The sequence below is a fragment of the Rana temporaria genome, chromosome 12 (assembly GCF_905171775.1).
Source record: "Rana temporaria chromosome 12, aRanTem1.1, whole genome shotgun sequence".
Lineage (NCBI taxonomy): Eukaryota > Metazoa > Chordata > Amphibia > Anura > Ranidae > Rana > Rana temporaria.
The window spans coordinates 49789995-50943427 of NC_053500.1; the positions used below are offsets into that span (position 1 = coordinate 49789995).

Genomic DNA, 1153433 nt, shown 5'->3' on the forward strand with positions numbered 1-1153433 from the left:
TTATCTTTTAATTATTAAGTGGATCAATGAACACCAATGTTACAGTCAACTATTAGAGAGTCCCACACTAACCTGAAAAGAAGGTTTAGCTATTTACATGCCTCATACTGCTCTCTAACTTAGTAGTAAACCACTGGACTACTTAACATTTAGGAGGTTAATTGTACATTTAGAGAACCGACACTGGCCTTTCTGAGATGAAGTCAACCGTCAAGGTGGAGGGTGCCAACTGTGTGCAGTTATATGCACTGATGGTCGTGTGTACATTTTTCGAAGAGGAAACTGTCGAGAAACTCGACGAGCCAAAAATAGAGCAAGTTCTCTATTTCCTCGACGGGAATGGAGAAACTTGCCTTGTCGAGTTCCTCGACAGCCTAACAAGGAACTTGACGAGAAAAACGATGTGTTTCGCCCGTTGAGTTCCTTGGACTTGTGTACGAGGCTTCAGTCCTGGAACAGGAGATGGAGGAAACATGACTGAAGCCCAGACCTTCTACAAGGTAAACTGTACCAACAGTGATTCAATCAGGTTAGGTCAAGAAATCACCGGGAATGTAAAATAAATAGCTACATTTTTTTACTTTAATTTTGTGTTTAAAGTAAAGGTGTCGTAAAAACATACATTTCAAAAAAATGTATAGGTTAAGGAAGGTTTAAAATCCCTTCCTGCTGTCTGTGTGCTATTGGGGGAATTTACCTGTCTCATAGACACAACAGTTAAAATCTCCCAAACCTAGTAGAGTTTCCCCTTAAACAGTTGGGACTCTTAAATTTTCTATTTCTCCTTCATTTCTTTCTCGGTGACAACAAGCACCAGAACAATTGAATCTCACCAATGGGGACACAGACATCAATAAAACCTTGAATGAGGATAAAACCCTTTATCTAAAGCTACTGTTCACAAGGGGTTGCTTTCTTGGCCCCTCATATATTCATAGAATTCTCTGTACAGTGGAACCTCGGATTGCGAGTAACACGGTTAACGAGCGTTTCACAATACGAGCACTATATTTTCACAAATCCTAACTCGGTTTGTGAGTGTTGTCTCGCAAAACGAGCAGGATTCAGGCCAAAGCGATGTGCAGTACCGTGTTTGGCCTTAGGTGGGGGGCGCAGTTCGAAAATGCTCGGAAAGTCTCGGAAATACTCAGTTCCCGAGCCTTTCCGAGGTTTGCCGAGGTCAGCCGAGGTGTCCTCGGGCCTTTCCGGCTGTTTCCGAGGCTCTGAGGCGTCCCCCTGCCTCTGGCCGCATGCGGTGTTGCATGCCATTGAAGTCAATGCGGAACAAATTATTTTCGTTTCCATTGACTTCAATGGGGAAACTCGCTTTGATATGCGAGTACTTTGTATTACAAGCATTCTCCTGGAACGGATTATGCTCGTAATCCGAGGTTCCACTGTATTTTGAACTTAGATGTCAGTGATTTTGGGTTAGGAGGAACATTGTGCGTGCTAGCCTATCTTCCATAATTGGGCGACAAATGGCCAGGTTGCATAAAAGTTCTCTAATGTCTGTAGACTCCTTAACCCCACTAGCTTTATCTGGATATATTTTCAGTGTTATGCTCTGAGTGCATTTAGAGTGACATAAATTGGATTACACTTTTCAAAGTACAACCCAATTTATGTCACTCTTTTGCTATCATATTTTATAGACGTTTATAAAATATAATGTCAGTTTCTAGTATTAGTACATGCATGCCAGTCCTGATTCCAGTAAATTAATAATTTCAAACTCCTATGCCTGGGAAATAAAGATACCACTTTTGGTACCAATAAATATATACCATGTTTTATTGTCTATATATAGTGAAGCCAAAAATGCTTTGAAATGTATAATCCAAGCCTCTGCTGTCAGTAGCAATATGTTGCTGGCACAATATATGACTTAGCTTTGTGCGACTTGTGTGGTCTTACCAGGATCCCCACTGTTGTGTGTGCCCACAGCTTTCCTTTCATGACCATTTATTAAGCATCAATTCAGCACATATGTAGGCAGGTAATAGTTATCATTGCCCAAGCTGAGAAGACGAGAGTTAATTGTTTTACTGGGTTTTCTTTTGGTGGGCTTTACTGGGTCCAACCCACTGGTTCCATGTGATATTAAAGGAACAGGGGGTTAGAGCCTAAGGGCGACAACCTAGGAAAAAGCCAGGGGATTTCGTAATGCTACCAGAGTTGAAATCCAGTGATGTGTCAAAGTCAGAGTTCCCACTGCCCAGAAGGATCACTGGGCTTGAAGTCCCTCTTTAACATGTCAATTATTGACTTTGCCAGAAACAGACTCCAATCCAGCTGGTTCTGTGTGATATAGAAGGAACAGGGGGTTTAAGCCCAAGGGCAAAAAACCTTGGAAAAAGCTTGGGAATTTCGTAATGCTGTTCTACCAGAGTCTGGAAATCCAGTGATGTGTCGAAGGCAGAGTTCCCCTGTGTGAGGCAGTGAGTCTGTACAAAGTGCCTAGTGTAGCCCAGAAGAACCCACCCCAGGGTAGGCCTCCTCTAGTATTTGACCCACACTTGGCGCCCAACGAGGAGGAGAACATGGAGGACGTGAGAACAACCACACGACCCCTACCCTACACATACATTTGACATACTTCAGTCCATTCAGTTTGTAGCTGGTGTACCTATTTCTCCTGGCTCTCTATATCTTGCTTTCTGTATAAAAGCCATCTCATTGCTAGGGATGTTAACTATAGCAAATCAAAATCCAAAATAGCAAAGATCGTGTCAAGTTTTGCAAGCAATACTTTAACCTCCAGTATGTACAACGTAAGTTATTGTAAACCATAGAGGATAAGAAGACAGACAGTTACCATCTCAATTCTGCTCTTACTGTATGTGTAATAAAGTGAATCTGGCAACACCAATTTACATATTCTTGTTTTCATTGGTATTGACTCAGAACATATGTAAAGTATGCAGATCTGGAAAGTCAGAAATCCTTACTGACAAGTTCCAAGGCCCTATTGAGGCCAGTCGGTCAACTAGCCAGGCAAAATTCATGTTTTTGATAAGAAAGGGTCAGTTATTGCAGTTTCAGTGGCAGCTTATCCGATTCGATTAAATGTTTCTATTTAAGATTGTGAAGGTAGGTGAGGAGTATTGTGCTTAAATAGAGAGTCTTTAATGCTCCAGCTGGTTGGAAAACCATGATCATTTATTAGTATATGTCAGTGGTCTCCAAACTGTGGCCCGTGGGTTGAATGCGGCCCTTTGATTGTCCCTTATTTGGCCCTTGGGGCACTATTTTGCCCACTGCTACAAGGCACAATTCCTCCCACTCGACAGTGGGGCATATTTCCTGCTACTGATACCAAAGATCCCCATTTATACCAATGATTGGGCACTATTCCTCAAACTAATACCAATAATGGGGCACTATTCCTTCAACTAATAACAATTAAGGGGAAATGCTCCTCCAACTAATACTAATGATGAGGCACTAATCCTCCAAATTATACCACTGATGGGGCAATGTTCCTTCAACTAATATCAATGATGTGGCACTATTCCTTCAACTAAAACCAATGATAAAGCACTATTCCTTCAACCAATACCAATGATGGTGTTGTATTCTTCCAACTAATACCAATGATGGTGCTGTATTCTTCCAACTAATACCAATGATGGTGCTGTATTCTTTCAACTAATACCAATGATGGTGCTGTATTCTTCCAACTAATACCAATGATGGTGCTGTATTCTTCCAACTAATACCATTGATTGGGCACTATTCCTTCCAATGATACCAATGATGAAACACTATTGCTCCAACTAATGCCAATGATGAAGCACTAGTCCTCCAACTAATACCAATAATGGGGCACTATTCACTTCAACTAATAACAATCATGGGGTACTATTCCTCCAACTTATACCAATGATGGGGCATTGTTCCCCTCCAATTACTAATAATGATGGGGCACTATTCCCCCCTCCCCCAACTAATACTAATGACAAAGCACTATTCCTCAAAATAAAACCAATGATCAAGGGGCACTATTGCTACAACTAATACCAATGATGGGGCTCTTTTTCTCCAACTAATACCAATGAGGTGGTACTATTCCTCCAACTAATAGCAATGAGGGGGTACAATTCCTCCAACTCATACGAGCTGAAGCTGTATCAAGGGCCAGCTCAGACACTGCCCTCTGCTGCTCACTATGGGCCAGATTCACAGAAAACTCCGGCGGCGTAATGTATCGTGTTTACGCTACACTGCCGCAAGTTTTCAGCGCAAGTGCCTGATTCACCAAGCACTTGCATGTAAACTTACGGCAGTGTATCATAAAGACGTCCGGCGCAAGCCCGCCTAATTCAAATGGGGCGTGTACCATTTAAATTAGGCGCGCTCCCGCGCCGGACGTACTGCGCATGCTCCGTTTTGAAATTCCCGCCGTGCTTTGCGCAAAGTGACGTCATTTTTTTGAACGGCGACGTGTGTAACGTACTTTCGTATTCCCGGACGTTTTACACCAAAAAAAAAAATTTGAAATTCGACCCGGGAACGACGGCCATACTTTAACATGGCTCGTCTAAAGATAAGCCATGTTAAAGCAGGCTTAACTTTGCGACGGGAAAAAATTACTAGCGAATAACGGGAATAACAAACGCGAAAACCGTCGTGGATCGCCGTAAAAGCTTATTTGCATACTCGACGCAGGAAAACAACGCAAACTCCACCCAGCGGCGGCCGAAGTATTGCAGCCTAAGATCCGAAGGCGTACGAAGCCGTACGCCTGTCGGATCTTAGGGCTATCTATGCGTAACTGATTCTATGAATCAGTCGCATAGATACACTCAGAGATACGACGGCGTATCAGGAGATACGCCGTCGTATCTCTTCTGTGAATCTGGCCCAATGTTTCTAGAAGATTCTGGAAAGACAGGGGCAGACAGACAAGCGTGCAACTGCAAAATTTAGAGTAGGCAAAATACAATCATATCTCCACTTCTAATAACAGAGCCAAAAAACGAAATGTGCCTCACTTCTAGCACCTGACCTAGGAGGGTGCTACATATCCATCCCCAAAACTCTTTCCTAGAACTCTCTATAACACTCTTCCTTTTTCTGCTCTACTGCTCTGGTTCCCTACTTTTATTTTTTGCCAACCTTTTACAGGGAGTTGTAAACATCAAGATATACATTTCTTTGCTCCTATTGTTTGTCTCCTTAAGAGACTATTAACATTTAATTAACTGATAAATGAGACCCAGGGGGGTCTCAATATATAAGCGATCGTCATGTTCAATGTTTCCCTTTTATAGGAGGGTGATTTTCCAATAGTCCTGTAATAATTCTCAATAAGGAACCATGAACTTTATATAATTGTTCTTTACCACTCTGCCCCAATGTATGTTTAAAATCTGAAATTCAATTGTATGGGAACAGAAATAGAATTGGGCTTTTGTTTCAAATTTCAGGGGTGGTGTATTGGGATTTAATTTCTCTTGTGTGTTTTTTCCTATTTTATGTTGATAGGGCTTTTATTTTAAGTTTGGGGTGCTCAAAGAAAAGAATGCAATTATTACTGACCATCTGTCCACAGCGTAGGCTTTTGTGTGCAGCGCTGCATCATTTGAAAGGAAAAACCCTATCCCCATAGTTAAAAAAGTTAGGCACACACCAGTTAGGTGTATTATCCTTGACTAAAACTGCCCTGCTGCTTGAAATTTTGACACTACTGTAACATTTAAATAGAAAAGCAGACTGATTTAATAGATTCAGATTGGTATACTGCTGTTGTATGTAAACCATGTTAACTATAAAAGAAAAAAAGTTCACAGGGAAATATGTGCTACCAGTGTTTGCTGTTGATTATACTGTCCATGAAAATTGGACTGTTCTGTAACACCACATGCAGATTTAAGCCAGCCTGTCATTGAAACCATTTGTGTATTTTCAATGATACCCTTGAAACGTATGGAAATAGGTTGCATTAGTACATGTCACTCTGGCAGTATCCAGCTTCCCAATCTTTCCTTCAGTTGTATGCCTATTATCCATAAAAATTGCCAGAATTGAATCTTCTGAAACTTGAAGACTTCAAGAGGTTTTTATTAAGATTTAGCTTGATGAATTCATCAATCACTTCTCATCATACAGTGAGGGAAAAAGGTATTTGCTTCCCTGCTGATTTTGAACGTTTTCCCACTCCCAAATAATCAGTGTGTAATTTTAATGGTCAGTTTATTTTAACAGTGAGAGACAAAATAACAACAAAGATATCCAGAAAAATGCATTTAAAAAAGTTATAAATTGATTTTCATTTTAATGAGTGAAATAAATATTTGACCCCTTCGCAAAACATGACTTATTACTTGGTGGCAAAACCCTTGTTGGCAATCATAAATCAGATGTTTCTTGTAGTTGGCCACCAGGTTTGCACACATCTCAGAAGGGATTTTGTCCCACTTCTTTTTGCAGACCCTCTCCAAGTCATTAACCTCCCTGGCGGTATGATTATGTCAGATTTTTGATGCTCAAAGCGGTACAATGTTTTGCATGGAAATTTGGGCCCGGATTTACATACATTGGCGCATATTTATGCCGGCGTAGCGTATCTAATATACGCTACACCGACGTAGCGCAGAGAGGCAAGCACCAAATTCACAAAGCACTTGCCTCCCAAACTGCACTGGGTTCCCTCGGCGTAAGGCCCCGTACACACGACCGGATCTGTCCACTGGGATTTATCCGCGGATCAGTTCCAGCAGATAGATCCGGTCGTGTGTAGGGCCTAGCGGACATTTTCAAGCGGACATTTGTCCAGCCAACGTTTTTCCAGCGGATAAAAATTTCTTAGCATGCTAAGAAATCTATCCGCTGGAAACCTGTCCTTCGGACTTATCCGGTCGTCTGTACAGACTCACCGGATAAGTCCGTCCGATCCCCATCCCTCGCATGCGTCAAAATGATTCGATGCATGCGTGGAAGTATTTACCTTCCAGGGTCGCGCACGTCGCCCAGCGGATGTTTTCCGCTGGGATTTTGATCTGATGGATATCCGCCCGTGTGTACAGGGCCTTAGCCGTTTTAGGTGGAAGTGGGCGTGAGCCATGCTAATGAGGCGTGACCCCATGCAAATGATGGGCCGAGTGCCATACAAGTACTTAAAACGAACGGCGCATGCACCGTCCCGTGGACGTATCCCAGTGTGCATGCTCACAATCACGTCGGAACTACTCCCTAAGATACGACGGATCACTACCTGCGACGTGAACGTAACCTACGCCCAGCCCTATTCACGTACTACGTAAACGACGTAAAATACAACGGCTTGTGTTCCCTGGTCCATACCTTTGCATGGGTTGCGCCTCATATATGGGGAATAACTTTACGCCGGACGTACGACTTACGCAAACCGCGTATATTATGCGCCGGAGCAAGTACGTTCGTAAATCGGCGTATCTCCCTCATTTGCATATGTGCAAATCAATGGGAGCGGCAAATGCGCCCAGCGTAAATATATGCGCCCACAATACGACGGCGTAGGCAAGTTATTTGCCTATTTTTAGGTGTATCTTGGTATGTGGGTCGGCGCATAGATACGACGGCGCACATTTGTACTTACGTTGGCGTATCTTGAGAGTGCTTTGTGAATCCGGGCCTTGGTGTTTTATATTGTAGGCCTGTAATTCTTAGAAATAACTCACTTCAATCTGTCCAAACAAGGGTCTAGTAGACATCCCGGGTATGATAAAGTTCGAAACACAAAATCATAAATTATAATATAATAAATAACTATAAATAATTATAACAACTAATAATATAACAATCATAAAATTATTCAATAATGTAATCAAATCAAAAACACTGAAATTTGCAGAATTGTCGCTGTCATTACTTTCAGTGTTTGAATTTCCCCACAAATCACTATCGCTCAATTCTGCAGGTGATTCTAATTTATTATCGCTGTTTTTCTAGCTGGTCTAAAACCACTTTTGATGTAAAGGGACCCTTTTTGGTTGCTATATAATCTCCAGTTTCCAGGCAGAAAAAACAGTATTTATAATATAAAACTGCATGCAGGGCACTGGTCAAACCACTAGAGACAATGGGGATGTGAAATAATTTTATACAGTACTGTAATCTGTAAGATTACAGTATACTGTGTGTATTGTGTGTTTTTCTTTTTTTTTATTTGGCGCCGAACTCCATCCCTGTGCTTCGCAACGCTCGCAGCGAACGGAGCTCGGCACTCGGGCACTGTGTGAATCGAGCGGAGGAGGAGACAGCTCGCACATACAGCGGGGAGACATCGCAGGATCCAGGGGACAAGGTAAGTAACTTTGCCTGCAATATGATCCTGGGTGTGGCTCAGGGTTACCGCTTTTGGTACTGAAAATTAACCCCGAGCCACACTCGGGATTACCGCTAAGGAGGTTAAGGTTTTGAGGCTGACGTTTGGTAACTCAAACCTTCTGCTCCCTCCACATATTTTCTATGGGGTTAAGGTCTTGAGACTGGCTAGGCCACTCCATGATCTTAATGTGCTTCTTCTTGAGCCACTCTTTTGTTGCCTTGGCCATGTGTTTTGGGTCATTGTCATGTTGCAATATCCATCCACAACCCATTTTCAATGTCCTGGCTGAGGGAAGGAGGTTCTCACCCAAGATTTGATGGTACATGGCCCCGTCCATCGTACCTTTGATGTGTTGAAGTTGTCCTGTTCCCTTAGCAGAAAAACACCCCCAAAGCATAATGTTTCCACCTCCATGATGGTGGGGATGGTGTTCTTGGGGTCATAGGCAGCATTCCTCCCCCTCCAAACATGTCGAGTTGAGTTGATTCCAAAGAGCTTGATTTTGGTCTCATCTGACCACATCACTTTCACCCAGTTCTCCTCCGAATCATTCAGATGTTCATCAGGAAGCTTCAGATGGGCCTGTACATGTGCTTTCTTGAGCAGGGGACCTTGCAGGCACTGCAGGATTTCAGTCCTTCACGGTGTAGTGTGTTAACAATTGTTTTCTTGGTGACTATGGTCCCAACTGCCTTGGGATCATTGACAAGATTCTCCTGTGTAGTTCTGGGCTAATTTCTCACCATTCTCATGATCATTGAAACTCCACGACGTGAGATCTTGCATGGAGCCCCAGACCGAGAGAGATTGACAGTTATTTTGTGTTTCTTCCATTTGCGAATAATCAAACCAACTGTTGTTACCCTCTCACCAAGCTGCTTTGTGATGTCTTGTATCCCATTCCAGCCTTGTGTAGGTCTACAATCTTGTCCCTCACATCCGTGGACAGCTCTTTGGTCTTGGCCATGGTGGATAAATTGGAATCTGATTGATTGCTTCTGTGGACAGGTGTCTTTTATACAGGTAACAAGCTGAGATTAGGGGCACTCTTTTCAATGTTGTGGCAGTTGGATGGCACTGTACAAATATATTGATGGCGGGGTTTCTATAGCCATTCACTGCTGGTTTATTGTACAATACCTCACAAGCTAGACATGACCCACAACCTATCATTTGTAACTGCTAAGTAATATAATTTAGTTATACCATATAAATGAATATCACATACTGTACACAGAGAAATATATAAAGTATTTTTCTTGTCATCAACTTAATCCTGAGAATATGGGCAATTGTTGAATTGTAAACATTAAACTTTGTAGTGCTAAAGATTAAAGTTTTGTTGCTGGCCTCCCCTCTTTCAAGCAGTTGCATGCTAAGCTAATCACCTAATATAAATATGTATTTATGTTTAGTAATCATAGAGATCAAACACAGGTAATGAAATCGTAATAGCACTAAAGAGATCCAGATTACTGATGCCTCCCCCATACCCCAAGATTTCGAACGCATGTTTACACTCTTTTTAAATGCCGTCCTTCAACCAATTTTTTGCATGAATTATTATAACTGTTTAATGGAAGGTATGGGAGTATAAGGAGCCAAGATCTTAGTTTGTGTTAGAAAAATTTAAATCAGTTGACACTATACAAAGACTTCCCAGGCAACTAGAAGATAGTATGTCAACTAAAACTGTTACAGCAAGCTTGGCTAATTGTCCCCAGTTGTACATACATCCTCATTAAGCATATTCCTTCTTTAAGAATATAGGTGTTAAAAGACATTTCATGTTATTAAAGCCTCAGTGATGTTTAAATTTAACTTATACTGAGCATGGAAGCATTATAATGCTCATAAATAATCTACTTCATTGATTGTAATGGGCCACTCAAGAACTGGACTGATAACTTTGCTATACTTGCACTGTTCTGTCCAAGAATATACCGGTACTGTATATGGCCTGATGCAAAAGCAACAGTTTATTTTAGTTTATACACATTCAGCACCTGATTTCCTAGCAATAGAAATGAGTTTGCTGATATATAAAAAACAATAGTAATTTCATTTTGGTGCACAGTTTTCATAACAAGTTTTTCTGCACTAGTAAGTTGGCTCATTGGGACAAAAGCGTCTACTATGTGTAGCATCAAGAGTGCTTAGGCGCTTGTGTACCCTTTTCTCTCTTCCATAGTTAATTCTTGCCGCTAGACCATGCTGCTATTGGAGTGAGCTACTACACCACATATGGGGGTAGATCCACAAAGATCTGCCTATCTTTAGGCAGGCGTAGCGTATCTAAGATACACTATGCCGCTCTAACTTACATTTTCTTCTTGTGAATCCTCAAAGAATCCGCGCGGTAAGTTACGGTGGCGTAGTGTATCTATTGCGGCGTAAGGGGGCGCAATTTCAAATGGGAGTGATAGGGGCGTGTTGTATGCAAATACGTCGTGACTCAATGTAAACAACGTTTTTTTTGAACGGCGCATGCGCCGTCCTTAAAATATCCCAGGGTGCATTGCGACAAAGTACGCCGCAAGGACGTATTGGTTTCGACGTGAAAGTAAATGACGTCACATTCCTATTTACGAACGACTTACGCAAACGATGCAAAAAAGGTAAAATTAGACGCGGGAACGACGGCCATACTTAACATTGAGTATGCCACCATATAGCAGCTTTAACTATACTACGGAAAAAGCCGAACGGAAACGACGAAAAAAAATGCGATGGCCGCTCGTACGTTCGTGGATCGTCGGAAATAGCTAATTTGCATACTCGACGTGGAAACGCCACCTAGCGGACGCTGAAAAATTGCATTTAAGATCCGACGGCGTACTAAGGCGTACACCTGTCGGATCTAACCCAGATGCCGTTGTATCTTGTTTTGTGGATACAAAACAAAGATACGACGCAGGAAATTTAAAATTACGCCAGCGTATCAATAGATACGCCGGCGTAATCCTTTTGTGGATCTGCCCCATGGACTTTATTTATGGACTTGTTTGTCATATAGATACACTGCCCTCTATGAACTACTTTCCCCCTGTGACACCCTAAGATTAGCGCCAATCTTTTACCTGTTTTACCTTTTGTTTACAACATAAATGTTACCTGAGATGCAGGGTTAGTAATGGAAGTTCAGATGATGTTTAAAGCAAACTTTTTCTGAGGATCAGCTTATGGTAAGGCTTACTATTAAAGTACAGTAAAACCTTGGATTGCAAGCATAATTAGTTCCAAAACATGCTTGTAATCCAAAGCACTTGTATATCAAAGCAAATTTCCCCATAAGAAATAATAGAAACTAAGGGCCAGATCCACAAAAGGGATACAATGGCGTATCTACTGATACGCCGTCGTATCCCTGTTTCTATCTTTGGAACTGATCCACAGAATCAGTTTTCCAAAAGATAGGGAGAAGATCCGACATGTGTAAGGGACTTACACTGTCAGATCTTAGGATGCAGTACCGCATCCGCCGCTGGGGGCATTTCGAGTCGAAATGCCACTTCGGGCATGCAAATTAGCACTTACGGAGATCCACAAAGCTTTTACGCTTCGTTTTTTCTCCGTAAGTATTAGTTTGCAATCGTAAAATTAGGGCTGCTTTTACAAGGCCTAAACTGTTTAGGCCTTGTAAAAGTAGACCCTTCTATCCCGCGTCGCCGTCTTTTTTTTTTCCAAATTTTTTTTTTTTCGCCGCAACTCGTATTTTTTTTTTTACGCCCGTCGCGATTCTCAAAACCCGGCGCAACGTAAAACCGCGCTAAGCACGTCGGGAAAATGACGTCGTGAGAATGCGCAGTACGGCCGGCACGGGAGTGCGCCTAATTTAAATGGGACTCGCCCCATTTGAATAGGAACGCCTTGCGCCGGCCGGATTTAAGTTACACAGCCGAAAATTTCTAGGTAAGTGCTTTGTGGATCGGGCACTTAGGTAGAAATTTTGCGGCAGTGTAACTTAAATGGCAATATTTAAGTTACGGTGGCTGGCTGTGGATCTGGCCCTAAGTCCTTCAGTTTATAGTCCATATAAAAAGATTATAGCAATTTAACCAGGTTGTGCAACCATAAAATGTCCATCCACTGTCACAACTGCTTTACGTGTTCCATAACTATCCTGTATGGATAGGTAAAGCATGGTTTAAAAAAATAGAGACTCTTTTTAGGGAATTCATTTGGAAGAAGGGAAAGTCGAGGATTAGTCTTCAAACATTACAATTGCCAACAAATAAGGGAGGTTTGGCTGTCCCACATCCCCGTAGCTGCTTTTTAGCGGCGCAACTACAGCACTTGGGGGGGTGCAGTATAGAAGGAGGAGGGAACGCCAGTGGGAGAATGATGTTAATGGGGTCCCCACATAATTCTATAATAGAAACCTTGGAGGCCGACTCCTTTTTGGCTAAGAATTCATATTATTTTTCTTATATGTCACGGGTTCACTATACCAATATTTTTCAGATATATATTGGTTGTTATTGTTCACCGAGCGCTGTACTTTTCATTTCTATATTGTTTATTTACTTTGGTATCTTAAGTAATTGGTACTGGCAGCTATTTATACACTCACGTGTGTTTATTATTTGTTTCTTGGAAAGAAAACTTTTTTCACTTAAAAAAATATAAACCTATGCACACATCTTATTTGAAGTGCAAAAAAACAGGAAAAACCAATACAATATTTAAAATAAAGAACAATTTTAATCAATATAAACTTATTAGTATTTCACAGACTCCCCTCATCACAGAACCCCTCCCCAACACAGACCCCCCTCATCACAGAACCCCCCCATCACAGATCCCCATCAAAGATCCCCCCACATTAGGCCCCCCATCACAAAGCCCCCCAACACAAACGTCTCTCCATCACAAAACCCCCAATAACTGACCCCCCATCTCAAAGTCCCCCAGACCCCACCACAAACTCCTCTCCATCAAAAAGCCCCCATAACAGATCCTTCCCATCATAAAGCCCCCCAACACAAACTCCTCTCAATCACAAAGCCCAGAATAACAGACCCCCCTATCACAGACCCCCATAACAGATCCCCCATCACAGACTCCTCTCCATCACAGATTCCCCCCCATCAAAAAGCCCCTATATCAGGACCCCCCATAGCAGACCACCCCCCATCACAGACTCCCTCCATCACAAAGCCCACCCAACACAAACTCCTCTCCTCACATAGCCCCCCATAACAGACCCCCCCATTACAGACTCCCCCATCACAGATCTCCCCCATCACAGATCTCCCCCCTATCACAGATCCCCCCATCGATATTACACAACCCCTTTGTGTAGGGTAGAAATTGGCTAGCATCAGGGCAGTACATGAACACTTGAATAGGCAACAAACTGAAGGAGTCAAGGCAGGTTTTGTCTTGCAATAAAAGTAGAGTGTATTATTTCAGAGACAGTGGTCACAAATACTGTACCTTCACAAAGTATGTAAGCCGCTTAGGAATGAGAAAGTGGATTACCACACACCTCGAAGAAATAAAACTCTGAGTCACCCTATTTACTTGACCCTAATATTGTACCACTCAACTGCTATAAATCATCTCTAAGGCCCCTTTCACACTGTGACTTGGGACTGCAATGTCTTACCCTATGATTTCCAAATAGTACCATTCATATCTGTGCATCATCAAGTCACAGCAACTTCAAAGTAGTCCCTGTACTACTTTGGTCCGACTTTGATGTGACTTGAGTTCCATAGACCTCAAGATTACATAGGCATTGCTTCAAGTTGCAGTTCAATCGCTGCAAAAAATTGCGGCAAAATCTTTCAGGTCACACAAGTGTGAAAGGGGTCTAACAGTTCACCTTTTTTTTTTCAATCAAAATTTTTATATTGTGTCAATTGTTATACATCACAGGTTACATAAAAGCAGAGCTTTTTTTCTCAGAAAATAGGTGCAGGAACTCAACCACGACCCCGTTCAGATTTCGAAAACAGTAGAAGGGTCTTAAAGGGGCATTAATTACCAGGATTGTATTACATACAGAGTGCAGAGTTCAGGGGGTTACACACAGAGTGCAGAGCTGTCACTGGTAAACACAGAAACCAGACTTCTGTGTTTACAAGTGATTGTGGTGAGCAGGTACCAAAGGGTCTGAGCCAGAGGTGGTGGAACTGAGTTCCCCCAAGTTCCCCCTGAAAAAAAGCCCTGCATAAAAGTAAACATTTATCATTAGCAGGTATGTAGAGTACAAATGAAAAGAATAAGATTACAGCACAACATAATATTCATCATCATACCTTATAATAAGGAAAAAAAAAGAATGTTCCGGTGTTAATATCATACCGCTATAAACCCATGACCTACAACTCAGGCCTCGTACACACGGCCAAGTTTTTTTTTTGCCGAGGAAACCGGTCGTGTGTACACTTTTCAACGAGGAAACCGCCAAGGATCTCATCGGGCCAAAAATAAAGCATGTCTTCTTTTTCCTCGACGGCAATGGGAAAATTTGGCTCGCCCAGATCCTCGGCGGCTTCACAAGGAACTCGACGAGCAAAACGATGTGTTTCGCCCATCGAGTTCCTCGGACGTGTGTACGAGGCTTTGGGTGTGTTTGTAGGATTATACCTTCACAAAAGGCATTGGGTGGTAAATTAGTGCAAGATAACACATAGAAAACTTTTGAAAAAATCCAGCTCTATGGAAGCAACCTACCTCCCCACAAATCTGTCTCTGTAAAGTAAATGACATGGAAAACATGGAAAGTCTTATGTACTCCTTATATTACAGGACGGAAACATTTTGTGGCCAATTTCCCTGATCAAACTTCTTCAGGCCCAGAGCGGTCCTGGCTTGCCCCATGGCTCTGTGTAACTGGAGTGCTATTGATGGTTCTATACCATTCGCCTTGGTTAGGCATCTGCTGACTTTGGCCCTCAACCCTTGGCAAACTCTGGTTGGCAGCAGGTCTTAGAGGTGTACCACACATATTTGATTGTGGGTCCTATTAATACTTGTATTCAATTGTGTTTTGTATAGACAATAAGAGGTTGTTGACCTTTATGATCTCACAGTGACGATGGTCTGTGTTTAAGTATGATTTTTCAGCTTATGTCTTTCTTTAACCACTTAAGACCCAGACCTTCAGGCAGGTAAAGGACCTGGCCAGTTTTTGTGATTCGGCACTGCGGTCGTGCGAAGTGGCTCCCAAACAAAATTGGCATCCTTTTTTTCCCACAAATAGAGCTTTCTTTTGGTGGTATTTGATCACCTCTGATGTTTTTATTTTTTGCGCTATAAACAAAAATAGAGCGACAATTTAAAAAAAAAAATCAATATTTTTAACTTTTTGCTATAATAAATATCCCCCAAAAATACATAAAACATTTTTTTTCCCTCAGTTTAGGCCGATACGTATTCTTCCAGCTATTTTTGGTAAAACAAATTGCAATAAGCGTTTATCGATTGGTTTGCGCAAAATTTATAGTGTTTCCAAAATAGGGGATAGTGTTATTGCATTTTTATAAAAAAAATATTTTTTTACTACTAATGACGGCGATCAGCATTTTTTTTTCGTGACTGCGACATTATGGCGGACACATCAGACAATTTTGACACATTTTTGGGACCATTGTAATTTTCACAGCATTGTTTACTGTGAAAATGACAATTGCAGTTTGGGAGTTAACCACTAGGGGGCGCTGAAGGGGTTAAGTGTGACCTCATCTGTGTTTCTAACTGTAGGGGGTGGGGCTGGACGTGTGACGTCATTGATCGTGTTTCCCTATATCAGGGAAAACACGATCGATGACAGCACCACAGTGAAGAACGGGGAAGCTGTATTTACACACAGCTCTCCTCGTTCTTCAGCTTCGGGGACCGATCGCGGGACTCCAGCGGCGATCGGGTCCCATGGCCGCGGTCACGGAGCTTCGGACCAGGTCACAGGCACGCGCCCGCGACCCACAGCTGGGCACTTAAAGAGGACGTATAGGTATGTGCTTGTGCCCAACCGTGCCATTCAGCCGACGTACAGTACAGACCAAAAGTTTGGACACACCTTCTCATTCAAAGAGTTTTCTTTATTTCATGACTATGAAAATTGTAGATTCACACTGAAGGCATCAAAACTAAATATAAAAATAAATGAAATATATTTCATATTCTAGGTTCTTCAAAGTAGCCACCTTTTGCTTTGATTACTGCTTTGCACACTCTTGGCATTCTCTTGATAAGCTTCAAGATGTAGTCACCCCATCACTCTCCTTCTTGGTCAAATAGCCCTTTCACAGCCTGGAGGTGTGTTTGGGGTCATTGTCCTGTTGAAAAATAAATGATGGTCCAACTAAACGCAAACCGGATGGAATAGCATGTCGCTGCAAGATGCTGTGGTAGCCATGCTGGTTCAGTATGCCATCAATTTTGATTAAATCCCCAACAGTGTCACCAGCAAAGCACCCCCACACCATCACACCTCCTCCTCCATGCTTCACGGTGGGAACCAGGCATGTAGAGTCCATCCGTTCACCTTTTCTGCGTCGCACAAAGACACAGGGGTTGGAACCAAAGATCTCAAGTTTGGACTCATCAGACCAAAGCACAGATTTCCACTGGTCTAATGTCCATTCCTTGTGTTCTTTAGCCCAAACAAGTCTCTTCTGCTTGTTGCCTTTCTTTAGCAGTGGTTTCCTAGCAGATATTCTGCCATGAAGGCCTGATTCACACAGTCTCCTCTTACCAGTTCTAGAGATGTGTCTGCTGCAAAAGGTGGCTACTTTGAAGAACCTAGAATATGAAATATATTTACAGTTGTTTCACACTTTTTTGTTATGTATAATTCCACATGTGTTAATTCATAGTTTTGATGCCTTCAGTGTGAATCTACAATTTTCATAGTCATGAAAATAAAGAAAACTCTTTGATTGAGAAGGTGTGTCCAAACTTTTGGTCTGTACTGTATATCTGCAGGAGGCGGTCCTTAAGTGGTTAAATAAATAATTAAAAAAACAAAAAAAATCTCCAGCTTCTTTATTATAACAATTAAAATCTCAGCAGCACAGCTACACAAAGAACACAGTTCACGCGTTTCATGTCACAAGTAAGCATCTGTGACATGAAATGCATTAACCGTGTTCCCTGTGTAGCTGAAAATACTTTAATTGTTGAAATAAAGTGGTGGACCAACTTGGAGCAGTGCTTGCTTTCTTTTATGTAAGCAGCCACCAGTGGTGGCAGGAGCTGGTATTGCAGCTGAAGGCCAGGAGAGGTGGCAAATGCTGGTAATATTGGAAGGCCAACAGATGTGACAAAAGCTGGTATTTACTGTTTGCTAATTCAGGATTGGTTAATTTTTATAAAATGTAGTCCAAACATTTTAGGAGACAGGTGGATTCAATTCTGTGTTAAAAGCTCACACACCAGTGTTGCCAACCGTCCGTATTTTTACGAACAGTTAGTAAAAACTGGCACTTTTTTCACCCGTTCGTAAATTTCCATGGTTGCGGGAATGTGCCAGTAAAAATAGCCGAGATCGGTTCGGCTTTTAACTGCGCATGGAGATTGGAGGCAGGGGGTGATTGGAGGCAGGGGGTGATGGTGGCTGTGGTGGTACCACAGAGGGGGATGGAGGCAGGGGTAATGGAGGCAGGGGGCATTAGTGGCAGGGGGTGATTGGAGGCAGGAAGTGTTGGTGGCAACGCAGAGGGGGATGGTGGCACCGCAGAGGGTGGGGGATGGAGACAGGGGTTGTTGGTGGCACCGCAGAGGGGGATGGAGGCAGGGGGTGATTGGAGGCAGGGGGCCTGGGGGAGATTGGAGGCAGGGGGAGATTGTGGCACCGCAGAGGGGGGTGAAGGTGGGGGGTGTTGGTGGCAGAGGGGGATAGAGGCAGGGGGTGATGTGACTAAATAATTTGCCCTTATTTTATCGAAAATAACAGATATGTTTTTTTACCTTAATATCTACCATTGCTAGTTGCCTAACGTACTTGTTTGTAGCTTAACCACTTCCCTACCGAGTCATTGTAAAATGACGTCGGCGGGAACCCTTCCTTCTTCAGAGTGGACGTCATATGACGTCCTTGCATTCCCGGGCGGCTAGGGGGCGCGCGTGCGCCCCCACCGCATTGTTTGGGACCCGGTGCGTGTGCCCGGTGGCCGCGATGTCCGCCGGGCACCCGCGATTGCCCGCAATCACGGCAGGACCATGGATCTGTGTGTAAACACACAGATCCATGTCCTGTCAGCGGTGAGGAGACCGATGTGTGTTCCCAGTGCAGAGGAACACACATCGATCTCCTCCCCTTGTGAGTCCCCCTCCCCCTACCGTTAGAACACGCTTTAGGGAACATATTTAACCCCTTCAGCGCCCCTAGTGTTAACCCCTTCCCTGCCAGTCACATTTACACAGTAATCAGTGCAGTTTTATAGCACTAATCGCTGTATAAATGTGAATGGTCCCAAAAATTTGTCAAAAGTGTCCAAAATGTCCGCCGCAATGTCACAGTCACAATAAAAATCGCAGATCGCCGCCATTACTGGTAAAAAAAAAAATGCCATAATTCTATTCCCTATTTTGTAGATGCTAGAACTTTTGCGCAAACCGATCAAATACGCTTATTGCGATTTTTTTGCCGAAAATATGTAGAAGAATACATATGGGTCTAAACTGAGGAGAATTTTTTTTTTTTTTTAAATTATGATATTTATTAAATCAAAAAGTAAAAGATATTGTGTTTTTTTCAAAATTGTCGCTCTTCTTTTGTTTATAGCGCAAAAAATTTAAACCGCAGAGGTGATCAAATACCACCAAAAGAAAGCTCTATTTGTAGGAAAAAAAGGGTGTCAATTTTGTTTGGGAGCCACGTCGCTCGACCACGCAATTGTCATTCAAAGTGCGACAGCGCTTAAAAGCGTAGAAACGTGGCTGCGCCAGTAAGTTTCGGGTGTCGTGCCAGTAAATTTCAATCTGGTAGGTTGGCAACTCTGCCACACACTGGCTGTAGGGCAAGCCAGAAGCTCCGGTGTGTACTGTGCAAGACGTGGCTACTGGTCCAGCCTAGAAACCCAAAAGTCCATGGGGGTCCTCATTTGGGGTCCTCACAAGTGCTGCCTGTGAGTGCTGCCTGCAGGCAGGCCTGTACCATGTGGTTGGAAATACAACTTAAAAGTGTCACTCAGGCAGCCACCACCACTGCTGCTCCTCCTCTTATCTGGAAATGCAGACAAGAGGTTCTACCACCGTACTTGTTCTAAGCAGCACATTATTTGCTCCCTCTCTGATGGTAGCATGAGATCTGCTATTTTCCCCACCTATTGGGGATTTTTTTTACCAAAAACATGTAGCAGAATACATATCGTCATAAATTGATGAATAAATTATTTTTTTTACATTTTATTGGAATTTTTTTTTATAATTGTCACTCTTTTTTTGTTTATAGCGCAAAAACTAAAAAAAATGCAGAGGCGATCGAATACCACCAAAAGAAAGCTCTATTTGTGGGAAAAAGGACATCAATTTTATTTGTGTACACGACTGCGCAATTGTCAGTCAAAGCGATGCAGTATCGTATCGCAAAAAATGGTCTGGTCAGGAAGGGGGTAAATTCTTCCAGGGCTGAAGTGGTTAACATACACTCTGCAGTCCGTTTGCATTACAGGTTGCGATTTTGATGCAATACGGAATCCGCAGCAAATTTGCTGTGAATTTGCAACGCATTTAGCGTGAACCGAGGGTTAAGGTAAAAGCCATACCTCAAAATACACACCCGAGCTGCCAGCAATTATTAGCAATTATTGTTGCCCACAGGATCTTCCTCTGTGGACCCCTGTGTTACTAAGGCTTGCCACACATTTCATACTTTGATTGCTCACTCTGCATTGGATTTTCTAATCACAATGTACTGTAACTGAGTTTAAAAAAAAAAGCTATGGATTGTTTGGATAGGCCTTCACAATGCATAATTAAAATAAGGTAGTGTGTAAAGAAATTGTATGAGAAGATTGTTATTGGTGAGACCAGCATTGAGACTTGGGTGTATTGACTTTGAGACTAAGCTAAACCCACATGCCATCCTCCATCTGTTGGGATGGTCAATTAACAGCAACGTTAAAAAAAAAATACCCTGATAGGTATGGTAGCTGTGTTTTCCAATGGGTGTACTTCATATCACTAGTGGTACTTGATCTTGCTGTAGGAAGGGCAATGCAGGGCTCAGGATTTCTATGCCAAGCTGTAGAATATGCTTGCACTAGTTCTGGTCAAAGAGCACAATGGACATTCTGCACAAGACAGACTAGTCTTTCCTCCACTCATCTTTTTTGTAACATATAACATGCACCTTGAACAGTCTGGCACATTTTCTCTATAAAAAAAGAGGACTGGCCATGCTAAGATACTCCAACATTTAGAAAAGTCTCAATGTACAGCAATTAATGATTCCAGTGCTTTAAAATACTAATTGACTTCTGGCCTTGTCATTGCAAGTGAGGCTTGAATGTGTTGCTTGACTTGAATTTAACTAGCCATGTATGCTGGGGGAGGAAAGAAAGAGAAAATTAGAGAGTGTCACTTGAATGACAGATCTAACTCTGCTGGGGCTGCTTACATCACAAGCAAGATGCAATTGCATGCTATGCAATCACACTCAAGGGTTAATGATGAATGGACACAGACTGTTTAGGGAATAAGGTAAAGCTGTGTTCACTTCAATCCCCCTATAACATGCAAGCAAAAATCCTATTTTGTATTTCCTTGCACATGAGTTGGCATTCAATATGAACACAGCTAAGCGTACTTTACTTACTGAGCTAAGTGGCCATTCTCGTTGTTATAAGAAAAGCCTCTATCCTTTGTAAATGAACTCTAAAGAACAACGATTCGCAACCAGGGTTCCATGGATCCTTGGGGTTCCTACGGAGGTGAGTAGGGGTTCCTTGGATCCCTGGGGTTAGTACGGAGGTAACGAGAGGTTCCTTGAATCTCTGGGGTTCCTACGGAGGTGGCCAGGGGTTCCTTGAGCTGTGGCTACATAACCTCCCATGTGGTGGTGCCTGCATAGTTCCAGGTCCAACACCACTTGGCAGAGCAATAGGCATGACTGTAATATCTTTACTAAACCTTACTGTAAAGGGAGCATTCTTCCCACTTACCACCATCAATGTTAAAGAGAATTTTCCCAATGACCACCAATGAAGTAATCTTAGCAGGGTAACAATTTAAAGAAGATAAGGGTTTTGGGATTTTGAAGGTGCAGAGTTACAACAACATTTATATGAAAAAATATATTTATTTGTAAAAATTAAAAATGACAGAGTATAGAAAATCCATCCAATTATACAATACAGTTTCAAGAATGTGCAAGCTGAAAAATTCTCTACGTGTTTCGCCATGATTAGTAGCTTCCTCAGGAGAATTACATTTATCAGGCGCTATCTACTGGAAATAGAAAGAAAACAATACAGCAAATTACAAGACAATACAGGAATACACAAATATAATAAACAAAATACAAATTTGGCATTTTATCCCGAGTTGGCTGAGACCAAAATCACAGACTAGGATAAGAGCAAGGATTACCTGTATGAAAGGATGGACTGATCAAAATATAGGATATAAAAACTGTAATTGAGGCCAGAAGGTCAGAAGGCCAGAAGGATTACCTGCATGAAAGGATGGACCCCAGAAGGGGTTGCCCCTTCTGGGGTCCATCCTTTCATGCAGGTAATCCTTGCTGTAATCCTTGTCTGTCATTTTGGTCTCAGCCAACTCGGTATAAAATGTCAAATTTGTATTTTGTTCTAAAACATTTGGGGTGCCAAGGTTCGCCATCACTGGCCTATGACCTTCTGCCACTCCTCCAACGATGCAATGTTTGAGCCTAAGTGGCCAATCGCCAGGCATGAACACTGCTAGGTGGGGGAGGGGAGCAAATAATTAACCTTGTGCAAACCCAGACCAACACAGAACTTATACAGGGTAGACCAAAATATGCAATTTTTCTATTTTTTTTATAACAGTATCTATCAATGGTACCCCAACATGGGAGACAATGTTCTAGTACAATAATATGAACTGTATAAAAAGAGAGTGACACTAACAAAGTGTAATACTATAATGTATGGCACCTGGCACTGAAAAGCTGATTTTCCATTAAAAACACAGAAAATGTATCTGCAACATCATAAAAAAATACTTTAAGGTTGCAAAGTCCTTTATAAGATCAACCCGTTTATCTCTTTTAACTACTTGTCGACCAGCCGCCGTCGTTTTATGGTGGCAGGTCGACTCCCCTGCGCGAGAGCCTGTAGCTCTACGTCGGCTCTCTCGCAGGCCACTAGGGGCACGCGCCCCCCGCTCGCCCCCGACTCCCGTGCGTGTGCCCGGTAGGTTTGATCGCTGCCGGGCACACGCGATCGCTCGTTACAGACACACAGCTCCCGGTCCTGTCAGGGGGAGAAATGCTGTTCTTCTGTTCATACATTGTCATTTCCCCTAATGAGGCCACCCCCCCTACAGTTAGAACACACCCAGGGAACATATTTAACCCCTTCCCCGCCCCCTAGTGTTAACCCCTTCACTGCCAGTGGCATTTTTATAGTAATCCAATGCATTTTTATAGCACTGATCACTATAAAAATGCCAATGGTCCCAAAAATGTGTCAAAAGTGTCCGAAGTGTCCGCCATAATGTCGCAGTACCGAAAAAAAATCGCTGATCGCCGCGATTACTAGTAAAAAAAAAAAAAATTAATAAAAATACCCCCTATTTTGTAAACGTTATAACTTTTGCGCAAACCAATCAATAAACGCATATTGCGACTTTTTTTTAACGAAAAATATGTAGAAGAATACGTATAGGCCTAAACTGAGGAAAAAATAATGTTTTTATATATTTTTGGGAGATATTTATTATAGCAAAAAGTAAAAAATATTCATTTTTTTCAAAATTGGCGCTCTATTTTTGTTTATAGCGCAAAAACTAAAAACCGCAGAGGTGATCAAATACCACCAAAAGAAAGCTCTATTTGTGGGGAAAAAAGGACACCAATTTTGTTTGGGAGCCACGACGCACGACAGCGCAATTATCAGTTAAAGTGACGCAGTGCTGAATCGCAAAAAGTGCTCTGGTCTTTGACCAGCAATATGGTCCGGGGGTTAAGTGGTTAATAAAAGGTCTTCTGCACATGAGCAGATCCAGACGATCGGGCCAATTTTCTTTTGACAATGCACTTGAAGAATAACCACATATATACTCAGATAATCATTGTAAAATCTGGAATCTTAGTGATACAACGGGAGATTTCATTGTTAATAAACAGATGGTAATCAGTCTTCTTTTGCCAAATTATGCAAATGTTGGCCAGGGATGCCGCGGTGATAGATTGACTTTTTCCACCAAAACTCTGATATCTGGCAATTCTCCAAATGGCTTAAGAGCAGAAAATAAAGAAGAGGGCTTGGCTTTCAAAACATAGAAATTTATCAGGATCCTTGAAAACACTTCCTTTTACTCATCTAGCAAAATTTCTTCAAATGCGTTATTTTATCATTGGTTTTCATGGGTTAAGATGATGGTAAGCACTTCTCCCAGCAGGAGAGCTGTATGACCAAAATGATTAAAGTATAATTAAAGGCAACACGTTTTTCAGTTTTGGGTAGAGTGGAGAGGGATTAGAACACCTGTCAGTTTTTACTGTTGTCTGTGTCCCCGTTCGGGAGATTAACTCTCTCTATTTGTCCTGTTTACCATTTTCATCGAACGTAAAAGTAAAAGAAAATCCCATATTTTGGGTTGACATAACAGTAGTAATAGAAGGGAGATCTTCCAATGGGGACACTAGTTCTGGGTCATGCTGGGTTTCCTTCACTTTGGAGGGATTTCCTCTCACTTCCTGTTTTGGTTACATGACAGGAAGTGAAGGGAAATCTCTCCTATAGGACAAGGATGGCAAAAAAAAAACAACAGGAGTTATAACCCTCCCTTAATCTATTCAAAAATGAAAAAAAAATTGCCTTTAGTTACACTTTAACCACTTTCCCAAACATAGGGCATACATAGAAGTGCAGCTACAGGCATCATCTCTGTATCTTTATTTTCAGCCTTCTCATGTAAAAGTCATCAAAGCGGCTGATTAGCCACTGGATTGCTTTAAGAGGGGGCGGGTGGGGATATCCCCCCCCTCCCATTACCCACCGCGCCTCTCCGGTCTCTCCCATGTGATCGGAGAGTCTGGGATCCGTTCGGGTGCTTCTGCCAGGTTACCACAGAGCCGGCTGTGGACCAGATGGTCCCAGCCATCTCTATGCTCCTGGAAGGCCAGAAGCAATGTCATGACGTCACTTACAGTTTTGGCAGATGTAAATAATGCAATTTTTTTTTCTTGAAAGCAGAGATCATTTTTTTATCTCATGTTTTCCGAGGAGAGATTTGAGGTCTTATAGACCCCTGATCTCTTTATAAAGAGCACCTATCATGCCTTATTTCTATCACAAGGGATGTTTACATTTCTTGTGATAGAAATAAAAGTGATAAAATAAAAATAAAGAAACAGTGTAAAAAATATTTAAAATAATAATTAAAAAAATAAATAAATATAAAGCACCCCCATCCCCTTGTGCTCACGCACAGAAGCGAATGCATACGTAGGTCTCACCCAATTATGTTTGGCCACACATGTGAGGTATCACCTTGAATGTTATAGCAAGAGCAATAATTCTAGCACAAGACCTCCTCTGTAACTCTTAACTGGTAACCTGTAAAAAAATGTTAAAGCATTGCCCAAGGAGATTTTTAAGTACTGTAGTTTGGTGCCATTCTACGAGCGTGCACAATTTTAAAGCATGAAATGTTAGGTATCTATTTACCCAGCATAACATCATCATTTATATTTTAACAAAAAATTGCGTTATATATTGTATTTTCTGCATTCAAATTAATTAAAGTGTATTTTTTCCCCCAAAAATTCCATATGAAAAAATCCCTGCACAAATATTGTGTAATATAAAAAATGAACAACATGAACCATTTTATTCTCTAGGGCCTTCCTTAACCACTTTTCTACTTTGGGTGTTTTTCAGATTTGGTGTTTACAAGACTAAAACAGTTTTTTTTGCTAGAAAATTACTTAAAACCCACAAACATTATATATTTATTTTTTTCTAATACCCTAGAGAATAAAATGGCGATCATTGCAATACCTTTTGTCACACCATATTTGCGCAGCGGTCCTACAAGCGCATTTTTTTTGGAAAAAAATCACTTTTTTGAATTAAAAAATAAGACAGCAATACATTTGGCCCAATTTTATTGTGAAAGATAATGGTACGCCGAGTAAAATGGTACCCAACATGTCACGCTTACAAATTGCGCCCGCTCGTGGCATGGCGTCAAACTTTTACCCTTAAAAATCTCGATAGGCAACGTTTAAAAAATTCTATAGGTTGCATTTTTTGAGTTACAGAGTAGGTCTAGGGCTATAATTATTGCTCTTGCTCTAACGATCACGGCGATACCTCACTTGTGTCGTTTGAACACCGTTTTCATATGCGGGCGCTACTCGCGTATGCGTTCGCTTCTGCGCACAAGCTTGTCGGGACGGGGCGCTTTAAAACATTTTTTTTTTTTTCTTATTTATTTTTATTTTTTATTATTTTTTACACTGGAAAAAATAAAATAAAAAAAAATGATCACTTTTATTCCTATTACAAGGAATGTAAACATCCCTTGTAATAGAAAAAAGCATGACAGGTCCTCTTAAATATTAGATCTGGGGTCAAAAAGACCTCAGATCTCATATTTAGACTGAAATGCAAAAAAAAAAAAAAAAAATTTGAAACTGTCATTTTTTCAAATGACAAAAAAAAATGTTTCTTTAAGAGGCTGGGCGGGACTGACGTTTTGACGTCACTTCCGCCCAGCAGAGCTATGGGGACGGGCGAAGGAGATTTTTCCTTCAGTCTCGTCCCCAGTCAGCAGCCGAACGGTCCCGATTGCCTCCGCCGCTACCGACGGCTACAGTAAGCGGCGGAGGGCGCGGGAGAGCGGCGGGAGGGGGGCCCCTCTCCCGTCGCCGATAACGGCGATCTCGCGGCGAATCCGTCGTGGAGACTGCTATTATCGTTAACAGAACCGCTGACACTAAAGATTGATACCTCGGTTGTGGCAGCAGCTGCTGCCGTTACCGAGATATACATCTTTAAAGTTAGGCCGTATAAAGACGTACGGCGGTTTGGAAGTGGTTAAAAAATATGGGCTAGATTCAGGTACGGCGGCGTATTAGTGAGTCGGCGTAGCGTATCGTATTTACGATACGCCGCCGTAAGTCAGAGAGGCAAGTGCTGTATTCACAAAGCACTTGCCTCCTAAGTTACGGCGGCGTAGCGTAAATTGGCCGGCCTAAGCGCGCCTAATTCAAATGTGGAACAGGGGGGCGTGTTTTATGTTAATGACTGGTGAGGTGACCCGACGTGATTGACGTTTTTAATGAACGGCGCATGCGCCCTCTGTGGACATATCCCAGTGTGCATTGCTCCAAAGTACACCGCAAGGACGTATTGGTTTTGACGTGAATGTAAATTACGTCCAGCCCCATTCACGGACGACTTACGCAAACGACGTAAAATTTTCAAATTTCGACGCGGGAACGACGGCCATACTTAACATGGGCTAGGCCAGCTATTTGTTGGAATAACTTTATGCCGGAAAACGCCTTACGTAAACGGCAAATCTTTACTGCGACGGGCGCACGTACGTTCGAGAATCGACGTATATAGTCATTTGTATATTCTACGCCAAACTCAACGGAAGCGCCACCTAGCGACCAGCGTAAATATGCACCCTAAGATACGACGGCGTAGGAGACTTACGCCGCTTCTTAGCCTAATTTAAGCGTATCTGGTTTCCAGAATATGCTTAAATTTACGACGGCGTAGATTCAGAGTTACGACGGCGTATCTACTCATACACCGGCATAACTGTTTCTGAATCTGGCCCTATATGTATAATGTTTGGGGGTTCTGAGTAATTTTCTAGCAAAAAAATTATGATTTTTACATGTAGGAGAGAAATGTCAGAATTGGCAAAGTAGTGAACAAGTTAAATACTAGAAATATCTATTTTTACCTAAAATGCACATTCTGCGTGGGTTACAATGGGACACTGGGTGAGAACAGTGGGGTAATGTCTATCTTTTTCCAATTTTGACATTTTTCCAAGTTGAAATGACTTGTACTTCACCTATACATAGTGATATGGATATTCCACTTAGACAATATTTATCTGGCCCGGAGTTCAGTTTTAACTCATAATTTCAGCAAGCTTGGTCAAAATGGCACCTTTAGAGCAAAGCTGACACCCCCCAGACAATTTCTATAACTGCCCAGAGAGATGAATGAAACCTTAATGCTCCCTAACTTGGTTTACTTTAGCTATTTTAGCACAGACCATTTACACAATAGTCAGGAACATTCTTGGATTTGGCCCTACCTTAGAACAGCAGCAATATACCAGGAAAATCTCTAAAATATGATGCTGTTTGGACTACAGGGTATCTGATTATGAATAAAAGTCTTATGTCTATGAGGTAGGTATAAGAATTATAGGCCGTTTACCTAGCAAAGTCAATGGAGATGATTTACTAGAGGCAAATAGGCTGTGCACTTTGCAAGTGCAGTTGCACTCTACAAGGACATTTGCTCCTGAGTTTAGTAAATGAGGAGAAGCTCTGCTGACATCCATCATCCAATCATGTGCAACCAAAAATGCATTTTTTTTTAAAGATTTTCCTTGCGTGTGATTGGGTATTCTTTGCAAGTAAAGCTTTGCCTCGTTTAATAAGCTCTGGAGCAAATGCCCTTTGCGGAGTGCAACTGCACTTGCAAAAGGCAATTCGATTGTGCACTTCTACAAATACAGTTGCTCCAGAGCTTAGTAAATGAGGGAGAGCTCTGCTGACTTCCACCATCCAATCATGTGCAAGCAAAAATTATGTTTTTTCATTTTTCATGCATGTGATTGGGTGTTCTTTATAAAGTGAAGCTTTACCTCATTTATTAAGCTCTGGAGCAACTGCACTTGCAGAGTGAAACTGCATGTGCAAAAGTACACAGTCCATTTACCTTTAGTAAATCAACCCCACAGTCCATTTACCTTTAGTAAATGCTCCCAATGTTCACGTTGTAAGAGGGTCCAAATACAGAAAGGTTTCTTCACAGTAAGAGCTGTGAAAATGTGGAATAGACTCCCTGCAGAGGTGGTTCTGGCCAGCTTAGTAGATTGCTTTAAGAAAGGTCTGGATACTTGTTTTAAATGTACAGAATATAACTGGGTACTAACATTTTATAGGTAAAGTTGATCATGGGAAAATACAATTGCCTCTTGGGGGATTGGGAAGGAATTTTTCCCCTGCCATAGCAAATTGGATCATGCACTGCTGTTTTTTGCCTTCCTCTGGATCAACTGTGGGTAAAGGATTGGTTATATGGGATTGAACGATATTTTTTATTTTATTTATTTATTTATAGTTGGACTGGATGGACTTGTGTCTTTTTTCAACCTGACTAACTATGTAACTATGTAATTAATCACTTTAAACAGTTGCCTACCGAGCCATAATAATATGACGTTGGCAGGAACTGTCTGTCCCTCAGAGTGGACGTCATATGACGTCCTTTGCATCGCGGCCGCTAGGGGGCGCTCGCGCCCGCGGCAAAGCTCGCGATCAGGTGCGTGTGCCCGGCGGTTGCGATGTCCGCCAGGCACCCGCGATTGCCGGCAATCATGGCAGGAGTGTGGATCTGTGTGTGTAAACACACAGATCCACCTCCTGTCAGAGGTGAGGAGACCGATGTGTGGGAACCAGTACAGAGGAACACAGATCGGTCTCCTCCCCTTGTGAGTCCCCCTGCCCCTACAGTTAGAATCACTCCCAGGGAACATATTAACCCCTTCAACAGCCCCCAGGTATTAACCCCTTCCCTGCCAGTCACATTTACACAGTAATCAGTGCAGTTTTATAGCACTAATCGCTGTATAAATGTGAATGGTCCCAAAAACGTGTCAAAAGTGTCCGATATGTCCGCCACAATGTCACGGTCACAATAAAAATCCTAGATCGCCTCCATTACTAGTAAAAAAAAAAATACAAATGCCATAAATCTATCCCCTATTTTGTAGATGCTATAACGTTTGCGCAAACCAATCAATATACGCTTATTGAGATTTTTTTTACCAAAAATATCTAGAAGAATACGTATCGGTCTAAACTGAGGAAAGAATTTTTATTTTATTTTTAAATTTGATATTTATTAAATCAAAAAGTAAAAAATATGGTGTTTTTTCAAAATTGTTGCTCTTCTTTTGTTTACAGAGCAAAAAATAAAAACCGCAGGGATGATCAAGCTTTATTTGTGGGGGGGGGGGGGAATATAAATATTTCATTTGGGTACAATGTTGCATGACCGCTCAATTGTCATTTAAAGTGCAACAGCGCTGAAAACTAAAAAAATGGTCTGGGCAGGAAGGGGGTGAAAATGCCCTGTATGGAAGTGGTTAAAAAAGGAATAGTAGTAAATGAGGTGAAACTGTTTTCATTTTAAATCCCAATTAGGAGCAGTGGAAATAAAAAAGGACATTTTCTAACACATGAATGGGTACATAAATTGAACACAGCTTTATCTTATTCACTAATATTCAGTCTGTAAATTGAACATACTCTTTGGGATGTGAATATGCAGAGCCTCCACTCAACCTTTAATTATGAGCACATCAAAACCCCCTTCTGCCTGCTTTATAAACCACAACCCGACAATAGGAAAGGTCAGGCTTATGCTTAGTGCTTGGATGGGTGTACCACCATCAGATGTCATTTGTATCTCTATATAAAGATTTGATGGCAAGTTACACAGGAGACAAGAACATTACATAACTATGTAACCAGTAAGCAAAAGATACATAAAAAAAATGTAACACTTTCTACAAATATAAAACTACAAACATCAAATTGGCCACCAGGATATGGTACAAAAAAAAAGACAGAAATGTCTTCTTCACAGCTGGTGATACAAAAAAGCAGCATGAGATGTGAAGATTGCACACATTTCATTACAGGAAGGACTTGCAATTCATTAGAAATAGTAGAAACAAGAAGATTGAAAGGATCTGTAACACTTTTAAAACAGTGGCAATGTAAAACACACACTGTCTGTACATAGCACAATGTAGATGTTTGTTCCAATGTTAGAAACAAACATCATTTATAGGTAACACAATTCGTGTCCCGTGTAATCAGAGGATCATTTTGAGTCACTAGATTCAATTACCCCGGCTAAATAAAATAAATAACTGATTTAAAATCCAAATCAAATGAACTGCCCTTATGCAACCTCAGCCGAAACATTAATTAGATATGTAGAGGGCTGAGCAGGGATGAGAAATGGGGGTTTCTTCCTTGCAGCAATGACCCAATAACATCCACTCTGCATCTGTGTGATGTCATATTTATAATAAATGGCAAATAATACATTTCCATAAAAAAAAAAAATGTGTGTGCTGTGGTCCTTTACCTCGATGAAAATCATTTAGCATCATAAATATAAGACATGGAGGGGTAAGCACAGAGATCCTGGGGGATCTATAACACAGCACAGTACAAATTGTTCATTAAAAGAGATTTAGGGGCCAGCAGAGTTGTCCATGAACTCCTGTCCCCAGACTCTGGGACTTGGTGCAGCTTCTTGACAAGTATTACAAATGAGGGTGGGCGTCATATTGTTACATGCTCTTGTCTCCCATGTTGTAACAAGTAAATAAATGTTGCTTACCTAACTGTTTCCTTTTAACTAGAGAACTGAGTGGGAGAGACTTATTTCCCAATCCTAACCCCTTTAACAAAGACACAAGAGGAGAGGAGACACTTTCCTGCCACCAGCCCAGTGGGCTAGAAGTGGGACACCAAGATGAAGGATTATCTCCCAATTTGTTGGTTTTAGCTGCTAGACTGGTGTGTTTTTGTGAGTGGAGACAAGACATCAGAAAACTGGATTTATGGATTATAGAGAACCCTATGGCCAGGCTAGCAGCAGGACAATCTCTTATTGTAGGGTCTTGGTGGGCTTTCATTGCACACAATGTTATAAATCGTTGTCAGCTGTCAAAATGCATTGCTGCACATTTATTTATTTGTTTATTCGTTTATTTATTAATTACAGAAGAACAGTAATAAAAAATAAACAAAAAAAGGCAAACAAACAAAAAGAAATAGCCAGCATGATCCCTTTAAAACTGGCAGATGGAGAATCAGGAGGAGAAAGAAAGGCTCTTTCGATTAAAACAAAGTTCTCATCCAATTTGCCAGATCCTTTTTCCCCCTTTTGCTTGAGGTCTTTTAACACTTAAAAAGTCCTGAATAAATCCAAGTTTTCCTTTGGAGGCTCTGAAGAAAGATTCTGACGCTAAAGTGTCGTTATCAGATTGATGGGCCGGGTTTGATTGAAGTTTCTTTGTCATGCAAATGTCATGGGCCATGATCGATGGGCTCAGATATCTGACAAGCTTCAGGAGGTCCTCAGCCATTGGTCCCCTGAGAATCACGTGCCTTCTCAGTGAGAGACAGAGGGGTTTGAAGCCTGGCAATCTATGGATGGAAGTTTACAGCTTTGACATACTACCTAAAGGTTGTAGGGCAGGAGAAATCCCTCGAAACAGGTTGACCCTCCTCCATCTCTGGCAGATGGACAATACCAGAATGGGCTCCTTTTTGGACTATGCAATTTGTAACCGTGGGACTAGTGCCTACTCACCCAGAGGATACCACCACTTAGATCAAGGGACACCCACCTATCCAGCGTGCCCAGGTACCACTACCAGTGACATTTATAACGGTGATGGACGTTTTATGGTAGGGGGATCTGGTCCAGTCTCCAATCAGTTTCACCAGCAGAACCCCAGCTATCATCATCATCTTCATCCCTCAAGCGCAAATTTAGCCTATGCCAGCTCCATCCCTAGTTACACATCACAGACTTGCAACCAGGGATATGGGCACCAAGTATATCTTAGCCAAGAAGCAGAAGGAACCTATTTCCAGAATCAGCCTTATCCGACCAACACAGCTTCAAGCACTGGCTCAGAAGGATATTGTGGAGCAGTGCCAGGAAACGTGCATTTCCAGCAGCACTCCTATGGTCAGGAACAGCAAGCCTTGCTACAGGGCTACCCCAACCATTCCCCCTTATTGCACGAGGACAAGGACCTCTCCTGCCAGCCAGAGCAGGCATCATCTAACCCGACCTTCGACTGGATGAAAGTGAAGAGGAATCCACCAAAGACCAGTGAGTATGAGACACTCAGACATGACTTATTACCTCTCTTTTGGTTGGGCCTCAAGTTCAGTACTAAAAGTGGGTGAGGATCATTAGGAGCTCATCCATCTTGTTTGATGGCTGCAAGCCTTGCCCAGATCACTGTGTAACTATCATAAACCTTTCATATATTTCATCCTCTCAGTTGTCCTGACACATATATATGGTTTTAGTATTGTCGGGGAAAATAAATAATAAAACAGCTGAATAAATCAAACTCATGGAACAGCCCATTCTTTTAAAATGTATTTAATGTATGGCTTGTAATCAGAGGGCTATCTAGCTGAAGCTTCACAGTTGGGTGATTGCTACCTTTAGATCTTGCTTTCATTCAATCTATCAAGGGTATTGGGGGAAAAAATGTATTCATAATAATAAAAACGCATAGAAGTGAATAGCCTGGAAAGTGACTGAAGTTAAAGCCTTATATACCAGAAGTTTTCAGATTCACTTCAATCTATGCAGCGCTCATTGGGGGGAATAAAAATATGTATATACTACTAAAATTGGGCAAATTAGAAAATGAGTAGACTAAATCTGTACTGCTATATACTGTGAATGTCCAGACAGATAGCTCTCTGGTATATAATAAAATATATCAGAGAGCTACCTAGCCGGACCTTAACCATTTTTATCGTGGTTGCTCCCAAAAGCTATGTTCTTATCAAGTCTAATAGAGCTTATTAGGAAAAAACAAAACAAAAAACAAAAAAAATGCATAAAACTAATACAAAATAAAAAAATTAAAAAACAAGCAGACTGAAGGTAAAGCTGTACTGCAATATACTGTAGGGTCCAGCTAGAGAGCTCTCTGGTATATAATAACATATAACAGAGAGTTATCTAGCTTAGCTTTTATCTTGGTTGTCCCCAAAAGCTATGTTCTCATCAAGTCTATGCAGAGCTCATTGGGAAAAAGAAATCTGTATGCATACTACTAACACAAAGTGAATAAATTAGAAAGCGAGTAGACAGAAAGTAAAGCTGCACTGCTCTATACCAAAGAGCTATCTGGCTGGAGCTTCATAGTTTTTTCTATCTTGGTTGCTCCCATAAATTCTGCCATCATCCAGACTATGAAGAGGTCATTGGGGAAAAAAAAGTCTGTATACATGCCACTAACGAATATTACAGTGAATAGATTAGAAAGTGAGTAGACTAAGCTGTACTTCTATATACCAGAAAGCTATCTAACTGGAGCTTCATCGTTTTAATCTTGGTTACTCCTATAAATTCTGCCATCATCCTGACTATGAAGTTGTGATTGACAAAAATAATCAGTATACATGCCACTAACGAATATTTAGAGGAATAGATGAGAGGAGTGAGTAGACTGAAAGGAAATCTACACTGCAAAAACATGTAGGCTACCATTGATTGACTCTCCCTTTGAAAAATGTTAGTTGACTAGTTAACGCCGAAACAATGACCTCAATCCTTTCTGATCTGAAACATGTACAGAGTAGGAATGTATCCTGCTTTTGCTAGCCCCATCCTTGTTCCAGGGCAGCGACTCAAAGTATTGGGGACATCAATACTTTGAGTCAAGTATTGAGGCCACCAGAACTTTGAGTCAAGTATTGAGGCTACCAGAATTTTAAGTCAAGTATTAAAGCCACCAGAATTTTGAGAAAAGTACTGATGCCACCAGAATTTTGAGAAAAGTACTGATGCCACCAGAACTTTGAGTCAAGTATTGAGGCTACCATAATTCTGAGTCAAGTATTAAAGCCACCAGAATTTTGAGTCAAGTACCGATGCCACCGAAATTTTGAGTCAAGTATTGAGGCTATCATAATTCTGAGTCAAGTATTAAAGCTACCAGAATTTTGAGTCAAATACTGAGGCCACCAGAATTTTGAGTCAAGTACTGAGGCCACCAGAACTTTGAATCAAGTACTGAGGCCACCAGAACTTTGAGTCAAGTATTGAGGCTACCATAATTCTGAGTCAAGTATTAAAGCTACCAGAATTTTGAGTCAAGTACCGATGCCACCAAAACTTTGAGTCAAGTATTGAGGCTACCATAATTCTGAGTCAAGTATTAAAGCCACCAGAATGTTGAGTCAAGTACCGAGGCCACCAGAATTTTGAGTCAAGTACTGAGGCCACCAGAACTTTGAATCAAGTACTGAGGCCACCAGAACTTTGAGTCAAGCATTGAGGCTACCATAATTCTGAGTCAAGTATTAAAGCCACCAGAATTTTGAGTCAAGTACTGAAACCACGAGAACTTTGAGTCAAGTATTGAGGCCACCAGAACTTTGAGTCAAGTATTGAGGCCACCAGAACTTTGAGTCAACTCTTGAGGCCACCTAAACGTTGAGTCTCGATCAGTAATGGTTCTATTTTTCCCTGTAGCAGCCTTAGATAAGAAGAGTTTTAGCTGCTATTATCTTTATAGAAATCGTTATGAAAATGTAAAACTAATTGCTTCTTTTCTGTAACAGCGAAATCAGCGGATTATGGGTTGACCTCCCAACAGAACACCATGAGGACCAACTTCACCACCAAGCAGCTAACGGAGCTGGAGAAGGAGTTCCACTTTAACAAATACTTGACACGGGCCAGGCGGGTGGAGATCGCTGCCACACTAGAACTAAACGAGACCCAGGTGAAAATCTGGTTCCAGAACCGGAGGATGAAGCAGAAGAAAAGAGAGAAGGAAGGATTCACTACTGGGGTCACCAAGGGCTCATTAAAGGAGAGCAGTGAGGCATCAGACGTGTCCAGTTCCAACTCACCTGACACCTCTCCGAACTCTTTGTAAGGGACCACCATGGACAGATCGCACTGGATAAAAAAAACAAAAAACAAACAAACGATTTTTTTATGCAGAGGGTGTAAATAGTCTATTTTCTTCTACAAAAACTCCTTATTTATATACAGACACTCGATTGTTTGAAATCCATTGAACAAAGGGAGCTTAGACAGGTTCTCTCAGGGAAAGTCTATGATGTCACAGGAGATGCACTTTAAAGGCACCTCCATTTGGTTGCTGGGCTGCCCACCTCTGTGGGTTTTATTTATGTATATATGTCAAGTATTTCTTCAAGATTCCAACCAGATTGTTTTCACTCCAAAAATGAGTGTGCGCTAATAATGAAACACATTTAATGGTGGCCACACATGCATTTATATTATCATTCAGAAGATCTTTCGATGGTATTAAGCCTATCCAATCGAAAAAAAGACTTCAATCAATCAATTTTGTTTCATTTTCAACAGAATTTGCCAATCACTTCTGATCGCACAAACTAATATCTGTGTGTGCCATAGAATCGATCCTCATACAGATCTATTATAATTTCTAATCATTTATCAATGATCCATTGCATTTTTGAATTATTTTCAGTTGACAGCAAAGCACAGAAAACAATATTTATGTATGTTGCATTAATATTTTAATTAATGATCAATGACTTTTATTTAATTTTTTTGGACGTATGACCCCCTTTATAATTGGTTTCTTCAAAATAACTACAAAACCAGTGCCTGTAGACCGTAAAGAATGTGTTTAAAACCAAAATGATAATCCCGATTGCCTAGTCTATGTAATTTACTATGATTGCTAAGTGACATTATGTTGCTTTCAGGATGCTGTTTGCCGATAAGTAACTTGTTCAAACGAATAGGTTTTTTTTTGTCTTGTTTTTTTTTGCGGTAAAAATAAATTCTTGTTTTACTTATTGTAAAAATTATTTTTTTAATGTTTTTTTTTTTTTTTAATGTTCTCACCTTTAGAAATAAATCTACCTCAATTTAGAAGTCATAGTTTGGCTTGTTTTCTCTATAAAATATGATGTATAGAGGTAGTGAACGTTGATGAATGAAACATTGTAAAAGGTAAATAGGTGTAATTATCTAATTATGGCTAATGGAGACAATTTTATGACTTGGGGAACTCATGAGTTGTGTTTATATGAAGGGTTTAGGATGGAATGGCTTGTCACCAATCAAGTCACCTTACATTGCTGCTATTAAAGAGCTCCTTCAATGATAAATAACTAGGGCTAGGACAGAAGGATATGGAGTCTACAAAGGGAAGTCTTCGTGTTTCTGATCCTGAATACAACAAAAGCCTGCATGGTTACCATTTAAAAGTGAAAAGAGTCTCAAAGAGTGTTCATGTGAACATGTATTTATATTCCAGTAGTCACACCCTGGAGACAGGATGGAAGTTTGGTGCTTGCAAACAGCAAATGCTCTTTCATCCTGCATGGAATCTTTGATATTTAAGTGGCACACTTTTAAAGTTGGTCATGCTTGTTTACAAGATCTACCATCTGAGTTTTTATTTTTTTTTATTTGTAGCAATGTATCTGTATTTCTGTTGCTGCCCATAACCCAAATTTTTGTTTTCAAAACATTAAATTTTCTAATAGTTAGTGGAAGTCAAATTCGTTTTCGACCACAGTGACTAGACAATTCAAATGCCGCGTACACACGGTCGTTTTTTGTGATGAAATAAAACGACGTTTTTAAAAACGTCATTTAAAATGACCGTGTGTGGGAAAAATGTTGTTTTATGTCTTCTGAAAAACGTAAAAAAAAAAAATTCGAACATGCTTCAATTTTTTATGTCGTTTTTCAAAATGTCGTGTGTGGGTAAAACGACGTTTAAAACAAAGTTTTTAAACCCGCGCATGCTCAGAAGCAAGTTATGACGCGAGCTTGAATGGAACAGAGTGCCGTCGTACGTGCTGAACGTAACCGCGCTTTGCTAGAGCATTTTGAAAAAACGATGGTGTGTAGGCTACGTCGTTTTTTAAAATGAAGTTTGAAAAACTTTGTTTTGTTTCATGATAAAAAACGTTTTTTATTTCATCACAAAAAACGACCGTGTGTACGCGGCAAAAGGAGCAGGGTGGCCAAAAAAGAGCGAACGAAATTCTACCTGCAAGTGTGGTTTTTGTTGGGGGGGGGGGGGGATTGTACATATTATTATTGAACCTGTTTAATATATCTGGGATTTCTTTCAAATTGTAGGTCTCGATGGAATTTCAAGGGCTTTTGAACAAAACTAGTTAAAGCAAAACTTCACTCACTCAGGTTGGGTCTACACATGTCCGGCTGCGGTTCGAAGTCCGCTGCGTTTATGTTCTCCCGGTTTAGGTGCGATTCAGGTGTGAATTTTTGCCTGAATTTGCACCTAAACTCGACCCAAAAACGCACAGGACCCTTTTCAAAACCTCACAGCGGCCGCCCCAGACATGTGTGAACAGGCTCTATTTAGAGATGGTCACATTCATATGTTATGCAAATTGGATGTAGTTAGAAACACATCCAATTTGCATATATGCGAACCCAGCCTTATGCCGCGTACACACGATCAGAAATTCAGACAAGGAATTTTTTTTTTCCGACGGAATGTTGGCTCAAACTTGTGTTGCATACATACGGTCACACAAAATTCCGACCGTCAAGAATGCGGTGACGTACAACACTATGACGAGCCGAGAAAAATTAAGTTCTATGCTTCCGAGCATGCGTCGACTTGATTCCAAGCATGCATGGTTTTTGGTGCGTGTGAATTGCATACAGACGATCGGAATTTCCTCCAATAACTTTTCGTGTCGGAAAATTTGAGAACCAGCTCTAGTCTTTAAATTTTTCTTGCCGGAAATTCTGACAGAAAAATTCCGATTGAGCCTACACACGGTCGGAATTTCCGACCAAAAGCTTACATTGGACTTTTCTTGTTGGAATTTCCGATCATGTGTAGGTGGCATTAATCAGCATTGACTATTTGTAATCCTTATGCTGCTAGCATTAGTAAATGGATAGGAAGGTATATCTTATTTTATTTTTTTTAAACTTTGAGTTTTTTACATTCATTCATTTACTTCCTTTTTTTAATGCCTATATGTCATATATCCCAGGAGTCTTCAGGAGGAGGGGAGGAGTCTTTTCAGCTCAGCACACCCTCCCGCTGGCATGCCTGAGATAAGGGCAGATGGATTCCAGGAAGTAACCTACATAAATCATCTGCCCTTACTTAAGATGGCTACAGCCAAAAATGTAATTGTGTTTTTGGTCAGTGGTGCTTAGATACAGTGTAGTTCTATTTTAACTCAATTGGGGAGATTTTCTAAATTGTGAGCTTGCAAAATCTATTGCAGCTCTGCATTAAAACCAAACAGCTTCCTGATTTTATTGCCAAAGCTTAATCGAACAAGCTGAAGTAAGAAGCTGATTGGCTGCCATGTACAGCTGCACTGAATCTGAGTGCTCCAGTTTTAGTAAATCTCCCCCAATGATGGCAAGAAAGAATGTTCTGGCAAACGACTTTTCTAGGAATATTTGAATGAAAATCTAACTCTGTCTGTCTGTCTATCTATCTATCTATCTATCTATCTATCTATCTATCTATCTATCTATCTATCTAATCCAATCTTTCTCAACTTTTTAACCTCTGAGGAACCCTTGAAAGAGTTTTCAGGTTTGGAGGAACCCTTGCTAAAACTAGTTAATTGTGGAGAAAAATGTCTTTTACATTGGCAGTCAGTGGGAAAATGTCACTTATATTGGGTTTTAATAAAAAGAATGCCCCCTACATTGGTTTTCAGTGGCAAAAATATCCCTTACATTGACGGTCAGTTGGAAAAAAGCCCTTTATATTGGTGGTCAGTGGGAAAAATATCCTCTACATTAATGGTCAGTGGGGAAAAAAAGCCTTTTACCTTGGAGGTGAGTGGGAAAAATTCCCCTTACAGTGGGAAGCTTTAACCCCTAGTTAAAAAGAACATTGATGTTAGGCTACTGGCTATGCCATGTAGTGTTGGCCCTAAGACTATGCCAACACCACCAGGTGGGAGATCAATCAGAAACAGCTCCAGAAACCCTAGCAACCAACCCTAGCAACCACTAGAGGAAGCCTAGGGTTCAATGGAACCCTGGTCGAGAATGGCTGAGCTTATATATGTATTTACATGTGTATCTATTTTACCAGTGTGGTATAATTGATTGTAGATATAAGTCCAATAGGCTCCTCCATTTAAAGAAAACATACTGGAATAATTTAAGAACAAAATTGTTTTGCCTACAGCAGTATTTCAGACGATTAGATGAGTGATGCTCACATCTGATTTGCTGCTATGGACAATTATTTTTAATGAGTCCTTATGCTGAAGACAGGGTGGAGTTTGCTTTTTCAATGACCACAGTTTTTTTTTAGCTGTAGCATGAACTAGAAGAGATATGGACCAGATCATTTTTTGTAAATTAAAGTTAGAGGATTCTGTTTCCAGTGACTAGCCACCATCAGCCAATTTGACTACATCAGAAAATGTAACATCTACAATGAATGTATAGAAATAATATAATAAATACATAATACTTTATGGTAACACACCTATAAAGTATCTGGTGCTGGACTACATTTTTGCTTATGAACTGGGGTTGATTCACTTTAGTAGTGGATGCTGTTTACTTTGACAATGGAATGTTCACTCAACACAGTGAGTACCAGCAAATTAGTTGAACTTGTTTTTTGCTAACGTGATTGGCATAATAAACTGAGCCCATCTTCATCCTCTTTTTGTAATCTAATGCTAGCCATACATTATTCGAAAAATCGGCCAAACTCATTTTCGAAAAACGAACGTTCGGCCGTGAGCGCAAACGATAGTGTCATCATGTAACGAGGACAGTGGACATGAATAAAAAAATTGGTTCGTTTTTTTTTTTTACATATACCTAGTGCAGACAGTTCAGATGGGAAACACATTAACCTTTCAATTTATCGTTCGTTCGGCAGAAAATTTCCAAACTTGTCCTTCGTTTTTCCGGCTCAAAAACGTCTCAACGTTTATCGATTTTGTGCCCATTAACTGTTCAAAAAATGAACAAACTGTCTAAACGACCGAATTTCAGCCGATTTTTTGTATAGTGTATGGCCAGCATTAGTGAACATTCACTTTTATCTTTAACATTCACTTTTGTATTTTTTTACTTTATTAACAACTCCACTGTATTACGCTTTTTTATTAAAATGTATTTTTTTTTTTACACAAACGTTTTATTTTTTATATAGCTACATTTTTGTGAGAAGGTGTCCTGCAAGTGACCTTTTCCTGTATGCCTTACCTTGTTTTTGTTCAGGTGCTCTTAGGAATTGGAGCCAGCGGTAAATGCTCTTTCTCCCCCTTTTGCCCATTTTCTTCTCAGTTTACCATTCCCTGACAGCTTTATTTTAGTCCAGTTTTTCGATGGCCTACTTCAATATTTACCCAAGTTGATGACCTGTCCCGGGATCTCCTCTTGGCAGTCCTGTCCTACAAGGATTCTTCCCCCAGGCGTAGGTTCATCTAAAGTTCAGCTGGAAATCAAAGCATCACTGGCTAGGTTGGATGTCCCAGGACAGGCCCAGGATGGACAGCAGCTTAAGGTCATGTTAAGGTCTTCCTTCCCCTCCTGGGTCCCCAGTGACCCTGTTCTCAGCAGTGTACATAACTCTGATAGGCAATACTGTATTTTTCTACAGTACATTGAAAAGGGCTATCCTGGTCTACAAAAAAGACGTAGCCGCTTCTAAAGTGAACTCCAGAAATTCCAGCTATTCATTTGAGAGCTTACAGACTTCAACCCATCATCACGTGCGGGGAAATAGAAGAAACATATTTCCCATGAAGTAAAATGTGTTTAAGGTTACCACAGACCAATCATACAAATTACATGTCCAGTAATTGCAACAGTATGTCTACCTCGAGCATTCAAAGTGTATATGTAATATTTTAATACCAAGACATACACTGCAGGTGTTCAGAAGGAATCATTTGTCATGTAACAAAATAGTTTGTCATCTCATAACAAGCTATGGGGTACATTCTAGAATGTGGCAAGTTCAAATGATGACATAATAGTACATTATAGTTATTTTTGCAGCATTATATAGTGTGACATTATATAGTGTGATTACATTACATGTCTTTATTTTTTTACTTGTAACTGTTGTTTATATTACTGAAAGTAAGAATGTGCAACACCATTAGTCCCTTTCTGCCTAGCCCTAGGGTCCCTTCAAATGGAACTTTATATCTGGGGGCAGAATGAACTTTCCGATCAAGTGGCCACCACTGTCACAGTGGTCATATGATCAGGAGTCCACCCTGTCAGCTCCAGATCATGACTAGAGATCGAAAGCTGTCTATGACATATTGGTCACTATGCTGGGAGCACCCAGTCAGCACGTTCTCAACACAGAAACCTCGGCCATCCATGGACGTGCATGTGGGCGTTAAAGCCCACCAATTTTTCAGCTGCACATATGTGCTATCTGACAGGCTAACATGATTGGCACATTAAACTGAGCCCAGAAGGCTAACATTCCTTATGGTTTCCCACTTTCTCTGGCATGTTTCTTTTCTTAGAATGGACATTGCAAATGTTAAAGCTGAAATATGGCCTCAAATGATTTTTCACTATTTGCACAGTAAAAATAGGCTAAGGCCTCGTACACACGACCGAGGAACTCGTCGGAAAAGACACACCGTTTTCCTCGAAGAGTTCCTTGTTAGGCTTGTCGAGAAACTTGACAAGCTTGCTTTGCGTACACACGGTCAAGACCAAATCTTCTCGTTCTCAAACGCGGTGACGTTCAACACATACAATGGCAGGGGAAGTTCGATTCCACTGGCACAACCCTTGGGGCTGCTTTTGCTAATCTCATGTTACTGCGTGTTAAGTAAGAGACAATTTGCACTTTTCAGACTGTTACAGCGTGACGAATGTGCTAGCTCCATTACGAACGCTACTTTTACCGAAGGTGCGCTCCCGTCTCATACTTTATTCTGAGCATGGGCGGGTTTCTAAGCATACACACGAACGTGTTTCTTGTCGAAAACCAGCCCGACGACGAACACGGCGAGGAAATTGGGACTTCTGTCGAGGAAAAAGAGAACTTCCTCGACAGTTTGCTCGATGAAAAACATACACACGACCGGTTTCCTCTGCAAAAAAGCTCTGCCACCAAGTTTCTTGATGGATTCTGTTGAGGAAAATGGTCTTGCGTACGAGGACTATCTCTAATGAAAGGTGCCCCTTCTCTGGCTGCAGCAGCATTTGTTACATATCTTACTTTTACTCAGGCAGCAGCCACCTGTTGGTGCCAATTGTCTGGACTGCATTACACTTAGTACCCTAATCATTGTGGGCTGCTCGCGCAACACCTCTTCTGATTATAAAAGGCCTTCTTTTCGATTACTGTAAGGTGCTCAGTGCATTCTTTGAGATGAATGCAAGACTCTTTGGGAATGGAGGAGATGCAGAGTAAGTGACCCACAGTGATCAGTGTATTCAGTGTACAAGTTCCTGGGTAATAGTAATGTAGCACCCTCTAGTGCAGGGGTCCCAAACTGGTGGCCTTCCAGCTGTTGCGAAACTACAAGTCCCATCATGCCTCTGCTTGTGGGACTCATGCTTGTAACTGTCAGCCTTGCAATGCCTCATGGGACTTAAAGTTTTGCAACAGCTGAAGGGCCGTCAGTTTGAGACCCCTGCTCTAGTGTGTGCTAATAGAAGTGAGTGTAGGTAAAAGCAATTGTCTGGCTCTGGGACAAACTTGAGTTACTGGATGTGGGTCAATTATTAGAAGCCAGAGCTGGATGACTCATCCTGGAAGCTCTCTGGTGCCTCCCCCTGTTTCTAGAATGTTGGAGAATGTTCTGGAACTAGTGGGTGGAGGTGAGGAGGAGCTGTCTTGAATTTTTAGAGGCCTTTAGCCTAATAGACATGGGCCATGCCAGCAGGGGAGTCGGTGGAAGATGGAGAAGCAGTTCTGAGGGAGGCTGTCTTATTGGACCACCACAGGGGGGGTTACCTTGGGATGGAGCTCAGAAGGCTGGCCTGAAAGGATTCCACCACAGGAGGCAGTTGGAGGTATTCAAGTAGATCAGCACGTTGCAGTGAGAGACAAGTTGAGAGACTGCCAGTTGTAGCAGTGCTCTCTTGAAGATAGTGGTGTGCCAAGTCCACATCAGTCTTACCCTGGGGAGTGTGTTAGTCAGGAGGACTGGGAATAGGAAGACAACCAGGTGCAGCTGGATGCAACCAGGTGAGCTAGCATCTTCTGCAAGCAGTGGAACTGGGATCAGTGACCACAGGGAAGCAGAAGGAGAGGTTATAGGTTGTTTCACTCCATATGTGCTATTCTCAAGGGATTGAGAGTTCCTGCCTGTAATGGGCTATTACCGAACTGACAAGAAGCCTATGAGTTCCCTCAGGAGTGAACCAGCAGAAGCTGTGCAAGCAAAGAACAAAGATTGTGCAGCGGGAATGGTTGAAGAGGAGTCTGTAAATAGGGAGGAAGTGTCCCAAAAATTACTTTGGTGTCACACTGCCTATAATCCCTTACCCTATCCAAGTTTTCATCCCCTAATAAAACAACAAAACAAGCCAAAGACTTATTGCTGTGTCCGGATGAAAGAAGGAAAATGCTGAGTGACTGGCTTTGCAGCAGTGGGGAACCCTTTCACTTGCAGACCCTGTGGGGGTAGTGCTACAGTTCGATATGTAAGAAATGTTGCGGCAGCCTAAGGAAATGGGCAAAAACATTTTTTGGCCATCAACTTTAACATAAAGATATGTTAATAGTCTCACTGGGACAGTCACATACTGCATAATAAATTGCAAAAAAGTACATTTATCAAAGAAAATACACTTTTAGGCTCCCTTACTGAAAGTATTTGGTCACATGATCTCTGCTAAAAGAAAGGTTTAGCAAATCTGAATGTCTCATTCTCCCATTTGACTAAATGTCTATGGCTCTAGATATCTAAAAATATTGTCGGGAGCCTGGAGTAGCATTCTCCAAAAAATATAAGTATTTTACCCCTTTTGTTCATCCTTCCATTCAAGCAGGACTGTTAACATAACATTGCATAGGTCGACATCAATAGTATGTAGTGCTTTTGTATACTGGGGTTAGCTGGTTCGACCTTAAAAACTCCATTACCTTGCATAGGAGGTCTCTGGGAGTTTCATGGAAATCTGGAAGTTTGGGGTTTTGACTGTCATACCACAAGAAACCAGGTAAAATGGTTTTAGGTCTGTTACCAATCACAATTTGTGTTGTTTTTACATACTATAAAATTAACCGTGTTACTATGTTATACTGTACCAACCAGATTTTCAGACATACATTTTTTATTTTTTGTAATGCTTGAAAAAAAAAAAATCCAAGATTTTTTTTGCTTTAATGATCATATCTAAAGCTAAATGTATTTATATCCAATGATCACAGTAAAATAAATTAGGCTAGCGTTGTATTTTTCTTTTAAGGTCTTCCTGGGCTTCTCCATCTGACTGAATTGTTTTCCATAGTGTTTAAGGGCAGTATATGATGTACAGTATGCCTCAGGAGACCTGCATTAGGCCAGATGTCCATGAAAACCTGCAATGGAAACCAATAAAGAGTAACTGAACCTAAAAATTTAAATGTATAAAATAATAGTTTATCCTTGTTCTAAGGCAGCCTTTCGCAAACTTTTCAGCACATATGAACCCTTGAATTTCCGGTCTCAGGGAACCCCTCCTAAAAACTTACTATAACAACAACTCATGATACATTAGTGTGATGGACATTGGACTAATGCATCTTACACTTGTGGTCATTGGGAAGAATCACCCCCTGGTATCAGTGGGAACTTGCTCATTGCTCAAGAAATCCCAAGTAACCTCTAGAGCACAGGTGTCAAACACAAGGCCCGCGGGCTGAATCCGGCCCTCCAGGCCATTTCATGTGGCCCTCGCCCTCCTCTGGTCCTCCTCAAGACCCTTACGTTCTGCTTTTAAGCAATGCATCCAGCTTCTTCCCAGCAGCAGCTTAAGGAAAGGGGGGTGAACTGTTATGTAAGGGAGAGTGGGGGAATTTCTAATGGTGGGTTGGCTCTTAAAATCTAATATAAGGGGAGGGGATGCGCTGGACATCTAATCTTACAGATACAACCGGCCCTTTTGAGGGCAATCATAATGCTGATGCGGCCCCCTCGATGAAATTGAGTTTGACACCCCTGCTCTAGAGGAACCCTATTTAAGAAACCTTGTTCTAAGGGGTCATCCTTTCCATTTTTATTTTCCTTTACAGGTCTTTTACCTTTTGATAATGCCAGTTCCTACACATCGGTCCCTAAAGTGACAATACTCCCTGATTAACTCCCAAAGCAGGGGCAGGTATGTCACTTCAGGATGGGAGCTCCCTGGGAACTAGAAGCTTGAAATTTTCAGGGAGTATAAGGCATAATGGAATGTTGACGGTTTTGGAGGGGTTGCTTTGGGGAGGCATGGTATTGGACTTTCAAACCAAAAAAGATAAGTATTAAGAAATAAAAATAAAATACCACAGACCAGTTTAGAGCAGTGTCTAACAGGAAGGGGAGGTTTCGGTTAGAGTTTAGTTATGGTTTGGTTAACAGATTAGAGAATAATATTGACATTACCGACTGCTTTAGTAAATCAACCCCAGTACCTTAGTCAAAATACCTAGCAGTCTGTTTCCGAAGTGGAAAAAGTGGCAACATCTCTAGGTTGATGCAAGACCGCCGGTACATGGGTTTACAGAAAACCAAAGGATGTTTTTCATTCAGATGTGGCTTAATGGTAATAAGACTCAAACACTTTCCATAGCATCCCCAATGAGCAGACCTAAATACTACCGAACATATATATAGAGTTCTGGAGTGCAGAGAGCAAAGTATTTTCTACATCCTCCATCTCTCAAAGAACTAAAGGTTTTTCCTTCTAGCAGAATATTATAAAATCAACTGCTCACAGTTCAGAACTGGAGTAACAATGTTTCAAGAAGAACTAATGCAGGCAATACACTAGTAGTAAAATTCTGTTCAAATTTTTTAATTAAGTTTTTTACATTTTCTTAGTGGGGTCAAATCGATATTCGTTTTTGACTGCAGTGGCAACAAAATTTGAAGGAGAATGGAAAATTAACAAATTTTAACAGAGTTTCTGGTTTACGTTTGGGAAAGTCCAATACTGTAGTTCCAAAATTGTATGTTAAAAGCAAAAGAAGACTTGAAGTACTTTTAAACGACATTTGCCATGTCAAATTTTTCTTCCAAAAATGTATACGAATGTTTAAAAATCTACTATGGTGTATGGCCAGTATTAAGCTGTTCTCAAGATCCTCATTAGGGTCCTCTTGTATTATATCAAGAGGAAGCGACCTCCACTCCTGTCCTGTCATAGAAAAATTAATAACGCACGTACATAATCAATAATCAGAGAAATATTAATATCGCACGTGAATAATTAAGATAAGCTATAAAAATCTTTTTGTCTATATAAAAATTAAAACAAAGAATATCGCTGCGAAAAAGCAAAAAATATTACATTTATTGATACAGAGAAGAAACTGGTATTACTACAATATTTACAAGCATAACATAACCTATAACACCTTTAAAAAACAAGATGATATCCAAGGCACACAATTATACAAACAGTAATACGGCTAAAATGAATACATCAGTATCTCAAGACAATTCATAGGAAAGGCAAAGTTACAGAGATTAAGCTTAGGAAGAGAGAGATAGAGGGAAGGAGAGAAAGAGAGAGAATGAGAGAGGTATAGAGAGAGAGAGAGGGGGGGAGGAGCGAGAGAGAGAGAGAGAAGTATAGAGAGAGAGAGAGAGAAGTATAGAGAGAGAGAGAGAGAAGGGGACAAGGGTTTACATCACCACTGTTCAGGTTCACATCTGCAGGGCAAGAAGCTCTCAGAGCTTTTTCTCTGACCTTTATCTTCCCTTGCCCTCCTCTGCCCCCCTCCCTCCAGGATTCAAAATCCTTAGGATGCTATTGGTGTAAAATGGCCTTACGAGCGGATTGGTTGAATCTCAAACTTAGATATTCATTGGTTCCGAGTTCCATCCGAATCCTGATTGGTTGCCTTCCAAGCCTCCTAAAAATGTTTCTTGCATGGACTAATCTAAACAAACTATCAGTCTAGGGTATGTCAAACGTTCCTTTGATGCGTGGTTTGACCATTTGCTCCATTAGCATACTAAGGGCCCCTGCGGTGAATGGGGCCTTTTAGACTATCAGAGCTTCCTTTCAAGACAAAAGGATGATTTAGCTCATTTAATTAATACCTGACACCTTTTACTGATTCCCACGACAGAAGATGCCTTCTACAGTACAAGCGCGGCCCTGTCATCATAACCAGTCCAGTAAAACATATACATCCATTTTTTTCCAATGGTTCCCCTGGTATAAATATGAAATTCAACATTTCTATAACAGTACCCCCTCAAGTTCATTATTGAACTTATATCCTCCTTTAATGATCCGGTACCCACCCACAATGGCCCAGAAGCCCCGACCCTTCCCCCACCACCACTGCGGCCTCTTCCTTTCTTGAACTCGCCGTAACTCATCAAGGTAGACTTGGGACAGTTCTGGTGCCTTTGAGACTTCCGATCCGAACCCTGAGTGTCTGTGTCTGTACTGCAATGTTTCATCGCCCCTCTGCATTGGAGGAGTGGAATTCCAACATTGATGGCGGGATCCTTATATATTTAGTCCTGTATCTTGGAAAGATGGTGTTCTGATTGTCACCATTGGATCGGACCGCGAGGCAGCACTTTTTCAGCATGATGAAGCAGGGTTTCGGAGTGTCTTATTCATGGCACGTTTGTCTTCCAAAAAAAAATGACTTGGTTGTCGTTGTTTCTTCAGGTGGTGGTTGGGTGGGCCTCCAGACAGTCATGTATGAATACAAAAGGAGAAAGGAGAACGTCAGTGTACAGTTATTAGAGGAATGTCAGACAGGAGCCGTGGGGTGGCCTTTATGACTATAAAGCAGTAGGTAGACTATGGGAGGTAGAATTAATGCTCACGCGCCTTAAAACAAAATGATATGATTGATGTCCTAGTTACGTTATCCTGAGAAGATGTATGATAGCAGCCAAAAATAAAAACTTAGAGAGCATAATACTAAAGGAGGAAAGGAAGAGAGGTGAGTAATGAAAAAGAATAAGGAAAATAGAAAGAAAAAGAAAAAAAGAAAAAAAATAATAAAAATAAAAACTACAGATTCAATGCTGCTCCCACCAAGATCTCCAGTTTAGATTCCACTTTCGATTGTTAAAGAGCATTGAATCGGTATTCAAAAAAAAAAAAAAAAAATAGACTCTCCTGCCCTATTGGTGATCAACAGGTGAACATGATCATGGTCACTTAATAATGTACAAGTCGAATGCATTATTTATTTCTTCCTTCCAGGTCTATGCACTACTCCCCCCTTCAGGTGGACAAAGTTCAAAGCTTTTGGAACTTTTCTCACCTGAATGGAATGAGAGAGAAAAAAATAATAATAATGAAAAAAGACTTTAAAAAAATTATAACCATAACACTTCAGGGAGAAAAATGAGAAAAAAATAAAAAAGAATAAAAAAATAAAACTGACAAAAAAAAAAAAAAAAAAAAAAATGAGAAATGAGAAAATTGATTAAAAAAATGAATAACAATTGAAATAAAACCGAGAGAGAAAAAATGAATAAAAAAATAACTTTTACAAAAATTAAAAAAAAAACGTATAAAAAGGAAAAGTGAAAAAAATTGTAATGAAAGAGAAAAAAAAAAAATGAATAATAAAAAAAATAGAAATAAAAAATTACTAAAAAAATTACACGAACATGATAAAAATGTAAACGAGGAGTATTAAAAAACGGTACATTTGTATTGGTCTGGATTGGAACAGGCTTCTTCAGAAATTTGTTTCGGAGTTAGTGGCTTTTCTGTTCCTTGAGAGACGATACCTCATTGAGGTGCACATTCTCATAGTTTTGGCGTTCATTCTCCTGATAGTAATGCACATCATTACTTGCATCAGGGAGAGCAATAAAGTTACACAGATTAGAACAACGACAGGGTGGAGCAAAATGTTTAGGAACGCTGACGCGTTAGGACTATACCCAAATATACTTTCCCACCAGGAAATCTTAGCGTCTTCCTCTAAAGCGTGGGATACTTGGATCAACTTATTTTGATCATGGGTGAGTCGTATAGTGGCTTGTTTCTCAGCATCTCTCAGCACATTTAATATTTCATCCTGTTGTCCAAAATCTACCAGCCAAGCCTTTAACTCAGCCCCAAATCCCAGAGGAAGTTTCTGTAGATGTATGGGGGTGTCAGGTTTGATATCAAGCCTTTTCTCTGGGGTAATAGGGGTACGTCCTTGTGTCCCGGCTATATTTATTCCCAGGACCGGGGAAGATGTACAGTAGACTCCCTGAGGTAATGTACCCCGTTGAGTACAGTTCAACCCGTAGGCCGAATATAGAGCATCATTGGATATTTGATACCAGCACCAATACCCTTGCCCCAAGTATTTTACATAAGGTTGGGACAATTCCTCGGCATCCATGAGACATGACCCTTCTTTGTGCCAGCATTGTTGTCTCATGATCCTATCCTGTTTCCCTTGACATAATACCACCCCTTCCTTCCTCCAGCACCCATCCGTATCAATCATTTGAGGTTGTTTGGACTCATAAACCATCAGATCATGATGGACTCGGGGGTGTAACACCGTAGTGCCCGATAGGATAGTACCCAAATTAACTGTGGTATAAGCACGATATTCAGTCCCGGCGACCGGAATCAGGGATGAGACTGTGCAAGTCAGGTTTTGGCAGCCATGGAATTGAGTCATCCACCAATCCATATGACTCATAGTAAACTTGGATACTACCCTACCTGCTTGTTTCTGAGTACCTCTAAATCCCTTGTGTTTAGGCTACTCAGGACAACACCTCCTGTTCCTAAGGCAGTATCTATTAGGTCTCTTTTTGCTCTAATGGGGGAATATTGTCCCCCCCCCCCCCATATGTCCAGCCAGGCGCTACTCTTTCCACAGCTAGGTGTCCAAAAAAAAAAAAAAAGTTTTATCCAGGAAGCCTACCCCACCTCCACCTAAAATGTTCTCTCAGCCAGCTCCATGTCCGATAATTCCCAGCAGTTATTATATTTGTTCCACCCCCTCCCCTTAGCTTATAAATCCCTTGAGCCGGGCCTTTTTCATTCACGCCTTGCACAAACTGTTGGCACCATTTTAATCCTGTTGCCCAAAGTTTAACTACCTATCTTTTAATTCCTCCCCGAATCCCAACGGAAGTTTCAGTAAGTGTAAAGGGGATGTCAGGTTTGCTATAAAACCTTTCTTCAGGGCAACTCGGGGTGTAACCCGGGGTTCCGTCTATATCCATCCCAAGGACAAGAGAATAGGTACAATAGACTCCCCAAGGTGGTGTACCCTGCTGAGTACAATTCAACCTAATTCTGACAACAGTGCATCACTAGACCAGCACCCATACCCCAGCATTCGGTATTGGGTACAACAGCACATATACCATTGAAACAATGACAAAACCCACAAAAACTCCATCCCTGTGACTTGATTTCAGTGACCATGCCCCACTACCACCAGGTAGGTCCAAGGAACACCCTAGTTCCATGACTAACACCCCATCGGTATCCTCTAGGACAAAGAAACAAAACCCGCCTATGTCCTAAATTATACCTAGGTGTTTCCTCCCCCGTAATGATCTTCCCATCCAGAACCCACAGTGAAATACCTTCCCAACATTCCTCCTTCACCACCGGGTATTGACCTGGAATGCAAAAGACATCGTGGTCACACTTCTGACAGGGGGAAATATCAACCTGCTCTCAGCTTCCGTGCCCTCTGATCACATGTGGGTCACTTAGCCCCGAATGCACCAAGATAGAATCCCCAGTCAGTAAGCTCATTGATTCCAACCTATCTACAGACCGAGTCTGCACTTCCGTATATGGGATCATACAGCACCTTATTTCTCACAATCCAAACCAGTACAGCCCATCCCGGCGTTTGACTATCATTTTGGATTGTGTAAGCGGCGAGTTGTGTCAAAGTCTTACTGAGTGGTGATGCTAACTCCTCAGGCTACCGCCCATCATACAGAGATTTGTACACTCAGCCTGATACTGGTCACTAACTTCGCCTGCCCCTGCATGTACGCCAGAGCCAATGACACGTTTTTGTCCTATACCCTATCACACTCTCTTCCAACCTCTTAACATGGTCCATAAAATGGTGAGCCATATTAAACTGGGTATTTATGCAACTTTGTTGCATGTTGTCACAATTGTCACCAATCTCTCAGAGCAACAAAGCCGTGCTTATTGTCTGAAGCCATGGCGGCGGGTCTGTTCCTCAGGAGACCGCTGTCCTCTCTATTACTAACACCCATCTCAGCTCCTATTCCCCCTATATAGTGCTGAATACACCCCTCCTCTGTTGGGTTACTCCTCAGAAATAAGCATCCTGCGTGAACCTTATGCTGTGTCCGCACATCTCTGGGAGAAAGCCACTAGTCACTTAACCATCACTTGATTCAGTGCATACTCAGCACATACAGGGTAATAGTCTTATCAACCACTCTGTACCCTGTTAGCCCGCGTGTATTCCCTTTATTTGACAGGGCATGTTCCTGTATGTAGTTACTGGCATTACTTGTGCAGGGATTCAACCTCTCAGGTGAGACATTAACTAGGTGTACCTCTCCCATGTCCAGTAACTGAAAGCTTCTTTATAGGACTGATAAGCATGAGACACTGCCTCTACGAGGAAGTTTTCACCCCATTGAGGTATCACCTGGCACCCTCTAGTTTGGCCAACAGACACCTTATTATGCATAGGTGTCAGTCTCCTGGGTACCTGCACCACATACCTTTATGTCATACTAGTCACCCATTCCAACATTTCTTTCAATTCCTGTCTGGACTCACAACCCTCGGAACAGGATGGACTCCAGGGTGTAACCCAGTAGAGTCTGATAGGATAGTACCTAACCTAACTGTGATATATGCCCAAAGTTCCGTCCATGCCCTTATGGATGAGAATAGAACGAGTTGGATTTTCCTAACCCTTCCCTGATATGTAGCCCAGGGCCTCCCAATGTGTTCCTGATTATCTCCAGCTCTATAGTGATTACGGTACCCAATGACCCATCTCCCACTCCCAAGACAGTCGCCATTGAGCCTCTCTTTAGTATGGGAAATAGTCTGGATACCCGGATTGAAAACCACCTGCCACCAGGTACACCCAATCCCTCATAGAGGCTGCACACTTTCTTCCTCCTCTATCAATTCAGTAATTAAACTATGTGATCCTTCACCCCTAACAAAACACACTGCCTTCACCATTCAGACAGGACTCCCATGAAAGACAGGAGTCTAGTGCCACCCTGGGGCACTGATATTCTTGGCATGCAAGTCACAGACCACCAGTTAAGGTACACAAGTAATCTAGGACAGGAAGGACACCTATGGATATTAACTGAGGAGAATACTGCATGCCCACATATATATCGGAAGTGAGGGCCTCTGGAACAGCCAAGAGCTGATATCAAACCATACAATCTTCCTGCACACCTTTTCTCCAGACTCAACCCAAAAACTATACAATACGAGGCCATACCTATGCACTTTCAACTCATATGCCACCAGGCAGGCCTTCGTACTACATGTCTGCCGGTAACTCTAAAAGAAATTGGAAAACAAGGATTGCATATAGTGTATCCAGCTCAAGGGAACGGGTGTTACCAGACACAACTGACCAATAGACTAAGAAAAAAAATTCCTTGTAGCACTGAGGCAATGCAACCTTGTACAGCCAGGCTTAACAGCAGGGGGGAGTTTAAGAAGTCCTAAAAACACAAGTCTGGCCAAAGTAACATCAGGATTTTACCTATTAGATCTATGGAACTACACGTGTCAGCATGGCTGATCTTCGGTAATAAGAAAACAGATATGCTACGGATCTATGGTCGATCCATTTCAACCTCTGGAGAATACCCCAAAACCCTTTTACCACTAAGTGTGGTACCCCTGAACGCTACTTAGCCTAATATATGTGTTAGAGTGCCAATTATCCCTTGCAGTCTTACTCAATTTTTCATAAAAAACTAATACACGGACCTCAGTTAGTTGGTTCTGCTATTCAGTGGATCAGCACATGTAACCCCCACTAGGTGGTCCAAAAACATAGCCAAATGGACTGACCACTAGACGTTCCAACTAGATAATGGTCATGAAAACCTAAACCTTGTGAAACCCGACCGACTAACCAACCTAAAGATTTCCTCTTATTCTGAAATCCTGAAAAACACAGTTATCGATTCTGAGGGATAAAACACAAAATAAAAGTTTAGTAATAAACATTCAATTTTTTCTTAACCTGGAAACAAAAAACAATGGTTATATATCTGTAACAAGACATTATCATATAAAACACAAATATACATTACATTATATTACATAAACCGTGCACTTTCTTTTAAAATACCAAAAATTGTTGAGCTCAACGTTTCATTAATATGTATTACTATAATACATATTAATGCCATATGGATTTTTGTTCTATGGTATACCAATAATTCCCCCCTAAAAATGTATTCACCATGGTTAAAAATTAGCAGTTTTAAAACAAACACATTTTTTATAAGTTTCCCTTTTGTCTTGCAAGACAATCCTACTTACCTATTCTGAGTACATTGGAAAACTTCAAAAAGAAACTTCTATGGAAACAAAGATTACCGTTAATACAAAAAAAATACACACACATATATATATATATATATATATATATATATATATATATATATATACATACACATAAGGCATCTTACTTTCGCTTTACCATTCACTCGGCTCACTCAATTTGCATGACAATACAGCTGTTTCACACACCCTCACAAAATACAAGGGGGGGGTCATTCGGGCTGTCAGCGCTGAGTCAGCAGCTGAGAACACACGTCACACACTCTCACAATCCATTTATCTAGGTCAAATATGACCTCAAGACCTTACATGTTCTATATCCTACTTACCCATAAACTCTGTTCATCATCACTTCTCTGGGGATGTGGATTCCCTATTAAAAATACTCACCTCATCAGTTCTGATATCCTACCATCCCTGCCCTCCAAGCATCTTTTTTCATTTGTTCGTATCATCTTCCCGTGGTGACTGCACCACAGGGCTTCCCAAGCGCTTGGCTTGAAAGTACCCTTTTTCGAATATTGCTTTCCTGTCCACTGATCCCAATCTTTTATATATTTCACAACCCAAGGTCCATATTCATCTATCATTTCTTCCTTCGGAGTCACGTGGTAAGGCTCCCCCCGGTTCGACATCCGTTTTGAAGCGATTTGATTTCCCATCCTTTTTGCGGACGAAGGACCTTGAGCTGATCCCGCAAACCCTTAAAGGTCGCTTTTTTCCCAAAGTTAGCTACGCTTTGACCCCTGATTGAGTGGACCGGTACTGCCCCTCTGCTGATCTTTTTTCACTACTTGTCAGAACAATGACTGACTATAGTCCTTCAAAAAATTAGCCCGGGGATTTTCCCAACTAAATTAGTTGTCCTCCCGTGAACTTTTCTGCAACATTCTAAAAGAAATGCTTACTTATTAGATCGCTATGATTGCTTGCAGTGCAAGAGGCACCTAATTGCACTAATTTAACTGACGCTTACCTAATAATGATTTTTAGCAGTTACGATATAGTCAGTGTTTACAGATCTTATTACACCGCTTACCATCCCCAGTTATTTGATTAAACAGAGAAATAGATTCACATACATCCAGATAATTCAGTGTGATTTTAGTCTCCGTTTCCACTGATGTGATTTGCCATGCGACTTTGGACCCAAAGTCGCATTACAACTCGCAGCCCATTGATTTCAATAGCACCCATTCCACTCTATGTGGCTCAATGCTGCAGCGACCGATAAAGGTACCTGCACCATTTTGATGCGACTTCTGGATAAAAAAAACGCATTCAAAGCCACACCACAGTCGCACTAAAGCTGCATTTCCAAATCGCACCTTGAATCAGGCCACATTGGAGTTGCACCAGTGGAAACGCAGCCCAAAAGCATAGGTGCTGACAACAACTGAAAATTAACATTTGTGAGATGGATAGGGAAGCTTTGCTCAACAAGAAAAAGCTTCATTAAGCACCTACTATGGATCTGGCCTTTATCACAGTATACAGCAACCAATACCAACAATTGGAAAAGATCTTCAAAAAGTATTGGCCCATTTTCAGAGAGCACAGAACTTTAGTAGCGGTATTGCCATCACGACCCAGACTCACCCACCGCAGAGCACCAACACCACTAACACACCCCGTCCACAATGCACTCGATCCCCCCAGGGAAGCGAACACCTGAAGGACTCCACGGATGCCAGAGATGTCCACCGTGCAAAACAAATAAACCCCAGCCTCTGAGAAAAAACAACATTCAAGGCCCCTGTACATAATAGAGAGGTTTAATAACCACTACACCCACACCTTATTGAATATTAATCATTATAGCGGCGCCATTGCCCCACTGTTTATTTACCAAAGCATAGGTGTGTTTCACTCACAAAGATTGGCCTAATCTCATTCAAAGGGTCAACTGCATAGACGCACACAGGCCCAGATTCACAGTCAGCGGGGTAAATTTGTGCGGGTGTAACGTATCCGCTCTACGCTACGCCTCTGCAACCCAGACGGGCAAGCGCTGTATTCTCAAAGCACTAGCTCTGTGAGTTGCGGCGGCATAGCGCAAATCAGCCGGCGCAAGCCCGCCTAATTCAAATTTGGATCAGGGGGCGTGTTTTTTGTAAATCTACTGTGACTCGACGTGATAGATGTTTTTGCCGAACGGCGCATGCGCCGTCCGTGGAATTTCCCAGTGTACATTGCTCCAAAGTATGCTGCAAGGACGTCATTGATTTTGACGTGAACGTAGATGACGTCCAGCCCCATTCACGGATGACTTACGCAAACTACGTAACTTTTTCAAATTTCGACGCGGGAACGACAGCCATACTTATGCTTCATATACCAGGGGCAACTATACGCCGGGAAAAGCCTAACGTAACTTTACTGCGTCGGCCGGGCGTACTTTCGGGAATTCGCGTATCTAGCTAATTTGCATACTCAACGCGGAATTCGACGGAAGCGCCACCTAGTGGTCAGGAAAAAAAAAAAAAAAAATAATATGCAGTTACGATCCGACGGTGTAAGAGACCTGCGCCTGTCGGATCTTATGGATATCTATGCGTGAGCGATTCTAAGAATCAGGCGCATAGATACGACGGCTCGGATTAGGACCCACGGCTGCGCACCTGGCGTTGCGCCGTTTTAAGTCCTTTCTGAACCTGGGCCACTGTCTCCAAGATTCCAAACAAAAATCCCTGCTACAATTTCATTCTATATATATATCTACATTATTCAAAATCAGTCTCATAAACACATTCGCATAGACAAAAAGAAAAGGTTAAGTTCTGAAGAGTAAGTTTGTTAGGTATTCAGACAGGTTAAAACAAAATAGACCTAAACCAGTTCTGTCTACCATACAATAAATCATATCTATCCAAACTTTAAACCCTCCTCACACGGGGCACCATCTTGTCATAGAAAAATTAATAACGCACGTACATAATCAATAATCAGAGAAATATTAATATCGCACGTGAATAATTAAGATAAGCTATAAAAATCTTTTTGTCTATATAAAAATTAAAACAAAGAATATCGCTGCGAAAAAGCAAAAAATATTACATTTATTGATACAGAGAAGAAACTGGTATTACTACAATATTTACAAGCATAACATAACCTATAACACCTTTAAAAAACAAGATGATATCCAAGGCACACAATTATACAAACAGTAATACGGCTAAAATGAATACATCAGTATCTCAAGACAATTCATAGGAAAGGCAAAGTTACAGAGATTAAGCTTAGGAAGAGAGAGATAGAGGGAAGGAGAGAAAGAGAGAGAATGAGAGAGGTATAGAGAGAGAGAGAGGGGGGGAGGAGCGAGAGAGAGAGAGAGAAGTATAGAGAGAGAGAGAGAGAAGTATAGAGAGAGAGAGAGAAGGGGACAAGGGTTTACATCACCACTGTTCAGGTTCACATCTGCAGGGCAAGAAGCTCTCAGAGCTTTTTCTCTGACCTTTATCTTCCCTTGCCCTCCTCTGCCCCCCTCCCTCCAGGATTCAAAATCCTTAGGATGCTATTGGTGTAAAATGGCCTTACGAGCGGATTGGTTGAATCTCAAACTTAGATATTCATTGGTTCCGAGTTCCATCCGAATCCTGATTGGTTGCCTTCCAAGCCTCCTAAAAATGTTTCTTGCATGGACTAATCTAAACAAACTATCAGTCTAGGGTATGTCAAACGTTCCTTTGATGCGTGGTTTGACCATTTGCTCCATTAGCATACTAAGGGCCCCTGCGGTGAATGGGGCCTTTTAGACTATCAGAGCTTCCTTTCAAGACAAAAGGATGATTTAGCTCATTTAATTAATACCTGACACCTTTTACTGATTCCCACGACAGAAGATGCCTTCTACAGTACAAGCGCGGCCCTGTCATCATAACCAGTCCAGTAAAACATATACATCCATTTTTTTCCAATGGTTCCCCTGGTATAAATATGAAATTCAACATTTCTATAACAGTCCAGAGTAGTTGAACCTTCCTACGCAACTTCAGCTTTACGCCCTGACAATGTGTGCACCTTCTCTAATCTTTATTTCTCAGTATTACACGTCTATGTCTTTGCTCCCATCTTGGAATTAAGCCGCGTACACACCATCACTTTATGTGATGAAAAAAAACAAAGTTTTTAAAAACGTCAATTTCAATGACCGTGTGTGGGAGAAAACGTTGTTTTATGTCTTGTGAAAAACTACAAAAAAAAATTTAAGCATGCTTCAATTTTTTGTGTCGTTTTTCAAAACGTTGTTTATGTTTCACCAAAAATCACTGTGTGTAGCAAAAAACGACGTTTAAAACAAAGTTTTTAAACCCGCGCATGCCCAGAAGCTAGTTATGAAGCGAGCTTCAATGGAAAAGAGTGGTGAACGTAACCTTGCTTTGCTAGAGCATTGTGAAAAAACGATGGTGTGTAGGCAACGTCGTTTTTGAAAATTAAAGTTTCAAAAACTTAGTTTTTTACTTCACAAAAATTTTTGTTTTTTTTCATCACATAAAGTGATGGTGTGTACGCGGCATTACTTCCATCACAATTTAAGAAAATTGTAATTCAAATAGGCTTTATTGGCAGGACAAAATAAAGATAGCATTGCCAAAGCAGTTGAGTTTGTATGTGAAATGGGGGGGGGGAGGGTAGCTGTAGGGCACATTTGGGGGGTAAGGTATAATATAAAGTGGGATAGGGGGTAAGTCCATGTAAAAGATTTTTAAGTCCTCAGTTTCCCATGTCCCTCCCAGTCTGTGACAGGCTGTCCTCTTTTTTTATAGAATTTAAGTCTGGGATGAGAGCGAAGATACTCTGGAAGTGGGTGTCCCTCACTGATGAGTAATTGTGGCACCATAGGGAAGTGGTTCTCATCCTCCAGGACCTCTTGGTCACATTGCTGGCACAATCTACTTTCCCTGGGTTTGTAGATCTGTCTGTGCTGTCCTAATTCGATTTGCAGGCTGTGGGCGCTCAGTCTGTACTGTCTTTGGGGTCTTGTAGCACCTCCAGGTATGGAGCCAGTTTATAGCCTCTCTGAAGTGGCTGGTAAACAGTTAGTTTCTTGGAGTTTGTTATTTGATTTCTCCATTTTTCAACTTATCACTCCTTCTATCACCCGTTCTCTCCCTGGTTCTCATTATATAATTTCTTCAGTGTGGTTGTTCTTTCCCCAGCTGTGCGCTGTCATCTGCACAGTTTCATGCCTTTACACAGTGACACCTTCTCCTATCTGTGCTATGTGGCATCTTCTCTACTGTTCCACTCCATCAGTTTTTTTTCCCCACAAACTCTGGGTGGCAGGCAGTGCATTCAAGCCATGGACTGAAAGGAAACACCCCAAAGTGCCTACACGTTACCCCTGGATCCATTTGACTAACTTTTGTTTTCAAAGGTGTATCTTGTGAGGCCCAGGAGATGACAAATGGTTGACCCTGCCATTTTTGGCTTGGTCGGTAAGCAGCCTCATGGCTATTGCATCAGATACTGATCAGGTTGTAAAACCTGTTCCAATCACTACAGTTTCTTTCCTGATATAAGCAGCACAGACAGCATCACCCTATGGCACAGTCAAGCTGATTTGCAGCTGTATATCTAGGTTATACGATCAGCAATTGGTTGAAGAGCAACGTTAATTTTTTTGGACATTTAATGTAGGATTTTAGAACATTATAGGGGGGGGGGGGGATTTCTAAAACTGCAGCAATCGAAATCTGGTACAACTGTCCATAGTAGCCAATCAGCTTCTAACCTCAGCTTGTTCAATTAAAGGGGTTGTAAAGGTTAATTTTTTTTCACCTTAATGCATTCTATGCATTAAGGTGAAAAAACATCCGACGATTACTGGCCTCCCCAGTCCTCCGTTTTACTTACCTGAGCCCTGGAAAGTCCTGCGTTGTGAATGTGCTTGATCGTTGCCCGGGCTTCTCGGCTCTTCATTGGATAGATTGATAGCAGCGCAGCTATTGGCTTGCGCTCCTGTCAATCAAATCCAATGACGCAGGCGTCATGGGGCAGGGCCAAGTCCTGTAATTGAAGGCTATGGATGCCGAATGCAGGACTCGGGAGGGTGCCCACAAGGTAGCCCCCTTGGGAGAGCACTTCTGAAGCCTCGTACACACGACCGAGGAACTCGACGGGCGAAACACATAGTTTTCCTCGTTAAGTTCCTTGTTAGGCTGTCGAGGAACTTGACAAGGCAAGTTTCTCCATTCCCGTCGAGGAAATAGAGAACTTGCTCTCTTTTTGGCTCGTCGCGTTTCTCGACAGTTTCCTCAACGAAAATGTACACACGACCAGTTTCCTCGGCAAAAAAATATCTCCCAGCTGGTTTTTGCCGAGAAACTCGGTCGTGTGTACGAGGCCTCAGGGGGGTTATCTGAAGCATGGAGGAGCCGAGAGAGCCGCTGTGGGACCCCAGAACAGTAGGATTGGGGCCACTCGATATAGCATGTTTGTTATTAAAAAAAAATTATGAAACCTTTACAACCCCTTTAAGCTTTAACCACTTCAGCCCTAGAAGGTTTCACCCCCTTCACGACCAGGCTACTTTTTGCGAAACGGCACTACGTTGCTTTAACTGTAAATTGCACGGGCGTGTGACGCTGTACCCAAACAGAATTTATGTATTTTTTCCCCACAAACAGAGCTTTATTTTGGTGGTATTTGATCACTGCTGCAGATTTTATTTTTTGCGCTATCAACAACAATTTTGAAAAAATATATATATTTGTTTAACATTTTGCTATAAAACATGCCCAATAAAAAAATGTAAAAAATCTAAAAATATTCATCAATTTAGGCCAATATTGTATAATGGGTATTCCCGTGCTAATGTGGAAAAGCAACTGTGAAGCTAGAGGGTGCCGCAAACACCATGAGGCCTCGTACATATGACTGAGTTTCTCGGCAAAAACCAGCAAGAAACTTGCTGGGATTTTTTTTTTGCCGAGGAAACTGGTCGTGTGTACATTTTTGGACGAGGAAACTGTCGAGGATCCCGTCGAGCCAAAAAGAGAGTATGTCTTCTTTTTCCTCGACGGGAATGGAGAAACTTGCCTTGTCAAGTTCCTCGACAGCCTAACAAGGAACTCGATGAGGAAAACTATGTGTTTCGCCCGTCGAGTTCCTCGGTCGTGTGTACGAGGCTTCAGTCAAAGACTCAAGTCAAAAACTACCCACAAACTGGTATAGAAAAAAAATCAATGTTTAGTGTTTCGCTCCCACAATAAATATAAATAAAACTGTATCTAGTGTGTTTAAACCACAGCTAATAAATATATAGAATAAACACTAAATCGATCCAATAAGATGCAGATAAGCATGAATATATAATAAAATCAATAAGGTGCTTGAGTGCTGTAACAGGTGACTGTAGTGCATAAAATAATTTTCAATCGATGAGTAGAATATATATTAAATTCAAATAAAGTACATGATACAATTGACAATAGTGCTGATGAATCTCAGGAAGAGGAACTTCTATTCTTTTGAATATATATATATATATATATATATATATATATATATATATATATTTTTTTTTTTTTTTTTTACTTTTTGCTATAAAACATGCCCAATAAAAAAATGGAAAAAATCTAAAAACATTCATCAATTTAGGCCAATATTTAGCTACATGTTTTTGGTAAAAATCCCAATAAGCGTATATTGATTAAATTAACCTGCTGATCGGCTTCTGCTGTGTCCAATCACAGCAGGAGCGGGTCGCCGACGGCTCGCGCACCCGAGACCCCAAAGAGCAAACAATGTACATTGTTTTGAGCAGCTGGGCCGCCCTGCCGTGGTATATGTATGGTCTGGAAGCAGTTATTAAATAAAACCAGGAAACTGATTGGCTTCTATTAGGAGCTGCACCAGATTTTGCACTCTCCAGTTTTAGTTAATAATCCCCTATATCTCTCACTAACAAGCTCAATGTCTTTCTAAAAAAGGACTCTAGCCACACTTACATTTTAAAATTATTTGTATTCTTTAGTTCTGAATTTAAGAAGTAAAGCCCTCATTAATTGTTTGTTTAACAAATCTGGAGGGCCATTTAGCTTAAGCAATTACTCGGGGTCCCGTAAATTATTTAGGCTGATTTGGTGGTATTGAAATGGATGAGCACCAATGCAATAAAGCAGCTGTTGTAAATGCACAGTTGGCCCAGGGGCATAAAGGAATGATTTGTGAGGGTCTGCCCAACTATTGTAAAAGGAATAATCTCCTTGTTTTGGGGATTTGTGATGGAAGTGAGACAACTTGAGTGTTAAGAAGGTGCTTTCTATATTTTTTCTTAAATTTTGCTGTAATTCAATATTTCAACACTATCTTTTAATAGGAGAGCACAAACATGGTGACAGCAAGCAGTGAAATAATATACAAAGAGAAAAAAGGTAATTACTGCTGAAGAAGGGGCTGTTGAAATTCATCTTTTATTGTTTGAGGTTCCTGACCACCTTGCCCTCCCTTATCAGTTGTAAACTAGCAAGACACAAGGCTTTGCCTATTGAGGGCAGAGGTTATCAAAGGGTAAATAGCCAGACTGTGGAGACATGATGGAGTGAGAGCAGATAGGTTATCATTTATGGAAATGTTTTAAGTTATCACACTGTCTGAATCTACCTTACCTGTGTATGCACAGGTAAAGTAGCAATTGTGCCTTACTGAACACTGAGAAAGGTCACCAAGCAGGTCACTATTCTGTGATAAAGAGTATACAATGCTAATAGTAGAGTGTGTGCTATGGAAGGTGATCTTGAGAGACAGATAAGCCCAAGTGCTTTGAGGTGGTCATCTTCGCAGCTAATGGATAAGATAAAAGATGGTTGCTAATATTTTCCAGATGAGGAAAACCCCAAAAGCTGGACATATGTATATGTGGTGATTTTCAATCAACTTCAACCATTTTTGGGCCACCGGGAATTACAAATATTATAGCAAGAGACTAAGTAATCTACTATCCAAAATTCCACCAGAATTCAGTTGATTGTGGAGTTAAAAATGGTCAATAAATGGACGGCTTTATCACAGTTTTTTTTTTTTTTTACTGAATGAATTGAAAATTTTTAGCAGAAAATTAATTAACCACTTTCTTACCAGACACTTAAACCCCCTTCCTGCCCAGACCAATTTTCAGCTTTCAGTGCTCTCACTCTTTGAATGACAATTGCGCGGTCATACAACACTGTAACAAAATGATTTTTTTTTTCATTTATTTTCCACAAATAGAGCTTTCTTTTGGTGGTATTTGATCACCTCTGAAGTTTAAAAATGTTGTTAAAAAAATTTAAAAAGTCTGCATTTAAAAAAATATATATTTTGTTATAACATTTTTCAAACGGGTAATTTTTCTCCTTCATTGATGTACGCTGATGAGGCTGCACTGATGGGCACCGATAGGTTTCACTGATGGGCACTAAGAGGCTGCATTGATGGGCACCGATAGGCTGCATTGATTGGCACAAATAAGGCGGCACTGGTGGGCACTGATTGGCAGCATTGGTGGGCACTGATAGTGGCACTGGTGGGCACTAAGAGGTGACACTGAGAGGTGGCACTGATGGGTGGCACAGAAGGGCATTGATAGGTGGCACTGGTGGGCACTGAGAAGTGGCACTAATAGTGGCACTGATAGGTGGCATTGATAGCTGGCACTGATGGGCACTAATGGGTGGCAGTGATGGGCAGTACTGCTAGGTGGCAGTGATGAGGCACTGATTGGCACCATTGGTGGGCATTGATAGGTGGCACTTGTTGGCATTGATAGGTGGCACTGGTTTGCACTGGTGGGCACTGATTTGTGGCACTGTGGGCACTAGCAGGTTGCACTGGCAGGCGATACTAGTTGGCACAGATGAGGTGGATGTGACGCTTCCTCTTCGGGGCTGATGTACCTTGGACAGAAGCCGGCGATCAACTTTTTTTTCAGTTCCCATCAATGCAGCCTATCAGTGCCCATCAGAGCAGCCTATCTGTGCCCATCAGTGCAGCCTCATCAGCGTACATCAATGAAGGAGAAAAATTACCTGTTTGCTAAATTTTATAACAAAAACATTTTTTTTCTTAAATGCAGTCTTTTTTTTTTTTTTTTTAACAAAAAATAAAAACCGCAGAGGTGATCAAATACCACCAAAAGAAAGCTCTATTTTTGGGGGAAAATATATAAAAAATTCATTTGGGTACAGTGTTGTATGACCGTGCAATTGTCGTTCAAATAGTGAGAACGCTGAAAGCTGAAAAAAGGGGGCTGGGGGGCCGTGACAGCGAGGTGTTTTTTCAAAACACAAACCTTTACAAACCCCTTTAACTTTAGATATTGACTTACTAAAGCAAGGTAATAATTTTTATACTGATTTGTTCACTTCTAACACCCAAACATGTGCATAGGAATACAAAATAAAATCTTTCCATATTAAACTGAATGTCTGAACCAAACACAGTCTGGGCTAGTATAAAAAATACTCCAGGCAACTTTAGGCAAAACTTTGTTCTAGATCTGGGTTAAGCGTTTCCTCTTAATTACTTTATTAACCTTTAGCTTAATGTATTCTAATCTTATCAATTGAAGTGGAATTCCATTTTGGATCTGCACTTACCTCTATAAAGAATTGGGGAGGAAAAAGTACCTAAGCCCTGGTTCACACTGGGTACGATTTAGAACGATTTGAGATGCGATTTGACATGTCAAATCGCATCTCAAATCGGCGGCAATTGTCGGCAATGGCACTGTCCTAATCAGTGGGACGCCGCATCTACGATTTCAAAAAGTAGTTCCTGTACTACTTTTTGCGATTTCGGCCGCGATTTACATTAAATTGCGGCCGAAATCGCGGCAAATCGCGGCAAAATCGTGGCCGCGAAATCGCGGTAAAATCGCGCATTTTACCGCGATTTTGAATTTGCAGCAGTGTGAACCTAGGCTAAAGAGCAGTGATAGAGAATAAGTAAAATGATGTGATCACTGCTTGATCAGGGGTTGAAGGACAAATTCAAGCACAATCTTAACATTTATGAGCCCAGGAATAGGAATGAGCTTTATGTTCGAGTCGAACATTGGCTGTTCCCCCGTTTCGCGGCAAATTCGAAAAGCCACGGAACACCGTTAAAAGGCGAAATCAAAAGTGTTCATTTTAAAGGTTAAAATGCAAGTTATTGTCATAAAAAGTGTTTGGGGACCCGAGTCCTACCCCAGTGGGCATGTATCAATGCAAAAAGGGAGCAGTGATTATAATGATGCTTAAAGTGAAACAATAAAAGTGAAATACAGGCATACCCCGGTTTTAAGTACACAATTGGGTTTATTTACTAAAGCTGAAAAGCAAAAAATCAGGCTCACTTCTGCATAAAAACCAATGAGCTTCCAGGTTTTATTACCAGTCTTAATTGAACAAGCTGGGGATAGAAGCTCATTGGTTTCTATGCAGAAGTGAGCCTGATTTTGCACTTTCCAGCTTTAGTAAATAAACCCGAATGTGTACTTAAAACCGGGGTATGCCTGTATTCCTTTAAATTTCGTTCCTGGGGGGTGTGTATAGTATGCTTGTAAATTAGCGCATGTTTCCCGTGTTTAGAACATTCCCTGCACAAAATGTAATTTCTAAAGGAAAAAAAGTAATTTAAAACTACTCGTGGTGTTATAGATTGTCGGGTCCCGGCAATACAGATCAAAGTCATTGCAAAAAAACGGCAGGGTTTACCCCCCAGTCCATTACCAGGCCCTTTGTGTCTGGTATTGATATTAAGGGGAACCCCGAACCAAAAAAAAAACATGGGGGTCCCCTCCAAATTCCATATCAGGCCCTTCAGGTCTGGTATGGAAATTAAGGGGAACCCTGCACCATTATAAAAAAAATGACGTGGGGTTCCCCCCAAAAATCCATGCCAGACCCTTCAGGTCTGGTATGGATTTAAGGGGAACCCTGCATTAAAAAAAAAATGGCGCAAGGTTCCCCCAAAAATCCATACCAGACCCTTATCCGAGCACACAACCTGGCAGGCCGCAGGAAAAGATGGGGGACGAGAGAGCGCCCCCCCTCCTGAATGGTACCAGGCCACATGCCTGGAACGAAACCCCCATGACGCGTAAGAGGTGGCAGGGGTCACCCGTCCACGCCATTGGGTAACCGCCTCTTACGTGTCATGGGGGTTTCGTTCCTGCAGCATCGCTGGAGAATGGATCATCATTGGACATCGAGAGACCGGATTACATCTCTGGAATTTTTCTTTTTATTTATTTATTTTTTAAATAAAGGACTTGTCCAGCTGTGTCTGTGTGTTTTTAAATTTTTTTTACACTTTCTTTGTGAAATGGTAGGCCGTTACCAATTCACATGGGGCGACGGGATCTGGACTTCCCCTTTGTTAAAGGGGGCTTCCAGATTTCGATAAGCCTCCCACCCGCAGACCCCCACAACCACCAGGCAAGGGTTGTGGGGATGAGGCTCTTCTCCCCATCAAAAATGAATGTTAGTGAATAAGGTGAAGGTGTATTCACTTTAAATATCCAGTCATATGCTAGCAAAACTGTGTTTAAAAAAAAAAATCCTTGTTTATGATGTTGGGTATTTAAAGTAAACATGCTCTTTGCTAGGTTAACAGCCAGGGGTTGTAAACCCTCGTTTTTTCACCTTAATGCATCCTTTCCATTAAGGTAAAAAAAACTTCTGGCAGTGACCAGCACCCCCCTGTTTTACTTACCTGAGCCCCAAATTTCCCTCAGCGGAAACATGCTGTCCCTCTCTCCACGGGGTCCCGGCTGTTGATTGGATAGATTGATAGCAGCGCAGCCATTGGCTGCCTGTCAATAAAATCCAATGACGCAGGCGACGGGGGGCGTGGCCGAGTCTAGCATTCGTGTCTATGGACGCAAATGCTGGACTCAGGAGCACCCACAAGGTAACCCCCCGGGAGAGCGCTTCTCCTAGGGGGGGTTTCTGATGCAGGGAGGAGCCCCCGGGGGACCCCAAAAGTCGAGGATCGGGGGCCACTGTGCAAAACGAGCTGCACAGTGGAGGCAAGTATGACATGTTTGTTATGTAAAAAAAATTAAAAACCATACTTTACAATCACTTTAAAGCCGCTGTAACAAACAGTGAGCAGACTTTTATTGCAGAAGAAATATGCAATGTCTTTACTGCAAAAAAATGCCCCTACTGGCCTGTTCACTGTCTTCTCCATCAATGTAAAGTGAGCTGTGCATACATAGCTTAGTTTACAGTGCTGGGTCGGTCTCTCTGTGCCAGTATGACGGCCTCCTGTGTATATGCAGGAGTGACACCAACATCAACCACTGCCGGCCAGTGAAGATGTCCTATGTACTGTACATACATTTGCAAAATCAAGATCAGGATAGTAAGGCGCTTACCTGGCATCTTATCAATCACATTTTTGGATTTGTAAAAGAAATGATGATATATAAACGCATTCTGTTTTGCTGTGCTTATCAATGGGTTAATAAAATGTCTATTTGATTAATTTGGGGCCTCTTTACACCATAACCCATTTAGCCGGTTATAGTGGCTGAACATTTAACATGGGGTTAAAGTTATCTAAACAATACAGTGAACCTTTTATCTTATTTATATGAACGTATAACTGTCTCCCCCAAAAGTGACAGCATCGTTGAGAAGACTGATTGCCCCGTGCTTGTAGCTTCTGTCTATCACACTTTTAAAAGCTGAAGACTCAGCCACACATCTTTGCAATATATCAGGAGGTTGACTTTCTGTCAGAAAGTCTCCTAAAGGTTAACACCAAGTTTTCCAAACACTACAAATTGTCTTAAAAATGGATAAGCATTTATTGACACTAAGAGAGACAAGAGATTACACAAAAGGGTCAAGTGGTTGTGAGTTTGAAGGCTACGTATATACAGTATATATATATATATATATATATATATATATATATATATATATATATATATATATACATATATTACCACAACCACATAGGTGATATCTGTGAAGGTTCTCAGTTTTCCAGATCATGGTATAGCTAATATTTAAAACAGCTTTTCTCAACCATTTTAACACGAAGGAGGAAACTTTGAAATAATTTTTTGGTCTTAGGAAACATCTGCTAAAAATGACTATATTTACAACTCATGACACTTCAGTGTGATGGTCAATGGGAAGAATGCTCTTTACACATTAGGGACATGCAATGAGGGGAGGCAGGTGAGGCAGAGCCATGAACATTAAAATAAATTAAAATAACAGAAAAACTATCGAGCTTCGGGGGGAGTATGTAGCCAAAGTCCTACCCCACCACTGGTCAAAATGTGGGGCTCCTATGACCTATGGTTCCGGAGATACGGGACTCCTTGCACAGCATGTCAGAAGCAACATAAAGAACGGACAGTTTAACCTCCCTAGCGGTATGATTCTTTCAGAAAAAAGATGCTGAAAGCGGTACCATTATTTGCAAGGAAATTTGGCGTTTTATACTGTAGGTCTGTAATTTTTAGGAATAACTCACTTAAATCTGACCAAACAAGAGACTAGTAGGCATCCCGGGTATGACATTTTTTTAAAAACAAAATTATAAATTATAATATAATAAATAATTTAAACAAATAATAATATAATTCTAATAAAAATTATTCAATAATGTAATCAACTCAAAATCACTGAAATTTGCTCAGTTGCAGAATTGTTGCTGTCATTTTTTCTTTTTTGACGAATTTCCCCACAAATCGCTATCGCACAATTCTGCAAGTGATTATAATTTATTATCGCTGTTTTCTAGCTGATCTAAAACCATTTTTGACATAAAGGCACACTTTTGGTTGCTATGGACAATCTACAGTTTGCAGGGAGAAAGAAACGTTTTTATTATATAAAAGTACATGTAGGACACTGGGCAGACCACTAGGGACAAGGGGGGTGTGTATTTTTTACATACAGTACTGTAATCTATAAGATTACAGTATACTGTATGTAATGTGTTTGTTTACGTTTTTGAATTTGGCACCGTTCTCCGCTCCTGTGCGTCGTAACGTCGCAGGGAACGGAGATCGGCGGCACAGGAGGACACTGTGTGAATCGAGCGAGGTCCCGCTCGCTCACACAGCGCGGTGGCATCGCTGGATCCAGGGACAAGGTAAGTAACTTTGTCTGCTGCTGCAGCGAGGCAAGCCCGAGTCTGACTCGGGGTTAACGCTTTTGGTATGAAAATCTCACCCCGAGTCAGACTCGGGAATACCGCCAGGGGGGTTAACCTTCCTGGCGGTATGATTATGTCTGGAATTATGTACCAAAAGCTGTACAATTTTTTGCATGAAAATTTGGCGTTTTATATTGTAGGCCTGTAATTCTTAGGCCTCGTACACACGACCAAGTTTCTCTGCAAAAACCAGCAAGAAACTTGCTGGGAGATATTTTTTTGCCGAGTCATGTGTACATTTTCGTAGAGGAAACTGTCGGGAAACTCGACGAGCCAAAAAGAGAGCAAGTTCTCTATTTCCTTGACGGGAATGGAGAAAATTGGCTTGTCGAGTTCCTCGACAGCCTAACAAGGAACTCGACGAGGCAAACGATGCGTTTTGCCCGTCGAGTTCCTCGGTCGTGTTTACGAGGCTTTAGGAATATCTCACTTAAATCTGTCCAAACAAGAGTCTAGTAGACATCCCGGGTATGATAAAGTTTGAAACACAAAATCAAAAATTATAATATAATAAATAACTATAAATAATTATAAAAAATAATAATGTAATTATAATAAAAATTATTCAATAATGTAATCAAATCAAAAACACTGAAATTTGCTCATTTGCAGAATTGTCGCTGTCATTATTTTTATTTTTTGATGACGAATTTCCCCACAAATCGCAATCGCTCAATTCTGCAAGTGATTCTAATTTATTATCGCTGTTTTCTAGCTGGTCTAAAACCACTTTTGATGTAAAGGGACACTTTTTGGTTGCTATGGACAATCTCCAGTTTCCAGGCAGAAAGAACAGTTTTTATTATATAAAACTGCATGCAGAACACTGGGCAGACCACTAGGGACAAACGGGGGGGGGGGGGGGTGTATTTATTTCATACAGTACTGTAATCTGTAAGATTACAGTATACTGTATGTGTATTGTGTTTTTCACTTTTTGAATTTGGCGTCGAACTCCGTCCCCGTGCGTCGATACATCATTCTAGCAGATATATGATATGCACAGGACAGCTTTGTTACTTTATGTATGTAGTATTTTTCCCACTGTTTCTTTGCTGTACAGAATGATTGTTCGTGTAGTTAATGCGGAGCTCCACCCAAAAAGGGGAAGCTCCGCTTGTCTGCCTCCTACCTACTTGATGTCTGTTTACCCGCACTGTCTCCATTGTAGGGGTCCCAGAGCATTACTTTGCCCAGGGGCCCATGATGCTATTAAGACGGCCCTGCTCTACACCCCAGATGTCCCCCCAGCACTCTGACCCCTCTACACCCCAGATGTCCCCAACATTGTGACCCCTCTACACCCAAGATGTCCCCCCAGCACTCTGACCCCTCTTTACCCCCGATCCCCCCCAGTGCATTGTTTTTCCATACACCCTTGATATCCCCCAGCACCATTATTCCATCCATCAAATCAAAAACACTGAAATTTGCTCAGTTGCAGAATTGTCGCTGTCATTATTTTTATTTTTTGATGACGAATTTCCCCACAAATCGCAATCGCGAACTGGTGTTCCAGTCAGTTGAAATGCAGTGCATGTAAACTTTTGGACCTGTGTCCACCTCCAGCACTGAACGCACCTATACCAATCATGCCGGCAGAAGGAGGGGCAGAGGAGGGAGCATCCCTGTGGGCATTCCAAGCCCTTCAGTGCTGGACAGCTAGACTCACCATGACACCATCCACAATGCCACTTCCGCAGGTGGGCTCTTAGTGCTGCAGACTCAGCAGCTCCGACTCCAGCTCCTACTCCGCAGCCTCTAAGTCCTGAGCATTCAAGCTGCATGGGGCGGGGTCAAAGTATCACTGGTGCTCCGGCCCTGTCCCTCCCGATGGCTGTAAAACAATAGGTATCGTTCTGCACGGCACACAGCTGCCAGCCTGCCTCCCCTGTGTATCCATCACTCTCAGTGCCATCGTGGGGCCCCGAATTTTGGGGCAGCTTGGGCTCAAGGACCAGCTGCTTTGGGGAAAGTGCAGGGCCCCCCCATGCAGCTGGGGCCCCTGGGAAGTGCTTAGGTGTGCCCACTCATTAAGACAGCCCTGGGACACCCCTCTATATCATCACCACCAGGTGCTCCCAAGCACCTCAGGTACTTCTCAAGCCAAAAGATGTAATGCACTGCTATAGCTCGTCTGCCAGGGGGAAAAGGAACCACAACTTCTGGCAACTATCCAGTTGGATGTCACTTGAGAAAGGAAAAAGAAAAGAAAATGTGATTCCCACCTCCGCCTGGTGTGCATGCCAACTGAAGGTTTTGTCTGGTATGTTCCTGGTATCTATCAATGTGTACTGATGCTTATTAATTGCTGTATTTTAGCCTGGATCTTCTCCCTGTTCAAATGAAAATGTATACTATGCTTGTAGCTGAGAGTTTACCTTTGTCTATAGATGATTTGAGGGGAGATCTTGCGCATGTACTGCAATGTTATGTCTTTTATATGATGCTTCCTTTCAAAAATATATGAAACTCGAATCGTTAGCTGTCTGGAGTACTGCCTATTATTTATTTAAAGTTCACCAGGCCCAAGCTGAGAGGTGGCTGATTCCATCTGCAGCCTGGCAATGTTATGCATGATTAGGGCACAAACTTGACTGCCGCACTTCATTTGGACTCAACCAAAAAAAAAAATGATGGTCAGTCTAAGAAAATAAAGAAAAAAGGCATACAAAATTTGCAGGGACTTTTCAGCCAGTGCAAACCCTGGCCATTGCACCTCGGTGTGGTGTGCAGACATAGGACCATACTGTGTTGAATGACACAAAAGACTCTGGGTTCTCAAAAGCAGGCATACACTGAAGGACAGTTGTAGCTTTCTTTTCCCTTAGGCAGCTAAGAGGATAGAGGATTTGATTTTCTTCCCTTCCACCACTGGTGGAAGGAAAGAAAATTGCTCGATTCCCCCATCAACACATTCAGTGTGTGTCACAGTGCTATTGTGTTCTGCCAGTGAAGAAGGGGGCTTTAACACAATGATCACTGCTGGGGGCTATAGATGCCGGCAGTACTCACATGCCAAAACACCAACAGGCTGGTTGTATCCATGTTGATTGATGAATTGACTTGGGTACAATCAGCCTACCCATGCATGAATCCAAATTCATCTGGTCCCTGCTGAACAGGCTGAATTTCGATCCATATATGGGCGGGTTTATGTTTATAGAGATACTTTTTCCAATATTCTGAATTATAAGTAGAAAACTGTTAGAATTTTTTTTTTTCTTAAATAATTTAATCAGGGATTTTTTCTCAAACAATAGGTGCTGGAACTCAACTACAACCCCCCCAAAACCCCTCCTCCACACACCCTCCAAATCACATCAAATAGTGGGTATGGTCGGATTTCACAAACAGTAGGAGTGTCTTAAATGGGCATTAAATACCAGGATTGCATTACATACAGAGTGCAGAGTTCAGGGGGGGGTTACACACAGAGTGTAGAGCTGTCACTTGAAAACACAGAAACCGGACTTCTGTGTTTTTTCAAGTGATTGTAGTGAGCAGGCACCAAAGGGTCTGAGCCAGAGGTTCCACCAAGTTCCATCTAAAAAAAAAGCCCTGAACGTAATACTCTAACAATGGGGCTGTCAAGGTGCCATTCCTGAAGCCTTCTCTTCCAGCCCCTGCCAGTGTCCTGTCATTATGCCAGCAGACCTCGGGAGTGAGCACTGAGCAAGTTCATACATAACAAAATGAGATGGTTAAACATAAACTCTTGGGCCCGGATTCACGTAGAGCGGCGCATTTTTAGACCGGCGTAGCGCATCTCATATACGCTACGCCGACGTAAATCAGTGAGGCAAGAACAGTATTCACAAAGCACTCGTTCCAATTTACGTTACGCCGGCGTAAGCCCGCCTAATTCAAAGTAGGGAGGTAGTGGGCGTGATCTATTAAAATGAAGCGTGACCCCATGTAAATGAAGGGCCGAACGAACGGCGCATGCGCGCGCATGCTCAGAATCACGTCGAATTTACGCCCTAAGGTACGACAGCTCAATGCCTACGACGTGACTTAACCTACGCCCAGCCCCATTCACGTACGACTTACGTAAACGACGTAAAATACGATGGCTGTTCCGTCGTCCATACCTTTGCATGGGCTGCTCCTCCCTAGAGGTGTTTTATCTTTACGCCGGACGTACGCCTTACGTAAACAGCGTATACTCATGCGACAGGCGCAAGTACGTTCGTGAATCGGTGTATCTCGGTCATTTGTATATTCGACGCGTAAATCAATGAAAGCGCCCCTTGCGGCCAGCGTAAATATGCGCCCAAGATACGACAGCGTAGGAGACTTACGTTGGTCGGATGGAGCCAGAATTCAGGCGTATCTTATTTCAAGCATCAGGCGCATAGATACGACAGCGCATCAATGCACTTACGCGGCGTTTTAGAAGATACGACGGCGTAAGTCTTTGTGAATCCGGGCCAAAGGGTATGAGTTGCTAAATGCCTACAGACTCGTGCGTGTTTGAATGAATGTGTGAATGTTGTTGGGGCTTTCTTTGTTCTCTCCACGGACTACCTGCTTTTTGTACATTAATGAATACTTGATTTGGCATATCCATAAGTGCCTTATGGGCCTGTCATGTAAGTCTGTTTCCTTTGTATTTTTTGTTGTAAAACTAAAATAAACACCTTTAAAAAAAAATGCCTACAGACTCTTTACTTTGCAAAGGATTGGTGCACTTTGCAAGGTAGGTTTCCCCAGAGCTTAGTGCATGAAGTGAAGCTTTGCTGACTTCCATCAGCCAAGCATGTGCAAGTAAAAATGCTGTTTTTTCCCCTTGCACATCCTTTGCAAAGTGAAATTGCACCATATTTACTAAGCTCTGTGGAAGATTTCCTTGCCAAGTGCAACTTCCCTTGCAACAGTCTCTTTGCTGTTAGTATATCATCCCCATATTCTCCAATCTTCTTGCTCACCATTTTGTGTGAAGCTTGCACTGAGATTGTCACAATGGGAATGAGTCCGGAAAGGAAGGGGGTCACTCATATTTTGTAGCCACCCAAATAATTTTTATCAGTTAGCAGATAAGCTACAGATTAAATTGAATAGATTCTATTGCAGATTTAAGTTTGTTTTAAAGGGGCTGTAAAGGTTCAAATATAAAAAACAAAAAAAAACATTTCATACTTACCTCCACTGTGCAGTTCGTTTTGCACAGAGTAGCCCCGATCCTGGTTCTCTGGGGTCCCTTGGTGGCTGTCTCGGCTCCTCCCTGCATCAGCATCAGCTAACCCCCTTAATGGGAAGCTCTCTCCGAAGGAGCTTGCGGGCATGCTCCTGTGATACAGCCGCCGGCTATAGCTGCTGTCTGAATCTCTCGGCCCCGTCCCCGGCCCAGCGCGTCACTGGTATGATTGACATCAGCGGGAGCCAATGGCTGCTATCAATCATCCAATGAATGAGCTGAGAAGAGCCCAAAAGCCAAGTTCACGACGCAGGACTTTCAAGGGCTCAGGTAAGTAAACCGGGGGGCTGGGGGGCCAGAAAACATGAGATGTTTTTTCACCTTAATGCACAGAATGCATTAAGGTGAAAAAACATGAACCTTTACAACCCCTTTAATGCTTTGATTGTGAGTGTTACATACATCATTGGCCTGCTAGTAGTTGATACAGCTATGATGTATGTAATATGGTATTCCATGAGAAAAGACCAACATTTACAGGGTTTTGCATCATCTGATGATTTCTGACCCATTTACTCTGACTGTAATGGGGTCAAAGTAGATTAACACAGCTATGAATCCATTTCTGCCTTCCCTTATTCCATCACATCTCAGCTCTTACAACATATCTATAGACCAATATGCAACAACACAAATACATACAATTGCAGTTACCATGCTTTTTAAAGGTATGACTTTTATAGCTGCTACGTTGTATATGCTGTAATTTTAAATGTGGTAAAAACACCCTTTAGCTGCATGTTTTTTTTTTTTTTATCTATTGTAAAATTAATTTGATAGTTCAATACTAATGGTCCGGTAAATTGATATATTATATGTTGCAAATAACAACAAAGGATGCAAACTTGAACTAAAAGATAATCCTAAATGATGAAAATATTTAATTTCCTATGAAATTGTTAGATTTTAACTTTTTGCTATGTTCACATACAACGTGGGACTCATAAGTATAACTCTAAAATTATTCTGTAGAAGTGTTTATCTGTAAATATGGAGCAACCTTTAGGTATAGTATTGTTATATTTTATGTTATAGCAGCTGTTTTTGAAACCCTTGTGGCTAAGGTATTATAAAGTATGGGCATTTAAAATATACTAATATTTCTACAGATTTTGGTGTACACAATCAGCCATAAAAATTACAAATAGGAGACATTTATCACTGGTTACACTCTCTTTAGGATTTGGCATACTACACATATCAGTGCAAGAGTACAATTCTCAGACAAGTGCCAAGAACCCTAGTGTAAAGCCTTGTACACACGACCGAGTTTCTCGGTAAAAAACAGCAAGAAACTTGCTGTTTTTTTTTTTTTTGCCGAGGAAACCGGTCGTGTGTACACTTTTCGACGAGGAAACTGTTGAGGATCTCGTTGAGCCAAAAAGAGAGCATGTCTTCTTTTTCTTCGACGGCAATGGAGAAATTTGGCTCGCCGAGATCCTCGACAGCCTAACAAGGAACTCGACGAGCAAAACGATGTGTTTCGCCCGTCGAGTTCCTTGGTCATGTGTACGAGGCCTGACAGCTAAGGGACTGATATCCAACTCTTCCACACAAAATCATCTGGATTTATGAGAAAAACCATAGGAAAATAACCTACTATAGGAAAAACACTGAATTACAGTTGTGTTCATGGAAGTTTGTCAAGGAGGATTCACATTTACTAGATAATTCTAAAATGCCCGTGAAAGTTCTCATTTATCAAGATTATGGTATATTTAGTAGGAGTTAGTCACATTCATCTGGACTTGCTCTGTAATGTTGGAGACATTTTATAACTTGCCAAGCCACTTCTTCAGTTCCTAGATGCTGGAGTGTCTTCCTGACATTCTAGACATAATTGTAGCCGTGCTTGGACCTTGGAGAAGGGGACATACCCCGAAAGCTTGTCCTGAAAAAATTGTATGTTAGTAACATACCGGTCAGCGTTTGCAGCCATTGGCTACGAGTGCTGATTGGATGCAGATCAGCTTATGTTTTTTTAGGAATTGCCATTCCAAAGAAGGCTGGTTTCTGTCGAACAGGCTGCCTTACACACGGTTTGAATGTTCGGACAGTTTCTGTTGAACTGGCTGATACCAGACAATATTCGTCCCAGACTTAAGGCAGTGGAAGAAGTTTGGAGATCATATTATGGGTCATTTGATGGTGGAAAGGGAAAATAAACAGGTGTGAGACTATACTCCCTTGCTCCTCAAGCTCTTCCAGATATTGTGGTGTTGCACAGCACACGTGGTGTGTATGAATCTGTGCTCAGTCACCATTTCCTATTGCAAAGTACACACTAACCAAAAAGAACAAGCAGATCCCCTCACTCCTGGGCTCAATAAACCTGATTTGGACTTTACTGACATGGTCTCCATTAAAGCGGTTGTATACCCTATTTTTCCACTTTGACCTACCTGACGCCCGATCTTGCCGGAAAGAAGTCTCCCGCGGGAGTGACGACACCGTGGCTCCGGCTACTGACAGCGCCGGAGCCGCGATACCTAGAAGACACACAACGAGGGGAAAATGTCCGCTCCTTCAGTGTGGACCGGGTGACATACCAACACCTCGTTCTAAGGTAAGTATTTCATAATGAGCTGGTATGCGGTGCATAGTAGCTCATTATGCCTTTTACCTTACAGGTTTAGAAAAAAAATCAGCAGGTTTACTACCGCTTTAAACGTAGAGGCATCAGAAAATTAATCCAAAAATTATTTTATTCTGAAGGTACATGTTTCACTATTTGATCTGTTTAAAGAGTATCTAAATCCAAAGAAAACAATTCAATATATTGCAGCCTACCAGTCTTTAGATGTGATTGCTGCATTAGTTTTATTTTTTTTTACATATTTATTTCCTTTTATTTTTATCTGGTAATCCTAAAAATAACAGATGTCCTGTCTCTGCACTGTATCTGTCGAGAGAGCCATGGTTGCCATTTAGGCTGAAATGTAAGCATGTCTGACTTTATTCATCTCCTTTACATGGATGCTGAAAGAAAAGGTTTAGCTCAAAGGAATTCAAAAAGAATAATGCATTTCTGCCAACATCAATGTAGATATTCTGTATTTGTAGAAAATGTTCTTTGACAGAGAAAAGAAAACTGTTGCAGACACCAAATCTAAGGACTGGTAAATAAAAATGTATAACATTTGTGTTTTTGTGTATAATTATCCTTTAAGAGCCTGTTTACTCCTTCCTACTGTAAAAAATGAATTCTATTGAAGCTAGTTCACATCTATGTGGTGCTGCCTAATGCATTTATCAAATGTATGGCATGCAACGTGGTATAAACCAAAATGTATAATTTTTTTTTCTTTGGGCACCTTGTGTGTTGAGTCCTAATTTGATGGACTATATTGGTATGGCCCAGGGTGTGAATATCCCTGGAAAGCTGTCATTTTTTTTTTATAGTAGACAAGATAGCCACAGCCTATTTCCATTGGTTAAATTTACAGATTGGACCAAAGGATTGAGTAATATCAACACTAAAAAAAAACATCAGGCTGTTGTTAGCACGTGTTGAGGGATGGACATTCATCAGAATAAAGAAGGCCCACCTAAACTGTACATCTCTTGCAAGATGCAGAGCACATCATGTATGCAAAGCTTGGGCAGGCCAACACAGTGAAGTGCCAAGAGGGTACAGCTGAGAAGAAGCATTAGATATTGTACAGAACCTTGCAGGAAATGTTGTACTCCAGGTGGCATCAACATACATGGCCTTGATGTGAACCACTCAAAAAAGAGGAAATTCTGAATTCAAGCAATGTCATAGGAGACAAAATTGTATTCACTATTTCAGGTATTAGTGGTTGTAAAGGCAGAAGGTTTTGTTATCTTAATGCATTTTATACTAGGGTGACCAGACATCCCCGGTTTCTGGGGACAGTCCCCGGATTGAGGACACTGTACCCAGACCAAGTCTGTCCCCGGTTTTGTCCCCGGATTGTATTTGAACAGGGGCTGGGGCAATTTCAAAGACAGTCAGTGCAGAATAGAAATATCTGAATAACACCCCCCCCCCCCGCGCGTTCTGTCGCTCCTACTAGCTTAGGGGGTGTATTTTTTTTCCTTTATCTGTGCCCCTTTCTGATGATCATGTGCTGGTCATAGCTGAGGGAATATTACTTCAGTTTTGGGCACATGCCCATTCAGCTCCACTCGCATGTTCTTCTGCCTTGGCTCAAGTCCCGGCCAGCAGCCTGCCTGCTTATCTCCTTGCCTTCCCTGGTGGAGTGATCTTCCAGTAGTGGCCGGGGCCTGGAGAGTAAGACTTGACAGGCTGTGAGGCGGGCGGCGGCGGCGAGGGGCAGAGAATCGCTGATTGCCGCCATTACTATTGAAAAGAAAAATATGTCCCCGGATTTTATTTTAAAAATCTGGTCACCTTATTCTATACATTAGGATCAAAAGCCTTCTGTGTGCAGGAGCCCTCCTCAGCCCCTCTAATACTTACCTGCAGGGCCGTCTTTAAGGCATTGCAAAAGGGGCAGCTGCCCTGGGCCATGTCATTGTTGTGAGGCGCAAAGCAGATGCCTCATACTTGCCAACTATCCTAGTTTAAGATCCCTTGTCCCTTGAATTTTAGTCCTGTGCGGTGTCCTGATATCTAAGCGTGAAGTGATGCTACTAAAGCTGCCCAGCTCTGCCCTATTGTTGGGTACAGATGACTCACCTGCAGACCCTGTGTTTACATGTAAACAACTGTCATTCATATGTAAATAACAGGATCATTCATATGTAAATAGCGGCAGCATGCATATGTAAATAAAGGTCAGCATTCATATGTATATCATGCCCCTCTGCAGTGAAGAGATGATGTGCTGTAACCTCTAGCAACCAATCAGTAAGCAGTATTACTGTACAGTAATCTCAAAAAAACAATCAACAAGAAGAAATCATGTGCTGTAACCTCTAGCAGCCAATCAACAAGAAGAAATCGTGTGCTGTAACCTCTAGCGACCAGTCAGTAAGTGGAAATGATACGCTGTAACCTCTGGCAACCAATCACAATCACTGCCTGATCTGATATTTATTGTATGTCTCAGAGCAGGTGGAGAGCAAAATTGCATGGGGGGGGGGGGGGATAGGGATTTTTTTGCCCAGGGTCCAATCAACATTAACCTCCTGGGCGGTGTTCCCGAGTCTGACTCGGGGTGAGATTTTTGGGCTAGGATCGGTAACCCCGAGTCAGACTCGGGCTTGCCTCGCTGGATGTACAGGGAGTTTTACTTACCTCGTCCCTGGATCCAGCGATGCCACCTCGCTGTGTGAGCGAGCGGGACCTCGCTCGATTCACACAGCGTCCTCCTGTGCCGCCGATCTCCGTTCCCTGCGACGTTATGACGCACAGGGACGGAGAACGGCGCCAAATTTAAAAAAGTAAACAAACACATTACATACAGTATACTGTAATCTTATAGATTACAGTACTGTATGTAAAAAAAACACACCCCCCTTGTCCCTAGTGGTCTGCCCAGTGTCCTGCATGTCATTTTATATAATAAAAACTGTTCTTTCTGCCTGAAAACTGTAGATTGTCCATAGCAACCAAAAGTGTCCCTTTATGTCAAAAATAGTTTTAGATCAGCTAGAAAACAGCGATAATAAATTATAATCACTTGCAGAATTGTGCGATAGCGATTTGTGGGGAAATTTGTCATAAACAAAAAAAAAAATAATGACAGCAACAATTCTGCAACTGAGCAAATTTCAGTGATTTTGATTTGATTACATTATTGAATAATTTTTATTATAATTATATTATTATTTGTTATAATTATTTATAGTTATTTATTATATTATAATTTATAATTTTGTTTTTAAAAAAATGTCATACCCGGGATGCCTATTAGAATCTTGTTTGGTCAGATTTAAGTGAGTTATTTCTAAAAATTACAGGCCTACAATATAAAACGCCAAATTTCCTTGCAAATAATGGTACCGCTTTCAGCATGTTTTTTCTGAAAGAATCATACCGCCAGGGAGGTTAAAGACGGCCCTGCTTACCTGAGGTCCAACTAGATCCAGCGATGTTGCAGGTGTGTCTCGATTTGTCCCTTCCTGGCTGAGAGAGCAGGGCGGAGCCATCGGCTCCCGCTGCTGTCAATCAATGTAAGTTAGCCAATGAGGAGAGAAAGGGGGCAGGGCTGGGCTTTGGCTCCATGTTTGAATGGACACAGGGAGTTGTGACTCGGCTTGGGTGCCACTATAGCATGCTGCTTGCTGTGGGGGCACTCAACAGGTGGGAGGGGCCAGGAGCATCGAAGAGGGACCCAAGAAGAGGAAGATCGGGGTTGCTCTGTGCAAAACTATTACACAGAGCAGTTAAGTATAACATTTTTGTTATTTAAAAAAAAAAATACAAAAACGAGACTTTAGTATCACTTTAACACAACTGATGGATTTAGAGGTTCTTCTAGGTGGTGATTCTATTTTGGTGACTGGTGTTCTGCTTTAGGTTGTTTTTCTATACGCTACTGACAGCTACAGTACATAATTAATTCAAATTTGAATTTCTGTCCTAAGCATAGTGTCACACATTGTACATGACATTGAAAAGGTAATGAGGCTTATATACATTAATATATATTAATTTAGTATGACCCTCTTTATTGCATTAATTTTCTGCTCTTTCTCACACTGGAAAGCTGACCACAAATGAATTAATAAGAAACCATGTATTCTGTACAATCTATATGTATCAGCTATATGGATGGATAGAAGTCATTTTGTTTAAAACCACCTGTTTATACACACACATATATCTATTTATCTGTCTATCTATCTCTCTATCGAGAAAAAAAGTGGTTTAAATCTGGGCTAACCCCATTGATTATCACAAGTCATTGTAAATACAAAGATCAATGTATGGCCTGCTGACCCTAATGTTTTCACCTGCAGGCCAATCCTATTACTTGAAGCATTCTTTTCTCCGCTGGCACAATGATCAATAATATAAAGAGAATTGGGGGGAAGGTAAAAGATTTACTATAAAAACAAGTGACTCTGTAAGCGGCTTAACCCAACCTGATGTTATTTATTTCCTAATTATTGTATACTGTGCTTACATGCAGTATTTTAATTACATGGTCATTTTAATACCCACAATACAAAAATCTCTAATTGAATTCTGTTAATAGAGTGGCAGCACTGGCATCCAAGTGTAAAAGAAGCCAGCTTGGTCAAATGATGGGCAATCTGGGCAGTTGGTAGTGAATTTTGGTAATGGTTAGTGGTTAAAGGGGTTGTAAAGGTAATTTTTTTTCATAAATAGCTTCCTTTAACTTAGTGCAGTCCTCCTTCACTTACCTCATCCTTCGATTTTGCTTTTAAATGTCCTTATTTCTTCTGAGAAATCCTCACTTCCTGTTCTTCTGTCTGTAACTCCACACAGTAATGCAAGTTTTTCTCCCTGGTGTGGAGTGTCGTGCTCGCCCCCTCCCTTGGACTAGAGAAGAGTCAGGACACTCTCTACATTGCAGATAGAGAAAGGAGCTGTGTGTTAAAGGGCATCCTGACTCTCCTGTAGTCCAAGGGAGGGGCGAGCACGACACTCCACACCAGGGAGAAAAACTTGCATTACTGTGTGGAGTTACAGACAGAAGAACAGGAAGTGAGGATTTCTTAGAAGAAATAAGGACATTTAAAAGTCAAATGGAAGGATGAGGTAAGTGAAGGAGGACTGCACTAAGGTAAAGGAAGCTGTTTAGGAAAAACAAATTGTACCTTTACAACCCCTTTAACAGTGGAGGAAGGCGAAGTAAAACAGGTAGAAGTTGGCTATTCTTGTCAAACAGTGTCCGAAGGTCTGAGCTAGATGTGAGAGGGCAGTGGGAGGAAAAAGAGAGTTGACCATGCAAGTTTGACGATCCTGTTAACCTCCCTGGCGGTATGATTATTTCAGATTTTAGGTGCTGAAAGCGGTACAATTATTTTGCATGGAAATTTGGCGTTTTATATTGTAGGCCTGTAATTCTTAGGAATAACTCACTTAAATCTTTCCAAACAAGAGTCTAGTAGGCATCCCAGGTATGAAAAAGTTTGAAAAACAAAATAATAAATTATAATATAATAAATAATTATAACAAATAATATTATAATTCAATAATGTAATCAACTCAAAATCACTGAAATTTGCTCAGTTGCAGAATTGTCGCTGTCATTATTTTAATTTTTTTTATGACGAATTTCCCCACAAATCGATATCGCTTAAGTCTGCAAGTGATTATAATTTATTATCACTGTTTTCTAGCTGCTCTAAAATCACTTTTGACATAAAGGGACACTTTTGGTTGCTATGAACAATCTACAGTTTGCAGGCAGAAAGAACAGTTTTTATTATACAAAAGTACATGTAGGGCACTGGGCAGACCACTAGGGACAAAGGGGGTGTGTATTTTGTAAATACATACAGTACTGTAATCTATAAGATTACAGTATACTGTATGTAATGTGTATATTTACTTATTTTTTTTTAAAAATTGAATTTAGCACCGTTCTCCGCCCCCGTGCGTCATAACGGCACAGGGAACAGAGATCGGCGGCACACAGGGACACAGGGCTCGCTCACACAGCGGGGGGGCATCGCAGGATCCAGGGACAAGGTAAGTAACTTTGTCTGTGGCTGCTGCGAGGCGAGCCCGAGTCTGGCTCGGGGGTACCGCTTTTGGTACAGAAATGTTCCCCCCGAGCCAGACTCGGGAATACCATCAGGGGGGTTAAATAAAGGGAGATCCGCGATCAGCTGTAGTCTCTGTCAAGTGATAGCAGTAGAGAAACCCCTTTGACGGCTCATGCACACTGCCTAAGAAGCTCAAGCTACTTGGGCCAGTTTTTTGTGGCCAATTGTTGTGGCCAAAGGAAGAAACGACATTTGGCCATAGCATTTGGCCTGGAATAAAATGACCACAGCATTTCCACCGGGATCTCCACAGCATTTCCATAGCAAGGCCACTGGGAACTTTATGTACCTCCTAGGGATTCCAATGAATATACAATATTTTTCTCAACCACTCTAAATAAAAAAAAAGGAAGCTGGAACATTCATAAAAAAAGTTTTTTTTAAACAACATTGGCATACATAAATAGTAGGTACAGCAAACTCTTAACAATCAAACTAGACCATCAAAATCAACCAAGGATGTTCCAAAAAAAAGAAAAATAGGTTGCGTTTATGGACCTTGTTTTGTGCACTAGTCCAAATCATTTGGTGGTGGGGGGAGTGGGTGGGTTGGTGTGGTGTGGGGTTGTTTTTCAGAGGTTGAGCTTGGCCCCTTAGTTCTAGTGAAGGGAACTCTTTAGGCGTCATTATACAAGAAATTTTGGACAATTTTATGCTCCCAACTTTGTGAGAACAGTTTGGGGGTGGCCCCTTCCTGTTCAAATATGACTGCGCACAAGTGCAGAAAGCAAGGTCCATAAAGACATGGATGAGCGAGTTTGGGGTGGAGGAACTTGACTGGCCTGCACAGAGTCCTAACCTCAACCCGATGGAACACCTTGGAGAACCTAGTGTATATTTGGACGATATCTTAAAGATATGTTATGTGCTGACAATATATACTCTTGCTTATGATCTCCAGCTGGTAGTTCCTGCAATACCTTCTTACTTGTTTGCCATTTCCAGGAACGTGTACGATGGGAATATTATATATAAGGCCCCGTACACACGACCAGTTTCCTCGGCAGAATTCAGCTTCCGACCGAGTTTCTGGCTGAATTCTGCCGAGGAAACTGGTCGTGTGTACACTTTCGGCCGAGGAAGCCGACGAGGACCTCGGCGAGGAAATAGAGAACATGTTCTCTATTTCCTCGTTGTTCTATGGGAGCTCTCGGCCCGCCGAGGTCCTCGGCGGCTTCAGGGCTGAACTGGCCGAGGAACTCGATGTGTTTGGCACGTCGAGTTCCTCGGCCGTGTGTACGAGGCCTGAGTCCGGGTATGTGTATACACATAATAGTCAAGCTTGGAAGCATAACTTTATTCAACATAGAGGTGTACATTTTCACTGCTAAAGCTGGCCAAACACCAGTGGAATTTACAGAATGTTTGCTCGATTTTCTAATGGTTAGTGGGGTTAAATCGACATTCATATTCGACTGCAGTGAAATTTTTTTTGAACAAATGAAATTCTAGCTTTGAATGTGGTTTTCGTTCTGGAAAAAAACCTTAAATATTATAATTGAAGCTGTTTAGTAAATCTGAGATTTTATTCAAAGAGCAGGTCTGGCCAAATTTTTTAAGGTTTTTGAAAGTAAGAAAGAATTTTCTGACAAAGGATTTTTTAGAATTTCCATAGGAATGTTAGGATGACGATCTAACTGTGTGGCCAGCTTAAGGGTTGTCACAGTGATTGAGTGTATAGATCTACGTTGCTCCTATGTGTTCTCTGTAATGTTGAAATCACATGAATGCACAGACAAATAGAACCTTTAGTTGTTACAGTACAGTATTACAATTGGTTTGTACTTTGTATTTTTTTAAATGCAGTCAAATGTAAGTAAGAACACATATGAGCACATATGGAGGTGTTCGATTTGTATTTTATTTAATGGTTGAACTAATGTCTTTTTTCAACCTAACTATGAGCATACAGGGTGACGTGATGGTGGATGGGGGTTGTTCTATGTGCTGCTGTAAAAGGACAGCATCTTAATGAGTACAGTTCCTCTTTGTTTGGAATATTACTCTAGGCATAATTCTCCTGTCTTGCAGCAGATATTCCTTGATGGTCAGATTGGATTTTGCCCCCCTTTTGTGTGTCTGCTCCTGTGTGTTGCGGACTTGTGTCCAATTCTCCTTTCAATACCTCCTTCCTTATGCATGATCAAGCTGCATCATTGGTTTTATAGCAGATCACCTAAGGCTACCCTGATGAAGCACAACCTGCGAAACCCATTGGGATACATAATCCTCTCATGCCCCATTTTCCTAGTTTTCTGGAGCTTAATGTGTTCTAATGCAATTTGTTTGCTATGACTGTTTAACCAGCGTGCCGCACATGTAGTTATATAGGAGGATGATAAAAGCATCTGGTGCTATATAAAAAAAAGTGCCGTGCTAACAACAAATATACATAAAAATTATAGCATAAAAATTTAACAAAAGAGTGATACGGGTCCCTAAAATATCAAAAGGAGATATTAAATAGTCCAAAAATCCCACTATTGAAATCCAAATTGACCACCAGCAGCCACCACAATCACCACGTGTATGATAAAGTCCATGCTTACCAAATGAACATGACCCCTTTTCTCAAGAGAAGTAATTTAATGCATATTAGATCACCCCAAGACTGTCACTATATGAGTCCAAAGTTCCCTGATCATCTGGAGTCCGCCACAGAATGCGCTCGCCAAGACTCAATATACGGGTAACCATGTGAAGAAGTGGCGGCTGGCGCTCAAAATTTTTGGGGGGGCACAAACAAACTGAAAAAAAACTATCAATTGAAGCCACTGTGCCCATCAGCTACGGTTCCCATCAATTGCCGCCACTGTGCCACCAAACACAGCCACTGTGCCCATCAAGCGCAGCCACTGTGCCCATCAAATGCAGTCACTGTGCCCATCAAACGCAGCCACTGTGTAATCAATTGCCACCACTGTGCCATCAAATGCAGCCACTGTGCCCATCAAACGCAGCCACTGTACCCAAAAATTGCCACCACTGTGTCATCAAACGCAGCTACTGTACCCATCAATTTCTGCCAGTGTGCCCATCAATTGCAGCTACTGTGCCCACCAATTGCTGCTGCTGTGCCCATCAATTGCTGCCAGTGTGCCCATCAACTGCCGCTACTGTGCCCATCAAATGCTGCCAGTGTGCATTCCCCGCCCGGAACTTACCTTGTCTCGGTGGGGCAGCGGGTCACGGTGGTGTCCTCCACGCTTCTCAATGTCTCCTCCCACCCTCTCTTCCTGTCCTCTGCTATTATTGGATGCCTGATAGGCGTCCAATCACAGTGCCTGTCGTTTCAGCCAATCGGGTGACAGGTAACAGACCTGAGCACCTGATTGGCTGAGAGGCGGTTCAGTTTTAGGAAAGGGAATATTTATTCACTTTCCTAACACAACGCTGAGTGAACTGTGAGCGCCCAGCATGGCGCCACTGTTCACCTTTTTGGACGCCTATGGCTCTAATCAGGTTCTTCCAAAGAATACACTGCCATTGTAATTCAGGCTTCCAGTGCCCGATATGGGGCTGGGTACCCAAATAAGGGGTGGCAGCGGCGACCATAGATAGATTCATGCGTCCCCTTATTGACGCACAACCACTGATGTGAAGAGAGAAAGAATACGCTTCTTGATGCAATAAAAATCTAGTAGACCTTCTTTATTCAATAGACAGAGAAACTCTCACAATAATAAAAAAAGACATGCACATGTACAGATGTCACAAACTGTCAGAGATCCCTGGATCTAAGTACACGGTGGTGTCGGAACGAGGCTCTTCTTGACGAGTTTCGTCATAAAAGGACATCTTCTAAGGGCCAAGTAATCACTGTTACTTTATCACTTTATCACTGTTCACTTTTGATAAAAAACAAATGATGCTGTACTTTTTATGCATATTTGCTTTTAGAGCAGAACTTTTTTATTTATATACACATTTAATGGGGGGGGGGGATACTATCTGATATGTGTCTGCAGCTTTAGATCCATTTAACTTTGAACGGTTTGCACGGTTTTATCCCTTGTTAATATCTGGCGCTATATATTGGGATTATATTTTTATTTTGTGTTTTTAATATATTTGACATAATAAAATATAATTTTCCTTTTGTATCACTTGATTGTAAACTCTAATGAGCAGGGCCCTCTGATTCCTCCTGTATTGAATTGTATTGTATCTGTACTGGATGCCCTCATGTTGTAAAGCCCTGCGCAAACTGTTGGCGCTATATAAATCCTGTATAATAATAATAATAGGGAATTTTAATATTGCGCTTCTCTATTCCTGAGATTGGTAGGACCTACAAAGTCTCATACTTTTCAATTTGTTTTTTTTTTTATGTAAAATCACATAGAAAAATCGAATTTCCTATGATCAAAGAATACAAATGTCTGCCCATTTAATTAACTTATTGTTGCATTTTATCTGATTACAAATTTGTATTCAACCCATGTTTGTTTCAATTTATTTTGTGTCTGCTATATGTGATGATAGCCGGTTATGCAATTATTTGGTAAGACAATAAAGCCTCCTGACGTGCCAGATAACAAATATTTGATTTCCTTTATGAATGTATATAAAGTTGTCAAATTCTGCAATGCATTAAAAGTACATGGAACTCTTCACATCAGTCTTTGCCTCCAAATAAAATTATAATGTGATGTCCTTATTATGGTCATTCAAATGTAGCATAGTGTCAGTTTTTGGATGGAAGCCAATTATATTACCAGTAAGGTTTTGGATTATGGGAGGACATCAGAGCATCCAGAGGACATGCAAACCCCATGCATATGATATCCTTTGTGGGATTTTAACCAAGGACAAAATAAGCATTTAGGCATTAGACCCTTAATTAGATAAAGACTGAAAATTAAATTTTAAAATAGTCCATACGTTACATAAAACACTACATTTTAATAATGAAGACAGAACTTTTTTTAATACAGTATGAAACCAAGGTAAATGTTTTTCCTTTTACTTGCTGATTTCCCTAATATATATTTTTCCCCTCCATCTCTGACACTTTTCCCCTTCTCCCGAACCTTGGCTGGCCTTCTCTGTGATTCCTGTATGCAGCCTGTCTCCGGCTGAAAAGCCAGTCCTAAGGCAGTGACTCCGCTCCCACTATAGCCCTGTCAGGAGCAGTTATTGATGGGCTGCCCATGTATTGTATATCCCCAGCTATTGAGAACAGGCCTAGAGAGCAGTATTTTTTTCTTTTTTTTTTTCTCATTGCCTGAATAGGAGAAAGATGCACATATTTAAAAACAGAAGGAAGAATAGATTAGGGGAGTTACGGCTGAGGTGGGATTTGCCATATATTTGGTAATATTCCCAGAGGTTCCATCAGACAAAACACGGCTGTAAAGATAAAAAAAAAAAACTGCAAGTTATAGGAACATCAAATCAGAAATATATACAAACAGATGCCTAATCTGAAAGGGGCAGATGCCGAGTGTCCGGTGCAATTACACACTATAAGGGGGAAGGCAGTTTTATTTTTCCACTCATGACACTAGATATTTATCTAACCTGCAGAAGGAGATAACGGATAAAAATGGGGACGTAACACTGTAAATCATGGGCGGTTTTTCGATTTGAACGTAGTTACCATTACCTAGAAAAGTGCTTAAATGCATTAATTATGTAAAAATGCGCTTTATGTCTAGCTAATACATTTATTAATGAACTATTTATTTATTACAGGTACTTATATAGCGCTATCAATTTTAGCAGCACTGTCAGTGTCAGGTTCGGAGACCAGTAGTTATAGCAGTAGAGAGGCTTCCATTGTCCGGCAGGATAGGCATACAATGAGGTCACCCTGGTGGATGACGCGGGCACACCTAATGCAATAACCGCTATGAACTAGGGCTCCTGATGGTGGAGATGGGTTCTGCTGTGTGTTAGTACCGGGCAGTGGCAGACTGACAACGCATGGGACCCCCGGGCAATAGAAGATCACGGGGTCCCCTGTTTCCCTGTCCACACTCAAACATTACAGAAAATTACATTCTACACAACCAGGGTTACATGAATGCATGGATCACATTTATACAATGTCTCTACTCTTACCCATTACTTTACGACTCATTCACATAGGCGGCCAGGGCGTGGTAAAATCAGGCAGTTGAATCATGGTTTTATGCCCCCCACAATCACCCACCTAAAGAAGGGAACGCAGCTGCTCATGACTGTACACATGGCACAGCCCATATTAAACAGCCTCCTAATGCGATCCATTTAAGTGTGTGAGGCTGTGCCACAGCTGTTGTCATCAAACACTCACTCTCTCTTTAAAGTCACACCACAGCTGTCCCACAAAATGCACGTGGATGCATGGGGGGAGGCATTTAGAGTTAAAACAGGCTGCAAAGATGCAACATATCACCTCACCTCCCATGAAGTATCCCACACAAGCGAACCACCACAGATTGCTTTTCTGAGCGGTAGCAAGGACGGACCCCTCTACCCATTATCCCCCCAACAATACCTCCCCTTGCAATGTGACCCTTCTACCCATTATCCCTCCTGATACCATCCTGTACTGTGACTCTTCTACCCATTCTTCCCCCGATACCACCCTTGCCTTGTGACCCTTCTACCCATTCTGCCCATACCCCCTCACTGTGACCCCTACACTTATTATCCCCCACCCCCAGTGATACCCCCCAGCACTGTGACCCCTCTACCCATTATCCCCCACCCCCAAAGATACTCCCCTGCAATGTGACTCCTCCACCCAACCCCCCTCTACACATCCCCCTATATACCTCACTGTGACCCCTCAACCCATTCTCCCCATGATACCCATGCACTGTGACCCCTCTACAACCCAGATACCCCCTGCGCTGTTACCTCTCTACCTCAGATATCCCCAGCACTGTGACCCTTCTACCCCTTATCCCCCACCCCCAAAGATATCCCTCTGCAATGTGACCCCCCTTCCCATTCACCCCCGATAACCCCCTGCAGTGACCCCTCTATCAATGTGCCCAGACACCCCTGCACTGTGACCCTTCTAGCCATCCTCCCTATACCCCCTTACTATGACCCCCTCTACCAATTCTCCCCCGATATCCATACACGGTAACCCCTCTACACCCCAGATACCCCCTGCATTGTCACCCCTCTACTTCACAGATATCTTCAGCACTGTGACCTACCTATTATCTCTTACCCCCATCGATACTCGCCCGTAATGTGACCCCTCCACACCCATGCCCTACAACACCCCCTGCACTGTGACCCCTCTACCCATCCTACCCCTACCCACTCACTGTAACCCCTACATTCATTATCACCCATACCTATGCACTGTGACCCATCTACACCCCAGATACCCCCTGCACTTCCACCTCTCTACCTCAGATATCCACAGTGATACCCCCGCAATGTGACCCCTCTTCCTATTATCCCTGATACCCCCTGCACTGTGCCCCCTCTACCAATCCTCCCCATACCCCCTCTACCCATTCTCCCCCCAATACTCATGTACTGTGACCTCTCTACACCCCAGATACCCCCTGCACAGTCACCTCTTTACCTCACAGATATCCACCAACAATACTCCCCTGCAATGTGACCCCTCTACCCATCCACCCCATACCCCCTCACTGTGACCCCTTCAGCCAATATCCCCCACCCCCAGCTCTGTGACCCATCCAACCATTATCCCCCATCCCCAACGATAATCCTGCCCCAATGTGACCCCTCCATCCATGCCGCCCACACCGCTGCACAATGACCTCTCTGCCCATTCCCCCATACCCCTCACTGTGACCCCTCTACACCACAGATAACCCCTGCACTGTGACCTCTCTACCCATTATCCCCTACCCCCAATGATACCCCCCTGCAATGTGACCCCTCTACCCATTATCCCCCCCCCAATACCCCCACAATGTGACCCATCCACTCAATTTTCCCCCACCCACAAAGTGACCCCTTTATGCCTCGGATACCTTTAGCACTATGACTATGTAAGATCCACCTAGATCCCCCTCATCTCTGTTTCCCGCCATACACCCCAGTTGTTTAAGGTTTTGCTTATGTGCTCCCCTCCAGCACTGTGATAAGGACTAGCCTTTGTACCATATCATGTAGGCATAAGGCGTTCCCAAACTCAGCAATCCTCTTCACAGGCACAGCAGCACTGGCTGTACGCTGGGGGTTGCAGTGTGGGTAACACAGAGGGATATGGGCGGGGGGTTGAGCAGATTCAACATCCATCCTCTTTTATTTGTCTAGAAAGTGGGGGGAAGGGGATGGGGGAGCTGAGCTGTTTGCTCGAATCAGAATACAGCCTTGACACCTGCAGCCAGCCACCAGCATGCCTCTGCTAGGCACAGAGCCTTGTCTTCTCTCTGCCAGGAGCCTCTCATGGGGCCCCCTACTGGCCACTGGCTCTCGGGTCAGTACTCCCCTGGTATCAGGTCGCGGTCCTCAGGATCGCTCCACGGGGAGGTTAGGAAGCCGGGGTCCAGTAGCAGATTTAGCAGGTAGGGATCAATCAGAAGCATAGTCAGTAATCAATTCAAAAGTTGGCTACAAGTGGTTAGGATCAAGCAAAAACATGGTCAAGGAACGTAGTCAGTAAACAATCCAACAGTTGGTAACAAGTGGTTGCAGGGTTGGTTCAAGCATACGCTTAGGTAAGGAACAAGACAAGGTTGATAACGACTGGTAGTGACAGCAGGAGTCACAAAATTGACATATTGACTGGTGAAAGAGCACACAAATCTGGCAAACAGGAAGTGCAAACACATTGCTTAAATAGATAGCTTATGGGAAAAGCAAAAGGTTTAAAGTTCAAGAGAAACAAGACACAAAGCAGGGTTGTCAAAGGAAACAAGCAGCCTAGGTAGCACAGCAAGAATAGATACTGACAGACACAGTGGAGGTTGAAAGCTCAGATCCAGGTCTTGACAAGCACTTTACATACTGTACATCCACATTAGTTAGTTTTTTTTATAACTATATACACCAATCAGACAATATTTCATGACCACCCACCTAATATTGAGTAAGTCCTGCCTAAACGGTCTTGACCCATCAAGGCATGGACACCACTAGACCTCTGAAGGTATGCTCTGGTGTCTGGCACCAAGGCATCAGTAGCAGATCCTTTAAGTCCTGTAAGTTGTGAGGTGGAGCCTCATGAATTGGACTTGTTTTTCCAGCATATCTCATGGATGCTTGATTGGATTGAGATCTGGAGAATTTGGAGGCCAGGTCAACACCTTGAACTTGTTGGTATGTTCTTGAAACAGAAAGCAATATCCTACTGAAAGAGGCCTCTGCCATCAAGGAATACCATTTTCATGGGATGTACTTGGGATGTACTTGGATGTACTTGGTCACCAAGAAACGTGTGTTAAAAGTAATAGAATGGCTGCTATTGCTGGCTTGTTTTCAAAGATGGAGGCTCCAGACTGTCATTATGATTGTAGCTTCACCAATAAACCAATATTTTTGGAACAAGCATGCAGCAGTGAAAAGCCTAAACTCTTGCATGCTTGTTCTAGTTAAAGCGGAGGTTCACCCTAATAACATGTATATCTGAGCAACTTCCTTATATTCGTAACAAGTACAGTCCGCAATTTTTTATTTTTTTTATGCTTTACGTACCTTGTAATCCATCTTTTCAATCTACTACTAGGCGTTTCTATGCCTAGGGGGATTGTCATCTGGGAGGTCGCCCAGATGACTGACGTCTGTTTCCCCCGGCGGATAAGGCCCCGCCCCCCGTATTGCGTAGGCACGCACGAGTTACGGAGTTTCCGAAAGAAGCCGAGCATGCAGAGCGCAGGCGCCGTATAGAGCCTACACAATACGGGGGGCGTGGACTATGTAAGGGAATTACATGCAAAAGCACACCCTAGGGACAGAATTCCTCTCAACCATGCCTTGCATACACACGGTCACACAAAAAACGATCGTGTGTACGGGGTATAAGAAGTTACAAAGAGCAAGTATTAGGCTTAACGCCTATAAAAATTCCACTTTTATAGGCGTTTGGTGTTTTTTTTCTGCCTGTAAATGCACCTCAATGTTAGCCTATGTGTCCATGCACACATAGGGATTTACAGGTGTATTAGAAGATGACGGTTTACAGGCAGAAAAAAAACACATCACCAGTGTGTTCAGGAGAGGAGTTTTTGGGCAGAAATAAACATTAAATGCCTTTAGCGCTAGAGGGTTTATTCATTTCAATTTCCAGAATAAATTCATATTCTGGCCAATAGAATTGATAAATGCTCAAACACTTGCTGTGCTTAAACTCATGTGCAATACACAGTTTTAGGCATGTTTTTTAAGTTGCTTTTCCCTGCCAAGAGTAAAGTTCAGAGGAGAAATTCAAATGCCTTCTGTGCACGAGGCCTTAATGTGCAGGGAGTACAATAGAACCAGCATGAACTGGAGGAGAATAAGCAACAAGTGTAGCAGCAAAAGGAAAACTATAGGACCTAGGGTGAACAGGAGGATCAACAGCAGGAAGCCAGGCCACAAGAACAAAAGGCAGGCAGTAGAAACCCGGGCTGATAAAAGGGCAAACAGCAGTAAGTGGCATAAGGCTGGCAGGTGGATTTACCAGGAAACACCAACCAGACTGACCAGCTTTATTAATCCACTGTAGATAAGTCCCTGTTATTTAAGTAAACTTGTCACATACCCAATCAGCTCAAACTAAGGATATAATAATACATGTTGAGGGTGTGCAGTGTTAGTTCACCTTTTAATTCTTCTCTTAAAAGTTGAATTAATACTGAAAAACCCCATGTCAAAATGATCCGTAAATTAGCATCCATCTGGAGAACTGATGTCTGAGCCTCCCTATTGGCTTTTAATGTTATGTGTGGGTTCATTAACCAATTAGGAGATAGGAAGAAGAAGAAATTTAAGGGGTTAGTTCACCCTTATACCCTCCTCACCTCCCTGATCCCCACTGCACTTACCTCTATGCGAGATACAGTTTCCATGTAGTCCAGGTCAGCAGTCCTTGGGTTTGAAAACCATGCTGTTCTTCCTCTTCTTTCCTTAATGACACAAGGATGGATCAGAGCTGTTCTGATTGGTCAGTGTGGTCACATGATGTTTTCAGCAACAAGAAAACCTTTATAGAAGCGCTTTGGACTCTGTGTGCCCATACATCCATGATACTGATTTTCTTGATGCTGTGGTTTGTGTTCCCATTTCCAAGGGATCTTTCTACTAGTAGCTATGGGCTCTCAACGAAGGGGGTGCTGATAAGTGTTGCGCCTTACCCAGAAAAATTGAGCTAGGAAGCTGTAAATTGCAGGGTGTATGTCACGTACCTAGTGGTTGAGCCCAAATTGCAGAGGGAGGCCTCACTTACGGCTCCGACTCGAGACCCCTGGTAGTTACAGGAGGCACAGGAGTGAGGAGTAGTACGAGTGCCTGGCAGGATCGACAGCAGGAGGTCAGTCCAGAAGTCCAGGAATTCCTTGGAGGAGACAGGAAGCAGGAACTGGGACAGCAGGCAGGTACCCGGAGCAGGCAGGATCAAGAAAAGAGGACAGGAACCGGAACAGAGGACTGGAACCTGACGCAGGCTGGGACTGGAGCAGCAGACTGAAACCAGGAACAAGCTGGAACAGCTGACAGGCTTAGCAGGTTGGAACTGGAGCAGCGGACTGAAACCAGGAACAAGCTGGAACAGCTGACAGGCTTAGCAGGTTGGAACTGGGGCAGCGGACTGGAACCAGGAACAAGCTGGAACAGCTGACAGGCTTAGCAGGTTGGAACTGGGGCAGCGGACTGGAACCAGGAACAAGCTGGAACAGCTGACAGGCTTAGCAGGTTGGAACTGGGGCAGCGGACTGGAACCAGGAACAAGCTGGAACAGCTGACAAGCTTAGCAGGTTGGAACTGGAGCAGTGGACTGGAACCAGGAACGAGCTCGAACAGCTGACAGGCTTAGCAGGCTGGAACTGGAACAGAGTACTGGAACCAGGAACAAGCTGAATGCACTCTAGGAAGGTCAGGCAAGCCGGGTCGGTTATTAGGCGGGCAGCAGAAGAACCATAGGAGTAGGCAGGAGAGTGGTCAGACAGGCCAGGGGTCAGGTGCAGGCGGAGAGCAGGGATGGTCACAGGTAAGCCAGATAACACATGTACAGGTTTCAAATAAGCAAGGAGACACGGAACGCTGTAGAGCAGACAGCAGCGTTTACATGTGTCAGGCAGACTTAAATAGCCTGCTTGCCGTTAATGGGGGCACGCATGCACGTTCCCGGTGCGCATTCTTGTGCGCGTGCACCCGCGATTGTGCGCCAGTGAGCCTGGAACACCTGTTACTGGTAGCATCTTCCTGACAGTGTACTGGCTAATTTGTCTATATTCAATGGTGCAAAAATTAACTACCTATGATTTTAACTTATCTTTCTTTTTCAGGTCCAAAGTGAACATGGCAGCACCTCCAGAAAAATTCAATTTGGAAGAGCATAGGACCATAATCCAGTTCCTGTTTCTCCAAGGGAAAGGTGTGAAGCAGATCCATGATGAAATGTCACAAACTTTGCGTGACAGTGGCCCTTCATATGCAACAGTTAAACGTTGGGTTGTCAATTTTACAACAGGCCATTTCAGTGTTGAAATTGAAAAAACCCAGTGGAAGGCCTGTTTCTGTCTCTGTGCCTGCAAATTACATGATCATGGAGGACCGCCGAATATCAGCCAAAAGTATTGTTACATAACTTTGAATATCACGTGAGAGAGTTGGTGCCATTATCCACAACGACTTGGAAATGAGAAAACTTGAGCAAACTGGATCCCAAAACTTTTGACAACCGAACTGTTGCATGACAATGCCTCGTCACACATTGTAGGTGAAACAATGGCAAAACTGACATCCTTAGGCTTCCAAGTGATGCCCCATCCACCCTATTCGCCCGACCTGGCTCCTTCTGACTATCATCTGTTCGCCAATCTCAAAAAACACCTAAAGGAACAACGATTTGGGAGTGTTCCGGAAGCAACTAATGCTGCAAATGACTGGTTACACCAGCAATCAGAAGAACTTTATTTGCAGGGACTTAAGAAGCTGCAAGACAGCTGTCGCAAGTGCATTGAATTCCTGGGGGAATATGGAGAATAGTGTGGCAGTGACAGCTTCCTAGCTCTTTTTTTCTGGGTAAGGCTACATAGATTAGTACTCTTCTACAGATATTTTTTTGTTTCTTTGATTTTATGTTGATCATTTTACCCCACACATGTATAGAGAATTTACATATGTACAGTATAAATTTATATATATATATATATATATATATATATATATATATATATATATATATATATTAGACATGTGCACACTGAAATGTTTCATTTCGGAAAAATAAACGTATTTAGTTACTCCCAAAATTTGTTTTTATTCATTTTGTTTCGTTAAAAAATCCGAATTAATTAAGGTTGAATCTGTCATTGAAGGCTTATGAGTTATTAATACTAGTCAACCAACATTAGACTTCTTCTATAGCCTATGGGCGGAGCATTTGACCATAAATGTCCGTTTGTGGTGATCGTATGTTTTAGCTGGTTCGTCGAATCTTCATGTCTCTAGGTCGAATAATCTTGGACTAATAGAGTTAGGTTAGACACATTCGACCACAGGTTCGATAGACACAGATCACTATATATATACAGTATACCCCCAACACATGTATATGGAAGTTATATTGTATATAATTATAATATATACACAGTATCTCACAAAAGTGAGTACACCCCTCACATTTTTGTAAATATGTTATTCTATCTTTTCTTTTTTTTTTCAATAATAGTTTTATTAATACATTTTTTTGGATAGATGTACATACAAAATATTACACAATTACTGAGATTACAATCTTCACGTATAACAAAATCTGGTACACCATCTTTCCGGACATATATTGTATAACAGAGAAGTGACGGTGGGTTCTCGGCCTGTGCCATTAAAACTTTAGTAACCACACAGACTGGAATAGTCGCTAAATATAGTAACTTATTATAATAACATTAGGAGTCACAAGGGGACACAAAAAGTAAAAGAAGAGAGAGAAAGGGGGAAAAGAATAGAGAAAGAGTGAGAAGTCATCCGGGTGGCTCACTTACCGCATCAGGGTGGGTCCCCCCGGCAGTGCCACAGCTCCCAGACCGCACCATGGGCCTCCAATCTGTCTTGTATCCTGGCAGTCATTTTCTCCATCAACTCCACATCCTTGATCCTGGCATACAGGGCCTGGGGGGGGGGGGCACGTTTCCAGTGCAACGCCACCAGACACGGTGCCGCTGTGAGGATATGCCGGGGTCAACTTCATTTCAAGTGACAACACTGAAGAAATTACACTTTGCTACAATGTAAAGTAGTGAGTATACATCTTTTATAACAGTGTAAATTTGCTGTTCCCTCAAAATAACTCAACACACAGCCATTAATGTCTAAACTGCTGGCAACAAAAGTAAGTACACTGCTAAGTGAAAATGTCCAAATTGGGCCTAATTAGCCATTTTCCCTCCCCAGTGTCACGTGACTCGTTAGTGTTACAAGGTCTCAGGTGTGAATGGGGAGCAGGTGTGTTAAATTTGGTGTTATCGCTCTTATTCTCTCATACTGGTCACTGGAAGTTCAAAATGGCACCTCATGACAAAGAACTCTCTGAGGATCTGAAAAAAGAAAGAATTATTGCTCTACATAAATATGCCCTAGGCTATAAGAAGATTGCCAAGACACTGAAACTGAGCTGCAGCACGGTGGCCAAGACCATACAGCGGTTTAACAGGACAGGTTCCATTCAGAACAGGCCTCGCCATGGTCGACCAAATTTGTTGAGTGCACGTGCTCAGCGTCATATCCAGAGGTTGACTTTGGGAAATAGACGTATGAGTGCTGCCAGCATTGCTGCAGAGGTTGAAGGGGTGGAGGGGTCAGCCTGTCATTGCTCATACCATACGCTGCAGACTACATAAAATAAGTCTGCATGGCTGTCATCCCAGAAGGAAGCCTCTCTTAAAGATGCCTGCAAGAAAGCCCGCAAACAGTTTGCTGAAGACAAGCAGACTAAGGACAGGGATTACTGGAACCATGTCCTGTGGTCTGATAAGACCAAAATAAATGTATTTGGTTCAGATGGTGCCAAGTGTGTGTGGCCGCAAAAAGGTGAGGAGTACAAAGACAGGTGTATATTGCCTACAGTCAAGCATGGTGTTGGGAGTGTGATGGTCTGGGGCTGCATGAGTGCTGCCGGCACTGGGGAGCTACAGTTCATTGAGGGGACCATGAATGCCAACATGTACTGTGACATACTGAAGCAGAGCTTGATCCCCTCCCTTCGGAGACTGGGCCGCAGGGCAGTATTCCCACATGATGATGACCCCAAACACACCTCCAAGATGACCACTGCCTTGCTAAAGAAGCTGAGGGTAAAGGTGATGGACTGGCCAAGCATGTCTCCAGACCTAAACCCTATTGAGCATCTGTGGGGCATCCTCAAATGGAAGGTGGAGGAGCGCAAGGTCTCTAACATTCACCAGCTCCGTGATGTCATTATGGAGGAGGGGAAGAGGACTCCAGTGGCAACCTGTGAATCTCTGGTGAACTCCATGCCCAAGAGGGTTAAGGCAGTGCTGTAAAATAATGGTGGCCACACAAAATATTGACACTTTGTGCCCAATTTGGACATTTTCACTTTTCACTTTTGTTGCTAGCTGTTTAGACATTAATGGCTGTGTGTTGAGTTATTTTGAGGGGACAGCAAATTTACACTGTTATACAAGCTGTACACTCACTACTTTACATTGTAGCAAAGTGTAATTTCTTCAGTGTTGTCACATGAAAAGATAGAATAAAATATTTACAAAAATGTACTTACTTTTGTGAGATACTGTATATGTATTTCACTAATTGAGTAAAAAAATATATATATATATAATATGACCTTACGTTTTATATTAGAAAGTTCAACTAAATTGAAAAAGAGTATAGACAAACAGCTTTGGGACAGACATTTGGAAAGGCACTTGGTGCTCTTTATATGACCTTGGTGTTACCTAGCTCTAAGGCAGCAACCCTGCTATGTGTTTGATATTACCCTTTAGTAAATCTTTTCTTTTCCATTGTAGACTCTTGTAATCTGACTGGATTACACCTCTAGCCCCTTTATGTAAGCATTTCCTGGAGGTATGCGAATATGCATGAAAGCCACTCATCCTCTTATATGCAATGAGGCAACTTCAAACATCCACATGCACCATGGGTTACTATGTCACGCTATTGTTAACAAGGGCTTAGCCTCTAATCTATCCTTGTAGAACTGATAAACATGCTTCACTTTCCATCTGCATGCAACCTACCTTATAAATATATATATATATATATAAAGATATAACAAAAAACTTTAACAAAAAAAAAAGAAAATAACAACTTTGATCCACTTTTCATTCTGTATTTATTTGAAAAATTTAATTTTATTTGATTAACAAAAATCAGTTTATATATATTTTCTACACTCCTTTTAGACACATTTTCAGACACGTGTACAGACATGCATTTGTTTCCAAGATAATCATCTTTATGGCTTTTTCATGGCTATGGGATACTGTAAATCACTGCTGTTTGGAATATCCTAAAAGAGAACAAGCTCAGTAGGCAGGTTTTTGTTTTTTCATCTAAAATATGTTTTTGCAGAGAGCTTACAATGTAAAAAAGGGATGAAAATGAATTATAGGGACAATAAAATAATGAATGGTTACAAGTGTAAAATAAATGATACTTTCGGCGTTTGGTGATAGGACTATGGCTGGAAATGAAAAATGATGCTTCAATCAATTTTTTTTTTTTACATTTCTTTTAAAATATCTTAGAGATTGGCCAATGTAAATAATCTCATCAACATGTGTCAATTTGTATGTAAAGCACCTTTCTGATGTTCTTGTACTTTTTTCAATAAAAGAAGTTTGGGGAAAGAAAAAAAAAATTGTAAAAGAGGAAAGAGCGCTATTTGCTGCTTTATATGTACTGTGAAAATGTTCTGCTTAGTGTGTACAGTGAAAGTAGTCTCTGATCTCTGTCTCTGATAACTGTTAAATACTTATATTTAATATTTATTTGTTAAAAGGAAGGTTCATTTAACCACTTCCCTACCGGGCACCTGTACCTCCTTCCTGCCCATGCCAATTTTCTGCTTTCAGCACTGTTACACTTTGAATGACAATTGCGCGGTCATGCTACACTGTACCCATATAAAATTGTTATAATTTTGTTCATACAAATAAAGCTTTCTTTTGGGGTATTTAATCACAACTGTTTTTTTTTTGTTTATTTTTTTCGAAATAAACAGAAAAAATCCAAAAAGTTGATTTTTTTTCGCCATTTGTTATCAAATTTTGCAAACAAATTATTTTTCTCCTTCAATGATGTGTGCTGATGAGGCTGCACTGATGGGCGCTGATAGGCACTGATGAGGCAGCACTGATAGGCAGCACTGATGGACACTGATAGGTGGGCACTGATTGGTAGCAATGGTGGGGCACTAATGGGTACTGAAAGATGGCACTGGTAAGAACTGATAGGTGGCACTGGTGGGCACTGATAGGCAATGATTAGCTGCACTGGCAGGCACTGAGGCAGAGACCGAAGTCCATGTAATAGGAGCCGGTTACTGGCTTTCTGATTCTCTCCTCATGCTGATAGTGAGGAGAAAAAAAGCTGATTTTTTTTTTCCACTTCAGACTCCGCCAACACTAGGCAGCGAGGCTTGCTCACGGTTCGACCGCCCATAGCGTCTCTCTTGTGGCTTCGCATCATGCGTGGTTCTTTATTCATTTTTCCCCTTTTGATATTTTTTATTTTTTTTTTACTTCCTTCTTATATTTGTGTTCTTTCTTTTTTAATACAATTGCACATTTATCAGAAAAAAAGCTGATAACCGGCATATTTACTTCTGTGAACAGTGGTCATTGGCTGACAGCTGATTACGTGGTAAAGGGCCCACTGTAATTGGCTCTTTACCCTGTTCTGCGATCAGCCAAATTGGAAGGACTCAGAAGTCACAGAGAGTGCTGCCCACAAGCAGAGGGAGGATGTCTATTGATGCCCTCCTGGAACTGGAAGCCCACGCTGTAGCTGTCATTCGGCTATAGCACGGACGGAAAGTGGTTAATGAACAAATATTTTAACTATTATTAATTTAACCAATCAAAAAATGCATGTGATTTAGGAACCTTAGATTGCAAGCTCCTTGAGGACAGGGACTGATGTGAATGTATAATATATGTAAAGCGCTGCGTGAATTGACGGCTCTATATAAGTACATATAATGAATAAATATGTATAACAAGTTATAGGTTTTTGTATTTAATTGCATTAAGTCAGAGATTTTGATCAGACACAGAACCTTGGTAAACCTTATGGGTCAGTAATAAAAAAGGGATGAGTTGGGATCCTTGATCCTCAGCCTTTTAAATGCCAGACATGAGTATCTTCTGTGCAAATATTGCATCTGTAACATCCTATAATATGTACAGTGTCACAATTCTGTATGATCTTATTTAATTCTCAGCACTCTCAGACAACAAAAAAAAAGAAAGAGATTTTTTTTCTTTTCTTTTCTTTATATTATGGAAAGCCAAAGTAAGCTACCAGTCATGCACAACCTCTTTATAATTTATTATAATATAAATATAATTTTTTTTTTATCAAAGGTAAAATCCAGTTATACCAAACTAAATTTCATAATAATCACCTCAAATAAAAATGATAATAAATCTGTTTTATCAAGGATTTTTAGAAGATATGGACTGTTAATTGGCATAATGCTAGTGCCATACGCATAATTAAATATATTGAGTATTAGAAATCAATTTTTTTTCTGAAGAGCAGTATTTATCTCCGAAACACAAACCCGTGTTAGTAAAGTGAGTTGTACACAGAAACAGTGAATTGCACTGCTATAAGCAAAAATTTTTAGTGAATGACACAGCTAATTACATGGTACAAATGGACTGTGATTGGCCCTGTCTGTACCATTTGATCACTGTGACCAATCACAGCTAGCTACACAATTGAATACAATGAATGGCATGAAAGGATGCCATGTATTGTTTGTGTCATGTGATCTGCTGTGATTGGTCACAGTGATCATATGGTACGGGCAGCAGGCCAGTACACTGATCAGTCAATCTGCTCTGGAACATTCTTGGGAGGACATAATATAACATCCTCCAAGAACAATAGGGTTCCCGCCCACCCATCATTTTACAATGATGCAGGCGATAAGCAGTTCAAAATGTACTTATACACCCTAACTTACCTGTAGCACAGAAGGGATAAATGCCATGACATTGCTATGTTTTTTTGCTGAAGGGCAGGTCTAAATTTCAGGCAGAGATTCTGGCTGGCGGCTCTCTTCCAAGTCCCTAGCATAGTTTATAAATGAATAGTTTATGAAATAGCCTACGCCTTATAGCATTGTAATGTTATCACCTGCAGGGAATTTACAGCATGGTGGGGAATCTTTTTGAACAGTCTGTTCTCCACCTGACCCAGTGAAATGAAAGCTGAGTCACAGGGGAAAAAATATGGTCTCAGCAAACCAGTGATGTTAAGGATACCATGCAATGTCTAATCTGCTGTCATTTCTAATGTACAAGAAAGTGCCACACTAATTTATAAATGATCTAATCACCTCCACGAGCAATGCAAGACAAACATGATCAATATTTCTTCAAAAATAGCAACATATCAAATAAAAATGAAAATACACACTGGGAGATTGATTTAACCTGGCGCTCACAGAATCTGGTGCAGCTGTGCATAGTAACCAATCAGCTTCTAACTTCAGCTCGTTCAATTCTGCTTTGACACACACTGGGCTGCAGGAATGAAGATTTCACTCCCGCTTGTCAGACCCGATTTCGGCCACGATTACAGAGTCATTTTTGCAGGTTTCTGCACAAATGTCAATCGTAATGTAAATCGCGGGTCGAAATCGCAAAAAGTAGTACAGAAGCTACTTTTTTTTTAGGACGTTCCATTGTCGGCAATTGCCGCAGATGTGACATGCGATTCCACATGTCAAATTGCACCAGTGTGAACCAGGGCTTAGGCTGCTTTCACACTGGGGTGGGGGCGGCGTCAGCGGTAACCATCGTTTTTGCGGAGGCACTTTTAACCCACACTAGCGGCTGAAAAAGCGTTAAAAAACCTCCCGCAAAGTGCCGCTGAATGCGGGAAGCGCACATACAATTCGCATAGGTGTGAACCCGGCCTTAAGCACCCGCCGTCACAATTGGAGGACTATTTGTCGCAGTTGCTTGGACATTTTGAGCGACAACTACTGTATATTTTATGTTTTTGAGTGACACTTTATTTGCACGTTTGAGCAGCTGTTCACTGTGTATTTTAATTTTTATTTGATATGTTGCTATTTTTGAAGGGATATTGATCATGTCTGTTTTGCATTGTATAGTGAGATTATTAGATCATTTAAAAATAAATGCACCGCTTTATTTTCATTTGAACTTGATATAGTATAGCCTGCAAAGTATACATGCAAGCTGCTTTTTTTGCCTTGTGTTTCACACCTCATAACCCAGTTTCATGTTTATTTTAATTCTTGCTATCATTACTAATGAGAGATATTCCTGTGCATGGTGAACCTATGGCCGATGTAAGAGAAAATAATAAATAAATTATACTTATTTTGTAGTAAGTTACTTTGTTATAGCACTTCATGCTGCTTTCTATACTTTTGTTTAGTTATTGGGGCTCCTATAAAAGAGATGCACCATCAGTGAAGTATGAAAGGGGGGAAGCCAGGCCCAGCAGCCAGGAATTCTGGGCTCCAGACAGAACAACACACTTGGGGGTTGATTTACTAAAAGCAGAAAGTGCAAAATCTGGTGTGGCTGTGCATGGTAGCCAATCAGCTTCTAACCTCAGCTTACCACTTGCTGACTGCCCTATAGACATTTTACTGCTACTGGGCAGCACCTGTGGGAAAAATTATATATGTTATTTTGCATTTCCGCCTGCAGGGGGGCACGCGCGCCGCTTTTGTTGTGATTTTTCACAGCAGAAGATGATCTGCGGGTCCCATGCACTCGATGTCCTCCAACGCCCACCAATCATTAGGCATATCTCAGTTCTCCATGTTTTACTATGTAAACAATCGTTATCTCAGCTCTGACAGGGGGGAAGGGACGATCCTGTGTCTCTGCAAAGAAGAGACTAGAATTAATCTCTGCCCCTAGTGAAAGCAGCACACTGTGTACACAAAATCACTGGCCAGGTACACTGTTAACCCTTTGATCGCCCTAGATGTCTAACCCCTTCCCAGCCAGTGTCATTAGTACAGTGAGGCCTTGTACACACGAGCAGACATGTCCGATGAAAACGGTCCGCGGACCGTTTTCATCGGACATGTCTGCTGGGAGCTTTTGGTCTGATGTGTGTACACACCATCAGACCAAAATCCCTGTGGACAGAGAACGCGGTGACGTAGAAGACACGACGTTCTTTGACACGGAAGTTCAATGCTTCCACGCATGCGTCGAATCAATTAGACGCATGCGCGGGATTTCGGGCCGCTGGTTATACGTCAGAACATTATTATTTTTTAATAGCACTCCAAACACAGGGATGATTTTGGCGCGATTGACGATCAACAAATCGCGCTACATTCGTGGCCGCAAACGCTCCTTGCTCTGTGGCAAGATTTGGTACATGAGCTTCTTTTGAAGAATTTTTGGAGCGGAGGGAGGTCCTTGCAAATGAATGGTGCCGCTCCAAAAACGCTTAACTAAAAAACAAAAAAAGCAGCTGCAGCTTTCGCCTAACTACAAGAAACACAGAAGTCATTAGAAGCAATTCTTTGATAGTGGATAGGGTTACTGGCATTGGTATTGGTGCGATACTAAGCACTTTTGCGAGTATCGGTACTTGCGAAAATGCTCTGCTACCTAAAACCGATACTGGAAGTGATGTCACCTTGGGGGGCACAGTGGCATCGCTAGGGGGGTGTGAGCCGCACCCAGGTGACACACACCACCCGCATGTCCCAGGCAGCTGCAGTGGGTGGGCTGCTCCTCCCTGCGGACAACCGGCCATCCATTCAATTCACTGCTCACCCTTCAGGGCCATGGGGCGGAGACTAATTAATCTGACGATGAAGAGGAGGAGCTGAAGAGGAGACCCCATCACCGTGCGTTGGGATCCGGTGGCACCAGCAGCTCACCTGGCGTTCTGGACCTACGCTACATGATGTGCATGTTTTAACTGTTAAATTGTAAGTAGCCAGCTATTGGGGTAATTAAAGCATTTACATGTTTTGCTGCACTTAGAGGCGCTTCTCTCCTTTTGTTTTTCAACTTTGTGTATTTAGTGTCTACAAGAAGCTTGCGCTAGCGATGGATCTGCTTGGACTTCTTATGGACTCACATATTATACTTTCATGAACATTGTTCATAGCAGATTATGGGCCAGATTCACAAAAGAGATACGACGGTGTATCTCAGATACACCATCGTATCTCGGATTTTTACTAGTCCTATCTATGCACCTGATTCATAGAATCAGATACGCATAGATAGGGCTGAGATCCGACAGTGTCACACTGTGTTACACTGTCGGATCTTTTTTTTTATTTAAAAATGGCGCCGGGGGCGTTCCCGCTGATTTACACTGAATAATATGTAAATCAGCGAGATACGCGAAATTCACGAACGTACGCGGACCCGACGCAGTGTTCTTACGTCGTTTCCGTAGCGCGGTACCCGTCGTATACTTACCCCTTCTAAAAGCAGGGGTAAGTATTGTTAAGTATGGCCGTCGTTCCCGCGTCGATTTTGAAATTTCCTACGTCGTTTGCGTATGCCGATTCACGAACACGCAAGTCCCACTCACGTCGCAACCACTGACGTCCTATTGACGTCAGTGGGAGCAATGCACGCCGGGAAATTCCGCGGACGACGCATGCGTATTTAAATCGGCGCGGGAGCGCGCCTGATTTAAATATGACACTCCCCTAGCCGCGGAATTTGAATTCCGCTGGGGGAGTTAGGATCCGCCGTCGCAAGTTTGGAGGTAAGTGGTTTGTGAATTTGACACTTTCCTCACAAACCTGCGAGGGCGGATCTTAAAACACATAGGTTACACGGATCTAAAGATCCGCTAACCTTTGTGAATCTGGCCCTAGGTATCAAACCACTGCGCTTATAACCTCTTTCCCTTTTTTACTGCATTGGAGGCCAGAGGAGAGATTTGGGGTCTAACAAACCCCAGATCTCTCCATAAAGAAGACCTTTCACGACCCATGCTATGACACGGGATGTTGTTCATCCCTTGTAATAGCAATAAAGTTGATCAAAAATCAAATTTAAAGGTACAGTGTTAAAAAAAATGTAATTTAAAAATAGTCAAATAAAAAAATAGGTATCCGTAATTGGTATCAGCGAGTACTTGACGAAAGGTATCGGTACCCTTTCTTAAAAAACTGGTATCGGTGTATCCCTAATAGTGGAGTAACAATTCCATATTTGAAGATGAAATTCAAAGACAAACGTTGACTACTGGATGAGCAAAAAAAATTAAATAAAATACATGGAACTATTGCCATATATTGCAAGCAAATGTAACGACGTTTTAGGGAAACAGATACAAGCCACAATGGTGTAAATAAGTCCTTACAATAAACAAAGATCAAAGCTTCACATGTAGGCAGACATGTTATGAAGACTGTGCCTAGAGCTTTGGTATTTAAATGAGTGTGACATCAGGGGGTCAGGATATACTAACAGAAGGCGTATAAGAGGAAAACTGAAGTCCTACCTGACAGCATGGATCAGCAGCCTCAGGTACAGGCAGCTGGGGTGAGAGGCTGTCACAGGTGGCGGATACTATGAAGGACGGTGGTGATCAATCAAGTATTCCACATGTAATATTACCCTAACTCCACCAGCCTTGAGCTACTGTACGTCACACTGAAGGATGAGACGTGGCAGAGAAAATCCACAAATTATTTAAATCTCATAAAAAAAAAGTTTACAATATAACTGTATAGTCCTGTAAAGTATAGAGGAACTTAAAAGGAATTATTTTACAACTTAAAAACCTAAAATAGCAACTTACATAATTATAGGTTTTAGTAAATTTTCCGTCTTTAATCTGACATGCACTGTACAGTTTTTGTCAAAAACGTCAAGTACTCACTTTGAATTATCTATCATGTCAAATGTATTTAATAATGCAAACAGCAACATGCCAAATGATGCATTCAAAATATGATTGGCTGTTATGAGCTACTGCAGTCTGTACTGCATGGGTGTTGATTTACTAAAGGCAAAAATACTGTTCATTTTTCAGAATTTTCTTCAGAATTTATTAATCCGCAACGAATGCCCAATCACGTATAAGGGAACTAAAAAAAAAAAAAAGCATTTTGCTTGGAAATTATTGGATGATAGAAATCACCTTATTTACTAAGCTCTGGGGCAAATTGACTTGCAGTCTACCGCCATGAATACAATTTGCACAACATCATTATCCTTTATGTTGCTTTTTTAAATAATTTTATTTATTGATTTAAAAAAAGAAATCACCTGTAAATATTATATTTTTTCTAATGATAAAATGTATCTAAATGGCTCCTCATAAGGATCCATGATTTTGAGCTATAAACGTGACATAGATAACACATACATTTAGAAGTGAAATGCTGTAATGGATTCCTAAAGCTGAAAACAATGGGACCTATGGAACGAGTTACATGGTAGACTGCACTTGCAATTATGAGCTGACAATTTCAACGTTATATAGCTGTGCTTTGCTAATTACAGTTACACACTACTGTGTCCCTGGCTCCAAAGGCCCCCAACTTTTTAGGTTTAGTGATTATTCGTGGAATTTCACAATCACTGGATGCAATAGATTTTGATATAGAATTGGGAAAAGAGTAATTCATTTTTATTTGCGTGCAGCTTATGCCTTGTACACACGACCGGTTTTCACGATGAGAAAACTGCCATTTTTTTATATTGGTCGTGAAAACCGGTCGTGTGCATGCTCCCTAGCAGTTTTCTCTACGAAAAAACTGCTTGCAAAAAAAAATTTAAACCAACTCTCTTTTTTTTCGTCGTGTTTCCCGTCAATCTTTTTCTCGTCGCGAAAAACGTTGTGTGTATGCTTTTCCGAGGGGGAAATAAACGCGCATGCTTAGAATCAAGTATGCACCCCAAAAGCAGCCCAAAGGGTGGCGCCATTTGAAAGGAACTTGCCCTTTATAGACGTACGTGTTGTGCGTCACCGTGCTTTGGTCGGACGTTTTTTTGCATGAACGTGTGTATGCAAGTCAGGCTGGAGAGGAATCACATCAGGAAAAACTTTGTTTTTTTTCCTGCTAAGAAAAATGGTCGTGTGTACGAGGCATTACTTTTTAAAAATGTTAATGTACAAAAATTCCAAGAAGTGAAAAACTTGATTTTTTAATAATAAACTAACCAGCCAATCTCCCTGACCAGGACAAGGGGCTTCGTTAAGTTGGCCATACACCAGTAGAATTCTCTATAATTTTCTTGGAATTTTTCAAACAAACTAAATGAATGTATTTTCCGTCCTGTTAAATAAGCCTGGGATTCCTTTCAAGTAGCAGATCTGGATGAAATTTTCAGGGCTTAATAAATTGACTGCCAAGATGGCTTGCTCTGATGAACGTTTTTTTTTTGAATTTCCATTCTAACAAAATTCTACTGGTGTGTGGTGGTCTGTGTTACATCAGATTGGGCAACCCGTTAGATTTCGTAACAGAAGAGACGTTCCGTCGCTGCCATCTTTGTACACCCCGCACTCAGCCACACTTATGATCGGACATTCCAACAACAAAACCGTGGATTTTTTTCCGACGGATGTTGGCTCAAACTTGTCTTGCATACACATGATCACACAAATGTTGTCGGAAATTCCAAACGTCAAGAACGCAGTGACAAGACGTACGACGGCACTAGAAAAGAGAAGTTTAATACCAGTCGTGTTAGTAGAAGTTTGGTGAGAGACGATTCACACTTTTCAGCCTTGTGCTTTTCATTCCGTTACAGCATGACGAATGTGCTATCTCCTTTATGAATCCTAGTTTTACCAGACCGAGCACTTCCGTCTCGTACTTGATTCAGAGCATGCGTGGAACTTTGTGCGTCGGAATTGTCCACACACGATCGGAATTTACCAGCTCTCAAATTATTATTGTCGCAAAATCCGACAGAAAATGTCGGTCGGAATTTCCGACAACAAGCTCCCATCGAACATTTGTTGTTCGAAATTCCGAGCGTGTGTAATGCGACATAAGCCTACAGTCTGAAGTTGCCAAGTGGACATCTTTTTACACCCACCGAAATCTTGCATTTCACACTTATTTTTTACCACTTAACTGAGTTTATATCATGAAATACAGTATTTAAAAATCTGTGAGTGTTTTGATGTTTTCTGATCTGACAGAAGACCGCTGCTTTTAAAATTCAACATCAAAACAGTGTCACAGACTTCTAAAAACGGTATTTCATGTATATAAGCTATATAAGATGGCCATGATGGAACGCTATTTTTGTTACAAGTTTTGACGTGTCGGTTAATCTGACGGAACACCTGCTTTTAGCCGGACATATAGGAATCAAAATTCGTCCGGTTTATCAGTAACCGGACAAATTTAGATACATGTATGGGCAGGCCAGTACAGAAGTCAATCTACCAACCAACTTCTGCATAACCAGCCTGTTGGAAAATTTCCGCATGGCCATCTCCACCAGCTGTAGCTGGCAGTGGTGATCATTGTATTCTGATCGTGATGAAGTCTCCCCGTTGTCAGAATATAATGACTCAATGGGAATGATTCCCCCATCCACGTCAAATGTATGAATGGGTGAATCAAGTCATTTATTTTTTCATTCAACCTATTGGTTGAAAAAAAATAAAAACAAAGAAACGTATATGGGCTGCTTAAGCCCCACAAGCGTTTTCATTTTCACTTATTACCTTAACCCCCCAATCTTTCCACCTACATACTGTATACATTTTTTTCTCACTTTCTCTTACCCCGTCTTATCTTCACTTCTTTTTTTTACTCTTCAAACTAACTACCCACCTTGTACATGGTGGTGTGAGGGATGAACTACACTTATAAGACTCTGCTAATATATTATTTTGATAACTCCGCTATCAGACAAGGATCCTCTAAAATTGAAGATTGTCGATGGTGAATCTAATGTAATAACCTCCCATTTTATACTATGAATGACTGTACAAGGGGTTTCATATACTTGTATTTATTGTAAAAAAAAAAGGTTGATAATCCAAATTACATAAAAAATGAAAAGCTAAATTGAGGCCTCGTACACACGACCGAGTTTCTCTGCAAAAACCAGCAAGAAACTTGCTGGGAGATATTTTTTTGCAGAGGAAACCGGTCGTGTGTACATTTTCGTTGAGGAAACTGTTGAGAAACTCGACGAGCCAAAAAGAGAGCAAGTTCTCTATTTCTTCGACGGGAATGGAGAAACTTGCCTTGTCGAGTTCCTCGACAGCCCAACAAGGAACTCGATGAGGAAAACGATGTGTTTTGCCCGTCGAGTTCCTTGGTCGTGTGTACGAGGCTTGAAAGAGCAGTTTTTATGTTAGCATGTTGAGCCTTTCATGACAGCACTATCAAACTAGAGACCCACATGCTTTCCTGGGGGCTTCTATGATGACCTTTCACCTCATGCAGCTAGAGATATCTCTCAGTGTCCATCTGGCACACTGTATCTGCTGCTCCTTTATAGATCAGGGGCCTTAGCCTGTGACGTTATCTCTCCTAGAATTTAAACAGCCAAGGAGTCTGTGTGTGCATGTTGCATGTGAAAATACGTGTTGTGCATTGTTGTATCATGTGTAAGAATGTGCTTTTTGTTAGACTGAAGTTGTACTGAGTGTTATATGTTTTTGTGCGATTTAAGCAGCCCTTGCACTAAAAAGTAATTTGCATTTATTCAATTAGACTTTCCCTTTTTACAAACTACATTTATGCTGTAAGAAAGCACCTGTTGAAAAAAGTTCCAAAATATACTGACCTTGTCCCCGAGTGCAGTGGGTGGTGTGACGATCCTTCCAGTGAGATCCTGGGAACACTGGGGTTGATTTACTAAAATTTGGGATCTTAGGAGTTCCCAGTATCTTGAAAGAAGGATCATAACATCACCCTTACCAGGGTTGGTGGAAGCCTGGGGTAAGATAAACATATTTTCCAACTTTTCTCCACAGGTGTTATTTCTTCAGCTTTAAAGAGTGAAGCCCTGTACACACAACCGGGATTCCCGGCGGTAAAAAGTCCCCCGGGAATCCCGGGGGGAAAACCGAGAACCTGCTCGGTCACTTTCCCCCTGTACACACCAGAGGTTTGAGAGCTTTGGCCGGGAATCCCGGCCGTGTGTATGCTCCACCGCAGTGTTTCCCATAGGGAAACTGCTGGGAAAAAGTCAGCCGGGAATCACGACAGGAAAAAAGAGAACATGTTCTTATTTTTCCTGCCAGGATTCCCGGCAGTTTTCCTGTCGGGAAAACTGCCATGGAGCATACACACAGCCAGTTTTCCCGGCCAAAAGCTGTCATGGCATTTTTCCCGATGGGAAAACTGGTCGTGTGTACGAGGCATAACACTCCCCGCTGGGTGATCAATGTATATTGCAAGGATCTTAACAAGCTTTGTAGCAGAGTCCTATCTTTTTTTACGCTGAAGAAATTTTACATAACTTCTGCCTACCAAAGCTATAGCCAAAAGATGGCTACAGCGTGAGCTTTCAGTTCTGGGAGGGTGTCCATAGACGTTCTCCCAGTAGACATGTGCGATTTGTTTCGTACGAATCTAAAATTCGTACAATTTGATAATTCGTACGATTTGATAATTCATATGAATTTCCGAAAATTCGTACATTCGGAAGTCAGCACAGCATAGGGATCGTGGGAGCCCCTCATAATGAGCACAGCAGGTGTACAAATCCAGGAAGTCAGCCAAGCACAGGGATGGTGGGAGACCCTCATAATGAGAATAATGAGACGACTGCCATATTGAGAAAGGTATTTTTTGCTTTTTTAAATTCATCATAACGAATGTTCGTAATTGTTCCGAAAAGTTAACGAACCTAACGAAAATTTGTACTCAATCCAAATTGAATTTCAGACACTAATTACAAAATATGAACTGCCGGGCTACAATACCTTTCTCAATAATGGCAGTCGTCGACTCATTATGCTAATTATGAGGGGCTCCCACATCCCTGTGCTGTGCTGACTTTCTCTTGGGACTGTGCCCCTGCTGTGCTCATTATGAGGGGCTTCCACATCAATGTGCTGTGCTGACTTCCTCTTGGGACTGTGCCCCTGCTGTGCTCATTATGAGGGGCTCCCACCATCCCTGTGCTGTGCTCATTATGAGGGGCTCCCACCATCCCTGTGCTGTGCTGACTTCCTCTTGGGGCTGTGCCCCTCTTGTGCTCATTAAGAGGGGCTCCCACCATCCCTGTGCTGACTTCCTACTGGGTATGTACCCCTTGCTGTGCTCATTATCCCTGTTCTGTGCTGAATTCCTGCCGGGTTTGTTTGTAGCCCGTTTGTATTTCGTAATTCGTGTCCGAAATTCAGTTTGGATTGAATACAATTTTCGTTAGGTTCGTTAACGTTTCGTAACAATTCAGACATTCGTTATGATGAATTTAAAAAGCAAACCCAGGAAGTCAGCAGCACTGCTGATTTCCTGGGTTTGCTTTTTAAATTAATCATAACGAATGTTCGTAATTTTACGAAAATGTAACGAATCTAACGAAAATTCGTATTTCGTACAAATCCAAATTGAATTTCGGACACAAATAACGATATACGAGTTAACGGCTAATATGAAACGGAACGGAAAGAAACAAAACAAATTTATTGACGGCACCCATGTCTATCTCCCAGAACCCTGCTTCCCTGGGGCGCACATCTGGCGTGCTCTGTGACCAATGTGTCCACAGTAAAGGGCCAATCATAGCAGCCCTTTACCATGTGATCAGCTGTGTCCAATCACTGCTGATCACATGTAAACAGATTTATCAGTTATTGGCAGTCCTTTCATCCCATGCTGTCTCTGTGTGAGGAAAGGAAAGCAGTTAACCAGCAAGACTGTCAGTCAAATCTTTCTAGTCTGTCAGTACATTGTTTATACTGATAATCAGGGCATTGATTATCTGTGCCCTGATTATTAGTGCAGCCCCATCAGTGCAGCATATCAGTGCCCATCAGTGCAACCAATCAGTGCCGCCTATCAGTGCCCATCAGTGCAGGTTATCAGTGCCCATCAGTGCTGTATAATCTGTGCCCATCAGTACCGACTCATCAGTGCAGCCTTAGCAATGCCCATCAGTGTAGCCTTATAGGGCCCATCAGTACCACCTCATCAGTGCAGTCTCATCAATGCCCATCAGTGCATCCTATCAATCCCCATCAGCGCAGCCTATCAGTGCCCATCAGTGCAGCCTCATCAGTGCCCATCAGTGAAGGAGAACAATTACTTTATTTTATTTGCAGAATCTTATAACAGAAACTAAGAAAAACTTTTTTCCCCACAATTTACAGTAACTTTTTGTTTGTTTAGCAACAAATGTAAAAAGCTTTATCTGTCTCAAAAAAATATATTTTTTATTTTGGCACAGTGTTGCATGACTGTGCAATTGTCATTCAAAATGTGACAGCACTAAAAAATTAAAATTGTCCTGGGCAGGGAGGGAGTAAAAGTGCCCAGTATTGAAGGGGAAATTGGTGTGTGGGTTGTGATGTGTTACACTGTCCACACTCCTAATGTAATTGCAAAAAAGAAACAAATCTTCCCATGGAACTATTAAAGACAGTGATTCATCAATGGTGGTATGGTCAAATATTTCTCTTTTTAGATCTAGGACCTTCTACAAACCCCTGATGAAGAGGATAAGAATACGTCTTGAAACATCTTCTATCTTTTCATGTGACAACACTGAAGCAATGACACTTTTCTACAATGTAAAGTAGTGAGTGTACATCTTGTATAAAAGTGTACATTTGCTGTCCCCTCAAAATAACTCAACACACAGCCATTAATGTCTAAGCCGCTGGCAACAAAAGTGAGTACACCCCTAAGCGAAAATGTCCAAATTTGGCCCAAATTAGCAATTTTCTCTCCCCTGTGTCATGTGACTCGTTAGTGTTAGGCCCCGTACACACGACCAGTTTCCTCGGCAGAATTCAGCTTCCGACCGAGTTTCTGGCTGAATTCTGCCGAGGAAACTGGTCGTGTGTACACTTTCGGCCGAGGAAGCCGACGAGGAGCTCGACGAGGAAATAGAGAACATGTTCTCTATTTCCTCGTTGTTCTATGGAAGCTCTCGTCCCGCCGAGCTCCTCGGCGGCTTCAGGGCTGAACTGGCCGAGGAACTCGATGTGTTTGGCACGTCGAGTTCCTCGGCCGTGTGTACGAGGCCTTACAAGGTCTCAGGTGTGAATGGGGAGCAGGTGTGTTAAACTTGGTGTTATCGCTCTCACTCTCTCATACTGGTCACTGGAAGTTCAACATGGCACCTCATGGCAAAGAACTCTCTGAGGATCTGAACATAAAGAATTGTTGCTCTACATAAAGATAGCCTAGGCTACAAGGAGATTGCCAAGATCCTGAAACTGAGCTGCAGCACGGTGGCCAAGACCATACAGCGGTTTAACAGGACAGGTTCCACTCAGGACAGGCCTCACCATGATCAACCAAGTTGAGTTCACGTGCTCAGCTTCATAGCCAGGAGTTGTCTTTGGGAAATAAACGTATGAGTGCTGCCAGCATTGCTGCAGAGGTTGAAGGGGTGGGGGGCATATGGTCTAAACACTGATAGAGTTCAGACCATACGTCGCACACTGCATCAAATTGGTCTACATGGCTGTCGTCCCAGAAGGAAGCCTCTTCTATAGATGATGCCCAAGAAAGCCCATAAACAGTTTGCTGAAGACAAGCAGACTAAGGACATGGATTACTGGAACCATGTCCTGTGGTCTGATGAGACCAAGATAAACTTATTCGGTTCAGATGGTGTCAAGCGTGTGTGGCGGCAACCAGGTGAGGAATACAAAGACAAGTGTGTCTTGCCTATAGTCAAGCATGGTGGTGGGAGTGTCAGGTCTGGGGCTGCATGAGGAGGAGCTATGAATGCAATCATGTACTGTGACATACTGAAGCAGAGCATGATCCCCTCCCTTCGAAGACTGGGCCGCAGGGCAGTATTCCAACATGATAACTACCCCAAACACACCTCCAAGACAACCACTGCCTTGCTAAAGAAGCTGAGGGTAAAGGTGATGGACTGGCCAAGCATGTCTCCAGACCTAAACCCTATTGAGCATCTGTGGGGCATCCACAAACGGAAGGTGGAGGAGTGCAAGGTCTCTAACATCCACCAACTCTGTGATGTCATTATGGAGGAGTGGAAGAGGACTCCAGTGGCAACCTGTGAAGCTCTGGTGAACTCCATGGCTAAGAGGGTTAAGGCAGTGCTGGAAAATAATGGTGGCCACACAAAATATTGACACTTTGGGTGTTGTTTACGAAAGGCAAATCCACTTTGCACTAAAAGTGCAAACTACAAGTGCAAAGTGCACTTGAAATTGCACGAAAAGTGCACTTGAAAGTGCAGTCGCTGTAGATCTGAGGGGGACATGCAAGGAAAATAAAAAACAGCATTTTAGCTTGCTGTCCCCTCAAAATAACTCAACACACAGCCATTAATGTCTAAACCTCTGGCAACAAAAGTGAGTACACCCCTAAGTAAAATGTCCAAATTGGACCAAAGGGGGTTATTTATGAAAGGCAAATCTACTTTGCACTACAAGTGCACTTGAAATTGCACTGAAAGTGCACTTGGAAGTGCAGGTGCTGTAGATCCGAGGGGGACATGCAAGGAAAATAAAAAAAACAGCATTTTAGCTTGCACATTATTGGATAATAAAATCAGCAGAGCTTCCCCTCATTTCAGATCTACCCATCAGATTTAAAGCGACTGCACTTCTAAGTGTACTTTTAGTGCAATTTTAAATGCACTTTGCACAAAGTGGATTTGCCTTTCGTAAATAAGCCACTTTGGGTCCAATTTGGACATTTCCACTTAGGGGTGTACTCACTTTTGTTGCCAGCAGTTTAGGCAGTAATGGCTGTGTGTTGAGTTATTTTGAGGGAATAGCAAATGTACACTGTAATACAAGCTGTACACTCACTACTTTACATTGTAGCAAAGTGTCATTTCTTCAGTGTTGTCACATGAAAAGATAGAATAAAATTGTTACAAAAATGTGAGGGGTGTACTTTCTTTTGTGAGATATTGTGTATACATGATTTCTACTGTGTACTCTGCTTGGGCACAAAGTCACAACATGCTGAACTATGTATTCATCTCTTGCCAGCACTTTCTTTTTTAATGTGAAAATATTTAATGAACTATTTGTATAATAAAGTTTTGTTATATATTTTTTATACATAGATGGGTCACTGTTTATAATAGTCCATAGGGAGATTTTCTTATTTTTTGCTGCTCTGAAGAAAAAACTATTTGTTTCACCATGCCCTTTGAATACTAATTCTGAATAGGACGGTCTGGTTCATTATAACAGTGGTTCTCCACTCCTGTCCTCAGGACCCACTAACAGGCCAGGTTTGCAAGATAACTGAAATACATGACAGGTGATATCATTTGCTGCTCAGTGATTGCAGTGTTCTAGTCTGCTTCTCTCCAAGGTAATACTTAAAATCTGGCCTGTTAAGCCTCGTACACACGACCGAGGAACTCGACAGGCAAAACACATCGTTTTGCTCGTCGAGTTCCTTGTGAAGCCGTCGAGAAACTCGACAAGCCAATTTTCTCCATTCCCGTCAAGGAAATAGAGAACATGCTCTCTTTTTGGCTCATCGAGTTTCTCGACAGTTTCCTCGACGAAAATGTACACACGACCGGTTTCCTCGGCAAAAAAATATCTCCCAGCAAGTTTCTTGATGGTTTTTGCTGAGAAACTCAGTCGTGTGTACGAGGCCTTAGTGGGCCCTGAGGACAGGGTTGATGACCACTGTTGTAATGTAGAGTATCTCATAAAAGCCAAAATTCCTATTGCAGAGGATCCCTAAAATGTGATTGTATCTTACTGCAGACTTCTGGGAAAATTGGTTGGCCAAAGAATACCCCAAAAAAATACAAAAAACAAAGCCAGCTTTTGTCCCAATGTTCACCCGATCCTGAATTTTTACAGACAAAACTTTTTTTCTGCCACTAGATGCCCTCGATCTGATGACTAGAATCTTAACCACTTAAGGACCCATTCACGCCGATATACGTCGGTAGAATGGCACGGCTGGGCACATCCACGTACATGTTCGTGGCTCTTTAAGCCCAGCCGTGGGGTCGCGAAGCTCCGTGACCATGGCTGCGGGACTCGCGGACCCGATCGCCGCTGGAGTCCCGCAATCGGTCCCCGGAGCTGAAGAACGGGGAGAGCTGTAAGTAAACACGGCTTTCCCGTTCTTCACTGTGGCGCTGACATCGATCGTGTCATCCCTTTTATAGGGGGACACAATCGATGACGTCACTCCTACAACCACACCCCCCTACAGTAAACACACATTAGGTGAAACATAACTCCTTCAGCGCCCCCTTGTGGTTAACTCCCAAACTGCAACTGTCATTTTCACAATAAACAATGCAATTTAAATGCATTTTTTGCTGTGAAAATTACAATGGTCCCAAAAATTTGTCAAAATTATCCGAAGTGTCCGCCATAATGTCGCAGTCACGAAAAAATCGCTGATCGTCGCCATTAGTAGTAAAAAATAATTATTAATAAAAATGCAATAAAACTATCGCCTTTTTTGTAAACGCTATAAATTTTGCGCAAACAAACCGATAAACGCTTTTTGCGGGTTTTTTTTACCAAAAATAGGTAGAAGAATACGTATCGGCCTAACCTGAGGAAAAAAAATAATGTTTTAGATATTTTTGGGGGATATTTATTATAGAAAAAAGTAAAAAATATTGCATGTTTTTCAAAATTGTCGCTCTATTTTTGTTTATAGCTATTTTGTTTGGGAGCCACGCCGCACGACTGCGCAATTGTCAGTTAAAGCGACGCAGTGCCGAATCACAAAAACTGCCCGGGTCCTTTAGCTGCCTAAAGGTCCGGGTCTTAAGTGGTTAAACACACTTCCTCTAAGCCCAGGTCATCCAGGATCCACCCAAGCCTGTGGTAATTTTAGAAACAGCGCAGTGATGAGCTCATATCTCTGTCACTCTGCGTTCTCCTCCAATCAGCATGCTTTCTGCCAGCAACATTGGCTCCTTATGCTACTTCAAATTCAGATACTTACAATGCTTGCATTGAAAAATACTGTCTGTGCTTTAAAACAGTGGTCATCAACCCTGTCATCAGAGCCCACTAACAGGCCAGGATTTATGTATTACCTTGGGGGAGATGCAGTCTAGAATACTAAGGCTGCATTCACACCTTTGCGTCGGCGATATGTGGCGTATTGCGGCGACATTAAATAGGCGCTTTGTCCCGCGATTTGCGGCGACAAAACGCGTTTTTCAGCCTTGTTTTTTGCTGGAGGGGTAATTTTACACTGTCGGCTATGCCCGAACGCCGAAGCCGCCCAAAAAAAAGGGTCCGGGACTTGTTTTGAGCTTCAGGCGTTTCGGCGTTTGGCGTGGAGATGTGAACCATCTCCATAGCCGACAATGTAAAATCCCCCCTCCAGCGTATTGCAGGCTGCAATAGCGGTGGGCGTCTGGCGTGAAAACGCCTAGATGTGAATGGAACCTAAAGCTAGCCACACACAGGCAGAATTTTGTTTAACCACTTTGCTGACTTCGCTATAGCTGGAAGACGGCTACAGCACGACCGACCAGTTCTGGGAGGGCGTCTATTAATGTTCTCCCAGAACCCCGCCCCCCTGCACGCCCTAGAGGTACGCCCTGTGATGGCTGTGTCCTTTGGACACAACTGATCACAGATCAAGGTAAAGGGTCAATCAAAGTGGCCTTTACAATGTGACGAGCTGAGTCCAATCACAGCTCATCACATGTAAACAAAGGCAGATTATCAACATTTTCTTTCCTGTCACTGATCTGAGGAAAGGAAAGCTGATAAATAGCTGGATGCATTCCTAAATGCACAAAATAGAACTGGAAACTAACATTTATATGTAATAACACTAGAGGCAGTTGATCCAAGGAATATCCAATTGCCTCTTGGGAGATCGGGAATCCCCCCACAGGAGCCGATTGGATCATGCTTTATTTATTTTTTTGCTTTCCTCTGGATCAGTAGTTCTTAACTCCTGTCCTCAGGACCCACTAACAGGCCAGGTTTGCCAGATAACTGACATACATCACAGGTGATATAATTTGCTGCTCAGTGACTGCAGTATTCTAGTCTGCATCTCCAAAAAGGTAATACTGAAAATCTGGCCTGTTAAGCCTTGTACACACGATCGGATTTTCATCGGACAAAGTGTAGGACAAAACTCCAAAGTACAAACACGAATGCTCAGAACCAATACTCACCATAACACTATATCTTTTAATGGGATTTTTTTTTTTTTTAAGCAAAAACATGTACAGTAAAACCTCAGATTGTGAGTAACCCGGTTTATAAGCGTTTTACAATACAAGCTGTTTAAAAAAAAAAAAAACCTAACTCAGTTTGCAAGTGTTGTCTCGTAAGACGATCAGGAATCAAGCCTCTGAGGTGTGCAGTACTGCATGTGACCAGAGGTGCGGGGTACTGGTGACGCTCTGAGACACTAGGAGACACTCAGAAAACACTTCATTCCCAAGTGTCTCCAAGCATCTCCAAGTGTTTACAAGCGTCTCCGGCGCCCCCCTATCTCTGGCCACATGCGGTACTGCATACACTAGCAGTGACACTGGAACAAATTATCTGAGATTCCATTGATTACTATGGGGAAATTCGCTTTGATATACAAGTGTTGGATTACAAGCATGCTTCTGGAAGGATTATGCTCGTAATCCAAGGTACTACTGTAGCAGAATACATATTGGCCTAATTTTAAGAAGAAATATGATCTTTTTTTAAATGTTTTATTGGATATGTTTTAAAGCAGAAAGTAAAATATAGATAGATAGATAGATAGATAGATAGATAGATAGATAGATAGATAGATAGATAGATAGATAGATAGATAGATAGATAGATTTTTAATTGTCTGTCTTTGTTTGTTTATAGCACAAAAAATTAAAAAACGCAGAGATGATCAAATACCAGCAAAAAAAAGCTGAATTTGTGGGGAAAAAATACACAAATTTTATTTGAGTACAGCATCGCATGACCTTGCAATTGTCAGTTAAAGTAACATAGTGACATTTCGCAAAAAATTACCTGGGGGGTAAATCTTCCAGAGGTCAAGTGGTTAAAATCCCTGCAATGTACATTGATAATCATTTTCTCCTAGCTTGCAAGCTCTAATGAGCAGGGCCCCCTGATTCCTCCTGTATTGTATTGTAACTGTACTGTCTGGCCTCATGTTGTAAAGCGATGCGCAAACTGTTGGCGCTATATAAATCCTGTATAATAATAATAATAATAATAATTTTCTCCAAAAAATTGGAGTTACACTTTAAATAGGACCACATGCAAAATTGAACTTTTAACCGCTTAAGGCAGAAGGGCACGGCTGGGCACAAGCACGTACCTGTACCTGTACGTCGCCTTTAAGAGCCCAGCCGTAGGACGCGAGCGCGCCGCCGCCGGCATGCTTGCGACATGGTCCTGTTCTCCGTGACCGTGCCCGCGGACCCGATCGCCGCCAGTGTCCAGCGATCGGGTCACAGAGCTGAAGAACGGCGAGAGGTAAGTGCAAACAAACCTTTCCCCGTTCTTCCTAGTGTGGCTGTCACTGATCGTCTGTTCCTTGTGTTAGGGAACGATGATCAGTGATGTCACATGCACAGCCACGCCCCCCACAGTAAGAACACTACCTTAGGCTACACTTAACCACTACAGTGCCCCCTACTGGTTAACCCTTCACTGCCAGTGTCATTTTCACAGTAATAACACTTTTCGCTGTGAAAATTACAATGGTCCCAAAAATGTGTCAAAAGTGTCCGATGTGTCCTCCATTATGTTGCAGTCATGAAAAAAATCGCTGATCGCCGCCATTACTAGTAAAAAAAATATATTAATAAAAATGCCATAAAACTATCCCCTATTTTGTAGACGCTATAACTTTTGCGCAAATCAATAAACGCTTATTGCAATTTTTTTTACCAAAAATAGGTAGAAGAATACGTATCGGCCTAAACTGATGACAATTTTTTTTTTATATATATATATTTTTGGGGGATATTTATTATAGCAAAAAGTAAAAAATATTGATTTATTTTTTTTTCAAAATTGTCACTCTGTTTTTTTTTAGAGCGCAAAAAATAAAAGCTGCAGAGGTGATCAATTACCACCAAAAGAAAGCTCTATTTGTGGGAAAAAAAGGACACCAATTTTGTTAGGGAGCCACGTCACACAACCGCGCAATTGTCAGTTAAAGCGGCGCAGTGCCGAATCGCAAAAAGGGGCCAGGTCCATTACCTGCATAACGGTCCGGGGCTTAAGTGGTTAAATAAGAAACATTGGCATGGCCTCGTAAACAATTTTTCTGAAATTGTGTATGGATGTTTGTACCCCCCCTGATTGGATTATATTATTTGCTGAAAACCTTTGACCTGAAGCATGCAAGTTTTACTTACTTTAGAAAGCTTGTGTCATATTCTTACTTTTAAGGATGAGCTCAGGTTTGGTCTAAACATGGGCTCAGAAAGATCTCGGAAGGAAGCTGTCACTCCCACCCACTGCCGCCCAATCAGGCCAGAAAATTCCCCGCCCCACTACTGTATGTACACAAGGGGGCGGGGATGCTAATATGGCCACATGGGTGTCATAGACAGACGTATACAGAAGTTATAAATTAATGTTTCTTTGCTGTTGCTTGTCTGTAAACCCTTAAAGCGGAGGTTCACCCTAAAAAACATCTATATACCATTAAATCCAGCATACCTCTGACATGTACAGTATGCTGGTATTTTTTTTTTTTCGCTGTACATACCGTTTTATAGTAATTTTTCTTTTCTCACTCCTGCGCGGAATAGGCGTTCCTATGAAGAGGCGTAGATGATTGACGTGTGGCTTAGGCGCGTCACGCGTTCCGAAAATATCCGAAAGGGGACTCGGCTCTATATGGCGCTATACGGCGCCTGCGCACAGACTAGGAGCCGCGTAGAGCTGACTGCGCAGGCGCCGTATAGAGCCGAGTCCCAGTTCGGATATTTTCGGAACGAGTGACGCGCCTTATCCGCACGTCGATCATCTACGCCTCTTTATGGGAACGCCTATTCCCCGCGGGGGTGAGAACCCGGAATCCGGGTGAAAAAGAACTATAAGACGGTATGTACAGCGAAAAAAAAAAATACCAGCATACTGTACATGTCGGAGGTATGCTGGATTTAATGCTATATAGATGTTTTAGGGTGAACCTCCGCTTTAAGTGGTGGTGCGTCCATAGAGGGCGCAGGAGCGCCGCCCCCTCTCGCTCCCCCACCGCCACTGAATACAATACACAGATTCATGCATTGCATGAATCTGTGTATTGTTGCTGCCGTCCACTATTCAGATGGCTGGCCCCCCAGTGAGCGCCTTCCATCTGAATAACGGCAGCTGGTTGGCTTTGGAAGTGCCTATCAGAGCCAGCGGCGGGGACGCACGGGGGGTGCGTTCCTTGGTTAAGACTGACAGGCATCTCAGCCAATCAGGTTCACCGGTTCTGGTTACCAGTAACCAGATTGGCTGAAGCGTCATCGAAGGGTGGGAGAAGACATGGAGGGACCGTTGAAGGAGGATGGCTGACCCCAGAAAGGTAAGTGCCGGGCAGGGGGGCAAGAGGGGAGCATTTTACAGGGCACAGTGGTGACAATTAAAGAGCACAGTGGCGAAAATTAAAGGGCACAGTGGCGACAATTGATGTTGGCACAGTGGTAACAATTGATGTGGGCACAGTGGTAACAATTGATGGCATGGCACAGTGGCTGCGTTTGATGGCACAGTGGTGACAATTGATGGGCACAGTGGTGACAATTGATGGGCACAGTGGCTGCGTTTGATGGCATGGCACAGTGGCTGCGTTTGATGGCACAGTGACTGTGTTTGGCATGGCACAGTGGAGACAATTGATGGCACAGTGGCGACAATTGATGGCACGGTGGCTGCGTTTGATGGCATGGCACCGTGGTGACAATTAATGGGCACAGTGGCGACAATTGATGGCACAGTGGCTGCGTTTGATGGCATGGCACAGTGGTGACAATTAATGGCACAGTGGCTGCGTTTGATGGCATGGCACCGTGGTGACAATTAATGGGCACAGTGGCGATAAATGATGGCACAGTGGCTGCATTTTAAGGCATGGCACAGTGGCGACAATTGGCTGCATTTGATGGGCACTTGATGGGCACAGTGGCTGCATTCGATGGGCACAGTGAGGCTGAAATTTTTTTTTCGTTTGTTTGCGCCGCCCAAAAAATTTGGAGCACCAGCCGCCACTGATATTAATGCTAAAAAAGCTGGAACATTTTCATACAAGAAGTGGGAAACCTGTCCATATTTCCCATGCCAGCCTGGCTGCTGACTAGTGAGGAGGCAAGGTCTCCTCGCTCAGCAACTCATCCATGATGTGTACCGGGCCCGGCATTGCCAGACATGCTGAGCCAAGTGACTAGGAGTGATGATCAGAGATTCTGCTGTACCACTGCATATGTAGCACAAAAGGGAAGATAGTCAGACATCTGCTTCCTATTGAATATGCATCTTGAATAACAGGAAGCTCTCCGGCGGGTCGGATAATTTGTTTCTGAAAAATCAGATTAAACCATGCACAGCTAGCTAGTTTATGGCTGCAATTCCGGCATGGTATGTTTAAAACCCATTAAAATCGTACAGCTTTCTATCTCTTTATAGTGTTTTATCCCACACGTTATGATGTGTGACTGATGTTTGCTTGGAAATACTGTAAATACCTTTTACTCCCTCTGAAAATGCTGCTTCCTGTTCTCACACTGCAATACCCTGAGCTGGCAGAGCTTAGTAACAGCTACACCCATCAGCACAAGCTTACCCGCATAGACATTCTGCATAGAAGAGGAGAAGGTGTGCCTGACCAAGTCTGGTTAAATCGCTGAAAGTAGTAGGTCTTTTCTGGTACTTATTAAATTAGCCATACATATCTCAAATGTAGGCCAATTCATATGAATAGGCAGAAATTCGAGGCATAGGTGGCCCTGCAAACAACATATGAAAGTCAAAGGAGCCGGGCACAAAAAAAGTTGGCTGGGCAGTCACTGTTTGGGTATTTTAACAGCCACAGTTGTCAGCTGTACAATATAGCTGGCAGCCGGAGATTTGACCATCCATGCTGTTTAGCGTGGTGGGGGAATCTTTAAATTTCCCTTGTTCACCCCCACATTTAATCTTTATGTATATGGATTTCTCCTGTTCAATCCTTATGTAGCACGACCCCCTTGGGGACTGCTTGGATTTACCTGCTCATCTGCATCACCATGACCCTGTAAACATTCCAACCCACCTGACACTCTGGGTTCAGACATCTTTGCACCACCTTGAAGTTATAGTCTATTAACGTTTACTGGAATACTTTAAAGAAGATCTTGTTGCACAGAGGAGGTAATAAATCAACTGAGCTTTGGATAACAGTCCTAGCTCAGCAGAATAATTCCTCTATAATAATACAGGCAGTATGTCAATAATATAATATTATATACACATATGTACAATGGAATACCACTTCAACATGACTTGAAAGGATAAGCAAGAGTTAAAGTGGTTGTTAAGCCACTCTAACTTGTACACACCATCAGCACTGCCTCCTATTGTAGTATTCCCCCTCTGTGTGTGATTTATAAAAATAAATACTGCAAATACCCAATTTCACTGCCGAGATTGCGTGACTGGCCAGCTTTCTCCTTTTCTCCTCTGAGAGATTCAGTGGGCGGGGCTGAGATTTCCCTGCTGATGTCAGTCTGGAGGGGAGGAGGAGAGAGCTGGCTGGTCATGTGATTGCAATCTGGGCTCTTAAATTAGGTATTTATAGCATTTATATTTATAAATCATTCACAGAGGGGGACACTGCAATAAGAGGCAGTGCTAATGGTGTATATGGGTCAGTGTTATGAGAGCAGCAGGAGGGGGAGGGGCATCTCACACACAGACAGAGAGGGAAGGGGGAGAAGGAGCAGAGAGGAGAGCAGATAGCAGGCTGCTGATGACAGAGGCATATAAACTGACCACGGTGTCTGGTCTCAGCAGCCATGATACACGGTGGTCAGTTTACATAGGGGTGGGGAGAAACTGGTAGGATCAGCCAGGTTTTTTAGGTGTTATAGGGGGGCCAAATGATACAGGACAAGCACTGTGTCATATAACATGCTTTAACCACTTCAGCCCCGGACCATTGGGGTGGTCAAAGACAAGGCCACTTTTTGCGATTCGGCACTGCGTCGCTTTAACTGACAATGCGACGTGGCTCCCAAACAAAATTGACATCTTTTTTTCCCCACAAATAGAGCTTTCTTTTGGTGGTATTTGATCACCTCTGCCGTTTTTATTTTTTGCGCTATAAACAAAAATAGAGCGACAATTTTGAAAAAAATGCAATATTTTTTACTTTGTGCTATAATAAATATTCACAAAAAATATATAAAAAATATGTTTTTCCTCAGTTTAGGCAGATACCCATACTTCTCCATATTTTTGATAAAAAAAAATCGCAATAAACGTTTATTGATTGGTTTGCACAAAAGTTGTAGCGTTTACAAAATAGGGTATAGTTTTATGGCATTTTTGTTAATTGTTATTTTTTTTACTAGTAATGGCGTTGATCAGTGATTTTTTTTTCGTGACTGCGACATTATGGCGGACACATCGGACACTTTTGACACATTTTTGGGACCATTGTCATTTTCACAGCGATCAGTGCTATAAAAATGCACTGTTTACTGTGAAAATGACAGTGGCAGTGAAGGGGTTAACCACTAGGTGGCGCTGTAGGGGTTAAGTGTTCCCTGCATAGTGTTTCTTACTGTAGGGGGGATGGGCTCTGTGTCACATGCCACTGATCTCTGCTGTACTCGGAGCCGAGATCAGTGTCATTCTCTCTAGGTAAAGCAAGGAGATGCTTGTTTATACAAGCATCTCCCCGCTCTATATCTCTGTGAGACGATCGCGGGGATCCCCCCGGTGATCGAGTCCGTGGGACCCGCGGTCCAACTCACGGGGAGGACGCAGGTTTCCAATGCAGAGAGGTCCGTCACACACAAGGCCCAGGATAAAGAGAGCGTGAGGTGGGTCTCTGGCCTCTTTTATAGCTCTTCCCAGTAATCTCCCCGATGGTAGCAAAGATCCCTGGGATATGTAGTCCGAGTGTATAGTCATGCAGGGGAATTGTCATTCTGAGGAACTGAAAATCCCACAATGCATTTGATTTGGCTCACAAATATGATGTCAGTTAGTAATGCTGGGCACTAGAGGGACAATACGATATATATAAATTACGTGGAATCGCTGTACTTTGCAATTGTAGTCCACATTGCTACACTTACATGTATGGCCAGATTTAGACTGCACGGTTATATTCAGACACTACATACAACTGCTATAACCGGAAAATGAGAGTCAAATTATCAAAATGAAAGTTCTTAGTACAATGTCTGTCTGACTGCCTATTTATTTTGCTAACTTCTGGGCCCTCAAAATTGCTAATCCGAACAAAATCAATCTTTTTTTAATTCCCTTCCCTTACTCCCCTACACACTACAGTTCAGGCATAGAGTGGGAGTTTCTTTGCAAGTGACACTTCACTAAGCTCTAGTGCAGTGGTCTCAAAGTACCGGCCCGCGGACCAGTTATAAATGACCCGCAGGCAGGGTGGAAGTGGGGGGAGCAAAGAGTAAAAAAAAAAAAATTTTTTTTTTTTTTTTTTTGTGAGCTGGTGCCATCTGGTGGTGAGCCGTTGGTATTACAAGTTATTACCACCAGATGTGAGCTGGCGCCATCTGGTGGTGGCCGTTGGTATTACAAGTTAAGCATTATAAGTTAAACAGCAATTCTAATGTCATTTTACACTATTTTCACTGCCATCTTCTTCCCTCTAATTATAACCCCCAAACATTATATATATTTTTTATCCTAACACCCTAGAGAATAAAATTGCGATCGTTGCAATACTTTCTGTTACGCCGTATTTGCGCAGCGGTCTTACAAGCGCACTTTTTTGGGAAAAAATTACACTTTTTTTTATTAAAAAATAAGACAACAGTAAAGTTATCCCCATTTTTTTTAATATTATGAAAGATAATGTTACGCCGAGTAAATTCATACCCAACATGTCACTCTTCAAAATTGCGTCCGCTTGTGGAATGCCGACAAACTTTTTTACCCTTTAAAATCTTCATAGGTGACGTTTAAAAAAATCTACAGGTTGCATGTTTTAAGTTACAGAGGAGGTCTAGTGCTAGAATTATTGCTCTCGCTCTACCAATCGCAGCGATACCTCACATGTGTGGTTTGAACACCGTTTACATATGCGGGCGCTGCTCGCGTATGTGTTTGCTTCTGCACTCAAGCCCGTCGGGACGGGGTGCGTTTTCTGGCTCCTAACTTTTTTAGCTGGCTCCTAGATTCCAAGCAAATTTGTCAAACCCTGCCTTACACCAGTGCTGGTGGTAATAATGTTCTCGCTGACACCAGTGCTGGTGGTAATAATGCGCTCGCTGACACCAGTGCTGGGGGTTAATAATGTGTTCGCTGACACCAGTACTGTTGTTTTTGAAGTTTGAAAGTTTGCATGCGGCCCCCCATGGCATATGAAAACTTGTCTTGTGGCCCTCAGGTAATTTGAGTTTGAGACCCCTGCTCTAGTGCATTTCTTAATGCTGTGATCTTTGCATGTTTTAGGCTCTGACAATGGAGGAGGCAGTATTTCGGCAGGCTTTCAGGAGAGGGTGAGCACAGGGAGGACTTCACCAGTCAGAGGATCATTCATAGTCCAGTCAACAGGCTGAAGGCAGAGAAATGAAAAAGAAAAAAGTTGTAGAGTGGTAGATTCTGAACATTAGAGATAGTATAGTTATTAAATGCTGATCCAGATCCCAGTTTGACAGCCCATTGCAAAGCTCAGGTGAGGATTGGGACTTTTAACGCTAACCCAAAGGGTGATATTGGGACTGATCCTTACAGCCTGTCTAAAAAAGAAAGCCAGGAGTGTACAGTTTTTGCCTTTTAGGTGAGCTGCAAATGAAAAAACAGTTGTAATGCAATTGTATCCATGGCCAAGGTTCTTGGAAGGACAACTGCCCATCTATAGCCAGCCTTCAGTGGAAGTTCAGGCAAATTCTAACTAAAGCTAAACCTACTCCCACTGCCATTCTAAACCCTGATACACACTGTCGGACTTTAAACAAACTTTTCCGTGGATTTTTGTTTGAAGGGCGTTGGCCGTGAACTTGGTATGCATACATGCGGCAGGACTTTTTCAACAAACTTTCCCAAAATCACATGTTTTTTTAACTATTTTCTGCTCTTTACCGCCACCCTTTGGTCAACTTCTGCTATTGTTGGTTGATTTAAACATTGGTTCTGAGCATGGGTGCTTGTACTTTGGACTAAAGTCTGATGGACTTGTGTACACACAATACGACTTGTATACCGTAGGACTTTTGTTGACAAAAAGTTTGTCCGTTTGCAGAGCGAACTTTTGTCCGATGAAAACCGAAAAAGTTTGTCCGATGGAGCGTACACACGGACGGATTTTTTTGAAAACCTGCTAATTTTGAAGTTTGTTGTCAAAAAGTCAGATCGTGTGTATGGGGCTTAAGCCTATTATATCTAAGCCTGTAAAGAAAATATTTGTAGACTTAACCACTCTGAAGCCGCTCCTGTCCGATATTATGATCAGCTGTCAGCGGTGGCTTCTGTGTAGAGAAGGGGCAGCACGACAAAGGATGCCTTATTATGATGTCACCACTAGGGTTTCCGCCTGTCCAGGATTCACCTGCACAATTCGGGTTTGGAATCATGCGTCGGGTTTCAGACTGCCTGACACATTATTTAGAATGGAATATGGCTTCCCAGCAGGGTTGCTGGCTGCAGTTGTCTAAGCCGAGAGTGTCTAATACACTTTTTCACGCTGCCCAAAGCCAGCACTAAGAACCCCCCCCCCCCCAAAACATACACACAGTCGGGAGAGGAGAGAGGGATCGATCTGCACCTCTTCGCCCCACCCCTACCCCTCTGTGTCTGCCCACACTCCAATTCCTGGCACTGTGCCTCAGAAAAGGAAAGTTGGGACTGGGGGTAGCTCTACACATACATACATGGTAAGTATAGTAAAGTTTTTCTACGAACAGGGAACTGATATGGACAGAAATTGACTGGAAGTGACTCATGAGCCTGCATTTGTAAGGAACATGGAAGCCTGTGAGATTGTGTTTAGGGTGACATAGGTTGGCCGCTTAGATTGAGTTCTGACTTTAACCACTTGCCGACCGCTGCACGCCGATATACGTCGGCAGAATGGCAGCAGTGGCCAAATGGACGTACCTGTATGTCCCATTTAAGAAGCCATGCTGTGGGCGCGTGTGCATGTGACCATGCCCACGGGCCCCGCAAACTCAATGGCGGCCCGCGATAGTGTCACGGACAGGTAGAACAGGGGGGTGCCTGTGTAAACAAGGCATTTCCTGTTCTGCCTTGTGACAGGACACTGATCTACTGCTCCCTGTCATCGGGAGCAGCGATCAGTGTTGTGTCACTGGTAGCCCATCCCCCTCACAGTTAGAATCACTCCCTAGGACACACTTAACCCCTTCCTTGCCCCGTAGTGGTTAACCCCTTCCCTGCCAGCATCATTTACACAGTAATCAGTGCATTTTTATAGCACTGAGAGCTGTATGAATGACAATGGTCCCAAAATAGCATCAAAATAGCCGCCATAACTTGTAAAAAAAAAAAATTATAATAAAAATGCTATAAAACTACCCCCTATTTTTTAGATGCTATAACTTTTGTGCAAATAAATCAATATACGCTTATTGTGTTTTTTTTTACTAAAAATATGTAGAAGAATGCATATCGGCCTAAACTGAGGAAAAAATTAGTTCTTTTATATATTTTTTATGGATATTTATTGAAGCAAAAAGTAAAAAACATATATATTTTTTTTTCAAAATTGACGTTCTCTTTGTGTTTATAGCACAACAAATATAAACCGCAGAGGTGATCAAAAAGGACGTCAATTTTGTTTGGGTGCAACGTCGGACGACCGTGCAATTGTCAGTTAAAGCGATACAGTGCCGAATCGCAAAAAAAAAATGGCCCGGTCATTGGGCAGCCAAATCCTCCGGGGCTGAAGTGGTTAAATTGGAAGAGTTTGTTTCTACCATCTACCATGCTGATTTCTAGCACTAAGAGCACCTGAGGATGTGGGGTGCCCTGTTTCAATGTGAGCTACACATTCTAGCTCTTCCAAATGGCAAGGATGGCATAATGTCTTGTGTGCGCATGTCCCATACATGCCACATGAATGTGCCAACTTACAACACTAAGGAAAGAGACTAGTTGTGGACACGGGGTCTATCTTATCAACACAATTTATATTTGTAATTTACTTAAGCAATTTGTATAATTATTATTTTACAAACTTTACATTACAGCTAGCAAAAAAAATTCATGTAACACGCCATCTATCAATTCAAGCCTATATGAGCGAGATGAATTGCTGTCCCCATGGTAAAGCAAGATGTCACTGGGTTTCCATGGCAACTCTTGCTGTAGACTCATTTACGCATTTCAATATGTAGAAATGATACTGATGGCTGCACTTTTAATGATCGGGAGATGTGGAGCCAAGTGTAATGGCTCCAAGACCCTGCGCTGTAACAAGAGTCTGTCAACGAAGCCTGGCTTTAGTTGTTCACGGGAAGGTTTACATCTTTCCAAACCATTTTCAAATAGTATCTCCAACAGTTTTAGGGCCATCTGATGTAAGTCTTTTTCAGTTTCATTTTTCGTCATGGTGAGCTGAATAATTCTATATCATCTTTTCACAGGTTAGAGATAAACATCTCCACTACTTTTGCTAAAGCTTTTTAAAAACAGCATGGTCTAAAGTTAGTCTACCAGCATGCAGAAGGGTTGCATAGTAAAAAGAATGGTCGCACAAACATTTAAAAGGTTAATAAAGTGCACAGCAAAAGGCTTTGACTACTGTGTTTCCCCCGAAAATAAGCCCAGGTCTTATATTAATTTTGGCAACCTAAAACACACTAGGGCTTATTTTCGGGAGATGTCTTATTTTTTTACAGTATGTACAATGATCTTAAAGTGGTTGTAACCCTAAAAAAAAAAAAAAAAATCCTTTTCCTTTAAAGCATAATAGAATGCATATGCTTCTGCTGTGTCATTTATTCATCTCCTGTGTCCCCTGTCTTCTCCTCCCTCCCCCTCCCTCTCAGGTCAAGACCTAAAAATCTTAAAAATTATCCTTATAGAATTATGCAATTACATTTTTAGGAATTGTGCCGATGTGGGGTGCAGTGTGTCTCCCTTTGTAATGGTTTTGTGGGCAATACCTTTCTTGCAGCTGACCTGGCGGTCGCATGGTCTCCTTGGGCTCTTCTTCTGTGCTCCGGGATCCCCGCTGGCGTCGGGCCGCTCTGTGCACTGGAAGGGGGGGCCGCAGGTGTCGGGTGGGAGGAGAGCGGAGGAGGGGGAGCCGGTGTCCCGCTGGCATCTGTCCGCTCCATGCGCGGACAAGGGAGGGGCTGCGGGCATCGGGCAGGAGGAGAGCGGAGGGGGGAGCCACTGTCTCACTGTGTGGTATAGGGGGAATAGGAGCTGGGATGGGTGTTAGTAATAGAGTGGACAGCGGTCTCCTGAGGAACAGACCCGCAGCCATGGCTTCAGACAATAAGCACGGCTTTGTTGCTCAGAGAGATTGGTGACAATTGTGACAACATGCAACAAAGTTACATGAAAACCCAGTTCAATATGGCTCACGATTTTATCAACCATGTTAAGAGGTTGGAAGAGAGTATGAAAGGGTATAGAACAAAAATATGTCATTGGCTCTGGCGTACATGCAGGGGCAGGCGGAGTTATTGACCAGGATCATGCTGAGTGTCCAAATCTCTGTATGATGGGCGGTAGCCTGAGGAGTTAGCATCACCATTCAGTAAGACTTTGACAAAACTCGTCGCGTACACTAATCCAAAATGGTAGTCAAATGCCGGGATGGGCTGTACTGGTTTGGATTGTGAGAAATGAGGTGCTGTATGATCCCATATACGGAAGTGCAGACTCGGTCTGTAGATAGGTTGGAATCGATGAGCTTACTGACTGGGGATTCTATCTTGGTGCATTCGGGGCTAAGTGACCCACATGTGATCAGAGGGCACGGAAGCTGAGAGCAGGTTGATATTTCCCCCTGTCAGAAGTGTGACCACGATGTCTTTTGCATTCCAGGTCAATACCCGGTGGTGAAGGAGGAATGTTGGGAAGGTATTTCACTGTGGGTTCTGGATGGGAAGATCATTACGGGGGAGGAAACACCTAGGTATAATTTAGGACATAGGCGGGTTTTGTTTCTTTGTCCTAGAGGATACCGATGGGGTGTTAGTCATGGAACTAGGGTGTTCCTTGGACCTACCTGGTGGTAGTGGGGCATGGTCACTGAAATCAAGTCACAGGGATGGAGTTTTTGTGGGTTTTGTCATTGTTTCAATGGTATATGTGCTGTGGGACTCAATACCGAATGATGGTATCACAGGTCTAATGATGCACGGTTATCAGCACTAGGTTGAACTGTACCAAGCTGGGCACGCTACCTCGGGGAGTCTATTGTACCTATTCTCTTGTCCTTGGGATGGATATAGACGGAACCCCGGGTTACACCCCGAGTTGCCCTGAAGAAAGGTTTTATAGCAAACCTGACATCCCCTTTACACTTATTGAAACTTCCGTTGGGATTCGGGGAGGAATTAAAAGTTAGGTAGTTAAACTTCGGGCAACAGGATTTAAATGGTGCCAACAGTTTGTGCAAGGTGTGAATAAAAAGGCCCGTCTCAAGGGATTTAGAGGTACTCATAAACAAGCTAGGTAGGTTGGCACAGCAGGTTGGGGAAGGGGTTGAGGGGCAGCTAGATGTGAATCATATTCTTGAAAATCTACAACATGCTCATATTGATGCTACTGCCTCATTGTCTGAGATAATGAAACAGAAGTTCACCGGACAGATAGCGGGCTACCGTGTTACACCCCCGAGTCCATCATGATCTGATGGTTTATGAGTCCAAACAACCTCAAATGATTGATACGGATGGGTGCTGGAGAAAGGAAGGGGTGGTGTTATGTCAAGGGAAACAGGATAGGATCATGAGACAACAATTCTGGCACAAGGAAGGGTCGTGTCTCCTGGATGCCGAGGAATTGTCCCAACCTTATGTAAAATACTTGGGGCAAGGGTATTGGTGCTGGTATCAAATGCCCAATGATGCCCTATATTCTGCCTACGGGTTGAACTGTACTCAACGGGGTACATTACCTCAGGGAGTCTACTGTACATCTTCCCCGGTCCTGGGAATAGATATAGCCGGGACACAAGGACGTACCCCTGTTACCCCAGAGAAAAAGCTTGATATCAAACCTGACACCCCCATACATCTACAGAAACTTCCTCTGGGATTTGGGGCTGAGTTAAAGGCTTGGCTGGTAGATTTTGGACAACAGGATGAAATATTAAATGTGCTGAAAGATGCTGAGAAACAAGCCACTATACGACTCACCCATGATCAAAATAAGTTGATCCAAGTATCCCACGCTTTAGAGGAAGACGCTAAGATTTCCTGGTGGGAAAGTATATTTGGGTATAGTCCTAACGCGTCAGCTTTCCTAGACATTTTGCTCCACCCTGTCGTTGTCCTAATCTGTGTAGCTCTACTGCTCTCCCTGATGCAAGTAATGATGTGCATTACTATCAGGAGAATGAACGCCAAAACTATGAGAATGTGCACCTCAACGAGGAATCTTCTCTCAAGGAAAAGCCACTAACTCAGAAACAAATTTCCGAAGAAGCCTGTCCAAATCCAGACCAGTACAAACGTACCGTTTTTTTTTAATACTCCTAGTTTAAATTTTTATCATGGACATGTAATTTTTTTTTTTTTTTTCTTTCTTCTCATTTTTTTTTATCCATTACAATTTTTTTACTTTTCATTTTTATACATTTTTTTAATTTTTGTAAAAGTTATTCTCTCTCGGTTTTATTAAAAAAAATTTGGAATTTTTTAATCAATTTTTCTCATTTTTTTATTTTTGTCAGTTTTATTTTTTATTCTTTTTTATTTTATTTATTTATTTATTTTTTTTTCTTCTCTCATTTTTCTCCCTGAAATGTTATGGTTATAGTTTTTTTCATTATTATTATTTTTTTTCTCTCTCATTCCATTCAGGTGAGAAAAGTTCCAAAAGCTTTGAACTTTGTCCACCTGAAGGGGGGAGTAGTGCATAGACCTGGAAGGAAAAAAATAAATAATGCATTCGACTCGTACGTTGTTAAGTGACCATGATCATGTTCACCTGTTGATCACCAATAGGGCAGAAGAGTCTATTTTTTTTTGTTTTTTGTTTTGTTCTTGTTTTTTTTTTTTAAGAGAGGACCCTAGAACCTGTTGATCTAGGAATAAGCCTCTTCAATTTGTAATAATAACGTGTGGTCAGGTTTACCCAAATTCTACAAATTTAAATCATCTCTCTCTCGTTATTATCTGTATACCTGACCAGCAAAAATACCACCAATTACTAGTAGGAGAGAGGAGTCGTTTTTTTAAAGGAACAATGTTCTATTTTTACTATTTTTATTTTTTATTCTTTTTATTTTTTTCTCGCTGTCAGCTAAAATTGACAGGGCAACTAGGTATTAAGTTTTTTTGAAATACCGATTCAATGCTCTTTTAACAATCGAAAGTGGAATCTAAACTGGAGAGCTTGGTTGGAGCAGCATTAAATCTGTAGTTTTTATTTTTTTTGTGTTTTTTTTCTATTCTCCATATTCTTTTTCATTACTCACCTCTCTTCCTTTCCTCCTTTAATATTATGCTCTCTAAGTTTTTATTTTTTGGCTTCTATCATACATCTTCTCAGGATAATGTAACTAGAACTTTAGTCATATTAAGGCGCGTGAGCATGCCTGCCCGCCAGCGCAATATTGTACACCCATTTGAAGTATCCCTGGACATCCAGGTTTTCATGTCTTAAAGAAATTCTACCTCCCCTAGTCTACCTACGGCTTTATAGTCATAAAGGCCACCCCACGGCTCCTGTCCGACATTCCTCCAATAACTGTACACTGACGTTCTCCTTTCTCCTTTTGTATTCATACATGACTGTCTGGAGGCCCACCCAACCACCACCTGAAGAAACAACGACAACCAAGTCATCTTTTTGAAGACAAACGTGCCATGAATAAGACACTCCGAAACCCTTCTTCATCATGCTGAAAAAGTGCTGTCTCGCGGTCCGATCCAATGGGGACAATCAGAACACCATCTTTCCAAGATACAGGACTAAATATAAGGATCCCGCCATCAATGTTGGAATTCCACTCCTCCAATGCAGAGGGGCGATGAAACATTGCAGTACAGACACTCAGGGTTCGGATCGGAAGTCTCAAAGGCACCAGGACTGTCTCAAATCTACCTTGATGAGTTACGGCGAGTTCAAGAAAGGAAAAGGCCGCAGTGGTGGTGGGGGAAGGGTCGGGGCGTCTGGGCCGTTGTGGGTGGGTACCGGATCATTGAAGGAGGACATAAGTTCAAGAATGAACTTCAGGGGGAACTGTGGTAGAGACTTTTCAAAACCATATATATGAAGATGTATATGTCATTCTTTTATAAGGCTTTTCTTATTAATGAGACTGAGATGTCGTTGGTCAACTGTCCTGTTTTTCTTAATCAACAGAGTGACTCGTTGTTAGAGTTCAACTAACAAAACGATTTTAAACCTATAATAACATAGGGAGGTTATCTCAAAGGGATGGGGATCTGATAAGCTTAGAGCGGGAAAAGGTACATTTGAGGGGCATTCTTAGAGCGGGAAAAAGGTACATATGAGGGGCATTCTCAGAGCGGGAAAAGTTACATCGGAAGGGTATATAGAGACAAGTCCTAGGTTGAGTAGAGGGAGACTGGATCATGAGCTGATTGGGAAACCTTGGTGAAGTACTCTGTAAATATATTTTCTCTTTTTTTCTCTCTCTCTCTCTCTCTCTCTCTCTCTCTCTCTCTCTGTCTCTCTGTCTCTCTGTCTCTCGGTCTCTCTGTCTCTCTGTCTCTCTCTCTCTCTCCCCCTTAGCTTAATCTCTGTAACTTTTTCTTTCCTATGAATTGTCTTGAGATACTGATTTAGCCATCTGATTGTTTGTATAATTGTGTGATGTTATAGTTGTAAATATTAGAGTAATACAAGTTTCTTCTATGTATCAATAAATGTAATACTTTTCCCTTTTCCGCAGCGATATTCTTTGCTTTAATTTTTATATAGACAAAAAGGTTTTCATAGTTTACTTTAATTAGTTACGTGCGATATTAATATTTTTATGAATCGCTGATTATTAATTATGTACGTGCGTTATTAATTTTTCTATGACAACTGGCATTGGTCCGCTTCTTGCACTGGGGAGTGGGGGCCGCGGGCGTCGGGCGGGAGGAGAGCGGAGCCGGTGTCCTGCTGGCATCTGTCCGCTCCATGCGCTGAGGAGGGAGGGGCTGCGGGCATCGGGCGGGAGGAGGGGGGGAGCCGCTGTCTCACTAGCGTTGGCCCGCTCCGTGCACTGGAAGGGGGGGGCCGCAGGCGTCAGGTAGGAGGAGAGCGGAGGGGGGGAGCCAGGTGGATTAAAAGATTTTTTAACAAATTTTACTAGGGCTTATTTTCAGGGTAGGGCTTATATTGCAGCCCTCCCCGAGAATCATGCTAGGTCTTATTATCGGGGTAGGTCTTATTTTCGGGGGAAACACGGTATAATTATCTGGATCTTTGTGTGAAAGATAATCACGGAGTCAAAATTGCATATAAAACAATGATGTCATTGCAAATCGCTCAGTGATGGAGCGGCATATTTTACCCTTTTATCAGCAAGAAAGTTCCCCTAAACTGCGATGAAACTGCCAATATAGCCCAAAAGTTTAACTTTTTCTCCATAGCTCAGCTTCTGCGTGACAGATATTAGGTTCCCATCATCTAATATCTAAAGTAATATGGAGGTAAAATGGAAGTATCGTAAAGAGTGGGACTTTATTTCCTGCGTTCACAAAGAATATCCATTACGAACAGATAGTATATCTAATATAGATAGTATATATAATATAGAAAAACTATTTTATACAAAGGTTCAAACTATACACACATGCCCGGTACACACAACCAGATTTACCGTCGGAAACAAGTTGGATGTTTTTTCCGACGGAATTCCGCTCAAGCTTGTCTTGCATACACACGGTCACACAAAAGTTCTTTCGAGCGTTAAGAAATGCTTTCGAGCATGCGTCAAATTGTTTCCGAGCATGCGTGTTTTTGCCCGTCGGAATTCCATACAAATGAACAGTTTTTCCGATAGGTTTTTTCCGTTGGGAAAATAGAAAACCTGCTCTCTATCTTTTTCCGGCAGTTTTCCCGTTGGAAAAAGTCAGGTGGAGCATACACACGGTCGGGATTCCCGACCAAAAGCTCTCATCTGACTTTATCCGATGGGAAAACTGATCATGTGTACGGGGCAACAGAATGTAAAAGGAGGGAACAACTTTTTGGGCCCGCGTTCATGTGCTCGCGTCAGCCCTGCCCCTTTTTTTCCACCAGTAGTATAGGCAATTTGTATGTTACATTTTAGGTTACTGTCTCTTTAAATTTTTGAGGAAAGTTATTAGCCAATAAGAATTCATGGAATATTCTACAATGCTTGGGAGTTTTTGGTTGAATAAAATTAATAAATATTTATGATTTATTGCAAATCAGCAAAGTCTATTATAAATTATAAAGTATATTATATACCAATAATTTGTGTGGTGTTTTTATTTATGGCTGTATTTGGGGGAATATTGTTGGTTTTTGGGGTGTGGGCTACATGCAATCCCATATCAATACCAATATATAATGCTCTTGAGTAGTTAAAAACCACTGATCGTGATTAAAACTGATCAACCACCTTATGCCGCGTACACACAATCAGATTTTCTGTCGGAAAAACCTTGGATGTTTTTTCCGATGGAATTCCGCTCAAGCTTGGCTTGCATACACACAGTCACACAAAAGTTCTCTGAACGTCAAGAACGCGGTGACGTACAACACTACAACGAGCCGAGAAAATGAAGTTCAATGCTTCCGAGCATGCGTTGAATTGTTTCCGAGCATGCATTGGAATTTTTTGCCTCGGAATTGCTACAGACGATCGGATTTTCCGATAGGAATTTTTTCTGTCGGAAAATTGGAGAACCAGGTCTCAATCTTTTGTTGGCAGAAATTACGACAGCAAAAGTCCGATTGAGCATGCACACGGTCCGAATTTTCGCCCAAAAGCTCACATCAGACTTTTCTTGTCAGAATTTCCGATCGTGTGTATGGGGCATTACAGTTTAAAATAGAAGGTCACTGCATCAGTATGTACTATGAAGCAAAGGGACTGCGTGTTCTGTGGCATAGAACCACTTCCTGGTGGTGTGGCATGGTTGTGCCCATACCCAGGGGAATGCTGTGCTATACATGTGATTGGGGGACACACAGTTCAGACTTATGTTAACCACTTGCTTACTGGGCATTTCCTGACCAGGTAAATTTTCAGCTTTCAGCGCTGTCACATTTTGAATGACAATTGCGCAAAAATGCAACACTGTAATCATATGAAATTTTTATTTATTTTTTTAAACAGATAGAGTTTTCTTTTGGTGGTATATCACCACTAGGTTTTTTATTTTTGATAACCATTCGAAAAAAGACAGAAAATGTAAAAACAACAAAAAAAAATTGGTTTCTGTTATAAAAGTTTGCTAATAGGTAATTTTTCTCCTTCACTCATGTGCCCGAATGAGGCAGTACTGATTGGCAGTGATAGACTGCACTGATGGGCACTGATGAGGCGGAACTGGTGGACACTGATGAGGCGGCATTGATGGGCATTGATGAGACTGCACTGATATGTGGCACTTATAGGTCTCCTACGCCGTCGGATCTTGGGTGCATATTTACGCTGGCCGCTAGGGGTGCTTCCGTTGATTTACGCGCCAAATATGTAAATGACCTAGATACGCCTATTCACGAACGTACTTGCGCCCGTCGCTGTAATCTACGCCGTTCACGTAAGGCGTACGTCCGTCGTAAAGTTATCCCTGCTATAGGTGGCGCAACCCATGCAAAGGTATGGACATCGGAACAGCCGTCAAATTTTACGTTGTTTACGTAAGTCGTACGGGAATGGGGCTGGGCGTAGGTGAGGCGACGTATCTTAGGGAGTATATGTGACGTGATTCTGAGCGCCGTTCGATCGGCCCTTCATTTACATGGGGTCACGGTTAATTTAAATGTAGCACGCCCACTACCTGCCTACTTTGAATTAGGCAGGCTTCCCCCGACCATATTACGCTACGCCGCCGCAACGTACGGGCGAGTGCTGTGTGAATACTGCTCTGGGCTCTCTGCGCGCCATCGGAGTAGCGTATATTCGATGCGCTACGCCAGCAAAACTATGCGCCGAGCTACCTGAATCTAGCTCTACCTGTTATAGATATTCATTTTGAGTGCTGGAAATAAAGTCTAATTCCTAGTCTAACTTCAGTTCTAATAATTTTGGGATGCTGGCACCTACAATTCAATAGTAGAGCAGGTTCACCTATGTATATTATTCAATGATTACATGGCACTAATTGGGATGGCAGAAATAACTTCTTAAGAAAGTATAAGAAAGAAACCAAATGAACTGCATTTGAGAATACACTCTTGTTGATTGGCATACGAGGTGGTATCACATTTTTTTGAGACTAGTTACAAGAAAGTACTTTATTTTTCTGTTTTTACACTATCACCTTCAAAATAGTCCCCTTGCACAGTATTGCAGCACTTTCAGTGTTCCTGCCACTTCTAGAATGTGTTCTGGAAGTCTTCTTTTCAAAGTGTATCAACCAGCTTCTGCTATTCATGCTCTCTTCTATGGTGTCAAAACGTTACCTTGGAGCTGGATTTTCAACTCATTACAGCGTCTTTAGTCTAACTTACTGTCTATGATGAAATAGCAGAAGTGGTAACGCACATGGTCAGAATAGCACCAGTTGCACAGCTCCCGATGTACACAGGGCGATGCCTTTCGGCACACTGACTCATGAAGGTCGGTTCTCACTGTGACAGTGCATGCAGCCTTGTGCTGCCATCTGTTGGTGTGTTACAAAACTAGTCTGAAAACGTTTTGATACCTCGTACATCATCAAACATCTGAGAAAGGGGGTCTTGCAGGAGGACCTCTCAGTCGAGTATGATACTCCTCCTTATGAGCATAGAAATAACTGGGTTGTCTAAGGGGCAATGTAGACAGAACCACATGATTTCTACTTACCTCCGTTGGAAAAAAAAGACAAACAGCTATGAATATTGAGCCAGGATGTTGCTATTACAGAGATTAGTGTGGACTCTAGTATACAGTATAAATACTTAGGCCCGGATTCACGTACGAGTTACGCCGGCTTATCTCCAGATACGCCGTCGTAACTCTGAGTCCGAGCCGTCGTATCTATGCGCCTGATTCTTAGAATCAGTTACGCATAGATTTGTATTAGATCCGACCGGCGTAAGTCTCTTACGCCGTCGTATCTTAACTGCATATTTACGCTGGCCGCTAGGCCAGCTGATTTACGCCTAGAAATTGTAACGCTGATTTACGCCTAGAAATATGTAAATCAGCTAGATACGCCAATTCACGAATGTACGCCCGGCCGAGGCAAGTACAGATACGCCATTTACGTTAGGCTTTTCCCGGCGTAAAGTTACCCCTGCTATATGAGGCGTAGATGAGGCGTACCAATGTTAAGTATGGACGTCGTTCCCGCGTCGAATTTTGAAAATTTTACGTCGTTTGCATAAGTCGTTCGCCTAGAAATACGCCTAGAAATATGTAAATCAGCTAGATACGCCAATTCACAAACGTACGCCCCGGCCGACGCAGTACAGATATGCCGTTTACGTTAGGCTTTTCCCGGGGGAAAGTTACCCTTGCTATATGAGGCGCAGATGAGGTGTACCAATGTTAAGTATGGACGTCGTTCCCGCGTCGAATTTTTAAAATTTTACGCTGTTTGCGTAAGTCGTTCGCGAATAGGGCTGGGCGTCATTTACGTTCACGTCGAAAGCATTGGCTTCTTGCGGGTTAATTTGGAGCATGCGCACTGGGATACTTTCACGGACGGCGCATGCGCCCTTCGTAAAAAGTGTCATTTACGTGGGGTCACATAAAATGTACATAACACACGCCCACATCTACCACATTTGAATTAGGCGGGCTTGCGCTGGTCTATTTACGTTGCGCCGCCGCAACTTTGGTTTGAGAATACGGCACTTGCCTGTCAAAGTTGCGGAGGCGTAACGTAAATAGGATATGTTACGCCCACACAAAGATACGCGGTTCTACGTGAATCCGGGCCTTATACTTCTATTTTTTGATTAATATTATTGGGCAGCATTTATTTAGGAATACTATTCTATTTCATCCAACAAAGCGTGTGCTTTTGTGCCTTTTTTAATCAGTGTGCTGTGTGGAGAAATTAACACTTGAAGTCTTTACCACTAACGAGAACAGGAATGATGCTAAGAGAATGACACTTACCATTAGAGAGCCACTAAATGGAAGCAGATTGAGTCACTGTATGTCCATGGTGATTAGCTGCTTTTTATACAACCTACACTATACACAATGTTATATGACAATCTCCTCTTGTTCATACAGAATGTCACTAGTATGGACATAATGAAGTGTGCTCTTCTACTCCTCATTAGGCTACAGTGTTGTCAATAAAAGAGTCGATAAAGCTGGTTGATGGTATTGGGACTCGGAAAAAGAGTCTACACTGGCGCTATACATTGGAGCCTGTTTTTGTCACACACACTGACCAGGCAGCATGCAGATCAATACCCACCTCTGAATTAAACCTAAGTCATCAATCAGGCTGCAAGAAAAGGACACTGCAGGTCACAGTCCAATGGATAATCTCAATTCTCATCTAAGGTTTCATACGCTGTCCTGCAAGCTGCACTCAGCCAGGAAGCTGGTTCTGCACTTTAATTTGAGCCAAGATAGGCAGGATGACTAGCCAGCTTCCTGCAGGTAACAAGCGGATCCACTGTGATTAGTGCATCAATTCCTAGAATAATAAAAAGCATAACTACGTAACACTTTGGATATTTGTATTATTTACCTGAATACATGCACACATTATTGTACACACTAACCCTTGGGAAGGCTATATATATATATAAAATGCATGTACAGTATATACAGTATCTCACAAAAGTGAGTACACCCCTCACATTTTTGTAAAGATTTTATTATATTATATTTTATTATATCTTTTCATGTGACAACACTGAAGAAATGACACTTTGCTACAATGTAAAGTAGTGAGTGTACAGCTTGTTTAACAGTGTAAATTTGCTGTTATCTCCAAATAACCCAACACACAGCCATTAATGTCTAAACCGCTGGCAACAAAAGTGAGTAGACCCCTAAGTGAAAATGTCCAAATTGGGCCCAATTAGCCATTTTCCCTCCCTGTGTCATGTGACTCGTTTGGTGCTACAAGGTCTCAGGTGTGAATGGGGAGCAGGGGTGTTAAATTTGGTGTTATCGCTCTCACTCTCTCATACTGGTCACTGGAAGTTCAACATGGCACCTCATGGCAAAGAACTCTCTGAGGATCTGAAAAAAAGAATTGTTGCTCTACATAAAGATGGCCTAGGCTATAAGAAGATTGCCAAGATCCTGAAACTGAGCTGCAGCACGTTGGCTAAGACCATAAAGCGGTTTAACAGGACAGGTTCTACACTGTTGAGTGCACGTGCTCAGTGTCATATCCAGAGGTTATCTTTGGGAAATAGACGTATGAGCAGTGTTGCTCATCTTCCTTTAAAAAAGTAATTAGTTACAGATACAAGTTACTTGTCCGAAAAAGTAATTGAGTTAGTGACTCAGTTACTTTATTGGCAAAGTAACTGAGATTTTTTTTTTTTATATTCTACAATGCAATTACGTTAATCATATGCCTTTTTTTTTCTTTGTGTGACTTTTCTACTGCAGGGCATGTTTTTTTAAAATCTATACCAAACCTAGAAATCTAGAAAGGATTTTAAAGGTGGACCACATTCAAAAAAATAAAAATAAAAAAAATAATACAGATACTTTTTTTTAAATGTGTCCCCAAATGCAGCCATGTCCCCCACATGATATGCAGCCATGTCCCCCACATGATATGCAGCCATGTCCCCCACATGATATGCAGCCATGTCCCCCACATGATATGCAGCCATGTCCCCCACATGATATGCAGCCATGTCCCCCACATCATATGCAGCCATGTCCCCCACATCATATGCAGCCATGTCCCCCACATCATATAAAGCCATGTCCCCCACATGATATGCAGCCATATCCCCCACATGATATGCAGCCATGTCCCCCACATGATATGCAGCCATGTCCCCCACATCATATGCAGCCATGTCCCCCACATCATATAAAGCCATGTCCCCCACATGATATGCAGCCATGTCCCCCACATCATATGCAGCCATGTTCCCAACATCATATGCAGCCATTCCCCCCACATCATATGCAGCCATTCTCCCACATCATATGCAGCCATGTCCCCCCATACCTAGATGCCGCCGCCTAGTTAATCAGCGTGCGGGGAACATTATAGCTTTCATTTGAATAGCTGTGTGTTCCCCGCCGCTCTGCATATAGACACTCCCCCTTGTTCAGGATTGGACGGGTGATCTGCACTTTGATAGACAGATCACCCGTCCAATCCCGAGCAAGGGGGAGTGTCTATACGCGGCGCGGCGGGGAACAGACAGCTATTCAAATGAAAGCTGTAATGTTCCCCGCACGCTGATTAACTAGACGGCGTTGCGGTATGCGGCGGCGACGGCGGGGGGGGGGGGGGTAGTATCAGATCTGGCATCGGGGGCATTTGTGGGAGTACAAGTACTCCCGCAAATGCTCAGTATCGGTAATCTCGGTAACGCCGCCCATGTAGTGGGAACGGCGTTGCCGAGAGGGTAAAAGTAATCAGGTAGATTACTAGTTACCCGCAGGAGGCCAATCGTTACGTAACAGCGTTTATTTAAACGCCGTTACTTGCAACACTGCGTATGAGTGCTGCCAGCATTGCTGCAGAGGCTGAAGGGGAGGGGAGTCAGCCTGTCAGTGCTCAGACCATACACTGCACACTGCAAATAGTTGGTTTGCATGACTGTCGTCCCAGAAGGAATCCTCTTCTGAAGATGATACACAAGAAAGCCCACAAACAGTTTGCTGAAGACAAGCAGACAAAGGACTACTGGAACCATGTCCTGTGGTCTGATGAGACCAAGATAAACATATTTGGTTCAGATGGTGCCAAGCGTGTGTGGAGCCAACCAGGTGAGAAGTACAAAGACAAGTGTGTCCTAGAGTCAAGCATGGTGGTGGGGCTGCATGAGTGCTGCCAGCACTGGGGAGCTACAGTTCATTGAGGGAACCATGAATACCAACATGTACTGTGACATACTGAAGCAGAGCATGATGCCCTCCATTTGAAGACTAGGCCGCAGGGCAGTATTCAAATGGAGGGCATCATGCTCTGCTTCAGTATGTCACAGTACATGTTGAAGCAGAGCATGATGCCCTCCATTTGAAGACTGGGCCGCAGGGCAGTATTCCAACATGATAACTACCCCAAACACACCTCCAAGACAACCACTGCCTTGCTAAAGAAGCTGAGGGTAAAGGTGATAGACTGACTACGCATGTCTCCAGACCTAAACCCTATTGATCATCTGTGGAGCATCCTCAAATGGAGGGTGGAGGAGCACAAGGTCTCTAACACCCACTAGCTCCGTGATGTCGTCATGGAAGAGTGGAAGAGGACTTCAGTGGCAACCTGTGAAGCTCTGGTGAACTCCATGCCCAAGAGGATTAAGGCAATGCTGGAAAATAATGGTGGCCACACAAAATATTGACACTTTGGGCCCAATTTGGACATTTTCACTTAGGGGTGTACTCACTTTTGTTGCCAGCGGTTTAGACATTAATGGCTGTGTGTCGAGTTATTTTGAGGGGACAGCAAATTTACACCGTTATACAAGCTGTACACTCACTACTTTACATTGTAGCAAATGTAATTTCGTCAGTGTGTCACATGAAAGGATAGAATAAAATATTTACAAAAATGTGAGGGGTGTACTCACTTTTGTGAGATATTGTTTATACATATATTTATATCTATAGATATATATATATATATATAGATGTGTGTATATACCTATATACCTTTATTATTTTTGTTATTGATATTTTACTAATACGCACACATGATAGACATTCAAGGGCAACTGAACACTTCTCCAAATGCTATCCCTATACAAATGGGGTCTTCACTCAACACTGCCCCCTGCTGAAATAATTCCTTAATGTTACTGATAAACAAGATAGGAATTCTGAATCATCCTAATTTTACTGTCACACTCGTCATTTCCTGTAATTGATTTCTAAAAACTTTTAGGAAATCTTGATTTTGAAAAGTAACTATTTTTATACAACATAATTTAAATAACAAATACAATATTATAACATATAATATAATATTTTTAATATTATACCTAAAAGGATGGTTATATGCCGTAATGCAATATTGTACAGTATTTGTCAGTCTACAGTGGTTTTGGTCGTGCCACAAAATAGCTACTGAGTTTTAAAAAAAACAACAGCAAACTGAGATAAAAATGTAAATCTCTAAAACTGATAGAAATTGAATCTAATAGTAATGATCTATTATTAAACAATCCCTGTAGTATATCTAAACCTAAAAACAAAAATGTGGTATATATAAGGGAAACCAAACTCTGGTTTAAAAAATATAATTCTATTCAAGTATGTAATTTTAACCAAAAAATAAATAACTCCTATTTGTTCTCAGTCTCCTCCAAATCTTTTTTTTTTTTTTTGCTTCTGTGATACAACCTCCCATTAGAGTGTTCCATGGTCCAACTGTATGCAGGAATGTAGCCACCCTCTCTTGCTTACTCCTGAGATAGAATATGGACTATGGCAGGGGTCTGCAAACTGCGGCCCTTAACTTGCCTTTATCCGGCCCTTGGGACACTAATCCACCCACTGATATGAGACACTATTCTGACATCTAACACCAACAATGGAGCACCATTTCTTCTACTGACACCAAAAATGGAGCACAATTACTCCCTATATTACCAAAGATGGGGCACTATTCCTCCCAATCTAATACCAAATTTGGTGAGGATTAATCCTACTGATGCCATAAAAATGTCCACTTCCACTGGCCATCGATCTGGCCCTCCTATAGTCTGAAGGACGGTAAACCGGCCCTTTGTTTAGAAATTATGGAGACCCCTGGACTATGGGATTTATAATGTGCATAAGGCAGTGCATGGCCACAACCTGGTACAAGCCTGGAACCTAGAGCAGGCACAGGATGCACATACAGAGACTTTGAATTATGTCCTAAGTAGCTTGCTGGAGCGCTGACCCAATCGGAATACGCCCAAGGATATAAACTCCTAAGTTCGAGCTATTGCCATTGGACTGTTCCCAAAGATGCCACACCTGTGCAGGTAACCTGGGGCAGCCACAGTAAATTCATTTAGGGAAAGGATGTTGTTGCATGTTGTACATCTGCCAAATGTTCAGTAAAGTTGTTTACTCTGCTCAAAGCCTGGTCTGAAGTTACTCAAGGGGTGCATGTGGGGTCTTGGCATCTCTCTAAGAAACCTGGGTCTGAATTAGCACATTGGAGCCTGTGAAACATCATTACAACAAAATGTTAACTTGCAAAGAAGTTGCTATGGGTATCCAGAAGAAAAAGAGCAAACAGTCGTTGGCGTGGTACCTGAAAAGGTGACATGTTCTCCGGCAGCGAGGGGGGATCGGTATTAGTCTCTCTGTCTTTGGCGAACTATGGGAGTGGATTAGCGTTCCGGAGTTTTAATATCTGGTCACTTGGTATGGAACGAGAAGGGTTAAGAGGAGCATGCATGAGGTCCGCGCTATGTGCTCAGCGGGACCCCATTCTGTTACTGGGAGTGAGGTAACAGAGGTACGCTGACTTGTGGAGTGGGCATAGGCTCTGCATGCCCCTCCTAATGCAACACATACACCTGTTCAAGTGTGTAAGACAAGGGACAACATCTTTTGGAAGAACTCCACATACAACACTACACACAAGTGATGTAAGGTAAACCAGATTCCCAGCACCAGAGAACCAGTGTAGGCTTATGATCATATTTGTTTGTGTGTGCATTGCTCACATGCTAATACTTTTAGGCAAAGAGGCAATAAATGTACTATTCCAGTTTATCGTGCTCGCATTAATGCGCGCACTCATGCGCGTACACGTGCACATGCGCATACGGATTAGTGTGCGTACTTGGAGTCTGGTGGCATTTTTAAACTGGTCTGTCACCATGAGCAGTTGCTGACTGATCTTCAGCTTGTACCTGTATTCCTGAGACATAGAAAAGAGAGACCCCCCACTACGCCAACAACCATTAATTGTACAAAGGCATTGAATGAGTTACAAACTCCATCAAAGCATCGCAGACTTTACCAGCACAACATGAGGCAGTAATTTAGCAAAAGTATAAATCTTTATTACAAAAGGTTAAAATTACATGTAACAAACAAAGGCACCCTACTAACAAACAAGGTCAACAAATACCCAGATGGACATAGCTTAGACTTGAATTATATCAAGTATTGTATGAACACTGATTGTGTGGAGGTATCAATAAGTGGAATCGGGGTTTACCAGCACCTACCCAAAAATTTCCTGAGGAAGCCAATATTGCAAAACACGTTGACAAGAAGACATGAAGGAGCTTATGAATTCCACTTATTGATACCTCTACACAACCAGTGTTCATATAATACTTGATATAATTCAAACCTAAACTCTATGTACATTTGCGTATTTGTTGACAGATTTATATTTTTGCTAAATTACTGCCTCATGTTGTGCTAGTAAAGTCCGCCATGCTTTGACGGAGTCTGTAACTCATTCAATCCCTTTATATATATATTCCTGAGACCTGATCCATTGAACCTGCTTACCTGTGTTTGATCCGGCTTTCTCCTGGACTTTGCCCTTTTTTCCTGCATTAACCTTGTTCACATGATTTACTGGTTTACTGGACTCTGTGCCTGCTGATTCTGTACTGTGCTGCCTGGTTGTTACCCACCTTGGCCTGCTTCCTGGAATAGCTCTGCCTGCTCACTCGGTCCCTTTTTTACTCGGCTGCCACTGGTCACTGCTGCCATCTCCTGCTCTGATGCCAAGCTGCTTCAGTAACCTTTTCTTAGGACTGCGACCCCCAGCTTCATCCACCTAGAGCAGACTTTACCAGCCAGCTACTCTAGCACTGGTGACACTTTGTGCCCTCATACTCTCTGTCTCCACCTTCAGGAGTGTTGGGCAGGTAGTGCAACAGAGGCCTCCACAACATTCTAGTCATCACCAGCTATGTGATATGTGGTTCATCTGTGAGTTGGGGGGACTACCTTAATGTTTGACTTTCACATGACTGTGGGCCCTCGCCTGGCCCCTGGCATTGGTGAGCATGGCTTGGGGCAAGGTGTTACCCCTGTGCTGGGATGAGTGACTTTGTCCATTGCCTGGTGTAGCCCAAAGAACCAACCCCGGGGATAGGCCTCCTATGTGACCTACACTTGGCACCCAATGAGTTAATGGGGAACATATGGAGGAGGTTTTATCCACCTACAATAAAATGCACCCTTGTCCCTTACATACTGAACACCGTGACCTCCCTTTTTTGAAGTTGAGAAGATGAGAAAGTGATCTGTACTTCTAAGGCCCCTGTCACATGGGCAGTACGATCTGGTCCGACTGCCGGACCTTCGCGTGGACCTGATTAAAAGCTCTATGCAAATCCATGTGAGTCTTCCCAGGTCTACAATAAAAACTGGTAAAGGTGAGCATTCTTTTCCAAGACCTACAGTGCCTTGTAAAAGTATTCATACCGCTTGAAATTTTCCACATTACAACCAAAAACGTAAATGTATTTTATTAGGATGTTATGTGACAGGCCAACACAAAGTGGTACATAATTGTGAAGTGGAAGGAAAATGATAAATGGTTTTTACTGTATAAAGTGTGGGGGGCATTTGTATTCAGCCCCCCTGAGTCAATACTTTGTAGAACCACCTTTTGCCGCAATTACAATGGCAAGTCTTTTTGGGGATGTCTCTACCAGCTTTGCACATCTAGAGAGGGACATTTTTGCCCATTCTTCTTTGCAAAATGGCTCAAGCTCTGTCAGATTGGATGGAGAGCGTCTGTGAACAGCGATTTTCATATCTTGCCACAGATTCTCAATTCGATTTAGGTCTGGACCCTGACTGGGCCAATCCAACATATAAACATGCTTTGATCTAAACCATTCCACTGTAGCTCTGGCTGTATGTTTAGGGTTGTTGTCCTGCTGGAAGGTGAACCTCCGCCCCAGTCTCAAGTCTTATGCAGATTCTAACAGGTTTTCTTCTAAGATTTTCCTTTATTTGGCCCCATCCATCTTCCCATCAACTTTGACCAGCTTTCCTGTCCCTGCTGAAGAAAAGAATCTCCACAACACGATGCTGCCACCACCATGTTTCACAGTGTGGATGGTGTGTTCTGGGTGATGTGCAGTGTTAGTTTTCCGTCACTTATAGCATTTTGCTTTTAGGTCATAAAGTTAAATTTTGGTCTCATCTGACCAGAGCACCTTCTTCCTTGTTTGCTGTGTCCCCCATATGGCAAACTGTAAACAGGACTTCTTATGGCTTTCTTTCAACAATGGCTTTCTTCTTGCCACTCCTTCATAAAGGCCAGATTTGTGGTGTGCTCGATTAACAGTTGTCCTGTGGACAGATTCTCACACCTGAGCTGTGGATCTCTGCAGCTCCTCCAGCGTTACCATGGGCCTCTTGGCTGCTTCTCTGAATAATGCTCTCTTTGCCGGGCCTGTCAGTTTAGGTGGGCGGCCATGTCTTGGTAGGTTTGTAGTTGTGCCATACTCTTTCCATTTTCGGATGATGGATTGAACAGTGCTCCGTGAGATGTTCAACACTTGGGATATTTTTTTATAACCTAATCCTGCTTTAAACTTGATCCCTGGCCTTCATGATGCTGTTTGTTCACTAAGGTTCTCTAAGGCCCCTTTCACACTGAGGAGTTTTTCAGGCGGTACAGCACTAAAAATAGCCTGCAGAGGCGCATTGTGGGCGGTATTAACCCTTTATCGGCCACTAGCGGGGGTTAATACCGCACCACTAGCGGCCGAATCCCACTGCAATTCCGACGGTATAGCGCCGCTATTTTTAGCGGTGCTATACCGCCACCGCACCTCCCGCCCCAGTGTGAAAGGGGCCTAACAAACCTCAGTATAAATACAGAACAGCTGTATTTATACTGAGATTAAATTACACACAGGTGGACTCGATTTACTAATTAGGTGGATTCTGAAGGCAACTGGTTCCACTAGATTTTAGTTAGGGGTATCAGAGTAAAGGGGGCTGAATACAAATGCACGCCACACTTTTCAAATAATTATTTGTAAAAAAATAAATGGAAAACCATTTATAATTTTCCTTCCACTTCCCAATTATGTGCCACTTTGTGTTGGCATAGTCACTGTAGGATAGAATGTTTGTTACAGACAGGACCACCAAGTAAAAATAAAGGGGGAAAAGCCTTAAAAAAAAAAAAAGAAAACTAATGCAGTTACCACATTTAAGGATTAGTCTAAAATGTTTGCTTTTGTTAGAATAGCTTTAAACACTGGGGTAATAAGGAAAGATTTGCAGTTAGATTATGTAGGTAGGAGTGGCATTGGTGCTTTTGGTAAGGTAATAAATTAGCAGACACTACCTGGGGTCCAGTGAAAATTTGGTCAAAGCATTATGATTGCATGGTTTCTGACTGATTATACCAATCAAAGATAAAATCATCGGTATGGTTAAAAAAAAGTTGTAAATTCATTATGTTGTTATTCTTATCTGTTTGAACCAATGCCAACAGCTTGCAATCTGGAAATATATCATAAAAATCTTTGTCAGAAAACAGGAGAAGGAATAAAGCTGTCTTGTTTCTTGTAGCAATATAAAATATAAAATAAGGCATATACTGCATACCTTTGGTTCTGCATATTTCTTCCTTATCACATGTCAACAATGCTTTTAAGTAATATTATTTCAAAGAGGAGTGCTTAAATACTAAAAGGGTTATTATTATAGCATAACAAGAATAGATAGTAATTTAGTATAGTACATTAGAGAGACTACTGAAATAGGAGCTGTTAGGCTACATAAGCATCGGTGTTGCTTTTCAAGTTTTATTTAACATTAGTCAAATTGTGGTGCTTTTTAGGTGATCAGCAAATATTTACAAAATGTTGATGGCATCAGAAAGGCATTCAGAATCCTTTCAGGCACACCCAAAAATTCACTGAGCATGCAGATACAATGGGGCAGATCCACAGAGATCTGCACCCGCGCAGCGTATCGGAGATACGCTACGCCGCCGTACCTTACCTGGATTTAAATCGAATCCTGGAAGAATTTGCGCCGTAAGTTACGTCGGCGTAGTGTATCTCTGGCGGCGGAATTCAAATCGGCGATTAGGGGGCGTGTTTCATTTAAATGAAGCGCGTCCCCGCGCCGAATGAACTGCGCATGCTCCGTTTCAAAATTTCCCACCGTGCATTGCGCTTAATGACGTTGCAACGACGAACGACTTACGCAAAAAAAAAATTCTAAATAAACGCGGGAACGACAGCCATACTTAACATGGCAAGTCTAACTATACGCAACGATATACCAGCTTTAACTATACGCCGGAAAAGCCTACTAGAGACGCCGTAAAAAAATGCGCTGGCCGCTCGTACGTTCGTGGATCGACGGAAATAGCTAATTTGCATACCCGACACGGAAAACGACGTGAACGCCACCCAGCGGACGCCGAAGTATTGCATCTTAGATCCGAAAGGCGTACGAGGACGTATACCTGTCGTATCGAACCCAGATGCCGTCGTATCTTGGTTTGAGGATTCAAACCAAAGATACGAGGCGGGTAATTTGAAAGTACGCCGGCGTATCAGTAGATACGCCGGCGTACTCGCTCTGTGGACCTGCCCCAGCGTTTCCTCTTCTGAACAAGGACTGCGGACCTTCTTTATGTCCCCTGAGGATATTCCTTTCATAGACAAAACACGTAGGGAGAGGCTGGCAGCCTATGATGTCATCACATCCGCTGGTGTATCGCAGTGTGGTGTCTGTGAGCTTTTGTTACCCTGAAATGCTAGTGCGTACATTTGCATGAAATATATAGGTGTTTTTAGCAATATTACTCTGTGGTCATTTGATTTTACTTTTTTTTTTTTTATCTTACTGTGGAGAATTGTGTTTTCTGGACAGCTAGTGGAGGACCTGGTAGGGGTGGCGGTTTTTACCATACCCTGGTGTGATTCATATTTGGTGTATCCTGCGCTAGTAATCTCTTATCATCTGTAGATCCTGTTTATCTGGTAAGGGAATTCATATACACTACGGGCTAGATTCATAAAGCCCGCCGTAAGTTTGTGCGGGCGTAGCGTATCTGAGATACGCTACGCCGCCGTAACTTAGTGAGGCTGGGGCTGGATTCACAAAGAACCTGCGCCCTAAGTTACGGCGGCGTAGCGTACATCTGCCGGCGTAAGCGCGCCAAATTCAAATTCCGAAGAGGTGGGCGTGTTTTATGTAAATAAAACATGACCCCATGTAAATTACTTTTCTCACGAACGGCGCATGCGTCATTCGTGAAAGTATCCCAGTGTGCATGCTCCAAATTACGCCGCAAATTGCCAATGCTATCGACGTGAACGTAACTTACACAAAGCCCTATTCGCGAACGACTTACGCAAACAACGCAAAATTTGACGCTGGCCCGACTTCCATACTTAACATTGGTTGCTCCTCATATAGCAGGAGCAACGTTACGCCGGAAAAAGCCTTACGCAAACGACGTAAAAAATTCCGCCGGGCGCACGTACGTTTCTGAATCGGCGTATCCAGCTCATTTGCATATTCTACGCTGAAATCAACGGAAGCGCCACCTAGCGGCCAGCGTAAATATGCAACTAAGATGCGTAAGAGACTTAATACAGAAAGAAGATACGCCGGCGCAGCTTTGAATTTACGTGGCGTATCAATAGATACGCCGGTGTAAATTCTTGCTGAATCTAGCCCTACATTAATAAAAGTATTGGGACGCCTGCCTTTACATGCACATGAACTTTAATGGCATCCCAGTCTTAGTCAGTAGGGTTCAATATTGAGTCGGCAGCAACAGCTTCAACTATTCTGGGAAGGCTGTCCACAAGGTTTAGGAGTGTGTCTATGGCAACGTTTGTCCATTCTTCCAGAAGCTCATTTGTGAGGTCAGGCACTGATGTTGAACGAGAAGGCCTGGCTCGCAGTCTTGGCTCTAATTCATTCCAAAGGTGTTCTATGGGGTTGAGGTCAGGACTCTGTGCAGGCCAGTCAAGTTCCTCCACCCCAAACTTGCTTATCCATGTCTTTATGGACCTTGCTTTGTGCACTGGTGCGCAGTCACGTTGGAACAGGAAGGGACCATCCCCAAACTGTTCTCACAAAGTTGGGAGCATTAAATTGTCCAAATGTCTTGGTATGCTGACGCCTTAGGAGTTTCCTTCACTGGAACTAAGGGGCCAAGCCCATCCCCTGAAAGACAACCCCACACCATAATCCCCCCTCCACCAAATGATTTGGACCAGTGCACAAAGCAAGGTCCATAAAGAAATAGATGAGTGAGTTTGGGGTGGAGGAACATGACTGGCCTGCACAGAGCCCTGACCTCAACCTGAAAGAACACCTTTGGGATGAATTAGAGGGGAGTTTTTGAGCCAGGCCTTCTCGTCCAACATCAGTACTTGACCTCACAAATGCGCTTCTGGAAGAATGATCAAACATTCCCATAGACACTCCTAAACCTTGTGGACAACATTCCCAGAAGAGTTGAAGCTGTTATAGCTGCAAAGGATGGGCCAACTCAATATTGAACCCTACGGACTATGACTGGGATGCCATTAAAGTTCATGTGAGTGTAAAGGTAGGCGTCCCAATACTTTTTGTAATAGTGTATCTATGTCCGAGGTGATTGGGACTAAAAATCAGGGAACTGTGGCATTTCATTTTCACACAAGATTCTACACTGGCCCCCTAGTGGTGTCCTGAAATATTCCTTTGGGAGTGGACTCAATTTCACACAAGAATGTTTATATTGGCCCCCTAGTGGAGACCTGTATATTCCTTTGGGGACTTTCATTTATTTCATTGTTTGATTTATGTTGAATATGCCTTTTTTTTTTTACTTTATTGGTAGTTTAATTTATTGATGCTATTATTTGTATAACTTTTTTGTTTGCTTTCATTGTAATTTTTATGGTCCGAGGTTTTGCACACTCTTTTTATTTATTATTAAGGACTGTCGATAGCAGCAAGTAAATAATCTTATATCATTCTTATTCACAGCGAGAGCTAAGGAAAAATAAACAACATATAAAGATAGTAGTGCCATCATCCTAAAAATCAATTGGAATAGAATTAGGGTTTAAGGGACCCCAAAGACCCAAAAGTCCAGATAGCAAAAGTTAGCAGAGGGGGGCAAGAGGACTATAGCAGTACAATATGAGCAGGTAAACTCAGAAGAGCAGTTATATAAAAAAGTATAAATTTATTAACATAATATAAAAAAAACAAAATTGATAAAATACATCAAAACAGAAACAATACAGAACAATGAACATTTAACTAAACCAGTCATACAGATCACAAGCTAAAATAGTCCCCGAAGGGAGGATCACGGTGGAGGTGGAGGTCACGTAGAAAAGAGTCTCACCTAGTTTTGCGACAAAGTCGATTCATCAGGAGAGTTCTAAAATTAATATGTGGTCATTAGCAAACATGGTTGAATAAACATATTCAAAAACATATACTGTATAAACCAGCCAGGTGCCAAGAAACAGATATTGAATACCAATTACACACATAAATACATGTAATATATACATTGGGGAGCAACCGCTGTGTAGCGTACCTAAAAACACCCGGTCAGCTCAGGTGTCGCAGCCAACGGTGAAGAAGGTCTCCCACGGCGACCGAGGGGAACAAGTATGGAGGTGGACCTGTTTAGCTGAATACATAGGGGAACTGTAAGTGTGACTAGTAGATAGCAATATGCAACAAGGTGACCGTGATAAGTGCCAAAGTGAAAATATCAACCAAATTGTGACATGAAGGTGGTGAAAACCGTGAAACCAAATGGGGGGTGAGGGCGTGAAGAAGTTAGTGAAAGGGAGGGGAAAGGGGGGGGAGCAAATGGGGGGGGGGGGAGAGAGCACAGAAGGGAGTGGAGGGGGGGGGAAGGAAGAGGGGGAAGGAAGAAGAGAACAGAAAAGATAGGAAAAGAAGGAGAAGGGGGAAAAAAGGGAACACTGGGGGGAAGAAGGGGAAGGAAAAGGGAAGGAGAGGAAAAGAAGGGGGAAAAAAGGGTAAGGAGAGGGAAATGGAAAAGGGGGAGTGAAAGAAACAGCGGGGAGAGATGAGGAAAGGGAGAGGGGGGGACCAGAGAAAGAGCAAGGAGACAAAACAGAGCCAGATGCAATATGGAAAAAGAGAAATTAAGGAGAAAAGGGAAGAGAGGGGGAAGGAGGGAGGATGAAGGAGAGGAAGGGGAAGAAAGAAGAGGAAAAAAGGAATGGTGGGGTTGATATACCTGTATATAAAACAGTGGCTGAGTAAGAGGGCCTTAGGACCCAGTTCCAGTGTACAACAAGGGTGCAGCAAATGGTTGAAAGAGCTGCACAATTTTATATAATAGCGAAGTGAGGTCACAGGTTAAAAGCAGGCTTGGACCATGGATGTCCATCAGTCTGGAACACTGCAGTCAGGCCTTGGCACCCTGTGATGATGTCACTGCGTCGGGGACATTTAAGCAGGCTTAGTCCTGCTATGGATGTGCTGGACGCCGGTCCCTAGAACTTCTGCTGCTCTACCCAGCGACAAGTAAGCCTACTTCTTTATGCACTGCAGTGCTCCAGACTGATGGGCATCCATGGTCCAAGCCTGCTTTATTGATGACCTTCAGTACCCCTTTCTTATCATCCCCGTTTTCTCCTTTGTAGGTTGTCCCTGTCTGTGAGACTGCAATAGCTCTCACCTGTGCCCTCACTTCGCTATTATATAAAATTGTGCAGCTCTTTCAACCATTTGCTGCACCCTTGTTGTACACTGGAACTGGGTTCTAGGGCCCTCTTACTCAGCCACTGTTTTTTTATACAGGTATATCAACCCCACCATTCCTTTTTTCCCTCTTCTTTCTCCCCTTCCTCTCCTTCATCCCCCCTCTCTTCCCTTTTCTCCTTAATTTCTCTTTTTCCATATTGCATCTGGCTCTGTTTTGTCTCCTTGCTCTTTCTCTGATCCCCCCCCTCTCATTATCTCTCCCCGCTGTTTCTTTCCCTCCCCCTTTTCCCTCTCCTTACCCTTTTTTCCCCCCTCCTTCCCTTTCCCTTCTTCCCCCCCTTCTCCTTCTTTTCCCATCTTCTCTGTTCTCTTCTTCCTTCCCCCTCCCTTCTGTGTTCCCTTCCTTTTTCCCCCTCCCCCTCACTTCTTCACGCCTTCACCCCCCATTTGGTTTCACGGTTTTCACCACCTTCATGTCACAATTTGGTTGATATTTTCACTTTGGCACTTATCGGTCACCTTGTTGCATATTGCTATCTACTAGTCACACTTACAGTTCCCCTATGTATTCAGCTAAACAGGTCCACCTCCATACTTGTTCCCCTCGGTTGCTGTGGGAGACCTTCTCCACGATTGGCTGTGACACCTGAGCGGACGGGTGTTTTTAGGTAAGCTATACAGCAGTTGCTCCCCAATGTATATATTACATGTATTTATGTGTGTAATTGGTATTCAATGTCTGTTTATTGGCACCTTGCTGGTTTATATATGTTTTTGCATATGTTTATTCAACCATGTTTGCTAATGACCATATATTAATTTTAGAACTCTCCTGACGAAGCGACTTTGTCGCAAAACTAGTTGAGACTCTTCTCTACGTGACCTCCACCGTGATCCTTCCTTCAGGGACTATTTTAGCTCGGTGATCTGTATGACTGGTCTCGTTAAATGTTCATTGTTCGGTATTGTTTCTGTTTTGATGTATTTTATCAATTTTGTTTTTTTGATATTATGTTAATAAATTTATACTTTTTTATATAACTGCTCTTCTGAGTTTACCTGCTCATATTGTACCGCTATAGTCCTCTTGCCCCCCTCTGCTAACTTTTGCTATCTGGACATTTGGGTCTTTGGGGTCCCTTAAGCCCTAATTCTATTCCACTTACCAAGTGGTATCAAACCCAAAAATCAAAAGTGTAGTAATATATTGCAGCTTACCACTTTTTAGATATGGTGGTTGGATTAGTTTCCTTTTTTAGGATTTTTCTCCTTTATTTTCAACTGGTGATCAGTCCAGTAGGTCTGTTATTTTTCAACTTCCTTAAAGGGGAGTTCCAGCCTTTTTTGGTTTATTTAAAGTCAGCAGCTACAAAAAGTGTAGCTGCTGACTTTTAATAAACAGACACTTACCTGTTCCACGGTCCAGCGACGCTGCCGCCCGGAGCATCTCTCCTCTCCCCCCCTCTCCACCACAGCACCCGGCCACAAGAGTCCTGTATGCAGGACTTTTGATATGCTTTCAGAAAGCGCACCAAAACTGCAGGACATAATAAAACTTTACAATACCCTGTATGAACCTGGCTCACCTTGACTAAGTCTCTGTCCATTGCGATCACCTGCTACCAAGCTACTGACACCGTGCTTCTTGAGCCTTGTATCTCTGTCACCACATTCAGGGGTGTTCAGACCAGAGCTGCAAAGGAAGCCCTCTCGTCAACTCAGCCTCCAATCAAGGTACGTGACAACTACCATCTCACCAGATTGAAAATGCTTCTGTCCATAGATGTCTGTTACTCCTCAATCCAGAGTGAAGACACCCTAAGATAGGAATTGCGTTACTGGCTGGATTACCAGGTAAAAAGAAAGAAAAAAAGAAAACAAATGCAGCCACATTTAGGATTTGGTAGACTGCAGTATATTACTTTTTTGTTTTGGGGTTTAATATTGCTTACTTCAGATGAGAGTGCTTGCTGCTGCTGTAATAGATTATGAGCAGCTATAATCAAGGAGAGCTGGATGTTGTCATTTTACCTGTTCTAGTGATATACTAGTTAAAGTGATATGAAACCCTACATTTTAAGCCCTGCTGACGCATTTCGACTGGAAACCGGCAATCTTTGCTATTGGTGTTTTCCAATCAAAATGCATCAGTATTAGCTTTAGTGTGAGGTCACCAGTTTAGGAGAGACCAGCCCACAATCCTCCTGAGCATCTGCAGCTGAGACTATGATGGTAGATTCGCCCTTATGCTCCGTTTGCAAGTATTGCACATTTACAGCTATAGATGCGTCCAGGCTCCACAGATATCATGAACACTGTGGGACTACATGACACAGCAAATCTAGTCTTCTACAGCTGTTGTCTTTATAAGCAAGTGCTGCCAGTTAACCTTAGGAGTTGTTTGACACTTTTTTTTATGAGAATGTTTTATTGTAACTGTTGTATTTTGTCCACAGTGCAAGAGCTACCCGAACATTTATTATTTACTTACAGGGACAGGTTTATACTCTACTATTAATAGAATTGTTTTTGTCTATACAACAAATCAGTGCCTCTACCTCACATAACTCCTGTCCCTTGCTATGGCAGTAACCAGAAAGCAGCAGGCCACTTGTGATCAGAGGGATCCAGTCCCATTGAGTACCTTGGCATATTTGTTACCAGATTTATGTTGTCAGCACGTGTTTTTTTATGATTTCCTTAACTACTTATGGACCGCCCTCAATGTACTGCAGACGGGTGGCCCGTAAAGGCACAGGCCCGGATTCACAAAGCACTTACGCCGACGTATCTCGAGATACGCTGCGTAAGTGTAAATATGCGCCGTTGTATCTATGCGCCGTGCCCATAAACTGAGATACGCCTGAAAATAGGCTTCATCCGACCGACGTAACTTTCCTACGGTGGCGTATCGTGGGCGCATATTTACGCTGGTCGCAAGTGGCGCTCCCATTGATTTCCTATTCGACTAGGGCTGGGCGTAGGTTACTTTCACGTCGTAGGCAGTGATCCATCTTATCTTAGGAAGTAGTTCCGACGTGTATATTAGATACGTTACACAGGCATAAATATGCGCCAATGTATGTGAATCCGGGCCACAGCAACATACTGGTTCATCGTTGCCTGTTTCTGGATTTAGGGTGCGCAAATGCACGACCCCCAACGACATCCGCTGTAATCGTACACAGCGGAAATTTGTCAGCTGGTCCCGATCAATGATTCACGGTTGGGACCTGCTGATAGGCTGTGTGCAATCAACACAGGAGTGTTAATTTCATAGACTAATACATTAAATGAATACTGTTTTAGTCGACTAGAACAATTGAGATGACTAAAATACAACTAAAACTAAAATGGCAGTTTAGTCAAAAGAGTATGACTAAAACTAAATTTAAATTTGACGTCAAAATTAACACTGGTCTGTAGTGCATGTTCAAACCTTAATACCATAAATAATAAAATATTGAATTTTTCACTCCAGGAGTATATAATGAGTTTGGAAATTGTAGAGAAATGCTTAAATAATGCATTACAATTGAACTACACACATTGGCCCGGATTCACAAAGCACTTACGCCGATGTATCTCGAGATACGCAGCGTAAGTGTAAATATGTGCCGTCGTATCTATGCGCCGTGCCCACAAAACTAGATACGCCTGAAAATAGGCTTCATCCGACCGACGTAACTTTCCTACGCCGGCGTATCGTGGGCGCATATTTACGCTGGCCGCAAGTGGCGCTCCCATTGATTTTCTATGCACATATGCAAATGAGGGAGATACCCCGATTCACAAACGTAGTTGCGCCCAGCGCATAATATACACGGTTTGCGTAAGTCGTACGTCCGGCGCAAAGTTATTCCCCATATAGGAGGCGCAACTCATGCAAAGGTATGGACCGGGGAACACAAGCCGTCGTATCTTTTGTCGTTTACTTTGTACGTGAATATGATTAGGCGTAGGTTACGTTCACGTCGTAGGCAGTGATTCGACGTATCTTAGGCAGTTGTTTCGACGTGATTTTAAGCATGCGCACTGGGATGCGTCCACGGGACGGCGCATGCGCCGTACCTTATTCGTATCTTTATGACGCTCAATCCATCATTTACATGGGGTCACGCCCACTTCCACTTACGACGAGTTACGACTAAGAAACCCAGCGTAGATTTGGAGGCAAGTGCTTTGTGAATTCGGTGCTTGCCTCTCTGCGCTGCGTCGGCGTAGCGTATATTCGATACGCTACGCCGGCATAAATATGCGCTGATGTATGTGAATCCGGGCCATTGTATTTTACACCACTAAAATAAGTTTTAGTCAACTAGAATATAGGACATTTTAGTTGACTAAAATGTACTGGAGATTTTAGTAGACTAAACACGACTAAAACTAAAACAATTGCAGAAGACTAAAATGGGACTAAAACTAAATCGAAATTTGCTGCCAAAATGAACACTGCAACACAGGGCTCTGTACAAAGGTTTAAGAGCTCTCTGTTTATTCTCCCTGAAAAGCAGGGAGAAGAAACAAAGAGATCTTTAGTAAAAATCAGCACACATTATACATGGTTTGGCACACATTTAACCCCTTGATTACCCGATGTTAACCCCTAACCCCAGCCAGTGTCATTAGTGCAGTGAGATAGTATTAACACTGATCACTGTATTAGTGCCACTTGTCTAATTGCTTGCCACACTATCACAGTCCCAATATAAGTCGCTGATCGCCGCTGCTAGTAGTATTAAACAAAAAAATCCAGTATATATACCATAGTTTTTCGGCATTATAACTTTCATGCAAATCAATCAATATACACTTACTGGAATATTTTTTTTTACCAAAGACATGTAGCAGAATACATTTTGACCAAAAATTAATGAAAGAATTAGATTTAAAAAAAAATGTTTTATTGTATATGTTTTATTGCATTGTATTGTAACTGTACTGTCTGCCCTCATGTTGTAAAGTGCTGCACAAACTGTTGGTGCCATATAATTCCTGTAGAATAATAAATAGCTGAAAGCTTTTGTTCCTTAAAAGATTAAAACCCCAGTGGTGATTAAAATACCAGCAAAAGAAAGCTCTATTTGTGTGGAAAAAAAATTATATACATTTTGTTGGCTACAGTGTTGCATGACTGTGCAATTGCCAGTTAAAAAATTGCCTGGTCATGAAGGGGGTAAAACCTTTCAGAGCTCAAGTGGTTAAAGAGATTCTATCACCTTGCCTTTGTAGTGCAAAGTGACAGTGTTTCAGGAAAGCCCTCCTCCTTGACCCCCTATACACTTACCTTATCGGTGCTTCTTTGCAACTTCATGATCTTCCACAGCTAGCTACACTGCAGAATATGGAGGAGCATGTGATGTACTCACCTGTGATGGTGCCCAGGCCAGCTGCTAGGCCTGAGTATTGTCACATGACTGGGCAAACTACCACTTCCCCAGGTTAATGGCACAGAACATCTCAGAGTGAGTTCTACAAATGCAAGGAGATGCAATGGAGTGCAGGGGGTCAGGAAATGGAGTCTTGCAACCTCACATTCAAGATGCCCACATGCTAGAAGCCAAAGTGGGATTATTATTATTATTATAAAGGATGTATATAGCGCTGACAGTTTACGCATCGCTTTACAATTTGAGGGTAGACAGTACAACTACAATACACCCACAATACAGTAGGAATCAGAGAGTCATGCTCGTTAGAGCTTACAATCTAAGAGGGAGGGTCAAACGATACAAGAGGTGTGTTGGATGTGCTGATTGAGAAAATAAATGTACAGTTGCTAGCTGGGGGCCAGATAGCCTTCTCTGAAGAGATACGTTTTATGGGATTGTCTAAAAGCGTAAAAAGTAGGAGATAGTTGGACCGATTGAGGTAGAGCATTCCAGAGGATGGTAGAGGCTTGGGAGAAGTCCTGGAGGTGAGCATGAGATTAGGTGACAATGGAGCTAGAGAGCAGGAGGTCTTGGGAGGAACGAAGAGAACGGGTTGGTTTGTATTTTGAGACTAGGTTAGTGATGTAGCTGGGGGCCAAGTTGTGGATGGCTTTGTAAGTTATTGTTAGTATCTTGAATTTAATTTGTTGGTTGAATGGCAGCTGACGGAGGAATTGGCAGAGAGGGGAAGCAGACGCCGAGCGGTTTGTAAGGTGGATGAGCTTGGCAGCAGCATGACGAAGTGAAGGGGGATTGTCTATTTAAAGGTAAGCCAATGAAGATGGAGTTGCAGTAGTCGAGGCGAGAGATGACCAGGGAGTGGATTAGAAGCTTTGTGGTGTCATTAGGGGGGAAAGGGGCGTATCTTGGAGATTTTGTGGAGGTTGAGGCAGCAAGCTTTGGATAGTGATTGGATGTGGGGCCGAAAGGATAGTTCAGAGTCCAGGATTACACATAGGACCTTAGCATAAGGGAATGGGTTGATAGTTGAGCAGAGAAATTAGGGTAAGAGGCACGTGGAGGAAGAAATATCATGAGCTCCGTTTTGGATAGGTTGAGTTAGAGGAAGTGATGCGACAGGCAGATATGTCTGTTAGTAAGTTGGTGATGCATGAGGAGACTGATGGAGTTAGCTGGGTGGTAGAGTGATAGATTTAGGTGTTCTGGGCAGTGAGTGAGTTAATGGGTGGAGGCAGTGGAGGACAAAGTAGAGAGTTAAAGGTAGAGAAGAGTAGATGGGGACGGAATGAGAGTGTGTTAATGAGAGTGGTAAAATAGGTCTGCTTGACAGTGAGGAGGCAGGAATAGTATTTTGGAGGGCAGATTTACAGTATATTGGTTGAAGTCTTTCTGGGAAGTGCGCGGCTACATTTTCTGAGACTTCTAGCGTCGTCTGATTTGCCTGGGTTGTAGAGGTCGGGGCCTGATTCTGCATGTAATGAGGGGGGGTGAGCTTGTCTAGGGAGGAAGACAGTGAGCTGTTGTAGATGGAAGTGGCTAGGTTGGGGTAGGACAGGGGTTAGATTTTGTCATAGAGGTGGTCAGTAGCAAAAATAAGGGTTGAGGTGGCAAAGGTTTCTACGGGTAACTGTTAGGCGGTTGGCAAGAGATGAGGTGGAAGACAGGGAGAGAGCAAAACTAATAAATTGGTGATCAGAGAGTGGGAGAGAAAGTAGGTTAACCAGGCAGAGAGGTCATCGAGGAAGGTTAATACCGGTCCAGGGGGCTGGTAGATGGCAGCAATTCCTAGAGAAACAGGAGAAAATAGACCAATACAACGTGCCTCAAAAGAGGAGAGTGTCAGAGAGGGAGGTGGGTGAAGTCCCTGATAGGTGTTGTGTGGGGCTAGAAGGATTCCCAGTTTGTCTCCCTTCAGTCCACTGGGTGGAGTGAGTCCAGTAAAGACCACAATGGGAGAGGGAAGCAAAAGAAGCAGTGTCGGATTCATGAAGCCTGGTTTCAGTAATGGCAAGTATGTTAAAGAAATTTGTGATAAAGAGGTTGTGGAGGGAGGTGAGTTTTTTACAGACAGAGCGGGCATAACAAAGGCCATAGGGGATGGGGAGGCTGGTTTGGGGAAAAAGAGGAATAGAGACTAAGTTCTGTGGATTTCGGCTGCTGCCAGAGGGTGTAGGGTTATTGGAGGCCCAAATGATGGACGCCCAGGGTTTAGGAATAAGTCACCAAAGGTTAGGAGAAGCAGGAGGGTAAGGGAGATAATGTGGGAGTGTGATTTATATGAAGGGACATGCCTCAGTGTCCTGGAGGTTTTATCAGTAACTGGATGTAGACTTAGCAGGAGTTGGTAGGTGAAAATGCAAGTGTTAGCTGTGTCCTTACATGTACAATAGAACAACAGAACTGTGCAGGATAACATAACACATCATTAGCAAAAATCATTTGGCAGCTGGATTTCAATCCATGCCTAACTCTACAATACCCATAATCTACACCTATATTTGGGTATAGGAGGAAGACAAGTGAAAGCTAACACTTAATAGTAATACTAAACACTTAATATTATGGTATTAAAAAAAGCACTTTGTATTAATGGTGACAAACTCTACAACCCAATGTGCAGTCTGGTAATTGCTGCCTTGGTGTTTCAGTACATATAGGACCATTTATAACATACTACATCAAAGTCAAGAGTAAAGCCAGCCTGTGGTTCTAATAATGTTCACAGAGTGGTGACATAACTCACTTCAAGGATGGCTGTCAGTGAATAGAGTTTTCATTTTGTTTAAAGTTTGTCGTAAACTAGCACAACTGTCCCAGATTTGCGGGAAATTCAGAATTCCATATGATGTTTCAATAGATATTACTACATAGGTACAGTATTCCATTTTTATTAGCAATAAAAAAACAGTCCGGTAAAATAAGTGGGTAAAAAAAGTTAGTAGATATCTCCTATACAAAAGACAAATTATTAAAGTGTATGTCCAGGATACTCTGTTACTTAAAGCGGTGTTTCACCCTGCAGAACAACTTTTTAGCATAAAATTAGGCATAGTAGCGCGAGCTACAGTATGCCTGTCTTAATTTTTTTATCCCCGTACTCACTGTGTAATCGTACATAGAAGATTCCGACTGCCCGCGGGGAATGGGCGTTCCTTTCAAGAGGGAGGGTGATTGACGGCCGGCTATGGCACGTCACGCTCCCCGAAGACAGCCGGAGTAGGTCTCGGCTCTTCACGGCGCCTGCGCACAGACTATGCGCAGGCGCCGTGAAGAGCCAAGCCAATTTCGGCTATTTCCGGAGAAGCGTGACGCGCAAGAGCCGGCCGTCAATCATCTTCCGTCTGGATTGGAACGCCCATTCCCCGTGGGCAGTCGGAATCTTCTATGTACGATTACACAGTGAGTACGGGGATAAAAAAATTAAGACAGGCATACTGTAGCTCGCGCTACTATGCCTAATTTTATGCTAGAAGGGTGAACCCCCGCTTTAAGTTTTTACTAAAATATTGCAGGAACAGAGCCTACTGGTATTAAAAATCCTCATTCTGACTGAGGTTGTTTTTATTACTGAATTGTATGGCAAGACAGTAAACCATACACCAGGGGTAGGCAACTTTTTGAGCACAGTGTGCTGAAAAATGTTTTCAAAGAAATTGAGAGTGCCGAACTTCACACTCTCAATCACGAAAAGGATTTTTAAATGCTGTAAACTACTTGAGTAATAGTGACAAATTAAAGTGATACTAATGGATCGTTTAAAAAAAATACTGTAAATAAAAAACAAAAAACAAACATATCATACTTACCTCCACTGTGCAGCTCGTTTTGCACAGAGTGGCCCCATTCTCGACTTCTGGGGTCCCTCGGCGGCTCTCACGGCTCCTCCCCGCATCAGATAACCCCCTAGGAGAAGCACTCTCCCGGGGGGTTACCTTGTGGGCGTGCTCCCGAGTCATTCATTCAGCGTCCATGGACGCTTAATGTATGATTCGGCCAAGCCCCCCATCGCCGCGCCATTGGATTTGATTGACGGCAGCAGGAGCCAATGCCTGCACTGCTATCAATCTATCCAATCAAGAGTCGGGACCCCGTGGAGAGAGGCAGAGCGCGATACTGCCGAGTGAATTCCATGGCTCAGGTAAGGGGGGGGAAGGGTGGTGACTGCCAGAAGTTTTTTAACCTTAATGCATAGGATGCATTAAGGTGAAAAACCACAAGGGTTTAAAATCCCTTTAACATCCTGCACTCCCATGCCTTAGCTCAGCCCCAACTCCCATTCCTCAGATCACTGTACCCCCTGCAAGTCTGCCCCACCACTGTAACCCCCTGCACATCTGCCCCACCACTGTACCACCCTGCACATCTGCCCCATCATTGTAACCCCTGCACATCTGCCCCACCACTGTACCACCCTGCACATCTGCCACCACCACTGTAACCCCCCTGCCCATCTGCCACACTAATGTACCCCCTTTCTCATCTGCCCCACCACTACCTCCCTGCACATCTGCTCCACCACTGTACCCCCACACTCTATCTCACCACTGAACCACCTTCTCATCTGTCCTAACACTAAACCCATCTGCTCACCTGCCCCCCCATTGTAAACCCCCATCTCATCTGCCCCACCACAGTACCTTCTGCACATCTGTCTCACCTCTGTATCCCCCTGTTCTTTTGCCCTACTGCTGTACTCTCCTGCTTTTCTGTCCCACCGCTGAACCCCCTTTTCATCTGCCCCAACACTGAACCCCCCTGCTCATCTGTCCCACCACTGTAACCATCTTTTCATCTTGCCCAAAACTGAATCCCCCTGCTCATCTGTCCCACCACTGTAACTCCCTGCTCATCTGCCCCATCACTGTACCCACCTACTCTTCTGTCTGACCATTGAACCCCCTTCTCATCTCTCCCACCACTGTACCTCCTGCACATCTGCCCCACTAGTGAACCACCCTAAACCAACATTATTACGAAACACAACGTCATTTTTTAGACAGGGAGAGGAGGGATCACTTCCCTCGAAGACAAACACAAGATCCCTATCGCTCTCCCAGAAAATGACCTCAGGAGGACAGAACAAGACCAAGTCCAGAACGAAGAGGGGAAACAGAGCAGGAAAGAGATTTAAAAAGAAAAAGAGAGTACTAGGAGAAAACATCGTCAATTTGAGCACTATCCAACTAACCACTGAGGAATTAACGGTATTAGATAGGGGACTCAAGCATGCACCTGTTAAAAATCTCAACAAGTTTGACACATACATTGGGATACAGAAGTATATTAGGAAACTGAACGTGAAGAAATATTTCCTAAATAATCCATTTCAACATAATGGGCCAGATCCACAAAAAGCCGCCGTAACTTAAATATTCTGATTTAAGTTACACTGCCGCAAAATTTCTACCTAAGTGCCCGATCCACAAAGCACTTACCTAGAAATTTTCGGGTGTGTAACTTAAATTCCGCCGGCGCAAGGCGTTCCTATTCAAATGGGGGCGAGTCCCATTTAAATTAGGCGCGCTCCCGCGCCGGACGTACTGCGCATGCTCGTGACGTCATTTTCCCGACGTGCATAGCGCAAAATTACGTTACGCCGAGCTTCGTGAATCGCCAAAAAAATCGCATCGAAAAAAAAAAAAGATACGGCGGGAAAAAATAATAATACATAAATAAATAACAGCGTCGCGGGTAAGAGGGGTCTGCTTTTACAAGGTGTAAACAGTTTACACTTTGTAAAAGCAGCCCTAATTTTACACATGCAACTTAATACTTACGGAGAAAAAACGAAGCTGAAAAGCTTCGTGGATCTCCGTAAGTGCTAATTTGCATACCCAAAGCGGCATTTCGACGCAAAATGCCCCCAGCGGCGGATGCGGTACTGCATCCTAAGATCCGGCAGTGTAAGTCCCTTACACATGTCGGATCTTCTGTCTATCTCTTGGAAACTGATTCTGTGGATCAGTTCCAAAGATAGAAACAGGGATACGCAGGCGGAACAGCAGATCCGCCTGCATATCTCTTTTGAGGATCTGGCCCAATGTGTCTGTCCAATCACGTACTAAGCCTACACACAGTATATCGCGGAACAATTCCGTATACAATCCACAGGTATCAGATAATCAGCACATTAAAGTCTTCAAAAAATTTGTTCTACAAGATCTAGAATCTCTGGAACTAAAAGAAGAAGTTTGATCCAATACAAATAAAGAAAGGCTTAAAACAACTCACTGAAAGAAACAATATAGTAATCTGCCCAGTGGTCAAAAAGGGGGCAGTAGTCATACACGCAAAAGAACAATATTTGGGAGAAATAAATCGACAACTACAAGAAGAACAGACATATATTAAATTATTGGGTAATCCCACGAATAAATACAAAAAGGAATTACAACCCTTAGTAAACTTGGGGGTAAAGAAAGAAATCTTAAATAAAAAGGAATCTAGATATCTTGTGCCAGAAACCTGTAGGATCCCAGTGATCTATACTGTCCCAAAAATCCATAAGTCGAAAGAAACTCCACCTGGACGGCCAATTGTAAATGGCATTGAATCACTTACATCCAGGATGGGACAGTATATAGATTACTTTATACAACCAGCAGTCCAGAGTACACAAGCGTACCTCAAAGATACTAAGCACATACTTCAATTAATCAATACAGTACCAGTATTAGAAGGCCATACCCTAGTAGCCACAGCAAATGTTACGTCGTTATACACGATAGTTGGACATCATGATGCCTGCCATGCCACCAAATGGCTACTACATGTGCACAGTAATTTTATCTGCAAACAGCGCAAATTTCTGATCAAATGTTTGGAATTTTGCCTAAAATATAATTATTTCTGGCATGACCAAACTTATTACAAACAGGCTATTGGAATAGCCATGGGGGCCAAGTTTGCCCCAAGTGTGGCAAATGCCTTTATGGCACAGTGGGAAGAACAGGCAGTTTATGAAAATACACCTACTGAACTAACACTATACAAAAGGTATATCGACGACGTAGTCATAATATGGAATGGTAGCAGAGAAATGACATGTTACAAAATAAAATTAAACCAAGAAATCAACAAGATGTACCATGCCTTATATTGGACTACAATATCCAACATAAAGAAGTAGCCAAATTGGTACAACATCATTGGCACATTCTATAAAATGATAAAGATCTGAAAATAATTCTCCCAGACAGACCAATAATTATTTACAAAAGAGCACCAACATTGAGAGATATGTTGGTGAAATCGGTAATTGTACCACCCCCTAAACCCAGCTATTCATTTTTCAATGGAAAAGGTTTTTTTCCCTGTAGGAATTGCTATGCCTGTAGACATGCTAAACAATTCCAGGGCAAAAGAACAGCGTTTGTTGGAACCAGTACAGGACAAACATACACCATAAGAGACTTTATAGGATGTCACACGGAAGGAGTAGTGTATGTACTTCAGTGCAACTGCAACCTACAATATGTGGGTAGAACAAAGAGGGCCTAAGTAAGAATAGAGGAGCATGTGCGGAACATTGCAAAGGGTTTTCATAAACACAGTGTGTCGCGACACTTTGCAAAGGTACACAATCAAGACCCCACACAATTACAATCTTGGGGCATAGAGACATTTAAGGGATCATGGAGGGGAAGCCACAAAATTAGAGATATCAGTCAAAAAGAATCAAGATGGATACACACCCTTAGGACACTAACTCCAGGTGGAATGAATGTAGAATTTGACCTCAATTGTTTCCTTAGCAACTTTTAGGATTTTTTCTTTATTAATACAATGGTTAATATACTGAGGTCGCTTGCTTGAATAGGATCACTATTAACTATAGGTTTATATTTGGAAATTAGTCTGGACTACTAGAATGGACTTTGGACGGTACAAGTAATGAATGTAAAAAATCTATAAATATTTATTCATAAAAAAAAATGTATGAAAGAGAATATACATTTCGTGAAAACAGTACAATATCAGCATATTAACTCGGTACATAATATAAGGAATATTACAAAAAAGCTTATACTTATGCAAATATACTCATGACATGGGATCATATAGCGCAGAAGGATGTATGTAAACTTTTAAACCTTAAAACTGAGTTTGGTATGTGGAATGGTAAGTCTTGCTTTTACTCTTGACATGTTTCGCGTACAGGACGCTTCATCAGGAGCATAGAAGTAGGTTAAACAGGTCTCCGCACAGGTTTGTGGAGCAGACCGTTAATGGTAAAGTATAGTATATACAGCGTTGTAGTCTAAACAGCCTTTAGGGCATGTATTAGGTCCTTTAAAACACTGTTGTATATGACGGTAAAAAACTTTGGCTGAAGCACGTTTGATTGAAGAGTAGTGGAGGATAGGCAAACGGTTATCCCATCCAAGGTCCCTAAGCGTGTCCCTGGAACTGATGTAACTCCAAATATTGAGTCGGTTGGGCATCAAAGGGGAAGAGATGGTAGGGTGGAGGATGGTAACCCCAGCACAGCATAGGAGATAATCCTGTGACTGGTGCAATATTTATCTTGATGTCCAGGGAGAAGGCATTCAGCCGGGACCAATAGGGAGCATGGAGGGGATATTGTGTCCTTCGGACCGTTCTCATCGGATGGACCGACCGTGTGTACGCGGCCTTACACCCATACTACATGCACTACTTAGCGACACTAAGGCCCCATTCACACCTGAGCGTATCGTTTTTTCCGGCTTTTTGTCGTGCGTGTTCGCACGTTTGCATACAACGTTGTCCGACGTTTTTGAACTCCGTCGTTTTTTATTTTAGCCAATAGGAAAAATGATCATCTCTTTCATCATTTGTTGCTATGTTTGTAGATTTTTTTTATCTTCTTCTTGGGTGAATATTCTATTTCACAGAAATGACTAAATCGACAAAACGCCCGTAGAAACGTTTGTTGTCACGCTAGACGCTTGAAGCAAGCGTTTCCATTAGTTTCTATGGGAATACAAACGTTCAAAAACGCCCAAATCAGCCCAATTCGCGCGTGACAAAAAAGGGTCCAGAACTTGTTTGAGCTTCAGGCGTTTTGGAGTGGAGATGTGAACCATCTCCATTGAGAATAATGGATTTTTCCCCCTCTAGCGTTTTATAGCTTCAGGCTACAAAACGCTCAGGTGTGAATGGGCCCTTGAGAGTTTTGGGAGACTGGGCACGGATTTCACTGTGATACACAGACCTGCACCAAGCCACGAATTCTAGGGAAGAATTGGATATCACCCTTTCAATATTGAATTTACCATAGGAGGACACCAATATTTAGGACACTTTTTATTTACAGTTTTTTGGCATTATCAGTGACCATTCGTCACTTCATTTTACATCACCCAGTGTTTTTTGTGATACCATTACACCCTATTTCTGTGGATTTAAACCATTTAGTAGTTTCAGACTACAGTCTTGAGCGCTTATCACTTTTTATTGTATTTTACTTTTGTGTATAGTGAACACTATTAGATACTGCTGCTTTGGATTATTTTATCACTTCATTTATCATTTGTTTACTCACAGTAGCGCAGAAGCTTTCACTTTTATCACCTTTAGTATATATCGGCATTACTGTACAATTAAAGCGGAGCTCCACCCTACAGTGGAACTCACGCTGATCGGAACCCGCCCCCCCTCCGGTGTCACATTTGACACCTTTCAGGGGGGAGGGGGGTGCAGATACCTGTCTAAAGACAGGTATTTGCACCCACTTCCGGCCACACGTAACGGGCAAAAAGACGGGTTTTTCCTGACTTCCCGTCTGTCCCCCGTTGTGTGCTGGGAACACTCGGCTCCCAGCACACAGCGTGTGAGCCAATCGGCGGGCGCAGCGCGACTCGCGCATGCGCCGTAGGGAACCAGGTAGTGAAGCCGGAGCGCTTTACTTCCTGGTTCCCTCACTGAGGATGGCGGGGGGAGCAGCAGAGAGACGAGCAATCGCTCGTCCTCTGCTGCGTACAGCGCTGGACTCCAGGACAGGTAAGTGTCCTAATATTAAATGTCAGCAGCTGCAGTATTTGTAGCTGCTGGCTTTTAATATTTTTTTTTACTGGCACATCCGCTTTAACGCAATATATTTCAGTGCATTACATTTCAGTGTGTTAGTGCACGTTTACCACATCTTTATTACATTTTGTTAATAGGCGTACCCCATCATGTTTGGGAGGCCAACAAGGAGAGGCAGACGTTCCCATGGCACTGTGAGGGGGCCAGCAGTGTATGTGTCCACAGACAAAGGTGGACATGGTCCGTCCTCAGGCAGGGCATCCTTTTCCTCTGTTTAGGCATCAGGCATACAGAAGTCAGCTGAGTTGATTGAACACAGCATTAGCCACTTTCTCTTTGAAGATGCACAGCTATTAATTGATTCAGATGTTGGTTCCGAGGTTAAGGAAGGTAGTAACATAAGCCTACAGAGAGGGGAGAACACTGGTACAACAACAAAATTTGCAGTCATGTTCCACCTGCCACAGCGTATTGCCAAGTTGTCTCCAGTGATAACGAGGATGGAAGGGAAGATGATCAGGTCACTGACGCAACTTGGGTGCCGGATAGAGCAGAGAGGGAAAGTGAGGGTGAGGCACAACCCCAAAGAGGCAGCCATCATGGAAGAGTAGAGAGCAGCCACCCTATTCCACCAGATCGTGGAGCTGTTATCTTCCAGCCCACGTTTTTTAGCACATGTGCAGCCGATCGCATTGTTGCCATTTGCATACTTTGCCTCAAGCACATCAAGCATAGCAAAAACACCAGCCATTTGGGTAGTACATGCTTAACAAGGCGTTTAACCTTCCATCACTCAGCCATTGAGATGAGCACCTGAAAGCCACACAAAAGGGACGCAATTCAGCTCCTCACATTTCTTGTCTACCCCCGCTATACATCATGACCTTTCAGCAGCCTCCACTGACAAGTATGATGGTATAGCGCAGGGTGTCCCAGGTCCTTGCAGCACATCTGCCAGTAGTACACCACCAGCTGTTCACTACAGCAGGCAAATTTCTCTGCCCCATCTGCTGCAGTGAAAAAAAAAATAGTCACTGCCACCCATATGCCCAGCGTCTAAATTCAAGCTTGTCAAAGCGGTTGGCTTTACAACTCCTGCCTTTCCATCTGGTGGATTCTGCCACCTTCTGTGAATTTGCAGAATGTGCTGTACCACAATGGCAGGTTCCCAGTCGCGATTTCTTTTCACTGGGTAACCCTGCTTGAAACTCAGAAAGATGCAGGACAGGGCTCAGTGCTGCAGCTTGTTGTGCCACCACATCTCCATGCAGCTAGAGGTTAAGATGTGGGATTTCCAGCTCTACCCCCTCCTCTGCTGAATTATCCCATGAACCACAAGTACCCCCTAAGCATTCAAGGGGCTATTTAATGAGTCAGGCTGAAAGGTGCCATGCAGTGCTTCAGCTGGTGTGTCTAGGGCACAGGAGCCACACCGAAGCAGACATTCTGGCAGCTCTGCAGTGGCAAGACTAGAGGTGGTTAACACCACGCCAGCTGGAGCCAGGAATAGTGGTGTACGATAATGGCACAACTTCCTGTCCGCCCTTAGACAGGGAAAGTTGACACATGTGCCATGCCTGGCACATGTCCTCAATTTGGCGGTGCAGAATTTTTAAAATAGGTCCTAAGCCACAGAACACACAAAATGAGAGAGAGGAGGAGGATTCTGGCAGCTTTAGAGGCACTTAAGCAGTGCAAGAAATATGCCAGCCCTTAACAGATGGTTCTCCATCCCCAGAACCCTTGGGAGTAGTGACCCCGAGGAGTCTGCTTCTCATGCTGCCGCAAACATGCGGTGCATGGGCTCCCTTATTCTTCAAAGCCTGCAAAAGGACTCGAGAATATGTGGTATCAAGGAAAAGGATCACTATTGGTTGGCATCCCTCGTTGACCACTGTTACAAGGGGAAAGTCTCGGAAATCTTCCCATCCCCACAGAGGACACCTTAAGAGGAGTTTATGTAACGTCTTTACCGACTCTGGTACAGTAGGTTACAGCCTGGTGGAAAACTTTATTTTGAGGCTTCTGTTGGTCAAGAAAGGAGCGGTGGAGAAGGGGACCACCTCAGAGATGCCTTTCAATTTTTTTTTAGTAGTCCTTGGTGCCCAGGGCTGTCAGCTTCCACATCACATCGGCAGCCTTCATCATATGATGGGAGATTATCTAGGGGCGAAAACAGATATGGAGAGCTTTCAAGTTGACGATCCACTGGGTTACTGGGTCATCAGAATAAACCACTGGACAGAACTTGCCCAGTATACAATAGAGCTGCTGGCCTGTCCTGCATCCAGTGTGATTTCCGAATGGGCATTCAGTGCTGCCGAAGGTTTTGTGACAGAAAAGAGATCGTGTATGTCTACAGACTCCGTGGATCAGCTCACATTTATCAAAATTAATCAGTCCTGGTTTAGCAGCAGTTATCAAGCCCCTGGTGCAGATGTCACTGATTAAGTGTTTTATAAATCTTGAATCTCTGAAAGACTGTCTATGTTGCCTAGCTTTGTGGGTGTTTATTTCATCTGGAAGAAATATTTTGGTGTAGGTTTCATGGGCAGAATTAACACCCAAGGACCAAGTTTGACAGGTGCAATTTTTGACAGCAAGGCAAATTTTTACTTTCATCAAGAGTACCTCTATCGGGTTACGCGGCGTGAGGCGGGATGACGTTAGGACCAGGATGCAACGCGTTTCAGTGCGAGCACCGTGAGGTGATAAAGAGTCACTGCGCGCGCCTTCTTCAAGCTTGAGAAAGGTGCGCGCAGTGACTCTTATCACCTCACGGCGCTCGCACTGAAACACGTTGCATCCTGGTCCCGACATCATCCCGCCTCAAGCTGCGTCCCAGCACAGACTTGCCGCTTGCGTTCCAGCCCTCTTTTTGGCAGCCGCAGTGATACCAGGAAACCTCCGTTTGGACAGTGAACCGGCACCCCCACATGCGGCGCAGCGCAGCCAGCATCTAAAGCTACAGGGACCATCCACACGAGCTGCGGATTGACTGTCAATCGAACTACCATACATGCCTGCATACAGTAACTTCTATGTGAGTGCTTTGATACTTTTTTATTATTAAAGTGTACAGTTTTATCCAAGTGGCGTCTGCTCTCTGTTTTCTCTCGTTACCGTTTTTTCGGATGCCGATATTCTGTACATCACCATCACCCAGATGAAGCATGTCGCTTGCCACCGTCACCTGTCATCCAGATGAAGCATGTCATGGCCACCATCACCTGCCACCCAGATGAAGCGCGTCACTTGCCATCGTCACCCAGATGAAGCGCGTCACTTACCACCGTCACCCAGATGAAGCGCGTCACTTACCACCGTCACCCAGATGAAGCGTGTTACTTGCCATCACTCAGATGAAGCGTGTCACTTGCCACTGTCACCCAGATGCAGCATGTCACTGTCACCTAGATGCAGCGTGTCACTTGCCACTGTCACCCAGATGAAGAGTGTCACTTGCCACCGTCAACCAGATGAAGCGTGTCACTTGCCACCGTCACCTAGATGCAGCGTGTCACTTTCCACCATCACCTGTCACCCAGATGAAGCGTGTCACTTGCCACCTGTCATCCAGATAAAGCATGTCACTTGCCACCGTCACCCAGCTCGCTCGCAGCTCTGTCAGGAGCAGCCTTTGCGGCCCTGCTGTAAGGGCAGAACAACGGTGATGTGAGTCGAGCAGTGAAAGATGATGTCATCCCTCTGCCAGACTGCAGCGAGCGCCACGCGGGGACAGCGGAAGGAGGCCTGACCAATATCGGTAAGTTTCTGACCGACACGATTATTTGAAAAATTTGGAAATCAGCCCCCAATAATCGGTGGAACGCTAGTGTGAATTGCATATGTTTCGGCACCCAAACAGGCAACTGTCATGCAGATGTGTGGGGGCGTCATTATTTCTTAAAGGCACCCCCACACATCAGAAAGCGCAGTGCATTTTCAAGTCCATGAAACCACAGGGTGCAAAAGCACCTTGCGCTTCCTGTAGAGCCGTGTTTTAGAAAGGGGTCAGGGACATTTTCCATGCACGTACAGCGACACATTTAAATGAATAGATTGCTTCGTCCACCCAAAAAGTGGGTGTGATTCTTATACACAAAGCTCTGCCAATAAAGTGTATACACGCGTTTCGATGAATTTCCATTGAGGTCTATGGAGCAAAAATTGTGCGCCAAAACCTTTTCCAAAAACACTGATATGAGCGACTACCACTGAAAATATCGTGATCTCTAGTGTCGTGCCGTTCTGTGAGACCAAAGTGCCCCGCGTATCTGCAAACGGACAGCGTTTTGTGGGAAAGAACGCAATTTTGCATACATTCTCGCACAGAACAGGCGTGAATGAAGCCTGAGCGCCATTGTGCGACCAAACCGTCGTCTGTGAATCACAGGGCTCCACTTTCACCTCACATCTCCTTCTCTAATCCTCTGTGCTACCTTTATACCGGGACTGTGACAGCTTTGTGGGGAAAGAGAACGCTGCACAAATCCTCATCCGACAGATAACTCCCCGGCTACACCTTCACCTTACAGAGCCCGCCAACCTCCCTCCGGTGTTTCCTGAGTGCCCGGGGTCACATGACCTCTCCGCCCCGCCCCCTAGCCGGCTCTCTGTAGTGTGTGTGGATGCGGCGTGTCTCCGGAGAAGATGAACTCGGACATTCCGCGGGACGTTGTCATGCTTCTGACAGGTGACCGAGGACTAGCCTCTCCCTGACCCAACATTGCTCCTCCTAGTGACAGGCTTTTCATCCTATGTCCTAGTATAGTCAGTGTGTGTGTGTGGGGGCAATGTACACTGTTCTCATATTCACTGACTTATAAAGTTATTATTGCTCTTGTGTTCCCAGTACAGAGGACAGTTATACAACACACACACAGTGTATATATATATATATATATATATATATATATATTGTCAGCAAGGATGGTGCAAGGATTTTTGACACCGTAGGTGAAACCTAATTTTGCCGTGTCCCCTTGGCTCCACCCCTAACCCCATCCCCTTTGCCCTGCCCATGTATACCCCACCTTTCTAATGAAGCGCCCATCAAATGCAGCCTCACCAGCGCCCATCAAATGCAACCTCACCAGCGCCCATCAAATGCAGCCTCACCAACGCCCATCAAATGCAGCCTCACCAGCGCCCATCAAATGCAGCCTCACCAGCGCATATCAAATGCAGCCTCACCAACGCCCATCAAATGCAGCCTCACCAGCGCCCATCAAATGCAGCCTCACCAGCGCATATCAAATGCAGCCTCACCAGCGCCCATCAAATGCAGCCTCACAAACGCCCATCAAATGCAGCCTCCCCAACGCCCATCAAATGCAGCCTCCCCAACGCCCATCAAATGCAGCCTCACCAACGCCCATCAAATGCAGCCTCACCAACGCCCATTAAATGCAGCCTCACCAACGCCCATCAAATGCCATCAAATGCAGCCTCACTAGCGCCCATCAAATGCAGCCTCACCAACGCCCATCAAATGCAGCCTCACCAACGCCCATCAAATGCAGCCTCACCAACGCCCATCAAATGCAGCCTCACCAACGCCCATCAAATGCAGCCTCACCAACGCCCATCAAATGCAGCCTCACCAACGCCCATCAAATGCAGCCTCACCAACGCCCATCAAATGCAGCCTCACCAACGCCCATCAAATGCAGCCTCACCAAAGCGCATCAAATGCAGCCTCACCAGCGCCTGTGCAGAATTGATCAATTTTAAAGCATAACAGTGTGTTTTTGATGCATTTTGGTACATTTTAAAGCATTGTGGTGTTTTTTTTATGCGTTCCAATGCATTTTTTTTATGGTGTTTTTTTTTTAAATGCATTATTGTGCATTTTTGATGCATTTTGATGCCTTTTCGGTGTGCTTTTGTTGCAGTACAGTGTGTTTTGATGCGTTTGTATTTTTGATGCGTTCCCATGCAGATTTTGAAACCTTACAGTGCGTTTTTTGTTGTATTACGGTGCATTTTGATGCATCACAGTGTGTTTTTGATGCATTCTGGTGCATGTTTATGCGTCCCAGTGTGTTTAATGCATATTGATGCCGTGTGTTTTTTTTTTTTTTTTTATGGATTCCAAAACATTTTATGCATTCTGGTGCGTTCTGATGCTTTCCAGTGCATACCAGTGTGTTTTTAATGCCTTCTGGTGCGTTTTTGATGAGTTCTTTCTAGATGCGTTCCATGCAAAAAAATTGCTACATGTTCAACTTCTTTTGACGGCACTGGTGTGAACTGGAGCCTGGAGCCATGTTGAACACTGTCTATGCGTTTTTGATGCAGAATAAAAGACACACTGGACTGCATAAGGTCTGAGTTTGCCCATCCATTATTACTGATGGTGATAAATCTACATGAGGACAAGCACTGTGGGCTGTAAAAAATCGCAGCACAGCGTATCGCTTTTCACAGATCTGAAGACAGCCGTATTGTCTATGGGCTCCTACACATGGGTGTAACAAAATACTGATCTCTACACCGCCACTTCCTGCCAGAGAGATCCTCCATTAAAAAACACACATATACAGTTGGGTACACACTAGTAGAATTTCATACAACATTTTTCATTGTTTCTTTTTTCTAGACCCCCTGGTACCAAACCCACATGCGGCCCTGTGTCAAATGTGTGGCCCTCAGACCTCAGCAGTCTATAGTGACTGAACTTTGTAAGGGTAATAGCTAGGGATGCACCGGATAGTATGAGTACTGAACTACATTCAGGAAAAATACTCACCAATACCGTCATAGTGATTCCTGCCTGGGTTCACACACAGGAGCAGTGCAGGTAACCGCATGCAATTCGGACAGGAATCGCACAACAATCCTGTTCAAATTGCATGCAATTGTGCAAAGATACTGGTTTCAGGTATCGGAGCATTTGCATGAGTGCGATTACTTGTGCAACTGCTCAGTATCAGCACAGATACCGGCATCGGTCCAACCCTAGTAATCCACTAAACTCATGTAACGTGTTCCCAGTTTAGTATTGTCTTCTGTAGCATATCCTCAACCAACAATGTATAACCACTTCAGCCCCGGACCATTTTCCTGGTCAATGACCGGGCCACTTTTTGCGATTCAGCACTGCATCGCTTTAACTGAAAATTGCGCGGTCATGCGACGTGGCTCCCAAACAAAATTGGCGTCCTTTTTTTCCCATAAATAGAGCTTTCTTTTGGTTGTATTTGATCACCTCTGCGGTTTTTATTTTTTGCGCTCTAAACAAAAATAGAGCAACAATTTTGAACAAAAAAGAATATTTTTTACTTTTTGCTATAATAATTATCCCCCAAAAATATATAAAGAAAACAATTTTTTTCCTCAGTTTAGGCCGATACGTATTCTTCTACATATTTTTCGTAAAACAAATTGCAATAAGCTTTTATTGATTGGTTTGCGCAAAAGTTATAGCGTCTACAAAATAGGGGATAATTTTATGGCATTTTTATTAATATTTTTTTTTTTACTAGTAATGGTGGCGATCTGCGATTTCTATCGGTACTGCGACCTTATGGCGGACACTTTTGACACATTTTCGGGACCATTGGCATTTTTATAGCGATCAGTGCTAAAAAAAATGCATTGATTACTGTAAAAATGTCACTGGCAGGGAAGGGGTTAACACTAGGGGGCGAGGAAGGGGTTAATTATGTTCCCTAGCTGTGTTCTAACTAAAGGGGGGTTGGGACTGACTAGGGGAAATGACAGATCGCTGTTCATACATTGTATGAACAGACGATCAGGCATTTCTCCCCCTGACAGGACCGGGAGCTGTGTGTTTACACACACTGCTCCCGGTTCTCGCTCTGTAACGAGCGATCGCGGGTGCCCGGTGGTGATCGCGCCCGCCGGGCAAGCGGGTCGGCTCCAGGGGCGAGCAGGGGGCGAGCGCGCCCCTAGTGGCTGAAATGTAATATTACGTGATTTTACGCAGCCGAGCCGACCTGCCGCCGTAAAACTGCGGCGACTGGTCGGCAACTGGTTAATGTTCACACTCTCTGACCCTCATCTACTCTATTACAGTGGTCTTCAAACTGCGGCCCAGGGGCCAAATGCAGCCCTTTGCCCTCCTTTATCCAGCCCTTGGGGCAGTATTCCTCACTGATACAAGGCACTATTCCAACCTCTGACACCAATGATGGGGGAACTATTCCTCCCACTGACACCAATGATGGGGGAACTATTCCTCCCACTGACACCAATGATGGGGGAACTATTCCTCCCACTGACACCAATGATGGGGGAACTATTCCTCCCACTGACACCAATGATGGGGGGAACTATTCCTCCCACTGACACCAATGATGGGGGGGGAACTATTCCTCCCACTGACACCAATGATGGGGGGAACTATTCCTCCCACTGACACCAATGATGGGGGGGAACTATTCCTCCCACTGACACCAATGATGGGGGGGAACTATTCCTCCCACTGACACCAATGATGGGGGAACTATTCCTCCCACTGACACCAATGATGGGGGAACTATTCCTCCCACTGACACCAATGATGGGGGAACTATTCCTCCCACTGACACCAATGATGGGGGAACTATTCCTCCCACTGACACCAATGATGGGGGAACTATTCCTCCCACTGACACCAATGATGGGGGGAACTATTCCTCCCACTGACACCAATGATGGTGTGATGAAGGTCCCCTTTAGCTCATAAGTTGACAACCCATGACTTAAACGAGTATATCTAAAACATTTCTGGCAGGAGCTTTTTTTTTGTTTTGCTTTTTGGAAAGCAAGTTACTAGGAGAGGAAGGAAAACAAACAGAAAATGCAGGTAATGCACTTTTTCAGACGCTCCTGTTAAAGTCTATGGGGACCAAACGCACATGCTCGGGTTCATGGAAGCTCATGGACCTGCTTGAGCAACAAACTTCAAGTGACCTGACACTTGGGTGTGTACAAGTACCAAAGAATACAATGGGAATCCTCATGTCGAGCATTAAAGCACTTTTCAAGAATTTCCAAAATGCTCAGGTGTGAAGCTGGGCTTACAGGTGACAGTTCATGAGAAATATAAAGATGAACTAATTAAAAGTATCCTGACCCTCCAGACCCCACTGCACATAGCAGCCATGATGCTCCATGCTGCCAGTGTAGTGGTCCTTACACAGTACACCATCATAATGCTTGCATGTGCTTATTAGTCACTGTGACCACATGAGTGTGCTGACCAATAAGAAGCTCTTTTTTTTTTTGGGCACCTTAATTACTTAACCTCCAGAAGATTTACCCCTCTTCATGACCAGACCATTTTTTGCGATATGGCACTGCGTTACTTTAACTGAAAAATTGTGTGGTCTTGCAACGCTGTACTCAAATAAAATTTGTATTATTTATTTTCTCACAAATAGAGCTTTCTTTTGGTGGTATTTGATCACCTCTGCGTTTTTGTATTTTTTTGTGCAACAGACAATTAAAAAAACAAAATAAAAAACAATATTTTTTACTTTCTGCTATAAAACCTATCCAATAAAATATTTTAAAACATCTAATTTCTTCATCAATTTAGGCCAATATGTATTCTGCTATATATTTGTAGTAAAAAAAAAAAAAAAATCCCAATACGCATATATTGATTGGTTTGTGCAAAAGCTATAGCATCTACAAACTTTGGGACATTGTTTTTTTTTACTAGTAATGGTTGCGATCTAATATAGTGTGACTGCGATATTGCGACAGACATTCAGACACTAACTGACACTTTTTCTCACTTTTTCTCACTTTTTGTGAACCTGTGACACGAATACAGTGATCAGTGCTATAAATACGCACTGTCACTGTACTAAGGACACTGGCTGAGAAGGGGTTAAACACTCTGGGCAATCAAAGGGTTAAATGTGTGCCTAGCTGGTATTTTGGTGTATGTATGTGGTGCTTTTACCAGGGGAAGTAATGGATTTTATTCCCTGCTTTGAGGGGAAAGTAAATCTATTACTTCCCCGATGACAGGACAAAGCTCTGCCTTAACATTTATGTCATTTTTTTTCCCACACAAATAGAGCTTTCTTTTGGTGGTATTTGATCACCTCTGTGTTGTTAAATAACAAGAAAGACAGATAATTTTGAAAGTATATACCGTATTTATTGGCGTGTAACATGCACCCCAATTTTAGGAGGGAAGTTTAAGGAAAAAAAACGTACGTTTTAAATGCCCATCAATGCAGACTTATCAGTGTCCATCTGCAGCCTTGCCCATTATTGTAGCATGATTAGTGCCTATCTGCAGTCTTGCCCCTGTTTGCAGCATGATTAGTGCCCACCTGCAGTCTTTCCCCTGTTTGCAGCATGATTAGTGCCAATCTGCAGTCTTTCACTTGCCGAGGAGGGAACGAGTGCCGCCGAGATGGACAGAGCCGGATGTCCTGTGTACTCAGCTCGTCCCTTGGCCCGGCTCCTTTGATGGACATAACACCGGTCCAATGGCGGGACGTAAATGCTAGGAGGTGGGACTGGGCATGACTGCAAGCGAAGCCGAGTACACAGGAGGTTCGGCTCTGTCTATTTCTGTGACGCTCGTTCCCTCCCTCCCACGCAGCCGTTCGACATATAACACGCACCCACGATTTTCACCTGATTTTAACGACTTCAGACCCGCGCTATAGCCGAATGACGGCTACAGCGCGGACCTGAAAATCCAACTGGACGTCAATTGACGTCCGCCCCTTTGCGCGTTCCCCGCCCGCGCTCCAGAGCGCGCAGCGGGGAAACTCTGTGTTGGCCGTGTCCCTTTGACACAGCCAATTACAGATCGCCGCGAACGGCCAATCAGAGTGGCCGTTTGCAATGCGATCTGTGCGGCCAATGAGAGATGATCTCATATGTAAACATATGAGATCATCTCTCATTGCCGTTTTACACAGAGACAGCGTCCTGTCTCTGGAGAGGAGACCGATCTGTGTCCCTTGTACATAGGGACATAGATCGGTCACCCCCCCTCCACCTACAGTTAGAACACAATGCAGGGAATACATTTAACCCCTTCCTTACCCCCTAGTGTTAACCCCTTCAATGCCAGTCACATTTATACTGTAATTAGTGCATATTTATAGCACTGATCGCAGTATAAATGTGAATGGCGCCAAAAATGTGTCAAAAGTGTCCGATGTGTCCGCCATAATGTCGCAGTCCCAATAAAAATCGCAGATCGCCGCCATTTCTAGTAAAAAAAAAAATGCGCAAACCAGTCGCTTATTGCGATTTTTTTTTTTTTTTTTTTTAAACAAAAATATGTAGAAGAATACGTATCAGCCTAAACTGAGAAAAAAAATGTTTTTTTTTTTTAAATTGGGATATTTTTTTTTTAAATTGGAATATTTATTAGAGCAACAAGTAAAAATATTGTGTTTTTTTCAAAATTGACGCTCTTTTTTGTTTATAGCGCAAAAAATTAAAACCGCACAGGCGATCAAATACTACCAAAAGAAAGCTCTACTTGTGGGGAAAAAAGGACATCAATTTTGTTTGGGAGCCACGTTGCACGACCGCGCAATTGTTAGTTAAAGCAAAGCAGTGCCGAAAGCTGAAATTTCACCTGGGCAGGAGGGGGGTATATGTGCCCAGTAAGCAAGTGGTTAAGGGGGAAAAAGTGTTATTTATATGCCGATAAATACGGTATGTATTTTTTACTTTCTGCTATAAAACATATCCAATAAAAACTTAAAAAAAAAATAATTTCTTCATCAATTTAGGCCAGTATGCTACATATTTTTGGAGAAATCCCAATACGCGTATATTGATTGGTTTATGCAAAAGTTATAACATCTACAAACTATGGGATATTATTATTTATTTTATTTTACTATTTATGTATACGATCAGTGACTTCTAGCGGGACTGCGGTATTGTAGCGGACAATCTGGACACTAACTGACACTTTTTGTGAGCCGGTGACACTAATACTAGTACTAATGACACTGGCTTGGAAGGGGTTAACATTAGGGGCGATCAACTGTGTGCCTAGCCAGTGTTTGTGTAGTGTGGGAGGTGCTTCTACAAGGGGAAGGCATGGATCCATGTTCCTGCTTTGCATGAACACAGGATCCATTCCTTCCCTAATGACAGAACGGCGATCTGCCTTGTTTACATAGGCAGATCGCTGTTCTGCCTCTCTCCTTAATCATTGGTGGGTGCTGGCAAACATCGAATCCGAGGTACCCGGCGCTGGGCTTCTGCTGTGTGTGTGATCACAGCCGGAGCGAGCCGTAGGCGAGTGCCCCACCCGGAGGAGCTGGATAACGTATTTATACAAGATCCAGTGCACAGGTGCAGCCCTGTAGCAGTAAAACTGCTATAGGACGGACCTGAACTGGTGTAGGAGAAAGATAAAAAGTGCCTGATCTGACCTGTTTCCCTAATGTTTGTTTATAGCAGTGTTTCTGCAGTAAGCATGGGACTTAGTTTGCCCTGAATTAGCATAGTGAGTACCATAGTGTGGGCAGGCTGGCCTCCTGTACCATAACAATAAATTATGTTTTGGGGCTACGGCACTCGACATCATTCGTTCCTATGGTGCTGGCAGCTGCCTGTGGTAATGGATGATCCTCAACCATGGCGGGTGGTATTTAGGTCTGCCTCCAGCATTCAGGAGAGGACAGAAGTCCGTCTCCTCCAGATCTCCTCCACCTTCCACCCTCTGCTGCACTGCTGGACCTAAAAGGCAGGGACTGTGTGATTTGGGGGCACTGTGACTTGGGGGGGCTCTGATGTGATGAGAGGACTCTAGGATAGGGGGCTCTCATGTACAGGAAAATCACTGATGAAATGGGGAGACTGACATAAGGAGGGCTTCTGATGTTCATTTCACCAAGGCGGTTGTGTGCGTTGTCCCAGGCCCAGGTTTCCCATTGATACACTTTTGAACATTTCAATTTTGAACATTTTAGTCTGGGATGCATTGAGATTTTGCATAAGGTGCCGCAACTGAAAAAACTGGTATAGAGTAGAAAAAAAATCCACAAAGTAGGTCAGTAGAGCTTTACTTGTGGTTCCATTCTTCTCTAGTAAACATGCACTTTGCTGAAAACTGCACCAAAGACATAAGATCACCTCCCCTCCATCTTAATACAGTAGTCCACCTGTCTAGTGTGCTGTGTCGTACTGTCTTCTGTGGTTATAATGAGCCTTCTCCTTCAATTGCAGAACATGATTAATACGATCCCCATAAATAGCTTTAAATCAGATTAGTATAAAAGATGGCTTCCAGCATGGAACCTGCGTGATTGATCACGCTCCAGGCTTACACCACGAATATGCTTTGCATGCTAGGCTGTTGCACTAACACTTAGCATAGATTCCGGTGCTTCTAATTTGTCAGTTAGTCCTAAAAATGCAAATCGTTTAATCGTAGATAAATAGAGGGCAAGGGGAAGCACATTTATTAGTTATATAATGGCATTTAAATGCTTATTATTAAGTAGTGAGAGAACTTGAATGTTTTGTGTTTGTCTTCTAGATGCAGAGACTGTTCTGTCTGAAATTCTTCAGTATGAGAATGTGAGCACCAGAGCAAGAGAACTCGGAGAGGAAATACTGCGTGGTTTTAGACTGGTTCGAAATAGGTAGGTTAACAGCTGTGTACTTCGGCTGTTTGTTACTTTACAAAGGACTTATACTCACATAGATGTTATGCTTGCTCTTAAACTGAGCATTTTTTTCCGTTGTGCTGGACTTGCTCGGCCAGATTCATGTAGAAATGGGCTACGCTGCGGCGGCGTAACGTATCCCATTTACGTTACACCACCGCAAGTTTACAGCGTAAGTGCCTGATTCACAAAGCACTTACCTGTAAACTTGCGGCGGCGTAGCGTAAATCCGCCCGGCGCAAGCCCGCGTAATTCAAATGGGGCGGGGACCATTTAAATAAGGCGCGTTCCCGCGCCGAACGTACTGCGCATGCTCCGTCCCTAAAATTTCCCAACGTGCATTGCGCTAAATAAATGACGTCGCAAGGACAGCATTGGTTTCGACGTTAACGTAAATGGCGTCCAGCGCCATTCACGGACAACTTACGCAAATGACGTGAAATTTAAAAATTTGACGCGGGAACGACGGCCATACTTAACATTGGTTAGACCACCTAGAGGGCATGCTTAGTTTTACGTGACGTATCTCTATGGAAACAACGTAAATTTAGAGCGACGGGCAAAGCGGACGTTCGTGAATCGGTGTAACTAGTCATTTACATATTCTACGCCGACCGCAATGGAATCGCCACCTAGCGGCCGGCCTAGAATTGCAGCCTAAGTTCCGACGGTGTAAGTCACTTACACCTGTCGGATCTTAGGGCTATCTATGCGTAACCTGATTCTATGAATCAGGCGCATAGATACGACAATCGTATCAGGAGATACGCCGTCGTATCTCTTTTGTGAATCTGGCCCGCTGTTCTTTTATCATTCACCACATGTGCAAAAAAAAAAGAAAGAAATGCAGGTAAGTACGACTACAGATTGTTCCATTACCAGCATCTAGGAAAATGATATATCCATATTATATATGGATATACACTATGTTGTCAAACATATTGGGACGCCTGTCCAGCACATTTCAGGTCTCTGCTCCAATTCATCCCAAAGATGTTCTGTCGGGTTGAGGTGCAGGCCAGCCTCCACCCCAAACTTGCTCATCCATGTCTTTATCAACCTTGCTTTGTGCACTGGTTCTAATCATTTGGTGCAAAAAAAAGCACAATACATAACCCAATTTTTTGTAAAATACAAAAGATGATGTTGCACTGAGTAAAGATATACCAAACATGTCACGCTTTAAAATTGTGCATGCCCATGCAATGGCGGCAAACAATGTACATTTTACTTTAAAAGCCTTTACAGGTTACAACTTTAGATTTACAGAGGAGGTCTAGTGCTAGAATTACTGCTCTGACATTCGCAGTGATACCTCACATTTTTTTTTCTTTAATTAATAATTTATCTATTTATTTTTACCCTATTTTACACTTAGATTTTTTTGTTCACTTTTATTGCTGTCACAAGGAATGTAAACATCCTTGTGACAGCAATAGACATGTGACAGGTACTCTCTATGGTGATATCTGGGGTCTACAAGACCCCAAATCCCTCCTCCTGCCCTTAAAAGCATTTAAAACCCAAAGATCTGTTTTATTTTATTTATTTATTTTTTTAATGGCGCAGTCAACATCCTCGTAAAACTGAAGTTATGTCAGGTCATCGCTTCCAGGTTATTATTATTATTATTATTATTATTATACAGGATTTATATAGCGCCAACAGTTTGCACAGCGCTTTACATCAGGGAAGACAGTACAGTCACAATACAAATCAATACAGGAGGGATCAGAGGGCCCTGCTCGTTAGAGCTTACAATCTAGAAGGATTATTATAACTTAGAGCCGATCTGGTGGGAAGGGAGAGCCCCAGAAAGCTGCGGAAGTGGGGGACATCCCTTCCTGCTGCATGTAAAAGCAATCCAGCGGCTAGTTAACTACTAGGACAGGGTTCGACAAATTCCGGGCGCCAGGTCGCTGTTACGCCTAGAATTAGCGACCTGGCGTCTGGGGCAGCACAGCTAAATTAATCTCGTGTCTCCGTGCGCCCTCCCCCCCCCCCGCGATCACACAATCTCATCGGCCGCACTGGACGATGAGTTTTGCCAGTTTTTTTTTAATGGCGCAGTCAACATCCTGTCAGGTCATCGCTTCCAGGTTATTATAACTTAGAGCCGATCTGGTGGGAAGGGAGAGCCCAAGAAAGCTGCGGAAGTGGGGGACATCCCTTCCTGCTGCATGTAAAAGCAATCCAGCGGCTACTAGGACAGGGTTCGACAAATTCCGGGCACCAGGTCGCCGTTGCGCCTAGAATTAGCCACCTGGCGCCTGGGGCAGCACAGCTAAATTAATCTTGTGTCTCCGTGCGCCCCCCCCCCCCCCTGCGATCACACAATCTCATCGGCCGCACTGGCCGGTAATTGAGGCTGCGGGATGGGGACTACAAGCCCCAGCATTCACCACTGTACACAGCCTGGGATGCGAAGTACAAGCCCCAGCATTCACCACAATACACAACCTGGGATAGGGGGACTACAAGTCCCAGCATTCACCACAATACACAGCCTGGGATGGGGACTACAAGTCCCAGAATTCACCACAATACACAGCCTGGGATTGCAAGACACGCCCCTAGCTATTTCCTGCCGATACGTGACGCTACGGTGACATCCGTGCCCACAGCGAGCTGTAACGGGAATGGGAGAATTGTTACCTGCAGCGCACAGCCCTCCCCGGTATTATCCACCACACTGTACAGCGGAACCAGATAAACGTTACCCGGGAACAGCTGGGTTAAGCACGCACAGGTAGGAACCAAGTTTCTTGTGTATACCAGCTGTCAGGTGACGCAGACCATGCCTTTACATCTGACTGATGAGGGAGGTGGGATTGTCGTGTGTTAGTAAAGCTAGCTTTGTTTTGAATGGATTACCAGGAACTGTGCAGGAGTTCTGACATGTCCAGACATAGCCAGCTGTATACTGAGCTCTGTATACAATTATAACACAACCAGCTGTATACTGAGGACCTGTCATTCACCTGCTCAGCGGGGATTAGCAGAAAAATCTTCACTGAGCAAGCGGATTCCGCTTAGCAGAGGCGCCCGTGTGCAAGGGGCCTAGGGTGGCATGAGTTACTGGATCTCCTATCATCCCCACCTTGCTGTACTGTGAGCTGCTTCCCATCACACCATCAAGCATTGTACACAAGGGCCGAATGCCGGACGACATTGGTTGGTTGGTATGGCAGCCGGTCCGACAGAAGCCAGGCATGCTGAAAAAAAAACTGCCTCCTAACTTTTCTAGCTGGCTCCTCGATTTCAAGCAAATTTGTCAAGCCCTGTACTAGGATTGCGTTTACAAGAGAGCTGGCTCTAAAAAGGTAACGGATGACTACTTGAAGTCCAGTGACATACAGGTAAATCGCTGGTCCGGTGGATATAAAATATACTTCTAACAGCTGCCTTTCTGTGCAAGTCCAAATTTATAAGAAAGGAATGCATTATAGCCATACACACATACTGTACGTATGGTGACAGAGCTACTTCTGAAGAGAATTTCTGCCAGTTCATCAGGAACTGAACAAAATTTGCATAGTGTATGGGCACGTTTAGTACTTAAAGGGTCACGCGCGCCGCAGGTCTCCGAAGCTCCGTGACTGCGGCCGCGGGACCCACGTACCCGATCGCCGCCGGTGTCCCGCGATCGATCACAAGAGCAGAAAAACAGGGAGTGGTGTGTGTGTAAACACACCTTCCCCAGTCTTCACAGTGGCACCGTCATTGATCGTCTGTTCCCTGATATAGGGAACGACGATCAATGACATCACAAGTCCAGCCCCGCCCCCCTACAGTTAGAAACACATATGAGGTCACACATAACCTCTACATCGCCCCCTAGTGGTTAACTCCTAAACTGCAATTGTCATTTTCACAGTAATCAATGCATTTTTATAGCACTTTTTGCTGTGAAAATTACAATTGTCCCAAAAATGTGTCAAAATTGTCCGATGTGTCCGGCATAATGTCGCAGTTACAAAAAAAATCGCTGATCGCCGCCATTACTAGTAAAAAAAAAAAATGATTAATAAAAATGCCATAAAACTATCCCCTATTTTGTAAACGCTATAAATTTTCCGCAAACCAATCGTTAAACGCTTATTGCGATTTATTTTTTTACCAAAAAATAGGTAGAATAAGTATCGGCCTAAACTGAGGAAAAAACTTTTTTTTATATATTTTTTGGGGGATATTTATTATAACAAAAAGTAAAAAATATTGATTTTTTTTCAAAATTGTCGCTCTTTTTTTGTTTATAGCGCAAAAAATTAAAACCGCAGAGGTGATCAAATACCACCAAAAGAAAGCTCTATTTGTGGGAAAAAAAGGATGCCAATTTTGTTTGGGAGCCACGTCGCACGTCGGGTCAAGGTCCTTTAGCTGCATAATGGTCCGGGTCTTAAGTGGTTAAAGTGGTTGTAAACCCTTCTATATAGCCAGTGAAATGACTGGCCCCACGTGATACACAGAGATGAAATAAATCATCCTACATAAGTTGTTCCTGTTTATGTACAGTCTTTTTTTCCTCTCTACATTTGTTCAAAGTCCAGAATTTATAAAGTTTGTCTGAGCGGTCATAAATATGGGGGAGGAGAGCTGAAGTTACACTCTGAAGAAAAATGAGGAGAGCTCCGAGAACTGATTGGAGTGAAGGGACACACCCCCCTTCACACAGGAACAAAGCTGAAGCTGTCAATCATCTGGGATCTCCTCACCTGTCACCGTTTTTCTCTTGGTGTCAGGATAACTTGTCAGAAGTGATTCATGCGGATAGCAAAGGAAAGATGCAGAAATGACACTTAGTGCTCTGGATTAAGACAAGTATACAATATAGAGGGATAAGCTTTTTTCATATTTCATATCTGAGGTTTACAACCACTTTAAAATATCAGGACAGTACAAACAGCCCCCCAAAATGACCCATTTTGAAAAATAGACACTGCAGGGTATTTGGTAAGAATCATGGTGCGTTTTTGATTATTATTTTTTTTGCCACAAAATTTATTTTAACTATTCTCACTCATGGCATAAGCATACGGTATATATAATTACACCACAAAACACATTCTTCTACTTATTTCGAGTATAAGGGTAATTACTGTCTAGATGCATAGAGGGGCCCAAAATCCAAGAAACACCTTCAGGCTTTTAACCACTCGACCACTGGCAACTCAAACCCACTTAATAACCAGACCAATTTTCAGCTTTCGGTGCTCTCACATTTTGAATGACAATTACTCAGTTACACTGTAACCAAATTACATTTTTGTCATTTTTTTCCACACAAATAGAGCTTTCTTTTTGTGGTATATGATCACCTCTACGGTTTTTATTTTTTTCGCTATAAATGAAAAAAGAACGAAAATGTTGTAAAAAAAATTGTGGATATTATTTAGTCTGGGTGAAAGTTATAGGGTCCACAAACTATGGTGCCAATTACTGAAAATTGATCAATTTGATAACACTTGATGTACTGACAGCCTCTCTCATTTCTTGAGACCCTAACAAGCCAGTAAAGTACAAATACCCCCCAAATGACCCATTTTTGTAAAGTAGACAGGTGGCACTGATGTGGCACTGCAGGGGCGCAGGTGGAACTGATGGGCAAAAGTGGCACTGGTGTGGCACTGGTAGGCACTGGCGGCACTGATGTGGCACAGGTGGCACTGATGGGCACAGGTGGCACTGGTGGCACTGATGGGCACTAAAAGCACTTAGTTTGTCTCTAATTTCTCTCCTTTCCTCTCACGCTGGATCGGTGTGAGGAGAGCAATGAACTCAAACTGACCCCATGTCCCTGTTTGTTTACATTTGTGATCGCGCTGTCATTGGACAGCGCGATCACATGGTAAAGAGCCGCATTCATTGGCACTTTACCGCAATCCTTGTTGCTGCGGGTCCCGTGGACCCGGCGAACAGGTGATCGCGTGTGCGCGCCCGAGGGGGCGCGTGGTAACGATTCTCTGGGAGGACGTCCATGGATGTCCTCCCAGAGTTAAGGAACCGCCTTATAGCCGTAATTCGGCTATGGGGCGGTGATTAGATGGTTAAGGGACATAAATAATGCATCTGATTTCCTAACTACCTATCACATTTCTTAAGTGCTTGGAAAATTAAGAAAATAGATTTTTTTTTAACACAGCTGTCGGCATACTTAGAATTGCACCCCAAAACACTTTCTGCTATTTCTCCTGAGTATGGGGATACCACGTGTGAGGCTTTTTTTTTTTCCAGAAGGGCCCAAAATCCAAGGAGCACCTTTAGACTTTCAAGGGGCATAAATTAGGCATCTAATGTGCTGACTACGTATCAATTTTTTGGGGGCTCTGGAGCACCAGGATGGTAGAAACACCCCAAAATGATTACATTTTGGAAAGCAAACACCTAAAACTAATTAACAGGCATTGCGAGTCTTTTGGAAAATGAAGAAAGAAAATGATTTTTTTTTCCAGCTGTCAATTAAAGCGCAGCTCCACCTAAAGGGGAAGCTTTGCTAATTTGCCCCCCCCCCCCTCTCTTTTTGCTACAGCTTCTAGCTGACTTTGCCGTGGATAACTCACCGGGAAGTTCTCCTCTTCCTTCCCCCGCCGCAGGGCATTCTGAAAAGCACAGTGCGCTTCCGCATGCGCAGTGGGGAACCGGCTGTGAAACCGTAAGGGTTTACTGCCAATTTCCCTTAACCGAGATGGAGGCAGCAGCACCTGAAAGTCAATTGAAAAATCGGCTCGGTGGAAGACACTGCTGGATTTGTCCAGGTGCTGGACACTGGTGTAATCAATTAGACAGGAAGTTTTCTCCCTATATAACCCCTCCCATACTGGGAGCACCTCTTTTGTAAACGCTATAAATTTTGCGCAAACCAATCGATAAACGCTTATTGCGATATTTTTGGACCAAAAATAGGTAGAAGAATACATATCGACCTAAACTGAGGAAAAAAACTTTTTTTATATCTTTTTTTGGGGATATTTATTATAGCAAAAAGTAAGAAATATAGATTTTTTTTTCAAAATTGTCGCTCTATTTCTGTTTATAGCGCAAAAAATAAAAACCGCAAAGAGGTGATCAAATAACACCAAAAGAAAGCTCTATTTGTGGGAAAAATAGGATGCAAATTTTGTTTGGGAGCCACGTTGCACGACCGCGCAATTGTCAGTTAAAGCGACGCAGTGCCGAATCGCAAAAAGGGGCCTGGCACCAGGATCAGGACCCTGTGGAGGTTTTTCTAGCAACCTATAGGAATTTTGTATTTATTTTTTTATACCCCCAAGGAGGAGACAGAGGCTATTGTATTTCTAAGTATGATATAGTGTGTTAGAAATATCCTATTAATCGATAGGTGGTGTACTTACTCTATATATTTAAAATTATTGTACTAGCAGATTGATACAATGTGAAGAGGTTTAAGCATCCTAAAAAATAATCTATTGTTGGTTACCAAATGGTGTAGATAATGACGTGCAGACCTTGCTAGATAGAAATACACCTCAAAACATATTCTTCTCCTGCTATGAAGCTACCATATACGGTATATGAGACTTTTTGCAGCATAGCTGCATAAAGGGATCCAAGATCCAAAAAGCACCTTCAGGCTTTCAGCCCTGGTTCACACTGGGTACGATTTGGAACGATTTGAGATGCGATTTGACATGTCAAATCGCATCTCAAATCGGCGGCAATTGTCGGCAATGGCACTGTCCTAATCAGTGCGACGCCGCATCTGCGATTTCAAAAAGTAGTTCCTGTACTACTTTTTGCGATTTCGGGCCGCGATTTACATTAAATTGCGGCCGAAATCGCGGCAAAATCGCAGCCGCGAAATCGCGGTAAAATCGCACATTTTACCGCGATTTTGAATTCGCAGCAGTGTGAACCTAGGCTCAAGGGGCATAAATTACACATCTAATTTTCTGACTACATATCATATTCTTGGAGACCCTGGAGCAATAGAAACAGCCACAAAAGTGCCACATTTTGAAGAGAGTAAACACCTCAAGATATTTTTAGAGGCATAGTATTTTGAAGATTTCGTTTTTTTGCCGCAAGTTTTGGAAAAATGTGGAAAATAATTTGAAAATTATATCTCACATATAGAATGAACAGAAAACACAATCTGCTATACTCCTCCTGAGTATGGCATTACCACGTGTGAGGCCCCGTACACACGGCCGAGGAACTCGACGTGCCAAACACATCGAGTTCCTCGGCCAGTTCAGTCCTGGAGCCGCCGAGGACCTCGGCGGGCCGAGTTCTTCCATAGAACAACGAGGAAATAGAGAACATGTTCTCTATTTCCTCGCCGAGGTCCTCGTCGGCTTCCTTGGCCGAAAGTGTACACACGGCCGGGTTTCTCGGCAGAATTCAGCCAGAAACTCGGTCGGAAGCTGAATTCTGCCGAGGAAACTGGTCGTGTGTACGGGGCCTGAGACTTTCAATGTTTGTACTAGACATGTGTAATTCGTTTTTAACGCATTTTGACAAATTAGTTAATTCCGAAATATCCGAATTTTCGAATTTCCTAAATTCAAAAATGTCCTAAATTTGAAAATTGGAAATTTTGAAAATCCGAGTTTCGAAATTGCAAAATTCGAAAATCTATAATTTGAAAATGGGAAATTTTGAAAATTGGATTTCCGAATTTTCGAATTTCTGAATTCCGAATTTCCTGAATTTCAGAAAAAAGCAAAAAAACAAATAAAACGAAAAATAAAAAATTTTCGGCAGTGCACATGTCCTAGGTATGTATGTTTTTTTAAAAATTTTTTTTACTGTAGACTTTTATTGAATCTAACCACAAAGCTGTACAATGGACATTTTATTTTGTGTTTCACAAAAATCAACCAACATTGTCTCAGGGGATGTCTGGGGCTGGCGGCTCACAGCAATGTAATCAGTGGGGCATGCAGATGTGTCAGACCAGTGCACTGGTGTGGTGGTGATCAGGAACACTGTTGCTGGCTACACTGGCACTGGTGGCACGGTACTGTTGTGACAGCAATAAGGGACACTATTCATGGCTGCTTTGGTGACACTGGTGTATTTGTGATCAGAAACACTGTTTCTGGCTTACACTTGTTTGGTAAAACTGTGGCAGTGATCAAGGTCTGTTAAAGGTGGCACTAGTTCTGGTGACACTGGCACTGGTATGGCAGCAATCGGAAACACTGTTTGCTGGCTGCACTGATCTGACAAAACTGAGGTGATGGCGATCAGGAACACTATTGCTGGCTTACACTGGTCTGGTGACACTTGGACTATTGTAGCTAGTGATCAAGAACACTGTTGCTGGCTGTACTGGTCTGGTGACAATGGAACTGGTATTGTAATGATCAGGAACACTGTTGCTGGCTGCACTGGTCTGGCAACAAAGGGACTGGTATGTTGGTGATCAGAAATGCTGTTGCTAGTTGCACTGGTTTGGTGACACTGGGATTGGTGTGGCAGCAATCGGGAACACTGTTGATGGCTTACATTGGTCTGGTGATACCGGGACTGGTATGGCGATGGTATCTACTGTAGGTGATGGGCTACTGAGAGAAAGTTACCTCCTCAAGATTTTTGGATCTTGGCACAAGATTCTTCTATCAAACTCCAAAGGTTGCACCTTCTGCAAGTTTTGGAAAGCTCAACTCGGCTGAGCTTTGGGGGATCGTACCCGGCCAGCAATGTCACTTTGGGCACTGGATCCTATGTGGGTGCTCACCTTTGCACAAGGTGCATCATGTTATTAGTCTTAGAGTACTGTACAGGTCCAGGAGTGAAGCCTTTAGGGTATGCCCATCATGAAGGTCACCAAGACAGAAAGTAAAGGGGAATCCTATGTTCTGAGAGCAGGGCAAATGTTATGGTGGTGTACACGTCCCCCTGTAGTTCTCAGAACAAAAAGTGGTTGTTAAAAGCTGCAGAGTTTTTCTCTTCGAGACCTGCCAAAGTAATGGGGCAACTTGTGGTGGGATGTATAGTCCCAAAGTGGCACACGTAACTAAACCAAGAACCGTGTGGATCGCAACTCCTTACCCTACCTGCTGAAATGTAACAGGCAGTAATTGTGATATTTTTTTCAGGCTATTGGTGGTTTAAAAGAAGTTAAACAAGGGCTTATTTGATGTATTTGTACATCATTTGGGCACAGATAATTTTTCCCTTGTTCTAGGATGGTATTTCTAGACTAGGAGCTCAAGCTAGATGTAATTGTGTTTAGAGCAAGTTGTAATTTATCATTTGTTGGAGAGTCAATCTCAGAACATTTTTCAATTTGCTAATATTGCGAGGATCTCACATGATCAGAGTCTGCAAGGAACCTGTTGTTTTCAATCAGACAGGCACTGTCTTGTAGACATGTAATTATAAAGGCACAATATTTAGCAGAACTATAGAGCTTAAAGCAGAGCCTGGATTTGGAATAAACACTTATGCCTACCCCATTTCTACAGTGTGTGCATATATATGTGTGTGTGTGTGTGTATATATACCGTATATACTCGAGTATAAGCCAACCCGAATATAACCCAAGGAACCTAATTTTACCACAAAAAACTGGGAAAACGTATTGGCTCGAGTATAAGCCTAGGGTGTCCATCTGCATGCCTCACTGTGTCCATGTACATGCCTTACTGTGCTCATGGCTCACTGTGCCCATGACTAGACTGACATTTAACATGGGAGTCTATGGAAGGGGTACCCAGTTTTGAAAAATCGGTGCTTCCTAGCCATAGGTCCCCCAGACAACAAGCTTTGCACACTTATGGAGGAGAAATAGGGCGAAATGTGTGCCAAGTTCCAGGTCCAGGGGACCTACAACCGGTCAGTACTGGGTCCCCAAATTCACCGGAGAAATTGCCATTTAACATAGGAGTCTATGGTATGGAAGGTGTGCCCGGGTTTTGAAAAATCGGTGCTCCCCGGCCATAGGTCCCCCGGACAACAAACTTTGCACACATGTGTGCCAAGTTTGGGATCCAGGGGACCTACGGCCGGATGGTACCCGGTCCCCAAAGTCCAGGAGATCAGGTGGAAAAAGGTGACTCGAGTATAAGCCGAGGGGGCATTTTCAGCACAAAAAATGTGCTGAAAAACTCAGCTTGTACTCTAGTATATACGGTATATATATTGTATAACTTATATGGAGAAACAATATATTTAGGGCAAAGCGCACATTGATATGATTACTTACATCATTATACTGATATTTTTAACATTTGATATGGGAGCTACACCTTCGTATTCCCGGAGCTTCCATGCTTATCCTGGCTTCTCTAGCTATTAAGTCATTGACCTGGAACAAGAATGTGGGCAGTGAAGTATAGCCTCTTGTCCTGTATGCTTGTTCAGTGACCTACTAGGCAATCAAGCCAGTATCAAGATGACAGCCCTACAGCCTATGGGCCAGGTTGAGCATTGAATTACGCTGGCGTATCTATAGATACGCCGCGTAAATTCAAAGCTGCGCCGGCGTATCTTTTTTCTGTATTCAGAAAGAAAAATACGCCGACATTAGCCTAAGATCCGACTGGCGTAAGTCTCTTACACCGTCGTATCTTAGGGTGCATATTTACGCTGGCCGCTAGGTGGCGCTTCCGTCATTTTCGGCGTAGAACAGGGATATGCAATAAGCGGACCTCCAGCTGTTGCAAAACTACAAGTCCCATCATGCCTCTGACTCCGGGTGTCATGCTTGTGGCTGCCAGAGTCTTGCTATGCCTCATGGGAATTGTAGTTCTGCAACAGCTGGAGGTCCGCTAATTGCATATCCCCGGCGTAGAGTATGCAAATGACCTAGATACGCCGATTCACAAATTTACGTACGCCCGGTGCTATTTTTTTACGTTGTTTACGTTAGGCTTTTTCGGTGTAAGGTTACTCCTGCTATTAGGAGGCGCACGCAATGTTAAGTATGGCCGTCGTTCCCACGTCGAAATTTGAAAAATTTACGTTGTTTGCGTAACTCGTCCGTGAATGGGGCTGGACGTAATTTACGTTCACGTCGAAAACAATGACGTCCTTGCGGCGTACTTTGGAGCAATGCACACTGGGAAATTCCACGGACGGCGCATGCGCCGTTCGGGAAAAACGTCAAACACGTCGGGTCACCAAGAATTAACATAAAACACGCCCCCTCATCCTCATTTGAATTACGCGCGCTTACCCTGGCCCCATTTACGCTACGCTGCCGTAACTTAGGAGGCAAGTGCTTTGTGAATACAGCACTTGCCTCTCTAACTTACGGCGGCGTAGCGTAAATACGATACGCTGCGCCGCCGTAACAATGCGTGCCCCTACCTGAATCTAGCCCTATGTCTTTAAATTTCAAGGCAGCAATGACAGCTTCCATATTTTTTTTCTACGCATGTTTTCTATAATAAGGATATGTTCTCATAAAGTTTTCTCACCTTTTTGTTACCTTTTTGTTGACATCCCTCCACCATTTTTTATGACCTGGTAGACTATTAAAAGCCTATTGGACCGAAATGCACCCAGTAGGGAGTACGGGGATCTAGATCTCGCTTTAAGGCAATGGGTCTTGAAGTGGGATCTAGGTAAGGGCTGTGGTATAGGGGAAGTGAGTGGGGAGATAGACATACTTAGGGCAGTGGGAGCAAAAGCGTAAGGAAACTTTGTAGGAATTTTTCCTTTTAGCGTAGACATTATAAAACCCTAATATTTATGCTGATTTAATACAGTTTAGCTTTTCCTTTGGTGTTTCAGACCCAGTGGTTGTGTTTAAAATTTGAGCTTGTAAGTATTTTATCTATGCAACTGTATCTTTGGTAATGAGAATAATCATTCAGAAGGTAATGAGATGATTTTAATCTGGGATATGCTATCCACGGTATAATAATGTAGTCCCCATTGTAAGTGATTAGAATTCCCTGAAGCATGCTGCGTCTATCTAATCACATGGCATTGCTGAACACGTGCACTGGAGAATTGTGCTATTGATAATATGTAGTAAAATGTATGTAAAATACCACTGGAAAAGTCCTCTTTTTACATGGAAAAACACTGAAATGTTGGCATTTTGGCAGTGCTCTATGGGTAGGGATCTTGTTCCCATGTGTTCTACAGATATATGTTAGATCTTAGCCTTCCAGTGCATCTATAAAGTATTCACAGTGCTTCACTTTTTCCACATTTTGTTATGGTACAGCCTTATCCCAAAATGTATTAAATACATTTTTCCCCTCAGAATTCTACAAACAATACCCCATAATGACAACGTGAAGGAAATTTGTTTGAAATCTTTGCAGATTTATTAAAACTAAAAAACATCACATGTACATAAGTATTCACAGCCTTTGCCATAACACTCAAAATTGAGCTCAGGTGCATCCTGTTTCCACTCATCATCCTTGAGATGTTTCTACAACTATATTGGAGTCCACCTGTGGTAAAATTTAGTTGATTGGACATGATTTGAAAAGGCACACACCTGTCAATATAAGGTCCCACAGTTAACAGTGCATGTCAGAGCACAAACCAACTCATGAAGTCCAAGGAATTGTCTGTAAACCTCAGAGATAGGATTGTATCGAGGCACAGATCTGGGGAAGAATACGGAAACATTTCTGCAGCATTGAAGGTCCCAATGAGCACAGTGGTCTCCATCATCCAGCAGGACTCTTCTCCCCAGCCAAACTAAGTGATCGGGGGAGAAGGGCCTTAGTCAGGGGGGTTACCAAGACGCCGATGGTCACCTACAGGTAAGTCTTATTATAGGCTCGCCTGTAGGTACAATTAAAGAGGAAGACTTAAGGTCCTCTTTAAGTTGTAAAAGTAGGAATGTTCCCCAATTGTGAGCACCATATTCAAGCAACACTGTGCAGGCCAGTCAAGTTCCTCCATCCCAAACTCACTCATCCATGTCTTTATGGACCTTGCTTTGTGCACTGGTGTGCAGTCATGTTGGAATAGGAAGGGGCCATCCCCAAACTTCCAATAATGTCTTGGTATGCTGATGCTTTAAGAGTTTCCTTCACTGGAACTAAGGGACCAACCCTAACACTTGATGAACAACCCCACACCATAATCCCCCCCCCCCCCTCCACCAAATGATTTGGACCAGTGCACAAAGCAAGGTCCATAAAGAGATGGATGAGTGTGTTTGGGGTGGAGGAACTTGACTGGCCTGCACAGAGTCCTGACCTTAACCCCCAATAGAACACCTTTGGGAAAAATTAGAGCGGAGACTGTGAGCCAGGCCTTCTCGTCTAACATTCGTATCTGTCCTCACAAATGTGCTTCTGGAAGAATGGTCAAACATCCCCATAGACACACTTTTAAACCTTGTGGACAGCCTACCCAGAAGAGTTGAAGCTGTTATAGCTGCACAGGGTGGGCCAAATTAATATTGAACCCTACAGACTAAGATGCCATTAAAGCTCATGTATGTGTAAAGACAGGCATCCCAATACTTTTGGTAATATAGTGTATTTATATTACCTATGTTATTTAGCAAGACAGTTTGTCAGAACTGCAACTAAGCACACGTTGTGGAACTTGTGGTATCTCTCAGGAAGTTCTCTAGAGGTGTTTGTCATAGATGGAACACATTGTTTGCTGTAGAGGTTTTTTTCAACATTTAAACATTTAAATACAATGGGTAATGTTGTAAATGATTTCCTGTATCTTATTGAGTGCTCAGTTTGTGATTTTAAGGTGATGGTTCTGGAAATTATGTGCTTATAAATAACAAATCTTCTGGCAATAATTCGGACATTTAAAAGGTATTCAATGCCATCATCTACTTTTTATAGAAGATTTTATATATATATATATATATATATATATATATATATATATATATATATATATATATATATATATATATATATATATATATATATATATATATATATATATATTATCCCTCACAATACAGACATGCTTTGCTTCCTAGGGACATAACATGGAGGGCTATCCCTTTGAAACCAGTAACCTTAATATGCAATCACACAGAACAAAGCTTTTGAAAGAGAACTCTAATGGTGGATTGGACTGCCTATAATGGAATAGAGGAATTTTAGGCCCAGCATTGCACAAATTCTTAGTTGTAGTGTTGAAGACAATTGAGTACTGTTCATTATACTTACAATATTTTATTTGCACTAACATAGTTTTTCAGGCTTTAGGGGTATGTCCCCTTCTTCAAGGTCCCAGCACTACTACTGCTAGGACCTTGAAGAAGGGGACATTCCCCCGAAACCTTGTCCTGAAAAATTGAAAAAAGTATTGCGGACAGTACTCAATTGTCTGTGTCGCAAGTGTACGGCTACTATCACCTCAAGCATGATTTCTGAACTGTTTGTATTGTAGAGTAAAGCCTACTCGACCCTCCTCTAGGAGGGAGAGTGAAAACGGTGGGCTCTTTGACCATTATGCCATAGGTGGCCTTGAGGTTACGACAGTTTTAAAAATGCTGGGTAGTATTCAGCCTAATGCCATCAGGAACAAAGTAGTGTTTGGGTTCTGGTGCTGGTGCAGCAGGCTGGCCATATTTTTTTCCCGGATGATCCAATCTGGATTGTGTAAATGGCCTCGACTTTTTTCTGGAGGCGGTCTTGACAAACATGTATGGTAAAGGTTAAAGGTAAGAGGGTGAGAAATATGATGATTGAGAAAAGTAGGCCAAAAGGCAGCCTAGGCTTGCCTGGCCTTTGACTTCCACTGGATGAAATGATCTGAAAACAAATGGATGTCTTTACAGTTGAGCGGACACCTGGATGTTTGGGTTCGGCCGAATTTCGGAAAAAAGTCCGGGTTCGGGACCCGAACTTGACCCGAACCCGAACCACATAAAAATAAACTTAGAACTGTCCCTGCGCAAAGTGTCATTTCTGAAAGGAAATAAAGTCATTTAAAACCGGCTTTGCGGCTATAATGAATTGTCGACTTTGGCAATTCAGAGAGGATTCATTCATAAAAAGGTCTTCAGGTCTGGTGTGGATTTTAAGGGGAACTCCACCCCAAATTTAAAAAAAAATGGCGTGGAGTTCCCCCCAAAATCCACACCAGACCCTTATCTGAGCACGTTAACGGGGGGACAGAGTGCGGCCCCTCCTCTCCTGAACCGTACCAGGCCACATGCCCTCAACATGGGGAGGATTTCCTCATGTTGATGGGGACAAGGGCCTCATCCCCACAACCCTTGCCCGGTGGTTGTGGGGGTCTGCGGGCAGGGGGCTTATCAGAATCTGGAAGACCCCTTTAACAAAGGGGACCCCCAGATCCTGGCCCCCCCCTATGTGAATTGGTAATGGGGTACCCTGTACCCCTACCATTTCACGAAGGAAGTGTAAATTCTTGTAAAAAAAAAAACACACAGACACAGTAGAAAAAAGTCCTTTATTAATAAAAAAATAAATAAAAAAACTCCAGCTGTGATAATCCACTCGTTCCCGGCTTCCTGCTCCAACGTTATCCTGATCCAGTGACAGGTGCGGGTGATCTCCAGTGATGAGAAGATCCATCGCGCAGCATCGCCGACCTCCTCTCACCGCTGGACACAGCCCAGTGAATGACGCGACTGAAGCTGTGACATTTCTTATATAGGGGAGGCAGGGCCACCCGTCACGTGACCCCGCCCCCTCTGACACAGCTACGTCACTGGGGAAGCCCAGGAAGGGGAAATACTTTTTTTCTACGGCGTCTGTGTGTTTTTTTTTTTACAAGAATTTACATTTCCTTTGTGAAATGGTAGGGGTACAGTGTACCCCATTACCAATTCACATAGGGGGGGCAGGATCTGGGGGTCCCCTTTGTTAGGGGTCTTCCAGATTCTGATAAGCCCCCCGCCCGCAGACCCCCACAACCACCGGGCAAGGGTTGTGGGGATGAGGCCCTTGTCCCCATCAACATGGGGACATCCTCCCCATGTTGAGGGCATGTGGCCTGGTACGGTTCAGGAAAGGGGGGGGGCCGCACTCTGTCCCCCCCTCTTTTCTGAGGTCGGCCAGGTTAACGTGCTCGGATAAGGGTCAGGTGTGGATTTTGGGGGGAACTCCACGCCATTTTTTTTAATTTGGGGTGGAGTTCCCCTTAAAATCCACACCAGACCTGAAGGGTCTGGAATGGATATTTGGGGGGAACCCCGCGTCATTTTTTTTTTTAAATTGACGGCGGGGTTCCCCATTAATATCCATTCCAGACCTGAAGGCCTTGGTAATTGAATTAGACAGGTATTTGCACCCACTTCCGGGCATAGATAGCCGCATTATCTACGGGTATCTACACCATGTCCGGTGCCCCCCCTGCTGTCTTCTGGCAAACACACAGGTCCCAAAAAAACTGGCTTTGTTTGTGTGCACTAAAATTCTTTTTATTGTATTTTTTTCCTGAAAACATGCATTTGATACATAACTACGCAAATGTTGTATATCTGCGCAAATATAACTGTATAAAAAAATTGCAACTACTACCGTTTTATTTTCCTGGGTCTCTGCTTTCAGAAAATATAGACTGTAATTTTTAGCAAACAAATGCAGATTTTAGCATGTGTGCAAAAAATGAAAAAATTGCCCTATGGACAAGTGGTTAAAGAATTTTAACTGTTACTATTAATAGTGGTACTCAAAAAAAGCTTGTTGTTGGGCACATTTATTTTTTGCTCTGTTTGTTAATGACACGGTGGATGAAGTGGAAAATTATGTTGCCATTTTTCTTGTTGAATTATGTAGAGTTATTAAATCTCGACATAACAATAAGAGCTTGTTCACACTACCATGTTGTAAGACTTGGTAAAATGTTGCAGTGCAGCACCATGCAGGAGGGAGTTATACTGCCATTCATTTTTAATGGTACGCTAATCCACCTCCAGATTGCAGCTGCATTACAGCACATCACAGAGAAAATTAAGAAAAAAAAAAAGCAGCATTTTTCTTTGCAAACGATTGGATGAGCTTTACCTCATTTTCTAAGCAAAGACAAAATTCCCTTATCTTGGTGAAAGAGGTGGAGCTGTGCTGACTTTGATAATTTTATCAGAGAAAAAAAAAAACATTTTTATTTAACCTGCACATGATTAGGCATTCTTTTCAAAAACCTTCAGTGTGTAGCAGCCACCCCAGCACCTCCCAATTACTTACCTGAGCCCCATCTCTCTCCAGTGGTCTCCATGACTGTCTAAGCTGTCTGGGACACTCCTCATGATTGACTAAGACACAGCATCGCCATTGGCTCCCACAGCTGTCAATCAGTCAGTCAGCCAATCAGGGGAGAGAGGAGGCAAGGCCGGGTCGGGGGTACGTGTCTGAATGGACACATGTAGCTGTGACTCGGCTCCAGTGTCCCCATAGGAAGCTGCTGGCTATGGGGTCACTTGATAGGAGGGAGGGGCCAGGACCAGCAAAAAGGGATCCGAGAAGAGGAGGAACCGGGCTGCGCTGTGCAAAACCAACTGCACAGAGGAGGCAAGCATAACAAAAAACACAAAAGAAAAAAACGAACCCTTACAATCACTTTAGCACTATCTAGTGGCCAAATGATCAGCTCAAGAAATAACCTAATGACATTATTATTATTTTTTTTTGCCCCAACCTTTACTAAGGTGAATTGCTATTAACATATTTTATAAATACATCCCTATGTGTTCTCCTTTTGTAAGCACTGAAGCTGATTTGCTAAAGGAAGGTTGTTCCCAGATTTCCAAAAGCCACTTATTTTCTAATGCATTCCATAACATTCATCAAATGCTTAAAATCATCAGCTAGAAAATGTATTAAATGTTATAGAAAATCATATGACATTATCAGTGCAGGCTATAATATGAGCAAACTCCTTTACTAGAATGACAAGGTAACCCTTCCCCAGGGAAATCAGTTTTTCTAAAAATAAAATCACATAAATACTTATTTACAAAAGTTCTCATTTTGTGTAGTACTTTTGTTCATAAAAACAATTGTATATTGAAGTCATTGTTCAATCCTGTTGGGTACACAGTTTGAAACAAAAGTGTGCATGATGCCTATTGTTCTAGATTCAAAACCCTGTTGCCAGTACAAGGATCAGCAGCGCCTAAGCCATGTGTGCCACAGTGGGCATGCCTAGCTATTTTCAGGGGAACGTGTACGATTAATAGTCATTCATTATTTCTCATTTGCTGCCAGAGCCACTTTTTGCACACGTCAACAAATAGTTTTGGGCTCGAAAATTAGTTAAAGTCCCCAAATTGTGTTTGATGTTTTGAAAGCAGATGCCCTGGAGAATAAAATTATAGTTCCATTTTTTTTTATCATTCGATATTATCACAACGGTTTGTCAAGGGCATATGTTCAGCAAAAAAATACAGTAAAGTTTAATTTTAGTAAACACAAATGTTACCCATTTATTTGGTAAAATATGAAAGATGGGGTTGTGCCGAGTGAATGGATACCCAACATGTCAAGCCTTAAATTTGTGCATGCCCATGAAGCGGCATTAAACATTTCCATAGAGAGGCTTTAGAGGCTAATTTCACCTTTCTGAAAAAAATAATAAATGCATATATTTTTGCAGGAGAAAAAAATGTGCATTTATTATTTTTATTTCACAGAAGCCTGCAGAGCATTGCACCCATGATAAGTGGTTTGCAGGTGCAATGCCAGGCTCCTGCAGAAGCTTTCTTCTAGCTCATATTGGAAAGCTAGAGGAAGTGTCAATGAACTACAACAACGCTCATCTTCACCCTCTTAGTTCATCGATAACTATAAGTTGTCTGCCACAGTGGGAGATGGGACTTTTTGTTTACTCATTCACAAATTGCTGAATCTGAATGAATAAAGTGAAGCTGAGTGAATGTACAGACTTACTGATTTTAAAATGTGACAGCAGCTGCACAGAAGAGGAACCTCCATCTATTATCATGGGGGATGAAGGGGGCTTCTGCATAGTAACGTTGCTTGTTTTTTTTGCCCTGATTCACACTAGTGCGATTTCAGATGTGACTTGGGTTGCACAGAATTGCACAACAATGGAAATCACATTGATTTTAATGGTGCCCATTCACATCACTGCAATGCAACTGCAACGCAGCTTTGGGGAAGGTACAGGTGCTACTTTGATGCAATGCAGCGCAATTGTTTGCCCCATAGACTGCAATGGAAACGCACCAAAACTGCATGTAAAGTGCATGTAAATTTTGTTTTTTTATAGTAGTCTTCTGCAAAAAAAAAATACATCCACATCAAAAATGCATCAAAAATGGGATCAAAACACAGCTCCAAACTTAGCCTTAAAGATTTTTATTGATTTTTCATAAACAAAGAAAGAAAAGGCAATTATACAGCCCGTGTATAGAAAAAATAAATACAATTAACACATAGCCACTTAAAGTGGATGTAAATCTGAAAAAAAAAAATGTTGGCTGGCACAATGTATTGTATATGATTTAGTTAATCCAGCTCTGAGCAATCCTCGTATCTTTTTTTCAGTGAAATAAAACAGCCAAATGGAGAAATTCCTGTCTATTCTCCCCCCCCCCCTGCTGTGAGTGACAGGTGATTTACATATCTCATGCAGGAGCCTGAGACAGGCATTATTTTTATTTTTTAATCCCCCCCCACTTCTTTCTTCTGCAGCTCTCTCAGGATTGGCTGTTCCACACCTAAGCATGATTGGGCATGTCATGTGGTGACCTTTCTGGGTTTTGACTGGATGTTAGTGATCATAGCAGAATTTAGTGTAAGAAATACACAGGAGAAAATGCACGCTGACAAGGGCAGTGTAGAGGAGGGCGGGGAGTCTACTGACATGACTCCACCCACCAAACTCCGGACAACAGACTCACCCACAGAATCTGCAGTTTTTTAGGTCTCATAACAGACAGAGGGGAGACATTTGACAGGTAAGGATACATGCAGGAGGCATCTATATCCTTATAGATAACCACTATGGCAGTAGTTTAGAAAGGATGAGAGTGAGTTTACATCCACTTTAATGTACCAAAGCTATATATGACAATACCATCCAATCATATATAACAACATATACCATTCCATCACATAAGTCTAAGGCCGCGTACACACGGTCGTTCCAAACCGATGAGAATGGTCCGACGGGCCATTTCCATCGGTTCACCGCTGAAGTGGCCTGATGGTCTGATGTGCGTAAACACGTTCCAAAAAACGATCAGGTCAGAACGCGGTGACGTCAAACACACGGCGTGCTGAATAAAACAAAGTTCAATGCTTCCAAGCATCCGTCGACTTGATTCTGAGCATGCGCGGGTTTTGAACCGATGCTTTCTGTACTAACCATCAGTTTGGACCGATCGGGCAGTGGGCCATCGGTTCGATTTTAAAGCATGTTTTAAAATTTTGGACCGAAGGACAACAGACCGATGGGCTATACACACGGTCGGTTTGGACCGATGAAACTGAACCTCGGTCCATTCTCCTCGGTTTTGTCCGACCGTGTGTACGCGGCCTAACAATCACCCATAGCGTGAGTCACAACTTAATTATCCTGCATTATACATGGAAACCTCCATAAATTATTAATCAGTCGGTGTGGTACACAAGCAGCCAGGGAGACCATGTTTTTTTTTTTTTAAATCTCTTTAAGCATTCTTCATAAGTTAATTTGTACATAGGGATAGTTTGGTTGACCAATCCAAGTAAGAGGAGTTTGTGTCTTCCACTAGATTGCTATAGTCTTCATAGCATAAAAAAAATGGTAGGTATAAATGGAGTTTTTATTTTTTTTAATAATTGGATAAGTTGGAATCCTCTAAATATCCCAGTAAACATCTGGAAGTCTACAATGTAGTAAGTCTTACAGATCAATTCTTATTTATTTATTACAGTTACTTCTATATTCTATATTGTAATTTATGCAGCTTTTTACCATATATATTGTCCCTGCCCTCGAGCTTACACTCTAAGGTCCCTAACTCTCATACATACATACAGTTGTATTCAAAATTATTCAACCCCCACTGAAATTGACTGTTTTGCCCAGTTTGACATTGATTTTGATCATCCTGTCATCCTGCTTACAATTAAATCAAAGAGGCACGTGTAGGTCAGACAAATATAACATAACATTTATAATGAAATAACCACAAATGTCTTTTCTGTGCTCACATCATTATCAGTTTTATTCAACCCCCAATTGACATTTAATCTTAATACTTAGTACAACATCCTTTTACAGTTATAACAGCTTTTAAACTTGAAGCATAGCTTGACACAAGTGTCTTGCAGCGATCTACGGGTATCTTCGCCCATTCGTCATGGGCAAAAGCCTCCAGTTCAGTCACATTCTTAGGCTTACGCACTGCAACTGCTTTCTTTAAGTCCCACCAGAGGTTCTCAATCGGATTTAAGTCTGGTGACTGCGATGGCCACTCCAAAATGTTCCAGCCTTTAATCTGCAACCATGCTCTAGTGGACTTGGAGGTATGCTTGGGATCATTGTCCTGTTGAAAGGTCCAACGTCTCCCAAGCCTCAGGTTTGTGACGGACTGCATCACATTGTTATCCACTATCTCCTGGTACTGAAGAGAATTTATGGTACCTTGCACACGCTGAAGCTTCCCTGTACCTGCAGAAGCAAAACAGCCCCAAAGCATGATTGACCCCCCGCCATGCTTCACAGTAGGCAAGGTGTCCTTTTCATCATAGGCCTTGTTCTTCCTCCTCCAAACATAGCGTTGATCCATGGGCCCAAACACTTCTAATTTTGTTTCATCAGTCCACAGAACACAATCCCAAAACTTCTGTGGTTTGTCCACATGATTTTTGCATACTGCAGTTGACTCTTCTTATTCTTTGGAGACAGCAAGGGGGTGCGCCTGGGAGTTCTGGCATGGAGGCCTTCATTACGCAGTGTGCGCCGTATTGTCTGAGCAGAAACTTCAGTACCCACATCTGACAAATCTTTTCTCAGTTCCTCAGCAGTCACACGGGGACTTTTCTCCATTCTACGCTTCAGGTAGCGCTCAGCAGTCGAAGTCAGCATCTTCTTTCTGCCACGACCAGGTAGCGTTTCAACAGTGCCCTTTGCCTTGAATTTGCGAATGATGCTTCCTATGGTGTCTCTTGGTATGTTTAACATCTTTGCAATCTTCTTATAGCCATTGCCCTTCCTGTGAAGAGTAATCACCTCTTCTCTTGTCTTCCCCGACCATTCTCTTGACTTCACCATGTTTGTAACCACACCAGTAAATGTCTAGAAGGAGCTGAGTATCACAGTCATTTTAAAGCTGCCTGATTTGTGCTTATTAGGCTTTATTGCTGCTCCCTGACATCCACAGGTGTTTTCAATACCTGATTGAAAACACTTCAATGAACCTCTGTTCTTCAGAGTGGTAGTCTTTAAGGGGTTGAATAATTGTGTAAATGAAGAATTCACAAAATAAACATTTACTACTGTATTACAAAACCAATTGATGTCATTTTAGTTGCATATGGTTCTTTAAGAAGTCCTTGTAGGATTTCATTCTGAATACAATTACAAATGTACACTAAATTCCATAAAACCCTTTACAGCATTGGGGGGTTGAATAATTTTGAACACAACTGTACATATAGTAGAGCCAATTTAGACAGGAGCCAATGAACCTACTAGCATGTCTTTGGAGTGTGGGAGGAAACCCACGTAGACACAGGGAGAACATGCAAACTCCAGGCAGGTAGTGCTGTGGTTTATTTTTGAAAAAGGTATGTGTGAAAAGATTTGTTTTGTGTTCAATCCATCTCTAAGCTGATTTACAACAGCTAATTCAGAATAAATAAAAAATGTAATAAAATATAATAAATATATAAATAAAGCCTGTATGCATCTGAAAATAATATGCTACAGCCCTGACAAAGCACAGATAAGGCCCTTTTCACACTACAAAATAAATCCGTTTTAATAATCCGTATTAAAATCCGTCAGATAATGTTAAAAAACTGAAGTTATACGTCCTTTATAAAATATCATTAAAGTCTATGGGATTTTTTTATGTTCCGTAAAGATCCGTAATAGTCCGTTATAACGTACGGACGTTAGTTATAACGGAATATGTGACGGGTCTTGCACTATTTTTTGTCCATTTTTTGTCCGTTGCAAATAACGGATATATTAACGTCCGTTATATTTTAACATTGAAGTCTATGGCGCACGGACGTTAGTAAATGTCTCCGTAAATGTCCGTTATGTTAACGGACGTTAATTTTACTGAGCATGCTCAGTAAAGACTTCTGGAGCTGGACTTCAAGAAAGGGTGAAATGGTTTTTATTAATGGACGTTAGAAAGGAATGATATAACGGATGTATACGGATAAACATTATCCGTTTTCAATAAAGGATGGTAAAATATTTATCCGTATGTATCCGTTATTAAATCCGTTAATAAACGTCCGTTAATAGGTGTAATACGTGTATTATAAAACGGACATACAATCCATAGAGTGAAAGAAGCCTAAGCCATGAGAGACAGGGATCACACTAAAACTGAAAGCCCATTTTACTGTTCAGTACATGGTAAATATGAAAATGTGTGCCAATTACTAGTTAAACCCATCGATTTAACGGTTCATCAAAACGAGGCATGCCATGAATGATAACTATAACATTTGATTCAGCTCTCAACTGAACTGTCACGTCATCAAATAGCTGGTGTCATAACTAATCACGTGTGCAGTACCGTGACAACTGCAGTATGGTAGCTTCTGTAAAGTATAGAAGGGTTTAGTTCCCCTTTAATATATTAATAGAGTTGAACTTTCCATTGGCAGTACAATGATGAGTCCTAAAGATAAAAACCGTCTATACAGCTATGGCACAGTTTACTGGCACTCAAGTTGTCTATTGCTTATAAATTGACACGTAGGGGGAGATTTACGAAAACTGGTGCACTCAGAATCTGGTGCAGCTGTGCATAGTAACCAATCAGCCTCTAACTTCAGCTTGTTCATTAAGACCCCTTTTACACTGGGGCGTTTTTCAGGTGCTTTGGCATAAAAAAAAAGCCTGTAAAGCGCCTGAAAGTGCTTTCAGAGCCCTTTCACACTGCCAGCGCCCGAAAAACGCTGGTAAAGCGCCGCTAAGACCCCTTTCACACTGGGGCGTTTTTCAGGCACTTTGGCGTTAAAAAAAAGCTCTCTCAATGGGAAGGGGGCTTTAGGAGCAGTGTATTCCATGCTCCTAAGGCGCTGCAAAGAAGCTGCTTGCAGGACTTTTTTTCATGCCCTGTGAGCGCAAAGCCTCAGTGTGAAAGCACTCGGGCTTTCACATTGGGATTGCAGATGCAGCTTCTTTCAGGCGCTTTTTTTCGGCATGAAAAAAATGTTGTTTTTAAAAAAATGTAATTTAAAATGATCGTGTGTGGGCTTCACATCATTTTTCAGCTTCTGAAAAACGACAACATTTTTTTCCGAGCATGCTGCATTTTTTAACGACGTTTTAAACTATGTTGTTTTTCGGGTTGTAAAAAATTATCGTATGTGGGCTAAAACTACGTTAAAAACCCGCGCATGCTCAGAAGCAAGTTATGAGATGGGAGCGCTCGTTCTAGTAAAACTACCGTTCATAATGGAGTAAGCACATTCATCACGCTGAACAGACAGAAAAGCGCGAATCGTCTTTTACTAACACGGAATTGGCTAAAGCAGCCCCAAGGGTGGCGTCATCCGCATGGAACTTCCCCTCGTATGTGTTGTACGTCACCGCGCTTTGCTAGAGCATTTAAGAAAAACTATGGTGTGTGGACAACGTCGTTTTAATGATGAAGTTGGAAAAACTTTGTTTTTTCTAAATGCCGAAAAACGTTGTTTTTTTTTATGCCGAAAAATGATCGTGTGTACGTGGCATTAGGCTTTGGCAATAAAACCTGGAAGCTGATTGGTTTCTATGCAGAGTTGAATTAGATTTTGCACCCTCCAGCTTTAGTAAATCCTTATAATGTGGGGAAGATGCCGACACCTATTCTAGCACCTGGAACCACAACTTACTCCCTGGGCAGGACCCTTGTCAGCAAAGCGCAGGGGTACAGGAAGTTCAACCATGTTTTTGCTAATTGATGGATTAAAGATTAGATATTTTATCTTTAACCACTTCAGCCCCGGACCATTTTTCTGGTCAATGACCGGGCCCCTTTTTGCGATTCGGCACTGCGTCGCTTTAACTGACAATTGCGCGGTCGTGCGATGTGGCTCCCAAATAAAATTGGCGTCCTTTTTTCCCCACAAATAGAGATTTATTTTGGTGGTATTTGATCACCTCTGCGGTTTTTATTTTTTGCGCTATAAACAAAAATAGAGCGACAATTTTGAAAAATAATGAATATTTTTTACTTTTAATAAATACTTGTAATAAATATCCCCAAAAATATATATATATTTTTTGTTTTCCTCTATTTAGGCCGATACGTATTCTTCTACATATTTTTTGTAAAAAAATCGCAATAAGCGTTTATTGATTGGTTTGCGCAAAAGTTATAGCGTCTACAAAATAGGGGATAGTTTTATGGCATTTTTATTAATATTTTTTTTTTTTACTAGTAATGGCGGTACTGCGACCTTATGGCGGACACTTCGGACACTTTTGACACATTTTTGGGACCATTGGCATATTTATAGCGATCAGTGCTATAAAAATGCATTGATTACTATAAAAATTTCACTGGCAGGGAAGGGGTTAACACTACGGGGCGAGGAAGGGGTTAATTATGTTCCCTGTGTGTGTTCTAACTGAAGGGGGGGTGGGACTGACTAGGGGAAATCTGTCAGATCGCTGTTCATACATTGTATGAACAGACGAACAGTCATTTCTCCCCCTGATAGGACCGGGAGCTGTGTGTTTACACACATCTCCCGGTTCTCGCTCTGTAACGTGCGATCGAGGGTGCCCGGCGGTGATCGCCCCCGCCGGGCACACATGTCGGCCTTCGGCGGTGGGCACGCGCCCCTATTGGCTGAAATGTGAGATGACGTATAGATACGTGATCTCACGCAGCCGGCGGCTGGTCGGCTAGTAGTTAAAGTGGTTCTAAAGTCAGAAGGTTTTTTATCTTTAGAGCCCTTTCACACTGTGCCGCACATAGTGTCGGCGGTAAAAGGCTGCTATTTTACTGTCAGATTTGTGGCGCATTTCGGCCGTTAGGGGGCTCTTTTAACCACCCGCTAGCTGACGAGTTAAAACCGGCTGCAATGCGCCTCTACAGCAGCGTATTGCCGGGGTATGGCAGCTCTGGAGCGCATTAGCAACGAGTTCATCGCTGCTAATGCGCTCCAAAGAAGCTGCTGGCAGGACTTTTTCTGACGCCATGCCAGCGCAGCTGTTTAAGAACAGATTGCAGGCGCTATTTTTAACGCTATAGCGCCTGCAAAACACCCTCAGTGTGAAAGGGGTCTAATGCATTCTATGCATTTAGATAAAAAACCCTCTGTGTAGCCCCCCTAATACTTACCTGAGCCCCATCTCGATCCAGCGATTTTGCACGAGAGTCTCAGATGTTCAGGACTCTCCCTCCTCAGGGAGACAGCATGTCTGATTAGGCTGCAATCTGCTTGCAGTGGAGGTACTCAGCAGGAGCCAGGGACCTAGAGCACTAGCGAGGGACCCAAGAAAAGGAGGATCTGGGCTGCTCTTGGTAAAACTATTACACATAGCAGGTAAGTATGACATGTTTGTTATTTTTAAATGAAAAAAAAACAGGACTTTAGTATCACTTTAATGTGTTGAGTTGTTCCCTCTATGCATACCAATCCACATAGCATTCCCATAATAACATTACTCTGTGAGTAGCGCATACAGGGATAAATATTCTTCCTAGTCCTCCAAAACGCTGATTTGCTGAAGAATTTGAGAATGTTCTCAACTGCACTTCATTTATCCAGTCACATGAAAAGAAAATTCCTATAGTCACGTGACCAGTGACGCAACGCGTCGGGTGGAGCCTGGTGATGAAATTTCCGGTGTTTACATTGTACAGAAGTGTCGTGAGGAGGCAACTTTTTTCTCTTTTTTTCACTTGGATTTTATTTGTGATTTTTTTTTTTTTTATAACTCCCTATGCTTTGCAATCTATGTTTATGTTTTACCCATGAGTTTATTTAATTTTAGCTAACTGAGCAAGCACACCATTTCTTTTACATCATTATTTTTACGCTGGTGTTGAAGTGCACTTTTAAATGGTTGCAGCTCTTCGTTTTCATTCATTTTTAGTTCTTTACATAGCAGCATGCAAGTTTATCACTATTCACTTACATGGTTTGAATGGTCCACCATGAAAGATAACTGTTCAGGTTGTCCACATCTTTTGGCTTGTTCTAATTATTCCTGAGGGATTTTCCAATATTCCAGCTCCACCAATTCTGTAGAATAATCCCTCTTTAGTAGTTTAGGTTCCATTTTCCTTTTTTTCTTACTGTGACCGTTTCTCCATCATTTACAGTTCTCCTAACTAGTAAATTAGTGTAGATGTTTTACTATGAATGGATAATAGCTGGAAATGTTTTATTATTTTGTATCTGATGGCTTTGAGCACTTGATGAATGCTATGAGATGTGGGCGAAAGCTTGATTACTAAATATGAATGAATAAATAAGAAACATATAAATGAAGAGTTGCAGTCGAATAAATGTGGTTGTAAAGGCTCAAGTTTTTTCACCTTAATGCATTCTAAACCTTCTGTGCTGCAGCCCCCTCCAGACTCCCCCCCCTTCCTTTTTCTTACCTGAGCCTGATCTGATCCAGCAATGTGCACGAGCGTAGTGGCTTCAGCCGCTGTCTCTCCTCATGAGTCATTGGCTCCCACTGCTGTCAATCAAATCCAGTGACACGGGAGCAGGGGGCGGGTCAAGTCCCGCTCTGTGTCAATGGCTGCAACAGCGGGACTCGGGAGCAAGCCGGCATGGGTACCTGATAAAGAGGAGGGGCCTGGAGCAATGGTGGGGAACCCCAGGAGAAGAGGATTGGGGCTGCTCTGTGCAAACCGATTGCACAGAGCAGGTAAGTATAGGCATGTTTGTTGTTATTTAAAAACAAAACAAGGGTTTACAACCCCTTTTTAATATGTATGGAAAATCCAAACAGAAATGACAAATGTACAAAATGATCCATCTGCAACAGTTCCAGGTTAAAGTATTTAATGCTGTTTCTCAGGCAGGAACACTTATGAAATATGTTGGTTAACCATATACGACTTTCAAAAGCGGATCAAATTAAGGATACATCCAAACAAATAACCATCACAAATCCTAAATTTCAGAGTGAAGCCTAACAAAATATGTTCAAGAATAAAAATATAAATACAATATATATATATATATATATATATATATATATATATATATATATATATATATATATATATATATATATATATAAAATGACTTTAAACCAAGACCGTTATAATTACCCATTAATAATGTTTTTTTTTTTTTTTTAGGCACCACTTTGATGTTCAACATAGAGGTGAGCCTTTATGGTTGTGAAGATTATCATTATTGCTCAAAGATACTGATGGAGATACAATATTATGTATTCAGTGGCCTGAATCATGTGCCCGTTTCTTATATACCGGTATATCTGAGGATCTATTGGTGATACTTTATGGACCGGAATTTGTAGGTCTTCTCACTTGCCATGAACACTAGGAACGTTCTTTTTCTGCAGACTGGATTCTTAATTTATGTGATAGAAAGCTCATCAAGAAGAATGGGTCTAAATTAAGGGGGCCTATGGCACAAATATCGGCGTTCTTTCCCCTGTAGTCCACATGAATAGTAAGGCTTCATGCACACTGAAGCTGATAAACTGCATAAACTGAACTCTATGTTAGCCTATGTGCCCATGCACACCTGGGCGTTTTTTAGTGTTAATGAGCTTTGGAGTTTATTGGCTTTTTTCTGAACGCCCAAAATTTGCGTTCAAAGTGACGTTTTTCGGCGGGATAAAACGCAGAAAAACGCGTAAAAACGCTCAAACGCTGGTGCCAGCGTTTTTTTGCTTTTTTTTTAACCATTGAACAAAAAAAAAAAAATCTAAAAGCTACACTCAAAAACGCTGATTAAAGCTATTGCAAAAACGTTGAAAGGCTCCCTGAAAAGCTACTGGCGTTTTTTTATAGCTTTTATCAGCTTCAGTGTGCATGGACCCTAATACACAAGTTCAACCCAACGAGAACACCTGATTTGCCACAACTTTATACTTGTGTAATCTTTTAAACATTCTATTCAATTGTACTTATTATTTTTCCTGCATTGGGCAATGACTTTACCATAAAAACAGCTAAAGAAAATTGGATTGTAAGAAAAGATCCTATTGTGTAGTTGCATAAGACAATGGCCCAGATTCAGGTACATTTGCGCTTTATTTGCGGAGGCACAGGGCAACGATTTTGCCCTGCGCCCCCGCAAATATTTTGCGCTGCCCTCGATTCACGGAGCAGTAGTTCCGTAAATTGCGAGGGCGCGGCGGCAAAATTGCCCGGCGTAAGCGCGCGCAATGTAAATGATCCCGCCGGGGGCGGGAATCATTTAAATTAGGCGCGCTCCCGCGCCGAGCGTAGAGCGCATGTTCCGTCGGGAAACTTTCCCGACGTGCATTGCGGCAAATGACGTCATTTGCTTCAAAGTGAACGTGAATGGCGTCCAGCGCATTCACGATTCACTTACGCAAACGACGTAGATTTTAAATATCGCGACGCGGGAACGTGGGTATCCTATAGCATTGGCTGCGCCTGCTATTAGGATGTGTAACCTTACGCGAAACCCGACGTACGCAAACTACGTAATTTGCGTACGCAGGGCTCGCGCAACGTTGTGAATCGGTGTTAGTATGCAATTTGCATACTATACACAGATCACAATGGGAGCGCCCCCTAGCGGCCAACGCAAGAATGCAGCCTAAAATCTGCGTGGCATAAGAGCCTTATGCCACGCAGATTTTAGGCTGCAGTCGGCGTAGCGATGTTCCTGAATCAGGAGCATTTGCTACGCCGGAGCAAGTAAGCAATTGCGCTGTGTAACCTACCGCAATTGCTTCTTGAATCTGGCCCATTGTCCATAGGCATAGGCCTTCAATCCTTCATAAGTGCAAGCAATGTTTATCTAATATCTAAGGAAATTTTCAAGCAAGCTACACTCACCTGAATAAGCTTTGGTGCAACCAATGCCTGCAGAAAAATGTAACATTTCGCATTTGGTCCACATACTGTATTTGCTAATACTGTGCTATATAATCTCAGAATAAATATATCAGTTTCTTAAAGTGGATGTAAACCTACCGCTCACCACGTATTAAATAATGGCACACTATTCATCCATATATACAGTATTTCACAAAAGTGAGTACACCCCTCACATTTTTGTAAATATTTGATTCTAACTTTTCATGTGACAACACTGAAGAAATTACACTTTGCTACAATGTAAAGTAGTGAGTGTACAGCTTGTATAACAGTGTAAATTTGCTGTCCCCTCAAAATAAGTCAACACACAACCATTAATGTTTAAACCGCTGGCAACAAAAGTGAGTACACCCCAAAGTGAAATTGTCCAAAGTGTCAATATTTTGTGTGGCCACCATTATTTTCCAGCACTATAAATAAATGGTGATTCTGCGCAACATATCACACTAATGGAACAGTGATATCACATAAGCAAGATAAATGTAAGAGCTGACAAATAATCAGCATATAGTATTAAATGCAAAGAGATTCCCCAGACGAAGACACGTGGTGTCGTAACGCGTAGGAATTGGAGGACGTACACCCGGAGTGACGTAAGCTGGCGATTCAAACGCCGCTTGTTTGTTTCCTCGTTGCACTTTTATTTTTCTTTTAATGTAAGTGCAGGTTTTTCCTCAATAAACATATTTTACCTGCACCAAACGTTACCTCACTATGGGAGTCCCCTCTCTCTCTCTCTTATAACCCACATCATCCATCTGGTTTCGAGGAGCATCTGTCCCAACTAAGGAAGGATCCATCAGATCAAGAGAGGAAACATCAGGGACCATCCATAGAAGGCTGCGAGTGACCTGTACATCAATGCCCATTTAGGAGGGCTGAGAGGTAAGAGTCCCGGGAGCTCAGCCAGGGATCTGGTTTATCTTCTATCGCACGGCCGTGCACTCACACCATAGAGCTGGTGCTCACCTTCATCCAGTGCATTCAGAATATCTGCCCTGACAGCTGATTTGTGTTTACTATTGGGATTGAACTTCCATTCCGTTTTTTTTTTTTTTTTTTTTTTTTTTGCACAATATTCTTTATATATTTTTGCACATTCGCCTTATGAGTATTATATATTTTGGACTCACTATTCATTATTTGAGTATATATATATTTATATTTGGACTCACTATTCTCTTTGCATTTAATACTATATGCTGATTATTTGTCAGCTCTTACATTTATCTTGCTTATGTGATATCACTGTTCCATTAGTGTGATATGTTGCGCAGAATCACCATTTATTTATATTCCTGTTTTATGTCATGTAAACATAATTAGGTTTTGCTGCACTATATATTTTTGGTGGATTCACTCATTTAGGATCCATTTTAGCGCAAAAGCACTTGTCACATTTTCCAGCACTGCCTTAACACTCTAGGCCATGGAGTTCGCCAGAGCTTCACAGGTTGCCACTGGAGTCCTCTTCCTCTCCATGAAGACATCGTGAAGCTGGTGGATGTTAGAAACCTTGCGCTCCTCCTCCTTCCATTTGAGGATGCCCCACAGATGCTCAATCGGGTTTAGATCTTGAGACATGCTTGTCCAGTCCATCACTTTTACCCTCGGCTTCTTTAGCAAGGCAATGATCGTCTTGAAGGTGTGTTTGGGGTCGTTTTCATGTTGGAATACTGCTCTGCGGCCCAGTCTCCGAAGGGAGAGGATCATGTTCTGCTTCAGTATGTCACAGTACATGTTGGCATTCATGGTTCCCTCAATGAACTGTAGTGCCCCAGTGGCGGCAGCACTCATGTAGCCCCAGACCATCACACTCCCACCACCATTCTTGACTGAAGGCAAGACACACTTATCTTTGTACTCCTCACCTGGTTGCCTCCACACACGCTGGACACCATCTGAACCAAATAAGTTTATCTTGGTCTCATTAGACCACATTAGTTCCAGTAATCCATGTCCTTAGTCTGCTTTTCTTCAGCAAACTGTTTGCAGGCTTTCTTGTGCATCATCTTTAGAAGAGGCTTCCTTCTGGGATGACAGCCATGAAGACCAATTTAATGCAGTGTGCGGCGTATGGTCTGAGCACTGACACACTGATCCCCCACCCCTTGGCAGGACTTATAAGTTTATTTCCCAAAGACAACCTCTGGATATGACGCTGAGCACGTGCACACAGCTTCTTTGGTCGACTATGGAGAGGCTTGTTCTGAGTGGAACCTGTCCTGTTAAGCCACTGTATGGTCTTGGCCACCGTGCTGCAGCTCAGTTTCAGGGTCTTGGCAATATAGCCTAGGCCATCTTTATGTAGAACAACAATTTTTTTTTTCAGATCACCAGAGAGTTCTTTGCAGTGAGGAAAATAAGTATTTGAACACCCTGCTATTTTGCAAGTTCTCCCACTTGGAAATCACGGAGGGGTCTGAAATTGTCATCGTAGGTGCGTGTCCACTGTAAGAGACATAATAAAAAAAAAAAATTCCAGAAATCACAATTTATGATTTTTTAACTATTTATTTGTATGATACAGCTGCAAATAAGTATTTGAACACCTGTCTATCAGCTAGAATTCTGACCCTCAAAGACCTGTTAGTCTGCCTTTAAAATGTCCACCTCCACTCCATTTATTATCCTAAATTAGATGCACCTGTTTGAGGTCATTCGCTGCATAAAGACACCTGTCCACCCCATACAATCAGTAAGAATCCAACTACTAACATGGCCAAGACTAAAGAGCTGTCCAAAGACACTAGAGACAAAATTGTACACCTCCACAAGGCTGGAAAGGGCTACGGGGAAATTGCCAAGCAGCTTGGTGAAAAAAGGTCCACTGTTGGAGCAATCATTAGAAAATGGAAGAAGCTAAACATGACTGTCAATCTCCCTCGGACTGGGGCTCCATGCAAAATCTCACCTCGTGGGGTCTCAATGATCCTAAGAAAGGTGAGAAATCAGCCCAGGACTACACGGGAGGAGCTGGTCAATGACCTGAAAAGAGCTGGGACCACCGTTTCCAAGGTTACTGTTGGTAATACACTAAGACGTCATGGTTTGAAATCATGCATGGCACGGAAGGTTCCCCTGCTTAAACCAGCACATGTCAAGGCCCGTCTTAAGTTTGCCAATGACCATTTGGATGATCCAGAGGAGTCATGGGAGAAAGTCATGTGGTCAGATAAGACCAAAATAGAACTTTTTGGTCATAATTCCACTAACCGTGTTTGGAGGAAGAAGAATGATGAGTACCATCCCAAGAACACCATCCCTACTGTGAAGCATGGGGGTGGTAGCATCATGCTTTGGGGGTGTTTTTCTGCACATGGGACAGGGCGACTGCACTGTATTAAGGAGAGGATGACCGGGGCCATGTATTGCGAGATTTTGGGCAACAACCTCCTTCCCTCAGTTAGAGCTTTGAAGATGGGTCGAGGCTGGGTCTTCCAACATGACAATGACCCGAAGCACACAGCCAGGATAACCAAGGAGTGGCTCTGTAAGAAGCATATCAAGGTTCTGGCGTGGCCTAGCCAGTCTCCAGACCTAAACCCAATAGAGAATCTTTGGAGGGAGCTCAAACTCCGTGTTTCTCAGCGACAGCCCAGAAACCTGACTGATCTAGAGAAGATCTGTGTGGAGGAGTGGGCCAAAATCCCTCCTCCAGTGTGTGCAAACCTGGTGAAAAACTACAAGAAACGTTTGACCTCTGTAATTGCAAACAAAGGCTACTGTACTAAATATTAACATTGATTTTCTCAGGTGTTCAAATACTTATTTGCAGCTGTATCATACAAATAAATAGTTTAAAAAATCATACATTGTGATTTCTGGATTTTTTTTTTTTGATTATGTCTCTCACAGTGGACATGCACCTACGATAACAATTTCAGACCCCTCCATGATTTCCAAGTGGGAGAACTTGCAAAATAGCAGGGTGTTCAAATACTTATTTTCATCACTGTATATATATATATATATATATATATATATATATATATATATATATATATATATATATATATATATATATATATATATATATATATATATATATATATATATTATACTGTAGATCATGATCACTCATGATGTAGGTGCTCCCTATCTAGATCCCCCTTTCTAAGGCCCAGTTTATTCTGAACTTCTAGGTAATACATTTTTAACATGTAGACTCTGCTGTGCTTTTCCCACGTGTTCACCGTGTTTTTCTTATTATGTAATGTGATGTACAGTAGTAGGTCTTGCTTGCATATAAAAACTATTAGGAAAACATTCTAAATAAATCTCGCTGAACTGTAGTTGAAGAAATATACCTCTTTAATTTAATTTACTATCTTTAGGGTTGAGAAATTCCTTAAAGTGGTTTTACGGCCGAAATGACACTTTTTAAATAAAAATACCCCTATAATACATAAGCTTAATGTATTCTAGTAAAGTTAGTCTGTAAGCTAAGGTCCGTTTTGTTAGGTTATTACAGCATTTTGAAAGTTTATAAACTAGCATTAGACCGTGGCCATCTTAAGTGTGGGCATCTGAAGCCAGACTGTATTACTGACAGTATATAGGTACATACTTTACAATGATCACAATGAGGGGGGTCCTTGGGATGTTGCAGCACCCATTATTTTAATGTTTGATTCCCCCATTTTTGAAATGTGCAACGCTTGATTTTTGAGGTAGCCCAGATTATAACCGCTTCAGCTCTCACACCGATATACTCCTTATGGACCAGAGAACATTTGACATTTCTGTAATTGACAATAGCCTCATCATTACTTAAGATAATGAAGTAATAAATACAATTTTGGGGGTCAAACAAGGCTTTCTTTTGGCTATTATGCCTTACAGTAATTTGTCTTCTGTGCAATCCAGTGTTAGTTTTAAAACAAGTAGTGTTACTGCAGATGAAAAATGGTGTTATGTTTTCTACAAATTAGGCTGTCGGTAAACTGGACCAAGATTTATGAATACAATCTCCAGTTCATATGAGATTTCCTCATTGTCAGAACTTTGTGGACCGTTGCACATAAACATGTCTGAGGATTCTTGTGGATCCAATGGTAAAACTGCTTCTTATTCTTGGGAGAACACAAATACACCCATGCAATATGAAAGCCCTAAGAGTCTCTGAGGAAATGCCTACATATCATTATTTTTTTCTGTGTTTCATCTGTGCTGAAATATTTAAAATTATGAATGGGTTTAATTCTACTGTAAACCACATAATCCCACAATGATCCGCCGGGCACCCGCCAATGGCCGCAGTCACGGCAGGACCATGGATTTGTGTGTGTAAACACACAGATCCATGTCCTATCAGAGGTGAGGAGACCAATGTTGTGTTCCCAGTACAGAGGAACACAGAGACCATATTTAACCCCTTCAGCGCCCCCCTAGTGTTAACCCCTTCCCTGCCAGTCACATTTATACAGTAATCAGTGCAGTTTTATAGCACTAATCGCTGTATAAATGTGAATGGTCCCAAAATAGTGTCAAAAGCGTCCGATATGCCAGTCACAATGAAAATCGCAGATTGCTGTCATTACTAGTAAAAAAAAAAAAAAAATGCAATAAATCTATCTCCTATAACTTTTGCGCAAACCAATCTCATTAAGATTTTTTTTTTTTTTTTACCAAAAATATGTAGAATAATACATATCGGCCTAAACTGAGGAAATTTGGGGATGTTTACTATAGCAAAAAGTAAAGAATATTGCATTTTTTTCAAAATTATCGCTCTATTTTTATTTATAGCGCAAAAAATAAAATGACAGCGCAATTGTCAGTTAAAGCGACGCAGTACCGAATCGCAAAAAGTGCTCTGGTAAGGAAGGGGGTAAATTCTTCCGGGGCTGAAGTGGTTAAATGAGACTTTACAGTTACTTTTTAAGTGGCTTTTACTAGATCTTCTCTCACCATGAAAATCTCTACATGACAACTCAGTGTCTCTGTTTAACCACTTGCCAACCACCGCACACAGATATACGTCGACACAATGGCACGGGCAGGCAAATGGGCGTACCTGTACGTCTCTTTAAATTTGCCGCCCCAGTGGCCACGTGCCTCGTGAGTGTGCTCGCGGGTCCCAGGAACTCGATGTTCCCAGGTGGCCTGCGATTGCGGTCGGCAAAGCCAGAACAGGGAGATGCCTTTGTAAACAAGGCATTACCCTGTTCTTCCTAGTGACATGTCACTGATCTATTGTTCCCCGTGATCGGGAACAGTAATCAGTTACGTGTCACTGGTAGCTCCTCCCCCTATAAGTTAGAATCACTCCCTAAGACACACTTAACCCCTCCAGCGCCACCTAGTGGTTAAACCCTTCACTGTCAGTGTAATTTATACAGTAATCAGTGCATTTTTATAGCACTGTTCGCTGTAAAAATGACAATGGTCCCAAAAATGTGTCAAAAGTGTTCGATGTGTCCGCCATAAAGTCTCAGTCACGATTGCCGCCATTACTAGTACAAAAAAATAATGATAAAAATGCCATAAAACTATCCCCTATTTTGTAGATGCTATAACTTTTGCGCAAACCAATCAATATACGGTTATTGTGATTTTTTTTTGCCAAAAATATGTAAAAGAATACATATCTGCCTGGGGAAAAAAAATCGTTTTTTTTTTATTATAGCAAAAAGTAAAAAATATTGCTTTTTTTTTCAAAATTGTCGCTCCTATTTTTGTGTATAGCGCAAAAAATAAAAACCGTAGAGGTTATCAAATACCACCAAAAAAAAGCTCTATTTGTGGGAAAAAAAGCACATTAATTTTGTTTGGGAGCCACGTTGCACGACCGCGCAATTGTCAGTTAATGCGACGCAGTGCCGAATCGCAAAAAGTAGCCTGGTCTTTTGGCAAGCCAAATGGTCTGGGGATTAAGTGGTTAAAAAAAGTTACGTTTAAAAACTTTTTTCATTTTATCGATTTTGCATAAGAAGTTTGGGAAGAACATAACAATGGGGGATTTTTAATCACTTAAGGACTGCCTCTTGCACATGTACAAAGCAGGAACAAAGATTGTCTCTGGACAGCCGCACACTGAACAAATTGTAGCCTTTATTGAAAAAAGGACAGCACTACAAGTCACAGCAAAGTGAAATAAAATAAAACCCAACTGCTGACGCGTTTCGCACTAAGCACTAGTGTTGGTGCGAAACGTGTCAGCGGTTGTTTTTTTTTTTATTTCATTTTGCTGTGACTTGTAGTGCTGTCCTTTTTTCAATAAAGGCTACAATTTGTTCAGTGTGCGACTGTCCAGAGACAATCTTTGTTCCTGCTTTGCTAAGTGCATTGCCTGCCAGTGGATGTTCGTCTGGGTTCCCACCTGGAGCGGCTATTGCCCTTTCCTCTTGCACATGTACGTCGGCAGAATGGCGCGTCGCTTTTAAGAGCCCAGCCGTGGGTCGCTGGTGTCGATGCAAAGCTCGATCGCCGCCGGTGTCCCGCGATCGGTCACAGGAGCTGAACGGGGAGAGGTGTGTGTAAACACACCTTCCCTGTTCTTCTCTGTGGCAGTGACGCTGATCGCCTGTTCCCTGATATAGGGAACGACGATCAGCCACACCCCCCTACAGTAAGAATCACTCCCTTAGGGCACACTTAACCCCTTAGCGCCACCTAGTGGTTAACCCCTTAACTGCCATTGTCATTTTTACAGTAATCCGTGCATTTTTATAGCACTTTTCGCAAAAAAGTGTCAAAAGTGTACGATGTGTCCGCCATAATGTCGCAGTCACAAAAAATCGCCGACATTACTAGTGAACAAAAAAATTATTAATAAAAAACTATCCCCTATTTTGTAAACGCTATAACTTTTGCGCAAACCAATCAATAAATGCTTATTGCAATTTTTTTTTTTTTTTTTTACCAAAAATAAGTAGAAGAATATGTATCGGCCTAAACTGAGGAAAAAAATATGTTTTTATATATTTTTTGGGGATATTTATTATAGCAAAAAGTATTGAATTTTTTTCAAAATTGTCGCTCTATTTTTGATTATAGCGCAAAAAATAAAAACCGCAGAGGTGATCAAATGGCACCAAAAGAAAACTCTATTTGTGGGAAAAAAAGAACGCCAATTTTGTTTGGAAGCCACGTTGCACGACCGCGCAATTGTCAGTTAATGTGACGCAGTGCGGAATCGCAAAAAGGGGCGAGGTCCTTAACCTGCATAATGGTCCGGGTCTTAAGTGTTTAAGGTGACAGATTCAAAAATCAAACTAAAAAGTAAAGTATCCACAATTTTATTACACTATGAACATTGTTAAAAACAATAGTTTTTACAGTATTGATCATAAAACTAGACATGTGCACTGCCGAAATTTCGAATCCTGGATTTTCGGAAATCCGAAAATTCAAAAGTCTGAAAAAAAGAAAATCTGTAAAATTTGAAATATTAACTAATAACTATTAAATTATAGGTATTGGAATTTCCTTTCAAATTTGGCTGTTGGTGTTAATTTACGAATTTTCGAATTTCCGAGATTTCAACTTTCTGAAATTTGAATTTCCGAACTGCCGAATTTTCAAAATTTTGAGTTTTCAAATTTCTGAATTTCTGAAACTGGGACTAAACGAATTGCACATGTCTATATAAAATCATCACAGAGTTTCCATGCGGCATGAATGCATGTGCAGTAACTTCAGCACTACATGTTTCGCCAAAACTGTGGCTTTCTCGGGAGCCTTATGAAAATTGCATAAGACGCCTCTAAAATGAGATATGCAATATTATGTCTTATGTAATATATTATATCTCATTTTAGAGGCGTCTTATGCAATATTATGTCTTATGTAATATATTATAAGACGCCTCTAAAATGAGATATAATATATTATATCTCATTTCAGTGGCGTCTTATGCAATATTTATAAGTCTCTCGAGAAAGCCACAGTTTTGGCGAAATTGACCGCTGCACACTGATATACGTCGGGACAATGGCAGCGGTGGGCAAATGGGTGTACAGGTACGTCCCCTTTAATTTGCTGCATGGCGGGGGCACGCCTTACTGTTGTGCTTCCTACAATAGAAACTATAAACTACTACCATAATTTAACAAATGGCAATTGTGTTTCACTTCTATTTCAGTCCCCTTTAACCAATTCCATGGCATTGAATTTGGAAACAAATGGATGGGTTGGAAAATTCTGATAATTTAACAAAGGATCATCAACAAGATCATCTGCCACTAGATTATCTCTGATTTATTCCAACTCAAAAGAAGCATTATTTGCCATTTCTGATCTGATAATTCAGTCATTGACAAGGGAGTGGATTCATGCAAACCAATTCCTGGTGTCTGCTAAATTGAACTATCATTGTCTACAACTGATTGATTGAATGCTCAGATGGGATTGTTTCTAAAGCTTGTATGACCACATGATATGTATTACACAAAGGGTGATCTATGTAAACTGGAGCCAGTTAGGGTACTCATGCTTATAGTAACTATTTTAGGGGTTAATTGTTATTTTTCTAACCAGTGTTGTGATGTGAAGCAAGAAATGTGGTTCTTTTGGCAGCACGTCCTCCTTTCTGTGTTCCGGTCTTCATAACGCAGCCCAATGCTATTTTATTCTTCCATATCTGTTATATGGTAGCAGTTTTATACCTCCTTTTTATTGTAGGTCTGTTGGCTATTTTTAAAGCCACTTACACTTATTTCATGGAATGTTTCATGAACCACATCTGACAGATCTGTAATTGCTCTATCTAATCATTTATTGTGTCTGGGAACAAATTACAAGATGCTGATTTTCTACTCTCTTTGGTCATGTGGCACTTGAGCACGTAGTGCCTGTGTGACTGCTCCAGAGATCCCAGCAGAATTGTTATCACATTTTCATACAGGCCTCACAGCAGTCTGGTCTTCCTAATTGCATTAAAACCTTTGTTTAGGTGCCATTACCAGATGCACTTAACATCTGGCTTTATTTGACAAAATACAATAGCCAGATGTTTTCGAGCTGCAAACAAAAAGAAGAGGCACAAAATAGTTTTAATTAGAGCTTTCTTCTTAGTCAACAATGCACTTGGTCTGTGTATGGATTAGCATTGGAAAAATTAAAAAATGTCTTTATAAAAGCAACGAAGACAGAATTGTCATTCTGTGCTCCAGATTCCATATAAAGACTGTAGTGTATGCTCAGTGAATACACTTTTGCTAAATTAATTTGAAAGTAATTTTTCACATGACTTTTTCATATTACTTGCTTTGCCAAACTTCTAATGATATTCAGTATGTAGATTTTCCTTATAGCGACTGATTCCTAATGCCACAGTCCCCCTACAATATCCCCCCGTGTGATGTGCAGGGTCTCTTTCCCTCTTGGTGGTGGGTGGACCTCCACCGATGTTGGCGCCACTGTCAGAGTCATTGCACTGTGAGTGCAGGGCATCGTGGTGACACCCTAGCTAAGAAGTCATTCAACCTTAAAGGAGTTCTCCAAGCTAAAACTTTTAACCCCCGCTGTGCCCGGGCTGTAAAACTATACAAAATAAACTTTCACTTACCTGCCTACGATCCTCCGTTGTTCCGATATCGCCGTCCCGTTCTCCGGTCCCGGTCTCTTCCACTTCCTGCGGGTCGGTGACTCACAGTGCGCTCAGCCTATCAGCGGCCGCAGCAATGTCCCGTCGCGGCCGCTGATAGGCTGAGCGCACTGTGAGTCACCGACCCGCAGGAAGTGGAAGAGACCGGGACCGGAGAACGGGACGGCGATATCGGAACAACAGGGGATCGTAGGCAGGTAAGTGAAAGTTTATTTTGTATAGTTTTACAGCCCGGGCACAGCGGGGGTTAAAAGTTTTAGCTTGGAGAACTCCTTTAAAGACGGAGGACATCTAGTGGCAGAATGGAATGATTTTGGGGGACAGAGCCTAGGATGAGTCAAGTATTGTAGCCACAGCAGCTATTTATTTTAAATCCTTGAGTTGGTGTCAGAATTGCCAAAATTATCACACTAAAGATTGTAGTTAATCCAGTGTGAGCTTACGTCACTGATTGGTTATGATAAAAGCAGCAATAAAGTACAATCATCATGCAGCACTATTAAAGAAGTACAGCCAAAGCTCATTTGAATGTACTTCTCCTGTGTATCGCAGGAGTGCGGTTTGTTCTGCACTCCTGTAAACCCATTTTCAGCAGACAGTGGGATGATGTCACAGAGTAAGTCCAGGCTCGGGAAAGATCGTGACCATATGGTCAAGATCCGCCCACATGCCTGGACCGGCACCCAGCTCCGCCTCTCAGCGAGCTGCTGAAAACCTAATCTGGCCTTTCACACTGGAGGCGTTTTTCAGGTGCTTTAGGGCTAACAATAGCAGCTGTAAAGCGCCTGAAAAAATGCCTCATCTGCAATCCCAGTGTGAAAGCCAGAGTGCTTTCACACTGGGGCGCTGCGCTGGCAGGACATCAAAAAAAAGTCCTGCAAGAAGCTGCAGTGCTTTAGGAGCGGTAAATAATGGAAATAAAAAAACTGCGCTAATCAAAAATACAGAGGCTGCAGACAGACGTGTGATACACAATACAGCAAGAGAAACAAAATAAAGCTGCGCCAAAGAGTTATTTGATCATAAGGGATAACCCCTATAATAATGAAAAACAGTCCGTATGGGTAAATAAATAGTCCACAGTAGATGTTATCACAGTAGAAATTGTGGTTAAACTGAATCCTCCAGCAGACACACTCATGTAATTAATCCTTAGCAGACCACCACTACGTGAGGAAAAAACATTGTCTGAAGTGATCCCTCCACCAGTAAAAGGGGCTGCTTACCAGAGGGTAAGCCAATTGTGCATTTGGCTATAACCCAGCCGCGGCCTTTAATCAACCAGATGACAGATCACAATGGAGGAAGCAGCACTCAGGAACCCGCCAGATGACACTCTCTCATATGCAAAGTTAGAAGACAAAAGAGGGATGCACCATAGCGTAATTCGGTTTATAAAAATTTAATGAAGTACGGTTGGAAGGTACTTACACAATATCACAGTAAAAACAGCTTAGCAGCATGCAGTTTAAAATCAGAACAAGCCGGCCGGCAAGTTTAAACGGAGCCCTTCCTCCTCAAAACATGGTGACGATACTGCCTGTCCTTCCCAGACGCGTTTCGTCATCAACTGACGTTCTCAATGGGGGTAGGGCTAAGCAGTATTTCACCCCTATATATAACGCTAACCTCGCCGTGATTTGCAAAGCGATGGCCACGTAGACGCCATTTTAACTATGGGAAGTTAGCCCACAGTCACTGGTGTGGCGCCGCACCACAACTGTCATCATTAGAAAATCTCTATTCTAAAATCCGATGACTTACCTTCTCAGGCAAGCCAACCTGCACGAAAAAAAATAAAATAAAATAAACACCGAACGGCTCCCATAGCATCGAATGTGATCTATGCAAAAAAGGGGAGAGGACGTGAAGCTGCGGTGTATAGATGGCCTGGCACAAGCCACGTATACTCTCGCTCCACAACCACCGCCATCTAGCGACGGGAGGCCGGGAGAGCACCCAGTTGAATTATAAACAAAATACACTGTCTCCTCTCTGTAGAGGAATGAGGGCTCCCCAACCATCGCCATCTAGCGACGGAAAACCGGAACTGTACCCAAAAACACAAAAGCACGATACCCTATCTCCTCTCTGTAGAGAACTATACACCAGAAGTTCTAATTGAATACTAGATCAATGGTGTTAGACGCCACAATTCCAGCGTGAATTAATAATGTACCTATTGGACTTATGATTAATCTCCACCCCGGGGCCGGGAAGAAAAGGCACCATAGGGGAATTGTGTTAACTATGCAGGCTTTATTCCTGCACTCATCTGGACCCATATTATAGGCCCAATGATAAGGACATCCTAAGTGGGCAGACACCCATGGTCATTTATTTAAAATATATTGAAACAAGGAAGTGCCCAAAAAAATATAAATATGAAGTGATCGTGTCACATGTAAGAAGTGAAAAATCACATCCCTTGTGAATGAAGAAAGCCGAAAAATATGTAAAAAATAAAAATAAAATTAATGAGAATTTTCTTTTTTTTTTTTTTATTTGTTTAAAAATTCTAATTATTCTGTGTGCCCTTTGTTCCCAGAGCATCTAGTGTAAATCAAAAAGAAAAAAAAAAAAAAAAATTTCTTCTTTTATAATGTAAGATAGTCCCTCAAGTCATAAAAAAGCGGGGATTAAATGTTAAAAATTTAAAACCGTGGTGATAACTACTAAATCAGATGTAGTATATAAATTAGTGAAAAAATATAGGTTAGTGAAGAATTTGATTTAGTGAAAAAAAATATAGATAAGATATATTATATCAAAAAATATTATATAAATTATACAAAAATGAGTGTCACGCCTCCATTCCTGCAAATCACAGCGAGTTTACAGATTATGCATTGTAATCCCAAATTATGAGTTGTTGATGAATGTATTCACATCGGTCTCTATATTTAACCCGTATGGAGCATAAGTTTTAAGCCGATAAATCCACCCCATTTCCATCCACGAGATTTCTCTAACGAGATGGCTCCCCCTCCAGTGGGGCTTGAATTTATCTATCCCTACAAAGAGGGTTTTTGATGGATCTTTCTTATGCTTTAATCTATAGTGATTAGAGACCGAGTGATTTTTGAATCCACTCAAGATGTTGGTAATGTGTTCGTTAACTCGAACCCTAAAGGCCCTTTTTGTCCGGCCCACATATTGTAGCCCACACGGGCATTGTAAAAGATATACAACCCCAGTGGAGGCGCAGGTAATACAGGGTCTAATCTTAAACTCTTTCCCTGTGGCAGTAGAGGAAAAGGTAGTTACGCACCTTTGTGTGCTCAAATTCAGAGAACAAACTCTACAACGTCTACAGCCATAGAAGCCTTTAAGCTGGTCAAAGAAACCAGAACTCGTACTTGGGGGGTCAATGATATTGGTTGCCACTTGGTTCCTCAGGGACTGCACTCCCCTGAAGACTACCCGGGGGTGAGGAGGCAAAATGTCCCCCAGTATTGGATCATTTTTGGCTATATGCCAATGTTTCTTAACTAGTTGGCTAATGGCTCTATGTTGGACTGAGTAAGTAGTAACACAGGGGACACCTTTGGGGAAGTTGTCAACCTCATCTACAACTCTCTCCCGAAGGTGATTGTCCCTTTCAGTGGCCAGTACCCCATTCACGGAGTCTTGTAGAAACCCAACATGATAACCTTTTTCACGAAACCGTTCTGTCAACAGCCCTGCCTGAGTAAGGAACTGCTCAGAGTCAGTACAATTCCTCCTCAATCTAAGATACTGACTCTTTGGAACAGCCTTAAGCCATGTCTCATGGTGGCAGCTGTCCATAGAGATGAAGGAATTTCTATCGGTTTCTTTGAAGTAGGTTGAGGTGATGAATTTGCCATCCCTCACACCAATATTTAGATCTAGGTAATGAACCCCAGTCTGGCTGGCATCATATTTAAGTTCTATCCCCCTTTGGTTGTTATTGAGGGACAGCATACATTCTACCAGGTCACAATATTTACCGGCCCATAGAAGGAGGATGTCATCAATGTACCTTGCCCAAAGGGCAATTTGGGGGGTGTTCCTTGTACAGATGACATCCTCCTGTCTGCCCCCCGGGACGTCCCATTGTGAGTGGGATTGATTCTATCACGTCCCGGGTGGGCAGATATGTGGATTTTTATTTACAGGCCCTTGTTAAGAATATCCCGTCTTACGTTAAGGATTCGAGGCATATTATTAACATTCTTTCAGGGTGTGTACCTACAGCCAATATGTGGTTGGTCACAATTGACGTTACGTCATTGTATACGATCATCCCCCACTTATTAGGATTCGAGGCAGTACACTATTTTCTCTCAAGAGACTCTGGACTCCAGCCTAAGCAAGTCGACTTTCTGATGTCCCTTCTCAAGTTTGCGGCAGCATCGAACTATTTTTGGTTTGACGGCAGCTTCTTTAGGCAAGATACGGGGGTTGCTATGGGGGCTAAATATGCCCCGAGCTTGGCAAACCTCTTTATGGCCAAGTGGGAGGAGGATGTCATCTGTACAAGGAACACCCCCCAAATTGCCCTTTGTGGAAGGTACATTGATGACATCCTCCTCCTATGGGCCGGTGAATATTGTGACCTGGTAGAATTTATGCTGTCCCTCAATAACAACCAAAGGGGGATATAACTTAAATATGATGCCAGCCAGACTGGGGTTCATTACCTAGATCTAAATATTGGTGTGAGGGATGGCAAATTCATCACCTCAACCTACTTCAAAGAAACCAATAGAAATTCCTTCATCTCTATGGACAGCTGCCACCATGAGACATGGCTTAAGGCTGTTCCAAAGAGTCAGTATCTTAGATTGAGGAGGAATTGTACTGACTCTGAGCAGTTCCTTACTCAGGCAGGGCTGTTGACAGAACGGTTTCGCGAAAAAGGTTATCATGTTGGGTTTCTACAAGACTCCGTGAATGGGGTACTGGCCACTGAAAGAGACAATCTCCTTCGGGAGAGAGTTGTAGATGAGGTTGACAACTTCCCCAAAGGTGTCCCCTGTGTTACTACTTACTCAGTCCAACATAGAGCCATTAGCCAACTAGTTAAGAAACATTGGCATATAGCCAAAAATGATCCGATACTGGGGGACATTTTGCCTCTTCACCCCCGGGTAGTCTTCAGGGGAGTGCAGTCCCTGAGGAACCAAGTGGCAACCAATATCATTGACCCCCAAGTACGATTTCTGGTTTCTTTGAACAGCTTAAAGGCTACTATGGCTGTAGACGTTGTAGAGTTTGTTCTCTGAATTTGAGCACACAAAGGTGCGTAACTACCTTTTCCTCTACTGCCACAGGGAAAGAGTTTAAGATTAGACCCTGTATTACCTGCGCCTCCACTGGGGTTGTATATCTTTTACAATGCCCGTGTGGGCTACAATATGTGGGCCGGACAAAAAGGGCCTTTAGGGTTCGAGTTAACGAACACATTACCAACATCTTGAGTGGATTCAAAAATCACTCGGTCTCTAATCACTATAGATTAAAGCATAAGAAAGATCCATCAAAAACCCTCTTTGTAGGGATAGATAAATTCAAGCCCCACTGGAGGGGGAGCCATCTCGTTAGAGAAATCTCGCGGATGGAAATGGGGTGGATTTATCGGCTTAAAACGTATGCTCCATACGGGTTAAATATAGAGACCGATGTGAATGCATTCATCAACAACTCATAATTTGGGATTACAATGCATAATCTGTAAACTCGCTGTGATTTGCAGGAATGGAGGCGTGACACTCATTTTTGTATAATTTATATAATATTTTTTGATATAATATATCTTATCTATATTTTTTTTTCACTAAATCAAATTCTTCACTAACCTATATTTTTTCACTAATTTATATACTACATCTGATTTAGTAGTTATCACCACGGTTTTCAATTTTTAATATTTAATCCCCGCTTTTTTATGACTTGAGGGACTATCTTACATTATAAAAGAAGAATTTTTTTTTTTTTCTTTTTGATTTACACTAGATGCTCTGGGAACAAAGGGCACACAGAATAATTAGAATTTTTAAACAGATAAAAAAATAAATAAAAAGAATATTCTCATTAATTTTATTTTTATTACATATTTTTCGGCTTTCTTCATTCACAAGGGATGTGATTTTTCACTTCTTACATGTGACACGATCACTTCATATTTATATTTTTTTGGGCACTTCCTTGTTTCAATATATTTTAAATAAATGACCATGGGTGTCTGCCCACTTAGGATGTCCTTATCATTGGGCCTATAATATGGGTCCAGATGAGTGCAGGAATAAAGCCTGGATAGTTAACACAATTCCCCTATGGTGCCTTTTCTTCCCGGCCCCGGGGTGGAGATTAATCATAAGTCCAATAGGTACATTATTAATTCACGCTGGAATTGTGGCGTCTAACACCATTGATCTAGTATTCAATTAGAACTTCTGGTGTATAGTTCTCTACAGAGAGGAGATAGGGTATCGTGCTTTTGTGTTTTTGGGTACAGTTCCGGTTTTCCGTCGCTAGATGGCGATGGTTGGGGAGCCCTCATTCCTCTACAGAGAGGAGACAGTGTATTTTGTTTATCATTCAACTGGGTGCTCTCCCGGCCTCCCGTCGCTAGATGGTGGTGGTTGTGGAGTGAGAGTATACGTGGCTTGTGCCAGGCCATCTATACACCGCAGCTTCACGTCCTCTCCCCTTTTTTGCATAGATCACATTCGATGCTATGGGAGCCGTTCGGTGTTTATTTTATTTTATTTTTTTCGTGCAGGTTGGCTTGCCTGAGAAGGTAAGTCATCGGATTTTAGAAAAGAGATTTTCTAATGATGACAGTTGTGGTGCGGCGCCACACCAGTGACTGTGGGCTAACTTCCCATAGTTAAAATGGCATCTACGCGGCCATCGCTTTGCAAATCACGGCGAGGTTAGCGTTATATATAGGGGTGAAGTACTGCTTAGCCCTACCCCCATTGAGAACGTCAGTTGATGACAAAACGCGTCTGGGAAGGACAGGCAGTATCGTCACCACGTTTTGAGGAGGAAGGGCTCCGTTTAAACTTGCCGGCCGGCTTGTTCTGATTTTAAACTGCATGCTGCTAAGCTGTTTTTACTGTGATATTGTGTAAGTACCTTCCAACCGTACTTCATTAAATTTTTATAAACCGAATTATGCTATGGTGCATCCCTCTTTTGTCTTCTAACTTTGCATATGAGAGAGTGTCATCTGGCGGGTTCCTGAGTGCTGCTTCCTCCATTGTGATCTGTCATATGGTTGATTAAAGGCCGCGGCTGGGTTATAGCCAAATGCACAATTGGCTTACCCTCTGTAAGCAGCCCCTTTTACTGGTGGAGGGATCACTTCAGACAATGTTTTTTCCTCACGTAGTGGTGGTCTGCTAAGGATTAATTACATGAGTGTGTCTGCTGGAGGATTCAGTTTAACCACAATTTCTACTGTGATAACATCTACTGTGGACTATTTATTTACCCATACGGACTGTTTTTCATTATTATAGGGGTTATCCCTTATGATCAAATAACTCTTTGGCGCAGCTTTATTTTGTTTCTCTAGGAGCGGTAAATACACTGCAACTAAAGCGCCCCTGCCCATGGAAATCAATGGGCAACGCCTCGGCAGCGGCATTTTTAACACTTTATTTAGCCGCTAGCGAGGGTTAAAATTCCCCTGCTAGCGCCCAAAAAGTGACACAAAAATTACGGTAAAGTGCTTCTAAAACTAGCGGCGTTTTGCCGCTGACGCCTGGGTGCTGTCAGTGTGAAAGGGCTAGTAGAGTCGGTAAATGACAGATGCAGCATCAGACCGATGCTGCATCCAGCTAGGTAAGTATGATTTAAAAAAAATATATATATCCCATACTTCTCTTTTAAGCAGAAATCTTATAGTTTATATGTAAAATAGATGCAAATATTGTTGCCCCTATAAATAAATGATAGGATGTGCATAGAGTATATAAACAATCAAAAAAATTGGGTAAAAGGAAAATGATAGTTTAAAGACTGATGTACTGTACTGCTCCTCTGACGTTGACCTTGAACAAGTATGCAGGTAGGGAGTTTTGGCTCCACTGGGTGTATGTTTGTGCCGAATTGGTGGTTTTGAAGCCAGGAGATTATTATGACAAACTAACATTTCCCAAAGAGATCAGAGATTGAAACCTACATGTTTTATGCCATGACCTGTTTATTCTCTCTTCAAGCACATTGTCTTGAATTAGAACAAATGCCCCTTTAAATATTTATTTTTATGTTTCGTTGTGCTTGTGAGTTTAACAGTGTTAAAAAAAAAAAAAAAAAAAAAAAACTGTAGCTCAAAAACATCTTTATTTAAAGTTCTTCGCCAAACAAGGTAGCATTTATAGATTAGCTAATTTATTCTGGGCCAGTTGTGACGTTTCCCTTCTTCCTAAATGAAATGATCGTCTTGTGTTTGACAGTGACAAATTTTATAACAGTATAATTTCTCCTTGTAAATGTCTCCATAACATGTAAATGTGTGAGATGTAGTGCAGCTGTGCAGTTCCCAGAGAGCACAGTATTCTCTTGCTATGGAAACAGTATGCTGCCTTTTAAAGACTGATTTGTTGAAGTGGAGAACCAGAAAGTGAAACTGTTGGCCATAGCAGCCAGTAACATTTTGGTTTTCATTGTCATATTGCTGTTTAGAAAATGGAATCAAAATGATTAGGTGATATAAGGCCTCGTACACACGATAGGTTAAACAGAGGACAACGGTCTGATGGACCGTTTTCATCGGTCAAAACCGATCGTGTGTGGGCCCCATAGGTTATTTAACCATCGGTTGAAAAAAAGCCAACTTGCTTTAAATTTAACCGATGGATTCCTAACCGATAGGTCAAAACCGATCTTTAGTAGGCACAACCATCGGTTAAAAATCCATGCATGCTCAGAATCAAGTCGACGCATGCTTGGAAGCATTGAACTTCATTTTTTTCAGCACGTCGTTGTGTTTTATGTCACCGGGTTCTGACACGATCGGTTATTTAACCGATGGTGTGTGGGCGCGACGGACCATCAGTCAGCTTCATCGGTTAACCGATGACAACGGTCCTTCAAGCCGTTCTGATCGGATGAAATGATCGTGTGTACGAGGTTTAACACTTTTTTTTTACCTTTGCTTCGAATAAATTCGCCCTACAGAGGTTACAGATTGCTGTTTCTTCACTGGTTTTGCTGAGCACCAAACCACACATGTTTGGAGAAGGGGTGGAGTGGTTAAGTAGGAATAATTTTTCTGGGCTGACTATGTTGTAGCAATTTCATGTTTTGTAACAATGGGATGCTTACCTTAAACATTTTTAATATGCTGATTGTTTGATTAGTTGCATTTTTTTTAAATAAACTTGTCACAACCTTGAGTAGTTTGAACTAAACATATGTTGAAAATGCAGAAGTGTTTTTTTTAACTGCATGTTAACAAATGAGGAGTAGATTCTGAGATCTAGGCATCTATCATATTTATTGTGCTATCGTGTACTTTCCTGTAAAAGTTACAACTGATTACACCCACTCCTGTTTCCAAAGAATATTATTAGTTCTTCAGTGTAATGGTTGGATTTGGTAACCATTAACTAGACTAAGAAATACTGGGGGGCGATGCCAGGATCAGTGAATTCACTATAAAAGATATGGCTTTGAAGACTTGCCAGTGTTCTAAATACCTGTGGTTCTCAGCTTTTTGTTTGAGGCTGAGCAGTTGGTAGTTTCCTTGTCACAATAAATTACAGTTTAAGATCTCATACAGGCTGTAACTGGGACCAGTTAGACCCATTCTCCAGCAAGGCGGCTGCTCTAGGCTCCTACAAAACCTGTGTCCCTTTTCTTTTATGTGCAAAGAGCAGAAATTACCCAACTTTTACCTTTCTAAAGGTTTTTCTGTCCTTTATTCCTTTGTCAAATACTTCATCAAAAAGTGGGCTACATCCCCCTTACCCCCAGTGGGCTTCATTTGTGACCTCTGCTAAGTTGTCTTAGATGGTGTCCGATTTTCATGCACCAAAACATCTCATTGAATTGATAGAGCAGAAGGTTCAGGTACTCAAATACTTGTGATGCACCACGAGATTCCAGCTGTCTGGTGTCCAACATTAGAAAGACCTGTGATTATCTGGCGGGTTCTACGACTCAAATTCAAATTTACCAATTAAACATCTAAGAAGGCCTTCACTGAATTTCCATTCAATTGGAAGCTACCTTGGATCATCAGGAATGCCACAGGGGTAAAAGAGCACTCATCTCATTCTCCTCAAAAGGGAAGGATCTTCTATGCAAGAGTGCTGTCTTTTTCTATGCACAAGAAGTTAATTTGTTCACAAGGAATCTCAAGGCCACAGGTGCCCCCAAAATGGCCACCTTTGGCTGGTTTTAATCATTGAGGTCAAGCAAAGACACCATGGCCCAAGGTCTCGTTTACACAAAGGCTTGCCCTATATCTATTGTCTTTTACATTTATTTATGTCTTTTGGCAACATCTCAGATGTTTGGGTATGGGAGGTGGTGGTTACAGGTTATAAGGTAGTGTTCTAGTTTACACGTACCCCAAAAAATGATTTCTTGCCTATTTTATATAAAAACTGTAGCAGTCCCAAATTGGGGGATGGGCAAGGATATCCAAACAACCAAAAGGTGCAAACTTGTAGTCCAGAAAAAAGGTGTGATCCCACAGCCAACTGCTGCATCTTATGGCGGATGCTAGGATCTACCAATGCAGCCACATCCACCATAGGGAAATTGGCAAACGAGTAGACAGAAAAACAGGCTGCAGATTTACAAACCTGGGAGACTCAAGCCTGATGACAGAAGACCCAGGTTACACTTACCACTGTTGTCTAAAAAGGGTCTGGTGAATTCAATGGAAGATGATCGCACTAAAAGTGAAGGCACCCTTACGGGAATGAACTGGAATGACAAATAACTGGCTTTCCAAAAGAAGCAGTGGATTTTAGGTACACTTTTTACAGATCTAGGAATAGAGGACAAAGAGATATCTATAAGAAACTGCATCTGTTTCACAACCCAAAGGGGATACCCTCAAAGTGGAACAATGTGAGTCACCTCCTTAACAAGGGCATGGACCAAGGAATGGTTAGCTAGAAACCATGGGAAAATAGACACGTTTGAAACCTGTTCTTTGATTCTGCTCAGCGTGAAATGCTGGTTTACTCCATCTGGAGAAAGGACAGTATCCTACTCATGGAAAACAACAGAGGCCTGAAATTATGCAACTTGCATAACTTTCCATGTGAAGTGGTAAACCTCTTGTCTCTCAGCTCTTAGGCTTTAACAACTATGGGCTATATTCAGTAAGAATCGCCTATCTTTAGGCGGGCTTAGCGTATCTCCTATACGCTACGCCGCCGTAACTTTGAGAGGTGAGTCCCGTATTCTGAAAGAATTTGCGCCCGAAGTTACGGCGGCGTAGCGTATATGGGCCGGCGTAAGCCAGCCTAATTCAAAATAGGCTGGTAGGGGGCGTGTTGTATGCTTATTAATCGTGACCCCGCGTAATTGACGCTTTTAACGTACGTTTCTGAATCGGCGTATCTAGCTCATTTGCATATTCTACGCGGAAATCAATAGAAGCGCCACCTAGTGGCCAGCGTAAATATGCACCCTAAGATACGACGGCGTAGGAGACTTACGCCGCTCGTATCTAGGCAACATTGAGGCGTATCTGATTCTATGAATCAGGCGCCGAGATGCGACGGCCCGCATTCGGAGTTACGACGGCGTATCTGGAGATACACCGACGTAACTCCTTTATGAATCTAGCCGTATGTTGTTACATTTGAGAGGCAGGACTGAACATTGGGATAGCAAGTTTGGCCTATCCAGCAGCCTCCATAGCAATAACGGACAAATTAGGCCTGAGCACCAAAGTCTAATTGGCCAATCCAGAGTGAAGAGGATGATGGGAATTTTTTTATCCTCTGCAGAACGGTGAAATATGGAAACCAGAGTGCTGAAGAGGTGGATATTTTAGATTTTTCATCAAATCTTTTTTTGGAGTCTATTGAGGGACACAAGAATTCAAATACTGTCAGGTAATAGCGATCTTTTCCAGTTATGCAGGGTTCATGAACATAAGACACATTTGAGAATTTATAGATGCCTACAATGGTCAACATAAGCAACCAAAATGAAAACTATAAAAATACAAATCACTAAAACTCACTGCCTAAGGAACCTATTTAGAAAATAAGAATTGTAGCATGGGTTGTCAGCACCCAAGGCAAGACAAGTAATTTGCACCCCTAACCCACTGACATTTAGCACACCCACGAGTCCCTTCCACTCATACAGTATTAAAACCCCCTTATGATACATTTTAGGATGTACCAATCTTTTTCTTTGTTCTGCTTTCTTTCCCTTTTATCTCTCTCTATCCTAATTTATTGTTTTTGTTTTTCCCTATCCCTCTCTCTAGCCATCTTTCTTGTTCTTTCTCTCCCTTTTTCTTTGTTCCTCCCCCTCTTTTCCTCTCCCTTCCATGTATTCTCTATTTTTATTTCTTCTCTTACTCCTTGGGTGGGATGAGTGGATTTGGTGTTTTTGATCAAGGTCATCTGCTGATCTGAGAACTGTAGTGGGGACTTTTAATGGCAACTATAATCTCCGACTTTGTGGTGTCTCGTAGTAGTGACACCTATGCCAAAATCAAAAGATAGGATCTCCTCCAGCCCCTCCCACTTCACATTCCTCACCAGTCTGCTGACCTCTAGTCTCTGCCCTCTAGCCATGCCGTAAACTGAATGGGCGGCTGCGAAGAGGCTGAGTGGGTGGCCATGGGCTCCAGGATCAGCCCAGCTGACAGCCCTGTTGGGCGGCCGCAAAAAGGCAGGGAGAGTAGTGCGTGCTTCAAGAACAGCCCAGGATTTGATGACAAATTATCTTTTGACCCCCAGGCTGAGAACCACTGACATAGTGGGTTGTATGGTCACCAGAGGTGATTGGAGTACCTTGGTTTTTTCGCCAGTGTCTAAGAAGATTGGACTCGATGAGGATAGTGCTAAAGGAAGCCCTGCCATAGAGGCCCCTGGGGCAAAAGAGCTATACTTCAGGTCCATCCAAGATGCTTACATTATTACACCACAATTGGATGGTATCCAGGCCTCGCACACGAGGTGTCGCCTGTAACGTCTCTCTTTGGAGGACTGGGCTCTAGGGTCCAGCACTTTCGCTTTTTTACAAACGCTAAAAGTCCTGGCAGAGTCTTTTACAAGGCCCAGGGAAGAGGCATCATTTAATTAGGAACCCATATCCCTGAAGATTGGCACACAATACCTGCCATGATGGGTGAAGATTGTTTTTTGTCTGATTTTCAACAAACCTGTGGCAGGGGTGAGGTAAGCAGGAAAAATAGTATTAAGCATTTACCTTAAAAACTGTTTTTCTTGTGAGTGGGTGTCTTCTCTTTTTCCGCCACTAGAAGGTGTAAAGAGTCGAGTTTTACTCACCAAGCTCCAGACAGTGTCAGGTCGGTTCAGACAGCACACTCTCAGCTGCAGAGCTCTGCCATTGAGCGATCAGGTCCTTTCCTCACTGCCATGATGCAGGAGAATCCTGCTTCCTCTCGTTCCTCTCCGGTAATATGAAGCACCTGTACAGGATGAGCCATTGACTCCTTCAGGAGCAATAGCCTCTCCTGTAGTGCCTGGGCCTGCTTATGTCACTGAGGACTCCTTGGCAGTAGCCCTTTACAGTTTAGAAGGAAGAATCGCTTTGTTAATCGCAAAGTCCTTGCAAAAGGACAAAAAGTGAAGCAGAGCTCCTTCAGATCTCTCTTCAAAAAGGTCTGAAGATGATGAGGATGAGGAGGACATAGTGCCATCCGAGGATAAGGATGAGGAGTCAGAAGGATCTGGGATTTCAAAAGAACCTTTTTCTGCTTCCCAGGTTCTAAAAATGCAGATGCAATATTATATGGAAACAGTACGCTCTGCATTTAAATTACCTTTTTCAGAGTTACCTGATTCACCTGTCTCCTCTCTGCAGGGCTGGACTGGGACAGAAATTTGGCCCTGGACTTCATCCAGATTGGCCCACTTTGACAGGTCTCTCCCATGGCGGCCGGACGACCCCCCCCAGCAACCCAAGCCCCCTCTCCCCCTTCACTAGCTGTTTTACTTTATTAGAGTAGAACGGCTGGTACTCTTATAGGCAGTACCAGTGGGGAAGCTAGACATTATTTCACCTGGACAAAGAATCACTTCGGTGCCCGCCCTTATGGGACAAGATTAGGCAGAAGGGAGAAACTCCCAGGCCATAGCTGTTGAGTCAGCTGTCTGTCCCCTCCCCCATACTTCTCTGTCGCCCCCCCCCTGCTCCTATGGTCCTCCCCTTGCTTTTTTGTTCCCCCCAGGTGAGCACTGCAGGGAGGGAGAGGAGGTGAGCGCTGGGGGAAGGGAGAGACAAAGGAGGGGAGGGGGGTGGCGGTCCACTGTCACTGAAGCCGGCCCACTGAGCCATCGGCCCACCGGGAAACTCCCTGTAGTCCCAATGGCTAGTCCATCCCTGCCTCTCTGGGTTCATTGAAATTCCCACAGGTTGCATGTTCGTTTCTGGTTCATTCTTTATTGGAGAATCTGATATACGCAGACTGGAGGCATCCAGATTTCTCCTCCTAGGAAGTCTGAAGTTCTCTATCCAATGAAGGAGAAGTTTACCAAGAAGTGGAGTCTGCCTTCAGTGGATGTGGCTTTTTCCTGTGTAAATAAAAGCTTAACCTGTCCTGTGGACAATGCCCGGGTATTTAAAGATCCTTCTGAGAAAAAGTTGGAATCTTTACTGAAGTCTTCCTTTCTCCTGGCGGGCGCAGTGGGTATGTGTCGGGTCTTAAAGGATCAGGTGAAACAGGGGCTGAAAGACCTGCCTCCAGAGCAGATCGAATTTTGGGAGAATATGCCCAGGGCCTTATGTTTCACAATAGATGCCATCATGGATTCTATTCAACAAGCAGCTCGCCTTACGCTTCAACTGGTGCACATGCGCAGAATTCTTCGGCTGAAGCACTGGTCAGCGGAAGCCCCATGCAAAAAGCTGTTGACCAGCTTTTTCTTCCATGGTCATCTTTGGGGATGATTTGGAAAAATATATCCAAAAGATATCAAGCGACAAGACTACTCTGTTGCCAAAGAAAAACATTCTCTCTCCCCAGCTCCTGGAACATCTGCCTCTAGGCAGTGGCGACATCACTCTGACAGCCACAAAGGGGGGAGCGTGGCCTGACGAGGCATGTGAGCAGACGTGCTGCACGGAGCTCCCGCCGCTGATCCTGGATTCGATCCTTCCCTCGCCGCACTAAACGCCCGAAATCGCCGCTAAAAGGTGCGGACCGTACCCGGGGTGCCTCAGGAACCAAGGGAACTGAGAATCCCGGCATGATGACCAGAGTAAACCGCGGAGACGCCGGTCTCGGCCTCCCAGGATTCGCAAGATGGCGCCTGGATGCTCCAGCCTCAGAAAACACCACGAGGCCAGGATAAGAAATCGGAGCAGGGGGGTAAGTCCACCAAGCCCCCTAAAGCAAAAGAACAGGCCAGGGACATGCTTTATTACACCCAGAAGCTTGCAGGCCCTAGTGACCCCACACAGGCTGGGAACCAGCAGCGCTCAGCACAAGTGGAGCTGCCTGAGAATGACACTGCAGGGGGGATGGATGACTGTGAGCCGATGGAGTCAGTCCCTGATCCCATGCTAGCTCTGCAAGGGACACAGCCAGAAGACAGCCCCCAGCCCACTCTAAGTGAAACATTGTATGCTGTTCACAAGTGTACTGCCTCTGTAAATGCTTTGAAAGACCGTTTTGGAGGGCTGGAAGAAAAGGTGTCTCTCCTCCGTCAAGATATACAAAAGATCAGGGAGCGTACCACGGCTGTGGAGGGAAGAGTGAGCGATATGGAAGATCAGCTGCCCCATATTACTAGGGATGCGCGCGGTGCGGCCCAGCAGGCCAGGCAGGCCTATGACAAGACTGATGAAATTGAGAACCGCCTAAGGCGCAATAATGTGCGTATTGTGGGGCTCCCAGAGAAAATTGAGGGCAGAGACCCTACAATATTTGTCGAGAACTGGCTGCAGGAGGTGTTCGGTAAAGACGCGTTCTCCCCCCTATACGCCATTGAAAGAGCTCACAGGGTGCCCCCGCGCCCTCTACCCCCTGGCAACCCACCCAGAGCAATGCTGGCAAGATTCCTGAACTACAGGGACCGTGAGGTGGTGCTGAGACTAGCGTGGGAAAAAGGCAAGGTGCTGCACAATGGCACGAGAATCTCTTTCTACCCGGACTTCTCGGCAGAAGTACAACGCAGACGCTCGAGATTTGCTGAGGTCAAGAAACGCCTGCAAAAGCTGCAGCTCCCGTACGCTATGCTGTTTCCTGCTAAACTTCGTGTAACGGCAAGAGACCAGAACCACTTTTTTGAATCTGCTCAGGATGCAGCCGGATGGCTGGATCACAACGAACAGGATCTACGTAGAAGAGGCCGTGACGGGGGAGAAGGTTGATACTGCTTATGATGTCCGCACCAGGCATGGAGGGCGTAAGCTTTCCCAAAAAAGTGTTCATTTGGCCAGTTGAGGGCCGGTTCCAGTTCCATATTCAAGGCGAGTGAAATCCCTACTACAAGTGTTTGACCCTTGTTTTTCGGCGAAAAACTTTTTTGCCTCCCCCTTCCCTTTCATATTTTTTGCTTTTTGTTACATTTTTTCAAGCCCCTGGCAGAGGGTGAGAGGCAAAGCTGCACAGTGTTTGCATGGAGCCGGGCGTATGTGGGGGCCTGGCTCCACGGCTGGCGCCCCGTTGGCGCAGAGGGGGTTCACCCACACACCCCTCTAGGTTCTAATGAGTACCCCTGTCGGGTATGTTTGAGGAGGTGTCTTTATTTTTTGTTTTTTGGCTCACCTAACGATACTATTTTTTCTTCTTCACTTTTAACCTTACTCCATTGCACAAGTGTTATTCCTACTATGGAACTGCAGGGCCAGATACGGCTGAGGATTGTCCTGCTCTACCCACGAACTAATCAACATACATACTCGGGACTGGCCACTGGATATGTGAGTTTCCCCTACCTCTCTGTTTTACTGACTAATTGTGGGCAATGTCGGATACACCTTTAGTGACTTGGAATGTTCGGGGGGTAAATGATCCGTTGAAAAGGACGATGATTTCTGCTTGTCTGAAGAAATTCCACCCGGCCATCATAGGCCTGCAGGAAACACACTTGCAGAAGGACACGGTGGGGTTTTTACAGTATGCCTGGGTGGGGAAAGCATATCACTCCACCTACTCTGCGTTTTCGCGTCGAGTGAGTGTATTGATACACAAGGCATTGGCCTATCAGGAGTTAGACTCCCTAATAGATGTGTCGGGTAGATTCGTATTTCTTTATTGTAAACTGTACACAATGACACTTATTTTGGCTTTTGTTTATACCCCCCCCCCCCCCGTTTTCTCGGGAGGTGCTGCAGGTGCTGCTATCCTATCTGGCCAACAAGCCGGACATTCCAGTATTGATAATGGGTGATTTTAACTGCTATCTAGATCCCAAGCTTGATAGGCACCCCCCGGTGTCTCCCCCTAGGGGGGGCCGGGGCACGGCTCTCAGCAGGCTACTGCTTGAGGTGGGGTGGACCGATATTTGGCGGAGCCGCAATCCCCACGGCAAGCAGTTCTCATGCTTCTCCAAGACCCATGGGTCGTTGTCCCGAATAGACCTCTGTGTGGGTACCCCGAATCTAGTGGGAAATATATCCGGGGTAGAGTACTATCCTAGAGGGGTATCGGACCACTCCCCATTGGCGCTTTGGCTGGTTGCACAGCCCCCCAGTTCCCTGCCTAGAGCTCCATGGAAGCTGAATGCTTTCTGGCTTAAACTATTTACATCACCAGACAGGGTCGTTTCTCAGATACGGGAATTCTTTAGATCACACGCCAACAGTAGTGATAGCCTTCAGACATGGGAGACCTTTAAAGCATTCACTAGGGGGGTGTTCATTCACGAGGTACAAATCATTAAGCACAATTCTTCGGCCTTGCAGGAACAGGTGGGTGACCAGGTAAAACAGCTTGAATTGGCATATGTGACTAATCCGTCTGATTCTGCACGGGAGGCATGGATGTCGGCCCAGGACTCCCTGGACCGTCTGAGATCCTCCACGGCGGAGCGGAAAAGGTTCTTTACTAAACTAGCATTTTTTGAGGAGGGGGAGAAGACGGGCCGCTTGCTTGCTAGAATTGCACGCTCTCAGCAGCAGTCGCCAGCTATTGGTGCGATTCGGGCGGCTAGTGGTAGGCTGGTTAATTCCCCTGATGCTATTGTATCCGAGCTGGCCACTTTCTATGAGGATCTCTATGGGTCAAGGGAGGATTACACAGATGAGGAGTTAGTCACATATATGTCCAAAATTAATTTGCCATCACTGTCTGTAGGGGCCCGCAAGCAATTAGATGCACCTATAACTCTGGAAGAACTTCAGGCCGCGGCCTGTTCTTTTCCTACGTGTAAAGCCCCGGGCGAGGATGGGTTGCCCATGGAGGTGTTCACCCAGTATGGGGAGCTACTACTTCCTGAACTATTGAAGACTCTGAATGCTTCGATGGAGAGGGGGGTGCTCCCTGACTCCATGAACAAGGCTAATGTGATTTTGTTGTTGAAGCCAGGGAAGGATCCAGTGGACCCGGGCTCTTATAGGCCAATTTCGTTGCTACCTAGCGACGTAAAGATCCTAGCCAAGGTTTTGGCGATGCGGGTCAATGGGATAGTGTCCACAATTATTCACCAGGACCAGGCGGGCTTCATGCCACAAAAGTCCACAGCAACTAATTTGCGAAGGCTATACCTGAACATGCAAGTGCAGGCGGACAACGGAGGGCGGAGGGCCCTGCTGTCGCTGGACGCCAACAAGGCGTTTGACAGCGTCAGCTGGAGATACCTATGGGCAGTGTTGGGAAAGTTCGGTTTTGGAGAACGCTTTGTAGCCTGGACCAGGCTATTGTATGCATCCCCACAGGCGTCCATTAGGATGGCGAATAAGATGTCGCCGGCGTTTGCATTGGGCAGGGGGACTAGGCAGGGCTGTCCTCTGTCCCCCCTGCTCTTTGTGATCGCTATAGAGCCTCTGGCGGCCCTGATACGGACGAATGACCGAGTTGAGGGCTTCAGGTATGGTGACCTCCATGAGAAGATAATGCTATACGCTGACGACATGCTGCTTTTCTTGGGGGACCCCACCCTGTCGCTGCCGGGGGTCATGGCTGTTATCCAGAGGTTTGGCCGCTTTTCAGGTCTGACCATTAATTGGTCCAAATCTGCCCTGATGATGCTTGATGAGGACAGGGAGGTGACCCTCCCGGCCTCATGCCCCATACCTGTAGTGAATAATTTCAAGTACTTAGGGGTGCAAATTTCGCCCAAACTGTCAGAATATTGTCTGTTAAATGTATACCCATTGCTGTCCCGATTTAGAGACAAAATTAACACATGGAACAACCTTAAGATGTCCCTGGCAGGCAAAGCAAATTTAATAAAAATGATCTTAATGCCCCAACTGTTGTACTTCCTACACAACTCCCCAGTGGTTATTCACTTAAAGATTTTTAGAGTAGTGAACACCCTGTTCAGGAAATTGCTATGGAACGGGAGGGCTCCCAGGATTAGGCTGGAGCAGCTTCAGCGTGCTAAAGACGATGGAGGGTTGGCGGTCCCCAACCCTTGGGTATACTATCTGGCTGCACAGCTCCAACATTTGGTGGGCTCCATGGCTCGGGACCCTGTGGGATCGGCGGCACGGCTACTGCTGTATGCTTCTGGAGCCGAGACCATTCCCCTGGGCCTGGAGGCGCAAATGTTTCTCAAATCTAACAAGCTAAACCCGACTTTAACGTTGTCTCAAAAGGTGTGGAATAAGGGCAGGCAGATTCAGGGGGTCAGGGGGTTCACTGAACATAGTCCTATATGGAATAACTCCTCCTACATTGAATTAGCTAAATTGCAGCAGGAATCACGTTGGAAGATCTATGGGATAACTATGTTGTCTCAAATATTCCATAATGGCAGGCTGCTGACGTTTGCTCAGCTGCAGGCTCGCTATGATCTTCCGTCATCCATGTGGATCTCATATCTCCTGCTTAGGCATGCAGTAACAGTTCAGGGGAATGCTGTGGAGTGGACGTTGTCGCCCGCTCCGGTGTTCCACTTGCTGAGAACGACCTCCGAGACCAAAGGAATTATTTCCCAATACTACCAGATGCTACTTTCCAGGCACCTGGACGCGTACCCTAGCGGGGCCTTGTCTGCCTGGCAGAGGGATCTCGGCCAGATAACGGGTGACCAGTGGGAGGAAGCCCTTCAATCCCTAACTACATGCTCCCTGAATGTCGCACAAAAGGTTTCACAACTCTACATATTACTGAGGGTACACTATACTCCGGTGAGGTTGCACAGGATGGGTAGGCGGGCGGACCCATTGTGCTGCAGATGTCAACAGCACGAGGGGGACCTAATACACCTCCTGTGGCGCTGTCCAAAACTACACAGATACTGGGGAAAGGTGGTGGAGACGATTAACTCTGCATTCCAGACAAAGGTCCCGGTCGATCCTGTGTGCTGCCTGCTGGGGGTGCTGGAAGATGCGGTCCCCGAGAAGGCGACCAGGGTGGCTGTCTCTAGGGCGCTGTTCCAAGCCAGAAAGTTGATATTAATGGGGTGGAAGTCTGTCTCCCCGCCAACTCACTCCTCTTGGATTTCCCATGTGGGAAAGGCATTAATAATGGAGAAGTGCATTTACCAACATAGAGGGTGTCCAGGGAGATTTGAGAGGATATGGGGGCTGTGGCTGGACACACCGGGTTTGAGCCCCGGGGAACTGGTCATGACTAGACTTTTGAGGTGCCTGTAGATGTATATGTATGTGGGATTCGTGAGGCCTGTCGTATGTATTATTGATGGTGGGAGGGAAGGCTTGTATATTGGAAACAAGGGGAGTGCCGGTTCCAGTGGGCGGAGTGAGGGATGTGTCCGAATTTATAAGTCGGTTATATGTTGGTAAGGACTCGACTTGTATACGTGCAATGGAGAGCTGTAACACTTGTGTCAACCTGTCTATGTTCAATAAACACCTTTTTGATTTAAAAAGACAGCCACAAAGGCTAAAGAAAAAGGCCAGGCCCAGAAAAACAGGAAGCAGTGGGGGCAAAGAGGCAGTTTTCAGCAGCTTGGCAGACAGAGATCCAGGACAAATATGTGGATTCTGCTGTATCCCTGGGGTACAAGCTGGAATTTTGAGAGACCCCACCCTGTCGGTTCAGAAGTTCAGGGGTCTCCAAAGATCCAACAAAAGATTCTTTCTTTCGAGGTTTGGATCATTTGCTGTCTCAGGGGGTAATCAAATAAGTCCCTCTAAGGCCTTGTACACACGGTCGGACCAAACCGATGAGACTGGCCCGTCGGTCCGTTTTCAGCGGTTCACCTCTGAAGTGGCCGTACGGCCTGATATGTGTACACACCATCAGTCCAAAATCCGATCGGGTCAGAACGCGGTGACGTCAAACACACGACGTGCTGAATAAAATGAAGTTCAATGCTTCCAAGCATGCGTTGACTTGATTCTGAGCATGCGCGGGTTTTGAACCGATGCTTTTCTGTACTAACCATCGGTTTGGTCCGATGGGGCAGCGGCCCATCGGTTCGGTTTTACAGCATGTTTAGAAATTTTGGACCGAAGGAAACCAGACCGATAGCCTATACACATGGTCGGTTTGGTCCGATGAAAATGAACTTCGGTTCATTCTCATCGGACCAAACCGACCATGTGTACGGGGCCTAAGAGAGCGAGGTGCAGGGTTCTATTCTAACCTCTTTGTGGTTCCAAAACCAAATGAAGACGTCAGACCCATTCTGGACCTAAAGGATCTAAACCAGTTTCTGGACATTCGCCATTTCCGAATGGAAACCATTCGGTCCGTGGTCGCCACCGTACAAGGCGGGAGTATTTGTCGTCTATAGACATCAAGGACGCCTATTTGCATGTGCCTATTTAGCCTATTTATCCCACTCACCAAAGGTTCCTATGGTTCGCGGTAGAGCATTGCAGTTTGTGGCCCTACCTTTTGGTTTGGCCACTGCCCCCCAGGTATTTATAAAAGTTCAGGCTACACTGTTGGCAAACTTGAGAGCACAGGACATAACGTGACAGCCTATCTAGACGATCTACTTGTGATAGATCAGTCAGTGGCAGGACTAAATCACGCAGTGATCAATACAGTGAGATACCTGGAGCATTTAGGATGGATCATAAACCTGCATAAATCCTCTCTACAAGCCCGAAGAAGGGTAGAGTATTTGGGCATGATCATAGACAGCCCAAAGCAGGGTATTCCTGCCAGAGCCAAAGATCAAGTCCCTAAGAGAATTGATCCACCAGTTCAGAACTAAGAAGGGACCATCAGTTCGCCTTTGGATGAGGCTATTAGGGAAGATGATGGCCTCCTCTGAGGCTGTTCCCTACGCCCAGTTTCATTCAAAACTACTGCAGGGCGGCATTCTGGCTGCCTGGAACAGGAAAAGCCAAGCTCTGGATTTACCCATGCACCACAGGTGCGCCAAAGCTTCAGTTGGTGGTTAAAAACCAAAAACTTGCAGAAAGGAAGATCCTTTCTCCCAGTCACCTGGAAGGTGGTGTCAACGGATGCCAGCCTGTTGGGCTGGGGAGCAGTATCAGAAGAAGCTTCAGCCCAGGTTACCTGGGCCAAAACCGAGGAGAGCCTGCACATCAATATTCTGGAAATTCGGGCAGTATACTTAGCCCTCAGAACCTGGACACATAGCTTACAGGGACACCCAGTTCGGATTCAATCTGACAATGCTAATGCAGTAGCTTATATAAATCACCAAGGAGGCACCCGGAGCCGGGATGCTCAAAAAGAAGTGAATCCGATTTTGATATGGGCAGACAAACATGTTCCTGGTCTTTCTGCAATCTTCATTCCGGAGGTAGAAAACTGGCAAGCGGACTATCTAAGTCGCCAGCAACTGTCACCAGGAGAGTGGTCTCTCCACCCCGATGTCTTTCAGGCAATATGCCAGAGATAGGGGACCCCGGATGTAGACCTGCTAGCTTCCAGGCTCAACAAGAAGTTGGACAACTTTGTGTCCAGGACAAGAGATCCGCTGGCTTAAGGAACGGATGCTCTGACAATTCCTTGGAATCAGTTTTCACTGATCTATGCATTCCCCCCCAATCCCTCTCTTACAGAGATTGCTGGGCAGGATCAAGAAGGAGGGAATACTGGTACTCCTAGTGGCTCCAAATTGGCCCAGGAGGCCCTGGTATGCCAAGATCATAAAGATGGCGGTAAGAAGACCATGGGTGCTTCCTCTACGTCATGACCTAATGTTACTGGGTCCAGTGTTCCACCCTTCCTTACAGAAGCTAAATTTGTCGGCCTGGCTACTGAGACCTACATTTTGAAGAGACGAGGACTCTGGTCCAGTTCTTTCTACACTCATTAATGCTAGAAAGCCGGCCTCCAGGCTTATCTACTACAGAGTCTGGAAGGCGTTTGTTTCCTGGTGTGAATCCAGAGGTTGGAATCCTCGAAAGTATGCTATAAGTAGGATTCTTGCCTTTTGCCAATTAGGAGTGGATATGAAATTGGCCCTGAGTACTATCAAGGGTCAAATATCGGCTCTATCAGTCTTTTTTCAGAAACCACTCAAAGAAAAGGATTTTACAGGTAAGCTGTTTTTAACCACTTAAGACCCGGACCAAAATGCAGCTAAAGGACCTTGCCCCTTTTTGCGATTCGGCACTGCGTCGCTTTAACTGACAATTGCGCAGTCGTGCGACGTGGCTCCCAAACAAAATTGGCAGCCTTTTTTTCCCACAAATAGAGCTTTATTTTGGTGGTATTTGATCATCTCTGCGGTTTTTATTTTTTTGCGCTATAAACAAAAATAGAGCGACAATTTTGAAAAAAATTCAATATTTTTTACTTTTTGCTATAATAAATATGCCCCAAAAATATATATATAAAAAAAAATGTTTTACTCAGTTTAGGCCGATACGTATTCTTCTACCTATTTTTGGTAAAAAAAATCGCAATAAGCATTTATCGGTTGGTTTGCGCAAAATTTAGAGCGTTTACAAAATAGGGGATAGTTTTATTGCATTTTTATTAATTTTTTTTTTTTTACTACTGATGGCGGCGATCAGCGGTTTTTTCATGACTGCGACATTATGGCGTTCACTTCGGACAATTTTGACACATTTTTGGGACCATTGTCATTTTCACAGCAAAAAATGCATTTAAAATGCATTGGGGTAGATTCACATACCTTTTGCGGCGGCGTATCTCCAGATACGCCGCCGTAATTTGAAATTTGCGCCCGCGTATCGTTGCGCCGATTCTCAAAGGCAGTTACGCTAAAAAAATAGGCTTCCTCCACCGACGTAACTTGATTGCGGCGGCGTAGAATTGTGTGCAATATAACTTTGGCCGCTAGGGGCGCTTCCGTTGTTGTTGGCGTAGAATATGCTAATTTCCTAGATACGCCGATTCACAAAAGTATGTGCGCCCGGCGGTAGTTTTTTGCGTCGTTTGCGTAAAGGCTTTTTCTGCGTAAGGCTTCTCATGCTTTTAGGAGGCGCAGCCAATGTTAAGTATGGACGTCGTTCCCGCTTCGAAATTTGAATTATTTACGTCGTTTGCGTAATTCGTTTGCGAATAGGGCTGGACGTAATTTACGTTCACGTCGAAACCAATACATCGTTACACCGTACTTGGAAGCGATGCACACTGGGATATGTACACGGACGGTGCATGCGCCGTTCGTAAATCACGTCAATCACGTCAGGTCATGACATATTACCATAAAACACGCCCCCCCTTCCCCATTTGAATTACGCGCGCTTACGCCGGACCCATTTACGCTACGCCGCCGCGACTTACGGAGCAAGTGCTTTGTGAATACTGCACTTGCTCCTGTAAGTTGCGGAGGCGTAGCGTAAATACACTACGCTGCGCCACCGTAAATTATAGCGTAGCTACCTGAATCTACCCCACTGTTTATTGTGAAAATGACAGTTGCAGTTTGGGAGTTAACCACAAGGGGGCGCTGATGGGGTTATGTGTTCCCTGAAGTGTGTTTACAACTGTAGGGGGGTGTGGCTGTAGGTGTGACATCATCGATTGTGTCCCCCTATAGAAGGGATGACACGATCGATGCAGCCGCCACAGTGAAGCACGGGGAAGCCGTGTTTACACACGGCTCTCCCTGTTCTTCAGTCTCCAGCGGCGATCGGGTCCCGCGGTCCCGGTCACGAAGCTTCGGACCAGGTCGCGGGAGTGCATCGCAGGCGCGCGCCCGCAACCCACGGCTGGGTACTAGTACAGGACGTACCTGTACGAACATGTGCCCAGCCGTGCCATTCTGCTGACGTATATGTGCAGGAGGCGGTCCTTAAGTGGTTAAAAAATCCTACTATTTTGAATTCTTTGTGAGCTGTAAGAGTACAGTTCCTGACACGTGAATGCCCTAAGCCCCCATTTATCAATTCACTGGTTATTGGGGAGCAAGTCCAACATCATTAATAAGTAGGCTGCCTCCACACAGGGAAACCGCATGGATGAGGTATGCAAAGTCAGTCTTGGGGGAAAAGGTCAGCTACAGGGAGCATAGAGGCAATGCTTTTGATTGGACCTTTGCCCTTCATTTGCCTTTTTTTTTTGTTGGCATGGCTTAAAGGTTGTCTTTAATGATGTTGTCTTTGTGCCTGTCTGGAGTAATGCATTAGTAAGGGTAATTTACCATATAAACCTTTGATGTGTGTCACCTAATTTCAAGTACCTCTTGGCATTGGCATTGGCATATTTAATATTCATATCCCTAAACTGGTCGTAAACGTTTTCAAATAATCCAACATGCTTATAAATCACCAAAATTACTCATTGATAACTGTTTTATATGTGATTTATTATTTACTAAAACTTAACACTGTTTTAATGAATTTAATGTAAGGCAGAGAAACTCCCCGGGGTACTTCTACCACTGTTCAAGCCTGTGGTGTAGACTACATTAAATTATTACAGTGGTGCCTTTCATACATAGTTGTCATATGTCTGAGTGCGGTTTACACTTTACATCACTTTTTCGATGATTGCTGCATCACACTGTCTTCTCAGTGGCTTACATGGGGGAGCACGTTGCACTAAAATAGCTCCTATGTACATGAACAATGGCGGTACTCATTGCAAATGGACTCTAGGCTTAGCTGTGCATTAGTATTAACTGGTCATTTGTAACTTCTCCCCAGAAGACTTCCAGGTTTCTGTACTGCCATAGTTTGTACCTAGCACATAGGAAATTTACATATGAATGTATCCTGTAACAATTTATTTTTGTATTTCTGGCTCAAGAGATTGAATCTGAGACTGAACCGGTGTGCATTATGACTGCATGTCTATGGTACAGTTGAACTGATTAACCACTTGACCACTGGGCACTTAAACCCCCTTCCTAACCAGACCAATTTTCAGCTTTCGATGCTCAAATCACTGACTTTTTTTGGTGTGCTATAAATCAAAAAATACTGAAAATTCTATAAAAAAAAATGTTGTTCCTGTTAAAATTTAGCAAACTTCATTTGTCATCATACATTTGGGGCAAAATTTATACTGCTACATATCTTTGGTAAAAATATTCAAAATTGGTGTATATTATTTGGTCGGTGAGAAAGTTATAGAGTCCGCAAGCTATGGTGCCAATCTCTGAAAATTGATTACACCAGTACTGACGGCCTCTCATTTCTTGAGACCCTAATGCCGCGTATACACGATCGGTTTGTCTGATGAAAACGGTCTGATGGACTGTTTTCATCAGACTAACCGATCGTGTGTGGGCCCCTTCGGTTTTTTATCCATCGGTTAAAAAACTAGGAACTTGTTTTAAAATCATCTGATGGTTAATTAACCGATAGAAAAAAACGATCGTCTGTGGGCACGTCCATCGGTTAAAAATCCACGCATGCTCAGAATCAAGTCGACGCATGCTCGGAAGCATTGAACTTCATTTTTCTCAGCACGTCGTTGTGTTTTACGTCACCGCGTTCTGAAACGATCGTTTTTTTAACTGATGGTGTGTAGGTACGACTGATGAAAGTCGGCTTCATCGGATATCTGATGAAAAAATCCATTTGTCTGTTTTCATTGGATGAACCGATCATGTGTACAGGGCATAACATGCCAGAAAAGTACAAATACCCCCCCAAATGACCCCTTTATGGAAAGTAGACATTCCAAGGTATTTAGAAAGAGGCACAGTTAGGATTTTGAAGTTGTGTATTTTTTTTCCACAATTCTTTGCAAAATCAAGATTTTTTTTTCTTCTTTTTTTTTCCACAAAATTGTCATTATCAGGTTATTTCTCACACACAGCATATGCATACCACAAATTACACCCCAAAATACATTCTGCTACTCCTCCGGAGTATGGTGATATCACATGTGTGAAACTTTTACACAGCGTGGCTACATACAAAAGCCCAACAAGCAGGGAGCACCAGCAGGCATTCTAGGGGCATACATTTCAACTTTACTTTGACTATCTAATAACACCTTGAGGCACTGTAGTGGCATGGATGCAAACTGATGTGGTATGGATGAGCCATGGATGGGTGTGGATGGGGATGGCTGGGTATGGATACGATGGCTGGGTATGGCTGAGTATAGTTGGGTATGGATGGATGAGTATTGCAGTGTATGGATGGATGGATGAGTATTGCAGTGTATGGATGGATGGATGAGTATTGCAGAGTATGGATGGATGAGTATTGCAGAGTATGGATGGACGGATGAGTATGGCATAGTATTGAGAGTATTGGCAGAGTATTTCAGGGTATTGCAGAGTATGGATATTCACTGAGCAGCGCTGTGGGTGCTACAGATCCAGCCCACAGCGCTGCTGCAAAGTATCTCTCCCCCTCTCCTCTCACACTGTACCGATTGGTACAGAGAGGGAAGAGAGGAACCGGCGTCATGATGGTTTGTTTACAAGTGATCACTCCGTCATTTGTGGGGGGGTTACGTGGTTAATGGGCGCAATCACCGTGATCTATGATGCACTGGGGGTCCATGGATGCCCTCCCAGAATAAGCCGACCACGCTGTAGCCGTCTTTCTGCTATGGCCCAGTGGGCATGTGGTTAAAAAGGATCTTATAAATATTCTGTTTATATGAATTGCACAAGTTGAATATTGTCCAATCTACACATTCAGGCCAATTGCTTTATATTATTTACTTTGTTGTACAATATTTGTGGGATCAATTGACTTTTGGATCTTAAAGTGGATGTAAACCCATTCTCATCTTTTCTAAACTACTGCCATAGTGCTGATCTCTAAGGATATACATGCCTCCTGCATGTATCCTTACCTGTCAAATGTTTCCCCTCTGTCTGATATAAGAACTGAAAAACTGCAGATTCTGTGGGTGGATCTGTTGTCTGGAGCTCTGTGGGTGGAGTTGTGATGTCAGTAGACTCCCCGCCCTCCTCTACACTCCCCTTGTCAACATGCATTTTTTACTGTGTATTCCTTACACTAAATTCTGCTATGATCACTAACATCCAGTCAAAATCCAGAAAAGTAGCCACATGACTTCAGAAAAGGAGTGGGGTTTGACCGACGGGCTACGGGCCTCGGTCTGGGGGATTGGCTCTCTCCCCTACTCATCTGGGTGGGGGGGGGGGCCTAGTGTCGGGGGGGCCCCTGCGGGGGCGGTGCTTGTCCCGGGTGATATTTGACCCCAGAGGATACGAAATCGAACTTGCCAAGTTTGTTTATTGCTGGGCCTGCCCCCGAGGTTGTGCCTTATAATGTCCGTTTTTGCCACTTGGGCCGCAGTATGCTGCTCCTGCGGGGTTACTGTCATATTGTTAAACAAATTTTGTGAATGTAACGTATAATCGTGTAAACTTGAAAATTCTTTAATAAACACCATTGAAACCAGAAAAGAAGTGAGGGTGGGAATTAAAAAATAATGCCTGTCTCCAGGCTAGTGCATGAGATATGTAAATAACCTGTCACTCACAGCAAGGGGGAGCGGAACGGACTAAGGTTTTCTCTGTAAGTCCGTTTTATATTACTGAACAATGAAAGAGGATTGCTCAGAGCTGAATTAACTGTGTGTGGCAAGTCTGGGCACAGATGATAGGAAATCTTATACTGTACATTGTGACATAAAAAATAAAAAAAAATTAGGGTTTACATCCACTTTAATTCAACTACCAACAAAGGCATCAATATCACTAGTATTGACAAAGTGAATAGGTTCCCTTTACAGGGCACAGTTTATCCTTTGACAAGTCAGACGTAATTCCCAATTTTTGGAGCAAAGCAGCTTGTTAAAGAGGAGCTCCAGTCTTCTCCTTTTAGGTAGAGCTCTCCTTTAAGTGATGAATGATTTTTTCAAGTTATAAAAGTAAACAATAAAAAAAATCAATAAGCATATCACTGCAATATCACTGCACATTTCCCAATGGTTTTAAAAAAAAAAAACGAAAAAAAAAACTCTTCAAGCACAGAATATAACAGTTGATTCTGCTGAAATCGATTAAGCGCCTAACTTCCTGCACCGAAATCCCGAGCAGTTTTGTCAGACCTGCCTGAGCTCTGTACTGGATTACAGAACACCTATCCCTTATGTTCTGGAGATGATGGGTAGAGGTGTTTTGTTGTCCAACAGAGTAGAACTGTATGTACAAATTGAGGTCTCAGCATGGTAGTAAAAAATATAGAGCTCTACCATTATACATGTCAAATGATTTTATGTATGAAAGTAGAACTATGGTAGGGGAGATTTCCCTTCACTTACTGTCCCATAACCAAAAGCAGGAAGTGAGAGAAAATCCCTCCACGGTAAAACATTTCTGGTTGTCACCAGAACTAGTGACTTCATTGGAAGATGTCTTCTTTATTCCTGTTCTGTTGACAACCCAACGTGGCTTGGATGATATTAAAAACTCGACAGGTGTTAATCCCTCTCCAATCCATTCAAAATGGGAAAAAAAAGTTTTGCCTTGCCTTGACCTTCGGAAGATTTACCCCCCCCCTCTTTCTGACCATGCGATTTTTTTGCTATACGCCATTGTGTTATTTTAACTGACAAATGTGCGGACATGCAATACTGTACGTGAATGAAGTTTATTTTTTTCCCACAAATAGAGTTTTCTATTGGTGATATGTGATCAACACTGTTTTTTTTTTTTTTTTTGCGCTATAAACCAAAAAAAGCCGACTTTTTTTTTTTTTTAACTGTATATTTTACGTTCTGCTATAAAACATATCCAATAAAAAAATCGAATTTCTTCATAAATTTAGGCCAATATGTATTCTGCTTCATATTTTTTATAAAAAAAAAATCTTAAGTATATTGATTGGTTTGCACAAAAGTTATAGCTTCTACAAACTGGTGTATATATACTGGATTTTTTATTTTTTATACTAGTAATGTCGGAAATCAGCGACTTATAGTAGGACTGGGATAGTGGCGCACAATCTGACACTAACTGACACTTTGTGGGAACCAGCAACACTAATACAGTGATCAGTGCTAAAAATAGGTACTAATGACACGGACTGTGAAGGGGTTAAACATATATGGTTAAATGTGTGCCTAACCAGTGTTTTTGTGTACACAATGTGCTGCTTTTACTAAGGGTGTGCTGGACTTTATTCCCTGCTTTGCAGGAAACAAAATCTAGCACATCCTCGCTGACAGGACGGAGCTCTGCGTTGTTTGTTTACATATGAAGAGCTCTGTCCAGTGTGTCTCCTTGGCAGGGCTTTTTTTCAGGGGGAACTTGGGGGAACTCGGTTCCACCACCTCTGGCTCAGACCCTTTGGTGCCCACTCACCATAATCACTTGTAAACACAGAAGTCTCGTTTCTGTGTTTACAAGTGACAGCTTTGTAACCGCCTGAACTCTGCACTCTGTAATGCAATTCTGTTATTTAATGCCCCTTTAAGACCCTTCTACTGTTTGTGAAATCTGAACGGGTCTTGGTTGAGTCCCTGCACCTATTTTCTGAGAAAAAAAGCTCTGCTCCTTGGTGATCAGCGGGTGCCAGTAGACATCCGTGGGGTAGCACCCAGTGATCGGCTTCTGCTGTGACTAAACCTAGCGGAAGCGGCGTGCACGCGCGCCCTCTATACATGATTCTGCACAGAACGACTGCCCTATAGCAGTAAATCTGCTATAGGCCGGTCGGCAAGTGGTTTTTAAATCAAGTCTTTCCTTCTTTTTTTTTTTTACAAATTTGCATAGTGCAAATATTGTGGTAGTCACGTTAGTTTTTCCTTCCTATGTCAAGACGGACAAGGTCTTCACAGTCTTCCAGTTTACATTCATCATCATTGTTAGATCCTTGTTTTTTACTGTGCAATTTGACAGCACGATCTCGTCTCCCTTAGGTATTCGCTTCCTGCCGCATACTTCTGTTGGAATACGGATTATGCCTTTGATTTATGAGGGGATTACTAGCAGCCTGAAACTTGTAGCTGAAGGGTAGTGTGTAGGTAGGAGAATGATAGAGAGCTATGTTACTTTACTGTGAGAATGCCGCTTACAATAACATACTTGCCTCATGTAGTTATGACAAGTACAAGTAGCAAATCGTTAAAATAGAAAACACCATTTTGTGTGGTGACAAAGAGATTGCTTTTGAAGTAGATAGAGAGTGTTTTATGAATTAATGGAGTGCAAAGTGATTTCACTAACTATTATTTACAGAATCCTCCTGCCTTCGTGCCAGCAGTTGGAGAGTACTTCTAAGAGCTGTAATGACAACGTAACCAGGTTGAAATTTATGATGTGTTAAAAATGTAAACACCATACAGAAAGTCAATAGTACTTGGAGTTCCCTCTCTATTGTCTTGCTTCTCCTGGAATCCTGTTAATTTGACCAAAGCTCCCTGTTTGCAGTGGATATGAGAGAGAGAGGGTGAGAGCACCATCCAGCAATGGGAGAGCAGTGATTTACTTACTGGCTTTTTTGCTTCTGTTAAAGAAGTTCAGCCAAAGCTTGTTAGCCTGTAATTCTATGGGTCACAGAAATGCAGTCCGTTCTTAACTCCTTTGACCCGTTCTCAGCAGACAGCGGGCTGAAGCCCACTGTCAGCTGATGTCACAAAGCCATTCCAGGCTCGAGCAAGATTGCGACAATGAAGTCAGGATTCGCCCACATGTCTAGACTGGCACCGGCTCAGCCTCTCAGCAAGCTGCTGAGAACCTGAGCCCAATACTGCAGTCGCTCCTGCCCTCCCACAGCCCAATACTGCAGTGAGCTTTGTGGTCTGGTTAACTGGGGCTTTGGCAAGGACCTGTCCTTTGCCTACATACTGTATTGTAAAAGGTGTCCCTCTTTATCAAGTATTTTATCAAGTATTTATTAAAGTTGGAAGACATGCTACTCACCTCATGCACATAGGACAGCATACCGAAACATTGAACATTTTCATCCCAAACACGACGGGTCCCAGGAACTTTTTTATAAAAGATGGGCAAACCAAGGTGTAATGGTGACCAGTCATGTATGAGATTTGACTTTTATTTTTATGTCACAATGTATAAGATTTTCTATCATCTGTGTCCAGTCTTGCCACAAAGAGTTAATCCATCTCTGAGCAATCCTCTTTTCTTCTTTTAGTGAGATAAACGGACAAACGGGAGAAAACTTTTGTCCGTTCTTCCCCCTTGCTGTGAATGACAGGTTATTTACATATCTCATACACTAGCCTGAGACAGACATTATTTTTTTAATTCCCACCCCCCACTCCTTTTCTGAAGTCATGTGGTTACTTTTCTGGGTTTTGACTGGATGTTAGTGATCATAGCAGAATTCAGTGTAAGGAATACACAGGAAAAAATGTTGAAAAGGGGAGTGTAGAGGAGGTTGGGGAGTGTAGAGGAGGTTGGGGAGTCTACTGACATCATGACTCCACCCACCGAGCTCCAGACAACAGATCCACCCACAGAATCTGCAGTTTTTCAGGTCTCATAACAGACAGAGGGGAGACATTTGACAGGTAAGGATACATGCAGGAGGGATGTATATCCTTATAGATCAGCACCATGGCAGTAGTTTATGTAGCGCTTACCCCCTCAGGAGCCGCTGATTGATTTGGGATCGGCATATTAAGTTACCTCTATGTGATGTCTAGGGGTGAAGGTAGTAAGTAGAGCAGTAATCAAATGTCCAGTTTGCAGATGAAGTTTTCTGAATTCTTTATTTCTTGGTCCAACACGACCAACATCAACTTGAGGTATACAGGAAAGGTTGATGAAATAAAGTAACCTTGCAGTATCCGACTTGGATAATGAAAAGCAGTCCTGCTTCTCTACAGTTGTAACAATACGTCGCCACTCTGGCCAGAGTGGGTGAAGTGCCCCCGGACAGACCTCTGCCACAGGCCTGGCAGCCGGAGCATCACTTTAGGTTGCTGGGAGGAACAAGTCTCTGCCACCGACTTGGCTCTGATTAGATTAGGATGCCAGATGAAACCCCTGCCACAGGCTCAATGCTGACAATGTGAACAGCAGAGCGAATCCTCCCAATAAATCACTTCAGGGTCACCGTCTGACAGTTTCAGTGTACCTGTCATTATCCGGTCACCAGATCCCCGATGGTTCGTTCAAGCCCTTTTGGATAACCTGCCTCTGGGTTTTCCTCAAGCCGATCCCCCAATCGAACAGCATACAGCTTGGGATCTCTTCAGTAGAAGTGGGGACCCAGTAATCACTGGGGCCCCTTTGTGGCATCAGTTGCTCCAGGCCAGAAGGGCCCAGAGTCTGGAACTCCCCGTAGCGCGCGACCCCAGGCCAGGTAGGCCATAGTGGTGGGGGCCGATGTGCGCACACCCTAAATGTGGGTGCCGCACCCGGAACCAGGAACCCGCGAAGAACCCAGAACAACAGCCTCCGACACAGAAATACCCCCTCCCAGCATGCACAGCAAGGCTCAACTCCTCTCATTGGCTGCTGGGAAGAAGCGGCTCCGCCTGGATCCCTCTGGCGCCATCTTCCGTCCAGAGATGAGACCGTATCTCTGGACACACAGACTGACCCACAAGACAATCCAGGATTTGGCGACAGCCAAATTTAACAAAATTTAACTTTAGCGTAGTGCCCTGAAAGTAAAGGGGGCGCTACATTTAGAAAGGATGAGAGTGGGTTTACATCCACTTTAATATCACTGGTGCCAGGATTTTAACACCAATATACAAAAAAATTACATAAATCTAATTCGGATGTCCTCATAGCAAGATCTGATTGACCAAAACTTGCTTCAAACTAGTTATCAGATGTTTTGGCTGATTCACCCAGATGTAAAGTCCCAACCTGGTTCCTTATATGATTTTTCTTATCCAAATCTCAATCTTGGACCGCAGTTCTTGAAAATGTGACAACTCAAAATTCCTATATCTGCAGCACACAGTCATAAAATGTCCTAGCTTATATGCAGAGATGAATAAGAATATGGGGAGTCAGTAATTATTTGAGTATTAAAGTGGTTCTAAAGGCTAAATGTTTTTTACCTTCATGAGTTCTATGCATAAAGGTAAAAAAAACGTCTGCAATTTTTATCTGACCTCCCTCCAATCCAGCGATGTTCACGCTAGCCCTGGCTGTCCCGGGACTCTCCCTCATTGGCTGAGACAGCAGCAGGATCCCATGGGGGGGCAGCAGGGCTATGTGTCTTATAGAACAAAATATTACATTTAACTCATCCAAGGCTATTTAAAACACCTGAACATTTAAAAAAAATAAGGGAATTTGGTCTAGAGGTCGACCGATATATCGGCCGATTTTTGTCACTTTATAATTAATCGCATCAGCCGATTGTTTTAAAAAAAAAAAACAGATTACTTCAGCGCGACTTGCATTGACTTCTATGATACAGAAGTCATTGCAAGTTGCCTGAAGTGTGGAGCGACTTGTCTCTGGGCAGCCTGCCAAGTTTGAGAAAATAATACAATGTTGCTACTTAACAATGAACTGAACTCTGTGTGTAGAAGTTTTCAGTTTAACCATTTAAAGACTAAGGGTCAGATCCACAAAGAAGTTACGCTGGCGTATCTATTGATACGCCGCGTAACTTCTAGTTTTCTCCGGCGTATCTTTGTTTTGTATCCACAAAACAAGATACGCCTGAAGCTGTGCTAGATCCGACTGGCGTACGTCTTAGTACGCCGTCGGATCTAAGGTGCATATTTTCGCTGGCCGCTAGGTGGCGTTTCCGTCGATTTCCGCGTTGAGTATGCAAATTAGCTAGATACGGCGATCCACGAACGTACGTCCGGCCGGCGCATTTTTTTACGTTGTTTCTGTAAGGCTTTTTTCGGCGTATAGTTACCCCTGCTATATTAGGCGTACTCAACTCGAATTTTGAAAATTTTACGTCGTTTGCGTAAGTCGTTCGCGAATAGGGCTTTGCATAGAATGACGTTCACGTCGTAAGCATTGGCTTGTTGCGGGTTAATTTCGAGCATGCGCACTGGAATACCCCCACGGACGGCGCATGCGCCGTTCAGAAAAAACGTAATTTACGTCAGGTCAAGTAAAATTAACATAAAACACGGCCACATCTTTAAGATTTGAATTCCGCGCCCATACACCGGCAGATTTACGCTACGCCGCCGTAACTTTAGAGACAAGTGCTTTGTGAATACAGCACTTGCCTCTCAAAGTTGCGGCGGCATAGCATTAATACGATACGCTACGCCTGTCTAATATTACGATCCGCTACGTGGATCTGGCCCTAAATCTTTTCTGACACTTGTTGCTTACAATTAAAAATCCTGTATTTTCTGCTAGAAAACCACCCAAACATTATATATATTTTTTTTAGCAGAGACCCTGGGGAATAAAATAGCGGTTGTTGCAATATTTTATGTCTCATATTTGCGCAGCGGTCTTTTCAAACGCAATTTTTGGGGAAAAGATACACTTTAATGAATAAATAAATAAATAAATAAACAGTAAAGTTAGCTCGTTTTTTTTTTTTTTCCGTTCAAAAGTTTTGATTACCTGTTTTTGTGCCTGCTTCCTGATTCCTTTACCGAAGATGGCCGGGGCAGAACCTGAGAGCCGAGGGAGAGATCGGCTTTCCGTGCCGACATCGCGGGGGCCCAGGACAGGGAAGTGATCATATATTAAAAGTCGGCAGCTGCAGTATTTGTAGTTGCTGACTTTTAATATTTTTTTTTTCTGTGGAACTCGGCTGCTTTCACACTGGAGCGGCCAGGCGCTATTCGGCTGCTAGCGGGGCACTTATAACCCAGCTAGCGGCCGATGAAGAGGTTAAATGCGCCCATGTAGCACCGCTGCCAAAGCGCTTTGTAGGCGCTTCGGCAGCAGTGCCCATTCATTTCAATGGGCTGGAGTGGTGGAGGTGCGGTCCTGACAGCGCACCGCCTCAGTGTGAAAGCACTCAGGCGTTCACACTGAGACTACAGGGGAGCCGTTTTGCAGGCACTTTACAGGTGCTATTTTTAGCCCAAAAGCGCCTGAAAAACACCCCAGTTTTTTTAAATCGACCTAACATATCGGCCCAAATAAATCGGCATCATATATTGGCTGCCGCAATTTCTAAATATCGGCATCGGCCAGAGAAAAACCCATATCGGTCGACCTCTAATTTGGTCACACCATATTGCTATATGGTGCTTAAACCCACTTACTGCGACAAAGTACCCCATTAGTGAGTCCTGTGCTATCCATAGAATGGAAGATCCTGCTTCTCTGAACTTGTGAGAAATGCACTCCTCTATATGGGAGAACAAAAGGACTCCTCCTCCTATAACACAGGTGGACGCTAATGAGAGGCAATGATGAGGGAGTGGGGTGTTCCTGCCCAAAAGGATTTGATTAGAATCCATACAATAGACAAACATTTGGAGGGGAAAACTCCCTATAAGATGCATTAAAGATTGTGCAGCCATAAAACAGAGCATTTTTTTCCCCTGTTTTATGGTCTTATGACTGCACCATCTTTAATGCATCTTTTAGGGTGTCCCCCCCAAATCTTTGTCTATGTGTCTTAGAGACGCATAGAGCAGCAGCTCAGGAGCAAGCATGCAGCGATTCCCCCTGGACAAGTGACTTTCTCTGAGGACACTGCTGGGGGGGAGGAGCCAGGAGCACTGTGGGGGGACCCATAAAGAAGAGGATCAGAGCTGCTCTGTGCAAAACAATTGCTCAGAGCAGGTAAATATAACATGTTTGTTATTTAAAAAATAAACAAAACAAGCTTTAATACCACTTTAACCACTTCCAGCCCAAGCATGTCATATGACATCATTGACTTTGAGTGGGGATATCTGAATGATGCCTGATGCATCATTCAGATATCATCTTTTACACCTGGCAATTGTGTGCACCATAAGTACGATCATATCGGCAGTTCAGTCGCTTGATAGTTCTTACAGGCGGCGGGAATGGACATACCCTCCCTCCTGCCACCCTCTGGTGCTTCTCCGGGCTCGCTTGTACAATCGGCGAAACTAAGAAAGAACCCGTCGCCTGTTGACCATATGGTCCCCAGTCATCTCTGACTTTCGGAGGCCCGGGCGCGACATTTTAACGTCGCATCCGGCGGAACTAAACAAAGCCAAGAACTCTGCTGGAAAGAAAGATCTTTTTTTTTTAATCTCAATCTTCGCAGCCTGGAGGAGAGATGATGGGTCTTATAGACCCCGCATCTCTCCATAAAGAGGACCTGTCACACACTATTCCTATTACACGGGACGTTTACATTCCTTGTAATACAGGAATAAAAGTGCTCAAAAAAAATTATTGGATTTTTACATGTAGAAGAGGAGTGCCAGAATAGGCCCAGTATGGAAGTGGTTTAATTGATAATGATTTTGATAAGCATGTTTGGCCTGCAAGTGTAGAGAAACCAGAGCTGAGAATAGCAATCATACTTTTGGATTTTGAACTCATATGCTGGCACAGTGATGTTTGTTCAAAGCTTTGGCTAATTCAAAACCAACCTGTGCAAATTAGTCTAAGATGCAACTACACATCTCAGATAATACAGTGTTTTAAAAAGTTTGTTCTATTTAAAAATGAAAATGTCTTACAGTTGCATAACAAATTGCAAACTATTTAAGTTAGTCCTCAAGTTTCACTCACCATGCTATAAATGCTCTAATTTCCCTCCACCTGCTAAACAAATAAATTCAAGACGATAGCTGAGTTTGTCCCCAACGCGTCTGAGAGTGCCTTCTCCCACAGAAGTTACTGCAGCCTTGATTCTGTTTTTGAGCTCATCCAAGTCAGCGTTGTTTTACATATCCCCACAACAAAATGTCACAGGGTGTAATGTCTGAAGATCTTGGGGGCAAAGAGTGTAGTGCCAAGTGAGTCAAAAATCAACTGTGGTAAGAATCTGTCGTCCTCCATGTGGTCAAAGAGCATATGATAGAAATCTAAACATTTTCTTCTGTCACTTGCACAAAGAGCTTGCACCAGTTCCAATCGGTATGGCCTCAGAAGCAAACGTTGTCTTAAGTCGTATGAAAAATCGCAAGTTCTCGGCTAGCACGATGAGCAGACTTGTGCAGGCTTTGCTAAAAACCTCTTGAATTTTGGTGCACATTTTCCTTGGAAGTGCGTGGTCACCCTGGGCTCTTCCCCTTACATAAACCCCGATTCTTCAAATTGTTTAAACCAGGGATCCTCAAACTACGGCCCTCCAGCTGTTGCGGAACTACACATCCCATGAGGCATTGTAAAACTCTAAAATTCACAGACATGACTAGGGCATGATGGGAATTGTAGTTCCTGAACAACTGGAGGGCCATAGTTTGAAGACCCATGGTTTAAACCAACGACAAATGTTTTTTTGCCACTGGTGGATCAATCCCTAAAAGCTGTCGAAACACACACTGCACTGTTATTACGGACTCAGTTTTGCTAAATTGGAAAAGACATAATGCCATTTTGTTAGGTTGGCGTCAATATGGGCGTGGTAGCGGCTGTCATTTGAAATTCTGGGCCACGCCCGTTCAAGTAGTACAAGTTTCATTCATTGGTGGTGTGTGGTTGAACAGATATAAGGGTTTAATTGGATCATTCTTTTTGAAACACACTGGGCCAGATTCAGATAGAGATACGCTGTCGTATCTCCCGATACGCCGTTGTATCTCCCGATACGCCGTCGTATCTCCCGATACGCCGTCGTATCTCTGAGTTCCGTCGGTCGGATCTATGCGCCTGATTCATAGAATCAGGTTCCGCATAGATCTCACTAAGATCTGACAGGTGTAAGTGACTTACACCGTCGGATCTTAGGCTGCAATCTCACGCTGACCGCTAGGTGGCGCTTCCGTTTGTATACGCGAGGAATATACAAATGAGGAGTTACGCCGATTCAGAAACGAACGACCGCCCAGCGTTTTTTTTTACGTCGTTTGCGTTCAGCTTTTTCCGGCGTATAGTTACCCCTGCTATATGCGGCGTATCCTATGTTAAGAATGGCCGTCGTTCCTGGGTCGAATTTTTAATTTTATACGTTGTTTGCGTAAGTCGTTCGCGAATACGGATGGACGTAATTTACGTTCACGTCGAAACCAATGACGTCCTAGCGACATCATTTAGAGCAATGCAAGCTGGGAAATTAAGCGGACGGCACATGCGCAGTTCGTTCGGCGCGGGGACACGCCTGATTTAAATGTTACACACCCTCTAGCCGCGGAATTTACGATACGCCGCCGCAACTTTCTGAATAAAGCACTTGCCTCAAAAACTTGCGGCGGCGGATCGTAAATCAGATAGGTTACGCGGATCTAAAGATCCGCTGACCTATCTGAATCTGGCCCACTGTATATATTAGTTGTACATTGTCTTGAAAAAGTATTTATACCCCTTGAAATTTTCCACATGTCATGTTACAACCAAAAATGTAAATATATTTTATTGTGATTTTATCTGTTCTGTGAAGCCCTCAGATGTTTGTTAGAGAACCTTAGTCAGCAAGCGGCATCATGAAGGCCAAGGAACACACCAGACAGGTCAGGGATAATTTTGTGGAGAAGTTTAAAGCAGAGTTAGGTTATAAAAAAATATCCCAATCTTTGAACATCTCACAGAGCACTGTTTAATCTATCATCCAAAAATGGAAAGAGTATGACACGACTGCAAACCTACCAAGACATGGCTGTTCACCTAAACTGACAGGCTGGGCAAGGAGAGCATTAATCATAGAAGCAGCCAAAAGGCCCATGGTAACTCTGGAGGAGTTGCAGAGATCCACAGCTCAGGTGAAAAATCTTTCCACAGGACAACTATTGGGCGTACCTTCCACAAATCTGGCCTTTATGGAAGAGTGGCAAAAAGAAAGCCATTCTCGAAAGAAAGGCACAAGAACTCTAGTTTTTTTGTTTGCGAGAAGCCATGTGGGGGGCACAGCAAACGTGTGGAAGAAGGTGCTCTGGTCAGATAAGACCAAAATTGAACTTTGAACGGAAAACTAACACAGCACATCACCCTGAACACACTATCCCCACTGTGAAACATGGTGGTGGCAGCATGATGTTGTGGGGATGCTTTTCTTCAGCAGGAACAGGGAAGCTGGTCAGAGTTGATGGAAAGGTGGATGGAGCCAAATACAGGGCAATGTTAGAATAAAACCTGTTAGTCTGCAAAAGACTTGAGACTGGGGCGGAGGTTCACCAAAACAATGACCCTTAACATACAGCCAGAGCTACAATCTAATGGTTTAGCTCAAAGCATGTTCATGTGTTAGAATGGCTCAGTCAAAATCCATACCTAAATCCAATTGAGAATCTGTGGCAAGACTTGAAAATTTCTGTTCAGATGCTCTCCATCCAATCTGATAGAGCTTGAGCTATTTTGCAAAGAAGAATGGGCAAAATTGCCACTCTCTCTAGATGTGCAAATCTGGTACAGACATCCCCAAAAAGACTTGCAGTTGTAATTGCAGTGAAAGGTGGTTCTACAAAGTATTGGCGCAGGGGGGCTGAATACAAATGTACGCCATACTTTTTAAAAACGTATTTGTAAAAAATTTGGAAAACCATTTATCATTTTCCTTCCACTTCACAATTATGTGCTACTTTGTGTTGGTCTATCACATAAAATCCCAATAAAATACAGTTCTGTTTTTTGTTGAAATGTGACAAAATGTGGAACGTTTCAGGGGGTATGAATACTTTTTCAAGGCACTGTATGATATTCATTTGTAGTTCATGCTTTGTTCCTGATGGGGAATTAGTGTCTCAGCTTCCCCACCAGGCTCTGCTTACTGTCAGTGTGTCACTACTTGCTTGGAGTTCTTGACAACCAGTGAGAGATGGTGCGGAGGAGGTATCAATGGAAAACAAACTGCTCTTCTACACAGCAGCGCACAGAGACGGGCAGACTACCTGTCTCTGTATGCCAACGTAGAAATGATTTTAACCCCAGTTTTACTATCTATGTGTCTTATATCCATCTATCTTATTATTTATTTTTTGTTTGGAACAGTAATAACACAACTTTGTAAAGTCGCATGAATCTGGCACATAACTTTTTAAAGGTCCATATTGGCGCCAGAAAAGTGGTGCTAATGCTTTATTGAATTCCCTGATAGTACCATCTTTCCTTTTAGGGTTATGGTTATGCATACAGATAGAAAAAATACATTAAAAAAATTTATATATATTTATCAAATTATATAAAGTACTATATATATAAAAAAAACAAATGCTAGAGAGTACACCTATGCTGAAATAATATGGAGGCTGCCATTCCGAAAATGCTGGTTGTCTGGCTGTTGCTAGTCTCCTATTATGTGTCACTCATGCAGAGAAAAATCAGTACTCCTGATTTGTATTTTTGTGAAGCAATGGCTCAGAAAGTACAGTAACCTTCGAATTAGCAAAATAGCAAGACAACCAGCTTTCCAAAAGGAGATAATCATTGGCATCCTACAAATATTCAAAGTACAGGATTTCATGAAGCTTGTCATACACAAAGGAAATGTTCAATGTTTTGATAATCTCTGCATATACTGTAAGGAACATGAACAACAACATAGGGAGACTCCAGGAGACTAGCTTTAACAAGTTTAGCAATCAGACATGTTGTCATTTTTTTTGTCTGGTATTTTATTTTTCTGAGAAAACATTAAGATGAATCGAGATACTGAAACTAAGCACTCCCTCTCCTGTCTTCCAAGCGTTACTTGGGGAGAACCCTCGCCATGTGAAGCTGATGTGCATGTTGGGTGAAGGGAGGCTCTTTGTGTGGCCAGCTTAATTTTTGTTTCAAGGTTCATATTTCTGTCTTGATCCATCAAATGTTAATAGAGTTTTTCACACCTTGCTTATTCTGCACAATGCTCCAACATGCAGAAGAATATGTAATATTCCCCTATAAGAGCAAGTCACCTGACTATAACGGAAGGAGCCCATCATTTTGGCAAGCCTACATATAACAAGATCTGAACCAAATTCCCAGGAACTATAGAAAAATAGGATTTTTTAGTACAGCTTACCTGTAAAATCCTTTTCTTGGGATTACATCACGGCACACAGAGCCTTAATTACTTAATGGGTTATGTAGTCACCACAAATGATTGGACACTGCTTAACCCAATCAAAATTGAGTTCCTTCCCTATATAACCCCTCACAAATAGAGAGTGCCTCAGTTTTGTAGCAAAGCAATAAGTGTTTCACATTTAACTCCGAAGAGGGGTGGGAGCTCTGTGTCCCGTGATGTATTCCCAAGAAAAGGATTTTACAGGTAAGATGTATTAAAAAATCCTATTTTCATGATCATACATCACGGGACACAGAGCCTTAATTACTTAATGGGATGTCCCATAGCAATGCTAAAATTGAGGAGAGGGAGACACAGATGAGAAATAAGACCGTAATCGGGCCAGAGGATCTATACTGCTACCTGCAGCACACTACGCCCGAAGGCGGCATCCTCATACCCTCTCACATCTACCTAGTAGAACTTAGTAAATGTATGGACCGAAGACCAAGTAGCAGCCTTACAGATCTGAGCCATGGAGGCCTGGTGATGCACTGCCCATGAAGCACCAACTGCTCTAGTCAAGTGCGCCTTCACCTGAAAAGGAGGAATCTTCTTTTCTAACCATAGGCCTGAATAATGACTTGTCGAATCCAATATGCAATAGTAGATTTCGACGCTGCCTGGCCCTTCCCTAGGCCCTGGCAGAATAAACAGACAAAATCAGTCGTTCGTATCTGAGCCGTAGCTTGTAGATAAACGTTCACCGCTCTTGCAACATCTATAGAGCGTAGACCTTCTACCAGATACGCAGACTGCGGATCTGGTTAAAAAGACGGTAGGACTATATCTTGATTCAGATGAAATCCTGAAACCACCTTAGGTAAAAAAGTGGCGTGAGGACGCAGCACCACCCTGTCATCATGAATAATCATATATGGTTCTTTACAGAAAGAGCTGCCAATTTTGTCAAAAAGATTTAAGAAGCATGGTGTAATGGTTCAAAGCTTCTGTAAAACATATACTAAATTCAAAACCCATGGGCACACAGGAGACTTAGCCAGCTCCCTGAACAAGGCCCAGACTAGGGATTGTGAGGCAAGCGGTTTTTGAAAGAATACTGACAAGACCGAGATCTGGCCCTTGATAGTGCTCAAGGCCAACTTCATATTTAAGCCCAACTGAAGAAGAGCAAGAATCCTATTAATTGCATACTTCCTAGGATGACCCCTTCTGGGTTCACACCAGGAAACTTATACCTTCCAGATTCTGTAGTAGATGAGTGGATAGGACTGGACCTGAGAGCCCATGTTTCCTTAGAATGTGGGTCTTAACAGCCAAACCGTCAATTTAGACTTTGTAAGGCAGGATGGAATATTGGACTCTGCGATAGTAGGTCCGAGCGTAGTGGGAGAACCCAAGGTCTACCTACTGTTATCCTTACGATTTCTACGTACCAGGGTCTCCTGGGCCAAGCCAGGGTGATCAAAATCACCGGCTTTCCTTCCCTCTTGACTCTCTGAAGGAATCGTGGGAGAAGCTGAACTGGAGGGGATGCATAATCAGAGAATAATGATCCCATGAGATTGTCAGGGCATCTGACCCTTGTCCAGCTTTGTGTTGAACCAGGAAGCCAACAGGTCTGCATCTGGGGTACCTTCTTTCTGACATATGATTTGAAATATGTCGGGGTGTAGAGACCATTCTCCTGGACTCAGCTGCTGGCGGGTTAAAAAACCTGCATGCCAATTTTTTACCCCTGGAATTTAGACTGCAGACAGGCAAAAGATATGCCTTTCTGCCCAGGCCAGGACGTGATTCACCTCTCTTTGGGCATCCAGACTTCTGGACCTCCTTGGTGATTGATATAGGCCACGGCTGTACCAATGTCGGACTGAATCCGAACAGGCCAACCCTGCAGTCTGTAAGACCAAACTCTGAGGGCCAGATGAATTGCCCGAATCTTCAGAATGTTGTTGGGTAGGAGCTTTTCAGCTCCGGACCGCTTCCCCTGGGCAGATGCTTCTCCTAGAACTGCCCCCCCCCTCCCCAGCCAAGAAGGCTGGCGTCTGTGGTTACCAAATTCCAGGTAACCAGAGTGAAGGATTTTCTTCTGACAGATTTTGGGGGAGCAACCACCAATTGAGTCTTTGGTGAACCTTTGGAGATAAGATCATAGGAAGATCCAGGGCCTGAACATCTTTGTTCCAAGATGACAGAATTCTGCCCTGTAACAACCTTAAATGAAACTGGGCGTAAGGAACAGCCTCGAATGAGGCTACCATCTTCCCCAAAAACCTCATTCATAGACGGATGGAAGGCCTTCTCTTTGCCTTTATCACTCGAAACAAGTCTCCTATGGCTTTTGCCTTTGGCTTGGGAAGTAATACCTGGTTTCGGGACATGTCTATTATCATGCCCAAGTACTCCGGCCTTCTTTGAGGCTGCAAGGAGGATTTAACCAGATTGAGGACCCAGCCTAGGTACTCTAAATATTCCACTGTGCTGGGCACATAGTGGCCCAAGCGTACAGCGGACTGATCTATTATCAACAGATCGTCCAGATAGGCTGTTACTTCTATGCCTCGTGCCCTTAGCCTTGCCGGGGCCAGTATTTTTGTGAACACTCGAGGTGCTGTAGCCAGCCCGAAAGGAAGGGCCGCAAACTGAAAGTGACGCTGAACCATCGCAAACCTTAGAAACCTTTGGTGAGTGGGAAATATTGGCACATGTAGATATGCATTTCTGATGTCTATTGATGCCAGGAATTCTCCTCCCTGAAGGGTGGAAACAACTGAACGGACAGATTCAGGCCTTTCGTATCCAGGATGGGTCTGACATCCCCCTTTTGGTTTTGGAACTGTAAAAGGTTTGAGTAAAACCCTGATCCCCGATCCTCTGGGGCTAACTCCATGATTACCCCTTGGGACAACAGGTGTTCCAAGGCCAACAGTAAAGGCCTTCTTTTTTCAGGATCTTTGGCAACTCTTGATCTCAGAAAACGGGGTGGCGGAAGGTCTCTGAATTCTAGTTAGTAGCCCAAGGACACTGTGGAGATGACCCACTTGTCCTAAACTTTGTTCCGCCAGGCGTTTGCAAATTGCAGCAGCCTTCCCCCCACTCGGCCGAGCGGGGGGATCCCTTCATAGGGAAGTTTTGGGGTTCTGCTTAGACTTTGGACCCCAAGTCCTTTTCTGCCATTGGGCTTGGCTCTGGGCCTTTCCCCCTAGTGTTAGACTGGGGAGGCCGTCGCCACTGCCTGGAAAATTAGGTTCCAGGGGCTGGAGAACTTTTTCAAGGGGACCTGCGCATGTGTACCTGCAGGAGATTTAGGCGGGATGCTTGCTGAACAGAGTCCATAATCGCATCAACCGCAAAACACAAGGCCTTAAGAAAGGTCCTCATAAACCTCAATCTCCTCTGTGGGGAGGAGGTTAATCATCTGCTTCATTTGTTCCTTGAGGAACTGACATACACCAATGGCTGCAACTACAGGTTGTACTACAGCCCCAGCCCTGGAAGAGGAGGCTTTCAATAGGGACTCCAGCTTTTTATCAGTTGGATCCTTAAAACCCTGAGTATTGTCTATAGGACAGGTCAGGCTTTTGTTTGTACAAGAAATAGCTGCATCTATAGCAGGTACCCCCCATTTTTTAGTGAAACCTTCCTCCATAGGATAAAGGAGGGAAAACTGCTTTGGAGGAGAAACAGTTTATCTGGGTGAACCCAGTCATCATACATCAGTTTATCCAGCAAGGGATGAACTGGAAAGGAGCATGCAGCCTGCAGGGACTTCCGAGATCCCCAAAAGAGGAAACAAAGGAGGCAATTTGTAAGTGGCACACACCATCTCTGCATAATATTGCACCTGCGTCTTTAGCAACTGAGAGGTACCAGGAATCCTCTCATCCTCTGAGTCCTCAGAGTGAACACGATTCTCATCTCCAGAGAGGGATTTTTCACCCTCAGAAGGCTCATCTGATGAGAGAGGCAGAGCAGATGAAGGGAATCTATCCTGTATTCCGCTATCTTTTAAGGAGATTGCGATAATAGTAGCAATCCTTCCTTCTAGGCCATCCAAAGCAACTTTTAAAGCGTTCTCAGTCACGTATGCAAAAAGTAAGGATTTTAGTAAATAAGGAAATCCAAATGTTTACAGTTGTCACCAGAATAAGTGGTAAGGGTAAATCTTCTAATGAAAATTGTGTGAAAATATACTACAGCACTATTAAATAATTAATTCCAGGTGCACCTAAATTAAAAAACCAAATAATACAGCTGCTATCTGGGTGATACCAAATCAAAACAGTGAAACATATATAATATATAGATGCGCTAATATTAACTTAAAAGGTGATAAACGTACAGACTAATCAGGGAGAAAAAAATCTCCATATACTGTGAAATGCAACCAAGTCCTTAAGTAGTGCACAGTGATTAGCGAAATCCCAATCAGGAAAAAACACCTCCTTCAGTATGAATGCTGATCCAGCACTTCACCGCTGTGATCAGATGAACAGGCACTCACAGGCAGGTATTACATGAAAGAAAGAAAAGAAAACCTCATTGCGCAATATTCGATGACAGATCAAAAATGTAATTCAGAGCATCAGCATATACACTCACGAATCCCCGCTTTCAATAAAGCATGAAACGCCGCTCAGTATGCTGTTTCCTTAGCTCGATCCGATGCACTCGGATTCGATCGCAGGCTCCTCCCTACGCGTTACGTCACAGGCACGCGACTTACTCAGAAGTTTGGAGGCAGGGACGTTTAAAAACAGAAAAACCCCACACCAAAGTCGTTTTCAGAAAAGGAGCTTTTGAGCATAAAAAAAAGCTCAAAAACACCTAAACGTGTATTAACGCTAGGTATGTTTATGCATGCTTGCACATTAATACATTCTAATGGACGGAATAAACTAATATTATTGCCAATGGACTGCATTAAGGCTAGACACTTAACTACTTCAATACTGGGCACTTACGCCCCCTTCCTTCCCAGACCAATTTGTTCACATAAATAGAGCTTTCTTTTGGTGGTATTTATTCACGACTTTGTTTTTTATTTTTTGCGATATAAGTGAAAAAACAGCAGAAATTTGGGGAAAAAAAACAATATTTTCTTCTTTCTATTTTAAAAGAAATCCAATAAAATCTAATTTTGGCATAAATTTAAGCCAACATGTATTCTGCTACATGTCTTTGGTAAAACAAATCCCGTTACGTGTATAATAATTGGTTTGTGTGATCACGGATAGATGTACGCAGCTGATCATGTACAGATGTGCGCAGGTGATCACAGACATATATGTGCAGATGATCATTGGGACATATGATTTTACTGTTACATATGTGGGGGACAGGTGTTTTTACTGTGTGGGGTCATGTGTTTTGGGGGCACTATTTTGGGGACTTTGTGAAGTTTACATGATGAATCATGTGTGGGGACACTAGGTCGGTGATCATTGTGTATAAAGCTGTAAAAAACAGCTCATACTCACTGATCACCGGCCGGCTGCAGAGATCCGCTCTCCTCTCCTCACTAACAACTTCTGTGTGAGGAGAGGAGAGCCAATTGCCTAGCAACCGACTCTCTATTTACATCATATGACGGCTTTGATTGGACACAGCCATCATATGATCAGGATGGCCAATCACAGAGCCCTACTGCTGATCAAAGATGCGCCGCGTCCACTCAGAAGGAGGAAGCGCCCAGCCGGCCGTATATGTACAGTGGCCGGATGGGAAGTAGTTAAATACGTATGCAAAAATGCAGCCTTTTACCGTGTTTTTCTGCTGCTAAATGCCTCTAGGCGAAAAAGGTGTCAGAGAATACAATGTGCATCTGGCCTTGGTATACTGTGTTAGTTAGCTACAGGGTGCTTCTCCGGTCCACAGCCATGACCCAGTCTAAAGTATAAGATCATGGATGGGACAGACATAAACTGGAATGTGATCTTAGGGCACTGGGCTCTGCAATGTAGTGCATTGCAAACCTGTGTGTACTGTGTCAGCATCAGAGGGCTCTCTAGTTCCAGAAAAGTGGTACAGCCTCTGGTGTAACCCAGACTCTGATGACTCCCGGTGTGAATATGCTTCTGAAAGTGGAGAAGATGGCTTGGTGTGTGATGTTTGAGAACTGAGAACTGCAATGTGGCTCAGTTCAGCTTTGTTTGTACCGTATCAGTTAGCTGCATATATAATGAGTCCTCATAAGTCTCTGCAGTGGTACAGTCTCTGGTGTAAATTCAGTCTCTAAAGATTCCAAGCGTATGTAAACCACCTTGTGTACAATGCTAGTGAACCGCAAAGTGCTTTCAAGGTCTGAAATGACGACACAACTTCTGCTGACCATTCTCTGAACACTTACCTTGTGAGTAAACTTCTGTGATATGAGCCTATTACTGTGATATGAGCCTATTATGGACCTTTTGGGCACTAAGCAATACACTTGTGTACTATGTGCTTTAGCCCCCAGCCCCAAGTCTCTTTGAACCTTCCAAATCCTGGATCCCTGATATAAATTTAGCAATCCAGAGAGTCCGAGAAGTCAGTCCTCTCCAGCCAAACTTAACCTGGGACACCTCAGTACCACAAAATCTCTGCAACTGTACCCCTTAAAGGGACCACAACTCAAATATATCGAGAATGTACCCGCCATCCAGGACACATTCCCAGTGTCCTGTACCTACCCCCCCACCTCAACATGGAGGTGTCAAAGGCAATATAGGACACCCTACAGTGTACCCTGTATAGGGCATCCGTGTTCTGATGTTGCCTTCCTGGTTTGTGTTCAACTACAAATTTGAACTCACTCTTGCAATGCCAAAAACCACCTGGTAACTCTGGCATTTGTGTGTTTATTCTATCTCATCCAGGTCAATGGAGCATGGTCTGACACCAGGCTAAACTTCCTACCAAGGAGAAAATAGCATAGTGAGTCCAGAGCCCACTAAATGGCCAGACACTCCCGCTCCACCATAGCGTAATTTCTCTTAGCAGCTGTCAATTTTCTACTCAGAAAAACTGTATGGTGTTCCTCCCCATTGACCTCTTGGAACAGAACAGCTACCAAGCCTTCACTGGAGGCATCTGTTTGAACCAAAAATTCTCTCAAAGTCAGGAGCGACCAGTAGTGGATACTGACACAAGGCTGTTTTAAGCTCCTGGAAAGCCTTGTCATCGCATTTCACCATAACTGACTTTTTTCCCTTTGTCAGGTCTTCAAGAGGTGCAGCAATAGTGGCGAAGTTAGTGACAAACCTGCCGTTTTTTACTATATTTATAAATTTTCCTACTCTTAGGTGTAGTTTATTTAATAGACAGCTTCTAAAGGCGTACTGCCTGGAAAACCCGACAGTCACGGACATTACCAGGGGTGTGCGGGAGCGCGATTCTGGGAGGACGCCATAGTACGTCCTTCCAGAGTTATCCGACTGCATTGTTGGCACCATTCGGCTTTGGCCCGGTTAGCAAGTGGTTAAAGTGATTATAAAGGCAGAAGGTGTTCTACATACGGCAGGAGTGCCAGCAGGGGACCCAGGAAGAGAAGGATCAAGGCTACTCTGTGCAAAACCTTTGCACAGAACAGTTAAGTATGTCATGTTGATTATTTTAACCACTTGCCGACTAGCTCACATACATATACGTCAGCAAAGTTGCTCGTTCACACGAATCGGCGTAACTGTACTTCGGCTCCTTTAAGATCCATAGCAGGCACGGGGGAGCCGATGTGCATGACCGGCGGGCGCGATCGCAGGCACAAGAGCTAGAATGGGGATTTGTGTATGTAAAGTCAAATGCTCATTCTGATAGGAGGGTAGAGACAGATCTGCTGTTTGTAGTAATTACGAACAGCGACATGTCTCCTCCTCCAGTCAGTCCCACCCCCCCACACTTAGAAACACACACGAGGGAACACATTTACCCCTCGATCGCCCCTAGTGTTAACCCCTTTTCTACCAGTGACATTTACACAGTAATCAGTGAATTTTATAGCACTGATCGCTGTATTAATGTCAATGGTGCCAAAAAAGTGTCAAAAGTGTCCGATCTGTCTGCCGAAATGTCCCAGTCCCACTAAAGATCTCACATCACGGCCATTCATAGTAAAAAAAAAACATAAATAATAAAAATGCCATAAATCTATCCCCTAATTTGTAGACGCTATACCTTTTGCGCAAACTAATAAATATACACTTATTGCGATTTTTATTTTTATTTATTTTTTTACCAAAAATATGTAGAAGAATACATATTGGCCTAAACAGATGAAGAATTGTTTTTTTAACATTGGGGATATTTATTATAGCAAAAAAAGTTAAAAATATATAATTTTTTTCGAAATTCTCGCTCTTTTTTTGTTTATAGCGCAAAAAATAAAAAAACGAAGAGGTGATCAAATATCACCAAAAAAATTCTCTATCTGTGGGAAAAAAAGGATGTCATGCTTGTTTGGGTACAACATCGCACGACCGCGCAATTGTCAGTTAAATCGACGCAGTGCCGTATTGCAAAAAATGGCCTGGTCATTAAGGGGGAAAATCTTCCAGTGCTGAATTGGTTAAAGAGAAAAAAAAAACTATGTTTAGAATCACTTTAAAGCATTGCCTAGGGACAATTTGGGTACCGTAGTTTGTCGCTGTTTCACAGGTGTGCAATTTTAATTCCTACCATGTTTGGTATCTAATTACTCAACTTAAAGCGGTTGTACACCCGCGATTCATTTATTTTTCACCTGAAAGGAAAAGCCATCATGAGCTGGTATGCACAGCATATTAGCTCATTATGAAATACTTACCTCGGAACGAGGTGAAGAGAACTTACCTGGTCCACGCCGAGCGAGATGTCATCTTGACTCGGCGTGTCTTCCGGGTATCGCCGCTCCAGCGCTGTGATTGGCTGGAGCGGCGATGACGTCACTCCCGCGCATGCGCGCGGGAGACTTTAATTCGGCAAGGTCCGGCGGCTGCCGGTCCTTTAGCCGAGGATCCCCGCTGCACATGCGCCGCTGCAATCAGCGGCGCATTGCGGGGGGAATATCTCCTCAACCGTACAGGTTTAGGAGATATTCTTTATACCTACAGGTAAGCCTTATTATAGGCTTACCTGTAGGTAAAAGTCATAAAGTGGGGTTTACAACCACGTTAATCTCTTATTTTATATTTTACCCAAAAATGTGCATAATACAGCAGGTATAAAAAAAGAAGCAACCTATAACATCCACGTGAAACATAACATCAACATGTCAGATTTTTTTTTTTTATAAAAACATTTAAACAGAATCACTGAGTTGGAAAAAGGATCACCCCTCTGTTTCTGGGACAAATCAAGGCCGAAGTTTTGTCTGAATTCGGCCCTGAAACAGAGCCAAAGATGCACGTTCCTATGCAAGCCGCTCTGCAGCCTCAATGGAGATATGTGAATGGACTCCATAATTGGATGAGTGTTTTCCCGCATTTGCATAGGTGTGAACCCAGCCTCAATCGGGTATAGCTAATCACCTTCTCAATGGCAAAGAAAGCTTTTGACTTTCTGTTTCAATATGTTTATTGTTTTGAAAAGGAGCAATAAAACCTTTGACTTTCAACCTTGATCAGCTGTGGTAATTTTGATTAGCTCAGCATGAAAAGCTTTTCCTGGAATATTTCAGTCCCTGTTAGTGCAACTGAAGCAAACAATCAGCTATGGGTGGCAAGACACTGTCAAAAGATAGGATAAAGTTGTGGACAGGCACAAGTTAGGAGACGGATACAAAAACAATTTAAAACGCTTTATCAATGCCTAGAAGCAAACTGAAGTCTATTTTTAAGAAGTGGAAAGTATTTAGCAGTGGCGGCTGGTGCTCAAAATTTTTGGGGGGGCGCAAACGAAAAAAAAGAAAATTGCAGCCTCACTGTGCCCATCACATGCAGCCACTGTGCCATCAAACGCAGCCACTGTGCCATGCCACCAAATGCAGCCACTGTGCCATCAATTGTCACCACTGTGCCATGCCATCAAACACAGCAACTGTGCCATCAATTGTCACCACTGTGCCATGCAACACAGCAACCGTGCCATCAATTGTCACCACTGTGCCATGCCATCAAATGCAGTCACTGTGCCATCAATTGTCACCACTGTGCCATGCCATCAAACAGCAACTGTGCCATCAATTGTCACCACTGTGCCATGCCATCAAACGCAGCCACTGTGCCATCAATTGTCACCACTGTGCCATGCAACACAGCAACTGTGCCATCAATTGTCACCACTGTGCCATGCCACCAAATGCAGCCACTGTGCCATCAATTGTCACCACTGTGCCATGCCATCAAACGCAGCAACTGTGCCATCAATTGTCACCACTGTGCCATGCCATCAAATGCAGTCACTGTGCCATCAATTGTCACCACTGTGCCATGCAACACAGCAACTGTGCCATCAATTGTCACCACTGTGCCATGCCATCAAATGCAGTTACTGTGCCATCAATTGTCACCACTGTGCCATGCCATCAAACGGCAACTGTGCCATCAATTGTCACCACTGTGCCATGCCATCAAACGCAGCCACTGTGCCATCAATTGTCACCACTGTGCCATGCAACACAGCAACTGTGCCATCAATTGTCACCACTGTGCCATGCCATCAAATGCAGTCACTGTGCCATCAATTGTCACCACTGTGCCATGCAACACAGCAACTGTGCCATCAATTGTCACCACTGTGCCATGCCATCAAATGCAGTCACTGTGCCATCAATTGTCACCACTGTGCCATGCAACACAGCAACTGTGCCATCAATTGTCACCACTGTGCCATGCCATCAAACACAGCAACTGTGCCATCAATTGTCACCACTGTGCCATGCAACACAGCAACCGTGCCATCAATTGTCACCACTGTGCCATGCCATCAAATGCAGTCACTGTGCCATCAATTGTCACCACTGTGCCATGCCATCAAACAGCAACTGTGCCATCAATTGTCACCACTGTGCCATGCCATCAAACGCAGCCACTGTGCCATCAATTGTCACCACTGTGCCATGCAACACAGCAACTGTGCCATCAATTGTCACCACTGTGCCATGCCACCAAATGCAGCCACTGTGCCATCAATTGTCACCACTGTGCCATGCCATCAAACGCAGCAACTGTGCCATCAATTGTCACCACTGTGCCATGCCATCAAATGCAGTCACTGTGCCATCAATTGTCACCACTGTGCCATACAACACAGCAACTGTGCCATCAATTGTCACCACTGTGCCATGCCATCAAATGCAGTTACTGTGCCATCAATTGTCACCACTGTGCCATGCCATCAAACGGCAACTGTGCCATCAATTGTCACCACTGTGCCATGCCATCAAACGCAGCCACTGTGCCATCAATTGTCACCACTGTGCCATGCAACACAGCAACTGTGCCATCAATTGTCACCACTGTGCCATGCCATCAAATGCAGTCACTGTGCCATCAATTGTCACCACTGTGCCATGCAACACAGCAACTGTGCCATCAATTGTCACCACTGTGCCATGCCATCAAATGCAGTCACTGTGCCATCAATTGTCACCACTGTGCCATGCAACACAGCAACTGTGCCATCAATTGTCACCACTGTGCCATGCCATCAAACACAGCAACTGTGCCATCAATTGTCACCACTGTGCCATGCAACACAGCAACCGTGCCATCAATTGTCACCACTGTGCCATGCCATCAAATGCAGTCACTGTGCCATCAATTGTCACCACTGTGCCATGCCATCAAACAGCAACTGTGCCATCAATTGTCACCACTGTGCCATGCCATCAAACGCAGCCACTGTGCCATCAATTGTCACCACTGTGCCATGCAACACAGCAACTGTGCCATCAATTGTCACCACTGTGCCATGCCACCAAATGCAGCCACTGTGCCATCAATTGTCACCACTGTGCCATGCCATCAAACGCAGCAACTGTGCCATCAATTGTCACCACTGTGCCATGCCATCAAATGCAGTCACTGTGCCATCAATTGTCACCACTGTGCCATGCAACACAGCAACTGTGCCATCAATTGTCACCACTGTGCCATGCCATCAAATGCAGTTACTGTGCCATCAATTGTCACCACTGTGCCATGCCATCAAACGGCAACTGTGCCATCAATTGTCACCACTGTGCCATGCCATCAAACGCAGCCACTGTGCCATCAATTGTCACCACTGTGCCATGCAACACAGCAACTGTGCCATCAATTGTCACCACTGTGCCATGCCATCAAATGCAGTCACTGTGCCATCAATTGTCACCACTGTGCCATGCAACACAGCAACTGTGCCATCAATTGTCACCATTGTGCCATGCCATCAAACGCAGCCACTGTGCCATCAATTGTCACCACTGTGCCATGCAACACAGCAACTGTGCCATCAATTGTCACCACTGTGCCATGCCATAAAAAGCAGCTACTGTGCCATCAAACGCAGCCACTGTGCCATCAATTGTCACCACTGTGCCATGCCATCAAACGCAGTCACTGTGCCATGCCATCAAACACAGCCACTGTGCCCCTCAATTGTTGCCACTGTGCCAATTGTCACCACTGTGCCCCATGATGCCACTGTGCCCATTGTCACCACTGTGCCCCATGATGCCACTGTGCCCATTGTCACCACTGTGCCCCATGATGCCACTGTGCCCATTGTCGCCCCTTTCCCTGTAAAAAGCACTTACCTGAAGCTTCCATGTCCTCCCTCGATGTCTTCTGCCGCTGTGGTGAAGCTTCAGCCAATCAGGTTCCTGATAACCAGAATCCGGGAACCTGATTGGCTGAAACTGCAGTTTGTCTTATGCAAGGACCGCAGATTGCCTGCGCTCCGAGTATAGACATCCAAGAGCTGGAGGGCGGTACTGGCCTATCAGAGCCGCTGGCTTTGATAGGCAGTCCCCCTTAGCCAACCAGCTGCCGCTATTCGTGTAACCGGCGTCCCACGTCCGGTTATATGAATAGACCAGGCAGCTGGCAACCAGCAATAACATACATTCGTGCATTTATGCACGAATGGGTGTTATTTGCGAGAGGGGGGTGGCACTGCAGTGCCCTCTATAGACGGCTGCCAGAACTGTGGTTAAAATGTCAAAATGACATTTTAGCCGAATAAAAGTTCTTAAAGGGCCCTTTTTTTTATTTTTTTTGTGTGACTGTGGGAGGGGGGCGGCGCCCATGCGTCCCTATGGACGGGCCGCCACTGGTATTTAGTACAACACAGACCCTCCCTGGATTGGGACGTCGCTCCAATCTGGATGGAAGAGTCAGGAGGAAACTGGTCAGAGAGGCTATTAAGAGGCCTACAGCAACCCTGAAGCAGTTGCAGGAATTTATGAGAGTGGTCATTGTCATTGTGTGCATGTGACAACAATATCACAAATCCCCCACAAATGTGGCTTGTATGCGGGGGTTGCAAAAAAAAATAAAAAAAAGCCACTCAAGAAAGGTCACATGCAGTCATTACTGAGCTTTGCCAAAACGCACCTTGAAGATTCTGAGGCCACATGAAAAAGGTCTTCTGGTCAGATAAGACACAATTTAAATTATTTGGCCTCAACACAAAATGATATTCCTGGCAGAAATCCATCCAAATAACACCATTCCTACAGTAAAGCTATGGGGGTTTCTCTGCAGAGGGGACTTGTCAGGATGGAAGGAAAAATGGATGGGGAAAAATACCATCAAATTCTTGAGGAAAATCTGCTGACCTCTGCTAGAAAGTTGTCAATGGGGAGAAGGTTTACCTTCCAACATGACAATGACCCAAAGCACACAGCAAAAATGACCACACAGTGGTTGAAGAAGAAAAAGTTGAATCTCCTTGCATGACCTAGTCAGAGTTCAGACTTAAACTCCATTGAAAATCTGTGGAATGACTTGAATACTGCAGTCCACAAATGGTCACCATCAAATTTAACTGAACTTGAGCAGTTCTGTAAAGAAGAGTGGGCAAATATTGCAAAGTTAGCAGAGACATATCCCAACAGACTAATGCCGCGTAAACACACGATCATTTTTCGGCATGAAAGAAAACGTTGTTTTTAAAAACGTAATTTAAAATGATCGTGTGTGGGCTGCACATCGTTTTTCAGTTGTAAAAAAATGTTGTTTTTCGGTATGTTTTAAACCCGTGCATGCTTAGAAGCAAGTTATGAGACGGGAGCGCTCGTTCTGGTAAAACTACCGTTCATAATGGAGTAAGCACATTCATCACACAGACAAAAAAGCGCGAATCGTCTTTTACTAACAAGGAATCAGCTAAAGCAGCCCAAAGGCGAATAGAACTTCCCCTTTAGAGTGCCGTTGTATGTCACCGCGCTTCGTTCATAATTTTTTAAAAATGATGGTGTGTGGGCAACATCGTTTTAAATGATGAAGTTGGAAAAACTTTGTTTTTTGGACATGATGAAAAACAACATTTTCTTTCATGCCGAAAAATGATCGTGTGTACGCGGCATAAAGGCTGTAATTAAAGCAAAAGGTGCTTCAACTAAATACTGACATAAGGGGGTGACCCTTTTTCCAACTCAGTGATTCTTTTTGTATTTTTGTTTTTTTCCTGACATGTATTATATATTTTAGTATATACAGCTGGATAAAACAAAAAGTCTTCATTTCAGACTACAAAACATCAAAATTTGTGATTATTTTAAGGGGGGGGGGGGGTATTCATTCCTGTACCCACTGTATATTGTTTTTGTGTTCGCAAAAATTAACTATTTTGTACTGAAATACAGTGAAAAGCTATTCATACCCCATAGAGCTGCACGATTAATCGTTATCGCAATTTGTTCCCCGTTGCGATCTTGACAAAGTATTTCCTGATCTTTCTATGCAGAGAATTCTCTCTGCTCTGCTAAAGCCACAGCCGTCAAAAGAAAGGAAGAAAACAACGGAGTCTGCCAAGTATCACAACATTCTTTAGCAGTGGAACCAAGTCTAAACATTGTAACAATTTGTCCTTTAGATCAAAGGAATACACTGTAAATGAGGAAAGTTTAACCACTTAAACCTTTATATATATATATATATATATATATATATATATATATATATATATATATATATATATGTATATATATATATATATATATATATATATATATATATATATAGTAGAGACACTAGAGAATAAAATGGTGGTTATTTTTTGTCACACGGTATTTCAAATGCAGTAAAGTTAGCCCAATTTTTTTTGTATAATATGCAGCTCTAATACCCCTTGGAGTTTTCCACATTTCGTCATGTTTCAACCAAAAACATAAATGTATTTTATTAGGATTTTATGTGATAGACCAACACAAAGTGGTACATAATTGTGAAGTATGATAAATGGTTTTAATTTAATCTCAGTATAAATACAGCTGTTCTGTGAAGCCTTCAGAGGTATGTTCGAGAACAAACAGCATCATGGAGGCCAAGGAACACACCAGACAGGTCAGGAAGAAAGTTGTGGAGAAATTTAGAGTAGGGTTAGGTTAAAAAAAAAAATCCCAAACTTTGAACATTTCCCGGAGAACCGTTCAATCCATCATCCAAAAAGAGTATGGCACAACTGCAAATCTACTAAGACATGGATGTCTGCCTAAACTGACAGTCTGGGCAAGGAGCGCATTAAACAGAGAAGCAGCCAAGAGCCCCATGGTAACTCCGGAGAAGCTCCAGAGATCCACAGCTCAGGTGGGAAAATCTGTCCGCAGGACAACTATTAGTCGTGCTCTCCACAAATCTGGCCTTTATGGAAGAGTGGCAAGAAGAAAGACATTGTTGAAAGAAAGCCATAAGAAGTCCCATTTGCAGTTTGTGAGAAGCCATGTGGGGGACACAGCAAACATGCGGAAGAAGGTGCTCTGGTCAGATGAGACCAAAATTGAACTTTTTGACCCAAAACAAAACGATGTGTGTGGTGGAAAACTAACACTGCACATCACCCTGAACACACCATCCCCACTGTGAAACATGGTGGTGGCAGAATCATGTTTTGGGGGATGCTTTTCTTCAGCAGTGACTGGGAAGATGGTCAGAGTTGATGGGAAGATGGATGGAGCCAAATACAGGGCAATCTTAGAAGAAAACCTGTTAGAGTCTGCAAAAGACTTGAGACTGGGACAGAGGTTCACCTTCCAGCAGGACAACGACCCTAAACATACAGCCAGAGCTACAAGGGAATGGTTTAGATCAAAGCATATTCATGTGTTAGAATGGCCCAATCAAATTCCAGACCTAAATCCAATCGAGAATCTGTTGCAAGACTTGAAAATTGCTGTTCACAGACGCTCTCCATCCAATCTGACAGAGCTTGAGATATTTTGCAAAGAAGAATGGGCAAAAAAAATCACTTTCTAGATGTGCAAAGCTGGTAGAGACATCCCCAAAAATACTTGCAGCTGTAATTGCAGCGAAAGGAGGTTCTACAAAGTATTGACTCCACCCCACCCTTTTCAGATATTGGTTTGTAAAAAAAGTTTGAAAACCATTTATCATTTTCCTTCCACTTAACAATGTGCCGCTTTCTGTTGGTCACTCTATCACATAAAATCCCAATAAAATACATTCACGTTTTTAGTTGTAACATGACAAAATGTGGAAAATTTCAAGGGGTATGAATAATTTTTCAAGATACTGTATGGGTTTGATAAGCCTTTGTACTAATATCATATGACGTTTAAAATTGCAACAACTATCGTTTTATTCGCCAGGGTCTCTGCTTTTAGAAAATGTATACCGTTTTTGGAATTCAAGTAACAACAAAAAAAAGCAGCAAAAGGGTTAATCACTGTACTAACACTGCTTCCTTCACATCCAACACCCCCTGCCGCCTCAAATACTAGTTCCTCTACCTCTTGTGTACATATCCTATACCTGGAATCTTCTGCTTGCAGAAGCCTTTCTTTTATTGTTTCCTGTTAGTACTGCATTTTACTGTATAACTATATAGCATTTTGCCATCGGAGTTGCTGTAAATGAATAATAACAACAACCTCTAATTTCCTGCATCATTGACTAATAATGTTATGGCCAGTCAAGTAGCATTTTCAGAAGAAAGTTATTAGTGGCAGCCTACATTTCTTCCATAGCAGGTTTCCTTTAAATAGAATCTTTGCTGCAGAGTACACGTCAAGCTGAATTGTAAACACTGTGCTGCAGCTCACCCTACTGGTGATTTTCAGAACTGCATGCCTCCACTGATTGGTTCAGTAACATCAACTAATCTATAGACCTTTCAACTTGCTTTTTATCCCCCTTTTTATTTTATTTCACTGTCACTCCTAGTAAGCTGACATTGTGCTGTGTTCCTTGCTAATAATTTTTATTTCATTTCATAGAACACTGAGCTTTCAGTAAGCTGTGTGGAGTGAACAGGATGTAGAGGCTTACATGAATGTGCTATATAATTAATGTATGCTTGGCTGGAAACTGTAATCCCTGTATGTGTTATTTAATAGCGCTGTGAGCCGGAATTCCTGCTAGTAATGTCTATTCTTGTAGACTCACTGTGACTGTGTGTACGTGTGCTCAAGCATCTTTGATATTGATGGGAATGGGTCTTGGTGCTCTCTAAGGAAATGTCAAATGTATTAGTATTATGTTTGTAAATTAATGTTCTGAATTGTAATTTTATTCCATTTACAAGTGTTTTCCAGTTTTGGGACACCTATAGGTCTGTTTTATAAAAATGGATTCAAGAACATTCACCTTCCTGAATTTTCCAAAGCAGAGTAGGTAAACACAACATAAGGGCCAGTGACTGTATAATTTGGAGGAAACTATTTAACCACTTGAGACCCGGACCTTTAGGCAGGTAAAGGACCCGGACAGTTTTTGCGATTCGGCACTGCGTCGCTTTAACTGACAATTGCGCGGTCATGCAACGTGGCTCCCAAACAAAATTGGCGTCCTTTTTTTCCCACAAATAGAGCTTTCTTTTGGTGGTATTTGATCACCTCTACGTTTTTTATATTTTGCGCTATAAACAAAAACAGAGCAACAATTTAAAAAAAAATGCAATATTTTTAAATTTTTGCTATAATAAATATCCCCCAGATATATATATATATATATAAAAGATTTCCTCAGTTTAGGCCGATACGTATTCTTCTACCTATTTTTGGTAAAAAAAATTGCAATAAGCGTTTATCGATTGGTTTGCGCAAAATTTATAGCGTTTACAAAATAGGGGATAGTTTTATTGCATTTTTATTATATATTTTTTTTTACTACTAATGGCGGCGATCAGTGTTTTGACGTCATTGGTCGTGTTTCCCTATATTAGGGAACACACGATCAATGACCGTGCCACAGTGAAGAACGGGGAAGCTGCGATCGGGTCCGCTGGTCCTCGAGGCCACGGAGCTTCGGACCGGCTCACGGGCGCGCGCCTGCGACCCACGGCTGGGCACTTAAAGAGGACGTACAGGTACATGCTTGTGCCCAGCCGTGCCATTCTGCCGACGTATATCTGCAGGAGGCGGTCCTTAAGTGGTTAAAGTGGATGTAAACCCACTCTCATCCTTTCTAAACTACTGCCACGGTGCTGATCTATAAGGATATAGACGCCTCCTGCATGTATCCTCACCTGTCAAATGTCTCCCCTCTGTCTGTTATAAGAACTGAAAAACTGCAGATTCTGTGGGTGGGTCTGTTGTCTGGAGATCGGTGGGTGGAGTTGTGATGTCAGTAGACTGCCCCGCCCTCCTCTACACTCCCCTTGTCAACATGCATTTTGTCCTATGTATTTCTTATGCCGCGTACACACGACCATTTTTAATGTCCTAGAAAAAACAAAGTTTTTCTCGATGTGATTCTTGTCAAGCCTGCCTTGCATAAACACGATCGTGAAAAAAAAATGCTCGAGCAAAGCGTGGTGACGTACAAAACACATACGACGGCACTATAAAGGGGAAGGTCCATTTGGATGGCGCCACCCTTTGGCCTGCTTTTGCTGATTTTGTGTTAGTAAAAGTTTGGTGAGAGACGATTTACACTTTTCAGTCTTCATGCTTTTCAGTCTGTTACAGCGTGACGAATGTGCTATCTCCATTACAAATGCTAGTTTTACCAGAACGAGTGCTCCCGTCTCATAACTTGCTTCTGAGTATGCACGTTTTTTTCACGTCGTTAAAGCGTACACACGACCGTTTTTCACGACCCGAAAATTTAGAGCATGTTCTAAATTGTTAATGCCCATTTTTCACGTCGAGAAAATTTCTCTGGAGCATACACAGGATCGTTTTTAATCACCATTTAAAAAAATTGAGTTTTTCACGTCATGAAAAACGGTCGTGTGTATGCGGCATTACACTAAATTCTACTATGATCAGTAACATCCAGTAAAAATCCAGAAAAGTAACCACATGACTTCAGAAAAGGGGTGGGAATTAAAAAATAGTGCCTGTCTCCAAGCTAGTGCATGAGATATGTAAATAACCTGTCACTCACAGCAAGGGGGCGGAACGGACTAAGGTTTTTCTCTGTTAGTCCGTTTTTATCTCACTGAACAATAAAAGAGGATTGCTCAGAGCTGGATTAACTCTGTGTGGCAAGACTGGGCACAGATGATAGGAAATTGTATACCCTACATTGTGACATCAAAAAATTAAATTGGAGAAGAAGCAGTTGAATTTTAAACTGTACAAGGTTTTTTTTTACTGTTAGGGCCCTTTCACACTGCGTTTTTCCTGCCATTTTTCTTTTCTAGAAAACCGCAAGAATTTTTTTTCCCTTTAAATCCTATGGGACTTTTCACACCAGGTGCAGTGCATTTTGAAAAGTCCTGCATGCTGCATCTTTCGTGAAGTTTTCAAAACTGCACCAAAGACGCAGATTCCCATTGAAATGAATGTGTTTTTAGTGCGTCTGAGTCACCAGGCAACTCAAAAACACGCCAGAAAAGCACATCAAATGCATCTGAAATGCGTTTTTACTACAATTTTGCTACAGAGCAGTGTAAAAATACCCCTTGCGTGTAGCATTATCATGCATTCTCACATGTGTTTATTGAATGTTTTTGACGTGTTAATGCTCATCACGGATAGGGCAGCCCATTCACTTGAATAGCCTGCCCTATGTGCGACAAAAAAGAAAAAAAATATATTTGAAAATCAGCAGCTTTGCTATTTGTTTACAAACAAGCAAGCTCCTTGCTTGTTAACTAGGAAGCAAGCAAAGCCCCATTCCTTTTAATGAATGGGTGAAAGAAGAGTGTCGGGAGGAGGAGAACCCAAAGACATGACCTGCTAAACTCGCATGACTGTGATGTCTAATACAAGAGAGGAGACCACAGGCTGCACACGTAGCATGCAGGTGCAGTAAACAGTGCAGTGTTCTGCAGATAGCAGTGTCTGCTCTCTTGTTAGGCATCTGTCCTTAATGAATCCAGTTGAACATGAGTGGTGCTAGAAGTGCAAACAGATGAAGGCAGATGGTAGCAAACAAACCGGTTAAAGGGAAAGCTATTTTGGTATTACAGTCCAGAACTGGTATGGAAGATTATAATAAAAAATGAAAAATAAAATGGCAAGAACAAGCACTAAACTGATGAGTATTAAAGGTGATCTAGGATAGTTCTCAACCTGGATTATGCATCAATCAGCTTCTCAGAATTCAACTTGAACTGATGCAATAGTCATAATATGATTGGGGTACATATCATATTATGGACACATCAAATTATGAATGCAAAAGCTGTCAGTGGTTTTCATAAATAAACAATATGTTTGGGGCTTTATTTGGATGGTGCCTGGTTGCCATGGATCTTACTGACGCTTTGTTACACAAAAACATTATTTTTAACCACTTGTCTAACGAGGCGACTTTTTAATTTTTTGTACGTGTTAAAATCTGCATGTCGAGGAATGACAGCTGTGACCTCGGAAGTGATGTAATACTCACCGCTTCCGGGGTCATTAGTCACAGGGGGGATCGGAGAACAGATGTTTTCCGAGTTCCTCCCGCTCTCACTTATCAAACCGAGCGCACTTTGAGAGCCCCATAAAATCGATCGGGTGGCTCAAGATAAGGAAATCTTGAGCATAAGCCACAATTACCTCAAAGTGACAGACCCATTAGGGACTGTGGGGGTGACCATTCAGCAAGTCATCCACATCTTCCACAGGACAGTCCTCTCCAGAGCCTATTAAAAAATGTGATATCAACAAGGAAATATGGCTTTTTATTTTCATGATAGAGAGGCAAACCAAACCCTAGTTTGGTTACTATAGGAACAGAAATGCAGAAATAACACAGTGAAAAAACACTTTCTTGAAAATACATTTTGAAAGAAATCATCTAGAGGTGAGAGATAAACCTTTGGAAGAAATTAAAATATAACTAAATGCAAAACTTGTTTAAAGCGGAGGTCCACACAAATTTCTAAGTTTAGCTCCATTGCATTATTGCATTGCTTACATTGTTAAATGGAAGAATTTATTTTTATTTTTTTAAGAGGGTGTACCTGCATATCTGTGCTTTCTCGTTCGTTTCCTGTCTATGACCCCCGTGGGTGTGGGCGGGTATGGTAGGGGATCGTCGTAATATCTGGTGCTGTACTGTCTCCTGGGAGCTCTGTGACATTATTCCCAGGAGTCAGTGCGGATGCCCGCTGCGAATTCTCGCGAGATTCGGAAACCGGAAGTGACGAGATGACGACAGTCACGTTGGGAGGGCTGTCTGTGTGTGTTCTTTGTTGCCATCACAACCGGGCGGGAACTTCCGATGACGCTGCCCGTTGTGATGGCAACGTGGAAGTTTACGGCAATCCGCGCCATACAAACTGAGCATGCGTAGGAACGAGCTGTGAATACTGGTAGCATGTAGCTTGTGGGCTTCACATGCCCACAAGCAAGATGAAACCTGCCAGCTACAGATTTTAAAACTACGTTTTTGCTACCAAACCGGACATCGGTGGATATCCCTTACCAAACATGTGCGTGTAACATTGACCATATGTAACGGTCTAAATTGTTTAAAGAAAAAAAAAATGTCTGGGGACCTCCGCTTTAAGTTTAAGACAGAAAAGAGAGGGATATTGCTGTCTGTTCTCTTGTTAGTGAGATTCACTATCTTTGTTTGTCCTGGTGACTGTTATCACTGAGAGTGAAAGTGAAAGAAAATACCCAATTTTGGGGTATTATCACCAGAACAGGAATAGAGAGGCAATCTTCCAATATGGACACTAGTTCTGGTGGCAACTAGGTATTTGCTCACTTTGAAGGGATTTCCTCTCACTTCCTGTTTTATCTGAAGGACAGGAAATAATGGGAAATCAGATGGCAACCCCCCCCCCCCCCCCCTAAAAAAAAAAGGGTGTTAAAAATCCTCCCGTCTATTCAAATGAAAAAAAATAATGACTTTAGTTCTTCTTTAAGAAATTTTATATCAAGAACACAGCGACAACATGTTACAAGCCTCACTTAAAGTCAGAAACCACATTGTTAATCAAGGAGAAGTCCACACAGTTTGAAATATAATAAAGTCCTTTGCTTTTATTTTGATCAAATCTATGTTTGAATCGGAGGAAGATGTAGAAAAAATCAAAGAGGCGTCAAGTTCTAATGACACTGTAAAACAAGGGTTTTGTTTTGTGCAGTTGACATTTTGATTCAGCTCATTTGTAGACTCCGATGTTCTCCTTATTTAGCCTCGCAGCTTGATGAGAACATCAGTGTCAGTGGTCTAGCAGTGCTGTTAATTTTTGTGTGATACCTGTATAATGGTATAATAAGTCATTGTGATCTATTGAAAACTGCTAGAGCTGATATCTTTGAAAAATATAGACTAGTCTTGCTCAACGTTTTTTCTCTAGCCTCTTCCGCCCCGCGCTATAGCCGAATGACGGCTTCAGCGCGGGCCTCAAAATCCAAGAGGACGTCATTTGACATCCTCCTGTTTGTTCGTTCCCCGCGCCCGCTCCCGAGCGCGCTGCGGGGAAATTCTGTGTTGGCCGTGTCCCCTGGACACAGCCAATTACAGATCGCCGCAAACGGCCAATCAGAGTGGCCGTTTGCGATGCGATCTGTGTGGCCAATGAGAGATGATCTCAAATGTAAACATATGAGATCATCTCTCATTGCCGCCTCTCCCTCCTCACACAGACAGCGCGTGTGAGGAGAGAGAAGGTCTGATTACTGTGATTACTGTGAAAAGTGCCCGTTTACAGTGCCCATCCCAGTGCCCATCCCAGTGCCCATCCCTGTGCCATCCCAGTGCCATCCCAGTGCCATCCGTGTTGAACATACAGTGCCATCCCTTTGCCACCTCATCAGTGCCAATCAGTTCCCACCTGTGCCGCCAATCAGTTCCCATCTGTGCCGCCACATCAGTGCCCACCTGTGCCGCCACATCAGTGCCCACCTGTGCCGCCACATCAGTGCCCACCTGTGCCGCCACATCAGTGCCCACCTGTGCCGCCACATCAGTGCCCACCTGTGCCGCCAATCAGTTCCTACCTGTGCCGCCACATCAGTGCCCACCTGTGCCGCCACATCAGTGCCCACCTGTGCCGCCACATCAGTGCCCACCTGTGCCGCCACAACAGTGCCCACCTGTGCCGCCACATCAGTGCCCACCTGTGCCGCCAATCAGTTTCTACCTGTGCCGCCAATCAGTTTCTACCTGTGCCGCCAATCAGTGCACATCTGTGCCGCCACATCAGTGCCCACCTGTGCCGCCACATCAGTGCCCACCTGTGCCGCCACATCAGTGCCCACCTGTGCCGCCACATCAGTGCCCACCTGTGCCGCCAAATCAGTTCCTACCTGTGCCGCCAATCAGTGCACATCTGTGCCGCCAATTAGTGCACATCTGTGCCGCCACATCAGTGCCCACCTGTGCCGCCACATCAGTGCCCACCTGTGCCGCCACATCAGTGCCCACCTGTGCCGCCACATCAGTGCCCACCTGTGCCAATCAGTGCCCATTTGTGCAGCATTATCAGTGCACATCTGTTCAGCATTATTAGTGCACATCTGTGCAGCATTATCAGTGCCTACCTGTGCTGCCAATCAGTGCCCACCTGTTCCGCCACATCAGTGCCCACCTGTGCCGCCACATCAGTGCCCACCTGTGCCGCCACATCAGTGCCACCTCAGTGCCCACCTGTGCCAATCAGTGCCCATCTGTGTAGCATTATAAGTGCACATCTGTGCAGCATTATCAGTGCACATCTGTGCCGTCTCATCAGTGCCCATCTGCTCCGCCAATCAGTGCCCATCTGCTCCACCTCATCAGTGCCGATCTTCTCCACCTCATCAGTGCCCATCAGTGAAGGCTTAGCACACACCTGTGCAGTTGCATCAGCAACCATGTCCAAAAGGTCCAAAAGGTCCTATTCCCTTCAGGAGGCATTCCAAATCATTTCTGCCCCCGACGAGAGCAACGGGGAGCTCTCTCTTTCAGAGTCCCTTTCAAATTCAAATTCTGAGTTGGACGTCAATTATGAGCCCGCCCTCAGTAGCGGAACACTGAGTGACTCAGAGGAGGAAGATAGCCGGCCGGCTAAACGAAGGCGTTCTAGTGAGGAGGCAGTGCCATCCACCAGCACCGCAGTGCCATCCACCAGCACCGCAGTGCCATCCGCCAGCACTGCAGGGCCATCCGCCAGCACTGCAGGGCCATCCGCCAGCACCGCAGTGCCTCGGCAACAAACTTCCAGGACCTATGCCCTTCAGAACCCCTTGTGGCTTCCTCCTAATTCAGGAGAAGCCAACATTCCCCCTTTCACGGCCCAGCCAGGAATCCAAGTGGACACAGAGAATTTTTCACCAATCAATTATTTTAACCTCATGTTTACAGAGGACATGCTATCCGAAATTGTGGCCCAGTGCAACCGATTTGCACAGCAATTTATTGAAAATAATCCCACGTCATACCATGCCCGTCCCTTCCAGTGGAGAGACCTTACGGTGGAGGAGTTTAAATTTTTTTTAGGCCTAACATTTTGTATGGGACTCAACCCAAAAAACACTTACCGTGCCTTTTGGTCCAAAAACCCGATCTACCACATGCCCATCTTCTCCAGCGTAATGCCCAGATCCCGATACTTTGCCATAATGAGATTCCTACATTTCAACGACAATACCCAGAGCCATCCCCGAAATCATCCAGAACATGACAGACTTTTCAAAATTCGGCCCTTACTGAATTATTTTTCAGAAAAATTCCCCCAATTATATACCCCGGACCAACACATCTGTGTGGATGAATCGCTTGTTAAATTTAGTGGCAGACTACAAATAAAGCAATTCATCCCCAGCAAAAGAGCCCGCTATGGCGTGAAGGTCTACAAATTGTGTGACCGAGTCACAGGATACCTGTATGCCTACAGAGTATACGAAGGCAAGGACACCCAGCTCAATCCCCCTAATTGCCCAGACTACTTGGGATCAAGTGGCAAAATTGTTTGGGAACTCATTAACCCCCTATTGGAAAAAGGCTATCATCTATACGTAGATAATTTCTACACCTCTCTTCCCCTGTTCCACAACCTGCACCGGAAGCAGACGCCAGCATGTGGCACCGTCAGAAACAATAGGAAAGGCTTTCCTCAAAGCCTGGTGAACACAACGCTGAAAAGAGGAGAATCAGCAAGTCTGCGTAACAATGCGGTTCTGGCGGTGAAGTGGAAGGACAGAAGAGACGTGTACATGCTATCTTCCATCCATAATGATACCGTCGTTGAAACCCGCAGAAGGCGTGGCACCACCATCCGAAAGCCCACTTGCATCCAGGACTATAATTTGTTTATGGGGGGGGTCGACTTCAACGACCAGATGCTTGAACCCTATCTTGCTACAAGAAGAACGTACCATTGGTACAAAAAAGTTGCCATTTATTTTTTTCAATTGGCCATATACAATTCTTATGTAATTTACAGCAACTCCACCCAAAACCCCAAACAGTTCCTTGGCTACCAAGAGGACCTTATCACTGCCCTTATTTTCCCGAACGGCCCACCCCAAACCATCCGATCTGATGTTTTAAGTCGTCTCGCCGAACGTCATTTTCCCGATAAAATCCCTCCCACAGAAACAGGCCGACGACGTCAAAAAAAATGCAAGGTATGCGCCAGTGATGGAGTCAGACGAGACACATCTTTCCATTGTGTGGATTGTCCTTCCCAACCAGGCCTCTGTATAATTAACTGTTTTCGCCATTACCACACCAAACTAAAGTATTAATCCTCCGTTCCTGCCTTCACACACCTTCACACCCCTTATGCCACCGCCTGCTCTGTAACTGACCCCGGCTTGTTTTTTGACCACGATTCTGCCTAATGATTTTGTAATACCTCTGCCCGATATGGAACTGACCCCGGCTTGTTTTTTGACCACGATTCTGCCTAACGATTTTGTAATGCCTCTGCCCGATTTGGAATTGACCCTGGACTGTTTTTTCGACCATTCTTCTGCCTAACGATTCTGTACTGCCTCTGCCTGATCTGGAACTGACCTCGGACTGTTTGACCATGTTTTTGCCTGCCTCATGGACTGATCTTGTACCCTGCTACTGAACTAGTGGGAACACAGGGGTCTCACATATGTGAGGGGCGCCAGAAAAGTTTTTCTGGATGAAGAAAACTTTTTTGTTTTCTCATCCTAGATTAGGGTCTGGTTGCCCGGAGGCTTCAAAGAGATTTGGGTGGGAGAAGCCTCTACCCCTGTCCCCATTCTGTCCTGAACGAGGCCCTACTTCTGCCTGCTGCCTGTAGGACCTATGCCATCATGCCTCTGCCTGTTGCATGAACTGACCACCTGCACTAACCCTGACGGGACAGTATCCCTGCCTGGACGTTGCTGACCAAGTCCCTGCCTGCTGCCTGGACCAGTGCTATCCTGCTGTAGAACTGCGCTACTATTACCACAGGTAATCTTTTGTTTACGCTTTGCTCAGCATAATGTATTTTGAGGTGTAATTCTTGGTATGTGCATACTATGTGTCTCTGGAACACCTGACGGTGTTCCTTGCATGTTGGATCTCTGTATGTGGTCAGGCTATGTAGAAGTCTCACACATGTGGTATTGTTGTACTCAGGAGGAGTAGCAGAATGTATTTTGGGGTGTAATTTTTGCTATCTAAATGCTATGTGTTGGAAATATCTTAGAAACATACAACTTTGTGTAAAAAAAATGCGTTTTCATTTTTCTTCCACATGTTCCAAAAACTTCTGGAAAAAAATGAACCATTCAAAAGACTCATTATGCCTCATAGATTATACGTTGGGGTGTTCGCTTTCCAAAATGGGGTCATTTTGTGGGTAATTCCATTGTCCTGGTGTTCCAGGGCCTTCAAAAGTGTAATAGGTAGTCAACTAGTTAGATGTGCAATGTATGCTCCTAAAACCCCTGATGGCGCTTCCTGCATGTTGGGCCTCCGTATGTGGCCAGGCAGTGAAAAAGTCTCACACATGGGGTATCATTTTACTCAGGAGGAGTAGCAGAATGTATTTTGGGGTGTAATTTTTGCTATGTACATGCTATGTGTTGGAAATATCTTATCAATGGACAACTTTGTGTAAAAAAAATGCGTTTTAATTTTTTTTCCACATTTTCCAAAAACTGCTGGAAAAAAATAAACCGTTCAAAAGACTCATTATGCCTCATAGATTATACGTTGGGGTATTAGCTTTCCAAAATGGGGTCACTTTGTGGGTAATTCCATTGTCCTGGTGTTCCAGGGCCTTCAAAAGTGTAATAGGTAGTCAACTAGTTAGATGTGCAATTTATGCTCCTAAAACCCCTGATGGCGCTTCCTGCATGTTGGGCCTCCGTATGTGGCCAGGCAGTGAAAAAGTCTCACACATGGGGTATCGTTTTACTCAGGAGGAGTAGAAGAATGTATTTTGGGGTGTCATTTGTGGTATGTACATGCTATGTGTTGGAAATATCTTATCAATGGACAACTTTGTGTAAAAAAAATGCGTTTTCATTTTTTTTCCACATTTTCCAAAAACTGCTGGAAAAAAATAAACCGTTCAAAAGACTCATTATGCCTCATAGATTATACGTTGGGGTATTAGCTTTCCAAAATGGGGTCACTTTGTGGGTAATTCCATTGTCCTGGTGTTCCAGGGCCTTCAAAAGTGTAATAGGTAGTCAACTAGTTAGATGTGCAATTTATGCTCCTAAAACCCCTGATGGCGCTTCCTGCATGTTGGGCCTCCGTATGTGGCCAGGCAGTGAAAAAGTCTCACACATGGGGTATCGTTTTACTCAGGAGGAGTAGAAGAATGTATTTTGGGGTGTCATTTGTGGTATGTACATGCTATGTGTTGGAAATATCTTATCAATGGACAACTTTGTGTAAAAAAAATGCGTTTTCATTTTTTTTCCACATTTTCCAAAAACTGCTGGAAAAAAATAAACCGTTCAAAAGACTCATTATGCCTCATAGATTATACGTTGGGGTATTAGCTTTCCAAAATGGGGTCACTTTGTGGGTAATTCCATTGTCCTGGTGTTCCAGGGCCTTCAAAAGTGTAATAGGTAGTCAACTAGTTAGATGTGCAATTTATGCTCCTAAAACCCCTGATGGCGCTTCCTGCATGTTGGGCCTCCGTATGTGGCCAGGCAGTGAAAAAGTCTCACACATGGGGTATCGTTTTACTCAGGAGGAGTAGCAGAATGTATTTTGGGGTGTCATTTGTGGTATGCACATGCCATGTGAGAGAAATAAGCTATTACAATGACAATTTTGAGAAATTTTTTAAATGAAAAATAAAAATCTTAATTTTGCAAAGAATTGTGGGAAAAAAACACAACTTCAAATAACTCACCATGCCTCTTAATAAATACCTTGGAATGTCTACTTTCCAAAAAGGGGTTATTTTGGGGGCATTTGTACTTTCCTGGCTTGTTAGGGTCCCAAGAAATGAGATAGGCCTTCAGTACATCAGGTGTGATCAGATGTGACAATTTTTTATGATTTGCACTATAGCTTGTAGACTCTAAAACTTTCACACAGACCAAATAATTTCCAAAAATTTTGGGTTATTTTTATCAAAGACATGTAGCAGTATAAATTGTGGCCAAAATTTATGAAGAAATATTAATAATTTGCAAAATGTTATCACAGAAACTAAGAAAAAATCATTTTTTTTCCAAATTTTCGGTCTTTTTTCATTAATAGCGCAAAAAATAAAAAACCCAGAGGTGATCAAATACCACCAAAAGAAAGCTCTATTTGTGGGAAAAAAAGGACAAAAAAATAATTTGGGTACAGTGTTGCATGACTGAGTAATTGTCATTCAAAGTGTGACAGCGCTGAAAGCTGAAAATTGCTCTGGGCAGGAGGGGTGTTTAAGTGCCCAGTATGGAAGTGGCTAGAGGAACCACTGAAATTATTTTTAGATGTTTGGGAAATCCTGCTAAAACCAACTCATTGGGGGGCAGTGGGAAGAATTGCCCCCCTTTACACGCATCTACAAATACCACTGGAGTGATGCTGTTGGTCTTTCCAAGTGGAATTGGCCCTGAAACTATGCAGGCACCATCACAATTAGAGGTCAATCAGTCAAAACTCAAGGAACTCCTTGCAACCTCTTGATGGACCCTAGGGTTCGATGGAACCCTGGTTAAAATGGCTGATATAGACTTTAGAACTTTTTCTCTTTATGATCTGGACTGGAATAGCTACAGTGCCTTGAAAAAGTATTCATACCCCATGACATTTTCCACATTTTGTCATGTTATAACCAAAAATTTGGGGGGATTTTATGTGATAGACCAAAACAAAGTGGCACGTAATTGTGAAGTGCAACGAAGATGATAAATGATTTTCAATTGTTTTTACAAAAAAATATGTTAAAAATGTGGCGTGCATTTGTATTCCACCCCCCCTTTTGTAGAACCACGTTTCACTGCAACTACAGCTGCAAGTCTTTTTGGGGATGTACCATCTTTGCACATCTAGAAATTGACATTTTTGCCCATTCTTCTTTGCAAAATAGCTTAAGCTCTGTCAGATTGGATGGAGAGCGTCTGTGAACAGCTATTTTCAAGTCTTGCCACAGATTCTCAATTGGATTTAGGTCTGTACTTTGACTTGGTCATTCTAACACATGAATATGCGTTGATCTAAATTATTTCTTTGTAGCTCTGGCTGTATATTTAGAGTCGTTGTCCTGCTGGAAGGTGAACCTCCACCCCAGTCTCAAGTCTTTTGCAGTTTTCTTCTAAGATTGCCCTAAACATACTGCCAGAGCTACAATGGAATGGTTTAGATCAGAGCATATTAATGTGTTGGAACTATTTGGCAAATGAGGTTTAATGTTGATAAATGTAAGGTTATGCACTTGGGGGCTAATCATATGCAAGCATCATACATACTAGGGGGGGCACAATTAGGGGAATGCCCAGGGAAAAAACAAGCCTACTTACCGACCAGCTCGCAGAACAGGGAGTTGCAGTAATCGAGACATTAAACACTTTCAAGGCCAGGTTCCATTGAGTTTAGGGCAAGCCATAGATTTCTCGATTTTCTATCCTTCCATCACAGATGGAAGGAAATAAAATGGCTTGATTCCCCCGTCGACACAGTCAGTGTTGGTTGGTGGAATGCCGTCCCACAGCGCTATTGTATTCTACCAGCAGGAAGCTTTCTTGGCTGGCAGAATGCAACTATTACTGATAGCGGCTATAGTCGCAGGTAGTAATTGCATGCTAAAAATCTAACAGGCTGTCTGTACCCAAGTTGATTGATGGATCGACTTGGGTACAATTAGCCTGCCCATAGATGGATTGAATCTTGGCCGATCCTTGCTGAACCGGCCTTGATTCAATCTATCTATGGCCAGCTTAAGTTACATCCACTAATAGTTGAATAGAGTGATCTTGGTGGTTTAGTCAGAATGGAGTGACTACATGCATCCATCCAGGTGTAGGCATAGATAGGCAGATATCTCCCAATGACAGATAGGGAGATATTGTCTTGTTCTTGAACTAGTTATACATTATATTATAAGTATTGGAAGCTTTCATGATGTTCATCCAGCAGCACACGCCCGGTCCTTTCCTGTGCTCCACAAATAATCGGACCCATACCTTGTGTGATTTTCTAGCAAGCTGTCCAATTTCCTTTGCAAAAAATTGTGCTTTTGATAGCATGACTAGCGGGAGCGCGCCTAATTTAAATGGGACTCGCCCCATTAGATTAGGAACGCCTTGCGCCGGACGGATTTGAGTTACACCGCCGCAAATTTCCAGGTAAGTGTGTTGTGGATCGATACCTAAATTAGGAAATTTGCGGCAGTGTAACTTAAATCTGTTAAGTTACGTTGCACTGCGGGGCTGTGGATCTGGCCCATCAAGTGGTGCTAAAAAAAAAACTTTGGGTCACTTGTAATGTTCAGGCTATCTATGGCCATCATTGCTTTCACTTTTTATTTTCAATGCATTATACTGTAAAAGGACAGCTGTAAAGAAAATAAATGGTGAGCTTAGGGTGTAAATCACTGATTTCTGTTTTCCATATTCTGACCCTTTGCTATAACATCCTATTGATATCTGGAGCCTGCATATTTATCTCCAATAGTTGTATGCCCAAAATAAGTCTTTCACGGAGAATGGCAGGAGGATTGATTGGAAAAAGGTGAAAGCAATTTACACTTTACCTACCTCTCCTTGTTCCCCCTTGACAGTCTAGCTCAGAAATGCCTTTTCTCCTTGCTAAAATAAGCATATTTTGTTTACCTGTCTTGCATATTTTAAAACCAAGACACTGCATATAACAGCATGTGTAAGTGACATAAACACAGGTGGGCAACTAAACACAGGTGGTGTCCTCGGTTCAAGGCTAACTCCAAGCGGAGGAGATCGACCATACTGTGTAAATGTTACATTATGCCCCTTTTCTGCTGAATTATCATACCAGCCGAATCTGAATACATATAGGGTTTCATCACCCTTCCTGCGCAGAGTCTAAGGGATATTTCCACACCTAGGTAGACATAACTGCTCGTATTTTAACAGTCCTGTCATGGGAGAAACATGGAGGCTTCCATTGCTGAAAATACTGTTTATTGTATACTCTTTTTTACTTTAATATTTTTAGTCAATGACCTGGAACAAGTATGCAGAATTTCCGACTTTCCATATCTGCAGGTCAGTGACCTATAAAAGGTGAAGTCGGTGTACAGGGCCTTGAAAAAGTATCATACCCCTTGAAATTTTCCACATTTTGTCATGTTACAACCAAAAATGTAAATGTATTTTATTGAGATTTTATGTGATAAACCAACACAAAGTGGCACATAATTGTGAAGTGGAAGGAAAATGATAAATGGTTTTTATTTTTTTACAAATATTTGAAAAGTGTGACGTGCATTTGTATTCAGCCCTCCTGAGATAATACTTTGTAGAACTGCAATTACAGCTGCAATTCTTTTTGGGGATGTCTCTACCAGCTTTGCACATTTAGAGAGTGACATTTTTGCCCATTCTTATTTGCAAAATACCTCAAGCTCTGTCAGATTGGATGGAGAGTGTCTGTGAACAGCAATCTTCAAGTCTTGCCACATATTCTCAATTGGATTTAGGTCTGGACTTTGACAGAGCAATGGATATGCTTTGATATAATCCATTTCATTGTAGCTCTGGTTGTATGTTTAGGGTCATTGTCCTGCTGGAAGGTGAACCTCCACCCCAGTCAAGTCTTTTGCAGACTCTAACAGGTTTTCTTCTAAGATTGCCCTGTATTTGGCTCCATCAATCTTCCCATCATCTCTGAACAGCTTTCTTGACCCTGCTGAAGAAAAGCATCTCCACAACATGATACTGCCACCACCATGTTTCACAGTGGGGATGGTGTGTTCAGGGTGATGTGCAGTGGTAGTTTTCCGCCACACATAGTATTTTGCTTTTAGGCCAAAAAGTACAATTTTGGTCTCATCTGACCAGAGCGCCGCCTTCCACATGTTTGCTGTGTCCCCCACATGGCTTTTCGCAAACTTCAAACGGGACTTCTTATGGCTTTCTTTCAACAATGTCTTTCTTCTTGCCACTCTTCCATATAGGCCAGATTTGTGGAGAGCACGACTAACAGTTGTCCTGTGGACAGATTCTTCCACCTGTGGATCTCTGCAACTCCTCCAGAATTACCCTGGGCCTCTTGGCTGCGTCTCTGATTAATGCTCTCCTTCCCGGCCTGTCAGTTTAGGTGGACGGCCATGTCTTGGTAGGTTTGCAGTTGTGCCATTCTCCTTTCCATTTTCTAATGATGTATTGAACAGTGCTCCGTGAGATGTTCAAAGGATATTTTTTTTTACAACCTAACCATGCTTTAAACTTCTCCACAACTTTATTAATGACCTGTCTGGTGTGTTCATTGGCCTTCATGATGCGGTTTGTTCACTAAGGTATTCTACCTAACCTCTGAGGGCTTCACAGAACAGCTATATTTTTACTGAGATTAAATTACAAACATGTGGACTCTAATTACTAATTAAGTAACTTCTGAAGGCAATTGGTTCCACTAGATTTTAGTTAGGAGTATACGAGTAAAGGGGGCTGAAAACAAATGTATGCCATACTTTTCACATATTTATTTGTAAAAAAAAAATGAAAACCATTTATCATTTACCTTCCACTTCACAATGATGTGCCACTTTGTGTTGGTCTATCACATAAAATCCCAATAAAATACGTTTACGTTTTTGGTTGTAACATGACAAAATTTGGAAAATTTTAAGGGGTATGAATACATTTTCAAGGCACTGTATAAGCAGTAAAAAAATAGCATTTTCAGAAGGACATCTGCAAGTACTTGTATAGTGTCATCAATTTACACAGCGCTTTACATATAAATTGTAGATTCACATCAGTCCCTGCCCTCAAGGAGCTTACAATCTAAGGTCCTTGACTCATATTTATACTGTTCATACACATACAGTGAGGAAAATAAGTATTTGAACACCCTGCTATTTTGCAAGTTCTCCCACTTGGAAATCATGGAGGGTCTGAAATTGTCATCGTAGGTGCATGTCCACTGTGAGAGACATAATCAAAAAAAAAAAATTCCAGAAATCACAATTTATGATTTTTTAACTATTTATTTGTATGATACAGCTGCAAATAAGTATTTGAACACCTGTCTATCAGCTAGAATTCTGACCCTCAAAGGCCTGTTAGTCTGCCTTTAAAATGTCCACCTCCACTCCATTTATTATCCTAAATTAGATGCACCTGTTTGAGGTCATTAGCTGCATAAAGAGTGACACCTGTCCACCCCATACAATCAGTAAGAATCCAACTACTAACATGGCCAAGACCAAAGAGCTATCCAAAGACACTAGAGACAAAATTGTACACCTCCACAAGGCTGGAAATTGCCAAGCAGCTTGGTGAAAAAAGGTCCACTGTTGGAGCAATCATTAGAAAATGGAAGAAGCTAAACATGACTGTCAATCTCACTCGGACTGGGGCTCCATGCAAAATCTCACCTCGTGGGGTCTCAATGATCCTAAAAAAAGGTGAGAAATCAGCCCAGGACTACACGGGAGGAGCTGGTCAATGACCTGAAAAGAGCTGGGACCACCGTTTCCAAGGTTACTGTTGGTAATACACTAAGACGTCATGGTTTGAAATCATGCATGGCACGGAAGGTTCCCCTGCTTAAACCAGCACATGTCAAGGCCCGTCTTAAGTTTGCCAATGACCATTTGGATGATCCAGAGGAGTCATGGGAGAAAGTCATGTGGTCAGATGAGACCAAAATAGAACTTTTTGGTCATAATTCCACTAACCGTGTTTGGAGGAAGAAGAATGATGAGTACCATCCCAAGAACACCATCCCTACTGTGAAGCATGGGGGTGGTAGCATCATGCTTTGGGGGTGTTTTTCTGCACATGGGACAGGGCGACTGCACTGTATTAAGGAGAGGATGACCGGGGCCATGTATTGCAAGATTTTGGGCAACAACCTCCTTCCCTCAGTTAGAGCTTTGAAGATGGGTCGAGGCTGGGTCTTCCAACATGACAATGACCCGAAGCACACAGCCAGGATAACCAAGGAGTGGCTCTGTAAGAAGTATATCAAGGTTCTGGCATGGCCTAGCCAGTCTCCAGACCTAAACCCAATAGAGAATCTTTGGAGAGAGCTCAAACTCCGTGTTTCTCAGCGACAGCCCAGAAACCTGACTGATCTAGAGAAGATCTGTGTGGAGGAGTGGGCCAAAATCCCTCCTCCAGTGTGTGCAAACCTGGTGAAAAACTACAAGAAACGTTTGACCTCTGTAATTGCAAACAAAGGCTACTGTACCAAATATTAACATTGATTTTCTCAGGTGTTCAAATACTTATTTGCAGCTGTATCATACAAATAAATAGTTAAAAAAATCATACATTGTGATTTCTGGATTTCTTTTTTTTTGATTATGTCTCTCACAGTGGACATGCACCTACGATAACAATTTCAGACCCCTCCATTATTTCCAAGTGGGAGAACTTGCAAAATAGCAGGGTGTTCAAATACTTATTTTCTTCACTGTACTAGGGCCAATTTAGACAAAAGCCAATTAACCTACCAGCAGGCCTTGGCGTGTGGGAGGAAACCAGACACATTGAGAACATGTAAAATCCAGGCAGGGAGTGCCATTGTTGAGATTCGAACCAACGACACTACACGACAGGTTTACTTTTAGAGTGTCCATTAAATCTCTTTTTAAGTGGACAAAAATGTTGTAAGTAGGCCTACAATATAGCACAAATCATTGTACAATAAAAAACTTACATTGTGCAGATAATATAAAAAAAAAGTAAATTTCCAGCTTTCATCGTGGCATCTTGCTAGATTAATGTTATCAGGCTTTCTTCACTCTAGCTGTTTAGCCTTTTTCATTAGGGCCTTTTCACACGGACGTTCCGTATGTCCGTTTTTCATCCAAACGTTATTGGATGAAAAACGGACATACATGTATCCCTATGGGATAGCGGATGAAAATCCGCTGACATCCTATGACATCCGTCTCCGCTATGCTCCGTTAATGATGGTGGAGGAAAACCCCTATTTTTTCTTCAGTATTAAAAACTGAATGGACGTAAAACGGATATCAGCGGATAATCCGATTACATCCGATCTGCTGACATCCGTTTTTTACTCAAATATACCACAAGGCAGCATGTGAAAAACAATACATGCTAAGGAAGACCAAAGTCCCATGGGAGATTAGATTAAAAAAGGATGAAAAACAGATGAGAAACTGAAGAAAAAGCAATAGAAAAAGATGAAAAACTGACATCTGCTGATGTAAAAACAGACGTTCGCAACGAATCGATAGCTCTCCAGCGCATTCTGGATTGGTATCATAATGTCCGGCATAAGGTATGGGTGCCCTTGGACAAGTTCCTGGCGGGGCGTAATCTGGCTCACGCCCCGTGGGTGCCTAAGGAACATAGGGGTCTGTCGGAGCTGGTGTCCCCCTTTGCCGTCCATGCCCTGGCGACCTGGGATGCCTTAAATAAGACGGGGGGGCTTGCGCTGCCGACCTCCCCGCTGGCACCCCTGGGGGGCTTCCCCTGGTTCACTCCGGGGGAACACACGTCCTTTTTCCGGACGTGGGCGGCGGACGGGGAGTCCAGGTGTGGGAGATTCGTCCAGGACCGGGGCTTGCTGTCCCTGGATGCGCTGAGGGAGCAATACGGTCCCTTCCTTATGGATGAATGGCGCTACCGGCAACTCAGCCATTTCCTCAATACCCTACCCCACGGGGTTAGGTCGCCCACGCAGGCATCCCCCTTTGAACGTCTCTGTATGTCCCAGGAGGCTATCCCCCATGCTATCTCAGCATTATATGCCCTGATATACTCCCTGCGGAAAGATGGGAAGCCAAGGTTCATACGGGAGTGGGAGGTTGACCTGCAACACAGCTTTTCTGAGCCCCAGCTGGACCACATGTATAGACTCACACATTCGAGCACGGTTGATACGAGGATGCAGGAAAATAGTTATAAGGTACTTACCAGATGGTATAGGGTACCCACCAGACTTGCCCAGATATACCCATCTCTCCCAGATGCATGCTGGCGGGAGTGTGGCCAACGGGGGACTTTCCTACATATTTGGTGGGAGTGCCCCAGGCTGCGCCCCTTCTGGCTAGACGTCCATGCCCAGATCAGGTTGATCTTGGATGTGGAGCTACCGGACTCCCCACTGGAGTCCTTGCTTCACTTCCCTACCGTCCCAATCAGTCAGTATCGCAAGTCTGCACTGCCTCATCTACTCAATGCGGCTAGGCGGCTGATCCCGATACATTGGAAGACGCCCCAGGTACCGACCCGCTTAGAATGGGTGACCATGGTAAACAAACTTATGGAGGCTGAGAAGTGGATGGCGCAGTGCAAAGACAAATATGATAAGTTCTACCTCATATGGGCGACCTGGATACACTATGTAGGAGAACAGCCGGAGCTTGAGCCCCCCCGGGGAGCTGGTTCCTCCGGTGGGAGACCAGGTATCGGAAACAGGGGTACTACCGGTAGCCTTGAAGCTGTCGTCGACTAGAACTGTTAGAGCCATTTTGGTGTTGTCACAGTCCATCTAATGTCTTACTGTATGGATGCAAATGTATTGGATGCTACCCCTCCCCCCCTTCCTTCCCCCCTTTCCACCCTTCCCCTCCCCCACTCCTTCCCTGTCTATATGTGACCCAATCCTCGTTTCCCTTCTTCCCTGGTTCCTCCATTGCATAAGGATCTACTACTCGAGGGCCTGTTCTATATGTTTTATCTTGTGGGGGGGGCGTCCCTCCTGATGGGAAGCGCCCAGGAGGGTAGGGTGGTTCATTATGGAAGTGGTTTATATTGTGCCTTGTTTATGTTGTTCACCATTCACCCTGCTGTGCCTCCGGGTACGGGCGTGCCCCTGGGGAGGGGGGCCTACCACTAGGTTCGTTTTGATTACCCGAGACGAGATCCCGATTGATGTGCAATGTGATTTCTATAATTTCGATAACTCATCTAATGGGCCATGTTGGCCGAATGTATATGTATCTGTCTGTCTTGTGCAAAACTTTTTCTGAAAAATAAAGATTATATAAAAAAAAAAAAACAGACGTTCGCAGATGTAAAACGTACGTTCGCGGACGTAAAACGTAGGTTCGCGGACATGAAAACGGATGCCAAAATTGACATCCGCATCAGTTTTTCACCCAAAATAAAGGAACTGAACGGAAAGAAAAAAAAGGAACGTCCGTGTGAAAGGGCCCATAAAACAAACTTCCTCTAGCTCCACTAATTCCTTTTTTTTTTTACAGAAAAATGTGTTGTATTCAATGTAAAATAGTTTTTTCTATGTTCATTGTAGAACACAGCTTTTGCTTAGATCATCACTGACTCTGTATAGTGTCACCTGCACAACCAAAAAATAAAAAAAGACAGCCCAGGGGTATACCCACTGATGACTAAAAGAAATCCAAAACTGCAAGCAAAGTCCGTTAAATAATATAGCAGTGTACACCAAAACAAAGTATATCTATATCTGCTTTGTGCTCTATTGGACACAGAGAAAAAGATCTTTGGCGAGCCAAAAAATCCTGTCTTTGTAGGACACAGCTTCTGCTTTAGATTAACATCTACTGGGAGATCCTAAAGCAGTATCATAACAGGGTGAAAAAAACAAAACTTATAAAAACAGACTAATCTTCTCTAATGAAATTGACCCAGGTTGTGGTTGTAAAGTCAAAAGGTTTTTATCTTAATGCATTCTATGCATTAAGATAAAAAAAAAAACCTTCTGTGTGCAGAAGCCCCCCTATTACTTACCCCATCTCTGGCTGAGACACATCATTGCTCTGTGCAAAACCACTTTACAGAGCAGGTAAGTATGACATGTTTGTTATTTTCATACAAAAAAACAAGACTTTACAATCCCCTTGAGGCCCAAAACTGGCATCGACCAATTTTGCCACAGCCACCTTGGAAAACCTAGTGAATGTGTGAATGGAGGACCACGTGGTCACCTTGCAAACCTGAAAAACAGATGCTTAATGTGGGAAAGCTCTGGATGGACTTGAGCTGGCCATATATGGAGCGATTTTTCTGTGGTTGCAGAAAGAAAATTGCTCAATTACCCCATCAACTCGGTAAGTGTTGATTGGGGAATCCCTCACGTGGAGCCATTGTGTTCTCCCAGCGGATGGGTGCCTATAATAGCCGCTAGCAATAATCGCATGTAAAATTTGGCTGGTTGTACCAAGTTAATAATCTAAAAACAAGAAAGTACAGCGCTAAGAAATATATAATTGACCACCAAAACAACTTGAAAATGGATTGGTGAAGTGAATCGTGACATAAATGAAAATAAAAATAATGATAATAAAAATAGTCCAGAAAAACGTGATCCACATCCAAAATGAATAAATGTAAAAAAGTTAATGGATAATAATCATATATAGATAAATTGAAATAAAGATCCTCCACCGAAAGGGACACCCGATTGATGAAAATGTAGTCTCCTTACCAGATGCAAAGACTGGTTTTGCAGCGGTCTCATAGGGCTCAGGGATGTTTTTAAAGTCTTCCCAATAAGACTACTTCTAAAGCTGGGAAATGTAGGAACAATTCTGAACTGTATACGTTCCACCAAGTGAGTACCGATTCAACCTCCCATGTAATGAGAAATAATGGGAAACCACATAGTATAATACCGCTTTGAATGAGGTTTTAATAAGGTAAAGGTTGCACTAACAATTAGGCCTTGTACACACGGACGGACTGTCCGCTGAAAACGGTCCGCCGGACCGCTTTCAGCGGACATGTCCGCCCGGAGATTTCTGTCTGATGATTGTACACACCATCAAACAGAAATCCGCGCGTACACGATACATGGTGACGTGGCCGTGCCGTCGCCGCGGCGACGTGCGCGCCCCTGGAAGTTCAATGCTTCCACGCATGCGTCGAATCACTTTGACCCATGCGAGGGATGGCGGCCGATCGGACCTGTCCGCTGAGTCTGTACAGACGACCGAGCATGTCCGACGGACAGGCTTCCAGCGGACATGTTTGTTAGCATGCTAAGAAACATTTGTCCGCTGGAAGCCTGTCCGATCCGCCGGAAAATTGTCCGGTCGGACGTACAGACGACCGAACATGTCCGCTGAAACTGGTCAGTGGACCAGTTTCAGCGGACATGTTCGGTCGTGTGTACGGGGCCTTAGGTGGATAATACAGCGCGATAATGGGTGAAAAAATGGATTGGCGTCTCCTCTGATTTTCCTCCGTCTGCTCAGTTCCGTCGCCGCGTGTCTCCGTATAATGCGTAATGACGTCACCCAGCTAGGCCACACCTATGCGTTTCGTCACAAACAGGACGTCGTCTGGGATAGGCTGCTTGTACCAAGTTAATAGTTCGATCAAATTTGGGTACATTCTGTCTGCCCATTCATGGTTCAAATCTTTGCCGGTTCAGCAGAGGTGCAAATCGACTGTGGCCAGCTTTAGTGTTGGCGTGTTATAACCAAAAGCTGTGTTTATTGATGCTTGATTTCATAAATATGGATAACAGTTTGCCACGAACATCCAGTGAAATAATATCCAGTGATAGAAACTGTTAATGATCCACCTTCACCGACTCTAATAAGGACACCCACAAAAGTGCTCAAAAGATGGCAGCTTACCACAAGTAATTGACCCTTTTACTGAAAAAAGTGGTCAAATGTGCTTCATAGCAAGTTGAACTTTGCTATTAACAGATGAATTAGCAGATAATGGAACAACGTCTTAGCCCATGGAGACTCAGGACGGCATATGCAAATAAGAAGATAAGGTCCGAAATAGTGTAATCCCATTTATTATACTAAAAAATTTTCAAATAAAAAGCCAAATGGCTGCTTACTTTAGGAGTGCCCAAGGCCGACACTGAAGATGGATGGCATAGAATGAAATTGGTGGAGATGGTCCCGACTCATGTGCGCTGGCATGCATTTCACCCTGCACCGCAGTGAGCCCAAAGGAACCGGAAGTGACCTCGGTACGTGACCAGTTGACGCCTCTACGTCTGTTTCGTTTGACACGTCTTCAGGAAGCGTGCCTAGTCACTGAATGTACTGGTTTATATGTGCCTGTCAATTAGGCCATCAGCAGGTGAAAGAATTTGGCAATTACCACAGCCTCAGTCCCAGTCTGAACAGCATAATAATACTGACAGCCAGCTAGTTAAAAAATACATGAAATAAATAAAATGCAATACAATACACCATGAAAATGCATAATATTAATACTCGATAGACAGATAAGTATAGAACTAAACTAAACTAAAGATGACTTAATAAGGTAGCTTACCTTGATCTTACTCACGGTGACAGAGGAGACTTGTTGCACTACAATAGCATATTGTGCTGCAAGGTTTAGTGTTAGGTTTAGGAACTGCTGACCCAGTGCATGCAATGTTGGAACTGAAATTGCACTTTTTGAAGTATTTTTACTGGAAGGAACACTTTTGTCTGAGTGGTATTCAAGACTAACCCCAGGTATTTCTGATGACGTGAAAAAATCAGCAAAAATTCTGAATAGTGAAGGTTGGACTCCAGTTCAGAGTAAGACTACTCATGCAAAATAAGGTGGTATCCATGATTGATGTCCCTTTCAACCTCAAGGTGGCTAACACTAGCGCCATAGAAAACACGGTTTGGGCATAGCTGCAGACTGATAATGCTCCTCCCCTTACACAAAGCGCAAGATGACCCTGGTAATAGAAACAGGTTGATATGCATCCTTGATATCTATGGATGACAGTCCCCCTGATGCAGGGATGTTACCAAACTGATCAACTCCATGTGGAACTTGTGTATCTTGACAGATATGTTCAATGCTTTCAGATCCAAAACCTGTTGTTCTCTGCACTTCTTAAACCCCATGAGAGGTTTGCATAGAAAAACTGGAATCTTTTTGCAATTGGAGCTTGAATTGGCACTCCCTAGGTCCCTCAACAGCGAGACCTAGATCAGAAAACTGCTACGAGGGGTGCAGGTTAAGCTGGCCATATATGGTTAAAAAATATGTCAGATTTCTAAAGATCTGTTTAACGTGAATGCGATAACACCATCATTGTATCGAAATATGTCACCTAATTATCGAGAGATTACTGATCGGTAACGGCATAAACAAGACATTTTTTGCCAATTGATTTCACGATCAGTGGTTACATTTTAACGCGTAACACGTGCATGCGCTGTAGATTTTTCAAACTGTTTTCGATCTATTCCACGAATGTTTAGAAAACCGATTGTTTTAGGCCCATAATACTTTGCATTTCTATAATCGAAGTTCGCCCACTAATGTTTCAAAAGTTGAGCATATTGAATGCTTTTTCAAATGATTTTCCAACCTTGTTTTGCCAGCATTAGAGGCAAATATACCCTGCGGGTATGTGAAACTTTGAATTTTGAAGCTCGAGGCTACCAATTCACTACACCCATTTGTTCAAAACACCTTAAAGCGGGAATTCACCCGAATTTTTTTTTTAACATTAGATTGATGCTCATTTTGTCAAGGGGAATCGGGTGTTTTTTTTTAAAATCGAAGCAGTACTTAGCGTTTTAGAGGGCGATCATCTCCGCCGCTTCCGGGTATGGTCTTCGGGACTAGGCGTTCCTATTTGATTGACAGGCTTCCGACAGGCTTCCGACGGTCGCATACATCGCGTCACGAGTAGTCGAAATAAGCCGAACTTCGGTGCGGCTCTATACGGCGCCTGTGCACCGACGTTCGGCTACTTTCGGAAAATCGTGACGCGATGTATGCGACCGTCGGAAGCCTGTCAATCAAATAGGAACGCCCAGACCCGCAGCCCATACCCGGAAGCGGCGGAGAAGATCGCTCTCTAAAACGGTAAGTACTGCTTCGATTTTAAAAAAACTACCCGATTCCCCTTGACAAAATGAGCATCAATCTTTTTTTTTTTTTTTCTTTAAAGTGTATTTTGTGCGTGTACTCGAGAGAGGAGCCGGACTGCAGGAGTTGGGAGTAGGCAGGGTTCCCTCAGAGGCAATCTGCCACCTTTCTCCATGCCCCGGGTGGCAATGGTGGATGTGTGAGGGGGTCCTCCCACACAGCCCGTCCTACCTGCTCCGCTTTGAAGCCCAACGGGGCAGAGGGACTCCCTATAAGGGAGTGAGAGGATCTAGCCCGCTCAACCATCCCCGTTAGTCCTTCGCCTCTCTTTTTAGAGACCGCGTGGTCAAAGTGCGTGCATGTTAACCCAATTTCGAGTGCGTGTAAGTGTGGTGGTTTTTGTGGGAGGGGGGTGGGCATACTAAGCGCAGGCTTACCTCGCATAGCACACCCACCGGGAGCCGGGCTGAGACCACCAAACTCAATTCACATGTAGCTGAGACCGGGAGCCGAACCCCTAGCTGCAGAGGTGAATGGCTTGTCAGCGCAGTGCCAATCGCGTTGAGCCACCGCAGCTCCCCAAATGAGCATCAATCTAATGTTAAAAATTAAGTTTTCGAGTGAACCTCCACTTTAAGCTGATGTGAGCAACATTTCATGAGCTTGGACTGCCCCTTAAAGAGGGCCTAATCCCCTTGTCTGAATTTCTGTGCAAATGAAAAAACAGATTATTACAAGCAGCGGGGGTTCACCCTATAAACAAAAAAAATAATTTTTTTTTCTTCTAGCATAAAATTAGGCATAGTAGCGCGAGCTACAGTATGCCTGTCTTGATTTTTTTAGCCCGGTACTCACAGTGCAATCGTACATTGAAGATACCGACTCCCCGCGGGGAATGGGCGTTCCTATCCAGACGGAGGATGATTGACGGCCGGCTCTGGCACGTCACGCCTCTCCGGAAATAGCCGAAATAGGCTTGGCTCTTCACAGCGCCTGCGCATAGTCTGTGCGCAGGCGCCGTGAAGAGCCGAGACCTACTCCGGCTGTCTTCGGGGAGTGTGACGTGCCAGAGCCGGCCGTCAATCATCCTCCGTCTGGATAGGAACGCCCATTCCCCGCGGGGAGTCGGAATCTTCAATGTACGATTGCACTGTGAGTACCGGGCTAAAAAAATCAAGACAGGCATACTGTAGCTCGCGCTACTATGCCTAATTTTATGCTAAAATGTTGCTATGAAGGGTGAACCACCGCTTTAAAACATCATATGTCGTCCTCCTGGATCGGTTCCGTGCTGCGGCGCAATCTGTCACTGGGCTGTGTCCATGGGATACTGGCCCATTGCCGATACCATGTGACTAATTACAGCAGATCACATGACAATTGTAAACAATGGATGGCTTCCCTTCATGCCATCCATTGTGTATAATTGTGTTGCTAGCTGTGATTGGCCAGTGTGATCACATGGTACAGACAGGGACAATCACAGCCCATCTGTACAATGTGATTAGCAATCACAGCTAATCACAACAAAAGAAACTGAATCATTCAGGAAAATGCTTGTTTACAGCATTGTAATTCACTGCTATAAGCAATCATAATGTGTAAAAAAAAAAAAAAAAATCTTAACCACTTCCCATGTTACTATGGTAACATTAGATTGCTCTGGTCACAGTGTATTAAAAAAAAAAATCATAAAAAAAAAAGTAATTAAAAAAAAAAGAAATGAGTAAACATTTTATTTTTTATACTGTTGGCAGTCATTGTTCCTGATCACCGTCACGCCAGCTACATTATGATGATGTGCTGTACTGCACTGGTGACAGTATGTAGAAAAAAAAAATTACTTTTTTTTTTCTTTTAATTTCTTAATTTTTCCCAAAAATTGTGACAAAAAAATTACAACTTCAAAAATACTGCCAAGCCTCTTACTAAATACCTTGAACTGTCTACTTTCCAAAAAATGGGTAATTTTGGAGGGTGTTTGTATTGTCATGAAATGACATAATCCGTCAGTACATTAGAAATGATTAATTTTCATATATACTGTATATACCATAGTTTGTGCACTCTGTCCTACAGTCTAAATATCCACTAATTTGGGTTATTTTCACTAATGAATTGTAGCAGAATACATTTTGGCCTAAATTTGTGAAGAATAATTATTTGTAACATTTTATAACAGAAATAAAGAAAAACATTTTTTTTTCAACATTTTCAGTCTTTTTTCATTTATTTATCAACAAGAAATAACAAAAACAGTGGTGATTAAATACCACCAAAAGTAAGATCTAGTTGTGTGAGCAAAATGATAAAAATGTTGTTTGGGTACAGTGTTGCACCACGCAATTGTCATTCAAAATGCGACAGTAGTGAAAGTCTTGTTTAAAAATAAAATAACAAACATGTTATACCTGCCTCCTCTGTGCAGTTGGTTTTGCACAGAGCAGCCCAGATCCTCCTCTTCTCGGGTCCGTCTTTGCTGTTCCTGGCCCCTCCCTCCTATCGAGTGTCAGCAGCAGCTTTCTATGGGGGCTCCTGAGCCGAGTCAGAGCTCAGTGTAGCCATTCAGGCACGGAGCCTCGACCCAGCCCCCTGATTGACTGACTTTGCCAGCCGCAGGAGCCAATGGCGCTGCTGCTCTGTCTCAACCAATTAGGAGTATCCCAGATGGCTTAGACACTAATGGATATCACTGGGGAGAGAAACGGCCAATCAGTACATCTTTTTCACACTGAATAAATTGAAATGCAGACATGCTCACGTTTGATTTTAGTTCCACTTAACTACTCCTAGTCAGATCTACTGAATTATCAAAGTAAAGATAAAACACAGGGTAAAGCAGTAAAGAATTCACGTTCATTTGATTTTCTAATAGTTAATGGGATCAAATAGACAATTGTTTTGACCTTAATGACAAGGTTTCTTTTTTCTGAACAAATTAAATTCTAACTGTGAACGCGGTTCTAAATTCTCAATTGTGAACGAACACTTGGGTAAAGTCGTGCTTGTTGTAATGCGCATTTCAAAATAGAACGTTGAATTTGAAACCTTGCATGGCAAGAAAATGAAAATTTTCCTGATTTTCATTTAAAATTTGTCAAATACAGAATGGTTCTATCGATTGATCTGACGAACAATTTTGTGCATTTCTCTACAAACGTTCAAACAAAATTCTACTGGTGTCTGGCAAGCTTAGGAAACCTTGCTGCTAATCATTTCGGCATATTTTGCTGGCAAATGACTGCGGATTCTGTATTTTGACTGCACCTAAATAATACAGAAGTCCCAAAGGATAAATGACGGTATTAAATGTATTCATTTGTGTATAATAATTTACTTCAGTTAACAAATTGGCAGAGACTATTCATAAGGCACGCTGAATGTGTTCTTTCCTAATACTGCTGCTCAGAGAGCTCCCCCTACTGTTGAATGTAAAAGTTTCTCAAAAAGGAATCAATATTTCACAGGGACTTTTTCTTGTAACAGGGATAGGGACTTCTTTTTCTTGGGACAGGGACTTTTTCTATCATAATTACTTTACATATATTCAGCAACCACTTTGAAATATATTTTTATATTAACATTAGCAGTGGTGAAGTGTCTTTGCCTGCTCTTATACAGGGCAAGGCAGTCTTTGTGAGGACTGATGTGAGTAAGTAGTATGTAAAATGTACACCCTGCGTAAAGTGTCGGCACTATATAAGTACCTGTAATAATACAATCAAATGTTTTTTACTTGGAGAATGCTAGTGATTTTATTGTCACAGCAATAAATATCCTCCAAGACCGTAATTCCGCGGTATCACCGTACCAGCTGCCTTGTGATAATTTTCTATTATTGTGAATATGGAGTTAGTGCTGCTGTAAAATGAGCTGCCTAAATGGCACCCCCTGTCATAAGAAGCCATCCCTTCACCGATTGTATGAGATATTTGGAATATTAAAGCTGCAGCACCCTCTGTAGATTGCTCTGATCTCTAGGAGGGAGCTGTGGATTGCTGTGGGGAAGTTTTAGGATTGGATCAGTATCCATGCTAATCAAATCTTGGGGGTTTTTGTTAACCCTTTCACTGGCATCAACGCTATGGCAAAAAGGATGCTGTAAGTTCACCTTTTGGAACATGTTGCATGTTCCAACTGTTTTTGGTGTGGAACATATAAAATGTTCCCGCTCCTGTATGTCAGGTCACCTGAGGCCAGGTGACAGATGCATACTGTTGGGGTCAGGAGTGCACCACTATGGTAGTGGACCATACGGCTCACTTCTATGGATAGAACTCTGGGTGGTTAAGGGAGGCAGGTCCACTGGAGCACCAACAGGGAACCCATAAGGAGCTAGAGCATAATATTCCCCAGGGCGCGGAGTCTAAGAGCCAGCAAATGTTCACCATAGCCCCTAGTGGTGGGGATGGACTGGGCTGCAACTGGCTCCAGGTCACGTACCCCCAGAGTCTCCCAGCTCATGCTCACAATAGGCTACAGGAGGATTGAGAGGATGCAGCAGACCAGTATAACAAGAGATAGTAAGGGGACAAGCCAAAGGTCGGGGCGACTAGCAGACAAGGATAAACATAAAACACGCTAGAGGTCAGTGTCACAAGCAGGCAGGGATAGTCAAGAACAAGCCAAGATCGGTAAAACAGAGACAGACGTAGAGCACACGGCAAGCAGGAAACCAAAACACACAATAGCTTAAAGCGGGAGTTCACCCGAATTTTTTTTTTTAACCTTAGATTAATGCTCATTTTGTCAAGTGGAATCGGGTAGTTTTTTTTAAATCTAAGCCGTACTTACCGTTTTAGAGAGCGATCTTCTCCGCCGCTTCCGGGTATGGTCTTCGGGACTGGGCGTTCCTATTTGATTGACAGTCTTCCGACGGTCGCATACATCGCGTCACGAGTAGCCGAACGTCAGTGCGGCTCTATACTGCTCCTGCGCACCGACGTTCGGCTACTTTCGGAAAATCGTGACGCGATAGATGCAACCGTCGGAAGCCTGTCGGAAGACTGTCAATCAAATAGGAACGCCCAGTCCCGCAGCCCATACCCGGAAGCGGCGGAGAAGATCGCTCTCTAAAACGGTAAGTAGTGCTTAGATTTTAAAAAAACTAGCCGATTCCCCTTCACAAAATGAGCCTCAATCGAAGGTTAAAAATTAACTTTTCGGGTGAACCTCCACTTTAACAAACAATGTTGATCAGCACGGCTGGCTTACAGTGGACAGGTTAATATAGAGTTCCCTGATGGGGCCTGGGGTGGAGCCATGCTTAGAGGAGAGATTACTTAAGCAGCCAGGTGAGTGGCTGGCGTCTAAAGCAGAACACATGGGCCCAGATTCAAGAAGCAATTGCGCCTGTGTAACCATAGAAAGTGGCTACAGTGTCACTTTCTATTTACGGAGCTACTGCTCCGTGAATCGCGGGTAGCGCAGTAAATTTGCGGGGGCGCAGGGCAAAAACGCTGCCCTGCGCCTCCGTAAATAAGGGGCAAATCTACCTGAATCCGGGCTATGGAGGATAGGTAAGCAGACAGACAAACATTACTGCATAACCATGACACTGTAGCCACTTCCTGATTTAGCATGGCTGTGCAGGGCTCCCAGAGTTCTGTGAATGAATCAACTACCAGTACATCTTTTGCAGTTGAAGGCTTGTAGTTCTCGATGAACTATCAGGGCGCTGTCCAGCACACTAGATAGTTAATTGAGTCTTCCTGTCAATGTGTAACTGCCTGCCCGTTCGAGCAGACAGCTTACACTGACAGTCTGCAGGAGCCCTGCATTGCCCCTGTGAATCAGCTGATCGCAGGTGCAATGTTTTCCAGACTCCTACAAATGAAAAATAGTATATGCACATCTATTTACCTGCAAAAAATGGGCATTTTTATAATTTTTTTTAAAGGTGAACTTATCCTTTAACCCCTTCATGCCGACTTAAATATGTGGCCTTCGGCTTGAAGGGGTTGCTGTTGCAGGCATCTCCCTGGTACCATTTGTTAGAGCCGACAATCGGCTTTCTTGTAATAACAACTGATGCAGCTAAGCAGCCGCTCGGCTGTTATTACACACAACGGGATTGGACGCTGCCTTCCACGGCTTGCCCAGGCTCTCCCATCCCGCCGGAAGGCACGAGCGACCAGCCGACACGTCCGCCAGCTGGCTGGAGACCCTAACGAAGCTTTAGTCTGCTTTGATCGGGTCTCAGATCTAGTTACCCTTAAGCGATGTCATGACATAATTTCCTATTTACTGGAGCCCTAAAGGCACTAAATAAAAAAATAAAAATTACAGCATTCAAAACTGCCAAAGAGGTTGTAAAGGTACATTCCCCCCCCCCCCTAAATAGCTTCCTTTACCTTAGTGCAGTCCTCCTTCACTTACCTCATCCTTCCATTTTACTTTTAAATGTCCTTATTTCTTCTAAAAAATCCTCACTTCCTGTTCTTCTGTCTGTAACTCCACATAGTAATGCAACGCTTTCTCCCTGGTGTGGAGTGTCGTGCTCCCTTGGACTACAGGAGAGTTAGGACGCCCACTAACACACAGCTCCTTTCTTTATCTGCAACGTAGAGAGCGTCCTGACTCTCCTGTAGTCCAAGGGAGGGGGCGAGCACGACACTCCACAAAGCCTTGCATCACTGTGTGGAGTTACAGACAGAAGAACAGGAAGTGATAATTTCTCAGAAGAAATAAGGACATTTAAACGCAAAATCGAAGGATGTGGTGAGTGAAGGAGGACTGCCCTAAGGTAAAGGAAGCTATTTAGGAAAAATAATTGTACCTTTACAACCCCCTTAAGTGCAAAGAAGGGATTGGGGGTCTTATAGACCCCAGATCCCTCCGTAAAGAGTACCTGGCACCGCCTATTACTGTCACAAGGGATGTTTACATTCCTTGTGACAGCAATAAAAGTGATCACGTTTTTTTTTTTTAAAGGAACAATGTAAAAAAATGAAGGTGCCCCATCCCTCCGTGCTCGCACGCAGAGGCGAATGCATACATAAGTCGTGCCCGCAAATGTAAACAGTGTTCAAACCACATGTGAGGTATCGCCGTGATCGTTAGAGTGAGAGCAATAATTCTAACACAAGTCCTTCCCTGTAACTCCAAACTAGTAACCTGTAGACATTTTTAAAATGTCGCCTATGGCTATTTTTAAGTATCATAGCTTGTCGTCCTTCCACGATATATATAATTTGGGGTTTTCTAAGTAATTTTCTAGGAAAAAATATTGATTTTGACTTGTAAGCAACAAGTGTCAGAAAAAGGCTTGGGTAAAGGGTTAGGCCTAGGTTTGTTTTCTTATGATCTGCAACCACTTTGGTGTATTGTAAAAGTAACTCAACAGCTTCCCTAATACTTCTGTAAGAGTCGGTTCACACTGGGGCGACACGAGACTTTCAGAGGCAACTCCAACACAACTTCAGCATGAACCACGGGGCGACTTGGGGCGATCTGGGGCGATTTACAACACAACTTGAAGTCGCCTCCAGGACAGGGAATGTTAGAAGTGGCCAATCAGAGCTTCGAAGCTCTTTTGACATCATTCTTCTTCCTGTTTTATTTCTTCTTCCCTGTTTTTCTGTGTCCAAAATGCTCCCTGTGCGTTAAGTAATGTCAGCTGTCATAGCAGCTGGTTTGGCAGTATTGATCTGTTGATCAATAAGGATCTATTGATCCTGCCAGGGATATACTGTTGTTAGGGATCTATTGTTGTTGTCGTCAGGGGAACTAGTGTTCCTGTTAGGGATCTACTGTTGTTTTAAGGCAGGGGTGTCAAACTGGCGGCCCTCCAGCTGTTGCAAAACTACAAGTCCCATGAGGCATTGCAAGGCTAACAGTTACAAGCATGACTCTCACAGGCAGAGGCATGATGGGACTTGTAGTTTTGGAACAGCTCGAGGGCCGCCAGTTTGTTGTATGGGGATCTATTGTTCCTGGCAGGGGATCTACTGTTCCTGGCAGGGGATCTACTGTTCCTGGCAGGGGATCTACTGTTCCTGGCAGGTGATCTACTGTTTCTGGCAGGGGATCTACTGTTGCTGTCTGCAAGGTATCTATTATACTGCTTGTCTTGGTAAAAAGTTCTATACAAAACTGTTAGTACCACAAATCGCCAGAAGGGGTAGTCTTTGGAGGTTGGAAACAAGGCATGGTGCTCAGAGCTGGGTAGGGATATAGACAAGGGGGAGTTCATGCACCCATTGTCTGTGAAAACAAGTGGCCTGTATGGAACTACAACCATCATGCCTAGCCAAGGAAAACAGACATATAATAAAGGTTTAACTTTCATTTGGCAGTGCGGTCGGTCTGGGACAATACATCAAAATCCTCAAAGGACATGTGACAGATATCCAGCCAGTCATTGTCCCTCTTCTGTTGGTCCTTGTAATGTCTGTCTGTCTTGTCATACAGACATGGTCTCTCCCAGGGGTCAAGTCCTGTGGAAAAAAAGTGTGGGAACTCCCACCCAAGATCCACTCCCCCAGCAAAAAAAGAAAAATTATACGCTCATATGCATAATTACTAAACCGCATGTTGGGGTTTTTTCGATCCATTGTACCTTAGTAATCCTTTGTTACTAGCCGCTTCCTGTATATGGATTCATCGGGTAGTGTGCGGGTATTCCGTCACTTCTTCGATGCCGCAATGTCTCCTGGGAGCTTTTGTCATTGTTCCCAGGAGCAAGCAAGTTCTTTCTAAATCCCGCGATAACTCGCGGCAGACCTCCGCAATGTCTCCTGGGAACAATGACAAAAGCTCGCAGGAGACATTGCGGCATCGAGGAAGTGACGGAATACCCGCAAGCGAGGGACCTCGCCTGTGGAATGCACTACCAACCACCATCCGACTGAAGTCAGACCACTTGGCCTTCAGGAGAAAGATTAAAACCCATCTCTTCTGAGGTCAAGGGGTTCCTTACCCATGAAATGGATACAGCGCCCAGAGGCGATTCAGTTCGCATGTGTTGCGCTTTACAAGTCTCTCTCTTTCTCTCTCTCTCACTACCCGATGAATCCATGTACAGGAAGCGGCCAGTAACATAAAGGATTATTAAGGTTCGCCTGCCCCTGACAGTGACTCGAGCTGGTCATCGCTGCTTAGTGAAGGATTGGCTCGGGCGGCTCGGCTGCTCTAGTCCTGCAAAGGGAACTGAGTTCCTGCTGTAAAAAAAGTGCAGGAACTCCATTCCCACGCGTTCCCGCAGGACTTGAGCCCTGGTCTCTCCTTGATAAACCTTATAAGAGACTCATTATCCACAGCCTCTCTTCTATTCCCTTCCCTGGCTCTGGTAGACATGGTGTATAGAGGAATACAGAGACATCGTCTAAACTGAAAGTAATCCGTGTCTAGGAAGGTGGGGGCTGCCTGGGGACAGGGGAGTACCTGGGTGCTTCTGGGTAAATTCCTCTCTGCTACCTGCAAAGTTGCCTCTAAGTTGCCTCATTATGTACAGAGATCAGACTTGGAGACGACTTGCATTGAAATCAATGGGTACAAGTCGCCTAGAAGTCGGATTGAAGTAGTACAGGAACCTTTTCTGAAGTCGGAGCGACTTCAGTAGTGTGTATTAAGACGGCTCCCATTCACTTCCATTGCTTTTCTGGACAGCGCGACTTGGGACGACTTGAGGCGACCTGAAGTCGGATAGCAGATCGCCCCAGTGTGAACCGGCTCTTAGTGTGTGGGAAGGTGATCAGGTGCCTCCACCTTCATGAGAACCCCCTTATTTTCTGCTCCCTCCTCCTCCCGACACCTCCTGGTCTGCAGGCTCAGCTGTCGGATCGGCATATCCAGAGATTATATACCGGTTATCTGCTACATCCAAAAATGTGCACAAGAACATAACTAGAACCATCTGCCTTTACTGGCATTAAAGGGGAGCATGGAAGCCTTTCCTGCCTAGCCTCTCTGATTTCATCCTTTTTGCTGCTCCTCGCAGCTCCTAGTCCCTGGGCTTTTTTTCCCAAGAACTCCGCTAAGCCCTATGGTAGAGTTGTCAATAAATGGCAGCTGGATTTCCTACTGTGTGACAATTTGGCCCTGTTTTTATGGGTCATTTGGCTATTATGTATTTTTATTTGAATATTGGTGTGTCAACCCTTTAATTCCAGTAAAGTTTGATGGTTTTCAGTATGCCCATGAAGGTTGGAGGCATGATCAGGATGGAGAATAGTTTAGAGGACTTTGGATCAGAGGTGTCAAATCCTTGGCCCAGATGCCAGGTGCAGAAGCATATCGTCGTTCTGTGTTCCAGTCTGATTGGCTAGTAACAGGAGATATTGGGGTTCTCATAGAAACCCCAACCCTGCAAAAGTAGTATCTGAATCTACTTTAACCACTTCCCGACGGCCGTACGACTTTATACGGCCGCAGGGTGGTTCTAATTCTCTGAGTCGCCGTCTTTTTACGGCCTCCGCTCCTCCTGGCCACTGGGGGGCGCGCACGCGTGCCCGCCGCATCACTGGGATGCCGATGCACAAGCCTGGCAGCCGCGATGTCAGCCAGGCTCCCGCGATCGGCGGTTACAGAGACAAGGACGTGGATCTGTGTGTGTAAACACACAGCTCCACGTCCTGTCAGGGAGAGAGGAGACCGATCTGTGTCTCTTGTACATAGGGACACAGATCGGTCATCTCCCCCAGTCAGTCCCCTTCCCTCACAGTTAGTAACACTAGGCAGGGTACACATTTAACCCCTCCCTCACACCCTAGTGTTAACCCCTTCAATGCCAGTCACATTTATACAGTAATTGGTGCATATTTATAGCACTGATCGCAGTATAAATGTGAATGGTGCCAAAAATGTGTCAAGTGTCCGATGTGTCCGCCATAATGTCGCAGTACCGATAAAAATCGCAGATCGCCGCCATTACTAGTAAAAAAAAATAATAATAATAATTCTGTCCCCTATTTTGTAGACGCTATAACTTTTGCGCAAACCAGTCGCTTATTGCGATTTTTTTTTTCTTACCAAAAATATGTAGAATACGTATCGGCCTAGACTGAGGGGGGAAAAAAATGTGGGCGGGACTTATGTATGCTTCTGTGTCCAATTTGTATTTCTTCCATTTGCAAATAATCGCTCCAACAGTTGTCTCCTCCTCACATAGCTTCTTGCTGATGGTCTTGTAGCCCATTCCAGCCTTGTGCAGGTCTACAGTCTTGTCCCTGATGTCCTTTGACAGCTCTTTGGTCATGTCCATGAAGGTGAGGTTTGAATAGAAAAAAGAGATTCTGTGAACAGGTGACTTTTATACACATAACAAGTTGTCGTTAGGGGCACCTCCTAAAATTGACAGGACTAATCTGTGTACCACATGAGCACATATTGTAGCCAGTCTGTGAGAGACGAAATTATTAGTGGTTGGTAGGGAATCAAATACTTTTTTTACTCGCTGAATTACAGTAAAATGTATAACATTTGTATCGTGATTTTTCAGAATTTTTGGTTGATATTTTGTCTCTATCATTTAAAATATACCTATGATAAAAATGATAGACCCTTCATTTCATTGAAGTGGAAAAACGTACAAATTCTGCAGTGGATCAAATAAAAATTATCTCCATTGTATGTTATTATTCATGGTATTAAGGTTTAAACAAACTACACAGACACTCTGGACCATGGCATGAGGAGGCCTGTAAATGCTGCACAGTGCTCTGGGTGGTCTAAGGGGGCTTGTAATGCACACAGTGTTCTGGATGGTGGTCTGAGGAGAGCTGTAATGCACAGCGGTCTGAAGAGAGCTGTAATGCATAGTGGTCTGAAGAAGGCTGTAATGCACAGTGCTCTGAACACTGGTCTGAAGAAGGCTGTAATGCACAGTGTTCTGAAGAGTGGTCTGAGGAGGCATGTAATGCACAGTGCTCTGGACGATGGACTGAGGAGGCCTGTAATGCACAGTGCTCTGGATGGTGGACTGAGGAGGTCTGTAATGCACAGTGCTCTGGATGGTGGACTGAGAAGGCCTGTAAATGCTGCAGATTTCTGGACGGTGGTCTGTAATGCACAATTCTCTGAACGGTGATATGAGGAGGCCAGTAATGCACACAGGGCTCTGGACGGATGGGAGGCCTGAAGATGCTGCACAGTGGTCTGAGGAGGCTAATGCACACAGTTCTCTGGACAGTCATCTAAAGAGGTCTGTAATGCTACACAGTGCTAAGCACTCCACACCATTAAGCACTCTAGGGTCGCTACCTTGCTTGATGGGAGGGTAAACACTCATGGGCTTTACAGCTGGAGCTCTGATGAAACCGGAAGTTCATGTGGGCAAGCATCCCCCCCCCTCACATTTTAGTTCAGTTTTAGTTCGTTGTTGAAAATCAATTCTCATTTTCGTCATTAGTTGTTGTTAATTGACGAAAATGTGGAGTCATTTTTATTTAGTTTTCGGCATTGGCAACATACCGCTGACGAAACTGGTGAAAATGTTTTCATCGACCTAATTACCACTGCTGACGGGCTGTCATTTGTGCAGGCTGCTGGCAATGGCGCATGCCACCACTGATGACTCCTGGGTGCAGAAATACAGAACACTTTTTTTTCTTGCAGGTAAATCAGACCCTGTTTTGCTTATCTATAAATAGTAAATCTGAAAAGGAAATACCATCTGTTATGCAAGTAGGGAACATGAAGGCACTCATTACCATAAGATGAACATCTCTTGGCCCCACTGGTTACATTCAGGGAAATCATCTCATGTATATAAGTGCTTTATTTGTAAATACCCCTAGGTACCCGATCTGGAGGAAAGAATTGATTGGCTAGGTTGAATTTTCACAGATAACTGGTAAGCCATTGTCAAGAATTGTCTCCTCTTCTAACCCTTTTCATCCTACATGGAAATAAAAACGTACTCTTGTGTAATCTGAATGTGCATATTTATGAGGGGAAAAAAATCTTAGTTGTAGGAAGGTCTATGCGTCCATTTCCAACCACCATTTGCTTTTTACTGCTAGTAATAAATAATAAAAGTTTTTTCGATTTTACTACCAGTTAAAAAGGTTACAGGTCTATTGCCTAAGATAGCGCTGGGTTTTGCGTTCTTGGCTACAGTATTTCATTCTAAAAATTGTATGTGTGTAGAGTTACAGCACTAGTATATGAAGATTTGGGGGAAAAAGTTTTGTTTTTATAGTAATTTTCACAACTGAATTCATGCATTTATGAAGTGGGTAAAATGCTAATTTGCATTTCATCTCTGTCCATATGTTCTTATACTCATTTAAATTCAATTGGCTTTTTGCAGTTTATTGGAAGGATTTATTTTATGAGTTACATTGAGCATGCACAAATGGAAAATGCTGGTCTTTCAGTGTGTGCTAAATCCATATCTAGTCTAGAGATTATAATGCTGCTGCAAGTTTAGAAGCCAGCAGAATGGAATAGATTATTGGTCTAAAGTGCTCAGCTAATTATATTGTTTTTCCTGTAAGATATAGATCTCTTTGGACTTCGGGAGTAAGGCAGCTAATTAATGAAAGAATTATTCTTGTTGTCTAGTAAGTCTGTGACTGGGGCTAAGACTGACCGTGTCCCCAATGGACTGTTCTGCATGCCTTTATATTGGCTTGCTCAGTGTCACTCTCCTCCTAATTACTGAGGCACTGCTTGCCAGACCTGTCACCCAAGGTTTGTGCTGCGGTGAGAACTTGATCACTTGAGCATGTTCCTAGCTGTCATCCCAGGCTGGATGTATGAGACGTGCCCGGGATAATGTTCCTCTCACATTGAATTGGTTATGTTTTTTCTACAGTAAACAGATATTCATGATCACATTACTATAGATCATAGTTTCATAGATTAATATACAGTTTTAGGGGCTTTGATCCAGATAAATGATGTGATAAGCATGTTAAGAAAGGCCTTAAATTCATATTGGGCGTATTATGATCAGTAGAATAAAGCTTGTCCCTCAGCAGTGTCGCCCCCCCTTACATCAGGTGTCCCTCAGCAGTGACCCCCTTATATCCGGTTTCCCCCAGTGGAGCCCTCCCTTACATCAGGTGTCCCCGAGTGGAGCCCCCTTACATCAGGTGTCCCCCCAGTGGATCCCCCCCTTACGTCAGGTGTCCCCTAGTGGAGCCCTCCCTTACATCAGGTGGAGCCCCCCCTTACGTCAGGTGTTGCCCAGTGGCGCCCTCCCTTACATCAGGTGTCCCCCAGTGGAGCCCACCCTTACATCAGGTGTCACAGCAGTGGAGTCTCCGCCTTTATTACAGTAGTATTCCAGCCTTGTGTAACACAGGTCACATTTGCTGAGGGGAACAAGCAAGAGGCGGAGCCAGCCGAGTGGCTGCCAATAGAAATTGAGCTACCGCCAACCCCTGCCCCATGCCCTTTCCCACAACAGGTGGGAAGGCCAAGGGGCAGGGGTTGGCGGCAGCTCAATTTCTATTGGCAGCCACCCAGCTGGCTCCGTCTCTTGCTTTTTCCCCTCGGCGAGTGACCAGGCTATACGAGAGCTGGTCTTTTGTAAAATGGACAGCCAGCAGAGACATTTCACTGCCGGCCGTGGACCCCCTAGTGGCTAAAAAAAGAGAAAACACTGATTTTTCTTGATATTTCCCGGGACAGTTGGCAACTATGCTGGTACATAAGAAACAAATGGGAGGGAAAGTGGGGGTGGGGGGAGAGGGAAACCTAAGTGAGGCTTTGCGAATAAGGCAGGTCAACCTTGGTGACTGATATAGTCACAAGAATAAATATGAGGACCAAACAATAAATAGGTGGAGGAAACCCACAAGGCCCCCATAGGTGGAAAAAGGCCCAGCATGTCTGAGATTCTAACTCAAGCTTGTTAATCTTTATCTGTTCTGAGAGGCCTGGGCAGGACTGGTGCTCAAGTACATTCTATTGAGTGTCCACACTCCACACGAAAGTCAGTGGTATACTCCTCAATGTGTCCTGAGACAAAAATCTCAGGCTTGAGAGAGACTACAGTACCTGTTTATCAGTAATGGAGGAGACAAGCACCTATGGAAGACTCTAAATTGGCTATGATACTCGGAGACATGAATTTGGAGTTATGAAATCTGCTGCAGAGTTCATCAAGCAGAGAAATCTCCAGTAGCCAAGTACGTGGCGTTTTTTTTTATTTGACTACACCCCTTGGCTGGGAGTCTAAGCACCAGCTGATTTTCACCAGAGCTCCTGATGATGGAGATTTTGCTGCATGCTGCTACCAGGTTGCAACCCCCAAGCTCAACCCACCAAAGGGTGAGTGGGGACCAGGACGCTACAGTGTGGAGAAAGGGGAGTAGAGTGTAGGCAGGATTAAAAAAAGGGTCTGGGTCAGCAACGAGTAATGCCGTGTACACACAATCGTTTTTTCCGATGAAAAAAGTCCGATGGCCTTTTTTCATCTAAGAAACCGATCGTGTGTGGGCCCCATCTGACTTTTTTCCATCGGTGTAAAAAAATAGAACATGTTTTACATTTTTCCGATGAAAAAAAAAACGATAGGAAATTCCGATCGTCTGTGTGGAACTCCATCGGAGAAAAATCCACGTATGCTCGGAATCAAGTCGACGCATGCTCGGGAGCATTGAGCTTCATTTTTCTCGGCTTGTAGCAGTCGGAATTTAGTCTGATAGTGTGTAGGCAAGACTGATGAAAGTCAGCTTCATTGGAATTCCGACAAAAAATTACATCGGATTTTATTCCATCAGAAATCCGATCGTGTGTACGTGGCATTTGAAGTAAGACTGGAGATGAGAGAGTAGTTGAGATCAGGCAGGGGTCTTGGCAGGCAGTAAGCAGAGAATAGTCAGACAGTTCACAATGAAGAAAGCAAATAAGGAGAGAAGACTCAGGTAATCTGGGTCAGCAACCACAGGAAAAAGACTTCAGTATTGAAGTTCTTGCTCTCAGGTAGATGGTTTGAAGACAAAGCACATGTAATTTCATAGGCTGGTGCTTAAATACCTTCTAGGCCTTTCCCAATGTTGTAAGTGTGTGGGCACATTGGAAAACCAGGACTGAACTTTAAGACAAGGAAATCCTGGGCTGAAGTGGGGCAGGAATAGCTGGAAAGAGCATGAAAATGAGCAATGTCTCAGCAAAAGTTGGAGAGAACTGTAATGAGCAATGCCTTAAAGTGTTACTAAACCCACAACAGTAAGATCTGTCTGCATATGCAGTAAAGCATGCTTGTTATACTCTACTATAGAATTTAGGGGTTAATCCTCAGCATTGTGTAAAAAAGCTGTTTGATCCTGTCTCCTCTGATCTTTCCCTTTCTTTTACTGTCCCCAATCCATCTGTTGATAGAACAGAGCCTTTTGAGAACTCTGCACATGCTGTTTGGTGTGTATTGCTAGAAAGTTTACATTTTTTTGGGAAGGGTGCATGTGATTAGCACAGGGCCAATCAGCACTGTCCAGACAGAAAGTCATGGGTCATACAGCCTCATAGGACAATCAGAGGAGAATGAAAACTCCACCACAAGCTTTAAACAGTGCTTGGCTGGACACTGATAGAAGTCACAAGACTGCTATATACTGCTGATGAGAAAAGGTACAGTGGAACCTTGGATTACGAGTATTATCAGTTCTAGGAGAACGTTTGTAATCCAAAGCACCCTAAAACGCGGACCGTTTTCATGGGACATGTCCGCTGGTGTGTACGAGGCTTTAGACTCACGTTTGGAAATGGGCACAGACAAACACACAGGGACATCCTCAGAATAACAAAAGGTAGGAATCTGCAACAAAGTTTGTCAAAATCATTAAAATGTACATATATCACCCAGACGGGAATGTTTTTTTTTTCTTCAACAAAAGTGGAGTTACTCTTTCACTTCTTGCCGCCATGTAACGCATATATGCTACAACAAAAATAAATTAACTTTAACGCCCACATGCTGCACATATGCGTACATGAACAGCAGATCTTTCTGTGCTGAGAGTGTGATCACTGTGTGCTCCCAGCACAGTGATCAGTGGCGGTGCGTCCATAGAGGACACAGGAAACTCCCCATATCTCCTGCATTGCATGAATCTATCTACTGTCGCCGCTGCCGCCCTCTATTCAGGTATCAGGCCCCTTGTCGAGCGCCGGCCATCTGAATTAGAGGGGTGGGGGTGTTTTGGAAGTGCTTAATTAGAGCCAGAGGCTTCCCTAACAATCGCTTCCCTAACACTGACCGGCCTCTCAGCCAATCAGGTGCACCGGGTCGGGTTACCAGTCACCTGATTGGCTGAAGCTACTGGCGCTGTGATTGGACGCCTATCAGGCATCCAATCATAGCAGAGATGACATGAAGAGGACGGAAAAGACATTGAGGACTCAGAGGGAGCGTGGAGGACGGCGATGACCCGAGAATGGTAAGTGATGGGCAGTGGGGGCAAACTGGCAGCATTTGATGGGCAAACTGGCAGCATTTGATGGGCAAACTGGCAGCATTTGATGGGGCAAACTGGCAGCATTTGATGGGGCAAACTGGCAGCATTTGATGGGGCAAACTGGCAGCATTTGATGGGGCAAACTGGCAGCATTCGATGGGGCAAACTGGCAGCATTCGATGGGGCAAACTGGCGTCATTTGATGAAGCAGACTGGCGGCATTTGATGGGGCAAACTGGCGGCAATTGATGGGCACAGTGGCTGCGCTTGGGCTCAGTGGCGGCAATTGATTGGCACAGTGAGGCTGCAATTGATGTTTTTTTTTTCAGTTTGTTTGCACCCCCCTAAAAATGTTGAGCACCAGCCGCCACTGACAGTGACTGAGCTGTTAAAGGTAGCTCTTGGTCCCTACTAATGATCGGCAACTGGCAGGGCTGGCTACTGATCATATGATCATATGACCACTATAACAGGGAATCATAGTGGTCACAGGATCCTTCCTGTCTCCCAGGTGTAAGGAACCTATAAAAGGGATGCTGAGCAGGATGGGGTTAAAGTGTGTGTATATGCAGCCAAAACAAAACTTTTTGTAACTTTTGGACTAAGTGGGAAAGAATAAAAATTCCTGATTTTGTTTATACTGCAGTCCAGTGCGTTTTCCCCTCACTTTCACTATACGGAAAGTGAGAAATCTACAAAAAGGGCAGAGAAAGAATAACATTGCTGACAAGTTGTAGCCTTTCCATATTCTCTAAAAAAAAATTCTGTCTAATTTCCCTAATTTCCTGTCTGTAAAACTGTTGTCACCAGGACAGTAAATTGTGGGAAGTCTCTATAACAAAGCTCTAAATAGGAGTAACATCCTTACAGGCGTTTTAACCTCCCCTACCTGATTCAAACTAGGGAAAGTTTTGGCTGGACATTCACTACGGTACATGTTATTCTTATAGATCAGGGGTCTCCAAACTTTCTAAACAAAGGGCTAGTTTACGGTCCTTTAGACTTTAGGGGGGCCAGACTAGGGCCACTGAGAGTAGAAAATGTCCAGGTGTCCAGTGGGAGTAAATCATGCCAAATCTTTGGTGTCAGTGGGAGGACTAGTGCCCCATCGTTGGTGTCAATGGAAAGAATTGATGGTGTCAGTTGGAGGAGTAGTGCCCCATTGTTGTCAGCAACAAGAATAATGCCCCATTGGAGTTGGATGGAATAGTGTCCAAAGGGCCGCATTAAGGCAAGCAAAGGGCCACAGTTTGGAGACCCTTGTTATAGACGATACATGTTATTCTTATAGAGTTATAGGCTGAAAAATACTTGCCCGTTAAGATCTAATTGGAAAAAATAAACATGTCTTCTGTAACCTTGCATAGCTGATCTACCATGGGTACTGTGTCTCAAACTCAAGTCTGAGGAGGGCCGTAAAAGTGGTCACATATTCATTTTTCTGTAAGGCCCCCATAACCAGGCAAGTTGCCCACCTGCTCAAAAGTCTATGTATAGGAATATACAGACAGTACAAATAGTGGAGGAAAGCTCTGGGCTGCAGGGGAAAAGTTCCCCCTATTTACATTAGCAGTGCTGATCACTAGGAGGATGACAACAGCGCAGAGTGAATTCAGTACAATCATGGAATTATGGTAAATCTATACAGCCATACACGCTACCTATCCTCACTCCCTGTCTCATCATTGTGCTGCATGGTAGTGGGCCCATTTTACAGGTTATCAGCTCTATGGGAGCTATGGGAAAGGCAAACCAACAGCTGTCCCAGGGCCCAGTGACACTTACATCAGCACCACAACCTCCAGCTTGTGAGAAGAGCCAGTTGCTACCTTTTCGAGAACTGGAACATCAAATGGCCCAGTAAAAGTCCGCCACTTACAGAAGTGGTGTGCTTTTCTTATCATTGTAGTGTTATGCCTAGTACACACAGGTCGAATGTCAGGAGACATTGGCCGGTTCCATAAAAAGAGGCCGAAATTCGACCCATGCGTATGTCAGCTGGTCTGATAGAAGCCGGCTGTTTGGCCAGCTTCTATCGGACGAGCATGCTGGGAAACCAGAAGCAGGCTGGCTTCCGATCAGCGCTCTAAGCCAATAGCTGATTGCGCTGACCAGGGTGTTCTGTCCCCATCCCATCCTGTCCCCCTGTCAGAGCACAATAGCACAGCAGGGGAGATCTCTGTACTAACGTCGGACTGTTAGTACAGCGGCTCCAACCTGAGTTGTCAGTTTTTTTTTCGTTCAACTCACTGGGGGTTTGAACAAAAAAAAACTATTAGTGTACCAGGCTTTACACCTAGAGTATGAAGTAGGAAATACAGTTCTCTTGTAGCTCACCTTGGGTCTTCAGACTAGCAGGGATACCATAAGGCTAGGTTCAGGCTAGCGCAGTGCGATTTTGATTTGATTTTCAATGTGATTCTGTAGAGCAGCTGCAGTGCGACTTGGTTCGGTTTTTATAATTTTTTTAATACGTGTTACTACTGTAACTCATCCGTGACGTCAGCCAGCAGGAATGAGTCATTGATTGTTAAGGAGCCAGCTCAAAAGAGCTGATTTAAAAAAGAAAAAAAGGCTTTCATGGCCCCCAAAAATCCATACCAGGCCCTTCAGGGACCGCACACTGAAAAGACAAAAAGTATGCGTGCCTGGTAATAATAAGGCCTGGTATGGATTTTAAGGAGAACCCCACAACAAAATACAAAATGGCATGGGCTCCCCCCAAAGTCCATACCCGACCCTTTCCGAGCACCTACACCTGCACTCCATTTCTCGTTTTTAATTTTTTAATGTTGACTCTTTTGTTTACATTCTGTCATCACATGTTACTGATACAAATACAATGCATAGACTCGAGTAACATCGAGAGCAGGTCAACGTCACACTGGGTCTAATGCCCTGTACACACGACCGGTTTTCCAATCAGAATAAACTCAGGCGGTTTTTCCGACGGAGTTCCGATGGAATTCTTCTCAAGCTGTCTTGCATACACATGGTCACACCAAATTCCGACCGTCAAGAACATGGTGACGTACAACACTACAAAAAGCCAAGAAAAATGAAGTTCAATGCTTCTGAGCATGCGTCGACTTGATTCTGAGCATGCATGGTTTTTAGTCTATCGGAATTGCATCCAGACGAACGGAAAAATTTAGAACATGTTCTCTATCTAATTCCATCAGAATTTCTGATGGGGCATACACACTGACGGAATATCCGATGAAAAGCTTCCATCAGACTTTTTCCGTCGGAAATTCCGCTCGTGTGAACAAGGCATTAGAGCATCAGGGTAAGATGGGAAGGAGGATTTTTTTTTTTTTTAATAGAAACCCAGGGACCTTAGTATTACAAATCTAAGTAAAAAATTATTACATCTTTCAGGTGTTTTACCAACATTTTCTAAATTGTTTGCTTATTTTCTTAGGTGGTGACACTAATGTTGCAGCAACAGGACAAGACACTTATGATGATAACCATAGCCTGAGCCATGGGACTTCTTTGGCATCTGATGAAGTCTCACTTACATCGGACTACGTGGATGATGGTAAGTTCAAGGTTTTAGGCTTGATGGTGACTGTTTTGTTGCTGATTCTTTAAAATTGACTTCTAATATTTTACAATTTGTGATTTTATAATACAGTAAAACCTTTGTTTGAGAGTAACTTGGTTTGAGAGCGTTTTGCAGGACAAGCAAACATTTTTAATACATTTTGACTTGCTATGCAAGCGATGTCTTGATATTCCATTAGCGTCATGTAACTAATGAGTATAAAAGAGAAGAGAGGAGCCTCTAAGTGTAGAAATATGGTTATATTTAATGACAGTACAACATTTTGCTACACTTACACTGCCCTGTACACACGATCGGATCTTTGTCCGACCAAATTCACATCGGAATTCCGACGGAATTCCATCGGAGGAAAAGTGAACATGTTCTCTATGTAATCTCAGATGGAATTCATCGAAATTTCCAATGGAATTTCTTTAATGGAGCATACCCACGGTCGGAATTTCCGATGGAAAAAGTCAGTTGGAAATTCCGATCGTGTGTACGAGGCCTTAGAGGCGCCTCTCTTCTCTTTTATACTCTGTAGCTCCTGCTGGATTTTGCTTCTAATCTCCTTGTGGAGGCTTCCATTTGTGGATGGTCATTTTCTGGTTACACAACCTGTCACATTGCTATAATCTTTTTATATGGACTATAAACTGAAGGACTTATGAATAAATGGTTGTGGAACGAATCATTTGAGTTTCCATTATTTATTATGGGGTAATTTGCTTTGATATACAAGTGCTTTGGATTACAAGCATGTTTCTGGAACAAATTATGCTCGCAATCCAAGGATTTACTGTATAAGGTATCGAAAAGGACCCGCCAGATTTTAAGCTGTGTTTCGACTTGCCATTCCACTAAATCCTACTTCTACTCGGCACAACTTGGCAAGAGCAGACATGCTAAAAAAGGAAAGATTGAAAAATAGTTTACATGTAATTAGCAATTAGCATTTTGGTGATGCCATGAATGGTATGTTTTTAAGAAATAGCTTTCCTAAGAGTCAATGTACACTTTTGAAACTCTCCTGCACTATTTTTAGTAAAGCAGCACAATGCACCGATTCCACGCACTTGCATGCATTAAACAAGCATTGGGGTGCACCGTGGCTAAGTGGTTAGCACTTCTGCTTAGTAGCACTAGGATCGTTGGATCAAATCCCAACCATGGCAAACACCTGCCTGGAGTTTCCATGTTACCCCTGTGCCTGCATGGGTTTCCTCCTGGTACTCCGGTTTCCTCCCAGACCCTGAAGACTTGCTGGTAGGTTTATTGGCTCCTGTCTAAATTGACCTTAGTATGTGTATGTATGAATGTGAGTTAGGGACCTTAGATTGTAAACTCCTTGAGGGTAAGGACTGAATGGACAATATATTTTTAGAAGTTGGGCTTGGCCCCTTTGTTCCAGTGAAGGGAACTCTTACGGCGTCAGCATACCAAGACATTTTGGACAATTTTATTCTCCCAACTTTGTGGGAACAGTTTGGGGATGGCTCCTTCCTGTTCCAACATGACTGCGCACCAGTGCACAAAGCAAGGTCCTATACATGGATGAGTGAGTGAGTTTGGGGTGGAGGAACTTGACTGGCCTACACAGAGTCCTGACCTCAACTCGATAGAACATCTTTGGGATGAATTAGAGTTGAGACTTCGAGCCAGGCCTTCTCGTCTAACATCAGTGTCTGACCTCAAATATGCGCTTCTGGAGGAATGGTCAAACATTCCCATAGACACACTCCTAAACCTTGTGCACAGCCTTCCCAGAAGAGTTGAATCTGTTATAGATGCAAAGGGTGGACCAACTCAAAATTGAACCCTATGGACTAAGACTGGGATACCATTAAAGTTCATGTGTGTGTGTAAAGGTAGGTGTCCCAATACGTTTGACAATATAAGCTATATTGTACATTCAAATCAGTCCCTGCCCTCAAGGAGCTTACAATCCAAGGTAGCTAACTCACATTTATACATACTCATACCAGAGCCAATTTAGACAGGAGCCAATTGGCCTACCCGCATGTCTTTTGGAGAGTGGGAGGAACCTGGAGCACCCAGAGGAAACCCACGCAGGCACAGGAAGAACATGCAAACTCCTTGCAGGTAGTATCGTGGTTGGGATTCTAACCAGTGACCCTATTGCTGTTAGACACAAAGTGGAGCAGTGGTTGGACTCGAGCACAATTAAGGTTCAGGTGTCAGTGTTAGCGGTCTTATCTCAGTGCCCTCTGACATCATGGCCACTTGTCCACACCTTTTCAGGACGTAGCCCCACCACGTCAGGCCATCATTATTTCCATGGGACATTATCCAGGTACTGTTGCAAGCCTCCTTTTTTGGTCCTTCACAAGGATAAGATTGTCCTGCATCAAAGGCTGTCTCTCCTGCCTAAGGTGGTATTAGCTTTCTACTTGAATGAAGGCATTGTGTGTTTGTACTTTTTGACCCAAGCCAGTCTTTTCTAATTTGTCTTTTTTTTGTGTGTGGATGTAGTCAGGGTTATTAGGGTGTACTTGAATGCCATGTCTGCACACCGGTCAGATTGGGGTCTTGCCATTCACTAATCGTGGACCTCATGTGTTCACTTTATTACCTCCTTCAGCTCTCCTGCACCATGCAGCCAAGTTCATGGGGTCACCATACTGCAGGTTTGGTCCTTACTGCTTTTGGGAAACCGATAGGGAAAGAGTCGGAATACCGACTCCCCCTTGCTACCGGAGGACCTGTCACCCATACCACTCTCCGCTGTCTGGCTGCTATTACATTGCTGGAAGATGTCCCATTGTATTCCCTAATCCTGGCGGCTAATGTCCAGCGGTCAGTCCAGACTCTACAGAGATTCCAGTGGATACTTGACCTTTAAAAGTCATCATTGGACCCGACTCACCTATTGGACTACGTGGGCCTGATATTTGATACAGCCCTGTTCACAATCTTACAATCCTTTTAAAGGTGTTACCATAGCTCCCAACTGTCCCTGATTTTGAGGGACTGTCCCTGATTTGGAGCAATGTCCCTCTGTCCCTCATTCTCCTCATTTGTCCCTCATTTTGGTCTGTTCTATATAGATGTATATAAAATGCACTTTTTATCTATCAAAAAGTGTTTTCCAGTGCTAAACCTTTCATCTGATTTTCTAAATTACTGCATTTTTAAATTCCAAGAGCCAATATAAAGGAATAGTAGTGGTAAAAAAAGCACTTGTGGGTTTAACCAATCGTATGTTTTTGTACAATTCTCCTTTAAGGGGGCGTGGCAAGGGGTGTGTCCTATGCCTGCATACTTTTGTCGATAGGTGTCCCTCATTTCCATCTCAGAAAGTTGGAAGGTATGGTATTACAGCCAGGCAAATTCTAATCTGAAAAAGAGTGGTCAACAACTGCAACCAACAGCAACCTAGTTTGTTTAAAATGGGTGTCCAATGCAACCAGTCCGATGTTGGTTTTTGTTCTGTGTTTTTCCTGTCTTAAAATGTGGGTTTGATAGTTTTTTTTTCTCCCCCCCCCCCCCCCATCATTATTTTTTGTCTGGTAAGTAGCAAAGTTTTTTTTTTTTAATTAGGAAATGACAGTTAGATGAATAACATTTTAACCCTTTCTAGTGATTAATTTTATAGTGGACAGTGGAAAAAGACCTTGCCACACAGACACCCGCATGCCTGCTTAGCTGCTTCTTTTCATTACATATCTATCAGGAGTATGTTGTTCAGTAAAAGTGATTCTTTAATTACGAGCATCAAGCTTATAATTGAAGTTGTTTAGTATACAGCGACAAATGAGATGTGAATGACTTTGGATTTTATAACTTAGAAATGTCAAGTTAAAAGGCATATTGCCTGTGGAGCTGATGTGCATGTGTTTATGTTCAACACTTTAAAAACAAATTGTTGGAGTTAAAAAAAAAATAAAAAGTGTTTGTGTGTGTATATATATATATATATATATATATATATATATATATATATATATTAATATATATATATATATATATATATATATATATATATATATTAATATATATATATATATATATATATATACACACACATACATACTGTAATTTATGTTCAGGTTTCTTTATTTTACAGATAAACGGAGATATGCAGTGTCCCCCTGTGGTCAAATGTGGAATTACAGCCTGCTTTAAACATGATTTTTTGCATTTAGAGCAGTGTTGTCCTTTTTTCAGTTGTGGCACCCTTTAAAATTATGTACAATCTGGAGGCACCCCTTTCTAAAATGTAAAAAATACATGGTTTTATATATTTCAGCAACATCCGCACATGTAGGATATCCAAGTTTAGAGGTGATTTTTTTTCTTCCAAAGCAAAATGCACCTTTGCACACTGGTACTGAATTGTATTCCAGTGTTTCTCTTCTCCCTCAGTTTCTTTCCCTCATTCAACTAATGTGACCCCAGTGCTGGGACGCCGGCGGCTAGAAGGTTGTAACGGTGCACAATGAAAACCTTCGGCTTTGTGTAACGAAGAGTGCTGCCTGTCAGTGCCCATCAGTGCCGCCTGTCAGTGCCACCTATCAGTGCCCATCAGTGCTCCATATCAGGGCCGCCTATCTGTGCCCATCAGTCCTGCTGATCAGTGCCCATCAATTCTACATATTAGTGCCTCCCCATCAGTGCCACCTCATCAGTGCCCATCAGTGCAGCCTCATCACTGCCCGTCAGTGAAGGAGAAAACAAAATGTTATAACAGAAACAAAACCCCCCCCCCCCCCCCCAATCTTTTGGGCAACAAATCCTATGTGAGCTTTTGGATGGAAATTGCAACCGTGTGTATGCTCCATCGGAAATTCTGATCGTCTGTATGCAATTCTGACGTGCAAAAATCCTACGCATGCTCGGAATCAATTTGCCGCATGTGCGGAATCACTGAACTTAATTTTTCTTGGGTCGTCGTAGTGTTGTACGTGACCGCGTTCTTGACAGTCGGAATTTCCGACAGCATTTTTGTGACTGTGTGTATGCAACACAAATTTGAGCCAACATTCTGTCGGGGAAAAAAAAACATGGTTTTCTTATCGGAATTTCCGACCGTGTGTAGGCGACATTACAGCACTGAAAGTTGTCCTGGGCAGGAAGGGGGGAAGAGCCCAGTATTGAAGTAGTTAAATAAGCTGCTATCGATGACATGGCAGACTTGGCGGCAGATACCTTGCATACCTTCAGAGGTCTAGTGGACAGTGGGTGGTCATAATGTTATGTAGTGTGTATAATTCTGCGCTGTCTTCAAAGTAAAAAGTGTGTTACTGTGTATTAAAACACAATGTGCTGCTGCAACCAACCAAGTAAGATAGATCTTGGAAGAATAAGTGTAAAAGAAAAATGGCTGCGCTGCAATATAAAAAATGACAAAACGTGAAAAAAAAATGGTATTGAAACCAAAAAGACACCCTGTATGTGTGTTGAAGATCACTTACTCCTCACCCTAAAGTAGACGAGGTAGGTGAAATATTAGATTGAATTTCTAAAGCCCAATGAGACAGTCCCTGTCAGTGGAATATCTGAATGACACTAACCACTCGCACCTGTCACCATTAAAAAAATGGGATTCAATGCAAATGGATCCCAGTATGAATGGAAACTCAATCAACATGAGGTGTGACAAAGAGAGGAGAGGCTCACATAGCGTAAAACAGCTTACAAGCACTTTAATAAACTTTAAAAACAAAGATCCACTCACATTTGTGTAGAAATAAAATAGCGTATCAATATGTAGAAAAGCCAGCCGACTCTCCGCTCCGGGACTCTGCGTGGTATAGTATGCGGTATCGTCGGCACGCCGCTCCTCCCTGCGTCGTTTCGTCGTAAAGGGGCCCCTGGACGATGTCTTTTACGGCGAAACGACGTACGGAGGAGCGGCGTGCTGACGATACCGCATACTATACCACGCAGAGTCCTGGAACGTATGGGCTGTGGGAGCCTGCCGGCTTTTTTACATATTGATACGCTATTTTATTTCTACACAAATGTGAGTGGATCTTTGTTTTTAAAGTTTATTAAAGTGCTTGTAAGCTTTTTTACGCTATGTAAGCCTCTCCTCTCTCTGTCACACCTCATGTTGATTGATTGGCGGTTTTCATTCGTACTGGGATCCATTTGCATTGGAAAATAGAGGAATTGGTTTGGGAAGAGCAGAGACCGTGGCTGGGTTATGTGCCATAAGCTGTTTTGATCTCGTTCATGAGATCAAGAAATCTGGTAAGCGGCAGTGATTTCTGTGGTGGCGGCTTTTCTATTCATTGGGGGATCATCACATTTTCCTCGGGTGTTTCGTATATCACCACTGCATTTCACGTTTGGAAAGGAACTTATGAGCACTGGATATATTGGACTTTATTTTGGACTATATTTATATATTTTTTTTTGCCTACACCGTCATTCATTTGCATATTTTGTCACAAATCGCACATAAAAGTGACAGGTTCCTGCGAGTGATTAGTGTCATTTAGATATTCCACTGACAGGGACTGTCTCATTGGTCATAATGTTATGGCTGATCGGTATATTTTATGTTTGCTACAATCTTTCTATAGGAGCAGTTGTTTCTGTGTGCGCCCCTTACAACTTAATGTGTGTCATTTTTGATTGGCTTAATATTAGGTTGTATCTGTGCTATAAACCAGCTGCTCCAGATATTCTGACTTTGCCCAATATCAATTGAGAAAAAAAACTTTTTTAAATTTAGGGATATAGATGTGTGTGTATATACACCATTTTTGTAAAATTTTAATTCTATCTTTTTATTTGACAACACTGAAGAAATGACACTTTGCTACAATGTAAAGTAGTTAGTGTACAGCTTGTATAACAGTGTAAGGCCTCATACACACAGACATTTTTACATCAGCGTTTTTGAGCTTTTTTTGCAGCTTAAAAATGCCACTCCATGTTATTGAATGGCCTCATACACACCATGGTGTTTTTGAGCTGTAACAGACATTGGTGTTTTTAAAGGGGTTGTAAAGGTTCATGTTTTTTCAACTTTAATGCATCCTATGCCTGTCATGGGCCCCCCAGCCCCCCCCCGTTTTACTTACCTGAGCCCATTCACCTGCTGACATCGGGGGACGCGCACCTCTTCTCCACGGAGTCTGGCCGTTGATTGGATAGATTGCTAGCAGCAGGATCAGGGCCACTCTGTGCAAAGCGAACTGCAAAGTTGAAGCTAAGTATGACATGTTTGTTGTTAAAAAAAAAAATCAAACCTTTACAACCTCTTTAAGCTCAAAAAAAAAAACAGGAACCCCTCCAAAATGTAAAAAAAAAAAAATAGCGTGAAGTCCCCCCCCCCAAGACGACAATAGACTCTTCAGTCTGGTATGGATCTTAAGGGAAATTCCCCCACGCCCAAAAAATGTCATGGGGTCCCCCAAGATCCTTACCAGACCCTTTTCTGAGCATGCAGCCCCCTGGACCATACCAGGCCACATGCCCTCAACATGGGGGGTGGGTGCTTCAGGGCAGGTGTGCCCCTCTACCCTAAAGCACCTTGTCCCCATGTTGATGAGGACAAGGGCCTCTTCCCGACAACCCTTGCTTGTTGGTTGTGTCTGCGAGCGGGGGCTTATCGGAATCTGGAAGCCCCCTTTAACAAGGGGGCCCCCAAATCCTCGCCCAAGGTGAATAATTATGGGGTACATTGTACCTTTACCCATTCACTCCTCTACGGCTCTTCTCCTTCCTCCGCAATGTCTTCTCCCTCTGCCGGTTCTTTTCCCTCTCCGCGCTGTCTTCTCCCTCTTCTGCCGGGTCTCCTCTATCCGTTCTTCGCTGTCTTCTAGCTCTTTTGCCGGGTCTTCTTGCTCTTTTATAAAAGCTAAAAGGCGCAATCAGCGCAAAAAAAAAACAACTTCAAATAATGTGAATAATAATCCCCCCTTATTAAATGCAAGCTGAACACTGAAGGAAATTCACAAAATCCAATAAATACGTAAAATAGAAATGTTAAGTGCAGTGCAAAAATACAAATATAGGGCCAGATTCAGAAAGGACTTACGCCGACGTATCTTCTGATACGCCACGTAAGTCTACGGATGCGCCGTCGTATCTATGCGCCTTATTCAGGAAACAAGATACGCCTGAATTTTGGCTTGATACGACCAACGTAAGTCCCCTACGCCGTCGTATCTTGGGTGCATATTTACGCTGCCTGCAAGGGGTGCTTCCATTGATTTACACGTTGAATATGTAAATGACCTAGATACACCGATTCACGAACGTACTTACGACCGTCGCTGTAATCTACGCCGTTTACGTAAGGCGTACGTCCGGCGTAAAGTTAAGCCTCATAAAGCAGGGGTAAGTCATGTTAGGGTATGGACGTCGGAACAGCCGTCAGATTTTACGTTGTTTGCGTAAGTCGTACGTGAATGGGGCTGGGCGTAGGTTACGTTCACGTCGAAGGCATTGAGCCGTCGTATCTTAGCGAGTATATGCGACGTGATTCTGAGCAAGTGCGCACATGCACCGTTCGTTCGGCCTTTCATTTACATGGGGTCACGCTTCATTTCAATACATCACGCCCACTACCTGCCTACTTTGAATTAGGCGGGCTTACGCCGGCCCATTTACGCTACGCCGCCGTAACTTAGGTGCTTTGTGAATACTGGCCTTGCCTCTCTGTTACGTCGGTGTAGCGCATATGAGATGCGCTACGCCCGCACAAAGATACGCCGCTGTACGTGAATCTGGGCCATAGTGTCCAGAAATGATGCAACAAATCCAGAAATTATGTGAAAACAAAAGTCCAAATAAAGTGAAATGAAGTCCAAAATGTGTGACAACAATTTCCAGAAAACCTTCACGTGACGTTGGCAAAATAATTGGTGACCCCTCCACCTCTGATAGGATTGGCTACTCTCATTTTAAGGTATGGACTCCTGTGTTACCAGGTAGTCATGCAAGCAGAAATCAATGCCGCAGGTAGAACCAGATAGCATAAATTCATGTCAGATTCCTCGGAAATCAGCAAAAATATCGGACCATAAACAGAAAAGGAAAGTGCTCTCTGTTTGATCAATACTAAAATGTATTTGAGTATAAACACAAGCTACTCACATAAAAAGCTTGAACGGCAGCATATAATACAAACACCAAATGTTTGTTTCCAAAGGACGGCAGCGGGCAACGTCAGAAAGCTTCTCCCCGTGCGCGTTACGTTTCCACGAACTTCCTCACCTTGCTTTTTTGCTGGGTTTTTCCCCCTGTTCTTCAGATGTTGACTTGACGCGATGTCCTGGTCTAATGTTGAGGTCCAACATGTGCAATGACTTATATTGGCACCAGATGACGTAATTTGGAGGCAACGCCCTGTGTGATGTCATCACCACATTATGCCCGGGCGGTGATGTCACACGGGGCATGGCCTCCAAATTGCACGTGGCGGACCCAACATTACACTGGGAGATTGCGTTGAGTCAACCTTGGAAGAAGAGCAGTGGGAGAAGACCCGGCAAAAGAGCGAGAAGAAAGCAGAAAAGATCTGGCAAAAAAAACGAGAAGACAGAACAGAGAGGGGAGAAGGACCGGCAGAAGGAGAAGATGTCGCCAGAAAAGGGAGAAGAGCCGGAGCTATTAGTGTGTTTATTTTTGACACTTTATTTTTAGGTGAATGGGTAGGGGTACGATGTACCTTATACTCATTCACCTAGCGTGGGGGGCCAGAATCTGGGTCCCCCTTGTTAAAGGGGGCTTCCAGATTCCGATAAGCCCCCGCCCACAGATCCCGACAACCAAAAACAAGGGTTGTCAGGAACATGGGGACAATTTGCACCGACCCCTCCATGTTGAGGGCATGTGGCTCGCTCACCCCCCCTTTCCTGACCTTCCAGGCTGCGTGCTCATATAAGGGTGTGGTATGGATCTTGGGAGGGGGGGGGGGGCGGGAGACCTCACGCAACCATTTTTTTTATGTTTTGGAGGGGTTCCCCTTCAAGATTCTCAGCACACAAGTCGCACCGCAAGTCGGATCATCTTGATCCGACTTCTGGTGCGATTTCTATTCAAATCAATGGGCTCCCGTAGGGAGCCATTGATTTTGAATAGAGGAAGAGAAACGTGGCTGAAAGCTAGCGTGGCTAAATGCGCATTGACGCCAATGCAAAACACGGATAAAATCGTTTTTTTTAACGCCACTTTTTTCCTGGCGTCGGTACTAGCTTTGCAGCTCATTTTTTTAAATGTCTGTGTGTATGAGGCCTACATTTTCTGACCCCTCAAAATAACTCAACCATTATTATCCAGCACTGCCTTAACCCTCTCGGGCATGGAACTCACCAGAGCTTCACAATTTGCCACTGGAGTTATCTTCTACTCCTCCATGATGACATCACGGAGCTGGTGGATGTTGGAGACCTTGCGTTCATCCACCTTCCATTTGAGGGTTCCCCACAGATGCTCAATAGGGTTTAGGTCTAGAGGCATGCTTGGCCAGTTCATCACCTTTACCTTCAGCTTCTTTAGAAAGGCAGTGGTCATCTTGGAGGTGTGTTTGGGGTTGTTATCATGTTGGAATACTGCCCTGCAGCCCAGCCTCCAAAAGGAGGGGGATCATGCTCTGCTTCAGTATGTCACAGTACATGTTGGCATTCATGGTTCCCTCATTGAACTGTAACTCCCCAGTGCTGGCAGCACTCATGCAGCCCCAGACCATGACAGACACTCCCACCACCATGCTAAACTGTAGGCAAGACACACTTGTCTTTGTACTCCTCACCTGGTTGCCGCCACACCAGCTTGACACCATCGGGACCAAATACCTTTATCTTGGTCTCATCAGACCACGGTTCCAGTAATCCATGTCCTTAGTCTTCTTGTCTTCAGCAAACAGTTTGCAGGCTTTCTTGTGCATCATCTTTAGAAGAGGCTTCCTTCTGGGATGACAGCCATACAGACCAATTTGATGCAGTGTGCGGTGTATGGTTTATGCACTGACAGGCTGACCCTCCTACCCCTTCAACCTCTGTAGCAATGCTGGCAGCACTCATATGTCTATTTCCCAAAGACAACCTCTGGTTATGACGCTGAGCATGTGAACTCAACTACTTTGGTTGACCATGGCAAGGCCTGTTCTGAGTGGAACCTGTTCTGTTAAACCGCTGTATGTTCTTGGCCTCCGTGCTGCAGCTCAGTTTCAGGGTCTTTGCCATCTTCTTATAGCCTAGGCCATCTTTATTTAGAGCATACAAAATACAAGATAATGCTATCCGTATTATGAACCTTTCTAGTTTCCAATTCTGTGTAATTTCTGAAGCAAATACATTTTTGTATTTTTATAACTAACCCTGATCAAGTGGATAGCCTTAGTGAATAATATTAAGAAAAACAAAAAGCGGCGCCCTCTAAGCGTAGTAAGAAGTTTTAATGAGGACAAACAACAATAAATCTTATAGGAGGTTACTCACAAAATTACAGAGATTTAGGGTATTAGAATAATGGTGTCATCTGAGACTTGCATCTGGAGTGTGAGGACTCTGCTGATGGGATCTTCTTGCAGGCTTCAGGCAGCGTGATGGTGGATCCACACAGTGGGGGCCGGGGGCGGTATCTCTGGGGGTCCCTCGATGGTATTACAGCACTGTTTGTTAGGAGAGACAAGCAGGCAGGCTCTGACGAAGAGACACGCATGTCTCGAACGCGTGCACCGCCCTGAGACTGTACCCGGAAGTGACGCTCAGCTGTTTGCGCTCCACGGCTGCGTTCCACTGCGCCGAATGTGGCGTCTCTGCCTGCCTGCTTGTCTCTCCTAACAAACAGTGCTGTAATACCATCGAGGGACCCCCAGAGATACCGCCCCCGGCCCCCACTGTGTGGATCCACCATCACGCTGCCTGAAGCCTGCAAGAAGATCCCATCAGCAGAGTCCTCACACTCCAGATGCAAGTCTCAGATGACACCATTATTCTAATACCCTAAATCTCTGTAATTTTGTGAGTAACCTCCTATAAGATTTATTGTTGTTTGTCCTCATTAAAACTTCTTACTACGCTTAGAGGGCGCCGCTTTTTGTTTTTCTTATTGTTGTTCCAGAACCACTTCTTCTCGACAGCTGGCAGCCCTCCAAGCAAGAGTGTATATATTCTATTTAAAACATTTTGTGCTACAGTCTCATGAATCCTCCAATGGACTGAATTTTTATCACAAAAAATTTCAATCACCTTTTTTAAAAAAACTCTTGTTTACTTCAGTATACTAACTTCGATTATATATCAACTCTCTCATGGACAGCTGAATCGATCACAGCCCCTCCCCCCTCCCCCCCCCCCCCCCCCTAAAGAATCCTTTCCATGTTCATTTTTCAATCTTTTCAGCTTTCACATGAGTTTCACCATTTCCTTTCCCTTTCCTTATATGTATATTTCCATCTCCTACATTTCATTTCTTGTGAGCGCTTGATTTTATTTGTTTTTTGTGTGAATAATATCATGGCTGCAGAGGAGTGGTGGCGAAATGTAAAGCCAGATATGAGTTTTTCTCTCTATGGGCTACTTGGATAAATGACTCCAGTACATCCAGACCGGACGTCCTGGGGCCCTCACAGGCAGAGGCCCCTCCTGATTGATGGGGCTAGGCTGTGGAGGTCCCGGGATCCCACCAGACAAGAGCGGGTGAGAGGAGGAGCTTTGACAAGCCTACTTCAGCTCAAGTCGATTTACCATGCTTGCATGTGTTTTACTTTTTACATTTTTTTATTTATTTATTTCTATTTTTGTCTGATTTGTATTCACGTTTTATTCCTTTCCCTCTGTCCTGATACCTTGGGTTACTTCCAGTCCCCTGTCCCTGATTGAGGGTCTGAACCCTCATCAATGGTATACCGGGGGGGGGGGGTGGTAGGGGTGATTCATTGATTATTATTATTTAGGTACTTATATAGCGCTGTCAATTTACGCAGCGCTATACATATACATTCACATCAGTCCCTGCCCTCAAGGAGCTTACAATCTAAGGTCCCTAACTCGCATTCATATACTACGGACAATTTTAGACAGAAGCCAATTAACCTATCAGCATGTCTTTGGAGTGTGGGAGGAAACCGGAGTACCCGGAAGAGAAACCCACGCAGGCACAGGGAGAACATGCAAACTCCAGGCAGGTAGTGTCGTGGTTGGGATTCGAACCAGCGACGTTTTTTACTGCTAGGCGAGAGTGCTGCCCACTACACCACTGTGCCGCCCATTGATGTTTGAATTCATATGACATGGTTGCAATATGATGTTCCTTACTCCCCTGATATGATCCCCCAAGTTTGTATGTCTCTGAGTAACTCCCCAGATGGATATATGGGACCCAAAGGAGTGCTCTTTATATGTGTTGTCTTTACTACCTGTATGCTTTGTTTTATGTATTTTTTTTTTGTATGTTGTATGCAAATATTTTCAAAATAAAGATTACATACTTGAAATTGCACTGAAAGTGCACTTTGAAGTGCAGTCGCTGTAAATCTGAGGGGGAGATCTGAAATGAGGGGAAGCTCTGACGATTTTATTATCCAATCATTTGCAAGTTAAAACGCTGTTTTTTATTTTTCTTGCATGTCCCTCTCAGATCTACAGCGACTGCACTTCCAAGTGAACTTTAAGTGCAATTTCAAGTGCACTTTGCACTTGTAGTTTGCACTTATAGTGTAAAGTGGATTTGCCTTTCATTAAATGACCCCCTATGTGAATGATCAGGCAGATTGCTGCAGTGTTAACCAATATCAGGCAGCCTGAGAGTTAAAGCGGTGTTCCAACCACAATTAGCATTTTTTAAATGTATGTCCTTTCATCATGCGTTTTTATAATATAAATCGGTCACTTGCTATTTTACAATCCGCCGCCGCTCCGCATAGTTATTCAAAAAAGATAGTTTATAAAACAATGTCCACACCATTGTCATTTTGCTTGTGGGCATTGTAAAGCCCACACGCACTTACTTCCTGGAAGTCTTGGATGGGGAGTGATAATTGGGTAGCGCACTGCATCCTGGGAAATGATGACACACATTTCCCAGGAGCATTAGGGGGGGTTGATGTCAGAATCCTAGGTGATTCCAAAGGCAGATTTCGTGGGACCGCATAGCAACAGGCAATTTCCAGATGAGTAAAAAAAATGTTTTTTTTCTTTTTTAGGTCTAATGAGCACAATAATGAGAAAAATAAATTTGGGATGGAAACTCCACTTTAAGCTGGCCATACAACATACAATTTTCTTATTCAATTTACCTTCAACTGTGTAGTACAAGGGCCTGCCTGATTACACACAAATTGAAAGTGTTTAGATTTGACTTCATATTATATAGTTTTGGTAAATTTAAAGGAAATCCATAGAAGAAAATTGTATAATTTTTGGCCAGCCTTAGTGTGTATACTGTTCTGTCCTCGCTACACGTTTTCCTATGTGCAACTCAAGGTGAAACTATTAGGATAAAAGTACATATAATCAGTATATAAAATATACAGAAAATGGACAATTAGGCTGTGCATAGCAGTAAATGATTCATACTAGAGATGCTGCCATTAGTGGATGTAAAGAGATGCAAGTGCCAATCCAACATGTGCTCTGATAGCTAGTTCCTTCTCTCTAGTCTCTACTAAGGATGAGCTCTGGCGTGTTCACAAAGCCCACGTGCAGAGCCCGCCAGGAAGTCAGCACTAATCACAGGCAGTGAGACATTGTCCCGATGCGTGGCTGCAGAGATCGGGAAATGTCTTAGCTTAATGATTAGCGCAGCACAGTGCTGACTTCCTGGCGGGCTCTGCACATAGGCTTTGCAAACACGCCAGAGCTCATCCTTAGTCTCTACGGTGGAGTCTGAGCTCCCAGGATGCACCTTGTTTTACCTTCTTACACTTAGGAATGATGGGAACAGTTTTTAGATTCTGCAAAAACAGTACATTTACCACAGGCTCCATCTTGTGGTCAAATCTGATAATGCAGGCAGAACAACTTAGTGAATATCCTGCTGGAGACAGAACATATACAATGTGTACATCATAATGAAAGCTAGGATTACTGGGCCTGATTCTCAAAAGAGATACGCAGACTTAACTGCTGTTCAGTCTGTGCCTAACTTTGGAAACGATTCTCAAAAGGCTTTTTCCAAAGTTAGGCAGAAAATCTGACATGTGTAAGACACTTACACGGTCAGATTTTAGGATGCAGTACCGCATCCGCCACTGGGGGCATTTCTCATTGAAATGCAGCTTTGCGTATGCAAATGAGGACTTAAGCAGATTTTCAAAGCATTTCATCACTGTGATTTCTGCGTAAGTTCCAAATTTGCCTGCGCAAAACTAGGGCTGGTTTTATAATGTGTAAAGTTAGTCACACATTGTAAAGGCCCATTCCAGCGACGGCATTTGGTATGCATTCCCGAGGGAGAACTCCACGGCAATTTTTAAATTCAAAACCGGCATGGGTTCCCCCCCCAGGAGCATACCAGGCCCTTAGGTCTGGTATGGGTTGTAAGGAGACCCCCCCCACGCCGAAAAATCGACGTAGGGGGTCCCCCTACAATCCATACCAGACCCGTATCCAAAGCACGCTACCCGGCCGGTCAGGAAGGGAGTGGGGACGAGCGAGCGCCCCCCCCTCCTGAGCCGTGCCAGGCCGCATGCCCTCAACATGGGGGGGTTGGGTGCTCTGGGGCAGGGGGGCGCACTGCGGGCCCCCCCACCCCAGAGCACCCTGTCCCCATGTTGATGAGGACAGGACCTCTTCCCGACAACCCTTGCCGTTGGTTGTCGGGGTCTGCGGGAGGGGGCTTATCGGAATCTGGGAGTCCCCTTTAATAAGGGGGCCCCCAGATACCGGCCCCCCACCCTAAGTGAATGGATATGGGGTACATCGTACCCCTATCCATTCACCTGGAGGCAAAAAGTAAAAGTTAGTAAACACACAACACAAGGGTTTTTAAAATAATTTATTATTCTGCTCCGGATGCCCCCCCTGTCTTCTTTATTAGCTCTATTACCAGGGGGGGCTTCTTCTTCCACTCTCCGGGGGTCTTCCACTCTCCGGGGGTCTTCCACTCTCCGGGGGTCTTCTTCCGCTCTCCGGGGGGGGTTTCTTCTTCCGCTCTCAGGGGGGGGGCTTCTCCGCTCTCCGGGGGTCTTCTTCCATCTTCTCCCCTCTTCCGCTGTTGACTCGGCGAAGCCCGGTTCTTCTGCAGATGTCCGGTGCCTTCTTCTTCAGCGCTGGCTGCCTGCTATCTTCGTGTGTTAGCTCAATTTCTAACAGGCAGCCGGCGCGGTCTTCTGTGACGTCAGGTTCTTCTTCTCCCCTCTTCCGATGTTGCCTCGTCGCCTCTTGTCACTGTAATGATGGAAGCGCGCCTTGCATCCCATTTATATAGGCATCACCGTCCCATCATGCTCCGGCAGGTACCCACGTGGTGGTGCCTACCCACGTGCACCCACCACGTGGGTACCTACCGGAGCATGATGGGACGGTGATGCCTATATAAATGGGATGCAAGGCGCGCTTCCATCATTACAGCGACAAGAGGCGACGAGGCAACATCGGAAGAGGGGAGAAGAACAGAAGAGAAGACCCTGACGTCACAGAAGACCGCACCGGCTGCCTGTTACTAATTGAGCTAACACACAAAGATAGCAGGCAGCCAGCGCTGAAGAAGAAGGCACCGGACATCTGCAGAAGAACCGGGGTTCGCCGAGTCAACAGCGGAAGAGGGGAGAAGATGGAAGAAGACCCCCGGAGAGCGGAGAAGCCCCCCCCGGAGAGCGGAAGAAGAAACCCCCCCCGGAGAGTGGAAGAAGACCCCCGGAGAGTGGAAGAAGAAGCCCCCCCTGGTAATAGAGCTAATAAAGGAGACAGGGGGGGCCTCCGGAGCAGAATAATAAATTATTTTAAAAACCCTTGTGTTGTGTGTTTACTAACTTTTACTTTTTGCCTCCAGGTGAATGGATAGGGGTACGATGTACCCCATATCCATTCACTTAGGGTGGGGGGCCGGTATCTGGGGGCCCCCTTATTAAAGGGGACTCCCAGATTCCGATAAGCCCCCTCCCGCAGACCCCGACAACCAACGGCAAGGGTTGTCGGGAAGAGGTCCTGTCCTCATCAACATGGGGACAGGGTGCTCTGGGGTGGGGGGGCCCGCAGTGCGCCCCCCTGCCCCAGAGCACCCAACCCCCCCATGTTGAGGGCATGCGGCCTGGCACGGCTCAGGAGGGGGGGGGCGCTCGCTCGTCCCCACTCCCTTCCTGACCGGCCGGGTAGCGTGCTTTGGATACGGGTCTGGTATGGATTGTAGGGGGACCCCCTACGTCGATTTTTCGGCGTGGGGGGGTCTCCTTACAACCCATACCAGACCTAAGGGCCTGGTATGCTCCTGGGGGGGGGAACCCATGCCGGTTTTTTCTTTGAAAATTGGCATGGAGTTCTCCCTCTCAGGAATGCATGCTGAGCGACGCTGTCATTTTTTTTTTAATTATTTGTTTTCCCGGCGCGTATATTTTTTTTCACCCGTCGCAACTTTAGTGTCCCGTCGAAATTCTCAAAGCCGCCCGGCGTTAATTACGTTCGCGCGCTGCACGTCGGGAAAATGACGTCACACGCATGCGCAGTACGGCCGGCGCGGGAGCGCGCCTCATTTAAATTTTAAACGCCCCCAGGAGAGGAGGACCGCCTTACGACGGCGGCACTTAAGTTACACGGCCTGAAATTTCTAGGTAAGTGCTTTGAAGATCGGGCACTTAGGTAGAGATTTTAAGTCAGTGTAACTTAACTGCTGAAAGTTAAGTTAGGCAGCTTTTTTGAGAATTTGGCCCACTATGTATAAGGTATAAGTAGAACTCTATAGTAAAAGATCAATGAATTAAAAATATATCCTTTGCATTAGGCTTAAAGAATATATGCATTCTATGTATTTGTGTGCACATTTCAATGTTTCTAGGAGCCTAGTAGAAAATACCATAATTAAGACGTTGTGATTGTTGGAAAATACTTTTCTGAACACAGATGGCTTCCTGTCGTGCATCCCCAATGAAGAATACTGTTTTTCCTGAGCCTAAAATGGTGAATACTCTGAAATGTAGACAGCTCTGATGTACATAGCTAGATACATTAGTGTATATAAAATACACATAGAGCATATGTGTAATTTAAAAAGCGCTTAGCTTGCTTATGAATCAACCTGTTTGCATATTATAAAAAAGGTCTAAAAAAAAAAATGTAATTTATTTAATTTTCTCTAATTACATACATGTGTTATACCTAATTTATATTACACTGCAGAAGCATTACATTTGAGAAACCAGTTCATTCTGTAACAAAAGGCAAAGTGTGTTGGAAAATCTGGAAGTCTTCTTATTGCTTTCCGTATCTTGAAACTCCAAATAAAGAAAAATGAAAAGTGTATACAGAAGAATAGCTTACTGTTCGAATTTACATGAATGATATGAATGCTTTCCATACCCACTGCTACATTAAACAAATAGTGATAATTAAAACTGTAATGGTTATTTTTCTTGCTGTAGATCCATGTTTATTTCATTTTCTGTCTTATAAATGTGCATTTTTAGAATGAAAGCATCATTGCAACTTCTATATTTTATAAGAATTTTATAAGTGTAATGTCTTTCAGATGTACATGAGTAAATAAATGTAATAAATACGGTATGTGTGAAATATTATTTTAAATATAATATTCTATGAAAGGCAATGTCCTAACAAGCATGTCAAGAGCAACAATATTGTAGCTAATAAATCAAAAAAGTGGGGAAATTGTCCAATGACTAATGCCCTGTACACACGATCGGTCCATCCGATAAAAACGGACTGATGGATTTTTTCATCAGTTATCCGATGAAGCTGACCAATGATCAGTCGTGCCTACACACGATCGTGTCAGAACGCGGTCGCATAAACTACGTACGACGGCACTATAAAGGGGAAGTTCAAATCCAATGGCGCCACCCTTGTGGCTGCTTTAGCTGATTTTGTGTTAGTTAAAGACGATTCGCGCTTTTCTGTCTGTTACAGTGGGATGAATGTGCTATCTCAATAACGAACGCTAGTTTTACCAGAACGAGCGCTCCCTTCCCCTAATTTAGTCTGAGCATGCGTGGATTTTTAACCGATGGACGTGCCTATACAGACGATCGTTTTTTTTCTAACGGTTAGTTAACCATCAGATGATTTTAAAATAAGTTCCTAGTTTTTTAACCGATGGTTAAAAAAATGATGGGGCCCACACGATCGGTTAGTCCAGGGCTCGACAAATCCCGGGCGCCAGGTCACCATGGCGACTAGAAATAGGGTCCTGGCGACTTGGCTTGGAAGGGGGGCGCCATCTGGTGGTGAGCCGTTGGTATTACAAGTTAAACATTACAAGTTAAACAGCAATTCTAATGTAATTATTCACTATTTTCACTGCCATCTTCTTCCCTCTAATTAGAACCCCCAAACATTATATATATTTTTTATCCTAACACCCTAGAGAATAAAATGGCGATCGTTGCAATACTTTCTGTCACGCCGTATTTGCGCAGCGGTCTTACAAGCGCACTTTTTTGGGAAAAAAATACACTTTTTTTTTATAAAAAAATAAGACAACAGTAAAGTTATCCCCATTTTTTTTTTATATTATGAAAGATAATGTTACGCCGAGTAAATTGATACCCAACATGTCATGCTTCAAAATTACGTCCGCTCGTGGAATGGCGACAAACTTTTACCCTTTAAAATCTCCATAGGCGACGTTTAAAAAAATCTACAGGTTTCATGTTTTGAGTTACAGAGGAGGTCTAGGGCTAGAATTATTGCTCTCGCTCTACCAATCGCGGCGATACCTCACATGTGTGGTTTGAACACCGTTTACATATGCGGGCGCTGCTCACGTATGTGTTCACTTCTGCGCGCAAGCTTGTCGGGACGGGGAGCGCGTTTTCTGGCTCCTAACTTTTTTAGCTGGCTCCTAGATTCCAAGCAAATTTGTCAACCCCTGGGTTAGTCTGATGAAAACAGTCCATCAGACCATTTTCATCAGACAAACAGATCGTGTGTCTGCGGCATTAAAGTTAAATCTATGGTTAAATATATCACCTATACGATGTTATGTGTTAGTAGCAATAGCACAATTGGGTTGATTTAGTAAAGGCAACTAGTCTGTTCACTTTGCAAGGGAATTCACCCCAAAGCATACTGAATGAGGTAAAGTTTAACCACTTAAGACCTGGACCATTATGCAGGTTAAGGACCTTGCCCCTTTTTGCGATTCGGCACTGCGTCGCTTTTACTGACAATTGCGCGGTCATGCGACGTGGCGTAAAATTGGCATCCTTTTTTCCCACAAATAGAGCTTTCTTTTGGTGGTATTTGATTACCTCTGCATTTTTTTTTAAAACAATTCAATATTTTTTACTTTTTGCTAGAATAATTATCCCCCAAAAATATCTAAAAAAACGTTTTTCCCTCAGTTTAGGCCGATACGTATTCTTCTACATATTTTTGGCAAAAAAAATCGCAATAAGCGTTTATCGATTGGTTTGCGCAAAATTTATAGCGTTTACAAAATAGGGGATAGTTTTATGGCATTTTTTATTATAATTTTTTTTTTACTACTAATGGCGGCGATTAGCGATTTTTTTCGTGACTGCGGACAACTTTGACACATTTTTGGGACCATTGTCATTTTCACAGCAAAAAGTGCTATAAAAATGCATTGTTTACTGTGAAAATGACAATTGCAGTTTAGGAGGGGCGCTGTAGGGGTTAAGTGTGACCTCTTATGTGTTTCTAACTGTAGGGGGGCGGGGCTGTATGTGTGACATCATTGATCGTCTTTCCCTATATCAGGGAACAGATGATCAATGACACTGCCACAACGAAGAACAGGGAAGGTTTGTTTACACACACCTCTCCCCGTTCTTCAGCTCCGATGACCGATCGCGGGAAACCGGCGGCGATCGGGTCCTGCGGGCGCGGTCACAGAGCTTCTGACCAGGTCGCGAGCGCGCCGCCCTCGCAACCCTACGACTGGGCTTAAAGAGACACGTACAGGTACGTGATTGTGCCCAGCCGTGCCATTCTGCCGACGTATATCCGCGTTAGGCGGTCCTTAAGTGGTTAACTTTGCAAAGAATACTCAATCACGTGCCTGAAAAAAAAAAAACGTTTTTGCTTGCATATGATTGGGTTATGGAAGTCAGCAGAGCTTCCTCATTCTGAACTCCCTTGCGAAGTACAACTACCCTTTCAAGGTGAACAATATATTTGCTGTTAATGAATCAACTCCAATGTGTATTGTTTATCTAAGCTGCTCCTGTAACATGTGTTTGTTTTTTGATCCTGCCATTACATCTGTTGATTTTTACATTCATTTAGCATTGAGACAATGCTGGCCACCTAGGCTCAAATATTAGCTGATTTAGCAGGAATCAACAGAAATTTGAACTGTGGGTTCAAATGTATTGTCCGCTCCAGCTAGCTCGATAAACTTAATTTTCAAAAATCGAAGGAGCTGAATGTGAATGTGAATCGAATGTGAATTGAAAATGGGAACAGCACAGTAACATGGGGCCAGATTCACAAAATAGATACGACGGCGTATCTCCTGATACGCCGTTGTATCTCTGAGAGTATCTATGCGGCTGATTCATAGAATCAGTCCTGCATAGATAGCCCTAAGATCCGACAGGTGTAATTGACTTACACCGTCGGATCTTAGGATGCAGTACCGCGGCTGCCGCTGGGTGGAGTTTGCATCGTTTTCCAGCGTCGGGTATGCAAATGAGCTTTTACGGCGATCCACGAAGGTACGTGCACTCGTTACGTCGTCGCTAGTCGGTTTTTCCCGTCGCAAAGTTAGGCCTGCTTTTTCATGGCTTAACTTTAGACGAGCCATGTTAAAGTATGGCCGTCGTTCCCGGGTCGAATTTCAATTTTTTTTTTGCGTAAGACGTCCGGGAATACGAAAGTACGTTATGCACGTCGCCATTCAAAACATTACGACGGGCGACGTCATTTCGCGTAAAGCACGGCGGGAAATTTCAAAACGGAGCATGCGCAGTACGTTCGGCGCGGGAACGTGCCTAATTTAAATGATCCCCGCCCCATTTGAATTAGGCGGGCTTGCGCCGGACGTCTTTACGTTACTCCGCCGCAAGTTTACACTCAAGTGCTTTGTGAATCAAGCACTTACGAGGAAAACTTGCGGCGGTGTAACTTAAAGACGATAAGTTACGCCGCCGCAGTTCTCTATGAATCTGACCCCCAGTGGTTACCACTTTTCCCTGGTAGCACTGGTTCCAAATCCCAACCACGGCTGCTCTCCCTTTGCCTGCATAGGTTTCCTGCCACACCTCAAAGACATGCTGGTAGGTTAATTGGCGCACATCTGTATTGGCCTTAGTATGTGTAGGTATGAATGGGAGATGGGGACCTTATGCTGTAAGCTCCTTGAGGACAGGGACCAATGTTGGCACTATATAAATACCAATATTAAATAAACAATGTTACGTGATGATGTTTTCTTTTCAGGTAATATTGGTATAAGTGAACCCATTTTGAAGTAACTGTCAGTGATGGTAAAAACCTGTAATGGTCCAAATAAAGAACAACCCTTTTTTTTTACATTAAAAAATATATTTAATTGTTTAGCCTCTTCAGCCCTGAGCCTCGTTTTGAGATTTGGTGTTTACAATTTTAAAACAGTTTTTTTTTGCTTGAAAATTACTTAAAACTCACAAACATTATATATATATATATATATATATATATATATATATATATATATATATATATATTATTTTTTTTTCTAACACCCTAGAGAATAAAATGGCGATTTCTGTCACCATATTTGCGCAGCGGTCTTACAAGCAAACTTTTTGGGGATTTTTGAATAAAAAAATAAGACAACAGTAAACTTAGCCCAGTTTTTTTTTATATTGTGAAAGATAATGTTATGCCGAGTAAATTGATACCCAACATGTCACGCTTCAAAATTGCGCCCGCTCGTGGAATGGAGACAAACTTTTACCCTTAAAAATCTCCATAGGCGATATTTAAAAAATTCTACAGGTTGCATGTTTTGAGTTAGATGAGGTCTAGGGCTAGAATATTTTACTCTCGCTCTACCGATTGCGGTGATACCTCACATGTGTGGTTTGTACACCATTTTCATATGCGGGCGCTGCTCACATATGCCTTCGCTTCTGCACGCGAGCTCGGCAGGACGGAGCGTGTTAATTTTTTTTTTCATTTTACCTTTTATTTTTACACTGTTCTTTTTAATAAAAAAAAATGGTGTCACTTTTATTTCTATCACAAGGAATGTAAACAGTCCTTGTAATAGAAAAAAAGCATGACAGGACCTCTTAAATATGAGACCTGGGGTCATAAAGACCTCAGATCTCATAATTACACCAAAATGCAATAATTAAAAATAAAATGTTGTTTGAAAAAAATCCCCCACAAAAAATGGTCTCTTTAACCACTTAAGGACCGCCGCACGGCGATATACGTCGATAGAATGGCATGGCTCTGCAAAAGGGCATACATGTACGTCCCCTTTAAGAAACCCAGCCGTGGGTCGCGAGCGTGCTCACGACCCAGTCCGAAGCTCCGTGACCGAGCCCGCAGGAACCCACGGACCCGATCGCCACCGGTGTCCCGCGATCGAGTCACAGGAGCTGAAGAACAGGGAGAGGTGAGTAAAAACAAAGCTTCCCCGTTCTTCTCTGTGGCAGTGTCAGTGATCGTCTGTTCCCTGTCATAGGGAATGACGATCAGTGATGTCACACATACAGCCACGCCCCCTACAGTTAGAAACACACATGAGGTCACACTTAACCCTTTAGCGCCCCCTAGTGGTTAACCACATCATTTTTATAGCACTTTCACTGTGAAAATTACAATGGTCCCAATAATGTGTCAAAATTGTCCGCCATAATGTCGCAGTCACAAAAACAATCGCTGATCACCACCATTACTAGTAAAAAAAAAATATTAATAAAAATGCCATAAAACTATCCCTTATTTTGTAAACTCTATAACTTTTGCGCAAACCAATCAATAAACGCTTATTGCGCTTTTTTTTTTTTTTTTTTTTACCAAAAATATGTAGAAGAATACATATCGGCCTAAACTGAGGGGAAAAACAATGTATATATATTTTTTGGGGATATTTATTATAGCAAAAAAGTAAAAAATATATATATATTTTTTTTTAAATTGTCGCTCTATTTTTGTTTATTGCGCAAAAAATAAAAACCACAGAGGTGATCAAATACCACCAAAAGAAAGCTCTATTTGTGTGAAAAAAAAGGATGCCAATTTTGTTTGTGAGCAACGTCGCACGACCACGCAATTGTCAGTTAAAGCGAGGCAGTGCCGAATTGCAAAAAGGGGCCTGCATAATGGTCCGGGTCTCAACCGGTTAAAAGCTATGGGCGGAAGTGACGTTTTGACGTCGCTTTTGCCCTGCAACGGTATAGGAGAGCTGCCGGCGGCGGAGGGCATCGGAGTGCGTGGCGAATCCGCTGCATAGACCGCTTTTATCTGAAAGCGGACCGCTCGCTGAAGAAGAGGCTAGCTGCTACCATAGCTAGCTGCTACCATAGCAATGATATGTCATCAAAGTGCCAATGTATAACGACGGCAGGCGGTCTGTAAGTGGTTAAAGAAAAAGTATTGTTGAGATTACCTGCGAGTTTAATTATCTTTTCCAAGGCAGATTTTTTAAAATGGAACTCTTTCTTGACTGCTTTTTATGCTCAATATTATTCTTATTGTCAAAGCTGAAAGAAAAGTACAGATACTTGCTGGAAGAAGCATGAATGGTGTCCTAAAAATCCAAATCTCGAAAAAAGGTTACTAATTCAAAATGATTTGCAAATGGATAAGAGAGAGTACAATAAGGCTTCATGTACACTGCTGCTGGTAAATGGACGTTTAGGAGCAGTTGGGTATTTTTTCAGCTGCCCCTGAACTCTCTTCTGTGTTATCTTATCAGTACATGTACACAGGGTCCTTTATAGTAGTTTGTAGGCAGTTTAGAAGCATTTTTTGGTAAGCAAAAAAAATGCGTTCAGGACGGATGTTTTGGCTCCATGCAAGCTGGGCTTAAAAAAGAACGTCTGTTCTCTCGGGATTAAAAAATCGCTAATATAGCGCATTTTTTGTACAAAGTTTAGACGTGTTTAGGAGAGTTTCAATTTTTTACTGTTTTTTCAAAAAGTGAACCAGAAGGGTTTTTTTCTGCCTCTAAACTCAAAATATGCCTCTTAACGTCCTAATGTGTATGGACACATAGGATAACATTGAGCTGCTTCTACAGGCAGAACACAAAACTTTCTTAAAGCCAGTGTGCATGGAGCCTCAGAGGCATTTTGAAACGCCAAATGCCTGTAACAGCTTGTAAACGTGTGTAAACACGGTAACATGCGTTTAGCCTTGTTTTGTTTACAGCCGTTTTTAATGGAGATACATTTTTGACTGTTTAAAATAAAAAAAATATATATATTCATTTATTTATTTTTAAATGCTCTTAAGCTCTGCATGTAAACACAGCAACACTGACGTTTTTTAACATTGTTCACTATGTTCCGAGTTAAATAGTTCGGGGGAGGTTTTAAAATGTCCCGTGTACATTAAAGCGGAGGTTCACCCTAAAAAACATCTATGAACCATCCCATACAGCATACTAGCGTCAGCTATATGTTTGTTTGTTTTTCGCTGTATTTACCGTTTAATCCTTTAGTTTTGTTTCAGACTCCCGCGGGGAGTAGGCGTTCCTATGAAGAGGGGAACATGATTGACGTCCGTCTATGGCGCGTCACGCGTTCCGAAAATAGCTGGAGTAGGACTCGGCTCTTCACGGCGCTATACGGCGCCTGCGCACAGACTAGGAGCTGACTGCGCAGGCGCCGTATATATCCAAGTCCTATTTTGGCTATTTTCGGAACGCGTGACGCGCCATAGCCGGATGTCAATCATGTTCCCCTCTTCATAGGAACGCCTATTTCCCCGCCGGAGTCTGAAACGAACTGGACGATTAAACGGTAAATACAGCGGCAAAAAAAAAACATACTATAGCTGACACTAGTATGCTGTATGGGATGGTAGATAAAAAAAAAATTGTTTTAGGGTGAACCCCTGCTTTAACCATAAATGAATACATGAACAAGATGATGCAACTCTACATTTTGACTGCTTTTTCAAAAATAATTATTACAGACATACGTGATTACATGTTATATTCCACTTCATATTTTGTCTGGTATACATATTATTCCTAGTCAGCCACTCATGGAGCTTACAGCCTAGTACACGCCTGCAGCGGGAGAAGAAGTAAAACTAACTTTTTCAGTGTTATTATAAAATTTTGATTTCCGCAAAGCCACAAGCGTCTTATCAGTACACCGAATGCATGATACATACTGTATACAGATAGGCTCCAATTTTAGTTTTATTACTTTTATATTTAAGAGTTGTGCAATTTTGGCCGATGGCAGTCTTGTCTGTTAGCCTGTGTGTTTAGATTTAAGTATCTGTCATTTCTTTGTTGACTCTTGAATTTGTGTATTGTTGCCTCTTAAACATCCTCGAGAGTCAGAGCATCTGTGCCAGCGTGTTTAATCCATCCTTGAAGCCAGGTCTCTTCTTTCTTGCTAATAGCACCTTGTTCATTAAGAAAATGAATGGCTGCAAAGGAAACGTTATTCAGCCTTTGCTACACAAGGGCCCCTCAGACCGATTGTATCAGTTGGAGCTCTGACAAATTTTTCGAAAACATTAACACCCCTGTAAAGTTTTAGGTTCAGCAGCTGGCTAAAGGTTGTTCCTGCTGCCGATTAAAGGCATCTAAGTGAGGAACAGCCCTCTTCAGTCACCAGACTCATAAATTATATTCTGGCCTAAACACACACATCTCTTTATCTGAAAGGAAAGCTTTGCCTTCTTACTTGAAATCTTAGGTATGTTAAGGAGAAAAAAAACATTATTTTCTTCCTTATGCAGTGAAATGGTTCCGTCCCCTTGTGTGTTATTAAGAGTCCTGAAGGGATTTGCCTGAAATAATAAGGCCATTTCATCTTTTAAGTAGCAGGCAGATTATTTAATGAGCCAGGAAACCATTTGACTCCCAGTAAATACGTATTAACCTCACTACTACACTCGGTCAGTTTCAGAAATACCTTGTTAAGTATAGATTGTAAAATCTTGCTTGTTTCTGGTTTCTTGCTTTAATGTCTTCTTTTGAACTGTCACAACATACTAAAGAAGGAAAAAAAAAGAAACTTTTATTTTTAAGATGTTTCCTCACTCCCCGTTGTTTTTTTTTTTTTTAATTAACATTGATGAGTATTTAGAATGATTTTAATGCCCTTCCTAGAGGCAGTTGCAGAATTAATGAAGCTGAAAATATGGTCTGCTGCGTTCGTGAAATGCAATTCTTTGATTAGTTATTTGTTACAGCATAGAATAGGATTGGTGAATTTCAGGGCCAAGGTAAGGGTGTGTTGTAGCTAAGAGGGCAGCAGGTTGCGAGGTGTGTAAGAACATAGATACAGAGCGGCGTATGCATGCAAACAGCAGGTTTGGCAGCGTTGTAACTGATTTGCCCCAAGCCATCACTAACCCAGGTCAGGAGAAAAGGAAAATACATTATTTCATTGCACTATAAAGCTTTCAGAGTGCAATAAAGAGACCTATTCGGCAATCTGTTTTTCAAGCAAATGTTTTAATAAGTAGCCTGTTCTCCCGTCTGCTGGTGGACAAACTTGTTCTGGCACAGCAAAAAAAAAGCATTACCATGGAGAGTGGGTCTGAAAATGAAAAGGAGATCGCTAGCCAAAAGACGTGGTGCAAAGAGTTCAGAGTTCAAAGTATGTTCACATATGAAGCTTTCACCTTGTAGAGAAAGGAAGCTGCAGGTAATTGGGTCAACCCTATGCCCATACATCTTTTTCTAAACACAGTGAGCGAGAGGGTTCCAGATTGTTGTGAAAATTTGTTTAAAGGCAAAGCACAGTGAGCCCAGTTAAAAGTAATGAGTTCAAAGGGTAAATGGAGTTCAAGGTTCAGTCCCTGTTCATCTCCCTACTTTCAACTTTCCCACCAAGTGACTTGGCACAGTTTGTGCTTACGAAATTTGGAAAAATGTTTCTTGCAGCATTTTGCACAAAGTAGGAAATCTCTATGGCACCCAGTTGTTGATTCTTACGGGTACATGCAGATCACAGCTAGCATGGGCTATATAAAAAATGAAGTTCACATTTATAGATATGTTGGTAAATGTTTAATTAGCTTTTAGAATGTAAGATATTTGAGATGAAGATTGTGTCTTTGAGACATTCTTCTGTATACAGTAAATTTCCAGTCCAGTAAAAAACTGTTAAAGGTAGATAGGCTGTTGTGCCTATTGTAGCCTTAAATGGTTGATAAGGAGCTGGGGTAGTACCACATGTCTCTAGTTGTGTATGGATGTGGAAATCCCAGTTGTTGTGGGATAAGGGGTGACCAAGGCATCACATCCCTATATCACCATAATTAAACATATACCCCAAAGGAACAAATGGTTTTAAGGTGCCACATATGAGACCAACAGCTCTGTATTAAAACTATACTTCCCTGAAGTGGACTTTGACAATGAACAACATACAACTCCCAAAATGTATATGTATGATGTATGGGTATGGTATGCAGGAGCATTCATGTTAAGAGGCAAAATCGGTGTGACTCCCCAAAATCTACTGTTTATTTGATCCATTTGGAACTATCTTAAATACAGGAATACCCCACTTTGTACACAATGGGGTTTATTTACTAAAGGCAAACCCACTTTGCACTACAAGTGCACTTGAAATTGCACTGAAAGTGCACTTTGAAGTGCAGTCGCTGTAGATCTGAGGGGGACATACAAGGAAAATAAAAAAACAGCATTTTTGGTTGCACATGATTGGATGTTAAATTTAGCAGAGCTTCCCCTCATTTCAGAACTTCCCCTCAGATCTACAGCGATCTACAGTAACTGCACTTTTAGTGCAACGTGGATTTGTCTTTAGTAAAACATTTTTTTTACTAAAGCTGGAAAGCGCAAAATCAGGCTTACTTCTGCATAGAAACCAATGAGCTTCTAACCCCAGCTTGTTCAATTAAGCTTTGGTAATAAAACCTGGAAGCTCATTGGTTTTTATGCAGAAGTGAGCCTGATTTTGCGCTTTCCAGCTTTAGTAAATAAACCCAATTGTGTACTTAAAAGTGGGGTATGCCTGTAATTCTATATGTATTTTTGTATGTAATAAAGTACAGTTGTATCATCTTAAAAACAAAGTTGTTGGACTCTACTGTATGTGGCACCTTGAAGGTCCAAACTCATTAACTTGGGCTGTATAATTTTGTAAAATAGTTCCAAATTGATCAATAACCATTGATTGTTGATGAGTTACTCCCGTTTTTCCTCTTGCATACCATACCCATACATATACATTTTGAGTTTTATATATTATTCATTGTCAAGGTCAACTTAAGTCAAGTACAATTTTAATATAGAGTTGTTGGACTCATATGTGGCATGTTTAAAGTCCCAACCCGTTGTACTTTTGGGTTATATATTTAATTATGGATATGGAAACATATGCCTCTGACTTCTTATTCTGTATTCCCTTGCTAACCTTAAATGTTTGTCTTTTATCTAAAATTAAAAAAGGAAAAGAGGAAATGTGGGTGTGGATCATGAGTTTGTCAATGGGTTATGCATTAGTCCCATAGTGGAGGCTGTTTCATCCAAACAGCCTTTACCTAAAATGGCTTAGAACTTAGAGTGTCTGCTAAGTGAATTTTAATATCAGTTATTTCAATTTATGTACAGAAATTGGAACATTTACATACATATTTGTGAATGTTAATGGCAACTTTTTCATGGTGGCTACACATCTTAGTGTTGTTGGTTCTTTATTATGAGCGATCAGTAAAGCATTGATGAAGATGTTAGTGCATTAATGTTTGTAGGTTTAATAGCAAACCAGAATAATGATGCAGATTGTAGAGTTACTATAAAAATAGTTATTTCGATTTTATAGATGTATTACTTTGTTGCACATGTTCTAATTCCAGTTTTCTGACATTCAAATGATCTGTATATGGAGGGTGACGCATGTCGTGCAGTTATTCTGGTCATGGTAATTAGGCTGTAGGATAAAGTTCGATCATGATGAATTGGAAATAACAAATCTAGCTCGTGGATTAAAATTTTTATGAGGGATGAAATATTGAGGGAGTCGCCAAAGTTAGAGACAGATGGGGAGCAGGCAAGCACCTGCTAGCTGCACTGTATTATGTTGGTCCTTCAGCTTTTAACAAAATCTTTCACCACATTTGATTTGATAGATGGGACTTGGGCTTTTTGTGCAGATACAGCAATGACTCCCAAACACGGAAGAGTTGTTTGCATTGTGTGTTCCTTTTTGGTGCCAGGTGTTGCAAGGGATCAGTTGAAGACCAAATTGGACTTGTATGTGAACTGTGGGAAGAAGAGAAGCCTCATAACAAGCTATTCGGGAACTAGGAGTAACTGTATACCAGCTTCCATATACTCACTGCCTGGCACTTTGCTTTCCCCTACCTTAACCTCTCCCAAATGGTGTTCTCACAAAGGTTCACACAACAAAACTGAAAGTACATTAACAAAGCTATAGGGCAATTAAAGTTCAGAGTTCATGGTGTGTTTATACTGCATTTTTTAGCCTCCTACATACAATTGTTTACCCATTAGCCTTGCTCTGGAAATATTTTTTAAGGGTGTCTAGCCCTTGTGGCTCCCTTTTCAACAATTACAAAACAAGAAAAGGGTGCAAGAGCTGTTAGAAGAATAAAAATATAGAAGCTTTATGGCTCGCTGGCTTGTAATAAAATGTTTTCAGCTATGTGGCATTTATACCCAAATCAGCAGCTCTGTAACTAGATCTCTCCGTTACTCCTCCTAATGGGAAAGGAGTCTGCTGTTAGCAGCAAGTTGGGTGACACTCGATTTGTACTGTGTGACGGGAACAGATGGGCTTTCTTTGTGAAACTCCGCCTGTATGTAAATGTGAACCGAGTTTCACCCGAATCTGTGCATGACCTGACCGTGCACATGCCGAGGGGAGGGCTGCTGGTGAAAGGGGATAAAAAATGGCCACTGGATCATACCATTGGCAGGTCAAGTTTACTATCAGTCTTTTTGTGATTGCACACTGGAAACTTGTCATTTTTTTTTCTTGTTTATATTTGTTTCTTCACGTCGAAATTACTTTGCCATGTTACAATCCCCCAGAGTTATTTAAGCCAGTTCTGGTGCTTATTTTTTGTATTTTTCTGAAACCTTCATAGTAAAATTTTCTATTTGTAATTGTTTACAGATTAAATCTGGCCTCCAAATGTGTCTACTGATTATGTTTTGCACGTTAGCTGAATATCTAATTATATGATCTACTTGGTTTAATTACCTTTTGAATTGATATAATTACTGGAGGTAATGCTTTGATGTCAATACGTTTTTTTTCTATTTTATTAACCTAATTTGTCCTATTCTTGAGTGTAATACATTTTATTTTAAGTGTATTTTTTTTTTTATTGTTCTTAATTTTTTTTACTGTTACTTCTGGCACTTCTTCAATCTGCTACAGCCTTGTTTGCAATTAATAGGTGCGCAACTTCTCTCTTGCCTTATAGTGTCCTGCGGAAACTTTTTTTATTTTGATTGTTCTAAAAAGATTAGCATTTTCTGAACTTTATTGGGCGGGCTTCTAGAAAATAACTTATTTTTTTTTACATTTAGGAATTCACATTTTGACACAGGTCTAAAAAGTTTGTTATGCTTGGCTTGGCTATCACAGAGGACTTGGCTGGCGCTAGCCCCATACTCTGCTGTTTTCTTAAGTGATATAATTCATTCTGGGTGTCAGTTGTAATATCTGGGTAATGTACATTTAATAAAGCAACAGTGAGAAAAGTGTAGCACATTGGTAGTACTGGGTGTATGTATATATGTTCTAGTTTGATCGATTTTTTATTTTATTTAGGTACACAAAGATTTAAAAGCAGGACATATCTCTGTTTATGGGTACTCTAGTACTAATAAAGGTCAAATGGGTCTGCCATCTGAAAACAGGTCCACCTTATTGTTTTTTTTTTTCTAAAACCTTTTTGTTGAATTATTAAAGAGAAATACAAAAAGGAAACCCACACAGGGGTCAGAACTGAAGCAGACCACTTGCCAACTGCCATACGTCCTGCCAGTACATAAAAACAATAGACAATATGGTATAAAACACTGATCATACCTATGTGTGTGTGTGCGGCTCACGCTCAAATTTGAGAGTAGAACAGGAGAAAAGTTCCTCCTCTGTCTGAAATATTATGAACATAGCGGGTTATCACTTAATGAGAAGTATCCAATGTTTGTGCTGTGGAGTCATCCTGAAGCCATTTACACCATGCTTTGTTAATTTTTTTGGGGACACTCTGTTGTAGCAAGTGTCCTTATATAGGTACGCCTCATTGTTGTTACATGTGCCTATCAACTGTACAGGCCTTTTTGGTTTTTGACCCTGAAATGTTTCTGACCTTGACATTTAAAGAACATCACAAGACATCCCAGTTTTTATAAGGCTTTTATTCAGAGTTAGTGAATATGCGGTTAGCTTTATATTTATGATCCATTATATTACATATGCCATAATGGGAATGTAATGCACTGTGGGCCTCCAAGACAGTATCCTAGGTGCACTTCTGTCCTTGTACAGTGATTTAAACATGTTGGCAGCTTTGCAAGTATACTGGAGAAATTAAAGCTGCAAGGCCCTCTTGGGGCTGTACAGGGCCACCTTGTGGTTGAAAAAGTCTGCAGCCTAGCTATGCACTAGTCTAGCCATGCCCTGTTAGATGTACTTATGTATATTTATGTTAGTATTTTTGCATCTCACTTATCCATGTCCATCTGTATACTATGAAAGAGAAGAAAAAATAGGGTGTAACTGAAGCTGTACTTCATTCTCATTAGAGGAACGTCAATCTAAAATGAGTTACAAAAGATATAATTTTTTTAAACTGATGCAATTAGCTAGCACTCCTAATTTAATAATTGAACCTCTACTCAACTTTCAGAATTGACTTTTTCAACGTATAGGGGCAAAGAACCTCAGACATCTGCTTGAATAAATTTTGCAGCTTCAGGAGATTAAAATAGAGTTTATCTAGATTTTATATGCATGGTTTGTTGTAAATTGAAATAAATGATACAGCAAGCCTTGCCCGGACGTATTGGTTTTTCTCTCAGCTGGGTGAACTTTTCACCCCGGGTCTGAGCCGGTCACACTTTGACCTGTCTGAACTTTGCTAGTTAAACCATGTCTTCAGAGCTGACCTCCTTCTGCGGGAGATGCTTGTCTGTCCATCTTCTCTTGTCCTCTTGCTTGTTGCTCTGACGTGATGGACAAGCTCATGTGTAATAGCCTCCTGTAGGAATTTCAAGGTTTGTTACAGTCAAAATGAAGAATTCTTATATGGGTAGCTGGATATTGAAACTCTAGAAAATTCCCAGTATGCTATGCTCCCACAGGAGTCGTAGACTTTATGTGGGAACTGGTAGGTTAAAGAAGTTATGTGTTCATACCAGGATACATACAATAGTGTTTTGTTCTTGTTGCGGTTGAAAGTAAAATATTCCTTCTTTATGCTTCTTCTTTTGTCCATTTAAACAAAATGTTTTATTGCTGGCCGAAGGCAGAGAGGAGTTTTTCAGATATAAATGTTTAAAATGTGGCACCACTGACTTCAATTTGTCACACGTTGTGGGATGCAAGTGTTGTAAAGCCAAATGTAACAGTCTAATGAATATTTTTGCTGTTTAGATTCTTGGTTCTGTTGCATGCAAATAATTAGAACATTGGCAGTTTTGACACTTCCAGATCTGTTATAGAAAGATTGATGTAATCTCTGGACATTCCCTGTGCTAGACGCTTAAAATAATTAGGCAATTTTTTGTTTAATTCAAATGAAAAAAAGATGTTATACTTACCTACGCTGTGCAATGGTATTGCACAGATCGGTTCCTTACCTCCTCTTCTGGAGTCCCCCACTGTTGCTGTCCACATCTCCTTTCCTGAGGGTTTCTGAGTTGAGCTGTGTATGTCCATGGACACACAGCCCCGGCTCAGCCATTCTCCCCACTCCCTCCTTGCAGGATTTAACTGACAGCAGCAGGGGCCTATGTCTCCAGAGATACCAGGAAGAGAGCCACGCTGCTGAAGCTGGGACAGCGCTGGATCATGAGAGGAAGTAGCTATGTTTTTAGGGATGGGGTGGCCACAGGTAGTGGAGATTTTTTTTACCTTAAAGGAGAAGTCCAGCTCATTCGGCTGGGCTTCTCCTATGGGTCACAGAAGTGTAATTTGTTTTGCAGTCCTGTGACCTGTTTTTAGCGGAGAACTGTCTGAAGTCCGCTCTCTGCTGATGTTGCCAAGGTCAGTCCAGGCACCGTGTTATCCCGACACTGGAAGTTTTGGATCTGCCAGGTTTCTGGACTAATAGGCGTCTCAGCCTCTTAGTGAGCCACTGAGGTGGATGCTCCCCTCCTCTCCACAGCTTAGCGCTTCAATGAGCGTGGAGGAGCAGAGCAGAAGAGCTGACAGGCAGCAACTCTTTGCTAGGGTAGCTGAGTGAACCGAGCCATTGGCAGTGTTCGGTGGCTCGATTCTCAGTGAAGAGGCAGCAGGGGACAGATGCAGCATAGGACCGATGCTGCATCCATCTAGGTAAGTATTATTATGGGATAAAACCCCCCACCCCAGCAATTTACATCCCCCTTGTGTCAGGACTGCCACCCATTCACAGGGGCCCGAAGCTTTGGAATCCCAGGTTCTGTGCCATCCCAGGTCTTATCTTATGGTCTGTGGTGGTCTTACTGGCTGCACTAGAGAGCCCACTGCATCCTAATGTATAGTACACTCTTCTGCCAACAAGCAGAACTGACAGCTGCACAGGAGAGCAGTGGAACAGCAGGGGGTGCAATATTGTTTGAGGGAACTGTTGCACCAGTGCCTGTCCTGCTTTGTTCTGCTGGGGAGCCAGCTGAGGGGGACAGAGCTGGCGAAAAGTTGCCTTTAGCATGCTCACAGGGGCTCTCTTACTGGCTAAGCTTGGGCCCTCATCACCAGCAGCCAGGGGAAAAATGTTGTGAAATTTTGTATTTTATTTTGCAGTCTTTTTTAAGACAGCAAGTGGATATTTAGGCAATTTTTTTTATCTCTATATGGTAACTTCTCTCTTGCAAAAGCAGTGATCAGTAATGTAAATTTTACACAGAAAACTGAATCACTAATTTCAGTAACTTCTTCCTTATTAGATGGTTAAGTTGGACGGTACAGTGCCAGCCTGCTTTGGCCTTTTCTGCTAGCCCACTGTACTTTAAATCCTTTCTCGTGCATTAACTCAGAGGCGTCAAACTCAATTTCACTGTGGGCCACATCACCATTATGGTTTTTCTCAAAGAGAACCCCACAGCTCCTTACAACAGATATCAAGAGTCCCCCACCCACCCTCCTTATACATCACAGTATAACCCCTTAGCTTGTGCTGCTGGGAAAAAAGCTGGGGCTGGAGCTGGGAAGCAGAAAGTGCAGGGTCTGGAGGATGACCACAGAAGGTCAGCTGCCGGAGTCTGCTGAATGCTGAGACCAGGGGAGGCATAGGCGAGGGGGTTCATCGGCTGCACAGAAAGCATAGGATCTGTAGGGGGAGTTCTCCTCTCTTCTGCCAACTGCTAAGGTGAAGGGGGGGCAGAGGTGAACCTCTCCGTGGCTGCACTGAAAAGCGCAAGATCTGGAGGAGTTCTCTTCTCTCTGCTGCTGACTGCTGAGACAAGGTGGGGGCAGAGAGGTGGGGGGGTGCCACAGCTGCATGAAAGGTTGGTGGACTGGATTCAGGCAGTGGGCCTAGTATTTGACACATGTGTTTTAAGAGCCCATTCACACAGGGGCAACACGACTCTTTGGAGGTGACCTGGAAGCGACCTGAGCCCGCACCACAGCGCAACATAAGGCGTCTTAAAGTCGCCTCCAGGACAGGAGGCTTTCCAGTGGCCAATCAAACTTAAATCAGCTCTGGGGGAGGGAGGGGTTTGTCCTAAAAACTATTTTCACTTCCTGAAAAGTCGCTGCAGTAAAGACAGTGATCCGGCTTCTGAGGCGACTTCCATTGAAATCAATGGATACAAGTGGCCTAGAAGTCTGATTGAAGTAGTACAGGAACCTTTTCTGAAGTCGGAGCGACTTCAGTAGTGTACAATAAGACGTCTCTATTCACTTCAGTTGCCTTTCTCTTGTACAAAGGGTTTTATTGAAAAGTCACATCCAACATTGTGATACAAAACAAATATAGACATAGCCCAGCAGGAAACATAGGTGTAAACAAAAAACAAAAAAAGATATATAGATATATATAAAAAAAAAGGGCAAAATATATATATATATATACATATATATACATATATAAGGATAAAATAAATAAACTAGTAGAAGTAGAACGCAGTTGCCTTTCTCAACAGCGCAACTTCAAGTCAGATCCCAAGTTGCCCCTGTGTGAATGGGCTTTAACTGTTTATATTGAAAACAATAAAAAGTTATTGAACGAAAAATAAAGATTTTCGAGACGGTTACAATATAATGTAATTTGCAGTGAAACAAAGAAAGTAAAATTCAAAAACAGAGTGACAAAAGTTCTAACGAAACCTTCAATAATCTGACAATAATATAATAATAAACCACCACCTTTAAATTAACTGTTTATTTTTAAACAAATATTTTTAATTTCATATATATAAAAAACAAAAACAACTTGGGGGGAAAAAAAATAAGAGAATCCACTTAAAACAGAATGGTTTATTTTTAAATAAATCATTGCCTGCCCTTGACTAGTTTGATTACTGCCATGCAGTTACCATCAAGGCCAAGCGTCACATCATGACTTAGGGCATTTTCTGTGTTTAGAATGAAAACTTCAACAAGCTATTTTTTTCAAAATGAATTTGTTCACTTGGGCTTGTTTACCCTATGTCCGTAAGGCTGCAATTGTTTTCTGTGCACCCTGAAAGTTAATTTCTATTCTCGCATCGCTAAGAATGTAGCTTTACAAAAATATGGTCTTAAAATATCCTTCCAACATTTCCTAAAAGCAGACCTTCCAACATTTTTCTTAGGGCATGGGGTGGGGGCTTGATATAATAAGCAGACCTTACGTTTTAGTACTTTAAAGTTCCAATTTAAGGTAGTAATAATGCTATGCTCAAATTGACCAACACCAAGCTAGGTACGCTTCCAAAACATAATTGATAGGAAATTCCTGTGTTGATGGTGCTTATCAAATGTATGATAATACTAAAATGCTTATTATAGCCATTGACATCAAACAGCATATACTGTGATGGTGGCTAGTGATATTTGTATATTGTTATACTATTTATTTAAATTTGTATACTTGGGAGAGGTGTAGATATCAGCTTTTCGAAGGTTAGCTTTAAAAACAACTTTCTCTGGCCTGCTAGGGATGACCTCTGTACTGCTCTTGGAAAGCTATCCACATGCAGTAGGGAAGGCATAGAGAAGTTAAATACATTTTCACTTTTGGTGCCTGTAAAGCTCCGTACACACGATCGGAATTTCCAATGGAAAAGTTCTGACTGACTTTTTCCATCGGAAATTCCGACCGTGTGTATGCCCCATCGGAGTAATTGCATCGGAAATTGCGATGAATTCTATCAGAGTTTAGATAGAGAACATGTTCTTTTTTACCCCGATGGAATTCCGTCGGAATTCTGATGTGATTTTGGTCGGACAAAGCTCCGATCGTGTGTACGGGGCTTAAGATTTTGCATGCCATCAGCAAAATAGTAATTACTTGAAGAATGACTAAAAATTTTAAAGTTGGGTGACTGACAGGATTTGCACGTTCATATATTAATGTCTGCAGTGATTGCTTAGTTCCTTGATACAAAGAGAATTTAGTTTTTTTGATAGAAAATTAAAAAAATCCCTCTTAACGCAATAAAAATTATGTTTCTAACAAAATTATCTGGTCTGTTCAATATAGATATTGCTTGTTCTATAATGCGCCTGCCCATCAAGCTGGCTAGGTATAAAGAATACTTGTGGTCATTGATACTGTGATTAATGTGACATTGTAAAGTAAAATTTCTCATGAATTATATTAACTAAATGCGATTACAGAAATAATATAATTAAATGCAAACATATGCAGTAGCTATCCATTGACTTTTACTGGTGTAATTAGACTGTTTGTAGAGTAAGTGAAAAGGTATGAAATAACCTTGGGACATTTCAGTTACAAGAAAAGTTCCTTTTCCAAAGAGGAAATATGTATTTTTTTTTTAGAGCGTTGCCATAGCACACAGTACAGTATAAATGAGCATGTCTGTGCAGGTATTGTGTGGTAAAGTATTAGGAGATACGTGTTTTTTGCATATGGTTATGCTTACCATACTCTAAGTACTAGTATTGTTTTTTTATACACAGAAGTGTACCATATGAATTCTGTTAAGATGTAGTACAGGAAACAGCCTTTGCCTTTCACATACTGTACACATGCACTCTTTGGAGTTATGAATCTCCCCCATAAATTTTGTCATGTAAAATTACATTTTGCGTGGTTCTGGGTATTTTCCACAGCAATTTGCCCCCATCCTGATAGTCTGTCTGTGCAGTAGGCACACGCATCATTTCAAGACTATAAAAAAGAGAAGTTTACCCAACATAATGGAAGCAACTAATAAGCGCTATTTATACTGTTTGTGTAATGACTTTCCATTTCCATACGTAGCACATTTTTCTGATAGTTCATAGAGTAACTCTGCAACAAATCAGTCTCTGTGCCCCAGCTCTACAATGTGCCAGTTCTGCTTGCCCGTAAAATGACCTTTGTGTGGGTGGCTGATGTTGGCACCATAGCCAATGTGTTTCTGTAAGTAAAACATGGGTGATTTGTCAGGCCAAAAGCACAGTGGCATTATTTCAGGCACCTGTCCACATTGTGGCATAATTGAACACATTTCTACACAATGTTTTTCATTGTGTGTCTGGTAAGCAGCCTCTCGTAGAAGAATATATTCTTTGTTTCACTATCTTCATCCTTCATGTATATAGCTTTACTAGTTCTTCTATCAATTTAGACTGGAGCTTTGATTGTATGCATGTCTTCTAATTGTTCAACATTGTGGACAAGTGGTTGGTCCCTGTAGCACTGAGCACTTGGATTCAAATCCCTCCAGGCACACTGAATGTAGTTTGCTTGCTTTTCTTGGTTTAATCGGGACCATCTGTTCTTCTACCACAACCATACAATATAGTATAACTAAATGATGATCAAATTGGATCTCATGAAGTATCATATCATTAAGGTTCTTCTTTAGAGGTCTATAGTATTCGTATAGCTAGAAGTAGTTAGTTATATTAAGCTGGCCTTGTTTTGTAATAAGACGTGTCACCACTCATCTGTTGCTTTCTTGGTTCAAATGAGCTTGGGGAACATACCCCCTGAATTTTAGCCACTTTAACTAGAATGTCAAGGAATCATAAAAGTCAAGGCAGATTTTAATTGTCGCAGGCGTTCTAACTTATATAACCATGGTGCTGTTAAATCTTGGGGGAGATTGTAATTTGTGTGGTTACATGGCTAAAAACAAAAATGGTAAAATTGCTGCTGTAATTGTGTAAAAAAACCTGCGTTGTATGTGGGTGATAGGTGGTGTCAAAAGTTTCCTCATCCTATTTAGAGTTGGTTAATCAGGTTTGACATATAATCGCCTCTTTAAAATCCCTTGCAACTGTGGTCTAATTGTACTTTTTAGTTACGGTTTTGTTTTCGTTTTGTTTTCTTGTTTTCTATGTTGGTCTGTCCAATGAGCCTGGGTATGCCCAATAGGTTCTGTATTGTACTAAACACTTGAAAATTTACAATAAAAAGAATAATAAAAAATGCCTTGCAAACCAATTCCACCTTGCTGTTCTCGAACATTCCCTATAAGGTGTATACTGCTGAGTCCTGAATTTCACAGTTTGCCCTCTTATGCATTTGCTGAGTGTTAAGCCCTGTACACATGGGCAGAATGTTGGGAAACATTTTCCAGTTCAAAAAGAAAAACAGCCAACATCCTGCCTGTGTGTATGTCAGGCTGTGTGACAGAAGCAGATCGTTCGGCTTATGTCAGATGTGCATGCTGGAAAACCAGCAGCCGATGGACTCCGGATCAGTGCTCTCAGCCAATGGCAGAACACACATTGCATGGTTAGTACAGTGGCTCCGACCAAAGCTGACAGTTTTTTTTCTTACAACCCTCTGGGTTTCCCAAAAAATAACTGTAGTGTGTACTCGGCTTTCCCTAATGCACAGTTCTTTATGTTCCTCACTACTTTGGATTGTATATGCCAAGTTATTTTGCTTGTGTTTGGGTCTTTCATTGTTTATATTTTTTTCACATAAAAGAGACACAAAAGTGGTACAATAGGTGCAAAAAAGAGAACAATCGGGTACAGTAGGTCACTACATGAACATCATGCATTTTGATAGTGGTGAGCAAGTAGATATTATGTGGAGGAAACAGGACTCGGGCTAAAAACTATTTGTTTTTAGCAACATTAAATCCCAACTCAAGTAAAGCTAGAAGCTAAGACTAGAGACCTCAGCTGTTTAGATTAGTGTGTGTAAGGCTCAGGACACTGAGGATCTTAGCGCTGGCCTCTCTTACTGGCACAAAATAAAAAATTTTTAGAGATCCATTTGGGAAGAAGAGGTTGTAATCTGGTAGACAGTACGTATGGAAATGTGGGCAAGGATACCGTGAAAAGTTTCCTAACAGGATAGGGCGAAGCTGCCTGGGCATTTTTCAGTAGCTGTTTTAATGACTTGTATTGTTTTTGACGTTGTGATGTCTGGTTCTACCAATTAGAAAATTGGTGTTGGGAGCTGAGTACGTTTAGGATTCTGCAGGTATTTTTGAATTGCCATTAGTCTTGTACACTATAAGAATTTCATCTGCACTGCGCTCCGAGCTACCCAGTTGATTCTCCTCTCGGCCAATCAGAAATCGGGTCCTGAGATACATCACCTGATTGGCTGAAAGAACAGGCGATCCTATTGGGCGCCTAGGAGGAGGAGGAAAGAGACGCACAGCATAAGCCGCCATGCTGCGGAGGAGGAGGAGAGGACGCCACCCGTAGGAGCTCTGCCTACCCGCAACCTAGATGGGGTAAGTGCAGGACTGGATGACCGACCACGAGACCCCTCGGGGCGGGGGGGTTAGTTGTTTGCCACCCCCCCTCAAAAAAAAACAGCCGTCACTGGCCATGGCTCTGTGTGTCTTGTGGAGCAGTGGCATGGGAGCAGCTGTGTCCCCAGGTTAAGCAGCTTTCTCTGGGGGCATTGCTCGAGTGGGAGGAGCCAGGAGCACCAGCAATGGACATGAAAAGAAGAGGATCAGGGCTGCTGTGTGCAAAACCATTGCACAGAGCAGGTAAGCATAACTGTGCTGCACTAATCTTTTATAATACGTATCTTTTTGGATTTTGTGAATTTCCTTTAAGTGTTCAGCTTGCATTTATTTGGGGAGGGGATTTTTTTTTTCCCACACATTTATTGTATTTTTGCGCTGATTGCACCTCTTGCTATAAGTATAGCATGTTAATTATTTTAGGGGGAAAAAATTAAGCTTTAATATCACTTTAAGCTATTATAAGAGCTCAGACAGGTGGAAAGACAATGGCAAATATTTTTTCATTGTAACATCCAGTGTGCTTATATTCATTCGGTATCACAAGGAGAAGGTTCTAGACTCAGGTAGGTTCTTGATGATGTTGTGGCAGAAAGTAAGCAGTCCTTTTTTTTTAAGTTTCTTACAAAGGCCCAAAAAGATAATGGTATGTTAATTGACTTCTACCTAAATTAACCCGATTTTCTTTGTGTCTCCAAGGTACATTAGATTGTAGGCTCATTTGGGTCTTAATTGTCCGTCTTTCCTGTAAAGTTCTGCTGAATTTGAGTTCCGTATAAGTTATTCAATATGTTATACTAAAATTAGACCTATTTGGGGATATTTTTTACCTTAGAGCGGTAATAAACTCAAAAGCAAAAATTATATTGCAGCTTATTAATTCTTAGACGTGATGCCTGCATTCTTCTTTTTTTTTTTAAAGAGTAACTCCACTTTTGTTGAGAAAAAAACATTCCCCCCTGAGTGAGTTAACAAACTTTGTTGCAGAGTCCTACCTTTTGTTATCTTGGAGTTATGTTGGAGAAATAGTTGTTCGTTAGTCTGTCTCCATGTGCTAAATGAATCTATATGGGAGTGTATTTATAATTATCAGTCAGCTGCTGCACCTGCAGGGCTCTAATAAGCAAAGTTGCAGGGTCTGCATACCTTTTAGACGTGATTTCTCTTTGGGAGCATCTCACCAAAAATGACTTTTTTTGTTGCATGGGGATGCCCAAAATCTGATTTGTATCTTAGTGCAGAAAATCAGTGAGCTAATTACACAAGCATGAAATGACATTTTTTTTCCTTTAGATTTACCAAATCTATATAATATGAGGTCCAATCTAAACACTTTCAATCTATATGCAATCAGGCAGGCCCTTGCACTACATAGTTGAAGCTAAATCTAAAGGAAATCGAACAACAAAAGTTACATAGTGTGTATCCAGCTTAAAGGGCCGTACACAAGGGCGGAATATTGGGCGGCATCGGCTGGTTCAATAGAAACCGGCCAACATTTGGCCCGTGTGTATTGCTGTACTAACATGGGATTGCAAGTACAGTGGCTCCTCCTGAGCTCTTCAGTTCTTTTTTTTTTTTCATTCAGCCTGCTGCGTTGAATAAAAAAAAACTGATATGCGGCGTACACATGATCGGAAATTCCGACAAGAAAACCCTGGATTTTTTTCTGATGGGATTTTGGCTCAAACTTGTGTTGCATACACACTGTCACACAAAATTCCGACCGTCAAGAACGCGGTGACGTACAACACTACAACGAGCCAAGAAAAATTAAGTTCAATGCTTCCGAGCATGCGTCGACTTGTTCCTGAGCATGCAGGTTTTTTTGTGCGTCGAAATTGCATACAGACGATCTGAACTTTTCTTATCGGAAAATTTGAGAACCAGCTCTCAAATTTTTGTGGGCGGAAATTCTGACAGAAAAAGTCAGATGGAGACTACACATCAAACTTTTCTTGTCGTAAATTCCGACCGTGTGTATGCGGCAATAGTGTGTACTAGGCTTTAGAATCCTCCTTGGCTTGTAAATTAAAATTAAGAAGTTGCAAGTGTGCCTTTTGTAGGTGTTTCTACTCTAGGTCTGAACATCTGCAGACACTTTGTTAGGTTTCTAGTGCAGTATGGAAGAATGACAGGGAGAATGTGTTTTTACGAGCAATGTTAACAGTTCTTTCCTATAATTTGTTCCACTGTATCTCTTGAAGACCATAAAGCTGGCAATACTCATCAGACTGCAGTTGTTTGTTGGAAGATCTGACTGCTGGATGGTTTGTTTTTCTACATAACTGCATGATTTATGAGCATGGAAGACACAATCACAGCACTTGACTTCAGCAACATGTAAACTTTAGGAAATTTCTGTCTAAGCCAACTGAGCATTTGTCAAAATGTTGCGGTAATGATTATCTTATAGAGCCTCTTTCCTCCATGAACTCCTTATCATTGCATAAGCCGTCTAACATATGTAGGCTACCAACATAACCAAGCCTACCAATATAAAAGCTGTTTGAAGATGGGTGGATTAGAAATACATTTGTTTACATTTACTTGTGGTTGGTAGTTACACGATTGATTGATTTAATGGATTTATAGTGCGCCAAATACTGGCCCATCAGGGCAGTGTCTAAGCGCAAGAAGCATAACTGGAAATAGATAAAGATAAGAGAAGAGCAAGAAAGACTGAGAAACAGATCAACAGAAAACACCAGAGAGAACTAACATAACTCGGCATACCTTTTCTCAAAAAGCCAGGTTTTTAGCCTTTTTACGAAAGGCCATAATAGAAGGGAGTGACCGAATAGAAGCAGGGAGAGTCTGTTCCATAGACCCGTAGCTCTTACAGAGAAGCCCTTGCCACCAAAAGTAAGCAAATGGACAAGTGACAAGACCAGCTGTTACTGATCTGAGTGCTCGTGCTCGGAGCATATCGCTTTATCAAGGAAGTCGGATATTGCGGGCCCATCCCACGATGAGCACGATAGGCAAGACGAAGAGCCTTAAACTCAACGCTCTCTACCACAGTGAGCCAGTGCAGTGATCGCAGGGTAGGGGTAATATGCTCCCACCTGTTTAGGCCGGTGATTAGTCTGGTGGCCTGGTTCTGTACAAGCTGAATTTTCTTCACCCACTTTAAAGGCATGCCCAGATACATAATGTTGTTAAAGTCAATCCGGGAGTTGACGAGAGATTGAACCAGAACTTTCCGGTGGTTCTGAGAAAACAGATTTTTGACCTTTCTCAGACACCTGATGTAATACAGTGCAATGCGGATACATTGATTGACTTGGGGTATCCAATTCAAATTACAGTCAAAAATTGTCCCCAGGACACGGACTTGATTCATCGGAACAGGACACGACCCAAGGCTCGTGGGCCAATTCCCCAGCATGACAGCTGGATCAATACGTCCGGAAATGAGATTTTCTCTTTAGCTTTTAGCATTTAGACTGAGGGAATTGTGATCCATCCACTGTTTGATGTCTAATAGACAGGAAGCGAGCTGCAGACCAGGAACTGGACATCGTCTGCGTACAGCCGGTTAAACACTGCATGGGTGTCCAGCAGACTCGCGAGCGGCCGAAGATGCACATTAAATAGCCATGGCGACAGGGCCGAGCCCTGATGCACCCCACATTTGGTGGTTGCCAGTTGAATAGATTCCATCAGATGATCATACATCTTCTGTTTTATATGAAATAGACATAGACTGTCATTACATGGTCTCATTAACTCCTCATATATCTGTATTCTTACCAAAGAACAGAAATTTGTCAAAAACGTTTAGAAAAATCTATCATCAATTTTCCTACCACGCTCTACTATTGTGCTCATGTATTCTCTCTTCAGATTTAACTTCTATGATTGCTGTAAAGGGATCTTTTTTATTGTAGAAAATGTGTTGTCCCCGTGTGGTACTTTTTTATTGAGTTGAAGTGATTTATTTAGAAACCATTCCTGATCAAGGAATAAATGTACACATGTGAGCCAAAAATGAGCAATCACCGGGGTAACTGTATGAGTGCAATTACCCTTTCCCATTTTCCTGCAGTAAAAGATGAATATTACTGTATGAAAATGCTGTTCAAGTGAAAATCCTGTTCATAACTAAGTAGCTATTTTTTTACAGATGTACTGAAACTCGGGTAGAACATTTGTCCCCCTGACTTTTTAGTATTGGAAACATCCAAAGATCACAGCACTGCTCTAGAGCTGTGCCTCATGCCATATCTGGACAAATAGGGTGCTGGCTCAAAGAAGTCCATCTCTACTCATTAATGAAAAATTTGGGATGAATGATTTACAGGCCTCGTACACACGACCGAGAATCTCGTCGTAAAAGAAACATTGTTTTCCTTGACGAGGTTCTTGTCAGGCTTGTCGAGAATCTTGTCAAGCTTTCTTTGCATACACACTGTCAAGACAAAATCTCGTTGTTCTCAAACGTGGTGACGTACAACACGTACGACGGCACTATAAAGGGGAAGTTCGATTCCACTGGCACAACCCTTGGGGCTGCATTTGCTAATCTCATGTTACTGCGTGTTAAGTTAAAGTTTGGTAAGAGACGATTCGCGGTTTTCAGTCTGTTACAGCGTGACGAATGTGCTATCTTCATTACGAACGCTACTTTTACCAAAGGTGCGCTCCCGTCTCATACTTTATTCTGAGCATGCGCGGGTTTCTAAGCATACACACGAACGTGTTTCTCGTCGTAAACCAGCCCAAGGAGAAACACGACGAGGAAATTGAGACTCCCGACGAGGAAAAAGAGAACTTGTTCTCTTTTCTCATCGAGTTCCACGACAGTTTTCTCGACGAAAAACATGCACACGACCGTTTCCCTCGGCAAAATAGCTCTGCCACCAAGTTTCTTGATGGATTTTGTCGAGGAAAACGGTCGTGTGTACGAGGCCACATACCTAGGAATGCTCCTCCGGGTGTTTTATTCAACCGTCAATATTTCAGCTGCGTCCATAATGTCTCCACCCGACAAACCACCACCACCACCTTCTTAACGTGTTTCACCACAAATGTCTTGATCAAGCCATTTGTGGTGGAACTGGTTAAGGAAATGGTGGTCTACTGGTGGAGATATTGTGGATGCAGCTGAACTGTTGGTGGTTGAATAAAGCACCTAGAAGTGTGATTCTTATTCATCCCTATTTTAATTGTGTTTGGCATAAATTTTCCCTGTACACAGTTTTCTTGAAGTGAAACTGATATCTTTTACAATTTTTTTTTTCTAGCAGGTAGGTTTTTATTAAAATGTAAAAGGAAAAGAAGGGCGTACCAAACTAGTGCATTACCAATTTCCACTAGGTTTAATTAAAATTGTATAAAAAGTCATGAATACTCGCAAACCAAGTAAAAAACAAGCATTAATATCACTCCATCAAAGGGATAGATGCCTCCAAAAGGTCTCCTACTGGAACCAAACAGCCGGAGAGTCCAGATGACATAGATTACAGCTAAGGCTTACACGTAAAAAATGTTCCTCAGAGCCAAAAGTAATAGTACCTGGACCAGTTGTAGCTCACTGATTGACAGCAGCAGGAGCCAATGGCTTCCTCTGCTGCCAAAATCTAGTCAGGACTGTGAGGTCCCTGAAGAGGCAAGGCTCACATGGACATCGTTGGATCGAGAGGGGGCTCAGGTAAGTAATAGGGGGTGGCTGGGTGCTCCTGCATACAGAAGATGTTTTACTTTCATGCATAGAATGTTTAAGAATAGGCTATGTATAACTGTTGTGCCCTTAAAGCATCTACTAGCAATTTGATCAATCTTGACATGGTTTGGTTCCTAAGATGAATTAACTCCAATTTGCATATGTGGGAGGCTAAACTCGGACATGGATCCAGAAAAGATGTCAGTGGTGGTGTCAGAGGGAGATCACAAGATGTTGCATTGCTGGAAGAGGGCACTTTGGAAGTTAAGCGTTCCATAATATATAAGTATGCTGTGCATAACAATGCAGACTTTAGTACCACTTATTTTTTCTAGTTTAATTTTATAAAGGTATGTGGTATAATACACAAGGAAAAAGAAGTGCAACTATCTAGTTGCATACAAAAGGTAGTTTTTTTTCCAATGTAGTTAACAATACAATCATAAAAGAACAATATCGAAATGGTTTACGGGTAGGAAAGCAGCGATCAAAATGTGGAAATCATGTCTGAGGATTTAACAGTATGTGAATTGTGGAAAGGAAGATATTATCATATACAACCACTTCCCTAAGACAGCGCCTAAGTTCCATTGTTTTCCAGAGACTAACATCACTACAAGATGGTTAAGCGTTGCGAACAAGGATCATGGCTAGTTGCATAAAAATACCGTACTATAAGTTGAAAAATCTAGCTACGGTTCCACTTTAATCAAATTGTTTTGTAAATCGGCTACAACGTTTCTTACCTGGAGATCCTGGCAGTAACAGTGTTTCCCATTGCAGGTTAACACCAAGTCACTGCCTTGCAAAAAAATTGTCACGTGTGCCGCTTCAGTTGGCCATTGAGCTTCTTATCAGGTAAGTAGCCCAAAAACAAACTGAAGGAGCTGCCATGGCAGGCTGACAATGCTTCTGCTAATTGCCAAGCAATGGCTTAGAGTAGTCAGCCTGCAGTAGGAAGTGCTATCACTGGCAGGATCTCTAGCTAAGACAATTTGCTTATACCTGAACTCCAGTCAAACGGCTGTATATACAGCTGAAATACATATTTTACTTGCCAAAAGAAATGTATTTCTGTCCATCCAGTCTTCAGATTTACACAGATCTGACTTTTTTTTTACCGCTGTTCACACTTACTATCTTGTGACTGGACAGTGAAAAAAGTAGCAGCACACTGACGAGCTCACCTCTCTGTAAATCTGCTCACTCCTCCTGTAGGCATGCTCCATATTTTGCAGCACACGTATTTGGCTGTTTGTGCTGCTACTTCCTCACCAAATCTGGGCTCTGACAAATCTGCTGTTCAGTGCCTGCAAGAAGTCAAATGCATTTAAAGAAAATATCTTAAAACAATGTATTAATGATTACAGAGAGGCATGGATTTGTGTATTTTATATCTATCTGGATTTCAGATTTTTATAAAACAGTGAGTCATAATGCCAAACATACTGAAATATAGATGTAGGGTTTACATAAGCTTGAGTGGGCCAGATTCTCTAATTTCAGCTCACTACAGGTTTCCTTCTAGCAGGCCCTTTGAAATGAATGGTAAGTGCACGATAATGCCTTTGGTACAATGCAAACCATTGCATGCGCATTGTTCTGAAATGGCTTTAAATTCCTGCTTCTTTATTTTGTCTTTAATATATATATTTAAAGAACTGGATTTTGTTGAATGACCTTAGTATTTATACTAGTATTCTAAAAAAAAATTTGCCATATTTTGCATCCTTAACTTTTTTTCTGATCCTTTTAATCTGCCGTCAGGAACATATTGCTTTCCTTCCTATTGTGTTGTTTTTTTTGCCGCTTGCAGGCATCAACCTCTTGCATCATCTTCTCCTTTTTTTTTGTTTTTGACTCTGCTGCTCCCCATCTTACTCACTGCAGAAAAACAATGCGATTCATTTTCTCCAGCGCAATCATGCATAGATTTAATAAGCATCCAAAGGTATGATCAGTGTGTGCCATGCATGCCAAATTAATCCTCTCTTGACTTTTTTTCCCTCCTTGAATCTTAATGAATTGAAGGAAAAAAAATGTTTATTAAAGTGAGAACAGGGGAGGTGCAAGCTCCACATCTTTGGTTCAAAAGTTCATTCTGTTCCCCAAAGGCTCATCTGCGAAAAGGGAGAGTGTGCGCGCATCTGTTTTTCTCTTTAAGAGGAGAGGAAAAGCAGGAGTCTTATTTACTAAATGCTGCCTTTCATGTTGGCTTTTCCCGAAGATGCTAGCAGAGGCCCGCAGACACAGCACAGTGTGATAGGTAGACAAGCAGACCCAGACTTGTGCCACCATGACAAGCACATTTTATCATGCATTCTGCCCTTGAATCTGAATAGATCCAGACAATGTTGATCCATTTTCTGCTTTCCAGATGTTAGAAATATTTTCACAGTAAGTCTTTGTGATTTATGTCACCTTAAAATGCACCCAGGGCAGCGAGTGGAGGCAGACATTTTTGGGAACCGATATATAAACGATTGCCACAGCACAATGTTTTAGCTCTGTTAGAGTCAATGTAATCTCTATTTATATTATAATATATGCATTTAATTTGCATCATGTAGCCTTTTAGTTTCCCATTCATGCAAGTCCCTGCCCATCAAGATTGCTGATACACACATGCTAGGGATCTGGTCAGGTTGTTTTTAGATGGTAGAAAGGAGCCAGAGCCCCCTCAAAGGGAGCTCACACTAGCATGGGGGGAACATACAATGCAAATTATGTCCATCGTGAACACTAAAGTCTGAATTATAGTAAAGGCTACTACGTTGCAGGTGTTTCCCTTTATTACTACAATCATATACATGATACACATGATAAAACATAATACATGATAGAAAAAAATCTACAGGGTTAAACTGCACATACATGCAAAATCAAATGTTACTAGGCTATTCTCTCTCCAGGTCAGATGTTTTTTGTTCATAAGAGTATAATGAATCAGGAAAATACTACATTTTGGCCAATAGATGGAGCTGACGATCATAATAAATTAGTATTTCTTTACTATGATTATCAGCTTCACCTAAGGACCATTATGCGTAATTTTCCTGATTCACACAATAGTTATGAATGAAGAACATCCAATCTGGAGAGAAAATAGCCTGATAACATTTTCTTTAGCATAAAAAGACATACAGTGCTGATCATAAAAGCATAACAACATGAACAATAAAGTCCATAGTATCAGGTGATGTTTGTAACAGCACCCTAATGCCGCATACACGTGATCGTACATTCCGACATCAAAAATTTGGATTTTTTTTCACGACAGATTGTTGACTCAAACTTGTATTGCATGCAAACAGTCACACAAATGTCTGAAATTCCGAACGTCCAGAACACGGTCACGTTCAACACTACGACGACCTAAAAAAATTGAAGTTCAATGATTCAGATAATACGTCAAATTGATTCCGAGCATGCTTAGGATTTTTGTGACTTGGAATAGGCTACATATGATCGGAATTTCAGACAAGAACTTTTGTTGTCGGAAAAATTGAGAACCAGCTCTCAAACATTTGTTGTCGGAAATTCCGACAGCAAATGTCTGATGGAGTATACACACGGTCGGATTTTCTGACAACAAGCTCACATTGAACATTTGTTGTCGGAAATTCTGTCCATGTGTACGTGGCTTTAGAGTGAAGCAAGCAGATCTGTAGGTACACAAGAAAAACACAGAGGGGCGCCAGACTAAGTGCAGTATTAATGTACTCCAATTTATTGAAAGTAAGACAAAGGGCAACTCACATTTCAATAGATCAAATGACCGTGTATAGAGTAGCTCTGGTCAGTCTCTGTATGGATGAAAGGCTGTAGGAAGTGGCCACTCGCCACATTAACCAGTGTGGAATGTAAGATGGCGCCGGGCAGGACGTGACGTCACTTCACATTAGCATAGCTTCTGTAGTGACATCACGTCTGATCCGGCACCAGGTTGCGTTCTATGCTGGTTAATGCGACAAGCGGCCGCTTCCTACAGCCTTTCATTTATACAGCTCCATTGCCAGATGCTACTACTCCACCAGGACCACTTGTAAGAGCCCAAAGACTTACCAGTACTACTCTATTCATGCTTGTTTGATCTATTAAAATGTGAGTCTCCCTTTGTCTTACTTTGAAATAAATTGGAGTATGTTAATACTGACATCTTTAGAGTATTTTATTGTATTGGGGGAGATTTACTAAAACTGGTGCAGCTGTAGATAGTAACCAGGTTTTAACTTCAGCTTGTTCAATTTACCTTTGACAATAAAACCTAGAAGCTGATTGGTTACTATGCAGAGTTGCACCAGATTCTGTGTGCATCAGTTTTAGTAAATATCCCCCTATGGCTGCTGTGGAGAAATAGACACCATAAAATGCCAGCTCAGCTCCTTAGAGCAGCCTTGTTCAGGTGTCTTCAGGGGTGCCTTGGCAAATACCTAGAAATTGCCCAAAAACTGTATACAAGCCAGTAGGTGCATCAAGCCTGCCTATTAGTTACACAAAGCCATAGGTTTTCATTGTGTACAGCCTTCCAGCCTCTAGTGTCCTAACAACCAATGATGTCATTGGTTGATAAGTAGGACGTCGGCCACCTGCCCCTCTCCTTCAGGACCAGGGTCACATTAGCTGAGTGAGAAGAGAAACATTGGAATACTAATCAGTTACAGTGTGCAAAGATGTATTAGCTTTGGAAGAATAAATCACCGTGAATGTTGGGTATCCTACGCATGTCGATGTTGCTACATAATGCAAAACTATTAGTTGAGTTTTTTAAATTTTAGAATAGGGTTTCTCAAGATTGTTTTAAATTTTAAAGGGTGCCTTGACTGAAAAAATGTTGAGAAACACTGCCTTAGAGCGACAGTTAACCTCTCTGAAGCACCCTAAAAGGAAGCCGAAATTCCCGGAAAGGAATATTGGATACACCCTATTTTGCATCCCACAAAAAGCTGTGAGTTGCTTAAAGGGTAATTTCACCAATTTATGAAAACTAACTACAGTGGAACCTCGGATTATGAGCACAATCCGTTCAGTATAATGCTTGTAATCCAAAGTACTCGCATAGCAAAGCGAGTTTCCCCATAATTTGTTCTGCATTGACTTCAATGGCGTGCAATACCGCATGGGCCGTAGGTGGGGGGGCATCGGAGAGCCTTGGAAACGATCGGAAAGGCCTGAGGACAGCTCGGCTGAACTCAGAAAACCTTGGAAAGGCTGGGAAACTGAGTAATTACAAGGTTTTCCAAACATTTACGAACGGCTGCGATCGGCTCCGGCGCCGCCCACCTCAGGCCAAATGTGGTACTACACACTGCTGTGGCTTGAATCCTGCTCATTTTGCGAGACAACACAGAGTCAGGATCTTTTTTTTTTTTTTTTTTTTTTTACATTCAAAAAGGATTTTTTTTAAATACAGTGCTCGTATTGTGAAACGCTTGTTAACCACGTTACTCGCAATCCGAGGTTCCACTGTACAAATATCCTGGCCACACTTCCTGACCCCGCTACACATGACCCCCCTGTGCTGGGTCAGTAATTATGAATATCAGAAAACTCTGAGATTCTAGACACCCAGGGAGCTGGATAAGACCTCTGATCTGACATCAAGCCACCTGGAAATTCCTGCAATGTAGTGCAAGTGATTGCTTTCACTTCAGGTTTGATTTAAATATGAACTCCAGGCAAACAGCTAAGCACTCAGATTAAATGCATATGTGAAAGCTCTTTTACCTGCCAAAAGATTTGCATTTCTGTCTATTCACTTCTGAGATTTACACTGCTCCCCTAGTCTGAATGCTGTTTTACAGGGGATTGCAAGAAACTGATGCCAAATAGAACTTGTTCACACCAGTGGGTGCGCGTTAATGTGCGCATAACTCACGCGATATGGTGTGTGTTGTACATATGCACTACAGTCCATTGTTTCAACGCTTCACTGTGCATGATTATTTTTTTACTGTAACATTGCACTCTATTTAACTCTATGTGCAGCAGCGCATTATAGTGTGCTCTAGTAGGTTGGAATGTGCTGCACATAAATAAAGACATAAGCAAGAATAACAAGAGAACGGCTGGTATGAAGGTAAAGGTAAGAAAGACATAGAAAAGATCAGTTAGGAATCGGAGATATTGGCTTCTACAAGGGGGTTAAGGACAATGGGGCTAAACTTGTGAGTCCACTGAAGTGGCAGGCTGGATAGCTAGTGATTAAAGGTAAGTGATGGAAATGTAATCTATTGTAGAAAGTGCAAAGAAGAGCCATGGGGACCATATTATTGAGCATATTGTGTGATTGTCAATTAGTATACTAGAAAGCATTTCATTGATCTTAAATCTATTCAATTGATTCTTTAAAAGAAAGGTATGCTTTGCTTTTACCAAAAGCTATGGCTTGCTTAGCTGCCAAAAAGAACAAAGTTAGCTAGTTTTCGTTGGATATTTATTCTATTCATTTTGATGTGCAATAAAGCAAGCCAGGGTCTCTCCCGAGGTGTTTAGTAGAGTCTAAACACTTGACTAATGGATGACTACAAAAAACTCAGGTTCACCAAAAATACATTAAATCACTACTTGTATTGTAGCCATGAAAACATCTCCTGGGACACACGTGTCAAACACAAGGCCAGCAGGCCATTTCATGTAGCCCTCGCACCCAGGGCCTCTTTTTCAGCTAAAATGTGGCGGAACTCTGTTCTGTCACCTCTGATTCTCGGCCTTCACTGCCCACTCACCACTATCACATGTAAATACAGAAGTGTTCTGTGTTTACAAGGACAGCTTTTTTCTCAGTGGCTCTCACAGACCCATGCTTGCCCTGCATTCACGGCAGAGACATTTAGATGCAGGTGCAGTATGGGATGGGGAATCACATGATAAGTTGCACTGTGATCCCCATCTGTTGCCTGGGTGCACAGATGGCAATCAATGATCTCCCTGCAAGTGAGAGGTGGAGCTGGGAAATACTAGCACTAAGCCAAGTAGGTGAGATGCAAGGAAGCTTTTGCAGGGCTGTGGAGGGTGATGTGTGCAGAGGTGGGGGATGGGGGAGAGCAGTGAAAAGGTCAAAGCCAAGATGGGGTGGAAGTGAGATGTGGATAGCCTGTGAAAGAAAGCTGAACCCTGCACACTGTGCATAATAGCACACCCCTACATCCTTCACTCGGTATGTAGCGCACTCCTGGGCCCTGTATTCTGTACATATAGAAACCCCCTGAACTCGGCACTCTATAAGTAGAACACCCCTAAACCCTGCACTCTGTACATAGAGCACCCCTGAACTCTGCACACTGTCCATAGCACACCCCTAAACCCTTCATTCTGAATGTAGCACGCTCCTGAACCCTGTATTCTGTACACAGTGCATGCTATACGTGAAGAACCCCTGAACTATGCACATAGAGAACCCCTGAACTTAGCAAAGGGCACCCTTGAATTCTGTGCATTGGGCACCCCTGAAACTGCATTTGTTAAGTAGCGCACCCCTGAACTCTGTATTATGTACATTGCTGAACTGCGCACATAATGCACTCCTACTATTATTGCTGCTTTAAGATCCTCTCACTGTTAGTGCAATTTGACCACACTCGTCATTCGATGCAGTTTGGCGATGGGTGTGGTTAGAATTCCTGCACCTATTTTCTGAGAGAAAAATCCCTGGATACATTTATATAGTCCTACAGATACAACTGGCCCTTTGAGGGCAAGCATAATGCTTATGTGACCTACAGTGAAATTGAGTTTAAAACCCCTGGCCTAGGAAAAGCCAAATTAAAGTGTAACATGACCCAGTCCTGTGTGTCTTTTAGTCTGCACCAAAAACGCATGGACAGTGTTTAACATGGATTCCAGTCGCTCTAGTTCACACCAGTGCAATCAACAAAAGTAGAACATGCTGCATTTTTTCCTGTACGGAACGCAGCAAGACGTGCTGGAACGCACTTGTCCTCAAATGAGATCAAGAAAAAAGAGGGGGAAAAAAACGCACCAGAGAACATCAAAACCGTACATGCAGAAACACAACAGGAAAACAGAAATTGTGGAGCGAACTAGACCTTAAAGTTATTTTTCCTTTGTTTTCACCTGCCAGTAACATACTTTTTTTTTGATGCCCACAAATTGCACTGCATCTGTGGAGCAGCAGCCTTGTTAACCTAGGACAGAAAGACAGAACATCTCCCCCTTTCCTCTTCACCATAATATATAGAGAAGGTGTTCTGTAGTCTTAAAATAGAGCTATAAAAGCTAGGCAAGTCTCTTGAGAGCGTGCACAAAACGCACTGGGAGGGGCCTAAGTGCTGTTGCTATTACCACCATGTTCTTGTGGCAGGAGCGGTGGCTGATTATGTAAGTTCTTGGCCTTATTTGTTTTATGCTGCAGCTTTTTTGTACTTGATTTTAAGTTTAATAAAATACAGGGGTGTGTAGACTTTTTATATCCACTGTATGTGTTGAGAAACACATACCATTTGGGGTCTATTTAACTAGTTTAGTATTTGTTTTCAATCCTTAACCCACTATTCTGACATGTGTTGTAGACTATGGTTGCTAAACATCAAGAATCTGAGAGACCTGTTCTCTGGTGAAACGGTTGACTTGTACCGCACCACTAAGGCCTCGTACACACGATAGGATAGCCAGAGGATAACGGTCTGAAGGACCGTTGTCTTAGGTTAACCTATGAGGCTGACTGATGGTCCGTCGTGCGTAAACACCATCAGTTAAAAAAACGATCGTGTCAGAACGCAGTGATGTAAAACACAACGACGTGCTGAAAAAAATTAAGTTCAATGCTTCCAAGCATGCGTCGACTTGATTCTGAGCATGCGCGGGTTTTTAACCAATGCTTTTGCATACTAATGATCGGTTTTGACCTATCGGTTACCAGTCCATAGGTTCAATTTTAAAGCAAGTTCTCATTTTTTTAACCTAAGGTTAAATAACCTATGGGGCCTACACACGATCGGTTTGGACTGATGAAAACGATCCTTCAGACCGTTGTCCTCTGGCTATCCTATCGTGTGTACGAGGCCTTTCTCTTCCCCCCATAGAATGCAGTAGCACATACAATAACGATCCATCCAACTCCCTGCCAGAAAACACCACCATATTTCAGGTTTACCCTTCATGTACTAAAACAATACTATCTTTCTGTAGTTGAAAAATACATCCACATCTACTCCTGGATGTACTTTAGGCTGATTACCTTTAAATTGAATCTGTATTGGATATATGGCTGTATATTACAGTAATTGCTCATTAGTAAAGGTGATCATTACAAGTGTTTGAGTTTTTTGTGGCTTCCTATGCTGGTCTTCTGGGCTACCAACCCATAAACAACTCGTTATAAAACAATTGTTTGCAGCGATATTATGCTGGTTTCTGTAGTACAGATCTATCTAAATATATTTTCTTTACCACAATATTATTATTATTACAGATACCTATATAGCGCCGATAATTGATGCAGTGCTCTGCATTTTGCACATTAAAATCAGTCTCTGCCTTCAAGGGGTTTACAGTGTAAAGTCCACATCTCACATGCACACACATCCTAGGGTCATTTTAGAGAGGATCCTGTTGACCTACTGGCATGTCTTTGGTGTGTGGGAGAAAACCCACCAAATGACAAGTAGAACATAAGAATGAGCTCCGGTGTGTTCACACAGTCCACGTGCAGAGCCTGCCAGGAAGTCGGCACTGCGATGTGCTAATCACAGGCAGGGAGACATTGTCCCAATGCTCGGTTGCAGAGATCGGGAAATGTCTGTCTGCCTGTGATTAGCACAGCGCGGTGACGACTTCCTGGCGGGCTCTGCATTTGGACTGTGCGAACACGCCGGAGCTCATCCTTAGTAGAACATGCAAACTCCATGCAGTTAGTGTCCTGGTTGGGATTCAGAAGACTTTAGTACTGCAATATTTTTTTTTTTCTTCAGTAGGCACAACCAGTATATACAGACTGATCTTTGGGGAGTTTTTGCTACTCCATGATATATTCTTTAGTATTAAAAGCATGTAATCCAACCATTTAGTGGCAGAACACACACACATACTATGTTAATTGTATTAGCTTATGTCATGGTTTCCAATACACAACAAATGGAGGGAGTGTTCCAGCTGTCATTTCTTATGAAAAGGTGTTGACAGTAACTATGCATTGCATGTTATTAATGAGAGATCATTTATTTTGCGTTCTGATAAGCTCACCTTTTTAACATGCTTTTCCGTACACGTCTTACTTGGGCAATAAAGATACAGCTGTATGAGAATTGATTCATCAGGACAGAAAATCTTTTGATTCCAGTAGCCAGATTGACCTCTATGTACAATCCCTGTCATCGAGGTTATTGGTAATTTCCATACACACTCATTCAGCTAGTTTATTAATTGATTACCTTTGCACATTTTGGCATGGCTATGTAAAAAGTAAACACTAACTGAATATGCACATTTCAGGAACAGTGTCTATATGCCCCTTATCCCTCCTTTTTGGTGTTGGAGTGGTCTGATTGAAGTGGGGGAGTCCATTTTAATAACTAAACAAGCTATTTACAACTATAGAAAACTACTGCCTACAATATATACATGAATCTAAACTATTAAAATCAAACTCCAGCCAACACGTTTATACTTTTTAATAGTGCAGGTACAGTTTAGAACCTTTGTCAGGTACTTATTGCACATCTCCACTGGTCAGCACATTCTTTCTTCTGGTGATCATTGTTATCAAAGCATAAAATAAGGGGCAATCCACAGTTTGGTAAACTGTGTTTTCTAGAGACAGCCTCTTTAAGCAACAAAGCAGTTCACATACATTTTAAAAGAAGGAAAAATTTGCATTTATTTTTTTGTTTGCAAATGCGTGTGCAACGCATTGCATCTGCAATCAGTGGATCGCGGGTGTAATGTCAGGCACCTGCTGACTCTTCCTCTAGCTCTCTGTACCTACCAAGGTAGGGAGTGTCAGTGTACTACGAGGGGCGGTAATCAATGCATTTATGCTCCATTAAGAACTACAAGTCTGTCTTTGTGGTGGCAGACAGGGCTTGTAGTACATTTTTTCTCTGTGAATGAATAACTTTCCTGTGCTGAAGGAGCCCCACACAACAGCACAAATTTTGTGCTGGGTGAAAAACTCCTGCATGCTGTCACGTGCGGCGATTTGGGTTTGGTTGGGGGGCGTTGTCTTATTTGGACCATGTTACACCTTCAATATGGGTGTAACATGCTGCAAAAAGTGAAGTTAATCTTTAAGCGCAACGTTACCTGTTTTGGGGACAGTAACTATACAGTTCATTCCCAAAAAGCAGTAATGTGCACTATATGATTATCACTATATCTCTTTTAAATTCAAGTCTAGAACAGGGTTACCTGGGGTTCCTCCAGAGATTTCCAGCAGTAAATAATGAGGAGCAATGAACGATTTTGGTTGCTACTTTGATCCAGTTAGCCTGAAGATGCTGCCTCCCCTTTCTGACAGTCCTGGAGCCTGTGCATGACAGCTATTTGTGCTGGCTGGCTGTTCTGCTCTTCACCTTCTTCACAATTTTGCAGCCCTTCGATTACCCATATGTAAGTGTGCTTTTATTAAATTATATATGCTCATATTGATGTTTGCACTGTGGCCACTTTTGTTTGGCCTAATATCATCTATTTTTAGCTTTCTGTAAAGTAGGCCGTCTTCTCACTGGTCGACAATGTAAGTTTATTTCTCCCATTGACCTTTAATAAAAGAGTCCAACAGTGACTCTTCCTGCTGAGCCACCTGAGATGCTGGGCAGCTCCCTGCCTGATCCTTTGGACTTTCTTGCTTTGTTTCTTGTTACTGGTGAGCCTTGAACTCTTTGATTCTCCTATGAACTTCCTGATTTAAGCAATGTCTTTGCACGTCCTGTTTGCCAGATTATTGTGCTCCCCCTGCTGATATTTTGCTCTTTTCCGTACCTGTGACTGTCCTTATTTCCACTACCACTCCTTAGGCTTGTTCTTTGACTAGGCTTCAACTTGATCCCTGCTACTATTTATTACCAACCTTTTGGCTTGTTCACTGACTATCACTTCTGCTTGATCCCTATCTGCTACTGGACCCTGGCTTGCTCAACCCCGGGAGGCGTGATCCTGAGGACCTTGACCTGGTACTAACTAACATGCAGCAAAACTTATATCCACCATCAGGAGCTCTGGTAAATGCCGGTTTGTGCTTAGACCCCAAACTTTGTGTGAGCCCACGTCACCCGCTAGGGTGACCTGCTTGTTTGCTTCCACTATACTGTATACCTGTTCTCTATTTTCTCATCGTGATTCTCGGCAGTGTTTTCCTGCCGAGAAACCCGAGCGTGTGTATACTTGCCTGCCTCCATTGAAACCTGCGGTTGCTCGAAATGACTTTGCCGCATGCGCAGCAGCTTCCAAAGCATAGGTAGGGTGAAGCAAGATGGCGGCGACGCCATCGAATGTGATGAGCGCATGCTCGTCGTAGTCGATGACGTCACCGCGTTCATGCCGTTCAAAAGAACGGCGGTTCTTTTGAATCATACGTGTGTACACTCGGCCGGCAACAATATCTTGCCAGAAATTTCGTCAGGAAAAACAACGTTTTTTTCCTGACAAGAATCCCAGCCGTGTGTACAGGGCTTTACTCTGAGCCCTGCTGTCACTGAAGCAGCAACTCTGGACTCAGTGGGACATTTTTGTGTTGCACGACATTGTAATAGAAGAGATAGCAGTGCAGCACTGTGCAACACACACAAAAAAAAGAAATGCAGCACCCCCCCCCCCCCTTATTACGCCTCATCATATGCCACATTTCCTCCCCTCACCAATGATATGAAAAGTTCAAGGAAGAATAAGAGTTACCACCATACTGAACCTCGTGGATGTACCTACAGTAGATCTTGTTGCTTAAAGTGGTTGTTAACCTACTTACATAACTTTATATAAGCCCCTCTGTGTCCTAATAACAAGTACTCTTGTCTGTGTGTTTTATTAAAAAAAATGCATCCTTTACCATATTTCACAGCGATTCTTTGCAGTCACATCACCGTCCGGCTCTCTCCTCTGCCTGGCTGACAGATGAAGTGGGCAGGGCTGATATTCCCCCACTGATGTCAGCCAGGAGGAGAGGAGAGAGAGCTGACTGGTCACATGATTGTGGGGAACTGCTGTGAAATCCAGTAAAGGAGGCATTTTTTAAATAAAGCACACAGACAGGAGCACTTGTTATTAGGACACAGAGGGGCTTATATAAAGTTTAAACAGGTATGAGAGCATCAGGAGCGGAGGTGGCGGGGCACTGACACAGGGTTAGACAGGCAGGGAGGGGGAGGAGGACACAGGAGCACATAGGAGGACAGGAGGGCTGTGGATGATGGAGGCACATAAACTGACCACGGTGTCAGGACTCAGCAGCCATGATATACTGTGGTCAGTTTATATAAGGAAGGGTAGAAACTGACAGGACCAGACAGATATTACAGGTGTTAGAGGGGGCCAAATTACACAGCACAAATACTGTGCTGTATAAAATGCTTTAAAGGGACAGGATCCATTATTACATTTTTTGGATTGACAAATGCTTTAATAAAAATACTCAACTACATCCAAAACCAAGATGAGGTCCATACATCACACCTTCAAAGAGACGTATGTGTATATATGCAAGATATGCGCTAAAACATTTTCTCTAGATGCTGTCCAATACCTCTCATTATATGTTCTAACATTTGACTGCAACTGTATGTGACCCATACTCAGTTTTGTCTACTTTCTCTTTTCAAATCAATAAAGAATTTATTTAAAAAAATATATATATAAAAAAAAAAAAGAAAACTTTTTCTGTTACTTTCATGGAACCCTCAATAATGCCTTCCAGCTAAAATGAGGGGTTATGTGCTGCGCCCAATGTCTGTATATGTGCCCTACACGTTTCCTGTTTCTTCATGGGGTCATATTTTCTTCCCACAAACATTGAGCTCAGAGTTGTGTAAATATGTAATGGGGCCCTTTGTTTATAAGTACATTGCTGAGCTTACGCTGTTGAGGTTGATGGCTGTAATCATCCTTGTTGCTGTCTGTTTCATCAGACTAATAGCAGAAAGATCAGAGCCGCGGGAGTTCAGGCAAAGGTTATCTTTCCCAGGTAGCACCTCGCCCCAGCAGAATTAGATTTTTTACTCTATTAGATTAATGAAATTTCGATGAGCTGGCTGCCCCCTGAAGCTTTGTTAGGGAAACAAATGGTGATACTAGAGTGTGTCGGTAGTGAGTTTCAAGAAGGTGTATACGTCCCTAGAACAATCCACATTGATCTCCATTTAAGCCACACATTGGATTTTTACTTAGCTTTAATTGATTGATTGGGACATTTTTTGCTTTTGTAGCATGAAATTCTTGTATCTAGAACTTATTCACCTAAATGTCTAAGACTTGGTCTGATGTAAAAAAGCTGTTTGATCAGCATTTTATAACCGTACTGAATGGCTACAAGCAAAGGCTTTTATTATGGATATTTGTTTTTAGGAATTGGTCTACTGAATGTAGTAGATTTAAAACTTCAGATTTTCCAGGTTCAAAGTTATATTGGTCTTCTAAATTTAGAATTTTTCTCCATCTTGATTACTACTATGTTGAACCATAGTAAAAAAAGTCTATCTTTTTATGTGTAGCATGTTTTGCAAGTGCTGGACACCATTAGGCTTATTGTACACTGCTGCTGGTAAACGGACATTTAACCACTTAAGGACCCGCTCACGTACATATACGTCTGTATTTTAACCACTTAAGCCCCGGACCTTTAGGCAGCTAAATGCCCAGGCCAGGTTTTGCGATTCGGCACTTCGTCGCTTTAACAGACAATTGTGCGGTCGTGCGACGTGGCTCCCAAACAAAATTGGCGTCCTTTTTTCCCCACAAATACAGCTTTCTTTTGGTGGTATTTGATCACCTCTGCGGTTTTTATTTTTTGCGCTATAAACAAAAATAGAGCGACAATTTTGAAAAAAATGCAATATTTTTTACTTTTTGCTATAATAAATATCACCCAAAAACATATATAAAAATTTAATCTAGGCTTACCTGTAGGTCTAAGTGGTCTGTAAGGGTTTACAACCACTTTAAGAGCAGTTGAGTGTTTTTTTGGGTTTTTTTCAGCTGCCCCTGAATTCTCCTCTGTTATCTTATCAGTACAGATACACAGGGTCGTTTATAGTAATTTCTAGGCAGTTTTGGAAAGCCCAAAAATGCATTCAGGGCAGATGTTCAGAGGCATTTAAACCACCTGTAACAGCTTGTAAACGTGGTAACTCGCATTTAGCCGCGTTTCATTTACAGGGGTTTTTAATTTTTGACCATATAAAAAAAACACTTCTAAACGCAAACGCGGCAAAACTGACATTTTTTAATGTCAGTTACTATCTGTCAAGTTAAACCGTTCAGGAGAGGTTGTAAAAGGTCCCATGTACATTAAGCCTTAGCTGTCACAGTAGATACTGCACAACATACCTCGGTAGAAGTAGAATCAATTGCCGCGGTTTCCCATTGTTTTCCATTGTTTTCAATGGGAAGGAGCGGTGAAGGAGCGGTATACATGCTGCTCCTCTCACCGCTCCAAAGATGCTGCTGACAGGAGATTTTTTTGTCTCCCGCCAGCGCATCACCTCAGTGTGAAAGCCTCCGTTTCGATTATTCGTCTTCAGGGGGGCGCCCCCCTGAAGACGAGTAATCGAAACGGACGTTGGAGGCAGTCCTGGTCACGAGACGCCCCCCCCGCTCTGGTGAAGCTGACAGGAAGGAGTTTATGGTGGAACTACGGCGGTGGTATCCGATCCTGATAACCCAAGTTTTGAACCGCAGATTGGCGGTGACAGGCCTGCAGTCCCAGTGCCGGGTAGGCACTTTTAAAGTAAGAGGCCATTTGGCTTTCCGTTGTTTTTAGTTGTTTTTATTATTAAAACGTTATTACGCTATCGGCGTCTACCGGTTCTCTTTTTTTGCATATCATCCTTATCTGGAACGCCTGGAAACGAGATTCAATAGTCCATATCCATGTGTGTGTAGGCACAATCCTGCACTAGCCCGTATGACCATCTTTTTAAGTAAAGTGGTCAACAGGCTCTGGTAAGAGCATTTTATATACAAAGCACCTTGGGTGGAAACAAGTGAAATTTGAAAAGTATGGTGGTGGCATTTTTTACTTTTCTCCACTAGGAAGATCACAGTAATTGTCAAGATTTGTTTGGCTTTCTATGCATGCTATTGGGACTCTATTTTTATTTTTATATTTTTTTGGTGTTTAACACAGTGAACCTCAGTGTTTTTTGCTTACACTGCAGAGGAATCTGCGTATTCATGCACATCTGTGTGGGACATTTCTGCTGTATATTGATTTATATTGTTTCAGTAATCACTGTTCACATATGCTTTTGGAAACGTATTTTATTAGTTTTTAATATTTATTAATTGTTGCACGTTGTCGTGTGGTATCCCACATTTCACAATCACTATTGTGTGGTTGAGCGCCCTCTACCTTCCATTTTCATTATCACAATTCAGTATTGTTCTTTGAGGAGCAGCTTATTTAGTTTAATCTAGTACTTATTTATATTTGGCGCGGAATTTTCTATTTTACATTCAACTCCTGATTCCCTTACCAAAGATGGCGGTGCCTCCATCTGAGAGCCGAGGGACAGATCGGCTTCGTGTGCCGACATCTTGGGCGCCCTGGACAGGTAAGTTTCCTTATTTTAAAAGTCAGCAGCTGCAGCTTGTGTAGCTGCTGACTTTAAAAAAAAAAATGTAGTCGCAACTCCACTTTAAGAATAGTACTGGGGCAGGGTTCTGGGGTGTTTCCAGGAAGCTGTGTACAGCACCCCGCTGGCCTCTATCACCAGCCACGGTCTTTCTCTTGCACAGAGAAGCTCAGAGACCCAGTGATGATGTGTCTAAAATAAGCTATGTAATAAAAATTTTATGGTTTTATTTAAGGACCACCTAACGCCGATATACGTTGTCAGAATGGCATGGCTGGGCACAAGCACGTACAGGTACGTTGCCGTTTAAGTGACCAGCCGTGGGCCATGCGCGAGCCGCTGGCGGTGCGCTCGTGACCCGGTCCGAAGCTCCGTGACCGCACCCGTGAGACCCGCGGACCCGATCGCCGCCCGTGTCCCGCGATTGGGTCACAGGAGCTGAAGAAAGAAGAGAGGTGAGTTTAAACAAACCTTCCCTGTTCTTTTCTGTGGCTTGTCACTGATCGTCTGTTCCCTGTCATAGGGAACGACGATTAGTGATGTCACATGTCCAGCCACGCCCCCCTACTGTAAGAAACACACAAAAGGACACACTTAACCCCATTAGTGCCCCCTAGTGGTTAACCCCTTCACTGCCATTGTCATTTTCACAGTAAACAGTGCATTTTTATAGCACTTTTCGCTGTGAAAATGACAATGGTCCCAAAAATGTGTTAAAAGTGTCCGATGTGTCTGCCATAATGTCGCAGTCATGAAAAAAAATGCTGATCGCCGCCATTACTAGTAAAAAAAAAATATTAATAAAAATGCCATAAAACTATCACCTATTTTGTAAACGCTCTAACTTTTGCGCAAACCAATCAATAAACACTTTTCTTTTTTTTTTACCAAAAATATGTAGAAGAATACGTATCGGCCTAAACTGAGGATTTTTTATATATATATATATATATATATATATAATATATATATATATATATATATATATATATATATATATATATATATATATATATATATATATATATTTTTGGGGATATTTATTATAGCAAAAAGTACGTTTGGGAGCCACGACCGTGCAATTGTCAGTTAAAGCAACGCAGTGCCGAATCGCAAAAAGGGGCCCGGTCCTTTACCTGCATAATGGTCTGGGTCTTAAAGCGGATGTGCCATGGGAACAAAATATTAAAAGTCAGCAGCTACAAATACTGCAGCTGCTGACTTTTAATATTAGGACACTTACCTGTCCTGGAGTCCAGCGCCGATCGCAGCAGAGCACGAGCGATCGCTCGTCACTCTGCTGCTCCCCCCGCCATCCACGCTGAGGGAACCAGGAAGTGAAGCGCTGCGGCTTCACTGCCCGGTTCCCTATGGCGCATGCGCGAGTCGCGCTGCGCCCGCCGATTGGCTCACACGCTGTGTGCTGGGAGCCGAGTGTTCCCAGCACACAACGGGCGACAGACGGGATGTGACGGAATGCCCGTCTTTCGCCCGTAGCGTGTGGCCGGAAGTGGGTGCAAATACCTGTCTTTAGACAGGTGTCTGCACCCCCCTCCCCCTGAAAGGTGTCAAATGTGACACCGGAGGGGGGGAGGGTTCCGATCAGCGGGACTCCACTTTAGGGTGGAGGACCGCTTTAAGTGATTAAAGTGGTTCTAAGGTCATGAAGATAAAAAAGGCATTAAAAAAAGAAAAACACAGCCCCTCTTAAATACTGGGCTGAACATAATCTCAATCCAGTGATGTGCAAAAGAGCAGCGCCTCTCTCGGCTCTTTCTCAGCTCTCTCTCTCCTTGCCTTTGGCTCCTACTGCTGTCAATCACAGCCAGTTAGGAGAGAGTGGGGTGCGGGGCTAAGCTGTGCTCTGTGTGTCAATGGACACACAAGCTGGCTTGGGAATGAGCACACGCGAGGGCCCCCCTAGCAAGTGCCTTGCTATGGGGACACTTGGCTGGGAGCAGGGGTCAGGAGCACTGGCGGGGGACCCAAGAAGAGGAGGATGGGGGCTGCTCTGTGCAAAAGTTTTGCACAGAGCAGGTAAGTATGACACGTTTGTTATTTCTCTTTCGTACATGGACAGCTTCCTTATAATTTTGACTGTAGGGTTATGTTCTATCTATCAAGAGAGGACTAGGCAAACATGTAATCTTTACCAAAGCTGAACAGCCCTGCCCAGGGGGTGGTCCCTCTGGTCATAACCCCTCACACTGCACTCAGCAGCTCCGTTTTTTCTGCCTAGTAGAGGAGAAGGACCTGGCTCCCTTTGGGCCCATGGTCCTGAAGAACTTTTATTTTTTTATTTTTGATCCTGAGATCCACTATCAACTGCCGGCTGGGTGACAGGCTAGATAATATAGATCCTTGTAGTCTCCCCAGTCCAGCCATCGAGCGTGAGCAGGCCTTAGCTACGCGCTGGGTTGGCTACGACATGCCCCGTTTGCTCCAGGGGTGGCCAGTGAGCTATATGACTGGTAAACCGTGGCTGGCAGCTACTCCATACTGCTCGGAAGTATGTCTGTCAGGAACGCACCAGCAAGTCCTCGCACGGATCGGTAAGTATGGTTCCTCCTATCTTGGCAGGATGGAACAGCTGGGCATTCCTGGGGTGGTCAATTAGGGCGTCTCTAGTCCTCCCTTTTCTCTCTCCCCATCCATCCCTCCTCCCCATGCTTTGCTTGGTCTGCTGTGTACCTCACCAGGGGGTCCCTGAGGGGGCTCGTGGTCCTGGCTGAGGGCTGCGCAGTGTGTCCGGGTCCGCTCTAGTGTGGGTGGTCTGCCTTGTGGGGGGCCTCCGCTCAGAGGCCCAGTGTTTTTGCAGCCTTTTATTTTTACCTCAGAATGCTGCGCTGTTCCTAATGCTAATACAGCTGGCGGCCATTTTCTTGTAGCCATTTCTATAGCTAATACAGCGGTCGGACATTTTCTTGTAGCTCACGCTCTTTTTTCCTGAGGTAATCGGCGGCCATCTTTGTGGGGATTTTTACATTGGCTGGACCTCTAGCGCTGATTTGTCATTCTGAACGGCGCAAACGGCAGATCACCTCAGAGACACCTCAGGCACACTCTGTACAGGAGTTTAGAGTGGACGGCAGCGCTGAAGCAGTGCCTGGGTCAGGGCGGTGAGTTCTCTGGGATTACCCCTCGGTCTGAGAAGTTAGGAGGGTGGGCCTTTTCTTGTACCTTGACTTGTTCCTTGAGTGGCTGTCAAGTGTGTGGGTGAGCATGGCGTCAGAAGCTGACGTTTTCTTCCCCAGACGTTCCAGTGGTAGCAACCGGTGCCCCTGCACCTGCGGTACCTGTGGACGCTTTGTTGGCGGTCCTGGAATCATTTGTTCCCGGGGTGAAAGCGGTGTGCGGGCGCGGGGGGGTTGGTAAAAAAAAAACGCCCCCTCCCCCCACCATGTTCTGGGGAAAGCTCTGATTCAGACTCGGACCTAGCTGTGAAACAGGACCCCTGTTCTGAAGGGTCAGAGTATGCAGACCAGGACCATTTGGACAGTGAGGAAGACTCCGTGTCTGGGTCAGTGTAGGACAAGGCACTTGTTGGAGCACTTATAACTGCAGTGCGGGAAACCCTCAAGCTGGAGGATGCGGCTGGGGCATCTACTGAGGTGTCGGCCCCTTTTGGGTCTCACAAGCCGACCCGCACTACTAAGGTGTTTCCTTATGTAACTTATTTTGATACGTTTATAGACAAGGAATGGGAACGACCGCAGACTACCAAAACGCATGGCGGTCCGTTACCCTTTTGAGGAGAGCCTTCTGAAAAATGGGCATCTCCCCCGGTTGTGGACCCCCCCGGTATCCCGGTTAAACAAAGTAACCACTATTCGGGTTGAGGGGACCCCTGCATTTAAGTACCCTGCGGATAGGAGGTCTGAGGCGGTGGCCCGGTCCATGTTTACCATGCTGGGATCTGCATTACGGACAGTTTTGGCTGCGGCTCTGGTGTCAGGCACAGAATGGGCTAACATTTTGCACCAGGAGTTGGAAAGCAACAGGTTTCCCTGGTCTGCGTAGAAATGTCTGACCAGTTGGTGCATGGCCTCAAATATGTCTGCAAAACAGCCCTGGACACAGCTCCCCTGCTTTCTAGAGCCTCAGTATCTGCTGTGGTACTGCGTCGCCTGATTTGGCTAAAATGCTGGTCCACGGACCAGACTGCCAAGAAGGCTCTGGCTGATTTGCCTTTCTGGGGTGAGAAGCTATTTGGAGCTTTGCTGGATGACATTATTAAGGATGTCACTGGGGGTAAGGGCACACTGCTCCCACAATCCATAAAGGGTAAGGCGCCGTAGGCCAGGGCCCTCCTTTTCCGCTCAGAAGGGCTTTTTCGTCAGTCCGGCCCACAGGTAGATGTTCCCGGGCTGACAGGGGGCCAGCTGAGGGACAAAATGCTTCCCTGTGTTCGCAAGCCAAACAAGTCTGCAACTGCATGAAGGGTTGGCCCCACCCGACTCTCGGGTGGGAGGTCGCCTTCGTGAGTTTACAACCCGGTGAACCTCCCTGCTTTCCGACCAGTGAGTTTGCGATGAGGTTTCATCAGGGTACAAGATAGAAATTCTTTCTTGTCCACCAAACAGATTTTTTCCCTCAGACCTTCATCTTCCTCCGGCTCGTCGGAGCGCCCTGTTTGGGGCAGTGCAGGACCTGCTGATGCACAAGGTGATAGTACCTGTGCCGCTGCCAGAAAGGTTTTCAGGGATTTTACTCCAATCTGTTTGTAGCCCCAAAAAAGGACAGGGTCTGTCCAATCCTGGATCTCAAGGCCCTCAACTCCTTTGTAAAAGTGCTAAGGTTCAGGATGCAATCAGTTCGCTCTGTGGTCGCTGCACTCCATCCGGGGGATTTTGTAGCGTCCTTGGACTTCAAGGATGCATACTTGCATATGCATCAGGCATCAGAGATTTCTGTGTTTTGCAATCGGGGACGATCACTACCAATATGTGGCTCTCCCTTTTGGCCTGGCATCGGCACCAAGAGTTTTCACCAAGGTGCTCGCTGCTGAGTGCAGTGCAGGGGGGGTAATGATCAGAGGGACCGTTTAGGGCGGGGCTGTTTAGCTTTGTTAAAGATTACATGTTTTAACTATTAACATGTCTTCCTAGTCCTCTCCTGATAGACGGAATATAACCCTACAGTCAAGATTATAAGGAAGCTGTGTCTGTCCATGGACTTCAGAGAAAAGGATTTTACGGTGAGTAAAAAAATCCTATTTTTCCAAAAAATTAAAAAGTTTTCTTTTAGAATCACTTTAACCATTTCGCGCCCAGAGGATGTCATATTACGTCCTGGGCTTTGTGGTGGTATATCTGAATGATGCCTACAGCTACAGGCATCATTCAGATATAATTTTTTTAGAGACGGTGATTCTGTGCACCGTAAGGCTGTTCCACCGCTCGTTTTTACAGGTGGCGAGAGGGGACGTCCCCGGGTTCCTACCATAAAGATTTCCGGTGGAGTCTCTATGATCGTTCAGTAGCCGGGCGCGATGTTATGACGTCACGCCCGGCCTCTGCATTCTAAAAACCGGCATCTCTTTGGCTGGGAGGCAGTGATCTTCTTTTTTTTTTTAGGCTTCCCAGCCTAGTGGTGAGATGTGGGGTCTTATTGACCCCATATCTCACTGTAAAGAGGTCCTGTCATGTCATATTCCTATTACAAGTGATGTTTACATTCCTTGTAATAGGAATAAAAGTGATCACATTTTTATTTATTTTTTAAAGTGCCCCTGTCTCCGTGTGCTCGCACATAGGACGCATACGTAAGTCCCGCCCACATATGAAAACTGTTCAAACCACACATGTGAGGTGTCGCCGCGTGTGTTAGAGCGAGAGCAATAATTCTAGCCCTAGACCTCCTCTGTAACTCAAAACATGTAACCAGTAAAAAAAATTAAAGCGTTGCCTATGGGGATTTTTAAGTACCAAATTTTGGCGCCATTCCACGAGCGTGTGCAATTTTGAAGCATGACATGTTGGGCATCTATTTACTCGGCGTAACTTCATCTTTCACATTATGCAAAAAAATAACTTTATTGTTTTTTTTTAAAGCATGAAACAAAAAATCGCGTTTAAAAAATTGCTGCGCAAATACCATGCGAGATAAAAAGTTGCAATGACCGCCATTGTATTCTCTAGGGTCTCTGCTAAAAAAAAACATATATATAGTGTTTGAGGGTTCTATGTAATTTTCTACATGTAGGAGCGAAGTGTCAGACTTGGCCTGGGCGCGGAGTGGTTAAGAATGACATTCACATGTTGATGGAAGGGGAGTGGGTGGACCCAAGAGGGCAAATTAAATGTGTGCTAAGGTGCAGAAAACCCTAAAAAATTAGTTTTCAGAACAGCAAGGGTCCCTTTTATGATATTGCCAAGGTGTATGTCTTTATGGAAGTTTTCCTCTGCTTTTGGAGCCAGATGACATTTGATAAACAGCAGGAGCCTGGAGGTGGCTCTTCAGGGGGCATTTTTGCACCCTCATCTTATCTGATCACTTTTCTCACAGAAATCTGCATAGCCTGTTATGTGCCAAAACCGATGTGTCTGGTCACTGGTTACAAGCTACTTTGTCTTTGAAACAAAAACATACAGGCAGCAGCGTACTATCTTCGGTGCAGAAGCCCATCCAAACACTGTTCACATTTTTATTACAGGACATTGAAATCATAGTCCTGGAGGATTTATAAGATGAGTCCACAGGCAGAGCTACAACAAGCTGCATTTGTCTAACCGCCTCTAAGTTTTATTCCAAATAAACACTGAGGATGGTCCTATGTGATTGTACAGGACCCCATCCAAAATTCTTCAAATACTTGTGGCTTCAGCCAGTGGCAGCAGGAACAATGGAGCAATATGGAGTGTGTCATAGTGGTGAGATGTATTCCTGGACAGAGCTTCCTGTCTTTAGAAAGCAGGAAAGCTGCAGAAATGTGGACTTTAAATATGTGAAGTCTGTACCTCTTATGTCTGTGCAGACTACATACATATGATTAGTCCTAAAATTGTAAGCATGTTACTGCTGTGTTCACTATAGTTTTTTATTTATTTTGTCCATGAAGCAAATTACATCGATCAGCCATACCTTGATGACCACTGATAGGTTAAGCAAATAACATTGATTATCTTGTTACAATGGCATCTGAAAGTCATGGATCAAATTAGGCAGCAGGTCAAATTGCTGTCCCCAAAAAATTGGTATCAAAGTTTGTTGTGTATGGAGCTGTGTAGCCACAGACCAGTCAGGGTACCCATGCCAACCTGTATCCACAGCCAGACACACCCACAATAGGCATGTGAGGATCAGAACTGGACCAAGGAGCAATGGAAGAAGGTGGCCTGGGCTGATAAATCACATTTTCTTTTACATCATGTGGATAGCCAGGTGTGTTTGTCTCTTTCCTGGAGAAGAGATGGCACAAGGGTGCAGTATGGGAAGAAGGGAAGCCGACGGAGGCAGTGTGATGCTTTGGGCATATTCTGTAGATGTTACCTACCTAAACATTCTTGCTGACCCAGGTACTTCCTTTCATAGAAACAACATTTCCTGAAAGCAGTGGCCTCTTTCAGAAGGATAATGTTCCCTGCTACATGGTTTAAGAAAGGTGTGTGGAACGCAACAACAAGTTTGAGGATTTGGCCTGCAAACTGAAAATAAATGTTTTAGGCCAATATGTATTCTGCTACATATTTTTGGTAAAAAAAATCCCAACAAGCGTATATTGAATGGTTTACGCAAAAGTTATAGCGTCTACAAACTATTGGATATTTTTTTTATGTTTTTTTTTTTCTAGTAATGGCGTCGATCAGTGACTTATAGCGGGACTACGATATTGCAGCGAACAGTTGGACACTGACACTTTTCACACTTTTTGGGGACCAGTGACACTAATACATTGATCAGTGCTAAAAATATGCACTGTCGCTGTGCTAATGACACTGGCTGAGAAAGGGTTAACATCAGGAGCAATCAAAGGGTTAACTGTGCGCCTGACCAGTGTTGTAGTGTACCGTGGGAGGTGCTTTTACTAGGGGAGGGCATGGATTTTATGTCCATGCTTTGCAGGGACACAATGGTGGTTATTTACAAAAGGCAAATCCACTTTGCACTACAAGTGCACTTAACGTGCACTTGGAAGTGCAGTTGCTGTAGATCCAATGGAGAAAATAAAAAACAGCATTTTATCTTGCACATGATTGGATAATAAAATCAGTAGTGCTTCCCCTTATTTCAGATTTACAGCGACTGCACCTCCAATTGCACTTTCAGTGCAATTTCAAGTGCACTTGTAGTTTGAACTTGTAGTGCAAAGTGGATTTGGTCTTCGTAAATAACCCAATGATCCATGCCTTCCCTACTGACAGAACACTGATCTGCCTTGTTTACATAGGCAGACCGCCGTCCTGCCTCTGTGTTGGATGACCGGCGGGCTTTGAGTTTGCGATACCCGCAGATCAACTCCCGCTGTGTATAATTACAGCATGAGTGGGTTGCTGGGCGCATGCATGCGCACCCCAGACCCGGAAGTGTCGGATCACATACTAGGTAGAAGCAGAGCCACCTTACTGCTGTATAAGTAAGTTATACGGGCGGCAAGTGGTTAACCTCCCTTCTGACCAACTGGCTTCATTGCTTTCTGAGTCCTCGAGTATGCAAATCAGCAGTTCAACTTTAATTTGGCATTACATGTTGCATGCATAAGCTGGCCATACTTTAGTAGAATTTAGTTCGAAAATGTTTGTTTTGAGAACATTTATTTGATTTTCTGATGGTTAATAGTGTTGAGCAGAATATGCCATATTCGATTTCGCGATATATCTCGAATATATATTCGAATATTCGAGATATATTCGCTAAATTCGAATATTCGTGATATTTTATCGAAATTAATTGATTGCGATTTTTCGCTATTGCGAATGCGAAAATAATTGCGATTTTTTATAACTGCGGTAGGAGCGCTCTGATTGGCTCAGAATATTCGTGATATTTTATCGAAATATCGCAACATGCGAATGCGATATTTATTGCGCAATTTCGAGATATGCTGGAGGAGCGCTCTGATTGGCTCAGAATATTCGTGATATTTTATCAAAATATCGCAACATGCGAATGCGATATTTATTGCGCAATTTCGAGATATGCTGGAGGAGCACTCTGATTGGCTCATAATATTCGTGATATTTTATCGAAATATCGCAACATGCGAATGCGATATTTATTGCGCAATTTCGAGATATGCTGGAGGAGCGCTCTGATTGGCTCAGAATATTCCTGATATTTTATCGAAATATCGCAACATGCGAATGCGATATTTATTGCGCAATTTCGAGATATGCTGGAGGAGCGCTCTGATTGGCTCACTCTGAAATCGAATATTCGAGATATTTTAACGCAATTTCACAAAATGCGAATGCGAAATTGATTGCAGATATTTCGAAAACTGCTGTAGCAGCACTCTGAAATCGAATATGTATGATATTTTAACCCAAAAAAATATTGCGATTGCGATTTTTCGATCGTGCATGCGCAATCGCGCGAACAACACGCGACCATTTCCTGGAGCCTTGCCAGTTTCCAACTTATGATCGCAGCGCAATCACACAGCAACATGGTTGGAAGCAATTTCACTAAGTCTGAGGAAAAGTTGCTGATTTGTGTAAGTATTTTGACCACTGTTATTTCATCATCTTCAACTGCATTTTAGTCTAGTTTAAAAGTTAGTATATATGATCAGATATTAGTATTTCACAAAAAATGTGTCTCCTGCTTTTACAAAACTACAAGTCCCAGCATGCCTAGACAGCTGCAGACACCCTGGTTGGCAAATGTGTATTTAGGCACTTTTCCTTGTTATTTAGCATAATGAATTTAACATTTTATTGGACATAGGACGTATGCGAACGTCCTGACTTCAGTGTCCTCAAGGCCCAAGGACGTTCGAATACATATTGCCCTTTAGATGTTGCAGAACTACAACTTCCAGCATGCCTGGGAATGCTGGCACTTCTAGTATTGTAAGTTCTGCAGGCCCCCATTTTTCAGGCCTTTATGCACGGGTCTCTAAACTGTGGCACCCTAGATGCAGCAAAAGTAAAATTCTTAGCATGCACTGACAGACCGTGGCTGATGGGAGTAGTAGTTTTGCAACAGCTGGAGTTGGACTGGTCTTGAAACCCAGAGTTAGGTAACAAACCCGTAGTGTTTTGCAACCATTCTGCCTCCAGCTGGTTATTTTCTGTTGAAAAGCCTGTGGCGTGCAAAACACAACCCAAAAACTCCACCCGGTGCAAGGAAAAATTTGCACACACCTAAAGAGTGACATCACAAAAAACTGCGACGGTTGCATACGTCAGTGGTCCTCCGAAAAGGTCCCGTCTCTGACCCCCCGGGGCGTTAGGCTCCTGACAGGGAAAAGAGTTACTGTGGTCCATACAGCCGAAGCCATATGGACCCATCTCGGTCCAAGCAGCGCAATCAACACGCGAACAACACGCGACCATTTCCTGGACCCTTGCCAGTTTCCAACTTTATGATCGCAACGCAATCGCAGAGCAAGATGGTTGGAAGTAATTTCACTGTATCTGAGGAAAAGATGCTGATTTGTGTAAGTATTTTGACCACTGTTATTTCATTATCTTCAACTGCATTTTAGTCTAGTTTAAAAGTTAGTATATATGATCAGATATTAGTATTTCACAAAAAATGTGTCTCCTGCTTTTACAAAACTACAAGTCCCAGCATGCCTGGACAGCTGCAGACACCCTGGTTGGCAAATGTGTATTTAGGCACTTTTCCTTGTTATTTAGCATAATGAATTTAACATTTTATTGGACATAGGACGTATGCGAACGTCCTGACTTCAGTGTCCTCAAGGCCCAAGGACGTTCGAATACATATTGCCCTTTAGATGTTGCAGAACTACAACTTCCAGCATGCCTGGGAATGCTGGCACTTCTAGTATTGTAAGTTCTGCAGGCCCACATTTTTCAGGCCTTTATGCACGGGTCTCTAAACTGTGGCACCCTAGATGCAGCAAAAGTAAAATTCTTAGCATGCACTGACAGACCGTGGCTGATGGGAGTAGTAGTTTTGCAACAGCTGGAGGTGGACTGGTCTTGAAACCCAGAGTTAGGTAACAAACCCGTAGTGTTTTGCAACCATTCTGCCTCCAGCTGGTTATTTTCTGTTGAAAAGCCTGTGGCGTGCAAAACACAACCCAAAAACTCCACCCGGTGCAAGGAAAAATTTGCACACACCTAAAGAGTGACATCACAAAAAACTGCGACGGTTGCATACGTCAGTGGTCCTCCGAAAAGGTCCCGTCTCTGACCCCCCGGGGCGTTAGGCTCCTGACAGGGAAAAGAGTTAGCAACGCATATCTCCCCTATACGTGTATCCTGTGTTGTTAATAATATATTCATAATTATGCAAATGATAATGGCTGCTATATTTATGTAAAAAAGGTGGCGACCGAAATGGCAGGATATAAAATCTGTCATGTTACCCCTGTCATTGATTAATAAGGCGAGAATGCTTCCAATTGTTGAATAGCATACATTTACGTCATATATCCATAAGGCTGTCAACAAAAGCATTACAATATACTTTGTTCTTCATCTTGCAGAAGTTCCTGGAAACAGGATACGATGAGCTGCGGAGGCAGCAAGAAAAACAGGGAGTTATAAGCTCCCTGATTGAGGAACTAGGCGAAGAACACACTCGCATGGCGATCCTCAAAAAGTGGTCCGACTTGAAGAGGCGCCAGATGAACCGGGTCAGGCGTATCCGGAATAAATATCATCCTGGTAAGTTATTGGTCACAGTTATGTTTTTTTTCCCCTAAAGTGTATTTTGTGCGTGTACTCGAGAGAGGAGCCGGACTGCAGGAGTTGGGAGTAGGCAGGCCTCCCCCAGAGGTAATCTGCCACCTTTCTCCATGCCCCGGGTGGCAATGGCGGGTGTGAGGGGGTCCTCCCACACAGACCGTCCTACCTGCTCCGCTTCGAAGCCCAACGGGGCAGAGGGACTCCCTATAAGGGAGTGAGAGGATTTGCCCGCTCAACCAGCCCCGTTAGTCCTTCGCCTCTCTTTTTAGAGACCGCATGGTCAGAGTGCGTGCATGTTAACCCAATTGCGAGTGCGTGTGTAAGTGTGGTGGTTTTTGTGGGAGGGAGGTGGGCATACTAAGCGCAGGCTTACCTCGCATAGCACACCCACCGGGGGCCGAGCTGAGACCACCAAACTCAATTCACATGTAGCCGAGAGCGGGATCCGAACCCCTAGCTGCAGAGGTGAATGGCTTGTCAGCGCAGTGGCAATCGCGTTGAGCCAGCCCGGGTCCCTTGGGGACAGTTATGTAAGGTCATATGTAATTAATGTAAGGTCAGATGTTGTTAACCAAGACGCCATGTTGTTGTAACATATATCACCACCAGCCAAGGTATTCATAGTACTGTTGGAAAAAAACATGGGACAGCAGACAGGAACACAGAAGTTATGTGGGAACATACTTTTCCCATTGCTTTGCATGGGACTTTAAACAAAAAGCCCGACCCTCACCAATGGGGTTAGTTAAGGGATAAATTAACGATCCTATACTTTAAGTGGACGTATAGATAACATGTGACCAAGTGTTATCGAAATATCTACAGCTGTTATGAAATAACATGTATTTCCCATAGAGTTGAATGGGACTTTAAAGAAAAACCCTGACCAAGGCAAATGGGGGTGGGTAAGGGTTAAACCACCAATCCTATATTTGTGGCTGACATATAAGTAACCTGTGTGCCAAGTTTCATGTAAATATCTTTAGCCGTTTGGACGTGATGGTGGAACATACATACATACATGCACACACACGTTGAGTTTTATATATATAGATTCCCACTAAATTCCTGTGTTAGGCGTGGGGTTGTTATAGTAATCCTGTGTACTCCATCAAGTCCTTTTTTTTAACATGAGATCGTCTGAACAAAACAAAGGAGACAAAAACAGCTCATTTTACCATGGTGGCAGCCCAGCTCACGCTCAGTCCCCTGTAGTGCCCACAAGACCCTTTAATATAACATTGTCCCATTGGTTAACTGTCTATATAAATTAATTTGTATTCATATACAATACAGTAGAGTACACAGAATTTGCATACGTCATTAGAAAACATTTTTATAATATATGAACATTGTGTTATTATAGGAGCTCCGCTACCAACTGTGCGCCCCAAGCGCACAAGGCGACAGGCCGCAGAGGAGGAGCAGGAGGAGGATGTGGAAGAGGAGGAGAGGGATGAGGAGGAGCAGCCAGGGCCATCCACATCACCACCCCCAGTTCCTGTGGAGGAGCAAGAGGAGGAGCTGCACCCCCCCCCGAAACTTCTGGTGGAGTAGTGGGTGACGAGGAAGAGGAGCAGGATGAGACGGTTAATTTTACCATCAATCAGGAGGGTAAATATGTGCACAGAGATTATTAAAATTTCAACAATAAAATGTAGCTCTAAAAATGGACAGCATTTAAAGCAGGGCTGTGGAGTCGGTAGATAAATTTTTCGACTCCGACTCCTCAGTTTTATGTACTTCAGACTCCGACTCCCCGACTCCCCGACTCCGACTCCTCTGTATTAATATGCGAATGTATTTTATAGATTCCTTGAGGGAAAGAAACGCAAACTACCACAGGACTACTGGCTGGGAAGCCAACAGTCTACTGTATTGCACAGTTTAAGCAAAAGACAAACACAATGAAAACAATCAAGTGACTGGATAGTAGCAGCAGGCTTAAACATCAGGAACATGATCTTTAACAGTTCAAAAATACAGACCACATTATTTGGCTGTTTTAGAACAAAAACAAAGCTTATCTATAATGAACCAAAAAAAAAATATGAAAACCTAGAAATGGTTTATATTAATCTTGAAATGTAGTTCTAGGCTTAGCAAATGCAAATAAATGCAATGTAGAGTTCTAAGGAAGAGAATTGCCTCTGCCAGATCCTCTTTCATAGAGTCTCTTAAGTCAGACTTTATTATTTTTATGGCTGAAAATAATCTTTCGTAACGGTCTTTGAAATCCAAATGTTTTTTTCTTATATCCTAACAGTTCTAAAAAAGCTAGAGGTGAAACAAGCTGCCATGAAAAACCTGACGCAGAGAGTAATGGCAAATGAGCAGCAGATACTTTTTTTGATGCGCCAAAATCAACAACTGGTGCAACAACTGGCGAAAAACATGGATGAGGTGACAGAGCTTCAGAAGTTAATGTCCTAATTTTTTTTTTTTTTTTTTTAATAAAAATTTTTATATTTTGCAAAGGTTTCATTTCTTATTGAAATTGTTAGTTTTTTAAACACATCTAACTTCACATCTAACACATCAACATCAACATCAACATCAACACATCTAGCTTAATAATAACCGAAAACATTTTATACTATTACTAGCTGAATACCCGGCGTTGCCCGGTCTTCCTATCTTAACCTTTTGGGGAGGAAAATCATAGTAATATAAATATACCCATCTTTTATATAAGGGTGTTGGTAAGGGTTAATTTAACTGTTATATATTTTTATTTGGCATATAAGTAATATGTATAGCGGGTATTATTGAAATATCTCCAGGCGTACAGAAGTTATGTGGGAACATACATTTTCCATTGATTTGCATGGGACTTTAAAGGAAAACCCCGACCCTCACAAATGGGGGTAGTTAAGGGATAAATTAACTATCAGTGGTATCAGTGAACAGCAGTGGTAATAGGAGTATATATAGAGTGGGAATTAACTTTTTACATAGGTGTCTTGACTGAGCAGCAGCAGCAGTAGTAGTAGTAGTAGATACAGAGTCATATCACTTGGGCAGGAGGTGCCATGATGAACAGCAGTGGTAATAGGAGTATATAGAGTGTGAAATAACTGCTGACATAGGTGTCTTGACTGGGCAGCAGCAGCAGCAGAAGCAGCAGTAGTAGTATTAACAGTAGTAGTTGATACAGAGTCATATCACATGGGCAGGAGGTGCCATGATGAACAGCAGTAGGAATAGGAGTATATAGAGTGTCAAATAACTGCTGACATAGGTGTCTTGACTGGGCAGAAGCAGCAGTAGTAGTATTAACAGTAGTAGTTGATACAGAGTCATATCACATGGGCAGGAGGTGCCATGATGAACAGCAGTAGGAATAGGAGTATATAGAGTGTCAAATAACTGCTGACATAGGTGTCTTGACTGGGCAGCAGCAGCAGCAGAAGCAGCAGTAGTAGTATTAACAGTAGTAGTTGATACAGAGTCATATCACATGGGCAGGAGGTGCCATGATGAACAGCAGTAGGAATAGGAGTATATAGAGTGTCAAATAACTGCTGACATAGGTGTCTTGACTGGGCAGCAGCAGAAGCAGCAGTAGTAGTATTAACAGTAGTAGTTGATACAGAGTCATATCACATGGGCAGGAGGTGCCATGATGAACAGCAGTAGGAATAGGAGTATATAGAGTGTCAAATAACTGCTGACATAGGTGTCTTGACTGGGCAGCAGCAGCAGCAGAAGCAGCAGTAGTAGTATTAACAGTAGTAGTTGATACAGAGTCATATCACATGGGCAGGAGGTGCCATGATGAACAGCAGTAGGAATAGGAGTATATAGAGTGTCAAATAACTGCTGACATAGGTGTCTTGACTGGGCAGCAGCAGAAGCAGCAGTAGTAGTATTAACAGTAGTAGTTGATACAGAGTCATATCACATGGGCAGGAGGTGCCATGATGAACAGCAGTAGGAATAGGAGTATATAGAGTGTGAAACAACTGCTGACATAGGTGTATTGACTGGGCGGCAGAAGCAGCAGTAGTAGTATTAACAGTAGTAGTTGATACAGAGTCATATCACATGGGCAGGAGGTGCCATGATGAACAGCAGTGGTAATAGGAGTATATAGAGTGTGAAATAATTGCTGACATAGGTGTCTTGACTGGGCAGCAGAAGCAGCAGTAGTAGTATTAACAGTAGTAGTTGATACAGAGTCATATCACATGGGCAGGAGGTGCCATGATGAACAGCAGTAGGAATAGGAGTATATAGAGTGTCAAATAACTGCTGACATAGGTGTCTTGACTGGGCAGCAGAAGCAGCAGTAGTAGTATTAACAGTAGTAGTTGATACAGAGTCATATCACATGGGCAGGAGGTGCCATGATGAACAGCAGTAGGAATAGGAGTATATAGAGTGTGAAACAACTGCTGACATAGGTGTATTGACTGGGCGGCAGCAGCAGCAGTAGTAGTATTAACAGTAGTAGTTGATACAGAGTCATATCACATGGGCAGGAGGTGCCATGATGAACAGCAGTGGTAATAGGAGTATATAGAGTGTGAAATAACTGCTGACATAGGTGTCTTGACTGGGCAGCAGCAGCAGCAGAAGCAGCAGTAGTAGTATTAACAGTAGTAGTTGATACAGAGTCATATCACATGGGCAGGAGGTGCCATGATGAACAGCAGTAGGAATAGGAGTATATAGAGTGTCAAATAACTGCTGACATAGGTGTCTTGACTGGGCAGCAGCAGCAGCAGAAGCAGCAGTAGTAGTATTAACAGTAGTAGTTGATACAGAGTCATATCACATGGGCAGGAGGTGCCATGATGAACAGCAGTAGGAATAGGAGTATATAGAGTGTCAAATAACTGCTGACATAGGTGTCTTGACTGGGCAGCAGAAGCAGCAGTAGTAGTATTAACAGTAGTAGTTGATACAGAGTCATATCACATGGGCAGGAGGTGCCATGATGAACAGCAGTAGGAATAGGAGTATATAGAGTGTCAAATAACTGCTGACATAGGTGTCTTGACTGGGCAGCAGCAGCAGCAGAAGCAGCAGTAGTAGTATTAACAGTAGTAGTTGATACAGAGTCATATCACATGGGCAGGAGGTGCCATGATGAACAGCAGTAGGAATAGGAGTATATAGAGTGTCAAATAACTGCTGACATAGGTGTCTTGACTGGGCAGCAGCAGAAGCAGCAGTAGTAGTATTAACAGTAGTAGTTGATACAGAGTCATATCACATGGGCAGGAGGTGCCATGATGAACAGCAGTAGGAATAGGAGTATATAGAGTGTGAAACAACTGCTGACATAGGTGTATTGACTGGGCGGCAGAAGCAGCAGTAGTAGTATTAACAGTAGTAGTTGATACAGAGTCATATCACATGGGCAGGAGGTGCCATGATGAACAGCAGTGGTAATAGGAGTATATAGAGTGTGAAATAATTGCTGACATAGGTGTCTTGACTGGGCAGCAGAAGCAGCAGTAGTAGTATTAACAGTAGTAGTTGATACAGAGTCATATCACATGGGCAGGAGGTGCCATGATGAACAGCAGTAGGAATAGGAGTATATAGAGTGTCAAATAACTGCTGACATAGGTGTCTTGACTGGGCAGCAGAAGCAGCAGTAGTAGTATTAACAGTAGTAGTTGATACAGAGTCATATCACATGGGCAGGAGGTGCCATGATGAACAGCAGTAGGAATAGGAGTATATAGAGTGTGAAACAACTGCTGACATAGGTGTATTGACTGGGCAGCAGCAGCAGTAGTAGTATTAACAGTAGTAGTTGATACAGAGTCATATCACATGGGCAGGAGGTGCCATGATGAACAGCAGTGGTAATAGGAGTATATAGAGTGTGAAATAACTGCTGACATAGGTGTCTTGACTGGGCAGCAGCAGCAGCAGAAGCAGCAGTAGTAGTATTAACAGTAGTAGTTGATACAGAGTCATATCACATGGGCAGGAGGTGCCATGATGAACAGCAGTAGGAATAGGAGTATATAGAGTGTCAAATAACTGCTGACATAGGTGTCTTGACTGGGCAGCAGCAGCAGCAGAAGCAGCAGTAGTAGTATTAACAGTAGTAGTTGATACAGAGTCATATCACATGGGCAGGAGGTGCCATGATGAACAGCAGTAGGAATAGGAGTATATAGAGTGTCAAATAACTGCTGACATAGGTGTCTTGACTGGGCAGCAGAAGCAGCAGTAGTAGTATTAACAGTAGTAGTTGATACAGAGTCATATCACATGGGCAGGAGGTGCCATGATGAACAGCAGTAGGAATAGGAGTATATAGAGTGTCAAATAACTGCTGACATAGGTGTCTTGACTGGGCAGCAGAAGCAGCAGTAGTAGTATTAACAGTAGTAGTTGATACAGAGTCATATCACATGGGCAGGAGGTGCCATGATGAACAGCAGTAGGAATAGGAGTATATAGAGTGTCAAATAACTGCTGACATAGGTGTCTTGACTGGGCAGCAGCAGCAGCAGAAGCAGCAGTAGTAGTATTAACAGTAGTAGTTGATACAGAGTCATATCACATGGGCAGGAGGTGCCATGATGAACAGCAGTAGGAATAGGAGTATATAGAGTGTCAAATAACTGCTGACATAGGTGTCTTGACTGGGCAGCAGCAGCAGCAGTAGTAGTATTAACAGTAGTAGTTGATACAGAGTCATATCACATGGGCAGGAGGTGCCATGATGAACAGCAGTATTAATAAGAGTATATAGGGTGTGAAATAACTGCTGACATAGGTGTCTTGACTGATCCAGAGGAGTCATGGGAGAAAATCATGTGGTCAGATGAGACTATAATATAACTTTTTGATCATAATTTCACTAACCGTGTTCGGAGGAAGAATAATGATGAGTACCATGCCAAGAACGCCATCCCTAATGTGAAGCATGGGGGTGGTAGCATCATGCTTTGGTGGTGTTTTTCTGCACATGGGACAGGGTGACTGCACTGTATTAAGGAGAGGATGACCGTGGCCATGTATTGCGAGATTTTGGGCAACAACCTCCTTCCCTGAGTTAGAGCTTTGAAGATGGGTCGAGGCTGGGTCTTCCAACATGACAATGACCCAAAGCACACAGCCAGGATAACCAAGGATTGGCTCTGTAAGGAGCATATCAAGGTTCTGGCGTGGCCTAGCCAGTCTCCAGACCTAAACCCAATAGAGAATCTTTGGAGGGAGCTCAAACTCCGTGTTTCTCAGCGAGAGCCCAGAAACATGACTGATGTAGAGAAGATCTGTGTGGAGGAGTGGGCCAAAATCCCTCCTCCAGTGTGTGCAAAGCTGGTGTAAAACTACAAGAAAGGTTTGACCGCTGTAATTGCAAAGAAAGCCTACTGTACCAAATATTAACATTGATTTTCTCTGATGTTAAAATAGTTATATTCAGCACTGTAAATACATCAGGTCCGGGGCTTTATCAGGGAATGCATGACAAGGGACCCTTCAGCGCCCTGAACCGACGACGGGTGCCAGAAAGTCACCGCCGATCCAGGACTCATTCATCTTTATGAATGTGAGTCTGTCCACGGAGTCTGTGGACAGACGGGTCCTCTTGTCCGTGACCACCCCACCTGCCGCGCTGAATGTCCGCTCAGATAGTACGCTGGAGGGGGGGCAAGACAATAACTCCAGCGCATACTGAGCGAGCTCGCGGCAGGTGTCCAATCTGGCAACCCAGTACTCCATGGGGTCGTCGGTGCTCATACTGTCAGAAGCACCGACGGACGCCATGTAGTCTGCCACCATGTGGGCCAGCCGCTGGTGGTGACTGCTGCTGCTGCTGGTGCTGGTACTGGGTCGCTCGGTTTGGAAGAACATCCTCATCTCTTCCATTAGGTCCCCTGCTCGGCTGCAGCTGGGTGCAGCCACCTGCTGGGTGAGATGAGGGGGGACAACTGGAGGCCGGGGAGTTGCCTGCTCCAACCGTCTGACAATGCCTGCCTGCAGTTCCTCCATCCGGTGCTGCCTCCGGCTGGCTGGGATGAACTGCTCCAGTTTCCCCTTGCACCTGGGATCCAAAAGGGTGGCCATCCAGAAATCATCCCTCGTCTTGATGGTCTTAACCCGGGGGTCCCTCCTGAGGCATCTCAGCATGTGGGCAGCCATGGGGAAGAGCACAGCCCGCTGTGACTCCTCAATGCTGGCCAGGTGAATGAGGTGCGACTCTTCATCCCTGAGGCGCTGCTGGTCAAACTCAGACATGCCCAACCCCCGGACTATCGGTGCCCCCAACACCGGCTCTCCCTCCTGACCAGGCCCTGACTCCGGGACGACACCAGCAACCACCTCCTCCTCCTCTTCATCATCATCCTCCTCCTCCTCGTCCTGGCCCTGGTCTCGGTGGAGCATTGCTGACTCCTCCTGCTCCACCAAGGCACTCTCCCCAGCCTCGAGCAGGCGATCTAGTGTCCTCTCCAGCATGAACACTATTGGCAGCACGCTATTGAGGCCGATTTGCTCACTGCTGACCATCTTGGTCGCCTGCTCGAAGGAGGACAACACTTGGCAGACCTGGTTTATCTGCCTCCACTCCGCACAGGCGATGAAAGGGAGTTGTGGTGAAGTCCTCTCAGTGCCTAGTTCCATCAGGTACTCCCTCACCGCCCTTTGCTGCTCCCACAACCTCTTCAGCATGTGGAGGGTGGAGTTCCACCGCGTCACACTGTCCACAATCAGCCTGTGAAGGGGCAGATTGTACTCCCGCTGCAACTTGGACAGGGACGCGGTAGCGGTTGGGGAGCGCCTGAAGTGGCTGGCAATCCTACGCGCCTTTGCCACAATGTCACTCAACCCTGGATAAGTGCGCAGGAACTTCTGCACCACCAGGTTGAGGACATGTGCCAGACAGGGCACGTGGGTCAGACTGCCAGCACTAAGGGCGGCGAGTAGGTTGCTGCCGTTATCGCAGACAACCATACCTGCCTGGAGCCTTCGGGGTGTCAGCCACTTCTGGACCTGAGCCTGAAGTGCTTTCAGCACTTCTTCTCCAGTGTGTCTCCGGTCCCCTAAACTAACAAGCTGGAGCACGGCCTGACAGCGCACGTGCCCCACACTTGAGTAGCTACGGGGGCGCTTGCTGGGAGGCTCAGCAGCTGCGGAGACAGTGGCTTGAGGGAGACCAGCAGTTCTCCCCTGGACACCCCGGGGCGGCACCACAAGATCGGTTGCCGCCGATCCCTCACCGACGCCTCGGAGGGAAACCCAATGGGCCGTGAAGCTGATGTAGCGCCCCTGCCCATGCCTGCTGGTCCAGCCATCCATTGTCAGATGAACCCTGTCGCTGACAGCGTGATCCAGCGACAGGGTTACATTCTGCACAATGTGCTGGTGTAGGGCAGGGATACCAGTCCTGGCAAAGAAATGGCGGCTGGGGACACGCCATTGGGGTTGGGCCTGCTCCAACATCTGCCTGAAGGGGTTGCTGTCAACTATGTTGAAGGGCAGCAGATGTTGGGCAATAACCCTTGCCAGGAGCCCATTGAGGGAACGCACACGTAGGTCTCCAGGGGGGAAGGGAGTGGTGCGGTCAAAGGCGTCTGAAATCGACGCCTGGCGCCGGCCGGCAGTGCGGGACACAGACGTGGAGGGTGCTGTGGAAGTAGAGGTCTGGCTGCCGGTACCAGTACCTCTACTAGAGGGAGCGGGGGGGCATGACCTGCTGGAAAGAGATGAAGATGTGGCAGGGGCTGCTGTACCCTGCTCACTTGTGGTGGTGGCGCTGCTACCACCACCACGCTTCATCTCGTCATACACCGCCCAGTGGTTTATCCTCAGGTGCTGGTTCAGGGCTGTGGTACCCACCCGAGCCAAACACTTCCCTCTCTTCACCCTCACTTTACAAATCCGGCAGATGGCCACGGTAGGGTTGTCTGCCACCAGGGTAAAGTAATTCCAGACAGGTGACTTCAGCACCGCCCTCCTGTCAGATGGGGTGACGCTTACTTGCACCTGCTGGGACTCGGTGCGCACAGGTGGAGCTGCCTGCTGCTGCTGCTGCTGCTGCTGCTCCTCCTCCTGACACCTCCTGCTGCCATCACCAGTGGAGACCCTGACGATGGTCTCCCTGGTGGTGACCTGGCGCACCGTTTCACCAGGGTGCCTACCTTCCCCGTCGTCACTGACGTAGTGAGCCGACGCGTCAGATGGCAACCATGATGGGTCACCCTCTTCGCCCCCAGAGATGTCAGACCAAGGGCTGAAATGTGTTGGTCTGAGGGAACCAACTGACATGGAGCCTCTAGCCTGGCTCCGCTGTCCCCTCACCCACGCCTGGGTCTGACTAGGTGCTGCTGTTTCCTGCACCAAAACAGCAGCACCAGTTTGAAGGGATGTCTCTGGGATACTGCCAGCAGGTATCCCATCCTCCTCATCCATCCCTTCAAAAAGGTCCTGACCGTCAGGACAGAGCTGGAGGTCTGCCTGATGCATGGCCTCCCCCAAGATATCCCTATCACTGTCGCTGTCGAACAGTAAGATGCTGGACTCTTGGGGGCTGGGGGGGGGTACTACAGGCACCGGAGTAATGGTGGTACTACTGTGAGTCGGGACCGACGACTCAGTGGCACTGCTGTGCCCCATGTAGTCCACCACTACTTCAGCCTGAGATGGCAATATCGGGCGGCTGCCCGATGGGAAGAACTCCCGGATCAGGCGTACTCCCCTTGCACCCGATCCTCTACCACTAGTAGGGGCACGAGAGGTACCCCGTGCTGGCAGCGATCCAGCACTGGGAGTAACTCCCCTACCCCTGCTGCCACGGCCACGGATGCCGCTCATTATTGCTGATATGTGTGTGGGGAGGTAAACTTTATTGGGGGGGGAAAATGTGAACAAAATGTGTTTTTGTGTATTTTTTACAAGACAGGCACGCAGACAAAGACGTACACAGACAGCTACTAAACTATAAGAAAAGTAGTACACCAGACAAGGACTACAAAATTAAAGAAAAAAAAAAAGCACTAAACAAACACTAACTTTTTTTTTTTTTTTTTTTTAAACACAAAACACAGACACTAAACACACACTAAGCTAAGCTAGATGAAATAAATGTACTCTAACAGTGTGTACACTTACTACACAAAATTTAACTAAACTGAACACAAAACTTAGCTTTTAGAAAAGCTCTTTAGGAAAAACTAACCAAAATGTGAACTGAGATGCCTAGCAAATATCACTGAACAGCGAACCTGCAAGATCTAACAGTAACACAAGATGAACAAAACTTAGCTTTTAGAAAAGCTCTTTTAGAAAGCTCAGCAAAATGTGTTCTGAAATCTCTAGCAAATATCACTGAACAGCGAGGATTGCAGGATCAAACAGTAACACAAATGAACAAAACAGCACAAAACAGCACAAAACGTAGCTTTGAAAAAAGCTCTTGGGTCTATTGCTTTGAAAAAAGCAGTTGATATACTGGAAAAGATCCACTGGAATCACTAAATAGCAATGCTGGTGATGATCTAAATCAATCAGGAACAAAGACACAGGAAAACAGGAACACAGAAACAGCCTCCACACTCTCTAGCCAGCTTCTGAATCTGCAATGAAATGGTGCTGGGAGTGAGCTTATATAATGTCCATGCAGGCAGGTTCCTATTGGTTGCTAACCTCTGACGAGTGTGGAAGGAGAACTCTGATTGGCTCTGATGCAAAAGGGCGGAGCAAATAATCACGCAATATTCCTATTGCAGAATATTCGCATTGCGAATATTCGGCAATATAAAATGATCGCTTCAGCTACTCGGCCCAAGGTCTCTAATCATACCAGCAATGCTTTTAGACGCCTATGGAGATCACTAGGATGTGATCTGTTTTAAAAATGAAACTGTAAAAATCGCTCTGATGCGGAAGATCGGGGCGAGGAAAATAATCGCGCGATATTGCGTTTGCCGAATAATCGCATTGCGATCTTTCTGGAAAATTCAATGAACGCTTCAGCTACTCGGCCCAGGGTCTCTAATGATACCAGCAATGCTTTTAGACGTCGATGGAGATATCTAGGATGTGATCTGTTTTAAAAAAAAAATTGTAAAAAATCGAATATTCGGAATTGCGAATATTCACCGCGAATTTCGAAATATAGCGCGATTTCTCGAATATGCTATATTCGAGTCGAATATTCGCAATGCGAATATTCGTGAGCAACACTAATGGTTAATGGAGTCGTACCAATGTTTGTTTTCGAACACAATGGCAAGAAGATTTGAAGAAGCATGGGAAATCTTTTTTGAACAAACTAATTTTTAACAGTAAATGTGGATTTAATTCGGGACAGTCCAGTCACTCCAAAATTGAACGTTAAAAGCAAAGTACTTTCGAACCATGTTCGCCAAGTCTGCGAATGCACTGGAGAATTTTCAAAGGAATGCTTGTTTGTATGGCCAGCTTTAGTTTGTGGTTTAAAAAGTATTGCAGCCAGAGAGAACCAGACTACCATTTTCAGGAGGACACCAATAGCACTTTCCATATTTCTGTAATGACGGGTTTTCTTAAAAGCAAACCAGTACAGGTAGGTAGAAAGGAGTGCCCAATATCCAATGAAAGGCAAGTAGGTAGGTGAATTTGTAGTCTTTATTGAAAGAAGCCACAATTTTTTAAGCCAGTGCGTTTTGGGGGAACAAAAACTCCTCCTTCCTCAGGACTACTGCTGTATGTTTGAAATATTGGGCCATGCTGCCTCTGCTAACACAGCAGACACATTTTATTCTGACCTTTGTGTTCGACACACCAATGCTGTATGCTGGCCTAGACCAACAATGCCCAGGCCTAGGGCAGCACTTTGCAGGGGGGCAGCACGGAAAGAGTCCCCGTTGGCTTGTGCTACACTGTTAGTATAACGCAAGCTGCTTCTAATTTTGACTGTCCTATCATCCTGGACCACAAACCTTCCTCACTGTGGTATATGTTTTCTGCTGCACCATTGGCATGGTTATATCTTCTTACTCCTCTCCATTAAATTATCAGAAATTTGTGCTTAAAGTAGAACTATAGGCACTCCCTTGTTTTTCATTTTGGATAGAGTAAGGGAGGGTTATAGCCCCTGTCAGTTTATTTTTTACCATTCTTGTCCCATTGCAGAGATTTACCTTAATTTCCTGCCCTATAGCCAAACAGGAAGTGAGAGGAAATATATGCAAATTAAGTGAATCCATTGCCCCCCCCCCCCCCCCCCCGCCCTAAGAACTAGTGTCCTCACTTGAAAATTTCAGGGCGGGTCTTGAACAGAAAGGGGTGTGGCCTCGACAGGAAGGGCTGTGTCATATTTAAATTAGGGGGTGCAAGATTTTAGTCAGGCCTAGGGCAGCACAAAACCTAAATACACTACTGAGACACACCCATTTGGACACACCCACACCCAAGTGTTGGCTTGATAACTCGTTGCCTCTTTCAATAAACGACTACAAATTCACCTTCCTATTTGTCTTTCATTGGATATTGGGCTCTCTTTTCTACCTATCTTTACTAGTACACACAGAAAAGACCTCAAGGCCGTACCCAGAGGTAGCAGCCCGAGCCCCCAAATAAAGGGCTCACTACTAACTTCCTGTTAAATTGGGCAGAAATAATCAGAAGAAAACTCTTCCAACCTGCCCCCACCATCACTTACCCATTGACCTACCACTGATTGAGTCAGTCCAGCACGGTTGCAACCCTAAAGAGTGGAACGCAAACCGGGTACATTTTTTGAATCAAAGTAACCTGTTTATCCACAGGCATCGCTATGGCCTCATTTACACTGGAACTGTCAAACCTGCATTTATATGAGGACATTTCTAATTGTCATTAACACTCTGCACTTGCCTGCATTTAGGTGCAGTCAGTTTAGGTTCATTTAGAGCAAATAGAATTCTGTGGAGATGATTTAATGAAGGTAAATAGACTGTGCACTTTGCAAGTGAAGTTGTACTCATTTTCCCTAGAGATTGGTAAATGTGGTGAAACTCTGGTGATTTCCATCACTGAATTACGTGCAAGCGAAAATGATTTTTTCACAAAAAAAATTAAATAATTCCTTGCACCCGATTGGGTATTCTTTGCAAAGTGAAACGTCACTGCATTCATTAAAGAGGTTGTAAAGGTAAAAAAAAAAATCTCTAAATAGCTTCCTTTACCTTAGTGCAGTCCTCCTTCACTCACCTCATCATTTGATTTTGCTTTTAAATGTCCTTATTTCTTCTGAGAAATCCTCACTTCCTGTTCTTCTGTCTGTAACTCCACACAGTAATGCAAGGCTTTCTCCCTGGTGTGGAGTGTCATGCTCATCCCCTCCCTTGAGGGGGGAGGGGGCGAGCAGGAGAGTCAGGACGCTCTCTACGTTGCAGATAGAGAAAGGAGCTGTGTGTTACTGGTAGTCCTGACTCTCCTGTAGTCCAAGGGAGGGGGCGAGCACGACACTCCACAACAGGGAGAAAGCCTCGCATTACTGTGTGGAGTTACAGACAGAAGAACAGGAAGTGAGGATTTCTCAGAAGAAATAAGGACATTTAAAAGCAAAATGGAAGGATGAGGTAAGTGAAGGAGGACTGCACTAAGGTAAAGGAAGCTATTTAGGGATTTTTTTTTTACCTTTACAAACCCTTTAAGCTCTGGGGAAATGAGTGCAACTGCACTTGCAAAGTGCACAGTCTTTTTGCCTTTAGTAAATCAATCCCACCAGGTCCAGACACACTAAATGCAACTAAATGTCTTTTTTTTTTTTTTTTTAAAGTGTATTTTGTGCGTGTACTCGAGAGAGGAGCCGGACTGCAGGAGTTGGGAGTAGGCAGGCCTCCCCCAGAGGCAATCTGCCACCTTTCTCCATGCCCCAGGTGGCAATGGCGGGTGTGTGAGGGGGTCCTCCCACACAGCCCGCCCTACCTGCTCCGCTTTGAAGCCCAACGGGGCAGAGGGACTCCCTATAAGGGAGTGAGAGGATTTGCCCGCTCAACCAGCCCCGTTAGTCCTTCGCCTCTCTTTTTAGAGAACGCGTGGTCAAAGTGTGTGCATGTTAACCCAATTTTGAGTGCGTGTAAGTGTGGTGGTTTTTGTGGGAGGGGGGTGGGCGTACTAAGCGCAAGCTTACCTCGCATAGCACACCCACCGGGAGCTGGGCTGAGACCACCAAACTCAATTCACATGTAGCCGAGACCGGGATCCGAACCCCTAGCTGCAGAGGTGAATGGCTTGTCAGCGCAGTGCCAATCGCGTTGAGCCACCGCAGCTCCCTAACTAAATGTCTTTTAACGCACTACTAAAGCTACTTTTAAACAGGAACATCTAAAGACATAAAAAAGTCATCCGGGAAGCATAAAAGTTGTTTATACTTCCCAAATGACTTTTCCTATGTTTAGAAAAGCTAAAAGCGGGAGTGCGAGTGAGGCCATATGAGTTAATACTTACTTTCCCTGCACCCCACTCCGTGCTTGTTAAATTCCTAGCACTTCCAAGTATAAAGGAATTGTGACAGCTCTCTGTACTTTCGCTTTCTGTAGCTCTTGGTGTTTGAAAGGCCAGAAGCAAGGGGAAATGTGAATAGTACACAGGAAATTTCAGGGGCTGAAGCAGTATATTGGGACAAAAGGTAAGTCAACCAAACTGTAACCACTTCAGTACCGGTGATCTGCCGATATGGTTCCGGCCATAGAGATGGTTCCTGTAAGGACCGCGCAGGCGCAATCCTTGCCGACGGAAATCTCCGAACCTCAGCCGGTATCCAGGGCGACATGGAATTTGAGGAAAGTGGCCAGTCGGCCTCACGTCCTCGCTTCGCTCGGATGGCTCGCTCCGCTCGCTCGGCCTCCTGGCTCTTTTTTTAACATCCTCCAATCCACGGGGATGTTAAGGAATGAGCCTGGATGCCGGCCGAGGTTCGGAGACTTCCGTCGGCAAGGATTGCGCCTTCGCAGTCCTTACAGGAACCATCTCGTTAGGGGAACATTAACGACAAGTCACCAGCATGTTTCACCCCCCTCATTAACAAGGCAATTTTTCCGTTTTCTGTGCTGTAATATTTTAACTGACAATTACTTGGCCATGTAACTATATACCCAAATTAGTTTTATATTTGTTTTTTTTAGACCAAAAGAGCTTTTAACCACTTCAGCCCAGGAAGGTTTTACCCCCTTCATGACCAGGCCATTTTGTGTGTTACTGCACTACTTTAAAGGGTTTGTAAAGGATTTTTTTTTTATCTTAATAGCTTCCTTTACCTTAATGCAGTGCTGTTTTCATGTCCTCATTGTTCGTTTTTGCTCTCAAGTTGCTGTAATTCTTCTCTGATCTCCACACTTCCTGGTTGTCTGTTTCCTGATGACCACAGTACTGGGAGCTTTCTCTCTGTGGTCACTAATCAAGGAGGTGTGATTACTGTGTGTCTAAAACCCCTCAGCACCAATCAGTTTAGTTTTCCAAACCATCACTGCCCTGCATTGGCTCTGTACATCACAGAAGCAGGAAACAACATGCAAAAGCGAAACTAGAAACTGCAGGCACATTATATGATTGATTTTTATCTATTTTTAATCATTTTTAAAAGGAATCAGTTAACTATTATGTCTCTATACCCTGTAAACAGTCATTTCAGCAAACAAAAAAAAATGTTTCCTTTACAACTCCTTTAACTGACTATTATTTTGTTAAGCGCTGCACATACTATTGCGCGGTCGTGTGACGATGTACCCAAATAAAGTTGTTGTCCTTTTTTCCCCACAAATAGAGCTTTATTTTGGTGGTACAGTAAAACCTTGGTTTGAGAGTAACTTGGTTTGAGAGCGTTTTGCAAGACAAGCTAAATTTTTAAATAAATTTTGACTTGATATACAAGCGATGTCTTGATATAGAGTCATGTCACAACTGAGTATGAAAAGAGAAGAAAGGTCTATGTGGACAGCTTTACCCCAGATTCTTGCATACTTAGATGGGTCTCTTTTAAAGCGGTTGTAAACCCGCATGACATTTTTCTTTTTTTTTTTCTCCTGTAAGGCAAAAGTCATAATGAGCTAATATGCACCGCATATGAAATACTTACCTCGGAACGAGGTGTGTAGCACTTACTTGGTCCACGTCGAGCGAGATTTCATCTTGCCTCGGCGTGTCTTCCGGGTATCGCCGCTCCAGCGCTGTGATTGGCTGGAGCGGCGATGACGTCGCGCGTGGGAGATTTAAAACTCGGCAAGGTCTGGCGGCTGCCGGTCCTTTCGTGTTGATCCACCCTGCGCATGCGCCGCGGCGCATTGAGAGGGGAATATCTCCTAAACCGTGCAGGTTTAGGAGATATTCTCCTTACCTACAGGTAAGCCTTTTTATAGGCTTACCTGTAGGTAAAAGTAAAAAAAGTGGGTTTACAAACACTTTAATCATCAACCATGTGACTATTGCTAAATGTTGTACCTTCATTAAATGTAACCATATTGCTACACTTGGAGGCCCCTCTCTTCTATTTTATACTCTGTTGCTCCTGCTGGATTTTACTTCTAATCCCCTTGTGGAGGCTTCCATTTGTGGATGGACACAAATAATATGGTTACATAACATTGCTATAGTCTTTTTATATGGACTATAAACTGAAGGACCTATGAATAAGTGCTTGTGGAACGAATCATCTGAGTTTCCATTACTTCTTATGGGGAAATTCACTTTTATATATAAGTGCTTTGGATTACAAGCATGCTTCCGGAACGAATTATGCTCGCAATCCAATGTTTTACTGTATTTATCACCTCTGTGGTTTTTATTTTTTGCGTTATAAACAGAAAAAGACTGACAATTTAGAAGAAAATATATTTTTTTTACTTTTTGCTATAAAACATAACCAATATATATATTTTTTAATGTAATTTATTCATCAATTTGTTTTTACAGGCACCCAGCTCCCACTTCCTGACCTGGCGCCGTGGCGCCGGAAGGAAGATTACCTCTCCCACCTCCCTCTCTGCATTCTTCTGGGAAACGTCACAGTCCCAGAAGATTGCCGGGCCATTCACAGCGTGCAGCGCTGCTCGTGCATGCGCACGGGCCCCCACAGTTAGAGTCACCGTCTATGGCAAGCTTTATCCTTGAAGCTTTGTTATCTAAACAGTCGATTGGTGGGAATATTTGCAAGCTCTGTAGTCCTGATCATTACACTTTTTTCTGTCCTGTTTAACAGAAGGTGGAATAATATTGTGTTCAAAAGATACACGTTTGCTGAGAAAAAATTGCTCCTCTAGTAAATTATCACCAGTCAAAGAAAGCAGATAAGATTTAAGCAGAATAATAATATAAAGCATATAATATTATTATTATTATTATACAATATGATTTAACCTTTTATAGTTGAAAAAATACAATAGAATAGGGGGTGTACCATCGTCCTAGTGTTCTAATATAGATTGAGGGGTTTCAGGGATTCCCCATAGACCCCGAAACTCCAACAGGAAAAAATGGGCGGGGAGGACTATACCGGTACTACATATATTGGTTGAATACAACCAGAGTAATTCACATTGGGTAAATTTAGAAAAAATGTATTCACATAAAGACATCAAAAACAAGGTAAAAAAATACATAACATTAAAATACAATACAAAACACATTTGACCACAATCAGGTCACCGGTCGTGCAATCCCTTCCATTGCAAAAGGGTGAGGTATCGGTGAAGGAATTGGAGTCATGAGTCATGAGACAGGCAGTCTCTTGTCTCAACTAGTTTCGCAAATTTTGTTTTCGCTTCGTCAGGAGACAGTCTAAAGGCACAGCGTCCTCCGACCCCAAACAGGGTCCAAAGCAAACAGTGGGTGAATAACTCACACCTAGGCCAAGCGAAAATCTTGGAACGGACCTATGTGCCCAAAAGGGCATAACAAGATAAGGAAGGTGAGGGTCCCAGGACACAGGGGTCCCGTTTAGTGAAATTACACAAGTGCTGTTAATTGGTTGACCTTGGAAAACAAGCAACCAAGTGTGTGACAGACAGGTAAAAAGTCAGTTACCAATCCATACTGATGACAATGCGGATGCTTTTGTGTATATGATAGTATACACGTCCTGGGACCCGACTCCGGTGCGGTCCGGTTTCCTGTTGGAGTTTCGGGGTCTATGGGGAATCCCTGAAACCCCTCAATCTATATTATTATACAAGATTTATATAGCGACAACAGTTTGAGCAGCGCTTCACAAAATGAAGGCAGACATTAGTTGCAATACAATTTTATACAAGAGGAATCAGAGGGCCCTGCTCATTAGAGCTTATAACCTACAATCTAATATACTGTGTGTATGTTTGTGTGTGTGTGTATATGTGTATGTATATATATATATATATATATATAATGCAGCACACTACATAAGTAGCATTATACTGCATTTTGGATTATTGTTAGACATACAAGTTTTTCGATTGGTTTTATGAATAAACATGTATGTATATAACATGTCGGGATTTTAATATGGTAGCTCCCATGGCTGACTTTTGCATTTTTGCACTCTTGACGTGTATTTCAGCTTAGAGACTCACCAAGTAGTGAAGGAAGGTTACACCTTCCAAAGGAAGTCAACAGTAGCAGTTTCCATATGTCTATCTTGACAGGTTCCTTTTAAGTTATGCGCCACTTTAAGCTTTGCTGACAGCTCAAAGTGCACTGAAATATGTCTGTGAAGGGTTTCATTTATCCAGGTCACGGTGTAGCTAACACTAAGTCTCATAATACAAATTGTATTTTAGTTAAACATCCAGTGCAATATACATAAAACATTGCACAGCCAATAGTTCTTTGCTCTATGCATTTATGGGCAATGGAGAGGCTGCTGATGGGCAATGTGCATGCTGCATTAATGGGCAATGGTGAGGCTGCTGATGGCCTCTAATTGGCCTCTCCTCGCCGTGATCACGGGCCACCAGTTTACATTGAGTCTGCGGGACCCGCAGGCACACTCCTGTGGCAGGCTTTCACATGCTCGCTATTCTCCTTTTGGGGACTGATCCACAGCTCAGGTGGGAGAATTTGTCCATAGGACAACTATTAGCCATGCACTCCACAAATCTGGCTTTTATGGAAGAAATTTTTTTTTTTTTTGAAAGAAAGCCATAAGAAGTGTCATTTTCAGTTTGTGAGAAGCCATATGTGGGACACAGCAAACGTGGAAGAAGGTGCTCTGGTCAGATGAGACCAAAATTGAACACACCATCCCCACTTCGAAACATGGTGGTGGCAGCATCATGTTGTGGGGATGCTTTACTTCAGCAGGGACAGGGAAGTTGGTCAGAGTTTATGGAAAGATGGATGGAGCCAAATACAGGGCAATCTTAGACGAAAATGTATACGATACGGGTGTTGCTGGCGCAAAAGAAAAAACAAAATTATTCTGTAATGGTGGGTGTGCTGCAATCAGAAAAAAGGTGCAAGACACTCTATGATGTCTCGTCCAAAAATGAATGAGTGTAGTGTGTGGATTGCGCTACCCTGGTGGTTAATCTAAATCCACCTACTTCTGGGTACTATTTAAAATTATTAGCCCCAATACATATCACCTCTATTGACAATCCACCGAATATATGTGTATATATAAATGTGTACCAAGTGCTCATATACAAATATTCTTCTCAGAAAAATGCAAAAAACACATACATGTTTGTGCCATATACGTATTGAATAGTGCTCTTAAAAAAACATGCATTCCCCTATATCAAATTTAGGGAATCTTTACCACAGAAAAAAACAACTTTTGCAATAGCCACAAAAAAACAATAAATTGTATATGTGAAGAAAATGACAATTATATAGAGGATTTCTAGGTTGATCCTCTTCCCTTAAAGTCCCAATGTGATAACCAATTGCTCATAAAACAATTAATGCTTCTCCTGTGAGACGTTAAAACACAACGTGATTTCACCACTTCTGTGATAGTCCCATCACTGTAAAAAATGGCCACTCATCACCAGATCTCATTTAATAAATGCCTTTGGTTCATTCCCGGGATAACCACTCCTCTTATGCGTTTCCAACAACTGCCAGATGCCTTTGGTATGCTAGTGTGGTCTCTCTTTTTCTACAAAAGCTCACAGAGAAAGAGTGCCCCTCATAGTGTAGTATGTAAAAAAAAAACTATTTTTAAAATAGGTATTGCACTCACATTTTATTGTGCCCATATGCCGGCACCAAGCTTCTCCAGCCGTGTATGCAAATATGTGAAGGATAAAAGCCGTTCCTCTCGTGTTCCCCCTACTCCTATCTTGCAATCAGCGCGTGGTCCCGTAGATGTCAGCAGCCTCTAAGCGTTTCACAAGGTATATTGCGTCTTCAGGAAGCCCTTCCTGAGGACGCAATATACCTTGCGAAACGCGTAGAGGCTGCTGACATCTACGGGACCACGCGCTGATCGCAAGAAAATCTGCCTGTTTGGCAGATTTTAGCTAGTACGTCCATTATTTCCTAGAAATCATGTTTATAGGGCATAATGAAACCAATATGCCCTAAAAATTAAACACTCTACTAAGGGTCTAATCAGTCTAAAGCCTCGTACACACGATCGGACTTTCAGTGGACTTTTCCGTGGATTTGGTCCAAAGGGCGTTGGCCGTGAACTTGTTCTGCATACACACGGCCCAACATTTTCAGCCAACATTCACCAAACCACGTGGTTTTTCAGCTCTTTACCGCCACCCTTTGGGCAACTTCTGCTATTGTTTTCTGATGTTTAGCATTGGTTCTGAGCATGCTTTTTTGTACTTTGGATTTTATTTAGATGGACTTGTGTACACACAATCGGATAAACCGACGTAACAGATTTATTGCCAAACAGTTGGTGAGCATGAACAGCCAACATTTGTTGTTGTTAATTCAGCCAACAATTGTCTGATGGAGCATACACACGGCTGAATTATCCGACACAACACATTCATCAGACAATTATGGCCATAAAATTGGATCGTGTGGATGAGGCTTTAGTTTGGAGTTCTCTTGTATGCTCTTCATAAGATAATATTTTAGAGTTACTAGATTTATTAAAGCCATTAAAATGTTGGTTAAAGACAAATCTAATTAAATGTTTTTTGACATGTCGAAGGTTTTCATAGGTTTATGCCGTGAACAATATTCTCAAGACAAGGTTGAAAAGCAGTTGCATCCAAAATGGATTCATCCATCTTGGATGGTCCAAAATGGTTTTCAATCTCTTGTTTAGGCTTATTAGGGTAAGGTTCCTATTATCCCTGACCTACTTGTTCCATCCACTTTCAGTTCTTCCTATATACCTACTGAGAATCCGCTGGAGAGAACTCATGATTGATAGCAAGTAGCTTACCTGAAAAGCTGAGATCATATTCTGTCATAACTAACTGCTTATGCTGCAGTCATATAGCTTCTGAGTCCTGGACTGCAGGGAGAACCTTGTACCCAGTCAACCTAAAACACAGGAATCCATATTGGGTGGAATTCCTCTTAAAGTTGCTGCCACATTTGCTGCTTATGCAGTATACTATTAATGCTGGGGGAAGTAGGCGTATTTTTTTTATGTCTTGATTGATTGCTTGCTAGCGAATAGATAAAATGTCCTGTGGATGTCCACCTTTAGATTGACAAGTTATGCTGCCTGCATAACTTGGATACCAAATCTCTTTAATATAGTGTTTGAAATGTATATGATTTCGAACCTTGTGACTGGACTGGTCATGTCAGGTATCCCAGTTGTGTACTCATTGCGGCAGACGCTTTGTTACCAGAAAGCAGAGCCACCACTTGGAACAACCATGTGTGCTTTAAAGTCTTATTTAGATGAGAAATGAGCATTTAATGCAGCACACCACATGATCAGCAGGTTCAACAACGTATTCTACCTGAGAACCCTTTGCTGGGAGCACAAGTTAACAGCTCCCATTGGGTCATCAGTGTGCGGTTCACAAGTTCACTGCTCTGCCTGCTTATTAAAGATTCACTATGTCATTGAGAGTGCGTTCCTCCAATTGCAATAAGAGGCTGAGTAGCTGGTGCTTCCTTTCAGTGCAAACTGTGTCAGATTTTTCACCCAGCAAGAAGCTAATAAGACTCTAATTGGCATTGAAGTCTTGGCGACCCCATAAATAGTGTGACAGGAGCAGCGTTTGAGGCATGTTTATAGAGTCGGATATGCTCCAATGTGAATTAATGCCACGATATGTTTGATCCTCTGTCGGATCACTCTTGTTTTTTTCTTTTCCATTTTCTACTCTCTCGGGCATTAATGTTAATCTTTATACTTTCTACATAGTTTGAGACCGATTTGATGTCTGTGTGAGGTGTATACCAGGGGTTAATATTTTTGGTTTTGTAATGTACAATGAATATTTTGTGCAAACGACCAATTAAAAATCCACAAAAAAAGAAGACTTAACTCATCCTTTTCATTGAGCTGATGTAAATGGCTTGGAAGGTGCCTTGTTACTGCCTGGGCAGCTTGCGTTCAGGAAGAAGAATGTGTTTGAAGTACAAATGCTAGGACTGTCTGTCAGACTGTCCAAAGCTTAGGTCAACCAGCGGTCACAAAACACAGCCTCGACCTTCTTCCTAGAGCTTCCTGTGATTTCTTATATTTAGTGTTAGTGCCCAGGCATGTTTTCTGCTTAGCAACACTATTCACACAATATTCAGCATTGGAGCCTTTCAGCTTTTTTTCTTGTTTTGACCAACTGAGCTAGGGGAAGGAGAACTATTTTTTGTTAAAGTCATCCATTTATAAAGCAGCGAACTAGATTGCTGCATCCACTTTTCTATAAAATTGTAATTTCGCAAGGTCATATTCAATCATATATTTTAGTAAAAAGACCATTTTAAGGAGTTTGTAATTGACAATTGAAAATAAAATTAGGCCGTAGTGGAGAAATTTGTTAAGACAAATTTTCAACTTTTGTGAGTGGAATATCCCCTAAATACCATAAAAAGGAGTATTTCTGTTAGGTTGGTCTACAAGAATTTCTGTTATGTTGCTACAAGATCTCTTCTTAAAGTGTTAGCTATTACCTAAAACTCCTCATTGATGCAATGCTAGATTTGGCACACGTTTTGCACAATTCTTTCTCTTCAGGTTCAACTAACCAATTGGAGCATCACCAGCAATAACTCCTAGAGAAAGTCTGTAGAGGAAAATGATTTCTGCAGAAAACCTAAGGCCTCGTACACATGGTCGGTTTGGTCCGCTGAGAATGAACCGAAGTTCAGTTTCATCGGACCAAACCGACCGTGTGTATAGGCTAGCGGTCTGGTTTCCTTCGGTCCAAAATTTCTAAACATGCTTCAAAACCAAACCGCTGGGCGATCGGACCAAACCGATGGTTAGTACAGAAAAGCATTGGTTCAAAACCCGCGCATGCTCAGAATCAAGTCGACGCATGCTTGGAAGCATTGAACTTCGTTTTATTCAGCACGTCGTGTGTTTTACGTCACTGTGTTCTGACCCGCTCGGATTTTGGACTGATGGTGTGTACACATATCAGGTCGTCAGGCCACTTCAGAGGTGAACCGCTGAAAATGAACCGACGGACCAGTCTCATCGGTTTGGTCCGACCGTGTGTACAAGGCCTAAGGGTACCTTTTTTGCATTTAGACTGTTACCTAAAAGTAAACCCTAACTGAATGAAATTTAGTTTGCTAATAGGCTGGTTAAAACTAGGTACCTGCCCCCCCCCCCTCCAAAAGGTGCCAAATGTGGCAGCAGAGAAGCATAGAGCTAAGCCAAGCGTAACTTCCCCTTTTGGGTGGAGCTCCCTTTAGGGCTTTGTATCTTAATTCTTTTGAGTGCTGGATTGTGGTTCAGACACCTGTTCTTAGAATATGGCTAATGGGTAGCTCTTAAGTGTGAAGACTCACCAGCTTCACCCACCTGGGCCCAATAAGGAACATGAATCAAGTGCCAATTCTTTCCACTTCTCATCCACAGGGAGCTGCTATATGATTCTTTCTCTTGGGAGAATGTGGCTATAGATTATTAAGTCAGGGTTTAACAAATTTGCTTGGAATCTAGGAGCCAGATAAAAAAGTTAGGAGCCAGAAAACGCACCCCGTCCCAACGAGCTTGCGCGCAGAAGCAAACACATACGCGAGCAGCGCCCGCATATGTAAACGGTGTTCAAACCACACATGTGAGGTATCGCCGCGATTGGTAGAGCGAGAGCAATAATTCTAGCACTAGACCTCCTCTGTCACTTAAAACATGCAACCTGTTTTTTAAAAACGTCGCCTATGAAGATTTTAAAGGGTAAAAAAGTTTGTCGGCATTCCACGAGCGGACGCAATTTTGAAGCGTGACATGTTGGGTATGAATTTACTCGGCGTAACATTATCTTTCATAATATTAAAAAAATGGGGATAACTTTACTGTTGTCTTATTTTTTAATTAAAAAAAGTGTAATTTTTTCCCAAAAAAGTGGGCTTGTAAGACCGCTGCGCAAATACGGCGTAACAGAAAGTATTGCAACGATCGCCATTTTATTCTCTAGGGTGTTAGGATAAAAAATATATATAATGTTTGGGGGTTCTAATTAGAGGGAAGAAGATGGCAGTGAAAATAGTGTAAAATTACATTAGAATTGCTGTTTAACTTGTAATGCTTAACTTGTAATACCAACGGCCACCACCAGATGGCGCCAGCTCACATCTGGTGGTAATAACTTGTAATACCAACGGCTCACCACCAGATGGCGCCAGCTCACAAATGGCGCCTCTTTGCTCCCCCCACTTCCGCCCTGCCTGCGGGCCATTTATAACTGGTCTGCGGGCCCCAAATGGCCCGCGGGCCGGTACTTTGAGACTACTGCTTTAGGGATTTTATCCAATTACATTTTTCCAACCCATTATTGCCTCTGCCTGGGTCTCCAGGATGGTTAAAAAATTGGGCTGGGTGCTGTACCAGAAACTTGTGGCTGAGAAAACTCCACTAGTTTTAATTAATCTGAAAAATCAGTAGTGATTCTTTATAGAACTGTCATGCTGAAAGGATGATCAGCCAGTTTTTGATTCAACTTTCTTTTATGGGGAGAAATAGCTTTGGTTCATTTCTGGATGAGATCATAAAGTGTTACTAAAGCCAGTTATATGAAAATAGTTCATCCGCTCCCCTGCAGTGCCCACAGCTTAGAAATCTTATTTTTACATTAAAATACTGCCACTATATACCCTTTTGGCTGATGTGTATACCATGGTCACTTGATAAACTGCAGGGTCTGCCTAAGTACTGAGTGTTTAGGTAGGAGGAGATTTCCACTACAGCTTGTGTCCTCATGCTGTTATGGGAGGCGGATCATCCATGAATCAAGATGTCCCACCCACTGTGTTATTTTATAGTTACTGGGCATGGAGGAGGAGGGAGGGACTGGGCTGTCATTTAGGATCTGTACACATGCCCAAATGTGTGATGTCAAGGAACTGTTCTCTCCAGCAATAGAGACCAAAGTGAGCATGTGCAGCTTTACTGCGCTCACTATGACTTATCTGGCCTTGCCAAGAGAGACCCTGCAGGAGGGGGAGGATGTGTGCATAGAGGATCAAAGAGCCCTTTTACACAATGCAGAGGATTAAACCCTTAAAGCGGGGGTTCACCCTAAAAAAAAATTCTAACATTACATCCAGGATACTAACAACATTTACAGTATGCAGGTCTTTTTTTTTTATCGCCGTACATACCGTTATATTGTGATTTTCTCCCCGGCTTCCGGGTTCTGATTGCTGCAGGACTGGGCGCTCCGTAAATAGCCGAGCTGCGAGTCGGCGCTATACGGCGCCTGCGCAGTCAGCTCTACACGTGGGCGCAGGCGCCGTATAGCGACGACTCGCAGCTTGGCTATTTACGGAAATCTGGTGACGTGCCTTGTGCGACATGGGAACTGTTTCACCCAGATAACTTGTACAAATTGCTTTGTATGAATGGTTCTAACCTGCTCCGTTTGCTTGTAATCTGCCTTTTTAATTTTCATGATGTCCGCAGCACATACGCACATTTCGCCCGATTTACAGCATGCTCCTTGTGCTGTCTGTCCATTCATTCGTCTGCATCTCCTCTCTGTGACATAGCTCCAAGATCTCGTGCGATTACAATGCTGTTCACAAGTTCCTGAAACACCCATGTGACTTGCAAAATCACAGGGGGTGTAAACATCAGCACTTTGCATGGGACACAGGAGCAAGGAGATCAGCTTTATCATGTAGATGTGTGTCAAAAACATATTAAACAATCACTAAATATATGTTGCAAAGCTTGCTCACCTTTCTATGCGTCAATATGTAGGACGAAATTGCTATACTAAATCGGGAATGAAAACAAGGCTTGGCTACAACATTACTGAGCATGTGCAGCAGGGACAAACCGTAACACAGTAAGGACAGAAGTAAACTGCTCTTCAGACTCAGAAGACAGTAGCTAAGATGGAGCTGGCTGCAACCATGAAGTAGGAATTACAAATCAACTGGAAAAAAAGTAAGAAACATCCTTAGGGGGGAATAATAATGCAGAATGTTATGAAAAGCTTTATTAAACTGGATTTAAGAAGGAGCATTTGAGGAGCTAAGTTTACCTCCTCTTTAACGTATGCTGCTTTTCCAGTGCAAATGCTTCAGCCACAGCCCTGGAATGCCAAGTCTTCCACAATTTGAAGGTTTCCTCCCGCACCGGCCTTATGCATTATCCCAAGATGATTTTTTTAATAAAAAAACAATACAATACTACTCACAAACATGTGGTGAATAAAAGCTTGTAGAAACCACTCAGATGTGGCAATTAGTCCTAAAACCAACAATCTCCAGGAAACAGAAGGAAGGACCTCGGAACCGCTACTGACTGTTGCGTTTCAAAGGGAATACCTTCTTCCTCAGAGCCAGAGCCAGTAGGCTCTGAAGAAGAAGGTACTCCTTTGAAACGCGTCAGCCAGCAGCAGTTGTGAGTTCACCCCACTGTTTCCTGGAGATTGTCGGTTTTAGGACTGATTGCCACATCTGAGTGGTTTTTACAAGCTTTTATTCACCACATGTTATTGAGTAGTATTTTATTGTTTTTTATTAATAAATCATCTTGGGATAATGCACAAGGCCGGTGCGCCCTCTTCTTTTGATCTTTTTTGTACCTACTTGTATACCCCCTATCCAGGAGGGCAGCAAGGCTAAAGGCACTATGCCTTGAGTCATTGATCGCCTGGCCATCACACTAACGCGCAGTAGTGTTTGTTTGCTAATACTGAGAATAGGGTCTGCTGTCTTTTGCTATTCTGTGAATTTTTGGCTCTAGAATATTTCACACATTTGGGGTGGTATCTGCAGGATACAAGATCAAGCTTCTCTGCTTGCAATCATGATTGTAGATCATTTGGATGCAACAAAACTCCTATCTATAGATGTGTATGAACACTGCTCTAGGTCCCTCTCCCATCTCCACCTCCACTAACACACAGACCAGGTGCTGGCCCCGTCCATCACGGATTCAAATGAGAAATGAGCTCTACTTGTGCATGTGGATTATAAGACTTACTGTATTGTACTTTAATGTGGTACTATTTGCCTGTTTCCACACCAGAAGACTTTAACAGGTGATCTTGTCCCGATGGGGAGGCGTCAGTTTACCCTGGACAAGGAGATTTGACTCCTCATATATTGATGACTCTGGGTAAGTTGTTTCTTCCCCATGCTGGACGATTCTCGCACTGTGGTGGGCCGCTTTGATTGAGGAAGTGTTCTTGGTACTTTGGTAGGGTCATTCGATGCAGAAAAGATTCATACTGTAATTCAAACTGCTGAAAATACAAGCCATAAGGCTATGTCTGCTACACTGGACACATCATTTGGAGGCATATCCAGTGAGGACACAGTCCAGCAATTCCATGTAATTTGCATACATCAATGACCAAGGTGGCACAAGAAGCTTCTTTGTGGCTTAAAGTGATTGTAAAGTAAAAAAACAAATAAAAAACATACTTACCTCCTCTGTGCAGTTGGTTTTGCACAGGGCAGCCTGGATCCTCCTCTTTTTTAGCCGCTCTTGACTGCTTCTGGCCCCTCCCTCCTGTCGAGTTCCCCCACAGAAAGCTGCTTGCTATGGGGGCACTCGAGCCAAGCTGAAGCTATGTGTGTACATTCAGACACAGAGCTTCAGTTCGGCTCTGCCCTCTCTCTCTCTCCTGATTGGCTAACTGACAGTGATTGACAGCTGCGGGAGCCAATGGGGGGCTGCTACACACACACACACACACACACAGAGGACTTTTTATCCTAATGCATAGAATGCATTAAGTAAAAAAAAAAAACTTATGTCGCTGTATCAAATGCCATGTACTACACTAAATGAGAAATGCAAATTATTAACTTGACAGCTCCCAATCAAATCCAAGACGTGGACAGTTTTACAGACAATTTAAAAACCAACTTTCGCCCTTTGGGTGCAACGCTCCCTAAAGTGTCTCCTTCATTAAAAACGCCATTCTTCACATCTGTGAAGAAAGAAGGAGAGGTAGATATTGTCATCATGCTTTAGACTTGTTACCTTCTTCCTGGAAGGTATACCATTATACGTGGAAGGTTTACTTTCCTCTGCCTGAACCCACATACTTATTCAAGCTACCCAGATTCTAAGCTAAGCTTCCTTCAATGGGGTATGGATCAGATCTTGGCTCCGAGCAGTCTTGTTTCCATAGCCTTTGGTATCCTACTCCCTAGCGTGTAAATAAGGTGATTGCTCTTAATGTGAAGTAGGGTGGCAAGATCCATCTGACCGCTATGTCTTCCTTTAGGAAGAATTACTCTCATTTTATGGTTGTGGATGAAGATTTTAGCCCTTTCCTGTTAATCACTGCTCACTAAGGATGATCTCCGGTGTGTTCGCAAAGTCCATGTGCAGAGCCCGCCAGGAAGTCTGCACGGTGCTGCGTTAATCACAGCCAGGGAGACATTTCCCCGATGCTCGGCTGCAGAGATCTGGAAATGGTGCTCCCTGCCTGTTGATTAGCACAGCGCGGTAAACGACTTCCTGGCGGGCTCGGCACCTGGACTGTGCGAACACGCCGGAGCTCATCCTTACTGTTTACTAAGCTGTGAAATTGAAGCTTTACCCACTTGTTGAGGAATAAGATCCTGTTTTCTGCAATAAATGACTGGAGGCAATGATACAATGAGTATGCAAAATCCTATGTTCTCTCTCTGTGCTCTGTTCTCTGCCCACTTCACCCCAAGTTAGGAGAAAATTGGGAAAAATGTATCTGTTGCATTCATCCGTTTCCTCCAAACTTTCTTTCAATACTTAAATAATGAAGCCAGATTACTGTGAGGCCAAACACAAAAACAATGTGTGAAACCTTCAGTAAGCTCCATGGCAACCAGGCTTCATCCAATGGGAGCCCCACACATATTGTTTGTTCATTCAAACCTGGGACAGTTAACCGCCTCATGACCTAAGCAAGTTTTGCATTTATACTATATTGTATCTAAATGATTTATTTTGGAGAACACTGTCCACCAACCACAATATGTCCCTTGCATCAGCTCACAGGTGTTGCAACCTTGGGAAATGATTGATGATTTTGGAAACTGCCCCTGTGGTATCAGCTGACGTGTCAAGATACCCCTAGGGGTACGTGTACCCAAGGCTAAGAACCGTTAGTTTAATGTCAAGAAATCCAAGCATTTGCCATGTTGTACAGATAGGCAGTGTGACATGTCTATAGATAATATCACCTTAAGCAAATGGCAATTGAACTAAGCTTTTGTATTCAAAATTGCATCATTATTTTTCATGGCAAGCACTTTTGCTGATTGCTGCATCCCCTCGTGTGTCTATATATTTTCCTTTTTAACATTTTCGTTCAGTCTTCGGTAAGATGGATCTGGAAGCAAAAGCTGTTCTTTTTTTTCTTGACATTTTCAAAGCAGGCAGCAGATTTTGTGTCTTCATCTTTCTGCTTCTGACTTTCGGTGCTACAAATCTATTTGCTGTAGATCTTTAAAACAATACTGCTCAGGCAGTGAGGAAAGGAGAAAGCATTTCATATATATGGTTATTTTCCAGCAAATGTTGGTAAAATAAAACCTTTAAATAATGTATGACATCTATGTTCAGCCAAAACAAGCTTTTTTGTTTTTTTAGATTTGCATAGAATGGAAAAGGATTAGAACCCCTGTCGGGTTTGTATTGATACTCGGTACTCTGTTAAAGAGATTTATCCTCACCTACTGTCCAGGTAATCTTTTTTTTTTTTTTTTAAGGGGCAGGAGGTGAGGGTAAAACTTAAATGGGAACATAGGGCCAGATTCAGGTACAATTACGTTGCTCCCGAGCGGCGTAACATATCTGATTTACGTTACACCGCCGCAGGTTTACAGCGTAAGTGCCTGATTCACAAAGCTCTTACCTGTAAACTTGCGGCAGTGTAACGTAATTCCGCTCGGCGCAAGCCCGCCTAATTCAAATGGGGGTGGGGCACCATTTAAATTAGGCGCGTTCCCGGCAACGAACGTTCTGCGCATGCTCCGTGTTCAAATGTCTCGACGTGCTTTGCGCGAAATTACGCCGCCCCAAACGTTTTTTTTGAACTGTGACGTGCGTTAACGGCGTTTCGTATTCCCGATGTCTTGCGCAAAAAAAAAATTTGAAATTCGACGTGGAACGACGGCCATACTTTAACATGGCTTGATCTAAAGATAAGCCATGTTAAAGCAGGTGTAACTTTGCGACGGGAAAAACCGACGAGCGACGACGTATGAGATTGCGACGAACGCGCGGATCTTCGTGGATCGCCGTAACTAGTCATTTGCATATTCTACGCCGACCGCTATGGAATCGCCACCTAGCGGCTGGCCTAGAATTGCATCCTAAGATCTGACGGCGTAAGTCAATTACACCTGTCGGATCTTAGGGCTATCTATGCGTGACTGATTCTTTGAATCAGCCGCATAGTTAGACGGGCGGATCACAGAGATACCACGGCGTATCAGAGATACGCCGTCGTATCTCTTCTGTGAATCTGGCCCATAGACAGCAATAAAATGCTGACAGGGCTTCAAGCCTTCCCCTACTAAATAAAAAAAATAAAAAAAACATTTTAATTCTGTCGGTCTAATTCTTCCTCACTTTATCCGAAACGTATAGTGTTACTAAACCCAGAACCCACATTCACTATATTTCTTCCACAGTACACAGAACATGGAAATATAATTATGTTAGTAAATACAAACTGATAAATACCCTTTCTCTTCAGCAGTATATAGCAGCCTTGTGACTTCTATCAGTTCCTAGTAAAGCTTGTAGGAGGAGTTTTGATTCTCCCCTGATCCTCTGTCTGGACAGTACTGATTGGCCCTGTGCTGATCACATGCACCCTCCCAAGAAAAAAAACCCTCTCTAGCAATACACACTAAACTGAGCACGTGCAGCCTGACAGTGGAAGAAGAGGAGAATCAGGCCCCGTACACACGACCAGTTTCCTCGGCAGAATTCAGCTTCCGACCGAGTTTCTGGCTGAATTCTGCCGAGAAACCCGGCCGTGTGTACACTTTCGGCCGAGGAAGCCGACGAGGACCTCGGCAAAGAAATAGAGAACATGTTCTCTATTTCCTCGTTGTTCTATGGGAGCTCTCGGCCCGCCGAGCTCCTCGGCGGCTTCAGGGCTGAACTGGCCGAGGAACTCGATGTGTTTGGCACGTCGAGTTCCTCGGCCGTGTGTACGGGGCCTGAGAGAGACGGCATCAAACAGCCTTACTATGCAGTGCAAATGATTAACCCCTTCCACAGTGAGTATAATCAGCATGCTTTACTGCATATACAAACAGATTTTACTGTTGTGGGTTTAGTAACACTTAAAAAAAAAAAGTAATGGCTGGACGTACACTTTAAAGCGACTGTTGCTGTAAAATAAAGCTGCAACTTCAAAACAGATTTTAGATACTTCTGCTGCCAATGTCACTATAGTGATGTAGGGGTCGGTGGGAGGAACCACTAAGCGCAGCGGAAACCAGGAATCTGACACTCCCAGAAGTTTTTTTCTAGCTGTCAATCTTTCTTTACTGCAGAAGCAATTGGTGGTACATGTAGTATGAGGGGTAAGTATCTTTATTTTGCAGATTTATTATATATATTTTTTGGCGACAGAGTTGTATTAATGTTAGTTTAATCAAAATATTGTAAGTTTGTGAAAAAAAAATGCCTTTATTACAAGCAAAAGTCTAAATAAACTTCTTGGGGTCCTGGTGCACTAAGTGCCCTATGACATTTAATTTGTTATTGATAAGGAGGTAAGTAGCTCTACAGGAAAAACAATCCCAACTAAAAAAATAAAAAATAAAGGAGGGAGAAACAAGAAAGAAAAGATACCTTGATTCCAAGAATAAATAGGGAATACAATATATTGAGAGCTTTGGGTATCCCCCTATAAAAAGGCTCAATAAATTCAAATCCAAAAATATATACATGTATCAAAAATACTTGTATTCAAATGACTGTACCACATATCCCTTAACACACAGTAAAAACAATGCCCATTTAGCACTTACCCTGGAAGGAACTAATTAGTAGAATTGTTAACTCCATAATGGTTGTGAATAAAAAAAAAAGTTCAAATTGGATTGAATCCCATTTTTGAGTTTACCCATTATTGAGTTCACAATTCTAGTCATTGGTTGTTTCCAGGGCATGCAGTGACTGGTCATTGTTTGAATTGCTTTTTAAATTTGGGTTGGGGGTATGTGGTACAGTCATTTTAATAAAGGTATTTTTAATACATGTTCTTGGATTTATTGAGCATTATATTCAGCGGGATACCCAAAGCCCTCTACTGTACTGTATATTTTTGTACTCATTTTATTATATATAGAACCTGCTTTTCAGGCAACTCCTCTTATCCAACTTGTTAACCACTAGCCGACCAGCCACCGTCATTATACGGCGGCAGGTCGCTCTCCTGGGCGAAAGCCCGTAGCTATACGTCCTATCGTATAGCCGCCATCGCGATCGCCGCCGGGCACACGCGATCGCTCGTTACAGAGCGGGGACCGGGAGCTGTGTGTGTAAACCACACAGCTCTCGGTCCTGTCAGCGGGGGAAATGCTGATTTTCTGTTCATACAATGTATGAACAGAAGATCAGTGTTTCCCCTAGTGAGGCCACCCCCCCCCCCCCCCCCACAGTAAGAACACACAAGGGACATACTTAACCCCTTCCCCGCCCCCTAGTGTTAACCCCTTCACTGCCAGTGGCATTTTTATAGTAATCTAATGCATTTTATAGCACTGATCGCTATAAAATGCCAATGGTCCCAAAAATTTGTCAAAAGTGTCCGAAGTGTCCGCCATAATGTTGCAGTAACCGAAAAAAAAATCGCTGATCACCGCCATTACTAGTAAAGAAAAATATATTAATAAAAATGCCATAAAAATACCCCCTATTTTGTAAACGCTAATAACTTTTGCGCAAACCAATCAATAAACGCTTATTGCGATTTTTTTTACGAAAAATATGTAGAAGAATACGTATCGGCCTAAACTAAGGAAAAAACTTTTTTTTATATATTTTTGGGGGATATTTATTACAGCAAAATGTAAAAAATACTATTTTTTTTCAAAATTGTCGCTCTATTTTTGTTATGGCGCAAAAAATAAAAACCGCAGAGGTGATCAAATACCACCAAAAGAAAGCTCTATTTGTGGGAAAAAAAGGACGCCAATTTTGTTTGGGAGCCACGTCGCACGACCGCGCAATTGTCAGTTAAAGCGTCGCAGTCCCGAATCGCAAAAAGTGCTCTGGTCTTTGACCAGCAATATGGTCCGGGGTTAAGTAGTTAAAGAGGAACTTCACGTCTCAATGGTGCACGTTTAGTTCATATTTTATCTACAGGTAAGCCTTATTATATGCCTACCTGTAGGTAAAAATCACAATGTGGGCTTTACTACCACTTTAATTCATTTACTCAGGTGTCCGGAGAACCCAGCTTTTATTTTAATGCTGTGATCTGCTGCTGAGTGCCAGGTTCTGTGCCGCCATCTTCCTCTCTTCCGTCACCAGTAGCCAACTGTCTCTTCTGGGTTTTTGCAGCCAGACCCCTGATGATGCAGTGCAAGGTTTGCCCTCCAGTGCAGTGTGATGCTTCAGTTGAAGCCTCCTTGAATATGTGACACCAATATCAAAGCAAGCACCAGTAGCAGGGGCCATATCATTCTCACCTAGGCAAGAGGGTTGACTGGGGGGAAAAAAAGTAAATATATGCACATACACAAAAAGGTTGGCTTTTTATCATTGTGGAGTGGGGGGGAATCCAGTAAGACAAAGTGCATTTTGTGAGTAAGGTCTGCTTAACCACTTAAGGACCGCCTAACGCCGATATACGTCGGCAGAATGGCACATCAACGTATATGTACGTTGATCTTTAAGCCCAGCCGTGGGTCGTGGCCGCGCGACCCGGTCCGAAGCTCCGGGACCGTGGGACCCGCGGACCCGATCGCCGCTGGACTCCCCCGATCGGTCCCCGGAGCTGAAGGTGTCATCGATCGTGTCATCTCTTTTATAGGGATCCACAATCGATGATGTCACACCTACAGCCACACACCCCTACAGTTGTAAACACACATTAGGTGACACATAACCCCTTTATCTCCCCCTGTGGTTAACTCTCAAACTGCAACTGTCATTTCCACAGTAAACAATGCATTTCAAATGCATTTTTTGCTGTGAAAATGACAATGGTCCCAAAAATGTGTCAAAATTTGTCCGAAGTGTCCGCCATAATGTCGCAGTCACGAAAAAAATCGCTGAGGAAAAAATGTTTTTTTTATATATTTTTGGGGACAATTATAGCAAAAAGTAAAAAATATTGCATTTTTTTTTCAAAATTGTCGCTCTATTTTTGTTTATAGCGCAAAAAATAAAAACCGCAGAGGTGATCAAATACCACCAAAAGAAAGCTCTATTTGTGGGGAAAAAAAGGACGCCAATTTTGTTTGGGAGCCACGTCGCACGACCGCACAATTGTCTGTTAAAGCGACGCAGTGCCGAATCGCAAAACCTGGCCTGGTCCTTTAGCTGCATTTTGGTCCGGGTCTTAAGTGGTTAAAGTGTTGGCTCACCTTTTCAGAAAATTTGTAAAGGTGACCTAACACTGGACTCCCCCTCCCAGTTCCTGCTGTACTTACTGCATCCTGCACTCTCAGGTCTCCTGCAAGTTGCTCCACTGGTCCAGGGATTTGAAATCCCTGCTGCTTTCTCTCTCTGTCCAGCGCTGCCAGGATAGACCAGACAGATCTTGATTGGTAAACACAGTCACAGGGACACACAGGCAACAATAAAAAGCAAATGGTTTTAAAACATAGCCACATAAAAAGCAAAGAGATTTCATTGCTGTTCCCAGTGGATTTTACTTAAATTCTCTAAAGCAGAGTTTTAATTTGCAGCCTTGTGACCAGAGACACCAACAGGAAAGGTCTTTGGTTCTTGGAGTTGAAGAAATGTACACACTTGTATCAGCTGGATGCACATGATTATGGACATTGCAGGGACCTCTGATCAGGACTGTCTTAATAGCATCATGGGCCCCTGGGCAAAATAATGCACTGGGGCCCCACCAGTTTGCCCAAATTTACACACCTACTTTCAAGAAAAAAAGTATAAATAGTTGATAGAATTAAACATATTTCTTTATCGTACATCACGGGACACAGAGCGGCATTCATTACTATATGGGTTATATGGAGTACCTTCAGGTGTAGACACTGGCAATCTCAAACAGGAAATGCCCCTCCCTATATAACCCCCTCCCATAGGAGGAGTACCTCAGTTTTTTCCGCCAGTGTCTTAGGTTTTAGTCATGGTTTAGCTTGCCTCCACATCCTTGGGATTAGGTGAGCTAACCGGTTCTGTCCAAAAAAGCCTCAGCGCTAAAGTGTCAGTAACCGGACCCCAAACCCTTGGGGTATAGCCCATAATGCTTTCTTTTTAGAGAGCTGACCCTGGGCCCAGAACTTAGAAACCTTTGGGTGCCTAATGTTTCTGTGCCAGAGTGCTATATGGGCCCAGGACAGTGGATCCTTCATAGGAACCCAGGGCCTGAAGGTCTAGACATCCCCACCGAGATGGGGGGAAGATTGGGCCTCTTGCTTGGCAAAGTCCTGCGGCATGGAGCAGGTAAGTGAGGGGAAAACTTGCGGAACTTGGTTCTTAGCAGGTTTTTTCTGGGGGGTCACAGGGGACATGCCTAAAGTTATGCACTGCATCTGGCAAACTAGTCACATATCATAAAGATAGGATGGCTCTATATGTATTATTCCCCATAAGATGTGACCTCCCTTGTAGTGTTGGAAAAGCATTGAGTGGGGCCTGTGTTATATAAAAATATATGTGTGTGTCAGAGAGCTGTGCTTACCTGCAAGCCTCCAGGCGATGCTCCATTCAGTCTTCCTCCTCACGGCCTGCAAAGCAGGCAAAACGCTGACCTCCTCATGGCTGCAGTTTGCTGGAGCAGAGAGGTCCCTTCCTCCCAACCCCACCCCCCCCCTGTCGGGAGGGGCATTTCCTGTTTGAGATTGCTGGGGGGGAAGGGCGGGTCAGTGGCTTAAGGAAGGGGCGGCCCTTCCTTGTTTGTTCCATATAGCTCATTCAATACTTTGGAACTGAGGAGGAAAGACCAAACGGCAAGCACGGGGCGCCGAGGACACACAGTGGCCAGAAAGAATATTGCAGTCTTCAGAAAGACTGTTTTCAAGCCTAGGAATAGGCTGTTTCTTTTCCATCTCATAGTTTTTCTTGCAATACTACTCCAGGGGGACAGAATGTTTTTTCTTTCCTAGATTTGAAAAAAAAAAAAAAAAAGATTTTTTTTGAAAAAAAAAAAAAAAAAAGAGAAGTGTCATCTAGGGGAGAGGAAGCATTTTTTATCCCCCAAACAGGTGTTTGGGCATTTAACTATTTATAAGTCCCAGGTACCATTAAGTAGCAGGTGTACCTCGGTATTGTACCATGGCATCAAAAAACAAGGGTACAAGAGTGGGGATTCCCCAGAGAGTCTGAGGTCTCGGACAATGCTATGCCGCTGCTTTCCCCACAGGGAGCCTTGGGGCCATCGGATCTGGGGCTGGAGCTGACGCGGGTCAGTCCAACCCTAAGATGGTCACGGAGGAGGTATTACTCACCTCTTTAAAAGAGATGCAGAAAAGCATGGGTAAAATGATAGCCGCAGCTATGCGGGGCAGTAAGCGGAATAGATCTCCGTCCGCCCGAGCGCGACCCTCAGAAGAGGAGGTCCTTTCCTCAGGGGAATTGGACGACCTCTTGGACAAGGACCAAGTAGGTTCAGGGATCGAAGATCCGGATACAGAGGAGTCTGGGGCAGTCTCCCTGAGGGAGAGCTGGTGGATACAAGGATTGTCGGACTTGGTCCATAGGGCATTCAACTTGCCAGTACCAGATCTCCAGGTATCGACGGTTTCAGCTTTGGGTTCACTGAGGGCGCCTCAAAGCAATGCTGTGTTTCCGATCCATCCTCTATTAGAGGGAGTTTTGTTCCAAGATTGGAACAAGCCAGATAAGATCTTCTTACCACCTAAGAAGTTCTCTGTCCTATATCCTATGGAAGAAAATTTTTCCAAAAGATGGGCTACTCCTGCAGTGGACGCAGCCATCTCATGTGTTAACAAATCGTTAACATGCCCTGTAGAAAACATACAGGTGTTCAAGGATCCAGTTGATAAGCGCTTGGAAGCACTACTTAAGAACTCCTTCACTACTGCAGGGGCAGTAGTACAGCCAGCTGTGGCTGCGATTGGGGTCGCTCAAGCATTATCTGATCAATTTAAGCAGATGCTTAAACTTATTCCTGCCCAGCAGGCAGAAGAATTTTCGGATGTCCCTAAGGCCATATGTTTTACGGTAGAACGCAATCAAGGATTCTATCCAGCAAGCGTCACGTTTTATCGTTATCCCTTATCCATATGAGAAGACTCTTATGGTTAAAAAGCTGGGAGGCTGAGCCCCATGCAAGAAGCTCCTGGTAGGGTTCCCCTTCCATGGAGGACGACTCTTCGGAGAAGACCTAGATAAATACATTCAGACCATTTCAAACGGCAAGAGTACTCTCTTGCCAACTAAGAAGAAGGTTCAGGGGCCTGCGTTTAAACGACAGTATTCCCCTGGGCAGGGGCCCTCTAATGCCAAGCAGTTTCGACGGCCTCCTGCAAAAGCAAACTTCGGCTTCAACAGCAAATCACAAGGACAGGCTGTTAGAGGCAAAAGGCAGTGGTTTCGCAAACCAGCAAAACCAGCCCCCAAGCCAACCTCATGAAGGGGCCCCCCACCCACGAAGGTGGGGGGAAGGCTGCGACTCTTTTCAGAGATTTGGGAAGCCAGCATTCCCGACGAGTGGGTACGGTCTTCCGTGGCCACAGGCTACAAATTAGATTTCCTAAGGTTTCCTCCTCCTCATTTCCAGGAGTCGAGGATTCCAAACGATCCGCCTCGGATTCCGGCCAAGCCTGGAACAGGGGCTGGGTTTCTACTCCAACCTATTCATCATCCCCAATGGAGATGTCAGGCCAATTTTGGGACCTAAAGATGGTAAATGCATATCTAAAGATCCGCTCATTTCGGATGGAATCCGTGCGGTCAGCAGCTGCCACACTCCAGAAGGACGACTTCATGGCGTCCATAGACATAAAGGATGCCTACCTTCATGTTCCAATTTATCAGCCACATCAAAGATATCTACGCTTCATGGTGGCTTCGCGTCACTTCCAATTCGTGGCGCTTCCCTTCGGGTTGGCTACGGCCCCCCGGGTGTTCACGAAGGTCCTAGCTCCGATCCTAGCCAAGCTAAGGATCCAAGGGGTCACGATCCTAGCATACCTGGACGACCTCCTAGTCATAGACCACTCGTCTCCCGGCTTGGAGCGAGCAGTGGCCCTCACGGTCCAATACCTCGAGAGGTTCGGCTGGGTCCTAAATCGAGAAAAGTCAGCTTTCCAGCCCACAAGGCAGTTGGAATATCTCGGCATGAGATTAGACACAGAACAACAAAGAGTGTTCCTACCTCTGAGGAAGGTAAAAGCCATCAAGGAATTAATCCTACTGGTTCTAAGCAAGAAAGAACCGACTATTCGCCTATGTATGAGGTTACTAGGCAAGATGGTGGCCACATTCGAGGCGGTACCATACGCCCAGAGCCACACTCGCATCCTACAGGCAGCCATCCTGTCAGCATGGAGCAGAAGGCCACAGGCCTTGGATATCCCGTTGCCGCTCTCATCAAGAGTCCGACAAAGTCTGTGTTGGTGGTTAGACCCCAGAATCTACTGAAGGGGAAGTCTTTCAGCCCAGTGGCTTGGAAGATAGTGACCACAGACGCCAGCCTGACGGGCTGGGGAGCAATTTTGGATGGTTGCACTCGCCAAGGTACTTGGGCAAAGCCAGAGAAGCAGTTGCCCATCAACATCTTGGAGCTCAGAGCTGCTCGACTAGCCCTCAGGGCTTGGACGTCAAAATTGCAGGGGTTCCCGGTGAGAATTCAATCAGACAATGCCACGGCCGTGGCATACATAAATCACCAAGGGGGAACCAGGAGTCAAGCCGCTCAGAGAGAGGTGAGCTTGATTCTCCTATGGGCAGAGGCTCATGTGCCCTGCATATCGGCAATATTCATTCCAGGAGTGGACAACTTTCAGGCGGACTTCTTAAGCCGCCAGACTCTATGGCCGGGGGAATGGTCTCTGCATCCACAAGTCTTTCAAGCACTCTGCCAAAGATGGGGAGTGCCGGACGTGGATATCATGGCATCGAGACTCAACAAGAAACTAGACAGGTTCATATCCCGCTCAAGGGATCCGATGGCCTGCGGAACCGATGCGTTGGTTTGCCCTTGGCATCAGTTCAAACTTCTTTATGCGTTTCCCCCGCTCCAGTTACTACCCCGCCTGCTGCGCAGGATCCGGGTGGAGCACATACCAGTCATCCTGGTAGCTCCAGCATGGCCCAGAAGGGCATGGTACTCACTAATCTTAAGGATGGTAGTGGAGACCCTTGGACTCTTCCTCTACGGCCAGACCTGCTATCGCAAGGTCCGATCCTCCACCCTGCCTTACGGCATCTAAATTTGACGGCCTGGAAGCTGAATCCCTGATTCTCAGGGGTAGAGGTCTGTCTCAGAAAGTAATCTCTACCCTAATCAGAGCCAGGAAACCGGTCTCTAGGGTGATTTATTACAGGGTCTGGAAGGCCTATGTAGGCTGGTGTGAGTCCAAGCGATGGCTTTCTCGCAAATTTACCATCGATAGAGTATTAAGTTTTCTCCAGCTAGGAGTGGATAAAGGATTGGCATTAAGCACAATCAAAGGACAGATTTCTGCTCTGTCAGTGTGGTTTCAGCGGCCGCTGGCCACCCACTCGCTGGTTAAGACCTTCCTTCAAGGGGTCTTACGTATTAGACCTCCAGTTAATCCCCGCTTTGTCCGTGGGATTAAATCTTGTTCTGTCAAGTTTACAGAAACAACCGTTTGAGCCGTTGGCTGATATTCCTTTGGTTCTACTGACAAGGAAGTTAGTATTTTTGGTTGCCATAGTTTCCGCAAGAAGAGTTTCGGAGCTGGCGGCCTTATCCTGTAAGGAACCATATCTTGTTTTTCATAAGGACAGGGTCGTTCTCCGCCCTCATCCTTCCTTCCTACCGAAGGTCATATCCAGTTTTCATTTGAACCAGGATTTGGTATTACCATCCTTCTTCCCTAAACCTACTTCCAGAAAGGAAGGGTTGCTGCATACCTTGGATATTGTCAGGGCCATGAAGGCCTATCTTAAAGCTACAAAGAAGATCCGGAAAACAGATGTGCTGTTCATTCTACCGGATGGGCCCAAGAAGGGGCAGGCAGCTGCAAAGTCCACCATTTCTAGGTGGATTAAGCAATTAATCACTCAGGCCTACGGCTTGAAAGGGTTGCCTCCTCCAGTATCATTAAAGGCTCATTCTACTAGAGCCATGGGCGCCTCCTGGGCAGCACACCACCAGATCTCTATGGCTCAAGTTTGCAAGGCGGCAACCTGGTCTTCTGTCCACACGTTTACAAAATTCTACAAGTTGGACGTAAGAAGGAATACTGATACTGCCTTCGGGCAGGCAGTGCTGCAGGCTGCAGTTTGAGACCCTCGGATTCCGGGGGCTCCTCTTTTTTGAGTTAAATTTAAAATTTAAAAATTATTTTTCTCAACTAAGTTGGATTTATTATGATTTGAGTATATCTCTAAATTAAATCCTTTTGTCTTGGAGATGTTCTCCCTCCCCTCATTGTAAGCATTGCTTTGGGACATCCCATATAGTAATGAATGCCGCTCTGTGTCCCGTGATGTACGATAAAGAAAAAGAGATTTTTAATACAGCTTACCTGTAAAATCTTTTTCTTGGAGTACATCACGGGACACAGAGCTCCCACCCCTCTTTTTTGAGGACCATTTTGGGAGGCATACTGCTTGCTACAAAACTGAGGTACTCCTCCTATGGGAGGGGGTTATATAGGGAGGGGCATTTCCTGTTTGAGATTGCCAGTGTCTACACCTGAAGGTACTCCATATAACCCATATAGTAATGAATGCCGCTCTGTGTCCCGTGATGTACTCCAAGAAAAAGATTTTACAGGTAAGCTGTATTAAAAATCTCTTTATTCATTAGTCCTTTTAACCATTTAAGGACCCCTTCACGCCGATATACGTCGGCAGAATGGCACGGCTGGGCACATCAATGTACCTGTACGTTGCCCTTTAAGCCCAGCTGTGGGGTCGCGCGTGCCACCCAGTCCGAAGCTCCGTGACCGCGGACCCGATCGCCGCTGGAGTCCCGCGATCGGTCCCTGGAGCTGAAGAACGGGGAGAGCTGTGTGTAAACACAGCTTCCCCATTCTTCACTGTGGCGCCGTGATCAATCGCGTGTTCCCTTTTATAGGGAAACACAATCGATGACGTCACACCTACAGCCACACCCCCCTACAGTTAGAAACAGACATGAGGTCACACATAACCCCTTCAGCGCCCCCTTGTGGTTAACTCCCAGACTGCAATTGCCATTTTCACAGTAAACAATGGATTTTTAATGCATTTTTTGCTGTGAAAATGTCAGTGGTCCCAAAAATGTGTCAAAATTGTCTGAAGTGTCCGCCATAATGTCGCAGTCACAAAAATAATCGCTGATCGCCGCCATTAGTAGTAAAAAAAAAAATAAAAAATTATAAAAATGCAATAAAACTATCCCCTATTTTGTAAATGCTTTAAATGTTGCACAAACCAACCGATAAACGCTTATTGTGATTTTTTTTTTACCAAAAATAGGTAGAAGAATTCGTATTGGCCTAAACTGAGGAAAACATTTTTTTTTATATATTTTGGGGGATATTTATTATAGCAAAAAGTAAAAAATATTGAATTTTTTTCAAAATTGTCGCTCTATTTTTGTTTATAGAGCAAAAAATAAAAACCGCAGAGGGAAAAAAGGACGCCAATTTTGTTTGGGAGCCACGTTGCACGACCGCGCAATTGTCAGTTAAAGCAACGCAGTGCCGAATCGCAAAAACTGGCCGGGTCCTTTAGCTGCCTAAAGGTCCGGGTCTTAAGTGGTTAATAAAATCGATTTTACAAAAGGAAAACATTCCATAAATCAAAGACTAGACAACACAAAGGGCACAGTACGGGGGGAATGCAGAAGGGCACAGTACAGGGGGAGGGTCAGAAGGGCACAACACTGGGATCAGGAGTGCACAGTATAGGTTCCGGGGAGTTTCCCGGGACACAACCATATCGGGACAGTTTAGTAAAAAGCATGACTGTCCCACCAAATCTGGGACAGTTGGCAAGTATGATGTAATGCAAGATTATTGTGGGGCCCCCCACGTACCTGGGGCCCATGGGCAGTGCCCAGGAGTGCCCTTGCATTAAGATGGCCCTGCCCCAGATACCCAAGTTTTCTCAGGAGCATAGGCCAGGAAGATTCATGCAGGCTAAATAGTTGCTCACAGTATGTACTTTCAGTCCAGGAGTTCAGCACAGCACACATAGAGGTTGATTTACTAAAACTGGAAAATTACAAAATCTGGTGCAGCTCTGCATAAAAACCAATTTGCTTCCAGGTTTGAGCCCCGTTCACATTGGCGCAATTTGACATGTCAAACCGCATGCCAAATTGCAGCCTATTGTCGGCAATGGCACTGTCCCCAATTTCCAAAAGTAGCTCCTGCACTTCTTTTGGCGACTTCGGGGGGCAATTTCAATAGATATCTTTGCATTACCCACGCGGATGTCTTTCAAATTGCCCCTGAACTCGCACTGAAATGTGGGTTTTTGTGCAAGTTCAGCTGAACAAGGGCTTATTGTCAAAGCTTAATCAAATAAGCTGAAGTTAGAAGCTGATTGGCTACCATGCACAGCTGCACCAGATTTTGCACCCTCCAGTTTTGAAAAATCAACCCCACAGTCTATTTGGCTTTAGTAATTCCACCCCATAGTATTCTTAGATCATGAATGTTGCCCAGTCCCAACAAAATCCACAGGATCGTACAACAATAATCTCATGTCTGTGGACAAATTATGATTCCAAGCTAAAAGGTTTCTTTTTTTCCCCTTTAGTATCCCTAGAATGAAAAATAAAAAAAACTTCAAATGAAGGACTTGATGACAGCGTGGTATCAAACATGAGTACATTTGCTAATCTATATTTACTTAATCATTTAAATACCTGTGAAAAGCTTTCAACACTTCATCATGAGTAGAGGACCGGATAGAAATCTTTTATACCTCTGCCAAGTGGTTTCACAGCACACTGGCTCAGGAAATTCACTTAAAGGGCTTGTGAGATGGTACACAGTGTCAGCTAATGTGGAAAACGAAGGAAAAGACTACAGAGGATGTGAATCAGTGAACACAATGGTGCATATGTGGTATGTAAACCCCATGGACCAAGAAGTTGGGTCTAGGAATTGCTCCTTCATTATTCCCAGAGGGAAGTCTCTATGAATGAGACATTAAATACGGTACACGACGTTCCATACCTTCATTTCCCGCAACCCTGTAGCCAGTTAATTAGAACTAACCAAGGCATGGTTGCTCAAGATATAATTGCATATTAAAGTGTATTAATCTATGTAACTTTGTTGTTTTAGTGTGAATAGAGTGTGGAAGTCTGCCAGTTTTTTTTTTTTTTTGCCTGTGTACCGTTGGAAAAGTCTATCTTCTCGTGTTTCCTGGGAATTCCCCTCTTAGTTGTCCATGAAACAAGGTGTCCCCTCACTTCTTTGCCCTGACTTTTTTATTTTTTTTGAGAACTACAGATAAAGGGTGAATTTCCCCATAAAGTTTAATATTTTTATTACATTTTTTGACGTGTGTGCAATTATATAGCAAATAGCACTATGCCATCTTTAGGTTTTCTAGACTAGTGCACCATTGGCCAGCAGTGATGAGCGAGTTACCCCACCTTTAGCACATTTTCTTTGTATAGTAGTACAGAAAGAAGGAGAGGTGATGGGACTTTGCATGAGGCCTGTCATTGCAAATGATGATACATGAAACATATTTATATATATATATATATATTTATATTTATATATATATATATATATATATATATATATATATATAAAAACTTGATGTGACACAATCACATAAGATAATCCATGATTATGAAAAACATAATACAGTGAAACCTCGGATTACAAGCATAATCCGTTCCAGGAGAATGCTCGTAATCTAAAGTACTTGCATATCAAAGCGAGTTTCCCTATTGAAGTCACTGGAAACAAAAATTATTTGTTCCGCATTGACTTCAGTGGCATGCAATACCACATGTGGCCAAAGGTGGGGGGGCACCGGAGAGCTTTGGGAAAGGCCCAAGGACACCTCGGCAAACCTCAGAAAGACTCCATTCACGAGGTCAGCTAAACTGTCCTCTGGCCTTTCCATGCATTTCCGAATGGCAGCGTTCGGCTCCGGCGCCCCCCACCTCAGGCCAAGCGTGGTACTGCACACCGCTTTGGCCTCAATACTGCTCATTTTGTGAGACAACACTCGCATTCTGAGTTAGATTTCTTTAAATACAGTGCTTGTATTGCGAAACGCTCATTAACCGCGTTACTCGCAATCCAAAGTTCCACTGTATATCAATGAATAATAATACAATTTAATCATGAAAGATTAACATACCAAATATATTTAATACAGATAATCAATGGACATGATTGGTACAAGAAATTTGAAATAGATAATACAGACCATCAAATAAACATGATTAACAAGATATATTCATGGCTTAGTCATACATCCAATATACAGACCAATATATAATAATATTAAAAATTCATAATTTGGACAGGCTTGTCTTGGCACCCTTAGTTGGAAACTCTATGCATTTCATGGCTTACAGCTACACATCAGGACTAAAGCCTCGTACACACGCACGGTTTTCTTAGCCAGAAACGGCAAGAAAACTGCTGGCAGAGCTTTTTGCCAAGAAAAACATTTGTGTGTATGTTTTTTTGTCGAGAAAACTGCCTGGAATCTCGACGAGAAAAATAGAGAACCTGCTCTCTATTTTCTCGTTGGGAATATCGATTTTCTCGTCGTGATTCTCATCGGACTGTTTTACGACGAGATAAACCGGTCGTGTGTATGCTTAAAAAAACGCGTATTGCTCAGTAGACATGTGCACAAATGTTCGTATTTTTTTGTTCCATTTCGTCTCGTTCCGTAGATTCGTAAAGATTCGTAATTTCGTAAGATGCAAGTCTTCCTATTCGGACCCGTTCGTATTTTTGTAACAGTTTTATTTTCGTATATACTGAATGATACGTAATTGTGTCTAATTTATAAATTCGTAATTTTGTTAGATAATAATTTTCGTTTAATGGATTCGTAATTTTGTACTTTCGTAAATACATAGCAACATGCGGCTAATCCATATTAAGATATACTTTCTCTTAAGCCCCGTACACATGGTCGGACTTTTTGCCAACAAACGTCAAATGAGCGTTTTCCAAAAAATCCGACCGTGTGTACGCTCTATCGGACAAACTTTTTTGGTTTCAAAAGTCCGGCCATCTCCCTTCAGACAAAAATCCACGGAAAAGTTTGTTTGAAGTCCGATCGTGTGTACAAGGCTTTACACTGTACAATGTGACTCGGCACAAAAGAGATAAGCTGATTGGCTAAGATATTAAGTAATCACTCACTAACTACACTGCCCAGTGCCCATTCGAAAGAACGATACAAGTACACAAATTTACGAACAGACAAAGAAACAGATTTACAAAACACAGAAATGAAAATACGAACATACGAATGAAAATACGAACAGACACAGGATTTAAAATACGGAATGCAAATCGTTCGTTATAGATGTCATTTTTGTTCTTTTGCTTTTTCGGTGTTTCGAATTTCAGTAAGATTGTCCAATCATACGTTCGTATTTTCGCTTGTTCGTTATTTTGCTTATTCGTAATTCCGTATTTTGGTTCGTTCAGCTTTTCGGATGTTCAAATCGATACGCATGTACGAAAACGAACAAATTCGTACGAAAATCCATTTGTTACGAACGGGAACGCACATGTCTATTGCTCAGAATCAAGTATTAGATGGGAGTATTCCTGGTAAAACTAGCATTCGTAATGGAGATAGCACATTCGTCACGCTGTAACGGACTGAAAAGCACGAAGACTGAAAAACGTGAATCGTCTCAACAAACTTTTACGAACACGCAGTAACACGAGATTAGCCAAAGCAGCCCAAGGAGTGGCGCTATTGGAATCGAACTTCCCCTTTATACTGCCGTCGTACGTGTTGTACGTCACCGCGTTTTAGGACAATGAGATTTTGGCTTGGATCAGGGGAAAGGGGTCATCGTCTGAGTGTGTGTACAGTGTGTATTGTGCCGGGGAGTAATCTAGGGTATAAGTAGTAACATGCGCAATAATCTCATACACCTCTTTCCAAAATAGCTGAAGGGAATCACAATCCCACCATATGTGGAGCATTGTCCCCTTCCCCCTCCCGCACCTCCAGCATGTGTCTGGGATAGCTGGGGAAAATTTGTGTAGGAGAGCCGGGGTCCTATACCAACGTGTTTTGACTTTGTAGCAGTTTTCCTGTATAGCAACATTAAGAGACCCCTTGTGGGTATATTCATTAATACAGGCCCAGTCCTCCTCATTCGGGGAGATCTGAAGATCAGACTCCCGGGCTATACGAGCTAAATCTGAGTACCTGGGGGTGTCATCCAAAAGGATCTTATATATACTAGAAATCAAGTGTCTCTGTGAAGAAGTTTGTGTACATAAGAATTCATAGGGCGTCAGTTGTCGCGTCCAAGTCTCCGACGACGGCTGAGAAGCAAGAAAGTGCCGTAACTGTCTATAGGACCAGAAGGGGAAAGAATTGGATAGGGACCTAGACACCAGGTCCTCATAAGAGCAAGGGGACCCGTGAGAGAAAAAATGATGTGCTAGAACCTGGTCATGCGGCCATTCCTGTCTTAGGAACAAAGACGATAGTCCTGGTATAAAGTCAGGATTACCTCTTAATGTGGTTAGAGGCCCAGGTACCAAGGAGAAAGATGGAGTTTTTGTCGCTCGCCCAAAGACCATAAGGGAAGGGTGGAGAAGAGGATGTATCCTAATTTCTGGTGGCCAATGTCGAGGTGACATCCAAGGAAGCGAACCGAGGGGGGATTGTGTGAATGACTTTTCTAAGACCACCCAACCCTTCCTAGTCTCATGGATGTTCCAGTTCATGACTCGCATAAGGTGACTTGCCAGGTAGTATTTAAAGAGGTCTGGAAGACCAATGCCACCCTTAGCCTTCAGGCGAGTGAGCCGAGAGTATTTAATACGGGGAGGTAAATTTTTCCAAATAAACGATGAGCAAGCCTTCTTGTACGTCGCAAAGAAGGAGGTTGGCAAGCTAATCGGGATGCATTGTATAAGGTACAATAGGCGCGGCAAGACTATCATCTTCAGGAGGGCCGAGCGGCTGAACCAGGAGACATTGAGGGCCCCCCAGTCTTTTAAATTCTGCTGAGCTTTTTTCAGGGCAACTAGGAAATTCTCGTTATATAGGTGAGCCAATTCTGCCGTAATTTGAATACCCAGATATGTAGTGGCTTTCTTGCTCCAAAGGAATCGAAAGGAACTCTGGCAGCAGTCCACGTCGCACTTTGAAAGTGACACATTTAGGGCATGAGATTTCGAATAATTGATCCCAAAGTTCTCTATATCCTTTAACAGGTTCGGTAAGGAAACCCTCGGTGATGTCAAGGAAAGGAGGACATCATCAGCGAAGGCTGCATCTTTATATTCCCTACCTCTTACCACCAAGCCCCTAATATCGGGATTACATCGCAATTTATTAAGGAAGGGTTCCAAGGACAGGACAAAAATCAGGGGAGACAGGGGGCTGGGCTGGACGTGTGACGTCAGTGATCGTCTTTCCCTATATCATTGCCACAATGAAGAACGGGGAAGGTGTGTTTACACACACCTCTCCCCGTTCTTCAGCTCCGGTGACCGATCGCGAGATACTGGCGGTGATCGGGTCCCACGGGCGTGGTCACGGAGCTTGGGACCGCACTCGCGACCCCACGGCTGGGCCCTAAAGAGACACGTACAGGTACGTGCTTGTGCCCAGCCGTGCCATTCTGCCGACGTATATCGGCGTGAAGGGGTCCTTAAGTGGTTAAGATAAAAAAAACTTCTGCCTTTACAAACCACTTTAAAGGCCCGGTTCACACTGGTGCGGCATGTGCTCCGACTTTGCGAGCACATGTCACATGGCAAGTCGCTCCCCATTAAGCGTCGCTCCGACTTAGAAAAAAGGTTCCTTCGCTACTTTTAGTTTGACTTTATCAGGATTTGCATTGACTTCTGCTAAACAAGTCGTTTGCAAGTCGTTCTGAAGTCACGCTGGGATGACGGCTTCAAAGTCGCTACAGTGTGAACTGGGCCTTAAAGTAACATTAACCACTTACATGCCTATTCTGGCACTTCTCTCTTAAAATCATATTTTTTTTGCTAGAAAATTACTCAGAACCCCAAACATTATAAATGTTTTTTTAGAAGACACCCTAGGGAATAAAATGGCGGTCGTTGCAACTTTTTATGTCGCCCACTATTTGTGCAACAATTTTTCATACGCAATTTTTTGGGGAAAAAAAACGGTTTCATGAATTAAAAAATAACAAAATAGTAAAGTTAGCCCCATTTTTTGGTAAAATGTGAAAGATGATGTTATGCCGAGTCCATAGATACCCAACATGTCACGCCTTAAAATTGCACACACTCATGGAACGGCGCCAAACTTTGCTTAAAAATCTCCATAGGCAACGTTTTTTTTTTTTTTACAGGTCAACAGAGGAGGTCTAGTGCTAGAATTGTTGCTCTCGATCTAACGCACTCGGCACGATACGGGAGTTACGTTCGCTTCTGTGCACGAGCACACGGGGGACGTGGGCACTTTACACTTTTATTGTTTATTTTACTTTTTTTTACACTTTTATTCCTATTACGAAGAATGTAAACATCCCTTGTAATAGAAATAGTGTGTGACAGGTGCTCTTTCTGGAAAAGTATGGGGTCTATAAGACCCCACATCTCTCCTCCAGGCTGAAAAGCATGAGATCAAAAAAATATTAACGATCCCATGCTTTCCAGCCACGATCGCGGCTTTGTTTACAACCGCGGCCCAGACGTGATGTCATAACGTCACGCCCGGGCCTCCGACTGTCATAGAGATGATGGAAATCTCTATGCTCGTCATCCAGTGGTGGCGGGGATTCTTTCCCTGGGTCCCCAATGGCACGGGAGAGCTCGTAGAAGCACCGGAGGGGGGGGATGTCCCCTCCCGTAGCCTGTAAAAATGATTAAGCGGCAGAGCTGCCGCTATGATCATTCCCTCACTGGCGCTCCTGGCCCCTTCCTCCTGCCTACAGCATGCATGGGCACCCGAGCCGAGACACTGCTCTGTGTGTCCATTCAGACATGGAGCCGTGGCTCTGCCCTGTCCCCTCTCTCTTCTCATTGTCTCACAAAACTTGATTGACCGTAGCGTCTCAGCCAATCAGGAGGGATGCTCGGAATCATTGAACTTAATTTTTCTCAGCATGTTGTAGTGTTGTACATCACCGCGTTCTTGTTGGTCAGAATTTTGTGTTACCGTGTGTATGCAACACAAGTTTGAGCCAAAATTCCATCGGAAAACAATCCATGTCTTTTTTTCTTGTCGGAATTTCTGATCGTGTGTACGCGGTATAAGAGTTTAATGCCGATATAGGAGGCTTTAGTCTTCTCTACTGGTCTTTACTAAAGCAAAAAAGTATAAAATAACAATATATATAAATCCTATATAACAGAGAGAAATCTTGTGGTTTGAAATATAAATTGAGCATATTAATTAAAGGATTCCCTGTCCTTTGCATGCCATTATCCCATTTTATCTTGTATACCTATTAAAGTGGTTTTAAAGGCTCAAGCCTCCTCTGTGCAGCAGCCCTCCCCTCCCACCTAATACTTACCTGAGCGCCATGTTCCTCCAGCGATGTACATGAGAGCCCCGACTCTCCGGGAACTCTCCCTCCTCATTGGCTAAGACAGCTTACGGAACCTGCTGTCAATCACAGCAAGTGAGCTAATGAGGAGAAAGAGGGAGCGGGCCAAACCGTGGCTTTGTGTCTGAATGGACATGCAGGGCCGCAGCTCATCAATGAGCTTGCTTGGGTGCCCCTATTGCAAGCTGCTTGCTCTGGGGGCAGTCGGCAAGAGTGCCGGCATTGGACCCGAGAAGAAGAGGATTGGGGCTGCTCTGTGCAAAACCACTGCACAGAGCAGGTAAGTATAACATGTTTTTTATTTAAAATAAAAAAAAGAAAGCCTTTAATACCACTTCATGCCCTCCATTTTTAAAGAGCTTTCAGGAGCTCATTTTAACACTTACTGAGTATGCAGCTTCTTTATCTTTTAATTTTTGCCTATGTTCCTGTTTTAGCTGGTGCCACTGCCCCAGGTATCCTGTTTGGCCATGGCTCATTTGCCATGCATTGTCATATGATGCAACCCTCCATAGTTGTGTCTCCCTACATTGTGTGAATAATAGAAACATACAGCCCCCATAGACTAGAATGGCAAGGCACTCCCCCTTCTACTCCCTCCAGCTCCCTCTCCTATCTCCAAGCTAACAGACTGACTGGAGACTGCACTGTCCACTGTTAAAGCAGTTGTCCAGTCATTTTTTCAAAAATTAAGAGTCAGCAGCTAAAAAATATGTAGCTGCTAGCTTTTAATAATACGACACTCACCTGCCCCAGGATCCAGCATTGTTCTCACCCAGGCAGTTTCTGAACTGGGCTTAAGTCCCTGGCGCTGGCACACTAACTGTGGGCAGCCAGCTGTGACTGCTTGCAGCTTCACAGCCAGCTGCTCACTGCACATGCCTGAGCCACGTGCTGCGCTGAACTATTGGATTGGTCACACAGATTTCTGGAACCTGTGATGCCGCGTACACACGATCAGTCCATCCGATGAGAACGGACCGATGTACTGTTTTCATCGGTTAACCGATGAAGCTGACTGATGGTCCGTCGCGCCTACACACCATCGGTTAAAAAAACGATTGTGTCAGAACACGGTGATGTAAAACACAACGACTTGCTGAAAAAAACGAAGTTCAATGCTTCCAAGCATGTGTCGACTTGATTCTGAGCATGCTTGGTTTTTTAACCGATGGTTGTGCCTACTAACGATCGTTTTTTTCCCATCGGTTAGGAATCCATCGGTTAAATTTAAAGCACGTTGTTTTTTTTTTTAAACGATGGTTAAATAACCTATGGGGCCCACACACAATCGGTTTTGATTTAGACCGTTGTCCTCTGTTTAACCTATCGTGTGTACGAGGCCTGACAAATCCCAGAAGGCTCCGGGGGGGGGGGGGTGGAGGATGAACTTCCTCTCAGATCGCTGCAACAGTCTGCCCAGAAGTAAGGGAACAGGCACCTTTCAAAACCAGGTACCCACTCCCCCCAGAAAGTATTCACAACGCTTCACTTTTTCTACATTTTGTTATGTTACAGCCTTATTCCAAAATGGATTAAAATCATTAAATTTATTATTTTCATCAAAATTCTACAAACAATACCCCATAATGACAACGTGACAGAAGTTTGTTTTGAAGACTTTGTAAATTTATTAAAAATAAAAAACAAAATGATCACCTGTACACAAGTATCACAGCCTTTGCCATGAGACTCAAAATTGAGCTCAGGTGCATCCTGTTTCCATTGATCATCCATGAGATGTCTCTACAACTTGATTGGAGTTTACTTGTGGTAAATTCAGTTGATTGGACATGATTTGGAAAGGCACACACCTGTCTATATAAGATCCTACAGTTAGCAGTGCATGTCAGAGCACAAACCAAGCCATGAAGTCCAAGGAATTGTCTGTAGACCTCAGACAGGATTGTATGTAGGCACAGGTCTGGGGGAGGGTACAGAAACATTTCTGCAGCATTGATGGGCCTCCATTATCCGTAAATGGAAGAAGTTTGGAACCACCAGGATCGGGGGAGAAGGGCCTTAGTCAGGGACCTAGAACCCGATGGCCAATACCATCCCTACAGTGAAGCATGGTGATGGCAGCATCATGCTGTGGGGATGTTTTTCAGTGGCAGGAACTGGGAGACTAGTCAGGATCGAGGGAAAGATGAAAGCAGCAATTTGCAGAGGCATCCTTTTGATGAAAACCTGCTCCAGAGCGGCCTGGACATCAGACTGGACATCAGGACAACCCTAAGCACAGGGTGGCTATGGGACAACTCTGTGTATGTCCCAGCAAGAGCCCAGACTTGAACTAGATTGAACATCTCTAGAGACCTGAAAATGGCTGTGTGAAACTTCCCAAAAATTGCCAAGTTTGTAGCATCATACTCATAAAGACTTGAAGCCAAAGATGCTTCAACAAAGTATTGAGCAAAGCCTGTGAATACTTATGTACATGTGTTTTTTTTTTTTTTATTTCTTCTTTTTTAGATAAATTTCAAGATTTCAAAAATTTCAAACAAACTTCTTTCACATTGTCATTATTGGTTGATTGTAGAATTTTGAAGAAAATAATGAATTGAATCCATTTTGGAATAGAGCTGGAACATACGTAAAGGCAGTAAATGTTCAGGTATTTCAGGGTTAAGAAGTTAGTGAGAGGTGGATGTGAACAACACCATTGATTTCAGTGTGCTGGCAATAAGGTGATTGTCAAGAAGAGGTTAAATGTCTTGGTAGATTATAATCTTCTTCAAATGTGAGAGCGCCTTTGTCACATGTATCTGCTGCCACCTAGCTGTGATTCAATTAAACAGAGTTTTCAGTATAAACAGCGATGAGATAAATTGCAGCAAATATTGCATTGCCTCTAAACAGTTATCATAACTCTTTAAACAGTATGTTACAATGGCCTCTCAGAGCTTTCTAACAAGGTTGATGTCATGTTTAATTATCACTGCCAATAGTTTTACGAATCATGAACATGCTACGTGCACGAAGATTTGTATTGCATGTAGGCTGATATGAGAACATGCTGGAGTTTAGGGTAAAATGCACCTATACTGTACTATAAGCTAAATACTGGAAATCAGGATAGGTAAGTTGGAAACCATACTTTATGAATTCAAAAACGTAACCACTTTAGCCCTGCACCATTTGGCTGCCCAAAGATCAGAGCACTTTTTGCGATTCGCCACTGTGTCGCTTTAACCCACAATTGCGTGGTCGTGCGGCATGGCTCCCAAACAAAATTAACATCCTTTTTTTTCCCCACAAAAAGATCTTTCTTTTGGTGGTATTTGATCACCTCTGTGGTTTTTATTTTTTGCGCTTTAAACAAAAACAGAGCAACAATTAAAAAAAAAATGCAATATTTTTTACTTTTTGCTATAATAAATATCCCCCAAAAATATATATAAAATTTTTCTTTTCCTCAATTTATGCCTATACGTATTCTTCTATATATTTTTGGTAAAAAAAAATCGCAATAAACATTTGATTGGTTTTCGCAAAAGTTATAGCGTCTACAAAATAAGGGATAGTTTTATGGCATTTTTATTAATATATTTTTTTTACTATTAATGGCAGCGATCTTGAATTTTCATTGTGACTAGGACATTTGATGCCATTTTGGGAACATTGTCATTGGTACAGCGATCAGTGCTATAAAAATGCATTGATTACTGTAAAAATGACACTGGCAGTGAAGGGGTTAAATGTGTCCTAGGGATGTGTTCTAACTGTGTGGGGGCAGGGCTACTTGTTATACGACACTGATCACCGCTCCTGATCACAGGAAGACTGGGGAAATTCTTGTTTACATCAGCATTTCCCCGTTCTTCCTCTCCGTGAGACGATTGCGGGTATCCCCGCGAACATCGAGTCCACGGGACCCACAGTCGGACTCACGGAGCTTGCGGCGGGCATGCACCCACACTGCCGCATCTTAAAGGGGACATGCCTGTACACCCATATGCCCAGCCGAGCCATTGTGTCGACACGTATATCGTCGTGCACTGGTTGGCATGTGGTTAAAGCATAGAAGTTATATATAAAGCCAGGCTCAACTTTGCTTATGCAAGAATTTGTTGAATTATTATGCTTTTCTAGACATACTTGTATACATTCCTCTTTTTTTACAGGGCTCTGTTATTTCATACTGCTATGTGCACTCTTGAGCAGGGCCCCATCACTTTTCAGCATAAGAGCAAGCGATAGGGCTTGTTTAGACTTGCAGTTGGGGGGGGGGGTAAAAACACATGATTAAATTGAGTTTGAACTAACTACCCTTAAGGTGTTACTAAACCCACAAGAGTAAAATCATGTGTGCGTATACGCAGTAAAGCATGCTTGTTATACTCCTTGTGGAACCTAAGGAGGTAATTTTGTGCATTGTGTAAAAAGGCTGTTTGATCCTGTCTTCTTTAATCGTCCCCTTCTCCCACAGTCCTCAACCTATCTGCTAAAATAACAGAGCCTTGGAGGCACTCTGCACATGCTCAGTTTGGTGTGTATTGCTAGAGAGTGTTTTTTTGTCTTTGTTTTGTTGAGAGGGTGCATGTGATCGGCACAGGGCCAATCAGCACTGTCCAGACAGAAGGTCAGGGGTCATGCAGCCTCAAAGGACAGTTAAAGGAGAATGAAAACTCTTCCTACAAGCTTTAACCAGTGCTGGGCCAGACACTGATAAAAGTCAAAACACTGCCATATAGTGCTGTTTAGAAAAGGTATTTAGCAGTTTATATTTACTAAAATAATTGCATTTTCATGTTCTGTGTCCGGTGGGGGGCCAGATATAGTGAATGCAGGGTCCTGGGTTTAGCAACACTTTAACCACTTTAGCGGCGGAGCATTTTGCTGGTCAATGACCGGGCCACTTTTTGCGATTCGGCACTGTGTCGCTTTAACTGACAATTGTGTGGTCGGGCGACGTGGCTCCCAAACAAAATTGACAAATAGAGCTTTCTTTTGGTGGTATTTGATCACCTCTGCGGTTTTTATTTTTTGCGCTATATTTGCAATTTGCTGTAATAAATATCCCCCAAAAATATATCAAAAAATAATTTTTTCCTCAGTTTAGACCAATACATATTTTTCTACATATTTTTTGTCAAAAAAAATCGCAATAAGCGTTTATTTATTGGTTTGCACAAAAATTATAGCGTCTACAAAATAGGGGATAGTTTTATGGCATTTTTATTAATATATTTTTTTTACTAGTAATGGCGGCGATCAGCGATTTTTATCGGTACTGCGACCTTATGGCGGAAACTTCGGACACTTTTGACACATTTTTGGGACCATTGGCATTTTTAATAGCGATCAGTGCTATAAAAATGCATTGATTACTGTAAAACTGCCACTGGCAGGCAAGGGGTTAACACTAGGGGACCAGGAAGGGGTTAATTATGTTCCCTAGGTGTGTTCTAACTGAAGGGGGTGGGACTGACTAGGGGAAATGACAGATCGCTGTTCATACATTGTATGAACAGACGATCAGTAATTTCTCCCCCTGACAGGATCTGTAATGAGCGATCGCGGGTGCCCGGCAGTGATCGCGCCACCTTGGGTGCCCGGCGGGAATCCAGCATGGCCCGCCACCTTGGAATCATGTCTCCAACAAAGGATCTTCACTCTTAGCTCAGTGGGGACAAAGGTCTTACCAGGAGGAATTATTGAGTCCAGGGTGGTAGAATGAGCAACAATGCATGAAGTTGGGATGATCGGCTCAGGCTCAGGAGTGGGCTCCTCATCCAAAGTGTCAAAGGACCTAGAAAGCGCATCACCCCGACCGTTGCAGGAACCAGGTTTTTACGTAATCGTGAAATTAAAACGGGAAAAGAAGAGACTCCACCTGGCCTTTCTGGGACGTTTAGCATTCTGTAAGTACAGTAGATTCTTGTGATCGGTGAAGATCGTTATGGAGTGTGGGGAACCTTCCAAAAGATGACGCCACTCTTCTAGCGCCAATTTGATTGCAATAAGTTCCTGGTTAACGATGGCAGAATTTCTCTCTGCCTGGGAATTATTTTTGGAAAATAACGCACATGGTTGACATCTCTTCTCAAAGAGTTGAAGAAGCACCGCTCCCACCCCCACTGAAGAAGCGTCCACTTTAATAAAGAATGCTTCCCCAGGGTTTGGTCTCCTCAAGAGAGGTCCAGAGACAAAGGCCTGTTTCAGATCGTGAGAGGAAGAGACAGCTTCGGGGGGCCAGTCTTTGGCATTAGCACCCTTCTTGGTCAAAGCGATAATAGGCGCGGCAATGGAAAAGTAATTCCTTATGAACTGCCTATAATAATTTGTGAAGCCAAGAAAGCGCTGTGTGGCCTTGAGGCTAGCAGGAAGAGGCCAGTTGGTAATAGCTAAGACTTTCCCAGGATCTATACAAAGACCCAAGCTTGAGACAAAGCATCCTAGAAATAGGACCTCAGAACATTCAAAGGAACATTTCTCCAGCTTGGCATAGAGATTATTCACTCTAAGGTGCTGGAGTACAGTGCGGACATGGTTTCTGTGGACACGCAGATTTTCCGAAAAGATAAGAATGTCATCCAGATAGATGACAACAAACTGGTACAGCAGGTCCCTGAAGATTTCATTGACAACGTTTTGAGACACGACTGGGGCATTATAACCCAAAAGGCATGACCAGGTAATCGTAATGGTCGTCTCGAGTGTTAAACGCAGTCTTCCATTCATCACCTTCTCGTATTTGAATGAGGTTGTACGCCCCTCTGAGATCCAACTTAGTGAAAATGGAGGCACCCTTCATTGTATCGAATAGCTCAGATATTAAGGGTAAGGGGTGACGATTTTTAATAGTAACAGCGTTTAAGCCTCGATAATCAATGCAGGGTCTCAAGGTACAATCCTTCTTGACAACAAAAAAAGAACCCTGCTCCTGCAGGCGATGAGGATTTCCGGATGAAACCTCTCAAGATTTTCTGCGACATACTCAGACATGGCCTGGGTCTCTGGGATGGACAAAGGGTAGGTACGACCCCTGGGCAGAGTTGCTCCGGGAACAAGGTCAATGGCACAGTCAAAAGACCGGTGGGGAGGAAGCACCTCAGCCAATTTCTTACAGAACACATCCCGGTAATCGCTGTATGCAGTGGGAAGATCAGAAGATACCGATGTGGTAGCAACCGGAAGTCTCTCCTTGGGGGTCACCTTGGAAAGACATGACGAGAAACATGAATGCCCAATACAATGGGGGTAGAGGCTTTGGGTAGGATGAGGAAGGATATCCACTCCTGGTGGAGAATCCCTACTGACATCCTAATAGGTAGTGTCTGGAAGCGAATAGGGCCCCCTGGAAGAACAGTGCCATCAATTGCAGAGACATTCAATGGCGTAGAGAGGGGTGAAAGGGTGAGCTTCATAGAAGAAGCAGTTCTCCAGTCCATAAAGTTGCCGGGAGCCCCGGAATCCAAATATGCAAGGGTCGATTGGGGAGAAGTGCTTACATGAAGGGACACCGGAAGAAGAAGATGGGAAGGTGATGTTTCTGGGTCCAATACTCCACCTTTTAAATGTATTAGACCTGAGCGTTTCCCGGGCGAAGCGAGCAGGAGTCACGAAAGTGGCCCTTGCCTCCACAATAGAGGCGCAAGCCCAGAGCTCTGCGCCTAGCACGTTCTTCGGGGGTCAGTCTGGTCCGGTCCAGCGGCATAGGTTCCTCAGCAGGCAGAGGATGCTCCACGGAACGAAGTGAGGGGAGCTCAGACAGGCTAGGGCCTAGGGAGTGTTGGTGTCTTTTTTTCTATGGACCTCTCCTGAAAACGAATATCGATCTGGTTGCATAATGAGATGACATCGTCCAGACCGACGGGGAGGTTTTTCCGGCTAATTCGTCTTCACTCGGTGTTGTTCCAGCTCAATTCAGCTGAGAGGATACGGAACTGGAGCGCATATTGTCCCACAGAACGGGATTCTTGGCGGAGACGTAATGAGCACTAGCTGCTGAAGAAACTTTTGGGTGGAACTCCGCTATAATTATCTTTCAATACTGTACAAAGAATAACAAAATGACTAAAAAATCACCTCTGCAATATACAGGCTTCATCACACTAGGGAAGGGGTTTCACGATTTATGTAGTTAGTCTATAGCAGGGGTGTCCAAACTTTTTTCAAAGAGGGCCAGATTTGATTAAGTGAACATGCGTGAGGGCCGACTATTTTGCCTGACACTCTTTGAACCATTAAAATTTGGTCTAAGTGTGTTTGTCTGAGCAACTAATACACTGCCCAACAAGAATTCTCTTGCCTTTGTGGCTGTGTGTGGTGAAGAGATGAGCTTGGGCGTGTTATTTGGATATACTGTATATATTTCTTTTGTGGCCCCAACGAATCCCAGAGCGCTGCTTAGGACTAAGGACGAGCTTGGGCATGTTATTTGGATGTACCGTATTTATCAGCGTTTAACACACACGGGCTCACCATTGCCATGAATGCAGCCTTACCATTGCCAAAAATGCAGCCTCACATTTGCCATAAATGCAGCCTCACATTTGCCATAAATGCAGCCTCACATTGGCCATAAATGCAGCCTCACATGGGCCATAAATGCAGCCTCACATGGGCCATAAATGCAGCCTCACATGGGCCAAAAATGCAGCCTCACATTTGCCATAAATGCAGCCTCACATTTGCCATACATGCAGCCTCACATGGGCCATACATGCAGCCTCACATGGGCCATAAATGCAGCCTCACATGGGCCATAAATGCAGCCTCACATGGGCCATAAATGCAGCCTCACACGGGCCATAAATGCAGCCTCACACGGGCCATAAATCCAGCCTCACACGGGCCATAAATGCAGCCTTACCATTGCAATCCATGCAGCCTCACATGTGCCATGAATGCACATGTGCCTGAACAATGCCCATCTGCAGCCTCGGAGGGCAGAGGGAGGGGGGCGGGACGAGTGCCGACAGATTACAAACAGGAGAATCTCTTGTTTACCCTGTGGCCTCTTTAATACAAAGTCCGCCTCCTATGATAGACAGAACAGTCGTCCAATGGCATCCCAGGAGACGGGACTTCCAATAGAGAAGCTGCTGAGTAAACAGGAGATGCTCTTCATGTAATCTGACGGCGCTTGTCCTGCCCCCTCCAAGGCAGCACCAATAAATACAGTATATATCTTTTGTGGCCCTGGGGGCCACAAACACTATATATATCCAAATCCCCAGGGGGGCCATATTAAATCAACAGGGGGCCGCATTTGGCCCCCGGGCCGGACTTTGGACATGCCTGGTCTATAGCAATGAAAAATATAGTACATATCTTTGTAATTAAGACTGATTGTATTGTTTGGACTTGAAGATCACATCATATTCAGAAGTCATTCCTGATCTGCTGTCTTACAAAATGGCCACTTTAAAATGAGTGTAAAACATGTACAGCCTTTAGGGCAGTATTGTTGCATAGGTCCTGACCAACGTGTTTAACCTAAGGGGAATGTTGTTCTGATTCCAAGCCAACACATAAAATCCGGCTTTACATTCACCATAAAGGTCTCCAAAGGGGAAAGAAATTATTTCCGAACTGCAGGATTTCCCGCATTCCCCCCACCCTTTTCCTATAATTAATACGAGCAGCAGACCCCACAATACATTTCCTTTCTAAAAATAAAGTAATAATTCAAATTTTTTATGTTTGTACCACTTATTCTTGTGGAGACGTCTTTGTGTTTTTCACAGAGAGTTTTACACTTTTTTGTTTAGTGGTATGTATTTGGCTGTTTTGCCTTTTTTTTCTGCATTAGGTCAGGCCACACGTTTTAAACTGGTGGCGCTTCAGCTGCTGCAGAACTACAAGTCTCATGAGGCATTGCAAGGCTGACAGTTACAAGCATGAATCCCACAGGTAGAGGTATGATGGGACTTGTAGTTCTGCAACAGCTGGAGGGCCACCAGTTTGAAATGACTGCCCTAGGCAATAGGTATAGGTAAATGTGTAAGTTTAAGTCATTTTTTTAAATTTCAACTGTGTGTGCCTCATATGACAGAATCCTGTGACTGTCCTGTCCAGCCCTTGAGGTACTAGATAAACATATTTGAACCCCATACCTCTGGTATACTGTGGGCTGACAGGTGCAAAAGAAAGGAAATTATGATATATTGTACAAAATGTAAGCTTGTAAATAAAGGGGAGTTGCAGTAATTCTCACCCCCCTAACTTGATAGGTCCCAGTGCATTTACACATTCTATTTGCTATATGGTTGCTCCCTAGTGAATAGCCATAGTAGTCTAATGCCCTGTACACACGGTCAGAATTCCGAAAAGTCTGATGTGAGCTTTTAGTTGGAAATTCCGACCGTGTGTATGCTCCATCTGACATTTCCTGTCGGAATTTTCGCCAACAAAAGCTGGAGAGCTGGTTCTCAAATTCTGTAGCAATTCCGACGTGCAAAATTCAGACACATACTCAAAATCAATTTGACTTATGCTCGGAAGCATTGAACTGAATTTCCTCAGCTTGTCGTAGTGTTGTATGTCACCGCATTCTTGACGGTCGAAAGTTCAGAGAACTTTTGTGTGACCGTGTGTATTCAAGCCAAGCTTGAGCGGAATTCCGTCGGAAAAACCATCCAATATTTTTCCGATCTTGTGTACGCGGCATAAGACGGTACAATGGTTTTGAGAGCATGGCTCAGTCATGTTGCTGTTCTGAATGATGCAGTTGCCCTTAAGCTCAGACATGACATGTTGCATACAGTAGATGTTTTATTAACATCTACCAGAACTATTGCTTTGTTTACTATGGAGCTCACAAATGAGTAGCTATTGTACACTGTATTAGCTAGGAGTGTGTGTGTATTTGATTCAGAACCAGCTAGTACTGTCAGTTTGGCAGCAGTGCCAGCCAAGACAAAACTTGTCGTTGTTCAGAATCATAACTATTGTGCACTATTGTGAGCTCACGCAGGCTTTTCCTCCATAGTCAGCCTGGCTTTACTATGAAATGTGGTATACTAAAAATGTGATAAGTGAATTACTGTATATTTATTATACATTTATACATTTACAGCAGCCCCTTTCTTCCATAATGCGCATTTGTTTTTACTTAAAGCGGTTGTATACCCTCGGAATGTTTTTTTTGTTCACCCCTGTAAGGCAAAAGGCATAATGAGCTAGTATGCACCGCATACTAGCTCATTATGAAATACTTACCTTAGAACGAGGCGTCGGTAACTCACCTGTTCCACGTCGAGGTAGCTGACATGTTGCCTCGGTGTGTCTTCCGAGTATCGCGGCTCCAGCCCTCTGAGTGGCTGTAGCCGCGATGTCGTCACTCCCACGCATACGCGGGAGACTTCTTTCCAGCAAGGTCTGGTGTCTGCCGGGCTTTCAGCCGATAATCCCCAGTGTGCATGCACGGCTGCAGTCAGCGGCTCATTGCAAGGGGAATATCTCCTAAACCATACAGGTTTAGGAGATATTTTTTTTTTACCTACAGGTAAGCCTTATTATAGGCTTACCTGTAGGTAAAAGTAAAAAAACTGACTATACAACCAATTTAAAGTGTTATTAAACCCAAAACTAAAAATGGAATATATCACAGCTTACCAATCATTAAATGTGGTGGCTGCATTTGTCTTCTTAGGTTTTTTCCCCTCAATTTTCACCTACTGATCTGTATAAGAGTGCCCCCACTCTGGATGAAGGAGCACAAGGGGCACCTTTTGGACTGCAGCTTTGGCAGTCTTGGGGGAGGGGAATGTTGCATGCACTAGCACTAGATACTTTATAAGCATTTACAGCAAACCTTTTTTTTCTTTTGCATTAAAGGTTTTACATAAATATATATACATATAGCTACTTTATCCTCCCATGCTGCGCACTAATGGTCAGGTGGGGGGTGGTTAAGTGGCATTCGAGAAAAGGTTTCTGTACTCCTCAGTACTGTGCCACTATACTTCTCTCCTCATTGCTTTACCCCAGTGTTTCTTAACATTTAAAGTATGTACAATCTTAAGGCTCCCCATTCTAAAATGCATAAAAACCAAACTGATAGTTTTACATATCGCAGCAGCATTCACATACATGGGCCACCCAACATTCGAGGTGATTTATCACTCCACCTTTGGACACTGGTACTGGCTAGTATTGTAGCACTTTTCTTATCCCTTATTTTCTCTTCCTTTCTTTATGAGCATGACCCAGTGGTGATAGAGAGGAGGAAAGGCTAACAAGGATGCTGTGCAGGCGCCTGACTTTCTATTTATCAACCGATGATTTGACAATTTTTTGGCAATTTGAGGCAGTTTTTAGGCATTTTGTCAAGGCACCCTGTTTGAACATTGCTTTCCTCCATAGTGTTGTCCCCTCCTCAATGTACTGCCCTGACAATGTTCTGCTTCTCATTGTCGTGCCTCAATACAGCTGTCCTCCTCAGTGCCCTGCTCTAATATTGCTGTCTTCCTCAGTGCCCTGCTCTAACATTGCTGTCTTCCACATGGGAATGTAGGCTATACCAACTCTTAACTTAAAAAATAACCACACCAAACCAAGACCATCAAAGATGGTGATAAATGGGCCGCGGCACCTTTATTGGTGTAAATATAATACAAACATCGAAATATAAATTAACACTTATCTTTATTCAATCCGATCAATAAATAAATAAATATTTAAAACTTAAATTATTTTCCAAATATTTCAAAAAATCTCACTCAGTCTTAGGACTCGAGCGAGTATCATCAATAAATTATTAAACAAAAGTCCCCACCTAGCCTATTTTGTTTAAAAAACAAAAAAGGCTACCCCAACACCGCGGCCTTCTCAATCATGGTTTGGATATCAGTGTTAAAGATGTCCAGGCCTACATCAGACAAGTGGACGCCGTCTCGTCTGTATAAGCCCGGAAACCCCCCTTCTAACTCCGTGTGTCTATAAGAAAATCCACCCAAGCTGGGCATAAATTTCTCCATAGAATGATTAAACCTTCGTCTTATTTTTTCCAAATTCTTTTGCTTCCCGGCCAACAACCAAACTAACCTAGGGACTATTTCTGAAAAAATTAATTTCGCCTTGGGAAAAATCTGATGTATTAAATGTAAATCATTCTTAACCTTCAACAATAACTCTAAAGTGGATTGTTTACCCACATCATTACCACCCCCATGTATAATTATAACGTCAGGGGAAGGCCAATTTTCCGTCAACTTGAAAAATTGCACTGAAAAATTGTTCCACTGCAAACCTCGAATACCCTTCCACCAAATTTGACATTTATCAGGAGAAAAAGATAAGTTAGACGTATAACATCTCAAACATGCCCTCTTATGCGCCCAGTGCACAAACGAATGTCCAAATATCCAGATAATCAGACCTGGAAATTAAACAAATAGGTTAGGGCGAACATACAAATTAAACCTACTAGACTCCCACCTTCCCAAACTTTTAATCACCGCATCATCAAGGCCCATTCTGGCTGCCTCGGTTGCCGCACCAATTCTAAAAGAGTGCGATGAAATTTTTAAGTGTGAAAGTCCAATATGAGATATGCATTTATGCAATATCGCTGAAAATTGGAATTTCGTCAAAGGTAGGCGATCTTGATGAACCAAAAAACTTCCCTTACACTGCGGTCTGTTCTTCAAATATTTAGATACAAACAATAAAGGGCAAACAATAGGATCACCGCATGCATTTAGCGTTAACCAGTGACCTTTTCCCTGTACGTCAGTCTTTGATCTGCTAACAAAAATCCGCACTTTATCTTTGTCTATGAACACTTCCCCAAACTTCAAACCCGATGCACCTAGCTTGTTTGCGGGGACCAGCTCAGAAATTCGCAGAGCTGCAAAGAAAATCAAAATAAACGCCGTCTGAAACAATAGAGCCTCGTAATCCGAGCTACACAGAGTAATAGTAGCAACGCAAATCTTTTTTAAAATATCGACAGAGATTGGTCTGCGAGTATCTGGCCTATATGTCTTCTTTTTATATCCCTTCAAAGCTTGACGTACCGAGAAATAATTATTACACACTGGCAGACCATTCATTTTAAAGAAAAAAGAAATACCCACCATCGTCTTATTAATATGATTGAAGGAGTAACCTCCCTTCATTAATGAACTCAAAAAAGCTAATAACGAGTTCTCCGAGGGGTACAATCCTGAACAGCCCAAATTGTCATTAAACAATAACCATTTCTTCCATGCCATGGAATACTCCATCCATGTCCTAGGAAGTACCGACTGTTTAATGGAATCTAAGACTGGCGTCAGATCAATTCCCATAAGTGGCTTGGGCATTTGAAACCTACCAAATCCGCGTCTGGAAAAAGTCTCCTGAACCGAGAGATCTGAAATCGAGATAACGAATCAGCCACTGAATTCTCTTTTCCTGGCACATGTCTTACCTTTACCCAAATATTGTATTTCAGGCATAACAAAACAAAATAACGCAATAACTTTATAACCTGTTCTGATTTTGATGACAAACAATTTATGGCAAATAAAACTCCCTTGTTGTCAGAATGTATTAATATTCGCTTGTTGGCGAAACTGCTTCCCCACAATTCAAACGCTACAATTATGGGGAAGAGTTCCAACAGCACAATATTCTTAGTTGCCTTACACTGTACCCAAAAAGGAGGCCAAGATCCACAACACCAATGTGTTTTCCAAATCGCCGCGAAACCTAATGAACCCGCGGCGTCTGTATATAGATGCATATCCGCCGAAAAAATGAATTCCTCCTGGAACATTGTACGACCATTATAGTCCTCTAAAAATTGGGACCATACCAATAGGTCGTCTTTTAATTCCGTGGTAAGGCGTATATGGGAAAAAGGTGATTTTAAACCTGCCGACGCCAACGCCAATCGTCTGGAAAAAATTCTGCCTACCGGCATAACCCTTGATGCGAAAGCTAATTGCCCGAGAAGCGATTGTAATTCCTTTAAAATGACCTTTTTCCTACGTAACAGACAACAGATTAACTGTTGTATGCGCACAATTTTTTCCAACGGAAGTTGAAACTGAAATAATTCCGTATCAATGCTTATCCCTAAAAATTCCAGCCTTGTCACTGGTGTGAAAGTTTTTTCTGCCGCAATTGGAATACCGAAGTATTCCATAATCATTAGAAAAAGATTTAGTACTAGATTACAAATGGGCGAAGCCGGAGGTCCTATGAAAAGGAAATCATCCAAATAGTGGATGATTCCCGCACTACCTGACTCAAAACTAATCACCCATTGCAAGAAGGATGCGAATAATTCAAAATAATGGCAAGACAGTGAACAACCCATCGGAAGGCACATATCATAGAAGAATTTATTCTCAAAACAAAAACCAAGGGAGCAAAAAGATTCAGGTGCAATTGGTAATAACCGAAAAGCCGATTGTATGTCGGATTTTGCTAACAACGCGCCTGTCCCAAATCTTTTTATAAGCCGTACTGCGTCCTCAAACGTGGCATAAGACACTGAAGCCGACGCGGGATCAATTTCATCATTCAGCGATTTACCTTTAGGGTAAGAGAGATGGTGGATTAACCATCTCTTTTTTAGGTATTAGACCCAACGGGGATACCCGAAAGACTTTAAACGGCGGAGAAACAAATGGACCCGCAATGCGACCCGCCGCTATTTCTTTCAGCAATTTTTTCCTCACCACTTCTTTATTCTGTAAAACCGATTTTAAGTTGTTCATCGTCTCGCAACCTGTACCCAAAAAAGCGGGTAATATAAAACCCGTGGAAAAACCTTTAATTAAAGCTTCCGCCCTCCCCCTGTCGGGGTAAAGCAGAAGCCAAGGTACCATTTTTTCCAGCTTCACTGGAGTTCGCTCCTTTGGGATTGTCTTTTTGTTGGAAATTTCTTTTAAAACATTTCACAACCGGGTGGGGCCCGAAACAAAAGGAACATTCATGCCTATACTTGCACGACGCCGCCCAGCGGCATTGCGACTCGTTAAAGGCATAGCATATTCCTTTCTTGTACATTGAAGACGAAACATTTTGTGCAGCGTTCGGCTGGTTTTTTGTAAAAACTGGTCTTTGAGGCAATATGAGGTTTAGCCACAACCCCACATCCTTCATTCCCCATTTTAGATTTTTGTAAACTGATAGTTTTTGACGAAACGACTCGTCGTAGTTATACCAGCCGAACCCGCCAAAATTTTTATACGCTTCTAAAATGTGTTCCAGATGCTGGAATAGACCACTACACTTCTCAGGAAATTTCTCCCCCAACACTGCCGAAAAAATACAATAAGCCTGAAGCCAGTTATGGAAGGATCTAGGCGCCGTACGCCGCCTATCCTCATCCTCTGATTTTTTATCGCTTCTCAATGTGAAATCTTTTGTATTAGGAAGCAACGTCATCAAATCTATGAATTCATTGTTCCAGATTTTTTCCTTTACAGTGTTGGACAGGTGAAAACCCAAAGGCGAGATTTCACACGGTAAAACCTCCTTAAAACAATTATCCGGTACATTACTTTGACCCCTCTCCCTAAACTCACAAGTGTTTGCAGATAAATCTTTCCAAACACTTGCAGGAGAATTGGCAGGTACTGTAGTAGGTTTTAAAGAATCTGTTAACTGGTCAATTTTCTTTAACAATTTTGCAATTAAACTGTCTTCTGATGACTCACCAGCAGGGGGTGCTGGAGCACCTTTTGCAGCTGAAGCTCGACTTGAAATACTGTCCTGTCTTGTGTCAGCCCTCGCCGTACCCAGCTGATCCAGCCTGGAGACACGCGAAGCTGCCGGTCCTGCTGCACTTCTTCCTGGGACCTGCGGAAATAAAGACACTTTTTCTCCCCCAGTCGGGGATGGAGTTGTCTTGTTCCTCCCTCCTCTCCCCCGCCCGGGGGACGGGGAAGCGTTCTTACGCTTTTTTGTTGCCTTCCGTGCACCGCTATCCCCGGCTCTGACGTCACTCCCGGTCTCTTCCGACCCACGGAAACCCGGCACCTCACGGGACTCCTCTGACGTTGCCGGCCGCTCCGGCGGGCGGTTGCGCTGGGACCTGCGGGCTGGTGGAGAAAGTGCATCGAGCGCGAGCGGCTCACACGGTGATAATACTTCACCTTCTTCACGGCCGTCCACCGCCGCTTCACGGATATCTCCGCCTCGCTCTGCCGCCCTCGATTCTTCCATGCCCGACAGGCATTTCTCCAGCCATTCCTCCCCGCCTTCTGTCTCCGCTCTCTCGAGGATCCTCTGCACCAGCGACCTCATCGCCTCAGAAGCCAGGAGACTCATCTTCGCCGGGAGCTCTTCAATCCTGTCAGGTAAAAGTGCCTGCCTGCTTCTGTGAGGGAAGGCTTTATATACCCCTTACATCACGTGTCTGCGTCCTGCAGTACACGTGATGTTCCCGCTCTAAAACACCTGTGTCCTCTGTTTAAAAACGTGACCTTCCCGCCCAAACTACCTCACGACTCTAAGCCTATTAACCCCTTCCATATCCTTACTGTTGAATGGGATAGCCACAATCCCATGCTGTGGGCACTAATTATGCCCCCTCGCTCAGTGCCCTGCTCTAACATTGCTGTCTTCCTCAGTGCTCTTTCCTGACACTTCTTTCTTCCTCGGTGCTCCGTGGTAACATTGCTCTATTTCTCAATGCTGTTTCTCTGCTTTGCTCATAAACTCGGCACCCTGCCCTGACACTGTGGTTCTCCTCAGTGCTGTGACCCTTCTGCTGAGTTCTGTGCCCCAACACCACCTATCTTCACAGGTTCTGCCACATCCTGCTCCATCTCTAGCATCTGTCATCGCACATAATAAGCTCTGTGTCATTCCACAGTCTCACCACCTCTTCTCCACTGAAGTCCCATGTCTGTATTATTATCACCTAAGTTTTCTCACCATTCCATCTCCGCCATTCCTCAGCACCACTTATTGCTACATGTAACTCCACAGTCTTTTACCCCTTCTTCACAAACCCAAGCACCCCTTTTGAGTCCATTCCAGCCCCTCTAAAACCTCATCACTCCAGCACCCCCCAACACCCCTTCTTCTCCATGTTTCTTCATAGTTTATTTCCTCTAAATTCCCCTTACTTCCCCTGATCCCAGCATATCAGAATTAACACCATGCATTTTTCTTCTACTCTAATGCCCTGTACACACAAGCGTAATTCCCGTCGGAAAAAAGTTGGATTGTTTTTCCGACGAAATTCCGCTCAAGCCTGCCTTGCATACACACGGTTACACAAAAGTTCGGTGAGCTTTTGACTGCCAAGAACACAATGACGTAAAAGACTACGACGAGCTGAGAAAATTAGGTTCTATGCTTCTGAGCATGCGTTGATTTGTTTCCGAGAATGCGTCTGAATTTTGCGCGTCTGAATTTGTACACACGATAGGAAGTTCCAATCTGATATTTTCCTGACGGGAAAATAGAGAACCTGCTCTCTATTTTTTTCTAGCAGTTTTTTCGTTGGAAAAAGTCTGATGGAGCATACACACGGTCAGGATTCCCGACCAAAAGCTCTCATCAGACTTTTTTTGTATGCTTTTTTTATTAAACCTTCTGTTTTGTGATTGCTATGCTTCTTTTCCACCTTTTTGTTGCTTATTATTCTTTCTTAGTCCCTGTTAGCTCCAGCGTTCTGCTTATTTTCAGTTCTGTATTATACTTATTCTACTACCCGTTTGGCCTCTGGGTCCAACAACAAATTGGACAGGTTTATCTCCAGATGCAGAGATGCTCTGGTGGGAGCAGTGGGTGCTCTTCAATCCTGTCAGGTAAAAGTGCCTGCCTGCTTCTGTGAGGGAAGGCTTTATATACCCCTTACATCACGTGTCTGCGTCCTGCAGTACACGTGATGTTCCCGCTCTAAAACACCTGTGTCCTCTGTTTAAAAACGTGACCTTCCCGCCCAAACTACCTCACGACTCTAAGCCTATTAACCCCTTCCATATCCTTACTGTTGAATGGGATAGCCACAATCCCATGCTGTGGGCACTAATTATGCCCCCTCGCTCAGTGCCCTGCTCTAACATTGCTGTCTTCCTCAGTGCTCTTTCCTGACACTTCTTTCTTCCTCGGTGCTCCGTGGTAACATTGCTCTATTTCTCAATGCTGTTTCTCTGCTTTGCTCATAAACTCGGCACCCTGCCCTGACACTGTGGTTCTCCTCAGTGCTGTGACCCTTCTGCTGAGTTCTGTGCCCCAACACCACCTATCTTCACAGGTTCTGCCACATCCTGCTCCATCTCTAGCATCTGTCATCGCACATAATAAGCTCTGTGTCATTCCACAGTCTCACCACCTCTTCTCCACTGAAGTCCCATGTCTGTATTATTATCACCTAAGTTTTCTCACCATTCCATCTCCGCCATTCCTCAGCACCACTTATTGCTACATGTAACTCCACAGTCTTTTACCCCTTCTTCACAAACCCAAGCACCCCTTTTGAGTCCATTCCAGCCCCTCTAAAACCTCATCACTCCAGCACCCCCCAACACCCCTTCTTCTCCATGTTTCTTCATAGTTTATTTCCTCTAAATTCCCCTTACTTCCCCTGATCCCAGCATATCAGAATTAACACCATGCATTTTTCTTCTACTCTAATGCCCTGTACACACAAGCGTAATTCCCGTCGGAAAAAAGTTGGATTGTTTTTCCGACGAAATTCCGCTCAAGCCTGCCTTGCATACACACGGTTACACAAAAGTTCGGTGAGCTTTTGACTGCCAAGAACACAATGACGTAAAAGACTACGACGAGCTGAGAAAATTAGGTTCTATGCTTCTGAGCATGCGTTGATTTGTTTCCGAGAATGCGTCTGAATTTTGCGCGTCGTAATTTGTACACACGATAGGAAGTTCCAATCTGATATTTTCCTGACGGGAAAATAGAGAACCTGCTCTCTATTTTTTTCTAGCAGTTTTTTCGTTGGAAAAAGTCTGATGGAGCATACACACGGTCAGGATTCCCGACCAAAAGCTCTCATCAGACTTTTTTTGTATGCTTTTTTTATTAAACCTTCTGTTTTGTGATTGCTATGCTTCTTTTCCACCTTTTTGTTGCTTATTATTCTTTCTTAGTCCCTGTTAGCTCCAGCGTTCTGCTTATTTTCAGTTCTGTATTATACTTATTCTACTACCCGTTTGGCCTCTGGGTCCAACAACAAATTGGACAGGTTTATCTCCAGATGCAGAGATGCTCTGGTGGGAGCAGTGGGTGCTCTGGTGACTCTGTGGGTCAGTAGAGCCTGATCTATGCTATTCCTCCTATGAAACTAATTCCTTATCTATTCTGCAGGATTGAGCTGGAGTGGCATTCTGTAGATTCTTATAGCTTTGAACTGGCCCAGGGGAATGTGGTATTCCTACCTGATAATTCTTCTGTTAGACACATGTGGACTCTTCCAGAGCAACTGGACATCCTATCCTAAGGACCAGTTTACTACCTTGCTTCACAGTAGTTGGCTTAAACGGCTTAAAGCCCAGGTCTGAAGAAACAGGCGTCTCTCTGATTAATTCTCAGTCTGATAAAAGTTAGAAAGTCTGGCTTGCACATGGATGACTTATTTTGCCATGTGCAAAAGAAGGAAGCTTTCATCCCAGGAAATATTCAGTAAAAAGAATCCTTGCATTTCTGGAATCAGGCCTGGTCCAGCATTTAGCCTTGAGTACCATCAAAGGGAAAATCTTGGCTCATGCATTTTAAGGACTTTTGTACAGGGTGGTTCTCATGTGGTTGCTTCTCTACAGCCACCTATCTGTGATATTTGAATCTGGTACTGCCTGCACTCAAAAGACCATCTCTTGAACTCAACAGAGATAGTCCCTTTTCAACTTTTCCCTCACATGGTGTTCCTTGTTGCTAACACCTCTACGAGGTGCATCTCTGAGCTGGCAGCCTTTTTCTGTAAAGAACCCCATCTGGTCTTGCACATTGATGAGGTAGTGTTGAGGCCAAACTGTTTCCCTGAGTTGCATGGCTGTCCCTGTTTTTCTGTTCACACCTTCTCTTAGTTTTACTGGGTGGATGTTCAGCCTTCATCTGATTTCAACTTAAGGAGTAGGGCTCTTCAAACAGCTCTTTGAGCTGCCCCAGTTTTATTGGTTTGCCCACCATTCAGACTGCTTTTGGATGTCCCATTTATCTCTGAAAAACCGAACCCTGTGTCCTTTAACCACTTTCCGTTTAGTCATCGTACAAAAATGGCCAGGCAACAAGGAGGACAACCACTAGTGCGCACGCTAGCAGATTCTGTGACCGGTGTCTCAATTGGATACTGCAGACTACAAAACAAGGGAGCAGAGGGAATTAAATTGACCCTGTACCACGTGATCACTGTAACTAATCCCAATGATCACACATGTAAACAAAGCTTACATTTTGCAGCCAGTAGTCAGAGTGTTTTCTACTGTGAATGCAGGAAGCTTGTTCACAGTGTCACCAAACCAGTACAGCCAGCCACAGTGTCCCTAATTGCTGCTATACCAGTACACAGTCTCTTTAGACCAGTGCAGCCAGCTACAGTGTCCCTGATCACTGCTGCACCAGTACACAGTGTCACCATAACTGTGCAGCCAGCCACAGTGTCCCTGATCACCACCACATCAGTGCACTGTGTCATCAGAGCATAGCAGCCAGCCACTGCTATGCCTAATCGTAATGCAAGACCAGTGTTGCTAGCCAAAGTGTCCCAGATCATTGCCATACCAGTACACAGTGTTGTCAGACCAGTGTAGCCAGCCACAGTGTTCTTGATGGCTGCCACACCAGTACAGTGTCCCCAGACCAATGCAGTCAGCCACTGTATCCCTGATCACTAGCCAATACCGGTCACCATGTCACCAGACCAGTGCAGCCAGCAAGCCAGTCAGTGTTCCTGATCACTAACCATGCCAGTCTAAACTAACAACAGTGTTTTGATTGCCGCCACAGCAGTGCCAGTGTCACCAAAGCCAGTGAAGCCAACAATATTGTCCTGATTACCCGCCACACCAGTGTCGGTGTCACCAAAGTCACTGAAGCCATTTAATAGCCACAGCAGTGCCAGTGTCACCATAGTGTAAACCAGCAGCAGTTTTCCTGATCACCGATACGCCAGTACAGTGTTACCAGAGTCCGTGCAGGGAGTACCAGTAACCTGATTGCCGGCCACACCAGTACAGTATCATCTTGTAAAAATTGTTATCTAAAACAGTTGTCCTAATGACCAAACAGCACCAGTACCAGTGCATAAGGTTCCAGCAGAGCTGCTGCCACAAATGTCCAAAAAATGGACATCAGTGAGGAAGTCTTTCAAATTCTGAGTAGGACTGATGAGGGCAGAGGGGAGGAGACCTGAGAAAATCAGCAGTATAGTAACAGCCACCTCTGATTTAGAGGATAAAGGGGGTCACTGCTAAAAGAGACAGATGTACTATGTCAAGCAGTAAATAACCTTCTGAATTGCAAGCACTAGCAGTTCAGTACATTCAGGTGAAAAAGGTGATATAGTCCCCCCCCCCCCTTTTTTTTCTTTTTCTTTTTTTTTTTTTTTCTCTTCCTTTTTACTTCCTTTTTCCATTTCCCTCTCATCTTCTTCTACTCACCCAAGACCGATTTTCTTTCTTTTTTTTCCTTAAGCACCCATCTTTACCATACTAATTAGATGTATAAGGATAGTCATGAAGTAACTTAGTAAATTTGTAGTCACGCGCTACTCAGGAAGCCTTAGAAGAAGCAAAGTATGCTATAGATCCTAGGGCCAGTAGCACTTAGCCACAATTCCTGGACTGTTATTAGTTTTTAGTATAGACAGGTTTAACACCTCTATGCTCCTGATTATCATTTTGTTTAATTCTTATGCCATAAGTGGAGGGAAAGGCTAATTATAGGGCCACCTCTATCGAATTTACTTACGTTATTATTTGTACACAGGCTAGATACGGAAATACTTTCTGTTCAATACCATTTAATTTTATTATTACTGTTCCCAAATGTACACTTGTCTTTAATACTGTTCAATAAAGATATATTGACAAGGAAAAAGGTGATATAGAGTCAGATGATTGGATGCGTAATTTATGCCCCTTGCCTGAAGACAATCTTTGGATTTTGGGCCCCTCTTTGCAGCTAGGCCAGTGGTTCTTCACTCCTGTCCTCAGGACCCACTAACAAGCTAGGTTTTCAAGATATCTGAAATACATCATAGGTGATATAATTTGCTGCTCAGTGGTTGCCGTTTTCTAGTCTGCAGTTCCCCAAGGTAATACTTCAAATCTGACCTGTTAGTGGGTCCTTGAGGAGAGAAATTTAGAACCACTGAGCTAGGCTTTGAAAAAGTCTCACACATTTTGTATCTCCATACAGGGGAGGGAGTAGTAGGGTGTGTTTTGGGGTGTCATTCAAAATTTGCCCATACAGTGTGATAGAAATAATCTATTACAACCACTGGCAACAAGTATAGAAAATTTTCACTCAATTGTTTAATTGTGTAGAAAAAACTAATCACAGACATGCCTCAAAACTATTTTTATTTAACATTCCAACCTTCTGGCTTTAAAGCGGTTGTAAACCCGCATCAATTTATTTTTTTCTCCTGCAAGGCAAAAGTCATAATGAGCTAATATGCACCGCATATTAGCTCATTATGAAATACTTACCTCGGAACGAGGTGTGTAGCACTTACCTGGTCCACGCCGAGCGAGATTTCATCTTGCCTCGGCGTGTCTTCCGGGTATCGCCGCTCCAGCGCTGTGATTGGCTGGAGCGGCGATGACGTCACTCCCGCGCGTGCGCGGGAGATTTAAAACTCGGCAAGGTCCGGCGGCTGCCGGTCCTTTCGCCGTAGATCCCCCCTGCGCATGCGCCGCGGTGCATTGCGAGGGGAATATCTCCTAAACCGTGCAGGTTTAGGAGATATTCTCCTTACCTACAGGTAAGCCTTGTTATAGGCTTACCTGTAGGTAAAAGTAAAAAAAGTGGGTTTACAACCACTTTAAGAAACCCTTAATTAAAAAAGAAAGAAAATAGTAGTCATTGGCAACTGTTTTTGCAGATGGAAAAAAATATGGAATCACTCAATTCTGAGGAAAATATTATGTAATCACCATGTACTTTGCAGTTCTAAAACAATCATCTACATCAGTTTACATCAGTTAATTAGTCTGCAGTTAAAAAAGAGTGCTTGCACACCTTAACCTGATTGACATGAATTATGGCTCCAACATGAGAAAAGTCAGTTGTCAGAAAGGAGAGGATTATAAAACTTTTTCAAGAAGGTAAATCATCACAGAATGTTGCAAAAGATGTCGTAAAAAATTGCACCACAAAACAAGTAAGAAACAAATGGTCAGAAACTGAAGTCAGTGTCTGTGACCAAACGGTAAGGCCGTGTACACACGGGAAAACATGTACGATGAAACCGGTCCGCCGGACCGTTTTCACCGTACATGTCTGCCCGGGGATTTCTGTACGATGGCTGTACTAACCATCGTACAGAAATCCGCGCGTAAACAATACGCGGGGCGTGTCCGCGGTGTCGCCGCGACGATGACGCGGTGTTGCCGCGGCGACGTGGGCGGGCCTGCCAGTTAAATGCTTCCACGCATGCATCAAAGTCATTCGACGCATTCGAGGGATGGCGGGCGCTCGGACATGTACGGTAGGTCTGTACAGACGACCGAACATGTCCGAGCGGGCAGGATTCCAGCGGACTGTTTTAAAATAAGTCCAGGAATATTTGTCCGCTGGGAAAAGGCCCAGCGGGCAAATGTTTGCTGGAATCCTGCACGCTCGGGCCTACACACGACCGAACATGTCTGCTGAAACTGGCCCGCAGACCAGTTTCAGCAGACATGTTTGGTCGTGTGTACGGGGCCTAAGACATTGAATAAAGGAAATGGGATTTACATACAGAAAAGCCAAACAAAAACCATCTTTAACCACTTAAAGCGGGTGTTCACCCCAAAAACAAATTTTTAACATGACATTCAGCCGAGTTGTCAGAATGACAATCGGCTGTGTTTTTTTTTTTTTCAGTGCCGTACATACCGTATTTTCCCCCGCCGCTTCCGGGTATGTAATGTGCGGGACTGGGCGTTCCTAATTAATTGACATCCTTCCGACCGGCGCATACAGCGCGTCACGAGTTGCCAAAAGAAGCCGAACGTCGGTGTGCAAGCGCGGTATAGAGCCGACTCGCAGTCCGGCTTCTTTCGGCAACTCGTGACGTGCTGTATGCGCCGGTCGGAAGGATGTCAATCAATTAGGAACGCCCAGTCCCGCACATTACATACCCGGAAGTGGCAGTGAAAATATGGTATGTACGGCACTGAAAAAAAAAAAACAGGCGATTATCATTCTGACAACTCGGCTGAATGTCATGTTAACAATTTTTTTGGGGTGAACCCCCGCTTTAAGGCCCAGACTGTTATGCAGCTAAAGGAACAGGCCCCTTTTTGCGATTCGTCACCACGTCGCTTTAACTGACAATTGCGCGGTTGTGCGACGTGGCTCCCAAACAAATTTGATGTCCTTTTTTCCCACAAATAGAGCTTTCTTTTGGTGGTATTTGATCACCTCTGCGGTTTTTATTTTTTGTGCTATAGACCAAAATAGAGCGACAATTTTGAAAAAAATGCAATATTTTTTACTTTTTGCTATAATAAATATGCCCCAAAAATATATATATAAAAAAAAAAATTCCTCAGATTAGGCCGATACATATTCTTCTACATATTTTTGGTAAAAAAAATCGCAATTAGCGTTTATTGATTGGTTTTGCGCAAAAGTTATAGTGTCTACAAAATAGGAGATGGTTTATGCCATTTTTATTAATACATTTGTTTACTACTAATGGCACCGATCTGTGATTTTATCGTGACTGCGACATTCTGACGGACACTTTTGACACATTTTTGGGACCATTGTCATTTTTACAGCGATCAGTGCTATAAAAATGCACTGGTTACTGTGAAAATGACAATGGCAGTGAAGGGGTTAACCTGTAGGGGGCGCTGTAGGGGATAAGTGTGCCCTAGTTTGTGAATCTTACTGTAGGGGGGCATGGCTGGGCGTGTGACATCACTGATCGTTGTTCCCTATGAAAGGGAACAGACGATCAGTGACAAGCCACAGAGAAGAACGGGGAAAGGTTTGTTTACACTTACCTCTCCCCGTTCTTCAGCTCTGTGACCCGATCAAGGGACACCGGCGGCGATCGGGTCCCGCGGGCGTGGTCACGAAGCTTCGGACCGGGTCGCTCGCAACCCACAGCTGGGTTCTTAAAGGGGACGTACATGTACGCCCTTGTGCCCAGCCGTGCCATTCTGTCGACGTACATGTTTGTTGCCGTTTCTATGAAATTGTAGAAGATGACCACCTGAAGAAAACATGCAGATTTCCACAATCATTGATGATCTTGGATTGCATGTCAGGTAAAGGTACAGGAGAGATGACAGTCATTATTAAATCTTCAATAAATGCACATGTTTGTTCTCAGATTTTGGACACGTTTCTTATTCCATCAATTGAAAGGATGTTTGGTGATGATGATGAAATTTTTCAGGATGATAATGCATCTTGCCATACGGCTAAAGCTGTGAAAACTTTCCTTCAAGAAAGACATATAATGTCGATGGCATGGCCTGCAAATAGTCTGGACTTTAATCCAATTGAAAATCTATGGTGGAAATGAAAGAAAATGGTCCATCACAAGGCTCCAACCTGCAAAGCTGATCTGGCAACTGCAATACGAGAAAGTTGGAGCCGGATTGATGAAGAATACTGTCTATTGATAGTTAAATCCATGCCTCAGATAATTCAAGCTGTTAAAAAAGCCAGAGGTGGTGCAACAAAGTACTTGTGGTATACTGTAGTGTTTTTTTTTATGATTTCATAATTTTTTTCTCAAAATTTAGTGATTCCATTTTTTTTTCCTCTGCTTGCAATTGACTACGGTTTTCTTTCTTTTACGTTTTTTTTTTTAAGTGTTTCTTAAAGCCAGAAGTTTGGAATGTTATATGAAAATAGTTTTGAAGCATGTTTGTGATTTAGTTTTTTCAATACAATTAAACAGTTGAATGAACATTTTCCATACTTTTTGCCAGAGGTTGTAGTTGACATATTTGCAATTTTTTTTTGTTTTGTTCTTTATTTTTCAAAACCTTGTGGCAAAAAAATAAATCTTCAAAAGACTCACTATGCCTTTTAAAAATAATACTTTTGGGTGTTTTTTCCCCAAAATGTGGTAATTTTATGGCTGTTCCTACTATCTTTGGAATGCCAGGATCTCCAAAAAAGTGATCGGTAGTCAATAAATTAGATGTGTAACATTTACCCTTTGAACGTTCTAAGCTTATTTTATCTACCCTGTAAAAGGAAAGATGTCTATTCTCACCTATTCTGAGGATGCTTTGGTCCGGTCACATGATTGATCCCAGCTACAGTTTCAGTATAGAGGAGGGACAGCTGACAATGGCTGCCCCATAGTAAGCATATGGGTGACATAGCATTATCTGTGAATGGTGAAGAGTCTGATCGGTCACAGGATTCTCTTCCCCATTCACAGATCGTGTTACAGGCAGCATAATCATCTGTGAAATAACTTTTTTCAGTGGAGAAGAGGGCAGGAGGGGTTTCATGTTAGATGATCTTTAGTGCAGCTGAGCCTGGAGACCCAAAGCTGTTAACCCTCATAGTGCCAGGAGTCACAGGACAGCAGGTTCAGTAGCAGGAAGAGGACAGGGAATTAGTATTGTAACTAAAGTTGTAAAGAAACATTTTTTTTTAAATATACCTCAGCTTTAAATATACTTTTGGCTGAGATCTCCATAATCTTAAAGTGGTTGTAAAGGCTAACGTTTTAAAGTCTCTGCATTAGGGTAAAAAAAAAAAACATTTTGGTGCAGCTGAGCCCCCCACTCACCTGCCCAGCCCCCCTAAATACTTACTTGAGCCCAATCTCTGTCCAACGCTGTGCACAAGAGCCGCAGTGCTGTTCTCTTTCTCTTTCCTTACTGAGAGCAACAGGATCCATTGCCGCTCGCTGCTGCCATTCCAGTGGTGAGGGAGCGGGGGGTGGGGTCGAGCTGCATTATGTGTATCAATAGACAGTGCAGCTTTTTGCGATCGAGCCCGCAAAGGAACAACCCCCCCCCCCCGTCGCAGACGGTGGCTGTGACAAGTCTCCACTTTTTACATTAGAGTTTTAAGGAACACGTTGCCTCTATACAGAGCTCTCTTCTGACCCCTCTGGCTGTAGTTGGCATCCCTTCTGCTCCACTGCAGGGACTTTGTATATACATTTTGACGCCCCAGATTGTTCGCCCCGGTTTTGCCTGAAAGAGGTTGAGACCCCATCTGTGCCCTTTGGTGTTCCTGTTTTTTCACCTCAGGAACCTGGCGTCACCGATTTGATGTCCTCCGTTCCTTTATGGTTCATATACGTCGTGATGGTACAACCCCACACGGATTTTGGCCCCTGAAGAAGGGACTTTATTCCGAAACGCGTAGGGCCTGAATTTATCCTTGTGTATGAGTCCATCACGCATGAGTCCATGTACTTTGTTCTTAAACAAACAGTTTTTTTCATATTTTCTGTATTAAACTATACAATATTTTTTTTTATTAAAAGCATACACTCCCTGAATCAATTGTTACCGTTAAAACCCCACCCTGGGGTAATTCTTCTTTCCTACATAACCTAGGGGTGTTGGTAACTAACCAGGGTCTCCCTTTTAGATGCTCTCCCTTTTATATTATAAAAATGTAACCTTTTTTATCACGCTAACTAATCTGGTCACAGCTGTCATTTTCCAAGTACAAATTAAAAAATTCAAGCAAAAATACATTCAAGTGTATGGTCGACACCTGTACTTTCCTTTGTGATTGTATAGTTAAAAAAAGATTTCTTCTTCCTCTTTTATAATTTCTTCATCTATTTATGTGGTTGTGTCCACTCTTTGGATTCCTCCTCTGCGTAATTCTTTATATAGCTGCTTTCTAAATGCCTCGTCTTGTAACCATAGCACCCTGAGCACACACATTGTGAATTAAATAATGGAAGCCTTTGGTGACACAAGTTTGTTACAGAAAGTTTCCCTGTGTTATTTTATGGCCGAGCGAGACAGAATTTACAGGGAGCTGAAATCATTGTAGCTAATTAGTTGAATGGCCCTATTATTTATCCAGGGACACGTAGTACAATAATTGCTATTGCAGGTTTGAAACATCTCGGGGATATTAATTCCAGAGCCTTCATGTCATCTCAGTACAGTAAAACTTCCTAATGGTACCCTGAAGGTGCATAATCTCATTTTAAAAGTACTTCTTTTTTTCCTGGGCGAACTGGCAGAATCTCTTTCCATAAAAAAAATGGGAAAGGGGAAGAAGATAATATTTTCTTCGGAAGAAACGTTAACATGTTCTTATTATTTTTCAACGTGCGACCTTTGTCAGCCTGGATGATGGCTGTAGCAATGATGAGCAATCCCTGTTATTTCTACTAGCTCTTAAAACCCGGGATTAATGAACACGTTATTAATGTATAGGGCTAATTAGGGAATACCGTCTGCTGTGATTATATGAGAGGCTGTGTTGTCAGAGACAGACAATAGATGTTTGTCAGGTTGTGTTAAACAGGCAGGTATTGGGCTGCTGCCTGCAGTCACTCTAACTTGAGTCCTGCTTGTCTTGTGCAATCATATTTAACAGCTCATATGTTCCCTACAGGTCAGCTGGAGCCGGTCACACGACAGAGCCTCTTGGAATGGCTGTGCGTTGTTTTTATTTCTCTAACTCTTGCAGAGTCTAAGCCTCATTGATTTCTCTCTAGTAACACATCTGTGTTCAGCTTCTGAACCTTCCATCACATCTCTGTGTGATTCTCAGCCCCAACTTATTTCTGTTCTTGCCTTTTCCCAAAAAAATGAACAGACTTCTCAGTATTAATTGTTGTAGGCAATCTACATTGCCCAGTGGTGCCTATGCATCAGTTTCTAATGTTTGTCACCAAGTTTTGCCTTCTGGGCATGTATTGTATTAATTTTCCTCTGCTTGGTAAGGATTCTGTCAGGGTGCATCCATCTGTTTTCTTTAGAGTTAATTTTAGTGCTATATAGAACCATTACATTTTTGAGAATACATGAATAGGAGCTGAACTCCAATATCCAATTTTCTGCATTATTTTGCTCAAACATCCATGCCATAAGAAAAAGAAGCAGTGGCTGCACATCCAAAGTTTTCAAAAGTTCCTTTTATTGCAGATGGTCAAAATTCCCGGGATACCAGGTGTTAGTCACGTAGACGCGTTTCACAAATCTGATCTGTGCTTAATCCTTAGGGTAAGGATTAAGCACAGATCAGATCCGTGAAACGCACCTACGTGACTAAAGCCACGTACACACGATAGGTTAACCAGAGGACCACGGTCTGAAGGACCGTTGTCATAGGTTAACTGATGAAGCTGACTGATGGTCCGTCACGCGTACACACCATAGGTTAAATAACCGATCGTGTCAAAACGTGTTGACGTAAAACACGACGTGCTGAAAAAAATGAAGTTCAATGCTTCCAAGCATGCGTCGACTTAATTCTGAGCATGCACAGGTTTTTAACCGATGGTTTTGCATACTAACGATCGGTTTTGACCTATCGGTTATGAATCCATAGGTTAATTTTAAAGCAAGTTGGCTTTTTTTTAACCTATGGTTAAATAACCTATGGGGCCCACACACGATCGGTTTTGACCAATTAAAACGGTCCTTCAGACCGTTGTCCTCTGGTTAACCTATCGTGTGTACGAGGCTTAACACCTGGTATCCCTGGTGTATTTTGACCTTCTGTAATAAAAGGCACTTTCGGGAACTTTGGATGTGCAGCCATTTCTTCTTTTTCTCAAGTTTTTACGGAGGCGGGCCGGGGCTAGCACTCCTACTTCCAATCAATGTATTGCACACAACTGGAGCTACAGATTCCTCTTCTTTTGATCAATGCCATAAGTACAGCCGTGTTTCACCACACAGGGATTGATGAAAAGGATCCTTGATACTTGTGATCAAACCCTGTGTGGTGAAATGTGTTAAGGAAGTATTGGTATTGGGTGGAGAACATGGCTGTAATTATCGCATGTTTGCTTGAATAAAATAATCAGAAAATGTGGAGATTAATCAGGCCTCTATTAATTCATGAGCAGGGACAGGGACTTTGAGCAAGCACCCTGTTAATCCATGGATGATGTCTGGAGTGAGTGGATGGATGGAGTGAGTCTGGAGTGGTGAGTGAGTGGATGGAGTGAGTCTGGAGTGGTGCAAAGTTTCAACCATTACATTTTTGCCACATTCGTCTCGGCCCCCAAAGAGCTTATAGTTCGATCTGCAGCCACAGAGACGGACTGTTTTTCTTGAGACATGAAGGGTTAAAAGAGACGATCCAATCCTTGACTCAAGCAAGTGCTTGAGATTTGCTATAATAATCACCTGACACTGTCAGAAATGCTACAGATATTTATTTATATTTATTTATTTCCATAGAAGATTATAGGACTGGGCACTGTCTGACATGGCCCCTAAGCATGCTAATAAAAGTACCGCATTCTGAACTTTTAATCGGTCGCCTCTTTGGGGTTAGGGGGATTTTGTTCATGTCCTGCTTTTATGTACATATTATATTGTACTCTCATGGAGAAAAGTGGGTCTTTTTTTCTGTTGCAATGTTTTTATTGTTGTTTGGTGATAGAAAGAACAGACACATAGTTAGCCTGCGCAAGGTCTAAGCGATGATCGGGTATTACAGGGAAAAAAAACAGCAAGGGCTACAATCATAGTAGCTGATACCAAATGGCACTAAATCATAGGGGTGACAACTGTGTAGTAGGACAAGTAACATTTATTATACCCCTAAATAGGACTACTCACTCAACTGATTTAAAAACAGGCTCGTCTTTGAGTTTTGGCCTGGGGTACAATGTTGATCCCCGCCTGTATCGCTGGGGGGAAGAAGACGCTTTGGTATCCCAGGAGCTGGTGGAGGAAGTCTGCTGGTAGCTGGTGGCTTCTGTCCCAATGGAACACAGTGTAAACCACAGTGTAGGAGAGGCAGCTGTTCCATAGGGACAGGAGACACTATCAGCAGACTTTCTCCGCCAGTTCCTGGGATACCAAAGCATCTTCTTACCCCCAGCGATACAGGCGGACGATCAGCATGGGGCCCTGGACCAAAACTCAGATATGAGCCTGTTTTTAAATCGGTTGTGTGAGTGGCTCTATTTAACCACTTAAGGACCGCCTCATGTACATATACGTCAGCAGAATGGCACAGGCAGGCACATGTACGTATATTTACGTCCTCTGCTTGATGATCGGGACCCCCCCCCTGTACATGCGGCGGTCCCCGTGGCTTCAGGAGCGATCCGGGACGACGGCGCGGCTATTCGTTTATAGCCGCTCCGTCGCGATCGCTCCCCGGAGCTGAAGAACGGGGAGAGCCGTGTGTAAACACGGCTTCCCCGTGCTTCACTGTGTCGGCGCATCGATCGCGTCATTTACTTTATAGGGAAGACACGATCAATGACGTCATTCCTACAGCCACACCCCCCTACACTAGTAAACACACACAAAGTAAACCCTAACTCCTACAGCGCCCCCTGTGGTTAACTCCCAAACTGCAAACTGTCATTTTCACAATAAAGAATGCTATTTAAATGCATTTTTTGCTGTGAAAATGACAATTGTCCCAAAAATGTGTCAAAATTGTCCGAAGTGTCCGCCATAATGTCGCAGTCACGAAAAAAATCGCTGATCGCCGCCATTAGTAGTAAAAAATAAATAAATAAATAAAAATGCAAAAAAACTATCCCCTATTTTGTAAACACTATAAATTTTGCGCAAACCAACCGATAAACGATTATTGTGATTTTTTTTACCAAAAATAGGTAGAAGAATACGTATCGGCCTAAACTGAGGAAAAAAAAATGTTATATATGTTTTTGGGGGATATTTATTATAGCAAAAAGTAAAAAATATAGCATTTTTTTCAAAATTGTCGCTCTATTTTTGTTTATAGCGCAAAAAATAAAAACCGCAGAGGTGATCAAATACCACCAAAAGAAAGCTCTATTTGTGGGGAAAAAAAGACGCCAATTTTGTTTGGGAGCCACGTCGCACGACCGCGCAATTGTCTGTTAAAGCGACGCAGTCCCGAACTGTAAAAACCCCCTTGGGTCTTTAGGCAGCATTTTGGTCCGGGGCTTAAGTGGTTAAGCCTACCTCCATGGATGATTAGCTTTCACTGCCCATGCAGCCTTTTTTTCCTTGAGGACAGTGGAATGGATCAGAGTGATTCAGATTAGCCAAAACAGTTATGCCGCGTACACACGATCATTTTTCAGCATGAAAGAAAACTTTGTTTTTCAGCATGTCTAAAAAACGAAGTTTTCCGAACTTCATCATTTAAACGATGTTGCCTACACACCATCGTTTTTAAAAAATTATCTAGCAAAGCGCGGTGATGTACAACACATACAACTGCACTTTAAAGGGGAAGTTCCATTCGCCTTTGGGCTGCTTTAGCTGATTCCGTGTTAGTAAAAGACGATTCGCGCTTTTCTGTCAGCGTGATGAATGTGCTTACTCCATTATGAACGGTAGTTTTACCAGAACGAGCGCTCCCGTCTCATGACTTACTTCTGAGCATGCACGTTTTTTTTTCGTCGTTTTAGCCCACACACGATCATTTTTTACAACCCGAAAAACGACATAGTTTAAAACGACGTTAAAAAAATGCAGCATGTTCGAATTTTTTTTTTTTTTTTTTCAGAACCTGAAAAATTATGTTATTTTTTTCATGCTGAAAAATGATCGTGTGTATGCGGCATCACTTGTCAACACGTGACCAATCGTAATCACAGCTGCATGGGCAATGAAAGCTAATCATCTATGTAGGTAAATGCAGAAGGGACCCGGGTGGGAGGGGGGCTGTATGGTGTTTTTTCACCTTTTCAATTTTTTTGGGGTGAAAAGTTGAACTTTTACATTAAAGCTGGCAACACAGTGAAAAGTCGGACGTTGGACATTTATCAAAGGAATATGTTGAAAAATATTTCTTGATCAGTGTATTCTGCCAATTTCCTGGCTGGGAGGATTCCTCCATCTACACTGTTTGGCCAGATTTAGTCTATAGGTTATTTTTAGGTAAGATTACTATCTTCTGTTTAAAGCTGAACTCTGAGGAATAGAAAAATCCTCCCTTGCAATGCAAGGGTTAAATGCTTGCACCTAGGTTATCAGTAAAGAGAATATTTATTTACCTAATCTCTCACTTCTACAGGCCCCCTCCACGCTATGTGACTACCCCCTATAGCCTCTTCTGTAAGGCCCTCTAGCCATCACAGAAACACTGACCTCATCGAGTACTAGGCAGTGCCAATAGCGATGCATTGTATGCAAAGATGCCAAACGTCCACTCACAAACTAAAGCATCTGCGAAAAGAGGAGAGCATTAGCTGTCAGGGCAAAGGATTAGGCAAGTTAAAGTCAGTGTTACTTTTACCCTGGGCATAAACAATCATGTAACCATTGCAGTATGTGGGAAGCCCCACTGGATTTTTCTTTAGGAAGACCATGCTGTATTTTACATAGTTTCTAGTAGAGGGTTTTTGGTCCTATGCCATTACCTGACTGTTTAAACTGTCTATGTGCTTCCTATTTCCCGATGAGGGCTAACAAGCTTGAAACAGCTGTATGCAAGTTTCAATAAATGGCTTTAAAATTGAGGATTTTCATATGACTATATGGTACTCGCATAAACCTGCAGGATAAAAACATACAATCCATGAGCGGCAAGCTCATACGTCGACATCCCTTCCGGTGTGCCTGTCTGTCCTGACGCGTAGCGTCACACCCACGTGACTTCATCAGGGCATCCCCTCATGTGGGCACGCCGCTTGTGGATTGTATGTTTTTATCCTGCATGTTTATGTGATTACCACAGCTGTCAGCTGAATAAAGCATCACTTGTTTTGACAATACTACACTATCTGGAACCCCTTCTCTTCGATATATCATATGGGTAAGCCAGAGAGGGATACCCAGAATACCTATCTGCTTCCAAGAAGTACATCTAATACACTTATCCCAGTGGAAATCACCTATTAGGAGAACAAGGCCCCCTAGAAGATTTCATTGGTATCCATTTTTGGAAGTCTACAGCGAAACTGATTATACCATCCAGGACCTCCATTACTATTGTCACACGCTGTTACCTTACAGCTATAAGGTGAGCGGCCACTTTGCATTTAGGTGTCACTGCACAAGAAAGAAAAGACATCAACTTTATTTCCTTTATTCTACACAAGAGTGGGAGAGGAACTTTATCACTTTACCCACCCCTGTTTTTTTTCCTGTCAGCACCATCACCAAGGACGTTATTATATTTATATACCGTATTTATTTGTATTGTTTAGATTTTAGTGCACTGTTTGAATTCAATATTTGATTATTTTATGTATGTCTCTACCAGCTTATGGCCGGGTTCACACTGGTATGACACGGCACTCGTGCGACTATGGATCCGACTTTGCCCTGCGACTTGAAGTCCAACATACGTTCGACTTCAATGAACGGGGATCCGCCTTTGATCCTGACAATGCAGGCACTTTGTGTCTTGTATGAATCTTTAGGGGGAACCCCCACCCAAATAAAAAAAAAAGACATGGGTTCCTCCTCCAAGATCATACCAGGCCCTTCGGTCTGGTATGGATTTTAACGGGAACCCCCACGCCAAAAAAACAAAGCGGGTCCCCCCAAAATCCATACCAGACCCTTATCCGAGCACGCAGCCCGGCAGGTTGAGAAAGGGGGTGGGAACGAGCGAGCGCCCCCCCCTCCTAAACCATTCCAGGCTGCATTCCTTTGCGCCCCCCACCCCAAAGCACCTTGTCTCCATGTTGATGAGGACAAGGGCCTCTTTCCAACAACCCTGGCCATTTCTTTTTCAGGGTCTGCGGTCGGGGGCTTGTCAGAACCTGGAATCCCCCTTTGCAAGGGGGCTCCCAGATCCCCCCCACCCTATGTGAATGAGTATCGGGTACAATGTACGTGGCTCTTCTGCCTCCACTGAGGTCTTCTGCCTCTGCCGGTTCTTCTTCCCTGTCCAGGTCTTCTCCGTTGATGTCTTCTAGCCCTCTCCAGTTCTTCTCTCCTCTCCGGATTTTTTCTGCTAATGTCTTCTAGCCCTCTCTGGTTCTTCTCCCTCTGCCCGTTATCTTCTGCCTCTGCCGGGTCTTGTCAGCGGTATTCTTGCTCTTTTGCTGGGTCTTCTCTGCTATCTTCTCCCACTGTTCTTTTTCTGAGGTTGACTCAACGCTCTGTCCTGCTCTAATGCTGGGTGCGCAGTGTGCCACTACTTATATTGGCATGGGGTGGGGTCACCGGGTGACTTCACCTGGAGGTGACGTCAACCATGGGGTACTATTCCTCCCACTGACCGTTATGATGTCACCACTCCATAATGCTCCAGGTGGTGATGTCATAAGGGGCAGGGCCTCCAGATGTCGTCACCCGGCTACCCCGCCCCATGTCAATATAAGTAGTGGCACACCCGCACCCAGCATTAGAGCGGGACAGAGTGTTGGCGTCAAAATCGGAAGAAGAACAAAGAGAGAAGACAGAGGAGAAGACCCGGCAAAAGAGCGGAAAGACAGCGGACAGAGGGAGAAGAACTGGAGAGGGCTAGAAGACATCAGCAGAGAAGACCTGGAGAGGGGATAAGAACCAGCAAAGGCAGAAGACGTCAGTGGAGGAGGCAGAAGAGCCAGAGAGGGGAGAAGATATCGAAATAGATGCCGAGGCTGCCTTAATAAACGACTTTTAAAACCTGTGTACTGTGTTGGTTTTTTTTTTACATTTTTTTGGGTGAATTGGTAGGGGTACAATGTACCTGATACTCATTCACATGTGGGGGCTGGGATCTGGGAGCCCCCTTGTTAAAGGGAGTTTCCAGATTCTGATAAGCCCCCCACCTGCAGACCCCGACAACCAACGGCCAGGGTTGTCGGGAAGATGCCCTTGTCCTCATCAACATGGAAACCAGGTGCTTTTTGGTTGGGGGATGCACCCCCCCCCCATGTTGAGGGTATGTGGCTTGGTATTGTTCAGGAAGGGGGGTACTCGCTCATCCCCACCCCCCTTCCTGACCTGCCGGGCTTCGTTCTCGGATAAGGGTCTGGTATGGATTTTGGAGGGAAACCCATGCCGTTTATTTTTTTTGTTCCCCTTTAAAATCATCAGAGCACAAGTCTCATGCCAAAGTCGGATCAGTTAAGACCGCGATCCAACTTTGATCCAACTTCAGTGATATTCAAAGGGCTGAAGTAGGATCAAGGTTGGACCAAAGTAGTGCAGGGAGCATTTTCAAAGTCGCACCAACTTGTGTCGGACCAGCTAAGACAGCTCTCATAGGGAAACATTGCTTTTCACACGTCATGCAACATTAGCTCCCAATGTTGGATAGTTTATCATACTTGTGTGAACCCGGCCTAAGTGTTACACTTTGATCATAATATTAACAGCGCCGCACCATTCACTTTTACACAATCCTTTATTGGAACTGGAACTGCTGCAATCACCCTCTCGGTGATTGCAGCAGTTAGACCACAGTTTAATATTTATTATTTTGTCATTGCGGGAATACCAATACACTACATCAAGAATATAGTGCTCTTGACCACATTAGTAATAAAAAAATATTATGTCAGTGAAAGCTGAAGTCACTTTCAGGCTGAGTGAAAAGGGTCAGATTCCTCCATCCATGCTAAACCAATACACCGATGGGCAAATCTTCTGCTACGGCTATTGTATTCTGAGAGGCAGCCCCCTATCAAACTACCCCAAACAGTACCTACATCTGATTGGATGGGGCTGTTTAGCATTCAGTTTTTGATTTAAAGGATGTTGGGTGGGAGGGTTGTGGGAGTGCCACCTATGGAGCGAATTTTGACCAGTTTATCGGGAATCGATCAAGTTTGAACCACGTATGGCCAGCTTAATACTCAAACACAGGACCACTGATAAGGGATAGCCCCTGCCCTCCTGCCCATAAATTCAAAGGGATGTCCAGAGCAGCAGGAGTGGGCGCAATTACTAGAACCAATCCCCCTGTGGCCCTCCCTGTGTTTTACATTGCTTCAGTTTGTGAATGAACAGGGGACTTCTGTAAAGAGTGCTTCCTGTTCATTTACTCTGCAGCTGAGGCTGCAGCGAAAGGATTGTGGAATCTATGTCCTCAATCCCTTTCTCTGTTTCAAAAGTGAGACCTTGGGATATTTCACCAACTCCCCACAGGGCTGTTAATTTTTTTTTAAGAAAATAAAAACTAAAATTGTAAAGAACAAAACAAAAAAAAACATAAGGGCTCATTCTCACGGGTATTCTGGGTTCATAGATGAGTGGTTTGTTCAAGCAGCAAGAGTCACCTGTCAGGCTTGGTTCACTGTTCCTTTCAGCTAGGCTGTATGGGGGGGGCATAGGATTTCTAACAGAAGCCCTGCTCATACAGGACAACATATATTATCTTACCAGCCAACACAGGAAATATTTATAAACCAGTGTGATTTTAGGTAATTGTATTATTTCTAATGTGAAAAGCACAGCACACTTTTTTTTTTATAAAATTTCTTTTTTGGTGTTTTATCTTGGGAAAGAATGTATAGAATCTTTGTTGCCAGGTTTTCGGTATGTTTAGAGGATTGGTTCTTATCACCTAGCAGAGAATAGCTCCATCACGTTGAACAGGACAGGAAGCTGCTCTTTGTCAGGCAGAGGATGGCTATTGTACTCCTGTTTTTTTGGATGGTTCAAAGGAAAGAAGGCTTGCGTCTGGAGTCCCAGCTGCAGCAAGAATACACCAGAATGAGTCTGAGGTATTTATCACCCTACAAAGATAAAGCTGCTACTGAATGGCGGCTGTAAACACAGCAAGGAGAAAACATTTATGGCTGGCCCTGCTGTGGTGTGAATTCTGTTCCTCTGCTGCTCTGTTATGTGATTGTCTCCCATGTATGCACCATGATCTGATCTCAAGATGTTCTCACAGGACAGACGGTCCCCTTCCTCTGTTGGGGGATAGCTGAGGAAGGAAAAAGGAGGAGCAGATTATTTTCACAAGATCGTTTTATGGCCTAACCTGGAGCTTTCTGATCAAAGAGACGTGTCCAGCATGGGGTCATCAGCGTCTGTAGTGGTGTAATCTCATCTCTATACTGCTCATAAAGCATGCTATTTCTAGATATTTATGTATCTTGTATCATAAGAATATGATTGCATGTTTTGTTTTATGGGTCAGCACTGATAACAAAGAATTGTTACAAATATATTGAATAAATATATAAAAGTTACACAAAAAAGTCCACATTCAAATATCAAATTTATTAAAATGTTCCAGAAAGTTGAAAAGTGCAGAACTTTTTTACTTAAAGATAATTCAAAGCAATTGAATCCATCTTGTTCGTTTGACTTAATTAATGTGTATACTTAAGCTGGCTTTATACCTATACATTTTTTAAATCATCTTGTGGGCTGAATAAAAAATAAATAAAACCGATTCCTCCATCGCGGGTAAAAAAATCTCCCATTTCGGCTATAGTATTTTGACAGCTGGCCCTGCTGACTACCAAGACACCTGCACAGCGGCTGCAAGTGATTTGGATGCAGCTGTTATTCAGCCAACTATTTTTTCCAACCAACAATTTTTCAGTCAAAAGATGTCTAGCGGTAGGGTGCCACCCTCTAAGTAAATTTTAGCCAGGTTTAAACTCGCATAGTGTATGGCTAGATTAAAGCAGAACTATCCGCAAAAAAAGTTCACCCCTATGCCTCCTCCCCACCCTCCTCAAATATAATAGGTGGACTTTCCTGGGGGTTTTATGTTTTCCAGGGGGGACCCCACTAGGGTGACCATGTGTCCCGGATTGCCCGGGACAGTCCCGCATTTTGCAGGTCTGTCCTGGGCACATTTGTTCCAGGACAATACAGTGTCCCAGGAATAAAACTGACACAGCTACCCCCCAGGGCCAATCTGATGCCCCTAAAAAAGGCCGCCACATCACCACTTTACTCACTGACAGTACTTGTCCTGGCCGGGAATGCCTGTAGGAGCACAATACCACCCCCTGCTTGTGATTGTAAAAATCATAAATCCCTGCCTCTTGTGTCCAATCACTGTGCTGTGATTCCTTACAGCACTAGCTTATTTTTGGGAAGGGAGGGTGTCCCTAAATGGTAGTTTGGAAATGTGGTCACCCTAGACCCCACCCAATGCCACATTAGGCCTAATGCAGAATGACATGCCCTGCTCTGGGAAACCCCCATCATATATCCCAAGAGGCCATTTACAGAATGCCCTGGGGCAAACCTGATCTGTCATTGGGGACTGGGCTTCCTAAACCCAAACTCTCTAATACAGGTGGTGTGTTACTGGCTAGATCACCAGGGGAAAACAAAGGGAAAAGCTTAAGAAAAGAAATGCAGCCACCACATCCATGTCTTTATGGACTTTGTTTCATGTACTGGTGCGCAGTCATGTTGGAACAGGAAGGGGCCATTTCCAAACTGTTCCCACAAATTTGGGAGCATGAAATTGTCCAAAACATGGACTGGGATGCCATTAAAGTTCATGTGCATGTAAAGGCAGGTGTCCCAATACTTTTATTAATATAGTGTATTTCATTTTGGTTTTGGGCTTAATTCCACTTTAACGTTTGCATTATAGCTGGCCATACATGACTCAAATTTCAGCAGTTTTCTGTGATTCAGGTCAAAATCTGTGCCGTAGTTAACACTGCTAACATTACCTGGCTTGACAAACTTTGATTGAGAAATCAAAGGAGCCGGGCAGAAAAAACACAAAGCTGGGCATACACACGTGTCTCTTCGGGTTCTGATTTCTGTGACTCAGCCTGAAATATGAGGAGTCAGGAGGCAAAAAGTTACCCGACCAGTGACTACAGTTGCAGTACAGACAAAAAACACAAACTCCTGCGCACAAGTGGGATCCTTGATGATTGGTCAAATGTCTACATACAGTTCTCCTTAGATGTCAAAAAAACCCGTAGTAACAGAGGCCTTGCTGCCCTTCATGGATGGGGGAATCCTGATAGAAGACAAAAAGGGAAAAAGAAAGGCGCACCAGCCTCGTGTACTACCGTTTGGCAAATTTTAATGGAAAAATAAAATAATGAAAACTACTCACAAACAAAGAATGATAAAAAGGCTTGTCAAACGATAATTATAATACCCCTCAAACCACACTCCAGAATGTAGGGGGGGTGGCGAGGTGCGTTGCTGCTGGCTGACGCGTTTCGAGGTGACAGAGACCTCTTCCTCAGAGCCCAGCCCACTACAGTTGCAGTCCCTGGGTCAGATTCAGAGAGGAGATACGACGGCGTATCTCCGGATACGCCGTCGTATCTCTGAGTGTGCGTGGTCGTAACTATGCGATGGATTCAGAGAATCAGTTACGAATAGATTTCCCTAAGATCCGACCAGCGTAAGTGTCTTACACCGTTGTATCCTAGGCTGCATATTTACGTTGTTTACGTTAGGCTTTTTTCGGCGTAAAGTTACCCCTGCTATATGAGGCGTAGCCAATGTTAAGTATGGGCGTCGTTCCCACGTCGAGTTTTGAAAATTTTACGTCGTTTGCGTAAGTCGTTCGCGAATAGGGCTGTACGTAAGTTACGTTCACGTCTAAAGCAATGACGACTTGCGGCATAATTTCGAGCATGCGCACTGGGATTTTTTCACGAACGGCGCATGCGCCGTTCGTAAAATACACCAGATTCGTGGGGTCACAGTGAATTTACATAAAACACGCCCACATCATCCCCATTTCAATTAGGCGGGCTTACGCCGACACACATACGTTACGCCGCCGTAACTAAGGGCGCAGTTCTTCTGCTATATGAGGCGTAGCCAATGTTAAGTATGGATGTCGTTCCCGCGTCGAGTTTTAAAAATTTTACGTCGTTTGCGTAAGTCGTTTCCCGAATAGGGCTTACGTAAGTTACGTTCACGTCTAAAGCAATGACGACTTGCGGCGTAATTTTGAGCATGCGCACTGGGATTTTTTCACGAACAGCGCATGCGCCGTTCGTAAAATACACCAAATTCGTGGGGTCACAGTGAATTTACATAAAACACGCCCACATCATCCCCATTGAATTAGGCGGGCTTACGCCGACACACATACGTTACGCCGCCGTAACTAAGGGCTAAGTTCTTTCTGCATACGGAACTTGCTCCCTAAGTTACGGCGGCCTACCGTATCTGAGATATGTTACGCCGCGCCCCCTGTTTTTTTTATTCTGACAGATGCAGGTCAGAATACAGTAGCTGGCAGAGGGGGGTTCGTACATCCATTCTTTTGGGCTAAACAAGAAACATCTTCACATGTATGGACAACTTTATTAATTCCTTTGTGGCACTACACTGTGGATACTACTAGTACGCTGCCTTTTTGCACACGTTTGATTATCATTGGGAGCTGGCTGTCTCTTCTGGGTTCTTGCAGCATACCCCCCAGTGGTGGGTCACAGGGTCCACTCTTCTCCAGCCACACTCTGTAAGCTGATGCCCCCTGGGATATCTGATGTAGATATCTCAAGTAGCTGGATGGGGGTATAGTGAGAATGGAAAGAGGGAGGCAGACTCGACCAAAAAACAAGTAGGCAAGAAATAAAAACCAATGGATTTTATCATTGTGGTGGTGGAGGGGGTCAAAGGATCCAAAGTGCTTTAGGGCAGAGAAGGTATGCTCTATGTTGCACTTTAAAGAACACATAGAATATTCCCATTTCATGGCTTGAAGTAAGTGCGTTTTGTAGCAACTACCAGCTGGAAACCACAAGTCATAACATTGCCAGCACACCATGGATCTTGGACATTATTTTCAAGATCTGTGGTGTGCTGGCGATATATGTTCTGGCAATTATGATGTTACATCTTTGTGATATAATTGGGAGCTGGCTGCCTCTTCCGGAATTTGCAGCCAGTCCCCCAATGGTCGACCACAGGGTCCACCCTCCTCCAGCCACACTCTGTAAGCTGATGCCTCCTGGTATATCTTATGTGGATATGCCAAGTAGCTGCTGGAGGGAGTATGGTGAGAATGAAGAGAGGGGGGCAGACTGGACCAAAGAAAATAGTAGGCAAAATAAAAGTAGGCAAAAAAAAAACATTGGCTTTTATGATTGTGGTGGTGGGGACAGGGTTCAAAAGATCCAAAGTGCTTTAGGGCAGAGCATGTATGCCCTAGTTTGCACATTAAAGAACGCATAAAATATTCCCATCACATGGCCTGAAGTAAGTGGGTCCTGTAGCAACTACCAGCTGCAAACCACAAGTCAGAACATCGCCGGCACACCATGTATCTTGAATTTTATTTTCAAGATCTGTGGTGTGCTGGTGTTGTATGTTCTGACTTTGAAGAACACATCTAATTGATTGTGCTGGGTCACTGCACTTTGAATATAGCCTGTTGGGTGCCATATCATTTATTGGTGCTATATCAGAAACGTAATATTGAATAAACCCGAATGTCTAGTTAGGAAGAAATAGCAAACGTTGACTTATGCAATGAAGCATATTCATGGCCAGCTGTCAGATAGAGAAGAATTTGTATGCAATAAGAGAGTGTACATTTTTACTCTCTGTTGTTGGTGTTTCTCTTTCAGTCTCCCTCTGCTGGTGTCTCTTTGCAATGCCTGTCTCTTTTTCCCCCTTACTTTCGCCGCTGTGTACTTGTAGTAATCCCTAGAAGGTGAAGAATAAAACACAGGCACCACTCACTTTCCTGATGGACTTCTCATTGCTATTGCTGGAGAGGTTTGTTCCTTTATAAACTCTTAGATTTTGGTTGACATTGCTTTTCTGTCAGCCCTGGGTACGCTTTGCTAGTATTCCTGTGTCAGGCTATTACTGCCTGATTGTATTTGCAGTAAAGAGAGAAAATAGGGGCCATAAATCTGCAGGCTGAGATTCAGGGCTCTGCTGCTGTTTCCGTTGTTCCCCTGCGGCTGAATTATATTCCTAGGAGAAACCCTGTCACACTTACCAGGATAAACCTTTCCTTTTCATGGTGACAAGCTGTGTGGATTGTAAAAGAAAGAGGAATTCCCAATGCTTAAAGGGAATCTGTCATCCTTACTATTATATTTTGGTTGAAACCTGTCCAATTGTATGCTGTCAATTTGGGCTGTTAAAATATATAATAATAATAATTTTTAATTAGGCGTAAAAAACTATAGGAGTTTGTTCAATTAGTTATCACATACGTATGTATATGTTGCACCTAAAAGTGGATCCTTTTTTACGCCACATTACGTTAAAATGTTCCCGACTATACCTATCTCGTTGCATAAAAGCAACAGCACATAAAAACACAGGTAGTAAAGTTTTCCCTAAAATTTATTGAAGTGCTTTTTGATGTGATAACTGATATAGTGTGCATTCTCATGGTCGCTATATATATATATATATATATATATATATATATATATATATATATATATATATATATATATAATCAAAATTATAATAGAAAACAAGATGTAGACATAAAAATCACATCTTATATTATTTTAGGTAACTAATAAGGGGGCACAGGTCTGCTCAACTATCCATGGTTCAATGCCTCTGGATGCTATGATTATGACTATAATTGGTGAGGTTTTCCAAAACTGATCATTTGAAGCTGTTTTGTAAAAATATCCTCCTGTTATGTAAAGTGTACAATGGTTTTGTGGAATCTAAATGACACCAAATCAAATTATCACTTTATTTTGCCTTGCATGACAGTTATTTCCTCCATTATATGCTCGGCTGTTTAATACCCATTGCTTCATGGTATGCCCTTTGGCAACATTTAATGCTCTATGAAATTTTGAAGAGTTAAAAAGGCTCTTTTGCTAAATTTTTCCCATGACCCATAATGCTCTGATCATGCCCCAGGTGGTCATTTTGATTTACAGTGTGTTAGTTAAGATGCATTTAAAATTACCCCTTGCGCCATTGTTTTTTAAGCTTGGTTAAAACTTGTTTTAGATAAACGCATAGAGTGTATATTACATTAGACAGATGAATTGTCATTATCTTAATTTGTTTTTATATGTGGTGTAAGATTGGGGTTATTAGATTCCAGCGATAGATGCGTTTTCCAGTGAGTACGCCAATCCAAAACTGAGTTTTTAAGGGCCTGGTAGCCCACTTTTATTTAAAAGCATAAAAGTTCACAAATACAATAGCAGCCCTCGCAGGGGGGTTCCACCATTCCTGTATCTTGCCAGATCAACAGTTTGGCCTCCTAGCTGTCATACTTGCTATCCGGCTGTTTCAGGCCCTTAGCCTAGGCCCAGTTCTGTTCCTCAGAACTAACAGTTTCCCAGAGTTAAGCACAAACCTAGCTTACTTCCATTAAGGACATCTGCCTCCTGCAGACATCCACACAGCCCCTGACTTCTCTCAGAGAGATTGGGAATTCACCTGATTCCCAGGACAGACTTCCTGTCTATAGGGTGGGGCCTGAGCTATAGTCAGGTCACAACTAAATAGCTGAACACACAGCTGTGTAATTAGTGTGTCTTTCTCTCCAACATGTGGCGTAAACCAGCAATCTTTCCCATAGCACAGAGTTCCACCCTCACAGTGGTATTGCAGAGCAAGGACACTTGAGATTGGGCCTGGTTGCATGTAGGCCAGGCTATGTATAAAGAATAAGTTAACTTTCACTGTTCATAATGTGTAAAGGGCAGCTACATGTATTGTTGGCATACCACCCAGTGTCAAACTTATTTTAAAGCTGATTCCCCCCCTCCCCCTCTCCCCCTCTCCAGTTAAATGCAAAAAATTATCATCACTGTAGTTATGGGTAATTACTAGTTAGTACATGGACAAACAATTTTTTTTCGGAATTTGTGAACTCCTGTGCAGTGTGTATGTAACACACAAAGTGTATACATAGATCCTTATTAACATAACTGGAAATTATGGTAAATTACCCATAATTCATGCATGTAATGCTTTGTGATATACTATGTACAAGACTAATTGTGACCTTGATTACCTAAATGCCACATCCTTTCTTTACATATCAGCTCGTGTATATTTGCCTTGCACTCTTTGTGCATTTTCTGCAGGTCGGTTTGAAGTTAAAAGGGTTTACCCACCCAAAAACAGATGGAGAGGTAAATCGCCACACTATAAAGAGAAGTAAATGGGACTTTTCAGGTACCAAATAGTCACAAAATATTTGTTAAAACCATTATTACATTTTTGCACAAAAACAAACTGCACATTAAAACCATTACAACTTCATAGTAATTCTTGTGGTCAAAAAATTGCTTCATGTAAAAGCTCTTGTTTTGAAATTTTTCGCCTTTGTGGCTTCTTCAGGGAGAATCTTAGTTACATTAAGCTTACACCAATGGCGTTGGATATCCACAAAGAATTGTATATTGCCATAGAAAGATGAAAAGTCAAGAATAAACTCAAAATAATGGGATCTCAAGATGACACCAGCACTCTCAAAGTCATGGGTCCCAGATGGTATATTGGTGCACCACAGGAGAGCAAACGGGGCTGCCCACCAGAATTTGAGTTATTACCTATTAAAGTCACCACAAGAGGATGCCCATAGGTTGGTAAGCTCCACAGGGGCTTAGCAGTTTGACAAGGAAGAGAGGATTTAAGATTAACAAGGAGCAAACAACCTGGGCCAGGTTCTCAGTCGCCACACAGACATTCCTTTTGTTCACCAGGTGCCTAAACCAAGGTTGCCTGCATCTACAAACCAACTTCCTCCGTTAGTTTCAAGCAAGCTTGGTATGTCAAAACTTCTAAATAGGCTGACAAGGGAGAGTCGTCTATACACCAGGTGGCAACCATATCTGCCAACACTGAGGGAGTCTGGATGTGAATCTGATGGCCTGTTATCCCCAAGTGAACATGTACATCACAAGAGTGGGAAATTTTTTGGTGCCATACATTTTGGGCCAGATCCACAAAAACGGGCGTATATTTAGGTGGGCGTAGCGCATCTCATATGCGCTACGCCACCGTAAATCAGAGTGGCTCGTAGGGTATCCACAAAGAACTTGCTCCCATATGTGGGCCGGCGTAATGTAAATCTGCCGGCGTAAGCCCGCCTAATTCAAAGTAGGCATGGAGTGGGCGTGTTGTATGTTAATCTAGTATGACCCCACGTAATTGACGCTTTTTACGAACGGCGCATGCGCCGTCCGTGGACGTATCCCAGTGCGCATGCGCGAAATCACGTCGCAAATAGTCAATGCTTTCGACGTGAATGTAACTTACGCAAAGCCCTATTCGCGGATGATTTACGCAAACGACGGAAAATTCGACGCTGTCCCGACGTCCATACTTAACATTGCGTACGCCTCATAGAGGCAGGGGTAACGTTACGCCGAAAAAAGCCTTACGTAAACGACGTTAAAAATTGCGCCGGGCGGACGTATGTTTGAGAATCGGCGTATCTAGCTAATTTGCATACTCTACGCGGAAATCAACGGAAGCGCCACCTACGGCCAGCGTAAATATGCACCTAAGATCCGACAGCGTACTAAGACGTACGTCGGTAGGATCTAGCCCACATTCAGGCGTATCTTGTTTTGTGGATACAAAACAAAGATACGACGGCGCATCGTAGAACTTACGCGGCGTATCAATAGATACGCCGCCGTAAGTTCTTTGTGGATCTGGCCCTTTGTATGTATGTATTGTTAGTATTATACAGGATTTCTATAGCGCCAAAAGTTTGTGCAGCGCTTTACAAAATGAAGGCAGACATTACAGTTACAATACAATTTGGTACAAGAGGAATCGGAAGGCCCTGCACGTTAGAGCTTACAATCTATATCTACAGTTTACAGGTGCATCTCAAAAAAATTTAATATTTTTAAAAAGTTAATTTATTTCAGTAATTCAAATCAAAAAGTGAAACTCATATATTAGTTAGATTTTTTACACACAGAGTGATATATTTCAAGAATGTCTTTCTTTTCATTTTAATGATTATGGCTTACAGCTAGTGAAAACCCAAAATTCTGTATCTCAGAAAATTTGAATATTGTGAAAAAGTTCAATATTGTAAACTCATGGTGTCGCACTCTAATCAGCTAATTAAAGCAGAGTTTCACCCGAAAATTGAACTTCCGCTTTAAGTGTTGGTTACCCCCTGACATGCCACATTTGGCATGTCATTTTTTTGGGGGAGGAGCGGTTACCCTGTTTTTACGGCGCCAGAAGGAAGATTACCTCTCCCCCCTCCCTGCAATCTTCTGGATGCTTCACAGGTCCCAGAAGATTGCCAAGCCAATCGCAGAGCTGCTTGCGCATGTGTAGTGCCACAGCCGGGAGCCCACAGTTTTAATGCCGGCACCGCGGAGAGGAGCGGAGCTTTGAGCGCCCGCATCGCTTGCCTCATTGGACAGGTGAGTGTCTGATTATTAAAAGTCAGCAGCTACACTTTTTGAAGCTGCTGACTTTTAAATGGGGGCAACTCCGCTTTAACTCAAAACACATGTAAATGGTCTCTCAGTCTGGATCAGTAGGTTACACAATCATGGGGAAGACTGTTGACTTGACAGTTGTCCAGAAGATAGTCATTGACACCATCCAAAAGGAGGGTATGGGGTTTCTCGCAGCTGGCTCTTGTATCCAAGATGGCAGCACAGGGGGACCCACAGCTGTAAGAATTGGCTGATTTTTAAATATGTTATTTCTAGCTGCTGACTTTAAAACGTTTAAAAGTTCTTACTTAATGCAAAAAACAAACATTTATACTCACCTAGGTGGATGCAGCAATGCAGCATCGATCCCATGATGTATCTATCCCCCCCCCCCGGCTCTGCAGTGTGAACTGAGTAATCAAACACAACTAATCACTCAGTTCTCCCCTTCTACTGTGAGCAGAGAGCTGTTAGGCCCCTTTCAGATGTACGGACTTGTAATGGATCCCTATGGGATTGCAGACGTTAGCGGATGATGCATCCGCTAACGTCCGCAACCATCCGCAAAGTTCCGCTTTTGCGGACGGAAGAAAACCCTATTTTTCTTCCGTCCGGCGGAACGGATCGGATGAATACAGACACACAGTCCGTATTCATCCGATTCCCCATAGGGGAGAGCGGAGGAGAGACAGGGCGGTCTCTGCACTGTGTGCGGGGACCGCCCTGTCCGCCGACAGCTCAGCGGGGATTTACGGAGGAATCCCCGCTGAGCCAAACGGGCTAACGGAGTGGATCAATTACAAATCTGCTCCATGTGAAAGAGTCCTTACTGTCAGTCACTGGCTCTCTGCTCTTCCCCTCCAGCGCTCACTGAAGCGCTGGGCTGGTTCAGACTCTCAGAGGATCACTGAGATGCTGAGCCAGGTGCCAGTCTAGGCATCTGAGTGGATCCCAACCATATGGTCAGGATCTTTCCTGAGCCTAGACCGAATAAGTGACATCACCTGACAATGGGTCACAGGACTGCAGAACAAACTGCATTACTGTGACCTATAGGAGAAGTAGGGCCAAAATAGCTTTAGCCATACTTCTTCGTTAAAGTGTTCAGAAAAAATTGAATATCATCAAAAAGTTTATTTTAGTACTTCAAATCAAAAAGTAAAACTAATATATAGATTCATAACACACAGTGATACATTTCAAGCATTTCTTTCTTTTAATTTTGATGAGTATGGCTTACAGCTAGTGAAAATCCAAAATAAGGTATCTCAAAAAATTTGAATATTGTAAAAATACTGTAGACTGGTGTCGCACTCTAATCAGCTAATTAACTAAAAACACCTGTAAAGGTGTCATGAGCCTTTAAATGGTCTTTCAGTCTGGTTCAGTAGGTTACACAATCTTGGGGAAGACTGGTGCCTTGACTGTTTTCCAGAAGACAGTCATTGACACCCTCCAAGAGGAGGGTAAGTCACAAAAGGTCATTGCTAAAGAAGCTGGGTGTTCACAGAGTGCTGTATCCATGCATATTAATGGGAAGTTGAGTGGAAGGAAAAAGTGTGGTAGAAAAAGTTGCACAAGCAACAGGGATAACTGCAGCCTTAAGAGGATTGTGAAGCAAAGGCCATTCAAATTTTCGGATATACTGAATTTTGGGTTTTCACTAGCTGTAAGCCATAATCAACAAAATTAAAAGAAAGAAATTCTTGAAATATATCACTCTGTGTGTAATGAATCAATATAATATATGAGTTCCACTTTTTGAATTTAATTACTGAAATAAATTAACTTTTATATAATCAAATTTTTTGAGATGCACCTGTATATCCTTCCCTAAATCCTTTTCCCAGACTTCCAGTAAAGATTGGGCTGAATGGTATCCCGGATTGGTCTTTAAAGGTCCTAGTACTCAAATCTGGGTTGTCCGTTTTCAGTTGTTCCGTTGAAGCTGCCATACCAAGCAGCCCTTCTCTGACAGTAACTGCAGCCGCTGATCAAGAAAAAGTTTTTCAACTTGTCTGTTCAACAGAAGTAAATCAAATAATTGACTTCTGTCGAACAGGGACAGCCACACACTGAGTGGAATTCAGCCAGTCCCTGGCGATCTTAGAAAATTTTGATCACTGTATGGCCAGCTTTAGTTTAGTTTACTCCTTTATACAGTGGATTACTCATGATGCTCTCCCTGTGAGGCCTCTGCATGAACCATGGGATTCAAATTTGATGTTTGCCAGAAGCCTACTTTTGAACCGATCAGGGATCTTTGCTACTGTTGTCTCAGAAAGTGGCACTCATAGCATCACTTCTGCAAGGATGGTTTCAGAGCTGGCAGCTTTGCCCTACAGGGCACCCTTCCTTGATCTTCACAAGGCTTAGGTAATTTTAAGACCTAGGACTTCCATTTTTCATACTTTCCATTAGATAAAAATTCTTTGTATCAATGATTTGTCCCGGTAACGCAATAGCAGTCTGTGATCCGGTTGCAGTGAGCTTCATATTTCTAGGTGGGAAATACTGCACCCACCCAAGGCAGTGCATATGAGCCCTTCTGTTCATTTCTTAGGCCAGATTCACATCAAAATAAATAAATAATCCTGCGCTTAGGATAATATGTAAAAATAGGCTGCTGCCCCCCCTAATAGAATCCCCAGTTGGAGGTACTAGTGAATAAGGTAAACAAGGTGGGGGTGTTGGCGCTGCCTACCCAGAAGAAGAATCTAATGGGGTAAGGATAGGACCTATCCTATTAAGTGGAGGTGTGTGTGTATACCCCACACCACAGGATGGCGTCTTCCTGGTGTAAAAAATCTCGAATTGGAGTGCAAAAAGTGACAGTGCTAGCAATATAACATCCCTATGAACCTAGGGATGAGCCAGTGTAAGTATCAGGCTATAAAGCCGAACTATTATAAAAGGCTGTGGGTAAACATAATAATAGTGAAATGTAATAACAATAATGTAATCCAGCAAGCTCCTATGCATTATGCCATAGTTGGTGAAAATATGTTGAAAAGCTAGAAAACATATGAATAAACACCAAAAAAATATATAAACTAAAAAGTATACGTATATATAAATATATGAACTGTTCCAAAGGAAGTCCAAAAACAAAGTGATAATAAATGTCCAATAATTGTTTAATATTAGATATCCATCCACATCGGTGCGTGATCTCACAGTGAAATGTGTTTGGTAACACAACAGGTGATCTTGAAGTGACTACAGGTGCTCCCCCCTCAAGGGTCCCCACTCACCAGCTCCAAGCACCCCTCCAGGGGTATACAGCATATAAATCAGATCTGCTGAATTTCCTCTGTACTGTTCCACCGCTCACCATTTGGCTATGTATAAGTTTTCCACTCCTTGGCAACAGCAGACCTCCAATTACCTCAGAAGAAAAAACGTATGGCTCCCATGGTGTAGTATCAAAAGTAATTAATTAACTACCACCATAAAACTGACATAAAAATAATCAGATAAAAAGTAGCTGCCTCCTATAGAAGCAGGCATATACAATGTAAAACACAGGCACAGTATGTCTGCCAAGCTAGAAACCGCAGCGTGCCCTCCAACTGCATCCCAGCTGACGGTACCCCGAAGTGACGTAATGTATGTGACTCCATCTTATGCGTTTCGTCATAGACGTCGTCTTAGGCGGTGCCATCTAGTGTTTCATTACGTCTATAAGGAAGAGCGCCACCTCATTGCTTCCGCCCCTACCCCGGAAGCAGCCAATCCGGCAATAGAAAAAGCGACCTTAGCCGCCCCTATTCTAATATGGGCTAATTGCATTAGAAAGTGTTGAAACCCTTGGATCTTAATGGGCAATCCTTGGTGCTGCTCTTTCTTTACATAAATAATTAAAATGATCACTTTAAAAAAACAGAAAAGGTAAACATTAATACATTAACAGTACTAAGCAAAGGGAGAAAGGGAGGAGGAAATGTCTAATACCTAGACATATCCAAATTAAAAAAATTGGCACATAGGGGAAACCCCCATAAGGAATTAGGTAGTATCAGCATAATCTACCAGCGAGACATCTATATTGGTGATATAAGTACAGAGTAACATAAACTTATAAAAATAGAATGCATAATTGACCCTAAATCTATTCCTGTGGTGTGGGGTATACACACACACCTCCACTTAATAGGATAGCTCCTATCCTTACCCCATTAGATTCTTCTTCTGGGTAGACAGCGCCAACACCCCCACCTTGTTTACCTTATTCACATCTAATAGTGTCCACTTTTGTCCATTTTTTCATCAGTTTTTAATATGCATTTTAAAACATTTCCCTTATTTTTTTTTTAGAATCACAGCATTTGAAAATGCACAGGAAATCTGAGATGTCTTGTTTTTGCTAAGGCAGCACAGGGATGTGAACAGCCTCACTGAATTCAATGTATTTCTATGACGTGTTTGTGTGTGTTACGTAAAAAGGTGTGAACCAGGCCTTAAGACAGTTATATAATTTTCCAAGTTTGAACCTTATTTTGTTTTTAGATGTCTATGTATATGCTGATATGGCTAAAATGAACATTCTCTTCCTTGCATGCAAGTACGTGGACTCTTCAACCAAACTTTAAAGATCAATCAGAGTCCTTTACAATGTGCAAAGTTCAGGGTGAGGTCAGGCTCAGCCTGGATTTCCTGTCCATGGCGAGGAGAGGGTGTGTTGAGCTATAGGATGTGTGAGCCAGCCAGATTTCAGTAACCTTTTCATACAGCTGGACAAAGAGCACAGTGAGAGGCAAGCAGGGCATGGAGAGGTCTACAGTTCAGTCATATCTGGATACTGAGACAACACAAGCCCAGGGCACCTCTCTGCCAAACTCATGGCTTTAAGGACTGTAAAATACTGGAGCACTCTGACCTCTGACAGACAAAGCACACACTTGTGCAGACCGCACACACACCAAAAACAGGGGATGCAACACTTACTTCCCCATAGATGACCTTAAGCAAGCAAGCTACAAGTGCACAAACACTGCTGTGCAGGCTGGTCTATGTACCCTTCTAGCGTATGGTCTAGATTGGCTTTTCTTAACCTTTTTAATACAGGAACCCTTAAAATAATTTTCATCTCTTGGGGAACCCCTGCTAACCACATTTGACTACCCATGCTAAATTATTACTTGCTGCATTTGAGTGGTCAGTAAGTTGTAAATTTATTAATACATAAAAGAATAAAACATGTAGGCCCGGATTCAGAAAGGATTTATGACGGCGTATCTCCAGATACGCCGTCGTAAGTCCGAATGTGAGGCGTCGTATTGTTGAAACTGATTCATAGAATTAGTTACGCCTCACGGTTGCCAAGATACGAGCAGCGTAAGTCTCCTACGCCGTCGTATCTTGGGGTGCATATTTACGCTGGCCGATAGGGGCGCTTCCGTATATTTCCACGTTGAATATGCAAATGAGGTAGATACGCCGATTCAGAAGCGTACTTGCGCCCGTCGTATTTAGCTACGCCGTTTCCGTAAGGCGTCGGTCCGGCGTAACTTTACCCCTCATAAATCGGGGGTAAGTCATGTTAAGGTATGGACGTCGGAAGCGCCGGAACAGCGTCGTATTTTACGTTGTTTGCGTAAGTCGTACGTGAATGGGGCTGGGCGTAAGTTACGTTCACGTCGACAAAGCATTGAACCAACGTATCTTGGGGAGTATTTGCGATGTGACTCTAAGCATGCGCTCGCATGAGCCGTTCGATCGGCAACTCATTTACATGGGGTCACGGCTCATTGTAATAAAACACGCCCACTGCCTGGATCATTTGAATTACGCCGGCCCATATACGCTACGCCACCGTAACTTTGGGCGCAAGTTCTTTCTGAATACACTACTCGCCTGACAAAGTTACGGCGGCGTAGCGCATATGAGATGCGCTACGCCTGCCTAAAGATACGCGATTCTTTCTGAATCCGGGCCGTAGTGTATCTAGCATATTTTATACCCAGACTAATGTATTTAACACTCAGTAACAATTGTGTTTTGGAACAAATAATAGCCAGAAAAGAAACACCAATGGTAAAAATTGCAGTGCCCCTTACATTAGTGGTCGGTATAAAAGTGCTTCTTTTTTGTAGTTGGTGTAGTGGTCCTATATATTGGTGGTCAATGGGAGAAGGACACTCTTACATTGTTGACCAGTGGGAACCTCTGATATCCATGGTCTTTTCACCTGACTGCATCCAGGCTCAGACAAACAACCGCTAATCGCTCTGTGTGCAGCTATATGCGTTTATCAGCAGCTGCTGTGAACATGCCATTAGTTTAAATGGGCCGAGCGACCTCTGGTGATCATAGGAAGATAAAGGAAACGCTGCTCCAGGTGAGTATAATTCAAATGGATCGATTGGGTGCTAGCGCTGGCTTGCTTCCGTAGCAATATGACTAAAGAGGAATTCTGCTGCACACTACCGCCAATCCAACAATGTTTATTGAAACAATAAAAGACTGCCACCACAACACAGAACACAGGTACAGAGGTTGACGCGTTTCACACTAAAATTGCGCCTTTTCAAACCTCTGCTGATCGCATAACTTAACCCAGTCATTCCAGTAGCAAGATTTCCCAGATTCTTGGTGCACATATCTGGCGGCCGCAAAAAAGCGGCCATGTGAAAGGGGCCTGTTAGCTTCTCCATTTCATTTCTGCACACAATGGCTAAAAATAAAACAAATCTTCTGACTCATAGCTAGGAGCAACAATACAATTTTTCATATTAAGGCACAATAGATGTCAATAGATTTTAATACATTTTTTGAACACAAATACTGAGTATATAGCATACACAAATGCCTAGGAGCTCATGCTTCATATATAGTACAGGGTGAAAACAAAATAAGGAATATCGTAACTAACAATGTTACACAGTCAAATTGAATCAGTAAATAATATCAGATCAGTAATATCATATCAGTGAGACCAAAAGATACCTCAATCTCTAAATTTAGGTTCCGTGAACAGAACTCCACTCTATACAAGGTTGCCATACACTAGAGCAGGTCAGGTATGAGTTGCAATTCAGAGCTTTCAGGGCTTTTTCTTAAGAGAAATTGGTTCTAACTAGAGAGAGGACCTCTTATGGATTAGTTGTCAACTGGGATTTCCAATTTTTTGGATTGACAGGCATTAGTATTCCAGTGATATCAGAAATTATGATAGATATTTTGTGCCAAAAGCTGGTTGAACATTTACATGCCCAGAGTATATGGTATAGAGATCCTACTTGTCCGCAATCCCATTAATACATAGGGGAGCCAATGGCACAACATTTGCATATACCTAGTGACATATAGTACCATCTACAGTTAACGCACATTTTAAAAAAAGTACTGTATTTGAAAGCAACCGTGCTATTGCTACTGCACTATATGCACTATATGCACTAGATCTGCAAAGGGCCAAAAGTATGCAACCAAAGTGTACATATGATAAATATGTGCTGTGCTATTCCATGTGTCAGTTTGTCAGTTTTTCAGAGGCCCCTACTGATAATTTTTCTTCTGGCTTCACCAAAAATATTGGTTTTCATAAGACTCAAAACAACTTATGAGCATTTTGCACGTCACCTGAATGCCTGGCGGATATTTTAAACAATATATAAACACGCCATTTTGCCTCTGTTGCAGCTGGTCTAAGCCGGCGAAACCGTTCAACATTCATCTTGACACATGCCCTGCCTCTTTCTGAGATACAATTGCTGGGACTAATAAGTATCATTCTACATTTTTCTGAGGATGTGGCACAATATTGTTGGACAGTATATGGCTGGCTTTCCTTTAAATGACTAATGGACTTGGATGGTATAATCCTCCTACTTTACGGACTAACTTGGTGCCACTGGCTGATGTGCAAGGGAGGTGCAATGGCCGTTATCTGGCAAATATGAATATACAGCATACATGTGATAATTGTGTTTAGTCCACCCAGGCAATACCTTTATTAATCATCCTCTGGACCACATGTGCCTATCTGCATGTACCAGGTACTACCAGCTTTGAAGTGCTTATGAGTGGGGATCAAATACCTGCATGGAACTGTAACCTTCTGGAATATTCTATATTGATCTCTTCAGATTGAGAATGCCCATGCCATTTCACATCCCTATGCACATTGCATTAAAAAAAAAAAAAATTGACTTTTGTGGTTTATGAATATTTGAGGCTGCCTGGTGTGGTATTCTTAAGAATAGTGGGCCAGATTCACAGAAGAAATACGCCGGAGTATCTACTGATACTCCGGCGTATTTTCAAATTTGCCGCGTCGTATCTTAATTTGTGATTCACAAACAAGATACGACGGCATTTGGCTAAGATCCGACAGGCTTACGGCTTCGTACGCCTTTCGGATCTTAGGCTGCAATACTTCGGCCGCTGCTGGGTGGAGTTTGCGTCGTTTTCCAGTGCCGGGTATGCAAATTAGCTTTTACGGCGATCCACGAAAGTACTCGCGTGCGTTACGTCATCGTAAGTCGTTTTTTTCCCGTCGCAAAGTTTAGCCTGATTTTTCATGGCTTAACTTTAGACCAGCCATGTTAAAGTATGGCCGTCGTTCCCGCGTCAAATTAAAATTTTCTTTTTTTCCTATGACTTCCGGGAATACGTTACGCACGTCGCTGTTCAAACAATACGTCGGGGCGCCGTAATTTCGCGCAAAGCACGTCGGGAAATTTCCTAACGGAGCATGCGCAGAATGTTTGGCGCGGGAGCGCGCCTAATTTAAATGGTGCACGCCCCATTTGAATTAGGCGGGCTTGCGCCGTACGGCTTTACGTTACACCGCCGTAAGTTTACACGCAAGTGCTTGGTGAATCAGGCACTTGCGCTGAAAACTTGCGGCGGTGTAACGTTAAGACGATACGTTACGCCGCCGCGATTCTTTATGAATCTGGCCCAGAATACTTTAGCACATTAAATACATATTTAAAACACATATTTTCATTATCAGTACCTTATATTGCATCGTGATACAACAAGCGAGAAGGGCATTTTTTGTGTTTAACATTATGGCTTTTAATGTATTGAATAAAGTTTTTTTTTTGTAATATGCATCTGCTGGGTAGTGCATTGATATTTAAGGGGTTTATAAATAATATTTTTTACTTATTTATGGAGAAGGTTGAGCCTAATCCAGGGTCTTTGTAGGTAGATTATTTTTCATAAGACTCAGCAGAACAAATGCCATAAATGGTAACCTGGGAACACCGCCCTTACAAATTGTGCATACTCTTTGTGCTGTTCTGCCTTTACAAGTATTTACATATACTGCCATTGGGCCAATTCATTCTGGTTGCCTATCATTTAGTTCCAAGGTGTCCTGGACACATGGAATCCATGTTTAAATGTTTACCCTATTGTAGTTTGTGGATGTGTACATACTGCTCTGTTACCATTGGGATGTGCTAATAAAAAAAACAGCTTGAAGGAGTAGTTTGTGTGGGTCTTCTATTCAAGGCATTGTCAGATGTCATTAGATGGATGTGTCCCTTTTCAGAAACACATTGAAAGCTGTGGGTAAGGTTTGGACTGCATTGATCAATATGTTTGCTTCCACGTGGCCTTATACTGCTTATTGAACCTTCATGACTAGAATGATTATGGTCGGAAGGGTATAAAGACTCACTCCAGCAGGTTTGTGTAAAATGGGGAGAGTTAAAGTGTCCCTCATATTTCTGTCTGTTTGTGACACCATTGATAAGATTTCCCTAAGTGTAATAAAACTGTGCTTTTGTGTTTGTCTTGAATCCCATTCAAAAGTTTTTTTCTAGAATTTCCTGTTCTGCTCAGATGTGATGGGAAATCTTCCCAGTAGGGGGGAGATGGCAATAAAAACCTGACAATGGCTCTAACTCTTCTCTGCTATATTCAACACAAAGTAAAGTTTTGGCTGGAGTTGGGTTTTAATGTGTCTGCATTGTCAACCTGCTGTGCATGCTCCTTCAGGTGACTGCCTATTATATAGGGATCCCAATAGTCAACTGAAGGGGTTTACATGTCAAGATGCCAAAGCTGCTGCAATTACTAATAAGGTTCCACCTTTTTCTATTAAGGCAAAGTCTATCAGTGAGTGTTTTTCGGCAACAGGCTACTGTCTCCGCAGATCTGGAAGACCACCACATAGTTATCTGTTCACATGTTCTTTAAGGCCTCGTACACACACGAGGGGACATGTCCGATGAAAACGGTCCGCGGACCATTTTCATCGCACATGTCCGCTCTGAGATTTCGGTCTGAAGGTTGTACACACCATCAAACCGAAATCCGCGCAGACAGGATACGTGGTGACGTGGCCGCGCCGTCGCCGCAACGATGACGCGGCGACGTGCGCGACCCTGGAAGGTCAATGCTTCCACGCATGCGTCGAATCACTTTGACGCATGCGAGGGCTTTCGGCCGAGCGGACATGTCCGGTGAGTCGTACAGACGACCGAACATGTCCGACGGACAGGCTTCCAGCGGAGATGTTTCTTAGCATGCTAAGAAACATTTGTCCACTGGAAACCTGTCCGATCCGCCGGAAAATTGTCCGGTCGGCCGTACACACGACCAAACGTCCGCGGAAACTGGTCCGCGGACCAGTTTCAGCAGACATGTTCGGTCGTGTGTACGAGGCCTTAGTTTCACCAAGTTTATATTCAAGCCTCATCTGATGTCACCTTTGGTCATAAGGTCCTTCAGGTGGCTCAGTTAGTATTTTGTTGATGTTTCACACCCCTTAGTTGGACTGCTTTTGGATGTACAAATAGTCACAGAATCCAAAGTCCCTGAATGAGGAAGAAATACATAATTTTTTTTGCAGTAATATTTAGATTTTTGCCCTCACTAAAAAATCCATTAAGGACACAGGTCCCACTCCTGATTTTACTCTCCTAGCATTGCTTTTATACAAAACAACGGCATTTTAAATGTAGGAGTGGCCATACTGACTGGTCACTCTTTTTTTGTTTGCCAGTGTCTAAATCCTCCTGTAAGTAACAGTTTCCCCCGATTGTCACTGAATCATGCGTCCCTCGATAAAGTCCATTAATGAGGTTTTATAATAAGTTAAAAAATCCAATTATTGCTGTAGAAGAACATTTCATGAATGACCTATTTATTAGTAAATGAGCTGTGATTGTTTCTATTTGATCATGGGAAATTATCTATACCATAGACACACATTTAACTGATCTTCATAATATTACTGCAAATTACTACGCTCTCCTTTCCAATATAAAGAGAGCAGGCCCTTGTACCCAGTGAGCTGGGCAAACCTCATAGTCTTCTGTCCCTCGTCATTCCTTTCTCTTCCTTAATTCACTGTCTAGTGGCTTTCTGATTGACTCAAATACCAATTAAAGTAAAATTTAATGGGAGAATATATTAACTCCCTGAGGTTTCCCTATCATCCATCACCTTTTTATAGCAGGAGCTGTGTGGAAGCTCATAACTTCATGCTGTGAATGTGATAATAAAGGGGGTGAGGAGGAGACCTGGATTTACTGCCAGCCTCTTCTGTTAGGTGTGTGAATTTACTACAGTCTTTTCCTCTCTTTATACAGGGGGAGGTGACCAAACGCACACATACAAACACGTTTTGCTCTCTTTGCCAGAGAACGAGCAATTTGATGAAGTGCTTTTATCCCTTAGGGTAGTTGCTGCTGGAGGTGCATGTACCCTACTCACCCAGGGAACCAAGGGTCACATTTATCTTTCACATGTTGGCAGCAATGACGCTAGATAAACTGGCAGTACATCGGCCAGAGTGAAGATTCTGACAGTTCATCAGCTGATTTACATCCGCTAACAGCCTCCATAGTGAGGTATCACCGCCATTATTCCCACATCATCACTAAGATACACATGGCACTCTGGCACTGTAACCAGATTTGCTTTATAAAAAAAAGTACGTTAAACATGTCTTAAAAAAATCTATTAATATAGCATTAAACTATCATTGCATCTTAAGAGTAAACTAGGATAGTTCATATCTCATCTTTCCTTACTCTTTCTGTTAACTAAACGCTTGTGTCTTTCAGAAATGGGTTGTACTAAATGGATAGTTTTACTAATAAACCTTTTTTTTTTTAAACAGACAGAAAAACTAGTTCAATGTTGTCAAATCGATATTTTCCTTTTTTGTGTCGAGCAATACATTTTGAGCAAAATATTGTTTGAAAATATCATATCTATGATCAATGGTTTGTTTCCCCATGTGCGACTAGAATTGATGAATTTTACAGCTTATTGTAGATGGATAAATTGATATTGTGGTGAAAGGTACAGTTTTGCTTAGAATAAAAATATTCCTTTTATTCAAATATTTGGTTTTATGAGCGTGTTTGCCCTTGGCAACCAGCCAGAATACAGGTGTTAGTTCTCAGAATACAGGTGTTAGCGATTAAGTACATGGGTGCCTACAGCTTTTCAGTTGCTAAGGGCAACACCACAACCTCTCTTTTTGTACAGGAGCCTACTATGAGCCATTTTTTGATAAAGCCACAGATCTCTATGTAGTCTGATCAGGTGCAGACTTTGGCTAGTCCTTTCCTGCCCCTCTGCTGAAGGATTCTCATTAAGGACGCAAGCCTCTCCAGTTGAAGACATGTTCTGGGTGCTTAATGCAGCTGAATGCAGGAAGAATCAAAACTGCTAGAAATACAAATCATTGGAGGCTCATCCCGTGAGGTTTATCCAGCGAGGATACAGTCTGACAATGCCAATCAGCAAGAGGGCATAAGAAACATGACTGTGGTGTGAAAGTGGAACAAATCTGTCACTGAGTTGGAGTCCATGTGCCTGTCCTCTCAGAAGTCTGCATTCCAGGAGTGGAAACCTCGGGAATGGACTTGTAATTGTCAGTGCCTATCCTGGTATAATGGTCTTTTCACCAGGGAGTATTCCATCCCATCAGTCTACAGCAAAAAATGGTGGATGTAAACTTAAGAACATTCCAAGGTGGACAGGTTCACATGTACTTTGAGACCCATTCGCACATTGCAGACCTATGATCATAGGTCATATGATCTCTGCTCCACACTCAGTGGTTTTAATGGCATGACTATTGAATCCCAGGTGTTGGGTGAGAGGTCTCTTAGAGACAGTGATTTCCACCAAGCTTTCAGCTCTAAGAAGGTCATACTACGCAATGAAGTACTGGGTACACTTGTATACCTTGTGGCTGCATTAAAATTCATTGACAGCACAGTATTAGATAAAGTAACACATTACATCAGGTTAGTTAGCAGGCACAGTTTTTTTCCAAAAGAGACTCTTCTATCAAAATATGCTTCTGTAACGCCACTGGCGTTATCCTCTTTGTATCGAGCGCAGCCGTCCATCCTGCAGACAGCTGCGCTCCATTCCTCAATCTATGCGCGTCATTTCCGGCGCGCCGAGGCTTGCGTTCCACGCTGGAACGCGGAAGTGCGACCCGCCATCCACGGCTTCTCCCGCGCTCCACGGGCTATTTAAACCTCCAGTAATGACGGCAGGATGTGCTGCTATTTTGCTGTACTCCTGCCGTCACCTGGAATCGCTGACAGGACCTCTGGACCGCCACTACCTGGACCCTGGAGACCCCTCTCGGGACCAACAGCTCCTCTCAGCCCCAGCCATCAGCACACCAGGAACTGCTCTAACGCTCAGACTATCTCCAAATACAGCCATCTCCAGCTACAGGCATCTCCACCTAGAGCCATCTCTACCTACAGCCCGGACTTCTATCCACAGCCAGTCACAACCTGGGAACACAACCCAGCCTGGAATGGTCTTCAGAACCGCAAGTATCTTACACATAATACCTAATACAGTCATACTGTGATCCGCCTGTTGTGCTTACCTATAGGACTTGGCTTACTAAAATATTACATTGCTTATCAGAACTTTCCTGGTTACTTATCTGAGTACTGCAAGTTATCACTGCCGGTTTTTCATTACTTATATCATTTGCCATAGACTCATGCATTAATCCTGCCTGTATTCAAGTCACAGCCTAGCTATTTACCTAAACAGTCACTTAAGAACTTTATTCCTTACTATTTGCATCTGCTTATACATAGCTTATGAATTAATAAGCATTCATGATTAAGTTGATTCTCTAAATAGAGGTTGTGATGAACTAAACCCTAAACTCTTTGACCATACAAGAGAGTGAAGTAGTGGTTTAACCCTGAGAAACCTCCGCAGCTGAGATCCAATTAAATCATAACTAAACTCATACGCAGGAGCGTTACATAATAGCAGCACCACTAACTAAAATGGATCCAGCGGAGCTTGCCAACCATTTAGTTGGACTGTCACAAAGAGTGGATACTCTTACCACTACCATGAATGACCTTCGGTTAGAAAATGATGCCCTCCGTAACCAGAATTTTGTTCAACCTAGGGACCGACCTGAACCCAAGGTCTGCCCTCCGGAACCTTTTTTAGGAGATAGAAAATATTTCCGTCAATTTATTAGTTCTTGTCGCCTTATGTTTGAGTTACGTCCCCGTACCTACTATTCTGACAGAGTCAGAATTCTCACCCTGATATCATACCTTAAAGGAGAACCAAGAGTTTGGGCTGATGCCTATGTAGAGGAGCACGGTGATCTTCTGGGTGCCTTTAACACTTTCATAGATGAGATGTCTCTCCTATACGAGGACCCTAACAAACAACTTACAGCGGAAAATACCATCAGGAACCTTAAACAAGGAAAGAGACCTGTAGAAGATTACATCTCAGAATTTAAGTGCTGGTGCAGGGAAACTTTATGGACTGACATTTCCCTTAGAAATCAATTTCGTCTCGGGCTATCCGAATCTATGAAAGATGAGCTCGCCCGTGTTGAGATTCCTGCATCTCTAGAGGATCTCATGCATCTTTCCCTCTCTATTGATCGCCGTCTCAGAGAAAGAAAGGCTGAACGTACAAACTCATATCAACCAACACCTTTTAGGAGGACTTGGTCCCCCCCAAAGGAAGTACCTATGGAAGTCAGCACAATCAAAGGGCCATTATCTCCAGCTGAGAAACAGAGACGTAGGGCTCAGAATCTCTGCCTCTACTGTTCAGCCCCTGACCACATGGTGTCTTCTTGCCCAATTCTAAAGAATAGGTCTGAAGGTAACAACTTTAACATTAATAGATTCAATATAGCAAGTACCACAACTGGGACTACCACTAATCACTATATCTTTCTCACCCTTACTTTACAGTGGGACCAAGATAGGACAACCATTGACGCGATGGTCGACACAGGAGCCTGTGGCAACTTTATTGATTTAGGTTTTGTTAACTCAAATAAAATTCCTTTTGTGTTAAAGCAAACTCCTTTGTCTGTCACCTTCATTGACGGGTCTAATTCCTCTTTCGGTCCAGTCCAATCTCAAACTGCACCATTGTTGGTTACTTGTGGTAACGCCCATACCGAGACCCTTACATTTGACATCATTCCTTCACCATTATTCCCAATAGTCTTAGGTTTACCCTGGTTGCACCTTCATCAACCAACCTTCCAATGGTCCAACACCTCACTCACTCTAGACTCTACTTTCTGCAAAGAAACTTGCTATCCTATCTACAACATACTTTTAAGTACTGTAAAATACGACGGTCTTCCAACTTATTTACTTGACTTCTCTGATGTCTTTAGCAAAACCAATGCAGAAATACTCCCACCTCATAGAATATATGATTGTCCTATTGATCTTATTCCAGACGCTCCAGTCCCCACCGCACGAATTTATCCATTGTCTCAGCCTGAACTGGTTCATCTCAAGGAATATCTTGATGATAACCTTAAAAAGGGTTTCATAAGACCTTCTACCTCTCCGGCTAGTGCAGCCATGTTTTTTGTAAAGAACAAAGACGGCTCACTCAGACCTATTATCGATTACCGATCATTGAACAACATCACGATAAAAAATCGATACCCCTTGCCACTTATTCCAGAACTCATAGAACGACTACAGACTTCCAAGATCTTTACAAAACTAGATCTCAGGGGTGCTTATAATTTAATCAGGATTCGTCCAGGAGATGAGTGGAAAACTGCATTCAAAACTCGCTATGGTTTATTTGAGTACTTAGTAATGCCTTTCGGCCTATGTAATGCACCTGCCACTTTTCAACGATTTATCAACGATATTTTCCGTGATCTATTAGACATTTGTGTTGTGATATACCTGGATGACATTTTGATTTTTTCTGACACCCTTGAGGAACACATCAAACATCTACGATGGGTTTTAAGCAGACTCAGAACACATTGCTTATACGTCAAGCTTGAGAAATGTGTTTTCAGTCAGTCAAGTATCTCTTTTCTCGGGTACCAAATTACCCCTGAAGGAATTCAAATGGATCGCTCCAAAGTGGAATGTATTCTTTCCTGGCTAATTCCTCATTCAAGGAAAGCCCTGCAGCGCTTCCTTGGATTCTCAAACTACTACGGGAAGTTCATCAAAGATTTCTCAGAAATTGTCAAACCTCTGAATACTTTAACTAGTAAAAAGACACCTTTTACTTGGTCAAATGAAGCACAAAGGTCTTTTGATTCACTCAAGAGTTCTTACACTACTGCTCCTATCCTTCAACTACCTAATCCACTGTTTCATTTTACTCTAGAAGTTGATGCATCTCACTTTGCCTTGGGTGCCGTACTATCCCAACGTGCGACCTTATCTGAACCTCTTCACCCAGTGGCTTTCTATTCTAGGACTCTAACATCTGCAGAAAAGAATTACCCTATTGGGGAAAAAGAACTCCTCGCAATAAGAGATGCCTTAGCAAATTGGAGACACCTATTGGAAGGATCTACACACCCTATTACTATCCTTACCGATCACCGTAATCTACAACATTTGAAGGCCTGTAAAACTCTGTCCGCCCGCCAGGTGAGGTGGAGTTTATTCTTTGACAGATTCGACTTCTATATATCCTACCGCCCGGGTACACAAAACGTAAAGGCTGACTCCCTATCCGGGATGAATGAAGAACAGATTACTGAACCTCCTCCTCTTTCTATTATACCTCCAAGCCGCTTCATTGGTGTATCCACTTCCTTCAGACAGTTGCTCTCCCAGACTACGTCCGAGGATCTATCCGATCTACCAAAAGGTATCTTAAGGCAACCAGATGGTGTATACACCTTCAATAATAAATTATATGTTCCTCCAAAATTACAATTGACGCTCCTCAAGCAACTTCATGATTCTCCATTAGCAGGCCACCCTGGGATCACGAAAACCATTCAACTAGTTAAAAGACATTACTGGTGGCCCCGTTTCCATAAGATGGTGCATGTTTATGTCAACTCTTGTGAAATTTGTGCCAGTAACAAACTTTCAAGAAAACCTCCTTCCGGTCTTTTAGCTTGCATACCAATACCAAACAGACCGTGGGAGGTCGTTTCAATGGATTTTATAGTTGATCTTCCTAGGTCAAATGGTGCCAACACAATCATGGTCACGGTTGATCTATTAACAAAGATGGCACACTTCATTCCCTTAAAAGCTTTGCCAACCTCTTTTGAAACAGCGAAAGCTTTCATTTCCAACGTGCTTAAACTCCACGGCTTACCTTCCCAAATCATTTCTGACAGAGGTTCTCAGTTCATCTCCAAGTTTTGGAAAGCTTTATGTGAAGCCTTAAAAATTGATCATCGCATGTCCACCGCTTACCACCCTCAGACAAATGGACAGACGGAACGTGTCAACCAGACTTTGGAACAATACTTACGTTGTTACTGTACCCACCTACAAGATGACTGGTTCCATTTGCTCCCCCACGCGGAATTTGCTTACAATAATGCCACCAGCTCCTCCTCTCAATTCTCACCATTCTATGCTAACTATGGGTTCCACCCAAACAGTTTACCATCCAGTTTTCTTTCAAAAGATGTTCCTGCAGTAGATCAATATCTAGTTAATTTAAAAAAGACTCTGCCAATTCTTCGTTCCAATTTAGAAACTGCCCAGCTACGACAAAAACGGAATTATGATGCCCACAGATCATTACCACCTGTTTATAAGGTAGGAGATTTAGTATGGCTCTCCACCAGAAATCTACGCCTTAAATTACCCTCGAAAAAACTTGGCCGACAATTCATTGGACCTTTCCCTATTTCACATATAATCAACCCCAACGCTGTTAAACTACTTTTACCATCTGATTGGAAAATACATCCTTCATTTCATGTCTCACTCATCAAGCCATTCATACCAAATCCTTTTCCTAACAGAAATTCACCTCCTCCACCTCCAGTTGAAGTTATGGGGGAAACTGAATATGAGATTGAGAAAATCTTGGATTCCAAAAAATCGATACCCCTTGCCACTTATTCCAGAACTCATAGAACGACTACAGACTTCCAAGATCTTTACAAAACTAGATCTCAGGGGTGCTTATAATTTAATCAGGATTCGTCCAGGAGATGAGTGGAAAATTGCATTCAAAACTCGCTATGGTTTATTTGAGTACTTAGTAATGCCTTTCGGCCTATGTAATGCACCTGCCACTTTTCAACGATTTATCAACGATATTTTCCGTGATCTATTAGACATTTGTGTTGTGATATACCTGGATGACATTTTGATTTTTTCTGACACCCTTGAGGAACACATCAAACATCTACGATGGGTTTTAAGCAGACTCAGAACACATTGCTTATACGTCAAGCTTGAGAAATGTGTTTTCAGTCAGTCAAGTATCTCTTTTCTCGGGTACCAAATTACCCCTGAAGGAATTCAAATGGATCGCTCCAAAGTGGAATGTATTCTTTCCTGGCTAATTCCTCATTCAAGGAAAGCCCTGCAGCGCTTCCTTGGATTCTCAAACTACTACGGGAAGTTCATCAAAGATTTCTCAGAAATTGTCAAACCTCTGAATACTTTAACTAGTAAAAAGACACCTTTTACTTGGTCAAATGAAGCACAAAGGTCTTTTGATTCACTCAAGAGTTCTTACACTACTGCTCCTATCCTTCAACTACCTAATCCACTGTTTCATTTTACTCTAGAAGTTGATGCATCTCACTTTGCCTTGGGTGCCGTACTATCCCAACGTGCGACCTTATCTGAACCTCTTCACCCAGTGGCTTTCTATTCTAGGACTCTAACATCTGCAGAAAAGAATTACCCTATTGGGGAAAAAGAACTCCTCGCAATAAGAGATGCCTTAGCAAATTGGAGACACCTATTGGAAGGATCTACACACCCTATTACTATCCTTACCGATCACCGTAATCTACAACATTTGAAGGCCTGTAAAACTCTGTCCGCCCGCCAGGTGAGGTGGAGTTTATTCTTTGACAGATTCGACTTCTATATATCCTACCGCCCGGGTACACAAACCGTAAAGGCTGACTCCCTATCCGGGATGAATGAAGAACAGATTACTGAACCTCCTCCTCTTTCTATTATACCTCCAAGCCGCTTCATTGGTGTATCCACTTCCTTCAGACAGTTGCTCTCCCAGACTACGTCCGAGGATCTATCCGATCTACCAAAAGGTATCTTAAGGCAACCAGATGGTGTATACACCTTCAATAATAAATTATATGTTCCTCCAAAATTACAATTGACGCTCCTCAAGCAACTTCATGATTCTCCATTAGCAGGCCACCCTGGGATCACGAAAACCATTCAACTAGTTAAAAGACATTACTGGTGGCCCCGTTTCCATAAGATGGTGCATGTTTATGTCAACTCTTGTGAAATTTGTGCCAGTAACAAACTTTCAAGAAAACCTCCTTCCGGTCTTTTAGCTTGCATACCAATACCAAACAGACCGTGGGAGGTCGTTTCAATGGATTTTATAGTTGATCTTCCTAGGTCAAATGGTGCCAACACAATCATGGTCACGGTTGATCTATTAACAAAGATGGCACACTTCATTCCCTTAAAAGCTTTGCCAACCTCTTTTGAAACAGCGAAAGCTTTCATTTCCAACGTGCTTAAACTCCACGGCTTACCTTCCCAAATCATTTCTGACAGAGGTTCTCAGTTCATCTCCAAGTTTTGGAAAGCTTTATGTGAAGCCTTAAAAATTGATCATCGCATGTCCACCGCTTACCACCCTCAGACAAATGGACAGACGGAACGTGTCAACCAGACTTTGGAACAATACTTACGTTGTTACTGTACCCACCTACAAGATGACTGGTTCCATTTGCTCCCCCACGCGGAATTTGCTTACAATAATGCCACCAGCTCCTCCTCTCAATTCTCACCATTCTATGCTAACTATGGGTTCCACCCAAACAGTTTACCATCCAGTTTTCTTTCAAAAGATGTTCCTGCAGTAGATCAATATCTAGTTAATTTAAAAAAGACTCTGCCAATTCTTCGTTCCAATTTAGAAACTGCCCAGCTACGACAAAAACGGAATTATGATGCCCCCAGATCATTACCACCTGTTTATAAGGTAGGAGATTTAGTATGGCTCTCCACCAGAAATCTACGCCTTAAATTACCCTCGAAAAAACTTGGCCGACAATTCATTGGACCTTTCCCTATTTCACATATAATCAACCCCAACGCTGTTAAACTACTTTTACCATCTGATTGGAAAATACATCCTTCATTTCATGTCTCACTCATCAAGCCATTCATACCAAATCCTTTTCCTAACAGAAATTCACCTCCTCCACCTCCAGTTGAAGTTATGGGGGAAACTGAATATGAGATTGAGAAAATCTTGGATTCCAGAAAAAGGGGCTCTACTCTTCAATATTTGATACGATGGAAAGGCTACAGTCAACTTGATGACTCCTGGGAAAATGCTACACAACTCCATGCCCCCCGTCTGGTTAGACAATTCCATCGAAAATATCCTACTCGTCCATGTCCTAATAAGAGCACTGGTGGTGCCCCCTTGAGGAGGGGAGTATGTAACGCCACTGGCGTTATCCTCTTTGTATCGAGCGCAGCCGTCCATCCTGCAGACAGCTGCGCTCCATTCCTCAATCTATGCGCGTCATTTCCGGCGCGCCGAGGCTTGCGTTCCACGCTGGAACGCGGAAGTGCGACCCGCCATCCACGGCTTCTCCCGCGCTCCACGGGCTATTTAAACCTCCAGTAATGACGGCAGGATGTGCTGCTATTTTGCTGTACTCCTGCCGTCACCTGGAATCGCTGACAGGACCTCTGGACCGCCACTACCTGGACCCTGGAGACCCCTCTCGGGACCAACAGCTCCTCTCAGCCCCAGCCATCAGCACACCAGGAACTGCTCTAACGCTCAGACTATCTCCAAATACAGCCATCTCCAGCTACAGGCATCTCCACCTAGAGCCATCTCTACCTACAGCCCGGACTTCTATCCACAGCCAGTCACAACCTGGGAACACAACCCAGCCTGGAATGGTCTTCAGAACCGCAAGTATCTTACACATAATACCTAATACAGTCATACTGTGATCCGCCTGTTGTGCTTACCTATAGGACTTGGCTTACTAAAATATTACATTGCTTATCAGAACTTTCCTGGTTACTTATCTGAGTACTGCAAGTTATCACTGCCGGTTTTTCATTACTTATATCATTTGCCATAGACTCATGCATTAATCCTGCCTGTATTCAAGTCACAGCCTAGCTATTTACCTAAACAGTCACTTAAGAACTTTATTCCTTACTATTTGCATCTGCTTATACATAGCTTATGAATTAATAAGCATTCATGATTAAGTTGATTCTCTAAATAGAGGTTGTGATGAACTAAACCCTAAACTCTTTGACCATACAAGAGAGTGAAGTAGTGGTTTAACCCTGAGAAACCTCCGCAGCTGAGATCCAATTAAATCATAACTAAACTCATACGCAGGAGCGTTACAGCTTCACTGTTTGTAAGATTCAGATAATATAGATGATGCTTCCTTTATTTTTATTTGATTTTTTCCAATAAACACAGAAGTATTTTTCATAAAATATTTTTCCATCCCCCCGCCACAATTTCCCATTTCCTTGAACAATTCATTTTCCAATATATACTTCCTAAAAAATCATCATCTCAGGCATCAAACCCAGGGTTTTTATCCATACTTTCCATATTCTTTCAAATCTAGTTTTATCTCCTCTTCGCTCATACAGTAGGTCAGTTTTTCTCTTATTATTGTATCATTAACCCTTCTAAACCAGTCCATTATAGTTGGTGGTCTAGTATCAAGCCATTTCTAGGTGATCGCTTTTCTGGCTTGATATAAGCATCTTAATATTGCTATTTGCATATCCCCATACCTTACGCTCTGCTTCATGTATCCCAACACACACATTATTGGGCACAAGCTTAAGTTTGTTCTGAAAACTACATTTATTTTCTTCAATACCTCTTCCCATTACCTGTATAATTTGTGGCACCTCCAGAGCATATGAATCATGTCCCCAACTGGGCCCCGACATCTAGGACAGGATGCATCTGACCACCCCCCAAACAATGACATTCTCTTTGGTGTGTAATATGCTCTGTGAACAATGTAGAACTGCGTAAGCTTTTGAGCTGAGGAGTTTATCTTTAAACTCTGATGTCAATGCGTGCTTTAATTGTAGGTACTGATAGAAGTGACTATTCGAAAAGTCCAAATTCCTCCTTCAAATCCTGGAACGTCTTCAGTACCCCTTCCATATAGAACTGTGATAATCTTAATACCCCTCTCCGTTTCCAACTACCAAAGTTCTCCAACCTTTCAAGTTCAGGCAGATTTGCATTATCCCAAATAGGTGTGTACTCTGTAAATCCAGAATACTGTAATGTTAATCGTGCTATATTCCATACCTTCAACTTAGCATTTGGCCGTTGGTCTCCTCCCCCCAGTGAGTCTGCTTCCAATGCTTCTATTAGGTGTATATGTAGGGTACAAGACATTGGCGCTTGTGAATTATAACTAGTGGTAGTATTATCTACCTCCCAACTCCCCATCTGTTGTAATTGAGCTACCAGGAAATAACTTCAGGGATGTGGCACAGCTTAACCTCCCTTATCTCTTGGAAGCTGCAGCACCTTCATTCAGACTCTAGCCTGTCCTTTCCTCCAGATCAATTCCCTAAATAGGCCCTCCAGTTTCCTGAACCATATCCCAGGGATCCATATTGGCGGGTTTTGCAATATATACAAGAGCTGGGGTAGCCATGTCATCTTGATTAAGCTGCAACACCCTTCCACTGACAGAGGAAGACGGTTCCATGTCCCGCATTTTGTTCTAAATGCCTTTATTAGGGGCTCTAGATTTTTCATTATATACAACCTAGAATTTACCGTTATAATAACATCCAAATATTTAAAACTCTCTACTATTTGTAATTGTCTAGTATTTTCTGATAGTTCCTGTACTATTCTATCCACTGGGGGAAGAACAGTTTTTTCCCAGTTAATGGAAAGCCCGGAGAATGAATCAAATATTGTTATGATATCCATTGCCGTTATCAATGAGTGTTCCATGTCTCCCAAAAACAAGAGTATGTCCTCCGTGTATAGCAAAAAAATGTCTTCCACCCTCCCCCTTCTAAACCCCTTTACGTCCTCCATTGACAGCTATGGCAAATGTCTCCACCACCAGGGCAAAACGCAGGGGCGACAGTAGACACCCCTGCCTCTTCCCCCGAGCCAGTGGGAAGTATGATGCATCTCCAATGTGCACATCCATTGTACTTGAAGGCTAAATACCTGGGCTTTATCTGTCAATCTTATTCAGTTACCCGAATGCCTAGCTTCCTTGAGTTGGGTATTAATCTCCACTAAGCACTTCCGAAGGTCAGATTTTGGCTTTGATGGTCTTGTTTCAGTAGCCTTTGGTCACCCATTCGTTGGCCCGTACCTTTATGAAGGCATTATTCACATCACAATTCCTGTTCAGTCACTTCTTGCTCCAATGGACCTCAATTTAGTCCTTTTGCCTCAATAGCCCCCCTTTAGAACCCACTCGGGAAATCCCCCTTATATCCTTATCGCAAAAGATGGCATAATCTCTAGTAATAATGTCCTCCACTCTAGGTGGTACTTGTAAGGGCAAAGAGCTTGACATCTATCTAAAATAAGGATTTGATGGAGACTTTAAAGAGGACACTTCTGATCCACAATTCAGTTTAATAACTTTAGGCAAAAAGCTAACTTTACAGTCGAAATATATATTTGTGTACTGCAAAAGAAAATGGTATAGCAGCAATTCTGCTTTACTTCTTTCAGGCTCAACCTTACTACTTATTTCAGCTTTCCACCTTGGAGAGCATTACATTTTAGGTGTGGCTCTATGATGGCTATAGAATTATAAAAAAAAAAAACTATACATTTGGTGCAAAAAAAAAATAAAACATTTAAAGGTGATCTCTGGGTAAACAGTAAGACACACTTTAAACACAAATATGGAAGCGGATTTGAATGTGTGAAAATCTTTCTCCTACCAGTCCTTAGATTTTAGTATTACAGCCAGATCAGTGTGCACACTTTTCTTTACTTTGGTTAAGTAATACAGCTCGGTCACCTCCCAGCTTGTAATTAGACATTGAAAGAGCAGCAGTAGACTTATAAGGACATCTTTCTTCTCTCTTCTTTCGTCAGCATGTTCTGTAATAGCAGACTATTATTTGCTCTGCAATGCAAATATTGTTGTTGAGGGCATTATAAGAGGTTGTTCTCAAGATGGGTTTTGGTTCTTGTATTAATTGCATTTAATGGTTAATACAGAACTTACAATTAATGCCTGAAGTAAAGCTTTAATTGGCAGCTTTCCTGCAAGCATTCAAGGCACGAGGCTCATTCTTATTTTTGTTATAGGTCTGATAAATAAGTCACATGCCTGAAGGCATGCTGTGATGGCTGCTGCTAACCATTAAAAGTATTAACCCGACATACAGTTCTTGATTCAGAACAAGTTAACTGTTTTAAAAATGCTCTCAAAAAACTAAACTGTAGTTTTGAAGCACATGTGATCTGTGACTAAATTTAGTTAACATTATATTAATCTATTATGCAGGGGATGAATGTATCCGTAGAAACTCGGTTGAACGACATTTATGTGGGCAAAACTAAGACTTTAGGCTTGAAGATGATCAGTCCTACAATTAGTCCCCTGTTTGCAGTAATGAAAAAATCATGAAAATAATGAGAAAATCTTACCAAAAATACAGTTTTCAAGGGCTTATCACAACAGTTCATGTGAAATTATCCAAAAGGACAAGCATGAAAATTTTTCTCGTACGATACCAGAACGAATGTTTTTCATTTAAAGTGTTTGTAACCCTAAAAAATAAAGATATCCTGTTACCTTATAGCAGGTTAAACAGCACAGTGTTTGTGCTGTCTAACCTGCCCCTCTGAAAGCTGTAAAAACCCTGGCTGATCCTGCAAGTTTCTTCCCTCCCCGCTGTAAACTGACCACGGTTTATCATGGCTGCTGAGCCCTGACACCATGGTCAGTTTACATGCCTCCATCATCTCGCCTCTGTCCTCTCCCCCCTCCCCTCCCCCTCCCCTCCCTGCCTTTCAGCTCGGGAGTCTGTGTCTGTTTCCCACTCCCCTGCTGCTGTTAGTAAAATACTAACATTTAAAAAAAAATCGTTGCTAGCCCCTCTCGTTTTAGCTTCCATCCTGCATGGGAATGAAGTGTTTTAATACAACCAAATGAAAGCTCTATTTGTGTGAAATAAATAACAACTTTGTTTGGGTACAGTGTAGTATTAGTAATTGTCATTCAAAGTGTGAGAGCACTGAAAGCTGAAAAGTGGCCTGGGTGGGAAGGGGTACAAGTGCCCTGTACTGAAGTGGTTAAGCTGTCATCCTGCACAGTGTATTGTTAGAAATTAAGCCTCTAAATACCTTTTTGTGATGTATCTTTAGGTGGGTCATGTGACTCCAGGCCACTCTGATACTCAGATCCAGGGCCACAGCGGGAGGAGCGGGATAGCTCGGCTCCTGCTTTATCCCTGGATCGTAGATCCAAGGTGTCATTGTGGATGGTAGACATTGTGTGAACATCTTTCTTATCTCGTCACTTTATGGCCAACACTTCCTCATTCCTCATGAATGTGGATTTCCCACTTTGTAGACTTTTTGATTAACTCTGTGGGAAGGCCAGGGTTTTTCACGATACAGGTCACAAAAAAGTGATGGCAGCACTGATGACAGATCTGTGTGATGGTACTGATGGCGGGGGCTGTGTGGCGGTAGTGATGGCGGTACTGGTGATGGGCCTGTGTGACAGATCCAGATGGGCTGTGTGACAGTACTGGTGACAGGTTCTCTTTCTCTCTCCTCACACACTGATTGTGTGGGGAGAGAGGACTTGGTCATACTCGGAAATGAAAGAATACATTACAATATAATACATTACATCACTTCTGAAGTTGTATTCTGTCATACGAGAATTTTCGTAACTTTAGTAATTTAGTAACTTTAGTAACCTCTTAATTTTCCATATGAGACTAGTATGCAAAAAAATAAATAAAAGGCTGATCATTCATCCTATATTCTCCTTGTGTGTACGAGGCTTAAGGTTTCAAACTTCTGAGTACATTACAAATAAGTTTATGCATCTAGAAGGACTTCCTAAAATTTCAGTTGCCGCAAGGACTTGTGATATGTGGTATACAGGTGCTGCAATAAGCAGTTGTGCACAGCGTCAGCTGTAAGGGTACACTTTACAGGCAGTTGGCTTAATAATAATACAGGAAACAAAGTTTATATGTAATAATGCACAAATAATTGCATGCTAATTGCTTACCCCAGTTTGTGCTGTATCCATGGTATAGATCAGATTTTTTATTAGCAGAATGGCCAAGCGGTGCTAGCACTCATTGGTGCAGCCGGGTGTGTAAACATGTCTCAAGTGAAAAATGAATTTCTCATGCAGTAAAATTGCTTATAAGTGCCAGTGTAATTAGGAAACGCTTTATGTTGCTATCATTAGTCATGCGTAACATCAATCTATTTAATCATGGCAAAGGGGCATTAGTATTGAAAACTTTGTTTTTTTTACTGAACACAACATGGCTGCTCTCATGAGCCTTATTTTGGCGAAACCAATAAAAAAAATCACGTTGCAGCTGTGGACATTAAATGGAAATGCTGGCGGGAAGCATACTTAAACAAATAATAACAACATTTAAAGTCTTGGGTATCATTTCTCCTTTTCCCTTTAAATGGCAGCTGCAAGACAACTCAAGGTATTCCAGCTCATGGGACATCTCTCCTATGCACTTATCTAGAAACATGACTTCTGAGGTGGGTTCATTCTGCTGCTGTGAGATGAAAAAAATGTGCACTGAGAGAAAATGGATAGGATTACACACGTCTTCCTCATGTGGAATAGTTAACATAAAAAGGCAGTTTGTGGAATGGCTACCAGAATCTCTAATCAGGTACACAATCTAGTGAAATGGTGCAGAGTAATAATATCCAGTGTATTTTGGTAGCAGTAGAAAAGGCTACCTGCCCACTGCTAGTGGCTCCACCACATGGTTTCAATGTTGCCACCAGGCTGAAAAGCAACACCAAGATCATATGGTGGAGTAAATCACTAGTGGTGTGCAGGAAGTAAATGCTCTGACCACTATCTCATAGTTCGATATATTTTTTATAGATGTCTTCTTGTGTTACAAGCTGGTTTATATATCTTTTTGCATTGTGTCTATGACATCACTAAGTTCCGCTTAGTGGACTTGAGCAAATATTCCTCTTGGTTGCAGCAGCTCTTTTTGTTAAAGACACAGGGAGAGGTGCCTTTAGTGACACCCAGGGCCGCTGATAGGGCAGTACAACCAGCCCTGTTTTACCGGGCCTGGTCAGCATGAGGGGCCCGAGAAGATTTAAAAACAAACTAGCTAAATAACTTTATTAAGCTGAACCCACTTGGTTACCAATGCATATAGTAATTTCCTGGGCCCCATTAGGTTAACAGAGGGGCCCAGAAGGGGAGAGCAGAAGAGGGACTTTTTCTCAATTTTCGGGTGCAGGCAGACAATCCCGCGCGCATGCTGCTCTGCACCAGTGTACCTGCACAAACTAAAGTTCCGGCTACTCACTGATTGCTTTCCCTGGTGGATGGATTCCATTGTAATACGGCTCCCCTCCCTCTGTAAGTGCTGGCGCTGCAGCCTGAGCGAGAAACTAAATGCTGGTGCCACGATAGCACAGCAAGAGTAATCCCTGTGGCGATGCACAGGTAAGCAGACACACAATTGTGCACACACAATGACATACTAGCATATCACACAGGCTAAGGTGCAGTCCCCAGACTTTCCATTGTGTGCTCATGGTCATTATCGTTATGATGAACAGAGCACAGTTGGTGCCAGTGCCGGGACAAGGTCATCTAGAGCCCAGGGAAAACATGCCAAACTGTACCCCTCCCTTCCCCAAGATGCATAGACATTGTGTCAGCAAAAATCCCCCCCCCCCCCCAAAAAAAAAGCACGATTACCCCCTAAGCACAAATCCTCCCTTTTCCTAGTACAATCTGCCCCACTTCTAAAATCCCCCTCCCAGAACAAATCTTGGCTCCCCCAAAACCTCCCCTAGCACAATGCCCCCCCCCCTTCACTATATTACCTCTTCCAGCACAAAAACTCCCAATCCCCCCTCCTAGCACAAATGCTCTTCCCCCATCCCCCTCTAAACACAGATCCTCCTAAATCACCACTCCTAGCACACACCCCCAAATTACCCCTTCTAGAAAAATTCTTACCCCCTGACACCCCATGCTAACTTCCCTCTTCCAACACCTATCTCCTCCCCCCAATTTTAGTACGGCACCCTCCCACCTTACTTGATACCACAGTGCCCAGGGCAGCCGACCCTCCTGCCCACCCCTTGTCCCGGCTCTAGTGGGTGCTCTATGGCTCTGTCAGTGTCACATGGCTGTTGGGTGCTGAAAAGGGAAGTCTCACCGTTGTGTGTTGAGCTTAGTGTCATTCCAGGAGCATGTGAGTGCATTATGTGTAATTTTATTTTTTCTTAATAAAGAAGTGTATTGCACTACTAGGGCATGCATTTCCCTGGTCTGTTGTTTTTTTGCTTAGATAGTCCACAGTCCTTGTTTTGGCTATTCAAGTAATGGCTGCAACACTGGTTCAGAGTTTTTTTTTCTGGTTATACCTCAGCACGAAAATGGGATTAATGGTGATCTGGTTAAAAAAAAATAGATTTTTGTGATTAAACAGTGGGTAAACATACATCAGGGATTAGTCCCATGTAAAATGATGATCCTGATTGTTTAGTTATTACAGATGCTTATATAGCACCGTCAATTTACGCAGTGCTTTACATATACTGTGTATTGTATATTCACATGAGTCCCTGCCCTCAAGTGTATTACAATCTAAGCTCTCTGACTCACATTCATACATACACATACCAGGGACAGGAGCCAATTAACCTACCAGCATTTCTCTGGAGTGTGGGAGGAAACCCACGCAGGCGCAGGGAGAACATGCAAACTCCAGGCAGGTAGTATCACGGTTGAGATTCAAACCGACAACCCTAGTGCTGCTAAGCGTAAGTGCCCACTACTTAGCCACGGTGTTGTTGTTTAAAATCTTCATCATGCTATTCAAATTTTTTTTTTTGTTTAATTCTGAACCATTTAATTTTATTGTGGGCCACAACCAAATCACTTAGGTGGCCCCTACTCTTCAAAAGTTTGAGCATCCCTGCTTTAGAGTCATAGATACAGTTATTAACATACCCATGCAGTGATCTGGAACTCCCTAGAACTACTGTAATTTGTTAAGATGGCTGAAGTTAAAATTGTGTTCATAGGCTTAAGCAGTTTTCGCAGCGTTTCACAACATGAGGGCAGACAGTACAGTTACAATACAATTTAATATAGGAGGATTCAGACGGCCCTTGCTCATTAGAGTTTACAATCCAAAAGGGATTATACATTTTAAAAGGTGATAACTGTGGGGGACGAGTTAATAGAGAAAACAAACGTACAGTTGCTAGGTGGGGGCGGGATAGTCTTCTCTAACGAGAAGGGTTTTCAGATATGGCCTAAATATGGACAGAGTAGGAGATAATCAGACAGATTGGGGTAGGGATTTCCAGAGGATGGGAGAAGTCCTGGAGGCAAGCATAGGGGGAGGTGACAAGGAAGCTAGAGTGCAGGAGGTCTTGGAATGAACAAAGAATGATTTGGTTGGCATTTTCAGACAAGGTTGGTGATGTAGCTGGGAGCAGAGTTGAGGATGGTTTTGTAAGTTGTTGTTAGAATTTTGAATTTCATTAGTTGGGTGAGCCGAAGCCAGTGGAAGGATTGGCAGAGAGGGGTAGTTTCTGAGTTTGATGGATGCAGCATTGATCTCCTCGACACAACAAATACCTATCCATAGATGTATTTTTCTAGCCCCCAAACGTATTGCTCAGTGGTGGATTGCTATCTTACTCCTGACCTACCTATCTTGGATTAAACTAATCAATGATATTCCAATGAGGGAAACATTGACATATTCCCGGTTTGGTCGCCTCACCAAATTTAACAAAGTTCTACCAGCATGTTCGGCTTTATAAGTCTTTTTCCGGGGAGAAAGGGCTGGTTTCCTTTTTTTTAAAAACATGTTAAAATATTTTAAAAAATTATCTAATTTAATAAAAATGCCCTATACACAATCAGTGGGGTACATCTCAGTTTGATCAAATCACATTATTTTAGACGAGCATCCACATGTGACCTTAATCATAGACTAATGCCTCGTACACTCGACCGTTTTTCACAACGATAAAACTGCCATTTTTTATATTGGTCGAGAAAACCGGAAGTGTGTATGCTCCCTAGCAGTTTTCTCAACGAAAAAACTGCCCGCAAAAAAATTGAAACCAGCTCTCTTTGGAGAGAATGGAGCTGGCACATTCGTCACGCTGTAAATTATTGCCTTGTTTAATGCAGCGCATGAAAAGCACGAATTGTCTCTTACCAAACTTTTACTAACATGAGGATCAGCAAAACCAGTCACCGCGCTTTGGTCGGACGTTTTTTTGCATGAACGTGTGTATGCAAGTCAGGCTGGAGAGGATATTTAATTGTAAAAAATTGTATCTAAATGCATGTAGAGGCAAATACATCTAAACGCAGAAGAACTTGATCATAAAGCATAAAGTCGCCTCTATGTCTATGCACTGTGTCGCCTCCTCACTACCTGTTATAACCCCCATAAACCCGCACCACTGTGCTGCAACTGTATGCATTGCACATGTTGCCCCATTTAGTTGAATGGGTCATGTTCAGCACCAGGATTGAAAACCGCCAGTAAATTTACTGACAGTTTGTAAAAATCTGTGATTTTTTTTACAACTGCCAGTAAATATCAGGGGATGATGATTTCATGCTGTGTTGAAATCTTTAAATGTAAATGACTTTGTTATAGGTATTGTCAATATTTCCATATCATGTTTATACTGTTTAAATATTCACTGTGTTGGGTTTCAGTAGGAGTTCTCTCATTTTTCAGGTTGCCAGAAAAAATGTGCTCCACCAGTAAATTTTCCATGTTTTCTCAGAAAAAATATACTGTGGGAGGTTGGCAACCCTGTTCAGCACTACCCGCCAAAAGTGAGCTTTGCATCGGGCTGCAACATGTTTACTCCCCTGTCTCCTGCCTTTCCAGCTTAAAGAGGATGTCCGCTGAAAAAAAAAATATTAAAAGTCAGCAGCTACAAATACTGCAGCTGCTGACTTTTACTATCGGCACACTTACCTGTCCTGGAGTCCAGCTCTGTCCGCAGCAGAGGAAAACCGATCGCTCGTCACTCTGCTGCCCCCCGCCATCCTCAGTGAGGGAACCAGGAAGTGAAGCGCTCCAGGTTCACTGCCCGGTTCCCTAAGGCGCATGCGCAAGTTGCTCTGCGCCTGCTGATTGGCTCCCGCTGTGCTCTGGGAGCCGAGTGTTCCCAGAGCACAATGGGGGGGGGGGAGGTGACGTCCTGCCCGCAGTCTGTGGCTGGAAGTGGGTGCAAATACCTGTGTTTAGACAGGTATCTGCACCCCCCTCCCCCCTGAAAGGTGTCAAATGTGACACCGGAGGGGGGAGGGTTCCGATCAGCGGGAGTTCCACTTTAGGGTGGAGCTCCGCTTTAAGAGGGGACAATTGGGGGAAGTAAAAATGCATCACAATCTCATGTTTTTACAACAGCTTATAGATCCCTTGCTGATTGGAGGGGACACCACTCCATGTGAAAGGAGTCTTCAACTGGCCATACATAATACAAAATACCTTCAACTATGTAGTGCAAGGGCCTGCCTGATTACATTCAAATTGAAAGTGTTTACAATTGATCTCATATTGTATGGTTTGGTAAATCTAATGGAAAATTGTACAAGAAAATTGTATAATGTGTGGCCAGCCTTAATCTAGTAGAGAGATAAGAGTATTATCAGGGTCCAGCTAGCACAGACTGCATTGATAATAAGCAAATATGATCATCATATACATTTATAATTAAAAACTATAAATAGAAACAAGGTTTTGAAAAAAGAACACACAATGGGAATTTGTACATTTAGCATATAGTTAATAAAAAGAAAACAATAGTTCTAAGTTAGAACTTCAAACCTAAATCTTTTATTCCATCCCCTCCTCTCCAAAAATTGATTTTACACCCCTAAGCATAACACAGCCTATGTATGCAGCAGCTCACTATTTCATGTGATTTTTCACATTTTCAGTTAGTGTTTATTGATGACCTTGTTTATTTAATCCCTTTAACCTGCCTGGCGGTATTCCAGAGTCTGACTCGGGGTTAGATTTTCCTGCTGCGAGCGGTAACCCTGAGTCAGACTCGGGCTTGCCTCGCTAGATCCACAGGCATGGTTTACTTACCTTGTCCCTGGATCCAGCGATGCCACCGCGCTGTGTGAGCGAGCGGGACCTCGCTCGATTCACACAGTGCCTCCGTGTGACGCCGATCTCCGTTCCCTGCGACGTTACGACGCACGGGGACGGAGACGAAGTAAACAAACACTTTACATACAGTATACTGTAATCTTATAGATTACAGTACTGTATGTAAAAAAAACACACACCCCTTGTCCCTAGTGGTCTGTCCTGTTTCATGCATGTCATTTTATATAATAAAAACGTTTCTTTCTCCCTGCAAACTGTAGATTGTCCATAGCAACCAAAAGTGTCCCTTTATGTCAAAAATGGTTTTAGATCAGCAAAAACTAATAAATTATAATCACTTGCAGAATTGTGCGATAGCGATTTCTGGGGAAATTCGTCATAAAAAAAAAAAAAATAATGACAGCAACAATTCTGCAACTGAGCAAATTTCAGTGATTTTGATTTGATTACATTATTGAATAATTTTTATTATAATTATATTATTATTTGTTATAATTATTTATAATTATTTATTATATTATAATTTATAATTTTGTTTTTAAAAAAATGTCATACACGGGATGCCTACTAGAATCTTGTTTGGTCAGATTTAAGTGAGTTATTTCTAAAAATTACAGACCTACAATATAAAACGCCAAATTTCCTTGCAAATAATGGTACCGCTTTCAGCATGTTTTTTCTGAAAGAATCATACCGCCAGGGAGGTTAACAGATGATACCCTTATTTTCTGCTTGGTTCCAAAACTCCCCAGCCTCGTGAGTGAAGGATCTCTAGCTATTATTATGATTATTATACAGGATTTATATAGCGCCAACAGTTTACGCAGCACTTTACAATATAAAAGGGAGACAATACAGTTACAATACAATAAAATACAAGAGGATTAAGAGGGCCCTGCTCAGAAGAGCTTACAATCTAATAGGGTGGGGCAGGTGGTACAAAGGGTTGTAACTGTGGGGAATGAGCTGATGGAAGTGGTAAAAGATTAGTTGGAGACGTGATAGGCTTCCCTGAAGAGGTGAGTTTTCAGGGATCGCCTAAAGGTAGCAAGAGTAGGGGATAGCCAGACAGGTTGAGGTAGTGACTCTGGAGTTCCAGAGGGTGGGAGAGGCTCTGGAGAAATCCTGGGGACGAGCATGGGAGGAGGAGACGAGAGCTTGACAGTAGGAGGTCTTGAGAAGAGCGGAGAGGACGGTTTGGTATATGCCCAGAAGCACTGTAAAAACAAATTTAGGATCTGTCTGCATGTATTTTGTAAGGACCCCTTAACACCATTTACTTTGAGCTTCATTTGGTAGCCTTTCTCAGTGCAGTCCTAACGCAAAAACAAGGCACTTTGCTTTCTTTGCAGTCTGTTCACACCGCATTTTGGTGGTGTTTGCTGCAAAACGTACTGTACGTAGTAGGGTTGTCCCGATACCACTACTTGAGACCGAGTACAAGTACCGATACTTTTTTTCAAGTACTCGCCGATACCGAATACCGATACTTTTTTGTCATGTGACAGTGGCAGTATTTTTTTTTTTTTTTTTTACAATTTTATTTTACTTTTTTTTTGGGGGGGGGGGTGGATTATCAGTGTGTGTGTGTTTTTTTTTTTTTATTTATTTATTGCAATTTTTTTTTATCAGCCCTGTTGGGGGTCTTTGGTGAGATGTCAGGGGTCTTAACATACCTCTGACATCTCCTCTTTGAGACAGAGAAAGGGACTAAAGACACAGATTCCCCAGTCCCTTTCTCTGCAGCCTCAGTTAAAATGAATGGAGAAGCTCCTCTCCATTCACAAACTGAAGCATCGTAAACACAGGTTACGATGCTCAGTTATGTTATGTGATCACTGACTCTGTCCATTCGGAAAAGGTAGGAGCCGGAATTAGCGGCTCCTACCTCCGGCACGGAGGGGGGAGAAGATGGCACGAAGGGGGCAGCACACGGAGCGGGGGGGGGAGAGGGCAGCACACGGAGAACGGGGGGGGGGGGAGAAGGCAGCACACAGAGCACGGGAGGGGGGAAGAAGGAGAAGGCAGCACACGGAGCACTGGAGGGGGGAAGAAGGAGAAGGCAGCACACGGAGCACGGGGGGAGGAGAAGGAGAAGGCAGCACACGGAGCACGGGGGGAGGAGAAGGAGAAGGCAGCACACGGAGCACGGTGGGGGGGGAGAAGGAGAAGGCAGCACGCGGAGCACGGGGGGAAGGAGAAGGAGAAGGCAGCACACGGAGCATGGCGGGGGGGGGAAGAAGGAGAAGGCAGCACACGGAGCACGGGGGGGGGGGAGACAGAACGGAGAAGACTTGCAACTCCCCTGCCGCACCGATCACCCTGACTGCCCAGGTATCGGGTGAGGCATCGGAGCATTTCCCCCAAGTACAAGTAAAAGGGAAATGCTTGGTATCGGTACCGGGGACATCCCTAGTACGTAGTACTTTTTTCAAGGTGTGTCGCAACACAGATTACTACATCAAAAAGCCACTGTAGTGTACAGAACTGAATGAAAAATAATTATTTATCACTTCTATTATAACATTGTGAATTTTGAGATTTATATCTGTATTCACTATTGCAGATTTTTCATGTGATTATAGGAACAACAGCATATATTTATTTAGCAGATTTGCACATTTTGCATTATTTATTTTGAAATAACAGACTTTATTCATTTGTTGGCTTTGTAAGATATAAATTTGTGCAGATTTGCACACTTTGCATTATTCATTTTAAGTTGCAGAAGTTGTATTTGTTTTGTTGGTTTTGCAGGATGCACATTTAACTTGGCAGAACAGCACTAATTTCTTTATATGCAAATTCTAAAACAAATCTATATTGCCCTGTAAAGTAAATATCGCTGTACTTACCTTTTCTGCAGCTGATCTGGTCCCACGCTGAGCTGTCGGCAGTGGCTTCTCTGTGTAGGCGTGTGCAGGAGAGGCAGCCGACAACTCAAGCCCCATAGTAAGTCTATAGGTGACATCACTTCCCAGCCGTTGTCGGCTGTCTTTTCTACACAGCATCCACTGCTGGAGACCAGACTGGATTGGCTGCAGAAAAGGTATGTACTGTATAGTGATTTTTCCTTCACGGTGTTAGATAGATTAGTCTCAGAATGTGGCAGCCAGTAGACTTAAAGTTAGTTTTTAGCTAAACTTCCACTTTAAAAAAAGAACGCTAGTGTGCATGGAGCCTTATTGTTGCCTGGGTTGATTTTTTAATATATTATTTAAAACTGACAAATTTCATGTGAACATGTTGAATAAGTCTGTTGACAGCTCTCTTACCTTTATTTTATAATTTTCTACTCTATGCTCTGAGAATGAAACATAATTCTACCAAACTGTGATAAATCACAGGATGAGACTCATAGTAAATATATATTTTTCTGTTGGGTGGATTGCTAGTACTTTACAAAACTGTTTAAGCGTAGTCCCACAGGAGCAGGGAAGGTTTGCTTAAAGCTAAGTAGGAATCTAGTAATGATATATTCCCCTTTACTGTCCTCTAGTGAGACTATTAGAGACAAGGCTTCTCTGAGTAGCGCCAGTGGCAGGTATGATCAGCAGTATTACAGTAATCAATGGCATGCTGTATTATTAATCCCATTCTTGATGGCATGAGAAAGATCAATGCCTGAACAAGTTACTGAAATTGAAGCGATCAATGGAACATGGTTTATTTCTTCAATGCGCACCTCGCACACAGCCAGTGTATTTAAATGGAGACTGCACATTTATTTTATCATGTTTGGAGTGGGAATTCCCTGTATGATTCAGAACTAGACTGAAAAATGGCATAAGATGTAAACTTTCTAATATATTTGCTATGTCTAAAGATATTTATAGCATTATTTAAGCCACTGACTTGGAATGCAGTAGTTATATTACAAGGGCTGTACCGAAAGTAGTGCAAAAATGGGCATATGTTTACTTATTGACTTAGGTCGCTGAAATTTCACGTGTCAGTAAAGTGAGGCCTCTTACACACGACGGGACTGTCCGATTAAAACGGTCCGCCGGACCGTTTTCATCGGACATGTCCGCTGGGAGAATTTGGTCTGATGGCTGTACACACCATCAGACCAAATTCCGCGCGGACAGAATACGCGTTGACGTGACGATGACGCGGCGTCGTGCGCGAACCCGGAAGTTCAATGCTTCCACGCATGCGTCGAATCACTTTGACGCGATGCGCGGGTTCTCGGGCCAGCGGACATGTCCGATGAGTCGTACTGACTATCGGACATGTCCGGCGGACAGGCTTCCAGCGGACATGTTTCTTAGCATGCTAAGAAACATTTGTCCGCTGGAAACCTGTCCGGTCGGCCGGAAAATTGTCCGGTCGGCCCTACACACGACCGAACATGTCTGCTGAAACTGGTCCGACGGACCAGTTTCAGCGGACATGTTCGGTCGTGTGTATGAGGCCTAACTCTTCTTCTTCTTCATTGCAAGTAAATAATGAATTCCAAGCAGAAAAAATATGCAGTCATTGAGTTCTTGACGAAGGAGGGGTGCAGGCTGTCAGACATCTACAGAAGGCTACAAAATGTTTATGGAGATGATACTACTGACGAGTTGCTAATGACAAGACATTGCTCCTGTCAATAATGTCATTTTCGTAAACATTCTGTAGCCTTCTGTGGATATTGAACAGTCTTCGTCAAGAACTCAATGATTGCACGTTGCTTCCATTTGCAATCCATTATTTACCTGCTATGAAAAAGAAGTAGTTACTTTCGAGGAAGAGTTACTCTACCAACTTACAACCAACGACTTACTCACTTTTGCATTACTTTCATTACAGCCCTTACGTACATCTTCTCTGTTTGAATGAACAACACCCCAGTATAATGCACTTCAGGATAGAGTAAAATTTGAAAGATTTAGTTCATTGTTGTAGCTGTTGATGGATCCATTAGCATGTTATACCTTTTATCAACCATCATCACTGACTGGATGTTCCCCGTAGCGTTCTGGCTCCACTACATAATGAAGGTTCACTCTAACCTAATTAATAGGTCCAATAGGTCTTTCGTAATCGCTCTTTCAAATTGGTGGTTGAAGTTATTAAATGCTGCTACCAAAGTGCTTAAAGGGGTTGTAAAGGTTTGTCCTTTAATTTTCTAAATTGGTTCCTTTAAGCTAGTGCATTGTTGGTTCACTTACCTTTTCCTTCCATTTCCCTTCTAAATGTTTTTTTTCTTTGTTTGAATTTCTCACTTCCTGTTTCTCCTCAGTAAGCTTTCCACCATCATCCAAGTGGTGGAAAGTAATTTAGAACAGCTTACTGAACAGCTTACTGAGGAGGAACAGAAAGTGAGAAATTCAGACCAAGAAAACAAAGAAAAAAAACATTTAGAAGGGAAATCGAAGGAAAAGGTTAGTGAGCCAACAATGCACTAGCTTAAAGTAACCTATTTAGAAAAACAAAAACACGAACCTTTACAACCCCCTAAAGACATATAACAAACTAATTTTAACTAACCATATCATTCCCTAAATCAGTGGAAGTTCAAGTATGATTTCCCTAAGGCAGCAACAAGCAGGTTGAATGAAAAAAACTGACTCAACTCCACAATCCACCCACTTGAGGGATGGGGGAATTCTCCCTGCTAAGCTATTGTATTCTGACAGTGTGGGAACTTCCCTGCAGTAAGAATATGTTGATCAGCGTTGTAGGCTATAGCCAGAACTGCTGATCAAGCAGCTAAAATTCAACAGGGCAGTACAACATCCCTGACAATAGAATGGATCAAAATTTGTCCGGTCCTAGCTGAACCAAAAAAACGTCAGTCCGTGTATGGCAAGCTTAAGGGCCCTTTCACACGTACGTACGTACGTACGTACGTACGGACGGACGGACAAACGGTCCGTTTATTACAAGTCCGTTTACGGACTTGTAATGTATCCCTATGGGATTGCAGACGTTAGCGGATGATGCATCCGCTAACGTCCGCAACCATCTGCGTCCGCAAAGATCCACTTTTGCGGACGGAAGAAAACCCTATTTTTCTTCCGTCCGGCGGAACGGATCGGATGAATACGGACACACGGTCCGTATTCATCCGATTCCCCATAGGGGGAAACGGAGGAGAGACAGGGCGGTCTCTGCACTGTGTGCGGGGACCACCCTGTCCGCCGACAGCTCAGCGGGGATTAACGGAGGAATCCCCGCTGAGCCAAACGGGCTGATGGAGCGGATCAATACGGATCTGCTCCGTGTGAAAGAGCCATAAGACTGGCACAAACAAAAGGGTCAGTTTGAGTTAAAGACTTACCATATGCCTTTCACAAATCCATAATGAAAAAATGCGTAAGCAGAAGGTACTCTTAGAAAAAAGACGCATGCCAGAATAATTGCTTATCCTTGTATCCGACACACATATACTTTAGGACAGGCGCTGAAGTGATCAAATGGATGATGCCATCAAAATTTGAACTTTACACTTTACTTGAAATATATAATCTTTATTCAGACATCAGCAGACCATAGTCCTCATCACAGACCAATGTTTTCAAACCACACAGGATACCTTTATCAGGCAATTTAATGCATATAATTAATAAATAAATATACCAAATCAGATGGCAAGTTATTGCAAGTGAAAGTAATGATATCACCATCGCATTACATTCCCACCTAATTATATTCCTTTACAAAATGTTTGTCGTTCAGATGATACCTTTTTATTGGTTATTGAATGCAAGCTTTCCCTTCTCCGGGTATTATGTCCAAGGATAGGCATCTTTAAAAATGTACGTCGGACATAAAAAGGCATCACTTAAACTACAAACTTGCATTTATTTATGGCTAAAAAAGTTACTATTGCTATGTATGCCCATACAAATGCAAAGTATACCCATGCGTTAAAAAGAAAAATAAATCCCAATATGTAATATTTATTACTGCAGTTTAAAGCTGAACTTCAGGAATTATCTTTTTTTTAAACTTGCATATTCTGGAATATTTTAAAGGCTGCTTTGAGTGCCTGTTCGAGTACCTCCTGGGGATATCCAAGGAAGACAAGTTGCGCACCCAGCCTAACCAACCGCTGATCAGGCTCTGAGCAAATGCACAGAAGTGTGATGTGGTTAATCCACTGAGAATAAGCCTGGGATGTGCACTTTGGAAATATAGCATGTGTTTTCTCCCTGCTGGATTGGAATAAACAAAGGTAAATAACCAGACTAAAAAAAATCCCACATTCGGGGAAAGTGGTGGTGTTTCCTTTCCAAATAAGAAAATTTCTGCATATCATAACCATGTCTGTACAATGGAAACAAACATAGATTATCTTTTTCTCCAGGAACCTGACAAAAAGACTAGCAGGAAAGCTGCCCAAGGACAGAGCCGTCTTAATACCATTATGGGCCCCTGTGCAAAGTAATGCTCTGGGGCCCCTACAATGATGACAGGGAAGGTAAACAGACATCAAGTAGGTAGGAGGCAGACTGCCCCCCCTGTGTATCTACCACTCTCAGTGCCATCATGGGGTCCCCAATTTCGGGGCAGCATGGGCTCAAGGACCAGCTGCTTTGGGGAAAGTGCAGGGGCCCCCAATGCAGCTGGGCCCGCTGGGCAGTGCCCAAGTGTGCCCTCTCATTAAGACAGCCCTGCCCAAGGATGTACCTAGAGTCTGTGTAGAAGTGGATTTTTCTAAACAAGAGATTGTGTTCTAGTACCAGTCTCAAACCTTCCAAATTATAGTATATGGACTAGGAAAAATGTTGTATGAATTTTTCTGAGAAATGTCCATAGTTCCTAATAGCCAACCACATTAAAAATGTATTACATTCACAACTTAAGAAGAAAGTCCCATCTATCTATCTATCTATATACAGTGACTTGAAAAACTATTCATATCCCTTAAAATTTTCCACATTTTGTCAAGTTACAATCAAAAACGTAAGTGTATTTTATTGGGATTTTATGTGATAGACCAACACAAAGTGGCACATAATTTTGAAGTGGAAGGAAAATAATAAATGGTTTTCAATTTTTTTTACAAATATCTGAAAAGTGTGGCATGCGATACCCCTAATCATTTGTAGGCAAAAGTCCAGCAGCTTCCCCAAAGGCTATGTGATAGATTCAGTACTTTTAATTTGATGCGATAAGTAACCCTATTTGCTGATAGGCTGCTTCTGTGACATGGACCCAAACATGACGTTACAGGAAGAATAAAGAGTTGCATGGCTTTGACTGTCTATATCTGATCTGCCCTTGGGATCCCCTGGTTGTTTTGTCATGAAATTTCATTAAAAGAGTCACTTCCAGCTAAATTCGACCACAGGAGCTTCTAAGGGTTTCATGTCTGTTACTATGCGGGGAAGGGAAGCTATCCTTGAAAAGGAAATCAAAAGACCTTGAAATTTAAGTATCTTGGAAGATCTTAAATATAAGGTTCATGTGTTATGCTTTATAGCAGACTTACTTTGGAAAGTTAGACCTATTTGATAAGAGTTAGAGCATTAGTGAGGCAAGCTAAGGGTGTACAGAAAAGTCACTGTTGTCTTTACACAGCAGGCCGTATGGTACTCCAATTTTGGGTCTTACTCAGTGACAGTTTTCTGCTGCTCAGACGTTTTTCTGCAGCTTAGTTGCCGGCAGAGTTGCAGAGAAGGTAAATTAAGATTTTGCTGATATTACTAGTCCTAGTGTAGACCTGCTGTAGATTAATTCCCAACATGGTGGCTTCAGGTCCCATATAATAAGTGAGGTTGAAAAAAGACACAAGTCCATCAAGTCCAACCTATGTGTGTGATTATATGTCAGTATTACAGTGTATATCCCTGTATGTTGTGGTCGTTCAGGTGCTTATCTAATATTTTTTTGAAACTATCGATGCTGAGACCACCGCCTGTGGAAGGGAATTCCACATCCTTGCCGCTCTTACAGTAAACAACCCTCTACGTAGTTTAAGGTTAAACCTCTTTTCTTCATTTTATTGAGTGGCCATATGTCTTGTTAAACTCCCTTCCGCAAAAAAGTTTTATCCCTATTGTGGGATCATCGGTACGATATTTGTAAATTTAAATCATATCCCCTCTCAAGCGTCTCTTCTCCAGAAAGAATAATTTCAGCACTCGCAACCTTTCCTCCAGACCCTTTATTAGCTTCATTGCCCTTCTTTGTACTCGCTCCATTTTCTGGTGTCCAGAACTGGACAGCATACTCTAGGTGTTGCCAGACCAGAGCATTGTAGAGCGGGAGAATTATTATTTATCCCATGAGTTGATCCCCTTTTTAATGCATACCAATATTCTCTTTGATTTGTTAGCAGCAGCTTGGTTCTCCCCCCAGTGTAAAGATTGCGTTCATATTTTTGCCTCCCAAATGCATTTTACATTTTTCTACAATAAACCTCATTTGCAATGTAGTTGCCCACCCCATTATTCAGATCATTTTGCAGGGTTTCCACATCCTGTGGAGAAGTTATTGCCCTGCTTAGCTTAGTATCGCCCGCAAATTCAGAGATTTAACTGTTTACCCTATCCTCCAGGTCATATATGAACAAATTAAATAGGATTGGTCCCAGCACAGAACCCTGGGGGACCCCACTACCCACCTCTGACCAGTCCGAGTACTCCCCATTTATCACCACTCAATGAAATCGCCCTTCTAGCCAGTTTTCAATCGATGTACTCACCCTATGGTCCATGCCAACTTATTTTGTCCAGTAAACGTTTATGGAGAACTGTGTGAAATGCTTTTGCAAAATCCAGATACACCATGTCTTCGGGTGTTCCTTTATTGAGATGGCAACTCATCTCCTCATAGAAGGTTAATAGATTGGTTTGGCAAGAACAATTCTTCATGAATCCATGCTGATTACTGCTAATGATACCGTTCTCATTACTAAAATCTTGTATATAGTCCCTTATCATCCCCTCCAAGAGCTTGCATACTATTACATAGTTACGTAGTTACTATTATTGATGTTAGGCTAACTGGTCTGTAATTCCCAGGGATGTATTTTGTGCCCTTTTTAAATATTGGTGCTACATTGGCTTTTCTCCAATCTGCTGGTACCATTCCAGTCAGTAGAAAGTCAGGTCAGTAGGAACAATGGTCTGGCAATTACTTGACAAGTTCCCTAAGTACCCTCGGATGCAAGCCATTTGGTCCCGGTGATTTTTTAACGTTAAGTTTCCCAAGTCTAATTTAATTCTGTCCTCTGTTAACCATGGAAGCGCTTCCTGTGATGTGTCATGAGGATAAACACTGCAGTTTTGGTTACTAAAGCCCCCCGATTCCCTTGTGAAGACTGAGGAGAAGAATAAATTCAATACCTTCGCCATCTCCCCATCCTTTGTAACCAGATGTTCTTTGTCATTATTTATGGGGCCAATATGGTCTGTCCTCCCTGTTTTTACTGTTTACATACTTAAAGAATTTCTTGGGATTTTTTGGGTTCTCCTCCGTTATATGTCTTTCGTCTTCTATCTTAGCCACCCTAATTGCACTCTTACATTTCTTGTTGCATTCTTTATAAAGTCCGAATGCTGATAATGATCTTTCAACCTTGTATTTTTTGAAGGCCTTCTACTTTGCTTTTATATGCATTTTTACATTGGAGTCAAGCCATCCAGGACTATTGTTTGCTCTTTTAAATGTATTACCCTATGGGATGCACTGGCCTATACCCTTATTTAATATGCTCTTAAAGCAAACCCATCTCACCTCTGTGTTCTTTGTTCCTAAGATGTTATCCCAATACATGCCCTCTAGCAAGGTTCGTAGTTTAGGGAAGTTGGCTCTTTTGAAATTCAGTGTCTTTGTATTCCCCTTATGTTTCCTATTTGTGTGATTTATACTGAAACCAATTGACCTGTGATCGCTGTTTCCTAAATTTCCTCATATTTCCACATCTGTGATCAGGTCTGTATTGTTGGTAATCAGTTGATCCAGTAACGCTTTATTTCAAGTTGGTGTATTTACCATCTGAACCATGAAATTTTCCTGCAAGACATTTAGGAACTGGTGAGGTTCCCTCTGCCCTTTCTATGTCTGGATAATTAAAATCCTCCATTATGATAACCCTTCCCATCCTTGCTGCTAATCCAAATTGTGATAAAAGATCCGTCTCCCCCTCCTCCCTCAGGTTAGGGGGCCTATAGCATACTCCCAGTATTATTTTCCCCTTAGCGTCATCCTTTTGGAGCTCTACCCATAAGGATTCCACCTCCTCCCTCAGTGATGTCATCTCTCGCATTCACTTTTACATTATTCTTGATATATTGGCATTCCCCTCCCCCTTTTTTACCTTCTCTATCCATGTGATAAAGGGTATACCCTTGAATGGTTGTCAGCCAATAATGAGAGCTGTTGACCCATGTCTCTGAAATTCCCACAAAATCCAAATTTACCTTGTACAACAGTATCTCTAGTTCACCCATCTTGTCCGCCAGGCTCCTGACATGGTGAACATGCCATGTAGTTTAGACCAGTCGCACACTATCCTCTTATTGGGTGTTCCGAGATTGCAACTAGGACTTGTTACTATACTTACCTTGGGTTTATGTGCTTTCATCAACCTACCACTAATGCCCCCATGAGCTAGAGCACTGCAGGACCTGCTTTTTTACAGCTGGCAGGAAAGATATTGCACACCGCTAATCAGTGTTTGTAGTCCTTGACTGTGTTATTAAGGTTGATCTAACTTTACAGTTTGTCCACTTTAACCCCACGTACACTGACATTTGTGCATGTTTGCCAATGTGATTACAAACATTGTAATGAGCCATGACTTACATATTTGACATACATCTATTCCTAAATAGAAATGCCTTTAAATCCCCATTGACCAGCATCTGGTGTTTTGCTATCTTATCAACAGGGAATCTTGTTGACACAAACTGTACATAACCCTCCTTGGAATTGCATCGACAACATTTGCCACAAGGAAGAAATTGGATTGATCTTTGCCCCTTCATGTGGCGCTAACTGCTGGCGTAGGAAAACTGTACAGTTTCTGAGTTTGCTGGCCACAGAGTACAGAATGACAGCCGCATAGTGTTACTGAAGCAGAATAAAAAATCATTCTCTCTTTATATATATATATATATATATATATATATATACACACATACATATATTTATATGCAAAGGGGAACATACAGCCATCCAAACAAAAAACAGTTTTTCTTATTAAAATGATAAAATGTTAAAAATTAATTCTAGGGATGGCAATTTATACAGCTTGGACCAATGTAATGTGCCATACCTGTGGGATCAATCCCCCTGGAAGCTAAAAATTACTAAAATGGGCACCACTGGATGAAGTGGAGAGGTGACGAGAAAAATAGCAGGAGTTCTCTGAATAGAGCCTGTGCCAAGCAGGTGTTCAGTAAGCAGCAGGGCATGAGACTCGGAAGCTAGCAACAATCATTGTAGTAGCGGTGCCTACGTGAAGTCCCACATGTACAGTGGGGGAAATATTTGATCCCCTGCAGATTTTGTAAGTTTGCCCACAAAGAAATGAAGGGTCTATAATTGTTTATGATAGGTGTATATTAAATGATAGATACAGAATATTAACCAAAAATCCAGAAAAAAACACATAGAACAAATGCTATAAATTAAGTTGCAGTTCAGTGAGTAAAATAGGTATTTGATCCCCAAAACATGATTTAGTACTTGGAGAAACCCTTGTTGGCAAGCATAGACGTAAGTCATTTCTTGTAGTTGGTGACCAGGTTTGCACACATCAAACACACATCTAAATTCTTACGTTTTTGGGATGTCGCTTGGCAACTCAAAGTTTAAACTCCCTCCATAAATTTTCTATAGGATTAAGGTCTGGAAACTGGCTAGGCTACTCCCTGACCTTAATGTGCTTCTTCTTGAGCCACTGCTTTGTTGCCTTGGCGGTATGTTTTGGGTCATTGACATGCTGGAAGATCCATATACGACACATCTTCAGTGTTCTGGCTGAGGGAAGAAGGTCTTCATCCAAGATTTTACAATACATGGCCCCATCCATTGGCCACTTAATGCCGCAAATTCAGCCTGTACCTTTAGCAGAGAAACAGCCCCAAAGCTTAATGTTTCCACCTCCGTGCTTGACTGTAGGTGTTCTTAGGGTCATAGTCAGCATTTTTCTTCCTCCAAACACAGCGATTCGAGTTAATGCCAAAGAGCAAAACTTTGGTCTCATCTGGCCACAGCACTTTCTCCCAATCCTTCATTTAGAATCATTTAGATGTTCTTTGGCATGACTGTATATGTGCCTTTTTGAGGAGGGGGACTCGCTGGATTTGGACTCTACTGAGTCTACTGAGAAGGATGGCGGCCTCATTTGAGGCAATTCCTTATGCCCAGTTCCATTCCAGGGCCTTGCAGCAGAACATTCTGTATGCATGGAACAAGAAGATGCAGACTCTGGATTCCTGAATGATCATAACCCCCAAGGCCAAAGGAAGTCTCACTTGTTGGTTAATAGACCAGAATCTGGTACAAGGGAGGTATTTTCTTCCAGTGGTTTGGAAGGTAGTGACCACGAATGCCAGTCTCACTGTCTGGGGCGAAGTCATGGAAGGTTCCACATTTAAGGGTAAATGGACCCTGGACATTGTCCATCAACATCTTGGAGCTATGTGCAATACATCTCACGCTTATCTTTTGGACATTCATGTTCAGGGTCACCCATTAAGGGTGCAGACCAACAATGCCATGACTGTGGCTTCTGTCAACCACCAGGGCAGCACCAAGAGTCATCTGGCTCACATGGAAGTCAGTCATGTGCTGTCTTCGGCAGAGAAGCATGTGCCAATGCTGTCTGCATTCTAAATTCTGGGAGTGGGGAACTGGAAGGCGGACTATATCAACTACCAACAGATACATCCAGGGAATAGTTTCTACACCCCAAGGTGTTTATGCAGATTTGCCAGCGATGGGGCATGCCGGATGTAGATCTGTTGGCATCCAGGTTCAACTGCAAGCATGCAGTTTGTTTCCAGAGCAAAGGACCCCCTCGCAATCGCGGTGGATGGACTGGTAGTTCCCTGGACCCAGTTCTCCCTAATCTATGCATTCCCACAGATTCCTCTCCTGCCGCATCTGTTGTGCAGAATCATGAAGGAAAGGATGTCTGTCATTGTGGTAGCTCTGGCATGGTACCCAGAGATAGTGAGGTTAGCAGTCGACCAGCCTTCGATGCTTCCGCTCTGGCTCTTCCACCAGAATTTACACTCGCTGAATTTGACGGCATGGCTATTGAGGCCAGGAGATTGTGTTTTTTCTAGACCAGTGATATCTACTTTGGTGAATGCCAGAAAAGCAGTCACCAGGCAGATCTATCACAGGGTCTGGAAGGCCTACATTGTTTGGTGTGAGGCCAGAGGTTTGGCATCCTCGCAAATATTTGGTAGGGAGAGGTCTCTCTCTTTTCTTCAGTCAGCCTTTTGGTATTTGATTTTGCACCATGATAAGGTGGTGCTACGCCCTATTCCGTCCTTTCTGCCTAAGGTGGTTTCTGGTTTTCATTTGAATCAAAATAGTGTTTGACCCTCTTTTTTTCTTTCAACCTGGTTAGCCAACAGTTTCACTTTTTGGATGTGGTGTAGTCAGTCTATCTTGAGAGATCTGCAAGCATCAGAAGTTCTGATGCATTTCTTGTTTTGCCTGAAGGCCCCAAGAAGGGTCAAGCAGCCCCCAAGGCATCCATTTCACTTTGGATTTGCCAGTTAATTACTCAAGCCTATGGTCTGAAGGGTAAAGCTCCTCTCTTTGGGGTAAGAGCTCATTCTACCAGGGCTGTTGGAACCTCCTGGGCTTTTTGCCATCAGGTGTCAGCGGCACAGATTTGCAAGGCCGCTACTTGGTCTTCGGTACATACGTTCACAAAGTTATATCAGGTGGATGTTAGGGCAGCGCAGGACTCAGCTTTTGGCCATAGTCTTACAGGCTGCTGTATAAATATAATGGTGGTATTCATACATTGTGTCTCCCTCCCCTCAAAGGGATTGCTTTGGGACATCCCAGGTAGAATGTGCATGGCTGCTCTGTATCCCATGATGTACGAGAATAAAAATTGTTTTTTTTTCTTCATACTTATCGGTAAAATCTATTTCTTTGAGTACATCACGGGACACAGAGGTCCGTCCCCTCTCTTTTTGGGAGTTCATTGCTTGCTACAAAACTATCAGCCTGTGGCACTACTGAGGTGTTATGGAAGACCAGGATGCTTCAATAGTGGCTGTGACAGAACCCACTGTCACTGTGTGTTTTGGAAGGGACTGTGGGCGGGCCTCTTATCCACAGATTAGCTGGCATTGAGATAATGTAATGTAATGCTACATCCCTTCTTCCCCACCCCCCCCCTCTTGTTGCTGTGTCTAATTGTGTTGGTTCATGGCACATAGACAATGGTCTGGACTGGAGACGTCTCTCCACAGGGGATGTGTATTGAGAGGCTGCCTGCTTACCATAATCCCTTTATGTTTATCTGTAGTTTCTATTTCAATGTACAAGTGTTCAGTTCCCATTGGTTGTTCCTTGTCCCCTCCCCTCTATGACAAAGCTAAGGGGAGTGTCCCTAACTGTGTGTAAAAGTGTATGTCTTGTATTTAATAAACAGTTTTATGCTCTGCATGTTTAACCCTCAAAACCTGTGTGGCTTGTCTCGTGATTGAGGGGTTAAGGGCTGGTTATGGCGAATCTGCAGGCTGTGAGTGCGTTTGGAGGACAGGAGACACAGGTCTGGCGGATGCGCACACCTGGGGTATCCGAGATCCGTCACAGTGGCCTTCAGCTCTTCTGCATTGTTCCGTCTTATGTCTCTCATTTTTCTCTTGGCAATGCTGCATAGATTCTCCATGGGGTTCAGGTCAGGCGAGTTTGCTTGGACAATCAAGCACAGTAATCCCACGGTCATTGAACCAGGTTTTGGTGCTTTTGGCAGTGTGGACAGGTGCCAAGTCCTGCTGGAAAATGAAGTCAGCATCCCTATAGAGCTCGTCTGTGGAAGGAAGCATGAAGAGCGCCAAAATCTCCTGGTAGGCGACTGCTTTGATCCCGGACTTAATGAAGCACAGTGGACCAACACCAGAAGATGACATGGCTCCCCAAATAAACACAGACTGTGGAAACTTCACACTGGACTTCAAGCATCTTGCAGTGTGTGCCTCTCCATTCTTCCTCCATACTCTGTGTCCTTGGTTTACAAATGAGATGCAAAATTTGCTCTCATCAGAAAAGAGCACTTTGGACCACTGAGCAACAGACCGGGTGTGTTTTTCTTTAGCTCAGGTAAGACGCTTCTGACGTTGTTTGTTGTTCAGGAGTGGCTTGACAAGAGGAATACCACATTTAAAGCCCATGTCCAGGATCCGTCTGTGTGTGGTGGCTCTTGATGGAATGAGTCCAGCCTTAGTCCACTCCTTGTGAAAGTCCCCAACACTTTTGAATGGCCTTTTCCTGACAATCCTCTCCAGGCTGCGGTCATCCCTGCTGCTTGTGCACCTTTTTCTTCCACACTTTTCCCTTCCACATAACTTTCTATTAATATGGTTTTCTGCACAACTGTCAGGTCAGCAGTCTTTCCCATGATTGTGATTCCTACTGAACCAGACTGAGAGACCATTTAAAGGCTCAGGAACCCTTTGCAGGTGTTATGGCTTATTTATCTGATTAGAGTGGGACACCTTGAGCCTAGAATATTGCACCTTTTCACAATATTCAAATTTTCTGAGATTGTGGATTTGGGGTTTTCATGAGCTGTAAGCCATAATTATCACAATTATGACAAATCACGGTTTGAACTATCTTGCTTTGCATGTAATGAGTCTATCTCATATATTAGTTTCACCTTTTAAGTTGCATTAGTGAAATAAATGAACTTTTGCACGATATTCAAATTTTTCGAGTTTCACCTGTATATCAGATGACTGTTATCCAATGTCTTCTGAACAGTTTGTATTACTTATATACAGTACTTTTCAGGATACATGCGTGCAGCCTAATAACTTCGGCCCTTTATATAGATTCCACTTCTTTCTGCACCATCAAGGGGATGTGTGAATTTTTTTAAGTTTTTCCCTATATACTGATTGCTCACAAAACTGAGCCATGCAGAGTAGAGGAGGTGGTTGCCTGCAATGTTTTTTTTCTTTTCTTTTCTTTTTTTTTTTAGTTTCCAAACCTTCTGAAAATGGCAGTATAGCCCAGTTTGTTTCAGAATTCTTGTGTCCCTCAGTGGACCTAAAAAAGAAAATGACAGTAAATTCGAAAACCTTAATTTTTGAATTGTATTGGTACTTGAGATCTTTGCTATTACCTGCACTTAGTATGATCAAGGTTGTCGGCTCATTTGATTAATTAGTCATGCAACAACCTTGTACAGGATCTGTGGCTTATTGGGTTCATTCAACTACTCTCTGGAAATTAGTCTGCCAGAGGCAGACAGTGTAATTCATGTGTGTCAATGATTATAGGAATGAGTTGACTACCTTGTGAGGGCACACTGCCCATGCCGCTGAATAAAATAAAATCTGCAATGTACACAGCATCAACTGGGGTCCTAGACTGTTTCAAGGACCCTTTGCAATCAAGTCTACGTCTTTGTGTTTGATCAAAAAGAAAACCAATTAAATGATCTTATTAGCTTATGTAATGAAAAACATTACAGAGAAAATAAATAAAAAAGTATTTTTAAATTGCTCTGGAATACATCCTATTTTCAATCTTATTTGAGAATATCTGATTACCAGAGTCATGGGAAACTGGGATAATAATATGTTTTCACTGATGAATTCAACATATACCAGTGCATTCAAAAAATAACTTAAATGTCCATTACTTGCATAATTCTTTGGTCAGAAGATTGTTTTCTTCTTTGCTGTTATTAGTCTTCTTCATCTGTCTAATTTAAACATACAGTAGGAATTAAGTTGCCTGTATCCATTTGATCTTTTGGTTCACATTGTATTCTATACTACTCTTATGGCAGAGCAATTTCATCCAATCAATAAAAACGAGGGTCAGACAAATGTAAAAATGATATCCAGGAACAGAAAAAAAAAGAAACTTACAATGATTTTTAACAATTCATTTTTTTTTATAATTTCTAGAAATTGTTCATCATTAAGATTGGTGTGTTTGTTTAGCAGAATTCTACGAAGCGATACAACTGTCTTCCACTGTCATTCAAAAAACTATCATTTCTGGCTGTCTTTAGAGGATGCTTTTGGCTTTTGCCAGTTTATCAGTGTTTTAACAGTGTTTTTGTACATAAAATTAACTAGTTGTGGTGGATTATCAAATCTTGGATTGGAAATAACATATTGGTGATTCTGTTTTTGTTTAGCCAAAGAAAAATGTGCAGGATTTAAACAGCACTTACAATAAAATGCTTTCTTTTTTATTGGGTGTAAGCCTAGCAGTTGAAATTCAAAGTGTATCAGATGTTTATCAAGGACAATTAATTATAATATTTTTACACAGGATTTATATAGCACCATCAGTTTGTGCAGTGCTTGACTGGTTGTCCAATATAGACAATATAATAAAAGTTTTGCAAGTCCATGATTCGTTATTACTCTTATTTAGTATAACATTGTAAATAGTGAACAAGGTAAAATGCCTTTATTATTATTAATTTAGTGTTTTATTTTCGTTACTTCTATAGTGCTGTCAATTTTCAGAGCACTCTTCATATCTCACAAAAGTAAGCCTACCCCTTACATTTTTGTAAATATTTTATTATATCTTTTCATGTGACAACACTGAAGAAATTACACTTTGCTACAATGTAAAGTAGTGACAGTATATCTTGTGTGTGTGTGTGTGTGTGTATGTATGTATGTATGTATGTATGTGTATGTGTATATGTATATATATATATATATATATATATATATGTATATATATGTATATATATATATATATATATATATATATATCACAAGTCTAAAAAGTCCATGTCCAGTCATCCATAAGACTTAAGCAGCACTCTTCAGTGTATTAAACACAGAATATTTGTATTCACCCTGTGACATGTGAGTCCTACTGGAGCATAATCCTATTGAGACTTCTGATAAATATGTATTTATTATTATTGTAGCAGCTTGTTTAATCAATTTTAATATTGTTTTATCTAAGCGCTGGATGAGTGATATTGTTTACTCTAAGGTACAACTTGTATAACAGTGTAAATTTGCTGTCCCCTTAAAAAAACTCAACACACAGCCATTAACCACTTCAGCCCCGGACCATCGCTGCCCAAAGACCAGAGCACTTTTTGCGATTCTGCACTGCGTCGCTTTAACTGACAATTGCGCGGTCGTGCAACATGGCTCCCAAACAAAATTGATGTCCTTTTTCCCCACAAATAGAGCTTTATTTTGGTGGTATTTGATCATCTCTGTGGTTTTAATTGTTTGCCCTATAAACAAAAATAGATCGACAATTTAAAAAAAAAAGCAATATTTTTAACTTTTTGCTATTATAAATACCCCCAAAAAATCTATAATTTTTTTTTTTTTTCAGAGTTTAGGCTGATACGTATTCTTCGACATATTTTTGATAAAAAAAATCACAATTAAAGTATATTGATTGGTTTGCGCAAAAGTTATAGCGTCTACAAAATAGGGGATAGTTTTATGGCATTTTTATTAATATTTTTTTTTTTTTTACTAGTAATGGCGGCGATCTGCGATTTATATTTTATGGCGGACACAAGGGACACTTTTGACACATTTTTGGGACCATTGTAATTTTTACAGCGATCAGTGCTATAAAAATGCACTGATTACTGTGAAAACGACACTAGCAGTGAAGGGGTTAACCACTAGGTGGCGTTGAAGGGGTTAAGTGTTTCCTAGGGAGTTCTTCTAACTGTAGGGGGGATGGGCTATGTGTGACACGACACTGATCACCGCTTCCGATTACAGAAAGCTGTGATCAGTGTCCTGCCACTAGGAAGATTGGGAAAATGCTTGTTTACATCAGCATTTCCCCCTTCTTCATCACCATGAGACGATCGCGGGTATCCCCGCAGATATCGAGTCCGCAGGACCTGCAGTTGGGCTCACAGTGGCGGGTGGGCGCACGCGCAAGTCCACAATGCCGATTCTTAAAGGGGACGTATATATACACATCCTCCTGTCTGTGCCATTCTGCCAACGTATATCGTCGTGCGATGGTCAGGAGGCAGTTGTCTACTGCTGGCAACAAAAGTGAGTACACTCCTAAGTGAATATTGGGCCCAGTTAGCCATTTTCCCTCCCCAGTGTCATGTGACTCGTTAGTGTTACAAGGTCTCAGGTGTGAATGGGGAGCAGGTGTGTTAAATTTGGTTTTACTGCTCTCTGCTCCCGCCAAGACCCTGAAACTGAACTGCGGCACGATGGCCAAGACCATAAATCGGTTTAACAGGACAGGTTCCACTCAGAACAGGCCTCGCCGTGGTCGACCAAAGAAGTTCCGTGCATGTCCTCAGCGTCATATACAGAGGTTGTCTTTGGGAAATAGACGTATGAGTGCTGCCAGCCTTACTGCAGAGCTTGAAGGTGTGGGGGGTCAGCCTGTCAGTACTCATACCATACGCTGCACACTGCATCAAATTGGTCTGCATGGCTGTTGTCCCAGAAGGAAGCCTCTTCTAAAGATGATGCACAAGAAAGCCCACAAACAATTTGCTGAAGAGAAGCAGACCGAGGGCAAGGATTACTGGAACCATGTCCTGTGGTCTGATGAGACCAAGATAAACGTATTTTGTTCAGATGGTGTCAAGCGTGTGTTGCGGCAATCAGGTGAGGAGTACAAAGACAAGTGTGTCTTGCCTACAGTCAAGCATGGTGGTGGAAGTGTCATGGTCTGGGGCTGCATGAGTGCTGCCGGCACAGGGGAGCTACAGTTGATTGAGGGAACCATGAATGCCAACATGTACTGTGACATACTGAAGCAGAGCATGATCCCCTCCCTTCGGAGACTGGGCCGCAGGGCAGTATTCCAACATGATAACGACCCCAAACACACCTCCAAGATGACCACTGCCTTGCTAAAGAAGCTGAGGGTAAAGGTGATGGACTGGCCAAGCATGTCTCCAGACCTAAACCCTATTGAGCATCTGTGGGACATCCTCAAATGGAAGGTGGAGGAGCGCAAGGTCTCTAACACCCACCAGCTCCGTGATGTCATCATAAAGGAGTGGAAAAGGACTCCAGGGGCAACCTGTGAAGCTCTGGTGAACTTCATGCCCAAGAGGGTTAAGGGCAGTGCTGGAAAAGAGTGGTGACCACACAAAATATTGACAATTTGAAAATTTTCACTTCGGGGTGTACTCACTTTTGTTGCCAGCGTTTTAGACATTAATGGCTGTGTGTTGAGTTATTTTGAGGGGACAGCAAATTTACACTGTTATACAAGCTTTACACTCACTACTTTACATTGTAGCAAAGTGTAATTTCTTCAGTGTTGTCACATGAAAAGATGCAATAAAATATTTACAAAAATGTGAGGGGTGTACTCACTTTTGTGAGATACTGTAACTCGCTGCATGCTGTATTTGCCTTCTAGAAGGCTACTCTGCAGTGTTTGGGAGATTTGGGGGATTTTCAAAGTTCATTCACAACCATAAGGTCATATCTCAGAATTAAAGACCTAAGATTGCAAGCTCCTTGTTTTCTAAGGTTCCAAGTGGGTGGATGAATATAGTATATGTGATCTTCTATATATTCAGTCACTTGCCTGCGGTCCAATCTATTTTTCTGCTTTTTTATTATTTCTTGTTTGGTGTTAGTAGCCCGTGCCACCTCAATCTTTTTTTTTTTTAAGGATTTAAATGCATTCATGTTTGGGTTTTGTTCCCCCAGAGAGTGATTAGAATAGAGATTATCATTATAATATAATGCCATTGAAGGGGTCAGTTCTTGGGCATTTCAAATATATGAACAGAAGAATGACTGAGAAGTTAGGAAAGGTGCTAGGAGGTAGCGATAGAGTGGGGGATGGAAACATCATTACGCCCAAGCATGATCTTCTACTGCTCCCTTGTGGAAGGAGTGTGAGCCAACATGTGCCATACCCCATATCTAGATGGTGTGATACCTCTTATTGAGTGATATGTTGATTATCCCTACAATAGAGGTTGTATTTAGGTCTTCTGTGCTTGGAATTGCATTCAATTTCAGGAGCATGATACAAGTTAATATCTTAAATCAGAGTAATGTGATATGGACACAGATAAGACTAGGTTAACATATGCGTGTTTTGGTGTGATCAAAAAAATGCTGTTTGCTATATCTTTGGTATAGTTTCCAGCAAAGCCAATCTTTCATAGGAATAAATGGTTATGCATGTAAAATGCATGCTGAGATATGACTGTAGCCTTAAAGCGGGAGTTCACCCGAAAAAAAAAATTTAACATTAGATTCATGCTCATTTTGTCTAGGGGGATTGGCTAGTTTTTTTAAAAACGAAGCAGTACTTACCGGGTATGGTCTACGGGACTGGGCGTTCCTATTTGATTGACAGTCTTCCGAAAGGCTTCCGACGGTCGCATCTATCGCGTCACGAGTAGCCGAAATCGGCTCTATACGGCGCCTGCGCACCGATGTTCGGCCACTTTCGGAAAATCGTGACGCGATAGATGCGACCGTCGGAAGCCTTTCGGAAGACTGTCAATCAAATAGGAACGCCCAGTCCCGCAGCCCATACCCGGAAGCGGCGGAGAAGATCGCTCTCTAAAACGGTAAGTACTGCTTTGTTTTTAAAAAAACTAGCCGATTCCCCTAGACAAAATGAGCATGAATCTAATGTTAAAAATTTACATTTCCGGGTGAACCTCCACTTTAAAGCTGACATTTAATCTTCGCTGCTACCGAAGATTAATAAAAGCTTTCTATTTTCATTACATGCCTTATTTTAGACTTATTGATGTCATCACTGGGTCTCTGTGCTTCTTAGTACTCCCCTCAGGAGCCCCCAGCCCTGGTGCAAGCTGGCTCTTGGAAGGAGATCATAGCTCCCAACTGTCCCTGATTTCGAGGGACTGTCCCTGATTTGGAGCAATGTCCCTCTTTTCTCCTCATTTGTCCCTCATTTTGGTCTGATCTATATAGATTTATATAAAATGCACTTTTTATCTTTCAAAAAGTGATTCCCAGTGCTATATATTTCATCCAAATTCTAAATTGCTGCCTTTGTAAATCGTAAAAGCCAATATAAAGGAATAGTAGTGGTAAAAAAAAAACACTTGTGGATTAAATTAACCTTTTTTGTGGTAATTCCCCTTTAAGGGGGTGTGGCAGGGGGGCGTGTCCTATGCATGCATACATTTGCTAGTAGGTGTCCCTCGTTCCCATCTCCACATGTTGGGAGGTATGGGAGATGCAAATATCAAAATGCCTTCATGGGTGGATGTCAGTCTGCAGAATAACTAGGTGGACTGGATTTGCATGCAGACCGCCCTAGGTAATGCCCACATGTGATGCTAAGCCTCAATGATTTAAAGAACTGAAATCCACCAATCAGCGGATTGTTACATGCATGAGCAGCCAATCTCTAGGCCTGAACACTGTCACATGGGAGGTTGGCGGCATGCTTAGGCTGTGCAGAAGACATGAAATACCTTAGTGGATGAAACCACTGTTTCAAGATCACATGGTGGTGCGTCGTGTACAAACTAAGTATTGGTCACATGATCTCTGCTAAGGTAGATCCTTCTCTTTAGCACAAACCAGATTACCTGTACCCTTGAGTATAATCATGTGACCAGCCAACTTTGGGTTCTAAAACAGCACTATATGCTGTGAAGGTATTTTATACCTACTTGTTATGGTGCCAAATCCCAACTTTGGACTTTGTGCTTCCCACCCAAAATTGTGTCTCCCACTGGCAGTGTACACTTTATTAATACTTATCTTTTCCAAGGTTTCAGACTGAGCATGGGACAATGCAGGGTCCTCTTCATCCTGGTGTCTTTTCCAGGTGGGGCAGTCCCTACTTATGCAGAGAATGGCGCTGGCATGATGATGTCAGTGGCGCTTTCTGGAATGAATGAAGGCTCCATGGTGGTGATGATCCAGTAACTTAAAATGGCACTAAACTAGACACTAAACAAAAGTAAAATGCTATTCATGTATGTATTCATAACTTAAAGGATCACTAAAGGAATTATTTTAGCTAAATAGCTTCCTTTACCCTACTGCAGTACTGGTTTCATGTCCTCATTGTTAGTTTTTGCTTTGAAGTTGCTGTAATTCTGCTGTGATCTCCACACTTCCTGCTTGTCTGGCTCCTTATGAAAAATCTCATGGCAGCTTTTCACTGTGGTCCAAGCTGTGTGTCTAAAACTCCTCAGAACCAATCAGATTAAAAACAAAACACTGCCCTGGATTTGTTTGTTTTTGTTCTGTGGGTCTCTTTACTTCACAGAAACATGAAACTAGAGGCACATTATATGATTGAATTTAATCTATTTTTAGTAATTTTTAAAAGGAATCAGTTAACTTTTATGTCTCTATACCCTGTAAAGTCATTTCAGCAAAAAAAATGTTTTTCCTTTAGTGACCCTTTAAAGTCCCTTCCATTGCTCTAAGCTTCCTCCAAATTCCTTTTCTCTTTTGTTACTGTGAGTAAGTGAATAACTCGTATAGCGCTACAAATGCGAACTAAATCGCCTCAAGGCGCTTATTTCCATCCAGTGTCATCCTGATCCTTCAGAAGAGATGGGTCTTAAGTTTTTCCTGAAGGCCCGATGGTTTTCCTCCATGCGAATGTTTGTGGGTAGAGCGTTCCATAGCCGTGGTCCTTGGACTGCAAATCTTTGTTCTCCCTTTGATTTGTAGCGGGACTTGGGGATGTGGAGGAGGTTTTGGTTGGTTGATCGGAGAACGCGATTGCGGGTGTAGTGTTTTATTTTCTCGCACAAGTATTGAGGTGCGTTTCCTTGTGTGCACTTGTGGGTGAGACAGAGGGTCTTGAATGTGACCCTATCCTTTATAGTAAGCCAATGAAGGGTCCTCAGGGATGGGGTGATGGATCCCCACGTTTTTTTCCCGTTACCCGTCTGGCTGCCGTATTTTGGACAACTTGTAGGTGCAAAATCTGGTATTTAGGTAGTCCTATGTAGAGGGAGTTTGCGTTGTCGAGTCGGGAATTGATGATTGTTCCTACTACTGCTGCTATGTCCTATTCTGGGATGAAGGGGACGAGTCTACGCAACAGGCAGAGGAGATGGTGAGATCCGCTCACTACTGATCCTATTTGTGCATCCATCGACATCTCAGAGTCAAAGATGACTCTGAGACTTTTGGCTTTGGTGCTCGGGGTAATGGTCTGTCCAAGGATGGTGGGTGGTGTCCATGAAGTCTCAGCTTTTGTCTTTCGGTTTGCGTGGAGCAGAAAAAGTTCTGTTTTGGATCCATTGTGATCAGATTTCCCTTTTAAAGGGTGACTACGTTCGTTCTCTATGGCCCCATTGTATGTAGGAACGCAACCACCTTCTCTTGCTCACTCCCAGGATGGATTATGAACTATGGGATTTGTAGTATGCATAGAGCAGTGCACATGACTGCAACTAACGTGCACATCCTGTTCAGAACAAACAGAAGTAAGGGGGGAAAAAAGAGAGGGTTGGGAGTTCACTGAAGATGTCACAATGATGCAGATAAACACTGTAAGAAAAAAAAAATCATGAAAAAAGATTACATGTGCATGGGTTATATTTGGAGAATAAGAATATAAATTAGTGTCCCTTTTAGGTACTTTTTAAATCTCTGTTCTGAAATGAACATTAAATCCGGACTTCAAGGATAGGCTCACCTTTCATATCATGTTACACCCATATTTAGGTTGTAACATGTTACGAAAGAACCCTGCTCCCAAACCCCCACCCCGATCCCCCTACCTATCAAAAAAAAAGTGTCTGTGCGAGGGTCCAACAGTGTTCTGTGAATGAAAAACTACAAGTACTGACAGTCTTTGCAGCTGTCTGCTTGTAGTTCTTAAAGGGTCACTAAAGGAATTTATTTTTATTTTTTTTGCTGAAATGACTGTTTACAGGGTATAGAGACATAAAAGTTAACTGATTCCTTTTCAAAATGATTACAAATAGATAAAAAATCAATCATATAATGTGCCTGTAGGTTAGTTTCACTTTTAAACTGTTTTCATGTTCCTGTGAACTAGAGAGACACACATAACAAAAACAAACAAATCCAGGGCAGTGTTTTGTTTTTAAAATAAATCTGATTGGTTCTGTTACGTTTAAGACACACAGTAATGACAGCTTAGACCTACAGTGAAAAGCTCCCAGTATGATGGTTATACGGAGCCAGACAAGCAGAAAGTGTGGAGATCAGAGCAGAATTACAGCCACTTCAAAGCAAAAACGAACAATAAGGACATGAAACCAGTACTGCAGTAAGGTAAAGGAAGCTATTTAGCTAAAAAAAAAAATTCCTTTAGTGATCCTTTAATGAACTACAATGGTACTGAGGTAGTTCATTTGATTATTCCTGTCAGTAAGTAACTGCTTGCCCATACGAGCACACAAATACATGGACAGGCCTGCAGAAGTCCTGCATGACATCAGCGATCGCTAGTGAAATGCTTAATAGGCTTCTACAACAAAAAATAATAAATGCTAATTTTTTTACTTGCAAAAAAAAAATGCATTTATTTTTCGGCCAAAAGGTGAACTTATCCTTCCACTCTTACTGTATGTTTGCTTCAGGGCGGTGACTAAAAGTATGCTACATGCCACATTGTAAGGCCCCTTTACAAAGGCCAGATCTGTTTTTTCTCATTGGGGGATCCATCCTCTGATCCCCATCCTCTGATCCCCTGTTGAGCAGAGCAGTCATATGACAAGTCTGTGCCCGTTTCGGTTATGCAGAGTGGACATGGACACAGCCCACTCTGCTCTGTGGGCAGTCAGATGTAAATGGACCATGCATAGTCCTGAGACTTCATTCACATCTACGTGGTACTCAGCTGAAGGATACAGTTGGCTTCCAAAGGAACAGCACACCAAATACTGGGGTCATAATAGAAGTAAATTGGTCCAGTTCAGATCTAAGGCTATCAATATATTTATAGATTTCCTAATCCACACTAAAGATCATAGATAGGCCACCACGGTCTGAACAGTGGTGTAGCTGATGGGATGTAGTCACCAGGGCAGGACTTAGGGTGGTGGGAGCCCCTAGGCCTGAGTCAATTTTGGGCCCTACCTTCTATACATTACTTTAAATAGAACAAAATGATACATACACAAGCTGTGTATTAGAGCTACACAATTCTGTATAAACTGAGAATAAAAATAGAGATCACGATTCTGAACAAACACCTAAACAAAAAAATGTTTTTTCTTTTAAGCGTGCCACTCTGATACCGTTTGTCCGCCATTACATCACTGTCTAATGCAGACAGGTTTTCTCAACGGCAGTAAACGAGGCACTACGTAACTTCCAATAACCAATCGGCAAACCTCAAGATGACTGACATTTAATTTAGCTAATAAAATAAAAATTTTCATTGCAGGGCAGGGCCAGGTAAAAATGCTATGAAGAAAGGCAAAAACACCCACCAGTATATTAAATCCGCAAAGAAGAGACTTTTGGCCAGGATTGCCAGGTCCCAACAGGCGTCCCCGGCCATAGGAGCAATTCGCAACTCTCAGGGGAGGCTAGTGAACGATCCAGAGCGGATAGTTGCCGTGCTGGCGACCTTCTACATGGATCTGTATAAACCCTGTGACGACTACCCTGACAGTGAGCTACAAACCTACATAGAAGACGTGGATCTTCCGATGTTGTCCCGACAGGCCCGAGCTGCAATGGACGCTCCCCTCACCCTTGACGAATTGACGAAGGCGGCTGCCTCCTTCCCTACCTGTAAGGCTCCGGGAGACGATGGGATCCCTATGGAGGTATACACCCAATATGGGGGGGAGATTCTCCCCAAACTCCTAGAGGTCTTTAATGCTGCTTTTGAACAGGGGAAGCTACCCCCCTCCATGACAAGGGCAAACATTATTCTTTTGTTGAAACCAGGCAAGGACCCTCTAGACCCAGGCTCATACAGGCCCATCTCCCTGCTGCAGAGCGACGTTAAAATTTTAGCCAAAGTACTAGCCATGAGGGTTAACACGATTATTCTATCCATAATCCACCCTGACCAGGCGGGATTTATGCCACGTAGTTCCACCGCGACCAACCTTCGCCGCCTGTACCTAAACATGCAGACCCCATCGGACACCGTCGGCCAACGGGCACTGTTGTCACTTGATGCCAATAAGGCTTTCGACAGTGTCGGCTGGCGGTATCTGTGGGTGATATTGGCCAAGTTTGGCTTCGGCCCTAATTTTTTGAGGTGGGTGAGACTGTTGTATGACGCGCCCCAGGCGGCCGTGCGGCTGTCGGACCGGATGTCTCCTGCCTTCGCTTTGGGCAGGGGGACCAGGCAGGGCTGTCCCCTGTCCCCCCTGCTCTTCGCCTTGGCGATTGAGCCCCTAGCGGCCCTGGTGCGGGCCTGCCCAGCGGTTAGGGGCTTCCGATATGGAGACATGCATGAGAAACTCATGTTGTACGCCGACGACATGCTCCTGTTTCTGGAAGATACAGATGAATCCCTGAGCCAGGTGATGTCCCTTGTGGAGAGGTTCGGACATTTTTCTGGCCTCACCATAAATTGGACTAAATCCGCGTTGATGTACTTGGACGGACCTCCTCAGTCCGAGGGTGGCCCCTCAACCCCTGTCCCGGTAGTGTCCTCTTTTAAATACCTAGGGGTGCATGTTTCCCCCATAGTGACTGATTATAGTCACTTGAATATCTTTCCCCTACTGACCAGGTTCAGAGACAAGATCCATATATGGAATAGGCTGCAAATGTCCCTCGCGGGTAAGACCAATCTCATTAAGATGATCCTGATGCCACAGTTGCTGTACCTGCTCCACAATTCCCCGATAGTCATCACTCTCAAAACTTTTAGAGTGGTAAACTCACTCTTTAGACAATTGCTATGGCACACCAAAACGCCCAGGATAAAGCTGGAGCAATTGCAGCGGCCCAAGGAGGGAGGGGGCCTGGCACTCCCCAACCCATGGATCTACTACCTAGCTGCGCAGCTACAGCACCTAATTGGTGCCATGTCTCCGGCCCCGGCCGGCTCCTCGGCCAGGCTTTTACTGTTTGGCACTGGGGCCCGGTCGATTCCGGAGGGACTTGAGGCTCAGCACTTCCAGAAGCCCAATAGGAAAATGCCCACATATGCACTTACCCAGAAGGTGTGGAATAAGGCGAGGCAGCTCCAGGGGGTCACAGGGTTTACTGAATACAGCCCGATATGGGATAACGACAATTACACGGAATTAGCCAAACTAGATCAGGGCCCCCGGTGGAGCCATCGGGGTATTAGCCTACTCAAACAGATTTTTCATAGGGGCACTTTGCTCCCATTTGATACTTTAAGGTCCAGATTTGCGCTCCCACAAAACATGCTTTTTTACTATGTCCAGCTGCAACATGCAATCAGGGCCCAGGGGGGCGCGGTGGAGTGGGCTCAGTCCCCCACTCCGGTCTTCCGCGTCCTACGGGACACTTCGGAGACCAAGGGCATTATTTCACTGTGCTATAATATGCTGCTTGACTCTTTTCTAGAGGGACATCCTATGAAGGTGGCAGATCAGTGGGAGGAGGACGTTGGGCCATTGACAGGTGACATGTGGGAGGAGGCACTGCAGGTGGTCAATAGTTGCTCCCTTAACGTCGCACAGAGAATATCGCAACTATATATCCTACTACGGGTCCACTACACCCCAGTGAAACTCTTTAAAATGGGCAGGGTCCCTGACCCCATGTGCAACAGGTGCAGGGTAGGGACGGGTGATTTGATTCACCTGCTCTGGCGTTGCCCCAAACTCCACAGGTTCTGGAGGGAGGTCATGGACACGCTCAACTCTGTCTTCCAGACTACCGTTCCCTTAGAACCAGTCTATTGCCTGCTCGGAGTACTGGAGGGGGTGGTGTCGGAGGAGATAGCTAGAATAGCACTCAATAGAGCTTTATTCCAGGCCAGGAAGGTCATTCTCCTGAAGTGGAAACTGGAGGCACCCCCCACGTTTAAACTATGGGTGACACATATGGGCAAGATGCTTGTGATGGAAAGGTACATTTATCAGCACAGGGGTAGGGTGGGCAAGTTTGACAGAATATGGGATCCATGGCTAGCCACACCCGGCCTGAGCCCTGTGGAGCTCGTCCAGATGAGATTGTTAGGAGGTAACTAAATTCGCTAGATATGGAAGAGTGGGAAGGGAGGACGCAATATAGGGTAGGATGCATACATGCTTGGTATCTGACGAAGAGTTGTATGTGTAGTGTATTGTTTATACCTTGTATGAGATGTCATACTGCTGTTTTCTTGTTTGTTCTATGAGCAATAAAAACTTTTCTGATTTAAAAAAAAAAAAAATCCGCAAAGAAGAGGAAAGGTACAAAGGGAAGGTCGGCGTATCCAAAATTCCAGGATCAGATTAAATTATACTGGTATAAGCAACCCAAAATTAAAAGTGGAGGGTACAGTTCTCCCACTTCAGGGGTATGCCTAGGAAAGCAAAACCGCATAAAATCTATTTGTGTATGGGGATAAATAACCCAATATCACCACAAAGAGCCTGGCAAGGAAAGAGCTTCTGCTGTACCTGTCAGATATGGAGAGGGATCATATAATTCCGCCGTACGAGCCGTCACATCTGTCCACCGGTAGCCGCCGCAGCGATAAATAGTGTAATTCGGATGCCCGCACATGTGCAGAAGAATGACCGGGCGTAATGACGTCATCGCGACCGTAACGCAAAATGATGGCGCGTAGTCATCAATAGTAAGCATAGTGTTGTCCCGAAGGACATGATGTATACTACGCATTTGCACAAAAAAGGACTAACACAAGTCAGAGTGCAATGTATTCAAAGGGCAAATCCAGCAATTGGAGCCAAAGTAACATGCCACATCCAGCAAAAGGACAAACACCGGGCATAATATTGCAAAAATAGCTTCACAGGGGTAATAATAAAAGAAAGACAGTTAGCCGGATTCAGAAAGAGCAGCGTATAATTGAGCGGGCGTAGCGCAGCTCATTTGCGCTACGCCAACGTAACTTTGAGAGCAAGAGCTGTATTCACAAAGCACTTGCTCCCAAAGTTACGGCGGAGTAGCGTAAATGGGCCGGCGTAAGCCCGCCTAATTCAAAAGCAGGTAGTGGGTGTGTTGTATTATAATTAACCGTGACCCCATGTATCGCCCATGAATCACGTCGCAAATACTCCCTAAGATACGTCGGCTCAATGCTTTCAACGTGATTGTAACCTACGCACAGCCCCATTCACGTACGACTTACGCAAACGACGTAAAATCCGACGGCATTTCCGACGTCCATACCCAATATGACTTAGACCAACTATTTGGTGGTTTAACTTTACGCCGGACGTACGCCTTACGTAAACGGCGTAGCTTACTGCGAAGGTCGTAGGTACGTTCGTGAATCGGCGTATCTTACTCATTTACATATTCAACGCGGAAATCAACGTAAGTGCCCCTAGCGGACAGCGTAAATATGCACCCAAGATACGACGGCATAGGAGACTTAGGTCAGTCGTAGGAAGCCAGATAATGTAGCTACTTACTTTTAAAAATCAGGTATTTATCAATACCTGGGGTCCAGTGCTATCTTCCCACAGCCAATTCTTACAGCTGTGGGTCGCCTTGTGCTGCCATCTTGGATACAAGAGCCAGCTGTGAGCCAGCTGGCTTCCCACTGCACATGCGCAAGCTCGTGCAGCACTTTGTGAATAGTCCTGCAGCTTGCTGGGACATGTGATGTATCCGGGTAGGGGGCGGGGCAAGGGACACCATTCTCACCGAATGATTTACAGGCTGGGGGGAGGAAGTGAACCAGCAGGACTTTTTGAGTGAAGTTCTGCTTTACGGCCCCACTGAAAAGAATGTAAACAGTGAAATGCTGTATAGTGTGATTAATACAGAGATTTGGGGTTTATGTATAATGCAGTGAATGTGACTTTCACTGACCATTTCCTGTAGATGAATTGATAAATGTAATTAAAAACATGTACCAGGAAGATACACATTCAGTGAATGTTTGGTGAGAGTCATATTCATTGCTTTATAAATATGCTGCCCCCCCTCCTTTTTTTTTTCCTTAGACCATAAAAAATACAACAAATCAAATATAAAATGCTTGCTTGCATCAGTGTGCAAAAACACAAAAAAAAATGGTCTAATGCACATTGATAAAGTTTAAAAACGCATACATCATTAACTATTTCCCACCTGGCCTGTTGTAAAATTATGGACAAGCAGGAGTGAGTGAGTGAAAAATTTATATAGCGCTACACATGCGAACTGAATCGCCTCTGGGCGCTTGTTTGACCACTTCTCCCTTGAGCTCAGAAGAGATGGGTTTTGATCTTTCTCCTAAAGGCCAAGTGGTTCTCCTCCAACCGAATAGAGGTTGGCAAAGTGTTCCAAAGTCGAGGGCCTTGGACAGGAGCAGTGTTATCCTGGGTGCAGCCTCTTGCACACCCAACACCGTGCTGCCACGCGATCTGTCATCCGCTGTGTCCACCGGACACATCAGAAGACAGATTGTTGTACCGAGACTGGCTCTGGTACCATGTGATCACTGTGAATGTCAATACACAATGTCAGTACACAATTACTTTCATTCATAGCCATTCATTGTGTACCCTTGTGATCTCTGTGAATGGCCATAGCGATCATATAGTAAAGGGGCCAAGCACAGTTGACCTGTACCATGTGATAGCTGTGGCCAATCACAGTTATCACAATGGCATGTGAATAGATGGTATTTATGAAAAATCACTAATCACCTCCTCATAAAAAAAATAAGAAAATTAAAGCAAATAAAAATGTATGTATGTAGAAAAAATAAAAAAATGTTTTGTATTTAATTTCTTCATCTTCCAAAAAATTGTGACAGAAAATTACAAATTCAAAAAACTCACTATGTCTCTTACTAAATACCTCAAATAGTTAAAGCACTGGTGAAAGAATTCATAGAGTGTTCAGGACAAATGTTGGCACAGGTTCGGGTAGCTGTAGGTTGTACTTTGTTTGGCTGTGTACTTTCCCGTTAAATATTTGCACTTTGGTGTAGCTTTCCTCTTCCCCTGCTCCATTTCCTCTCTATTACTAGATATCCCTTCCATCTGTGTTGTGCCTGTCTGCAGTAACCTCGCGGCACTTCCTTTCACCTGTCTTTGCATTGTTTTCTGTTACATCATGCAGACATAAGTATTGAAAGTTAAAAGATCTTAGGTCTTCATGCAAGAGTCAGAGCACAATAAAAGTGGGCCCCATCTCAGATTAATAGATTCTTATACCCTTCTTTAGAGTGCTTAACCACGTCAGCCCAGGAGGATTTGGCTGCCAAATGACCAGGCAACTTTTTGCGATTCGGCACTGCGTCGCTTTAACTGACAATTGCGTGATCGTGCGACGTGGCTCCCAAACAAAATGTACGTCCTTTTTCCCCCACAAATAGAGCTTTCTTTTGGTGGTATTTGATCACCTCTGCGGTTTTTATTTTTTTGTGCTATATACAAAAATAGAGCGACAATTTAAAAAATATATATATATTTTTTACTTTTTGCTATAACAAATATCACCAAAAAGATATAAAAAATAATTTTTCCTCAGTTTAGGCCGATACGTATTCCTCTACATAATTTTGGTAAATAAATCGCAATAAGCGTTTACGAATTAGTTTGCGCAAAAGTTATAGCGTCTACAAAATAGGTGATAGTTTTATGGCATTTGTATTAATATTTTTTTTCTTATTAGTTATGGCGGCGATCATCTATGTGACTGCGACATTATGGCGGAGACATCGGACACTTTTGATGCTATTTTGGGACCATTCACATTTATACAGCGATCAGTGCTATACAAATGCACTGATTACTGTGTACATGTGACTGGCAGGGAAGGGGTTAACCACTAGGGGGCTAGGAAGGGGCTAAGTGTGTCCTAGGAAGTGATTCTAACTGTGTGGGGGCGGGGCTTACTGTGACAGGACACACTGATCACTGCTCCCGATGAGAGGGAGCAGACGATCAGTGTCCTGTTACTAGGCAGAACAGGGAGATGCCTTGTTTACAAAGGCATCCCCCCATTCTGCTGTTCGGTGACCAGATCGCGGGACACCGGCGGACATTGAGTCTGCGGGATCCGCAGGCACGGTCACGGAGAATGCTAGGCGGCAGATTCAAAGCAGCGTATATATACATTGCTTTGCCTGCCCGTGCCATTCTGCCAACGTATAAGTGCGTGAGGCAGTCCGCAAGCGGTTAAAGAGAGTATAGTGTGTGAGAAATGTATTGAGCTGACATACACAGGAGAGCCAGGTAGTCAGCATTTTCTTTGTGCTAAACCTAACTGTACTGTCATTTAAAGCCGCTTTAGGCCCCTTTCACACGGACGGATAGAATGGTGCTTTTAGCTGCGGATTTTCTAGTTTTCTACCGCAGCTAAAAGTACACAATGCTTTCCTATGGCCCCATTCACACACTGCGTTTAGCTGTGATTTCATTACATGCAGTTTGGTACGAATAGAAAAAATAGAATTTAATGCGTCCAGGTGCGATTTAGCGCACAGGCTCAGTAATCAAGTGGTTAAAGTAACCTATTTAGAAAATAAAAAATGAACCTTTACAACCCCTTTAAGTGGGCCCAGGGTAAACTTTTAATGGGTGCCCCCACCTCTTTCATTTTTTTAACCTAATAAAAAAAAAACACACACAAGGCAAGAACCATAAGTATTTTAAGATGACACTTTTAACAACAAATTAAGAAATGAATTGGGTGTATTAGCACAAAACTGTAAATAGTTTTTATTTAACACAATGAACTATTGCTGTTATTATTTTTAAAACTGCATAAGAAGAACATTAATACCTACCTGTTGCACCTCTTGTCCTTTAGTGAATTAAAAGTACAGGTGCCCATTATCATCTGTCTAAAGCCTCATACACACGATCGGACTTCCATCAGACTTTTCCATGCATTTTGCTCCGAATGGGCGTTGGACGGGAACTTGGTATGCATATAACACAGCAACACTTTTTCAGCCAACTTTCACCAAATCACGTGTTTTTTCAGCTCTTTACCGCCAACTAGGGCTGCAACTAATGATTATTTTCATAATCGATTAGTTGCCCGATTATTGTTTTGATTAAACTATTAATCGGTTAATAACGTTAAAAAAAAAGGAATTGTGCGGTGATTTGCATTTTTTTGGGCCAATTTGTTGTTGGGCAGATTAAAAAACACAAATTGCCGCAAAAACACATTACATGCTTTTCTGCAGCTTCTCCATTGAAGTATATTGAACCAAAAAAACAAAATAGCACTATTTTGCGTTAAAAAAAATCCCTGCCCTTTCCAAATACACAGCAGCTGAAAAAAATCATGGATGTGGACGTGTCCCATAGGAAAACATGTAAATGAACTGTAGTGTGTTTCTGCAAAAAGCACCAAAAAACACAGAGGTGTGAACCTGGCCGGAGATGTTTAGTAACATAATGGGGTTAAAAAAACAAAAATAAGTACAAAATTAGCAAATAATAGCTACTGTAAGGCCGCGTACACACGGTCGGACAAAACCGATGAGAATGGACCGAGGTTCAGTTTCATCGGTCCAAACCGACCGGTCTGTTGTCCTTCGGTCCAAAATTTTAAAACATGCTTTAAAATCAAACCGATGGACCGCTACCCGATCGGTCCAAACCGATGGTTAGTACAAAGCATTGGTTCAAAACCTGCGCATGTTCAGAATCAAGTCGACACATGCTTGGAAGCATTGAACTTAGTTTTATTCAGCATGTCGTGTGTTTGACGTCACCGCATTCTGACCCGATCGGTTTTTGGAACGATGGTGTGTACGCACATCAGACCATCAGGCCACTTCAGCGGTGAACCGATGGAAATGGCCGTCGGACCATTCTCATCGGTTTGTAACGACCGTGTGTACGGGGCCTGAGGGGTTCATTTTTAACTGTTGGACAGTGAAAGTATTATTTACAGTAGCGATTTGCTCTTTTTAACGGGTCAATTTTAGTTTTTTTTTACCCCATTATGTTACTATCCGATTAATCGATTATGAAAATGGTAATCGAGTAATTTCATAATCGATTAGTGATTTTAAGCCTTTATTTTTATTTATCTTTTAAATAATAAACATGTTATACTTACCTGCTCAGAACCGACCCTCCTCTTCTAAAGGTCCCCCCCGGTCTTCCTTGCTCCTCCTTCCTTCCGAGTACCCACCCCCACCCCCTGTAAGTCGCTTGTTAGGTGGGTACTTGTGTAGGGTAATTTCTGAGCCCCACTGCCTGCATCCATAGACACAGACAGCGGGGCTTTGCCCCTTGACCCCACACTCCCTCGTCATAGGATTTGATTGACAGCAGCAGGAGTTAATGGCGTCCATTGCTATCAATCCACCCAGTGAGGAGAGAGCCGCTGCCCTCATGCACAGCGATGGATCGAAATCAGGATCAAGTAAATATAAGGAGGGCTGAGGGGGAGGATCCTGGACACAGAAGGTTGTTTGCCTTAATGAAGAGAATGCATTAAGCATTAAGATAAAAAAAAAAACCTTAAGGCTTTGGAACCACTTTAAACCAGATGACTCCAACAGGCCATGTTTGCAGGTTTTCCTTTATCTTGCACAGGTGCTTTAAGGCCTGTTTCACACCTGCAGGTTGCAGTTTGCACATTCCAGGTGCATTTTGTGTTTTTCAATACATGTTTTTGATCCATTGAAGTCTATGGAACCAAAAGCCAGAAAAAGCCCCTGGCCCTTTCCATGAAATGCACAGATGTGAAAGTGACCCATAGGAAACCATGATAAATGGGCTGTAGTCTGTTTTTGCATAACTGAAAATGCACTAAAAATTGCATAGGTAAATCAGAGTCAATGGCTTGGTATTTTGGACAGCTATTTTATCTAAGAGAAATTCCCAAAACATGGCCTGTTGGGGGTACTTAAGAACTGAGGTTGAGGACCACTGCAGTATAGAACCCCAAAATGATATGAATCCCAATGCTTCTTAATAGCAGAGGGCATGTTTAGCTGCTTGCCGACCAGCCGCGACAGTTGTACTAAGGCAGTTTGGCACGCCTGCACAAATCGCCATCATCGTACGTCGGCCACTTTAAAAAGCTATAGGGGGGCGCGCGATGCCGGAGCCGATGCTTGTGGATGGAGGCCGCGATGTCCGGTGGCCACATGTGATCGCTACTCAGAGAGCCAGAATGGGGATCTGTGTATGTAAACAGACAGATCCCTGTGCTGACAGGGGAGTAGAGAGAGAGATCTGCTGTTCCTAGTGATCAGGAACAGCGATCTATCTCTTCTCCCAGTCAGTCCACCCCCCTCCCCTGCAGGAACCTCTCCGTAGTGTTTTCATGTCCTCATTGTTTGTTTTTGCTCTCAAGTTGCTGTAATTCTTCTCTGATCTCCACACTTCCTGGTTGTCTGTTTCCTGATAACCACAGTACTGGGAGCTTTCTCTCTGTGGTCACTAACTTCAAGGAGGTGTGATTACTGTGTGTTTAAAACCCCACAGCATCAATCAGTTTCGTTTTCCAAACCATCACTGCCCTGTATTGGCTCTGTGGCTCTGTAAGGCACAGAGGCAGGAAACAACATGCAAAAACGAAACTAGAAACTGCAGGTACATTATATGATTGATTTTTTATCTATTTTTAATCATTTTTAAAAGGAATCAGTTAACTATTATGTCTCTATACCCTGTCACTTCAGCAAAAAAAAAAAATGATTTACAACTCCTTTAAGCCCTTGATCATCCCCTAGTAGGGTTGCCACCTTTTCTTCAAGCCAAACCCGAACACTTTAGCGGCACGGGGCACGTTTTTTTCCGTAGTATACACAATAGTATAATAAAAGACCTGGGGCACCTTTTTGGTGCCTCAAGGACCGTGGTAATGCAGCGCGCTGCGGCAAACCGTGGGTGTGGCCAAACTGCCCCTCAGTGATGCCAAACCTGCCCCCAGACAGCGGCCCGCATCTCCCGAATGGCAACAGATTTTTGTGTGACTACCTCAGTTACTTGGGGAGCCACAGCCCAGTCTGAATAATGTGTCCGGGTTTCAGGCAGACTGAAACCTGGACACAAGATCCCAAACCCGAACTGTCCGGGTGAATCCTGGACAGGTGGCAACCCTATCCCCTAGTGGTAACCCCTTCCCTGCCAATGGCATTTATACAGTAATCAGTGGCTATTTTTAGCTATGATCGCAGTATAAATGTCAATGGTCCCAAAAAAAATCCGATCTGACCGTCGCAATGTCGCAGTCTAGCTAAAAATCACCGGCAGATCACTGACATTACTAGTACAAAATTCAATAATAAAAATTCCATAAATCTATCCCCTATTTTGTAGACGCTATAACTTTTGCTCAAACCAATTAATATACGCTTATTGCGATTTATTTTAATTTTTTTACCAAAAATATGTAGAAGAATATATATTGGCCTAAACAGATGAAGATTTTTTTTTTTTTTAGAGAGATTTATTATTTTAAAAAGTAAAAACATAGGTTGTTTTTTTCAAAATTGTCACTCTTTTTTTTTTGTTTATAGCCTAATGCCATTGTAGTTTTCATTGTTGACTAAAATAGTGGTAATAATGGGCCAGATTCACAAAAGGGATATGACGGCGTTTCTCCTGATACGCCGTTGTATCCCTGTTTCTATCTATGCGGCTGATTCATAGAATCAGTTACGCATAGATATCCCTAAGATCCGACAGGTGTAATAGTTTTACACTGTCGGATCTTAGGATGCAGTACCGCGGCCGCCGCTGGGGGGAGTTTGCGTCGTAAACCAGCGTCGGGTATGCAAATTAGGAGTTACGGCGATCCACAAAAATATTTCCCGTCGTTACGTCGCCGCGAGTGTTAGTTTTCCGTCGCAAAGATAGGGCACCTTTTACAACGTGGAAAATTACTCCACCATGTTAAAGTATGCCCGTCTTTCCCGCGTCGCTTTTGAATTATTTTTACATTTTCCCGGCGTAACTCTTTTTTCACGTCGCGATTCACAAAAACGTCGGTGCGTCGTAATTTCACGCAAAGCACGTCGGCATTTTTGCGACGGGAGCATGCGCAGTACGTCCGGCGCGTGAGCGCGCCTAATTTAAATGGTGGCCGCCCCATTTGAATTGGCCCGTCTTGCGCCGGACGGATTTACGATACACCGCCGCAAATTTCCAGGTAAGTGCTTTGTGGATCGGGCACTTAGACAGAAAATTTGCGGCGGTGTAACGTAAATCGGTTACGTTGCGCTGCGCCCGCTGTTTGTGAATCTGGCCCTTAGTGTACGAAATTTTTTGTTGGCAAAATTAACACTGCTTAGAAGTGAACAGATTTGAACAGCGTGTGAATCTTTATCAAGCGCCTATGAACGGCGGCAGGATGGGCCCCTTGATTAGACTCTGATCTATTTATTTTCCCTCTCGGTCTCGCCAACTAGACATGCTCCTGTTTGTGCCCTCTGTCTCCCTGTTGTCAGGACCATTACACCTGTCTCTGGAAAGCCACCATTCCCACAAAGCATCTCCTGTCTGTACTTGCTCCTGTCACTGTTTTCATCTAGTCTTGCTCCCCTGGCTGTGGTTTCTCATGTCCTCCTTGATTGCCCTGACATTGTTCGCTCTGCTTTCATTTCTCACCTGACCATTTCCTGCTCCTCTCTCTACCCTTTACTTCTCCTCTCTTTGAATCTATGCTTTTCTATAGTGGGTTTCCATATTTGAATGGTTTTATCGTTTTGGAATACTTTGGCTATCTATATACAGTACTTTACTAGATAAATTCTTTATCTTTCATTCCAATTTTTTTTTTTTTTTAACAGCCTTTTTTTTTTTTTAAAACAGTAGAAACTTTTTATTTTAATTGCTCTAATAATACAGAAGAAAGCTTGCAACATCTTGTAATAAGTAAAAGAACACATTAGAACTGCTGCATAAGGTTATGTTCAAACTCTAACCACTTAACCCCCGGACCATATTGCTGGTCAAAGACCAGAGCACTTTTTGCGATTCGGCACTGCGTCACTTTAACAGACAATTGTGCGGTCGTGCGACGTGGCTCCCAAACAAAATTTGCGTCCTTTTCCCCCACAAATAGAGCTTTCTTTTGGCGCTATAAACAAAAATAGAGCGACAATTTTGAAAAAAAATGAATATTTTTTACTTTTTGCTATATAATAAATATCCCCCAAAAATATATAAAAAAACATTATTTTTTTTTCCTCAGTTGAGGCCGATACGTATTCTTCTACATATTTTCCGTAAAAAAAATCGCAATAAGCGTTTATTGATTGGTTTGCACAAAAGTTATAGCATTTACAAAATAGGGGGTATTTTTATGGCATTTTTATTAATATTTTTTTTTACTAGTAATGGCGATCAGCGTTTTTTTTCCGGTACTGCAACATTATGGCGGACACTTCGGACACTTTTGACACATTTTTGGGACCATTGGCATTTTTATAGCGATCTGTGCTATAAAAATGCATTGGATTACTATAAAAATGCCACTGGCAGTGAAGGGGTTAACACTAGGGGGCGGGGAAGGGGTTAAGTATGTTCCCTGGGTGTGTTCTAACTGTAGGGGGGTGGACTGACATGGGGAAATGACTGATCTTCTGTTCATACATTGTATGAACAGAAGATCAGCATTTCTCTCCATGACAGGACCGGGAGCTGTGTGTTTACACACACAGCTCCCGGTCCTCGCTCTGTAACGAGCAATTGCGCCCGCCAGGCACGCGCATGGGAGTCGGGGGCGCGCGCGCCCCTATTGGCTGCTGGGCGAGGTGATGTATAGCTACGTACTCTCGCCCAGCAGAGCCGACCTGCCGCCGTATAACTGCGGTGGCTGGTCGGCAAGCAGTTAAAGTGTCACTAAACCCACATCATTAAAAACTATCAATAATGCTCATACTCCGTCACTATGAGATTCATTTTCTGTATTCTGCAAAAAATGGTGATCTTTCTGCTCTCTATCTTGCCCTCCTGTCCATGTCCCCACTGCATTTGGGGATTTTGCAGAGAAGTGTTGGCAGCTAATGCACATACTCAGTTTTCAGTGTATTTCTAGCCTGAACATTTCCTCCCTGTCACATCGCAGCCAATGTGACTATAGAGTCACACATGTGGGTGTATACACAGTGGTAAATGACAGCCCACTCTAAGTCCACTAATCAGCTAAATACGATGGGGGCAGGATATTACATATAGGTTGATGGAGGCTTCACCTCCCTGTTATTCTAAGACACAGGCTGGAGGGGTGTGACACAGCCTGTGACTGGCAGAAATCCGCCCACACCATGTTATTGCCCAAAAATAAAAGATTTGATTTCAAATTTATATTTGTATGACAATTTGAAACCGTATACAGTAAAACCTTGGTTTGAGAGTAACTTGGTTTGAGAGCGTTTTGCAAGACAAACAAAATGTTTTAATACATTTTGCCTTGATATACAAGCGATGTCTTGATATAAGAGTAACTTCATGTCACAACTGAGTATAAAAAAGAGGCGCCTCTAAGTGTAGCAATATGGTTACATTTAATGAAAGTACAACATTTAGCAACTTATTGCTACACTTAGAGGTGCCTCTCTTCTCTTTTATACCCTGTAAAAAAAAATGCTTTGATATACAAGTGCTTTGGATTACAAGCATGTTTCTGGAAAGAATTATGCTCGCAAACCAAGGTTTTACTGTATTGATATATTTTTTTTTATTTTTACTCTGTATTCCAAAGGCTGTTTTTTTGTATTCTGAACATGTGACCAGGGGCAGAGGACTAGAAGCTCCTTCTATTATCACTATTGTTTAAGGTACTTATATAGTGCCGTCAATGTACGCATCGCTTTACATATATATTGTACATTCACATTGGTCCCTTCCCTCAAGGAGCTTACAATCTAAAGTCCCCAACTCACATTCATATACTTGGGTCAATTTAGACAGAAGCCAATTAACCTACCAGCATGTCTTTGGAGTGTGGGAGGAAACCGGAGTACCTGGAGGAAACCCACGCAGGCACAGGGAGAACATGCAAACTCCAGGCAGGTAGTGTCGTGTGACAGCTGTATGTTGATTCGAAAAAAGGTACTTTTAGATTTTTTTTTTTTATAAAAATAATTACAGTGCCATCATCCACATACAGACAGAGAAGAAATTATGTAAATGTTATGTAACAGTGTGTGTTTAGTATCACTTTAAGTTCTATTTAATTAGACATGTGTTTAAAGCTCTAAAGCTGTCTATACGTTGCACGGATTATGGCCGGTTCCTAACAAACTGGCGGAAATATGCTTTGTGGGTGGCCCTGTCAGCCCCCTCCCGCCCAACATCCATTGGTTATAAAATTGAAGGAGCCAGGTGAAAATTTTCAGCTGAATCCAGTCCGATGCAAAATAAAATAGCCCGGCAGGAAGGATTCTGATTTTATTTTTTTACATCCATCAGTGTATGACCAGCTTAGGTTGGCATGGATGTGTCAAAATTTCTAAGTAGGTTTAGGTGTCATAGGAATGGATGTGTCAGTAGTATGAAGTTTGTCTAAGTGTGTCATTAGTATTAAAGCTGAAGTTTAGTAAAAAAAATAAAAAATATATATTATTAGCTAGATTCAGTAAGAGTTAGGCCGGCTTATCAGTAGATAAGCCGACCTAACTCAGAATCTACGCCGACTTATGTTTAAGTGTATGCTCAAACAGAGATACGCTTAAACATATCTAAGATAGGACGGCTTGCGCCGTCCTATCTTAGATTGCAATATTTCGGACGGCCGCTAGGTGGCGCTTCCATTGAGGTCGGCGTAGAATATGTAAATGAGTAGATACGCCGATTCACGAACGTACGCCCGGCCGACGCAGTACTTTTACGCTGTTTACGTTAGAGATAGGCCGCCCAAAGTTAGAGCTAGGCACTAGTTGGAATAGTAATGTTAAGTATGGCCGCCGTTCCCGCGTCGAAATTCAAAATGTTTACGTCGTTTGCGTAAGTCGTCAGTGAATCGGGATCTACGTCGTTTACGTCCACGTCAAAATCAATAGGCCCGTGCGGCGTACTTAGCCGCAATGCACACTGGGAAATGTAGGCGCCCGGCGCATGTGCAGTTAGAAAAAAAACGTAAAAAACGTAAGGTCAAGCACTATTAACATAAAACACACCCCCCTCAAACACATTTGAATTAGGTGCCCTTACGCCCGCCGCTTTAGGCTACGCCGCCGTAACTTAGCAGGCAAGTACATTGTGAATCATGTACTTGCCTCGCTAACTTACGGCGGCGTAGCTTAAATGCCTTAAGCTATGCCGCCGCAAAGTTGCGGCCATGTACTTGAATCTAGCTATATGTTTCTAGAGCTTTAGTGACCTAGCTTACCTGTATTGAAGTATTTCCCAAGTCATGCAGGCAGCCGGAACTTGTAGAAATCTTTTGTGCAGGGATGCCCTGTCCTCTTCCTGCTGCAGCATTACCAATTAGTTAATAGCTCTGAGGCTTCCGTCGCGCTCCAGATGGGGACCCACCACTTCATCCATCCTCCTCTTTTGGGAAAAGTTGTTTCATAGTAAACACTGCATGTAATGTGGCCTGTCAAAGGGGGGGGGGGGGAGTCTGATGAGGGACAAGACCAAGCTGGCCCAAACAGGCTATTTGCTTCTACTAATTAACCACCTGAGACCCGGACCAATATGCAGGTAAAGGACCAGGCCCCTTTTTGCGATTCGGCACTGCGTCGCTTTAACTGACAATTACGCGGTCGTGCGACGTGGCTCCCAAACAAAATTGGCGTCCTTTTTTTCTCACAAATAGAACTTTCTTTTGGGGGTATTTGATCACCTCTGCGGTTTTAATTTTTTGCGTTATAAACAAAAATAGAGCGACAATTTTGAAAAAAAAACAATATTTTTTACTTTTTGCTATAATAAATATCCCCCAAAAATATATAAAAAAAGTTTTTTTCCTCAGTTTAGGCCGATACGTATTCTTCTACCTATTTTTGGTAAAATAAGCGTTTATCGATTGGTTTGCGCAAAATTTATAGCGTTTACAAAATAGGGGATAGTTTTATTGCATTTTTATTAATATTTTTTTTTTTTACTACTAATGTCAGCGATCAGTGATTTTTTTTGTGACTGCGACATTATGGCGGACACATCGGACAATTTTGACACATTTTTGGGACCATTGTAATTTTCACAGCAAAAAGTGCTATAAAAATGCATTGTTTACTGTGAAAATGACAATTGCAGTTTGGGAGTTAACCACTAGGGGGCGCTGAAGGGGGTTAAGTGTGACCTCATATGTGTTTTTTTTTTAACTGTAGGGGGGCGGGGTTGGACGTGTGACGTCATTGATCGCCTTTCCCTATATCAGGGAACAGACGATCAATGACAGCGCCACTGTGAGGAACGGGGAAGATGTGTTTACACACACCTCTCCCCGTTCTTCAGCTCCTGTGACCGATCGCGGGACTCCGGCGGCGATCGGGTCCGCGGGTCCCGAGGCCGTGGTCATGGAGCTTCGGACCGGGTCACAGGCATGCGCCCGCGACCCACAGCTGGGCATTTAACAGGTACGTGATTGTGCCCAGCCGTGCCATTCTGCCGACGTATATCGGCGTTAGGCGGTTCTTAAGTGGTTAATGTGGCTGCTGTCAACGCTGTATATACTGTATGTAGCATCTGCTACATACAGTATGCAGCACTGTGTTTCAGACTTCCTATTCTGAATCGGCTGCAAAGGCTATGAATGTATTTTTCAGTAGCACATGGAGCTCATTGCCCTGAAGAGATTATCCATCCCAAATCACCTTTCCAGATAGCTTACTCAGTCACAACTCACATGAAAGAAGATCTGGCGATGTTTATTCGTCGTATGATCCGTAGAATGCAAGTTACAACAGGTAAAAGAACGATTCTTCCATGCAGGTAGAAGAAACATACAGGTCACATGAATTACAGCATTAAAATGACTGATACAGAAAAGAGGGGGAGGAGACTGAGCAGCATGCAAACTAAGGAATGCCACAAGAGTCAAACTAGATAGGGATTAAAGAGACAGTACATAATAAAAATAATATCATGTAACATGACACTCCCCGCCTGAAATCTTTAGATTTCAAAGTCTATTACATATATAAAGATAAGTCCAACTTGAACCTGTAGGGGAAGAAACGTTAAAGGTAAAACTGGTGTGTAAACCATAGATACGAGATACCCGCAAACACAAGAAGGTATGCAGTAAATGAACAATGAAACATGACGTCCAAAAAACAGATGGCTTGAGTCCTGCAGTCTATCGTTTGTAATCGTGGGACTTCAACAGTAGCACAGTCAATAGTGATAGTGATATTCTCCCCGCCATAGCGGGTATAGCCGGTACTCCTGCCTAAGTCACTCATTATGACTTCAGCTATTTCCACTGCTAGCACAGCTGCACAAAGTTCAAGTCTGGGTATGGTATGTGCGGGTTTTGGTGTTAGCTTTGTCTTGCCTAGAACAAAGTTGCAGTGTATGTCTCCATTAACTCCTGAGGTCTTCAAATAGGCCACTGCAGCTATAGCTTCAACTGATGCATCAGAGAAAATATGGATTTCCCTCTGGACAGCGGCTGAGATAGAGACTGGGGCATAGCAACGTGGAATTTGGAGCTGTTCTAATGTCTTCAGAGAACCTCTCCATTTCTCCCATCTTTGTTGTTTCTCAACAGGTAACGGAGTGTCCCAATCTAGGTTATCGGTAGTAAGCTGTCTTAATAACATCTTACCTTGGATGGTGACTGGGGCTATAAATCCCAGTGGGTCGTAGATGCTGTTCACTACGGACAAGACTCCTCTCTTGGTGAAGGGTTTGTCACAGGTTGACACCTGGAAGGTGAATGTGTCTGCCTTGATGTTCCACAGCAGACCTAGACTTCTCTGTATAGGGGGTGTGTCTGACCCAAGGTCAAGGTCTTTCACACTGGCGGCATAGTCCTCAGGGTGAAATGCATTCATTAGCTCTTGGCTGTTAGATATAATTTTGTGAAGTCTCAAGTTTGCTACAGCTAGCATCTCCTTTGTTCTGGTAAGAAGATTAATTGCTTCTTTAGCAGTAGGAAAGGATTTGAGCCCGTCATCTACGTAAAAGTTCCTTTCAACAAATTGACGAGCATCGGATCCATACTCAGCTTCTCCAAGCTGAGCTGTCTTTTTTAGTCCATAGATTGCTACAGCTGGGGAAGGGCTGTTCCCAAAGACATGTACCCTCATTCGGTAATCAATTACCTCTTTGTTGATGTCGTTGTCCTTGTGCCATAGAAACCTGAGGTAATTCCTGTTATCTTCCTTGACGATGAAGCAGTGGAACATTTGTTGAATGTCGGCCATCACCGCTACAGGTTCTTGACGAAAGCGAATTAGGACTCCAATGAGGTTGTTGTTCAAGTTGGGCCCTGTGAGGAGCATGTCGTTAAGTGAGAAGCCTTCATGTTGGGCACTGGAGTCAAAGACAACTCTGATTTGGTCTGGCTTTCGTGGGTGATACACACCGAAGGAAGGGAGGTACCAGCATTCTTCTCCTTCTTTCAATGGGGGTGCGGGTTCGGCATGACCCCTGTCAAAGATATTCTGTATGAAGTCCACAAAATGTCTTTCCATCTCTGGTTTCCTGCTTAAGGTACGCTTTAAGGAGGAGAATCTTTTGACTGCTTGATGTAGATTGTTTGGTAGCTTCTCTCTCGGGAGGCGAAAGGGTAGGGGTGCTACCCAGCTATTGTAATCTTCCTGAAAGAACTCATTGTCCATTACTTTAAGGAATTCTTTGTCTTCTGCCGAAGGAGCCAACTTGTCGTCTTCACTGCTTACGTTGAAAACTGTAGAACCAAAGCTGTCATCGTAGGTGCGGGAAAGGTTTGTGTTGCAATGTTGCAACTTGCAGCTAGTTACCTTCTCCTTTACCCAGTAGTGATGTGGGCATGGCTCAAAGTGAGTATTACGACCATTTGGCAATACATTTGTCTTGAATGAAGAAATGTTAGTAGGCCTTTTCATTTTGCCTATACAGACGTTGCCTATGATGACCCAGCCTAAGTCCAGGTACTGGGCGAATGGGGCCTCTGGAGGTCCGCTGACCTGCCTGTGTACCTTGTGGATCCTTAGAATATCTCTTCCCAGCAGAAGAAGGATTTTAGCATCTTTGTCAAGTGGTGGGATTTCACTGGCTATTGACCTTAGATGAGGGTGGTAGGAGGCAACTTCTGGTGTAGGTATTTCTTCTTTGTTGGCTGGTATCTGGTTACACTCTACAAGTGTAGGTAAGGGTAATTGTAGGTTATTTTCTAGGGAAGACACAATAAATCCATGAGCCCTTCTTCCAAAAACCTCTGTAGTTCCACTACAAGTGCCTAAGGTGTAAGGGTGAACCTCTCCTTTTGTGCAAAATAGATCGAACAGTTCGGATCGTGCAAGCGATCGATTGCTTTGATCGTCTAAGATAGCATACACCCTTAAAGTCTTTTCTGGCTGATCCTTGTGATGAATATTCACTAGGCATATTTTAGCGCAAGATTTGTCACAGTGGTCTTCCCCACAGACTTCAGTGCACGAAGAAAATACCATGGTGGAATTAGGTACGTGATCTGTACTCTTCCCGCTGTGGTTCTGCCCAGGAGGAAGGTCTGCATGTTGTGAAGGATTGGACTCAAGGGGATGGAGTGCTTGCACATGGTCCTCGGAACCGCACTCTATGCACTTGATAGGAGTTTTACATTCCTTGGCAAAGTGATCGGTGGAAGCACAGCATCTATAACATACCCCAAAAGTCTTTAGGAGTTCCTTTCGTTCTTGTAGGGGCTTCTTTCTGAAACCGATACATTTTTTGAGGGGATGAGGCTTCTTGTGGATGGGACATAATCGGTTTGGGTTTTCGATCTTGCCGCTCTTGTTTGGGGCGGGAGTGGGAATAATGTCTGTCTTCCTAACAGACACGGGACCTCTGCGGTTCCTGTAGCTAGTATGTAGGTTGTCACCTTTAGGTGAGGGAGTATTGAACTCGCTGAATGCAAAACTAGGATCGTTCTTGGTGTCAGCAATGTTCCTGACGAAATTGCAGAAGTAGGAGAACGGGGGAAAGGAAACCTTGTTTTCCCGTTTGTATGATGACCCAACTTGGATCCACTTTTCTTGTAGGCCATGCGGAAGCTTGCAAACGATAGGGTTAACTCCTCGAGCAGTGTCCAGGTAACTGAGGCCAGGTAGCTTAGGGTCAGTTTTGGCAAGCTGGACTTCGAGAAGAAGGTCGCTGAGTCTCTGGAACTCTATATTGTCCTTACCAGATATCCTTGGGAAATTTTCCAATCGTTTGAGCAATGCATTCTCTATGGCTTCAGGACTACCGTAAGTCTGTTCTAGACGCTCCCATGCTGCGGTGAGACCTGCAGTTGGATTGTCGATGTAAACTGACCTGAGGCTCTTGACACGTTCTGTTGACTGTGGGCCAAGCAACCCGATCAGCAGATCCAGCTCACGATCGGCAGTAAAACCGATACCGCCTAATGTAGTTTTGAAAGCGGCTTTCCAGCTTCTATAATTTTCAGGATGGTCGTCGAAGTTTACTAGGCCTGACTTGGCGAGCTCATGTCGAAGTAAGTACTTTACTACCTCTGTTGCCTCTGACTTTACATAGGAGGTTGCTGGTTGATTGTTGTGGATAGCATTGTTTATGGTATCGTTGCAAAGAGACGTGGGAAGATATGGTGCAGCAAGGGCATTCAGCTGAATTGTTGGGTGAAGGTCTGGAACAGTACTGTTAGCAGGAGGCTGGCGACTTGCTTGCGGATTAGTGTGCCGTTTTGTGACATATGCGGGATCAGCATGACAGTCGGGAGCTGCACTGGGGTGGGTTTGCATGTAGGAAGTGGCTGGAACAGCTTTTACCTGATGATGTGGTGAAGTCCTTGCGTTGCCGTGAAACGTGGAGGTAATTGAGTGTTCACTGCTGTGGTTTAGAACATAGTTCTTAGTGCGTTCAAAAGGATCTTCTACATCTGCCTTGACGCTGACCCTTTCGCTAGCATTTTCATCTGCACCGATAGCTTGTTCCAAAACCTTTAGTTTTGCTGCAGCTGCCTCGTAGTTGCTCTGTTCCTTTAAAGCTTCAATTGCTGCCCTTTGACGTGCCGTTTGAGCTTCTATTGCTGCCTTTTGATGCGCTGCCTCGGCTTCCATTACTGCCTTTTGATGCGCTGCCTCGGTTTCCATTACTGCCTTTTGATGCGCTGCCTCGGTTTCCATTTCTGCTCTCTTTTTTGCATATGCGGCCCGTACCTTGATAGCCTCTGCTTCGGCGCGGGCATTCATTAGCTGTTCACTAAGCGTTGAGTGCCTTGAACTTCGGGATCTAGAGGAACCTTTAGAACGTCTAGTGGATACAGATTTGTGAGATACAGTGTCCCGTGGCAGCATTAATTTTGCTTCTGCCTTTGCTTTAGTTCGCTGGATAAAGCTTTCTCTTTCCTCATTAAGAAGCTGGGCATTGTTAAGTTGCTCTAAGGACTCCTCAGTGTTGATGCTTTGCAGAATAGTTTTATACTTGTTGCTTGTAGTCTGGTACAGTTCGTATGAAGCAGAGAGATGCTTTATGGCGCCCTCTAGTTGCAGTACCTCATGGCTGGGACATGAAATCACATCAATGTGGGTGAGGATTTTATCCCAAATCTGCTTCAAACTGGTTGCTAGTTCAGTTCTCATGGATTCATAGTTCTCTATAACCTTCCAAGTGGGTTTCACAGAGCGTTTGGTCAATGCAGTGGACTCTGGGTCCTCATCCTGGCTTTCTCTGTGTGGTGCATGCTGTGGTGTTTCATCACACACTGAGCCCTTTCCACTCATGATGGCCTGCAGTACACAGGCTTGACTGTAGCAGTGAAGAGTGTCTGTATACTGTGAGGAGCTGTAACAAGCTGTGCTGGAGTTGTATGCAGAATTCTCATGCAATACACACAGTTACACTTCACTATGATCTGTTCTGTGACGCAGTTATCTCTGTGCAGGCTGCTGGATACGTTCTTTTACTATTCTGAATCGGCTGCAAAGGCTATGAATGTATTTTTCAGTAGCACATGGAGCTCATTGCCCTGAAGAGATTATCCATCCCAAATCACCTTTCCAGATAGCTTACTCAGTCACAACTCACATGAAAGAAGATCTGGCGATGTTTATTCGTCGTATGATCCGTAGAATGCAAGTTACAACAGGTAAAAGAACGATTCTTCCATGCAGGTAGAAGAAACATACAGGTCACATGAATTACAGCATTAAAATGACTGATACAGAAAAGAGGGGGAGGAGACTGAGCAGCATGCAAACTAAGGAATGCCACAAGAGTCAAACTAGATAGGGATTAAAGAGACAGTACATAATAAAAATAATATCATGTAACATGACACTTCCTGTCTGCTGCCAGTGTTTCGTCAGATTAGGCGACCTGTCAGAATTTGTAAAGGAAGTGACGCTCCGTCGCCGCCATCTTGCTACTCCCCTGCACTCGTCCACAGTAAGAATAAAGTGGGAAGGGGGCAAGCGAACATCTTGTTACACCCCCTGTAGTTTTGCACTTTACACATATTTTTAACAGTAAACTGAGGTTATATAGGGAAATACCGTACTTAGAACTCCGTCTGACTGTTTAGATGTTGAATTTTAAAAGCATCGGCAAAGCCTGTTGATCTCATGGGTTTGCTAGTCTGACAGAAGTTTGCTGCTTTTAAGTTCTAAGTACTGTATTTTACTATATAAACTCAGTATACTGTTAAAAATAAGTGTAAAATGCAAAACTCTGGTGGGTGTAACAAGATGTCCGCTTGCCCCCTTCTCACTGTATCCTTACTGTGGACGAGTGCAGGGTGTAGCAAGATGGCGGCGACGGAACTTCACTTCCGTTACACATTCTGACAGGTCGCCTAATCTGACAAAACATAGGTACAAAATCGAGTCTGAATAAATCCTGCTCTGCCATCAACATTTTTTTTATCAATGAATACAAAGGTGGAGAGGCGGGCAGGTGATGTCATGATCTCCCCCTCTGCAAATTAGAGGAAGCCTTGTATTGATAAAAAAAATGCCTTTTCTCCACTTTTCCCTTTTGATGTGTGCAGAACAGAAACAGGGGTTTTCTCAATGACTGCACCAAAGCCGAGTGACCAGCACATTGCAGGCAATGGCGGCAAAGGTGTTTGCATGGTACAGCATATTGGTTAGAAGTATTTGCTTTATCATGCAAAAACATGTATCAACTGGCTTTGTTACCACCGATCAGCATGAAAGTCAATATATTTACATATACTTGGATTGTCATTTTTAATCCCAACCACGGCACTACCTGCCTGGAGTTTTCATGTTCCTCCTGTGCCTGCATGGGTTTCCTCTGGGGTATTCCTGTTTCCTCCCACACTCCAAAGACATGCCTTTATGTTACTTGACTGAAATTGGCCTAGTATGTGTATGTATGAATGTGACTTTGGGACCTTAGATTGTGAATGCACAATATACATGTAGCAAAGTCTTTAGCCTCTTCCAGTCTAATGAGCACCTCTAAGGCCAAAGATAGTTGACAACCTTCAATGTGTAGTGGGTTGTGAGGCATAGTGGGTGAAAAGATGGTGAAAGTCATTGGGCGACAGACACTTTTTGGATGTAAAAGAGGTTTTGTTTCTCTTAACAGTCCTTTTTGTATTTTTGGGCAAATGAGGGTTATGGCCAGGACACCCTTAGGTAGTTGTAGATTCAATTGGCAGACTCTGAGACTTCAACAGGAGGACAGCCGTGCAGGGAAAGGCTCCAGCAAGGTGCCACATCTCCACATGCAGGAATGCTGTCTCCTATGGCAACAGTCTTTAACAGTTCCTAACTCAAACATAACAATTCCTTCAGCTTCACTACAACTGCTTCTTGTTGTTCTATAACATTGAGGTCCCAGTCTCTCACTAGACCCACTGATTCACTGACTCTGAATCCCTTGAGCTCCTCCAATCCTCGCGGTGGTATCTCCCTCAAGTGTTTCCCACGCTTTCCTGCTGGGTCCCTAGCTTGGCACTCCAGATACTTCTCAAGCTTCACCTCTGCTGACCGGCTCGGTCCCTGGCTTGACACACAAAGCTCCTCTTCAAGCGTCACCTCTGCCGGTTGGGTCCCTGACTTGATCACCACCTGAAGTTTCCAGATTCTCCATCGTGCCCGTTTAGTGGGAATACTGCTTCTGGACTTGCTTCAGTTACTCACTGTGGTCCCTGGTAAAGGTGGTTGTCCCTTAGTGGTGACAGCTCCCCTTCTACCTCTGAGCACTATTGGTTGGATTGCAAGCCACGCTGCCTTCTTACTTCTGGATAGGCCCTCACACAGCCTGGCAGCCAGATGTTTACGGAGCTGTCAGAACCAAGGAGTCACTGATGTTCGATAGCTCAATTCTCAGTGTTACACCCGGCAGGGGACAGATGCAGTATCAGAGTGATGCTGCATCCACCTAGATAAGTATGATTCAAGAAAAATAATCTTTCCCATCTTCTTCTTTCTTCTTCTTCTTCTTCCTTCTTCTTCTTCCTTCTTCTTCCTTCTTCTTCTTCTTCCTTCTTCTTCTTCTTCTTCCTTCTTCTTCTTCTTCTTCTTTCTTCTTCTTCTTTCTTTTTCTTTTTTTTTTTTCTTCTTCTTTCTTCTTCTTTTTTTTTTTTCTTTTTGCTTATTCTTATTTCTTATTTCTTCTTCTTCTTCTTCTTCTTCTTCTTCTTCCTTCTTTCTTCTTCTTCTTCTTTCTTCTTCTTCTTCTTTCTTCTTCCTTCCTTCCTTCCTTCCTTCCTTCCTTCCTTCCTTCCTTCTTCTTCTTCTTCTTCTTCTTCCTTCTTTCTTCTTCTTCTTCTTCCTTCTTTCTTCTTCTTCCTTCTTCCTTTGTTCTTCTTCTTCCTTCTTCCTTCGTTCTTCTTCTTCCTTCTTCCTTCTTCTTCTTCTTTCTTCTTCTTCTTTCTTCTTCTTCTCTCTTCTTTCTTCTTTCTTTCTTCTTTCTTCCTTCCTTCCTTCCTTCCTTCTTCTTCTTCCTTCTTTCTTCTTCCTTCTTTTTCTTCTTCTTCGTCTTCTTTTTTCTTTCTTCTTCTTCTTTCTTCTTCTTCTTCTCTCTTCTTTCTTCTTCTTCCTTCTTTCTTCTTCCTTCTTTCTTCTTCTTCTTTCTTCTTCCTTCTTTCTTCTTCTTCTTTCTTCTTCCTTCTTTCTTCTTTCTTCTTTCTTCTTCTTCCTTCTTTCTCTTTCTTCTTCTTCTTCTTCTTCTTCCTTCTTTCTTCTTCTTCCTTCTTTCTTCTTCTTCTTCTTCTTCTTCTTCCTTCTTTCTTCTTCCTTCTTTCTTCTTCTTCTTCTTCTTTCTTCTTCTTCTTCCTTCTTTCTTCTTCCTTCTTTCTTCTTCTTCTTCCTTCTTTCTTCTTCTTCTTCCTTCTTTCTTCTTCTTCCTTCTTTCTTTCTTTTTCTTCTTCCTTCTTTCTTTTTCTTCTTCTCCTCCTCCTCCTCAGCAGAAGCAACGTTCCATCATTGAGTTCTTGATGAAGGAGGGGGGCAGCCTATCTGACATCCACAGAAGGCTACAGAATGTTTAAGGAGATTACACCATTGACAAGAGTCACCAATGAAAAGACATCTCTGTAAACATTCTGTAGTCTCCTGTGGATGTTGCTCTTTCATCAAGAACTTTGTGATGGCACACCACTGATGCTTCTGCTTTGTATCCATTATTTACTGGTAATGAAAAAGAAGATGATGAGTTATTAGAGAGCAAGAGTAATGGCCCGTACGCACAATCTGAAAATCGGACGAAAAATACAGATTTCGACGTGATCTTACAATAATCAGATCATTAGTACAGAGCTTTCGAGAGCCGATCAAGATAATTCATCCAATATTATTTGATCAGACGAGCACAAAAACTTTCCTTGTACGATACCAGATCGTACGTTTTTAGTTTAGTCAGTACAGCTGTTGTCCAAAAGTACAATACAAATACACTACAACACATGAAATCGCTTCCGATTTTATTTATTTGTGTCTGTCGTACGAGAATTTTCAGGACTTTAGTAACCTATTCAATTTCTACTTGCGACTAGTAAACTAAAAAAGTCGGGCGATCTGTCGTCCGATTTTTGGATCGTGTGTACAGGCCATTATTCTGCCAAGATGTAACATTTGTACGACCTGTGTAAGTTAATAAAGTTATGCCCACTTTTGAATTATTTCTGGCACTGCCCTCGTACATTATTTTGGCACATGAATGAAATGTCCAGAATTGTATAGGTGCTAAGTCATGTGAAAACTTAGTGGGGGAAAAGGATGTATAAGGCCGCGTACACACAGTCGGACAAAACCCGATGAGAATGGACCGAGGTTCAGTTTCATCGGTCCAAACCGACCGTATGTATAGCCCATCGGTCTGTTGTCCTTCGGTCCAAAATTTTAAAACATGCTTTAAAATCGAAGCGATGGCCCGCTGCCCGATCGGTCCAAACCGATGGTTAGTACAGAAAGCATCGGTTCAAAACCCGCGCATGCTCAGAATCAAGTCGACACATGCTTGGAAGCATTGAACCTCTTTTTTTTTTCAGCACGTCGTGTGTTTGACGTCACCGCGTTCTGACCCGATCGGTTTTTGGAACGATGGCGTGTACGCACATCAGACCATCAGGCCACTTCAGCGGTGAACCAATGGAAATGGCCCGTCGGACCATTCTCCTCAGTTTGGAACGACCGTGTGTACGCGGCCTAACGCTTCATATAAACCTTCGGAGGCCCCTGTGTATTAAAAGTCCGCTTTCATAGATAAGGTAAAGTATTCCTTGTTAGGAGTGTGGGGTCATTTATTTCATCTTCTACTTGTGTTTTTGACAATCCTTTGCTTGTTTGACCGATCTTTCTGCTTTTTGAGTTCTCTGTCTTTCTAATGTTCCTAACCTTCCTGCATTGCTTCACGTCAGTGATTTCAGCATACCAAACATCTGTTCCCTGTTTTTTCCGAGGTGCTCATCACACTCTGTATGGGCCTTTCTCCTGTCAGTGTGTGCTCTCTTTCTAAACCCTGATAATGTAGATCGTTTCTCCCCCCAATCACATAATAGTACATGTACTGTATTTCTCGAACAGTATCTCCCCCCCCAGTGTCCCTACTTCCAGTGCCTTGATGGCCTTTCTCTCTGGCTCTGCTTGATCTCCAGCTCCCCCAGCCTGCACAGAAAGAGCCTGGGATTAGGCTACATACAGTGTCTGCTGAGCCACAGAAATGAAAATATTTGGATAGGTTGTGATGTGAAGTTGATGATATTTACATGTTATTAGGCTACAGTCCTCACATGAAAGGCCAGGCACCCGTCAGATGTGCTCTGCTCTTCATCACCTCCTCAAGCTGTCACTGGCAGCATTCCATCCCCTTCCTTGTTTGTTTGCATTAATTAAGATGTGAAATTAATCATTGTGACTTTTTCTCTTAAAAGATTAGTCAGAGTTCAGTGTCAGGGTAGGAATCGGACTGCACAGTGCAGGTGTGCGGCTGTTTGTGCGCCTGCTGATAAGAGTATTTATCTGTGTAGGCGTGAGGACAGACGGACACAGGTTTTCATAAACCCCACCTTTCCTGATAACTGATGCTTTTATCTGTACTAGTGAAAGGTGGATACTCATATTCCACTCTAACTGAAGAGAAACTATCAGAAAATGGGGCTTGTGATGTCACTTCCTTTTAGCACTACACACACATCAATCTGTCATGCCGCATCTTCCTGCTGCATCTGGTCTGCTCCAAAAATGACAAAAAATAGATCTGGCTAGACCTGGTCCTCATTTCCCCCGTGTCGACCCCGGCTGAATTGCAGAATCTGAATTAGCACAGATTGCCTGTGTCAATTTTATATTTCCACTTGAATGGAAATGGTAGAGGATTATATAGCATCACTTTGTTCAGGCTGTATATTTAAGCACTTGCCTACTGGGCACTTTTAACTCCTTCCTGTCCAGGCCAATTTTCAGCTTTCAGCGCTGTCACATTTTGGATGACAATTGCGTAGTCATGCAATACTGCACCTATATGACATTTTTATCATTTGTTTCACACAAATAGAGCTTTCTTTTGGTGGTATTTAATCACCACTGGGTTTTTTATTTGTTGCGAAAACTAAAAAAGACCAAACATTTGGACATTTTTCATAGTTTATAACATTTTATAACAACATTTTAAAACAGGTAATTTTTGTCCTTCATTGATGTGCGCTGATGAGGCTGCACTGGTGGGCACTAATGAGGAGACCCTGATGAGGCTGCACTGGTGGGCACTGATGAGGAGGCCCTGATGAGGCTGCGCTAATGGGCGACACTGAAGGGCACTGATAGGCGGCACTGATAAGTGACACTGATGAGGAGGCACTGATTGGCAGCACTGATGATTACTGATTGGCACTGATTGGCAGCACCGGTGGGCACTGTTGGGACTGCACTGATAATCAGAACACTGTTATTCAGTGCCCTGATTATCATTGTAGCTGTCTCGTTCACACAAGCTGGTTATCAGCTCCCCTCTCTGTCAGCGTTGGTTTGGACACAGCTGATCACATGATAAAGGGCCGCTGTGATGGACCCTTTACAATGATCTGTGATCAGCTGTGTCCTAAGGATACAGCCATCACAGAGCACGCCGCTCACATGCTGCAGCAGGCGCGATCATAGGAGGACGTCATATTTATTTATTAAAATTCTTAAAAGTACAAAATGGTACAAAACGCAGTCAGTTACCCGTAGGCCTCGATGCGCCGAGAACAACAATACATATGGCACCCTCCCAGAACTGGCCAGCCATGCTGTAGCTGTCATTCGGCTATAGCGTGGTCAAGAAGTGGTTAATTAACAGCACACCTTACAAAGTACTACAGTCAGGAATATAGTCAGGAATATATCTAGGGCAGGAATGTCAAACTCAAATTCCTTGTCTGCCACAACAGCAGTGTGGTTTCCCTCAAAGGGCCAGTTCTAACTGGGGTGCACGATGTACAGAGTGCAGGATTCAGGAGGGCGTTATGTACAGGGTGCAGAGCTCAGGATTACCCTACATACACAGTGCAGAGTTTAGGGGTGCGCTAGGTACAGAGTGCAGATTTTAAGGATGCGTTATGTATAGAATGCAGAGCTTAACTGCTTCAATACAGGGCATTTTCACCCCCTTCCTGCCCAGACCAATTTTTAGTTTTCAGGGCTGTCACACTTTGAATGACAATTGCGCGGTCATGCAACACTGTACCCAAATGAATCTTTGTTTTTTTTTCTCCCACAAATAGAGCTTTCGTTTGGTGGTATTTTCCTCAGTTTAGACCAATATGTATTCTTCTACATATTTTTGGTAAAAAAAATCGCAATAACCGTTTATTGATTGGTTTGCGCAAAAGTTATAGCATCGACAAAATAAGGGATAGATTTATGGCATTTTTTTTTTTTTTACTAGTAATGGCGGCGATTTGCGATTTTTTTATTGTGACCGTGACATTGCGACAGACACATCGGACACTTTTTTGGGACCATTCACATTTATACAGCGATTAGTGCTATAAAACTGCACTGATTACTATATAAATGTGACTGGCAGGGAGGGGGTTAACACTAGGGGGCAATCAAGGGGTTAATATGTTCCCTAGTAAATGATTCCAACTGTAGGGGGAGGGGACTCACAAGGGGAGGAGACCAACTTGTGTTCCTTTGTATTGGGAACACACATCGGTCCCCTCTCCTCTGACAGGACATGGATCTGTGTGCTTACACACACAGATCCATGGTCCTGCCGTGATTGCGGGCAATCGCGGGTGCCTGGTGCCCCTAGCCGCCTGGGAAGCCCAGGACGTCTTATGACATCCACCCAGAGGGAGAAAGGTTTCCTGCCGACGTCATTTTACAATGACACGGTAGGGAAGGGGTTAAGGGTGTACTAGGTGCAGAGTTCAGGTGTATGCTGTGTACAAAGTGCAAGGTGTTCAACTTCAACCCCCCCTCCCCCCCACACCTCAAAGCTTCCTTGCATCTCTCTCACCTACCTGGGCTGGCTCTAGTACCTCCTTCTGTAGGTGGTGTGCCTTGCAGGGAGATCGTTTTCTACCTCTCTGGAGATCTGTCCCCGCCATGTGTGCATGCAGGGTTCTTTAAATTTGGGAGCCCCTGAGAAAAACTTTCCCTTGTCAACGCAGAAGGCTTCTGTGTTTACAAGTAGCAAGGAGCAGCAGTGGAAGATGAGAGCAGGAGATGGTTGTAGAGGAGTTCTGCCATGTTTCGACTGCAAAACTTGGTGCAAGGGCCACAAGACAAGGCCTGGAGGGCTGGATTTGTGTTTAGCGTATGTGATCTAGGGCAGGCATGTCCAAAGTCCGGCCCGTGGGCCAATTTCGGCCCACATAACGGTTTATTGTGGCCCCCTTGGTAATTTGGATATACATATCTTTTGTGGCCCCCAGGTCCACAAAGGATATATACTGTATTTATCAGTGCTGCATTAGAGGGGACAGGGTGGGGGCAGGACGAGCGCAATCAGATTACATACAGGAAAATCTCCTGTTTACTCGGTGGCATCTGTAATTGGAAGTCCTGTCTCCTGGGCTGCCGTTGAATGACTGTTCTGTCTATCATAGGAGGCGGGACTTTGTATTAAAGAGGCCGCCATGTAAACAGGAGATTCTCCTATATATAATCTGTCGGCGGTCGTCCCGCCACCCTGCCTATCCCCCTCCGAGGCTGCAGATGGGCATCAGTCAGGCTGCACCGATGTCAATGGTGAGGCTGCACCGATGTCAATGGTGAGGCTGCACTCCTGGTAATAGTGAGGCTGCCGATGGGCACTGATTAGGCTGCATTGATGGGCACTGACACTTATTTTGCTTCACAGTTATTTAAAATGTAAGTTTTTTTTCCCTGAAACTTCCCTCTTAAAGTGAATGTGCGTGTTATATGCCGATAAATACGGTATATCCAAATAACACACATAAGCTCATCTCTTCACCACACACAGCCACAAAGGCAAGATAATTCTTGTTGGGCTGTGTATTAGTGCTCGAACGAACACACTTAGACTGCATTTTAATAGTTCAAAGAATGTCAGGCAAAATGGTCGGCCCTCACGCATGTTCACTTTATCAAATCTGGCCCTCTTTGAAAAAAGTTTGGACACCCATGATCTAGGGTATGCATGCTGCAGACTGGTCAGAGCAGCACCCCCTTCCATCAGTAACATCTGTGGAGGTCAGTGATGAAGTGTCCCCTGACATTGGTGGAAATTGATTAGGTACCTCCTTTAGTAGTCATAGGTCAAGGGTCTTCCTAATTTGGTGGTCAGTGGTGAAGTGCCCTTTTACATTGGTGGTCAGTGGTGCATAAGTGGTGCCCCCTTATGTTAATGGCTGGTGATGCAGTGACATCTGGCTGGATCTATGCAGGCATTTTTTAACAGAAGATCAATCTTCCCAGCAGTGCCTGCATGCTAGACCCAAAAAGTTATCAACTCAACACCAAGTTCACTATATGGACTGCTTATGTATTTATACATGTTATTCATATCCCCCCCTTTATAAATTCAGTTCCTCTAATCTTTCCTTATAGCTGAGCTCCTCCATGCCTCTTATCACTTTGGTTGCCCTTCTCTGGATTTTCTCCAGTTCCCCGATATGCTTTTTGTGAACAGGTGTCCAAAACTTAACTGCATATTCCTAATAATTTGTACATGGGCAAAATAATCTGTCTCTCTCTGGAGTCTACACATCTTTAATACAAGAATGAATAAAGTACACACATAAATGATGGCACTTACATTTACACACACACGTGTACAGGCCGATTTTTTAAAATGTAACATTTGTTCTACATTAATTTCCTAATCCATGATCATAAGCCTAAACAGAAGTCTGTCATGAGACTTGCTGACCGACTCATTTTAATAGTTAGAGGCAATGACCTGGAACAAGTATACAGATAGGGACTTCTGACTTTTCTCTGACTTTTCCTTGATTTGTATACTGTACTTGTCCAGGTCAATCACTCAGCCAGTTTTGCAACCAGCAAGTCTGCATACTGGCCAGTTAACTAGCATTTTCTGAAGATCAGCTATGGCGGGTCTCCTCATGCCCCCCTCATGATACGCTTATTTATTGCCTGAAACCACTTACCCAGAATAACACAATATTGTGTTAAAAGTATTGGTGCCCAGGACTAAAGCCGGGCATACACCCACTTATTTCTGCAGGCTGAACAAAAGAAGTCTAAGGCCGTGTACACACGGGCAAACATGTACGATGAAACCGGTCCGCCGGACCGTTTTCACCGTACATGTCTGCCCGGGGATTTCTGTACGATGGCTGTACTAACCATCGTACAGAAATCCGAGCGTAAACAATACGCGGGGCGTGTCCGCGGTGTCGCCGCAACGATGACGCGGTGTCGCCGCGACAATGGCGCGGCGACGTGGGCGGGCCTGCCAGTTAAATGCTTCCACGCATGCGTCAAAGTCATTCGACGCATGCGAGGGATGGCGGGCGCTCGGACATGTACGGTAGGTCTGTACAGACGACCGAACATGTCCGAGCGGGCAGGATTCCAGCGGACTGTTTTAAAACAAGTCCAGGAATATTTGTCCGCTGGGAAAAGGCCCGGCGGGCAAATGTTTGCTGGAATCCTGCACGCTCGGGCCTACACACGACCGAACATGTCTGCTGAAACTGGCAAACTTACAATCCGCCGCCGCTCCGCATAGTTATTAAAAAAAAGATAGTTTATAGAACTATGTCCACACCGTTGTCATTTTGCTTGTGGGCATTGTGAAGCCCACAAGCACTTACTTCTTGGAAGTCTTGGATGGGGAGTGATAATTGGGTAGCGCACTGCATCCTGGGAAATGATGACACACATTTCCCAGGAGCATTAGAGGGAGATGATGTCAGAATCCTAGGTGATTCCAAAGGCAGATTTCGTGGGACCGCATAGCAACAGGCATTTCCAGATGAGTAAAACATTTTTTTTTCTTTTTTATGTCTAAAAAAATTTGGGATGGAAACTACACTTTAAGACATCATTTCAGACATAAAGTAGTTCTTATAATAGCTTATGATTTTGGCTTCTGATCCTAAAAAAAATAAAAGGAATAGAGAAGAGGGGTGAGAATAATGTATGTGGAGAATGACTAGAATGATGGCATATGTCCAAGCTCTGAAACAAGGTCCCTCTTACTATAAATTATAATTGACACTTTTTACTCGAAGGATGATAAAAAAATAATGACTAAATAAAGGCAGGTTTTTCTAACATGTTGTTTTCTAGCTTCAGTATATACCTGTTTGCCCGTATGCAGAGAGAGTACCAAGGAAGACCCCATTTCCAATTTATTTTGCTGACCAAAATCTTTATTTCATTACTTTAAACCAAAAAGTAATATCTGGGGTTCCTCTTTAAAGGGGAATTACGCCATATATCATGTTTTAAAATTTTACAAAAGTACCCAAACTGGTCCTCTGTAATGTGGTATGTTTTGTGATAAGCAAGTGACTATAAAAATTAAAGGAGAAGATAAATACCACACGTGGGATCCATTTGTATTATCTGCTTCATCCAGCTTGTCCATGCTGTGAATCTTCTAAAGCAATAAAAGCCAAACACTGGAACAGAATAACTAATGATGCTGGATAAGACTGGACATGATAGTGGGTATTGTGCTATCAGCCATGATCAGTGCAGATCTGGTTGAGCTGCATGCCCATTTACATGCAGACCTAAATGGAGTATTAAGGCCCATACACACGATCAGACTTTTTGACAACAGCGGTCCGACGGACGTGTTTTATCGGACAATCCGACCGTCTGTATGCTCCATCGGACAATTGTTTTCGTTTTTTCAATAGACAAAAGTTCGCTGTGCATGCTCTCAAACTTTCCGACAACAAATGTCCGATAGAGGATCATCCGATCATGTGTACACAAATCCATCAGACTAAAATCCAAAGTACAAACACGCATGCTCAGAACCAATGCTAAAGATCAGACAAAAATAGCAGAAGTTGCCCAAAGGCTGGCGGTAAAGAGCTCAAAAACCATGTGATTTGGTAAATGTTGGCTGAAAATCTTCTGCCGTGTGTACGCAGAACAAGTTCACGACCATTGCCCCTTCGGACCAAAATCCACATAAAAATCAGATCGTGTGTATGAGGCTTTGGGATAGGGATCAGATCCAGTGAGGATGCAGCAGCATGCAATGAATTTTTCAAAGGTGGAACCTTTATCTTCAAATGATCAAGGGAGATGTGGTATACATGCAGGTTAAGTATGAATAAACTGTGACATACCCCTAAGCACCACAGGGGGCGGTGTCACATGTTAACATAACTAAACAGTCTCCAGGAGTGCCCCAGAAACCTTTCCAATAGAAGATACAAATCTGTCTTCCACAAAGTTGTATAATTTGAAAAAACATCCAGCATCTGTATAGCATGATCAGACACGCAACATTGCATTTTGGGATAGAGTTTGTTTCCACCTTTTTTGAGGTGGTGTTGACCAGGGGCGGACTGACCATTTGGGCACTCAGGCACTGCCGAGGGCTCCATGCCACTAGGGGAATTCAAATGGATCTAATGGGGCCGTGTTTTATGTTAATACGAAGTTTTTTATGTTAATACAACGTTTTTTTGGAACTGCGCATGCGCCGTCCCTGGGGGTATCCCAGTGCGCATGCTCAAAATTAAACCGGAACCCGCCAATGCTTACGACGGTGACGTCGATCTACGCAAATTCCTATTCACGAACGACTTGCGCAAACGACGTAAAAAATGCAAAATTGTACGCGGGAAGGACTGCCATACTTAACGACGGGCCGACGTACGTTCGTGGATTGCCGTAAATAGCTCATTTGCATACTGGATGCGGATTACGATGGGAACGCCACCTAGCGGCCGCCGGAAAATTGCATCTTAGATCCGATGGCGTACGAAGACGTATGCCTGTCGGATCTAGCCGAGATGCCGTTGTATCGCGTTTTGAGGATTCAAAACAGATACGACGCGGAAATTTTGAAATTACGCCGGCGTATCAATAGATACGCCGGCGTAATTTCTTTGTGGATCTACCCCTGTGTGTGTATATTGTGTGTGTATATTGTGTGTGTATACTGTATGTGTGTGTGTATACTGTGTGGCTCCATAATCTATTGCCTGTGGGCCCCATAATCTCCTATTGCCCGGGGGCCCCATAATCTTCTATTGCCCGGGTGCCCCATGAGTTGTCATTCCGCCCCTGGTGATGACAAGGGTACTCAAGATAAATTCTTTTGGGTATGGTGCTATTGGACTTGGTCCACCACTACTTCCAATCCTAAACTGCTGCTAGATGCCGTTCTTACACCTCTCCAGTAAAAACCTCCAGTAGGTACAGAAATTTGTGGAAGCCTAGGATGGAGGGGATCTTACCCTTTCCCCTCTCTTTTTTGTTCTCCTCGATTTCATATCTGTACTGTCAACCCCTTAACCCCACCCTGTCCAGTACCACTTCCCTGAACTCCGCAAGCCTCAAACCCCTTATGAACCCCCATAGACTTACTTAAAACTGCTTGCACTAGTAGCACAGTGAGACACAGTATACCTCCTTATACTGCCCATTGGCCACATTGCCCAACTCCAGTTATGGTATATTGGTGCCTTCGAGGACCTGTAGGCCCGGATTCACAAAGACTTACGCCGACGTATCTAATGATACGCCGCGTAAGTCCATGGATGCGCCGTCGTATCTATGCGTTTGATTCTGCAAAGGAGATACACCTGAATTTCTCCATCCGACCGACGTAAGTCTCCTACGCCATCATATCTTGGGCGCATATTTACGCTGGCCGCAAGGGGCGCTTCCATTGATTTACGCGTCAAATATGTAAATGAGCGAGATAAGCCGATTCACAAACGTACTTACGTCCGTCGCAGTAATCTACGCCGTTTACGTAAGGCGTACGTCCGGCATAAGGATAAACCACCAAATGGCAGGTCTAAGTCATGTTAGGGTAGGGACGTCGGATTTTACATCGTTTACGTAAGTCGTACGTGAATGGGGCTGGGCGTAGGTTACGTTCACGTCGTAGGCATTGAGCCAGCGGAACTTAGGGAGTAAATTCAACGTGATTCTGAGCATATTGGTGCCTTCGTCGCTTCATTTACATGGGGGTCACGATTCATTTTAATACAACACGCCCACTTCCTGCCTACTTTGAATTAGGCGGGCTTACGCCGGCCCATTTAGGCTACGCCACTGTAACTTACGGAGCAAGTGCTTTGTGAATACTGGCCTTGCCTCTCTGTTACGTCGGCGTAGTGCATATGAGATGCGCTACGCCGGCCAAAAGATGCGCCCTCTACGTGAATCTGTGCCGTAGAGTCCTGCTAGAGTCAAGAACTCTGTTACTCACATCTGTTCTCAGAAACAGCTGTTCATAGTTCTAAATGGGAGCGCACAAGTATTGGAGTCTCTGTCAGGACTCCATAAGTGGCAGCAGGCACAGGGGGCACCCACGGCTGGGGGGACTATGAGGAGGAAGCACAGAAAATAAAAATTATAAAAACAACAGCAAGAGTAATTTGCTATTACACCTGATTTCGCAGAACAAAAAGTTTACTTTAATATATCTCTAACAATGTGCCAACACATATGCTGTTACTTGGCTTGTAGACTACACCCAAGCTCTGATTCATAGTAGCTCTATTAGTGACCTCAGTTAATAAAGTTATGGTTGCCCCTGTCCCTTCCCAATCTTTGCTATTGGCCCATTTCTGTAGTTAACCCTATTAACAAATAGAAAAGTACGAGAGAGGGGTGAGCCAAAACTGAATATGCTCAGTATTGTTTTGCGTCACAATTTAAGTATTTTACGTTTCATTAGTTTGAAAATGTCCACATGTACAATTTTCTACTCTGGCACAACAGGCTGCTGACTGCGGGCATGACAGACTGTGAAGACAATGATTGGTCTCTTTAAGAAGAAAATGTTCTATGCTGATCACATGTAATGTGTCATCTTGAGGTTACTAATCATTTTCCTTGTGACCAGTATACAATTATAGTGACATACTATGCTGTTTTTTAATGTCTGTCAGATGCATAACACAGTAACACCAGTTGTAACTGTTTTTTTTTTGTATAATCTTTATTTTCATTTTCAAATCCAAAGACAAAAACAGTATGGGGCAGATCCACAAAAGTATTACGCCGGCGTATCTCTTGATACGCCGCGTAATTTCAAATTTTGCGCGTCGTATCTTTTGTTTTGTATCTTCAAAACAAGATACAACGGCATCTCGGCTAGATCCGACAGGTGTACGTCTTAGTACGCCGTCGGATCTAAGCTGAAAGTTTTCGCCGGCCGCTAGGTGACGTTTCCGTCGAATTCCGCGTTGAGTATGCAAATTAGCTAGTTACGGCGATCCACGAACGTACGTCGCACTTTTTTACGTCGCTTGCGTTCGGCTTTTTCCAGCGTATAGTTAAAGCTACTGTTATGAGGCGTACTCCATGTTAAGTATGGCTGTCCTTCCCGCGTAGAAATTTGAAATTTTTACGTCGTTTGCGTAAGTCGTTCGCGAATAGGGATTTGCGTAGAATGACGTCACCGTCGGAAGCATTGGCTTGTTCCCAGTTAATTTCGACAATGCGCACTGGGATACCCCCACGGACGGCGCATGCGCAGTTAAAAAAAACGTTGTTTACGTCAGGTCACGACGTATTTACATAAAACACGCCCCCATCACAGAGATTTGAATGGCGTGCCATTACGCCGCCAAAGATACACTACGTCGCCGTAACTTACGGTGCAGATTCTTTGTGGATTAAAGAAAAAGTAAGTTACGGCGGCGTAGCATAAATGCGCCGCTGTACGAGGATCTGCCCCTATGACTTCACAACAAAGCCACAACAATCAGGAAGGGAGGGGAGGGTAAGAGGCCAGGGGGGGAACAGAGAACAAACACAAATGGGAGAAAGGGAAGGGTGCCGAGGGGAGGGAGAGGCACCGGGGGACATGTTTAGTATAGCCCAAGCATAGACAACCATCACATTTCGCAGGGGAGAGCCACTATACGCACAGTTGTAACTGTTTTAAAAGAAGATTAATGTCTTATTTTGTTGTGTATTTAAAGTGGTAGTAAAGCCTTTATTTTTCACTTTAGAATATCTCCTAAACTTGCACTGTTTAGGAAATATTCATACTGCATGCAGCCGGTGACCTCACTGGTACATGCGCTCTAATGGGAGGGCATACTCGTGCCATCCCTTCAGAGCTTCATGCGACGGCTGTGACTCCCACGCGCATGTGCGGGAGTGATGTCATTGTGGCTCAGCCAATCAGACGGTCAGAGCATGCAAACCCAGAAGGAAGACTGGGTGAAGATGGAAGCCCTGTCATCGGTGACAACGCGCCACTGGAGGGCTTTGTTTGTAAGGTAAGTATTTCAGAATGTGCTAGTATGCAATGCATACTAACACATTCTACTACTGTCTTGCATACTTTTTAAAGGATGTGGTTTACTACTGCTTTTAACTATAAAAAATAGATTGGTGCCTTTTCTGTAGAATGGTGAACAGAGGATGGATGATTACATCAGGGCTTGACAAATTTGCTTGGAATCTAGGAGCCAGCTAAAAAAGTTAGGAGTCAGGAACGCATCCTGTCCTGTCACGTGCAGAAGCGATCACATGCGTGAATAGTGCTCGCATATGAAAAGTATGTGGGTTAGGGGTGCAAATTACTTGTCTTGCCTTGGGTGCTGACAACCCACGCTATGAAAATGTTACTGTTAGGGGTCCCCACAACTTGGGAAATTTTATCAAGGGGTCACAGCACTAGAGAGGTTGAGAACCACTGATGTAGAGCAACAGTTCCTTTTTTCAGATCCTCAGAGAGTTCTTTGCCATGAGGTTCCATGTTGAACTTCCAGTAACCAGTATGAGAGAGTGAGAGAGATAACACCAAATTTAACACACCTGCTCCCCATTCACACCTGAGACCTTGTAACACTAAGGAGTCTTAGGGGTGTACTCACTTTTATTGCCAGCGTTTTAGCTATTAATTGCTGTGTGTTGAGTTATTTTGAGGGGACAGCAAATTTACACTGTTAACCCCTTTCACACTAAGGCATTTTCAGGCGCTAAAGGGCTAAAAATAGCGCATGCAAAGAGCCTGAAAAAATGCCACCCCTGCCACCCCAATGTGAACGCCCAAGTGCTTTCACACTGGGGCCGTGTGCTGGCAGGACTTAAAAAAAAAGTCCTGCAAGCAGCATCTGTTTGGGCGGTGGAGGAGCGGTCTATACACCGCCCCTGCCCATAAAAATGACTGGGCACCTATGCCGAAGCACCTGCTAAGCGCTTTGGTCGCATTTAACCCTTTCTTCGGCCACTAGCAGGGGTTAAAAGCTTTCCAATAGTGGCAAAATAGCGACAATAAAACGTCGGTAAAGCTCTGCTAAAATACCGCCAACGCTGCCCGCGACTCAGTGAGAAAGGGCTTTTATACAAGCTGTACACTCACTACTTTATTTTGTAGCAAAGTGTCATTTCTTCAGTGTTGTCACATGAAAAGATAGAATAAAATATTCTCAAAAATGTGAGGGGTGTACTCACTTTTGTGAGATACTGTACATGTTATTTCATCTAAACTTATTTCTTATATCATCCTTTTTATGCCCAATTCTCTGCCTTTTGTGATGGAAGATACATGCACTAGTAGGGAACAGAGCTGGTCTTTTAATTAAAAGAACCTTTCTCTTCTATTTGAAGTTCCTTTCTCAAAAAACCCACGTCTTTTTTGACCTCCTCTGTTTTTACTGTTGGGGGGGGGGGGGGGGAGTTTTACAAGCCATGATGGCTGTGTGCAATGGATCTGATACCTGTTTTAGTAAATCCCATTACTTTGAAAATGCTTTGAGTTGTCATGATTTTTTTTTTTATCAATAACAATTTTATTGGTCAATGGTTCAAATGTACATAACATACAGCCACATAGAGCCCCAGGCCCGCAGGGGGAACATAAAGAATAAACACCTTAACAGTAGCCTAGGGCGTTCTTGTTATCTCTGCCTAGCAATTGCAAGTATGCCAGCTTGCCTATTAAACCAGTGCCGCCAACATGGCGAAGTGCAAGCTGGCCATTGTCCTTCCGGACTAACCACATGTTATGGCTATACTAAGCAGTAGACTTAACTTCTAGGTATCAAAGCAACCGGAGACACTAGGGGTCTTCAAAGAGAAAAGGAAAGAAAAGAGGGGAAAAGAAAGGGAGAGTGATGGAGAGAGGGAGTGTCGTCATTTCGGCCCATGTACCTTCTCAGGGTGGATCCTCCCGGCGGTGCCACAGTTCCCAGACCTTGTCGTGAGCCTCCTGCCGATCCCGTAACCTGGCCGTCATCCCCTCCATGATCTCCACGTCTTTAATCCTGGCGTATAGGGCTTCAGGGGGAGGGGGAGACCGACGCTTCCAATGCAACGCCACCAGGCAGCGGGCTGCTGTGAGAATGTGTCGGGCCAGTTTCTTATATGGAGGCGGTAGTCTTACTGGAGGAAGTCCCAGGATGAAATATTTTGGGGAGGAAGGGATCTTCCTCTCTAGGAGCCGCTCCAGCAGCTGCCGGACCGAGTCCCAGAAAGGAGCAATCAGTGGGCACTCCCAGTATACATGGAGGAGGGTATCCCTCGCCCCCAGGCACCGCCAGCAGCGGTCCGAGCTAGTGGGATAAATGGCATGGAGGACGTCCGGGGTCATGTACCAGAAACACAGTATTTTATAAATGTTTTCTTTGTATAATGTGCAAATCGAGCTCTTTGCCGCCTGCCCCCAGATCTCGTGCCATTGTTCCATAGGGATCTCCTCGCCCAGGGCCTTTTCCCATTTAATCATGTATGCATGCTTGCCCTTCGCCTCCATGGGCCAGGCATTCAGTATAGAGTATATCCCCGAGATCAATCCCCTCTGAGCCGACCCCGCCAGAATCAAACGCTCAAACGGGGTCGGGGGGGAGAACTGCAATTTTGGAGCTATCGACAAGGCATAATGGCGTATTTGGAGATACCCGTAGAATTCCCGGTTCGGGAGACCGTGTTGGGAGCGCAGTTCTGCAAAGGAGCGTAATTTACGGGTCAAAGGGTCAACCAGATTGCCAAAGTGGAAGAGGTTCCTAGAGGTCCACGGGAATGACATGCGGTGGGTGAGGCTGTCCGGCACCTTGGGGTTACAGGCAAAAGAGGTCAGGAGCGAGCCACTGGAGGTCAGCCTATGGTGGGGTATTAGCTTACGCCACATCCGTCGGAGCACCGACATTGGGCCAAGCATGCGATCGGGGTCTACGTCCGCATTTGCGCTCCACAGGAGACTATTGGGGTGAACTGGGGCCAGCCATAGCTTCTCAATTTCCGTCCACTTGTTATATGAACGCAGTGTAAACCAAGAGGCTATGGCTCGCAGCTTGGCTGCTTGATAGTACCTGACAAGGTCTGGGAAGGCCAGGCCTCCATCCGTACGCGCCGCCGCCAGGACTGACCTTGGTATCCTATGACGCTTGTAGTTCCAAGTAAACTGCAACAGATCTGTCTGGAGTTTTCTCAGGTGGGCATACGGGACTTGGATGGGTAGTGTTTGGAACAAGTATAGGACCTTTGGGAGGATAGTCATTTTCACCGACGCGACTCTCCCCAGGAGAGATATATGATGCTTTCTCCACTGTAACAGGAGGGCTCTGATGGAGCGGAAGAGCGGGGGGAAATTTTCCTGATAAAGTGTGCCAAAGCGCGGGGTAATATAGACACCCAAGTACTTTAGGGCGGTTGTTTTCCACGTGTAGGGGAAGTTCATTTGCAGATGGGTCGCTTCACCAATCTGCATGTTAAGCGGGAGCGCCTCCGATTTTGACGCATTAATTTTATATCCCGAAAGAGCGCCGTACCGATCGAGTTCCGCGTGGAGATTCGGAAGGGATGTTCTAGGCTGGGTCAGAGTCAAAATCACGTCATCTGCGAACAACGAGATTTTGCACTCCCGATCTCTGACCATAATGCCCTTAATACTAGCATTCCCTCGGATAGTGGCCGCCAGGGGTTCTACACATAATGCGGAGTTGTCATGATTTTAATGCCAGCTGCGTGCCATCTTGGGCATCTGTGTAGGACTTTGGTGTGGTGGTTGTGTGGTGAATTCATGTTTGGTTTTCTGCATGAAGTATAAGGTTACATTTTGGCAGGAGCTCATTTTTATCTGCACACTTGTGCTGCTGGTCATGCCCCCTCCACCAGTTATAAAGGTTTTCTTCTCTATACTTCTGTTCTGTGCATTCAACTGAGGCATGGAACCCCTCTGGTGCAGTCTTAAATGCCCACTCCTATTGTAGGACAAGTGTTTCTTTCATTTATGCTAAAAACTTCAAATTTTTTCCAAATTCTTTCAACTCATAATATATTTCCTGTGCTTTTTTTGACCTTGCTTTCTCTCTGTTCATGAATCTCTACTTTACTGTATCCCTCTAACCCAGGCGTCTCAAACTGGTGGCCCTCCAGATGTTGTGAAACTACAAGTCCCATCATGCCTCTGCCTGTGGGAGTCATGGTTGTAACTGTCAGCCTTGCAATGCCTCATGGGACTTGTAGTTTTGCAACAGCTGGAGGGCCGCCAGTTTGAGACCCCTGCTCTAACCCCATGTACTTTTGTAATGATTGCCTTGGGAGATCTGTACAATCGAAGCATGGAAGCCCTGAGGTGTACAGAACAAAATGGCCAATAGGACAGAACTAAACCCATCAGTTTAATGGTTTCCCAAGACAGTTACATTCAAGGGAAACCTTGAATTATGACTATTACAGTTACTAGTGTGTTTGTGTTGTCTCTCAGCCAATTGAATTGCAAAGCCCTCAAATGTGCAACTGGTTAGGAGCTTCCTTTGCCTAAAGGAAATGTCAATGATGCCCAGTGCAACCTCACTAGAGTAATACTACATGGACAGAAATCTGAATGGTATTTTTTCAGTTTTTTGGGGGGCAAGGGGGTTTCATTTCAACCCACAACCAGAAAAGTGCAGATGCAGAATTATATCAGGAATTCATATAATGAAATGATAAGCATTTTAAAATAGGTTATATATCTAAATAAATGCATAAAAATATTAAGTTATTTTTTAAATTTTCTGTGGCGGTGAAGGTAGAATTTTAGATTAGTTTTGTATCCCAACAGAATAGTTTAGTACTTATTCAAAAGGGAACCAAAGTGTTTTTGTACATTTTTTTTAATGTATTATAGTTAGGACTAGAAAAGTTAAGAAAATTATTTTTAATGTGATAAATATTAAATATTGCATATCAATTGTATGTGCTCTTCTATCCAGCCAGTAAGTTAGAAGCCTTAAGGCCCCCTTTCACAATATTTTTAGTATCTCATGTTTTCCTTTGTTGTAAAAAGCCTGTTTGCACAGCTTAATAGCCTAAGCTGATATTTATACATGCAAGTTGAGGAGTCAGTGCAGCAAGTCACCCCCCTCACTCCCTCTCCTTCCCATCATCTATAGCCGAGGCTTTAATGAGCAACATAGTGCTTGAAAGGAGATGACTTTTTCTCAGGGTTCTTTTGAAAGATCAACCTCTCCACCACCGATTCTCTCTCTTTGCTGAACTTCCGCCACTGCTCTTTTGGTCCATTAGAGTCATCAAGCAATACCCAGTTATTAACTGGTATAGAGGAGTCTGTGAGTGTGAGATTCCCCCCTTGCTCCCAGGATAGTATCCGACATAGAGCTTACACAGGTATGGACTAAGTAAAGTACCAGTGGGTGCGAGGTTGTTCTTTCAAAATAACCTGTTATTTTGCCCTCAAGTGGTAGTGTGAAAGATATTCTATGATGGGCATACACTGGGGACTGGCCCCTGATGGGTTAAAGCACATAGGCTGGAGACTGGCTACTGAGGGGTAATGTGCATAAGCTGGGACTGGTCACTGAGGGGTTAACACCCATATGCTGGAGACTGACCATTGGGGGTTAATGTACATATGCGAACGAAAGGTTAATACATATATGATTGGGATTGGTTACTGAAGGGTTCACACATGTGCTGTGGACTTGCAACTGAATGATTAATAGGCATACCTTGGTGGGTGATCTGTGAGGGTTGATACATGTGTGTATATATACAGTATACCCTTCAAAATTGTCTCTGAAAGGGTAAATGCTCATACACCGCTGTGAAAATTGGCTGGTAAACTTTTTGTACTGGAGGGACCATCAGCATGTTTAGTTTAATGCTTACCTGGCCGGGAGGGTTAGAGTTAACATGCTTCCCGTGTCTTTCTTGCAGGCTTTCTTGGGACCGACCCCCTGGTGTCCGGTGCTTTGCTGTAAAAATATGGACAGGGGTCTGGTTTTGGGGGATTTGCATAGTACATGTTGCCATTGCTGGAGTCCCTCCGTCCAGTCTGCTGCCAAGTCCGAACCCACTTTGGTTAAAGAGTCTTCTACGGTGTATGGGACCACTAAGATCTGCAAGTGGCCCAAAGATACCAACTCTGGACTCTATCCTGTGCAGCCTGAGTTAGAGATTAAGGATGTTGGGAAAAGACTGTGAACTTTGGGCTGTATGCTGAGAGTTTTTAGTAAAGCTTTTGAAACTTTGTCCTTGCCAAAGAGGTGTAATGCAAGTAACTGGCACACATAGTTCACAGTTGGGTCAGTTGAGACACACTGGGATATATAGACAGCAGTACAACAGTTAATACAGTGTGAAGACACAAGTGGTTACCAAGGGTAACAAAGGTTTTACATGCTGCTTGACCTAAGCGTGTACATGTGACAGGTAGGATAGCCTCTTGCAGGAGGAGTTGTCCGCACTCTCTCTGTGAGCAGACCGTCTACTATACCAACAGGAGCAGATCAGCACCGCAGAGATCCTCTGCCTGTGCACAGGTACAGAAGAGGCAGCGTCAAGGAAGTGTGTGCATGGAGTCCGCGGTATGTGCACGGCAGGACCCCATTCCGTAACTGGGAGTGAGGTAGCGGAGATATGCTGGACAAGTGCAGAGGGCATTGGCTTTGCGTGTCCCTCCCAAATGCATCAATGTTTGTAGTGGTGTACATTAAGTGTGTGAGTCACCTAGAGTTCAGTCGTCTGTTCAAGCAAAGATAACTCCTGTGTAAGGCAGCGGCCCTAACCAAGGTGCCTAGCATAGCCCAGAAGAATCCACCCTGGCGTAGACCTCCTATGTGACCCACACTTGGTGCCCAACGAGGAGGGGAAGTGCCTGAAGTACCACCCACCTACCCCCTTACAGGCAGCTTCAGCTAATAGGCTGCAGCCACTGATCAAGAATAGTGTTCCAGCATGTTTGTTTAACCACTTCATCCCCGTAAGATTTGGCTGCCCAATGACTGGGCCATTTTTTGTGATACGGCACTGCGTCGCTTTAATTGACAATTGCGCGGTCGTGCGATGCTGTACTTAAACAAGATTGACATCCCTTTTTCCCCACAAATAGAGCTTTCTTTTGGTGGTTTTTGATCACATCTGCGGGTTTTATTTTTTGTGCTATAAACAAAAAAAGAGCGTCAATTTTGAAAAAAACACAATGGCCCGGATTTTTAAAGCACTTCGCCGACGTATCTTTATATACGCCGCGTAAGTGCACTGATGCGCCGTCGTATCTATGCGCCTGATTCTTGAAGGTAGATACGCCTGAATTGTGGCTTCATCCGACCGACGTAAGTTTCCTACGCCGTCGGAGCCTGGGCGCATATTTACACGTTGAATATGCAAATGACCGGGATACGCCGATTCACGAACATACTTGCACCTGTCGCTGTAATCTACGCTGTTTACGTAAGGCGTACGTCCGGCGTAAAGTTATTCTACATAAAGCAGGTGTAAGTCATGTTAGGGTATGGACCAGGGAACAGCCGTCGTATTTTACGTTGTTTACGTAAGTCGTACGTGAATGGGGCTGGGCGTAGGTTACGTTCACGTCGTAGGCATTAAGCCGTCCTATCTTAGGGAGTATATGCGACGTGATTCTGAGCATGCGCGCGCATGCGCCGTTCGTTCGGCCCTTCATTTGCATGGGGTCACGCTTAATTTTAATAGATCACGCCCACTTACTTTCTACTTTGAATTAGGCGGGCTTACGCCGGCCAAATTACGTTACGCCGGCGCTACAAAGGGAGCAAGTGCTTTGTGAATACTGTTCTTGCCTCTCTGTTACGTCAGCGTAGCGCATATGAGATGCGCTACGCCACTCTAAAGATGCGCCGATCTACGTGAATCCGGGCCATTATCTTTTACTTTTTGTTATAGTAAATATCCCAATTCGTTTTTTTTTTTTAAACACATTTTTTTCTCAGTTTAGGCCAACATGTATTCTTCTACATGTTTTTAGTAAAAAAATATCACAATAAGTGTATATTGATTGCGCAAAAGTTACCGTATTTATCGGGGTATAGCGCGCACCCCTAAAGTTGCCCGAATTCCTGTGGAAAAAAATGATGTTTTGTACTTACAGTTTTGGTGTCTTGCGCGGCGGCCTCGTCGGGTCCGGGGTCCGTCTGCGGCTTCGGGTGTCCTCTTCGTCGGGTCCGGCGTCCTTCTGCGGCGTCCTCCCCGCTCGTTTCCCTCGCCGAGTTTGAATACTGCGCCGACATATACCGAGCGCAGTACACTCGTGTATCATCGGGCAGGCTCGGCAACTCTCGCGCTGACATCCTGTACGCTCAGGACGTCAGTACGAGAGGCGCCGAGACTGCCCGAAGATACACGGGTGTACTGCACTCGGTATATGCCGGCGCAGTATTCAAACTCGTAGCGGGAAAACGGGTATCGGCGTATATCGCGCACCCACGATTTTGCCCTGATTTTCAGGGCAAAATAGTGCGCGGTATACACCGATAAATACGGTATAGCGTCTACAAACTATGGGAAAGATTTATGGCATTTAAATGTCGTTTTTATTATTTATTTATTTTTTACTAGTAATGCCTGTGATCTGCAATTTTTTTTGTAGTATTGCGAAGTTGCGGCGGACAGGTTGGACACTTTTGACACATTTTTGGGACCATTTACAGAGCGATCAGTGCTATAAATATACACTGATTACTATGTAAATGTCACTGACAGGGAAGGGGTTAACACCGTGGGCAATCAAGGGGTTAACTGTGTTCCCTATTGTGTGTTCCAACTGTGGGGGGAAAAAGGGGACTCCCTATAGGAGATGACAGATTGTGGTTTCTACTTTGTAGAAACACACAACCTGTCTTCTCTGCTCTGATAGCATGGGGCTTTGTGTGTTTACACACACAAAGCCCCGTGCTGCCACTTGAGCATGCAATCACGCGTGGCCGGTGGTGATCGTGCCTGCCGGGCACACGCATCTGGTTCCCCTCCGTGCTGCAGGCGCACACGCGCCCCTGGCGGAACTCGCATGCCCTCTGGTGGCTCTCCTGGGCAAAGCCGTTTATGTATGGGATTTTGCCCAGGAGAGACATTCTGCTGCAGTATATCTGCGTCAGCCGTTCGGGAACCGGTTAACAGAAGTTAAAAACGATCTACTTCTGTTAAGTGTGGACTGCTGCACACCGATTGAAATTTGGCTGGCCCCTGCTCAGCTGGCTGACTTTTGATCAGTGTATGGCCAGCTTTAATATGGATCTATTGCATTACAGAATATTGTTGATTTAAGAAAGTATTTATCAACTTTCTTCATTTAGGGGCCCCATGTGTGGCCCCTGACATCCCCAAAAGGCCACATATAATCTGTGATTGTAATACTACAGAAAACTGTCACACTGAAGACATGCTGAAGGAGATGATCAGAGACTGGAGATGATAGTTCACCAATATTACAGCTTCTTTACAAATCCATGATTCCACATTTATGTTCCCAAAAAATGTATGTCTCAAAAAAAACTATCTGAAAACAGTCTGAGGGCCGCATGTGGCCCCTGGGTTGCAGCTTGGGCACCAGTGGTCTGTGATGTTTTCAGACACTGGCAGATTGCTTACATGAAGAGGGAGTAGCGACCTCAACAATTGGATGATAATTCCGCAGGTTGCGAGCTGTAAGTGATCAGGTTTATTGGTGAAAGAAGCGCTTCAGGCAAACAACTAAATACTCAGAACATATAAATATACAGTATGATATTTAACTGTTCAATATTCTGCAATTAAAAAACAAATAAAAGTTTGTGAAACCATCAATCTTGTCAGGCCTCAATGGCTTACCTTTTGTGACCTCAATTTCCAATTTGTATGTATGTGCCATTTCAAGTTGAGACATATTTCTACCTTCATTGTGTAAAGAGCATCACTTACCTATTACAAGATGACATCTGTTTTATGACTCACAATCACTCTGATGCCACCTGCTATGTTGCGACAACACAAACTATTGTCTTCCAGCTGGTGGGATAGAACTAAAATAGAACTGAAGAGAGGAGTATCAGAACATTACGGAAAGAGAAACTGTGGTATAACTGAGATACGAAGACATTTGTCAGCACACAGATTGTTTTATCTCAATTTATTTGAATCCTTAGCATATGCAAAAGATCATTACATCCAACTTGAATACACAGGTGTGGTCAAAACAGAAAAATCTAATAATGTGAAACAAGGATAGCCAGTCTTCGAGGAAAGCATGCTTGTGTAAATACCGATGCAAAAAAAGCATCAAGTTACCTGGCAGAGCCATTCACCTCTATGGCTTGATGTGTGCGCCCGGACTCCTGGATTTTTACTCTAGAGCAGTGGTCATCAACCCTGTCCTCAGGGCCCACTAACAAGCCAGGTTTGCAAGATAACTGAAATACATCACAGGTGATATCATTTGCTGCTCAGTGATTGCAGTATTCTAGTCTGCATCTCCTCAAGGTAATACATAAAACCTGGCCTGTTAGTGGGCCCTGAGGACAGGGTTGGTGACCACTGCTCTAGAGCACATTTGCACTTCAGGTGTTCATGCACACGGATGGTTTGAAGTTTTGAATTCTGTTCCCGGCTTAGAGACCAGTACTGTCCAATACTGTGCATTCATTTTTACCTGTAACAAAAGAAGTCCTTTCAGTCAGCAGGTGGGACATCCCATGTGTCTCTTTAACCACTTAAGCCCCGGACCTTTAGGCAGCTAAATGCCCAGGCCAGGTTTTGCGATTTGGCACTGCGTCGCTTTAACAGACAATTACGCGGTCGTGCGACGTGGCTCCCAAACAAAATTGGCGTCCTTTTTTCCCCACAAATAGTTTTAATTTTTTGCGCTATAAACAAAAATAGAGCGACAATTTTGAAAAAAATTCAATATTTTTTACTTTTTGCTATAATAAATATCCCCCAAAAATATATATAAAATTTTTTTTCCCTCAGTTTAGGCCGATACGTATTCTTCTACCTATTTTTGGTAAAAAAAATCGCAATAAGCGTTTATCGATTGGTTTGCGCAAAATTTATAGCGTTTACAAAATAGGGGATAGTTTTATTGCATTTTTATTAATTATTTTTTTTTTTACTACTAATGGCGGCGATCAGCGTTTTTTTTTCGTGACTGCGACATTATGGCGGACACTTCGGACAATTTTGACACATTTTTGGGACCATTGTCATTTTCACAGCAAAAAATGCATTTAAATTGCATTGTTTATTGTGAAAATGACAGTTGCAGTTTGGGAGTTAACCACAGGGGGCGCTGAAGGAGTTATGTTTCACCTAGTGTGTGTTTACAACTGTAGGGGGGTGTGGCTGTAGGTCTGACGTCATCGATCGAGTCTCCCTATAAAAGGGATCACTCGATCGATGCAGCCGCCACAGTGAAGCACGGGGAAGCCGTGTTTACATACGGCTCTCCCCGTTCTTCAGCTCCGGGGAGCAATCGCGAGGGGGCGGCTAGAAACGAATAGCCGCGCCCTCGTCCCGGATCGCTCCCCGCGGGTTACCGAACATCGCCTGTACCGGGGGGGGGGGTCCCGATCGGACCCTCGACCCGCGGAAAGGCGGGGACGTACATGTACGCCCAAATGCCTGTACGTGCCATTCTGTGGACGTATATGTACATGCGGCGGGCGTTAACCGGTTAATGGCACTGTATAAGTATAGGTTTTATCGTTGGTGTTAGGGTTTGGATTAAAATAGTATGGACTTTAAAATCAAAAATGTTTACTCACCTAGGTGGATGCAGCATTGATCTTGTGTTGCATCTCTCCCCTGCCGGCTCTAAACTGAGAACTGAGCAATTAAAGATTGTTGATCGCTCAGTTCTCAGCTTTCTGTGAGCAGAGAGCATTGGACTGTCAGTCTGGAGCTGACACAGGCTCTCAGCAGATCACTGAAAGGCTGAGCCATCTGTCAGTCCAGGCTCCTGTGGGCAGATCTCTACCATATGCTCGGGATGCTTTCAGAGCCTGTACTGGCTCTGTGACGTCAGCCGACATTTTTTTTAACTGTAATACGCCTATGAAGTCCATTATCTGCCAACTTTTTCTTTTCAATCAATTTGGGACGAAGTATGTACACTCCCTATACACATTACTACTTCAGTCTCCTCCAGCACTTTCCTTGCAGGCAGGGGCTGTGGGCCCCTATGATGTAGCAAGAAAATAGAAAGTCTCCAGTTCTAGCTGTCTTACAGATGGAAATTATGTTCCCAGTCAGCCCTCTTCAGGCCCTGCAAACCTTACTGTCTGCAGCTGGCCGAGTCCGCTGCCTATGACACCACAGTACACTCCCCTGGCTCTGCACCCATCCCAGACTGCATGCTCCCAGTCCTCAGGTGTGTCTCTGCAATCCTCCCGACTGTGCATGTCACTCACCAGCCCTCCTGGCTGCGACCAGTTGTTCTTCTGTTTAAAGACTTGCCCAGCAATGCTAGCCCCTGCTGTCCTCTCTGCTCCTCCTGTGCCTCCTGTCCAGAACATTCACGATTTCTTGAAGGACTCTGTCCACACCCGACCCCAGGGCCCAAGGTCACCCCCCGTAACTAGACAGGGGTGCTCCCTCAAAGGCCCCGAAAGCCTAGCACGCCATCTTCAAGCTCTGAACAACTCCACCAACTCCCCACCAACTGGGCTGAACCTGGGTCTTTAAGGATATCTGCCCCCTGCAAATCCAGATTGGGGATTGGTCAGGACACCTTAGAACACCCCAAGCAGCGCCACTTCTCCTCTCCTCCTAGAATCCTCTAGAAGATAAAGGGAGGTCTCAGTGACGATGCCTGTTAGTCATCAGTTGCTACTCTCAAACACTCCCAGTTCACACAAACCAAAAAACAGGCCTGGCTGGCAGCCAGGCCTGTCTAAATTTACCATACCTGTACACAAAAATCCTATTCTAGCACCTACCCAAGTAGAGGATGCTACATCCAAATCCATCAGTCAATGCTATGCAGTGCAGATGGGTGAATCTCTGGATGTGGCTATTGTATTCAGAAATAGGCACGAGCTGCTTTTAGAATACCCAAACAGCGGCTCCATCTAATTTGATGCAGCCGCTGTTCAGCCAACAATTTCTGCCCTTCTTTCTTACATTTATATTTTGGGTGGGAGGGGGCTGGAAAAAACAGCCACAAAGAAAATATTGGCTGGTTTATCAGGAACTGACAGAGGTCCACACAATGTATGGTCAACATAAGTTTGTGGATAATTTTCTGATGAAGTCTGTGCACTGATAGCCAATGATGATAGACCTGTGTTGTAGCATTGTCGGTAGGTGGTGTACATGGTGATTTCTAATAGTATAAGGCAGGGGTCTCCAAACTGCAGCCCGAGGGCCAAATGTGGCCCTTTGCTAGCCTTTTAACCCGGCCCTTGGGGCACTATTCCTCCCACTGACACCAACAAGGGGGCACTATTTCTTCCACTGATACCAATGATTGTATACAATTCCTCTTAATAAAAAGGGGCACTACTATTCCTTCTACTGATCACCAACCTTGAGGCCATATTTATTCTCACTGATGCCGGGCTCAGGAAATTTTTTGCCCCTGCAGACCGCAATCTGGCCCTCCTAAAGTCTGAAGGACAATAAACTGGCCCTTGGTTTGAAAAGTTTGGAGACCCCTGGTATAAGGGGTAATCTGATCCTGGAACGTTTGTAAGGGTGTGGAGGTTTTGGTTGTAAGGACTGGATTTTGAGAAGTGTGATGTTGTGACCCAGCATCTTTATCCATTTATTTTCATCCCAATGATTAGCTGTGACTCGATGCAAGTGGCACACAGCAGCGATGTAATGCTAAGCCTCATAGTCTGTGTGGAAATCACATCTGCTGAATAGTATTCCTATGTCTCGAGGCAGAATTTTAACAAGCCACGATATAATTTTACTTGGCAATGAAATCTTTGAAGAACCGTCTGATGTCTATTTCAGGAGTACTCTTCTTTTCACATTTTTGGTGCCTTGTTTACATAGCAGATCAGCAAACACAGAATACATAAAACCTCATGCATGCCGTCCAGCTGCTGTGGTAAGCCTGGAATTCACAGCTTCACTCACTAACCCGGTAGGACTCCTGCAAAGTTGCATATATGTTTCAGAGCTGGCCTAATGAGCTGTGGAGAGAGAGCAAGAGATTTACAGTATTTGTTTTATTATGATAAATGCTGCCATTTTCGGGCAGGCTTTAGTTGTGTCCTTCATGCTCTTCTTGAGCTTAAAGTAGAGTTTTATCATTCCTCTTTATTTTCTACAAGTACAGTGTGTCTGGTGTACCTTTATGAGACCGAATAATAGTGAATTGATTGTTCATCCTTTTTTACGTGTGTCATAATTAAATATTAAAGTAAATTTAAAGCCAAAACTGTTTTTTGCTTTAAGATGGGAGGGTTTAAATCGCTGTAATTTTTTTTTTTCATCTGTGCCATGTCATCTCCTTAAGGAGATTTCATAATAATTCATTTTTGTAGACTTAAAAGAGAAGTATGGGAATTGTTTTTATTTTAGAATCCTACTTACCTAGGTGGATGTCCACCGCTGGCTCTAAGGCTGAGAACCAAGCGATCAAACACCACGATCACTCGGTTCTCACAGTTCCCTAAGCAGAGTGCTGGTGACTGTCAGTCACTGCTGTTTGCTCTGCCCCTCCAGCGCTCACTGGAGCACTGGGCTGTGGAGGGGGCGGGAGCGATCGGATAATGCTTTCAGCGGCTCCATGAGAGGCTGAACCAGGTGTCAGTCCAGGCAAATGCGCTGATCTCGACCATATGGTCGTAAGCTTTCCCGAGCCTGGACCGGCTCTGTGACGTCAGACGACAGCGGGCTTTTAGAATGAAATGAGCTTTGGCTGTACTTCTCCTTTAACAGGAAGTGAAAGGATATCTTTGCAGTGTGAGGTAAACACTTCCTTAGTTGTCACAGGAACAAGTGTTCCCATTTCAAAACTGAATTTGTGGCAACTTAAAAATTTGGATTTACCCTTTTATTTCCAGCTCTACCCTGCCCCCCATTTCATTAATACATAAAAAAAGAACTGTTCCGTTAGTTATACTTTAAGTTGGTCGTGTACAATGCTTGCTACAGCTATTCATACCCCTTTACATTTTCCACATTTTGTCATGTTACAACTAAAAACGTAAATGTATTTTATTGGGATGTTATGTGATGGACCAACACAAAGTGGCACATAATTGTGAAGTGGAAGAAAAATGATAAATAGTTTTCATTTGTGGTGTACATTTGTATTCAGCCCCCTCAAGTTAAGCCCCCCCCCCCCCCCAAGTCAATACTTTGTAGAACCTCCTTTCACTGCAATTACAGCTGCAAGTCTTTTTGGGGATGTCTTTATCAGCTTTGCACATCTAGAGAGGGACATTTTTGCCCATTCTTTTTTGCAAAATAGCTCAAGCTCTGTCAGATTGGATAGAGAGCGTCTGTGAACAGCAGAGTCTTGCCACAGATTTTTTTATTGGATTTAGGTCTGGACTTTGGTTATTCTAACGCTTAAAAATTCTTTGATCCAAGCCATTCGATTGTAGCTCTGGCTGTATGTTTAGGGTCGTTGTTTAGGGTCGCCCCAGTCTCAAGTCTATTGCAGACTCTAAGGCCGCGTACACACGACCGGTCCATCCGATGAGAATGGTCTGACGGACCGTTTTCATCGGTTCACCGCTGAAGCAGACTGATGGTCTGATGTGCGTACACACCATCAGTTCAAAAACCGATCGGGTCAGAACGCGGTGACGTAAAACACACACCGTGCTGAAAAAAACGAAGTTCAATGCTTCCGAGCATGCGTCGACTTGATTCTGAGCATGCGCGGGTTTTGAACCGATGCCTTTGTGTACTAACCATCGGTTTTGACCGATGGTCAGCTGTCCATCGGTTCGATTTTAAAGCAAGTTCTCTAATTTTTGTCCGAAGGACAACAGACCAATGGGCCGTACACACGGTCGGTTTGGACCAATGAAACTGAACTTCAGTCCGTTTTCATCGGTTTGGACCCGTCATGTGTACGCGGCCTAACAGGTTTTCTTCTAAGATTGCCCTGTATTTGGCTCCATCCATCTTCCCATCAACTCTGACCAGTTTCCCTGTCCCTGCTGAAGAAAGCATCCTCACAACACGATGCTGCCACCACCATGTTTCACAGTGAGAATGGTGTGTTCAGGATGATGTGCAGTGTTAGTTTTCCATCACATATAGCACTTTGCTCTTAGGCCAAAAAGTTAAATTTTGGTCCAGAGCACCTTCTTCCACATGTTTTCTGTGTCCCCCACATGGTTTCTTACAATCTCCAAATGGGACTTCTTATGGCTTTTTTTCTACAATGGCTTTCTTCTTGCCACTCTTCCATAATGGGCAGATTTGTGGAGTGCACGACTAATAATTGTTGTGGACCGATTCTCCCACCTGAGCTGTGGATGTCTGAAGCTCCTTCAGAGTTACCATGGGCCTCTTGGCTGCTTCTCTGATTAATGCTTTCCTTGACCAGCCTGTCAGTTTAGATCAGGGGTAGGCAACCTCAGCACTCCAGCTGTGGTGAAACTACAAATTCCATCATGCCTCTGCCTCTAGGAGTCATGCCTGTGATTGTCAGGGTCTTGCAATGTCTCATAGGACTTGTAGTTTCACCACAGCTGGAGGGTCGAGGTTGCCTACCCCTGGTTTAGGTGGAAAGCCATGTCTTGGTAGGTTTGCAGTTGAGCCATACTCTTTCTATTTATAATTTTCTTTCCACTTCACAATTATGTGCCACTTTATGTTGGTATATCACATAAAATCCCAATAAAATACATTTACTTTTTTGGTTGTAACATGGCAAAATGTGGAAAATTTTAAGGGGGGTGAATACTTTTTCAAGGCACTGTAATCACATGAAGATGACAGCAGATATACTGTACCTGTCACCGAGAATGTGTTTCCAGCACGACAGCATCGCGCTGATTCTCGGCGACAGGGTGCCGACATCTCGCACGTTATAGAAGAGACGGGGATCCGACTTGGATTCCTGCCAATTCTACCCGCGGCAAAAGGTATGAATCATGATGGGGAACTCCACGCCAAATTTTAAATAAAAAACCGGCATGGGTTCCCCGCCCCGCCAGGTGCATACCAGGCCCTTAGGTCTGGTATGGATTGTAAGGAGAACCTCCATACGCCAAAAAACGGCGTGGGGGTCCCCCCACAATCCATACCAGACCTGTATCCAAAGCACGCCGCCTGGCCAGTCAGGAAAGGAGTGGGAACGAGCGAGCGCCCCCCCTCCTGAGCCGTACCAGGCCGCATGCCCTCAACATGGGGGGGTTGGGTGCTCTGGGGCAGGGGGGCACACTGCGGCCCCCCACCTCAGAGCACCCTGTCCCCATGTTGATAAGGACGGGGCCTCTTCCCGACAACCCTGGTCGTTGGTTATCGGGGTCTGCGGGCGGGGGGCTTATCGGAATCTGGGAGTCCCCTTTAATAAGGGGACCCCCAGATACCGGCCCCCCACCCTAGGTGAATAAATATGGGGTACATTGTACTCCTACCCATTCACCTGGAGGCAAAGTGTAAAAGAAAAAAAAACACGACACAGGGTTTTTAAAGTAATTTATTAGTCAGCTCCGGGGCCCCCCCTCTCTTCTTTAGCTCTTTTACGAGGGGGGCCTTCTTCGACAGGGGGGGTGTCTTCACCGCCGTCTGGTTCTCTTCTGCTCTCTTCTCCGCCCTCCGGGGGTCTTCTCCGCCCTCCGGGGGTCTTCTCCGCTCTCCAGGGGTCTTCTCCACTCTCCGGGGGTCTTCTCCACTCTCCGGGGGGGTCTTCTTCCATCTCCTCCGCTGTCGTCTCGGCGCTCCCCGGTTCTTCTCCCGCTTGCTTTCCGGTGCCTTCTCCTTCAGGGCTGGCCGCCGCTATCTTCGTGTTAGCTCAATTACTAGCGGCGGCGCAGCCCGCTCTTCTTTGCCGTCTTCTGCCTTCTTCTTCTCTTCTTCCGATGTTGAGGCAACGTTTTTTCCCGCTGTAATGCCGGGTGTGCGGCTCGCACCGATTTATATAGGCCTCTTATGATGTCACATTCCCATCATGCTCCGGTACCTACCCTCAACATCTGATGTACCCCATATTCATTCACCTAGGGTGGGGGGCCGGTATATAGGGGGCCCCCTTATTAAAGGGGGCTCCCAGATTCCGATAAGCCCCCCGCCCGCAGACCCCGTCAACCAACGGCCAGGGTTGTTGGGAAGAGGCCCTGTCCTTATCAACATGGGGACAGGGTGCTCTGGGGTGGGGGGGCTGCAGTGCACCCCCTGCCCCAGAGCACCCAACCCCTCCATGTTGACGGCATGTGGCCTGGTACGGCTCAGGAGGGGGGGGCGCTTGCTCGTCCCCACTCCTTTCCTGACCGGCCGGGCGGCGTGCTTTGGATACGGGTCTGGTATGGATTGTGGGGGGACCTCCACACCGGTTTTTCGGCATAGGGGGGTTCTCCTTACAATCCATACCAGACCTAAGGGCCTGGTATGCACCTGGGGGGGGGGAACCCATGCCGGCTTTTTATTTAAAATTTTTAATTTTTTTATTTAAAATTTGGCGTGGAGTTCCCCCTCATGATTCATACCTTTTGCCGCGGCTAGAATTGGCGGGAATCCAAGTCGGATCCCCGTCGCTTCTATGACAGCTTTTTCCCCATCGCGGCAAGCCGTTTTGGCACTGGCTTCCGCGATGGTGCTCGTAGGTGGTCAATCTCGCCAAGAAAGGGAGCGAGATTGACACAATATCGCGGTCACCCACTGTATTAGCAGAAATAGAATGTTGAGGCTCCAGGTGCTTTACAATGGATGTGTTGCAGTCCGAGCTTCATTTACCACTTGCACCAATGGTAGTTCCATTTATAAAAAATTAAGGTGGGAAACCAGTAAAATGCCAATCAAGACCTGCTTTTTGGACTCTGCATGGTCTCTCCTCTCTATTGCAAGCAGTGCCCTATCTCTCTATTAGATGCAGTGCATCACTCCTCCGTGTATTACACACAGTGGGGCAGATTCACAGAGAGAGTACGCTGGCGTATATACTGAGTATTGTTATGATTACTGTTGCCCTAGGGTGGTAATCATTCACCCACTAATAGATATGTGCCACATCCTTGAATATATAGGTTTGTGGAAAAAGACATGTGACCATGTCTTTAACTAGGAAAAATCTTTCAAATTTCCCGCGTCGTATCTTTAGTTTGAATCCTCAAACCAAGATACGACGGCATCTGGGTTAGATTTAACAGGCGTACGGCTTCGTACGCCTTCGAATCTTAGATGCAATACTTCGGCGTCCGCTGGGTGGAGTTCGCGTTGTTTTCCGCGTTGGTTATGCAAATTAGCTTTTTCCGACGATCCACGAATGTACGCGCGGCCGTCACATTCTCTTACGTCGTCTCTAGTCGGCTTTTTTCGGCGTATAGTTAAAGCTGGTATTTTGCGGCGTATAGATAGACTTGCCATGTTAAGTATGGCCGTCGTTCCCGCGTCGAAATTTGCATTTTTTTTTTTTTTCGCAAGTCGTCCATGAATCGGGATGGACGTAAGTCACGTCTAAGTTTAAAAAAATTAATCTGCCCCATAATGTGAGGTATTGTGTCACCTCACTTCCTGTCCCAAAGCCAAACGGAAAGTGAGAGGTAATTCCCACAAGACATTCCTTGGTTCACCAGAAAGTTTTGCCTTTAGTTATACTTTAAAGTTTTTTGAGGGAGATTTTCTAAAACAGGAGCGTGCAAATTCTGGTGCAGTTCTTCATAGAAACCTATCGGCTTCCAGGTTTTATTGTCAAAGCCTAATTGCTCAAGCTAGAAGCTGATTGGCTACCATGCACAGCGGAATCAGATTCTGAGTGCTCCAGTTTTAGTAAATCTCCTCTTTGTGTTGCTTGTTAAGCATATGTAAATAGTTTAGTGCCCAGTGATGAATACATGAAGTGAAGTTCTGCTGACTTCCATCATCTAATCATGTGCAAGTAAAAATACTTTCCCCCCTAAATAATAAAAATAGGAATAAGTAGTCTTACTGTCTGGGGTAAAAGAGCGACGATATATTGCATGTAGGCACTGATGAAGCATTGGATGGGGGGGCACTGATGGAGCATTGGATGGGTAAGCACTGATAGAACATTGGATGGGGGGCACTGATGGAGCATTGGACGAGGAAGCATTAATGGAGCATTGGATGGGCACTGATGTAGCATTGGATGGAGGACACTGGTGGAGCACTGGATGAGGAAGCACTGATGGAGCATTGAATGGGGGACACTGAGGACGCATTGAATTGGGGCCACTGATGGAGCATTAGACGGGGCCACTGATTGAGTGTTGGACGGGGGGCACGGATGGAGCATTGGAGGGGGGGCACTGATGGAGCATTTCAGGGGGGGCACTGATGGAGCATTGGATGGCGGCCACTGATGAAGCATTGGATGGGGGCCACTGCTGGAGCATTGGACGGGGGGCCACTGATGAAACATTGGATGAGGAAGGGGGGCACCGATGGAGCATTGGGTGGGGGGGGACTGATGGAGCATTGGACGTGGGCCAGTGATGAACCCTAGAATTATTGAAAAAAAATAATTCAGTGGAGTTTTCCTTTAATCTCCACACCAAACAACAAAAATTGGCAAAGCTGTAAAAAAAAATACTTATCTTTGATATTTAAAAACAAAGTAAAAGCATAGAGGAGAGGGGGTCAGACCTTTCAGTGAACCTCTCAACATGTACGTATAGCAGTGAGTTTAGGGTTTATCTCTCTGTAATTTATACAGCGTTTTCATGCCTGTGACATTCTTGTGGGGATACAGAAAGCCCCATGCTGCTAATGGACTGAAAGTAAATGAAATTAAATAAGCGCAGCAAAGCTCATCAGCAGTGTCTCCCCCCTGGGTAATTCAATTCCTGAGTGCGTTGTGATGGTCGCGTGCGGCACGCTCTCCGAAATCCTGCTGCGGGCGGGAGACTTAACATCTAAATAAAACTTTTTACTGCGGCATTTGTTATGCTCTTGCCAGCAGGGTCCTGGATGCTGGTTCGGGGACAGTAATGTAATATTCATATTTCCTCCCATGTTGTGCACGCCACATACCAGAATACTAAATATTCCATAAATATGCACCGCAGTTTAAATAAGCTGCCTTGAATTTTAATTTCCATGCTAATTTTTTTTTTGTTAACTGCTTGGCTGCCCAACTGTAACACTTCTGTGTCCGGAGAGATGCCAGGATCGTAAATCTAGTGACCTGGGTGCTGGGGGATCAGAATGAATTTACATTTCCTTCTAGTGTGTATGACCAGTTTTTTTCCTAGACGCGTGACATGAAAAGTTCAGACACCAATTACTGACCTTTTTAATTATGTTTATATATGTGGTTCATTTATAGGTCAGTTTGTCCTCCGTAATTACTACTATTAATATTATTATTTTTTTGTTGCCAAGAAATATAGAAATTCCTTATTTGATTTTGACCTCTCTCTTTTTACCAGGAGAGGGACCCATCTTTTACAATCCCATTGCAAATAACAGCAGGAACCCATCCAAGCCCTGCCTACATTGGTAAACCTGAAACGTCCATCCCACCTGCTCATTGTAAAGTTCTTGGTGGTCCCTCTGTGCATGTGCTCTTTTCTGTTTTGCAGAAGGCAATAAAAACCATCTAAAAACAATATTTCCTATTAGGATAATTTGCAAATATAATTTAAAAAAAGCCTGAGCACAGTTCAGAGCAAGCATGGTTCAGAAAGCATCTTCTGCATATGGCCAATTGCAGCTCTCTGTTCTCTTCACATACAATGCAAGACCAGCAGTCCTGCATTGTACGGTCTGGCAAATTCCAGAGCATTGGTCAGTGGGAGAATAGAGCCAAGTGATTAGAGAAAGAGGAATAAGGTAAGTATGTGTACTTATTTCTCCCTCTTCCCAGTCAAGCAAGCATTTAACTCATGCAGTCCAACGGGGACCCAACTGAATGGGTAAATTTAACAGCACCCCAAACTTTACCTTTAAAAGGAGAGTTCAGTGGTGGCAGCTGTCGTGCATTTTCTGTACAGGTTAAATTTAAAGCTGAACTCCGGGTAAGATTTGGGTTATATTGGTCCAGCTTGGCACAATGTAAGTACATTTCATACTTGATAGACTGTTGTGGTAGCTAACAGTCACAGACATTTTAGCATATTGTAATAATAAAAAATTAAGGTCATAATAAACAATCAATAATTATTCTTGACAACATCTTTGTGTCTGGCTGTACAATAAACTTTGATTATGAAAAAAGCATCAGCGATCCGTCTTCCTTTTTTCCATGTGAAGTAGAATAGTGACGTGCTTGGTCATCATCAGGGGTGGAAGTCAGCACTAATAGTGACTGGTGGGTGTGGTTTTAATAGGCTTAGGGCTAGGTGTACCCAAATTCAATTTATATAAGTTATTTTCACCCCAAATGAGCTTTCTTTTGGTGGTATTTGATCACCACTGTTTTTTTTTTATTTTTTGCGCTATAATCGAAAAAAGACCGGAAATTAAGAAAAAAAAATTATTTTTATTTTCTACTATTAAAAACATATCCAATAAAAAATCGAAATAATCAAATTCCTTCATAAATTTAGGCCAATATGTATTCTGCTACATATTTTTGGTGAAAAAAAATCCCAATAAGCGTATGTTGATTGGTTTGCACAAACATTATAGTGTCTACAAACTATGGTGTATATATACTAAAATTGTATTTTATTCTTTTATACTAGTAATGGTGTTGATCAGCGACTTAAAGCAGGACTGTGATAGTATGGCGGTCAGTCTGACATAAAACTTTATGGGAAGTGGAACCATTGACAGTAATCGGTGCTAAAAATATACACTGTCACTGTACTAATGACACTAGCTGGGAAGGAGTTAACATCTAGGGTGAGCAGATAGTTAAATGTGTACCTAACAGTAGTTAGTGCATTGACTGTGTGCTGTTTTTGCTAAGGGATGTGGCGGTCTTTATTCCCTGCTATTCAGGGAAACAAACACTGGCACACCCCCCCTGACAAAACAAAGCTCTGTAATGTTTACATTCACCGAGCTCTGTCCTGTCATCCTCTTCGCCGATCAGTGGAAGCTAGTGGTCAGTCATTGGCTGGGACCTGCTCATCAGCTTGTGCTATGATTAATCACAACACAGCTTGCGTGGCCCCTCCCCAGAAGTGCTGGATCACATATCTAGTATGTGATCCAGGACAGGAGAGCAGCTTTGCCGCTGTACTCCTAAGCGAGGCGGTCGGCAAGCGGTTAACCTTACCTACTTTACCATAAAGAACAGTGACTTTACATGCACTTTAAACCAGCCTTTCTAAACTATTTTTCTCCAGAGGAACCCCTGCTCAAAGCAGTTCATTGGGGTTCCTTTGTAAAAACAAAAAAAAACATTGATAGTAGTGGGAATAATGCAACCCTTCAAGTGATGATCAGAATACCAACTTTATAGAGATTTAGAAATATCACTTTTATGCTGCTGACTCTGCCAAGTTGTGTTGGCCCTAGAACTATACTGGTACTATCAGGTGGGAGGTTAGTCAGCCACATCTCAAGGAACCCCCAGCAACCTCTGGAAGATCCGAAAAAAAAGCAGGGGCGCCTCTGAGCGTGAAGTATTGGAAACAGCTTTTTGGTGGTGATGAATAAATATAGCACTCACATTTGACAGAGGAAGTATCGCCTTGTCATCTGTGGAGGTCTTAACATCTTTAGCAGAGATTGGCAGGCAAGTGGCTGGTGTTGTGCAGAGATTGGTGGGAAGGCTGCTGGGTGGTGAGAAGGAAGCACTGGAGAATGGAGAGGCCAGCGGCGTGGTGTGCATCAGTGTCTGGGTGTCCTCGGCTTGCTTGGCACTCTTCTGAGATGCAGAGTTTGGCAAGGAAGCGGCTAGGCAGAAACACATAGGAGCACTGTGGCTGGGGAAGCTAAACCACATGCAATGGTTAACTGCAACTTGTAGAACCGCACCCCATGACAAAAAGACGTCATCACCTCATCCCAGTGAAGATTGCAGAGCCAGCCAAGGACAATAAGAAGCCACCACTCTACAGCGTTTCACATCTGAATCTACAGTGAATCTGAATTATAGGCGCTATGTCATTCATGACATCATGCTAGAGGCAGGCAGGGTTTGGAGGTGTGGGCAAGGAGGCTTTGGTAAATATGCTTGCACTCCTATAATAAACAACATTGATAGATGTAACGGAATGGCCCGTGGGACCCAGAAGCTCTTGAAAAGTATGAGATACTCCTGTTTCAGCTTCACTGATGACTCTTATGTCTAAAATCATCCTATGTCCACTAGGGGCATAGGATGACTGAGAAATGATACCTTGGACTACCTGAGATGGGGCAGTAATGATAATTCACAATGTATTTCAGGATATCTTGAAATATTACTGTTTGTTGATTCTGAACTCAACAGGTTAATTGAAAGAGTGACTCATTCAATGTGGGAACACAGACTGTTAGGTGTTAATGTCGTTGGTTGTGATGTAAATTAATCTAGTATGGCTTCTGAAGTATCTTCCATTGTGTGGTGTTAATTGACCCTGTATTGTGTGATGGGCTATTGATGATAAATGTGTATTGCAAGTTAATAGACAGTCTAAAGGTCAGATGTCTGACTTATCGGCTGTAGTTAATTAGCTCATGTAAATTATGTCTACTAAAGGAATGTGTATTGTATAGCAGGTGTCTATCTTTAAAGGTCATATCTCAGAGTCACCTTGTCTGGGTAAATGATTAGTTAATTACCTCATGTAAATTAGATCACGTGCTGGTGTCAGAAAGTCTACCTAAAAGATGTGTATTGGGCTCCTTGTGTCATGTTGTGGGTGGAGTTGAGTCATTGTTCATTGTTGGTTACTTACTGTATATAAGAACCTGGTTTTCTCATTAAAGGATCTATCCATTTTAAACCTCAAACAGAGCTGTGTCTCGTTTCTGGGGAAATCCGTATGGGTCGTGTTCGCTGGATTGTGGAGTGTCGATAGCTGTCTTGGGTTTGGAATGGAAAGATCTTAAACGGCTTTAACCCCTGTACCATTTGGGGTTCCGTTACAATAGATATTATTGACTTTCATATACTGGGTTTATGAAACTAGTTTATGTAAATTGAATTTGTGTAGTAGTTGCTTAAATTAATATTTACATTAATTTAAATAATTAAATGTTCTTTAAATTAATATTTCATCTGGTTCTCTATTTACAATATCGGAATCTTTTAATTTCAGAATCTGAAGATGCAGGAGAACCTGAAAAACTTTTGAAGCAAGGTTATCTGGAAAAAAGAAACAAAGGTAAAGCCGATGCGTGCGTTTAATAATTGTTCACAGGAAGTGATCGCTCTTGCCATAACTTTGTTTAGTTGCATTCTGAACTTTTGATATATACATACATACAGCGATTAGCCATAACATTATGACCACATGTCTAATATTGGATAGGTCCTCCTATTCCTATTTGCCCCCAAAACAACGTGGACCCATCAAGGCATGGACATGAATGGTAGTTTCCCAGGTTTCCCATCAGAACATTGCCAAAAGCATCACACTGCCTCTGCCAGCTTGCCTTCTTCCCATAGGGCATCCTGGTTCCATCTCTTCCACAGATAAGTCACGCACATGTACCTCAACACACCTTCAAGATGAACACTGCCTTGCTAAAAAAGCTGAGGGTAAAGGTGAGGAACTGGCCAAGCATGTCTCCAGACCTAAACACTATTGAGCATCTGTAGGTGGAAGGTTGAGGAGCGCAAGATCTTTAACATCCACCAGCTCTGTGATGTCGTCATGGAGGAGTGGAAGAGGACTCCAGTGACAACCTGTGAAGCGCTGGTGAACTCCATGCCCATGAGGGTTAAGGCAGTGCTGGAAAATAATGGTGGCCACACAAAATATTGACACTTTGGGCCCAATTTGGTCACTTAGGGGTGTACTCACTTTTTTTGCCGGCGGTTAAGACATCAATGGCTGTGCGTTGAGTTATTTTGAGGGGAGAGAAAATGTACACTGTTATACAAGCTGTACACTCACTACTTTACATTGTAGCAAATTGTCATTTCCTCAGTGTTGTCACATGAAAAGATAGAATAAAATATTAACAAAAATGTGAGGGGTGTACTCATTTTTATGAGATACTGTATATTTAAGCCTTGCACACACTAACAGTTTTTTTTTCCGTTCAAACCAGTGGGATGATCAGAAAAAAAAACTGAAGAGCTCAGGAGAAGCCGCTATACTATTTGCTCTCTCCTCCTATCAGCATGCTTCTTATCAGCACACAAACTGATTGAGTTCCTTGTACATTTCCTTCGTCTCTCATTCCAGCCCTGATGTACTGGTACTGCAGAAGACTGATACCAGGTCTAGGAACTGCCACAGCTTTAAGATGAAATTAATGTAGAGGAGCAGACAGAAAGTGTTGGTAAATAAGCAGGCAGTAATAGAATGTACAGATATGAGGTGAGGTGTGATGACGATAGTAGATAGTGTTACTGGGAGAAATTTTGGTGTGAGAAGCATAAGCTGTCCCCCCTTCAGTCTATTATGAATTCTGCTGCTAGACTAATACACCTCACTAACCGATCCATGACTGCTGCTCCTCTCTGCCAATCCGTCCATTGGCTTCCCCTACCCCACTGTGTAAAATTCTAAATGCTAACCACAACATCGCCCCCATCTACATCACCAACCTCATCTGCAGACATCGCCCAAATCGTCCTCTCCGCTCCTCCCAGGACCTCCTTCTCTCTAGCTCTCTTGTTACCTCCTCCCATGCTCGCCTTCAGGACTTCTCCAGAGCCTCTCCCATCCTCTGGAACTCCCTGCCCCAGTATGTCCAATCAGCCTTTACCCTGTCCACCTTTAGAGATCCCTGAAAACGAATTTATTCAGGGAAGTCTATCTAGGGCTGCAACTAACGATTATTTTCATAATCGATCAGTTGGCCGATTATTGTTTCGATTAATCAGATAATAGCCTTAAAAAAAATAAAAATTTGAATATTTACATTTTTTTGGGCCAATTTGTTGTGGGGCAGATTACAAAACACAAATTGCCGCAAAAACACATTACATGCTTTCCTGCAGCTTCTCCATTGAAGTATATTGAACCAAAAAAAACAAAATAGCAACGTTTTGCGTTAAAAAGTCCTTTCCCTTTCCAAATACGCAGCAGCTGAAAAAAAATCATGGATGTGAACGTGTCCCATAGGAAAACATGTAAATGAACCGTAGTGTGTTTCTGCAAAAAAACAGAGGTGTGAACCCAGGCCTGAGATGTTTAGTAACATAATGGGGGTTAAAAAAACAAAAATAAGAGGAAATAATCGCTACTGTAAGGGGTTCATTTTTTTTACTGTGGGACAGTGACAGTAATATTTACAGTAGAGATTTGCTTTTTTGTACTATAAAGGACTAATTTTTTGTTTTTTTAACCCCATTATGTTACTGGCCAATTAATCAATTATGAAAATTGTAATCCATAATTTCATAATCGATTAGTTGTCGAATAATTGATTAGTTGTTTCGGCCCTAAGTCTGTCCCACACCCACCTAACCACTATCCCTGAGCCACCCCCATTAAATTCTATGCAGCTATTACCTTTTGTACCAACACCCCCTCCCTTTAGAATGTAAGCTCTACGAGGAGGGCCCTCCTGTACCCTTTGTATTGAACTGTACTGTAATTGTGTTGTTCCCCTATACATTGTAAAGTGCTGCGTAAACTGTTGGTGCTATATAAATCGTGTATAGTAATAATAATAATAAGCTCTTTGTACGAAATAGATCTGGTTGATACAGGAAGTTAGCAGAATTTCCTTCTGTTGAAAGAGGAATTGACTTTGTAAGATCAGCTTTTAATCTTTAATATATGTATAGGATAGGAAGGATGAAAGCAGATTTTTTTACATATCCTTCAACCATTAAAATAAGATTGGTGTTTCTGATTATAGAGCCTAAGGCATTATACAGAAATCTAGGGTTGCAGATATCATTGCAATGCAATTGCAATATCTTAATCTGACATGACAACACAGCTCTGAATTCCTAAGCATGTAGTGTCCGCTCTGCCTACTTAATTTCTAGTGGGTTACAAAGGACACAGACCTCTCCTAACCCCCTCCTAATTCCAATTACCCCTCCTTGTGCACAGGCAAACAGCACAGGAAGTCATCAGCTCAAAAAATGTCTGTCAAAATTAACAGGTATTTGACTTTCTTATTGAAAGGAGATATTGAGGGACACCGGATTCAGGAACATATGGGTCATACTGTTGCCTACAGGAGAATTTGGACACTGAACTGGCTGAACAAAAAATCGGTGACCAGCCTGGGATAACCCTCCCACACCCAGCATACCTCAATTTTTGCTAGTGTCCTTGGAGGATGGACACCATTTCTCTACTTTGAAAGGTTTTAGTATTTTTTCCAGCCATTTTTGTGCATTGTGGTGCTTTCCAGACCTTTGTGTACTGTGTTTGTTAGCCATGGAGCACTTTCCAAGTCCAGCCCCTTGTGATTCTGTCTCTGCAGTACTCATTTATGAGTAGGCCATGTGGGGTGAGTATCAGAAGCCCTTTGAGGGGGGGGGGGGGTTAGGGCAGAGCCGAGACCTGACAGTCACCATCTCTCAGCTCAGGGAACACTAAGTACCAAACTATTGGCCGTGTTTGATCTGCACGCAGATCTTGGCAGACCTTGCAAGTGGACCGAATATGCCTGACCAGCTGAATAAGGGACTATCTAACATCCAACAATGGATGGACACAAACAGGCTAGGCCTTAACACTGACAAAACTGAGCTTTTGCTGATCGGCCCACAGGCCAACTCTACCTTTTTACCTGCCTGAACATCCTCGTTCGGCCCTGCCCCAACTCCAGCTAAGCAGGTTAAAAATCTGGGTATCATTTTTGATGCTGAACTAAGCTTCGTACCTCACGCAAAATATTGCATAAAATCAGCCAACTACCATCTGCAATTATTACGGAAAATTAACAATCTTTTCACTCATAACAACCGATCTTAGTTCATGGACCTACCCACTGTAGGTTAGATTGCTCTAATGTTTTCTTTCTAGGACTCCCACAGAAGTGGATAAAACGATTGCAGATCACACGGAATCATGCTGCAAGACTAGTCACAAACTGCCCAAGGCGGAATCACATCTCCCTGGTGCTTAAGGATCTACACTGGCTCCCGATAGCAAAACGGGTCGAGTTCAAGGCTCTCTGTCTGGTGTTTCGGGCCTATTGGCAACTAGGTCCGATGTACTTATCGAATATGACACAACACTACTGTCCACCCAGAGAGCTTCGTTCGACTGACGCCATGTTAGTGATTATTCAACCTAGTCGATCAGCTTCAAAGGGTGGCCACCGGCTCCAAACACTGGGGAATTCTCTTTGGAATCAGCTCCGAGCATCCTCCTCCTTGATGGCCTTCCGCAAAGGCTTGAAAACACTGCTTTTTTTACAAGCCTACGAATAGACATTTGGCCATCCAAGCTCTTAGCAGGACGCTGCCTTAATCCCAGGCTGCGGTCCATGGTCAGGGAGTAGGGATAGGCTCCTTGTGTCCCCCCCCCCTTCTTTTTATATTTCTGTTTATTTCTTGCTTGTTCCCCTCTTTTACTTGGATGTCCTAGTTTCTTCTTTTTGCTCCTTTGAACTGGATACCCCCAGCTTGTTGGTAAGCGCTTAGACGCGAGTTTCACAACTCGCATTCGGCGTTCTATAAGCATTAATTCCAATCCAATCCAACCCAATCTGTTCTCAACCTTAGATCTGGTGTGGAACAAATGCAGCATCAAACCAATGCTGCATCCACCTAGGTAAGTATGATTAAAAAAATAAATAAAAATCCCATACTTCCCTTTTAAAGATAGTAATTCCACTTCCCAGAAGGGCTACCATCACACGTGGAAGACTTTCTTTGCTTAGTGCAAGGGGAAAAAACTTTCATCCCGAAAAATATTCTGTAAGGCACATGACACCTGACCTTTTTATAATTGGGTCTGGACCAGCAATTGGCCTGAGTACCATCAGGTAACAAATCGTGGCACTTTTAATCTTCCATTTGATTAAGACTTTTGTACAGGGTGTCTCTTATGTGATTCCTCTTGTAGTTCACTTGTCTCTCCATGGAATCAAAATTTGGAATAAAACAAAAAAACTTTTGACCCTATCAACAATGTTTAACTTTCCACTCCTATTCTCAAGTTTGCTTTACTTGTTGCCGTCAACTCTGCAAGGTGTGTATTTGAATTTGCAGCATTATCTTGTAAATAACTTGTTCATAAAAACAATAGTGTTGAGGCCAAGAAACCTCTTTCCTTCCTAAGGTGGTTTCAACCTTTCACCCCAAACAGGACTTTGTACTTTCATCGCTCCTTCCCACTCTAGTACTTCTTTCATTGTCTGTTAGTAATTTGTGCTGTATGAGTTTAAATCGGAGCCACTGCTTCAATTAGGAAGACAAACTCTTTTTGTCAACTCAGATGAGCGATAGGAAACCAGCTTCTCGCTCTACCATTTCTCAGTCGCACAGACATTGTTAGAGCCAATAGTCTTGGGGGGGATCAGGTTCCAATGTCAAAGCACATTCTACTAGATCTACTTGAGTGCTTCTTGGGCTTTTCGGCAGGAGACAACTGTTTACAAGATCTGCAAGGCTACCACCTGGTCTTCTGTTCATATTCCTTTAAGTTTTACTGGGTGGAAGCTCAGGCCTCAGTTTTGGGCATAAGATCCTCTTTGAGCTGCAGGCAGTGCCCAGTTATTTTTTCTGTTGTGTTGTAGTGTGCCTGTTAGAATTTGTTGCTGCGTTAACCACCTCTAAGTTGGACTATTTTTCAATATCCCAGTTTTCTCTAAATCCTGTGTCCCTCAATGAGAAAAATTATTATTTTTCATTGAGGGTCACTTGTCCCACTCTCAGTGGTTATGCCTTTGCTCTGGGCATAGCTTTGTTACAAAACTGATGCATGCTGGGAGTGCAATGGGTTATACCAGGCTGATCAATGTTTTTTGTTTGCCAGTGTCCAAATCCTTTATAAAGGTCTATGTCTCTTAAGAGTTCCACCAAAAAGATTTAAAATGAGGAAAAGTCCTATTTTTCTTAATCAACAGATACTCTTTTGCACTTATTGAACAGATACACTATATTGCCAAAAGTATTGGGACACCCCTCCAAATCATTGGATTCAGGTGTGTAAAATCAAGTACCTAGGAATGCAGACAGCTTCTACAAACATTTGTGAAAGAACGGGTCGCTCTCAGGAGAACAGTGAATTCAAGCGTGGTAACAAATAGAAGTGTATGTGCAAAAGCTAGGACTCATTTATCTCCCCATTAACAGCACTTAGTGTCATGAATACATAGTCTCACAAGGTCTATGTGAAAGGGGGTAATGTGTAGGGAAAAATATATTCAGTAACAAAGTTCAAGGGCTCTTAGGGCTGTCGTCACAGAAGAACAGAAACCAGTTTCCCAAAACTGCAGAAAAACAACAAGGAAAGAGGCGCCTCTAAAGCCCTGTACACACGATCGGTTTGTCCGATGGACCGTTTTCATCGGACAAACCGATCGTGTGTGGGCCCCATCAGTTTGTTTTCCATCGGTGAAAAAAAATAGAACATGTTTTAAAATCTTCCTATGGATAAAAAACCGATAGAAAAAAACGATTGTCTGTGTGGAAGTCAGTCGGTCAAAAATCCATGCATGCTCAGAATCAAGTCGACTCATGCTCGAAGCATTTCTCAGCACGTCGTAGTGTTTTACGTTGCATTTTGACTGATGGTGTGTAGGCAAGACTGATGAAAGTCAGCTTCGTCGCATATCCGATGAAAAAATCCATCGAATTAGATTCCATTAGATATCCGATCGTGTGTACAGGGCTTAAGAGTAGATGTATAGAAAGACACTTTAATAGGCATACAGTTTATGCACTCACATTTTGGTAGAAGTAAACAGAGCATATCGGACCTAATGGAGTCAAAGTGGCCTCTCCTGCAGACTGCACTCTCCGTTTTGTGTGGCTCCGTCGCTTGCTGAGATGTTTTCACTCCGTGTGAATGGATGCTGGCTACTGCGGAGAAACTTGATATCAGAACGAGGCTTGGAACTCGGAGCAGAGATGGCAGCAGGGAGATGGCATCACCAATAGTGGACGCATTTCATCGAAACTGTATGCATATTAAAGTGTCTTTCTATACATCTACTCTAAGGCCCCGTACACACGAGAGGATCTATCCGCTGGAATTGATCTGCGGATCAGTTCCAGCGGATAGATCCGCTGGTGTGTACATCCCAGCGGATCTTTTTCCGCGTTTTTTTTTCGGGCCGACCGATTTCCAGCAGATAAAAATTTCTTAGCATGCTAAGAAATCTATCCGCTGGAATCGGCTTCAGCGGATCGATCCGGTGGTCTGTACAGACTCACCGGATCGATCCGTTCGATTCCCTCCCTCGCATGCGTCGTAATGATTCGACGCATGCGTGGGTATCCTTATATGACAGCGTCGTGCACGTCGCCGCGTCATCGGTGAGTACACTCCATCGGATCTAAATCCGCGGAAATCCTCGAGAGGATTTATCCGCGGATACGGTCCGGCGGACCGTATCCGCGGATCAATCCTCTAGTCTGTACCCGGCATTAGAGGCGCCTCTTTCCTTGTTGTAATTCAAGCGTGGTACAGTACCTGTGCAATAAGTCAGTTTGTGAGATTTCCTTGCTACTAAATATTCCATTGTCTACTGTTAGTGGTATTATAACAAAGGTGGAAGCAACTAGGAATAACAGCAACTCAGCCACAAAGTAGTAGGCCACGTAAAATGACAGAGCGGGGTCAACTCATGCAGAAATGTGCAGAAGTCACTAACATTTTGCAGAGTCAATAGCTACAGACCTCCAAACTTTGTGTGACCTTCAGATTAGCACAACAATAGTGCGTAGCGAGCTTCATGGAATAGGTTTCCAATGGCTGAGCAGCTGCATCCAAGCCTTACATCACCAAGTGCAATGCAAAGTGTCAGACGCAGTGGTGTAAAGCACGTCACCACTGAACTCTAGAGCAGTGGGGACGTGTGCTTTGGAGTGACGAATCGCACTTCTCTGTCTGGCAATCCGATGGATGCATCTGGGTTTGGCGGCTGTCAAGAGAACAGTACTTGCCTGACTGCAATTTCACCAAGTGTAAAGTTTGGTATAGGAAGGATTATGGTGTGAGGTTGTTTTTCAGGGGTTGGGCTTGCCCCCCTAGTTCCAGTGAAGGGAGCTCTTAAGGCATCAACATACCAAGACATTTTGGAAAATGTCATGCTCCCAAATTTGGGTGGCCCCTTCTTGTTCCAACATGATTGCGCACACGTGCACATAGCAGGGTCCATAAAGACATGGATAAGTGAGTTTGGGGTGGATGAACTTGACTGGCCCACACAGTGTCCTAATATAAACCCGATAGAACACCTTTGGAATGGAGACTGGGAGCCAGGCCTACTCGTCCAACATCAGTGCCTGGCCTCACAAATGTGTTTCTGGAAGAATGGTCAAACATTCCCATAGACACACTCCTAAATCACACTCCTAAATTGTGGACAGCCTTCCCAGAAGAGTTGAAGCTGTTATAGCTGCAAAGGGTGGGCCACCTCAATATTGAGCCCTATGGACTTGGGATGTCATTAAAGTTCACATGCTGGTAAAGGCAGGTGTCACAATACTTTTGGCAATATTGTGTGTAATCAAAATTTAAATTGCAGATTTTGCAGACAAAAGGGAGCAAGCAAGAGAAGTTCATTGTTATGCCCTGTACACACGATCGGTTCGTCTGATGAAAACGAACCGATGGATTTTTTCATCAGATATCCGATGAAGCTGACTTTCATCAGTCTTGCCTACACACCATCAGTTAAAAATCCGATCGTGTCCAACGCAGTGACATAAAACGACGCCGTGCAGAGAAAAATGAAGTTCAATGCTTCCGAGCATGCGTCGACTTGATTCTGAGCATGCGTGGATTTTTGACCAATGGATTTCCCCACATCGGTTTTTTAACCATACAAAAATTTTAAAACCGGTTCTATTTTTTTTACCGATGGGGAAAAAAACTGATGGGGCCCACACGCGATCAGTTCGTCCGATGAAAACGGTCCATCGGTCTGTTTTCATCAGACGAACCGATCGTGTGTACAGGGCATTAGGGTTTACTTACAGTTTGAGTCATTATTGCAGCCAAAGCTTGTGGTAATACGCATGCTTGCTTATGCGAAAGCTTCTCCTTTGCTACAGTGTATCGTGCAGCATACCATGAGGTGGGGAAATAATGTTTGTCTCATGGGCCAGCTGGTTTACGGAGTTGTTTTGTGCTTGTCTGTGACATGTTCACTGAAACAGCAAGGGGAGGTTGGGGATTTATAAAGCCAGTCTCTGGAGACTTTTAGAAAATGTCATTTACATGACTGTTCTCTGAGTCAGTGCTTCATCCAACAGTATTTAGAGCACATCTCCATGGAGTGCTGAAACTGAATTTCCATAAAGACCAACTCTATTGTCTTCATTGGGGCTTGTCAGTTCTGAATAGGCTTTTCCACTCTGCTTTCTAATTATACAGAAGACGGCCTCTCTGACAAAAATTGATAATTAAGTCACTGCACAATGTGCTAAGCATACACATCTTTTCATACTGGGGGATCAATATTAGGGGTCAGTTAACTATATGAAGACATATACACCAATCAGCCATATGACCACCCACCTAATAATGAGTAGGTCTCCCTGCCAAAAAAGCCAGCGACCCATTGAGCATGGACTTTGCTAGACCTCTGAAGGTATGCTTTGGTATCTGGCACCAAGCTGTCAGTGGCAGATCTTTAAGTCCTGTTAGGCTGGGCACTCCATGGATCGAATTAGTTTTTCCAGCACATCCCACAAACTGGAATAAGATCTGGAGAATTTGGAGGCTAAGTCAACACCTCGGTTTAGTTCTGATGCTTATGTGCCCATTGTAGGTGCTTTTGGCTGTGAAAATGGGTCAGAATAGACACACTGAGGCCCCGTACACACGACCGAGAAACTCGACGGGCAAAACACATAGTTTTGCTCGTCGAGTTTCTTGTTCGGCTGTCAGAAAACTCGCCAAATTTCCCCATTGCCCAACGAGGAAATAGAGAACATGCTCTCTATTTGGCTCGACGAGTTTCCCGACGGGTTTCCTCGCGAAAAGTGTACACACGACCGGTTTTCTTGGCAGAATACGTCTCCCATTTCTTGCTGGATTCTGCTGAGAAAACCGGTCGTGTGTACGGGGCCTCACAGTTCTGCGGGTACACAGCCCCATGCACAACAAACAGATGCATTCTATATTCTGACTGTTTTTTAAAGGCTAAGTTCACCTCTTTTTTTTCTACATTCCAGTTCCCCTATGCACCAATATAGCATTATTGTACTTATTTTGCAAAAAATAAAACGGGTTTCCATTAATTCTACACAGGCTTACCTCACTCTCTTCATAACCATTTAAACACACGGCTCGATTACTTCTGCCTTACTTCCTGGTCAGACTTTAGGTCATGACACAGGAAGGAGTTGATTGGCTGATCTCATCAGCACATAACCTGCATCATCTACCCTTAGCTGGTAGCAGAAATAATTGAGCAGTGTGTTTAGACAGCTATGAAGAGAGTTGGGTAAGCTGGTGTAGAATTATTGGAAAGCTGTTTTATTCTTGCAAAAGAAGTACATTAATGCTATATTGGTACACAGGGAGCTGGAATTTAGAGAGAAAAAATGTGACCATAGCCTTTAAGCCCCGTTGGTCACCAGGCCTCAAAAAATTACAGAAAACTCATAGTTGTTCCTCTCTACGGAAATCTTTAGTGAAAAGTAAAAGATTTATTACATCTGAAGAGAAAATAAAGTATTCTGACTAATTTCTATTAGAACCAGCATCACCTTTTTCAGCAATTTGAGCTACAGCAGCTCTCCTATTTAATTGGACTACACAGCCTGCTTTTGCTCCCTATATACATCAGTAAGCCTTGGCCACCCATGACCCTGTCCTCGGGTTTGATGGTTTTCCTTCCTTTACTACTTTTGGTAGATCCAGACCGATGCAGACGGGGAACATCCCACAAGAGCTGCAGTTTTGGAGTTGCTCTGACCCAGTCGTCTAACCATTACAATTTGGCCCTTGTCACAGTTGCTCAAATCCTTACGTTTGCCCATTTTTTTCTGCTTTCAACCCATCAGGCTGTCAGTAATGTTATGACTGATTGGCGTATATCCTTATATTACAAATAAGGTTTGTATCATGTTAACTCTGCATTTTTACACATTTGTTCCTGTGTGTTGCCAGTGATCACAGATAAAAAATGTAAGAACCAAAAATTTGGTCTGTTTTTTCAAAAAGTTAATTTTATTCTTGAAAGAGGTGACCTTGAGTAATGGTTGTAACTTTTAGGCCCCTTTTACATGTACAGATCCTGTGAGGTTCCGTACATGTGTATCCGCTTGCTCAGCAGGGATCGCTCCGTTGATCCCCGCTGAGCCGGCAGATGACAGGGCGGTCCCCGCACACTGTGCAGGGACAGCCCTGTCAGATCTCCGCTCTCCCCTATGGGGGGATCGGATGAACACGGACCGTCTGTCCGTATTCACCTGATCCGCTCTGAAGACGGATGGAAAAATAGGATTTTCCTCTGTCTGCAGAATCGAAGCATTTCGGACACCGGTGAGATCGGGTGTCAGCGGATGTTTATTGTATGTTTTCATCTGTAAATGGATGGATGAAACAGCGGACATACTGTCCGCATGTGTGAAAGGGGCCTTAGGCTTTCTTCACACTATTGCATTGTGGTAATGCATATGGATGTAGAATGGGCCCCCCGGTACCCAACTACAGTAAGCGGCAGCGCAAAAATCTGCCACAGCGACATTGTTCCCTTTTCTGTTGCTGTGCATTGGGCAGCTCTTTTAAAATGAATTAGCTACTTTATTGCATCGCACAATAATGTGCAGAATATTGTACATTAGCATTAGGGCAGTAATGCCACAGATGAGCATAGTATGATGAAGTCCTTAATAACATGATCTATCATTGGCATTAATTGTTTAAGTATACTACTTAACAGCAGTATGCAAAGGCACTGGTGATGTTTTCGTATTATTCAAAATACAATTTCACCAGAAGTTAAAAGTTTCTGTTTTTATTAAACTTGGCTGTGCTGAGCTGATGAAGCGCTTCTAATGCCGCGTACAGACGGTCGTTTTTTGTGATGAAAAAAAACAACGTTTTAAAAAACTTCATTTAAAATGATTGTGTGTGGGCAAAACGTTGTTTTATGTCTTCAAAAAAAACGACAAAAAAAAAATTCGAACATGCTTGAATTTTTTGTGTCGTTTTTCAAAACGTTGTTTTTTTGTTTCACAGAAATTGACTGTGTGTAGCAAAAAACGACGTTTAAAACGACGTTTTTAAACCCGCGCATGCCCAGAAGCTAGTTATAAAGCGAGCTTCAATGGAAAAAAGTGGTGAACGTAACCTAGCTTTGCTAGAGCATTGTGAAAAAACGATGGTGTGTAGGCAACGTCGTTTTTGAAAATGAAGTTTCAAAAACGTCGTTTTATTTCATGATTTAAAACGTTGTTTTTTTTCATCACAAAAAACGACCGTCTGTACGCGGCATAAGCATAGCAGAGCTTTTTGGTGGTTTGAAATGTTACATTTTTCTGTGATGAAATATAATTATAACTAGGGACTTTTTTTTACTTTTAATGTGTTTCATTTGGACATTTAATAGTTTTCCTGTAATGTAACCCTGTCTTCCCAACACAACCAAGTTGTCCCAGTTTTAAGATTTGATTCTATGGCAATAAACTCTGGACAATGTAACAATAATGTATCAAATAGAAGAGCAAGATAATATTTTCTAATCTTGTATCTATTCTTTGTTCCAGACCATGGTTTATTTGGGTCAGAATGGCGGAAGAAGTGGTGTGTTCTCACCAACATGAGCTTTTGTTACTATTCCAGTGAGAAAGGTAACTGATCACTTGACTTTGTGAACTAGAGTGCCTTGAAAATGTATTCATACCTCTTCAAATTTTTCACATTTTATCATGTTACAACCAAAAAGATAAATGTATTTTATTGGGTTTTTAATGTGATAGACCAACACAAAGTGGCTCATAATTGTGAAGTGGAAGGAAAATGATAAATGGCTTTCCAAATTTTTTACAAATAAATATGTGAAAAGTGTGGCGTGCATTTGTATTCAGCCCCCTTTAGGGCCCTTTCACACAGGCGGATCAGTAATGATGTGTCCGCAAAAGCTCAGCGGGGATCCTCCGTAAAATCCCAGCTGAGCCGTTGGCTGACAAGGCGGTCCCCGCACACTGTGCAGGGACCGCCCTGTCTTTCCTCCGCTCTCCCCTATGGGGGATCGGATGAACGCGGACCATATGTCCGTGTTCATCCGATCCGCCAGATGGAAGAAAAATAGGATTTTCTTCCGTCTGAAAAATCGGATCAGTGCGGAGGCAGACGATTACGGGTGTCAGCGGATGGTCATCCGCTGACACCCGCAATCACATAGGGACCCATGTATGTCCCGTTTTCATCTGCAATGGATGGATGAAAATGTGGACATACGGTCCGCACGTCTGAAAGGGCCCTTACTCTGATACCTCTGACTAAAATCGAATGGAAAACAATTGCCTTCAGAAGTCGCCCAATTAATAATTAGAGTCCACCTGTGTGTAATTTAATTTCAGTATAAATACAGCTGTTGTGTAGAAGTTAAAAGCAGGGTTAGGTTCTAAAAAAATATCCCAAGCTTTGAACATCTCACGGAGCACTGTTCAATCCATCACCCGGCAATGGAAAGCGTATGGAAGAACTGCAAACCTACCAAGACATGGCCATCCACCTAAACTGACAGACCGGGCAAGGAGAGAATTAAAGAAGCAGCCAAGATGCCCATGGAATTGCTGCAGAGATCCACAGCTCAGGTGGGAAAATCTGTCCAGAGGACAACTATTAGCTGTGCTCTCCACAAATCTGCTCTTTATGAAAGAGTGGCAAAATTAAAGCAATTGTTGAAAGATAGACATAAGAAGTCCTGTTTGCAGTTTGCGAGAAGCCATGTGAGGGACACAGCAAACATGTGGAAGAAGGTGTTCTGGTCAGATGAGACCAGAACTGAACTTTTTTGGCCTAAAAGCAAAACGCTATGTGTGGCAGAAAACACAGTGAAACATGGTGGTGGCAGCATCATGTTGTGGAAATGCTTTTCTTCAGCAGGGACAGGGAAGCTGGTCTGAGTTGATGGGAAGATGGATGGAGCCAAATACAGGGCAATCTTAGAAGAAAAGCTGTTGGTCTGCAAAAGACTTGAGACTGGGGCGGAGGTTCACCTTCCATCAGGACAGCGACCCTAAACATACAGCCAGAGCTACAATGGAATGGTTTAGATCAAAGCATATTCATGTGTTAGAATGGCCCAGTCAAAGTCCAGACCTAAAGTCAATTGAGAATCTGTGGGAAGACTTAAAAATTGCTGTTCACAGACGCTCTCCATCCAATCTGACAGAGCGTGCGCTATTTTGCAAAGAAGAATGGGAAAAAAATCACTCTCTAGCTGTGCAAAGGTGGTAAAGACATCCCCAAAAAGATTGCAGTGAAAGGAGGTTCTACAAAGTATTGACTTATCATTTTCCTTCCACTTCACAATTATGTGCCATTTTGTGTTAGTCTACCACATAAAATATCAATAAAATACATTTATGTTTTTTTTTGTAACATGACCAAATTTGGAAAATGTCAATGGGTATGAATACTTTTTTAAGGCACTATATCGGTGATTATAAACTAAGGAGGAATTCCACATGATAGGTTTGAGAGGAGGAGGGCTAAATACAGTCTTATGTGCTAATATGGTTTATCTACATTGTTTACTCCCCACATCTTTCTGCCTGCGGTAAGTGTTCTTTGGGAATATTTCTGACACATAGAAAAGGGAGCTAGAGAAGTAGGGAAACGTTGAGCAACAAAATAGGGTATACATTGGTCCTTCACTAGATAGTACGGGGATAGGACTTCTTAGAAAAATTGCTTAACTTAACTGGAAAACCAAGTGCAAATATTGGGCCAAATCCTCAAAAATCCTGCCTAACTTATCTTTTCCCATTTAAGTTACACTGACCTAAGATTTCTACCTAAGTGCCCGATCCACAAAGCACTTACCTAGAAATTTCAGGCCGTGTAACTTAAATGTCTCCGGCGCAAGGCGGTCCTCTTCTGCAGGGGGCGATGACAATTTAAATGAGGCGCTCTCCCGCGCCAGCCGTACTGCGCATGCTCGTGACGTCATTTTCCCGACGGGCAGCGCGCGAAATTACGTTACGTCGGGCTTTGTGGATTGCGACGGGACAATAAAGTTGCGTCGGGTAAAAAAAAAGTTTTACAGGGAGGAGATGTCTGTGGATATTACAGTGGGGGAGATGTCTGTGGATATTACAGTGGGGGAGATGTCTGTGGATATTACAGTGGGGGGAGATGTCTGTGGATATTACAGTGGGGAGATGTCTGTGGATATTACAGTGGGGAGATGTCTGTGGATATTACAGTGGGGACTATATATTGTGGTGATCCGAAAAATGTATATGCGTTATAGTTAATCAAAATTAGTCGATTAATCGATTTAAAAAGAATCGATTAATCGAACACGAAAATTTTAATCAGTAACAGCCCTAATTACTATGTGTAAATGCTTTAGGATGATGCCTTTTAACATAAAACACATCCAATTATAGGAAAAGTTCCAAAAGGAGGCTTCTTGATAAAGAATTGTAGCTCTAAGCTGGTTCCGTACATCCGTAAAGACTCTCGTCGAGATTCCTGCTTTGAGCTTGTGTCACCGGGTAGCCGCAGCTATCAGGTAATAACCAGTGCTTATAATTCAAAGCGAAAGAGAAGGTCAAAATGCCTAGCTAATACTTTTTATCATCTTTCAATTGTCAGTTTACAGCTGCCAGCCCAGCAGAGGCCAGGGACTGGGTTGACCAAATACAGTTCTTGGTGAAAGGTATGTTCAACTTCACCCTTTTGTGCATATGTGTAAAAGATGTGTTTAAACAGTACTACAATTTTAAGGCATATGGAAAGGGGTTATGAATTTCATATGATTGAAAAATGTATGCAACATGGAGGCTGATTGGTTTCTATGCAGAGCTGCACCAGATTTTGCACTCTCCAGTTTTAGTAAATCAACCCCCTTGTTCTTTCACAAGAGTTTTAGGCCTAGTACACACGAGAGGATTTCAGCGGATTTGGATCCGATGGAGTGTACTCACCATAGGATCGAAATCCCCTCGCGCTGACGTGTCGCGCCGTCGCCGCGATGATGACGTGGTGACGAGCGCGACGCTGTCATATAAGGAATTCCACGCATGCGTCGAATCATTACGACGCATGCGGGGGATCCCTTCGGACGGATTGATCCGGTGAGTCTGTACAGACCAGCGGATCAATCCGTTGGGATCGATTCAAGCGGATAGATTTGTAGACATGTCTACAAATTTTATTTGCTGGAATTGGGAAATTTCCGCGGATAAATATCCGCAGGAATGTACACACCATAGAATCTATCCGCTGAAACCGATCCGCTGAGATTTTTCAGCGGATGGATTCTATCGTGTGTACGGGGCCTTAGGCAAGATCATTTTTGAGGCTTCATATAATATGCAATACAAGTTAATACATGCTAATAACTACGTGGAATATTAATTCACATGTCAGGGTAAAAAATTATATTACCAAGTCAAATTAGAATTTTAATTATCTATTTTTCATTATGTTTTGTGTCATGTCCCACTGTATACATTTCTCTTGGGCAGATCATTTTTTGGAAATCCTGCCAGTAACAGTACTTCTTATTGCAGGCAGACAATGCTAAACCACTGCCTCACAAATAGCAGCAGCATTGTCAGCCTGCAATGTGCGCTCCCCCAGTTTGCCCTTGGACTGCCTATCAAATCTAAAAATGTTATCAGGTCTAAGAAATTGTAAAATACCTGAGAAGGGGGCATAAGTAATGACTAGAAAGTGTCTATCTAACTTAAAGTGGATGTAAACTCTCCATACACCCAGTGATGTGAACAGCCTCAGATGATACACAGAGATGAACCAAATCTCCCTACATAGGTTTTACATGTATATCTGCTGTCTTCAGCTTCATATACTGTTTAGGAAGTTCTGATCTTGTTAGGAAATTTTCTCTTCCTGTTTAACACAGAGTGTGATGTCTGGGCATACAGCCAAGATAGCTAAAATTACTGATTGGAGGAAATGCACACACCCCCTCTCCACATAGGCAGAGACTCTCAGAGGTGTTTTGTAACAGAGCCAGCTCCCTGCTAATCTATTTATAGCAACCTTCCCTGACAGAAATTTTTGGTTGCTTTTATCTGATGTGTCAGAGAATTTGTCAGAATTTTTCAGGCTGATAACAGAGAAATGGGTCAGGAGAGAGCTATGGGACTTAGCTGTTTGAAGAGAGATAACAAAATACTGCAGATATGTATGCCCAAGTCAAATTTTATGAATTGGGTTTACATGTACTTTAAAGTGGTATTAAACCCAAAAGCAAACATTTTATATTGCAGTTTACCAAACCTTAGATGTGGTGGATGCATTTGTTTTATTTTTTAGGCTTTCTTCACATTATTTTCATCCGATGATCCAGCCAGTAAGTCTGTTATTTTTCAACAGAACAAGCTCCTCTGCAAATGTAGTATTTAGAGCATCGAGTCAGAAATTTACCACTGACAGGGGTGCTTAAAATGATCAAAACTGTTGCTGTCTTCAGTTTGTTAGTGGATCTAAATCTGCTAGTGCATCTAACACTCCCTTCCCCCCAGATTAAGAATGCTGCTGTCTAAAGGTGCCCCTGCGCTCCTTCATCCAGAGTGTTTTTTTTTTTTAAATGCTGTGGCTCCAAATGCCCCCTTCAATGTTGCCTCTGCAAACAACACTGATACTCTGGCATCCCTCTGATTGTTTGCCATTAACACACCTGTTTGGGAATTCTTCCAATCTACTAGCATGTAGCAACGGCCCTGAAGAAGGAGGAGTCCCTGTTCCCCCAAAGCGCGTTGGCTCAATGTACTTACTGCTATTCTCAATAAACGTCTTCTAACATGCCATCTAACTTTTATCTTATTGGATACCTGGCGCTATTTTTCTATTCACCTTTCTAAGTCTACATATGGAAACGACAGTAAGGGCCATACCCAAAGGAAGCAATCCAAGCCCCAAGAGGGCTCATCGTCACCATCCTCAAATTGGGCATAAACCACTGGAATGGATCTCTTCCTACTCACCCAAGTTATCACCCACCAATGATTAGTGACTGATCGAGTCCGTCCAGTCTCCAGCCCTAATCCTCAGTGGGGGACACTAATTCAGGAGGTATGTTACTGGCCAGATCACCAGGTGAAAAAGAGAAAAAAAAGCCTAAAAAAATTAAATAATGCAGTGATCACACCAAAGGATTGGTTTGGAATTTAATACAGCTTTAAGTTGGGCAATAAAATGTATTTTTTAAATTATAAACTTTCTGTTTAAGAAAACAAAGCAATGAGGCATGACACCAAGGAGACTAAACATAGATTTAGGCCTAGATTCTTGTACGACCGATCTACGTTGCGCGGGCGTAGCGTACCGTATTTACGCTACACCGCCGCAACTTAGAGAGGCAAGTGCTGTATTCACAAAGCACTTGCCTCCTAAGTTACGGCGGCGTAGCGTAAATAGGCCGGCGTAAGCGCGCGTAATTTAAAGTAGGCTGTAGGGGGCGTGTTGTATTTAAATGAGGCTTGACCCCATGTAGATACATGGCCGAACGAACGGCGCATGCGCGCGCATGCTCAGTATCACGTCGTATTTACGCCCAAAGATACGTCGGCTCAATGCCTGTGACGTGAGTGTAATTTACGCACAGCCCTATTCGCGTACGACTTACGCAAACGACGTAAAAAGATAGGCCTGTTCCGGCGTCCATACCTTGCATGGGATGCGCCACCTAGGGAGCAACTTTATCTTTACGCTGGCGTATCTCTAACGTAAACGGCGTAACTAATTGCGACGGGCGCACGTACGTTCGTGAATCGGCGTATCTAGTCATTTGCATATTCTACGCCAAACTCAATGGAAGCGCCACCTAGCGGCCAGCGTAAATATTGCACCCTAAGTTACGACGGCGTAGGAGACTTACGCCGCTCGTATCTTAGCCTAATTTAAGCGTATCTGGTTTCCAGAATACGCTTACATTTAGGACGGAGTAGATTCAGAGTTACGTCGGCGTATCTACTGATACGCCGGCGTAAAGCTACCTGAATCTGGCTATTAGGGTTTACATACTTTTTAAAATGGGCTACATGGTGTCATGCTCTCCTGAGAAAGACGAGTATATTTGAGGACCGCTTTTCATGTTCGAGGTCTGAAAATACCCTAGAAATAGGTAAAATTATGCATATACAGTATAGGCATGCTTAACCATGTACATGTAATGTCCTTTACAGCCATCCCTTTAACATATCTTAATAAGATGTTCTTATATTTGCCCAGATATCTTGTCAGCCTCTATACCATGTGAAGATGATGAGGAGTCCTATGATGATGTGGAAAGCCTAAATTCTTCCTCTATGGGTCAGCGTATTAGTCTGGACAGAGCAGATAGCCCAATGGAGGATGATGATGATATCTATGAGGTGGTTCCAGGTACGAGGTTATCCTTATCCATAATACAAAAGGGCATCATTGCACCCACACATCCTTCCAAAGGCTTGCTGTCTTTGCTCATTGTAAGCTTCTCTTTGTTTTATTATGCTAATGAGCCTACAGGCTCTGCTGGGGCTATTTCTCGTGTCCCAAGCAGATCAGGAAAAAAAAAGAAAGAAAACATTATTTCCTCAGCAAGTCATCGTCGTTAATGAAGTTTTACAAAAACAGATACAACCGAGGAAAAATAAAATTTCACAGGTGATAAATTTTTCCAATTTCCCTGGCAGAATTGGATCAGATTGTTAAATTAAGAGTGAAGGTGTCTGTTAGACAGCAAGGAGCGGTGATGGGTAATTTTATAGAGTGGAAAATTGAATCAAATTGCTACATTAAAACCCAGCTCCTGCGAGATTTTTCTCTAGCGCCGTCCACTTTGTCACTGTTCAGAGTCCATGTGCAGCTGTGCCGCAGGCTTTTTTTTCTGCACTGCTGGTCCTTTGGCCACTGCTGGTTGGTGCTTCCTGCACCGAGTTTGAGAGCCAACATTGTACAGGAGGAGGCAGGAGGTTCACAGAAAGGGGGGAAAAAATGCTTTACAAGCACAAACAGCCATATTTGATGCGTTTCACTATCTCAAGATATTCAGCTTTTGTTAATCTGTACTTTTAGTGTAATAATCATAAGCTGCTTCTGTAAAGGTTGATCAGTTATTGCTAGACTCCTCCAACCAGGAATGTAAATGCAAGCATCATGTACACACTAGATAAAGCAGGGATATATGCCTCTACCCATTAGGTGGGGGCTGAGCTCACCACATCTTGCCTGCAGGCTGCCTTTATGTCAGGAGAAGTCATCATTGATGTCTACTGTGATCACAGCTGTCAGAACTTATTGACAGTATTGTGTTTGCTGAACGCATTTCACACTGCATGCATTAATTGAACGTGATCAGCAAATGCAAAGCTAATGATAGACTGAGAGTAGTGGACACAATACACAATAAGTATCAGTGTTGACACCCAGCCAACCTGTGATTGGAATTTAGTGAGCGGGCACTCTGTGATTGGGCTTTGGTAATCAGGCAGTCTGTGATTGGGCTTTGGTAATCAGGCAGTCTGTGATTGGGCTTTGGTGAAAAGGCAGTCTGTGATTGGGATTTGGTGAGCAGGCAGTCCGTGATTGGATTTTTGTGAACAGGCAGTCCTTGATTGGCTTTTGGTAAGCAGGCAGTCTGTGATTGGGTTTTAGTGAGCAGGCAGTCCGTGATTGGGTTTTGGTGAGCAGACAGTCCTTGATTGGGTTTTGGTGAGCAGGCAGTCCGTGATTGGGTTTTGGTAAGCAGGCAGTCCGTGATTGGGTTTTGGTGAGCAGGCAGTCCTTGATTGGGTTTTGGTAAGCAGGCAGTCCGTGATTGGGTTTTGGTAAGCAGGCAGTCCGTGATTGGGTTTTGGTAAGCAGGCAGTCCGTGATTGGGTTTTGGTGAGCAGGCAGTCCTTGATTGAGTTTTGGTGAATAGGCAGTCCGTGATTAGATTTTGGTAAGAAGGCTGTCCATGATTGGATTTTAGTGAGCAGGCAGTCTGTGATTGGGTTTTGGTGAGCAGGCAGTCCATGATTGGATTTTAGTGAACGGGCGGTCCGTGATTGGGTTTTGATGAGCAGACAGTCCATGATTGGGTTTTGGTGAGCAGACAGTTCGTGATTGGGTTTTGGTGAGCAGACAGTCCGTGATTGGGTTTTGGTGAGCAGACAGTCCTTGATTGGGTTTTGGTGAGCAGACAGTCCGTGATTGGATTTTAGTGAACGGGCAGTCCATGACTGGGTTTTGGTGAGCAGACAGTCCGTGATTGGGTTTTGGTGAACAGGCAAGAACACTTGCTGCATCTGGTGTGCACATGGCTTCATAGTATACTAATTGTACTTTTCAGTCTGATACCGCGGCGCCAACTGCGGTCTTACCTTAGAAGCCTGTAGTAGCAAGTTAAATCTGTAGTAGGGTTTTACACTCACACACGCCTGCTGTGTGATGCTGCCAAAATCTTGCCACAGTAACAGTTTTAAGAATCCTTTTGATTGTAAGCTCTCACAAGTAGGGCCCTCTGAATGCTCCTGTAATGGATTAAATTGTTACTATACCATCTCAATTGCCGGTATATAAAGCGTTTTTCAAACTATTGGCACTGTATAAATCATGTATTATAATAATTCCTTTCATAAAAGTGGGACAAAACCCACAACAACACACATTTTTGGGCTTTCCCTCATATACCGACATATTTTGAGGTACACATTTTGTGGTCCCATAGATTGATCTTTTTATGATTCTTAAACTGGTCATACACTGTTTTTTTCTGTTCAGCCACTTCCTGAGGCATTGTGTTCTGCAGCTGCACCAACGGCTGTCAAAATACACTGATCAGGTATCTGCAGCTGATTGGCTGCAGAAGCTGATCAAGAAAATATTTCCTCAAATTGCATCGTAAAGGTATCTCGGTACTCGGCACTTGACCAAAAGTATGGATTATTATTCATGTTCTCATATTTGTCTTAGGTTTTTGTATACAGTATTATTTTGACACTTTCAATACTATTGGCTGTTTGGTTTTGAATATGACCCTAGAAGGGGATAGTGTATTGATTTGGAGATGTCCATATATTCTTTCTAGCCCTGATGAAGGGGGCGCTCTTGAACCCCAAAAATGCATTGGCTAACTTTTTTGATTGTCCCCTTGACTTTTGTTGGAATAAACGTGTATCTGGCACTTTTTTTAACAACATTTCCAGCATGTCCCTTCATCGGAAGTCAATCAAACAGGGACTGACAGACACTGTTCAAAATTCAGCCGGACTCTGCTAAACCAGACACATTTTGATTGGTTTCAGAGAAAATGTGGGGTAGTATGGCCAACCGAGGCTCAGAATGAGGCCTGGTTGTTTTGAAGTGTATATATGATGGTGAGAGGTGTGTAAAATTGATGGGCCGCCCGTGCCCCTGGTTGAGATAATTTGTGACAAAAGCATAGGGCAGAGCGACGCACTGACGTCACCATCTTCTTCGTGTCCCGCAGGACGGGTTGTGTGACGGCCAACACACCAAACTTATGGTGGGTTTTTTACTATTTACTGTTGTAAGTGCAACATTTTTACTACTTCAATAAATATACCAAGGACTTTATGCTATGTGGAGCTTCTTCTTTTTCTGGTAATTTTTTTTCTACCTTTTCCTCACCGTGTGACATACGGTATGCGGATGAGATCTGAGATGTGGAGAAAGGCCCAGGCTGAGTTTTAAGCCAAAAGTGCAGACTGACCCCCTGTAATAAGGGGTCAACAGGAGCTGGTAAGCAGTTATTATAGCTTTTGGTGGAGGTACAGTGGCACAAGGTGATGGATGGTGGACCTAGTCACTGAAGAAGATTCCAGTTTGTCACAAACACATGTGGATGCACCTATGGACTTTATATGTTTTAATTCCATATTTTTAAATATTTAGTGCAATCCTTTTTCCTTTTAAAATTTTGATTGGTGCATGGCCAGATTTTGTTTATAAACAGAACAGAAATGTAAAAGGGCTCTTGCACACTGCTGCCTGAAAACACAGCGGTTTTAGGTATACAGTTTTTTATATATATTTATGGTGTACAGTGTTTAGCATAAATGAGTACACCTCAACAGATTTGTCAGAAAACCTTTACTTTCCTTTCAGAATCAAAGTTTTCTATGGGAGACTATACTACAATATACTCCCACAAATGCAGGCCATTGATTGCTACCAAGATTTTTTAATTTGCACACACAAAAAATGTATTTTTCCTTAATAAATTCATTCAAGAACATGTTGCAAAAATGAATATACCCCAATGAATGTCTTAGGAGCAAAGCTAAATTTTAGACAACTACAGGTGAGTCTAATTTTTCATTAAACAGGTGTCCAGCAGACAGTTGATTATAAAATAGCGTTAGGCTGGCCATGCATGGTCGAATTTCGAAAGAATTTTCTGTTGATAATCAGAAATTTAGTGTGTTTTGTGATCCGATGGTGCCACCATTGATTTCGAGATTCGACCAACCAAGCCTTCAATTTCACCTCATATTGCTAGAGAAATTAATTTTCGTAGCTGGGAATCTTCTTTTCTTTTCAGGAATTTTCTTTTCATGCATATGCGCATTTTTTTTTCGATTACATTTCTCGCACGATTCTCCCATCATTGACTAGAAAATCGTTTGTTTTTCAAAAAAATTCCAACATGCCCGATTACTCAAATTTGATGGCCGCACGAAAATCGGCTGTTACTGCAGCCCACTAATGGTGTGAAATTTGAACGAAAATTCTTGGATAAGGTTTTCAAAAGAAAATTCATTCAAAATTTGACCCATGTCTTACTTAACAAATAAAAACCTTCCCTATTCATGCTGTCAGCAATGGCACCACATGGGAAAGAAATGTCACAAGGCCTGAGAAAGAAAATACATTTCTTTACACAAGGAAGGTGAAGACTACAAGAAGATCAGAAAAGCTTTACTTATCAGTCGGAATACTCTAGCAAAAGTGATACAAAAATTTTACAAAGATGAAACTGCAACCATCTCAGAGAGAGCCGTCCAGGCCGTCCACGGAAGTTAACTCCTTGATAGGAGTCTCATGAGAAGAGTTGAAGAAAATCGCCATGCAAGTTCACTTCAGTTAGCTAAAGAAGTCGAAAGTCAAAGTGAGGTGATAGTTTCCTGTGGCACAATGTGGTATACACTGCAGAAGAATGGCATGCATGGGTGTCATCCATGAAGGAAGCCTCTCCTAAAGCCCATGCACAAAAAAGCCCACCTAGAATTAGCCAGGGCCTATGCTGAAAAAGAAGACAACTGGAACTCTGTACTCTGGAGTGATGAGACCAAGATAAATGTTTTTGAAACTGTATGGCATTGCAAAGTTGAGGAGTACAAAGAAAAATATATGGTGCCTACAGTAAATATGGTGATGACATTGTCCATCTGTAGGGGTGCATGAGTGCTGCTGGTGTCAAGGAGCTACATTTCATTGATGGTATCATGAATTCACAGATGTACTGTTCTATATTGAAAGAGAAGATGCTACCATTACTCTGTGCCCTTGGTTGTCGTGCATTTTTCCAACATGACAATCATCCAATACACACATCTAAGGCCACTGTTGTATCTCTGAAGAAGAACAGGGTGAAAATGATTCAGTGGCCAAGTATGTCTCTAAAGGAGGTTGTTCTTGAAGAATGGAAAAAGATAAATGTTGTAATCATAGAGATCATACAAAATACTAGTAATTTTTGTTGTGGGTTGTATTTATTTTTGCATCAACTAATTTAAGTAAAACTGAAGATTTTGTAATCCAAGTTATATTATTAACCTTACTTTCATGTAATGAGCTAAATAATGTTCTATAAAACTCAGTTTTGTAAAAATGTGAGAAATTGTTTTTGTGTTCATTGAGATATTGATTAAAATCTTACTTTTCAAAAGGGGTGTACTCATTTATGCTGAGCACTATATATATATATATTTACTGTAGGTGGAGATCATTGTTTTCAATGCACCTGTATACACAGGTGCATAAACGTGCATGGCTGGTCAGCGTTTTACGTGCATATGTGCACAAATACACGCAAGCAAGCACGTGTGTGCATTATTAATGTGAATTGCATTCTGGGTGCTGGAATTTATTTTATTTGTGTGTGCAAATATGCGCAAAATAAATGCAAGACTTTGCAACCAGGAATATTGATGTTCAAACATCAGTACCGTGTGCAAGTACTCTTCTTGTAGAAGGACAGAAATTACAAAATGAGAAAAGGCAGAAACAGGCAGCGTGGTGATGAAAGATAGATAACAAGGTTTAAATGTCACATTTCATTTTCTATGATACCCAATATGGGATAACATGATTTTGGAGACGTATGTGCATGTTGGAGGATAAGGATATTAAGGATGTGTGAGAAAGAAGACATTAGACAAAGAGTAGATTAATGAGGGTACTTGTCTGGTAGCTGGATGCTTGGTACAATTGGATTTTCCAGGGGAAGCACTGTCCCCTGATTGTTCAAGCTGACCAGTTCAGCTTAGGCCTGTAACATCATCTTTATAAAGAGATGTTCACATGTTAGGGCTCTTAGTGAGACCCGCAACTAGGATAACTGTCATGCCATCGCCGCTCTGTTTGCTGTAATATATACTGTCATAAAAAGTCATTGTGTGATGCGATTCTAATCAACTCTTTTTCCAATGTGATTGCATGCATTACACAAAGACCAAATGTAAGATGGATTCCTATCTCAGTATATTAATCTATCAGGGCTGACCTTCTTTCTGTGCTCGAGACCTTTCGAGCCCTCCTGTCGTCTTGGAGATGAGCTCAAATACAGCGAGAAGACTGAAGCCATTAATGGCAATAAATGTGGATGAGCACTGAGACTGTCTGCGATTACAGCAGGAAAAAAAAAACCTTTCTCCAGGGAGACTTCCCGTAACACAGCAAGAAAGTGAGACAGATCACTTTGGAGCCCTATGGGAGTTGCACAGCAGGACTGAGATACTTTTACTGGCCTGTTACATTTGGAGGGGGCAGTATCACTTAGCACAGTGCCCGGAATTTAGTCTGCTCAAGATTCACTTTACCTGCTCCAAGAGATGAAAGTGTCTTCAAGAGTCAGAACCTACGCAGGATGAGTTGCACGTGCAGAAGATTCTATTAATAATGTTGTTCTTTACTGTTGAGTGGTATATATATTACAAAGCATCATTTTTCAGCTTCATTTATATGTTTCTGTACCAAGGCATGTAAACAGTTATTTTAGGTTATCAATTTTAAAACAACTAAGTATAATTTGCTTTTGCAATGACAACCATTTGGTTACAAATGCTTAAAAGGTTGCATTCACACTTGCAAAGTGCGTGACAGTCTGCGTCCACGGCCAATCACTCGTAGGTGATTGCAGCATGAAGAATTACATGCAAGTGAGCGCAATTAGCAGCGAGAGCTGGCAACCACCCATTGCTTTGAATGGGGCTGCTTACTCACAACTAACTATGGAAACACCTGCTGTTGTTCTCGCATGTAATCGCTGCCAGGGTGCATTCATAAGTGTGAATGCACCCTTAAGCTAAAAGGTCATTGAGATTTTTGCATTGAGGGCTAATTCACACACAGCGGACAGCTGCCGGAGAGGTAAGCCTCAGGCCCCGTACTCACGACCAAACATGTCTGCTGAAACTGGTCCGCAGACCAGTTTCAGCAGACATGTTTGGCCGTGTGTTGGCCCGAGCGGACCATTTTCGGGTGGATCGGACAGGTTTCCAGCGGACAACTGTTTCCTGGACTTGCTTTAAAACAGTCCGCTGGAAACCTGTCCGCCCGGACATGTACGGTCGTCTGTACAGACCTACCGTACATGTCCTGCCGCCCGCCATCCCTTGCATGCGTCGAATGACTTCGACGCATGCGTGGAAGCATTTTAAAGGCGGGCCGCCCACGTCTCCGCGTCATTGTCGCGGCGACACCGCGTCATCGACACCGCGGACACGCCCCGCGTATTGTTTACGCGCGGACCTCTGTTCGATGGTGTGTATAGCCATCGAACAGAAGTCCCCGGGCAGTCCCCGGGCAGACATGTCCGATGGAAACGGTCTGCAGACCGTTTTCATCGGACATGTCCTGCCGTGAGTACAAGGCCTAAGCGGTTTCCTTTCAGGCAGATGTTCGTGTTGACTGCAATGGGCGGGGCGGGGCGTTATGGTGCGTGATTCAGTGCATCATACATACCCTTTTATTTTTATTTAACTTTATTTGAAGTGTACAAAAGTACATTTCAGTCATGTCACTGTACAACAGCATGCTGTACAGTGATATGCGATCCTGTGTGCATGTGTGGTGCGATGCGATAAAATGCAGCCTGTCTGCATTTTATCTCAGCTCACTGCAGCACAGCTCTGGGCTGCATTGCAGTGTGCTTGGGACACACAGAAAACAATTGTTTTTTGTGTGTCCTTGCGATTACCACCGTTTTACAATGTAGTAACATACTGGTTACTGCCTATAGTGTGAATTCAGCCTAAGTCCATCTAGTTCAACCAACAGAATAAAGAAATAGGTCCCCATGGATTTAATATGTCAATGCTTCCCTTCCACCTGATAGTTTAAACATTTCTCAGTAGGCCCCTTTCACTTGAGTGCCTCCGCTAAGCGGAATCCGCCTGCTCAGCAGGGAATCTCACCACTGATCCCCACTGGGCAGGCGGGTGAGAGGTCTGTGTCTGCTCTGCTATGCAGAGCGGACACAGATTCACTCCCGCTTTTCACTATAGGGCAATCAAATGCCTGTCTGTTTCCATCCAATGCCATCCAATCCACCAGACGGACGGGGAATAGGATCACCATCTGTCGGTTTTTGGTGGACAGGATCTGATGGTGGCAGATATCAGCGGACATGTGTCCACTGACATCTGCCGCTCCATAGAAGAGACTGGGGTCTGATCAGCCTGTGTGAAAGGCCCCTTAGACATTCTCATACAGATGGTCACATCAGAGATTGTGACGCCTCCTCTTCCTTCCTCTGAGCTGTTTCTTTCTTCTCTCTTTACTCTTTTCTGAATTTTTCTTTAATTTCAAGGAGAATATAATGTATTGCATATATTTTCTCTAAATTAACAGTCACTAGCATAAAACTGTTCTAAGTAATGATGACTATGTAATATTTTCCAAACCATTTTTATTCTATGTAAACTTACTAATGTAAACGTACTAACGTACTGTTGGTATAGAAATTACTAATGGTAATAACAATCACTATGCAATTTTATAACTCTGAAAAGTCTTTAAAATGAAAATCATTGAAAGTGAAAAAAAAAATACATAGAAAACCACCATTGACAGAACTGTAAACCCACAGTTGTTCCAGAGGAAGGCAAAAAAACATTCTGAGATAGGTAAAAAAAAGGCACCTTTTTTCAGTAAAATAATATGGTAAAGGTCACATTTCTAAGACACCCTAAGTTATGCAGGTCATACAGTTTTTATTATTATTTATTATTACACTGGATTTATATAACGCTAACAGTTTGCGCAGCTTTGCAACGTGAGGGCAGACAGTACAGTTGCAATACAATTCAATACAGGAGGAAACAGAGGGCACTGCTCGTTAAATTCTTACAACCTAGAAGGGTCATACAAAAGGTTATAACTGTGGGAGATGAGCTGATGAAGAAAATTAAAGTGCAGTTAGATGGAGGCATGATATATCAGGAGTAGCAAAGGTATGCATGTTACTTGAATAGGACAAAACACTGAATTGTTAAAAAATCCAGGTATTTTAGACAATGTACAAAGTTTAGCAGGCTGGGAAATGTATAGCGTAGTGCAGCCCTCAAAATTTCCACTTGCCTACTCGCATTGGGAAAATAATTGCTGGCGAGTGTGGGGCTATAATAAGTCATTTGAATTGCTGAGTGCTCCCTGCACTCGCTGTCACATACAGCCCTGCCTCCTGGCCTGGGTACTTTGATAGAACACTGCTCCAATGCCGAACATGTGACGTCTGAAGATTCAGCTTGTCTGAAGATTCTGGATGGACAAAACCGATAGCAGCTGATAACTCTTTTAGAAGATGTACCGAATTCAAGGAAAACTCTGAATTCACTGGATGTCCAAATGGTCCTCAGACAATGGTAAAGCGACTTCCGATCAAGGAATCATTTTCAGGATTGAAGGATGGCACAATGGAGAAAACTCCAAACAGCAACTCAATCAACCAAACATGGAAGAAAGAAAAAAAAAGGTGCTCAGAAGTGCAGGTCAAATGTGGGTTTATTGAAAAACCAACAAAGCTTAAAAGTGATCACAGTGCAAAATTTTTAAAAAGGGCAATAAGTGGAGTGGTGAACCAAGGCTGACACGTTTCGTACACAAGTACTTTAACTGGGGCATCGTGGGGTGCCCCATTTGAAGTACTTGTGTACGAAACGTGTCAGACTTGGTACACCACTTTTTTCTTTCGATGTTTAGTTGATTGAGTTGCTGTGTGGAGTTTTCTCCATTGTGCCATCCCTTAATCCTGAAAAGGATTCCTTGATCGGAAGTTGCTTTACCATCGTCTGAGGACCATTTGAACATCCAGTGAATTCAGAGTTTTCTTTGAATTCGGGACATCTTCTAAAAGAGTTGCCAGCTGCTATCTGTTTTGTCCATCCAGAATCTTCAGACAAGCTGATGTGACTTGCCATTGGGATTTCACACGCTCTAACGATCTGCCTAATATGTAGATCCACCGGTTCCGGTAAGAGTATTCTCCCTCACTCCTTTACAAGAAGGTTTATGTGATGACCCATATTGTTACACGTCTGGTTTCATCATCCCATTCTATGGCTTTTTGAATGGACTTTTTATGTGGACTTATTTATTTATATTCACTTTGGTTGCACTTTGAGGCCAATCGTATGATTCAGTCTCTCTTAATTCTAGCGCTACATTTTCTATTACATTTGTTACTATACTGTGCATATACAGTACATACCCAGAAGCTGTACCCATAACATCCTGTGGTGTTTTGGTACTTGATCACGTGACCTCAACCCCACTTCGTATCACACAGTCTATCATGGCTCTGCATTGTGGGTGCCTACATCGCTTTAATAGAAAAATGCTACTATCAGGGCCCTGTGTAAAACTACAGCAGCATTATGTCATGGGATGTGGATTCAGAGCACCACAAGATCTGCTTGTGATACCAAAAATGTATATTTATGGTTATTTTATAGCTGACTATAGATGTATTGAAATTCAGCAGGGACCGGCTAGATTTAGATCCACCTATGGCCATTCCCTTTCAATCTAGTGATGGACTCCTCCCCAACAGGACTGTTGGAAAATTTGTGTTCGATTAGCACCTGCAGCCAGTCAGATGCAGAGCTGATCATTGTATTCTGACAGTAGAGAAGTCCTGCTGTCACAATACAATAATCTATACAGTTTCTTTTGAGCAGCTGGCTGGCTGATCAAAGAAACAGAAACATTTGTATGGCCAGCTTAATACCCCTAGCCACATTGCCTCATGCCTCCCTAGTCTTTGAAGCTGATCTAAATGTTGAGTTTAAATCCACTTTAATACTATGTTCTCTTTCTGTTGCTTTTTTTTTGTTCTGACCCCTGATTTGGACCCTAAGCAAACACATTTGGCCTTATTTAATAGGGCAGTGCGAATACCATTGCTGATATGCAAAATGAAGTAACCCATAGCATGCAAATTGAAGCTTGCCTTACATCAGCAAAGATTATTTGACAGTAGGAATACTTTCAGTACAATTGAACAGTAAGGTCCCTGTTTATGAGGTTCAAATCTCACATAAAACAACTATAGGAGAGTGGCTTTGCAAGCGATCAGGAGGGTTAATATCTTTCTCTTAACCTCCTGTTTATCTCTACTAAAAAAGGAGAGCAGCATAGAGATAACTCAGACATTGCCAGTACTGCCAGTTGGCAAGTGTCACTGGTAGCGGTTGAAAAGGAAAAAGTTATATTCTTGAAACTTTTGAGCACAGTGGACAACAAGGACACAAGCACCCTGTTCCATCACACAGACATGGCCTGCTATCATTTACAAATTACAGGCTTGTGAGAATCCCCAGCTTAATTTCTAGTTTGAAACCTGTGTTCTCCACCAGAAAACAGACTAGTACAATTCTTACAAATGCGCAAAATGCATATACATATACATACACATACATTAGCAAGCTCACTCTGTCGCTTTGAATTCATGCATACATAAGAGCAATAAAAAAAAAATGTATATACCGTGTTTCCCCAAAAAAAAGAACTACCCCGAAAATAAGACCTACTGTGGTTTTCGGGAAGCGCTGCAATATAAGCCTTACCCTGAAAAAAGCCCTAGTTAAAAGTTCTGGAATCCTACAGTAGCGTATAATGTAAACTGTGTGTGTGATCTAATTGTGCCAAGTACCTTCGGAATAATGCCGATCGGCGATCAGCTGATCTCGTGCTGCTCTCCCCCTCTCCTCTCAGCTGTCAGCGGGGGATCTAGGGCCCGCCTCCCTCTGCAGAGCTTCGGTGGGTCACTGATGTGCACAGCGGCGCTATTAGAAGGTATGTGGCACAGTTGGATTGCAGAAACATACACAGTTTGCATTGTGCGATACCGTAATGGAGTGGATTCTAGTATTCCTGACAGGTAGAGAGGGAGAGAAGACAACACATGGCATGATAAGACTTACCCCAAAAATAAGCCCTACTGGGTCTTTTGTTGCCAAAATTGATATAAGACCAGGGTTTATTTTCGGGGGGAAACACGGTACATGTCAGGAATCCCCTGTGTAAAAGTGCTTGTAAAATACTAGAAAACCACAGTAGGTCTTATTTTCCGGGTAGGTCTTCTGGGTCTTTTGTTGCCAAAATTAATATAAGACCGAGCTTTATTTTCGGGGAAACAGTAATATACCAAAAAGTTAAGTAGTGAATAAAAAAATGCAAGGCTTACAAAAGACATATATGTAAGCAAAGCATTAAAAAATTAAAAAGGAAAAAAAAAAACGATGCCCTAAGAACTCCTCTGGCAGGGGGGGAAATGTGGATTATACCCCTATTAAATGACTACATAGTTATCAAGAGCCTGAAAAAAAGAATCCACCGTGCACTGGAGTGATCAGTAGTATCCAGGTTTATTGTGTGATGGCTTCCTTTTTTCAGCATGTAATCTGTGGGTGGAGATTGCTTGTGTAGCACTTGGCACCAGTGCTTCAAGCAGCAGTGGAGAGGAGTGGCTTGGAGCAGAGTCTCTTTAAGCATCCCTACAGTTATCACATTTTAGGCCTTGAATTATATGTATTGTTGAGGATTAACTTGTATCTGCCTTCACATCGATCTTCTGTAAACTACGAAACCTCTTTTTTCATATGCAATGAAGATGAAGAGAGGAGAACATGTTAGTCCAATTAGAAGAGAGTCCTAGAATGAGTAAGCTGCTCTTCCAAATAAACAGTACAGTGAATGATTTAAATAAGAACCTCTTAGTATAAACAATAAAGAAATAGTAGTACCATCATCCTAAACATCAGTTAGAATAGAGTTAGGACTTGAGGGGCCCCAAGGACCCAAAAGACCAAGGAGGAAAGGGGGCAAGAGGACTATATTGGTACTGTATAGAAAGATAAACTCAAAATAGTAGGGATAAAAGATATATATCAATTTATTAACACGGTATCAACAAAACAAGCATAGTTCACAGTACAGTGAATGAGTTTTGCACTCTAATACAGGAAGTGTGTTACTGGCAGGACCACCAGACCAAAAGCATTTAAAAGCATTTTACATTTAAATCCACCTAGCTGCCAAGAAATACAGTATGTGAGACAAATATGTAATTATGAGTGATCATGTATCTATTTTTATAGGTTAAACATAGATGTTGTATCTATTATTGTCCTGGAAATTCACCAAATTATTTATGAGTCCATCACATCCCAAGGCCTTCACTGCATAATATGTTTTTCAGTGTTTATTTAGCTTTTCTATAAAATGTATCATGAAATTCATAATAGGCTGCCATTGCTGACCTCTTTGAGAAAATGCTAATTGCCTAGCTGTCTGTAGCATTAATACTGATGCTGGAGATTGCCAGAATCACAGGCGTAGAGACAGAATGCAGCTACAAAAGTCAGAGGAAACTCCTGATCCACATGCTTTTCTTTTTTTCTTTCTTTTCTAACAGTAAAAATGTATTGACAAAATAAATCACGTTATACATGAAAATAACACAAAGAATACAGCTTGTATTGTAACACACATGATCATACAGTTATATAAACTTCATAGACACCTACATTCACCAGTCAAAAACAGAATACATCCCACCTAGAACTATCCAAACATAAACTTCAAGACATGAGTTATAGTAGGGCATATTTCATAACGGATTTAGTAGTTGACTAAAACCTAGCACCCATTAGGGAGAATATGCCATTAGGAGGGGAAAGGGGGGGGTATGGGGATTAGGAAACAGGGGTCGAAGGATGGAAAAACAAGGGGGGGGGGGTATTTCCTAAGTCAAAAGGAGAATACAGGAATACTCAAAAAGTACGTTTTTTAGCAGCCACCCAGGTCGACCATATTTTCTTACATTTTTTATGGTATTTACGACCCATGTATGTGAGTTGAATAGAGAGGAAGCACTGCGTTGATCATAGACCTCCGGGCTGCTACTGTAGCGGCCTCCGACAGTTTCCATATTGTAAGTATCATTTTCCTAGCATAGTACGTGGTATAAAATACAATTTCTGATGAGTAGAAGTAGCGAGTATATTCCGTAATTCCTAGAAAAAGTACCACAGGGTCCAGTATTATTTATACTGTGCTCACTGCATTTACGTCAGCAGCCACCACTCGCCAAAAGCTTTGAATATGTGGACAAGACCATACCATGTGAATATAGTCACCTATTTCAGTTTGACATTTGGGACAACTGGCCTGAGTGGTGTGGTATTAAGAGGACAGTCTCTCAGCAGTATAATAAACCCTGTGGAGAAATTTAAGCTGGACTAGACAGTCTCTAGTGGATATCATTAAAGGGAGATATTGTTGGATACCTTCATCCCAGTCTTCCCTGTCAAAAGAAGGTATATCTTGTTGCCATTTCTGATATAATGGATTTAGCTCCCTCTCCCAACCTAAGTGTGAGATAAATTGAGGACAATGCTCTATCAATATTGAGTGCCATTAAAAGTTGTTCCACCGAATGGGGAGTTAAGGTGACAGAGTCAGGAAACTGTGCCTGTATTGCGTGTTTAAGCTGCAGGTATCTGAAGAGCATCCAGGATGGTAATTTAAATCTATTCTTTAGCTCAAAGGAAGAAGACTGCTCTCAAGCATAATGGCGCAAAGTTTTAATACCATACCTAGCCCATAACTGTGGGTCTGGCATGGATCTAAGATGTGGAAGGGTAGGGTTGCCCGATAGCAGGGTATGAGGGGAGATCGTGCCTGGTTCCCTCAGGGCGGTCGTCACCTGCCTTCATACAAAAATGCTAGTTTTCATTGAAGGGTTGATATTAGAGTTAGAATGTGGTCCTCTGTATACTAAGTTACTAAGATCTGACTAGGAGCCTAACAGCGCTGCCTCCAGGTTAACCGCCGGGGTGGGCTTGGTCTGTTCAAACCATTCTTGCACAGTTACCAGCACCACTGCCGAATAGTACCTTTTAAAGCAGGGCAGAGCTAGATCTTCCTTAAACATAGGGAGCTGCAGGGTGGTCCTGGCCAGCCTAGGGGTAGAACCCACCCAAATAAATTAGGTTAGGTTTTGCTCAAGTCTAGTAAAGAAGGCACCAGGAATCGGTACCGGTGTGTGCCTAAAGATGTACAAAAACGTAGGGAGAAAGGTCATCTTGATTAGGCTTGATTCCACGCCCAAACATTTTTATTGGGTAAAGGTTGTCATCCAGTTACACAGAAAGATCCCTCTAAATGAGAATCCCTAGGTACTAAAAGCAAGATTCCCAAGCGAGAGGAGCCGGAAAAGTTTTGAGGGAGCACTGTATGGACTAGTGGGAAAAGCCCAGATGTATCCCAATTTATCCTAACACCAGAATACCTACCAACTGTATTTATAATATGGGCAGCAGCTAAGGACTGTTGGGTATTGCTCAAATATAAAAAAGTGTCATCGACATAGAGGGATATTTTCTCCACTAGTGGCTCAACTGGTATACCCTGGACACTAGAGGAAGCTGAAATAAGTATTTTCAAAGGTTCCAGTGCCAGTGCGAGAGTCCGGGGAGAGGGGGCATCACTGCCTGGTACCCGGGTGGAGTGGGAATGGTTCAGATAGTGTGTTATTTGTCCTTACTCTGGCTCTAGGGGCAGAGTATAGATGTTGGACCCAAGAGATGAATTTGGGTGTGAAAACAAATTTAAGTAGCACCTGCCACAAATAGTCCCACTCCACCAAGTCAAAAGCCTCTTCAGCATCCAGAGAGGCCACCACACCTGGGCTGTCGCTGCCCTGCGCATAAGCAATCATTGTAAACAATCTCGGTAAATTAATATCCGTCCCCTTGCCTGACATAAAATCTGTTTGATCTCCGTGGATTAGGGAGAGAATAACTTTATTAAGGCGGGAAGCCAGGATTTTGGTAAATATTTTGGCATCGACATTTGGAAGGGAGATGGACCTATATGAGAAGTAAAATTATAGATCCCTACCCAGTTTCGGCACCACCACAGCTCACAGCATGGATGTAGGAAGAGAAGCTGCATCTGAGGATGACATCAGGACCCCCTGGAGTTTCTCAGCAAGGGGTTCACTATAGGTTTTGTAGAACTCCGAGGGGAGACCATCCTCCCCCGGGGTCTTTTCAGCCTGCAGGGAGCTTATTGCTCTTTGAGTCTCCTTCAGGATTATTGGGGCATCGAGCATTAGTCTTGACTAAGCTGATAGGATCAGGAAGTCAACAGTCTCTGGATATGAGTTCAATCCCTCAGAGTCTCGAGCAGAGGTAGAAGAGTACAGACCAGCATCGTAACTCTCAAATCATGCATCGATAGCCTGCAGTTCCGTCAACAGGGTCCCATCAGAATCCCTGATGGATGGAATATGCATAGCAGTAGCTTGTTTCTAAGGCCTTGTACATACGATCAGTCCAAACTGATGAAAACGGACTGATGGACTGATGGTCTGATGTGCGTACACACCATCAGTTCAAAAACCGATCGAGTCCAACGTGGTGACGTAAAACACGACGACATGCTAAAAAAAAAGAAGTTCAATGCTTCCAAGCATGCGTCGACTTGATTCTGAGCATGCGCGGGTTTTGAACCGATGCTTTTGCGTACTAACCATCGGTTTTGACCGATCGGTCATCAGTCCATCAGTCTGATTTTAAAGCAAGTTTTAAAACTTTGGTCTGAAGGACAAAAGTCCGATGGGCCATACACACGGTAGGTTTGGACTGGTGAAACTGAACCTGAACCTGATCATGTGTACAGGGCCTAAGACAACCAAGCCAATAGTCTCCCAGTCCACTCCTCCTGCTCAAAAATCAGCTGGGACTGATATAACAGTTGTTTTTTAGTGGCTTTCACACGCAAGAGAATTACTTCCCTAATGACAACCTGTAATTCTTCATAAATTCCTCTGTCACCAGTCTCAGAGTAGCTAGCCTCAAGATCCAGAGATCATGCTTTTCTTTTTTATTCTTTGGCAGACATAGCTTTGCTTTAGCTCATCACTAACTAGATAGATCATCACTTGTGGAAGGGGTTATTGCCACCAGCAGAGGCTGCCCCCTGAGCTTTGGTTTTTTAGCACACCTAGCGTCCAACACCTGCAGGTGGCAATATACCCAGCTAGGGATGATCTAAAGCAGAGCTGTTACCTCCAATGAACACAGAGAATTTTTTTTTTCATGAGCATAAAAAATAAAACATTTCCGAGTTAGTGACCCAGAAGTTACTGAAGATGTTTGCTGTTTTGGACTATATCTGTAGAATCACACTGCTTTATTGGAATGAGTTCAAGCAGTGATAACCCTGTACTGGACTGTCTCTTGAGTAATCCCACTCTGCTGTACTACTCTGTATCTGTAAAATCATACTGCTGTATTAGGGTAGTGATGGCAAACCTTGGCACTCCAGATGTTTTGGAACAATATCTCCCATGATGCTCAACCACACTGAAAAGTGCATGAGCATCATGGGAAATGTAGTTCCAAAACATCTGTGGTGCCAAGGTTCGCCATCACTGTACTAGGATATGTTGGTGTATTCACACCAGTGTAATAACACTGTTGGATTGTGTCTATGCAGTTACACTGCACAAACTCTGTACAGTATATTCATAATCTTGTACTGTACTGGATTAATCTTGAACCGTACTGTAGTCCAACTCCTATACTGTAGAAGGAGAAAGAGATGCGCCAATCTAAGTGCAGTAAGCAGAAGATTTAATACATAAATAATATATCACAGACAGCCAAATGACTACTCACAAACATTAGAAGTAAAAAGGGCATGTAAAAGGTGATGCAGGCCCGATGTCACTACGGGTGGTCAGCAGTTCCTTGGTCCTGATCCACATTCATAGGAGCGCTTGGTGTAACTGGAGCGCTGGATGTACCGGGATCCAGTGTCTCAGGGAGCCACGGGGAAGCAGGGAGCCAGATGCGCCGCTCGAGACAGCGTGCGTGTCAGCGTGGAGCGCAACGTCCCGTCGTCGCACTGGAAGTGACTCGGGGAACCGGGCCGGCCAATGGGATGACGCGTTTTACAGCCTCCGCTGTTTCATCAGATCCATAACGTCCATAGAGAACGGGTGTACTATATGCAGGCAAAGGTGCTGTGATTGGTCAGCAGCGCATAAACAAGGAGAACACACAAATTTAACAATGGATACAAGCTGTCAAAGAGCTGGGGACTCATAGATTAAATAGGCATGGGTCATGAGAGGAAACGGCAATTGTAAAAGACAAACCGGCAATTTTAAAAAAAGGAAGAAGAAATATATATCTCTCTCGATCTCTCCCATAGCAAGAGGCTAAAAAACAATAATAATAGTACTAATGGGTAGTACGGGTAACAATACAAACAGTATAAAAAGATTAGAAGATTAAAAAACTAGACACCAATGGTACCGACAATCTGTGATTATGTATATATAGAGTTAAAATGATAATTAAAATCGATCGATTATTAAAAATGAGCCAATGAATGGTGATTTATAAAAAATTAACAATGAAGAAATGAACAGAGGTTATTAATAGAAAATGGTAAATGTAAATAAGACATGGCAGAAATAACCATGACAAGAAGATGATGGTAATAGTGATAGTGAATACTTGGAGCATTTTAGATTTTTTAAATACCGTATTTATCGACGTATAACACGCACCCTAACTTTAAGACGGAAGTTTCAGGGAAAAACTTTCCACAGCCCCCTGCGTATAACACGCAGGCACAGTTTACCCTCTATTTTCAGGGTAAAAAAGTGAGTGTTATACGCCAATAAATACAGTATTTAAAAATATTTTAAAAAACCTAGACCACTATAAATGGGAGTGTGTACATATAAACATATATACACACAGACTTGTGACTGGCAAAAAGACATGGGAATCAATCTCACCTTCGCTGAGAACCCTTCACTGGTTGCCAGTAAAAGACAGAATTGCTTTTAAAGCACTCTGCCTGACACATAAGTGCATCCATGGGAAGGCTCCGCAATATCTTTGCGACAAGATAGAACCCCACAATTCCAATCGCGTTCTGCGATCCACCGACCAAAATTTGGTCAAGGTACCCAAAACCAAATACAAGTCCAAAGGAGAAAGAAGGTTTGCTTTTCAAGGTCCTAGACTATGGAACGCTTTACCAACCAGCATTCGGTTGGAGGAAAACCACCTGACTTTCAGAAGACAGATTAAAACTCTGCTCTTTTGATGTCAAGAGACAGTAACAACAAGCGCCCAGAGGCGATTCAGTTCGCATGTGCCGCGCTATATATGTTTTTAATTCATTCATTCATTCATTCACACATATATATGCACATATGCACATATACATACACATACACATTCACATGGCAATGTTGGCAATCTAAAAAATGATAATGAATAGAGACAATTCTCAGAAAATTACCAAAGAAAGTGTACCGATGTACATATATATGTACACACACATATAAGGGGAGAAATTGAAGTAGTAGTGCTGTATAATTATAAATAAATATACCGATCAATATAAATATGATATAGTATATTATATATCTCTTGAAGATATATCAAAATGATACATCAACAGTACATGCATACACACACAAAAGGGGTCCTGTATCACCATGTGTAAGTGTTAGCATTTACTAACCATTACAAATATGCAAGAATTAATTAATCAAAAGAAATTAATAAAATGAGTAATAATATCAAGAAATAAATTAAATAATATTACAAGTCTCAATCTCCTCATTGAGGCCATGGGGCGACATGGTATTTAAAGAATAAATCCAGAAAGTTTCTTGTCTACAAAGACGTTGAAATATTTCGACTGCAGTAGGGGTTTCAGGTATAGCCTCGATAACCCACACCTGCATAGCAGTGATATCTTTATGGTGGTGCGTCGCAAAGTGATGTGCGACACTATATTTGGGATTGCCTGCATGAACAGCACGACGATGTTCCCCAAATCTAGTGCGAAGGGCTCTAATCGTTCTTCCTACATACAGTAGGCCACAGGGGCAGGAAATACAATAAATTACGTATGTCGTGGAACAATTATAAAAGGAACTTAAAGTAAAAGTCTTATCATTAGCTACAAAATTCATTTTTCCATGTGTAACATTGGAACAGGTCAGACATGCAGCCTTTTTGCACTGGAACATCCCTACTAGAGGGATGCGAGTAAGTTGTTTAAGCCTTATTTGTTTGGTGCTACCTGAAGATTTAATTTTGCTAGGGGCAATCTTACTTTTAATATTAGGAGCCCTACAATAAGCACATTTTGGCAAGGTGGTTATAGATGTAGAGAGATGAGGATCCTGAATCAGAATTGGCCAATGTTTCTTGATGATATTTTCCATTTTTTTTATGTTTGACATGATACTGAGTGATAAAACAAGTAGTGGGTACCAAATTTGATTTTTGGGACTGAGGTAGAGAATCTAGTTCGTACATATTACAAGCTTCTTCGACAAGATTCAAAGGATAACCTTTAGCAATAAATGTATCCTTTAAATTGGCACTTAGTGATTGGTAGTCTTCTAGTCTGGTACAATTGTGTCTGAGCCGATGAAATTGGCTTTTGGGCACATTGTTGATCCATCTGGGGTGATGGCAACTGGAATACATTTTTTGCACTAATAGTGTTGTTGTCATGAAATAACTCTAAATCTAAATAGCATATGGAGTAAGATTCCATGGCCGAGGTGAAAGTTAGATCAAAAGGATTGTTATTACAGTAGGCCACAAAATCAATAATGGAATCAGTAGACCCATCCCAAATCATAATAATGTCATCTATATAACGACCATAGAAGACTACATGTGCCGCGAAAGGGTTATTTTTGTCTATGAATCTAGCCTTCCACATACCCATAGTAAGGTTGGCGTAGCTAGGTGCAAAATTGGCACCCATGGCCGTACCCTGCTTTTGTAAATAAAAATCACCATCAAACTGAAAATAAGTATGTTCAAGGCAGAAGCGAGTGGCCAGGAGAATGAATTCTATCTGTTGTATATTTAAACTTGGGTATTCTTTAAGGAAGTAAGATACCGCCTCAAGTCCCACAGTGTGTGGTATCGATGTATAAAGAGAGCAAACATCAAGAGAAAACCAATGATATGAGGGTTCCCAAAAGTAGGGTAGCAATAAGTCGATTAAATGGGTACCATCACGAATGTAAGATGGAAGGGCTTGAGCTAATGGCTGTAAAAAATTATCTATATAAAGGAAAAAACTGGTAGTGATACTGTCCATAGAGGCAACAATAGGGCGACCTGGTGGGTTATTATAGTCTTTGTGGATTTTTGGCAAGTGATATAGATAAGGAACTTGAAAAAAAAATTTTTTGTAAAAAGCGGCCTCCAACTTACTCAACGTGCCATCAGCAAGAGCTTGTTTGATAATGTGGGATGATTCTTCTATAAATTTCGGTAAAGGATCCTGTTTTAATTTTTCATAAGTATCTTTGTCAGAAAGCAATCGTATGGCCTCTATCATATAATGGGTTTTGTCTTGTAGCACTATCCCCCCTCCCTTATCTGCTGATCTAATAATGAGTACATACCACTCTTTTTCCCTTCCCCACCTCTTCTCTCTCTCTCTCTCTTTTCTCAATATGGATATCATAGAGCTGATAGAGAAACATAAATTTGATCTCTTGGATGAATTCTATACATTATTTCCTAATAATTTTTTTAGTCCCCTCGTCCATTCTCGATCATGGTCTGACACCAAATATAAAGACACATGTACAAGAATGAGACGTATAGAAGATATTACCATTTCAGCCAATCAACAATGGTGGGATTGCTTCTTTCTCAAACAATATTTTTCATCCAAAATCCCCCCTAGGGGACTTCAGGAAGGCATAGCTGAGTTCTGTACTCAGAAATGGATTCAAATTCTTATTAAACACAGATATGAACGGTATCTTATTCTGCGACAGAAAACTATAGATAATATCTCCAACTTTTATTCATGACATTCTTCCCTACCCACTGAATGGTTGAGAACCTTTAAAATTAACACCAAAAAAAGTGAGGACTTTCTCATCCAAAATAAATTAGGTAAATTTAGGAGAGACCTGGATGACTATACTCATAATAGTCTTCAGTTGGAAAAGGGGTTTGGCCCATTCTACCCCTGTACCACTTATGTCATTAAATCTAGTACCTAAATCCACTTGTTCCATTTCCACCACATCCTCTACATCTAAGACAGTTATGCCCTCTACTAAAAAACTCTCCCCAACTACTTGTAGTATCGATGTGACTAGTCTGACTGTTTCTCCCACTAAGAATATCACATTGGAATCCTCCCATCATACTTTGCATTTGGTTATTCCTGTTACGGATGCATTGGCTTGCCATGATGACACCACTACAGTCACCTTTGGAGGTCCCTCTGCTACCATTCCTGCCTCTTTTTTATTGCAGGTCCCCCTACCAAAGTCTCTACCCTCCCAAATAAAAAGAAAACACACAGAAGAGGTACGAGAGGAGGAAGGGGGAAACATAGATCTTCACTCTCCGCGCCCAGACAAATTGCGGAAACTGTAAAAATCTATAATTTATCTTCTATCACCTTAAATACGCAAGAATCCTCATTAGCCAAAGACCTTAATTTTGCCCCCACCACTTATCCTAATTCATTTACCATGTTTAAGGATCTCAATAAATGTATCCGTAATTTAACGTTGAAAAGATATTTCAACATGAAAACCTCAGCTGCTCCCACTGAGTCCATTTTGTCATGTGAGGTGATGCCCAATCTAGACACTTCTGCTGATCTTCAGGCCATCCAAGATCTTTGTGACCTTTGGAATGCTGATGAAGAAGAGGATGATTTGATTGTGTGGTCCCAATACTCTCAATCTCCTCTCCCTATAGCCCATACTTCTTTTAGACCCAAGTCTATCTTTTACCCTACCCAGTCCAAAGGCCCCTATCTTTCCACTTTTTACCAGGTAGTTTTCTAAGGAACTTACTGACTTATGTACCGTATTTTCCAGCGTATAAGATGACTGGGCGTATAAGACGACCCCCTAATTTTCCAGAAAAAAATTTGGTTTTGGGATATACTCACTGTATAAGACTACCCCCTTCTTACTAGTCTTTCTGAAAGCTGAGGGGTAGCCAGGACCGCTGACAGAAACAGGCTTTTTCAAATCTCACTGTGCCATTACATTACATTCCTCACTGTGCCATTACATTACATTCCTCACTGTGCCATTACATTACATGCCCCCACTGTGCCATCACTTTCCCCCACTGTGCCATCACTTTCCCCCACTGTGCCATCACTTGCCCCCACTGTGCCATCACTTGCCCCCACTGTGCCATCACTTGCTCCTCACTGTGCCATCACTTGCCCCTCACTGTGCCATCACTTGCCCCTCACTGTACCATCACTTGCCCCTCACTGTGCCATCACTTGCCCCTCACTGTGCCATCACTTGCCCCTCACTGTGCCATCACTTGCCCCCCACTGTGCCATCACTTGCCCCTCACTGTGCCATCACTTGCCCCTCACTGTACCATCACTTGCCTCTCTCTGTGCCATCACGTTCCCCCACTGTGCCTGAACTTGCCCCCCAGTGCAATCACTGCAAACACTCACTTTTTTGCAGGCGGTGACAGTCTCCGTGCTGCGAGCGCGAGCGTCAATGATTTGAAAGCCGCGCCTTCTCCTCAGACTGTCCTGTGTTAGGCGGAACACAAATCTTCCCAGCAGCGCCTCTGTTCTGTGTTCCGCCTATCGTGGACGTCTTCTCATCTCATCCGAGGATGAGAAGGCATCTGTGATAGGAGGAACACAGAACAGTGGCGCTGCTGGGAGGATTTGTGTTCCGCCTATCACAGAACACTCTGAGGAGAAGGAGCGTCTTTTAAATCATTGACGCTGGCAGCACGGAGACCGTCCCCGGCATATAAGACGACCCCCGACTTTGGATGCATGTTTTTGCATCCAGAAAGTCGTCTTATACGCCGGAAAATACGGTAAGTCGGATTCCTCTAAAACTACTCGATTTAGGAACAACCTCAATCCCTTGAAATACCAAGCCTTGAAATCCCTCAGCATGAATCCGGACATCATTATTAGATCAGCATATTAGGGAGGGGGGATAGTGCTACAAGACAAAACCGATTATATGATAGAGCCCATACAATTGCTTTCTGACAAAGATACTTATGAAAAATTAAAACAGGATCCTTTACCAAAATTTATAGAAGAATCATCCCACATTATCAAACAAGCTCTTGCTGATGGCACGTTGAGTAAGTTGGAGGCCGCCATTAGCTCAAGCCCTTCTGTCTTACATTCGTGATGGTACCCATTTAATCGACTTATTGCTACCCTACTCTTGGGAACCCTCATATCATTGGGTTTCTCTTGATGTTTGCTCTCTTTATACATCGATATCACACACTGTGGGACTTGAGGCGGTATCATACTTCCTTAAAGAAGACCCAAGTTTAAATATACAACAGATAGAATTAATTCTCCTGGCCACTCGCTTCTGCCTTGAACATAATTATTTTCAGTTTGATGGTGATTTTTATTTACAAAAGCAGGGTACGGACACGGGTGCCAATTTTGCACCTAGCCACGCCAACCTTACAATGGGTATGTGGGAGGCTAGATTTATAGACAAAAATAGCCCTTTTGCGGCACATGTAGTCTTCTATGGTCGTTATATAGATGACATTATTATGATTTGGAATGGGTCTACTGATTTCATTATTGATTTTGTAGCCTACTGTAATAACAATCCTTTTGATCTAACTTTCACCTCGGCCATGGATTCTTACTCCATATGCTATTTAGATTTAGAGTTATTTCATGACAACAACATTATTAGTGCACATTTTTTTACCAAACCCACAGCTGTAAACTCCTATCTCCACTATTGATTGATTGATTGATTTTTGAGCTTAATTAGGCGCCAAATGCCCACTGTGAAGTGAGCGTCTAAGCGCCGCTGGTGAGATGTAACTTTGAATCAATCCGTGGTGAGGAAGAGAGAGAAAAGAGAAGAGAGGGCGGTGAAAGGAAAGGGTATCCAGCCCTTAGGGGAGCAAGAGGAAAGAGCCGTGAAGTGTATAAGAAAAAATATAAAAGAAAAAAGGAACAGTGGGGATACTAGAGGAGGGGTAGAAGACATCATAGTTATTAGAGAGGCAAGTGGCCCCTTCAATGAGGGGGCGGACTGTGAGAGAGAAAAGAATATACATTTATCCATAGGCCTGGACGAACAGCTCCGTCTTTAGTTTTTTTCTGAAGAGGAGCAGGTTAGGTGTCATCTTGAGTTCCAAGGAGAGGGCATTCCACAGCATGGCACCCCTACTCTGGAGTCGTTTGCCTCCCATGGAAGAAAGTTTAGATGGAATAACTGTGGCTAAATGTTGGGTCTTGGATCTTAATAGGCGCGAGGGTTCATAGTGCACCGACAAGCTGTGTAAGTACTTGGGACCCTGTCCCCAGTATGCACAAAAGAAGATACAGAGCGTTTTAAAGATCACTCTCTGCTCGATAGGGAGCCAATGAAGTGATCTCCTGGCCAGGCTAATATGGTCTTGTCTCGCTAGACCGAGTACAAAGCGAGCAGTGTGGTTCTGAACCACCTGGAGCTTATGGGCCCATTTCTGCGGGGCACCCAATAGGAATACGTTTGCCCCGTCTAACCGGGAATGGATAAAAGCCTGGGCAAGTAGTGACCTGTTATTTTGCGTGAATAGATGTTTTACTTTTCTGAGGAGCCTTAGATGGTAATTGGCATTCCGCAGGAACTATTCCAGTTGCCATGACCCCAGATGGATCAACAATGTGGCCAAAAGCCAATTTCATCGACTCAGACGCAATTGTACCAGACTAGAAGATTACCAATCACTAAGTGCCAATTTAAAGGATACATTTATTGCTAAAGGTTATCCTTTGAATCTTGTCGAAGAAGCTCGTAATATGTACGAACTAGATTCTCTGCCTCAGTCCCAAAAATCTAATTTGGTACCCACTACTAGTTTTATCACTCAGTATCATGTCAAACATAAAAAAATGGAAAATCAGGATGCAGGACAGGCTGGAAGCCCATGACATTGTCTGGGAGCCGTGGCGCCTTCGGGACAACCCACTATAACCACTTAAACAAGCCGATTCGATGACGCCTTTCTCTCTCCCTTTTTCCCTATCCCCCTTCCTTTTTCTCTTTTCTCTCTTTCTCCTTTTTTTTTTTCTCCTTTCTTCCATGAGTACTCTTGTGACTCACCTCAGGTTTAATGTTTTGCAAAGTTCTAATGTATGCTTCTATGATTTAGCAGATTTAACGTCGGGTATGTGCTTACTACTGCTTAAACAGTGCAACGACAAACCATACTTCTCATTGCTTGAAGGTCTGTAACGTTTGCAGATTTGTGTCCTACTTTGTACATCTTCCCTTATGCTATATCCCATGCTTTTGCATGTTGTAAGCAATTGTTTTCAATAAAAAGTTATTTGAGAAAAAAAAATGGAAAATATCATCAAGAAACATTGGCCAATTCTGATTCAGGATCCTCATCTCTCTACATCTATAACCGCCTTGCCAAAATGTGCTTATCGTAGGGCTCCTAATATTAAAAGTAAGGTTGCCCCTAGCAAAATTAAATCTTCAGGTAGCACCAAACAAATAAGGCTTAAACAACTTACTCTCATGCCTCTAGTAGGGATGTTCCCGTGCAAAAAGGCTGTATGCCTGACCTGTTCCAATGTTACACATGGAAAAAGGAATTTTGTAGCTAATGATAAGACTTTTACTTTAAAGTGGGTTGTCCCGATACCACTTTTTTAGGACCGAGTACAAGTACCGATACTTTTTTTCAAGTAGTCGCCGATACCGAATACCGATACTTTTTTTAAATGTGTCCCCAAATGCAGCCATGTCCCCCCCATATGCAGCCATGTCCCCCACATATGCAGCCATGTCCCTCTAGCCATGTCCCTCACATATGCAGCCATGTCCCTCTAGCCATGTCCCTCACATATGCAGCAATGTCCCTCTAGCCATGTCCCTCACATATGCAGCAATGTCCCTCTAGCCATGTCCCTCACATATGCAGCAATGTCCCTCTAGCCATGTCCCTCACATATGCAGCAATGTCCCTCTAGCCATGTCCCTCACATATGCAGCAATGTCCCTCTAGCCATGTCCCTCACATATGCAGCCATGTCCCTCTAGCCATGTCCCTCACATATGCAGCCATGTCCCTCACATATGCAGCAATGTCCCTCTAGCCATGTCCCTCACATATGCAGCAATGTCCCTCTAGCCATGTCCCTCGATGCGGCGGCGCGATGCGGCAGCAGCGGCGGGGGGGAAAGGGGGGGGAAAGTATTCTATTTAGGTATCGGGGGTATTTGCGCGAGTACGAGTACTCCCGCAAATACTCGGTATCGGTCCCGATACCGATACTGGTATCGGTATCTGGACAACCCTACTTTAAAGGGTCACTAAAGGAAAAAAATGTTTTAGCTGAAATGACTGTTTACAGGGTATAGAGACATAATAGTTAACTGATTCCTTTTAAAAATGATTAAAAATAGATAAAAACCAATCATATAATGTGCCTGCAGTTTAGTTTCGTTTTTGCTGTTGTTTCCTGGTTCTCTGATGTACAAAAAGCCAATAGAGGGCAGTGAGCCAATAGAGGGCAGTGATACTTTGTCTAAAACTCCTCAGCACCAATCCAGTTTAGTTTTACACACAGTAATCACACCTCCTTGATTAGTCACCACAGTGAGAAATCTCCCAGTACTGTGGTGATCAGGAAACAGACAACCAGGAAGTGTCCAAAACAGAAAGGATTTACAGCAACATCAAAGCAAAAACGAACAATGAGGACATGAAACCAGGACTGCAGTAAGGTAAAGGAAGCTATTTAGCTAAAAAAAAAAATTCCTTTAGTGACCCTTTAAGTTCCTTTTATAATTGTTCCACGACGTACGTAATTTATTGTATCTCCTGCCCCTGTGGCCTACTGTATGTAGGAAGAACGATTAGAGCCCTTCGCACTAAATTTGAGGAACATCGTCGTGCTGTTCGTGCAGGCAATCCCAAATATAGTGTCGCACGTCACTTTGCGACGCACCACCATAAAGATATCACTGCTATGCAGGTGTGGGTTATCAAGGCTATACCCGAAACCCCTACTGCAGTCGAAAGATTTCAATGTATTTGTAGACAAGAAACTTTCTGGATTTATTCTTTAACCGCTTAACGACTGCCCCATGTACATATACGTCCGCAAAATGGCACGGACAGGCAGGACGATGTGCCCGCAGTCGCTGCCTTTCGGGACCCCCCCCGGTACATGCAGCGGTCGCTAAGCCTCAGGGAGCGATCCGGGACGAGGGCGCGGCTAGAAACGTTTCTAGCCGCCCCCTCGCGATCGCTCCCCGGAGCTGAAGAATGGGGAGAGCCGTATGTAAACACGGCTTCCCCGTGCTTCACTGTGGCGGCTGCATCGATTGTGTCATCCCTTTTATAGGGAGACTTGATCGATGACGTCAGACCTACAGCCACACCCCCCTACAGTTGTAAACACACACTAGGTGAAGCTGAACTCCTTCAGCGCCCCCTGTGGTTAACTCCCAAACTGCAACTGTCATTTTCACAATAAACAATGCAATTTAAATGCATTTTTTGCTGTGAAAATGACAATGGTCCCAAGAATGTGTCAAAATTGTCCGAAGTGTCCGCCATAATGTCGCAGTCACGAAAAAAATCGCTGATCGCCGCCATTAGTAGTAAAAAAAATAATAATAATAAAAATGCAATAAAACTATCCCCTATTTTGTAAACGCTATAAATTTTGCGCAAACCAATCGATAAACGCTTATTGTGATTTTTTTTTACCAAAAATAGGTAGAAGAATACGTATCGGCCTAAACTGAGGGAAAAAAAATGATATATGTTTTTGGGGGATATTTATTATAGCAAAAAGTAAAAAATATTGGTTTTTTTTTTCAAAATTGTCGCTCTATTTTTGTTTATAGCGCAAAAAATAAAAACTGCAGAGGTGATCAAATACCACCAAAAGAAAGCTTTATTTGTGGGGAAAAAAAGGACGTAAATTTTGTTTGGGAGCCACGTCGCACGACCGCGCAATTGTCAGTTAAAGCGACGCAGTGCCGAATTGCAAAACCTGGCCTGGGCATTTAGCTGCCTAAAGGTCCGGGGCTTAAGTGGTTAAATACCATGTCGCCCCATGGCCTCAATGAGGAGATTAAGACTTGTAATATTATTTAATTTATTTCTTGATATTATTACTTATTTTATTAGTTTATTTTGATTAATTAATTCTTGCATATTTGTTATGGTTATTACATGCTAACACTTACACATGGTGATACAGGACCCCTTTTGTGTGTGTATGCATGTACTGTTGATGTATTATTTTGATATATCTTCAAGAGATATAATATACTATATTATATTTATATTGATCGGTATATTTATTTATAATTATACAGCACTACTACTTCCATTTCTCCCCTTATATATGTGTGTACGTATATATGTACATCGGTACACTTTCTTTGATAATTTTCTGAGAATTGTCTCTATTCATTATCATTTTTTAGATTGCCAACATTGCCATGGGTGTGGTGAATGTGTATGTATATGTGCATATGTGCGTATATATGTATGTATGTGTGTATATATGTTTATATGTACACACTCTCATTTATAGTGGTCTAGGTTTTTTAAAATACTTTGAAATATTTAAAATATCTAAAGTGCTCTAAGTATTCACTATCACTATTACCATCATCTTCTTGTCATGGTTATTTCTGCCATGTCTTATTTACATTTAACATTTTCTATTAATAACCTCTGTTCATTTCTTCATTGTTCATTTTTTATAAATCACCATTCATTGGCTAATTTTTAATAATCGATCGATTTTAATAATCGATCGTTTTTACTCTATATATACATAATCACAGATTGTCCGTATCATTGGTGTCTAGTTTTTTAATCTTCTAATCTTTTTATACCGTTTGTATTGTTACCCGTACTACCCATTAGTACCATTATTATTGTTTTTTAGCCTCTTGCTATGGGAGAGATCGAGAGAGAGATACAGTTGTATTCAAAATTATTCAACCCCCACTGAAATTGATTGTTTTGCCCAGTTTGACACTGATTTTGATCATCCTGTCATCCTGCTTACAATTAAATCAAAGAGGCACATGTAGGTCAGACAAATATAACATAACATTCATAATGAAATAACCACAAATGTCTTTTCTGTGCTCACATCATTATCAGTTTTATTCAACCCCCAATTGACATTCAATCTTAGTACTTAGTACAACATCCTTTTACAGTTATAACAGCTTTTAAACTTGAAACATAGCTTGACACAAGTGTCTTGCAGCGATCTACGGGTATCTTCGCCCATTCGTCGTGGGCAAAAGCCTCCAGTTCAGTCACATTCTTAGGCTTGCGCACTGCAACTGCTTTCTTTAAGTCCCACCAGAGTTTCTCAATCAGATTTAAGTCTGGTGACTGCGATGGCCACTCCAAAATGTTCCAGCCTTTAATCTGCAACCATGCTCTAGTGGACTTGGAGGTATGCTTGGGATCATTGTCCTGTTGAAAGGTCCAACGTCTCCCAAGCCTCAGGTTTGTGACGGACTGCATCACATTGTTATCCACTATCTCCTGGTACTGAAGAGAATTCATGGTACCTTGCACACGCTGAAGCTTCCCTGTACCTGCAGAAGCAAAACAGCCCCAAAGCATGATTGACCCCCTGCCATGCTTCACAGTAGGCAAGGTGTTCTTTTAATCATAGGCCTTGTTCTTCTTCCTCCAAACATAGTGTTGATCCATGGGCCCAAACACTTCTAATTTTGTTTCATCAGTCCACAGAACACAATCCCAAAACTTCTGTGGTTTGTCCACATGATTTTTGCATACTGCAGTCGACTCTTCTTATTCTTTGGAGACAGCAAGGGGGTGCGCCTGGGAGTTCTGGCATGGATGCCTTCATTACGCAGTGTGCGCCGTATTGTCTGAGCAGAAACTTCAGTACCCACATCTGACAAATCTTTTCTCAGTTCCTCAGCAGTCACACGGGGACTTTTCTCCATTCTACGCTTCAGGTAGCGCTCAGCAGTCGAAGTCAGCATCTTCTTTCTGCCACGACCAGGTAGCGTTTCAACAGTGCCCTTTGGCTTGAATTTGCGAATGATGCTTCCTATGGTGTCTCTTGGTATGTTTAACATCTTTGCAATCTTCTTATAGCCATTGCCCTTCCTGTGAAGAGTAATCACCTCTTCTCTGGTCTTCCCGGACCATTCTCTTGACTTCACCATGTTTGTAACCACACCAGTAAATGTCTAGAAGGAGCTGAGTATCACAGTCAAATTAAAGCTGCCTGATTGGTGCTTATTAGGCTTTATTGCTGCTCCCTGACATCCACAGGTGTTTTCAATACCTGATTGAAAACACTTCAATGAACCTCTGTTCTTCAGAGTGGTAGTCTTTAAGGGGTTGAATAATTGTGTAAATGAAGAATTCACAAAATAAACATTTACTACTGTATTACAAAACCAATTGATGTCATTTTAGTTGCATATGGTTCTTTAAGAAGTCCTTGTAGGATTTCATTCTGAATACAATTACAAATGTACACTAAATTCCCTAAAACCCTTTACAGCATTGGGGGGTTGAATAATTTTGAACACAACTGTATATTTCTTCTTCCTTTTTTTTTTAAATTACCAGTTTGTCTTTTACAATTGCCGTTTCCTCTCATGACCCATGCCTATTTAATCTATGAGTCCCCAGCTCTTTGACAGCTTGTATCCATTGTTAAATTTGTGTGTTCTCCTTGTTTATGCGCTGCTGACCAATCACAGCACCTTTGCCTGCATATAGTACACCCGTTCTCTATGGACGTTATGGATCTGATGAAACAGCGGAGGCTGTAAAACGTGTCATTCCATTGGCTGGCCTGGTTCCCCACGTCACTTCCGGTGCGACAACGGGACGTTGCGCTCCATGCTGACACGCACGCTGTCTTGAGTGACGCATCTGGCTCCCTGCTTCCCCGTGACTCCCTGAGGTTCCTGAGACCCCGGTACATCCAGCACTCCAGTTACACCCAGCGCTCCTATGAATGTGGATTGGGACCAAGGAACTGCTGACCACCCGTAGTGACATCAGGCCTAGATCACTTTTTTTTTTTTTTTTGGAAAGATGTTTATTGTTTCATAAACAGGTACAAAACAGAAACATTACCACTGCACAGACAAATAATGATTCCACCAAGGTGTACATCATACATGAAAAGACATATAATATAAGTCCCCTACTTCACCCACGGTCGTCATTCTTCCCCCTCCAACAAGAATACATGCCATCCCACCTTAATACCAGTAATACAACATATAAACCCTCGTGACATCCGATTAGCACCCATTTATAGACACCTTAGAATCCTAGTCATGACAAGTTCTCTGGGACTCAAACCCGGCGTGTCCAGCCATAACTCCCATATTCTCGCAAACCTGCCAGGACACCCCTATGCTGATAAATATGTTTTTTCCATCACCAACGCCATTCCCACGTGAGTGACCCAGGAGGAGTGAGACGGTGGAGAGGCAGACTTCCACCCCATTAGGATTAATTTCCTAGCCTGGAACAATGTTCTGGAGACAGCCACCCTGGTCATCTCTTCGGGAACTACATCCTCCAGCACCCCTAATAAGCAGCATATAGGATCGACCGGAACCTTGGTCTGGAAAACAGAATTGATTGTCCCCACCACCCCAGTCCAATATCTGTGCAGCTTCGGGCAACACCACAGGAGATGTATAAGGTCCCCTTCGTGTTGCTGGCAACGACAGCACAACGGGTTCGCCCGCCTACCCATCTTGTGCAGTCTCACCGGAGTATAGTGTACCCTCAACAATATGTACAGTTGCAAAACCTTTTGCACCACGTTAGGGAACAAGTAGTCAAGGACTGAAGGGCCTCCTCCCACTGGTCACCCGTGACCTGGCCGATTATCCACCTGCCAAATCACCTGGCCACGTCACCTGGCCACAAGTTGTGGATTGTCCACTGGCCACGTCACCTGCCACAAGTTGTGGATTGTCCACTTGCCACGTCCCCCCTGCCATGTCACCTGGCAACGTCAACTGCCACGTCACCTGCCACAAGTTGTGGATTGTCCACTGGCCATGTCACCTGGCCACATCACCTGCCACAAGTTGTGGATTGTCCACTTGCCACGCCACATGCCACAAGTTGTGGATTTCCACTGGCCATGTCACCTGCCACAAGTTGTGGATTGTCCACTGGCCACGTCACCTGGCCACATCACCTGGTCACATCACCTGCCACGTCAACTGGTCACGTCACCTGGCACAAGTTGCGGATTGTCCATTTGCGACGTCACCTGCCACAAGTTGTGGATTGTCCACTGGCCACATCACCTGGTCACATCACCTGCCACCTCACCTGGCACAAGTTGTGGATTGTCCACTTGCCACGTCACCTGCCACAAGTTGTGGAGTGTCCACTTGCCACATCACCTGGCCACATCACCTGCCACAAGTTTTGGATTGTCCACTTGCCACGTTATCTGCCACAAGAAGGGTGAGAGTGCAGTACCGCGTTTTGCCGCGTTTAGCCACATTTTACATCTGAAACGTGGAAAACGTTTGCGTCTGAACCCATTTTTTTGCTTCTGGAAAAACGAGGTTAAATGCAACTGCCTAAAAACGGCAATAAACGAGACATGGACACATAGGATAACATTGAATGTGTTCAGGGGCAGTTGAAAAAGTGTCCAACTGCCTCTGAACCCATGTTTAACAACTTTTAACAGCATCTCATGTGCATAGGGCCTTACACATACTGTTAGACAAGGTAACTACATTGGTTGCAGGCTGGTAAGTAAGTTGAGCTTGGAATTTTTTTTGGGTTTTGTTTTGCATGCCTTGCCCTTCCATGTGCTCTTTGCTGCAAAGGCCAATTATAGGTGAGGGCAGTGACCATTTGTTTGTACATACTGTTGTACTGACTTGTCTCTGTGTAATCATATTGCTGTATTGAACAGTCTCTGTGTAATTACATTGTACCTGACGTGTAACCAAACTACTGTACTCAACTGTATCTGTCTTATCACACTGCTGTACTCAACTGTGCCTGCCAAGGGTGTTTTAGTCTATGGGCATCTTTGGGCACACCAATTAAAATGTTGAGGGGCTGGTAGGCTACCCTACCCTGATAATCACTATAGGTCATATCTAAAACTAATATCTTTTTAACTGAACAAAAATGATCTAAAAACTGTAATGTCACATTATGATGACTAAATGAATAATGGATAAATTGAAAAGCAGATACATATACTGTATAACATTTCAAAACTGTATATTGCATAGAATAGATAATCTTCAAAGGAGACTTGGGGAACTTAGTAGAAAGGCTGGGGCACACACCCTGGGTGCCAAGGTCTAGAAACACACCTGATACCTATGTGATTACACTTTTGTACCTGTGCCTATGTAATCTCAATGCTGTACTCAACAGGGTCTGTATAACCATACTGCAGTACTGAACTATCTCTGTATTTCACCTGCATACACATAAGCTACTTTACTGAGTGGGAAAACAGTTTTCATATATCCATTCGTACAGGTCTACTTTAACCACTTGCAATTTCCATAACAGAAAAGTATGGTGCTACAACCTCTGTACTCCATGTGAAGTGTAACAAACTCCCACTGTACCAAGACCGCAGACGGACAAGCTGTCTGAAGAGACATCCAAATCATAGAAGGACACTTTAAAAGCCCTTAGAAGGTTATCAGTTTAGAGTTAAATGAGAGCTATGGTGCTAAAGTTATTACTTTCACTCAAACGTTTGTGTTGATATTTCATATGTGTGGTGCAATCACTGTTTACATATGCATGCAGGACTTGCGTGCGTGTTTACATGTGAGTAAGGGGGGGGGGCGGGTGCTTTGAAACATTTTTTCATACTGTATTTTTTATTAGTTCTATTTACTTTTTTTTTTTTTTTACTTAATTGATATCAGAAATGGTGAACAAGACCCTTGTGATATATTTGGGCAGTGACAGTTACTTCTTATGGGGACATCAGGGGTCTATTGGACCCCTGTTATCTTGTTTGCCCTTCAAAACCTCTAATCAAACACAGATCAGTGTGATCAGATGCTTCCCTGGCTGTACCAGGAAGCACTGAAATCAGAAGTAACAAAATCCTAGCTTTTTTTAGTCACAGAGGAAATCAGGGAACACATGTTCGTCCATCTCCTCTGTGCACAGAGGTCCTGGGTTCCCAGTAGAATGGGAGAGCACAGAAATGGTGGCAGGTGGTAAAGGGGCATTGTAAAAGTGATCAGGCAACAGCTGCAGCTATGATACTGTTATAACCACCTGCTGCCCAGGACGTTTATATATGTATACTGGGCAGCTCGCGGTTAGGACATTTCATTGAATGTAGTATGTGTCATTGTCATTGCGGACACTCTTTTGCCATCCCTTTGTCTGTGAAGTGCTCAAGTATATGGTAGTTTATGATTGAACAGGGAAAAAGAGGTCATTTGATCCTTTTAATATCCGAATTGGGCTTTATTCTTCTCTAGCCAGATGATATCCAGCAGAAGGCATCACATCATAAAAAAGCTGAAGATGACAAAAGAGGCCTAAGAGCTGGAAAGTGAAGCATAATAAATAAGAAACATCCAGTAGTTTAGACTAAAACAAAGCTGACTCATCCAGTTTGTTAATGTGCCCACCAGGTGCCTGTGGTCTGCACTCTCACCCTTCTCTCGAATGCCTCTATTAGCTTGGGCCATCACAAGGTCCTTGCAAGTTGGTTTCTGTGGAGTGCAAGTGGCCATGTGACTTTTAAGAAGGAAACATTAAGAAGTCTCTCTCAACAGCACAGAGGAGATCATGTTCCAGACAGACTGGTACAGGAGCGGATGTTTGTGCACAAGAGAGAGCGCTGGGACCAGGCAGGTTCCTGCAGAGCCATTTACATCAGACCAGGAAAGCAGGCAGACGTTCATTTAGAACAGCCGTTGCTGAATTCTTTATTAGTTACTCTGTACAAGAGTTATGCTTTTCAACCTTTTCCAGCCAATCGGTGCCATTTGCCAACAAAGGCGACCATTCCTTCACCATCCAGCATGTGCCATAATTCAGAGAATGTGTTTGTGTATTCAAAGTTAAACCAGTTTTTATTTTTTTATTAAAGGCAAAATGTAATTCATGAGTTGAATTCTGTGCCTTTGTTTAACTGTGTAATATGCGTGTCGCTTTTCGTATTCCTAGACGTATTATTGAAATGTATTCATTGCTTAAAAAAAGATATCTGGCAGATTAAGCGACATGTCAGTCAAAGGGAAAAGGACAAGGAGTGCCTACCTTTTGTCTCTTTTGCCAATACACTCACTTTGTTGTTCTTATAAATGCAGAAAGTGAGCGAAGCCACTTTCAATAATTTATCTTCAAATCAATGTGAATGAGTTTGTGTCTGGCGGGCGCAGAGCTCCACAATCATGTCTTGATTTATTTAGGAGAGATGTTCCTCTCTAATGGTGGCAGAGCCGCCAATCCGCTGACCCTCCTGCATGGGGTCCAATTTGTATCTTATAAAAAGCTGACCTAATTCTCATTGATTGCCCCTGGTTAGCAAGAGACAACAGTATACAGGCATTAGACTTGAGATGGGCTCTAATCCAGGAAGGGGGGCTGCAATGTAATGTGAATCAGTGCACAGTTCACAGTGTTTAAATACATGGTATCTCACCTTTGTTAATATCCTTTACTATATAAACTGCAACTAGCCAAGCATATAGCCTTCTTTTACTTTGAAGGGAATTTATGTTTCGTGTGTATGTATGTATGGATATATATATATATATATATATATATATATATATATATATAATATTGTCAAAAGTATTGGGACGCCTGCACATGAACTTTAATGGCGTTCTAGTCTTAGTCTGTAGGGTTCAATATTGAGTTTGCCCAACCTTTGCAGCTATAACAGCTTCAGCTCTTCTGGGAATGCTGTCCACAAGGTTTAGGAATGTGTCTATGGTGGGGGTCGGCAACCCGTCGATTGCAAGCTACCTGTTGACCGCTGATAGGTAGCTTGCGTACACATCCCAGTGTTGCCACTTGGTCTTCTCCTGAGCTCCGTGTGTGTGTGGCGCACAGACATGAGTCCTAGGCTGCCGAGGAAGCCCCCCGCCACTTGCATACTTGCAGCTGCGGGGCGGGAAAAGCCTCCAGAATCGCTCTGGCGGGTTCGGGCTCTTCTCCAAGCACACCCCAAGCTCTTTCTCTTCCGCTGTCATCCCCATCTCTCCTCCCTGATCACTCTGCATTGAAAAAACTTCTGTGCTCTCCACCCCAGACCCCTGACACCTCCTGATGCCCTCCTCACACCCATTCCCCTGATACCCTCCTCTCACCCAGCCCTTCTGACACCTAACCCCCCTGATGCCCTCCTGACACCCCCCGATGCCATCCTCACACCCACCCCCCTGATGCTCTCCTGACACCCAGTCCCTCCTGATGGCCTCTTCACCCTCCTCATGGCCTCCTCACACCCACCCCCCTTATGGCCTCCTCACACCCACCCCCCTGATGCTCTCCTGACACCCAGCCCCTCCTGATGCCCTCCTCACACTTACCCTCCTGATGCCCTCCTCACACTTACCCTCCTGATGGCCACCTCACACCCACCCTCCTGATGCCCTCCTCACACCCACCCTCCTGATGCCCTTCTCACACCCACCCTCCTGATGCCCTCCTGACACCCACCCTCCTGATGCCCTCCTGACAACCAGCCCTCCTGATGCCCCAGCACCACACCCCCTTACTCTCCGGCCACGCCATGCCCAGCTGTTCTGATCCCACTGTACTGTACCCTCCTGACCTTTCAGTACTGTGCTTTCCTGACACCCCTATACCTTGCCCTCCTGATCCCAGTACTACCTACTACTGACCTCTGTACACTGCCCTGCATCCTACTCCGGATGTATTTATGACCATGGTCCATATTCCCTTTTCTGCTGTCTTGTATGCTCAACACCCTACCAAGGGATGTAAGCCCCCTCCTCTCTAGTAGGGTCAAGTTGGAAGCAGGTGCTTTGGCACTGAAGAGGGCCACAAAGTCCCTCAGAAAAAATAGTTTGGCCTCTTCTGCTTGATATATGGTTGTTATTGGTGAAAGATTATATGATGATGATAAATACTACAGGGGTGCCACAGCAAGGTTTAGTCACTTGGCTTAGGCCGCGTACACACGATAGGATCGCCAATGGAGAACGGTCTGAAGGACCGTTTTCATCAGTCCAAACCGATCGTGTGGACCTTCGGTCCAAAAAATGAGAACTTGCTTTAAAATTGAACCGATGGACGCCTAAACGATAGGTGAAAACTGTTAGTATGCAAAGCATCGGTTAAAAACCTGCGCATGCTCAGAATCAAGTCGACGCATGCTTGGAAGCATTGAACTTCGTTTTTTTCAGCACGTCGTTGTGTTTTACGTCACCGCGTTCTGACACGATCGGTTTTTTTAAACCGATGGTGTGTAGGCGCGACGGACCATCAGTCAGGTTCATCGGTTAACCGATGACAATGGTCCTTCGGACCATTCTCATCGGATGGACCGATCGTGTGTACGCGGCCTTAGCCTTTCTTCTCCAGCTGAGAAAGCTTCCTGCCTGAAAGGTTCTTTATCTACAGTACTTGTCCTTGTTGCTATGGGATGTTTTGTATAGAACGCAAACTTATGCTGTAAATATACTGGGTGAGTATGTTGATTGCTTTTTTGAATATAGGTGCTAATTGTGATTCATGCCAATCCATTGGTACCATACCAGTCATTAAAGAGTTTAAAAAAATAAAATAAACAATGGATTAGAAATACAGGCATGTCCCCGGGTTAGGAACAAGATTCTGTAGGTTTGTTCTTAAAGCGGAGTTCCGGCCACAATTTTAAAAATAAAAACTTTTTAAATATGAATACCCCTGTAATACACAAGCTTAATGTATTCTACTACAGTTAGTCTGTAAACTAAGGTCCGTTTTGTTAGGTTGTTACAGCATTTAGACACTTTATAAAACAGAAATTGACTGGGGCCATCTTAAGTGTGGGCATCATGAAGCCAGACTGTATGACTTCCTGGATTTCAGCCTCGCACATGCTCAGTGCTGTACAAGCAGTGTAATGGTTTCAGATCAGGTTTCAATAGCAACGGGAGTGTCAGAGGAAGTTACCGCCCCTTATCTATGCAAACCTCTCCTCCCCTCCTCCTTCCAGGAACCAGTAAATATAATAAATAATTTGTTCCTGTGCAGATATATCTACATAACAAGATGATATATATCTCTTGTTATATATGTGGTGTGTATACATATACTAGACATGTGCACTGTCAATAAATTCATTTTGTTTAGTTCCGTTTCGCATTATTAGCCTTTATTTCGTATTTTGTGCCCGAAACTCAATTCGGATTCGTACGCTCATAATGGGCACAGCAGGAGTACATCCACAGGAAGTCAGCACAGAACAGGGATGGTGGGAACCCTTCATGAGGGATTCCCACCATCCCTGCACTGAGTTCCCAGGTCTGTGCCCATTATGAGGGGTTCCCACCATCCCTGTGCTGAGTTCCCGGGTCTGTACACCCGCTGTGCCCATTATGAGAGGTTCCCACCATCCCTGTGCTGAGTTCCTGGGTCTGTACACCCGCTGTGCCCCATTATGAGAGGTTCCCACCATCCCTGCACTGATTTCCTGGGTCTGTACACCTGCTGTGCCCATTATGAGAGGTTCCCACCATCCCTGTGCTGAGTTCCTGGGTTTGTACACCCGCTGTGCCCCATTATGAGGGGTTCCCACCATCCCTGCACTGAGTTCCTGGGTCTGTACACCCGCTGTGCCCCATTATGAGGGGTTCCCACCATCCCTGCACTGAGTTCCTGGGTCTGTACACCAGCTGTGCCCATTATGAGGGGTTCCCACCATCCCTGCACTGAGTTCCTGGGTCTGTACACCAGCTGTGCCCATTATGAGGGGTTCCCACCATCCCTGTGCTGAGTTCCTGGGTCTGTACACCAGCTGTGCCCATTATGAGGGGTTCCCACCATCCCTGCACTGAGTTCCTGGGTCTGTACACCCGCTGTGCCCCATTATGAGGGGTTCCCACCATCCCTGCACTGAGTTCCCGGGTCTGTACACCAGCTGTGCCCATTATGAGAGGTTCCCACCATCCCTGTGCTGAGTTCCTCGTCTGTACACCCGCTGTGCCCATTATGAGGGGTTCCCACCATCCCTGTGCTGAGTTCCTGGGTCTGTACACCCGCTGTGCCCATTATGAGGGGTTCCCACCATCCCTGTGCTGTGCTGAGTTCCTCCTGCTTCCTTCTTCCCCCAGCACAGCACATTGCCACCATAACATTGCCCACCGCATCATCCCCGGCACAGCACCCCGCATCGGCCCCAGCCCACCGCATCATCCCCGGCACAGCACCCCACATCGGCCCCAGCCCACCGCATCATCCCCGGCACAGCACCCCGCATCGGCCCAGAACCACAACCAGACCCAAATGTCAGTGCCCACCAGTGCATTATCAGTGCCCATTAGTGCGGTGACACCAGTTCATTATCTGTGCAGTGGCACCAGTGCCTTATATCAGTGCTGTGACAACATTATTAGTGCCCATCAGTGCGGTGACAACATTAGTGCCCATCAGTGCGGTGACAACATTATTAGTGCCCATCAGTGCGGTGACAACATTATTAGTGCCCATCAGTGCGGTGACAACATTAGTGCCCATCAGTGCGGTGACAACATTAGTGCCCATCAGTGCGGTGACAACATTATTAGTGCCCATCAGTGCGGTGACAACATTAGTGCCCATCAGTGCGGTGACAATTAGTGCCCATCAGTGCGGTGACAGTGCCCATCAGTGCGGTGACAATTAGTGCCCATCAGTGCGGTGACATTAGTGCCTATCAGTGCGGTGACATTAGTGCCCATCAGTGCGGTGACAATTAGTGCCCATCAGTGCGGTGACAATTAGTGCCCATCAGTGCGGTGGCAATTAGTGCCCATCAGTGCGGTGACAATTAGTGCCCATCAGTGTGGTGACATTAGTGCCCATCAGTGCGGTGACAATTAGTGCCCATCAGTGCGGTGACAATTAGTGCCCAGTGCAGAGTGGGGGAGGTACATATGATCAGGCATACAGAGCACATCTTGGTCTGTGTAGATCTGTATGTGAGTACACTGATCGTAGTACAGCCCCGCCTCCCTGCACTAGAATTGTAACACACAGTGCAGAGCGATGTTGCAATGTACAGGGAGGCGGGGCTGTACTACATTCGGTGCTCTCACATACAGATCTATCAGACAGAGTGAGATCCGCTCTGTCTGTCTGATGATCTGTATCTCCGTGCACCGGAGACAGACGGCGGGGGGGGGGGCGGGGGTTTCTGGCGGCGGTGACGGACGGACGGGGGCGGTGCTAGGACGGGGGAGGAGTTAGAGAGGGAGAAGAGGAAGGACACCACCTCTATGGGCGGCACTGCCCTCCCTCCCGCCCCCCGAGATGTTCATCCACGGCTGCGATGTTGAGGCCAGCCTCCTGGGATTGATGACACACATATCCCAGGAGGCATAGCAGCGCTGGATGCGGCGGGGGGGGCCATTCCGCCGCGGCGGGGGAATAAGACACTCAGGGATAAAAACGTGAGTTTTTAAAAGAAAAAAAAAAGACATCCCAAATGTATTTAAAGGGGCAGTGTTAAAACTAATGCTGATAAGTTGAAAAATAGGGTGGAACTCCACTTTAAGTTGAATTTGTATGTAAGTTGGAACAGGTCCATTTTAGTTGTAACTCCAACCAAATTTTTTTTAAAGTTCTGGATAGATATCATAAAGAAGGGTTAACACCTCTGTAATGTTTGTATTGCTTCCTGTGCCCCTGTTCAGAAGATTTTACCTCACTTTCTGTCCCTGTGACAGTTAGATTTTGAAGATTTTGGAAACAAGGATTGGTGATAAAGCTTCAGTGGAAACGTTTTCCCATGATAACTCTTATGCCGTGTACACACAATCATTTTTCGGCATGTAAAAAACAACGTTTTAAAAAAATGTCATTTAAAACGATCGTGTGTTTGGCTTCACATCTTTTTTCGGGTTCTGATAAACAACATTTTTTTTTTTTCGAACATGCTGCATTTTCTAACGACGTTTTAAACAATGTAGTTTTTCGGGTTGTAAAAAATGATCGTGTGTGGGCTTAAACGACGTGAAAAACCTGCGCATGCTCAGAAGCAAGTTATGAGATGGGAGCGCTCGTTCTGGTAAAACTACCGTTCGTAGAAAAGCGCAAATTGTCTTTTACTAACACGAAATCGGCTAAAGCAGCCCAAAGGGTGGCGCCATCCGAATGGAACTTCCCCTCTATAGTTCCGTTGTACGTGTAGTACTTCACCACGCTTTGCTAGAGCATTTTTTTTAAGTATCTTGTGTGGGCAATGTCGTTTTAATGATGAAGTTGGAAAAAACTTTTTCTAGATGCTGAAAAATTTCATTTTTTACAAGACGAAAAATGATCGTGTGTACACGGCATTACAGGAGTAAATTTCACCTTCCTAAGGGTAGATTTCCTCTCACCTTCTCCATTTTTAAAGAGGGAATGCCTGTAGCTGGGCTCAAATCGATGAGGACACACAGGTTTTAATCATTACTGTAATAAAAGTGCTTTCTTTCAGGCTTGCTCCTATTTTAGAAATTTGATAGGCCAAAATTAAAAGAGAAGTTGAGTTTTTTTCTTTAAATTGTACTTACCTAGGTGGATGCAGCATTGGTTCACCCGCTAGCTCTAAGGCTGAGAACCAAACAACCAAACACCACTGATCGCTCGACTCTCCCTGTGCAGATGTCTGCTCTGCCCAAACCCCCCCCCCCCCCCCCCACCTCAATGCTCACTGAGCTGTGGAGGGGGCGGGAGCGGCCGGCTCATCTGCATGGCTTCGTAGTAGAAGAGTTCTGACCTGTCTGCAGTCCAGACCTTTTACCAATTGAAAATATTTGGCACATCTTGAAACTAAAAATATGAAAGAAGACCTGGGACTGTTGTGCTGTTAGAATACTATAGCAGGCAAGAATTGGACAACATAACTCTCCCAAAACTCCAGCAAATGATCTCCTCAAATTTTTTGAGACGCGCTATTGCCCTCAATTTCAAAATTACCTTTTTTTTATATGGTTCATTTTCTCAGCTTAAACATTTGATATGACCGAATTAAGATTCTTTCAAATGTCTTTTACTCTTCCTATATTGTAGGCCAAGCTGATTTACAATCGCAAACCAGACATATTTGCTCTTCAGACCCAAGGGCCCCTGGCCTAATATCTAAATTAGACATGCATCTGTCTTCCCCTCCTACCTCTGCACCTCCACTATATGCTACTCGCTGGGACTCGGACCTCAATATCCAGCTAGGCCCAGAGGATTGGGCTGACATTTGGCAATGCACTAAATCTTCCTCAGTGAACATATTAGCTCTAGAAATAAACTACAAAGTCCTCACCAGATGTTACCTGGTACCGGCGAGGATTAACATGATTCTTCCATCTTCCACAATGTTTTCGAGGTTTCACGGATAGAGGAACCCATTTGCACATCTGATGGTCTTGCCCTGTTGTGGTGACCTTTTGGGCTGAGGTGTTTTGTGTGCTGTCCACCTTTCCTGAGTTTACTCTTGCACCTGACCCTACAAAAGCTCTCTTGAAAAACGCCCACCAGATTTATTAAAGACTAAATTTAAACTCTTATGCCGCGTACACACGATAATTTTTCGGCATTAAAAAAACGACTTTTTAAAAAATGTCATTTAAAATGATCGTGTGTGGGCTTCACATCATTTTTCGGGTTCTGAAAAAGGACAATTTTTTCGCGAACATGCTGCATTTTTTATCAACGTTTAAACAATGTCGTTTTTCGGTTTGTAAAAAATTATAGTGTGTGGGCTAAAACTATGTTAAAAACCCGCGCATGCTCGGAAGCAAGTTATGAGTCGGGAGCGCTCGTTTTGGTAAAACTACCATTCGTAATGGAGTAAGCACATTCATCAGGCTGTAACAGACAGAAAAGCGTGAATCGTCTTTTACTAACAGGAAATCAGCTAAAGCAGCCCCAAGGGTGGCGTCATCCGCATGGAACTTCCCCTTTATAGTGCCGTCGTACGTGTTATACGTCACCGTGCTTTGCTAGAGCATTTTTTTTAAACGATAGTGTGTGGGCAACGTCGTTTTAATGATGAAGTTGGAAAAAACAATGTTTTTTCTACATGCCGAAAAACATTTTTTTTTTCATGCCGAAAAATGATCGTGTGTACGCGGCATCAGTGTTTATGAGATTTGCAAATCATTGCATTCTGTTTTTATGCATATTTTACACAGCGTTCTAACTTTTTTAGAATTGGGGCTGTAAATTTTACACAGCTTCCCAATTTTTAGGGAATTGGCATTAAATGTGGTGGCATCGTTAATTTTTTTACTTTACTTTACTTTTTTTTACTTTTACTTTACTACAGCAAGTTTATTTTTCATCTTCCTTTAACCACATGCTGCCCAGCCAAAATGAAGGTCGGACGATGGTTTAATTATTGTGATTGGAAGTTATATGACATCCTTCACAACATGCCGCTCGTGTGGCAATTGGTGGTGTGGTACATCTTTGATCACGGTAAAGAGCCTTTTACATAGGCTTTTTACCATGTGATCACCTGTGTCCAACCACAGCTGATAACAGTGTAAATAGGAAGTGCCGGTCATTTTCTCTATTCATACTGACATCGCGTGAGCAGAGGAGAGACGATAAGCGGCCGTATCGGTGCCTGTCAGAGCAGCCTCGTCAGCACACATCAGTGAGGGAGAAAAAATTACTTATTTACAAAATTTCATAAGAAATACAGAAATTAAGACAAACTTTTTTTTTTTTTTTTCAAAATTTTGTTTGGCAAAAAATAAAAAACTCAGTGGTGATTAAGTACCACCAAAATAAAGCTCTGGATTTTTTTCCAACGGAATGTTGGCTCAAACTTGTCTTGCATACACACGGTCTCACAAATGTTGTCGGAAATTCCGAACGAGCTGAGAAAAATGAAGTTCAATAGGCAGTGCGGCTCTTCTGCTTGATTCCAAGCATGCGTGGATTTTGGAAATTCCGACAGCAAATGTCCGATGGAGCATACACACGGTCGGATTTTATGACAAACTCACATCGAACATTTGTTATCGGTAATCCCGACCTTGTGTACGTGGCATTGGAGCATGTGACATTCATATTTAGAGTGTAACATGGTGCCAAGCTGGCACACAGGCTTTCACACACCACACACTAGCATTTACAGGTTAGCTAAATAAGGTAATATCAGTTATAGAGAGAGTGCAAACACCCAAGAAAAAACCCATTTAATAATTATATATTTAATATCCTTAGGTGGGCAATGCATAGAAAGTTTTACAAAAACAGAAATTATAAAGTAAGACACACACAAGCAAACGGTATTGAAAATAAAACATTCTGAATCCGAAAGTATGAGTAATGGTTTCGCTGCATTTCACAGCACACACCAGCAACCGTGCGATCACTGCAACTTGCTGTTGTGAACGGACCATAAATAGCGAAGTGGCATGGGGTGAACCAGGTTCACTTCTAATTCTGTCAGTCTTGCCAAAGTAGAACGAGCATTCCATTGAATTAATTGAGCGAGTCTGGCTGCCTGTTAATATCTTTGAAATAAGAAAAGGCCGGATTCTTCCTTTAGACCTTGCCAAGTATGACCTCTTTATGCCAAACAAAGTCTGTGATGTGTGATTGGAGGCTGTCCAGCTTTCTGAAAGGAACTGGTATAAGAAAAGCGTTATTTCTTGAGTTAATGACAAAGACATGTCCAGCCAAAATGTTTATTTTTTTGCTTTTGTTTTAGAGTATGGGATGGCTAAAACTTCTGTCAGCTTTTTATTGCTGTCTATGCTCCTGTTTTAGATTTTCCCTCAGCTTCTGTTTGGTAAAACTTTTGTCACCAGGTCCCCCAAGCTCCTATGACTATTTACACTGATTCCATTTGCAAATGACAGACCATCTGAAATATTTGGGGTTTCATATTCAGAAGAATTTGTCTAAATTCGTACCTCCAATTTTAACCCCCATTTTTAGGCCTTATACACACACGGACGTTTTAAAAAACGGGCTGTAAAGCTAGTAACGAATGGTGTTTAAAACTCAATTTTATTAGCGTTTTGACTTGGCGTTAATGCGCGTTAAACGTCATTTGTAAGCGTTATCGCTAAGGCGTGTTTTAAAAAAAAAAATATCCCTCTGCTATTTTTTCCACTTCCAAATTACCCACAATGCCAAGGAAAAGTATAAAACAATGTGCAATATCACATAATAAACATTTTACAGCTTAAAAACGCAGACGCTAAAAAATGTTGGTATAGCGCTAATTCACGTTTTTGAGCTTTTTTCAACATCAGTGTCAAAACAGCTCTAGCGCTGGAGCCTCAGAACGCGCTGGTCCTTGTTTTTTTTTGGAGCTTAAAAACGACCATGCCTGTTACAGCTCAAAAACGCCATGGTGTGTATGAGCCCATTGAATAACATGGAGTGGCGTTTTTAAGCAGCAAAGAAAGCTCAAAAAAGCCGCTGTTAAAACGTTCGTGTGTATGATGCCCAGATGGAATCTAAATTACAGGTCTGGAGTTCTATTCTCCTGAACTTTATAGGCCACATTACTCCAAATATATTTTTCCTAGAAGCAGCACCCATATTTCTTACCCATTTAATTTTTTTTAACGCATAGACTCTGCCATGTCCTCCTTCATTTGGGCAAAATCATAACCTAGGATTGCCAAATCTTCCCTACCAGCTATTTTTTATTATTGTTATACAGAATTTATATAGCGCCAACAGTTTACGCAGTGCTTTACAACGTTAGGGCAGACAGTACAGTTACAATACAATTCAATACAGGAGGAATCAGAGGGCCCTGCTCGTTAAAGCTTACAATCTAAGCGGGAGGGTCAAGTGATACAAAACTTAATAACTGTGGGGGTTGAGCTGATGAAGAAAATTAAAGTATAGTTGTTAGGTGGAGGCAGGATAGGCTTCTCTCAAAAGAAAAGTTTTTAGGGATTGCCTAAAAGTGAATAGAGTTGGAGATAGTCGGACAGATTGGGGTAGGAAGTTCCATAGGATGCAAGAGGCCCGGGAGAAGTTTTGGAGATGAATATGGGAGGAGGTGATTAGGGAACTAGAGAGCAGGAGGTCTTGGGAGGAACGAAGAGGATAATTTGGTATTTTGGGACTAGGTTAGTGATGTAGCTGTTGGGCAGAGTTGTGGATGGCTTTGTAAGTTATTGTTAGTATTTTGAATTGAATTTGTTGGGTGAGTGGCAGCCAATGGAGGGATTTGCAGAGAGGGGTAGCCAAGTCTGGCAGCATCATTCATGGATAGACTGAAGTGGGATAATCTATTTAAAGGTAAGCCAATGAGGAGGGAGTTGCAGTAGTCGAGGGGAGAGATAACCAGGTAGTGAATCAAGAGCTTTGTAGTTACATAGGTTACGAAGGGACGTATTTTGGAGATGTTGCAGAGGTTGAGGCGGCAAGCTTTGGAATGTGATTGGATGTGGGGCCGAAACACCTAGCACCCTGACATGCATGGATGGGAGGATGGTTGTGTCATTGCTCTTGACAGAGAAGTCAGGGGAAGAGGTGGGGAAATCCATCCAAAGTGAGTGAATCCTGGGGTGTCACCAGAACTAGTACCTACATAGACAAATAGAGAGGGTGAATCTTCCTAACAGGGCATCAGACAACAATAAAAACCTGACATGTGTTCTAATGCCTCTCCACTATAAAACTAGAAACTAAAACTTTGAAGAAAAAAAAATTGCCTTTAGTGACACTTTAAGGCGACATGGCCACTTAATGAAGTTGGTTGAGAAGCGGTTTAACCACAAACCACGCAGTGAGATCTAAAATTGTGGTCAGGATCCAACCCCCACCCCCCCAACTCCTTTCAGGATCTAGCGCTCCTTATCTGGAAGATATTGCTGGCCCCTCACTCTGCTAATCAGCTTGCAGGATCCTTGTGCTAAGCCAACGAGCCTGTGATCTTGCTACCTTGTCCCTTGCTGTGCCGGGATCTCACACTATACTGGGACCCTGGATCCCTCCATTGGCTGCCACATTGCTGTTTGTCTCATTTGGCCCTGTAGTGTTACTCCCTGGTCTTGCCACTTGTTGATGCACCATATTTCCAACCCATGATTCTGTGGAGTCTTCCTGGCTTTACCATACGGGTATCTTGCTCCACTCCTGTGTATGGAAATACCCCAATAAAAAACTATGATATCTGATGGTCGGCCTAGCTTCTCCCAATTTGTTTTTAACTATTTTGTTACACTCTGCCTCCCCCAGCCCCTCTATTGAGATCTTGGGTTCTTCCCAAGTTCCCAGGCCCTCAGGGACAGGCCTCATTGTGTTACTCTACATTAGATGATTTTCAGTGAGTTCCTTCCTTGCCTTGATTGTTGCTGGACACTCAACCTTACATACATCTCAACCTGTACTCCTCTGTGGGACAACCCCATACTTGAAGAAACCTTTTGCTCACCTGGTCAGTTTGGTGGTCTGTCAAGGGCATAACCCACCTCTTACATCTGTTTTTTGGCAATCACTCCCTTTCCTTTGATCCATTGCATGCTCAAACAGATATGTCCAATAAGTTCTTCTTTAAAGGGGTTGTAAAGGAATATTTTTTTTTCCTAAATAGCTTCCTTTACCTTAGTACAGTCCTCCTTCACTTACCTCATCCTTCCATTTTACTTATAAATGTCCTTATTTCTTCTGAGAAATCCTCACTTCCTGTTCTTCTGTCTGTAACTCCACACAGTAATGCGAGGCTTTCTCCCTGGTGTGGAGAAAGCCTCTTGAGGGGGGAGGGGGCGAGCAGGAGTGTCAGGACACTCTCTACTTTGCAGATAGAGAAAGGAGCTGTGTGTTAGTGGGCATCCTGACACTCCTGCTCGCCCCCTCAAGAGGCGTTCTCCACAACAGGAAGAAAGCCTCGCATTACGGTGGTGAGTTACAGACAAAAGAACAGGAAGTGAGCATTTCTTAGAAGAAATAAGGACATTTAAAAGCAAACTGGAAGGATGAGGTAAGTGAAGGAGGACTGTACTAAGGTAAAGGAAGCTATTTAGGGAAAACATTTTTTTTCCTTTGCAACCCCTTTAAATACATACTGATAGGCCTATTGGTACCGTATCACTTTCCTTGACCACCTCCCCCCTGGAACAATCTGTCTACATGAAAGAACAAACCAAGTTGACTGCTTTCTACAAATACTGTACCTACAAGCAAGGTGGGAAAAATCATTTTTGAACTCCTATACAAAATGGCTCAAATTTATTATTGGGAAGAAGTTACAGGTAAAAGGTTTACAGATGTCATTAGCACAGCTGACAAATTCACGCAATTTAAATATATCATCTGCATTATAACCCAGATAAGCTGCACCATGTGGGTTGTACTCTATGCTCAACACTCAGTGTTATAGATGTGGTGACTCTCCTTCTACTATATATAATTTATTCTGGACTTAACCAGCTTTTGGGATTAACTATTGCGATGCGCTACTCTCCATGATGGCAATTCACCTCAAGGTTTACTAGCCCTTGAACCTCCAAAGTCTGTCTCTTAGATATTCTCAATGATTTTGTACTCCTGACTCTCAAAGCTATTACATTTCCAAGCAGGGAATACTATACTTCTAAATTGCAAGAGTCCTAAACCTCCAACACTAGCACAAGTATATCACCTGCTCAATGCGGATCTCTCCAAAGTTACACTGGCCTAATACATTTCATAAGATCTGGAGTTTGCAACACAAGGTTTCTTAGTCCTGTGTGGAAAATTGTATTTGGTGCCAAGAGGTGTCTGTGCTTCCTAGTCCTCTTCGACAAGGTTAAAAAAATATTTACCTGAACCAGTTTTCATGTTTAAAGAGCACTGTCAGCTCAGATATCCAAAGGCTGCTGAATTGGGTCTGCATATCCAATCTCCCTATCCTCCCATTAAAAAAAATATATTCTCCATCAGCTAATTCCTCATGGTTATTACCTTTTGTGTCAGTTGCCCCTCCATTTTAGATTGTAAAGCTGGCCATACACTTGTGGTCTGCAAGAAAGATTTCTCTATCCACGCTATACAGTGCAGGTGGATACAATTCTCTCTCTGCCTTTTGCAATCTGGCAGCCGTTGCATTGAATGTTGCATGATAAGATGCAGCCACTGTTCAGCCAAAACTTTTTTTTAATTGAAGAATGTTGGATTGGTAGACAAGGCCACCCAAGTAGCAAATGTCGGCCAATATTAAGTTGGGCCCTCTTGTTTGTAGATGTACTGTGTATTTACTTTGTAACATGCTGCACATACTATTGGCTCTGTCTAAATCCTGAATAATAATTATAAAAATATTAATTGTTATTATAATAATATGGGCCCCATTAAATGTTGTTTGATATAGACATCTGTGTAATATTGTGGGGGAATGGTCAGTCTGGTAGTTGTATGATACTTGCTGTGACTTAATCTTTAAACTTTTCTTTTTCACAGGTGATGAAGAAGAAGATTATGATTTAAATCTAGAAGGTATGGAAAGTTTGTGAAAAATAAATACACTTAAGCCTCGTAGACACGATCAGTCCATCCGATGAAAACGGTCTGAAGGACAGTTGTCCTAGGTTAACTGATGAAGCTGACTTATGGTCCGTCGCGCCTACACACCATAGGTTAAATAACCGATCGTGTCAGAACGCGGTGACGTAAAACACGACGACGTGCTGAAAAAAATGAAGTTCAATGCTTCCAAGCATGCGTCGACTTGATTCTGAGCATGTGTGGATTTTTAACCGATGGTTGTGCCTACTAACGATCGGTTTTGACCTATCGGTTAGCAATCCATCGGTTAAATTTTAAAGCAAGTTTGTCTTTTTTTGTAACTGAAGGTTACCTAACCGATGGTGCCCACACACGATCGGTTTGGACCGATGAAAATGGTCCATCAGACCGTTTTAATCAGTTTAATCGATCGTGTGTACGCGGCCTTAGGCTTACATTGTAAGTCAGTCTGACACAGTAAAGAAACATATAATAACCTGTGAGCTAATTAAACACCTTTGCTATAAAGGCTGTATACAAAAAAAGATGGAATCTTATTGGTAACTGTGGATAATTGCAATTAGCACATCATTAAAAAAGAAAGAATTGCAAGTCGATACACACAGAGAAGACCCTGTATGCATAGCACTTGTCCCCATTAAAATCAGTGCTGTGGTTTGATAATCAAATTCAATTTGTATTAGTTAGTGCTGACTGTAGCTCCACCCCAGGCAGAAGCCCAAATTATAGGCATTCCTATAGAGATTTCAGGAACCATAAACCAGGTATAGACAGAAAATGCAGTTAAAATCACATCTTTAGCCTAGGTTCACACCAGTGCGATCACAGACAACTGATGTGATTCGCACCAGCACCTGTGGTGCCAATCACATGTGATGTTTGTCAGATGGGAGTGATTTGCACAGGAAAAAGTGCAGGGACTTGTTTTTCCCCACACTAGGATCGGAAAACATGGTGTTCTCACCTATGCAATCTGATTCCTGTGTAAGTTCACAGTTCGCATTGCGATCTGTGAGTCGACATAGGGGTGTCATTAACAATGTAATGACACCCGCAGCGGTTCGCAGAAGGCAGTGTGAACTGCCTGCAGGAGATATGTGAAGCGGGAAACAGCGCTGTAATCGCGCTGGTTATCGCATCAGTGTGAACCTAGGTTTAATGTAATAGCAAAAATAACACAGATCAGGCGCGTAGTCAAAAACAGAAGCCAGGGTTTGGAAGTATTTAGATGAGCCAGAATCAGGAAGCCAGAAGCCAGAAATCAGGATCAGAAATCAGCAGAGGTCCGCCAGTGTGGCTCAGGGTTAAATTTAATTACCATTAGCGGTAACCCCGAGCCACACTTGCATTGCATTGCAGCATACTGTGTCCTCCGCCCGATGCCTCTGTGTGTCAGGCTCTGTTCCCTGCGAGCGTCACAACGCACGGGAGCGGAGCCTGGCAGCAAATTCAAAAAGTACTAAATTCAGAACACATACAGTACACTGTAATCTTACAGATTACATTACTGTATGAAATAATTTCACCTCCCTTTTGTCCCTAGTGGTTTGTCCAGTTTTATATTATATATACTGTTCTTTCTGCCTGGAAACTTGACATTTCCCATGAAAATCAAAAAGTGTCCCTTTACGTCAAAAGTGGTTTTAGAACAGCTAGAAAACAGCAATAGTAAATTAGAACACTTGCAGAATTGAGCGATAGTGAATCGTGGGTAAATATATTTTATTATTATTATATTATTATTTTTTTTATAATTATTTATAGTTATTATATTATAATTTGTGATTTAGTGTTTCAAACTTTATCATACCCGGGAAATTTACTAGACTCTTGTTTGGACAGATTTAAGTGTGTTATGAATAAAAATTACAGGCCTACAATTTAAAACGGCAAATTTCTTTGCAAAACAATTGTACCGCTTTGAGTGGCAAAAATCTGACATAATCATACTGCCAGGGTGGCTACGGCTTAAAGTTTAAATAGCAAAAAGGGGCTGGTAATATACTGCCAGCTGAGCAGCCTTGAGCACCGAGAAGAGAGCTGTTAGTAATAACAGAAGCCCAGCCCTGACAAGAGGAGGTACAGGAAGCACTGAAGCTGCAGCCCCCTCTGAATTCTGTAACCCTTCTTGCCATGCATCCAAGGGGTTCATCTGATCCATTTGTACAAATAAATGTCTAAGCGTTTAGCCTCCAACAGCACCCTCTCCATTCTGCACCACCGATTTTAATGGGGACAATTGTTATATGCACAGGGTACATTTTTATCCCATAAGGGATTTAACAAGCTATGCTAACTTCTATTGAGAATTATTTTTCAAGTAAATTTAAGCCTCGTACCCACGATCAGTCCATCCGATGAGACCGGTCCGAAGGACTGTTGTCATCGGTTAACCGATGAAGCTGACTGATGGTCCGTCGCGCCTACACACCATAGGTTAATTAACCGATCGTGTCAGAACGCGGTGATGTAAAACTCAACGACGTGCTGAAAAAAAGTATGAATGCGTTGATTTTTAACCGATGCTTTTGCATACTAACGATCGGTTTTGACCTATCGGTTAGGCGTCCATCGGTTCAATTTTAAAGTAAGTTCTAATTTTTTTGACCGAAGGTTAAATAACCTATGGGGCCTACACACGATCGGTTTGGACTGATGAAAACGGTCCTTCAGACCGTTCTCCTCTGGCGATCCTATCGTGTGTACGAGGCCTAAGAGTTTCAGTTGTTGTAAAAGCAGTACACAAAACAGTACCGAAAGCAAATTTTTATTTAAATTTTCAAAGGAAACAATTTAGATTACACATTTTTTTGCATGACAACCACCATTTAGCAATAGGCTAACATTTCAAAAATAGTTCGAAGGTTCCCTAAAATCATCCAACAAGTATAAGCCACTTGCATATGAGGAAGGACATTTACCAAAAACTGCCATTTGAATCTTGCCACTCCTTGGCTTCAGCCTTGCTTTTCTTCTACATCACCTCCAATGTCTGTTCAGGAAGACCCACAAGTAACATGACAATATGTGCAGTACCATATTTGTGGGTCACTTTAAAGGTACTTTCCAGTCACAGCCTAAACTTTCAGACGCTCAGCGAGAGGCAGCAAAGCTATGATGCAGCGCAGCACTACCTTTCTTTATCTATTTTACTTTGGGTTCTGACATTACCTCCAGTGCTTGCAGCAGTAACCCTTCTCCTTTACCTCTATATTGGTAGCGCGGGAATATCACACCTTCATAAAGCTATGATGCAGCTCTTGGACCCATTCAGTTGACAGTCTGGAGAACTACTACTATAGTGTTTACAGTATGTAAATAACTTGTATTTTCTTTATCGTACACAGAACACAAGGTTGGTTAATTCTTTTACCAATTGAGGTAGAGCTTTAACCACTAGTCCATGAATTAACCAATTCTGTGTCCTGTGATTGTACTTTAAGAAAGGGTTTTTACAGGCAAGTCATTAATCCTATTTTTTTATGAGATAGCTGAAGACATTACTGCCTGAGGCTTATCAAGGCAATTGGACAAATTATAAATCCGGCAACATGACTACCCCACCAGGGATGACCTCATGTGTGTTGATATCCTGGTCCGAACCCATCTGAGCTATCCTGCCTGGAAGTTGACATTCCCCGGCCCGTAACTGCCCATATACAAAGAGCTGTGGGGTGGAGAACAACTTCCTGGCAGAATAGCGTAGGTGGGTTAGAACTAGGATCTGAACACACCTGAGTGCATCCCTACACTCTGCTTCTCCATAAACGTCCTGAGGACCAAACCAGAGGCAAAGTCATTGGATCATGCCCATTTCCTTCAACTGTGGTATGGCCTTCATTACACTTGCTCTAAAACTAAGGATTACCTTCACCAGTCTTGGAGAATGTCTTATTTTGCCTACAGAAATCACCAAAATCACTTCCAAATTATAATCTAAAGCAGAATTTAAGCTTTGGAGGCGGCAGGAGCTTTTGCCCATCATACATACACATTATGGAGCATTCCTATCTCAGTATGGCCTCCACAAGTGCTGACCGCTTCATCTTGCTGCCATTTTCTCTGCCAGTTCTACCTGCATAAGTGGTGAAACGTCTTTGACATTACAGAAAGCGTGCAGTTAAATATGAATAACTACCACTAGTTATTCTGTTGGATATACATGATAAATCAAAGTTTTGGAAATGCTGTCACAGAACAAGAGGCTGCCCTCTGCTGCACAGTAATTGTAAATGCAAAATAACATAAAACAGTCCTGTAAGGTGGGGGAATATTGTCATTTTTCTGAATATTACTAGCATGCTTTTAAAGACTTACTTGTATGTTAGGGTTTTTAATTTAAATTATCTGCCTATAAAATGAATGTCATTTTGCTGTACTATGTATGATATACTGTATATAATGATCTATTTGTTTTCATTGTTGAATATTCGTGTTTAGAAATGACCCCTGTTAAGTGAAATGGGAAATGACTGTAGCAAGTGCCTTTGACAGCATTAAGTGTTTTGTACAATTTTTTTTTCCAACAGGCGGATCCATAATTAATTATGCAGATTATTACCAGGGACTCTGGGATTGCACGAGTGACAAGAGTGATGAGCTGTCATTTCAGCGTGGAGACATCATCCGTATTTTGAGCAAGGTGAAATACTCTAGAGTAGACAGAGACATTGCTTAGGAATATAGTAATGGTAGATGTGCTTTGACCTCTCATTTGTTTCTTGTGCATGCTTAATGACATTTTAGATATCATAGATCTGACCACCAGACATAATGTCTATTCTGAATTGGGAATTATAGCAAAAATGTTAAGACAGTTTGTTCACAAAGCTGTGAAATAGGAAGCAAGATAGCTGAAAGAAGTAATTAGAGTAAAACTCTTCTACAGCTACCAATACATTGGCCAGTTGTCTTGCAGACGAGGTTGTTTTAAATCTGAACAAGCTAGTTATCAGCCCATGTATGCGTAGCAGCCAAGTCCCTTATCCAGCCAAAGTTCACTTAAACTGGCCATATACACATATATTTTTTTTTTCACTCACGGGAAGTGAGTGGGATTGTTGTCAATGTACCACACAGCATAACATGCCAGATATTCCTGTAGCTCCTTTATCGTTGCTGTAGGCCTCTAGGCAGCATCCCTGATCAGTTTTCTTCTTGTCTTTTCATAACTTTTGGAGGGATGTCCAGTTCTTGCTAAGGTTATTGTTGTGCCATATTTTCTCCACTTGAACTGTGTTCCTTGGTATATGCCTTGGAAATTATTTTATACCCTTCTCCTGACTGATACCTTTTAACAATGAGATCCCTCTGATGCTTTGGATGCTCTCTGAGGACCATGGATTTTGTAGTAGAATGCGACTAAGAAAATGTCAGGAAAGACCTACTAGAACAGCTGAACTTTATTTAGGGTGAATCAGAGGCACTTTAAATGATGGCAGGTGTGTACTGACTCCTATTTAACATGAGTTTGAATGTGATTGCTTAATTATTTAAAGCGGAGTTCCACCCAAAACTGGAACTTCCGCTTTTCGGAACCCTCCCCCCCTTCCGGTGTCACATTTGGCTCCTTTCGGGGGGAGGAGGGTGCAGATACCTGTCTAAGACAGGCATTTGCACCCACTTCCAAGAATATAGTACTCCAGCAGACACGCCCCTACCCACATCCCCCGCTGTCTTCTGGGAAACCCTTTGTTCCCAGGAGAGAGAGGGGACCAGTGATGGCGCGCCACACTACTCGTGCATGCGCAGTAAGGAACCGGGTAGTGAAGGCGCAAACGCTTCACTTCCTGATTCCTTCACAGAGGATGGCAGCGGGTGCAGCCGAGGGACGAGTGATTGCTCGCCCTCGGCTGCCAACATAGCGGGCGTGCTGGACAGGTAAGTGTCCGTTTTTTAAAAATCAGCAGCTGCAGTATTTGTATTTTTTAATGAATAAATGAGTGACTTATATAGCGCTACACATGCGAACTGAATCGCCTCTAGGCGCTTTTTGCAGCCGGTGTCTTCCTGGCTGGTGCGGTCACTTACCCCGTAGGATCTTGACACGCTTGGGACACACAATCGTACACACATACTGTATATACATATATACTGGGCCAATTTGTACAGGATATAATTAACCTACCAGCATGTCTTTGGAGTGTAGGAGGAAACCGGAGTACCCGGAGGAAAAAACACGCAGACACAGGGAGAACATTTTTGGCGGAACCTCCGCTTTTAAGGACCAAGCCTCTTCCTGAAATTTGTTGTTTACAAGTTAAAAACATTTGTTTTGCTAGAAAATTACTCAGAACCCCCAAACATTATATATTTATTTCCCTAACACCCTAGAGAATAAAATGCGGTCGTTGCAATACTTTGTGTCATATCGTATTTGCGCAGCGGTCTTATGATCACACTTTTTTGGGAAAAAATACACTGTTTTGAACAAAAAAATTAGACAATAGTAAAGTTAGCCCATTTTTTTTTATATTGTGAAAGATAAATGATACCCAACATGTCACGCTTCAAAATGGTGCCCGCTCTTGGAATGGCGACAAACTTTGACCCTTAAAAATCTCCATAGGCAATGTTTAAAAAATTCTACAGGTTACATGTTTTGAGTTAAAGAGAAGGGGTAGGGCTAGAATTATTGCTCTCGCTCTAACAATCGCGGCGATACTTCACACGTGTGGTTTGAACACCGTTTTCATATGCAGGCGCTACTCACATATGCGTTCACTTCTGCATGCGAGCTCGGCAGGAAGGGGTGTGTTAAAAAAAAAAAAAAAAATTCTTATTTATTTTATGTTTTATTTTTTATTTTTACACTGTTCTTTTTTTAAAAAAAGTGTCACTTTTATTCCTATTACAAGGAATGTAAACATCCCTTGTAATAGAAAAAAAGCATGAAAGGACCTCTTAAATATGAGATCTGGGGTCAAAAAGATTTACAATAAAATGCAATAAAAAAATATTTCCATTTAAAATATATATATATGTTTTTAGATTTTTGCTATAATAAATATCCCCAAAAATGTTTTTAACCACTTACCCCCCGGACCATATTGCTGCCCAAAGACCAGAGTACTTTTTGCGATTCGGGACTCTGTCGCTTTAACAGACAATTGCGCGGTCGTGCGACGTGGCTCCCAAACAAAATTGGCGTCCTTTTTTTCCCACAAATAGAGCTTTCTTTTGGTGGTATTTGATCACCTCTGCGGTTTTTAGTTTTTGCGCTATAATCAAAAATAGAGCGACAATTTTGAAAAAAATGAATATTTTTTACATTTTGCTATAATAAATATCCCCCAAAAATATATAAAAAAACATTTTTTTTCCTCAGTTTAGGCCGTTTTCTTCTACATATTTTTCGTAAAAAAAAATCGCAATAAGCGTTTATTGATTGGTTTGCGCAAAAGTTATAGCGTTTACAAAATAGGGGGTAGTTTTATGTCATTTTTATTATATTTTTTTTACTAGTAATGGCGGCGATCAGCGATTTTTTTTTTCGGTACTGCGACATTATGGCGGACACTTCGGACACTTTTGACACATTTTTGGGACCATTGGCATTTTTATAGCGATCAGTGCTATAAAAATGCATTGGATTACTATAAAAATGCCACTGGCAGTGAAGGGGTTAACACTAGGGGGCGGGGAAGGGGTTAAGTATGCCTGGGTGTCTTCTTACTGTGGGGGGGGGGGGGGGTGGCCTCACTAGGGGAAACACTGATCCTCGGTTCATACATTGTATGAACCGAAGATCAGCATTTCCCCTGCTGACAGGACCGGGAGCTGTGTGTTTACACACACAGCTCCCGGTCCCCGCTCTGTACCGAGCGATCTCGTGTGCCCGGCGGCGATCGCGCCCGCCAGGCACACGCACGGGAGTCGGGGGCGAGCGGGGGGCGCACGTGCGCGCCTCCGGCGGCGCGCGCGCGCCCCTAGTGGCGGCTGGGAGAGAGGACGTCATATTACGTGCTCTCGCCCAGCAGAGCCACCTTGTGGACGTATTTCGACGGTGCGGCGACGGCAAGTGGTTAAAAAAAAAATATTTCTTTAACTGTTTAGGCAATATATATTCTTCTACATCATTTTGGTAAAAAAATCGCAATAGGTATATATTGATTTGTTTGCGCAAAAGTTATAGCGTCTACAAACTATGGGAAAGATTTACATACATACATTTTTTTTTTTTTTACTTGTAATGGCGGCGATCTGCAATTTTTAGCCGTGCGGTGGACAGATCGAAAATTTTTGACACATTTTTTGGACCATTGACATATATACAGCGATCAGAGCTATAAAAATGCACTGATTACTGTGTAAATGTAACTGGTAGGGAAGGGATTAACACTAGGGGGTGATCAAGGGGTTAAATGTATGTTCCCTAGATGTGTTCTAACTGTATGGGGATAGGACTGACTGGGGGAGCAGACATATTGTTGTTCCTACTAAGTAGGAACAAACGATATGTCTCCTCTCCCCTGACAGAACAGGGATTTGTGTGTTTAAATCCCTGTACTGGCGATGGCACCCGCCCGCCCACGCGCATCGGGTCCCCCGCGCGCCCCATGGCGGCTCCAAAAGTGCACCACGTACCCATACAGGGTTTCGCCCAGCCAAGACATTCTGCCTACGTATATCGGCGTGAGTCGGTTGGCAAGCTGTTAAAGGTGGAAAAAGTTCTGAAATTATTTATCTTTGTCTCATTTTTTTACACCCCTGCTACCTGAAATTTTAACAGGGGTGTTTAGACTTTTTATATCCACTGTATATTGATCTAAACACTACAGAGCTCTGAGAGTGGCTACATAATTAACGTGCTATTATGTCTATGTGAGTCTAGTGTGTTTGTTTTTTTTATAAGATAACAACATTGTTATATTGGTGTTGGGTTGAGGTTTTCCAATTTTCATGTGATATTTTTTTAAGTCCAATGAAGTTTACACTTTTGTATTTTCACATATCGTCTGGGGTCGCTTTATACTTGCTTTTTTCTTGGGGAAGCTTCCCCGCTTCCTTTTGTCAGTTTTTACATTTCTTGCCGGTATCAATTTATTTCCAAGATTCGGGCTCCTGTTCAAGTGCACTTGACAGCTTTATATGCATTTACAAAAATAAAAACATTTAATAAATGATCCATAATTTTTCCAGGTACAAAATTAATTATTAAACAATGAAATAGGAGTATAAATATTGTATAGTACATGCCATACCTCAGACATTGCATAGCAAAGTCTGGGGTATGCCCAGTAAAAGGTCAGTGTAAGGCAGGGCTGGACTGGGACAAAAATTTGGCCCTGGACTTCATCCAGACTGGCCCACTTTGACAGGTCTTTCCCATGACGGCCAGACAACTCCCGCAACCCCCCTCCCCCCCCCCCCCCCCCCGGCCACCCAAGCCCCCTCTCCCCCTTCACTAGCCACTAGCCATTCTACTTTATTAGAGTATAACAGCTGGTACTGGTACTTTTATAGGCAGTACCAGTGGGGAAACTCGGTGCTCCCCCTTATGGGACAAGATTAGGCAGAAGTGAGAAACTCCCAGGCCATAGCTGTTGAGTCATCTGTCTGTCCCCTTCCCCATGTTCCTCTGTCGTCCCCCCTGCTCCTCTGTGCCTCCCCCTGCTTCTCTGTTCCCCCCAGGTGAGTGCTGCGGGGAGGGAGAGGAGGTGAGCGCTGCGGGAAGGGAGAGACAGAGGAGCGGAGGGGGGGGAACGGTCTGCTGTCACTGAACCCGGCCCACTGAGCCATCGGCCCACCGGGAAACTCCCTGTAGTCCCAATGGCCAGTCCATCCCTGGTGTAAGGACAGTCACCCAGAGTAATTGTAACAATAGATTTCATAAAATGGAATCACTTTACACAAACTTTTTACAAACGCTTGGCCACGTTGCTAGCTCAGTAATCTGTTATGCCTCTAGTTATTATTATTATTATTATACAGGATTTATATAGCGCCAACAGTTTGCGCAGCGCTTTACATCAGGGAAGACAGTACAGTCACAATACAAATCAATACAGGAGGGATCAGAGGGCCCTGCTCGTTAGAGCTTACAATCTAGAAGGGAGACCTACGTTCATATTAAAGTGGATCTGTGACAGACTCTGACCCTCTTATGTCTAAAATCATCCTATGTCCACTAGGGGCATAGGATGACTGAGAAATTATATCTTGGACTATGTAATTATTATCCACAATATATCCCAAGATATCTGTAAATATATTTATTGGTTGTTGATTCTGAACTCAACGGGTTAATTGTAAGAGTCACTCATTCATAATGCTATATGCTAATGCCGTCACCTCCAGCCATCTCTCTGTTCTCTGTGCTAATTGACCCTGCTATTGTGTGAAGATATCCTGTGTTTACACTTATGATGTGTATTGTATAGCAGGTGAGAGGAGACGGGACGTCTACCTTGAAAGGTCATATCTCGGAGTCACCTCGTCTGGGTAAATGATTAGTTAATTAGCTCATGTTAATTTATGTTCTGGTTACCTCCTCTTTAAACTGTATATAAGGTTGCATTCTTGGTTCTATTAAACACTCCATGTTTAGCACAAAAACAAGTCTCAGAGTCGTCTCGTTGTGTGTTGAGGGCAGCTGGAATATCTGATATCTATATCCAGACTGATAGGAAGCAGTATATGACGGAAGGACTCAAGCGGAGTGTGGGACATTCTGTTACAGGATCTAAGGGCTCAAGGTTTTTTAACTTCATGCATTCTATCCATGGTGGTGCAAAACCTTCTGTGTGTAGCAGTCCCCCCATAAGGCTGACCTGAGCCGCATCGTGATCCACGAGAGATTCGGCTCTCTGGGGACTCTCCCTCCTGAATGGCTGAGACAGCAGCTGGAGCCAATGAGAAGAGAGAGGGGGCAGGAACCATGGCTCAGTGCCTGAATGGACACACAGAGCAACAACCCGGGAGCGAGCCTGCTTGGGGCTACTATAGCATGTTGTTTGCTCTGGGGGCACTTGGCAAGAGGAAGGGGTCAGGAGCATCGCTGGGAGACCTGAGAATAGGAGGATCGAGGCTGCTCTGGGCAAAACCACTGCACAGTGCAGGTATGTATAACACATTTGTTTTTTTTTTAAATAAAAAATCTTGCCTACTTATGTACATATTTACTGCTGTACTTCTGTCGAAGGGACACGTTAGAAAATCATCAAAAGCAATCAATTTGTGCTTTCAGCAAATGGCTACAAGCAGTGATCTGTGAATGCTGACGTGAAGGGGGAGGTGGGCGGAAAAACCTCCCCGTCGTCAGAATTCAATAGAACAGCATGGGAGATTGCCGCACCAACATCGCTTGTGTTGGTATTGGGGTCTGTCATTTTTTTCCCCTACATATTTTTGGTAAAAAAAATCGCGTTTATTGATTGGTTTGCACAAAAGTTATAGCGTCTACAAAATAGGGGGTAGTTTTATGGCATTTTTATGAAAACAAAATTACTAGTAATGGCAGCGATTTTTATCGTGACTGTGACATTATGGCGGACACATCTGATACTTTTGAAGCTGTTTTGGGACCATTGAAAGGTGTGTAAATGAATCCACGTATTTTGGGACCATTCACACTTATAAAAATGCACTGTATAATTGTGACTGGCAGTGAAGGGGGTTAACCACTAGGGGGCTAGGAAGGGGTTAAGTCTGTCCTAGGGATGTGTTCTAACTGTGTGGGGGTGGGGCTACCTGTGACATGACACTGACACTGATCGCTGCTCCCGATGAGAATGAGCAGACGATCACTGTCCTGTCACTAGGCAGAACAGGAAGATGCCTTGTTTACACTGGCCTCTCCCCTTTCTGCTGCTCTGTGACCCGATCGCGGGATTTCGGCTGTAATTATTGATGGGGAAAAAAATCAGTTTAACCACTTAAGGACCGCCGCACAACTACTACTTCCACCCATACGTCTTAAAGGGCCAATTTCTTTTTTTATTGCATTTTAGTGTAAATATGAGATGTGAGGTCTTTTGATCCCAGATCTCATATTTAAGAGGACCTGTTATGCTTTTTTCTATTACAAGGGATGTTTACATTCCTTGTAATAGGAATAAAAGTGACCCATTTTTTTTTTAAACTGTTTAAAAATAAATAAAATCTTGTAAAATAAATAATATATATTTTTTTAACCACTTGCCGCCCGCCAATGACTGATTGACGGCGGCAAAGTGGTTGTAGAATCCTGACCGGACGTCATATGATGTCCTCAGGATTCCGAGCCGCTGCGCGCCCACGGGAGCGCGCATCGCGGCGATCGTTGTTGCGGGGTGTCAGTCTGACACCCCGCAACACCGATCTCGGTAAAGAGTCTCTCACGGAGACTCTTTACCACGTGATCAGCCGTGTAGAATCACGGCTGATCATGATGTAAACAGGAAGAGCCGTTGACGGCTCTTCCTCACTCGCGTCTGACAGACGCGAGTAGAGGAGAGCCGAACGGCGGCTCTCCTGACAGGGGGGGTTCGCGCTGATTGTTTATCAGCGCAGCCCCCCCTCGGATCGCCACATGGACCACCAGGGAAGCCCACACTGGACCACCAGGGAAGGACAGATCAAAAAAAAAAGGCTAAAAAAAAAAAAAAAAAAAAACGGAAAAAAAAAAAAAAAAAAAAAAAAAAAAAAAAAAAAGGCTGTAAAAAAAAAAAGCATTAAAAAAAAAAGATGCCAATCAGTGCCCACAAATGGGCACTGACTGGCAACATAGGTTAATCAGTGCCACCCCAGTGTCCATCAGTGCCACCCCACAGTGTCCATCAGTGCCACCCCACAGTGCCCATCCATGCCCAGTGCCCACCTATCAGTGCCCATCTGTGCCACCCATAAGTAGCCATCAGTGCCACCCATAAGTGCCGCCCATGAGTGCCCATCTGTGCCGCCTATGAGTGCCCAGTGCCGCCTATGTGTGCCCATCAGTGCCGCCTATGTGTGCCCATCAGTGCCGCCTATGTGTGCCCATCAGTGCCGCCTATGTGTGCCCATCAGTGCCGCATACAAGCGCCGCCAATCAGTGCCACCTCATCTGTGCCCGTCAGTACTACCTCATTGATGTCCATCAGTGCCATCTCATCGGTGCCCATCAGTGCCGCCATATCAGTGCCCGTAATTGAAAGAGAAAACTTACTTATTTACAAAAAAATTAACAGAAAAAAATAAAAACACATTTTTTTTCAAAATTTTCAGTCTTTTTTTAGTTGTTGCGCAAAAAAAAATCGCAGAGGTGATCAAATACCACCAAAAGAAAGCTCTATTTGTGGGAAAAAAAGGACGCCAATTTTGTTTGGGTACAGTGTAGCATGACCGCGCAATTGCCATTCAAAGTGCGACAGTGCTGAAAGCTGAAAATTGGCTTGGGCGGGAAGGTGTATACGTGCCCTGTATGGAAGTGGTTAAAAAGCCCCGGCCCTGACGAGCTTGCACTCAGAAACAAACGCATACATGAGTAGCGCCCACATATGAAAACGGTGTTCAAACCACACATGTGAGGTATCACCGCAATCGTTAGAGCGAGAGCAATAATTCTAGCCCTGGGCAGGTTTCTCGACAAGAAAACTGCCCAGAATCTAGACGAGAAAAATAGAGAACATGTTCTCTATTTTCTCGTTGTGAGATTCTCTGCAGTTTTCTTGCCGAGAAACCCCAGAGTGTGTATACTTACCTGGTCACCGTGGAAACCAGCGCATGCTCGAAATGACTTTGACGCATGCACGGTAGCTTCCTAGGTATTGGTAGGGTGCAGCAAGATGGCAGCGACGGCATCAAATGTGACAAGCACATTCTCGTCATACATGATGACGTCACCGCGTTCTTTTCTTTCAAGAGAACCGCGGTTCTTTTTAAGGGGAGTCTGTACACTCGGGTGGCAAGAGATTCTTGCCAAGAATCTCGTCAGAGAAAACTACGTTTATTTCCTGACGAGATTCTTGCCGTGTGTGCAGGGCTTAAAAGTTTGAGGCGATTCCATGAGCTGGTGCAATTTTGAAGCATGACATGATAGGTATCAACTTACTCAGCGTAACTTTATCTTTCACAATATAATTATTTTTTTTAGCTAACTTTACTGTTGTCTTATTTTTTTATTAACAAAATATTTATTTATTTTAAAAAAGTGCGCTTGTAAGACCGCTACGCAAATACGGTGTGACACAAAGTATTGCAATGACCGCCATTTTATTCTGTAGGGTGTTAGAAAAAAAAAGTATAGTGTTTGGGGGGGTCTAAGTAATTTTCTAGCAAATAAAATTGCTTTTAACGTGTAAACACTGAGGGGCAGATCCACAAAGAGAGTACGCCGGCGTATCTACTGATACGCCGGCGTACTTTCAAATTTCCCGCGCCGTATTTTGGTTTGAATCCTCAAACCAAGATACGACGGCATCTGGGTTAGATCCGACAGGCGTACGGCTTTGTACGCCTTCGGATCTTAGATGCAATACTTTGGCGTCCGCTGGAGGGAGTTCTCGTCGTTTTCCGCGTCGAGTATGCAAATTAGCTATTTCCGACGATCCACGAACGTACACACGGCCGTTGCATTCTCTTACGTCATCTCTAGTCGGCTTTTTCCGGCGTATAGTTAAAGTTGCTGTTTTGTGGCGTATAGTTACACCTGCCATGTTAAGTATGGCAGTCTTTCCCGCGTTTATTTTGAATTTTTTTTTTCGTTTGCGTAAGTCGTCCGTGAATCGCGGGATGGACGTAATTTACGTCTAATTCAAAACAATGACCGCGCAATTCACGGCAGGAAATTTAGGGACGGCGCATGCGCAGTTCGTTCGGCGCGGGGACGCGCTTCCTTTAAACGAAACACGCCCCCTACCCGCTCAATTTGAAATCCGCACCCTTACGCCGCGAGAGATAGACTACGCCGCCGTAACTTGCGGCGCAAATTCTTTGTGGATTCAAAGCTGCCAAAAGTAAGTTACAGCGGCGTAGCGTATCTCACATACGCTGCGCCCATCTAATTGTATGTGGATCTGCCCCTGAGTCTGAAAAACAGACTCGGTCCTTAAAGCGGGAGTTCACCCATTTATAAAATTTTTTTTTTTCTCCCCTTAGATTCCTGCTCGTTCGGTCTAGGGGAATCGGCTATTTGTATTAAAATATGAGCAGTACTTACCCGTTTTCGAGATGCATCTTCTTCCGTCGCTTCCAGGTATGGGTCTTCGGGAGCGGGCGTTCCTTCTTGATTGACAGTCTTCCGAGAGGCTTCTGACGGTCGCATCCATCGCGTCACTCGTAGCCGAAAGAAGCCGAACGTCGGTGCGGCTCTATACTGCGCCTGCGCACCGACGTTCGGCTTCTTTCGGAAAATCGTGACGCGATGGATGCGACCGTCGGAAGCCTCTCGGAAGACTGTCAATCAAGAAGGAACGCCCATTCCCGCAGCCCATACCCGGAAGCGACGGAGAGGATGCATCTCGTAAACGGTAAGTACAGCTCATATTTTAAAACAAATAGCCGATTCCCCTAGAGAAAACGAGCATCCATCTAAGGGGAAAATGTGCTCTCTGAGGGTGAACCCCCGCTTTAAGTGGTTAATGATGAAAAAAAATATTTGGGGGGGAAAAAGCACCAGGGATATAACTTGCCTGTATTGAATTGTATCCCATATTCTGCAGGCTGATGTTTCCTGTAGTAATCCTCCTTATGAGTGAAGGAGAGGGAGATGAATACTAGGAACCCCCTATTCAGAGCATTTTGTGTGAGTGTAGGAGGGGCGTGGAAGAGGAGGTCTTCAATGGAGAGATGGGTTGCAAGAAAGCAAATCACTAGATTTCTCCCATTGATGGGGCAATTCCCCCCCCCCCTGTTGAGAGAACACACAGTGATTTTTGCTAGTGGCTATAGCCGCTGGCAGTGATGGGGTGAGTATTACCGCGCTTACCACGAGAGTGGGGGGAGGGGGAAAGAGAAGGGGTATAGCCGCTGGCAGTATTTGCATGAAAAATCTGACCTGCTGGTTGTCCTCAAGTTGATTGATCAATAAAATGGGTACAATCAGCCAGCCCATACATCTATGGCCGACTTAAGTCAGAGAGCTGGGACGTGATCTTTGTACACACACACAAGTTAAATTCAGAATATAAGGAGGATCGGCGTCAGTGAAGGGAAGGCCTCTACAGGAACCATCAACATGATGAAGTTGGGATACACTTCATTACAGATACATTATATCCTTGGTGTTTTCTCATCCAAAATCCTTTATCCCTAAAATTCTCAGGATTTTATTATTTTTAATTACTGCATGAAGTTTTTATTTTCTTGTACATTTGGAAACGTATTGTATTGTGCCTTAAAAAAAAAAGTATAAAGCTGGATTGTAAAGACACTGGCCCATATTCTCTCTAAAAATCTGCGGGCTGCGCTTAAGGCACTTACACTCCGCTGTCCCAACTTACAGGAGCAAGTGTTGTATTCCCCAAACACTTGCTCCGTAAGTTGGAACGGCAGAGTGTAAATGCCCGGTGTAGCCTGGCGGATCTCCAAGGGGGCGGCTTGTATTCAAATTAAGCGCGCCCACGATTCTAATGAACTGCGCATGCGCCGGGCTTCAAAAAGCCCAGTGCGCATGCTCCAGTTCTCGGCGGAAAACATCAATGACGCCGACGTGTGCGTCATAGACGTAAAGTCGTATTCAAGAACGACTTAGTAAAACGACGTACCCGACGAAAAAACACGACGCGGACCCGACGCCATCCGTAACATGGCCTACGTGGGACTTGCGGAAACTCCTCATATAGCAGGAGTAAGTTTCCGCTTACGCAAACGACGTTAGCGACGGTTACGCGACGCAAACTCGTTCGGGAATCGGCGTAGAAGGATCATTTGCATACGCAAATGAGTCCTTCACGTAAATGCCATCTAGCGGCGGCCGGCGTCATTACATTTAAGATCCGCCAGTGTAAGTGACTTACAGATGGCGGATCTTAAGTGTATCTATGCGAAAATGATTCTAAGAATCAGTCGCATAGATACACTGGCCAAAAAAGGGAGTTACGATGGAGTATCCTGAGATACTCCATCGTAACTTCTATGAGAATATGGCCCACTGCACTTTTCTTCCTGCCACCACCTTAGTTCACCTCAACCTCTCTAATGATGTGGAATCACATCTAGGACTTTCCTCTGATTTCATTCTAGGGTGGGTACTGCAGAAATAATGCCGGGCGTAGAGTCTTTCATTTGTAGAATGTAGTGTCTGGCCTTATACTGGAGGCAGTCATCATCTTGCAGAAGACAGCGGAGACATCATTTCATTGTGCTTTGTAATATATATCATTCCTTTGCCTGAACACAACAATTGTAATTGATTTATATAACATGTTGTCAATCTAGTGATTCTTACAATGTGCTTAGAGTACAGCAAGTGAAAAATCTCTGGAGGATATTGGTTGTTTACTGTGTTAAAATTCATCTCTCTTGATTTTGTCACTTCAACCCAGAATTAATAAGGCAGAAACCAATGTGCAAAATGAATCAACCCATTGCAACAAATAACAAATCCGCAAAAACACTGTACTGCTCAAAACTGATAGCAGTTGACATCTGGTGTGGTTGGTGTAGACTGCGTCATATGTTTGTGCTATCTTACTAGTCAAGAATTGTCAACAGTTTAGAGAAAAATGAAAAACTATAGGCCCCATGTATAACCACTTCAGCTCCAGATAATTTACCCACTTCATGACCAGACTATTTTTTGCGATTCGGCACTGCGTTACTTTAACTGACAATTGCATGTTCATGTGACACTGTACCCAAATAAAATGTACCGTATATACTCGAGTATAAGCCAAGTTTTTCAGCACATTCTTTTTTGCTGAAAAAGCCCCCCTCGGCATATACTCGATTCTCCCTGCTTCACTGTGTCCATCTGCAGCCTCATGCACCTGATCTCCCGGCACTGTGACATGCAGTCTAGTCGGCGGCTGTCCAGTGTAACAAAGCCCCGCCTTCTCCTTGTCCTCGTCTGTGATAGGCGGAACACTGATCTCACTGCTGGGAAACTGAATCAGTGTTCCGTCACAGACAAGGACAAGGAGGAGCCAGTGCTTTGTTACATTGGATGACCGCTGACTAGACTGCATGTCACAGTGTCAGTGTTCTGGGGATCAGGTACATGAGGCGGCAGATGGGCACAGTGAAGCTGCAAATGGGCACAGTGAGGATGCAGATGGGCACAGTGAGGCTGCAAATGGGCACAGTGCATCTGCAAATGGGTACAGTGAGGCTGCAGATGAGCATTGTTGACCCTCTTTCCCACTTATAGTAGCTGCTGCATTTCTCACCCTAGGCTTATACTCGAGTCGATACGTTTTCCCATTTTTTTGTGGTAAAATTTGTATATACGGCATGTCCTTTTTTTTCCCCCTCAAATAGATTTCTTTTGGTGATGTTTTTATTTTATTTTTTTGCGCTACAAACAAAAAAACTATATTTTTTTACTTTCTGCTATAAAACGTATCCAATAAAAAAAATCTAATTTTGTCATCAACTTAAGCCAATAAATATGTCTTCTGCGTATTATTGGTAAAAAAAATCCTAATAAGCGGCTTGTGCAAAATTTATAGCGTCTACAAACTATGGGATATATTTATGGAATTTAATGATTTTTTTGTAGTAATGACGACAATCAGTGACTTATTGCAGGACTGCGATATTGCGGCGGACAAATCGGAAACTAACTGACACTTTTTGGGGACCAGTGACACTAATACAGTGATCAGTGCTAAAAATAGTCACTGTACTAATGACACTGGCTGGGAAGAGGTTAACATCAGGGGCAATGAAAGGGTTAACTGTGTGTCTAGCCACTGTTTGTGCACTGTGTGGGAGGTGCTTTTACTAAGGGAAGGTATGAATCCATATCCGTGCTTTGCAGGAACACAGGATCCATGCCTTCTGTACAGAGAGAACAGCAATCTGACATGTTTACATAGGCAGACTTCCGTTCTGCGTGTGTAATGAATGATCAGCAGGTGGACGTTGAGTCTGTGGAACCTGCTGATCGGCTCCCGCAGTGCATAATCACCGCGGGAGCGAGCTGCCGGCGGCGCACCCTCTACCCAGAAGCATGGTATCACTATATATACACGTGATCCTGTGCCCTGTAGCAGTAAAAATTTTCCTTGCATTGACATTTTAAACTAAATGATCACATAACCTCTTTTCTCTGCTGCATAAGGGGATTAGAGAGCTTGGGTTAGAGATACATCAGTACATTGATCTTCACAATAAATGGCTGTGCAGGGGGACATGTCAGCACAAGTCTAAGCCACTGGAGGCTGGGTAGCCTGTACTCCCACACCACGCTGGGATAGATGTGCTCTCATGCCTATCGTGGTCAGTTTGAAAAAGGAAACATGGGGACTGGTAGGAACACCAGTAATTTCACATAAAGAAAGAAATGCAAAATTAACTGTATACTTTTAACACAAGTACATGATACAACCAGGCCCGGATTTCCCACAAGGCCACCAAGGCCAGGCCTCGGGGCGGCAGGGTGCCAAGGGGCGGCAGCAGCATGGAGTCCCCCGACGCCCGGAACATACAGTTAATGGCGGTAAGTTGCTTTCTAGCAGGACTAAATGTAGTGTGGGGGAAATACTAAGAAATAATAATTAATTTAATAAAATAAAAAAGTAATTAAAAAGTAAAGAATAAGAAAAATAATATTAAAAATAATAAGAAAATTATACAATAATAAGAAAGAGTAAATGACAAGCTACAAATAAAAAATAAATAAAAAAAGTGATTAAAAAGTAAAAAAAAAGAAACAAAAAATATTTGAACTAACTAATATTTGCCATCCGGTTGCCATTCTCTGTTGATTTGGGGGGTAGGGGTAGTTTGGTTGGCGGGGAGGGGGTGCATTGCGGAACCTGGCCTTGGGGCGACAGGGAGAGCAAATCCGGCCCTGGATACAACAAGCACATAACATGCTTATGAAATATTGGGGTAACATATTCTTTGGGATCCAGAAGAGCTTTAATTTATACATAGAAATGGGATGACATTTGGCCAGTCTGACAGATCTAATGTAATGTGTCTAGGTCTGCTAGACATCCTCTGAGCCAAAAGTTCATACAGTATTCATGGGCAAGCTGGCAGATAAAGAAGCCAGAGGGCAGTGCCTGTATGCCCGTCTGCCCTTTTAAATTGAAGGGTACCCTTTGGACATCTTGAAGTATTCTATAGTCCAGTCTGGGGTTTGTCTATCAGCATGGAGAATATGCCTAGGCCTGCTGTGTTTTTCATTTCAGCAACTCTGTGTGCTTCTGGTCTGTTTACAAAGCTTCAAAGCTCTCTCTTTTCAAATGAGGTGCTGCAGCATCCACTGTTCAAATCCTTCCTCCCCCTGCACTGTAGCATGGCAGAAAGTTTGAAATCTTCATCTAATGCATCCCTTACAAAAGAAAACAACGCCACTACCTAAGTGTAGCATCTATTAACACATATTGGCAGGGCCGGACTTACCATTGAACTTGACTTTTTTTATATATTTTTATATAATATATATATATATATTGTACAGGACGCCATGGCTGGGTCCTGGAAGGACGTTATATTTCCCCTCTGTTTGGACTGTGGTGCCTTTAAGGGAATGGAAAGGGTTAACGCACCTGTGTAAGGAAGTAGTTTAAAGCAGACAGGAAGTGCAGGTGAGAGTGAAGGAGTGTAGGAGAGTCCAATGCATGGTGAATGGTGGACAAGGAAAGCTGTGGAAGCTATGAAAAGCTGTGAAAGGACTTGGCAGTGTCCTGCCTAAAAACCTGCTACTGAAGGACTTACCTGGAAGGACTGTTTAACTGCGATAGCAGTTCTGAGCTGTACAAGTCGGTGAGACTGTTATTTCTTTTGTTTTTGCTGCTGCTAAGCCATTTAAGTTTAATAAACCATAGTTTTGATTTAAGAAGCCTGTGTCCTGCGATCAAGCTGGTCCCCCAAACATTACACTGGTGCTCGAATGCGGGCAGGACTGAATAACAGGCATAAGAAGAGGAAAAAAAAAAAAAAAAAAACGTTTTTTTTTTCTGTTGCATTGGACTTTATATTGAACTAACATTTAAAGGGACAGTACATTGAATTTATGTCCTGGGTTAAAGCTGCACAAACATTGAAATTTGAAGCAATGGAGGAGCTAATTAAACAGCTGACCCTGGCTAACATACAAGCGCAAACTTACCACAAAGAGGCGCTGGCTCTGCAGCAAGAAAATACTCGCCTGTTGGTGGCCCAGTTAGCAGCCCAGCAAGCAGCCCAGCAAGGGGTTATGCAGGCTCAGGTGACTGCCTTAAAGGAAGCGGTGCAACAGCTGTCTCAGGTTCAGGAGCCAGCGGCTGTTGCCCCTGGCAACCAGGTGACTGTGAGGGCAAGCCATTTTCTACAGAAGTTGTCCCTGAGCGATGATGTAGAGGCATTTCTTGCTACGTTTGAGAGGACAGCGGAGAGAGAAGGATGGTCTCAGGACCAATGGGCCGGCCTCATTGCTCCTTTTCTCACTGGAGATCCTCAAAAAGCCTACTTTGACCTGCCACCAGATGATGCTAAAGACTATCAAAAGCTAAAGGCAGAAATTCTGGCTCGTCTGGGGGTGACTACGGCCGTTCGGGCCCAACGTGTACACCAATGGAAATATCGTCCAGATCGGCCACCCCGGTCTCAAATGCATGACCTGGTGCAACTAGTAAAAAAATGGCTGCAGCCTGAGGTGTTGTCTGGCCCCCAAATTGTGGAGCGGGTCGTGCTGGACCGATACCTGAGGTCCCTGCCAGATGACCTCCAACGGTGGGTCAGCCATGGAGACCCCAAAACAGCAAACCTCCTTGTTGAGATGGTGGAACGATATACAGTGGTGGAGGACCTGCTCGGACCTACCAAGCGCATAGGGCCTAGTCTGCCACGGCCTGTTCGACCAACTGCTGCCCTTCGAAAGGATGTTCCAAGGAGCCCTGGGACAAACACCCCGGAAGGCCAAGAGACACTCCCGGTACCTTCGCAGCGTTCTGTTCCTGTTCGGAGAGGAGGGGATGTACAATGTTGGCGATGTCATTCCTGGGGTCATACCCGGGCACACTGCCCACTGCAAGAGGAGCCCATGGAATGCGGGGTTCTTCGGAGGGGGTCTTTTTGTGCCCACAAAGTGTGCACCACACACCTCGACCTAGATGAGGAAAAGTTTGAGTGTGAAGTCCAAGTGAACCACCTCCCTGCCCGGGCTTTGTTGGACTCTGGAAGCATGGTAACCCTGGTTCATCCTAGAGTGATTGGGAAGATCGGTCCGGTAAGAAAAACTTTACGGGTGGTATGCATTCACGGGGACACTAGAGAGTACCCGCTCATCACGTTGTCTATCTCCTCAGCATGTGGCACTGTTACTCAAGAGGTGGGGGTGATAAAGAACTTGGTGCATGATGTTATAATAGGACGAGACTGTCCATTGTTTACAAAACTGTGGGAACAAGGAGAACAGTTCAGAGACTGGGGAGAAACTAGCCCCCCTGTTCCTGCTGCTGAGAGGGATAACCCTGAACTGCCAAACGTTAATGTGGACCCAGATGGGGAAAATGCTAATGATTGGGTTAATGGTGATGAAAGTAGTGTTGATACTATTGAGGATGTCAAGATATGTGGTCCACAGACCTACCAAAACACTAAGGGGGAGGAGCCTTTCCCACTTCAGGTAATGCTGGGGGAAGAGGATGAGGAAGTGGCCTCTACCCCTGCGCTGCCGGATTTGGGTGTTCCCCATGGGGCATTTGGGACTGCTCAGATGCAGGACCCCACTTTGGCCCATGCACGGGAACAAGTGGTAGTAGTAAATGGGGTTCCCCAAGAGCCAGGTGCGAATGAGAGGTGGCCACACTTTGCAATATATAATGAATTGCTGTATCGGGTTACCAAGGAGAGAGAAAATGTGGTAGAGCAATTGTTGGTACCCCAACAATATAGACGAAAGGTTCTGGACCTGGCCCATAACGATGTGTTAGGGGGACACCTGGGAGTTGAAAAAACGGAGGCACGGATCACCGACCGGTTTTACTGGCCAGGTCTGAAAGCAGAGGTAAAGAGATACTGTACCTCTTGTCCGACCTGTCAGTTGACCGCTCCGGTGACTCATTTTCGGAGCCCTTTGGTCCCTCTGCCCATAATTGAGGTCCCATTCGAGAGGATAGCCATGGATATAGTGGGTCCCTTGGTAAAGTCAGCTCGAGGTCACTCCTACATATTGGTGATTCTTGACTATGCCACCCGATATCCTGAGGCGCTACCCCTGCGGAATACCTCCTCAAAGGCCATTGCCCGGGAATTATTCCAGATGTTTACACGGACTGGTTTCCCCAAGGAAATACTCACAGACCAGGGTACCCCGTTTATGTCAAGGGTTATGGCCGATGTGTGTAAGCTGTTCCGGATTAAACAGCTACGCACATCGGTCTACCATCCCCAAACGGACGGGTTGGTGGAACGCTTTAATAAGACCCTTAAATCTATGCTCAAGAAAGTGGTACAAAGGGATGGGAAAGATTGGGACTGCCTGTTACCAGCTCTCCTGTTTGCTATCCGGGAAGTGCCCCAGGCCTCCACGGGTTTTTCGCCCTTTGAGTTGGTATATGGGCGGAGACCTCGCGGACTTCTTGACGTGGTTAAAGAGGAGTGGGAAAGTGAACCTGTTCAGCATAAGAGTGTCCTGGAATATGTCTCCCAAATGCAGGAAAGGATCCAAACCGTGATGCCGCTAGTCAAAGAGCATTTGCAAAAAGCCCAGGAGGCTCAACGACGGGTCTATAACAGGGCTGCTAAAATAAGGCACTTCCAAGTGGGGGATCGAGTAGCGGTGCTAATTCCCACTGTGGAAAGTAAGTTCTTAGCCAGGTGGCAAGGACCCTTTGAAGTTGTGGAAAAAGTGGGAGAGGTCAATTATAGAGTCCACCAGCCAGGCAAGAGGAAACCGTATCAGATATATCATGTCAACTTGTTAAAGCCCTGGACAGACAGGGAACCGGTGACCTCCCTGGCTAGTGCAAGGCTTGAGCCACAGGTTGGGGTGGAGAGTGTCCAAGTAGCAAATACCCTATCTAAATACCAAAGTCAGCAGGCAAAGGAGTTCTTGCAGAGAAATAAAGAGAAGTTTTCAGACTTGCCGGGGCTAACTAGTATCATAGAGCATGATATTATCACGGAACCTGGAGTCAAAGTTTTTGTCAGGCCCTACCGCATCCCAGAGGCTCAAAGGAAGGCCGTTTCAGAGGAAGTAAAGAAGATGCTGGACCTGGAGATCATTGAGGAATCGCAGAGTGAGTGGTCGAGCCCGATTGTGTTGGTACCAAAGCCCAACGGGACTCTGCGATTCTGCAATGATTTCCGGAAGCTTAATGAAGTTTCACGGTTTGATGCCTACCCCATGCCCCGGGTAGATGAACTTATTGAGAGACTACGTCCAGCTAGGTATATCACAACATTAGACCTTACCAAGGGGTATTGGCAAATCCCATTAACTAAGGCTGCTAAAAAGAAAACTGCTTTTTCTACTCCAGAGGGGAGTTTTCAGTACAAAAGAATGCCTTTTGGACTGCAAACTGCTCCAGCCACGTTCCAGCGAGCAATGGATAGGATTTTACGACCTCATCGGGAGTATGCCTCAGTGTACTTGGACGACATAGTCATTTTTAGCAGAGACTGGGAGTCACACTTGCCCAAAGTCCAGGCAGTACTGGACTCTCTCTGGAAAGAGGGGTTTACAATAAACCCTGAAAAATGTGCTTTGGGAATGGAGGAGGTGAAATACCTGGGCTATATTGTGGGTAGAGGGGTGGTGAAACCTCAGGTCAGCAAGGTAGAGGCTATAAAGAGTTGGCCCCGCCCCCTCACAAAAAAGCAGGTACGTGCATTCCTGGGCATGGTGGGATACTACAGGAGGTTCGTACCCAACTTTGCCACATTGGCGGCTCCATTGACCGATCTGACTAAGGGTCGGAAATCGGTCATGGTGGAGTGGAATGCAGACGCTGAGAAGGCTTTTTTGGTGCTCAAGTCAGCACTGTGCCAACACCCTGTCTTGATAGCGCCCAATTTTTCAGAAGAGTTTGTTGTCCAAACTGATGCTTCCGATGTAGGATTGGGAGCTGTGTTGTCACAGGTTGTTTGTGGTGAGGAACACCCAGTAGTCTTCCTCAGTAGAAAGTTGACACCAGCGGAGAAAAACTACGCTATTATTGAAAGAGAGTGTCTGGCCATTAAGTGGGCTCTGGATTCCCTCAGGTATTACCTCTTGGGGAGGAAGTTTAGGCTCATTTCTGATCATGCCCCTTTAACATGGATGAGGCAGGGTAAAGGGACTAATGCCAGGATTACACGTTGGTTCCTGGCGCTCCAAGAATTTAAGTTTGTAGTGGAGCATAGGCCCGGGAGACTGCATCAAAATGCAGATGCCCTCTCCCGAGTCCATTGTTTGAGCTCCACTGTTGCCTCCACCTCCTTGGCGTTGGGGCACAGGGGGGGGATATGTACAGGACGCCATGGCTGGGTCCTGGAAGGACGTTATATTTCCCCTCTGTTTGGACTGTGGTGCCTTTAAGGGAATGGAAAGGGTTAACGCACCTGTGTAAGGAAGTAGTTTAAAGCAGACAGGAAGTGCAGGTGAGAGTGAAGGAGTGTAGGAGAGTCCAATGCATGGTGAATGGTGGACAAGGAAAGCTGTGGAAGCTGTGGAAGCTATGAAAAGCTGTGAAAGGACTTGGCAGTGTCCTGCCTAAAAACCTGCTACTGAAGGACTTACCTGGAAGGACTGTTTAACTGCGATAGCAGTTCTGAGCTGTACAAGTCGGTGAGACTGTTATTTCTTTTGTTTTTGCTGCTGCTAAGCCATTTAAGTTTAATAAACCATAGTTTTGATTTAAGAAGCCTGTGTCCTGCGATCAAGCTGGTCCCCCAAATTTTACAATATATATATATATATATATATATATATATATATATATATATATTATTACTATTATTATTATTATTATTATTATTATTATTAAAGGGCCCAGGGGTCTCCAGGGCCCCCGGATGGCAACCCACCTTTTTTTTTTTTATAAAAAAAATTACATTTTTTTTATATACATATTTTTTTATTAAATGGCTCAGAGGTCCCCAGAGCCCCATGTGGCAACCCCCCCTTTTTTTATTTATTTTTTATAAATGTTCATTTTTTTATTTTTGTTTATATATTTTTTTTATTATTAAAAGGCCCAGAGGTCCCCAGGGGCCCAGAGGCAACCTCCCTTTTTTATGTATTTTTTATAAATGTTTATTTGTTTAATTTTTTTATTAAAGGGCCCAGAGGTTTATTTCTTCTTTTTATTTAAGGAAGGGCCCAGAGGTCCCCAGGGCCCCGGATGGCTACCCCCCTTTATATATATATATATATATATATATATATATATATATATATATATATATATATATATATATATATATTTATTTTTTTCTTTATTTCTTATTTTTTTTGTAAAGCCCCCCGCTTCTCAATTTCAGGTGGCAGCACCTGTGTAAGGGGCCCCAAAATTCCCAACATGCACGGATTCTGCAGGACTTTCCCACACAGACAGCTTCTTCCCGCAGTCCCGCAAAAGGGTTAATTTTCCTGCACGGAAGCAGGAGGAACCGGAGCGGTGTGTGGAGGACTCTGCTCCAGGGGGCCCCTTCAACACTCAAGCCCAGGGGCCCCCACCACCCTAAGTCCTGCCCTGCATATTGGTAAAATGAAAAACAATAAATATGCACTCAGATTTGAAAGACATAAAAAATATATCAATAAGTCTCCAGAAGATGGCAATCTTCTAGGTGATCAATGGCGAGCAAGCCCTCCCGTGTTTATATGATGCAGGGTGCTTGGAACCAGGAGGTTGACCAGGGGAACCCCAGGAAGAGCCAGTAAAAGCAGCAGACTAAGGGACAGATCCTCATACATTTGCATGGGCGCAGCGTATGTGAGATACGCTACGCCGCTGTAACTTACTTTGCAAATGTTTGAATCCTGAAAGAATTTGTGCCGCAAGTTACGGCGGCGTTGTGTATTTCTCGTGGCATAAGGGCGCGGAATTCAAATGCAGCGAGTAGGGGGCGTGTTTCATTTAAATGAAGCGCGTCCCCGCCCTGAACGAACTGCGCATGCCCCGTCCGTCAAAACTCCCAGGGTGCATTGCTCCAAATGACGTCGCAAGGACGTAATTGTTTTCGTTGTGAACGTAAATGGCGTCCAGCCCCATTCACGGACGACTTACGCAATTGACGTAAAATTTTCTAAATTATACGTGGGAACGACGGCCACACTTAACATTGAGTACGCCACCAGATAGAAGCTTTAACTATACGCCGAAAAAAGCAGAACGGAAACGACGTAAAAGAATGACGGAAAATTGCATCTTAGATCCAACAGCGTACTAAGGCGTACGCCTGTCGGATCTTACACAGATGCCGTTGTATCTTGTTTGGTGGATACGCGCAAAATTTGAAATTACGCGGCGTATCAACAGATACGCTGGCGTAATTTCTTTGAGGATCTGCCCCAAAGTGTAATATATCATATGGGTGAGAACCACTGTGTACAGCAGGGAAGTGTTGCAGGCCCACAAAATGGCCATGATGATATCATGTGTGGTGTCAATGGGCGTGGTTATTTATTTTGGGGGGTGGCCCCTTTGTCAAAACCTCACTCTTTGAGCATGAGCTGGCAGTGCAGAGGTGAAGAAATGGAGGGCAGATGGGTGAGTATAACTTGCTCGGAGCTGAGTTAGGTATAGACACTCCTGTTGTTTTAATGTACCAGGAAGGCACAGATGCAGCGTCTAGCAACACTGCCTGCAGTCTTTAAGAGTCTATAGCAGGCTGTGGTTGGATGGGGCTGAATGCCGTAGCGTGTTCAGGGACAAATGCATCAGTTTGAGTAGTGCTTTACAAAATATTAGAGCCAGTATACTTATATTTTATTTTGATACAAGCTGACTAGGAGGAGCATGCTCATGAGAGCTAACAATCTAGATGGAAGGGCGAGTGAAAGAAAGGTAACAACTGGAAGGCTAACGTGTTTTTCGAGGGACATGTCCTGATTTGGCTCTGAGGAAGAAGGCATGTCCCCCAAAACGCGTTGGCCTTCCAGACATGTGCAACTCCTCCTTGTGTTGTGTTGAGATGATTTGCAGAAATTCTAGCATTCTGTTCCTGGATTTGTTCTAATGAGCTTGTAAAAACATTTGTTCGTGAGTATATAATACACACTGATTTTATTGACCACTCAATGGCTGCCCTATAGCAGATTTACCACTGCAGGGCGGCTGTTCTGTGCAGAATCACATATATTTTGCACTTTCACCTCAGCAGGTGCCGGCAAATGGATGTCTGCCAGCACCCAGCGATCGTCAGTAATACACACAGGATAGAGCTCTGACTAAATAAACAAGGCAGAGCTCCGTTTTGACAGCAGAGATGTGGTGGATTTTCTCTTCCTGCAAATCATCCCTTACTAAATGCACCTCACACAGTACACAAAAAACACTGGCTAGGCACATATTTAACCCTTTTATCGCCTTGATTTTTAACCCCTTCCCAGCCAGTGTCCTTATTACAGTGACCGTGTATATTTTTAGCACCGCTTACTGTATTAGTGTCACTGGTTCCCACTAAGGCCCCATACACACGAGAGGATTTATCCGCGAATACGGTCCAGCGGACCGTTTCCGCGGATAAATCCTCTCGAGGATTTCATCGGATTTCCATGCGATGGAGTGTACTCACCATCGCATTGAAATCCGCGCCGAAATCCTCTGGCGATGACGTGTCGCGCCGTCGCCGCGTCATAATCGCGGCGACGGCTGTCATATAAGGAATTCCACGCATGCGTCGAATCATTACGACGCATGCGGGGGATCCCTTCGGACGGATGGATCCGGTGAGTCTATACAGACCAGCGGATCCATCCGTTGGGATGGATTCCAGCGGATAGATTTGTTTAGCATGTCAGCAAATATTTATCTGCTGGAATCCATCCCAGGGGAGATATATCCGCAGAAAAAGATCCGCTGGAGTGTACACACCATAGGATCTATCTGCTGAAACCCATTCGCTGGGATTTTTCAGCGGATGGATTCTATCGTGTGTATGGGGCCTAAGTGTCAGTTAGTGTCCAATTGGCCACCGCAATATGGCAGTCCCGCTATAAGTCGCTGATTGCTATATAGCAGGGATATGCAATTAGCAGACCTCCAGCTGTTGCAAAACACATAGTTTGTAAACACTATGGGCCAGATTCACAGAGCGAGTACGCCGGTGTATCTACTGATACTCCGGCGTACTTTCAAATTTCCCGCGTCGTATCTTTAGTTTGAATCCTCAAACCAAGATACGACGGCATCTGGGTTCGATCCGACAGGCGTACGGCTTCGTACGCCTTCGGATCGTAGGTGCAATACTTCGGCGCCCGCTGGGTGGAGTTTGCGTCGTTTTCCGCATCGGGTATGCAAATTAGCTTTTTCCGTCGATCCACGAAGGTACGCGCAGCCGTCGCATTCTCTTATGTCGTCACTAGTCGGCTTTTCCCGGCGTATAGTTAAAGCTGGTATTTTGCGGCGTATAGATAGACTTGCCATGTTAAGTATGGGCGTCGTTCCCGCGTCGAAATTTTTTTTGCGTAAGTCGTCCGTGATTAGGGATGGACGTAACTCACGTCTAAGTTCAAAAAATGACGTCGTTGCGACGTCATTTCGCGCAAAGCACAGCGTGAAAATTTCGAAGCGGAGCATGCGCAGTTCAATCGGCGCAGGGGCGAGCTTCATGTAAATGAATCACGCCCCCTAATCGCCGATTTGAATTCCGCCGCCAGAAATAAACTACGTCGCCGTAACTTACAGCACGAAATCGCTGAGGATTCGAAATTCCGCCAGGTAAGGTACGGCGGCGTAGCGTATCACTGATATGCGGCACAAGTGTAAATATCTGTGAATCTGGCCCTATAACTTTTTCCCAAACCAATCAATATATGCTTATTGGGATTCTTACCAAAAATATGTAGCAGAATACATATTGGACCCAATTTATGAAGAAATTTGATTTTTACTTTATTGGATATGTTTTACGGTGAGGGGGAAAAGTATTTGATCCCCTGCTGATTTTGTATGTTTGCCCACTGACAAACAAATGATCAGTCTATAATTTTAATAGTAGGTTTATTTTAACAGTGAGAGACAAAATAACAACAAAATTATCCAGAAAAACGCATTTCAAAAAAGTTATAAATAGATTTTTGTTTTAATGAGTGAAATAAGTATTTGACCCCTTAACAAAACCTGACTCGGTACATGGCGTTAAAACCCTTGCTGGCAATCGCAGAGGTCAGATGTTTCTTGTAGTTGGTGGCCAGGTTTGCACACATCTCAGGAGGGATTTTGTCCCGCTCTTCTTTGCAGATCTTCTCCAAGTCATTAAGGTTTCGAGGCTGACATTTGGTAACTGGAACCTTCAGCTCCCTCCACATATTTTCTATGGGATTAAAGTCTGGAGACTGGCTAGGCCACTCCAGGACCCTAAAATTGATGTAAACCCGAAATTTGGGTTTTATTTTTTTGCTGTCACAATTTAGAGTATAAGATTTCCTATCATCTATGCCCAGTCTTGCCACAAAGAGTTAATCCAGCTCTGAGCAATCCTTTTTTATTGTTTAGTGAGATAAAACGAACTAACGGAGAAAAACCTTGGTCTGTTCCGCCCCCTTGCTGTGAGTGACAGGTTATTTACATATCTCATGCACTAGCCTGGAGACGGGCATTATTTTTTAATTCCCACACCCACTCCTTTTCTGAAGTCATGTGGTTACTTTTCTGGATTTTGACTGGATGTTGGTGATCATAGCAGAATTTAGTTTAAGTAATACACAAGACAAAATGCATGTTGACAAGGGGAGTGTAGAGGTGGGCGGGGAGTCTACTGACATCACAACTCCACCCACAGAGCTCCAGACAGCAGATCCACATACAGAATCTGCAGTTTTTCAGTTCTTATAACAGACAGAGGGGAGACATTTGACAGGTAAGGATACATGCAGGAGGCGTGTATATCCTTACAGATCAGCACTATGGCAGTAGTTTAGAAAGGATGAGAGTGGCTTTACATCCACTTTAATGTGCTTCTACTTGAGCCACTCCTTTGTTGCCTTGGCCATGTGTTTTGAGTCATTGTCATGCACTAATACCCATCCACAACCCATTTTCAATGCCCTGGCTGAGGAAAGAAGGTTCTCATCCAAGATTTGACAGTACATGGTCCCGTCATTCGTCCCTTGCATTGAAGTTGTCCTGTCCTCTTATCAGAAAAATATCCCCCAAAGCATAATGTTTCCACTTCCATGTTTGATGGTGGGGATGGTGATCTTGGGGTCATAGGAAGCATTTCTCCTCCTCCAAACATGGCGAGTTGAGTTGATGCCAAGGAGCTAAATTTTGGTCTCCTCTGACCACAACACTTTCACCCAGTTCTCCTCTGAATCATTCAGATGATCATTAGCAAAACTTCAAATTGGCTGTACATGTGCTTTCCTGAGCAGGGGGGCCTTGCGGGTGCTGCAGGATTGTATTCCTTCACGGCGTAGTGTGTTACCAATTGTTTTCATGGTCACTATGGTCCCAACTGCCTTGAGATCATTGACAAGATTCTCCCGTGTAATTCTGGGATGATTCCTCACCGTTCTCATGATCATTGAAACTCCACGAGGTGAGATCTTGCATGGAGCCCCAGACCGAGGGAGATTGACAGGCATATTGTGTTTCTTCCTTTTGCGAATAATCACACCAACTGTTGTCCCCCCCCACCAAGCTGCTTGGCGATGGTCTTGTAGCCCATTCCAGCGTTGTGTACAGGGCCGGATACCTGACAAGGTCACCGAGGCCAGGCCTCGGGGCGGCAGTGGGTGCAGGGGCGGCAACAGGGGGTGAAAAAATCCTGTCGTCCCGGTGTCCTGCTGAAAAAGGGTCCCCGGCGCCTAAGGACCCCCTGTACTGCGCAAGCGCAGAGCGGAGCCGGCGAAAATAGCCGAAGATGTAGAGCTGAAAGTCAGCTCTACACAGCACCTGCGCAATGACTATGACACATGCCGCACGCTCCCGATACTAGTGCTACTCTGCAAGGGGCGGGGGTGATTTTAGCAATAAAGTACACGTCTTAGCGGGGCGTGTTAAAACAAATGGAGGGCAGGTTTTGCTATGTTGATGGGTGGATTTGCACAAACTATTTAACTCACAAAAGAGGCGGTATTTAAAAATGATGGCCAATTTCAATACTTGTCACAGTATATTCTTATTATGCTTATGACTTGACCCCATTGCAAAACCCGCCCATCAACATAGCAAAACCCGCCCTCCATTTGTTTTAACACGCCCCGCTAAGACATGTACTTTATAAAATCACCCTTGCAGAGTAGCACTAATATCTGGAGCGTGCGGCATGTGTCATAGTCCTTGCGCAGGCGCCGTGTAGAGCTGACTCTCAGCTCTACATCTTCGGCTATTTTCGGCGGCTATGTTAAAGGTTCGTACTGCGCAAGCGCCACGCCTGAGCAGTACAGGGGGATCCTTATGCACTGGGGGGGGCCTTCATCGGCAAAACACCGGCCAGTCTGTATTGAGAAAAGCATCCGCCCCTTGCCTCGTCACATATGGCTACCCATCACAGTTTGCTCCAGAAGTGACGTTTCGCTGAAAAATTTTGCACTGCGCATGAGCGACCCCGCCATATGCGTTCCAACACTTTTATGACAAAACAGCACACTAAAACCGTGATGGGTAGCCAAATGTGACGAATCACTGCCATCTTGCTACACTCCGCACTCCTCCATCCTAAGGATACAGTGAGAAAGGGACAAGCAGACATCTTTGTACACCCCCCGGAGTTTTACGTTTTACACTTATTTTTTACAGTAAACTGAGGTTCTATAGTGAAATACAGTACTTAGAACTCCATCTGACTGTTTACATGTTGAATTTTAAAAGCAGTGGCAAGCCTGCTGATCTCACAGGTTTGATAATCTGACAGAAGTCCGCTGCTTTTAAAATTCAACATGTAGACAGTCAGACGGAGTTCTAAGTACTGTATTTCACTATAGAATTTGGCGGGGGTGGGGTGATTTTTAATGTAATTTAATTTTTTTTTTTTTTTTACCTCATTCCATCACATGGGGGAGGGCTCAGAAGCCCCCTATAGGATGGTGTGTGGGGGCATTAAAGGACCCAGCATTGGGGCGGCAAAGGGAGTAAATCCAGACCTGCTTGTGTAGGTCTACAATCTTGTCCCTGACATCCTTGGACAGCTCTTTGGTCTTAACCATGGCGGGGAGATTGGAATCTGATTGATTGCTTCTGTGGACAGGTGTCTTTTATACCGGTAATACGCTGAAATTAGGAGCACTCCCTTTAAGAGAGTGCTCCTAATCTCAGCTTGTTACCTGTATAGAAGACACCTGGGAACCCGAAATCTTGCTGATTGTTATTCTGTCTCTCGCTGTTAAAATAACCCTACCATTAAAATTATAGACTGATCATTTCTTTGTTAGTGGGCAAAATCAGCAGGGAAAAAAATACTTTTTACCCTCACTGTATAGCAGAAAGTAAAAAATGTATGTTTTCTTTTTTCGAAATGTTCTGTCTTTTTTGTTTATAACGCAGAAAAGAAAAACCGTGTTAGTGATCTATAACCACCAAAAAAAAGCTCTGTTTGTATGTAAAAAATTACATATAGCTGGATTCAGGTAGACCTGCCTAACGTTAGGCAGGCGTAGCATATCTCATATACGCTACGCCGCCGTAAGTTAGAGAGGCAAGTGCTGTATTCACAAAGCACTTGCGTCCTAAGTTACGGCGGCGTATCGTAAATGTGCCGGCCTAAGCGCGCCTAATTCAAATTGTGAAGAGTGGGCGTGTTTTATGCTAATGAATCGTGACCCGACGTGATTGACTTTTTTTACGAACGGCGCATGCGCCGTCCGTGGACATATCCCAGTGCGCATGCTCCAAATTACGGCGCAAAGACTTATTGGTTTCGACGTGAACGTAAATTACGCCCAGCCCCATTCACGGACGACTTACGCAAACAACGTAAACAAGAATTAAAATTCAACGCGGGTACGACGTCCATACTTAACATTGGCTGCGCCATCTTTTTTGGTGGAATATCTTTTGGCCTGAAAACGGCTTACGTAAACGGCGTATCTTTACTGCGACGGCCGAGCGTACGTTCGTGAATAGGTGTATCTCACTGATTTACGCCTTCTAGACCTAAATCAGCGTACACGCCCCTAGCGGCCGGCCTAAATAGACAGCTAAGATACGACGGCGCCCGAGGTCGTATCTTAGCTAGATTTAAGTGTATCTCAATTTGAGAATACACTTAGGCCCCGTACACACGACCGGATCGATCCGCTGGGATTGATCCGCGGATCAGTTCCAGCAGATAGATCCGGTTGTGTGTACGGCCTAGCGGACATTTTCAGGCGGATACAAATCCAGCTGACGGATTCCCAGCGGATAAAAATTTCTTAGCAAGCATGTCGTCTGTACAGACTCACCGGATCAGTCCGTCCGCTCCCATCCCTCGCATGCGTCGTAATGATTCGACGCATGCGTGGAAGTATTTACCTTCCAGGGTCGCCGCGTCATCGTCGCCGCACGTCACCGCGGATGTATTCCGCTGGGATTTTGATCTGATGGTGTGTACAGCCATCAGATCAAAATCCGCCAGAGGATTTATCCGCTGGAAACGGTCCGGCGGACCGTTTCCAGCGGAAATCCTCTCGTGTGTACAAGGCCTTAAATTTAGGACGGCGCAGATTCAGAGTTACGACGGTGTATCTACTGATACGCCGGCGTAACTCCCTCTGAATCTGGCTAACACATTTTATTTGGGTACAGTGTGGCATGAGCACGCAATTGTCAATTAGAATAACGCAGTGCCTTATCGCAAAGAGTGGCCTGGTCATGAAGGGAGTAATTCTTCCATATTTACTCATCTCAAACACAGTTTCCTCTTAGTAGCTCTGCTCAGTGGCTGTGCGTTGATGTAGAACATTGGCAGTTAACGGAATACATTTTGCTTGTCGTTACCTGGAGTTGCTTTGAAATGAATGAAAATGTATCTTTACAATTCTTTAGCCTCTAGCTCTACATGGAGGAATCTAGCTTTTCGGGACAACTTTGACCCCTGTCTAAGGAACCTCTGTTGATATTTATATCTAAACTTACAATGTGTGCCCTTAGCTGGACCGGATCGCAGGGAAGGTGTCTATTCCCATATGAAATACATGGATTTATGAGGCTATATGGGGAATGCTGAGTCTGGGAATAAAATGCACTGTAGTCCTGTGCATTCAGCTGCAACTTCATTTCCTTCTCAATCCTCTTGTAATTAATTTCATGGAATCTCGTGGACACTGCAGTTTTTATTGAGCCATTCTCATTCCGTCCATCTGCCTTGCACAGATTTCACATTTCTTAGAAAGAAAAGCTTCCATAATGGGATATATATTTGGGGTAATAAGTATTGGTGAGGAAATGTATTGGGGGGGTCCTGAAGTTTAGTTAGTGGATGAAAGAGCTTTTATAGCCACGTTCATTTTGTTCCGTATCCTATCTGCCTACAGAGAAGGTTTGTGTTAATTACGGGAAGACTTCGGTATTTCTTGTTTTAATTGTATTTAGCTGGATGTGGCAACATCTCCATAAAATGCAAAAGTTAATTTTCTTACTTTCCATAAATAAAATGTATTTGGGGTGTAGAAGATGTTTGCTGCCCTCTGGTGGGCTCTGGATTGCACACCATTTTTTTCTTTTTTTTCTGACTTGGACTAGTGTTGTGTCCTTTTGCAGAGGGTAGGTGATTTATGGTAATGAAAAGATGCAGGAATTGATGCATGGCTCTCCCACTGTGCTCTAGCTTTCCAAGGTTGCATGTGTGTGGTGACTCAGGAGGCAGAGCTGGGACATCTGACCCCATTTATTAACCTCGCGAGGTGCTATTGAGTTAAGCAGACCCAGGGTCAGCTGGAAGGCAGCGGTCACACGCCGGTCATATCCAGCAGGTCATTCCTTTTCTGAGGCAGAAAGCAATCGTCTAGAACAACCTGTGGCAGCCTTATTCCTGCCAGGTAATTCTTATAAATGAGAGCAGACACCAAGCGACTTTCAGAAGGGGGGCAGAGCAAGGGCAGAGAAATATGCTGTGAAGCTAGCCAAGTGCATAGATATCTTGAGGTTTATATCACCAAAGACATGCTCACATCTCTGTATGAACTGCAAAGCAGCCTAATGCCCTAGGACAGACCGATGGACCGTTTTCATCAGACGAACCGATCGTGTGTGGGCCCCATCGGTGATAAAAAATAGAACCTTTTTTAAATTTTTCTCATGGTTAAAAAAAACTATAGAAAAAAACGATCGTCTGTGGGGAAATCCATCGGTCAAAAATCCACGCATGCTCAGAATCAAGTCGACGCATGCTCGGAAGCATTGAACTTCATTTTTCTCAGCACGTTGTGGGGTTTTACGTCACCGCGTTGGACACGATCAGATTTTTAACCGATGATGTGTAGGCAAGACTGATGAAAGTCAGCTTCATCGGATATCTGATGATAAAATCCATTGGTCCGTTTTCATCAGACGAACCGATCGTGTGTACAGGGCATTAGTCTCCCCTGCCTTATTTATTAAAGCCATTTTATTTATATCTTTAGTTGTATCTGTTAAAAACAGTCATTCAGACTTATTACGTGATCTTTAACATTCACACTGAGTTCGGTTAATTTAGTGTGTTAACGCAACACATTACCTTGTGTTAGAGTAACCTATTTGGGCATGTTGTGTTAAAGTGGAGTTCCACCCATAAATATAACATTACATCAGTAGTTTTAAAAAAATGTCATTAGTCCTTTAAGAAAAAAAAAATATTTTTTTAGATGCCTTCAAAGTGTTGTTGCTAGGCAGAATAGTTAATCTTCCCTCTTCCTGCACCTAGGTGCTTAAGCTTCCTAACCTACACCGCACAGACTCCTGGGAATGTAGTGGGTGTAATTTTCCAGGAGTCTGTGCACTCCCCAGTCTCAAAGAATCATGTGACTTGGACAGTACAGGTGCTGAAACCTGATCTGAAACCTATTACACTGATTGTGCAGCACTGAGCATGTGCGAGATCTGCAATGCTGAAATCCAGGAAGTCATACAGTCTGGCTTCATGATGCCCACACTTAAGATGGCCCCAGTCAATGTCTATTTTATAAAGTGTCTAAATGCTGTAACAACCTAACAAAACGGACCTTAGTTTACAGACTAACTTTACTAGAATACATTAAGCTTGTGTATTACAGGGGTATTTATATTTAAAAAGTGAAATTGTGGCCGGAACTCCGCTTTAAGGCAGCCTGTTTATTTTGCTTTGCTTGATGCACCCAGCAGATCTCAGCGCACAGATGTGTAGGTGTGTTGCCAACTATGCTAAGGGTTCATGTACATGGAGGGTTAGAAGCTACGGGTGGACGTCCTGACCTAATATTATCAGAACCACATCCCAGACTACTAGAATCATACCAACATCAGAACAAGGAAGGGATTTTACTGGTGCACCAGTATGTACCAGTGTACACGGAGAGTTATGCCCCGTACACACGAGCGGAATGCCGCTCAAGCTTGTCTTGCATATACACGGTCACACAAAAGTTCTCTGAGAACGCGGTGACGTACAACACTATGACGAGGCGAGAAAAAGAAGTTCAATGCTTTCGAGCATGCGTAAATTGTTTCCGAGCATGCGTGTGTTTTTTTCCCCGTTGGAATTGCATAGAGATGAATGGATTTTTCCGTTTTTATTTCCATTTGAAAAATTGAGAACCTGTTCTCAAACTTTTGCTGGCGGAAATTCCGACAGCAAAAGTCTGATGGAGCATACACGCGGTCGGAATTTCCGATGAGAATCTCACATCAGACTTTTGCTGGCGGAAATTCCACTAGTGTGTATGGGGCATTACAGGCATTTTTATGCCCAGAGAATCGCACATGGCGAATACAGCCTGCCATGCATGTGAATGGCTGTAAATGCTGATGCTTCAGGGTTGGTTTCGCATTTGGGAAATACGTCAGATGCACATGCTTGGGTAAACGCTAATGCAAACGCCAACACATTGGCATTAACAAGAGTAGGGCTGCGTACAGTTTTTCATTTGAATGGAAGCCTTTTGGCGTGACATGAGGGTTCCTGGGTGTGGGAAAGCACCAGAAAATTTACACTAGACATTGAAAAGCCTGCAAAACTCCAAGCTCAACTTGCCAACCAGCCTGAGACCAACCAAATTGACCTGTCTAACAATATGCGCTAAAAATATGCGCAAATGCATGTGTTAGCTGCAGGCCCTGTCAAGATACCCCATTTTCTGTAGTCCTAACTCTAATGCCTCGTACAAACGGTCGTTTTTCGGCATGAAAAAAAAAAGACGTTTTCCAGCATGTCCAAAAAAACAAAGTTTTTCCAACTTCATCATTAAAAACGATGTTGCCCACACACCATCGTTTTTGGAAAATGATAAACAAAGCGCGGTGACGTACAACACGTACGACGGCACTCTGAAGGGGAAGTTCTATTCGCCTTTGGGCTGCTTTTAGCTGATTCCGTGTTAGTAAAAGACGATTTGCGCTTTTTTGTCTGTTACAGCGTGATGAATGTGCTTACTCCATTATGAATGGTAGTTTTACCCGAACGAGCGATCCCGTCTCATAACTTGCGTCTGGGCATGCGCCGGTTTAAAACGTTGTTTTTGCCCACACACGATCATTTTTTACAACCCGAAAAACGACATTTTAAAAAACGACATTAAAAAATGCAGCATGTTCTTTTTTTTTGTCGTTTTTCAGAAGCCGAAAAACGATGTGAAGCCCACACACGATGATTTTAAATGACGTTTTTAAAAATGTCATTTTTTTTCATGCCGAAAAACGATCGTGTGTACAGGGCATTAGGCTGCATTCACACCTGAGCGTTTTCAGCTTGTAAAACGCTCATCTCAAAAGTTCAAAAACAAGCAAAATCCCATTCATTTAAATGGCCCCTGTTCACATTTGTGCATTCTGTCGCCCGAAGCTCAAAAAAGTACACAAGCTTCTTTTTAGGCAAATTACGGATGTTTTTCTGCTTTTTACATTGGTGACCTTTTAACCCAGTGGTCTCAAAGTACCGGCCCGCGGGCCATTTGCGGCCCGCGGACCAGTTATAAATGGCCCGCAGATGGTGGTGAGCCGTTGGTATTACAAGTTATTACCACCAGATGTGAGCTGGCGCCATCTGGTGGTGGCCGTTGGTATTACAAGTTAAGCATTACAAGTTAAACAGCAATTCTAATGTCATTTTACACTATTTTCACTGCCATCTTCTTCCCTCTAATTAGAACCCCCAAACATTATATATATTTTTTATCCTAACACCCTAGAGAATAAAATAGCGATCGTTGCAACACTTTCTGTTACGCCGTATTTGCGCAGCGGTCTTACAAGCGCACTTTTTTGGGGAAAAAATTACACTTTTTTTAATTAAAAAATCAGACAACAGTAAAGTTATCCCCATTTTTTTTAATATTATGAAAGATAATGTTACGCCGAGTAAATCCATACCCAACATGTCACGCTTCAAAATTGTGTCCGCTTGTGGAATGCCGACAAACTTTTTTACCCTTTAAAATCTTCATAGGCGACGTTTAAAAAAATCTACAGGTTGCATGTTTTAAGTTACAGAGGAGCTAGAATTATTGCTCTCACTCTACCAATCGCGACGATACCTCACATGTGTGGTTTGAACACCATTTACATATGCGGGCGCTGCTCACGTATGTGTTCGCTTCTGCGCGCAAGCTCGTCGGGACGGGGCGCGTTTTCTGGCTCCTAACTTTTTTAGCTGGCTCCTAGATTCCAAGCAAATTTGTCAAACCCTGACTTACACCAGTGCTGGTGGTAATAATGCGCTCGCTGACACCAGTGCTGGTGGTAATAATGCGCTCGCTGACACCAGTGCTGGTGGTAATAATGCGCTCGCTGACACCAGTGCTGGGGGTTAATAATGTGTTCGCTGACACCAGTACTGTTGTTTTTGAAGTTTGAAAGTTTGCATGCGGCCCCCCATGGCATATGAAAACTTGTCTTGTGGCCCTCAGGTAATTTGAGTTTGAGACCCCTGTTTTAACCTGTACAAAATCGTGGCATAATTGTGGTAAAAACCTCAACTTTCTGCCTGAAAACGATACGCTCAGGTGTAAATGCAGCTTAATGCCGCGTACACACGATCAGCCATTCCAACAACAAAACCGTGGATTTTTTTCCGACGAAATTGTTGGCTCAAACTTGTGTAGCATACACACGGTCACACAAATGTTGACGGAGATTCCAAACGTCAAGAACACGGTCATGTACAACACTACGACAAGACGAGAAAAATGACGTCCAATGATTCCGAGCAGGGGTTGAATTGATTCCGAGCATGCGTAGGATTTTTATGCGTCGGAATTGCATACAGCCGATCGGAATTTCCGACAAGAACTTTTGTTGTTGGAAAAATTGAGAACGAGCTACCAGCTCGCAAACATTTGTTGTCGGAAATTCCGACAGCAAATGTTCGATGGAGCCTACACACGGTCGGAATATCTGACCAAAAGCTCACATTGTTGTCTGATCATGTGTACGCGGAATAACTTCTGTTAGTCTCCACAATGGAAGCACATGCATTTTAATGGATAAGCAGAGGGCAGGTGAGCCTGGAAGGAGCACATCCCTCCTTAACCGGTTAAGACCCGGACCATTATGCAGGTTAAGGACCTTGCCCCTTTTTGCGATTCGGCACTGCGTCGCTTTAACTGACAATTGCGTGGTCGTGCGACAAGGCTCCCAAACAAAATTGGCGTCCTTTTTTCCCCACAAATAGAGCTTTCTTTTGGTGGTATTTGATCACCTCTGCGGTTTTTATTTTTTGCGCTATATAACAAAAATAGTGCGACAATTTTGATAAAAATTCAATATTTTTTACTTTTTGCTATAATAAATATCCCCAAAAATTATATAAAAAAATATATATTTTTTCCTCAGTTTAGGCCGATACGTATTCTTCTACCTATTTTTGTTAATAAAAATCGCAATAAGCGTTTATCGATTGGTTTGCGCAAAATGTATAGCATTTAAAAAATAGGGGATAGTTTTATGGCATTTTTTTTTTTTTACTACTAATAGCAGCGAACATCGTTTTTTTTCGTGACTGCGACATTATGGTGGACACATCGGACACTTTTGACACATTTTTGGGACCATTGTCATTTTCACAGCGAAAAGTGCTATAAAAATGCACTGATTACTGTAAAAATGACAATGGCAGTGAAGGGGTTAACAACTAGGGGGCGCTGTAGGGCTTAAGTGTGACCTCATGTGTGTTTCTAACTGTAGGGGGGCAGGGCTGGACTTGTGACGTCAGTGATCGTCGTTCCCTATATCAGGGAACAAACGATCACTGACATTGCGACAGATAAGAACGGGGAAGGTTTGTTTACACTCACCTCTCCCCGTTCTTCAGCTCCTGTGACCCGATGGCGGGACACCCGCAGCGTTCGGGTCCACAGGCCCCGCAGGCGCGGTCACGGAGCTTCGGACCGGGTCGCGAGCAACGGCTGGGCTCTTAAAGGGGACGTATATATACGTCCCTGTGCCATTCTGCCGACGTATATCGTCGTGGGGCGGTCCTTAAGTGGTTAAAAGTACAACTAAACGTACTAGTAATTTTACACATTATGCCAATAGTGCTAAGCAAAGACGTAATTTGCATATCGCAATAAATATACAGTATCTCACATAAGTGAGTACACCCCTCACATTTTTGAAAATATTTTATTATATCTTTTCATGTGACAACACGGAAGAAATGACACTGCTACAATGTAAGAGTGTAGAATACAAAGAGTGTACAGCTTGTATGAAAACAGTGTAAATTTGCTGTCCCCTCAAAATAACTCAACACACATTAATGTCTAAAGAGCTGGCAACAAATATGGCAACAAAAGTGAGTACACCCCCTAAGTGAAAATGTCCAATTTGGGCCCAATTATCCATTTTCCCTCCCCGGCGTCATGTGACTCGTTAGTGTTACAAGGTCTCAGGTGTGAATGGGGAGCAGGTGTGTTAAATTTGGTGTTATCGCTCTCACTCTCTCATACTGGCCAACGGAAGTTCAACATGGCACCTCATGACAAAGAACTCTCTGAGGATCTGAAAAAACAGAATTGTTGCTATACATAAAGATGGCATGGGCTATAAGAAGATTACCAAGACCCTGAAACTGAGCTGCGGCACGATGGCCAAGACCATACGGCGGTTTAACAGAACAGGTTCCACTCAGAACAGGCCTCGCCATGGTCGACCAAAGAAGTTGAGTTCACGTGCTCAGCGTCACATCCAGAGGTTGTCTTTGGAAAATAGACGAATGATTGCTGCCAGCATTAATGCGAAGCTTGAAGGGGTGGGGGGGTCAGCCTGTCAGGGCTCAGACCATACGCTGTACAGTGTATCAAATTGGTCTGCATGGCTGTCATCCCAGAAGGAAGCCTTTCTTAAAGATGATGCACAAGAAAGCCCAGAAACAGTTTGCTGAAGACAAGCAGACTAAAGACATAGATTACTAGAACCATGTGCTGTGGTCTGATGAGACCAAGATAAACTTATTTGGTTCATATGGTGTCAAGTGTGTGTGGCGGCAACCAGGTGAGGAGTACAAAGACAAGTGTGTCTTGCCCTTCAGTCAAGCATGGTGGTGGGAGTGTCATGGTCTGGGGCTGCATGAGTGCTGCCGGCACTGGGGAGATACATAGGTAGATTCAGTAAGAGTTAGGCCAGCTTATCAGTAGATAAGTCGACCTAACTCAGAATCTACGCCGACTTATGTTTAAGTGTATGCTCAAACAGAGATACGCTTAAACATATCTAAGATACGACGGCTTGCGCCGTCCTATCTTAGGTTGCAATATTTCGGATGGCCGCTAGGTGGCGCTTCCATTGCGGTCGGCGTAGAATATGTAAATTAGTAGATACGCCGATTCACGAACGTACGCCCGGCCGCCGCAGTACATTTACGCCGTTTACGTAAGCCATTATCAGGCCTAAAGTTATTCCACCTATTAGATGGAATAACAATGTTAAAGTATGGCTGCCGTTCCCGATTCGAGATTCAAAATGTTTACGTCGTTTGCGTAAGTCGTCCGCGAATAGCGATTTACGTTGTTTACGTCCACGTCGAAATCAATAGGCCCGTGCGGCGTACTTAGCCGCAATGCACACTGGGAAATGTAGGCGCCCGGCGCATGCGCAGTAAAGAAGAAACGACAAAAACGTAAGGTCAAGCCTTATTAACATACAACACGCCCCCCTTACACACATTTGAATTCGCGCCCTTACACCTGCCCGCTTTAGGCTACGCCGCCGTAACATAGCAGGCAAGTACATTGTGAATCATGTACTTGCCTAGCTAACTTACGGTGGCGTAGCCTAAACACGCTAAGCTACGCCGCCGCAAGTTTAGGCAAATGTGTGTGACTCTACCTAACAGTTCATTGAGGGAACCATGAATTCCAACATGTACTGTGACATACTGAAGCAGAGCATGATCCCTTCCCTTCGGAGACTGTGCCGCAGGGCAGTATTCCAACATAACGACCCAAAACACACCTCCAAGATGCCCATTGCCTTGCTAAAGAAGCTGAGGGTAAAGGTGATGGACTGGACAAGCATGTCTCCAGACCTAAACCCTATTGAGCATCTGTGGGGCATCCTCAAACAGAAGGTGGGGGAGCGCAAGGTCTCTAACATTCACCTGCTCTGTGATGTCATCATGGAGGAGTGAAAGAGGACTCCAGTGGCAATCTGTGAAGCTCTGGGGAACTCCATGCCCAAGAGGTGGCTACACAAAATTTTGACACTTGTGGCCCAATTTGGACATTTTCACTTAGGGGTGTACTCACTTTTTTTGCCAGTGGTTTAGACATTAATGGCTAATTTACACTGTTATACAAGCTGTACACTCACTACTTTACATTGTAGCAAAGTGTCATTTCTTCAGTGTTGTCACATGAAAAGATAGAATAAAATATTTACTAAAATGTGAGGGGTGTACTCACTTTTGTGAGATACTGTAAGTGTGTGTGTACATATATATATACACATACACGCATATATAGGTTTATAAAAATAATATTATGTTATGCTCCGTTATTTTACTTTTACCTTTTTTACATACAGTATACCTACTGCAGGTTAGTTAAAACACATTTTGAACGGTGTCAGATTTTTGCTATATATTTTGTGTGTTGTGATACCTCTGGATATATAATCTGTGACTGTCATTCCTATCACTATTGTTGTTTCATAAATAGGTGTTTGGTTTTTATTCTGCTAGACACAGAGGCACGGGAGCAAAGAGGCAATAAATGTGTCTCTCTCCAGCAGCCTAGACCAGCGCTCACCCAAACGTAATAAAATACGGTATTGATACTAGATTATTGTTGTGGGAAATGCCTGCAATAGCATGTGCTTCAGTGTATATTTTGGTTCTGATGGTACTGGTAAACTCTTATGTAATATATAACGGTTATAATTTCTATAGTGCTGACTAAGATATTGCTAGGGTAAATCCCAAGCCAGCCCTAAAAGGATAAAGAATACTATACCCAAGTTCATATCCCCAAGTGGGGCGCATACAAAAATCGGCCACTTTTATTAAAGGAAATACATTACTGAGCTCCCTCCAGCACCGGTTACTGTCAGCAGCAAAGTATATAAATCAGCAATTAAAGGCGGTCTTTCCAATTATCTCCACAAAGAATCCATTGTAATGTAATAACGCAACTGTGTAGATGTGAGCCTTGTGCCCATTCTGTGTCTCCTGTACTGGAACAAAGATAATATCAATTTGTAAGAAGATGTAAGGAAGAGATCAGCAGTGCCCCAAAATGCAGGACGATGGCCTCAGCTTTACATTATCTACAGACAGCTGAGCCAGTGCTTTACAATTGTGCCTCCCCTATTTCCACAAGGTTGGATAACTATGCTTGGCCTGCTTCAACAGGTGTCATATCTACCTCTCTCAGGATGCAGTGTCGCCATAAAATGACATTCGCGCATCACCACGTTGAAGCTGAACCTCCCCCTTACTGTAGTGCTTACCTGTATTTTCCATGCCATCCTCTAGTACTCTGTTGCTCTAGCACACACAATGACTCCCTATGTCCTGCCAGTCCTGTGTCTTCTAGTGCCTCCATGAGCATCCCAGTGCATAGGTGTCGTGTAGTGTCTCCAAGTGCACCCCATGTTATCTAGTGTCTTAAAGTGTGCTCATGTGTGCAAGGCCGATCCGCCCTATAGGCTCACTATGCAAGCCGCTTAGGGCCCCCCCAAATTACTAGAGGCCCCGCCTAGTAAGAAGTCATTTTCGGCCCCTCATCCCGCATCTCAACTCGCTGGTTGCATGGGAGAAGAGGTAAGAAGTCAGCTCCCCCAATCATTTTCGGCAGCCCCCCCCATCTGCTTGTCAACTTTATTGTGTAATTTTGCTTAGGGCCCCAGGGAGGTCAGGATCGGCACTGCATGTGTGCTTCCATGTCCCAAGTGTGCCCCAATGTGCCCCTAGTCATTTAGTGACTCAGTGTTATCTAATGACTTAAAGTGTGCCCCCATGTCTTCCAGTGTGCCCATAGTCATCTAGTGACTCCATGTGCGCCCCTCGTAATCTAGTGATTTTACATTCATCACTGTGTCTCCAAATGTGCTCCAGTGCACCCTGTGTCGTCCAGTGTCTCCAAATGTCTCCATGATATCTAATGACTTAAAGTGCATCCCTATGTGCCCCCATGTCTCCAAGTGTGCCCTTAGTCATCTTGTAAATATCATGTGCCCTGTGTCTCCAAATGTTCTCCAGTGCACTCAGGGGGTCAAGTCCTGGGGAAAAAAGTGTGGGAACTCCCACCCAAGATCCACTCCCCCACCAAAAAAAAAAAATACGCTATATGCATAATTACTAAACCGCATGTTTTTTAGATAAATCTTATTTTTTTTTGTACAATTCTCCTTTAAGGGAGCGTGGCAAGGGGTGTGTCCTATGCCTGCATACTTTTGCTGATAGGTGTCCCTCATTCCCATCTCAGAAAGTTGGGAGGTATGCAATATTACATACCTGTGCTTTCCCTGCTTACTAAGCTGTATATACTGTAGCAGTGCTTTCCCTGCTTCCATGCCCGTGCTTCACCTGAAAAGGGTATAAACCTGTGATTTCCCTGTTTTGAAGATGGTTTATGTCAGTGCTTCTTTGATTTCCTGAGTCTGCATATCTGAGATTATCTAAAAAAAAAATGGCATACCTCGGTTTCCCTTGCTTGCACATCTTAATGCAGGGGTGCCCAACCTTTTGAAGAGCGGGGGCCACTTAATCGACTTGGTAACAGGTCGCGGGCCACAATGAACAGAGCAGGCGGATGGCAGTCCACTCTATAGAGCCCACTGAACTTTTTTTTTACGGATCGGATTGGAGGTAGACATTTGTAAACAGACACAATTCCATTTACATCTGCCACTCCAAAGGCCCCGTACACACGAGAGGATCTATCCGCTGGAATTTATCCACGGACCGGTTTCAGCGGATAGATCCCCTGGTGTGTACGATCCAGCGGATATTTTTCTGCGGATATTTTTCCCGTCGATGGATTTCCAAACATGCTAAGAAATCGATCCGCTGGATTCCAGTCCAGCGGATTGATCCGATGGTCTGTACAGACTCACCGGATCAATCCGTCCGAATCCATCCCTTGCATGCGTCGTAATGATTCGACGCATGCATGGAAGTTCTTATATCACAGCGTCGCGCACGTCGCCGCATCATCATCGCGGCGACGGCGTGACACGTCACCGCGGAGGGAATTCCGCTGGGATTTTGATCTCATGGTTATTACAACCCTGAGATCAAAATCCGCCAGAGGATTTATCCGTGGAAACGGACCTCCGGACCGTTTCCGCGGATCGATCCTCTCGTGTGTACTAGGCCTTAGAGGTAAATAGAGGGTCTGTTTTGTCGGACTGCCCGTGTGAAAGGGGCCTAAGGCTGCTTTCACACTGATGCACTGTTGTTTACCAGCACCGTGGGTTCACCTGTGGCTTTCCTGCAGGTTAGCTGCACTTTGCAATAGACTTTTATATTCTGTTGGTATGGTGCACTTTCAGAAAGCGCACCAAACTTGCATGTAATTCAAAGTCTATGGCTCAGTGCAGGTAACCCGCAGGTTCACTGCTCTGCACCTGCGGATCAGTTGAATACAGGCCAGTAACCACTGCAGAACACACAAGCCCATATATACACTCTGATTTTAGTAATAAACTTACCTTTACAGTGTTAATAAAGGAACTTTTTTTTTTCTTTAAAATAACAAACATGTCATACTTGCCTCCACTGTGCAGTTCCTTTTGCACAGAGTGGCCCCGATCCTAGTTTTCTGGGGTCCCTCGGCGGCTGTCTCTGGTCCTCCCCGCAAGAACTCACCACATTCATGTGAGAGAGCTCGCATGGTGATGAGTCCTTGCGGGCACGCTCCCGTGATACAGCGAGCAGCCATAGCCCCCGCCCCCGGCACGCCGCGTCACTGGATGTGATTGACAGCAGCATCAGGCCAATGGCTGCGCTGCTCTCAATCCATCCGCTCTAGCCAATCAGTGGCCAGGCTGAGCGGCGAAGAGGATCTCGGGACCGAGCGCGGGACTTTCGAGGGGTCAGGTAAGTATAAGGGTGGGGGGGGGGGGGGTCGGCATCATCAGATGTTTTTTCACCTTAATGCATAGATTGCATTAAGGTGAAAAAATGTTTTCCTTTACAACTCCTTTAATAACAGTATTTTATTTCATCCCAGGGCAGGAGGTCGCAGGCCACATCAGAAGGCTCAGCGGGACACATGTGGCCCCCAGGCCACTGGTTGGGCACCCCTGGCTTAATGGATCATTGCTTTTCTTGCTTCCGTGCTCTCCTTGTGTTACCTGCACTGAATAGAGTATACACCTGTGCTTCCTCTGCATACACTTGGGTATCCTTGCATCTCTGAAGTGAGGTTCCTCTGGGAATTCTTTACATGTGGTTCTCTTGCTTTTATAAGACAGTACTTCTTCTGTATTACCTCTGTTGTTGAAGCTTGTACAACTTGTGCCATCATGCAACTGTACACACTTCCTTTCCCTGCTGTTGTTAGCTTGGGCACTAAAGCTTCTCCTATAATAATGAGGCTGTGCACATGTACAACTTTCTGCTGTTACTGCATATCTAGACCAAAAAAATGAATGTATTGCAGCTTATCATTCCTTACATTTTTCAGACTTTTTTCTATTTTAACCTGGTGCTTCTGTAAATAAACTTCCTGTTCTAGGGGGGCTACGCTCACTCACTCCACTGTATATTGGGAGAAGCCATGTAGATTGCTCTATTGATTAGGACTACAACCATGTCTTTGCCCTTTCATCACTATTACATAGGAGGCGGGGGAGTGTGTAGTTTGGATAGTAAGGAAAGGTAGCTTGAAAGGAAGATGAGTGTTTATGATTTCGGTTCATTTAGCTGGCAGTATACAGTTGTATTCAAAATTATTCAACCCCCACTGAAATTGATTGTTTTGCCCAGTTTGACATTGATTTTGATCATTCAGTCATTCTGCTTACAATTAAATCAAAGAGGCACGTGTAGGTCAGACAAATATAACATAACATTTATAATGAAATAACCACAAATGTCTTTTCTGTGCTCACATCATTATCAGTTTTATTCAACCCCCAAGTGACATTCAATCTTAGTACTTAGTACAACATCCTTTTACAGTTATAACCGCTTTTAAATTGAAGCATAGCTTGACACAAGTGTCTTGCAGCGATCTACGGGTATCTTCGCCCATTCGTCATGGGCAAAAGCCTCCAGTTCAGTCACATTCTTAGGCTTGCGCACTGCAACTGCTTTCTTTAAGTCCCACCAGAGGTTCTCAATCGGATTTAAGTCTGGTGACTGCGATGGCCACTCCAAAATGTTCCAGCCTTTAATCTGCAACAATGCTCTAGTGGACTTGGAGGTATGCTTGGGATCATTGTCCTGTTGAAAGGTCCAACGTCTCCCAAGCCTCAGGTTTGTGACGCACTGCATCACATTGTTATCCAATATCTCCTGGTACTGAAGAGAATTCATGGTACCTTGCACACGCTGAAGCTTCCCTGTACCTGCAGAAGCAAAACAGCCCCAAAGCATGATTGACCCCCCGCCATGCTTCACAGTAGGCAAGGTGTTCTTTTCATCATAGGCCTTGTTCTTCCTCCTCCAAACATAGCGTTGATCCATGGGCCCAAACACTTCTAATTTTGTTTCATCAGTCCACAGAACACAATCCCAAAACTTCTGTGGTTTGTCCACATGATTTTTGCATACTGCAGTCGACTCTTCTTATTCTTTGGAGACAGCAAGGGGGTGCGCCTGGGAGTTCTGGCATGGAGGCCTTCATTACGCAGTGTGCGCCGTATTGTCTGAGCAGAAACTTCAGTACCCACATCTGACAAATCTTTTCTCAGTTCCTCAGCAGTCACAAGGGGACTTTTCTCCACTCTACGCTTCAGGTAGCGCACAGCAGTCAAAGTCAGCATCTTCTTTCTGCCACGACCAGGTAGCGTTTCAACAGTGCCCTTTGCCTTGAATTTGCGAATGATGCTTCCTATGGTGTCTCTTGGTATGTTTAACATCTTTGCAATCTTCTTATAGCCATTGCCCTTCCAGTGAAGAGTAATTACCTCTTCTCTTGTCTTCCCGGACCATTCTCTTGACTTCACCATGTTTGTAACCACACCAGTAAATGTCTAGAAGGAGCTGAGTATCACAGTCATTTTAAAGCTGCCTGATTGGTGCTTATTAGGCTTTATTGCTGCTCCCTAACATCCACAGGTGTTTTCAATACCTGATTGAAAACACTTCAATGAACCTCTGTTCTTCAGAGTGGTAGTCTTTAAGAATTCACAAAATAAACATTTACTACTGTATTACAAAACCAATTGATGTCATTTTAGTTGCATATGGTTCTTTAAGAAGTCCTTGTAGGATTTCATTCTGAATACAATTACAAATGTACACTAAATTCCCTAAAACCCTTTACAGCATTGGGGGGGTTGAATAATTTTGAACACAACTGTAGTTGTGTTTTGCTTCCTATTAAAATCTGTGCTTCTCTTGTTTCCATAAAGCATTACTCCTAAGCTTCCACTGTTCACATAATATTATACTGTACTCAAGTGCTTTGCTGCTGACAAGACTGGTTTCAAAATTTTTGGAAGCATTGTTCCCACTAGTTTCAAACAGAAAATATTCTATTTTGTTTTATAGAGGACCAAAAAAGTATCTTTGTGCAGCTAATTCAGTGCATTTTATGTAACTGTAAGTTTTCTTTAGCTACATAGTCAAGATGAAAAAAGGCACAAGTCTAACTAGATCAACAATTAAAAAACAAAAACCATATAAAAATGGAAATGTTCTTTATGTAGAACCATAAACCCACAGCTGATCCAGAGGAAGGCAAAAAAAGATCCTGTAAAGCAGGGGTAGGAAATCTCACCCTTCCAGCTGTGGTGAAACTACAAATCCCATCATGCCTCTGCCTCTAGGAGTCATGCTGTGATTGTCAGGATCTTGGAATGTCTCATGGGACTTGTAGTTTCAAAACAGCTGGAGGGCCAAGGTTGCCTACCCCTGCCATAAAGCATTAATCCTGATCCCCTGATGACAATGAGATATTCCCAGGATCAACAATCAGTGGCGTTATTATTTATAAATGGTAATATTTAGTTGTGTTTTGTGCATTAAGGAGTGCATCAATTTTTTTTTTTTTTTTTACACAATCTACTGAGCTGGCCAGAACTAGTTCTGTAGGGAGTCTATTCCATATTTTCACAGCTCTTAGGCCCCATGCACATGAGACGCTGTAAAACGCGGGTTCAGAGGCAGTTGGACACTTTTTTCAACTGCCCCTAAAAAAATTCAATGTTATCCTATGTGTCCATGCACACAGTCTCGTTTATTGATGTTTTTAGGCAGTTGCGTTTAACCTCGTTTTTCCAGAAGCAAAAAAATGGGTTCAGGTGACAAAAATGTCCACGTTTCAGACGCAAAACGGGGCAAAATGGCAAATGATGAAAAACCACAAAAAATATATAAAAAAAATGTAATTGCTTGCATTGCATTGTGGACAATCCACAACTTGTGGCAGGTGATGTGACAAGTGCACAATTCACAACTCGTGGCAAGTGGACAATCCACAACTTGTGGCAGGTGTCATGGCAAGTGGACACTCCACAACTTGTGGCAGGTGACGTGGCAAGTGATGTGACGTGGCAAGTGGACATTCCACAACTTGTGGCAGGTGATGTGGTCAGGTGACATGGCAAGTGGACAATCCACAACTTGTGGCCAGGTGATGTGGCCAGGTGACGTGGCCCGGTGAGGTGGCAAGTGGACAATCCACAAATTGTGGCAGGTGATGTGGCCAGGTGGCGTGGCCAGGTGACGTGGCAAGTGGACAATCCACAACTTGTGGCCAGGTGACGTGGCCAGTGGACAATCCACAACTTGTGGCAGGTGATGTGGCCAGGTGGCGTGGCCAGGTGACGTGGCCAGTGGACAATCCACAACTTGTGGCAGATGACGTGGCCAGGTGACGTGGCAAGTGGACAATCTAAAACTTGTGACAGGTGATGTGGCCAGGTAACGTGGCAAGTGGATAATCCACAACTTGTGGCAGGTGATGTGGCCAGGTGACGTGGCAGGTGATGTGGCCAGGTGATGTGGCCAGTGGACAATCCACAACTTGTGGCAGGTGATGTGGCCAGGTGACGTGGCAAGTGGACATTCCACAACTTGTGGCAGGTGATGTGGTCAGGTGACATGGCAAGTGGACAATCCACAACTTGTGGCCAGGTGATGTGGCAGGTGATGTGGCCAGGTGACGTGGCCCGGTGAGGTGGCAAGTGGACAATCCACAAATTGTGGCAGGTGATGTGGCCAGGTGACGTGGCATGGCCAGGTGACGTGGCAAGTGGACAATCCACAACTTGTGGCCAGGTGACGTGGCCAGTGGACAATCCACAACTTGTGGCAGATGACGTGGCCAGGTGATGTGGCAAGTGGACAATCTAAAACTTGTGACAGGTGATGTGGCCAGGTAACGTGGCAAGTGGATAATCCACAACTTGTGGCAGGTGATGTGGCCAGGTGACGTGGCAGGTGATGTGCCCAGGTGATGTGGCCAGTGATGTGGCCAAGTGACGTGGCCAGTGGACAATCCACAACTTGTGGCAGGTGATGTGGCCAGGTGACGTGGCAAGTGGACAATCCACAACTTGTGGCAGGTGAAGTGGCCAGTGGACAATCCACAACTTGTGGCAGGTGACATTGCTAGGTGACATGGCAGATGACGTGGCCAGGTGATGTGGCAAGTGGACAATCCACAACTTGTGGCAGTTGACGTGGCCAGGTGACATGGCCTGGTGACGTGGCAAGTGGACAATCCACAACTTGTGGCTGGTGATGTGGCAAGTGACGTGGCCAGGTGATGTGGCAAGTGAACAATCCACAACTTGTGGCAGGTAATGTAGCAGGTGACATGGCCAGTGGACAATCCACAACTTGTGGCAGGTGACGTGGCAAGTGGACAATCAACAACTTGTGGCAGGTGACGTGGCAAGTGAACAATCAACAACTTGTGGCAAGTGACATGGCCAGGTGATTTGGCAAGTGGATAATCCACAACTTGTGGCAGGTGACGTGGCCAGGTGACGTGGCAAGTGGACAATCCACAACTTGTGGCAGGTGACGTGGCAAGTGGACAATCCACAACTTGTGGCAGGTGATGTGGCCAGGTGACATGGCAGGTGATGTGGGCAGTGGACAATCCAAAACTTGTGGCAGGTGACGTGGCCAGGTGACATGGGCTGGTGACGTAACAAGTGGACAATCCACAACTTGTGTCAGGTGACGTGGCAAGTGACGTGGCCAGGTGATGTGGCAAGTGAACAATCCACAACTTGTGGCAGGTGACATGACCAGTGGACAATTCACAACTTGTGGCCAGGTGACGTGCCAGGTGATGTGAACAGGTGACGTGGCAAGTGGACAATCCACAACTTGTGGCAGGTGATGTGGCCAGGGGACAATCCACAACTTGTGGCAGGTGATGTGGCCAGGTGATTTAGCAAGTGGATAATCCACAACTTGTGGCAAGTGATGTGGCCAGGTGACATGGCCAGGTGATGTGGCAAGTGGACAATCCACAACTTGTGGCAGTTGACGTGGCAGGTGACGTGGCCAGTGGACAATCCACAACTTGTGGCCAGATGACGTGGCCAGTGGACAATCCACAACTTGTGGCAGGCGACTTGGCAAGTGGACAATTCACAATGTGTGGCAGGTGATGTGGCAGGTGAGGTGGCCAGTGGACAATCCACAACGTGTTTCTAACTGTAGGGGGGTGTGGCTGTAGGTGTGACGTCATTGATTGTGTTTCCCTATAAAAGAGAACACACGATCAATGACGGCGTCACAGTGAAGAACGGCGAAGCTGTGTTTACACACAGCTCTCCCTGTTCTTCAGCTCCGGGGACCGATCGCGGGACTCCAGCGGCAATCGGATCTGCTGGTCCCGCGGTCACGGAGCTTCGGTCCGGGTCGCGAGCGGGCGCCCGCGACCCACGGCTGGGCACTTAAAGAGGACGTACCTGTACGTGCTTGTGCCCAGCCGTACCATTCTGCCGACGTATATGTGCAGGAGGCGGTCCTTAAGTGGTTAAGTACCACCAATAGAAAGTTCTTTTTGGGAAAAAAGGGACATTTTATTTGGGTACAACGTCGCACAACTGTGCAATTGTCAGTTAAAGTAACGCAGTGCCATATCACAAACAATTTCCTGGTCATGAAGGGGGGTAAATTTTTCAGAGGTCAAATGGTTAAATTAAGTGTTTTTATCTTTTCAGTATGTGCTGTTTACAACTTAAATAAAAAAAAAATCATGCTATTTTCACTGCCACCCAGACGTTCTTTTATTTGGACATTTGTAACTAGCATTGTTTCAGATGTCCAGCAGGGCATCATATCTAGTTGGGGCTTCTATAAACTGTACCATAAAATCGTCTTGTAATACATTTATACATTTCTGCATTTTTTCTGTCTCAGCAGTGCCATTTCTCCAGTTAATTTCAGGATAGTTAAAATCTTCCGTTATTACCGCTGTCCCAGCCTTTGCATCCTTTACATAATGTTTTATATTTCTTCTTGAATAATGTTTAGTAAGACTACAGGAACATGAAGGCATGGGGGGGGGGGGGGTAACAGTAAAATATTATGGTTGCACCAAAGTCACACAGCTGTACACTATGGTACCAAATGAATATCACAAGTATGTAGGATGCTTGCTCATGCACATATGAGTCAGCATGGCCATCTGGATTGCAGCATATAAGCCCCAGTAATATAGTCATGTTGGCAAACAGCTCATCAAAGTTGGCTGTCAGAGTGTGGCAGCCACAGCGTTACATTGTCTGCCTCTATATATCTAAAGCTAAAATGCACAACCCCATGTACCTGTGTGCGATGCCGTCTTAATTTAGCTAGTTGTTATGCATCACATAATGTGTGTTAGTTTCCTTATTTTTGTAGAATAAATGTTGCCATTTTGTTAGATGTTTATTATGGTCCATGTTTGTGAGGGGTTAATGCTGCTGGTTTTTGCTCATCTTCTGTACTTACTCAGCACACTGCCAACCAAGAAATCATAATTGGTTGGATCCCAGATTTCCACCTTGCTGAAATACAATATCTTCAACATGTGAACATCATTGCAATAAACATAATAAGAATGTCGGTGCAAACATTAATGCTAAAGTAAAAATCCCAACATGAGGGCCACCACATTCTTCTCACACGTGTGTGTGTGTGTGTGTGTGTGTGTGTGTGTGCCTGCCCGGTGTGTGTGTGTGTGCATGCCCTGTGTGTGTGTGTGTGTGTGTGTGTGCATGCCCTGTGTGTGTGTGTGCCTGCCCTGTGTGTGTGTGTGCCTGCCCTGTGTGTGTGTGTGTGTGTGTGTGTGTGTATGTGCCTGCCCTGTGTGTGTGTGTGCCTGCCCTGTGTGTGTGTGTGTGTGTGCCTGCCCTGTGTGTGTGTGTGTGTGTGTGTGTGTGTGTCTTCCCTGTGTGTGTGTGTGTGTGTATGTGCCTGCCCTGTGTGTGTGTGTGTGTGTGTGCATGCCTTGGCAGTGTGTTTGTGTGTGCCTGAGTATGTCTGCTCTAGACTCAGACCATAGTCACATCACACACCATACTGAGATGCTCCCTAGCGTGGGTTCTGTAATGACCAACATCTGGCATCGCTGATAACATCCATTCAATATGCTGCCAGCACACCTTGTATTATGCATAAGTTTTTGTTTAATTGCATCAGAAAATCACACCAAAAAGCAATGTTTCAAATAAATCTGGCCTGATACTGTGTATTTGTGTGTGCTGGGTGAATGTAAGCATGTCTACTCGCCATTTGCTGTGTGCTGTAATGTCCCGTACACACGATCGGATTTTCCGAAGTCCTATGTGAACTTTTGAACAGAAATTGCGACCGTGTATATGCTCCATCGGACTTTTGCTGTCGAAAATTTCCACCTACAAAAGATTGAGAGCAGGTTCTCAATTTTTCAGACAGAAAAAATTCCGATCAGAAATTCAGATCGTCTGTGGCAATTCCAACGCGCAAAATTCCGGCGCATGCTCGAAAACAATTCAATGCATGCTAGGAAGCATTGAACTTAATTTTCTCGGCTTGTTGTAGTGTTGTACGTCACAGCGTTCTTGACGGTCGAAAGTTCAGAGAACTTTTGTGTGACCGTGTGTATGCAAGCCAAGCTTGAGCAGAATTCTGTTGGAAAAACCATGCAAGGGGCATGAGTTATGCCTTGTACACACGACTGGTTTTCCCATCGGAAAAACTGCGATGAGAGCTTTTGGCCGGGAATTCCGACCATGAGTATGCTCCATCGCAGTTTTTCCGACGGGAAAACTGCCATTAAAAAAAAAGGGAGCAGGATCTCGTCAGGAAAAAATCGTAGCGGGAAAACCGTTCGTCTGTATGCTTTTCCGGTGGGGAAAAAAACGCACATGCTCGAAAACAATTTGAAGCATGCTCGGAAGCATAGAACTTCATTTTGTCGGTTCATCGTAGTCTTTTTCGTCACAGTGTTCTTGGTCAGACAAAACTTCCCTGGACTTTTGTGTGACAGTGTGTATGCAAGGCAGGAAGAGTAGTGCAAGCATTATGCTTGCGTCACTCTTTGTTAATTCCCCCCAGTGTGTACAGAAAGCCTCCAGTACTGCCAACAGGAAGCAGGAGATACCCCTTTACTAAAGAGATCGGAGAGGAAGAAGTGAACACTGAAGGAACTGGAGCATGCTCACTGAGGGTGTAAAGTTATATGGGCAAAAGAAGCCTTCAGTGCTTCTGAAAGGATGCAGGTAATGCTCTTCTCTCTTTATATACAGTAAATTTATAAGATACAGTATGTGTTTCCTCTATATGTGTAATTTTTGGATTTCTTATTATTCTGCAATTATATAGGACCTGGGAGTCCTAGTAGATGATAGGCTCAGCAATGACATGCAATACCAAGCTGCTGCTAACAAAGCAAACAGAATATTGGCATGCATTAAAAAAAGGGATTAACTCAAGGGATAAAGTGATAATTCTCCCGCTCTACAAGACTCTGGTCCGGCCTCGCCTGGTACGGCCTTCCTAAGGACAATTTACAAATACCGTACTGGTGACCCCACAATAGGGATAAAACTTTTTTTCACGGAAGGGAGTTTAATAAGACACATGGCCACTCATTAAAATTAGAAGAAGAGGTTTAACTTTAAACTGCGTAGAGGGTTCTTTACTGTATGAGCGGCAAGGATGTGGAATTCCCTTCCACAGGCGGTGGTTTCAGTGGGGAGCAGGGTTGGACTGGCCATCGGGACTACTGGGAGTTTCCCGGTGGGCCGATGGCTCAGTGGGCCAGTTGTCACTCAGGGGCATCGGGAGGGGATGGCTAGAGCCCTAAATGGGTCCCCAAAAAGCCCGGAGTCTCGCCCTGAGTGTAAACATCCAGTGATTGGTGGGCAAGCGGGGGTGTGCGATTCCCTGTAAAAAGGGCCGCTGTACTGCCAGCTCTGAACTGCGCAGATTAGAATAGGCCGTCGGCCGCGGACCCTGCAGTGCAGTACAGATTTGCTCCCGAGTCCCGCGCACGCCGCTCAATGGCTGGAGATCACACCGTTATTGGCTGTCAGTGTCATGTGACCCGTGGTGGGCGGGGCTTCGGATGATACACAGGGACGGGGCTCTTGGGGAGAAGGCTCAGGCTGCTTGACTCATGTGACAGGTTGCTGTCTGACGGGGCTGGAAGATGGCAACCTGCGGGAAAGACATGTGCTGTGCTGCTGCTGTCGATAGAGAGAACAACCCCAGAGGAGCTGGTAAGTGTAACCTAACTACTACCACAACCTGCATCCACCCACCCTGCATTCACCCACCCACCCTGCATTCACCCACCCTGCATTCACCCACCCACCCTGCATTCACCCACCCTGCATTCACCCACCCACCCTGCATTCACCCACCCACCCTGCATTCACCCACCCTGCATTCACCCACCCACCCTGCATTCACCCACCCTGCATTCACACACCCTGCATTCACCCACATACACCCACCCTGCATTCACCCACCCTGCATTCACCCACCCTGCTTTTAGCCACATGCACTCACCCATCCTGCATTCACCCTCATACACCCACCCTTCATTCACCCACCCTGCGTACACCCACATTCACCCATCCTGCATTCATCCACATACACCCACCCTGCATTCACGCACATTTACCCACCCTGCGTACACCCACATTCATCCACATACACCCATCCTGCATTCACCCACCCTGCTTTCAGCCACATGCACTCATCCATCCTCCATTCACCCACATACACCCACCCTCCGTACACCAACATTCGGCCACCCTGCATTCACCCACATTCACCCATCCTGCATTCAACCACATTCACCCACGTACACCCACCCTGCGTACACCCACATTCACCCATCCTGCATTCACCCACATTCACCCATCCTGCATTCACCCACATTCACCCACCCTGCGTACACCCACATTCATCCACATACACCCATCCTGCATTCACCCATCCTGCGTTCACACACATTCACCCATCCTGCATTCACCCACATACACCCATCCTGCATTCACCCACATTCACCCACCCTGCGTACACCCACATTCATCCACATACACCCATCCTGCATTCACCCATCCTGCGTTCACACACATTCACCCATCCTGCATTCACCCATCCTGCATTCACCCACATACACCCATCCTGCAATCACCCACATTCACCCACCCTGCATTCACCCACATTTACCCATCCCGCATTCACCCACCCTGCACTCACCCACCCCGCATTCACCCATCCTGCATTCACCCACATACACCCACCCTGCATTCACCCACATACACCCATCCTGCATTCACCCACATACACCCACCCTGCATTCACCCACATACACCCACCCTGCATTCACCCATCCTGCATTCACCCACATACACCCTGCATTGGTCACCATCATCACACCTCTCTCTATTACCCTTCAGGCCAATGTACACTGCATTATATGTCACCATTAAGGATGAGCTCCAGTGTGTTCGCACAGCCCACGTGCAGAGTCCGCCAGGAAGTTGGCACCGCGCTGCGCTAATCACAGGCAGGGAGACATTATCCCGATGCTCGGCTGCAGAAATCGGGAAATGTCTCCCTGCCTGTGATTAGCGCAGCGCGGTGCCGACTTCCTGGTGGGCTCTGCACGTGGAGTGTGTGAACACACCGGAGTTCATCCCTAGTCACCATACCCTGTGTGTACTCCTCATACCCTGCACATATCCATTACACCTGCTCAACTACAGACGACTAATGCACAGCTATCCACTCCCTGCAGAGCCCTGACACCACCCATCTAGGGTTGCCACCTCATCCCCTTAAACCCGAACACATGTTAATTACACAGGTTCCGAGTCTAATTTGATGCAGATAAGGCACCAAGTGAGTTTAATTACCACCTTAATCAGCCACAGAACCTGTGTAATTCATGTGTGTTTGGGTTTAAAGGCATGAGGTGGCAACCCTACACCCAACACTCCCCATTATACTCTGCATACACCAATCACACCCCACACTACCAACACCTCTCACCACAGATCCCACCATACTATACTCTGCATACACCATTCACATAAGAACTCTTGCACCTCTCACTACCCATCACACTTCACACCTTCTTACAGCTATGACCCCCCATCACACCCTGTCCTACCTTGTATACACCCATCACACACTGCATTATACACTGTGTACTCCCCTCTTTTATTGTCACCACCCTTTACAGCCTGGTTGCAACCATCACCATGCAACCTACCCCTCCCCTAAATATACAACAGTCAAACCCTTCATACACCTGCTCATCCTCCAATGTAAAAAAAAAAAAAAAACATTTGGTACATATTCCCTCATGCAATCCATCATTTGATCGTCTTTTTTTTTTTTTTTGCTTTAAAAAATGAAAAAATAGCAAAAATTATTATTTTATTTTTTTTGTAAATAAGTAATTTTTCTCCTTCACTGATTAGGCGGCACTGATTAGTTGGCACTGATGTGGAGGCACTAATATGCCGCACAGATAGGTGGCACTGATGGTGGGCAAGCACTGAAAGGCAGCACTGATTGGTGTCTCCGATGGGCACAGAATGGCATCACTTGCTGGGCACTGTTGGGGCTGCACTGATGATCAGTGCCCTTTTTCACCTGTACGGGTCTACCCTGCGAAGAGGTGCCACTGATCGGTTCTCCTCTCCTCACACTCTGTCAGTGTGAGGCAAGGAGAGGCGATAAACGACACTTGTGATCCATGATTGGACACAGCGGATCATATGGATAAATGAATGGTGAGCTGATTCGGTGGTTCACTTGACTGGACTTGCCCCCCAGGCCGAAGGCTGCCAGCCCTCCCCTGGTCAGAATGTATACAGGCAGTGTTTGCGATGTACTGGACGAAGGGGCACCGCACATCGGTATCGGGTCCTGCGGCTGCAGAGGCTGACTGCTGGCTGGGGAGGAAGGTGGTGGCCGCACCCGTTGCCACTACTGCAAGTGCACGGTTCCAGTGCAGGCTGCATAGTATCGCTGCTGGAGGGGGTGCATGGTGCGTGGAGTGCATGTGCAGGGTGACAACAGTGAACCTGTTGAACATCCTGCCTGTGTGTCCTCTCAGACCTCTTCTCTCCCGTGTAACTCCTCCTTCCCCCCCACAGCCACTTTCATCCATACAATAAGCAGACTGTCCGAGCAGAAGGCGGAGCTGTCCAACTTTTCAAGTTAAAAAGCCTGTGATTTGTTGCTAGAGGCAGTCCTAGCAACCAATCGTCTGTCTGTTACATGGAAAGTTAAACAGCTCCCGCCTTCTGCTTGGACTCGTCTGCCGCCTCTGTCTTCTCCCTGCTGTGTAAGGTAAGGGAGGGGGCACTGACATAAAGGGAACTGTGTTTGTTGCAAAGAAAGAAGATGGTTGTAAAGGATACCAGAAAGGAGGGCACTGTGAAAGGAAGTGGGTGTCAGTGTATGTGTAAGGAGGGGGTCAGTATATGTGTGAGAAGGGGGGGTCAGTGTTTGTGTCAGGGGGGGGGTCAGTGTATGTGTCTGATTTTTTTAATATGCAGCATGGTGGTGGGACGGGGGTAAATGCACTGCCACTGGTCATAGTAACTGATGTATTAGACCCCTTAGACACTGAGCCGCCCATAGTGTCGGCGGTAAAACGCCGCTATTTTTACCGCCGACAATTGCGTATAGTTTACTGTGTTTGTTTGCAAAAATTATGTGGGCCAGTCTGGATGAAGTCCAGGGCCAAATTTTTGTCCCAGTCCACCCCTGGTGGGGAGCATCGATCGTTTCAAAAAACTATTACCTGAAAGACCGCAACATACAGGGATATACAATTTAATAGTGACATAAAATCACACACATAGGATGGACTTTTTTCAATCTCATCTACTATGTAACTATGTATAGCTCCTGGATGTTCAGTATTAGCAAACATGAAAAAAGAGAAAACTGCTTATCTGAATCAGATACAGGTTTAAGTGCTACAGTGTCCTCAGATAATGATGAATTGTGTTAACCCTACTAAACCTACAGAAGAAGATCCTTCTCCGCTCCTAACCGGAGGTGAGAGGTACCCCTTTAGGCCCGGTCGAAGAAAAAATATCCCTGTATTTCGTATTAATTGGGGGAAATCGGTAGTTTTCGCTTTAAAACCTTCGGAGGCCTTGGTTTCAGCAGACACCCCTCTGCGATGGGTATCACAGTTCAGGTATCTGGGAGTGGAAGTCCATAGGGACTTGAGCCAGTTTATTCCCCTAAATTTGACTCCGGTCTTGTCCCTCCTAGCTCAGAGGTGTGCTGCTTGGAAGACACTACCCCTCACTCCGGTTGGGAGGGTCAATCTGGTCAAGATGACTGTTCTGCCAAAATTTTTGTATATTTTTAGACAGACTCCCGTCCCGATTCCTAATACGTTTTTCAGGAAACTAGATAGTTTGATCACCTCCTTCATTTGGAGCGGGGGTGCCCCTAGAATCGCCAAATCTACCCTGCAGTTACCGGTCACTCTTGGTGGACTGGCCCTGCCCTGCTTCCAGACGTATTACTGGGCTGCGGTTCTTGTCACACTCAGGTGGTGGCTTTCGGAGGGGCCGGCCAACCCGGCGGCTACTCTGGAGGCCGCGCTCCTGGGATCCTACTCTGAGCTCCGCAACCTTATCCATCGGGGGCCCAGATCTAGCCCCGCTGTTACGTCCTCAATGAAGACTACCCTGCGGGTGTGGGAGGTTGTTAGATCCAAAGTTCAGAACCCCCTGGTTGCTGGTCCCCGCGTACCCCGGTGTGGGGAAACCCGCGTCTCTCGCACTTCCACTCCATACCTGACCCTGCCCTATGGGCCCGCTTCGAGTTTAAGACGCTTGCGGACATAGTCTCGGCGGGCAGACTACTCACCTTTGATGAGTTAAAACAGAGGAAGGGTCTGACGAATTGGATGTTCTTTAGGTTTCTCCAACTGTGTCATGCGTTCCGGATACAATTCCATGGGCTAATTACACTGGAAACTATGGGGGTGGAGCGACTGTTGAGTGCGGCAGATGAGACTAAGCCCTTATCCGCTCTGTACTTGCTGTTGGTGGGTTTGGATACCTCTAAGGTCTCCCAGTTGTTCTCAGTGTGGCAGACGGATATTCCGGGGCTGGCTGACGACGACTGGCAAGAAGGCATACAACAATACCTCACCCTGGTGGTGTCGGCTAGAGATAGGTTTATTCAACTCAAATTCCTGCACAGGGCCTACTTCTCCCCCCAGCGCTTGGCCAAAATATACACGCAGCGGAGTCCTATCTGCTCTAGATGCGGCGTGGAGGAAGGCTCATTTTTTCATGTGGTCTGGTCCTGTCCCGTGTTGCAAACATATTGGCAGGGGGTGGCTAATATAATCAAATCGGTGAGTAAGATCAGTGTACCCTGTGACCCTTTTGCCGTTGCTTCTGGGAATAGTGGACACACTGCCTGGGACTCCGGCTAAAAAACTTTTTATTTTTTTTGCAGCCTTTTACGCCAGAAAAGCAATTCTGTTAAAGTGGAGGGAGGCTTCTCCTCCCACGATACGATAATGGAAGATGCTGATTAATGCTGCTCTTCCTCTACTACTAAACTAACATATATGGGTCGAACTGCCCTGGGAAGTTTGACAAGGTGTGGGCGGCTTGGGTTAAAGCGGAACAACTAGACCTTGATTAGGGGGGCGGTATGTTGTGAAAGCCAAACTACTGTCTCTGGGAGTTAATGTGAAATACACTGGGGGCCGAGTGGGATCCCACTGGAATGGTTGTACGGGCCACAAGTGGCTGAGGGTTTTGGTGCAGTGAGAAAGCACCTGGGTAAGTGGTTAGTTGGTCATGCCCAGTTGTTTTTCCTTCAATCGGCATACTGAACAAAAAATCCTACCAAGTTCCTCTATCCAGACAATTAAGGTGAAGAAAGGAACCCCACCGCCAGGACATTGTATTTTGACAGACGCTGTCAAAATACACTGAGCAATGGCTGCAGCTAATTGGTTGTAGCCATTGTTCAAGGAAAATTTTCCAACATTTCCCTTTGAGAGAAGTCGAACAAGCAGTCAACTTCTGTTGAGTGGGGACAGCCACACGCTCATCAAAATTCTGCCGGTCCCTGCTGAACTGGCTGAATTTCAATCAGTGCATGGCCAGCTTTAGGCCTCATAGTACTGGGGCCCTGTCTTAATTTCTCACTACAAAAATATTCTTGGTATGTCTTTCCTATTTTTGTCAGGGTTTTCTTTTGGGCAACCCAGTTGCTTCCATAACCCAAAACATGCTCATAGATTAACTGTTCAGTTTAGCCCTAGAATGTGCATGTGTGGGTTTTCATAGTTATGGATGGGATTGGTATTCCCTGGGGACCCGGATTAATTCAAACATGACTCATCTGTTACAAATATCAAATGCAATATTGAAAAAGTTAATTCACTATCCATTTATGCAGTATCTACCGCAAAAATAACAAACGCATTGTAAATTCTGCACAAATGGATGTGAAAGTCAATTCACCACAAAAATAAAATAAAAAAATTAAGCAAATACATTCATTAAATATGTTGTGGTTTAGCCATGCACTATTTAACAAACATTATAAATGAAAATATGGTTGTTAAGAAGCTGGCAGACACCGGAATCTTTCACAACCAGTATATAGCCGGTCATTAAAGGAGCCAGCACCAACCACGTCCTTAACAACCTGTGAGTCAATTCTGGAGTCAATTCCCAGCTGACAGCATTATAAAAGCTTGAGAGCTGACAGTGAAAAAAATGTAATAGAATCCATACCAGGCCCTTTGGGGGATGGGGGGTATACCCCCTGGCAAAGCACATTCTCCCCGCCTCTTTCCCACAACCCTGGCACAGTGGTTGGGGGTCTGTAGGCAGGGGGCTTATCAGAATCTGAAAACCCCCCTTAGCGGTAAGGGGGCCCCCAGTTCTCAACCAACCCCTTACGTGAATGAGTATGGGGTATATAGTTCCCCTATGTATTTACCCCAAAAAAATTACAAGTGTAAATAAAAACACAACACAGTTTTTGATAAGTTCTTTATTAAAGAAAAATAAATGTTAATAGTGCGCTGTCCTTATTCATTTTTTGCATTATTAGCATCTAATATCCAAACATAAATAAAGTGATGAGATAATTCATGTAAACAAAATTGCAAACATGCAATAACTATATTAAAGGTGCACTATCCCTTTAAATATTGACTAGACCCCAAAAAGTTATAAATGAATAGATAAATTGCTCATGTGTAAGTAAATGCAACATGATATGCCAATACAGTGTGCAAAACTAGGAAACATAAAATGTATACAAGAAAAAATTAAATGACAATAAAGTCCATATGGAATTCCAATGTGATTAAAGTGCTCTGTACTCATAAGCTTCTATATAAAGTGCTCCTGTGCAAATAAGGTGCTCCCCAAGCAGACATTTACTTTTACAGGAAAACAATGATCTTGAGTTACAGAGATCAAAAAAGCAGGTTCACTCCAAGATTAGAATCGCCACTACCAGACACCCGCATGATTGAACCATCTATTCCAAAGAGAATGCCCCAGGCTTTGTTGAAGCTCTCTGAACGTCAGCCAAAGCTCCTGTCACTAAATAAAATGGTTAGCTTACAGTCCTGTTTACACCTTGCTTTTGCTTTGCTTCAAAAATTCTATCCCATGTAGCTTTAGTGGGGCTTCAAAGCATCTTTAAAGCCTCCATAGAAGTCTATGGCAAAGCTTGCTTGAAGCCCCACCGAAGCTTCATCGAAGCCCCACCAAAGCCTCATCGAAGCACCAAGCAAAAGCAAGGTGTAAACAGGACTGTAAGCTAACCATTTTATTTAGTGGCAGGAGCATTGACTGGCATTTAGAGAGCTTTAACAAAGAGGTCCCTGTAGCCATGTTTTGATGCAAGTGTAAACTAGCCCTTAGTGCTCTGGATTGAGAACCAAGTACACACTATAGATGGGGATGCTTTGTTCATATTTCACATCTGAGGTTTCTAACCACTTTAACTGTATCTGAGCACCACAAACTGAAAACACTGTTTAATTAATTTTAAATATTATCCATCCATGCCTCCATGCTTCATTTTGTTGGGAATGACTTTGAATAATACCCCTAACATTTTTATCTGTGGCCATCCTGTGTATAGGAAGATTATTCATGTAGCCTTTACTTTCTATAATCCATCTGCCCTTAGCTAAGGTGTGCATGCAGGAGGGTGTGCTGAGCTGAGAAAACCCCTCCTCCAGATGAAAGAAAAAAAAAATCCCATGAAGACCCCTGGGCTGTATCACATCATTTTGGCCTAGGTCAGAAACCAGGAAGCGACTGAAGTTTACCTCCCAACATTTTGAGATGGGAATGAGGGACACCTACTAGCAAATGTATGTAGGCATAGAACACACCCCCTGAAAGGAGAATTAACTAAAATAAAAGATTTGTTAAATCCACAAGGGCTTTTTTTTATAACTAATATTCGTTTATATTGGCTTTTAAAATTTACAAATGCAGCAATTTAGAAATTGGATGAAAGGTTTATCACTGGGAAACACTTTTTGAAAGATAAAAAGTGAATTTTATATACAACTATATAGATCAGACCAAAATGAGGAGGAAAGAGGGACATTGCTCCAATCAGAGACAGTTGGGAGCTATGGACTTCTTATTTACTATCTGGCAGAATAAGGATTAAAAATAATGTTGATTGATAACGTTTAGTCCTGCTTTAAGTCTTTTTTCACTGTCCACATGCCCACAAATACAAAAATGAATGTACTCGATATTAAACCCTTTATGGCTTGCTGTTTACAACTTAAATAGCCTACCCCAGCCACCTCAGCCGCATCTGACACCTCACGCCGCCCGAGTGGCTTACACCTTAGCCTGGCCGTATAGGACAGACCGCGGCTGCAGCCTAATCCATCCGCCTCCCACTGTTCCTTTGCTACCTCTTCCTCCCGCAGAACGGCCAGCCATCGCTCTCTCCGGAGCCCTCAGAGAGGTAAGTGACAACCCCCCCCGTGACAGTCCGCTCCCCGTGACAGTTCGGGGCCGCTTGTTTCAGGACAGGCCGTGTGCTTGCCAGACGCCCCCAGCCTCACCTACAGCCCCCCTTAGCCGACGGCCCTCCACCCCCAGCGGGAAAGACCGCGGCTCTGGCCTATCTCCATCCTGGCGGCCATCTTGGTACACCCTGACCATGAAGTGGGCTCAGCCTCACCTCCCCTGCCACCACCACTGGGTATAGAATTTACGGTACCAGCAACCAGTAAGACCCCCCACCACTCAGTCCACCCACACTAATCCACAGTGCTACACCTGCTCACCCCTTCTTTTTACCCTTGCTACCACCCTTCACCTGCCTTACATACGCCAGAGGATCACCAAGTGGGAACAAGCAGCCGTGACCTTCACCTACAACAGGTAAGAACCCAGACCTCTGAGGGATCAGGAAGGAATTTTTTTCTCCCCCGCTGCAGCATATTGGCCTCGCTCAGCAGGGTTTTTTTTTGCCTTCCACTGGATCAACCAGGAGGGTTAGATTGGGGGCCCACCGCACCACCGCCGATCATCAGCATCAGCACGGTTCATCAATAAGTCACCACCGTAGCTAGCCACCAATTGGCGGTAACCGTCACTAACCACCAGACTTTTTCACCGCGAACCATCTCGTCATCATCAATGTTTTCATCATGCTCAACCTCAAATATTCAGCAAACACTATTTGGGGCCTAAGGAATACCGCTGGAACGTTACCAGATACCATTCAAAAAATACTACAGAGAGAACAACTGTTAAAGCGGAGGTTCACCCTCAGAGAGCACATTTTCCCCTTAGATGGATGCTCGTTTTGTCTAGGGGAATCGGCTAGTTGTTTTAAAATATGAGCTGTACTTACCGTTTACGAGATGCATCCTCTCCGTCGCTTCCGGGTATGGGCTGCGGGAATGGGCGTTCCTTCTTGATTGACAGTCTTCCGAGAGGCTTCCGACGGTCGCATCCATCGCGTCACGATTTTCCGAAAGAAGCCGAATGTTGGTGCGCAGGCGCAGTATAGAGCCGCACCGACGTTCGGCTTCTTTCGGCTACGAGTGACGCGATGGATGCGACCGTCGGAAGCCTCTCGGAAGACTGTCAATCAAGAAGGAACGCCCGCTCCCGAAGACCCATACCCGGAAGCGACGGAAGAAGATGCATCTCGAAAACGGGTAAGTACTGCTCATATTTTAAAACAAATAGCCGATTCCCCTAGACCAAACGAGCAGGAATCTAAGGGGAAAAGGGCAAAAATTAAATAAATGGGTGAACTCCCGCTTTAAGAAACCATCGATGACCGACCATCAAAAACAGGAAGGCCCCATCACATTTACAGCATCTATCATGCGCCCTGATCAACGCAAGATCCACAGTCAAGCATAGACAGGAAATCCACGACTTCATCGCCCAGGACAACTTATGCCGGGTACACGTGAAAAAAAACTATGTTTTTCAAACTTCATTTTAAAAAACGACGTTGCCTACACACCATCGTTTTTTCAAAATGCTCTAGAAAAACGCGGTTACGTAGAACACCTACTACAACATAAAAAATTGAAGCATGTTCGAATTTTTTTTTGGTCGTTTTTTGGAAGACAAAAAACGACATAAAGCCCACACACGATCATTTTAAATGACGTTTTTTAAAACGTTGTTTTATTTCATCACAAAAAACGACCATGTGTACGCGGCATTAGACTGCCTCTTCATTACGGAAAGCTGGCTAACATTGGATTGCAACATCATTCTAGGAGAACTTGAGCCAGAGAATTATGGTATCATAACCGAAAACAGACATGGGCAAAGAGGAGGAGGCCTGGCAGTGATATACAAGTCTCACCTCACGCTCACTAAACCAGACCTACAGAGTTCATTGCCGTTCATGGAAACGCTTACTCTGCAACTACAAACAACACCCCAGGACACCGTTCACATATTACTGTGCTATAGACTGCCAGGACTAAAGACGCATCTCCTCGCATCACTAACTGAATTTATCTCGACGTATACATTAAACACCAAACACCTCCTGCTACTCGGAGACTTCAACCTCTGGGCTAATTCCCCACAGGATCCCATTGCCAAGGCCTGCATTGACCAATTAGAAGGACTAGGTCTACAGCAAATGATAGGGGGAACCACGCATGTATCAGGTCACACCCTCGATCTTATCTTCAAACAGGATATAGACATTAACATAATGGAAAATAGACCGTTACCCTGGACAGATCACCACGCAATCAACTTCAAAATAATAAACAATACCGTCTTCAAAAAATGGACAAACCCATTATCATCACACTGGACAAGATCCCAGAAGAAACTCCACTCAGAACTCTTCAAAACTACATTATCAAATAAAATAACAACAATAAACCAAAATCAATTGACAGTGGAAGTACTCAATTCCATTAACAAAGCTTTACTACAGACTGCAGACGAAATCGCTCCAAAAAAACGCAGAACGCTCATCCGAAAAAACAACTCCGGCTGGTTCAATGACGATCTCACACTATTGAAGCAAGAACGCAGAAGAGCGGAAGGCGCCTGGAGAAGAAACCCAACTACTGAAACCCACAAAATCTACAAATTAATTACTAAGAAATATCATAAAGAAATCTTCAAAGCAAAAAAAGTACACTTCTCAATCATTCTCGCAAAAGTCCTGAATCGTCCCCGTGAGCTCTTCAACTTAGTCGCCCAAACTATGAATCCAGCCTGCCTAGAGGCTCCGAATCACGATACTTAAGATTTTTGCATTTTTGATTCAGCAAAATAAAACCACCGACCTCGTCCCTACAAATCAAAAAGGTAACAATAATACAGATATACCTCAATCTATAAAATTTTAGCTTAAGCCCATTTCCATCGACACCACCAAAAATATCATCGGTAGCCTGCGGGACAGTACAGCGCAGAATGACATCATCCCCACAAAACTGCTGAAAGAATGTGCAGAGACTTTGGCACCCGCGGTCTCGCACCTTATAAACCAATCATTTAAGGAAGGCATGGTGCCTGCCTCCCTAAAACAAGGCGTAATAAAACCCATTTAAAAAAAAAAAAAACTCGACCCGAAGGACCCAAACCACCGTCGACCTATAACCGGTCTCAGCGTCCTCTCCAAGGTCATGGAGAAAGCTGTAGTACAACAACTACAACTTCATTTAGACACCCACAAACTACTGGACCCACTACAATCGGGTTTCCGGACAAGTCACGGCACGGAAACGGCACTTCTCAAAATATGGGATGACGCTCTCGAAGCAGCAGCACAGTAGATCACAAAATGTTGCTGACTCGGCTCACAGAAGTAGCCAGAGTCGCAGACTCAGATCTACCCTGGTTCTCATCATTTCTGGGAAATCGATCCCAGACAGTGAAACTAGGACCTTTCACTTCCAAAGCACTACTCTGACATGTGGAGTCCCTCAAGGGTCCCCCCTGTCGCCCGTGTTATTCAATATTTATCTTCGCCCACTCCTCAAAATTATCAGTAACCAGGATCTACTCTACCATTCCTACGCTGATGATACTCAGCTTTACTTTCGTATAAACAACAAAGAGGACCAATACCTCGGACTAGAAAAAAACAGACCTCCTTCTGGTCCATGCAAACACAAAGAGATTTGTTAGGACGACATGGTCGCCCCCGCCCATATTTGGACAGACCATTACCCCCAGAACCAAAGTCAAAAGTCTAGGAGTAATTTTTGACTCCGACATGACAATGGATGCTCAAATTGGGTCAGTAGTCAGTGGGTCTCATCATCCCTGCGTCTACTAAGAAGACTCGTGCTCTTCATTCCGGAAAAAGACACAGCAGTAGTGGTAGGAACACTAATAAACTCCAAGCTCGACTATGCTAACTCCCTGTACCTATGTCTCCCACAATACCAGATTGCCCGTCTACAAGTTGTCCAGAATACGGCAGCGCGTCTGGTAACAGGGAAAAAACCCTGGGAATCAATTTCCCCCTCCCTGAGGTCCCTCCATTGGCTGCCCGTCAAGGACCGAATCACATTCAAGGCCCTCTGTCTGACACACAAATGTGTACAAGGCATCGCCCCCCAATATTTATGTGAGAAAATAAAATACCACAACCCCAATCGCGTTCTCCGATCAGCTAACCAAAATCTACTACAAATCCCCAAGGCCCGCTACAAGAGCAAATGAGAACAAAGATTTGCAGTCCAAGGACCTCGACTGTGGAACTAATTACCAACTCATATCCGAACGGAAGAGAATCACCGGGCCTTCAGGAAAAAGCTCAAGACCCATCTTTTCTGAAGGCTAAATAGAAGGAAAATGGATGCCAATCGCCTTGAGGCGATTCAGTTCACATTTGTAGCGCTATATAAATTATTCACTCACTCACTCAGACGATCATTTTTTTCTATCGTTTTTTTCACCGATGGAAAACAAACCTATGGGGCCCACACACTATCGGTTTGTCCGATGAAAACGGTCCATCGGTCTGTTTTCATCAGACAAACCAATCGTGTGTACAGGGCTTAAATGTTTTGTGCAATTATGGTGGCTTATGGTCACTTTAGACTGATATGCACATCCTGATTTTTCAGTATTGACAAGAGCAAGCAACAATCGGAGTAATATCTGTGTTAACAAATAAAAAATGATGCATGTTTGGTCTCAAACTTGCTGGAAAATCCCTGGCTTGTTTACTTAGATGTCTGCAAATCTATTTTGGCTCTCTGCAAAATGCTTGTTAAAAAACAACATTGGATTGGCTGTTCTGAGATATAAACACTGTAAAAAAAACAAAAAAAAAACTGTAAGAATGCCTTCTACAAGAACCCAGTTATGTTAAGTTGAATTAGCCCTAATTTAGCCATGGACAAGATCTTTATTCTCCATTACAGTGCTAGTTTGATTTAGGCAGACATTTTTATTACCTTCCTTGAGTGGATTATATATGCTGAGACTCAATTTCATGCCATAAACATGGAGGGAAATGTTACTTTTTTGTGTTTTATCTTCCAACATAACTAAATTAAAAGCATATATTGTGCTCAAATGAATACTTTTTTGTATTGCCTGTATTAGCTAAGTAAATTACCATTAGAGGTATATGGGCTTTAAACATAATATGTTATGGATATTTTGCATAATCATGTTCATGGTTAAGCAGTGCCCTAGGTAATATAGAACGTTTATCTGTTTCGTATAGGTGGAGATTAGAGTCAAATGTGTAATTAATGTGAAAGTCCCAAGGATATATTTTAGCTGCAATTCAAACTGAAATACTGAGGCTGGATTCATACATATGCGTGTTTCCCTTTAATGCATCTCCCATTGAAACCAGTGGAATAGTATTAAAATGCATTGTTTGTTTTCAACGCAAATTGCAGTGCTCTTTGTTTAGTGTGTCAATGTGCATCATGACACAAATTACTGATTTGCGTTTTAATGCAAAACAGCCAAGCATAAAAATACAACGGTGACGGGACGTGGCTTAGCAATGGCCGAGTATGGACGTGCACTAGAGGAGCTCCCGGCCTAACCCGACCTACTACAGCCACCATACGACCCCTACCTCATGTGGGCACGGCATGAACACCCCTAATCGATACAGGACACAATCAGCGACAAGAGAGACCCGAAACCAGACCTCCCAATCCAGCATCCACCGCTACTTTAGGGATCCACAGAGGCCTTTGCCGGGTGCCATTGTAGCCGCACCACGTGGGACCTGCACAGAGCCAACCTCCACCATGCCACACCGGCACGTTCCCCAGACTCCGATCCCCTCACGGGGACGCCGGCTGTCCTCTGCTCGGATATGACTGACCCAACTGACCCAACGTCTGATCTTTATTGGCACTGCCGAGCAGACAAGGGAACAATGGTCCACATCTTCTGGTTATGTCCCAGCCTGAGCCGCTTCTGGAGAGTTGTGCGGGAGGTGGCTCCGAAGTTCACGGAACGCACCATACCAGACGATCCTGCATTATTTCTTCTGCACGCGTCTAGCGTCTTGGAGATGGCGTACAAAAAGTCTGTGATTAGAAAACCTGCTTGACGCAGCCAAGGCCTGCATTCCACTGCATTGGAAAGCCACACTTCCACCGACCATTGCTTCCTTGATTACAAGAGTAGAAGAGATAAAACACATGGAGGACCTTGTCCTCACAGCAAAAAATAGGCAAGAAACATTCACAAAAACTAGGCAACTATGGAATATCTTCGTATTCTCACCGGATGGTCAAGCTTTGAGAGAACCCGCCACTGATGTATGAAGTCACGCTCATCTACAGATACCCCTCCGGTCTCTTTCAGTGAACGTGCAGGTTGCCATACCAACATTCCAGGTGAGCTCCACCGATATTCCATACTGAACCGCCAACACAAAATTGTGAAGTGGAAGGAAAATGATAAATGGTTTTCCAAATTTTTTACAAATAAATATCTGAAAAGTGTGGTGTGCATTTGTATTCAGCCCCCTTTACTCCGATACCCCTAACTAAAATCTAGTGGAACCAATTGCCTTCAGAAGTCACCTGATTAGTAAATAGAGTCCACCTGTGTGTAATTTATCTCAGTATAAATACAGCTGTTGTGTGAAGCCCTCAGAGTTCTGTTAGGCCGGGTACTCACGAGCAAACATGTACGGTGAAACCGGTCCGTCGGACCGTTTTCACCGTACATGCCTGCCAGAGGGCTTCTGTACGATGGTTGTACTAACCATCGTACAGAAGTCCGCGCGTAAACACTACGCGGGGCGTGTCCGCGTCGTCGCCGCGACGATGACGCGGCAACGTGGGCGGGCCTGCCATTTAAAGGCTTCCACGCATGCGTCGAAGTCATTCGACGCATGCGAGGGACGGCGGGCGCTCGGACATGTACGGTAGGTCTGTACTGACGACCGTACATGTCCGAGCGGGCAGGATTCCAGCGGACGGTTTTAAAACACGTCCAGGAATATTTGCCCGCTGGGAAAAGGCCCGGCGGGCAAATGTTTGCTGGAATTCTGCCCGCTCGCGCCTACACACGACCGAACATGTATGCTGAAACTGGCCCGCGGACCAGTTTCAGCATACATGTTTGGTCGTGTGTACGGGGCCTTAGAGAACCTTAGTGAACAAACAGCATCATGAAGGACAAGGAACACACCAGACAGGTCAGGGATAAAGTTGTGGAGAAGTTTAAGGCAGGGTTAGGTCATAAAAAAAAATGTCCCAAGCTTTGAACATCTCACTGAGCACTGTTCAATCCATCATCCGAAAATGGAAAAAAATCCAGCTTCAGCTTTCTGTCTAAATAGTATTTTCAGAGCAGTAATAACTGTTACAGTTGCTCCTGATTCTGTGGAAAAGTTTAAGTTACCCTTTAAGCTACACCTGTCATGAGAGAAATGCTGTATGCAGGAAGCCATGAAAATGCTAGTTGCAGCACTTTCCCAAATATTAGACTATCCTAGAACACAAATTTAGCTGATAAAAACAGGGGGTGCAGTATTCCATCAAAGCCTTTAACAAGTTTATATTGACTTCCACTGCTTCCCAATAATGGTCTGCTTAAAGGGAGAATTGAATATACATTCCACAAAAAGAGAGGGTTTATAGTAACAAGATGGGGAGCAATTCATGAAAAGTGTAGCACTAAACTAGGAAGTCCTGCAATGGATTGCCTATTTACTCACAATGCTCAGATGCAGGTGCAGCTCAGAGAGGCCACACTTGATGATTCAAAGGTAGTTGGACAAGTGATCTGTGGCCAGGTTAAGGCTGCATTCACACCTCGGCGTACAAAATCGCTGCGTTTTGTCCCGCGAACTGCGGCGACAAATAGCGGCATTTTGAACCGCGATTCGCGGCGACAAAACGCTGCGATTGTGAATGCAGCCTTCACCCCCTCTATGGAGATGGTTCACATCTCCTATGCTGAACGCCGCCTGAAAAAAAGGTCAAAACTGCCGTGTAGCATGCAGCTTCTCCGGAAGACTCAGCTCCTATGGGAGCACCTCCCCAGTTGCTACCAGTTCCAGTGGGGTGGCCCTTCATCTTTGGGCCTTTGATCACTCCAGATGTTCACCTTTGTTACCAGTTACTTTGGACTTCATTTTGAGGGGATGCTTTTTATGAGTAAAATTGCAAGTATCTGCGTTCTGAATTGTTTTACTGAAGTGATTCTTAGCTTCACTCTCTGTATAAAATCTTATAGAGACTATACAATGCAATCACATTACCCTTACTGAGTCACAGAGACATTGCTATAGTCCATGTTTGTGCAGCTTTTATTTTTCTGCAGTGTTTGCATGTTTTTTTGCCATGAACTTGTTTTGTCTAGTTGCTTTTAGCTACAGTATCCATCTGTTTAGTAAACTGTAAGTTATACAGTTGAACCTCGGATTACGAGCATAATCCGTTCCAGGAATCCAAAGTACTCGCATATCAAAGCGAGTTTTCCCATTGAAGTCAATGGAAACGAAAATAATTTGTTTCGCATTGACTTCAATAGGATGCAATACTGAATGCGCCCAGTGGTGGGGGGGCACCAGAGAGCGCCGAAAAGGCCGGAGGACACTTCAGCTTGTTTCCTGCGCCCAGGCCAAATGAGGTGCTGCAGGCCAATGTTCGGCTTTTCTCAGCTCCTGCACCCGTGTACCTTAGGCCAAATGAGGTACTGCAGGCCTATTTTCGGCTCTGCTCGGCTTCTGCGCCCCCGTACCTCAGGCCAAATGAGGTACTGCAGGCCTATTAGCTTGAATTCTGCTCGTCTTGTGAGTCTACACTCGCAAACCGAGTCAGAATTTAAAAAAAAAGCTGCTCGCAAATCAAAACGCTCTCAAACCCAGTTACTCTTAAACTGAGGTTCCACTGTACTTACTCTTTTTATGGTCTTTTGGCCCCTTATTAATAGGAGGTTTTCTGCTGCAACAAATAACCAAGTACACAGGGCCAGATTAGGGCTTGAATAATTAGGTTATTGATATAGAATTCTGTCCATTCAGCAGGCAGAACCATCCAATAATGCCCTAGAGGGGAAGCAAGAATATTAATTCTTCATCTCCCAGTAGAAGACACAGATTACCTGAACAAGACACTAAACTGCTTAGAAACATTATATGGCCAAGGACTTCAGGGCCCACTTCAATGGGAGTGAGAGAATGCTTCCTACAATATCCAGTGGAACTAAAAGACATGGTAGCAGAAAAACATCACATGTAAAAGGGGCATGGTTGGGCTGGAACAATGGGGAGACTACCCTGTACTACCAACAAGGCAATAGAGTATGTGAGGGGTTCATTTGCACCATGATATAACTGCTGAAAGACTTGGCTCCGGAGAAATCAAGGAAATGGATCGACAACTTGGCCAAAGTGGTCTGGAAATAAATCCATACAGTACATTCCTTGACAGGCTGCTTACCCCACCATGCTATGTGTCCCAGTACTCTCTGGGGGCACACAAAAGAAGTTGAACACATCCAACATCCTGGTTTTGGAAAAAGAAACACCTGTCAAACTGTTTGTTAAAGGTCAGTCATGAGCAAGAAGGGTTGGAAGCTTCAGACTTTGACCTTCAAACTGGTGAATACGTTATAGACCACATAAAGATGCATGCCAGTCAATGGTATCCAGAGTGAAGGTACAAAAGAAAAATCGAGATGCCTATACCGTAAACTGCTCAAACCCTACTAAGAGGCTTATAAGGGTTTTATTGAGGAAACTGTCAAAGTCTGGCACCAAAAACGTCTCTGCCATCAGAGGGTTAGTGGTCGCTGTCTCCTGCTCTTCCATCATTTTCACCAAGACTCCCAGGAGAAGCAATGACTTGTGACAATATTACACAGTCCAGCTCACGTTCATGCACCTCCTGTGGAGCCCGCTGAACCACCCGCTGAAGCACCTAAGAACAGAGACTGGTCATTTCTCTTACCAGAAGATGGAACTGAGATTCAACTCCTTGCCAGGGACAGCAAGTTCAAGTAGTGTAGAGTGCCTCTTTACTTTGCCATGCCCAGATGCAGGTGCAGGCTCCTTCACTCCATTTCCCACAAATCCCTGGGTTCCAGGACACTCCCAGGTAATATACATTTCTCATCTTCTCCCCTACACCAACTCAGAGAGGCCACACCTAAGGTGGCAGAGGCAGGTGTGGAAGTGATCTTCAGCCAGATGAGAGGCCTTCCACTGTCAAAAGCAATGTATGAGCAGCTGGGCCAGAGCCTAATCGCCTGCAGCTTCCCAATTTCTATCAGAGTATGCCAGTAGTGGGGTGGCCCTTTATCCATGGGCCTTGGATCCCTCCAGATGTTCACCTGCAGTATTAAAACTACCCTGGACTTCCCTGTGAGGGACACTATTTTACAAGTATAAACACAACTAGCTGTGTTACCCTGTTTATGCTGCTTTCATGTACTGTGTGCATCTATCATTATTCTGCAGTGTATGCATGTTTTCTGCTATCCCGAACCTGTATTACATTATTGCTTCTAACTTTCTACCTGTGTAGTAAACTGCAGAAGTTAGAATTATTCCCTGTCTGATAATTCAGCCAATTGTCTATTCTGTTAAGATTCCACAAACTCTGTGTTTTACTCCAATATTTATAGCCATATATACCAATTAGACGTGCAGTTTTTTTCGTATAAATCGAAAATTTGTACGAATTTCAGAAAATTCGTACATTTGGAAGCATCTGAAATCCAAATTGCTATGCTTCCAAATTGTATATGAAATACAAAATTTCGTTGACAAATTTTGGATCCAAATTTCGTTACGGAAACGTGACTGGTGTTTTGTTGACCAATCAGATGTTTTCTTCTGCTGCTGTGTGAGGGTTAGGAAAATTACCTTTTTTAATATGGGAGTGGGAGACTGGTACCGGTAGTCGATGGGAGATTCAGAATTGGACAAAATAAGAATGTTTGTTAATATTGTTTTATTATTGTCATAATAATTATGATTATTTCTTATGATGAAGTTAAAAACCCAGGAAGTCAGCACAGCACAGGGATGGTGGGAGCTCCTCATAATAAGCACAGCACAGGGATGGTTGGAGCCCCTTATAATGAGCACAGCACAGGGATGGTGGGAGCTCCTCATAATGAGCACAGCACAGGGATGGTTGGAGCCTCTCATAATGAGCACAGCACAGGGATGGTTGGAGCCCCTCATTATGAGCACAGCACAGGGATGGTGGGAGCCCCTTATAATGAGCACAGCACAGGGATGGTGGGAGCTCCTCATAATGAGCACAGCACAGGGATGGTTGGAGCCCCTCATAATGAGCACAGCAGGGGTACAGCCCCAGGAGGAACTCGGCACAGCACAGGGATGGTGGGATCCCCTCATAATGAGCACAGCAGGGGTTCAAACCCAGCAAGTCAGCACAGCACAGGAATTGTGGGAACCCCTCATAATGAGTACAGCAGGGGTACAGCGCCAGGAGGAAGTCAGCACAGCACAGGGATGGAGGGAGCCCCTCATAATGAGCACAGCAGGGGTACAGCCCCAGGAGGAAGTCAGCACAGCACAGGGATGGTGGGAGCCCCTCATGAGTCGACGACTGCCATATTGAGAAAGGTATTTTTTGCTTTTTAAATTCAACATAACAAATGTTCGTAATTGTTTCGTATTTTGTACAAATCCAAATTGAATTTTGGACACGAATCACGAAATAAAAACTAACGGCTAATACGAAACGGAACAGAACGAAACAAAACAAATTTATTGACAGCGCACATGTCTAATACCAATGCCTAAAACTAGATTGTCCCTGTAATTCTACTTGATAGTTGTTTTTTTTTAAATGGTGGGTTCTTATGGTCTGTGAGCTGAAATGTTTGTCATACGCTAAAAATCATGGTAGGTGTTTTGATTTACCAGTGAATGGTAGTCAGCTGACCACTGCGTATAATATTTAGGAAACTAGTAAGCTTCTACTTTGCTCTGTGTGGTAAATGTATAGAGAGGATATACATTTTTCTAGGTAAGTATATTGACATGAAATGTTCACCACATGTCGGTAACATCCCATACAACCAAAACAAATAAGTTCAGACATTTAAGTTATGTGTAATAAAATGGAATGACACAGGCAAATAGTTTTGAAACATCCTAACTGAAATTTATGTAATACTTCGTTAAAAAATCCTTTGTTGGTAATGACGGCTTCAAGATGCCTCCTGTATAGGAAAACTAGTCACAGGCATTGCTCTGGCGTGATTTTTGCATTCTTCCACACAAATGGTTGAAGGTTCAGTTGGCCTCTTCTATGAACTCTGATCTTTAGTTCTTTCCATGGATTTTCTATTGGGTTCAAGTCAGGTGATTGGCTGGGCCATTCCAGCAGCTTTATTTTCTTTCTTTGAAACCAATTGAGAGTTTCCTTGGCTTTGTGTTTGGGATCATTGTCTTGCTGAAATATCCACCCTTGTTTCATCTTCATCATTCTGGTAGATTTTTATCAAGAATGTCTTCATTAATTTTTCCATTCATTCTTTCTTCAGTGATATGATGTTTGCCAGTACCGAAATGCTGAAAAACAGCCCCCACCTCCAAACTTCCCTGTTGGTATGGAGGTGTTTTTGGGGTGATGTGTAGTGCCACTGCCATTTGACCTCCAAACATGGTGTGTATCATGGCATCCAAAGAGTTACATTTTGGTCTCATCTGACCAGACTATATCCTCCCAGTATTTCAACATGCTTTTTCTTCAGCAATGGAGTCTTGCACGGTGAGCGTGCATACAGGCTATGGCGGTTGAGTGCATTACTTATTTTCTTTAAAACAATTGTACCTACGAATTCCAGGTCTTTCTGAAGCTCTCCACAAATGGTCCTTGGCTCTTGGACAGCTCTTCTGATAATTATTTCCACCCCTCTGTTAGAAATCTTGCGAGGAACACCTGGTCGTGGCTGGTTTATGGTGAAATGATGTTCTTTTCACTTCCAGACTATGGCCCCAACAGTGCTCACTGGAACATTCAGATGCCTTCCGTATGTTTTGCAACAATAAGGTTGTTAAGTTTTTGAGAGAGCCCTTTTGCTCTTTACCCATCATGAGATGTTTCTTGTGTGACACCTTGGTAATGAGACACCTTTTTATAGGCCATCAGTTGAGACTGAACCAGCTAATATTAATTTTAACTGACAAGGGGCATGATTGCTTTCTAATTACTGATAGATTTCAGCTGGCGCCTTGGCTTTCTGTGCCTTTTTGCATTGTGTTCAATATATTTTTCCCCGTGTCATTCCATTTTATTACACAGAACTTAAAGTGGAGGTTCACCCGCAATTTTTTTTTTTAAATTAGATTCATGCTCATTTTGTCTAGGGGAATCGGCTAGTTTTTTTAAAAACGAAGCAGTACTTACCGTTTTAGAGAGCAATCTTCTCCGCCGCTTCCGGGTATGGTCTTCGGGTCTGGGCCTTCCTTCTTGATTGCCAGGCTTCCGACAGGCTTCCGACGGTCGCATCTATCGCGTCACGATTTTCCGAAAGTAGCCGAACGTCGGTGCGCAGGCGCCGTATAGAGCCGCACCAACGTTTGGCTTCTTTCGGCTACTCGTGACGCGATAGATGCGACCGTCGGAAGCCTGTCAATCAAGAAGGAACGCCCAGACCCGAAGACCATACCCGGAAGCGGTGGAGAAGATCGCTCTCTAAAACGGTAAGTACTGCTTTGTTTTTAAAAAAACTAGCCGATTCCCCTAGACAAAATGAGCATGAATCTAATCTTAATTTTTTTTTTGCGGGTGAACTCCCGCTTTAATTTCTGAACGTGTTTGTTTCTTTGTATGTACGGATTGCATGGGTTGTTACCGACGTGGTAACATTTTCATGGCAATGACACCTTTAGAAATATATTTACCTAGTCCTAGAAAAATAGTGATGTGTTCAATACTTATTTTATCCGCTGTATGTAGATGAAAGCCAGAGATTTTTGACCTAGATCATTTTTACACGTATAATGGACATGGGGGGACTCCCTCAAATCAGTACTATTGAATATATTACATGTGTCTGGATGGGCTGGGAGCCTGTTGAGAATCTGGTTGTATTTGAGAGTTACAGTTTAGAGCTGCGCGCTGAACATACTGAACTAGCAGAACTAATTTAATAAGGGAAAACACAGTAATTCATTACATTATAAGCTCTCCTAAATAAACCAACTTGCCATTTGTTAGCCCTTTAAGAGTGCGGGCATACATGGAGACATATCTTGTTTGTGTTGTGTGTCCCACCATATCACCATAGATGCCACCGCAGGCTGAGGTGGTGGTAAACATTTTAGGATGCCCAGTGGTCAGGTCCCTCTGACATTCTTCCGCCTCGGCTAATAGACAAAAAAAACAGGCCTATCATTTATGAAAGTTGTAAGCGAAGCTGAAACTTTGCCTGTGAAAAATGACCACTTTGTTTCAGTGCTCACAGAATGTTATTAAAATGCTAATTTAAAAGAAAAAAAAGAGTTAAATATCTAGCAGTGGCGCAGTCTAATTGCAAGCATAATGAGCTCTGGAGTGCCCCTGACACACAGAACATAAACAGCTAGTAAACAGATCATTAGTACTCACATTCATTTATTGTGCCGACCTTAACATGACCCCGGATCGGGGAGGGTGAGAAGCAGGTGGATCTGACTGTGACACCCCTCTAGGGGATGCAGGAAATGAAGCTAGAAGCTGTTACCATAGATACACGTGTGCAGATGAGGTAACACGCCAACAGGCTGCAGCCCTGGCTGGCGGCTTCTATCTGTCACCCTGTCCGTGTTAGGATTAAATTATTCCCAGATAAAGGAATGCAGACCCTCCAAGAAAAAGGGAGGGATGGGGGTCCGGTCAGACTGTACAATGTCACCTTGCAGAAGGTGGCAGAAAGTAGAAGATGCCTCCCGTCAGTGCCCCAGCCGGTTCCATGAGATGGAAGGCAGCACAGTATCTATCCCCTGTAGCAGCAGATCGCGCAGCAAAGCTAATTAACAAAAAATACAAATTACGACACCCTTCACTTCCACCCATCTGGTAACGAGAAAGCTTAATCAGGAACTGTGCACGCTCGGCAGCGGTTCTGCAAAGGGCCAAGAAGACGAGACTTGGATATTTCTCTAATAAATAGAAATTATCCACGTCTCCTGTCCCCCTCCCTGTGCACTTTCCATGAACCTGTGATACACCAGCAATAGCCCTTCCAGCACGCGGCTGATGTGATTTAGGAGAATATTAAAGGCAATGTGGAGATTGGAGGCGCCTCTCTCTCAGGGAGCGCTGCAGAAATGCGAAGCACAGATGGGTTGAGCAGATTAAACGTTTCCTTCACATTGTTTCCAAATTGTGCTGCGGTGCCTCAGGGAGTGAGTGCGGTCAGAACGGTGCACACTTTATGGAGTCCCTATTAATGCCTGCTTTTCATAGGCCCATCGTATTAGCAGCGGGTTAGGGTCAGAACTAGACGAAATCTCGGTTTATCCCCCCATCTTTCCTTTTTCAAAGCGCTCTCTGCTTCAGCATAATGATATTATTGTACGTTGGGCTGATGAGGAGCCATTCATTATTTATACAAATACTAGCCATCGACACATATGCGTGACCTAGGTGCTCATAGGATTCTTATTCATCGGGTATTCTCACTGTAGCTTGCAAGTAGTGCAAAACCAGTTTTTTGAGAAGGGTTTAAGGTCAGTGATTTTAACTAGATAAAGCACATTTTAATTACTTTCCAGGTAAATCTTTATGTTTGATAATGCTGCTCATTTTATCGTTGCTGTGAAGTAAGTTTATCGCCTTCATCAGGCCACACGTTGTAGTCCATCAAAGATGAAGCGCCGAGTTTGGGAAACCCCAAAAGGCTTTGTGTTTACATGCATAGTTAATTTTGAGGTGGTCTTGGGATGCATTAGTGCCAGTTGACTGTGTTTCTGTCCTGCGATCGTCTTCATCCAGCAGAGTACGCGCATGACAAGGCCATAATTCCCTGTCACTGTCATGACAGCGTCTCACTTACCCGCCGTATTATCAAAAAGCTCGGGAGAGATGGATCACTGTCATCACATAGCGAGAGAACAGGCAGGGGCTGCATATTGTAATTTATTCATTCCCAAACAATAATGTATAACAGACAGGCACTAATACTGGCAATAAGCAATCATAAACCAATAACTGTGATTGATTAGACGCACAGGGCATGCATCAAGCTCTCAATGATCTGATGCTACCGACAGATTTATGTCCATCTTGCCTCTGAGCCATCCTCGTGCATCTGGGTGTTCATCAAGCATCCTGGTGCCTAAGAGATGTTTCTGTTGGAGAACTTGTCAGGCTTTCGCATTAAATAATGCATCCATGGAGTTGTGTTGGCCTTAACATGGTGCCCGCTATAGGTTACCCTTCCGAGACGATGAAAAAAGCTTCATGCTCAGGGAAGCGTGAGCAGCCAGGATCCTGAGCACAGCACATTCCAGACTGGCTGTGCCAGCACACTCTTCCTTTTAATAGTTTAATAAAAATTAGCATAATTAACAAACATCTGTATAATCCAGAGTGGTGCAATTTGGCAGAGGGAACGGGAGTTTAGCTGTTATTGCTGAGAGTTTAATGTTCTTTTAATTCTTTTTGGCACGCTGCAGTGAGAGAAATGTTTGGTGCTGATGGTAGTGTGCCGGATTTAATTAGTATGAATCTTTTGATTGTGTGTGATTCGGAGGCCCTGAGTGGCTCAGGCAGTAGGGCTGGTTTTTATGACACCTTCCTGTCCTGGTGCTGGCAGGCAGGAAACTGGGAGCTGACATTGCAGAGAGGATGCTGGAAGTTTGCAGTTGCTAGCCAGGAGCTTTTTAGGAATAACCCTCCGCTCACATAATAAGAAACTTGCAGGTCCCTATTCACTTGTTTAATTAGCTTACTAGTACAGTCTTTCGGTTCTTGCATAATTAACCCGTCTGACTGCAGGATCCAGAGCTCATTTAATCTTTGTCATACAATTGACCTTGCTTTCAAACTTAGACCTTTTCAGATTGCCTGCCTCCATCTTGGCTATTTACATATTTCCTGCTTTTATAGCCCACAGCAGAGCTACTGTATATTCAGGTGCTAACATAAAGCTTTAACAGCCTTTATATTATGGATATAGAGTTATATGCTAAAATATGCACCTTTGATTGAGAAAATGCTGCTCCTTGCTTCATTCAGTGCTGTCTTGTCATGTAATCTCTACTAAACGGGATGATCAGTAGGGTGACCAGACATCCCCAGTTTCAGGGGACAGTTCCCTGTTTGAGGACACTGTCCCCGGAACAAGTCTGTCCCTGGTTTTGTCCCCAGATTGGATTTAATAGGGGGCAGGGGCAATTTCAAGGACAGTCAGTGCAGAATTAAAATAAAAAAATTAGAATTAAACACCCCTGCTCCGCCGTGCCTACTAGCTTAGGGGGGGTTGTATTTTTTTCATTATCTGCGCCCCTTTCTGATGATCATGTGCTGGTCAGAGCGGAGGGAATATTTCTTCCGTTTTGGGTGCATGCCCATTCAGCTTCGCTCGCATGTTCTTCTGCCTTGGCTCAAATCCTGGCCAGCCGACCTGCCTATCTCCTTGCCTTCCCTGGCGGAGTGATCTTCCTCCGCTCCCCATCCAGTAGTAGCCGGGGGCCCGAAGAGTAAGACTTGAGAGGCTGTGAGGCGGGCGGCGACGGGCAGAGAGTCGCTGATTGTTGCCATTACTAGTAAAAAAAAAAAAATATGTCCCCGGATTTCATTTTAAAAATCTGGTCACCTTATGATCAGGGTTCACATTGGATGGCCTTTCCCTTTAGCAAATGTCAGAGGACCAAGCCTGGGCTACATATATGGTAACATTGAATGGAACGGTGGCATATTCTGCAGAAAAAGTATTACTTCTGTTACCAGCTTTTTTCCCCATTCCAACAAGGAATGTTTGAGTGTTTATTTGTGTTTTTCATTTTTCAGGTTTAGGTGATTCAATCCTGGAATGTGGTAAAAGAGTTAAAGAATAGCTGTACTTTTATGATACATGAGCTTTTTTTTATTACCAAGCATCATTTCAAATATAACCTACTACTTTTGCCTTTTTCCCCATGCTTTAAAAATAGGCAAGCATGCTTTAAAGACCCAGGTCAGCGTAAATATTGTTTGGAGCCTACACTGTAAGTGCAGATAAGTTGTGAAAAAAAAGAAGGAAAAGACTGCCAGGAACCGTAAATTACTAATAATATTTTATTAATTTTTTTTGCTGCAGTGCACTTGGTAATTAGGCATGAGCTTTATGCTTGGGTCGAACATGAGTTAGACTCAAACATTGGCTGTTCGCCCGTTCGCCGAATAGCGAACAATTTAGGGTGTTTGCGGCAAATTCAAAAGCCGCAAAACACCTTTTAAAAGTCTATGGGAGAAAACAAAAGTGCTAATTTTAAAGGTTAATATGCAAGTTATTGTCATAAAAAGTGTTTGAGGACACGGGTTCTGCCCCAAGGGACATGTATCAATGCAAAAAAAGTTTTAAAAACTGATTTTTTTTTTGGGAGCATTGATTTTAATGCTTAAAGTGAAACAATAAAAGTGAAATATTCCTTTAAATTTCGTACCTGGGGGTGTCTATAGTATGCCTGTACAGTGGTGCATGTTTCCGGTGTTTAGAAAAAATGACATTTCTAAAGGAAAAAAAGTAATTCAAACCTACTTGTGGTTATAATGAATTGTCGGGTCCCGGCAATGCAGATAAGTCATTGAAAAAAAAAAAAACATGGGTCCCCCCCAGTCCATTACCAGGCCCTTTGGGTCTGTTATGAATATTAAGGGGAATCCCAAACCAAAAAAAAATGCATGGGGGTCCCCCCCAAATTCCATTACCAGGCCCTTCAGGCCTGGTATGGATTTTAAGGGGAACCCTTTGCCAAATAAAAAAAATGGCATAGGGGTCCCCTCAAAATCCATTTTAAGGGGAACCCCATGTCAAAATAAAAAAAATGGCGTGAGGTTCCCCCCAAAAATCTATACCAGACCCTTTATCCTAACACGCAATCTGGCAGGCCGCAGGGCAAGGGTTGTGGGGATGAGGCCCTTGTCCCCATCAACATGGGGGACATCCTCCCCATGTTGAGGGCATGTGGCCTGGTACGGTTCAGGGGGGATGAACCGTACCAGGCCACATGCCCTCAACATGGGGAGGATGTCCCCCATGTTGATGGGGACAAGGGCCTCATCCCCACAACCATTGCCCGGTGGTTGCGGGGGCTTATCGGAATCTGGAAGCCCCCTTTAACAAAGGGGACCCACAGATGCCGCCCCCCTATGTGAATTGGTAACAAGGTACATTGTACCCCTACCATTTTACCCAAAAAAGTGACAAAAAGGTAAAAAAAAACACACAGTGTCACGGGAAACCCCCGTTGCGTCAGAGGGGGCGGGGTCACCCGTGACGCCACGGGGAAACGGCCGGAACCCCCATTGCATCAGGGGTCACACATCCACGTCACAGGTGGCCCCGCCCTCAGTTATTTAAGAGCTGTCAGATGGGTCGCACTTCATTCGGCCGGGCGCCTCATATGGAGGCTGTATCGTCCGTGGTGGCGGGTCCGGGTCGTAGAAGGATTACAGCGCTGTAATTTTTTTTTATTAAAGGACTTGTCCCAAGCTGTGTGTTTTTTTTTTTTTTTTTTTTTTTTACTTTTTTGGGTGAAATGGTAGGGGTACAATGTACCCGTTACCAATTCACATTGGAGGCTGGCATCTGGGGGTCCCCTTTCTTAGAGGGGGCTTCCAGATTCCGATAAGCCCCCCGCCCGCAGACCCCTGCAACCACTGGGCTAGGGTTGTGGGGATGAGGCCTTTGTCCCCATCAACATAGGGATAATACTCCCCATGTTCAGGAAATGTGGCCTGCCAGGTTGCATGCTCAGATAAGGGTCTGGTATGGATTTTTGGGGGGAACCCCACGCCATTTTTTTTATTTTGGTGCGGGGTTTCCCTTAAAATTCATATCAGACCAGAAGAATTTGGGGGGGCGCATTTTTTTGGGTTCCCCTTATTATTCATACCAGACCCAAAGGGCCTGGTAATGGACTGGGGGTGGACCAATGTTGTTTTTTTCAATGACTTTTATTTGTATTGCCGGGACCCGACAATTCATAGCCGCAAGTGGTTTTAAATTACCGTATTTATCGGCGTATAACACGCACTCTAACTTTAACCACTTACGGACCCCCCACTGTATATATACGTCCTCTTTTTAAACATGGATATCTCAGTAACGGCAGCAGCTGCTGCCACAACTGAGATATCCATGTTTTCAGCTGGCGGCCGTGTAAACGATAACGGCGGTCTCCGCGGCGGATTCGCCGCGAGATGGCCGTTATCGGTGGCGGGAGAGGGGCCCCCCCCCTCCCGCCGCTTTTCCGCGCCCTCCGCCGCTTACCGGAGCCGTCGGTAGCGGCGGAGGAGATCCGATGCTGCCGCCAGGAGAGTGAGGACTTGAGTGAGGGCAAGATGGCCCCCACCCGTCCTCATAGCTCTGCTGGGCGGAAGTGACGTCAAAACGTCAGTCCCGCCCAGCCTCTTAAAGAGACAATTTTTTTTCTGTCATTTTTTTAAATGACAAATTTTCCTTTTTTTTTTTTTTTTTTGCATTTAAGCCTAAATATGAGATCTGAGGTCTTTTTGACCCCAGATCTCATATTTAAGAGGACCTGTCATGCTTTGTTCTATTACAAGGGATGTTTACATTCCTTGTAATAGGAATAAAAGTGATCATTTTTTTTTTTTTTTATATTTTAGTGTAAAAAATAATAAAATCAATAAAATTAAATAAGAAAACAAAAAAAAATTTTTTTTAAAGCGCCCCGTCCTGACGAGCTCGCGCGCAGAAGCGAACGCCCGCATATGAAAACGGTGTTCAAATCACACAAGTGAGGTATCGCCGCGATCGTTAGAGCGAGAGCAATAATTATAGCCCTAGAGCTACTCTGTAGCTCAAAAAATGCAACTTATAGAATTTTTTAAACGTCGCCTATCTAGATTTTTAAGGGTAAAAGTTTGACGCCATGCCACGAGCGGGCGCAATTTTAAAGCGTGACATGTTGGGTATCATTTTACTCGGCGTAACATTATCTTTCACAATATATAAAAAAATTGGGCCAAATTTATTGTTGTCTTATTTTTTAATTCAAAAAAGTGAATTTTTTCCAAAAAAAGTGCGCTTGTAAGACTGCTGCGCAAATACGGTGTGACAAAAAGTATTGCAATGACCGCCATTTTATTCTCTAGGGTGTTAGAAAAAAAAATATATAATGTTTGGGGGTTTTAAGTAATTTTCTAGCAGAAAAAAATGTTTTAGTCTTGCAAACACCAAATCTGAAAAACACCTGAGGTCTTTAAGTGGTTAAGTGGGAAGTTTGGGGAAAAAAACTTTCCACAGCACCCTGCGTATAACACGCAGGCACAGTTTACCCTCTATTTTCAGGGTAAAAAAGTGGGTGTTATAAATAAATACAGTACTTTTTTTCCTTTAGAAATGTCATTTTGTGCAGGGACTTTTTTAAGCACAGGAAATATGCACTACTTTACAGGCATACTTATAGACACCCCCAGGTAATTTAAAGGAATATTTCACTTTATTGTTTCACTTTAAGCATTATTAAAATCACTGCTCCCGAAAAAACTGCAGTTTTTAAAACTTTTTTGCATTGATATATGTCCCCTGGGGCAGGACCCAGGACCCCAAACTTTTTATGACGATAACATGCATATTAACCTTTAAAATTAGCACTTTTGATTTTTCATGTTCGTGTCCCATAGACTTTAACAGTGTTCGTGTGTTAGAACACATTTTTTGCCTGTTCGCATGTTCTGCTGCGAACCGGGGTGGGGGAGGGGGGGGTGTTCGACTCAGTGGAAATCAAAACTGCTGGAAGCAGGCAGCCCCTGCATAAGTTCAGCTAAGGCCTGCCTATTCCACTTCACTTTTATATGCGATTTCAAACAGACTGTGGAAATTAAAATGTACATTTAGAGGGATCACCCTTTCCTTCTTTGTTCTCAGTCCTGGGTCTGGGGACATTGGCTCTCAACTCAGCTAATATGATTATTCGGAGGCTGCCTGCGATCTACAATAACTGCATGAGTGCATTTCAACCTTGAAATCATTTATGGCTTCTGGCCTTGAAGTCATTGTGTTAGTGGGTTACTGCAGTTTGCACATCATCCATACATTTTTCACTGCCTTATTGAAGAGAACCTGAACTTTGGAAACTGTGCCCAAAAAGACAAGCCGAGAGCAAAGAACTGATCACCAATTTTGTTTGTGGTCTTCCAGCCACTGATCTTTATCCTGGGACTTACTTGCCATGTCTTGTTCTGCACACAATCTCTGTATTTGGGTGGCCATCTTGATAGTAGCAGGACTCTGTGCTCATTTCAGAACTGCCCCCCATGACTGCTGTTTTGATGACTGATGGGGGTAATATTTTCTGTATATGTAATATATGTTCCCTGTGCTCATTCTTCCAGAGCGGGTGGGGGCACTCTATTACATGAGGTGTATTACTGGCCATGCAACAAAGAGAAAAAGCAGCACATCCAGAGATAAAGAAAATTTTGTTGGTTTATTGTAGAGTCAAAGGTTTAAAAAACATGACACACGAGGGATCCAAACTGTTCAGCAGACACGTTTCACACAAAGTGCTTAATCATGTATTACTGGCCAGATCACCAGGTTAAAACTGAGGGGATAAAAAGCCTAAAAAAAAAGACTACTACAGCCACCATAGCTAATGATTGGCAAGCTGTAATACTGTATGCATTTTTGGTTTTGGGTTTAATACCGCTTTAATCCCACTCCAAATCTAATGAGACTAGAAATCACAGGTTTACAGTACCTTAGAATCTCACACTACAGATAGTTACATAGTTAGTCAGGTTGAAAAAAGACACAAGTCCATCCAGTTCAACCATAAAAAAAAAAAATGCCAAAAGATATGCAACTATGAGACTGAAAGTTTTTGTAAACCATTGATTTTTATTTTAAATTGCAAACATGTTATACTTGCCTGCTCTGCAGTAGTTTTGCACAGAGCAGCCCAATCCTCCTCTTGGGTCCCCCCCCCCCCCCCCGGTGCTCCTGGCTCCTCTACCCCCACCAAGTGCCCACCATTGCAAGCTGCTTTCTATGGGGGTACTCATGCAGGATTACAATGAAGCCAGCTCTGTGTTCAATTTGACACACAAAGCGTGGCTCAACTCCACCCCCGCTCCCCTCTCACTGAAAAATTGGCTCCTGCTGCTGCCTCTGAGCCAATAAGGAGTAAGAGAGCGATGCTGCTTTCACGCAAATCGCTGGATCAAGATCGTGAGTATAAGGGGTCGCTGGGGGGGGCTGCACAGAGAATGCTTTAAGGTAAAAAACCTTCTGCATTTAGAACCACTTGAAGGCACAGAATTTTTTAGGCATACAATATGCACTGCTGTTTTTCAGGAAAAATCCAAGACATTTGGTATAAAAAAAAATGATGGTCCTGCTTTGGCATAATTTTCTAATTTTGGGTTCAGGTCCACTTTAACTATGAGTGTGTGTGTGCTACCTTAAACGTTGACTGTACTATTTTTTACCAGTTACGGATTTAATATTCAAATATTAACATTAAACTGTGTTAGGTAAAAACTCCAAATAAAAGGTTCCCTTCAGTGCTGTTGACATGTTTTGAAGGCCTAGCCACTTGGACATGGGATCTCCACTGAAGGTGAGAATTAGCCATTCTAAATTCCAATCCTAATATTCAGCAAGGTTTATGCAACCAAAGTCCTGGTATGAACAGTGCAACCAGAAAGTATTCACAGCACTTCACTTTTTCCACCTTTTGTTATGTTACAACCATATTCCAAAATGGATTAAATTCATTATTGTTCTCCAAATTCTGCAAACAATGCCCCATAATGACAATATGAAAGATGTTTGATTGAAATCTTTGCAAATGTATTAAAAAAAAAAAAAAAAATCGCATATACATAAGTATTCACAGCCTTTGCTCAATACTTTGTTGAAGCACCTTTGGCACCAATTACAGCCTCAAGTCTTTTTGAGTATGATGCTACAAGCTTGGCACACCTATTTTTGGTCAGTTTCTCCAATTCTTCTTTGCAGGACCTCTCAAGCTCCATCAGGTTGGATGGGGAGCGTCAGTGCACGGCCATTTTCAGATCTCTCCAGAGATGTTAAATCGGGTTCAAGTCTGGGCTCCGGCTGAGCCATTCAAGGACATTCACAGAGTTGTCCCGTAGTCACTCATTTGTTATCATTAGCCACTTGTGTACTTAGGATCGTTGTTCTGTTGAAGATGAACCTTCGCCCCAGTCTGAGGTCTCTGGAGCAGGTTTTCATCAAGGATGTCTCTGTAAATTGCTGCATTCATCTTTCCCTCAATCCTGACTAGTCTCCCAGTTCTTGACGCTGAAAAACATCCCCACAGCATGATGCTGCCACCAACATGCTTCACTGTAGGGATGGTATTGGCCAGGTGATGAGCGGTGCCTGGTTTCCTCCAGACATGACGCTTGCCATTCAAGCCAAAGAGTTCAATCTTTATTTCGTCAGACCAGAGCATTTTGTTTCTCATGGTTCAAGAGTGCTTCCGGTGCCTTTTGGCAAACTCCAGGCGGCTGTCATATGCCTTTTACTGAGGAGTGGCTTCCGTATGGCCACGCTACCATACAGGCCTGATTGGAGAAGTGCTGCAGAGATTGTTGTTCTTCTGAAAGGTTCTCCTCTCTCCACAAAGAAACACTGGAGATCTGTCAGAGTGACCACCAGCTTCTCCCACGATCACTCAGCTCTAGGCAGAGTCCTGGTGGTTCCAAACTTCTTCCAGATATGGATGATGGAGGCCACTGTGCTCAATGGGACCTTCAATGGTGCAGAAATGTTTCTTAACCCTTCCCCAGATCTGTGCCTTGATACAATCCTGTCTCTGAGGTCTACAGGCAATTCCTTGGACTTCATGGTTTGGTTTGTGCTCTGACATGCACTGTTAACTGCGGGACCTTATATAAACAGGTGTGTGCCTTTCCAAATCATATCCAATCAACTGAATTTACCACAGGTGGACTCCAATCAAGTTGTAGAAACATCTCAAGGATGATGAGTGGAAACAGGATGCACCTGAGCTCAATTTTGAGTGTCATGGCAAAGGCTGTGAATATTTACATACATGTGATTTTTTATTTCAAACAAACTTCTTTCACATTGTCATTATGGGGTATTGTTTGTAGAATTTTATGGAAAATGACTTTAATCCGTTTTTATAATAAGGCTGTAACACAACAAAATGTGGAAAGTGAAGCACTGTGAATACTTTCCGGATACACTGTATATGCTTCTACACAGTTGCTAGAGTGGAAAGACCACTATGTGACCTACCATGTTTGAATGATTGCATTTCTGTCTAGAGATCGCTTCTGGCCCTAAGGACTTTTAGGCTTATCTTTCACTGCCTTATTAAAGAGGACCTGAACTATGGAAGCAGTGATCAAAAAATGCAAACAGAAGAGCAAATGATTGGTCAACAGTAGTGTTCTCCTTGTAGATGATCTTTCCTCAGGACTGACCTACCTTCAGCAAATGTCACATAACCAAATGTCTAGTCTACATACATGACCAACATTGGAGCGAACATATTCTGCAGGAATCCATCCCAGAAAGGACTATTATTTAAGTATTTGCTTTTTTGGCTTTCATACATTTGGTAGAAACTAAAGAAAGCCTAACGCAGCATTATCGCTGGGAAGCACTGGAATTACAGCCTTTCTGTTATAGGTTTTATCCATCAGGGAACAGTGTTACATTGCCTTATGCTAACATGTTAATATTGTGTACAATCTATAGTCACTTCATTATGTAAATAGCCAAACAGCAAATCATGCAAGTGCATGATTATGAGGTGTTGTATAATCTAGTTGCTTGGCCATGGAATAATTGCTGGTGACAGATGTGGTGCTTCCTAAATTCCCGACCTCCTGAGATTTTTAACTAGAATCTTTAGATTTTTTTTTTTTTTTTAGAAAGTGAATATCTAGTGAGTTAAACACCATGATGAGTTCACAACTGCTCAAATAGTCATTCGTTATAACCATAGCATATTGAAGAACATTTTTGAATACACAGGATTTCAGATCTGGAAGACGGTGGTCTGCGTCAGCAAATTATCATATCTTGTATACAAGACATTGCTTTTTATTTTCCGAAAGCGGTATTACATCTAAAAGCAAACATTTAATGCAGCTTACCAATTCTTATGCCGCATACACACGATAATTTTTCGCGTTTTTAAGCCTCTCGAAAAAACTTCATCATTAAAACGACGTTGCCCACACACGATCGTGAAAAAAAAATGCTCTAGCAAAGCGCAGTGACGTACAACACGTACGACGGCACTGTAAAGGGGAAGTTCCATGCGGATGACGCCACCCATGGGGCTGCTTTTGCTGATTTCGTGTTAGTAAAAGACGATTCGCGTTTTTCTGTCTGTTACAGCGTGATGAATGTGCTTACTCCATTACGAACGGTAGTATTACCAGAACGAGCGCTCCCGTCTCATAACTTGCTTTTGAGCATGCGTGGGTTTTTCCTGTCGTTAAAGCCCACACACGATCATTTTTTACAACCCAAAAAACGACATTGTTTAAAACGTCGTTAAAAAATAGAGCATGTTCGAATATTTTTTTGGTCGTTTTTCAGAACCCGAAAAATGCTCTGAAGCCCACACACCATCATTTTAAATTACATTTTTAAAAAACTAAGTTTTTTACAACCCAAAAAATGATCGTGTGTATGCGGCATTTACACCAGTTTTTTTTTTTTTTAGCCAGTTCACTTTTACATTTGAGATATAAGCAAAACCTTACAACTGACAGTACTAAGGTCTTTATAGTCTTCATAGTGAAGGCTCTGTGGCTGCTATAGAGTAGGTGGACTGAAGCAAAATAGTCTCCTGTTACAAATTTCTTAGAACTAACCTGTCAATAAATACATCCCCCAACCCACCTTGCTCAGCGTACCCAAATTCTGGGAATGATACCAGATAGGGAAGATGGTTGTCAGCATGACTTTGCAGAATGATATGGTGATCGGGTGGGTCTGATCCCACTATCTCTTCTTACTCCCTTTCCAGCTATGATCTTCTCTTGATTTCTGTTCTTTTCCTTCTATCTGTGATTTGCTACCACTGTCTTCTCTCTACATCCTTTTATCATCTCTCTGGTTCTGTGAGCGATATACATACACTACTTTCATCACAGACTTTCCACAATCTGGTCAGGTTTATACTCTACCATTGCCCCTCTATCCCAGAGGTCCCCCATCCTCCACACTTTAACTCCCATGCCTTGGTTCCCTCCTGTAATATCTCAACTTTCTTTCATCTGCTGTCCTTAACAAAAACCCTGCTGTCTCCCGGTGATTTGTGGGCCCTGTCCTACACTTCCTCCCCATCCAAGCATCATTAAATTCCCTGTTGAGACTACATTCAAATAACCTTCTCGCCTCTACTTTCATCGTGCATATGCCGTCACCCCAAAGATGAGATTCCAAGCATTCTCTGCCCACATCCTTCAACAAAAGCCCCCCACATTGAAAGGGTGGCATCAGCTATCATACCTCTCCTCATCAGCATTCATTTTCTCCTCCCTATCAACTCCTAATTCCACCCATCTCACCACCTCCTTTATTGTCATCTACTTTTCTTTACACGCCTCCATGCCGTGTCGGCCTCCATGCCTCCTAACAATCAGTTCATACACCACCATCATCTTACATGCAACTCCCTTTCACCTTTAGCTTTGCCATCTACGCTTGCTTCTTCACTGGGACCATACACATTAAACAAAAATATTATTTTATTCTTATACAAAGTACATACATATACATAGTATGACGAAGGAGATACTGTAGATGAAGATAATGGAGAAATCACAGCTATTTCTATATGCTCAACCAGGCAACAATAGTTCTATTTTGCAAATGTATAAAAAGAGAAGATGATACAAACCTCAATCATACCATCTGCCATCTTTTACACAATATTTAAGTTTTCAAATGGGTAGAACCCACCGCAATAAGTGAAATAGACATATAGGGGGGAGAAAACAACTACTAAATAAATTAGCAGCAATATAACAACACAGCTGTTATGTGCCCAATTGTGAATCCACAGGGAGGTTATCAATTAGCTCCACTATTTTTTAGATTATTTTTCTTCAACTCTTACCTCATCAATTTAGTCAGATTTATAAGCGTTATATTGCCAATTTTAGTTCGCATATTTTCTATTCGGTTTCTTTTTTAATGACATATTTATGCAATAGTGATTAACACAAGCCTGTAAAAAAAATACTTATTGCATGAGAGTGACCTAAAATGTAAAAATATGGGAAATATTATTTGATTAGAACTATAATCTTTTTATTTTTTTTAGCCTAGAAGTCTTTCCAGCACATTTGGAACTGTAATCCTACAATTATTATTACTACAGTCTTAATATTCTGGGGACAGGCTGTGGCACAAAGTCTATAAAGCTGGCTATAAATGCATGGATCATTCATGTGATCAACCATTTAATTCAATTGTTTTAGGGCCTGTGTTGACGCACTATGGACTTTTGTCAATGGCATAAATTTGACATCAGTTTGAAAAGCTTCTTAGATCATTCAGAATTCATTGGCCGGTGCATTTGACCTGCAGTTGACCTCCATCTGACCAGCACTTGGCCTGCTTCAAGAGGATTTTGCATTACCGTGGACTTGCATAGGATTGTAATACCCTGTCGACACGGGCCGTTAACTGATTCGATTTGTGAAGCTTGTGCATCGGTTCAGTCACTTTCAGGTGTCAAAAGTTTCTTGGGAAAAAAGTTAAAAGATCTGTTGATTGCTTCAGACAACACATTATTATACAGGATTTATATGGCGATAACAGTTTGCACCGCGCTTTACAATACAGGGAGTGCAGAATTATTAGGCAAATTAGTATTTTGACCACATCATCCTCTTTATGCATGTTGTCTTACTCCAAGCTGTATAGGCTCGAAAGCCTACTACCAATTAAGCATATTAGGTGATGTGCATCTCTGTAATGAGAAGGTGTGTGGTCTAATGACATCAACACCCTATATCAGGTGTGCATAATTATTAGTCAACTTCCTTTCCTTTGGCAAAATGGGTCAAAAGAAGGACTTGACAGGCTCAGAAAAGTCAAAAATAGTGAGATATCTTGCAGAGGGATGCAGCACTTGTAAAATTGCAAAGCTTCTGAAGCGTGATCATCGAACAATCAAGCGTTTCATTCAAAATAGTCAACAGGGTCACAAGAAGCGTGTGGAAAAACCAAGGCGCAAAATAACTGCCCATGAACTGAGAAAAGTCAAGCGTGCAGCTGCCAAGATGCCACTTGCCACCAGTTTGGCCATATTTCAGAGCTGCAACATCACTGGAGTGCCCAAAAGCACAAGGTGTGCAATACTCAGAGACATGGCCAAGGTAAGAAAGGCTGAAAGACGACCACCACTGAACAAGACACACAAGCTGAAACGTCAAGACTGGGCCAAGAAATATCTCAAGACTGATTTTTCTAAGGTTTTATGGACTGATGAAATGAGAGTGAGTCTTGATGGGCCAGATGGATGGGCCTGTGGCTGGATTGGTAAAGGGTAGAGAGCTCCAGTCCGACTCAGACGCCAGCAAGGTGGAGGTGGAGTACTGGTTTGGGCTGGTATCATCAAAGATGAGCTTGTGGGGCCTTTTCGGGTTGAGGATGGAGTCAAGCTCAACTCCCAGTCCTACTGCCAGTTTCTGGAAGACACCTTCTTCAAGCAGTGGTACAGGAAGAAGTCTGCATCCTTCAAGAAAAACATGATTTTCATGCAGGACAATGCTCCATCACACGCGTCCAAGTACTCCACAGCGTGGCTGGCAAGAAAGGGTATAAAAGAAGAAAAACTAATGACATGGCCTCCTTGTTCACCTGATCTGAAACCCATTGAGAACCTGTGGTCCATCATCAAATGTGAGATTTACAAGGAGGGAAAACAGTACACCTCTCTGAACAGTGTCTGGGAGGCTGTGGTTGCTGCTGCACGCAATGTTGATGGTGAACAGATCAAAACACTGACAGAATCCATGGATGGCAGGCTTTGAGTGTCCTTGCAAAGAAAGGTGGCTATATCGGTCACTGATTTGTTTTTGTTTTGTTTTTGAATGTCAGAAATGTATATTTGTGAATGTTGAGATGTTATATTGGTTTCACTGGTAAAAATAAATAATTGAAATGGGTATATATATATTTTTTTGTTAAGTTGCCTAATAATTCTGCACAGTAATAGTCACCTGCACACACAGATATCCCCCTAAAATAGCTAACACTAAAAACAAACTAAAAACTACTTCCAAAAATATTCAGCTTTGATATTAATGAGTTTTTTGGGTTCATTGAGAACATGGTTGTTGTTCAATAATAAAATTAATCCTCAAAAATACAACTTGCCTAATAATTCTGCACTCCCTGTATAAGGGAGACGGTACAGTTACAAGACAATTTAGTGCAAGAAGTTTAAAAGGGCCCTGCTTGTGAGAGGTTCGAATCTAATAGGGAAGGGGCGTATGATACATAGCTGTGAGAGATGACCTGGTGAAAGAATTAAAGTGGTTGTAAACCCCACTTTATGACTTTTACCTAGAGGTAAGCCTATAATAAGACTGACCTGTAGGTATAAAGAATATCTCCTAAACCTGTACGGTTTAGGAGATATTCCCCCGCAATGCACCGCTGATTGCAGCGGCGCATGCGCAGCGGGGATCCTCGGCTAAAGGACCGGCAGCCGCCGGACCTTGCCGAATTGAAGTCTCCCACGTGCGCGGGAGTGACGTCATCGCTGCTCCAGCCAATCACAGCGCTGGAGCGACGATACCCGGAAGACACGCAGAGTCAAGATGATATCTCACTCTGCGTGGACCAGGTAAGTTCTCTTCATCTCGTTCCGAGGTAAGTATTTCATAATGAGCTAATATGCGGTGCATACTAGCTCATTATGGCTTTTGCCTTGCAGGTGAAATAAAAAATTAATCGCGGGTTTACAACCGCTTTAAAGGTTGAGTTGTTAGGGAGGGGGTGGGATAGGTTTCCTTGAAAAGATGAGTTTTCAGGGATTGTCTGAATGTCGTTAGAGTAGGTGATCTCTGGACAGATGGAGGTAAGGTGTTCCATTGCATGGGAGAGGATCTGGAGAAGCCCTGGAGGTGAGCATGGGAGGAAGAGACACGGGAACTAGAGGGCAGGTAGTCCTGGGAGGAGCAGAGAGGACAATTTGGGTAATATATTAGTTGTAAATGGTTTTGTATGTTGGTAGTATTTTGAATTTTATTTGTAGCACAATTGGAAGCCAGTGGAAGGTTTTTCAGAGAAGAGTGGTGGACAATGTTTGGCAAGGTAGATGCGTCAGGCAGTAACATGATAGACTGAAGGGGGGGTAGCCTGAATAGAGGTAGGCCAATGAGGTAATAGAGTTGTAATAGTCAGTCAATTCTATCTTTGATTCAGTCCTGCAAAATCAGCTGGAAACAATGACAATGGTAGTGCAATATGACCACTGAGTGCTAGATTCGGTCAGAATATAGAAATGTTTGTTTAATTGAACAATCAGAATGTTGTGTTACGGTAGCATGAGGAGTAAAACTGGTGAAGAGATCTTTAGGTGAAAGGTCTTCTGTATATTTAAATAAACTTGAATGATGCCTAGCCTGTCCATTGGAAAAATAAGTTAAACCAATCGTTATCTGCACAGATCCTAAAGTGTCTGAAAGGGTAGCTTGAGTAAAACAAAGCCCTTATTTTGGGGAGAAAAAGATGGTCATGCATGTTCTGAGGTCTTGCATAAGGGTCGTACATCAGGCTGAATATCGGCGGCATCGACCGGTTCAATGGCAATCCGTGTATGCGGCAGATGGTCCGACAGAAGCTGGCCATTTGGCAGGCTTCTGTTGAAGGAGCATGTCTGAAATAGGTCTGCTGATTGGCCGCCCCCCCCCCCCCCCCCCATCATAACACAATAGCTCAGTGGGGGCAAGCCTTGTACTAACACCACATAGTTAGTACAGCGGCTCCACCCAAGCGCTTCAATTTTTTGAAGGAAAAAAAAGAATAGTGTGTACTAGGTACTCTCCAGGATACATATGAAATGCTTGTTCAGAAAAAGTTTTGGATATGTATTGTAATATTTCTCTACATCCTTGGTGTAGGCTTCTGCACAACAAGCATGAGCCAATGCTTTAATAATGGAAAGCATCTCAGCTGGTGGTTTAGTTAAAAAATCACAATATTTGTATTGTTGTCTGTTATTGTTCACTCCTTGTCTATGCCTGGGACACTTTGTGCCAGATTCACATAGAAGAGTGGCGGCGTAATGTATCGTAGATACGTTACACCGCCGCAATTTTTCATCGCAAGTGCCTGATTCACCAAGCACTTGCAATGAAAACCTACGCCGGCGGCCTCCGGCGCAAGGCGGGCCAATTTAAATGGGCGTGTGCCATTTAAATTAGGCGCGCTCCCGCACCGGACCTACCGCGCATGCTCCGTTTCCGAACTCTCGTCGTGCATTGCGCGCCGTGACGCCATTTTTTCGAACGGCGACGCGCATAGCGTAATTCCGTATTCCCGGACGGCTTACGCAAACGACGTTGATTTTTTAATTTCGACGCGGGAACGACGGCCATACTTTAGACAGCAATACGCTTGCTGACTAAAGTTAGGGCACCTAAAGCGACGACTAACTTTGCGACGGGAAACTAGACTAGCGGCGACGTAGCGAAAGCGAAAATCCATCGTGAATCGCCGTAACTCCTAATTTGCATACCCAACGCTGGTTTACGACGCAAACTCCCCCCAGCGGCGGCCGCGGTATTGCATCCTAAGATCCGACAGTGTAAAACAATTACACCTGTCGGATCTTCTGGCTATCTATGCGTAACTGATATCAGCAGATACGCCGTCGTATCTCCACTGTGAATCTGGCGCTTTGTCCCTTACTTACCTGCTGCAGTCATTGTATGCATTGAAAGAGCAACTTGATTAAAAAAAAATAATGGAAAGCATCTCAAAATGCTGTTTGCCCTGAAAGTGTCGAACATTAAGAACATATGTTTAACAAATACGGGTTGGTGAAACCTGATTTCATAGCTTGCCATGCTAAGTACATTTTTGATTGAGGCAATTTTTGCTAAACTGAGGTTTCCTTGTTGGATTTTAAAGGCCAAGTTCACTTTTTCAAGCAAAAATTCACTTTTCATAAATGGAAACCTTTTCTGCGCCAGCCATCTCGGTAAACAAATCTCTCGTTTACCTAGTCCGTGGCAGCCCTGAATATGCACCCTCATATTTCAAAATGTCAAAGGATGCATCCTGAGCCCCCTGCTTGCTGTAGCATCATGTGGCCCACCAGGAACCTCATATCCCTTCATGCACTTACTGCAGCACAGAATAGAGTGTATTTTACATCTCTGGACCACACCTCCCTTATTACTATACCACTTATTTTTTGAAATTCTGCCCACTTTCCTACTTCTACCTTTATACAAGTAGGGAGTAGGCGATCATTATTCTTGTAATCCAGCTAAGGGAGAATTAGGGGTTGGTGTAAACAGTCAAACAGAAGGAAGATTTAATAATAAAGTGATATTAAAGGCTTTTTTTCTATTTAAAATATTAAACATGTCATACTTACCTGCTCTGTGCAGTGATTTTTCACAGAGCAACCCACATCCCTCTCTTTTCTGGTCCCTTACTGGTGCGTTTGGCCCCTCCCTCCTGCCCCAAGAGCAAGCAGCTTGAAATGGGGGCATCTAAGCAAGCTTGTTCCCAAACCGCGGCTCTGCATTTCCATTTACATACAGAACCACTGCTCTGCCTCGCCCTCCCTTTCTCTTCATTGGCTCACTGAGCGGGGGGAGAGCCCCTGGAGAGATCTCATCTACATCGCTAGATCAAGATACGGCCGTGGTAAGTTTTAGGGGTGAATTAATAGTCCATATAGATCATGAAATCCATTGACCGAAAATTATATAGATGAGTGTCTTAAGTGTTCATCGTGACAATTAAATGAATGTTGTCGCACCATGACAAAAAAGTGCACCTACCTCCACCACATAGAAAACACGCTTACCAAATGGAAAGCTTAAAAAGCTTGTGGCTATTGCCCAGCCAAGGCCTTTATCCTGAGGGGAACTCTGATGTCAGCTCATGGACAGATCTCACTCCATGCAGGAAGAAGCCAACCAGACATCTCACAAGAACTCAGCATTCAGTGGACAATATGCCAGGATAACCAAAAAGAAAAACTCACTATTGTATAAAACCAACTACACCTTTAATCGTAAAAAATGGTATTGCACTTACAGCAAAGAGCAGAACTAAAAGCAAAGAATAAAAAGCCAGCCGACTTGCATAGACGACCCGTTCTTCCAGGATCGTAGCAACACGGTGACGTCAACACGTCCCTCCTCCCAGGGACATGCTGTAAGTGCAATACCATTTTTTACGATTAAAGGTGTAGTTGGTTTTATACCATAGTGAGTTTTTCTTTTTGGGTATCCTGGCATATTGTCCACTGAATGCGCAGTTGACTTCTTGGTTCCTGTGAGATGTCTGGTTGGCTTCTTCCCGCATGAACTGAGATCTGTCCATGAGCTGACATCAGAGTTCCCCTCAGGAAAAAAGCCTTGGCTGGGCAATAGCCGCAAGCTTCCTAAGCTTGCCATCTAGTAAGTGTGTCTTCTATGTGATGGAGGTGCACTTTTTTGTCATGGTGTGACAACATTCATTTAATTGTCACGATGAACACTTAAGACACTCACCTATATCATTTTTGGTCATTGGATTTGATGATCTATATGAACTATTCTCTTATATTTATGAACATCTAATAATTTAATGCATTAGGGTTAGCACAGCTCTCTTTTCTCTTTATTTGTATTTCTGTGTGTATCTCTCAGTAGAGCTGCAGCTTTATTTAATTTGTTAAGGTATTTGTTGATTTAATGCTCAATATGTGTTAGCATGGTAATTTCCCCATTTTATAAGTATTATGCCACGTACACACGACCGTTTTTCATGTCATGGAAAAAATCTAGTTTTTCTCGACGTGATTCTTGTCAAACCTGCTTTGCATACACACTATCGTGAAAAAAAAATGCTTGAGCAAAGCGCGGTGACGTACAACACGTACGACGGCACTATAAAGGGGAAGTTCCATTCGGATGGCGCCACCCTTTGGGCTGCTTTTGCTAATTTTGTGTTAGTAAAAGTTTGGTGAGAGACGATTCGCACTTTTCAGTCTTCATGCTTTTCAGTCTGTTACAGCGAGACGAATGTGCTATCTCCATTACAAATGCTGGTTTTACCAGAACGAGTGCTCCCGTCTCATAACTTGCTTCTGAGCATGCGTGTTTTTTCCCATCGTTAAAGCCTACACACGACCGTTTTTCACGATCTGAAAAATGAAGAGAAAAATTAGAGCATGTTCTAAAATTTTAATGCCCATTTTTCACGTTGAGAAAAATGCTCTGGAGCCTACACACAATCGTTTTTAATGACCAATTTAAAAAATTGCATTTTTCTCATCATGAAAAATGGTCGTGTGTACGCGGCATTAGGGTTGGCTGGGAAAGTTGCTGCTCAAAAAACGTTTTTTACCTTCATGCCCATGAGACTTTAGATTCTAAAGTCTCATGGGCATGAAGGTAAAAAACGTTCTAAAGTTTAGAACTACTTTAAGGTTAGGAAAAGGATATGAGGGATCAACACTGAAAATCTTGTGCTTAATATTTGAGTTTAGATGTGTTTATTTTAGTTTGGCATTGCAATATGCTTCTGTGGGTTAGTGTACTGATTCACCAAAGCCTTGTGGTGCTCTAAAACCAATTGGCCTATCTCCTTAACCACTTGCTTACTGGGCACATAAACCCCCCTCCTGCCCAGGTGAAATTTCAGCTTTCGGCACTGCGTCACTTTAACTAACAATTGCGCGGTCGTGCGACGTGGCTCCCAAACAAAATTGACGTCCTTTTTTCCCCACAAGTAGAGCTTTATTTTGGTGGTATTTGATCGCCTGTGCGGTTTTTATTTTTTGCGCTATAAACAAAAAAAGAGCGACAATTTTGAAAAAAATACAATATTTTTTACTTCTTGCTATAATAAATATCCCAATTAAAAAAAAAAAAAAAAAAAAAAATTTCTCAGTTTTGGCCGATACGTATTCTTCTACATATTTTTGGTAAAAAAAAAAAAAAATCGCAATAAGCGACTGGTTTGCGCAAAAGTTTTATAGCGCTTAACAAAATAGGGGACAGAATTATTATTTTTTATTATTATTTTTTTTTTTACTAGAAATGGTGGCGATCTGCGATTTTTATTGGGACTGCGACGTTATGGCGGACACATCGGACACATTTTTGGCGCCATTCACATTTATACTGCGATCAGTGCTATAAATATGCACTAATTACAGTATAAATGTGACTGGCATTGAAGGGGTTAACACTAGGGGGTGAGGAAGGGGTTTAATAGGTTTCCTATGAAGTGTTCTAACTTGTAGTTGAAGGGGGGGTGACTGGGGGGGTGACCGATCTGTGTCTCTATGTACAAGAGACACAGATCGGTCTCCCCTCCAGAGACAGCACCGCTGTCTCTGTGTAAAACGGCAATGAGAGATGATCTCATATGTTTACATATGAGATCATCTCTCATTGGCCGCACAGATCGCAAACGGCCACTCTGATTGGGCGTTCGCGGCGATCTGTAATTGGCTGTGTCCAAGGGACACGGCCAACACAGATTTTCCCCGCTGCGCGCTCTGGAGCGCGCGCGGGGACCGCCCAAAGGGGCGGACGTCAATTGACGTCCTGTTGGCTTTTGGGATCCGCGCTGTAGCCGTTCCAGGCTGATCCCAAGTGGCAGTGGCGTAACTAGAGACTTCAGGGCCCCGGTGCAAGAAATCATGAAGGACCCCCCCCCCCCCCGAAAAGCCTGATTTTGATACTTAATTTTTTCACACTGTACAACAAAGTAAACAACTCTGTTTCTGATTTCACTTTAGGGGGGGTGTCTGCGGCGACAGTGATGGTGCCATCCTCTCCCACCACCACCTGTGCCTCTTACTGATCCCATCCTCCCACCACTGATCTCATCCCTACCTCTGTTGTAGAAGTAATAGGGGGATAGGGATGAGATCAGTGGTGGGATTAGATGAGTAAGAGGCACGGGTGGTGGTGGGAGAGGACGGAACCACCACTGCCACCGCAGCCACCCCTCTTCAAGTACCACCACTGCCACCTCCCTCAAGTATCACCGCTACCACCCCCCCTCAAGTACCAGCGGTGATACTTGGTGGGGGGTGGCTGCGGCGGCAGTGTTGGTGCCATCCTCTCCCACCACCACCCGTGCCTCTTAGTGATCCCATCCCCCACCACTGATCTCATTCCTATCGCCCCCCATCACCTCTGTTGTAGAAGTAATAGGGAGATAGGATAAGAGCAGTGATGTGGGGATGGGATCAGTAAGAGGCACAGGTGGTGGTGGGAGAGGATGGCACCAACACTGCCGCCGCAGCCACCCCTCTTCAAGTACCACCACTGCCAACTCCCTCAAGTATCACCGCTACCACGTATCACCGCTACCACCCCCTCAAGTACCACCGCAGCCACCCCCCCTCAAGTACCAGAGGTGGTACTTGAGGGGGGCGGCAGCGGTGGTACTTGAGGGGGGAGGCAGCGGTGGTACTTGAGGGGGGGCGGCAGCGGTGGTACTTGAGGGGGGGCGGCAGCGGTGGTACTTGAGGGGGGAGGCAGCGGTGATACTTGAGGGGGGAGGCAGCAGTGGTACTTGAGGGGGGAGGCAGCGGTGGTACTTGAGGGGGGAGGCAGCGGTGGTACTTGAGGGGGGAGGCAGCGGTGGTACTTGAGGGGGGAGGCAGCGGTGGTACTTGAGGGGGGGCAGCAGCCGTGGTACTTGAGGGGGGAGGCAGCAGCGGTGGTACTTGAGGGGGGAGGCAGCAGCGGTGGTACTTGAGGGGGGAGGCAGCGGTGGTACTTGAGGGGGGGGCGGCAGCGGTGGTACTTGAGGGGGGGCGGCAGCGGTGGTACTTGAGGGGGGGCGGCAGCGGTGATACTTGAGGGGGGAGGCAGCGGTGGTACTTGAGGGGGGCAGCAGCGGTGGTACTTAAGGGGGGGACAGCAGCGGTGGTACTTGGGGGGGGGCGGCGGTGGTACTTGAGGGGGGGCAGCAGCGGTGGTACTTGAGGGGGGGCGGCAGCGGTGGTACTTGAGGGGGGAGGCAGCGGTGATACTTGAGGGGGGGCGGCAGCGGTGGTACTTGAGGGGGGAGGCAACGGTGATACTTGAGGGGGGAGGCAGCGGTGGTACTTGAGGGGGGAGGCAGCGGTGGTACTTGAGGGGGGAGGCAGCGGTGGTACTTGAGGGGGGGGCGGCAGCGGTGGTACTTGAGGGGGGAGGCAGCGGTGGTACTTGAGGGGGGGACAGCAGCGGTGGTACTTGGGGGGGGCTTAGGTGATACTTGAGGGGGGAGGCAGCGGTGGTACTTGAGGGGGGAGGCAGCGGTGGTACTTGAGGGGGGAGGCAGCGGTGGTACTTGAGGGGGGGGCGGCAGCGGTGGTACTTGAGGGGGGAGGCAGCGGTTGTACTTGAGGGGGGACAGCAGCGGTGGTACTTGGGGGGGGGCTTAGGTGATACTTGAGGGGGGGCAGCAGCGGTGGTACTTAAGGGGGGGACAGCAGCGGTGGTACTTGGGGGGGCTTAGGTGATACTTGAGGGGGGGCAGCAGCGGTGGTACTTAAGGGGGGGACAGCAGCGGTGGTACTTGGGGGGGGGCTTAGGTGATACTTGAGGGGGGGCAGCAGCAGTGGTACTTAAGGGGGGGACAGAAGCGGTGGTACTTGGGGGGGGGGGGCGGCGGTGGTACTTGAGGGGTGGTGGCTGCGGCAGCAGTGGTGGTGCCATCCTCTGCCACCAACACCTGTGCGCCTCTTACTGATCCCATCCTCCCAACACTGATCTCATCCCTATCTCCACCACCAACACCTCTGTTGTAGAAGTAATGAGGAGATAGGGATGATGAGATGAGAAGATCAGTGGTGGGGCCGTGGGGGGATGGGATCAGTAATAGGCACACAGGTGGTGGACGGAGGTTGGCATCGATTGCTGAGGCTGAGAGCTCTGTCACTTCTTGATTGACTTACCTTCGTCAATCAATCGATTCCGGGGCTCTGGAATTCCGATCTGTTCTGTCACCACGGGTCAGGTCAGTCAGCCGCCAGTCCTTCTCCCGCCACCCGTTAGGATGCCATGCCTCATGCCTGGGTAGACGCTCCTCCCCCCTTCTCTCATTTGGTGAAACTGAGTCCGCCCCGCCTCCCTACATCGCTGTGTCTCTGGATAGGCAGGGGCGGTCCACACAGTTAGTGAGTGTCAGTGTATTGCGTTGCCTCTGTGTGTGCCTCAGCTCAGCCTGCTCTGTCTGCATTCCTCACCTCCGCGTTGCGGCCGAACGAACAGCACGCAGCGCCGCACCAGTGACAGTCAGGACAGGTGGGCCATTCACACAGGTGGCGGGGGCCCCCCGGACTTCATGGAATTACAGGGCCCAGTCGCAACTGCGACTGCTGCGACCCTGAAAATTCCGCCACTGCCAAGTGGTTAAAAAGCCTGCCATATTCCTCTGTATCTTTGTTTAAAATGCCAGTACATTTTAGAGATCACTTACTTCCAGACTTATGTATTCTGATTTGTGCTGTTATATTTTATTTACTAATATATATGTTTCATTACAGGAATACAATGCCTATGGCTGGTGGGTTGGAGAGTTACATGGCATGATCGGTATTGTGCCCAGGGATTATCTACAATCAGCATATGAAATGAGAAATATCTGAAGGTGCAAATGTTCCAATAGACAGAATTTGTTGTACCAATTATTCCTGAGATGAAATTTCAATAAAATAAATGTGCTTGTGCATAAATATCTATGAACTGCGTCACCGTTTATTCTAGTCACTTGGTGACCACTAGATGGCAAGCTATGTTAGTGCACAGCCCAAGTTACTAAAATGTTACATTTAAAAAAGTGCTAAATTTAAAGCTCAACATCTCTATTTTTTGTGGGGTTTATATATGGAACAGTAAATACTTTTGTCAAAGTTTTTGTGACAGGAGGATAAGAGATTAGGAGAGCATATCCCATTTGAACAGAACAACACAAACTTTAAGAACCTGACAGAGGTTCTACCCCTTCCTCGTTTTACAGAAGAAATCACGAGAGAGATTTCCAGACAGGAAGTGAGGGGGGTATCTATCCAGACTGCAAATAAAAAATGACTGCAGCTACAAGTGTACTTTTAGATGGGCTTTTAACGGTACCAGTCAATATATATGTCAAATCTCATAAAAATACATTTTTAAATTCACATAATTTCAGTGTTAAAAAGTATATTGTATAACTGCATTTAAAATATGAAGACCTTTCAGTCCCACCTCATATTTAATTTCCCATTATTTACAATAGGATTACACAAATATCATTTAAATTGTATACTGTACAATACTTCTAGTGTTGGAGTATAGTTGAACAGGAATTCTACATGATTTATTGAATTAAAGTTATTTTAAGGCACACAAACCCAACATACACTACCATGTAAAAGTTTTAAGCAGGTGTGAAAAAATGCTGTAAATTATTTTTTTTCAGAAATGAAAGAGTTAATCTATATATATATATATATATATATATATATATATATATATATATATATATATATATATATATATATTTATCAATTAACAAAATGGAACGTAAATTAATAGTTGAGAAATCCAAATCAAATCAATGCTGGAGCTGCTGTGCTCATCCCCGTCGCTGGAATGATTGGGTTCAGGTAAGTAAAAGGGGGCTGGGGGGCTGCTGTAATGCAGAAGGTGTTTCACCTTAATGCATAGAATGCATTAAGGTGAAAAACCTTGAGGGTTTACAACCCCTTTAACTCTTCTAGGTACACTTGCACACAGTTTTTGAAGGAACTTGGCAAGTAGGTTGTTCCAAATGTAGCGCTACCCCCCAAGGAGCCGCTGATTGTTTTGGGATCTACTCTCTTTGACTTGGCTCACCCCAATTTAATTTACTCGAACCCTCCCTTGACACATCAGAAGTCTGGAATTTCGGGATATTGTGACCTCTGTTTGGCTGGGGGTCACAATAGCAGGCACACAACATGCAGTAACAATATGGCAATAGTATTACCTGTTCTCTTTGGATGGTCCCTCCAGACTAGAAAATACACTCCACACAGTTGATATATTTAAATCAGAAAAGATAAGTTTACTTTATGTGAACTTAGCAAACAGGCTTAGATTTACTTCACAAGCAAACAACTGGCAGGTAATGACTCACTGTGATTCAGTAAGGGCCCTTACTGGAATCAGCAATTTGTATCAGCAGATAAAGACCTAAACTAAAGAATGGTACCATTCACTTAACTAAACTAGGCAGTCTATGCTCGCGAGCGCCCTCTAGCGGGCAGTCCTGTAAACAGTTAGAGCTCACGTTGCGGCTGGTTGGTGCACGTTAAATTTATAATCCACAAGTGGCAATTGATGAATGAAGCTACACAACAAAGTATCTGGAACAGCAAACGTTGGTGAACTGATCACCCGCCAGCGTCAGTCACTTCTATGAACACTTAAACGGTTAGTAAGACCTCCAAGTCTCAGCGGGAGGCCAACATGTGTCTCCGGCCTGTGAGGTGGCACTAAGGTGTCTGTCTGAAGAGGAAACTAGAAGTTGAACGTGTGCTCTCCTACCCGATAGGCCGATCCGCCTGAATTCTCCTCAGAAGGCGCGTTGATAGAACACTGCTCCACAGCACAAGGATCCTGAACAAGGGTGCTCCACTGTTTCAGTTGTCAGCTGGGCTGCCTCTTCAATCTCCAGAAACACTGGCTGGATACTGGAGTCTTGCTTCCTTCTGGATGGCTGGTCTCTCGGTGGGTTTAGGCTTAGGCTTCTGGCCTAACCGCACAGCTGTGTTGTGTCAGCAGCTCCACAGAGGAGAAGAATGCAGGTCCCGAGAGAGCGAAAACAACCACTCCCTTTCCTTAACCGCTTAACGACCGCCGCATGTATATGTACATCCACAGAATGGCACGTACAGGCATATGGGCGTACATGTACGTCCCTGCCTTTCCGTGGGTCGGGGGTCCGGACCCCCCCTCTACATGCAGCAGTCGGAAATCGTCGGGGGGGGGTGCGGCTATTCGTTTCTAGCCGGCCCCTCGCGATCACTCCCCGGAGCTGAAGAACGGGGAGAGCCGTATGTAAACACTGCTTCCCCGTGCTACACTGTGGCGGCTGCATCGATCGTGTCATCCCTTTTATAGGGAGACTCGATCGATGACGTCAGACCTACAGCCACACCCCCCTATAGTTGTAAACACACACGAGGTGAAGCATAACTCCTTCAGCGCCCCGTGTGGTTAACTCCCAAACTGTCATTTTCACAATAAACAATGCAATTTAAATGCATTTTTTCCTGTGAAAATGACAATGGTCCCAAAAATGTGTCAAAATTGTCCGAAGTGTCCGCCATAATGTCGCAGTCATGAAAAAAATCGCTGATCGCCGCCATTAGTAGTAAAAAAATGCAATAAAACTATCCCCTATTTTGTAAACGCTATAAATTTTGCGCAAACCAATTGATAAACGCTTATTGCGATTTTTTTTTACCAAAAATAGGTAGAAGAATACGTATCGGCCTAAATTGAGGGAAAAAAATGTTATATATGTTTTTGGGGATATTTATTATAGCAAAAAGTAAAAAATATTGCATTTTTTTCAAAATTGTCGCTCTATTTTTGTTTATAGCGCAAAAAATAAAAACCGCAGAGGTGATCAAATACCACCAAAAGAAAGCTCTATTCGTGGGAAAAAAAACCCGCAAATTTTGTTTGGGAGCCACGTCGCACGACCGCGCAATTGTCAGTTAAAGCAAAGCAGTGCAGAATCGCAAAAACTGGCCTGGGCATTTAGCTGCCTGTCCGGGGCTTAAGTGGTTAAGTAACCTCCCCCATAAGTCTGTGTGGAGGTGTCACATGTTCAAGTGACGCAGGGCATTGTGGGGAGTGTAGTCTGTTTCTCCTAAGAGTCAATGGAGTCCATATCTCCTGCTACTTGCAGTCCCACAATTCATCACTTTCTTAAAGGTATCTTACATATTTACAAGCAAGAATAAAGTTCCAGCGGGGATGGCCTGTCATTAGACTCCGACAGGATGACCCCGCTACACACCCACCCCAATTCAAATCTTTGGTCCCCAAAGAGGGCAACAGTATGTATCCTGTACATGCTTTCCAAAATACAAGCGGAGGAAGGTCGTTAGAACATGCAAGGCAATACATTCGGTGCATCATTTCTCACGTTGCTCAGAGCTAAACAACTCATTGATTGATACAGAGTGGATAGGAGAGCCTCCCACCAATTGTTGGGTATGGGCAGGCAACCCTGTTCGCTGTTTGCTAACACTAAGGTATGAGATTCAGACGTGTCAAGGGGTGAGTAGGGGTTACCCTCCACTAAATTTACAGTTGGAGGAACGCACAGAGCATTAGATTTTTTGGAAGTGAGGATAGCTTCTTCAGAACATTCACCCAATTGGCTATAGGTCAGTCTCTTTGGGGGATGAATGGCTCTTCTTTCCTTTGATTCTTCCTGTATTTGAGAGCTAGGAAGAATAAAGTATATTACATTGTTCTGAAGAGCAGGATCATCCTCTGTGTCTGACACAACTGATCCCTCAACTTCTGAAGCATTTAATTCTCTATGTAGTGGGCTTGAGGCCTCCATGAATTCTTCTGCAGAGTACAGATCAACATCGCCCTCCAATCCTTCATTAAGCTCAGACTGTGGTATGAATTCAGGGGTTTCTGGTCGAAGTGTCCCACTACTTGTCACTTCAGATGAGGGCAGGAACGAAGTACTAGGCTCTTGCTGTTGAGAAGACCGTAACCACTCTGACCCTATCCATTCATCTTCGGACTCCTCATCATCGGACTCTGAGGGTATTGCTTGGGACCTAGTAACAGGCCCAGAGGGTTTGGACGTAGAGGGTAGATCCAGGGAGTCGGTGACCGAGGGTAGTCGAACAGCTTCAGTGAGAGGCAGTAAGTGATTCCTATGCCAGGTCTTGAGAGGACCTACACTTCCTTCGGGTCTGACCTGATACACGGGGAGGTCGGGAAGCTGTTTACAGATGATATATGGCTGAGACTTCCAGCGATTAGCCAGTTTGTGTTTTCCTGGAATACCCAGGTTCCTCAGCAAAACTCGGTCTCCTGGCTGTTGGTCCTGGATCCGGACCTTCAAATCAAAGTTCTTTTTGGTCACGCTTTTCAGAATTAGCATGGGCCTGCTCGTAAGCTGTCTTTAGGCTTCTCCTCAAGCGATCTACATAACCTTTGTGAGAGGCTGCAGAAGTATGATCCAAAGATATCCCAAAAGCCAAGTCAACTGGCAATCGAGCCTCTCGTCCAAACATTAACCGGTATGGTGAGTATCCGGTCGTGTCACTCATGGTGCAATTGTATGCATGCACAATGGCTGCTATGTGCTTGCTCCAGTGTTGCTTCTCCTCAGAACTCAATGTCCCCAGCATATTCAGAAGGGTTCTGTTGAATCACTCAGGCTGGGCATCCCCCTGAGGAGTGTTCCTGGTTTTATCAATGTTCAGCAAACCCAGCAGTTTTTGTATCAGTTTGCTTTTGAAGTCTCTCCCTTGGTCGGAGTGGATTCGTTGTGGCAATCCGTAATGAACGAAGAACTTTTCCACCAAGACTTTAGCCACTGTTGAGGCTTTCTGATCCTTGGTTGGGTATGCTTGGGCGTACCTGTTGAAGTGGTCAGTCACCACCAAAACATTTCCTATTCCGTTTAGATCAGGCTCCACACAAAGAAAGTCTATGCACACTAACTCTAGTGGGCCCTGGCTTTGAAAATGGCCCATTGGGGCAGCTTGGCGGGGTAAAGTTTTCCTTTGGATACACCGGATGCAAAAATGGCAATATCCTTCAACTTCAGCCCTCATGCCAGGCCAGTAAAACCTGTCTCTGACCAGCTGGAAAGTTCTCTCAGGGCCCAGATGGCCATGCTGGTCATGAAGCGCAGCTAGTACAGTCTCTCTGTGCTTACTGGGCAGGAACAACTGCCATTTCTCTTTGGGACTATCAGAGGGGCCCCTTCGGTAGACCACCCCTTGATGGAGTTGCAGCCTGTCCCACTCTTTATGCACCAGCCGTGCTTCTTTTGAAAGGCTGGCAAGGAGCATCTTCGGGTCTCGATTCTCCAAAACCTCTAAGACTAGCTTACCCAGAGAATCTTCTTTGTTAGCTGAGGTAAATCCCCACTCTTCATTTGGGTTACATCACAATAGAACTTGGGCACTCCTGCTGTCAGAATTCCTATCTCTTCAGCTCGAGACCCTCCTTTTGTCTGTAGCTCAGTCCCTTGGCACAGTGCCCGCACTCCTTCGGAGGATATTTGAGTCCATTCCATCTCTGGGGCAATTGACCCATGGGGTCTCCTGGAGAGGGCATCAGCATCCTAATTTCCCGCTCCTGGGCGGTACTTCAGGCCGAAATTGAAACCTGAGAGGGCTGCCAGCCATCGATGTCCTGTTGCATCCAGCTTGGCGGTGGTGAACAGATAGGTGAGTGGGTTGTTGTCAGTCCTCACCTCGAATTCAGCTCCGTATAGGTAATCTCTCAGTTTGTCTACAACAGCCCATTTTAATGCTAGGAATTCGAGTTTTTGAGTGGGATAGTTCTTTTCAGACGGGGTCAAGCTCCAGCTCACATAAGCCACTGGGCGCAGACTACCACTGTGCTCTTGATACAACACTCCGCCCAACGCCTCTCTACTGGCGTCCACATGTAACTCATAGGGTGTGGATGTATCTGCGTAAGCCAGAACAGGGGCAGTAGTCAGATTCTTCTTGAGCTGAAGGAACGCCTCCTCACATTCAGGGGTCCATTGATCACAGATGGATTATTTGGGTTTTCGAGGGCCCATGTGGAGCTTCACTGGTTTCACAGACTCAGAAGCGTCATCTTCATCCTCTGTCTTAAGTAACTCATTTAGAGGTTTGGCAATTTTTGCGAATCCTCCACAAACCTTCTATAGTAGGAGCAGAATCCCAGGAATGACCGCAACTCTGTCACATTTGTGAGTCTAGGCCAGGAGGTGACCACCTCCAGTTTTTCGGGGTCTGTCGATATCCCTTCTGCAGAGACTATGTGCCCCAAGTAGTGAACAGATGATTGATAGAACTGGCATTTCTCTCTAGACAGCTTCAGTCCTTCATCATGCAGCCGTTTCAGCACTTTTTCCAGTCTCTGTTCATGTTCCTCCAGAGTCTTCCCAAACACGATGACATCATCCAGATACACCAATACTTCGATCAGGTTCATGTCACCCACAGTTTTCTCCATCAATCTCTGGAAGGTAGCTGGAGCGCCCGATAGTCCTTGGGGCATGCGATTGAACTCAAAGAAGCCCACTGGGGTAATGAAAGCTGTCTTCTCTCTGTCTTCGGAGTGCATGGGAATCTGATAATAACCACTCTTCAGGTCCATGACATTGAACCACTTAGCTCCAGACAGGCTCTGCAATGCATCCTCAATCCGAGGGGTAGTGTACTAGTCAGGAATAGTCCACTCTTTGAGGGTTCGGTAATCGATGCACAACCTTTTCTTCCTCACCATCACTATAGGAGAAGCATAGGGACTTCTGGATTCTCGAATAGTTCCGGTCCTTTTTAACTCCGCAAGCTGCTCCCTGAGGTCTTCCAAATCCGTCAGGGGAACTCTTCGGACTCGCTCTCTGAAGGGCTTGTCTTCCTTCAGCCGGATCCGGTGGGTGGCGCTCTTTGCGCATCCAACATCAAACTCAGTCTTTGAGAATATCTTCTGCCACCTGCTAAGTTGAGCTTCCATTCTCTCCTTCCATCCTGGTGGAAGTTCAGCGCCATCAGGCTGGTGACTCTTTTTGGGGTCTTCCATCTTTTTACGCTCTACAAAATGGGAAGGGCTGACAGGGGTGGCTTGGTGCACCCGGCCTAGTAGCACTCTGGCTGGCACTTCTACGGTGTGAGTGGTGGGGTTCCATATGTTGACGGATACCCACCCACGATTCTTCTCCAGTACCTTCAATGGGATCACTTCGGGTATCACCTCCAATCCCTCTGAGGGTTTATCCGGGTCTGGTTCAAGAACAAGATACGGCCTGGCTGGGACCAGGTAAGCTTGACGGAGGCCCTGAGGCAGGTCACCTCTCCAGGCTGCAGGATCCTCATGGTTTTTCCTATCCGCCAAACCCTTTCTACTCCTTCCGGGGCTTTCCCCTCCATCATAAGCTGGTGGTACACCCTCCTTAACATTGGATGGACCCTTTGAGCTGAGGTCCCTGCTGTTTCAGTTAAGGGGGTCAGGAGTCTTCGGACCAAAGCCGTGTTTGTTCCTATGATAAGGGAGCTCTTGTGGGCCCCTGGAAGTCGGGGGCGGACTATCGCCAGGGTGTCAAAGGTTTCAGCTACTCCGGCTGTCGAGGGGTCAAAGGTCAAGCGTATCGATAGATATCCATCATAAGGAAAACACTTTCACTCTGCTTGTACACTGTTGCTGATGCCCGGGTCAGACGCCCCTCCCCTCTCTGCTGTATACATTCGGTGAAGAACTACTAGCCCCAGTGAGATCCCCCTGCCCGTGGACACCATAGAGCTGCCGATCGCCGCCTCCCACCTCCACCTTCCAGGTACAGGGGAGCAACCTTTCTAATGTAAGAGGGGGGCTCTCTGGGGACAGTAATGTAAGAGGGAAGGCTCTCTGGGGACACTAATGTTAGGGGGGGCTCTCTGGGGACCTTGGTGTAAGGGGGGGCTCTCTGGGGACCCTGGTGTAAGGGGGGGCTCTCTGGGGACCCTGGTGTAAGGGGGGCTTTCTGGTGTAAGGGGGGGCTCCCTAGTGTAAGGTGGGCTCTCTGGGGACACTAATGTAAGGGAGGGGGCTCTCTGGGGACCCTGGTGTAAGTAGGGAGGCTCTCTGGGGACCCTAATGTAGGGGAAGACTCTCTGGTGACCCTAATGTAGGGGGGAATCTCTGGGGACCCTGATATAAGTAGGGAGGCTCTCTGGGGACCCTGATGTAAGGGGAGGCTCTCTAGGGGACCCTGATGTAAGGGGGGGCTCTCTGGGTACCCTGATGTAAGGAGGGGCTCTCTGGGGACCCTGATGTAAGGAGGGGCTCTCTGGGTACCCTGATGTAAGGAGGGGCTCTCTGGGGACCCTGATGTAAGGAGGGGCTCTCTGGGGACCGTGATGTAAGGAGGGGCTCTCTGGGGACCCTGATGTAAGTCGTGAGGCTCTCTGAGGACCCTAATGTAGGGGGAGGCTCTCTGGGGACCCTAATGTAAGTAGGGAGGCTCTCTGGGGACCCTGATGTAAGGGGAGGCTCTCTGGGGACCCTGATGTAAGGGGAGGCTCTCTGGGGGCCCTGATGTAAGGGGAGGCTTTCTGGGGACCCTGATGTAAGGGGAGGCTCTCTGGGGACCCTGATGTAAGGGGAGGCTCTCTGGAGACCCTGATGTAAGGGGGGCTCTCTGGGGACCCTAATGTAAGGAGGGGATCTCTGGGGACCCTGATGTAAGGATGGGCTCTCTGGGGACCCTGATGTAAGGAGGGGCTCTCTGGGGACCCTGATGTAAGGAGGAGACTCTCTGGGGACCTTGATGTAAGTAGGGAGGCTCTCTGGGGACCCTGATGTCAGGGGAGGCTCTCTGGGAACCCTGATGTAAGGGAAGGCTCTCTGGGGATCCTAATGTAGGGAAGGCTCTCTGGGGATCCTAATGTAGGGAAGGCTCTCTAGGGACCCTGATGTAAGTAGGGAGGCTCTCTGGGGACCCTGATGTAAGGGAAGGCTCTCTGGGGACCCTGATGTAAGGAGGGGCTCTCTGGGGACCCTAATGTAATGAGGGGGGCTCTGAGGACCCTAATATAAGTAGGGAGGCTCTCTGGGAACGCTAATGTAGGGGGAGGCTCTCTGGGAACCCTAATGTAGGGGAGGCTCTCTAGGGACCCTGATGTAAGTAGGGAGGCTCTCTGGGGACCCTGATGTAAGGGGAGGCTCTCTGGGGACCCTGATGTAAGGAGGGGCTCTCTGGGGACCCTAATGTAATGAGGGGGCTCTGAGGACCCTAATATAAGTAGGGAGGCTCTCTAGGAACCCTAATGTAGGGGGAGGCTCTTTGGGAACCCTAATGTAGGGGGAGGCTCTCTAGGGACCCTGATGTAAGTAGGGAGGCTCTCTGGGGACCTTGATGTAAGGGGAGGCTCTCTGGGCAGCCTAATATAAGGGGAGGCTCTCTGGGGACCCTGATGTAAGGGGGGCTCTCTGGGGATTCCCCCATGTGATGGTGTGTGTGTGTGGGGGGGCGACATTGAAGGACCCGGCCTTGGGGCGGCAAAGTGAGTACTGAGTAAATCCGGGCCTGCTCACAGCGGGTTCGATATACTGAGGCGAGCGAGCAGATGAGATCATCTCTCACCGCCTGCATCGCCGCTCTTCCCCGCAGCGGGGCTGCTATAATGCTGGAGGTGAGGCGGGATCATCCCTCACTGTACGACCGCATCACTGCTCCACCGACACAGTACGGCAAATTACCGGTACACTGCTGGAGGTGAGGCAAGGGAGCAGAGAGATGAGATCATCTCTCACTGCCCCCCCCCCCCCATTACCGCTGCTCTCCCTCACTTGTCACTACCCACTACTGGTTACAGGCAACGTGGCAAGTGATCCTCCGCATGTGGTGGCAGGCATTGTGGCAAATGACCCTCCGTATTTGGTGGCAGGCAACGTGGCAAGTGGCAAAATGCATCTGGTGGCAGGCAACATATCACGTGACAAGCTGCATATGAAGGCAGGCGACGTGGCAAGTGACAATCCGCATCTGGTGACAGGCGACATGGCGAGTGACTCTCTGGCACATTATGTATTATGGTGAGTTTAACTATTTAATTGTCTATTACAATGTAATAATAGAAATAATGCACTTCAATCATCCTGATACCATATCAATCATGGTGCCGGGATAATTGAAGCACTAACACCAGCCATTGCCCCGATAAATTGCCTGCGAAAAGCCGCATTTTTTTTAGCACTGATCATTGTATTAGTATCACTGGTCCCCAAAAAGTGTCAGAATGTCCGCCATAATATTGCCGCCATTACTAGTAAAAAAAGACAAGCTGAATGTACTAAAGTTGATCGATGGATTGACTTCTGTACAACCAGCCTGCTCATAGATCGATGGAATCTTGGCCAGTCCCTGCAAAGATTAGATCTAGCTATGGCCAGCCTAAGCTTGCTTTGAGGCTCTCTTTTCAACTAAATTCAGAATTTGGCTTAGCCTTAACATTGCTGTTTAAGGAGAAAGGTTACCCCCTTATCTTTGTGTTTTCTGCTTTAAAGTCTGCAACAACTTCAGCTCTCACATTGATATACCCCTCTGGACCAGAGCAGGGCCGGTGCAAGGATTTTTGTTGACACATTACTTTATTGCTATCACATAGGGGACCAATAGCCTATGTCATAGTATATAGGTGACAGGTACACTTTAGGAGACATCCGGGGAATGTAATCAGCAGCTTTACCTGACACTGATCCCAGTGATTGACCGCTCAGGACCAGGAAGTAACGTCATACACGTCACTTCCTGGTCTGTGCACAGGAGGGAAGCTCAGCGGACAAATGTCTATTGAGCTCCCGCTGCCCTTCCCAGCGACACCTGCCATGACCACAGGTTGGACACGCATACATGAGCTTGCGTTTTGGTACATCCAATGTACTGTTTGGAGCACTGACACTGAATAAGGTATACCACATATTGTGTTGAGTAGGTAATGAACGACTCAATATTATACATCCTGTTGGTTACTATGGATTTAAAAGGTCTCACATTTTCATCCTCTAAATGAGTTGATCTCACAGATTTTACATTTGCGTCAAGGGAAAAACCCTTTCATGGACTGAAAAAATAAATGACCTTAGGGGGGTCAATCACATTAGGGGCAATGCGGTGTCTCAAGGAGGGGCACCACTATAGATTACAACAGAACAATCTGGAATAGTTGGACCAAGTACTCTGTCTTAAGTATATTCCAGTGTTTTCTAAAAAGCTATTTAACAGAGAAACGTTGATTAGAGTATTCCGTGATCATGGACCACCCAAAATGATTGTTGGCCGGGGCACGATTACGGTCTCCTCCTCTGTTGAGCATAAGAGCTCTATCCATATTAGCAACCCCATTGATGATGGTATGAATGGCCCAGATTCAGCATAGCTTGCGCTATATTTGCGCGGGCACAGGGCAACGATTTTGCCCTGCGCCCACGCAAATATTTTGCGCTGCCCTCGATTCACGGAGCAGTAGCTCCGTAAATTGCGAGGGCGCACCGGCAAACTTGCCCGGCGTAAGCGCGCGCAATTTAAATAATCCCGCCGGGGGCGGGAATCATTTAAATTAGGCGCGCTCCCGCGCCGAGCATAGAGCGCATGCTCCGTCGGGAAACTTTCCCGACGTGCATTGCGGCAAATGACATCGCAAGGACGTCATTTGCTTCTAAGTGAACGTGAATGGCGTCCAGCGCCATTCACGTTTCACTTACGCAAACGCCGTGAAATTCAAATTTCACGGCGCGGGAAGGCCGGCTATACTTTAGCATTGGCTGCCCCTACTATTAGAAGGGGCAGCCTTGCGCTAAAGTAGCCGTACGGAAACTCCGTACCTGGCTTGCGCGGGGCCCGCGCAAGCTTGTGAATCAGTGGTAGTATGCAATTTGCATACTACACGCTGATACACAATGGGAGCGCCCCCTAGCGGCCCCCGCAAGAATGCAGCCTAAAATCTGCGAGGCATAAGAGCCTTATGCCGCGCAGATTTTAGGCTGCAGCCGGTGTAACGAGGTTCCTGAATCAGGAGCACTCGTTACACCGGAGCAAGTCAGCAATTGCGCCGTGTAACCTATGGTTACACAGGCGCAATTGCTTTCTGAATCCGGGCCAATGTCTTTTTCGAGATACCCTTTATTAAGGAAACGTATTGTGTTGAGTAGGTAATGAACGACTCAATATTATACGTCATGTTGGTTACTGTGGATTGAAAGGTCTCACATTTGTGTCCTCTAAATTAGTTGATCTCACAGATTTTACACTTTGCGAAAAACCCTTTCATGGATTGAAAAAAAAGAAATGACCTTAGGGGGGTCAATCACATTAGAGGCAATGCAGTGTCTCAAGGAGGGGGCACCTCTATAGAAAATATTGATCTTTCAGAAAAAGATTTGGACTTTAAGTGGTTAAACTTTCTGCATTTACGCACTTATCAAAATCCGGGAGCCTCCTTTAATAAGGGGGCCCCCAGATCCTGGTCCCCCACCCTATGTGAATGCATATGGGGTACATCGTACCCCTACCCATTCACCTGGGTGGAAAAAGTGTCAAGAAAAAAAAAAAAAAAACTACACAGGTTTTTTTTTTCACAAGAAAGACTACACAGGTTTTTAAAGTCATTTATTAGGCAGCTCCGGGTGGTCTTCTTCCGACCTCGGGGGGTCTTCTTCTGACTTCCGGTGTCTTATTTTGACTCTACGCTCTCTGGTGCCTTCTGCCGGGCACCTCCGATATCTTCATCCAGCTCTTTTACTAGCATTAGCCCGGTCTCCTCCATCGTCTTCTTCCCTCTTCTTTTCTTCTGATGTTGACACAACGCTCTCTCCCGCTGTAATTCCCGGGTGTGCAACGATTTATATAGGCATGGGCATGGTCACCCGATGACCCTGCCCTTCATGACGTCACAGTGCATGATGGGACTGTGCCGCACCCACCCCCCCCATGTTGAGGGTATGCGGCCTTGTACAGTTCAGGAGGGGGGGGCGCTCGCTTGTCTCCACCCCCTTTCCTGACCGGCCGGGCTGCGTGCTCGGTTAAGGATCTAGTATGGATTTTGGGGGAACCCCCACACCCTTTTTTCGGTGTAGGGAGTTCCCCCTCAAGATTCATACCAAACACAGTGCCTGGTATTGGCAGGGATCTAAGTCGGATCCCCGTTCATTAAAAGTTGGACGTATGTCGGCTTCAAGTTCGAGGGCAAAGTCAGATCCAAAGTAGGATGCTTGTCGTGTCGCACCAGTGTGAACCCAGCCTCAGGCTGGGTTCACACTGGTACGACAAACGCTCCGACATTGGGAGCTCATGACGTGTGAAAATTAATGTTTCCCAATGAGAGCCGTCTTAACTGGTCTGACACAAGTTGGTCCGACTGTGAAAATGCTTCCTGCACTACTTTGGTCTGACTTTGATCCTCTTTCAGCCCATTGAATATCACTGAAGTCGGATCGTCGTCTCAACTGATCCGACTTTGGCATGCGACTTTTGCTCTTATGATGTTGAAGGGGAACTCCATGCAAAAATGAAAAAAAAAATGGCATGGTTCCCCCTCCAAGAGCATACCAGGCCCTTCGGTCTGGTACAGATTTTAAGGTGAACCCCCACGCCGGAAAAAAAACCCTGAGAGTGCGGGTCCCCCCAAAATCCGTACCAAACCCTTATTAGAGCACTCAGCCCTGCACGTTAGGAAAAGGGAGGGGACGAGCGAGCACCCCCCATCCTGAACTATACCAGACCGCATGCTCTCAACATGGGGGTGGGTGCTTTTGGGCAGGGGGCCCTGCACCCCTCCACCCCAAAGCACCTTGTCTCCATGTTGATGAGGACAAGGGCCTTTTCCCGACAACCCTGGCTGTTGGTTGTCAGAGTCTGCAGGCGGGGGCTTATTGGAATCTGGAAGCCCCCTCTAACATGACTAAGCACTGAACCAGTGTGAAACACGTCGGCTGTCCCTTTTCTGACTGTATTCTGTGATGCATGTCCATTGATATTACAAATAAAGACAACTTTTGAAGTTCCTTTGGAGTGCGGCTGTCCATCCCTTCTGAAAATCCTACATTTGCCGGCACCTTGGTTTCCTGAGAAGTTCCTAATTGCTCACAAGACCCACCTGCAGCGGTGACTCCCTTTCCTTGGCCCCCAGATCCCGGCCCCCCCACCCTATGTGAATGAGTATGGGATACATCATACCCCAACCCATTCACTTGAAAAAAAAAGAGTGTAAAAAAATAAACAGCACACAGGGTGTTAAAGTAATTTATTAAGGCAGCTCCAGGGGTCTCTTCCAACTTCTTCTCCCCTCTCCGGGTCTTCTGCCTGTGCTGTTTTTTCTCCCCCTCTCCGGGTCTTCTCTGCTGATGTCTTCTAGTCCTCTCCGGTTCCTCTCTGCTGTCTTTAACCGGTCTTCTCACTCTTTTGCTGTGTCTTCTGCCTCTGGTCTTCTTCCGATGTTGACACTCTCTCCTGCTCTAATGCTGGGTGTGCGGTGTACCACTACTTATATTGGCGCAGGGTCATCGGGTGGTGACATCATAAGGGGCAGACCTACTGTGACCCTGTCCCATGCCAATATAAGTAGTGACACACAGCGCACCCAAACAGAGGCAGAAGACAGCGAAGAAAACACAGCAAAAGAGTGAGAAGACCCGGATGAAGACAGCGGACTGAAGGAGAAGAACCAGAGAGGGATAGTGACACCCTGCATCTGGGTGACTGTGGCACGTGACATGCTGCATCTGGATGATGGTGACAAGCTGCATCTGGGTGACATGCTGCATCTGGGTGACATGGCAAGTGACATGCTGCATCTGGGTGACAGGTGATGGGGGCAAGTGACACGCCGCATCTGGATGATGGTAACAAGTGACACGCTGCATCTGGGTGATGGTGACAAGTGACACGCTGCATCTGGGTGACGTGGCAAGTGACACGCTGCATCTGGGTGACATGGCAAGTCACATGCTGCATCTGGGTGACAGGTGATGGGGGCAAGTGACATGCCGCATCTGGATGATGGTGACAAGTGACACGCTGCATCTGGGTGACGTGGCAAGTGACAGGTGATGGGGCAAGTGACATGCTGCATCTGGATGATGGTGACAAGTGACACGCTGCATCTGGGGGACATGGCAAGTGAAATGCTGCATCTGAGTGACAGGTGATGGGGGCAAGTGACATGCTGCATCTGGGTGACATGGCAAGTGACATGCTGCATCTGGATGATGGTGACAAGTGACACGCTGCATCTGGGTGACATGGCAAGTGACATGCTGCATCTCGGTGACATGGCAAGTGAAATGCTGCATCTGAGTGACAGGTGATGGGGGCAAGTGACATGCTGCATCTGGGTGACATGGCAAGTGAAATGCTGCATCTAAATGACAGGTGATGGGGCAAGTGACATGCTGCATCTGCGTGACAGCGCCAAGTGACACGCTGCATCTGGGTTACGTGGCAAGTGACATGCTGCATCTGAGTGACAGGTGATGGGGTCAAGTGACATGCTGCATCTGGATGATGGTGACAAGTGACACGCTGCATCTAGATGATGGTGGCAAGTGACACGCTGCATCTGGATGATGGTGGCAAGTGACATGCTGCATCTGGATGATGGTGGCAAGTGACATGCTGCATCTCGGTGACATGGCAAGTGAAATGCTGCATCTGAGTGACAGGTGATGGGGGCAAGTGACATGCTGCATCTGGGTGACATGGCAAGTGAAATGCTGCATCTGAGTGACAGGTGATGGGGGGGAAAGTGACACGCTGCATCTGGGTGACGTGGTAAGTGACATGCTGCATCTGGATGATGGTGGCAAGTGACACGCTGCATCTGGGTGACATGGCAAGTGAAATGCTGCATCTGAGTGACAGGTGATGGGGGGGAAAGTGACACGCTGCATCTGGGTGACGTGGTAAGTGACATGCTGCATCTGGATGATGGTGGCGGCAAGTGACACGCTGCATCTGGATGATGGTGGCAAGTGGCACGCTGCATCTGGGTGACAGTGGCAAGTGAAATGCTGCATCTGAGTGACATGGCAAGTGACATGCTGCATCTGGGTGACAGGTGATGGGGGCAAGTGACACGCCGCATCTGGATGATGGTGACAAGTGACACGCTGCATCTGGGTGACGTGGCAAGTGACAGGTGATGGGGCAAGTGACATGCTGCATCTGGATGATGGTGACAAGTGACACGCTGCATCTGGGGGACATGGCAAGTGAAATGCTGCATCTGAGTGACAGGTGATGGGGGCAAGTGACATGCTGCATCTGGGTGACATGGCAAGTGACATGCTGCATCTGGATGATGGTGACAAGTGACACGCTGCATCTGGGTGACAGTGGCAAGTGACATGCTGCATCTGGGTGACATGGCAAGTGACATGCTGCATCTGGGTGACATGGCAAGTGACACGCTGAATCTGGGTGACATGGCAAGTGAAAGGCTGCATCTGGATGATGGTGGCAAGTGACACGCTGCATCTGGGTGACATGGCAAGTGACACGCTGCATCTGGGTGACAGGGGCAAGTGACATTCTGCATCTGAATGATGGTGGCAAGTGACATGCTGCATCTGGATGATGGTGACAAGTGACACGCTGCATCTGGGTGACATGGCAAGTGACACGCTGCATCTGGGTGACATGGCAAGTGACACGCTGCATCTGGGTGACATGGCAAGTGACACGCTGCATCTGGGTGACATGGCAAGTGACACGCTGCATCTGGGTGACATGGCAAGTGACACGCTGCATCTGGGTGACATGGCAAGTGACACGCTGCATCTGGGTGACACACTGCATCTGGGTGACATGGCAAGTGACACGCTGCATCTGGGTGACATGGCAAGTGACACGCTGCATCTGGGTGACAGGTGATGGGGGCAAGTGACATTCTGCATCTGGATGATGGTGGCAAGTGCCACGCTGCATCTGGGTGACATGGCAAGTGAAATGCTGCATCTAAGTGACAGGTGATGGGGGGAAAGTGACACGCTGCATCTGGGTGACGTGGCAAGTGACATGCTGCATCTGGATGATGGTGGCAAGTGACACGCTGCATCTGGATGATGGTGGCAAGTGACACGCTGCATCTGGATGATGGTGGCAAGTGACACGCTGCATCTGGATGATGGTGGCAAGTGACACGCTGCATCTGGGTGACGGTGTCCTGACTGCTGAAGGTCCACTGCAGCAAGTGGAGCCTGGCTGATGTGCAGGCACTGTGACGAGGCGCTGGTGTGGTTGGTGCCTAGTGATCTGTTGCTGCTCATATACTCGGTGGAACTAAAGTCAGGGCTGTGTGTGAAGCGGGAGGAGGAATCCCAGTTGGCAGGAGGAAGTCGGGAGGTGTGTGGTGTGCTGGCCTGCAGTTGGTTAGGCATCCACCACTACTCTTGTGGAAAAGTCCGGAGGTCAGCAGCAATTCAGAGTTGGAGAGGAGGAGCCACAGCAGGAGGCGAGAGCTGGCAGCCCAGGTCAAGTTATTCCATTGGAGAGGCTGGCTGCTGAAGTCCACCCTGTCAGCCCCACCTGGAAGCTGAAGATCTGCAGGAAGGACTACCATAGGGCGGAGGGAAAGAACCGTTATCCCTGATCAGGCAGAATGGATGGCTGGGGTCAGGTTGCCAATACCCTGTGCAGATGGACAGCATCTAGACCAACCAAACCCTGTTCGTGTCCAAAGTCAGGTCCAGGCAGAAGCACCCGAGACAGAAAAAAAGCCCAGAACATGGCCTACAAGTTGTGGATAGCCCAATCTCCACAAGCCTGTGTTCTTCCTGGGTGAGGCAAGTTCAGGGAGCTTCCTAGATTCTCCAGGTTCGAGCAGGATGTACAGAGAAGAACCACACTGGAGTTGGTTAATGAACTTTCTATTTGTTTCTAAGGCCGTCATGGACATTATTTAGGGCTCCAGCACCTTCTGGGAAGAGGAGCTGGTTTAGGAGTACCTGCATGCTCCTGAACCGCAGAGGAGGCCCCACAGCGGTCACTGCAATGTAAGGTTGGCGGGAATGTACCCTTAACCACTTCAATAGTGGCCCATTGTCATTTGACGTCCACAGAGGGGATCTCCCATCCTGGGTGGACGTCGTGCTGGGCTTTGTGCAGTGATATATGAATAATGCCTGCAGCTAGAGGCATCATTCAGATATCATTCTTTAGTGCCGGTGATTCTATGCACCATAAGAATGATCATATCGGCGGTTCCGCCGCTTGATCATCCTTATAGGCGGCGGGAAGTCTAGCTTCCAATAGCCATGTTGAGCAAGTCAGTGACTGTACAACAGGAGGAACTATAGGAACGTGAGACAGAGGGACCAACCGCCAGGGAACCTCCGCTACTAGGCACCCGATATCGGCGTACCAAGGAATCCAAGGTCAATCTGGAGCGATTAGAATCATCGGGATCTCCTCAGCCTCCACTCTGTGGAGCAGCCGAGGAAGCAACTACAATGGAGGAACGGCAAAAAGTCACCGATGCAGACCCCACAGGGCCACCAGCGCGACTGACGCATCTGTACCAGATCACTAGACCTGGCCACTAACTTCGACACCCTTGCGGTGGAGACAAGCGGCCAGGAGATCCATGCCCTGTGAGGCTCACCTCCTGCAAGGGAGCTGAAACACCCCAAGCACAAAGACCAGTCGCCCTGGTACAGCATCTAGCGACTCCAGTAGTCTGCCTGCCGGTATACCTGATGGTAGACCGAAGCCACGGCCGTGGCATTGTCCGGCTGAAACCAGATCGGACGACCTTGCAACCTCCTGGACCATGAGGAGACGCATAGCCTGATCGCCTAAAATAGTAGGACAATGAACAGTAGACAGCACCTGGTATTCCCAGGCAGTCTTCCACCCAGGCACTAGTCAGGCCGACCCTGGGTAGCTACCGAGACCAGACAAGAGCGGGCACATTCAGGGAGGTGTGGCCGTAGGTCCACACAAGTCCAGCAACTCAGGGCCGACTGTGCCCCCATAACCCATGAGGCTAGAATCTGTCGTAAACACCGACCACTGGAAGGCAGCAACAACTTCCTGGACCGAAGAGTTAGGGATCTCCATCACCACCTCAGAGACTCTGACTAGGTGGCACACCAGAATCTGATGATTTCAGAGACAAGAGATTTTTACCACCTGGACAGGATTTCCCCTGGAAAACACAAGTGTGGAACTGGGCATACAATACCACCTCGAAGGAGGCTACCCACAGGTGCCCGGAGAGAAGACCGATTGCATGATGCCAATACCATCACCGCAGACTGAAGCATCTGCAATTTCTCCAGGGGAAGAAGGACCTTTGCCACGAGGAGTCTGGATCAACCCTAGATACTCCAACGCTGAGTCGGAACCTAGCATGCCCAGGATTTGTACCCTGGGTCGCGCACACATGGAAGGCGGGCTTGCTGCCACTGAGCTACACCTTCTGGCCTAAACATTTAACACCCACCCGAATCTTCGGAGGGTCTGAATGGGACTAACACATTCACTAGGTCTGAGACAGAAGCTGCTCTCAGAAGAAAGTCGTCCAAGTAGCCAATGAGGCAAAGCCTCGCTGTCCCAACAAAGTTAGGATAAGTGCGAGCTCCCAGCTGAAAACCCATGGTGCTGACGCCAGATCAAAAGGGAGGGCAACAGGCTGACAGAGACCCTCTCTCATCACGAAGCACAGAAAAAAAACCACTGTGAAATGCGCAAAACAGGACATGCATGTATGTGTCCCTGATGTCCGAGGACGCCAGGACATCCCCCGAATGGAGCGCAGCTACCACCGAACTAATGGATTCAATGCGGAACTACCCGACGTTCACAAAGGTATTCATGGCCTGAGGCCCATAGAAAACCCCAAACCTCTCGTCCTGCAGGAAAGGTAAAATTACCCCGCAGCTTAGCAAGTCCCACACTGCCCAAGGCAGACTGACGGGCCGGGAGAGGAAGACCATCTCGCAGACCCACTGGTCAGAGAGCAGGGAGGTTTCACTGAATTGTGAACCTGCGAAACCGCCCCTCCCACCTAGAGGGAGGGAAGGCTACATACATTGGCAGGATTTGGGTGGGCCTTTGACAGCCTGGGAGGGTTGCCCCTAAATAATACAAACACAGTGTGTATGTACATTATGTAGGTGTATGCACACACATGCCTTTGGAGGAAACCGGAGTACCCGGAGGAAACCCACGCAGACACAGGGAGCAACAATGCAAGCTCCAAGCAGATTGGAGTCGGTGTCCAGATTCAAACCAATGACTCTCTTGCTGCCAAGTAGTGAAGTTAACCACTACACCACTGTGTGCATAAAACCATTCTGAAACATAAGCCCTGGATAACAAGGGCGCAGCATTCAATGAATCACCACAGACCTATATGAGGCCCTGGACCAGCTGGTCCGCTAGCCTAATAACTTTGGGAGAGAGTCGGTGCTCCTCCACTGTCTGGTGCAAAATGCTCACTCCGTGAGTGACCGAGACCCCAGAGTAGTGGCCACAATAGGCCGCAAGTCAGACCCCAGCATGGTAAGCATGTAACGGGTCAGTACTTCGGATCTTCTATCAGTCAGATCCATACAAGCGGAGGTTCCCGCAATAGGGAGAGTGGTCACCTATACATGACACCCGGAGGGTCCACCACCGGAGAAGAAGCCCACCTTTTGAAAAGGCTCTCCTTAAAGGGGCACTGAACCACCGGCGGTGAGGGACTACAAAAGCCCTCAGCAGCTTTCTCATTCCGCCTCTTAGAAATTATCAAAGAAGGGCACAGAAGGAAAAAAAACCTACACGACCCCCTAGGCGGAAACCCAGCTGCACTATCCAGCTTAAGAGAGTCCCTTGCAGCAGTGAGAAGCGCACTCATAAATGCCTTATGCTGCTTTTTTTTTTCTTCTTTTACTACCCAGGTACCTGGTCCATGGCTCCATAACAGAGCATTCCCCAGGGGATAACGGGGGAAGGGGGCACTCTTACCGCCCGTCCGCAGTCCACCCCCACCCTGGCACAAAAACGTGTCCAGGACTAACAATAAAACCTCTGTGGGAATCCCAGGTGCTAACACCTGCTGCTACCACCAGCATGTTGGGGAAGGACCCAGATACTTACATAGTATGTATAATATGCACACCTGTCCTTACAAATAAACAGAAGCTCCTAGAGCCCTATTCAGGGCCTCTCACCCACTTACTGCGCTGACCAGGGGTACCCAGGAGACTCACCTCAGGAGGAGACTGCCCATCGCTGCCGTCCGCTCTCAGCACACAGCGCGTGAGAGGAAAAGAACCGTGAGGTAACTGTGCGGCATTTGCAGGGACCTGTGTGCGCCGTATACAGCACTAGGGGTCAGGACTACTCCAGGATGGCTGACGAGCGTTCAGAACACGGCCACAGGAAAATGGCCGACCACAATGTAAGCTGCGTCATAGCGCAGCTACGACAAAATGGCCACCAATGGGAGTTTTCAATGTAATTGAAAAACCTCCCAAAAAAATGGCGCCGGCAAAATGCCGTGTTTTAACAGGAAAAGCCTCCTAGGGCTTTTTAACAGTGAAAACCCCCTCACAGGAAAGCCCCGTACAAAAAAGAAAAAACACAGGCCAGATAACACAGTCCCACGCTTGCTGGTCGGAGTGAGTAGACTACAAGGATCTATATTATCCAGCCTGTCTCTCAGCCAACAGTTGAAAGAAGATTCTTTAAAGCGGGAGTTCACCCAATTCCTTTTTTTTTTCTCTTTTCCCCTTAGCTTCATGCTCGTTTTGTCTAGGGGAATCGGCTATTTGTTTTAAAATATGAGCCGTACTTACCGTTTTCGAGATGCATCTTCTCCGTCGGCTTCCAGGTATGGGTCTTCGGGAGTGGGCGTTCCTTCTTGATTGACAGTCTTCCGAGAGGCTTCCGACGGTCGCATCCATCGCGTCACTCGTAGCCGAAAGAAGCCGAACGTCGGTGCGGCTCTATACTTCACCTGCGCACCGACGTTCGGCTTCTTTCGGAAAAACGTGACGCGATGGATGCGACCGTCGGAAGACTGTCAATCAAGAAGGAACGCCCAGTCCCGCAGCCCATACCCGGAAGCGGCGGAGAAGATGCATCTCGTAAACGGTAAGTACAGGTCATATTTTAAAACAACTAGCCGATTCCCCTAGACAAAACGAGCATGAAGCTAAGGGGAAAATGTGTTCTCTATGGGTGAACCTCCGCTTTAAGAAAAAGTAAAATAAAATAAAATTTCTCCTCAGGGCGCTGGGCCCAAAGGAAGCCATACGTCCTCCTTGCTAGGCAGAACGAAACTGAGGCTGCATGCTGCAGTCAGGAGGGTTATGTCTGGAGGGACCGCCCCCTGGGCGTGGCTGTTCAACTCTGTTAATGTAACATGTATTTAATTATCTAACATGTTTCTGCCTAGTCCTCTCCTGTAAACAGGGAACATAACCCACTTGTCAAGAGCTGTGTCCGTCCATGGACGATGAGAGAAAATGACTGACACAGGGGATCACTTTTACTGAAAAGCCGTAAGTTGTATAAGAAAGAAAAAAAAAAAAAAATATGGTACCAAGCTTATGGCTGCAGTCGTTAGCTCATTTTAACCACCTAGAGTCCAGGACATTTATAAACGGGCTATGGACAGCAAGTGGTAATGGTGCCTATGGATTACTGACTCCTGCCATATTACTCCAACCTTTCATTTTTTTCTTCCATTCATCCAGTGATACTATGGCCTAGAAAGATGAGAGAATTGCTGTTGAAAAGTACAAATCCTCTGGTAGGCAAGACAGCACACAAGTATGTATATGAACTGTGCACTTTGCTACTTTTTACTGTAATGTAACAAAATATGAAAGATGCACACTTATAGGAAGCACAAGTATAAACAAAAATAGAAGCACAGATTTCTACACAATTTGCTGAAATAGAACATAATTCTAAAATAAATTTAAGGACATACAGGGCTCAATCCACTAAATATATTTCATAAGATAATAGAATCATGTGACATGTTTTTTTCAAGTATTTCATGAGAGGCTGAAAATGTCAATTCATTATAACCTAGAGTTATTTATCTCACAACCCCAAAACAGTTGGTAAATAACTCATAAAAAAAAGGTGTTAAAGTCAATTCACTAATAGAAATAAATAAATGCATGAGTTAAATAAGCAGTGGTCCAGGCATGCAATATTTATGGAATGTAAAAATATAAATTGCCAATTCGGAGGAGTACTCTACCTTTTTGGATCAAGTAATGCTGCATAGAAACCTAAATATGGAAAAACATAGAATAATCAGGGCTGATTTACCTGAAATATAACTAAAGGCAAACTTGTTTTTGTTTTTAGTTTTGGATAGAGTAGAGTGTGATTAGTCACCTGTCAGATTGTTATCACCCTCTCTACTTGTCCTGTTTATCATGATCATTAACCACTTACCCCCCGGACCATATTGCTGGTCAAAGACCAGAGCACTTTTTGCGATTCGGGACTGCGTCGCTTTAACTGACAATTGCGCGGTCGTGCGACGTGGCTCCCAAACGAAATTGGCATCCTTTTTTTCCCACAAATAGAGCTTTCTTTTGGTGGTATTTGATCACCTCTGCGGTTTTTATTTTTTAAGCTATAAACAAAAATAGAGCGACAATTTTGAAAAAAAATAATATTTTTTACTTTTTGCTGTAATAAATATCCCCCAAAAATATATAAAAAAACATTTTTTTTTCTCAGTTTAGGCCGATACGTATTCTTCTACGTATTTTTCGTAAAAAAAAAATCGCAATAAGCGTCTATTGATTGGTTTGCGCAAAAGTTATAGCGTTTACAAAATAGGGGGTATTTTTATGTCATTTTCATTAATATATTTTTTTTTACTGCTAATGGCAGCGATCAGCGTTTTTTTTTCGGTACTGCGACATTATGGCAGACACTTTTGACACATTTTTGGGACCAGTGGCATTTTTATAGCGATCAGTGCTATAAAAATGCATTGGATTACTATAAAAATGTCACTGGCAGTGAAGGGGTTAACACTAGGGGGCGGGGAAGGGGTTAAGTATGTCCCTGGGTGTGTTCTTACTGTGGGGGGGGGGGTGGCCTCACTAGGGGAAACACTGATCCTCTGTTCATACATTGTATGAACAGAAGATCAGCATTTCCCCCGCTGACAGGACCGAGAGCTGTGTGTTTACACACACATCTCCCGGTCCCCGCTCTGTAACGAGCGATCGCGTGTGCCCGGCAGCGATCGAACCCGCCGGGCACACGCACGGGAGTCGGGGGCGAGCGCGCCCCTAGTGGCCGCTCAGAGAGCTGACGTTATACTACGTGCTCTCGCCCAGGAGAGCCGACCTGCCGCCGTAGAATGACGGCGGCTGGTCGGCAAGTAGTTAAAGGGGTTGTAAAGGTAAAAAAAAAAATCCCTAAATAGCTTCCTTTACCTTAGTGCAGTCCTCCTTCACTTACCTCATCCTTCCATTTTGTTTTTAAATGTCCTTATTTCTTCTGAGAAATCCTCACTTCCTGTTCTTCTGTCTGTAACTCCACACAGTAATGCGAGGCTTTCTCCCTGTGGAGTGTCATGCTCCCCCCTCCCTTGAGGGGGAAGGGGGCAAGCAGGAGAGTCAGGACGCCCACTAACACACAGCTCCATTCTCTGTCTGCAATGTAGAGAGCGTCCTGACCCTCCTGCTCCAAGCACGACACTCCACACCAGGGAGAAAGCCTTGCATTACTGTGTGGAGTTACAGACAGAAGAACAGGAAGTGAGGATTTCTCAGAAGAAATAAGGACATTTAAAAGCAAAATGGAAAGATGAGGTAAGTGAAGGAGGACTTCACTAGGGTAAAGGAAGCTATTTAGGAAAAAAAAATTGTACCTTTACAACCCCTTTAAGTGAAAGAAAATAAAAAATTTTGGGTTGTCCCCAGAAAACTAAAAAAAAAAAAAAAAAAAGGGAGGGGAAATCTTCCAATGAGAACACTAGTTCTGGTGACCTGGGGGCCCAAGAGATTCCCTTTAATTTGCAGGGATTTCCTCTCGCTTCCTGTTTTGGCTATAGGACAGAAGTGAGGGCAAAACTCCCCAATGACAACTTTGACTTTATTGGTGGAAGAAAGGTATTTTTTTGCGTGTGATTTATTTTTTTATATTATCATTTAATATTTAACATTTATAAAGATATTTTGTATTCACTTAATTTTTGATACGCCGTTGTGCATCCTGTGAAAGGAGCGATTGGTCTTCCAGGATTTTTTGCTAGCAAATTACTTATAACCTCCAAACATACATTTTTTTTCTAGCAGAGAGACCCTAAAGAATAAAATAGTGTTTGTCACAATTTTTATGTCACACAATATTTGCGCAGCGGTTTTTCAAACGCAATTATTTGGGGAAAAAATACACTTTAACCAGTTAAGGACCAGCCGTCGCAGTTATACCGTGGCAGGTTGGCTCCCCTGGGCGAATCGGCATTGCTGCATGTCAGGCGCTAGGCTCTAGAGTGAGTGCCCGCAGCATGATGACGGAGCAGATGCGTGTGCCCAGCCGTGAACGCTTCTGAGAGCGACAGAACAGGGATCTGTCTATGTAAATTTACAGATCTCCGCACTGTCAGGAGAGGGGAGACAGATCTGCTGTTCATACCGATTATGAACAGCGATCGGTCTCCTTCTCCAGGCAGTCCCATCCCCCCTAAAGTTAGAAACACTCCCTAAGACACACCTTTAACCTCTTGCTCGCCCCCTAGTGTTAACCCCTTCCCTGTCAGTGACATTTACACATTAATCAGTGGCTATTTTTAGCTCTGATTGCTGTATAAAGGTCAATGGTCCCAAAAAAAGTGTCTGATCTGTCCGCCGCAATGTCGCAGTCCCACTAAAAATCTCCGATCACCGCCATTACTAGTAAAAAAAAAAAAAAAATGCCAGAAATCTATCTTCTATTTTGTAGGTGCGATAACTTTTTCAAACCAATCAATATACGCTTATTGAAGAATACATATCGGCCTAAACCGAGGAAGAAAGTTAATCGCTCTTTTTTGTTTATAGCGGAAAAAATAAAAACCATAGGAGGTGATCAGATACCACCAAAAGAAAGCTCTGTTTGTGGGGGGGTGAACAGGTACCTCTTTTTAGAAAAAAGATTGCCGCTCTACGTCCAAAGCCCTATGGAACCTTCAGGTGCAGGTTCTTGTGCAAATTAGGAGGAAAAAAAACAATCCTTGACGGCGGCATCTTTGTTCAATCTTGAAAAAATAGATAAAATCCGAAACAGGTCGCTACATATAGAAGAAAGTCACCGCTCCAGGTGGGTCTACTATATGGTCATGCACTGGTACAGGATTCCAAGGGTGCTGGCGGTGCACTAGGCAAGCATAAAGGTTGAATGAAGGATGGATGGCCACACCCCAAAAACCGTACAGGTTGTCTTTTATTAAATGAACAGCAAAAGCATTACCAGATCACAGCAACAGAAACAGGGGACAGCCGATGGCTTGAATAAGCACTGATTTTGTGCGAAACGTCGGCTGTCCCCCGTTTCTGTTGCTGTGATCTGGTAATGCTTTTGCTGTTCATTTAATAAAAGACAACCTGTACGGTTTTTGGAGTGCGGCCATCCATCCTTCATTCAACCTTTAGGTCGCTACATATATAGATATAGCAGAGGAAGGAACATACAATCAATGCGTTTCACACCATGTGTAGGTGCTTAGTCATAGCACCTACACATGGTGTGAAACACGTCAAATGTATGTTCCTGCCTCTGCTATATATGTAGCGACTGTTTTGGATTTTATCAAGTTTTTTCCAAGATTGAATAAAGATGCCTTCTATGGTGTGCGGCCGTCCTAGGTACCTCTTTTTGGCAGGTACCCGTCTCCACCTCCAGGAGACGGCGCCACCTCTCGGAAGTTTGGCCCCCTTCCTTCTTTCACCGGGCCAATTGGAAAGCGTAGCGCACTTTGCGCATTCGCAGTAAAGAACCAGCTGCGAAGCCGAAAGGGTTCACTGCCAGGTTCCTTTACTACGAATGGCGGCGGCGGCAGCAGCACCCGAGAGCCGATCCAAAAATCGGCTGGGATGCTGACATCATGGGAACCCAGGACAGGAAAGTGTCCTAATATTTTTTCATGGGGGCCCGGAACTCCTCTTTAAACATTTTTACAGGTTATCACTTTAGAGTTACAGAGGAGGTCTAGCTCTAGAATAATTTATCTCCCTCTAGCATTGATGCCGATACCTCATGTGTGTGGCGCGAACACCATTTACATTTGCATGCACGACCTACGTATGCGTTAGCTTCTACGCACGAGCACAGGGGGATGGGGGTGCTTTAAATAATTATTTTACTCTGTCCCTTTAATTTGTTTTACAAAGAATGTAAACATGCGTTGTAATAGAAAGAAGGGTGGCAGGTCATCTTTATGGCGACATCTGGGGTCAAAAAGACCTTTACTCCCACCCTAGACCAGAAGTGGTGTCATGACAACACTTTGGTCCTCCAAGGCCATAGAGGCAATCTGGTCTTTGTTCACCTCTGTGACCAGAAGGCCACACCATCTCTCGGGCATGCCAATAAGAGCTGTAAGGGGCATTCCACTCTTAGGCCGCGTACACACGGTCGTTCCAAACCGATGAGAATGGTCCGACGGGCCATTTCCATCGGTTCACCGCTGAAGTGGCCTGATGGTCTGAGGTGCGTACACACCATTGTTCCAAAAACCGATCGGGTCAGAATGCGGTGATGTCAAACTAATGACGTGCTGAATAAAACGAAGTTCAATGCTTCCAAGCATGCGTCGACTTGATTCTGAGCATGCGCTGGTTTTGAACCGATGCTTTCTGTACTAACCATCGGTTTGGACCGATCGGGCATCGGTCCATCGGTTCGATTTTGTAGCATGTTCTAAAATTTTGGACCGAAGGAAAACAGACCGATGGGCTATACACACGGTCGGTTTGGACCGATGAAACTGAACCTCGGTCCATTCTCATCGGTTTTGTCCGACCGTGTGTACGCGGCCTTACTGCGTTCATTAAGGAAGACAGCTGCAAAAAATAAATATATAAACCACTTACAAATCGCAATGTATATACATGTATTGTAGTTGGCAAGTGGTTAATACATCTGCTGCAGTGACCACACTGGTAAGTTGGCATTTCTATGGTTTAACCCATTTACCTCTAATAACACTAAAAACTGACAGGGGTCCTAATCCTTCTCCACTGTATCCATTCCACTGGATATCACAAGATGAGATACAATACTGCATGGTTTCATGAGATAAATAACCAATTTTGATGCAACTTATGAGTTAGTTTAGAAGCATTTTTTTGTGAATTGCAAAAAAAGTTTGAAAAAAAGCTAGGAGTTATTTTATCCCATATTTCAAAGAGGAAAATACCTCTCGTGAATTGAGCCCACAGTATGTAAATGGATTTGAATTTACGGGAGTGCTGGGCATATTAAAGTGCAATACTGTCCTCATACACAGAGTGCATGTAAACTGAGGGGTTGTCTTCTAGCCAGGTTGTCAGTCAATACAGAATACCACCTCTAATCTGTTTTTAAACAGATAATGTATACTGGATAGACCATTGTCATGGCAAACATCAGACATATCCACCAGGATTCCAGTATCATTGGGGTTAGAATATGTTTACATATCATGGGTCCAGTTTTGTGTCACATTTGGAATCGGGATGATGTGACACCACAAGGGGTTGTCCAATTTAAAGTGCACATTGTTTTCTGACCAAGGCATGGTTTCCCTTTACCAATACATAGCTACAGTTCAATGCGTAAAGCCTATACAATTCCTCTTCTTGAACTAGTGCCACTATCTGGAAAGAGCTTCCTCCTGGGTCCATCCTTTGTTGGATCTAGCATAGCTCAGGATGGCTTCAGTAGCAGTGTATGAGCGGTGACCCTGCACACAGGCCTCAATCTCTTGTATAGGCAGCTGGCTCTGCAGGAAAAGGTGCAGCTGACTGTCCGACAAGAGGACCATGTTCTGTACAGCTCTGCGGAAGAAACAGAACAATGGTTAGATAGGCACAGCGACCATCTGAGTAAATACATCTGACATTGCTAGTACAGCACTATTGGTTATTACCCATGTGATTAATGATCAATAACAGAAGACCCCCTTTATACTTTACCAAATAGATTAAATGACCAACTTGTAAATGAATTCCAAAGCTGATAAATGATAACACTGAGTACTTAAAGTGTGTGATTAGTCAGAACCTCTATTTTTAGCTTTGGATTGAGTATGGAAGGGTTAGAACAGATTTTATTGCTGGTTAGGTCTCCACAAGGTAGATTCGCCTCCTTATTCTTACTATTAAAATAGAATATAATATATCTGGAAACTATAAATTTTAGAGTTGTCACCAGGACAGGAGAGAAGGGTAACCCTTTTAGGTTCACACTTATACAACTTGTTCCACCATTTGTGATGGAAAAGTAGCAGGACACGTCGTTTCCCATGATTTCCAATGACAACCATTCATATTAGTACGACTTCAAAGTAGCCCCTGGTCCGATTTTGATGGCACTTACACAGGCATTCCCTGAAATCACGGTAAAATGTCGTGATTTTGAAGTCACAGTAGTGTGAAAGGGGCCTTAGGCCCAGTTCACAGTACTGAAATTTCAGATGTGACTTCAGTTGCACAGAACTTCCCCTTTGACAATGGAAATCACATTGTTTTCCACAGAGCCCTTTCACATCAATGCAACACTACTGTGATGTGACCCAAAAGACCTGTATCGTGTGCCGTTCATGTATACCGAAGGGGGTACTAGTCCATCACTGGGAGTGCTGGTTGGGAGGGAGCTCACCCAACTCCTAAGATCGCTTTGTGTAAAGGAAGGTATCCCTGTGAGCACATAGCTATGTCATTCCAAAGTGCAATGTTAACTGGCAGCCCCAGCCTGGACTCTGGCCAGGCCACGCCCCCAATGAGTTTCACTCCGAGGGGCAACGTAAAAAGCATTGGGGGCATGGTCTGGCCGGAGTCCAGGCTGGGGCTGCCAGTTACCATTGCACTTTGGGATGACATGGATGTGCAGTCACAGGGATACCTTCCTTTACACTACTGTGATGCAACTTTTGGGAAAGTACTTGTGCTACTTTTGTGCGATGCAGTGTGGTTCTGTGCCCCATAGACCTCAATAGAGTAGCATCAAAAAAGTATTTACATGAGTTTTTGCTTGTTAGAAATTGGCACGCGCTGGCGTTCTAACAACCAGTGACCCATCCCTGCTGCTGACAGCAATCATTGGTTGTTAAAGTGGAGCTCCACTCAAAAGGCTCCTCTTGAAGAATTGGCACTTTTGAGGAGTGGGTACCCAATGTTGACAAATACCCACCCCCCTGCTCCGACCGCCTAGGCGATTGGAAACGGAAGTTCCCCCCCCCCCCTGCAGTCTTTTGGGACATGCGACATGTCCCAGAAGACTGCTTGACCATTCATAATGCGCATCGCTGTTCGTACATGCGCAGCGGGCACCTGGGTGTGAAGCCACAAGCTGTCACAGCCGAGTGCCCATAGTTAAGATACCGGCCTCAAGAAAAGAAGACAGCAGGGGTGAGCACACTGCTAGATCATGGGACAGGCAAGTGTTTTTTTCAAAAGTCAGCAGCTACAGTTTTTGTAGCTGCGGACTTATTTAATTTTTTTTCTCAGGAGACTAAAACTCCTCTCTAAGGAGTCGGTGCCTTAACAACCAAGAGTCATCCTTTCTGTCAATGGGGGGCAGAAAGCAAACAAAAGAGCCGGCATAAAAAAAAAAAAGGGAAACAGCATGCCATGCCACACACACACCCTCCTCCTTTATTCCAAGCCCTTTAGTCTGGTATGGATTTTAAGGGGAACCACACATCACACAAAAAAAAAAAAATGGTATGGGCCCCCCCCCCCCCCCCAAATCCATACCAGATTCCTATCCAAGCATGCACCTGGCAGGCCAGGAAAGTGAAGGGGGGGGGGGGGAGAAGCGTGTGCCCCTCCCACCTGAACCATGCCAGGCCATATTCCCTAAACATGGGAGGGATACTTTGCCAGGGGAGAGCCCCTGTGACATCACTGGGTGATCCCTGCCACATGTGATGTTGCGACAGGGAACCGGTTATGTCAGCAGGCGGTGTTCGCCTTGACTGATGTGGCCCTACATTGCTGAACAACATAATCGATGATTGATTTGCATCAGGGAACATGGCAGTGACAAAGTGCTTTGCTGGAGTGGGGAAGTCTGGTATAGATTTTATTTATTTTTGGTGTGGGGTCCCCTAAAATCTATACTAAACCCAAAAGGGCTTTTAGCATAATTCAGCACTTTGAATGAATGTAGAGAAGAGGAGAAGACTGCAGATAAACAGGTACAACTTATGCAGGAGGATTTGTTCAATCTCTGTGTATCACCTGAGGCCAGTCACTTCACTGGGTATATATAAGGGGTTTACCATCACTTTAATGCTGGCTTTTGTTTTTGGGAGAATCCCCCGCTGATAGCAGGGATAATTCATGGTTGTTAGGACCCTGGATTGTGCCAGCTCCTTAGCAACCAATGACTCATCCCTGTTGCCGACATCAAGAATGGGTCACCAGTAGTAAACGCATAAAAAAAAAAAAAAATGTACACTGCAGTTGTACTACAAAAACACGCTGACAGATTAGATCAAAAATCGCATTGCACTTGTGTAAACTGGGCCATAATGGAACACCTGCTCTGGTGGCAACTGTCTAAAAGGGGATTTTCCCTCACTTTGTGGACATGTCCTATTCTCATGTTCCCATCCTATAACAGAAAGTGCCTAAACAAGGCCTTTTTATGGCAGAATTAGTAAGCATCATTTGAAATTATCACCGGTATGTTAAAGAATCCATTAGGTTATAGTGACTGGGTTTACATCTTTTTTTACTTGAGGTGATTGAAGCCGTATTGGTGCAATTGTGACAGAGAAAAAAAAAATATGGAGTACTGTCCGTGATACTTTTTTTTATTTTTACCAACATGTACATTTTTCAGGACAAGCTTTCAGGGTATTTCCCCTTCTTCAAGGTCCAAGCAGTACTGATTCACGAAACATTTAGCAGAATGTTAAAACATTTTTTTTTTTTTTAACATTTTAACCACTTCCGGGCCGTGACACGCCGATATATGTTGTGCGTGCATGTGTCTCAGGCCACGCCTCTGAAGAAATCCTGTCGGATGAAACATGCAAGGCTGACCTGACACATGTACGCTATTACTCCATGGAACCTTCTATGTTTTTGATGCCTGTTTTGTTTGTAAGTACATTACAATAAAGTGCGTGTTGCTTTCACTATTGCGTTTCCTCTCTGCATTTTTTGGGTTTCCTTCTGCTGATGAACGCAATATTTACCCTTGGATCCTTTTGAGTTTTGGATGTTTCCTTACCCTTGGTGTGGTTTGTGGATAATTACTTTCCCAGTGGAGGTGCGATTGCCATTGATCCCTGCATTATTTAAATCTACATCTATAATGATGTCCTTCTGGTAAGCAGTTTGACTGCACAGGGTGTGGTGTGTTTCATTATCTGCACACTGAAATCTCGGTGGAGGTTCTTCATATTCAACACTTTGAAGATTGTGTTTTGTACTCATTTGGACACCGTTTCATTATATTAATAATTTTTATAACTTTATTAGCCGATATATTTTGGCAGAATGGCACAGGCAGGCAAATGGAGTACCTGTATGTCCCTTTGAATTTGCCACCGACGGCGCGCCTCTGGAGTGTGCCCGCGGGTTCCGCAAACTCGATGTTCGCCAGCGGGCCGCGACTGCCGTGAGGAGAGGCAGAACGAGGAGATGCCAATGTAAACAAGGCATTTCCCTGTTCTGCCTAGTGACATGACAGAGCAGTGATCGCAGTCATGTCAGTGGTAGTCCATCCCCCCCATAGTTATAATCACTCCCTAGGACACATCTTGATCGCCCCCTAGTGTTTAACCCCTTCCCTGTCAGCGTAAGTTAAACAGTAATCAGTGCATTTGTATAGCACTGACCGCTGTATAAATGACAACGGCTCTAAAATAGTGTCAAAAGTATCCGATGTATCCGCCATAATGTCGCAGTCCCAATCAAAAAAAAAAAAATCACAGATTGCCATCATTACTAGTAAAAAAATAAATAATAAAAATGCCATAAAACTATCCCCTATTTTGTAGACGCTATAACTTTTACGCTAACCAATCAAATACCAAAAATATGTAGAAGAAAACACATTGGCCTAAATTGGGGGGGAAAAAAAATATTTTTTTTTTTCTCCAAAAAAAACAAAATGTGGGATATTTATTATAGCAAAAAGTAAAAAAGATTTTGGGCCGGATTTAGCAATGATTTACGCCAGCGTATCTATAGATATGGCGCGTAAATTCAAAGCTGTGCCGGCATATCTTCTTTCTATATTCAGAAAGCAAGATACGCCGAAATTAGGCCAAAATCCGACTGGCGTAAGTCTCTTACGCCGTCGTATCTTAGGGTGCATATTTACGCTGGCCGCTAGGTGGCGCTTCCGTCGTTTTCGGCGTAGAGTATACAAATGACCTAGATACGCCGATTCAAAAACGTACATGCGCCCGGCGGAATTTTATTACGTCGTTTGTGTAAGGCTTTTCCGGTGTAACGTTGCTCCTGCTTCTATGAGGCATACGCAATGTTAAGTATGGACGTCGTTCCCGCGTCAAATTTTTAAAATTTTACGTCCTTTGCGTAAGTCGTTCGCGAATAGGGCTTTACGTAAATTACATCCACGTCGAAAGCATTGACGATTTGCGGCAGAATTTCGAGCATGCGCACTGGGATTCTTTCACGAACGGCGCAAGACGTAATTAACGTGGGGTCATGTTTTATTTACATAAAACACGCCCACCTCTTGCAAATTTGAATTCGGCGCGCTTACGCCAGCTGATTTACGCTACGCCGCCGCAACTTACGGGGCAAGTGCTTTGCGAATACTGCACTTGCCCGTCTAAGTTGCGGCGGCGTAGCGTAAATAACATACGCTACGCCCGCACAAATTTACGGCGGGCTACTTGAATCTAGCCCTAAGTGTTTTTTTTTTTCAAAGTTGTTGCTCTTCTTTTGTTTATAGCGCAAAAAATAATAATAATGATCAAATACCACCAAAAGAAAGTGAGTAGCCAAATCTTCCGGGGCCGAAGTGGTTAACATTCTGCTAAAAGTTTTGTGACTCAGTACTGCTTGAAACCTTTGAGAAGGGGACACCCCCCGAAAGCTCGTCCTGAAAAATGATATGTTAGTGCAAATAAAATAAAAAGTATTTCGAACAGTATTTCACGAACATATTATCACGAACAGTATATCACAAACAATTTTTTTTCCTACATTTCCCCTCCATGTAAATACCTGTACAAGAAATAAGGGATACGGTTGGCACTAGCAGAAGCAATTCCATGTTTTCAAATAACCAGCTGAAGATTTAATTGGTTATCTATATATTACAGTCTAAATCTATACTTCCTGTTTCCTTCTCTAATGTGGATACAGGAGAGCGAACCAAACCTGGCATTGTAATATTTGCTATGAGATAAGAGCTAAGCCTTCTTCCATTCTCACACTGCCATCTACTGGTAGAGAATCAGCACACAATCACTAAAACAAAAGATGCTTTCCCATGAAAACAAACCACGGGTAGCAAAAATATACCAGAGCAGTGGATCCACTTTAGCTTTTCAGGTGCCAGGGAGAGTTTTTAAAGGACGAGAAATATTATGACTTTTAAATTGCAAATCTTCTGCAGAAGTTAACTGCTGGCTACAACACATTCTAGATGAGGCCACAGACAATGGTTGAAAATTGCACTGGGATACTTACACTCACTGGCCACTTTGTTAGGTACACCTGTCAATTGCTTGGTTAACACAAATTTCTAATCAGCCAATCACATGGCAGCAACTCCATGCATTTAGGCATTTAGACCTAGTGAAGACGACTTGCTGAAGTTCAAACCGAGCATCAGAATAAGGAAGAAGGGGAATTTAAGTGACTTTGAATGTGGCATGGTTGTTGGTGCCAGATGGGCTGGTCTGAGTATTTCAAAAACTGCTGATCTACTGGGATTTTCACACATAACGATCTCTACGGTTTACAGAGAATGGTCCGAAAAAGAGAAAATATCCAGTGAGTGGCAGTTGTGTGGCCGAAAATTTCTTGTTGATGTCAGAGGTCAGAGCAGAATGGGCAGACTGGTTCCAGATGATAGAAAGGCAACAAACAGTAAAACAAATAACCACTGGTTACAATCAAGGTATGCAGAATACCATCTCTGAATGCAAAACACATCGAATCTTGAAGCAGATGGGCTACAGCAGAAAAAGACCACACCGGGTGCCACTCCTGTCAGCTACAAACAGGAAACTTGGGCTACAATTCGTATAGGCTCACCAAAATTAGACAAGAGAAGATTGGAAAACCATTGCCTGGTCTGACGAGTCTCGACTTCAACTGCGACATTCAGCTGGTAGGGTCAGAATTTGGTGTAAACAACATGAAAGTATGGATCCATTAGGGGTGCGCATCTTCACTGGCCACACAATTCGATTACGATTATCATGTTAACAATTCAATTCCGTGATGCATCAAGATTACTGCGCAAGTGCGCATGGCTTTCATAAAAAAAAAAAAGAAGTACTCAATTTTTTTTTTATTTCTATCTGTTCTTAAAAAAAAAATAAAAAAAAACACACACTTCCTGCATGTAGCAAAGTCTAAACACAGCAGACAACTTAAAGGAGCTCCAGGCTCTCCCCCCAAAATACTAAAGGAGATGATCAGAGACTGCAGACATAGTACAGGAGACGGTCAGAGCATGGGTGTAGGAACCCTTACAAATCTGGGGGGGACAGCTTTTTTACTCGCCAGGTATATTCTTATTCAGTAAACTGGGAGTTGTTTGCGAATTTGCCTTTCATAAATAACCCCGAATGTGTTTTGTAGAGCATAGAGGGTTCTAAACGGCCATCGGGAGGAGATCGCTGTCACTTGTAAATACAGCAGCGCATCTGTATTTACAAGTGACAGTAGAGAGGATTTTTCACCCCCCCTGTTACCTCCGCGCTTAGGGTGACCACATTTCCAAACTGACATTTAGGGACACCACTCCCCCCCCCCCTTCTTGAGGGACCTGTTTCGTGGAACAAACTTTTTCCAATGACCGAGGGGGTGGAGGCAACTGGCGGTTGGGTGGTGGCGTGCGAGGTGGAATGTAGTCTCTGGAGTTGATGGGGAATTTGGCAGCGGGTGATTTGTTGGGTTAATGGCTGGTGTTAGCACTTTATTCATCCTGACACCATGCTTGATATGGTGTCAGGATGATCAAATCACATTATTTCTGTTACTACATTGTAATATATAATGAAATAGTTGAACTCACCATAATGCAGAATCAGTGGGAACCCTGAGCTTGTCACCAGATGCAGAGTGTCCAATTTGTCCACTGCAACATCACAGTCCCGCTATACGTCGCTATTTGCCACCATTATGAGTAGAAGAAAAATAAATAAAAATTCCATAAATGTTCCATGTAGACGCTATAACCATATAGGCGCAAACCAATCAATATACGCTTATTGGGATTTTTTTTACCAAGAATATGTAGCAGAATACGTATTGGCGATTTTTTTATTGGATGTTTTATAGCAGGAAAAAATAAATAAATAAATAAATATATATATATATATATATATATATATATATATATATATATATATATATATATATATATATATATATATATATATATATATATACATATATACACACATACATATACACACACATTTTTAAAATTGTTGGTCTTTTTTTGTTTATAGCGCAAAAAATTAAAACCGCAGAGATGATCAAATACCACCAAAAGAAAGCTCTATTTGTGGGGGGGGAAAAAAGACACCAATTTTGTTTGGTTACAGTGTCGCATGACTGTGCAATTGTCAGTTAAAATAACGCAGTGACGTTTTGCAAAAAATGGCCTAGTCATTAAGGAGGGGTAAATCTTTCGGAGAGCAAGTGGATAATAAGGACTGTTTCTTTAATGGACTGTCTATAACATGGAACCCCTCCATACATTAGGGACTATGCTTATCGATCAGGGATTAGAACTATGATAGTTACTTGGTAGAGGGACAGAAGACAATAAAAGAACAGAGGGGTAGGTTTCTAAAACAGGGATATTGCCATACACAGTAGTGGGTGAAGGAGGGGGACTGGTCTCTAGGTCAGGGGCTGTCTCTCTGTGTACAGTGACATGCTGTGATTGGGTGAGCAGTCTCTTTGCACACAGCCAGTTTTGTGTCTCAGTGTAGCACACATAGGCAGTAGACATGTACAAACACACTGACAGCTGTACATTCCCCCCCCCCCCCTCCCTCCCTCCTGAGCACTCGTTCATGCTCCCCTCACAGTGATTTATGATTCTTCTAGCACGGCCACCGCGGAGCATTCCAAGCTGGCAGGTTAGGGAGGGGGGAGATAAAGAAAGTAACTGACAAGGAGGCACAGGCTCATCCATCAAACAGACAGGTCCACACCAAGAACTCCTAAAACTCCTTGGTGTGGGCAGAGGCTGGCAGGTCCCCCCCCCCCCCCCTACTACAATAACACTCACTGTGCAGTGTGATCAGGAACATCGCTGGTGTCTGCTGCTCGTGCTGTGAAGGGTCAGTCAGACTCAGGTGCCCAGTGGAGACGGAAGTGAAGCAGCATAGATTCCTGTGTGGGATGCCGTGAGTGGGGCCCCCACTGACAGCCCAGATGCACTTGCCAGACGATGGATGAGGACATGCAGCATGGTGGAGAGCACTTGGCGCGGAGGAGGAGGAAGTTAACTCCTCCTCCGCTTTGAGTGCTGAGCAGGGAGTCGCATCCATGACGTCACTGGTTGCTACACGCCGGGCGGCTGTAGCAACCAATATCCAGTAGAATATCAGGTAGAGGCGGAGGTGGGGTGAGTTTCACTGTATTGTCCCGGGATTAATATGGAAGTCGGAATCCGGCCCTGAACCTGGGGGGGATTTTACCATACCTGTCCCCGCCGCATTATTTCCTGGGGGGGATGTGTCCCCCCCATCCCCCCCGGTTCCTACGCCCATGGATCAGAGACTGCAGACATGGTACAGGAGACGGTCAGAGACTGCAGACATACAGTGCCTTGCGAAAGTATTCGGCCCCCTTGAACTTTGCGACCTTTTGCCACATTTCAGGCTTCAAACATAAAGATATAAAAAAGTCATTTTTTTTGAAGAATCAACAAGTGGGACACAATCATGAAGTGCAACGAAATTTATTGGATATTTCAAACTTTTTTAACAAATAAAAAACTGAAAAATTGGGCGTGCAAAATTATTCAGCCCCTTTACTTTCAGTGCAGCAAACTCTCTCCAGAAGTTCAGTGAGGATCTCTGAATGATCCAATGTTGACCTAAATGACTAATGATGATAAATAGAATCCACCTGTGTGTAATCAAGTCTCCGTATAAATGCACCTGCACTGTGATAGTCTCAGAGGTCCGTTTAAAGTGCAGATAGCATCATAAAGAACAAGGAACACACCAGGCAGGTCCGAGTTACTGTTGTGGAGAAGTTTAAAGCCGGATTTGGATACAAAAAGATTTCCCAAGCTTTAAACATCCCAAGGAGCGGAGCACTGTGCAAGCGATAATATTGAAATGGAAGGAGTATCAGACCACTGCAAATCTACGAAGACCTGGCCGTCCCTCTAAACTTTCAGCTCATACAAGGAGAAGACTGATCAGAGATGCAGCCAAGAGGCCCATGATCACTCTGGATGAACTGCAGAGATCTACATCTGAGGTGGGAGACTCTGTCCATAGGACAACAATCAGTCCCTGTATACTGCACAAATCTGGTCTTTATGGAAGAGTGGCAAGAAGAAAGCCATTTCTTAAAGATATCCATAAAAAGTGTCTTTTTAAAGTTTGCCACAAGCCACCTGGGAGACACACCAAACATGTGGAAGAAGGTGCTCTGGTCAGATATAACCAAAATCGAACTTTTTGGCAACAATGCAAAACGTTATGTTTGGTGTAAAAGCAACACAGCTCATCACCCTGAACACACCATCCCCACTGTCAAACATGGTGGAGGCAGAATCATGGTTTGGGCCTACTTTTCTTCAGCAGGGACAGGGAAGATGGTTAAAATTGATGGGAAGATGGATGGAGCCAAATACAGGACCATTCTGGAAGAAAACCTGATGGAGTCTGCAAAAGACCTGAGACTGGGATGGAGATTTGTCTTCCAACAAGACAATGATCCAAAACATAAAGCAAAATCTACAATGGAATGGTTCACAAATAAACATATCCAGGTGTTAGAATGGCCAAGTCAAAGTCCAGACCTGAATCCAATCGAGAATCTGTGGAAAGAACTGAAAACTGCTGTTCACAAACGCTCTTCATCCAACCTCACTGAGCTCGAGCGGTTTTGCAGGGAGGAATGGGCAAAAATTTCAGTCTCTCGATGTGCAAAACTGATAGAGACATACCCCAAGCGACTTACAGCTGTAATCGCAGCAAAAGGTGGCGCTACAAAGTATTAACTTAAGGGGGCGGAATAATTTTGCACGCCCAATTTTTCAGTTTTTTTATTTGTTAAAAAGTTTGAAATATCCAATAAATTTCGTTCCACTTCATGATTATGTCCCACTTGTTGATTCTTCAAACAAAATTACAGTTTTATATCTTTATTTTTGAAGCCTGAAATGTGGCAAAAGGTCGCAAAGTTCAAGGGGGCCGAATACTTTCGCAAGGCACTGTAATACAGGAGATGGTCAGAGAATGCGGACATAGTACAAGAGATGGTCAGAGACTGTGGACATAGTACAAGAGATGGTCAGAGACTGTGGACATAGTACAAGAGATGGTCAGAGACTGCGGACACAGCATCATACTGGGAATAATAAGAGCAGACATTTTGTGTTTGACAATCTAATGGTGTCCTGTGTCCCCTCCCAAGCCGTTTTCACATTCAGGAAGATATCACACCATTCCTCCTGTCTATATTTCTCCTCCATACAGCCCAGTCCCTGCCTGCAGTGACAATGACTTATCACAAGTGACACATCAGATTCCACTACATGCCTTTACCCCCCCCCCCCCCCCCCGTGTCCCCGGATCACAGCACCCCCCTCCTCCTCTGTACTTACATGCTGCTCTGTGCACAATACTCGGGCGATAGAGGATGATTGGGGAACTTGCTTGTGTCATTGCTGTCCCTCTGACCAGGGCGATCTGCCTGCTCACCATCCCCCCGATCTCCATTCCATCTCAAGTCAGCAGGGAATTCTCAGTGTTTGTATATGCCGCGCTCATGTGACCGACTGCCTGCCTGCCCGACCCTCTCCTCTTACGTCTCTTCTGGTGTCAGCCCCGCCCACTGACTAACTATCAGAGCAGAAGAGAGGCGGACGAGGCTGACGCCAGGAGAGACGTAAGAGGAGAGAGGCGGGTCAGTCAGTCAGTCACATGAGCGCGGCATATACAAACACTACACTATGAAATAAGGTAACAGCTGCACGGAGCACTCTCCTGGGAGGGGCGGGGCTAGACATTGATTATTGCGGTCGCATGCATCGGTGCCGCATCGTGGACACCCGAATCGCGATGCACCGATTAAATCCGGCAGCCCTAGGATCCATCCTGCCTTGTATCACCGGTTCAGGCTGGTGTCAGTGTAATAGCGTGGGGGATATTTCCTTGGCACATTTTGGGCCCCTTTAGTACCAATTGAGCATCAACGCCACGACCTACCTGAGTATTGTTGCGGACCATGTCCATCCCTTTATGACTACAGTGTACCCATCTTCTGATGGCTCCTTCCAGCAGGATAATGCACCATGTCACAAAGATCAAATCATCTCACCAATGGTCTCCACAGTCATCAGATCTCATCCAATAGAGCACCTTTGGGATGTGGTGGAATGGGAGATTTGCATCATGGATGTGCAGCCGTCAAATCTGCAGCAACTGTGTGATGCTATCATGTCACTGTGGACCAAAATCTGAGGAATGGTTCCAAAACCTTGTTGAATCTAGCTGACCAGCTGCCAGTGTTATACTGTGGCAGGTTGGCATCGCTGCGCAAATCCCAGTAGCTGAACGTCGCTCCTTTAAGAGGTCACAGCAGGCGCACGCAGCATGTCCCCGGAGCCGAATCGCGTGCTCAGCAGGCGTGGTGACTGCCAGGCACCCGCGATTGCTTGTGACAAAGCAAGAACTGGAATCTGTGTGTGTAAACACACAAATCCTGGTTCTCTCAGGGGACAGGAGACCGATCGTGTGTTCATACCAAGTATGAACACCGATCAGTCTCCTCCGCTAGCTTTAGTCCCACCCCCCCCCCCAGTTACAACACACCTAGGGAACACATTTAACCCCTTGATCGCCCCCTAGTGTTAACCCCTTCCCTGCCAGTGACATTTCTACAGTAATCAGTGGCTATTTTTAGCTCTGTTCGCTGTATAAATGACAATGGTGTCAAAAGTGTCTGATGTGTCCGCCATAATGTCGCAGTCCTGATAAAAATCACAGATCGCCGCCATTACTAGTAAAAAAATAATATAATAAGAAAAATGACTTAAATCTATCACCTATTTTGTAGATGCTATAACTTTTGCCAAAACCAATCAATATACACTTATTGCGATTTTTTTTTTACAAAAAAATTCAGAATAATACATATCGGCCTAAACTGATAAAGACTTTTTTTTGGTGGATATTTATTATAGTAAAAAGTACAAAATACTAATAGTGTTTTTTTTTTTCAAATTGTCACTCTTTTTGTTTATAGCGCAAAAAATAAAAACTGCAAAGGTGATAAAATACCACCGAAAGAAAGCTCTATTTGTCAAAAAAAAAAAAAAAAAAAAATACATAAATTTGGGGTACATTGTCGCAAGACTGCGCAATTGTCCGTTAAAGCAACGCAGTGCCGTAAAAAAAATGGCCTGGTCAGGAAGGGGGAAAATCCTTCCGGGGCTGAAGTGGTTAAAGCAAATATCAAGTAAGCAAGCAAAATAATAAACAAACAGTCACATAAATATACATTTCTGAAGTAAATATATATTTTTTTTTAAATAAATAAATAATAATAAAAACACACACACACACACACACACACACACACGTTCACATTTATCTAGTCATGATATATTGCTAGTCAGTCATAGTTAACTGGAGTTGTTCAGTGATGTTGAAAGACAAGCTGAGGAAGCTAAATGAATAAGCAGCAACATGTTTATAACCCCTTCCCGCTCACCCCGCAGTCCCTTTAAAGTAGTAGTAAAGGACACCTATTAATGTTTTACCCAGTGGTAAGCCTATAATAAGGCTTACCTGTAGGTACTGTAAATATCTCCTAAACATGCACAGTTTAGACATTTTTTTTTTTTACTTGTATAGCTACCGGTGACATCACTGGTGCATGCGCTCTGAAAGAAACGGCATACCCATGCTGTTCTTTCAGAGACCCGTGCTATAAACAGTGAAGGAATACCAGATGAAGATGGAAACCCTGAAACCCTGTCAGCGGTGACAGCACGCTGTCTTACAGAGGCTTTTTTTTTTTTTTTTAGTTTTTCTCCTGGTTTACTACCGCTTTAACTACCCGTCTACCAAACTACGTTTATAAACGTCATGGTAGACAAGTGGTTAAACCAAGGTCACAGCTGCTGCTTCCGCTGTGAACTTGGTACCAGTTTTAAGAGCTGGTGTTCTGTCGAGAAGTGCCTTCTATTGAGGGCGGCATGTGGTTGTGTTGAAGGGCTGGTTTTGTCTGTGTTGCAACCCACCCTTTCACACAGGCAAAACCGGCCGTTCAACACAGCAAACCCGCCCTGCAACACAGACAGAACCGAACCATAAGCATGCTGCAACAGCGAGGCACAATCTGAGAACTACTATCTCCCCCCGCTGTTTGTATAGGTTTCAATTGTGCCCGTGAAATGGTATCTCCCATCGAGAGATACCTCCTACGATGTGCGCATGCGCCATGGTTACGTTACCCCAGCTGATTGTAAAATCAGCTGTTGTGCTATGACGGTATGCATGCACAGTTCGTCCTGGGCACTATATGATGGGGGGGGGGGGGGGGGGAGGGGGCACTTCTCGACTGAACACCGGAAAAAAGTATTCAGATAAAAGTGTTTGGGTGGCTCCACAGCCGGGGGAGAAGGTCTAATAACGTGGAGAAGGCGCAGGACTGACAATAACACACCTGTGTAGGAGTGTGCTTCCTCCTTCTCTAGGGTGACAATGCTGAGGGTATGTCATAGCCTGGCTAAGGCAGGACTGCAATGCAGTGGACAGGGTGAGAACCCTGTGCTAATGGGTAAGCTACAAGCTTGTAAAATGAACAGTGAATGCTGAACAGAGATAACCATGCCCCTGCATCTTCTTATCCCACTGTAGTCTAAACAGGCACTGCCTACACAAGAGTGGCAACACTCTGAAACTCAGAAGCAGCATCCTTACCAAACCATCACAGAAAACTGCAATAGGCCAACTGCACCGGTTTATGTGGGACTTTACAAGAGGGCCAAGAGAAAAGTACTTATAAATGCTGAACCACTTTTTTTTTCCCCAATGACTTCACTTTAACAACTATATGGTACTGAATGTATACATTACATTATTCCTAAAACTCTATTTTCCACACATCACTAGGCTTCTTTATAATTTCACCACATCAAACTTATGAAAATAATAAAAAGCTGACAATTGTAAGGGGAAGAACCCATATTTTTAAGTATAAAGATTTAATTGAAGACACTTAAATGTTTTTGAACACATTTTTTGTAGGAACATTTGAGACACACAGGAGGTTGGAGCATTGGTGCTGCAAAATTGTTCTTACTGCTAGAGATTTATATAAAAAAACTTACTGTTCCAGAAACTGCTGCAGCCCTTGTCTTCTTGTTTCAATAAAGTCATCGGAGCATCCCATATGAAAAGGAACTTTCCCTGGCAATGCAGGAACAGGCCTACAAGAAAAAAAAGGGGGGAACTCAGGATCAGAAAAGCCAGGAAGCAGATGGATATCAGGCAGTTGTAATAGGGTACAGTCCAGATGAAGGTGACATGCAGAGGCCACCTTGGGAAGGAAGGAAGGTCTATGGCTCAAGACCACCTGGCTCCTTATGTAGGATCAAAAAGGGTTTCTAGAAGGCTAAAGCTGCTAGTTAAGACTCATTCATTCAACCAAGGTGACAGCAACTAGAATTTGTTTTAGGAAATTAGAGAAGATTCCGGTCCTCCACGAGTGCGGGGGGTTGCTGATGTAAGGGGGGAGTGAGTGCAAAAATGTAAGGGGGCACTGATATACAGGTTCCCCCTCCTATATTAGTGACCCCCCTTACCTTAGTGTATTTACTCTACGGAAGGTGGTCACATCAGGAGTTCCCCTTTACATCAGAGTCTGCAGGATTCCCCCTTACAATGCAAGGGGGAACTCAGTCTGCGGACCCTGATGTAAGTGGGAAAGAGAAAGCAGTGGACTCTGATATAAGGTGGTCTCTGGTCACCAGAGACCCCCTCCACATCAGAGTTCCCCCCTTAGATCTTGATCTGCAGCGTTCCCCTTTACATAAGAGTTCCCTTTCACTGTAAGGGGGAATCCTGCAGACTCTGATGTAAGAGGAAACTCTGTGCTGCCTGGGTTATAGTAACCTGACCTTCATGTCAATGAAGACATATTTTTTACTTTTGTTTAACTTAAACACATTGCTAATAGCACTAGCTATATGTTTATAGTTTAAATACTGACATTTGCATTGTTCGGCACTGAAAACTATAATTTTAGGTACTTTTTTTTGCAGTGGCAGTAAAAAATGTGGTTCTGCCAGTAGATTTTATGATTTTTGTCAGTAAATTCTCGTGCGTGATTGTGTAGACAGGGCCCCAGTGCACTGTATTGCCCGGGGGCCTATAATGCTCTTAAGATGACACTGGTTAGAGGCGAGAAAGGGATTATTAAAGCATATCTATAGTCAAAAGGTGAAATCATATATTCATTTCTACACTGTATTTTGATTTATTTTTAGGCTACTCCCATCAATCTGATAGATCTTGAAGCTTGTAAACCTACTTTGTGAAGATTCCCACACATTTACTTCCTTCAATTCTGTGACATTCGGTGTATTCATTATGCCCTGTGAGTAGGCACTGTTGTGTCATACATTTTACAGAGCCTGCCTTCTGAACTACAGGGAGGTGCCAAAAGGAGTTTCAGGAGGCGGGGTCAGTACAGGAATCGCTGCTTGCAGGCAGCAAGGTACCATTGGATATGTAGTCCTTAGAAATTGAACATAAACAGCAGCAGAGGAGAAGCTGCAAAGCATTCAGAGAAGACAGGAAGGTGTGGAAAGAGACATCTAGCAGACAGGTAGAACTAAGCTCATACTGGCGTTTTTTTTTTTTTTACACAACTATCGCTTGTATAACTATTGCAATGATTGGCCTTAGCAGCGATTACGTCACTCCCGTGCATGCGCGTGGAAACCCTTCGGTTCTGGCGTGAAGCCCTAAAGTTACGGACCTTCAGAGCAAATGTGCCAGTGATGTCACTGGCTGTATCCAAGGTGAATATCTTCTAAATGGTGCACATTTACAACATGAAAGTATGGATCCATCCTGCTTTGCATCAACGGTTCAGGCTGGTGGTGTATTAGTGTGGGGGATATTTTCTTGGCACGCTTTAGTTCCCTTAGTACCAATTGAGCATTGCTTAAACACCACAACCTACCTGAGTATTGTTGCTGACCATGTCCATCCCTTTATGACTACAGTGTACCCATCTTCTGATGGCTCCTTCCAGCAGGATAATGCACCATGTCACAAAGCTCAAATCATCTCACCACTGGTTTCTTGAACATGACAATGAGGTCACTGTACTCCAATGGTCTCCACAGTCATTAGATCTCATCCAACAGAGCACCTTTGGGATGTGGTGGAACTGGAGATTGGCATCATGGATGTGCAGCCGACAAATCTGCAGCAACTGCGTGAGGCTTACATGTCAATATGGATCAATGGTTCTGGGTGTTAAATGAATTTGTGTGTCCAAAGACTGGATCCATTTTTCACAATATGAACAAATGTTACATTCCAGATTCCTTGAATAGAACTGGGCACACAGAACTGCCTTAAAGGGTCACCATCAGATCCAAGACACTCATGCAGTTGGGAGTGCATGAACTTAAAGTGTAATTTCACCTTTTCCCAAAAAAATCTAAAAGGTGAACAACCAACCTACACACTGTAGACCTCCCTTGTCCCTGCTGTACTTACCTCTCTGGGCGAAGAGCTGTCACTGCCCACGCAGTCAGTAAAAGTGGTCCAGGGGTTTGAAAGTCCCACTCTTCTTCCCCTTCTTTCTATTGGGCTTCTAAAACAGATCAGAGCGGTTCCGACTAGTCAAAGTGGTCTTGATGCAAGAGACCATACAATGGAAATTGTCCCAGGGCAGAGGACACACAGGAACATAGAGGTGAGAAAGTGGTGAGGGAGCAGTGTACAAAATTATTGGACCGCACAACACTTGCACCCAAGCATTGGGACTGCAAGAATGCCAAGCGTCTGAAAATGTCAGTAGACGACCCATCCAATGGAAAGTTGGGTGGCACCTTCATGCCAGGAAAGGCATGTATGTGTATTTAGAATGGCTTAGAATGTCCAGTCTTTCTAGTGTAAGGACAGCCAAGATTTAAGCAGGGGTCTCAATAGGACAGGGTCGTTGTACCCTTTCCACTATACACATGCAACACTCAACTGTCCTGTTGAAACCCCTGCTTAAAGTGTGGCTGTGCTTCCACTAGAAAGACTGGACATTCTAAGCCATACTAAATCCACATACATGCCTTTCCTGGCATGAAGGTGCCACCCAACTTTTCACTGCCTAGCAGTAGAAACTTGAGAAGCAGACTCGCAAGTCCTTTCCCACTGCTCAGAAGCATCCCATTTGTTTTATTACAATATTGAGGACAAATGGGATGCTTCTGAGCAGTGGAAAAGGACTTGCGAGTCTGCTCCTCAAGTTTCTACTGCTAGGTAAGGTGGTCACTCTTATGCCCGATAGCTTTCTTGATAATAGCTATTGTAGTCCCTATCGAAGGAACATAGCCCTAGAGAGAGATTTCAGTTTGTCTGTCATTGGGATTCCTAAATTATTTGACATCCTTACCAGATTGGTAAGCACTTTGTTAAAGTGAGACATATCCGGGATGCTCAGCCAGAATGGACCCCTTCGTAACAAACTCCTTATTAGCCCTTTACCGATGGAGGTAAAACAAACCGCAACACCTGACCCAGTTTTGCAACTTTGGCATACGCGAGTAAAACGTTAAATATCTTTACCAGGGTACTTAGTGTATACAGGTGAATTATACTTTATTTTATTTTTTTAAACAACAATTTGGTACATTTATTTGGTGGTAAATGTTAATGGAGATCTCCTGATTTTCCCATCATGAAGACGAACTAGCCCAAAATTGTAAAACCCCAATTCCAAAAATTGGAGGGGCGGGGAGAGGCCGCTGAGACTGCCATCAATCAAGGCAGCTGGCGGACCAAGACTTGGAAGTCAGGATGACGCGCTTCCCCGTCTGATGGCAGCGACGTCAGCGGAGAGCGGACTTTAGACCACTCTCCGCTGAAAACAGGTCACACGAGTGCAAAACGAATTGCACTCCTGTCACCCAGAAAAGAAGCCCAGCATAAAAAGCTCAGACTGGACTCCTCCTTTACAGTGGAACCTCGGATTGCAAGCAACACAGTTAACAAGCGTTTCGCAATACGAGCAATTATTTATTTTAAAATCTTGACTCTGTTTGCGAGTGTTGTCTCATAAAACGAGCAGGATTCAAGCCTCTGCTGTTTGCAGTACCGCATTTGGCCTGATGTGTGGAGGCGCAGGTGACACTTGGAGCCTTTTTGGAGCTGTTTGGAAATACTTTGTCTCCGAGGGTTTCCGAGTGCAGCTGAACGGTCTCTTGAGTATTTCTGAGTCTCCGGCTCCCCCCAACCTCAGGCCACATGCAGTATTGCATGCCATAGAAGTCAATGTGGAACAAATTATCTTTGTTTCCATTGACTTCTATGAGGAAACTCACTTTGATATGCAAGTGCTTTGGATTAAAAGCACTCTTCTGGAACAGATTATGCTTGTAATCCAAGGTTCCACTGTAATCCCATTGAGAACTTGTGGTCAATCCTCAAGAGGTGGGTTAACAAAAAACCCCCACAAATCCTGACAAACGCTAAGCATTGATTATACAAGAATGGGCTGCCATCAGTCAGGATGTGGCCCAGAAGTTGACTGACAGCATGCCAGGGGCGAATTGCAGAGGTCTTGAAAAAGAAGGGTCAACACTACAAATACTGACTCTGCATAAACTTAATGTAATTGTCAATAAAAGCCTTTGACACTTCTGAAACGCTTTTAATTATACTTCAGTAGTCTATAGTAACATCTGACAAAAATATCTAAAAACAAGATCCAAAAGCAGCAGACTTTGTGAAAATTAATATTTGAATCATTCGCAAAACTTTTGGCCGTGGCTGCTGTTGTATTCAGTGACACAGAAGTGACTTTTCCTTGTGTAGCTGACCCAAATTACATTACAGCCACTGTGCTCTCTGGGTAGATGGACTGTCAGCATATTTAGGTCTTTCCAGTCAGTAAACTTGACAGCCAGAAGTTTCTCTTGCCGAAAAAAACATGATGTGCCTTGCTGTAGATGCTGTCTCACCAGATGGTGGGAATTCTTTCCATTTTTCTTCATGGTGCCATATGCTCCTATGTTTTTCAGCATGCAAAGATCTAAAACGCTGCACACCAATGTAATAGTTATTCTCATGCATAATCTGTTTCTCATGCAGGTGGTAGCCCTTGTGGATTAGAAATTGCATCAACTGTACAAGTTTATTGTTTATTCCTCCAATTTCTGGGCAGCCCTGGGTATTAATTTGGCGGTCCTTCTGATATTTTGAAGGCAGACGTGAACCATGTTGTGCTTTTGCACAACATGCAATCTTTTAACCACTTGCTTACTGGGCACATAAACCCCCTTCGTTCCCAGGCGAAATTTCAGCTTCCGGCACTGCGTCGCTTTAACTGACAATTGCGCGGTCGTGCGACGTGGCTCCCGAACAAAATTGGCGTCCTTTTTTCCCCACAAATAGAGCTTTATTTTGGTGGTATTTGATCACCTCTGCGGTTTTTATTTTTTGCGCTATAAACAAAAAAAGAGCGACAATTTAAAAAAAATATATTTTTTTTTTTACTTGTTGCTATAATAAATATCCCAATTTTTTTTTAAAAAACTTTTTTTTTTCTCAGTTAAGGCCGATACGTATTTTTGTAAAAAAAAATAAATAATCGCAATAAGCGACTGGTTTGCGCAAAAGTTATAGTGCCTACGAAATGGGGGATAGATTTATGTTTTTTTTTTACTAGTAATGACGGCGATTTGCGATTTTTTTGTCAGGGCTGCGATATTGCGACGGACGTATCGGACACCTTTGACACAATTTTGGGACCATTCACATTTACACAGCGATCAGTGCTATAAAAATGCACTAATTACTGTATAAATGTGACTGGCAGTGAAGGGGTTAACACTAGGAGGTGAGGAAGGGGTTAAATGTATTCCCTCATTGTGTTCTTACTGTGTGGGGGGAGGGGGGTGACTGGGGGAGGTGACCGATGCTGTGTCTCTATGTAAAGGGACACAGCATCGGTCTCCTCTCTCCCTCACAGGACGTGGAGCTCTGTGTTTACACACAGAGCTCCACGTCCTGCTGTGTTACCGGCTGTGTTTACCGACGATCGCGAGTGTCTGGCGGACATCGCGGCCGCCAGGCACTCGCATCGGCTCCCGAGCGATGCGCCGGGCACGTTGTTTCCCCGCTGCGCGACCCCAGCGGCGCGCACGGGGAACAACAACAGCAGGACGTCCACCCGGCAGTTGAGAGCCGCGCTGTGGACGTCTTTCGACCATAGCGCGGGTCTCAACTGGTTAAAAAAGCTCTTTTAAAAAATCTCCTTTAAAAAGCATTAACAACTTATCTATGGAAACATTTTTGCTGTGGTATATACTGTTAAAACTTGCCAAATAAAAAAAAGAATTTAGCCACCATCATTTTAAAACGTCTGGGGTCACTACTTGGGGGAAATGTAAGAAACAGAGCACTGCTTTAAACCAGTCACTGGGTATCAATGGTGAAAAAACTGAAGTAGCATTGATGAGGCTAGAGGTCCAGCAGTAGGAAATTCTGGGCTTTTGGACTAAGCCCATGTTCAGAAGAACTCGGAACAGTTTTTATTTCTGTAAGGTGTGTTGGCACCCAGTTCTGCAGAATGGTAGATGTGGGGTACTGCGAAAAACAAGAGAGTGAAAAAGCTTGAAGAGCTCATCACTTACAAACACCTTGAAAAAAATCAATGGAACTAAAATGAGTCACATTTACTGTAGGTTTACGCCAGGGGTGGCCAAAAATGGTTGCATTTGTTGGGTAAATGATCCTGCCAGCATCTGTGTCTTGCCCTGCAGCATCTGGCATAAAACCACCCCATGCTGGTACTCCAACTCCTTGCTGGTACTGGGCCTCACATCATCAGATAAGACGTCTAAATGACACTGTCACTTGGGACTAAAACTTCCCCTTCACATGCAGGTTCTGTTGTGCTATCTGAGCATAGCAGGGCATAGCCTTCTTCAACCAAATATGGCCTACACCGATCAGCCATAACTTTATAACCACCAAGTGAAAAACATTGATTGTACCATTACAATGATATCTAAAAAGTTGGTAAGATATTAGACATCAAGCAAACATGTTGTCCCTGAAGTTAACGTGTTGAAAGCATACAAAAATAGGTAATGCAGTCTGCTGTATATGGGTCTGCCGGAAAAGCCACAGATCAGTCAAAGAGCTCATGCTGACTCGTGTCCACAGCCAAAATCTCTCACATTGGGCATGTGAATATCAGAACTGGACCACAGAGCAATAGAAGGTGTCCTGATCTAATGAATCACATTTTCTTTTAGATCATGTGGATGGCTGGGTGCGTATGCATTGCTTACCTTGGCTAGGGATGGCACCAGGATGCAGTATGGGAAGCAGGCAAGCCAGCAGAAGTAGTGTGGTGCTTTGGGCAATGTCCTGCCATTCATGTGGATGTTATCTTGACACGTACCACCTATCTAAACACTGTTGCTGACGAAAGACACCCCTTCATGAAAACGCAATTCCCTGGTGGCAGAGGCCTCTTTCAGCATCCTAATGCACCCTACCACAATGCAAAAATGGTTCAAGAATGGTTTGATCAAAACAATGAGTTTGAGATGTTGACTTGGTCTCCAAATTCTCCAGATCTCAAGCACCTGTGGGATGTCCTGAAAATACAGCCTGATCTGTGGAGGTCCCATCTCGCAATTTAGGATTAAAATAATCTACTGCTTACAGTCTGGAGTCAGATACCACAGCATACCTTCAAAGGTCAAGTGGAGCCCATAACTCAATGGGTCAGGGCTGTTTTGGCAGCAAACGGGGACCTACGGTCATAAAGTTATGGATGATCAGTGCATGTTATTGCTCAGGATAACATGTTAAAGAATAGATTTTAGTTTATGATTGGGTTTAGGTCCATTTTAAATTCACATACCTATTATTCAACTACTCGTAATCTAGAACGTGCAACTCCTGTAGCTCTCCAGGCTCATTTTCCATAGAACTCATTTCTGCACTCCTACAGGATTTATTTAATGTAAACAAAAGGAGGAAAATTAAAAAGCACATTCATGTATAACCACCAGAGTTAAAGCAGAACTCAAAACTGCAGATACAGATAGAGATATATATATATATATATATTAGGGCTATGCAAATTAACTTTTAATCGATTAAAATTCTTTTGATTGGTACTCACCTCCCTGCCGGCTTTTGGGCCTTCAGGGAGTTCCGTCGGAGATCCAGTAAGGTCACGGACACCGGCGGGCTTGCAGTGTCCATCTGAAGGGCTCCTTTGCTGTGCCTTCATATCTGCATGCCAGTGGGACCTTACTATCTGCCACACCTGGGATTCTACAGCCATCCACTGGGAGTTGTGATAGTTCCCTTCACGGGACATCTACATGCCGACGGACTGATGTTTACCTCTCCTCATCTGGATTCAGCAGTGGTATCGTTGTACACATTGTTATACCAGTATCATACTTAGCTACATGTTTCTATGACTGCTTTTGGTACCGTTTGGTATTACTCGCACCATTTTTACAGTTTATGTAGCTACATCGATTTTATCTCCAGTACAATATTTATTTGGTTACCTACTAGAAGACTATAAAAGTTTTAATGCTATTCCCATCGAGCGCTGCCTTTGTGTGTTTTTTGTATCCTGCTATCCATTTTTCCAGTGGTTGGTAGCTGCATTGGGAATCAGCCTGGAAGGAGATCAGCTAAAAGTAGTTGGATCTGTATGTGCGTTATAATTAATCGAAATTAGTCGATTAAAAAAAAATAAGATTAATCGAACAGAAACATTTTGATCAGTAACAGCTATATATATATATATATATATATTATATATATATATATATATATATATATATATTATATTATAATATATATATATTATATTATATTATATTATAATATATATATATATATATATATATATATATATATATATATATATATATATATATATATATATATATATATATATATATATATATATATATATATATATATATATATATATATATATATATATATATATATATATATAAAAATGTTATACCCACTTCCCTGCTGCCCAGCTTTCTACCCTTATTTTAACATTTATCTGAGGTTTTCTGCATTAAAAGTGCAGTGAAAGTTCACCCCACCATGCATGCTTCATTTTCATCCTGCTGTACCCTATTGTGCAAGGCATGAACTGTAGCACATCTCTGCAGTAATGTTCTCTGCAAATATGACTGACATTTTGCAGACATGCCAAGGAACAGTACAAACCCAATGCTGCAAAGAATTTCACAATGAGGGTGTGGACCAGCTCTTCTGCTTCTAGATGAAATTCCAGAAGTAGTGTGCACCACTGAGGACTCAGCAGCTGTAGACGACAATCTATATAGAGCAGAGGTTGTGTCTATGACAAATCAATGGGTCTTGCAGGAGGCAAGGCATAACTCAGACAGAAGGGTACCTACAGTATTGCCATTTGAATGAAAATTCGATGCTACATGGGTTAGAGGAAGCAGGGAATACTAAAGAGTAGCACAGCTCCACAGGCAAAAGAGACAGAAACAGGCGAGTTTGAAGTTTTCCATCAGTCATCATATACAGTGGATATAAAAAGTCTACACACCCGTTAAAATTTCAGGTTTCTGTGATGTTCAAAAATGAGACAAAGATAAATCAATTTAGAACTTTTTCCACCTTAATTGTGACCTATAAACTGTACAACTCAATCGGGGGTGGGGCGAGAGAATAAAAATGTTAAACTAAAATAATGTGGTTGGATAAGTGTGCAAACCCTCTTATAACTGGGGATGTAGCTGTGAAGCAATTACATTCAAACTCATGTTTAATAGGAGTCAGTACATACCTGCCATCATTTAGGCCCCTTTCACACTGGGGCGGGGAGTGGCGTTGGCGGTAATGCGCAGATTTACCGTTAATTTTGCTGTGCCATTTGGCAGCTAGCGGGGCGGTTTTACCCCGACTAGCGCCCGAGAAAGGGTTAAAAAGCCGGCGGTATAGTCGTGGTGCCCCATCAATTTCAATGGGCAGACGCGGAGGAGCGGTATACACAACGCTCCAAAGATGTGGCTAGCAGGACTTTTTTACCGTCCTGCTGTTTTGGGACCATTGGCATTTATACAGCGATGTCACTGGCAGGGAAGGGGGTTAACACTAGAGGGCGATCAAGGGCTTAATTGTGTTCCCTATTGTGTGTTCTAACTGTAGGGGGATGGGACTCACTATAGGAGATGATAGATCGTGGTTCCCAGCTTACGTGAACTCACGATCTGTATCTCCTCTCAGAACAGAACAGGGATGTGTGTGTTTAAACACACACACACGTCCCTGTTCTGCCTCTCGTGCCCACGATCGCTCGTGGCCGGCGGTCATCTTGACCGTTGGTCATGAGCATCGGCACCACTCACGCAGTGCATTGAGTGCGCCAGCTATGCCATTTAAACGAACCAAAGTACAGCTACGATGGTTCGCAGGATTGTGCTGACCTGCCACAGTATAATGACGGTGGCAAGTGGTTAAAAGGTATCAGTCAGAAGGGTACAAAAGAATTTCCAAGGCATTAGATACACCATGGAACACAGTGAAGACAATCATGATTGTGGAGAAAATATGGGATAACAGTGACATTACCAAGAACTGGACGTCCCTCCAAAATTGACAAAAAAAAACTGGTTAGGGAGGCTGCCAAGAGGCCTACAGCAATATTAACCACTTCCTGCCCGGCCTATTGCAGAATGATGGCTGGGCAGTGGTTCAGTTATCCTGACTGGGTGTCATATGACGCCCAGCATGATGACAGGCGCCGCACGCCTGTGGAGACGCACATCGCGGTGATCAGTGGTGCGCCGTTTCAGTCTGACATACCTATCTTGGTAAAGAGAAAATATATATATATATATACACACACACACACACACACACACACACACACACACACACACACACACACACACACACATAAGCATATGTCCATACAAGCAATAACCGAGGAGAAAAACTCACCTCGTATTAAATTATCACTGTATACCAGTGCATGTTAACCACTACCCGACGGGCGTACGACTTTATACGGCCGCAAGGTGGTTCTCAATCTCTAACAGGCCGTAAAAACACGGCCTGCACGCGCATCCAGCGGCGCGGGCGTGCGCGCGTGCTCGCCGCATCGCTGCGATGCCGATGCGAGTGCCTGGCGGCCGTGATGTCCGCCAGGGACTCGTGATCGGCGGCAACAGGGACAAGACGTGGAGCTCTGTGTGTAAACACAGAGCTCCACGTCCTGTCAGGGGAGAGAGGAGACCGATCTGTGTCTCTTGTACATAGGGACACAGATCGGTCACCTCCCCCAGTCACCCCCCCTCCACCTACAGTTAGAACACAATTTAGGGTACACATTTAACCCCTTCCTCACCCCCTAGTGTTAACCCCTTCAATGCCAGTCACATTTATACAGTAATTAGTGCATATTTATAGCACTGATCGCTGTATAAATGTGAATGGCGCCAAAAATGGGTCAAAAGTGTCCGATGTGTCCGCCATAACGTCGCAGTCACGAAAAAAATGCTGATCGCCGCCATTAGTAGTAAAAAAAAGTAATAAAAAATAATAATTCTGTCCCCTATTTTGTAAGCGCAATAACTTTTGCGCAAACCAGATGCTTCTTGCGATTTTTTAATTTTTTTCCCCCCAAAAATATGTAGAAGAATACGTATCGCCTAGACTGAGAAAAAAAATGTTTTTTAAAAAAAATTGGGCTATTTATTATAGCAACAAGTAAAAAAAAATTGTTTTTTTTTCAAAATTGTCGCTCTATTTTTGTTTATAGCGCAAAAAATAAAAAAACGCAGAGGTGATCAAATACCACCAAAAGAAAGCTCTATTTGTGGGGAAAAAAAGGACGTCAATTTTGTTTGGGAGCCACGTCGCACGACCGTTAAAGTGACGCAGTGCCACAAGCTGAAATTTCACCTGGTCAGGAAGGGGTATATGTGCCCAGTAAGGAAGTGGTTAATATATATTACAATGTTAAACAAAAAAATTATAATAATAAAGAACAATTGTTGTTATTGTTTCGCAGAAAGAAGCTGGACTAGTACCTCCAAGTGTTTTTCTTTTTGCTCTCTTACATGTTACAGTCCTTGAGTGGAACATATTAAAAATACACCTAGATAAGAAGTACCCCCTCCATTTTGGATATACCATCATAGTATGCTGTGCAATTCAAGCCCCCAAGAGCTTTACATTTATGCCTCATATACTATGTCTATGCATAAGGTATACTACCTACTTTAATACAAAGGCCAATCGGAGTAAAATGATAAAAATACAAAATAGATATTCTACATCTAATTAACTAATTTTAGTACATCACACTACTCTATATGTATATATCACAAATCCTTTGTATATATCAATGAGGCTAAACTATGCTTTTCCTGTTAGGACCTTTGTCTACGAATCACGCGTGCAATGTGCTTTTAAAGGCTGCCCCGCTATACTGCTATCAGTGTCCCCCGCCGCAAGGGAAGGGATACACTGTAGCTTTAGGAGAAGTTTTCTGAACACTTGCTGGTACTAGTCCAGCTTCTTTCTGCAAAACAATAACAATTGTTCTTTATTATTATTTTTTTTTTTTTTTTGGTTTAACATTGTAATATATATTAACATGCACTGGTATACAGTAATAAGTTAATACGAGGTGAGTTTTTCTCCTCGGTTATTGATTGTATGGACATATGCTTATGTGTGTGTGTGTGTACGTGTGTGCGTGTGTGTGTGCGTGAATATATATCTTGCATTTCATAGATTGAATTTATGTCCGTGCGTCCCTGAAGAAGCCTTAATCAGGCGAAAAAAAGAAGGACCATCAGCATAAGACATTTAAGGGAATAGGGCACAGATGTAACGTGCTCCTTCTCCTCTTCTTTTTTGTACTTTTTAAATGTTTTGTACTTTGTATAATAAAATTTGCTGTAATAACAGTATATGTATTTTATCAATCTCTTCCTTGTATGGACGAAGTTATTATACTACAAAACTCAATGAATTAATGTTTCAACGAGCACCTTGAAAGTCCCAACTTATATCCCGGGCACGGGGTTTCCTATATATACACACCTTTCTATACAAAAGGCAGGGCTCAAAATTTCAAGTCCTGAGCTACTAGCCAGGCCTCAAGGCATACTCGCCACCAGTTGCCCCGCCCAACCCCTACCATGTCCCGCCCCCTAATCCTGCCCCTAGACACGCCCTCATAAATCTCAGTTCTCGCCCCTCACACATTGCAGCCAGAGTTCTCCCCCCCCCCCCTGCATCCTACCTGTGCTGGTTAGGAGAGGGGCCGCCGCTGAATGGTTCAAACCGCGGGGAACATTTCAGCTTTTAATTCAATAGCTGTGTTCCCCGCTGCACGTGTCATATACAGCCCCTCCCGTCTTGTCTGGGAAACTTTGATAGACAGATCACCCATCCAATCCTGGGATGGGTGATCTGTCTATCAATGTGCCCGGACAAGGGGGAGGGGCTGTATAAGACGGGCGCTGCGAGAAACACAGCTATTGAATTGAAAGCTGTAATGTTCCCCGCGGCGGCTCTTGCTCTCCTTGCTCGCCCCCCCTGCTCTCAAGCAGCCCACACTCGCCAGCCCTCAATATTTACTCACAAAATGCGAGCAGGCGAGTGTAATTTTGAGGGCTGCAAAAGGGATGTAGGTGCAGTTGAACTTATCTAATCTTATCAGTGCACACTCTATATTATACTTATTTATATCTCGGTAAAGAGCCTCTGACGGAGGCTCTTTACCACATGATCAGCCGTGTCCAATCACGGCTGATCACGATGTAAACAGGAAGAGCCGTTGATTGGCTTTTCCTCACTTTCAACTAAAAGACACGCAGCCTTTCAGTGCCCATCAGTGTCACCCATCAATGCTGATTGTTAATGCCCATCAGTGCCATCTACCAGTGCCACCTATTAGTGGCCATCATCAGTGCCGCCTTATCAGTGCCCATCAGTGAAGGAGAAAACTTACTCATTTACAAAAAGAAAAACATATTTTTTTCCAAAAGTTTCAGGCTTTTCTTTATTTGTTTAGCAAAAAAAAACGCAGAGGTGATTAAATACCACCAAAAGAAATCTCTATTTGTGGGAACAAAATTATAAAAATTCTGTTTGGGTACAATGTAGCATGACTGCGTAATTGTCATTTAAACAGCGGCAGCGCTCAAAGCTTAAAATTGGCTTGGGCAGGAAGGTGGTATTGAACTGGTTATTGAAGTGGTTAAAGTGTATGTAAAGTAAACAGCCTCAGATGATACACAGGGATGACACAAATCTCCCTACATAAGTTTTACATGTATATCTGTCTTCAGCTTTATATACCATTTAGAAAGTTCAGATCATGTTAGGAGATTTTCTCTTCCTGGTTAGCACTGCAGTGAAGCCTGGGCATACAGCCAAGACAGCTGATTGGAGGAAAGGGACACACCTCCTCTCCTCATAGGTAGAGACCTTCAGCTCAGTTCATTGAATCTTCAGGTCTGTGCTAATCTATTTATAGCATCCTCCCCAACACAAGAAAAAACTCAGGCTGCTTTTATCACATGAAAAGTGAGAACTTGTCAGGAGTTATCAGGCTGATAACAGAAGAATGGAGCAGGAGAGCTATGGAACATTGTGCTTTGATGAGAAATAACGAAACACTGCAGATATATGTGCCCAGCTCAAATTTCATGAATCAAGTTTACATCCACTTTAACCACTTCGCTGCTTTAACCGACAGTTGCGCGGTCGTGCGACGTGTTTTCCAAACAAAATTTACGTCCTTTTTTTCCCCACAAATAGAGCTTTCTTTTGGTGGTATTTGATCACCTCTGTGGTTTTTATTTTTTGCGCTATAAACAAAAATAGAGCAAAATTTTTGAAAAAAAAAAATGCAATATTTTTTAGTTTTTGCTATAATAAATACCCCCCCCCCCCCCCCCAAAAAAATACATTTATTTTTCCCCTCAGTTTAGGCCGACATGTATACTTCTACATATTTTCTGTAAAAAAAATATATATATATCGCATTAAGCGTTGATTGGTTTGCGCAAAAGTTATAGCGTCTTCAAAATAGGGGATAGTTTTATGGCATTTTTATTAATATTTTTTTTTACTAGTAATGGTAGCGATCTTTATCATGACTGCGACATTATGGCGGACACATCGGACACGTTTGACACCATTTTGGGACATTGTCATTTTTACAGTGATCAGTGATATAACAATGCACTGATTACTGTAAAAATGACCCTGACCGTGAAGGGGTTAACCTGTAGGGGGCACTGAAGGGGGTTAAGTGTGACCTAGGGAGTGCTTCTAATTGTTAGGGGGTGTGGTTTGCCATGACACGTCACTGATCGCCGTTTCCAATGACAGGGAACAGACAATCAGTGACATGTCACTAGGAAGAACGGGGTGATGTTGTGTTTACACTAACACCTTCCCGTTCTTCAGCTCTGTGACCCATCGCGGGACACTGGCGGACATAGAGTCTACAGGTCCTGCGGGCACGGGCACGGAGCTCGCCGTCAGCCGTGCCATTCTGTCGACGTAAATAGGCGTGCGGCGGTTCTTAAGCGGTTAAGGAGCTGCAGGAATATCTGGCAAGTACTGGCTGTGTGGTACATGTGACAACAATCTCCTGTATTCTTCATATGTCTGGGCCATGGGGTAGAGTGGCAAGACGGAAGCCTTTTCTTACAAGAACACAGGTGTGTAGACTTTTTATATCTACAGGGAGTGCAGAATTATTAGGCAAATGAGTATTTTGACCACATCATCCTCTTTATGCATGTTGTCTTACTCCAAGCTGTATAGGCTCGAAAGCCTACTACCAATTAAGCATATTAGGTGATGTGCATCTCTGTAATGAGAAGGTGTGTGGTCTAATGACATCAACACCCTATATCAGGTGTGCATAATTATTAGTCAATTTCCTTTCCTTTGGCAAAATGGGTCAAAAGAAGGACTTGACAGGCTCAGAAAAGTCAAAAATAGTGAGATATCTTGCAGAGGGATGCAGCACTCTTAAAATTGCAAAGCTTCTGAAGCGTGATCATCGAACAATCAAGCGTTTCATTCAAAATAGTCAACAGGGTCGCAAGAAGCGTGTGGAAAAACCAAGGCGCAAAATAACTGCCCATGAACTGAGAAAATTCAAGCGTGCAGCTGCCAAGATGCCACTTGCCACCAGTTTGGCCATATTTCAGAGCTGCAACATCACTGGAGTGCCCAAAAGCACAAGGTGTGCAATACTCAGAGACATGGCCAAGGTAAGAAAGGCTGAAAGACGACCACCACTGAACAAGACACACAAGCTGAAACGTCAAGACTGGGCCAAGAAATATCTCAAGACTGATTTTTCTAAGGTTTTATGGACTGATGAAATGAGAGTGAGTCTTGATGGGCCAGATGGATGGGCCCGTGGCTGGATTGGTAAAGGGCAGAGAGCTCCAGTCCGACTCAGACGCCAGCAAGGTGGAGGTGGAGTACTGGTTTGGGCTGGTATCATCAAAGATGAGCTTGTGGGGCCTTTTCGGGTTGAGGATGGAGTCAAGCTCAACTCCCAGTCCTACTGCCAGTTTCTGGAAGACACCTTCTTCAAGCAGTGGTACAGGAAGAAGTCTGCATCCTTCAAGAAAAACATGATTTTCATGCAGGACAATGCTCCAGCACACGCGCCCAAGTACTCCACAACGTGGCTGGCAAGAAAGGGTATAAAAGAAGAAAAACTAATGACATGGCCTCCTTGTTCACCTGATCTGAACCCCATTGAGAACCTGTGGTCCATCATCAAATGTGAGATTTACAAGGAGGGAAAACAGTACACCTCTCTGCACATGTGTCTGGGAGGCTGCGGTTGCTGCTGCACGCAATGTTGATGGTGAACAGATCAAAACACTGACAGAATCCATGGATGGCAGGCTTTTGAGTGTCCTTGCAAAGAAAGGTGGCTATATTGGTCACTTATTTGTTTTTGTTTTGTTTTTGAATGTCAGAAATGTATATTTGTGAATGTTGAGATGTTATATTGGTTTCACTGGTAAAAATAAATAATTGAAATGGGTATATATTTTTTTTTTGTTAAGTTGCCTAATAATTCTGCACAGTAATAGTCACCTGCACACACAGATATCCCCCTAAAATAGCTAAAACTAAAAACAAACTAAAAACTACTTCCAAAAATATTCAGCTTTGATATTAATGAGTTTTTTGGGTTCATTGAGAACATGGTTGTTGTTCAATAATAAAATTAATCCTCAAAAATACAACTTGCCTAATAATTCTGCACTCCCTGTACTGTATCCTTTTTTTTTTTTAAAGAATTATACTTACGTAGGTGGATGCAGCATCGATCCGCTGTCCCATCTGTCCTTTGGCGCCTCCAACACTGAGAACTGAGTGATCGAACAGCGCCGATCGCACAGTTCTCACAGCTCCCTTAGCAGAGAGCTGGTAAATGTCAGGCTGTGGAAGGGGCAGGAGCAGCTGTTTAAGGCTCTCAGTAGCTCGCTGAGAGGGTGAGCTGAGTGTCAGTCCAGGTGGGCGGATCCCGTCTTTATTGACGCAATCTTTCCTGAGCCTGGACCGGCTCTGGGACATCAGCCAACAGCGAGTTTCAGCCCGCTGTCTGCTAAAAATGGGTCACAAGAGTGCAGAATGAACTGCACTCCTGTGATTCATAGGAGAAGTGAAGCCAAACAAACTTTGGCTGTACTTCTCCTTTAAGTACCAAAAACAGATATCAGAATTTAACTCATCAGGTTAGACATCTTGCAGCTCCTATATGTCCATTTGTCCACATGTACAAAGGAATATATTAAAGGGAAAACTACTCACACTAGGCCAGCATATTTCTGCAGCTGTTTCCTTAACCAGTCAAATTCCCTGTATCGTCTTCTCACGCAGGATGTCTTGGCAGTGAATGCCTTGCTGTTGGTCTAAGAAAAGACAAAAACGCTTGTAAACAAACAGACTTTAAATACTATAAATATCTCAAATTAGATTTTTTTGGATGAAGACAATCGGTACTCCCCATTTTCGGAACTACAAATCTCAGCACAGACTCCCTGCTAAAATATGGAGACCCAGATGTTGCCAATCTCTTACTCACGTGAAGGAATATTTTATAATCCACATAGGATGTCCATGACCCTTCATTCTGCAGTCTGGGATCCTGGACACGAACGGTGATAAATTCCTACAAACACAAAAGACCTCATGTATGCTTACTGGAAAGTGACAGGGAGTTCAGATAATGACAGCAGATAAATCCTTCATACTGTAAGTACACAAATCAAAGGTGCAATTTTCTGATGTACCACAATCTATCTTATTCAGTGAGGAACATCTAAAGTGTACTGACCCCTAATAAGCAATAAGAAATCTTATAACTGACAAATATAGTACAATTAAATCTCGTCGATATGGGTTGCACATCATCTTTTATTTGAAGCTCTTTTTATTGATCTATTTATTAAGGTGATATAGCTGATAGAGATAGAGCTTGGTATATATGATTTGTCCTGCAAGACAACACGAGCCATTCAGAAAAAGGAGTATGGCAATATTGCAGTGAAACAGAAGATTTAAACTGTATTTAACCCAAAAAATAAAAACTTTTCCTTTTTAGGCTTTTATGTTCTTTATTTTCATCTGGTGATCTGATCAGTAAGTCAGTTATTTTTTACCTTCTTTTAACAGGCCAAGTTGTTAAAGCGTTAGGACACGCGCAGGGGTGCTCACAAGGATCAGCTTTTATTCATTTATGCAAAACCTTTATCCCAAAAAAAGAAACTGCATCTGTCCCCTGGCGCCTCTAACACTGAGAACCAAGCAATCGAACACCGCTGATCACTCAGTTCTCACTCTGCCCCCCAATCCCGGCTCACTGGAGCGCTGGACTGTGGAGGGGGTGGGAGTTCGGCGTAGGCCCTCAGCGACTCGCTGAGAGGCTGAGCCAGGTGTCCGTGCAATTGTGTGGGCAAATCCCATCTTCATTTTCACGATCTTGCCTCAACCTGGACCAGCTCTGTGACTTCCGCCCGCTGTCTGCTGAAAATGGCTCACAGGAGTATAGAACAAACTGCACTCCTATGATCCACAGGAGACATACGGGTAGACAAGCTTTGGCTGTACTTCTCCTTTAATTTGTGAGCCAATCCACCTAAATCTGGTAGTGCATCTAACACTTCCCTACCCCTAGACGGACAATGCTGCAGTCCCAAGGTATCTCCTTTGCTCCTCCATTGCGGTGGAAAAACTCTTATGCCGCGGAAATACCGACAACAAAACCGTGTATTTTTTTTCCTCGTCGGATGTTGGCTCAAAATTGTCTTGCATAAACATGGTCACACAAATGTTGTCGGAAATTTCAAACACCAAGAACGCGGTGACGTACAACGGCACTATTAAAGGGAAGTTCAATACCAGTCGTGTTAGTAGAATTGGTAAGAGACTATTCACGCTTTTCAGCCTCGTGTTTCTCAGTCCGTTACAGCGTGACGAACGTGCCCTCTCCATTACGAACGCTAGTTTTACCAGACCGAGCGCTTCCATCTCGTACTTGAACCAGAGCATGCATGGAATTTTGTATGTGGAATTTTGTGCGTTGGAATTGTCCACATACGATCGGAATTTACGAGAACGGATTTTGTTGTCAGAAAATTTGAGAACCAGCTCTCAAATTTTTGTTGTCGGAAATTCTGACAGTAAATGTCCGATGGAGCCTAAACACGGTCAGAATTTCCGACAACATTGAACATCTGTTGTCGGAAATTCCGACCGCATGTACGCGGCATAAAGCTGGCCATACATGGCTCAGTTTTTTTTCCCGTTCAGTCGGCAGGCTTAGGGCAAGAAAAAAAAAAACACATTCAAAAAGGACACAAAGGACACATGCTGTGTCATTGTATTCGACAGTGGAGAAGTCAGCCGCTGTCAGAATACATGGATGAGCACTGCAGGGTGATTGAACTAAAGTTTTTCAACAAGCCTGTTCATGAGCAGTCAAATCAGTAGATCGACTGCTCTCGATCCGAACCAGCCATAGATGGATTGAAGATTGGCTGGTCCCTGCTGAACTTCAATCCAACTATGGCCAGTTTAATACAGGAAGTCCGTTATTGCATATATCACCAGATGAAAAGGAAAAGCTCTTAGAAAAAAAAAAAATGAATGCAGCACATTTAAGGATTTCTGAGCTGCAATGTATTACATTATTATTTTTGGGTTAATACTGCTTTAAAAATCACAAACGCATAACGCATGATATATTTTCATTACTATACATTATCTGCTATTTTAAGTGATGTAAAATCAATTTTCAAACTCACAAGGCATTACTACAATAATCAGCTGAATTTTCCAGATTTCACATTTTATGTATTTTATTGATTACTGAGGTGTTGTGTTTGTAAGGCCAATTTACAAAGTTTATTATACGTGTTATTGTTTATTAAAATACAGCTAGCTGCAGGCTGGGTGTAAGCGAGTTTCACAGAGGTCTCAACTGATAGGAGCAAGAAAATAGGCAAATTGAAGTGGTAAAAAAAATAAAATTGAATACTGTAGTTCATGAGAAAATGAGGCTAAAAATTATAAACACAGCAGTAGAGTTTAACCAGTTCAGGTCCACCCTATAGCAGTTTCGCTGCTACAGGGCGACACCTGTATGCTGGGTCACGTGCATTTAAGTGATCTTACGCTTCCAGGTAGGGAGCACACATGCGTGCCACCGCCGGCTCGCTCCCACTGTGATTACAGGTAGGTACTGCAATCTTGATGTCTGCCGGCACCCGCTGATTGTGAAGAAAAGACCCAGAACTGCAATCTGCGATTCCATCTCTTGCCCTAGTAAAAGCACCTCCCACAGTACGGCAAAACACGCTAGGCACACAGGTAACCCTTTGTTTGCCCTTGCCGTTTAACCCCTTCCCAATCGGTGTCATTAGTACTGTGACCATGCATATTAGCACTGATCGCTGTATTTAGTTTCACTGGTTGCCCAAAAAATGTCAGAATGTCCACCGCACTATCGCAGTCCCGCTATAAGTCGCTGATTGCCTTCATTACCAGTATTAAGAAAAAAAAAACATCCCATAGCTTGTAAGTGCTATAACTTTTTACGCAAACCAATCAATATATGCCGATTGGGATTTTTGAACCAAAAAATATGTAGCAGAATACATATTGACCTAAATTGATGAAGAAATTTTATTTAGATTTAAAAAAAAAAAAAAATATTGGATATGTTTTATAGCAGAAAGTAAAAAATAAAATAAAAAAATTGTTTTAAAATAGTCTGTATTTTTTTGTTTATAGCGCAATAAAATAAAAAACGCAGAAGTAATCAAATACCACCAAAGGAAAGCTCTATTTGTGGGGGGGGGGGGACATTTTATTTGGGTACTGCGTCGCACAACTGTGCAATTGTCAGGTAAAGTAACGCAGTGCCTTATTACAAAAAAATGTCCTTTTGTCATGAAGGGGGATAAATCTTCCAGAGGTCAAGTGGTTGAAGTTTAAGTGATAGCCAATGAAAACTAACTTAAATCTCAACTTTAGGAAAAGTGTTAAATGCTTGTTAATTTCTGGGGGGACAGGTACTTAGGATTTTTGATTTACCTATGGCATATTTTTCTTGGAGTACATCAAAGGACACAGGGTTTCTTCTTATTCATGTTTACTTGGGTTATGCTGCCACCTACACGTGAATGGACACTGGCTAAAAACAGGCAAGCGTCCCCATCCAGGCATATCCCCATCCAGCACAACCTCAGTTTTGTAACAAGCACCGAACACCACAAATAGTGGAGGGATCCTGTGATGTACTCCAAGCAAAGAAGCCACTACAAGGCTACCCTGCAGGATATTCCACTCAAAACTGGTGTCCGCAAGAAACTATCTTGACCTTTACCTTGAACAGCTGAAGCTTGATGCTGAAATACCCAGGAAGCACTGGGACTCCCGGGAGATTGGGCTTTAACTGGATATTTACAATTTCTGCAGCCGGGACTCCAGTGGCACATGCGCACCATCCCTTCAGAGTGCTGTGCCACAATCGTGGCTCCTGTGGGCATGTGCAGAAGCGACATGAACACGGAAGAAAAGCTGGGTGAAGATGAAAGCCTACTAGCACATTATGACATCAACTTACAGGGGGACATTTTATTTATTTATATAACCCAGAGCTTACTACTCGTTTAATGCCATAGGCGTGAGAAATTAGTTGATGAATCTACCAAGAAATACTGGATCGAAGAGGCAGCCTCTCTTATGGAGTCCTTCAAACATTCCAAACAAAAAATGTTCCGCTAAAAACAGAGTTGTAGACTTCAGGTATGGCCGTTGTGGACCACTCACATCCAAGGACAAAACACATACTGTAGTAACACAATGTCCTGGTTCAGGTGGAAAAAAGGACACCACCTTAAGCAAAAAACATCACTTTATCTCACCGAAGGACCAGAAAAGATTCCTTTAAAGAGTGCAGCCACAAAGACTACCTTGCACATAAACCAGGGCTGTGGAGTCGGTAGATAAATGTTCCGACTCCTCAGTTTTATGTACTTCCGACTGTATTAATATGCGAATGTATTTTATACATTCCTTGAGGGAAAGAAAACGCAACCTACCACAGGACTACTGGCTGGGAAGCCAACAGTCTACTGTATTGCACAGTTTAAGCAAAAGACAAACACGATGAAAACAACGTTTTTTATTCTAAAACATGATTTTCCTAGGAGAATCCCATAGTCATGTTTAAAGTTTAAAGGATCACTAAAGGAAAAAAATGTTTGCTGAAATGACTGTTTACAGGGTATAGAGACATAAAAGTTAACTGATTCCTTTTAACCACTTCCTTACTGGGCACATATACCCCTTCCTGACCAGGTGAAATTTCAGCTTCCGGCACTGCGGCGCTTTAACTGACAATTGCGCGGTCATGCGACATGGCTCCCAAACAAAATTGACGTCCTTTTTTCCCCACAAATAGAGCTTTATTTTGGTGGTATTTGATCACCTCTGCGGTTTTTATTTTTTGCGCTATAAACAAAAATAGAGCGACAATTTTGAAAAAAAAAAACAATATTTTTTACTTGTTACTATAATAAATTGCCCAATTTTTAAAAAAAAAAAATTTTTTTCTCAGTCTAGGCGATACGTATTATTCTACATATTTTTGTTAAAAAAAAAAAAAAAAAAAAAAGCGTCTGGTTTGCGCAAAAGTTATTGCGCTTACAAAATAGGGGACAGAATTATTATTTTTTATTATTTTTTTTTACTACTAATGGCGGCGATCAGCATTTTTTTTCGTGACTGCGACATTATGGCGGAGACATCGGACACTTTTGACACATTTTTGGCGCCATTCACATTTATACAGCGATCAGTGCAATAAATATGCACTAATTACTGTATAAATGTGACTGGCATTGAAGGGGTTAACACTAGGGGGTGAGGAAGGGGTTAATGTGTACCCTGAATTGTGTTACTAACTGTGGGGGAAGGGGGGTGACTGGGGGAGGTGACCGATGCTGTGTCCCTATGTACAAGGGACACAGATCGGTCTCCTCTAAACACAGAGCTCCACGTCCTGTCAGGGGAGACACACAGAGCTCCACGTCTTGTCCCTGTAGCCGACATCGCGGCCGCCAGGCACTCGCATCGGCATCTCAGCGATGCGGCGAGCGCGCGCGCGCCTCCGCCGGACGCGCGCGCCCGCGCTGCTGGCTGCGCGCCCAGGCCGTAAAAACACGGCCTCCCAGAGATGTAGAGCCACCCTGCGGCCGTACAAAGTCGTACGGCCGTCGGGAAGTGGTTAAAAAGGATTAAAAATTGAATTTAATCTATCATATAATGTGCCTCTAGTTTCACGTTCGGTTTTAAAGGTACATACATGAACTTCCGGGTGAGAGGTGAGTCGGGAAGACTCACAGAACAAAAACAACAAATCCAGGGCAGTGTTTTGTTTTTAAAATGAATCTGATTGGTTCTGAGGAGTTTTAGACACACAGTAATGACAGCTTAGACCACCGTGAAAATCTCCCAGTACCATGGTTATAAGGAAACAGGCAACCAGGAAGTGTTGAGATCACAGCAGAATTACAGCTACTTCAAAGCAAAAATGAACAATGAGGACATGAAACCAGTACTGCAGTAAGGTAAAGGAAGCTATATAGCTAAAACAAAAATTTCCTTTAGTGACCCTTTAAGCTAACAATCGGAGTTTACAAGTTTTTATAGCCTTAGCTAAATGACAGCAGTTTTTCCAATGGTTTACAGCTTCAGTCTTGAACTATTGGCCCTCCATTCCCTTCACTTATACAAGTGTCTCACTCTCTAGTCCTGCAAAAAACATATTTATTTAATCCCTTATGAGTGAGAGGCTAGGTTACACATGGACGCTGCGTTCCCTGTAAAAGCAGAACACAACACTATGGAAAGTATAAGTTTTGCAGCTCCTAATTGTGCGTTGCGTGCCATCTAGTGAAGCACATGAAAAGCATGCTTCTTCACGGTCACTTAACGTGTTCGTTTTGCGGTTACGTGAGGCACTGCATGCATTGGTCTTTATTCTTACAGTAGAGAAGTCATTAATTATAACTTTTTGTGAATTGGGACATTTAAACTTGCTTTTTTTTTTTTTTATTCCAATCTTCTTTAGAGGACGATATGTATTCAATTAAATAATTTTGTTTAAAAAAAAATACCAATAAGCGCATATTGATTGGTTTGCGCAAAAGTTATAGTGTCTACAAACTATGGTATATATACTGAAATTATTTATTAGTGGGAATGCTTTAATAAGCATTCCCAGTATTGATATTCGTTTTTTATTATTCTTAATTAGTGGGAATGCTTTAATAAGCATTCCCAGTATTGATATTCGTTTTTTATTATTAGTGGGAATGCTTTAATAAGCATTCCCAGTATTGATATTCGTTTTTTATTATTAGTGGGAATGCTTAATAAGCATTCCCAGTATTGATATTCGTTTTTTATTATTAGTGGGAATGCTTTAATAAGCATTCCCAGTATTGATATTCGTTTTTTATTAGTGGGAATGCTTTAATAAGCATTCCCAGTATTGATATTCGTTTTTTATTATTAGTGGGAATGCTTTAATAAGCATTCCCAGTATTGATATTCGTTTTTTATTAGTGGGAATGCTTTAATAAGCATTCCCAGTATTGATATTCGTTTTTTATTATTAGTGGGAATGCTTTAATAAGCATTCCCAGTATTGATATTCGTTTTTTATTATTAGTGGGAATGCTTTAATAAGCATTCCCAGTATTGATATTCGTTTTTTATTATTCTTCTTCTTAATTTTATTCCGTACGTTTTTTGGCTCTGCGTAACTTCTGCATACTTTCAGCTATTGAGACCATTTAACTTTTAAAATGTTCGTCTCATTCAGCTAACGATGGGACTTCTTCAAGTTTTTTTGTACTATTTATACTTTTTAAAATATTAAGCTTTTAGACACTTTTTTTTAACATTGAAGTCAATGAGAACATCCTTTTTCCTGCTTCAAAACACACGTTCTGCCAAAAGTTTCAGCTCCTTCATACTTTCACTTACAGACACCAAACAAACTTTAAAGCGGTCACAAAATATTCAGCTATCCAAACATGACTTTTTAGATTGATATCTTATACGGTTTTTGTGAAAACGCAATTTACGTTTAGTGATTTTTTTATCGGTTATAATGTAATCCTATGGAGCAGGTTTAGAGTGTGTCATGTGACCTTTAGAGTGGAGATCTTTGAAAACAAAAATTATCTTTAAAAAAAGGGCGAACAAATTGCTCTCACGCCCACAAGATCTACTTGTCATACACAATTTATATATCAAAACGTAGGTATGCTTGTCTGGTTTCAGGCAATGTGATCAGTTTTGTGATACGTATTTTAGTTTTAGTTCCAGGAGCTTCTAAAGGACAAGAGTGACAAAACCACTCTCATTGACCGTCCATGTTAAAAATTTAAAAAATTTTCCTGCAAAACACACAAAGACGCTCTTTTCTAAATCGCTGGCATGGCCACAATTTTAAGTTTATCAACATAAATTTCATATCGATGCGTTCACAAGGGCCGTGTCTTTCAAACGGTGAAGTCGCTGTATCGATCGCATGTACGGTTGTGGATTTATTACGTTTTGTTTGGAGGCGTAATTAATGTATTGGTCTGTGAATTAAAAGGCGTTTGTAATGGAATTTCTTTCCATAAATAGCTTTCTACCTCAGGGCAATATTCCTCCTCACTGACCTGGGGGGGAGGGGAAACCTCTTGAGGGGGGAGGGGCGACCAGGAAGTCAGCATACTCTCTACTTTGCAGATAGAGAAAGGAGCTGTGTGTCCTAAAGATAGTGTAGTGGTTATGGTGAATGGCTTTGGTGCGGGCTCAGCAATTCAGCATTCCCACTCGCATTTTCCTCAGGGAATGCATTTTCTAGTTATTCTTAATTTTAATTTTAATTTTATTCCGTACGTTTTTTGGCTCTGCGTAACTTCTGCATACTTTCAGCTATTGAGACCATTCAACTTTTAAAATGTTCATCTCGTTCAGCTAACGATGGGACTTCTTCAAGTTTTTTTGTACTATTTATACTTTTTAAAATATTAAGCTTTTAGACACTTTTTTTTTAACATTGAAGTCAATGAGAACATCCTTTTTCCTGCTTCAAAACACACGTTCTGCCAAAAGTTTCAGCTCCTTCATACTTTCACTTACAGACACCAAACAAACTTTAAAGCAGTCACAAAATATTCAGCTATCCAAACATGACTTTTTAGATTGATATCTTTTACGGTTTTTGTGAAAACGCAATTTACGTTTAGTGATTTTTTTATCGGTTATAATGTAATCCTATGGAGCAGGTTTAGAGTGTGTCATGTGACCTTTAGAGTGGAGATCATCCACAAAAACTATTATCTTTAAAAAAAGGGGGAACAAATTGCTCTCACGCCCACAAGATCTACTTGTCATACACAATTTATATATCAAAACGTAGGTATGCTTGTCTGGTTTCAGGCAATGTGATCAGTTTTGTGATACGTATTTTAGTTTTAGTTCCAGGAGCTTCTAAAGGACAAGAGTCATGTTAAAAAGTCTAAAAAATGTTTCTGCAAAACACACAAAGACGCTCTTTTCTAAATCGCTGACATGGCCACATTTTTAAGTTTATCAACATAAATTTCATATCGATGCGTTCACAAGGGCCGTGTCTTTCAAACGGTGAAGTCGCTGTATCGATCGCATGTACGGTTGTGGATTTATTACGTTTTGTTTGAAGGCTTCGATGACTGATTTTGTGTGTGGATGAAAGCGTTTCTAATGGTATTTTGATTCCCTAAATAGCTTTCCTTACCTCAGTGCAGTCCTCCTCCCCCACCTCATGTGGAGAAAGCCTCTTGAGGGGGGAGGGGCGACCAGGCAAGTCAGGACACTCTCTATATTGCAGATAGAGAAAGGAGCTGTGTGATATTAGGCTTTATAAGTACTGAAGGAACACTGCTTGTATGTCCTAATGATAGTGTAGTGGTTATGGTGATTGGCTTTTGTGCGGGCTCAGCAATTCAGCTATTCAGCATTCCCACTCGCATTTTCCTCAGGAAATGCATTGTCTAGTTCTTCTTCTTAATTTTAATTTTATTCCGTACGTTTTTTGGCTCTGCGTAACTTCTGCATACTTTCAGCTATTGAGACCATTTAACTTTTAAAATGTTCGTCTCATTCAGCTAACGATGGGACTTCTTCAAGTTTTTTTGTACTATTTATACTTTTTAAAATATTAAGCTTTTAGACACTTTTTTTTAACATTGAAGTCAATGAGAACATCCTTTTTCCTGCTTCAAAACACACGTTCTGCCAAAAGTTTCAGCTCCTTCATACTTTCACTTACAGACACCAAACAAACTTTAAAGCGGTCACAAAATATTCAGCTATCCAAACATGACTTTTTAGATTGATATCTTATACGGTTTTTGTGAAAACGCAATTTACGTTTAGTGATTTTTTTATCGGTTATAATGTAATCCTATGGAGCAGGTTTAGAGTGTGTCATGTGACCTTTAGAGTGGAGATCTTTGAAAACAAAAATTATCTTTAAAAAAAGGGCGAACAAATTGCTCTCACGCCCACAAGATCTACTTGTCATACACAATTTATATATCAAAACGTAGGTATGCTTGTCTGGTTTCAGGCAATGTGATCAGTTTTGTGATACGTATTTTAGTTTTAGTTCCAGGAGCTTCTAAAGGACAAGAGTGACAAAACCACTCTCATTGACCGTCCATGTTAAAAATTTAAAAAAATTTCCTGCAAAACACACAAAGACGCTCTTTTCTAAATCGCTGGCATGGCCACAATTTTAAGTTTATCAACATAAATTTCATATCGATGCGTTCACAAGGGCCGTGTCTTTCAAACGGTGAAGTCGCTGTATCGATCGCATGTACGGTTGTGGATTTATTACGTTTTGTTTGGAGGCGTAATTAATGTATTGGTCTGTGAATTAAAAGGCGTTTGTAATGGAATTTCTTTCCATAAATAGCTTTCTACCTCAGTGCAATATTCCTCCTCACTGACCTGGGGGGAGGGGAAACCTCTTGAGGGGGGAGGGGCGACCAGGAAGTCAGCATACTCTCTACTTTGCAGATAGAGAAAGGAGCTGTGTGTCCTAAAGATAGTGTAGTGGTTATGGTGAATGGCTTTGGTGCGGGCTCAGCAATTCAGCATTCCCACTCGCATTTTCCTCAGGGAATGCATTTTCTAGTTCTTCTTCTTAATTTTAATTTTATTCCGTACGTTTTTTGGCTCTGCGTAACTTCTGCATACTTTCAGCTATTGAGACCATTCAACTATTAAAATGTTCGTCTCGTTCAGCTAACGATGGGACTTCTTCAAGTTTTTTTGTACCATTTATACTTTTTAAAATATTAAGCTTTTAGACACTTTTTTTTAACATTGAAGTCAATGAGAACATGCTTTTTACCGCTTCAAAACACACGTTCTGCCAAAAGTTTCAGCTCCTTCATACTTTCACTTACAGACACCAAACAAACTTTAAAGCGGTCACAAAATATTCAGCTATCCAAACATGACTTTTCAGATTGATATCTTTTACGTTTTTTGTGAAAACGCAATTTACGTTTAGCGATTTTTTCAGAAAATGGAATCGGTTATAATGTAACCCTATGGAAGGGATTTAGAGTGTGTCATGTGACCTTTACAGTGGAGATCTTTGAAAACAAAAATTATCTTTAAAAAAAGGGCGAACAAATTGCTCTCACGCCCACAAGATCTACTTGTCATACACAATTTATATATCAAAACGTAGGTATGCTTGTCTGGTTTCAGGCAATGTGATCAGTTTTGTGATACGTATTTTAGTTTTAGTTCCAGGAGCTTCTAAAGGACAAGAGCGACAAAACCACTCTCATTGACCGTCCATGTTAAAAATTTTAAAAATTTTCCTGCAAAACACACAAAGACGCTCTTTTCTAAATCGCTGGCATGGCCACAATTTTAAGTTTATCAACATAAATTTCATATCGATGCGTTCACAAGGGCCGTGTCTTTCAAACGGTGAAGTCGCTGTATCGATCGCATGTACGGTTGTGGATTTATTACGTTTTGTTTGAAGGCGTAATTCATGTATTGGTCTGTGAATTAAAAGGCGTTTGTAATGGAATTTCTTTCCATAAATAGCTTTCTACCTCAGTGCAATATTCCTCCTCACTGACCTGGGGGGAGGGGAAACCTCCTGAGGGGGGAGGGGCGACCAGGAAGTCAGCATACTCTCTACTTTGCAGATAGAGAAAGGAGCTGTGTGTCCTAAAGATAGTGTAGTGGTTATGGTGAATGGCTTTGGTGCGGGCTCAGCAATTTAGCATTCCCACTCGCATTTTCCTCAGGGAATGCATTTTCTAGTTCTTCTTCTTAATTTTAATTTTATTATTCCGTACGTTTTTTGGCTCTGCGTAACTTCTGCATACTTTCAGCTATTGAGACCATTCAACTTTTAAAATGTTCATCTCGTTCAGCTAACGATGGGACTTCTTCAAGTTTTTTTGTACTATTTATACTTTTTAAAATATTAAGCTTTTAGACACTTTTTTTTAACATTGAAGTCAATGAGAACATCCTTTTTCCTGCTTCAAAACACACGTTCTGCCAAAAGTTTCAGCTCCTTCATACTTTCACTTACAGACACCAAACAAACTTTAAAGCGGTCACAAAATATTCAGCTATCCAAACATGACTTTTTAGATTGATATCTTATACGGTTTTTGTGAAAACGCAATTTACGTTTAGTGATTTTTTTATCGGTTATAATGTAATCCTATGGAGCAGGTTTAGAGTGTGTCATGTGACCTTTAGAGTGGAGATCTTTGAAAACAAAAATTATCTTTAAAAAAAGGGCGAACAAATTGCTCTCACGCCCACAAGATCTACTTGTCATACACAATTTATATATCAAAACGTAGGTATGCTTGTCTGGTTTCAGGCAATGTGATCAGTTTTGCGATAGGCATTTGACTTTTAGTTCCAGGAGCTTCTAAAGGACAAGTGCCTCAAACGCCCTCCCATTGACCGTCATGTTAAAAAGTCTAAAAAAAAATCCTGCAAACACACAAAGACGCTCTTTTCTAAATCGCTGGCATGGCCACAATTTTAAGTTTATCAACATAAATTTCATATCGATGCGTTCACAAGGGCCGTGTCTTTCAAACGGTGAAGTCGCTGTATCGATCGCATGTACGGTTGTGGATTTATTACGTTTTGTTAGGAGGCGTAATTAATGTATTGGTCTGTGAATTAAAAGGCGTTTGTAATGGAATTTCTTTCCATAAATAGCTTTCTACCTCAGTGCAATATTCCTCCTCACTGACCTGGGGGGAGGGGAAACCTCTTGAGGGGGGAGGGGCGACCAGGAAGTCAGCATACTCTCTACTTTGCAGATAGAGAAAGGAGCTGTGTGTCCTAAAGATAGTGTAGTGGTTATGGTGAATGGCTTTGGTGCGGGCTCAGCAATTCAGCATTCCCACTCGCATTTTCCTCAGGGAATGCATTTTCTAGTTCTTCTTCTTAATTTTATTCCGTACGTTTTTTGGCTCTGCGTAACTTCTGCATACTTTCAGCTATTGAGACCATTTAACTTTTAAAATGTTCGTCTCATTCAGCTAACGATGGGACTTCTTCAAGTTTTTTTGTACTATTTATACTTTTTAAAATATTAAGCTTTTAGACACTTTTTTTTAACATTGAAGTCAATGAGAACATCCTTTTTCCTGCTTCAAAACACACGTTCTGCCAAAAGTTTCAGCTCCTTCATACTTTCACTTACAGACACCAAACAAACTTTAAAGCGGTCACAAAATATTCAGCTATCCAAACATGACTTTTCAGATTGATATCTTTTACGGTTTTTGTGAAAACGCAATTTACGTTTAGCGATTTTTTCAGAAAATGGAATCGGTTATAATGTAACCCTATGGAAGGGATTTAGAGTGTGTCATGTGACCTTTAGAGTGGAGATCTTTGAAAACAAAAATTATCTTTAAAAAAAGGGCGAACAAATTGCTCTCACGCCCACAAGATCTACTTGTCATACACAATTTATATATCAAAACGTAGGTATGCTTGTCTGGTTTCAGGCAATGTGATCAGTTTTGTGATACGTATTTTAGTTTTAGTTCCAGGAGCTTCTAAAGGACAAGAGTGACAAAACCACTCTCATTGACCGTCCATGTTAAAAAAATTTAAAATTTTCCTGCAAAACACACAAAGACGCTCTTTTCTAAATCGCTGGCATGGCCACAATTTTAAGTTTATCAACATAAATTTCATATCGATGCGTTCACAAGGGCCGTGTCTTTCAAACGGTGAAGTCGCTGTATCGATCGCATGTACGGTTGTGGATTTATTACGTTTTGTTTGGAGGCATAATTAATGTATTGGTCTGTGAATTAAAAGGCGTTTGTAATGGAATTTCTTTCCATAAATAGCTTTCTACCTCAGTGCAATATTCCTCCTCACTGACCTGGGGGGAGGGGAAACCTCCTGAGGGGGGAGGGGCGACCAGGAAGTCAGGATACTCTCTACTTTGCAGATAGAGAAAGGAGCTGTGTGTCCTAAAGATAGTGTAGTGGTTATGGTGAATGGCTTTGGTGCGGGCTCAGCAATTCAGCATTCCCACTCGCATTTTCCTCAGGGAATGCATTTTCTAGTTATTCTTCTTCTTAATTTTAATTTTAATTTTATTCCGTACGTTTTTTGGCTCTGCGTAACTTCTGCATACTTTCAGCTATTGAGACCATTCAACTATTAAAATGTTCGTCTCGTTCAGCCAACGATGGGACTTCTTCAAGTTTTTTTGTACTATTTATACTTTTTAAAATATTAAGCTTTTAGACACTTTTTTTTAACATTGAAGTCAATGAGAACATGCTTTTTACCGCTTCAAAACACACGTTCTGCCAAAAGTTTCAGCTCCTTCATACTTTCACTTACAGACACCAAACAAACTTTAAAGCGGTCACAAAATATTCAGCTATCCAAACATGACTTTTTAGATTGATATGTTTTACGGTTTTTGTGAAAACGCAATTTACGTTTAGTGATATTTTATCGGTTATAATGTAATCCTATGGAGCAGGTTTAGAGTGTGTCATGTGACCTTTAGAGTGCAGATCATCCACAAAAAATATTATCTTTAACCACTTGGGATCCGCCTGCCGTCAATTGACGGCTACAGTGCGGATCCCAAAAGCCAAACCGCCGTCAATTGACGGCCGCCCCTTTGGGCGTTCCCCGCGCGCGCTCCAGAGCGCGCTGCGGGGAAAATCTGTGTTGGCCGTGTCCCTCGGACACAGCCAATTACAGATCGCCGCGAACGGCCAATCAGAGTGGCCGTTCGCGAGGCGATCTGTGCGGCCAATGAGAGAGGATCTCATATGTAAACATATGAGATCATCTCTCATTGCCGTTTTACACAGAGACAGCGGTGCTGTCTCTGGAGAGGAGACCGATCTGTGTCTCTTGTACATAGAGACATAGATCGGTCACCCCCCCAGTCACCCCCCCTCCACCTACAGTTAGAACACTAAGCAGGGATACATTTAACCCCTTCCTCACCCCCTAGTGTTAACCCCTTCAATGCCAGTCACATTTATACTGTAATTAGTGCATATTTATAGCACTGATCGCAGTATAAATGTGAATGGCGCCAAAAATGTGTCCGATGTGTCCGCCATAACGTCGCAGTCCATTAAAAATCGCAGATCGCCGCCATTTCTAGTAAAAAAAATAATTAAAAAAAAATAATTCTGTCCCCTATTTTGTAAGCGCTATAACTTTTGCGCAAACCAGTCGCTTATTGCGATTTTTTTTTTTTTTGTTTACCAAAAATATGTAGAAGAATACGTATCGGCCTAAACTGAGAAAAAAAAATGTTATTTTTTTTTTAAATTGGGATATTTATTATAGCAAGAAGTAAAAAATATTGTATTTTTTTCAAAATTGTCTCACTTTTTTGTTTATAGCGCAAAAAAAAAAAAACCGCACAGGCGATTAAATACCACCAAAAGAAAGCTCTACTTGTGGGGAAAAAAGGACGTCAATTTTGTTTGGGAGCCACGTCGCACGACCGCGCAATTGTTAGTTAAAGCGATGCAGTGCCGAAAGCTGAAATTTCACCTGGGCAGGAGGGGGGTATATGTGCCCAGTAAGCAAGTGGTTAAAAAAAGGGGGAACAAATTGCTCTCACGCCCACAAGATCTACTTGTCATACACAATTTATATATCAAAACGTAGGTATGCTTGTCTGGTTTCAGGCAATGTGATCAGTTTTGTGATACGTATTTTAGTTTTAGTTCCAGGAGCTTCTAAAGGACAAGAGCGACAAAACCACTCTCATTGACCGTCATGTTAAAAATTTTAAAAATTTTCCTGCAAAACACACAAAGACGCTCTTTTCTAAATCGCTGGCATGGCCACAATTTTAAGTTTATCAACATAAATTTCATATCGATGCGTTCACAAGGGCCGTGTCTTTCAAACGGTGAAGTCGCTGTATCGATCGCATGTACGGTTGTGGATTTATTACGTTTTGTTTGGAGGCGTAATTAATGTATTGGTCTGTGAATTAAAAGGCGTTTGTAATGGTATTTCTTTCCATAAATAGCTTTCTACCTCAGTGCAATATTCCTCCTCACTGACCTGGGGGAGGGGAGGGGGGAAACCTCTTGAGGGGGGGAGGGGCGACCAGGAAGTCAGGATACTCTCTACTTTGCAGATAGAGAAAGGAGCTGTGTGTCCTAAAGATAGTGTAGTGGTTATGGTGAATGGCTTTGGTGCGGGCTCAGCAATTCAGCATTCCCACTCGCATTTTCCTCAGGGAATGCATTTTCTAGTTTGTTTTATACTAGTAATAACGGATGATCAGCGACTTCTAGTGGTACTGTGATATTGCAGCAGTTAATCTGACAGTTTTGACACTTTGTGGAAACCAGTGACACGAATATAGTGATCAGTGCTAAAAATATGCACTGTCACTGTACTAATGACACTGGCTGGGAAGGGATTAAACATCTAGAGCGATCAAAGGGTAAATGTGTGCCTAGCCAGTGTTATTTGTGTACTGTGTGAGGTGCTTTTACTAAGGGAAGAGATGGATTTTTTTTCCCCTGCTTTGCAGGTAAACAAAATCCATCAATCCACTCGTCAGAATGGTGCTATGCATTGTTTAGATAAGCAGAGCTCTGTTTTGTGTGTTTTCCCAACGAGTGCTGGCAAACATCCATTCGCTGGCACCCGCTGATCGGCTTCTGCTGTGACAAATCAGAGTAGAAGCAGCGCGCGCCTCCTACCCAGAAGTGCGGGATCATGTATATATACATTCGATTCTGCATAGCGCAGCCGCCCTGTAGCAGAAAATCTGTTATGGGGCAAGTGGTTGAAAAGGCAGAAGTTTTTTTTTTTTTATCTTAATGCATAGAAAGCCTTCTGTGTGCAGCAGTCCCCCCATCATACTTACCTGAGCCCCATCTCGATCCAGCGATCTTGCACAAGAGACTTGACTGTCCAGCACTTTCCCTCCTCATTGGCTGACACAGCAGCAAACCACCATTGGCTCCCGCTGCTGTCATTAAGTCAGTGCACCAATGAGGAGAGAGAGGGGGTGGGGCCAGGCAGGAAACTGTGGCTCAGGTGCCCCCATAGCAAGCTGCTTGCTGTGTGGGCACTCAGGAGGGAGGGGCCAGGAGCACCAAAGAGGGCCATGAGAAGAGGAGGATCTGGGCTGCTCTGTGCAAAACCAACTGCACAGAGCAGGCAAGTATGACATATGTTTTAAAAATAAATAAAGTATAATAACAGGGTGACACGCATTGTTTTTTTGAGGACAAACAATGCTTTCTTTTTGTGATACTGTCTTGCAACAATGATTTTTTCCACAATCCTTAAGACAATAAAAACGTGACAAAACTAAACAAAATCAACCTTTTTTCTTTTTTAGAACAGTGTTTAAAAATAAATAATTTCACTGCAGATAAAAAGTGCACATTTTATTTTGTAATTTGTTTAAAATGACACTAAAATTGCGATTCTGGTACAAAGCACTACAACTTGTTTACAAATTAAATAAAAGTGTTTTTTATTTATAATTTGCGATTTTTCTAAATGTGAAATGTACACACATACAATATGTTAAAGGTGCAAACATATTAATGAACAAAAGAAAACAAAAAAAGTTTAAATATGGAAAAAATAAAAATATCAGCAATAATTGAATGAAGGGGAACAAGGAGTTAATTGGAGTAGGCGGGATTAGTAGGTTAGAGACTGGAGTGAGTGTTGCGGTGTCGGTGAGGTGCGGAGAGAGGACGGTGAATGTCTTGTACATGAATAGTGTGACGGAGGTGACACTGTCAGCAAGTAGACTCGGGGTCGGCAGACGCAGTGTGGCAGTTTGGAGCCAAGCTGCAGCCAAGGAATAAAAGGGATCACTTGCCATAGTTTGTCCTTTAGTGACAACAAAGCCCAATTTGACCTTTTTTCTAACGAATAAGGTCAACGACATCTGGCAAGGTGCCATCCTTATTAGCACAATTGTGGTGTACCTTAAAGCGGTGGTTCACCCTAAGAAACAAGTTTCTACCATTAAATCCAGTATACTAGCGCGAGCTACAGTATGCCTTTATTTTATTTTTTGGCGCCGTACTCACAGTTTAATCCCGTAGTGAAGTTTCAGACTCCCCGCTGGGAATGGGCGTTCCTATGCAGAGGAAAGATGATTGACAGCCGACTATGGCGCGTCACGCTTCCCGAAAATAGCCGGAGTAGGTCTCGGCTCTAAACGGCGCTATACGGCGCCTGCGCACAGACTAGGAGCTGACTGCGCAGGCGCCGTGAAGAGCCAAGTCCTATTTCGGCTATTTTCGGGAAGCGTGACGCGCCATAGCCGGCCGTCAATCATCTTCCCTCTGCATAGGAACGCCCATTCCCAGCGGGGAGTCTGAAACTTCACTACGGGATTAAACTGTGAGTACGGCGCCAAAAAATAAAATAAAGGCATACTGTACCTCGCGCTAGTATGATGATGGCATGCTAGAAAAAAAAAAATTTTTTTAGGGTGAACCCCTGCTTTAAGTGGTGAAGGTGGAAACCATTTCTTTACTTGTTCAACACGAATAGAAGAATATCTGAGCACTACTATGCACTTTATATGGACTTTTTTCACTGTTATATTGTAAACGGACTCATTTATGTTTTGTTATATGCATGTTCTGTTGTGACACATCTATAGGCAACCACTCAAACGGGTGGTGATTAGCCGTTTTGCATTGTTGGCACTCATTATATATTTATTACAATTGTTCATTATTTATGTATGTATTCATAGTTAGTATAGCGCCCCCTGCCTTGCTATTTTGTACCCATCTCCAGTTCACTGGAAATTTTGGGGAGCAGCTTTTTTTGTCTAATTTAATTGATTCACTTAGTCACATTTAATTTATATTGTATTTGGCGCGAGATCCTTTTTCCTAAGGAGTTAATTAGGGCTGGTGTTTTTTTTTTTTTGATTTGCAGATCAAAATTCAACCCTTTAATCTGCAGATGCATTAACAGAATGATACAATGTAACATAGTTAGTTCCGTACCTTTCTTTCTGTATGAGCAAATGGTATTTATAAACCTGGTCAGACTGCTTTTTTTTTGTCAGCTAAAGTGGCTGACTTTCTCTGTGGACACAGCATTCCTTCCGTTCAAAAGAATTTGATTTTGAGCATTGAGAACATCAATAAAATTGACATTACAACGTAAAACCATCCAATTCCAGACAAGCCACAAACAAGGGAGAGAGAGATACATGCAAGGTGTCGTCAGAATTGTTTACACTACCTCCGACTGCATCAACAAAAAATATCATCTTGAGGGCACTTCTGAGCATTACATAATCACAGTATTCACCACCAGGTTCACATTAATGAGGGTAGAATGGCTTGCAGGAAATAAAGGCAGTGAGGTTTCCAAAAAGGTGGAAAAAGAAAGGAGAGAGGATAGAGAAGAGAAGTCAGGAAAAAAAAAAAGGAAATACCCCGAAAATGAAGATGGACCTATGTTGGAGAAGAGGAGGAAGAAGAGCCTGGGGGCATACAGGACCGGGTCTGGAAGACATGGGGCACATGTAAGCTGCCCAAGTTTGCTCAAACCTATTATGCTGGTCATTAACAACTTCAGCCCCAGAAGGATTTGCCCTCTTCCTGACCAGGCCATTTTTTACGATACAGCACTGCGTCGCTTTAACTGACAATTGCGCGTTCGTGCGACACTGTACCCAAACAAAATCCATGTCCTTTTTTCCCCACAAATAGAGCTTTCTTTCTTTTTTTAAAAACGAGAATTTTGAAAAAAAATTAAAATATTTTTTACTTTTGGTGGCATTTTATTACCCTGTGCAAAAGTCTACAAAATAGGGGATATATGTATGGCATTTTTATTATTTTTATTTTACTAGCAATGCCGGTGATCAGCAATTTTTAGCGGGACTGCAACATTGCAGTGGACAAATCGGACACTTTTTTAGGAACTATTGACATTTATACAGCGATCAGAGCTAAAGATAACCACTGATTATTGTATAAATGTCACTGACAGGGAAGGGGTTAACACTAGGGGGCGATCAAGGGGTTAAATAAGTTCCCTTATGAGTGTTTTCTAACTGTGGGGGGGATGGGACTGACAGGAGGAGGACCACTGATAATGGGGTACTTTGACACAGTAAGTGGGCTTAGCACTATATGACCATATAGTGTGACCAAATCCCCTATTATGTTCTGTTTGTTGGTCTTATAGCGGCATCATCTTGAATGCAAACGCATTGTTAGGGTGTGTGCCCCCCTGTATGATTTTGTATGTATATTGTATGGACTCTGACCAGGTTCCTTGTGCCAGAGCACCCCACCTCATTACCTCTTATTAGTGGCCACCAGTTCATAGGAGGAATCCCTTCAGTTCTCCCATAAAGAGGAGTTTGTCTCCCATGCTTGAGACGCAGGGTCTTTCATTCTATTACTAGTGTAAGACCCACTGATAAAGGGGTACTTTGACGCAGTAAGTAGGCCCACGATCACGGGTGACTGGCGGACATTGCGGCTGAAAAATAGGGTTATCGGCAAGAAAAATAAATAAAATTGTCGATAATGGCGTGCAATGCAAAAAAGCGTCCCATTGGCTGCAATGCAAAATAAGCTAGCCACATTCTTCAAATTGAATTTTATTTTTTAAAAACCTGTTTGTTTTGGTTTTGGATCCTGAATTTTCGGTTTCGGTACACCGCTACATATTATGGTTCTGAGTAGTCTGCCTGTTTATGTTTTTCAAGGTCTGATTTTCTGTTTTGCCTAAAATGTACCCAACTGTCACTGTATCTCAGATTTGCTGGCTAATAATTCTGCCTGGCTATATTATTATTACCAGCAATTCCTGCCCTGTATTATCTACCTCACACAACTTTTATCCTTACCTTGTCATCCATGTTATTCTGAAACAGCCTGTAACCAGGTTACATGTGGTATCATCTGCAAACAGACAAATCAGGTAAATGTCACTCCTTATTGCTAATAGAACATCTCTGTATATAAATATTATAATGGATCCTTATTTCCATAATGCCATTTATAGGTCACATTTGCCTCTAAAAAACACATAGCCAAACAGCCTTTCATTACCATCCAGCCTCCTCACACATACATTATATATAGTCTCACTCTACCACCCAACCTCCTTCACAAAGATACACAGCCCCCTAGCCAAGCCTCATTACTGTATGTGAACTGAGTGACGCTTTCTCTGCTTTAGCCGTCAGCTGCTGGGTGAAAAGGCTGAGTGCTGAGAGAACAGTGAACAGGTACAAGATCTGCCTGTTTGTTTTGGGGGGGAAACACATTTGGGGGCACCTTGTTAGTCAGGAACTGACCTGACTGTCGGATGTCAGCTCAGACAAGCAGATGTTTTGATTGTTTTTGCTATAGACTTTCAGTTAACCACTAACCTCCAAAATTTCCAGACTTGTTCATTCCCCGACTTAGTTGGGGTAGGCGGTACACTTTGGTGTGGGTGGGTCACGCCTCGTTGACCTCTGTGAGCCTGCCTTCTGACCTTTGACCCCTGGGGAGGTCCCTATTCCACTTCCTGAGTCCTAGCCTTATTCTTCAGGGGGAAATCCTAACCCTCTAACCCCAAAATTCAGTAAACAGGTACATCAACATTAAAGGGGTTGTAAAGGTACATGTTTTTTCACCTTAATGCATCCTATGCATTAACCACTTCCCGACCTCCTCATGTACATTTACGTCGGCAGAATGGCACGGACAGGCACAATCACGTACCTGTACGTCCTCTGCTAGACGTGGGGGGTCCGATCGGGACCCCCCCCTGGTACATGCGGAGGTCGGGTCCGCTCGGGGAGCTATCCGGGACGACGGCGCGGCTATTTGTTTATAGCCACTTCGTCGCGATCGCTCCCCGGAGCTGAAGAACGGGGAGAGCCGTGTGTAAACACTGCTTCCCTGTGCTTCACTGTGGCGGCGCATCGATCGGGTGATCCCCTTTATAGGGAGACTCGATCGATGTTGTCATTCCTACAGCCACACCCCCCTACACTAGTAAACACATACACAGTGATCCCTAAATGTTACAGCGCCCCCTGTGTTTAACTCCCAAACTGCAACTGTCATTTTCACAATAAACAATGCAATTTAAATGCATTTTTTGCTGTAAAAATGACAATGGTCCCAAAAATGTGTCAAAATTGTCCGAAGTGTCCGCCATAATGTCGCAGTCACCAAAAAAAATAAAAAAAATCGCTGATCGCCGCCATTACTAGTAAAAAAAATAAAAAAAAAAAATGCAAAAAAACTATCCCCTATTTTGTAAACGCTATACATTTTGCGCAAACCAACCGATAAACGATTATTGCGTTTTTTTTTTACCAAAAATAGGTAGAAGAATACGTATCGGCCTAAACTGAGAAAAAAATTTTTTTATATATGTTTTTGGGGGATATTTATTACAGCAAAAAGTAAAAAATATTGCATTTTTTTCAAAATTGTTGCTCTATTTTTGTTTATAGCGCAAAAAATAAAAACCGCAGAGGTGATCAAATACCACCAAAATAAAGCTCTATTTGTGGGGAAAAAAGAACGCCAATTTTGTTTGGGAGCCACGTCGCACGATCGCGCAATTGTCTGTTAAAGCGACGCAGTCCCGAACTGTAAAAACCCCTTGGGTCTTTAGCCAGCATATTGGTCCGGGGCTTAAGTGGTTAAGGTAAAAAAACATTGACAGTTACCGGCCCCCCAGCCACCCGTTTCACTTACCTGAGCCCTGGACAGCCCCGCGTCGAGAACGCGCTTGATGCTTCCCCGGGGGTTCTCGGCTCTTTATTGGATAGAGTGATAGCAGCGCAGCCATTGGCTCCAGCTTCCGTTAATGAAATCCAATGACGCAGGCGCCGGGGACGAGTCCTGCACTCAGCGACTATGAATGGAGAATGCAGGAATCGGGAGCACACCCGCAAGGTAACCCCCTTGGGAGAGCGCTTCCCATAGAGGGTTATCTAAAGCAGGGAGGAGCCGAGAGAGTAGCCGAGGGACCCCAGAACACGGCATTTCCGGGCCACACTGTGCAAAACGAGCTGCACAGTGGAGGTCAGTATGACATGTTTGTTATTTAAAAAAAATAACCTATAGTATCACTTTAAGCCACATATGTGATGACAGACATTTCATGTGATTTGCACTGCATTGCTGTACAGATCACATGCAATGTCTTTTTGTTAGGAGGAAGGTCAGATTAGTCAGTTGAAACTGAGCAGCATGAAGAAACCCATGTTCTGTAGAGTATCGGTACCCTACGGGATGTGGAAGAGTTTCAGGCATGAGGAATGATACAAGATGCAACTAGGTACATCATAGTGAAGAATATGCAAAGCCGTAAGCCACTGATGAAATGGTCAAACCCTAAGGCCCCTTTCACACTGGGGCGGGAGCCGCGGTGGCAGTATAGCGCCGCTAAAAATAGCGGCGCTATACCGTCAGATTTGCCGCGGGATTCGGCCGCTAGCAGGGCGGTATTAACCCCCGCTAGCGGCTGATAAAGGGTAAATACCGCCCGCAATGCGCCTCTGCAGAGGCGCATTGCGGGCGGTATTGCCGCGGTTTCCCATGGTTTTAAATGGGAAGGAGCGGTGAGGGCGCGGTATACATACCGCCCCTCTCACCGCTCCAAAGATGCTGCTGACAGGAGATTTTTTTCTCTCCTGCCAGCGCATCGCCTCAGTGTGAAAGCCCTCCGGCTTTCACATTAAGGTTGCTGGGCAGGAGTTTTTCAGGCGGTATAGCAGCGCTATTTTTAGCGCTGTACCACCTGAAAAACTCCTCAGTGTGAAAGGGGTCTTACACAAAGAGTAGGAAACAATCAACCCAAACGTGAACTGATCATCTAGCAGAAGTTTAGTCAAACACCAACTATACTTAAATCTACTCCCATCCCCATTCTATCTATCCTGTGAAAGAAAACATTTCTATACTTCCCTATTTTGAGGGCGATCTGGTCCGGTCACATGGTCAGCTCCCAGCGCCAGCTTTAGTATAGGAGGGACAGCCGTCAATGGAAGCCCCATAATAAGCATAAGGGTGACATCATCGCCCAGGCTCAGCAGCCGTTGTCAATTATCTTTTCTATTAAAAAGGTGCTGGGACATGATCATCTGACCAGACCAAAGCACCCTCAGCATAGTTAACTATACAGAGCTTTCCTTTACAGGGTAGATTGAATATGCTTAGAATGAGGGTGAGAGCAGTTTTAAAGGGGGTTGTAAACCCTCAAGCTTTTTCACCTTAGTGCATTCTATGCATTAAGGCGAAAAACCTTCTGTAGTGCAGAGCCCCCTTTTACTTACCTGAACCCAATCGTTCCAGCAACGGGGACGAGCAGAGCAGCTCCAGCCGCTGTCTTGGGTCCTCATTGGATAGATTGATAGCAGCAGGAGCCATTGGCTCTCAATGAGGTCAATCAAATCCAGTGACACGAAAGACGGGGGGCGGGGGCCAAATCCTGCTGTCTGTGTCAATGGACGCAGCAGCAGGACTCAGGAGTGCACCCGCATGAGTGGTCCCATGGAATGTGGCTCTCTGGGAGTGCCGCTGGGGGACCCCAGAAGAGGAGGATCAGGACCACTCTGTGCAAAACCCTTGCAAAGAGGAGGTAAGTATAACATGTTTGTTATTTAAAAACAAAAAAAATTACCTTAACAACCCCCTTTAAGTATTGTTAGTGTTTGACTGAACTTCCACTTTAAGTGGTATCAATGGATTAGCAGCAAAAGGTTGGAGAAGATGGGTGACTGTCCACAGCTAAGGAAAGATAAATTTGGAATTAGGCAACAAGTCAGCAGGAAAATACAACTTCTTTACCCAAATGCTGTCATCAGCAGGATATACAATGACTTATTGACTGAGAAAGAAGAGGCCTCATGCCCTGTACACACGAGCGGAATTCCTGTTGGAAAAAACTTGGATGGTTTTTCAGATGGAATTCTGCTTAAGCCTGCCTTGCATACACAAACGTTCGAGGAATTTTTGACTGCCAAGAACGCGGTGACGTAAAAGACTAAGACGAGCCGAGAAAATTAAGTTCTATGCTTCCGAGCATGCGTTGTAATTTAGTGCGTTGGGATTTGTACACGCAATCAGAAATTCCGATCAGATTTCCCCGACAGGAAAATAGAGAACCTGCTTTTTATCTTTTTCCATTGGAAAGCCTGACAAAGCATACACACAGTCGGGATTCCGGACCGAATGCTCTCGTCTGACTTATTTACTACGGGAAAACCGATCGTGTATACAGGGCATAACACAGTATTGGGAAAAAAAGCAGAAGAAAGGGAGGACCTCCGCTTTAATATCAGTCCTCCCAAACTACAGTAAGTGAGGTGAAGAGAAAGTGAAGGTTGCAAGATTTCCATCAATGCCCTCATGGGGTTCTGTACCATGTATACAAGAACACCTCTGAAATTATTTTGGAGAAACTTGAGGGTTGTGTGGTAGAACCCTCAAGAACATGGGAGTGTCACGTTTACTGTGCAGCACCACATTTTGTGTGCGGGTGCAGGAATGTGTGTGATTTATACGCACTCCCACACCCGCATAAATGGACACATCGCCTAATAACAAATCACATAAAACACAAGGACTTACAAGTTTATATCACATCATCAGATGTTACTACAGCTTGGTAATCACTGGGGGGTTGCCATTATGGCGGGGTGCCTCTAAGGGCCAATTCACACTAGGAATTGCACAGGAACGCTGTGCAGTGCGATTTCAGCCCATTTATTTTGAATAGGCTGAAATCGCACCGCACCAAAAGTAGTGCATGCACTTCTTTTGCAAACTTGTCGCACTACTTTTGTACCATGTAATCTGGTATGGGCAAATGCACTGCGTTCGCGACCTGCATTTGAGATGTCATTAACATTCCACCGATACCCGCTGCAGATCGCAAAGGGCAGTGCGCTTTGAATGCGGTGCAGGAAACGCGCATGGAACTCAGGTTTTCCACACCATGTTCTTGTGTGAACAGGCCCTAAATTAATGGTGGGAGGAGAACAAGTACAATTTGGTTAGCGGTTACCACCAATACAAACTCGAGACCAATATGATTATGTGGAAACGTCTGTGAGAACAATTTTATGGAGTGGATATACAAATATAACAGATACAATTTGGAATATATAAATGTAGCTTATTATTTTGAATTGATCCCCTACATATAAATTGTGAATTTTATGTATAGCTCAATAAAGGTTACTGTATGCATAATTCACGTGTATGTTTGTGATACACCTCATTTAAAGTCTCACAGGCAAACAAATAACGCTGTGTACTTGTTAAATAGAGATGGAGGTAAAACAATATGTGTATCAGATCACAAAACTTGTTGTGAAATCAAGGTGTCAAAGTGACATACCTAAAGGCCACCTCAATAGCCAATCGGTGCCTATGAAGTATGAACTAACTGAAAGAGCCAGAAAAAGTGGAAACTCCGCTGGCGTGATACTTGGGAGATGGAGGGATATCGGCTAAGTTTTGTCATCAGAGCCACTTAGAACTTCCTACCCTCAGCTCACAACATATGTGGTGGGTAAAAGTTCCTGCATTCTTCTGCCAAGCACCTGTGGGTATCAAGCTTGGGTGGATAACAGCGCTGGACTGGTGCTGCTGGAGGATGCCTAGCGGCAGATTAGTGTGTGGAGGGTATAAAGGGAATTGCTTCCAATGGGTAATAAATCTCCCAATTGTAGATGGTATGTGATGGACTCCTTGGGGTCCAAAACTGCTACCTTTCCGATAACGTAAATAAGGGAGTTACTGCAGGGAACACTTGGGCAATTGGAGAGGAGTGCCCGATTTACCCCCAAAAAAAGTCTCAGGACGCGTACACGCGGTCGATCCATCCGATTAGAATGGTCCGACGGACCGTTTTCATCGGTTCACCGCTGAAGCAGACCGATGGTCTGTTGTGCGTACACACCATCAGTTCATAACCCGATCGGTTTAGAACGCGGTGACGTAAAACACACAACGTACTGAAAAAAAACGAAGTTCAATGCTTCCAAGCATGCGTGGACTTGATTCTGAGCATGCGCGGGTTTTGAACTGATGCTTTTGTGTACTAACCATCGGTTTTGACCGATGGTCAGCCGTCCATCGGTTCGACTTTAAAGCAAGTTCTATGATTTTTGTCCGAAGGACAACAGACCGATGGGCCGTACACACGGTCAGTTTGGACCGATGAAACTGGACTTCAGGCCGTTTTCATCGGTTTGGACCGGCCTAACTTGAATATATATATATATATATATATATATATATATATATATATATATATATATATATATATATATATATATATATATATATATATATATATATATATATATATATATATATATATATATATATATATATATATATATATTAGTGCTGTCAATTAAACGCGCTATTAACGGCGTTAACGCAAACCCACGTTAACGCCGTCAATTTTTTTATCGCGCGATTAATGAGGCGGCGTTCGGGGGTTATACCGGGATGATGCCTGCAGCCGCAGGCATCATCCCGGTACCGTTGTTTAGAGCGGGCGATCGGCTATCCAAACATAACAACCGATGCGGCTAAAAGCCGCTCGGTTGTTATGCCGGAGGAGCGGGAGGGGACATCCCCCCCCTCCCGCCGCCTTTCGCCGCTCTGACCGGGCCTCCCGTCCCACCGGGAGACCCGATCCTCCTTCCGGCGCCTTCTGTGTCCAGGCGGAGACTGACACTAAGCCGTAAGCGGCTTTGATTCAGTCTCCGCATTGAAACCACGGAAGCAACGTCATGACGTCACTTCCGGGTTTCTCGGCTGCCAATGGCGCCGGATTTAAAAAAGTACACAGTATTCAGAATCGCCGTTTTCGGCGATCTGAATACTTTGAAGTGCAAAGGAGGGCTCGGAGGTCTTTTAGACCCCCGATCCCTCCATAAAGAGTACCTGTCACCACCTATTGCTGTCACAAGGGATGTTTACATTCCTTGTGACAGCAATAAAAGTGATCAAAATGTAATCAAAATGTAAAAAAATTAAAAAAACACAATTTAATATTATAAAAAAATTAAAAATAAATAAGAAAACAAAAAAAAATTTTTTTGGCGCGATTAATCGTGAATTAACTATGACATTAATGCGATTAATCGCGATTAAAAATTTTAATCACTTGACAGCACTAATATATATATATATATATATATATATATATATATATATATATATATATATATATATATATATATATATTCTTTATTTTCATGACTATGAAAATTGTAGATTCACACTGAAGGCATCAAAACTATGAATGAACACATGTGGAATTATACATAACAAAAAAGTGTGAAACAACTGAAAATATATTTCATATTCTAGGTTCTTCAAAGTAGCCACCTTTTGCAGCAGACACATCTCTAGAACTGGTAAGAGGAGACTGTGTGAATCAGGCCTTCATGGTAGAATATCTGCTAGGAAACCACTGCTAAAGAAAGGCAACAAGCAGAAGAGACTTGTTTGGGCTAAAGAACACAAGGAATGGACATTAGACCAGTGGAAATTTGTGCTTTGGTCTGATGAGTCCAAACTTGAGATCTTTGGTTCCAACCCCCGTGTCTTTGTGCGACGCAGAAAAGGTGAACGGATGGACTCTACATGCCTGGTTCCCACTGTGAAGCATGGAGGAGGAGGTGTTATGGTGTGGGGGTGCTTTGCTGGTGACACTGTTGGGGAATTATTCAAAATTTAAGGTATACTGAACCAGCATGGCTACCACAGCATCTTGCAGCGGCATGCTATTCCATCCGGTTTGCGTTTAGTTGGACTACCATTTATTTTTCCAACAGGACAATGACCCCAAACACACCTCCAGGCTGTGTAAGGGCTATTTGACCAAGAAGGAGAGTGATGGGGTGCTGCGCCAGGTGACTACCTCTTGAAGCTCATCAAGAGAATGCCAAGAGTGTGCCAAGCAGTAATCAAAGCAAAAGGTGGCTACTTTGAAGAACCTAGAATATGAAATATATTTTCAGTTGTTTCACACTTTTTTGTTATGTAAAATTCCACATGTGTTCATTCATAGTTTTGATGCCTTCAGTGTAAATCTACAATTTTCATTCATGAAAATAAAGAAAACTCTTTAAATGAGAAGGTGTGTCCAAACTTTTGGTCTGTAATATATATATACACATACATATATATATATATATATATATATATACACACACACACAATAAAAGTATACAGGTAGAGCCAACACATTTCGGGGGAATAGCCTCCCCCCTCTTCAGGGCTTGTATACCGAGAGAAAGATACAAAAGCAAAACAAGTGTAATCTCTTCTCTCCTGATGCGATATAATAAGCGGGGGGGACCATCGGGCCCCTTACAGGTGTAATGCAAAAAGTAAAAAATGGGAGGGGGGCCAGCCAGGCCTGTAAGGGGCCCTGGGGACCATCGGGCCCCTTACAGATGTAATGCAAAAAAAAAAAAATGAAAAAAAAAAAAAAAAAAAAAAAACTAGGAGGGCCATCCAGGCTCCTGGGGACCATCGGGCCCCTTACAGGTGTAATGCCTGTACCCCCCTGATGGTGGCCCTGTCAGGCACTCCTTGAATCACCCAAGTCTGCCAAGCACCTGCCACATTCTAACAGGATGCTCTTTGAGCCTCACCCAAGGGCACCACACATGGCATGACAACCAGGTTCATAGACAGCCAGTCTCAGAACTAAGGCGAATTATCATAAATGCTCTAGCACAAACATCAATCGGCAAGGGACGTCATATTGCATGGTTTGCATCGGAAGGCCAACCTCCACAGCATCAGGGGGTCAAAGTATACAAGCAACATGCAGATTGCTTGGCCATGAAAAATGGATGTAAACTTGGAAAAAATAACTGGTTTCCCCTCAGATATTGGGGATACAACACTCCGACCAGAGATGGTCCTATGGTCCACAGCAACCAAGCTGGCATTTGTGGTAGAGTTGACAGTAAAATGGAAAGATGCTGTTGAAGATTACAAAAGGAGAAAAGACCAAGTGCTCAGAATGGACAACTAAACATCTCTAAAAAAGCTTGGTCATTATGATTCCCCTGTAAAAAATTGTATGCAGGGGGTTTCTTCACAACATCTTAAACCAGCCTCCTGAGGAAGATCAGAGTGAGGGGTCACTCCCTACAACAAGCAATCAAGTCCTTATCATATGATGTAGACCAATAGCAGTAACTGGATTTGGATTAAAAGGAAACACAATTGGGCTACAAGATGGGAAAGGATGATATGGAACAGCGGTGGGTGTACTAGGGATGCCAGGTATCACAGTGGAGCTGTGTCGGCGCATCGATCGCGTAATCCCCTTTATAGGGGAGACATGATCAATGACGTCATTCCTACAGCCACACACCCCTACACTAGTAAACACATACACAGTGATCCCTAACTCCTACAGCGCCCCCTGTGTTTAACTCTAATTTAAACTGCAACTGTCATTTTCACAATAAACAATGCAATTTAAATGCATTTTTTGCTGTGAAAATGACAATTGTCCCAAAAATGTGTCAAAATTGTCCGAAGTGTCCGCCATAATGTCGCAGTCACGAAAAAAATCGCTGATCGCCGCCATTAGTAGTAAAAAAAAAAATAATAAATAAAAATGCAAAAAAACTATCCCCTATTTTGTAAACGCTATAAATTTTGCGCAAACCAACCGATAAACGATTATTGCGATTTTTTTTTACCAAAAATAGGTAGAAGAATACGTATTGGCCTAAACTGAGGAAAAAAAAAATTATATATGTTTTTGGGGGATATTTATTACAGCAAAAAGTAAAAAATATTGCATTTTTTTCAAAATTGTCGCTCTATTTTTGTTTATAGCGCAAAAAATAAAAACCGCAGAGGTGATCAAATACCACAAAAGAAAGCTCTATTTGTGGGGAAAAAAAAGACGCCAATTTTGTTTGGGAGCCACGTCGCACAACCGCGCAATTGTCTGTTAAAGCGACGCAGTCCCGAACTGTAAAAACCCCTTGGGTCTTTAGGCAGCATTTTGGTCCGGGGCTTAAGTGGTTAAAGACACAGTGGGATTAAGACTCCGTTCACATTTATGCAACTTTTGACACCGAAGTCACATGACAAGTCGTTCCACATGTTTTCCAAAGATAACCATTTATATGTGTGACTTAAAGGTGCAGCGACTTCAAAGTAATTCATACACTACTACTACTGGTCAGACTTTCATGCAAGTTGAGGGCCATAGACTTCAATGTTAACCCTCAAAAGCTGCATGAAACTCGTACCCCCAATGTTATACAATGCAATGCAGTGCAGTGCATTATAGCCAACCAGCTTCTAACCTCAGTTTGTTCAATTAAGCTTTGACAAAAAAAAAACAGAATCTGATTGGTTTCTAAATTAAGCTGCACCAGATTTTGCACTCTCCAGATTTAGTAAACCAGTTCCACTGGGTTCATCAACAAAACATCAATAGAGGAGGGGGCCTACCTGATAATATACCCACCCTTAGCCTTTTCACACCAATTCCAACAACAAGAGGGCAAACTTACCACAGGGATGGAAACACCAAGTCCAATTGGCTCTACTGTCTATCTCTTTAGTATCACAAGAGCTGCTGCCTGGGAATGCAAGCCACATAATTCCATCTCCACCATCAGGGGACCTGGCAAAGACCAGGTGATTCAGCTCACAGTGAGCCCTCGTCAGCCAACTTGTGACACAACTATTAGGCCACTTACACACAGGGGGGCTCTGTTGGAGTCCGCCTGTTTAGCAAAGAATTTGTCCACTGAGGAGGTGGATGGCTAGTCCGTGTCTGCTCCACTTATGCAGAGCAGACACAGCCTGTAGTCCTCTATAGGTGGGCAGATGTAAACAGACATGTGTCTTCGTACACCCGACTGCCATCTGATCCGATTCGCCAGACGGATGTGGAACAGATCGGATGTCGGTGGGTGTCAACAGACACATGTCCGTTTACATCTGACTGCCTATAGAGGAGACTGGAGGGTTCTATTGGATCGACCTAAAAAACTGACAAGCGGACGCGATCGTCCGCCCATGTCAAAGGGCCCTTAGGCTCTGTCTTTGAACATTGTCATGTATTATTTAAGATGGTTCACACGGCTTTAACCTTTGCAATTGTTTGAATTCCATCTCTGGTATTCCACCCTCAGCAAGGCTTTGACGTCAGCATTTTCCCTTCGAGCTAAAACTATGAGTAGCTTAGCTCCTAACCCCCATTATCAGCATCCTACGAGCTCATCAACCAAAGCTAGAGGAGAGTGTCCACCTGATGTACCTACCCTCCCCTTCCCTCTCATCCATAATCTCCCAACCTCCTTTACCCAGGGATACAGCCCCCCATAATCACCCAACCTTCTTCACCCAGGGATACAGCCCACCCCCCCATAATCCCCCAACCTCCTTCACCCAGGGATACAGCCCCTATAATCACCCAACCTCCTTCACCCAGGGATACAGCCCTCCCCATAATCACCCAACCTCCTTCACCCAGGGATACAGCCCCCCCCCCCCCATAATCACCCAACCTCCTTCACCCAGGGATACAGCCCCCCCCCCCCATAATCCCCCAACCTCCTTTACCCATGGATACAGCCCACATAACCTCCTTTACCCAGGGATACAGCCCCTATAAATCACCCAACCTCCTTCACCCAGGGATACGGCCCCTATAATCACCCAACCTCCTTCACCCAGGGATACAGCCCCCCCCATAATCCCCCAACCTCCTTTACCCAGGGATACAGCCCCCATAACCACCTTTACCCATGGATACAGCCCCCATAACCTCCTTCACCCAGGGATACAGCCCCCCCCCCATAATCCCCCAACCTCCTTTACCCATGGATACAGCCCCCATAACCTCTTTTACCCAGGGATACAGCCCCCCCATAATCCCCCAACCTCCTTTACCCAGGGATACAGCCCCCCCCCCATAATCCCCCAACCTCCTTTACCCAGGGATACAGCCCCTATAATCCCCCAACCTCCTTCACCCAGGGATACAGCCCCTATAATCACCCAACCTCCTTCACCCAGGGATACAGCCCCCCCCCCCATAATCCCCCAACCTCCTTTACCCAGGGATACAGCCCCCCCCCATAATCCCCCAACCTCCTTTACCCAGGGATACAGCCCCTATAATCCCCCAACCTCCTTCACCCAGGGATACAGCCCCTATAATCACCCAACCTCCTTCACCCAGGGATACAGCCCCCCCCCATAATCACCCAACCTCCTTCACCCAGGGATACAGCCCCCCCCCCATAATCACCCAACCTCCTTCACCCAGGGATACAGCCCCCCCCCATAATCACCAAACCTCCTTCACCCAGGGATACAGCCCCCCCCATAATCCCCCAACCTCCTTTACCCATGGATACAGCCCCCATAACCTCCTTTACCCAGGGATACAGCCACCCATAATCACCCAACCTCCTTCACACAGGGATACAGCCCCTATGACCTCCTTCACCCAGGGATACAGCCCCCCATAATCACCCAACCATCCTTTACCCAGGGATACAGTCCCCCCATAATCCCCCAACCTCCTTTACCCATGGATACAGCCCCCATAACCTCCTTTGCCCAGGGATACAGCCCCCCATAATCCCCCAACCTCCTTTACCCATGGATACAGCCCCCATAACCTCCTTTACCCATGGATACAGCCCCCATAACCTCCTTTGCCCAGGAATACAGCCCCCCATAATCACCCAACCATCCTTCACCCAGGGATACAGCCCCCCAATAATCACCAAACCTCCTTTACCTAGGGATACAGCCCCCCATAACCAAGCCTCCCTTATACACAAGTATCCTCCAATCATTACCAGGCCTCCCTCATACACACAGGTATCCTCCAATCATTACCAGGCCTCCCTCATCCAGGTCCCCTCATGCTGTCACCAGATAACAACTTGGTGCACACAGGCGCCTCTCAGCTGTCCGCTCTCCCCTCCGGTCACTTCCGGTGTGCGCGGGTGCTGATGGGAGTTGTAGTCTGTGTGGTGGTGTGAGTATTCCGTACAAATATCAGCGCCCGCTCCCTGGTCCTCCTCACCCAGGGTATCCCCCGTACCTCCTCCACCCCTCCCGGCCATAGAGGCCCCCTCAGTTATCTCCATTCACACACAGCACACGCCGAGAGATCGCAGCTTCAGCTCCCGTGATGCTCGGCGGCGGTACGCATGCGCAGTGCGCGGCCTCGGTGGCGGCAGAGTGGAGCCTTTTGTTTGGAGGCGCCACATTTTTAGAACCGAACCGAATAGGGCGAGAGGAGGCGCAGCCGGTCCCCGCCGATACCTCCGTGCAGCACCCGGCCGAGGCTTCCTACCGGCCCCTACCCAACACAGGCCTGAGAGCCGGGAGCATTGTGGTGCACAGAGGTGAGGGGGGCTCCGGGGGGAGGCCATGGGGGCTGCAACACTGCATTCCGGGGGACGGGGAGACCCCCCACAATGTGGGTAGAGGTATCGGGGTGTATAATCCTATCCTCTGCCCATGTATAACCCTGGCATCAATACTCCCATAATCCTCTACCCACATATAACCCTGGCATCAATACCCTCATCATCCTCTACCCCAAATATCCCTGGCATCAATACTCCCATCATCCTCTACCCACATATATCACTGGCATCAACACGCCCATCATCCTCTACCCACGTTTAACCCTGGCATCAATACTCCCATCATCCTCTACCCACGTATATCCCTGGAATCAATACTCCTATCATCCTCTACCCACATATATCCCTGGCATTAATACTCCCATCATCCTCTACCCATGTTTAACCCTGGCATTAATACTCCCATCATCCTCTACCCATGTTTAACACTGGCATCAATACTCCCATCATCCTCTACCCACGTATATCCCTGGCATCAATACTCCCATCATCCTCTACCCACATGTAACCCTGGCATCAATACCCTCATCATCCTCTACCCACATATATCCCTGGCATTAATACTCCCATCATCCTCTACCCACATGTAACCCTGGCATCAATACCCTCATCATCCTCTACCCACATATATCCCTGGCATCAATACTCCAATCATCCTCTACCCATGTTTAACCCTGGCATCAATACTCCCATCATCCTCTACCCATGTTTAACCCTGGCATCAATACTCCCATCATCCTCTACCCACATATAACCCTGGCATCAATACTCCCATCATCCTCTACGCTCGTATAACCCTGGCATCAATACTCCCATTGTAGGGGTTGCAGACTGTTCTCACATGGAATAAGACTATAAAAACAATACCTGTGAGAACAAGGGGAAATATACATTTCCAACCATTACTAAAGAATGTTGCATGTATAATCTTTCTCAGAGATAATACTACAACAGACTATGTGTGCAAGGTCATTTTAGAATTCTACTAACATGAGTGAAATTATATTCACTCTGAAACCCTTTTAACCCCTTACAGCCATATGTAACAGTTAAGGAATGACTCTAGCTTCAGAACCTTAACCCCTTATACCCATCATCCTCTGCCCACATGTAACCCTGGCTTCAATACTCCCATCATCCTCTACCCACATATAACCCTGGCATCAATACTCCCATCATCTACCTACATATAACCCTGGCTTCAATACTCCCATCCTCTACCCACATATAACCCTGGCATCAATACTCCCATCATCCTCTACCCACATATAACCCTGGCATCAATACTACCATCCTCTACCTACATATAACCCTGGCTTCAATACTCCCATCCTCTACCCACATATAACCCTGGCATCAATACTCCCATCATCCTCTACCCACATATAACCCTGGCATCAATACTCCCATCCTCTACCCACATATAACCCTGGCATCAATACTCCCATCATCCTCTACCCACATATAACCCTGGCATCAATACTCCCATCCTTTGTCCACATATAGCTAGGGCCGAAACAACTAATCGAATATGAAATTAATCGATTACTATTTTCATAATCGATTAATCGGCCAGTAACATAATGGAGTTAAAAAAAAAACTAAAATTAGCCCTTTATAGTACAAAAAGAGCAAATAATCGCTACTGTAAATATTACTGTCACAGTTCCACAATAAAAAAATGAACCCCTTACAGTAGCAATTATCTGTTTGTTCTTTTTTTTTTTTTGTACTACAAAGGGCTAATTTTAGTTTTTTTGACAACATTATGTTACTAAACCTCTCAGGCCTGGGTCACACCTCTGTGTTTTTTGGTGCTTTTTGCAGAAACACACTACAGTTCATTTACATAGTTTCCTATGGGACCCGTTCACATCAAAGCTTTTTCCAGCTGTTGCGTATTTGCAACAACAAAAAAGTCCCTTTTTCCAGCTAACGCAAAACTGTGCTTTTTTTGGTTCAATGTACTTCAATGGAGAAGTTGCAGAAAAGCATGTAATAAGTTTTTGTAGCAATTTGTGTATTTTAATCTGCCCAACAACAAATTGGCCATGAAAAAAGCAAAAACGCAAATCGGCGCAAAATCAAAAAGCACTGCAAAAACAGATCAAAAGCAAACTGCATAGGTGTGTACCGAGCCTTATGCTGGCCACACGGATCAATTTTCCGACGAGAATATCCATACGAAAAATCTTTGTACATTCGCTGAATGAAAGAATGTTGTTTGAAATTTTCACTTGCTTTTAACATTCTGTTTTTAAAATGTTTGTAAATTCTGAATGAAAATCACATACACTGTCTGAGAATTCCTTTCACCAAGACGTTGTTTATTATTTCTTAATTTTCTCATCACTGTGGTTTAAAATGAATGTCGATTTGACCCCACTAACGATTAGACTTTTTTTGAAGGAAGACATTGTTTTTGTATGGCCAGCATATAATAATATATTACAGTTCTGATTTGAAAACAGTCTAACTTTTTTTTTTCTTTAAATAAAAAAATGTGATCTCCGAGTCTGATGATATTTACCAGATTCAACCTCCTAACTGTATATACAGTATATCTCTTCTGTCTGTTATTCTCAGAGTGGATTAGAGATTTCTCTCCCTAACCATTTTTCTTGAAACTTTACATATTAACAGAATTTTACTTTTTTTTTAAGGTGATTAACCGATTACTCAAAACAATAATCGGCCAACTAATCCATTATGAAAATATATAATCCTGGCATCAATATAACATTCTCTGCCCACATATAACCCTGGCATCACTAATTCCATTGTTTACCCACATATATCTCTGGCATCAATACTCCCATCCTCTACCCACATAAAACCATGGCTCAGATAAACCGATCCTATGCTCACAAACAATTTTGGCACAGATAAATCTATTCTCTGCCCACATACAACGCTTGCAGTCATAAATCTTTCTGCTGCCCACTTACAACCCTGGCAATAATAAACCTAATCTCTGCCTACATATAACCCTGGCAAGAATAAACCTATCCTCTGCCTACTTAAAACCCTGGCACTGTTAAACACATTCTATGCCCTCATGTAGCCCTGGCATTAATATACCATCCTCTAGCCACATATAACCCTGGCATCATACCATTCTCTGCCCATATATAACCCTGGTATCAATATACATTTTTATGCCCACATATAACCCTGGCATCAATCCCATCCTCTGCCCACATATAACCCTAACACAGATAAACCCATCCTATGCCCACAAACAATTTTGGCACTGATAAATCTAGTCTTTACCCACATACGCTTGCAGCCAAAAGCCTTCTACTGCCCTCTTACAACCCTGGCAAGAATAATCCTAATCTCTGCCTACATATAACCCTGGCAAGAATAAACCTATCCTCTGCCTACATATAACCCTGGCAAGAATAAACCTATCCTCTGCCTACACATAACCCTGGCAAGAATAAGCCTAATCTCTGCCTACATATAACCCTGGCAATAATAAACCTAATCTCTGCCTACATATAACCCTGGCAAGAATAAGCCTAATCTCTGCCTACATATAACCCTGGCAAGAATAAACCTATCCTCTGCCTACATATAACCCTGGCAAGAATAAGCCTAATCTCTGCCTACATATAACCCTGGCAAGAATAAGCCTAATCTCTGCCTACATATAACCCTGGCAAGAATAAACCTATCCTCTGCCTACATATAACCCTGGCAAGAATAAACCTAATCTCTGCCTACATATTACTCTGGCACTGATAAACCCATCCTCTGCCCTCATATAGCCCTGGCAACAAAAAACCAAAGCCAGAGTTGTATGTGAGCAGCGGAAGGATTTTTTAGTGCCAGGGTTGAATGTGGGTACCCTGCTGTCTGTAGTGCTATCAGGCTGTGTTACTTTACATCAAGCCTTGAAGTGATTATAGACCCTTCCATATACCCAGGGAAGTGACTGGCCTCAGATCATACACAGAGAGGAAACATATCATCATAAGGTGTTTGCCGTTCATCTGCATCCCTCTCTTCTCTACAGTCATTCAAAGTGCTAAATTCATAAACTGTCAGAAAAAACGGAGAGCTGAAGTTACACACTGCAGAGCTCAGTGAGGAGAGCTCTCACTGTCAGGCTCAGCTCTGTTCCTATGAGCAAGGTTTACAATCGCTTTAAAGGATAAGTTCACTTTCAGGAATATGTTACTTGTTCCACGTGGTACTTGCTCCTACAGCTTTCCCCCGACCCCTCCCTGTGACAGCAGGCAAGGGATCTTCTCCCCGCACCCACTATCACAATCTGAAAAGAGCGTAGCCTTACTGGGTTCCGCCCTCACGGCCGCATCATTCATTCACAGTTTTCTTAATGAAAAGACTACGAGGGTGCTGGTGAGCGTTGTTGTTAGAGGTCGACTGATATTTGGCATTTTTTAATTAATCGGCCGATTGTTCTGATAAAAAAGGTAGATTTAAAACTTCAGTGCGACTTGCAATTGACTTCTGTAATAGAAGTCTTCCCGTGGCAGCCTGCCAAGTCTGAGAAAAGAAGCAAAGAGATACAATGTTTATACTTATCAATGGACTGAACTCCATGGCCCAGATTCACGTAGATAGGCGTAAATATAAGCAGGCATAGCGTATCGTAGTTACGCTACGCCGCCGCAACTTAGAGGCAAGTGCTGTATTCACAAAGCACTTGCGTCTAAAGTTACGGCAGCGTAGCGTAAATGTGCCGGCGTAAGCGCGCCTAAATCAAATGAGGAACAGGGGGGCGTGTTTTATGTAAACTAAGCATGACCCCACGTAAATGACGCTTTTTTCGAACGTCAAACGCTCAGTATCACGTCAAATTTTCAAATTAAATTACGCCCGCTCAATGCCTAGACGACGTGAACGTAACTTACGCAAAGCCCTATTCGCGAACGTTTTACGTATAACGACGGAAAATTCGCCGCTGTCCTGATGTCCATACTTAACATTGCGTACGCCTCACTATAGCAGGGGTAACTTTACGCCGGTCCGACGCCTTATGCAAACGACGCATATAGATACGCCGGGCGCACGTACGTTTGTGAATCGGCGTATCTACCTAATTTGCATATTCTGCGTGTAAATCTACGGAAGCGCCACCTAGCGGCCAGCGTAAATGTGCAACTAGGATACGACGGCGTAAGAGACTTACCGTACGTCAGTCGTATCTAAGCAAAAATCTGGTGTATCTTGCTTTCTGGATACAGAAAAAAGATACACCGCCGCATCCTAGAAGTTACGCGGCGTATCAATAGATACGCCGACGTAACTTCTTTGTGGATCTGGCCCCATGTGTAGGAGTTCTCTGGTTAACCATTTAAAGACTAAATCTTTTCTGACACATTGCTTACAAGTAAAAATCCTGTATTTTCTTCTAGAAAATCACGTAAAACCCCCAAACATTTTATATATATTTTTTAGCAGAGACTCTAGGGAATAAAATAGCGGTTGTTGCAATATTTTTTGTCACATGGCATTTGCGGTCTTTCAAACACTTTTTTTGGGGTGAAAAATACACTTTAATGAATAAAAAAAAAACTAAACCGTAAAGTTAGCCCATTTGTTTTTCTTCCAAAAGTTTTGATTACCTGTTTTTGTGTATTTAAGATATCGTTTTTTTTTTTTTTTTATCTAAATTATACATACAAGTGAACTGATTGGCGATTTGTTTAATAAATGTTTAAATGAAAGACATTTTCTGTATCACTTATTACTTAAAGAGGAAGTAAACCCTCGTCCAAAAATCCTCCAAAAAATTATCTGCAAAACAAAGGCATAATCAGCTAGTATGCATAGCATATTAGCTGATTATGTATTACTTGCCTCAGATTGAAGCCCCCGCAGCGGTCCACGTCTCCCCCTCTGGCCGCCGACATGTCATCCCGGAGTTACTTCCGGGTATCGCGGCTCCAGCGATGTGATTTGCCGGAGCCGCGATGACGTTCCTTAGTGTATTCTATTGTGATTTTATTAACACTTGCTGTTCAAACCCTGAAAAAGGGAAAGGCATTTTTTTCCCCAGAAGCATATTGGCTGTGTCTGTTCTTAACCATTAACCCTTTTGCCTCCGGGTCCGTACGTCGTCTGTACGGACCTAACAGCGGGGGGTTGGTGTGGGGTATTGCACACAATCCGGTGACAGGCAGACTCCTGAAGTTTGATGCTATTTCACATGCGCACAACATTTTTAGGTTTGGCATGTTGGGTATCTATTTACTCGGTGCAACCTAGAGCTGCACGATTCTGGCCAAAATGAGAATCGCAATTGTTTTGCCTAGAATAACGATCACAATTCTCGAGGTGTAAAATCTTTCACATTGGCCCAATTTTTTTTTTGTATAACTACTATTTTTTTTTTTTTATTCTTTAAAGTGTAATTTTTCCCAAAATACAGTGTGACATAAAATATTGTAACAACCACCATTTTATTCTATAGGTTCTCTACAAAAAAATAAATATATGGGGGTTCCAAGTAATTTTCTAATAAAAAAAAAAAATATTTTAACTTGAAACCAACAAATGTCAAAAAAAGTTTTAGTGGTTTCCTTATTTACACACCAAAGTGTATTCCTTTGATCTAAAGGACAAGTTTTTACAATGTTTATACTTGGCTGCTAAAGAATGTTCTGATACTTGGCTGACTGTCCGGCTTGTTTTCCTTTCTTTTGACGGTGTCTTGTCGATCTAGTTCCCCTATCGATATTGGTTCCCTGCTTCACTGCGCAGACGAAGCCCACAGAAATATCAGAACCTCGGACGGCATCCAGGTTCATTCCTTAAAGCGGAGGTTCACCCGTACATAACACTTTTTCCCCTTAGCTTCATGCTCGTTTTGTCTAGGGGAATCGGCTAGTTTTAAAATATGACCTGTACTTACCGTTTACGAGATGCATCTTCTCCGCCGCTTCCGGGTATGGGCTGCGGGACTGGGCTACCCTTCTTGATTGACAGTCTTCCGAGAGGCTTCCGACAGTCGCATCCATCGCGTCACGATTTTCCGAAAGTAGCCGAACGTCGGTGCGCAGGCGCAGTATAGAGCCGCATCGACGTTCGGCTTCTTTCGGCTACGAGTGACGCGATGGATGCGACCGTCGGAAGCCTCTCGGAAGACTGTCAATCAAGAAGGAACGCCCGCTCCCGAAGACCCATACCCGGAAGCCGACGGAGAAGATGCATCTCGAAAACGGTAAGTACGGCTCATATTTTAAAACAAATAGCCGATTCCCCTAGACAAAACGAGCATGCATCTAAGGGGAAAAGAGAAAAAAAAAACGAATTGGGTGAACTCCCGCTTTAACATCCCCGTGGATTGCAGGATGTTAAAAAAAGAGCCAGGAGGCCGAGCGCAGCGAGCCGTCCGAGCGAAGCGAGGACATGAGGCTGCCTGCCCACTTACAGCAAATTCCACGTCGCCCTGGACCTCTTGCTACAGCTGCTCAGGTTCGGTGATTTCCGTCGGCTCGGATTGCGCCTGCGCAGTCAAGAGGGGAACCATATCGGCAGATCAACGGCTGTCGGCTTCAGCAAGAAAGATCGGAAAATATTTTGTCACGTTCGCAAGGGGGAAAAAAATCGCGATAACGATTCTTAACGATTAATCGGCAGCTCTAGTGCAACCTCATCTTTTATATTTAAAAAAATTATTTGGGTATTTTGTTGCTTTTGTTTGCGCTAAAATTCATGTTGGTGTCTTTTTTTTTTTTTTTTTACATTTGTGGTAATATTGTGTGACAAAAAAAAAAATGGAATTACCACTATTTTATTATCTAGGTTATTTGCTTTCAGAAAATATATAATATTTGTGGGTTTTGTGTAATCGTCAGGCCTAAAACAATTTAAATTTATGCAAAACAACAACAAAAAAAAATGCAAAAATGGCACTGGCAGTGAAAGGGTTAAAAGTTTCATAAGTCCTTTTGTAGCAGGGGTTCCTCAGTACAAATCCAGGAATCTTTGTATGTTGACAAAAGATGGGATTATCAGTTCCGGCTTTGTTGGCAAAGGTTTTTAGGTGCCTGGATAGTATGTAAGCAGCAGAAAGCTTTATAGCTGCCTGGTTGTATGTGGGTAGAGAGGTATTTTGGTGCTGAAAAATTCATTATGTGGGCAGATGATAGGTTTATTGGTGCCAGCCTTTTCTGTCACATATATACTGCTCTGCTGCCCGCATACAACCCTGGCACCTATAAACAAAACCCAGGGCTGAATGTGGGCAAGAGAAAGATTCATTGGCGCCAGGGCTGTATGCCAACAGAGGATGGGTTTGTAGGTGCCCCAGGGTTGTATGCTGGCAGAGGATGGGTTTGTAGGTGCCCCAGGGTTGTATGCTGGCAGAGGATGGGTTCGTAGCTGCTCCAGGGTTGTATGCTGGCAGAGGATGGGTTTGTAGGTGCTCCAGGGTTGTATGCTGGCACAGGATGGGTTTGTAGGTGCCCCAGGGTTGTATGCTGGCAGAGGATGGGTTTGTAGGTGCCAGGGTTGTATGCTGGCAGAGGATGGGTTTGTAGGTGCCAGAGTTGTATGCTGGCAGAGGATGGGTTTGGAGGTACCAAGGTTGTATGCTGGCAGAGGATGGGTTTGGAGGTGCCAGGGTTGTATGCTGGCAGAGGATGGGTTTGGAGGTGCCAGGGTTGTATGTTAGAGGATTGTGTGTAGGCACTGGATGATTTTTAGGTGCAAGGGTTGTATGTGGGCAATGGATGGGTTTATAGATGCCAAGGTTGTATGTGGTAGAGGATGGGTAAATTTACACCAATATTTTTAGTGTCACATGTGGCCAGAGAGTTGACATCGTTTTTCTTTGACTTGTTTGTATAAAATTGTTACACTGAGCAAACATTGATTATGATGAGTGTGATAGCTTTTTGAGCACCCCTTGCACTGACTCTTTCAAATCACGTCAGGCCAGTTTGTGTGCGGTATTTTGTAGTCCAGCAAAGTAATAAAAAAAGTTCCCAGGCTACTAGAACAACAGTTTTGGCTAGAGATAATTAAACTCCACTCTGCTGCTGAAATATGCTACCACACCAATGTTATAACTACTAACACCTCATTCACACTAAAAGTGGACTTTTATGTAGAGAAAAAAAAAAAACCTTAGATTGTAACTATATTCTGACAGCGGAGGTGTGACATAATCACGGCAAAATTAAATGACACCCAAACAGTGTTTCGCAGCAAATTTTAGTGCAATTCTGAACCAAGTCGAGTCTGCCTGGGATTCCAAATCGCTAAGTGTGAACAAGGTCTTACTACTTTAACCACTTGCCGATCGCACTATTGCAGAATGACCACTACAGTGGGGCCAGCTAGTTCTGGGGCACTGTCATATGATGGCGTGATATGATCACGCCTGCTGCAGGGTGTGGACGGGGCGAAGCCGCGGCCTCAATTACCGGCGGGGACGGGCGCCAGGTCACAATTTCTTGTCGCAAATGTGACCTGGCGCCTGGATTTTGTCAAGCCCTGCTTCAATGGAATGCAATACTGCATGCAGCCAGAGGCGAGGGGCGCTGGAAAGCCTCGGAAACGGCCGACACCTCGGAAACACTTAGTTCCCAAGATTTGTCGAGGTTTAACCACTTAACCCCTGGACCATATTGCTGCCCAAAGACCAGAGCACTTTTTGAGATTCGGGACTGCGTCGCTTTAACTGACAATTGTGCGACGTGGCTCCCAAACAAAATTGGCGTCCTTTTTTTCCCACAAATAGAGCTTTCTTTTGGTGGTATTTGATCACCTCTGCAGTTTTTATTTCTTTCTCGTACATCACGGGACACAGAGCGGCATATTCATTACTATGTGGGTTATATGGAGTACCTTCAGGTGATGGACACTGGCAATCTCAAACAGGAAGTGCCCCTCCCTATATAACCCCCTCCCATAGGAGGAGTACCTCAGTTTTTTCGCCAGTGTCTTAGGTGTTGGTCATGGAATAGCTTGTCTCTACATCCTTGGGATCAAGGCAGGCTAACCGGATCTGTCCAAGGTGCCTCAGAGCCAAAGTGGACAGTACCCGGGCCCCTAGCTAGGGGGTTTTGCCCATAATGCTTCTCTTTCAGAGAGCTGGATCCTGGGCCCAGGACTTAGAACCCTTTGGGGTGCCTAAAGTCCCTGTTTGCCAGGATGCTATATGGGCCCAGGACAGTGGCTCCTTCATAGGAACCCAGGGCCTGAAGGTCTAGACGCCACCCACGGAGATGGGGGAAGATTGGACCACTTGCTGTGCAAGGTCCTGCGGCATGGAGCAGGTAAGAAAGGGGGGGTCTGCGGAACTTGGTTCGGCAGCAGGCTCTCCAGGGGGGATCTTTTGGGGGAGTTTGCCTGAGTATGCTCTTGCATTGGCAGTCTGGGGCCACTATGTCTGTGTAAGACAGGATGGTCTGTGTTTTTACTCCCCATATGTGTGATCTCCCTGGTCTATGTGTTGCAGGTTCTATCTGGCTGGGCGCTAGGTGGGGTATTAGTGTGTGCCTACTCTTTACCCTGAACTAGGGAGGTGTCTGCGCCTACCTGAAGGTTCTTACCTGGCCGGGTGCTGTGCGGATGTTTCCTCTGTGTCTTGTCTTCTCTCCTGCGTCCCTGCAGCATGCTGCTTCCACCATGGCCCCCCCCGTGACACGGGCACGCGGGCGCGTGCACAGCGATTTATAAAAAAAAAAAAAAAGACGAAATTCGCGCCGTTTTTAAGAGGGGGGGGCGGGACGTTGGATCTCATAAGAGGAAGGGGCGGCCCTTCCTCTGTGCTGTATTGGCTCAGTTCATTTCTGAGCTCAGGAGAGGAGGACACAGAGCGGCAGCATGCAAGCCTGATGCACAGTGGCACCCGGTGGCGCAAGGGAGTATTGCAGTTCTGACAAACAGAACCAGCTTTTCAATCTAGCCTAAACATTTCCTTACAGCAGGTGGATTCTTGCAATTTCTCTTGTGGGGAGACAATGTGATTCCGTAGAAAAAGGGAAAAAAGGGACTCCGGATCCAAAAAATCCTAAAAAAAAAAAAAAAAAAAAAATAGGGAACACATATTGGTCTCCCCATTGGGTTTTTTGGGCATTAGTTGTTACTACTGTCCCCTTAAAACCGCATAGTTTTTTCTCCTACCTACATCAGTCAGTTGTTGTAAGTAGGGGTGCCTCGGTATTGTACCATGGCTTCCAAAGCATCAGGATCAGGGGAAATGGCAAGAGGTGCCAGAGGACAAAGGGGTTCCCCCTCAGATTCTGAAGGTTTGAGTCGGGATATGCCTGTACTCTCCCCACAAATTATTCCAGTAGTGGGTGCCTTGGTTGAGCCATTAGGGGGATCTGGTGTTGAGGCTAGTTCAGATCCACCCAACCCTGTGTTTGTCACAGAGGAAATGCTAGCCCTTTCCTTGGGGGGACTAGAGAAGAGATTGGCAACTATGATAGTCAATTCCATGTCGGGCAAGAAGCGGACTAGGTCTCCATCACCGGGGGGTGTACCCCCAGATGCTGAGGTTCTCTCCCTCGGAGAATTAGAAGCTCAGGAAAATCATTCCCAGGACCATGAGGGTTCAGGGGATGAGGAGTCTACTTATGAGGAGCCAGTCTCGACCTCCCATGCAGAGAGCTTGTGGATTCAGTCATTAACAGACATGGTCCGCTTGGCATTCAAGTTGCCCTTACCGGAGCCTCAGGCTGCGGCGGTATCATCCTTAGGTTCATTGAAAGCGCCTTTGAGCAGCGCTGTTTTTCCGGTCCATCCTCTTTTAGAGGAACTGATTTTTCAGGATTGGATACAACCAGATAGGATCTTTTTACCACCTAAAAGATTTTCCACCATCTACCCTATGGAAGAAAAATTTTCCAAGAGGTGGGCTCTCCCAGCTGTGGATGCCGCCATCTCTTGTGTAAACAAATCTTTAACTTGCCCGGTGGAAAACATACAGATGTTTAAAGAACCGGTGGATAAGCGTTTTGAGACACTTTTAAAGGCATCCTTTGCTACGGCAGGTGCAGTAATACAGCCAGCAGTGGCTGCTATTGGGGTTTGTCAAGCGTTAACAGACCAGACAAAACAGATGCTTAAAGACATTCCTGCCCAACAGGCAGAAGAGTTATCGGATATTCCTAGAGCCCTGTGCTTTGCGGTGGATGCTATAAAAGACTCCATTCAGCAGGCGTCTCGTTTGTCACTATTTTTAGTACACATGAGAAGGCTCTTATGGTTGAAGAACTGGGCGGCTGAGCCCAGTTCTTCTGCTTCTGCTTCTGGCAGGTTTTCCCTTCCATGGAGGTCGACTCTTCGGAGAGGATCTAGATAAATATATTCAGACTATATCGAGTGGCAAAAGTACCCTTTTACCGGTCAAAAAGAAGTTTCGGGGACCTGCGTTTAAAAGGCAGCTCTCCCCTGTTCCGGGGCCCTCCAATTCCAGGCAGTATCGACGGCCTCCTGCGAGATCAAACTTTAACAATAAGTCGCAGGGACAGGCCTCTGGGGGCAAGAAGCAGTGGTATCGTAAGCCAGCAAAGCCAGCCCCTAAGTCTGCCTTATGAAAGGGCGCCCCCACCCACAAAGGTGGGGGGAAGGCTTCGTCTTTTTGCGGAGGTTTGGGAAGCCGATATCCCCGACAGATGGGTCCGGTCTTCCGTGGCCACAGGCTACAGATTAGAGTTTGTAAAGTTTCCTCCACCTCATTATCAGGAGTCAAGGGTACCGAGCGATCCAACAAAAGAGGCCTCTTTACTGGCGGCGTTGGATCATCTGCTTTGCCAGGGCGTGATAGTAGAAGTACCAGCCCAAGAGCAAGGGCTAGGGTTCTACTCCAATCTGTTTACCGTTCCAAAGCCCAATGGCGATGTCAGGCCAATTTTGGACCTAAAGGGTTTAAACGTTTACCTAAGGGTTCGTTCTTTCCGGATGGAATCTGTTCGGTCAGCAGCCGCCGCACTCCAGAAGGACGACTTTCTGGCGTCCATAGACATAAAGGATGCTTACCTTCATGTGCCAATTTTTCAGCCACATCAAAGATTTCTCCGCTTTACAGTGGCCCAGCGTCATTTCCAATTTGTGGCACTCCCTTTCGGGCTGGCTACGGCCCCCCGGGTATTCACAAAGGTCCTAGCTCCGATCCTAGCCAACCTAAGGGTCCAAGGGGTCACGGTCCTAGCCTACCTGGACGACCTCCTAGTCATAGATCACTTGTCTCCTTGCCTGGAACGAGCAGTGGCCCTCACGGTTCAGTACCTCGAGAGGTTCGGTTGGATCCTAAACCGAGAAAAATCAGCATTCCAACCCACAAGACGGTTGGAATACCTCGGCATGACGTTAGACACAGAACAGCAAAGAGTGTTCCTGCCTCTAGTAAAGGTCGAGGCCATCAAAGACTTGATCCATCTGGTTCTAAGCAAAAAAGAACCAACTATTCGCCTAGGTATGCGACTACTAGGCAAGCTAGTGGCCACGTTCGAGGCGGTACCTTACGCTCAAAGCCACACTCGCATCCTACAGGCAGCCATTCTGTCAGCATGGAGCAAGAGGCCACAGGCCTTGGAATTTCCTTTGCCACTCTCATCAAGAGTCCGGCAAAGTCTGTGCTGGTGGTTAAATCCTCAGAATCTACTGAAGGGAAAATCTTTCAGCCCCGTGGCCTGGAAGATAGTGACCACAGATGCCAGCCTGAGGGGCTGGGGAGCGATCTTGGATGGTTGCACTCGCCAAGGTACTTGGGCACAGGCGGAGAGGCAGTTACCCATCAATATCTTGGAGCTCAGAGCTGCTCGGCTAGCCCTCGAGGCTTGGGCAGCCAAATTGCAGGGGTTCCCGGTGAGGATACAGTCGGACAATGCCACAGCTGTGGCATATATAAACCACCAAGGGGGAACCAAGAGTCAGGCAGCTCAGAGAGAGGTGAGCTTGATTTTCCAGTGGGCAGAAGCTCATGTGCCCTGCATATCGGCAATGTTCATTCCCGGGGTGGACAACCTGCAGGCAGACTTCTTGAGTCGTCAGACTCTGTCGCCAGGGGAATGGTCTCACTCTCTGCATCCGCAAATTTTTCAGATAATCTGCCAGAGGTGGGGAATGCCGGACGTGGATATCATGGCATCGAGATTCAACAAGAAGCTAGACAGGTTCATGTCCCGGACACGGGACCCTATGGCCTGCGGAGCCGATGCGTTGGTTTGCCCTTGGCATCAGTTCAAACTTCTTTATGCCTTTCCCCCGCTACGGTTGCTACCCCGCCTGTTACGCAGGATCAGGGTGGAGCACAAACCAGTCATCCTGGTAGCTCCAGCATGGCCCAGAAGGGCATGGTACTCACTAATCCTAAAGATGTCAGTGGGAGATCCTTGGACGCTTCCTCTACGGCCAGACCTACTCTCGCAAGGCCCGATCCTCCACCCTGCATTACGGCATCTAAATTTGACGGCCTGGCGGCTGAATCCCTGATTCTCAGGGGTAGAGGGCTGTCTAAGCAGGTAATCTCTACCCTGATCAGGGCTAGAAAGCCGGTTTCCAGGGTGATTTATTAAAGGGTCTGGAAGGCCTACGTAGGCTGGTGTGAGTCCAAGAAATGGCTTTCCCGCAAGTATACCATTGATCGAGTGTTAAGTTTTCTCCAGCTATGAGTGGATAAAGGCCTGGCATTAAGCACAATCAAAGGACAGATTTCAGCTTTGTCAGTGTGGTTTCAGAGGCCGCTGGCCACCCACTCGCTGGTTAAGACCTTCATTCAGGGGGTCTTACGTATTAATCCTCCGGTGAAGTCGCCACTTTGTCCGTGGGACTTGAATCTTGTTCTGTCAACTCTACAGAAACAACCTTTTGAGCCGTTGGCTGAAGTTCCTTTGGTGTTACTAACAAGGAAGTTGGTATTTCTGGTCGCCATAGTTTCCGCCAGAAGAGTGTCAGAATTGGCAGCCTTATCTTGTAAGGAGCCATATCTTATTCTGCATAAGGACAGGGTGGTTCTCCGTCCTCATCCTTCCTTTTTACCAAAGGTTATATCCAGTTTTCACCTGAATTAGGACTTGGTATTACCATCCTTTTTTCCGAAGCCCACTTCCAGAAAGGAAGGGTTGCTGCATACCTTGGATATTGTCAGGGCCATGAAGGCCTATCTTAAAGCTACAGAGAAGATTCGGAAAACAGATGTGTTGTTCATTTTGCCAGAGGGGCCCAAGAAAGGGCAGGCAGCTGCAAAATCCACCATCTCGAGATAGATTAAACAGTTAATTACTCAGGCCTACGGCTTGAAGAGGTTGCCTCCTCCTTTGTCAGTAAAGGCTCATTCTACCAGGGCCATGGGCGCCTCCTGGGCAGCACACCATCAGATCTCTATGGCTCAAGTATGCAAAGCGGCAACCTGGTCTTCAGTCCACACGTTTACTAAATTTTTTTTTTTTTTTTAATCTTTAGGCCTAAAAATTATTTTTAAACCATTGCAAGCCATTGTGCAAAAATACCTCTGCATGGAAAGGATAATCTGAAATTTTAGGAATATTTGGTTTAGTCAGTATCAGCAAAAATGCATTTTTTAATTTTTTTATTTATTTAATTTTTTCTTTCCTTACCTTCCAGGCCCACTAAACCAGGAAACTGGCGACCGCTACAGGAAAGAAGCAAAACAAAAAGAAGATGGAAGAAGTAGCAGATGAAGAGGAGGAGGAATACGTGGTGGAGAAAGTCTTGGATCGGCGGGTTGTTAAAGGAAAAGTTGAATATCTGCTGAAGTGGAAAGGTTTCTCAAAGTAAGTACTTTCATCTTGGAGGCTTGTCCATACTACAATTGATATAGTGTATGCAGCTGAAACCGAGAAGCTAAACATTTAATGAATACATACTAAATGATAAAACCCAAGATACATATTAAGAATTAAAGTTCCACACAGATTTTTCACTCCTCACCATGCAGCACTAATGTGCATCCTTAAAATGAATTGGCAATTTATTTTTATTTTTTTCTGTTCACTTACCTGATTTATGGCTATATCTAATTTCACTTCCTCCTCTAGGGGGTTGTGGCGCCGTGCGTCATTTCCGGTTTTGCGTTGGCTCCTGGGAGATGTTGGTCAGCTTGGCAAGGCGTCTATGGACATTCTTGGCCAGCTTGGCATCGCACGGCCCCAGTAACATTTAACATTGGCGTCTAATGCCATGCCAAGCTGACCAAAATTGCATCACACATGCGCGAGATCGGCAGGTGCATGCTGGGTAGACACCATGCACAGAATCCAAGAAGAAGGACACTGTGGCTGGAGATTGCCGCGCTGTGCAGAAACTTCACAAAGTAAGAAAACAATGCTGCACAAATAGAAAACTGGGCATAGTTTACAGCATACCTTTGTTACATTGCACAAGGCATGAGTATTCTAGGGTTATTTTATCATATGTCATATTTCGGCCAGAACTCCACTTTAAGATAATACATTTCAGGAAAGGTGTTGTATTTTAAATAGTTTTCCATTTTTGGAATCATAGTGTGTCCAAACACTTTGATCAATGTCATAATAGGGACCCAAAATGAATGACCTTTTATGGGATCGATAAGGTTACCAATCATTGGAGAGGGACTGATCTCACTAAGTCCTTATCTCAAAATGAAACCCAATGGCTGTACCGTTTACGTACGATGTCTTAACATTGAACTGGACCTTAATTGCTTCCTCACCAATAATTAATCTGTTCATGTTTGTTTAAATAAAAATAAATTCCCCAACTGGTGATCAGGGACCAAATATTTTTAATTTTATTATTATATTTTATATTTTTTATTAGTATTTATTTTCCATTATCAATGGATCACCATTACATGTTCCATTCGAATAGCAATTGCGGTTCAAGTGGTTTGCATCCATTGGCCCAATAATAATTGGGTACATTACCTAAATAATATTCTGTATGGATTAATAGGTAGTTTCATCTAAAATCAACCATGATGTTATCTATATTTGATTTTTATGTTATTGAGATTTTATGTCAAATGTGATGTTTTAATAATATACGAGTTATAGCGTCTAGTATTGTGAGAGCTGACATACTCCCGTCGCTCGAAACGGGACTGAGGCTGCGATTCGTCTCCTTACCTGTCATTCAATTTGGTTACTGGGTATTTAAAGCTTCATTCGACATGATTGGGCACGCTTCCTGATAACGTAATCCAAACGAAACGTACGTTGAGGCGTATACCATTCACGTACAACGCAACTTCCGGGTCTGCTGGTTGTCGGCGGTGACGCGCACGCTTCATCGCTGCAGCACACTACAACGGAGATCCTCTCTCATACTGACCCACGCTTACAGCCTCAGTGCCGGGATCGAGGCACCTGATCTAGTAAGGAGCCATTTGGCTAGCTTTATATGTTTTTAAGTTATTTTAATAAACGGTATCACACTATTATGGTCTCTCACTCCGGTTTATATATACCTCCAATCTGACTGCGATACTGGAACCCTGGCCTATGGGATAGTGTTTCCCAAACAAGTGCATTTGACTTCTTTTTAATTAAAGAGTCAACTGGAGCTGGTAAGGAGCCATCTTATATCAGATCACCTTGGGTGCAATGTTTATTATATGGTGAAGGCTTTCATGAGCACAGATTCTTCTCACATCAATCAACGCTTATTGCATATATTCTATGTTGTATTTGGAGATTATTTAATGCAATATCCTGGGACTTTTATTTGCACATTTGCACTTTATTACGCATGGACTTTTTTGCATTTTTATTTATATTTATTTGTTATTAGGGTATAACTCATCTTAATATTTGCACGTAGCACCCCCTACCCTACCAATTTCATATCACTGTTCAAATACTGTTTTAGGGAGGCAGCTTCCAATTTATGTTAATGATTTATTTTTTCACATAATTGTAATTCAACCATTCACATATTGTGTTATTGTGGTAACATATATTAATTTTGTGGCGCGAAACATATACCAATTCCATTCTTGGGTAGATTTAGCATTTAAGCATGGGGTCATCGTCTTTGTTGGAAGACCAGTCTTCTCCTTGGTGCCAGTTCACACAGGGAGGGACTTACAGCGTGACTTTGCAAGGCGATTTGGAGGCGACTTCAGCGTGACTTTGAGCAACTTACAACGCAACTTAAAGTTGCCTCCAGGACAGGCTGTGACCAATCACAGAATAATCAGCTCTGTGGGAGGGAGGGGTTTGCCTGGGTAAACTATATATTTTTTTCCTGTAAAATCACTTCAATATAGATGGAGATCCGACTTGAAGGCAACTCCCATTAAAATCAATGGGTACAAGTTGCCTAGAAGTCGCCTTGAAGTAGTACAGGAACCTTTTCTGAAGTCGGAGCGATTTCAGTAGTGTGCATTAAGACGGCTCATTTACTTCTATGGCATTTCTTATGTCCAGCAACTTGGGGCGACTTGAGGACTTACAAGTCAAATTCCAAGTTGCTGTAGTGTGAATTGGCACTCAGGGTTTTGTTTTTTGTTTGCATCAGGTTTTCCCCCAGAATTGTATTTATTTTTCTATATTTATTCTAACCTTGGAAGCCTTTCTAAATGCACAACAGAGAAGCCTGATGAGCAGTGTTTGGATTTGCCAAAAAGTGGTTTGGTAGCCGGTAGCTTAGTTTTGGTCTCCTGATACCATAGAACCTTCTACCAGCTTCCTTCAGAGTTTTCCAGGTATCTTCTGTTAATTCTGTAGTTGAGATCATGTATATTTTAGTGGCTTTCTTTTTCACATTACCATAAAGTGCTCACTGGTGATGCACCTTGGCATCAGTTGTATGCATAGTGGATGATTTACTAAAACTAGTGAGTGCAAAATTTGTTGTAGCTCTGTATGGAAGCCAATCGGCTGCCAGGTTTTTATGTCAAAGCTTAATTTAACGACCTGAAGTTAGAAACTGTCTACCATGCACAGCTGCACCAGATTTTGCTCTCTACGGTTTTAGAAAATAAACCCCAATGTCTCTAATTTGAGTAAATGAGGCCAGAAACTCCTTTATAGTGGTCATGGGTCTCTTGGTGACCCCTCTAGCCTCCTGCTTGCATAGACACAGTTTTCCATGTGTTCCAAAATCTTTTTTATTAAAGGGGTTGTAAACCGTAAAAAATAATCTGCAAGACAAAGGCATAATGAGCTAGTATGCATAGCATACCTTGCATTGAAGCCCCCGCAGCCATCCTCGTACCCCCCTCTGGCCGACAACATCACTCCTGGGGGTTACTTCCGGGTATTGCGGCTTCAGCGCTGTGATTGGCATGCGCGCAAGAGCCACCGGTAATGGCAAATATGTGCCTTTGCTGCAGTACATCGCCACATGCAGGGGACAGGTGATATCTCCATGCAGGTTTAGGAGATATCCTGTGTAGCTACAGGTAAGCCTTATTATAGGATTACCTGTAGCGAAAAGTGGTCTGTAAGGGTTTACAACCACTTGTGCCTGTAAAAGCTAAAGGTTTTTTATCTTCATGCATTTTATGTATGAAGGTAAAAAAAACCTGTGTGCAGTAGTGCCCCCCAGCCCACCTAATATTTACCTGAGCCCCATGGCAATCCAGCGATGTGCACAAGAGCAGTGGCTCTCTCTGGGCTCTTCTTCATTGGCTTAGACAGCAGTGGAAGTCAGTGGCTCCCGCTATTGTCAATCACAGCCAGTGAGCCAATGAGGAGAGAGCGGGTCTGTGCGGCGCTCTGTGTGAATGGACTGACAGAGAAGCGGCTAGGGAGTGAGCCTGCCAGGGTGCCCCCATAGCAAGTTGCTTGCTATGGGGGCACTTTGCAGGAAGGAGGAGTAAGGCGCGCTGGTGGGGGACTTGAAAAGGATGGGGACTGCTCTCTGTGTAAAACCACTGCACAGAACAGATAAGTATGACTGTTATTTTAAAAAAAAATAATAATCTGCCTTTTTAATATCACTTCAATTAGGGTTGTCCCGATACCACTTTTTTAGGACTGAGTACAAGTACCGATACTTTTTTTCAAGTACTCACCGATACCGAATACCGATCCTTTTTTTTAAATGTGTCCCCAAATGCAGCCATGTCCCCCCACAGATGCAGCCATGTCCCCCACAGATGCAGCCATGTCTCCCCCCATTATCCAGCCATGTCTCCCCCCGTTATCCAGCCATGTCTCCCCCCGTTATCCAGCCATGTCTCCCCCCGTTATCCAGCCATGTCTCCCCCCATTATCCAGCCATGTCTCCCCCCATTATCCAGCCATGTCTCCCCCCATTATCCAGCCATGTCTCCCCCCATTATGCAGCCATGTCTCCCCCCATATCCCGCTTACCTGCATCCCTGCTACCGCCGACTGTGTAATACGCGCCGGGAACATTACAGCTTAGAATAGCTGTAATGATTGGTGCCGCGCTGCGTATAGACACTCCCCCTCGCTCGGGATTGGACAGTTCACCCGAGCAAGGGGGAGTGTCTATGTGCGGCGCGAATCATTACAGCTATTCAAAGCTGTAATGTTCCCGGCGCGTATTACACAGTTTGCGGTAGCGGGGATGCGGCGGGAATGCAGCGCGACGGCGGCGGGGGGGGGAAGTATTCTATTTGGGTATCGGGGGTATTTGCGGGAGTACGAGTACTCCCGCAAATACTCGGAATCGGTCCCGGTACCGATACTAGTATCGGTATCGAGACAACCCTAACTTCAATGATTGGTTTCGTAATGGGGGGACAGTTCCTGTCCTAGGGTGACACTGGAGAAGCAGCACTGTTACAGAAAGGGTTTTAGGACTACAGAACACTATACCCATCTCAGTAACATAGGGGGAGGATTTTTCCGTAGTTCTGGCAGAATGGACAGGTATTTTTTTGCATTTGTCAAACAAGTTTAACAAAATCCTTTTAATTGTATATTTAACAAACCAAAAGGGACCAAATAGGAGAAGTTCATTGTTAGTTTGCTCTTTCATTTTTTGCTAAGATATATTCAGCGTTGTTTTCTTGTGTGCATTACCTGACTTGTGCTTTTCAATCACCTTTTCACCAAGTTGTTTGAATTGTTGTTTTGTCTTCATGGTGTAGGTTATGCCACAATTCTGATTTATCAGAAGTTGGGCCTTCCAGATTCATCTGTATTTTATACTACAATCACTTGAAACACCTTGACAACACACAGGTGATCTCCAATTAACTAATTGTGGCAAATCGATGATTGGGAAATCATTGAGTGCACTAGTTATGACTTGTGTGAAAACGTCCTAGTAGGTAAATAGTTTGTTTTTATAGGCACTGTATACACATATAATTTTTGCAATTCTGACCAGCCATTCTTTTTGTTCACTTTTCATAACTATAAGGTACCAACAATGTTTTCTGCAGCTTCACTGTTTATTGCATAGTACGATTGTTCATGGTTCCTAGGTTCTCTTCTCCTCCTATAAGCTGCCTAAATACCTCCTGTGCATGACCTTCTGTAAGGTGTTCATGGCAGTGGGTGTAGACATGCTAACTTTGCCTGAGGGCAGCTGGATTGTGCTATTGTCAGAACACAGCATAAACATGTAGACTTGGCAGAGTGTTCCGAAGCCAAGAGCCCTCTGTATGGATTGGACACAGTTTTCAGGCCTATACTGTTGATCTATCACCTGCAGAATGGCTGATCAGGACCATCTACAGGGGCCGTGTAAGATAAGGTGGTTGCTCGGTCGTTCTCAAAACAGTTTTAGTTCGGGTCCGTTTACACAGTAAACGGTTTGTTTTGGCAGTGAATTCATTTCAGTTGCCTTCCCTAGGCATGAAAATCGCACAAAAGAAGTGAAAGCAACTTTTTTTTTTCTTTAATCTGGCCCCACCAAAGATAATACGTTATCATGTGTTTTGGCATGTGATTTCAATTAGTGGTGCCACTAAGAGTTGGTGGCACTGCTATGCACTTGCAAAAGGGATGTGCTTTTTTGTGTATTGTGGGAACACATGATTTTGTGTGCATCCTTGAATCTCACAAATATGAACCTAGCCTTCATGTCCATGGGCACCTTTTAAAAGAAACCTTAAAGGGTAACTCCACTTTCGCCCAGGGGTTGAAAACCCCCATAATATAACGTATACAATTGAAACTCAAGTCATATTGTAATGGAATGTTATTAAAAATGACCTTGCTTTTTCAATCTGCAGCTCTGTAGTTTTCCGTAAAGTGCGATGCAATATGGCTACCTGGAGGTGTTCTGTACACAGGATGTGTACAGAACGCCCCTCAGAACATCATTTCCTGCTTTTGATTGACTCGCTGATTTTCCTAGAGGTCAAAACTGTGATAGACTCACCCGGAACAGAGACATTTGGAGGGGACTGAATGCTAGCCTCTTGCCAACCGATTATGGGCCCTGGCATTTGAGGGAGCTACAAGCATTTAGGAAGATGTTATGTATTGCAAAAGGACATTATTAAAAAGGCCATGATGGTCTCTGCCAGTGTGGAACTCATAGCAGGTGCTGATGTCATCAGCAAGCCACCTGTCTGGGGTAGAGGTCGACCGATATATCGGCCGATATTTGGCCGTTTTCAAGAAATCGACATCAGCCAGCTATTGTGGAAATTAGGCCGATTTGCGACTGCTACACTATACCCAGCCCGCAGGGCCGCCAGCAGTACTGACCAGGGCCCCGCTCCCCCTACAGCAGCATGTGAAATTAATCCTTCACCCGTGCCGCCGATAGCCTGCGTGGTGGCCTGCCCCTATAGAAGAGAAGGAGAAAGTTTCACTAGCACCGCCCCGCCCCCTCCTCCGGTGGGCTTTAGCAGAGGAAGAAAGCATCATCATCATTAGCATGTCACAGGCCCGAGCCTCCGCCGACTGTCTGACTAGTAACCCCCCCCCCCCCCCCAGCAAGGTGATTGTGGCCAGCACTAGCTAGCTCCTTTTCCTTCCCTGCTGAGGCGGAGCCTGCTGGCTGCTTCTATTGTGCTTTGCAGGTCAGCTCATCAGCATCTATCGGCATGCACCTAGCCTTATCAAATGCATGCAGATAGATACCAGAAAGCAGCATGGATGGATGTACCCCCCCCTGTGAAAATGGATGGGTATATGAGAGTTACATTGAGTCATCCTCATCCATTTTCCCAGTGCAACTCAATCATCTTCATCCCCACCCAGCACCATCTATCCCTCTGCACAATGCATCCCCATCCCCAAATCGTGCTAAAATATCGGCCGCGAAAATCGGCATCATATATCGTCCAATAAATATTGGCATCGGCCAGTCTGGGGTCCCTTGCCATAATGTGTTTATTGTTAGTAAGTCCCCTGCTATACTCTGTTGCCTACTAGGCTGAAGAGGGGGGGGGGGGTCACTGTTTGTATTGTTAATTGTGCTAATTTAAAGTGTTTGTAAAGCTTTGTGGTGTTTTGGGGTGTTTTTGTTACAAAAAAAGTGTGTCACACTGACCTCCACTGTGCAGTCCGTTTTGCAGAGTGGCTCAGATCTTCCTCTTCTGGGGTCCCCCTGCAGCACTCTGAGCTCCCCCTGCATTGTATAACACCCTGGGGGTTACCTTGCGGGCGCGCTCCCGAGTCCAGCATTCGTTGTCCATAGACGCCGAATGTAGGACTCGGCGCCCGTGTCACGGGATTTGATTGACATCAGCGGGAACCAATGGCTGCACTGCTATCAATCTATCCAATCAGGAACCAAGTACCCCAGGTAGAGAGGTATAGTGCGTCTTTGCCGAGGGATCGAAAGGGGTCAGTGGAGTAAAACACGGGGCCAGTCACTGTCAGAAGTTTTTTCACCTTAATGCATAGGATGCATTAAGGTGAAAAAACATGATGGTTTACAACCCCTTTAACTCTGCTATTGTGTGAAGGTGTTCTGTTTTTATACTTATGATAATGTGTATTGTGTCTTCTGAGCTAGAAGACGACAAGGCTGACCTGGAAGGTCAAACCTCTGAGTCACCTAGGCTAAATGACTAGTTAATTTGCTCATGTTAATTTGCTTCTGGTTACAGTTTGTATTGTAGGGTAATATGATCAGGAGGGGAACCTCCTTCTCAAGTGTTTAAAAGCCTGTATCTGTGTTCAAATAGTTTATTCTAGTTCACTCCAAAACTGGTGTTGCCTAGTTCTTGGGGTCCAGATCTACTGAGTTTATGTTCCAGATCTGCAGCCAAACGAGTCCTAGTTCTTGGTTTTACTATGCAACAATAATATTTAATATCTAGATTCAGATTGGAGGAAGCGATATATGATGGAAGCACTCAAGCGGAGTGTGGGACATTCCGTTACAAAAACTAAGATACAAGTCAGATTTCAGGCATCCCCTGCAACAAAAAAATAATTTTTGATGAGATACCCCCAATGGTAAATCACGTCCAAAGGAATGCAGACCCTTCAATTTCTCTCATTGGTGCCCTGCAGGTGCAGCAGCAAATTGATAATAATGAAACGCCTCTCATTGGATTCACTTTCCCATATGGACACAGACAAATACACAGGGATTAAGAGGGGAATGCTTTTTTCTCAACAAAAGTGGAGTTACTCTTTAACCACTTCAGCTCTGGAAGATTTGGCTGCTCAATGACCAGGCCATTTTTTGCGATACGGCACTGCGTCACTTTAACTGACAATTGTGCTGTCGGGCAACGCTGTACCCAAACAAAATTGACGATTCTTTTGGTGGTATTTGATCACCTCTGCATTTTTTATTTTTTGCGCTATAAACAAAAAAAGCAACAATTTTGAAAAAAAAACACTATTTTGTACTTTTTGCTATAATAAATATCTCAGATTTTTCACGGGACTGCGACATTATAGCGGACACATCAGACACGTTTGACACATTTTTTTTAAACCATTGACAATTATACAGTAATCAGTGCTATAAAAATGCACCGATTACTGTGTAATTGTCACTGGCAGGGAATAGGTTAACTGTGTTCCCTAGCGTGTGTTCTAACTGTGGGGGGAGGGACTGACTATAGGCCATGACAAATCGTGGTTCCTAGCTATTAGGAAGGAGCCATCGTACAGCTACGGGATCGTGTCGACCTGCTACAGTATAATGACGGCGGCTGGTCGGCAAGCGAGTAAAGCAGTCAAACTCCCATATTTCTATTGTCCTCCACCCCCTTTTTTTTTTAGGATAAACACCAGGGCTGCATTATGTATGAATCTATTACTAATTTGTGAGTCACTGGCCAGTAGCAAATGTGCATATTTTGTGTAGCATTTGCATTAAACAGGACCTGAAGTGTGGAAGCTCTGGCCAAAAAAAAAAAAGGCAAGCATAGAGCATAGGACTACTCTTGCCCCATGGCTCCCTGCAGCCATGCCTTGTTGCTCATTGTGTCTGTGTGGAGCCAGCAGCCTTTGGGTGTAGAACAGGGCTTTGCTTTCTCATGTTAGAGCTATATCTGTATACTGATGGGGTGGTATTCAAAAAGTAGAAGCTGGAGAATTCTTTCACTGCAGCTGCTTAGGCGTAGCTTTCTCTCCAGTAAGGAGTGACAGAGAGCAGTACAGTAGTTACATCGCCAAATATCTAATTTCAAATCTTTTGGGACTAGCAGCCAGGAGCACTGTACTTTAGGCTTAAACCATTGAAATTGTATCCGGTTACAGATGAACCAGTCAAAATTGGCACAGTGGGTGGCCATATCGGCTGCCTCTTGCCTGACATCCCTCCATTGAATAATCGAAGGAGCTGGATGGAAAATTAGAATACGGACATTGTTTGTGTATTTAGACAGATAGTGAGGCCAGCTGTCAGAATACAATAGCCGCATTGAGAGATTTGTTAGTCCGTTCTGTATAGTGTAGATGGAGGAATCTTATATATATATTTTTTTTTTTATGTTCAGCCTGCAGGTATGGCCAGCTTTAGATCTTGCATTGCAGAAATTCAGATTGCATTGGCAAAGACTGTGCACTTCAACTTTATTTTTCATCAAAAAGAATTTAAAGCGGTTGTAAACCGCATATATAATTTTTTTTTATTTTTTTTTAAACCTGCAAGGCAAAAGGCATAATCAGCTAGTATGCACCGCATAATAGCTGATTATGAAATACTTACCTGGTCCACGCCGAGCGAGATGTCATCTTGCTCCGGCGTGTCTTCCGGGTATCGCCGCTCCAGCGCTGTGATTGGCTGGAGCGGCGATGACGTCACTCCCGCTCGTGCGCGCGGGAGATTTAAAATCGGCAAGGTCCGGCGGCTGACGGATCTTTCGTCGTGGATTCCCCCTGCGCATGCGCCGCTGCAATCAGCGGCGCATTGCGAGGGGAATATCTCCTAAACCGTATAGGTTTAGGAGATATTCTTTATACCTACAGGTAAGCCTTATTATAGGCTTACCTGTAAGTAAAAGTGAAAAATAAGTAAAAACAAGCACTTTAAGACAAAAGGAGAACTTTTCAGGGTTACTTTGACGGAAAAAAAACTGGATGTTTTTATTAAATTCTATTTTAGAATTACACGTGTTACCAGAATCGTTTTGAGCCATAACACTTCTCTTTTGTCTGTCTGTTTCTGATATGAATGTTTAGTCTGGCATTTTTTTTATGACTCTTGTGCGCTCCTTACTTCTGAAGAAGGAAACATTACTGTAATCGGGATGCATAAAGGCTGTCAGTGCTCTCCTCTTTATGGAAATACTAGTTCCCTGGTTCATGCTGATCGGGTGGTTTCACGAGGCACTGACTTTATATGGAGGTTAGGGCTCTGACTTTCCTGACATGTATGCTTCTTGCAGATCAATGGTTTTAAAGTATTGGAACCAGATAGCCATGCTAATGTTCAGCAGTTGTAGGCTTTGCGTTAAAATGGTGAGTGCTTCCAGCCTCCAGGAAAGGAGAACATTGATATATGCCATACCCAACAAGAAGGGGAGCAGTGGGCCACATTTGATATTGCATTCCCAGTCGTTTACATGATTTTTCACGATGTTTGTACAAGCCATGGAGGATCATTTGAACCTAAATGCAGTAATTGCTGAATCTCTGGTAGCTGATGTGTACGTCTTAAAATTAATAGCTATTTGAATTTAAAGCGGAGTTCCGGACACAATTTCACTTTTTAAATATAAATACCCCTGTAATACACAAGCTTAATGTATTCTAGTAAAGTTAGTCTATAAACTAAGGTCCGTTTTGTTAGGTTGTTACAGCATTTAGACACTTTATAAAATAGAAATTGACTGGGGCCATCTTAAGTGTGGGCATCATGAAGCCAGACTGTATGACTTCCTGGATTTCAGCCTTGCAGATCTCGCACGTGCTCAGTGCTGCACAAGCAGTGTCAGATCAGATTTTTGATGTTTATATTGGTCAGGTAGGCCTTTCTTTCTTTCTTTCTTTCTTTCTTTCTTTCTTTCTTTCTTTCTTTCTTTCTTTCTTTCTTTCTTTCTTTCTTTCTTTCTTCTTCTTTCTTTCTTTCTTTCTTTCTTTCTTTCTTTCTTTCTTTCTTTCTTTCTTTCTTTCTTTCTTTCTTTCTTTCTTTCTTTCTTTCTTTCTTTCTTTCTTTCTTTCTTTCTTTCCCTCTATACCCCTTTTTTTCTACACCTTTCTTGGGACTGTATGCAGAATGTTTTACCTGAAATAACGACTTCAGAGGCAGGAGGTGGAGTAAACTTGGCCGCAGGCCTTTATTACTGGTATTATTTGTTTAAATTGACCATATTTATTGAACAATTAACCAACTCAATATATACACCATATAACACATCACTTTTTTACTTAAAGCGGGGGTTCACCCTATAAACGCAAAAAATTTATTTATTTTTTTCTTATACCATAAAATCAGGCATTGTAGCGCGAGCTACAGTATGCCTGTCCCGATTTTTTTATCCCCGTACTCACCTTGTACTCGTAGATCGAAGATACCGACTCCCCTCGGGGAATGGGCGTGCCTATGGAGACGGAGGATGATTGACGGCCGGCTCTGGCGCGTCACGCTTCCCCGGAAATAGCCGAAATAGGCTTGGCTCTTCACGGCGCCTGCGCATAGCCTGTGCGCAGGCGCCGTGAAGAGCCGAGACCTACTCCGGCTGTCTTCGGGGAGAGTGACGTGCCAGGGCCGGCCGTCAATCATCCTCCCTCTCCATAGGCACGCCCATTCCCCGCGGGAGCCGAAATCTTTAATGTACAAGTACACAGTGAGTACGGGGGTAAAAAAATCGGGACAGGCATACTGTAGCTCGCGCTACAATGCCTGTCTCGATGGAAAAATGATGTAAGTGAGGGTGAACTACCGCTTTAACCACCACCATTCATCAACCCAGTCACTACGACTCAGGTTGGATCCACTGTATTATTAACTAACCCCTCTTGTTCATTACAAACCAAGAGAGAAAACCAGTAATAATTAGGCCGCGACAAGGGAGGGGGGAGGGAGTTCACAGGTAGGGATCACCTTGCGTTCTGGCTGCTGCAGCCTGTTGCCCTGGCTTAAATAACCTTCTACACTTCCAGAAGGTTCCCCTGGGACATGTGACCCGCTCCTAACTATCCATTGGGCCCTGGCTAATCCACCTGGGATTTTACCTTTCAGGTGTGCAGGGGAGGGGCCACCCTCCCCGCCCACCAAGGCCAAATTACCTATTAACCCCAGGTGTGGGGGACGAGGGAGACATAATCTGTCCCTCTGCAACATCCCATGTGCTCAGGGAGCTTAAAGCAGCTCCCTTCACATTCATTCTTTCTTTATTTTATTTTATTCTTTTTTCTTTTTCTTTACTCCCTTTATAAAATGTTGTTTTCCTGAATATGAATAGTATAGTTCTTTAATACGTTACAATATGATTTCTCAGGTTTCTATAACAATTTATAGTCCTAGGGTCAGAATACTAGACTTTGCTTAGTATAATGAAAACAGGTTCTTGTTCTCAAGTTAATCTCAGTAAAGACCAATATGTTATCAGTTAAAGGTTTTCCATAATGTCTCCTCTCATATCTTCACCAGAAATCTCTGGAGGAGAATAGAGTGTGTAGGAGAAGTCCCTTGTGTCTCCTTGGACACAGCATGTTCCCTTTTGGGGTGTCTGGGGTGAGCGAGGGGATCTTTCTCATTTGTTGTATAGATATGTTAGGTAGATTATATGAAATTTACTATGATATTTATTTAAAACGATACTTCTTTTCCACTGAGTCAAAGTCACATATTTATGTTTTATTTTCATATATTAACCACTTGAGACCCATGCTATTGACAAAAGACGTCAACAGCGCGGCTCTCAGGTGCCAACTGGACGGACGTCATTTCAAGTGCATTACCCGCGCGCACCTCTGGGGGGCGCGCAGCGGGTAAACACTGTCCCAGCGCATCACTGGGGAGCCGATGCATGTACCTGGAGGCCGCGATGTCCGCCGGGTACACGCGATCGTCGGTAACACAGCAGATACGTGGAGCTCTGTGTGTAAACACAGAACACACCCAGGATACACATTTAACCCCTTCCTCATCCCCTAGTGTTAACCCCTTCACTGCCAGTCACATTTATACAGTAATTAGTGCATTTTTATAGCACTGATCGCTGTATAAATGTGAATGGTCCCAAATTTGTGTCAAAAGTGTCCGATACGTCCGTCGCAATATCGCAGTCCCAATAAAAATCGCAGATCGCCGCCATTACTAGTAAAAAAAAATCATAATTCTGTCCCCTATTTTGTAGGCGCTATAACTTTTACGCAAACCAGTCGCTTATTGCGATTTTTTTTGACAAAAATACGTCGAAAAATACGTATCGGCATTAACTGAGAAAAAAAAATTTTTTTTCAAAAAAAAATTGGGATATTTATTATAGCAACAAGTAAAAAATATATATATATTTTTTAAATTGTCGCTCTTTTTTTGTTTATAGCGCAAAAAATAAAAACCGTAGAGGTGATCAAATACCACCAAAATAAAGCTCTATTTATGGGGAAAAAAGGACGTCAATTTTGTTTGGGAGCCACGTCGCACGACCGCGCAAATGTCAGTTAAATCGACGCAGTGCCTGAAGCTGAAATTTCGCCTGGGCACGAAGGGGGTTTATGTGCCCAGTAAGCAAGTGGTTAATAGCTATAACTTTTCACAGTAAAAATATAACTTTGGATTTTTATTTTTTTTACATACTGTTGACCTGGCCATTTTATAGAAAGACAACTCCTATCCTCATATTGATTAGTGGTTCCAAATTAAGAATAACTACTGCAGTAGGGAACAGACACAAAAGATACACTCAGCATCTTTCCAAATAACCGTTCTTTATTATGACACAATTGTAGGTTTTTATACACATGATTACGTAGGTATCACATTAATATTACAATTGTACATTTTTGGTAACAAGAGGCGTAACATAGGCAGACTAATTATAATCCGGACTCGAAAGAATGCAAACATGTAATGAAAACATTATTAGTGCCGTGTGCACTACATACAAAATAGAATACAATTATATACAGAACAAATTTCCTTAACACTGTCATCAGTCAGTATCCCTGATCCCTGCCACACCAGTCATATGGTGATGCTGTACTACACTAGGGACAGCATGTGAAAAATAAAATACGATTTTAATTTTCCAAAATATTGTGATCAAAAATTACAACTTCAAAAAACTCACCATACCATTTACTAAATAACTTGGTCTCATCCAAAAAGGGGTAATTTGTAGGATCTTTGTATTGTCCTGGCATTTTATGGCCTCAAGAAATGAGAATGATCAAATATATACTGTATACCTTAGTTTGTGGGCTCTATAACTTTCACATAGGCTAAATAATATACACTGATTTTTGGTTTATTTTTTCCAAACTAAAAATATAGAAAAAGTTTGTTTGCTAAATTTTATAACCGAAACTAAGACCCCTTTCACACTGAAAAAGTTTTTCCAGGCGCTTTAGTGCTAAAAATGGTGCCTGTAAAGCGGCTGAAAAATGCCTCATCTGCAGTCCCAATGTGAAAGACCGAGTGCTTTCACACTGAAGCGGTGTGCTGGCAGGACGTTCAAAAAAAGTCCTGCAAGCAGCATCTTTGGGGCTTTTGAAATCAATGGGCAGCCCTGCCAAAGCGCCTTAGCAGCAGCGCTTTGCGGGCGCATTTAACCCTTTTTTCAGTCGCTAACGGGGGTTAAAAGTGCCCCGCTAGTGGCCGAAAAGCACTTCTAAAACAACGGCACTATACCGATTAACGTGGCTGCGCTTTAAGTGTGAAAGGGCTCTAAGAAAAACCTGGCTTTTTTTTTTTCATATAGCAAAAAACAAACAAACAAAAAAAAGTGGGTTTTAAACACTTAACACCCGGACCATTATGCAGGTTAAGGACCTTGCCCCTTTTTGCGATTCGGCACTGCCTCACTTTAACTGTCAATTGCGCGGTTGTGCGACGTGGCTCCCAAACAAAATTGGCGTCCTTTTTTTTCCACAAATAGAGCTTTCTTTTAGTGGTATTTGATCACCTCTGCGGTTTTTATTTTTTGCGCTATAAACAAAAATGCAATATTTTTTACATTTTGTTATAATAAATATCCCCAAAAAATATATAAAACATTTTTTTTTCCCTCAGTTTAGGCCGATACGTATTCTACCTATTTTTGGTAAAAAAAAATTGCAATAAGCGTTTATCGATAGGGGATAGTTTTATGGCATTTTTATTAATATTTTTTTTTTTTTTTTTTTTTACTACTAATGGCGGTGACTGCCACATTATGGCGGACACATCGGACAATTTTGACACATTTTTGGGACCATTGTCATTTTCACAGCGAAAACACTGATTACTGTGAAAATGACAATTGCAGTTTAGGAGTTAACTACTACTACTACTACTAACTACTACTGCTGAAGGGGTTAAGTGTGACCTCATATGTGTTTCTAACTGTAGGGGGTCGGGGCTGGACGTGTGACGTCAGTGATCATCTTCCCTATATCAGGGAACAGACCATCACTGACATTGCCACAATGAAGAACGGGGAAGGTGTGTTTACACACACCTCTCCTCGTTCTTCAGCTCCTGTGACCGATCGCGGGACACCAGTGGCGATCGGGTCCTGCGGGCGTGGTCACGGAGCTTCGGACCGGGTTGTGAGCACGGCGGCGTGCGACCCAACGGCTGGACTCTTTAACAGGACGTATAGGTACGTGCTTGTGCCCAGCCGTGCCCTTCTGCCGACGTATATCGGCGTGAAGGGGTCCTTAAGTGGTTAAACACCACCAAAAGAAAGCTCTATTTGTGTGGAAAAAAATGATCTAAATTTGATTAATAATAACATCCGAACATGTGTATCCGCTTGCTCAGCGGGGATCGCTCCGTTGATCCCCTGCTGAGCCGGCAGATGACAGGGCGGTCCCCGCACACTGTGCAGGGACCGCCCTGTCAGGTCTCCGCTCTCCCCTATGGGGGATCGGATGAACACGTGTTCACCCAATCCGCTCTGCAGACGGATGGAAAAATAGGATGTTCATCCGCTGACACCCGCTATCTCATAGGGATTAATGTATGTCCCTTTTTCATCCGTAAACAGATGAATGAAAAAGCGGACATACAGTCCGCAGGTGTGAAAGGGGCCTAAAAATAATGCAGTGCTGAATAGCAAATAAAAGCCTTGGTCATTAAAGGGCTAAAATTTTCCAGAGGTCAAGTGGTTATAAATGATATGTAGGGAATCAGAAGTGCCTGCTTAATGCTAGCAACACTTTAGAGGAATTTTTTTCCTAATACATTTTTCTTCATAGGTAACTATACTTTTTAGTGCATTTCTTTTTACCAGTTGAAAATGAACTGTACTCGTATTGTATTGAATGTTTTATTGGTGGAGACTTGATATCAATTTCTCTGGTGTTTGCAGTGAGGACAACACATGGGAGCCCGAAGAGAACCTGGACTGTCCGGATCTGATAGCCGAGTTCCTGCAATCGCAAAAAACTGCACAGGAGGCAGAGAAGTCGGATGGAAAACGCAAAGCGGACTCAGACACTGAACATCCTGTGGGTGAAGAGAGCAAGCCCAAGAAGAAGAAGGAAGAGGTGAGATTGCTTGAAAGGGTTATGTCGGGTTGATTGTGGCTTTTCTGCACAATAGAGGTTTCTGGGAAGCAAGGCAGATAAATGAACTCACTTATACAAAATGTAATGAATTCCACTGAAATTTCTTGTTTTCTTTACATTATCCCTCGTGGGTGCTGCTAGTATTTATTTCAGATGGAGAAATGGTGTTTGTAAATGACAGTTCTCTCATAAAATCGGCAAGTAGAGCTGCACGATTAATCGCGGAGAGAATCGCGATCTCAATTCTCCCCGCCCACGATCTCCCCGCGGGATAAGCCACGATTCTTTTGTTTCACGGCTGGTTCCACGTAACCAGCGTGGAACGCAAATGGCGCCGATATTGGAACCGACGTCAGCAGCCTGTGCTGCTGGATGAATGCCTGGGCTTCTCTTGCAGATCTGTACAACTGTAGTGTGTATCCATGCGCAGTGGTTGCCGGCGGTACTGCTTCTGATGTATTAATCTTTCTCACAGTTCTGTACAACTGTGTGTATCCATGCGCCACCCAATGGTTGCTGGCGGTACTGCTTCTGATGTATAAACAAGAGACCAGTGATATGTCTATAATGTTAAGGACCATATAACTCCTATGAAAAAAGCAGAATCAAAGTTTTATTCTGCTTTTTTCATAGGAGTTATATGGTCTTTAACATTATAGACATATCACTGGTCTGTTTTTTATATATTCATATTTTCAGATAAATCACAGGTTTATTTATTTATTTATTTTGGGGGGGGGGGGGGTCTGGCATTCAGTTTTTGAGAATTGTGAGAGAATCGTGATCTTTAGTCTAAGCCAGGGGTCGACAAATCCCGGGCGCCAGGTCGCCATGGCGACTAGAAATAGTGTCCTGGCGACTTGGCTTGGAAGGTGGGCAAAAAAAAAATATATTTTTTTTGTGAGCTGGCGGCAGTTGGTGGTGAGCCGTTGGTATTACACGTTATTACCACCAGATGTGAGCTGGCGCCATCTGGTGGTGGCCGTTGGTATTACAAGTTAAGCATTACAAGTTAAACAGCAATTCTAATGTCATTTTTCACTATTTTCACTGCCATCTTCTTCCCTCTAATTAGAACCCCCAAACATTATATATATTTTTTATCCTAACACCCTAGAGAATAAAATGGCGATCGTTGCAATACTTTCTGTCACGCCGTATTTGCGCAGCGGTCTTACAAGCGCACTTTTTTGGGAAAAAAATTACACTTTTTTTAATTAAAAAAAAAGACAACATTAAAGTTATCCCCATTTTTTTAAATATTATGAAAGATAATGTTACGCTCATACCCAACATGTCACGCTTCAAAATTGCGTCCGCTCGTGGAATGCCGACAAACTTTTACCCTTTAAAATCTCCATATACGATGTTTACAAAAATCTACAGGTTGCATGTTTTGAGTTACAGAGGAGTTCTAGGGCTAGAATTATTGCTCTCACTCTACCAATCGCGGCGATACCTCACATGTGTGGTTTGAACACCGTTTACATATGCGGGCGCTGCTCACGTATGTGTTCGCTTCTGCGCGCAAGCTCGTCGGAACGGGGTGCGTTTTCTGGCTCCTAACTTTTTTAGCTGGCTCCTAGATTCCAAGCAAATTTGTCAACCCCTGGTCTAAGCAAAAGAATCGTGATTCTCATTTTGACCAGAATCGTGCAGCTCTAATAACAAGCTGTTTGTTCACTTATGAAAACTTTTCATGAGACAAAAGTGTTCTGCAGTTGGTGACCCATCTTTTGTGGGTTTTGAATGCCTGGCTTTCAGGATGATCCTTGGGCTCCATATTCTGAAATCAAGTATACAAATAAACACTGACTCTTGCTGCTTTTTTATCTTGGGTCAGTATTAACCACTTAACCTGTGGAATATTTAAACCCCCCCTTTCAGGACCAGGCCATTTTTTGTAACACGGCACTGTGTTATTTTAACTGACAATTGCGTGGTCATGCAACACTGTACCCAAATAAAATTGATGTCCTTATTTTTTCTTTTGGTGGTATTTGATCACCTCCTGCATTTTTTTTTGCACTATAAACAAAAAGACAGATCATTTAAAAAAAAGTATATATTTTTTTACTTTCTGCTATAAAACATATCCAATATTAAAAAATGAAAAAAAAAAATCGAATTTCTTCATCAATTTTAGGTCAATATGTATTCTTCTACATATTTTTGGTAAAAAAAAAAAAAAAGTCCCAATAAGCATATATTAATTGGTTTGCACAAAAGTTATAGTGTCTACAAACTATAGGATATTTATATTTATTTTTTACTAGTAATGGTGGCGATCAGCGACTTATAGTGGGACTGCGATACTTCAGGTGGCATTCTGACATTTTTTGGGGCCCAGTGACACTAATACAGTGATCAGTGCTAATGGCTAGGAAGGGGTTAAACATCAGGAGTGATCAAAGGGTTAACTGTGTGCCTAGCCAGTGTTTTAGTGTACTGTGTGAGGTGCTTTTACTAGTGGGAGAGATGGAATTTGTTCCCTGCTTTGAAAGGACAGAAATTTGATCAGAATGGCGATCTACCTTGTTTACATAGGCAGACCGCTGTTCTGTGTTTTCCCTCATGATCGGCGGGTACCCGCCGATCAACTCTTGCTGTGTATAATTACAGCGAGAGTGAGTGGCCGGCGGAGGCCGGAAGTGTGGGATTACATGTACTGCTGATTTTGTACGTTTGCCCACTGACAAAAATGATCAGTCTAATTTAGGTTTAACCACTTAAGGACCCCTTCGCGCTGATATACGTCGGCAGAATGGCACGGCTGGGCACATCCACGTACCTGTACGTGGCCCTTTAAGCCCAGCCGCCGGCGCGTGCACGCAACCCGGTCCGAAGCTCCGTGACCGTGGGACCCGATCGCCGCCGGTGTCCCGTGATCGCTCCTCCGGAGACACCTTCCCTGTTCTTCGTTGTGGCAGTGTCATTGATCGTGTGTTACCTGTTATAGTCAAAAATATAGTTTTTTTGTTTTCAAAATTGTCGCTCTATTTTTGTTTATAGCGCAAAAAATAAAAACTGCAGAGGTGCTCAAATACGACCAAAAGAAAGCTCTATTTGTGGGGAAAAAAGGACGCCAATTTTGTTTGGGATCCACATCGCACAATTGTCAGTTAAAGCGACGCAGTGCCGAATCGCAAAAACTGGCCCGGTCCTTTACCTGCATAAAGGTCCGGGTCTTAAGTGGTTAATTTAACAGTGAGAGAAAATAACAATAAAAATATCCAGAAAACACATTTCCAAAATGTTATAAATTGCATTTTGAGTGAAATAAGTATTTGACCCCTTTGCAAAACATGACTTAAGCCTCGTACACACGATCGGATTTTCCGCAGACAAAGCATCAGTTTTGTCCCGAAGGGCGTGTACCTGCATTTTCTCTTGCATACAAAAGGCACACAATTGTTAGCCAACAAACACGAGCATAGTGACATACTAGACATTCTATGTGTTTTTTCAGCTCTTGAGCGGCACTCTTTAGGCACCTTCTGCAATTCCAGTCCTCAGGCCCCCCCAACAGGTCCGGTTTTCAGGATTTCCATTATTTTGCACAGGTGATTTGATCAGTTTCACTGCCTTAGTAATCACCACAGCCTTTTCATCTGAGGGAAATCCTGAAAACCTGACCTGTTGGGGGGGCCTGAGGACTGGAATTGAGAAACACTGTGCTAATGTCGTGTTTGGTGAGCATTGATTACAAGCATGTGTGTTTGGACTTTTGTCTGACGAACTTGTGTACACAAGATCATAAATTCTGACAACCGACCATTGTTCGCGGAAAATTTTAAAGCCTGCCATCCAACAGTTGTCCTCGGAAAATCTGATATCAATTGTCCAATGGAGCATACAAACGATCGGATTTTCAGCCAACAGTCTGTCAACACACGATTCCCGTCAGAAAATGTAATCATGTGTACGAGGCTTTAGTACTCGGTGGAAACTAGTGTGTAACCAATTGTTTTCTTGGTGACAATGGTCCCAGCTGCCTTGAGATTGACAAGATTATCCTGTGTAGTTCTGGAATGATTCCTCACCTTTCTCATGATCATTGAAACTCCACGAGGTGAGATCTTGCATGGAGCCCCAGACCGAGAGAGATTGACAGTTATTTTGTGTTTCTTCCATTTGCGAATAATCACACCAACTGTTGTCACCCTCTCCCCAAGCTGCTTGGTGATGGTCTTGTAGCCCATTCCAGCCTTGTGTAGGTCTACAATCTTGTCCCTGACATCTAGGGCCGAAACAACTAATCGATTAATCGTCAACTAATCGATTATGAAAAAAGTTGTCAACTATTTTCATAATCGATTAGTCAGCCAGTTGATTAGTTGGCCTGCATATAGTATGCATTATTTGTTTACATATCAGGAAGTACAGTGCAGCACATATACAGCTCAGTACACCATCCATACATGTCACTAAGTGCCTGAGAATTTGTGAATGTGAAAGTGTGAGGAGCAATGCCTCATGGGACATGTAGTCCTGGGCAGAAAGTGAGTGGTTCTAAAGGCAGAAGTTTTTTTTACTTTGCTATAGCGGGCGCTCTATACTATACTTTGCAGCTTGCTATTGAGGCACTCTGAAGGCAGGAGGAGCCAGAAGCATCGGTGAGGGACCCCAGAAGTGGAGGATCTGGGCTGCTCTGTGCAAAACCATTACACAGAGCAGGTAAGTATAACAAGTTTGTTTAAAAAAAAAATATATCACTTTAAAGACTCTGTGCAGGGAAGATCAGCATCTGAACCCAGAGAAAGTGGAGGCAATATAAGGCATTACAATTACTGTAGTTGGTTATTTATATTTACCACTGCATATGAATATTTAAAAATAAATTGCCTTTTTTTTTTTTTTTTACATATTAACTAAATTGTACACCACACTTTTTTTAAATATTATCCGATTAGTCGATGAATCGAAACAATATCGGCCAACTAATCGATTATGAAAATAATCAGCCAGAAATCTTGCTGATTGATAGGGGATCAAATACTTATTTCACTCATTAAAATGCAAATCAATTTATAACCTTTTTGAAATTCATTTTTTTGGATATTTTTGTTCTGTCTCTCACTGTTAAAATAAACCTACCATTACAATTATAGACTGATCATTTCTTTGTAAGTGGGCAAACGTACAAAATCAGCAGAGGATCACTCACTATGTGTATATATACAGCTGTGCTCATATGTTTACATACCCTGCAGAATTTATGATTTCTTGGCCATTTTTCTGAAAATATGATTGATGACACAAACACTTTTTTCTTTCACTCATGGTTAGTGTTCGGCTGAATCCATTTATTATCAATCAACTGTGTTTACTCTTTTTAAATCATGACAACAACATAAACTACCCAAATGACCCAGATCAAACGTTTACATACCCTGGTGATTTTGGCCTGATAACATGCACACAAGTTGACACAAAGGGGTTTGAATGGCTATTAAAGGTAACCATCCTCACCTGTGATCTGTTTGCTTGTAATTAGTGTGTGTGTATAAAAGGTCAATGCGTTTCTGGATTCCTGACAGTCCCTTGCATCTTTCATCCAGTGCTGCACTGACATTTCTGCATTCTGAGTCATGGGGAAAGCAAAAAAATTGTCAAAGGATCTGCAGGAAAAGGTAGTTGAACTGTAAAAGACAGGAAAGGGATATAAAAAGATATCCAAGGAATTAAGAATGCCAATCATCAGTGTTCAAACTCTAATTAAGAAGTGGAAAATGAGGGGTTCTTGGACTTGAAACCAAACCATGGTCAGGTAGACCAACAAAAATTTCAGTCACAACTGCCAGGAAAATTGTTCGGGATGCAAAGAAAAACCCACAAATAACTTCAGATGAAATACAGGACTCTGAAAACATGTGGTGTGGCTCTTTCAAGATGGACAATAAAGATGCACTTGAAGAAAGATGGGCTGCATGGTAGAGTCGCCAGAAGAAAGCCATTACTACGCAAATGCCACAAATTATCCTGCTTACAATACGCCAAACAGCAGAGACAAGCCTCAAACCTTCTGGCACAAAGTCATTTGGAGTGATGAGACCAAAATGTAGCTTTTTGGCCACAACCATAAATACTACATTTGGAGAGGAGTCAACAAGGCTTATGATGAAAGGTACACAATTCCTACTGTGAAACATGGTGTTGAATCGCTGATGTTTTGGGGATGTGTGAACTGCAAAGGCACAGGAAATTTGGTCAAAATGCATGGGATATACTTGGATATTCCAACATGACAATGATCCAAAACACAAGGCCAAGTTGACCTGTCCATGGCTACAGCAGAATAAAGTGAAGGTTCTGGAGTGGCCATCTCAGTCTACTGACCTCAATATCATTGAGCCACTCTGGGAAGATCTCAATACGTGCAGTTCATGCAAGACAGTCCAAAAATTCACAGGAACTGGAGGTTTATTGCCAAGTGGAATGAGCAGCTTTACCATCTGAGAAGATAAAGAGCCTCATCCACAAATACCACAAAAGACTTCAAGCTGTCATTGATGCTAAAGGGGGCAATACACGATATTAAGAACTAGGGGAAGGTAAACTTTTGATCAGGGTCATTTGGGTAGTTTCTGTTGTCATGATTTTAAAAAGAGTAAACACAGTTGACTGATAATAAATGGCTTCAGCCAAACACTAACCATGAGTGAAACAAAAGTTTTTGTGTTGTTATTCATATTCTCTGAAAAAATGAACAAGAAATCATAAATTCTGCCAGGGTATGTAAACTTATGAGCACAACTGTACGTGATGCAGCACACAGGTGCCACCCTGTAGCAGTAAGACTGCTATAGGGCGGACCTGAATGGGTTAAACTGGTTGTAAAGGTGTTTTTGTTTTTTTATTTAATGCAGGTAATGCATTCAGGTAAGACAAAAAAAAAACAACGTTTTAATAGTAGCAGGGGATGCAAACATAGCAGCTGTGGCAGCTAGGCCAGGCAAATGCATGCCTGGAGGGATGCCGGGCAAACATAGTTGATGGGTAGTAGGGGGTGTGCGCGCTAATGAGATAAGCTGGTGAACTGCTTTCTGTGTCTTATGCCCCGTACACACGATCTGAAAATCGGACACAGATCGTCCGGTTTTTTTTTTTCTTTTTTTTTTTTTGCATGCTAGTTGTAAATCGAACCTGAAGAGTTTACTAAAGTAACAAATTCTCGTACGACAGAATAAAAAATTGGAAGTGATGTCATGTGTTGTAGCATAATTTTATTGTATTTTCGGACAACAACTGTACTGTTTAAACGAAAATCATACGAGAAAATTGTTTGTATTTGTCCGATTGGATAATATCGGAGAACTGTCGTGATCAGCTCTCGAAAAGCTCTTATTATTTTTTTGGGTCTATTTAACCACTTCAGCACCGGGCCTATTCTGGCACTTCTCTCCTCCATGTGAAAAATATAATTTCTCTTTTGTCCATGGAGGGACACAGCTTCCATATATTCTTGACTGTAGGGTTATGTTCCGTCTATCAGCAGAGGACTAGGCAGACATGTTAATGGTTAAAACATGTAATCTTTAGCAAAGCTGAACAGCGGTCCTTCTGGTCATAACCCCCCTCACTGCAGTGAGCAGCTCAACTCAGTTTTTCCTGCCTAGTAGAGGAGAAGGACCTGGCTCCCTTTGGGCCCTTGGGCCCATGGTCCTACAAATGTTTTTTTTTTTTATGTTTTTTTTTTTTTTGAGATCTTCTATCAACTGCCGGTTGGGTGACAGGCTGGATAATATAGATCCTGGTAGTCTCCCCAGTCCGGCCACGCGCTGGGTCGGCCACGACATGCCCCGTTTTGCTCCAGGGGTGGCCGGTGAGCTAACGCTCCGGGGCTCGCATATGACCAGGCTACTGCTGTCTGTGACACAGCGAGCCGTGGCCAACAGCCACTCTGTACTGCTCGGAAGTGACTCTTTCAGGAACGCACCAGCAGTCCTCGCAGGGACGGGTAAGTACTTTTCCTCCTGTCTGGCAGCTGGGCTTTCCTAGGAGGGGTCAATTAGGGGGTCCTTTGTCCTTCCTTTCCTCCGTCCCGTCCCTGCCTTCCTTCCTTCCCATGCAAGGGCCTGCTGTTACTGACCGGGGGTATCAGGGTTTTTTTCGTGTCCTGGCTGGGGGGTGTCTGGGTCCGCTCCCTGTGTGGGGGGGCTTCCGCTAAGGGGCCACTGCTTTAGGCCTTCTCGTCCGCCTCTTTTTTTCCCTCTGCGCCATTTTTCATTTAAAACTGCGCCATTTTCTTGTAGCCGCACTGCTATTGTATTGTTTGGCCTCTAGTGCTGAAATAACTTCCTGAACGGCGCAAACAGTGCAGTTTTGCCTCAGAGACATCCAGACTTAAACTGTGTTGTGAGAGAGAGCAGGACGTGGCGCTAAGCAGTTCTTGTCAGGGCGGCAATAGTAAACTTGTTTTTTAAGTTTACTATTGCGCTTGACTGTAGTCCCTGAGTCTGACACAGAGCGGGTCAGCATGGCGTCAGAAGCTGGCGTTTCTTCCCCAGACATTCTGGTGGTAGCAACCGGTGCCCCTGCACCTGCGGTTCCTGTGGACACTTTGTTAGCGGTCCTGGAATCATTTGTTGCCAGGGTGGAAGCGGTGTGTGGGCGCAAGGGGGTAAAAAACGCCCCCTCCCCCCACCTTCTTCTGTGAATATCTCTGACTCAGACCTGGGCCTGGCTGTGCCCCAGGGCCCCGGTTCTGAGGTATCCGAGGATGCGGACCGGGACTATTCGGACAGTGAGGGTGACTCCATGTTTGGTGTAACAGGAGTCACTTTTGGGCACAGATTGAGCCAGGAAATAAAAAGACATATATTGGATTGTTTTAACATGGACAGTAATCTACCATACATTCCTTAATGTCTGTAAAGAATATTGTGACCCTACCGGTCAATAATGACTCTTTTCAATGATTAGCCCTGGCTAGTGACACGTTAAATGAGCCTGGCTTTTGAAAGGCCTTCCATTGTGTGAGGCTGTTGAGATGCTAACTAAGACTGCTTCTGTGGATTGAAACTGAGAGTCAGCCTGGCTCCTAGACCTCTCATTATGTATACTGTTTATGTGTGGAATATACTTGTCGGAGACGTAACATCTGGGGGTTAATTAACTCTGAATATCATTATGTAAAAGAATGTGATTGAAGCCCCCCCATGGTGTGATGAGGGGGGGTGGAGAATTTGATTGTTCCTGTGATTTCTGTTACCTGTTGTACTGCATATAAGCAAGCTAAGAAACCATTAAAGTTGTCATTCATTTTGAAACCAGAAAGCACAGAGCTGTGTGTCTTGTCTTATTCTGGGAAATGGGATGGATCGGGTCCTGTTGGTTGGAGTGTCGATAAGCTGTCTTGGGTGTAATGGAATATCGTGAATGGATTTAACCCCTGTCCCATTTGGGGTTCCGTTACATTTGGGTCAGCTCAGAACAAGGCACTTGCTGGAGAACTTATCATCGCAGTGCGGGACACGCTCAAATTGGAGGATGCCGCTGGGGCATCTGCTGAGGTGTCGGCCCTTTTTGGGTCCCACAAGCTGACCCGCACTGCTAAGGTGTTTCCGTATGTGAATTATTTTGATAAGTTCATAGATAAGGAATGGGAGCGTCCGCAGAGGACGCTTTCGGTCCCTAAACGCATGGCGGTGCATTACCCTTTTGAGGAAAGCCTGTTAAAAAAAATGGGCATCTCCCCCGGTCGTGGACCCCTTGGTGTCTAGGTTAAACAAAGTAACCACGATTCTGGTAGAGGGGACCCCTGCATTTAAGGACCCTGCTGATAGGAGGTCTGAGGCACTGGGTCGGTCCATGTTCACCATGCTGGGATCAGCATTGTGGCCCATTTTGGCCACGGCACTAGTGTCAGACATTGACCCAATGGGCAAAGTTATTGCAGCGGGAATTGGAGGAGCATCATGCTCCCCCGGGCTGTGTGGAACTCGCTGACCAGTTAGTGCATGGCCTCAAATATGTCTGCGATGCAGCCCTAGATGCAGCTCTTCTGATTTTCAGAGCCTTGGTATCCACGGTTGTTTTGCGGTGCCTGATCTGGCTAAAATGCTGGTCTACGGACTTGACTTCCAAGAAGGCCCTGGCGGATTTGCCCTTCCGAGGAGGGAGGCTATTTGGAGCCCCACTGATGACATCATTAAGGATGTCATGGGAGGTAAGAGCACGCTCCTCCCTCAGTCCAGAAAGGGTAAGAAGCCATGCCGTAAGCCGGGGCCCTCATTTTACGTGCAGAAGCGGTATTTTCGTCAGTCGGGCCCGCAGGTAGGCATTCCCAGACCGACAAGGGGCCAGCTGAGGGACAAAAGCGTCCCTGGGTTCGCAGGCCAAACAAGCCTTTGAACAAATCTCCTACTTCATGAAGGTTTACCCCAACCCGACCTTCGGGTGGGGGGACGTCTTCGCGAGTTTGCAGCTCGGTGGACCTCCCTGCTTTCCGACCAGTGGGTTTGCAAAGTGGTTTCTTTCTTGCCAACCAAACAGATTCTTTCCCTCAAATCTTCCTCTTCTTCCGGCTCGTTGAGATGCCCTAAGAGGGGCAGTACAGGACTTGCTGAAGTGCGAGATAATCATACCTGTGCCGCTGCAGGAAAGGTTTCAGGGTTTCTATTCAAATCTGTTTGTGGTCCCGAAGAAGGACGGAGTCTGTCCAATCTTGGACCTCAAGGCTCTAAATACCTTTGTAAAGGTTCGGAAGTTCAGGATAGAATCAGTTCGCTCTGTGGTCGCAGCACTCCTTCCGGGGATTTTTTGGCGTCCTTGGACATCAAGGATGCGTACTTGCATGTTCCCGTTTTTGTCAGGCACCAGAGGTTCCTGCACTTTGCCATGGGGGAAGGCCACTATCTATTTGTGGCTCTCCCCTTTGGCCTGGCGTCGGCGCCAAGAGTTTTCACCAAAGTGCGTTTGCCCGATTCTGGCCTTGCTGAGACAGCGAGGAATCGCCATTGTGGGCTACTTGGACGATCTGCTTCTGAGAGCTGCTTCAAGTGCAGAATTAGAGGAGGATGTGGCGATTGCCAGTCAGACCCTCTGAAAATTTGGCTGGGTGAACTTCCAAAAGTCGCTACAGGTTCCGACTCTGCTCCTAGAATATTTGGGTTTGATTCTAGACTTTTCAAAGGCGAGGGTTTTTCTCCCTTTGGAAAAGTTGCAGACTCTTCGGACTGTGGTGAAGCTGTTGACATCCAGCAGATGGTCGTCGCTCCACTTTTGCTCTATCGGCCGTTTACATTCCGGGGGTACACAACTGGCAAGTGGCCTACCTCAGTCGCCAGATGCTGGACCAAGGAGAATGGTCACTACACCCGGATGTTTTTCACCTCCTTTGCCTGAGATGGGATGAGCCAGACGTAGATCTCCTGGCTTCTCGACTCAATTGAAAGGTGTTGAGGTTCGTGGCAAGGTCAAAAGATCCTTGGGCGGACGGACAGTATCGGCTGATTTATGCCTTTCCCCCGCTGAAACTGCTTCCTCGTCTGCTTCACAGAGCGGAGGCCAAAGGGATCCCGATGATTCTAATTGCCCCAGATTGGCCTCGGCGTCCATGGTACGCCGATCTGGTAAGACTAGTGGCGGATGCTCCTTGGTGACTGTCGTTGCGAGAAGACCTTCTGTCATAAGGTCTCATTCTTCATCCTGCTTTACAGTCACTGGCTTTAACGGCGTGGCTGTTGAAAGCCAGGTGCTGAAGGACCGAGGCCTATCGGATTCAGGAATTTACACCATGCTGAGGGCACAGAAGTCTTCTTCCCGGAAGATTTACCATTGCACGTGGAAGGCTTACATTCCTGTGTGAAGAGATGGGGTGGCATCCACGTACATATTCAGTTTCTAGCATCCTTGGGTTGGATCAAAAACGTTTAGGGGCAGATTTCAGCTTCGGCTCTTTTTTTTTTTCAACGACCCTTGGCGACTTACTCACTAGTGAGCACTTTTGTTCAAGGGGTTCGACATGTGGCTCCTCCGGTTCGACCACTACTACCTCCGTGGGATTTAAACCTGGTGCTCTCGGCACTTCAGGAACCCCCCTTTGCGAACATCAGAGAGATTTCTCTCCTGACTCTCCCAAAAAGTTGCCTTTCTAGTTGCCATTACATCTGTCAGATGGTTTCTGAGTTGGCGGCCTTGTCTTGCAAGTCCCCCTACTTGGTCCTCCATAGGGATAAAGCGGTGCTACGACCGCAGCCTTAGTTTCTTCCGAAGGTGGTTTCAGCTTTTCATTTAAATGAGGACATTGTACTTCCATCTTTGTGTCCTCGGCCGTTGCATTCCAAGGGGACTGTGTTACATTCCCTAGATGTGGTAAGTGCTCTGCGGGTGTATCTGTCTGCTACGGCTCTGTTTCGGAGATCAGACTCGCTGTTTGTACTGTTGTCTGGTCCGAAGAAAGGCCTGGCGGTCTCGTCATTTCTTGTGGATCAGACAGATCGTGATTCAGGCTTACACCCTGAAAGGGCGGGCGCCTCCCTTTCCTGTCAGAGCGCATTCGACCAGGGCAATTGGTGCTTCCTGGGCTTTCCGACGTCAAGCATCTGTCTCACAGGTGTGCAAGGTGGCGACCTGGTTGTCCGTTCACACTTTAAGTTTTACAAGGTTGATGTAAGTGCATCTTCTTCATATGCTTGCTTCGGCTGCAAGGTTTTTCAGGCGGCGGTTTAAAAGTTGCAACTCCTCTGTTGAGCAGCACTGGTGTGTTGGGGTGAAGTTTGAGTTTTGATTGCTGTTCCCATCCCTCGTTTTTTTTTACACTGCTTGGGGACGTCCCTACAGTCAAGAATATATGGAAGCTGTGTCTGTCAATGGACAAAAGAGAAAATAGGATTTTTGTACTCACCGTAAAATCCTTTTCTCTGAAGTCCATGGTCGGACACAGCACCCACCCCTCCTTTTTAAGTTTGTACTGCTTTTTGACGAACTGAGCTGCTCACTGCAGTGAGAGTGGTTATGACCAGAGGGACCGCCCCCTGGGTGGGGCTGTTCAGCTTTGGTAAAGATTACATGTTTTAACCATTAACGTGTCTGCCTAGTCCTCTCCTGATAGACGGAACATAACCCTACAGTCAAGAATATATGGAAGCTGTGTCCGTCTATGGACTTCAGAGAAAAGGATTTTACGGTGAGTACAAAAATCCTATTTTTTTTGCTAAAAAAATTACTCGGAACCCCCGAACATTTATATATGTTTTTAGCAGACACCCTAGGGAATAAAATGGTGATCGTTGCAACTTTTTATCTTCCACGATATTTGCGCAACAATTTTTCAAACGCGTTTATTGGGGGGGGGGAGTTAGCCCAATTTTTTTATACAATGTGAAAGATGACGTTACGCCGAATAAATAGATACCCAACATGTCACACTTTTTAAATTGCGCACACTCATGGAATGGTGCCAAACTTCAGGACTTTAAAAATCTCCATAGGCGTCTTTTTTTACAGGTTACCAGTTTAGAGTTAGAGGAGGTCTAGTGCTAGAATTGTTGCTCACGCTCTATTGCATGTGGCAATACCTCACGTTTGAATGGTGTTTACATATGTGGGCAGTACTTGCGTGTGTTTGCTTCTAAGCGCAAGCTACCGGGAGACAGGGGCATTTAAAAAAAAATTACTTTTATATTTTTTATCTTTACACTTTTTTTTTGCATGTTTTTTTATTTTTTTCACTTTTTTTTCCTATTACAAGGAATGTAAACATCCCTTGTAATAGAAATCTATTGTGACAGGTCCTCTTTATGGAGAGATGCGTGGTCAATAAGGCTGGAAAGCATGAGATCGAGAAAAAAATTAATTCACAGATCTCATGCTTACCAGCCACGATCGTGGCTTTGTTTACATCTGCGGCCCGTACGTGACGTCATAACATCGTGCCCAGGCCTCCGACGGTCATAGAGATGACTGGTGACCATCTGGTCACCGGAAATCTCTATGGTCTTCATCCTGTGGCGGCTGATTCTTCCTCCGGGTCCCAGATGGCACGTGAGAGCCCAGAGAAGCACCGAATGCCAGCGAGAGGGGGGATGTCCCCTCCCGTCGACTTAAGAACAATCAAGCAATCATTTCCCCCACAAATAGAGCTTTCTTTTGGTGGTATTTGATCACCTCTGCGGTTTTTATTTTTTGAGCTATAAACAAAAATAGAGCGACAATTTTGAAAAAAAATAATATTTTTTACTTTTTGCTATAATAAATATCCCCTAAAAATATATAAAAAAAATATTTTTTTCCCTCAGTTTAGACCAATACGTACTCTTCTACATATTTTTCGTAAAAAAAAAAATCGCAATAAGCGTTTATTGATTGGTTTGCGCAAAAGTTATAGCGTTTACAAAATAGGGGATAGTTTTATGGCATTTTTATTAATATTTTTTTTTTTACTAGTAATGGCGGCGATCAGCGATTTTTATCGGTACTGCGACATTATGGCAGACACTTTGAAAACTTTTGACACATTTTTGGGACCATTGGCATTTTTATATCTATCAGTGCTATAAAAATGCATTGATTACTATAAAAATTCCACTGGCAGGGAAGGGGCGAGGAAGGGGTTAAGTATGTTCCCTGGGTGTGTTCTAACTGAAGGGGGGGTGGACTGACTTGGGGGAATGACGTATTGCTGTTCATACATTGTATCAACAGACGATCAGGCATTTCTCCCCCTGAAAGGACTGGGAGCTGTGTGTTTACACACACAGCTCCCGGTCCCCGCTCTGTAACGAGTGATCGCGGGTGCCCGGCAGTGATCGCGCCTGCCGGGCACGCGCGTCGGTGTCAGGGGCGAGCGGGGGGCGCGCGTGCGTGCCTCCGGCGGCACGCGTGCCCCTATGGGCTGAACGGCGAGATGCCGTAGATCTACGTGATCTCGCCCAGCAGAGCCGACCTGCCGCCGTATAACTGTTATACGGCGGCTGGTCGGCAAGCAGTTAAGCTAGTGCATTGTTGGTTCACTTACCTTTTCCTTCGATTTCCCTTCTAAATGTTTTTTTTTTGTCTAAATTTCTCACTTCTTGTTCCTCCTCAGTAAGCGTCTCCCCATCATCTGAGCCGTTCTGGCTGGGGGTTGGTCAGCGTGCTGCCCCCTCCCTAGGGACTACATCCCTGCAGGGAGACACTGACAGCTTATTATTCTGAATAGGAAACCTTCATTTTGTATGCAAATATTAAAGATTCTAACGACCAGCAAGAATAAGGGCCAGATTCACGTAGACTAGCGGCGGCGTAACGTATCGTAGATACGTTACACCGCCGCAAGTTTTCATCGCAAGTGCCTGATTCACAAAGCACTTGCGATGAAAACTACGCCGGCGGCCTCCAGCGTAAGCCCGCGTAATTTAAATGGGTGTGTGCCATTTAAATTAGGCGCGCTCCCGCGCCGGACCTACTGCGCATGCTCCGTTTCGGAATTCCCGCCGTGCTTTGCGCGCAGTGACGTAATTTTTTCGAACGGCAATTCCGTATTCCCGGACGGCTTACGCAAACGACGTTAATTTTTTAATTTCGACGCGGGAACGACGGCCATACTTTATACAGCACATACGTGTGCTGTGTAAAGTTAAGGCACCAAAAACGACGACTAACTTTGCGACGGGAAACTAGACTAGCGGCGACGTAGCGAACGCGAAAATCCGTCGTGGATCGCCGTAACTCCTAATTTGCATACCCGACGCTGGTTTACGACGCAAACTCCCCCCAGCGGCGGCCGCGGTACTGCATCCTAAGATTCGACAGTGTAAAAAAATTACACCTGTCGGATCTTAGGGATATCTATGCGTAACTGATTCTGTGAATCAGTCGCATAGATACTCTGAGAGATACGACGGAGTATCTGAGATACTCCGTCGTATCTGGAATCTGGCCCTAAGTTCTTAGTTTTTAAAGAGCACCTGTAGTTATATACTCTTCATGGCAGTGCCTGTTAGCGGGCATCCACTCACCTGCTGCCGTCACGTCCCTCACCCTGTTGTGTCACTGCCGCATCACCAGCTGTCCCAATAAGGTGAATGGGACTGTCAGTGAGTCAACAGCGGGACAGAGATGACAGTTGCGCCTTTAAAAATTATGATTTAAATCAAGCCTTTTCACTAGTGATTTAAATCGACTTGATTTAAATCTAATCCACCCTGGTTCACACTGGCGCACGCATCAGCTTACAGCAAGGGTCCATAGAGTCCCTGTTCTCTGTTTCAGGTTTCAGTCTGAATTTTTGGCTGAATTCGGACCTAAAACGGACCAGTAGACACACAGGACTCCTGTGCAATTCGCACCAGAGCCGCTCCGGAGATGTATGAACCAGCTCAATAGAGAGCCGGCCACAATCTCCTGACATGCTAATTGGATGCTGTGAAACCCGCATCCAATTCGCAATAGAGTAGCTGAAGGAAATCTTTTTAGCAGATTTAATCATAGATGGTGTGAGGCTATAAATCATTTAGATTTATAGCATAGTTTTGCTGTATTTTAAGGGAAGAGTTGGAATGCCCTTTTTAACCTCTTCAATACCAGGCACTTATACACCTTCCTGCCCAAGCCAATTTTCAGCTTTCAGCGCTGTCGCAATTTGAATGACAATTGCGCAGTCATGCTACACTGTACCCAAACACATTTTTTTATAATTTTGTTCCCACAAATAGAGCTTTCTTTTGGTGGTATTTGATAGGTTTGTCCCGATACCGATACTAGCATTGGTATCGGGACCGATACCAAGCATTTGTCCGAGTACTTGTACTCAGGCAAATGCTCCCGATGCTTCACCCGATACTTGTGTATTCCCGCCGTGTATTCCCGCCGTGTATTCCTCCGTGTTTCTCTCCCCTTCCGTGCTCCTCCTCCACCCCCTGGAACTGTCAGGATGGAGAGCAGGGTAGGATACAGTAAATCCGGCTCCTTACTGCTCCGAATGGACAGAGTCAGTGATCACTGACTCGGTCCATTCACATAACTGAAACATCGTAAACTGTGATTACAATGTTTCAGTTTATGAATGAAGAGAAGACGCTGTCTTCACTCCATTCATTTTCAGCGCAGCTGATGCTGCTGAGAAAGGGACAGGGGAACATGTGTCCCTAGTCCCTTTCTCTGTCTCAAAGGGGAGATGTCAGAGGTCTGTTAAGACCCCTGATATCTCACCAAAGCCCCCCAACAGGGCTGAAAAAAATAAATAAAAAATAACGAATAATAATAAAAAAAAAAAAATTATTGTAAAAAATAAAAGAAAAAACACACTGACATGGTCCCCCCCCCCTTAAAAAAAAAAAGAAAGCATTATAAATAAATAAAAAATTGTAAAAAAAAATTGTTAAAGATAAAAAAAAGAAAAATACTGTCACATGAGATAAAAAAAAAGTATCGGTATTCAGTATCGGCGAGTACTTGAAAAAAAGTATCGGTACTTGTACTCGGTCTTAAGAAAGTGGTATCGGGACAACCCTAGTATTTGATCACCTTTAAGATTTTTTTTTTTTTCGCAACAATTAAAAAAATGTAGGGAAAAAAAATGTTTTCTTTTGGTTTCTGTTATTTTTTTTTTGTAAATAAGTATGTTTCTTCTTTAATGATGGACACTGATATGGCTGCACTGACAGGCTCTCATAAGTCGGCACTGATGAGGTGGCACTGATAATCGGCAGCACCGATGGGCGCTTATGGGTGGCACTGACGGGCGCTTATGGATGGCACTGACAGGCGCTTATGGGTGGCACTGATGGTCACTGATGGATGACACTGATGGGTGGCATTGCTGGGCATCACTTGTCTAATCTGATCCAATGTTGCAAGTCAGTGTCAGACGCGAGTGAGAAAAAGCCAATCAACGGCTCTTCCTGTTTACATCGTGATCAGCTGTGATTGGATACGGCTGATTACGTGGTAGAGAGCCCCCGTCGGAGGCTCTTTATCGAGATTGGTGTAGTGGTGTGTCAGACTGACACACAGCACCAACGATTGCCACGATGCGCGTGGCAGCTGTTATCCTGCTGGACATCATACGACGTCCAGTCAGGATGACTAAACCACCGCCCATCCATCATTTTGCTATAGGCCGGGCGTGAAGTGGTTAAGATCCCACACTTGCCCCTGAATCTGAGGTTAACAGCAGTCAGTCAGGTCAGAGATCTCTTTCTAATCACTTTTGTTTCTCCTCAAGAACTGGTGACGGAAGTGATGATCAACCTATAAATATCTTATATCGATAGCAGCCCCCAAACCTGCAGGCATTGACACCCGTCTTTTCCTATAGATAGGACTACCATGAAGGAAACAAAAATAATTTTCAATGTAGCCACAAACAGGCAAGTTTGTTACTGTATTAACAATTTCCTGTGATCACTGTGATAGTGGTCAAATGATTGGCAGCCACGTAGGTTGGTCCTGGGCCATTAATCAAGACCTGGGGCTGTCTGCATTAGTTAGAGCATTCATGAGGGTGCGGTTTGTGGTAAAAAAAAAAAAAAATAGAGAAGAGAAATTCAGAATCAGCTCAACCTATATGCCCTGTCTTACATACTTGGGCTGGGAAAAGACACTAGACCATCTAGTTCGGCCAAAAAAAATTACATGCACATAGAAAACCTCCATATATACAATCCTATATACAAAGTTGATCCAGAGAAAGACAAAAAAAAACCTTGCATGACCTATAATGTCTTTTTGTTATTGGCCACTGATACAGACATGGTTTTTGTTACCTTTTACAGGCTGAAAAGCCCCGTGGATTTGCTAGGGGTTTAGAGCCAGAAAGGATCATTGGAGCCACAGACTCAAGTGGAGAGTTAATGTTCCTGATGAAATGGTGAGTTGTGTCCCCAAATTTGCTTTATTATGTAGAGTTCATCATAGGCTCAATTCCTTAGGCTGCATTCACACCTGAGCGTATCGTTTTCAGGCAGAAAGTTGTGCAATTTTTTTTGTGCCGGTCAAAATGTCACCAATGTAAACAGAAAACTCCCAAATCTGCGGAAATTGAGCTACAAAAAAAAGCTCCAGAGCTTCAGGCGTTTTGGAGTGGAGATGTGAACAATCTCCATAGAGAATATTTTTATTTTTTTTCTCCTCCTACGTTTTGGAGCCTCAGGCTTCAAAATACAAAACGCTGAGGTGTGAATGGGGCCTTATTAGTGTGTAAACCCAAAATCTGTTCGTTGATATGTTTGGCATAATGCATTTTTTTTTTTAAAGTAGAACTAAAGGGTTAGTATACCCAGCAGGTTCCCCCCCCCCCCCTATTTTCTGTCACACAATCAAAACATGAACTGAGAGAAAATCCCTTCAAAAAAAGGGGATCCAGAACTAGATCTCCCCTCCCATTCCTGTTTTGGTGACAAGGCGGACAGTTTTTGTTTTATCCAGCTGTATTTACTCAGTGCAACTTACAACATCCAAGTGAAAGATATATAACACCAACATGCCAGAAAAAAATCTAAAACTCCCTTTCTAAAAATGACTTTTAAACTCAGATATAGCTAATCGCCTTCTCAGTGGCACACAAAGCTATTTGACTTTCAACTGTGATCAGCTGTGGTCATTTTGGTTAGCTTGGCATGAAAAGAGCTTTCCTGGAGCATTTCAGTCCCTGGTAGTTCAACTGAAGCAAACAATCAATTATAGGTGGCAAGGCACTGTCAAAAGATCTCTGGGATAAAGTTTTGGGCAGGCACAAGTCAGGAGATGGATACAAAAAAATGTCAAAGGCTTTATCACTGCCTAGAAACACAGTGAAGTCTATTAAGAAGTGGAAGGTATTTGGTACAGACCCTCCCTAGATCAGGATGTTGCTCCAAACTGGATAAAAGAGCTGGGAAGAAACTGGTCAGAGCAGCTACCAAAAAGCCTACAGCATCTCTGAAGCAGTTGCAGGTATTTGACAAAGAGTGGTCATTGTGTGACAACAATATCACAAATGTGGCTTGTATGGGAGGGTTACAAGAAAAAAGCCACTCCTCAAGAAAGGCCACATGCAGTCATGACTGAGCTTTGCCAAAACGCACCTTGAAGATTCTGAGGCCACATGAAAAAAAGGTGTTATGGTCAGATGAGACTAAAATTGAATTGTTTGGCCTCAACACCAAACGATATGTCTGACGGAAATCCAATACAGTTTCCATCCAAATGACACCATTCCTTCAGTAAAGCATGGAGGTGGTAATATCCTGTTATGAGGGTGTTTCTCTGCAGCACTTGTCAGAATAGAAGGAAAAATAGATGGGAAGAAATACCATTAAATTCTTGAGGAAAATTGCTGACCTCTTTCAGAAAGTTGTCAATGGGATGAAGGTTTACCTTCCAACATGACAATGACCACACAGTGGTTGAAGCAGAAACATATGAATGTCTTTGCATGACTTATTTAGAGCTCAGACTTAAACCCCATTGAAAATCTGTGGAATGACTTGAAGACTGCAGTCCACAAACAGTCACCATCAAATTAAACTGAACTTGTTCTGCAAAGAAGTCTAGATGTGCAAAGTTAGTAGAGGCATATTCCAACAGACTAGAGGCTGTAATTAAACCAAAAGGTGGTTCAACAAAATACTGACACAAGGGGGTAATCTTTTTTCCAACTCAGTAATTCTGATTTCAATTTTTTTTTTTTTTTTCTGTTGGTGGTGGTCTATCTTTCACTTGAATATTAAAAGTCTCTTAAAATTGCTTTTAGGCTTCTTTATTGTCATGACTACTCTCCTGATCCTCTGCTGATGCACCGTGCTGCTACAGAGCAAGCAGTGCCTGTTCTTTTTGGTCACATACTCTGCAGGTATTATAATTCCCACAGTGTTAAATGCATCTGAGGGTAGATGTAAAGCCCATCTCGGGGGGAAGCAGGAAAGAAAGGGGACCGCTCACATACAGAAGGGGGACATGGAGAACAAATGTAGCCATCCTAGAACAGGAAGTTTAAGAATAGCAAAAAAAAGCTTGCATTTGAAAGAGGAAACCAAGAAAGAGAGAGAAGGTACATTCTACTTGTATTTAACTGCTTGCCGACCAGCCGCCGCAGTTATACGGCGGCAGGTCGGCTCTGCTGGGCGAGATCCCGTAGATCTACGTCATCTCGCCGTTCAGCCAATAGGCAATAGGGGCGCGTGCGTGCCGCCGGAGGCACACACGCGCGCCCCGCTCGCCCCTGATGCCGACGCGCGTGCCCGACGGGCACGGTCGCCGCCGGGCACCCACGATCGTTCGTTACAGAGCGAGGACCAGGAGCTGTGTGTGTAAACACACAGCTCCCAGTCCTGTCAGGGGAGAAATGCCTGACCGTCTGTTCATACAATGTATGAACAGCGATCAGTCATTTTCCCCAGTCAGTCCCCCCCCCCCCCCCCTTTTCAGTTAGAACACACCCAGGGAACATACTTAATGCCTTCCTCGCCCCCTAGTGTAACCCCTTCCCTGCCAGTGGCATTTTTATAGTAATCAATGGATTTTTATAGCACTGATCGCTATAAAAATGCCAATGGTCCCGAAAAAGTGTCCGAAGTGTCCGCCATAATGTCGCAGTACCTGAAAAAATCGCAGATCGCCGCCATTAGTAGTAAAAAAAAAAAATATTAATAAAAATGCCATAAAACTATCCCCTATTTTGTAAACGCTATAACTTTTGCGCAAACCAATCAATTAACACTTTTTGCGATTTTTTTTTTTACGAAAAATATGTAGACGAATACGTATCGGCCTAAACTGAGGAAAAAAAAATGTTTTTTTATCCATTTTTGGGGGATATTTATTATAGCAAAAAGTAAAAAATATTCATTTTTTTTTAAAATTTTCGCTGTATTTTTGTTTATAGCGCAAAAACTAAAAACCGCAGAGGTGATCAAATACCACCAAAAGAAAGCTCTATTTGTGGGGAAAAAAAGGACGCCAATTTTGTTTGGGATCCACGTCGCACGACCACGCAATTGTCCGTTAAAGCGACGCAGTGCCGAATCTCAAAAAGTGGCCTGGTCTTTGACCAGCAATATGGTCCGGGGGTTAAGTGGTTAAACAAATATTTTATTTTAAAAAAAAATGTGAGTTTAGTATTTAGCCCTCGTTCACGCCAATGCAATTTGACTGTGCACCGTTTGGACCGTTGTGACTTTGAAAAAAGGTTCCTGCACTACTTTTCTGCGATTTCATTGCGACATGCATTGACTTATGTTAAATAAACTCACAAAGGTGCAATGAAATCAGAGATCCAAATCTCACTGATCTGAAGCTTTGAAGTCATGCTGAAGTAGCGTGATTTCAAAGCCACACTGGTGTGAACCAGGGCTATGCAATTACAAAAGTTATTACTGAATACATTTAAAGCTTTCTGTGGTCCATAAAGGGTGTACAGGTGCAGGAGGTGGTTAAATCCAAACTGCTTCTTTTAAAAAAAAAACACTACCATTTCAAATAAATAACAACCCTCTCTGTGAACAAGCATATGTTTTTGGTGTCCACATGGGCCTAATAGGTCTTAAAGCGGGGGTTCACCCTTAGAGGGCACTTTTTCCCCTTAGATTCCTGCTCGTTTTCTCTAGGGGAATCGGCTATTTGTTTTAAAATATGTGCAGTACTTACCCGTTTACGAGATGCATCCTCTCCGTCGCTTCCGGGTATGGGCTGCGGGAATGGGCGTTCCTTCTTGATTGACAGTCTTCCGAGAGGTTTCCGACGGTCGCATCCATCGCGTCACGATTTTCCGAAAGAAGCCGAACGTCGGTGCGCAGGCGCAGTATAGAGCCGCACCGACGTTCGGCTTTTTTCGGCTACGAGTGACGCGATGGATGCGACCGTCGGAAGCCTCTCGGAAGACTGTCAATCAAGAAGGAACGCCCGCTCCCGAAGACCCATACCCGGAAGCGACGGAAGAAGATGCATCTCGAAAACGGGTAAGTACGGATCATATTTTAATACAAATAGCCAATTCCCCTAGACCGAACGAGCAGGAATCTAAGGGGAAAAGGGAAAATTTTTTATAAATGGGTGAACTCCCGCTTTAAGCGGTAAAGTTCAAAACCCCCTCCATGACTCCACGCTCGCATGGTACTAAGATAGATGCAACCTGGCTTTCCTTGTTCCCTATCATTGTGAATCTTTCCTTTACCACAAGATGGTGCTGAGCTTTTGTGAAGTATTTGATATGCGTCACTAGTGATAAAAAAAACATGTCCTAGACATGTTTGAACTGACATTTTTCTAACTTCATCTCTCCAGAGCCACAGCTTATTTAATTATTCTGGTTGTGGGGTGAATTTGCATATTGAATATTTGGGCAGATCTCAGCAAAGATATAAATTTGTACTGCAATGTATTTACAGTATGATAAATGCGTGTTTTTTTTTTGTTTGGCTGAATCTGGAGATCCTTATAGGCTGCCCTGTACACACTGCTGTTTGGCTTACTTTTATTTTGGATAGGCTATACCAGGGTTGGAGCCTCCTCCATAGTTTTCCTGTCCTCGTGACCTAAGATTACCATATTTCATGCACTGGTGTCACAGTGAATAAAAGTGAGAGGAAGTCTCTCTAGTTGAGTCAGAATAGGGTTGCCACCTCATCTCTTTAAACCCAAACACATAAGAATTACCCAGGTTCCGAGGCTAATTTAATGCAGATAAGGCACCAAGTGAGTTTAATTACCTCCTTAATCTGCCGCAGAACCTATGTAACTAATACGTATTTGGTTATAACAGGTTGAGGTGGCAACCCTAAGTCAGAACCTCTGTCAGCTGTAAAAATACTGTCTAACTCTTCTCCGCTCTTTTAGACGTTCTGCTGCTCCAGTGGCATCACAGCAACTTCTGCAAGGAAGAGAGGTGGGCATTTTTCTAAGACTGAGCACAATGACGCTTAGTCCTGAAATGCTGTGTGCTCAGTCTACGTGATGACAGTCCCCTTAGGGGTGTGGCTACTCACAATAAATGGGCAAAAATGTTCTGCCCTAAATAGGACCTCTGGTTCTGGACTGAGAGGGAGGTCAGAGACACCATTGCATCATGTAGAGAGTAGATATGTTAGGTTGAGGATGAAAATCGGGGAATAAAAATCTTTTTCGAAATCAAGGGACACAGGATCAGTAGAATCCGAGATGTTGGGTTGTATTGCTGCTTTTTGGAGGAATTGGACAATAGCAAACAATAAAAGGCTGTTGGCCAGCCAAGTACAGGCAGTACCCGAGTTACAAACATCTGACTTGCAATACGATGCATACTTAGAGAGAGAGAGACAACCAAACGTTTAAGAAAAACTACCCCTAAGAAGGGAAATTCTCTCCTGTAATGCACTGTACACACTACCATTTTTAATGGTCTAGAAAAACTATTTTTTTTTCGACATGATTCTTGTTAAGCCTGCATTGTCTACACACGATCGTGAAAAACAAAATGCTCGAGCAAAGCGCGGTGACGTACAACACATACAACGGTACTATAAAGGGGAAGTTCCATTCGGATGGCGCCACCCTTGGGGCTGCTTTTGCTGATTTATTGTTAGTAAAGGTTTGGTGAGAGACGATTCGCGCTTTTCGGTCTTCGTGCTTTTCAGTCTGTTACAGCGTGATGAATGTGCTATCTCCATTACGAACGCTAGTTTTACCAGAACGAGCGCTCCCGTCTCATATCTTGCTTCTGAGAATGCGCTTTTTTTTCACTTCGTTAAAGCCTACACACGACAGTTTTTCACGACGCAAAAAAATAGAGCATGTTTAATGCCCATTTTTCACGTCATGAAAAATGCTCTGGAGCCCACGCACGATCGTTTTTAATGACATTTAAAAAAAGTTGCATTTTTCACATCATGAAAAACGGTCATGTGTACGCGGCATAAGAGTTTTATTGGAAAAGGCTGAGGTTCTTTTCTGGTCACCACAATGCAGTAAACCATGTTTTCAGAAGGTGGCTAAGGTCTTGTGCACCTCTTCACTCTCCTCCCTGTTAGAGGAGTATCGCAGATTTAGCGACGTCTTTGACAAAGGTCAAGCCGGTAGTTTGCCTCCACACTGGTCGTATGATTGTGCAATTGACCTGCAACCTGGTGCCATGCACCCTCGTGACCGGGTTTACAATTTGTCTATCTCGGGGAATAAAGCCATGGAGGATTATGTTGCCGATGCACTTCTTGAGGGTTCATCCGCAATCTTCGACTCCTGCTGGTGCTGGCTTCTTTTTTGTGAAAGAAGTAGTGAACTGAGACATTGTATGGATTTTATAGGGGTTTCAATCGCCTCAGGACTAAGAATGCGTATCCGATTTCCGTTAATTACGGAATTATTTGAACGCCTCAAGGGAGCAACAGTTTTCACAAAGCTCGATCTGAGAGGGGCATACAATCTCGTGAGGATCAAGGAGGGTGATGAATGTAAAACTGTGTTTAGTACCAGGACAGGACATTACGGATACTTCGTAATGCTGTTTGGTCTTTGCAACGCTCCTGCAGTTTTTCAGGAATTCATCAACGATGTTCTCCAAGATATGTTGTAGCAATGTGTGGTTTATCTTGAGGATATTCTCATATATTCCAAATCCCTAGAGAGCCACCCCACAGATGTCTCTCATGTGCTACAGAGGCTGCAAGATAATAACCTGTAATGTAAGTTGGAGAAGTAAGAGTTCCATCGTGGACAGGTTACATTTCTGGTTTATGTCAATTCTACTGACTGTTTTCGATGGACCCAGAGAAACTATCTGCAGTTCTACAGTGGCCTCGATCCATAGGTCTATGTCCACTACAGCGTTTCTTGGCTTTGCCAATTATTATTGGGAAATGTATTCAGAACTTCTCTTCTCTGGTCAAACCCCAGACTGATATGACCAGAAAGGATGATAACCCACAGAATTAGTCTCCGGATTCCATTAAAGCCTTTCAGGCCCCGTACACACGTCCGAGGAACTCGACGTGCCATTGACTAACGAGAAAATAGAGAACATGTTCTCTTTTCGGCCCGACGGGTTCCTCGACGGGTTCCTCGCTGAAAAGTGTACACACTTGGGAGATCATTCGGTTACATGGGTTAGCCAAGGTTATCATCTCGGACAGGAGTAGTCAGTTTGTCTCCAGGTTTTGGCAAGCCTTTTGTGTACCGTTAGGAATTCGGCCTTCCTTCTCCTCTGTGTATCGCCCGCAGTCCCATGGGGTCGAAAAACAAGCTAACCAAGCCTTGGAGCAGTTTCTACATTGCTTTATTTTCGACCATCATAACTGGTCAGACCTCTTACCTTGGGCAGAGTTTGCTCACAATAGTGCCATCAATACCACTTCCTGATTGTCTCAGTTTATGGCAAATTATGGTTTCCAACCATCCATGTTGCCTGACTTTTGTTCCTCAAAGAATTCTTGAATTAGAGGAGCATCTGTGTTCTTAGTTCCACTTGGGTGCAGCTCCTTGCGATGTGCCAGTAAGAGGTACAGAATCCATGCTGACCGCAGACACCACCTACCTGCGCCCTCCAACCAGGTTGGAGAAAGTGTCTGCCTGTCATCTTGTAACGTCCGTTTCTGTGTTCCCTCACTGAAATTAGCACCACGGTTTATTGTGCCTTTCTGCATTCTCCGTAGGATCAACCCAGTAGCCTATACATTAGACGCATACAGTACATGGTTGATTGGAAAGGGTATGGTCCAGAGGAACTCTCTTGGGTCTCATCCTCGGATGTCCATGCTGCTGTCCTCCATGTTTTCCATAGAAGGTTTTACCCTCAAACCTGGTGGCCCTCCAAGGGGAAGAGTCGTTGAAGAGGGGGTACTGTCAGGGCTGGACTCTCAGGCCTCCCTTCTCAGTGCTCAGGTTGCTCAGCTGTCAGTTAATTGCCATCACTCATCGTTCCTCAACGGCTCACCTGGTAATCATTTCCTGCTTGTCAGTCCAGCCCACAGCCAGCCCCTTCTGTCTATTTAAACTGCCTGGTTCATTTCTTCTGTGCCTTCGCCTTGGTCAAATCTATCTGGAGACTCTTTGTTGTGTTCCTGTTGAATACTTGCCTGGTTGACATTCCTTCTGGTTCCTGATCCTGTCTGCTGCCTCTGACTATGCTGATCTCTGGCTTCCTGATTTACTGGCTTGTTCTAACTACCCACTTTGGCGTACCCTGGCTATCATTTTTACCATTATATTAAAAAGTGTGATTTTTAACTGCATTTTTTCTCTCCGCCTGATTCATGGTTCCTGACAGAAATGCAGCTCTAAGACACCAGCAGCACTCATGCAGCCCCACAGGAGGACACTGCCAACACCATGTTTCAATGTAGGCACCATGCATTTTTCTTTGTACTCCTCACCTTTGCAACACCATACAGTTTTAAAGCCATCTGTTTCAAAACCATTTATCTTGGTCTCATCAGTCCAGAGTCCCAGTAGTCCTTCTTTCAGCATGGGCCATGGAAAATGTATAGCCGGGCTTATTTGTGTATGGGGTTTCCTTCGAAAACACCCATGCATGCCATTCCTCTGCAGTGTACACCGTATTGTGTCACGGGAAACAATCACCCCAGTTTTGCTTTCTACTGCTAACTGCAGTAAACTTGCATGATGGTTTTCTTCAACCCTTCTCATCAGAAGATGCTCCTGTCAAGGTGTTGACTTCCGTGGATGGCCTGGACATCTCTCTCTGAGATGGTTGCAGTTCCATCTTTGTTAAATTTTTGTATCACTTTTGTTAAAGTATTCTGACTGATAAGTAAAGCTTTGCTGATCTTCTTGTAGCCTTCACCTTTCTTGTGTAAATAAATTATTTTCTTTGTCAGGCCTTGTGAAATTTCTCTTCCATGTGGTGCCATTGCTGACAGCATGAAATGGGAAGGGGTTTTCTTTAACCACTTCCCGACCTCCGCATGTACATATACGTCAGCAGAATGGCACGGACAGGCACATGTACGTACCTGTACGTCCTCTGCTAGACGTGGGTGGGGGGTCCGATCGGGACCCCCCCCCCCCCGGTACATGCGGAGGTCGGGTCCGCTCGGGGAGCGATCCGGGACGACAGCGCGGCTATTTGTTTTTAGCCGCTCCGTCGCGATCGCTCCCCGGAGCTGAAGAACGGGGAGAGCCGTGTGTAAACACGGCTTCCCCGTGCTTCACTGTGGCGGCGCATCGATCGGGTGATCCCCTTTATAGGGGAGATCCGATCGATGATGTCATTCCTACAGCCACACCCCCCTACACTAGTAAACACACACACAGTGATCCCTAAATGTTACAGCGCCCCCTGTGGTTAACTCCCAAACTGCAACTGTCATTTTCACAATAAAGAATGCAATTTAAATGCATTTTTTGCTGTGAAAATGACAATGGTCCCAAAAATGTGTCAAAATTGTCCGAAGTGTCCGCCATAATGTCGCAGTCACGAAAAAAATCGCTGATCGCCACCATTAGTAGTAAAAAAAATAAAAATAAAAAAAAACTATCCCCTATTTTGTAAACGCCATAAATTTTGCGCAAACCAACCGATAAACGATTATTGCGATTTTTTTTACCAAAAATAGGTAGAAGAATACGTATCGGCCTAAACTGAGGAAAAAAAAAATTTATATATGTTTTTGGGGGATATTTATTACAGCAAAAAGTAAAAAATATTGCATTTTTTTCAAAATTGACGCTCTATTTTTGTTTATAGCGCAAAAAATTAAAACCGCAGAGGTGATCAAATACCACCAAAAGAAAGCTCTATTTGTGGGGAAAAAAGGACGCCAATTTTGTTTGGGAGCCACGTCGCACGACCGCGCAATTGTCTGTTAAAGCGACACAGTCCCGAACTGTAAAAACCCCTTGGGTCTTTAGGCAGCAATATGGTCCGGGGTTTAAGTGGTTAAGTAAAGCCTTTTTATAATCCGCTGTCTGCTGGACACTAGAGCTCCGCTATACGTCGGCAGAATGGCATGGGTGCACAAAAGGGCATACCCGTACATCCCTTCATAATGCCAAGATAGTGGGGGGGCATGCCAGCGGGTTCTGCGGACTCTATGTCCGCCAGTGACCGCAATCAAGGCGAGGAGAGGCAGAATGGTGGGAATGTAAACAAGGTGTTTCCCTGTTCTGCCTAGTGACCTGACAGGGATCTTCTGTTCCCTGTCATTGGGAACAGTGATCTCTGTCATGTCAGTGGTAGTCCATCACCCCTACAGTTAGAATAAGCTGAGGGAACACATTTAACTCCTTGATCGCCCCCTAGTGTTAACCCCTTCCCTGCCAGTGACATTTATACAATAATCACAGTGTCTATTTTTTAGCTCTGATCGCTGTATAGATGTCACAAAATGGTGCCAAAAGTGTCTGATCTGTCTGGGCAAAGTCGCAGTGCCAATAAAAATTGCAGATCACCGCCATTACTAATAAAAAAAAAATATATAATAAAGATGACATAAATCTATCCCCTATTTTGTAGACGCTATAACTTTAGCGCGGACCAATCAATATTCACTTATTGCGATTTATTTACTTTTTTTTTCACAAATATGTATAAGAATACATATCGGCCTAAACTGAGGAAGAAATTTGTTTTTATATATATTTTTGGGGGATATTTATTATAGCAAAAAGTAAAAAAAAAACTTTTTATTTTTTTTTCAAACAACCACCAAAAGAAAGCTCTATTTGTGGGGGAAAAAAGAAAGTAAATTTTGTTTAAGTACAACATCGCACGGCCGCGCAATTGTCAGTTAAAGTGACACAGTGCCGAATTAAAAAAAATGCTCTAATCATTGAGGTAAAACCTTCCGGGGCTGAAGTGGTTAATGCAGACTTTCCATGATTCATGTACCAAGTGCAGAGCCGTTCTCTTCTGCTCACTCACAGCTGTCAAAAAAAAAGAGCCTCCGGCAAAGTTTATTACAACATTGCTCATGAAGTGAATAAATACTGATGCGCTCGTATTAACTCATGTACAATGTGAATCGTACACAATCAAGCAAAAAACCTAGTGAGAAAACTCTTAATATATATGTGAGTAGATCATGAAAAAAGTCCTGATGATTGAATCAGACAGTCTGCAGTGCTCCTTCCCTAATTGCCAAGCTCTCACTTCAATGTGATCAGGTTACAACAACCTCCAGCAGCGATCAGATGTTTCCAGATAGGAGAGACCGCCGCTCCAGGTAAGCACACCTACGGCAATCAATGTCCACTCAATAACCAACGGGTGCTGGCAATGCACGAAGCATGCGAAGAAAAAGAACGTATATGGACAACCGCACTCCAATAAGTCTAAAAAAGACGTGCCCTTTATTGGGTAAAAAAGCATGCACTACAAAAAAACAGCATACAGTGGGAAATGAACAGCTGACGCATTTCACATTGAACTTCAATGTTTCCAGTTTCATTAACCACTTGCCGTCGCCGCACCGTCATAATACGTCCACAAGGTGGCTCTCCTAGGCGAGAGCACGTAATATGACGTCCTGCCTTTTAGCCGCCACTAGGGGCGCGCGCGCGCTCGCCCCCGACTCATGTGCGTGTGCCCGGCGGGCGCGATCGCCGCCGGGCACACGCGATCGCTCGGTACAGAGCGGGGAACGGGAGCTGTGTGTGTAAACACACAGCTCTCGTTCCTGTCAGCAGGGGAAATGCTGATTTTCTGTTCATACAATGTATGAACAGAAGATCAGTGTTTCCCCTAGTGAGGCCACCCCCCCCCCCCCCACAGTAAGAACACACCCAGGCATACTTAACCCCTTCCCCGCCCCCTAGTGTTAACCCCTTCACTGCCAGTGGCATTTTTATAGTAATCTAATGCATTTTTATAGCACTGATCGCTATAAAAATGCCAATGGTCCCAAAAATGTGTCAAAAATGTCCGAAGTGTCCGCCATAATGTCGCAATACCGAAAAAAAAATCACTGATCGCCGCCATTACTAGTAAAAAAAAATATTAATAAAAATGCCATTAAAATACCTCCTATTTTGTAAACGCTATAACTTTTGCGCAAACCAATCAATAAACGCTTATTGCGATTTTTTTTTACGAAAAATATGTAGAAGAATACGTATCGGCCTAAACTGAGGAAAAAAAATGTTTTTTTATATATTTTTGGGGGATATTTATTACAGCAAAAAGTAAAAAATATTCATTTTTTTCAAAATTGTCGTTCTATTTTTGTTTATAGCGCAAAAAATAAAAAACGCAGAGGTGATCAAATACCACCAAAAGAAAGCTCTATTTGTGGGAAAAAAAGGACGCCAATTTTGTTTGGGAGCCACGTCGCACGACCGCGCAATTGTCTGTTAAAGCGACGCAGTCCCGAATTGCAAAAAGTACTCTGGTCTTTGGGCAGCAATATGGTCCGGGGGGTAAGTGGTTAAGTCACATGCAAAAGAGAAGGAAAGGAAACATAGCGCAATATTGTACCATATAGATGTGGATAACGGTTGCACTTAGTGCACTCACGTATCCTCGCTTATAATATAGACAGGGTATGTTGCCGCTCAGTTTAAGTGGACTCCACACTCGGGATAAACATCCGATGGTCCGTCACTGTAGGCTCCTCCCCAAAAATCAATGGTTCACTTAACTGGTCCGACTTGTGTCCGTCCGACTTTAGAAAAGGTTCCTGCGCTACTTTGGTCCGCTTTCAGCCTATTCAATATCATTGAAGTTGGATCCTCATCCTAACCATCCATCTTGTGACATCGCCATGGTGATTACAGCAGCAGGAAAAGGAATTTGTCACACTGAGATTGTTTTGATTGGTCAATGGACAAGTCGGACCATCACAGTCAGAGCAAAATCGTATCCTGTCCTGGAAGTAGGACCGATATCTCAGGGCAAAGTAGAATCGACAGTCATGTTGTACCAGTGTGAACCCGGGACTAAGACTTTCATTGGGTTGTATTCATTTTTGCAACATGGTCTTGAATGAATTTGTTAGGAAAAATACTTTTTTGTGTGTGCAAATTAACAAATCTTGCAATCAATGGCCTGCATCTGTGGGAGTATTTTGTAGTATAGTGTCCCATAGAACATTTTGTTTCTTAAAGGGAAAGTAAAGTTTTTCTGACAAATCTGTAGGTATACTGTGGGGCAGTTCCAGCAAAGATTTTGCCAGTGTCCATCAGTGGCGGCCCATCCATAAGCACCCCCCCTAATGTCTATGTGCCTGGCCGGAGGCTTTAATTGACTCCAAAAAGGGTGGGCTCGGGGGACAGAGCACTGAGCCCACCCACTTATAACAATAGCGAATCAACATTCGCTATGGTCTTCCTCCTTCTCCTCCTGGCCAGTCAGGACAGGAACCTGGTCCATGCAGGATTGGCCAGGAGAGGAGGGGGGGTTGGTAAACGGGGAGCTGCCTGGGACCAATATGTGGTAAGTGCATTGCTGGGCGGGGGGAAAAAATTGAGCACCTGCCTCCAAAAGGGTGGTCTTGGGGCCCAGAGAGCTGCGCTCTGAGCCCACCCATTTGTAACAATAGCGAATCAACATTCGTTATTGTCTTCCTGCTTCTCCTCCCATGCAAGGCATGGCGGTGGGGTGGTTTGGGGGTTTGTTTGCCCCCCCCTACCAAAAATGGAGCACCAGCTGCCACAGTCTGTGGGCCCTGACTGCTGTCCTGCGTGCTGAGCTGCTGTTTTCTGCGCCTGCATCCTCCTTTAGAACTGCGCACAGGCAGCCTATAGAAGTGGATGCAGACACAGCAGCTGCATGGAGAAAACCACATCAAAATTTGACATGTGCAAGAGTGGGTACATGGATCAAAATGCACACTGTCTGCATCTAGATCTGTGCACCTGCTCCCGCATGCATGTCAAATTTTGATATTCAACTGCTGTGTCTGCGTCCACTTCTATAGGCTGCCTGCAGATGGAGAAAACAGAGATTCGGCCCTAAGAAGCAACTCCGCAGCTAGACTTTATTATTATTATTATTATTATACACGATTTATATAGTGCCAACAGTTTGCGCAGCACTTTACAATGTATAGGGGGGACAGCACAATTACAGTACAGTTTATTTATTTATTAAAATGCTTGTAAAATAACAGCGCATTCTTACACACGTGCCTCGATGCGCTGGCGGGATAAAAACAGAACAGAAAAGGGGCAGAAACTACATCGATCAAACAAGTAACAATAAAACAACAAGAACAAGAAGATATATAAAACATACAAAGTTAAAAATATAAAATTTAGAGCTATTAGAATGTTTAATATTTAAGTCACCCCGAAAGCCTGGATATATAGCCATGTTTTTAACAATCTCCTAAACTTTAGGAGATCATTCTCAAATCTTATGTGAAAGGGCAAGGAGTTCCAGAACTGAGCTCCTTGAACTTCCAGGGTCCTCCCACCGCATTTGTTTTTAGCAAATTTGGGGATGTTCAACAAAGCCAAATTCTCAGACTGCAGCGATCTGGTAGGCACATGTCTGATGAATTTTTCTCTGAGATAGCCCGGTCCAAAACCATGGATGGCCTTATGCACAAGACACCCCGTCTTGAACTGAGCCCGTTGTGCCACGGGCAGCCAGTGCAAGGCATGTAGGGATTGAGTGATGTGGTCATACCGGCCCACACCCGTGAGTAGCTGAAGCTTGTGCAAGATGTTCTTAGACACACCCAGTTCAATACAAAAGGTACAGGAGGGCCCGGCTCGTAGAGCTTACATTCTAAAGGGAGGGAGTGGTGGTACAAAAGGTAATAGACTTTACTCAGATATGGAATGTACAGGTGTTATAAAAAAAATCACGATTTCTGTTACCTTGCACAGTTTGCTTAATCAGCATTGTTGGCTTAATGATTATCACAGCTGTTTCACCTGAGGGAACCTTTCAAAACAAGAGCTGTTGGAGTTACTTGAGGACTGCGGTTGAGAAATGGCGCTTTACAAGTTTAAGGCCCCTTTCACACGGGGCAGATCAGTAATGATCCGCCTCTGTGTGCTCCGTAAGCTCAGCGGGGATCGCTCCGTAGATCCCCGCTGAGCCGGCGGATGACAGGGCGGTCCCCGCACACTGTGCAGGGAACACCCTGTCTTTTATTTGTTCTCCCCTCTGGGGGGATCGGATGAACACAGACCGTATGTCCGTGTTCATCCGATCCGCTCTGCAGACAGAAGAAAAAATAGGGTTTTCTTCCGTCTGCAAAATCGGATGTTTGCGGAGGCTGACGATTACGGGTGTCAGCGGATGTTTATCCGCTGACACCCGCAATCTCATTGGCACCAATGTATTTCCCTTTTTCATCCGCAAACGGATGGATGAAAAAGCGGACATTCGGTCGGGACGTGTGAAAGGGGCCTAAGTGTGGCTTCTTATCATTCCTTTTATCTATAGAGCAATTGTCGTCATATTATTTTGTATTTCTCTCTGCCCTTTGATATAAATGCTTATCCCCTCTGTTTACTACAGGAAAAGCTCAGATGAAGCCGATCTTGTCCCAGCAAAAGAAGCTAATTTGAAGTGTCCCCAGGTGGTGATCTCGTTCTATGAGGAGCGACTCACGTGGCATTCATACCCAACAGAAGACGATGACAAAAAGGAAGACAAAAGCTAAATGCCACATACAGCTATTGCTACAATTGATGGATGGTGGGTCATTCATCAGCCCGGGGAGGGGGATGTGAGAATGTCTGCAGGATTCAGTATTTCTTGCATAGATGAAGGTGTTTTTCAGGAGTGTAGCCCAGGAGACACTGCACCCTAGACATTTCTCCTGCTCTTTCCCTCTAGTGTTACAAACTCTGCATTTTTACTGAGTAGCATGTTTTGTTTGGCTGTTAGTGATGTTTGTTAAAGAAAAAAAAAAGATTCTGCGATATAGGGGGTGGGGGTGTAAAATGAAAGTGTCCCTTTTTGTATTTCAATCATGTAATTAAGAAATTTACTGTTCCAAAAAAAGTGGATCCTTTTTATTAGCACCAGTGGTTTTAACACGGTGCATCAATTATGTGATCTTTTTAACACCACTGAGCCCTTACAAAGCTAGCCTGCAACTGAGTAAAGTGGGTGGGGGGGGGGGGGGTTCTGAAATCCATTTACTGAAATGTGAAGTCTGGCTTGTTGTCTCCTACCAAAAATGCTAGTTGACAGGCTGTTTCTGGCTGTAATGCTTTTTAAGTCCCTAACCAGTAGGGATGAGCTCCGGTGTGTTCGCACAGTCTACGTGCAGAGCCCGCCAGGAAGTCGGCACCGCGCTGCGCTAATCACAGGCAGGGAGACATTGTCCCAATGCTCGGCTGCAGAGATCGGGAAATGTCTCCCTGCCTGTGGTTAGCGCCGTGCAGATTTCCTGGCGGCTCTGCACATGGACTGTGCGAACACGCCGGAGCTCATCCCTACTAACCAGTAGTAAGTGTGCAGATCTTGGTCAAATCGAAATACTTTGGATAATTAAAGTAGAAGGGATTTGTAGACAGTTTGGGATGCCGCTCTAAGGTCATAGAAGGTACTTGTGCCACTAGACTGCCATAGCCAGGGAACTAGCATTTTTCGAGGCATAGGTTGATAATTGCGGTCCCCACATTTCCTCAGTATTATAGGTTTCCTATGAACCAGAATGTTGCTAATCCCAGTCGGTAAGCTCAGGGGGACTTTTGTGAGCCTCGCATAGACATTGTTTTTTTAAATCTCTTAAACTTTCCAAACGGGAGCCCTGACGGTTATGGTCTCAAATGGGGATCCTGTACAGAATAACTGTATAAACTTGTCTTTTTAGTTTTTTTTTAAAGCATGTGTTTTAGGATTCTGTGAGGACTTTTATTAAAATGTAAATCAAAACACATTTTGTCGGTCAGTCGTCCTAATAAAACTTTTAGATTTATAAAACATTTGCTTTATTGTGTGGATGGATGACATACGTTAGCAGTGTGGTGTACAAACCTGTTATCCAGTAAATGCTGAACTGGTGCAGTACGGGTGTCTTTCTTCACAAGCAGTGTGCGTATAATTGCACATAAGGGTAAATTCCATAAGCAGCGGAGTTATTCTATGTCCATAATCGAAAAAAAACATTGATTAATGCATATTTTATTTTTAATTTTTTTAGCATTGAAGCCTGCAGAGCACTTCATCCAGGATCATTGCGTTGCAGGTGCATCATACAGTATCTCACAAAAATAAGTACACCCCTCACATTTTTGTAAATATTTTATTATATCTTTTCATGTGACAACACTGAATAAATTACACTTTTCTGCAATGTAAAGCAGTGAGTGTACAGCTTGTATAACAGTGTAAATTTTCTGTCCCCCTCAAAATAACACAACCATTAATGTCTAAACCACTGGCAACAAAAGTGAGTACACCCCTAAGTGAAAATGTCCAAATAAGGCCCAATTAGCCATTATCCCTCCCCAGTTTCATGTGACTTGTTTGGTGTTACAAGGTCTCACGTGTGAATGGGGAGCAGGTGTGTCATACTAGTCACTGGAAGTTCAACATGGCACCTCATGGCAAAGAACTCTGAGGATCTGAAAAAAAGAATTGTTGCTCTACATAAAGATGGCCTAGGCTATAAGAAAATTTCCAAGACCCTGAAACTGCTGCCAGAGGTTGAACGGGTGGGGGGGGGGGGGGGGGGGTCAGCCTGTCAGTGCTCAGACCATACACTGCATCAAATTGGTCTGCATGGCTGTCATCTCAGAAGGAAGCCTCTTCTAAAGATGATACACAACAAAGCCTGCAAACAGTTTGCTGAAGACAAGCAGACTAAGGACATGGATTACTAGAACCATGTCCTGTGGTCTCATGAGACCAAGATAAACATATTTGGTTCAGATGGTGTCAAGCGTGTGTGGTGGCAACCAGGTGAGGAGTACAAAGATAAGTGTGTCTTGCCTACAGTCAAGCATGGTGGTGGGAGTGTCATGGTCTGGGGCTGCATGAGTGCTGCCGGCACTGGGGAACTACAGTTCATTGAGTGGACCATGAATGCCAACATGTACTGTGACATACTGAAGCAGAGCATGACCCCCCCCCCCCCCTCCCTTTGAAGAATGGGCCGCAGGGCAGTATTCCAACATAATAACGACCCCAAACACACCTTCAAAATGACCATTACCTTGCTAAAAAAGCTGAGGGTAAAGGTGATGGACTGGCCAAGCCTATCTCCAGACCTAAACCCTATTGAGCATCTGTGGGGCATCATCAAACGGAAGGTGGAGGAGCGCAAGGTCTCTAACATCCACCAGCTTTGTGATGTCATCATGGAGGAGGGGAAGAGGACTCCAGTGGCAACCTGCGAAGCTCTGGTGAACTTCATGCCCAAGAGGGTTAAAGCACTGCTGGAAAATAATGGTGGCCACACAAAATATTGACACTTTGGGTCCAATTTGGACATTTTCACTTAGGGTGTACTCACTTTTGTTGCCAGCGGTTTAGACATGAATAGCTGTGTGTTATTTTGAGGAGACAGCAAATTTACACTGTTATACAAGCTGTATACTCACTACTTTGCAGTGTAGTGTATTTTCTTCAGTGTTGTCGCATGAAAAGTTATAATAAAATATTTACAAAAATGTGAGGGGTGTACTTACTTTTGTGAGATACTGTATATGCTCTATCAAGGTTCATGAAGAGATATGACTTTCTGCTGTGGGGCTGGAGGTAGTTGTTGCAGACTACAGAGCAGAGAGGGAGGAGGTACACTGCAGGGCATCATAGTGATCGCCTGGTACAGACAAGGCAAGAGACTGTATCTGTTCCATGTGATGGCTGTGGCCAATCACAGCTTCACAATAGTACACACTGGATGAATGGATATCATTTATAAAAAATGGTTGTATAAAACCGGTATTATCATTGTTATTAAGCAATCATAGTATGTTAAAAAAAAAATTGATCACCTTCCCAGAGTAGTACAGTATCACTATGGGTAACATTGTACTGCTGTGGTCACAGTGAAAATAATTCTTTGAAAAAAGATCATTGTTTTTATAGGTTTTTATTTTTTGCTAAACAAATGAAAAAACTCTTCTTTCCTCATGCATTGGCAGCGTGAGGACAGGAATGCAGATAACTGTAATTTCCTGTTTACTCTGATCAGCTGTGATTGGGCACAGCTGATCACATGGTAAAGAGCCTATTTCATAGGCTCTTTACAATGATTGGTGTTGGGCTGTCTGAGGGGCGTCATATGACATTCTTCCAGAACAACAGTACTCCCGCCCATCCATCATTTCACTATACAGCGGGCGGGAAGCTCCACCCAAAAGAGGCAGTTCAGGACACATTTGCACCTCTTTTGGTACAATTGGCACTTTTTGAGGAGCATGTATCCGATTTTGACAGATACAGGCATACCCCACTTTTAAGTACACAGTGGGACCAGCGCATGTATGTAAAACGAAAATGTACTTAAAGTGAAACAATACCTTTTTTCACTTCTAGGGTGTAGTGGGGGGTCAGGGACTGTAACAGGGGTGTCAGGAGCTGTAGTGGAGGTGTCAGGGGCACACTGGAACAGGGCGGGCTATGCTCTCAGAGCTTCAGCTCCTTCTACTGCGGCTGCAAAATGTCTGTACAGTACCTGTAAGGCACTTTACATACACTCACGGGTATGTCCTTACTCGTGAGTGTATGTAAAGTGAGTGTACTTAAAGCGGGGTATGCCTGTACCCACTTCTGTTCCGAGCTCTGCAGCACTCAGAAATTTAGGTTCTCCTCCCTCCCCTCCCACCTGCAGTCTTTTGGGATGCTGACAGGTCCCAGAAGACTGCATCCACCATTCACGATGCACATGCGCAGTGGGCACCCCGCTGTGCAGCTGCAATCTGTCACAGCTGGGTGCCCATGATGAAGATGCTCGGGACTGACAGTGGGTGAGCACACCGCTGGATCCTGGGAAAGGTGAGTGGTTGTTTTTCTTTAAAAGTCAGCAGCTACAATTTTTTGTAGTTGCTGACTTTTATTTTTTCCACAAATGACTGAAACTCCTCTTTAAATCCCAGCAAAACAAAGCTGTATTTGTATAAAAAAAAAAAAGATAAGAATTTCATATGGGTACAGTGTTGCATGACTGAGTAACTGTCATTCAAAGTGTGACAGCGCTGATGGCTGAAAATTGGCCTGGGCAGAAAGGGTGGTAAAATGTCCAGCACTGATGTGGTTAAGCAGCAATAAACTGAGAATGATTGCCCCTGGATGCACAGTCTGCGTCCAGGCCTGGTTATTCCCAGGTAATCACTGCTTGAGTAATTGCATGCAAGCCACCGTAAATAGCTGCAAAACCCTGAGGTCGGGTTCACACTTGTCTGACAAACGCTACGACATTGGGAGCTCATGTCACATGATGTGTGAAAATCAATGTTTCCCAGTGAGTGAGTAACTTGTATAGCGCTAACAAATGCGAACCGAATCGCCTCAAGGCGCTTTGCATCCAGAGTCGTGCTGATCCTTCAGAAGAGGTGGGTCTTTAGTTTTTTCCTAAAAGCCCAATGGGTAGAGCATTCCAAAGCCGAGGTCCTTGGACTGCAAATCTTCATTCTCCCTTAGATTTGTAGCGGGATTTGGAGGAGGTTTTGGTTGGTTGACCGGAGCACGCGATTGGTGATGTAGGGTTTAATTTTCTCGCTTAAGTATTGAGGAGCGTTTCCTTGTGCGCATTTGTGGGTGAGGCAGAGTGTCTTGAATGTGATCCGATCCTTTACGGCCAGCCAGTGGAGGGAACTCATGACTGGGGAGATAGAATCCCATGGTTTTTTACCTGTTACCAGTCTGGCTGTCGTGTTCTGAATGACTTGTAGATGCAAAATCTGATATTTAGGTAGTCCTATGTAGAGGGAGTTTGCGTAGTCGAGTCGGGAATTGATGATTGTTTTCCAACCACTACTGCTCTATCCTCTTTCGGGATGAAGGGGATAAGTCTACGTAGCATGCGGAGAAAATGGTAAGAACCGCTGACTACTGCTCCTATTTGTGCGTCCATCGTCATGTCTGAGTCAAAGACGACTCCGAGCCTTTTGACTTCGTTGCTCGGGTTGATGGTTTGTCCAAGGATGGTGGGTGGTGTCCATGTGGTCCTAGAATTAGATTTCCCATTTGCGTGAAGGATAAGGAGTTCTGTTTTGGATCTATTGCGTTTGAGTGAATTTTCAGTCATCCAATTATCGATCAGTGTGAGGCATTTTCCTAGTTCCTGATATTGGTGTTTTTTGTTGGTGATTCGAAAGTAAAGTTGCGTGTCGTCCGCATAAGAGTGGTAGCGCAGGTCCTTTTTTGCTGATGATTTGGAGGAGTGGGCGGATGTAGATGTTGAGGAGCACAGGAGAAAGGGACGATCCTTGTGGGACTCCACATGTAATGGTCCGTGTTTCTGATGTGAATCCTCCTAGTTTCACGGTCTGTGTTCGATCTTCTAGGAAAGATGCCGGCTACTTCTTTGAGACGAGTGAGCAGGGTGTTGTGGTCTACCGCAGCGTTTCAAAAATCCAGTCCTCAAGGCGCCCCCACAGGTCATGTTTTCAGGATTTCCATTATTTTGCACAGGTTGCTTGATCAGTTTCACTGCCTAAGTAATTACCACAGCCGTTTCATCGGAGGGAAATCCTAAAAACATGACCTGTTGGGGCGCCTTGAGGACTGGAGTTGAGAAACACTATTGTGTCACTATTGTGTCAAAAGCTGCACTGAGGTCCAGCAGCACTAGGAGACAGGATTCTCTGTCATCTGCTGCTTCGAGGGCGTCATCCCATATCTTGAGACTAGTTTCTGTCCCGTGGCCTGGGCGAAAACCTGATTGAAGCGGATCTAGGAGTTTGTGGGCGTCCAGATGGGGCTGTAGTTGTTGTACTACTGCTTTCTCCATGATCTAGGAGATGGTGTTCAGGCTCGTTACCAGTCTACGATGGTTTGGGTCTTTAGGGTCGAGGTTGGGTTTCTTTAGGAGGGGTTTAATTATTCCTTGCTTGAGGGGTATTGGGACAATCCCTTCCCTGAACGATTGGTTTATGATGTGCGTTATAGTAGGTGCCAAGATGTCGGTACATTCTTTCAAGAGTTTTGTAGAAATTGTGTCATTAGGAGATTTGTTGTCTCAGAGGCTTCTGATGTTTTTAGTGGCGTTGATGGTAATTGGGACCAGCGAGAAATTCGTCGAACGTGGGCTATTTGTGTTCCCGTTTAGTCTGAGTGGGGTTGGTTGTTTTCTTCTGTTGAATTATTACACGAATATTTTCGATTTTGTCAATAAAAAAAAATCAAATAGTTTGTTACAGAATTCTTGAGTTTCACTTGCAGGGGGCTCTAGGCAGGTGGGGTTCATAGTCTGAGCGACTAGTTTGAAACGTTCCCGCGGACGGTTGAGGGCTTTTGAGATGGTGTCGGAGAAATGGTCTTTTTTTTGCTTTAACTACTTAACCCCCGGACCATATTGCTGGTCAAAGACCAGAGCACTTTTTGCGATTCGGGACTGCGACGCTTTAACTGACAATTGCGCGGTCGTGCGACGTGGCTCCCAAACAAAATTGGCGTCCTTTTTTTCCCACAAATAGAGCTTTCTTTTGGTGGTATTTGATCACCTCTGCGGTTTTTATTTTTTGCGCCATAAACAAAAATAGAGCGACAATTTTGAAAAAAAATTATATTTTTTACATTTTGCTGTAATAAATATCCCCCAAAAATATATAAAAAAAAATTGTTGTCCTTAGTTTAGGCCGATACGTATTCTTCTACATATTTTTCGTAAAAAAAATCGCAATAAGCGTTTATTGATTGGTTTGCGCAAAAGTTATAGTGTTTACAAAATAGGGGGTATTTTAATGGCATTTTTATTAATATATTTTTTTTACTAGTAATGGCGGTGATCAGCGATTTTTTTTCGTTACTGCGACATTATGGCGGACACTTCGGACACTTTTGACAAATTTTTGGGACCATTGGCATTTTTATAGCGATCAGTGCTATAAAAATGCATTAGATTACTATAAAAATGCCACTGGCAGTGAAGGGGTTAACACTAGGGGGCGGGGAAGGGGTTAAGTATGTCCCTTGTGTGTTCTTACTGTGGGGGGGGGGTGGCCTCACTAGGGGAAACACTGATCTTCTGTTCATACATTGTATGAACAGAAAATCAGCATTTCCCCCGCTGACAGGACCGAGAGCTGTGTGTTTACACACACAGCTCCCGGTCCCCGCTCTGTAACGAGCGATCGCGTGTGCCCGGCGGCGATCGCGCCCGCCGGGCACACGCACGGGAGTCGGGGGCGAGCGGGGGGCGCACGCGCCCCCTAGTGGCGGCTATACGATAGGACGTATAGCTACGGGCTCTCGCCCAGGAGAGCCGACCTGCCGCCGTATAATGACGGTGCGCGGTCGGCTAGTGGTTAAAGGGGTTGTAAAGACAAAAATATTTTCCTCTTAAATTAAAGTCTGACAGTAGCTGATAAAGTAAAAAGTAATGTTTTGCAATATAACTAGTTTAATACCTGTTGAAATCGAGCTGTTTTATTCACCTCCGTCACTCCTGAATCATTATTCTCACTGACTTCCTGGTTTGCGGTGCGCATTCATTCTTGCTACATCACGGCCTAATGGGAACTACAGTTCCCATTAGGCTTAGCCTCCATACCTGTGAGGGATAAGAGAGCATCTTCACGCTGGTCTGTAGTCATAGGGAGGGGGTGAGCACATTCTGCTTTCCACCATGAAAAACGGCTCAGATGCTGGTGGAAAGCAAGAAGAGAAGAGACAAGAAATGGCATTTTCAAACCTGGATTACTGTATTTTGGAGGTCAAAAGGAAAAACGAGGTAAGTGATATTTAAATGCTCTAGCTTACAGCAATCAATTGATCTAATAAAAAACGAACCTTTAGTGTTCCTTTAAGGCCCCTTTCACATTGAGGCATTTTTCATGCGGTACAGCGCTAAAAATAGCGCTGCTATACCGCATGAAAAATCATGCCCTGTAGTGTTAAATGTGAAAGCCCGAAGGCTTTCACACTGAAGCTGGGCGCTAGCAGGAGCGCTCCAAAAGTCCTGCTAGCCGCATCTTTACCGCGGTATAGGAGCGGTGTGATCACCGCTCCTATACCGCGCCTTCCCATTGAAATCAATGGGAAAGCGCGGTAATAACGCCCGCAATGTGGGCGGTATTAACCCTTTTTCGGCCGCTAGCGGGGGTTAAAACCTCACCGCTAGCGCCCGAATATCGCGGTAAATACGACGGTATAGCCGTGCTACAAATAGCGCGGCTATACCGTCACCGCGGCTCCACGCCTCAATGTGAGAGGTCTAAAGATGAGAGCCGTCTTAACTGGTCCGACACAAGTCGGTCCGACTTTGAAAATGCTCCCTCTACTACTTTGGTCCGACATTGATCCTACTTCAGCCCATTGAATATCATTAAAGTCGGACCAAAGTAGGATCCTTGTCCTTACCATCCGACTTTTGACATCCGACATGTGATTACAGCAGCAGTAAAAGGAATTTGTCTCACTCTAGGATTGTTTTGATTGGTCAAAGAACAAGTCAGACTTATCAACAAGTCGATTCAAAGTAGTATCCTGTTCATGAAAGTCGGATGGATGTAGGACCAATGTAGGATGAAAGTCGTACTGCTGTCGTGTAGTATAGTGTGAACCCAGCCTGAAGCTAGTCGCTGGAAAGCCCCCAGCTGGATCTCCCGCATCTAATTACTAATGGCCGTGTTCCCAAGTGTAAATAGGGCGGGGGTGTAAATATAGTATTTTAGGCAAAGCGTTGTATCTAAACATCCCAGGCATCCTCTCCAATGATGGAGACTAATTATTTTCAGTGCTGCTCATTGGATAAAAGGGTGAAATCCTTTATATTAGACTGATGAAGTGGTGTCTCAGGCATGTGCCCCATGCAGGGAGTGTTTCCAGCTGTAATTCATCACTACACAGTGCTGAGTTTCATTCTAACATTAGGCAGACTGTCAAATGTTTTTTTATGGAGCATTTATGTAGAGAAATAAAAGTTATGTGAGCAGTTAAGAGGCTACGATGTTCATTTCTGTAAATATGATACAGCATGGTGTGTGGTTCCTTGTCATTTTGTGGACGCACACATTAGCAATGTTGCTAGTTAGTTCACCAGCATCCTAGGGCCTGGCCACACCTCTGCTATGTGTGTGTGGGTGATGGTATATATTCTGATCAGGACGAGGGGGGAAGTTATAGGATTGAATTACAAGACTCAGCTGTTACCGCTATCCATGCTGTGGGCGGATAGACGCTTGTCACAGAATGCATTCACTCTTCACATACCTGCAACAGACGCTTTCCCAGAACAGCTGGGAATCTTCTGTTTCGCTGTAATGTGACTCAATGGGGAAATCCTGCCACCTGCTCTTGAGTCACGAAGTCGGTCCGTGGCTGCACAGTGGGAAATAGGATCAGTTTCTTCTGGCACAATAGGAATTATGATGGACCTGTTTTTATCATGCAAAGCAAAAAGTCTCCTTTAAGTGCAACTACGTGGGCATTAGAATACCACTTGGTATGTTTCCTTTTTTTGTGCATTCTCAACATTTTGGAATGATCTCTTCTCCATATTTGTTATGTTCCAATTCGTATGGCATAACTTGAAAAAATGCTGCTTACCATTTCCGATAACTCCAGCGCTTAGACCTCTTTCCCCCCAAGGCTGTTTTTCAGGTGTTTTAGCGCTAGAAATAGCGCCTGAAAACTGCCTCCCAATGTGTGCTTTCACACTCGAGTGGTGCGCTTGCGGGATGTTAGAAAAAGTCCTGCAAGCATCTTTGGGGCAGTTTGGAAGCGCTGTATACAGCGCTCCCAAAACGCCCCTGCCCATTGCAATGAATAAGCAGCGATTCAAAACCGCCACAGAAGCACTGCTACACGGGAGTTTTTAACCCCTTCTTTGGGGTTAAAAGCTCCCCGCTAGCGGCGCATAAGCCCAGCTTAAACATCAGTAAAGTGGCGCCAAAACGAGCAGTAATTTACCACTAAAAGTCAGCTCTTACAGCGTGAAAGCAGCCTAAAAAAAAAAAACTACTTTGGTTTCTCTAGTTCTTTGAGTGAGCTGGGGAATGATGTTTCTCATAAATAACCCTGTCTATACTCTACTGGCAGAGCCATAAATGATTCAATTTTCTTCGCTTGAACACAGTTAGTGTTGATGGGGGAATGCCTCCCACAGAGCTATTGTGTTCTGCCAGCAGAATGCGCAGGGGAGCCTTCTCGGACTTCAGAACAAGATGATCACTGCTAGAGACTATAGACGTAGGCAGTAATCGCATGCCAAAAATCCCATACATGAATAGATAGAATCCCTGTTGGTTCCTGCTGAAATTTTGAAGAGCCATGTATGGCCGGCTTTACAAAGGTTTAAAGATTTAGAAGCTGGCCTCATGCGTGGTATGTTAATGAGAGGAAGTTGATCCAGTCAGCTTGTAGTTGGGCAATAAAATGTCTTACTGTAGGTTCATCTTGACTCTAAACTATTTTGTATTCAGGAACACCCAATGCCTCCAAGTGCTCCATTAAGCCCCGTACACACTATCGGACCTTTGTCTGACCAAAATCACATCGGAATTCCATCGGAGTAAAAGAGAACATGTTCTTTATCTAAACTCCGATGGAATTCATCGGAATTTCCGATGGGGCATACACACGGTCAGAATTTCCAATTGAAAAAAGTCCGTCTGACTTTTTCCATCCGAAATTTTGATGGTGTGTACAGGGCTTTAGGCTTCTTTTTATACAGATGTATTCCCTGCCTGTGCACCAACAGTTACCAAGTTCTCATAGGTATCCATGGCTTGAAGTTGGACAACTCTGTACGGTGGTACAGAAGAGGCTATGAAAAACGTTCCCATTATTATGTCAGGCACACATGGCCACACTGGCACGTATAAATGTCTCAAATTATTGAGCTAGCAATCCATATGTTTTTTTTTATATTTTGCTGCAGAACACGAGCAGCAAGCTCTTATGACAGAAAAAATAAATGCTAAATTTGAATATGCAGCTTCTTTTATTACCTTGAGCCATTATCAGACTTAAGAATAACATGTACTTGTACCCAATTTTTCAGGGACATTTATTGGGCAGAATTCCCAAAAATATATATATATTTTCGAAAATCCAAAATGTTGTGTTTTGTGATCTGATGGGGATGGATTTGATTTCAATATCTGACCAACCAAGCCTTCAATTTCACCTCATGTTGCTACAGAAAAGAATTTTCTTGGCTGAGATTATTTATTTTTTGCACTCATGCTCATTTCTTTTTCGATTTATATTTCTCGCACTATTCTCCCATCATTGATTAGAAAATCATTTGTTTTTAAAAACATTTCCAACATCCCTGATCACTCAAATTTGATGGCGGCACAAAAATTGTCTGTTGCTGTGGCCCACTAATGATGTGAAATTCAAACGAAAATTCTTAGATAAGATTTTAATGTATGGTCAGCCTAAGGTAGGGGTTATGCCCCATTTTGTTTTTTGCCATCTGTGTTCTATAGCCAAAACAGGGAGTTGTTGTCACCATAACTAGTGTCCCTATGGGAAGATTTACCCTTTATTCCTGTTCTAGTGACACCCCAAAATGTGGGGTTTTCTTTTACTTTTTTTCTGTAATAATAGTAAACAGAACAAATAGAGAGAATAGATCTCCGAGGGAGACAGATAGCAGTAGAAATTTCAAAGGTGTTTTAATCCCTCTCCACTACCATCTAAACCAGGGGTCTCCAAACTTTTCAAACAAAGGGCTAGTTTATTGTCCTTCAGACTTGAGGAGGGCTGGAATGTGGCCAGCAGGGGCAGAAAATGTCACGGTGTCCAGCATGAGTGAGAATAAATATGTCCTTAGGATTGGTTCTCAATAGGAGTAATGTCCCTATTAGTAGGAAAAATAGTATCCCCTCATTGGTATCGGTGGAAGAAATATTCCCCCATTGTTGGTGTCAGTGGAAGGAATAGTACCCCCAAGGGCCAAGTAAAGGCTACCAAACGGCCAGTTTGGAGACCCTTGATCTAAAGTTATACTTTAAATAGTATAATAAAGGTGATCCTGATGTTACATAGTAGGTGAGGTGGAAAAAAGACACAAATACAACCTGTGTGTGATTATATGTCAGTATTACCCTGTATGTTGTGGTCATTCAGGTGCTTATCTAACCTAGGTTTTTTTTAATTATTGATGCTCCTCGCTGAGATTCCACATCCTTGCCGCTCTTACAGTAAAGAACCCTCTAAGCAGTTTAAGGTAAAACAGCTTTTCTTCTAATTTTAGTGAGTGGCCACATGTCTTTTTAAACTCCCTTCCACAAAAAAAAGTTGTATCCCTATTGTGGGGTCACCAGTAAGGTATATGTAAATTGAAATCATATTCCCTCTCAAATGTCTCTTCTCCAGAGAGAATAAGTTCAGTGCTCCCAACCTTTCCTCATAACTAATATCCTCCAGACCCTTTATTAGCTTTGTTGACCTTTGTACTCACTCCATTTCTAGTACATCCTTCCATTTTTATGAATGTGTTATGATTCCCAGGGAACAAAGTACATGTAGATCTTTGCCATATTTTCCTATGTGCTGTCCCAGGTTAGTAGTGAAGAGAGAAGGCAGAAAGTAGTTCTGACAGTAACAAAAGACCATTGACAGACCTTTAAACAAACAGTTTTAAAACAGTGGCTAGCATTCCCACCTAGCAGCACAATACGGTTGTTGGTTTGAATCCCAACCACACAGCAATACCTGGCTAGAGTTTGCATGTTCTTGTGGGTTTCCTCCCACTCTACAAACACTTGCTGGTAGGTAACTGGCCCCTGTCTACATTGGCCCTAGTATATGTATGAATTAAAGCGGAGTTCCACCCAGGAAAACAACATTTGGCCAAAAGTCCTAAAAAAATAAAATAAAATAAAAAAGTGAAAAAAAAAAATGTATACTCACCCGAAATACCTGTTGCTATGCGGAAGTCCGTAATCTGCCTCTTCGGCACCGCGGCGTGTTTTCTTCTTCTTCTCCTAGTGAATGGGGCGCGCTTCTTTCTGGGAACTGTGTGTGTTCTCAGAAAGCAGCCGCCCATTCACATGCCGGCACGAGACTCACACAGGCGTAGTAGGAAATGGGCAGTGAAGCCGAGTGTGAATGGCGGCACGGGACCTGCATCAGTTGTGGGATCGGCGTCGGGGGGGGGGGGGGGGGATCAGCACGGGCAAGTAGGACAAGGTAAGTGTCCTTAGTAGCTGCTGACTTTAAAAAAAAAAATGCGGGTGGAATCCCGCTTTAATGCAAGTTGCAGACCTTAGATCATAAGCTCCTTGAGGGCAGAGACTGATGTGAATGTATAATAAATATGTAAAGCATTGCATAAGTTGACACCACTATATACGTACCTGAAATAAATAAAAAGATTGCTTGAGCCAAGCTGGCCCTACTGAACTGTTTCCTTTACTAATGGCTACAGCCACCGTCAGCGATATATAAAACATGTTCTATATAAACAATGTGGGAGCTGTGTGTCAATCTCTATGCACACAGAACGCACCAAGCCCAGCAACATAACTTTTTATACACAGCTAGAACTAGTGCAAGCTGGCAAAAATGGTCATAAGCAAAGAAATATTTCTCTTCATGGAAAACTAACTTAGTGAGTTTTGTGCGCAGAGATATTGATCAGTTACAATTTCCCCAAAGCAGCAATGATTAAGTTAAGGCTAAATAGTCAGGAGAATCTATTGGTTTATAAATTGCATTAGCTAAAATACAACACTCTGTTCTGACAACAGTACAGGGACTTCCTGTCTGCTTCTCAGCCATTCATAGGAAGGCTTGTATATTTACCACCATGTGCGTTAGTACTGATAAATTCTTTCATTGGCAAATTAAAATTGGCAGACTGTCCTCATTGTGTCTTGGGATTATATTGAGACTTTAGCGTTTTCATTGGAACTTTTTCTTTGTATTTTTTTAATCAATGAATACAAGGTTTCCTCTGAATGGCCAAAGTGGAGAGATGACATCACAATCTCCACCTTAGCCATTCAGAAGACACCTTGTATTCACAGATAAAAGCCTGACTTGATTTAGTTCCAGTATTTTGTAACAGAAGTGACGTTCTGTCACTGCCATCTTGCTACACCCTGCATTCACCCACATTAAGGATACAGTGAGAAGGTGGCAAGCAAACATCTTGTTACACCCCCCAGACTTTAAAATCCATCTGACGGTTTAGATGTTGAATTTTAAAAGCAGCAGCAAGCCTGCTGGATTTCACAGGTTTGCTAATATGACAGAACACAGCTGCTTCGAAAAATTAACATAAACAGTCATATAGTGAAATTCAGTATTTTGAAATCTGTAAGACTGTTTTGATCATTTTTCAAAGCATTGGTGTGCCGCCATATTAGCAAACTCGTGAGATCAGCAGGCTTGCCACTGCTTTTAAAATTCAACATCTAAACAGTCAGATGGATTTTTAAACACTGTATTTCACGATATAAGCTCAGTTTACTGTTAAAAATAAGTATGACATGCAAGACTCCAGTGGGTGAAACAAGATGTCCGCTTGCTGCCTTTTCACTGTGGACAAGTGCTGGGTGTAGCAAGATGGCGGTGACAGAGCGTCACTTCTGTTACAAAATCTGACAAAACACTGGAACTAAATCAAGTCAGGCTTTTATTGGCAAATACATGGTATATTCCACCTTGGCCATTCAGAGGAAACCGTGTATTCATTGATAAAAATACAAAGAAAAAGTTCCAATGGAAGCGCTAATGTCTCAATATGACCCCAAGACACAATGAGGACAGTCTTTTTTAATCTGCCAATGAAGAAGTTTATCAGTACTGATGCACAGGGTGGTAAAAATACAAGGCTTCCTGTGAATGGTTGAGAATCAGACAAAGTCCCTGTACTGTTTGCTAGAACACAGTGTTGTATTTTAGCCAAGGCAAAATACAATGTATAAACCAATAGATTCTCCTGACTATTTAGACTTAAAGCGGAAGTTCACCCATAGCCAACACCTTTTCCCCTTAGCTTCATGCTCGTTTTGTCTAGGGGAATCGGCTAGTTGTTTTAAAATATGATCCGTACTTACCCGTTTTCGAGATGCATCTTCTCCGCCGCTTCCGGGTATGGGCTGCGGGACTGGGCGTTCCTTCTTGATTGACAGTCTTCCGAGAGGCATCCGACGGCCGCATCCATTGCGTCACGTTTTTCCGAAAGAAGCCGAACGTCGGTGCGCAGTATAGAGCCGCACCGACTTTCGGCTACGAGTGACGCGATGGATGCGACCGTCGGAAGCCTCTCGGAAGACTGTCAATCAAGAAGGAACGCCCGCTCCCGAAGACCCATACCCGGAAGCGACGGAGACAATGCATCTCGAAAACGGGTAAATACGGATCATATTTTAAAACAAATAGCCGATTCCCCTAGACAAAACAAGCATGAAGCTAAGGGGAGAAGAGAAAAAAAAAAAAAAGAAGAATTGGGTGAACTCCCGCTTTAAATTAATCATTGCTGCTTTGGGGGAATTGAGCTGTGCATCAATATCTCTGCGCACAGAACTCACTAAACCCCAAAACATAACATTTCGTACAAAATTAAAAATAATGCATGTTGTCAAAAATATTAAAGTTGTGAACGTGTAGGTGGATGCAGGGGGCAAAACAAATCTTGTAGGGGTATTTGAAAGGAAAAGTTTATTTTATTTTTTTACCCCTGCATCTAGCTGCAGGTTCATGATTCTTACATTTTTGCCAAAATACTTTAACTTTTAATTGTACAGAGCTAAAAAATAGCATGTTGGCAAAAATCATGAACCTGCAGGGGCTAAAAATAGTCGTGTCCTAGAAATTTTCTAGCAAAAAAAAAAAAAAAAAAAAAAAGATACTGATTGTTACATGTAAAACAAAAAGTGCCGGAAAAGGCCAGGAAGTGGTTATACAGCGCTGACAGTGGCCTTGGCAGTTCACAAAAGAAAATCGCATTTTTTGGCAAAGCCGGCCCAAACAATTAAAAAGAAAAAAGTAAGAGGGAGGTGGGCTTTAATATGGTTGACTACTGTATGGCAATATATTGTGTCTGCAAGTGTTCTTCCTTCAGATATTTTTAAAAATAGAGCCTAGTATCAACTTTTGTTTTCCCCCCCATCCACACAGAAAACTGAACACACAGTATTTGGTTTAGAGAGTCTATCACAAAATCAGTTTATTCTAAATAAATAAAAATAAAAAAAAAAGCCTTCCATACATTGTTGTTCTAGTTCCAGTATGATGTATTATGGAACGTGCATAGTTATCATACTTGGCAAACTCTAAACCTAACTGATCACGTGAATTTTATAGAATGAGCAAAAGGATCCAGTTACTGACTGCTAATCCCTCAAGAAACAATTCCTGCTAAACATAGGAATTCATAGTACAGACACACCATCCTGCCCTCTTCCACGGCATTTCTTGGATGCTGCTACCACTGGCACATGGCCTTTCGGTGATCAGGTCATGCCCTGTCTGGCAATTTGGGGGTTCAAGCATCTCTTAAAAGTGGTAAAAACTGGATTGCAGAGTTAAAAAATAAATGACTTGCCAATCTTTTAAGGTTGCAAACAGTTATCTTTGCCAGGAATCTCTGAGCCCCATAAATCTGAACACAACAAAGAAGACAACGTATTCAATATACATTTAACAACCATTTTCAAAGACACCTTTGTTTGCTTTGTTTTTAGGAGGCTCAGGAGTCCAGACTATCAGTTATGCTGCTCATCCCAAATCGCTTCATATACTACAGGGACCACCCTATAGCACTGTGCCCAGATATCCATTTAAAAAAAGGACAGGTCGGGCCCCCATGCAAACTGACTCTTCATATCCTGACATTGTTGCCTAAAATTTTAGACATTATAGGATCAAGAACTAAAAAGGAAAATGGTTTTCAACCTCCCCTTTATCAGCTTAAGTGTACGATTCCTGGGCATGCTTCTGTCCGCAGGCCCAGCTGGCCTCCTCCTCATTCCTGGACAGACGGGGCCCAGATACAGACAGGACAAAGCCCCTGGCCCTCGGTATGTGTCGACAGCTACCTCATCACTCAATGGGGTCAGTCTTATGTGAAAGGTTTAATACAGAGGCCTGAATGAAAGCACAGCCCACACCCGCTGTCCTGTAAGATTCCTGAGTTCAAATACATATACATCACTTCCTCCGATCCTTCCTCTCTGAACGTCGGCTTTGTTGGCCCTCTGCATTGCGTGGCATGAGTACTATGTTGCCATTGCTGGTGTAGTGTAAGGCGTATCGCTGAGCAGAGTATGGCCGACCTTCTTGATCTCTAAGCTGGCTAAACACTTCCTGATAAAGGCTTTCCACTTCCTGCTTCATTCTCTGGAGTGATCTCAAGTTTTCACCTTTTTCTCTCAACTGAGAGCTGCGTTCCCGACTTAAACGCTTCACCTCTTGTTCCAGGTTCACAATAGTGTCCAATTTTCTCTTGCGGCAATTTTGAGCTGCCATCTTGTTTTTTCCTCGCCTGCGAATATCTCGTACTAAGCAAAGCTGTGCCTCAGTAAGTTGGTACTTGGTCAGCAGCTCATTAAATTCCTCTACAGGTAGGTTAATAATCTTCTCGTTACTAAAGGGAATCTTCATAGCTCTTGCTCTCTGTTCATCTCTCCCTGCTTGCCGGTCTATAAACCCTGAAGATCTTCTACTGCCTCTTCCCATTGAAGGTTCAGGTTCCTCCTCTGGCTCTTCAGGAACCATATTGTAGGTATGATTATGCCCAACATGCTCAAGAAAGAGCAAGCGTTGAAATTGGCTAGGGTCCTCAGAGCTCATTCGACAAAACTTGCTGTATTCTGGCTGGTAACCAATGGACTCTTCTGACTCATCATGCTCCACCATCTCAGAATCAGAACTGTATCCTACAGCTCCCTCCTCAGAGAAAGAGGAGGAGGAGGAGGAAGATGAGCAGGAAGATGAAGAGGTCTCAGACCCACTAGGTGACACTGGGCTACGGTGAGAGTCCAGAGAGAGGCCAGAATCTGAATCTAGCTCTTCTTGAAGCTGTGAGGTCTGCATCTGGCTAAATCCTTCCTCCATTGCTAGCTCCATAAGGCTAATTTCATCCAGCAAAGCCTCATCCAGGATTCCACCAAGTGGGTCTTGTAGGACATTAGTGGACGTTACATTAGCTGTACTATTCTGCTGGGAAGGAAACAAAATTCCAGAAAAGTTTGTAAACCCAAAAGTGGAATTCAGGTCGGTAGAGTTATGAGAGGACAGCTGAGGCAGTGGGGATTCCGGGACAGCAAAATGCTCCATGGGGGGACTGTAGAGAGACATATTTTGAGAACAACCTTGAAAAGCTGTTTGATTAATGCCTTCGTTCTGCTGGAGCGATGGGTCCATGCTTAGATATAAGGGGTCCTCAGATGAACCGTTGATGTCCATGGGCTATGAAACAAAACAAGTTCAGGAAATTCAATAATGAGAGAGCACAGTTAAGCGATACACATCTACAGCACTGCTCTATTATTGGGAAGTGTGGAGGGGGAGATTTTGGAAACTCAGCTGACTGACAAAAAAAAGCTTTGTACAAGTTTACACTTTACATTATAATTATGCTGTAATGAAGACATAACCCTAAAAGTGTAAGATCACCTTTACAGAAAATCTGTAAGGTGACCTTACATTGGACCCCCTCCCCATCCTACCCAGTCCCGCTGTACCAGATTGCCACGATGCCACGATCCCCCACTGTCAGATACCGAAAAGCCACTTCACTGACCCAGGCATTTGAAACCTCTGTGTCTTAATCTCGTTTCCATATTGCTTAGCCAGTATGGAATACAGGGATTCTTATTGGTCAGCACTGTTATGTGGACAGAGCTGACCAATCAGAAGCCATCTAGCTAATACTGTCAGCATTGCGAGGAGTAAAAGACATGGGGATTTTAAATCCCCGGATCGGTGAAGCAGTTTTTCGATGTCTGACAGCGGTGGATCGTGGCAATCTGTTACAGAAGGACTAGGTGGGAAGGGGAAGGGGTCACCTTACAGATTTTATGTAAAGATGAACTTACACTTTAAATGACAAGTGTGGGCTATTAACCACTTCAATACTGGGCACTTTCACCCCCCTTCCTGCCCAGGCCAATTTTCAGCGTTGCACTTTGAATGACAATTGCGCAGTCATCCAACACTGTACCCAAATTCAATTTATTTTTTGTTAAGTAGCCAAGTAACATTTTTATCATTTTTTGAGACAGATAGAACTTTCTTTTCGGTGGCATTTAACAATATACGGGTATGGGAAATTATTTTTCCACACGCACACACCTACACAGGTTTAACTGGATGGACTGTTGTCTACTATGTATGTAATCACCACTGGGTTTTTTATTTTTTTGCTAAACAAAAAAATGATTCTTCACTGATTGGCACGGATCATCAGGTCACTGATGACCAGTGCCCTGATTATCAGTATAAACAATGTGCCGACAGCTTTAATGGTTATCGGTTTTCCTTTCCTCACACAGACAGTGCGTGAGGAAAGGACTGCCGTTAAAGTGGTTGTACACCCTGGAAATACACTGTTTAGGAGATATTTACAATGTCCCCGAAAGCTGTCGGATTCGATGCATGTGCACTTTAGAAAGGGCACGCGGTGCCGTTTCTAAAAGGGGTTCATGCCGCGACAGTCCGTGGCCCCAGAAGGAAGAGGGCCGAAGATGGACACTTCCAGCCAGCGGGGACATGGCAGGCGACACATAATGGGCTACTATGAGATGCATAGTAGGCCATTATGCTTTACCTTTGCAGGGAAACAAAGAAGAAGAAGTAAAACCCATCAGGGTTTACTCCCTCTAACTTGCAACACTGTTTACATGTGATCGATCAGCAGTAATTGGACACAGGCTGAGCGTCAGGCTGTGGAGGGGTCGAAAGTAGCTAGCTCAGTCTCTCTTAGCAACGCGCTTAAGGGCTGAGCCAGCTGTTGCTCAGGCATCTGGGTGATCTCAACATTGTCAGACTTTAGACCTCTGTCAGCTGAATCTGGGACCGAAGAAATACCCACTAAAATGTAGCACAAGTAGCGTTAGGAAAATATACCAAATTAAAGCCGCCAAAGGCAGTTTAGCTGGCTGCACTGTGAATTAGAAAAAGCGCAACTGTATACCAACATCTCAGAGATTATTATAAAAAGTAATCCACTAAAATAGACCTCATAAGTGATAATTCAGAAGCCCCCTAGAGTATGAAATGTAACCAGACTCCTACAGCCCCTTGTAAACGGCCTAGCACCACTCTATACATTGCATGGTGGTCTGAAATCCGAGCAGAGAGAACTCGTTACTGAAGCAACAACAAGCCACAATCTCAGGTTCACCAACAGATGAAATCTGAGATCATTGGTTTTAGAATAAGCAAATCATATGTTTCCCAAAGCTATCCTTCCAATGGAACATTTTTAAGCAGATCTCCAGGCGCTTAGCATGTAATTAAGCCCCATACTGTATTAAAACAATATTACATGCATTTTACACTGTCTTTCGCTTCCTATAATCCACGGCATTGCCTCTTCCTTGCATAGTCTATCAGTACGTTGCACAGAGTAGTCCATCTAATGGTGAGAACTAAGCAACAGGAAATTAAAGACTGATGATCTAATGATTTTTCTGGTGCACATTTATTTGCCAATCAGAAGGGTTGGGGTAACCAAGCTGTATTGCGTCGCTGCTGTGCAGAAGAGTGAAGGCACCAACCAAGCCATGATATCTTGCATTACAAGCCTGACTAAATATAACAGGTAGGATATATTTTAACTATGCAATTAGCCATTTGCCTGGAGCTCAGCTAGAACTAGTTTTAGATTTGTGAAAGCTGGGTAGTATTCAGTTCAAAATTACAAACAGTCAGTACCTGCATATCCATGAGTGACATTAGGTCCTGCCACTGCTCTTCTAAGTCCAGAGGGGTATCAATATTTGGTAGAAATGGAGACAGCAGACTATCTGCTTGTTCTAAACCTGTCTGGCCTGGCTCTGTATCCAAGATATTTGTTGGGGCAGGAGCTGGAAACTACAAAAGAAGAAGTCAGACAACGCTCTAGGTATTGTGTACATGGACTACAGTATATTTATCTAAGAGCAGTGTGTACAGAAAGCTTTCACTAAGCATTTGGAGCTCTTTTATCAAGCTCCAGACACCTTTCTTAACCCTTTCATGCCTATGCCTATGTATGACATTTGGTGTTTACAAGTTAAAATCCATATTTTTGGCTAGAAAATTACTTAGAACCCCCAAACGTTATATATATATTTTTAGCAGAGAATCTAGAGAATAAAATGGCGATTGTTGCAATATTTTATGTCATACGGTATTTGTGCGGCGGTGTTTTAAACACAACTTTTTGGGAAAAATTTACTTTCATGAATTTTAAAAAAATGAAAAAGTAAAATTAGCCCAATTTTTTTGCATAATGTGAAAGATGATGTTATGCCGAGTAAATAGATACCAAGCATGACACGCTTTATAATTGCACGCACTCGTGGAATGGCGACAAACTACGGTAACTAAAAATCTCCATAGGCGACGCTTTAAACTTTTTTTACGGTTACCAGGTTAGAGTTACAGAGTAGGCCTAGTGCTATAATTATTGCTCTCGCTCTTACGATCGCGGGGATACCTCACATGTGTTATTTTAACACCGTTTTCATATGCGGGCGCGACTTCCGTATGCGCTTTCTTTGCTGCGCAAGCTCGCGGGGAGGGGGGGGCGCTTTAAAAAAAAAAATTTTGTTTTCTTATTTATTTATTTTTTTTTTCTAATATTACATTTTTTTTTTTTTTTTTTTTTTACATTTTGATCACTTTTATTGCTGTCACAAGGAATGTAAACATCCCTTGTGACAGCAATAGGTCGTGACAGGTACTCTTTATGGAGGGATCGGGGGTCTAAAAGACCTCCGAGCCCTCCTTTGCACTTCAAAGTATTCAGATCGCCGAAAACGGCGATTCTGAATACTGTGTACTTTAAATCCGGCGCCATTGGCATCTGAGAAACCCGGAAGTGACGTCATGACGCCGCTTCCGTGGTTTCAATGCGGACACTGAATCAAAGCCGTTTACAGCTTTGTTTCAGAGCGCGCCGAGACGCTGGAGGCGCCGGATCGTGGATCGGGTCTCCCGGTGGGACGGGAGGCCCGGTCAGAGCGGCGAGAGGCGGCGGGAGGATGTCCCCTCCCGCTCCTCCGGCATAACAACCGAGCGGCTTTTAGCCGCATCGGTTGTTATGTTTGGAAAGCCGATCGCCGGCTCTAAACAACGGTACCGGGATGATGCCTGCGGCTGCAGGCATCATCCCGGTATAACCCCTGAAAGCCGAGGACGCATATATGCGTTCCGTCGGCGTGAAAGGGTTAAAGGCTAAGTTCACCTTTGATCACCTTCCCCCCCCCCCTTCTAAATTCCAGCTCCCCCATGTACCAAATATAATAATATTAATGTACTTTCTTTTGCAAAAAATAAAACATCTTTCCATTTATTCTACCCACGCTTACCTTACCGTCCTCCTGAATGTTAAAAAACACTTCTCCATTACTTCTGCCTTACTTCCTGGACAGACTTTATGTCATGACACAGGAAGGAGTTGACTAGCTGATCTCATTAGCACACACCCTGCATCATCTACCCTCAGCTGGTCAACTCCTTCCTGTGTCATGATGTAAAGTCTGACCAGGAAGTAAGGCAGAAGTCATGGAGCAGGGTTTCTAAATTCTGTGTAAAAAAAAAAAACAGAAAGCAGTTTTAATTTTTGCAAAAGTACATGAATGCTTGGTACATAGGGGATCTGGAATTTAAAAGGGGGATAAAAAAATTGAACAAAAATGGTGAACTTTAATTACTTGACCTCGGGAAGATTTTACCTCCATGACCGGGGGAATTTTTTGATATATACGGCACTGCGCTACTTTAACTATTGTCATGAAATGCTGTACACAAATGAAATGTATATCTTTTTTTCCCACACAATAGAGCTTACTTTCGGTATTGGATCACCTCCAGGTATTTTTATTATGTAAATAAATTCTACTTTCCGTTATAAAACATATCCAAAAAAATAAAAAAAAACGTATTTCTTCATACATTTAGGCCAAAATGTATTCTGCTATATGTCTTTGGTAAAAGGCAAACTATGCAATTGAGTACACTATACTATTGGATACACAAATATAGTTCTGCCCAGGACCAAGGTACTGATCCGTACAGACAATATACTAGAATTGGCGGTGATTAGCATTGCAACTTATAGTGTGACCAATAGCGTGGCAGACAATCTGGTAAGTATTAGGGGGTGCTTTTTTTTTTATCTTAAAGCGGGAGTTCACCCATAAAACAGTTTTTTCAAACAATCCCCTTAGCTTCATGCTCATTTTGTCTAGGGGAATCGGCTAGTTGTTTTAAAATATGAGCTGTACTTACCGTTTTTGAGATGCATCTTCTCCGTCGCTTCCGGGTATGGGTCTTCGGGAGCGGGCGTTCCTTCTTGATTGACAGTCTTCCGAGAGGCTTCCGACGGTCGCATCCATCGCGTCACTAGTAGCCGAAAGAAGCTGAACGTCAGTGCGGCTCTATACTGCGCACCGACGTTCGGCTTCTTTCGGAAAATCGTGACGCGATGGATGCGACCGTCGGAAGCCTCTCGGAAGACTGTCATACAAAATAGGAACGCCCAGTCCCGCAGCCCATACCCGGAAGCGGCGGAGAAGATGCATCTCGTAAACGGTAAGTACAGCTCATATTTTAAAACAACTAGCCGATTCCCCTAGACAAAACGAGCATGAAGCTAAGGGTAAAAAGTGTCATGTGCGGGTGAACCCACGCTTTAAGGCATAGAATTTTGGATGAAGTGGGGATGGATTAGAACCCAGCCCAGTTTATTGCTATCCAGACAGGTGAAACTGTGTGGCTGTTGGAGAGACTCCCTCGTACCAAGTACTTTTTGTTTATTAGGTAGGGGAATGCTAGAACTCCTAGCAGCTTTTTTTCATCTGTTCACTGTTGTAGATTTACCATCACTTTGTCTTTTGAAAAAAGGTGTCACAAGGTCAGGAAGTGGGAAGAAATCTCTAACTTGCAAACCTGAGAACAGGGGGTTCTAAACATTGCTCATTCCATCCTAATCTAGGATATTGCTTCAGATATCCTTTAAAAAGTGACAGCTCTATTATTGGAATCCCCACACTGGAGCTACATGGTGCTTTAAGAAATAAACCCAAGGCTTGCTGAAACTTTAAAGCTCTTTTCTACAAGCTTGCTATACACACTATTCTCATACAACCCCAATCTCATAAGCAAGGCTTAAATAGGTCTCATAAAAACAGCAGTAGTACGAATGTCAAAGAGCACCAGTTACCTCTGTAGAATCAAACTGGAAAGTGTCATCCAGGAGACTCAGGCATTCTGCCAATGACATCGCTGTCTGGCCCTGAAAAGACAACACCAATCAGCACTGCAAAAAAAAGGTATAAATGGTCTTGTCTGCTCATTGCCAATACGTCACTCACCTCCTGGGGTACATTTTCTCCAGTCTCCCCATCCACCTGTATTCTGTGTTCCACGTCTTCACTTCCTGAGCTATCACCCAAGGATTCCCAAGCATCTTCATTGTCTTTGTGATTCTGGCGACTCTCAAAGTCCTCTCGCCCAGCTCCAAGGTCAATATCCTGAAGCCATAAAATATCTATCGGATCAATTTCCTGGAAGGTGAAAAAGCAAACATGAACATATAGCTTTAGATAGATATGAAAATGTTATGTTCATGCACGTTATATTCTTTGTCTTTCAAGAACTTAGTAAACAAAAAAATAAAAGTTTTAATAATAGAAAAAAAATAACAAAAATACATAAATACACTTATACGACTTGTACCACGATTTTGGACTGCAAAATCGCATGAAAAGTCATTCTCCATGAATGTGTGGAGTTCTTGCGGGGAGGACCAGAGACAGCCGCCGGGGGACCCCAGAAGACCTGGATCGGGGCCACTCTGTGCAAAACGAGCTGCACAGTGGAGGCAAGTAGAACATGTTAGTTTATAAAAAAATAAATTCTTTACAATCCCTTTAATTAGCACTTCGACTTTAGAAAAGGTTCCTGTACTACTTTCAAGGCAACTTCTGCCCAGACTTTAATTGAAGTTGTCTCCAAGTTGGATCCTCGTCTTAATTGATGTGATTTGGATCAGACATTACAGGAATATTACACAGGTATTCCCTGAAGTTGCTTCAAAGTCACCTGGCAAAGCAACACTGTAAGCTGCATGACTTTCAGGTCGCTGCAGTGAACCGAGCTAAAAAAGCATTTTTTATAACAAATTCATTCAAGACCATGTTGAAAAAATGAATACACCCCAATGAAAGTCTTAGAGCCGGTTCACACTGGGGTGGCACGACTTCGGGGGCGACTCGGCAAGGCGTTCTGAAGACGACTTCAGAGGCGACTTGCAAAATGACTTCTATATAGAAGTCAATGCAAGTCGCCCCCAAAGTCGTACAGGAACCTTTTTCTAAGTCGGAGCGACTTGCGTCGCTCCTATTAGAACGGTTCCATTGAATAGAATGGGACGCGACTTGTCAGGCGGCTGAGTTTCCTGACGAGTCGCCCCAGTGTGAACCGGCTCTTAGGAGCAAAACTAAATTTTAGGCAAGAAAATTCTAACCATCAAGAATTCAGCCACAGGTGAGTTTAATTATTCATTAAACAGGTATCCAGCAGACAGGCGTTTATAAAAGGGCGTTACTTAACAAAAAAAAAAAAAAAACACACCTCTTCCCATTTTATACTGTCAGCAATGGCACCACATGGAAGAGAAATGTTACAAGGCCTAAGAAATAAAATAATTTTACACAAGAAAGGTGAAGGCTACAAGAAGATCAGAAAAGTAGGGCTGCAACTAACGATTATTTTCATAATCGATTAGTTGGCCGATTGTTTCGATTTATCGGTTAATAACCTTAAAAAAAGAAAAGTAATTTTGCTCCGATTTGCATTTTTTTGGGCCAATTTGTTGTTGGGTAGATTTATAAAAAAAAACACAAATTGCCGCAAAAACGTATTACATGCTTTTCTGCAGCTTCTCCATTGAAGTATATTGAACCAAAAAAACAAAATAGCACAGGTGTGCATTACAAAAATGTATTTGCCCTTTCCAAATACGCAGCAGCCGAAAAAATCCTGGATGTGAACGGGTCCCATAGGAAACAATGTAAATGAACTGTAGTGTGTTTCTGCAAAAAGCACCAAAAAACAGAGGTGTGACCCCGGCCTGAGTTGTTTAGTAACATAATGGGGTGAAAAAAAAAAACTAAAAGGAGTTAAAAAAAAAAAAAAGGAGGGAGCAAATCGCTATTGTAAGGGGTTTATTTTTTACTGTGGTACAGTGAAAGTAATATTTACAGTAGCGATTTGCTCTTTTTGTACTAAAGGGATTTTTTTTAACCCCATTATGTTACTGGCCGATTAATCGATTATGAAAATAGTAATCGATTATGAAATTAATCGATTAGTTGTCGATTAGTTGTTTCGGCCCTACAGAAAAGCTTTACTTATCAGTCAGAATACTGTAGCAAAAGTGATACAAAAATGTAACAAAGATGAAACTGCAACTATCTCACGGAAGGTAACGCCTCGACAGGAGCGTCTTCTGGTGAGAAGGGTTGAAGAAAATCGCCATTGCAGTTAGCTGAAGAAGTAGAAAGCCAAACTGGGGAAATGGTTTCCCATGACACAATATGGCGTACACTGTGGAGAAATGGCATGCATGGTTGTCGGCCACAAAAGGAAGCCTCTCAAAGCCCATGCACAAAAAAAAAAAAAAAAAAAAAATCATCACATAGAACTTGCCAGGGCCTATGCTGAAAAAGAAGACAACTGGGACTCTGTACTCTGGAGTGATGAGACCAAAATAAATATTTTATGGAACCGATTGCTTCCAAACTGTAAAAGGTGAGGACTACGAAGAAAAATGTATGGTGCCTACAGTAAACATGGTGGTGGTCGTGTCCTTCTGTGGGGCTGCATTAGTGCTGCTGGTGTTGGGGGCGTTGCATTTTTTTGGGGGTGTATTCATTTTTGCGTCAACTAATTTGAGTAAAACTGAAGATTTTGTAATCCAATTTATTATTATTAACCTTACTTTCATGTAATGAGCTAAACAAATGTTCTATAAAACTCAGCTTTGTTAAAATTTTGGAAATTGTTTTTGTGTTCATTGAGATATTGAATAAAATCTTACTTTTCAAAAGGGGTGTACTTATTTATGCGGAGCACTGTATATTTTACTATTAAAATTGATGTAAACCCAACATTTTTATTTGTTTGCTGTCACAATGTAGAGTATAAGATTTCCTATCATCTGCGCCCAGTCTTACTACAAAAGAGTTAATCCAGCTCTGAGCAATCTTTTTTTCAGTGAAATAAAACTGACAAAACTTTTGTCCATTCTCCCCCTTGCTGTGAGTGACAGGTTATTTACATATCTCATGCACTAGCCTGGAGACGGGCATTATTTTTTATTTCCCACCCCCACTCCTTTTCTGAAGTCATGTGGTTACTTTTCTGGATTGACTGGATGTTAGTGATCATAGCAGAATTTACTGTAAGGAATACACAGGAGACAATTCATTATGACAAGGGGAGTGTAGAGGTGGGCGGGGAGTCTACTGACATCACAACTCCACCCACAGAGCTCCAGACAACAGACCCACCCACAGAATTTGCAGTTTTTCAGTTCTTATAACAGAGGGGAGACATTTGACAGGTAAGGATACATGCAGGAGGCATCTATATCCTTATAGATCAGCACTATGGCAGTAGTTTAGAAAGGATGAGAGTGGGTTTACATCCACTTTAACCTTACATTTAATAAAAAATAACTTGATCCATGTGTTCGGTTTCAATCCTGGGTGTGTGTTCATGCATAACAAAACATCACTAAAATGAGGTACCAGCACAGATGGCCTGCACTAAAAGCACAATGGAGAATGGACATCATCCCAATGGGATACATATTAAAGCTGAAAGAAAAGAAAGCCTTCATGTACTTCTATCTATTCAGCGTCTGTACTGTGGAGGAGGCCAGAGCCCTACAGCAAATCACTGCATTGTCTACCAGGCAGAAAACCCTCAAGGTCACTGTCATATTAAAGTCCTTCAAGAAGTCATCTTGACATGTTTCTGTGTCAGCCGCATGAGGCTGTGCACAGCAACACAACACACAAGCATGGATAGGTCATTTATATGGCACATGTAAAAAAAGAACCAGTTACCATCTCTAAAGCAAATAAAATATTTGACCCCCCACCCCCCCTTATATGTGAGAGATATGGGTCATGTGTATCTGTGCTGCCAACACATAAACTGGTTATACAAGTGTCCCTGCTGCCTAAGAGGCTCTATATTGTGCAAGAGGCATCTGTCACCTCTGGTCATATTGCCAACGTGACACAAATAACAGCTGTCTGTTCCCTCATCATTATCTCCAACAGCCAAGTTCTGATCTGTCTGTCTATTCAAATAAAGTACACAAATACTATTTGCATGCTTCCAAAGAGAAAAAACAAAAACGAATCTTCACAATGCTAAAAATACATGCGATAAACATGTAATACCGGTACGCCTCTGATATTTGAGGTCAAATGGACAACAGATGACAATTTATATAAACTTCAGTCTCATTTTCTATAGAACAGGTAAGATACCATACAAAAACACATAACAGGGGGAAATGATTAAACAATTTTAGCTGGATTTATACAACTGTTTTTCTTAGTATCACTTTAGACCTTAAAGAGGAGCTCCAGTCTCCCCCCAAAAAATGTAAAAGTCAGCAGCAACAAATACTGTAGCTGCTGACTTAAAGCGGTGGTTCACCCTTATTGACAACTTTCCATCATAAAATGAGGCATAGTAGCGCGAGCTACAGTATGCCTGTATTTATTTTTTTAGTCTGGTACTCACAGTGCAATCCTAGCGAGACGATTCCGACTCCCCGCGGGGAATGGGCGTTCCTATCCAGAGGCAGCATGATTGACGGCCGGCTATGGCACGTCACACTCCCCAAAGTTAGCCGGAGTAGGTCTCGGCTCTTCACGGCGCCTGCGCACAGACTATGCGCAGGCGCCGTAAGGCGCCAAGTCCTATTTCGGCTATTTCCGGAGAAGCGTGACGCGCCATAGCTGGCCGTCAATCATGCTGCCTCTGGATAGGAAAGCCCAGGAGTCGGAATCGTCTCGCTAGGATTGCACAGTGGGTACCGGACTAAAAAAATAAATAGAGGCATACTGTAGCTCGCGCTACTATGCCTCATTGTATGCTAGAGGAAAATAGGGTGAACCCCCGCTTTAATAGGACAATTGCCTATCCAGGGATCCAGTGATGTCCTCACCTGAGCCAATTCTTCAATCGGCTTCAAGTGCAGACGCCAGCATCTTAGGGAAACCTACTGCGCAAGCCACACCGTGCTTTGCGACTGGTCCCGCAGTCACGGGTCCCAAGGTCTGCGGGGGGTAAGGAGGGGACGAACTTCCGCAGATCGCCGCAGCAATCTGACCTGAAATGGGAGTGGGTACCTGTCAAAACCAGGTACCCGCTCCCTCCTCTCCCCTCAAAAATGTCAAATGTGGCGGTGAAAGGGGGGGGGGGGTTGTAAACAAGCGGAACCTTCCTTTTTGGATGAAGTTCTGCTTTAACCCCTTGGCGCCAGCATAATGCGCGCGTGCACACACACACACACACACACATATCAGCGTGTGGGCCTTGATGCCGAGCGGCCGCATATATGCGTTTTACAACACACTGTGCGGAGAGAGCTCTCCCAGCACGGTAGCAGGCGGGGATCGGGCAGCTCATGATGCATACTTGCGATTGGGAACTTTCTGATCATGTGACAGCCAACGCATGACCTGAATGCCCGCCTGTCAGAATTCTTAAAGGGTCAGGAGGCAGTCGGCGGGAAGGGGGTTAAGTTACACAAGGTCAGGGGCCAACGTGAAAAGGTGCAATGCTCACTGCAGTGCTATGGAACAATCTAAAAACATAAAACGTTTTTTTTTTTTTTTACTGGGAGCTTTACTTTGTCTTCTATAGCCAAAGGTTAGGAATAAGAAGCCACCAGCTGTTGAGGAACCACTTATACCTGAAAGCCTGTCAACAGTATACTATTATTCTCTTATTACAGCCAGAGATTTACAGATTGACGAGTTGCAAGTGACTTTATTCTAATTTTGGCAATATAGTCTCCAACTTAAAAACATAAAGCGGCCACGATTAACCAGGGCTCCGTGGAACTCTAGGGTTCCTCCAGAGGTTTGAGTTGTGGTTTTTGACCTCCCATTTGAGGGTGTTTATTTCTAGGTTTAGCACCACTTGGCATGACACCAATGATCTGTTTTGCTGCCTGTAAGAGTGGCATTCGAATCACCACTGTAAGGGGGCACTCTTCCCACTGACCCGAATTATTAGCTGGAGGTTCCCAGAGACCTAAACAAAAATGTATATTTAAACGGTTCCTCAGGGATAAAAAGTTTGGGAAAGGCCGACATAAAGCAAATAAGCTTATGCAAGCATACACTCAACATCATGGTGTAACGTAGCAATCAAAGTAAACAAACGTTACCAAATGCTGTACAGTGACATAATCACACAGTAAATGGGTCTAATTTGTCACACAGCAGGGAGACTGATAAAGGATCACATGAGGCTAGTGGTATAACTAATCCGAAGGGTCTGTACAAAATATATACTTCTGCTATTTTACAAGTTACATTTTGTTACATACTGCATGATTAAAGACAAATTCCCGTTTCCCAAATCGTCTTCCAGGACAGCACATTTCCAAAGGAGACACATTGCATGAAACCTAGTAGGAGTCTCAGCTCAGGATTCTCATCTGCGATGCGTCTCCTGTGGACAGAGGAAACGCAATCACTGTCACATGCTGTTTTGGAAGACTCCTGTAAATAGAGTTCCCGGCAAGTCCAACTGGATTTCTATACTCTTGACTATGGAGTAATGTAAGGTGACCCTAATCCTGTCTGCATTGCAGACTGTTCACATGTCAGAGACATAAGAAAAACAAACCTATGACCCTTCTACAAAACAACCACCCTCCTCCCTAAATCCTGATCCAGCAAATCAGAGTACAAGTCCAGGCATGTAAACCTCTGAAAATGGTGCGATTATAGAACAGTAGATCGTATTTTGATAAAGTATCTCTTACCTCTTTTACAAGTTCTGTGTTTTCACACTGAGCAGACGCTCCCAGTTCCTCTGATGCACGTCCTGGTTCATTGTCTATGCTGTCCCTGAGGCTGCTCTCTGAAGTCGGGAGGTTCTGAGGACTGTCCGCAGACCGGCTGGAACCAGTCTGAGCACTAGACACAGAGCCATCAGCTTCCCTGTGCACTAACCAGGCATCAAGCTCTGTGCTGGGCACCTGCAGTCTGTCCAACGCACGCATGCGGCTTAGCAGTCTGCGGGAGGTGAAAAACTGGTCCAAGTCCACACTCTTGGGGTGAACCCCATAGCCTTCAGAGGTACCACGAAGGCTGTGGAACTGAGTCTGTGTATAGGCAGATGTAGGCCCCAGGATGATCTCGTGCAAAGGGGGCAGGTGAGAGGGCAGATATGAATCCAAGTCCACACGAACACCCATCAGGCTCAGGAGAATGGTGAACTGGATAAGACCCTCCGTCAGATACTTCTTCAAAGACAGCATGTCTGGGAGCCCCAGGGAAAAAGGGACCCCCCAACTCTTACACTTCCGTGTACTCTAGAATACGTCCCAATTTTCTGCCTTTACAGAAAAAAAAAAAAAAGTCTCATTAGAAATAAAAACCATGCACAACAGAGGACATTTCTTACACATACTATGGCCAAATATTAAAACAACATTCATGAAGAAATCCTAACACAGACATTTCAACCAGGACTTTAGGGATCCTTATGTTGTGGCTGACAGACCTCCTGGTGGTACCCACATGTCTGGTCCTAAGGTAGCAGCAGAGCACTCAGCATGTGGCCTCCTGACCATCAGTGTAATGGGGGAATTCTTCCCACTGACCCCTGGTTGATTCCTTTTAGCCGGGGGTTTCCCTGAGATCTGAACATTATTTTGAGGGTTCTTCTGGAGTTAAAAGTTGGAGGAAGGCTGATCTAACCCAGTGCAAGCTGTGAAAGTGAAAACTGACTTACAGAGAGATTGCATCAGAAGACAACATTTATGAAGACATCACCCAGCTATTCTCAACTATGATTCCATGGACCCTACCTAGGGCTCCCTCAGAGTTTGCTAGGGGTTCTGTCAGCTGATTGACCTTCCAAATGACACTGTTGGTAAGTTTCAGGTCCAAAGGCACTTCGTGAAGCAAAGCAGCATCATCTTTTTAGTTGTCTTTAAGGGGGCATTCTTCTCACCGATGCCCAACGTAAAGGGTCAATTATTCTTACTGACCCCCGAGGGAGGCATTTTTCCACTGTAAAGAGGCCATTTATACCCACTGCTCCCCAACCTAAGAAGGAATTCTTTCCACTGATCCCCAACGCAAAGGGGCATTCTTTCTTACTGGTCCCCAACGTAATAAGTCACCTTTCCCACGATCTCCAAAGTAAAGGGTCACCTTTCCCACCGATCCCCAACATAAAGGGTCACCTTTCCCACCGATCCCCAACGTAAAGGTTCACCTATCCCACCGATCCCCAACGTAAAGGGTCACCTTTCCCACCGATCCCCAACGTAAAGGGTCACCTTTCCCACCGATCCCCAACGTAAAGGGTCACCTTTCCCACCGATCCCCAACGTAAAGGGTCACCTTTCCCACCGATCCCCAACGTAAAGGGTCACCTTTCCCACCGATCCCCAACGTAAAGGGTCACCTTTCCCACCGATCCCCAACGTAAAGGGTCACCTTTCCCACCGATCCCCAACGTAAAGGGTCACCTATCCCACAGATCCCCAACATAAAGGGTCACCTATCCCACCGATCCCCAACATAAAGGGTCACCTATCCCACCGATCCCCAACGTAAAGGGTCACCTTTCCCACCGATCCCCAACGTAAAGGGTCACCTTTCCCACCGATCCCCAACGTAAAGGGTCACCTTTCCCACAGATCCCCAACGTAAAGGGTCACCTTTCCCACCCATCCACAACGTAAAGGGTCACCTTTCCCACCCATCCACAACGTAAAGGGTCACCTTTCCCACCCATCCACAACATAAAGGGTCACCTTTCCCACCGATCCACAACATAAAGGGTCACCTTTCCCACCGATCCCCAACATAAAGGGTCAACTTTTCCCACAGATCCCCAACATAAAGGGTCACCTATCCCACAGATCCCCAACATAAAGGTGATCAGTTACCTCTAGTAAATAAATCTTTCTCCCTGAAAATCACTGTAAAGTTCCCTGTGTGGTATAAAGTTGGATAGAGCCGGTCCCAACTAGTGACAGCCCTTACTTGCAACTTGATTGCATCATAGGAGGATATGTGATTGCAGCAATCCTAGAGTGATAACACAAGCACACCTCACCGGTGTCCATCATCTATGTGATCATCACTATGATAGATATAGATTTTATAATATATATATATATATATATATATATATATATATATATATAGTGATCCCCGATCTGCACTCTCCCTGGATCACACTCTGGTAACCAAAACAAAGCGGGACCTTTGACCCCTCCCCAGACCTGGATGATCGCTCTGCTGGTCTGGAAAGTCCCTTCCCATCCCCCATGTGTAAGAACAGACGGATTCCTCACCCTATATATGTATATAGTCAGGGATCCCCCCTCCCTGTGCCGGGTGTGTATTGGGGTGATCACACAGACATTGAGGCGTGTCCCCTCATATGTGTATTATTGGGGTGATCATGACCTCCATAAGACAGAACACACCCGCCCCCCTAATCCCCCAGAACAGTGACCAGCCCGAGCAGAGGAGAGACCCCCGGCATACCGATCAGTCCCGCTCACCGATCTCCCTCCGCGTGCATCCACACCTGCTCCGCCCGCAGCCCCGACTAACACTTCCGCATCACCCGGCAACACAGCCGTACACCGCCCACCAATCACACGCCAGAATAACATCTCCCACACAAGCCAGGGAGTGAGAGGCAACAGCCGCAACCAATCAGAACACGGCCACACCAGTGAGGACCAATCACCGCCCACAGACACACCACACCACGCAACTGCCACTGACAGCTCGGCGGCAAATAGCACCAGCCAGCGCCAACATGCTACGGGTGACGTCACGGGCATGCTCCCGCCCAGCCCAATAAGATGTGCGAGGCGCTCTCCGTTCTCTGAGCCCCGTCTATAGCTACGAGTGCCGGGCGGCGGAGTTCTACGACCACGGCCCCACCACCCACGACACTCCGGACGGACAGAATTGGAAAAAGAAGGGAAAATAGGCCCTGCACAGTGACTTGCAAAAACGTTACGTCTTGCGTCAATACGTTCTGGAAGTTTCCTTGCGTTAACGTCATCCCGTTTACAGAAATTGCGTCAGATCGTTACATGTGGGGAAGGCGGGGCTAGTGTTACAGGACGGGTGGGAGAGGTTGGGGGGCGTGTGAGTGGGCGGGGCTACTGAGACTGGAAGCGTGCTTTAGGTTATGGGCGGTGCTACTGTGCCTGGAAATGTATTATAGGTTGTCGGGGTGAGTGGGCGGGGCTACTGAGACTGGAAGCGTGCTTTAGGTTATGGGCGGTGCTACTGTGCCTGGAAGTGTATTATAGGTTGTGGGGGTGAGTGGGCGGGGCTACTGAGACTGGAAGCGTGCTTTAGGTTATGGGCGTGACCTTCTAGAAAGTACGACTTGAGGAGAAAGGAGCCGTGAGACATGGACAGCTTACCGGTACCGGAGCTTGTGTGACGCAGACAGCCATATAACTAACCTATAGAATAACACACAGCATGTATATTGTGTACACACTGCATAGCACTCCTCCAGGGTCATTATATCTCACACGTGTGTGTGTGTGTGGTCAGTGTCACCCACCCCCGGCAAATGTATACACGGCCTATCAAAATCTAGGCCTCAGGCACGAATAACGTTTTCTCTTCCCTCCCCTGGACGCCTCTGCTCTGTGGGAGGAGTGATCAAAACACACCTAAAGCCGCGTTTAAGTGCGTTCATTTGAGTTTGGCATTCATCCGTTCTACTGACCAAACCACTAGATTAGAATGCATGAACGTGTCTAGTATTACTTCGTCATTGGCCGTTTTCTGCCCGAACGCGTCTGTATACCCCCTGGGTGTGGGCTAATACAGGGGGGCGTATAGAGGTTTTTCAGACCCCCCCAAAAAAGTCAGCAGATAAGAATACAAATCGTCCCACTGTCTTCTGGCTCTGCCCTCTGTGATTGGTCAGACGATAGCCTGGGACCTGTCACGTGTCCCAGGCGATCACCTACAGAGAGGGGCCGCCGTAGGCCATATGACGTATCGCCTAAGCGGTCCCTGGGCAGAAGGAGGAAGTGGGACAGGAAGTCCCATTCCTACTGAAGCCCCCACTCCCCCCCCCCCCCCCCCCCAAAAAAAACTTTTGTGTGGAACTCCGCTTTAAGTGATCTGGCCGGCAATGGGAGAAAATACCTGACAAAACCAGGTCACCACTCCCCACCAAAAAAAGAAGACAGATAATTATAAAACGAGCAGTGGGAAAAGCAAATAGCATTCTAGGATTCATCACTAGAGGGGTCACTAGCAGGAGAAAGAGGTCCCGATTCCTCTATATAGATCTTTATATCACTAGAGGGGTCACCAGCAGGAGAAGGAGGTCCCGATTCCTCTATATAGATCTTTATATCACTAGAGGGGTCACTAGCAGGAGAAAGAGGTCCCGATTCCTCTATATAGATCTTTATATCACTAGAGGGGTCACCAGCAGGAGAAGGAGGTCCTGATTCCTCTATATAGATCTTTATATCACTAGCAGGAGGAAGAAGGTCCTGATTCCTCTATATAGATCTTTATATCACTAGAGGGGTCACCAGCAGGAGGAAGGAGGTCCTGATTCCTCTATATAGATTTGTATATCACTAGAGGGGTCACTAGCAGGAGAAGGAGGTCCTGATTCCTCTATCTAGATCTTTATATCACTAAAGGGATCACTAGCAGGAGAAGGAGGTCCCGATTCCTATAGATCTTTATATCACTAGAGGGATCACCAGCAGGAGGAAGGAGGTCCTGATTCCTCTATATAGATCTTCATATCACTAAAGGGGTCACTAGCAGGAGAAGGAGGTCCTGATTCCTATATATAGATCTTTATATCACTAAAGGGATCACCAGCAGGAGGAAGGAGGTCCTGATTCCTCTATTTAGATCTTTATATCACTAGCAGGAGGAAGAAGGTCCTGATTCCACTATATAGATCTTTATATCACTAAAGGGATCACTAGCAGGAGAAGGGGGTCCTGATTCCTCTATATAGATCTTTATATCACTAAAGGGATCACCAGCAGGAGGAAGGAGGTCCTTATTCCTCTATATAGATCTTTATATCGCTAGAGGGGTCACCGGCAGGAGGAGGAAGGAGGTCCTGATTCCTCTATATAGATCTTTATATCGCTAGAGGGATCACCAGCAGGAGGAGGAAGGCGGTCCTGATTCCTCTATATAGATCTTCATATCACTTGAGGGATCACCAGAAGGAGGATGGAGGTCCTGATTCCTCTATATAGATCTTCATATCACTAAAGGGGTCACTAGCAGGAGAAGGAGGTCCTGATTCCTCTATATAGATCTTTATATCACTAAAGGGATCACCAGCAGGAGGAAGGAGGTCCTGATTCCTCTATATAGATCTTCATATCACTAGAGGGGTCACCAGAAGGAGGAGGTCCTGATTCCTCTATATAGATCTTTATATCACTAAAGGGATCACCAGCAGGAGGAAGGAGGTCCTGATTCCTCTATATAGATCTTTATATCACTGGAGGGGTCACCAGCAGGAGGAAGGAGGTCTTGATTCCTCTATATAGATCTTTAAATCACTAGAGGGATCACCAGAAGGAGGATGGAGGTCCTGATTCCTCTATATAGATCTTTATATCACTAGAGGGATCACCAGCAGGAGAAGGAGGTCCTGATTCCTCTATATAGATCTTTATATCACTAGCAGGAGGAAGAAGGTCCTGATTCCTCTATATAGATCTTTATAACACTAGAGGGGTCACCAGCAGGAGGAAGAAGGTCCTGATTCCTCTATATAGATCTTTATATCACTAGAGGGGTCACCAGCAGGAGAAAGAAGGTCCTGATTCCTCTATATAGATCTTTATATCACTAGAGGGGTCACCAGCAGGAGGAAGGAGGTCCCGATTCCTCTATATAGATTTGTATATCACTAGAGGGGTCACTAGCAGGAGAAGGAGGTCCTGATTCCTCTATTTAGATCTTTATATCACTAAAGGGATCACTAGCAGGAGAAGGAGGTCCCGATTCCTCTATATAGATCTTTATATCACTAGAGGGGTCACCAGAAGGAGGTCCTGATTCCTCTATATAGATCTTTATATCACTAGAGGGGTCACCAGCAGGAGGAAGGAGGTCCTGATTCCTCTATATAGATCTTTATATCACTAAAGGGGTCACTAGCAGGAGAAGGAGGTCCCGATTCCTCTATATAGATTTGTATATCACTAGAGGGGTCACTAGCAGGAGAAGGAGGTCCTGATTCCTCTATTTAGATCTTTATATCACTAAAGGGATCACTAGCAGGAGAAGGAGGTCCCGATTCCTCTATATAGATCTTTATATCACTAGAGGGGTCACCAGAAGGAGGTCCTGATTCCTCTATATAGATCTTTATATCACTAGAGGGGTCACCAGCAGGAGGAAGGAGGTCCTGATTCCTCTATATAGATCTTTATATCACTAAAGGGGTCACTAGCAGGAGAAGGAGGTCCTGATTCCTATATATAGATCTTTATATCACTAAAGGGATCACCAGCAGGAGGAAGGAGGTCCTGATTCCTCTATTTAGATCTTTATATCACTAAAGGGATCACTAGCAGGAGAAGGGGGTCCTGATTCCTCTATATAGATCTTTATATCACTAAAGGGATCACCAGCAGGAGGAAGGAGGTCCTTATTCCTCTATATAGATCTTTATATCGCTAGAGGGGTCACCGGCAGGAGGAGGAAGGAGGTCCTGATTCCTCTATATAGATCTTTATATCGCTAGAGGGATCACCAGCAGGAGGAGGAAGGCGGTCCTGATTCCTCTATATAGATCTTTATATCACTAGAGGGGTCACCAGCAGGAGGAAGGAGGTCCTGATTCCTCTATATAGATCTTTATATCACTTGAGGGATCACCAGCAGGAGGAAGGAGGTACTGATTCCTCTATATAGATCTTTATATCACTAAAGGGGTCACTAGCAGGAGAAGGAGGTCCTGATTCCTATATATAGATCTTTATATCACTAAAGGGATCACCAGCAGGAGGAAGGAGGTCCTGATTCCTCTATTTAGATCTTTATATCACTAAAGGGATCACTAGCAGGAGAAGTAGGTCCTGATTCCTCTATATAGATCTTTATATCACTAGCAGGAGGAAGAAGGTCCTGATTCCTCTATATAGATCTTTATATCACTAAAGGGATCACCAGCAGGAGAAGGGGGTCCTGATTCCTCTATATAGATCTTTATATCACTAAAGGGATCACTAACAGGAGAAGGAGGTCCTGATTCCTCTATATAGATCTTTATATCACTAGAGGGGTCACCAGCAGGAGGAAGGAGGTCCTGATTCCTCTATATAGATCTTTATATCACTAGAGGGGTCACCAGCAGGAGGAGGAAGGAGGTCCTGATTCCTCTACATAGATCCTCATATCACTTGAGGGATCACCAGAAGGAGGATGGAGGTCCTGATTCCTCTATATAGATCTTCATATCACTAAAGGGGTCACTAGCAGGAGAAGGAGGTCCTGATTCCTCTATATAGATCTTTATATCACTAAAGGGATCACCAGCAGGAGGAAGGAGGTCCTGATTCCTCTATCTAGATCTTTATATCACTAGAGGGATCACCAGCAGGAGGAAGGAGGTCTTGGTTCTTTATGTAGAGCAACAATGATTTCTCAAGTCGTCTTCCAGGACGGCACAATGAGAGATGACTGGCTCCACCTGACAGGAAACAATCGATCAAGAGGTTAAAAACCCAGCCGCTCCCCGTGCTCCTCAGTTTTTGATTGTGTTTCCCCACAGTGAAACCGTTTGTTATTTTCTTATAGACCTAAGGCCTGGGGCTGGAGGTCTCCCCCTGGGAGCTGGGCCGCATGCCTGGGAAGCCTTTGGGCCCAGCAGGATGATCTTGTCCTTCCTGGGGGGTATCCCTTTCCTTCCTGAGTACTGAAGGACCCTAGGTGCGATGTACCTAGAACCTCAGGGGCCATTGTTTCTTCTTTTCCCACCTACCTGTCTGGGTGTCCATTCAGGAGGCAGGCTGGCTCGTTGTTCTGCTGGGTGTATCGCTCCTCTGAGAGTTGCTTCACAGGCATGGTGCCGCTCGCTGGTGAACTCCGCTCGCACGTTCGGTTGCTTTCTCAGGGATGGCGTTGCTCGGCCTATAGCACGCGGCGCCATCTTCCCAGCGCCTGGAGGGGATGGTAGTTTCCTCCGCTAGCGCCGGAGGTGACGTCGCTCTCCAACGGCGGTGATGGCGGCGCCTCAAGCCTCTCACAGCAGCTCAGAAGGCCAAGAAAGAAGGTGCCCATTCTCTCCTCACAGGACGCTATCAGCGGAATACCTGGCATGAGGAGAGGAAAAAGAGAAAATTCTCCCTATCTTGTCCTCAGGGGGGGCAGTAATTGGAAGAGCCCCCCTGAGATTCGAAGGACCCCGGATACAGTGGTGTACCCAGAACTTCAGGGTCCATTATCCTGCCTCCCCCCCCCCCCTTACCTGTTCGTTCAGACGGGGGTGCTGGCCGTCGGTTATTTCCAGGGGGGTCTGGCTTCTGGTAGCTCGCGAGGGCGACAAACTCCCACGTAATTTTCAGTCTACGGGAAAATGGCAGCGGCTTTCTTACCCAGGAGGAAAGGCTGAGAGTCAGCAGGAGCAGGCGCCCACATCCTCCTTTTGCTAGGCGTGGAGGCACCAGTTCACTACGGTGGATGTTTGCCTAAACCCCCTCAGATGGGACTGAGGAAAGTAAGGCATTGCCCCCCCCCACGTGTGTATATACTGACTAGTACAGTGCAGGACACAGCCTAATCTTACAGCTCCCTATGGGGACAAAAAATGGAAGATTGGGACTTTAAATGAGATGCGATTATAGCAATATGCGATTAAGTATAAATATGGAAAAAAAAAAAATGTTTCTTTCCATAATGACCCTATGGGGACAGCAGTTGGGGGGGGGGCACTTTGGCAGCTATCCTCCTTGCATGTGGACCATAAGGATGGAAAAGCAAGCCCAGCGGCTGTGGCAAAAGGGATGACGACAACGGTGAGTACTTTCCTTTGCCTTGAGAATTTAGCTGCAAAACCCCAATTTTCAGCCAGATGGTTTCTGGGCATCTCCCCTGGGGTGCAGAGGAGCGAGTGTGCCTAAACCACCTCAGATGGCAAAGAGGTAGGTAAGACATTGCTTCTCCCCCACCTTCCCCGCGGTACAGCACCGCAAGGTGGCGTTGTGCCGATTCAGACAGTGCTAGTAACGGCAATGGCTGACGATTTTAGGTGTGCGATATGGCATATTGAGTCGCATGCCAAATCACTTCAATATGGATGTGCTATCTCTATTCTGAATTGTTATATTGTTGCACATCAGACATATACAAGATGAAGGTTGTCTGTCCTTTATGTCTTACATATACTGTGGCTGCATATCAAGGGACACAGCAGTGAAGGTTGCTTGTCCTTTTTCCGCCTTGTTTTTGCTGCTCAGCAGGGAGACACATTGAGATAGTGGCATCTCTGCTCGGTATTGGTGGTATGGCTACATACACAAAGATTGTTTGTGTCCTGTATATTCTATATTTACTGCCTTATTGGCTGCATATCAGAAATGCACAGCAGTGAGCGGTGTCTTTTCTGTTTCTCATTGTTCTACCTGGCTGCTTCTTAAGCCCCATGCACACGAGACGCTGCTAAACTCGAGTTCAGAGGCATTTGGGCATTTTTTTCAACTGCCCCTGAACACATTTAATGTTATCCTATGTGTCCATGCACACAATCACGTTTTTTGGCGTTTCAAAGCAGTTGGGTTTAGGGCCGTTTTTCCAAACCCAAAATTTTGGGTTCAGAAGCTTTCAGCTTTTGCATTTTAGACGCAAAACACGGCACAAATAGTTTGATTCTGAGCTTGGGGAGGGTCTACAGTGTTTTGGGGATAAACGCTGACAGCCGCAAATCGCGGCAAAACGCCGCGCAATTCGCGGCAAAAACGGGCGTTTTAAATGCCGTTTTTTGCCTTTGAAAAGCTGAGATTAGAGGTGTTTGTAATAGCGTCTCGTGTGCATGGGGCCTTAGGGATACACAGCAGGAGGTTGTTGGCTGCAATCCTCCAGGGAGATACAGCGTTGGGGACTCCTCGCTTGTTTGTCCTGAAGATTACAAGTTTTCCCTGCGACCTGTGTAATCTTGAGGTCTGTGGATCCAGAAAGCAGGGACTGCTTGGAGGCGCTGCGACCTGGAGTCACACAGACACGAATGGTACCTATTGGTAGCCATAGTGTATAACTTTTCTCCTGTGTTTTGCAGTCGCAGGTTGGGTCGCACGGGTGTGGGAGCCCTAAGCTTATCTGTCCCTTCTGTTGTGTAGCAAAGCCTCACCCAGGAATGGACATCCTGGGATTATTGCCTTACTTTGCAGTACACCAGAAAGATCGCAGCTGGGAAGGCTGTCTGCTTTTTCTGTTTTTATGTCACTGCACAGCAGAAATACTCAACATTTAGGCTGCATTCACACCTGAGCGACAAAACGCCGGACGCCGGACGCTTCTGCCGCTAGAGGGGAGAATTCCCATAGCCGTCTATGGAGATGGTTCACATCTCATAGACGCCGAACGCCTGTCGCCTGAAAAAAAGTCCCGGACCCTTTTTTTCAGGCGACATTGGCGTTCGCCCATTGACAGCAATGGGAAGAGTTTAAAAAAAAATTGAAAGTTTCACACTCGCGGCAAAATTCGCCGCGTACGCCGAACGCCGCTGTCGCTCAGATGTGAATGGAGCCTTAAGCTTGTTGGTGCTTTCTGTTTCATATTGCCTTACCTTACTGTACTTCAGAAAAGGCACAATGCTGCAAGTTGCTTGTGTCCTTTCTCAGTGTTGGTTCTATCTGACTGCATATCAGAAAAGATTGTCTTGTGTTCCATATTGATCGTATAACTGTATTTGGTGGTTCGTCAGAAATACGCAACGTAGAAAGGTCTTTCTGTGTTATATTTATGGCCTTATTCTGTTGTACATCAGTAAAACACCACAGTAAAGAGGGTTCCTGTCCTTTCTGTATTTATATCAGTTATGACCTAGCTAGCTGCACTTCAGACACACGCAGCAGTTAGGGTCTGTAATATGTGCCCTAATGTTTTTACATATTGGCCGCACATCAGTAAACCAGACTGCGAGTACTGTCTGTCTTACATTGAAATGCACATTTGGGTCTTTTCCCATATTTGATATGTTGGTTTAGCTAGCCACACTCGGATACACAACATTATTGTCTATGCTTGTGTTCTTTCTGTCTAAATCTCTTGTGCTGTGCCCACAATATATGACCTTTTATTATTGGTGATATTAATAATGCATTTATCACCGTTTTTGTATTTCGACCCTTTTTTCCGTGGAAGGGCCAGGAGTTCTGGCTGCAGACATCGCATGTCAGAAATCCTCAGCCCCTTACATTCAGGGATGCCAGAACCATTTCCTAGGGTTGAAGCCCAGTAGGGTTATAGGACACTGGAGGAAGACGATAAAGAATCGCCCTGTTTAGTAAGAACAGAGGAGTTATGGCCTGAAGATGGGATGTATTCCCGACCGAATAGGTTACAGCTCGGTGCATGGACTTCATTTCGCCCTTCTAGCAGAACTAGATGTACCAGTATGAGCGTTCTACTCCTGCTATGGACTTTAATCTCCTGAGTAGGCACTCAGGCTTAAAGGATTTGTAAAGGAAAATGTTTTTTCACCTTAATGCAATCTATGCATTAAGGTGAAAAAACATCTGCTGCTGCCGGCCCCCCCTCGTTATACTTACCTGACCCCTAGAAAGTCCCGCGCGGTCCCTATATCTCTTCGCCGCTCAGCCTGGCCGCTGATTGGCTAGAGCGGATGGATTGAGAGCAGCACAGCCATTGGCTGGCTGTCATGGTCTTACCTCTCTCCTGTCTCCTTCGTTTGACTTGTGCTGGCGGCCATCTTGGTTTCTGGGACTCTTGTAGCCTCCCACCCTGCGGCTCCTCCTTCCCACTGGGAGGAGCTGGATGCCTGGCTCATATATATAGGAGTTCTGTGGCTTCAGTTCCTTGCTTGGTCCTCCTGTGTTCACATGCTTCTAAGACTGCTGCTGCTTCCTGATCCTGGCTTCGTCTGACTTCCCTGCTGGTTCCTGATCCTGGCTTCGTCTGACTTCCCTGCTGGTTCCTGATCCTGGCTTCGTCTGACTACCCTTCTGGTTCCTGACATCTGGCTTCGCAAGACTCTGCTTCGGTTTCACCATGCGTTTGGACTTTTGCTTTACAGCTTGATTTTCAATAAAGCCTTCTTATTTTCACTTATCTCTTGTTGTACGTCTGGTTCATGGTTCCGTAACATTAGGACCAAGCCATGAATTTTGACGGTACAGGGCCATCCTCGCTACCCACGCTGGTTGCCAGACTTGATCAGCTGGAGTCCCTGTTGGGTCAGTTCGCTGTGGTGTTGCAAACCCTGCTTGAACGCACAGCTCATTTCGCTCCCGTTGCCGATGGGTCGGTTGTCGCTCCTACTGCCGCTCCGGTTGTTGCGCCAGAGTCTACCCCGACACCTGTTGTTGCGCCTGCAGTGTTTCGGGGTATGACCGGTTCTGCCCCCCTTCCACAGCGATTTGGGGGAGAGCCAACTCAGTGCCGAGGTTTCCTTAACCAAGTGGGCATTTATTTTGAGTTGCTGCCACATGCCTTTCCCACTGAGAGATCAAAGGTGGGCTTCTTGATCTCGCTGCTCTCGGACAAGGCCTTGGCCTGGGCCAGCCCTTTATGGGAGAACAACAATGCGGTGGTTGCCAAGTTTTCCGGTTTTGTTGCTTCTCTTCGGAAGGTATTCGATGTGCCGGCTCGCGCCGCCTCTGCTGCGAAGCTCCTTATGTCCGTCAGACAGGGTTCACGATCCGTAGCCGAATACGCCATTGAGTTTCGTACCCTGGCAGCAGAGGTGGGCTGGAATAATGAGGCTCTGGTCGCTGCTTTCTCTCATGGTCTCTCGGATGTCTTGAAGGATGAGGTTGCAGCTAAGGACCTACCAGTGGAGCTCGAGGCTCTTATTTCTTTCCTGATTTTGATTGACACCAGACTCAGGGAGAGACCTTCCTTTAAGGAGAGCCTGCGGAGGCCTCCTAACAGTTAGGCGTCTACGTTTGCTGTCCCACCCGTGCCTCCCTCTCCTCCCACGCCTCCTGGGGTTGACTTGTCTGAGGGTGAACCCATGCAGCTGGGGTTTGCTCGCCTGTCCGAGGGGGAGAGGGTACTCCGGAGACGCGAGGGCCGATGCATGTACTGTGGTCTCGGTGGGCATTTTCGGTTGGCATGTCCGAACCGTCCGGGAGACGCTCGCACCTGAGATCCTGTCGGGGGCAGATCTTGGGTGGAGTCTCCTCGTCCCCGGTTTCCCGTGTTGATAAACCACTGATCACTGTTGTCCTCTCCTGGGTCGGGGGCTCGGTGACGACCCAGGCGTTGGTGGACTCTGGTGCTGGTGGTTTTTTCATTGATAGTGAGTTCGCTGCCGCCAATGCCATTCCTCTGCAGGCTCGAGGTTCCCCGCTGGCTCTAGAGGCGATAGACGGCAGACCCCTCCAGCCGTCACACGTGACTCATGAGACCCTTCCAGTGGGGATAGCCATTGGTGCCGTTCACAGTGAGTCGGTCTGCTTCCAGGTTATTTCGTCTCCACACTACTCGGTGGTCTTGGGGTACCCCTGGCTCCAGAAGCATAATCCGACTTTTGACTGGAGATCGGCCGAGATCCTCTCATGGTCCTGTCAAGTTGGGCCTGTCAAGTTGCTGTGTACTTCCTCGGACTCTCTGTTGCCTCCTGAATACGAGGAGTACCGGGATGTATTCGATAAGGTGCGCGCAGTTGCCCTACCTCCGCACCGCCCATACGATTGTGCCATAGATTTACAACCTGGTGCCGTTCCTCCTCGCGGCAGGGTCTATCCACTGTCGGTTGCGGAGAATGAGGCCATGGAGCAGTACGTGAGGGAGGCGCTGTCCCGTGGTCACATTCGCAAATCCTCGTCCCCGGCAGGGGCTGGATTTTTCTTTGTGAAAAAGAAGGGCGGTGAGTTGAGGCCTTGCATCGATTACAGGGGCCTTAATCGCATCACGATCAAGAACGCTTACCCGATACCCTTGATTTCCGAGCTGTTCGATCCCCTTAAGGGGGCCACGGTCTTTACCAAACTCGACTTGAGGGCGGCATATAACCTGGTAAAGATCAAGGCGGGCGATGAGTGGAAGACCGCGTTTAACACCAGGACCGGTCATTATGAATCCTTGGTTATGCCCTTTGGGTTGTGCAATGCGCCCGCAGTCTTTCAGGAATTCATCAACGATGTTTTCCGTGACCTGTTGCAGCAGTGTGTGGTGGTCTATTTGGATGACATCTTGGTATATTCTGAATCCATGGAGGCCCACATTCTGGATGTCAAGCGAGTGTTGCAACGGTTACGAGAGAACAAGCTGTTCGGTAAGCTTGAGAAATGCGAATTTCACCGGTCCCAGGTAACCTTCTTAGGTTACATCATTTCCGCTGAGGGGTTCTCCATGGACCCTGAGAAGGTTTCGGCTGTCTTACAGTGGCCCCAGCCCAGTGGTCTTCGTTCCCTGCAGCGCTTTTTGGGCTTCGCCAATTATTATCGGAAGTTCATCAGGGACTTCTCCACGCTGGCCAAGCCTCTCACGGATCTGACCAGGAAGGGCAGTAATTCCCAGGTCTGGCCGCTCGAGGCCATCCGGACTTTTGAGGCCCTAAAATCCGCCTTTGTGTCGGCCCCGATTCTGTCTCATCCCAATCCTGGGTTGCCCTTTGTCCTCGAGGTGGACGCATCTGAGACGGGAGTAGGCGCCCTTCTGTCTCAGCGTAGAACACCAGAGGGTCCGCTGCTTCCTTGTGGGTTTTACTCCCGGAAACTGTCACCCGCGGAGTGCAACTATCAGATTGGTGACAGGGAGTTATTGGCCATAGTGCAGGCTCTCAAAGAGTGGAGGCACTTGCTCGAGGGCTCGGTGGTTCCGGTTCTCATCCTGACGGACCACAAGAATCTGACCTACCTTTCTGAGGCCAAGAGATTGACACCACGTCAGGCCAGATGGGCTCTGTTCTTGTCACGTTTTAATTACGTGGTCTCCTACCTACCCGGTTCCAAGAACATCAGGGCAGATGCCTTATCACGGCAGTACTCCGAGCTGTCCAGGGAGGAATCTATACCGACTTCGGTCATACCTCCGAATCAAATCCTGGCCGCCATTCGCACCAGCCTGACCTCTCCCCTTGGTGAGCAGATTTTGGCGGCTCAATCTGGTGCTCCCTCTGGGAGACCCAACGGCAGATGTTTTGTGCCTGAGGAGTTTCGCACTCGGTTGTTGCGAACCTACCATAACTCCAAGACCGCGGGGCATCCTGGTAAGAATCAGCTGTCCTGGGCTGTTTCACGTCTGTTCTGGTGGCCTTCCCTACGTTCCGACATCGCCGCATATGTAGCGGCATGCTCCGTTTGTGCCCAAAGTAAGTCCCCTCGGCACCTTCCGTTGGGCCTGCTGCAACCCATAGCCACCGGGGAGCGCCCATGGTCACACCTGGGGATGGATTTCATTGTGGACCTCCCTGCATCCCGAGGCCATACGGTCATTCTCATGATTGTGGATCGGTTTTCCAAAATGTGCCACTGTGTTCCTCTCAAGAAGTTACCCTCTGCACAAGAGTTGGCCACGATTTTTGCCTGGGAGGTCTTCCGGTTGCACGGTTTGCCCAAGGAGATAGTGTCGGATCGGGGGAGTCAGTTTGTGTCCAGGTTCTGGCGCGCCTTTTGCTCCCAGTTGGGGATTCATCTCTCCTTCTCCTCGGCCTACCACCCTCAGTCCAATGGGGCCGCAGAACGATCCAATCAGGCCTTGGAGCAATTCCTTCGTTGCTATGTCTCCGATCACCAAGACAATTGGGTTGACCTCCTGCCTTGGGCTGAGTTTGCCAGGAACACGGCGGTGAACTCTTCCTCTGGGACGTCTCCCTTCATGGCCAATTATGGGTTCCAACCTGCTGTGTTACTGGAGGCATTCTCCTCCCAGGATATTCCGGCTGTGGAGGATCACCTTTCCGTCCTACGCGCCTCTTGGGTACAGATCCAGAAGTCCCTTGAGGTCTCTGCGCAGCGCCAGAAACTCCAGGCTGATCGCAGACGAGCGCCTGCTCCTTCCTATCAGGTCGGAGACCGTGTATGGTTGTCCACTCGCAACCTCAACCTTCGAGTGCCCACTCCCAAGCTGGCTCCTCGCTTTGTTGGTCCCTTCCGAGTGCTTCGCAGGGTAAACCCGGTAGCCTATGCCCTTGCGCTTCCTCCTGGCATGCGGATCTCCAACGTGTTTCATGTCTCCCTGTTGAAGCCACTGGTGTGCAATCGCTTCACTTCCTCGGTTCCTCGGCCTCGTCCGGTCCAAGTGGGCAATCATGAGGAGTATGAGGTGAGCAATATCCTGGACTCACGCCTGGTCCGCGGTCGGGTGCAGTTTTTGGTCCACTGGCGTGGTTATGGTCCAGAGGAGCGTTCCTGGGTTCCCTCCGCAGATGTCCATGCTCCTGCCTTGCTCCGAGCCTTCCACGCACGTTTTCCTCAGAAACCGTTTTTTGCACCGCGGAGGAGGGGCCCTTGAGGGGGAGGTACTGTCATGGTCTTACCTCTCTCCTGTCTCCTTCGTTTGACTTGTGCTGGCGGCCATCTTGGTTTCTGGGACTCTTGTAGCCTCCCACCCTGCGGCTCCTCCTTCCCACTGGGAGGAGCTGGATGCCTGGCTCATATATATAGGAGTTCTGTGGCTTCAGTTCCTTGCTTGGTCCTCCTGTGTTCACATGCTTCTAAGACTGCTGCTGCTTCCTGATCCTGGCTTCGTCTGACTTCCCTGCTGGTTCCTGATCCTGGCTTCGTCTGACTTCCCTGCTGGTTCCTGATCCTGGCTTCGTCTGACTACCCTTCTGGTTCCTGACATCTGGCTTCGCAAGACTCTGCTTCGGTTTCACCATGCGTTTGGACTTTTGCTTTACAGCTTGATTTTCAATAAAGCCTTCTTATTTTCACTTATCTCTTGTTGTACGTCTGGTTCATGGTTCCGTAACACTGGCGCTGCTGTCAATCACATCCAGTGATGCGCCGAGGGGCGGGGGCCGAGTGATACAGCGAGCGGCTATGGCCGCTCGCTGTATCACGGGAGTGCGCCCGCAATTATTGACCACCATGCAAGCTCTTGCATGACTGTGGTGACTAATTGCGGGGAGGACCAGAGACAGCCGCCGAGGGATCCCAGAAGACATGGATCGGGGGCACTCTGTGCAAAACGAACTGGTAAGTATAACATGTTTGTTATTTAAAAATATATTTTTTTCCTTTAGTGACCCTTTAAGTAAAGCCACAGATTGGGCATGTCTTAAAAACCCAGGGATCAAGCTTCTGTTAATCTATTACCCTTAACCACTTAAGACCCGGACCAAAATGCAGCTAAAGGACCTTGCCCCTTTTTGCGATTCGGCACTGCGTCGCTTTAACTGACAATTATGCGGTCGTGCGACGTGGCTCCCAAACAAAATTGGCGTTCTTTTTTTTCCCCACAAATAGAGCTTTCTTTTGGTGGTATTTGATCACCTCTGCAGTTTTTATTTTGTGCGCTATAAACAAAAATAGAGTGTCAATTTTGAAAAAAATGCAATATTTTTTACTTTTTGCTATAATAAATATCCCCCAAAAATATATATTAAAAAAAAAATTTCCTCAGTTTAGGCCGATACGTATTATTCTACCTATTTTTGGTAAAAAAAATCGCAATAAGCGTTTATCGGTTGGTTTGCGCAAAATGTATAGCGTTTACAAAATAGGGTATAGTTTTATTGCATTTTTATAAAAAAAAAAAATTTTACTACTAATGGCGGCTGTCAGCGATTTTTTTTTTTTTTTTTTTTTTATATATTTTTTTTTTGTGACTGCAACATTATGGCGGACACTTCGGACAATTTTGACACATTTTTGGGACCATTGTCATTTTCACAGCAAAAAATGCATTTAAAATGCATTGTTTATTGTGAAAATGACAATTGCAGTTTGGGAGTTAACCACAGGGGGCGCTGATGGGGTTATGTGTGACCTGAAGTGTGTTTACAACTGTAGGGGGGTGTGGCTGTAGGTGTGAGATCATCGATTGTGTCCCCCTATTAAAGGGATGACACGATTGATGCAGCCGCCACAGTGAACGGCTCTCCCCGTTCTTCAGCTCCGGGGACCGATTGCGGGACTCCAGCAGCGATCGGGTCCCACGGTCACGGAGCTTCGGACCGGGTCGTGGGAGCGCGCCCGCAACCCACGGCTGGGTACTAGTACAGGACGTACCTGTACGTACATGTGCCATTCTGCCGACGTATATGTGCAGGAGGTGGTCCTTAAGTGATTAATTGGGCTTCCTTAAGGCTGCATTCACACTATAACGCGGCGTATTTTTCCGCGACAAATTGCGGCGTATTGTGCCGCAACAAAGCGAGTCGTTTAAACTTTTTTTTTTTTTTTTTGTTTTTACAAAACATTGTTTAACATTGTTGTCTACGCCGAAAGCCGCCTGAAAAAAAGGGTCCGGGACTTGTTTTGAGCTTCAGGCGTACGGCGTTTCGGCGTGGAGATGTGAACCATCTCCATAGACATCAATGTTAAATCACCCCTCCAGCGGCACGAGCGTCGGGCGTAAATACGCCAAGGTGTGAATGCAGCCTTAGTCTTGCTGATGCAACAAAAATGAACAAAAAAGATTGTCTGTCAGGGGCCCTCTTTTTTTGCAGTTTTAATTCCCTGAACAGGGTAGTAAGACAGGCCCTCCTATTGATCAATCTAGTATCTTTGTATTACAACACAGGTCTCCGATTAATCTTTTTAGTGGCTCTAAGTAACACCTACAGGCTCAACAGGCCGTGGTTGTTAGATGTGTAAGGCAGACAACATTTCTAACCTACAAGTTTATCATGTTTTATGATTCCATTTTGAATGGCCCACTAGTTCCTGCATCTGAAGTGGAGAAGGCAGGGACATTGGTGGAGTAGACCTGCAGATCAGCTGCATGATCCAGCTGAGATACCTTCATCAAGCATATGGAGTGGAGGTAAAAGCTCACTGCTGAACCAAGGTTCGCCAAAAGGCTCTTGAAGTGGTCCCGCCCTAAGGTAGGCCTGAAGCTACTTGCTTCTCTCTCATTGTGCCGTCCTGGAAGACAACTTGAGAAAGTAACCAGTTACACTTACCGGTAACAATGTTTCTGGGAAGTCTTCCAGGACAGCAGGCCTACTTCCCACCGCTCTTGTTAAATATATTGGTTTGTATAGAGTTGTTGTGGTATGTTTTCACTCCCGTGCACTGGTGTGGGTCTATACTTTGTCACAAACTGAGGAGCACGGGAGGGGCAGGGTTTTTAACATCTTGATTTATTGTGTTTCCTGTCAGGCAGAGCCAGTCATCTCTCATTGTGCCGTCCTGGAAGACTTCCCAGAAACATTGTTACCGGTAAGTGTAACTGCTTACTTTTTTACAGATCCTCAGAGAGTTTTTTTCCATGATGATGTTGAACTTTCAGTGACCAGTATGAGAGAGTGAGAGCGATAACAACAAATTGAACACACCTGCTCCCCATTCACACCTGAGACCTTGTAACACTAACGAGTCACATGACACTGGGGAGGGAAAATGGCTAATTGGGCCCAATTTGGACATTTTCACTTAGGGGTGTTACTCACTTCTGTTGCCAGCGGTTTAGACATTAATGGCTGTGTGTGAAGTTATTTTGAGGGGACAGCAAATTGACACTGTTATACAAGCTGTACACTCACTACTTTACATTGTAGCAAAGGGTCATTTCTTCAGTGTTGTCACATGAAAAGATATAATAAAATATTTACAAAAATGTGAGGAGTGCACTAACTTTTGTGAGATACTATGTGTGTGTGTGTGTGTGTAAAAAAAAAAATATATATATATATATATATATATATATATATATATATATATATATATATATATATATATATACACACACAGTACAGACCAAAAGTTTGGACACACCTTCTCATTCAAAGAGTTTTCTTTATTTTCATGACTATGAAGATTGTAGATTCACACTGAAGGCATCATAACTATGAATGAACACATGTGGAATTATACATAACAAAAAAGTGTGAAACAACTGAAAATATATTTCATATTCTAGGTTCTTCAAAGTAGCCACCTTTTGCTTTAATTACTGCTTGGCACACTCTTGGCATTCTCTTGATGAGCTTCAAGAGGTAGTCACCTGGCGCAGCACCCCATCACTCTCCTTCTTGGTCAAATAGCCCTTACACAGCCTGGAGGTGTGTTTGGGGTCATTGTCCTGTTGAAAAATAAATGATGGTCCAACTAAACGCAAACCGGATGGAATAGCATGCCGCTGCAAGATGCTGTGGTAGCCATGCTGGTTCAGTATGCCTTAAATTTTGAATAAATTCCCAACAGCGTCAGCAGCAAAGCACCCCCACACCATCACACCTCCTCCTCCTCCATGCTTCACGGTGGGAACCAGGCATGTAGAGTCCATCCGTTCACCTTTTCTGCGTCGCACAAAGACACGGGGGTTGGAACCAAAGATCTCAAGTTTGGACTCATCAGACCAAAGCACAGATTTCCACTGGTCTAATGTCCATTCCTTGTGTTCTTTAGCCCAAACAAGTCTCTTCTGCTTGTTGCCTTTCTTTAGTTTCCTAGCAGATATTCTACCATGAAGGCCTGATTCACACAGTCTCCTCTTACCAGTTCTAGAGATGTGTCTGCTGCAAAAGGTGGAAGAACCTAGAATATGAAATATATTTTCAGTTGTTTCACACTTTTTTGTTATGTAAAATTCCACATGTGTTAATTCATAGTTTTGACGCCTTCAGTGTGAATCTACAATCTTCATAGTCATGAAAATAAAGAAAACTCTTTGAATGAGAAGGTGTGTCCAAACTTTTGGTCTGTACTGTGTGTGTGTGTGTGTATATATATATATATATATATATACTGTGTGTGTGTGTGTGTGTGTGTGTGTGTGTGTGTGTGTATGTATGTATGTATGTGTGTATGTGTATGTGTATATATATATATATATATATATATATATATATATATATATATATATATATACACATATACATACACAATCTGTGAGTAAAGCGATGGCACGCTATAAATAAATGTAATAAATAAACTGCCTTTAGTTTTACTTCTTGTTACTCCTGAACTCATTCACTGTATGTAGGCGTATAGCCACTAGTCAGATGAAGCTTTGCCCCGTCAGTTTTCTGTAGTATCTACCTTCCTAGAGGCAGGAGCAAGAACCAGATGGTAAAAGCTGTGTCCATTAGTGAGCTATTGGAGAAAATTATTGCACAGTAAAAAGAAAAATCACTTTATTCTGATTCCATACTCTGGTGACATTTTTTTTTCTTTGTACATATGGTACCATAGCAGCTTACTAGTTTAAGCATACTTTTCTGTTCTTTCATTGACTCATTATTTACAAAACAGATTTGAATATTTTTGTTTGCAGCAAGGCAAAGAAAGTAGGGGGGGTTGTAAAAGCAGGTGGTTGAGCCACGGTTTTTACCACCCCACAACTGCTACCTATAAGATAACATACAGCCAGAGGGGCCTGTACACATGTGGTGGCTGCAATGCTTTGCAGCCTTGGCATTTTTATTAGTGCTTGTCGTTGTTGAGTATGGCATTGAAGTTGAAGGGACCACATCACAAGTGCATGCCAAATCCTTGGTTTGTGGTCACAGATTAGTAATCCCAATCAAAATCTCTGGCAAACAAAACCGGCATTCACAAGGGTAAAGTATTGCCTCCTGAACAAACGCCTGCAAGCTGTTTCTCTATCACCCTCTGAAAAGTGATCGCACATGTAAACTTGTGCGAAGTGATTTATATGCGCTTCCTTCTATACAGTATGTCACTATTTATTTATTTTCCTGGATCAGAGATCATTGCTGACTCATCAACTGTCTGAGTGATTTACTAAAAGAAGAGAGGCAGGTCACCTAGCACAATGAGTGTTTGCAGATTTTGTTAGTTTGCCAAGTGAATAATATTAATAAAAAGGGTGAAACTGTGTTCACGTGTGCTGACAAAGTAATACTATAGACTCTTGTAATATCTTCCACAGGAGCCAACGCTTTACACTGTAAGAGCCGCCATCATTTTGGACCAGGATGGGCATCGACTTCTGGCTAAAGTAAAACTCACGTGTAACTTGCATGTGTGTGGCACAACACATCCCCCCCCTGCACTGACCACTGTCCTCAGCTTGTACTGGTGTGACTAAAAAACAAACTAACAATAAAGTTAAATATTGCCTTTAGTGTAGCTAAATGTTAGATTGTTCTATTGTTAGGCAAAAATAGAATGTTCAGTTTGAATCTTTTACTTCGTAGATTTTTTATTTTTTTTTCTGTTTTGTACAGAGAGGGAAAGGGTAAAAAACCTCTGTCTGATTTCTATTCCTGTCTCCATTGGTGAGATTCACCCCAACTTCCTGTCTTGGTGAAAAGGTGTCACAAGGACATGACGGTAACAGAAGCACATGTACTTAGTAGAGTAAAGCCTGGTACACACCACTCGTTTTTTTTTCCTGTAAAATAAAAACTGACCGCTCCGATGGTCGGAGCCGTTGTAATAACGATCCAAGGTTAGTACAGCGATCTTCCCTGCTACTCTTTTGTGTTCTGACAGGAATGGACCCCCCCCACCTGCCTGAACACTCCGGTCAGCGGTCTCAACCATTGGCGGAGATTGCTGATTTGGAGCCGCTCGTCCGACAGAAATCGGCCAAATGGCCCGGCTTTTGTTGGATTGGCTGCCTTACACACGGGCCGAATTATCTGTCAGGTGACCTGTGATGTCACAAAGACAAAGTGAGGGAAATCACCCCAGTTGGGACACAAATGGCAAAAAAAATTATTCTGACTCTTACCCACAAAAATAAAAAAACTATTGGGTGGAATTTGACTTTATTTAATTAGGGTGAACAACTAATTTGTGCTCAAGGGTGTTCCTTCACTATAGCAGTGAGGGTCAGAAAGTGAGAAGCCCATAGGTTGCAGTCCAAGTGAGAAGGCCCATAGCACTAAGGGCTCATTCACACTTGCTTTGGCAGATGGTGAAGAGGTGTTGTATTGTCTGAGCCCCACTCTAGCACACCACAACTGCTTGCATTGCATGCGGTTTCAGGGCACTTACAGAGCAGCCCCATTCAGGTATTTGCCCTGCGAAATTGCATGTTCATTCTGTGTGAGAGCCAGCAAAACGTATTTGTCACTAGACTATTTGTTAGTTGAGGAAGGGTTGCCACTCTCAAACAGGAGTTCCATAGAATACACACCTTAGTGAGGCAGGCTCTGCATGGGATCAAGAGGCAAAAGAATAGACCAATCCATGGTGTGAAACGCGTAAGCTGTTTGTCCATCCTGCACAGTATGGACTGACTGTTTTTCTGGATTTTGACTACCAATAAAGGTGTTGTATTGGTGTGCGGCCGTCCAGGTCTATTCTTTTGCCACTATTTGTCAGATGTTCTCAGCTAATAGGAATAGTGTGAATTGGGAAAATACCTCATTATGGTCATTAGATGGAGCTAATAACCATAGCAAATAAGTGTGTATTATCTATGATCATTAGCGCTATCTAGTGGCCATAATGCTGTATTTCCTAATTCACACTATTCTTCTGAATGAGCAACATCTGACCTGATCTGAAAGAAAACAGATTTGTAACATTCAGTTTTGCTGGTTTTTGCACAGGGTGAATGTACATGCAGTTTTGCAGGACAAATGCCACCTAAAGCTGAATTCCATAAAATTAAAAAGTCTTCTCTTGCAGTGAGTCTGCACCCGCTTGTTTCAGGGGTCTCCAAACATTCTAAACAAAGGGCCAGTTTATTGTCCTTCAGACTCTTGGAGGGCCGGACTTTGACATTTTCCTGGCATCATTGTTAGTAAACATCTGGTATTAAGGGGAGGAATAGTGCCCCATTGCTGGTATCATAGGGAGGAATAGTGATCTATTAGTTGTGTCAGTGGGAGAAATGGTGCTCCGTTGTCTGTGTCAGATGGCAGAATAGTGTTTCATATCAGTGGGGAGGGATAGTGCCCCAAGGGCCGGATAGAGGCAAGCAAAGGGCCGCAGTTTAGAGACCACTGGTCTAGGGCATGTGAAAAGTACTATTGACTTGATGCTCCCCTTCACTCCAGCAGTGGGCTGTCCCTCGGCATCCTTGTGTCTAGTGCAGGGCTTTGGGCTTGTATTGGTCTTGATGACCTCAGAGGACTTTGGACCACTGGAGTGCAGGGGAGACAATGCTGCATGGAACTAGCAGCGTGAAGGAGCCTGCAGTAGCGGAGAATCGGTTAATTAAAACTGCTTTTCATAGTTCCCTGGGTGTGAATGAATATCTAACCCCTGCAGTGGGGGCTAAGCCTCGTTGCAAGGGAGGATGTTTTAGTTTTCGGAATTCAGCTTTTGTCTGCAGCAAGAGCTGTCAGTGTTGCCTGATACGACCATTCAGCTTCTTGCTTTAGGTTTCCTATTCTGCACTGAGAATAAAAGGAAGATACCTGTTTGGTTGTGATAAGTGACACAGAGCTCTTGTTTCAGAAATGTGTTTCTATCAAAGTCTTGGCCTACTTTGTTATGAAGCACAATTTACCCACTTGTGTAATGAATTCAGGTTTGTAGGAGACAGTTGACATAGATATTAGGAATACTCAGGTTGAACTGGATGGACTAGTGTCCGCCTTACCAGCTATGTAACTATCAATAAGCAGTTCACAATCCTGAGGTTTACATCATCCTTATCACATGACTGTAAATAAAACTTCACCCTCTCTATGTGATCATGGCTACATGAGTTAATGTCATAAGAGTAGCATGGCGTTATGAATGTGAGCTTCAGTGTGATATTGGTTCTTTACTCACCTTTTCACTCTGGTGTTATGCTACAGTTTAAAGAATGTTCTGAGATCTTCCAATTAGTCCTAACACTTTCTTTGCAGAGAGGTGAACATGTTGGGACATTAAGCTGCTTCCAGTTCACGCTTATGACAAAATGTTTTTTTTTTCTTTGGAATCATTATTGTGCCAATAGCATTAACCACTTGCCGACCGCGCTATAGCCGAATGACGGATACAGCGCAGCTGGCCAGTTCTGAAAGTGTGTCAAGACGTCCTCCCGTGATTGCGCCTCTTGCGGCATACTCTGTGGTTGCTGTGTCCTCCAGACACTGCTGATCACAGATTGATGTAAAGAGCCAATCAGTAACATGTTCAATCACAGCAGATCACGGAAGCCGGTTATCGGGATTCCTTTCCTCACGCTGAGAGGAGAGCCGATAACCGGCTTGTGTAAAAGGGACATGTACACTGATAATGTGTGTCCCAACAGTGCCCACCAATGTCACCTATCAGTGCAGCCTCAGCGCACATCAGTGAAGGAGAAAAATTACCTGTTTGTAAAATTTTATAACAAACTATAAAAAAAAAAATTAAATGCCACCAAAAGAAAGCTCTATTTGTGTGAAAAAAAATGATAGAAATTTAGTTTGGGTACAGCGTTGCAAAGCTGGCCCGGGCAGGAAGGGGGTAAACTTGCCAAGCAGGCCTATGTGATTAAAGATTAATATTATTAAACAGGACTTATATAGAGCTAACAGTTTGCACAGCACTTTACAATATAAAGAGGGACAGTACAATTACAAAACGGTTTAATACAGAAGGATAAGGAGGGCCCTGGTCATGTAAAGATCAACTCCAGGATGTAAGAAAAATATAATGTGAACATGTAGACCTTGCATGTTTCTATGCAAGGCCTTTATACATCCTCCACCCACCAGCTATAGTTGCAAAGTTGACAAATGACACCACAATCTTATGACACCAAAGTGCAACTTTGAATGACACCATTTAGTTTTGTTGGTGTCACAGTGCTCTACCTCTGATGGGTGGGCAAGGCTTTAGAACTGAATGAATGGTCTGTGCTAAAGCAGGGCCCGGCAGAAGCAGTGGGTAGAAGGGTTACGTGCCCTGGGTGCACTGGCACTATGTGGAGAGGGGGTGCTTAGAGCTGGTCTGCCCTCCACTCCCTAGTTGTTTGAATGACAGGAGTGACACTGCCATCACTTTTTGTCATTCAGGAAGGAGCACAGTGCATCTGCTGCAATTGCTACTAGTGGGTGGAATGTGCTCTATCCTCCCTGCAGTATCAGTGTAATGTGGCGCTCCCCCCTGCAGTATCAGTGTAACGTGACAGTCCCCCCTGCAGTAGCAGTGTAACGTGGCGCTCCTCCCTGCAGTAGCAGTGTAACGTGGTGCTCCTCCCTGCAGTAGCAGTGTAACGTGGCGCTCCTCCCTGCAGTAGCAGTGTAACGTGGCGCTCCTCCCTGCAGTAGCAGTGTAACGTGGCGCTCCTCCCTGCAGTAGCAGTGTAAGGTGGCGCTCCTCCCTGCAGTAGCAGTGTAAGGTGGCGCTCCTCCCTGCAGTAGCAGTGTAAGGTGGCGCTCCTCCCTGCAGTAGCAGTGTAAGGTGGCGCTCCTCCCTGCAGTAGCAGTGTAAGGTGGCGCTCCTCCCTGCAGTAGCAGTGTAAGGTGGCGCTCCTCCCTGCAGTAGCAGTGTAAGGTGGCGGTCCTCCCTGCAGTAGCAGTGTAACGTGGCGGTCCTCCCTGCAGTAGCAGTGTAACGTGGCGGTCCTCCCTGCAGTAGCAGTGTAACGTGGCGGTCCTCCCTGCAGTAGCAGTGTAACGTGGCGGTCCTCCCTGCAGTAGCAGTGTAACGTGGCGGTCCTCCCTGCAGTAGCAGTGTAACGTGGCGGTCCTCCCTGCAGTAGCAGTGTAACGTCGCAGCAGAAAAGGTAGGGCAGCATTTATGCAGAGAACACCAGACATTTCTTGTCACCAAGAGCGCCTGCCAGAGAGTGAAGACAGAGTGCCCTTCTTCCTACCTCCCCTTGTCATGTGACATATGGGGAATAAGACTAAGCTGCTCTCATTCCCAGGCAGGTAAAAAAAGTGGGCTTTAATATCCACACCGCACATATGTGTGCTCTGGGTGGCCGATGTTTCTTTGCTGAGAGCATGCTCCCAGGACAGAGACCAAGCTGTGAGACAGCTCTTAGTCCCTACTAATGATTGGTAGCTGACGGGACCAGTGCCTGATCATGTGACCACTGTGGTAGCCAATTGCAATGTTCAACTGATCTTTCCCACCCCCGGAATTCAGAACTTTTTACCTTGACATTTTGGAGCATGTTACACCAACTGCCACATTTTAAAAACAGAGCTCTGTGAATAAATGAAGTTCCTTCTGTGCCGCAGCAGACGGCTTGTAGTTCATTCACAAGCCCTGCCGCTTTCAAACTGTACATATGTGTGGGCTGAAAGCTGTAGGGCTTGTCTACAGAACACTGACATTGCACCCACAATCCACTGATCACGGGTGCAATGCTTTGCAGGCTCCTGGAGGGAAAAAAATAATAAATGCATTTTTTTTTTGCAAAAAGATTATTGATATACAGGCTTTATATATCACTAACAGTTAATGTAGCTCTTTACAACATGAGGGCAGACATTATAGTTACAATATAATTTAATAGATCATGTAGTGGAATGTGGCTCTAGTGTCCTCAATAGATCTGGCACCTCATCCCTAATAAATGTTAGAACATGAAAGGGGATAGGAAATGGGATTATAGCGGTGCCTAAGCAATGAAAACTAACAATAGTACTTAAAAGATTTTTATAGTTTTATTACACAAGTATTTCTGACATACAATACATTCATAAGTGCATAAAAACAATCAGAGCAGTAATAAACATTTAATACTGGCCAAGGTGTTACAGATCTTTAGAAGGTTACAGGTCAATAGTCCCTACATGTTTCGCCAAACATTGGCTTCTTCAGGGGAAATGGTAGTGACCAGTATTGTAAAATTGGCTCTAGAAAGGCAGAAATACAGCAAGTTAAATAATCATATTGGACAATCATAATAAATGTAATCATTTATTTTTATCAATGTATTAGGCTGGCAGCATGATAGGGCCCATAATATATCCCAACCTGAAATGGCCCCCCGACACCTGGAAACCCCACTACCTACCCAGGTGCCTCCGAAAAGCCAGGCCAGCCCCGGGACCGTCAGGAGCAGGGAGGCCCTGCTCTTTAGGCCCCTTTCACACTGAGGCGCTTCTAAACTGCCAGTAAAACACTGAGCGCTTTTGAAGAGCTTTTCAGGTGCTTTTGAAGCGATGTCCATTCATTTCAATGGAGAGGGGAGTTTTTTTTTTACCCCCCTGCCAACGCACTGCCCCAGTGTGAAAGCATTAATTGATATTAATGGAAATAGATTTTGTGAGGTTTTCAGGCGCTTTTTTTTCCGTGAAAGCGCCTCAGTGTGAAAGGGGTCTTAGAGTTTACGATTTAAGGCTGCATTCACACTACAGGGTTTTGAATGACGGTGCGGGTCTGCTGCGTTTGTCGCACTGAAATCACAGCAACCCACATCGCGGGACGCATGTCACCCAAAAATAGTTCAGGAGCTACCTTTTGGGCGACATGCGTCCTGCGATTGGAGCACGTTTTATTGTGCGACTATCGTGGTAGACCTGCACCACGATTTGAGGTGTCATTCAAATGAATGGCATCTCGAATGCGAGTCCCACGTTTTATCATTCACACCTCGGCGCCGGCAGATCTGTGGCAAATTTGCCCACGATTCAAAACGCAGTAATGTGAATGCAGACTAAGAGGGAGGGTCAAGTGATAAAAAAAGGTAACTGTGGGGGATGTGCTGAAAGTACAGGTGGGGACAGGATAGGGTTTTCATGGATAGTCTAAAAGTGGACAGAGTAGGAGACAGTCGGACAGATTGGGGTAGGGAGTTCCACAGGATGGCACAGGCTCGGGAGAAGTCCTGGAGGTGTGCATGGGAGGAGGTGACTAGAGAGCAGGAGGCATTGGGAGAAATGAAGAGATCGATTTGGTTGGTATTTTGAGACTTGGTTAGTGACGTAGCTGGGGGCAGAATTGTGGATGGCTTTGTAAGTTGTTAGTATTATATGAATTAAATGTGAGCGGAAGCCAGTAAAGGGATTGGTAGAGAGGGGTAGCAGACACGGAGCGGTAGGTAAGGTGGATGAGTCTGGCAGCAGCATTCATGATAGACGGAAAGGGGGATAGCCTATATAGAGGTAATCAATGAGGAGGGTGTTGCAGCAGTAGAGGCGAGAGATGACCAAGAAGTGAATTAGAAGCTTTGTGGTGTCTTTAGTGAGAAAAAAAATATTCCTGCCAAAGGCAGAAAAAAACACTGCGCTAACACAGAATAATAAAAGTAAACACACGTGAATGTGAATTAGCTGCCAGTACTAATTACTTAAATACCAAAGTAAAAATAGAACTAAAAAAACAAGATAGTACAGCGCTAAAGAGTTAATATTGACCACCAAAAAATCAAATGTCAAATGAAAACAAAAGTAGTGAAATAATCTGTGACAACAGAAAAATAAGAAGAAAAACTATTGAAAGAATAATCCAAAACACATATTCCAAAGGCCAAACAAATGGATAAGAAAGTTCATAAGTGATTGTTCATGAGTGATTTTCATATATACCTTGACTAAGAAATCCTCCACCGAATGGGACACCCGATAAGTGAGAATGTAATCTCCTTACCAAAAGAAAAGACCGGTGTTGCAGCGGTCTCATGGAGCTCAGGGATGTTTTATCAAGTCTTCCCAAAAAGACTGCTTCTGAGACTGGAAAGTGTAGAAAAATGGTTCCGGACCATGTATGTTCCACCAATCAGATATCAGTATAACCTCCCATGTAATGAAAAATGATGGGATACCACATAGTATAATACCGTTTTAAATCAGGGTTAATTTGAATAAAAAATTTGCACTTACAATGAGACGAGTAATTCAGCACAATAAGGTAAAAGTTGGATAGGATGGCGTCTCCTCAAGCCTTCCTCCGTCTGCTCAAACTCCGTCGTCACGTGTCTCCGTGTATAGCGTGATGACGTCACCCAGCTAACGTCATCACGTGTCTTGAGTCAGAAAGGTGCGTATTCTGGAGATGTTGTGTAGGCTTAGGCAGCAATCTTTGGATGTGGAGCCGAAAGGATATTTCACAGACCAGGATTACACCTTGGCTTGTGGGGATGGGTTGATAATTGTGCCATCGATCTTGACAGAGAAGTCAGGGGAAGGGGCACATGGGGTAGGAAATATTATGAGCTTTATTTTGGATAGACTAAGTTTGAGGAAGTGATGTGACATACAGACTGATATGCCTGTAAAAAAATTACTGATAGGGGTAGAGAGATAGTCTTAAAGGGTCACTAAAGGAAAAAAAATGTTTTGCTGAAATGACTGTTTACATGGTATAGAGACATAATAGTTAACTGATTCCTTTTTAAAAACGATTAAAAAGAGATAAAAATCAATCATATAATGTACCTGTAGTTTTTTAGTTTTGTTTTTGCATTTAGTTTAGTTTTAGCATGTTATGCTGTATCTGTGCTGGACAGAGCCATAGAGCAGTATTGGTTTGAAAACGAAACTAAAATCTCCCAGTACTGTGGTGATCAGGAAACAGACAACCAGGAGGTGTCCAAAACAGAGGAGAATTACAGCAACATCAGAGCAAAAACGAACAATGAGGACATGAAACCAGGACTGCAGTAAGGTAAAGGAAGCTATTTAGCTTAAAAAAAAATTCCTTTAGTGACCTTTTAAGTGTACAGAGGGTATTGGAAGCCACTGGAAGCTATCATTTATAAATGTTTTCCCAAAAGGTGAACCTTATCCTTTAAAGCAGGGAACCTTTTTTCTGCCATGGGCCATTTGGATTTTTGTAACATCATTCGGGGGCCGTACAAAATGATCAACTTAAAAATTAGCCTGTTATATTTGGTCAAACATTTTTTTTTGTATAATCTTTATTTATATACTCCATTTTTACAAATAAAGAACAAAGGAAACACAATGGACATGTAAAAAAAATAAGGCTGTCAATAAACAAGGACATGAACTGTCACCACATATTTGGTCAAACATTTAATTAACTAACCGCGGCTAATGTGATGGCTGGAACTGCTTCTCTTTGGCGAGGTGTGTGATGTTGGCCGATATTGATGATGTTGCTACTCGTAACTGGTTTTCCAGGTTTGCGTCGGTCAGTCTGGAGCGCAGTCGACTCTTTGCGATGGTAAGTTTTGAAAAGAACTGCTCGCAGCAGTAAGTTGTTCCAAACACAGATGCATATTTTAATGCATGTCTTCTCAAAGTTGGGAATTCATCATTACTTATGTAATGCATGTAGAACTCAAGCAGTGGGAGGTTGTTGTACCTAGCTTTCAGCACATAATCGCTTTGCAGCTGAATTATTTCGTGTTGTAGGTTATCAGGCACATCAGCTGATTCCACATTGAAAGGTGTAGCAAAGATGTTCAATTCCATTTGTTTACTTTTCACATCCTTGAATCTTTAATTAAATGCCTTAATTAGTTTTGCACATTCACCAGCATATTCTTGTGTCGTAGAAGGCTTTTGTCCTTCCAGAGAAGGGAAATGAAAATGATTTAACGTTTGAAAGCAGTGAGCTGAGAAGCTGGTTGGGGCCCTGCAGCTTGACGTTCAGTTCTGAGAGGTACTTGGTAATGTCCACCATGAATGCTAGATCACACAGCCACTTGCTATCGGCGAGTTCCATGACAGGTTTTCCCTTCATCTCCATGAACTGCTTGACTTCATTCTGCAGTTTGTAAAACCTCCTGAGCATGTTCCCGCGACTCAGCCACCGCACTTCACAGTGATAAACAAGATCACCATACTCAGAGTCAAGATCACTTAGTAACTCCTTAAACTGGCGGCTGTTAAGCCCTCTGGTTTTGATAAAATGTATGCATGACACTACAGTTGACATCACATTGTTGAATCGCAACGATTGTGCACAGAGACTTTCTTGGTGTATGATGCAGTGGCATATAATTAAATCATTTGGATCAAGATTGAGACGACTCAGTTCTTTCTTGACAAAGGCAACTAACCCTTTTTGTGAGCCAACCATGGCTGGAGCTCCATCTGTAGTATGCTTCATACATACTAGGGGGAGTACAACTGGGGGGATCTGTAGTGGAGAAGGATCTGGGGGTTTTAGTTGATCATAAGCTCAATAATGGCATGCAATGCCAAGCTGCGGTTTCCAAAGCGAGCAAAGTCCTTTCTTGTATTAAGAGAGGTATGGACTCCAGAGACAGAGATATAATTTTGCCCCTGTACAAATCATTAGTAAGACCTCATCTGGAATATGCAGTTCAGTTTTGGGCACCAGTTCTCAAAAAGGATATCGGAGAACTGGAGAATGTGCAGAGAAGGGCAACCAAACTGATAAGAGGAATGGAGGAGCTCAGCTATGAGGAAAGATTAGAAGAACTAAATGTATTCACTCTTGAGAAGAGGAGAATAAGGGGGATATGATCAACATGTACAAATATATAAGAGGTCCATACAGTGAACTTGGTGTTGAGTTATTCACTTTACGGTCAACACTGAGGACAAGGGGGCACTCTTTACGTCTAGAGGAAAAGAGATTTCACCTCCAAATACGGAAAGGTTTTTTCACAGTAAGAGCTGTGAAAATGTGGAACAGACTCCCTCCAGAGGTGGTTCTGGCCAGCTCAGTAGATTGCTTTAAGAAAGGCCTGGATTCTTTCCTAATTGTACAGAATATGACTGAGTACTAAGATTTGTAGGTATAGTTGATCCAGGGTAAATCCGATTGCCTCTCGGGGGATCAGGAAGGAATTTTTTCCCCTGCTGTAGCAAATTGGATCATGCTCTGCTGGGGTTTTTTTCCTTCCTCTGGATCAACTGTGGGTATGGAGTTGGGTGTATAGGATTGTACTGTGTTTTTTTTTTATTTTGTTTTTTTATTTTTTGTGGTTGAACTGGATGGACTTGTGTCTTTTTTTCAACCTGATTAACTATGTAGTAAGGCCACTTAACTTTTCAAAAGTTAGCTCAAGTTTTTTCATTGATAAAACAAGTCCTCACCTCTTGTAGTGTCATGCATAGCTTCCAGTGAAAGCAGTTCCTCTCGTATGTCGAAAACTCTGCAGTTATCCCACAAACAAAAACAGCCAGTTGAGCAGTATTTGTTATGTCCGTTGTCTCGTCACAAGCCAGAGAGAAAAATTGGAAATCTCCTGCAGAATCCTTCAATGTTTTTTCAAAATCTTGTGCTAAGTCAGTAATCCGTTCTGAGATGGTTCTCCGAGACAAACTAACACCTCCACATGAGGCCTGAGCTTCTTTGCGATTAGCTAACTCACTACATAACTCGTCTGAATAACGTTGTCTCTGTCATAACGAGGTCTAGTGAAAGTGGCTTGTTGTGATTCCAAACTCCGCTGAAGAGCATTGATTTTATCCAGGCGCAATTGGCCTCCCAATTCGCTGAGTTTAGCATGTTTTGAGCTGTAATGACGCTCCAGATTCACTTTTTTCATTACTGCTAATGCATCGCCACAAACTAGGCACACAGGTTTGCCTTTGACGTCAACAAAAAAATAATCATTTGTCCATTTCTCTTGGAAAACTTGACACTCTGCATCAATTTTTCTTTTCTTTGTAGTCGCCATTTATATGATCGCACACCACTTTTTATAGTTTTAATAACGAACTATCCAGTGTCACTTTCGCCTCCCTGGCACTGACTATCCTCTGAGTTGGTCCTGGAAAAAAATGCATGCCAGACGTATAAGTTTTTGTGTCATGATAGATACAAAAACACAATCCCTACAATGCGATTCCCCCAATCCCCAAAACACAATCTGCTGTGACTCACACTGTCAGAAGTAGGGGTGCAACGGATCAAAAAACTCACGGTTCGGATCGTTCCTCGGATCAGGAGTCACGGATCGGATTATTTTTCGGATCAGCAAAAAAAAAAATCCCAGACAGTAACCCCCACAGTAGTGCAGACCTCAGACGGTAACCCCCACAGTAGTGCAGACCTCAGACGGTAACCCCCACAGTAGTGCAGACCTCAGACGGTAACCCCCACAGTAGTGCAGACCTCAGACGGTAACCCCCCCAGTAGTGCAGACCTCAGACGGTAACCCCCACAGTAGTGCAGACAGTAACCCCACAGTAGTGCAGACCTCAGACAGTAACCCCCCCAATAGTGCAGACCTCAGACAGTAACCCCCACAGTAGTGCAGACCTCAGACAGTAACCCCCACAGTAGTGCAGACAGCGGCGTGTGTTTCCCTCTAGCGCGGGCTCCTCCTCTGTGGGTGTGAACAGAGAGGAGGGCCGCTGCCGGGTGTACCAAGATGGCCACCGCTCCGGAGCTAGGCCGAGGCTCCGGAGCGGATCGCGGGGTGTGTCGATCCAAACGGGGTGACCCGTTCGGATCACGGATCGGTGAGGATCCGTTGCACCCCTAGTCAGAAGGAGCCGGAACTACAAGGTAAACATCGGCTCCTTCTGACAGCTCCACAGACTCAGCGGAGCTGTCAGAAGGCACCCCTGCTTTAAAGGGTCACTAAGGGAAAACATTTTTTTTGCTGAAATGACTGTTTACAGGGTATAAAGACATACTAGTTAACTGATTCCTTTTAAAAATAGATAAAAACCAATCATATAATGTGCCTGCAGTTTAGTTTCGTTTTTGCATGCTGCTTCCTGGTTCTCTGATGTACAGAGCCAGAGAGCCAATAGATGGCAGTGAAGGTTTTGCAAAACAAAACTGGATTGGTGCTGAGGGGTTTTAATCACACCTCATTGATTAGTCACCACAGTGAGAAATCTCCCAGTACTGTGGTGATCAGGAAACAGACAACCAGGAAGTGTCCAGAACAGAGAGGAATTACAGCAACATCAAAGCAAAAACGAACAGTGAGGACATGAAACCAGGACTGCAGTAAGGTAAAGGAAGCTATTTAGCTAAAAAAAAAATCATTTAGTGACCCTTTAAAGAGATGCCTGGGTGGGTGGGAAATGGTTAAGCTGCAAAGGCCGCAGACAGGGATGTAAACATGCCAAGGCAAGAATGAATCCTCCTGTGGTGTTTTGCAGTACCACTGCAACATTCAGCTCAATGGTGCTGTGCCGCAACTGCATGCATTGCACACGATTGCAAGTGGTGATGCAGGTTTTTAAGGGGTTAAAAACGGATAGTAGGCAGGTTACATAATGCCTATTCTCCACCTGTCAAACACCCTCTGAAACGCAATCCACCATGGATCACTCTTCAGAGGGATAACACTAGTGATAACTAGCCCTCACTTCTGTGAGTCCTGCCCAGCCTGTCAAAAAAATGCCGTAATTTTTTTAAGTTTGCTGATACCAAGGCAATGCCTGATCTTAGTTAAGTCAGCCAGGGGACACCAATATAGTACCAGTATAGTAGTTCTTGGCACCTGATATCCATAAATAGTCCCTTTTAAGAAACCACTCATCCAAAGTTATCACATGTTGTGAATGTGCATGGCAACAGGGCTTCAGCCTGATGTAACCCCTTGTATGTCTTAGGTTATGAAGGAGCTCTGCAAATTGTTTAAAAGTAAGCACCTATGGACTTCTGTGTATCATACCAAAACTGATAGGTTAGTTGGACGGTTCAACAAAACTCTAAAGGGGATGAAGTTTCTTGAAAAAGATGGTCATGATTTGGATTGTTTACTGCCTTGTTTGTTATTTGGCATACTGGAGTTTCCAGGGGCATCCATGGGGGTTCTCACCCTTTGAGTTGGTGTGTGGGCAACCCCTCCCCGGACTACTAGATGCAGGTAAAAAAAGATAAGAAAAAACAAGAGACTACCTATTGGAGCATAGTGGAACACATTGAGGTGTTCCGAAACCATCTGTCACTGCCGCCAGGATAAGCGTGGGCAAGCCTTGATGGGACCCAGTACCCAGGAGCACTTTGTATGCAACCTCGATAATGGTAGTATTGAAGGAACATTCCGCTATAGTCGTCCAGGCCTTACTCCAGTCCTCCCCCTTAATACTAGAACCCGCTCCCATTGTGTCACATAGGAAAGGGTCGACAAGACGACCTAACATTAAGGGAGGCATAAAGTGATCTACTAAGACTGGGGAACTCCCGGGGAGTTTTTAACAAGCATGCTCAAAAGACTTCTTGTGAAAAGGAAAGGAGGAAGTACAATGGACAGATAAGATTCAGTTACTCAATTGCAGGTAATGGAAATTTTCTTGCGTCTCCCGCGATGGAAGTGCATAGTTAAAAAGCACATGCACATCAGTAAAGCGTTTGGAAGTCCACCAAGGGAAGGAACGAGGATCAGTAGAAGAGGCAAGAAAGGGGACATCAAATTTCCAGAATATTGAACAGTCCCACAATTCTATAGATTACTCAGAGTTTAAACTTACTTCCTCCTACTGCACCTTGTTTTTGGCCAACTATACCCCTTGCTGTGTTCCTTGACTTCTCTCCTTTGTTCCTGGCATTTCCCCTCTCTCCTGGATAGGCCCAATCCACACACTATCCAAAGTCCTCTATTTATTTTCAGACTTTGTCTATACATGTCCCATCTTTTTATCTCTATCTTTTACAAAACAGAGTCCAGTTCAACTAGGTTCATAAACTACCTCAGAGTGCCCAGATCCACCCTCTATACCCATAGATTGCAAGGTGGCCTGGGAGCCCCTAACCTGGCTAGATATTATTTGGCAGACCAGATTTCTCAACTATCTACGTTATATGCCGACATCCAATTGTGGGTGCTCTTGGAACTACCTAACTTCGCCCCAATTTCCTTACCGTCATTACTCTGGCTACCCCATAGATTACGCCTCTCAATGCTAAGCCCTCTTAAGCTTCATAGCTTGAAGCTGTGGGACTCCAATAGTGTTCTCCATTGACACTCACAAACAAATTCACTCTCAGTGCCATGTTCTGCGCATAGTATAAAAGTAAACCGCCTTCTCACCACAGGGTCTCCACACTGCCCAGTGGTGGCATCAAATGTGCTGACTTGACTCCTTTCCTATAGGAACCAATAGTGCTCTCCATACATTTTAAAATCTAAAATGGGACACTCACAAACAATTATTTGTGAGTGTCCCATTTTAGATTTTATTAAATGGTTTTATAACATGGACAGCACTATTGGTTTTAAAACATGGAAAGCACTATTGGTTTTATTCTTTTTGCATGAGCGCATGTCACATGGAAAGGAGGAGAAGCTTCAGTCCATGTGATTGTTACTGGGAGCCAGTTGAAGTATAGCCCTAGAGGGGCAAAAGTATGTTTGACATTGACTATTGATTAAAAGGGTTATAAATGTTTGTTTTTTACTTTCTAAATAGGTTCCTTTAAGCTAGTGCATTGTTGGTTCACTTACCTTTTCCTTCGATTTCCCTTCTAAGGGCCAGTTCACACCAGACGCAGTTCCGTGTGCTTTTTTTCTGCACAAAATGCATGCACAGTGTTTCCCATGTATTCCAATGGCTCTAGTTCACACCATGCAGTCAGTTTCCAGTCAGTTTCTGCACCGGAAACTGACTGCATGGTGTGAACTAGAGCCATTGGAATACATGGAAAACACTGTGTATACATTTTTAGTGCAGAAAAAATGCACACAAAACTGTACGGAACTGCGTCTGGTGTGAACTGGCCCTGAGGCCGGATTCACACCTATGCGAATTGAGTGCGGCTTAAACCGCATCCAATACGCAGAACATTTCTAAATACATTGTTTTCAATGAGGCTGGTTCACATATGTGCGATGCATTCGCACTGCGCATTGCAGAAAAAACGTGTGCGTATTTTAGGCATTGCGGTGCGGCTCAGGTGCGAATTCAGGCCCATTATCTTCTATGGGTACGCAGCTGATTCGCAGATGTGTTAATTTCTCTTCAGTATTTCTCTCATTCAGCTCAATACACTTCCCCCCTCCCCCTCCCCTCTCCCAGGTCTCCAAATTCGCAGCTAAAACGCAATGGATCTGCTGAACATTTCTCTTATCTCTCTGCAGAGATAAGAGAGCTGAAATTCGCACCACACAAGTGTGAATCCGGCCTAAATGTTTTTTTTCTTTGAATTTCTCACTTCCTGTTTCTCCTCAGTAAGATTGCCCCATCATTCGAGCAGTTCTGGCTTGGGGTTAGTCAGTGTGCTCGCCCCCTCCCTTGGGACTGGACAAGCTTACTGAGGAGAAACAGGAAGTGAGAATATAAAAAACAAACCTTTACAACTCCTTTAAGGTTCAGCCCAAGAGGTGAGCACATATGGTTCACTGGGTGTTATGCATATGACACGTCAATGATCTGTTGAAGAGAAGGCTGGGACAGTGTTGCCAATCACCCGAATTGAAATTTACTGCAGATTGAATACACTAAGGTAAGGGGGGGGGGGCACTATTGTGAAGGTGAAACTTTTATATCAGTGCCCCCTTCATTCACTCCCCCCTTTACATCAATGACCCCTCTCCCCTCAGACTGGCCTGGTGGCGCTGTCACTGACCTCCTTTCAGGTGCAATGTGCAGGGCTCAGTCAGTTGGCTCCAGCTTGGTGGCTCTGGTTTTATCTTATAGTCTCTTCTCTACAGTCCACACACGTCTGATTCTTCCTGTGACCCCAGCAGCGCCCCCACTCTTGACCCCTCTCCAGACTCGCCCTCAGAGACTGCAGACATGATAAAAGATGAGATGGTCACAGGTTGTGGACATGATACAAGAGATGGTTAGAGGCTGCAGACATGATAAAGTAGGTGGTTAGGAAGTGGTCATAGGCTACAGATATTGAACAGGAGGTGGTCAGAGGCTACGGATATGGAAAAAGAGATGGTCAGAAGCTGCGGACATGGAACAGGAGGTGGTCAGAGGCTGTGGACATGGAACAGGTGTTGGTCATAGGTTGCAGACATGGAACAGGAGGTGGTCCGAGGCTGCAGACATGGAACAGGAGATGGTCAGAGGCTCCAGACATGGAATAAGCAGTGGTCACAAGCTGCGTGGACATGGAACAGGAGGTGGTCAGAGGCTGCAGACATGGAACGAGAGATGGTCAGAGGCTGCGGACATGGAACAGGAAGGAGGTGGTCAGAGGCTGCGGACATGGAACAGGAAGGAGGTGGTCAGAGGCTGCAGACATGGTGCATGAGGTGGTCAGAGGCCGTGTGGACATGGAACAGGAAGGAGGTGGTCAGGGGCTGCGGACATGGTACAGGAGTTGGTCAGAGGCTGTGCAGACATGGAACAGGAAGGAGGTGGTCAGAGGCTGTGGGGACATGGTACAGGAGGTTGGCAGAGGCTGTGCGAACATGGAACAGGAAGGAGGTGGTCAGAGGCTGTGTGTACATGCAACAGGAAGGATGTGGTACCATTCCATCACTGTGCATGTACCCGCCTGGCTGGGTATGGGCTTTTCAGAACTCCACAAGCTTCGGAAACATTGTATGCGCAGTTGCATGTTGGCCCACAGCCATATTTTTTACGAGCTGCGCTGCCTGTAATGGGCATTTAAGAGCAGTCCTAAAATATGCTGAAATTCACGGGCTGCCCGTAAATTAATGGACGGTTGGCAACACTGGGTTGGGATATCTGGAATTCACTGGTGGTTGGCCACACATACATATTTAAGTAATTTTTTGTTTCATCATTTGGGACTCATTTATTTGAGACACTGTTTTAGTTGCACGGCATCATTATTTGTACCATATCTTAAAGGGGTGGAGTGAAAATGCCTAATTTGTGAGCACGTTAATTTACTTAATTTATGTATATTAGGTTTATATGTCACATATAGTATTTTGTATTATTAGTGACTGTGCTGATTGTCTTTCACTTTCCACATTTTATAAAAGTATGCTCAGGCATGAGATGGTCTTCACTTGAAGCAGACCTAAGATAACACTGAAGCAGGGAGGCTGCCCTTTTACCCTACTCCATTTATATGAACAACTTCCCTACCGGGTCAATTCTGACACTTTTCATATACATGTAAAAATCTGCATTCTTTTGCTAGTGAATTACTTAGAACTAAACATTATATATATTTTTAGCAGAGGCCCTATAAAATAAAATGGTCAGTGTTGCAATTTTTTACGTCACATATTATTTGCGCAATGTGTTTTTTTTTTTGTGGGGGGGGGGCAGAATAAACTTTAATACATTTTATTCAACACAAACACGGTATAATACCCAATTTTTGGTCAAATATAAAAGATGACGTTACGCATAGTAAATAGATACCCAACATGTCACACTTTAAAATTTCATAGGCCTGTGGAATGGCACCACACTATGGCACTTGGGCGACGCTTTAAATGCCTTTTACAGGTTACCAGTTTGGAGTTACACCGTGACCAGAGGTCTGGCACTAGAATTATTTCTCTCGCTCTGACATTCACAACGATACCTCACCAGTGTGGTGCGATCACTGTATACGTATGCCTGTGGGATATACAGTACGTATGCGTTTGAATTTGCATATATGCACTGGGGGACAGGAGCAGGTTTTTTATTATTATTTATTTTATCTAAAACTTTATTTTTTTATTTTTTTTTTACACTGTCCCTTTATTTTTGCGTTCGTGCTATCACAAAGGATGAACAACATCCCTTGTGACAGCATGGGCTTTGAAAGGTCCTCTTTATGGAGAGAGACTCTATTAGACCCCAAATCTCTCCTCTGGCCTCCAATGAAGCCGATCAGACATATATTTCCTGGCCATCAGGTAAACAAAGCCGAAACCGGAAGTGGCAAAATCCTTGTCGCTTCCAGTTTTAGAGGATCACAGAGATACAAGCCGAATTAGGTTCCTGTAAGATAGGTAATGGTTGTAATGTTAGTGAAAAAATCTAAAATAATATTTTTATGTCTATTGGTTTAAAGTAGACAAATATGTGGTTTCTACTAATTAATGTACCAATTAGGCTGGAATGGAAGAAGGCCTCTGACCACTTTAGTGGCAGCTCTCTTGTTCACTAATCATCTATCTCTGCATGCTCTGCATGAATTGATTTAATTTAATAAGATTAATTATCTATCAATGTCCTTTCTTTCTCCCTCAGTATTATGATAGCACATTTCCTGCTCTCATGGAACAGAAAGAATTTGAAAGGAGGATATTTCATAAGACACAAAGAACTGAAAGTAAGAGACAGCCGCTATTTGTATGTCCTGACAGCTAGAACATAGACATTCTCTTGACATACAGAAAATTGTATATGAATATTAAACAGAATTTACCTATGCAAAATGACCTTGTATAAAGTCTTTTCACAACACGTTTAAAGTTGAGCAGCATTTTTTCACACATGCCTAAAACGTTTGCACAGTAATAAATATATATATTGGATTGCGAGTTACGCGGTTAAGGAGCGTTTCACAATACGAGCACTGTATTTTTCAAAATCTTAACTTTGCGAGTGTTGTCTCGCAAAAGGAGCAGAATTCATGCCAAAGCGGTGTGCAGTACCGCGTTTGGCCTGAGGTGGGGGGCACCGGAGCTCGGCTGACCTCGGCAAATCTCAGGAACAAAGTCTTTCCGAGGTTTGCCGAGGTCAGCGAAGGTGTCCTCGGGCCTTTTCGGCAGGTTCTGAGGCTCTCCGGCGCCCTCCCCCCCCGACTCTGGCTGCATGCGGTATTGCATGCCATTGAAGTTGAATGCGGAACAAATTATGTTTGTTTCCATTGACTTCAATGGGGAAACTCGCTTTGATATGCGAGAACTTTGGATTACGAGCATTCTCCTGGAACGGATTATGCTCGTAATCCGAGGTTCCACTGTACACACACACACTGTATAGTATATACACAGAGGTAATTTCAAGAAGGCAGAAAAACACAGTAAGAAATTATTTCATGAAAAAATAGATTACAGTTCCACTAAATAGTGGATTATTTTTGAAGAACAAGGATATCATGTATTGTCATGTTAAAACTGCAGTGTTCATCTACAGTGCCATGTGTTTGAATCGGAGTTTTGCGCCCCCCCCCCCCCCCCAAAACTCAGCAACTACAAATACTGTACCTGCTGACTTTTACTGTTAGGGCACTTACCTGTCCAGGCATCCAGCCAATTCTTGAATTGGCACTCGGGTGCTGGTGCCATGGCTCCCATATTTTGAGAAACTTGGCATGAAAGTCATTGCAGATGTTCCACATCTGTTCGTAATGCCGTGCATTTTCAATGGGGCGTAGGAAACGCACAGGAAATCGCTGCATTTCCCACACCACATATACGTGATCCGAGTCTATAGGAGGATATGCTGTGTTCATTTTTATGTCTGAGGTATACAGGTGAAACTCGAAAAATTAGAATATAGTTCATTTATATCTCTAATGCAACTTAAAAGGTGAAACTAATATATGAGATAGACTCATTACATGCAAAGCAAGATAGTTCAAGCCATGATTTGTCATACTTGTGATGATTATGGCTTACAGCTCATGAAAACTCCAAATCCATAATCTCAGAAAATGTGAATATTACATGCAATCAATAAAACAAGGATTGTGCATAGAACAATATCGGACCTCTGAAAAGTAGAAGCATGCATATGTACACAGTACTTGGTTTGGGCCCCTTTTGCAGCAATTACTGCCTCAATGCGGCGTGGCATAAAAGCTATCATCCTGTGGCACTGCTGAGGTATTATGGAAGACTAGGATGCTTCAATATTGGCATTCGGCTCTTCTGTATTGTTTGGTCTCGTGTCTCATCTTTCTCTTGGCAATGCCCCATAGATTCTCTATGGGGTTCAGGTCAGGCGAGTTTGCTGGCCAATCAAGCACAGTAATCCCGCAGTCATTGAACCAGGTTTTGGTGCTTTTGGCAGTGTGGGCAGGTGCCAAGTCCTGCTGGAAAATGAAGTCCGCATCCCCATAGAGCTCGTCTGCAGAAGGAAGCATGAAGTGCTCCAAAATCTCCTGGTAGATGGCTGTGGTGATCCCGGACTTAATGAAGCACAGTGGACCAACACCAGCAGATGACATGGCTCCCCAAATCAACACAGACTGTGGAAACTTCACACTGGACTTCAAGCATCTTGCAGTGTGTGCCTCTCCATTCTTCCTCCATACTCTGGGTCCTTGGTTTTCAAACTAGATACAAAATTTGCTCTCATCAGAAAAGAGGACTTTGGACCACTGAGCAACAGACCAGGTGTGTTTTTCGTTAGCCCAGGTAAGACGCTTCTTACATTGTTTGTTGTTCAGGAGTGGCTTGACAAGAGGAATACGACATTTGAAGCCCATGTCCAGGATCCGTCTGTGTGTGGTGGCTCTTGATGCACTGACTCCAGCCTCAGTCCACTCCTTGTGAAAGTCCCAGACACTTTTGAATGGCCTTTTCCTGACAATCCTCTCCAGGCTGCGGTCATACCTGCTGCTTGTGCACCTTTTTCTTCCACACTTTTCCCTTCCACATAACTTTCTATTAATGTGCTTTGATACAGCACTTTGGGAACATCCAACTTCTTTTGCAATTACCTTTTGAGGCTTTCCCTCGTTATGGAGGGTGTCAATGATGGTTTTCTGCACAACTGTTAGGTCAGCAGTCTTTCCCATGATTGTGATTCCTACTGAACCAGACTGAGAGACCATTTAAAGGCTCAGGAACCCTTTGCAGGTGTTATGGCTTAATTAGCTGATTAGAGTGGGACACTTTGAGCCTAGAATATTGCACCTTTTCACCATATTCTGATTTTCTGAGATTGTGGATTTGGGGTTTTCATGAGCTGTAAGCCATAATCATCACAATTATGACAAGTCAAGTCTTGAACTATCTTGCTTTGCATGTAATAAGTCTATCTCATATATTAGTTTCACATTTTAAGTTGCATTAGTGAAATAAATGAACTTTTGCACGATATTCTAATTTTTCAAGTTTCACCTGTACAACCACTTTAATGCTGTAAATAGGTTCTCAGAATTGAAAAAAGTTATCTTTTATTTATATAATTTTTTAGCCAATAAAAAAAGTTTTTAAAACAGAGTACCAAATAAAAGCCCTGTAGGTCGTTAATTAAATAGTAAAAATTACTTGCGTATAAAGATTGCTTTTAGCAATCGGGCCATTTTGACATGCGATTTGACATGTCAAATCACATGTCAAATCGACGGCTACGGCACTGTCCGAATCGGTGCGATGCCGACTTTACAGTGCCGCACTGATTCCCAAAAGTAGTTCTTGCACTTGGTGATTTCAATAGACATCTCTGCATGAACCCATGTGCATGAACAGATGTCTCTGAAATCACTCCCAAAATTGGACTGACGTGGGTTTGAAATCGTGTGAGTTCAGCTGAAATCGCATGATTTCAAAACCGCATCAGTGTGAACCTGGGTTTAGAGTTAAATTATTTAACATATGCTTACGCTGTTAAATTTGACCTGGACATGAAAGGAACCAGGATTATGTAATTTCGACTTTAACCTGAATTGCTATAATAGAAAGGGCAGGCGCAGACAAATCTGCATATTAACTTCTTTTGAGCAGCAAAACCAACTGTATTTGAACACTATGCTAAGGTGTTTATTTACTAAAGTTGGATGGTGCAAAATCAGGCTCACTTGTGCATAGGAGTCAATCAGCTTCCAGGTTTTGTTGCCAAAGCTTAATTGAACAACCTGAAGATAGAAGCTGATTAAATACCATGCACAGCTGCACCAGATTCAGAGTGCTCCAGCTTTAGTAAATCTACCCCTAAGTGTTTGAATTTAGCTCCCGCCCCTATTTTTAACATTGATTTTCTATATGATATATTTTCTACGATATACATAAAAACACAGTTTCTTTCTGTATTCCCCAGGTGAAGTGATACTTGTGGATGGAGTTACAGTACTGTGCCAGCATTTATCAGATATCATGTGCTATATTATTGGTGGACCTGATGAGAATGAAGTAAGTTACACTGATGGCTTTTGTAGCTGAAAATTTATACTTTTTGCTGTTATGAAGAAAGACTTGTATTAACTGAATTTTATAGTGTCTCTAAAATACCTTGTGAATGATTTATCGGTTACATGACAGTGAGTAAAAAAAGGGGCTGACGCCTTTCTGTAGGAAACCTTGACCACAGCACATAAGGTACAAGGATTGGACTGCTGAGAACTGGGGTAAAGTCATTTTCTCTGATGAATCACCTTTCTGATTGTTTGGGGCATCCGGAAAAATCCTTGTCTGGAGAAGAAAAGGTGAGCACTACCATCAGTCCTGTGTCATGCAAAGCATCCTGAGACCATTTATGTTTTGGGTTGCTTCTCAGCCAAGGCAGTGGGCTCACTCACAATTTTGCCTAAGAACACAGCCATAAAGAATGGTACAAAAACATCCTCCGAGAGCAACTTCTCCCAACCATCCAAGAACAGTTTGGTGATGAACAATCCCTTTTCCAGCATGATAGAGCACCTTGCCATAAGGCAAAATTGATAACCAAGTGGCTTGGGGATCAATGCATCAATATTTTGGGTCCATGGCCAGGAAACTCCCCAGACCTTAATCCCATTGAGAACTTGTGGACAATCCTCAGGAGGCAGGTGAAATTCTGACAAACTCAAAGCATTGATTATACAAGAGTGGGCTGCCATCAGTCAGGATGTGGCCCAGAAGTTGATGACAGCATGCCAGGGAAAATTGCAGAGGTCTTGAAAAAGAAGGGTCAACACTGCAACACAGGTGCTTTTGACGCACTCTTCGGCCACTAGCACTAGTGGCCGAAAAGCTCAGCTAAAACTACGGTAAAGCACCATTAAAACTGCCGGCGCTTTATCACTAACGGACCCGCTGCCCCAGTGTGAAAGGGTTCTAAGATTTACAAATCTAGCCACATTTAATAATGTTCAATCATGTAAATTATGCATTTTTAAAAGTACATCACTCCTTGCATGCTTCAAACATAGTACATCTGATATGTGAAACAAATTCCATCCACAGTGTAATGTAGATGTCTGTTCTGAAAAATTATGAGAGGCATATGATGGTTCTATCTCTCATTGAATGCCTGGTTGATCTACATATATGCATGAAGTGATAAAATGATAATGGACGAGGCATTTAGGCAGTGCCTGAAAACTGCCTTCCATGCCTCCCCAGCGTGAAGCCCGAGTGCTTTCATACAGGAGCAGTGCGCTTGCAGGACGGGAAAAAAAAGTCCTGCAAGCAGCATCTTTGGGGCTGTGTAGGAGCCCCGTATACAGCGCTCCTACGCCGCCCCTGCCCATTGGAATGAATTCCACAGCGCCTGTAAAGTGCTTTGGAAGCGCTGCAACACCGGCACTTTTATCCCAGCTAGTGGCCGAAAAGCACAGCTAAAGCGGCGGTAAAGCATTGCTAAAAATACCGGCACTTTACCACTAATGGACCCACCGCCCCAGTGTGAAAGGGGTCTAAGGCCCCGTACACACGACCAAACATGTATGCTGAAACTGGTCCGCGGGCCAGTTTCAGCATACATGTTTGGTCGTGTGTAGGCGCGAGCGGGCCGAATTCCAGCAAACATTTGCCCGCCGGGCCTTTTCCCAGCGGGCAAATATTCCTGGACGTGTTTTAAAACCGTCCGCTGGAATCCTGCCCGCTCGGACATGTACGGTCGTCAGTACAGACCTACCGTACATGTCCAGGCGCCCGCCGTCCCTCGCATGCGTCGAATGACTTTGACGCATGCGTGGAAGCCTTTAAATGGCAGGCCCGCCCACGTCTCCGCGTCATCGCCGCGGCGACGACGCGGACACGCCCCGCGTAATGTTTACACGCGGACTTCTGTACGATGGTGTGTACAACCATCGTACAGAAGCCCTCTGGCAGACATGTACGGTGAAAACGGTCCGACGGACCGCTTTCACCGTACATGTTTGTTCGTGAGTACCCGGCCTAAGATTTACAAATATAGGCACGTTTAATAATGTTCATGTAAATTATGCATTTTTAAAAGTACATCACCACTTGCATGCTTCAAACATAGTACGCCTGATGTGTGAAACAAATTCCATCCACAGTGTAATGTAGATGTCTGTCCTGAAATATTTGGAGAGCCATATGATGGTTCTATCTCTCATTGAGAAATGATAAAATGATAATGGACAAAGGCATTTAGGCAATCACAAGACTTGAAAATGTCAATGCTGTATACGTGTGTGTATGTGTATATGTGTATATATATATATACACACACACACACGCACAGTGCCTTGAAAAAGTATTCATACCCCTTGAAATGTTCCACATTTTGTTATGTTACGATACAATAGGAATTTCAGAGACCTGGTTCAAGCATTTGACACAGTTCCCCATAAGGCTGGATTCACACCTATGCAGTTTTAGTGCTTTTTTCATTTTGCAGATTTGCACTGTAGTCCATTTAACATGGTTTCCTATGGAACACGTTCTGTAGTGCAAAGCTACAAAAGTACTAAAATTGCATAGGTGTGAATCCAGCCTAAACGTTTACTGTATATAGTAGACCATAGGGTGAGTACATGGATTGAAACCCGGCTACAAGTGCGAGTTCAGAGGGGGGTGATAAATGGGGAGTACTCGGAATGGTCGGTGGTGGGTAGTGGGGTCCCCCAGGGTTCTGTGCTGGGACCAATCCTATTTAATTTTTTCAAAAACGACCTGGAGGATGGGGTAAACAGTTTAATCTTTGTATTTGCGGACAATACTAAGCTAAGTAGGGCAATCACTTCTCCGCAGGCTGTGCAAGAAGATCTGAACAAATTAATGGGGTGCGCAACTACATTGTAAATGAGGTTTAATGTAGAAAAATTTAAGATAATGCATTTGGGTGGCAAAAATATGAATGCAATCTATACACTGGGGGGAGAACCTCTGGGGGACCTCACCTACTATGTAACTATGTAACAACAAAAAACGTAAATGTATTTTATTGGGATTTTATGTGATCGGACAACACAAAGTGGCACATAATTGTGAAGTGGAAGGAAAATGATAAATGGTTTTCAATTTTTTTTCCAAATAAATATGTGAAAAGTGTGGTGTGTATTTGTATTCAGCCCCCCTGAGTCAATACTTTGTAGAATCACCTTTCTCTGCAATTACAGCTACAAGTCTTTTTGAGGATGTCTCTACCAGATTTACATATCTACAGAGTGACATTTTTGCCCATTCTTCTTTGCAAAATAGCTCAAGCTCTGTCAAATTGGATGGAGAGCATCTGTGAACAACAACTTTCAAGTCTTGCCACAGATTTTCAATTAGATTTAGGCCTGGACTTTGACTGGGCCATTCAAACACATAAATATGCTTTGATCTAAACCATTCCATTGTAGCTCTGGCTGTATGTTTAGGGTCGTTGTCCTGCTGGAAGGTGAACCTCCATCCCAGTCAAGTCTTTTTCTGACTCTAAACAGGTGTTCTTCTAAGATTGCCCTGTATTTGGCTCCATCCATCTTCCCATCAACTCTGATTAGCTTCCCTGTCCCTGCTGAGAAAAAGCATTCTCCCAACATGATGCCAACACCACCATGTTTCACAGTAGGGATGGTGTGTTCAGAGCAATGTGCAGTATTAGTTTTGCTTTTAGGCCAAAAAGTAAAATTTTGGTCTCATCTGTCCAGAGCACCTTCTTCCACATGTTTGCTGTGTCCCCCACATGGCTTCTCAAAAACTGCAAACACAACTCCTTGTGGCTTTTTTCAAATGGATTTCTTCTTGTCACTCTTCTATAAAGGCCGGATTTGTGGGTCTGTAGGTTTGCAGTTGTGCCATACTCTTTCCATTTTAGGATAATAGGTTGAAGAATGCTCTGTGAGATGTTCAAAGCTTGGGATTTTTTTTATAACCTAACCATACTTTAAGCTTCTCCACAACTTTATCCCTGACCTGTCTGGTGTGTTCCTTGGCCTTTATGATGCTGTTTGTTCAATAAGGTTTTCTAACAAACCCCTGAGGGCGTCACAGAACAACTGTATTTATGCCAAGATTAAATTACACACATAGATGCTGAACCTCCGCTCTGCATCTTTTCTTGCAGCTCCCTAGCTGCTCTGTCCCAAATGGTTTCTCTCTCAGGCTCGGGCCTTTGACGTGAAGCACCTATGAATTCCAGGTGAGACCTTGTCCCCCGCCTTCTTTCTCTCAGACTCAGGCCTCTGGATTGGGGCATCTTTCACCCCTGGGTGAGACTCTGTCTCTCAGCTTATTGGCCTGTCCAGTCCTGGACGGCATGGTGTAGATGTGCACTTCATCTCCTTCACAATCACTGACCTCTTCGGGAGCTCCCTGAGCTCTAACTCTGGCTCTCATATGAAGCCAGCAAACAACTGAGCCATTAGTGTGCTTGCTTCTTTCAAAATTTGGTGTAAGCCATCCTATTAAACAGTGGCAAAGACTCGTCCTGCTACTATATATATATATATATATATATATATATATATATATATATATATATTCGCACCCCAATTTGGTCCTATTTCCCCCTTTACGGCGTGCACACAGCCAAGCACAGCATTTTCTTCATTCTTCCACCTGCTCAGGAAACAGTCTAGGGCAGTGATGGCGAACCTTTTTGAGCCCGAGTGCCCAAACTGCAACACAAAACCTAATTTTTTTTTGAAGTGCCAACACTGCAATTAAACATGAATACCAAGGTTTTCGTTTAGAAAAATCAACTCGTACACTTGTCCAAACTAATTAACAGCTTTTGTTTTAAAAGAAAAACACAATAACAGAGCTTTCTATTAAACATTTTTTTTTTATTGAAAAAGATTCTCAACAACTGTACTTGTGCATGTATTTTTGGATAAGGATACATTTGCAGATCGCTGGTAAAGATGCCTTTGCTGATCGCTGGTAAGGATGCCTTTGCTAGGCATTTTCAAAGATGGCTTTGCTGGGCATTTCCAAAGATGGCTTTGCTGGGCATTTTCAAAGATGACTTTGCTGGCCATTTTCAAAGATGACTTTGCTGGGCATTTTCAAAGATGACTTTGCTGGGCATTTCCAAAGATGGCTTTGCTGGGCATTTCCAAAGATGGCTTTGCTGGGCATTTCCAAAGATGGCTTTGCTGGGCATTTCCAAAGATGGCTTTGCTGGGCATTTCCAAAGATGGCTTTGCTGGGCATTTCCAAAGATGGCTTTGCTGGGCATTTCCAAAGATGGCTTTGCTGGGCATTTCCAAAGATGGCTTTGCTGGGCATTTCCAAAGATGGCTTTGCTGGGCATTATTAAAGATGCCTTGGTAAGGCATCTTTAAAGATGCCATTGCTGGGCATTTTTAAAGATGCCTTGTCTGGGCATTGGTAAAGATTGGTAAAGATGCCTTGGCTGGGCATTAGATGCCTTGGCTGGGCATTGGTAAAGATGCATTTGCTTACACAAGGGATAGAGATCTACAATGCTGTGATGGGTACAGGCACAGTATACTTTGCATAGCTAAAAGACATTATTGAACATAAGCAGAGGATGAGTCTAATGATCTATTGCTGGGCATTATTAAAGATGCCTTGGCTGGGCATTGGTAAAGATGCCTTAGCTGGGCATTGGTAAAGATGCCATGGCTGGGCATTATTAAAGATGCCATGACTGGGCATTTTTAAAGATGCCTTGGCTGGGCATTGGTAAAGATGCCTTGCCTGGGCATTATTAAAGATGCCATTGCTGGGCATTTTTAAAGATGCCTTGGCTGGGCATTGGTAAAGATGCCTTGTCTGGGCATTGGTAAAGATGCCTTGGCTGGGCATTGGTAAAGATGCAATGACACATTTTTGTTTTTTTCATTTTAGCCCTTTGGATTCTTCTTTGCAATTCTTGTAGATTAGAATCTACAGCAGCTTCCAGACCCAGCAGAGCAGTGGGCATTTTTAAAGATACCTTGGCTGGGCATTTTTAAAGATGCCTTGGCTGGGCATTGGTAAAGATGCCTTGCCTGGGCATTATTAAAGATGCCATTGCTGGGCATTTTTAAAGATGCCTTGGCTGGGCATTGGTAAAGATGCCTTGCCTGGGCATTATTAAAGATGCCATTGCTGGGCATTTTTAAAGATGCCTTGGCTGGGCATTGGTAAAGATGCCTTGCCTGGGCATTATTAAAGATGCCATTGCTGGGCATTTTTAAAGATGCCTTGGCTGGGCATTGGTAAAGATGCCTTGTCTGGGCATTGGTAAAGATGCCTTGGCTGGGCATTGGTAAAGATGCAATGACACATTTTTGTTTTTTTCATTTTAGCCCTTTGGATTCTTCTTTGCAATTCTTGTAGATTAGAATCTACAGCAGCTTCCAGACCCAGCAGAGCAGTGGGCATTTTTAAAGATACCTTGGCTGGGCATTTTTAAAGATGCCTTGGCTGGGCTTTTGCACAATTAATGTGATTTTTGCTGTTGTATGCATGCTGATAACTTGTCAAACCTTGGCTCATACTCCGTTAGTTTGAGAGCAACACATACAGCACTCAAATCATCTGTTAGTCTATTTCTGGCATCACATTTGATATAATTCAATGCTGAAAACAGCTGCTCACAAGCATAGGATGACCCAAACAAAGTAAGGAAAGCAATCCCAAGTGTTTTCATTGCCTTAAAATTATTTGGCAGAGAATTCCACACTTTAAGTATTTCATTTTCTGAACTAGCAACTGTGCTGTCTTTGGTCATCCCTTCACACTCCATCTTTTCAAGAGTGGCACGCAGGTCAGAGAATTTATTTTTCCAGATAGAGCTTTCTTGAAATTCCAGTAGCTCCATTTCCAAATTTTCTAAATCTAACCAGTGTAAGCAGGAAAGATCAAGTTCTTCAAATTTGGCTTTATCTGGAGAAGTAAGAAAACTCAGGGTTGTTTCCATCTTACGGAACTGTACAAATCTGTTGCCAAAATTCTCCTTTGCAACTGCTATAATGCTAGAAAATTCTTTGTAGATTTCATGATGGTTTGGATTGTCTGTAAATGTTGTAGAATTTTCCAAATGCATTTTTAGATTGGGAAAATATTTCAGCTGCCCACTTTCAAGGTCTCTTTCAAAAACCTGCAGTTTTCTCTCAAATGTTCTGATATCACAAAACATTCTTTCTGCTGTTTTCCCTAAACCTTGCAGTTTTTTGTTCAGGACATTGAAGTGTATTGTAAAATCAGTAAAAAACATGAGATTGGTGAGCCAGGTCATATCAGTGAGCTGTGGATATTCCTGCCCCTTGTCATTCATAAACAGCCTAATTTCATCCAAACAGGCTACAAATCTCTCCAAGACCCGTCCTCTGCTTAGCCATCGTACATTATTGTACATAAGTAAAGTATTATACTGTGCCTGTACCTCATCAAGAAGTGCTTGAAACTGTCGAAAATTAAGAGCACGAGCCATGATGTAATTCACCATTTTTGTGACATCCTTGAGGATATCGTCTAATATTTTGCTGCTTTCCTTGGCACAAAGAGCTTCTTGATGTATAATACAATGAAATTGAATGACTGGGTGCTTTGCTTCTTTGACAAAAAACTGTATGAAACCAGATGTTACCCCCACCATGGAAGGTGCCCCGTCACTAGTAACTGAAACCACTTTTTCTGGCCTTATGTCTTGTGAGACAAAAGCCTCCATCACAGCATTGTAGATATCTATCCCTTGTGTTCTTCCAGGCAAAGACAACAGTTTCATGAGCTCCTCTCTCATGGTGTCACCAACAGCATAACGCAAAATTACTGCTAGCCTTGCATGATTATTTATGTCTGTGCTTTCATCCAAGCACATGGAGTAACAGGCTGCCTTTTGTAAGTCAGTGGTGAGCTGCTGACTAACATCACTTGCCATACGCAGGACTCTATCTTTAACAGTATTTCTGCTAAGTGGCATTTCAGAGATTCGTTGCTTAATTTTGTCCTTGTTTGGAAATTCATGAAAAAGGGAATTACTCACAGCCAACATGGCCGTTTTGATAAAATCGCCATCAGAGAGGGGCTTTCCATGTTTTGCTATGCACAGTGAAATTTCAAAGCTGGCATTTGCCAGATAATTTGTTTTAGAAAGATAGTTGCAAAAACTACGATACTGGCAGTGATATCTCTTCAATTTCCCATCAAGAAACTCTTTTCTTTCAGCTACACCAAGTTCGGCAACACTTTTGTGGTTGGTATCAAAATGACGTTTGACACTAGATGTGCGAGATACCACACTTTCACTACACAGAACACATAACGCTTTCCCATTGCGTTCAATCACTCCAAATGACTGTGTCCAGGTCTCTTGGAATGATCTTCCACTATCTGTTTTTAATTTTGCTTTTTTTGATGTACTCATTTTTGGTTGTTCATGTCTACAAAAAACACAAAATGTATAAAATAAGGATGGATGAAGCACCCAATACAAATCTATCCCTACCTACCTATACCAAAAATATTATTGCAACATTTCACAAAAAAGGTAGAACAACTCACGGTTTTGTAGACAGATATACATCGTCCAATATCCTGTGAAACAAGAAGTCGCGCTGTGCCGCTGCTGACACCGCTATGCTGGGTCTGGAAGCTGCTGTAGATTCTGAATTGCAAAGAAGAATCCCAAAGAGAGGGCTGTAATGAAAAAAAAAATATGTTTTCATTGTTGTCCATAGGGACACAGGAAACTACCATAGCCCGGGGGCCAGATGTGACCCTTAGCAACTTACGTTTCTGTAATGTAGACAGATATAAGCTCAAATCGTCCAATGTCCTGTGAAACAACAAGGCGTGCTGTGCCGCTGCTGACACCGCTCTGCTGGGTCTGAAAGCTGCTGTACATTCTACAAGATTTGCAAAGTAGAATCCCGGAGAGAGGGCTGTAATGAAAAAAAAAATATGTTTTCATTGTTGTCCATAGGGACACAGGAAACTACCGTAGCCCGGGGGCCAGATGTGACCCTTAGCAACTTACTTTTTTTAATGTAGACAGATATAAGCTCAAATCGTCCAATGTCCTGTGAAACAAGAAGTCGCGCTGTGCCGCTGCTGACACCGCTCTGCTGGGTCTGGAAGCTGCTGTAGATTCTACAAGAATTGCAAAGAAGAATCCAAAGGGCTAAAATGAAAAAAAAAAAAAGTGTGTCATTGTTGTCCATAGGCCAGGACACAGGCCCAATAACAGCAATGATGGGGGTTATATGTTTGCAAATGACACCTATGCCCAATAACAGCAAACATATTACCTCCCTCATTGCTGTTTTTGGGCCTAGGTGTCATTTGCAAACATATTACCCCCCTCATTGCTGTTATTGGGCCTAGGTGTCATTTGCAAACATATTACCCCCCTCATTTGCAATGAGGGGGGTAATATGTTTGCAAAGGACACCTAGACCCAATAACAGCAATGAGGGGGGTAATATGTTTGCAAATGACACCTAGGCCCAATAACAGCAAACATATTACCCCCCTCATTGCTGTTATTGGGCCTGGGTGTAATTTGCAAACATATTACCCCCCTCATTGCTTTTATTGGGCCTAGGTGTCCTTTGCAAACATATTACCCCCCTCATTGCTGTTATTGGGCCTAGGTGTCATTTGCAAACATATTACCCCCCTCATTTGCAATGAGGGGGGTAATATGTTTGCAAAGGACACCTAGACCCAATAACAGCAATGAGGGGGGTAATATGTTTGCAAATGACACCTAGGCCCAATAACAGCAAACATATTACCCCCCTCATTGCTGTTATTGGGCCTGGGTGTCATTTGCAAACATATTACCCCCCTCATTGCTTTTATTGGGCCTAGGTGTCCTTTGCAAACATATTACCCCCCTCATTGCTGTTATTGGGCCTGGGTGTCATTTGCAAACATATTACCCCCCTCATTGCAAATGACACCTATGCCCAATAACAGCAATGAGGGAGGTAATATGTTTGCAAATGACACCTATGCCCAATAACAGCAAACATATTACCTCCCTCATTGCTGTTTTTGGGCCTAGGTGTCATTTGCAAACATATTACCTCCCTCATTGCTGTTATTGGGCATAGGTGTCATTTGCAATGAGGGGGGTAATATGTTTGCAAAGGACAACTAGACCCAATAACAGCAATGAGGGGGGTAATATGTTTGCAGAACAAAGTTTCCCAAGTCAGTCAGCAACTGTCAGAACACCCACCAGCGAGATTAGCTAAAGTAATTGTTCAGCAAAATTTTACATTTTAGATTGGGTGATGTTAGCAGGGCAACCCATAATAGACGTCATAAAACGACCCAGGTATCCCATGTCTAAATAGTATTCGAGTAATAAGTATTCTTACCTTTGTCTGCAGCTGAATCAAACTGCGCAATGAAGAAGATGGCTTCACGAGTCTTGCAGCTCTTTCCCGCCGTGCGTCTTCTCCTCATGCTCCCAGTCACGCCCAGCAGCACGTCAGGCAGTGGATGATCTGAGAGCTTTCATTGGGTAGCAAGCTAACACGTGACCTCCGGGCGCTCATTCTAAGTTACGCCCACTCGGACACGTCACCGCTAGCACAGGGTAGTGTGGGAAATGTAGTTTCTAGTTGCGGTTGACGATTTAATTTTTTTTTCTTTGACATTTCTGCATTGTCACCGCGTGCCCACCAAAACAGCTTGCCGTGCCGGGAGCGGCACGCGTGCCACGCGTTCGCCATCACTGGTCTAGGGGTTCTTTTTATGTTTCTTATTGGAATATGAACTTGGATAGGGATAGGGAGCACGGAATACCCTGATGAGCTACAACTGAATAACTTGGAATTCTCAACTTCTGGCTGCACTTCACACATTGCTGGCTGCACTTCAGGCTGCTTTGCTGCACAAGTTGCTGGCTGCACTGCACACACTGTATGTCCCATAGGATTCCTAATGCTGCTGGTGGCTTGTACTCCTTCAGGAGTTGAAGAGCTACACACTGTCACTTCTCTTCAGCATTTGGGGGTCATTCGCTCACTTAGCCACAGGATTCTCAACTCCGAGAAATACAGGCAGATAATTATCCATCATGCCATACCATCAGGAAGTCGTGTGATTGCCCCAAAATGTATTCTGCAGCAGGACAATGACATGCAGGCAATGTCATTAAAGCGGAGTTCCACCCACTTTTTTTTTTTTTTTTTAAAAGGCACCCGTTTTGCTCTTATTAATCACATTCTATAAAGGATGTTGTTAGTAAATCCGCCACTGTATGTCATGTTTTTTTGTAAAAAATAACCTTTGTCTTTCCTTTACTGCGTGCATCCATCTTGATTCTGGGCATGTAAAGATCACTAGTACTCTTTTCCTGGGATAAGGTGCTGCTGGCTACCCAGCATGCACCTCCTGATCTTAAGCATGTGCATTACACACAGGGCGCAGCGCAGGGATTGTCTCGGGGTGACATCACAACAGGCGTCGTCGGAGGAAGTGCCCACCCCATTGTTATTGCAATGAACCTAATCGAATAAAACCTAATCATTTCCGGTTTTGTAATATTGAGATGCTAACAGGCAGCGATGCCCACTGACTCCTGGGAATCATGACACACATCTCCCAGGAGCCAGGTGACGTACATCGCTGCAGAGGGGGGAAACAGGAAGAAAGCAAGGTAAAGAAAGAAAATTAAAAATGTCTAATGCTGTTTTTTGGGGAATTCTGAAGCTGAACGTGTTAAAGTGGAGTTCCACCCAAAAATTGAACTTCCACTTTTTGGAATCTACCCCTCCGGTGTCACATTTGGCACCTTTCAAAGGGGAGGAGAGAGCAGATATCTGTGTAATACAGGTATTTGCTCCCACTTCCTGGCATAGATCGCTGCGGTGACCTAGGCCACTTCCTGTGCCTACACTGTCCTCCCCGCTGTCTTCTGGGAAACACACAGGTCCCAGAAGACAGCAGGGACCAGTGAGGATGTGCATCGCGACTCGCGCATGCACAGTTGTGAACCAGGAAGTGAAGCCGCAAGGCTTCACTAACTGAGTCCCTCACCGAGGATGGCGGCGGGGGCAGTCGAGAGACGAGCAACTGATCGGCTTCAGCTGCCGACATCGCGTGCACCCTGGACAGGTAAGTGTCCATGTATTAAAAGTCAGCAGCTGCAGTATTTGTAGCTGCTGGCTTTTAATATTTTTTTTTTAGGCAGACCTCCGCTTTAAGATGAAAAAGTGGGTGGAACTTCGCTTTAAGAACTGTCTTCAATGTAAATAAGAACAAGGAGTCCTGGAAGTAATGGTTTGGCCCCCACAGAGCCCTGATCTCAACATTGAGTCTGTCTGGGATTGCATGAAGAGCCAGAAGGATTTGAGGCACATACATCAACAGATCTGTGGTCAGTTCTCCAACATGTTTTTAACAGCCTTCCTACCGAGTTCCTTCAAAAACTGTGTGCAAGTGTATCCAGAAAAATTGAGGCTGTTTTGAAGGCAAAAGGTGGTCACACCAAATATTGATTTGATTTTCTCTTCTGTTCATTAACTTTCCATTTTGTTAATTGATAAAAAAAACTATCAACACTTCTATTTCTGAAAGTATTTTTAATTTACTGCTACATCATTTAAAGGATCACTAAAGGATTTTTTTTTCTAGCTAAATAGCTTCCTGTACCTTACTGCAGTACTGGTTTCATGTCCTTATTGTTCGTTTTTGCTTTGATGTTGCTGTAATTCTTCTCTGATCTCCACACTTCCTGGTTGTCTGTATCCTTATAATCACAGTACTGGGAGCTTTTCACTGTGGTCTAAGCTGTCATTACTGTGTGTCTAAAACTTAACAGAACCAATCAGATTCATTTTAAAAACAAAACATTGCCATGGATTTGTTTGTTTTTGTTCTGTGTGTCTCTCTAGTTTACAGGAACATGAAACCAGTTTAAAAGTGAAACTAACCTGCAGGCACATTATATGATTGATTTGTATCTATTTGTAATCATTTTTAAAAGGAATCAGTTAACTTTTATGTCTCTATACCCTGTAAACAGTCATTTCAGCAAAACATTTTTTTTCCTTTAGTGACCCTTTAAACTTTTGAACAGTACTGTATATTTAATTTACAGCACTATCTAAATAAACACTTGAGCTGTACAAAAGAGAGAAAAAAATTGATCTCTACTGTCTAATTTAATTGTTTTCACAAAAAGCAAGCAAAAATTATTGAATTATTCAGACCTGATGGAATGTGTGTCATCAGTCTATAGATTCACTTGCTTTCCAATTGTGATAAACTCTTATCTAAATTCCTCTTTGTGGATTCTATCTAGTACCCAAAAGGACCTTTGTCCAAGGTGTCCATCATGTTTGAAAATGGACAGGTCTATCAACAAAAATCATACAGTACACATGAAAAAAAAAAAAAACAGGCAGTATCGTCAGGCAGTAGTGCCTCCTGAATGTTTGTTATACCATCTTGTGAAAAGCAATCCAGCCACTTAGTAGAAGTTGATTGGAAGGGAAGCTTAGGAAAGAAAGAGGGTAAGAGATGGGGAGATGAGGATCTAGAGGTTAGAAAGTTCTGTGGTGTAACCTGAAGGAAGGAAATTTGTGATCCAGGATTTCCAGACTGCATAGTTTTTATGCATGTTATCAGATATCCTAGCTTACCGTAATTTTTCTCTTGTAGCATAACCTGTCTGGATCTGGTTTCAGCTATATCAGACATATGCAATTACCTCCAGCTGTTGCAAAACTACAAGTCCCCTCATGCCACTGCCTCTGGGTGTCATGCTTGCGGCTGTCAGAGTTTTGCTATGCCTCATGGGAATTGTAGCTCGAGGTCCGCTAATTGCATATCCCTGAGCTATATAATAGGTCCTGAATCTTGAGGCCTTGCCTATAGTATGTTTTGAACGGCGCCAAAAATAAAATAAAATATACAGTGAAATAATATTCAGTGAATAAATCCCGTGCTTGCCTATATCATAAACCCTGTTCTTCTATAACTACACCACCCAACCAGGAAGTTTGGGTTGGCAGGGGAGTCCTTTCTTCCCTCTTTGTGGTCACCTTTCCTAAAGAGAGTAGTGGTGCTGGGAGAAAGGGATCAGGCATCCGCTGGTAGTGGGAGGGTGGCAGTGCACTGATACCCCTGTCCCCATACACATTTCAGTGTCCCCATAAAACGTCTGTCTGTCCCCCATCACTGCAAAATAAACACTAATGCCTCGTGCACATGACCGATTTTCCTGGCAGGAAAACTGCCATGAGAGCTTCTGGCCAGGAATCCCGGCTGTGTGTATGCTCCATCGCAGTTTTCCCGACAGGTAAACCGCCCGGAATCCCGGTGGGGAAAAAAGAGAACATGTTCCCGACGGTTTTTAAGCCAGCAGTTTCCCTGTGGGGAAAACCTGAGGTGGAGAGCATACACATGGACAGTTTTTCCAACCAAAACTTTCATGGCAGTTTTCCTGTCGGGAAACCCGGACGTTTGTAGGAGGGAAAAGCTACTGAGCACAGGTTTTTGGTTTTCCCGGAGGACTTTTTACCACCGGGAAAATCGATCGTGTGTACAAGGCATGACTTGGGTTATTTTTCCCAAAGAAAAACAGCATCATTTTTGGTCAAAATTTATCAAGAGAAATTACTTATTTGCAAAATTGTATAACCGAAACTAAGAAAAAACTCTGTAGTGTAAAAAATAAAAGCCACTGATTAAATACCACCAAAAAAAGCTCTATTTGTGTTAAAAAAATGATACAAATTTAATTTGAGTACAGTGTTACATGACTGCGCAATTTTCATTCAAAGTGTGGCAGCACTATAGAGGAAGTAACCGCTATTCACATACAGCCCACCATAGAGGTGTGCCTTTTGGGTTTGGTGGATAATCTAGCCCCGAGGAGAGTGACTCGTACTCTGCTGACCATTCTAATCTATTACACCAGGAAAATTATAGTACTGTCATGGAAAAAGCCTAATCTTCCTTCTGTATCAGCGTGGAAGGGTGTGGTTAATAGGGCTGCACCTCTTTACAAAGTTACATACATCAGTAGGGGTATACCTCAGAAATTTGATAAGGTATGGGGCAGCTGGATGAACAGTGAATTTACGGCGGTGGACTGAGGGGCGTCTAATAGAGTGCACATGTAGCAGGAGTTGTTATGGGTGGAATATGTCTATAACTGATTGACGTGTCTGTTTAGAATATTGATTATAACTGAGAGTTGGTGGCCTTTCTAATTGTATTGTCCTGATCACTGTGTGAGGTCTGGTGGGTGGGGGCAGGAGCCAATGCTGAAGAATTGTATATAGTTTCTTTGTGTGTACGTCCCGTTGGGCCTTGTTGTGTTGGTATTTGTCATGATAAAATCAATAAATACAATTAAAAAGAAAAAAAAAAGTGCGGCAGCACTAAAAAGCTGAAAATTGGTCTGGGAAGGAGGGGGGTGAAAGTACCCAGCACTGAAGTGGTTAAACACATTGTATATAGCTGGCTGCTAAGGAGGGGGCTGGGAAGCCGGCTACAGTGTCCTTAACAACCGATGAGTCATCAGCTGTAAAAACAAAAACAAATTGCCGCCAAGAAAAAAAATCACGAAAAAAAACCAACGTGGCCATCCGATGACATCACTCGGGGGTGCACCCCCTTGTGATGACGTTGGATGGCCACACCCCATGGCTATATAAGAGATGCCACACAGGGTGTGTCAACACAATAGAGGAAAAAAGACACAGAAGAGTGGCTTTTTTTAGCAGGTAACTGGTGATGAGGTAGGTCAAAAAACTTTTTATTGTTTTTTTTACATTTCACTGCTGTTTGAGGTGAATGGGTAGTGGTACGATGTACCCGATACCCATTCACATGGGGGGGGGGGCGGGATCTTCCAGATTCCGATAAGCCCCCTGCCCGCAGACCCTGACAAACACCGAGCAGGGTGGGTGTCAGGGTGTTGCGGATGGGAAGAGACCCCCCCCAGGCACCTATCCCCCCATGAGGGGTCACTCACTCGTTCTCTCCCTTTTCTGACCTGTCATGCTTGGATAAGGGTCTGGTATGGATTTTGGGGGGGACCCCACGCCATTTCTTTTTTTTGCCTTTTCTTTTTTTTAAATTTAAATTTTTTTTTTACATTCAGCTTCCCGACCCTGCTTAGCAACCAGCCTATATACAGTGTTAAAATAAATACCATAAAACACATCAAAAATCTCATCACAAACACAACCCTTGCATTTCTGGTGCGGTTCAATTGAAGTCTATTACCTGCAAATCGTGGGAACAAAGTCCCTGACCCTTTCCAAAAACGCACTGGCCGCAAAACTCATAGATATGAACTTGTACCATAGAAAACCCATGATAAATGGACTGTAGTACATTTATGCAAACACACTAAAAAACGCATAGGTATGAACCTAGGGTGAGTGAAGGTGCTTGTCTGTCATGGTGTTGGTAATGTGGTTTGTTTTTAGCAAAGTGTGTTTTGTTAACAATTGCTCCAAGTATAATTGCTGTGTCTACCTACAGCTGCTGCTTCTGTCTGCGCTGACTTGTATATGCGAGAGCCTGTGTCATATGCTGCGGTGAGTGGAACATGTGAGTGTTTTATGTCTTCGTATAGCAGAGCAAATATGTAATCTGCCCTTTATGTAACAGCAGGATTTACTGGAATTAATTCTTTACATTATTAGTGAGTGCTGAAGCTGGCTGAGTATAAATTACAGGTTTTCTTGCCCAAATTGCATCTTTGTCCTTTTTAATTATATATTCAAAAGGTACTCATTGGCATATATGACAAACCTGTTGTAAATGCCTGCAGATGCCCCAGCTGACTGTTTTAGAGAGAATGTAGTCAGGTTAGAAACTAGTCCCAATAGCTAACCTATATTACCAAAAGTGTTGGGACGCCTGCCTTTACACACACATGAACCTTAGGAGCATCCCAGTCATAGTGCATAGGAATTTAATATTGAGTTGACCCACCCTTTGCAGCTATAATAGCTTCATCTGTTCTGGGAAGGCTGTCCACAAGATTTAGGAGTATGTCTATGGGAATTCTTGACCATTATTCCAGAAGCAAATTTGTGAGGTCAGGCACTGATTGTGAACGAGAAAGCCTGGCTTGCAGTCTTCTCTCTAATCATCCCAAAGGTGTTCTATAGGTTGCGGTCAGGACAAGTTCCTCCACCCCAAACTCGCTCATCCATGTCTTTATGGACCTTGCTTTGTGCACTGGTGAGCAATCATGTTGGAACAGGAAGGGGCCACCCCCAAAATATTCCCACAATTTTGGGAGCATGAAATTGTCCAAAAAGTCTTGGTATGCTGATGCCTAAAGAGTTCCCTTCAATGGAAATAAGGGGCCAAGCCCAACCCCTGAAAAACAACCCCATGCAATAATCCCCCCTCCACCAAATGAGTTGGACCAGTGCACAAAACAAGGTTCATAAAGACATGGATGAGGGAGTTTGGGGTGGAAGAACTTGACTGGTCTGCACAGAGTCCTGACCTCCACCTGATAGAACACCTTTGGGATTAAATAGAGCAGAGACTGTGAGCCAGACCTTCTTGTCCACATCACTGCCTGACCTCACAAATGCGCTTCTGGAAGAATGGTCAAACATACCCATAGACAAACTCCTAAACCTTGTGGACAGCCTTCCCAGAACCCTACAGACTAAGACTGGGATGCTATTAAAGTTCATTTGTGTGTAAGGGACGATCATCCCAATACTTTTGACAATATACAGGGAGTGCAGAATTATTAGGCAAGTTGTATTTTTGAGGATTCATTTTATTATTGAACAACAACCATGTTCTCAATGAACCCAAACAACTCATTAATATCAAAGCTGAATATTTTTGGAAGTAGTTTTTAGTTTGTTTTTAGTTTTAGCTATTTTAGGGGGATATCTGTGTGTGCAGGTGACTATTACTGTGCATAATTATTAGGCAACTTAACAAAAAAAAAATATATACCCATTTCAATTATTTATTTTTACCAGTGAAACCAATATAACATCTCAACATTCACAAATATACATTTCTGGCATTCAAAAACAAAACAAAAACAAATCAGTGACCAATATAGCCACCTTTCTTTGCAAGGACACTCAAAAGCCTGCCATCCATGGATTCTGTCAGTGTTTTGATCTGTTCACCATAAACATTGCGTGCAGCAGCAACCGCAGCCTCCCAGACACTGTTCAGAGAGGTGTACTGTTTTCCCTCCTTGTAAATCTCACATTTGATGATGGACCACAGGTTCTCAATGGGGTTCAGATCAGGTGAACAAGGAGGCCATGTCATTAGTTTTTCTTCTTTTATACCCTTTCTTGCCAGCCACGCTCTGGAGTACTTGGACGCGTGTGATGGAGCATTGTCCTGCATGAAAATCATGTTTTCTTGAAGGATGCAGACTTCTTCCTGTACCACTGCTTGAAGAAGGTGTCTTCCAGAAACTGGCAGTAGGACTGGGAGTTGAGCTTGACTCCATCCTCAACCCGAAAAGGCCCCACAAGCTCATCTTTGATGATACCAGCCCATACCAGTACTCCACCACCACCTTGCTGGCGTCTGAGTCGGACTGGAGCTCTCTGCCCTTTACCAATCCAGCCACGGGCCCATCCATCTGGCCCATCAAGACTCACTCTCATTTCATCAGTCCATAAAACCTTAGAAAAATCGGTCTTGAGATATTTCTTGGCCCAGTCTTGACGTTTCAGCTTGTGTGTCTTGTTCAGTGGTGGTCGTCTTTCAGCCTTTCTTACCTTGGCCATGTCTCTGAGTATTGCACACCTTGTGCTTTTGGGCTCTCCAGTGATGTTGCAGCTCTGAAATATGGCCAAACTGGTGGCAAGTGGCATCTTGGCAGCTGCACGCTTGACTTTTCTCAGTTCATGGGCAGTTAATTTGCGCCTTGGTTTTTCCACACGCTTCTTGCGACCCTGTTGACTATTTTGAATGAAACGCTTGATTGTTCGATGATCACGCTTCAGAAGCTTTGCAATTTTAAGAGTGCTGCATCCCTCTGCAAGATATCTCACTATTTTTGACTTTTCTGAGCCTGTCAAGTCCTTCTTTTGACCCATTTTGCCAAAGGAAAGGAAGTTACCTAATAATTATGCACACCTGATATAGGGTGTTGATGTCATTAGACCACACCCCTTCTCATTACAGAAATGCACATCACCTAATATGCTTAATTGGTAGTAGGCTTTCGAGCCTATACAGCTTGGAGTAAGACAACATGCATAAAGAGGATGATGTGGTCAAAATACTCATTTGCCTAATAATTCTGCACTCCCTGTAGTGTATAATATTTCAGCCTTTCTCAATCATAGGCAATTTTTTTGCATACAGTGAGATGAAAAAAGACACAAGTCCATCTAATTCAACCAATAGAAAACAGATAAATAGAAAACCTTACACAATCCTATACCCATGGTTGATCCAGAGGAAGGTGAAAAAAAACAAAAACTTAAAGCATGATCCAATTTGCTCCAGCAGGGGAAAAAAATCCTTCCTGATCCCCCAGGAGGCAATCAGATATTCCCTGGATCGAAAAACCCTGTTGTTATTACCTCTCCAGTTACACTTGTACAACTCTGGATAGGTGCAACTTGGCTACAACTTTGACCAGTGATAATGGACAACTGGGCTGCGGGAGTGAAACCGTGCGAGTTCAGCTGAACAGATTTCACTCCCGCTTGTCAGTCCCGATTTCGGGCCGCGATTACAGAGACATCTGTTCAGGTTTCTGCACAGATGTGATTGTAAATCGCGGCCTGAAATCGCAAAAAGTAGTGCAGAAACAACTTTTTGAAATTGGTGCAGCTCTGCAGATGAGCCTTTATGTTCAGTAGATGTTGGTTATATCTGAATGCTCAACAACCCTCTAAAGCAGGGGTCTCAATTTTTTTTTTTAAACAAGGGGCCAGTTTACTCTCCTTCAGACTCTAGGGGGGCCAGACCATGGCCAGTGGGAGTAGGAAATGTCCTGGCATCAGTGGGAGTAAACAATTTCCTATCTTTGTTATAAGGGGAAGTAGTGCCCCATTGTTGGTGTCAGTGGGGGGAATTATTAGAACCCCATCATTGGTGTCAGGGGGGCGGGGGAATAGTGCCCCAAGGGCCGGATAAAGGCAAGCAAAGGGCCACATTCGGCCCCTGGCCGCAGTTCGGAGACTACTGCTCTAAAGTCTATGAGCAGCTTTAGGAGTACTTTAAATATCTATCTACTACACTCCTAAAAATCAATCCCTCAATCCCTTCTGCTTTCAGTTGTTCTTAATAGCAGGTTTTATTAATATCCAAAATCATCTTAATATATACTGTTGATTTTAAATTAAGAATTGGAGCATTTCATGATGATTAGTTTATTTTTTTATATGCCCACATATTACGCAGTCATTCAGATTATTTATAAAAAAAAAATTGACAAATTTTACACAAAGTCCCCAGCCATCACAAATTGATTTGATTTTCTGGTATTGTCAGTTACATCTAGTGGCCATAATGCATTTTTCCTGCAATACTTCAATCAGGGAAATGCTGCATTATGGCCCCTACACGGAGCTGAGGAAATCAACAAAGGAGTTGTAAAGGAAACATTTTTTTTGCCTAAAATGAATGTCTGCAAGGTAGACAGACAGAATAGTGTAATGATTCTGTTAAAAAAACAAGTAAATACCTATTAAATTCCTTCATCTATATCACCTCTGGCGTTCTAGTTTTTGTTCTCTCACTCACTTCCTGGTTTGCGGCGCTCGTTCATGTAAGAACTACATTTCCCAGTATGCATTGCGGCACACCCAGTAATTCACACCTCCTTGAAGTCTCTAACACGTAGAGAGCATCCTGCCGCACATATGTAGTTCCCAGGAAGGGGCGAGCACGTCACTGACCCCCGCAGTAAAGCCTCCCATCACGGTGGTGAGTAACAATCAGACAAGCAGGAAGTGAACAGAACAGAGAAGAAATAGAGCAACTTCTGAGCAAAAACGAACAATGAGGAAGTGAAAAGAGAAATGAAGGTAAAGGATGCTTATTATGAAAAAAAAAAATCCTTTACAACCCCTTTAAGCAAAATACATTTAGAAATTGTGATGGCTGGGCGAATGCTTGTGACATTAGTCCAACAATTTCTATAAATAAATCCCTGATTGTTATTGGTCACAGGTTGCTCAAATCATGCAGGGGACATCGGTCTGTAAGTGGGGTGCAGAGAGGTGTGGCGATGATAAGTGTGATGAAAGAACTTGTATTGAAATATTGCAAAGACAGTTCACAATTAACCTGGTGGGAAGACAGCCCAACTGGGAACCCTCACAGATCCAACAGCACGTAGACAGTAGGTTTCAGCCAACTAACAGCAACCATTAGGAGGGACAGAATTTCAGCCTGGCCGTCTCGTGCCTAAGCAGGAAGATGTCCAGAGAAGTTGTTAGCCCCAAGCTTTCTCTCCTTGTCAGGAATCTTTACCTGCTGCTAGTTCTGTCCCTAGCAGGAGGGGTACCTGTCCCTACTCTACTCACTCACAAAGTGGGTGCAGGCCAGGGGCTTAAATAGGCTCTGCCTGACCCAAGATGGCTGCCAGTCACATGGGGTGGCAGCAACCAATTTGATAGCTTGCCCAGTGACCCAGTAAAACATAGAGGGGCCAAGTTTCCCTTGACTTCCTCTCCAACTGCGATGCCGTCTCGGAAGAGCGACACCTACAGTGGAGAAAGTAGACTGCACCTGCCTACAGGTCCCTGATATCTTAAATGGCATGCCTGTTGCTGTGATAAACCTTACCTCAAAGTTGCCTGAAGCCACTATCAGTAGCATAGGTTAGGCTTGGTTAGACCTGCATTACTGCATAGGCTAAGTGAAGTTTTACTTTGAGCTATCTGTATAAAGTACATAGGTATATAATGGAACCACAATAAATGCATTAATGATTTCCCTTTTTTTTCTACTATAGGAAAAATGTGGATAGAAGTTCTGTACTTGAAAACTTGGATGCTGTTTATTTGATACTCGATGAAATAATAGACCAGGGGTAAGGCTTGACTTTCTTTAGTTTCTTTAATTTGAATTGTTGCAGTCATACATGGAAAAAAGGATAGCAACATTATGTAGAACGACATGGCTGAACCATTATATACCTAATAAATGTATAATGTCATGATCCAATGACACTGATGATGGTGGGAATGGGGGGCTTCAGAAGGATTTCAGACTTTAAAAGAAAATCTTCTCCTGATCATTTATGTAACCCCTTAATTCCTTTTGTATAGGAGTTAAAGGATTATGTTTAAATGACTGTTAAGGCCCGTACACAGGATCGGATTTTCCAACGGGAATTGTGTGATGACAGGCTGTTGTCGGAAAATCTGACATTTTGTATGCTGACAATTGTTGTTGGATTTCCACCAACAAATGTTGGATAGCATGCTTTAAAAAAAAATTCCGTCAACAAATGCGTGTTGGATTATCCGATCGTGTGTACAAAAAGTAAAAACATGCATGCTCAGAAGCAATGCTAACCATAACACAGCATTAGCAGAAGTTGCCCAAAGGGTGGCACTAAAGAGATGAAAAACCACGTAGTTTTGTGTTTGTTGACCGACAATTCTTTGCCGTTTGTATGCAAGACAAGTTCATGGCTGACACCCTTCGGACAACAGTCTTACGCTTTGTCTGCGCAAAGTCCAATTATGTGTACAAGGCTTTCGAAAGAAACAAAAAGGATAAGTGATAGACTCCAGGAATGGAACAGCCAATGGAGAACAAAGTAGACCAAAAATGTGCATAGTAAAGAAAATGAGGATAAAGGAGTAGATGGTGAGGGATAGGGGATGCATTGAGGGCTTTAGCTTTGTAAGGTCTCTTATGCCAGTTCACTAGGAGTCATTCAAGAAGGACGGATAAGATATTGAGCAGGTAAACTCTGTCCAATAATACCATGTTTTGCAGAATTGTTTTTCTGTGTGGTTTGCTGCAGCCATAAGTTTTTTCATCAATTTTTATTTCCTTAACCTTTTGAAAACCACAAGCCAATTGGAGGGGGTTTATCTGTTTCCAGTGCAGTGGTATGCAGACCTTTGCTATTTTCAATAGGTATATTAATAGGGAACATTTGTATCATTTTATTGGCAACGGTGTGTAGCCAGGTGCTTGGCTGGAGACAGAGAACGATTTAGAACACAGTGCTGCCATTAACCTGTTGCCTCTAGCAGAAACAAAGCAGATGGGGACTGGTCATCTAACTAGCAACATTATTTACTGCAGTGCATGCAGACTTTACTACAAGGGTGTCCAAACTTTTTTCAAGGAGGCCCAGATTTGATGAAGTGAAAATGCGAGAGGGCCGACCATTTTGCCTGGCATTCTTTGAACCATTAAAATGAAATGCAAATTAACTATTTTATGCAAAGTTTATTGCAAACGGCATACTTTTCATTTCGACACATGGATGACAAATCTAAATAGGTGTTAAATCACTCTGCCTTTCATATCAGAAGACCAGATGAAAAAAAAATCCAGGAAGCTGAAATATATGTCAGGAACATTGTTAAGTACATGACATATTATTGGTAATAAAGGTTGTCTGTCAACTTAAAGTGGATGTAAACCCACTCTCATCCTCTCTAAACTGCCATAGTGCTGATCTATAAGGCCCCGTACACACGACCGGATCGATCCGATAGATCCGCTGCGACCGCTGCCGGATTTCTGTCTGATGGTTGTACACACCATCAGACAGAAATCCGCGCGTAAACAATACGCGGGGCGTGGCCGCCGCGCCGATGACGCGGGCGGCCCTGTAAGTTCAAAGCTTCCACGCATGCGTCGAATCAGTACGACGCATGTGAGGGATGGCGTTCGGTCGGACGTGTCCGGTGAGTCTGTACAGACGACCGAACACGTCCGACGGACAGGTTTCCAGTGGACAGATTGGTTAGCATGCTAAGCAATTTTTGTCCGCTGGAAACTGTCCGATCCGCCGGACAATTGTCCGCTCGGGCCTACACACGACCGCATCTGTCCGCTGGAACTGGTCCGTCGGACCAGTTTCAGCGGATCGATCCGGTCGTGTGTACGGGGCCTAAGGATTATACATGCCTCCTGCATGTATCCTTATCTGTCAAATGTCTCCCCTCTGTCTGTTATAAGAACTGAAAAACTGCAGATTCTGTGGGTGGGTCTGTTGTCTGGAGCTCGGTGGGTGGAGTCATGATGTCAGTAGACTCCCCACCCTCCTCTACACTCCCCTTGTCAACATGCATTTTTTCCTGTGTATTCCTTACACTAAATTCTGCTATGATCACTAACATCCAGTCAAAATACAGAAAAGTAACCACATGACTTCAGAAAAGGAGTGGGAATTAAAAAAATAATGCCTGTCTCCAGGCTGGTGTATTAGATATGTAAATAACATGACACTCACAGCAAGGGGGTGGAACGCACTAAGGCAGTGGTGCCCAACCAGTGGCCCGGGGGCCACATGTGGCCCGCGGAGCCCCCTGATGTGGCCCGCGACCTCCTGCTCTGGGATGGCTGGTTGGCAAGCCCAGATTGCAGGTTGCCGACCTTCTATCTGAGAGCATCAGTGTTGTAAATAAAGCCGGCGGTAGAGGAAACAATCGGCTTTTCAGAAAGTGCACCACACCTGCAAGATATAATAGACATCTATGGCAAAGTGCATCTAACCGCGGGAAAACCACAGGTACATTGCGCCGCATTAGATCACAGACCATCAGTATACAAGCAGCCTTAGGCCACTTTCAATCGATTGGTCCGACCCAATCGGACCCTCCATTCACTTCTAGGGATCGGCAGATGTAAACAGACTTTTGTCTGTTTACACCTGCCTACCTCCAATCCGATTTGCTAAAAAAAACAGAAGTGTATCTGTCCCCTACCTCTGAATAGATCAGAGGGCCCATAGAGTAGATTGGGCTGTGTCTGCTTGGCATATGCAGACTGGACACAGACCTGTCATCTGCCCACTCCACTCATTGTGGCCCGCGACTGGTTACTATATCGCTTTAAGTGGCCCTCGGCCTTCAAAAGGTTGGGCACCCCTGCACTAAGGTTTTTCTCTGTAAGTCTGTTTTATTTCACTGAACAATAAAAGAGGATTGCTCAGAGCTGGATTAACTCTGTGTGGCAAGACTGGGCACAGATGATGGGAAATCTTATACTGTACATTGTGACATAAAAAAAATAAAAAATTGGGGTTTACATCCACTTTAAAGCGGAGGTTCATCCTAAAATCATGTATTTAACATTCCATTCAGCATAATTCCAACATTTACACTATGCCGTTTTTTTTTTGCTGTGCATACTGTCTTATTGTTAATTTCCACCTGGCTTCCGGGTTCTCACTCCCGCGGGAGTAGGCGTTCCTATGCAGAGGCTAGATGATTGACGCCTTGTGAAAACTTTCCCCGGGCGCATAAGGCGCATCACCAGTTTTCCGAAAGTAGCCGAACTGCTAGTCGGCTCTATACGGCGCCTGCGCCTGCCGTGTAGAGCTGACTGCGCAGGCGCCGTATAGAGCCAGGTACTTTCAGAAAACTGGTGACGCGCCTTATGCGCCGGGGGGAAGTTTTTCACAAGGCGTCAATCATCTAGCCTCTGCATGGGAATGCCTACTCCCACGGGAGTGAGAACCCGGAAGCCGGGTGGAAAATAACAATAAGACGGTATGTACAGCAAAAAAAAAAAAATGGCATAGTAAGTGATAACCCAGTCCGATTCGCAAGGGCCCTTGCAAGAATCAGCAATTAATGTAAGTTAGTGAGATTTCTCTTTGAACATAGGAATGGTACCATCCGTCTAAACTAAGAGGGAGTCTATACTCATGAGCGCCCCTAACGGGCAGTTCTTCAGGTCAGTCAATATCTGTGTTGCGGCCGGTTGGTGCACATTAAAATTGTAATCCACGGGTAACAGTTAATGAAATAAGCTATGCAACAAAATGTCTGAAGGCAGCAGAACGTTGGTGGATTGATCGCTCGTCAGCATCAATCTCTTCTATGGAACACTGATACGATTAACTAGGCCTCTAAATTTCGGCTATGGCCCGAACACGTGTCTGCGGCCTGTGAAATAGTACTAGGTGTCTATAGTAACCAGAAAGTCAGAAGCTGAGCATATACTCTCTCACCCAACAGGTCGATCCGCCTGATTTCTCCTCAGAAAAGGGGCGCTTTGGTAAGGCACTGCTCCACAGCACGAAGGATCCCGGACGGGGGTGCTCCACTGTTTCTATGGTCAGCTGGGTCGCCTCTTCGATCTCCGGGAACACGGGCTTGATGCTGGGGTCTTGCTTCTGTCTGGATGGCTGGTCTCTCGGTGAATAGGCCCAGGCCTCCGGCCTAGTAGCACGGCTGAGATTATCAGCAGCTCCGCTGAGGAGAGAGTGCAGATCCCGAGAGAGCAAAGTCAGCCCCTCCCTTTTCTTAAATAACTTCCCACGTCCGTTCTGACTGGCTGAGTAGAGTTGTCACGTGCTCCAATGGTACGGGGCATTGCAAGGGGCGTAGTCTGTTTTCTCCTCTGAGTCTAATGGAGTCCATATCTCCTGCTACTCATAGCCCTGCAATGCATAACTTCATAACAATGTCTGACATATTTACAAATGTGAATGTACTTCCAGCAGGGATGACCTGTCGTGAGACTCTGACAAGGTAACCCCACTACATATATATGTATATATATATAGCTATCTTGTGTGGCCCCAACAAATCCCAGAGCGCCGCTCAGGACTATGGATGAGCTTGGGCGTGTTCACAACTCCACGTGCCCGAGCCCCACCGAGAAGCTGACAGGGTGCAGAACCAATCACAGGCAGACATTTCCCGATCTCTGCAGCTGTGGATTGGGAAATGTCTCAGTGCCTGTGATTAGTGCTGTGCACTGTCAGATTCCCAGCAGGCTCGGGCACATGGAGTTGTGGACACACCCAAGCTCATTCTTAGTGCTGAGCGACGCTCTGGGATTCGTTGGGGGCCACAAAAGATATATATATATATACAAATTACCAGTGGGGCCATATTAAAACAGAACACAGGCTTAACTTTGGACATGCCTGCTTTACTAGGACTGTACTCATGTGCACCACTGTAAAGACTGGGCTCCAATACTAGCCGACTGAAGAACTAAAGATGGCTCACTCGGGTAGCTGCTTCACCAGAACTTTGCCTTTCAATGTAATGATTATTATTACTGTTCCTCTTTTCTAATGTCATTACTTATTGCTGATTTTGTGGATTACCAGGTTTAATTTAGCTGAATAGAACTCTATTATATGCTGCTATAGCCTAGTGAACATATTGTTGAGTAAATTGTGATTGACCTAATCCATTACTAACTTATTTATATGCATACTGCTCTTTTCTGCAACCCGAGACTATATAGTGGATTCATTTACCACTAAACACTCTGATGTTTGCTTTTTGATACTGAGCCTTAGTTGTGTGCGGGGTATCTATATTTGTACTCTTAGTAGCAGTGCAGTACCCATTTGCTTAACCTGGTGTGTTAGAGGGTCTGAGGTTGTTCTCACAGTCAAGGCAGAAGAACAGAAAATCCAATCTACCAAGTGGTCCCTGCGAGGGTAGCGCTACTGATCTCAAATGAAAGAGTCTTCAAGTATCTGTTAGTTGCAGAATTGTATGTGATCCTAAAAGCCCCATATACCCAGGTAGGAACAAAAGTTATGCAATAGGGAGCCCTCTCCGTTTTGATATCCTACACTGGGGTAAGCACTTAATATAGAGGAAGGCACTGCAGGTCATCTGTAGGATCCTATCTTTATGATTTATTTCTGTTATTAGGTACTGTTTGAGAAGTCAGTGGGGGGTGGAACTCATTACATACTGGAAAGTATATTGCAACACACTATGAACTATGAGCGGTAGTTTAGCTGTATAGAGAGCCCAGTGCAGTGTTGTGTAGAGTTTATTGTCAAGAGAGCAAATGGATCTGGTGGGACGAGCTGAGGAGGGTAAGGGGAGATACGTAATATAATAAGTTTAGTGGGGGATGAAGGAAAGAAAGAAAGAAAAGCGGTGAAAAGGAGATGCTGAAGAGGGTGGGGAAGAGCAGAAAATAAAAAGCTAGAGCAGGGGTCGGGAAATTATGGCTCGCGAGCCAGATGTGGCTCTTTTGATGGCTGCATTTGGCTCTCGCCTCTCAATCCGCGGATCGGGTGGTGTGCCGATCCGCGGATTTAGCCCATAGGAAAGGCCGTGGCTTTGGCCTAGCTCCAAAATGGCGGCCATATTGGTACACCGGTGACTGCCTAGGTGATTGGCGCTCTGACGCCATCATCACCCGCCTCAACTGCTCGTAGATTTGCCTGCTTGTGTAGTGGTAAGCAAGCAGACATATACAGTGGGGGAGATGTGGATATTACAGTGGGGAGATGTGGACATTATAGTGGGGGGGGGAGATGTGGATATTACAGTGGGGGGAGATGTGGATATTACAGTTTTAAAAATATTGTATGGCTCTCACGGAATTACATTTTAAAATATGTGGCGTTCATGGCTCTCTCAGCCAAAAAGGTTCCCGACCCCTGAGATAGAGGAATGGACAGGCTTTGGCGATGGTCTTTTTTGCTGCTGTGAAGACACCGATTAACAGGCCAGTTTGGATTTTAGTACAAGTAGGGGATTGATTGTTCAAGAGGGTTTATCAGGGGTTCATCACAAACTGACAGTCCAGTAGAGTGAAAATAACAGGCTATATGGCATGCTAGAATGGTTTACTGGCAGAACAAGACCACCAGATATGGCAGAAAATACCTGTGTTTAGTCAGCCCTAGATACAGCGGGGAGAATATCCTGGGTTTGACCTAGAAATATGGAACAGAAGAAGGAACCGGCGCATATGTCTATAGATCTTCAAGGCTGAAGCATTAATTGAGTATTTGGAGTTGGCCAGCCAACTTTCCTCCCAGTCCTTTTGTTCTTCCCCCAATTAGCAGATGTAGAAAGAAGTGGTACAGGAGGTGGTAAAAATTATAGAAAGGTACAGAGATGAAATGATACCCTGGGAATGGGAGTCATTTTTACATATTGTTTCAAATGGGGTCAATCTAAAACGGGATTTAGTGTTTCATAATAGAAATGCGACATTCATTTTTTAAATGCAAGATTTGAAGATGATTTGAGTGTCATTTTGTGTGATTTCTTGACCGCATCTAAAGATCTGATTCCCTGAAAACAGGATTATACAGTCTAGAAAAACATAGCTGAGTACCACCATCAAAAAGATTGTTGAGAATTGAATCTTCAGTAAAAGGTGGCATTGCACAGAACATGAAAAACTGCAAGTGAGAGGAGAATAGTTTGTTGTCATCCCTTATTTTTAGGTAGTACTTGGTGATGGGATCTGACAGATATCTGTATTGGGGTGGGAGCCAAAGGATGTTGGAAACAATAATCAGGGTCCAGGAGTAGGCTTCCAAACCCCTTTTCAGGGGCTTGGCCCCTTAGTTCCAGTGAAGGGAACTCTTAAGGTGTCAGCATACCAAGACATTTTGAACAATTTCATGCTCCCAACTTTGTGGGAACAGTTTGGTGGATCCTGTTGCTGTTCCAACAGGACTGCGCACCCGTGCACAAAGCAAGGTCCATAAAGTCATGGATGAGCATGTTTGGGGTAGAGGAACTTGACTGGCCTGCACCTCAACCCAATAGAACACCATTGGGATGAATTAGAGTTGAGACTGCGAGCCACGCTTTCTCATCAACATCAGTGCCTGCGCTCTCAAATGCAGTTCTGTAAGAATGGTAAAACATTCCCATAGACACACTCCTAAGCTTTGTGGACAGCCTTCCCAGAAGAGTTGAAGCTGTTATAGCTGTAAAGGGTGGGCCAATTCAACATTGAACCCTACAGACTAAGACTGGGATGCCATTAAAGTTCATGTGCGTGTAAAGGCAGGCGTCTCAATACTTTTGGTAATATAGTGTAGTTTAGGGGGAATGTTTGTTTATTATGCTCAGTGTGTTGAGCTAAAACACTTTACTTTAACGTACACTGAAGTGAAAATGCTCAGCCCAGCTTCCGTTACAGTGGTTCAGATTAATGCAGTCTTGCATTAGTAAAGATAACTGATAAAATGCACAGAAAAAAAAAATGCTTTGTGTTTTGAAACTTTTTTTTTTAACTGAAGTTCCTTATACACAACAAAATGATATTATGATTTTACGTGAAATGTCTTTATGTCTTCACAAAATCAATTTCCCTCACCTTCCTTTTAAAAGCACAGCAGTTAAAGGAATGGTAACTTCATTTAGTGAAAGCACTTCTAATAAGTGGCTTCATGAATTAGTAAAGCATGGTTTCCCACATCTAGGATTAGTATCTCATTCCACAGTCTGAGCCGCCTGTAAACAATGCTAAGGGAGATTCCAGCAGGCATTCAGCCATGCTGTCAGGCTGCCCTGCAAACACTGATGCCAGTTTCTTTTCAGACAGGCCATTTTGTTTTTCTTTTTTGGCACAAAATTTTTTTATTTCAGAGCAAGCGGAAACACACATAGGCAAAATGGTGCATTTACAGTGAAGAATTAGCACTTTTTTCTCAAATAACTTTTTATTGAAAATAATTGCATACAACATACAAGAGCATATGATATAGCAGGAGGAAAGATAAAAAGATAAGGCACAGATCTATGCATTTTACAAGTCTATAAGTAGTTACATGTATGGTCTGTCGTTGTGCTCCTAAACAGTAACTAGCACGTATCTGAGGTTGAAGATGTTATATCATGGTAACATACATTAGCACACTGCAAACCGTAAAACATGGAGGGAGTCACAGGGGTACTCACAATGGAATGGAGAGAAAAAAAGAAAAAAAAAGGGGGATAGAGAAGGAAAAAGAGGGAGAGGGGTCATCGTGGCAGCTCATTTACCTGGTCATAGTGGGTCCTCCCGAAGGCGCCATGGCTCCCAGACAGTGTTGTGGGCTTCCAGCTTGTCCTGTATCCTGGCAGTCATTCTCTCCATCAGCTCCACATCCTTGATTCTGGCATGCAAAGCCTCAGGGGTAGGGGGAGAGCGTTTTTTTCCAATTTAGGGCTATGAGACAGCTGGCAGTTGTGAGGATATGGCGTGCTAGTTTTTTGTAGGGTGTGGGGATTTTCAGAGGTTATAGGCCTAATAGGAAGAATTTGGGGGTCATGGGGACCTGTGTGTCCAGTAGAAGGCCCAACAATTGCTGGACCGCGGTCCAGTAGGGGGTGATCAACGAGCAACTCCAATAAACGTGAAAGAGGGAGTCCCTGTCTTTCTGACATCGCCAACAGCGATCAAAACTAGTGGGATATATGGCGTGAAGCATATCGTAAATCATATAACAGAAGAGAAGGACTTTATATGCATTTTCCTTGTATAATGTACAGAGTGAACTCTTTGCCGCCTGGGACCATATTACTTGCCATTGCTCTATGGGTATTACCTCATTAAGGGCCTTTTCCCAGCGGACCATATAGTAGTGTTTACGTTGGGATTCTAGGGGATAGGCATTTAATATTTTGTAGATGTCGGAAATTAGGCCTTTCTGGGCCGAGCGGGCCAAGACCAAAGTTTCAAAGGGAACCGGAGGGGAAAATTGCAGGTAAGGTACTATGGACAGGGCGTAGTGGCGAATTTGCAAGTAGCTATAGAATACCTGGCGAGGAAGGTCAAATTTAGTTTGAAGGCTATAGAAGGGCAATAATTTGCGTGACAAGGGGTCTACTAGATTCCCAGAATTGAAATAAATTCCGAGATGTCCACGGATGAGACATTTGGTGAGTGAGGCTATCTGGCACCTTGGGGTTACACAGGAATAAGGTCAAGAGCGAGCGCTCGGGGGGCGTGGCTTGCGCGCGAGCGAGTATGGCTGCTTAGACACAGAGCTTCAGCCAGCCGGACCATAAAGCGATGACATAGCAGCAGTTGGAACGCTCCATCGAACACCCAGCCTACCGTGGGACACTCCCGGCAGGTCAGAGAGAAAGATGTCCCGCAAGCGGAAGAAAGATCGGTGCATACAGAAGCTCACGGCGTTCTCATTCCAGCAGCCGCGGCGGGGCCTTGCCCAAGATGGCGCCGACAGCACCTCACGGAGAGCGCCCACGGCCTACACGGACCTTCCCAGCAGTGATCCGGGGGACAGAGAAGGAGACCAGTCACCCCCGCCTCACCACGGCACTCCCCGAGCACCCGGAGCCCAGCAAAAGCGCGGATGCGCCTGGATTCCGCTCACCAGTCTGGAACCGTGAGTAATCCCCTGCACAATGGGGACGCCATCTCTTCCCTGCAATCCTCCATTGCGGCCTTCCCCACTTCGGGGCAGCCTGTACTGGACACAACCATGAAGGGATATGCTAATGCTCCTGCAATCCTCATTAATGTCTAATCTGTCTTCCCTGATGCAAAAGTTTAGTACTGACATGCAGCATATGGGCGACAGGGTATCATACATGGAGGAAAAAATGGAGGAATGCACTGACATAGTGAATGACCTGGTGGATGCTAGTGAGGCCCACAAACAAAATAATGACACTGTTAAAACAAAGCTGGCAGACCTCGTGGACAGATCTAGGCGCAATAATATAAAAATGAGAGGGGTCCCAGAATCTGTCCTCCCTGCGGACCTACGCACATTCGCAACTACCATGTTCTCCACGCTTCTACCTGATCTATCCCCCATTGAACTGACCATAGATCGCATCCACAGGATCCCCAAACCGCTTCACCTTGCAGACACAGTCCCGAGGGAAGTTCTCATGCGCATTCATTTTTACCAAGCCAAAGAACAAATCCTGTACAAGGCCCGCACATTCCAAACCCTTCCTGCACCATATGCTGATATCCAAATGTACGCGGACTTATCCCAGCATACACTTCAGATGAGGAGGCAGCTGAAGACCGTGACCAAGGCCTTAGCAAATCATAAGATAATATACAAATGGCGTCACCCTGCCACTATTCTGGTGACACACAACGGCATCCCACACACGATCTCCACTGTCCAAGGGGGCACGAAATTGCTACTTTCCTGGGGCATCATCCCGGAACCCCCGAAAGATTATGCTGACCCACCGGGGAGGCACTCCTCATCCCACAGGGGCCCTCGCCAGGATGTCCATCCCTCCGCTAAGCCGCACTGACTGCTGTACCTTCGCCCAGCCTGGGCTGCTTCAACTCATGTACCGGCTGGCGGCTCGATACAATGATTACCTGTTAAGTTGCTCCTTGAGCCTGAACTTTGCCCCAAGATTGCTCAGCATTAGGGTTCAACCCGCTCTGCTGATAACTGTTGCTTGTTTTTTTTTTTTTTTTTTAACTCTTTTTTTTCTTTCAGTTACTTTCACCTTTACCGCTCTACCGTACTATAGTTCCCGACACAGCATTGGGATTCTCCTGCATATCCAGACTCTACTCACCAGTTTCATCTGCTACGGACCGATCCCTGGGTGCTACCTCCCATCCATCCCGCCTACAGCAGCCTAAGCAAGGGATCTGAAACCACCTCTCCTAACCGTGAGTTTTTCTTTGCACCCTGCACACCGGTTCCGGCATCATGTCCCTCAACATTTTAACCCTGAACGCAAAGGGACTGAATCATCCAGCTAAACGCTCCTCCTTGTGGAAGACGGCTCTTACACTTAAAACCGATATACTTTGCGTCCAAGAGACTCACTTCCAACAGGACTCACACCCACGCTGCCAAAATCCTCACTTTCCCCACTTCTTCACCTCATGCTACTCGAAGAAACAAAGTGGAGTACTCATGGCTATTAGGAACTCGGTTTCCTTTCAATTACAGCACTGCATCTCCGATCCAGAAGGTCGTTATGTGATCTTACTATGTGTAATCAACAATACTCAATACACCTTGGCTTCAGTTTACGCCCCAAACCAGAGACAGATGTCCTTCCTTAAAGCGGTCTTGAAGAAAGCCAAAAGCTCCCAGAAGGGACAACTTCTATTATGCGGAGACTTTAATCTTGTCCCGGATCTAGAAATGGACTCCACAGCGTGTACTAAGAGACGCCCATCCCCTTTGAAAAACTTTATTTCTACTAATGATTTATTTGATGTGTGGAGGTGTTGTCACGCGAGTGAACGAGACTATACCTACCTTTCCCCGCGTTACAACACCTACTCACGAATAGACATGTTTCTGTCTGACCGCTCGCTGCTCCAGAAAGTCGCAGCTGCGGTGATTCACCCCACCACCTGGTCGGACCATGCTCCGGTTAGCATCACCATTGACGCAAAATCCCATCATCCAAACTCCTATCTATGGAGGGCTAACGGTGCACTGATCCGTGATCCATCTACAGCTAACATTATACAACACCGCTTGGAAGAATACTTCTCTGTAAACTCCCAATCGGTGTCCGACCCGGTGGTGGTGTGGGCCGCCCACAAAGCAGTCATTAGGGGGGTGTTTATACAATTAGGTGCTAGAGCAAAGAGAGCTAGGACACAAAAGATTGACCGGCTCACAGCTGAAATAGAGGCAACTGACTCCCAAAACAAGCTGTGTCCCTCCCCCTCCCTCCAGGCCAAGATTTTTGACTTGCGACACGAGCTACGCTCACTTCTCTTAGACTCCTTTGAGAGAGCCTGCGCGAGGGTGAGGGCCACATCATATGCCACCGGAAACAAGGCGGGCAAAATGTTGGCGGCAAAAATCCGAGGGCATAGGGTTAAAACAAAAATCCCTTTCCAATACCATCCCCACACCAAAGAAAAGCTTTTAAAACCCCATGAGATCTCCAATGCCTTTAGCGTGCATTACGCTGACCTTTACAACATCAGAGGGGACAAGTCCACCTACCAACCGACTCGTTAGGACATAGAGAAATTTCTGGACAAAATTAGCCTTCCCTCCCTTTCCTCTGAGCAATTAGAATCCCTTTATGCCCCCTTCTCGACCACCGAACTTGACCGCGCTATTGTTAAACTTCCCAACTCTAAATCGCCGGGACCCGACGGGTTCACCGGGGAATATTACAAGAGGTTCCGTCAGACTCTAAACCCCTTCCTCTGCGACGTGTTCAATTCGGCCGCGACAGCCTCGTCCTTCCCCCCAGATATGCTAAATGCCATAATAGTTACTCTTCCCAAACCGGGCAAAGACCCGACCCTGCCCCAAAACTTTTGCCCCATCTCCCTTCTTAACGTAGACGCCAAATTATATGCCAAACTAATTGCCAATAGATTAAACGACATTCTCCCCACATTGATACACCTAGACCAATCGGGTTTCACTAAAGGCCGACAGGCTTCAGACGCCACGAGGCGAATGGTTAACGTAATCCACCAGGCGACAATATCCGGGACCCCCTCTGTACTCCTGTCCATAGATGCTGAAAAAGCGTTTGACAGGGTACATTGGGGGTACTTATCTTCGGTACTTACGAAGTTCGGCTTCACAGGACAGATTCACAGGGCTATTATGGCCCTGTATTCTAACCCCTCGGCCCAAGTTTACTCAGCGGACTCCCTATCATCTCCTTTCACTATCTCTAATGGAACTAGACAGGGATGCCCTCTTTCCCCTCTAATTTTCAATTTGTTAATGGAAACACTAGCCCAGTCCATCCGATCGAACTTGCTGATCACTGGAATCTCAGCTGGTGGTCAGGAACAGAAAATCAGCCTATTTGCTGATGACGTCATTCTCATGCTCTCTGACCCCTCAGCATCAATCCCGGCTGTTCAAGAGACGCTAGCTTGCTACAGTAGGGTGTCCTACTATAAGATCAATGAAGCCAAATGCCATATTTTGAATCTAGGAGTTAATGCCCCCACGAGCTTATTGCTACAACGCCAATACCTGTACGCATGGGCTGATACGAGCATCACCTATTTGGGTATACACTGACCAGGTCTACAAACCTTCTGTTTCAACACAACTATATCCCCTTACGTACCAAGCTCCAGGCCGACCTCCACAAGCTAGCGTCTCAGGAACTGTCCTGGACAGGCCGACTAGCGGCATTCAAGATGTTCCATCTGCCCCAGCTCCTCTACCTCTTCAGGACCCTTCCTGCTCCGGCCCAGTATTTTAAATTGCTTCAGTCTCTCTTGTCTGCCTATGTTTGGCAGGGTAAGAGGGCCAGATGCGCTCATGCCACCCTTGTTAAAATTTGTAGGGCAGGGGGTACTGGATTCGTGGACTTCCACCATTACTACTTGGCATCTGTCCTTACCCAAACTAGGGAGTGGTTTTTGGCTGCGCCGCGCACTGCTGGTTGTTGTTGTTGTCTACCACCCCGTCCACAAAAGTCCCCTCTTCTGTATCTCCCACTATGTCTGCCACGGTTAAGACGTGGAACAAATTTATTCACCTCTGCCGGGGAAATCCAGACAATATAGATCTGAAAATCCTGATTGAAACCTTGCAGCACTACATTCCAATGTCATCCTATAAACGCTGGCATCCCCAAGGAGTACTTTGTGTTAAAGACATCTCAGTTGAAGGCCGAACCAAGCCTTTCCCTGACCTGCAGAAAACCTACAATCTACCTGACGAGGACTTATTCCTATATATTAGAACCAGTCACTTCTTGGCTACGTCCACCAGGTGGGACCGTAGCATCCCTTTACGCGCTTGGCTCTTTCTTAGTAACCCCTCTTCCGCCCTGAAAGGAGTCTCGCTCTTTTATAATACTCTACAAGAAAAGACTACATTCATTAAAACCCCTCCTCTACTTAAATGGGAATCAGACCTAAGTTGTTCATACACTACACAACAATGGGCAGCAGCTTGTAAGTCAGTCTACGAGGTTACCAGCTGTTCTACCCTCTGGGAACTCTCTACAAAAATTTCTCTAAGATGGTATCTGACCCCGGCACGGATATCTAAATTCGGGAGGCAGCAGAGTGATAGGTGTTGGAGGCAGTGTGGATCTCAGGGGACCTTACTCCACACATTTTGGAGCTGCCCCAAACTCGCACATTTCTGGGCATCGGTCTTCCGCATGGTATCCGAGACCTCGCACTCTGCGGCTGATCCCCAACCCGGCTTGGCTCTTCTGTCTCTGGGACTGGCACAATTCCCTGTTGAGTCGAAACACTCAGTGTTACACATTCTGCTCTCTGCACGGTTATGTATAACACGGAAATGGAAGAACCCTCTTTCTCCCACTGTAGGGGGAAGTCATACAAACCACTCAACTGCACTACACATACAAGACGACATTAGCACTCAGGGACAACAATAAAACTAGTGCCGCAAAGAAATGGCACAATTGGTCTATCTGGTACAAACAAAACTGTTTGTCTCCAATTGCATTACCTTGATATGTCTGGACCACTTGGTCAGGGGGGGCTGACCCGGGCTCTGGTCACAGTATTGAACCCAGTTGGGGGTGGCCAGAGCTGGGGAAGGTCTCTCCGGTTAATATGCATATAGATCCCCTATAGGACTGCCCTGGACAACAAGGGAACTTTAGTGCTCTATAGTACTCTATAGCATTCTATAGTGATTTGTTACCTAACTCTGTGTTTCATGAGGCGTTGTTTGACCGCCACGTTGTTATTGTCATTGTATTCAGTTAAACCTCAACTGGCCATATAGCGCTTACTTATCCTATTAGCAGCTCATATTTCATGAGATTATATCTGCAAGTATGGATGGATGATAAGTGATTGGGCATGCGATATGCTAATTGGTAGGTGACAGTGTTGTAGCAATATTCCTCAGCAGTGTTAGTGCAGAGTTTACTCACGATTCTGCTGTCATTAGTAGCTCCAGGTAGTAGCTATTCCATTCAATCATGCACTGCTCGGAGGGATTGCAGCCAAGCCATCCATGTATGCACTTAGACAGAACCTGAAGCGCTGCTCTTCAAAAACGGCAATATCCGGTGAATCAGTATGATAGTGTCCAATGAATAGAACAATGGTAATGTAGCGTCTCTGATGGTGAATAGTTGGTTACAGTGTCCAGAAAAAATAAAGATTATTCAGTCTCCAAAAGTAATGGCTGGAAGCCAAGCGTTGTAATTGTCCTCATAATGTGCTATTCAAGTCTTCATAGGATGTCCTATAGATAGTAGTATAGCGGCTCAAGGTACAGTATTACCAAGCTGATAAAGGAAAAAGACCATGAGGCTGGAGTGTGCATGGGGGGGTCTCTGTTCCCCAAGAATTTACATGTTTCGTTCCGTGGGCATCGGAACTTCGTCAGAACAGAGCTACATTACCATTGTCCTATTCATTGGACACTATCATACTGATTCACCGGATATTGCCGTTTTTGAAGAGCAGCGCTTCAGGTTCTGTCTAAGTGCATACATGGATGGCTTGGCTGCAATCCCTCCGAGCAGTGCGTGATTGAATGGAATAGCTACTACCTGGAGCTACTAATGACAGCAGAATCGTGAGTAAACTCTGCACTAACACTGCTGAGGAATATTGCTACAACACTGTGACCTACCAATTAGCATATCGCATGCCCAATCACTTATCATCCATCCATACTTGCAGATATAATCTCATGGAATATGAGCTGCTAATAGGATAAGTAAGCGCTATATGGACATACTTGCTCTGAAGTTCTGAATGGACTTTACCCATATGCTATGGGAATCTGCCCACTATCAACGGCAATATATATATATCAAGTGAATCCGATGGTGGAGATTATCATCATAGTGTCTCTGTTGGTTTATTACTTGAATGTCTCCTTCACATCTATTTAACAATGAAATCATACTTATAAGGAAATAATATTAAGCCCGAAACGGCGAGTTCCACGGGAGGATTTCCTTCAGTGAGCTATTAGGCTCAGAATCCCTCTTATTGTTTCATTGACTGTTTTATCCATCATCAGTTTCCATTGGAACTATGCTACTTTTTACCACTAGTTAGTGGATTTTTTCATGTCTTTTTCAGGTATTCATTTTTGTGGTATTCCACCATCTAGCTAGTGGATTTCTTCACCTGTGATTTACAGGGAACCACTGCTATTTGTGGGAATTATCAGGAATTATTGCCAACAGCTGGGGCTCCTGTGTGCTTCCTTGTGAGGGGGGGGGGGTATCTGTGTGCTGTGTGGAGGGTGGGGGCGTTGATTGTAGACTCTGGTCTCCTTTTGGATGATCGAGTATTAGTTACTGGTACATGCCGTTTTTTGAGTGGGTATCCAGGGGGACCATTCTTGGGTAGGTCCACCATATACTAGGGGACCTGTGTATTTATACCTGACATACATGGGTCTTTTCTTGATATTTATTCTAATAAAATATTTTTGTAGTTAACTCTTAAGGGTGTGCAGCAGTCTGTTTCCTTTTTTGTTCTTTATTGTTGTGTCCCCAAGAAAATATATTAGTAAGGATTTACCCTCACTTCCTGTTTGGCTATGTGACAGGAAGTGAATGAATTTGAATTAGAAAGGGTGAAGACACCTCACAAATGTTGTCACTATCAGGGGTGCAGACATCCCCAAAAAATGAGCAGATAATACCTATTTGCAAATTAATATTTTTTTAGTTAACATTGGGTGGTGTTTGTGGGGGGCCATAACACACACATTCATACATATTAGCAACGCTGTATCCTGGCCTAATGGCATGGTTATATTTTCTTAGACCTCTCAAAACTCTCTGAAATGTGTGCTTCAACTAGAACTATAATCAACACTTTTTATTTTCTTTAATTTTGGATAGAGTGAGGGAGGGTTATAGGCCCTGTCAGTTTATTTTGTATTATCTGTGTCCAATTGGGGAGATTTGCCTTCACTTCCTGCCCCATAGCCAAACAGGAAGTGAGAGAAAAACTATGCAAATTAAGGGAATCCAGTAACCCCCTCCCCCCCAGAACTAGTGTGTGTGTGCCCTGAAAATTCCTGGGCGGGTCATACAAAAACAGGGTGTGGCTTTGACAGGAATGGGTGGGTCATTTTTCTATTAGGAGGTGCAGAAATGTAGTCAGGCCTAGGGCAGCACAAAACCTAAATTAACTACTGCATATTAGGGCTTATTTAGACCGGATCCGATTTACAGCATGTTTTTATATTGTGGGAGGAAACCCACGCAGGCACAGGGAGAACATGCAAAGTCCAGGCAGATGGTGTCACGGGCGGGATTCGAACCAGCGACCCTTTTGCTGCTAGGTCAAAGTGCTATACACTACACCGCTGTGCTGAACGAACATGATTGCAGCTGAAAGCATGAGATCTTTTTTTTTTTTTTCAATACCATGCTTTCCAGCCTTATTGACCCCGCCTCTCTCCATAAAGAGGACCTGTCACACACTAGTCCTATTACAAGGGATGTTTACATTCCTTGTAATAGGAAGAAAAGTGATCGAAAATAAAAAAAAAGGGACAGAAAAGTGCAAAAAGAAAAATATTAGGTAAAAACAAAAAAAAACGCCCCTGTCCCTAGTAGCTTGCACTCAGAAGCGAACATGCTTGTAAGTCCCGCCCACATATGTAAACACCATGCAAACCACACATGCAAGGTATTGACACGTGCGTTAGAGCGAGAGCAATAATTCTAGCCCTAGACCTCCTCTGTAACTCTGAACTGGTAACCTGTAAAAAAAAAATCAAGCATCGCCTATGGATAGTTTTATGTCCCGAAGTTTTGCGCGTGACAAGTTAGGTATCTATTTACTCTGTGTAACATCATCTTTCACATTATCCATAAAAATTGGGTTAACTTTACTGTTTTGTTATTTTTTAATTCATGAACCGTTTTTTTTTGGGCCAAAAAAAAAAGGAGTTAGAAAAATTATTGCGCAAATACCGTTGGAAATCAAAGAAAAAATTACCGCCACTTTATTCCCTAGGGTGTCTGCTAAAAAATTATATATAATGTTTGGGGGTCCTGATTAATTTCCCAGGAACAAAATAAAATTTTTACATGAAGGAGAGAAGTGCCAGAATAGGCGCGGTATGGAAGTGGTTAAAGTGAAATAATACAAGTGAAATATTCCTTTAAATTTCATACAGGGGGGGTACACGCATGTTTCCCGTGCTTAGAACTGTCCCTGTACAAGATGTCATTTCTGAAGTGAAAAAAAAAGTAATTTAAAAGTACTCATGGCTATAAAGAATACAGTCATTGCTCATTAAAACTAAAAAAATGTATGGGGGTCCCCCCAAATTAAATTACCAGGCCCTTCAGGTCTGGAATGGATATTAAGGGGAACTCCGCCGTAAAAACCAAAAAAAATGGCGTGGGGTCCCCCCAAATATCCATACCAGGCCCTTCAGGTCTGGTGTGGATTTTAAGGGGAACTCCACCCCAAGTAAAAAAAAAATGGCGTGGAGCCCCCCTAAAAATCCACACCAGACCCTTATCCAAACACGTTAACCTGGCCGGCCGCAGAAAAGAGGGGGGGACAGAGTGCGGCCCCCCCTCTTCTGAACCGCACCAGGCCACATGCCCTCAACATGGGGAGGATGTCCCCATGTTGATGGGGACAAGGGCCTCATCCCCACAACCCTTGCCCGGTGGTTGTGGGGGTCTGCGGGCGGGGGGCTTATCAGAATCTGTAAGACCCCTTTAACAAAGGGGACCCCCAGATCACGGCCCCCCCCCCCTGTGTGAAATGGTAATGGGGTACCCCTACCATTTCACCAAAAAAAAGTGACAAAAGTTTGAAAAATGACAGTAGCCGGTTTTTGACAAATCCTTTAATAAAATCTTCTTTCCGCGGTTCCTTCTTCTTCTTTCATTCGGGTTTCTTTCTCTGCTTCTTTCTTGGGTCTTCTCGTCCACATCTTGCCCGACGTCTTCTCCCATCTTCTTCTTTGTCCTTCGACCTTCTCGTCCCGCATCTTCTTGATCTTCTGGGTGCTGCGCTTGAAATTGAAGATCCCGCCGTGTTCCCGCCCCTGGGACCCACCCCCCTCTGACGCCACAGGTAAACTCATATGAAAGTCCGCGTGTGGCATATGTGCGTCAGAGGGGGGCGGGGTCACATGAGCGTCACACGGCGGGAACTTTAATTGGAAGCTGCGGCGGCTTCTTCTTCTCCGGACGGCGCGCTTGAAATTGAATTCCCCCGCTGTGTGACGCTCTGTGACCCCGCCCCCTCTGACGCACATGACTTTCTAAGGAGTTTACTTGTGGCATCAGAGGGGGGCGGGTCCCAGGAGCGGTCCCAGGAGCGGCTAATTCAATTTCAAGCGCTGAGTCCGGGGAAGAAAAAGATGTGGACGAGAAGGCTGGCAGACGGACGGAGAAGACAGGAGAAGACACCGGGCAAGATGTGGACGAGAAGGCTGAAGGACGGACGGAGTAGATAGGAGGAGACGTCGGGCAAGATGTGGATGAGAAGACCCAAGAAAGAAGCAGAGGAAGAAACCTGAATGAAAGAAGAAAAGAAGATTTTATTAAAAGATTTGTCAAAAACCGGCTACTGTCATTTTTAACACTTTTGACATTTTTTTGGGGTGAAATGGTAGAGGTACAGTGTACCCCATTACCATTTCACATAGGGGGGGGCAGGATCTGGGGGTCCCCTTTGTTAAAGGGGTCTTCCAGATTCTGATAAGCCCCCCGCCCGCAGACCCCCACAACCACCGGGCAAGGGTTGTGGGGATGAGGCCCTTGTCCCCATCAACATGGGGACATCCTCCCCATGTTGAGGGCATGTGGCCTGGTGCGGTTCAGGAGAGGGGGTGGGCGCACTCTGTCCCCCCCTCTTTTCTGCGGCCAGCCAGGTTAACGTGATCGGATAAGGGTCTGGTGTGGATTTTTAGGGGGACTCCACGCCATTTTTTTTTAATTTGGGGTGGAGTTCCCCTTAAAATCCACACCAGACCTGAAGGGCCTGGTATGGATATTTGCGGGGAACCGCACGTCTTTTTTTCTTTTTTTTTTACGGCGGGGTTCCCCTTAATATCCATTCCAGACCTGAAGGGCCTGGTAATTTAATTTGGGGGGACCCCCATACATTTTTTTTTTGTTTTATGAATTAATCCTGTCAGAATTGTCAGAGCCGACAATTCATTATAGCCGCGTGTGAATTTTAAATGACTTTTTTTCCTTCAGAATGTCATTTTGTGCGGGGACAGTTCTAAGTGCGGGAAAAATGTGCTATTTCACATGCTGACATTACATCCCCCCCTAAGTACGAAATTTAAAGGAATATTTCACTTTTATTGTTTCACTTTAAGCATTAATAAATTCACTGCTCCTGAAAAAACGGCCGTTTTAAAAAATAAAAAAAAACATTGATACATGTCCCCTGGGGCAGGACTGAGGTCCCCAAACACTTTTTAGGACAAAACTTGCAGATTAGCCTTTAAAATTAACACTTTTGATTTCTCCCATAGACTTCTATAGGGAGTTTGGCGCGGCTTTACATATTACTTGCAATGCGCCGGCTGCTACGCTGGTTCATGCGCCTAATTAAGGCTTCACCCGGAGTACTAATTAAGGCATGAACCAGCGCAGCGCACTGACAATAGTAAATCAGCCCCATAGTATGTTACAACTTAGTGTATTGAGCAGCCCCTGAGAGGTCCACTATTACAAATTTTGTCAAAAAGAGCGTGGGCCAGATTCATGTAGATCAGCGGATCTTTAGATCCGCTAGATCTACGTGTTTTACGATCCGCCGGTGCAATTTAGCGAAGCTAGTGCATGATTCATAAAGCACTTACCTCGCAAATTGCACCGTCGGATCCTAACTCCCCCCGGCGGAATGCAAATTCCACAGCTAGGGGGAGTTTACAATTTAAATCAGGCGCGTTCCCGCGCCAATTTAACTGCGCATGCGCCGCCGGCGAAAAAGCCCAGTGCGCATGCTCCAAATGACGTCGCTAGGACGTCATTGTTTTCGGCGGCTAGGTTACTTACGGCCATCCGTATTCCCGACGGACTTACGCAAACGATGTAACAAATTTAAAACTCGGCGCGGGAACGTCGGCCATACTTAACATTAGCTACCCCTCATATAGCAGGGGTAGCTATCCGCCGGAAAAAGCCGAACGCAAACGACGTTGAAAAAGAGCTACGGACGTGAATCGGCGGTTCTCCTCATTTGCATATGCGACGTGTAAAAAAAAGCGACGACACCTAGCGTCCGGCGGGAGATTACAGCCTAAGATTTGACTGGTGTAAGTCACTTACACCAGTCAGATCTAAGGGAGATCTATGCGGAACTGATTCTTATGAATCAGTCGCATAGCTCCGACCGTGGGATCTCACAGATCCGACCGTCGGCTCTCACAGATACGATGGCGGATCAGGAGATCCCCCATTGTATCTCTTGATGAATCTGCCCCCATATGTTTGCATATGTTAACTTATAGAGGGAGAGAAGAGTCATGCCACGTACACACGATCGGTTCATCCGATGAAAACGGACCGATGGATTTTTTCAGATATTCGATAAAGCTGACTTTCATCAGTCTTGCCTACACACCATCAGTTATAAATCCGATCGTGTCCAACGCGATGACGTAAAACACGACAACGTGCAGAGAAAAATGAAGTTCAATGCTTGCGTCGACTTGATTCTGAGCATGCGTGGATTTTTGACCGATGGATTTCCCCACAGATGATTGTTTTTTTCTATCGTTTTTTTAACCATCAGAAAATGTTAAAACAGGTTCTATTTTTTTTCACCAATGGGAAAAAAACAATGGGGCCCACACACGATCGGTTCGTCCGATGAAAACGGTCCATCGGACCGTTTTCATCAGACGAACCGATTGTGTGTACAGGGCATTAATCTTCTATATCCACATAGTGATTGATGTAGGGTAAGGGGCCTTCCAATTAAGTAAGATACACCTTGTAGCATAAAATACAAAGACAGTAAGAACCTATTATACCATGCTACAGAAATATCCCGAAAAAGGCCCAGAAAACGTGTTTCCGGTGACAGGATATTTGGTAAGCCAGACAAATGAGGTGGTCCAATGCCAAAAATTAAAAATAGAGCTGCATTCCCAGACAGTTTTAAAAAAAAATAGGCTTCTTCCTGACAGCCCTTGAAGCAGGACTGATAAGCATGTAACCCTAGGGAGTACAGTTTTACTGGAGTGAAATAAATCTGATGAAACATTTTAAGTTGTATGTTCATGTCTATAGCTGAGATAAGGGTTAACATGTAGGACGCCTTAAACTCCTGCCAGCTCTCCCCGTCAACCTCAGTAAAAGTGGTAGTATGGTCAGATTTATCTGTGTTGATGCCTAATAGGACAAAATAAAAGAAGGAAATTAACTTGCCTGGATGTTACAGTAAAAGTAACCTTTCTACTGTTTATACATTTGTTGATTGTGTGATAAGAACAAGGAGAGATCTTGGACTTTAAGGCCCCATACACACGATAGAATCCATCCGCTGAAAAATCCCAGCGAATGGGTTTCAGCGGATAGATCCTATGGTGTGTACACTCCAGCGGATCTGTTTCCGCGGATATTTATCCCCTGGGATGGATTTCCAGCAGATAAATATTTGATGACATGCTATCAAATCTATCCGGTGGAATCTATCCCAACGGATGGATCCGCTGGTCTGTATAGACTCACCCGATCCATCCGTCCGAAGGGATCCCCCGCATGCGTCGTAATGATTCCTTATATGACAGCGTCGCGCACGTCGCCGCGTCATAATCGCGGCGACGGCGCGACACGTCATCGCCAGAGGATTTCGGCGCGGATTTCAATGCGATGGTGAGTACACTCCATCGCATGGAAATCCGCACAAATCCTCGAGAGGATTTATCCGCGGAAACGGTCCGCTGGACCGTATTCGCGGATAAATCCTCTCGTGTGTATGGGGCCTAAAGCTTTAGAGTCAAATAAAAAAACAAAAAACAAATAAAAAGATGCTAAAGTGAGACCACACATGTACATTCAACAGTAATTCTTGCAAAAGCCCAATCAGGACTGGCTTTCTTTAAGTACACTATATGAACAATCGTTTGTGGACACCTGACCATCACACCTACATGAGTTTGTTAGACATCCCATTACAAATCCATGACCATTAATCTAAAGTAGGCCTCCTTTGCATCATCTCTGCCAAAAGTATTTATGAGTTTGGGTACTAAATTCGTATGAAAAGGGGGGGGGGGGGGCGTTTCCAAGATGACGATGTGAACGGCCGCATAACCTGGAGATAACAACAAAAACCTGGGGAATGCCCAGGGAAAAACCAAGCCTACTTACCGACCAGCTTGCAGAAAACCAATTAACCTGTCCTTTAAAGGTACAAGAGCACACCAAGCACCCAGCATATAGCACAATGGCTGCAAAGGTGTTGGTGCACTGATGGACCAATATAAACACCACAGGTGAAGCATAAACATGTCCACTGCCCCCATCTATAGCTGGCCATAACAGTAAGTAGCATTGGAAGGCTAAAGCACATAACAACAAAAACCTGGGGAATGCCCAGGGAAAAACCAAGCCTACTTACCGACCAGCTTGCAGAAAACCAATTAACCTGTCTACAGTATGCGTTAAAAACAGGGGTTCGGTCCGCACGCATTTGCAAACGCATGCGTGAGCCACAGAGCCGCGCCAAGGCACCCTGTAATATCTGTGGTCCTGACACTAAACAATGAGCGTCCCCACAGTGGAGGCACATGCATTTTAATTGATAGACAGGGGCAGGTGAACTGAAGGGAAGCCACCCCTCCTTTAAAGGTACAAGAGCACACCAAGCACCCAGCATATAGCACAATGGCTGCAAAGGTGTTGGTGCACTGATGGACCAATATAAACACCACAGGTGAAGCATAAACATGTCCACTGCCCCCATCTATAGCTGGCCATAACAGTAAGTAGCATTGGAAGGCTAAAGCAGATAACAACAAAAACCTGGGGAATGCCCAGGGAAAAACCAAGCCTACTTACCTACCAGCTTGCAGAAAACCAATTAACCTGTCTACAGTATGCGTTAAAAACAGGGGTTCGGTCCGCACGCATTTGCAAACGCATGCGTGAGCCACAGAGCCGCGCCAAGGCACCCTGTAATATCTGTGGTCCTAACACTAAACAATGAGCGTCCCCACAGTGGAGGCACATGCATTTTAATGGATAGACAGGGGCAGGTGAACTGAAGGGAAGCCACCCCTCCTTTAAAGGTACAAGAGCACACCAAGCACCCAGCATATAGCACAATGGCTGCAAAGGTGTTGGTGCACTGATGGACCAATATAAACACCACAGGTGAAGCATAAACATGTCCACTGCCCCCATCTATAGCTGGCCATAACAGTAAGTAGCATTGGAAGGCTAAAGCACATAACAACAAAAACCTGGGGAATGCCCAGGGAAAAACCAAGCCTACTTACCGACCAGCTTGCAGAAAACCAATTAACCTGTCTACAGTATGCGTTAAAAACAGGGGTTCGGTCCGCACGCATTTGCAAACGCATGCGTGAGCCACAGAGCCGCGCCAAGGCACCCTGTAATATCTGTGGTCCTGACACTAAACAATGAGCGTCCCCACAGTGGAGGCACATGCATTTTAATTGATAGACAGGGGCAGGTGAACTGAAGGGAAGCCACCCCTCCTTTAAAGGTACAAGAGCACACCAAGCACCCAGCATATAGCACAATGGCTGCAAAGGTGTTGGTGCACTGATGGACCAATATAAACACCACAGGTGAAGCATAAACATGTCCACTGCCCCATCTATAGCTGGCCATAACAGTAAGTAGCATTGGAAGGCTAAAGCAGATAACAACAAAAACCTGGGGAATGCCCAGGGAAAAACCAAGCCTACTTACCGACCAGCTTGCAGAAAACCAATTAACCTGTCTACAGTATGCGTTAAAAACAGGGGTTCGGTCCGCACGCATTTGCAAACGCATGCGTGAGCCACAGAGCCGCGCCAAGGCACCCTGTAATATCTGTGGTCCGAACACTAAACAATGAGCGTCCCCACAGTGCAGGCACATGCATTTTAATGGATAGACAGGGGCAGGTGAACTGAAGGGAAGCTGTGATGGACTGTGTTAGATATGAAATAAAATGAATATTTTATTGTGTTATGATTAGAACCACTGAAATGAAGTGTATATTTTCCTTGAGATGGTTCTTCCGATTTTGTCCTAAAGTTATGAATCCAGCATTATACAAGAACAGATCCTGCTATCCTCCATTACATGTGTGTCTCTATTCACTCCCCTGCATTCCTGGACTTTTCAAAGGAAATGCCCTTCCCCCCATGCTCCTGTCTTTACAGACCCCAAAAGAAATTCTATGTAAACTGGTCTGCTTTAATGAGAGAACGTTTATGTCACGTGGATTTTCAAGAGGAAGTTGGCCATTTCCTGTCTTCCCCTCCTCCGCACTCAGACACGATGAAGGAAATCCTTGCTTTGGGATTATTGAAGGAACTCTGAATAGTGTAAAAAGAGACTGAATGGGAGTAATCAGTGGGTGGTATTGAGGATTGGTGGGTGTTTCTGTTTAATTGTGAACCAATGAAAATGCATTTTGTGCTTGTATGCTAAAAATAAAGGCAGCTGCTCATACAGCAGCCATTCTCTTGGCCGTTGAAACATTGGAAGGTGAGCATGTGGTCTGTTTTTTATTCTGTTCATAGATTGCATTCATCCGGCAGAAATGTTTACCCCTGAGTTTATCATCAATTAAGTAATGATTCTAAATCAGTTGGCCGCCCAACGTTTGTTTTGCTCTATTGGGAAGATGCAGCACCCCGGGATGTGGTGGGGTACGTCTGTACGGATGGTGACTGATCACCTCCATGGCTGCGTTTTTTTTGCAGCGGTCTACTTCCGTGCAGACGCACTTCATTCTTTTGGTCGTGCTGCGCCTCACCCAATCAAAGATGGGGGGAAAAGATTTCTTGAGCAAAAATATTTAACCCATCGTTCTTTTCTGCCGGTTTGACTTTTTGTCTGTTTTATGTCTTTGATATCTGTGTTTTTATGTTTAAGTGTTGTGTTAGTTTGAATGTGACTGTTTCGGGGGTCTATGTCTGTAGGCGGTGGCGGACAGTATTTTTCTTTCAGGGGTCCTGAGCCGGTGACGCATGGTAAGCGTGTCTTGGGGTGGAGATGTTTATGTGTGCATGTCTGTCCCGGGAAGTGAGGTAGTATGCACATGTCAATATGTCTGGTCTGAAAGAAGAGGATTTGGGGGTTCGATAGTCGCTAAGACGAGCGGACTGAGTTTTTCCTTGACTGAAGTTAGTTCAAGGTGGTGGCTTGGGTAGTCGAAACGGAATAAAGATAGCCACTAAGGAAGTTGGATCTTTATGGGTTTGCTATGCATATGGCTTGTGCCATATGTATACCAAATCTCTTTAGTCAAAACGGAATAAAGATAGCCACTAAGGAAGTTGGATCTTTATGGGTTTGCTATGCATATGGCTTGTGCCATATGTGTACCAAATCTCTCTAGTCGAAATTAGAAGATTGGGGTTCGTTTTGCCTTCTTTTGGGGGGGGCACTGAGGGTTTTACATTTTTGGGGTTAGTGGTTAAACTTTATGGGATTAAGCTAAATTGGGGTTACATTTTTGGGGTTAGGGGTTAAGAATTAGGGGCTGAAAGAGCCGTGTATTTTGTGTGTTTTGTGTTGTTTTATTGTCTGTCCGTGCGTTTTTTTTACATGCATTCTTGTTCTGAGGGCTGTTAGCAGCCCACTTTAAATGGGAGACGAGCACACACGCTCTGCAGCCAATTTTTTTACCTTCCCCCCCCCCCTCCCCTCTCCAGGCTGTGTGGAGTTCTATCAGCAGACTTTTTTTTTGGAGTTTCAGATTTCTCTGCTGGAGTAACGCAGGCAGTGATGGCCCCTACCCTCCCCCCCCTCCTTTGCAGCGTAAGCTGGCTGTGTGATAACAGCCGAGAGTGTAGCTGACAGTTTTTTTTGTGTTTCTGTTTCTTTGATAGATAATGGTAACTTGCCTTTATTGATTTCAGAAAAACAGAAAAACATAGTGAAATAGTTTTTTTAAACAAAACACATGGGTCTGGTGTTCTCAGCAGCTGCTGATGTATCTTTTTGATTCACAGACCTTTGAGGTTTTTGGGATAACGCAGACTATTTTTATATCCGAATCTATGTGTACAATGGGGCTTATTGTTATTTTTGCTGTTTTTTTTTTTTATATACTTCTGGGATGCCTCCCTGATATAATATATACTCCTGCCCCCTCCCTGGTGGGGGGATAGAACTGGGTGTGTGAGGAATGTGGGAGGTCCGGACCCCCGCATCCTGCCCGCCGTGAGCTCTGCCACATTTGCAAGTTGGAGGATAGCCCCCCTCTCCCCCCCCCCCAGGGACGACAACCTAGGAGACAGTTTTTTTTGTAACACAGAGTTTTTTTTAACAAAAGGTTGACTTGGGATATTGCACTGTCTATGTCCGTTAGAGTCTACGATTTCAGTTGCTTTGTCGCAATTAATAAACGGTAATCAGTAAATAATGGGATATTTCTCCTGAGGTTTAAAAAATATGGAACAGACATTTGATGCACATAATAAGCAATTGTTAAGTCTTTATTTTACAGTTAAAATCTTCTACAGAGAATTAATTTAGGTGAATTATTTCGTCCCGTTTTTTTTATCCTTTTAATCGGATAGATTGAATGCGTGTTCTGTGGGGACCTGTCCCATCTGGGTTGCCCACTTACACTTACACTGACGATGCCATGCACTGTATTTTGACTTGATACATAGAGGGCTTTTTGCCAGTTTGGTTGTTGTAATGTGATACCCAGGGCCTGTTATTGTCTTTTCGTTTCCCTCATGTTCTGCCCACGATGCCTGCTGGAAGCATGGGCCCCGCCCGACTGCTTGAGGCCGTGCCTCTTCTTTCCCCTCACGTTCTGCCCAACTGTATGCCCGGCTGGAGGAAGCATGGGCCTGCCCGGATGCTCTTCCCTGCTGAAGGCTTTGCCTCGTTCTGAACGCATATGGTGTCGCCTCCTGCCCGCTGCCCATACTGGATTCTGTGCCCTCCGGCCCACGGGCCTTCTTCTTCATGCCCTCCTTAGTCTGTCCAGGGGGGGGGGGTAACTACAATGCCACTTCGCTGGACAGACACGTAAGGGAGGAGAATGATGTAGATGGGAGTGGCAGACCTACCTGAAGGTAGAATCCGCTCATATGCTGTCCTGTGTGCCCCGACCTCATGGGGTGCCCAAAAGCGGTAGAGAGAGTGTGTAAATCCTGGCGTTCATGACTACAGAAGCTGTGTTCACAAGTCACAAATGAGGGATGAGGAGATTCTGGGTATCACATTGGAACAGTAGAACATTTTACATAGTACATTTAAATGGTTTTATTCCACATGCTGTGCCATGCCATCCTCAGGGTTAAGTGGGTAAGTGGCCCCAAGGGGGGAGCATTCAATACATTATCCCTTTCTGAAATCTTGTTTGAGACAGTCTCTAGATTAGATTGTTATGAGCTATGATTATGTGACCGCTTTTGAAAATAGGTAACTAATATTCGTGTACGAGTTTTTTCTCGCATTCCTGATGTAGGTACCGATAATTACCAATATCCCCTGGGTGATGATTAAGAGGTTCCTTCGAAAATATTCTCTGGAAGATGAGTGATATTATGGATTGTGCCGCCCAAATCTGAATGAAATTATATATCTTTTTTCAAATACATGGGATTGTGACCACTGGGGTTTGTGGGTTGGAATATCTCAAAGGGGGGTCCCGGTTATATGGGGTAATTAGTTAATTAATGTCAGAGTGTAAAGAAGTTCTCTAATGAGATAATTAAGTTTAATTCTGCCTGTAAATGTTTATGAATATGTTTACCCCAACAACTGAAAATGTATTATGACATGTCAAAGCATAAACATGGGATTAGAACAAAGGTTTAATGGGAAAATTGTTGATTGAGATTGTGTGAAGAATTGTATACAATTCAGTCAATGGTAAACAACATGGTATTTTATATTTAACTGAAATCCTACAGATCTGGTTGTAAGAATTAATAAGTAGAGGTTTGAGCAATGTTTACAACAGATTCTAAACTTGGGTTTGGTTTATTATAAGGTTCCCCAGGAAAAATATTAAAATATGAAAGTTATGTTCAATCTAAAAACTTTATAAAAAAATATTATTATAAAAATTGTAAAAATAAAATTAAAAAATAAACAAGTGTTAAAAGTTATTATAAAATGACATTTCTGATAAAATATAGATTGTGAGTAAATATGAGTGACATTATCGAAAGAAAACAATGGTCGGTTCTTGCGCAGGGACTGGTCAGTGGATTTCATGAGATTTGTCCTCTAAGCGATTTTTTTTTCGTTATTATAGTTGGGAAATGTCGTTGTATAATGTGATGTACATGATTTTTGGCAGATGTACAAACCAAATATGTTTTAAAATTTTTGAAAAAGAGTTAAAAATGAGAAAAACGATGCAATTCGATTGGATTGTATATGGTCTAAAACTTGTACAATCTGCTCCAAGCATGGGGGGGGAACAGATGTTTTCCCTTAGAGGTCATTAACAGCAGATCAGGTTACAGGCTGTGGTGAATTACCCTTCTATCTGGAGTGAGTGCTAGCGTTGAAACCAGACACCTCAGCTGCTGTGATTTAAATGGCTCTTTGCAAGTTTGAAGGGAAAAAATAAATAAATATCAGAGTTTATGTTAAGTAGACTACAAAGCCTATTATAGGGTAAATCTTTCTTTAATGATAAAAGGTAATTTGTACACAATCATTAGAAGATCTGAAAGAAAGCCCTTATTAATAAAGTATTATTTTTCTCTTTCTTTTCCTTTCTTTCTTTTTCTCTCTCTCACTCTTTCTTTTGCTCTTTCTTTCTTTCTTTCTTTCTCTCTCATTCTTTCTTTCTCTCATATGTTACTAAACTGTGGGTTTTTGCACCATTTGGTTTGAAGAATACCTTACTTTGAGGGTGTCATTTTAAAGAGAATGATAATGGTGTTAATCTGCATAGCTTAAGAAAGTCAGTTAAAATAGTTTAAAAATAAAAATACAATATGGATAGATGATGCAGATGATGATGATACAGCTATATTTATGGATTAAAATGTCACTTTCTAGGCTTCAGATTGACGAATGTATTAATGGAAGGATAATTGATCTCTTATATTTGGATCCATGTAGGGGAACAATGAAACTTCTGTATGTTCGTTTATGCTGAAGGCTGCTATGTTTGTTTAAACAGACATGCGACAAGAAAATTCATGCTGCATGATCAGTCCTGAAAACTAGTGTAATGTAATAAAGTTTCTTTAGGAAATAAAATATTTAGGACAGAGCCCAATATAAAATTAAAATGCTAATGAAGGGAAATATAGTAATTTGGTGGGAACGGATGCTTTTATGAAATTTAACTTAGTAATGTAAATGTAGATTGGATAAATTCTGGTTGCTATGGTCAATAGAGGTTTGTTAACTATAAACAAGGATGCATTCCAGTATATTACTGAACACCTAGAGGCCACTTCACAAATGACTTTGTATAAGATTATGGCCTTATACAGGATATTAGGTGAACAAGGGGGGGCATTTAGAATGTCACCTGCGGACAATATTTTGGGTGATAACACATTTGTGCTCAAGTATAGCAATTTTGTCTCTGTTTATATTGGTTATGATAATGTTTTGTTATATTGACCATGTCCTCCATTACCGTCCTTGTCTGTTAAGAAATAACAAAGAGAGTGAACTGATAAAATATTCATTTCAAGGGGGGGCTGTGATGGACTGTGTTAGATATGAAATAAAATGAATATTTTATTGTGTTATGATTAGAACCACTGAAATGAAGTGTATATTTTCCTTGAGATGGTTCTTCCGATTTTGTCCTAAAGTTATGAATCCAGCATTATACAAGAACAGATCCTGCTATCCTCCATTACATGTGTGTCTCTATTCACTCCCCTGCATTCCTGGACTTTTCAAAGGAAATGCCCTTCCCCCCATGCTCCTGTCTTTACAGACCCCAAAAGAAATTCTATGTAAACTGGTCTGCTTTAATGAGAGAACGTTTATGTCACGTGGATTTTCAAGAGGAAGTTGGCCATTTCCTGTCTTCCCCTCCTCTGCACTCAGACACGATGAAGGAAATCCTTGCTTTGGGATTATTGAAGGAACTCTGAATAGTGTAAAAAGAGACTGAATGGGAGTAATCAGTGGGTGGTATTGAGGATTGGTGGGTGTTTCTGTTTAATTGTGAACCAATGAAAATGCATTTTGTGCTTGTATGCTAAAAATAAAGGCAGCTGCTCATACAGCAGCCATTCTCTTGGCCGTTGAAACATTGGAAGGTGAGCATGTGGTCTGTTTTTTATTCTGTTCATAGATTGCATTCATCCGGCAGAAATGTTTACCCCTGAGTTTATCATCAATTAAGTAATGATTCTAAATCAAAGCCACCCCTCCTCCGCATAACCTGGAGCTCTGCTGGCCTGAACGCTTAATCCTAATCTCCCGCTTGCTTTGTTTCACTCTGCAAACTACCGTGGCTACTCCTTGATGACCCGCGGGGCCACCAGATCAGGGGAACAAGAACAAGGGGAAGAAGCTCAGTTTCCCTTCCGTGAGTGAGGCTGTTTGACTGGACCCAGGACCCCACATGGCGGCTTTTTATCGGCCTGTATCAAATATGGACACCCAGACGGAAGCTGGGGGAGCCTGCTGATTCCCCACAGCTCAGATTCCAGGAGGTAATGGCACGATTGCATCCTGCCAAGCCACCCTTACTAACAAGATAGAGGCTGTGAAACTTGATGTGGGATTAATCAAGCAGGATCTGGAAAAATCCGTGCCAATGTGTCGGTAGTGCAACAATGTGTCGGCCAGGTGGAGGACACTATCACAGAGCACAATACCTCCATCCGTACCTTGCAATACAAAGTCTTTGCCCTGGAATATAAGGTGGATGACGCTGAAAATAGGAACCTGAGGAACAATCTGCAGATCGTGGGGCTGTCTGAGGGGGTGGAAGGTAGGAACCCCACTAGATTTGTGGAAGAGCTGCTCCGATCCCTTTTAACCGAGGCACAGTTCTCCCCATATTACATCATGGAGAGGGCCCACAGGATTCCGCCTGGGCCCCTGGGTACCCCTCCTCATACCCTGATATTTCAACTCCTCAGTTTCGGCAACCGAGATAAGGTTCTCCGGGCTGCACGAATGGTCGGTGAGCTGAAATACCATAACACCAGACTGTTTTTCCTGATTATTCAGTGGAAACACAAAAGTTCCGTCTCATGTTCGACCAGGTAAGGGTGGCGCTCTTAGCCCGGGCCATACGCTACAGTGTTCTGTTCCCCACCAGATTGAAAGTTTAGGATGGGGAGTCTATTTGCTTTTTCACCTCACCTAGAGATGCCACTTTGTGGATGGATAACTTACCTTCTCATCGCTAAGCGGTACAAGTCCTTTTCTCAACAAGATCGGTTACAAGTTTGATGTTTGAATCATCTGTTTTGCTCTGGAGTGCCCTGCCACCTATTAGTTGTGCAGCCAGCCCAGCCACCATATGTGCCCAGGGTATGTTTCTTTTTCCAAGGCCGATGTTATATTATGATGGCTGACTGTGCACAGCTTGTGACGGTCTTTCCTTTCTTCAATAAAACCTGATTTCCTTTTTTGACAATGTGCCTTTCAGTGACTGCCTATCTGTTATGGCCGGCTGAACTACAATACTTACTTGTTTCTATGCTTCTTCAGGAATGACTATATGGTTGTCCATCTGGTCATCCCACAATGAGCCCTTATTATTAGAAACCTTTTTCTGTTTTTGTTTTTCACAGGAAAAACATTTATTTAGGCGACTCAACTTTCTTATGTACTTGCCAGTAAATCTAGTGCGACCTGCTGGATCCTCTGGCTATGATCCCCTATCTCCATAGGGACTTACGCCCTCCCTAATTATGTTTAAGTTCCTGTTGGGTGTTTGGGAATGTATGCATTACTTGCTTTAGTGGGGAATGCGGGTGGGGGGAGGCTTATACTGCAGTTGCAGTGTTTATGGGGAAATTCTTTATATATAATATTAAGGTTAATATTAAGGTTTGGGGATCCTCTTGCCCTCTTTATTATGTTCAATGACATGGTGTACTTGAATACTTTGTATGTCCAGCGACCTAATCTGGAGGCTGGAGCCTGTTGGGCTGCTGCTCTGTCCCCTGGGTCTGCGCCCTGCAAGACATGTGGTTCTCCTATATATCCTCATGTATGTATTGATTTAATATGTCCTGGATTGGTATAGTATCTGCCATCAAGAGATTCCTTGTATTCCAATTCCTGCAGAAGTCTGCCCCACACATCTGAATTCTACAAGAAACCCATTTGGTGGGCTCTAGAGTCATTGGTCTATGCATAGGTGGGGGCTCATTATCATTCTACTTATTCGAGCCATGTCAGAGGGGTTAGCATCCTAATTAGGAAGTCTTTGCCATTTCAATTGCTGGGGGTGTGCACGGATCCGGGGGGCAGATATGTGTATCTACATGCTCTTGTCTATGACAATCGGTTGGTGTATGTGGGTTTATATTTGCCTCCCCCGCTCAAATACAAGTCTTATATGATATGATTCAAATTGTATTGGGACATGACACCTCTGAGAATTTTATATTTGGGGATTTTAACATGGTCCCTTCCCATGACCTGGACAGACCTCTTCTGCTCAACTGTCCATGGACCTCCCTCAATGGGCAGACACATATACTCTAAGGCCCCGTACACACCATAGAATCCATCCGCAGATAAATCCCAGCAAATGGGTTTCAGCGGATAGATCCTATGGTGTGTACACGCCAGCGGATCTGTTTCCGCGGATATATCTCCCCTGGGATGGATTCCAGCAGATCGAATATTCGCTGACATGCAGAACATATCCATCTGCTGGAGTCCATCCCAACGGATGGATCCGCTGGTCTGTATAGACTCACCGGATCCATCCGTCCCAAGGGATCCCCCGCATGCGTCGTAATGATTCGACGCATGCGTGGAATTCCTTATATGACAGCCTCGCGCACGTCGCCGCGTCATAATCGCGGCAACGGCGCGTCACGTCATCGCCAGAGGATTTCGGCGCGGATTTCAATGCGATGGTGAGTACACTCCATCGCATTAAAATCTGCTGAAATCCTCAAGAGGATTTATTCACGGAAGCGGTCCGCTGGACCGTATCCGCGGATAAATCCTCCCGTGTGTATGGGGCCTAAAAGAGTCTGGAGACATTATTATCCCCATGGCAAGGAATACACCTGCCACTCCACAACCTATAGAGCCCTGTCACATATTGACATGGCCTTTGCCCCTACAACGGCCCTCTGTTGGGTTAGGGAGGTTCAGCACCTAAGGGGAATCTCTGATCATGACTCTCTCTGCTTCACTCTTTCCCTATCTAACTCCCCGAGCTTGAGACTGTGGTCTCTCTCCATTATTTGGAATGGATCTATTCCATGTCTGGCCAAATCTACACTCCACCTCCCCGTACGATTGGAGGGATTGGCACTAACCAATTTCCAGGTATACTTCTGGGCAGCTGTTTTGGTTACAACATATTGGTGGTTTGAGCGCTTCCGTGATAACGCTGCTGTCTATTTTGAGGCTGCCTGTTTGGGATCCTTGTCCGACCTGCAAAACCTCCCCTATAGGTGGGTAGGATCTTGGCAGATGTACCGGCCCCCACTAGGGTCACGCTCTGGGTTTTGACAGCTGCGAGGTTGCCTGTTCAGATGCTCTGGAGACTCTATCCCAGAAACCCTGTAGATCAGAGGAGGAGAATTGAGCTCTGGAGGTATAAACATGCTGGAAGAATTAAAAAAAATCTAGTATTAATCTCCTCCGGTGATGTTACCATATTCTTGTCACCATATTCAAATACTCTGAGCAGAGTGCAACATAGACTTTTTAGTGTGCTCGGTTCTGTATAAAGAGAGCTCTCTGAGTGCCTGCTACCAGTTGGAGTGGTTAGCTTCAGTCGGAGAGCTCACATATACAATTTTCGCCTCTCAGCCCCCACTTCCAAGGTCCCCAGTGAACGGGCTGCCTCCTTCTGTATTGAGGAAATACGAGAAATGTATTCCCCCCTAACCTAGGATTTAAATGTTTCCTACATTACACCACAATTAGCTAAATTTTGATTTAAAACCCAGTAGTTACAAATGGCCTTCATAACCGATTCCTGAATGACAGAACGATCACTTGTCAACAAACCGGAGCACGTCCGGTTCAGCTCCTTTCCCTCTCCTCGCCCCGATCTGTACTGTGTGCAAGGAGATGGGGGAGCCGGTGCAGCAGCGCTTATGGGCTGGCTCTGAAGTGCCCACAGTGCTGATCTGTGCCCATTCATGGCTTATTTATGCTCATCTATAGCTCATCCATGCTCCTTGATGGCTCATTCCTACCCATCCATGGCTCATTCATGCTCATTCATGCTCATCCATGGCTCATTCATGCCCACCTATGGCTCATTCATGCCCATATATATGTCACATTAGTGCTCATCAATGCCACATCAGTGCTCATCCATGCTACATCAGTGCACATCTATGCCTCATCCACGCCTCATCAGTGTTAATCCGTGCCACATCAGTACTCATCCGTGCCACATCAGTGCTCATCCATGCAACATTCATGCCACATCAGTTCTCATCTGTGCCACATTCATACCACATCAGTGCTCATCCGTACAACATCCATGTCACTGTAGTGCCACAACAATGTGTAATAGGTAGTCAAATTAGATTTGAAATGTATGCCTTTATAACACCTGATGGTGCTCCTTGCATGTTGGGCCTCTGTATGTGGCCAGGCTGTGAAAAAACTCTTACACATGTGGGGCCAGATTCACAAAAGAGATACGACGGCGTATCTCCTGATACGCCGTTGTATGTCTGTCATCCGCCCGTCCTAACTATGCAGCTGATTCATAGAATCAGTTACGCATAGATAGCCCTAAGATCCGACAGGTGTAATTGACTTACACCGTCGGATCTTAGGATGCAATTCTAGGCCGGCCGCTAGGTGGAGAGGCTATTGCGGTCGGCGTAGAATATGCAAATGAGTAGTTACAGCGATTCACGAACGTCCACGATGCCCGTCGATCTAAATTTACGTTGTTTCCATAGCGATACGCGTCATAAAGTTAAGGCTGCCTTCTAGGTGGTGTAATGTTGTGGTTATTTAGTATCTGGGTAGAGCATACCAGTGAGCAGAGTCCACACCAGTTGTGCTTTTTAAGGGTTTGTTGACCCACTTTTATTAAAAGAAAGAAAAACGTCCACCATCCAGAATTTCCCACGCAGGGGGTTTCAAGTTTCTACAGCAATAAAGAAATGGTCAAACGAAAATGCCAAGCCACCTGGCTCTCTTCAGAAATACAGCCCCCTAGGCTTACACTTCAGCCCTCTTGGCCACGTACCAAAGTACCTGTACAAATCCCTGTACCTTCTCTCAGCTTCTGTGCTGCTCAGCCCACAGCTTTGGGTCCTCTGTCTATACCATGCAGACATGCATGCTTCTCCCTTGCTTGCCTGGACTCCTCGGGAGGGTGGAGTCCAGAACACTGGTCTTGACTCTACTATAAGCCCAGGACCCACCTGCTCAATCAACCAGCCAGACTCCTGGCTGTTTCCAAAACCCGGTCCCAGGATTGGAGATTCCTGCCTATTTGAGAGTCCTGGGTGACCATTACCAGGAAAGGGAACTGTACTATCACAATGGTCTAAGCAATGTTAAGTATGGCCGTCGTTCCCGTGTCGAAATTTTAAATTTCACATCGTTTGCGTAAGTCGTCCGTGAATGGCGCTGGACGCCATTTACGCTAACGTCAAACCAATGACGTCCTTGCGACGTCATTTAGCGCAATGCACGTCGGGTAATTTGACGGACGGAGCATGCGCAGTACACTCGGCGCGGGAACGCGCCTAATTTAAATGGTGCCTGCCCCATTTGAATTAGGCGGGCTTGCGCCGAGCAGATTTATGTTACACCGCTGCAAGTTTACAGGTAAGTGCTTTGTGAATCAGGCACTTACGCTGGAAACCTGCGGCGGTGTAACGTAAATGGGATAAGTTACGCCGCCGCTGCGCAACGTAATTCTTTCTGAATCTGGCCCGTAGTAATTTACAACTCAAGAAATTAGATGGTCCGTCAGTATATCAGATGTGATCAATTTTCAGTGATTGGCACTATAGCTTGTAGACTCTATAACTTTCATGCCTCATTCATGCTCATCCATGTCACACATGTGCTCATCCATGCCACATCAGTACTCATCTGTGCCCATCCATGCCACATCTGTGCTCATCTGTGCCACATCAATGCTCATCAACTCAGTGCCTCACCAAAGTGTAATATGTAGTCAAATTAGATTTGAAATGTATGCCTTTAGAACACCTGAAGGTGCTCCCTGCATTTTGGGCCTCTGTATGTGGCCAGACTGTGGAAAACTCTCACACTTGGTAATTTAGTACGTCAAAAAAACTCACCATGCCTCTAACTAAATACCTTGGAATGTCTTCTTTCCAAAAAAGGGGTCATTTGGGGGGTATGTGTACTGTCCTGGCTTGTTGGTGTCTCAAGAAATGAGATGGGCCGTCAGTACATCAGGTGTGATCAATTTTCAGCGATTGGCACCATAGCTTGTAATGCCCCGTACACACGATCATTTTTCGGGTTCTAAAAAATGACGTTTTTTTAATGTCATTAAAAATGACCGTGTGTGGGCTTCAGAGCATTTTTCGAACATGCTCTATTTTTTAAATGCGTGGTAGTCTTGAGCGCTAGTCAAAGCGAATTTGAATGAGTGAACTAAAAATGTGTGTGTAATATAAATGCTGCTGCAATCTGAAGTGAAAACAACTCACTATGTGCAGATATAAATAAAGGGAAGGTGATGAGCGCAAAAATAATACACTAAACTAACTAAAGAGTGCTCAATAGCGCCTATAAAAAATGAAATGAATAAATGACCAAACAGTGATCAGAGTGCTACGCTTAGCAATCAAACAACAAATGCATGAATGACAAATAATCATAATAAAGTGCAAGTGCAATCAACAATTAAGGATCATATCAAATGCTGAAAGTGCTAAATTGGCAGGGATTGCCTAATATATATGTATATAACACAGTGGTTAAAAAGTGCAGGTGCAACAAGCAAAATCAAGTTCCTAGTGAATGATGCCTAGAGGATCCAGTGAAGTATAGGCATGGAACAGTTCATATATATGTGCAATTCATATGGATAGACAGTTCATAAAAAGATGCAATTCATTTGGTGGATGATCTTCCAACTTCCTTATACTGAGCTCACAGAGCGCTTACCTTAGCCCAAAAGGGTATTAGCTTAGAGCGGTGTATAGTTGGTCTCTCTGGATCAGCGTGGCAGCTTGTATGGGCATCTGTTGAAAACAGCGCTGGGCTTCACCAAAATGGTGGCTTCCAAACGGATCCAAGACAGCAGCAGATCCAGCCAAGGAAAATGAATAAATGGTCCAGATAGTGAAGTACGTTCAAAGATTTATTATAAAAAAAAGCTTACATAGAAGCAAAAAGCAAAAAAATATAACATCCAGGGAGCTGGTGTAGCTTTAAAACACAGACTATGCGGCGGACAGACGTCACTTCCGGTCACGTAAGTTCCTAGTTCCTGACGCGTATCGTCACGTCACGTGACTTCATCAGAGGACTTCTGATGAAGTCACGTGACGTGATGATACGCGTCAGGAACTAGGAACTCACCTGACCGGAAGTGATGTCTGTCCGCCGCATAGTCAGTGTTTTAAAGCTACACCAGCTCCCTGGATTTTATATTTTTTTGCTTCTATGTAAGCTTTTTTTATAATAAATCTTTAAACGTACTTCACTATCTGGACCATTTATTCATTTTCCATGGCTGGATCTGCTGCTGTCTTGGATCTGTTTGGAAGCCACCATTTTGGTGAAGCCCAGCGATGTTTTTAACAGATGCCCATACAAGCTGCCACGCTGATCCAGAGAGGCCAACTATACACCGCTCTAAGCTACTACCCTTTTGGGCTAAGGTAAGCGCTCTGTGAGCTCAGTATAAGGAAGTTGGAAGATCATCCACCAAATGAATTGCATCTTTTTATGAACTGTCTATCCATATGAATTGCACATATATAAAACTGTTCCATGCCTATACTTCACTGGATCCTCTAGGCATCATTCACTAGGAACTTGATTTTGCTCGTTGCACTTGCACTTTTTAACCACTGTGTTATATACATATACAGGGAGTGCAAAATTATTAGGCAAGTTGTATTTTTGAGGATTCATTTTATTATTGAACAACAACCATGTTCTCAATGAACCCAAAAAACTCATTAATATCAAAGCTGAATATTTTTGGAAGTAGTTTTTAGTTTGTTTTTAGTTTTAGCTATTTTCGGGGGATATCTGTGTGTGCAGGTGACTATTACTGTGCATAATTATTAGGCAACTTAACAAAAAAAAAATATATACCCATTTCAATTATTTATTTTTTACCAGTGAAACCAATATAACATCTCAACATTCACAAATACACATTTCTGACATTCAAAAACAAAACAAAAACAAATCAGTGACCAATATAGCCACCTTTCTTTGCAAGGACACTCAAAAGCCTGACATCCCTGGATTCTGTCAGTGTTTTGATCTGTTCACCATCAACATTGCGTGCAGCAGCAACCACAGCCTCCCAGACACTGTTCAGAGAGGTGTACTGTTTTCCCTCCTTGTAGATCCCACATTTGATGATGGACCACAGGTTCTCAATGGGGTTCAGATCAGGTGAACAAGGAGGCCATGTCATTAGTTTTTCTTCTTTTATACCCTTTCTTGCCAGCCACGCTGTGGAGTACTTGGACGCGTGTGATGGAGCATTGTCCTGCATGAAAATCATGTTTTTCTTGAAGGATGCAGACTTCTTCCTGTACCACTGCTTGAAGAAGGTGTCTTCCAGAAACTGGCAGTAGGACTGGGAGTTGAGCTTGACTCCATCCTCAACCCGAAAAGGCCCCACAAGCTCATCTTTGATGATACCAGCCCAAACCAGTACTCCACCTCCACCTTGCTGGCGTCTGAGTCGGACTGGAGCTCTCTGCCCTTTACCAATCCAGCCACGGGCCCATCCATCTGGCCCATCAAGACTCACTCTCATTTCATCAGTCCATAAAACCTTAGAAAAATCAGTCTTGAGATATTTCTTGGCACAGTCTTGACGTTTCAGCTTGTGTGTCTTGTTCAGTGGTGGTCGTCTTTCAGCCTTTCTTACCTTGGCCATGTCTCTGAGTATTGCACACCTTGTGCTTTTGGGCACTCCAGTGATGTTGCAGCTCTGAAATATGGCCAAACTGGTGGCAAGTGGCATCTTGGCAGCTGCACGCTTGACTTTTCTCAGTTCATGGGCAGTTATTTTGCGCCTTGGTTTTTCCACACGCTTCTTGCGACCCTGTTGACTATTTTGAATGAAACGCTTGATTGTTCGATGATCACGCTTCAGGCCGAGTACTCACGGCAGGACATGTCCGATGAAAACGGTCTGCAGACCGTTTCCATCGGACATGTCTGGCCGGGGACTGCCCGGGGACTTCTGTTCGATGGCTATACACACCATCGAACAGAAGCCCGCGCGTAAACATTACGCGGGGCGTGTCCGCGGTGTCGCTGCGTCGATGACGCGGTGTCGCCGCGACAATGACGCGGCGACGTGGGCGGGCCGCCTTAAAAATGCTTCCACGCATGCGTCGAAGTCATTCGACGCATGCGAGGGATGCGGGCGGCAGGACATGTACGGTAGGTCTGTACAGACGACCGTACATGTCCGGGCGGACAGGTTTCCAGCGGACTGTTTTAAAACAAGTCCGGGAAACAGTTGTCCGCTGGAAACCTGTCCGATCCGTCCCAAAATGGTCCGCTCGGGCCAACACACGGCCAAACATGTCTGCTGAAACTGGTCTGCGGACCAGTTTCAGCAGACATGTTTGGTCGTGAGTACGGGGCCTCAGAAGCTTTGCAATTTTAAGAGTGCTGCATCTCTCTGCAAGATATCTCACTATTTTTGACTTTTCTGAGCCTGTCAAGTCCTTCTTTTGACCCATTTTGCCAAAGGAAAGGAAGTTGCCTAATAATTATGCACACCTGATATAGGGTGTTGATGTCATTAGACCACACACCTTCTCATTACAGAGATGCACATCACCTAATATGCCTAATCTGTAGTAGGCTTTCGAGCCTATACAGCTTGGAGTAAGACAACATGCATAAAGAGGATGATGTGGTCAAAATACTCATTTGCCTAATAATTCTGCACTCCCTGTATATTAGGCAATCCCTGCCAATTTAGCACTTTCAGCATTTGATATGATCCCTAATTGTTGATTGCACTTGCACTTTATTATGATTATTTGTCATTCATGCATCTGTTTTTTGATTGCTAAGCGTAGCACTCTGATCACTGTTTGGTCATTTATTCATTTCATTTTTTATAGGCGCTATTGAGCACTCTTTAGTTAGTTTAGTGTATTTTTTTTGCGCTCATCACCTTCCCTTTATTTATGCTCTATTTTTTAACAACGTTTTTAACGTTGTCGTTTTTCGGGTTGTAAAAAATGGTTGTGTGTGGGCTTTAACGACGTGAAAAATACGCGCATGCTCAGAAGCAAGTTATGAGACAGGAGCGCTCGTTCTGGTAAAACTACCGTTCTTAATGAAGTAAGCACATTCATCACACTGTAACAGACAGAAAAGTGTGAATCGTCTTTTACTAACACAAAATCAGCTAAAGCTGTGTCCCCCGCATGACTTCTCGCAAACTGCAAATTGGACTTCTCATGGCTTTCTTCTTGCCACTTTTCTATAAAGGCCATATTTGTGGAATAGTTGTCTTGTGGACAGATTCTCCCACCTGAGAGTTACCATGGGCCTCTTGGCTGCTTCTCTGATTAATGCTCTCCTTGCCCGGCCTGTCAGTTTAGGTTGACGGCCATGTCTTGGTAGGTTTGCAGTTATGCCATACTCTTTCCATTTTCGGATGATGGATTGAACAGTGCTCCGTGAGATGATCAAAGTGTGAGATGTTTTTTTATAACCTAACCCTAACAAACCTCTGAGAGCTTCACAGAACAGCTGTATTCATACTAACAATAAATTACACACAGGTGGACTTTATTTACTAATTAGGTGACTTCTGAAGGCAAGTGGTTCCACTAGATTTTAGTTAGGGGTATCAGAGTAAAGGGGGCTGAATACAAATGCACGCCACACTTTTCACATATTTATTTGTAAAAAAAATTAAAACCAGTTATTTTCCTTCTACTTTGTATTGGTCTATCACGTTTTTTGGTTGCAAGATGACAAAATGTGGAAAATTTTAAGGGGTATGAATACTTTTTCAAGGCACAGTATGAATGACCTGTGTTATTTGTGTATCTGATGTTCTTTTCTCTCAAATATATTGTTTTCCAGAGTTATCTTGGAAAGTGAATCCCAGCAAGTAATTCAGAGGCTCAATTTCAAGGTAATAAAGGAAAACCTGTTTGTACATGTATATAGCAGGTTGTTTTGAGTTTAGCATTAAATTATAATGTATTGCAAAATCAAATGATGAGCACTTACTAATATATACAAAATATATTAAATAATGTAGCCACACTAATAAAAGTTAACTTTTGATTTTCTTCGGTCTTACGCACCATTAATGTTTGCCTGGAGCTGGAGTTATTGCATAAACTTAATAACACATACCTCGTTATTCGGTGAATAGATTAAAATTTAATATATATATATATATATATATATATATATATATATATATATATATATATATATATTAGTGCTGTCAAACGATTAAAATTTTTAATCGCGATTAATCGCATTAATGTCATAGTTAACTCACGATTAATCGCTCTAATTTATGACGAATTTCCCCACAAATATCGCACAATTCTGCAAGTGATTATAATTTATTATCGCTGTTTTCTAGCTGATCTAAAACCATTTTTGACATAAAGGGACACTTTTGGACAATCTACAGTTTTTCAGGCAGAAAGAATAGTTTTTATTTTATAAAAGAACATGTAGGGCACTGGGCAGACCACTAGGGACAAGGGGGGTGTGTATTTTTTACATACAGTACTGTAATCTATAAGATTACAGTATACTGTGTGTATTGTGTTTGTTTACTTTTTTAAATTTGGCGCCGTTCTCCGCTCCCGTGCGTCGTAACGTTGCAGGGAACGGAGCTCGGCGGCACACAGGCACTGTGAATCGAGCGAGGAGGACCCGCCAAGCGAGGAGGACCCGCCAAGCAAGGAGGACCCGCCAAGCAAGGAGGACCCGCCAAGCAAGGAGGACCCGCTCGATCACACAGCGGGGTGGCATCGCTGGATCCAGGGACAAGGTGAGTAACTTGTCTGTGAATCCAGCGAAAAGGTAAGCCGCGCCGCGCCGCTGCACACTCTGCATGTCCACCCGAGGGCTCCTGCGTTAATCGCGCGACAAAAATATTGACGGCGTTAACATGGGTTTGCGTTAATATCGCGTTTAACGCACAGCCCTAATATATATATATATATATATATATATATATATATAAATATATATATATATATAATGTAGGAATAAAAAAAAAACTGAAATAAAATTTACAGTAAACCAATGTTCTTTATTTTCTTTCCCTTCAAACTGAACCCATGCTTTGCCTGTGCTTAGGTTAGCAATAGCAGCTTACATATTCTATTATATATATAGCTTTCCCTTAAAGTTATGGGAATTGTTGAGTATTTATAGAGGATGCAGAGCTTAACACCACCCTTCCAAAATACACTAAGGCCGGGTTCACACTATTGCGAATTGGATGCGGATCTCTGCATCCAATTCGTAATAGCAGAAGAATGTGAATGTCTCTCTATGAAGCCGGTTCACATATCTCCGAAGCACCTCCAGTGCGAATTTGCACGGCAGCCCTGTGCATCTTTTGGTCCATTTCAGGTTGGAATTCAGCCCAAAATTCAGGCTGAAATCGGACCTGAAACGGTGAACCAAGGCACACAGGACCCCGGCTGTGAGACGCATCGGCATCCAGTGTTAACCAAGCCTTAAACCTTCTAAATTGGAAAACAAAGACAGTGGCCTGCCTTTCCTTACTGACTTAATCTGCAAAACATTGTTTGCTACAAAACAATCACAAACTAATTATAAACAAGTACAGACAACACCGGTATACAGATTACCATGAGAGCCAACCAGAGATCCAGTCTTAGCCTTTCTTGGAGCTTTTAATATTTCGAGGAAGGGTTGCTGTCCATGTTGGACAGATTTCTCCATATTTACTGTTCTGTCCAACACCCGATGTCTGAATAGGAAATAAGGGGGATCTTTACAAGATAGGTACCCAGGCAATAATAAAAACCTGGCAGATATTCAACTCCTATTTTTATTTTTTTGCTGTCTTTGTACTCAATATGTAGATTTCCCCTCACTTCCTGTCTTCTTCTGTCTGTGGCTTGTCAAGAAGGAAGAAAAGTCCACCTCCAGTCAAAACTTTGATAGATTTTTTTATTGCTGTCTGGTACTCTGGGAATATTTCTCACATATGTTATCCCTAGGACACTAAGACAAGAAATGAGCATAATGAGCATCACCAGTGAAGGAAGAAACCCAATAACAGTGTACTGTAAACTTTTTGTCCAGTTTATGTATAAAAAGAGCTATTTTTTTCTGTCTATTGCTGTATCACTGGGGAGATTTTCCATGAATTTCTGTCCATCTGACTGCTCGTCGTCAAGAAGGAAAACAGGAAATAAGGGTAAATCTCCAGAATGGGAACACAGACATAAATATAACCTGGACTTCCACCCTAGACTCCTACTTTCAGCAGTAATGCAATAACTCTCTTCAAAAGATAGGTCCATGCAGCATGTCCTAAGATCAGGAAATTAAAATTATAAATCACAACAACGTATATATGTATTCCAATAAAACTCTTCTTTTTTTCGTTACAGACTATCTCAGAACCAGCGTTTGGCTTTGTGCTGTTTGATTATATCACAGGCAGCAATGAACAAAAAGAGCCCCAAAGAAGAGCAGTCATGGACTAATACTGAGTTCTTAAAGTGGAGTTCCAGGCAAAAATACAACTTGGTCTTGTTCAATAGTCTGCCCCAATCCCCCTCGTTTTTGGATATATGTATTTTTTTCTCTTTGTTTAGTACCTTTTCCTTTGCTTTTCATGTCGACTTCTTGCCCTACCTCGCCGCTGCTAGCATTGCATTGTTTTAAAACAGGAAATTACGCGATGCTAGACGAAGATCTGTGCCATATTTGAATAGGGAATGTGGCAGTGTTTTGTTTGTATTGTTGCCAGGAGGACATGCAAGTATCGGCGACATGCAGTGGGGCGTGCTTCCTTCACTCTGCACTCCGCAAGATCAGGAGGTGCATGCTGGGTAGCCAGCATGCACCTAATCCTGGAAGAGAGACCCAGCGGGCTTCACATGCCCACAGTCAGGATGGCCGCTTCTGCACAGTGAGTAATTAATGCTGCACAAGTAACGAAAAGGGGATAACGATATTAACAATTGGCAATTGTAAAAGAGCGAGCAGTGGCATTCACATGGGTAGTTTAACCACTAGGCTACCGCTGCCGTCAATTGACAGCGGGACGATAAGCCTCTTGTTCTGGGAGGATGTCATATGATGTCCTCGCCTTCCCGAGCCTCTAGGGGGCGTCACTGGAAACCTGATGCGTGTGCCCGGCAGCCACGATGTCCGCCGGGCATTCGCGTTTACCCAGTAACTGAGTAGAACCGTGGATGTCTGTGCATAAACACAGAGATCCACGTCCTGTCAGGGAGAGGAGACCGATGGTGTGTCTCTTGTACATAGGGACACCGATCGGTCACCTCCCCCAGTCAGTCCCCTCCCCCTACAGTTAAAATCACTCACTAAGTTACACATTTAACCCCTTGATCACCCCCTCGTGTTAATCCCTTCCCTGCCAGTGACATTTACACAGTAATCCGTGCATATTAATAGCACTGTTCTGTTCTCACTACACGTTTGCCCCTGGCGTATATGTAGCTCAACATACAGCTTAAACTTTGCATCCTAAATAACCAGACTGTCTGTAACTTTGGAACTTTATTACGATAAACAGGTGGTGGCCATATAAGATGCGTATTAATAATGGTAAAACTAGAGATAAACAAATAAATGAACATATAAGAATTATATGAACACAAACAAATGTCTACTAGGCATATAGATAAACAGTCTTTATCATACCAGCGATGCTGTCCCAGGAGAATCAAACTTAGGAAACATGTGGTGCAGGCTTAGCTGACTCCATGTGGACTGTCCAGTGAAAAAGATGAAAGAGTTGTGATAGTGAAGACAGTTTTCAATAACACGACAGGAAATGTACTCTACCATAGAACACTGCCCATCAACAGTCCTTTGTTAAGAGTAACATCTAGTGGACATTATTTGAATTACAAGTCCAGAAGATATTACTGTATTTCCTTGTAGGCCAAAGGCATGACAAGCACTGTTCGCTGTATAAATGTGAATGGTCACAAAATAGTGTCAAAAGTGTCCGATGTGTCCGCCACAATATCGCAGTCACGATAAAAATCACTGATCGCCGCCATTACTAGTAAATAAAATAAAAAAATAAAAATGCTACAGATCTATCCCCTATTTTGTAGCCACTATAACTTTTGTGCAAACCAATTAATATATGCGTATTGCGATTTTTTTTTTTTACCAAAGATATGTAGAAGAATACGTATCAGCCAAAACTAAGGAAAACATTTTTTTTATAAATATTTTTGGGGGATATTTATTGTAGCAAATAGTAAAAAAAAATTTAAAAAATTGTCGCTCTTCTTTTGTTTATAGCGCAAAAAATAAAAACCGCAGAGGTGATCAAATACCACCAAAAGAAAGCTCTATTTGTGGGGAAAAAAAGATTAATTTCATTTGGGTACAGTGTTGCATGAAAGTGTGTGACAGCGCTGAAAGCTGAAAAATGGCTTGGGCAGTAAGGTGGTTAAAAGAAAATAAAAAATTGAAACTCTGTTTAAACCAGAGTACATGCAGGGGATAATGTGTGATCAATCCTATCTCTTTTTTTTTTTTTTTACAGCCTCCCCTTTAAATGTGCATTGGGGAAGTACAGTGGAACCTTGAATTACGAAAATAATTTGTACCGCATTGACATCTATGGCATGCAATACAGCATGTGGCCAGAGGTGGGGGGTGCCGGAGAGCCTCGGAAATACTCGGGGACAGCTCGGCTCAGGAATGGAGTATTTACGAACGGCTCCGGGCCCCCACGCCCCTCTGGCCAAATGCGGTATGGAACACAGCAGAGACTTGAATCCTGCTGGTTTTGCGAGACAACACTTGCAAACCGAGTCAACCGAGGCAAAAAAAAAAAGTTGTATTGCGAAAAGCTCGTTAACCGAGTTACTTGCAATCCGAGGTTTTACTGTATCTTATTTTAAAAAACAATAACATTACCAAAAAGTGTTGGGTAGCACTTTATACCTTAAAAAATATGCTCCTGAAAAAGTTGCCATCAGCGAGAAATAGACATGTGCGGTTCGTTTAGCTCCGAATTAAAATTCAAACAAATTTTCGTTATCTGGAAATTCGGATGTGCCCAAATTAGAATAGTACAGAATTTAAACAAATCCAAAATAACAAAAATTTTATTCGGACGAACTTCAAATACTTTTCAAATTCCAATTCTAAAACTTTTCAAATTCAAATAGTTTTCCAATTTCCAAAGAGAATACAATAGAATAGAAAATAAAGGAATAGAATAGAAAAAATATTTTTTTTCTATCCTATTTTATTCTTTTTGGAAATTGGAAAACAATTTGAATTCAAAAACTATTCGAAATTGGTTCAAAAACTTTCAAATCGATTCGAAAACGAAACGAATCCCGAAAACATATTAAACGAATGAAACTAATTTAACTAAACAAATTTATGTAAATAATGAATCAAAACTAAACAAATTTTTTCATTCTGCACATGTCTAGCGAGAAATCTATCACGAATGCGGGTGCTACTAACAGGTGGCCTCCTTTTATTTGGATCTCCTTGTCACTCCTGCCAGAACAGATATGTAAAGTATATGCACACTGTGAAAGGAATAAACGTAGCCCCAACATTTCTAGTGTGAGGCTTATTATATCCGGTGACATATCTGGCCTCGGTGATGTACTACTTAACTTTTTAATAGACACAATATATTTGTACATCATTTTACTTGGCTTCCTATATGACTGTTAATATACTCTTGGAAGGAATATCCAGGGGGAAAATCCATCTAGTGGAGACAATACATCGGCAGTCTTTTCAATTCAACGAGCTGCATATATGAACAGTGTGCTGTTATTATGACCTTTATGTGCTGTTTATTCAAATACTGAATCTCCTTGCAATGTACTGCCACAATACACTTGCAGTTTGTTGAGCCTCTTGGGCTGTATATTTGAAGATTGAATTATTTTGCTTAAATATTTGCCCTCCATAGGCTCAATGTGAGGTTGATTTTATATTGCGAAACAACCATATATGAAGGATGGTTCAAGGTTTGGTTATTTTCATATTATATATGTATGTATATATTTACCAATATAATGCACAGTATATATGCCTGATATCTGTTATGTACTTTCTTGGAGATCAGTCCTTCTGGCAGAGTTTTTGAAGTTGCACCTTAATACCTTCTCTATCTGATATACTGAAAGATAATCTGGATTTTGAATACATTCGAAAAACAATGCAATAATGCAATCAATGAGGAAGAATAATCCTTTCTCCAAATATATGCACATTTTTCATACTAATCGTTTTTTATATTTTAAAGCTCAAGTTTAGTTAAAATGAAAAACAGAAAAATCAGCACACGGGACATAAAATACAGTTAGTATGTGTCATCCCTTGAGTTGATTCTTCTTCCTTCAATCTTTCTCCGACTCTGCCCCTTCCTCCACCCCTGCCCCTGTAGGCTTCCAGTTCAGTAGGGTGGTTAAAAAAAGCTTAAGGCCCCATACACACGAGAGGATTTATCCGCAGATACGGTCCAGCGGACCGTATCCGCGGATAAATCCTCTCGAGGATTTCAGAGGATTTCTATGCGATGGCGTGTACACACCATCGCATTGAAATCCGCGCTGAAATCCTCTGCCGATGACGTGTCGCGCCGTCGCCGCTATTATGACGCGGCGACGGGCGCGACGCTGTCATATAAGGAATTCCACGCATGCGTCAAATCATTACGACGCGTGCGGGGAATCCCTTTAGACGGATGGATCCGGTAAGTCTGTACAGACGAGCGGATCCATCCGTTGGAATGGATTCCAGCAGATGGATTTGTTGTGCATGTCAGCAAATATCCATCTGCTGGAAATCCATCCCAGGGGAGATTTCTCTGCGGATAAATATCCGTTGGCGTGTACACACCATAGGATCTATCCGCAGAAACCCATTTGATGGGATTTATCTGCGGATAGATTCTATGGTGTGTATGGGGCCTCAGAGCTGTCAAGAGATCTCATCAAGAGAGCCTGACTATACCGGATTTTTCCGACCAGATCCATCAGAGGAAGATTTCTCCTGGAAAGAAGAATCAACACAAAACACACCTCATGCTAACTGAAAGTTATGTCCCTTGTGCTGATTTTTCCGTTTTTAATTTTAGCTAAATTTGGGCTTTAAGGTATGAAGTGCTACTCAAAACTTTTTGCTTTTGTAAAATATCCCATATTGGTAACATTCACCTATAAAAGTATCTGTGAATTGGGGGATTGTATTGTCCAAAGCAACCCTAATTACATTTTTTTGTGCTTGAAAAAAATAAAGCTGGGTTTAAAAGAAATGGCTTTGATGCAAACAAAAACCAGCCGTCAGGCCCAAACCTATTTAAAAACCTGGTAAAGTCTTGAATTGCCCTTAGCGACGTGTTTTAACCGATTTGAAATGTGATGCATAGTTGTCTAGGACAGTGTTTCTCAACCTTTTTTCAGTCAAGGCACCCTTCAAAATTCTAAACAAACAATCTCGAGACATCCTAATCTAAAAATGTAAAAAACTCAACTAATAGTTTTGCATCATGTAGGAACATCCACATGCGTAGGATACCCAACATTCGCAGTGATTTATTCTTCCAAAGCAAATACATCTTTGCACACTGATTAGTATTCCAAGGTTTCTCTTTTCCCTCTGTTTCTATCCCCTGGTCCTGAAGGAGAGGGACAGGTGCCCAACGTCCTACTTATCAACCAATGACATCATTGGTTGTTAGGACACTGGCGGCTGGAGGGCTATAATGGTGCACAATGAAAACCTATGGCTTTGTGTAACTAATAGGCAGGCTTGATGCACCCACTGTCTTGTATACAGTTTTTGGGCCATTTCTAAGTATTTTGCAAAGGCACCCCTAATGACACCTGAAGTCACCTCAGGGGGCCTGGACACCCAGGTCTAGGGGACATTTCAAACGGTAGAGATCAGTATTATAGAGTACAGAGCAGCAAAACACAAATAGAAAATTTTATATTTGAGTGCAGTAATTTACTTGCATACGCGTTTACTCGTCTATAAGCATGTTTACGCGAGTATAAATGAGTATATTACAACACTGGCAATGAAGAAGAATTTTACTCATCTATACAGACAGTCCCCAAGTTACATACATGTGACTTATATATGACTCCTACTTACAAACGGAGGGAGACAACAGGAAGTGAGAGGAAATCTACCCATAGGAAGGGAGTCACTCCTGTAAGAGTCATCATGGGAAAAAGGTGTCTCCACTGAAGCTTTATTACTAATCCTTGTTTCCATGACAACCCAAAATTTTCAAAATCCAGTTGTCACATGGACAGAAAGTGAGGTGAAATCTTCTGAACAGATGGCAAAACAAATGTTAAAGGGGGTGTTAACCCTTACCTTTGCTATCCAAAAACGTAAAAATATTTTTTTTATTAAAAAAATGTAACTGTTCCAACGTACTTACAAACTCAACTTAAGAACAAACCTACAGAACCTATCTTGTTTGTAACCCGAGGACTGCCTGTACGCTTATGCACCTTTACACGCCTATACTCAACATTACTCGGGTCTTTACACTCAGGTCAACAAGTTCCAGAGTAAACATCAGATTATTATTATGCTTGTGTGCAACTGGCCTTAAGGGATTGTGTGTGTCTACAATTTTAACCTGTGTATTTTATAATGAATGTGGTAAGAGTATACACTAGCCTTGCCATGTTTAGAAGTCAGTTTTACTTGTGTATTCTACATTGTGCTAATCTGATTTTATGGGAAAACACAAAAAAGAACAAGTACAGTAGTATAGTACCAGAGTATAAGGCCCCATGTACACTGGACATTTAGCCCCGATGCATGGGGTCCTGGAGCGCCATTCAGCCTCGTGGCAGCAGGCCACCTGTCAGCCTGAGAGTATGACAGCTGCTGCAGCAGGACAGACATGGGCAGTGTGTCTAGGAAAGAATGCCCAGAATACAGACTGCTTGCAGTCTGGGTATCTGTCCCTGGACAGATACTTCCTAAACATACATAACGCTAGATGCACCGTTCAGCCCCATCCAGCCGCAGTAACTGTTAGATTCTCATGAATGTGATGATATTTTATAGAACTTCCTTTGCTCTGGTGATGTGAAGTCCAGCATTTTTTGAGTCAAGGATGGGGCATTGGGGCCTACTATGTATCCGTCTTAATTAAATTTAAGCCATCCTGGAAGAGGAACAGGACTTTCCCCTGATGATCTGCCCCCGATAGTGATCTGATGACTGATAACCAAGAAGCAGCAGTAGAGATGTAGTAAGCACAGTGACTGAATGAAGCAGAGGCAGAGAGATCTTAGCACTGCAGGCCCTCAGATGCAGCTTCCTCTCAAGCAAAGAAAACTGTGAGCAGCGCAGTACTCACATTACCAAACCTCACAACAAATCTCTTAAGACTAGCAATTAAGGGACGTACACATGGGCCGAATATCGGGCAGCATCAGCCGGTTCAATAGAAACTGGCTGAAATTGGGCATGTGTGTATGGCGGCCAGTCCAAGAGAAGCTGGCCATTCGTCCGTCTCCTGTCAAAGGGGCATGACTGAAAAAGTTCTGCCGATCGACATCCGATCAGCGCTCTCAGCCAATGGCTATGAGTGCCGATTAGTATGTTCTGGCAGGGGTAGGGTTGCCAACTCATCCCTTTAAACCCATATGAATTACACAAATTTGAGGCTAGCTTAATGCAGATAAGGCACCAAGTGAGTTTAATTACCACCTTAATCAGCCACAGAACCTGTGTAATAAAAAAGTGTTCAGTAATGAGGTGGCAACCCTAGGTGGGGGGCTGCCCCCCTGTCAGAACACAATAGCACAGCAGAGAAGACCACTGTAGTATCATCAGATTGTAAAGCCCAGTACACACGATGAGATTATCGGACAAACGATCATCTGTTTTTTTTTGCATGCTAGTCTCCATATCGAATGCGAATAGATTACTAAAGTACGAAAATTCTCGTACAATAGAAAAAAAATTCAGAAGTGCTGTAATGTATTTGTATTGTATTTTCAGGAGAAAAATGTACTGATTACCTCTTGCCAACCAGCCGATGTAGTTATACTGCGTCAGGTCGGCTCTCCTGCGCAAACCGCCGTAGGTGTATATCGGTCTGTGCAGGGAGGCGCCCTACGCCTTACGGACTCTATGTCCACCGGCGACCCGTGATCGATGTGTACAGAGGCAGAACGGGAATTGTCTATGTAAACAAGGCAATTCCCCTTTCTGCCTAGTGACATGTCAGACATCTTCTGTTCCCAGTCAGAGTTAGAAACACACATAAGGGAACACAAAAAAGTGTCAAAAGTGGAGTCCCGCAAAAAAATTATAATAAAATGCCATAAATCTATCCCCTATTTTGTAGACGCTATAACTTTTGCGCAAACCAATCAATATACGCTTATTGCGTTTTTTTTTTACCAAAAATATGTAGAATACACATTGACTTAAAACTGATGAAGAAATGTTTTTTTTTTGTTTTGTTTTGTTTTTAAATTGGGGATATGATAGCAAAAATAAAAAATATATTTTTTTTCCGAAATTTACGCTCTTTTTTTGTTTATAGCTCAAAAAATTAAAAACCGCAGACGTGATCAAATACCACCAAAAAAAAGCTCTATTTGTAGGGGAAAAAAGGAAAAAAAATTGTTTGGGTAAAATGTCGCAGCACCACCCAATAGTCAGTTAAAGCGACGCAGTGCCGTATAGCAAAAAAGGGCATGGTCATCAAGGGGGCAAATCCTTTCCGAAGCTGAAGTGGTTAAACAAAAATCGTATAATTTGGTATCGTACGAGAAAAAAATTGTGTGTTTGTCCCTTCGGAAAATTTTGGACGACAGCTGTGTACCAACAATCAGATTATTGTATGATCATGTCGATAGCGGAATTTTTCGTCTGGTTTTCTCATCATGTATATGAGGCTTTAGTATAACGGCTCCTCCGGAGCTCTTCATTTTATTTTCGTTCAGCTCGCTGGGTTGAACAAAAAATCTCCTACTTTGCACTAGGCTTTAGAGGCAGCAATGTCTGAGACAATATCACATTGCAGACATACAACTATTAAGCTACAAAACAGTAGTGCCTTGGTACAGTCACATTTTAGGAAGTCCACAGTTTTTTTAGTAGGACAAAATATACATTTTCCAGATGTTACTGATAAGACAGTAAATCTGCACTTTCGGAGTTAACCGGTTAAGACCCGGACCATTATGCAGGTTAAGGACCTTGCCCCTTCTTGCGATTCGGCACTGCGTCGCTTTAACTGCCAATTGCGCGGTTGTGCGACGTGGCTCCCAAACAAAATCGGTGTCCTTTTTTTCCCCACAAATAGAGATTTCTTTTGGTGGTATTTGATCACATCTGCGGTTTTTTTTTTTGCGCTATAAACAAACATAGAGCGACAATTTTTTTCCCTCAGTTTAGGCCAGGGGTCTCAAACTCAAAATACCTGAGTGCCACAAGACGAGTTTTCATATCCCATGGAGGGCCGCATGCAAACTTTCAAACTTCAAAAACAACAGTACTGGTGTCAGCGAACACATTATTAACCCCCCAGCACTGGTGTCAGCGGACGCATTATTACCACCAGCACTGGTGTGAGCGGACGCATTATTACCCCCAGCACTGGTGTCAGTGGATGCATTTTTAACCCTGACCACACCGACCACTGCACACTGACCACTACACTGCATACTGACCACTACACTGCACACTGACCACTACACACCGACCACTACACTGCACACTACACACTGAACACTACACACTGAACACTACACGATGACCACTACACGATGACCACTACACTACACGTTGACCACTACACTACACGATGACCACTACACTACATGATGACCACTACACTACACACTGGCCACTCACCATCAGGGCACAGCACATTAGGTCACAGAGACCAGCACATCAGGGTACAGGGCACAGCGCACATCAGGGCACAGAGCACATCAAGGTACAGAGCCCAGCACATCAGGGTACAGAGCACATCAGGGTACAGGGCACAGCATATCACAGCACAGCACAGCACAACAGGCCACATCAGGGTACGGGGCATGGCAAGGCACATGGCACATCAGGGCACAACACATCAGGACAGGGCACATGGCACATCAGGGTACAGGGCACAGGACACAGCACATCAGGGTACAGAGCCCAGCACGTTCCCTATATCAGGGATCACTGACACTGCCACAGAGAAGAACGGGGAAGGTTTGTTTACACTCACCTCTCCCTGTTCTTCAGCTCCTGTGACCCAATCGCGGGACACCCAAGGTGATCGGGTCCGCGGGTCCCGTGGGCTCGCTCACGGAGCTTAGGACCAGGTCGCGAGCGCGCTGCCGGCAGCGGGCTCGCGACCCACGGCTGGGCTCTTAAAGAGGACGTATATATACGTCCATGTGCCCAGCCGTGCCATTCTGTCTACGTATATGGTCGTGCGGCGGTCCTTAAGTGGTTAAAGTGGTAGTAAAGGCATTTCAAATAAAAAGATCTAGTCAAAATGACATTCATGCCTCAGTTGCTATATTTTTACACAATGCACCTGTGGTTATACCTTTGAGCCTTTTCAGGAGGTCCATTTTTTGGCTATTTAAAAAAAATGCTTCTATACACAAACGTGGGTTACTATCTGTTAAGTTAAATCGTTCAGGAGAGGTTGTAAAAACGTCCTGTGTACATCAAGCCTGGTTTAAGGGTTGTCCTCCATTCCTGCCTGTCAGATCTTCAAAGATGGTACCAACTTCTATGTTATTTTACTATATTCAGCTCAAACACACTATAACGTCCCAAGGTCAATCTGTGGAATGGCAACAATTCTCAACGCCTGTATTTATCATGATTGCTAAAACTGTTTCCATGAAAGGCTTTATCACAAGATGCTATGCGATGCTGTTAAATGAATTTTTGACATCCTTTCCCTCAAAAGCAGGTATGAGGTGGGAGAGAGATATTGGCCCATTTGAGGACTAGTGGGAGGAATCGTTTCAGGCTGTACCACAATGCTCCATTAACATGACACAGAGGCTATATATACTACTGAGCATGGGTCTTCAAACTATGGCCCTCCAGTTGTTCAGGAACTACAATTACCATCATGCCTAGACATGTCTGTGAATGTCAGAGTTTTACAATGCCTCATGGGATGTGTAGTTCCACAACAGCTGGAGGGCCGTAGTTTGAGGATCCCTGCTACTGAGGGTGTGCCTTACCCTGGGTAGACTGCAGAAAATGAGCATCCTAGATACCCCCACTTAAATTCTCCAGGGACCACGGAGACCTGATCTACCTGAACACGATAGATGCTGTATTCCAGATCTCAAACCTGCTCGACCCTGAACTGTGCCTTTTAGGCATCTTAGATGCCTTCCAACTAGATATCCCCATTAGAAAAGCTGTAGCTAGAGCCCTTTTTCAAGCCCAAGGACTTGTGCTTAGGTATTGGAAGTCTACCAATTTTCCTTCTCATAAAGGATGGGTATAATGTATGGGTGAAACTCTAAATCCTCATACGATCCAATTGTTGGCCAACCGAGCGTCAGATAATCCCCTGCCAACAATTGGATCGTGTGTACGAGGCTTTAAGGTCCGTACACATGGTCAGAAAATCTGAAGTTAAATTTCATCCAATGAACGATCTGCCGATTTTCTGATCGTTAGTATGCCGCCTTTGACAGCCGATTACAAATCTGCAGGTTTTAAAAAATGTTGCCTGATGTGACCACAACGTCCGATTTTCTGTTCATTAGTATAATTTTCAGCCCAAAAAAAAAAAAATCTGAAGAGCAAGACTAGGCATGTTCAGAAATGTAATGCCACGTACAGACGGTCGTTTTTTGTGATGAAAAAAAACTACGTTTTAAAAAACGTCATTTAAAATGATCGTGTGTGGGCAAAACGTCGTTTTATGTCTTCAAAAAAACGACCAAAAAAAAATTCGAACATGCTCAAATTTTTTGTGTCGTTTTTCAAAACGTCGTTTTTGTTTCACAGAAATTGACCGTGTGTAGCAAAAAACAACGTATAAAACGAAGTTTTTAAACCCGCGCATGCCCAGAAGTTAGTTATGAAGTGAGCTTCAATGGAAAAAAACGTAGTTTTTTACATCACATAAAACGTCGTTTTTTTTCCATCGCAAAAAACGACCGTCTGTACGCGGCATAAGAACACACACAAAACAATTCAACACATTATGGCACTTCTGACTTGAATTCTGTGATCCGAAAATTTTCCGATGGCGAGTACCCCTTCACTTTCGATTTGAGACTAGCATCCAAAAAAAAAACTGACGAAAATTCGTCCAATAGTCTGACCGTGGGGTCACCCCGCAAATGTGAAAATCTTTGGGGTTCGTGGCTGGATACCCCAGGCCTAAGTCCATTGTAACTGGTGATGGATAGGTTGCTTGTGGGTTGACCCCTCTGAAAGGTGAATATTACTCTACATTGGTTAGAAGAGGTGGTTACTAGGGGAGCCTGGTCCTATTTTTTTATATATGTTCACACTGTATTGTAATTTATGACAGAAGCAAGCTGGATTCACAACACTGTGTTTGTTACGTGAGTTTTTTTTTTTCATTTTGTTCAAGAAACTCGAATGACGGTCTTGGAATTGTTGTAAACATTGATATCTGTGCTTTTACTTTTCAGTAAAGCATTTCCTGATTTAAAAAAATAAATAAAACCCTGCAAGGTAAAGGCATAATGTGCTAGCATGCACCGCATACTAGCACATTATGAAAGACTCACCTTAGAACAAAGCCCTCCATCTCTGCAGAGGCTTCCACCTTCACCCCGTGTTCCTTCTGGGTTCAGGGGCTCCAGCCGTCTGACTGGACAAGCTGCGATGACGCTCCTTCAGAGCTCATGTGCCAGTGACGTCACCGGCTGCTGCTCGCTGGAAGGATATATTCCATTTAGGAGATATTTGTTTTTTCATACGGGTAAGCCTTATTATAAGCTTACCTGTAGGTAAAAATAAACAGAGAGGCCCAGATTCAAGTAGCAATTGCGCCTGTGTAACCATAGGTTACACAGCGCAATTGCTTACTTGCTCCGGCGTTACGAATGCTCCTGATTCAGGAACATCGTAACGCCGACTGCAGCCTAAAATCTGCGTGGCATAAGGCTCTTATGCCACGCATATTTTAGGCTGCATTCTTGCGATGCCCGCTAGGGGGCGCTCCCATTGTGCTCAGTGTAAAGGATACCCGTCGTTCCCGCGTTGCGATATTTGAATGTTACGTCGTTTGCGTAAGTGATTCGTGAATGGCGCTGGACGGCATTCACGTTCACTCTGAAGCAAATGACGTCCTTGCGACGTCATTTGCCGCAATGCACGTCGGGAAAGTTTCCCGACGGAGCATGCGCTCTACGCTCGGCGCGGGAGCCCGCCTAATTTAAATGATTCCCGCCCCCTACGGGATCATTTAAATTGCGCGCTCTAGCGCCAGGCAATTTTGCCGGCGCGCCCTCGCAATTTACGGAGCTACTGCTCCGTGAATCGAGGGCAGCGGAGCAAATTTGCGGGGGCGCAGGGCAAAATCGTTGCCCTGCGCCTCCGCAAAAAAAGCGCAATTCTCTTTGAATCCGGGCCAGAGAGTTTACTACCACTTAGTTCTCATGCCCACGGACGTTTTTACAGCCACTTTTCAGAGTGTTTTTTGCAGCTTAAAAACGGCTCTCCATGTTAGCCTATGGTCTCATGCCCACCATGACGTTTTTGAGCTGCAAAAAAAAAAAAAACAGGACCAGTGCATTCTGAAGCTCCAGCGTTAGAGCTGTAAAGACGTCAGACACCGCCAAACGTGATTTAACGCTGTGTTAAGCCTCGTCCGGCGTTGCTTTCTCTATTCAAAATCAATGGTTCCCTATGGGAGCCCATTGATTTGAATAGAGGTCGCACCAGAAGTCGGATCAAGATGAACCGACTTGTGGGGCGACTGGTGTGCGGAGAATCTTGAAGGGGAAACCCAGCGCAAATTTAAAAACAATTTGCGTGAGGTTCCCCCAAGGATGATACCAGACCCTTCGGTCTGGTATGGATTTTAAGGGGAACACCTACGCTGGGGGTTTCCCCAAAATCCATACCAGACCCTTATCCGAGCATGCCGCCTGGCCGATCAGGAATGGGGGTGGGGACGAGCGAGCGCCCCCCCCCCCTCCAGAATCGTACCAGACCGCATGCCCTCAACATGGGGGGGTGGGCCCTGCACCCCCCACCCCAAAGCACCTTGTCCCCATGCGTGATGATTTATATAGGCCTCTTATGACGTCACAGTCCCAGCATGCTCCGGATGGTGTCGTGCTCGGATAAGGGTCTGGTATGGATTTTGGGGGAACCCCCATGCCGTTTTTTCGGCGTAGGTGTTCCCCTTAAAATCCATACCAGACCGAAGGGTCTGGTATCATCCTGGGGGGAACTTCACGGAATTTTTTTTTGAATTTGCACGGGGGTTCCCCTTCAAGATTCTCCACACACCAGTCGCCCCGCAAGTCGGATCATCTTGATCCGACTTCTGGTGCGACCTCTATTCAAATCAATGGGCTCCCATAGGGAACCATTGATTTTGAATAGAGAAAGAAAAACACGGCTGAAAACTAGCGCTTGAAAACGTGCATTGCATTCAATGCACAACGCGGAAAAAAATCGCATTAAAAACGCCACTTTTTTCCTGGCGTCTGTACTAGCTTTACAGACCATTTTTTAAAATGCCAGTGGTCATGAGGCCTAAGGGCCACAGAAGCCATAGCATTCCTAAAACACTACCGACTGATTCAAAGCTAAAACTGACTTAAATCAACATCTTCAAAATGTATTAGTGTTTTATTTTATATATATAATGTGTGTGTGTGTTCTGGGGTGTTTGGTTACTATATAACATGTTTTGTGCTCATTATTTTGTGTAGCAGGCTAAGAGACCATTACCTTTCTATATGACGAAGTCCCAGTGTGTTTCTCTTTAATAAAATTGGTACATCTGTTTTACGACCGTGTTGAGCTTTGGGTTATTATAATTACAGGTCATGTATAACTGCAGCTGTCCAAAGAATACTGTATACAGATTTTAGTTACGATGAAAAGCTAATACTTAATAACCGTGCAGTAAGTCACAAGAGCCACATATCGGCTATTTAAAGCAGTGGTACCTGGCTGACAGCAAAGAAATTGAATAGATTACTCTCTTATGAAATGTCTGAGAATCACAAGAACTCACTGTATAGTCCTATAACGCTGTACTTGGTTCATGCTTTAGCCACATTTTTTATAATTTTTTTACCATAGTGTAAGTTCACACAAATATGGATTTTGGCAATGATGCAGTTAACTGAAATACAATAGCATAACATTGAAAATTGTGATGCTTTTTAACAATTATCAACCCAGTTAGCATGTGTATTTGAACAAATCCTGAGATATATATATATATATATATATATATATATATTAGGAAATACTAAGTTATACTCCATTTTAAAGATTTTAAAGTTGATGTCCAGGACAAGGAAGTTTCCTCTAAATTAGGGCTGTAGAAATTAAAGATTAATTCCTCGATTAATCGTAAATTTTTTTGATCGATCAAAATTCTTTTGATCGGTACTAGTGGTGCAACGGATCGTAAATTATCCGTGATCCGAAAGGGTCACCATATGCGAATCGGCACACCACGCGACCCGGCAGCGGCCTAGGGGAACCTAGAGCGGCGTGCTGACGTCATCACCCGGCCTCAACTAACTCGTGTTCGGCCGCCTTCTTTGGTAAGACTAAGCAAGCACTAATCTTCCTATACAGTGGGAGAGATGTAGACCATATTACAGTGGGGAGATGTCTGTGGATTACAGTGGGGAGATGTCTGTGGATATTACAGCGGGGGAGATGTCTGTGGATATTACAGCGGGGGAGATGTCTGTGGATATTACAGCGGGGGAGATGTCTGTGGATATTACAGCGGGGGAGATGTCTGTGGATATTACAGCGGGGGAGATGTCTGTGGATATTACAGTGGGGGAGATGTCTGTGGATATTGCAGTGGGGGATATGTCTGTGGATATTACAGTGGGGGAGATGTCTGTGGATATTACAGTGGGGACTATATATTGTGGTGATCCGAAAAATGTATGTGCGTTATAATTAATCGAAACTGGTCGATTAATCGATTTAAAAAAAAAATCGATTAATCGAACACGAAAATTTTAATTAGTAACAGCCCTACTCTAAATACAAGAGACGTGTGTATTCTTACCTAAATCTTGGTGTACCTTGAGTATTTCTTCCAGCTTTGTGCAATAATCCAGTGGAAAACCTTTTTCTCTGTGCAGGAGCTTCCGGTAATAAAGACCGGCCATTGCTGCTCTATCTTCTTGTCCAGGGAGACTGGTCTTGTCTCCGCCCCCTCCTGTAGTTTTCTCCAGGCAGCCTGCAGTGGGTGGGGCATAGAGGGTCCCTCCCACAGCTCTGTTCTCTGCACAGGATATGTACAACATAGTGAAATTACTGCTTAGTTTACAATGTAATAACTTGATTTTCAAAGGTATTTGATGAACACAAAGTGAGTTATATCCTTTTTGAGGAAATTATTTAAATGAAAGTTGTTTGCATTTTATGGTGCAACACACTACAGTCCATTTAACATGGTTTCCTACGGATCTAGGGCCAGATCCACAAAGAGCCGCCGTAACTTAAATATTCTGATTTAAGTTACACTGCCGCAAAATTTCTACCTAAGTGCCCGATCCACAAAGCACTTACCTAGAAATTTTCGGCTGTGTAACTTAAATCCGTCCGGCGCAAGGCGTTCCTATTTTCATGGGGTGAGTCCCATTTAAATTAGGCGCGCTCCCGCGCCGGACGTACTGCGCATGCTCACGACGTCATTTTCCCGACGTGCATAGCGCGGTTTTACGTTACGCCGAGTTTTGTGAATCGCGCCAGGTAAAAAAAGATACGGCGGGGAAAAAAAAAGCCCTAATTTTACACATGCAACTTAATACTTACGGAGAAAAAACGAAGCTTTGTGGATCTCCGTAAGTGCTAATTTGCATACCCGAAGCGGCATTTCGACGAGAAATGCCCCCAGCGGCGGATGCGGTACTGCATCCTAAGATTCGGCAGTGTAAGTCCCTTACACATGTCGGATCTTCTGCCTAACTTTTGGAAACTGATTCTGTGGATCAGTTCCAAAGATAGAAACAGGGATACGACGGCGTATCAGTAGATACGCCGGCGTATCCCTTTTGAGGATCTGGCCCCTAGTTCACATCTTTGCATTTTATGGAAAGGGCTAGGGACTTTTTTGGGGCTTTTGGTTTAGTAGATTTCAATGAAACCAAAATGTGTGTTGAAAAATGCAAAATGCACCCAGAATATTACAAACTGCTACCTGCATAGGTGTGAATCAGGCCTAAATAAAGGTTCTGTCTAACAGCTGATGTGAACTGCATTACCCAGAAAAGTTTCTTCTTTTGACACTTTCTGATTTAATTTCACTTACTGGAGCCCGACTGTCTCTGACTTCATAGCTAATTCCTGCCAACTCCCATTCCACTGTCCATCATGACTTTCCTAGTGGTAAACAAGGACAATCTCAATGGAGATGAGGATAAGACCCCATAGACAGAGTTTTGTCTTCAGATTTACCAAAAACATATAATATGAAGTGAAATCTTAAGAGTTTCAATTTGTATACAATCAGGCAGGCCCTTGCACTAAATCTGCACAAAAATCTTCAGAAAATCAAATTGTGTGTATGGGGTCTTACATTTGTTGGAGTCTAGCAAATTGGTTAAAGCGGGAGTTCACCCGAAATTTTTTTTTTAACATTAGATTGATGCTCATTTTGTCAAGGGGAATCGGGTAGTTTTTTTAAAATCGAAGCAGTACTTACCGTTTTAGAGAGCGATCTTCTCCGCCGCTTCCGGGTATGGTCTTTGGGACTGGGCGTTCCTATTTGATTGACAGGCCTCCGATGGTCGCATACATCGCGTCACGAGTAGCCGAAAGAAGCCGAACGTCGGTGCGGCTCTATACGGCGCCTGCGCACCGACGTTCGGCTACTTTCGGAAAATCGTGACGCGATGTATGCGACCGTCGGAAGCCTGTCAATCAAATAGGAATCTCCAGTCCCGAAGCCCATACCCGGAAGCGGTGGAGAAAATGCATCTCTAAAACGGTAAGTACGGCTTCGATTGTAAAAAAAACACCCGATTCCCCTTGACAAAACGAGCCTCAATCTAATGTTAAAAAAAAAAGGTTTTTGGGTGAACCTCCACTTTAACACAGCTGGGTTGATTTACTAAAGTTGGAGATTACAAAATCTGATGCAGCTGTGCATCGTGGCCAATCTGCTTCTAACTTCAGCTTGTTCAACTTATGGCCCGTACACACGATCCGAATATCGGACGAAAACGATCGTCCGATGAAGAATCGTACGATTTTCGGATCGTGTGTACACTACTTTCGAGAGCTGATCACGACAGTTCATCCGATATTATTCGATCGGACATGCACGAAAATTTTCCTTGTACGATGTCAGATCGTACGATTTTCGTTTAGTCAGTACAGTTGTCGTCCGAAAATACAATACAAATACATTACAACACATGACATCACTTCCGATTATTTTTTTCGGTCGTACGAGAATTTTCGTGTCTTTAATAACCTATTTCATTTTACTTGCGACTATTAAGTGAAAAAAGTCGTACGATCCGTTGTGCGATATTCAGATCGTGTGTACGGGCCATAAGCTTTGGCAATAAACCTGGAACCTAATTGGTTTCTATGCAGAGCTGTACCAGATTTTTCACTCTCCAGTCTTAGTACATTTAGCATCATCAGAAGGGATCCATTGTTTCTCAAAAGGGGTTCTACTGAACAATGTCTCGAACAGCCTAAAAGGATCAAACAATAAAGTAAAAAATAAATAGTAAAAAACCCTCAGTTCACTGTTAGGTGCCAGTGAAATATAGTGTCCACACAATTAAACCAACTTATTTAACCACTTGCCAATCCAGCCCCAGTCGTTATACGGCTGCAGGTCGGCACGAACCGCAAACCGTCGTAGCTGTATGTCGGTTCCTTTAAGTGGGATAGCAGGCACGCGCCCTCTGCATGGTGGGGGTGCCGCTGCCCGTGACCGGCGGTTGAGACCGGTGGCCGCGAGCGATCATGGGCACGAGTGGCAGAACAGGGACGTGCGTGTGTAAACACACACACACGTCCCTGTTCTATGAGGAAAGACAGATTGTGAGTTCCTAATAGCTAGGAATCACGATCTGTCATTTCCTCTAGGTCCTCGCCCCTAATGTTAACACCTTCCCTGCCAATGACATTTTTACAGTAATCGATGCATTTTTATAGCACTGATAGCTGTATAAATGCCAACGGTCCCAAAAACGTGTCAAAAGTGTCCGATGTGTCCGCCATAATGTTGCAGTCCCGATAAAAATCATAGATCGCCGCCATTACTAATAAAAATAATAAAAATGCTATAAATCTATCCCCTATTTTGTAGATGCTATAACTTTTGCGCAAACCATTCAATATTATTGAAGAAAAGTATACCGCTCTAAAAACAATCAATCCCCATTGCTTGCGTCCCAACAAACCAAGAGGGTGCTGGCTGTGCTCAATTACCATGAGATGAAAGAAAAATCCTGGATCGCCGCACTCCTCAAAAAACAATGTCTTTATTCAAAACATGAAAAAAAAAAAAAATTCAAATGGAAAAAACAGCCAAAATTCATGCAGTCAACCAAGAAGTGGATTAGGAAAAAAGAGCTGACATGTTTCGCATCCTGTGATGCTTACTCGTAGCTGCTTTGAGGAGTGCGGCGATCCAGGATTTTTCTTTCATCTCAATCAATATTATTGCAATTTTTATTACCAAAAATATGTAGAAGAATACATATCGTCCAAACTGAGTAAAAAAAAAAAAAAAAATACCTTTTTTAAAAAAAAATTGGGATATTTATTATAGCAAAAAGTACAAAATATTGTACAATATATATATTTTTTTCAAAATTGTCACTCTGTTTTGTTTATAGCGCAAAAAATTTAAAATCATAGAGATGATCAAATACCACCAAAAGAAAGCTCTATTATGGGAAAAAAAAAAGTATTTTTTTTTGGGTACAGCGTCGCACGACCGCGCAATTCTTCAAGTAAAGCGACGCAGTGCCAAATCGCAAAAAATGGCCCGGTCATTGGGCAGCCAAGTCTTCCAGGGTTGAAGTGGTTAAAAGGTTAAAATCACTCACATGTCCACGGAGCGGGACACACGGACATCAGCACACATGTCTATACATGCCAATCAGGATTTAGACACTTAACAGTGCTATTTCTACATATTATATGTGAGTGATTTTACCCTTTTAAATAAATTGGCTTTATTTGATTTACACTATTGGAAGCATTCCGTTCTTTTCTTTATCTGTACTTTTTTTATGAGGTGGACACATAGGAAAAGGGTGGAGCCTTATATGGATACATGCATCTTCACAATATAATACTCGTGCTGTTTGTGACCACTCAGGCATCGGGGGTCATTCTCTTATATTAAGCGCTTCCTTGTGACATGGAGGTGGTGTGGATTCACTCAGGATTCTTTGATCTTTACTGCCACATAATGGGATTTGCTTTGATTGTCTAGACCAGTGGTTCTCAACCTGGGGGTCGGGACCCCCTCGGGGGTCAAATGATGATTTGCCAGGGGTCACCAAATCCTGGGCTGTTCCTGAAGCCCGCTCTGTTCTCCCATAAGAGGGGGAGAAACAAAAAAAAAGGGAGCAAAAGGAAAAAAATAAAGAGCAAGGAAGATAGTTAGAGGGAAAGATGGAGGAAAGAAACAAGGAATTAGGATAGAGATAAAAGGGAAAGAAAGGAGAACAAAGAGAAAGAGTGGTACATCCTAAAATGTACCATAAGGGGTTTTAATACTGTACGAGTGGAAGGCACTCAGGAGACGCTAAATGTCCATTGGTTAGGGGTGCAAATGACTTATCGTGCCTTGGGTGCTGCCAACCCACGCTACGAAAATAATTTTACTGTTAGGGGTCCCCACAACTTGGGAAATTTTATCAAGGGGTCACGGCACTAGAAGGTTGAGAACCACTGGTCTAGACACTAGGGGGCAGATCCACAAAGGTATTACGCCGGCGTATCTCTTGATACGCCACGTAATTTCAAATTTTGCACGTTGTATCTTTGTTTTGTATCCACAAAACAAGATACGACAGCATCTCGGCTAGATCCGACAGGCGTGCGTCTTAGTACGCCGTCGGATCTAAGCTGCAATTTTTCGGTGGCCGCTAGGTGGCGTTTCCGTCGAATTCCGCGTCGAGTATGCAAATTAGCTAGTTACGGCGATCCACGAACGTCCGGCGCATTTTTTTACGTCGTTTGCGTTCGGCTTTTTCCGGCGTATAGTTAAAGCTGCTGTTATGAGGCGTACTCAATGTTAAGTATGGCCGTCGTTCCCGCGTAGAATTTTAAAATGTTTACGTCGTTTGCATAAGTCGTTCGCGAATAGGGATTTGCATAGAATGACGTCACCGTCGGAAGCATTGGCTTGTTCCGGGTTAATTTCGAGCATGCGCACTGGGATACCCCCACGGACGGCGCATGCGCAGTTAAAAAAAACGTAGTTTACGTCGGGTCACGACGTATTTACATAAAACACGCCCCCATTACATCCATTTGAATTCCGCGCCCTTACGCCGCCAAAGATACACTACGCCGCCGTAACTTACGGCGCAAATTCTTTGTGGATTAAAAAAAAATAATAAGTTACGGCGGCGTAGTGCATCTTAGATACGCTGCGCCCGGCGCGGAGGTACGTGGATCGGCCCCGATGGGGGAGATTTAGCAAAACTGGAGCACACAGAATCTGGTGCAGCTGTGCATAGTAACCAATCAGCCACCCCATATCTCACTGGCACCTAACTGCGCTAGCATAACAAAGTGACCTAAAAAAAAATACCCCTTTTGCGGTGCTTTCAAAGCACTTTGGAAGCGCTGCCCATTAATTTGAATGGACAGGGGCATGTATGGAGCGCTATTTATAGCGCTCCAAACATGCCCCAAAGATGCTGCTTGCAGGACTTTTTCTACCGTCTCGCAAGCGCACCGCTCCAGTGTGAAAGCACTAATTTAAATTAATGGGAGGCGCTTTTCAGGCGCTGTTTTTAGTGGTTTTAAGGGTGTCTGTTAACCGCCATTGTTTTACTTCGGTACTTTGAAGAGGGATATCGTTGTTATGGTAGCAGCTAGATACCATAACCCCGGTATCCTCTTCTTCAGCAGGCAGTCCGCTTCAAGTGGTCTCTGTGGCGGAATCGCCGCAGGATCCCTTTTATGGCCCCCCCCCCAACGCCACTCTCGGTGCCCTCCGCCACTTACCAGAGCCGTTGGCATCGATCGTGTCCGCTCCCTTGCTTGCTATGAAGATTAGTGAGGGGAATACATGAGTAGCACCCACATATAAAAACGGTGTTCAAACCACACATTTGAGGTATCACCGCAATCTTTAGAGCGAGAGCAATAATTCTAGCCCTAGACCTCCTCTAAAACTCAAAACATGCAACCTGTAGAATATTTTAAACATCGCCCATGGAGATTTTTAAGGGTAAAAGTTTGTCACCATTCCACAAATGGGCGCAACTTTGAAGCGTGACATGTTGGGTATCAATTTACTCGGCGTAACATTATCTTTCACAATATAAAACAAAATGGGCTAACTTTACTGTTGTCTTATTTTTTTATTAAAAAACATTTTTTTTTTTAAAAAGTGCACTTGTAAGACCGCTGCGCAAATACAGTGTGACAAAAAATATTGCAACGACCACCATTTTATTCTCTAGGATGTTAGAAAAAATATATAATGTTTGGGGGTTCCAAGTAATTTTCTAGCAAAAAAAAATAAAAAATGTTTTAACTTGTAAACACCAAATCTCAGAAAGAGGCTCGGTCCTTAAGTGGTTAAATAATGTACAATTTAGCGTGCCTTTAAAATTCATAGCTATTCATCACATATGAAGAAGTTTACCAGTACTGCATGTAAAATATACTTATTGTCCAAAGGTGGCAATGTTCATCACGGTACTGTATCTATGGAGGAGCAGAATTTGTCACCCAATGACAGGACTACAGAAACCTTTCCCAGTACTCTTCTCCATAACGTTGTGTGAAGGTGTTTTGAAGTACATGGAAACAATGCTAACTAATAACTAGGGTTGTTCCGATACCTGTACTCGGGCAAATGCTCCCGATGCTTCACCCGATACTTGTACAGTCAGCGGTGATCAGTGCGTGGGGAAGTTACAAGCACCGATCATCGCTGTATAGATTTAAAAGTAATTTCTCCGCTTCTCTCTTCACCCCCCCCCCCCCCGCGGCTTTCAGCTGCTTTAAAATCTGACTGTCCCGTGTCCTCCTCCAGCCCCCCTCCGTTTTGCTGCAGTCTCTCTCCCTCTGTGTCCCCCTCTGTGTTTCCTTCTCCTCTGTGTCCCCCTCCGTGTTTCCTTCTCCTCCGTGTCCCCCTCTGTGTTTCCTTCTCCTCCGTGTCCCCCTGAGGCTGCTGAGAAAGGGACTGGGGAATCTGTGTCCCTAGTCCCTTTTCCCTGTCTCAGAGGGGAGATGTCAGAGGTCTGTTAAGATCCCTGATATCTCACCAAAGCCCCCCCAACAGGACTGATTAAAAAAAAGAAAAAAGAAATTGCAATAAATAATTTAAAAAATAAATTGTAAATAATAATAAAAAAAACACACTGACAATCCTACCCCCCCCCCCCCTCTAAAAAAGAGGTAAAAAAATAAAAAATAAATCACTGTAAAAAAAAATAATAGTAAAAAAAAAAAAACGCCACTGTCACGTGACATTAAAAAAAAGTATCGGTATTTGGTATCGGCGAGTACTTGAAAAAAAGTATCGGTACTTGTACTCGGTCTCAAAAAAGTGGTATCGGGACAACCCTACTAATAACAGTCAGAAAAGGTACAGAGCTCAGAAAGTCTAAAGATTTCTGGCAGGACCAAATGTATTTTTTTTACACTTATCAAACAGATAAAACAGAACGCTTTCGATATTTAACAGATAAATAGAAAGCAAAGATGAGAAGTTCACTGTTCAGGTTTACATACACTTTAACCACTTCCCGCCCGCACGGCGGGTTTTTACGGCCACATTGTGGCTCTGAATTGCCGGGAGGCCGTCTTTATACGGCCCCCAGGCCACTGGGGGGCGCGCAAGCGGCGGCACGCGCGCGCGCAAGCCCGCCGCGTCAGTCAGGTGCCAATGCGCGTGCCTGGCGGCCGCGATGTCCGCCAGGCACCCGCAATCGGCGGTCACCGAGACAGGGACGTGGAGCTCTGTGTGTAAACACAGAGCTCCACGTCCTGTCAGGGAGAGGAGACTGATGGTGTGTCCCCATAGGGACAACCTTCGGTCACCTCCCCCAGTCACCCCCCCACAGTAAGAATCACTAATTAGGGAATACATTAACCCCTTCCTCGCCCCCTAGTGTTAACCCCTTCCCTGCCAGTCACATTTATACAGTAATCAGTGCATATTTATATCATTGTTCGCTGTATAAATGTGAATGGTCCCAAAAATGTGTCAAAAGTGTCCGATGTGTCCGCCGCAATATCGCAGTCCTGACAAAAATCGCAGATCGCCACCATTACTAGTAAAAAAAAAAAAAAAGTCATAATTCTATCCCCTATTTTGTAGACGCTATAACCTTTGCGCAAACCAATCACTATATGCTTATTGCGATTTTTTTTTAACAAATATATGTAGAAGAATACGTATCGGACTAAACTAAGAAAAATTATTATTATTATTTTTTTATTTATTTATTGATATTTATTATAGCAAAAGGTAAAAAATTGATTTTTTTTCAAAATTGGCGCTTTATTTTTGTTTATAGCGCAAAAAAGAAAAAACACAGAGGTGATCAAATACCACCAAAAAAAACTCTATTTGTGGGGAAAAAAGGACGCCAATTTTGTTTGGGAGCCACGTCGTACGACCGCGCAATTGTCATTCAAAGTGTGACAGTGCTGAAAGCTGAAATTTCACCTGGGCAGGAAGGGGGTATATGTGCCCAGTAAGCAAGTGGTTAAGAACCATTAAAAAAAATGTATTCAACTGCTAACATACTAAATATAGATATTTGTGCAGATGAAAACATAATTGTTATTAAATAGGGGTAACTTTTTTTATTAGATTTTTTCCAAAATACTAATTTATTTTAGCAACTATGCAGAATTATTGTACAAATTCTGATTCTTTGTTTATAACACAGGGGATAGATTGCCCAAAAGCTTGTCCTGATAAAAGAACTGTTAGTGCACATTAAAAAGGATCACATGCACTACCCAAATGTGTTGTTATATAAATACAGCTACAATCACAAATTCTGATCTTGCACATGTTGCTGTTTGTATTTCTGCCAATAGAGCTGGCTGTTCAGTTTTGTGTAATCCTATAGCACCATCTACTGCAAATGAAGGGAATTACAAGTAATCCTAATGAGACATTACTAGAATCAGAAAGCAAAAAAAGACAAAAGTGGTTACTTATGTTACAACAATTAATACTTAGGACAAAATGTGCACCAAGAAATACATTGCATACAGGATGCTTATTAGTCTGTAAGATATCAATTTAGCTCCAATTCACAATAAAAGAAGGGAAGCAAGAATAGACAGGATTAGGAACAGCAATGATCCATGATATGCTGGGCTCAAATTGCATGCACACCGCTACAGTATATAATTACATGGTCAGGTTGGAAAAACCAATAGAAAAAATAAATAAATAGAAAACCTCCACATACACAGTCCTATACCCACAGTTGATACAGAGAAAGACCCCCCACGCCTACAATATAAATCACTAGGGATGAGCTCTGGTGTGTTCGCACAGTTCACGTGCAGAGCCCGCCAGGAAGTCTGCACAGCGCTGCGCTAATCACAGGCAGGGAGACATTTCCTGATCTCTGCAGCCAAGCATCGGAAATGTCTCCCTGCCTGTGATTAGCGCAGCGCTGTGCAGACTTCCTGGCGGGCTCTGAACGTGGACTGTGCGAACACACCGGAGCTCATCCCTATAAAGCACAGACCAATTTACTCCAGCAGGAAAAAAAAATCCTTTCTGTTTCCCAAGAAGGCAAATGGGTATTTCCTGGATCAACAATCTCTGGTGTTATTACCTATAAATGGTAATATTCAGTTATATTTAGGAATGCATCCAGCTCTTTTATAAAACTCTCTACGAAGCTGGCCAGAACCAGCTTGAGGGAGAGTCTATCCCACATTTTTTACAGCGCTTATACCGCATACACACGGTTGAAAATTCTGCCAGCAAAAGTCAGATGTGAGCTTTTGATTGGAAATTCTGACCGTGTGTATGCTCCATCGGTGTAAACAAGAAGAACTCCCGCACTGTGAGTAAACTAAAAATGGGGGGCACTGCTGCAGACACCTGGTAATCTATCCTAATCAGAAAAAAGCGTCAAATGAAAAAAGTAGTGATATCTACGCTGTGTGGAAAAGGGAAGGGGACGATGCAACTGTTGGGCACACTAAATGTGTAAAGCTACAGGAAATATATATACCGTATTTATCGGGGTATTGCGCGCTCCGGCGTATAGCGCGCACCCCTAAAGTGGACCCCGCATTCCTGTAAAAAAAAAACATTTTAGTACTTGGTACTTAGTACTTGTGCGGCATCCATCGGCGGCCTCATCGGGTCCGGCGAGTAGTGCTCTAGTGACACTGTCCTCTCCTCTACTGATACCATCCACTGCTCTACTGACACTGTCCACTCTTCTACTGATACTATCCACTGCTCTACTGACACTGTCCAGTCCTCTACTGATACTATCCACTGCTCTACTGATACCATCCACGGCTCTACTGATACTATCCACTGCTCTACTGATACTGTCCACTGTTCTACTGACACTGTCCAGTCCTCTACTGATACCATCCACTGCTCTACTGACACTGTCCACTCTTCTACCGATACCATCCACTGCTCTACTGACACTATCCACTCTTCTACTGATACCATCCACTGCTCTACTGACACTATCCACTCTTCTACTGATACCATCCACTGCTCTACTGACACTGTCCAGTTCTCTACTGATACTGTCCACTGTTCTACTGACACTCAGTGGCGTAGCTAGGGTTGTCAGCGCCCGGGGCAAGGCAAGAAATTTGCGCCCCCCCTAACCTTCAGACTTTTTGAACTCCCTGAGTCCCTTCCCTTCTTACAATAGTACTGACCAGCCCGATTCCTATACTGACCACTACACTAACCTCTACATGGACCTACATGATTTCTAGACTGACCATTACACTTACCTACCTGTCCACTGCACTGACCTACCCTATTCCTACATTGGCCACTACACTACACTAGTAAGTATGCAGTAAACACTGACCACTACACTATACACTGACCACTAACCCACACACCACCACACTGCACACTGACCACTACACTATACACTGACCACTAACCCACTACACTATACACTGACCACTAACCCACACACTACTGACACCTACACTGACCCCCGACACCTACACCGACAGCTAAACTGACCCCCGACACCTACACCGACAGCTACACTGACCCCCGACACCTACACTGACCCCCGACACCTACACTGACCCCCGACACCGACAACTCCACTGACCCCCGACACCTACACTGACCCCCGACACCTACACTGACCCCCGACACCTACACTGACCCCCCAAAACATACACTGACCCCCGACACCTACAGTCTGCGTCCTACTTCCTGTACTACTCACACCCCCCTCCCCACAGCTGTGTGCAAATCCATCCTCTGAGTCCTCCTTACCTCTGTCCCGACTCCCCGCCAGCGCCATCCACCCGCAGCGCGCTCCATGATGTTAGATGCTGCACCTCCATCCATCTCTACTGAGCCGAGTCGCCCCTCTACTGCGCTCCACTAGAGTGAGTCCCCACCAGGCAGCGTCATCCACCCGAGGCCATCCATGCTCCAGTCCCGATCTCCACCGAGCCCCGCTCCACACACAGAGCTGCACCACAGGGACAGGCGGAGGAGGAGACAGCGGGTCTTTCAGCACTTGTCTCCCGCTGCCATGTTCAATGTTTTCCGGCGCCCTGTGATTGGGCATATGGGGGTCATGTGCGGATCGCGGACTGGCCAGCCCCACGCCGCACATGAACCCTATACACCCAATCACAGGGCGCCGGACATTAAACTTGCGGCCAGAGATGGGGGGGACACAGGAAATAAAAATTAGGAGGAGAGGCACGGAATTTCGCCCCCCTAAATTTTTCGCCAGGGGCCCTAGCACCCCCTGCCCCCCCCACGCTACGCCACAGCTGACACTGTCCAGTCCTCTACTGATACTATCCACTGCTCTACTGACACTGTCCTCTCCTCTATTGATACCATCCACTGCTCTACTGACACTGTCCTCTCCTCTACTGTTACCATCCACTGCTCTACTGACACTGTCCACTCTTCTACTGATACCATCCACTGCTCTGACACTATCCACTCCTCTACTATCCACTGCTATACTGACATTGTCATTTTCTCTACTGATACCATCCACTGCTCCACTGACACTGTTCACTGCTCTACTGACACTGTCCTCTGCTCTACTGACACTGTCCCCTGCTCTACTGACACCGTCCACTGCTCTACTGACACCGTCCACTCCTCTACCAATACCATCCACTGCTCTACTGACACTGTCCACTAACCATCCATTTTTAAGGTAGGCTAAGTTCATATTTTTACAATGACATTTGTTTAAATAATCTAAACATATTTTATGGGTACAAGAATGTTTTTATTTTATTTAACCATGCCCCACAGTTAACGCAATTTGGCTACGCACAGCGTTCGCCCCTCGCAGTCATACCACTGCTATACACTCGCAGGCTATTCACTTATTTATCGTTGTTTGGTTATGTAGCTCTTTTGGACCTTATCCAGAACCATAGCACTTTGGAGTGCAGGATGTATCTTTTAAGAGTTCAAGGTCTGCATCAAAAACAACTTATTTGAGCGGTGATCGGTAAACCAACCTCAAAACAATGTACAGAGAGAATGGTACAAAGAGCTAAAAAAGCACTGAAAAGTATGGAGACTGGCCAACAGGGCTTGTTTGTTTCCTATTAAATTAGCATTCTACTCCATGCCCAGCAACAGGTGCTAAAGCATGTCTTGATTGTCTTTAACCACTTGCTCACCGATAGCAGTACATTTACTGTTGGCAGGTGGATCCCCAAGGCACTGTGACCAGGGGCAGCCGTTCCTTTAAGGCAGTGTTTCTCAATTCCAGTCCTCAGGCCCCCCCAACAGGTCAGGTTTTCAGGATTTCCCTCAGATGAAAAGGCTGTGGTGATTACTAAGGCAGTGAAACTGATCAAATCACCTGTGCAAAATAATGGAAATCCTGAAAACCTGACCTGTTGGGGGGGCCTGAGGACTGGAATTGAGAAACACTGCTTTAAGGGAATGTAGAAAATATATATTTTTTAAAATGTTCAGTATTTTTTCGTTGATATAATAAAAATATAAAAAAAAAACAGTGGTGAGAAAACACCATAAAAGAAAGCTCTATTTATGTGAAAACAAATTATACAGCAATTGCGACAAGAAATAGTGACCTGGCGCCCGGGGAAGCTTAGGCCTGTAGAAGCTTTCCCGTGCGCCCCCACCTCCCGGGCCCGCGCCGGCCGGTAATTGAGGCCGCGGCTTTGCAGGCCTAAGCTTCCTTCTGTGATCTTGTAGTGCGCCATCTTGTGGTGGCCGTTGGCATTACAAGTAAAACAGAAATTCAGCAATTCTAATGTGTTTTTCACCGTTTTCACTGCCATCTCCTTCCCTCTAATTAAAGCCCCCAAATATTATATATATTTTTTATTCTAACACCCTAGAGAATAAACTGGCGGTTGTTGCAATACTTTCTGTCACACCGTATTTGCGCAGCGGCCTTACAAGCGCACTTTTTTTGGGGAAAAAATACACTTTTTTAATTAAAAAATAAGACCCCTGTAAAGTCAGCCCAATTTGTTTTATATTGTGAAAGATGATGTTACGCCGAGTAAATTTGATACCCAACATGTCACGCTTTAAAGTTGCGTCCGCTCGTGGAATGGCGACAAACTTTTACCCTTTAAAATCTTCATAGGCGATGTTTAAAAAATTCTACAGGTTGCATGTTTTGAGTTATAGAGGAGACCTAGGGCTAGAATTATTGCTCTCGCTCCAACGATTGTGATGATACCTCACATGTGTGGTTTAAATACCGTTTACATATGCAGGCGCTACTCACGAATGCGTTCACTTCTGTGCGCGAGCTCGGCGGGACGGATCGTGTTTTCTGGCTCCTAACTTTTTTAGCTGGCTCCTAGATTTCAAGCAAATTTGTCAAACCCTGGTGTACAGTGTTGCATGACCGTGCAATTACCAGTTAAAGCAGCATAGTTACATAGTTTGTCAGGTTGAAAAAAGACACAAGTTCATCTAGTTCAGCCAAAAATAAATAAATCATACAATTCCATATACACAATCCTTCGAAGACTCACAGTTTATCCACTAGAAGGCAAAAAAAACAGCAAAACATGATCCAGCTTACCACAGCAGGGAAAAAAGTCCTTCCTGATCCCCCGAGAGGCAATCGGATTGTCCCTGGATCAACTTTAACTATAAATGTCAGTACCCAGTTATATTCTGTACATTAAGGAAATAATTCAGGCCTTTTAAAGCAATCTACTAAGCTTACCAGAACCACCTGGTCTATTCCTCCTTTCCATATTTGGAGATGAAATCTTTTTTCCTCTAAGCGTAAAGAGTGTCCCCTTGTCCTCTGTGATGACCGTAAAGTGAATAACAACACCAAGTTCCCTATATGGACCCCTTATATATTTGTACATGTTGATCATATCCCCCCTAATTCTCCTCTTCTCAAGAGTTAATAAATTCAGTTCCTGTAATCTTTCCTCATAGCTGAGCTCCTCCATTCCTCTTATCAGTTTGGTTGCCCTTCTCTACACTTTCTCTAGTTCCCTGATACCAGTGGCGGCTGGTGCTCAAATTTTTTTTTGGGGGGGGGGGGGCGCAAACGAAAAAAACAAAAAAAACAATTGCAGCCTCACTGTACCTATGAATTGTCACCACTGTGCCATGCCATCAAATGCAGTCACTGTGCCATCAAAACGCAACCACTGTGCCATCAAAACGCAGCCACTGTGCCATGCCATCAAAACGCAGCCACCGTGCCATGCCATCAAAACACAGCCACTGTGCCATGCCATCAAATGCAGCTACTGTGCCATCAATTCTCACCACTATGCCATCAAACACAGCCACTGTGCCCCCAATTGTCGTCACTCTGCCCCCAATTGTTGCCACTGTGCCCCCAATTGTCGCCACTGTGCCCCCAATTGTCGCCACTGTGCCCCCAATTGTCGCCACTGTGCCCCCAATTGTCGCCACTGTGCCCCCAATTGTCGCCACTGTGCCCCCAATTGTCACCACTGTGCCCCCACTTGTAGCCTCTATGGCCCCACTTGTAGCCACCGTGCCCAGTACCCCCCCCCCCCCCCTGGCACTTACCTTTATGTGTACGCTCCATCGGACAAACTTTTTTGGGTTTCATCGGACAAAAAGTTTGGTCCGATGGTGCCTAGTCCGATCGTGTGTACAGCAAGCAATCAGACTTTTGTACAAAGTACAAACCCGCATGCTCAGAAGCAAAGACCAGCCGGAAGCGTTCTGTCTGGTAGAACTAGCGTTCGTATTTGAAAGAGCACATTCGTGACGCGGCAAGTTCTGAAATCAAGAAAAGCAGCGCACATTCTCTTCTTCTTTATAATGTGATAATACTAAAAGCTGCTTTGCTGGTGATACTGATGGAGAAAAAACTAATGTCTTTACTTTGGATTAGTGTATTTTGGTTATATGAATCAAACATATTTCTATATATTTTTTTGTGGGTCAAATTGACGAACGGATGTTCAGAAACGAACAAAATTTGTACGAAACTGAAAATCGTGAATGCACACAGACGAAACCTCTACTAACTCTCGATTAGCAGAAGGAGCTCAAAGGGTGACGCCAGAGAACTGAACTTCCTCTTTTAAACTCTCGTCAGTACGTTGAAACTTCACTACGTTCGTGTTTGTTGCCGAAAAATTCAGAGCGTGTGTATGCTATGGGTGTGACGGGACAACTTCCTTCGGACAAAAATCCAAGGGAAAGTTTGTTTGATGTCCGATCGTGTGTACGAGGCTTAAGACTAGCATCCAGTAGTGGAAACTGAATTGAAACCAGTTGAAAAGGAAAGTCGGAAAGGAGGAGGACGAGGGAGGTTTGATAGGGAGAAGAGGAATTTCGTTCACTCCATCATGGTTAGTTAGGGGGGGGGGGTCTTCTTTGATCCAATCCTGAATTGCAGAAGGATAACGAAACACTGACAAGGAGATCCAAGTTGTTTTAAATTGTTCTTCCCTGGCATTTTCCTGTGACAGCAAATGTTCCAACAGTACAAACAACTGGCCACAGCTCCCACCTATAACTGGCCTTTGCAGCAAGGAACATATGGAAGGGTGACGCATGTCAAACAAAACCAAAGAAAATTCCCAGCTCAACTTACTGAACAGTCTGCAACCAACCAAATTATCCTGTCCAACAGCATGCATTAAAAACAGGGATTTCATTTCACACATTTGCAAATAAATGCGTAAGCTGCAGAGCCACTTCATGTCACCCCAGTATTATCTGCAGTCCTTACTCTATACATTTTTTAGAGCCTTCACAGTAGAAGCACATGCATTATAATAGATAGATGTGCTGGGTGTCCAGTGTGCCCCTGTGCCTTTAAGCAGGGGTGGGCTCAGGGCCGATCCTAGGGTCACAGGCGCCTGGGTGCAGAAATATTTCTGGCACCCCCACATGGGCGTGGTCATTTTACTAACTCCTCCCGTTTACAAATATTTCTATGGCAATGACTCAACCACAGAGATGCTCCCCCACAAAGTCTTCATTACCCTGGGATCCTTACATGGGGCCAGATTCTCGTAGTTCTGCGGCGGCGTAACGTATCTCCTTTACGTTACACTGCCACAAGTTTTACGGGCAAGTGCCTGATTCACAAACCACTTACCTGTAAACTTGCGGCGGCGTAGCGTAAAGTCCACTGGCGCAAGCCCGCCTAATTCAAATGATCCTGGCAGGGGGCGTGGATCATTTAAATTAGGCGCGTTCCCGCAACGATCGTACTGCGCATGCTCTGTCTCGAATTTTCCCGCCGTGCATTGCGTGAAATTACGTCGCAAGTACGTCATTGGTTTCGACGTTAACGTAAATGGCGTCCAGCGCCATTCACGGACGACTTACGCAAACGACGTAAAATTTTCAAATTGCTACGCGGGAACGACGGCCATACTTAACATTGAGTACGCCACCTAGTGGGCATGTTTATCTTTACGCCGCGTAAACGACGTAAAATCACTACGACGGGCAAGCGTACAATCGTGAATCGGCGTAACTAGTCATTTGCATATTCTACGCTGACCGCAATGGAAACGCCACCTAGCGGTCAGCGTAGATATTGCACCCTAAGATACAACGGCGCTGGCCGTCGTAACTTAGGCATGTTTAAGTGTATCTCAGTTTGAAAATACACTTAAACATACGACGGCCTTAGATTCGGACTTACGTCGGAGTATCTGCAGATACGCCGGCGTAATTCTATGTGAATCTGGCCCATGATCTCTTAACACAGGGGTCTCCAAACATTCTAAACAAAGGGCCGGTTTATTGTCCTTCAGACTCTTGGAGGGCCGGACTTTGGCCAGCGGGGTTGGAAATTTTGCTGGCATCAGTGGGACTTAACATCTGGTATTAGGAGAAGGAACAGTGCCCCATCGTTGGTATCATAGGGAGGAATATTGCCCCATTAATGGTGTTAGTGGGAGAAATGGTGCTCCATTGTCGGTGTCAGATGGCAGAATAGTGTCTTGTATCAGTGGGGGGGATAGTGCTCCAAGGGCCGGATAAAGGCAAGTAAAGGGCCACATCCGGCCCTTGGGCCGCAGTTTGGAGACCACTGTCTTAAAAATAAACAAAATACAGGAAGAGAAGCAGAGTACTTTA

General features: G+C 43.6%; 6 protein-coding genes and 1 non-coding gene across 13 annotated transcripts; 4 read left to right on the forward strand and 3 right to left on the reverse strand.

Moving 5' to 3' along the window:
• Nucleotides 1-31949: 31949 nt before the first annotated feature.
• On the forward strand, nucleotides 31950-36270 carry HOXB1 (homeobox B1). Its single transcript, XM_040330461.1, has 2 exons — nucleotides 31950-32610; nucleotides 35091-36270. The coding sequence occupies exons 1-2, from the start codon at nucleotides 32010-32012 to the stop codon at nucleotides 35408-35410; spliced, it is 921 nt and encodes a 306-aa protein (XP_040186395.1). The 5' UTR covers nucleotides 31950-32009; the 3' UTR covers nucleotides 35411-36270.
• A 140606-nt stretch (nucleotides 36271-176876) lies between these two features.
• Nucleotides 176877-811068, forward strand: SKAP1 (src kinase associated phosphoprotein 1). Its single transcript, XM_040331208.1, has 12 exons — nucleotides 176877-177051; nucleotides 185848-185953; nucleotides 215328-215353; nucleotides 333803-333922; nucleotides 633995-634060; nucleotides 646714-646797; nucleotides 649570-649694; nucleotides 649778-649841; nucleotides 653384-653536; nucleotides 704529-704564; nucleotides 709124-709236; nucleotides 810870-811068. The coding sequence occupies exons 1-12, from the start codon at nucleotides 177009-177011 to the stop codon at nucleotides 810969-810971; spliced, it is 1038 nt and encodes a 345-aa protein (XP_040187142.1). The 5' UTR covers nucleotides 176877-177008; the 3' UTR covers nucleotides 810972-811068.
• LOC120919678 lies at nucleotides 644563-644678 on the reverse strand. The gene has a single exon (XR_005744613.1). It is a non-coding gene; the product is annotated as a U5 spliceosomal RNA (small nuclear RNA).
• A 28064-nt stretch (nucleotides 811069-839132) lies between the features above and the next one.
• SNX11 (sorting nexin 11) lies at nucleotides 839133-907310 on the reverse strand. Of its 3 annotated transcripts, XM_040331236.1 has the most exons (6): nucleotides 907001-907198; nucleotides 893968-894022; nucleotides 873043-873129; nucleotides 872769-872869; nucleotides 855011-855109; nucleotides 839133-840081 (listed from the first exon to the last, which is right to left on the reverse strand). In XM_040331236.1, exons 2-6 carry the CDS (start codon nucleotides 893977-893979, stop codon nucleotides 839898-839900), a joined length of 483 nt encoding a protein of 160 aa, XP_040187170.1. In that variant the 5' UTR covers nucleotides 893980-894022; nucleotides 907001-907198; the 3' UTR covers nucleotides 839133-839897. The 3 variants fall into 3 exon arrangements, with proteins under 3 accessions (XP_040187170.1, XP_040187169.1, XP_040187168.1); XM_040331235.1 differs by lacking the exons at nucleotides 839133-840081; nucleotides 855011-855109; nucleotides 907001-907198 and adding exons at nucleotides 859606-859952; nucleotides 907209-907310; XM_040331234.1 differs by lacking the exons at nucleotides 839133-840081; nucleotides 855011-855109 and adding an exon at nucleotides 859608-859952 and having other exon boundaries at nucleotides 907001-907202.
• On the forward strand, nucleotides 907122-975170 carry CBX1 (chromobox 1). 2 transcript variants are annotated; one of them, XM_040331233.1, is made up of 5 exons: nucleotides 907122-907142; nucleotides 923095-923264; nucleotides 940283-940460; nucleotides 959183-959277; nucleotides 974785-975170. In XM_040331233.1, exons 2-5 carry the CDS (start codon nucleotides 923152-923154, stop codon nucleotides 974927-974929), a joined length of 531 nt encoding a protein of 176 aa, XP_040187167.1. In that variant the 5' UTR covers nucleotides 907122-907142; nucleotides 923095-923151; the 3' UTR covers nucleotides 974930-975170. The 2 variants fall into 2 exon arrangements, with proteins under 2 accessions (XP_040187167.1, XP_040187166.1); XM_040331232.1 differs by lacking the exon at nucleotides 907122-907142 and adding an exon at nucleotides 907318-907515.
• Nucleotides 975171-991488: 16318 nt separating this feature from the next.
• NFE2L1 (nuclear factor, erythroid 2 like 1) lies at nucleotides 991489-1009577 on the reverse strand. 4 transcript variants are annotated; one of them, XM_040331318.1, is made up of 6 exons: nucleotides 1009358-1009573; nucleotides 1006592-1007167; nucleotides 999879-1000070; nucleotides 999728-999799; nucleotides 996232-996390; nucleotides 991489-993762 (listed from the first exon to the last, which is right to left on the reverse strand). In XM_040331318.1, the coding sequence occupies exons 2-6, from the start codon at nucleotides 1007087-1007089 to the stop codon at nucleotides 992503-992505; spliced, it is 2181 nt and encodes a 726-aa protein (XP_040187252.1). In that variant the 5' UTR covers nucleotides 1007090-1007167; nucleotides 1009358-1009573; the 3' UTR covers nucleotides 991489-992502. The 4 variants fall into 4 exon arrangements, with proteins under 4 accessions (XP_040187252.1, XP_040187251.1, XP_040187253.1 ...); XM_040331317.1 differs by having other exon boundaries at nucleotides 1009341-1009573; XM_040331319.1 differs by lacking the exon at nucleotides 1009358-1009573 and adding an exon at nucleotides 1008734-1008897.
• A 568-nt stretch (nucleotides 1009578-1010145) lies between these two features.
• COPZ2 (COPI coat complex subunit zeta 2) lies at nucleotides 1010146-1119846 on the forward strand. Its single transcript, XM_040331586.1, has 8 exons — nucleotides 1010146-1010244; nucleotides 1029024-1029092; nucleotides 1047955-1048036; nucleotides 1051699-1051790; nucleotides 1068228-1068283; nucleotides 1073668-1073745; nucleotides 1117109-1117160; nucleotides 1119646-1119846. Exons 1-8 carry the CDS (start codon nucleotides 1010230-1010232, stop codon nucleotides 1119739-1119741), a joined length of 540 nt encoding a protein of 179 aa, XP_040187520.1. The 5' UTR covers nucleotides 1010146-1010229; the 3' UTR covers nucleotides 1119742-1119846.
• The last annotated feature ends 33587 nt before the right edge of the window (nucleotides 1119847-1153433 follow it).

Excerpts from the sequence above, each read along its gene's own strand:
- NFE2L1 (XM_040331318.1), bottom strand. The coding sequence starts at position 1,007,089 with ATGCTGTCTTTGAAGAAGTATCTGACGGAGGGTCTTATCCAGTTCACC. Across the intron at positions 999,800-999,878 it reads GAGAAAATGTACCCCAGGAG|GGCCAGACAGCGATGTCATT; the intron begins GTGAGTGACGTA and ends TTGTCTTTTCAG. Across the intron at positions 996,391-999,727 it reads TCCAGTTTGATTCTACAGAG|TTTCCAGCTCCTGCCCCAAC; the intron begins GTAACTGGTGCT and ends CTTCTTTTGTAG.
- SNX11 (XM_040331235.1), bottom strand. Across the intron at positions 872,870-873,042 it reads ATTATAAAATATTCCTTCAC|ACCAACAGCAAGGCATTCAC; the intron begins GTGAGTAAGAGA and ends GTCTTTTCTTAG. Across the intron at positions 859,953-872,768 it reads CAGAAATATGCTGGCCTAGT|CGTTTTAGATCTTTGCATGC; the intron begins GTGAGTAGTTTT and ends ATTGGTGTGCAG.
- COPZ2 (XM_040331586.1), top strand. Across the intron at positions 1,029,093-1,047,954 it reads GGCATCGACTTCTGGCTAAA|TATTATGATAGCACATTTCC; the intron begins GTAAAACTCACG and ends TTTCTCCCTCAG. Across the intron at positions 1,073,746-1,117,108 it reads GATGAAATAATAGACCAGGG|AGTTATCTTGGAAAGTGAAT; the intron begins GTAAGGCTTGAC and ends ATTGTTTTCCAG.
- HOXB1 (XM_040330461.1), top strand. The coding sequence starts at position 32,010 with ATGGACAATACCAGAATGGGCTCCTTTTTGGACTATGCAATTTGTAAC. Across the intron at positions 32,611-35,090 it reads GAGGAATCCACCAAAGACCA|CGAAATCAGCGGATTATGGG; the intron begins GTGAGTATGAGA and ends TTTCTGTAACAG.
- CBX1 (XM_040331233.1), top strand. The coding sequence starts at position 923,152 with ATGGAAGAAGTAGCAGATGAAGAGGAGGAGGAATACGTGGTGGAGAAA. Across the intron at positions 923,265-940,282 it reads AAGTGGAAAGGTTTCTCAAA|TGAGGACAACACATGGGAGC; the intron begins GTAAGTACTTTC and ends TGGTGTTTGCAG. Across the intron at positions 959,278-974,784 it reads TTAATGTTCCTGATGAAATG|GAAAAGCTCAGATGAAGCCG; the intron begins GTGAGTTGTGTC and ends TGTTTACTACAG.
- SKAP1 (XM_040331208.1), top strand. The coding sequence starts at position 177,009 with ATGAACTCGGACATTCCGCGGGACGTTGTCATGCTTCTGACAG. Across the intron at positions 215,354-333,802 it reads CTTTGATGTTCAACATAGAG|GTGGTGACACTAATGTTGCA; the intron begins GTGAGCCTTTAT and ends TTATTTTCTTAG. Across the intron at positions 709,237-810,869 it reads TCATCCGTATTTTGAGCAAG|GAATACAATGCCTATGGCTG; the intron begins GTGAAATACTCT and ends GTTTCATTACAG.